The sequence below is a fragment of the Anomaloglossus baeobatrachus genome, chromosome 4 (assembly GCF_048569485.1).
Source record: "Anomaloglossus baeobatrachus isolate aAnoBae1 chromosome 4, aAnoBae1.hap1, whole genome shotgun sequence".
Taxonomy (NCBI): Eukaryota; Metazoa; Chordata; class Amphibia; order Anura; family Aromobatidae; genus Anomaloglossus; species Anomaloglossus baeobatrachus.
The window spans coordinates 139,985,775-141,139,207 of NC_134356.1; the positions used below are offsets into that span (position 1 = coordinate 139,985,775).

The 1,153,433-nt window shown below is 46.8% G+C and overlaps 1 protein-coding gene across 1 annotated transcript; it reads left to right on the plus strand.

Annotated features, from left to right (window-relative positions):
- The first annotated feature begins 611,939 nt into the window (after nucleotides 1–611,939).
- Nucleotides 611,940–614,819, plus strand: LOC142302340 (uncharacterized). The gene is made up of 3 exons (XM_075343401.1): nucleotides 611,940–612,769; nucleotides 613,563–614,000; nucleotides 614,232–614,819. The coding sequence occupies exons 2-3, from the start codon at nucleotides 613,563–613,565 to the stop codon at nucleotides 614,817–614,819; spliced, it is 1,026 nt and encodes a 341-aa protein (XP_075199516.1). The 5' UTR covers nucleotides 611,940–612,769.
- The last annotated feature ends 538,614 nt before the right edge of the window (nucleotides 614,820–1,153,433 follow it).

Here is a 1,153,433-nt window from a genome sequence, read left to right on the forward strand (position 1 = left end):
AAACACTTTGCCTTGGTGCATCAGGGTGATATTAGCGGTTTCCAATTTAAGGGTGTAGAACAGATATCCAGACCGATTAGAGGTGGAGACCATAGAAGGAAACTATTAAACAGGGAACCCTTCTGGATTTTTACTCTCAACACTAGATATCCGGAAGGCTTAAATAATCGCCAGGATTTGATATTACACTATTAAATATAACTGGTATTACACCCTATTGATATTACAACTAATAGCATCAATGTGACTTATATCCCAATTCATACCATGCTTTTTTTTTTTTTTTTTTTCTCTCTACCATATGCTTGCAACCAAAAAATTACTATTGGAATATTGCTTACCTCAATATGAATGGAATGCTAGATTAGTACATAATATTCATCTTTTATTGCATTTGGTGTATTGTTGAAGGGAAAGCACAATGTGACTTATATCCCAATTCATACCATGCGGTTTTTTTTTTGTTTTTTTTTGTTTTTTTTGTTTTTTTTTCTCTTCCATATGCTTGCAACCAAAAAATTACTAAAAAAAAAAAATTACTATTGGAATATTGCTTACCTCAATATGAATGGAATGCTAGATTAGTACATAATATTCATCTTTTACTGCATTTGGTATATTATTGAAGGGAAAGCACATGTTATATATCTGTGGAAAGTTTTTTGTCAGATTATCACTATATCAGAGATCATATATCTTTTGAGGTATTTAATTATATCTATACTGCTATATGCAGAGTGTCTTGTTAGATCACTATATACTATATAGTCAGGGAAGGAGTCTTGCGAGGATAATTTGCATATTCCCAGTGCCTTCTGGGATAAGTGAAGAGTCACCGCGAGCTCAAGGAGAACCGGGTTTTGGCCGTTACAGCCGGAAGGAAGACTTCTGAAAGCCAGGGAAGGAGTCTTGCGAGGATAATTTGCATATTCCCAGTGCCTTCTGGGATAAGTGAAGAGTCACCGCGAGCTCAAGGAGAACCGGGTTTTGGCCGTTACAGCCGGAAGGAAGACTTCTGAAAGCCAGGGAAGGAGTCTTGCGAGGATAATTTGCATATTCCCAGTGCCTTCTGGGATAAGTGAAGAGTCACCGCGAGCTCAAGGAGAACCGGGTTTTGGCCGTTACAGCCGGAAGGAAAACTTCTGAAAGCCAGGGAAGGAGTCTTGCGAGGATAATTTGCATATTCCCAGTGCCTTCTGGGATAAGTGAAGAGTCACCGCGAGCTCAAGGAGAACCGGGTTTTGGCCGTTACAGCCGGAAGGAAGACTTCTGAAAGCCGCGCGCCTAGCGGCGCGCAAATTTTAGCCTGTCTTCTTCATTGTGAGCGTGAGTGAGCAAAGTGTGAGCAAAAGTAAGTGTGAATAGAATTGTTTGTATTTAGTTGTTTAATTACTTAACATTTGTTTAGTGCTATCCCCATTAGAAAATGTGCTCCACTATTGCTAATGCGATCCAGTGTACATCTTGTCTCATGTATGCAGTCCTTGAAAAGCCGTTCGAGGGTGCATACTGTTGTTCGAGATGTGTGCAAGTTGCACGTTTGGAAGCCCAGATACTGGATCTAAATGAGCAGCTGGCAACTCTGAGATGCATTAGCAATATGGAAAGGAGTGTGCTGCTCACTGAGCAGCAGCTTGCTGGGTCAGATGTGGGGGAGGATCGTAGTAGGGAGCGGCAGGACGGTGAGGTAGGTAGCTGGGTGACAGTTAGAAAGGGGGGTAAAGGGAAAAGTGCTAGGAAGACTAGTCCTGAACTGACACACCCCAATAGGTTTGCAAACTTGGCAGATGAGGGGGATGTCATTACAGGGGTAGCATTGCTGCAGCAAGGCATGACCTCTGAACGCCAGAGGAGTGTCTGCTCCAGTAAGGGGGGGAATAGGAGTGCAGGGCAGGCAAGACAGGTACTGGTAGTGGGGGACTCAATTATTAGGGGGACAGATAGGGCAATCTGTCACAAAGACAGGGATCGCCGAACAGTGTGTTGTCTTCCTGGCGCTCGAGTTCGGCACATCGCTGATCGGGTTGACAGATTACTGGGAGGGGCTGGGGAGGACCCAGCGGTCATTGTACATATTGGCACAAATGACAAAGTTAGAGGTAGGTGGAAGGTCCTTAAAGATGATTTCAGGGAATTAGGTTGTAAGCTTAAAGCATGGACCTCAAAGGTGGTATTTTCGGAAATACTACCTGTGCCACGAGCCACACCAGAGAGGCAAAGAGAGATCAGGGAGGTTAACAGGTGGCTCAAGAATTGGTGTAGGAAAGAGGGTTTTGGGTTCCTGGAGAATTGGGCCGACTTTTCAGTTGGCTACAGATTCTATGCTAGGGATGGGCTGCATCTTAATGGGGAGGGTGCAGCTCTGCTGGGGCAGAAAATGGCTAGAAGGTTGGAGGAGTGTTTAAACTAGGAATGGGGGGCGAGGGTATTCACTTTATAGAAGGGGAATGTAGTGCAGATAGTGACCAGGGCACAAGTAATGAAATTGGGGGTGGTACGGGGGGAAGGGTTAGGACAGTCAATACAGTAAGCAGGAATATAGGTACAGAGTCATACGTAACGTGCATGTACACTAATGCCCGAAGCCTCACAAATAAGGTGGAGGAATTAGAATTAATATTGTTGGAAGAAAATTATGATATAGTGGGGATATCAGAGACATGGCTGGATGAGAGCTATGACTGGGCTGTTAATTTACAGGGTTATAGCCTATTCAGGAATGACCGTACAAATAAGCGAGGGGGAGGTGTGTGTCTATATGTAAAATCATCCTTAAAACCCATCCTGCGTGACAACATATGTGAGGGTACTGAGAATGTAGAGTCCCTATGGGTGGAGATAAGGGGGGGGGAGAATGAATAATAAAATACTGATAGGGGTGTGTTATAAGACGCCGAATATTATGGAAGAGGTAGAGAATCTCCTCATAAAGCAAATTGATAAAGCAGCGAGTCTCGGAGAGGTAATTATTATGGGGGACTTTAACTATCCTGATATAAATTGGGGAACAGAAACTTGCAGTTCCAGCAAAGGAAATAGATTTTTGATAACAATGAAAGATAATTACCTTTCACAAATGGTACAGGACCCCACAAGAGGGGGAGCACTACTAGACCTTGTACTAACCAATAGGCCAGACCGCATATCAAATATACAAGTTGGGGGTTACTTGGGGAATAGTGATCACAAAATAATAAGTTTTCATGTATTCTTTAGTAAGATGTATAGTAGAGGGGCTACAAGGACACTAAACTTCAGGAAAGCAAATTTTAAACGGTTGAGAGATGATCTTAGTGCAATAAACTGGGATGATGTACTAAGTAATAAAAGTACACAAAGCAAATGGGAGACTTTTATGAGCATCCTGAATAGGGCTTGTGCAGAAAATATACCCTATGGGAACAAACATGCTAGAAATAGGAGTAAACCCCTATGGCTAAATAGAGCTGTAAGGGAAGCAATAAAAGAAAAACAGAAAGCCTTAAAAGAATTAAAGAGGGTAGGTAGTGAGGCATTATATAATTATAGAAAATTAAATAAAATATGTAAAAAGCAAATTAAGTTAGCTAAGTTTGAGACAGAGAGACTCATTGCGAGAGAAAGTAAAAATAATCCTAAAATATTCTTTAACTACATAAACAGTAAAAAACTGAAAAGCGATAGTGTTGGCCCCCTTAAAAATAGTCTTGGTGAAATGGTGGAAGGGGATGAGGGTAAAGCCAACCTGCTGAATGACTTTTTTTCTACGGTTTTTATACAAGAAAATGCCATGGCAGATGACATGACCAGTGATGCCATAAATTCACCCTTGAATATTACCTGCTTAACCCAGCAGGAAGTACGCCGCCGCCTCGAAATCACTAAGGTTGACAAATCTCCGGGCCCGGATGGCATACACCCCAGAGTACTACAGGAATTGAGTTCTGTGATAGATAGACCATTATTTTTAATCTTCTTAGATTCCTTAATAACAGGGTCGGTACCGCAGGACTGGCGCATAGCAAATGTGGTGCCAATATTCAAAAAGGGGACAAAAACTGAGCCGGGAAATTATAGGCCGGTAAGTTTAACCTCTACGGTTGGTAAAATCCTTGAGGGTTTCTTGAGAGATGCTATACTGGAGTATCTCAAGAAAAATAACCTTATGACAGAGTATCAACATGGGTTTATGAGGGATCGATCCTGTCAAACTAATTTGATCAGCTTCTATGAAGAGGTAAGTTCAAGCCTTGACCAGGGAAATGCAGTGGATGTTGTGTATATGGACTTTTCAAAAGCTTTTGATACGGTGCCACACAAAAGGTTGGTACATAAAATGAGAATAATGGGGATAGGGGAAAATATGTGTAACTGGGTTAAAAACTGGCTCAGTGATAGGAAACAAAGGGTGGTTATTAATGGTACGTACTCGGACTGGGTCTCAGTTCATAGTGGGGTACCACAGGGGTCAGTATTGGGCCCGCTTCTTTTCAACATATTTATAAATGACCTTGTTGGGGGCATGCGGAGTAGAATTTCAATATTTGCAGATGATACTAAACTCTGCAGGGTAATCAATACAGAGGAGGATAATTTTATATTACAGGGAGATTTATGTAAATTGGAGGATTGGGCTGAGAAGTGGCAATTGAAGTTTAATGTAGATAAATGTAAGGTCATGCACTTGGGTAGAGGAAATAACATTTATGATTATGTACTTAATTGTAGAACACTGGGTAAAACAGACACAGAAAAAGACTTGGGTGTATGGGTGGATGGTAAACTTCACTTTAGTGGACAGTGTCAGGCAGCTGCTGCCAGGGCTAATAAAATAATGGGATGTATTAAAAGAGGTATAAGTGTTCATGAAAAAAATATAGTTCTACCTCTGTACAAGTCACTAGTGCGACCGCACGTAGAATACTGTGTACAATTCTGGTCACCGATATATAAGGACATAGCTGAACTGGAGAGGGTGCAAAGAAGAGCGACCAAGATTATTAGAGGAATGGGGGGGCTGCAATACGAAGACAGGTTATTAAACTTGGGGTTATTTAGTCTGGAAAAACGAAGGCTTAGGGGAGATCTAATCACAATGTATAAATATATGAGGGGACAGTACAGAGACCTTTCCAAAGATCTATTTACACCTAGGCCTGCGACTGGAACACGGGGGCATCCGCTACGTCTTGAGGAAAGAAGGTTTAATCATAATCACAGACGAGGATTCTTTACTGTACAAGCAGTGAGACTATGGAATTCTCTGCCGCATGATGTTGTAATGAGTGATTCACTACTAACATTTAAGCAGAGCCTGGATGCCTTTCTTGAAAAATTTAATATAACCAGTTATGTATATTAGATTTTATGACAGGGTATTGATCCAGGGTATTGATCCAGTGAACTAGTCTGATTGCCGGATGTGGAGTCAGGAAGGAAATTTTTTCCCCATTGGAACTTGTTTGCCACATTGGGGTTTTTTGCCTTCCTCTGGATCAACATGTTAGGCTACGGGTTGAACTAGATGGACTTAGAGTCTCCCTTCAACCTTAAAACTATGATACTATGATACTATGATGATACTATATCTATAGTTATATTAAACAACAAGGGAAATCGGTCTACACAAATGTTTTTAATATGTTTGTTATTCTATGTGTATATATGTTTTTTTTTTTGTGTATATATTTTTTGTATCTGTGCACACTTGCATTATACCATATTATATCATGTATACTCATATATGTGAATTTGCTACTGTGTATCTCCATTTGTTTCGGATCCCTCGTAACTACTAGTTGAGGAGTTGCCTCTAGTGAAACCACACATGTGAAACTAATTAGTGGACCAGGGATCTGATTTAAGGGAGATGGTTACACTCTAAAGTCAGAACATGACTAAGACCTGAAGCGTCGAAACGCGTTGTTCTGTCATCTTTCTGACATCTATTATGGTATCTGCTGGATTTTTATTACCTTATTTTCAATAAAAAAGGATTTTTAATCTATTCCTGGCGCTGGAAACCCTTCTTTCTATTTTGAAAGGTGAGGGAGCGCAGATCACGGGGGAGAGAGGTGAGCAGAGCGCAGATCACGGGGGTGACAGGTGAGGGAGCACAGATCACGGCGGTGACAGGGGAGGGAGCACAGATCACGGCGGTGACAGGGGAATGAGCACAGATCACGGCGGTGACAGAGGAGGGAGCACAGATCACGGCGGTGACAGGTGAGGGAGCACACATCACGGCGGTGACAGGGGAGGGAGCACACATCACGGCGGTGACAGGTGAGGGAGCACACATCACGGCGGTGACAGGGGAGGGAGCACACATCATGGCGGTGACAGGGGAGGGAGCACACATTACGGCGGTGACAGGGGAGGGAGCACACATCACGGCGGTGACAGGGGAGGGAGCACACATCACGGTGGTGACAGGGGAGGGAGCACACATCACGGCGGTGACAAGGGAGGGAGCACACATCACGGCGGTGACAGGTGAGGGAGCACACATCACGGCGGTGACAGGGGAGGGAGTACACATCACGGCGGTGACAGGTGAGGGAGCACACATCACGGCGGTGACAGGGGAGGGAGCACACATCACGGCGGTGACAGGGGAGGGATCACACATCACGGGGGTGACAGGGGAGGAAGCACACATCACGGTGGTGACAGGGGAGGGAGCACACATCACGGCGGTGACAGGGGAGGGAGCACACATCACGGGGGTGACAGGGGAGGGGGTGGGTAGCTGACCACGGGGGTGAGAGGTGGGGGGAGCGTGCAGCACATCACGTAGGGGAGGGGGCGAGCAGCACATCATGGAGGGGAGGGGGCGAGCAGCACATCATGGAGGGGAGGGGGCGGGCACCGATCACGAGGGGGAGGGGCCGGGCAGCAGATCGGAGGGAGCGGTGGCACTATGACAGATGGAGGAGGACAGGGATCGCGCAGCACATCACGGAGGTGAGGGAGCAGGCATCGATCATGAGGGGGAGGGGCCGGGCAGCAGATCGGAGGGAGCGGTCGCACTATGAAAGATGGAGGAGGACAGGGATCGCGCAGCACATCACGGAGGTGAGGGGGCGGGCACCGATCACGAGGGGGGAGGGGCCAGGCAGCAGATCGGGGGGAGCGGTGGCACTGTGGCAGATGGAGGGTGGCGGCAGCGGATCGGGAGGTGTGGGGGTGAGGGTGCGGGCAGCAGATACAAGGGGTGGGGGTGCGGGCAGGAGATCGGGGAGACAGGTGGCAGATCGCGGAGGGCAGCTGCGGCGGCGGATCGGGAGGCTTTTCGCCGGTTTCATACAGTGCAATGGCAGCGCGGCAACTTCCAGGTCCCATGCTCCGGTCACATAACAGCATGGGACCGGAGCTTGTCGCCCTGCCATTGCACTGTGTACACTCACTGTGCTGGCGTGCTGCAGGGACGACAAGTGAAGCTGATGGGGACGGTCACTGGCAACAGGTCCACTGTGATTGGAGAAATCGGTCACAAGGCCGATCTCTCCAATCAGAGCTACTGGAGGAGGGTGATCCAGTGAGGTCACCCAGCTCCAGCAAATGGCCAGTGCTACAGCTGCACTGGGCAGGGCTGGATTTCAATGTTTCAGTCACTTTAAATGGCTGGAACATTACAGTGGCTGTGATTGGTTGAGCGGCGTTCGTCAGCCAATCACAGCCTCCGTAGGTCCGGGGAGGAGTAACCACCCCTCCTGAGGTCAGGAACAGGTCCCCTCCTCCCCGAATCTGCAGTTTATGTTAACATATTGCAGTCACCGGAGGCTCGGGTGCCGCGATTCCGCCATGAAGGAAAGATCCGTCCTTGGTCGTTAAGGCCCAGGGCACAAGGACAGATCTTTCCGTCCATGGTCATGAAGGGGTTAAATATATCCGCAAACATCCTCACTCCAGCTCAAGTCAATGTCCTGCAAAAGGGGTTAAATTTTGCCCCCAAGAATAGAGCAGACTTATTTCAGACGATTCGTGTTGTTAACAAATTCATCCGTAACCTCACGGTTAAAAAACATTTTTTCAATGCAAACATTACTATGGAGGAACAAGAACTCTCTGATACGTTATCAGATCCTACTGGTAATATTCCCATGTTTCTAAGCCTGAGGGAACAACTAGCTATTACACAGTTACAGGACTTGGGAGAGGTAGATATGAAAACTCCAAATCCTACACTTTTTACAACAAAAAACCCGGATTTTTATCCAGTCTCTTCCAGAGTTCCGATGATGGATACCTTCCAGGATCTAATTGAAACCAAAATAAGAAAAATACTCTCACAGAACCTGACTTTTCAGGATAATTTGTCGGCATCAGATCGGAAAGCCCTGAAAGATCTTCAAATGAATAGCCACATTGTAGTTCGCAGAGCTGATAAGGGGGGATCAGTAGTGGTGATGGACAGCGGTTTATATGAAAAATGTATAACCTCTATTCTGAATGACAATTTAACCTATAGACATCTCACTTCAGACCCCACATCTGATTTCTCATTAAAGTTACTCCAATTATTACTGAAGGGAAAGGAATGGGGGGTGCTGAGCGATAGGGTGTATGAATATCTCTCTGTGGATTCTCCGGTATGCCCGATTTTACAGGGCCTCCCAAAAGTCCACAAGAACACCTCCCCCCCCCCTCAGGCCCATAGTATCCAGTATCGGATCTTTGACAAGCAACCTGAGTGACTGGCTAGATCAACAGATTCAACCCCTCATGAAGCGAACAACAGGCTATATCAGGGATTCAAAAAGCCTACTGCAAAACCTTGAGAAAGTGCCTTGGTCAGAAAATTGTTTTTGGATCACGAGTGATGTAGTCTCCTTATACCCAAGCATCCCCCATGGGGAAGCTCTTCAAGCTCTATGGTTTCATCTCAATAAATATAGCTCCCTGGTTTCCTGCTAACCCACAATTTCTTTCAATTTAATGGTTTTTTTATTTACAGACAGCCGGATGCCCTATGGGGGCGAGCTTTTCATGCACTTCAGCTAACCTCTTCATGGCCTACTGGGAAGAACTCTACATTTATAATGAAGCTAACCCACTCCTGGACTCCATTTTATGGTATGCCAGGTATGTGGATGATCAAATACTTATATGTAACAAAGGCATTTTTAAAAACCCCCAGGAGGCCATGAAAGCTATTAATGAGTATTTTGATAACAACTCTCTCAATCTGAAGTACACCATGAATCTCTATGAAAGATCCGCCCCTTTTTTGGACGTCCTGCTGTCTGGTGATGTAGCAACAGGTTCCATTCATTACAGCTTATACAGGAAACCAGTTTGCGGCAATTCCTCGCTCCATGCGGATAGCTGCCACATGACGCATACCCTGCAAAACCTTCCAGTAGGAGAACTCCTTAGAGCTAAGCGCTTATGCTCATGCAAAGCATCCTTTAAATATGAAGCCAGTTGTATCAAGGAGAGACTGAGTAAAAGAGGCTATACAAATCAGACCCTAAATAGAGCCTCCTCTATAGTAGGAAAAAAATCCAGAGCAGACTTATTAAAAGATAATCCTATAAACTGAAAAATAAGGAGCGCTGATAGTGTAATACCAACAGATCAGTGAGGTAGATCAAGAAAAATACACTCACCTGAAAAGGTTGTGATAGTCACAACCACTGATAACGCATAGGATGATGGCGTCTGCTGCAGCCCCACGTGGATGTGCATACAAATCAGAGTGAAGAGGGGGTTAATGCCGCGCATCAGCCAAAATGAAGATGTAGCACGTTGATGCACTGGTCCTGAAGAAGAGGTATATCCTCTAAACGCGTAGACCGATGGAATAAAAGAATACGTTTATAACATCAACGTGCTACATCTTCATTTTGGCTGATGCGCGGCATTAACCCCCTCTTCACTCTGATTTGTATATAAAAGATAATCCTAAAATCTTAAATCGTAATAACCGGGTTACCTTCTCAACCCCTTTTAGTGTAGACTTTCCCGACATTAAAAAGATCCTTTTATGTTTTATTCCTCTATTATGTCAGGATGAAATATTAAACTCTATTTTACAACCAGGGGTAAATATTATAGCAAGAAAGGCCCGCACGATAGGGAATTTAGTATCCCCGAGTAGGTTTTCTTCCAAAAAACCAGTGAAAAAAACTTGGCTCAGCACTGTTGGATCTTTTAAGTGCGGATCAAATAGATGCGGCCTCTGTACATTTATGCCAAATACTAAATCTTGCAAGGATAATTTGCATATTCCCAGTGCCTTCTGGGATAAGTGAAGAGTCACCGCGAGCTCAAGGAGAACCGGGTTTTGGCCGTTACAGCCGGAAGGAAGACTTTTAGCCTGTCTTCTTCATTGTGAGCGTGAGTGAGCAAAGTGTGAGCAAAAGTAAGTGTGAGTAGAATTGTTTGTATTTAGTTGTTTAATTACTTAACATTTGTTTAGTGCTATCCCCATTAGAAAATGTGCTCCACTATTGCTAATGCGATCCAGTGTACATCTTGTCTCATGTATGCAGTCCTTGAAAAGCCGTTCGAGGGTGCATACTGTTGTTCGAGATGTGAGCAAGTTGCACATTTGGAAGCCCAGATACTGGATCTAAATGAGCAGCTGGCAACTCTGAGATGCGTTAGCAATATGGAAAGGAGTTTGCTGCTAACTGAGCAGCAGCTTGCTGGGTCAGATGTGGGGGAGGATCGTAGTAGGGAGCGGCAGGACAGTGAGGTAAGTAGCTGGGTGACAGTTAGAAAGGGGGGTAAAGGGAAAAGTGCTAGGAAGACTAGTCCTGAACTGACACACCCCAATAGGTTTGCAAACTTGGCAGATGAGGGGGATGTCATTACAGGGGTAGCATTGCTGCAGCAAGGCATGACCTCTGAACGCCAGAGGAGTGTCTGCTCCAGTAAGGGGGGGAATAGGAGTGCAGGGCAGGCAAGACAGGTACTGGTAGTGGGGGACTCAATTATTAGGGGGACAGATAGGGCAATCTGTCACAAAGACAGGGATCGCCGAACAGTGTGTTGTCTTCCTGGCGCTCGAGTTCGGCACATCGCTGATCGGGTTGACAGATTACTGGGAGGGGCTGGGGAGGACCCAGCGGTCATTGTACACATTGGCACAAATGACAAAGTTAGAGGTAGGTGGAAGGTCCTTAAAGATGATTTCAGGGAATTAGGTTGTAAGCTTAAAGCATGAAGCTCAAAGGGGGTATTTTCGGAAATACTACCTGTGCCACGAGCCACACCAGAGAGGCAAAGAGAGATCAGGGAGGTTAACAGGTGGCTCAGGAATTGGTGTAGGAAAGAGGGTTTTGGGTTCCTGGAGAATTGGGCCGACTTTTCAGTTGGCTACAGATTCTATGCTAGGGATGGGCTGCATCTTAATGGGGAAGGTGCAGCTCTGCTGGGGCAAAAAATGGCTGGAAGGTTGGAGGAGTGTTTAAACTAGGAATGGGGGGCGAGGGTATTCACTTTACAGAAGGGGAATGTAGTGCAGATAGTGACCAGGGCACAAGTAATGAAATTGGTGGGTGGTCCTGAGGGAAGGGTTAGGACAGTTAATACAGTAAGCAGGAATACAGGTACAGAGTCATACGTAACGTGCATGTACACTAATGCCCGAAGCCTCACAAATAAGGTGGAGGAATTAGAATTAATATTGTTGGAAGAAAATTATGATATAGTGGGGATATCAGAGACATGGCTGGATGAGAGCTATGACTGGGCTGTTAATTTACAGGGTTATAGCCTATTCAGGTATGACCGTACAAATAAGCGAGGGGGAGGTGTGTGTCTATATGTAAAATCATCCTTAAAACCCATCCTGCGTGACAACATATGTGAGGGTACTGAGAATGTAGAGTCCCTATGGGTGGAGATAAGGGGGGGGAGAATGAATAATAAAATACTGATAGGGGTGTGTTATAAGACGCCGAATATTATGGAAGAGGTAGAGAATCTCCTCATAAAGCAAATTGATAAAGCAGCGAGTCTCGGAGAGGTAATTATTATGGGGGACTTTAACTATCATGATATAAATTGGGGAACAGAAACTTGCAGTTCCAGCAAAGGAAATAGATTTTTGATAACAATGAAAGATAATTACCTTTCACAAATGGTACAGGACCCCACAAGAGGGGGAGCACTACTTGACCTTGTACTAACCAATAGGCCAGACCGCATATCAAATACACAAGTTGGGGGTTACTTGGGGAATAGTGATCACAAAATAATAAGTTTTCATGTATTCTTTAGTAAGATGACTAGTAGAGGGGCTACAAGGACACTAAACTTCAGGAAAGCAAATTTTAAACGGTTGAGAGATGATCTTAGTGCAATAAACTGGGATGATGTACTAAGTAATAAAAGTACACAAAGCAAATGGGAGACTTTTATGAGCATCCTGAATAGGGCTTGTGCAGAAAATATACCCTATGGGAACAAACATGCTAGAAATAGGAGTAAACCCCTATGGCTAAATAGAGCTGTAAGGGAAGCAATAAAAGAAAAACAGAAAGCCTTAAAAGAATTAAAGAGGGTAGGTAGTGATGAGGCATTATATAATTATAGAAAATTAAATAAAATATGTAAAAAGCAAATTAAGTTAGCTAAGTTTGAGACAGAGAGACTCATTGCGAGAGAAAGTAAAAATAATCCTAAAATATTCTTTAACTACATAAACAGTAAAAAACTGAAAAGCGATAGTGTTGGCCCCCTTAAAAATAGTCTTGGTGAAATGGTGGAAGGGGATGAGGGTAAAGCCAACCTGCTGAATGACTTTTTTTCGACGGTTTTTATACAAGAAAGTGCCATGGCAGATGACATGACCAGTGGTACCATAAATTCACCCTTGAATATTACCTGCTTAACCCAGCAGGAAGTACGCCGCCGCCTCGAAATCACTAAGGTTGACAAATCTCCGGGCCCGGATGGCATACACCCCAGAGTACTACAGGAATTGAGTTCTGTGATAGATAGACCATTATTTTTAATCTTCTCAGATTCCTTAATAACAGGGTCGGTACCGCAGGACTGGCGCATAGCAAATGTGGTGCCAATATTCAAAAAGGGGACAAAAACTGAGCCGGGAAATTATAGGCCGGTAAGTTTAACCTCTACGGTTGGTAAAATCCTTGAGGGTTTCTTGAGAGATGCTATACTGGAGTATCTCAAGAAAAATAACCTTATGACAGAGTATCAACATGGGTTTATAAGGGATCGATCCTGTCAAACTAATTTGATCGGCTTCTATGAAGAGGTAAGTTCAAGTCTGGACCAGGGAAATGCAGTGGATGTTGTGTATATGGACTTTTCAAAAGCTTTTGATACGGTGCCACACAAAAGGTTGGTACATAAAATGAGAATAATGGGGATAGGGGAAAATATGTGTAACTGGGTTAAAAACTGGCTCAGTGATAGGAAACAAAGGGTGGTTATTAATGGTACGTACTCGGACTGGGTCTCAGTTCATAGTGGGGTACCACAGGGGTCAGTATTGGGCCCGCTTCTTTTCAACATATTTATAAATGACCTTGTTGGGGGCATGCGGAGTAGAATTTCAATATTTGCAGATGATACTAAACTCTGCAGGGTAATCAATACAGAGGAGGATAATTTTATATTACAGGGAGATTTATGTAAATTGGAGGATTGGGCTGAGAAGTGGCAATTGAAGTTTAATGTAGATAAATGTAAGGTCATGCACTTGGGTAGAGGAAATAACATTTATGATTATGTACTTAATTGTAGAACACTGGGTAAAACAGACACAGAAAAAGACTTGGGTGTGTGGGTGGATGGTAAACTTCACTTTAGTGGACAGTGTCAGGCAGCTGCTGCCAGGGCTAATAAAATAATGGGATGTATTAAAAGAGGTATAAGTGTTCATGAAAAATATATAGTTCTACCTCTGTACAAGTCACTAGTGCGACCGCACTTAGAATACTGTGTACAATTCTGGTCACCGATATATAAGAAGGACATAGCTGAACTGGAGAGGGTGCAGAGAAGAGCGACCAAGATTATTAGAGGAATGGGTGGGCTGCAATACCAAGACAGGTTATTCAACTTGGGGTTATTTAGTTTGGAAAAACGAAGGCTTAGGGGGGATCTAATCACAATGTATAAATATATGAGGGGACAGTACAGAGACCTTTCCAAAGATCTTTTTACACCTAGGCCTGCGACTGGAACACGGGGGCATCCGCTACGTCTTGAGGAAAGAAGGTTTAATCATAATCACAGACGAGGATTCTTTACTGTACGAGCAGTGAGACTATGGAACTCTCTGCCGCATGATGTTGTAATGAGTGATTCACTACTAACATTTAAGCAGAGCCTGGATGCCTTTCTTGAAAAATTTAATATAACCAGTTATGTATATTAGATTTTATGACAGGGTATTGATCCAGGGAACTAGTCTGATTGCCGGATGTGGAGTCAGGAAGGAAATTTTTTCCCCATTTGAACTTGTTTGCCACATTGGGTTTTTTCTTGCCTTCCTCTGGATCAACATGTTAGGCTACGGGTTGAACTAGATGGACTTAGAGTCTCCCTTCAACCTTAAAAACTATGATACTATGATACTATGATACTATGATACTATGAAATCCATACGAATGGATGATGGTCATAATCATTCCATCCAATCATTCATAAATTGTTCCACCACCCATGTAGTTTACATGGCCACATGTACTCTTTGCCATAAATCTTACATAGGCTTCACTACAAGACAACTCAGAACCAGAATGGCTGAACATATGCGCATACCCCAGACAGCAGTAGATAAAACTTCCTTAAACTACGTTTCGCTGGTTAAAAAACGCTCCCTTTCAGATTTAACCAGACATTACATCGAATGCCATTCTGCAGATTTTGCATCTATGACTGTCACGGGCATAGAATTCGTCCCCAAACCCCCCCGAGGAGGGGATTGGTCGCAAGCTCTTTTTATGGTAGAAGCTAAATGGATCTTGAAATTGGGTTCTAGATACCCATGCGGTTTTAATTACCGCTCGGATCTTCGTTTCATTTTTTGATTTAAGAATTTTTTTTTCTGTATTGGCCTCAGTCTTTTCTTGATATACTATATTGAATTCAAACAGGAACACTTTTATAAATGCATATCTTCTTCGATAAGGAAACAATGTGTATTTTTCCTCCATATATATATATATTATATATATATATGTGTACTTTTTTTTTTTTTTTTTTCTGTATTGGCCTCAGTCTTTTCTTGATATACTATATTGAATTCAAACAGGAAAACTTTTTTAAATGCATATCTTCTTCGATAAGGAAACAATGTGTATTTTTCCTCCATATATATATATATATATATATATATATATATATATATATATGTATACATTTTTTTTTTTTCTTTCTCTCGATCCTCGATGAAATAAGAATTTTCGCTTAATCTGAGAAGTATATCATTATATTATTTCTTCAGTAATTACGCATATATATGCCTGATTTTTGGATGATGAATGTTTGCAAATTCATTTGTTGTTTTGTTGTTTTGCCCTTTATTCACCTGTATGTCAGCTCAATTAGAACTTCTGCTGCCTCCTCCTTTCTCCCTTTCCCCCCCCTCCCTCTCCCCTTCCTCTCCCACCTCTGGTGTTCATTCAGTCTATTTGAAGAGCTATGTAGCATAACTTGGGTTCACTTATGATTAAGGACTCCGCATGTTTTTAAAAATGAAGTCCGAAACGCGTTAGGCCCCCCCTTTTTTGTTATCATTATCTAGGTCTTCACATTGTTACTATTTTTAACCTTTTTAAATAAAGCCTTGATGTTTTTACCTAAATAAGAAAAATCGTGCTGGATCCTCTATTTCCTTTTCCCTTGGCGTACCTTACCGGTCAGGACTTACCGGTGGATCCCAAGCACCCGTTAGGAGCAGCAGTCGGAACAGCAGGTGAGTGGAGAAATCCTTCCTTTTTCCACTTAATCTGAGACCACTCCAGCAGCGTGATCTTCCCCACCTCTGGATCTCGTTAGCCCAGGCTAACGTATTGCATAGTCATAACGTATTGCAGCAGGGCTCACTGGTGCTGCCACAGGCGCTGCAACATGTGCAGATTCAAATTCCTGCATGTTTGCAAATCGCATTGCAGGCGGTGAATAGGCAGACCGAAAGACTTCTGGAGCGATGCAATTTGTTCAGCTGCTGGTTGTGAACGATGGAAGTGAGCACATAGCAAGCGTATCCTCTGCAGAAGGCCATGTAGGCCAGGATAGTGGTTTAAAAATTGCTGGACAACCAGGTTGAACACGTGAGCCATACAAGGCTCACATTGTCCTGGCGAAGGCCCGCACCCAGGTTTGCATCATTGTCGCACACAGCTGTTACGTCACCACCGGAGTCCACTCCAGAAACTTGTACTCCGATCGCCAGGTGAGGCTTGGATACCTTTAGATCTGCAGTACCGCTGGTGACCGTAGGTGGTGGTTGTCTCACAGCTGAAGTACAATCATTCAGCTACAAACAATGAGTAAAAAGCTGTGGAGAAAAAGCGCAATAGGGTTTTACCCCAATAACACACGGGGTAGAGACAGGGAGCAGTAATACTCACCAAGTGAAGTTGTGAAAGTCACAACTACTATGCAGTCATAGAAAGTTTTGATCAAGGCAGCAGCAACCCAGACTGCAGATAACAGAGAACAATAGAGGAAAATAGGGTTTTTTTAAGCCGCGCCAATGATCACTTCTCAGGTATTCAGATTAATGGATCTTTATTTTGCACAGGTCTACGCGTTTCTGGAGTCTCAGCTCCCTTCCTCAGGACCATCAGGCATAAGAACACATCAAATCTCTTTAAACCCTATTAGGAAAACCCTATTTTCCTCTATTGTTCTCTGTTAGCTACAAACAATGGGAAGACACCACACCCTTTCTTAGGCCCCTCCTGTCTGCTGACCACTGCCAGACATAGTTCTGAACTTCTTGTTCCTGTTCCGCCCAGTTCTGTTTTGTGATTTTGTGTGCTGACTACCGCTTGTTTCCTGACTACGTCTCCTGCCTGTTGTTTATGTACCTCGTTGCCCGATCCGCATTTGACCTCTGCTTGTTTTCTGATTAAGTCCTGGCCGTTCGATTCTGTTCATATTCCTCAATTCATGGTTTGACCCTGCCTGACTACTACTCTCTCGGATTGCAGCCACAGGTATTGATCACCTTTGGCCCTGTGTAATTCCAAATCCCTGTATAGGGGTTAAAGGGTTTCAGGGTTCTAGGAGTGCAGCTTGTTGAGTGGCTTCCCTCTAGCCTATCCTTTACAGCCTGTCTGAGTGTGTGGATCCAGGCAGTCGTTACACCGTGCCCTCTGCAGAAAGCCATCTAAGCCGGGATAGTGTTTTAAAAATTGCTGGACAAACAGGTTGAACAAGTGAGCCATACAAGGCACGTGTGTCACATTGTCACGGCGAAGGGCCGCACCCAGATTTGCATCATTGTCGCACACTGCCTTCCCTGGCTGCTGGTTGAGTGGAGACAACCATTGATGAAACTCGGTCTCCAGAGCTAACCATCCAAAACTCCTCATCGGTGTGACTCACATTTCCCATAGATTTCAAAGTAAAGATTTGACAGCCTGATGGCATTGAGCTCTGCTGCCAGCATAGTAAGGAGGTGTGCGGGATTCCTTGTGCACAGTTACAACGTGGATGGCCTTATCAGAAAGGTTTTGAGGGGAGGCTGAGGACCTAGATGAGGTTGAGGAGGCAGAAGCAGTGGAGGAACTTCTACATACAGAGGAAGGATTGACACACAACTCGTGGGGACGGCAAGACTTGTACAGCGGACCCTTCTCCATCTCTCACCATAGTTACCCAGTGCCCAGTCAGCGACATGTAACGCCCTTGTCCATGCTTACTGGTCCAAGTATCGGTGGTGCAATGCACCCTGTCACACACACAGTTTCTCAAGGAAGCGGTGATGTTGTGTGCGACATGCTGGTGTAGCGCGGGCATGCCTTTCTTGGAGAAGGAGTGGTGACTGGGCATCGGCTCTTGGGGCACTGTGATGGGCATAAGGTCTCGAAAATCCTCTGTGTCAAAAGGGTGGAAAGGCAGTATTTCTGTAGCCAACAGCTTGCAGATGCTGAAAGTCAACCCCTTATGCAGCCGTCACACGGTTCGATCTATCGTGCGATTGCACGAGTGATCGTACCCGCCCCCGTCATTTGTGCTTTACGGGCAATTAGTTGCCCGTGGTGCACAAAGTCGTTATACCTCCGTCACACGCACTTACCTGCTGAGTGACCTCGCTGTGGGCCGCGAACATCCACTTCCTGAAGGGGGATGGACGTTCGGTGTCACAGCGACGTCACACAGTGACCAGCCAATAGAAGCGGAGGGGCGGAGATGAGCGGGACGTAAACATCCCGCCCACCTCCTTCCTTTCGCATTGCCGGCGGGAGCCGCGGGATGCAGGTAAGCTGTGTTCATCGTTCCCAGGGTGTCACACGGAGCGATGTGTGCTGCCCCGGGTACAATGAACAACCGGCGCCATTAAAAATAAACAATTTTTTAAAAATAAGCGATGAGTACACGACTCACGATCTGTGAGCGATTCTGCGTCGGTCGGAGGTGTCACACGAAACGATGCCGGATGTGTGTCACGAAAACCGTGACCCCGACGATGCATCGTGCGATAGCTCGTCTCGTGTGACGCCCGCATTAGGCATGTCATGCCCTTCTAAAATCATGTAAAACACAGCAAGGGGACTCCAACCACAGTCTCCCTCGTTTCCAAAAATTGGGCGCCACACACATCACTTCACTGGCATCAGTTGTCCCCCAGTTGCAAACTTAAAAAGATGATTTGCATGAAGCACTATTAAAAATACACCAGCCTTTCACCTCCCCTGGATGATACAGGGGTAGAAAAGTCCTTGCGGATCCATGACTTGTTCATCTTGATGAATGTTAGTCTGTCCACATTGTCACTGCGCTTATCTGTCAGCACACACCCAGCAGCACTGAAGACACATTCCGAGAGAACGCTAGCTGCAGGACACGACAAGATCCCCAAGGCGTAAGTGGCGAGCTCAGGCAATTTATCCAGATTGGAAGCCCAAAATGAGCAAGGATCAAGTTGCACAGTAATGGTATCGATGTTAACTTGCAGATACTCCGATATCTGTGTCTCCTCCTCTGTTTACTCGTCCAGCTCTTTTGTTTTCGCATGAGTATATGTCTTTGTCACTTTCCCATGTGTTTGTGGTGTTTTCTGAGTTGTTTGTCACCTTTTGGACACCTTAGAACGTGTTATCTATTTGTTTGTATGTGTTTGTGTTTGCCTGCCATTGTTTTCAATGGAGTTTAAGTTGGTTCGTCGAACTTGTCCTCTGTTCGGCGAACTGTACCGAACTCGAACTCTAGGGGGATGGCTCATCTCTAGTCCCGGAACTGTCGCATCTAATGGATGCAGCAATTCCAGGTGGCTGCTGGATGATATTGTTAGGGTTGTGGGCTCCCCATAACGTGGCGCTCCCCATCCTGACAATACCAGTCTCTAGCCATGTGGCTTTATCTTGGCTGGTATCAAAATTGGGGGGGGGACCGCAGTTTTTTTTTTTTAATTATTTATTTTACTGCACGATATAGACCCGCCCACCGGCGGCTGTGATTGGATTGTGATTGCAGTGAGACAGCTGTCACTCAGCGTTGGGGCATGTCTGACTGCAACCAATCATGGGCGCCGGTGGGCGGGGAAAGCAGGGAATACCAGATTGAATAATGAGCGGCAGAGAAAAAGACGCCGGAGCTTTGTGACAGCCATGCAGCTGATTGGTGAGTAGGAAAGAGAGAGGGATTGTGCTGGGGACGCAGGACGCATGCAAATACACAACGTGCGCACATAGCCTTACTGTGAAAAGCCACGCTTTTGGTGATCGAACCGTTATCGAACGGTAGCTCGAACGACCGAACTTGAAGCAAATCGTTCGAGTTCGTCGAACGACTCGAACACCGCCCAAAACCACTCAAATTTGAAATTGGCGAACGGTTCGAATCGAACATCGCTCATCTCTAGTTAGGTATCGGTGTTTCGTTTGTAATTTTCCACAGTTTGTTATTTTTCATATAGAAAATGATAGTGAATCAACCAGTTTTAATGAAAAGAGTGAAAGTTACCTGATTTTCTAAGAAAATTTGCCAAAGTGCGTACACCGGTACATGGACTCCGTTCAGTTTTATATATTTTAGGTAAAATGGACCACGGTCACAGGACTGGCGTGACCAACACAAACTTGTGACCTGTATAATAGTTGTACCTCCTGTGCCAGCCAGAGTCGTCAAAATACGACACTCGGGACCTTAACCCGGTCACAGACTCACTTTAGGTTTCCAGGGGGAACAGGTTGTTTGGGTGGCGGGTTATTGGGATCCTGGACGTTGGGATTGGACTGTCGCAGGAAGGTTGAGCTTCCATTCCCAGTAAAACCGGTAGCGTCCCACCGTTGGGCAACAAACTCTAGTGTGGTATTTTAGTAACGGTAAATGCATTACCTCCCCTATGGTGATGGAGCCGTTAAAATTAAAACATGTTAACTTATTTCTTTCAAGTTCCAGCAAAATAAACCTCTGTGATCCTGTAGCTCGCAGACAAGCTACGTTTAACCAAGGGTGAATGTGACGCCCTGGCCTATCAGGTCGTCACAGGGTATTGTGCAACCTGCCCTTCTGCACAGTATCCACCCTCCTTGGTTAATGGATCCCAGTCCTCTGGTGTTGTTAACAGCTAGTCAAATTAAAATCCTAGGAACACTTCCCAATGTGAACCTGCCAGACACACCATTGGGGGGCCTGAAGGGAATAGAGCCACCAACATGGGGGGTTGGTGAGGAGAAAGTGAGGACAGTGACAGTTGAGTTGAGTTGAGAGTTGAGAGTTGAGAGGCGAGAGTGAAGGAGAGAGGAGGTGAAGTAGCTCTCGTGAGGAGAGGCCACGGAGGAAAGCTCCTGTATACTAGGTGACAGACATTGGTCTGGACCTGATGGGAGCTGGAACCCCAGTCGCAGGGGGCAGTGTCAAGGGACACGGACTGCCGAGGAAGGCAGCCGGCGGTCTTGAGCTATCACCGGGCAGGGGCCAGGGCACGACGGGGTACGTGGACCCCAGGCCGGAAAGTAGCTTTACGCGTTCCGGTAATTTACCCGACGAGGTGAAGACTTCAAGTGTCATCCCCAACCCGCTCCAAAATCCGGGTACTAGCGCACAGATGGGATAGGAATTTCCCACTACAGTCCAAAGGAATCCTACACTTGAACCCTGAGAGCAAGCTCACTCCATTAGCCATACGGGTGAGTGGGACCCGGAGAGTTCCAAACAAATGGGTCCAAGTGAGACAAAGGTGCCAGGAATAGGGCCACAGACCAATAACAACACCGAGGGCACAGATCCAGGCGTGCTTTCCGCAGACTACGGTGGTGCTCAGAACTTTGGTTTACAAGCTGTCGGTGTGGTTATTCTGTGACTGAGTGAGTACATTGAAGCCCCCTGCACCTATCCCCCAATGGTACCCAAACACCATAAAACACCAACGGGCCCCGGGACACAAACCCCCTATCCACGGAGGGGTTAAACATCAGGCTGCCACACCATCGTCACCGGGCTCCCCAGCGGCAGCGGTGGTCCCTTATATTATCACTCACCGTGGGTGACGTCACAAACTTTCCAAAATCCCCCCTGTACATAACTTCCCCCCTTCTTCTAATCAAGTGGCCGCGCGACCCCCAGGTCCGGAGACCCCTTGAGCCACCGCAAATCCAGATTCGAGTGGCGGCAGCAGCCCGGCTGCTCGCACAAGGGTGGTACATTCCCAAAAAACTCTGATGAACCCGTGAAGTCACCATCTTGAAACCCACCCGCGGTTCGGCTCGAGGTCGGTTCGCCGAACGGGGGTCCCGTTCGAGTTCGGTTCGTCGAACGTTCGACGAACAAAACTCGAACCTATAGGCTAGAATGGGAGGCAATCACAAACACATAAAAATGCATGATAAATGTACACAAACAGTTAATAAACATTGCCATAACACTTACCGGTCCCCGCGATCCCTCCTGCACTCTGTCTCCTGCCGCTATTCCACCCGATGATCGCTGAATCCTCTCGGTGACCGGCACTGCCAGCAGAGAAGCAGGACCTATCGTGACGTCAAAATAGCCATGTGACCAGTCACGTGGCTATTATCTCATTGGCTACAGACTGGTCACATGACTATGACACGTCATGTAGGACCTGCGAGTGCATCTCTCCGGTACACGGTGCACATTTGTGTATCGCCGTGTACCGGCGATATGCTCTAGCACACGGTCGACTCCCCGTTCCGTTAGGGACCGGCTGACACAGCCGGTCATTAACGGAGATCACCGTTGCCATAGCAACGCAGTTAGCGGTGACGCCACCGCTAACCGCGGCTCCGGGAGCACCGTTGCTATGGTAACGCGTCTGTCAGCGTTACCGCTAGCAGCACTGATCACTCACGGGGTGAAGGATGCACGCTGCTTCCCGATTGTAGTGAAGATTGTAGTGAGGATGAGGTTCCCCAGCCCATGATGGGCTGGTGCACCTCATCCTCACTACAATCGTCACTACTACTACACTAGTGAGGATTGTAGTGAGGATGAGGTGCCCCAGCCCATGATGGGCTGGGGCACCTCATCCTCACTACAATCCTCACTACAATCCTGAAGTGCAGTTTCTTCAAATTCATTTAAAGGCACTTGGAACGCTGAAATTGCTGCTTATAATTTAAGCCTCTATTAAAAACCCCTTATCAGCGCTGGTTTATTGGGGATTTATTGGGCTGACAGGGGGTAATAAAGATGGAGTCTCTAATGTGTCTGTGTATTTATTTCTATTAAAGTATTTTTTCTCTGTGTGGTGTCTTTTTTTTAACCCTTTATTGGAGATTCTTAATGGCCGGGTCAAACGTGCCTGACATTAAGAATCTCTGGCTTAATACTGGCTAGTAAAACAAAGCCAGTATTAACTCATGATTACCCAACAAGCCACCCGGCTCCAGGGCTGTTGGAAGAGTTGGATACAGCGCCAGATGATGGCGCTTCTATGAGAGCGCCATTTTCTGGGACGGCTGCGGACTGAAATTCGCAGCAGAGGTGCCCAGAAACCTCGGGCTAACCTGTGCTGCGGATTCCAATCCCCAGCTGCCTAGTTGTACCCGGCTGGACACAAAAATGGGGCGAAGCCCACGTCATTTGTTTTTTAATTATTTCATGAAATAAGTGAAATAATTAAAAAAAAAAGGGCTTCCCTATATTTTTGGTTCCCACCCGGGTACAAATAGGCAACTGGGGGTTGGAGGCAGCCCGTAGCTGCATGCTGTACCAGGCTAGTATACAAAAATATGGCGAAGCCCACGTCATTTTTTTGGTGGGCAAAAAACTTCTGCATACAGTCCTGGATGGAGTATGCTGAGCCTTGTAGTTCTGCAGCTGCTGTCTGCTCTTCTCCATACAGACACACAGCAGCTGCAGAACTACAAGGCTCAGCATACTCAGCATACTCCATCCAGGACTGTATGCAGAAGTTTTTTGCTGAAAAAATGATGTGGGCTTCGCCATATTTTTGTATGCTAGCCAGGTACAGCAGGCAGGTACGGCTGCCCCCAACCCCCAGTTGCCTATTTGTACCCGGCTGGGAACCAAAAATAAAGGGAAGCCCTTTTTTTATTATTTCATGAATTTCATGAAATAATTAGAAAACAAATGACGTAGGCTTCGCTCCATTTTTGTGTCCAGCCAGGTACATCTAGGCAGCTGGGGATTGGAATACGCAGCACAGGTTGGCCTGAGCTTTCTGGGCCCCACTGCTGCAAATTGCAGTCTGCAGCCGCCTCAGAAAATGGCACTTTCATAGAAGCGCCATCTTCTGGCGCTGTATCCAACTCTTCCAGCACCTGCCTGCTATACCTGGCTAGCATACAAAAATATGGTGAAGCTCACGTCCTTTTTTTGTAGTTTTTTGGCCAAAAAATTAAAAAATGCTTCCCTGGATTTTCCATTGCCAGTGAAGTTAACACCAAGCAGTGGGGGTTAGCAGCCAGTAGCTGCTTGGATTACCCTTAGCTAGCAATACAAAAAATGCAGCAGGAGTTCATATATATTTTTTTTAATTATTTATTTAAATAACTAAAAACAAAATGGGCTTCCCTGTATTTTGATTGCTGGACATCACAGTGCTGTAAAAATAAATCTTTAAAAAAAATGGCATAGCGCTCCGCGGTATTTTTGATTCTCAGCGCAGATAAAGCAGACAGCTATGGGTTGCCACCCCCATCTGCCTGTCGTTACCTTGGTTGGCAATCAAAATACAGGGAAGCCCATTAATTTTTTCTATTTAAAAAATAGTTAAAAAAAAAATGATGTTGGGTCCCCCCATTTTTGATAGCCAGCTAGGGTAAAGCAGACGTCTGTAGCCTGAAAACCACAGCTGGCAGCTTTACCGTGGTTGGGGATCCAATGTGGAGGTCCCCCCAGGCTCTTTTTTTATAATTATTTTATAAATATTAATAATTACACAAAAAAAGTAGGGTCCCCTCCAAATTGGATCACCAGCCAAGGTAAAGCGGACAGCTGTGGTCTGGTATTCTCAGGGTGGGAAGGTCCATAGTTATTGGGCCTTCCCAGCCTAAAAATAGCAGGCCGCAGGCACCCCAGACGTGGCGCATCCACTAGATGCGCCAATCCTGGCGCTTCACCCCAGCTCATCCCGTGCCCTGGTGCAGTGGCAAACGGGGTAATAAATTGGGTTGATACTAGCTGTAAAGTCACCTGAGATCAAGCCCAGCAGTTTGTGATGTCATGGCGTCTATTAGATACCCAACATCATAAACTGTCAGTACTAACAAAAACAAAAAATCGACAAAAGAAATTTATTTGAAAAAACAGTCCCCAAAACATTTCCTCTTTCACCAATTTATTGTAAGAAAAAAAATAAAGGGGTCCCACGACGACTCTGGACCGTCTAGAATATGGGGGGGAGACACTCAGGGAACGTATCCCCCATTTTCTAGGAGTGCGGACCCTTCATGTGAGGAGTGTGGGTGCAATGAATCTGCACTCACTTTCCCCGGGTCCACAGCAGCAGAGTCCATGTCGTAATGGTTGCTACCAAAGCTGCCATGCCCTGCTCATGAGGTAAGGGCATGCCTAATCAGGAGAACTACTGTAGAGGAAGCTCTGCTCACTGGTATATAGGTGCTCAGAGGTAATAATAGATAAAATTAGTGAGTAACCTCGGCACTCTAAATCTCCCAGACTAAGTCAGTAAGTCACAACGGATAGTAATGCAAAATCACTCTTTATTGGTCCGTATTAGGAAAAAAATTTTTTTCATAAGCATATATGTTTTTGTCCAAAACAAGTTACAAATGACGTTTCGGCCTGAGCCTTCGTCAGATTGGACTTATCTGCATGTAATCATGAAAAATGACAATAATCAGTATCACATAAGAGTGAGAGAACAATAACATAAACTCGAACAATGTAGAGGTACAATTGGGATGCAGCAAAAAAATTGCAACACAGCAAGAAATGAAACACATGATACAAATGTCATAATACAGTACAAGGACAATATAGTAATGACAAATATGGGGTCAGAGTAGGCTTAGACAGCTCTGGTACGAAAGAGATGTCAATCATAAAGTAACATGTGCAGTAGGTGTAGAGCTACACTATGCATGGCAGAGCTAATGGGTAGACCGACCATAGAAAAAGAACGGAGAAAAAGTGGAGAAAAAGTGGAGAAAAAATGGAGAAAAAGTGGAGAAAAAGTGGAGAAAAAGTGGAGAAAAAGTGGAGAAAAAGTGGAGAAAAAATGGAGAAAAAGTGGAGAAAAAATGGAGAAAATGTGGAGAAAAAGTGGAGAAAAATGGAGAAAAAGTGGAGAAAAAGTGGAGAAAAAATGGAGAAAAAGTGGAGAAAAAGTGGAGAAAAAGTGGAGAAAAAGTGGAGAAAAAGTGGAGAAAAAATGGAGAAAAAGTGGAGAAAAAGTGGAGAAAAAGTGGAGAAAAAGTGGAGAAAAAATGGAGAAAAAGTGGAGAAAAAGTGGAGAAAAAGTGGAGAAAAAATAGAGAAAAAGTGGAGAAAAAGTAGAGAAAAAGTGGAGAAAAAGTGGAGAAAAAATGGAGAAAAAATGGAGAAAAAGTGGAGAAAAAGTGGAGAAAAAGTGGAGAATAAGTGGAGAAAAAGTGGAGAAAAAATGGAGAAAAAATGGAGAAAAGATGGAGAAAAAGTGGAGAAAAAGTGGAGAAAAAATGGAGGAAAAGTGGAGAAAAAGTGGAGAAAAAGTGGAGAAAAAATGGAGAAAAAGTGGAGAAAAAGTGGAGAAAAATGGAGAAAAAGTGGAGAAAAAGTGGAGAAAAAGTGGAGAAAAAATGGAGAAAAAGTGGAGAAAAAGTGGAGAAAAAGTGGAGAAAAAGTGGAGAAAAAGTGGAGAAAAAATGGAGAAAAAGTGGAGAAAAAATGGAGAAAAAGTGGAGAAAAAGTGGAGAAAAATGGAGAAAAAGTGGAGAAAAAGTGGAGAAAAAATGGAGAAAAAGTGGAGAAAAAGTGGAGAAAAAGTGGAGAAAAAGTGGAGAAAAAATGGAGAAAAAGTGGAGAAAAAGTGGAGAAAAAATGGAGAAAAAGTGGAGAAAAAGTGGAGAAAAAGTGGAGAAAAAATGGAGAAAAAGTGGAGAAAAAGTGGAGAAAAAGTGGAGAAGAAGTGGAGAAGAAGTGGAGAAGTGTTTGTTCATGCCAGATGGGAGATAAATAATTTTTTACCGGCGCTGTCAGTTACTGTAACGTGATCATCGGTGTACGGTGTATACCTGTGATCACGTGAGCAGGGACCGGAAAAACCGTCCTGAATCATGATCTCCAGGGTCTCAGCTAGCCCTGAAACCCCGGAGATTTTCTGACGCTGGGGGGTGTTATTCACTTATTTCTGCCTGCTGTTTATAAACGGCAGATCAGAATAAGGCTACATTAACACGACCGATCCATTTTTGTGGTCTGCAAAAAACAGTCTGTTTTTTTTCACGGGTGCATTCGTGTGGCATCCGTTTTCGTTCCGTAGACGGTCCGTATGTCATCTGTTTGTCATCCGTGTGCCTTCCTTTTTTTGTGTACTGCAAAAAAACTGAATGAGGGTAAATGCATAAATTTACCCAGGATCCATAGCTTCATCCTACATGAGGCGGTCGCATGTTCACTCCAGTGCCATTTTCTACTGCTTTTCACAGCGTAGAGCGCTCTGGTGATTTTCTTGTGCTTGTACACTTCATATCAGTCTTTTCTGTCATTATAATGGCATAAAGACACATAATGTCCCACTCTCCTGCATTTTGTAATTTTGCACCCTTTGGTGCCTTTCATGTGGCACTAAGGGGTGCTTAGCTTTGTATTTAGCCAAAAAAATGAAAAAAAAAAATGACGTAGGGTTCCCCCTATTTTTGTAGCCAGCTAGGGTAAAGCAGACGGCTGCAGCCTGCAGACCACAGCTGGCAACCTCACCTTGGCTGGTAATCCAAAACTGAGGGCACCCCACGCTGTTATTTTAAATTAAATAAATAATTAAAAAAAAAAACACGCAGGGGTCCCCCCAAAATTGGATCACCAGCCAAGGTAAAGCAGACAGCTGGGGTCTGATATTCTCAGACTAAGGAGGTCCATGGTTATTGGACTCTCCCCAGCCTAAAAATAGCAGGCCGCAGCCGCCCCAGAAGTGGCGCATCCATTAGATGCGCCAATCCTGGTGCTTCGCCCCAGCTCATCCCGCGTACTGGTGCGGTGGCAAACGGGGTAATATATGGGGTTAATACCAGATGTGTAATGTCACCTGGCATCAAGCCCTGGGGTTGGTGAGGTCAGGCGTCTATCAGATACCCGACATCACCAACCCAGTCAGTAATAAAAAAAAATAGACGACAAACACATTTTTATTTGAAAAAACACTCCCCAAAACATTCCCTCTTTAACCAATTTATTAGAAAGAAAAACAAATCCAGGTCTGGTGTAATCCAAGGGGTTGCCATGACGATCCACACTGTCCCAGTCAATGAAGAGCAGGATGTTCCCCATTGGCTGGGAGAGCAGTGCAGTGACCTGAGCTAACATCAATGGGTCAGCCCAGGTCACTGCAGGGGATGACAAGTGCTGCTGTCAGGAGCGAGGTACATTACCTGCGCTGATCTCCAGCACACTGACAGCCCCTGTCACTGAGTTCAATGACCGCCGCCTTCACACCAAGTATCACGAGAGGCCCGTGACGTCACCGCTAGTCAGTTTCGGGTCGGAAGCGAGAGAAGGTGATGTGACAAGCGGCGGCCATGGAGGACAGTGATAGCGCTGAGGTCGGGATGGTGGGACTTCATCACAGCAGGTAAGCTGAGCGGGACCATGTGTGTGTGTGTGTGTGTGTGTGTGTACATGCCGTGGGCAGGAGGGGGTGGAGCGAGCTGAGCGGGGAAGTGTGGGCTTCCTGCACGTAACTAAGATAAACATCGGGTTACTAACCAAAGCGCTTTGCTTGGATACCCGATGTTTATCTTGGTTACCAGCTTCTGGCAGGCTGCCAGCGATGGCTCCTGCACACTGTAGCTGTAAAAAGCCCTGCTTTTTGCTGCTAGAACCGGATCTAGAACTATCGAACTTTTGCAAAAAGCTCGAGTTCTAGTTCGATCTCGAACAGCCCCCAAAATCACTCTAGCCTAGAACTGGAGAACCTCGAACCTAGAACCGCGCTCAACTCTAGTCATCAGAGTACATTGGGAACTCCAATGACTACCTGGACATCCTTGCACACACACTGCTTGGTTTGTGAATACTCACCTGTCCCCGCGATGCTGTCCTCGGTGGTGCTGTACCTAGCCCTTTCCCTGCGATGCTCCGGCTTCCAGCTTCTCACTGCGGTGAATAATCAATGAATATAATAAGCGGCGGTCAGGAGCAGGAGGCAGCAGAGCTGAAGAAAACAGCGAAGGATACAGGTGAATATAGAAAATATTTTTATGTAAAAGGCCCGTGTTTTCTTCGTGTGACACATATTCACACATATTGATGTTTTCCATTGCACAGCAATGTGAATCTGTGAAGCAAATGAGCCTCAATGAGCAATGTCTTGAACAGGAGGCTGTTGTTTCATTAGAACCGTGACTTGGGCGGATTTTAGCCCACAGCATCTTGGACTCTGGAATTCCATAATTATCAGACTGAAGTTTATATTTAGAACTAAGTACACATTGAAGATCAGCAAGGGTTTGGTATCTATAAAGAAGTGAACTGAGGTTGAAGCCTTCCAGAAACGACTCTGAAAATTGACTTGAGGCCACCAGTTATTCACCTTGAATAAACGTAACATCAATTCATCTCCCAAGGAGAAAACGGTATCAATACACCATATACTGTTTGTTACGGTTGCTGTGGCTCTGGAGACTATCTTCGGATTTCTTGCTACTGCACATGTGCAAGCGCTGGAGACTAAGTCCTATCTTGGAGCCATTGCACATGTGCGGGTGACATCATCGCTGACACGAGGTCACATGTCTCTGACACCTTCTAAGCTGATTGGCCGCTGGTCATGTGCTTGTGACACGTGGTCACATGTCTCTGACACCTTTTATGCCGATTGGTCGCTGGTCATGTGCTTGTGACGCTTTGCTCGGTGATAGGCCAGCGTGACGTCATTCCTGTCGTTCTGGCAGCGGATTGGCTCTGGTGCCCTTCATCTTGGATGAGGCACAAAGTCTATATAAGACCCTGACGCATGCCGCCTGGCGCTCAGTCCTCTTGGTTCATGCATGAGGGTAGACGTCCTGTGCACGTCCCTCTAGGCATCTCTCTGTTTATGTTAGGTGAGCGCTACTGGCAGGGTAGCGTTCTTATACCTTACAGCTTCGGCTGGAGTCCGTATCCTTACCTCTTAGTGGAGCGGACATAGGCAGGTGCCTGAGGCACATGGTCCGGCTGGGCCTTGTGATTCTACTCGTAGGTGGACGTTGCCGCTAGGGTAACGTTCCTTATACTGCATCTGGCAGTTGTTCGTATCCTCGCACACTAGGGGAGCGAACAGAGGTAGGAGCTTTGTGCGGCTTATGCTGCTGTCCGTCTCTTTTGCACCACTAGAAGAGCGGACCTAGGCAGGTGCCATATCTAGTGGTTCGTGTCCTCGCACACTAGTGGAGCGAACGCAGGTAGGAGCTTTGTGCGGCTTACGCTGCTGTCCGTCTCTTTTGCACCACTAGAAGAGCAGACCTAGGCAGGTGCCATATCTAGTGGTTCGTGTCCTCGCACACTAGTGGAGCGAACGCAGGTAGGAGCTTTGTGCAGCTTACGCTGCTGTCCGTCTCCTGGCACCACTAGAGGAACGGACCTAGGTAGGTGCCATTTCACACTCACTGCTTTTGTCTCTGTGATCATTAACAGAGATCATTCCACACAACCAAGTAAGGGAGGAATTGCCTTATTTACTAATTATATTCCTCTGTGAGTTTAACAGAGGTATTGCACTCTGCCATAGTCTGCAGCAGAGTCTTTGCACGGTGGACCCTGACTGTCTGATATTCCTTTAGGTTTTATTATCAGACAGCCCACCGTAACAATATACTTGTCTGCTGTCAAGTGTTGAAGACATGGAACTGAGCAGGAGACACTGATGAATGTATTAGCATTGATTATAACACTCCTGTGTGTATATCTTTTCCCAAATTTTGAATTTTGCTACTTCATTGTATGGACTCATCTTCTTTGAGAAACAAATAGCTATTAATCCCATTAAGCCCCTGAAGAACCTTCCTTTTCAAAGGAGGGGAAATGCGTCGGGTTTAGTTTATATTTAAACATCGATGGGTTGTCTATTTTCCAAGAACATTGGCTATAGCATTCTGCACAGGCCTACATGCAATAGGGCCTTGTAACATCTATGTATGGCAACAATGCATGTTAAAGACCCTTTTGAGACTTATAAGTTCAATATTTGAACTAATAAGAGTTAGATTATCCGTATCTACAACTATCGCGTATCTGAATCATGAGAATCACATAGCTATTTACTGCCTAATAGAAGTAGGACAAAATTAGTGGGGAGTTATTTACATCAATTGGTCTGAATATATTTGATCTTATAATGATAGGTTTTTCATCTTGTTGATCATCAGATGTTATACCTCGATTGAGAGGACCTCTCAGGGACATATTGGTTCATCGACAGGGGTATTAGCCCCTTACCTCTGGATGTTGAAATTAATTTCTCCTCAAGGTGTGCAGGTTTTTTCTATTTGATTTTTGTATAATAATAGATGTCTTTCAGTATTTCAATAGTAGAGTGCACTCTGCCATAGTCTGCAGCTGAGTCTTTGCACGGTGGACCCTGACTGTCTGATATTTTTTTAGGTTTTATTATCAGACAGCCCCCCGTAACATTAGGACTGAGCCAAGGGTCTGGCAGTTATGGCAGAATATCAGCAGTTACACCGTTACATACAAGTACTTGAGTCACGGCTCAAGAGTATAGAGGATAAGCCTCAGACCATGGTAAGATCTGCACATGATCCTCGACTTGCTCTGCCAAACAGATATTCTGGCAATGCCAGATCATGTCGTGGTTTCATTAGTCAGTGTCAGATACACCTAGAGGTCAACTCTTCTCGCTTCTCTACGGAGAGGTCCAGAGTAGGCTTTATCATCTCCTTACTTCAGGACAAAGCCTTAGAATGGGCGACTCCCCTATGGGAGCGCTCTGATGTGGTTACTCTGAGACATTAAGACTTTCTTGATGCTCTTAAGGCGGTATTCATGGGTCCGCAGGTTACCCATGATGCGGCCCTGAGACTGTTAAATCTATCTCAGGGTTCGTTATCCACTAGTTCTTATGCCATTGCTTTTAGAACTCTGGTGGCAGAACTAGATTCGCCAGAGAAGGTGTTGATTCCTATCTTCTGGAGAGGGTTGGCAGGCTATGTCAAGGATGCACTTGGTACTCGTGAGGTCCCTGCTTCTCTGGAGGACTTGATCACAGTAGCAACGAGGATCGACGTACGCCATAGGGAACGTAGACTCGAGATCTCTCCCTCACGCCCTAAGCATCGGGCTATTCCAGTTGTTGAGGCTCCACTACCATCTTCCTCAGCATCTGAAACATCTCCCACTCCTATGGAGTTAGGTCATACGTCCTCCAGACTACGCAAGTCTGGTCCTCCTATATGTTACGTATGTCGTCAGGCTGGGCACTATGCCAACAAGTGTCCTAGCCGTCAGGGAAACTCCCAGGCCTAGTAACCATTAGAGGGGGGTTACTAGATACGTCTTCTGCACCCTCTAAGTGTAGTATCCCAGGTCAGCTCTCATTCTCTGAGAATACATGGCCTATTATGGCTTTTGTGGATTCCGGAGCTGACGGGACTTTTGTGTCCTCAGGATTTGTAAAGGGACACAATATTCCCTCTATCATGTTAGAGGCGCCTATTCCTGTCCGTGTTGTTAATGGAACTATGTTGTCTGACTCCATTACATTGAGGACAGTTCCCTTGCGCCTTTCCCTGTCTCAGGGTCATATAGAGGAGATTTCTTTTCTTGTTTTGCCTGAGGGTATAGACGACGTCCTTCTGGGTCTCCTATGGCTTCGGACTCATGCTCCTCTAATTGACTGGGAGTCCGACAGCATTATTAGTTGGGGTTCGAAATGTCAGTTCCGATGTCTTCCCTTACCACCTAAGGTCGTTGCGGTTGCATCAACTGATCTCTCTCCCATACCTACACCCTATTTGGATTTCGCTGACGTGTTCTCCAAACAGGGTGCTGAGGTTCTTCCACCTCATAGGCTGTATGACTGTGCCATAGACCTTATCCCAGGTTCGGTTCCACCTAAGGGCAGGATTTACCCCCTGTCAATACCCGAGTCAGAGGCCATGTCGACCTATATAAGAGAGAGTTTAGAGAAGGGGTTCATTCGGAAGTCTGTCTCTCCCGCGGGAGCTGGGTTTTTCTTTGTTCGGAAGAAAGAGGGTGATTTGCGTCCCTGCATAGATTACAGGGGTCTCAATGCAATCACAATAAAGAACAAATACCCGTTACCTTTAATTTCGGAGCTCTTTGACAGACTGAGGGGAGCTCAGGTTTTTACGAAGTTGGATCTGCGGGGTGCGTATAACTTGGTACGAATTCGAGAGGGTGACGAATGGAAGACCGCTTTTAACACCCGAGACGGTCACTATGAATACCTCGTTATGCCTTTTGGTTTATGTAATGCACCCGCAGTATTTCAGGACTTCGTAAATGATGTGTTGAGGGATTTACTGTTATCCTCCGTCGTGGTGTATCTGGATGACATCCTGATTTTTTCTCCTGATCTGGAGACTCATCGTCAGGATGTCGTTCGTGTCCTTTCCCGTTTAAGGGAGCACTCATTGTTTGCTAAACTTGAAAAATGTGTATTTGAGCAGTCATACTTGCCTTTTTTGGGCTACATTATCTCACAAGAGGGTCTGGCTATGGATCCTGTGAAGCTCTCTGCTGTCCTGGAATGGTCCAAACCTCATTCCTTGAAGGCAGTGCAACGCTTCTTAGGATTCATAAATTATTACAGGCAGTTCATACCCCATTTCTCTACTTTGGTGGCCCCTTTGGTGGCGTTGACTAAGAAAGGTGCTAATCCAAAAGTCTGGTCTACTGAAACATCCCAGGATTTTGAGGCAGAAAAAAGACACTTTTCAACTGCTCCCATTCTTCAAAGACCCGATGAGAATAAGCCCTTCCTCTTGGAGGTTGATGCCTCTTCAGTGGGTGCTGGTGCGGTCTTGTATCAAAAGAACAGTGCAGGTAGAAAAAGGCCGTGTTTCTTCTTTGCTAAAACCTTTTCACCGGCAGAGAGAAACTATACCATTGGGGATAGGGAACTGCTCACCCTGAGACTAGCCTTGGAGGAGTGGCGTCACTTGCTGGAAGGAGCGAAACATCCTTTCCAGGTCAATACAGACCATAAGAATCTGACGTACTTACAAACCGCTCAGCGTCTGAATCCTCGCCAAGCCCGCTGGTCCTTGTTTTTTTCCTGCTTTCACTTCTCCATCAACTATCTGTCTGGGAGTAAGAATAACAAGGCAGACGCCCTGTCTCGCTCTATGGTTTCTTGGTTTCTACCCAGGAAGAGATTGACGAACCTCGTCTTATTCTTCCCTCCAGGGTTTTTCATACGCTCTCCCCTGTGACGTTAGACCAAATCCCACCGGGCAAGACCTTTGTTCCGCCGGATCGACAGAATGATATACTGTCGTGGGCCCACACCTCAAAGGTGGGTCGGCATTTTGGTATTAGACGGACACGAGAGTTACTCGAAAGGTGGTATTAGTGGCCACACTTAGCCAGCCACGTCAAGAGATATGTCGGTTCCTGCTACTCGTGTGCTCGCAACCGCCCGTTACGGCAGAGACCGGCTGGGCTCTTGCATCCTTTACCAGTGCCAGATAGACCATGGGAGGTGGTAGGCATAGACTTTGTGGGTGATCTTCCGTGTTCACAGGGACATAGATTTGTGTGGGTCATTACGGACCATTTCTCCCGGATCGTTCATCTCGTACCATTATCGAGAATCCCATCTTCCAGGGTACTAGCCAAACTATTCCTCAAGCATGTCTTTAGGCTTCACGGGATGCCAGATCGTATCATTTGTGATAGAGGCCCGCAATTTGCTTCCCGTTTCTGGCGAGATCTTTGTAGCCTTCTGCAAATTGAGTTGAATCTCTCTTCGGCATACCATCCGGAGACCAATGGTTTGGTTGAGCGTACCAATCAATCCATGATTATATACCTTCGACACTTTGTTGCTGAGAACCACGATAACTTGTCCTCCCTCCTACCCTGGGCAGAATTTGCCCTTAACAATTCGCTGGCTGAGGCCACTGGGCAGACACCATTCTTACTCAATAATGGGCAACACCCTAGGGTACCGATACCGTTTCCCACTGCTGCACCTCCTCCTCTTGTGGCCGACTGGGCAACTAATGCCAGAGAGGTTTGGGATCGGACTCAAGAGTCGATCCAAGCAGCTAAGGACCGTATGAAGACGGTGTCCGATCGGTTTCGTCGCCCGGCTCCTGTCTTTTCTCCAGGGGACTTTGTGTGGCTCTCTGCAAAACACGTGAAACTTAGAGTGAGCTCTGTCAAATTTGCTCTTCGCTTCCTGGATCCTTATGAGGTTCTTCGACAGGTAAATTCTGTAGTCTACCAATTGAAGTTACCCGTCCATCTTAGGATCCATGACAAATTCCATGTTTCACTGCTAAAGCCGGCTATTTTACCTCACGCTCGTGAAGTGCACTCTCCTGCCTCTGATTCCTCTCGCTCTAGCTATGAGGTACGAGCCATAGTTGGTTCTAAGACGGTTAGAGGGCGCAGGTTCTTCTTGATAGATTGGGAGGGCTACGGCCCAGAACATCGCTTTGGGGAGCCTGAGGAGGCTGTCCATGCTCCCGACTTAGTTGCCGATTACCTGCGTCGCCGGAAGGGGGGCCCTTAAAGGGGAGGTACTGTTACGGTTGCTGTGGCTCTGGAGACTATCTTCGGATTTCTTGCTACTGCACATGTGCAAGCGCTGGAGACTAAGTCCTATCTTGGAGCCATTGCACATGTGCGGGTGACATCATCGCTGACACGAGGTCACATGTCTCTGACACCTTCTAAGCTGATTGGCCGCTGGTCATGTGCTTGTGACACGTGGTCACATGTCTCTGACACCTTTTATGCCGATTGGTCGCTGGTCATGTGCTTGTGACGCTTTGCTCGATGATAGGCCAGCGTGACGTCATTCCTGTCGTTCTGGCAGCGGATTGGCTCTGGTGTCCTCCATCTTGGATGAGGCACAAAGTCTATATAAGACCCTGACGCACGCCGCCCGGCGCTCAGTCCTCTTGGTTCATGCATGAGGGTAGACGCCCTGTGCACGTCCCTCTAGGCATCTCTCTGTCTATGTTAGGTGAGCGCTACTGGCAGGGTAGCGTTCTTATACCTTACAGCTTCGGCTGGAGTCCGTATCCTTACCTCTTAGTGGAGCGGACATAGGCAGGTGCCTGAGGCACATGGTCCGGCTGGGCCTTGTGATTCTACTCGTAGGTGGACGTTGCCGCTAGGGTAACGTTCCTTATACTGCATCTGGCAGTTGTTCGTATCCTCGCACACTAGGGGAGCGAACAGAGGTAGGAGCTTTGTGCGGCTTATGCTGCTGTCCGTCTCTTTTGCACCACTAGAAGAGCGGACCTAGGCAGGTGCCATATCTAGTGGTTCGTGTCCTCGCACACTAGTGGAGCGAACGCAGGTAGGAGCTTTGTGCGGCTTACGCTGCTGTCCGTCTCTTTTGCACCACTAGAAGAGAGGACCTAGGCAGGTGCCATATCTAGTGGTTCGTGTCCTTGCACACTAGTGGAGCAAACGCAGGTAGGAGCTTTGTGCGGCTTACGCTGCTGTCCGTCTCCTGGCACCACTAGAGGAACGGACCTAGGTAGGTGCCATTTCACACTCACTGCTTTTCTCTCTGTGAACATTAACAGAGATCATTCCGCACACCCTCCAAGTAAGGGAGGAATTGCCTTATTTACTAATTATATTCCTCTGTGAGTTTAACAGAGGTATTGCACTCTGCCATAGTCTGCAGCAGAGTCTTTGCACGGTGGACCCTGACTGTCTGATATTCCTTTAGGTTTTATTATCAGACAGCCCACCGTAACAATATACTTGTCTGCTGTCAAGTGTTGAAGACATGGAACTGAGCAGGAGACACTGATGAATGTATTAGCATTGATTATAACACTCCTGTGTGTATATCTTTTCCCAAATTTTGAATTTTGCTACTTCATTGTATGGACTCATCTTCTTTGAGAAACAAATAGCTATTAATCCCATTAAGCCCCTGAAGAACCTTCCTTTTCAAAGGAGGGGAAATGCGTCGGGTTTAGTTTATATTTAAACATCGATGGGTTGTCTATTTTCCAAGAACATTGGCTATAGCATTCTGCACAGGCCTACATGCAATAGGGCCTTGTAACATCTATGTATGGCAACAATGCATGTTAAAGACCCTTTTGAGACTTATAAGTTCAATATTTGAACTAATAAGAGTTAGATTATCCGTATCTACAACTATCGCGTATCTGAATCATGAGAATCACATAGCTATTTACTGCCTAATAGAAGTAGGACAAAATTAGTGGGGAGTTATTTACATCAATTGGTCTGAATATATTTGATCTTATAATGATAGGTTTTTCATCTTGTTGATCATCAGATGTTATACCTCGATTGAGAGGACCTCTCAGGGACATATTGGTTCATCGACAGGGGTATTAGCCCCTTACCTCTGGATGTTGAAATTAATTTCTCCTCAAGGTGTGCAGGTTTTTTCTATTTGATTTTTGTATAATAATAGATGTCTTTCAGTATTTCAATAGTAGAGTACTCCTTTTTTAAATATTTACATCAATAAAGTGTTTTTTAAGAGTTTTTCTTCTGTGATATCAATCTGGAGTATAGTAGTGAGATAATCCCTCTACTAAAAGGCTCATTTAGGCACATTTGTTCAAATGCAGTGGGTGGTGAGTAGAGATGAGCGAACCGGTCCCGGTTCGGCTCGAGGCCGGTTCGCCGAACGGAGGTCCCGTTCGAGTTCGGCTCGTCGAACGTTCGACGAACCGAACTCGAACTGCATAGGAAACAATGGCAGGCAATCACAAACACAGAAAAACACCTAGAAAACACCCTCAAAGGTGTCCAAAAGGTGACAAACAACTCAAACACATGGGAAAGTGACAAGGACATATACTCATGCGAAAACAAAACAGCTGGACAAGGAAAAAGAGGAGGACACACAGATATAGGCATGGCACGCCCTTCTAAAGTCATGTAAAACACCGCAAGGTGACTCCAAGCGGAGTCTCCCATTTTTCCAAAAATTGGGCCACACTGACACCCACCCCTTCAGTGGCAGCAGTTGTGCCCCAGTTGTACACTTCACAGCTAGATTTGCATAAAGCACATTCAAAAATACGCCATTCTTATCCGTCCCCAGGATGACACCGGGGTAGGTAGCAAAGTCTTTCCTGATCCCAGCTCTGTTCATCTTGGCTTCTTTTAAAAACAATGTAAGCAAGGGTTACTCCAAGCGGAGTCTCCCTTTTTTCCAAAAATTGGGCCCCACACACACCCACCCCTTCAGTGGCAGCAGTTGTGCCCCAGTTGTACACTTCACAGCTAGATTTGCATCAAGCACATTCAAAAATACGCCATTCTTATCCGTCCCCAGGATGACACCGGGGTAGGTAGCAAAGTCTTTCCTGATCCCAGCTCTGTTCATCTTGGCTTCTTTTAAAAACACAGCAAGCAAGGGTTACTCCAAGCGGAGTCTCCCTTTTTTCCAAAAATTGGGCCCCACACACACCCACCCCTTCAGTGGCAGCAGTTGTGCCCCAGTTGTACACTTCACAGCTAGATTTGCATCAAGCACATTAAAAAATACGCCATTCTTATCCGTCCCCAGGATGACACCGGGGTAGGTAGCAAAGTCTTTCCTGATCCCAGCTCTGTTCATCTTGGCTTCTTTTAAAAACACAGCAAGCAAGGGTTACTCCAAGCGGAGTCTCCCTTTTTTCCAAAAATTGGGCCACACAGACACCCACCCCATCAGTGGCAGCAGTTGTGCCCCAGTTGTACACTTCACAGCTAGATTTGCATCAAGCACATTCAAAAATACGCCATTCTTATCCGTCCCCAGGATGACACCGGGGTAGGTAGCAAAGTCTTTCCTGATCCCAGCTCTGTTCATCTTGGCTTCTTTTAAAAACAATGTAAGCAAGGGTTACTCCAAGCGGAGTCTTCCTTTTTTCCAAAAATTGGGCCCCACACACACCCACCCCTTCAGTGGCAGCAGTTGTGCCCCAGTTGTACACTTCACAGCTAGATTTGCATCAAGCACATTCAAAAATACGCCATTCTTATCCGTCCCCAGGATGACACCGGGGTAGGTAGCAAAGTCTTTCCTGATCCCAGCTCTGTTCATCTTGGCTTCTTTTAAAAACACAGCAAGCAAAGGTTACTCCAAGCGGAGTCTCCCTTTTTTCCAAAAATTGGGCCCCACACACACCCACCCCTTCAGTGGCAGCAGTTGTGCCCCAGTTGTACACTTCACAGCTAGATTTGCATCAAGCACATTCAAAAATACGCCATTCTTATCCGTCCCCAGGATGACACCGGGGTAGGTAGCAAAGTCTTTCCTGATCCCAGCTCTGTTCATCTTGGCTTCTTTTAAAAACACAGCAAGCAAGGGTTACTCCAAGCTGAGTCTCCCTTTTTTCCAAAAATTGGGCCACACAGACACCCACCCCATCAGTGGCAGCAGTTGTGCCCCAGTTGTACACTTCACAGCTAGATTTGCATCAAGCACATTTAAAAATACGCCATTCTTATCCGTCCCCAGGATGACACCGGGGTAGGTAGCAAAGTCTTTCCTGATCCCAGCTCTGTTCATCTTGGCTTCTTTTAAAAACAATGTAAGCAAGGGTTACTCCAAGCGGAGTCTCCCTTTTTTCCAAAAATTGGGCCCCACACACACCCACCCCTTCAGTGGCAGCAGTTGTGCCCCAGTTGTACACTTCACAGCTAGATTTGCATCAAGCACATTCAAAAATACGCCATTCTTATCCGTCCCCAGGATGACACCGGGGTAGGTAGCAAAGTCTTTCCTGATCCCAGCTCTGTTCATCTTGGCTTCTTTTAAAAACACAGCAAGCAAGGGTTACTCCAAGCGGAGTCTCCCTTTTTTCCAAAAATTGGGCCACACAGACACCCACTCCATCAGTGGCAGCAGTTGTGCCCCAGTTGTACACTTCACAGCTACATTTGCATCAAGCACATTCAAAAATACGCCATTCTTATCCGTCCCCAGGATGACACCGGGGTAGGTAGCAAAGTCTTTCCTGATCCCAGCTCTGTTCATCTTGGCTTCTTTTAAAAACACAGCAAGCAAGGGTTACTCCAAGCGGAGTCTCCCTTTTTTCCAAAAATTGGGCCCCACACACACCCACCCCTTCAGTGTCAGCAGTTGTGCCCCAGTTGTACACTTCACAGCTAGATTTGCATCAAGCACATTCAAAAATACGCCATTCTTATCCGTCCCCAGGATGACACCGGGGTAGGTAGCAAAGTCTTTCCTGATCCCAGCTCTGTTCATCTTGGCTTCTTTTAAAAACACAGCAAGCAAGGGTTACTCCAAGCAAAGTCTCCCTTTTTTTCCAAAAATTGGGCCACACAGACACCCACCCCATCAGTGGCAGCACTTGGGCCCTAGTTGCAAACAGGATGTTTTGATTTGCATCAAGCACATTCAAAAATACGCCATAATTAACCGTCCCCAGCATGACACCGGGGTAGGTAGATAAAGTCTTTGCTGACCCATGACTTGTTCATCTTGGCTTCTTTTAAAAACAATGTAAGCAAGGGTTACTCCAAGCGGAGTCTCCCTTTTTTCCAAAAATTGGGCCCCACACACACCCACCCCTTCAGTGGCAGCAGTTGTGCCCCAGTTGTACACTTCACAGCTAGATTTGCATCAAGCACATTCAAAAATACGCCATTCTTATCCGTCCCCAGGATGACACCGGGGTAGGTAGCAAAGTCTTTCCTGATCCCAGCTCTGTTCATCTTGGCTTCTTTTAAAAACACAGCAAGCAAGGGTTACTCCAAGCGGAGTCTCCCTTTTTTCCAAAAATTGGGCCACACAGACACCCACCCCATCAGTGGCAGCACTTGGGCACTAGTTGCAAACAGGATGTTTTGATTTGCATCAAGCACATTCAAAAATACGCCATAATTAACCGTCCCCAGCATGACACCGGGGTAGGTAGATAAAGTCTTTGCTGACCCATGACTTGTTCATCTTGGCTTCTTTTAAAAACAATGTAAGCAAGGGTTACTCCAGGCGGAGTCTCCCTTTTTTCCAACAATTGGGCCCCACACACACCCACCCCTTCAGTGGCAGCAGTTGTGCCCCAGTTGTACACTTCACAGCTAGATTTGCATCAAGCACATTCAAAAATACGCCATTCTTATCCGTCCCCAGGATGACACCGGGGTAGGTAGCAAAGTCTTTCCTGATCCCAGCTCTGTTCATCTTGGCTTCTTTTAAAAACACAGCAAGCAAGGGTTACTCCAAGCGGAGTCTCCCTTTTTCCCCAAAATTGGGCCCCACAGACACCCACCCCTTCAGTGGCAGCAGTTGTGCCCCAGTTGTACACTTCACAGCTACATTTGCATCAAGCACATTCAAAAATACGCCATTCTTATCTGTCCCCAGGATGACACCGGGGTAGGTAGCAAAGTCTTTCCTGATCCCAGCTCTGTTCATCTTGGCTTCTTTTAAAAACACAGCAAGCAAGGGTTACTCCAAGCGGAGTCTCCCTTTTTTCCAAAAATTGGGCCACACAGACACCCCATCAGTGGCAGCACTTGTGCCCTAGTTGCAAACAGGATGTTTTGATTTGCATCAAGCACATTCCAAATCCACAAGCATTTACTCTCCCCAGGATGACACAGGGGTAGTAAATTCCTTGTGGATCCATGACTTGTTCATTTTGATGAACGTCAGTCTGTCCACATTGTCACTGGACAGACGCGTGCGCTTATCTGTGAGCACACACCCAGCAGCACTGAAGACACGTTCAGAGACAACGCTGGCAGCTGGACACGACAAAATCTCCAAGGCGTAACTGGAGAGCTCTGGCCATTTTTCTAGATTTGAAGTCCAAAAGGAGCAAGGCTCCATTTGCAAAGTCATGGCATCGATGTTCATTTGGAGATACTCCTGTATCATCCTCTCCAGCCGTTGACTATGTGTCAGACTTGTTGTCTCTGGTGGCCTTGCAAAAGAGGGTCTAAAAAAATTATGAAAAGATTCCATAAAATTGCTGTTACCAGCACCAGATACGGTCCTACTGGTACGGGTAGACTGTTGAAGATGACGAGACCGTCCCATGTTTGTCAAGTTACAACTGGGAGATTCCCTCCCTGCACCTGCACGGTTGTTTGGTGGAAAAGCCGAGCTAAGATCGAGTAACAGCTTCTGCTGATACTCCTGCATACGTGCGTCCCTTTCTATGGCTGGAATTATGTCACAAAATTTGGACTTGTACCGGGGATCTAATAGTGTGGCAATCCAGTAGTCATCATCACTTCTAATTTTGACAATACGACTGTCATGTTGGAGGTAGTGCAACAAAAAGGCACTCATGTGTCTTGCACAGCCATGCGGACCAAGTCCACGCTGTGTTTGTGGCATAGAGGTGCTACCCATTCTTTCTTCCTCTGACATCTCCCCCCAACCTCTTTCAACTGAAATTTGACCAAGGTCTCCCTCATCCGCTGAGTCTTCCATGTCCATGGACAGTTCGTCCTCCATTTCTTCATGTTCTCCTGCACCTTGCTCAACATTTCGCCTGCTACTATGCGCCCTTGTCGATCCCTGTCCCCCATGGTCCCATGCCTGCTGCGTTGGTGATGATGAACGTCTGGACCTTGGTGATGTTGTTGTCCCTTGCGCATATGAATCCTCCTGTAGTTCCTCCCCTTCATGTTGTCCCACCCCCTGGCTCCGAATAGTGTTTAGCGTGTGCTCCAGCATGTAAATGACTGGAATCGTCATGCTGATAATGGCATTGTCAGAGCTAAACATATTCGTCGCCATGTCGAAACTGTGCAGAAGGGTGCATAGGTCCTTGATCTGAGACCACTCCATCAGGGTGATCTGCCCCACCTCTGCATCTCGTTGGCCCAGGCTATACGTCATGACGTATTGCACCAGGGCACGGCGGTGCTGCCACAGTCGCTGTAACATGTGGAGAGTTGAATTCCAGCGTGTCGCCACATCGCATTTCAGGCGATGAACCGGCAGGCCGAAAGACTTCTGGAGCGATGCAAGTCGCTCAGCTGCGGCGCTTGAACGGCGGAAGTGAGCAGACAGTTTTCGTGCCCTGTTCAGAAGGCCATCTAGGCCGGGATAGTGTGTTAAAAATTGCTGCACGACAAGGTTCAACACGTGAGCCATTCAAGGTACGCGTGTCACCTTGCCCAGGCGAAGGGCCGCACCCAGGTTTGCAGCATTGTCGCACACGGCCTTACCAGGCTGCAGGTTGAGTGGAGACAACCATTTATTAAACTCGGACCGCAGAGCTGACCACAACACCTCAGCTGTGTGACTCTTATTCCCAAGACATGTCAAGCTAAAGACCGCCTGATGCCGTTGCGCTCTGCTGCCAGCATAGTAATGAGGGGTGCGTGATTCCTTCTGCGCAGTGAGAACGCTGGTGGCCTGACCAGGCAGGCTTGGGGCGGAGGTGGAGGACCCAGATGAGGTGGAGGATGCAGAAGCAGTGGCGGAACTTGGACAGACAGAGGATTGACACACAAGTCGTGGGGACGGCAAGACTTGTGCAGCAGACCCTTCACCATCTATCACCATAGTTACCCAGTGCCCAGTCAGCGACATGTAACGTCCCTGTCCATGCTTACTGGTCCAAGTATCGGTGGTGAAATGCACCCGTTCACACACAGAGTTTCTCAAGGAAGCGGTGATGTTGTGTGCGACATGCTGGTGTAGCGCGGGCACACCTTTCTTAGAGAAGTAGTTTCGACTAGGCATCTGGTACTGGGGCACAGCGACAGACATAAGGTCTCTAAAATCCTGTGTGTCCACTAGGCGGAAAGGCAGCATTTCGGTAGCCAACAGCTTACAGAGGGATAGAGTCAACCTCTTAGCTTTGTCATGGGTCGCAGGAAGTGGCCTTTTATTTGACCACATCTGAGGGACAGAGATCTGGCTGCTGTGTGTAGACGGTGTTGAGTAGGGTGTCCCTGGAAAAATGCAGGTTTGTGAGGAAAGTGCAGGCGGAGACATGATGTTGCCTTCATCCAACGTTGGTGCTATCGATGTCTGAGAGAGCTGTACACACTCACTTGTTTCCCCTTCCAAACCAACTGACGACCTACCAAGCAAACTGCCTGTTGCGGTTACAGTGGTGGAAGTTGTGCGTGGAAAAACAGGTGTGACAGCTGTCCCCACAGTCCTAGAAGATGAAGAGCGCGCGGATGCACTGGAAGGGGCAGGCGGTGGATGGTTCGCTCCGCTAGGCCGCATTGCAGCACGGTGAGCTTCCCACCGGGACCTATGATATTTATTCATGTGACGATTCATGGAAGAAGTTGTCAAACTGCTGAGGTTTTGACCTCTACTAAGAGAATCATGACAAAGTTTACAGATCACATAATTTGGGCGATCTTTTTCTATGTCAAAAAAGGACCAGGCTAGGCAAGGCTTAGAGGCCATGGGACCTGTTGATCCACCCCGAATAATGCTCATAGGCAGAGTGGTGGCTGAGGATGCAGTTGTAGACGTGCTACCAGTGCTCCGACTCTGTCCAGGAAGGCGCAAGGTAACTTCGTCGTCGGTTGCATCCTCCTCCACCGCCTCTGTTGACCTCCTCGAGTGCCTGACTGGGGGTTGACAGTAGGTGGGATCTAGAACTTCATCATCAATTGTTGTGTTTGCACTCCCCTCCCCCTCAGACCGAGCCTCTTCTTGCCCTGACCGAATATTTAAGTTGTCATCCCAATCGGGTATCTGCGTCTCATCTTCATCAGTATGTTCCTCATTGTCTATAACCACAGGTGTTACAGTTTGTGACAAAGGGTCAACATTATGCTCAGAAACTTGGTCCTCACGGCCTGAAACAGACTCACAAAGGTTCTGGGCATCACTGCAGACCATTTCCTGTTCTGTACTCACTGTAGCTTGGGAGCAGACCTCTGATTCCCAGGCTATAGTGTGACTGAACAGCTCTGCAGACTCAGCCATCTCAGTTCCACCATACTGTGCAGGGCTGATGGAGACTTCAGAGCTGGGAGAAATCAAGTGTGATTGGGATGACAACTCAGAGGACTGGTGTTTTTTGGATGCGGTACTTGAAGTGGCTGAGAGGGCACTTGTTGGACCACTTGAGATCCATTCAAGCATTTTCCTTTTTTGCCCATCATCTACCTTTCTTCCTGTTGTTCGTGTCCGTAAAAAAGGGAGCACATCGGATTGTCCACGGTAAGTAGTAGACATCTTACTTTTGCTGGTAGATGGTCTATCTTCAGCAGATGATAATGGAGCTTTGCCATCTTCCCCACAGACAAAACCTTTTTTGCCTTTTCCACCATGCCTCTTCCCCTTTCCACCAGCATCTGTCATTTTGCCACTCATGTTGATTGCGACAAGATTGTGGACTGAAAATGTGGTAGTAAAAATTGAGAGGTGGTGAAGATTGCAGTGGTGGTCTAGCTTTATTAACAGCAGAATAATAAAGAATAAATATCCCTGACAATGCAACTACGGCCCTTAAACTGGCAGCAAAAATTGCTAGTATAATGGCTTAGTTATAATGAGTTGGAGTGTGCAATGCAGGCAGACGCGCTCTGCAAATGTCTTTGCACTAGTGGGACTATAGCAAAGTCCAATAGCCACGTATAGGATGCCACTAGGTACACTGAGTGTTTGCTAGTATAATGGCTTAGTTATCATGAGTTGGAGTGTGCAATGCAGGCAGACGCGCTCTGCAAATGTCTTTGCACTAGTGGGACTATAGCAAAGTCCAATAGCCACAGATAGGATGCCACTAGGTACACTGAGTGTTTGCTAGTATAATGGCTTAGTTATCATGAGTTGGAGTGTGCAATGCAGGCAGACGCGCTCTGCAAATGTCTTTGCACTAGTGGGACTATAGCAAAGTCCAATAGCCACGTATAGGATGCCACTAGGTACACTGAGTGTTTTCTAGTATAATGGCTTAGTTATAATGAGTTGGAGTGTGCAATGCAGGCAGACGCGCTCTGCAAATGTCTTTGCACTAGTGTGACTATAGCAAAGTCCAATAGCCACGTATAGGATGCCACAAGGTACACTGAGTGTTTGCTAGTATAATGGCTTAGTTATAATGAGTTGGAGTGTGCAATGCAGGCAGACGCGCTCTGCAAATGTCTTTGCACTAGTGGGACTGTAGCAAAGTCCAATAGCCACGTATAGGATGCCACTAGATACACTGAGTGTTTGCTAGTATAATGGCTTAGTTATAATGAGTTGGAGTGTGCAATGCAGGCAGATGCGCTCTGCAAATGTCTTTGCACTAATGGGACTATAGCAAAGTCCAATAGCCACGTATAGGATGCCACTAGGTACACTGAGTGTTTGCTAGTATAATGGCTTAGTTATCATGAGTTGGAGTGTGCAATGCAGGCAGACGCGCTCTGCAAATGTCTTTGCACTAGTGGGACTATAGCAAAGTCCAATAGCCACAGATAGGATGCCACTAGGTACACTGAGTGTTTGCTAGTATAATGGCTTAGTTATAATGAGTTGGAGTGTGCAATGCAGGCAGACGTGCTCTGCAAATGTCTTTGCACTAGTGGGACTATAGCAAAGTCCAATAGCCACAGATAGGATGCCACTAGGTACACTGAGTGTTTGCTAGTATAATGGCTTAGTTATAATGAGTTGGAGTGTGCAATGCAGGCAGACGCGCTCTGCAAATGTCTTTCCACTAGTGGGACTATAGCAAAGTCCAATAGCCACAGATAGGATACCACTAGGTACACTGAGTGTTTGCTAGTATAATGGCTTAGTTATCATGAGTTGGAGTGTGCAATGCAGGCAGACGCGCTCTGCAAATGTCTTTGCACTACTGGGACTATAGCAAAGTCCAATAGCCACAGATAGGATGCCACTAGGTACACTGAGTGTTTGCTAGTATAATGGCTTAGTTATAATGAGTTGGAGTGTGCAATGCAGGCAGACGCGCTCTGCAAATGTCTTTGCACTAGTGGGACTAAAGCAAAGTCCAATAGCCACGTATAGGATGCCACTAGGTACACTGAGTGTTTGCTAGTATAATGGCTTAGTTATAATGAGTTGGAGTGTGCAATGCAGGCAGACGCGCTCTGCAAATGTCTTTGCACTAGTGGGACTATAGCAAAGTCCAATAGCCACGTATAGGATGCCACTAGGTACACTGAGTGTTTGCTAGTATAATGGCTTAGTTATCATGAGTTGGAGTGTGCAATGCAGGCAGACGCGCTCTGCAAATGTCTTTGCACTAGTGGGACTATAGCAAAGTCCAATAGCCACAGATAGGATGCTACTAGGTACACTGAGTTTTTGCTAGTATAATGGCTTAGTTATCATGAGTTGGAGTGTGCAATGCAGGCAGACGCGCTCTGCAAATGTCTTTGCACTAGTGGGACTATAGCAAAGTCCAATAGCCACAGATAGGATGCCACTAGGTACACTGAGTGTTTGCTAGTATAATGGCTTAGTTATCATGAGTTGGAGTGTGCAATGCAGGCAGACGCGCTCTGCAAATGTCTTTGCACTAGTGGGACTATAGCAAAGTCCAATAGCCACGTATAGGATGCCACTAGGTACACTGAGTGTTTGCTAGTATAATGGCTTAGTTATCATGAGTTGGAGTGTGCAACGCAGGCAGATGCGCTCTGCAAATGTCTTTGCACTAGTGGGACTATAGCAAAGTCCAATAGCCACAGATAGGATGCCACTAGGTACACTGAGTGTTTGCTAGTATAATGGCTTAGTTATAATGAGTTGGAGTATGCAGAGGACACGACGGTACAGTGCCAGTATTTTGGGGCTCTGGGTAGAGGAATGGAAGCCTTCCTTTCTATCCCTCCTAATAGGGAAATGCAGGGAGGAAATCCCTGACCTTGGCTACACAGACGCTGTTGCTGTTTTCAGGACCTGTCACCTTAACTCTGACCCTGCCGGTTTGAGCCCTTAAAAGGACTGCTAGAAAGTGCTATCCCTATGCTGTCCAGCGCTGTGTATGGAGCGCATACAACTGTATCGGCGATAGGACTCAGGAGGACGGAGCTGCGACAGTGATGTCTGACACCAAAGACGCAGAAGAGATAATGGCGTCCTGGAGGAAAATGTCCGTTTTTATAATGCAGGGACATGTGACATGGACATCCTATCACACATGCCGTTGCTTCTCTGGCTAAAAGTCCACTTAGCTGTGTGTGTGTCTGGGATTGGCTGACATGCTGGCCCGCCCCACAAGACGCGCGCGCTTAGGGAAGGAAGACAAGAAAAAAAAAAAAAAAATGGCGATCGCCATTATACAAACAGCAGTGATCTGAAGGCGCTGTTCCCGCACAGTATACACTGAAATGTCATAATAGTGTGATTCACAGAGTGACTTACACTATTACAGCAGAAACCAAGCTAGGATTTAGCTGGTTTTTTGCTGCTAGAACCGTTCTCGAACGTTTCTAGAACTATCGAGCTTTTGCAAAAAAGCTCGAGTTCTAGTTCGATCTAGAACATGCCCCAAAATCACTCGAGCCTAGAACTGGAGAACCTCGAACCACGAACCGCGCTCAACTCTAGTGGTGAGGCATATCTGCTAGTACAGTTGGTCTTGGCAATATGTAGAACCTGATTGATATGCATCATTTCTCCCAATATATAAAATCTTGCCTAGTGAAAATTGAGCCTGCTGGCATGTTTGAGCCATCAACCATGTGTGGTCCATCCAGCTGAAACCCTTATACTTTCTAGAAGCAACATACAATTAGGTTTTTACTACATTTCTTAAGATTTTTTACTGCATTTGGAGAAACCATTATTCTTGTTTTGAAGGATATTTATGTTAACAGTGTTTTTACCATTTGTTAATATTTGTATTTTTCACAAAACATATGAAAATATAAATCTTAAAAATTATTTAAGGTAGACAGCAGTACAGTAGCACTAATTGCCCTCCTCCTCATAGAGTGTTAAAACATCAGAGAGTTACGGTCCATGCAACACACAGGCTGTGGGCTGATATTTTAATTTGAAAAAGAAAGACATGCTACAATGACCGGTGTAGGCGTTTCCCTCCCTGAAGCCAACCACTACCCACAAGACATACGTTTCAGAAACATTTTGGAGACACAATATTCTAAATCCTTTCCGGCAGACAACAGTACAGTATTAAAAATTGCCCCCACACCCCCTGGGAGGATGATTATGTCTCAGCAGCCCCATCTGTAATTTAGCTACTTGGGTCTCTAGTATAGCAGATTTCTATGCCATTTTTTGGATCCCCCATATCTAGGTGGATCCCTGGGCACACGTGGGCATTACTCCTCTATTCACACTGGATTTTCCCTCCTGTACAGGGCACCACCAACAGGTTTGAAGTCATTTAATGGTCTGTTCATTTAGTCAGGCTTCTGGAGGTCCCATTTGTTTATACATAGTGTATTATAGTAGTATTTGTGGAGTATGCATTCTTCCCATGGTGTCCAGCATTTATTCTATTTTTTTACAACAATAGAGGTTGAAATATGGTATCCATTTATAGCATTGTACTTCTGATGGGGTTTCTCGTTATCTGCTGTTGACTCATGAGTAACATCTTTGACATTTAGTGACTTCATGTGTTTTGTATTAATAAAATTCAATAATTTATTGTGATTTTTGGTGGTGTGCTCCTTCTATGCTTTGTCTTCTCTCATTCTAAACAGTTACTTTACAAGCATGGAGCACCCCCGCTACTATAGTATTTCCTATTAGTGGTGCACCTCATTTAATTCAATCACAGAAGCCTTTCTGTCTGAACCTTGTGGATGTTTGCTGCGCTGTGATTGGCTGCAGCATCATCTACAAATAGAGTTATGAAGAAAAAACATGGCACCGCGCATGTCTGGCTTCTCCCGGTCCAGAGTCCCTGCCTCCGCCACTGATTTTACACATGCCCTTCATCAAATAGCACCGCAATCCTATCCAAAAGTAGATAATGCTATTAAAAAGCCTTTTTTGAAATGTGGCCAGTGTTTGGGGGTAGAAAACAAACAAAAATGAACATTACCGACTCTTGGGGGACGATTTGCTGAACAAACAAGCACAGGCTCGTATGAATTTGAAATTGAGGAACTTCTACTAAACAGGTTTGCTCATCTCTACTCTTAATATGGGGGACCCTATGAAAATGTATTTATTTATTTCATTACTTATTTATTTTTACTCCAATCTACAGTGACCTGCAGACAGTTGCAGTCAGGCACTGTCACACAGGCTAGGAGTGTGTCTGACTGCAACCAGTCATAGACGCAAGGACTGTCAGTGGGTGGGGGAAGCACTATATATGGATTAGCGATAATGAGTGATCCTGGAAGTGGCTTGAGCATCCACGGGAGCAGTTACAGCTACTCCAGAGAATAGGTAAGTATAAAGCGCTTGCTCCAATTCCCCTATCCCATCTACCACCATTTTTGCACTCCGGATTCTAGCCTTATATGGGGACTGTTGTGTGGCCAGATATCCGGGATCAATTTCAGGCTGGAACCAGATTTTTTTTTAATCCAGTTAAATCTGCGAATCCACCTGTCACTAATAACTATTATTACACATTATTAGAAAGGAGAGTATCTAACTAGAGATGGGTTAAATGATTCACAAAGGATTGGGTTCGCAGAAAGTTTGAGATTCAATTTGCGCTTGCCTGGTACTATTTTCCACACTACTTAAACGTTGGAAACAGGTAAATGTCATCTTGCATTGTGGCACAGGCTTCTCCATAATGCTCTATAGCTACTTAAGTCTCTCTCTTTTGTAGAGTAATAAGCCCTTATAGTCAGCGAGGTCCACTCTCCCTCTTGCCTGTAAAGTGTATGCTCTTATGATCAGTAAGTCCTCTCTCTCTTATAATGTGTAAGCGCTCATGGTCAACGGGGACTTCTCTCTCTCTCTCTCATAGTGTAAACTCTTATAGTGAGCAGGGACCTTTCTCGCCTCTCCCCCACATGTATTTTATGAGCAATTACGGGCTTTTCCAGTAGTAAAGTGTGTGTTAGCATATTTGTCACAAAACAAATGTTTGGGGAAAGTTCTGCAAAGTCAGCTAATTTTTATTTCAAAATATTTGCTTAACTATAGATCTGACACAATTTGAATTTTTCCAGAACTTATATTCACAAGAAATTAATCTCTACAAATTGAATTTCCATTATTTTTCTGTGGAAGATAAAATAAGAGACGGAGGGGCGCTCCTAGTGTAACACATGGTGGTCCAGTGGAGGGGGGTAAAGTTAGAACCACTAACCTTTTTGGGTTGTACAATCCTCGCACTACCCTAGTGAACGCTGCTGGTGTATATCGCCCACCACACACCCGAGTGATTCCAGGTTCTGCAATCGGCCAGTCATATGATGTGGGATGCCACAGCAGGTCCTTTAGTTGCAGGTCCTTTAGTTAAGGAAGGCTCCTTGCTAAGTCAGCTTCGTCCGCTAATCCTCCGATGGGGGATTGTAGTTTGGAAAGAAAAAGTGCAGCTGTATTTTTTGATCACCAATGCTTGAAAGCAGGGGAATCAGGCATGGTTACATTTACCTCTTTATTCAGAAATCAGGAACATAACTTCACAACATGGTTCGGCAGCATACTCCACCTTTGTTACGGGGGGCTGTCTGATAACCTAAAGGAGTATCAGACAGTCAGGGTCCACCGTGCAAAGACTCTGCTGCAGACTATGGCAGAGTGCAATACCTCTGTTAACTCACAGAAGGATATAATAAGTAAGTAAAGCAATTCCTCCCTTACTTGGAGGGTGTGTGGAATGATCTCTGTTAATAATCACAGAGACAAAGGCAATGTGTGCGAAATGGCACCTACCTAGGTCCGCTCTTCTAGTGGTGCAAAAGAGACGAACAGCAGCGTAAGCCGCACAAAGCTCCTACCTGGGTTCGCTCCACTAGTGTGCGAGGATACGAACCACTAGATATGGCACCTGCCTAGGTCCGCTCTTCTAGTGGTGCAAAAGAGACGAACAGCAGCGTAAGCCGCACAAAGCTCCTACCTCTGTTCGCTCCCCTAGTGTGCGAGGATACGAACAACTGCCAGATGCAGTATAAGGAATGTTACCCTAGCGGCAACGTCCACCTACGAGTCGAACCACAAGGCCCAGCCAGACCATGTGCCTCAAGCACCTGCCTATGTCCGCTCCCCTAAGAGGTAAGGATACGGACAGCAGCCGAAGCTGTAAGGTATAAGAACGCTACCCTGCCGGTAGCGCTCACCTAGCATAGACAGAGGAATGCCTAGAGGAACGCGCACAGAGCGTCTACTCTTATGCATGAACCAAGAGGACTGAGCGCCATGCGGCGTGTGTCAGGGTCTTATATAGACTCTGTGCCTCATCCAAGATGGAGGACACCAGAGCCAATCCGCTGCCAGAACGACAGGAGTGACGTCATGCTGGCCTATCACTGAGCAAGGCATCACAAGCACATGACCAGCGACCAATCGGCATAGAAGGTGTCAGAGACATGTGACCTCGTGTCAGCGATGATGTCACCCGCACATGTGCAATGGCTCCAAGATAGGACTTAGTCTCTGGCGCTCGCACATGTGCAGTAGCAACAAATCTGGACTTAGTCTCCAGCGCTCGCACATGTGCAGTAGCAAGAAATCTGGACATAGTCTCCAGTGTTCGCAGAAACCGTAACAACCTTCATCAAGTGATGACTAATGCAGCCGCCTTCAACCCGGCGCCGCACATGGAGCTGACCGGATCCAAACTCGGCCCTGGCTGTGACAAGTCCCTTTGATGTGCTCCAGTGGATTAACAAGGTGTCTTACAAGCTGAAGCTCCGGGTCTCTCTACGCATCCCCAACTCATTCCATATGTTCCTTCTCAAACATGTTATCCAGAGCCGCTACTACAGGGATCCACGTACATCATCAGTGATGATGACACTGTTAAGGTAAAGGCCATCCTTGCTGTGTGAAAGGTCCAAGGTAAAACCTACTATTTGATGGACTGGAAGGGTTTCAGTCTTGAGGAATCAAAGGAGAATATTAATGCCACTCTTCTCCTTAAGAGATTCCTGGAAAAGGGGAAGTATAAGAGGGGTATTGTAATGGCCATAATGGCATCCATATGCTGTCCTGCCCCTTTCTCCCAGTAGCATTGTTTGTTCCCTCACCTGCCCGGGCATCCTCCAGTGGCTGCTCCATCCCCGTTCCATGCTGCCGTATCCCAGAGCTTGTGTATACCTGAGAGGATTCCTGGATCTGCCAGAAGGGTACGCATGTGGACATGCCCATTTTCTGAAAGGGTCAACGTACCCTGACTCAGAAGTGCATCTCAGGTATTTAAGGCACCTTCACTTAAGGGAGATGCCTGGGCAATAATTTAGTTACGTTGATAGTTCTCAGGTCCTCAGGTTATTGCTCCTGCTGACATAGTTTGGTTCAACAGGTACAGTCGAACCTTAAAAAAGTTTAGACCCCGACTTGATCCGAACCTCAATTGAAGTCTGTAATTAGGTAGTTTGTGGCTCTACCCACATGCTCGCAGCCATAAGCAGAACACTTCCGGGACAGGGTCGTTGGGGTTTTTAAATTTTTGGTGTGTGTGCGCACACTACATCTGATGACACTGATTTTAACCCAAGTATGACCCGTTCAAACACTACAAGAGGTTTGCACAGGGCTGAGCATCACCCAAATGCAAGCACAGCACTGCTCGCTTGAGTGGTTTTCACTCATAACTCACTTGAACTTCAAACCCTAACTTTGTTTTCTTGGAAGTTGGTTTCCAAACCCAAACTATGAACATCGAACCTAAGGTTCGCTCATCTCTATTTTTAACTATAAAAATGTTGCTTTAATCCCAATTTTTTTATTTTTACTAGGGTATCAGGAGATAATGTACCATGGAGTTACTAGTGCAGTTTCTCCTGAGTTTGCAAATATTCAATTTCTGGTTGAAAACTACTTTTGAGGCACAGTACAAAGTGAAAAAGGGAAGGAGCGCTATATTAAAGTTTAAATTTTTCTGCAATATTTGCTAGTGCTATGACACATTGGCAGACCCCCTAAGGTGCCATAACAGCAGAAATACCCCACAAGTAAATACATTTTACAAACTACTCCAGTAAGCATATTGACTATACAGGTGTGTCACAATTTTTTTTTTACTATTGGGCAGTGAAGAATAAATAATTACATTTTTATCACTAAAATGTGGTTTTAACCCCAGATTTCCAATTTTCACAAAGGGGATGGGTAAAATACCCCCATAATATATAACACAATTTCTCCTGAATGTGGCAATACCCCACATGAGTCTGTACAGTACTGTTTGGCCGTACCACAGGGCTTGGGAAGGAAGGAGCACCATTTGATTTTTGGAGCACAGATTTTCCCAGAATAGTTTGCACACTCCAATTGATGAGCCCTTAAGTGCCAGAACAGTAGAAAATTTTCGAAATTATGCCCTGTAGGAGTTCATCTATAGGTAAAAACATATAGGATGGAGGAGTGCTTACCCTATGTCAGCTGCTGGATTAGAATTTTCATCTGGCAGGACCCGCTCGTGATTCAGGGAGGAAAAGCTCCAAAAGACATGAAGAAAGAACAAGAGCAAATCCGGCGGTAATCTCCAAATACCAGATTATATATATAAAAAAAAAGTAAAACATGCAGTCTTTATTGATGTAAATTTAAAAATCCAGCCATAGCAGCAGTGACATCCTGTAGGATCAACCAGAGACTAGTTTGGCAAACAAGCCTTCAGTCAGGACGAAGGCTTGTGTGCCGAAACTAGTCTCTGGTTGATCTTCCAGGATGTCACTGCTGTTATGGCTGGATTTTTAAATTTACATCAATAAAGACTGCATGTTTTACTTTTTCTATATAATCTGGTATTTAGAGATTACCGCCGGATTTGCTCTTGTTCTATTTTCTATTTTCATCTCTGGATGTAGTGACTATTTAGGCTCTGGAAAACACACGTGTCAAACACAAATAAATGATAAAAATAAATAAAAGTAAATGATGCAGAATTAAAAATTACAATTAAGCCCTTGTCATGCCCAGGGCATATTAGTGCCTGTACACTATGCCCAGCTCTTGCTTATGAAAAATGTTCACCTCATAAATTAAGCAGGCTTCCTCACTATGGTAGTGCTAAACGCGTGCACTTTAACTGTGATCATGAGGAAGGCGCATTAGCTGAAACACGTAATCTTTCATCTTTTCTTTTGGGACCGCATTAAACATTGCCAGGATTCTTATACAGATTTTTTTATGAAATTTAAATAAAAGTCATTTTGAATCCTACACTTTGGATGTGGATCCTTCTCTGGAATTTTTCCTGTTTTCCTATATTGTTTGTGCAGCAGCTCCTGCCTCTCCGAGCGTGGACTACCAGGGGAAATGATCTATTGCTACTGCAGAACTGGTAAGCTGACTATCTTTTCTTTGATTTTTTTTTAACTGTGGTTTAGGAACATTATGGAGCTCAGAAGGAAGGGATGCATTTTGGATTTATGAGCACAGATTTTGTCAGACTCCTTTTTTTTGAGAGGGCATAGCTTTTTTCCAGAGCATTTTTGGTATCTGTAAAGTGTAAGCCCTATGTATTTCTGTTAACAGATGATGGACCTGAGTAAGGACTTGTGTTTTTGTGGGTTGAGTTGAATGCCATAAGGTGGCAATTTGAGGTAGGGAACATTTTGGATCAGTTCACACTTATTCTATACTATATGCTTAGCACAGGGTTTCCATGTACATCTCCGACATACATGATTCAGGTGAAACTCCTAACGGATCCATTCACAAATGTGTTAGCAGAGTTACTCTGCTTGATCTCTATTCCGTAGTGTCTTTCTTTTTAAAGGTGAACAACACTATTGATGACCACACTATTGTGCATGTTAAAAATATGGACAATGACATAACACAGGTTCAACAAAAGACTACATCAGCTTTATTGCAGTGAATGATCAAATGGGAATTTTCTCCGAATTTCGCTTTTCAGAGATTTACACGTAATCCCCGGTGTCAGCGCTTAGATTAGAGAGCAGGATATATTTGAGACTCACCGTACTGTGATCTTTGGGAGCCACAGTGAACAAATCAACAGCAGTTGAAGAATTGGCTTTATTTTTTTATTTTTTACACCACACATCGTGCTCGGTACAGTTACAACAGTAAAAAATGTATATAGCTTTTTAGGTTTGGCTACTACTATACTAACAAACACGTTTTTACAAAATAAATGTTTTTTGCATCACCAAATTTGAAAGGCTATAGCTGTTTTATTTTTTTGCCAAAAGAGTCATATGAGAGCTTGTTATTTGCAGGATGAGTTGAAGTTTTAGGGCTAGGACACACGGTGAGTGAAATAGGCCAAGTGGAATGCGATAAAAAATTGCTTTCCACTCGGACCCATGTTACTCTATGGGGCCATTCCCATCTTCAATTTTTTTCTCAGCCTAAATCAGACCGAAAAGTCAATCACAACATGCTGCAGGTCTAATCCAATCCTTATTCACTCACACCCATACCAGTCTATGGATGTGAGTGAAACATCACACTGCACTCAGATGACACCAGAGTGCAATGAGATAATTGCATCAGCTGATAATGGAGGAGATTAGTCCCTGCCTCTCCTCTGCAGTTGTGATCAGATAACAAGATGGGGTCACAGTATAATGACACTAGGCTCACACTCTCAGCAAAGCAGGAGCCGAGGTTCATTAGCACATTGCATCCCATGCTCTCGCATTGTATGCCACACGCTTGTGTCTATAGTCTTAAAAGCGTATTATATTGGGCCACATTATATTTTTTGATTGCTTTCCATTATGCTTTTTGTAAGACAGAATCAAGAAGAAAAGGCAATTGTGTCATAAAAGTGATGATAGAAAAAACTATTTTATAGGCAAACTAATTTATAGTAAAGAAAACATTTTGCATTGCTGTAGTATGAGGGCTAGCTTTTTTGCTTTTTAGGTGAAGGAGCTGTATGGCGGCTTTTTTTGTGGGATGAGATGACATTTTCTGTGGTATAATATTTATATATGACTTTTTGATTGTGTTTTATTCCACTTTTTTGCCAGCTGTGTGATGAAATGACATAGTTTTTGCAAAGTTTTTTATTTTTTTTTTTACCATGTTCACTGAAGGGTTTAACTAGTATAACAGTTTTATAGATCGGGTTCTTACAGACACAGAGATATCAAATATGTGTAGGGTTTTTTTTGCTTATTTTTTACATAAATATACATATTTATTGGAATTTTTTTTGTTCTTTATGTCCTAGGTGGAGTTTAATTTTTTTACGATTTTTTTTACTTTTTTTGGTTACTTACTCCCTATATGGGACATTGCTTTTTTTTACCCTGCTCATTAGTATAATGTATTACAATGCACGATCATTGCAATACATTTTACTATCAGGTTTACACTGACAGAAGCATCAGAGTTCACACTTCTGGCATGATCCCTCATGCTTCCCCTAGCTTGCCATCATGCCTACCTCCGGTCACCATGGCAACGATCGGGTCCTCGCAATTACATCGTGGGGGAACCGATCGCAGAAAAAAGTGAAATCAATCACTTTCTCAATCACCAAAATCCTGGGATCAATAGTGATATCAGTATTTAGAGGATTAAACAGCCAGGGTCAGCATGGAAACCTATCACTGGCTGTATGAGTGAGGGCTGGACTGTCAGATAAGCCGAGCTCCTGGTAGCGATCATGGGGGAACAATAAGTCCAATGTCAGAGAGAGGTACAGGAAACAGTCATTGGGATCTGAGGCTACTAGGCCATATGAGCTATTAGAGATTAAAGCCATTTAAATAAGGTTTTTTTCTCCACAGGTTGTACTAGTTGTACTTTTGACTATTAATACAAATTGGATTTTCTATCGAGTTGAATTCAAAGCTAATTTGAAGTACACCAAATTCTATTTTTTTTTTGTCAAAAACTGAAAGAAAAAATTCTTCCAGACTACTAGTATTTTAGTTACATGGCACTGTAGATTAATAGTAATCACTTTTACAATACAGTACTATTATATAAACTGTTTTGTATAAGCATTTTCAATTTAAAATATATATCACATACTGTTGTATCTATTTGATATTTGCTTCTCTTTCACTGGAATATGCAGATTTCTCTTAACATAACAAAAAGTATTATATGCTAGAACTGACAAAAATGTTTAGCTGAAAATAAGTCATAAGTGAAGAAAAAATCTACATAGAAATACATTTCTACAATATCATGCTCTTCTCTGAGGATTAACTGTGTATAGAATTACATGATATCTTATCTTTTGCCTTTGCACTTATTATTTTCAGCTTAAACTTTAAATACTTTGAAGGATTGAAAAATGTAGAGTATAATGTACTATTACCATAATCATCAAGTCATTCTTCTTGTAAATGTTGCTTGATAAGAAGGAAAAGGATTAAATTGGAATATATTTTCATTAAACATAATACGCTATATAGTATTATAGTAATATTGCTACACAATTCCTACCAGCAATAGAATTATCTTGTTACTTGGGCTCACAAATGCAGAAAAAACGTTATGCTTTTTAATTTTTATAAATGTATTATAGAAAATGTATCTTTAATGCTTCATTATATCAGCTGATCAGCCAAATACAGAATTACAATTGGAAGCACATTACAAAAATCAACATACAATGTTTAATCTTATGTTCTTTCATGTTCTTCAGTGTCTAAGATTTAATAAGTGCATAAAAAAGTATACAGATAAGACTAAAGTTATTCTTGACACAAAAGATACCCAAACATGACTTTTAACGTGTGTGAAGGACACATGACAAACAACAGAAGGGTTAAAAAATGGTTACATTTCCATATCTCTTTTGAATTTCCTTACCAATTGAATGCTTGGCTCTGATGTATATTTTGAGTTTTACATGATAAAAAAGGAATAAGCAGTTAACAATGACTTTTGTCTAGGGCTTATTTCTTTGAAGATGAAACGTTTCGGTATTTGAATTTAACCTTCCCATTCATTTTCCCACAGAGCCTTATCCGTTGTAGGAAAGTAAATGTCCATATGTTCAGACAGTCCTGAAAAAATTGGTGAGTTCATCAAACTTTAATCTAATGTGTTTAAGGCTTGTGTAATTTTAAGCAACTTAAAAAAAGCTACATTATTTTTATAGGGCCAGGGCACAGCATAATACTGGGGACAAATAGTAAAAATTCAGTGATACAACTCCTAAAAGTAAGAATTAGCCTTTAGTCATTTTTTATGAAAAGTCATATAGTATGAAAGCAAATAAGTTGAAATCCAGGACTGCTCTAGCATCGCAATGCATGGACTGGACACAATTCCTGACCCAAGCATAACAGCTTCATAGAATTTTTGAGACTCTTACACTCTTCAGACTGATGACTAATGACATCTGAAAAAGCTTTTACTTATTTCAGATTAATGCACAGAGCATACTCATTGATATTAGATACTAGCTGTAGTACCCAGCGTTGCAGTGGATAGTAATTAAGTGTATCTCTGTCTTTCTCCCACTCCCTCTCCCTCTCTCACTCTCCCCCTTTGTCTGTCTCTCTCTGACTCTGTCTCTCTCTGACTCTGTCTGTCTCTCTCTCTCTGACTCTGTCTCTCTCTGACTCTGTCTCTCTCTGACTCTGTCTCTCTCTGTCTCAGTCTCTCTTCATCTCTCTGTCTTTCTCTCTGTCTATCTCTCTCTCTATCCATCTGTTTCTCTCTGTCTTTATCCCTCTGTCTTTCTCTCTCTGTCTCTCTCTGTCTCTCTGTTTGTCTCTGTCTGTATCTCTCTGTCTTTCTCTCTGTCTCTCTCACCCTCTGTCTGTCTCTCTGTTTCTCTCTCTGTCTCTCTCCGAGTTTCTCTGTTGTTGTGTCTCTGTCACTCTGTCTCTGTGTGTCTCTGTGTGTGTGTCTTTCTTTGTGTGTCTCTGTCTCTGTGTGTCTGTGTGTGTGTGTGTCTGTCTTTAATGATATATTACCTCCCACTTAAGCTGTCTTATATTAAAAATGTCCTTTCTTACCTATAGCAACCAGTCAAAGCTTCTATTAATGACCTTTAGCAAACTATTGTTATTTGTCCCTGATATTGTTTAAATTGTTCCAAAACATTTAGTGATTCCTTTATCTAACTGTAAAATTAAACCCCATGTTGAATATCATTCCTAAAGTACTCTTTTTTTTTTTACTTTTGCTGGTATTTTCTTGTGAAAAGCGCATAATTTTAGTGTAATTCCTCATGTAAGCTTGTTATCTGACTAATCTTGGAGGAGGGGCATGCATTAGGAGTCCTGTTACTTCACTGACCCATTTTTTTCCATTAGTAGGGGGCTTTATTGGCCTCATTTCCATTAGGCAGCAAAATACCTTATCCCAGACCTGGGCTTATACGTCAATAGTTCAGATCACTAATATTTATTTGTGGTAATATATACCTATTAATGCAATAATTCTACTTATGAAAAACAGGTTATGCTATTCTGCTATACTAAAGCTGTGAATTAACTCCTTTTTGTTGCCTAGTTAAATAATAGGAAATTATTACCTATATGGCAATGTCACGCAGAATAAGTGCAAAAAATCTTAAAGGGAAGCTGCCATAAAAAAATAACTGGAAAAAATATAAATTATTAATGTTTCAATGTCTTGTTTAATTATTATCATTTGTTTTTAATGTAGCAAAATGTGAAAAAATAATTTAAAACATTTGATAAGTTCCACATTTAAACACTAGGGGGAGCAGCTACTGAAAGCCATGTGTAAAACTAGCCTGGATAACAACTGTAGAATCTGATCTCGTGTGTCTGATGTCACACCTTCCCCTCCCCTACTGGGTGTTTCCAACAGGAAAAGGGAGGATGAAATTTAGGGACACAGTGCAGAGCCATTTTGTTGGTGACTACAAACTGATCCTAAACTGTGGAGTGTGTCACCGAGGATAGATGGCATAGTGTTGTATAATGTGCCCTACTGTATAAATGTGCCCATTATACTCTGCCACCATAATACTGTGTCCCCCAGTCCTCTTTGTGCCCCCAGAGCTCTCTGTGCCCTTGCAGTATCCTCCAGTGCTCTCTGTGCTCTCCAGCATCACCTGGTGCTCTATGTGACCTCCTTTGTCCCCAGTGCTCTCTGTGCCCTACAGCATCCCCTGGTGCCCTCCGTGCTGTTGCAGCATCCCCCCATGCTCTCTGTGCCCTTGCAGTGTTCGCCAGAGCTCTCTATGCCCTTTAGTGTCTTTCAGTGCTCTCTGTGCCCTCCAATGTCCTTAGTGTCCTTTGTGCCCTCCAGCATCCCCCAGTGCTCTTTTGCTCTTTGTGTCCCTACAGCATCCCCCAGTTCTTTCTGTGCCCTCCAGTATCCCCCAATGCTCTCTTTGCCCCATGCAACATCCCCAGTGCTTTGTGCCCACTCTGTTCCCCAGTGCTCTCTTTGCCCCTGCATCTGTGGCACCCAGGGGGTAAACCTTACTCATCGCTGGGCCGGTGATGTCGGTTCCGGGGATGTCATGGGTGGCCCTGCCCGGCTTTGTATGCCAAAGTGCCCACAATAAAAGGGGAATTAAGAGGTGGATGATTGTCATGATGCCACCTGCATTACGTGGCCAGGGGATTAGCCGCCGCTGCTGTCGCCATACTCCAGGGCTGATGGTAGTAGCAGCTGAGATGGTATCACTCCCCACGGGCGGAATGGGCCCCGGGAAAATGAGGGCAATGGGGACGGCCGGTGGTGCCGAAACGTGGGGTGGTGGCGCTGGAAATGATAAGGACAACACCAGGGCTGGGGTTTAAAGTTCTTTTTACTCATAGTTCATGCCCCGGTGGTGCCACTCCCTCCGCGATGGGCTCCAGTCGGTCCCGGGTAAATGAGAAGCAATCACCGGTGTTTGTGGAGTGTGAGACCTTCCTCCTCTGCGCTTACTTGTGGATCCCTGTGGCTTGGGGACCCCGGTGTTCTTGTAAAGTGTCCCATCCCATATGCAGGGGGCGTGGGTCCTCGCCATGGGGCCCGATTGTGATCTGGACCCCAGACCCTATGTGTCACTCCGGGAAAATGGGCGATGAGCGATGGGACTTGGATTCCCCATCATCTGCAGATTCTGGTAGTCCAACGTGGAGTATGTCCTACCCAAGGGCTCTGCACCCTGACTGCGCTGGCACTGTGGGAACGGTTAGGCTTGACCTCAGCTACCATGTTTTCCTTTGTCATACTAGCTCCACTGGTTGCCTCTCGCCCTTTTCCAGTCTGCCCGGTTCTAACAGGAGAAGCTCTCAAGCACTCACCTCCTGCGAACGTGTTGTTAGGAGTCTTAGACCTTTCTGAAGTGAAACTGTTTGTGTCTTCCTTACTCCCTCAGTGCAGCCCCTACCTTTCTGATGACTCACTAGTGGTTGTCCCAGCAACCGGGAATTTGCCAGGCTGGCTGGCTTCCTGGCTTGTGTAACTAGCTGACTTACTGGCTGGATGTTGTGTAAGTAAAAAACACCAGTGATTAACCTCCACTTACCCGAAAAAAGCATTGCACCTTAAATGAGATGCAAAACCCTGTGGCGACTAAAGCCTCAGGGGCACCACACATCATCCCCCCAGTGTTTTCTGTACCCTCTGCATTTCCCAGTTCTCTCTGTGCCCCTTTTATCCCCTAGTTATCTTTGTGCCCCTTGCGTCCCCCAGTTCTCTTTGTGCCCCTTGTGTCCCCCAGTTCTCTTTGTGCCCCTTGTGTCCCCCTAGTGCTCTCTGTGTCCTGCAGCATGAGTAAATACTGTAGCAAGGAATGGTGATCACAGCTTGCTATCTCCTGTCAGTCCTGATGTCTCTTGACAGCTCCTCCTGACAGTGCACAGAGAGCTGACAGGATTAGCTGCCGAGAACGGACCTCCGAGGTGAATACATGCTGCAGAGAGTGGTGATCACAGCCTGCCATCTTCTTTCAGCCTGCTGTCTGTTGGCAGCTTCTCCTGGCAACACACAGAGTGCTGACAGGAGTAGGTGTCAAGAGCGAAGCTCTGAAGTTAGTACATGCTGCAGCATGTGGGGATCATAACCTGCCATCTATAATACAGTCATGGCAAAAGTTTTGAGAATGCTACAAATATTAATTTTGACAAAGTCTACTGCTTAAGTTTTTCTAATGGCAATTTGCATATACTCCAGAATGTCATAAAGAGTGATCAGCTTAACAGCAATTACTTGCAAAGTCAACATTGGCTAAGAAAATGAACTTCAACCCCCAAAACACATTTCAACATCATTGCATTCCTGCCTTAAAAGGAGCAGCTAACATTGTTTTAGTGATTGTTCCATTAACACAGGTGTGGGTGTTGATGAGGATAGGGCTGGCGATCAATCAGTCATGATTAAGTAAGAATGACACCACTGGACACTTTAAAAGGAGGCTGGTGCTTGGTATCATTGTTTCTCTTCAGTTAACCATGGTTATCTTTAAAGAAACACGTGCAGCCATCATTGCTCTGCACAAAAATGGCCTAACAGGGAAGAGTATCGCAGCTACAAAGATTGCACCTCAGTCAACAATCTATCGCATCATCAATAACTTCAAGGAGAGAGCTTCCATTGTTGCCAAAAAGGCTCCAGGGCGCCCAAGAAGGACCAGCAAACGCCAGGACCGTATCTTAAAACTGTTTCAGCTGCGGGATCGGACTACCAGCAGTGCCGAGCTAGCTCAGCAATGGCAGCAGGCTGGTGTGAGTGCTTCTGCACGCACTGTGAGACGGAGACTCTTTGAGCAAGGCCTGGTTTCAAGGAGGGCAGCAAAGAAGCGACTTCTTTCCAGAAAAAACATCAGGGACCGACTGATATTCTGCAAAAGGTACAGGGAGTGGACTGCTGAGGACTGGGGTAAAGTCATTTTCTCAGATGAATCCCCTTTTCGATTGTTTGGGACATCTGGAAAACAGCTTATTAGGAGAAGAAGAGGTGAGCGCTACCACCAGTCTTGTCTCATGCCAACTGTTAAACGATTCATGTGTGGGGTTGCTTCTCAGCCAAGGGAATTGGCTCACTCACAGTCTTGCCTAAAAACACAGCCATGAATAAAGAATGGTACCAGAATGTCCTCCAAGAGCAACTTCTCACAACTGTTCAAGAGCAGTTTGGCGCCCAACAATGCCTTTTCCAGCATGATGGAGCACCTTGCCATAAAGCAAAGGTGATCACTAAATGGCTCATGGAACAAAACATAGAGATTTTGGGTCCATGGCCTGGAAACTCCCCAGATCTTAATCCCATTGAGAACTTGTGGGCAATCATCAAGAGACGGGTGGACAAACAAAAACCAACAAATTCTGGCAAAATGCAAGCATTGCTTATGCAAGAATGGACAGCTATCAGTCAGGATTTGGTCCAGAAGTTGATTGAGAGCATGCCAGGGAGAATTGCAGAGGTCCTGAAGAAGAAGGGTCAACACTGCAAATATTGACTTCCTGCATTAACTCATTCTAACTGTCAATATAACCTTTTGGTACTCATAATATGATTGCAATTATATTTCTGTATGTGATGTAAACATCAGACAAACACAATTAAAAATCAGAGGGCAACAGATCATGTGAAAATATAATTTTGGTGTCATTCTCAAAACTTTTGGCCATGACTGTACGATACAAGACTCACGCTGCAGATCGCTGCTCGCTGCTGTGCTCAGGGTAAAGTGGAATGCACAATATAAACACTGTGGGCTCTTTAAATATGTCTCTTTCCACTGCTGTAATCTGGGCAGGTCACAGCTGGGAGTAAACACAATGTAAAGCTGGGTTTACACACTGCAACATCGCAAAGGACATCGCTGTAACGTCACCGGTTTTGTGACGTAACAGCGACCTCCCTAAGTCTCTGCTAAGTCGCTGGTGAGCTGTCAAACAGGCAAACCTGGCCAACAACTCAACAGCGATCCGGACCTGCAGATCGAACTAGCTGGTTGTTGGGGACGTTGATAAGCAGCCTTTTGAAAGGGAAGTTGCTAACAAAGTCTCTGCAAAGTCTTTCACACACTGAAACTTTCCAGCGATGCTTGCTGCACAGCGGGAAACAAAGGACCTAGGAATGGTCCTGAACGATTTGTAACGATTACAACTTCACAGCAGGGGCCAGGTCGCTGATAGGTTTCACACACTGCAACATCGCAAACAACATCGCTATTGCGTCACAAAACCGGTAACGTTACAGCGATGTCGTTTGCGATGTTGCAGTGTGTAAACCCAGCTTTAAAGATAGGGTTGGAGACCGACTACTATCTCTTATGCACAGGGACTGTCATATTTGAAGTGATTAACTGTTGTCATACACACACAAATCCAAGATGGCAGCCCCCAAGTGTTTGAATAAAAATAGAATTAAATAAAAGTAAATAAACAATGAATTTAATTTTGCATTAAGAATAATTGATTCCATAATCAGTATTATTAATAGAAAAATAAAAAACGTGGCACCTTCCCTTTTAAAATGTTGGAAAATGTTGCAAGAACAACATCTTGTACTCAGGGGTGGATGCTGACATCTAGCTACTAGGCGAAAAGTGTGCTCGGGCCTATCATAGTCAGACCCTCACTCAACCTCACTCTACAGACCAATCTCACATTCACTCCTCACTCAGGTTACAGATTCAACACAACATGTATTCCAAACCAGTCCACTCACCAAACATGCTCATTGCTGCCACCACTTACCAAAAGGACAGTAAGTCCCAATATTATGCACACAATATACTCACTGCCCTCAGGCTATACAGAGGTCACATGTACAAATGACCACTTAGTCTTTATGCAGACACATAGGCTCTTTAGGGCATTTACATTTTTGGCATTAATACACAAAAGGTATAGTGCTTAAAATATATAAATATATTGGAAGTAAGAGACATATATAAAAGATGCTGTCAAATCAGGGAAATAATGTATTCATTATATACAACCTATCATTTCAGATGGAACATTTGTGTTAATTATTAGGAGGGTGCTTCATTACACCATTACATGTGCACATTGTCCGCTACCCCCATTAAGTATTTTATATGGCATATAAAACAGATGATATGAATCTGGCATATATTATATTATTTACAGCATGTCCAGGATATTGCATATTTGAAATAGCAACCATTTGCTTCCACTAGATTAAACTTTTAATTACCATTACAAAGTGAGGTGTCAGAAGTTGTAATCACATGCTAAAGGGAGCTTTACACGCAGCAATATCGCTAGCGATATCGCTGGTGAAAGCACCCGCCCCCGTCGCTTGTGCGTCACGGGCAAATTGCTGCCCGTGGCACACAAAATTGTTAGGAGCCATCACACGGACTTACCTGCCTAGCGATGTCGCTCTTGCCAGTGAACCGAACCGCCTCCTTTCTAAGGGGGCGGTTCATGTGACGTCACAGCGGCATCACTAAGCAGCCGCCCAATAGAAGCGGTGAGGCGGAGATGAGCGGGACGAACATCCCGCCCACCTATTTTCTTTTTCATTGCCAGCGGCCACAGGTAAGCTGTAGTTTGTCTTTCCCGAGGTGTCACACATAGCAATGTGTGCTGCCTCCGGAACGACGAACAACCTCCATCCTGCAACAATCAACGGTTTTTTAGAAAATGAACGACGTGTCAACGATCAACGATAAGGTGAATATTTTTGATTGGTAACTGCCGTTCGTTGGTGTCACAGGCGACAACGTCGCTAACGATGCCGGATGTGCGTCACGAAATCCGTAACCCCCCCGATATATCGTTATTATATACGTCATTGCATGTAACAGGGCCTTTAGGCTATTTTCCCTCGGGAGCTCGCACCTGCGGATTCTGCCGCGGAAAACCTGCGGATTTATCTGGATTTTCTAGAAAAATCCACAGGTTTTAGCAAGTAAAGACACTCCCCATGTTATCCTATGGGACATGGGGAGTGTCTGTGTCCATGCTGTGGTATGTGCGGCTGTGGGATATACTGCTGATGTCTCGTAGCCGCACATAACTCCATGTCAATAATTCCTGCGGAATTATATGCGGAGTTCCTGGCCCTCAAGTATGGAGATAGAGGCTGGGACTTCCACAGGTAAGTCGCATGAATGTCTGCAGGTTTTCCGCAGCTATTTCGCTGGAATCCCGCAGCTATGTATAGCTGCAGATTCCAGGGAGCTGCTGCGGGAAACCTGTGGACATACCGGCGGATATATCAGCAGGTACAAGGTCCCGTGGGCACATAGCCATATTGTCTTCCCAAAAGCAGGTTGAGGAACAGATTTAGGCTTTGTTCACACTTTAGAGAGACGAGGACAAAGAGTTTTTGCGTGCAAAAAGTAGACAATTTTTATTAAATACAGTGGGAGAACATCCGTATTAAAAACACATAAAATCAGCAGAGTGACAGGACCATGGACTGGGTTCCATATTGCCTCAGTGTAAGTGACAATCAGTGTATATATATAGAGCTACACATCCAAGCAGGTACATGTTTTTCAAGTACATTCTATCTCAATGCCAGCAGTATAAGGAACCCTTCAGGGTCACAACCACATTTCAGCATATATACAGGATCACAAAATATATACCCGGAATGGATGGCAGCAAGGAGCCAGGCCAGATCACAGGAGCAACCTCCAAACGCAGACGTACGTTTCGAAAAAGATTTCTTTATGTCTTCATCAGGGCAGAGGCGTTCTAACCGTCTACCCCAACAAACCAGATTTTAAATGTTCGCGCCGATCAGCTGTCCGGAGGCTCCGGAACGGCGCATGCGCGGACTCCCAGGCAAGTCCCGCGAGACCACTGCCGTCACGTCAAACCGCGCATGCGTGGGAGCAGGGACGCATCACCATGGCTCCCGCGCAGGCGCGGGACGGCAAGACGGCAGTGATTTAGCAAGGACGAGCATGAGAGGCAGCGCGCGCGCACAGGAACCACCGGAACTCGCTGAAATTGTGACAGTACATAACAGTACAACAATACAGGTAACTGATCATTAATTTTCAAAGAGAGCGACGCTCTATATGGGAGTCGGGGTGTTTTCATGTGATGGGGGAGTCCATTGTATCTTTATTCATCCATGTGGACCACATATCACGCTCCCAATAACGGTGGATAATAACAGTTTAACCTATGAACACAAAGAGAGTGGATAAGTATCTCCGTTGTCAGGGATAGATGGGTAGACAAAAAGTGCAATATGTTAAGACCATTTAAAAGAGTCACGGATGCAGGTGGTTAAAGAAGAGAGACAGTGCCACAGTCAAATATAGAGAACGAGAGCAAGACATGTGCAACAATTACATCAATATATGGCTATATTAATACTGCGCGGGTATATATATACACGTGCACGATATATGTATATTATGATGTTATAAAAAAGGTGAATAACTGACGGCCTCGTTGAGACCCCTAGGAACCAGAGTGTCCAAGGTGACAATCCACTTAGTCTCGCATTGTGCTAGACGTTTTTTGAGGTCACCACCTCTGATTCCCCCCACTATGGCCTCAATACCCCTAATTCTAAGTTTGGCCGGGTCACAGGAGTGGTGAGATCGAAAATGTCTAGGTAATGTTTTTAAAACATTTGGATCTACTTCCGATTTTGCTGCGGCAATGTCCCTAACCCTAATGCGGAGCTCACGAGAGGTGAGCCCCACATAGGTCAGGGGGCATGTACACGTAGCAAAATATACCACGTGTGTGGTACCACACGTAATATATTGTTTTATATGGACGTTTTTTAATCCATCTGAAGAGTGGAATGTAGAGCTACGAAGCACATTGCTGCAGGCCAAACAATGCTCACAGGGGACACAACCCTGTAACGGCCCGCGAGATCCAAATGGGTTGGCCCTAAGAGGGACATAATGGCTTTGTACCAAGATGTCTTTCAAACTTCTGGCCCATCTAGAGGTCATCATCGGATTCTGGGTGAGTATCTCTGCCAACACGGGGTCAGTAAATAAAACTGACCAGTGTCTTTTCATGATATGACGCATTGTTTCCCATTCTTGGTTGTATGTCCCAATGAACCTCACTGTATCATCCTGTTGTTTACGTTTTTTAGGGAGGTCGACCAACAATTGTGCTCTTGAAGCTTTTTTAGCACGGTTATAGCCTGATTTTATACTTCTCCCACTGTATCCCCTGTCACGAAAGCGGTCTCTGAGGTCCACAGACTGTGCCTCAAAATTGGTATCAGATGAGCAGATCCGTCTCACCCTCAAGTATTGCCCGGTCGGAATGGCGCGAATTGTGGATGGGTTATGGGCCGAGGACGCATGCAGCAGTGCATTTACGGACGTCTCCTTACGGAAGACGTCCGTTTGGATTGATCCCCTGTCATCCACCGTAATTAGTATATCCAGGAAATCAATCCTGCACCTGCTGCTTTTATACGTCAACTTGATGTTAAATTTATTGGTGTTCAACTGTCCCATAAATTGGTCAAGCTGCTCCGGGCTGCCCTGCCACACAAAAAAGACGTCATCTATGTAGCGCAACCAGCACTGCACATGGGCGCAAAGCTCGGGGCCCCCGTCACCAAACACCAGCCTCTCCCAGAAACCCAGGAAGAGGCCGGCGTACGCAGGCGCACAAGCCGCGCCCATGGCAGTGCCGCGCTGCTGCAAGTAAAACACATCTTTGAATACGAAAAAATTGTGGGACAGAGCAAACCGGAGCAGTTCAATTACAAACTCGCCCATATCGCCATCCCGACCAGACATCTCGAGGAAAAAACGGACAGCTCTGAGGCCGTCATCGTGAGAGATACAGGTATAGAGGCTTTCGATATCGGCGGTAACCAGAATCATGTCGTCTTCCACAGAGACACCGTCAATGCGCCGCAGGACGTCCGTAGTGTCACGAACATAAGAGGGCAGGGTCTCCACCAAAGGTTTCAGGTGGTAATCTATAAATTTACAAATGGGGTCACACAAGCCCTCTATGCCGGACACTATTGGACGTCCAGGCGGGTTGACTGCGTCTTTGTGGATTTTAGGCAGGATATAGAAGGTAGGTATCCTGGGGTATTTTTTACAGAGTCCTTCAGACATCTTCCTGGTAATTAAGCCTTTCTCGAAAGCCTCTCTCAGGATGACAATGAGCTCACTGGAAAATACAACCAATGGACTAGAGGGGAGTCTCTTATATGTCTCCTTGTTCCGCAGTTGTCTCAGTACTTCCCGTTCGTACTTTTCTACTGGTAAGACAACCACATTGCCCCCCTTGTCTGCTGATTTTATGATTATGTCATGATATCCCTGCAATTCAACCAGTGCTGTTCTCTGAGCCCGTGTCAAATTATCACGTTTGCATCTGGTTGATATTTGCCTGAAATCATCACACACCATTTTAGTAAAAATGTCCACAGCTGGACTCAGAGACAAGGGGGGAAATTTTGTAGACTTTGGTAATAATGTCTGTTGGATCGTACCTGTAGGTTGGGCCTCCTGTTCCTGCAGTAGATCCTCTAGATTCTGCATGGCATCCCTTTCCACCTGACTGTCAGACACCGTATTCCGCTTATGAAAAAGTTTTTTTAAAATTAGTTTGCGAGAGAAAAGGTTGAGGTCCTTCAAGGCTGTAAATAGATGGAAGGGATTAGAAGGGGAGAAAGTGAGACCCCGTGATAAGACCTCCACCTGAGCACCAGTGAGCATCCGCGTTGATAAATTGATTACCTGCAACCTATTCCCCTGTCGCTTATTCCTTCCATGGGCTGCAGGTGGACGGGCCCGTTGCTTGACGCGCGCTCCAACCATTTCGGCTGCAGTTGGGGAGCTCACCGAAGCCCCGGAGGAGGACTCCCCACATGAGGTCTCTGAAACCAGAGAGGAGGATCGAATTTTCTGATTTTTGGAGGGGTAACCCCCTGTACGTCCTCTCCCTGTGTCCATTCTCCACTTGTAAGCTCTTCGGGTAGAGTAATCAATAATATCCCTATTTAATTTTTTTAACTTATACGCCTTGATCTCTCGTTCCCACCTTTCTAATTCCTGATTTATTTCAGTGTTAAATCGGGTCATAGTGTCAGGTGTGCAGTTGTCATTCAGGCTTTTTTCCAGGGATTCTAGTTCCGTTTCAATTGAGGTCAAAGCAGAGGAGTTATGGTCCCATAAAAGGGCCAAAAAGCCATGGGAGCACGTTTGAGCGAGTTCCTCTCACTTGGTTTTAAATCTGTCGTCATCTAGGACGAAAGAGGGAAAGACCTGTACGCAGAGACCGCAAGGTACTAGATCTTTCTCAAGATACTTTCCCAGAAAAGCCTTATTCCACCATAATTTCGTTCTTTTTTTCAATAGTTCCTTATATCTTAAACTCATTGTCTCATTCAACTGGGCACCCTCACTTCCACCACCTGATGCACCTCCTGTCTTCAAAACATCATCTATTTGGGACTGCCAGGTATTATCCCTGGCTCTGAAGTTCATGTTGGCTGGGAGACTATCTGTAGTGAACAGAAAAAGCACATATATTAGAAAAAAGCTCCAAAAAGCCCAACGTAAATTTTTGTGGGGACAACAGGACATAAAACCCCACAATTGGCACAAACTCAAAGGCATAATATATAGAGACGAGGACAAAGAGTTTTTGCGTGCAAAAAGTAGACAATTTTTATTAAATACAGTGGGTGAACATCCGTATTAAAAACACATAAAATCAGCAGAGTGACAGGACCATGGACTGGGTTCCATATTGCCTCAGTATAAGTGACAATCAGTGTATATATATAGAGCTACACATCCAAGCAGGTACATGTTTTTCAAGTACATTCTATCTCAATGCCAGCAGTATAAGGAACCCTTCAGGGTCACAACCACATTTCAGCATATATACAGGATCATAAAATATCTACCCGGAATGGATGGCAGCAAGGAGCCAGGCCAGGTCACAGGAACAACCTCCAAATGCAGACGTACGTTTCGAAAAAGATTTCTTTGTCTTCATCAGGGCAGAGGCGTTCTAACCTTCTACCCCAACAAACCGGATTTTAAATGTTCGCTCCGATCAGCTGTCCGGAGGCTCTGGAACGGCGCATGCACGGACTCCCAGGCAAGTCCCGCGAGACCACCGCCGTCACGTCAAACCACGCATGCGCGGGAGCAGGGACGCGTCACCATGGCTCCCGCGCAGGCGCGGGACGGCAAGACGGCAGTGATCCAGCAAGGACGAGCATGAGCATTTGGATCTACTTCCGATTTTGCTGCGGCAATGTCCCTAACATGCTCCCTGACCACCGTTATTGGGAGCGTGATATGTGGTCCACATGGATGAATAAAGATACAATGGACTCCCCCATCACATGAAAACACCCCGACTCCCATATAGAGCGTCGCTCTCTTTGAAAATTAATGATCAGTTACCTGTATTGTTGTACTGTTATGTACTGTCACAATTTCAGCGAGTTCCGGTGGTTCCTGTGCGCGCGCGCTGCCTCTCATGCTCAACCTTGCTGGATCACTGCCGTCTTGCCGTCCCGCACCTGCGCGGGAGCCATGGTGACGTGTCCCTGCTCCCGCGCATGCGCGGTTTGACGTGACGGCGGTGGTATCGCGGGACTTGCCTGGGAGTCCGCGCATGCGCCGTTCTGGAGCCTCCGGACAGCTGATCGGCGCGAACATTTAAAATCCGGTTTGTTGGGGTAGAAGGTTAGAACGCCTCTGCCCTGATGAATGTAAGGGGAATACATGAAATAGCAGAAACTGCTGTGTGAATAATGACTTGAAAAATCCAATAGCTATATGCAAGAGTGAAAATGTGAAAAATGGAATCTGCATTACTGCCATGAACATATGAATCAAGAGAAATTTAGCTACTGAATTGATCAATGCAATAGAGCCCCAACACTACGCCAAAGTATTTCTCTACGTTGGGGTCCCTAGCTTGTGTGTGTCCTCTCATGCAGTTAAAAAACTTACCGTGTATGGGAAGCTGAGACCCAGGCTATTTATGCGTATGATATGGATTGGCAATAGGTGTGGTTGGGGAGGGTTCACAAACGAAAAAAATACTAACAAATAGGAATAACGTTTGGAACACCATTCTAAGTCCGAACTGGGTGCAAAAACCTAAAAAAAATCACTATGGGGAGATAAGGTATGCACCCCAGTGACTATGTAAGGGGAATACATGAAATAGCAGAAACTGCTGTGTGAATACTGACTTGAAAAATCCAATAGCTATATGCAAGAGTGAAAATGTGAAAAATGGAATCTGCATTACTGCCATGAACATATGAATCAAGAGAAATTTAGCTACTGAATTGATCAATGCAATAGAGCCCCAACACTACGCCAAAGTATTTCTCTACGTTGGGGTCCCTAGCTTGTGTGTGTCCTCTCATGCAGTTAAAAAACTTACCGTGTATGGGAAGCTGAGACCCAGGCTACTTATGCATATGATATGGATTGGCAATAGGTGTGGTTGGGGAGGGTTCACAAATGAAAAAAATACTAACAAATAGGATAAACGTTTGGAACACCATTCTAAGTCCGAACTGGGTGCAAAAACCTAAAAAAACATCACTATGGGGAGATAAGGTATGCACCCCAGTGACTATGTAAGGGGAATACATGAAATAGCAGAAACTGCTGTGTGAATACTGACTTGAAAAATCCAATAGCTATATGCAAGAGTGAAAATGTGAACAATGGAATCTGCATTACTGCCATGAACATATGAATCAAGAGAAATTTAGCTACTGAATTGATCAATGCAATAGAGCCCCAACACTACGCCAAAGTATTTCTCTACGTTGGGGTCCCTAGCTTGTGTGTGTCCTCTCATGCAGTTAAAAAACTTACCGTGTATGGGAAGCTGAGACCCAGGCTATTTATGTGTATGATATGGATTGGCAATAGGTGTGGTTGGGGAGGGTTCACAAACGAAAAAAATACTAACAAATAGGAATAACATTTGGAACACCATTCTAAGTCCGAACTGGGTGCAAAAACCTAAAAAAACATCACTATGGGGAGATAAGGTATGCACACCAGTGACTATGTAAGGGGAATACATGAAATAGCAGAAACTGCTGTGTGAATACTGACTTGAAAAATCCAATAGCTATATGCAAGAGTGAAAATGTGAAAAATGGAATCTGCATTACTGCCATGAACATATGAATCAAGAGAAATTTAGCTACTGAATTGATCAATGCAATAGAGCCCCAACACTACGCCAAAGTATTGTAGCCAATTTTGTATCCACATTTCAAGCATAAACAATACACGGCATTAAGCAGGCTTTACACGCTGCGATCTCGCTAGCGAGATCGCAAGCGATCGTACCCGCCCCCGTCGGTTGTGCGACACGGGCATATCGCTGCCCGTCGCGCACAACCTCGCTTACCCCCGTCACATGGACTTAGCTGTCCTGCGACATCGCTCTGGCCAGTGATCCGGCTCCTTCCTAAGGGGGTGGGTCATGCGGCATCACAGCGACGTCACACGGCAGCCGTCCAATAGAAGCAGAGGGGCGGAGATGAGCGGGACGTAAACATCCCACCCACCTCTTTCCTTCCGCATAGCCGGTGAAGGCAGGTAAGGAGATGTTCCTCCCTCCTGCGGTGTCACACACAGCGATGTGTGCTGCCGCAGGAACGAGGAACAACATCGCTAATGAGAGGTAAACGATTTTTTGTTTTAGGACGACCTCTCCACGGCAAATGATATTTGCCGCTTTTGCGATCGTTTTAGGTCGCACATAACTGTTACACGCTGCAATCTCATTAATGAAGCCGAATGTGCGTCACTAACGACGTGACCCTGACGATAATTCATTAACGATATCGTAGCGTGTAAAGCCCGCTTTAGGCTTACCATTGCAGGATATCAACTAAAACAAGATAAAAATGGCATTAAGATAAAAACTATTCTGATGAAAAAGTTTTATTTTATATTTATTAGGTAGAGCACTGTTTACATTTAACACATCCGTAATTTAATTTTTTAATTATCACAAATTCAATTTAAATATCGTTGGAGTGTGAAGAAATTAAAAGACTGTTTTAAAAAAGTTTTTTATGTCTGAAAAAATTGTGACTATTCTGAACAAAAATTCTCAATTCATGTATGCGTAAACTAACGTAATATGAGTGTTACGGGGGGCTGTCTGATAATAACTTAAAGGAGTATCAGACAGTCAGGGTCCACCGTGCAAAGACTCTGCTGCAGACTATGGCAGAGTGCAATACCTCTGTTAACTCACAGAAGGATATAATAAGTAAAGCAATTCCTCCCTTACTTGGAGGGTGTGTGGAATGATCTCTGTTAATAATCACAGAGATAAAGGCGATGTGTGCGAAATGGCACCTACCTAGGTCCGCTCTTCTAGTGGTGCAAAAGAGACGAACAGCAGCGTAAGCCGCACAAAGCTCCTACCTGCGTTCGCTCCACTAGTGTGCGAGGACACGAACCACTAGATATGGCACCTGCCTAGGTCCGCTCTTCTAGTGGTGCAAAAGAGACGAACAGCAGCGTAAGCCGCACAAAGCTCCTACCTCTGTTCGCTCCCCTAGTGTGCGAGGATACGAACAACTGCCAGACGCAGTATAAGGAACGTTACCCTAGCGGCAACGTCCACCTACGAGTCGAATCACAAGGCCCAGCCAGACCATGTGCCTCAGGCACCTGCCTATGTCCGCTCCCCTAAGAGGTAAGGATACGGACAGCAGCCGAAGCTGTAAGGTATAAGAACGCTACCCTGCCGGTAGCGCTCACCTAGCATAGACAGAGGAATGCCTAGAGGAACGTGCACAGGGCGTCTACCCTCATGCATGAACCAAGAGGACTGAGCGCCATGCGGCGTGTGTCAGGGTCTTATATAGACTCTGTGCCTCATCCAAGATGGAGGACACCAGAGCCAATCCGCTGCCAGAACGACAAGAGTGACATCATGCTGGCCTATCACCGAGCAAGGCGTCACAAGCACATGACCAGCGACCAATCGGCATAGAAGGTGTCAGAGACATGTGACCTCGTGTCAGCGATGATGTCACCCGCACATGTGCAATGGCTCCAAGATAGGACTTAGTCTCCAGCGCTCGCACATGTGCAGTAGCAAGAAATCTGGACTTAGTCTCCAGCGCTCGCACATGTGCAGTAGCAAGAAATCTGGACTTAGTCTCCAGCGCTCGCACATGTGCAGTAGCAAGAAATCTGGACATAGTCTCCAGTGCTCGCAGCAACCGTAACAGTACCTCCCCCTCAAGGGCCCCCCTCCCGGCGACGCAGGTAATCGGCAACTAAGTCGGGAGCATGGACAGCCTCCTCAGGCTCCCAAGAGCGATGTTCTGGGCCGTAGCCCTCCCAATCTATCAAGAAGAACCTGCGCCCTCTAACCATCTTAGAACCAACTATGGCTCGTACCTCATAGCTAGAGCGAGAAGAATCAGAAGCAGGAGAGTGCACTTCACGAGCGTGAGGTAAAATTGCCGGCTTTAGCAGTGAAACATGGAATTTGTCATGGATCCTAAGATGGACGGGTAACTTCAATTGGTAGACTACAGGATTTACCTGTCGAAGAACCTCATAAGGACCCAGGAAGCGAGGAGCAAATTTGACAGAGCTCACTCTAAGTTTCACGTTTTTTGCAGAGAGCCACACAAAGTCCCCTGGAGAAAAGACAGGAGCCGGGCGACGAAACCGATCGGACACCGTCTTCATACGGTCCTTAGCTGCTTGGATTGACTCTTGAGTCCGATCCCAAACCTCTCTGGCATTAGTTGCCCAGTCGGCCACAAGAGGAGGAGGTGCAGCAGCGGGAAACGGTACCGGTACCCTAGGGTGTTGCCCATTATTGAGTACGAACGGTGTCTGCCCAGTGGCCTCAGCCAGCGAATTGTTAAGGGCAAATTCTGCCCAGGGTAGGAGGGAGGACCAGTTATCGTGGTTCTCAGCAACAAAGTGTCGAAGGTATAAAATCATGGATTGATTGGTACGCTCAACCAAACCATTGGTCTCCGGATGGTATGCCGAAGATAGATTCAACTCAATTTGCAGAAGGCTACAAAGATCTCGCCAGAAACGGGAAGCAAATTGCGGGCCTCTATCACAAATGATACGATCTGGCATCCCGTGAAGCCTAAAGACATGCTTGAGGAATAGTTTGGCTAGTACCCTGGAAGATGGGATTCTCGATAACGGTACGAGATGAACCATCCGGGAGAAATGGTCCGTAATGACCCACACAAATCTATGTCCCTGTGAACATGGAAGATCACCCACAAAGTCCATGCCTACCACCTCCCATGGTCTATCTGGCACTGGTAAAGGATGCAAGAGCCCAGCCGGTCTCTGCCGTAATGGACGGTTGCGAGCACATGAGTAGCAAGAACCGACATATCTCTTGACGTGGCTGGCTAAGTGTGGCCACCAATACCACCTCTCCAGTAACTCTCGTGTCCGCCTAATACCAAAATGCCCACCCACCTTTGAGGTGTGGGCCCATGACAGTATATCATTCTGTCGATCAGGCGGAACAAAGGTCTTGCCCGGTGGGATTTGGTCTAACGTCACAGGGGAGAGCATATGAAAAACCCTGGAGGGAAGGATAAGACGAGGTTCGTCAATCTCTTCCTGGGTAGAAAGCGTAGAGCGAGACAGGGCGTCTGCCTTGTTATTCTTACTCCCAGACAGATAGTTGATGGAGAAGTGAAAGCGGGAGAAAAACAAGGACCAGCGGGCTTGGCGAGGATTCAGACGCTGAGCGGTTTGTAAGTACGTCAGATTCTTATGGTCTGTATAGACCTGGAAAGGATGTTTCGCTCCTTCCAGCAAGTGACGCCACTCCTCCAAGGCTAATCTCAAGGCGAGCAGTTCCCTATCCCCAATGGTATAGTTTCTCTCTGCCGGTGAAAAGGTTTTAGCAAAGAAGAAACACGGCCTTTTTCTACCTGCACTGTTCTTTTGATACAAGACCGCACCAGACCCCACTGAAGAGGCATCAACCTCTAAGAGGAAGGGCTTACTCTCATCGGGTCTTTGAAGAACGGGGGCAGTTGAAAAGTGTCTTTTTACTGCCTCAAAAGCCTGAGATGTCTCAGTAGACCAGGCTTTGGGATTAGCACCTTTCTTAGTCAAGGCCACCAAAGGGGCCACCAAAGTAGAAAAATGGGGTATGAACTGCCTGTAATAATTTATGAATCCTAAGAAGCGTTGCACCGCCTTCAAGGAATGAGGTTCGGACCATTGCAGGACAGCAGAGAGCTTTGCAGGATCCATAGCCAGGCCCTCTTGTGAGATAATGTAACCCAAAAAAGGCAATGAGGACTGCTCGAATACACATTTCTCGAGTTTAGCAAACAATGAGTGCTCCCTTAAACGGGAAAGGACACGAACGACATCCTGACGATGAGTCTCCAGATCAGGAGAAAAAATCAGGATGTCGTCCAGATACACCACTACTGAGGATAACAGTAAATCCCTGAACACATCGTTTACGAAGTCCTGAAATACTGCGGGTGCATTACATAACCCAAAAGGCATGACGAGGTATTCATAGTGACCGTCTCGGGTGTTAAAAGCGGTCTTCCATTCGTCACCCTTTCGAATTCGTACCAAGTTATACGCACCCCGCAGATCCAACTTCGTAAAAACTTGAGCTCCTCTCAGTCTGTCAAACAGCTCCGAAATTAAATGTAATGGGTATTTGTTCTTTATTGTGATTGCGTTGAGACCCCTGTAATCTATGCAGGGACGCAAATCACCCTCTTTCTTCCGAACAAAGAAAAACCCAGCTCCCTCGGGAGAGACAGACTTACGAATGAACCCCTTCTCTAAACTCTCTCTTATATAGGTCGACATGGCCTCCGACTCAGGTATCGACAGGGGGTAAACCCTGCCTTTAGGTGGAACCGAACCTGGGATAAGGTCTATGGCACAGTCATACGGCCTATGGGGTGGAAGAACCTCAGCACCCTGTTTGGAGAACACGTCAGCGAAATCCAGATAGGGTGTAGGTATGGGAGAGAGATCAGTAGATGCAACCGCAATGACCTTAGGTGGTAAGGGAAGACATCGGGACTGACATTTCGAACCCCAACTAATAATGCTGTCAGACTCCCAGTCAATGTGAGGAGCATGAGTCCGAAGCCATGGAAGACCCAGAAGGACGTCGTCTATACCCTCAGGCAAAACAAGAAAAGAAATCTCCTCTATGTGACCCTGAGACAGGGAAAGGCGCAAGGGAACTGTCCTCAATGTAATGGAGTCAGACAACATAGTTCCATTAACAACACGGACAGGAATAGGCGCCTCTAACATGATAGAGGGAATATTGTGTCCCTTTACAAATCCTGAGGACACAAAAGTCCCGTCAGCTCCGGAATCCACAAAAGCCATAATAGGCCATGTATTCTCAGATAACGAGAGCTGACCTGGGATACAACACTTAGAGGGTGCAGAAGACGTCTCTAGTAACCCCCCTCTAATGGTTACTAGGCCAGGGAGTTTCCCTGACGACTAGGACACTTGTTGGCATAGTGCCCAGCCTGACGACATACGTAACATATAGGAGGACCAGACTTGCGTAGTCTGGAGGACGTATGACCTAACTCCATAGAAGTGGGAGATGTTTCAGATGCTGAGGAAGATGGTAGTGGACCCTCAACAACTGGAATAGCCCAAGGCTTAGGGCGTGAGGAAGAGACCTCGAGTCTACGTTCCTTATGGCGTACATCGATCCTCGTTGCTACTGTGATCAAGTCCTCCAGAGAGGCAGGGACCTCACGAGTAGCAAGAGCATCCTTGACATAGCCTGCCAACCCTCTCCAGAAGATAGGAATCAACACCTTCTCTGGCCAATCTAGTTCTGCCACCAGAGTTCTAAAAGCAATGGCATAAGAACTAGTGGATAACGAACCCTGAGATAGATCTAACAGTCTCAGGGCCGCATCATGGGTAACCTGCGGACCCATGAATACCGCCTTAAGAGCATCAAGAAAGTCTTGATGTCTCAGAGTAGCCACATCAGAGCGCTCCCATAGGGGAGTCGCCCATTCTAAGGCTTTGTCCTGAAGTAAGGAGATGATAAAGCCTACTCTGGACCTCTCCGTAGAGAAGCAAGAAGAGTTGACCTCTAGGTGTATCTGACACTGACTAATGAAACCACGACATGATCTGGCATCGCCAGAATATCTGTTTGGCAGAGCAAGTCGAGGATCATGTGCAGATGTCACCATGGTCTGAGGTTTATCCTCTATACTCTTGAGCCGTGACTCAAGTACTTGTATGTAACGGTGTAACTGCTGATATTCTGCCATAACTGCCAGACCCTTGGCTCAGTCCTAATGTTACGGGGGGCTGTCTGATAATAACTTAAAGGAGTATCAGACAGTCAGGGTCCACCGTGCAAAGACTCTGCTGCAGACTATGGCAGAGTGCAATACCTCTGTTAACTCACAGAAGGATATAATAAGTAAAGCAATTCCTCCCTTACTTGGAGGGTGTGTGGAATGATCTCTGTTAATAATCACAGAGATAAAGGCGATGTGTGCGAAATGGCACCTACCTAGGTCCGCTCTTCTAGTGGTGCAAAAGAGACGAACAGCAGCGTAAGCCGCACAAAGCTCCTACCTGCGTTCGCTCCACTAGTGTGCGAGGACACGAACCACTAGATATGGCACCTGCCTAGGTCCGCTCTTCTAGTGGTGCAAAAGAGACGAACAGCAGCGTAAGCCGCACAAAGCTCCTACCTCTGTTCGCTCCCCTAGTGTGCGAGGATACGAACAACTGCCAGACGCAGTATAAGGAACGTTACCCTAGCGGCAACGTCCACCTACGAGTCGAATCACAAGGCCCAGCCGGACCATGTGCCTCAGGCACCTGCCTATGTCCGCTCCCCTAAGAGGTAAGGATACGGACAGCAGCCGAAGCTGTAAGGTATAAGAACGCTACCCTGCCGGTAGCGCTCACCTAGCATAGACAGAGGAATGCCTAGAGGAACGTGCACAGGGCGTCTACCCTCATGCATGAACCAAGAGGACTGAGCGCCATGCGGCGTGTGTCAGGGTCTTATATAGACTCTGTGCCTCATCCAAGATGGAGGACACCAGAGCCAATCCGCTGCCAGAACGACAAGAGTGACATCATGCTGGCCTATCACCGAGCAAGGCGTCACAAGCACATGACCAGCGACCAATCGGCATAGAAGGTGTCAGAGACATGTGACCTCGTGTCAGCGATGATGTCACCCGCACATGTGCAATGGCTCCAAGATAGGACTTAGTCTCCAGCGCTCGCACATGTGCAGTAGCAAGAAATCTGGACTTAGTCTCCAGCGCTCGCACATGTGCAGTAGCAAGAAATCTGGACTTAGTCTCCAGCGCTCGCACATGTGCAGTAGCAAGAAATCTGGACATAGTCTCCAGTGCTCGCAGCAACCGTAACAATGAGTGCATAAAAAAATGTGAATGCAGAATTTTATTGTAGGCAATCCAAAAAAACAAATATACCTTTTTATTGGTCCCAAAGCCCGAACCTCTTTATTATACTACACAAAGAAAAAATATCTAATCAATATTTAAATGAAAGCATATACAAGAGATGGGGGAAAAAAATGAAAGAAATAAAATAAATGTGAATCAGGTTACACCTCCTGTCAATGGTAAATACTATTGTATAATTGTGTACTAGACAATATTTTTATATAGCATACATCAAAAGGGTTGCAGAAGAAAATACACTAATAAAATATTGAGATTCAGAATAACCAGGTAAAAGTTACAGGCAGTTTTCTTCACTATGCATAATTGAAACAATGCTGGATTTCAGGTAAGTAGATTTAGTACTGTGCATATAAATACCAAGAAAAGTCAACATCCGTGTCCTCATCCTGCAGTACAGTGCCCAACCTGTAGTAATGTGCCTATCTTTGTCTCCATCCTGTAGTAATTTGCCCATCCTTGTTACCATCCTGTAGTAATGTGCAAATCCTGTAGTAATGATCCATTCTGTAGTAATGTGCCCATCCTGGTCCCCATCTTGTAGTAATGTCCCCATTGTGTATTATTTTGCCCATCCTTGTCCTCATCCTGGAGTACTCATGCTGTAGTAATGTTCCATTCTGTAATGATGTGCCCATTTTGTAGTAATACCTCATTCTAGTAGCCTTGTAATGTAATGTGCCCATCATGTAGTGATGTGCCCATCATTGTCCCCATCCTGTAGTAATATGGCCATCATTGTCCTCATCCTGTCCTTATCCTCTAGTAATGTAATCCATCCTGCAGTAATGCTCCAATCTGTAGTAATTTTCCCATTCTGATCCCCATCCTGTAGTAATGTGCCCATTGTTTCCCCATCTTGAATTATTCTGTCCATCCTTGTCCTCATACTGGAGTAATGTACCCATGCTGTAGTAATGCTCCATTCTGTAACAATGTTCCCATCGTTAAGTTATACCTCATTTTGCCAAAGCTAACAAGCACGTCCTCATTCTCCTACTTCTAGACCTGTCCTCAGCCTTCGATACTGTCGAAAACTCCCTCCTATTACAGATCCTCTCTTCCCTTGGTGTTAGAGATCTTGCCCTCTCTTGGATCTCTTCCTACCTTTCCAACCGCACTTTGTGTCTCCCACTCCCACACAACCTCTTCATCCCGCCATCTCTCTGTTGGCGTCCCTCAAGGCTCTGTCCTGGGACCCTTTCTTTTTTCTATCTACACATTTGGCCTGGGACAACTCATAAAGTCCCATGGCTTCCAGTACCACCTATATGCCGATGACACTCAGATCTACCTCTCTGGCCCAGATGTCCCATCTCTGCTGTCCAGAATCCCAAAGTGTCTATCTGCTATATCCTCATTTTTCTCCTTTCGCTTCCTAAAGCTAAATGTGGCCAAAACTGAACTAATCATCTTTCCTCCATCTCACCTACACTCTCCACCTGATCTATCTATTACAATAAATAACAACATGCTCTCGCCAGTACCCAAAGTTCGCTGCCTCGGAGTGACCTATGACTCTGCCTTGTCCTTCATACCACACATCCAATCCCTCACCACCTCCTGCCGTCTTCAACTCAAAAATATTTCCAGAATCCGTCCTTTCCTCAATTCGCAAAAATGCTAGTGCATCTCCCGCCTCGATTACTGTAACATTATTATTATTATTATTTATTGTTTTAGCGCCATCAATACCATGGCGCTTTACATGTGAAAGGGGTATACATAACAGGGACAATTACAATAATCATAAACAGTACAAGACACAGACAGGTACAGGAGGAGAGAGGTCCCTGCTCGCAAGGGCTCACAGTCTACAAGGGATAGATGAGGATACAGTAGGTTAGGGTAGAGCTGATTGTGCGGCGCTGTATCAGACTGAGGGTTACGGCAGGTTGTAGGCTTGTCAGAAGAGGTGGGTCTTCAGGTTCCTTTTGAAGCTTGGCAAGGTAGGCGAGAGTCTGATGTGTTGTGGCAGAACATTCCAAAGTATGGGGGAGGCACGGGCGAAATCTTGGATGCGATGGTGGGAAGAGGAGATGAGAGGGGAGTAGAGAAGGAGATCTTGTGAGGATCGGAGGTTACCTGTAGGTAAGTACCGGGAGACTAGGTCACAGATGTAGGGAGGAGACTGGTTGTGGATGGCTTTGTATGTTATGGTTAGTGTTTTGAACTGAAGTCGTTGGGCAATGGGAAGCCAGTGAAGGGATTGGCAGAGAGGAGAGGTCGGGGAGTAGCGGGGGGACAGGTGGATTAGCCGGGCAGCATAGTTTAGAATAGATTGTAGGGGTGCGTGACTGTTAGAAGGGAGGCCAAAGAGCAGGAGGTTGCAATAATCCAGACGGGAGATAATAAGGGCATGTATTAGGATTTTTGCAGCTTCTTGGTAAAGGAATGTACGGATCCGGGAAATATTTTTGAGTTGGAGGCGGCAGGAGGTGAAAAGGGCTTGGATGTGTGGCTTGAAAGAGAGATCATAGTCTAGGATTACCCCCAGGCAGCGAGCGCGTGGCACTGGGGAAAGTGAGCAGCCATTGGCATTGATGGATATGTCAGGTGGGGGAGTTGAGTGAGGAGGAGGAAAGACAATGAATTCTGTTTTGTCCATGTTCAGTTTTAGGAATCGAGCAGAGAAAAAGGATGAAATAGCAGACAGACATTGTGGGATTCTGATTAGTAGGGAGGTGATGTCAGGTCCAGAGAGGTAGATCTGCGTATCATCAGCATAGAGATGATACTGAAAGCCGTGGGACTCTATGAGCTGTCCCAGGCCGAAGGTGTAAATGGAGAACAGCAGGGGTCCAAGAACTGAACCTTGGGGGACCCCGACAGATAGGGGGCGAGATGAAGAAGTGGTGTGAGAGTAGGAGACATTGAAAGTGTGGTTGGATAAGTATGAGGAGATCAAAGATAGCAACAAGTCTGTGATGCCCAGAGATGAGAGCATTTGTAATAGGAGGGAGTGATCTACTGTGTCAAAGGCAGAGAACAGGACCAGGAGGAGGAGGACAGAGTAGTGTCGCTTGGCTTTTGCGGTTAGTAGGTCGTTAGCGACTTTGGTCAGGGCAGTTTCAGTGGAATGATGGGGTCAGAAGCCAGATTGTAACCGATCAAAGAGAGAGCAGAAGAGAGGTATGAGGACAGTTCAAGATGGACATTCTGTTCCAGTAGTTTTGAGGCATAGGGGAGAAGTGATATGGGGCGATAGTTTGACACAGAGGATGGGTCAAGGGAGGGCTTTTTGAGGATGGGTGTGATTGAGGCATGTTTAAAGCATGAAGGGAATACACCAGTTGTTAGTGATAGGTTGAAGAGATGGGTTAGGGCTGAAATGAGAACTGCGGTGATGTTGGGGATGAGATGCGATGGGAGCGGGTCAAGTGCACAGGTGGTTAGATGTGATCTTGAGAGTAGAGGGGAAAGATATTCTTCTGTCATGGTGGAGAAGCTGGATTTTGAGGAAGAAGGCTGAGTAGTTGAGGAGTGGCTGTGGGGATTGTGGGCCAAAGCTTGCTCTGATGTTGTCAATCTTTTGCTTGAAGAAAGAGACAAAGTCTTCAGCTGAGATGAGAGGAGAGGGAGGTGGTGCTGGAGGACGGAGGAGAGAGTTGAAAGTGTTGAATAGCTTGTTAGGGCTGTGGGATAGAGAGGATATGAGGGATGAGAAGTAGGTTTGTTTTGCAGTGGTGAGTGCAGACTTGAAAGTGGTGAGAGCTTGTTTGTATGTAACGAAATGCTCAGTGGAATGAGACCTCTTCCATCTGCGCTCAGCAGTTCTGGAAGCCCATCTCAATTCTTTAGTCTGACTTGTGTGCCAGGGTTGCCTGTTGATTGTGCGGGTTTTGGTGTGTGTGAGGGGGGCAGCTGATTCGAGAGCTGCAGAGATAGTGGTTTTGTATAAAGTGGCAGCAGCATCTGCACCTGATCCCACACCAGTGCAGCAGGACAGACACCCCCCCCAGTGTAAGAGCTAAACAGAGCAGGAGGGGAGAGGCTGGAGCAGAGTGAGTTTGGAGTGTGAAGAGAGCAGACCAGGGGAGGATAGCTCCTGGCTGCTATAAGGAAGGGAAGTGTGAGGAAGGGGCCCGAGTTGGCCGGGGCAGAGTAGTGGCCCGCCGGCATCAAGGGGTGACCCGGATCACTGCAGGGGAAGTGGGCTCCCCGTTCCCGACTGAGGAAGGAGAAAGAAGCGTCTGGCTGCAAAACAAGAACAGGATCCTGCTGTACTGCATGTGGGACCCAAACACCGTCCGCACCGAAGGCTGTGGACTCCGGCAGTTTCTACTTTACCAGTGACTCTGTGTGGTTTACTTGTGAGTACAATAGTGCCATCAGGCACCGCACCGCAGCACTGCGCCCAGCAGCCTTCCAATCCTCCATTCACCACCGGGCCCCGGGATCACCAACCCCTACCCACGAAGGGGACAACATCCTAGCTGCTCCCTACCATCGCTGCCGGGATCCCCGTCACCAGCAGCGGTGGTGCCCATTATCACCACGACCCGTGGGGGGCGTTACAAACTATCTCCCCAAACAAACCATCCCTTTTCACTCGTGGGCGAGGAGCGCTGCTCGAGTCCCCGGGTCCGGCCCACCGCTCGAGCCACCGAGCAGCAGCAGAAGCCCCGGACCCGAGCGTAGCGAGCGCGGCCCCTCCGCCCGCGACAGAAGCAATGTCTGCAAGAGGGCAAAGAGACTGAGAAAGTGAGTGTAGATGAGTGTAGAGTGAAGATGAGGTCCAGCGTGTGGCCATCTTTGTGAGTAGCTGCAGAGGACCATTGAGTGAGGCTGAAGGAGGAAGCAAGTGTTAGAAGTTTAGCGACAGATGAGTGAGAAGTGTCAATGGGGATGTTAAAGTCACCCATGATGATGGTGGGGATGTCGGTGGAAAGGAAATGTAGTAGCCAGGTGGTGAAATGGTCAAAAAAGGCAGTGGCTGGCCCTGGAGGGCGGTAAATAACAGCCAGTTGGAGGTCGGAAGGGGAGTAGATGCGTACGGAGTGCACCTCAAAAGAGGGGAGAGTAACCGAGGGTGGCAGTGGAATTGGGGTAAAGGAGCATTGGTTGGACAGGAGTAAACCAACTCCTCCACCATGCTTGTTACTGGGGCGGGGTGTGTGACAGAGTTGGAGACCACCATAAGAAAGTGCAGCAGGAGAGGCGGTGTCAGAAGGGGTGAGCCAGGTTTCAGTGATGCCAAGGAAGGAAAGTTTCTTAGTGATGAAAAGATCATGAATGTAGAAAAGTTTATTGCACATAGAGCGAGCGTTCCATAGAGCTCCTGTTAGTGGGACTGGGGGAGCCGGAGCTGGGTGAATGGGTATAAGGTTAGAGAGGTTGCGGAAATTGGTGTTAGAGTGTGGATGGCAGTTAGATGTGACAATGGGGATGTGGTGAGGAGGGCCGGGATTTGGGCAGATATCCCCAGCAGTGAGGAGAAGCAGTGAGAGTGTTAGTAGGTGGGAGCAGGAGAGACCATGAGGTGGCCGTGTGTGTCTGGAGACACTGGGTGTAAAGTGGAGGAACAGATCTGAGGAGAGGGTGAGATGGGTGGGGAGGATGGAGGGAGAGATGAATAGCTCATTACTGGGTGTAGGGATTAGAGAGGAAGATAGAAAGTGAAGTATTATAGGGGTGAAAGTAAAAACACACACAAACATTGTTTACTTTGACTATGTATCCAGTTACCTTCTGGTCCCTTCCGGCCCAATTCGGGCCTAATTCATTTTCTGCACACTTAAAGGTTCACACTTAGGGATCCACACGCCGACAGTGTCTCAGCCAACAGTGTGGTACAGATATATAGTGTTAGTAAGGCACTCAGGTGGATCACAGAAGGGAGGGGCTGGTGCTCTTCTTAATTACTTAAATCAAAGCTGAACCCAGCTGTTGGATAGCATAGGCAGAGATAACAGGGGGTCATAAAGAAAAGTGAGAATGGGGGTTCATGGAGTGGTCACTAACAGACATACCAATTGCACAGAAAGCAGGGTGCACAAGGAAAGGCTATTCATGGAAAAGCTGAGTAGTTGGCAGACATACCAATTGCACAGAAATGAGGGTACACAAGGAAAGGCTATTCATGAAAAAGCTGAGTAGTTGGCAGACATACCTGTGAAGAGAGCAGACACGATAATTAGATGATGGAGAGTAGAGATGATGGTGAATGAATAAGTGCATAATCTAGATATTCGGGCCTAATTCATTTTCTGCACACTTCAAGATCCACACTTAGGGATCCACATCCTCCTCTGTGGCCTCCCTGCTAAAACGCTTGCCCCTCTCCAGCCCATCCTTAATTCTGCTGCCTGACTAATCCACCTCTCTCCTCAATACCACCCCACTTCTCCTCTCTGCAAGTCCCTCCACTGGCTCCCAATCTTCCACCGCATCCAATTCAAACTACTAACACTGACCTACAAAGCTGTGCATAATCTGTCTCCTCAGTATGTCTCTGAACTAATCTCCCACTTCACTCCAACACGTTACCTCCGGTCCTCCCAAGATCTCCTTCTCTCCTCCTCTCTCATTCGCTCCTCACGCAACCGACTTTAAGACTTCTCCTGAGCATCCCCAGTCTCCTGGAACTCGCTGCATCAACACGTCAGACTATCTGCTACCCTTGCAAGCTTCAAACGGAACCTGAAAACTCATCTGTTCAGAAATGCCTATAATCTACAATGACCTCACTGCTTCACCACCGTGCGGAGCTGCCGCCCGACCACCGTGCGGAGCTGCCACCTGACCACCGTGTGGTGCTGCCGCCCGACCTCCGTGTGGAGCTGCTGCCCAACCAATCTACACCCCACCTACTGTCTCCTCCCCAAAATACTATAGAATGTAAGCCCGCAAGGGCAGGGCCCTCTTCCCTCTGTACTAGTCTGTCTACTGTAACTTGTATATGTATTCTTGTATTCTGTATGTAACCCCCTCTCATGTACAGCACCATGGAATTAATGGTGCTCTATAAATAAATAATAATAATAATAATAATGATAATAATTCTGGTAGCCTTGTAGTAATGTGCCCATCCTGTAGTGATGAGCCCATCATTGTCTCCATCCTGTAGTAATTTGGTGATCCTTGTCCTCATCCTATAATAATGTACCCATCCTGTAGTATTGTGCCCATCCTATAGTGTTGTGCCTATCCTGTAGTAGTTTCCTATTCTGGTCCCCTAGTAATAATGTGCTAATCCTGAAGTAGTATGCCCCTCTTGTAGTAATGTGCCCATCCTTGGCTGCATCCTGTATTAATGTACCCATCCTGTAGTAATGCCCCATTCTATAGTAATATGCCCATCCTTGTCCCCATCCTCTAGTAATTTGCAAATAATGTAGTAATACCCATCCTGTAGTAATGCCCCATTCTGGTCCACATCCTGTAATAACATTACCATCCTGTAGTAATGTCCCCATTCTGTAGTAATGTGCCCATCTTTGTCCTCAAACTGTAGTAATATGCCCATCCTTGTCCCTATTCTGTAGTAAATTGTCCATCCTGGTCCTCATCCTGTAGTAATGTGCCCATGTTTGTCCCCATCCTGTAGTAATGTGCCCATCCTGGTGCCCACCCTATAGTAATGTCCCCATTCTGTTGTAAAGTGCCCATTTTGGTCCCCATCCTGTAGTAATGTGCTGATCCTGGTCCCCATCCTGTAATAATGTGCCCACCCTGGCCCCATCCTGTAGTAATGTTCCCATCCTTGTCCCTATCCTCTAGTAATGTGCAACTCCTGTACTAATGCCCTATTCTGCAGTAATGTCCCCATCCTGGTCTTCATCCTATAGTAATGTGCCCATTCTTGTCCTCATCCTGTAGTAATGTGCCCATCCTGGTGACCATCCTATGGTAATGTCCCCATTCTGTAGTAAAGTGCCCATTTTGGTCTCCATCCTGAAGTAATGTGCCCATCCTGGTCCCATCCTATAATAATGTGCCCATCCTGACCCCCATCCTGTAGTAATGCACCCATCCTTGTCCCCATCTTGTAGTAATGTGATTATTTTTTGTCCCCATCATGTAATAATGTGTCCATCCTTGTTCTCATCCTGTACCAATGTGCCCATGCATGTACACAATCTGTAGTAATGTGCCCATCCTGTAGTAATGCCCCATTCTGTAGTAATGTCCCCACCCTGGTCTTCATCTTGTAGTAATATTCCCATCCTTGCCTGCATCATGCAGTAATGTCCCCATCCTTGTCCCCATCCTATAGTAATGTGTCTCATCCTTCTTGCTGCCCACAGGCATGTAGACCCCTTGACTATCACTGCTCGATGCAGGAGGCACTGCCATCTGTGTCTTATTTCAGTTGACTGCATTGGCAGCTCTGCGCAGAGAAAAACTCTCTGCACAGTTGTAACGTGGCACGGGGTGGTAGTCGTAGGCGATGTATTTGTCTGCCGCACCCCGGCACGCTACATGAAAATGGAAGTCCTGGCTGGGTGTGTGGTGTTGCATTCTGGAGGCAATACGCCTTTGCAGGCCGCATGTTGCCGGTGGTTTTGGCTGGCCAGGACCAGATGGTACACAGCTCATTGAGGGAGACCATAAGTTCATAAAAAATGTCATTTTACTGAACATAAACTTGTCAACACCAATGTACATTAGATAGTGGACATAAATCTTCTTACATGTGTCAGTGTCACAGAGGAGCATGCAACTTTCAGTTCAGTTGTTCCAACCTCCATAAGTCCTTTTCTTCCCTTCACTACCCAGCCTAGTATCACATCACAGTCCTTGGAAGACTTTCCCCTCCTCAAGCAGTTCCACGTCTTTTCCCTCTTAGAGAGATTTTGCCAATATGGCTGAACTGAGCTATAAGCTACTCAAGACGCCTCAGGGACACCTGCTTAAGAGACTCACGTCATTCCTTGTCTCGCTCTGTCTTGCACCAGACTTGTCATTCTCTGTCAGTCATTCCTTCTTTTCCTCGGTCACACTATTCTATGTCATAGTCTCCCTCTTTTCTTGTCACCCATATCATGCGGCTCTGCTTCTCCTCAGACCTGACGTCTGTTCCTGTCACAGGCTAGGCCCTAACTGACGTATCCACAGCAACCGTTTCTCTCTCTCAGCAGCAGCTCTTTCCCTATTGGCTAATCGTAGAATCCCAGCTGTCACCTGTCTGTCACCGGGCAGATTTAACCTCATAACGACGGCCGTACGACTTAAAGCGGCGGCAAAACAGGGTACTTATTCTGTTACGCCGCTTTAAAGCGGCGGCCCGAAAAAAACCTGTAGCGCCCCCCAGTGACCGAAAATCTAGGGGGTTTCAGCTACCAGGGGTAGCTGAGACCCCCCAGATTATGAATCGGGGTGTTTTCTTGGACCCCGATCATGAGATCGCCGGTATACACCGTATACCAACGAACACATGAAAAAAAAGTAAATGGCCGGTAAAACTGATTTCTTTTTCATCTGACATGATCAAACATGTCAGATGAGAAAGAAATATAAATTCCTAATGCCCGCAACGCCCCCGGTACCGGAGAGTCCCCCCCACCACCCCTACCCCCCCTCCGGAGCAGTCAAAATGGCGCCGAAGCGCACAGAAAACTGCAGCCGCCGCCGGCTCTGCATTCATTTCCCTCCGATCTGAAATGATCAAACATTTCAGATCGGAGGGAAATGTCCTCCCCCTGACCCCTCCTCCGGTCTACCGGAGCCCTCTGGTCCACCGGAGCCCCTCCGGTTCTCTAGAGCGCTCCCCCTCCCCCCCTCCGGAGCATGCAAGATTGCGGCGCGCAGCGCACAGCGCGCGGCCGCATTCATCCTGCTCTTTCTGCCACATGTGACACGTCACATGCGGCAGAAAAGTCGTCCCCAGGTCCCCCGGTCAGCCCCCGGTCAGCCCCGGTCAGCCCCGTTACCTGGCTGCTGCTCCGTCCCCGCGATCACTCCGCCTCCTAGAAAGCTGGCGGCGAATGAGCAGACAGCGGCTGTCAGCTGGATCCTTGGGACGCTGACCTCGCTGCTGCGCTGTGGACTGGGGGAGAGTGAGTGCAGTAATCTGCAGCTACACTCCTCACATGGAAAGCCTGCTGTTCTAGAAAATGGGGAGTACGTTCTGTGAGCGTGCCCCTCATATTCTGGAATGAGGTTACTGCAGGTCACTCTGCCCTAGGTTGGACCGGGGCAGTGTGAGTGCAGTATTCTCAGATTACTCCACCCACACTGCTTATGGAGAGCTTGCTCTTCCAGAAAATGGGGGATACGTTCCCTGAACGTGCCCCCCATATTCTAGAAGGTCCAGAGTCGCCGAGGGACCTCCAAAATGGATTACAGCGACCAAAATTTATTTATTTTCAATAAATTGGTGAAAAAGGAATGTTTCGGGGAGTTTTTTTTTCAAATAATTTTTTTCAAATAATTTTTTTTTTTGTGTTTATTTTTTTCTATTACTGACTGGGTTAGTGATGTCGGGTATCTGTTTAGATGCCGTGACATCAATAACCCCAGGGCTTGATGCCAGGTGACATTACAGCTGGTATCAACCCCGTATATTACCCCGTTTGCCACCGCACCAGGGCACGGGATGAGCTGGAGCGAAGCGCCAGGATTGGTGCATCTAATGGATGCGCCACTTCTGGGGCGGCTGCGGCCAGCTATTTTTAGGCTGGGAAGAGTCCAATAACCATGGCTCTTCCCACCCTGAGAATACCAGACCCCAGCTGTCCGCTTCACCTTGGCTGTAGATCTAATTTGGGGGGGACCCCCCTTTTTTTTTTTTTGTTTTTTTTAAAAAAAAAACGCCTGGGGAGCCCTCCAAATTGATCACCAGCCAAGGTGAAGCTGTCAGCTGTGGTTTGCAGGCTACAGCTGTCTGCTTTACCCTAGCTGGCTATCAAAATTAGGGGGGACCCCATGTCGTTTATTTTAATTATTATTTTTTTGGGGGGCTAAATACAAGGCTAGGCACCCTTTAGTGCCACATGAAAGGCACTAAAGGGCGCCAGCTTAGAATATGCAGGGGGGTGGGATGTTATATTTGTTTGACATCTATCCATTCATCCATTGTAGCATTTTAGGCTGTGTGCCCACAATCAGGGTTTGCAGCGTTTTGGGAGCAGAGTGTTTTCCCTGCATCCATAGCGCTGCATTGTGCAGTAGAAGCACAGTGGAAGGATTTTTAGAAATCCTATGCCCAATGTACTTCTTTTCTCCGCAGCATAAACCGACCTGTGGTGCAGCTTCCCGAGCCTCAGCATGTCAATTTATGCTGCGGAGACAAGAGTGTTCTCTGCAGGTAGCATAGAGCTCCACAGCAGCCTGAACCCAAATCGTGGGCATGGGCAGCTGCGTTCTCCCGTGGACAACACTCACATCTCTACAGGAAGGCTGACACTGTGTACTAGACGCCGTGTCGCTTGATCATGGCCAAATAGCCTAAAAGTGAGAAATTTGTTGCTACAGCAACATTTTTGTGAAGTACCTGTGGATTCAAAATGCTTACTATACTCCTGAATAAAATCCAGTTTCCAAAATGGGGTCCCTTGTGGGGGGTTTCTGCTTTATAGGTACCCAAGGGGCCCTGCTAATGTGACATGGTGCCCACAATTTATTTCAACTTTTCCAGAATTCAAATGGTGCTCCTTCCATTCCAAACCCTCCCATTTATCCAAACAGAGGTTTTTGGCCACATGTGGGGTATCCCTGTGCTCATAAGACATTGGATAACAACCTGTGGGGTCCACGGTTTGTTGTTGCCTCTTGAAAAAGTAAGAAATATGATGCTAAAGCAACATTTTTGTGAAAAAAATGAAAATTTTCAATATGGCAACCTAAGCTTATCAAATTCTGCGAAGTACTCTTGGATTTAAACTGCTCAATATACACCTAGATAAAAGCCTTGAGGTGTCTTGTTTCCAGAATGGGGTCACTTGTGGGGGACCTCTACTGTTTAGGCACCTTAGGGGCTTTCCAAATGCAACATAGCGTCCGCTAATGATTCCAGCCAATTGTGCAGTCAAATGGCGCTCCTTCCCTTCCGAGCCCTGCTGTGCACCCAAACAGTTGATTTTCATCACAAATAAGGTATCAGCATACTCAGGAGAAATTGCACAATAAATTTTATGCTGAATTTTTTCCTTTTACACTTGTAAAAAAAAAAATCTACCTGGTTGAAGTAACAATTTTGTGGTAAAAATGTATTTTTTTATTTTTACAGCTCAACATTATAAACTTCTGTGAAGCATCTGAGGGTTCAGGGTACTAACCAAACATCTAAATAAATTCCTTCAGGGGTCTGTTTTCCAAAATGGGGCCACATGTTGGGGAGCTTCACTGTATAGACACCTCAGGGGCTCTCCTAATGCAACATAGCGTCCGCTATAGATTCCAGCCAATTTTGCAGTCAAATGGCGCTCCTTCCCTTCCGAGCCCTGTCATGCGCCCAAACAGTTGATTTCCACCACATATAAGGTATCGCCAAACTCAGGAGAAATTGCACAATAAATTTCATGGTGATTTTTTTCCTGTTACCCTTGTGAAAAAAAAGCTACCTGGTTGAAATAACAATTTTGTGGTAAAATTTTATTTTTTTATTTTCATGGCTCAACGTTATAAAATTCTATGAAGCACCTGGGGGTTCAGGGTACTCACCAAACATCTAGATAAATTCCTTGAGGGGCCTAGTTTCCAAAATGGGGTCACTTGTGCGGGGTTTCTGCTGTTTAGGTACCTTAGGGGACCTCCAAATGCGACATGGTGCCCGCAATCTTTTTCAGCCAAATTTCCTTTCCAAAATTCAAATATTGCTCCTTTCGTTCCAAGCCCTCCCATTTGTCCAAACAAAGGTTTCAGACCACATGTGAGGTATCAACGCGCTCATAAAAAAGTGGTTAACAAACCTTGAGGTCAAATTTTTGGAATTACCTCTTGAAAAAGTGAGAAATTGATGCTAAAGCAACATTTTTGAGAAAATTATTAAAATTTTCAATATGACAACGTAACATTAACAAAATCTGTGAAGTACCTGTGGATCCAAAATGCTCACTATACCCCTAGATAGCAGCCTTGAGGGGTCTAGTTTCCAAAATGGCGTCACTTGTGAGAGGTTTCTTCTGTTTAGGTACTGTGAGGTAGCACGGTCGGCTGCGCAGCAGAAGACACGGGATCCAGGCATTAAGGTTCACAGCACACGGTTTTAATGTCCAAACAAAAGTCCATAACACAATACATGTGCCTCCCCAGCAGAAAACTCAGGGAGTTCTGTTCACTCCCTCACACCCGGCACACCTGCCCTTGTTCCTGATTCTATTTAACCCTTCCTTCAGCCTGTAGGGAAACAGCATTAACCCTATAGTGGATTTACTTTCTATCATGGAGTGAGCAGAACCGGGGCGAGACATACTGGCCGTCATAGATAACCCCGGTCACAGTCTCACATACCCCCTCCCTCAGTTCAAGCGTGTGGGGTTGAACTCCCGCCATCAAACACGGGCCGCGGGACAAGGCATCGGCGTTGCCCTGCAACCTGCCGGCCCGGTGTTCAACCGTAAACCGGAAGTTCTGCAGAGAAAGGAACCACCGGGTAACCCGGGCATTCCGTTCCTTGGCGGACCTCATCCAGACCAGTGGAGAGTGATCCGTCACCAAGCGAAACTGCCGTCCCAGCAGGTAATAGCGTAGGGACTCCAAGGCCCACTTGATCGCCAGGCACTCCTCCTCCACTACGCTATAATTCCGCTCGGGAGGGGTGAGCTTCCTACTCAAGAAGGTGACGGGGTGTTCCTCCCCCTGAACCACCTGAGACAGCACTGCCCCCAGGCCGACCTCCGAGGCGTCAGTCTGTACAATGAACTCCTTCCGGAAATCAGGGTTGACCAGAACGGGCTGTCCGCACAGGACCTCCTTCAGGGCCCGGAAGGAGTCCTCGGCCTGCGGAGTCCAGCGCACCATGACGGACTTCTTGCCTTTGAGAAGGTCCGTCAAGGGGGCTGATAGTCCCGCAAAATTCTTTACAAACCTCCTGTAGTACCCCACGATACCCAGGAAGGCCCTAACCTGCTTCGTGGTCAGGGGTCTAGGCCACTTCTGGATCGCCTCAACCTTGTTAATTTGGGGCTTAATCACTCCTTGGCCTATCATGTAGCCCAAGTAGCGGGCTTCCGTGAGTCCCAATGCACATTTCTTGGGATTGGCTGTCAATCCGGCTGTTCGAAGCGCGTCCACCACCGCTTGTACCTGTTCCAAGTGGGTCTGCCAATCGGAGCTGTAAATAATGATGTCATCCAGGTACGCTGATGCATACGCCTGGTGGGGTTCCAGCACTAAGTCCATCAACCTCTGGAACGTGGCCGGAGCGCCATGTAACCCAAAAGGCAAGACAACATAGTGGAAGAGACCCTCCGGCGTAACAAAAGCGGTTTTCTCCTTGGCGGACTCCGTTAGTGGCACCTGCCAGGTCAGGTCGAGCGTGGTAAAATATCGCGCCTGTCCCAGCCTATCAATCAGCTCATCCACCAGGGGCATGGGGTAGAGATCGAACTTGGATATTTCGTTCAATCTCCTAAAGTCATTGCAGAACCTTAAGGAGCCATCGGGTTTTGGTATTAGGACAATTGGACTAGCCCATTCACTCCGGGATTTTTCGATGACCCCCAGGCGTAACATTGTCTTTACTTCCTCCGATATGGCTTGTCGTCGAGCCTCCGGTACCCGGTATGACTTCAGGCGTACCTTCAGGTGGGGCTCGGTGACAATATCGTGTCGTATCAGACCGGTCCTACCGGGCAGCTCGGAGAAGACATCAGGGTTCTGCTGAACCAACCGTCTGGCCTCTCGCCTCTGTTGCTTGGTGAGGGCTTCTCCAATCCTTACTTCCGGTTCGTCCTCTCCGGAGGTCGCTGGAGCCGGATGTGAACGACCCGAAGAGGAGGGAGGTGGGGAAAAAACAGCCATCAGGCTTTCCCGTTCCTGCCAAGGTTTTAATAGGTTGACATGGTATATTTGTTCAGGTTTCCGCCTACCGGGCTGCAATACTTTATAGTTAACCACCCCGACTCTTTCCTTTATCTCGTAGGGGCCTTGCCACTGAGCCAGGAATTTACTCTCCGCCGTGGGGATTAATACCAACACCCGATCCCCGGGTTTAAAGGTCCGCACGGTGGCTTGTCTATTGTAGCGGTCGCTTTGCGCGGCCTGAGCCTCCTGTAAATGCTCCTTCACAATTGGCATGACCGCGCTTATGCGGTTCTGCATACCTAAAATGTGTTCGATCACACTTTTATGGGGGGTGGGCTCTTGTTCCCATGTTTCTTTTGCCAGGTCCAACAATCCCCGGGGATGTCGCCCGTATAACAATTCAAAAGGCGAAAACCCCGTGGATGCCTGTGGCACCTCTCGTATGGCAAACATCAAATAGGGAAGCATCATATCCCAGTCTTTCCCGTCTTTGGAGATCACCCTTCTTAGCATGGTTTTCAGGGTTTTATTGAAACGCTCGACTAAACCGTCCGTTTGAGGATGATACACAGACGTACGCAACTGCTTGATCTGGAGTAGCCGGCATAGCTCTTTGGTCACTTTAGACATGAATGGGGTCCCCTGATCCGTAAGGATCTCCTTGGGCAACCCCACCCGGCAGAACACAGCAAACAACTCCCGAGCTATAAGCTTTGCTGCAGTATGTCTGAGAGGTATCGCCTCGGGATACCGGGTGGCATAGTCAACGATCACTAGGATGTGTTGGTGCCCTCGAGCGGACTTTACGAGGGGCCCCACCAGATCCATCCCTATCCGTTCAAAAGGGACTTCTATAATGGGTAACGGTACCAACGGACTGCGAAAATGGGTCAGGGGTGCGGTAAGCTGACACTCCGGGCAGGTTTCGCAGAACCGTTTTACCTCCCCAAAGACCCCAAAGACCCCGGGCCAATAGAACCTTTGCAATATTCGCTCCTGCGTTTTCTTGACCCCTAGGTGGCCACTCATCAGGTGTTTATGAGCCAAGTCGAGGACCCGCCGGCGATGCGGCTGGGGCACCACCAACTGTTCTACCCCCACGCCCCGTATTTCATCTACCCGGTAGAGTAAATCCTGCTTAAGAGCGAAATGGGGGTACCTTACCTGGGCACCGGGCAGCTGTGCCACCCCGTCAACTACTGTCACCCGACTTCGGGCATGTATCAACGTAGGGTCCTGGAGTTGGGCTGTCCCAAACGTATCCGGGGACGCCTCCAACTCCGGGATGGGCTCGACCGTCTCAGCCTCTCCTGCCAATACCTCTAGGAGCGACCTACCGGGTTCACACTCTGTCCCTATCATGGTGACCCCTACGGCAGGTGTCCCGGATTCAGGATTATAGGGCTCAGGTCCCGGACCAACCAATATCTGAGGGGACTTAGGGGTCCCCTCCATAAAGTCCAAAAATAGGGCAGATCCCTTCCTAGGATCACGTCATAAGGAAGAGTGTTAAGAAGTCCCACCTCATGTTGCACCTGACCGCAAGGTGCTGTGATGGTGACAATCCCCGTGGGATAGTCGCAGCGGTCCCCATGTATGCAAACCACCCCCACGGTGCGTCCTGTGGCCTTTACTTTAGCCCTCAAGGTGGATCGCACAAGGGTCACTAAGCTTCCGGAATCCAACAATCCTGTAACCGGACATCCATTTACCTGTATTTGGCACAAGTGGGGCTCCGTCTCTGGGGAGACCAGGTCAGCGGACACACCACCTGAGCATACATTGAACCCCGCCGGGTAACCCCACAATCCATGGGCTCCGTGGTGAGCGGACACTGGGCTTCCATATGTCCCACCCGCTGGCACCGCCAACATCTAATGGGGACGGAAACCCCCTTGACGGGTTGTCGTTTAGGGTACAGAACCTTCCGGACCTCAGGAATGGCGGCCGCGGCCTCAGACGGGATGGTAGGGGACTCCTGCACCGTTGTCAGCGGTGGGTCCTTGGCCCTAGGCTTGGAGGGGCCGGACCGACGGGCGGTACGCAAAGTCTCAGTGTCCCGTATCAAGTCCTGCGTAGCCACATGCCGCTCTACCAGGGACACTAATTGGTCCAGGGTACTCGGGTCACCCTGTCCGACCCACCGTTGAACGGTGACGGGTAAAGTGCGCACAAAACGATCCACTACTACCCTTTCCACCATTTGCGCCGGGCTCAGAGTGTCAGGCTGCAACCACTTTTTTACAAGATGCAACAAGTCATAGGCCTGGGAGCGTACGGGTTTGGCTTCCTCATAGAACCACTGATTTACCCGCTGAGCCCGTACATAGGTATTCACCCCCAACCGAGCCAGTATTTCGGCTTTCAGGGTCACATAGTCAATGGCGTCCTCGGTACAGAGGTCCAGGTACGCTTTTTGGGGTTCCCCCGTCAGATAGGGCGACAATACCTCAGCCCACTGCGGGGTCGGCAGCTTTTCCCGCTCGGCCACCCACTCAAACACCGCCAGGAACGCTTCCACATCATCACCCGGGGTCATCTTTTGCAACGCTTGTCTCACCGCTTTCCGGACGCTGCCGTCGTCACCCGGTCCCGGGGTTGTTGCTGCCGGTCCGGCACGGATCGACTTGGCCAGGAGAACCATCTGTTCTTGGTGCCTTTTTTCCTGCAATTGCAAGGCTTGCTGCTGACGTGCATTGGCCTGATCCATCTGTTCTTGGAATTTTTTTTCCTGCACTTGCAAGGATTGGAGCAGGTATGCATTGGTCTGTTGCTGCTGTGCATTAGCCTGTTGCTGCTGTGCATTAGCCTGTTGCTGCTGTGCATTAGCCTGAGCCAAATGCTTTAGTATGTCCTCCATGGCGTCGCCGGGTTTGGGCTGTAGTATAGCCGCTCGAATCCAGGACATGCGCAGCTGGGTCACCAGGGATGGATGCTACACCTCACCGGCTGTCATGCCCGCCGATTCTCCACCATATGTGAGGTAGCACGGTCGGCTGCGCAGCAGAAGACACGGGATCCAGTCATTAAGGTTCACAGCACACGGTTTTAATGTCCAAACAAAAGTCCATAACACAATACATGTGCCTCCCCAGCAGAAAACTCAGGGAGTTCTGTTCACTCCCTCACACCCGGCACACCTGCCCTTGTTCCTGATTCTATTTAACCCTTCCTTCAGCCTGTAGGGAAACAGCATTAACCCTATAGTGGATTTACTTTCTATCATGGAGTGAGCACAACCGGGGCGAGACATACCGGCCGTCATAGATAACCCCGGTCACAGTCTCACAGTACCTTAGCGGACCTGTAAATGCAACATGGTGCCCGCAATCTATTTCAGCCAAATTTGCTTTCCAAAATTCAAATATTGCTCCTTCTGTTCCGAGCCCTCCCATTTGTCCAAACAGAGGTTTTTGACCACATGTGGGGTATCGGCGCGCTCATAAGAAAGTGGGGAACAAGTTTTGGGGTCCATTTTGTTGTGTTATTTCTTCTAAAAGTGAATAAATTTGGGTTAGAGCAACATTTTTAGGTAAAATTTAATTTTTGCTTTTTTTCATTCCACATTGCTTTTGTTTATGTGAAGCACCTGAAGGGTTAATAAACTTCTTGAATGTGGTTTTGAGTACTTTGGGGGGTGCAGTTTTTAGAATGGTGTCACTTTTGGGTATTTTCTGTCATCTAGGCCTATTGAAGTCACTTCAAATGTGATGTGGTCCCTAAAAAAATGGTTTTGTAAATTTTGATGTAAAAATGAGAAATCGCTGATAAACTTTGAACCCCTCTAACTTCCTAAATTTTGTTTCCAAAATTGTGCTGATGTAAAGTAGACATGTGGGAAATGTTATTTATTAACTATTTTGTGTCACAGAAATCTCTGGTTTAACGGTATAAAAATTCAAAAGTTGAAAATTGCTAGATTTTCAAAATTTTTGCCAAAATTCAATTTTTTCATAAATAAACGCAAAAAATATTGTCCTAAATTTGGTACTATCATGAAGTCCAATATGTGACGAAAAAACAATCTCAAAATCACCAGGATATGTTGAAGCGTTCCAGAGTTATAACCTCATGAAGTGACACTGGTCAGAAGTGCAAAATTTGGTCTGGTCATTAAGGTGAAAATTAGCTCCGTCACTAAGGGGTTAACTTTTCACCTGCACCTATAACACTAATAATACCTTATTAAGCATTATTCATTATATACTACATAACATTACACCTTATACCAATACACATACTGTACATTACATCTTCAATACTGCTACACCTCTACATAGTAACATTCTGTACTACATCTTATACATTACAATATGCATAAAACTCTAATACATCCTTATAAAATACTATAAAGATTAATAAACACGTTCTAGAACCATGTTATGTCTTCTGGGGGGGTTTCTTCTCACGGGGGCTCGACCACTCCCTTACACAGTTATGTCAATGGCAGTTGCCAGCCAGTCAGATGCCAACAGCTGACGTCGGTGTGTTGGTATTGCTGTGCAAAAAGCTTCTCTGTGCGGTGCACGCAGCACAGTCAACTTAAATAAAACACTGACGGTGACTCCAGCACCGGCCTTGATTGTCAAGGGGTCTACGTGCCTGCGGGCCACAAGAAGCAGCCTCATGGGCCGCAGGCGGTCCATTGGCTGTGTGTTTTATGCCCCTGTGCTATACAATTATACAATAGCATTTACTATTGCCAGTGTTAAATTTTAATTATTTATTTGATAGTTTGTTATTTTCTATTGAGTATGCTTTAATTTTAATAGTAATATAGTGATTAAAAATCATTTTTCTTTGTGTCGCATCTGATGTAGGTCCAGGCTTTGGGATAGAAACATAATTCTTTGGAGGACTGCCTACAATACAATTCTGCAAGTAATTATTTTTAATTTAGCTAAACTATGCTTGGAGTAGGGAAAATCAAAAGAATTGTTATAAAAAATATTAAGTGCAAATGACATTACAATACAAATACTTAAACGTGGAACAGCGATGGTCATGTGAGGATACCAAGACATTATTCATTATACTTGGGAAAAAAAAAAAGAGATTCACATCCAGCTGTACCTGCATTTTTTCACCAATAATCCTGGAAAAACTGATAGCAAGGTTTGAGCGCTGCTTTTGCCCTTACTCATTGCTTTGTATGGATTAATTGTTTGAAGTACCAATTGTAAATCTCTTAGGATATATACGGTATAAAGTAAGAAGATATCCGAATCAAAGCATAACTTTTATTAAAACGTACTTAAAAACCTGGAAATCAAGGTATAAAACCAGTACACCAATTCAAATCATGTGTTCATTAAGATATGACAGGGAAACATGAGTAAATAAAGTGCAAGTGCTCAACTGTGCAAATAATTAAAACTGGTTTACCATCCTGGAATATGGTTTCTCCAGGGCAAAGGATAGATTACTAGGAAAATCATCTTTGTACCCTGTTGTGCCTGATGAGATGGCTCCTACCCTTACAAGAGCAGTGCACATGTATGGAACTAAGCTAGATATCCCCCAAATGAAAAAGGGAGATCCTTTCCAATTTGTTTCTCAATAATGAAAGGTCATCTGGGAAGTGTGCATGCAAAGGTAATTCATGGCCAAAGTCACAAAAGGTTGCCAACAAACATACAGTAATGTATGGCACACCTATGAAATACAGTGGGTTGCACCACCCAGCAGTTATGGGGAGTCCTTTACATTTCACAGATCATGAGACATTCTGGAGTCAGTGGAAGATATGAGAATTTAAACATGGCATGTTGTACAAGGCAATACATACAATGCTGGCCAAAAGTATTGGCACCCCTGCAATTCTGTCAGATAATACTCAGTTTCTTCTTGAAAATGATTGCAATCACAAATTCTTTGGTATTATTATCTTTATTTATTTTGCTTACAATGAAAAAACACAAAAGAGAATGAAACAAAAATCAAATCATTGATCATTTCACACAAAACTCCAAAAATGGGCCAGACAAAAGTATTGGCACCCTTAGGCGGGCTTTGCACACTACACCATCGCAGGTGCGATGTCGGTGGGGTCAAATTGAAAATGACGCACTTCCGGCATCGCATGCGACATCGTAGTGTGTAAAGGCTCGATGATACAATTAACGAGCGCAAAAGCGTCGTAATCGTATCATCGGTGCAGCGTCGGCGTAATCCATGATTACGCTGACGTGACAGTCCGATGTTGTTCCTCGCTCCTGCGGCAGCATACATCGCTGTGTGTGAAGCCGCAGGAGCGAGGAACATCTCCTATCGGCGTCACTGCGGCTTCCGTAGGATATGCGGAAGGAAGGAGATGGGCGGGATGTTTACATCCAACTCATCTCCGCCCCTCCGCTCCGATTGGCCGCCTGGCGTGTGACGTCGCTATGACGCCGCACGACCCGCCCCCTTAACAAGGAGGCGGGTCGCCGGCCAGAGCGACGGTCGCAGGACAGGTGAGTCCATGTGAAGCTGCCGTAGCGATAATGTTCGCTACGGCAGCTATCACAAGGAAAGCGCTGCTGCGACGGGGGCAGGGACTATCGCGCTCGGCATCGCAGCATCGGCCTGCGATGTCGCAGCGTGCAAAGTACCCCTTAGCCTAATACTTGGTTGCACAACCTTTAGCCAAAATAACTGCGAACAACCGCTTCCGGTAACCATCAACGAGTTTCTTACAATGCTCTGCTGGAATTTTAGACCATTCTTCTTTGGCAAACTGCTCCAGGTCCCTGAGATTTGAAGGGTGCCTTCTCCAAACTGTCATTTTGAGATCTCTCCACAGGTGTTATATGGGATTCAGGTCTGGACTCATTGCTGGCCACTTTAGTAGTCTCCAGTGCCTTCTATCAAACCATTTTCTAGTGCTTTTTGAAGTGTGTTTTGGGTCATTGTCCTACTGGAAGACCCATGACCTCTGAGGAAGACCCAGCTTTCTCACACTGGGCCCTACATTATGCTGAAAAATTTGTTGGTAGTCTTCAGACTTCATAATGCCATGCACACAGTCAAGCAGTCCAGTGCCAGAGGCAGCAAAGCAACCCCAAAACATCAGGGAACCGCCGCCATGTTTGACTGTAGGGACTGTGTTCTTTTCTTTGAATGCCTCTTTTTTTTCCCAGTAAACTCTGTTTATGGCTTTTCCCAAAAAGCTTTACTTTTTTCTCATCTGACGAGAGAACATTCTTCCAAAATGTTTTAGGCTTTCTCAGGTACGTTTTGGCAAACTACAGACTGGCTTTTTTATGTCTTGGGGTAAGAAGTGGGGTCTTCCTGGGTATCCTACCATACAGTCCTTTTTCATTCAGACGCCGACGGATAGTACAGGTTGACACTGTTGTACCCTCGGACTGGGCAGCTTGAACTTGTTTAGATGTTAGCCGAGGTTCTTTATCCACCATCCGCACAATCTTGCGTTGAAATCTTTCGTCAATTTTATTTTTCCTTTCACATTTAGGGAGGTTAGCCACAGTGCCATGGGCTTAAAACGTCTTGATGACACTGTGCACCATAGACACAGGAACTTTCAGGTCTTTGGAGATGAACTTGTAGCTTTGAGATTGCTCATGCTTCCTCACAATTTGGATTCTCAAGTCCTCAGACAGTTCTTTGGTCTTCTTTCTTTTCTCCATGCTCAATGTGGTACACATAAGGACACAGGACAGAGGTTGAGTCAACTTTAATCCATGTCAACTGGCTGAAAGTGTGATTTAGTTATTGCCAACACCTGTTAGGTGCCACAGGTAAGTCACAGGTGCTGTTAATTACACAAATTAGAGAAGCAGCACATGATTTTTTAAACAGTGCCAATACTTTTGTCCACCCCCTTTTTTATGTTTGGTGTGGAATTATATCCAATTTGGCTTTGACAATTTTTTTTTTCATTGAAGACAAATTAAATGAAGATAATAATACCAAAGAATTTGTGATTGCAATCATTTTCAAGAAGAAACTGAGTGTTATCTGACAGAATTGTAGTGGTGCCAATACTTTTGGCCAGAACTGTATAAATTAGATTTGCTTGTCTCCACTACAGGGTCCCTCTGCTTCTATTCTCTATATTTTCTAGCATAATATATATATATATATATATATATATATATATACCCCTTTTAGCCATTCTATCATTTTTTCATTTTCAGCCATTCTTCTATTACTACATTGCACTTGATTGGGAGTATTCCATAGCACATTATGTTGAAAAATGTGTACAGGTTTATCTTTTAATAAATGCAAGGATTTTTATGCATCTTGCACTGTATACTTTCAACATTTTTAAAAGACCAGGTAGAGGTTGTTAATGTATAAAATAATGTCAATAATACTTTCAGAATGATCAATCTTATGCCCTCTGTCCAGAAAAGGCACGACCAATCTGTAGATTATTGAGATGGCAGTGGTGCAAATGTTGACTCTGCTTGTTATTTTCCCATAGGGGCACTGAGCACAACAACAATTTCATGAATTATTTCCTCTCCATGATACTAAAGAGAAGCAAGTAAATAGCTACATTAGCATTTAGTGGTAAAGCAAATAACTAGCATGGCTATTTCCACTTAGTATGATTTAAATATGACGGCCTTTTGAAATTGCAAATAGCAGATGTTAAACTATACATGAAACATTATTTTGACTTTAATGACTAGCATAAACCAGTCAGCCAGAACTTTAAGAGGGTTGAATGTGTCATATTTTTAATCAAATGGATGTTTATATTAGGCTTACTACAAAATTGCAATGCTGAGATGGAAAACCAAATATTCTTACGCTTTTAAATTCCACTACATAATGTAAAAATGATATGCAAAAATGGAAAATGGTTAAAACTTTACAGACTTAATTTGCATTTGTCTTGTTTCACTGTGAAACATATTAGTAAATGAATAGATAAATACAGGACTGGGCAACGTGTGGCCCACAGGCCACATCCGGCCCTCTGGCTGTTCCAGTCCAGCCCGCAGACCGATCCAGGTGAAAGGCTGAAAACAGTGGACCCCAGGCCACACCTACCCCACTGCCCGCCTTCTGCTGCTGCTGCCCGCTACTCGATGTCACCGGTATTTGCATCCACAGGATGCAGATAGCAGTGAAAATGTTGGTGACGGGCGGTGATACTTACTCCTTCCAACATTTAGGAGGCACAGCAGATGCAATGATGTCACTAGAAATGTAAAGCTTTGTGGGGCTCATAATGTATATAGTGCAGATTTGTTTAGTTTTAGTGGAAATACCAGACATTTGTGGGAGAAAATAGAGTGTACCAGAGATATACAGGAAGAAAAAACATCAACAGAGAAAACACAAATTATCCTAAGATGGCAGTTATACCAGAGAGAGCAGTTCAAAACAACAAACAGACAAAACACACTACATATTATCGAGCATCAACACATGAAACCGCGCCATCTACTAACACTGCAATGTAACTCCTCCAACATATAATAAGTCTGTAGTTGGTTGCATTTATTTTAACAATGTGGGGCTCATAATGTGTATAGCAGGCTTAGTGGGGGCTCATGCTATATACAGGAGGTGATGTGAGACTCAGAAATGTATATAGGAGGCTATTTAGGGTCTCATACTGTAGTTATGAGGTTAATTGGGGCCAAAAATGTATATAGAAGTTTATGTAGGGGTTCACACTGTATATAGGAAACCAGGAAGAGCTCAAAATGTATATAGGAGGCTCTTTGTAGCTCATAATATATATAGGACGCAATGAGAGGCTCAAAAAGCATATAGAAGGCTAGGTATGGGTGTATACTGCATACATTAGGCTAATTTAGGCCCAAAATGTATATAGTAGGCTATGTGGAGGATCATAATGTATACAGGAGGTTATGTGAGTCTCATTATCTATATAAGAGACTATGTGGGGGCTCCTACTATTTATAGGAGGCTATATGGGGCTCATAATGTATTTAGAAAGTTATGTGAGGTCTCATGCTGTAGAGTGGCAAGCAAAATGGTAATATTGTTTTGAACGTTTGAATTTCTGGCTCTAAATCTCACCATTCACTACAGCTTTGAGTGTGAGACTACCTTTATTTTATAAAAAATAGAAGAGTAATTCTGGCACGCTGATTTATGCAAAAGAAAAAGTCCACTTTAGTGTGTTTGTAATTCATACATCTGAGAAAAATTAGCAATACTTACGGTACATTTTTGTTTACTCAGCCTCTATAAAGATATATTTATCTAGGTGTATAAAAGAAAGAAAAATAAATGTACAAAAATAGGAAATTATTATTATTATTATTATTATTATTATTAATAATAATAATAATAATATTAAAAAAAACTTGACTGACATACATGTTGGTTATACATGAAATGAATTCATGATACAACAGGAGAAGTCAGTGGTTGTACATAGGTTTAAGGGGTACTTTACACGTTGCGACATCGCTACTGCGATATTGTAAGGTTCAAATCGAAAGTGACGCACATCCGGTGCCGGTAATGACGTTGCAACGTGTAAAGCCATGATGCACCGATAAACGATTGCAAAAGCATCGAAAATTGGTGATCTGTGTAGTGTCGGTCATTTCCATAATGTCGCACCAATAGGAGATACAATGTTGTTCCTCGTTCCTGCGGCAGCACACATCGCTGTGTGTGAAGCCGTAGGAGCGAGGAACATCTCCTTACCTATCTCCACCGGCTATGCAGAAGGGAGAAGGTGGGCGGGATGTTTACATCCCGCTCATCTCCGCCCTTTCGCTTCTATTGGCTGCCTGCCGTGTGACGTCGCTGTGACGCCGCATGACCCGCCCTCTTAGGAAGAGGCGGGTCGCCGGCCACAGCGATGTCGCAGGGCAGGTAAGTACGTGTGAAGCTGCCATAGCGATAATGTTCGCTAAAGCAGCTATCACAAGATATCACATGTGCGACGGGGGCTATCACGCTCGGCATCGCTAGCCGATGCTAGCGATGTCGCAACGTGCAAAGTACCCCTAAGTGTTAATATGACACATGAAAAAGCAAAAAAAGAGATTAAGAGCTTCAAGATGAAGGAAGAAATTTAAAACGGTATGCCCGCTGGGGAAGCGTGCAGCGGCAGGATAGAGTAAATTAGACGGAAAAAAAAAAATATTTTTCAACCATCACATAAATGTTACATATTTGTCAAGAAAATTTTATTTTTTAAACAAAATCAATTACCTTGTTTACAGTATGAATATATACAAATGTATCTCATGAAAATGAGAGGGATTCCAATGTAATAGCTATAAAAATAGACTTAGAGAACAAAGTCAAAAATAGATAGGGGACGTCTGTTTTACACTGTCATGAACATCTATAGCATATGAAAACCATACATGAGCAGGCTGCACACTGTAATGTGTCCGTATATGTGTTATATAAGGTAATGCTATCTGGTGTGACCCTGCCTATGTGTGAGGAATCACTGGAAAGATGGACAGAATCCAACTTGGATGGTAAAGTTAAGTGGTCTATAGAAAAACATTTGAAAAAGACTATGTCAGTGATGATATGTAATGGAAAAACCATATGTATAGTGTATAAAGTATATGAGCTGCAACTGAGTACCTTATACATATGATAATCAGGTTTGCTTGATGGAGGAGAGATTATAAGTGTGGGTCCTGTAACAAGGTGATAAAATGTTATGCCTGTAACGCTCACTGCTAGTGAAGGCGTTGTGTTGGAATGGACTCACTGAACCACAGGTGGAACCCAGGCTTGCCATTTTGAGGGACGGGCTTAATTAAGTGCCTGCCATGAGCCAGAAGGCCAGGTGCCACTCCAAGGTCCGTAACTGGGACTGTGGCAGCTGAACGGAGCAGTGAGACAGCAGGACAAGTGGACAGTCACAGACAGAATGGACACTGGCAGCACTATCAGGGCACAACACAAGGCACAGTCTGAGTGAGGAATGGCTGGACAGGCAGAGGCAGATAAGGAACTTCTTGCACTCCAGACTCAGGTCACCAGGCAGAAGACATCGGACACAGATGCAGTTGGGAAATTACCACAGAAAGAACTCCGGTCATCAGGGTCCAGGTCATCAGGCAGAACAGGACACTTGGAGGAACTCCGGTAATTCAGGTCCAGGTCATCTGACACAGAACTCTGGTTGTCAGGGTCCAAGTCATCAGGGACGGATCACCAGGCATAGAATATCAGGCACAAGAATTCGGACACAGGTGCAGTTGGGATGGCTGAGGCAGACAGGACGACAGATGCAGGAGGACAGAGACATATCTGCAGGACACAGGGTGGTAACAGGGAACAGACAAGACAGATCCAAGAAAACAGACAGGACAAACACAGCAGAGCAGAACTGGTTGTATGCAGGACTGATGCTGGAGGGTGGGAGACCAGAGCTGACAGGCAGGACTAAGCACACAGGAAGGATATGAATCCTAATTAGGGATGAGCGAGCATGCTTACCGGTGCAGCAGCTATGCACTGGCTCCTGCAAGACCCGCAGGAGTTAACTCCCTGTTTACAGGCGCCGCTATTAAAAAACTTGGCCTGACATTAAGAATCTCAGGCTTTATACCAGCTGGTAAAACAAAGCTGGTATTAACCCCTTATTACCCAGGGCCGCTGGAGGAGTTGGATACAGCGCCAGAAGATGGCACTTCTATGAAAGCGCCATTTTATTGGGCGGCTGCGGACTGCAATTCGAAGTGGGGGGTCCCAGAAAGCTTGGACCACCCTGCGCCATATTTTTGTATGCCAGCCAGGTACAGCAGGCAGGTACGGGCTACCCCCAACCCCCAGCTGCCTATTTGTACCCGGCTGGGAACCAAAAATATAGGGAAGTCTTTTTTTTTTAAATTTTTTCATGAATTTCATGAAATAATTAAAAAAAAAATGACGTGGGCTTCGCCCAATTTTTGTGTCCAGCCAGGTGCAACTAGGCAGCTGGAAATTGGAATCCGCAGCAAAAGTTGGTCCAAGCTTTCTGGATCCCCCCTGCTGCGAATTGCAGTCCACAGCCACCCCAGAAAATTGCACGTTCATAGAAGCGCCATTTTCTGGCGCTGTACCCAACTCCTTCAGTGGCCCTGGTGCCGGGTGGCTTGCTGGGTAATAATGGGGTTAGGGCTAGCTGTATATTATCAGCTGGCCCTAACCCCGAAATTCATGGTGTCATGCCAATATTAGACATGGCCACCATGAATTTCTAGTAAAGATAAAAAAAACCACAACACGAAGAAAAATATTTTTATTAGAAATAAAATACAACACAATTAGTGAATCCATCTTTATTGAACTAAAGAACTCCCCTCCGCCTCAGTCCTGGGTCAAGGATCCAGCGATGTCTACTATCCAATATCATCTGATCAGTTTACTGGAAGGCAAAGCGATCAGATGTATCAGGTTCAAGGACCTGGATCATATGACACATAAGTTGATTGTATAAACGGCTTTTAAACAATTAGCTGATGCATCAGTACAAAAAAAAACTATATACCTCAGTGCAGACTCCCGTCCGATCGCTCCAGGACCCGCCGGTAATCAGCCGATGCGGTCACCTGACAGCATCGGCTGATCATTTAAACCGGCCGAGCGGTAAAAAGTCGGCCTCACCGCTGGACTTAAACTGTCAGCTGATTCGGTCAGGTGACCGCATCAGCTAATTACCGGCAGGTCCTGGAGCGATCGGACGTGTCCCGGCAGTCTGCAGATAGGTGAATATGCTATTATTTTTTTTTATTCTACTGTTCACTTTTGATTTCGCTTAGCACCAAATGTACAGGCAGAGAGAAGCTGCCGCACATACGTTACTAAGCGAAAGTGCATGTCACACAGGAGGAGGAACACAGGATTTTTCCTCCCCCTAATACAAAGACAACATTGCTCACAGCAGTTACCTGGGAGTTAGAAATGCTTACAGGAGTCTTCCCCATGCTGCTCCCATGTCATTTGAGCACTGTTCTTATATATTTGTGACATTTTTGAGCTTTCTCCAGACGGCTGGGGGTGACACCGGAAAAATGCTCCAGTTTCCCATAGGCTAACATTAGGCTCGGTGCTCAGGTCGAGCGCCGAGCATTTCAAAATGCTCGACCCCAGCATCGAGCAGCCAAGCATTTTTCTGCTCGCTCATCTCTAATCCTAATGCATTGCTATGGCCCCTCCCATCAGAGGAGCCTTAAGAACCTCGTGCATACCAGCGATAAGTTGAGGACACCTTTCCAAGGTGCACAAGCTTCCTCTTAAAGGGACAAAAAGCGTGTGTGCTACTCCGAGGCTGTAGACCAGGGAACCCATGCAATGTGCACAGGACCTGGGGCCTAGGCAAGCGCTGGACACCAACACAGGCATGGGCATCCACACAGGGGTGTTGAGCTGGGTACTGCACCACATGTGGGTGGCAACAAAAGGATGCAGAGGAGAAAACGACAAGTGAGAACAGGGAAGGTGCTTCGAGGACAACACAACATGAGAATAGTCATGCAGGAGTGTAGAAAACAACTCTACTTGTGGACAGCCAGGCAGTTAAGCAGATGACCACGCAGCACAAGGATGGCCATGCAGGAACGAGGAGGGAGCAGGGACATGGTGCTAGTACGTCATGCAGCGCCGGCGCACCATAGAAGCCGGTGCTACAATGCCACATGAAGAACTACATTCAATACCCTAGAGGTTGTAGAATTTTGAGGCAATGGTGATGGTGGAGTAAGGTGCCAGGAAAGTGGAGGCCTGTTGCACTGTGGTTCCAGAGATGCTATGTGAAGTGTGCCATTAAGTAGGGCCAGCCGGTGACATCATATCCTGGTGTAATGGCTGGGGAAAAATGAGGCACATGTGCTGGTATCTGAAATAACAAATAGCAGGTACTCTTCCTCACCCTGGTTTCGCTTTGGTTTCCGTGTTTTAGCTACATTTTAATGTCAGATTGACAGTGCACATTACTGCTGTAGTCAATTACTGAGTTCAATGGCTGTGCAAAGGAGCCCTGCATTATTGTCTTGAAAAATGACTCATTGGATATTTTGGAAAAACAAACATACCATTGATTCCATGACTAAATTAATAAAATCCTGTGCTAATGCTATACCTGGTATGAAAACTAGAGGAGTCCAGCTACCATTCATTTTCCTGCTCCGCACTATAAATTCAGTTGTTGAACCAGTGTAATGTTCCCTTGTTTATGCCTCTTCATCATGGAAATTCTCAACCGATTCCATCAATTTAGAAGAATGTCAAATAGTGTTCTATTCTGTCCCACAAATTAAATTACGCTTCACAAAGCAACCTTAAGCTGTCAGACAGTGTCTACACAAACCATCAAAAGGCAAATGAATGAAATAGGCTGCGCGCCAGCTGTCATGCTTCAGGTGTTCCACTCACATCACACCACTATACTAAAAAGTTACTACAGTGCAGAGAAAGACTCAATGGAGATTGAGTGAACCACAGAGTTAACCAAACATAAAATGCTTAAATGTATGAAATGTCATTCTTATGGTATTACATTTTTATAGTTAGACCAAATGATAATAGGCAAGTTTCCAATTGATCTACTATTTTCTAATAACTTTAATTATTCTGCTATGAAAGCTTTTGTCTTACTTAGTGCACAGCTTGCTGCCAAGAAGGTCGAATACCAGGCAGAGTATGTGGAATAGTCACATTCCAGGCTGAGGAGATACCTTGTAAAATACCTAAGATACCAATCATCAAACTCATTTATTTATATTCAGCATTTAGCTAATTTCCAGAGCAATCTACTTTTAAGAGTCCTGAATAAACTCTATCCCCCTGGCCCACATTTCAGCACTTTCCAGAGAGGTTCTTTTAACTTTCTTGAATTGTGTGGTTGCTCAAAAACCATCTAATCTCTGTATGTAACAGTGTATACTTTAGAACAATGGCAGACTGAGTTTCAGTATAAGCTACAGAGCAGAACTGTTAAGGCCCAGTCACACTAAACAACTTACCAGCGATCCCAACAACGATACAGCCTGATAGGGATCGCTGGTAAGTTGCTAGGAGGTTGCTGGTGAGCTGTCACACTAAGGCTGGGTTCACACATAGCGACAGCGACAACGACGTCGCTGTTACGTCACCATTTTCTGTGACGCAACAGCGACCTTGTATGTCGTTGTTATGATCGCTGCTTAGCTGTCAAACACAGCGACGCAGCAGCAATCATAACGTCGCTACATGTGCAGAGAGCAGGGAGCCGTGCACACTGCTTAGCGCTGGCTCCCTGCTCTCCTGGCTACAGTACACATTGGGTTAATTACCCGATGTGTACTGCAGCTACATGTGCAGAGAGCAGGGAGCCGCGCACACTGCTTAGCGCTGGCTCCCTGCACTCCTAGCTACAGTACACATCGGGTTAATTAACCCGATGTGTACTGCAGCTACATGTGCAGAGAGCAGGGAGCCGGCACTGGCAGCTAGAGTGGCGGACGCTGGTAATGAAGGTAAATATCGGGTAACCACCTTGGTAACCCGATGTTTACCCTGGTTACAGCTTACCGCAGCTTCCAGATGCCGGCTCCTGCTCCCTGCTCGCTTCATTTCGTCGCTCTCTCGCTGTCACACACAGCGATCTGTGCGTCACAGCGGGAGAGCAACAATAAAAAAACGAACCAGGGCTGTGTGTAACGAGCAGCGATCTCACAGCAGGGGCCAGATCGCTGCTCAGTGTCACACACAGCGAGATCGCTAATGAGGTCACTGCTGTGTCACAAAAACCGTGACTCAGCATCGATCTCAGCAGCGATCTTGCTGTGTGTAAAGCACCCCTAAGCAATGCTCCAGCGATCCCACCAGCAACCTGACCTGGCAGGGATCGCTGGAGCGTCGCTACACGTGGAAGCATGCTGCGCTTGGTAACTAAGGTAAATATCGGGCAACCAACCCGATATTTACCTTGGGTACCAGCGCACACCGCTTAGCGCTGGCTTTCTGCACACCTAGCCACAGTACACATCGGGTTAATTACCCGATGTGTACTCTACCACGTGTGCAGGCAGCAGGAGCCGGCTTCTGCGGACGCTGGTAACCATGGTAAACAGCGGGTAACCAAGAAGCCCTTACCTTGGTTACCCGATATGTACCTTCGTTACCAGCGTCCACCGCTCTCACACTGCCAGTGCCGGCTCCCTGTTCCCTGCACTCCTAGCCACAGTACACATCGGGTTAATTACCCGATGTGTACTCCGGCTACGTGTGCAGAGAGCAGGGAGCCGGCACTGGCAGCTGAGAGCGGCGGACGCTGGTAACGAAGGTAAATATCGGGTAACCAAGGTAAGGGCTTCTTGGTTACCCACTGTTTACCGTGGTTACCAGCGTCCGCAGAAGCCGGCTCCTGTTGCCTTCACATTTAGTTGTTGCTCTGTCGCTGTCACACACAGCGATGTGTGCTTCACAGCAGGAGAGCAACAACTAAAAAATGGCTCAGGACATTCAGCAACAACCGGCGACATCACAGCAGGGGCCAGGTTGTTGCTGGATGTCACACTAAGCAACATCGCTAGCAAGTTGTGCCTCAGCAGCGATGTTGCTAGCGTTGTTGCTTAGTGTGACGGTACCTTTACTCAAGGATGACATTCCACAGATCAGCAATCAGAAAGTAAGGAGACTGCAGAACTGTTTGCTTCTCTAGACAAAGCTTGAAAATGAGAATACCACTTTAAAGAAGACCAGTCATTTGCTAGAAAAATGGGTTGAATAGTTTTCACACAATTTTAGAGATGGATCAAGTGTGAGAATTTGAAATAGCTTAAACTTGTTTAACCCGTTCACAAAGGGTGATTTTCCATTTTTGAGCTTTCATTTTTTTTCCTTTCCTTTTTCCAAAGAGCTATAATTTTTTTATTTTCCTGTCTACATAGCCATATAAAGGCTTTTTTTTTTAGGTACGGTGTACAAAAAGAAAAGAAAATGTCCAGTATTATTGGTAGTAGAATCCAAAGTTGAGGTTAAAACAGCACATTTATTTTGTAGTTTAAAATAGAAAAAAATCAAAACCAACCAGTAGACACAGGCTACGCGTTTCGAGCATTCAGGCTGTTAATTAAGAGCATGCTGGAAACGTGTAGCCTGTGACTACTGCTTGGTTTTGATTTTTTCTATTTTAAACTACACAATAAATGTGATATTTAACCTCAACTTTGGATTTCTACTACCAAGAGTGCTGGAAATTTTCTTCTCTTTTTATACACCGAAAGTCAAGTCAGTAAACCGGACTGGACTCTCTGTGCACTACCTGCAGCAAGACTTTTGTAGGAGTGGTGAGCTGATTTAAATTCTGAACTTTTTTGTTTCTTTGTATTGTTTGAGGACATTGTCCTGATGTGCGTGGTGTCTGCTGCACATGCTGGGACCTGGGCTGCCTTTTATCCGCAGTTACCTCTTTTTGCGACATGGAAGCGATTATATAAAGGTCACAGGTATGTGTTGCTCTAATATGGTACTGCTTTTAATTTATCTAGGAGGCCACATGGCATAATGAAATGTAAAATATAGAGTAGGACCACCCTATTGAGATTTGCCATGACGTGGCAGGGGTGGCTTAAAAAATTGATCAATTGTTTGCTAAAAATCTCATTTTCTATTATAGTACAGATGGAGTAAATCTGTGAATTTACACTTTTATTTGATGCATGCCACTCTCAGATGTGCTGTCTCTCCTCTTTTTTTGCTTGTAATTATGTTACATTGGTCCGGTGGCTGACCATCACCATGCCATGCATGCCTGATGTTGTTTTGCAAATATTCCTGCTGTTGGTGGCTGTTCACATTCAGCCACCTCACCCTTTTTCACAGGCATTGCTAATTAAGCACCAAACTTCGGTCTGGTCTGCCTTTATTTATGGTTGCTGTCTGGCACTGTGAAGGTCAGATCTGACAATGTCCTGGTGTGTGTGGCGTCTGCGGCACATGCTGGGACCTGGGCTGCCTTTTATCCACAGTTGCCTCTTTTTGCAACATGGAAGTGGTTACAGTATATAAAGGTCACAGGTATGTGTTGCTCTTATATGGTTCTGCTTTTAACTTATCTAGGAGGCCACATGGCGCAATGAAATATATAATACAGAGTAGGACCCCCCTATTGAGATTTGCCATCACGTGGCAGGGGTGGCTCAAAAAATTGATCAATTGTTTGATAAAAATCTCATTTTGTATTATAGTACAGTTGGAATACATCTGTGAATTTACACTTTTATTTGATGCATGCCACTGTCAGATGTGCTGGCTCCCCTCTCTTTTTGCTTGTAATTATGACTGCAATTTTGTATTATGGTTTTTGTTATTGCTATTTTTTAAAGGTTAAAGAGGATTTGTTTTAATATAGCAGTGTTTAAGACTACTAGACTGCTAGATTAGATGCTTTGATTGATAGTGTATGGGAGGAAGGGATCAATGTGCAAATCTCCAGAGAAAACTCTGAAGAACACCCATTTGCACTACCAGTAGAGATTTTACATGGTATGTTCTAAAAGCTATAAATGTGAATATCTTTACAATGGAGTGATGCAGAGCAAAATGGAAAACAGGCAGAACGAGGGGCACTACAGGGATTTTTTGCAAGGTTTTCAACTCTTTATTTTGGTCAAGCGATAGGTCCTATCATAATCTTTAAGTAATAGCAATAAAAGAAAACATACTAATAACTATGACATTCATATTTAAACATATTGAAGCCTCTCACAAATATAACTCTATTACTAGATCCTTAGATATAGAGAGATATATAAAATTTTGTAATTACACTTTTGACTATTATTTGTCCATTTGTCCAATGTGTCCAATTAAAAACAAATACAAAAATAAGACAATTCTATATGGTGTACAAGCGTCATGCTTTCATGCTGCTGATACCTCTGTATTCTGAAGCAATTTGACTAAAAAAAGGAATGCATGATATATACCATGTGATTCAAGATATCCCCTGTTTAAATTTGTTGCCCAATTGAGTGCCCTTGAGCTAATTCAGTGCTGAGATTGCATAAAAGTAAAACACCTTGCTATTGACATTTTAAAAGTGCTGAAAGAGCAGCAAAGTTATCAAACACGTCAATTTATCAATATTTAATGATATCAAGAGGTGTGTGATCAAATACAAAAAAAATTGCTAATTATGAATTATGAATTTTTAGCTTTCAGGCTAAACTCTACAGTGCCTTGAAAATTTCCTCACATTGCACCCACAATTCTATATGTATTTTAGTGGGATTATATGTGATCCCAATTCAAAGTATCAAGTATTTGTGAAGAGTAAAGGAAATGATACATGGTTTTCTAAATAATTTAAAAGTAGAATTCTAAAAATTGTCATGTACATTTGTATTCAGCACCGCTGGGTCAGTACTCTTGTTGCAATTAGTACTACAAATCTTTTGAGGTCTCTAAGAATTTTGCACATCTATAGGCTAACATTTTTGTCTATTTTTCTTTGCAAAATAGCTCTAGCTCAAAGGAGATTGGAAGGAAAGCATTAATTTTCCAGTCTTGACACAGATTCTCATTGGGATTTGGGTCTGGACTTTGACTTGGCCATTCACAGACATAATATTCTTTGATCTAAACCACTCCTTTGTTTCTCTGTCAGTATGTTTAGGATCATTGTTCTGGTGGAAGGTGAACCTATGACCCAGTCCAGTGTCTTTTGTAGCCTCTAACAAGTTTTCCTCCAGGATTGCCCTGTATTTAGCTCCATTCATCTTCCTATGAACTTTGACCAGCTTCCTTGTCTCTGCTGAATAAAATCATCCCCACATCACTATGCTGCCATCTCCTTGTTTAAAGGTAGGGAACTTTTTTTTAAGTAATGGGGAGTTTTCCACCACACACAGCATTTACATTTACTCCAAAAAGTACTACTCAGGTCTCAGCTGACCAGAGCACCTGCTTTCACATTGCAGTTATATCCCCTACATTGATTTTGAAACTACAAACAGTACTTCTAATGGCCTGCATTAAAAAATGAGTTTCTTCTTGCCACCCTTCTTTTAAGGCCAGATTTGTGTAGTATAACACTAAGGGGTTCTTTGCACGCTGCGACATCGCTAGCCGATTGTAGCGATGCCGAGCGCGATAGTCCCTGCCCCCGTCGCAGATGCGATATCTTGTGATAGCTGCCGTAGCGAACATTATCGTTACGGCAGCTTCACACGCACTTACCTGTCCTGCGACTTCGCTCTGGCCGGCGACCCGCCTCCTTCCTAAGGGGGCGTCTCGTGCAGCGTCACAGCGATGTCACACGGCAGGCGGCCAATAGAAGCAGAAGGGCGGAGATGATAAGGACATAAACATCCCGCCCACCTCCTTCATTCCTCATTGCAGGCGGGATGCAGGTAAGGAGATGTTCCTCGCTCCTGCAGCTTCATACACAGCGATGTGTGCTGCCGCAGGAACGAGGAACAACATCATACCTGTCACTGCAGCGAAATTATGGAAATGACCGACACTACACAGATCACCGATTTTCGATGCTTTTGCGATCGTTTATCGGTGCTTCTAGGCTTTACACGTTGTGACGTCGTTACCGGCGCCGGCGTGCGTCACTTTCGATTTGACCCCGATGAGATCGCAGTAGCGATGTCGCAACATGCAAAGTACCCCTAATAGTTGTCCTTTGGACATATTTTGGAACTCTGCAACTCCTGCAATGCAACATTGCGCCTCTTGCCTGCTTTTCAAATTAGTGCCCTCCTTGCTTGGGATGTCAGTTTAGGTGACCGACCAAGTCTTCGTAGGTTTTCAGTTCTGCCATACTCCTTGCATTTTTCAATGATGCAATGAACAGTGGTCCGGAAGATGTTCAGAGCTTGGCTATATATTTATCACTTAACCCTTTTTAAATGTTCTGCACAATGTTATCCCTTAATGTCAGATGTGTTCTATAGTTTTTGTGATGCTGTTTGATCTCTAATGTTCTCAAACAAACCTCATAGACATTCACAGAAGACCTGTAGTTATACTGAGAATGCTTTACACATAGGTGGTCTTTTTTCTTATTAGGTGACTTCTGGAGCCAATTGGTCACTGAGGATTTTTAGGGGTATCAGGCTAGTTGAAATTGAGTACAAATACATGTAACAATTATCAGATTTATATTTTTAAAATATTTAGAAAGCCTTGTATTTTTTCCATTACAGTACACAAATACTTGTTACTTTTTGTTGGTATACGTTAAAAAATCCCAACTTAAACATTTAAGTTTGTGGGTGTAACATGAAAAAATGTTGAAAAGCTTATGGGGTATGTATACTTTTTAAGGCACTGTATTTAACAGAATTCATGGTATATAGCATTCAATAACATCAACCAATAAAGTGGTTGTCCATTATTAGGACAATGCTTTCTTGTTCTCAATGTTTTGTTATAGTTATAGCTACTTAGGTTAAATAAGACCTAGGTCCATCTAGTTCAACCTTCCTCCACCAATTCTACATTTTGTCCATAAGTCACTTATAACCAACAATGTTGTGTGTACTGAGGAAATCATCCAGCCCTTTTTTAAAAGATGTTATACTGTCTGCCATTACTACCTCCTGTGGTAGGGCATTCCACAGTCTGACTGCTCTAACTGTAAAGAACCCTTTCCTATTTAGCTGCCGGAGTCGCTTTTCTTCCATTCGCAGTATATGCCCCCTGGTCCTTAGTACTGTCTTTGGAAGAAATAAGTCATGTGCCAGTCCTTTATATTGACCACACATGTATTTATACATATAAATGAGATCTCCTCTGAGACGTCTTTTTTCTAAGCTAAACATATCTAACTTTTTCAACCTCCCATCATATGTGAGGCCTTCCATTCCTTGTAGCAGTCTAGTTAGCTGCCTTTGAACTGATTCTAACTTCAGTATGTCTTTCTTAAAATACAGAGTCTAAAACTGGAATCCATATTCCAGATGTGGCCTTACAATTGATTTATAGAGGGTAAAAATACATTGGGATCACGGGATCTAATCTCTCTTTATATACACCCTAAAATCTTGTTTGCTTTAGCAGCTGCTGCCTAACATTGAGTGCTGCTGCTCAGCTTATTTGTAATGAGAATACCCAAGTCCTTCTCCTGTTCTGTAGTCCCGAGTTTACTTCCATTTAATGTATATGCAGCTATACGATTACTCCGTCCTAGGTGCATTACTTTACATTTATCAACATTAAATCTCATTTGCCAAGTATCTGCACTTTCTGACATCTTATCCAGATCATTTTGTAATATTGTACTATCAAGGTCAGTTTTTAATATCCTACATAGTTTTGTGTCATCGGCAAAGACTGTTTAAAAAGAATCAGTCCTAGCACAGATCCCTGCGGTACACCACTGCTGACTATAGCCCATTTGGAGAATCTACCATTTATGACTACTCTTTGTTTCCTATCTTTTAGCCAATTCCTTAATCAGTTGCATATAGTTTCCCCTAGTCCTTGCTTCTGGAGTTTTACTATAATGCTATTATGTGGTACAGTATCAAATGCCTTTGCAAAGTCCAAATCAATCACATCAGCTGCATTACCAATATCATGATTTACACTTACCCCCTCATAGAACCCCAACAGGTTGGTTGGATTCATCTAGAAGGAATTTTTTGGACTATGAAAATTGCTCTGCCAGGCTTGATAAAGCAGCCATGATTTTTTCTACACCCAAAGAAAGGACAGAGGTTCCTCCTGATGATTTATTTAATATTATGAAAGATCTGGAACATAAAATGTCCAAAGAAATGAGGATCTGGTGGGACCATAACTCATTGCAGACTTATCTCAATAATGATATGATTCCCAGAGGTCTCCGTATCCATAAAAGAGTGACTTCACAATATGATCAAACCTTTCAAGATAAATGGAATAATATTTTGTCTCAATGTTCCTTGAATCTTATTAAACTAATTTTGCAAGAGGAAGAGAAAGACTTGGTCGATATAAAAAAGGAAATTAAAGACCTACAAACTGCAGCTAATGTTTTTTCTGGTAACAAGCATTTTGGCAAATTACAGGAGAATATCTCAAATAACCTTGCAAAATTAGAGGAACACATTACAGAGATGAAGAAAAAGAAATTTATCAGAGACAAAGATGACTATGCTAATAATCAAGTATATAGCTGGAATAAGAGATCTTTTTCCTACAAAAGAAAATCATCTATGAGAAACAAAGTATCATTTGCCGGTTCCAGCTTTCTCTCAGAGCACACAGTTTCCAATGCTTCAGATGATTTCTCTGATACATCCAATGCCTCTACCTCCACTTCTGTGGGAAATAACCAGTGGTTTCCCAACCACAGCAATAAAAACCGCAAGCGTGCAAAAAACGACGAAGGGGAGGCAAGAAACACAGGAAGAAAATACCATACTCGGAGTCTGAAGAATTGGTGAGTGTTCCAATCTGGAATATATCCAGTTATATATTGTCACAAACACAAATTAATGTTTTATCGAAGGGATTGGGGTTTTCCCCATCCAGAGACTTTGATATATTTAATACTCTATGTGACATTAATAAATTTGTGAGGAACCTTACAGTCAAATGTCACTTTGACAAAAGCAATGAGATATGTGCCCCTACAGTCTCAACTTCCCAAGTGATCTCACAAGATTTTCTGACTTTGCAAGAACAGACTGTGTTATGGGATTTGAGACATTTAGAGAAAAATGAAAATGAGGATGTTATATGTCTTAATAATTCATTTGCAACACCTAACCCTGCCTTTTACCCATTGCAATCAAGACCGCACATTCTGGATTCATTCCAGGAATTGATTGAATCTGAACTTTTGGAGCTGGAGAGACATACTACAAATATTACAAATGTGTCTCATAATTTGTCTAGTAGTGAGCGGAAAGCACTAAAAGATTTACGGAACAACAAAGATCTAATGATAAGACAATCAGATAAAGGAGGGGCTTTGGTCATTATGAACTCTGGACTTTATAAGAAATTGAATTTCATAGATCTTTCTAACGATCACATGTATTTGGAACTTATGTCTGATCCTACAGAAAAATATAAGTCTGAGTTATTGTCTATTTTGAATGAGGGTTTAACTATTAATGCAATTGATGGTAAACTTAAAGACTATTTATTTGTGAATCATCCTGTGGTCCCGGTGTATCATTCCTTACCTAAAACACATAAGGGGTTATTTCCACCTCCCCTTAGACCCATAATAGCGGGTATTGGGGGTCTCAATGAAAAGCTGGGTGAGTGGGTCGACCATTATTTGCAGCCGCTGGTCAGACTCATCCCTAGCTACATTAGAGATTCCAAATCGATTATTTCCCTTTTTGATAATATGGAATGGAAAAAAGAATACACCTGGATCACAGTAGATGTTATTGGTTTGTACCCGGCAATACCTCATGATGTAGCCATTAATTGTTTGGAATATTTTTTGAACAGTTTCAGCAATTATAACCCTTCTATTGTCGAATTTTTGCTAATTGCGGTCAAGTATCTCCTCAGTCACAATTATTTTTCATTTGATAAACGTTTTTTTTTGCAGCGGAGTGGTGTTAGCATGGGAGCGGTTTTCTCACCCTCCCTTGCTAACATTGTTATGGCGGTTTGGGAAGAGAGGTTTTTATACAGTACTAATTCACCTTTTTTTAGTGATATTTTGTGGCTGGGGAGATACATAGATGACATGTTACTCGTATGGAGGAGCACAGAATCCAGAGCTGAGGAATTGTTTTCATATTTGGATAATAATGAGTTCAATCTGAAATTCACACACAATCTACATAAAACAAAAATTAATTTTTTGGACATTGAATTCTCCATCAAAGATAACAGAGTATGTATTTCTCCATTTAGGAAACCTCTGGCCACTAATAACACACTGAATGGATCTTCCTGCCATCCTAAACATGTTCTGAGAAATATTCCAGTGGGAGAATTGATCCGTACTAAGAGAAATAGTTCCAGCCCAGCTACATACAAAAAAGAGGCACAAAGGGTTAAAGACAGACTCAGAGCACGAGATTATCCTGGGTGGGTATTAGACAGAGCAGAGCATATAGTTGATAGAGTAAATAGAGTAGACCTCCTTGCCGACAAATCTAAACAGAGGGACAACGATAATTGTTTTATTACCTTCTCTACGCAATTCAGTGATCAATTTGACAGTATAAAAAATATCATAAAAAAATACTTACCTCTGCTGAACCAAGATCTGAGATTGAAGGAAATCATGAGCAAGAATGCAGTTAGATTTGTTGCCAGAAAGGCTCCCACTTTGCAGAGTATTTTGTCTCCTAGCACATTTGTCTCCGCACGGCCGGTCAGATCTACCACGTGGTTAGAAGTCAAAGGTTTTTTTAAGTGCGGTGCCGCTAAATGTAAATGCTGCAGTTTTGTTAGCAAGAGTGATACCTTTGTATCTTTCCACAATGGTAATAGCTTTAACATTAATACTTTCATTAACTGTAATAGTGATCATGTGGTATATCTGATAGAGTGTGAACAATGCCAGATTCAGTACGTAGGCTGTACAGTGGGGCCACTTAAAAAACGTATACGCAAGCACATGTCCGATTCAGTGAACGCTAATACCATTGGTATCTCTGCGGTATCTAGACATTTTGCCACAGTCCACAAGGGCAATTTGACAGCTTTTAAATTCAAGGGTATAGAGAAGGTTTTTAAACCATTGAGAGGAGGCGACTATAGGAGAAAGCTACTTAATCATGAAAGTCGGTGGATTTTTATGTTGGATACCCGCCTCCCAAAGGGATTAAATAGCAGACATGATTTGATCTTATGCTATTGAGGTTTTTGAAAAAAAGAGAGAAATTTAACCTTTTTTTTTTTTTTTTTTTTTTTTTTTTTTGGCTGACAACTGCGAGACTAATACAACAGCACTTTACACTTCCATTGTATGAGCGTGGTTGATTTGTTGTTGTAGATCTCAACACTGATATTTCTGTCGCTCATTAATATTGATATGTGTTCTGTTTGAGCCTTACATATACGGGTAGGCCTCGGCTGACAACTGCGAGACATTATAAATTTTTTTTTTTTTTCTCTCTCTCTTCTTATACCTGTGGGCAGTGTCCTTTTTATATGTCTTGCTTCCTATAATGTGTTTTGACAAACGAATGTGATTATCTACATCTATAAAGTGGGGTTTTATTGTGTCTATTGATTTTCATGTCCATTTATGGGAAAAAAAAGAAAGAAAAAAAGATATGTATATTTATCTATATATAAGATTTTCATACCTAGATGTTAATTGATATATATATATTTTTTTCTGTATTTTATCTGGATGGATACCTATGTAATTTAAGGTTAGATAAATACTTCATGGTCTTTTTGTACTTTCCTCTTGTGAATTTGTGATTTTACCTGAGCAGTGTATACTCCCCTATATAATTAATTTATTGAGAACATGTGAGTTACTTCGCTGCTCAGGAAAAACATTTATAAATATCCTCTTAATCTTGTACTGACTATGACCTGAGGAAGGCGTTCCGCCGAAACGCGTAGTAGTATACATCTGCCATGCATCAGTGTGAACAAGCCGGTGTCTTTACTTGAGAAATGGATATATATTTTTAATCGAGTTGATATAAATAAACAAGCATTTTTATTTATCCCTTTGGAGTCCAGCTGGATTTTTCCACTGCTTTCTTCTATTATCTTCTCGGCTTGCTGCCGTAATCCGTGCCGGACCAAAGGGGACTAACAGGAGGATATATTCAGGCTTGTCTCTGCAGTGGTGAGCGGTTTTGTTTGTTTTTTGAACAGGTTGGTTAGACACGATTTATCTTTCATGAATCCATGCTGTCTGTCAGTTATTATATTATTTTCTGCAATATATTTTTGCATGTCTTCCCTTAAAATGCCCTCAAAAACTTTGCATACTACTGATGTCAGGCTTACTGGATGGTAGTTACCTGGATCCACCTTCTTACCTTTCTTAAATATTGGTACGACATCAGCAATCCTCCAATCCTGAGGCACCAACCCTGTTACATGCGAGTCTAAAAAGATGAGATACAGCGGTCTGTCGATTACAGAGCTCAATTCCCTCAATATTCGTGGACGAATGCCATCTGGCCCGGGGGATTTATCAATGTTTAATTTACTCATACGCAGGCGTACTTCTTTTTGTGTTTAATTAATTATATCGGATGGTGAACTTAGATTTTTCACTTGTTGAATGATCCCTGGAACAGTCTGCTCCTTGGTGAACACTGATGAGAAGTGCCTGTTTAATATCTCAGTCTTTTGTTTGTCCTCTATAACTAACTTGTTATTATATTTTAATGGTCCCATACTATCCTTTGTTTTCCTTTAAGCATTAATGTATTTATAAAAGATGTTGGGATTTATTTTAATGTCTTTGGCAATTTTTGTAGTAATCAGTAGCTAATTTTGCTTGCTTGATTTCTTTTTTGTATTTCCTATTGATATCTTTATAATTCTTAAAAGCTATTTCTGTATTCTCAGCCTTTAAGATTTTAAGTGCCCTTTTTGTTTTATTATACTTTGTACAGTCTTATTTATCCATAGTGGTTTCTTTTTATTCCTGGACATTTTATTACCAGAGGCTATAAGTTTTTTACAGGACACTAGGAGTATATCCTTAAACTTACCCCATTTATATTCGGTATCCCCAGTTACCATAACATTGTCCCAATCTACACATTTAAGCTCTTCCCTTAATTTGTTGAAAACAGCTTACCATATTATGATCGCTATTGCCCAAGTGCTCCCGGACCTTTAGATCTGAAATTGTATCCGGTCTATGTGACAGGACCATATCTAGCAAATTATCTCCCCTAGTCAGTATATCTACCATCTGAGAGAGGTAATTGTCTTGAATAGTAAATAAGAACTTACAGCTTTTAGCACAACCAAAAGACTCTATGTCCCACTGAATGTCTGGATAGTTGAAATCCCCTAAAATAAAGAACCCGATTATTATTATTATTATTATTATTAGCTGCCTTTTCAATTTGCTTCAGTATTTCACCCTCTATTTGTTCAGGTTTGTTAGGAGGCTTATAGCAAACTCCAGTTAGCATCTTTCCATTATTCCCCTCCCCATATACATTTACCCATACTGACTCTACATTGTTGCAGTTCCCCCCAATGTCATCATTCAACACAGGTTTTAGGTTAGATTTGATAAATATACACACCCCAGCACCTCTTTTGTCTTTCCTATCCTTCCTGAATGTAGTATAACCTTCTAAGCTTGTCACCCAGTCATGGCTTTTATCCAGCCAGGTTTCCGTAATGCCCACCACATCATAGTCCATGGTTGACATAAGAGTTTCCAATTCATTAATTTTGTTTACAAGACTTCTTGCATTTGCCAGAAGACATTTAATACTATTAAAACATTTATTACTCCTAGCCTCCCTACGTTCCTTGCATATCCCAGCCCCCCTAATCCTTCATTGACCCCTACTGTTTCGCTGTCTCTGTCTGCTCTATCTATCCCCTTATTTGCTCCACTACCCTCCCTCCCCCCCAGATCCAAGTTTAAAAGCTCCTCCATTCGTCTGACCATTTTCTCCCCCAGCACAGCTGCACCCTCCCTATTGAGGTGCAGCCCGTCCCTACCGTAGAGATTGTAGCCCACTGAGAAGTCGGCCCAGTTCTCCATGAACCTGAACCCTTCCTTCCTGCACCAATTTCTATGCCACATATTTATCTCCTTAAGCTCCCGCTGTCTTTCTAGTGATGCTCGTGGCACCGGTAGTATTTCTGAAAAAAACACCTTGGAGGTCCTGGACTTCACCTTCTCTCCTAGTTCCCTCTAATAATTTTTAAGGACCTTCCACCTGCCTCTAACTTTGTCATTAGTACCAATGTGCACCATGACCGCTGGGTTTTCCCCAGCCCCACCCAGCAATATGTCTATCCAATCCACAATATGCCGAACCCGAGCACCCGGCAGACAACACACTGTTCGGCATTCACGGTCTCGGCGACAGAAGACCCTATCTGTCCACCTAATTAAAGAGTCTCCTACCACCAAGATCTGTCTGGCCTTTGCTGCACTCCTATTTCCCTTCTTCCTACAGCAGTCGTTTAACTGGTTGCTAGGAGCAATGTGCTGCTGTAGTGATCCTGGTCTTGGGCCTACATCCCTAATAGAGATGAGCGAACCGGTCGCGGTTCGGCTCGAGCTTGGTTCGTCGAATGTAGGTCTAGTTCGAGTTCAGTTCGGCAAACTGGTTCGGCGAACCACTCGAACTCATAGGAAACAAGGGGATGCAATCACAAACACATAAAAACACCTAGAAAACACCCTCAAAGGTGTCCAAAAGGTGACAAACAACTCACAACACAACACAAACACATGGGAAAGTGACAAGGACAAATACTCATGCGAAAACAGAAGAGCTGGACAAGGAAAAAGAGGAGGAGATACAGATATAGGCATGGCATGCCCTTCTAAAATGATGTAAAACACCGCAAGGTGACTCAAAGCGGAGTCTACCTTTTTTCCAAAAATTGGGCCACACAGACACCTCTTCGGTGGCTGCACTTGTGCCCCAGTTGTACATGATATAGAAGGGTTAATAGTTTCTCTATTTCTTCATTAAAGATTTATTGTTATTAGTAAGTATATCTGATGGTAGTTCATAGTCATGGAGCCTACGGAATAAGATTCCTCATTCGGGCCCCATTCCTCATGATGGATTATGGTTCAGTCTTCAATACAATGGTGTTGGAAATTGTGGAAAAGACAATAACTGTTTCTATATACATACACATGACTCAACCAAGGACAATGAGACAGTATATCAGAAGGGTATTGAGGGCTGTACATCATCATTTATTAGACAGACTTTTAGGAGGGAGCGGGGTAGCTGTATCTCGGGTATGACCGGAAAACAAATGAACAATACATGGTGTGCTCATAAAGTCATGAAGGGGCTTCTGAATCTGCTTTATTGTGTACAAAGTCAAACTCACTTTTGTATTTTCCCAGAGGGAGTGTTTTTGGTTTGTGGGAATCGTGCTCACAAGTGGGTGAGCCCTGACATGAGAGGGGTCTGCACACTTGCCAGACTTACACCAGCCACTTTCATAGTCCCTCATAGTGAAGTAGATGTAGCAGCTGTCCCAATTCATACCTTGTATAAACGAGCAGCAGATAATAAACCCCGGCCAAATGGTAGGCCTCATGTAGTAGAAATGGGAAAAGCAAATAAGGTATTTAGTGCTATTTTCATACACCCTTTCTTAATGCAAATGTGGGACAAGCTAGTAGAGTCCACTGACTACCTGTCCCAAATTCCGTACTATGCAATCTATGCAATCAGTTTTGGTGCCCAACGTGGAGCCGTGGCCAACCAGCCTATTCGGAAGAAGTTTTGGGGACTCTTGAGACAGTGAAATTTCAGCTGCAGCAAGGTGAGAAGCTTTATTCTTACACTTCATTTCACTCTCTCTGATTTCCCGAATATTCTGGGTAAGGCTGTACACACGGTTCAAGAACTCTGGCATCACCAGTGAGTATTGTTTTTTTCATGCATGTCTGAATGAGAGTTGAAATATAGAGTAATAAGATAATCTGTTGTCCGTCCATTAACTGATTGCATAGATTGCATAGTACGGAATTTGGGACAGTCTCTGTATAATTGCATTTGCTGTGTTGCTGTGTTTTGTGTTTTGCTTTGGCCGTCTTTGCATCTTTGATGGGCAATACACTGGTCTAGGGATATGTGTTCATAAGTGGTTTCATATTAATGCCTAGATAAAGTAGCCAGGCAATAGGTTGTTGTATATTGATGAGAAGCCTCTGAATAACAAAGTGACAAGTAATTGAGATAAGAGACTTGGTGAAATAATATGTATGTATAAGTCTAATGGTTATAGGCTATACTGTGGACTGTGAAAAGATGTTCCGGTTGTGACATGTCACAGGGCATAGCCATATAGAGTATTTGAGTGGATACCTGACATATGTATTTTTTTCCATCAGTGTCAAGAGCGTTTTAGATAATTTTATTTGCATGTGAGGTTAACTGATCCTTGGAAGGTGTATTGTTACATATGTTTCTAGAATCAAGTGCTGTGAAGGTATATAAGTAGTCTCAATTTTCTGCAGGGATTGTGTATTATACCAGTGGGTATTAGGATTGTGTTTTGGAAAGCTGAATCTGAACGAGATAACACTCTTGCTAAACAAACTGTGCGCTACTGACATTCTTTTGGGAGGGGTCAAGTGAACAGCTGCGCGATTTTCTGCCCTCTGTGAGAAGTCAGCTCTGTTAATTGTATTGGTTTAACTGTAGTTTACGTTCGTTGCTGGAATACTCTGTAAAGGACCAGCATGAAGTACCCAACTGCACATCAGATTTGAAGAAGTGGGTTAGAGAGCCGTGTGGCCTTCCCACTTACATGGAGGTGGTCTAGCAGGTGAGAGGACTATCACACCTGGTCCTTCCTGCTTTAGTCATCTGGTCTATTGGGTGAGAGGTGTTTTTAACCCTTCCCAATACGCCCTACAAGTGTAGCAGGTGAGAGTGAATGCTGATTGAGCCTTCTTGCTACCACTTGAGAGCCCATTCTGACTTGCCAGGAGACGTGTGGCCTGTTAACAAGGTTCAGGGACACTGAGAGGGCATTTGCAGAAAGGTGGGCTGTGTGGGAATAAGTTGAAGCCATGGGCAACTTGTTCAGTGTGCAGCGTGGGGCTCCAGCAGGATCCAAAACAGCCAAACAGATAGTGCAAGAAAGAGAAGGCAAAGAAGCAGTGAAAAATGTCAGACCGATACTCAAAAAGGCAGACATGCCAGAGTACGGATGTTTGGATGTTGAGAAATGGCACAGATTCAGGGAAGAAAAGAGAGGTTGGATAAAAGATAAGAGAGTAGAGCAACAAGTAAATAAATGGTGTCGTGTGGCTGAAGAGGTGCAGCATTGTGGATATAAAGAGACCACAGCGGGAGATAAGGTGTATTATGAATGTTTTAATGCACCAAAAGCAGGAATTGTGACTGCTACCGCCCCCCCTTCACATAAGCAGAAACCCAGACCAGATGAATGGACTTGTAAACATTGTAGTCAGAAAAACCCAGACTGGAGAGGTACTTGTGCTACGTGTAATGTTACTCGCCCTAGGCAGATTGCACTAAATCCTGTTCGAACCAGGTCACATGTGATGACAGAGGATGCTGACTCTGAGACAGAGGTAGTGAAGGAATTGAGTTTTGCGGAGGAAGCTGACGGTGAGGAAAGAAAAGAACTCCCTGGGACCAGTACAAAAAAATCAGATGCATCCCGACCGAGGAAGGTCACAAGAATCAGACAGACACAGGAATATCATCCCTGGAGCCCCTCTGACCAGCTAGCTATGTTGAAACAGTTACCTGACCCTGAAAACCAACCTTTCCCATTTTACAGGCAAATACAGACAATACAGGTGACTTATAAATGCACTTGGTCAGACCTCGAGAGTTTGGTGACTGCAAAGGCAGGTGACGTGCTGGGACACATAATTAAGACGCATACTGATATGATAAAGGAGCAATCATGGATCATGGATATTCAGTCTGAGAGGTCTGGAATGACGTACTGTGAGGCATTGAAAGGATGGGCTACCAAGAAACAAACAGAGCAGTCTGTACTGATGACTGACGTGACACAGCAAAAAGGGGAGAGTATAGAGACGTACTTTGGGAGGTTACAGCTGAAGTGGACAGACATGGGGTACAGTGCAAGAAACGACCTTGATATCAAAATATTGGTGAATGCATTCATTGACGGTATGAATAAGTTTTTACGAGAAGCAGTACAGACGGCCAGACCTGAGTGGAGAAACATGGACCCAACAGACCTTCTGCAAGTAGCTAAGGGGGTTGAACTGACAAAATGCAAGCGACCAGTTATGTATGCTAGAGCACAAGGAAGACAGTGGAAGCAGAGGGGGGGGGCACCAGGTGACCGAGCGACCGTACAGTGCTGGAATTGTGGACAGAATGGACATTATGCCAGACAGTGCAAAAACTCCAAAAAGGAGAGTGAGCAGACTGATTTCCCTCCTCCCTTGCCTCTGACCTAGGAAACTGGCAACCCAGTGACAAATATGTACCCTGTTTTCGTTCCCTCAGGACCTGGTCCCACCTTACTTACGACCATAACCATGCCAGGGGGGAAAGAGGCAGAATTTTTAATTGACACTGGGGCAGCCGGCACTGTGGTACATAAAGACCTGATAAAGCCAGATATGATTACTGACGAGACTGTGGAGTGTGTCGGGGTGGAGGGATTGGTGTCTGAAACTCCCTTGACAAAACAGATGAAGCTGAGATTACAAGATAGCCAGGAAATTCTCACAAAGCTTATTGTTAGTGAAAACACTCCTATGAATTTGCTGGGGGCTGATGTGTTAAGTGCTATCCAGGCTACCATACAATACACCCCAGAAGGTATTACAGTCACAAGTCCCCTCTCTGACAAACACTTGTGCAAGATTGCAGCAATGGTGTACATGTCCAAATCTGCGAGAGTGTCCGATACCAGAACTAGTGAAGACATAGCAATGCAACAAGTTCCAGACATTGTATGGGCAAAGGGAAAAACTGATGTTGGTCGGCTTCCTATTCCCCCAGTCATGATAAAATTAAAAGAAGGCTCCACTCCTCCTTGTTTAAAACAGTATCCCTTAAGCCCAGCCAAATCAATGGCACTGACCAGAGATATAAGAGAATATGTGGAAGCAGGGGCTCTAGTACAAAGGTCCTCCCCCTGTAACACTCCCTTGTATCCAATCAAGAAAAAAGGGCCCAAAGGTTCCCCTGACACGTACAGAATGGTGCATGATTTGAGAGCTGTCAATGCTGTCACTGAGAGTGTAACACCAATTGTTCCAAACCCACATACATTACTGTCACAAATCCCAGGGACCTCCAAATGTTTTACAGTAATTGATTTGGCAAATGCATTTTTCTCTGTGCCTCTACACCCTGACTGTCAGCATCTTTTTGCCTTCACACATGAGGGGAAACAGTACATGTGGACAGTCCTCCCGCAAGGAGGAATGAATTCACCTACCATTTATTCCACAGCTATGGCAGGAATTCTGGAACAGTGGCAACCGCCTCATCCACAGGTTACGCTATTGCAGTACGTGGATGACCTTTTGCTCTGCTGTCCAGACCAGACGTCCTGCAAGGAAGCCACAATTTCTTTGCTGTGTTTTCTGGCAGAGAATGGTTGCAAAGTTTCACGTGAAAAATTACAATACTGTAAGCAAAAGGTAACATTTTTGGGTCACTGTATCTCTGAAGGTACGAGACACCTGACTGAGGAGAGAAAACAAGCAGTCCAAAATCTCTCCTTACCCAGGTCCCACCGGCAACTGCGCACCTTTTTGGGCTTAGTGTCATACTGCAGGCCTTGGATAAGGTCTGCCTCGCAAATGATGCAACCCCTCTATGATTGTCTGTCATCTGACCCCTTTGACCTCACTCAGGAAGCTATTGATTCCTTTCATTCCCTTAAACTACTCATTGTATCTGCCCCGGCCCTGGGTATTCCAAATTACGATCAACCATTTTTCTTGTTTTGCACAGAACAGGGAGGGCATGCGACAGCCGTCCTCACACAGCAACATGGTGACAAACAAAGACCAATAGCTTACTACTCAGCGCGATTGGACCCAGTTGTCAGAGGGTCACCCACATGTGTCCGTGCTGTAGCGGCTGCTGCAGTACTGCTAGGGAAAGCTTGCGAGATCACATTGACATTTCCCTTAACAATTTACTCCCCGCATGACATCCATGCTATACTTGTGCAAGTCCAACCGAAACACCTGTCTATGGCCAGACAGCTCAGACTTGAATGTGCCCTTCTGATTCCTGAGTATGTCACCCTCAAGAGGTGTAATGTTCTGAATCCAGCCACCCTTTTGCCAGTAGATTCAGAAAAGGGGGAATTGGTGACAATGGTAGCAAGTGAGGATGAATACTTTGACATGACGCACGAGCATGACTGCATAGAGCTGATGAGTCAGGAGACAGCAGGTTTTCCACATGTCTATGATACACCTATTACTAATGCAGATTTTGAGTTTTTTGTAGATGGCTCCAGATATCACCTGGATGGGAGATTCTACACTGGATATGCAGTAGTATCCTCACATGAGGTAATCCGAGCTGAACCACTCCCGCCGCACATGTCCGCGCAGGAGGCGGAGCTAACAGCGCTCATTGAGGCGTGTAGAGCGGGGTCAGGTAGGAAAATTAATGTTTATTCAGACTCAAAGTATGGATTTGGGATCTGTCATGATTTTGGCCCTATCTGGAGAAGTAGAGCTTTTCTTACGTCAGCTGGTAAGCCTATTAAAAATGCAGAATTGGTAAAACGGTTAATGGAGGCACTAATGTTACCAGTCCAGGTTGGCATCATTAAGGTGAAAGCACACACAAAAGGTGACTCACTGGAGGTAGCGGGCAATAGAAGGGCGGATGCAGCTGCGAAAGCAGCGGCAAAGAGGCCTAGGGATCAGAGGATAGTGGCAGGGAGCCAGCAAGTCCCAGCCACAGTGAGTCTGGATGTCCTGAAATCCCTCCAGCATCAGGCTGCCCAAACAGAGAAGGAACACTGGGAGAAAATGGGAGCTGGGCTGAACTCGAATGGAGTATGGGAAAGTAAAGATAGGTTGTGTTTACCAAGGTCCCTGTTCCCTATGATGGCACAAGCAACACATGGCCCCACTCACGCCTCAATGAGCGCTGTTAGCTCCGCCTCCTGCGCGGACATGTGCGGCGGGAGTGGTTCAGCTCGGATTACCTCATGTGAGGATACTACTGCATATCCAGTGTAGAATCTCCCATCCAGGTGATATCTGGAGCCATCTATTCCGCTCGATCTTGATTAGGTCTGAAGAGGCCTAATTCAGAGGACCTCACTGGTGATCCCATAAGCTGACTTGTGACAAAACAGAACAGCTACAACATACACTTCACAGGTAGATTTGCATCAAGCACATTCAAAAATATGCCATCCTTAACTGTCCCCAGGATGAGACCGGGGTAGGTAGCAAAGTCTTTGCTGAACCATGACTTGTTCATCTTGGATCATTTTTAGAAACACTGCAAGCAAGGGTAACTCCAAGCAGAGTCTCCCTTTTTTTCCAAAAATTGGGCCACACAGACACCCCTTCAGTGGCAGCACTTGTGCCCCAGTTGTACACTTCACAGGTAGATTTGCATCAAGCACATTCAAAATACACAAGCATTTACTCTCCCCAGGATGACACAGGGGTAGTAAATTCCTTGTGGATCCATGACTTGTTCATTTTGATGAAAGTCAGTCTGTCCACAGTGTCACTGGACAGTCGCGTGCGCTTATCTGTCAGCACACGCCCAACAGCACTGAAGACACATTCAGAGACAACGCTGGCAGCTGGACACGACAAGATCTCCAAGGCGTAAGTGAAGAGCTCTGGCCATTTTTCAAGATTTGAAGCCCAAAATGAGCAAGGCTCCATTTGCAAAGTCATGGCATCGATGTTCATTTGGAGATACTCCTGTATCATCCTCTCCAGCCGTTGACTATGTGTCAGACTTGTTGTCTCTGGTGGCCTTGCAAAGGAGGGTCTAAAAAAATTATGAAAAGATTCAATAAAATTGCTGTTACCAGCACCAGATACGGTGCTGCTGGTACAGGTAGACTGTTGAAGATGACGAGACCATCCCATGTTTGTCAAGTTAATACTGGGAGATTCACTCCGTGCACCACGGTTGTTTGGTGGAAAAGCCGAGCTAAGATCGAGTAACAGCCTTTGCTGATACCCTGCATACGTGCGTCCCTTTCTATGGCTGGAATTATGTCACAAAATTTGGACTTGTACCGGGGATCTAATAGTGTGGCAAGCCAGTAGTCATCATCACTTCTAATTTTGACAATACGAGGGTCATGTTGGAGGTAGTGCAGCAAGAAGGCGCTCATATGTCTTGCGCAGCCATGCAGACCAAGTCCACGCTGTGTTTGTGGCATAGAGGTGCTAACCGTTCTTTCTTCCTCTGACATCTCCCCTCAACCTCTTTCAACTGAAATTTGACCAAGGTCTCCCTCATCCGCTGAGTCTTCCATGTCCATGGACAGTTCGTCCTCCATTTCTTCATGTTCTCCTGCACCTTCCTCAACATTTGGCCTGTTACCATGCACCCTTGTTGATCCCTGTCCCCCATGGTCCCATGCCTGCCGCCTTGGTGATGATGAACATCTGGACCTTGGTGATATTGGTGTCCCTTGCGCATTTGAATCCTCCTGTACCTCCTCCCCTTCCTGTTGTCCCACCCCCTGACTTCGAATAGTGTTTAGTGTGTGCTCCAGCATGTAAATGACTGGAATTGTCATGCTGATAATGGCATTGTCAGCGCTAAACATATTTGTCGCCATGTCGAAACTGTGCAGAAGGGTGCATAGGTCCTTGATCTGAGACCACTCCATCAGGGTGATCTGCCCCACCTCTGCATCTCGTTGGCCCAGGCTATACGTCATGACATACTGCACCAGGGCTCGGCGGTGCTGCCACAGTCGCTGTAACATGTGGAGAGTCGAATTCCAGCGTGTCGGCACATCGCATTTCAGCAGGCCGAAAGACTTCTGGAGCGATGCAAATCGCTCAGCTGCGGCGGTTGAACAGCGGAAGTGAGAAGACAGTTTTCGTGCCCTGTTCAGAAGGCCATCTAGGCCGGGATAGTGTGTTAAAAATTGCTGGACAACAAGGTTCAACACGTGAGCCATACAAGGCAAGTGTGTCACCTTGCCCAGGCGAAGGGCCGCACCCAGGTTTGCAGCATTGTCGCACACGGCCTTACCAGGCTGCAGGTTGAGTGGAGACAACCATTTACCAAACTCAGTCTGGAGAGCTGCCCACAACTCAGCCACTGTGTGACTCTTATTTCCAAGACATTTCAAGATAAAGACCGCCTGATGCCGTTGCGCTCTGCTGTCAGCATAGTAATGAGGGGTGCGTGATTCCTTCTGCGCAGTTACAACACTGGTGGCCTGACCAGGCAGGCTTGGGGCGGAGGTGGATGACCCAGACGAAGTTGAGGAGGCAGAAGCAGTGGTGGAACTTGGACAGACAGAGGATTGACACACAAGTCGTGGGGCCGGCAAGACTTGTGCAGCAGACCCTTCACCATCTATCACCATAGTTACCCAGTGCCCAGTCAGCGACATGTAATGTCCCTGTCCATGCTTACTGGTCCAAGTATCGGTGGTGAAATGCACCCGTTTACACACAGAGTTTCTCAAGGAAGCGGTGATGTTGTGTGCGACATGCTGGTGTAGCACAGGCATACCTTTCTTAGAGAAGTAGTGGCGACTGGGCATCTGGTACTGGGGCACAGCGACAGGCATAAGGTCTCTAAAATCCTGTGTGTCCACCAGGCGGAAAGGCAGCATTTCGGTAGCCAAGAGCTTACAGAGGGATAAAGTCAACCTCTTAGCTTTGTCATGGGTCGCAGGAAATGGCCTTTTATTTGTCCACATCTGAGGGACAGAGATCTGGCTGCTGTGTGTAGACGGTGGTGAGTAGGGTGTCCCTGGAAAAATGCAGGTTTGTGAGGAAAGTGCAGGCGTAGACATGATGTTGCCTTCATCCAACGTTGGTGCTATCGATATCTGAGAGAGCTGTCCACACGCACTTGTTTCCCCTTCCAAATCAACTGGCGACGAACCAAGCAAACTGCCTGTTGCGGTTACAGTGGTGGAAGTTGTGCGTGGAAAACCAGGTGTGACAGCTGTCCCCACAGTCCTAGAAGATGAAGAGCGCGCGGATGCACTGGAAGGGGCAGGCGGTGGATGGTCCTCTCCGCTAGGCCGCATTGCAGCACGGTGAGCTTCCCACTGGGACATATGATATTTATTCATGTGACGATTCATGGAAGAAGTTGTCAAACTGCTGAGGTTTTTTCCTCTACTAACAGGTTCCTGACAAATTTTACGGATCACATGATTTGGGCGATCCTTTGCAAGGTCAAAAAAGGACCAAGCTAGGCAAGGCTTAGAGGACATGCGACCTGCTGAGACACCCCGACTAGTGCTCAGAGGCAGAGTGGTGGCTGAGGATGCACTTGTAGACGTGCTACCAGTACTCCTCCTCTGTCCAGGAAGGCGCAAGGTAACTTCGTCGTCAGTTGCATCCTCCTCCACCGCCTCTGTTGACCTCCTCGAGTGCCTGACTGTGGGTTGACAGTAGGTGGGATCTAGAACTTCCTCATCAAGCGTTGTGTTTGCACTCCCTTAACCCTCAGACCGAGCCTCTTCTGCCCTGACTGGATATTTAAGTTGTCATCCCAATCTGGTATCTGCGTGTCATCGTCATCAGTATGTTCCTCATTGTCTATTACAACAGGTGTTACAGTTTGTGAATAAGAGTCAACATTATGCTCAGAAACTTGGTCATCACGGCCTGAATCTGAGTCACAAAGGTTCTGGGCATCACTGCAGACCATTTCCTGGTCTGTACTCACTGTAGCTTGGGAGCAGACCTCTGATTCCCAGGCTATAGTGTGAACGAACAGCTCTGCAGACTCAGCCATTTCTGTTTCATCATACTGTGCAGGGCGGATGGAGACTTGAGAGCTGGGAGAAAGCAAGTGTGATTGGGATGACAACTCAGAGGACTGCTTTTCTTTGGATGCGGTAGTTGAGGTGGAGGAGAGGGCACTTGTTGGACCACTTAAAATCCATTCAAGCATGTTATTTTTTTGGGCATCATTTACCTTTGTTCCAGTTGTTCGTGTCCGTAAAAAAGGGAGCACATCGGACTGTCCACGGAAAGTAGTAGACATTTGCATTTGCTTACAATTGCTGGAAGATGGCCTATCTTCAGCAGATGTTAATGGAGCTTTGCCACCTTCGCCACGGACACAAATGTTTTTCCTTTTCCAACACGCCTGTTCCCCTTTCCACCAGCATCTGTCATTTTGCCACTCATTTTGATTGCGACAAGATTGTCCACTTAAAATGTGGTAGTAAAAAATGAGAGGTGGTGTAGATTGCAGAGGTGGTCTAGCTTTATTGCCAGCAGAAGAAACAACACAAACTATCCCTGACAATGCAACTATGGCCCTTAAACTGGCAGCACAGTTTGCAATTATAATAGCTTAGTAAAAATGAGCTTGAGGGTGCAATGCAGAGGTGCTGGAAATTGTTTGGCACCAGTGGGACACTAATGAAGTCCAACAGCCACTTTATGGATGCCACTAAGTTTCCTCAGTGTTTGCTCTTATAATGGCTTAGTAAAAATGAGCTTGAGGGTGCAATGCAGAGGTGCTGGAAATTGCTTGGCACCAGTGGGACACTAATGAAGTCCAACAGCCACTTTTTGGATGCCTGCCACTAAGTTTCCTCAGTGTTTGCTATTATAATGGCTTAGTAAAAATGAGCTTGAGGGTGCAGTGCAGAGGTGCTGGAAATTGCTTGGCACCAGTGGGACACTAATGAAGTCCAACATCCACTTTTATCATGCCACTAAGTTTCCTCAGTGTTTGCTATTATAATGGCTTAGTAAAAATGAGTTTGAGGGTGCTATGCAGAGGTGTTGGAAATTGCTTGGCACCAGTGGGACACTAATGAAGTCCAACAGCCACTTTTAGGATGCCACTAAGTTTCCTCAGTGTTTGGTATTATAATGGCTTAGTAAAAATGAGCTTGAGGGTGCAATGCAGAGGTGCTGCAAATTGCTTGGCACCAATGAGACACTAATTAAGTCCAACAGCCACTTTTTGGATGCCACTAAGTTTCCTCAGTGTTTGCTATTATAATGGCTTAGTAAAAATGAGCTTGAGGGTGCAATGCAGAGGTGCTGGAAATTGCTTGGCACCAGTGGGACACTAATGAAGTCCAACAGCCACTTTTAGGATGCCACTAAGTTTCCTAAGTGTTTGGTATTATAATGGCTTAGTAAAAATGAGCTTGAGGGTGCAATGCAGAGGTGCTGCAAATTGCTTGGCACCAGTGAGACACTAATTAAGTCCAACAGCCACTTTTTGGATGCCACTAAGTTTCCTCAGTGTTTGCTATTATAATGGCTTAGTAAAAATGAGCTTGAGGGTGCAATGCAGAGGTGCTGGAAATTGCTTGGCACCAGTGGGACACTAATGGAGTCCAAGAGCCACTTTTTGGATGCCACTAACTGGCAGCACTCTTTTCAATTAAAATGGCTTTGCAAAAATGTGCAGGAGGGGAGAATGCAGAGGTGGTGGGACTTGCTTGACACAAGTGCCACAATAATGGAGGACAGCAGCCACTCTTTGGATGGCACTAACTGGCAGCACTCTGCAATTAAAATGGCATTGCTAAAAAGGGCAGGAGGGTACAGTGGCCGGGTTGTGGGTCAGTGTAGAGGAAAGGAAGCCTCACTTTATATCCCTCCTAATGGTGAAATGCAGCAAGGAAGTCCCTGAGCTTAGCTACACAGACGCTGTTATCTGTAGCTTTTAAAAACTATTTCCACGGACCTGACTGTCACCTATGACTCTGAGCCAGCTGTAATTAGCCCTTAAAATGGCTGAAATAAATAAAATTCTGTCCCTAATCTGTAGAACGCTGTGTGTATATCGTACACAGCCGGATCGGCGACAGTAGCTGCGTGAGAGGTGACTGACACCCAGTCGCAGAAGGCAGATAATGCCATGCTGGAACAAAATGTCTGTTTTTATAATGCAAGGACATGTGATATGGACAGCCTATGACACATGCCCTTGCTTCTCAGGCAAAAAGTCCACTTATCTGTGTGTGTGCCTGGGATTGGCTGACATACTGGCCCGCCCCACTACACGCGCGCTTAGGGAAGGAAGAAAAGAAAACAAAAATGGCGATCGCCATTATCCCAGCAGCAGTAATCTGAACGCGCAGTCCCCGCACACTATACGCTGAAATTTCATAATAATGTGAGTCACAGAGTGGCTTACACTATTACAGTCAAAAGCCAGCTAGTAATTAGCTTGGCTTTTTGCTGATAGAACCGTTCTCGAACGTAACTCGAGCTAACGAACGTTTAGCAAAAAGCTTGCGTTCTAATTCGATCTAGAACCCCTCCAAAATGTAAGGTCATGCACTTGGGTAGAGGAAATAACATTTATGATTATGTACTTAATTGTAGAACACTGGGTAAAACAGACACAGAAAAAGACTTGGGTGTATGGGTGGATGGTAAACTTCACTTTAGTGGACAGTGTCAGGCAGCTGCTGCCAGGGCTAATAAAATAATGGGATGTATTAAAAGAGGTATAAGTGTTCATGAAAAAAATATAGTTCTACCTCTGTACAAGTCACTAGTGCGACCGCACTTAGAATACTGTGTACAATTCTGGTCACCGATATATAAGAAGGACATAGCTGAACTGGAGAGGGTGCAAAGAAGAGCGACCAAGATTATTAGAGGAATGGGGGGGCTGCAATACGAAGACAGGTTATTAAACTTGGGGTTATTTAGTCTGGAAAAACGAAGGCTTAGGGGAGATCTAATCACAATGTATAAATATATGAGGGGACAGTACAGAGACCTTTCCAAAGATCTTTTTACACCTAGGCCTGCGACTGGAACACGGGGGCATCCGCTACGTCTTGAGGAAAGAAGGTTTAATCATAATCACAGACGAGGATTCTTTACTGTACGAGCAGTGAGACTATGGAACTCTCTGCCGCATGATGTTGTAATGAGTGATTCACTACTAACATTTAAGCAGAGCCTGGATGCCTTTCTTGAAAAATTTAATATAACCAGTTATGTATATTAGATTTTATGACAGGGTATTGATCCAGGGAACTAGTCTGATTGCCGGATGTGGAGTCAGGAAGGAATTTTTTTTCCCCATTGGAACTTGTTTGCCACATTGGGGTTTTTTGCCTTCCTCTGGATCAACATGTTAGGCTACGGGTTGAACTAGATGGACTTAGAGTCTCCCTTCAACCTTAAAAACTATGATACTATGATGATACTATGAAAATCACTCGAACCGCGAACTGGAGAACCACGAACCGCGCTCAACTCTAATCCCTAATATCAGCCAAACAGGCATATTTACTAGGTTGTGCCAGATCAGAGCTAGGCTCCCTGACACTTTTTCTCCTACATCTTCTTCTAACGATTTCCCAGCTACCTACCTCTTGGTTCTGATCTTCCCCACCTCCACCCTCTTCCATATCACTGGCCTCAGCCAGAGAAAGTTCAGTGAGCTCTAAACTCCTCTCCAGGTTTGCAATGCTCCTAAGTGCTGCAAGCTGCTTATTTAGATTAGTTACCAGGGCTTCTAAATATGCAACATACTTGCATCGAGTGCATATATATTCACCCTCGAATGGCTTTTTTGTCTTATTAAAATATATAAGCTTATACGCTACTCGCATGTAAACATGGTTGCAGTGGTGCGACGCTCATGTTTCCAGGCGTCATGTGAGTTGGGGACATCATGCAAGCCTTGTACCTAGTCACCAACGGTTTCTCTCTCCCCGCCATTGTACATATGATCAACAGGAACAGGAAGTAAGAGCAGCAGTATTTTTTTTTCTTTTAATGGGACACAACATTGAAAATGACAGGGGTTTTTCTAATAGAAGACAATTTCTTTAAGTACAAATATAATGCTTAAAAAAATATGTAAAGAAGGTGGCTAGTATATGACTTAATATTAAGTTATATGTATTTATTCATTGCTTTCTCACAGAAGGCTAAAAAGGTTTCATATTCTTTGCTCTTTCTTTTCAATATTTTATTTACAGTATCTTTTCATATAAAGATAACATAACAGCTTAGAGGGTAATATGCAAGAGAAGATAACATTATCATAATGTGAGAATCTAATTATGCATGCAGGTAGCACTTACCGCTGAATTAAATGAGAACAAAGGAATTAAATAGCATATAGAGAAATATAGGACCAAACTTCAACCGTAAGGTCAGTAACAATGCTTATATGACAAGTAAAGAAGTAGAAGTAAAATTTGGAAGAGTTGCCATTAAACATTTAGGAAGTGTAGGTCATCTGTAAATTAAGAAGGGAGCAAGAGAAAGAGCAGCAATATTGAAAGTAGACAATTTAAGGGTAATAAATGGAAAACCAGGGAAGGTGGGGGAGACAGGTAGAAAGAGGGTGGGGGATGTGGGAAGGGGATTCGGCTCAGACAGCTCAAGAAGAATAATGTTAGGTGAGTTATGTGAATACATGACAGTCCCTGGAAAACTCACAGAACCTACAGTTCAGGAGGTCTTTCACCAGTTTCAAGCACTGTGGTGATGGTAGATATAAATTCCTGAGATTTTTCTATATGCTATCCAGGGGTTCCAGGTCTTCCGAAAAGAAGCTAGGTTGTGTTGAGTGAGAGAGGCTAAAGGCCCTGTCACACACAGAGATAAATCTGCGGCAGATCTGTGGTTGCAGTGAAATTGTGGACAATCAGTGCCAGGTTTGTGGCTGTGTACAAATGGAACAATATGTCCATGATTTCACTGCAACCACAGATCTGCCAAAGATTTATCTCTGTGTGTGACGGGGCCTTAATTCCTTGGTACGGTACAAGTGGTTTATTTTACTTAAGGTTTGTTTCTTAGATGGTATGATGGGTGTTAGCCAGTAGGAGGGAATCAGCAAGGACTATGTAGTAGTATGTGCATAGATTCGGGGCACGCATTCCTCCTCTATTTTTATGTAAGAAAAGAGTATGAAATGTAATGGATGGTCTGTTCTTATTCCAGAAGTATTTGCAAATGAGTGAAATAGCCTTGAAAAGAAAGGATTCTGGGATCAGGATAGGGAGCATCTGGAATAGGTAGAGGAGTTTTGGGAGAATCATGCTCTTGACTAAGTTCTTTTTACCAATCCATGATAGGTATGGGGCCCTCCAGGTGTTGATGCACTCTGAAATCTTAGTTAGGAGAGGCTTAAAATTAAGATCAAATAGTTCTTTATAATTTCTTCCAATCTTACTGCCCAGATAGATAATGTGTTTAGGCGGCCAACGGAATGGAAAGTTAGTTTTGAGGCAGTTGATTAAGTGGGAGGAAATGTCTAAAAACTGAGGGATTTGGACAGATTAATTTTAAAGTTGGACAGTGATCCATTTTCTTCCAATGTAGACATGAGGGCGGGCAGACCTTTAGTAGGCTGAGATATGATAACCAAGTGGTTGTTTGCAAATGCTGGAGCGTACCATCTATCTTAATCCCTTGGATATCCCTGCAAATTTTATTGGCTTGTAATAGAGGTTCCATGGCTAGGACGAAGAGGAGGGGGTGACAGGGGGAATCCTAGTCCCATTCTGGCTGTTAAAGGAATTGGTAGTGAGTTATAAAGTTTAATTCTCGCTATTGGTTGGGTGTTCATTTGGAGTATGGACTGAGAAAAATTCGGAGGAAAATGAAAGTTCATGAGCATTTCTTGAAGGAAAGTCCAGTCCACCCTGTTAAACGCTTTTTCCGTGTCAGTACCCAGTAGAACCAGAGGTTTTTTGTGCAAGTTGGTGTATTGAATTAGATGTAAGATGCGGATAGCATTGTCTTTTCCTTTTCTTCCTTTAATGAACCCTGTCTGGTTAGAGGAAATAAGAGGAAATAAGATTAGGTAAGAGCTCTGCTACTCAATTGGCTAGCATATTAGCAAAACTTTTAAGGTCTACGTTGAGAGGAGAAATCAGACTATAATTGCTACAGCATTCTGGGTCTTTACCTTCATTATGTATAAGCAAAATGCATGCTTCGAGGGCCTGCTTGAAAATGGGTGACCCGAGAGGATGGCATTACACATGTTAAGTAAGTGTGGGACTAAGGTTTTGGAGAAGGATTTGTAGTATATTATTGACAAACCATCTGGGCCCGGCGCGTTTCCTGATGGGGTTTTGAACAGAGTGGACTGGAGTTCCAGGAGGCTGAATGGTCTGTTTTTTTGGACTGAACTTTTTTTTGGTCAGGTGTTAGTTTACGTAGTTGCAATTTAGAGAGAAACTATTGGATTATTGATATTTTCATTTCTTTTGTTGACATCGACTAGTTTGGTATAGATCTGAGTTAAATGTTAAAAACTCAGCTGAAAGTAGAGAATGGTCAGTGGTGTAGCATCCTTCTGCAGTTTTTATTGCGTGAGCATAAGTGCGGGCTTGGTGTTTTTTGATTAGAGACATCATCAATTTTGACAGCTTATCGCTATGCATAAACAATTTGTTTTTCCAATTTAGGTAGTGCTTAGCTGATGGCTTTTTAAGCATATCTTTTAAAAGCTGTCTTTTAGCAGTTAGTGCCTCCAACACCGATTTGGTCTAGGATTTCTTGTGCGAGAGTTCCAACAAGGCTCCATATAGGCTGTGAAGTGTATATTTCCATACCTCGTTTAGATATGGAGTGATAAAGATCAATTCGCCCTTATTAGAGCTTTTTGAACTTCCCAAATGATGGATGGTGTAGAGTCTGGGGATTCATTAGTCTTGAAGTAATTGTCTATGGCTGCTTGCAATCGTCGCTTGTCATCAGGAGACAACAGGACTGATTCATTATGTCTCCAAGATCTAAATTGGGAGTAAGATTTTTAGATTATTAAGTTGATTTCAACTATCAAGTGATCCGAGTGAACGATTGGGAGAATACCTGCTTTAAGTATTGAGGGGAGTAGAAATCTTCGAACAATGGTAGGAGTTATGTGGGTATGAAAAATAGGTGTAAGCTCGGTTAGAGGGGTGAAGGTATCGCCATGAGTCTATGAGAGATACAGTGCTGGCCAAAACTATTGGCACCCCAGCAATTCTGTCAGAGAATACTCAGTTTGTTCCTGAAAATGATTGCAATCACAAATTCTTTGGTATTATTATCTTCATTTAATTTGTCTTCAATGAAAAAAAAAAAAATTGTCATGAAGCCAAATTGGATATAATTTCACACCAAACATAAAGAAGGGGGTGGACAAAAGTATTGGCACTGTTTGAAAAGTTATCTGATGCTTCTCTAATCTCTGTAATTAACAGCACCTGTAACATACCTGTGGCACTTAACAGGTGTTGGCAATAACTAAGTCACACTTGCAGCCAGTTGACATGGATTAAAGTTGACTCAACCTCTGTTCTGCGTCCTTGTGTGTACCACATTGAGCATAGAGAAAAGAAAGAAAACCAAAGAACTGTCTGAGGACTTGAGAATCCAAATTGTGAGGAAGCATGAGCAATATCAAGGCTACAAGTCCATCTCCAAAGACCTGAAAGTTCCTGTGTCTACTGTGCGCAGTGTCATCAAGAAGTTTAAAGCCCATGGCACTGTGGCTAACCTCCCTAGATGTGGAAGAAAACTAAAATATGACGAGAGATTTCAACGCAAGATTGTGCAGATGATGGATAAGGAACCTCGACTAACATCCAAACAAGTTCAAGCTGCCCTGCAGTCCGAGGGTACAACAGAGTCAACCCGTACTATCCGTTGGCGTCTGAATGAAAAGGGACTGTATGGTAGGATACCCAGGAAGACCCCACTTCTTACCCCGAGACATAAAAAAGCCAGGCTGGAGTTTGCCAAAACCTATCTGAGAAAGCCTAAAATGTTTTGGAAGAATGTTCTCTGGTCAGATGAGACAAAAGTAGAGCTTTTTGGGAAAAGCCATCAACGTAGAGTTTACAGGAAAAAAATAGGCATTCAAAGAAAAGAACACGGTCCCTACAGTCAAACATGGCGGAGGTTCCCTGGTGTTTTGGGGTTGCTTGCTGCCTCTGGCACTGGACTGCTTGACTGTGTGCATGGCATTATGAAGTCTGAAGACTACCAACAAATTTTGCAGCATATTGTAGGGCCCAGTGAGAGAAAGCTGGGTCTCCCTCAGAGGTCATGGGTCTTCCAACATGACAATGACCCAAAACACACCTCAAAAAGCACTAGAAAATGGTTTGATAGAAGGCACTGGAGACTACTAAAGGGGCCAGCAATGAGTCCAGACCTGAATCCCATAGACCACCTGTGGAGAGATCTCAAAATGGCAGTTTGGAGAAGGCACCCTTCAAATCTCAGGGACCTGGAGCAGTTTGCCAAAGAAGAATGGTCTAAAATTTCAGCAGAGCATTGTAAGAAACTCTTTGATGGAAACAGGAAGCAGTTGTTCTCAGTTATTTTGGCTAAAGGTTGTGCAACCAAGTATTAGGCGGGCTTTGCACGTTGCAACATCGGTAACAATGTGTTACCGATGCTGCAGCGATAGTCCCGCCCCCGTAGCACGTTCGATATCTAGTGAAAGCTGCCGTAGCGATTATTATCGCTACGGTAGCTTTACACGCACATACCTGCCGTGCGACGTCCCTCTGGCCGGCGACCCGCCTCCTTCCTTAGGGGGCGGATCGTGCGGCGTCACAGTGACGTCACACGGCAGGCGGCCAATTGAAGCGGAGGGGCGGAGATGAGCAGGATGTAAACATCCCGCCCACCTCCGTCCTTCTCATTGCAGCCGACGGCAGGTAAGTTGAAGTTCCTCGCTCCTGCGGCTTCATACACAGCGATGTGTGCTGCCGCAGGAGCGAGGAACAACATCGCACCTGTCGCTGCACCAGCATTATGGAAATGTCGGAGGCTGCAGCGATGATACGATAACGACGCTTTTGCGCTCGTTCATCGTATCATCTAGGATTTACACACTACGACATCGCAAGTGACGCCGGATGTGCGTCACTTTCGATTTGACCCCACCGACATCGCACCTGCGATGTCGTAGTGTGCAAAGCCGCCCTTAGGCTAAGGGTGCCAATACTTTTGTCTAGCCCATTTTTGGAGTTTTGTGTGAAATAATCAATGATTTGATTTTTGTTTCATTCTCTTTTGTGTTTTTTCATTGCAAGCAAAATAAATGAAGATAATAATACCAAAGAATTTGTGATTGCAATCATTTTCAGGAAGAAACTGTGTATTCTCTGACAGAATTGCAGGGGTGCCAATACTTTTGGCCAGCACTGTATGGATTGCAGAGATTGCAGAGAGTATTTGATGTGAGAGGATCCAGACGCGGGTCCAGAGATAGATTTAAGTCTCCACATAGGAGAGGTATTCCTTCTAAAAAGAGGTTGAACTTTTTAAGTGTGGAGAGAATCCATTGTATTTGTTTCTTGTTTGGAGCGTATATGCTGTCTACTGTAATCAGGGAGCTAGACATTAAGCCCTTAGAAAAGATATATCTACCCTCAGGATCCGCGTCAAAACTGCACATCAAAAAGGGTGTGTTCTTAGAAAAGGCAATGGAAACGCCTTTAGAGCCTTTTTGTGGAAACATTGATTGAAATGTTGCTTGTCAAACATTGTAAGTTTGTCCTATTGGAAGGGTACTTCTTGTAGGGTAAGAATATCAAAACCTTTTTTTGCAAAATCTGTTGAGAGTCTGTGAGCATGTGATGAGTTAATTGAAGCCATGTGTGTTGAAGCTTGCCACCGTAATTACCTTTTGGCCTTGAGCAATGTTGGACGACATGGGAAGGCTGTCAGACAATGAAGAGCTTAGCCATTTGACCGGTACAAGGAGATGGAGGGGAAAGGGAAGTAGATGTAGGAAAGGAGGTTTAACACGAGTTAATGCAACCTGAAACAGAACAAACAGGATTAGTGTGAAACATAATTCCACTAAAAAATCAGGTGACAAAACAGATGTCAAGAGAAAAGGATTCTAATAACATGTGAACATCCAGCCGGACCTCCGCTCGTGAGGGAGGCAAAAGTCAGAAAAGGAACAAGAACAATGGAAGTAGACATAGCTTTTGTAGGTATGGTCTCAGGGGGAGGTGGTTGAAATAACATGTTCGAGACCGACCCGATCTTAGCCCCAGTAAGAAACACCATAGTCATAGTGGGAGTTCTTGCTATTATCAATGAATGAGAAAGGGAGGTGAGTTATTGTAGATCCCACATAGACTTCAGGGGGGTGACCTAGCTGTGGAAGAGGGAACCAGAGGGATGGATCAGTCATTCCCCTCATAAGGCCAGCCACTCATGGGGCGGGTGATCATAGGAGCAGAAGCAGAGATGATGTGGCTTAAATTGGGAGAAGCAAGTCAGTCAAGCTTGCTTGCTGAGTTGAGGAAGAGTATTTTTGCCGCCTTCTGTCTAGATCTCTGGGATTTGGGGGTATAGGCTGTGGTACATGGAGTAGGATGAGGTATAGGATGGGTCAGGGAGGCTAGATGGGTTGCTTACAGGTCTGGTAACTTTTCCAGAGTGATGTCTAGTTCCTCACAGATCTTTTGGATTTTGGTCAATGTTTGGGCCTGGAATTGTTTATTTAGGGCAGTGATTGCGATACCGAACTGGAATAGCCCATGGTACTGGTATTGCTTCTGATGCAGGACATCCATAAAGGGTTTTAGCAGGCGTCCCTTGTTGAGAGTAGAGGTAGCGAGCTCCTAAAAGATTAGGATGGAGGCCCCCTCATAAGTGGTGGTGTCTGACTCTTTTAAGCACTAGCTCTTTTGTACGATAGTCAAGGAACCAGCAGATGACATCGCACGGTGGGTCAGATTGTCTTGGTCTTGGTCTTAAAGACCTGTGAGCTCTTACCAATTCAATCAAGCTTGCGTCTTTGGGGAGGAGACGCTTGGAGGGCGCAACCGACTGCCTCTGTGGCAACAGATTCCCGGGAGGTTTTTAATGCGAAGATTATTTCTGTGTTACCTATTTTCATGGTCCTCCAGGACACTGTAGATTTGGTTGACATGTTCCTCTTGTGCTTTCAGGCATGAGGGAAAGGAATTAGCATGATGAACTAGAGCCAAATTTTCAGATTCCAGGACTTCTACCCTGTGGCCTATCTGAGTAATGTCTTGCTTGATGTCTGTAAGATCTTTCATTACAGAAACCCTTGCTTTAGCCAGGATGCGTTTCCTGAAGGATCAAGAAATTGGTTGCTCTTTCTGCAAGCTTTTTCCTTTGGAGTCACTCTCTCCATTGGACCCAGAGCCATCTCTAGTCTGCTCGTCCGGAAGAGGAGGAGTCATTTTTTTTTGACTATGCAAGTGTTTTTTGAGCAACTTGTTGACGTTTGCTTGTGCGGACTTGAGATGGCTCCTGCAGCTTTGTTGCCAAATTTTACCATCTTTGGCTTTCAGCTGGATGAATTAGTGGAAATTACACTTATTGTATCCCCAATTCTTAATGGGTTAACTCATTTAATCTCTGAAGGAGTGAGGATGGTTTGAAGATTTACAGGAATTAGAGCAGGCTCCTGGATCGTTGGTGTTGTTTGATGGCAGTTGTAGCAATAAACAGTCCTGACACCGGTAGAACCACTGCTTAACGATTTTTCAGGAGAGTCAACAGGGAGGTAGTAGGAGGCAGGATGTGCTGTTGTGGCTCAGGGGAAGCCTTGTTTCAGTTATGTCCCCGGGCTTATCTGGAACGCTTCATAAGATCTTTGTGCCCACTCCTTTGAGGATGAGGGGGGTGAGGGGAATGGCGCACACTGTTCGTTGGTCTCAGATGAGAAGCTCCAATTTTGAGGGAAGAGCTCAGCCGGGAGGGGGGGTACAGCCAGAGGAGGGCATTGCCAAGAAAAGAAGAGAGGGGTTTCAAACTCTCAGGCCTAATTAGTAGAGGCCAGACAGAGAGCGTTTGAGCAGACCTGGCAACCTCTACCTCCAGTATGATTACTCTCCCACTCACACAGTCCAGGTCGACTTGTTGCTGAAGATGGGCTGGTTTGAGGGTGTCTGTGTGCCAGTGGCAGGGCAGTTACGGCTCTCAGAAGAAGGGGAGGAAACCCCCCCCACCCAGAAAAATGGAAAATCGCCGGGGGGAAAGGGTTAATAAGTTGCAACATGTATTTTTGAGACAACAGCTGATTTACCAATGTGTGCTCTTATGAAAGATTCTTTTTAGGTGGTTGAATAATAGATTAGTGAGAATAACTCAGTAGTCATTGAAAGTGTCCTTTTATGTTGCATTTTGAGAAATCACTTGCCATATTGCTTTTGTTGAGCTATTTCAATTGTTTTCTTTTAATTGTTTTTTTGAAAAAGGCAGAATGTTTGTAAACTATTAAAAAAACAACTAATTGGCAATAGGGATGACACATTTTTTATTACAACTATGTTACAAGTCTGGATACTTAGGAATAAACTGCAGTGAATGTGAGATGATGATCTGCCTAAAATTAGTTAATTGTTGTGTTCTTTATAAAATGTAATTGAGAATTGGTCTATTCTTTTGGCTTTGAGGATTCTACCCCAAAAGGCTATTCAGAGTAACAGTGGAGGAAGCTTCGCCAGGTGCTTCAGAATTCTGTTCATCCCTGGATGCAAACATCAAGTGCCTGATATCTGTATTTCCTTTTCACTTCAATCAAACTCTTCTAATTATCAACTGATTTACTTATCTTTCAACTTGTAGCTTTGAATTTTGCACGGCAGTAAATATACAAAAAATGTGTGGTCTCGTCACTCAGCATCTGGAAATCTTCTTTTAAAAGATTCTTACAGCTGTGATTTTTGATGGCTTTTATGCTTTCCCCAAGCTTGGTTTCTGATTTAAATTATTAAACTATCTAAGTACTACAGAGAAAACATAAATTATATTCTAATTATTAATATTAGTTTTCATATTAAACATAAAAAGTCCAACTTCTGACCAAATTAATGAAACTTTGTTATTTTATATTAATGTTTTCTATAGTTTGTTTAAAACTATGAGTCAAACAATATAATGAAGAGTTGAATGTATTATATCTAGTGATGAGCGGACTCGCAGATAACTGAGATCAGTGGGTTCCTGTTATCTGGTTTTTATAATCCTGATATGTGTCAGATTCCGGTCCCCGTATAAGTCTACGGGGACCAGAATCCAGTGATTAAAAATGGTGATAGAAGAGATTGGGGGGATAGGAGCAGGCATACTGTACTTACCGAGGCTGCAGGAAGGCTGTACACTGCTTCATGGCCGAGCATTCACTTCAGGGGCCACTCATTACTTTCATGACATATGCACTGCTTTCCCTGCCCACTGACCATCCTAGCGTCTGTTATTGGTTGCAGTCAGATGCACCCCCACCCCATGTGACAACATCTGCCTGCAACTAATCACAGGCACTGTCTGCAGGTCTATATCATACAGTAAAAACAAATAAATAAAATATTTGCTGTAGGGTCCCCCATATTATGATACCCAGCACAGATAAAGCATATGGCTACAGGGTGACACCCCCAGCCACATGATTATCTTGGTTGTGTATCAAAATAGGAGGAACCGTATGTGACTTTTTAAAAAAAATATTTAAATAAATAATTTAAAAAAAACAGCATGCGATCACCCCCAATTTTGATACCCAGCCATAATAAAGCCCCACAGCTGGGGGCTTGCATTCTTGGACTGGGGCGGGCCGTGGATATTGGGAGTCCTCCAGCCTAAAAATAGCCTGCATCTGCCGCAAAATTGTTACATCCATTAGATGCGACAATCACTGTGCTTTACCCGGCTCTATCCAATTGCCCTGGTGCGGTGGCAATCAGGGTAATATCAGAGGTTAATGACAGCATACAGTTGTCATCAAGTCCAAAATTAGTGATGAGCATCTATGGGAGGGTCTATGAGACCCTCCCATCACTAATCCTATAAGTAAAAAGAAATAAACACAAACACAGAGAAAAATCCTTTATTTGAAATAAAATGCAGCATCCTCTTTACCCTCTTTATTAACCCCCAAAAAAACTTGAAGTTACGTCGTAATCCACACAACGTTCCATGATGGTCCTAGTTCTCTTACATCGGAGCCTGAAGAGACTGAAAACATGTCCAATCTCACCAGGCTCCAGGAAACACTGACAAGGGGGACCCGGCTGGCAGCAGTGACGTCACTCAATTCACGGGAGGTCATATCCGAGTTCCCACATTATGACCTCTGGTAACCTGAAACACTCTGGCTTAAAGGAGTTGTCCGACAAACTCCAAAAAAAATTTAAGCTAATCTGTGCTATATTTTCATATAAAACATCCCTACATTATATTTTTTTTGGTTTCTAACTTTTGATCCTCTTGAATTATTCCTTTATTTTCTGCAGCTCTTTGTTTACATGCAGCTCAACCAAACATGACATCTTCCTGTGCCAAACCTCACAGTCAGGGCAGGCACAGTCGCGGGCAGAGGAGGGGACGCCGCGCTCTCCCACTGCTGCTCGGGTCCGGCTGCCGCGGCTGCTGCGGCCTGCTGCTGCTCGGTGGCTCGAGCGATGAGCCGGATCCCGGGGACTCTAGCGGCGCTCCTCGCCCGTGAGTGAAAGGGGGTTGTTGGGTGTGGGGATGGTCTATTGTCCATGACGCCACCCACGGTTGTGGTGATTCGTAGCAACACCGCTGCTCAATATGGGGATCCCGGGAGTGGTGATGCGGAGCAGCCAGGTGTTGTGTTGCCCCTCCGTGGGTAGGGGTTGGTGATCCCGGGGCCCAGTGATGGTGTGGAAGGTGCAGGGCCTGGTGGGCGCAGGGACGCGGGGGCAGCGCTGTGCCTTGCGGCACTGTGGTACTCACTTAGCCTGAGACGTTGACACAGTTTTACGGTAAACCACACGGCTGGAAAGACGGTTCCCACGGACGGCTGCACTTGCTCTCCCAGTAGGTAACGGTTATGTCCCTTTGACCTGCACCTAGTGTTTCTGTGTTGGTAGCGATGGGTTCCCACCGGTAACCCGCTCCCCGGCTTGGATATGGGCTGGAGGAGCCCTACTTTGCCCGCAGACGCTGGCCCTGAGGAACTGGTGCCCTGGCGGTGGCGGTGTTCCTCCTTAATGGTTGGACTTTTGCCTTCAGTCAGGACTTGGTTGTTGGGGGATCGACGTCCCCTTCACTGACGGATTCGGCAAATTATGGCGACTCCTAGCCTTGCCGGGGTCCGAGAGGCCCCTGCCCTGGTGCTGACTGTCCTTCGTATACTGCTCCAGACCGCCGGGCCACTACCCGTCCGCGGTCCTTCCAGCAACCTCCGAGCAGTCCCCCTCCAGACGATCACCGCTGTTGCTGACCTTGCTGACACTGTCCTGCACTTAGCTGGACTAACTTCAGGTCTTTCTACGTTCACTTTTGTTCCTTTTCTTCTTTGCTCCACTACCACTTCACTTTCACTTATCTGTTTACGCCTTCACTCCCCTAACTAGACTGACTGGTTTTCCCCGCCTCCAGAGCTGTGTACTCCTCGGTGGGCGGAGCCAACCACCTGGCCCACCCCCTGGTGTGAACATCAGCCCCTGGAGGAAGGCAACAAGGATTTTAGTAGCTTTGGTGTTCCTAACTGGGATGTAGCGTGTGGTGGTGTTATGACCTGTGACCCCTGGCTTGCCCAGGGCGTCACAGCACCGCCCCGGTCTCACTGTCCAGACCCGCCTTCTTCCCGCCCTTTGCACACTCATTAACTGTCAGTATTCATGCGCCAGCACTGACCTCTCATTGCTCCAGCAAAGATGGGCACATTACTATATTATATTGGAGGTGGATGTGAGGTGATTGTGCTGCACAAATGAGATATCACTGCTCTGTATTTCCAATCATTGTTAGTACAGAGCAGATATCCTACTTCTTTAATCTGTGACAGCACAATCACCTTCACCCCACATATAATGTGCCCATCCCTGTCCCCATACTATAGTAATGTGCCCATCCATGTCCCCCTACTATAGTAATGTACCCATCGCTGTCCCATAATATAGTAATGTCCCCTTTCCTTGTGCCAATCCTGTAGTAATGTCCCCTTGGGGTCTTCTTCTTGTAGTAATGCTCTGTCACGTAGAATTGCCCCCTAGTCTGCCATTCTTCAAACACACAAAAAAAACAAACACAAATCCTTCTCACCTGTCCTCATTCCCTTGGTGCCCTGTGTCCTACCTCTTGTGGCCGCAGTACCATCTTTGCTGATCGCGACCTCTGCAGGGGGCTGTGCAGTCAGCGCGTTATAGCAGAGGACTGATTTCCAGGCATTGTGCAGGGATGCGCTCTCAGTGCAGCTTCTCCAGTGATCTGCTGCTGGCTTCTGATTGGAAATAAAAAAAAAGCAACAATAAGAGGATAATGTCCTCCAAAAATCAAGTATTACTCACAGCAAGTTGGGCTGCAGTGTGTACATCGCCCTGGCCAAAAACTGATGCTCTAGCAGGATACAGCTAAACCCCCACTAAGTGAAGGCATCACAGGTGCAGGAGAAGCAGATCACACACACACCTTCATGGAATGGAGGGGAGGTGACTGCTAGATGATAAAACTGCACACAAGTGGCTTGCATAGAGCGCTGTTCACATGCAGATGACACAGTCACAAACCCGCAGCCTATTAGGTAACGCCCTTCTATTAGATCAGGCGGGCTGCCAAGCCGTACTCCACTGTATATCATGCACGGACAGACACTCTACAGTGCAAGGCCCAACAGAAAGGGGCCTGGCTGTATCCTGTACAAACAAAAAAATAATATGAGGTTTTTGTTGGTATTTATGGCCATAAAACGTAAGCCTACACCCTCGTCAAGGGACCTCATGTCTGTAGGTCCCTACACTAAATATAAAAAAAGCAACAATAAGAGGATAATGTCCTCCAAAAATCAAGTATTACTCACAGCAAGTTGGGCTGCAGTGTGTACATCGCCCTGGCCAAAAACTGATGCTCTAGCAGGATACAGCTAAACCCCCACTAAGTGAAGGCATCACAGGTGCAGGAGAAGCAGATCACACACACACCTTCATGGAATGGAGGGGAGGTGACTGCTAGATGATAAAACTGCACACAAGTGGCTTGCATAGAGCGCTGTTCACATGCAGATGACACAGTCACAAACCCGCAGCCTATTAGGTAACGCCCTTCTATTAGATCAGGCGGGCTGCCAAGCCGTACTCCACTGTATATCATGCACGGACAGACACTCTACAGTGCAAGGCCCAACAGAAAAGGGCCTGGCTGTATCCTGTACAAACAAAAAAATAATATGAGGTTTTTGTTGGTATTTATGGCCATAAAACGTAAGCCTACACCCTCGTCAAGGGACCTCATGTCTGTAGGTCCCTACACTAAATATAAAAAAAGCAACAATAAGAGGATAATGTCCTCCAAAAATCAAGTATTACTCACAGCAAGTTGGGCTGCAGTGTGTACATCGCCCTGGCCAAAAACTGATGCTCTAGCAGGATACAGCTAAACCCCCACTAAGTGAAGGCATCACAGGTGCAGGAGAAGCAGATCACACACACACCTTCATGGAATGGAGGGGAGGTGACTGCTAGATGATAAAACTGCACACAAGTGGCTTGCATAGAGCGCTGTTCACATGCAGATGACACAGTCACAAACCCGCAGCCTATTAGGTAACGCCCTTCTATTAGATCAGGCGGGCTGCCAAGCCGTACTCCACTGTATATCATGCACGGACAGACACTCTACAGTGCAAGGCCCAACAGAAAGGGGCCTGGCTGTATCCTGTACAAACAAAAAAATAATATGAGGTTTTTGTTGGTATTTATGGCCATAAAACGTAAGCCTACACCCTCGTCAAGGGACCTCATGTCTGTAGGTCCCTACACTAAATATAAAAAAAGCAACAATAAGAGGATAATGTCCTCCAAAAATCAAGTATTACTCACAGCAAGTTGGGCTGCAGTGTGTACATCGCCCTGGCCAAAAACTGATGCTCTAGCAGGATACAGCTAAACCCCCACTAAGTGAAGGCATCACAGGTGCAGGAGAAGCAGATCACACACACACCTTCATGGAATGGAGGGGAGGTGACTGCTAGATGATAAAACTGCACACAAGTGGCTTGCATAGAGCGCTGTTCACATGCAGATGACACAGTCACAAACCCGCAGCCTATTAGGTAACGCCCTTCTATTAGATCAGGCGGGCTGCCAAGCCGTACTCCACTGTATATCATGCACGGACAGACACTCTACAGTGCAAGGCCCAACAGAAAGGGGCCTGGCTGTATCCTGTACAAACAAAAAAATAATATGAGGTTTTTGTTGGTATTTATGGCCATAAAACGTAAGCCTACACCCTCGTCAAGGGACCTCATGTCTGTAGGTCCCTACACTAAATATAAAAAAAGCAACAATAAGAGGATAATGTCCTCCTTCACTTAGTGGGGGTTTAGCTGTATCCTGCTAGAGCATCAGTTTTTGGCCAGGGCGATGTACACACTGCAGCCCAACTTGCTGTGAGTAATACTTGATTTTTGGAGGACATTATCCTCTTATTGTTGCTTTTTTTATATTTAGTGTAGGGACCTACAGACATGAGGTCCCTTGACGAGGGTGTAGGCTTACGTTTTATGGCCATAAATACCAACAAAAACCTCATATTATTTTTTTGTTTGTACAGGATACAGCCAGGCCCCTTTCTGTTGGGCCTTGCACTGTAGAGTGTCTGTCCGTGCATGATATACAGTGGAGTACGGCTTGGCAGCCCGCCTGATCTAATAGAAGGGCGTTACCTAATAGGCTGCGGGTTTGTGACTGTGTCATCTGCATGTGAACAGCGCTCTATGCAAGCCACTTGTGTGCAGTTTTATCATCTAGCAGTCACCTCCCCTCCATTCCATGAAGGTGTGTGTGTGATCTGCTTCTCCTGCACCTGTGATGCCTTCACTTAGTGGGGGTTTAGCTGTATCCTGCTAGAGCATCAGTTTTTGGCCAGGGCGATGTACACACTGCAGCCCAACTTGCTGTGAGTAATACTTGATTTTTGGAGGACATTATCCTCTTATTGTTGCTTTTTTTATATTTAGTGTAGGGACCTACAGACATGAGGTCCCTTGACGAGGGTGTAGGCTTACGTTTTATGGCCATAAATACCAACAAAAACCTCATATTATTTTTTTGTTTGTACAGGATACAGCCAGGCCCCTTTCTGTTGGGCCTTGCACTGTAGAGTGTCTGTCCGTGCATGATATACAGTGGAGTACGGCTTGGCAGCCCGCCTGATCTAATAGAAGGGCGTTACCTAATAGGCTGCGGGTTTGTGACTGTGTCATCTGCATGTGAACAGCGCTCTATGCAAGCCACTTGTGTGCAGTTTTATCATCTAGCAGTCACCTCCCCTCCATTCCATGAAGGTGTGTGTGTGATCTGCTTCTCCTGCACCTGTGATGCCTTCACTTAGTGGGGGTTTAGCTGTATCCTGCTAGAGCATCAGTTTTTGGCCAGGGCGATGTACACACTGCAGCCCAACTTGCTGTGAGTAATACTTGATTTTTGGAGGACATTATCCTCTTATTGTTGCTTTTTTTATATTTAGTGTAGGGACCTACAGACATGAGGTCCCTTGACGAGGGTGTAGGCTTACGTTTTATGGCCATAAATACCAACAAAAACCTCATATTATTTTTTTGTTTGTACAGGATACAGCCAGGCCCCTTTCTGTTGGGCCTTGCACTGTAGAGTGTCTGTCCGTGCATGATATACAGTGGAGTACGGCTTGGCAGCCCGCCTGATCTAATAGAAGGGCGTTACCTAATAGGCTGCGGGTTTGTGACTGTGTCATCTGCATGTGAACAGCGCTCTATGCAAGCCACTTGTGTGCAGTTTTATCATCTAGCAGTCACCTCCCCTCCATTCCATGAAGGTGTGTGTGTGATCTGCTTCTCCTGCACCTGTGATGCCTTCACTTAGTGGGGGTTTAGCTGTATCCTGCTAGAGCATCAGTTTTTGGCCAGGGCGATGTACACACTGCAGCCCAACTTGCTGTGAGTAATATGGCTTCTGATTGGCCGGCTGATCATAGCTGTATACAGAGCTCGGCTCTGCAGAGCGCCCGATAATCTGTCATCTGTTATAAAGCAAAGGGCCTGCACGTCCCAAGGAGCATCAGGGGCCGCAGCTGACAGCGCTTCATATCAGATGAAAGATTCCCAGGTGCTCTGCAGAGCCGAGCTCTGTATACAGCTACTGCAATGATCCGCAGCTGGCCTCTGATTGGCCGGCGGCTGATCATAGCTGTATACAGTGCTCACATCTGTGCAGCACCAGTAAATCAGTCATCTGATATACAGCGCTAACTGCACGGGCCCCAAGCACAGGCAGCATTCAGCAAGGGGGCCATTAGCCTGCACGCCGCCAGCAGCATGGGGGCTGCATGCAGCGTACAGGCAGCGAGACCCCTACACTATGGGATGTGGGAGGGTACAAAAAAGGGGGGCGGGGACGCCATGCCCAGCAGGGCAGCTACATGATGTCTCCTGTGATGCCCGTCTACAAGGCGGGCATAAACTCTTGTACTTGTCATCGTGACATCACAGGAAGCAGTAAAATCACAGCAGGAGCGGTCACATGACGGTTCTGAACCTGGAGAGAGGGTCTGACAGTAGGGCAGGTATGTAGTTACTAACTACTTACCTGCCCTAATGTAGCCCAATAATGTAATGACAAGAGAAAAGGCAAACTAAGCCGGATAACCCCTTTAAAGTGCGGGGTTGTTCCCCATCCACCAACAGCCCTTTAACAGTGACAGTGCTGGCCAGGGGTCGAGGAGTACATTGCAGCCTTTTAACAGTGACAGTGCAGGCCGAGGAGAGGGGGTGCAGAGCTATGGTACATGTAACACATAGGCTGTGGCCTGGCATTCGAATTTAAAAAAAAAAGACATGACTGATTGGCAGGTGCAGGTCTGTTCCTCCCAAAAGCCTTGCACTACCCAAAAGACACAATTTGGAGACCCATTTTGGAGTCTTAACATTCCAAATATTTTCAGGCAGAAAGCAGTACAGTAGCATCAATTGCTCCCCTCCCTTTAGGGCATTAAACGAGCTGGGAGGTATGGTCTATGCAACATACCAGCTGTGGCCCGGTATTTTAATTTTAAAAAGTAAGCACTCAGCAATAGTGATGAGCGAGTACTAAAAAGCTCGGGTGCTCGCGGCTCGGGCCGAGCATCCCAAGATACTCGTGTACTCGGCCCGAGCACCGAGCCCAATGTTATCCTATGGGAGACCCGAGTATTTTTGTGAAATGACCACCGGCAGCATGTAGAAACCCTAAAAATGGCACAAAAGTCTCAGAAGAGTGCTCAAATGACATGGCAACAGCATGGGGAAGATCCCTTGAAGCATTTATCACTCAAAAGTCACAGCTGTGAACAATTTTGTCCGCGTTTTACGCCATTTTTACGGACTCACCAGAAAACCTTCCAAAATGACACCAAAATTAATTTTCATGGCGGAAATGTTAAGGGCACATACCCAATAGTGAGATAGAGCTGGTGTATGTTACTTTTTGAGATTAATACATGAAAGATTTTACGTAACACATTGTGTGGCCCTCCGATGTCCCTGAGAAGAGACGTACATAAAGGCCTCTGAGTCTAATGTGCCCATTTTGAGGAACTGAGTCTTTGTAGTATTTTCTTTTGCCAGGGCAGTCCAAAATTGTGAGGTTCACCAATGACCCTGCATACAGACGTGCATGAGGGCCTGTAAACCTGAAGTGCCCATTGTAAGGAAGTGGGTCTATTGTAGTATAGCCCTTAGGCAGGGCAGCCAAAAATTGGGAGGCTCCACGTTGTCCCTGGATAGAGACGTGCATGAGGGCCTGTAAACCTGAAGTGCCTATTGGAAGGAAGTGGGTCTATTGTAGTATAGCCCTTAGGCAGGGCAGCCAAAAATTGGGAGGCTCCACGTTGTCCCTGGATAGAGACGTGCATGAGGGCCTGTAAACCTGAAGTGCCTATTGGAAGGAAGTGGGTCTATTGTAGTATAGCCCTTAGGCAGGGCAGCCAAAAATTGGGAGGCTCCACGTTGTCCCTGGATAGAGACGTACATGAGGGCCTGTAAACCTGAAGTGCCTATTGGAAGGAAGTGGGTCTATTGTAGTATAGCCCTTAGGCAGGGCAGCCAAAAATTGGGAGGCTCCACGTTGTCCCTGGATAGAGACGTGCATGAGGGCCTGTAACCTGAAATGCCTATTGGAAGGAAGTGGGTCTATTGTAGTATAGCCCTTAGGCAGGGCAGCCAAAAATTGGGAGGCTCCACGTTGTCCCTGGATAGAGACGTGCATGAGGGCCTGTAAACCTGAAGTGCCTATTGGAAGGAAGTGGGTCTATTGTAGTATAGCCCTTAGGCAGGGCAGCCAAAAATTGTGAGGCTCCACGTTGTCCCTGGATAGAGACGTGCTGAGGGCCTGTAAACCTGAAGTGCCTATTGGAAGGAAGTGGGTCTATTGTAGTATAGCCCTTAGGCAGGGCAGCCAAAAATTGGGAGTTTCCACGTTGTCCCTGGATAGAGACCTGTTAGGTTCTTAGTGCCTCCGTACTTGCATTTAAAAACCGCACGTGTGTGCCTGTTGGTGGCAGCTTTCCGCTGCACTTGTGTGCGTTTTGCAAAAACTTGGATATAACGCACAAGTCTAGTGAATACACATCAGCACAGCATTGCAAAATGCGCAAGGGCGTTGTCAACGAACAAGGAAGTGGACGTGATGGTGGTGCAGGCAGAGACCGAGGTCGTGTGCAAGCTCTAATTTCGCCACAACAAAGGGCCACATCTACTCGCTCGCACGTCCTGTCCCAAATTCTTGGTGACCGCAGCAGTACACCGCTCTTGAACCAAGACCAGTGTCAACAGGTTGTTAGTTGGATAGCGGATAATGCTTCCAGTCAGATTGGCACCACCACAAACACTCTGTCTTCCACACGGTCAAGTGTCAGTAGCCGTGATACTGCACCGCACATTTCAGAACCTGATCCTCCTTCCTACCACAAGGCTGAGTACACGTCCACGGACATTACTGATCCCACACTTGGACACTCGGAAGAGCTGTTCGTTCACGTTTCCATTCACACATTCTGGCCTCTCGCCAGCTCCTGTTGAAGTGGGCCATGACGAGATTGTATGTACAGATGCCCAAATATTTGAGCAGCCACGTTCTCACGAAGTTGGCAACGTGTCTCAACAAGGGGTGGACGATGATGAGACACAATTGTCAGGAAGTCAGGAGGAGGAGCAGGGTGCGGAAGAGGAAGACGACGTGGTGGATGATCCAGTAACTGACCCAACCTGGCAGGAGGATATGCAGAGCGAGGACAGCAGTGCACAGGGGGAGGGAGGCGTAGCATCCCAACAGGCAGTAAGAAGCAGGGTGGTGGCCCCAGGCAGACGTCAGGCAACTGTTCCCCGGAACAACACGACACAAGGTGCCTGTACAAATGTTAGGTCTTCCCGAGTCTGGCAGTTTTTTAAGTTGGCTCCAGATGATTCTAAAAAGGCCATTTGCAACACCTGCCATGCCAGCATCAGCAGGGGTACCAAAACTAGCAGCCTGACCACCACCAGCATGATCAGGCACATGTCAGCCAAGCACCCGACTTTGTGGGATGTACAACAGAGTCGAGGAGCAGTGCTTGCTGATGTCACTGCTACGTCTTCGCTTGTTGTGCATGCGAGCCAATCCCCTGTCCATGCTGCCCGCGAACAAGCCTCCTCCGGCCCTGCACCTGCAGTTGCCCACGCAGAAATAACACCATCATCAAGCACGTCCTTGTCCCAGTGCAGCGTTCAGTTATCCATTCAGCAAACCTTTGAACGCAGGTGCAAATACACTGCCAACGGCCCACATGCCACACTTCTAAATGCTAACTTTTCGCGACTGCTTGCGCTGGAAATGTTGCCTTTTAGGCTGGTTGAGACAGAAGCATTCCGCGACCTGATGGTGGCAGCTGTCCCACGTTACTCGGTCCCCAGCCGCCACTATTTCTCCCGGTGTGCCGTCCCCGCATTGCACAACCACGTGTCACAAAACATCACACGTGCCCTGAACAACGCTGTTTCAGCCAAAGTCCACCTAACCACAGACACGTGGACAAGTGCATGTGGGCAAGGCCGCTACATCTCGTTGATGTCACACTGGGTTAATATTGTGGAAGCTGGGACCCAGTCTGAGCGAGGGACGGAACACGTCCTTCACACACCAAGTTTTGCAGGCCCTACCTCAGTCAGGGTTTCACCCACACTCTACAGCTCCGGAATGTCATGCTCCTCAGCCTCCTCCTCCTCCTGCGCATCCTCATCCACTTTACCCTCCACACCAGTCCCAAGCTGGAAGTGTCGCGGGCGGAGGAGGGGACGCTGCGCTCTCCCACTGCTCGGGTCCGGCTTCCGCTGCTCTACGGCTGCTGCTGCTCGTTGGCTCGAGCGATGGCCGGATCCCGGGGACTCGAGCGGCGCTCCTCGCCCGTGAGTGAAAAGGGGTGGTTTGGGTTTTGGGGATATTGTCCGTGACGCCACCCACAGTTGTGGTGATTGTGTGGACACCACCGCTGCTCTTGACGGGGATCCCGGGAGCCTGTGACAGGGAGCAGCTTTGTTGTTATTTCTCCCCTCCGTGGGTAGGGGGGTTGGTTGTCCCAGGGCCCGGTGATGGGGTAGAGATGGATGACAGGCGGGTTGCGGGGCCTGATGAGGTGCAGGGTCGCAGGGGCAGCGCTGTGCCGCACGGCACAGAGGTACTCACTCAGCCCAATGATGATGACACAGTTCACGGTAAAACAAGTGGCTGGATGGACGGGTCCCTCGGACGGCTGCGGTTGTTCCTCCCTGAAGGTTAGTGATGACTGTCTCTCCCTGCACCTAAGTTAAGTGTTGGTAGTGATGGTTTCCCACCGGTAACCCGCTCCCCGACCTGGATTTGGGCCGGAGGAGCCCCTTTTGCCCACAGGCGCTGGCCCTGGGAGACGGTTGCCCTTGGCGGTGGCGGTGTCTCCCCTTCACGGTTGGACGGTTGCCTTCTATCGGGACTTGGCTGTTTGGAAACTATGAGGTCCCCTTCACTAACGGATTTGGCAAATTCACGGCGACACCAAGCCTTGCCGGGATCCGAAAGTCATCTGCCAATGGTGCTGGCTTCTCTTTGTATACCGGTCCGGTACGGCCGGGTCACCACCCGTCCACGGTCCTTACGGCAGACTCCAATCGGCCTCCACTGCAGACGGTCACCACATCCTGCCAACCTTGCTTTCCTGTCCGGGCCACACACCCGGACCAACTTCAGGCTCTTTGCTGTCACTTTTCTCCTCTCTACTAGTTTCCTCCTTCCACTTCCTTAGCTTAACTCTCACTGCCTGTGTTTTCCCTCCTCCTTGGTGGGTGGAGACCAACCGCCTGGCTCCACCCCCTGGTGTGGACAACAGCCCCTGGGGAAGGCAACAAGGATTTTGTGTTTTGACTATGATATGCCTGCAGGGAGTGTGGGGTGTTTAAGTGTTGTGCTCTGTGGCCCCTGGCTTGTCCAGGGCGACACAGAAGCACTGCAGCACTGCCTCGGCGAAGCGGCAACAGGCTGTGCTGAAGCTAATCTGCATAGGTGACAAACCCCACAATGCAGAAGAGGTGAGGACAGCTCTGAAACAGCAGGCAGATCACTGGCTCACAACTCTGAACCTAAAGCCAGGAAAGGTCGTGTGTGACAATGGCCGGAACCTGGTGGCGGCTTTGAGGCGAGGCCAGCTGACACATGTTCCATGCGTGGCCCATGTGCTCAACCTCGTGGTTCAGTGGTTTCTAAAGTCATACCCAGAGCTGTCTGATCTGCTGGTAAAAGTTCGCCGCCTGTCTGCACATTTTCAAAAGTCACCTACTGCTTCAGCCGGCCTTGCCGGCTTTCAGCGCCGTTTGCATCTTCCGGCTCACAGACTGAAGTGTGATGTCCCCACGCGTTGGAAATCAACTCTGCCCATGTTGGTCAGGATATGTGAGCAGAAGAGGGCAGTTGTTGAGTACCTGCATCACCTAAGCCGTCGGGAAATGGGTCAAACTCCACACATAACACCTGAGGAGTGGAGATGGATGTCCGACCTATGTCCCATCCGCCAAAACTTTGAGGACTCCACCAAGATGGTGAGCGGCGATGACGACATTATTAGCGTCACCATACCGCTTCTCTGCCTTCTAAAATGGTCTCTGCTCAAAAAACAACCATGATGCATTGCAGGCGGAGCGCGATGAGTTTGAGCAAGAAACAGTAGTGGGTGTGGGTGATAACACACAGCCCAGCCTCGTCTCATCACAACGTGCAGTGGAGGACTATGACGAGGAGGAGGATGAAGACATGGAGCAACTCTCTGGCCAAATTGAGGATATGACATGCAGTCATATCCTCGGTTCAGCGTGGCTGGCCAGAGGACAGGGTAGATGATGAGGACGAGGAGGAGGAGGAGGACAGCATGTTCAGTCATCGTGTTGGTCAGGATACTGAAGTGATGGAGGTTAAGAGTCTGGCACACATAGCTGACTTTATGGTAAGCTGCCTGTCTCGTGACCCTCGCGTTAAGAACATCTTGGCCGACAATCATTACTGGTTGGTAACACTGTTAGACCCACGCTAAAAGGAGAACTTTATGTCTCTTATTCCCGAGGCGGAGAGGTCAGGCAAAATGCAGCAGTTACAGAAGGCCATAGTCACGGAAGTAGGCAAAGCATTCCCCTCACAAAACGCTAGCGGCATAGGTCAGGAATCAGTGGACAACCAAGGCGTACAGCCGAGAGGGGCACAAGTCCAATCCGCCAGAGGTAGGGGAACAGTCTTTAAGATGTGGGACAGTTTTCTCAGCCCCTCACATACCACAGCCCCTGAGGTGCGGGGTAGTGCCACAAGAAATCCTAAGTTTGCCCAGATGCTCAAGGAGTACCTTGCAGATCAAATAACTGTACTCCCACATTCCTCTGTGCCTTACATTTATTGGGTATTCAAGGTGGACACGTGGCATGAATTGGCTCTCTACGCCTTGGAAGTCCTGGCCTGCCCTGCCGCTAGCGTTTTGTCAGAGCGTGTTTTTAGTGCCGCAGGTGGAATCATTACAGATAAACGCACCCGCCTGTCAACTGTAAATGCTGACAGGCTGACTCTGATCAAGATGAACAAGGGTTGGATTGGGCCAGACTTCACCACACCACCAGCAAATGACAGCGGAATTTAAAGTTTGTAACGGGAATTTGCCATGTACCTCCACTCACCCATGGTAACACACTTCTGGACTTTGGCTAATCGCTGGACTGCTCCTCCTTCTCCTCATGCGCCATCATGATGACCGTTACAATAGTTAGGCCGTTGTTTCAGGTATACCCCCAGTGGTAAACTTTTTCGCCCATTCTTTCAGAATGGGCATTACAACGACAGGAGACCCGCTCCTTTGCAATGGGAACAATGTTTTGAGGCCCTCATGCACATCTCTATCCAGGGACAATATGGAGCTGTACGCTGCCACCGACAGGCACACACGTGCGGTTTTTAAATGCAAGCACGGACGCAATAAGAACCTAACAGGTTTTTAGGAGCGACAAATATTACTGAGAAGTCTGACACTATCAGACACTGCTGACTGACGTGTATTATTCACTAGACTTGTGCGTTATATAATAGTTTGTGCAAAACGTGCACCTGTACGCTGCCACCGACAGGCACACACGTGCGGTTTTTAAATGCAAGCACGGACGCAATAAGAACATAACAGGTTTTTAGGAGCGACAATTACTGAGAAGTCTGACACTATCAGACACTGCTGACTGACGTGTATTATACACTACACTTGTGCGTTATATAATAGTTTGTGAAAAACGCACACAAGTGCACCTGTACGCTGCCACCGACAGGCACACACGTGCGGTTTTTAAATGCAAGCACGGACGCAATAAGAACATAACAGGTTTTTAGGAGCGACAATTACTGAGAAGTCTGACACTATCAGACACTGCTGACTGACGTGTATTATACACTACACTTGTGCGTTATATAATAGTTTGTGAAAAACGCACACAAGTGCACCTGTACGCTGCCACCGACAGGCACACACGTGCGGTTTTTAAATGCAAGCACGGACGCAATAAGAACCTAACAGGTTTTTAGGAGCAACAAATATTACTGAGTAGTCTGACACTATCTGGACTGTTTTAGACTGTGTACACCAGTCCCAGATATGATGAAGGCTGGTATACGGTCACCACTAGGAATGGCTATATACCCTGCCTGCCTGCCTGTATACTGCTACAATAGTCCTGACAAGGACTCTTCTGGTCACTAGCCTGTATTCCGACCTGGCTATACCCTGCCTGTATATAGCAACAATAGTCCTGAGAAGGTCTCTGCTACTGTACTCCGACCTGGCTATTCCCTACCTGCCTGTATACAACTAGAATAGTCCTGAGAAGGACTTCTGGTCACACTGTTTGCAGCCCTGCTCCGGAAATAACTATAAAGGGCCGCAAACCTTTCCCTGAAGCGGCAACCCTCTCCCTGCACTGACTCTCTGGATGGCTGTGAGCAGAGCACAGCGCGCCCGCCGGTATAAAGGCTCGGTCACGCTGTGCGGGCCGGCCAATCACTGCAATTCCACAACTAACAGGGCTGTGGCATTGCAGTGGTCTGCCAGCCAATCCCTGCATGAGGGCTGGCTCTCAAAAGAGCGCCAACATGCAGGGATGAAGACCACGAGTACAGCACGAGTATCGCGAGATTACTCGGTCCCCGCCGAGTAGCCCGAGTACAGTGATACTCGTGCGAGTACCGAGTAGTAAAAAGCATACTCGCTCATCACTACTCAGCAACCGTGCCTTCTGCAGCAGCACATCCAGGACATAATACTGCCTTAGAAATTGCTGTACAACCAGGTTGATCCATGCAGTGCACATGTGGTGTTGCCCAGATATAGTGTTGCACAGCCATAGTTCTGCCATTTGGTTTGCTTTATAATCGCACATGGCCTTCCCTAGCTCCAGGTTCAGTGGAGATAGCCATTTATCAAACTCGGATTGGGGAGTGTTCCACAACTCTGCTGCTGTTTCACTGCATTCTCTGATGCATTTTAACTAGGGATGAACAAATGTATTCGCCACTATTCGGTATCCGATGGATAAAACAACATCCCTCCGATATTTTAATTTCTGACTTCCTGTCGCCTGTTTTCCAGCCAATGAACACATCTGATATTGCTTTCCCTCACAGTAACGCCGCAGCCATCTTTGTTGTTATGTTACTGTGATTGGCTTAGCTGCACAGCGTCATAGGGGCTATATACGCCAGCGGCCATTTTGTGAACACACAGCCATATGGAGCTGGCAGTATAGATAGACTGTATTGTTTGCGGGAGAGCATTCTTAGATCCAACTAATAAATAGTCCTTGTAAGGGCTGAACACAGTGTCCAGTAGCTGCTAGCAGCTCCATAAATCGCTTTTTTGACAAACAGATCGCAGGTCTTTTGGTCTCTCTCTTTGTCTGTTGGTCTGTACCTCTTCCCCCCTCTCTCATACTCACCGATCACTGACCGATCACCGGCGCGACACTGTACAGATGTCCCACTGCTCTGGCGGCTTCTTCAGCTTTTGAAAATGCCGGCCGCTCATTATTCCATCTCGTATTCCCTGCTTCCCCCGCCCACTGGCGCCTATGATTGGTTGCATTCAGATGCAACTCCATGCTGAGTGACAGCTGTCTCATTGCAATCAATCACAGCCAGTGGGCAGGTATATGTAGTGCAGTCAAATAAATAAATAAATAATAAAAAAAAAACGGTGTGCAGTCCCTCCAATTTTGATACCAGCCAAGATAAAGCCACACGGCTGAAGGCTGGTATTTTCAGGATGGGGAGCCCCACGTTATGGGGAGCCCTACAGCCTAAAAATATCAGCCTGCAGTCGCCCGAAATTGCCGCATTCATTAGACTCTAGACGGCTCATCCCGAATTGCCCTGGTGTGGGGGCCATCGGGGTAATAAGGAGTTAATGGCAGCCCATAGCTGCCACTAAGTCGTAGGTTAATCATGGCAGCCATCTATGAGACACCCCTCATGATTAACCTGTAAGTGAAAGTAAATAAACACATACACTTGAAAAAATCTTTTATTTGGAATAAAAGACAAAAAAAAACCCACCCTCTTTCACCACTTTATTAAAATCCCCAAATACCCCTCCAGGTCTGGCGTAAATCCTCACGAGGTCCCACGACACATCCAGCTCTGATAAATGAAGCTGATAGGAGCGGCCGTGGAACACCGCCATTCACTGTGAGCTCCACGCAGCAACTGAAGTGAGCCGCGCTGTCAGCGGTGACGTCATTCAGGATATTTTTAGGCTGGGGGGCTCCCCATAATGTGGGACTCTTTATCCTGAAAATACCAGCCTTCAGCCATGTGGCTTTACTTTGACTGGTATCAAAATTGGGGGGACCGCACACCATTTTTTTTTATTATTTATTTATTTATTTGACTGCACTAAATAGACCCGCCCATCGGTGGCTGTGATTGGTTGCAGTGAGACAGCTGTCACTCAGCGTGGGGGCGCGTCTGAATGCAATTAATCATAGGCGCCAGTGGGTGGGGGAAGCAGGGAATATGAGATGGAATAATAAGCGGCCGGCATTTCCAAAAGCTGGAGAAGCCGCCGGAGCAGTGTGTCCGCCGTGCAGCACTGCGCCCAAAGTATGAGAGAGGGGGTGAGAGGGAGAAACCGACAGACTGAGAGAGAGAGACCGAAAGACCTGCGTTCTGTTTGTCCCAAAAGAGATTACTTTGGTTTGAGAGTTGTTCTGGCGACTACGTAAGCGCCGCGTGCTGCTCTGAGCACATTATTCCAAGGCACCAGAAATGCAGTCATGCACCTTTTACAGGCTGTACCCATACTGTTTCTGCCTTTTCTCAACCATTTCAGCCTTTTCCTTAGTCACCACAGCTCGCCGTTAGGTCAGATGTGAAATTATTTGAGTTTTCCCTAGACTTACATTGCGCAACGAATATTCGCAACTAGTCGAACAGTGCCAACCTATTCGTTGGATATTCGTCGAAGCGGATATTTTGGTATTCGATCATCCCTAATATTAACCCCTTAGTGACAGAGCTAATTTTCACGTTAATGACCAGACCAAATTTTGCAATTCTGACCAGTCTCACTTTATGAGGATATAACTCTGGAACGCTTCAACGGATCCCGGTGATTCTGAGACTGTTCTTTCATTACATATTGGACTTTATGTTAGTACCAAATTTTGGACAGTATTGCAAGAAGTGTATTAACCCTTCAGGTGCATCACAGGAACTAAAGCAATGTGGAATGAAAAAAAGCAAAAAATAAAATTTTGCCTAAAAATGTTGCTCTACCCCAAATTTATTCACTTTTGTAAGAAATAAAACAACAAGATGGACCTCAAAACTTGTTACCTACTTTCTTATGAGTGCGCCGATACCCCACATGTGGTAAGAAACTTCTGTTTGGACAAATGGGAGGGCTCGGAACAGAGGGAGCAATATTTGAATTTTGGAAAGCATATTTGACTCAAATAGATTGCGGGCACCAAGTTGCATTTACAAGTCTGCTAAGGTACCTAAACAGCAGAAACCCCTCATACGTGATGCCATTTTGGAAACTAGACCTCTCAAGGCTTCTATCTAGGGGTATAGTGAGCATTTTGGACCCACAGCTATTTCACAGATTTTGATAACGTTACATTGTCATATTGAAAATTTTCATTTTTTTTCTCAAACATTTTGCTTTAGCATCAATTTTCTCACTTTTTGAAGAAGTAATTCCAAAAATTCGACCTTAATATTTGTTACCCACTTTCTTATGAGCGCGGTGATACCTTACACGTGGTCAGAAATCTTTGTTTGGATAAATGAAAGGGCTTGGAACGGAAGGAGCAATATTAAAATTTTAGAAATCAAATTTGCCTGAAAAAGATTGCGGCCACCATGTCGCATTTGTTGGGCCCCTAAAATACCTGAACAGCAGAAACCCCCACAACGGACCCCATTTTGGAAACTAGACCCCTCAAGGAATTTATCTAGATGTTTGGTGAGTACCCTGATCCCCCAGGTGCTTCACAGAATTTTATAATGTTGAGCCATGAAAATAAAAAAATAAAATGTTACCACAAAATTGTTACTTCAACCAGGTAGCTTTTTTTTCCACAAGGATAACAGGAAAAAGATCACCATAAAATTTATTGTGCAATTTCTCTTGAGTTTAGCGATACCTTATATGTGGTGGAAATAAACTGTTTGGGCACACGGCAGGGCCCAGAAGGGAAAGAGTGCCATTTGACTGCAAAATTGGTTGGAATCAATAGCGAACGCCATGTTGCGTTTGGAGACCCCCTGATGTGTTTAAACAGTAGAGCTCACCCACAAGGGACCCCATTCTGGAAACTAGACCCCTCACGGATTTTATCTATAGAGGTAAAGTATATCTATCTATCTATCTATATATACAGTATATATATATATATATATATATATATATATACAGTGGTACCTCGCTTAACGAGTAACCCACATAACGAGATTTTCGCTATACAAGCAAAGCTTTCTGTAAATTTGTAACCCGCTTTACGAGAAAGCTTTGCTGTACGAGCGAAATTCTCACCCCACACACTTCCGGTTTCGTCCATCCACCACACTCTGACCCGCACTTGCAGTCCACACAAGCACACACATGTACGCACAAACACACACAAACACACACGCATGCATGCACATACAGTATTATGCTCACCTTACCTTCCGTTCCACCGCCGGTCTCATGGTTCTTATAGTTCCCGGGTACATCGCGACGTCCTCGTGGCGAACTACAAGACCCAGGAGGCCGGCGATGGAACGGAGGGTAAGGTGAGCATATAACATAGTGTACCTTACGTTTCATCGCCGGCCTCCTGGGTGCTGTAGTGCGCCGCTCCGCTCTGTTCCACGCTGGGATTCTGCCTCCATAGCAACGAGGGAGGAACTTCCTGTCACCGCTGCTGAATGGCAGAGCGCTGGCCAATCAGAGGCAAGCAGCTCTGCCTTGACGTCAGAGCTCTAGCAGGGAAGTTCATGCCTCGTCGTTATGGAAACGCGATACACGGCCCGGCCCCGTACTGGTGAACAGCAAGTCCCAGGAGACCGGCGATGCAGCGGAAGGTAAGGTAAGCATGTAATATGTGCGTGTGCATGCGTGCTTGTGTGTTTGTGTGAGTTTGTGTGTGTTTGTACGTGTTTGTGTGTGTTTGTGCATGTGTGGAATGACAGAATAGGGGACCAGGATGGGACATTTAACCCGTTCTGGAACGGATCGTCAGCATTGCAATGATTTCCTATGGGAAACTTGCTTTGCTGAACGATTACCTTGTTTAACAAGCACAGTCCCAGAACGGATTGTTCTCGTTAAGCAAGGTACCACTGTATATATATATATATATATATATATATGTATATATAATATATATATATATATATATATATATATATATATATATACACACAGTATATATAGTATGCATTTTGAACCCACAGGTACCTCACAGAATTTTATAACAATAGGTTGTCATGTTGAAAATGTTCTTCACAAAAGTGATGCTTTAGCACCAAATTTTCCACTTTTACAAGAGGTAACACCAAAAAGTGGACCCATCAGTTTGTTACCCATTTTCTTACAAGTGCAGCGATACCCCACATGTAGTTAAAAACTTCTGTTTGGGCAAACTGCAGGACTTGGAAGGGAAGGTGCACTTTTCAAATTTTGTATCGTTAGATTTGCAGATCCTATGTGTTATCAGAACAACTGCAAACATAAATGGATTTTTTGTACCTTTTATCTTAGAGTGAATGGCAAAATGTGGAGGAAAATATACCCAACTATATAGCAGACTTGTGCTTGTTCCAGAGATGAAGGAACACCAGGAGGGCTAGAAGACACGTTATTTTTTCAGAGACTGGTCATACAACATCTGTTTAGCACCATCAATCCCTATATGAGGGACAAATGTGCCAGCCGATGTGGTGCACCATAACATCCTTCTATCCGCCAAGGTCGGAATCGCTATATGCACAAAACAACAAGTCCCCTACAGGATTATACAAGTATTGTTCAGTACAAGAGGTTCGGCAAGAACCATGCAGTAAAGCCCATGGTGTAAGATTACAGAACAGCTTCATATCCTCCAATAAAAAGATCATGCCCGTATCACCAAGACATAGTTGTAATAGCAGTCAGACTAAGATGACTGGTGCTAAAACAAAGTGATCAAATCTTGGAATTATTTGTCAGATAATCAGATGTTTCAAAAACATTTGTGGGGTCCACATTTTGGAGTACGCAGATGTGGGCATGTGATGAGAATTTTTCCCAATAATACTTCGGTATGTGAGTGATCAAGGCCTGGAATTATTTGTGAAATGCGCTAACGTGTTTTAATGATGAAAACAATAAATTTTATTTGACAAGTGTGCCGCCGTGGCAAAACCAGGGTGGCACAGAGGACTGCATCCACCAAAAGGGTGCAGGACTCACACCTCCTTGGTAAATCCACCTGATCCCACACTGGTACAATCAAACAGCCCCCCCAAAACAGTAGGGACGCCCACTCAGGGGTTATGAAGTGTCTGGGGAGAAAACAAGTAGTTAGAGGAGGGAGGCAGAGCAGAGCAGACAGGGGTTGGAGCTACTGGGCTGCTATGGAAGTGTGAAGTGCAAGCCAAGTTCTGGGAGCTGAAGTGAGGAGTAAGCTCAGGGAACTGAGGAGAAAGTGGAACTGAGCTCCGGGATTGCTCGAACAAGTTGAGCTGTAAGAAGGAACCCGAAGTAGACCGAGGCAGAGTAGTGGCCCGCCGGTATTGTAAGCGGGAATCCGGACTAGTGCAAGGAAGTGGACTTCCCCCGTTCCAAGCAGAGGAGTTAAAGTGGCTTTCAACTTTAGTGCAGGAGAGAGGGCCCTGCTCCATTGTACCGGGTGTGGGATCCGAGCACCACCCACCAAAGGCCCACGGACACCGGCAATTTTTGGTTTACCTCATGGACTCGTGTGAAATTACTGAACTGTGAGTACACCATTGACCTCCGGTCCAATCCGGCATGCCACCTCCAGCAGCCATCACTCCCGTGTTCAGACCGTGGGCCCCGGGACTACACCGGGACTACACCTCCTCTACCCGTGGAGGGAATCCCACCTTGCTGCCCCGTTCCATCAGCCCTGGGCGCCCCATTACCAGGCAGCGGCGGTGCCACCATCCCTCACCGCAACCCACAGGTGGTGTCACAGACACAACACCTCCCTTGTAAATATCCCCTTTTTGACGGTTGTGAGGACGGGCGGCCATGAGAGCCCAGGTCCGGTCACCACTCGAGCCATAGCAGCGAACCCAGATCCGAGCAGGCCCCCGAGAGAGAAAAGCGGCAGCGGCCCCCACCCGCAACACAAGTAACACAGGGGCTCACTACACAGGAAATATAAATGTGAAAAAAAAATAACCAAACAATTTAGGAATAGTGTATGACGTCTAATAATTGTGAGATGTGTGGTAGATGTTGAAGCAGTAGGTAACACAAAGTCCTGGCTGGGATGGGCACATAGGACAGTAGTATCTAGATCCGCTCCTCCTACCCTGCTTGCTACAGACCCGGCACCTTTTTTTGGGACGGTTTTGGGTGGGAGTAGGAGGTACGGGATGCATAAAATGTCGTTATGTTAGTCTCCGTGCATTCTCTGACTCGTAGGCTGCCTCTGGTGCTGTCTATTCAAACAAGAGGGACTCAATAATTTTTTCTTGGTATTGCAGAAATGTGAGGGCCCCTAGTGATTTTCTATACAGTGCAAAACTGTTGTAGGTAGAAATCTGTATCAGGAAGATTGCTACCTTTTAGTACCAGGCCCTTGTTTTCCGCTTTAGCAGGTATGGTTTGAGCACCTGGTCATAGAGGTCCACACCACCCATAAACCTTTTGTATTGTGTCACACAGATGGGTTTTTGTTTGTCCCTGGTGGCTCCCCTCTCTCTGACTGACACAGTGGTGGCATCATGCAGAGTGGTGAGCATGTAGATGTCCTTGCGGTCATTCCACTTTACGGCAAGCAGTTTGTCATTTGCCAGTGTGAATCACGCCCCCTTCTTTAGATGTCTGGACACTAACTGTGTAGGCAAACCTACACGTTTTTTCCTTATTGTTTAACAGGCCCCTGTACTTGCAGCGTGGAGGGATTGGCATAGAGGGATACTTGTGTAATAATTGTCAGTGTACACGTTGTAACCCTTACCAAGAAATGGTGTCATTAGCTCCCAGACAATTTTTCCTGGGACACCAATTGTCTGGGGATAGTTGGGTGGGCTTATTTGGTGGTCCCTACCCTCATAAATGAAAAAGTTATAATTTTATGCCATACTTGGCTCTTTTGGAGGGAATAAACTGACAGAATGAGAGACGGTCTTTTTAACTCATTAGGGACTCGTCAACTGAAACATTCACCTCTGGGCTGTAGGAACTTAGGAAGGATTCTTTCAGGAGGGATATTAAGGGTTTCAAGTTATTAAGGTGGTCATAATTGGGGTCAGTTCTTGGGGGGACTTGGGAATTATCACTAAAATGGAGGAATCTCAGTAGGGTCTCGTTTGGGTTCGGGACATTATGACTGCAAATACAGGGGTGGCGAGGACAGATTTAGTTGCCCAGTAGGAGCGGAGACTGGGTTTTTTCACTATTCCCATGTTGAGGGTAATGCCTAAACAATTTTTGATTTCTGAGACACTCGTGGGAATCCAGGACCGGGAATGGACAGATGTCCGCTTTTGGGCAATATATTGATGGGCGTATAAGTTGGAGTAGTGGGTGATGAGCTCAGGCACATGTAACAAAAATTTGGAAAAAATCCAGTGGGGCAAAATTGGTGACATTTATTTTGATGCCAGGGTCTCCTATGAAAGGGAGAATTTGTGGGGTAAAGGATGGGTCGGGGTACCAGGGAGGATGGGGACTGCAGAACTAGGTCCTGCCCCTGACGCTTCAGCAGTGGCAACTGGCGGGGTGTGGGACCCTGTGGATGAAGCCAATTAGTCACTGCTATCTGAAAATGCCTCTCTTTCTGAGGTCGATTTAGTCTCTAACCCAGAACTGCCAGAGGCAAGCAGTGAGAACGCCTGCTCCGCAGTAAACATTCTGCGGGCCATGGTTTTTTTTTATTTATCCCTGCCTAACAAATAATAAACCTAAACCTAATCTAACACTAGTATTTTTTTTTTTTAACCCTAACCCTAAACAAGATTTATAAAGATTACTATAAAAAAAAAATTGATTAGGGGAATGACACAGGCGAGGGATGACGAAATGACAAAGGGAGGTGATCACGGTGGGTTGGGGGGTGATCAGAAAATTGGGAATCGACTTATCAGGAATTCAGTAGATTTAGCCCTTTTTATCTCTAATATGACAACACGTAGTCTCTCTCTCTCTTCTCTCCCAGGTCAACTACAATGGAGAGAGGAGAGAGGCAGACCTAAGTGCTGCCATATTTATCAAATATTGGCAGTTTGACTACTGTGATAGGATCTATCACAGTATTCAAATCTGTACAGCCAATCACAATATTTTTTTTGGTTGCCGGGTGCAGGAGGCTGATTATGCCAGGCATAAGCATGCGCCCACCATTTTCCCGGAGAAGAGAAGAAGGAAGGCCGCGGTGGACCGGGGATCAGTGATTTTTTTTTACTGAGGTACAGGGGAGAGGGTTGGGGAATGGGGGATCTCAGATCGGGTGGGAGAGAGACCAGGAACAGCGGTGAGAACTCCGGGGGACTGGAGAGGGATTTGGAGAACCGGAGGGGGCACCGGGGAACCAGAGAGGGCTCCGGTTTACCAGAGTAGGGCTCAGGGGAGGACATTTTTCTCCGTTCTGAAATGTTTGAACATTTCAGATCGGATGAAAATTTATGCAGAGGCGGCAGTGGCAGTTTTCGGCGCGTTCCGCCATCTTAGATTTTCCAGAGGGTGTGGGGACTGGGGGGATTTCTTCATTACCGGTGGCCTTGGGGGCACTAGGGGCTAATATTTCTTTCTCATCTAACATTTTTGATCACTTCAGATGAGAAAGAAATCAATTTTTCCTGCCATTTCTTTTTTTTTAATGTGATCGGCGGCATACAGTATATACCGGCTATCACATTATCGGGGTCCAAAAAAAACACCCTGATTCATAATCTGGGGGGTTTCAGCTACATCTGGTAGCTGAAACTCCCGAGATTTTCCGTTGCTGGGGGGCGCTACAGTCTTTTTTCGGCATGACGTCTTAAAGCGTCAGAACAGAATAAGTACCCTGCTTTTCCGACATTTTAAGTCGTAAAGGCCGTTGTTATGGGGTTAATGTAAGCACTGCCAAACTGCATTGACTTACACACAGTATGTTGCAGGGCATTTAAATTTAAAACTCAACAGAAATGTTTAAAAACCTTTTCAGGCACACAGCAGTACAGTAGAATCAATTGCCCCCTCCCCATTGCACTTTAAAATAGCAGGGAGGTAGGAACCATGCAACCCATGGCCTTGGTCAGCATTAGAATTTGAAAAAGGAAGACATGCTACAGTGACCATTGTAGGCCTCTTTCTGCCAGAAGACTGGCACTACCCAAAAGACACAACTTTTACACCTATTTTATAGTCTTGACATTGAAAAATCTTTCTGGCAGAAAGCAGCACAGTAGCACCAATTGCCCCCTTCCCCATAGGGAATTAAAAGAGCTGGGTACACGCTAGTGGGTAGACTGTAGTGGGTACACAAAAGTACATTCTGCAGTCAGAAACCTATGTTAAAATAGTTTCACCAGAGATGCCTGAGGAAGAAGTACTTAATTTTAAATTTAGGCCAAAATTTTTGCGTTTGTGAAAAAAATCATAAATTTGGTGAAAGTTTAGCAATTTTTAAACTTTGAAGTTTTATGCCCATGAATCTGAGAATTATGTCGCACAAAATAGTTAATAAATAATATTTCCCACATGTCTACTTTACACCAGCATAATTTTTGAAACATTTTTTATTTTTGTTAGGAAGTTAGAAACATTCAAAGTTTATCAGCAATTTCTCTGTTTTTCCTCAAAATGTATTTTTTTAGGGTCCATATCAAATTTTTGATTTTTTTGTTATTTACATTCATATCCTCAGTGTACATATAATAAGATTCTCTTAATAATTTCTAAAATAACTTTCCATTCCTCCTTTGGTTTGTAGGTTTGCAGGATGTTATTTATCATAACAACATTCCTCTTTTCTGATTGTAGTGGCCACTTCATATAGTTTAGAGGTGATTGCCCTGAGAGGGTCTCGGCCGCTCCCTCGACGGGCCGAGCCGCTCGAGGTCCGGGCTTGGGTTGTCGGTGGCTCGAGCGCCTCTGGACCGGGGGCCACGTCGCTCTGTTAAGGGGAGGCAGTGGGGTGGTGGTGTGGGATGAGGTTCGCAGCCGGGGGCCACGTTGTCGTTGTACGGGTCGTGACGCCACCTATGGGTCGTGGTGACGGGATGCACCACCGCTACAGCTGGAGAGAAGGGGGCTCCCGGGAGCGGTGTTGTGGCCGCAGCCTAGATGTTAGCCCCTCCATGGGTAGGGGCGGTGTGTCCCAGGGCCCAGTGGGACGGGCGACAGTGTCGTTGTCGGGTTGCAAGGTGCCGCTATGCGGTGCAGTGTCGTGCCCAGATGGCACTGGTGTACTCACAATTAATTCACACTCAGAGTCACTGGTAAACCAAAGTTTGGGTATGGGCGGGTCCCGCAGTCGGCTGCTTGTGTCCCTTTTGAGGTTGATGGTGGCCCCTTTCCCTTGCACCTCTTGTTGTGGTTTTCGGCTCCCCTGCCTGGACAGTGGTAGCCCGCTCCCCGGCGTTTAACTGCCGGAGGAGCCCTCGGTTGCTCGCAGACGCTGGCCCGTCGGATGTTTGGCCCATGGCGGTTGCTCTCACCCGGTATCGGTGGGCTTTTGCCTTCTTTCGGGACTTTGGGTGTGGATGAACCCGTGAGGTCCAGTCAGCAATCAGTTAATTTGCCTAAACTCAGTGGCTTCTAAGCTAGGACGGGGTCTGAGTACTCGGTTTCAGGTGCTCCGATAAACGGTTGACTCCCCGGTTCAGGGCCGGCAGGCTCCAACCCTGGCCCGCTCCCTACGGTTCTGCCGGTTGCTGTATCGGTACTCCTGCAGGCGGCCACCAACATCTGCCTGCTTGACGTTACGGGGATCCCAGGCTCCAACCCGGGTCCCTGACAGCTTCTTTCCTCTACACCTCCTGTCAACTCTGTGACTAAAACTTAACCGTTTATGTTTCCTGCCTCAGGACAGTAGTCTCCTCGGTGGGCGTGCCTTTCTGCCTGACTCCGCCCACCTGGTGTGCTCTACTGGCCCTGAGGAAGGCATCAGGTCTCCCTTTCGGGTGACTGGGGTATCCTCACAAGTGATGGGGGGGGGTGTGTGTAATGTGGTAGGTGTTGTTACCTGTGACCCCTGGGGTCCAGGGCATCACATTCCTCCTTGGTTTAATGCAGACCGTCCACGGGCTGCCCGACCAACTCCGGTTTATTTTTATTTTTAACTATAAAAACGGTAAAACGGGAAACATTTACAATTATAATAACATTTGTACAATGTATGGTTACTGAAGGTCTTCCCATACTACTTTAACGTTGCATAACTTTATTTAATGGAACGAGTTCTTGTCCTTCCGCCTTTCCCACCCAAACAACCTAGCCTTGATGCTGCCCCTAAGAAATGGGTAGCACCCCTTTTCCCCAGTCTGGAAACAGGAACTTGGCCAGATCACCCAGGCGGGAACTAGTACAGTGCGGTGCACCCGGCAGTTGCTCAAGGGCTCCCCGGAGGATGGCCACCGGTCCCGGTGGTGACCGGACCCCAGTCTGCTCTGCTGCGGGTCCTACCTCCAATCTGCCTCTCTGGAGGCTAACAGAACGGGAAGGCATGTTAAAGGAGCAGATAGGGCAATATTTACAAGCCCAAAAGTTTTTGAGTGGCCGGCAAGTCCACGGCCTTGTCCATGAGCAGTCTTTCACGCAACAGGGTTGTCAACGGGGGTCAAACACAAGTCCCAACGGGGACGGGTCCTTTTAATAGCCAACAGGCTACCAGGTTTACTCTGCAGCGGGGAACTCTTCTTCAACCTCCATATCGGGACTGTACGGTGGAGGAGGGGGCTGTCTGCCGCTCCGGGCATCCAGGGCAAACAAGCCCCTCTCCCCTCGGTGCCGGGTGTAGTGCACCAAATCTCCGGGAAGGAGGTCGTGGTCTGCGTGCCCGAACGGGAGATGGGCATTCACATCCCGCCGGGAAAAGAAAACTTCTCCATTCAATTCGGGGTCGTACAGAAATCCCCAGCCCTTGTCCTTGTTGAACCTCCTGACCTGGCCTGGTAGGTAGGGCCCCGCACCAATATCCAGCGCTCCTCAGGTGCTCATTCCCCTTGATGGTATGGGCAAGGACCTCCTCTCTCCTCTGCTCTCTGGCCACTATCTCCTGGCTCAGTTGGCTAGGCTGCTGCTCCCAGTACGGGGCATTCGCACGCCCGGGGTCTACTGCGGTGGGGGTCTGGCCCAGCCGGCGCTCCTCGGTGTCAACCACGATCGGCACTCTCAAAGGGGAACACCGCTGTGTCGCAGCCGGCTCTGTGCTGCCTTGCAGCTGCCTCCCTGTGGAACCTCAGCCGAGGCCCGCGACCCAGGAGCGGCTTGCCTTGCCTTCTGGGCCTTCTTGGCTGGGCGGACTGCTGCGGCCTGGGCACTCTTGGGCACTGTCACTTCCGGGACAGCCGGCATTGCCTCATGAGCAGGTGCTGGCCGGTAACGGGTCCCCTCGGGCAACGGGCATAGCGCGGCCGGGTTCCACAGCAGGTCCGGGCCAGCCTCCCCAAGCAGCTTCCCATGAGCGCCCGGGGCGGACTCCGCCACTGATGTAGGGGGCATACGGGTGGAGGAGCAGCGACAACCACTGCGGGCAATGGAGGAGGCGGTATGGCAGGCAGCAGCAGACTGAGCCCCTTAGCCGCGATGGCCGACCCCTCAAGAGCATAGGGACGTGGGTCGCCTTCCCACCCTGCCACACCGTCATCCTTTCACGGGCCCGCAGAGCAGCCAGTATCTCCCCCATCTCCGCCGCCCAGTGCTCCACCAGGGAGCTTACCTGGTGCTGGAGGTGGCGTCACATCTCCTCTGTCCGGATCTTCACCCACGCTGCTGTTCCTTGTGCAGGTTCCAGGGTATCGGGATGCTGGACGGGAGTCGCCATGCTGCACAGTCGGGATCCAGGAACCTTAACGGATGCAGGGTCCTGGAGTCCCTGCCTTTTTATCTTCTCGGTTACATCAGGCAGCCTCCTCGCCCGCCTCCCTCTTGGTTTTCCTTCAGCATTCCTCCTTCGGGGGCGGGGCTTCACTTTCGCTCCTTCACTGCTCGGGGAAGACGACTCGAGTGGGAAACTTTCGCGCCAAGATGGTGGAACTCCCACTTTTAAGTGGACTGTCGGAATCCTGTTCGTGACGCCAGAAGAGTCAATGTGTACCGCCCTGAGAGGGGCTCAGCCACTCCCTCGCCGGGCCGAGCCACTCGAGGTCCGGGCTCGGGTTGTCGGTGGCTCGAGCGCCTCCGGACCGGGGGCCACATCGCTCTTTTAAGGGGAGGCAGTGGGGTGGTGGTGTGGGAAAAGGTTCGCAGCCGGGGGCCGCGTTGTCATTGTACGGGTCGTGAGGCCACCCACGGGTCGTGGTGACGGAATGCACCACCGCTGCGGCTGGAGTGAAGGAGGATTCCGAGCGAGGTATTGTGGCCGCAGCCTAGATGTTAGCTTCTCAGTGGGTAGGGGCGGTGTGTCCCAGGGCCCGGTGGGACGGGCAACGGTGTCGTTGTCGGGGTTCAAGGTGCCGCGCTGCGGTGCAGTGTCGTGCCCGGATGGCACTGGTGTACTCACGATTAATTCACACTCAGAGTCACTGGTAAACCAAAGTTTGGGTATGGTCGGGTCCCGCAGCCAGCTGCTTGTGTCCCTCGTGAGGTTGATGGTGGCCCCTTTCACTTGTACCTCTTGTTGTGGTTTTCGGCTCCCCTGCCTGGACAGTGGTAGCCCGCTCCCCGGCGTTTAGCTTCCGGAGGAGCGCTCAGTTGCCCGCAGGCGCTGGCCCATTGGATATTTGGCCCTTGGTGGTGGCTCTCACCCGGTATCGGTGGGCTTTTGCCTTCTTTCGGGACCTTGGGTGAGGATGAACCCGTGAGGTCCAGACTGAAATCAGTTAATTTGCCTAAACTCAGTGGCTTCTAAGCTAGGACGGGGTCTCAGTACCCGGTTTCTGGTGCTCCGGTAAACGGTTGACTCCCTGGTTCAGGGCCGGCGGGCTCCAACCCTGGCCCGGTTCCTACGATTCCGCCGGTTGCTGTACCGGTACTCCTGCAGGCGGCCACCAACATCTGCCTGCCTGACGTTACGGGGATCCCAGGCTCCAACCCGGGTCCCTGACAGCTTCTTTCCTCTACATCTCCTGTCAACTCTGTGACTAAAACTTAACGGTTTGTGTTTCCTGCCTCAGGACAGTAGTCTCCTCGGTGGGCGTGCCTTTCTGCCTGACTCCGCCCACCTGGTGTGCTCTACTGGCCGTGAGGACGGCATCAGGTCTCCCTTTCGGGTGACTGGTGTGCCCTATCAAGTGATGGGTGTGTGTGTGTAATGTGGTAGGTGTTGTTACCTGTGACCCCTGGGGTCCAGGGCGTCACATATATTTCCTCACATAGCCTTTAATTATAGGGTTTATCTGGAGGCATTGTTCATGTGCCTTTCTGCGTACACAGTATATCATTCATACTGCACACTCTGTAGGAGGTGTGCGGTATGTGTATACCGCTGATGTGTTCCATTATGGAACGCATCCATATACATAGCTCTCCTGACCTGGTGAAGTCCTGCCTTTGATGCATGCGCTCCTGAGTAGACCACAGGTTCTGTTCTACTAGCTGTAATTTTCCTGTGCTTGTGTATGGATTCACTCATGTACCGCAGCTACAGGACCTTCTGGATTGTTTGTGGCAGTGTGCGCCATGCTGGAACGCATGCTGGGTTGGGGCACATTGTTTTTTTGTTTGTTTTTTTTTGAGTTTATTGTTTTTTTTTTGTTTTTGCCAGCACATAGAACTGGAAGATAAGCACTGTATGAGGGAAACCTTGATCTTCATGACAAGGTACTACTAATTGGCTGTTTTATCACCTGTGACCAATGTGCTTAATTGTTTAAGGTTTAAATACTCTGTTAGGCCGGTTTCAGATGTCCGTGTTTAATCAGGTACCAGTCACATGCATGGTTATGGTCACATGTGTGTCATACGTTTGTCACACGTGTGACATCCGTTTTTGCATACGTGTGACAGGTACCGGAGAAAACACGGGTCTGTGAAATAAAAAGATTTTCCATATTTACCTGCTGTCTCCGGCTCTGCTGCCTTCTTCTCCTGACCCCCGCTCATTATATTCATCAATTATTCACCGCACTCAGGACCTGGAAGCCGTATCAGCACTAGGGACAGCAGCGCTAGATACAGCACCGTCGAGGAAAGCACCCGGGGACAGGTGAGTATTCTTCCAGCACAGTGACATCCAGGAGGTCATCGGAGTTCCCAATGAACTCTGATGACATCCTGATTACCCCCGCGACACTCGCGCTACAGCTTCATAAGAGTTCATTGGGAACTGTGATGAGTCCCCGATGCTGTCCCCGCGATGTTCCGGCTTCCAGGTTCTCACTACATACACACACACACACACACACACACACGAGTACACTGAGCACATATACACACATATGTATACACACATAGCAGACACACATGGATATGTGACGCCCTGGCAAAACCAGGTAGTCAAAGATGACTGTACCCCCTCCCCAAGGGTGCAGGAATCGCTTCCTCCCTGGGATTACACACACACACCCACATGGTGCATATGAGCAGCCGCCCCTCCCCCCCAGTTAGGAGCTGAAAAGAGCAGCAGGGGAGGAGTTCAGTCAGTCGGCGGAGAGCAGTAGAGCAGTCAGGAGTTTGTCTCCTGGGCTGCAGAGAAAGGAGCAGAGCGGTCAGGGGTTGGAGCCCCTGGCCTGTGGGTACAAGACAGGCACTAGGAGGGGACCCGGAGTGGACCAGGGTAGGGTAGTGGCCCTCCGGCATTGTGAATGGGAACCCGGAATAGTGCAGGAAGTGGACTTCCATTGTTCCTACCAGAGGAGCTAAGCAAACGACAAGGTGCAGTGCAACAAAAGAGGGCTCCTGCTCATTGCACTGTGTGTGGGACCAGCACACCCCTCCAAAAGGCTCCCGGTCACCGGCAAGTTGGTTTACAAAGGACTCTATTTTTTATGACCACACACATCAGCCTAGCTTCATCCAACACCAAGACAACCGAACTGTGAGTTTCCTGCTCCCTGCAATCCCTGCCACCACCACAACTCCCAATTGGGCCCTGGGACTACACCTCCCCTACCCGTGGAGGGGATTCCACCTTGCTGCCCCACACCACCAGTCCCGGGCTCGGTCGCCAGGGGCAGCGGCGGTGCCACCATCTCATCACCGAAACCCACGGGTGGCGTCATGGACAATCTCCCTTACCTAGTCCTCTTTTTGCTGTGGAGCCTGGGATCACAGACCGGGTCACGCCACTGTGATACCTACAGAAGTGACCCCTTGGCCCGGATCTGAGTACCCCTTATCTCTGGGCGACACAAATTGGCGTCACGAACAGGATACTTACCCATCCACTTACCTTGTGGAAGTGCGCCTTGTGTTGAAGTCAGCGGTGACCCGTTGAAAATTTTCAGAATCCGCCATTTTGCCGCCATCTTTTGGTGCGAAGATTCTCGCCAGAGTCTTCCTCCCGCGAAAAGAGCGTGAAAGTTGAAGCCCAGCCCCCAGGGAACACGGCCGGCAAGCAAAGCCGGAAGTCGCAAAACGAGACTTACCTGCCTGAGAGAGGAGTGCCGAGAAAAGACCAAGTGGGGCGGGTGAAAAGTCTGCGACATGTAACCAGTGCAGGGACGCCAGGACTCTACAAAATTCCGTTCCTGGACACAAGAGCGGCAAGATGGCACAGCAGGCTGCAACCCCAATGACATCCCATCCGGCCCCGAGCCAGACCGCAGCCATGATGACGTCATCGCCGGCCCCTGGCAGTCCGCCCGGCCGCGACAGCAACAGAGATGACGTGGGCTCCGGCAGTCCGCCCAGCCGCAACGGTAATGACTTCGGCTCCGGCAGTCCGCCCGGCCGCAGCAGAGGTGACACCCGACCGGAAGTCTGCCCCAGATGCGGCGCCAGCCGCTCGCAGGTACCCCATCCCAGTTGTGGAGCAGCCAGAGTGCACCTGCAGAGAGGAGGAGCAGGCCACTTAGCGATGGGGCCCTCGGCAGTTAGCAAGGCCGGTTGTACCCGGCGCCGAGGACATCCATGTGCGCCTGGCTCCTGAGCAGGAGGCAGTGCACGGAACCCATGCCCTGTACTGGGAGTGGCGGCAGCAGCGGTAGGAGAACATGGATGGCTACCCGCAAGTTGACAGTTTAAAGGTTTCAAGTTTAAGTGACTGCCTACCACCTTTGTTGAACCTCCCCACGTTCCCCGGGAGAGGCCATCGGGGGTCGGAGCCCCATGTGGAAGGTGGTAGAGGCCCTTCGTTCTTGTTGAATCCCTCTGGTGGGAACCAGATGGGGCCATAGGGGTCGTGAATGATGTGTGACATGACGGTGTCACTGGGGACTAGAGATGAGCAAACCGGTCACGGTTCGGCTCGAGCTTGGTTCGCCGAATGGAGGTCGCGTTTGACTTCGGTTCGGCGAACCGCTCGAACCCCATAGGAAACAATGGGAGGCAATCACAAATCCATAAAAACACCTAGAAAACACCCTCAAAGGTGTCCAAAAGGTGACAATCAACAGACAACACAACACAAACACATGGGAAAGTGACAAGGACATATACTCATGCAAAAACAAAAGAGCTGGACAAGGAAAAAGAGGAGGAGACACAGATATATGAGTATATGCAAGGGAACATCGAAGCCATTACTGTGCAACTTGAGCCTTGCTCATTTTAGGCTTCCAATCTGGATAAATTTCCTGAGCTCGCCACGTACGCCTTGGGGATCTTGTCGTGTCCCGCAGCCAGCGTTCTCTTGGAACCTGTCTTCAGTGCTGCTGGGGGTCTGCTGACAGATAAGCACACGCGTCTGTCCACTGACAATGTGGACATACTAACGTTCACCAAGATGAGGAAGTCATGGATCACAGAGGACTTTTCTACCCCTGTGTCAGCCAGGGTAGGCGAAAGGCACGTGTATTTTTGAGAGTGCTTCATGCAAAGCATCTTTTTCATCTTGAAAATGGGGGTCAACTGATGACAGTCAAGTGGGGTGTGTGTGGCCCAATTAGTGGAAACGAGGGAGACTGTGGTTGGAGTCCCATTGCTGTGTTTAAAAGAACCAAGATGAACAAGTCATTGCTCTCAGAGGAATTTTCTTCCCCTGGGTCATCCAGGGGAGGCGAAAGGCACGTGTATTTTTGAGAGTGCTTTATGCAGAGCATCTTTTTCATCTTGAAAATGGGGGTCAACTGATGACAGTCAAGTGGGATGTGTGTGGCCCAATTAGTGGAAACGAGGGAGACTGTGGTTGGAGTCCCATTGCTGTGTTTAAAAGAACCAAGATGAACAAGTCATGGCTCTCAGAGGACTTTTCTTCCCCTGGGTCATCCAGGGGAGGTGAAAGGCACATGTATTTTTGAGAGTGCTTCATGCAAAGCATATTTTTCATCTTAAAAATGGGGGTCAACTGATGACAGTCAAGTGGGGTGTGTGTGGCCCAATTAGTGGAAACAAGGGAGACTGTGGTTGGAGTCCCCTCGCTGTGTTTAAAAGAACCAAGATGAACAAGTCATGGCTCTCAGAGGACTTTTCTTCCCCTGGGTCATCTAGGGGAGGCGAAAGTGACGTGTATTTTTGAGAGTGCTTTATGCAAAGCATCTTTTTCATCTTGAAAATGGGAGTCAACTGATGCCAGTCAAGTGGGGTATGTGTGGCCCTACTAGTGGCAACAAGGGAGACTGTGGTTGGAGTCACCTTGCTGTGTTTAAAAGAACCAAATTGAACAAGTCATGGTTCTCAGAGGACTTTTCTTCCCCTGGGTCATCCAGGGGAGGCGAAAGGCACGTGTATTTTTTAGAGTGCTTCATGCAAAGCATCTTTATCATCTTGAAAATGGGGGTCAACTGATGACAGACAAGTGGGGTGTGTGTGGCCCAATTAGTGGAAACAAGGGAGACTGTGGTTGGAGTCCCCTCGCTGTATTTAAAATAACCAAGATGAACAAGTCATGGCTCTCAGAGGACTTTTCTTCCCCTGGGTCATCCAGGGGAGACGAAAGACACATGTATTTTTGAGAGTGCTTCATGCAAAGCATCTTTTTCATCTTGAAAATGGGGGTCAACTGATGACAGTCAAGTGGGGTGTGTGACCCAATTAGTGGAAATGAGGGAGAATGTGGTTGGAGCCCCCTTGCTTTGTTTTACATGCTTTTAAAAGGGCATGACATGGCTTAGAGGTTGACTTTCAGCATGTGCAAACTGTTGGCTACCGAAATGCTGCCTTTCCAACCTTTTTAACCGAGGATTTTCGAGACCTTATGCCCATTGCAGTGCCCCAAGAGCCAATGCCCAGACGCCACTCCTTCTCCAACAAAGGCGTGCCAGCGCTACACCAGCATGTCGCACAAAACATCACCGCTTCTTAGAAAAACTATGTGTGACAGGGTGCATTTCACCACAGATACTTTGCCCAGTAAGCATGGACAGGGGCGTTACATGTTGCTGACTGGGCAATGGGTTACTATGGGGAGAGATGGAGAAGGGTCTGCTGTACAAGTCTTGCCGTCCCCACGAGTTGTGTCAATCCTTCCTCTGTATGTAGAAGTTAATACACTGCTTCTGCCTCCTCAACCTTGTCTGGGTCCTCCACCTCGGTCCAAACCCTGTGTGGTCAGGCCACCCTTCCTTGTAACTGCGCACAAGGAATACCACACACCTCCTTACTATGCTGGCAGCAGAGCTCAATGCCATCAGGCGGTCAAATGTTTACTTTGATATGTATGGGAAATGTGAGTCACACCGCTGAGTAGTTGTGGACGGTTAGCTCTGGAGACCGAGTTTCATCAATGGTTGTCTCCACTCAACCAGCAGCCAGGGAAGGTCTGGTGCGACAATGATCAATACCTGTGGAAGGCTGCAGTTCCAGAGAATAGTAGTCAGGCAGGGTCAAAACATTAATTGAGGAACAGGAACAGAATGGGACGGCCAGGACTTAATCAGAAAACAAGCAGAGGTGAAATGCGGATCGGACAACGAGATACTTAAACAGCATGCAGGAAAAGTAGTCAGGTAACAAGCACACAAAATCATAAAACTGAACTGGGGGTAACAGTAACAAGAGGTTCACAGCTATGTCTGGCAGTGGTCTGCAGACAGGATGGGCCTAAAAAAGGGTGTGGTGTATTCCCATTGGTTGTAGCTGAATGATGGTACTTAATCTGTGAGATACCCACCACCTACAGTACAGACCAAAACTTTGGACACACCTTCTTATTCAAAGAGTTTTCTTTATTTTCAGGACTCTGACAATTGTAGATTCACACTGAAGGCATCGAAACTATGAATTAAAACATGTGGAATGAAATACTTAAAAAAGTGTGAAACAACTGAACATATGTCTTATATTCTAGGTTCTTCAAAGTAGCCACCTTTTGCTTTGCACACTCTTGGCATTCTCTTGATGAGCTTCAAGAGGTAGTCACCGGAAATGGTTTTCCAACAGTCTTGAAGGAGTTCCCACAGATGCTTAGCACTTGTTGGCCCTTTTGCCTTCACTCTGCGGTCCAGCTCACCCCAAACCATCTCGATTGGGTTCAGGTCTGGTGACTGTGGAGGCCAGGTCATCTGGGGTAGCACCCCATCACTCTCCTTCTTAGTCAAATATCCCTTACACAGCCTGGAGGTGTGTTTGGGGTCATTGTCCTGTTAAAAAATAAATGATGCTCCAACTAAATGCAAACCGGATGGAATAGCATGCAGCTGCAAGATGCTGTGGTAGCCATGCTGGTTCTGTATGCCTTCAAATTTGAATAAATCCCCAACAGTGTCACCAGCAAAGCACCCCCACACCATCTCACCTCCTCCTCCATGCTTCACGGTGGGAACCAGGCATGTAGAGTCCATCTAATGTCCATTCCTTGTGTTCTTTAGCCCAAACAAGTCTCTTCTGCTTGTTGCCTGTCCTTAGCAGTGGTTTCCTAGCAGCTATTTTACCATGAAGGCCTGCTGCACAAAGTCTCTTCTTAACAGTTGTTCTAGAGATGAGAAGGTGTGTCCAAACTTTTGGTCTGTACTGTACATTCAGCCTGTGGTTCTGCATCTGTCAAGGTAACGCAGCCCAGTGGGTGAGCATAACCTGCGTCCACCTGTGCCACTGGCATCGACTCCTTTCCCATCATCAGCACTATGCACGAAAGGAACACGTTGTCACCTGGCGACCGGAGTACAAATTGATTGAGCGGACTCCGGTGGTGACTTAACAGCCATGTGCGGCAATGATGCAAACCTGGCTGTGGGCCTTTGTCAGGGCAATGTGACACACGTGCCTTGTATGGTTCATGTGTTGAATCTGATTCTCCAGCAATTTTTAAACCACCATCCCGGCCTACATGGCCTTGTGCAGCGGGCACGCTCGCTATCTGCTCACTTCCATCGTTTGCACCCAGCAGCTCAACTTTCATCGCTCCAGAAGTCTTTTGGTCTGGCGGGTCAACGCCTGAAATGCGATGTGCCGACACGCAGGAATTTGAATCTGCACATGTTGCAGCGTCTGTGGCAGAACCGCCGAGCCCTGCTGAAATACGTTATGACGTATACCCTGGGCTATCTTGATCCAGAGGTGGTGCAGATCACGCTGCTTGAGTCGTGTCAGATCAAGGACCTATGCACCCTTCTACACAGTTTACAAATGTCGACAAAGATGTTTAGCACTGGCGATGCCATTCTCAGAGTGACAATCATTTGCATGATGGAGCACACTGTAAGCATTATTCGGAGTCAGGTGTTGGGACAAGAGGAAGGGGAGGAAGTACAGGAGGAGTCATATGCGGAAGGGATAACAAGATCTCCAAGGTCCAGATGGTCAGCGGCACCAAGGCGGCAGTCATGGGACGGTGGGGGAGAGGGATTAACAAGGGCGCATAGAATCAGCAAAACTGTTGAGGAAGGGGCAGGAGCCCATGAAGAAATGGAGAACGAACGGGCGATGGGCATGGAAGACTCAGCAGATGAGTGAGAGCTTGCTCACATTTCGGTTGTGTGAGGATGGGGGGAGAGGGCAGAGAAAAGAGGCATGATTTTCACCTCTCCGCCACCAACACAGCAAGGACTTGGTCCTCCTGGATGCACAAGACACATAAGCACCTTCTTGCTGGTCTACCTACAACATGACCCTTGGATTGTACGAATTCGAAGTAATGCTGACTACTGGGTTGCCACACTGTAAGGGCTACTTTGCACGCTGCGACATCGCAAGACGATGCTGCGATGTCGAGCACGATAGTCCCCTCCCCCGTCGCAGTAGCGATATCTTGTGATTGCTGGCGTAGCGAACATTATCGCTATGCCAGCTTCACATGCACTCACCTGTCCTGCGACGTCGCTCTGGCCGGCGACTTGCCTCCTTCCTAAGAGGGCGGGTCATGCGGCGTCACAGCGACGTCACACGGCAGGCGGCCAATAGCAGCGGAGGGGCGGAGATGAGCAGGATGCCAACATCCAGCCCACCTCTGTCCTTCCACATTGCAACCGGGACGCAGAGGAGATGTTCCTCGCTCCTGCGGCTTCACACATAGCGATGTGTGCTGCCACAGGAACGAGGAACAACATTGTACCTGTCACTGCACCGGCATTATGGAAATGTCAGACCCTACACCGATGATAAGATAACGAAGCTTTTGCGCTCGTTAATCGAATCAAAAAGGATTTGCCCACTACGGTATTGACTGCGACGCCGGGTGTGCGTCACTTTCGATTTGACCCCACCGACATCGCACCTGCAATGTCGTAGTGTGCAAAGCCGGCCTTAGATCCCCGGTACAACACAAAATTTTGCAAAATAATTCCGGCCATAGAAAGGGACGCACATACGCAGGAGTATCAGCAGAAGGTGGTACGCAATCTTAGATTTGCTTTTCCACAAAATACCTGTGCTGCACAGAGTGAATCTCAACGCTTTGTCATGGATAGGAGGAAATGGTCTTTTACTTGTCCACATCTGAGGGACCGAGGGCTGGCTGCTGTGCTGAGACGGCGTTCAGTATGGTGTCCCCGCAGAGTTGCACTTTTGGTCATATACAAAATGAGTTGAAAAAGGACAGATGCTGCTGGAAAGGGGAATAGGTGTGTTGGAAAGGGGAAAAAAGTTTGTGTCCGTGGGTTTGGTGGTTAAGCAACAGTAACATTTGCTGAAGAAACAACATCTGTTATGGTGGTGTGGCGCCCTGGACAAGCCAGGGGCCACAGAGCACAACACCCACACACCCCACACTCCCAGCAGGCACACCAAAGTCAGACACAAAACCCTTGTTGCCTTCCTCCAGGGGCTGATGCTCACACCAGGGGGTGGGCCAGGCGGTTGGTCCCGCCCACCGAGGATTTCACAGTCCTGGAGGCGGGAAAACCAGGTAGATTAGTTGTGGAGGTTGAAGTGGAAGGAGGAAAGTAGTAAGAGAGCAGCCTGAAGTTGGTCCGGGTGTGTGACCCGGACAGATCAGCAAGGTTGGCAGACGGTGGTGACTGTCTGCAGGAGTGGACTATCCGAGTTACCGTAAGGACCGTGGACGGGCGGTGGCCCGGCGGTACCGGACCGGTACACAAAGAGAAGCCAGCACCATCTGGCAGGGGCTTTTCGGACCCCGGCAAGGCTAGGAGTCTCCGTGAATTTGCCGAATCCGTTAGTGAAGGGGACCTCCTGGGTTTCCAAACAGTCAAGTCCCAACAGAAGGCAACAGTCCAACCAACAGAGGGAGACACCGCCACTGCCAAGGCAACCGTTTCTCAGGGCCAGCACCTGCGGGCAAAGAGGGGCTCCTCCAGCCCATATCCAAGCTGGGGAGCGGGTTACCGGTGGGAACCCATCGTAACCATCAACCGTACTTAGGTGCAGGGAAAGGCAGTCACCATCAACCTGCCGGGAGAAACAACACCGCAGCCATCTGTGGGACCCGTCCATCCAGCCGAGTGTTTTACCGAGAACTGTGTCTTCATCCTTGGGCTGAGTGAGTACCACCGTGCCGTGCGGCACAGCACTGCTCCCACGACCCTGCACCTCGCCAGGCCCCGCAACCCGCCTGCCATCCATCCCTACCCCATCATCGGGCCCCGGGACAACCAACCAACTACCCACGGAGGGGAGAACTAACAACAAAGCTACTCCCTGTCACCGCTCCCGGGATCCCCGTGCAGAGCAGCGGTGATGTCACCATTATCACCACAGCCGTGGGTGGCGTCACGGACAATAAATCCCCACAATCAATCCAATCCCCCCCTTTTCACTCACGGGCGAGGAGCGCCGCTCGAGTCCCCGGGATCCGGCCCACCGCTCGAGCCACCACCGAGCAGCAGCACCAGCGGCCGGACCCGAGCAGTGGGAGAGCGCAGCGTTCCCTCCTCCGCCCGCGACAACTTGGCGTCACAAACAGGATCTTACCGCTCTGCCATTGAGTAGAGGTGCGCCTTGTTATTGCCGGAGGTGTCCGGCTGAAAATTTGCCGAAGCCACCATCTTGGGCGCGAAGAGTTCCCGCTCGAGCGTCTCCTCGAGTAGTAGAGGCGTGAAGGCCAAAACCCCGCCCCAATAGAGGAGGAGCTGGAAAGAAACTAAGGGGGACGGAATCAAGATGTCTGCGCCCGACGGAGCCGCTGGAAGAGCGGCGGACGCTGCTGCGGAAGCACCCGCAGATGGGAATGGGCCTGCCCAAGTCCCGGCCGCGCTGGCGGGGGGCGCCGCGGCCCCAGCTCTCGCTCAGGTGATGCCGTTCTCCTTGCCCTATGTGCCCGGAGCTGCCTGGCTACCGCAGTACGATGGGAAACCTGATGCCTTGCAGGTTTTCTGGAAGAAGCTCTGTCCGCTACTAGATTTGTACCCCCTGACTGATAAGCAACGTGCAGCGCTAGTGCTGGGGCAGCTAACCGGCGCGTCTGAGCAGGAGGCGGAGACCTGGGCCGAGGGGGACCGGTCCTCTGTAGCCACCATCTTTGAGAAGCTGCAGACTGCGTTTGAGACCCGTACCGAGGCAGAGTTGCGGATGCAGTTCTATCAATGCCAGCAACGGCCCGCAGATAGCATTCGGGACTATGCCCTGCGCCTGCAAAACGCACTCCGCACACTGAAGCGGGTGGACACCATCAACAGTGTTGACAGTAACAAAATGTTAAGCGAGCAGTTTGTGCAGGGGATGAGGTCCTCCGAGGACCGAAAACAGCTTCGGCTGTGGGCCCTAGAACACCCGGATGTGGACTTTGCCGTATTAAAGGAACGGGCCATCAAAGCGTTGCAACCCCCCGCATTTGAAGCTCCTGAGCCAGCCCCGTGGCCGGTGGAGACTGCTCCCGTTGTGGTGGCCCTTACCCCATCAGCACCTCCAGTGCCGGCCGCCCCAAGCGGAACGATGGAAGAGCTTGCTGCTCAGGTTCGCCGCATGGATGGAGACCTCGCTAAGATCCTCGCCGCACTCCAGCCCCCGACCAGATCCCAGGCCCCGGTGAAGATGCAGCTCGCCGAAAGCCCTGAGGACGTTCCCTGGATGCAGCGGAGAAGGGCTAATGATTCGCGGAATAGACCCCCGATCTGTTACAAGTGCAGCAAACCCGGCCATTACTTCTGACAGTACCCGTTAAACGAGCAACCCCTGGGGCCACGGGCCAATCCTCAGGAGTAGAACCCCATGGCCCCCCAGACTGGCGGGACTGGTATATTGGGGCCCGGCCCATCCTCCCTGTGGCTGTGGCCGGCATACCGGTGATGGCTCTCCTGGACACTGGATCACAGGTAACCACCATACCATACACACGGTATTGGGAAAAAGACGAGCTGGCTCCCCCAGATGCCAGTATGACACTGATTGCTGCTGATGGACTCCCATTGACCCAAGTGGGATACAAACAAGTGGCCATGACTGTGGGGCGAGCTGAACTGCAACACCAGGGTATGATTGTGATAATGAATGAACCCAGTGATCATAACCCGAAGGTAGTGCTAGGGACCAACGTGATGGAGCACTGTATGAGTGACGTGCTGACCCTACTGCAGCAGTTGGCCGCCACGGCGGCGGGGAGCCGACAGAGAGCTGTGCAGCTTGAGATCCGAGCCTTAATGTACCGCCAACATGTGAACTCGACAGGAGGAGAGATTGGTGGGGTGAGAGTGATGGATGTTGCCCCTTTGATTGTGCCTCCCAGAAGCGAGATGATGATTTGGTGTAGGGCAGCGGTAGGGCCCCAGGGGCGTGACTACCCCGCCATGATAGAGCCCATGCCCTCTGAAAACTGGCCCACAGTAATGGCCGCCCGAGGGGTGGTGGATGTAAAGAAGGGGAGAGTGCCCGTGAGGGTGCTGAACTGCGGGGAGGAAGAAGTCAGGCTTCCCCGGTACGCTACCCTTGCCAAGCTGTTCACCCTGGATCCCCACACCATCCACGAGGCCATTCCCCCAACCTCACCACCTGCTGCCAGCACTCACCCATCCCAAGGGGAGTTAGATGAGTGGTGTTGACAACTACACGTAGGCACGGACGATACCCCCACACATCACAAAGAGGGGGTATACAGGGTGGTACGGGAGTATGAGCGGGTTTTTAGCAAACATCCCCTAGATTCGGGCAGATTAAAGGGTCCAACACCATATCCCCACCGGTGAGCATCCCCCTATCAAAGAGAGGTACAGGCCTATTCCTCCTGCACACTACGAATGTGCCAAGGACATGTTGAAAAACATGAAGGAGGCAGGGGTTATTAGGGACAGCTGTAGTCCCTGGGCTGCCCCGTTGGTACTGGTTAAGAAGAAGGATGGCACCATGCGGATGTGTGTGGATTACCGGAAAATTAACCAGATAACACATAAGGACGCTTACCCTCTACCCCGCATTGAAAAATCTCTAGCGGCGCTGAGAACCGCTAATTACTTTTCCACCCTCGACCTCACCAGTGGATACTGGCAGGTAGCTGTGGCACCAGAAGACCGGGAGAAGACTGCATTTGCTACCCCTATGGGACTCTGTGAATTTAATAGCATGCCGTTTGGGCTGTGCAATGCCCCTGGAACCTTCCAACGGCTGATGGAATGCTGTCTGGGGCATCTAAACTTTGAGACCGTCCTGCTGTACTTGGATGATGTGATCGTGTACTCCCAAACATATGAAGTCCACCTGGAGCACCTAGCCGATGTGTTTGCATCCCTTGCCAAATATGGGATGAAGTTGAAGCCTTCCAAGTGTCATCTGCTGAAACCCAAAGTGCAGTACCTAGGGCACGTGGTCGGTGCTGAGGGTGTCGCCCCTGACCCTGAGAAAATCACCGCCATTCAGGACTGGCCGAGGCTGACCACGGTGAAGGAGGTGAGGCAGTTCCTGGGCCTGGTAGGGTATTACCGTCGCTTCATTAAGGGGTACACGAAGATGGCTGCCCCCATGCAAGACCTCCTCGTGGGACAGACCAAAAGTGGTAGACCCCTAGGGGCCCCATTGGTGTGGGCAGAAAGGCATGAGGAATCCTTCCATCAGCTGAGAGCGGCCCTGACCGGAGAAGAAATCCTAGCATACCCTGATTACAACTATCCCTTCGTCCTTTACACCGATGCCAGCAATGTAGGCTTAGGGTCAGTCCTATCCAAGGTCCAAGATGGGAAAGAAAAGGTGATTGCTTATGCTAGCCGAATGCTTCGACCAACTGAATGGAACCCCGAGAACTACAGCTCTTTCAAGCTTGAACTCCTGGCGCTGGTGTGGGCTATCACCGAGCGGTTCCGCCATTACCTGGCAGCGGCTAAGTTCACCGCCTTCACAGATAACAACCCGCTGACCCACCTGGACACCGCCAAGCTGGGCGCGTTGGAACAGCGGTGGGTGGCTAGGCTAGCCAACTACGATTTCACCATCAAGTACCGGGCCGGCCGTGCCAATGTTAATGCCGATGAGCTCTCTCGGATGCCCCACTTGTTGGACGAAGGGCCTGAGGATGATGACCTCGAAGAGATTGAGCTGCCTGCATTTTATCAGCCACCGACTGAGAAGGTCCATGTCTATCAACAACGGGTAAACCTGGACCCGCTGCCCAGCCAGGAGTGGCAAGAAGCTCAGGACCAGGCCCCCGCTGTTCACTTAGTCAAGATCTTGGTGGAACAGGGCACTGCTGGAATAGACCCTGCTGCCCCAGCTGAAGCCCAACGCCTGTGGCGAGAACGGACCCGGCTGTATCTACACCAGGGGAAGTTGTACCGTGAGCTGATTAACCCGAAGACTCATGAGAAAATCCGCCAGTTGGTGATTCCCCAGGCTAATGTGCCCACCGTCCTACAAGCTTACCATGATGGTGCTGGACACTTCGGATGGAAGAAGCTGGAAATGCTGCTGAGAGAGCGGTTCTATTGGAGTGGAATGCGAGAATCTGAAGAGGCCTGGTGCCAAGAGTGTGGCCCTTGCACACTGAGAAGGAAGGACGAGGCCAGCCAGAAGGCGCCCCTACACCCAATTGTTACACATCAACCGCTGGAGCTGGTCGCCCTGGACCATGTAAAGCTCACCCCGAGCCGAAGTGGGTACACCTACGCTCTAACCATCGTAGACCACTACTCCAGGTTCATGGTGGTTGTCCCAGTCAAAGAACTAACTGGCCGTACCGCCGCTAGAGCATTCAAAGCTTATTTCTGCCGACCGCATGGATACCCTGAGAAGGTGCTGCAAGAAGATCCGGACCACGCCTTACCATGCCCAAACTAACGGCATGTGTGAAAAGATGAACCACCTGATCCTGGGTCTCCTCAAGACGTTGCCGCTAGAAGAGCGGAACCTGTGGCCGGAGAAGCTACCTGACTTGGTTGATATGTAGAACAATATCCCTTCCAGCTCCACGAAGTGCACCCCAGCATACCTGATGAGAGCTCGTCCCGGCCGGTTACCGGTGGATCTGGACATGGGATTGGAAGCCCCAGAAACACTCCCTTCGACAGCTGAATGGGACGCTCGGCGGAGGGTGCAGTACCGACAGATTCAGGAATATGTTGAGAAGAACTTGAGTCGGAGTCGGGAGTAACAGGAGCAGCGCTTCAACCAGAAGGCGTCTGCTGGCCCTTTCCAGCCTGGAGATGTGGTGCTGAAGCGAAAAAGAAGGACCCACAAGCTGGATGATCAGTGGGAGCAAACCCCATATGTCATACAGCCCACAGGATGGGAGGATGGGAAGGCTTACCAGATCAGTCGTGACCAAGGGGGCACTCTGGCCACGGTTTCCCGGGACCATCTAAAGAGGTGCCCACCAGTGTTGAGGGCAGTGGCTGAAGTTCCGGTTCCTAAACCGGCAGAAAAGGCAAAAGAGGTAATCCACACCGTGATGGGTGACTTCCCAGCGGACTGGCCCACACAGAATGGCACAGTGATTCTTCCAGTGATACTGTTCCCACAACCCGTGGATGAAGAAGTGATGGAAGTGGTCGACCAGGAGCCAGTGCCCAGGGATGAACCTGTACCCAGCTCCCCTATGCCTCCGCCTGCCCCACACGATAGCAGGGAAGAGGGACTGATTGTTCCTCTTTCCCCACTGCCTGTCCCCACTGACATGGGACCCCGGAGGTCCACTCGTCCCAACCTAGGTAGACCCCCACTTAGGTACAGGGAAACTGTTCTTTAAAAGGGGGGGGGAAAGTGCGTGTGTGGTAAGAAAGTACTGTTTAAAGTTTTGAAAGTTTTGCAAAAATGATAAGGATAATCTACCGATGAAGTCACCTGATTGCCATCTGATTTACTGCTGATTGAAACCGGTTGTTGCCGGCACCATTGTCCCCGTGGGGACCGTTTAAAAAGTTGCATAAAGAACTCTGTATGAACAAGCCCGAGAACTTGCAGGGCAACCACAAACTTAGTGGCATGTAAATAAAAATGTTTGTTGTGACTTCCACCGTTACCGCCTCCGGAGAGGCAGATTGGAGGAAGGGTCCGCAGTGGAGTAGGCTGGGGCCCAGCCACCACCGGAACAATCCTCTGGGGGTTTCAGGGGTTCCCCATGAACGTGGGTCCCCTGAAAAGGACAGAACCCGCTCGGGCAACATGTGCTGGACCGGGGTCAAGGGGTGCTGCCTGTTTGCTTAGGGGCAGCATCAGGGCCAGGTTGCTTGGGTGGGAGAGAGCGGAAGCCGTGACCGTTTGCAACCGTAATGTTTAAGTAAGAGTACCTCCCGATGTGGGAAGAAGTTATTATAATTGTATGTGTGTTACCTTGTTGCCTTCCTCCAGGGGCTGATGATCACACCAGGGGGTGGGCCAGGCGGTTGGTCCCACCCACCGAGGAGTTCACAGTCCTGGAGGCGGGAAAACCAGGCAGATTAGTTGTGGAGGTTGAAGTGGAAGGAGGAAAGTAGGAGAGCAGCCTGAAGTTGGCCCAGGTGTGTGACCCGGACAGATCAGCAAGGTTGGCAGACGGTGGTGACCGTCTGCAGGAGTGGCCTATCCAAGTTACCGTAAGGACCGTGGACGGGCGGTGGCCCGGCGGTACCGGACCGGTACACAAAGAGAAGCCAGCACCATCTGGCAGGGGCTTTTCGGACCCCGGCAAGGCTAGGAGTCGCCGTGAATTTGCCGAATCCGTTAGTGAAGGGGACCTCCTGGGTTTCCAAACAGTCAAGTTCCAACAGAAGGCAACAGTCCAACCAACAGAGGGAGACACCGCCACCGCCAAGGCAACCGTTTCTCAGGGCCAGCGCCTGCGGGCAAAGAGGGGCTCCTCCAGCCCATATCCAAGCTGGGGAGAGGGTTACCGGTGGGAACCCATTGGAACCATCAACCGCACTTAGGTGCAGGGAAAGGCAGTCACCATCAACCTGCCGGGAGAAAAAACACCGCAGCCGTCTGTGGGACCCATCCATCCAGCCGAGTGTTTTACCGAGAACTGTGTCTTCATCCTTGGGCTGAGTGAGTACCACCGTGCCGTGCGGCACAGCGCTGCCCCCGCGACCCTGCACCTCGCCAGGCCCCGTAACCTGCCTGCCAACCATCCCTACCCCATCATTGGACCCCGGGACAACCAACCCCCTGTCCTATTCGGAACCGCCACTTCAATGATGACCTCATGGCAGCCACGACCCAAACACCTCACCAGTCATCGTCTGACCAAGAATAATGAGGTGACAAGTCATAGGGGCGGGCCTCTGCAAGCCAGTTGGGAGTGTCCTGGCCACATCATCAGGACACCAGATGCCCTGTGGTCTATATGGGCCCCCCATATCAGGGCAGGGCCAAAGACTTCATTACCGAACCTAGCCTCTGATGCAGTAACTGCCTGAGCATGCTCAATAGCATGAAATACAGTCTCCGAAAAAAGACTATCAGCTTCAGCATGCTGTCTAGGCACAACACAGGACTTAGACCCGGCCAGAAGTCCAAGTACCTGTGCAAAGAGGCTTTATGCACTAAGTGTGGGAGCATGCGCTGTAGCCCAAAATGAAGACTAAAGCCTGATTTACACGTTACGATTAAGCATACGATATCATATGTGATCGTAACCGCCACCATGTGTGGCACGTTCAATTTGTGGAACGTGTCGCACAATCGAGTAACCCCCCATCACATGATAAGGGGGTTACATACAGAATACATATACAAGTAAAAATAGACAGACTGGTAGAGAGGGAAGAGGGCCCTGCCCTTGTGGGATTACATTCTAAAGGATTTTTGGGAGGAGACAGTAGGTGGGGTGTAGGTTGGGCGTCAGGTACGCACGGTGGTGGTGTCATTGAAGGTTATAGTCATTTCTGAACAGATGAGTTTTCAGATTCCTTTTGAAGCTTGCGGGTGTAGCAGATAATCTGATGTGTTGAGGTAGCGAGTTCCAGGACACAGGGGAAATGATCTGCACAGATGGCCAGAAGCTTTGTGAGTCGGATCCAGGCCCCGATGAAGAAGGTGCTAAGCCTAATCTACACCCTCATTTGCAAACAGTAAATCCTCCTGGTGGAGACAATGGGGAACATGATGAGGAGACACCGATTCCTGATTGGAACAACAACTTTACTATTCGGTCAGGGCAGGAAGAGGTTGTCTTGGAGGACTCAGGACGAGGGGAATGAAAACACACAGGGTGATTGATAAGGTTGGAGACCACACTTACTGTCAAACCAAAGTCACCCAGTCGATGAGGTCAGCAGAGGAGGTGGAGGAGGATGCTACTGACGATGAGGTTACGTTGCGTCTTCCTGGCCAGAGACAAAGTACTGGAAGCAAGTCAACAACTGAATCCTGGGCCACAACTTTGCCTCTGAGCAGAAGTCGTGTTGGCTATGCAGGTCGCATGGGCTGTAAGCCTTGCCAAGCCTGGGACTTTTTGGACATCGCAAAGGATCACCCAAGTCATGGAATCTGTAAGATTTGTCAACAATCTCTAAGTAGAAGGCAAAAACTCACACCTTTGACTACTTCCTCCATGAAGTGTCACATGGATATGAATTGATAGCGTGAAGGTGTATTGCTCAGCTTTAGCCACTGTCAATGCAACATGCTTATTTGCCGTTCATTGCATGCATTGTTGCAGACTACACACAAGGGGCTGCTGTTTTTTTGGATCTGCCTTTGTCTGTTTGGTCACTATATCAAAAGCAAATTGGTCTTCGGGTGTGGACTTGGAGATGCTGTCTATGAACAGAAGGGAAAGCTAAAGGTGTGTGTTACAGCAAGGAGCCACTGCGGAATCACTTAGTTCAATTGTGAGGGGAGTCGTGTTGTACTTTGATGAGGAGCACCGTATCGCCAGTGAGCAGCATCCTGTGCCACAGACAGATATTCTTCCGGTGCTGTCTATACTGTTTATACTGTTTCATTCACACTGTTATCATCTGCCTTATCTGTGAGGCTTCAGTTAACAAGGGTATTCAGGGGGATGTAATGTGTTTTGTCTATGTTTAGGTACATTACTTGGAAGCTATTGTGATGCACCACTGGTAAGTCGTGTTCGCACACACACACACACACACACACACACAAACACACAATTACTGCTGCTACGCAGAGGGATTAGCAGGTAGTAGGCAACAGAATAGATTGTTCTATTATTTCAATTTTATGCATGGTTCTTATTATTTGTTTTGGGAAAGTTAAACAATCATTTATCAACCCAACTGCCTAGAGTCCTTTTCCTGTTGCGTGGTTTTGCTGCATACTGTGGAGCCCACCCTGTACACGACTTAAAATGAAGCATAAGTCGCAATGGGAATTTCACTGTGCTACAATGCGGCCTAGCGTGCCTGTGCAACCACCGCCTGCCCCATCAAGTACATCTGCATGCTCTTCATCCTCTGTGACTGTGGGGACAGCAGTCACACATGCTTTTTCAAGGTGAACTTCCACCCCTTTACCCGTAAGCGGGAGTGTGATTGGCAGGTCGTCACTTGTTTTGGAAGTGGAAACAGATGGTATTGTTGAGCTGCCAGACATCGAGAGAACCACCATTGGATGAAGGCAACATTATATCCACGCCTGCACCTTCGTCACAGATTGGCTGAAATACCTGCAGTTAATAATTGCGTTCCAGAAATGGAAAGGAGTGTAGAATGCACATGTGTTGTACCTTGCTTTGCAGCAAAGGAACACTAAGGTAGTATCCCAGACAATTGTTGTATGCCCCTAAAAGTGTCAGCACTTTTGTAAATTAAAATTGCGTACCACAAATGGAAAGAAGTGTAGAATGCACATGGGTTGTACCTTGCTTGGCAGCAAAGGAACACTAACTTAGTATTCCAGACAATTTTAGGATGGCAGAAAAAGAGTCAGCTCTTTGGGCAAATTAAATAGCATGGCAAAAGTGGGCAGGTGGGTACAGTGGCCGTGTTCTGTGGGTACCAGGACGGTAAAGGAAACCTCACTTTCTATTCTATTTCTTCTCCTAATGATCAAATGCAGCAAGGAATTCCCTGAGTTTGCTATAAAATTAGCGTAGCAAAATGTGCAGGAGGGGAGAATGCAGAGGTGGTGGGACTTGCTTGGCACAAGTGGCACAATAATGGAGTACAGCAGCCACTCTTTGGATGGCACTAACTGGCAGCACTCTTTTCAATTAAAATGGCTTTGCAAAAATGTGCAGGAGGGGAGAATGCAGAGGTGGTGGGACTTGCTTGGCACAAGTGACACAATAATGGAGCACAGCAGCCACTCTTTGGATGGCACTAACTGGCAGCACTCTTTTCAATTAAAATGGCTTTGCAAAAATGTGCAGGGAGGGTACAGTAGCCAGGTTGTGGGTCAGTGTAGAGGAAAGGAAGCCTCACTTTCTATCCCTCCTAATGGTGAAATGCAGCAAGGATTTCCCTGAGCTTAGGTACACACACGCTGTTATCTGAAGCTGTATACAGCGTTTCCACGGACCTGACTGTCACCTAGGGCTCTGAGCCTGATGAATTTAGCTCTGAAAAGGGCTGAAATAAACTTCTGTCCCTAATCAGTAGAGCGCTGTGTGTATAGTGTACACAGCAGGACCGGCAACAGGAGCTGCGTGAGCGGTGACTGTCACCCAGACGCAGAAGACAGATAATGGCGTCCTGAGGGAAAATGTCCGTATATATAATGCAAGGACATGTGACATGGACAGCCTATGTCTGGCAAAAAGTCCACTTAGCCGTGTGTGTGTCTGGGATTGGCTGACATACTGGCCCGCCCCACTACACGCGCGCTTAGAAAAAAAAAAAAAATGGCGATCGGCATTTTTTCAGCACCACAGATCTAAAACCCATCCCCCCCGCACACTATACACTGAAATTTGATAATAGTGTGAATCATAGAGTAACTCACACTATTATAGTGAAAAGCCAGCTAGTTATTAGCTAGGCTTTTTCCTGATAGAAAAGCTCAAGTTCTAGTTCTATCTAGAACACCCCCCAAAATCACTCGAACCGCGAACTGGAGAACCACAAACCACGAACCACGCTCAACTCTACTGGGGACGTGGTGGAGGACGATAGGCAGTTACTGTTTTGGTAGCGAAACCCGGCTACCCCCTTTGCCCTGTTATGCCCCACCAGGACTGTAGCACAACACGGAGAGGCCTATGATGAAGGTGGCCAGGGTCCAGTCACCATGAGGACCGGTGACCTGTTTGTTGCTGTGGACTGGTGGGAGGTGGGATATGGGCGCCGTAACATTTAAGACTTTAAAAGTTTGAGCAAACGTACCTCCTGATGTGGGAAGATGCATGTTTGTAATGTTTAACTTTTCTTTTTCCCGTTAAAATAAACGTCAGGGGCCGGACAGCCCGCGGACGGGCTGTGTTGAACCAAGGGGGAATGTGACGCCCTGGCAAAACCAGGTAGTCACAGATGACTGTACCCCCCCAATAAGGATGCAGGAATCGCTTCCTCCTTGGGATTACACACACACACCCACATGCTGCATATGAGCAGCCGCCCCTTCCCCCAGTTAGGAGCTGAAAAGAGCAGCATGGGAGGAGTTCAGTCAGTCAGAGGAGAGCAGTAGAGCAGTCAGGAGTTTGTCTCCTGGGTTGCAGAGAAAGGAGCAGAGCAGTCAGGGGTTGGAGCCCATGGCCTGCTGGAACAAGTCAGGCACTAGGAGGGGACCCAAAGTGGACCAGGGTAGGGTACTGGCCCTCCGGCATTGTGAATGGGAACCCAGAATAGTGCAGGGAAGTGGACTTCCCTTGTTCCAACCAGAGGAGCTAAGCAGATGACAAGCTGCAGTGCAAAAAAAAGAGGGCTCCTGCTCATTGCACCATGTGTGGGACCAGCACACCCCTCCAAAATGCTCCCGGTCACTGGCAAGTTGGTTTACAAAGGACTTTGTGTTTTATGACCACACACATCAGCCTAGCTTCATCCAACACCAAAACAACCGAATTGTGAGTTTCCTGCTCCCTGCAATCCCTGCCACCACCACAACTCCCAATTGGGCCCTGGGATTACACCTCCCCTACCCGTGGAGGGAATTCCACCTTGCTGCCCCACACCACCAGTCCTGGGCACGGTCCCCAAGGGCAGCGGTGGTGCCACCATCTCATCACCGCAACCCACGGGTGGTGTCACGGACAATCTCCCTTACCTAATCCCCTTTTTGCTGTAGAGCCTGGGATCACAGACCAGGTCACGCCACTGTGATACCTACAGAAGTGACCCCTTGGCCCGGATCTGAGTACCCCTTATCCCTGGGCGACACAGATACACCGAGCACATACACACACATAGTGCACATACGTGTATACACTGAACACACACACACACACTGTTGTATACTCATCCAGCAATGCGGTCCCCGGTACTGAAGTCCCTGCTGCAATGCTCCTGCTTCCAGCTCCACAGGCACTGAATATTCAGTTAGTATAATGAGCGGCAATAAGGAGCGGAAGGCAGCAGTGTCGGAGACAGCATCACTAGAGAGAGGTAAATGTAGAAAATATTTTTATTAAAAAGACCCGTGTCCCGAAGTTCCTCCCTCGTCGATATGGTTACCCGATACACATAGTTAGCCGCTACAGGATGTGTATCGGGTAACCATAGCGACCGATGCTGGAACTTCCTCCCTCTGTCAAACGCTATTCAAAGGCAGCACGCTGGCCAATCAGAGGCAAGCGGCTACTGCCTTTGACGTCAGTGCTCTGGCAGTGGAAGTCCCAGCATCGGTCGCTATGGTTACTCGATACACATCTTGTACCGGCGAACTGCAAGTCCCAGGAGGCCGGCAATGGAACGGAAGGTAAGGTGAGCATAATATGTGTGTGTGCGTGTATGTTTTTGTGTGTTTGTGTGTGTTTGTGCATGTGTGGAATGGCACAATAGGGGACCAGGTTGGGACATTTAACAAGTTGGGGAAGGAATTGTTTGCATTGCAATGATTTCCTATGGGAAATCTTGCTTTGCTAAACGAGTAACTTGGTTAACAAGCAAACTCCCAGAACGGATTGGTCTCTTTAAGCAAGGTTCCACTGTATTAACATTGAACGACAGTATAAAGCGGGCTTTACACGCTACGAGATCGCTACAGCGATCTCGTTGGGGTCACGGATTTTGTGACGCACATCCGGCCGCTGTAGCGATCTCATTGTGTGTGACTCCTAGGAGCGATTTTAGATCATTACAAAAACGTCCAAAATCGCTCCTCGCTGACATGGGGGTCACTTCTCAAATATCGCTGCTGCAGCGTGTACGATGTAGTTTGTCGCTCCTGCGGCAGCACACATCGCTCCGTGTGACGCCGCAGGAGCGAGGAACCTCACCTTACCTGCAATGTGGAAGGACTGAGGTGGGCGGGATGTTACGTCCCGCTCATCTCCGCCCCTCCGCTTTGATTGGGCGGCCGCTTAGTGACGTCGCTGTGACGCCGCACGGACCGCCCCCTTAGAAAGGGAGCGGTTCGCCGGTCACAGCGACGTCAAAGAGCAGGTAAGTAGTGTGACGGGTCCGGGCGATGTTGTGCGCCACGGGCAGCGACTTGCCCGTGTCGCACAACCGATGGGGGCGGGTACCCACGCTAGGGATATCGGTACCGATATTGCAGCGTGTAATGTGGCCTTTACTGTGAAAAGCAAGCTAGTAACTAGCTACACTTTTGGTGATCGAACCGTTATTGAACTGTAACTTGAACGGTCGAACGTTAAGCAAATCGTTCGAGTTCGTCGAACGACTCGAACATCGCCCAAAACAACTTGAATTTGAAATTGGCAAACGGTTTGATTCGAACATCGCTCATCTCTAGCCCCGACTGGAGATTAGGATATATACCACCTTATCCTATTCTGCCAGTCCCCCCATAACAGGGCCTTAGTGAACAGCTCAAATATGGTCCTTTTATTTAAGGGCATTTGGTACTATTTGCTATTTATGGCTAAAATCCTTTTGTTCGTTTTTCCATCAATGTGTATAAAATATGCGTAAATTATCTTTTGAACATTTATGGTATGGAGTTTTTACTCGTACCCTGATTTGATGTAAAAAGGAAGATGGGGTAAAGAAAACCCTTCAATCGCACATGAGTAATATTGAATATATCTCAAGTATAGGGAATACATGAGACACCACGCTGCTCACCATTATATTGTATACACCTTTCTTGTTTACCTAGCTGCACTGCATTTTCCTGTATATGGGTTGATTGACCACTGTCTTTCCAGATGCAGCTATTTTGACAATTTTGGAAAACATTTTGTTGGCTGGATTTAATGTTTATGAACTCAATATATTCTCTGAAGGGGCTGGGCAGTATAATATCAAGCATACCCCATTGTGTTTGTGTGTCTTATTTTCTATACTGTACATCCCCCTTGCTTTTAAGTGCATTTTTTCTGACTTCTACTATGATGGTGGGCGTAGATCATAAATAGCATTTTAATCTCACAGTTTAGATGACTCGGAATTTGTCTTTAGGTTGAGCTCCGGTTACTGGGCTCTCCTTAAAGGATGACGCGGGTTACTATGGGAACGGTGGGCGTGTTCTTGCATTACTTGATGACGGCAATAGCGAACCGTCCACGATGACTACGAGCTCCGGCCGCAGGGCTCTCCATGAATGTTGACACAGGTTGCCATGCGAACGGTGGGTGTGCTTTCTCATCACATGATGATAGTAATAGCTTACGGTGACGATGTGCGCTCCACTGGTTACGTTCCAGGATTCAGCTGGAAAGTAGGACGTGTCTTGAGGGCTGCTCAGTGCTCTGTTTATCAGAAACTGTCAGGTTCCATGACACATGAGTATAGAGCGATTTTGGAATGGAGCTTCAGTGTACGTTCCACCCCTGATGTTTATGGCGAATCAGTGGGCAGGGGAGTTTGAATGATCAAACCCTTGCTAATTTGATTTTGACAATTTGCAATTGGTTATTCCCAGGTGCAGTGATGTACATAGAGTCTCGTATTACTAGGGCCGGGTATTTACAGCAACCTGGTGTTTTGTGTCTGGACACCAGTACAAGCCCTTTCTATGAGGAATATTTGCCTTTTCCCCTGATGCGTCCTTTGGTAGAATGAAGCGCATCGAGAGGCATTTGGGGCATATGAAAAGACTGTGAATAGGAATAGATGTAGACCGTCATTGTAAGGGCGGGAATCTGTGGGTTATAGGGCAAGGTAAAGCTGAGTACGGACCTCTACGCCTACCTACTACCCCACCGGACAAGAAATACTGTGATGGACTGTAGGAACCTTTGGATCAGGGGCAGGCTGGGCTGGGCGGCAGGCAAGCAATTGCCCCCCACGTGGCTCTTCCAGATATTGTAGAGGGCCGTCCTCCTGCTGCATAATGTCATTATTACACACATGGCCGCTCACAGTGAATTGCGCGCGGCCATGTCTCTTGTACTGTGATGTGGCCGGGCACACTGAGACATTAGGGGCAGACAGTGCTAACCGGCCGCATAGTACAGGAGACATGGCCACCCACAGTTCACAGTGCGTGGCCATGTGTGTTATAATGACCTCATGCAGCGCGCGCTGCCTCCATCCAGCCAAGGAGCATCAGACAAGGGTTGTGGCTACATCCCAGTGGCTAGAAGCTGCCTGGGTAGTGGGCATGACCGGCTTTGTTAGTGGGCATGGTCATGTTGCCTCCCATCCACTATAATCATGCAGTTTTCGCCCGCCCCCCCTCTCCCCTGCGCCCCCCCTGCCCTTTCATCTGGAGGTCTTACCTCAGACCCCGCTTCTATTATAAAGAACTGCAGGACACCTGGAGTTTCTTTCTGTTATCAGCTGTGTTGCTGAGGCCCCGCCCCTTCTGATCACATTGGCGTGACGTTACCACAGGTCCTTTAGCCTACAGAGATTTACCATAAAACAAGTCTGTGGCTGCATGGGAGAGAAAAGAAGAAGAAGTGTCCCCCAATCATCAAAAGTAAAAAGCCCCCAAGTATGTCTCTGTGTGTCTGAGTGTATAGAATTGTGTCTGTCTTTTGTGCATGATTATTTGTATGTGAATGTTTTCAAACATGTCTATGTGACTATATCTGTGTATGTTTCTGTATATATGTGTGTGTATACAGCTGTACGCAGGTGTCTGTATGTGTATATGGCTGCATGGAGGTGTCTGTATGTGTATACGGCTGTACGCAGGTGTCTATATGTGTATACGGCTGTATGCAGGTGTCTGTATATGTATATAGCTGTACGCAGGTGTGTGTAGGTGTATACGGCTGTACGCCGGTGTCTGTAGGTGTATACGGCTGTACGAATGTGTGTGTAGGTGTATACGGCTGTACGCAGGTGTGTGTAGGTGTATATGGCTATACACAGGTGTCTGTGTATACGGCTGTACGCAGATGTGTGTAGGTGTATACGGCTGTACGCCGGTGTCTGTAGGTGTATACGGCTGTACGAATGTGTGTGTAGGTGTATACGGCTGTACGCAGATGTGTGTAGGTGTATACGGCTGTACGCAGGTGTGTGTAGGTGTATACGGCTGTATGCAGGTGCGTGTAGGTGTATACGGCTGTACGCAGGTGTGTGTATAGGTGTATACGGCTGTACGCAGGTGTGTAGGTATATACAGCTGTACGCTGTGTGTAGGTGTATATGGCTGTACGCTATGTTTACATATCTCTGTACTGTATGTTTACATGTCCGTGTTTCTGGGGTTGTATGTTGGTAAGATACCTGTATGTAAGGCTGTGTGCCCACCATCAGGGTTCACAGTGTTTTGGATTCAGAGTGTTTTTGCTGCGTTGTACAGTACAAGCACAGTGGATGGGATTTCTAGTAATCCTATGCCCACTGTGCATGTACAGCCCACAGCGAAAACTGACCTGTGGTGTGGTTTCCCGAGTCCTGGCATGTCAATTTATTGCTGTGTAGCCACAAGTGTGTCCAAAGAGAGAACAGAAGAGAGAGACCACAGCGGCTCGAACCCCGACTGTGGGCACAGGCCACTGTGGTTCCTGTGGAGAGTACTCGTGGCTCCGCAGGAGAGGACAGGCTGCATCCAGGACACATCATGTCCAGACCGTGGGCACGTAGCTTTATAGTGTATTGTGTATGTGTAAAACTTATCTTTAGGGCACAACACTAAATCTATACAGGTGATTGCCCACCTTCAGGCATCCTCACAGTCTGGACGTGGCATACTTTCTCTGGTGGAGATGCTAGTCTCCTGGGCAGGAGATCGCACTGTCCTTGCCCACCATCAGGCGTCTTCACGGTCTGGACGCAGCATACTTTGTCTGGTGGAGACGCTAGTCTCTTGGGTGAGAGATCGCGCTGTTGGTGCACGCCATCAAAGTGACTGTCATTGGATATTCGCTGTATTCTCCCACTCAGACACTAGCATCTCTGTTAGAATAAATTGACTTGCTGAGGATAGAAAAGCAGCGCCACAAGTCAGTTTATGGAGCATCTAAAAGAGCCCAGGGTCTAGAGATTTCTATAAATCCCATCCTCTGTGCTTGTACTGTACAACACAGCATTTTGGACTCAGTGAAAACATTTTGCGTCCAAAACACTGCTGACACTGATTGTGGGCACGAGCCCTAAGGGCTCACTCACATATGTGTTAGGGAATTTCATTTGTCTTTCCATGTTTATGAAAAGAAAAGTGAAATTAACCCCTGCACTGTGACATAGCTATGTCACCACCTTATGGCCTCCTTCACGTGTCTGTGTATGTGGTATGTGTTGCATCCATTTTTTTCATGGTTACCACACGCACCCATTATAAGCTATGGTGCTGCTCGCATGTTTGTGTGTTTACACAGACCACGTGTGATCCCTACGGAGACATCTGTTGTTTTTTTTTCCCAGCAGCGCACATGACAAGGGCCACATGACAAGGGCCAATAGAAGTCTATGGGGCCGTGAAAAACACATACAGGACACAGATGGCATAAGTGTATAGTCCGTGTGCCAGCTGTGTTCCATACGAGTTTAACATTGAAAATATAGGATAAGCTTTGTAATTGCTGTATATGTAGTTAGCTGGGTTATGGTACTGTATCTATGTAGCAAGTGTGGCTTTGCTCCTATATCAATACAGTAAGATTAGTTATGGTACAATATTTAAGCAGTAAGTTTACCGTAATTTTCGGACTATAAGACGCACCGAACCATAAGAAGCACCCTGGTTTTAGAAAAGAAAAATAGGAAAATAAAATTTTAAGCAATAAATGTGGTCATGACACACTGTTATGGGTCGAGGATCTGCTGTTGACACTGTTATGAGGGTGATGTTCCCAAATTCTCTACTAAAGTACCCCATCCTGGTAATGATCCTCCTGCCTTGTGTATACAGTATATGTCCCTCATACTAGTATAGCCCCCATCTTGCTATATACTGCCATCCTGGTATGTGCTCCCATCCTGCTATATACCTCATCCTGGAATATGGCCGCATCCTGCTATTTACCCCATCCTGGCATATGGCCGCATCATGCTATATACCCCATTCTGGTATATGGCCGCATCCTGCTATATACCCCATCTATCCCATCCTGGCATATGGCCGCATCATGCTATATACCCCATCCTGGCATATGGCCGCATCATGCTATATACCCCATCCTGGCATATTGCCGCATCCTGCTATATACCCCCATCCTGGTATGTGCTCCCATCCTGCTATATACCCCCATCCTGCTATATACCCCCATCCTGGTATGTGCTACCATCCGGCTATATACCAACATCCTGCTATATACCCCATCCTGGCATATGGCTGCATCATGCTATATACCCCCATCCTGGTATGTGCTCCCATCCTGCTATATACCCCCATCCTGCTATATACCCCATCCTGGCATATGGCCTCATCCTGCTATATACCCCCATCCTGCTATATACCCCATCCTGGTATATGCCATCATCCTGCTTTATACTCCCATCCTGCTAAATGGTTGCATCCTGTAGCACACAAAAAAATTAAACGTTTATACTCACCTTTCCTCGCTCCACACAGCATCACTCCTCCTGTCTGTGTCAGCACCAGCACCGCTGACCTGTGTGGAGCCGGCCGTGTATACGGCTGTACAGCCGCGGCCGGCATACAGGAGGACGAGCGATGTTGCAGGAATCGTGGCCGGTGGGTATACTGATTCACTGCACCCCGCACTGATGATGATGCCCGGGGGGCCGGGAATATAGCTACACATGATCACGCCAGGCGGTAGTTGCCAGGGGTGACCATGTGGGCCGGCTGTTTAGTATGCACGCGTCCCCCGCCCATCATCCCGCCCACCTTTCAACGCCGGCTTAAGCGCTGAGAGATGCGCGGGAGGATGGGCGTGCATATAAAATGAGCAGGCCCACGTGATCATGGCAGGCGCTGCTGCAGCCTGCTCATGCCCTCGATGACCCGCACCACCGCAGCACCCTCATTCTCCGCAGCCATGCCCTACATTCAGACTATAAGACACACCGACCACTTTCCCCCAACATTTAGGGGAAAAAAGTGCGTTTTATAGTCCGAAAAATACGGTAGTACTGGTGCTATGTCTAAGCTTGTTCTGTTTCCGTAGCTATGTAGGAGGCTTGGTGTCCTGTTGCTGTTTCTATGTAGTAGACTGAGTGAGTATGATTTTGTTCTTGTATGGGTACAGCAAGCTCGATTCTGCTCCCATATCTCTGTAGTAAGCTCAGGTTTGCTCCTGTATCTCTGTAGTAAGCTCAGTTGTGCTCCCTTATCTCTGTAGTAAGCTCGGTTCTGCTCCCATATCTCTGTAGTAAGCTCGGTTCTGCTCCTGTATCTCTGTAGTAAGCTCGGTTGTGCTCCCTTATCACTGTAGTAAGCTCGGTTCTGCTCCCATATCTCTGTAGTAAGCTTGGTTCTGCTCCTTTATCTCTGTAGTAAGCTCGGTTGTGCTCCCTTATCTCTGTAGTAAGCTCGGTTCTGTCCCCTTATCTCTGTAGTAAGTTCGGTTCTGCTCCCTTATCTCTGTAGTAAGCTTGATTCTGCTCCCTAATCTCTGTAGTAGGCTCGGTTCTTCACCCTTATCTCTGTAGTAAGCGCGGTTCTGCTCTCATATCTACGTAGTAAGCTCGGTTCTGCTCCTGTATCTCTGTAGTAAGCTCGGTTCTGCTCCATTATCTCTATAGTAAGCTCGGTTCTGCTCCCTTATCTTTGTAGTAAGCTCGGTTGTGCTCCCATATCTCTGTAGTAAGCTAATGTCTGCTCCTGTATCTCTGTAGTAAGCTCAGTTGTGCTCCCTTATCTCTGTAGTAAGCTCGGTTCTGCTCCCATATCTCTGTAGTAAGCTCGGTTCTGCTCCTGCATCTGTGTAGTAAGCTCGGTTCTGCACCCTTAGTTCTGTAGTAAGCTCGGTTCTGCTCCCATATCTCTGTAGTAAGCTCGGTTGTCCTGGGAGGTCTGTGCTTTCTCCATTCCTTTCATGTAAAGGAGCTCAATACCTGACATTTTCCCACTTTCATTTTAGCATTCCAAATACTGCAAATGAAAAGAGTGAAACTATAATCTATCTCTATTCATCTCAGGTGCTAGGTAAGACAGGCACTTTCTTTTTGTCCCATTTTATTACCTCACTATCATCACTATTATTCAAGTATTTTTCACATTATTTTTCACAGTAATTTTTCATGGCTTTTTTCACGATTTTCCTAGTTTTTACTTCTCTATACACCCCTCTGGTTTTCCTTTGGGATCCAGAATTTTTGCTATACAGCACTGTAATCACTTATGATATATTATTCATTGTATTGGTCTATTCTATCTATATCATCTGGTACTATTAACACAGATGTTTAATCTGTTTTGTATAAATCTACTGTACTTGATGTTTCTATTTTATTTTTAGAATTTTTTTATTCTTTTGATGTAATTTTGAATATTTTGTTAATCTATTTCAGTTACTGATGAAGGCCATGTTTGGGCTGCAACGTCTGACTTTACTATACTGAGTATGAAATAAAAAATCATCATATTTTACTGAATTCAGGAGTTTCTTGTATATATTACTGCTGTAGATGGTCTGGAAACCAACCTGAGCACCCTGGTAACTAGAAATTCAGAATCTTGCCTGTTCTTGGATGCGTGAAGGAGTTACCTTTAGTTACATTAGCACATTGTGCGCATCCAAGGCATGGAAAAGTGCCTTTTTTGTTGTGTACCAAGAAATATTTGGCGTGGAACAACTTTGGATGATCCAAGATCAGTACAAACCAGCTGATTCTTCAGGTTAGGGGACCACTTGTAACAAAAAAAAGGTAAATTCTGAAACGCCTCTATCTGCGGATATGCTAAATTGAGTAGAGGCCAGTGTTGACATATAATCTTCCTGAGTAATGGTTGGAAAGGGTGATAAGTAGAGTTCAGTGATGTTCGAGGTTCGCCAATTTCATGTTCGAGTGATTTTGGGGGGTGCTCGAGATCGAACTCAAACTTGAACTTTTTGCTAAAAGCTCGACAGTTCGAGTTAGGTTCGAGAACGGTTCGATCAACATAAACGTGGCTTTTCACAGTAAGGCTATGTGCACATGTTGCTATCTGCATGTGTCCTGCGTCCCCAGCACAATCCCTCTCTCTTTCCTACTCACCGATCACGGGCGCCTCGCTGCACGTCTGTCACAGATCTGCGGTGTCTTTTCCTCTTTAGAAAATGGCTGCCGCTTCATTAGTCAATTAGTTATTCCATGCTTTCCCCGCCCACTGGCGCCCATGATTGGTTGCAGTCAGACACGTCCCCAAGCTGAGTGACAGCTGTCTCACTGCAACCAATCACAGCCGCCGGCGGGCGAGTCTATATTGAGCAGTAAAATAAATAAATAATAAATAAAAAAAAAAAAATGCGGTTCCCCCCATATTTGATACCAGCCAGAATAAAGCCACATGGCTGGAGGCTGGTATTGTCATGATGGAGAGCACCACATTATCGGGAGCCCACCACCCTAACAATCAGCAGACAGCCGCCCAGAATCGCCGCACTTATTAGATGCGACAGTCCCGGGGGACTCCACCCAGCTCATCCTGAATTGCCCTGGTGCGGTGGCAATCGAGGTAATAACGGGGTTAATCATTCCAGGCGTCTCCCCGAGACACCTTCTATGATCAACCTAAAAGTGTAGATAAATAAACACACACACCGAAAAATCCTTTATTTGGAATAAAAGACAAAAAAACCTCCTCATTTACCTCTTTATTAATCACCAAATACCGTTCCAGGTCCGACGTAATCCACACAACACTGTCAGCTCGACTACATGAAGCTGCAGCAGCACCGTAGAACACGATGGCGCTGTATCAGCTCCACATAGTAATGAAGTAAATTGCGCTGTCGGCAGAGACTTCAGCAATGCAGAAGTCAAGATTACCAAATCTGCCTATCTTTAGCACTAGAGGCAGTAGACTAGTGGATAGAGCACTCGCCTAAGAAGCATAACTTCAGGAGTTTTAATCCTGGTCCTGAAAAAGATTTTTTTTATTTTTAATCTTAAATTATAATTATTATTTATTTATAAAGTGAAAGTAAAGAAACACACAGCGAAAAATCCTTTATTTGGAATAAAAGACAAAAAAACACCTCATTTACCTCTTTATTAATCACCAAATACCCCTCCAGGTCCGACGTAATCCACACGACACTGTCAGCTCGACTACATGAAGCTGCAGCAACACCGTAGAACATGATCGCGCTGTATTAACTCCACATAGCAATGAAGTAAATTGCGCTGTCAGCAGAGACTTCAGCAATGCATAAGTCAAGATTACCAAGATTAGATTCGCCTAAGAAGCATAACTTCAGGAGTCCTAATCCCGGACCCAATAAAGATTTTTTTTTAACTTTTAATTTTAAATTATAATTATATATTTATAATTATAATTTAATTTCAATTGCACTGAGGGGAGAAGCCGGACATCAGCTGTGAGCCGCGGGACACACCTCTAAAATCGGAGCAGTTCACGGAATGAGGCTGCATTGCTCTCTCCTCTCTTTCCTCTCTCTCTCTTCTCTCTTTATCTTTCTCTCTTTCTCTCTCTCTCTCTCTCTCTCTCTTTCTCTCTCTCTCTCTTTCTCTCTCTGTCTCCCAAGGAGAGGGAAGAAAGTGTTTCAGGGAGGGCTGAGAAAGCATACTACAGACAAGGAGAGGGAAGAAAGCGTTTCAGGGAGGGCAGAGAAAACATACTATGAACAAGGAGAGGAAAGAAAGTGTTTCAGAGAGAGCAGAGAAAACATACTATATTATAATATAATTATTATTTATTTATTTATAATTATAATTTAATTTAATTATGCACTGAGGGGAGGAGCTGGACATCAGCTGTCAGCCGCTGGACACACCTCTAAAATCGGAGCAGTTCACGGAATGAGGCTGCATTGCTCTCTCCTCTCTCTCCTCTCTCTCTTCTCTTTCTCTCTCTCTCTTCTCTCTCTCTTTCTCTCTCTCTTTTTCTCTCTGTCTCCCTCTCTTTCTGCTCTCTCTTTTTCTCTCTTTCTCTCTCTCTCCTCTCTCCTTTCTCCTCTCTCTCTCTTCTATCTCTCACTCTCCTCTCTTCTCTCTCTCTTCTCTCTCGTTTCTCTTTTTTCTCACTCTCTTTTCTCTCTCTCCTCTCTTTCTTCTCTCTCTCTTCTCTCTCCTCTCTCTCTCTTCTCTCTCTCTCTTTCTTCTTTCTCTCCTTTCTCTTTTTCTCTCTCTATCCTCTCTCTTTTTCTATCTCTCCTCTCTCTCTCCTCTCTCTTCTCTCCTCTCTCCTCTCTCCTCTCTCTCTCCTCTCTCTTCTCTCTCGTCTCTCTTTTCTCTCTCTCTTTTCTCTCCTCTGTCTTTCCTCTATTTCTTCTCTCTCTCTCAAACCTGGCGATGATCAGCTGATGCGGTCACCTGATGGAATCAGCTGACACTATAAGTCGAGTGGTGAGGCCGGCTTTTTACCGCCCAGCCGGCTAAACTATCAGCTGATGCTGTCGGACAGGAGTCTGCACAGAAGTGTGTAGTTTGTTTGTTGTTTTTTTTTGCACTGATGCATCAGCTGATTGCATAAAAGCCGTTTATACAATCAGCTGCTGTGTCATGTGATTCAGGCCCTTGAACCTGACACATCATCTGATCGCTTTGCCTTCCAGCAAACCGATCAGATGATATTGGATCCAGATTGGACGGCGCGGGACCCTTGACCCAGGATTACTGAGGAGGGGGGTTCTTTATTTCAGATGGAGTCACTAATTCTGTTGTGTTTTATTTCTAATAAAAATATTTGTCTGCGTGTTGTGTTTTTTTATCTGTACTAGAAATTCATGGTGGCCATGTCAAATATTGGCGTGACACCATGAATATCGGGCTTAGGGCCAGTTGATAATATTACTCACAGCAAGTTGGGCTGCAGTGTGTACATCGCCCTGGCCAAAAACTGATGCTCTAGCAGGATACAGCTAAACCCCCACTAAGTGGAGGCACCACAGGTGCAGGAGAAGCAGATCACACACACACCTTCATGGAATGGAGGGGAGGTGACTGCTAGATGATAAAACTGCACACAAGTGGCTTGCATAGAGCGCTGTTCACATGCAGATGACACAGTCACAAACCCGCAGCCTATTAGGTAACGCCCTTCTATTAGATCAGGCGGGCTGCCAAGCCGTACTCCACTGTATATCATGCACGGACAGACACTCTACAATGCAAGGCCCAACAGAAAGGGGCCTGGCTGTATCCTGTACAAACAAAAAAATATGAGGTTTTTGTTGGTATTTATGGCCATAAAACGTAAGCCTACACCCTCGTCAAGGGACCTCATGTCTGTAGGTCCCTACACTAAATATAAAAAAAGCAACAATAAGAGGATAATGTCCTCCAAAAATCAAGTATTACTCACAGCAAGTTGGGCTGCAGTGTGTACATCGCCCTGGCCAAAAACTGATGCTCTAGCAGGATACAGCTAAACCCCCACTAAGTGGAGGCACCACAGGTGCAGGAGAAGCAGATCACACACACACCTTCATGGAATGGAGGGGAGGTGACTGCTAGATGATAAAACTGCACACAAGTGGCTTGCATAGAGCGCTGTTCACATGCAGATGACACAGTCACAAACCCGCAGCCTATTAGGTAACGCCCTTCTATTAGATCAGGCGGGCTGCCAAGCCGTACTCCACTGTATATCATGCACGGACAGACACTCTACAATGCAAGGCCCAACAGAAAGGGGCCTGGCTGTATCCTGTACAAACAAAAAAATATGAGGTTTTTGTTGGTATTTATGGCCATAAAACGTAAGCCTACACCCTCGTCAAGGGACCTCATGTCTGTAGGTCCCTACACTAAATATAAAAAAAGCAACAATAAGAGGATAATGTCCTCCAAAAATCAAGTATTACTCACAGCAAGTTGGGCTGCAGTGTGTACATCGCCCTGGCCAAAAACTGATGCTCTAGCAGGATACAGCTAAACCCCCACTAAGTGGAGGCACCACAGGTGCAGGAGAAGCAGATCACACACACACCTTCATGGAATGGAGGGGAGGTGACTGCTAGATGATAAAACTGCACACAAGTGGCTTGCATAGAGCGCTGTTCACATGCAGATGACACAGTCACAAACCCGCAGCCTATTAGGTAACGCCCTTCTATTAGATCAGGCGGGCTGCCAAGCCGTACTCCACTGTATATCATGCACGGACAGACACTCTACAATGCAAGGCCCAACAGAAAGGGGCCTGGCTGTATCCTGTACAAACAAAAAAATATGAGGTTTTTGTTGGTATTTATGGCCATAAAACGTAAGCCTACACCCTCGTCAAGGGACCTCATGTCTGTAGGTCCCTACACTAAATATAAAAAAAGCAACAATAAGAGGATAATGTCCTCCAAAAATCAAGTATTACTCACAGCAAGTTGGGCTGCAGTGTGTACATCGCCCTGGCCAAAAACTGATGCTCTAGCAGGATACAGCTAAACCCCCACTAAGTGGAGGCACCACAGGTGCAGGAGAAGCAGATCACACACACACCTTCATGGAATGGAGGGGAGGTGACTGCTAGATGATAAAACTGCACACAAGTGGCTTGCATAGAGCGCTGTTCACATGCAGATGACACAGTCACAAACCCGCAGCCTATTAGGTAACGCCCTTCTATTAGATCAGGCGGGCTGCCAAGCCGTACTCCACTGTATATCATGCACGGACAGACACTCTACAATGCAAGGCCCAACAGAAAGGGGCCTGGCTGTATCCTGTACAAACAAAAAAATATGAGGTTTTTGTTGGTATTTATGGCCATAAAACGTAAGCCTACACCCTCGTCAAGGGACCTCATGTCTGTAGGTCCCTACACTAAATATAAAAAAAGCAACAATAAGAGGATAATGTCCTCCAAAAATCAAGTATTACTCACAGCAAGTTGGGCTGCAGTGTGTACATCGCCCTGGCCAAAAACTGATGCTCTAGCAGGATACAGCTAAACCCCCACTAAGTGGAGGCACCACAGGTGCAGGAGAAGCAGATCACACACACACCTTCATGGAATGGAGGGGAGGTGACTGCTAGATGATAAAACTGCACACAAGTGGCTTGCATAGAGCGCTGTTCACATGCAGATGACACAGTCACAAACCCGCAGCCTATTAGGTAACGCCCTTCTATTAGATCAGGCGGGCTGCCAAGCCGTACTCCACTGTATATCATGCACGGACAGACACTCTACAATGCAAGGCCCAACAGAAAGGGGCCTGGCTGTATCCTGTACAAACAAAAAAATATGAGGTTTTTGTTGGTATTTATGGCCATAAAACGTAAGCCTACACCCTCGTCAAGGGACCTCATGTCTGTAGGTCCCTACACTAAATATAAAAAAAGCAACAATAAGAGGATAATGTCCTCCAAAAATCAAGTATTACTCACAGCAAGTTGGGCTGCAGTGTGTACATCGCCCTGGCCAAAAACTGATGCTCTAGCAGGATACAGCTAAACCCCCACTAAGTGGAGGCACCACAGGTGCAGGAGAAGCAGATCACACACACACCTTCATGGAATGGAGGGGAGGTGACTGCTAGATGATAAAACTGCACACAAGTGGCTTGCATAGAGCGCTGTTCACATGCAGATGACACAGTCACAAACCCGCAGCCTATTAGGTAACGCCCTTCTATTAGATCAGGCGGGCTGCCAAGCCGTACTCCACTGTATATCATGCACGGACAGACACTCTACAATGCAAGGCCCAACAGAAAGGGGCCTGGCTGTATCCTGTACAAACAAAAAAATATGAGGTTTTTGTTGGTATTTATGGCCATAAAACGTAAGCCTACACCCTCGTCAAGGGACCTCATGTCTGTAGGTCCCTACACTAAATATAAAAAAAGCAACAATAAGAGGATAATGTCCTCCAAAAATCAAGTATTACTCACAGCAAGTTGGGCTGCAGTGTGTACATCGCCCTGGCCAAAAACTGATGCTCTAGCAGGATACAGCTAAACCCCCACTAAGTGGAGGCACCACAGGTGCAGGAGAAGCAGATCACACACACACCTTCATGGAATGGAGGGGAGGTGACTGCTAGATGATAAAACTGCACACAAGTGGCTTGCATAGAGCGCTGTTCACATGCAGATGACACAGTCACAAACCCGCAGCCTATTAGGTAACGCCCTTCTATTAGATCAGGCGGGCTGCCAAGCCGTACTCCACTGTATATCATGCACGGACAGACACTCTACAATGCAAGGCCCAACAGAAAGGGGCCTGGCTGTATCCTGTACAAACAAAAAAATATGAGGTTTTTGTTGGTATTTATGGCCATAAAACGTAAGCCTACACCCTCGTCAAGGGACCTCATGTCTGTAGGTCCCTACACTAAATATAAAAAAAGCAACAATAAGAGGATAATGTCCTCCAAAAATCAAGTATTACTCACAGCAAGTTGGGCTGCAGTGTGTACATCGCCCTGGCCAAAAACTGATGCTCTAGCAGGATACAGCTAAACCCCCACTAAGTGGAGGCACCACAGGTGCAGGAGAAGCAGATCACACACACACCTTCATGGAATGGAGGGGAGGTGACTGCTAGATGATAAAACTGCACACAAGTGGCTTGCATAGAGCGCTGTTCACATGCAGATGACACAGTCACAAACCCGCAGCCTATTAGGTAACGCCCTTCTATTAGATCAGGCGGGCTGCCAAGCCGTACTCCACTGTATATCATGCACGGACAGACACTCTACAATGCAAGGCCCAACAGAAAGGGGCCTGGCTGTATCCTGTACAAACAAAAAAATATGAGGTTTTTGTTGGTATTTATGGCCATAAAACGTAAGCCTACACCCTCGTCAAGGGACCTCATGTCTGTAGGTCCCTACACTAAATATAAAAAAAAGCAACAATAAGAGGATAATGTCCTCCAAAAATCAAGTATTACTCACAGCAAGTTGGGCTGCAGTGTGTACATCGCCCTGGCCAAAAACTGATGCTCTAGCAGGATACAGCTAAACCCCCACTAAGTGGAGGCACCACAGGTGCAGGAGAAGCAGATCACACACACACCTTCATGGAATGGAGGGGAGGTGACTGCTAGATGATAAAACTGCACACAAGTGGCTTGCATAGAGCGCTGTTCACATGCAGATGACACAGTCACAAACCCGCAGCCTATTAGGTAACGCCCTTCTATTAGATCAGGCGGGCTGCCAAGCCGTACTCCACTGTATATCATGCACGGACAGACACTCTACAATGCAAGGCCCAACAGAAAGGGGCCTGGCTGTATCCTGTACAAACAAAAAAATATGAGGTTTTTGTTGGTATTTATGGCCATAAAACGTAAGCCTACACCCTCGTCAAGGGACCTCATGTCTGTAGGTCCCTACACTAAATATAAAAAAAGCAACAATAAGAGGATAATGTCCTCCAAAAATCAAGTATTACTCACAGCAAGTTGGGCTGCAGTGTGTACATCGCCCTGGCCAAAAACTGATGCTCTAGCAGGATACAGCTAAACCCCCACTAAGTGGAGGCACCACAGGTGCAGGAGAAGCAGATCACACACACACCTTCATGGAATGGAGGGGAGGTGACTGCTAGATGATAAAACTGCACACAAGTGGCTTGCATAGAGCGCTGTTCACATGCAGATGACACAGTCACAAACCCGCAGCCTATTAGGTAACGCCCTTCTATTAGATCAGGCGGGCTGCCAAGCCGTACTCCACTGTATATCATGCACGGACAGACACTCTACAATGCAAGGCCCAACAGAAAGGGGCCTGGCTGTATCCTGTACAAACAAAAAAATATGAGGTTTTTGTTGGTATTTATGGCCATAAAACGTAAGCCTACACCCTCGTCAAGGGACCTCATGTCTGTAGGTCCCTACACTAAATATAAAAAAAGCAACAATAAGAGGATAATGTCCTCCAAAAATCAAGTATTACTCACAGCAAGTTGGGCTGCAGTGTGTACATCGCCCTGGCCAAAAACTGATGCTCTAGCAGGATACAGCTAAACCCCCACTAAGTGGAGGCACCACAGGTGCAGGAGAAGCAGATCACACACACACCTTCATGGAATGGAGGGGAGGTGACTGCTAGATGATAAAACTGCACACAAGTGGCTTGCATAGAGCGCTGTTCACATGCAGATGACACAGTCACAAACCCGCAGCCTATTAGGTAACGCCCTTCTATTAGATCAGGCGGGCTGCCAAGCCGTACTCCACTGTATATCATGCACGGACAGACACTCTACAATGCAAGGCCCAACAGAAAGGGGCCTGGCTGTATCCTGTACAAACAAAAAAATATGAGGTTTTTGTTGGTATTTATGGCCATAAAACGTAAGCCTACACCCTCGTCAAGGGACCTCATGTCTGTAGGTCCCTACACTAAATATAAAAAAAGCAACAATAAGAGGATAATGTCCTCCAAAAATCAAGTATTACTCACAGCAAGTTGGGCTGCAGTGTGTACATCGCCCTGGCCAAAAACTGATGCTCTAGCAGGATACAGCTAAACCCCCACTAAGTGGAGGCACCACAGGTGCAGGAGAAGCAGATCACACACACACCTTCATGGAATGGAGGGGAGGTGACTGCTAGATGATAAAACTGCACACAAGTGGCTTGCATAGAGCGCTGTTCACATGCAGATGACACAGTCACAAACCCGCAGCCTATTAGGTAACGCCCTTCTATTAGATCAGGCGGGCTGCCAAGCCGTACTCCACTGTATATCATGCACGGACAGACACTCTACAATGCAAGGCCCAACAGAAAGGGGCCTGGCTGTATCCTGTACAAACAAAAAAATATGAGGTTTTTGTTGGTATTTATGGCCATAAAACGTAAGCCTACACCCTCGTCAAGGGACCTCATGTCTGTAGGTCCCTACACTAAATATAAAAAAAGCAACAATAAGAGGATAATGTCCTCCAAAAATCAAGTATTACTCACAGCAAGTTGGGCTGCAGTGTGTACATCGCCCTGGCCAAAAACTGATGCTCTAGCAGGATACAGCTAAACCCCCACTAAGTGGAGGCACCACAGGTGCAGGAGAAGCAGATCACACACACACCTTCATGGAATGGAGGGGAGGTGACTGCTAGATGATAAAACTGCACACAAGTGGCTTGCATAGAGCGCTGTTCACATGCAGATGACACAGTCACAAACCCGCAGCCTATTAGGTAACGCCCTTCTATTAGATCAGGCGGGCTGCCAAGCCGTACTCCACTGTATATCATGCACGGACAGACACTCTACAATGCAAGGCCCAACAGAAAGGGGCCTGGCTGTATCCTGTACAAACAAAAAAATATGAGGTTTTTGTTGGTATTTATGGCCATAAAACGTAAGCCTACACCCTCGTCAAGGGACCTCATGTCTGTAGGTCCCTACACTAAATATAAAAAAAAGCAACAATAAGAGGATAATGTCCTCCAAAAATCAAGTATTACTCACAGCAAGTTGGGCTGCAGTGTGTACATCGCCCTGGCCAAAAACTGATGCTCTAGCAGGATACAGCTAAACCCCCACTAAGTGGAGGCACCACAGGTGCAGGAGAAGCAGATCACACACACACCTTCATGGAATGGAGGGGAGGTGACTGCTAGATGATAAAACTGCACACAAGTGGCTTGCATAGAGCGCTGTTCACATGCAGATGACACAGTCACAAACCCGCAGCCTATTAGGTAACGCCCTTCTATTAGATCAGGCGGGCTGCCAAGCCGTACTCCACTGTATATCATGCACGGACAGACACTCTACAATGCAAGGCCCAACAGAAAGGGGCCTGGCTGTATCCTGTACAAACAAAAAAATATGAGGTTTTTGTTGGTATTTATGGCCATAAAACGTAAGCCTACACCCTCGTCAAGGGACCTCATGTCTGTAGGTCCCTACACTAAATATAAAAAAAGCAACAATAAGAGGATAATGTCCTCCAAAAATCAAGTATTACTCACAGCAAGTTGGGCTGCAGTGTGTACATCGCCCTGGCCAAAAACTGATGCTCTAGCAGGATACAGCTAAACCCCCACTAAGTGGAGGCACCACAGGTGCAGGAGAAGCAGATCACACACACACCTTCATGGAATGGAGGGGAGGTGACTGCTAGATGATAAAACTGCACACAAGTGGCTTGCATAGAGCGCTGTTCACATGCAGATGACACAGTCACAAACCCGCAGCCTATTAGGTAACGCCCTTCTATTAGATCAGGCGGGCTGCCAAGCCGTACTCCACTGTATATCATGCACGGACAGACACTCTACAATGCAAGGCCCAACAGAAAGGGGCCTGGCTGTATCCTGTACAAACAAAAAAATATGAGGTTTTTGTTGGTATTTATGGCCATAAAACGTAAGCCTACACCCTCGTCAAGGGACCTCATGTCTGTAGGTCCCTACACTAAATATAAAAAAAGCAACAATAAGAGGATAATGTCCTCCAAAAATCAAGTATTACTCACAGCAAGTTGGGCTGCAGTGTGTACATCGCCCTGGCCAAAAACTGATGCTCTAGCAGGATACAGCTAAACCCCCACTAAGTGGAGGCACCACAGGTGCAGGAGAAGCAGATCACACACACACCTTCATGGAATGGAGGGGAGGTGACTGCTAGATGATAAAACTGCACACAAGTGGCTTGCATAGAGCGCTGTTCACATGCAGATGACACAGTCACAAACCCGCAGCCTATTAGGTAACGCCCTTCTATTAGATCAGGCGGGCTGCCAAGCCGTACTCCACTGTATATCATGCACGGACAGACACTCTACAATGCAAGGCCCAACAGAAAGGGGCCTGGCTGTATCCTGTACAAACAAAAAAATATGAGGTTTTTGTTGGTATTTATGGCCATAAAACGTAAGCCTACACCCTCGTCAAGGGACCTCATGTCTGTAGGTCCCTACACTAAATATAAAAAAAGCAACAAGAGGATAATGTCCTCCAAAAATCAAGTATTACTCACAGCAAGTTGGGCTGCAGTGTGTACATCGCCCTGGCCAAAAACTGATGCTCTAGCAGGATACAGCTAAACCCCCACTAAGTGGAGGCACCACAGGTGCAGGAGAAGCAGATCACACACACACCTTCATGGAATGGAGGGGAGGTGACTGCTAGATGATAAAACTGCACACAAGTGGCTTGCATAGAGCGCTGTTCACATGCAGATGACACAGTCACAAACCCGCAGCCTATTAGGTAACGCCCTTCTATTAGATCAGGCGGGCTGCCAAGCCGTACTCCACTGTATATCATGCACGGACAGACACTCTACAATGCAAGGCCCAACAGAAAGGGGCCTGGCTGTATCCTGTACAAACAAAAAAATGAGGTTTTTGTTGGTATTATACCAACAAAAACCTCATATTTTTTTTTTTTTTTTTTTTTTTTTGTTTGTACAGGATACAGCCAGGCCCCTTTCTGTTGGGCCTTGCATTGTAGAGTGTCTGTCCGTGCATGATATACAGTGGAGTACGGCTTGGCAGCCCGCCTGATCTAATAGAAGGGCGTTACCTAATAGGCTGCGGGTTTGTGACTGTGTCATCTGCATGTGAACAGCGCTCTATGCAAGCCACTTGTGTGCAGTTTTATCATCTAGCAGTCACCTCCCCTCCATTCCATGAAGGTGTGTGTGTGATCTGCTTCTCCTGCACCTGTGGTGCCTCCACTTAGTGGGGGTTTAGCTGTATCCTGCTAGAGCATCAGTTTTTGGCCAGGGCGATGTACACACTGCAGCCCAACTTGCTGTGAGTAATACTTGATTTTTGGAGGACATTATCCTCTTATTGTTGCTTTTTTTATATTTAGTGTAGGGACCTACAGACATGAGGTCCCTTGACGAGGGTGTAGGCTTACGTTTTATGGCCATAAATACCAACAAAAACCTCATATTTTTTTGTTTGTACAGGATACAGCCAGGCCCCTTTCTGTTGGGCCTTGCATTGTAGAGTGTCTGTCCGTGCATGATATACAGTGGAGTACGGCTTGGCAGCCCGCCTGATCTAATAGAAGGGCGTTACCTAATAGGCTGCGGGTTTGTGACTGTGTCATCTGCATGTGAACAGCGCTCTATGCAAGCCACTTGTGTGCAGTTTTATCATCTAGCAGTCACCTCCCCTCCATTCCATGAAGGTGTGTGTGTGATCTGCTTCTCCTGCACCTGTGGTGCCTCCACTTAGTGGGGGTTTAGCTGTATCCTGCTAGAGCATCAGTTTTTGGCCAGGGCGATGTACACACTGCAGCCCAACTTGCTGTGAGTAATACTTGATTTTTGGAGGACATTATCCTCTTATTGTTGCTTTTTTTTATATTTAGTGTAGGGACCTACAGACATGAGGTCCCTTGACGAGGGTGTAGGCTTACGTTTTATGGCCATAAATACCAACAAAAACCTCATATTTTTTTGTTTGTACAGGATACAGCCAGGCCCCTTTCTGTTGGGCCTTGCATTGTAGAGTGTCTGTCCGTGCATGATATACAGTGGAGTACGGCTTGGCAGCCCGCCTGATCTAATAGAAGGGCGTTACCTAATAGGCTGCGGGTTTGTGACTGTGTCATCTGCATGTGAACAGCGCTCTATGCAAGCCACTTGTGTGCAGTTTTATCATCTAGCAGTCACCTCCCCTCCATTCCATGAAGGTGTGTGTGTGATCTGCTTCTCCTGCACCTGTGGTGCCTCCACTTAGTGGGGGTTTAGCTGTATCCTGCTAGAGCATCAGTTTTTGGCCAGGGCGATGTACACACTGCAGCCCAACTTGCTGTGAGTAATACTTGATTTTTGGAGGACATTATCCTCTTATTGTTGCTTTTTTTATATTTAGTGTAGGGACCTACAGACATGAGGTCCCTTGACGAGGGTGTAGGCTTACGTTTTATGGCCATAAATACCAACAAAAACCTCATATTTTTTTGTTTGTACAGGATACAGCCAGGCCCCTTTCTGTTGGGCCTTGCATTGTAGAGTGTCTGTCCGTGCATGATATACAGTGGAGTACGGCTTGGCAGCCCGCCTGATCTAATAGAAGGGCGTTACCTAATAGGCTGCGGGTTTGTGACTGTGTCATCTGCATGTGAACAGCGCTCTATGCAAGCCACTTGTGTGCAGTTTTATCATCTAGCAGTCACCTCCCCTCCATTCCATGAAGGTGTGTGTGTGATCTGCTTCTCCTGCACCTGTGGTGCCTCCACTTAGTGGGGGTTTAGCTGTATCCTGCTAGAGCATCAGTTTTTGGCCAGGGCGATGTACACACTGCAGCCCAACTTGCTGTGAGTAATACTTGATTTTTGGAGGACATTATCCTCTTATTGTTGCTTTTTTTATATTTAGTGTAGGGACCTACAGACATGAGGTCCCTTGACGAGGGTGTAGGCTTACGTTTTATGGCCATAAATACCAACAAAAACCTCATATTTTTTTGTTTGTACAGGATACAGCCAGGCCCCTTTCTGTTGGGCCTTGCATTGTAGAGTGTCTGTCCGTGCATGATATACAGTGGAGTACGGCTTGGCAGCCCGCCTGATCTAATAGAAGGGCGTTACCTAATAGGCTGCGGGTTTGTGACTGTGTCATCTGCATGTGAACAGCGCTCTATGCAAGCCACTTGTGTGCAGTTTTATCATCTAGCAGTCACCTCCCCTCCATTCCATGAAGGTGTGTGTGTGATCTGCTTCTCCTGCACCTGTGGTGCCTCCACTTAGTGGGGGTTTAGCTGTATCCTGCTAGAGCATCAGTTTTTGGCCAGGGCGATGTACACACTGCAGCCCAACTTGCTGTGAGTAATACTTGATTTTTGGAGGACATTATCCTCTTATTGTTGCTTTTTTTATATTTAGTGTAGGGACCTACAGACATGAGGTCCCTTGACGAGGGTGTAGGCTTACGTTTTATGGCCATAAATACCAACAAAAACCTCATATTTTTTTGTTTGTACAGGATACAGCCAGGCCCCTTTCTGTTGGGCCTTGCATTGTAGAGTGTCTGTCCGTGCATGATATACAGTGGAGTACGGCTTGGCAGCCCGCCTGATCTAATAGAAGGGCGTTACCTAATAGGCTGCGGGTTTGTGACTGTGTCATCTGCATGTGAACAGCGCTCTATGCAAGCCACTTGTGTGCAGTTTTATCATCTAGCAGTCACCTCCCCTCCATTCCATGAAGGTGTGTGTGTGATCTGCTTCTCCTGCACCTGTGGTGCCTCCACTTAGTGGGGGTTTAGCTGTATCCTGCTAGAGCATCAGTTTTTGGCCAGGGCGATGTACACACTGCAGCCCAACTTGCTGTGAGTAATACTTGATTTTTGGAGGACATTATCCTCTTATTGTTGCTTTTTTTATATCCAGTTGATAATATACAGCTAGCCCTAACCCCATTATTACCCAGTGAGCCACCCGTCTCCAGGGCAGCTGGAAGAGTTGGATACAGCACCAGAAGATGGCGCTTCTATGAATGCACCATTTTCTGGGGCGGCTGTGGACTGCAATTCGCAGCAGAGGTGCCCAGAAAGCTTGGGCACCCTGAGTTGCGGATTCCTATCCCCAGCTGCCTAGTTGTACCTGGCTGGACACAAAAATTGGGCGAAGCCCACGGCATTTTTTTTAAAAATTATTTCATGAAATTCATGAAATTATTAAAAAAAAAAAGGGATTCTCTATATTTTTGGTTCCCAGCCGGGTACAAATAGGCAGCTGGGGGTTGGGGGCTGCCCGTAGCTGCCTGCTGTACCTGGCTAGCATACAAAAACATGGCGAAGCCCACGTAATTTTTTGGGGGACAAAAAACTCCTGCATACAGTCCTGGATGGAGTATGCTGAGCCTTGTAGTTCTGTAGCTGCTGCCTGTCTGTATGGAGGAGAGCAGACAGCAGCTGCAGAGCTACAAGGCTCTGCATGCTCCATTCACTAGTGTATGCAGGAGAGCAGAGAGCAGCTGCAGAACTTTAAGGCTCAGCATACTCCATCCAGAACTGTATGCAGGAGTTTTTTGCCCACCAAAAAAAGACATGGGCTTCGCCATATTTTTGTATGCTAGCCAGGTACAGCAGGCAGGTACGGTTGCCCCCAACCCCCAGCTGTCTATTTGTACCCGGCTGGAAACTAAAAATATAGGGAATCCCTTTTTTAAATATTTCATAAATTTCATGAAATAATTAAAAAAAAAAACGAGGTAGGCCTCGCCCTATTTTTGTGTCCAGCCGGGTACAACTAGGCATCTGGGGATTGGAATCCGCAGCAAAGGTTAGCCTAAGCTTTCTGGGCGCCTCTGCTGCGAATTGCAGTCCGCAGCTGCCCCAGAAAACGGCGCTTTCATAGAAGCACCATCATCTGGTGCTGTATCCAACTCTTCAAGCTGCCCTGGTGGGTAATTATGAGTTAATACTAGCTTTGTTTTACTAGCTAATATTAAGTCAGAGATTCTTAATATCAGGGAAGTTTGACCCGGCCATTAAGAATCTCCAATAAAGGGTTACAAAAAATCACACCACACAGAGAAAAAATACTTTAATAGAAATAAATACACATACACATTAGAGACTCTATGTTTATTACATGTTACACCATGTTTATGCGGGAGGCAGAGTGCAGGATGCATCGCGGGGACAGGTAAAAGTTAGGGCAATGTTTATTAACTGTATGTGTACATCAATAATGTGTTTTTATGTGTTTGTGTTTGCCTCCCATTGGTTTCAGTGGGGTTCGAGAGGTTCGTCGAACGGCTCGCCGAACTGAACTTGAATGCGGCCTCCGTTCGACGAACCGAACTCGAGCCTCTAGAAGGTGGCTCATCTCTTTTGATAAGTGGTAATACATGGTGTTTGACCCTGGGAAACCTCGGTTCTGTTCCCATATCTCTGTAGTAATCTGGGTTCTGCACCCTTATCTCTGCAGTAAGCTCGGTTCTGTTCCCATATCTGTTAAGTAAGCTTGGTTCTGCTGCCTTATCTCTATAGTAAGCTTGGTTCTGCTCCCTTATCTCTGTAGTAAGCTCCTTGCAATTCCCATATCTATGTAGTCATCTTGGTTCTGTTGCAGTATGTATGTAATCAGTAAGCGCGGTTCTGTTCCCATATACTGTATATGTACCAGTCTGTTCATAAAGTCTGTTACCACTGCTGCTTTAATGCAGTGGCCAAAGATAAACAGACCAAAGGTGGGCCGACGCAACTTGAGGGCCACCGCCTTATGATTGCCCCGCAGTCTAAAATGTGCCAGCCAGCCCCTGCTTTGGATGGGTGAGATCTTAACCAAGAATCAGCAAAAACATGCCATCATCATCTCCAGCCTTGACTACTACAACCTCCTGCTCTCTGCCCTCCCTTCCAACACTCTTGCACCCCTTCAATCTATCCTAAACTTTGCGGCCTGCTTAATCCACCTCTCCCCTTGCTATTCCCCAGCCTCGCCACTCTGGCAATCCCTTCACTGGCTTCCCATTGCCCAAAGACTCCAGTTCAAAACATTAACCATGACATACAAAACCATGCACAACCTGTCTCCTCCTTACATCTGTGACTTAGTCTATCAGTACCTACCTGCAAGCAACCTCAGATCCTCACAAGATCTTCTCTACTCCTCGCCTTTCTCCTCTTCCCACAATCGCATACAAGATTTCTCCCATGCCTCCCTCATACTCTGGAATGCTCTTATGACAGCATATCAAACTCTCTCCTACCGTGGAAAGCTTCAAGAGGAACCTGAAGACCCACCTTTTCCAACAAGCCTACCACCTACAATAACCCTCAGTCCAGTACACCACTGCGCAACCAGCTCTATCCTCACCTATTGCACCCTCACCCATTCACTGTAGACTGTGAATCCTCGTGGGTAGGGTCCTCTCTCCTCCTGTACCTATCTGTTTTGTAATATTAATAATTGTTGTGCTAGTTTTTATGTATACCCTTTTCACTTGTAAAGCTCCATGGAATAAATGGTGCTATAATAATAAATAATAATAAAATTAATAATAATCTTTCCTATTTTGTTCATGTTTGGAGTAATTATGCATGAGAGATATACACGGTGTGCCAAAAGTATGTGTCGCGGGCGGAGGGGTGGGAACGCCGCTCGTCTGGGATCGCTGGCGCTCGGGTCCGGTGCTTCTGCTCCTCGGTGGCTCGAGCACGGGGCCGGACCCGGGGCTCGATCAGTGCCTCCTCGCCCACGAGTGAAAAGGGGAGGTTAGTGGTGGGATGTTTGGGGATGTCGGTCTTGATGCCACCCACGGGTAGTGTTGATAGGGGGCACCACCGCTGCTGGTGACGGGGAATCCCGGGAGCGATGGCGGAGAGCAGCTGAGGTGTTGACCTCTCCATGGGTAGGTTCTGTTGGTTCCGGGGCCCCGGTTGGGGTGTAGGGAGGAGGTATAGGTGCAGGTGCCCATGCGGGGAGGCAGCGTGGGCACGGGTGCAACGTTGCAGTGCAGCGTGGTGCCGGATAGCACTATTGTACTCACTCAGACACAGAAGGACAGAGTCTCTGGTAAACCAAACGGCTGGATGGACGGGGCCCACAGCCGGCTGCGATGTTCTCACTCTCCCCTGATGGGTTGATGGTGGCTGTCATTTTCCTGCACCTGTGTAAGTGTATTTGACTCCTATGGCTTCCCACGGGTAGTCTGCTCCCTGGCGTGTACGTGTTGGGAGAGCCCGTTTGCCCGCAGGCGCTGGCTCTTGGATCTCTGGCCCTTGGCGGTGGCACTTATCCGGACGGGTTGGGCTGTTGCCTTCTGACGGGACTGAACGCCTGAGGTCCAGACCGCAATCAGAGAATGTGACCTTTACGGCGGCTCCTAGCCTGGTCGGGGTCTGAGTACCCTGCCTTGGTGCTTGGCTTCAATCTGCTACCCGGTTCGATACCAGCGGGCCACCGCCCAACCCCGATCCTACGGTTCCGCTGACCTACACCAACTCCTGCAGACGGCGACCACCGTTTGCCGACCTTGCTGAACGTGCCTGGGCTCCAACCCAGACACCAACAGTTTTCACTCCTCTCACTTTCACTGCCTAACACAATCTCCTGTCTTTTCCCGCCTCCAGGCCTGTGAACTCCTCGGTGGGTGGGGTTAACCACCTGGCTCCACCCCACCTGGTGGAGACATCAAGCCTGCAGGGTGGCAACAAGGGTTTGATTGACTGGTGTCACCTAACCAGGGAAGGGGGGGTGTGTGTGGTGTTAGTGTACTGTGACCCCTGGGGGTCCAGGGCGTTACATATGGATACACCCTGGGTGGGCCATAAGTATGGATATACCCTGATAAAGTGGATGGGAGGGGCAAAACATTTGAGGCCAAGTGACGCCCATGACAGCCATCTGCAAAGAAACCATTTTGAATTCAACTTTACTCTTTTTTATCAGGGTGTATCCATGCTTATGGCTCACCCAGGGTTTATCTGTGGCATCTTATGGATAAATAGCAACAGTAACACCTAGTAGGTGCAGGAAGAGATTTCCATATTAGGAGAATTCACATGACACACGAACACAGACAGACTCAACACAACACTCCACTAAACCGTGGTTAGGGTCTAGTCCAGCTGAACTTGTATAGTGGTGAGCACTATCCTTGAAGCCAGCCTGGGGGTGGAGCTTAGTGGGTAAGGTGTCTTAAGTGAGTGGGCGGGAAGCCAGTTAGTTCCAGTTAGAGCCAGTTGGTTGACTGGAATATTTGGTATGATTTTTTGTTATGCCAAAGTCTCTCTGGTAACAAATATTATTCTTAAGTGGTTTACTTATATCAGGCCTGTATACTATTGTGTATGGTGGAATGCTACTTTATTGTTAGGAATTGGAATGCACAAGGCTTTTGTCCATTGTTTTGTAGTACAATTCCCTTTCTAAAATGTTTTTAATATTCTGTTGCACTTGATTTTTGACTAATACATTTTTAGGCTCTAACAGGTGATCTAGTGTATACTAAACATTTTTTAGATATTTGCATCTCTATTTTCTATTGTGGATGCCTGTGCAGTCTCTGGCACCACTCCCTTTTTCTATCTACTAATTTATCCTGAGTACGTCGATACCTGACATGTGGTAGAAATCAACTATTTGGATGCATGACAGAACTCGGAAGGGAAGGATCGCCATTTGACTGCAAAATTGTCTGAAATCATTAGAGGACACCATATCATGTTTGGAGACCTCCCGAGGTGCCTAAACAGTTGAGCTCCCACACAAGTGGCCCCATTCTGGAAATTAGACCCCCTCGAGGAATTTATCTAGATATTTAGTGAGCACCTTGAACCTCAAAGTTCTTCACAGAATTTACAAAGTTGAGCTGTGAAAATAAAAAAAACCCACAAACTTGTTACTTCAACCGGAAAGCTTTTTTTCACAAGGGTAAGACGAGAAAATTCACTATAAAATTTGTTGTGCAATTTCTCTTGAATTCACCAATTTCCTATATGTGGTGGAAATCTACTAGTTGGACGCATGGCTGGTCTCGGAAGGGAAGGAATGCCATTTTAATTTTTGAATGCAAAACTAGCTGGAATCATTAGAAAGCTTTTGTGTTAACAGTAAACGTGGAAGACCGCTATCTTTCCGCTAACAGATGGGGATTTGTGTTTATGTGGGTTGAGTTGAATGCTATTTGGCGGTGATTTGGTTAGAGAACATTTTGGATCAGTTCACATTTATCCTGTGCTCTATACTTACTTTTCATCGGGGTTTCCATCTCCATATCTGAAATACGTGATTCAGGTGAAACCCCCGATGTATTCATTGACTAATGAGGCAGCCGTGCTACTTTGTACTCTGTTTAGCCTCTGTTCAGTGGTGTCTGTCATTTCAAAGGTGAACAAAACTGTTGTTGATCGTGCTATTCTTCATGCCTAAAAAGACACAAAAAGATGGAAATCACTGCAACAGAGGCCAGAGGGGAGGTCAAAGTAACTCCCTCATTAAAGTGAATTTTCCGTTGCGAGTTGTCAGAATCACATTTTTCAGAGATTTACACGTAATCACGGTGTAAACGCTCAGCGTAAAGCGCAGGATAATTATGAATCGTGCCGTATTGTGATTTTTGGGAGGCAGGATAAACAAATCAACAATAGGTAAAGAATTGGCTTTATTTATTTTTCACGCAGTTCATCTTGCGGTGAACAGTCATGGACAAAAGTTTTGAGAATGACACCAAAATTATATTTTCACATGATCTGTTGCCCTCTGGTTTTTAATTGTGTTTGTCTGATGTTTACATCACATACAGAAATATAATTAAAATCATATTATGAGTACCAAAAGGTTATATTGACAGTTAGAATGAGTTAATGCAGCAAGTCAATATTTGCAGTGTTGACCCTTCTTCTTCATGACCTCTGCAATTCTCCCTGGCATGCTCTCAATCAACTTCTGGACCAAATCCTGACTAATAGCTGTCCATTCTTGCATAAGCAATGCTTGCATTTTGCCAGAATTTGTTGGTTTTTGTTTGTCCACCCGTCTCTTGATGATTGCCCACAAGTTCTCAATGGGATTAAGATCTGGGGAGTTTCCAGGCCATGGACCCAAAATATCTATGTTTTATTCCATGAGCCATTTAGTGATCACCTTTGCTTTATGGCAAGGTGCTCCATCATGCTGGAAAAGGCATTGTTGGGCGCCAAACTGCTCTTGGACAGTTGGGAGAAGTTGCTCTTGGAGGACATTTTGGTACCATTCTTTATTCATGGCTGTGTTTTTAGGCAAGACTGTGAGTGAGCCGATTCCCTTGGCTGAGAAGCAACCCCACACATGAATCGTTTCAGGATGCTTAACAGTTGGCATGAGACAAGACTGGTGGTAGCACTCACCTCTTCTTCTCCTAATAAGCTGTTTTCCAGATGCCCCAAACAATCAAAAAGGGGATTCATCTGAGAAAATGACTTTACCCCAGTCCTCAGCAGTCCACTCCCTGTACCTTTTGCAGAATATCAGTCGGTCCCTGATGTTTTTTCTGGAGAGAAGTGGCTTCTTTGCTGCCCTCCTTGAAACCAGGCCTTGCTCAAAGAGTCTCCGTCTCACAGTGCGTGCAGAAGCACTCACACCAGCCTGCTGCCATTGCTGAGCTAGCTCAGCACTGCTGGTAGTCCGATCCCGCAGCTGAAACAGTTTTAAGATACGGTTCTGGAGTTTGCTGGTCATTCTTGGGCACCCAGGAGCCTTTTTGGCAACAATGGAAGCTCTCTCCTTGAAGTTCTTGATGATGCGATAGATTGTTGACTGAGGTGCAATCTTTGTAGCTGCGATACTCTTCCCTGTTAGGCCATTTTTGTGCAGAGCAATGATGGCTGCACGTGTTTCTTTAGAGATAACCATGGTTAACTGAAGAGAAATAATGATACCAAGCACCAGCCTCCTTTTAAAGTGTCCAGTGGTGTCATTCTTACTTAATCATGACTGATTGATCGCCAGCCCTGTCCTCATTAACACCCACACCTGTGTTAATGGAACAATCACTAAAACAATGTTAGCTACTCCTTTTAAGGCAGGAATGCAATGATGTTGAAATGTGTTTTGGGGGTTAAAGTTTATTTTCTTAGCCAATATTGACTTTTCAAGTAATTGCTGTTAAGCTGATCACTCTTTATGACATTCTGGAGTATATGCAAATTGACATTAGAAAAACTTAAGCAGTAGACTTTGTAAAAATTAATATTTGTAGCATTCTCAAAACTTTTGGCCATGACTGTAAGTGATTAGGTGATTTTGTTCCTCAGGTTTGTACGATTACAGCGATACAGATTTCTATTGTTTTTTTAGTTTTGGCGACTATCACACTAAAAACACGTTTTTACAAAATAAAGGTTTCTTTTATCACTGAACTTCGATGGCTACAGTTTTTATTTAGTTTTTCCACTGACAGAGTCCTTTGAGGGCTTTATTGTTGAAGGATGAGTTGTAGTTTTTATTGGCACCACTTTTGGCCAGATAATATCTTTTGATCGCTTTGTATTCTGCTTTTTATTAGAGAAAGACATGAAAAAACATCAATTCAGGAATTGTTTTTTTGTTGTATTTTTTACGCCGTTCACTGTGCTGTAAAAGTAATAACACAGTTTTATTGTTTGGGTCAGTACGATTAGTGATACCACATACATATAGTTATTTTATGTTTTGCGGCTTTTACACCATAAAAGCAATTTTATAGATAAAACTGTTTTTATAATGCTGTATTCTGAGAGCTGTAACTTTTATATTTTTTTGCTGATGGAGCTATATAATGGTTTGTTTTTTTTTTGCTGGACAAGATGGTACCAGTTTTATTTATATGTGATTTTTTTTATTTATCATGTTTTATTCCACTTTTTTTGTGCAGCTGTATGATGAAAAGACATAGTTCTTGCTATGTTTTTTCTTTTTTTTTTACCATATTCACTGAAGGGGTTAATTAGTGTGACAGTTTTATAGCTCGGGTTTTTACAGACTCGGCAATACCAAATATTTTTACTTTTTTGCTTATTTTTTTTTTTTACATACATTTACTTATTTATAGGATTATTTTTTGATTTTTCTTCCTTTTTCAGATTTTTCTTTATATATTTTTACTCATATTTTGCTTTTTTTAAATTTTTTTACTTATTACCATTATGAGATACTAACTTTCAGTGATCTGATCACTAATATAATCCACTGCAGTGCTTTATCGCCTCACATACCATGCATACAGCATGGTTTGGGAGGCTCTCCGTAGCTGGGTAACCCGAGGTCGTCATTGTGATGACCCATTGTTGCCATGGCAGTGATCGGATCCCTGTGATCGCATTACAGGGACCCGATCGCCAAGGAGAGGTAAGTGATTCCTCTCCCTGCCTCCTGAATGCCGAGATCGCCTTGATCGCAACATTTAGAGGGATAAACTGTTGGAAGCAGAGTGGGCACCACTCCATAGTGAGAGCTAGGTCCCAGATAAAAGATAAGGAACCCTGTAATTGCCATGACTTACTGGGTATGCCATTGGTCAGAATGGCACTGACTTTCATGACATACCCAGTACGTCCAATGTTAGGCAAATGTTTATTATCCTTGTTTTTTTTAATTGCTCTTTTATTAGCAGATAATACCCACAAAATATTTTAATCTTGAACTTGTTTACTTAGTGGTCTTGTGTCTGCCCATGATGATCATGATGTTTTACAACCCACCCTATTTGTTACTGCTTCATCCTCCAGCCCCTCCACGATCCATGCTCTTCTTTCTTCTTTCTCCTGCAACACATGCAGCTCTGCTCCATCAGCAGCACTGCATGGGAGAAAGAGGCTGCTTCCCGTGCAGGCTTTTCACTACGTAAGTGATCAGTGCTGCTGGCTGTTAACGGTACCGTCACCACTGACAGACGGGTTGCCATAGCAACGGTGCTCCGATCACGTGATTCCCGGTGTCGCCGCTAGCGGTGACGTCACCGCTAACAGGCACGTTGCTATGGCAACTGTGATCTCCGTTATTTACCGGCTGTGTCAGCCAGTCAATAATGGAACGGGGAAGCAGAACGGGGAGTCGACCGTGTGACAGAGCATGTCGCCGGTACACGGCGATACACATACGTGCACCGTGTACCGGAGAGTGCAATGACAGGACCTAGGACAGGACATGACGTCAAAGCCATGTGACTAGTCTGTAGCCAATGAGATAATAGACACGTGACTGGTCACATGGCTATTTTGACGTCATGATAGGTCCTGCATCACTGCTGGTTACAGGGAGGACGCAGCGATTACCGATGGAAAAGCGGCGGGAGACAGAGTGCAGGACGCATTGCGGGGACAGGTAAGTGTTATGGCAATGTTTATTAACTATATGTGTACATTTATAATGTGTTTTTATGTGTTTGTGATTGCCTCCCATTGTTTTCAATGGGGTTCGAGAGGTTTGTCGAACAGCTCATCTAACGGCTCGTCGAACGGGGCACCATTCGACGAACCGAACTGAACTCGAACTCCAGGGGGTGGCTCATCTCTAATTAAAATGTATATTTCACGTCCCAATGTTCTAAAATTCTGTGAGGTACATGTGGGTTCATAACACTTACTACACCTCTAGATGAATACCATAAGCAGCGAACTTTCCAAAACGTGGTCACTTGTGGTGATTCTGCTGATTATGTACCTTAGGGGTTGGCTAGCGGAGGCCACAGTCTTTTCAAACGGAATCTGTGTTCTAAAGGTCAAGTAAAGCTCCGTTCCTTCCCATCTCTGCAATATACTTATACAGTAGTGCGCAACCACATATGAGATCCTGTAATGTTCGATAAAAACTGCATAACAAATTATGAGTTCCATTTTCTCCTATTATTAATTCTGAGAATTACAAATTTAGGACTAATACAACATTTTAGTGAAAAAAATGTCATTTTACACCCACAGTTTTAAAGGTTTTGTGAAGCATCTACAGGTTTGACATGCTCAGCAGCACATCTCTAAATTAATTCCTTGATGGGTTTAATTTCCAAAATGGGGTCATTTGTGTTTGAGTTTCTGCTGTTTTATTCCCTCAGGATCTTTGCAATCTATTCCAGGGAAATTTACATTTGAAATGTCGCTTCTTCCATTCCGAGCTCTGCTGTGTGTCCAAACTGATTTTTTTTTTACTACATATGGGGTATTACCATGCTCATAAGAAAGTGGGTAAAAAGATTTTTGGTGTTACCTCTTGCAGAAGTGAGAATTTTTGTGAAAAAAATGAACATTTTAAATTTGACTATCTAATGTTATCAAATTCTGTGCAGTACTTGTGGTTTCAAAATGTTAACTTTACGCATGCATAAAATGCTTGTGTCCTAAATGAGTCCACTTTTGGGGGACTTTCTGCTGTTTGCATACCTTAAGAGGCCTGTGAATGCGACATGATGAGTGTAATATATTTCATATTTCATGTAATATTTAAAATGCTGTATAAAACCTTTGAGGGGTTTAGATTCCAAACTGGCGTCACTTGTGGGGAGTTTCTGCTATTTGGGTACCTTAGGGGTCCTGCAAATGCAACATGGTGCACGCAATATATTATAGCCAAATTTGCGTTCCAAAATTCAAATAGTGCTCATTTGCTTCCAAGCCCTCCCATTTGTCCAAACAGAGGTTTCTGACCACATGTGAGGTGCCTCCACGTTCAGAAGAAAGTGGGTAACAAATTTTATGGTGTAATTTGTCATGCTAACTTTTGTAAAGGGAAAAAATGGGGCTAAAGCAACATTTTAGAGGTCATTTTTTTTTTCATTTGACTTTGCATTAATTCCTGTGTAGCACCTAAGGGGTTAAGAAAATTTCCTAACAGAGTTTTGAAATATGTAAGAGATGCAGTTTTTATAATAGTATCACCTTTTTGGCAATTTCCAACATACAGGCCACTGAAAGTCCATTTAAATCTGAATAAATCCCTAAAGAAAAAGGTTTTGTAAATTTCTTGAAAAACATGAAATATTGCTGCTGAAGTTTGATAAATGATGCTGGTTTAAAGTAGACATATTGGAAATGTTATTTATTAATTAATTTATACAGCATGACTAACTGATTTAAGAATATTATAAAAATTGAAAGTTTTAAAATTGAATTTTTTTACATATTTACTGAAATTCTGATATCTTCACATATAAGCATAAAGAAACAATATTTAGCATGAACATAAAGTATAATTTATCATGAAAAAAGCCCTCTCAGAATCACTGGGATCCGTTGGAACGTTCCAGAATTATTATCACATAAATTGACTTTGGTCAGATTTTCAAAATTTGGCTTCATCATGAAGGTCAAAATTAACTCGGTCACTAAGGAGGTTAAGTACATAGTGGTTATAGAGGGCTAGGCATGTTGAGATAAAGGACAGTAGCATTGGACTGTAGTACAAGGTGTAAATTCGTCCTTTAAGTTTACAAAGTCTGAAAGTAGAAACAAACTCTAGACAAGCTGCATTGACTTAACAGGCCTAGGTATTTTACATATAAAAGCCTTTACTTATAGTTTCATATTTACAGTTAGGTCCAGAAATATTTGGACAGTGACACAAGTTTTGTTATTTTAGCTGTTTACAAAAATATGTTCAGAAATACAATTATATATATAATATGGGCTGAAAGTGCACACTCCCAGCTGCAATATGAGAGTTTTCACATCCAAATCGGAGAAAGGGTTTAGGAATCATAGCTCTGTAATGCATAGCCTCCTCTTTTTCAAGGGACCAAAAGTAATTGGACAAGGGACTCTAAGGGCTGCAATTAACTCTGAAGGCGTCTCCCTCATTAACCTGTAATCAATGAAGTAGTTAAAAGGTCTGGGGTTGATTACAGGTGTGTGGTTTTGCATTTGGAAGCTGTTGCTGTGACCAGACAACATGCGGTCTAAGGAACTCTCAATTGAGGTGAAGCAGAACATCCTGAGGCTGAAAAAAAAGAAAAAATCCATCAGAGAGATAGCAGACATGCTTGGAGTAGCAAAATCAACAGTCGGGTACATTCTGAGAAAAAAGGAATTGACTGGTGAGCTTGGGAACTCAAAAAGGCCTGGGCGTCCACGGATGACAACAGTGGTGGATGATCGCCGTATACTTTCTTTGGTAAAGAAGAACCCGTTCACAACATCAACTGAAGTCCAGAACACTCTCAGTGAAGTAGGTCTATCTGTCTCTAAGTCAACCGTAAAGAGAAGACTCCATGAAAGTAAATACAAAGGGTTCACATCTAGATGCAAACCATTCATCAATTCCAAAAATAGACAGGCCAGAGTTAAATTTGCTGAAAAACACCTCATGAAGCCAGCTCAGTTCTGGAAAAGTATTCTATGGACAGATGAGACAAAGATCAACCTGCACCAGAATGATGGGAAGAAAAAAGTTTGGAGAAGAAAGGGAACGGCACATGATCCAAGGCACACCACATCCTCTGTAAAACATGGTGGAGGCAACGTGATGGCATGGGCATGCATGGCTTTCAATGGCACTGGGTCACTTGTGTTTATTGATGACATAACAGCAGACAAGAGTAGCCGGATGAATTCTGAAGTGTACCGGGATATACTTTCAGCCCAGATTCAGCCAAATGCCGCAAAGTTGATCGGACGGCGCTTCATAGTACAGATGGACAATGACCCCAAGCATACAGCCAAAGCTACCCAGGAGTTCATGAGTGCAAAAAAGTGGAACATTCTGCAATGGCCAAGTCAATCACCAGATCTTAACCCAATTGAGCATGCATTTCACTTGCTCAAATCCAGACTTAAGACGGAAAGACCCACAAACAAGCAAGACCTGAAGGCTGCGGCTGTAAAGGCCTGGCAAAGCATTAAGAAGGAGGAAACCCAGCGTTTGGTGATGTCCATGGGTTCCAGACTTAAGGCAGTGATTGCCTCCAAAGGATTCGCAACAAAATATTGAAAATAAAAATATTTTGTTTGGGTTTGGTTTATTTGTCCAATTACGTTTTGACCTCCTAAAATGTGGAGTGTTTGTAAAGAAATGTGTACAATTCCTACAATTTCTATCAGATATTTTTGTTCAAACCTTCAAATTAAACGTTACAATCTGCACTTGAATTCTGTTGTAGAGGTTTCATTTCAAATCCAATGTGGTGGCATGCAGAGCCCAACTCGCGAAAATTGTGTCACTGTCCAAATATTTCTGGACCTAACTGTATATTGATAACAACTATTTCATTCAGTTGCGCAGTATCAATTTATATTCTGATGGTGAAACAAGATAATTTAGCCAAATAAGATTCCTGGCATTCAGTTTATGTCACAGCTGTCAAATGAAGATCTGTCACTTCTTAATTAACCTTTCACAGTAGAGAAAGAGTAAAGGTTGCAGAAAATTTTCTTTGGGCCTTATGGACATCATTGTGAAATACGATCATATAATTATAAGAAATATATACAATTTACCCCAGATGATGTGTTTCTATGATGATCCTGCCTATTGTATAACCCACAGGTAATAGTGGATTCATACTAAGTTGTAAATAAGCAAACATGACTTGTTTAAATAGATTTGTACTTTTCTGAAAGTTTTGGTTCATTAAGGACCAATTGAAACTTTTGTCAGTTAAACAGGCAAAATGTATTCATATTTATCTTCAGTGTTTGCATTTCTACTGTATGTGATTTAGAGTACAAGAAAAAATACTTAATTTTTGTGTCTGATGACCTTTCTTTTAAAGATTTATGGTTAAGGCTGCAACAGAAATTTGAGCGCAAATAACAAACTTAATCATTAAGATGACTGAGGTAGGTGTTCAACTTATTAACAACAACTTTTACTGCTGGAAAAAGCTTAATGAAACTAAACAAAACTGAGAATTGCCTATCTTTACAAATAGAAAATAATAAACAGAGAACAGCATCACAAAATGAAAGACTGTGTACAGTTATGTCCACCGTTACGTAGTTACATAGTTAATTAGGGCGGTTGAAAAAAGAACACCTTTAATTCAAGATTAACTGGAGTATGAGAAAGGATAAGGCAAGGGTTATATGTATAAACATATTGCATGACCAATATTACCCTAAAAGAACTAATCTTCCCCACCTGAGCTCAATTTTTCAACTTACTAGAAACTTTCGGAAAACAACTTTATACATTTACATACGCAATTATCTTATTTTCTTAAAAAAAAGCATCTAATCCCTTTTTGAAACAATTTATCTTGTTTAGCAGCTCTTGAAGTAGGATATTCCACAAAAAATTTATTTGTTTCCTCTGGAGATTGACCTTTCGGGCTCCAAATGGAGAGAGTACCACCTTGGTTTTTAAGAGTATTTGATATGAACAGTTTTTGAGTAACCTTTTGGCATAGGCTATTTATGATCTCTTACATGTTAATCATGTCACTCTTTAGACATCTCTTCTTAAGACTGAGTAAGAGTAATTCTTTGAATCTTTCTTCATAACTAAGATTCTGCCCCTTATTAGTTTTATGACTCATCTTGGTACCTTTGCAGCTAAAGTGCAACCTTTTTATGATCTGGAACAGAGAACTGAACTGCGTATTTCAGATGAGGTCACAATAACACTTTGCAAAGTGATACCATTATATCCTTGTATCACGGGCCCAGGACTCTTTTAATATATTACTATGTCCTCTTGGCTTAAGAGGTATGTGGATGCAAGAAAAAACAGTTGTGTGGAGTGCTGGGGTAGAAATATATCTGTAGAAGATTAGATGGATTGACAAACCTTTTATTATCCCTCTAACTGGCCACAACACGTTTCGATAGACAAACCTATGTTTGTCACATGGTAAGTCACTCCTTTCTCTAGTCTGTAGAGTCATGATCAGCAAAGTCCTCTTTCTATTGTAATTTGTAAACTGGTCAATGGGGTACTCTTTCTCTCCAAAAGAGTTTAAACTTGTATGGTCAGTAAGATCCTTTCTCCTGTCACCTGAATTTTGTGAGCAATTAGATAAACTAAAGATATGTGAATATTTTCAAATTTTAGTTTGAAGACTTTGACGATTTTCACAAAAAACATTGGATTTGCAGTGAATAAATTGGAACAAACAGCATAATTGTCTTTTAATGTCCAAATGACTTGTAACAGTCTGGATAGAGTAAAATAGATGGAAACCAGAGGAAACAAGCAGTATATTTAACAACACACTTCAGTATCAAACTTTTAGATTACCTAGTTGTATAAATAGTCTACAAATTATCACCTTTGTGGGGTCAAACACATGCATTGCTGTTATTTATAAACAGGTCGTGCATACGGAAGACAAAATAGAAATTCAAACAGTTGGGTATAGTACTTATCACTGTTTAGGAAGGCTTTGGACTCTGCTAAATGAAGGACCAATGGCTGTTTAGTAAGCCTCCCAAAAATTATCCATTTAATTAGGAAGACAAAACTGGGATTGAATGGGAGGAAGTAATGGCCTCACAAACAGAAGTTAAAAAAAGTAAGTTATCATTTTTTAGAAAGCTTTAAACTGGCTTGCTTATTACAAAAAAAATTAGGCAATTAAGAAGACTTTTCATCAAGCTGTCCAAAAATGATCTCCTTTATCTGGTGCTAAACAGTTGCTTAGTTTTGTACAAGAAGTTACATAGTTACATAGTTACTTAGGTTGAAAAAAAAGACCTAGGTCCATCTAGTTCAACCTTCCTCCACCAGTTCTACATTTGGTCACCAAGTCATTTATAACCAACAATGTTGTGTGTACTGAGGAAATCATCCAGCCCTTTTTTAAAAGCTGTTATAGTATCAGCCATTACTACCTCTTGTGGTAGGGCATTCCACAGTCTGACTGCTCTAACTGTAAAGAACCCTTTCCTATTTAGCTGTCGGAATCGCTTTTCTTCCACTCGCAGTGAGTGTCCCCTGGTCCTTAGTATTGTCTTTGGAAGAAATAAGTCATGTGCCAGTCCTTTATATTGACCACACATGTATTTATACATATAAATGAGATCTCCTCTGAGACGTCTTTTTTCTAAGCTAAATATATCTAACTTTTTCAACCTGTCATCAAATGGGAGGCCTTCCATCCCTTGTAGTAGTCTAGTTGCCTGCCTTTGAACTGACTCTAACTTCTGAATGTCCTTTTTAAAATGTGGAGCCCAAAACTGGATCCCATATTCCAGATGTGGCCTTACAAGTGATTTATAGAGGGGTAACAATACGTTGGGATCACGGGATCTAATCTCTCTTTTTATACACCCTAGAATCTTGTTTGCTTTAGCAGCTGCTGCTTGACATTGAGTGCTGCTGCTCAGCTTATTTGTAATGAGAATACCCAAGTCCTTCTCCTGTTCTTTAGTCCCAAGTTTACTTCCATTTAATGTATACGCAGTTATAGGATTACTATGTCCTAGGTGCATTACTTTACATTTATCAACATTAAATCTCATTTGCCAAGTATCTGCCCATTCTGACATCTTATCCAGACCTTTTTGTAACATTGTACTATCAAGGTCAGTTTTTAATACCCTACATATTTTGGTGTCATCAGCAAAGACTGACACTTTACTATCAATCCCATCCACAAGGTCATTAATAAAGAGATTAAAAAGAATTGGTCCTAGCACAGATCCCTGCGGCACCCCACTGCTGACTATAGCCCATTTAGAGAATATACCATTTATGACTACTCTTTGTTTCCTATCTTTTAGCCAATTCCTTACCCAGTTGCATATAGTTTCCCCTAGTCCTTGCTTCTGGAGCTTTAGTATAAGGCTATTATGTGGTACAGTATCAAATCCCTTTGCAAAGTCCAAATAAATCATATCAGCTGCATTACCAATATCCAGGTTTGCACTTACCCCCTCATAGAACCCCAACAGGTTGGTTAGACACGACTTATCTTTCATGAATCCATGCTGTCTGTCAGTTATTATATTTTCTGCAACATATTTTTGCATGCCATCCCTTAAAATGCCCTCAAAAACTTTGCATACTACTGATGTCAGGCTTACTGGACGGTAGTTGCCTGGATCTACCCTCTTACCTTTCTTAAATATTGGTACCACATCAGCAATCCTCGAATCCTGAGGCAGCAACCCTGTTACAAAAGAGTCAAAAAAGATGAGATACAGCGGTCTGTCAATTACGGAGCTCAATTCCCTCAATATTCGTGGATGAATGCCATCTGGCCCTGGGGATTTGTCAATGTTTAATTTACTCAGACGTAGGCGTTCTTCTTCTTGTCTTAAATTAATTATATCGGGTGGGGAACTTTGATTTTTCACTTGTTGAATGATCCCTGGTACAATAGAAAAAAGGGGCGTGCACACTAATTTGAGAGTGAGGTGCTAGTGAATGGGAGGACCCCTTTAGTATACATATAGAAGTACACTGCACTTTCAATAGAGTAAATAATGTATCAATTTATTGAAAGTTCAAAAAAGCCATGCAAAGGAAAATGAACTAAAAGACAGAAAATTGCTCTGACGTTGTGGCCACAGGCCTTGTTCACAGAGTCTGCTGTCACTAATAGTTCTGTATTCCAGGGAGAATGCTGTATCAATATGATAGTAGAGAGATTGCATAGAAGGTATGAATGGGGTATCAGAAACGCCTAGGGCATATTCTCCGAGCCTGTGTGGACGCCGGCGCTCACGTGCCTTGGATCTTTATGATCCCTGGTACAGTCAGTTCCTTGGTGAACACAGATGAGAAATGCCTATTTAATATCTCAGTCTTTTGTTTGTCCTCTATAGCTAACTTGTTATTATATTTTAAGGGGCCAATACTATCCTTTGTTTTTCTTTTGGCATTAATGTATTTATAAAAGATTTTGGGATTTATTTTAATGTCATTGGCGATTTTTGTTTCAGTAGCTAGTTTTGCTTGTTTGATTTCTTTTTTGCATTTCCTATTGATATCTTTATACTCCTGAAATGCTATTTCTGTATTCTCAGCCTTCAAGATTTTAAATGCCCTTTGTTTTTGTTTTATTATACTTTGTACAGTCTTATTTATCCATAGTGGTTTCTTTTTATTCCGGGACATTTTATTACCAGAGGGTATACGTTTTTTACAGGACTCTAGCAGTATATCCTTAAACTTTCCCCATTTATGTTCAGTATGCCCAGTTACCATGACTTTGTCCCAATCTACACATTTAAGTTCTTCCCTTAATTTGTTAAAATCAGCTTTCCTAAAATTCCAGGTTTTAGCATTTCCCCTTTGAAATGTTCTATTGAATATTACGTTGAAGCTTACCATATTATGATCGCTGGTGCCCAAGTGCTCCCGAACCTGTAGATCTGAAATTGTCTCCGGTCTATTTAACAGGACCAGATCTAGCAAATTATCTCCCCTCATCGGTTCATCTACCATCTGAGAGAGGAAATGGTCTTGAATGGTAAATAAGAATTTACAGCTTTTAGCACAACCAGAAGATTCTATGTCCCACTGTATGTCTGGATAGTTGAAATCCCCCATAATAAGAACCCAATTATTCTTATTAGCTGCCTTTTCAATTTGTTCCAGCATTTCACCCTCTATTTGTTCAGTTATGTTAGGAGGCTTATAGCAAACTCCAAGTAGCATTTTTCCTTTATTACCCTCCCCATGTACATTTACCCATACTGACTCTACATTGTTGCAGTTCCCCACAATGTCATCATTCAACACAGGTTTTAGGTTAGATTTGATAAATATACACACCCCACCACCTTTTTTGTCTTTCCTGTCCCTCCTAAATGTACTATAACCCTGTATATTTGTCACCCAGTCATGGCTTTCATCCAGCCAGGTTTCCGTAATGCACACCACATCATAATCCATGGTTGACATAAGAGTCTCCAATTCATTCATTTTGTTTGCAAGACTTCCTGCATTTGCCAGTAGACATTTAACCCTATTAACACCTTTATTACTCCTAGCCTCCCTACCCTTCCCTCCTAGCCTCCCTTCCCTCCCTCTCCCCAGATCCTAGTTTAAAAGCTCCTCCATCCTTCTGACCATTTTCTCCCCAGCACAGCTGCACCTTCCCCATTGAGGTGCAGCCCGTCCCTACTGTAGAGCCTGTAGCCGACTGAGAAGTCAGCCCAGTTCTCCATGAACCCGAACCCTTCCTTCCTGCACCAATTTCTAAGCCACGTGTTTATCTCCCTAAGCTCCCGCTGTCTTTCTAGTGACGCTCGTGGCACCGGTAGTATTTCTGAAAACACCACCTTGGAGGTCCTGGACTTCAGCTTCTCTCCTAGTTCCCTGTAATCATTTTTAAGGACATTCCACCTGCCTCTAACTTTGTCATTAGTACCAATGTGCACCATGACCGCTGGGGTTTCCCCAGCCCCACTCAGCAATCTGTCTATCCGATTCGCAATATGCCGAACCCGAGCACCCGGCAGACAACATACTGTTCGCCATTCACGGTCTCGGCAACAGATGACCCTGTCTGTCCGCCTAATTATAGAGTCCCCTACCACCAACATCTGTCTGGGCTTTGCTGCACTCCTATTTCCCTCCTTCCTACAGCAGTTGTTTTCCTGGTTGCTAGGAGCAATGTACTGCTTTAGTGACCCTAGTCCTGGCCCTTCATTCCTAATATCAGCCAAACAGGCATATTTACTAGGTTGTGCCAGGTCAGGACTAGGCTCTCTGACACTTTTCCCCCTACCTCTTCTTCTAACTGTTACCCAACTACCTACCTCTGGGTCCTGATCTTCTCCACCTCCACCCTCCTCCATATCACTGGCCCCAGCCAGAGAAAGCTCAGTGAGCTCTAAACTCCTCTCCAGGTTTGCAATGCCCCTGAGTGTTGCAAGCTGCTTATTTAGATCAGTTACCTTGGCTTCCAAATACTCAACATGCTTGCATCGAGTGCAGACATATTCACCCTCAAACGGCTGCTCAAGGCATGCATACATCTGACAAGATACACACCTGGTAGCATTGTCCATGGAGCACCTATTAAATGGGGATAAACGTTAAAGTAGAAAAACAGAAAAAAAACAAACAAACAAACAATGGGAAACGTATAAGGATAAGTTCAAACTATGTTCTTGTGTCAAACTATGTAATTGTGTTTAAACTATGCCACACTTATCTACAAACCCCGCACACTTTACTTCAGTACTTCGCACGCTCAGCACCTCACTTGCTCTGGCTGGTTTATATAGTTCTACAAGAACTTCCAGAAGCTGCCAGAAGGTTCTAGAAACAGATGTGACTAATACTACTGATTAAATCCCAAGACAAACTTTTTTTTTTTTGGCTTTTTTAATAGTATCACAGACAAACAATTCCCTAATGAAATGAAACAATTACAGTTATCACCACTATGTAATTGTGTTTAAACTATGCCACACTTATCTTCAAACCACGCACACTTTACTTCAGTACCTCGCACCAAACCTTTTAAAATATTTCAAACCTATTTCTTGAAGTAATAAAAACATGAAAGTTCATTTCCCAGCATCAGTAATGCTGTTAAGCACTAGAAAACACTGGTCAGCAAAGTGGTGTCTGGCATGGCTTTATATTGGCTATGGTAAGAGCATCACAATAGAGAGTAAAGAAGAGGCAAGCAGGGAGATGTATGGCAGTTTAGGGCCAGCAATAGCAACCAGCAGCAGTACTACAGTAAACTGTAGATAACATAATGAACAGGAAGTAGATACCTTGCAAAGTATGGTCTACCGATACTGGAGGCAGCAGAATAGTGTAGACAACAGTCAAAGGACAGTCAGGCAGGCAGACAGATGTAACAGCTGATTTAATGATTGGGATCAGCCATCGGTGCCTAGAAGTCTGCAATGATCCATACCTGAGTCATTATGTCACATATTAGGTCTTCCATGCTTGTGACAAAAAAGCTGGTATGTTTGGTGTCACAAATACACCAGCCGCACTGAACTGTGTGCAGAATTATTAGGTAAATGAGTATTTTTATCACATGATAATTGTTATACATGTTGTCCTACTCCAAGCTGTATAGGCTTGAGAGCCAACTACCAATTAAGTAAATCAAGTGATGTGCATCTCTGTAATGAGGAGGGGTTTGGAGTAATGACATCAACACCCTATATAAGGTGTGCTTAATTATTAGGCAATTTCCTTTCCTTTGCCAAAATGGATCAGAAGAGAGATTTAATAGGATCTGAAAAGTCCAAAATTGTGAGATGTCTTGCAGAGGGATGCAGCAGTCTTGAAATAGCCAAACTTTTGAAGTGTGATCACCGAACAATCAAGTGTTTCATGGCAAATAGCCAACAGGCTTGCCAGAAGCGTGTTGGGGAAAAAAGGTGCAAACTAACTGCCCATGAATTGAGGAAAATAAAGCATGAAGCTGCCAAGATGCAATTTGCCACTAGTTTGGCCATATTTTAGAGCTGCAGCGTTACTGGAGTATCATACTCAGGGACATGGCCAAGGTAAGGAAGGCTGAAAAACGACCATCTTTCAACAAGAAACATAAGATAAAACGTCAAGACTGGGCCAAGAAATATGTTGACTGATTTTCAAAGGTTTTATGGAATGATGAAATGAGAGTGACTCTTGATGGGCCAGATGGATAGACCAGAGGCTGGATCAGTAAAGGGCAGAGAGCTCCACTCCAACTCAGATGCCAGCAAGGTGGAGGTGGGGTACTGGTATGGGCTAGTATCATCAAAGATGAACTTGTGGGACCTTTTCGGGTTGAGGATGAAGTGAAGCTGAACTCCCAGACCTACTTCCAGTTTCTAGAAGACAACTTCTTCAAGCAATGTTACAAGAAGAAGTCGGTATCGTTCAAGAAAAACATGTTTTTTATGCAGGACAATGCTCTATCACATGTATCCAACTACTCCACAGCGTACCTGACCAGTAAAGGTCTAAAAGATGAAAAAATAATGGCATGGCCCCCTTGTTCACCTGATCTGAACCCCATAGGGAACCTGTGGTTACTCATAAAATGTGAGATCTACAGGGAGGGAAAACAGTACACCTCTTGGAACAGTGTCTGGGAGGCTGTGGTGGCTGCTGCACGCAATGTTGATCATAAACAGATCAAGCAACTAACAGAATCTATGGATGGTAGGCTGTTGAGTGTCATCATAAAGAAAGGAGGCTATATTGGTCACAAATTTTTTGGGGTTTTGTTTTTGCATGTCAGAAATGTTTCTTTCTAAATTATGTGCAGTTATATTGGTTTACCTGGTGAAAATAATGAAATGAGATGGGAATATATTTGGTTTTTATTAAGTTGCCTAATAATTCTGCACAGTAATAGTTACCTGCACAAATAGATATCCTCCTAAGATAGCCAAATCTAAGAAACCCCACTCCAACTTCCAAAAATATTAAGCTTTGATATTTATGAGTCTTTTTGGTTGATTAAGAACATAGTTGTTAAACAATAATAAAAAAATCCTCTAAAATACAACTTGCCTAATAATTCTGCAGATAGTGTATGACATGACACTGGAATCTAAACATGACCGTACTCCCATAGCAAAGTAGACAAGTTCTTGACACTAGTCCAATTTACTGACACTGATGATGTGGCACTCCGCCATTGGCTTCTTTTGGCGCCATCTTGTGTGACATGATGTTTGGGGTGGATCTTAGGTATTAATGGGTCCTGGAGAGCATACTCTGGTGCACAGTCGTCACACATGTGGCTCAGAGAGCATTGGCAACTATTGCAGTCCTAGAACCATTATACTGGAAGCTGTAGGTAGGGTTAGGCGTCTGGTTCCCATCGCGCCAAGATTGGGCTAGTCGTTCTGCTTCCCCTCCTACGATTCCAGCCTTGCGGTAGTAGTTGTTACGGTTGCTGTGGCACTGGAGACTATGTTCGGATTTCTTGCTACTGCACATGTGCAAGCGCTGGAGACTAAGTCCTATCTTGGAGCCATTGCACATGTGCGGGTGACATCATCGCTGACACGAGGTCACATGTCTCTGACACCTTCTAAGCTGATTGGCCGCTGGTCATGTGCTTGTGACACGTGGTCACATGTCTCTGACACCTTCTATGCCGATTGGTCGCTGGTCATGTGCTTGTGACGCTTTGCTCGGTGATAGGCCAACGTTACGTCATTGCTGTCGTTCTGGCAGCGGATTGGCTCTGGTGTCCTCCATCTTGGATGAGGCACAGAATCTATATAAGACCCTGACGCACGCCGCCCGGCGCTCAGTCCTCTTGGTTCATGCATGAGAGTAGACGCTCTGTGCACATACCTCAAGGCATCTCTCTGTCTATGCTAGGTGAGCGCTACCGGCAGAGTAGCGTTCTTGTACTTTACAGCTTCGGCTGCAGTCCGTTTCCTTACATCTTAGTGGAGCGGACATAGGCAGGTGCCTGAGGCACATGGTCCGGCTGGGCCTTGTGATTCTACTCGTAGGTTGATGTTGCCACTAGGGTAACGTTCCTTATACTGCGTCTGGCAGTTGTTCGTATCCTCGCACACTGGGGAAGCAAACATAGGTAGGAGCTTTGTGCGGCTTGTGCTGCTGTCCGTCTCTTTTGCACCACTAGTGGAGCGGACCTAGGCAGGTGCCATATCTAGTGGTTCATGTCCTCGCACACTAGTGGAGCGAACGCAGGTAGGAGCTTTGTGCGGCTTACGCTGCTGTCCGTCTCATGACACCACTAGAGGAACGGACCTAGGTAGGTGCCATTTCACACTCACTGCTTTTGTCTCTGTGATCATTAACAGAGACCATACCACACACCCTTGGAGTAAGGGAGGAATTGCTTTATTTCCTAACTAGATGCCTCTGTGAGTTTAACAGAGGTATTGTACTCTGCACTTGTGCTACTACTATTTACAGCGGCACACTTATATACTCTTCCTCACTCATTAACCTATCCCTTTTATGTTAATGCTAAATACGGTAGTTGCTGTGACTTTAACAGTACACGCTGTGATTGGCTCTAGTGTCACTGAGACGTATCAGTGTCAGTACTGCTTCCATAGTACAAGATACCCATTATCCTCTGCCATAGTCTGCAGCAGAGACTTTGCACGGTGGACCCTGACTGTCTGATATCCCTTTGGTTTTTATAATCAGACAGCCCCCGTAACATTAGGACTGAGCCAAGGGTCTGGCAGTTATGGCAGAATATCAGCAGTTACACCGTTACATACAAGTACTTGAGTCGCGGCTCAAGAGTATAGAGGATAAACCTCAGACCAAGGTGACATCTGCACATGATCCTCGACTTGCTCTGCCAAACAGATATTCTGGCGATGCCAGATCATTTTGTGGTTTCATTAGTCAGTGTCAGATACACCTAGAGGTCAACTCTTCTCGCTTCTCTACGGAGAGGTCCAGAGTAGGCTTTATTATATGCTTACTTCAGGACAAAGCCTTAGAATGGGCGACTCCCCTATGGGAGCGCTCTGATGTGGTTACTCTGAGACATCAAGACTTTCTTGAAGCTCTTAAAGCGGTATTCATGGGTCCACAGGTTACCCATGATGCGGCCCTGAGACTGTTAGATCTATCTCAGGGTTCGTTATCCACTAGTTCTTATGCCATTGCTTTTAGAACTCTGGTGGCAGAACTAGATTGGCCAGAGAAGGTGTTGATTTCTATCTTCTGGAGAGGGTTGGCAGGCTATGTCAAGGATGCCCTTGCTACTCGTGAGGTCCCTGCTTCTCTGGAGGACTTGATCACAGTAGCAACGAGGATCGACGTACGCCATAGGGAACGTAGACTCGAGGTCTCTTCCTCACGCCCTAAGCATCGGGCTATTCCAGTTGTTGAGGGTCCACCACCATCTTCCTCAGCATCTGAAACATCTCCCACTCCCATGGAGTTAGGTCATACGTCCTCCAGACTACGCAAGTCTGGTCCTCCTATATGTTACGTATGTCGTCAGGCTGGGCACTATGCCAACAAGTGTCCTAGCCGTCAGGGAAACTCCCCGGCCTAGTAACCATTAGAGGAGGGTTACTAGAGACGTCTTCTGCACCCTCTAAGTGTAGTATCCCAGGTCAGCTCTCATTCTCTGTGAATACATGGCCTATTATGGTTTTTGTGGATTCCGGAGCTGACGGGACTTTTGTGTCCTCAGGATTTGTAAAGAGACACAATATTCCCTTTATCATGTTAGAGGCGCCTATTCCTGTCCGTGTTGTTAATGGGACTATGTTGTCTGACTCCATTACATTCAGGACAGTTCCCTTGCGCCTTTCCCTGTCTCAGAGTCACATAGAGGAGATTTCTTTTCTTGTTTTGCCTGAGGGTATAGACGACGTCCTTCTGGGTCTCCCATGGCTTCGGACTCATGCTCCTCTAATTGACTGGAAGTCCGACAGCATTATTAGTTGGGGTTCGAATTGTCAGTTCCGATATCTTCCCTTACCACCTAAGGTTGTTGCAGTTGCATCAACTGATCTCTCTCCCATACCTACACCCTATTTGGATTTCGCTGACGTGTTCTCCAAACACGGTGCTGAGGCTCTTCCACCCCATAGGCCATTTGACTGCGCCATAGACCTTATCCCAGGTTCGGTTCCACCTAAGGGCAGTGTTTACCCCCTGTCAATACCTGAGTCAGAGGCCATGTCGACCTATATAAGAGAGAGTTTAGAGAAGGGGTTCATTCGTAAGTCTGTCTCTCCCGCGGGAGCTGGGTTTTAATTTGTTCGGAAGAAAGAGGGTGATTTGCGTCCCTGCATAGATTACAGGGGTCTCAATGCAATCACAATAAAAAACAAATACCCGTTACCTTTAATTTCGGAGCTCTTTGACAGACTGAGGGGAGCTCAGGTTTTTACAAAGTTGGATCTGCGGGGTGCGTATAACTTGGTACGAATTCGAGAGGGTGACGAATGGAAGACCGCTTTTAACACCCAAGACGGTCACTATGAATACCTCGTCATGCCTTTTGGTTTATGTAATGCACCCGCAGTATTTCAGGACTCCGTAAACGATGTGTTTAGGGATTTACTGTTATCCTCCGTCGTAGTGTATCTGGACGACATCCTGATTTTTTCTCTTTATCTGGAGACTCATCGTCAGGATGTCGTTCATGTCCTTTCCCGTTTAAGGGAGCACTCATTGTTTGCTAAACTCGAAAAGTGTGTATTTGAGCAGTCATCCTTGCCTTTTTTGGATCACATTATCTCACAAGAGGGTCTGGCTATGGATCCTGCGAAGCTCTCTGCTGTCCTGGAATGCTCCGAACCTCATTCCTTGAAGGCGGTGCAACGCTTCTTATGATTCATAAATTATTACCGGCAGTTCATACCCCATTTCTCCACTTTGGTGGCCCCTTTGGTGGCCTTGACTAAGAAAGGTGCTAATCCAGAAGTCTGGTCTACTGAGACATCACAGGCTTTTGAGGCAGTAAAAAGACACTTTTCAACTGCTCCCTTTCTTCAAAGACCCGATGAGAATTAGCCCTTCCTCTTGGAGGTTGATGCCTCTTCAGTGGGTGCTGGTGCGGTCTTGTATCAAAAGAACGGTGTAGGTAGAAAAAGGCCGTGTTTCTTCTTCGCTAAAACCTTTTCACCAGCAGAGAGAAACTATACCATTGGGGATAGGGAACTACTCGCCCTGAGCTTAGCCTTGGAGGAGTGGCGTCACTTGCTGGAAGGAGCGAAACATCCTTTCCAGGTCTATACAGACCATAAGAATCTGACGTACTTACAAACCGCTCAGCGTCTGAATCCTCGCCAAGCCCGCTGGTCCTTGTTTTTCTCCCGCTTTCACTTCTCCATCAATTATCTGTCTGGTAGTGAGAATAACAAGGCAGACGCCCTGTCTCGCTCTATGGTTTCTACCCAGGAAGAGATTGACGAACCTCGTCTTATGTTTCCCTCCAGGGTTTTTCATACGCTCTCCCCTGTGATGTTAGACCAAATCCCACCGGGCAAGACCTTTGTTCCGCCTGATCGACAGAATGATATACTGTCGTGGGCCCACACCTCAAAGGTGGGTGGGCATTTTGGTATTAGACGGACACGAGAGTTACTCGAGAGGTGGTATTGGTGGCCGCACTTAACCAGCCACGTCAAGAGATATGTCAGTTCCTGCTACTCATGTGCTCGCAACCGTCCGTTACGGCAGAGACCGGCTGGCCTCTTGCATCCTTTACCAGTGCCAGATAGACCATGGGAGGTGGTAGGCATGGACTTTGTGGGTTTTCTTCCGTGTTCACATAGACATAGATTTGTGTGGGTCATTACGGACCATTTCTCCAGGATGGTTTATCTCGTACCGTTATCGAGAATCCCATCTTCCAGGGTACTAGCCAAACTTTTCCTCAAGCATGTCTTTAGGCTTCACGGGATGCCAGATCGTATCATTTGTGATAGAGGCCCGCAATTTGCTTTCCGTTTCTGGTGAGATCTTTGTAGCCTTCTGCAAATTGAGTTGAATCTCTCTTCGGCATACCATCCGGAGACCAATGGTTTGGTTGAGCGTACCAATCAATCCATGATTATATACCTTCGACACTTTGTTGCTGAGAACCACGATAACTGGTCCTCTCTCCTACCCTGGGCAGAAATTGCCCTTAACAATTCGCTGGCTGAGGCCACTGGGCAGACACCGTTCTACTCAATAATGGGCAACACCCTAGGGTACCGGTACCGTTTCCCGCTGCTGCACCTCCTCCTCTTGTGGCCGACTGGGCAACTAATGCCAGAGAGGTTTGGGATCGGACTCAAGAGTCGATCCAAGCAGCTAAGGACCGTATGAAGACGGTGTCCGATCGGTTTCGTCGCCCGGCTCCTGTCTTTTCTCCGGGGGGACTTTGTGTGGCTCTCTGCAAAACACGTGAGACTTAGAGTGAGCTCTGTCAAATTTGCTCCTCGCTTCCTGGGTCCTTATGAGGTTCTTCGACAGGTAAATCCTGTAGTCTACCAATTGAAGTTACCCGTTCATCTTAGGATCCATAACAAATTCCATGTTTCACTGTTAAAGCCGGCTATTTTACCTCACGCTCGTGAAGTGCACTCTCCTGCCTCTGATTCCTCTCGCTCTAGCTATGAGGTACAAGCCATAGTTGGTTCTAAGACGGTTCGAGGGCGCAGGTTCTTCTTGATAGATTGGTTGGCCTACGGCCCGGAACATCGCTCTTGGGAGGCTGAGGAGGCTGTCCATGCTCCCGACTTAGTTGCCAATTACCTGCTTCGCCGGGAGGGGGACCCTTGAGGGGGAGGTACTGTTACGGTTGCTGTGGCACTGGAGACTATGTTCGGATTTCTTGCTACTGCACATGTGCAAGCGCTGGAGACTAAGTCCTATCTTGGAGCCATAGCTCATGTGGGGGTGACATCATCGCTGACACGAGGTCACATGTCTCTGACACCTTCTAAGCTGATTGGCCGCTGGTCATGTGCTTGTGACACATGGTCACATGTCTCTGACACCTTCTATGCCGATTGGTCGCTGGTCATGTGCTTGTGACGCTTTGTTCGGTGATAGGCCAACGTGACGTCATTGCTGTCGTTCTGCCAGCGGATTGGCTCTGGTGTCCTCCATCTTGGATGAGGCACAGAGTCTATATAAGACCCTGATGCACGCCGCCCGGCGCTCAGTCCTCTTGGTTCATGCATGAGAGTAGACGCTCTGTGCACGTACCTCAAGGCATCTCTCTGTCTATGCTAGGTGAGCGCTACTGGCAGGGAAGCGTACCTTGTATGCTTCGGCTGCAGTCTGTATCCTTACATCTTAGTGAAGCGGACATAGGCAGGTGCCTGAGGCACATGGTCCGGCTGGGCCTTGTGATTCTACTCGTAGGTTGATGTTGCCGCTAGGGTAACGTTCCTTATACTGCGTCTGGCAGTTGTTCGTATCCTCGCACACTGGGGAAGCAAACATAGGTAGGAGCTTTGTGCGGCTTGTGCTGCTGTCCGTCTCTTTTGCACCACTAGTGGAGCGGACCTAGGCAGGTGCCATATCTAGTGGTTCATGTCCTCGCACACTAGTGGAGCGAACGCAGGTGAGAGCTTTGTGCGGCTTACGCTGCTGTCCGTCTCCTGGCACCACTAGAGGAACGGACCTAGGTAGGTGCCATTTCACACTCACTGCTTTTGTCTCTGTGATCATTAACAGAGACCATACCACACACCCTCCGAGTAAGGGAGGAATTGCTTTATTTCCTAACTAGATGCCTCTGTGAGTTTAACAGAGGTATTGCACTCTGCACTTGTGCTACTACTATTTACAGCGGCACACTTATATACTCTTCCTCACTCATTAACCTATCCCTTTTTTACGTTAATGCTAAATACGGTAGTTGCTGTGACTTTAACAGTAGAGATGAGCGAACAGGTCGTGGTTCGGCTCGCGTTCAGTTCGTCGAACAGAGGTCTCGTTCGAGTTCAGTTCGTCGAACGTTCGATGAACCAAACTCGAACCGCATAGGAAACAATGGCAGGCAATCACAAACACAGAAAAAAACCTAGAAAACACCCTCAAAGGTGTCCAAAAGGTGACAAACAACTCACAACACAACACAAACACATGGGAAAGTGACAAGGACATATACTCATGCGAAAACAAAAGAGCTGGACAAGGAAAAAGAGGAGGAGACACAGATATAGGCATGGCACACCCTTCTAAAATCATGTAAAACACCGCAAGGTGACTCCAAGCGGAGTCTCCCTTTTTTCCAAAAATTGGGCCACACACACCCACCACTTCAGTGGCAGCACTTGTGCCCCAGTTGTACACTTCACAGCTAGATTTGCATCAAGCACATTCAAAAATACGCCATCCTTAACCGTCCCCAGGATGACACCGGGGTAGGTAGCTAAGTCTTTCCTGATCCCAGCTCTGTTCATCTTGGCTCCTTTTTAAAAACACTGTAAGCAAGGGTTGCTCCAAGCGGAGTCTCCCTTTTTTCCAAAAATTGGGCCCCACACACACCCACCCATTCAGTGGCAGCAGTTGTGCCCCAGTTGTACACTTCACAGCTAGATTTGCATCAAGCACATTCAAAAATACGCCATTCTTAACCGTCCCCAGGATGATACCGGGGTAGGTAGCAAAGTCTTTGCTGAACCATGACTTGTTCATCTTGGCTCCTTTTAAAAACCACGGCAAGCAAGGGTTACTCCAAGCGGAGTCTCCCTTTTTTCCAAAAATTGGGCCCCACACAGACCCACCCCTTCAGTGGCAGCACTTGTGCCCCAGTTGTACACTTCACAGCTAGATTTGCATCAAGCACATTCAAAAATACGCCATTCTTAACCGTCCCCAGGATGACACCGGGGTAGGTAGCAAAGTCTTTGCTGAACCATGACTTGTTCATCTTGGCTCCTTTTAAAAAACACGGCAAGCAAGGGTTACTCCAAGCGGAGTCTCCCTTTTTTCCAAAAATTGGGCCCCACACACACCCACCCCTTCAGTGGCAGCAGTTGTGCCCCAGCTGTACACTTCACAGCTAGATTTGCATCAAGCACATTAAAAAATACGCCATTCTTAACCGTCCCCAGGATGACACCGGGGTAGGTAGCAAAGTCTTTCCTGATCCTAGCTCTGTTCATCTTGGCTCCTTTTTAAAAACACTGTAAGCAAGGGTTACTCCAAGCGGAGTCTCCCTTTTTTCCAAAAATTGGGCCCCACAGACACTAACCCCTTCAATGGCAGCAGTTGTGCCCCAGTTGTACACTTCACAGCTAGATTTGCATCAAGCACATTCAAAAATACGCCATTCTTAACTGTCCCCAGGATGACACCGGGGTAGGTAGAAAAGTCTTTCCTGATCCTAGCTCTGTTCATCTTGGCTCCTTTTTAAAAACACTGTAAGCAAGGGTTACTCCAAGCGGAGTCTCCCTTTTTTCCAAAAATTGGGCCCCACAGACACTAACCCCTTCAGTGGCAGCAGTTGTGCCCCAGTTGTACACTTCACAGCTAGATTTGCATCAAGCACATTAAAAAATAGGCCATTCTTAACCGTCCCCAGAATGACACCGGGGTAGGTAGCAAAGTCTTTCCTGATCCCAGCTCTGTTCATTTTGGCTCCTTTTTAAAAACACTGTAAATAAGGGTTACTCCAAGCGGAGTCTCCCTTTTTTAAAAAATTGGGCCCCACAGACACCCCATCAGTGGCAGCACTTGTGCCCTAGTTGCAAACAGGATGTTTTGATTTGCATCAAGCACATTCCAAATCCACAAGCATTTACTCTCCCCAGGATGACACAGGGGTAGTAAATTCCTTGTGGTTCCTTGACTTGTTCATTTTGATGAACGTTAGTCTGTCCACATTGTCACTGGACAGACGCGTGCGCTTATCTGTCAGCACACACCCAGCAGCACTGAAGACACGTTCAGAGACAACGCTGGCAGCTGGACACGACAAAATATCCAAGGCGTAAGTTGAGAGCTCTGGCCATTTTTCAAGATTTGAAGCCCAAAATGAGCAAGGCTCCATTTGCAAAGTCATGGCATCAATGTTCATTTGGAGATACTCCTGTATCATCCTCTCCAGCCGTTGACTATGTGTCAGACTTGTTGTCTCTGGTGGCCTTGCAAAGGACGGTCTAAAAAAATTATGAAAAGATTCCATAAAATTGCTGTTACCAGCACCAGATACGGTGCTACTGGTACGGGTAGACTGTTGAAGATGACGAGACCGTCCCATGTTTTTCAAGTTACAACTGGGAGATTCACTCCCTGCACCTGCACGGTTGTTTGGTGGAAAAGCCGAGCTAAGATCGAGTAACAGCTTCTGCTGATACTCCTGCATACGTGCGTCCCTTTCTATGGCTGGAATTATGTCACAAAATTTGGACTTGTACCGGGGATCTAATAGTGTGGCAAGCCAGTAGTCATCATCACTTCTAATTTTGACAATACGAGGGTCATGTTGGAGGTAGTGCAGCAAGAAGGCGCTCATGTGTCTTGCGCAGCCATGCGGACCAAGTCCACGCTGTGTTTGTGGCATAGAGGTGCTAACCGTTCTTTCTTCCTCTGACATCTCCCACCAACCTCTTTCAACAGAAATTTGACCAAGGTCTCCCTCATCCGCTGAGTCTTCCATGGACAGTTCGTCCTCCATTTCTTCATGTTCTCTTGCACCTTCCTCAACATTTCGCCTGCTACCATGCGCCCTTGTTGATCCCTGTCCCCCATGGTTCCATGCCTGCCGCGTTGGTGATGATGAACATCTGGACCTTGGTGATGTTGTTGTGTCTTGCACATATGAATCCTCCTGTAGTTCCTCCCCTTCCTGTTGTCTCACCCCCTGACTCCGAATAGTGTTTAGCGTGTGCTCCAGCATGTAAATGACTGTAATTGTCATGCTGACAATGGCATTGTCAGCGCTAAACATATTCGTCGCCATGTCGAAACTGTGCAGAAGGGTGCATAGGTCCATGATCTGAGACCACTCCATCAGGGTGATCTGCCCCACCTCTGCATCTCGTTGGCCCAGGCTATACGTCATGACGAATTGCACCAGGGCTTGGCGGTGCTGCCACAGTCGCTGTAACATGTGGAGAGTCGAATTCCAGCGTGTCATCACATCGCATTTCAGGCTTCTGGAGCGATGCAAATCGCTCAGCTGCGGCAGTTGAACGGCGGAAGTGAGCAGACAGTTTTCGTGCCCTGATCAGAAGGCAATCTAGGCCGGGATAGTGTGTTAAAAATTGCTGGATAACAAGGTTCAACACGTGAGCCATACAAGGCACGTGTGTCACCTTGCCCAGGCGAAGGGCCGCACCCAGGTTTGCAGCATTGTCGCACACGGCCTTACCAGGCTGCAGGTTGAGTGGAGACAACCATTTATTAAACTCGGACCGCAGAGCTGACCACAACTCCTCAGCTGTGTGACTCCTATTCCCAAGACATGTCAAGCTAAAGACCGCCTGATGCCGTTGCGCTCTGCTGCCAGCATAGTAATGAGGGGTGCGTGATTCCTTCTGCGCAGTGAGAACGCTGGTGGCCTGACCAGGCAGGCTTGGGGCAAAGGTGGAGGACCCAGATGAGGTGGAGGAGGCAGAAGCAGTGGCGGAACTTGGACAGACAGAGGATTGACACACAGAAAGGAAGCCTGCCTTTCTATCCCTCCTAATGGGGAAATGCAGCGAGGAAATCCCTGACCTTAGCTACACAGACGCTGTCATCTTGTGTATGAGGAGATAAGGTATGCACACCAGTGACTATGTAAGGGGAATACATGAAATAGCAGAAACTGCTGTGTGAATACTGACTTGAAAAATCCAATAGCTATATGTAAGAGTGAAAATGTGAAAAATGGAATCTGCATTACTGCCATGAACATATGAATCAAGAGAAATTTAGCTACTGAATTGATCAAAGCAATAGAGCCCCAACACTACGCCAAAGTATTTCTCTACGTTGGGGTCCCTAGCTTGTGTGTGTCCTCTCATGCAGTTAAAAAGGCCACTGGGACCACTGTCACCACGAAAACTATTGGAAACACATTACTCCGTAATGACTTAAAATCCTGCAGTGCCTGGAAAGTCCTATTCTCAAGAAGGCACATATGCAGGCCCGTCTGAAGTTTGCCAATCAACACCTGGATGATTCTGATAGTGATTGGGAGAAGGTGCTGTGGTCAGGTGAGAAAAAAATTGAGCTCTTTGGCCTTAACTCAACTCGCTGTGTTTGGAGCAAGAGAAATGCTGCTTATGACCCAAAGAACACTGTCCCCACTGTCAAACATGGAGGTGGAAACATTATGTTTTGGAGGTGTTTCTCTGCTAAGGTCCCAGGACTCCTTCACTACATCAATGGGACAATGGATGTAGCCATGTACCGTAACATCCCGAGTGACAACCTCCTTCTCACAGCACATTATAATGGGTCGTGGCTGGGTATTCCAGCATGACAATGACCAAAAACATACAGCCAAGGCAACAAAGTAGTGGCTCAAAAAGAAGCACAATAAGGTCATGAAGCCAGTCTCCACACCTTAATCTCATAGAAAACTTATGGAGGGAGCTGAAGCTCTGAGTTGCCAAGCGACAACCTTAAAATCTTAATGATTTAGAGATGATCTGCAAAGAGGAGTGGATCAAAATTCCTCCTGACATGCGCGCAAACCTCATCATCAACTACAAAAAAATGATTGACTGCTGTGCTTGCCAACAATGGTTTTGCCACAAAGTTTTAAGTCTTGTTTCTTAGGGGGATGAAATATTTATTTCTCTTTGCAAAATGAAAATAAATTTATATAAATTATACAATGTGATATTCTGGATTTTATTTTGGATGTGCTATCTCTCACTGTTAAAATTAACCTACCCTTAAAACTATAGACTCTTCATGTCTTTGGCAGTGGGCAAACTTACAAAATCAGCAAGGGATCAAATAATTATTTCCTTCACTGTATTCAACACTTAATTCTTTCCTCCATTTCCAGGCACCTCCTCACTCTCCTCTCATGTCAGCTGAAGACTTTGCCTCATTCTTCACGTAGAAGATCAAAAACGTAAGAGGCAGCTTTGACTCTCACTCACCTAAGCCCATCCCCATATTTATTGAGCCCTCTTCAATAATCATATTCTCCACCATAATAAGAGATCAGCTCTCATCTCTTCTCTCCAAATCACATTTTACCACCTGTACACTTAATCCGTTCCCATCTCACCTCATCCACAACCTTCCTGCAGGCTTCATCCCAACCCTAACTCATTTGCTTAACCTATCACTAACAACTGATGTCTTCCCCTCATGCATTAAACATGCCTCCATCACACCCATTCTAAAAAGTCCCTCCCTGACCCAGCCTCTGTGTCTAGCTATCGCCCCATATCACTGCTCTCCTACTACTGTAACAGCATGTCCATCTTGAACTGTCCTCATACCTGTTCTTCTGCTTTCGATTTGGCTGGTTACAATCTGGCTTCTGACTGCATCATTGCACTGAAACTGCCCTAACTAAAATCACCAATGACCTACTAACCGCTAAACCCAAGAGACACAACTATGTCCTCCTCCTCTTAGACCTGTCTTCTGCCTTTGACACTGTGGACCACTCCCTTCTGCTACAGATTCTCTCATCTTTTAGTATCACAGACTTGGCCCTATCCTGGAACACTTAATATCTAACGGACCAGACATTCAGAGTCTCCCTTTCTCACACCCCTTCCTTATCTCACCCCCTATCTGTCAGTGTTCCTCAAGGTTCAGATCTTGGACCTCTGCTATTCTCAATCTACATCTTTAGCCTAGGACAGCTCATAGCGTACCATGGCTTTCAGTATCATTTTTATGCTGATGATATACAGAACTACCACTCTGGCCTTGATATCAGCTCTTTACCAACCAAAATCCCACAATGTGTGTCTGCTTTTTTATCCTTCTTTTTTGTTTATTTCTAAAACTGAACATGTACAAAACAGAATTAAGATTAATCACCTTTCCCCCACCTCACTCTACCACTCCAACTCACCTATCCATCAAATTCAATGACTGCTCACTCTCCCCAGTCCTGCATGCTCACTGCCTGGGGGTAACCGTTCCATCACCTACCGACTCCAATGCAAAAGCATTTCCAAGCTTCATACTTTCCTGGAACAAAAATCTGCAAAAATACTGCTGCATGCCCTCATTATCTCCTGCCTAAACTACTTAATCCTTCTGCTTTGTGGCCTCTCTTCTAACACACTTACTCCCCTCCAATTTTTCCTAGATTCTATTGCCCTACTAATCCACCGGTCCCCTTGCTATTCCCTGGCCTCTCGTCTCTACCAATCTCTTCACTGGCTTCCCATTGACCAAAGACTACATTTCAAAACACTAACCATGACATACAAAGCCACCCGCAACCTGTTTTCTCCATACATCTGTCACCCGGTACTTACCTGCATGCATGCAACCTCCGATCTTCACTAGAGTTTTGCCTGAGTGTGGTTTTAATGTCACCAAGGGCATAATACCTGGAAGGTGCATCCACCTGTCAACTGAAAATGCTGACAGGCTACCTCTTATCAAAATGAAGAAGTCCTGGATTGGCACAGAGTTCTTAATTTCTCTAGATAACACCAGTGGATCATAAAGGCAATTAAAATGTTCCTTTTATTCTAGGGTATTCCCTTGTATTCCTGCCACTCAAAAATCTCATATGGTTCATGATTTCTTCTTTTTTTGTGTTCACCTCTTCTACCATAACAGCAAGATAATAAAGCGGCCCTCACTTTTAATTTTTCAAGGGTGTATATGATGCACTTCTTCATAATGTTTTAAATGCCTGCCTTGAAAATTCTCTTACATATATATACTGTATATATACCCCGCAAGGGGTATGTTTCTCAGTCGTTGCACCTAGTGCATAGGCTTTCCCAGTCTAGTAGTCCCATACTGGGAAAAAATGGTTTTCTAAGGCCTCCTCTACATGTCTATCAGGGCGTATTTGTATAAAGTCTTCTATTTTTTGGCAGCCCTTGCACTTAGTGCATAGGATTTCCTAGTTTAGGTGTCCAACTCCGTAATAATGAGAAAAAATTGTGTTCTGAGGCACTTCTCTATGTGCATTCAGGGTGTATGGGAGTAAAGCCTTCTAATGTTTGGCAGCCCTTGAACTTATTGCATAGACTTTTCTAGTCTATGAGTCCCACTCCTTAAAAATAGGTAAACATGGTTTTCTGAGTTCGACCTCTATTATTATTCCAGGGTGTATTTCAGTAGCTCCTAATTTTTGGCGGCAGTTGCATATAGTGCATAGACCTTACTAATGTAGGAGTTTTACTCTTAATAATGGGAATAAAAATTTATTCTGAGGCCATCCTCGACATGTCTTTCAGACTCTATTGCAATCCCTCCTTTAATTTTGTGCTGGGCCTTTCACTTAGAACATAGGCTTTACAACTGTAAGAGCTCTGCTCTTTTTAAACTTGACAAAAAAAATATTCTGCAGCCTTTCTGTACCTGTCTTTCAGGATGTATTGCAATCCCTTGTTTAAATTTTTGCTAGGTCTTGCACTTAGTGCATTTTTTTTAAACTGTTGGAGTCCAACTCAATTTAAAATTGACAAAAAAAATTATTCTGAGGTCCTCCTCTCTATGTTTTTCAAGGTGTATTTCAATCCCTCCTTTAAATTTTTGAGAAACCTTGCACTTAATGCATAGGCTTTACCAGTGTAATAGTCCCACTGTTTTTAAAACTAACAAAAATATATTCTGAGGCCCTCCTCCACCTGTCTTTAAGGGTGTATTGGGTGTATTGCAATCATTTGTTTACATTTTTACTAGGCCTAGCACTTGGTGCATAGGCTTTACTAGTCAACGGGTCCCACTGTTTTTAAAATTGTAAAAAAATATTCTCTGACTCCCTCCTCTACATGTCTCTCTGGGTGTATTTAAATCCCCCACCTCCTACAATAGTTTCTGCACCCTTCTTCCTCCTCCTCCTTCACAATATCAACAGGATGAATATGCGACCATTGCTATTAATATTTCTAGGTTTCATATGATGCCCTATTTCATAATTTTTAAAGGCCTACCTCAAAAAAATCTCTTGCACATATATGGATATCCCCCAATGGAAAATTTTTATCAGCCCAGTGCATAACCATAAGCAGTGTAGGAGTCCCACTCTTTTTAAAATTGTCCAAAAATGTATTTGAGGCCCTCCTTTATGAGTCTTTCAGGGTGTATTGGAATCCCACTTTTAAAAGTTTGCTAAGCCTTGCAATTAGTACACAGGCTTTACCAGTGTAGGATTTGTACTCTTTTTAAAATTGTTAAAAAAGGTTGAAGAAGGCCTCAGAGTCGACAAGTTTAAGCAGAAATATTTTCAGGGCAAGCAATCAATTTGGGCCAAATGTAAAGGATGATTTCAATACACCCTGGAAGAAACATAGAGGAGGGTATGATAATATTTTCTTTGTCAATATTTACAACATGGGACCCCTTCAGTGGTAAAACAAAGGCACTAAGTAGAGATGAGCCACCCCCCTAATGTTTGAGTTCGATTCGGTTCGCTGAACAGAGGCTCCATTCGACGAACCGTTCGACGAACCACTCGAACTCCATTGAAAACAATGGGAGGCAAACATAAACACATAGAAACACATTATACATGTACACATACAGTTAATAAACATTGCCATAACACTTACAGGTGCCCGTGACACGTCCTGCACTCTGTCTCCTGCCGCTTTTCCTTCCGATAATCGCTGCGTCCTCCCGGTAACCAGCACTGGTGATAGGACCTATCGTGACGTCAAAATAGCATGTCACCAGTCACGTGTCTATTATCTCATTGGCTACAGACTGGTCACATGGCTAGTTGTCATTGCTAGGTCCTGTCAGTGCATCTCTCCAGTAAGCGGTGCTCGTTTGAGCATGTCCGTGTACCGGCGAAATGCTCTGGCACATGGTCGACTCCCCGTTCCTGCATGTGGGCGCTCTTTACAGAGTCAGAATTGCTCCCACTAGCCAGTTTCCTACTCCACACTGATGAGGGACAAAGATCCCGAAACAGCTGTCTGTGGATGGATACCATGTTTGGCATAGGTGGTCTCCTTGACTGGAGACTGCCTTTCCTTTGGTTGTTCCTTCCCAGTGAAAGACCTGGCTAGTTTCCTGCCAGCGTTGAGAAACATGTGATGGTGTCACTGCAAGCTATTTTGTTTTGCACATGCAGGGACTAGCTGTCACAGCCAGTAAATAGCGGCACCAGGAATCACGTGATCGGAGCACCGTTGCTATGGTGACCCGCCTGTCACCGGTGAAGTCACCGCTTACAGCACACAGCTTCTGCTCACTCACTGAGTGAATAGACTGCACGGAAGCAGCAGCGTTCTTCCTCCCATGCTGTGCTGTCTGATGTAGCAGAGCTGCATGGGTTGAAGGAGAAAGAAGACAGAAGACCATGGATCGTGGAGGGATGAAAGGAAGTAATAAACATGGAGTCTCTAATGTGTCTGTGTATTTATTTCTATTAAAGTATTTTTTCTCTGTGTGGTGTCTTTTTTTTAACCTTTTATTGGAGATTCTTAATGGCCGGGTCAAACTTGCCTGACATTAAGAATCTCTGGCTTAATTCTAGCTAGTAAAACAAAGCTAGTATTAACTCATTATTACCCAGCAAGCCACCCGTCTTCAGGGCTGCTGGAAGAGTTGGATAAAGCACCAGATGATGGCGCTTCTATGAAAGCGCCATTTTTTGGGGCGGCTGCAGACTGCAATTCGCAGCAGAGGGGCCCAGAAACCTCGGGCTAACCTGTGCTGCGGATTCCAATCCCCTGCTGCCTAGTTGTACCTGGCTGGACACAAAAATGAGGCGAAGCCCACATCTTTTTTTTTTAAATTATTTCATGAAATTCATGAAATAATTAAAAAAAGGGCTTCCCTATATTTTTAGTTCCCAGCCGGGTACAAATAGGCAGCTGGGGGTTGGGGGCAGCCGTAACCTGTCTGCTGTACCTGGCTAGCATACAAAAAAATGGTGAAGCTCACATCATTTTTTTTTAGTTTTTTGGCAAAAAAAAATAAAAAATGCTTCCCTGGATTTTCTATTGCCAGTGAAGGTAACACCAAACAGTGGGGGTTAGCAACCAGTAGCTGCTTGGATTACCCTTAGCTAGCAATACAAAAAATGCAGCGGGAGCCCATTTTTTTTTTCAATTATTTATTTAAATAACTAAAAAAAATGGGCTTCCCTGTATTTTGATTGCCTGACATCACAGTAGTGTAAAAATAAATCATTAAAAAAAATGACGTAGCGCTCCGCGGTATTTTTGATTCTCAGTGCAGATAAAGCAGACAGCTACGGGTTGCCACCCCCGTTTGCCTGGCGTTACCTTGGCTGGCAATCGAAATACAGGAAAGCCCATTAATTTTTTTTATTTAAAAAAATATTTAAAAAAAAAATGATGGGGAGTCCCCCCATTTTTGATAGCCAGCTAGGGTTAAGCAGACGGCTGTAGCCTGAAAACCACAGCTGGCAGCTTTACCGTGGTTGATCACCCCAGGCTCTTTTTTTATAATTATTTTATAAATAATTATAAATAATAATAATTACAAAAAAAAGTAGGGTCCTCTTGATCACAAGCCAAGGTAAAACAGACAGCTGTGGTCTGGTATTCTCAGGGGGGGAAGGTCCATAGTTATTGGCCCTTCACAGCCTAAAAATAGCAGGCCGCAGGCGCCCCAGAAGTGGCGCATTCACTAGATGCGCCAATCCTGGCACTTCACCCCAGCTCATCCCGTGCCCTGGTGCAGTGGCAAACGTGGTAATAAATGTGGTTGATACTAGCTGTAAGGTCACCTGACATCAAGCCCAGCAGTTTGTGATGTCATGGCATCTATCACATACCCAACATCACTGTCAGTACTAACAAAAAAAATAGACAAAAAAAAATGTATTTGAAAAAACACTACCCAAAACATTCCCTCTTTCACCAATTTATTAGAAAGAAAAACAAATCCAGGTCTGGTGTAATCCAAGGGGGTCCCATGAAGATCCATACCATAGTCAATGTCCCAGTCAATGAAGAACAGAATGTTCCATATTGGCTGGGAGAGCAATGCAATGAGCTGAGCTAACATCAATAGGTCAGCCCAGGTCACTGCAGGGCATGACAAGTGCTGCTGTCAGGAGGATAGCAGGTACATTACCTGCGGGGATCGCTGCACTCCTGATATCAGTGCTGTCACAGCAAGGCATGACAAGTGCTGCTGTCAGGAGGATAGCAAGGTACATTACCTGTGTTGATCGCTGTACTCCTGATAGCAGAGCTGTCACTGCAGGGCATGACAAGTGCTGCTGTCAGGAGGTTAGCGAGGTACTTTACCTGCGGTGATCGCTGCACTCCTGATAGCAGAGCTGTCACTGAGTTCAATGACCGCCGCCTTCACAACCAAGTATCGCGGGTGCCTGTGATGTCACCGCTAGTGACAGTCTCAGGTCGGCAGCGAGAGGAGATGTGACAAGCAGTGGCTATGGAGGACAGTGACAGCGCTGACGAGGGGAGGGCGGGACTTCATCACCGCAGATAAGGAACTTCACTGACCTCCTGACGGCAGCACTTGTCATCCCCGCGGCTGCTGTCACTGCATTGTGGGCAGCTGTGGACACCGTACAGTGAGGGCATATGCTGACACTGCAGTGTGCGCAGCTGCGGACACATTACAGTGCGGGCATATGCTGACACTGCAGCAGCCTCGGGGCTGGAGCTGGAGCGGGACACAGCCTGCAGCGGCATCCGACGGAAGTCACACGGAAGTGCTTCGGTGTTGCTTTCTGGGATTTTTGCACACGTAGCCAGGGTAAACATCGGGTTACTAAGCAAAGCGCTTTGCTTGGATACCCGATATTTACCCTGGTTACCAGCTTACCGCAGGCTGCCAGCGATGGCTCCCTGCACACGTAGCTGTAAAAAGCCATGCTTTTGGTGATCGAACCGTTCTCGAACGTAACTCGAACTGCCGTAATTTTAGTAAATCGTTCGAGTTCGTCGAACGACTCGAACACCCCCAAAATCACTCGAACATGAAATTGGCGAACCTCGAACCTCGAACATCGCTCATCTCTAGCACTAAGTGAAAGGCCTAGCAAAAAAAAATTATGAATGTATTAATGCCAAAAATAAAAAAGATGGAAGGTAGGATGATAAAAACTAGTAATGAGCAAACATGAGGATATTTTAATAGCCAGCATGGGTAAAGCAACAGCGGCAGGCTGCAGATCCCAACTGTGAGCGTGGGTGGATTTCAAAATAGAGAGGATCCTATTGCATTTTTTTAATTATTTAAAGAGTTTAAAAAAAAGCATAGAGTCCCCATTTTTCATATCCAGCTATGGTAAAGCAGACAGGTGGGAGCTGGTATTTTCATTATAGGAGGTGCCATAGATATTTGCCCCTCCAGCCTAAAAATACCAGTCCGTAGCTTCCCAGAATTGTCGCATCCATTAGATGCTCCAATTTTGGGATTTTCCAGGCTCATCTCGATTGCCCTCGGGTGGTGGAAATCAGGGTAGTATAAAAAATTAATGACAGTTCACAGCTGCCACTAAGCCATAGATTAGTAAATGGAGGCATCTATAAGCTTCCCCCCATTACTAATCTTGTGCAATGCAATGGATTATATCACTGATCACAGTAATCATGCGGTTTTGATACATTTGTTTCTGCCAGGAAATGCAGATTTTGTGCAGGAATTGATTTAAATTTCAGCACCAAGTCTGCTTCTCTTGGAAAACAAATTGCAGTTTAGGTCTCATTTTGTGTCAGGACATGCAGATTTGGAACAAAAATATCTACACCAGATTTCTGCAGCAAATTTTCATCACCTGGCAGAAAACCACATTGAAACTACCTGAAAACCATGGTTTTTGTGATGTTTTCTGCCAGGAGATGCAGATTTGGTGCTGGAATTTCCTTCACCAAATCTTTACTTCCTGGCAAAAAGTGCATCAAAACCGCATTGCGTTTTAATGTGTTTTCTTTCACAAAAGATGCAGATTTGGTGCAGGAATTTAGTATATAAATGTCAGCACCAAATCTGCATCTCCTGGCAAAAAAAATCAGTTTAGGTGTGGTTTTGTGCCAGGAGATGCATATTTGGTGCAGAAATGTCTAAACCAGAATTCTGCACCAAAGATGCATCATCTTGTAGAAAACTGCGCTGAAATGACATCAGAACCATAGTTTTGTGTGTTTTTTTGACAGGAAATGCAAATTTGGTGCTGTAATTTATACACCAAATTCTTGCACGAAATATTCTCCTCCTGGAAAAATGCATCAAAACAATGTTGAGTTTTGATGCAGTTTTCTGCCAGGAGATGCAGATTTGGTGCAGAAATATCTGCACCAGATTTTTGCACAAAATTTGTGTCTCCTGGCAGAAAATCACACCAAAACAACACCAAAACCACATTTTTGTGTGGTTTTCCTCTGGGAGATGCTGAAGTGGTGCTTGAATCTATCCACCAAATTCCTGCACCAACTCTAAATCTCCTGGCAAAAAATCACAGCAAAACCGCAGCAAAACTGCATCGCATTTTGATGCATTTTTTTTTCTATTAGATGTATTATTGGTGCAGGAATTTGGTGGATAAATTCCAGCACCTTAGCTGCATCTCTTGGTAAAACAAATATGGGTTTCTGCCAGATGCAGGTCTCATTAAGTTCATTGAGTTCCCCTGAGGTTAATTTACTTGTGGTCACATGTGGGGTGTGTGGAAACTAGAGTTGAGCGCGGTTCGTGGTTTGTGGTTCTCCAGTTCGCAGTTCGAGTGATTTTGGGGGCTGTTCTAGATCGAACTAGAACTTGAGCTTTTTGCTAAAGCTCGATAGTTCTAGTTACGTTCGAGAACGGTTCTAGCAGCAAAAAGCCAAGCTAATTACTAGCTGGCTTTCCGCTTTAATACTGTAAGTCACTCTGTGACTCACACTATTATGAAATTTCAACGTATAGTCTGCGGGAACAGCGTGTTCAGATCACTGCTGCTGGGATAATGGGATTTCTGTTCTTCCTTCTCTCCCTAAGCGAGCGTGTAGTGGGGCGGGCCAGCATGTCAGCCAATCCCAGACACACACACAGCTAAGTGGACTTTTAACCAGAGAAGCAAAGGCATGTGTGATAGGATGTCCATGTCAAATGTCCCTGCATTATAAATACGGGCATCTACCCGTCTGGACGCCATTATCTGCCTTCTGCGTCTGGTTGTCAGTCACCGCAGGTGCAGCTCCTGTCTCCGATACTGCTGTGTACGCTCTACACACAGCGCTATACAGAATAGGGATAGTAGTTTCTTTCAGCCCTTGTAAGGGCTAATTACAGCAGGCTCAGAGCCATAGGTGACAGTCAGGTCCGTGGAAAGAGGTTTTAACAGCTACAGATAAAAGTGTCTGTGTAGCTAAGGTCAGGGAGTTCCTTGCTGCATTTCACCAGTAGGAGGGATAGAAAGTGAGGCTTCATTTCCTCTACACTGACCCACCTCCTGCCCTTTGCACACTCAAGCTCATTGTTACTAAGCTATTATAGTAGCAAACACTGAGGAAACTTAGTGGCATCCTAAAAGTGGCTGTTGGACTTCCATTAGTGTCCCACTAGTGCAAATCTATTTGCAGCACCTCTGCACTGCACACTCCAGCTCATTGTTACAAAGCCATTATAATACCAAACACTGAGGAAAATTAGTGGCATCCTAAAAGTGGCTGTTGGACTTCCATTAGTGTCCCACTGGTGCAAATCTATTTGCAGCACCCCTGCATTGCACACTCAAGCTCATTGTTACTAAGCCATTATACTAGCAAACACTGAGGAAACTTAGTGGCATCCTAAAAGTGACTGTTGGACTTCCATTAGTGTCCCACTAGTGCAAATCTATTTGCAGCACCTCTGCATTGCACACTAAAGCTCATTGTTACTAAGCCATTATACTAGCAAACACTGAGGAAACTTAATGGCATCCTAAAAGTGTCTGTTGGACTTCATTAGTGTCCCACTGGTGCAAATCTATTTGCAGCACCTCTGCATTGCACACTCAAGCTCATTGTTACTAAGCCATTATACTAGCAAACACTGAGGAAACTTAGTGGCATCCTAAAAGTGTCTGTTGGACTTCCATTAGTGTCCCACTAGTGCAAATCTATTTGCAGCACCTCTGCATTGCACACTCAAGCTCATTGTTACTAAGCCATTATACTAGCAAACACTAAGGAAACTTAGTGGCATCCTAAAAGTGTCTGTTGGACTTCCATGAGTGTCCCACTAGTGCAAATCTATTTGCAGCACCCCTGCATTGCACACTCAAGCTCATTGTTACAAAGCCATTATAATACCAATCACTGAGGAAACTTAGTGGCATCCTAAATGTGGCTGTTGGACTTCATTATTGTCCCACTAGTGCAGGGGTGGGGAACCTTTTTACTGCCGGGGGCCATTTGGAATTTCCTACTAACCTTTGGGGGCCGCACAACATTATCAACCTGAAAAATATCCCTGCTATATTTGGTCAAACGATTAATTAACTCACCCCTATTGTGGAGGCTGGAGCTGCTTCTCTTTGGTGCGATTGTGATGTTCGGTGATATTGATCATCTTGTTTCTCACAGCTGCTTTTCCAGGTTTGTCTCTGTCTGGAGATGCTGGGGGCATACACATCACAGGAGGGGCTGGGGCGCATACATTACAGGAGACACTGGGATTACACATCACAGGAGGGGCTGGGGCATATACATCACAGGAGGGGCTGGGGCATATACATCACAGGAGGGGCTGGGGCATATACATCAGTAGGGGGCATGGACAGCCCTGGCGGTGGCACAGACATGACTGGGGACACGCACAGCACTGGGTGGCAGCATGCACTGCACTGGGTGACAGCACTAGGGAGACAGACAGGTCTGGGGTAACATAGACATCAACAGGAGAGCACGGACTGGGGAGCATAGAAAGCAGTGGGAGGGTACAGACAGCAGTAGCGAGTTAAGAGCACTGAGGGGTGGCACACAGCACTGGGGAGCATGGACAGCATAAGGGGGGCACAGACAGCACTCACCGTGGCATGGACAGCACTGGTGGCAGCATGGACAGCATTAGGTGGTGCGGACAGCACTGGTGGGGGGGTATAGACATCACCCAGGGGGTACAGACAGCACTAGGGGGGGCACGGACAGCAGTGAGGGGTTACACCGCGCTGAGGGGGTACACAACACTGGGGTGTACACAGCATTAGGGGGTACACACTGCATTAGAAAGTACACACAGCATTAGGGGGTAAACACAGCATTAGGGGGTACACACAGAACCTGGGGGTACACAGCACTGGGGGGTACACACTGTACTAGGAGGTACACAGCATGAGGGGGTACACACAGCATGAGGGGGTACACACAGCACGAGGGGGTACACACAGCACGAGGGGGTACACACAGCACTAGGGGGTACTGTCACGCTCCCCGGCTCCCCTGCTAGGCTCCCCGGCTTCCCTGCCATGCTCCCCGGCCCCTCTGCCTTGCTTACCGGCTCTTCTGCCACGCTTCCCCGCTCTCAGGTCACGCTCCGCCGCTCCCGCGCCAGGCTTCCCGGCCCCCCGCTCCACAGCCTTCCTGCCCCATCGCCTGCGGTCCCCAGGCAGCCCGGTCCCCGCTCCCGGCGCCCGTCGGCTACTCGGCCTCAGCCCGGCTCTCCTGCTTCCTACTCACTGCTCCCTCCTCTGACTTCTGGCACCCGGGCCTCGCGCATGCGCATTAGGGCGCGCGCGCGGTCATTGACCCTCTCTTAAAGGGCCAGTGTCCTCCAACAGGATATTGAAGGATCAGGTACTGGGTATATAGGGGGATCCTTTCCAAGTGGGCGGGGCCTGTTCTTCGTGTTTTGCTAAGCTAGGAGTCAGGTCTCCTTGTGTCTTGCGGTATACTTACCTATCTCTCTCCTAGAGCCGCTCCTGCCTCGCCATCCGGTCCTGTCGACTCCCGAACCCCGAACGGTGACTGTCCGCCATCCCGTCAGTCCATACCATCGCTGATCCCTGTGGTGACCCGTCTTCTCGCTCCGTCGGTTCCGGACTCTGCCTGACAACATCTCGGCCTCCGAACCTGAGCTCCGTCACCCGGACTATCTTCGGTGACTCCGTGGTCCCAGGGACTTCTACACTCCACTCCTTCGAACGGACTGTCCTGCTACCTGTAGTGCTCCGGCTATCGTACCCCTTGCCTTCAGTGAGGTGTTCGGCCCAGTGGATCCACCTCCTGGGTCTGCCTGTCCACCTGGCCCTAACAGTAAGAACAGGCCATGGATCCCGCCGAAGCACTAGCGGCCCAGCTGGGCAACTTGCAGCAGGAACTCGGACGACAGCGCGAGACCCAGTCCCGCATGCTGGCCTTCATGTCCTCGGTAGATACCCGCCTGAACACGCTGCAAGCAACTGCCACGTCCCTGGCATCTCAGGCTTCAACGGCACAGGCCACGGCCACGGCCACAGTTCCCGTGGCGGCTACCTCGGAAGCTTCTAAACTCCGCTTGGCCTCTCCACCCCGCTATGCCGGAGATCCCAAGACCTGCAGAGGATTCCTAAATCAGTGCTCCCTCCACTTTAAGCTGCTGCCGCACCTGTTTGCCTCCGACCAAGCCAAGGTGGCGTTTGTGATGTCCCATCTGGAGGGTGAGGCACTGGCCTGGATGAACCCCTTGTGGGAGAAGGAGGATCCTGTAACGACTAACATCCAGGAATTCCTGCAGGCGTTTAGAACCACCTTTGACGAGCCCGGACGTGCCGCCGCATCCGCCTCATCACTCCTCAGGCTACGTCAGGGGACCCTGACGGTGGGGCAGTATGCCGTCCGCTTTCGCACCTTGGCCTTAGAAGTGGGGTGGAACAATGAAGCCCTCACCGCCGCCTTCTGGGAAGGACTCTCCAGTCGTATTAAGGACGAGCTGGCAGGCCGCGATGTTCCTCCTACACTGGATGCCCTAATTGCATTAGCCACCCGCGTGGACCTCAGATTCCAGGAACGATCCAAAGAGGTGTCCCGCGAGAGACGTCCGATACGGCATTCCTCTCCTCCGCAGAAGCCCGTCGTACCTCAGTTGGCTTTGTCTGGCGTCTCGGTCCATGAACCCATGCAGATTGACCGTCTAAGGCAGTCCGAACAACGCCGAGCAGAACGGCTCGCTAAGGGACTCTGCTTCTACTGCGGAGAGGGCACACACCTGATACGTTCCTGTCCAGAGAGGCCTCCAAAGCCTAGGGTTGGTAGGAGAGGCCACCCTAGGTGCTGGGACTCTCTCAGATCCGGTTACGTGGACTGTTCAAGTGACAACGGGAGAGACGCGGTTCACGGCCGAGGCGTACCTCGATTCCGGGGCAGCAGGCAATTTCATCCAGCAGGCCACGGTGGACAAGTACCAGGTGCCTGTTACTCCACTCGACAAACCCCTCATGATTGCCTCTGTAGATGGGAGACCCCTCTCTGACACCATCTCGTGGATCACCAAGCCGGTGGAACTACGTATCGGTGCCCTGCACACCGAGAACATCGCTCGCTACGTCCTCCCACACATGTCTCATCAAATCCTGCTGGAACTCCCCTGGTTACGGACACACGAACCGTCAGTCAGCTGGGGTACTGGTGAAATCACCCGATGGGGCTCCTCTTGCCACAAGAACTGTCTGAAGACTATACAGCCCATCCGACGACCTCCGGTTCCGGAGTCCCTACCGGGACTGCCCTCGGCCTATTGGTCCTTCGCGGACGTCTTTGATAAAAAGGAGTCAGAGGTACTGCCGCCACATCGTCCTTACGACTGTGCCATCGATCTACTCCCAGGAACTACACCACCTCGAGGACGGATATATCCGCTGTCTCCTGCTGAAACACGGGCCATGTCTACCTACATCACAGAGAACCTGGCAAGGGGATTCATCCGGAGATCCTCCTCTCCTGCTGGAGCAGGTTTTTTCTTTGTTAAGAAGAAAGAGGGCGACCTACGCCCATGCATTGACTACCGGGGATTGAACCAGATCACCGTGAAAAATAAATACCCCCTGCTGCTCATCCCCGAATTGTTTGATCGGCTTAGAGGAGCTCGTGTGTTTACCAAGTTGGATCTTCGGGGTGCCTACAACCTGGTCCGCATCCGCTCTGGGGACGAATGGAAGACTGCATTCAATACTCGCGATGGGCACTATGAATACTGTGTGATGCCCTTCGGCCTGTGTAACGCACCAGCAGTCTTTCAGGAATTGGTGAACGACGTGTTCCGGGACCTTCTCTACGTCTGTGTGGTGGTGTATCTTGATGATATCCTGGTCTTTTCTCCGGACCTCCAGACCCACAGAGAGAATGTGCAGCTGGTACTACAAAGACTGAGGGAGAATCGTCTGTACGCCAAGTACGAGAAGTGTGTCTTCGAACAGTCGTCTCTTCCCTTCCTGGGTTACGTCATCTCCGATACCGGTCTGCAGATGGACCCGGAAAAGGTCTCTTCCATTCTCAACTGGCCCCCTCCTTCCGGACTGAAGGCAATCCAACGCTTTCTGGGATTCGCAAACTATTACCGTCAGTTCATCCCTCACTTCTCTGCTCTGACTGCAGCTCTCTCCGCCTTGACCAAGAAGGGGGCTAATCCAAAGGACTGGTCACCTGCGGCCGACGCCGCGTTTGGCTCCCTGAAACAGGCATTTGCTTCTTCCCCTGTGCTCCACCGTCCTGAGTTAAACCGACAATTCACCTTGGAGGTGGATGCCTCCTCCTCGGGAGCCGGAGCGGTGCTCATGCAGACGTCCTCCTCCGGGAAGATGGTTACTTGCGGTTTCTACTCCAAGAGCTTCTCAGCGCCTGAACGCAACTACACCATCGGTGACCGAGAGCTATTAGCAGTCAAACTGGCTCTGGAGGAATGGCGCTACCTTCTGGAGGGAGCAGTGTACCCCGTGATCATTTACACGGACCACAAGAACCTGGAATACCTGCGGTCCGCTCAGCGACTGAACCCACGGCAAGCCAGGTGGTCCTTGTTCTTTGCCAGGTTCGATTTCCAGCTCCATTTTCGACCCGCGGACAAGAACGTATGAGCAGATGCCTTGTCCAGGTCATTCATGCCCATGGAGCAGGAGGAGAAGACATCCCAGTCCATCATCTGCCCAAGTAAAATCATTCCGGTGGCCCCTGTCACCCTGGCCCAGATACCGCCCGGGAAGACCTATGTCTCTGAGACTGACAGGCAAAAAGTGTTGCACTGGGGCCATGCCTCGAAAATAGCCGGCCATGCTGGGCAGAAGAAAACATGGAGTACAATTGTACGTCACTACTGGTGGCCATCCCTTCGCACGGACGTCGCTTCTTTTGTCTCAGCCTGCTCCTCTTGTGCCAGGAACAAGACGCCCAAACACCTGCCATATGGCCGTCTTCTGCCTTTGCCTATACCCTCCGTTCCGTGGCAACACATTGCAATGGACTTTATCACGGACTTGCCCCTGTCCTCCGGAAACACAGTCATATGGGTCGTGGTGGATCGGTTGTCCAAAATGGCTCATTTCGTCCCTATGGCTGGACTGCCCTCTGCCCAGGAACTCGCTGACACCTACATACAGCACATCTTCCGGCTGCACGGCTTTCCCTCACACATTGTGTCCGACAGAGGAACTCAGTTTACCTCCCGCTTCTGGAGGGCTCTCTGCAAACATCTGCGAGTGACTTTGGACTTTTCTTCAGCCTACCATCCTCAGTGGAATGGCCAAGTGGAACGAGTCAACCAGATCCTGACCTCCTTCTTACGTCACTACATCAACGCCCATCACGACGACTGGTCCACGCTCCTTCCTTGGGCTGAATTCTCCCATAACCACCACGTCAGTGAGTCCTCCTCCAGCTCTCCCTTCCATGTCGTTTACGGACTTCAGCCTTCCGTCCCATTACCTGTATCCTCTTCCTCGGATGTCCCTGCTGCTGATGCTGTAGTCCGTGACTTTGCAACGATTTGGGACTCTGTCAAGACGTCCCTTGGACGTGCTTCCCTGCGGATGAAGAGACACGCAGACAAGAGGCGTCTGGATCCTCCGTGTTTCTCTCCAGGAGATCTGGTCTGGCTTGCTTCCAAGTACGTCCGATTGAAGCTATCATCATACAAGCTGGGCCCTCGCTACATCGGGCCGTTTAAGGTCATCAGCAAAATAAATGAGGTCTCCTACAAGCTGCAGCTCCCGGCCACGATGAGAATACCCAACTCCTTCCACGTCTCCCTGCTCAAGCCGGTTGTCCTTGGTCCCTTCTCCGCTGCTGCCAGTTCTGCTCCTCCTCCTATTGCTGATGATGACATCTATGCGGTAAGGGATACCGTGGCCATGAAAACCGTGTGGGGCCGACAGTTCTTCCTGGTGGACTGGGCTGGGTATGGTCCTGAGGATAGGTCCTGGGAGCCCCGGGAGAATGTGGGTACTCCCCTGATACGTGCCTTCCTGTCCCGGCTGCGGGGAGGGAGGCGTGGGGCAGGGGGTACTGTCACGCTCCCCGGCTTCCCTGCTAGGCTCCCCGTCTCCCCTGCCATGCTCCCCGGCCCCTCTGCCTTGCTTACCGGCTCCCCTGCCACGCTTCCCCGCTCTCAGGTCGCACTCCGCCGCTCCTGTGCCAGGCTTCCCGGCCCCCCGCTCCACAGCCTTCCTGCCCCATCGCCTGCGGTCCCCAGGCAGCCCGGTCCCCGCTCCCGGCGCCCGTCGGCTACTCGGCCTCAGCCTGGCTCTCCTGCTTCCTACCCACCGCTCCCTCCTCTGGCATCTGGCACCCGGGCCTCGCGCATGCGCATTAGGGCGCGCGCGCGGTCATTGACCCTCTCTTAAAGGGCCAGTGTCCTCCAACAGGATATTGAAGGATCAGGTACTGGGTATATAGGGGGATCCTTTCCAAGTGGGCGGGGCCTGTTCTTCGTGTTTTGCTAAGCTAGGAGTCAGGTCTCCTTGTGTCTTGCGGTATACTTACCTATCTCTCTCCTAGAGCCGCTCCTGCCTCGCCATCCGGTCCTGTCGACTCCCGAAACCCGAACGGTGACTGTCCGCCATCCCGTCAGTCCATACCATCGCTGATCCCTGTGGTGACCCGTCTTCTCGCTCCGTCGGTTCCGGACTCTGCCTGACAACATCTCGGCCTCCGAACCTGAGCTCCGTCACCCGGACTACCTTCGGTGACTCCGTGGTCCCAGGGACTTCTACACTCCACTCCTTCGAACGGACTGTCCTGCTACCTGTAGTGCTCCGGCTACCGGACCCCTTGCCTTCAGTGAGGTGTTCGGCCCAGTGGATCCACCTCCTGGGTCTGCCCGTCCACCTGGCCCTAACAGGTACACAGCACTGGGGGGGGTTCACACAGCATTAAGGGGTACACACAGCATTAGGGGGTACTCACTGTACTAGGGGGTACACACTGCACTAGGGGGTACACACTGCACTAGGGGGTACATACAGCACGAGGGGGTACACACAGCATTGGGGGGTACATACAGCATTGGGGGGTACACACAGTACGAGGGGGTACACAGCACTGAGCGGAGGGGGGCAGCGATGGGTTGAGCACTCGAAGTGAGGGGGAGGGAGAGTCACACACACACAGCACAGTTTCGGGAGGCTGGTAAAACTGCTGCAGCTCTTCTGTGTGACTTTATCGCAGCGTGCTGCTTACCCGCCCACCAGAGCACACAGGCCGGGGATAACCCTAGAATGTATGGGCTGCAGTCAGGTCCTGGAAGTCAGGATCTGGAGAGAGCCCGTACATTCTAGCATCTACCCACAGGGCATCAGGCAATGGGATTTAAAGGGCTGGCAGCCGGGAAAAGCGCGGCTGCCACCAAATCACAATGGTCCCCGGGAATGTGCCCGGGGGCCGCATAAAAAGTCGTCACGGGCCGTATACGGCCCGCGGGCCGGAGGTTCCCCACCCCTGCACTAGTGCAAATCTATTTGCAGCACCTCTGCATTGCACATTCAAGCTCATTGTTACTAAGCCATTATAATAGCAAACACTGAGGAAACAGTGGCATCCTAAAAGTAGCTGTTGGACTTCCATTAGTGTCCCACTAGTGCAAATCTATTTGCAGCACCTCTGCATTGCACACTCAAGCTCATTGTTACAAAGCCATTATAATACCAGACACTGAAGAAACTTAGTGGCATCCTAAAAGTGGCTGTTGGACTTCCATTAGTGTCCCACTGGTGCAAATCTATTTGCAGCACCTCTGCATTGCACACTCAAGCTCATTGTTACTAAGCCATTATACTAGCAAAAACTGAGGAAACTTAGTGGCATCTTAAAAGTGTCTGTTGGACTTCCATTAGTGTCCCACTGTTGCAAATCTATTTGCAGAACCTCTGCATTGCACACTCAAACTCATTTTTACTAAGCTATTATACTAGCAAACTTTGCTGCCATTTTAAGGGCCATAGTTTTATTGTCCGGGATAGTTATTGTTGTTTATTCTGCTGTAAATAAAGGTAGACCACCTCTGCAATCTACACCACCACTCAATTTTTACTACCACATTTTAAGTGGACATTCTTATCGCTAGCAAAATGAGTGGCAAAATGACAGATGCTGGTGGAAAGGTTAAAAGGCGTGTTGGAAAAGGAAAAAAAGTTTGTGTCCGTGGGGAAGGTGGCAAAGCTCCATTAACATCTGCTGAAGATAGGCCATCTTCCAGCAAAAGTAAGATGTCTACTACTTTCTGTGGACAATCGAATGTGCTCCGTTTTTTACGAACACGAACAACTGGAACAAAGGTAGATGCTGCCCAAAAAAAGAAAATGCTTGAATGGATCTCAAGTGGTCCAACAAGTGCCCTCTCCTCCACCTCAACTACCGCATCCAAAAAACACCAGTCCTCTGAGTTGTCATCCCAATCACACTTGCTTTCTCCCAGCTCTCAAGTTTCCATCCACCCTGCACAGTATGGTGGAACTGAGATGGCTGAGTCTGCAGAGCTGTTCAGTCACACTATAGCCTGGGAATCAGAGGTCTGCTCCCAAGCTACAGTGAGTACAGACCAGGAAATGGTCTGCAGTGATGCCCAGAACCTTTGTGACTCAGATTCAGGCCATGAGGACCAAGTTCATGAGCATAATGTTGACCCTTATTCACAAACTGAAACACCTGTTGTAATAGACAATGAGGAACATACTGATGATGATGAGATGCAGATTCCAGATTGGGATGATAACTTAAATATTCGTTCAGGGCAGGAAGAGGCTCGGTCTGAGGGGGAAGGGAGTGCAAACACAACACTTGATGAGGAACTTCTAGATCCCACCTACTGTCAACCCACAGTCAGGCACTCGAGGAGGTAAACAGAGGCGGTGGAGGAGGATGCTACTGATGACGAAGTTACCTTGCACCTTCCTGGACAGAGGTGGAGTACTGGTAGCACGTCTACAACTGCATCCTCAGCCACCACTCTGCCTCTGAGCACTAGTCGGGGTGGCTCAGCAGGTCGCATGCCCTCTAAGCCTTGCCTAGCCTGGTCCTTTTTTGACATAGCAAAAGATCGCCCAAATCATGTGATATGTAAAATTTGTGGTGATTCTGTTAGTAGAGGGCAAAACCTCAGCAGTTTGACAACTTCTTCCATGAATCGTCACATGAATAAATATCATATGTCCCAGTGGGAAGCTCACCGTGCTGCAATGCGGCCTAGCGGAGCGGACCATCCACCGCCTGCCCCTTTCAGTGCATCTGCGTGCTCTTCATCTTCTAGGACTGTGGGGACAGCTGTCACACCTGGTTTTCCACGCACAACTTTCACCACTGTAACCGCAACAGGCAGTTTGCTTGGTAGGTCATCAGTTGGTTTGGAAGGGGAAACAACTGCGTGTGTACAGCTCTCTCAGACATCGATAGCACCAACGTTGGATGAAGGCAACATCATGTCTACGCCTGCACTTTCCTCACAAACCTGCATTTTTCCAGGGACACCCTACTCACCACCGTCTACACACAGCAGCCAGATCTCTGTCCCTCAGATGTGGACAAATAAAAGGCCATTTCCTGCGACCCATGACAAAGCTAAAAGGTTGACTTTATCCCTCTGTAAGCTCTTGGCTACCGAAATGCTGCCTTTCCACCTGGTGGACACACAGGATTTTAGAGACCTTATGTCTGTCGCTCTGCCCCAGTACCAGATGCCCAGTCACCAGTACTTCTCTGAGAAAGGTGTGCCTGTGCTACACCAGCATATCGCACGCAACATCACCACTTCCTTGAGAAACTTTGTGTGTGAACGGGTGCATTTCACCACAGATACTTGGACCAGTAAGCATGGACAGGGACGTTACATGTCGCTGACTGGGCACTGGGTAACTATGGTGATAGATGGTGAAGGGTCTGCTGCACAAGTCTTGCCATCCCCACGACTTGTGTGTCAGTCCTCTGTCTGTCCAAGTTCCTCCACTGCTTCTGCCTCCTCCACCTCATCTGGGTCCTCCACCTCCGCCCCAAGCCTGCCTGGTCAGGCCACCAGCGTTCTCACTGCGCAGAAGGAATCACGCACCCCTCATTACTATGCTGGCAACAGAGCACAACGGCATCAGGCGGTCTTTATCTTGAAATGTCTTGGAAATAAGCGTCACACAGCGGCTGAGTTGTGGGCAGCTCTGGAGACTGAGTTTGGTAAATGGTTGTCTCCACTCAACCTGCAGCCTGGTAAGGCCGTGTGCGACAATGCTGCAAACCTGGGTGCGGCCCTTCGCCTGGGCAAGGTGACACACGTGCCTTGTATGGCTCACGTGTTGAACCTTGTTGTCCAGCAATTTTTAACACACTATCCCGGCCTAGATGGCCTTCTGAACAGGGCACGAAAACTGCTCACTTCTGCCGTTCAACCGCCGCAGCTGAACGACTTGCATCGCTCCAGAAGTCTTTCGGCCTGCCAGTTCATCGCCTGAAATGCGATGTGCCGACACGCTGGAATTCGACTCTCCACATGTTACAGCGACTGTGGCAACACCGCCGAGCCCTGGTGCAATACGTCATGACGTATAGCCTAGGCCAACGAGATGCAGAGGTGGGGCAGATCACCCTAATGGAGTGGTCTCAGATCAAGGACCTATGCACCCTTCTGCACAGTTTCGACATGGCGACGAATATGTTTAGCGATGACAATGCCATTATCAGCATGACAATTCCAGTCATTTACATGCTGGAGCACACGCTAAACACTATTCGGACTCAGGGGGTGGGACAACAGGAAGGGGAGGAACTACAGGAGGATTCATATGCGCAAGAGACAACAACATCACCAAGGTCCAGACGTTCATCATCACCAAGGCGGCAGGCATGGGACCATGGGGGACAGGGATCAACAAGGGCGCATGGTAGCAGGCGAAATGTTGAGGAAGGTGCAGGAGAACATGAAGAAATGGAGGACAAACTGTCCATGGACATGGAAGACTCAGCGGATGAGGGAGACCTTGGTCAAATTTCAGTTGAAAGAGGTCGGGGGGAGATGTTAGCGGAAGAAAGAACGGTTAGCACCTCTATGCCACAAACACAGCGTGGACTTGGTCCGCATGGCTGTGCCAGACACATGAGCGCCTTCTTGCTGCACCACCTCCAACAAGACCCTCGTATTGTCAAAATTAGAAGTGATGATGAGTACTGGCTTGCCACACTATTTCATCCCCGGTACAAGTCCAAATTTTGTGACATAATTCCAGCCATAGAAAGGGACGCACGTATGCAGGAGTATCAGCAAAAGCTGTTACTCGATCTTAACTCGGCTTTTCCACAAAACACCTGTGGTGCACGAAGTGAATCTCCCAGTTGTAACTCGACAAACATGGGACGGTCTCGTCATCTTCAACAGTCTAACCGTACCAGCAGCACCGTATCTGGTGCTGGTAACAGCAATTTTATTGAATCTTTTCATAATTTTTTAAGACCATCCTTTGCAAGGCCACCAGAGACAACAAGTCAGACACATAGTCAACGGCTGGAGAGGATGATACAGGAGTATCTCCAAATGAACATCAATGCCATGACTTTGCAACAGGAGCCTTGCTCATTTTGGGCTTCAAATCTTGAAAAATGGCCATAGCTCTCCACTTACGCCTTGGAGATCTTGTCGTGTCCAGCTGCTAGCGTTGTCTCTGAACGTGTCTTCAGTGCTGCTGGGTGTGTGCTGACAGATAAGCGCACGCGTCTGTCCAGTGACAATGTGGACAGACTAACGTTCATCAAAATTAACAAGTCATGGATCCACAAGGAGTTTACTACCCCTGTGTCATCCTGGGGAGAGTAAATGCTTGTGTATTTTGAATGTGCTTGATGCAAATCTACCTGTGAAGTGTACAACTGGGCCACAAGTGCTGCCACTGAAGGGGTGGGTGTCTGTGTGGCCCAATTTTTGGAAAAAAGGGAGACTCTGCTTGGAGTAACCCTTGCTTGCAGTGTTTGTAAAAAGGAGCCAAGATGAACAAGTCATGGTTCAGCAAAGACTTTGCTACCTACCCCGGTGCAATCCTGGGGACGGTTAAGGATGGCGTATTTTTAAATGTGCTTGATGCAAATCCAGCTGTGAAGTGTACAACTGGGGCACAAGTGCTGCCACTGAAGGGGTGGGTGTCTGTGTGGCCCAAGTTTTGGAAAAAAGGGAGACTCCGCTTGGAGTAACCCTTGCTTGCAGTGTTTTTAAAAAGGAACCAAGATGAACAAGTCATGGTTCAGCAAGGACTTTGCTACCTACCCCGGTGCAATTCTGGGGACGGTTAAGGATGGTGTATTTTTGAATGTGCTTGATGCACAACTACCTGTCCAGTTTGCAACTAGGGCACAAGTGCTGCTACTGAAGTGGTGTCTGTGGGGCCCAATTTTTGGAAAAAAGGGAGACTCTGCTTGGAGTCTCCTTGCGGTGTTATACATGATTTTAGAAGGGCATGTACTGCCTATATCTTTGTCTCATCCTCTTTTTCCTCATAATGCTGTTTTGTTTTCGCATGAGAATTTGTTCTTGTCACTTTCCCATGTGTTTGTGTTGTGTTGTGAGTTGTTTTGTCACCTTTTGGACACCTTTGAGGGTGTTTTCTAGGTGTTTTTATGTGTTTGTGATTGCCTCCCATTGTTTCCTATGCGGTTTGAGCGGTTCACCGAACCGGTTCGCCGAACCGAACTGGAACGAGACCTCCGTTCGGCGAACCGAACTCGAGCCGAACCACTATCGGTTCGCTCATCTCTAGTGGAAACCTTCAACTTTGACTGCAGGTAAACTCAGGGACATCACTGCTCCCAGCTACAGCTCAGTAAATGTTGGCCCAAAGTTGCAGAGGGTGGTCATGTTCTCTAATGTGCTCATGCGCTGCGACTTCAGTATGTAGCAGAACCAGGATTGTAGTGGGACTTTGTGGTATGGAATATGTCAGACCTAGGTGTTTTAGAGGTTAATAAATTGGAGGAGAGTGTTTGTTTTTGTTAAATAAAGGAGTTTTCTGTATTTTGTGTTTATTACTTTTTACTTACAAGATTAGTAATAGGGCTCTCATAGACCCCCTACCCAATACTAATCCAGGGTTTAGAGGCAAATTAATCTTTTTTGACAAATTACAGCTTTTTTTAACCCCTTATATTACTACTAGAGTTGAGCGATGTTCGAGTCAAACGGTTCGCCAATTTCATGTTCTAGTGATTTTGGGGGGTGTTTGAGTCTTTCGACGAACTCGAATGATTTGCTTAAAGTTCGGCAGTTCGAGTTACGTTAGAGAACGGTTCGATCACCAAAAGCGTAACTGTAGCTTTTTACAGCTGCGTGTGCAGAGAGCCATCGCTGGCAGCCTGCGGTAAGCTAGTAACCAGGGTAAATATCGGGTATCCAAGCAAAGCGCTTTGCTTAGTAGCCTGATGTGTACCCTGGCTACGTGTGCAAAAATCCCCGGAGCCACACATAAGCACTTCTGTGTGACTTCTGTTGGATGCCGCTGCAGTCTGTGTCCCGCTCCAGCCCCAGCCCCAGCCCCGCGGCTGACCACTCAGCAGTGTCCACAGCTGCCCGCACTGTAATGTGTCTGCAGCTGCCCACACTGCAGTGTCAGCAGCCGCGGGGATGACAAGCGTTGCTGTCAGGAGGTTAGTAAATTTCCTTACCTGCGGTGATGAAGTCCTGCCCTCCTGACATCAGTGCTGTCACTGTCTTCTATGGCCGCCGCTTGTCACATTTTCTCTCGCTGCTGACCCGAGACTGTGACTAGCGGTGACTAGAGTTGAGCACGGTTCGCGGTTCGAGGTTCTCCAGTTCGCGGCTCGAGTGATTTTGGGGGCTGTTCTAGATAGAACTAGAACTCGAGCTTTTTGCTAAAGCTCGATAGTTCTAGATACGTTCGAGAACGGTTCTAGCAGCAAAAAGACCAGCTAATTACTAGCTGGTTTTCCGCTGTAATAGTGTAAGTCACTCTGTGACTCACATTATTATGAAATTTCAGTGTATAGTGTGCGGGAACAGCGCATTCAGATCACTGCTGTATGGATAATTTTTTTTTTTTTTTCCTTGTCTTCCTTCCCTAAGCGCGCGCGTGTAGTGGGGCGGGCCAGCATGTCAGCCAATCCCAGACACACACACAGCTAAATGTACTTTTAGCCAGAGAAGCAACGGCATGTGTGATAGGATGTCCATGTCACATGTCCCTGCATTATAAAAACGAGTATCTGCCCGTCCGGACGCCATTATCTCTTCTGCGTCTTGGTGTCAGTCATCACTGGCGCAGCGCCTATCTCCGCCTCTGCTGTGTACGCTCTATACACAGCGCTGTACAGAATAGGGATAGCACTTTCTATCAGTCCTTTTAAGGGCTAATACCGGCAGGGTCAGAGCCGTAGGTGACAGGTCCGTGAAAACAGAGTTTAACAGCTACACAAGATGACAGCGTCTGTGTAGCTATGGTCAGGGATTTCCTCGCTGCATTTCCCCATTAGGAGGGATAGAAAGGCAGGCTTCCTTTCCTCTACCCATAGACCTTCAACCCTGCCACTGTACCCTCCTGCCCTTTGCACACTCAAACTCATTGTTACTAAGCCATTATACTAGCAAACACTGAGTGAACTTAGTGGCATCCTAAACGTGGCTGTTGGACTTCTGTATTGTCCCACTAGTGCAAAGATATTTGCAGCACGTCTGCCTGCATTGCACACTCAAACTCATTGTTACTAAGTCATTATACTAGCAAACACTGAGTGAACTTAGTGGCATCCTAAAAGTGGCTGTTGGACTTCTGTATTGTCCCACTAGTGCAAAGATATTTGCAGCACGTCTGCCTGCATTGCACACTCAAACTCATTGTTACTAAGCCATTATACTAGCAAACACTGAGTGAACTTAGTGGTATCCTAAAAGTGGCTGTTGGACTTCTGTATTGTCCCACTAGTGCAAAGATATTTGCAGCACGTCTGCCTGCATTGCACACTCAAACTCATTGTTACTAAGACATTATAATACCAAAAATTGAGTAAACTTAGTGGCATACAAGAAGTGGCTGTTGTACTCCATTAGTGCCCCACTGGTGCAAATCTATGTCCAGCACCTCTGCATGACACCCTCCTGCTCTGTTTTTAATAAGCTATAATGATAGCAAAAAATGCTGCTAAATAGTGGCATGCAAGAACTGGCTGTTGGACTTCCATTAGTTTCCCACTGGTGCAAATCTATTTGCAGCACCTCTGCATGACACCTTCATGCACATTTTGCTACGCTAATTTTATAGCAAACTCAGGGAATTCCTTGCTGCATTTGATCATTCGGAGGGATAGAAAGTGAGGCTTCCTTTATCTTTTTCTTCTGTTCATAGACAGCATCTTCAAGTCCACACCCGAAGAGCAATTTCACCTCCACGTCTAAGTGTGGAGAGGCAGCTAGTGCACATGCGTGTGCCGATTTACCCCAGCCGCAGCCTAACCACAGTGTTTCGCCTAGTGAGTATGCTCAGCCTGACTGTGCCATTCCTGAGGCTAAGTCTTCATTTCGGGATACAGCGCATGCTCCCACACTTCGTGCGAAAAGCCTCTTTGCACAGGTACTTGCACTCCGTGCCGGGTCTAAGTCCTGTGTTGTGCCTAGACACCATGCTAAAGCTGATAGTCTTTTTTCGGAGACTGTATTTCATGCTACTGAGCATGCTCAGGCACTTACTGCATCAGAGACTAGGTCCAGGAATGAACTCTTTGGCACTGCTTCTGATGTGGGGGGCCCATATAGACCACAGGGCATCAGGTGTCCTGACGATGTGGCCAGGCCATTCCCAAATGGCTTGCAGAGGCCCGCCCCTATGACTTGTCACCTCATTATTGATGGTCAGACGATGACTGGTGGAGTGTTTGTGTCGTGGCAGCCATGAGGTCGTTATTGAAGTTGCGGTTCCAAATAGGACGCTAGTTATGCCACCCATGACGTGTGACTCTGCTTTTGTCTTCAGGAGGTGCATTGTGGTCCACCCTGGTTTGGGGCGGACCCAGGTTATAAAATGGGCTGGAGCCAACAAGGAGGTGCGCAGCCTTCTATTATGGTCCGAAAGAGCACACCTCCATGTGTTGAACCCATTGCGGCTTTAGGCCAGAGGTAGGCAGGGATAGGGCGTCGATGCAGGCCGTTACCACAGTTGGTAACGCAGAACGGTTAAGACCAGCTCCTGTACTTCAAGTCCTGCTTGTGCAGCCCAGTGGCATTAACAGGCCTGCTACTGCTGATGCCCCTGCTGTCCACAGGTATGGCCCCAATGCACACGGTCAGCGTACTCAATTGCCCCTGTGATGTTAACAGGGAGTTCCTGGGCTGGGTGGGCGTGTGTACCCTGTGACGCTAACAGGGCTCCCAGTCTCCAGATCCCAGTGGCGTCTAACTCGGTTCAGGCAACTATTAGTTTCATAGCCACACAGATCTGTATCCTCCACCTAACCTTCCAGTTGCCAACCTCTCCTTTTCCATCTGGGAGCACGGTGGACATTGACTGCTGATGGGGATATATACAGTTAGGTCCAGAAATATTTGGACAGTGACACAAGTTTTGTTATTTTAGCTGTTTACAAAAACATGTTCAGAAATACAATTATATATATAATATGGGCTGAAAGTGCACACTCCCAGCTGCAATATGAGAGTTTTCACATCCAAATCGGCGAAAGGGTTTAGGAATCATAGCTCTGTAATGCATAGCCTCCTCTTTTTCAAGGGACCAAAAGTAATTGGACAAGGGACTCTAAGGGCTGCAATTAACTCTGAAGGCGTCTCCCTCGTTAACCTGTAATCAATGAAGTAGTTAAAAGGTCTGGGGTTGATTACAGGTGTGTGGTTTTGCATTTGGAAGCTGTTGCTGTGACCAGACAACATGCGGTCTAAGGAACTCTCAATTGAGGTGAAGCAGAACATCCTGAGGCTGATAAAAAAGAAAAAATCCATCAGAGAGATAGCAGACATGCTTGGAGTAGCAAAATCAACAGTCGGGTACATTCTGAGAAAAAAGGAATTGACTGGTGAGCTTGGGAACTCAAAAAGGCCTGGGCGTCCATGGATGACAACAGTGGTGGATGATCGCCGCATACTTTCTTTGGTGAAGAAGAACCCGTTCACAACATCAACTGAAGTCCAGAACACTCTCAGTGAAGTAGGTGTATCTGTCTCTAAGTCAACAGTAAAGAGAAGACTCCATGAAAGTAAATACAAAGGGTTCACATCTAGATGCAAACCATTCATCAATTCCAAAAATAGACAGGCCAGAGTTAAATTTGCTGAAAAACACCTCATGAAGCCAGCTCAGTTCTGGAAAAGTATTCTATGGACAGATGAGACAAAGATCAACCTGAACCAGAATGATGGGAAGAAAAAAGTTTGGAGAAGAAAGGGAACGACACATGATCCAAGGCACACCACATCCTCTGTAAAACATGGTGGAGGCAACGTGATGGCATGGGCATGCATGGCTTTCAATGGCACTGGGTCACTTGTGTTTATTGATGACATAACAGCAGACAAGAGTAGCCGGATGAATTCTGAAGTGTACCGGGATATACTTTCAGCCCAGATTCAGCCAAATGCCGCAAAGTTGATCGGACAGATGGACAATGACCCCAAGCATACAGCCAAAGCTACCCAGGAGTTCATGAGTGCAAAAAAGTGGAACATTCTGCAATGGCCAAGTCAATCACCAGATCTTAACCCAATTGAGCATGCATTTCACTTGCTCAAATCCAGACTTAAGACGGAAAGACCCACAAACAAGCAAGACCTGAAGGCTGCGGCTGTAAAGGCCTGGCAAAGCATTAAGAAGGAGGAAACCCAGCTTTTGGTGATGTCCATGGGTTCCAGACTTAAGGCAGTGATTGCCTCCAAAGGATTCGCAACAAAATATTGAAAATAAAAATATTTTGTTTGGGTTTGGTTTATTTGTCCAATTACTTTTGACCTCCTAAAATGTGAAGTGTTTGTAAAGAAATGTGTACAATTCCTACAATTTCTATCAGATATTTTTGTTCAAACCTTCAAATTAAACGTTACAATCTGCACTTGAATTCTGTTGTAGAGGTTTCATTTAAAATCAAATGTGGTGGCATGTAGAGCCCAACTCGCGAAAATTGTGTCACTGTCCAAATATTTCTGGACCTAACTGTACCTTTCTCTTTCTTTTCTTATTAATTTTCGTTATATAGCGGTAACATAGTATATACCACCTTATCCAAGTCTGCCAGTCCCACCGTAACAGATGGTGTTTCTTCATCAAATGTTACTTTTGCTTAACCACCAAACCCACGGACAAAAACTTTTTTCCCCTTTCCAACACAACTGTTCCCCTTTCCACCAGCATCTGTCCTTTTTCAACTCATTTGGTATATGACCAAAAGTGCAACTCTGCAGGGACACCATACTCAATGCCATCTCAGCACAGCAGCCAGCCCTCGGTCCCTCAGATGTGGACAAGTAAAAGACCATTTCCTCCTATCCATGACAAAGCATTGAGATTCACTCTGTGCAGCATTGGTGTTTAGTGGAAAAGCAGATCTAAGAATCCGTACCACCTTCTGCAGATACTCCTGTATACGTGCGTCCCTTTCTATGGCAGGAATTATTTCGCCAAATTTTGTCTTGTACCAGGGATCTAACAGTGTGGCAACCCAGTAGTTAGCATTACTTCGAATTCGTACAATCCGAGGGTCATGTTGTAGGTAGTGCAACAAGAAGGCGCTCATGTGTCTTGTGCATCCAGGAGGACCAAGTCCTTGGTGTGTTGGTGGCAGAGAGGTGAGAATCGTGCCTCCTTCCTCTGCCCTGGTCCCCCAACCTCGCACAACCGAAATGTGAGCAAGCTCTCACTCATCTGCTGAGTCTTCCATGCCCATCGCCAGTTCGTCCTCCATTTCTTCATGGGCTCCTGCACCTTCCTCAACAATTTTTGCTGATACTATGCGCCCTTGTTAATCCCTCTCCCCCACCATGACTGCCGCCTAGGTGGCGCTCACCGTCTGGACCTTGTAGATCTTATTATCCCTTCTGCATATGACTCCTCCTGTACTTCCTCCCCTTCCTCTTGGACCAACACCTGACTCCGAATAATGCTTACAGTGTGCTCCATCTTGTAGATGACCAGAATTGTCATGCTGAGAATGGCATCGCCATTGCTAAACATCTTCGTCGACATTTGTAAACTGTGTAGATGGGTGCATAGGTCCTTGATCTGACACCACTCCAGCAGCGTGATCTGCACCACCTCTGGATCAAGTTATCCCAGGGTATACGTCAGACCGTATTTCAGCAGGGCTCTGCGGTGCTGCCACAGACGCTGCAACACGTGCAGATTCCAATTCCTGCGTGTCGGAACATCGCATTTCCGGCGTTTAACCACCAGACCCTAAGACTTCAGGAGCGATGAAAGTTGTTGAGCTGCTGGGTGCGAAGGATGAAAGTGAGCACATAGCAGCGTGCCCGCTGCACAAGGCCATGTAGGCCGGGATGGTATTTTAAAAATTGCTGGAGAATCAGATTCAACACGTGAGCCATACAAGGCACGTGTGTCATTTTGCCCTGCCGAAGGGCCGCAGACAGGTTTGCATCATTGCCGCACACGGCTGTTAAGCCACCAACGTAGTCCACTCAATCAATTTGTACTCCGGTCGCCAGGTGACAACGTGTTCCATTCGTGCATGGTGCTGATGATGGGAAAGGAGTCGATGCCAGCGCAGGTGGACGCAGGTTATGGTTACCCACTGGGTTGCGTTACCTTGACAGATACAGAACCACAGGCTGAATGTAGGTGGTGGGTATCTCACAGATGAAGTACCATCATTCAGCTACAACCAATGGGAAGACACCACACCCTTTTTTAGGCCCCTCCTGTCTGCAGACCACTGCCAGACAAAGCTATGAACCTCTTGTTACTGTTACCCCCAGTTCAGTGTTATGATTTTGTGTGCTTGTTACCTGACTACTTTTCCTGCTTGCTGTTTATGTACCTCGTTGGCCGATCCGCATTTCACCTCTGCTTGTTTTCTGATTAAGTCCTGGCCATCCCATTCTGTTCCTCTTCCTCAATTAATGTTTTTGACCATGCATGACTACTATTCTCTGGAACTGCAGCCTTCCCCAGGTATTGATCAACTTGGGCCCTGTGTAATTCCAAATCACTGTATAGGGGTTAAAGGGTTTCAGGGTTCTGGGTGTCCAGCTTGGTGAGTGGCTTGCCTCTAGCCTATCCTTTACAGCCCATCTGAGTGTGTCGATCCAGGCAGGCGTTACACCGTGCCCTCTGCAGAAGGCCATGTAGGCCGGGATAGTGTTATAAAAATTGCTGGACAACCAGGTTCAACACGTGAGCCATACAAGGCACGTGTGTCACATTGCCCTGAAGAAGGGTCGCAGACTGGTTTGCATCATTGTCGCACCCGACCTTCCCTAGCTGCTGGTTGAGTGGAGACAATCATTGATGAAACTCAGTCTCACTCTCCAGAGCTTACCGTCCACAACTCTTCAGCGGTGTGACTCCCATTTCCCAGACATTTCTAAGTAAAGAGTCGACCGCATCATGCTGTTGAGCTGTGCTGCCAGCATAGTAAGAAGGTGTGTGGGATTCCTTGGGCGCAGTTACAAGGAAGGGTGGCCTGACCACACAGGGTTTGGGCCGAGGTGGAGGACCCACACGAGGTTGAGGAGGCAGAAGCAGTGGAGGAACTTGTACATACAGAGGAAGGATTGACACACAAGTCGTGGGGACGGCAAGACTTGTACAGCAAACCCTTCTCCATCTCTCACCATAGTTACCCAGTGCCCAGTCAGCAACATGTAACTCCCCTGTCCATGCTTACTGGTCCAAGTATCTGTGGTGAAATGCACCCTGTCACACACAGAGTTTCTCAAGGAATCGGTGAGGTTGTGTGCGACCTGCTGTGGTAGCGCGGGCACGCCTTTCTTGGAGGAGTGACGACTGGCCATCGGCTCTTGGGGCACTGCAATGGGCATAAGGTCTCAAAAATCCTTGGTCTCAAAAGGGTGTAAAGGCAGCCTTTCTGTTGCCAACAAGTTGCAGATGATGAAACTCAACCTCTTAGGCATGTCATGCCCTTCGAAAATCATGTAAAACACAGCGAGGGGACTCCAACCACAGTCTCCCTCGTTTCCACTAATTGGGCCACACACACCCCACTTGACTGTCATCAGTTGACCCCCCTTTTGAAAAAGAAAAAGATGCTTGGCATGAAGCACTCTCAAAAATACGCGTGCTTTTCACCTTCCCTGGATGACCCAGGGGAAGAAAAGTCCTCTGAGAGCCATGACTTGTTCATCTTGGTTCTTTTACAAACAAAGCGAGGGGACTCCAACCACAGTCTCCCTCGTTGCCACTAATTGGGCCACACACACCCCACTTGACTGGCATCAGTTAACCCCCCTTTTGAAAAAGAAAAAGATGCTTGGCATGAAGCACTCTCAAAAATACGCGTGCCTTTCACCTCCCCTGGATGACCCAGGGGAAGAAAAGTCCTCTGAGAGCCATGACTTGTTCATCTTGGTTCTTTTACAAATACAGCGAGGGGACTCCAACCACATGCTCCCTCATTGCCACTAATTGGGCCACACACACTCCACTTGACTGGCATCAGTTGATTCCCCTTTTGAAAAAGAAAAAGATGCTTGGCATGAAGCACTCTCAAAAATACGCATGCCTTTCACCTCCCCTGGATGACCCAGGGGAAGAAAAGTCCTCTGAGAGCCATGTCCACATTGTCAGTGGACAGACATGTGTGCTTATCTGCCAGCAGACCCCCAGCAGCACTGAAGACAGTTTCCGAGAAAACGCTGGCTGCAGGACACAAGATCCCCAAGACATACATGGCAAGCTCAGGCAATTTATCCAGATTGGAAGCCTAAAATGAGCAGGGCTCAAGTTGCACAGTAATGGCATCGACGTTTCCTTGCATATACTCATATATCTGTGTCTCCTCCTCTTTTTCCTTGTCCTGCTCTTTTGTTTTCGCATGAGTATATGTCTTTGTCACTTTCCCATGTGTTTGTGTTGTGTTGTGAGTTGTTTGTCACCTTTTGGACACATTTGAGGGTGTTTTCTAGGTGTTTTTATGTGTTTGTGATTGCCTGCCATTGTTTCCTATGCGGTTCGAGTTCGGTTCGTCGAACATTCGACGAACTGAACTCGAACGACACCTCCGTTCAACGAACCGAACTCGAGCCGAACCACGACCAGTTCGCTCATCTCTAGCGGTGACATCACGGGCCGCTCGCGATATTTGGTTTGTGAAGGCGGCGGTCATTGAACTCAGTGACAGAGCTGATGTCAGGAGTGCAGCGATCACCGCAGGTAATGTACAACGCTAACCTCCTGACAGCAGCGCTCGTCATGCCCTGCAGTGACAGAGCTGAAGTCAGGAGTGCAGGAGATCGTCACAGCAGGAAATTATCCCATCTAACCTCCTGATTGCAGCGCTCGTCATGCCCTGCAGTGACCTGGGCTGACCTATTGATGTTAGCTCAGGTCACTGCACTACTCTCCCAGCCAATATGGAACACTCTGTTCTTCATTGACTGGGACATTGACTATGGTATGGATCGTCGTGGGACCCCCTTGGATTACACCAGACCTGGATTTGTTTTTCTTTCCAATAAATTGGTGAAAGATGGAATGTGTTGAGTGTTTTTTCAAATAAAAATGTGTTTCAACAAAACACCGGATGCACAGCTCAGATGTTATGAAGGAATGAAACAATGATGCTGCATCCTACATGTAACAACATTAGTAGGAGGGAAGGGGGAAAGCTCATGCATAGTGGACGCGCAACCAGTTATAATAGTAACAATGACTAAGGTCCGTATAATTCACATAAATACAATTTTTATTAGGTCCAAAAAGGCACACACACACAAGTGTACATTAAAAACAATTAAAATGTGCAAGGATAGCACAGGTGCAAACACATTCCCCCTGCTAAGTCCCTAGTAGTTCAACTGCGCAATTTTATTTATAATCAACATGTAATGAGCAAAGGACAATATCCACTCCCATATAACAACAGTCTGAGATGTGAAAACCTGGTGGGAACTATCAATGAGTCCCTGTAAGGGTTTGAACAGGAATGCCCTACAGAATCATATATATAAGTCTCACCACCTACTCAGTAAAAGAAGGGAGGGAAAAGGTGAAGGGGTATATATAGGGTCCCTATATATAACCCTTCACGTGGTTCAGGCCACACCCTCCCCTGATGAAGCTGTCCGCAGCGATACGCGTGGGGCCTGCCACTTTCCCCTGATACCACCATAACCTCCGACTTATGTTCCACGATTGGGTATTATACTTACACTTTGGCATAGCCAAAAAAACCACCCTCTCCCTCCTTTTTTTTAGCATTCATGCGCATCTATGCGCTTGCGGTCTAACATTATATCACATGTGATTCTTGGGGTATGTGTTTTTTTTGCCATTATTATATTATAAACCCTGTGGGCTAGATCAATTCTACTGAGAAACCTTGGAGGCATAGATAACCACTATTTTTGGAAATTGCGTATATTACCTTGTATTTCATGTGTGGTAATACATTTTCCATCTGTACACAGGGGGAATGTGTTTGCACCTGTGCTATCCTTGCACATTTTAATTGTTTTTAATGTACACTTGTGTGTGTGTGCCTTTTTGGACCTAATTAAAATTGTATTTATGTGAATTATACGGACCTTAGTCATTGTTACTATTATAACTGGTTGTGCGTCCACTATGCATGAGCTTTCCCCCTTCCCTCCCATAAAAATGTGTTTGCCGTCTATTTTTTTTTTATTACTGGCTGCGTTGGTGATGTCGGGTATCTGATAGACGCCTGACATCATGAACCCCAGGGCTTGATGCCAGGTGACATTACACATCTGGTATTAACCCCATATATTACCCCGTTTGCCACCATGAGCTGCGGCGAAGCACCAGGATTGGCGCATCTAATGGATGCGCCACTTCTGAGGCGGCTGCGGCCTGCTATTTTTAGGCTGGGGAGAGTCCAATAACCATGGACCTCCCTAGTCTGAGAATATCAGACCCCAGCTGTCAGCTTTACCTTGGCTGGTGATCCAATTTTGGGAGGACCCCCACGTGTTGTTTATTTTTAAATTATTTATTTAATTTAAAATAACAGTGTAGGGTGCCCTCTATTTTGGATTACCAGCCAAGGTGAAGCTGCCAGCTGTGGTCTGCAGGCTGCAGCCGTCTGCTTTACCCTAGCTGGCTATCAAAAATAAGGGGAATCCCACGTCATTTTTTTTTAAAATTTATTTATTTTTTTGGCTAAATACAAGGCTAAGCACCCCTTAGTGCTGCATGAAAGGCATCAAAGGGTGCAAAATTACAAAATGCAGGAGTGGGACATTATGTGTCTTTCTGCCATTATAATGTCAGAAAAGACTGATATGAAGTGTACAAGCACAGGAAAATCACCAGAGCGCTCTACACTGTGAAAAGCAGTAGAAAATGGCACTGGAGTGAACATGTGACCACCTCATGTAGGTTGAAGCTATGGATCCTGGGTAAATTTATGTATTTTCCCTCCTTCAGCTTTTTTGCGGTACACAAAAAAAACCGGAAGGCACACGGATGACAAACAGATGACATACGGACCATATACGGAACAGAAGGGAAATGGATGCCACACGGATGCATCCGTGAAAAAAACGGACCGTTTTTTGCGGACCGCAAAAACGGATCGGTCGTGTGAATGTAGCCTTATTCTGATCTGCCGTTTATAAACAGCAATCAGAAATAAGTGAATAGCGCCCCCCAGCGTCAGAAAATCTCCAGGGTTTCAGGGGGGTAGCTGAGACCCTGGAGATCATGATTCAGGCCGGTTTTTCCGGTCCCCGCTCACGTGATCACCAGTATACACTGTATACCGATGATCACGTTACAGTAAATGACAGCGCCGGTAAAAAACTATTTATCTCAGATGGGAGATAAATTTCCTCCCCGGTCCCCTCCAGTCCCCCGGTGTCGCCAAAGTGCCCCCCCTCCCCCCTCTCAGAAATCCAAGATGGCCGCGTGCACAGCAGCGCACCAGCCACATTCATTCTACTCCTCTGATTTCTGTCGCATGTGCCATGACACATGAGACAGGAAACTCCTCCCCAGGCCATGCCAGGTCACCCTTCTATAACCCCATCGGTGTTCCCCAGTGTCCAACGGTACCTGTGCAGCGTTGATCCCCCGCGGCCCCCTCCTTCACAATAGACACTGCCACATGCACAGAGCGGCTGTCAGCTCAGCTTCCTATCTTCAGTCACAGTGAGTGGTGTTAACCATGCATCTGTAAGCTACTGCAATGCCCTGCTCATGAGGTAAGGAACATAGTCAGGAGAGCTATACTACATTTCCAAATGGAGGTATTTGCTTTTATAGTTGCCCTGCTGAACGACTACCAAACATGACAGTTCGTTATACGCCACAAGAAAACATGTCTAAATAGCAAGCTCTGTTCTTTAGTATTCATTCAGCTGGAAAACTGGACTTAAAGGAGTATTCCATCTCTAAGATCCTATCACCAATATATAGTAGGTGTAATAGCAATAATATTAGTAAATACCTTTTTTTGGAAGTGTAGTATAGTTCTCCTGATTAGGCATGCCCTTACCTCATGAGCAGGGCATTGCAACTTTGGTAGCAACAGTTATAACCAAGAGAAACCCACTGTCTCTATGAATGGTGGTAACCATGCATACGTAAGCTACTGCAATGTCCTGCTCATGAGGTAAGAAACATAGATAATTAGGAGAGCTATACTAAATTTCCAAATGGAGGTATTTGCTATTTCTGTTGCCCTGCTGAACGAATACCAAACATGAGAGTCCGTCATACGCCGCAAAATAACATGTCTAAATAGCGAGCTCTGTTGTTTAGTATTCATTCAGCAGGATAACTGGACTTAAAGGGGTATTCCATCTCCAAGATCCTATCCCCAATATATAGTAGGTGGAATAGTAATAATATCAGCAAATACCAATATTTGGAAATGTAGAATAGTTCTCCTGATTAGGCATGCCCTTACCTCATGAGCAGGGCATTGCAGCTTTGGTAGCAACAGTTACAACATGGACTCTGCTGCTGTGGACCCGGGGAGAGTGGGTGCAGATTCATTGCACCCACACTCCTCACATGGAGGGTCTGCACTCCTAGAAAATGGGGGATACGTTCCCTGAGCGTGTCCCCCCATATTCTAGATGGTCCAGAGCCGTCGTGGGACCCCCTTATTTTTTTTTCCTTACAATAAATTGGTGAAAGAGGGAATGTTTTGGGGAGTGTTTTTTCAAATATTTTTTTTTTTTTGTCTATTTTTTTTGTTAGTACTGACAATTTGTGATGTCGGGTATCTGCTAGACGCCATGACATCACAAACTGCTGGGCTTGACATCAGGTGACCTTACAGCTAGTACCAACCCCATTTATTACCCCATTTGCCACTGCACCAAGGCACGGGATGAGCTGGGGTGAAGCGCCAGATTTGGCGCATCTAGGGGATGCGCCACTTCTGCGGCGCCTGCGGCCTGCTATTTTTAGGCTGTGAAGGGCCAATGCTGGAATGAGCACCGCGTACCGGAGAGATTCACTGATAGGACCTAGCATGACGTATAGCCATGTGACCAGTCTGTAGCCTATGAGATAATAGACACGTGACTGGTCACATGGCTATGACGACGTCACGGAAGGTTCTATCATCAGTACTGGTTACCGGGAGGATGCAGCGATTATCGGAAGGAAAAGTGGCGGGAGACAGAGTGCAGGACGCGTCGCAGGGACCTGTAAGTGTAATGGTAATGTTTATTAACTGTATGTGTACATGTATAATGTGTTTTTATGTGTTTGTGTTTGCCTCCCATTGTTTTCAGTGAGGTTCGAATTGGTTCGTCGAACGTTCATCAAACATTCAACGAACTTGTCCTCCGATCGACGAGCTGAACCGAACTCGAACACTAGGGGGGTGGCTCATCTCTAATTACTACGATTGTAACCACAGCAGGGAAATTGGAATGAGCCAGACAAAGCATTGGAATTGTCGCATCTAATGGATGCAACAGTTCTGGGAGGCTGTTGCCTGCTATTTTTAGGCTGTGGAGCCTAACCATTGTCATCATCAGCCTGAGAATACCAGCCCCTAGCTGTCGGCTTTATCTTGGCTGAGTATCAAAAATGGGGGGAACGACATGTTGTTTTTTTAAATTATTTATGTAACCTCCTCACGACACATGACATACTGGGCACGTCATTGATTGTGTCAGGGAAATCACCGCCTGCTGCCACGGTGAGCCTGCGGTGATCCCCGCACATATCAGCTGATTTGAACAGCTGACATGTGTGCCTCCCAGTGTATCCGCGATCCACCTGCAAATGCTACACCTTTAGATCGCACTGTTAAAATGTGACAGCGCAATATAAATGCTGGCCATGGAAAGCACTCACTCACCCACCACCATCGGAAGTCACGTGATGGGATCACGTGGAGCTGATGGTTGCCATGGTAGCAGAGAGTCATGTGATGACTCCTGTAGCTATCATGAGTCACTTCCTCTTACTGCCGGCACAGCACCATGTGCAGAGGACAGCAGCACTTCTGCAGATCAGAGCTGTGCAGCTGTGATCTACAGAAATGCACAAACAGTCAGACTACTTCTAGCCCCCTAAGGGGACTAGTTAAATAAAAGTTTTAAACAATAAAAAGATAAAAATACCTAAAAGTTAAAATCATCTCCCATTCACCCTATTCAAAATTAAAGGGTTAAAAAAATATAAATCATACACATATTTGGTATTGCCGCATTCAGAAATGCCCGATCTATCAAAATCTAAAATCAATTAGCCTGAACAGTAAACAGCATAGTGGCATTACAATTCCAAATTCCAAAATTACGTCTTTTAGTCGCTGCAAATTTTGCACAAAATGCAATAACAAGTGATCAAAACGTAGCATCTGCACAAAAATGGTACCATTTAAAAACGTCAGATCGAGACACAAAAAATAAGCTATCACTGTGCCCCAGATCCTGAAAAATGAGAACACTGCAGATTTCGGAATATGGCACAAAAAGTGAGCCACTTTTTTTGGACAAACGTGGATTTTTTTTAACTCTTAGGGGGGCTTTACATGTTGCGACATCGCTACAGATATATCGTCGGGATCACATCATTAGTGACGCACATCCAGCGCCGGTAGCGACATCGCAACGTGTAAATCCTAGGTGCGATGATGAATGAGCACAGAAGCGTACAATATCGCTGATCTGTGTAAACCCGCAGGTTCGACAAACATCTCCATACCTGCGTCCCGACGGCAATGCGGAAGGGAGAAGGTGGGCGGGATGTTATGTCCCGCTCATCTCCGCCCCTCCGCTTCTATTGGCCGGCCGATTAGTGACGTCGCAGTGACGTCGCTGTGACGCCGAACGCACCTCCCCCTTGAAGGAGGCATTGTTCAGCGGTCACAGCGACTTCGCCAAGCAGGTATGTGCGGGTGAAGCTGCTGTAGCGATAATGTTCGCTACGGCAGCAATCACCACATATCGCATGTGCGACAGGGGCGGGTGCTATCGCGCTGGACATCGCTAGCTTATTGCTAGCGATGTCGCAATGTGTAAAGCCCGCCTTGCTGTTTGGATGCATGGTAGGGCTCTAAAGGGAAGGAGTGCTATTTGAATTTTTTAAAGCAAAATTAGCTGTAATCATTAGCAGACGCTATGTCACATTTGGAGATCCCCTGAGGTACATAAACAGTAAAGCTCCCCCACAAGTGACCCGATTTTGGAAACTATACCCCTCAATGAATTTATCTTGATGTTTGGTGAGCATTTTGATTCCAAGGGGTCATCACAGAAGTTTATAACGTTGATCTGTGAAAATAAAAAAATGTATTTTTACCACAAAATTGTTACTTCAACCATATAGCTTTTGTATTATGGTAATCAGAAAAAATGCAACATAAAAAGTATTCTTCAATTTCTACTGAGTATGGTGATACCTGATATGTGATCGAAATCAACTGTTTAGGTACATGATAGGGTTTGGAAGGGAAAATCTCTTTTGAGTGCAGAATTGTTTGGAAAATATAGCATATTAATATATATATATATATATATATATATAGTATCCCATGTCGCATTTGGAGAGCCACTGAGGTGCCTAAACAGTGGAGCTCCTCCACATATTTATCTCTCTGCACCATATTCAGCTTCTAGTGGTCTTGTGATTTATCCTGAAAAGGGCTGTTGGTTTAATCGTCAATCAGGTCCCACCACGCACTAATACTGTCCCTTATGCAGCAGCAGCTGTCCCTAGTCTCACTCCAGATGAAATTCACCTAATATAGCATCAGTGGGTCTTATATAATCACCATGAAGCGATCCGGCCAGCCTGTCACAGTAATGCCAGTAGTAAAGATGGCTATGGCATTACTGTGTTTGGCAAGCAATCCCGACATGTTTATTGGCTGAAAATTAGACGCTAAACATGCTGGGAGGAGACTCAAATCTCATGAGGTGAGGAGCATCCCAGGAATAAAAAAGTGCCGAGTATAGTTGCTTATCATTATTTATATCTCTATTAAGAGCAGAAACATTAAAAGCTTGAGAAGTGCAAAGGTTTTTGTTTTTTTTAATTACTCTTGAAAAAGTTTTGAAAAATGTTACAGATTCCAAATGTCCCAAATAAGCTGAATCACTGTCAAACTAAGTAATCCTATAATAGACACATCAGGTGTAAAATCAATCCATTACAGTACATTTCTGGTTTCTAACAAATTTTCTGCATAAATGTATTAGACAATATGTTCCAGGCAGCATATTCTGGAAAACAGAGCACTGAAAACATTGAAAGCAGCAGGCCTTAGTAAACTAGATGAAAAATGTGAAATGAAGTCTTCCTGCTAACCAAAGGTAAACATATTACATACAAACCGGTGGCTGAGGTTATACAATTTTAAATGCAGAAAACACTGCCAGGGCATTGATTTGCCAATACGTATTTTCCACTCTCAAATGTAAAAACTCTAGAGAGCAATTCCAGTGATATCACATTATCTTCTTATATTACATCAGATCCTAGTGCCTAACTTGACACTGAATCAATTTAAAAATCCCATCCATAGGGTAAATGAGATATGAATTCAGTTGTCTTCCAGTCCTTTTCCTAAAGCAACTATTACACAAAGTGGCTAAAATTCCTTGCCTCATTGGGATTATTCCAATGCATTACTGCATGTATTGCACAATTGCGTTCATCCTAATACCACATTATATTAAAATACGTCACATCTGTTCTTTATCTTTAAGTTATAACTATAGCCTGAAATACTTTATTGTGGAGTTGAAGCATGCTATAAAGTAAAAATGTCCTTGTAGCTGAGTACATTGATAAGCAAACTACACATTTTGTTAACAAGCAACTAGATGCAATTTACAATCTAATTCATTGATTAAAAGTTTGACATGAGTAAAAAATGTAATTTGAACCCAAAATAGTTTAGTAAAAATCATCACACGTCTATATATCCAAACTTCTGCCCAATCGATCGCGTCTATCCAAGAAATGCAAACGTAAAACAGGCAAAAAAGCTATTTAACTTTTTATGCTTGTCTGAGATATACAAAATCATAATAATCAGATATGCATTAATTTTTTTAGAAGGTTAGAAATTACACACGTTTTTCAGAATTGTGTAAAGTGATAGGCATTGTCATATTGATTTTCTCGTTAGTTAAAGACTGAAGGCAGGACAATGCATTTTGGTGCTTAAACAAAATTATTTCAGAATGCTAGTGAATAGAGATAAATAGTAAATTGCTTAAATGTAGGCATATTTTTTAGGCAAATATTAGGTGTCCATTAGTTTGCTCACCTTCTCAGACACAAACACTGCTTGTCCTTAAAGGGAACCTGTCACCAGATTTGGAGACTATAAGCTGCGGCCACCACCACTGAGCTCTTATATACAGCATACTAAAAGCATATAATAGCCCAGGCCGCATTGTATAATGTAAAAACCACTTTTATAATACACACCTAGGGGACGGTCTGGTCCAATGGGTGTCACTGCCCTAGGTCCGGTGCCTCTTCTCTCTCCCGTCCGGCACCTCTCTCTGCTGCGATCTCCATCCTCCTTCCCAGCCCAGTGTGGATGACGCGTCTACGACATCTACACAAACTGACATTGTAGTCCTGTGCAGGCGCACTTTGATCTGCCCTGCTGAGGGCAGATCAAAGTACTGTAATGCACAGGCACAAGGTAATGTCAAAGACCGTTCGTGCTTGCGCACTACAATACTTTGATTTGTCCTGAGAAGGGCAGATCAAAGTGCACCTGCGCAGGACCTCAATGCCGGCCAGTGTGCATGACATGGGATGACTCATCCACACAGGTCTCAGAAGAAGGAGGACCTCAGAGAGTCACCAGACCAGAGAGAGGAGGCTCCAGAAAGGAGATCAGTGACACCCATTGGACTGGACCACCCCTTAAGTGAGTATTACAAAAGTGTTTTTTATGTTCTACAGAGCAGAGCAGCCTGGGCTCTTATATACAGTATTCTGAAATGCTGTATATAAGAGAGCAGTGGTGATGGCCACAACTTATAGTCACCCAATCTGGTGACAGGTTCCCTTTAAAAGGATTTACCCACAAACAAGGTTAATTTTTAAGTAGATTTTAATCAATACATTTTATAATAACAATAAGTTTCACAATTAGATGTGTTTAAAAAAATGTTCCTGAGTTGAGATAATCTTATATCTGTGTCCATGATATGTACTGTGTAATGGCCGTGTCTGACTGTACAGGGACATGGTCTGTACAGGGACATCTCCTGGGCAGGGAAGGACACAAAAGAGAGTATGAAGACATTACAGCATGGGATCATAACTGATTCTTTTTCTAAGGTAAAACATTTCCCTGTTTGTTTTTAAAAAATGTTTCATCTCATAGAAAGAATAATTTGCTAATAGTCCCTTGTCGCGGGCGGGGAGGACGCCGCTGCGCTGTGCTCGCTAACGCTCAGGTCCGGCACTGCTGCGATGGCTGCTCGGTGGCTCGAGCGATGGGCAGGATCCGGGGACTCGAGCGGCGCTCCTCGCCCGTGAGTGAAAAGGGGGGTAGTTTGGGTTGGGGGTTTGGTCCGTGACGCCACCCACAGGTTGTGGTGAGGTTGGGCACCACCGCTGCTGGTGACAGGGATCCCGGGAGCGATGGTAGGGAGCAGCTGGGATGTTGTTCTCCTCCTCCGTGGGTAGGGGTTGGTGGTCCCGGGGCCCGGCGAGGGGACGGGGAGGCAGGGTTGACAAGATGCGGCATTGCCTGGACTGCGCAGCGTGGTGCCGGATGGCACGGTTGTACTCACTCAGCCACAAATGTAAGCAAAGTCTCTGGTAAACCAAACGGCTGGATGGACGGGTCCCGCAGCCGGCTGCTGTGGCTTCTCCCGGACGGTTGGTGGTGGCTGGCTTTCCCTGCACCTTTGTGTATGTTCGGTCCCGATGGGTTCCCACCGGTAACCCGCTCCCCAGCGTATATATGTGCCGGAGGAGCCCTTTTGCCCGCAGGCTCTGGCCCTTGGAACTTTAGCTGTGGCGGTAGCTGTATTTCCTTCTACTGGTCGGCCGGTTGCCTTCAATCGGGTCTTGGCTGTTAGGAAACCCCTGGGATTCCGGTCACTGACGTATTTGACCTCTAATGGCGACTCCAAGCCTGGTCGGGGTCTGCAGGCCCTGCCTGTGTGTGCTGGCTTCACTTCGCTCCCCAGTTTGGTACCGGCGGGCCATTGCCCGTCCCCGGTCCTACGGTTCCGCGTTGATTCGCCTCTCCTGCAGACGGCCACCACCGTCTGCTAACCTTGCTCTTAGTGCCTGGGCCACACACCCGGACACAGTCAGTTTGCTCCTCCACTATCACTTCACTCCTCTCACTTGCACTTCCCTCACTGAACTGCCTTCCTTTTCCCGCCTCCAGGACTGTGAACTCCTCAGTGGGTGGGGCCAACCGCCTGGCTCCACCCCACCTGGTGTGGACATCAGCCCCTGGAGGGAGGCAACAAGGATTTTGTGTCTGGCTGATGTGCCTGTCTCGGGGTGGGGGTGTGTGTTGCAGTACCTGTGACGACCTGGCTGTTATGATCCGGAACCATGGAAGACCACCACAAATCATTGGCAAAAGGTGACAAGAGCATTGGCAACTAATCTGGCCGCCATCCCCTTACTAACCGGGTGAACTAACATCCTGTGCACCGCGAACCCAGCCGGAGAACTAACTATCCTAAAGGTAGGAAAGATGAATAACTCTCTGCCTCAGAAAATAGACAAGAATAGCTAGCCCCCCACATTCAAAGACTGAGGTGATATAGGAAAAACACAATACACAGATAGATGACAGGATTAGCAAAAGGTGAGGCCCCCGCTGACTAAAATAGGAAAGGACAGGAAAGGGACTGATGGTGGCCAGAGAAAAACCCTGCAAAATACCAACTTCCTGATAGTACAAAAAGGCCCTCAGATCGCACGATCTGAACTCCGTCCTATACCAGGTGCCCTTGTCATACCAATGAACAGAAAACAAGAATCATAACAAATTCAACAAGCCACAAACACATGGACCCAAAGGAGCTATACTCCACACAGAACTGCAGGGAGTTCCTCAACAATCCACTAAGGGGGTAAATCCCTGCAAGCAAATAAACTGAAACCAACCACAGCAAATGACAAACCCAGATAAACAAAAGAACCAGACAATAAATAAAGAGCAAGCACTTATCTGGGGAAGATGTGGTGTAGAGCAGGATTAAGCAGGCTAGAGATACAAAGAACAACTGACATCCGGCAACAGCCTGCAATCAGACCAGGATTTAAATAAGCAGAGAGTTAGCAAAGGAAACACCCACTGCACAACACACCTGGTCCAAGTCCAAACCATTCCTGGCCACCAGAGGGAGCCTCCCAGCAGCCAAAACATAACTAACATTCACAACACCTGGCTAGTCCAGGGCGCCACATTCCCCCTTGGTTAAATGCAGACCGTCCGCGGGCTGCCCGTTCATCACCGGTTTTATTTTTCTTTTTAACTGTAAAGATATAAACAACAATTTATGCATTTCAAATCTTCCCTTACGGGAGGTAAGTCACTTAAACGTTGCAAAACAAATTTATGTATATTTTTATTATTAACGGACGTACGGCTTCCGCTCTCCCACCCAAGCAACCTAGCTCTGATGCTACCCCTAAGAAGTGGGCAGCACCCCTTGACCCCAGTCCAGATCCAGGCTGCCCGAGTGGGAACGGGTACGATGCCTCGCACCCGGCTGTCACTTCAGGGGACCCCACGTCCATGGGGGACCCCTGACCCCCGGAGGATCGCCACCGGTTTCGGTAGTGGCAGGCCTGGGCCAACACTTTCCTCCAGGCCCATCCTCCAAATCAGCCTCTCCGGAGGTGGCAACGGAAAACATGCCCCAAACTTATTTACAAACCCACCAGTTCGTGGGTGCCCTGCAATTTCTCAGGCATGTCCATGAAGAGTTCCTCATGCCAACTGTAGCAAAGGGTCCCTATGGGGACAACTTGCCGGCAACGGCCGGATCAATCACGGTGTCAATCAGGTCATTCTCTCGGTTTGATTAGTCTTATCATTTATTTACTTATAACGGTACTGGTGGTCCCGACGGGGACAACGGTGCAACATAGGGACCGCTGCCTTACTTCAAATCCACACCGCAGGCCGGAGGAGGGGACTGGTCCGGTTCTTGGGCCTCCTGGCCTCCTCTCAGCTTGGCATCAAGGGCAAACCAGCCCCTCTCTCCACAGTGCCGCGTGTACGTCACCAGATTGCCTGGGAGCAAGTTAGGGCCGGGTGGCCCTCTGGTAGGTGGACGTTGACATCCCGACGGGCCTCAAATACCTCGGCTTCCAGGCCCGGCTCGAAAATAAATCCATACCCCCGGCGGGGGTCAAATCTTTGCACCTGACCCTCGTATATCGGGCCCCGTACCCGGAAGTTGGCTCTGCGGAGGTTCTCCTTCTCCTGGATCGTGCGGGCTATCATCTCAGCCTTCCGCTTCTCCCTCTCCGCGATTTCCCGGCCCAGCTGGCTCAGTTCCCTGTCCCAGTAAGGGGCGTCTGTCTGCCCCTGCGCACGGGTCGGGCCCCGCAGGATCTCCTTTACACTGCCCACTACTGGCGTCCGCTGTGGAAGGTCCCGCGGTGTCATGGCCTGGGGTGCTGCTTCACAGCGGCGACCCAGCGCAGCCTCAGCCAAGGCGTGGGGAAGGGGTACAGGGGTCCTCACCTGCTGAGTCTCTGCCTCCTCCTGCACGGAACGGATAACCGGAGCCTTGACGGTACTGGGTGCGGTCACTTCCGATGCCACCGGTGTGTCTTTGCAGACTGGCGCTGCCCTCGGGAGCTTCCAAGGAAGCGGTTCGGGTCGTCTGCGGACTTCTTCTGCAGGCTGGTCTGCTCGGGCGGACAGGCAGGGTTCTGCTACCGATTGTAGGGGTAGCGGGCCTAGTGGCAGGGCGGCAGCAGCCAACATGGGTAGCAGGGGAGGCAGCAGGGTGAGCGGGCGCAGACCGGGCCTTTCAGCCGCAGCGACCGATCCTGTAGGGACACAGGGGCGTGGGTCACTTACCCGCTCCTCCAAGTCTTCCTCCACCTCGCGTCTCCATATGGCCGCCACCACATCCGCCATGTTGGCCTCCCACTCCTCCAGGAGGAGCTGCACTTGCACCTGCTGATGGCTGCTCAGTTGGATGGTCCGGACCTCCACCCACGCTGTGGTGCCGGGCGCAGGCTCGGGGACTGAGGGGTTACCGGACGGACGGTGCATGCTGGCAGTGGTATCTTCCAGGAACCAAATGGCGGCAGAGTCCTGGCGTCCCTGCTTTTATGGCCTCGGTTTACATGCGTCCGGACGTCATCCTTCCCCCCTTGGTCTTTTCTCGGCACCTCCTCTTCAGGTGCGGAGCTTCAGCTTTCGCGCCTTTACTGCTCGAGAAGACACTCGAGCGGGAAAATCTTTGCGCCCAAGATGGCAGACTCTGAAATTTTTCGGCCGGACACCGCTGGCGGGGCACAAGGCACACTTCTACCAGCCAGTAGAACGGTAAGATCCTGTTTGTGATGCCAAGTTGTCGCGGGCGGGGAGGACGCCGCTGCGCTGCGCTCGCTAATGCTCGGGTCTGGCGCTGCTGCGATGGCTGCTCGGTGGCTCGAGCGGTGGGCCGGATCCGGGGACTCGAGCGGCGCTCCTCGCCCGTGAGTGAAAAGGGGGGTAGTTTGAATTGGGGGTTTGGTCCGTGACGCCACCCACGGGTTGTGGTGAGGTTGGGCACCACTGCTGCTGGTGACGGGGATCCCGGGAGCGATGGCAGGGAGCAGCTGGGATGTTGTTCTCCCCCTCCGTGGGTAGGGGTTGGTGGTCCCGGGGCCCGGTGAGGTGACGGGGAGGCAGGGTTGGCAAGGTGCGGCATCGCCTGGACTGCGCAGCGTGGTGCCGGATGGCACGGTTGTACTCACTCAGCCACAAATGTAAGCAAAGTCTCTGGTAAACCAAACGGCTGGATGGACGGGTCCCGCAGCCGGCTGCTGTGGCTTCTCCCGGACGGTTGGTGGTGGCTGCCTTTCCCTGCACCTTTGTGTATGTTTGGTCCCGATGGGTTCCCACCAGTAACCCGCTCCCCAGCGTATATATGTGCCGGAGGAGCCCTTTTGCCCGCAGGCTCTGGCCCTTGGAACTCTAGCTGTGGCGGTAGCTGTATTTCCTTCTACTGGTCGGACGGTTGCCTTCAATCGGGTCGGGTTCCAGTCACTGATGGATTTCACCTCTAATGGCGACTCCAAGCCTGGTCGGGGTCCGCAGGCCCTGCCTGTGTGTGCTGGCTTCACTTCGCTCCCCGGTTTGGTACCGGCGGGTCACCGCCCGTCCCCGGTCCTACGGTTCCGCGTTGATTCGCCTCTCCTGCAGATGGCCACCTCCGTCTACCAACCTTGCTCTTAGTGCCCGGGCCACACACCCTGACACGGTCAGTTTGCTCCTCCACTACCACTTCACTCCTCTCACTTGCACTTCCCTCACTGAACTGCCTTCCTTTTCCCACCTCCAGGACTGTGAACTCCTCAGTGGGTGGGGCCAACCGCCTGGCTTCACCCCACCTGGTGTGGACATCAGCCCCTGGAGGGAGGCAACAAGGATTTTGTGTCTGGCTGATGTGCCTGTCTCGGGGTGGGGGTGTGTGTTGCAGTACCTGTGACGACCTGGCTAGTCCAGGGCGCCACACCCTCATGAAACCTCAGGGACAGTAGAGTAGCTTCAAGCCAGGAGTTGTGTCAGCTTTCAGGGAAATGATGGCCAGATAGAGAGCCTCTATCCTCTATCCCTGAGTACTGGAGGTTTCATGAGGGGCCCTTAGCCCCATGGAGGCTGACACCCCTGCCCAGTTTGAAAGGGGAAAACTACCGTGGGCTGATCTAGATTTCTTGCCCGATTTGGAAGTACCGTGCTACAATGTAAGGGGAACAATCCTGTGCCTTGATAAAAAGAAGTAAAAATAAGTCAGCTCACCAGTCCTTGCAGTATGAACAGTTCAGAAGGTATATATGTGCACACCAGAAATATGAGGGAAATCAACTTGAAAAATTCAGTGTACAAAACTCCGTAAAATAGAAATCTTTATTGTAATACCATTAAAACATCACCAGGAAAAATGAAAACAGGTAAACAACTTTAAAATATATCTCAAATGTATATAGCAGACATGTTTCAGACTACACATGTGCTCGGCATTTTACCTCATATCCTGTCCTGTCCATCGGACAAGGAATTCAATGAGAAACCGGTTACTGAAGACTGACATCATCGCCAAAAATACAATTAAATAAAAAAATGCATCACCTGAATATACATAATCATTAATAAACAAACAAACATAAGATATTACACTTCATAAAGATAAATTAAATCTTGTCTTATATTAAGACCTGGGGTGACTTTGTTTTGAGTACAAAGATCCACCATGATTCTCTACTGAGCAGGATGCGTCTGTGATCATTGCCCCTAAGTGGTAAGGCTAAGTTCACACTTCCGCTAAAATGTATCAGTCACAATCCGCTGCTCTGGTAAACAACGGAATCCGTTTAGCAGATTCTGTTGTTCCCATAGACTTGTATGAGCAGCGGATTGTGACTGATGATGCTTCGTTGCACCCTCCGCCCGACTGATCAGTCGTGGAACGACTGACCGCCGGGCGGGAGGAACGCAGCCTGTAACGTTTTTTGAGCAGCGCGATCCGTCGGATTTTGCTGCGCATGCTCTCTGGCTCCCTGCACACGTAACCAGCTTTGGTTGGTTACCTGATATTTACCATGGTTACGGTGCAAGGAGCCAGCGCTAAGCGGTGTACGCCCGTAACCAAGGTAAATATCGGGTAACCAAGGTAAACATAGGGTGCTTTGCTGTTACCCGATATTTAGTCTGGTTACGTGTGCAGGGAGGCCGACACTTCCTCGCTCGGCCCGCCCCCTCCCGCACTCCGCACATGTGTGTACACACACACACACACACACACACACTCACCTGTCCCCAGCCATGCAGACCAGCACTGTCACTGACACCCTCGTCTGGCCCCGCTCGGCTCCGCCCCCCACTCGGCTCCGCCCCCTCCCGCACTCCGCATGTACACACACACACACTCACAACACTCACTCACACACTCACCTGTCCCCAGCCATACAGACTGCAGCACTGCCACTGACATCCTCAGCGCCTGGCCCCGCCCCCCGCTTGGCTCCGCCCCCTCCTGCATTCAGCATGTATACACACACACACACACTCACCTGTCCTGCAGTCCCTGCGTCACTGACGTCCTCAGTGCCACCCCCCCGAACTCCGCCCCCTCGCGCTCCGCCCCCCCGCACACAACGGAGTCCGACAAAGAATTCTGTTATTTGTCATCCGTTGTACAGCATTGTACAGTGCATCGGTCACATGCGTCAAGCGATGCATGTGACTGATACAAAACAATGGAAATGTGAACTTAGCCTAAACAAACTTTTTCAATTGCCATAACTTTGCAGGAATCTACGTTCCCCCATGTGTGATGAAACAGAAGCTTAAAAGGTGCCAGATATTCCAGATGTGGCAATGCCATATATGTGTACTTTTGTTTTAACACAAAGCTATGTTAGTGGCAAAACAGGTTTTCGTGCATGTTTCTGTGGTTTTTTTTAATTCTTTAAGATATTTTATTTCCTTTTTATAGTTTTTGTCTTAGTCCCACTTTGGAGCATGATTTCTTTTTGCTTTGATCACTGATCTCATGCACTGATTTACTTGCACTTTACTTGATGTACAGCAGCACGAGACCTGTCAGTATTACACTGATATAGCCTGTAAGACTTTGCTTTAGGCCTCTTTCACACGTTTGTGAAAATCCTGCACATTTTAGATGGGCGTGTCAAAGGTGCATATTGCCCTCCGTGTGCCGTGTTTATGTTATCCGTGATAACACACGGACAACAGGAACTTTCTGCACACATGTCCCTGGTGCTGCTGTCCGTGGTTCTGATCTGTCTTCGGTCCTGCCGACTCCCTTCTACTGCTGCTTCCGGCCCGCAGTGGAGTGAATATGCGATGAGCATAATGAGAGGGGGTCGGAAGCAAGTGACAGCAGTAGCAGAGACAGCAGTGCTTGAGAGGGGGAGTATAGCAATTCTTTTTATTTCACAGACACGTGTTTTCTCTGGTGCATGTCACACAGATCACATCCGTGCGTTCCATGTGCGGTCCGTGTGACACCCGTGATGCCAGAGAACAATGGACATGTCTATAAGTGGAGCACACGGGCACATGTATGCTCCACATGGACATATGGTCCATGGCAAAACACACACGTGAGTGCAGACCCATTCATTCTAATGGGTCTACATGTGCCCATGCCTCCGGCATGTGAGGAAATGCACCAAACACGTACCGGTGACATGGACGTTTGAAGGAGGTCTTAAGCAGGATCTTAAAGGCCACCATATCCTGGGGTCATCAGATGACTTCAGAGTACATTAGTAGTAATCAGCAACCATGATTAAAATAATGGGGGGCGATCTTTTCAAAGGGGTTTTTTTAACCCCCTTTTAACCATTAAGATATCAGTGTCTTGATTGACAGCTGTATTTGAGGGGTTAATCAACCCAGATCAGTTATAAAACAGGTTGGAGCCGATGCCCCAGGTGCCCGCTGTCATATACAGCTGTCATCAGTGGAATGTTTGGGCGTAGACCAGGACTATTCCCTTTTACCCAATTACCATTTTAAAACAGCTGTAAGGAATAGAGTTGAGCGCGGTTCACGGTTCGAGGTTCTCCAGTTCGCGGCTCGAGTGATTTTGGGGGCTGTTCTAGATCGAACTAGAACTCGAGCTTTTTGCTAAAGCTCGATAGTTCTAGATACGTTCGAGAACGGTTCTAGCAGCAAAAAGACAAGCTAATTACTAGCTGGCTTTCCGCTGTAATAGTGTAAGTCACTGTGTGACTCACACTATTATGAAATTTCAGCATATAGTGTGCGGGAACAGCGCATTCAGATCACTGCTGTTTGGATAATGGCGATCGCCATTTTTTTTTTTTTCCTTGTCTTCCTTCCCTAAGCGTGCGCGTGTAGTGGGGCGGGCCAGCATGTCAGCCAATCCCAGACACACACACACAGCTAAGTGGACTTTTAGCCAGAGAAGCAACGGCATGTGTGATAGGATGTCCATGTCACATGTCCATGCATTATAAAAACGGACATTTTGCTCCAGCACGCCATTTTCTGCCTTCTGCGTCTTGGTGTCAGTCACCGCTGGCATAGCTCCTGTATCCGATACTGCTGTGTACGCTCTATACACAGCGCTATACAGCATAGGGATAGAAGTTTCTATTAGTCCTTGTAAGGGCTAATACCGGCAGGGTCAGAGCCATAGGAGACAGTCAGGTCCGTGAAAACAGATTTTAACAGCTACACAAGATGACAGCGTCTGTGTAGCTAAGGTCAGGGATTTCCTCGCTGCATTTCCCCATTAGGAGGGATAGAAAGGGAGGCTTCCTTTCCTCTACCCAGACCCACAACCCAGCCACTGTACCCTCCTGCCATTTGCACACTCAAACTCATTATTACTAAGCCATTATACTAGCAAACACTGAGGAAACTTGGTGGCATCCTAAAAGTGGCTGTTGGACTTCCATTAGTGTCCCACTGGTGCAAATCTATGTGCAGCACCTCTGCATTGCACACTCAAACTCATTGTTACTAAGCCATTATACTAGCAAACACTGAGTAAACTTAGTGGCATCCTAAAAGTGGCTGTTGGACTTCCATTAGTGTCCCACTGGTGCAAATCTATGTGCAGCACCTCTGCATTGCACACTCAAACTCATTGTTACTAAGCCATTATACTAGCAAACACTGAGTAAACTTAATGGCATCCTAAAAGTGGCTGTTGGACTTCCATTAGTGTCCCACTGGTGCAAACCTATGTGCAGCACCTCTGCATTGCACACTCAAACTCATTGTTACTAAGCCATTATACTAGCAAACACTGAGTAAACTTAGTGGCATCCTAAAAGTGGCTGTTGGACTTCCATTAGTGTCCCACTGGTGCTAATCTATGTGCAGCACCTCTGCATTGCACACTCAAACTCATTATTACTAAGCCATTATACTAGCAAACACTGAGTAAACTTAGTGGCATCCTAAAAGTGGCTGTTGGACTTCCATTAGTGTCCCACTGGTGCAAACCTATGTGCAGCACCTCTGCATTGCACACTCAAACTCATTGTTACTAAGCCATTATACTAGCAAACACTGAGTAAACTTAGTGGCATCCTAAAAGTGGCTGTTGGACTTCTATTAGTGTCCCACTGGTGCAAACCTATGTGCAGCACCTCTGCATTGCCCACTCAAACTCATTGTTACTAAGCCATTATACTAGCAAACACTAAGTAAACTTAGTGGCATCCTATAAGTGGCTGTTGGACTTCCATTAGTGTCCCACTGGTGCAAACCTATGTGCAGCACCTCTGCATTGCACACTCAAACTCATTGTTACTAAGCCATTATACTAGCAAACACTGAGTAAACTTAGTGGCATCCTAAAAGTGGCTGTTGGACTTCCATTAGTGTCCCACTGGTGCAAATCTATGTGCAGCACCTCTGCATTGCACACTCAAACTCATTGTTACTAAACGATTATACTAGCAAACACTAAGTAAACTTATTGGCATCCTAAAAGTGGCTGTTGGACTTCCATTAGTGTCCCACTGGTGCAAACCGATGTGAAGCACCTCTGCATTGCACACTCAAACTCATTGTTACTAAGCCATTATACTAGCAAACACTGAGTAAACTTAGTGGCATCCCAAAAGTGGCTGTTGGACTTCCATTAGTGTCCCACTGGTGCAAATCTATGTGCAGCACCTCTGCATTGCACACTCAAACTCAATGTTACTAAGCCATTATACTAGCAAACACTGAGTAAACTTAGTGGCATCCTAAAAGTGGCTGTTGGACTTCCATTAGTGTCCCACTGGTGCAAATCTATGTGCAGCACCTCTGCATTGCACACTCAAACTCATTGTTACTAAGCCATTATACTAGAAAACACTGAGTAAACTTAGTGGCATTCTAAAAGTGGCTGTTGGACTTCCATTAGTGTCCCACTGGTGCAAACCTATCTGCAGCACCTCTGCATTGCAAACTTAAACTCATTGTTACTAAGCCATTATACTAGCAAACACTGAGTAAACTTAGTGGCATCCTAAAAGTGGCTGTTGGACTTCCATTAGTGACCCACTGGTGCAAACCTATGTGCAGCACCTCTGCATTGCACACTCAAACTCATTGTTACTAAGCCATTATACTAGCAAACACTGAGTAAACTTAGTGGCATCCTAAAACGGGCTGTTGGACTTCCATTTGTGTCCCACTGGTGCAAACCTATGTGCAGCACCTCTGCATTGCACACTCAAACTCATTGTTACTTTGCCATTATACTAGTAAATACTGAGTAAACTTAGTGGCATCCTAAAAGTGGCTGTTGGACTTCCATTAGTGTCCCACTGGTGCAAGCCTATGTGCAGCATCTCTGCATTGCACACTCAAACTCATTGTTACTAAGCCATTATACTAGCAAACACTGAGTAAACTTAGTGGCATCCTAAAAGTGGCTGTTGGACTTCCATTAGTGTCCCACTGGTGCAAACCTATGTGCAGCACCTCTGCATTGCACACTCAAACTCATTGTTACTAAGCCATTATACTAGCAAACACTGAGTAAACTTAGTGGCATCCTAAAAGTGGCTGTTGGACTTCTATTAGTGTCCCACTGGTGCAAACCTATGTGCAGCACCTCTGCATTGCCCACTCAAACTCATTGTTACTAAGCCATTATACTAGCAAACACTGAGTAAACTTAATGGCATCCTAAAAGCGGCTGTTGGACTTCCATTAGTGTCCCACTGGTGCAAACCTATGTGCAGCACCTCTGCATTGCACACTCAAACTCATTGTTACTAAGCCATTATACTAGCAAACACTGAGTAAACTTAGTGGCATCCTAAAAGTGGCTGTTGGACTTCCATTAGTGTCCCACTGGTGCTAATCTATATGCAGCACCTCTGCATTGCACACTCAAACTCATTATTACTAAGCCATTATACTAGCAAACACTGAGTAAACTTAGTGGCATCCTAAAAGTGGCTGTTGGACTTCCATTAGTGTCCCACTGGTGCAAACCTATGTGCAGCACCTCTGCATTGCACACTCAAACTCATTGTTACTAAGCCATTATACTAGCAAACACTGAGTAAACTTAGTGGCATCCTAAAAGTGGCTGTTGGACTTCTATTAGTGTCCCACTGGTGCAAACCTATGTGCAGGACCTCTGCATTGCCCACTCAAACTCATTGTTACTAAGCCATTATACTAGCAAACACTAAGTAAACTTAGTGGCATCCTATAAGTGGCTGTTGGACTTCCATTAGTGTCCCACTGGTGCAAACCTATGTGCAGCACCTCTGCATTGCACACTCAAACTCATTGTTACTAAGCCATTATACTAGCAAACACTGAGTAAACTTAGTGGCATCCTAAAAGTGGCTGTTGGACTTCCATTTGTGTCCCACTGGTGCAAACCTATGTGCAGCACCTCTGCATTGCACACTCAAACTCATTGTTACTAAGCCATTATACTAGCAAACACTGAGTAAACTTAGTGGCATCCCAAAAGTGGCTGTTGGACTTCCATTAGTGTCCCACTGGTGCAAATCTATGTGCAGCACCTCTGCATTGCACACTCAAACTCAATGTTACTAAGCCATTATACTAGCAAACACTGAGTAAACTTAGTGGCATCCTAAAAGTGGCTGTTGGACTTCCATTAGTGTCCCACTGGTGCAAACCTATGTGCAGCACCTCTGCATTGCACACTCAAACTCATTGTTACTAAGCCATTATACTAGAAAACACTGAGTAAACTTAGTGGCATTCTAAAAGTGGCTGTTGGACTTCCATTAGTGTCCCACTGGTGCAAACCTATCTGCAGCACCTCTGCATTGCAAACTTAAACTCATTGTTACTAAGCCATTATACTAGCAAACACTGAGTAAACTTAGTGGCATCCTAAAAGTGGCTGTTGGACTTCCATTAGTGACCCACTGGTGCAAACCTATGTGCAGCACCTCTGCATTGCACACTCAAACTCATTGTTACTAAGCCATTATACTAGCAAACACTGAGTAAACTTAGTGGCATCCTAAAACGGGCTGTTGGACTTCCATTTGTGTCCCACTGGTGCAAACCTATGTGCAGCACCTCTGCATTGCACACTCAAACTCATTGTTACTTTGCCATTATACTAGTAAACACTGAGTAAACTTAGTGGCATCCTAAAAGTGGCTGTTGGACTTCCATTAGTGTCCCACTGGTGCAAGCCTATGTGCAGCATCTCTGCATTGCACACTCAAACTCATTGTTACTAAGCCATTATACTAGCAAACACTGAGTAAACTTAGTGGCATCCTAAAAGTGGCTGTTGGACTTCCATTAGTGTCCCACTGATGCAAACCTATGTGCAGCACCTCTGCATTGCACACTCAAACTCATTGTTACTAAGCCATTATACTAGCAAACACTGAGTAAACTTAGTGGCATCCTAAAAGTGGCTGTTGGACTTCCATTAGTGTCCCACTGGTGCTAATCTATATGCAGCACCTCTGCATTGCACACTCAAACTCATTATTACTAAGCCATTATACTAGCAAACACTGAGTAAACTTAGTGGCATCCTAAAAGTGGCTGTTGGACTTCCATTAGTGTCCCACTGGTGCAAACCTATGTGCAGCACCTCTGCATTGCACACTCAAACTCATTGTTACTAAGCCATTATACTAGCAAACACTGAGTAAACTTAGTGGCATAGTAAAAGTGGCTGTTGGACTTCCATTAGTGTCCCACTGGTGCTAATCTATGTGCAGCACCTCTGCATTGCACACTCAAACTCATTATTACTAAGCCATTATACTAGCAAACACTGAGTAAACTTAGTGGCATCCTAAAAGTGGCTGTTGGACTTCCATTAGTGTCCCACTGGTGCAAACCTATGTGCAGCACCTCTGCATTGCACACTCAAACTCATTGTTACTAAGCCATTATACTAGCAAACACTGAGTAAACTTAGTGGCATCCTAAAAGTGGCTGTTGGACTTCTATTAGTGTCCCACTGGTGCAAACCTATGTGCAGCACCTCTGCATTGCCCACTCAAACTCATTGTTACTAAGCCATTATACTAGCAAACACTAAGTAAACTTAGTGGCATCCTATAAGTGGCTGTTGGACTTCCATTAGTGTCCCACTGGTGCAAACCTATGTGCAGCACCTCTGCATTGCACACTCAAACTCATTGTTACTAAGCCATTATACTAGCAAACACTGAGTAAACTTAGTGGCATCCTAAAAGTGGCTGTTGGACTTCCATTAGTGTCCCACTGGTGCAAATCTATGTGCAGCACCTCTGCATTGCACACTCAAACTCATTGTTACTAAACCATTATACTAGCAAACACTAAGTAAACTTATTGGCATCCTAAAAGTGGCTGTTGGACTTCCATTAGTGTCCCACTGGTGCAAACCGATGTGAAGCACCTCTGCATTGCACACTCAAACTCATTGTTACTAAGCCATTATACTAGCAAACACTGAGTAAACTTAGTGGCATCCCAAAAGTGGCTGTTGGACTTCCATTAGTGTCCCACTGGTGCAAATCTATGTGCAGCACCTCTGCATTGCACACTCAAACTCAATGTTACTAAGCCATTATACTAGCAAACACTGAGTAAACTTAGTGGCATCCTAAAAGTGGCTGTTGGACTTCCATTAGTGTCCCACTGGTGCAAACCTATGTGCAGCACCTCTGCATTGCACACTCAAACTCATTGTTACTAAGCCATTATACTAGAAAACACTGAGTAAACTTAGTGGCATTCTAAAAGTGGCTGTTGGACTTCCATTAGTGTCCCACTGGTGCTAATCTATGTGCAGCACCTCTGCATTGCACACTCAAACTCATTATTACTAAGCCATTATACTAGCAAACACTGAGTAAACTTAGTGGCATCCTAAAAGTGGCTGTTGGACTTCCATTAGTGTCCCACTGGTGCAAACCTATGTGCAGCACCTCTGCATTGCACACTCAAACTCATTGTTACTAAGCCATTATACTAGCAAACACTGAGTAAACTTAGTGGCATCCTAAAAGTGGCTGTTGGACTTCCATTAGTGTCCCACTGGTGCTAATCTATATGCAGCACCTCTGCATTGCACACTCAAACTCATTATTACTAAGCCATTATACTAGCAAACACTGAGTAAACTTAGTGGCATCCTAAAAGTGGCTGTTGGACTTCCATTAGTGTCCCACTGGTGCAAACCTATGTGCAGCACCTCTGCATTGCACACTCAAACTCATTGTTACTAAGCCATTATACTAGCAAACACTGAGTAAACTTAGTGGCATAGTAAAAGTGGCTGTTGGACTTCCATTAGTGTCCCACTGGTGCTAATCTATGTGCAGCACCTCTGCATTGCACACTCAAACTCATTATTACTAAGCCATTATACTAGCAAACACTGAGTAAACTTAGTGGCATCCTAAAAGTGGCTGTTGGACTTCCATTAGTGTCCCACTGGTGCAAACCTATGTGCAGCACCTCTGCATTGCACACTCAAACTCATTGTTACTAAGCCATTATACTAGCAAACACTGAGTAAACTTAGTGGCATCCTAAAAGTGGCTGTTGGACTTCTATTAGTGTCCCACTGGTGCAAACCTATGTGCAGCACCTCTGCATTGCCCACTCAAACTCATTGTTACTAAGCCATTATACTAGCAAACACTAAGTAAACTTAGTGGCATCCTATAAGTGGCTGTTGGACTTCCATTAGTGTCCCACTGGTGCAAACCTATGTGCAGCACCTCTGCATTGCACACTCAAACTCATTGTTACTAAGCCATTATACTAGCAAACACTGAGTAAACTTAGTGGCATCCTAAAAGTGGCTGTTGGACTTCCATTAGTGTCCCACTGGTGCAAATCTATGTGCAGCACCTCTGCATTGCACACTCAAACTCATTGTTACTAAACCATTATACTAGCAAACACTAAGTAAACTTATTGGCATCCTAAAAGTGGCTGTTGGACTTCCATTAGTGTCCCACTGGTGCAAACCGATGTGAAGCACCTCTGCATTGCACACTCAAACTCATTGTTACTAAGCCATTATACTAGCAAACACTGAGTAAACTTAGTGGCATCCCAAAAGTGGCTGTTGGACTTCCATTAGTGTCCCACTGGTGCAAATCTATGTGCAGCACCTCTGCATTGCACACTCAAACTCAATGTTACTAAGCCATTATACTAGCAAACACTGAGTAAACTTAGTGGCATCCTAAAAGTGGCTGTTGGACTTCCATTAGTGTCCCACTGGTGCAAACCTATGTGCAGCACCTCTGCATTGCACACTCAAACTCATTGTTACTAAGCCATTATACTAGAAAACACTGAGTAAACTTAGTGGCATTCTAAAAGTGGCTGTTGGACTTCCATTAGTGTCCCACTGGTGCAAACCTATCTGCAGCACCTCTGCATTGCAAACTTAAACTCATTGTTACTAAGCCATTATACTAGCAAACACTGAGTAAACTTAGTGGCATCCTAAAAGTGGCTGTTGGACTTCCATTAGTGACCCACTGGTGCAAAGCTATGTGCAGCACCTCTGCATTGCACACTCAAACTCATTGTTACTAAGCCATTATACTAGCAAACACTGAGTAAACTTAGTGGCATCCTAAAACGGGCTGTTGGACTTCCATTTGTGTCCCACTGGTGCAAACCTATGTGCAGCACCTCTGCATTGCACACTCAAACTCATTGTTACTTTGCCATTATACTAGTAAACACTGAGTAAACTTAGTGGCATCCTAAAAGTGGCTGTTGGACTTCCATTAGTGTCCCACTGGTGCAAGCCTATGTGCAGCATCTCTGCATTGCACACTCAAACTCATTGTTACTAAGCCATTATACTAGCAAACACTGAGTAAACTTAGTGGCATCCTAAAAGTGGCTGTTGGACTTCCATTAGTGTCCCACTGGTGCAAACCTATGTGCAGCACCTCTGCATTGCACACTCAAACTCATTGTTACTAAGCCATTATACTAGCAAACACTGAGTAAACTTAGTGGCATCCTAAAAGTGGCTGTTGGACTTCTATTAGTGTCCCACTGGTGCAAACCTATGTGCAGCACCTCTGCATTGCCCACTCAAACTCATTGTTACTAAGCCATTATACTAGCAAACACTGAGTAAACTTAATGGCATCCTAAAAGTGGCTGTTGGACTTCCATTAGTGTCCCACTGGTGCAAACCTATGTGCAGCACCTCTGCATTGCACACTCAAACTCATTGTTACTAAGCCATTATACTAGCAAACACTGAGTAAACTTAGTGGCATCCTAAAAGTGGCTGTTGGACTTCCATTAGTGTCCCACTGGTGCTAATCTATATGCAGCACCTCTGCATTGCACACTCAAACTCATTATTACTAAGCCATTATACTAGCAAACACTGAGTAAACTTAGTGGCATCCTAAAAGTGGCTGTTGGACTTCCATTAGTGTCCCACTGGTGCAAACCTATGTGCAGCACCTCTGCATTGCACACTCAAACTCATTGTTACTAAGCCATTATACTAGCAAACACTAAGTAAACTTAGTGGCATCCTATAAGTGGCTGTTGGACTTCCATTAGTGTCCCACTGGTGCAAACCTATGTGCAGCACCTCTGCATTGCACACTCAAACTCATTGTTACTAAGCCATTATACTAGCAAACACTGAGTAAACTTAGTGGCATCCTAAAAGTGGCTGTTGGACTTCCATTAGTGTCCCACTGGTGCAAATCTATGTGCAGCACCTCTGCATTGCACACTCAAACTCATTGTTACTAAACCATTATACTAGCAAACACTAAGTAAACTTATTGGCATCCTAAAAGTGGCTGTTGGACTTCCATTAGTGTCCCACTGGTGCAAACCGATGTGAAGCACCTCTGCATTGCACACTCAAACTCATTGTTACTAAACCATTATACTAGCAAACACTGAGTAAACTTAGTGGCATCCCAAAAGTGGCTGTTGGACTTCCATTAGTGTCCCACTGGTGCAAATCTATGTGCAGCACCTCTGCATTGCACACTCAAACTCAATGTTACTAAGCCATTATACTAGCAAACACTGAGTAAACTTAGTGGCATCCTAAAAGTGGCTGTTGGACTTCCATTAGTGTCCCACTGGTGCAAACCTATGTGCAGCACCTCTGCATTGCACACTCAAACTCATTGTTACTAAGCCATTATATTAGAAAACACTGAGTAAACTTAGTGGCATTCTAAAAGTGGCTGTTGGACTTCCATTAGTGTCCCACTGGTGCAAACCTATCTGCAGCACCTCTGCATTGCAAACTTAAACTCATTGTTACTAAGCCATTATACTAGCAAACACTGAGTAAACTTAGTGGCATCCTAAAAGTGGCTGTTGGACTTCCATTAGTGACCCACTGGTGCAAACCTATGTGCAGCACCTCTGCATTGCACACTCAAACTCATTGTTACTAAGCCATTATACTAGCAAACACTGAGTAAACTTAGTGGCATCCTAAAACGGGCTGTTGGACTTCCATTTGTGTCCCACTGGTGCAAACCTATGTGCAGCACCTCTGCATTGCACACTCAAACTCATTGTTACTTTGCCATTATACTAGTAAACACTGAGTAAACTTAGTGGCATCCTAAAAGTGGCTGTTGGACTTCCATTAGTGTCCCACTGGTGCAAGCCTATGTGCAGCATCTCTGCATTGCACACTCAAACTCATTGTTACTAAGCCATTATACTAGCAAACACTGAGTAAACTTAGTGGCATCCTAAAAGTGGCTGTTGGACTTCCATTAGTGTCCCACTGATGCAAACCTATGTGCAGCACCTCTGCATTGCACACTCAAACTCATTGTTACTAAGCCATTATACTAGCAAACACTGAGTAAACTTAGTGGCATCCTAAAAGTGGCTGTTGGACTTCCATTAGTGTCCCACTGGTGCAAACCTATGTGCAGCACCTCTACATTGCACACTCAAACTCATTGTTACTAAGCCATTATACTAGCAAACACTGAGTAAACTTAGTGGCATCCTAAAAGTGGCTGTTGGACTTCTATTAGTGTCCCACTGGTGCAAACCTATGTGCAGCACCTCTGCATTGCCCACTCAAACTCATTGTTACTAAGCCATTATACTAGCAAACACTAAGTAAACTTAGTGGAATCCTATAAGTGGCTGTTGGACTTCCATTAGTGTCCCACTGGTGCAAACCTATGTGCAGCACCTCTGCATTGCACACTCAAACTCATTGTTACTAAGCCATTATACTAGCAAACACTGAGTAAACTTAGTGGCATCCTAAAAGTGGCTGTTGGACTTCCATTAGTGTCCCACTGGTGCAAATCTATGTGCAGCACCTCTGCATTGCACACTCAAACTCATTGTTACTAAACCATTATACTAGCAAACACTAAGTAAACTTATTGGCATCCTAAAAGTTGCTGTTGGACTTCCATTAGTGTCCCACTGGTGCAAACCGATGTGAAGCACCTCTGCATTGCTCACTCAAACTCATTGTTACTAAGCCATTATACTAGCAAACACTGAGTAAACTTAGTGGCATCCCAAAAGTGGCTGTTGGACTTCCATTAGTGTCCCTCTGGAGCAAATCTATGTGCAGCACCTCTGCATTGCACACTCAAACTCAATGTTACTAAGCCATTATACTAGAAAACACTGAGTAAACTTAGTGGCATTCTAAAAGTGGCTGTTGGACTTCCATTAGTGTCCCACTGGTGCAAACCTATGTGCAGCACCTCTGCATTGCACACTCAAACTCATTGTTACTAAGCCATTATACTAGCAAACACTGAGTAAACTTAGTGGCATCCTAAAAGTGGCTGTTGGACTTCTATTAGTGTCCCACTGGTGCAAACCTATGTGCAGCACCTCTGCATTGCCCACTCAAACTCATTGTTACTAAGCCATTATACTAGCAAACACTAAGTAAACTTAGTGGCATCCTATAAGTGGCAGTTGGACTTCCATTAGTGTCCCACTGGTGCAAATCTATGTGCAGCACCTCTGCATTGCACACTCAAACTCATTGTTACTAAACCATTATACTAGCAAACACTAAGTAAACTTATTGGCATCCTAAAAGTGGCTGTTGGACTTCCATTAGTGTCCCACTGGTGCAAACCGATGTGAAGCACCTCTGCATTGCACACTCAAACTCATTGTTATTAAGCCATTATACTAGCAAACACTGAGTAAACTTAGTGGCATCCCAAAAGTGGCTGTTGGACTTCCATTAGTGACCCACTGGTGCAAACCTATGTGCAGCACCTCTGCATTGCACACTCAAACTCATTGTTACTAAGCCATTATATTAGCAAACACTGAGTAAACTTAGTGGCATCCTAAAACGGGCTGTTGGACTTCCATTTGTGTCCCACTGGTGCAAACCTATGTGCAGCACCTCTGCATTGCACACTCAAACTCATTGTTACTTTGCCAGTATACTAGTAAACACTGAGTAAACTTAGTGGCATCCTAAAAGTGGCTGTTGGACTTCCATTAGTGTCCCACTGGTGCAAGCCTATGTGCAGCATCTCTGCATTGCACACTCAAACTCATTGTTACTAAGCCATTATACTAGCAAACACTGAGTAAACTTAGTGGCATCCTAAAAGTGGCTGTTGGACTTCCATTAGTGTCCCACTGATGCAAACCTATGTGCAGCACCTCTGCATTGCACACTCAAACTCATTGTTACTAAGCCATTATACTAGCAAACACTGAGTAAACTTAGTGGCATCCTAAAAGTGGCTGTTGGACTTCCATTAGTGTCCCACTGGTGCAAACCTATGTGCAGCACCTCTGCATTGCACACTCAAACTCATTGTTACTAAGCCATTATGCTAGCAAACACTGAGTAAACTTAGTGGCATCCTAACAGTGGCTGTTGGACTTCCATTAGTGTCCCACTGGTGCAAATCTATGTCCAGCACCTCTGCATTGCACACTCAAACTCATTGTTACTAAGCCATTATACTAGCAAACACTGAGTAAACTTAGTGGCATCCTAAAAGTGGCTGTTGGACTTCTATTAGTGTCCCACTGGTGCAAACCTATGTGCAGCACCTCTGCATTGCCCACTCAAACTCATTGTTACTAAGCCATTATACTAGCAAACACTAAGTAAACTTAGTGGCATCCTATAAGTGGCAGTTGGACTTCCATTAGTGTCCCACTGGTGCAAATCTATGTGCAGCACCTCTGCATTGCACACTCAAACTCATTGTTACTAAGCCATTATACTAGCAAACACTGAGTAAACTTAATGGCATCCTAAAAGTGGCTGTTGGACTTCCATTAGTGTCCCACTGGTGCAAACCTATGTGCAGCACCTCTGCATTGCACACTCAAACTCATTGTTACTAAGCCATTATACTAGCAAACACTGAGTAAACTTAGTGGCATCCTAAAAGTGGCTGTTGGACTTCCATTAGTGTCCCACTGGTGCTAATCTATATGCAGCACCTCTGCATTGCACACTCAAACTCATTATTACTAAGCCATTATACTAGCAAACACTGAGTAAACTTAGTGGCATCCTAAAAGTGGCTGTTGGACTTCCATTAGTGTCCCACTGGTGCAAACCTATGTGCAGCACCTCTGCATTGCACACTCAAACTCATTGTTACTAAGCCATTATACTAGCAAACACTAAGTAAACTTAGTGGCATCCTATAAGTGGCTGTTGGACTTCCATTAGTGTCCCACTGGTGCAAACCTATGTGCAGCACCTCTGCATTGCACACTCAAACTCATTGTTACTAAGCCATTATACTAGCAAACACTGAGTAAACTTAGTGGCATCCTAAAAGTGGCTGTTGGACTTCCATTAGTGTCCCACTGGTGCAAATCTATGTGCAGCACCTCTGCATTGCACACTCAAACTCATTGTTACTAAACCATTATACTAGCAAACACTAAGTAAACTTATTGGCATCCTAAAAGTGGCTGTTGGACTTCCATTAGTGTCCCACTGGTGCAAACCGATGTGAAGCACCTCTGCATTGCACACTCAAACTCATTGTTACTAAACCATTATACTAGCAAACACTGAGTAAACTTAGTGGCATCCCAAAAGTGGCTGTTGGACTTCCATTAGTGTCCCACTGGTGCAAATCTATGTGCAGCACCTCTGCATTGCACACTCAAACTCAATGTTACTAAGCCATTATACTAGCAAACACTGAGTAAACTTAGTGGCATCCTAAAAGTGGCTGTTGGACTTCCATTAGTGTCCCACTGGTGCAAACCTATGTGCAGCACCTCTTCATTGCACACTCAAACTCATTGTTACTAAGCCATTATATTAGAAAACACTGAGTAAACTTAGTGGCATTCTAAAAGTGGCTGTTGGACTTCCATTAGTGTCCCACTGGTGCAAACCTATCTGCAGCACCTCTGCATTGCAAACTTAAACTCATTGTTACTAAGCCATTATACTAGCAAACACTGAGTAAACTTAGTGGCATCCTAAAAGTGGCTGTTGGACTTCCATTAGTGACCCACTGGTGCAAACCTATGTGCAGCACCTCTGCATAGCACACTCAAACTCATTGTTACTAAGCCATTATACTAGCAAACACTGAGTAAACTTAGTGGCATCCTAAAACGGGCTGTTGGACTTCCATTTGTGTCCCACTGGTGCAAACCTATGTGCAGCACCTCTGCATTGCACACTCAAACTCATTGTTACTTTGCCATTATACTAGTAAACACTGAGTAAACTTAGTGGCATCCTAAAAGTGGCTGTTGGACTTCCATTAGTGTCCCACTGGTGCAAGCCTATGTGCAGCATCTCTGCATTGCACACTCAAACTCATTGTTACTAAGCCATTATACTAGCAAACACTGAGTAAACTTAGTGGCATCCTAAAAGTGGCTGTTGGACTTCCATTAGTGTCCCACTGATGCAAACCTATGTGCAGCACCTCTGCATTGCACACTCAAACTCATTGTTACTAAGCCATTATACTAGCAAACACTGAGTAAACTTAGTGGCATCCTAAAAGTGGCTGTTGGACTTCCATTAGTGTCCCACTGGTGCAAACCTATGTGCAGCACCTCTACATTGCACACTCAAACTCATTGTTACTAAGCCATTATACTAGCAAACACTGAGTAAACTTAGTGGCATCCTAAAAGTGGCTGTTGGACTTCTATTAGTGTCCCACTGGTGCAAACCTATGTGCAGCACCTCTGCATTGCCCACTCAAACTCATTGTTACTAAGCCATTATACTAGCAAACACTAAGTAAACTTAGTGGAATCCTATAAGTGGCTGTTGGACTTCCATTAGTGTCCCACTGGTGCAAACCTATGTGCAGCACCTCTGCATTGCACACTCAAACTCATTGTTACTAAGCCATTATACTAGCAAACACTGAGTAAACTTAGTGGCATCCTAAAAGTGGCTGTTGGACTTCCATTAGTGTCCCACTGGTGCAAATCTATGTGCAGCACCTCTGCATTGCACACTCAAACTCATTGTTACTAAACCATTATACTAGCAAACACTAAGTAAACTTATTGGCATCCTAAAAGTTGCTGTTGGACTTCCATTAGTGTCCCACTGGTGCAAACCGATGTGAAGCACCTCTGCATTGCACACTCAAACTCATTGTTACTAAGCCATTATACTAGCAAACACTGAGTAAACTTAGTGGCATCCCAAAAGTGGCTGTTGGACTTCCATTAGTGTCCCTCTGGAGCAAATCTATGTGCAGCACCTCTGCATTGCACACTCAAACTCAATGTTACTAAGCCATTATACTAGAAAACACTGAGTAAACTTAGTGGCATTCTAAAAGTGGCTGTTGGACTTCCATTAGTGTCCCACTGGTGCAAACCTATGTGCAGCACCTCTGCATTGCACACTCAAACTCATTGTTACTTTGCCATTATACTAGTAAACACTGAGTAAACTTAGTGGCATCCTAAAAGTGGCTGTTGGATTTCCATTAGTGTCCCACTGGTGCAAGCCTATGTGCAGCATCTCTGCATTGCACACTCAAACTCATTGTTACTAAGCCATTATATTAGCAAACACTGAGTAAACTTAGTGGCATCCTAAAAGTGGCTGTTGGACTTCCATTAGTGTCCAACTGGTGCAAACCTATGTGCAGCACCTCTGCATTGCACACTCAAACTCATTGTTACTAAGCCATTATACTAGCAAACACTGAGTAAACTTAGTGGCATCCTAAAAGTGGCTGTTGGTCTTCTATTAGTGTCCCACTGGTGCAAACCTATGTGCAGCACCTCTGCATTGCCCACTCAAACTCATTGTTACTAAGCCATTATACTAGCAAACACTAAGTAAACTTAGTGGCATCCTATAAGTGGCAGTTGGACTTCCATTAGTGTCCCACTTGTGCAAATCTATGTGCAGCACCTCTGCATTGCACACTCAAACTCATTGTTACTAAACCATTATACTAGCAAACACTAAGTAAACTTATTGGCATCCTAAAAGTGGCTGTTGGACTTCCATTAGTGTCCCACTGGTGCAAACCGATGTGAAGCACCTCTGCATTGCACACTCAAACTCATTGTTATTAAGCCATTATACTAGCAAACACTGAGTAAACTTAGTGGCATCCCAAAAGTGGCTGTTGGACTTCCATTAGTGACCCACTGGTGCAAACCTATGTGCAGCACCTCTGCATTGCACACTCAAACTCATTGTTACTAAGCCATTATATTAGCAAACACTGAGTAAACTTAGTGGCATCCTAAAACGGGCTGTTGGACTTCCATTTGTGTCCCACTGGTGCAAACCTATGTGCAGCACCTCTGCATTGCACACTCAAACTCATTGTTACTTTGCCAGTATACTAGTAAACACTGAGTAAACTTAGTGGCATCCTAAAAGTGGCTGTTGGACTTCCATTAGTGTCCCACTGGTGCAAGCCTATGTGCAGCATCTCTGCATTGCACACTCAAACTCATTGTTACTAAGCCATTATACTAGCAAACACTGAGTAAACTTAGTGGCATCCTAAAAGTGGCTGTTGGACTTCCATTAGTGTCCCACTGATGCAAACCTATGTGCAGCACCTCTGAATTGCACACTCAAACTCATTGTTACTAAGCCATTATACTAGCAAACACTGAGTAAACTTAGTGGCATCCTAAAAGTGGCTGTTGGACTTCCATTAGTGTCCCACTGGTGCAAACCTATGTGCAGCACCTCTGCATTGCACACTCAAACTCATTGTTACTAAGCCATTATGCTAGCAAACACTGAGTAAACTTAGTGGCATCCTAACAGTGGCTGTTGGACTTCCATTAGTGTCCCACTGGTGCAAATCTATGTCCAGCACCTCTGCATTGCACACTCAAACTCATTGTTACTAAGCCATTATACTAGCAAACACTGAGTAAACTTAGTGGCATCCTAAAAGTGGCTGTTGGACTTCTATTAGTGTCCCACTGGTGCAAACCTATGTGCAGCACCTCTGCATTGCCCACTCAAACTCATTGTTACTAAGCCATTATACTAGCAAACACTAAGTAAACTTAGTGGCATCCTATAAGTGGCAGTTGGACTTCCATTAGTGTCCCACTGGTGCAAATCTATGTGCAGCACCTCTGCATTGCACACTCAAACTCATTGTTACTAAACCATTATACGAGCAAACACTAAGTAAACTTATTGGCATCCTAAAAGTGGCTGTTGGACTTCCATTAGTGTCCCACTGGTGCAAACCGATGTGAAGCACCTCTGCATTGCACACTCAAACTCATTGTTATTAAGCCATTATACTAGCAAACACTGAGTAAACTTAGTGGCATCCCAAAAGTGGCTGTTGGACTTCCATTAGTGTCCCACTGGTGCAAATCTATGTGCAGCACCTCTGCATTGCACACTCAAACTCAATGTTACTAAGCCATTATACTAGCAAACACTGAGTAAACTTAGTGGCATCCAAAAAGTGGCTGTTGGACTTCCATTAGTGTAACACTCGTGCAAACCTATGTGCAGCACCTCTGCATTGCACACTCAAACTCATTGTTACTAAGCCATTATACTAGAAAACACTGAGTAAACTTATTGGCATCCCAAAAGTGGCTGTTGGACTTCCATTAGTGTCCCACTGGTGCAAATCTATGTGCAGCACCTCTGCATTGCACACTCAAACTCATTGTTACTAAGCCATTATACTAGAAAACACTGAGTAAACTTAGTGACATTCTAAAAGTGGCTGTTGGACTTCCATTAGTGTCCCACTGGTGCAAACCTATCTGCAGCACCTCTGCATTGCAAACTTAAACTCATTGTTACTAAGCCATTATTCTAGCAAACACTGAGTAAACTTAGTGGCATCCTAAAAGTGGCTGTTGGACTTCCATTAGTGTCCCACTGGTGCAAACCTATCTGCAGCACCTCTGCATTGCACACTTAAACTCATTGTTACTAAGCCATTATACTAGCAAACACTGAGTAAACTTAGTGGCATCCTAAAAGTGGCTGTTGGACTTCCATTAGTGACCCACTGGTGCAGACCTATGTGCAGCACCTCTGCATTGCAAACTTAAACTCATTGTTACTAAGCCATTATACTAGCAAACACTGAGTAAACTTAGTGGCATCCTAAAAGTGGCTGTTGGACTTCCATTAGTGTCCCACTGGTGCAAACCTATCTGCAGCACCTCTGCATTGCACACTTAATCTCATTGTTACTAAGCCATTATACTAGCAAACACTGAGTAAACTTAGTGGCATCCTAAAACGGGCTGTTGGACTTCCATTTGTGTCCCACTGGTGCAAACCTATGTGCAGCACCTCTGCATTGCACACTCAAACTCATTGTTACTTTGCCATTATACTAGCAAACACTGAGTAAACTTAGTGGCATCCTAAAAGTGGCTGTTGGACTTCCATTAGTGTCCCACTGGTGCAAGCCTATGTGCAGCATCTCTGCATTGCACACTCAAACTCATTGTTACTAAGCCATTATACTAGCAAACACTGAGTAAACTTAGTGGCATCCTAAAAGTGGCTGTTGGACTTCCATTAGTGTCCCACTGGTGCAAATCTATTTGCAGCACCTCTGCATTGGACACTCAAACTCATTGTTACTAAGCCATTATACTAGCAAACACTGAGTAAACTTAGTGGCATCCTAAAAGTGGCTGTTGGACTTCCATTAGTGTCCCACTGGTGCAAACCTATGTGCAGCACCTCTGCATTGCACACTCAAACTCATTGTTACTAAGCCATTATACTAGCAAACACTGAGTAAACTTAGTGGCATCCTAAAAGTGGCTGTTGGACTTCCATTAGTGTCCCACTGGTGCAAATCTATGTGCAGCACCTCTGCATTGCACACTCAAACTCATTGTTACTAAGCCATTATACTAGAAAACACTGAGTAAACTTAGTGGCATTCTAAAAGTGGCTGTTGGACTTCCATTAGTGTCCCACTGGTGCAAACCTATCTGCAGCATCTCTGCATTGCACACTTAAACTCATTGTTACTAAGCCATTATACTAGAAAACACTGAGTAAACTTAGTGGCATCCTAAAAGTGGCTGTTGGACTTCCATTAGTGTCCCACTGGTGCAAACCTATGTGCAGCACCTCTGCATTGCACGCTTAAACTCATTGTTACTAAGCCATTATACTAGCAAACACTGAGTAAACTTAGTGGCATCCTGAAAGTGGCTGTTGGACTTCCATTAGTTTCCCACTGGTGCAAACCTATGTGCAGCACCTATGCATTGCACACTCAAACTCATTGTTACTAAGCCATTATACTAGCAAACACTGAGTAAACTTAGTGGCATCCCAAAAGTGGCTGTTGGACTTCCATTAGTGTCCCACTGGTGCAAACCTATGTGAAGCACCTCTGCATTGCACACTCAAACTCATTGTTACTAAGCCATTATACTAGCAAACACTGAGTAAACTTAGTGGCATCCTAAAAGTGGCTGTTGGACTTCCATTAGTGTCCCACTTGTGCAAATCTATGTGCAGCACCTCTGCATTGCACACTCAAACTCATTGTCACTAAGCCATTATACTAGCAAACACTGAGTAAACTTAGTGGCATCCTAAAAGTGGCTGTTGGACTTCCATTAGTGTCCCACTGGTGCAAACCTATGTGCAGCACCTCTGCATTGCACATTCAAACTCATTGTTACTAAGCCATTATACTAGCAAACACTGAGTAAACTTAGTGGCATCCTAAAAGTGGCTGTTGGACTTCCATTAGTGTCCCACTGGTGCAAATCTATGTGCAGCACCTCTGCATTGCACACTCAAACTCATTGTTACTAAGCCATTATACTAGAAAACACTGAGTAAACTTAGTGGCATCTTCAAAGTGGCTGTTGGACTTCCATTAGTGTCCCACTGGTGCAAACCTATGTGCAGCACCTCTGCATTGCACGCTTAAACTCATTGTTACTAAGCCATTATACTAGCAAACACTGAGTAAACTTAGTGGCATCCTGAAAGTGGCTGTTGGACTTCCATTAGTTTCCCACTGGTGCAAACCTATGTGCAGCACCTCTGCATTGCACACTCAAACTCATTGTTACTAAGCCATTATACTAGCAAACACTGAGTAAACTTAGTGGCATCCTAAAAGTGGCTGTTGGACTTCCATTAGTGTCCCACTGGTGCAAATCTATTTGCAGCACCTCTGCATTGGACACTCAAACTCATTGTTACTAAGCCATTATACTAGCAAACACTGAGTAAACTTAGTGGCATCCTAAAAGTGGCTGTTGGACTTCCATTAGTGTCCCACTGGTGCAAATCTATTTGCAGCACCTCTGCATTGGACACTCAAACTCATTGTTACTAAGCCATTATACTAGCAAACACTGAGTAAACTTAGTGGCATCCTAAAAGTGGCTGTTGGACTTCCATTAGTGTCCCACTGGTGCAAACCTATGTGCAGCACCTCTGCATTGCACACTCAAACTAATTGTATCTAAGCCATTATACTAGCAAACACTGAGTAAACTTAGTGGCATCCTAAAAGTGGCTGTTGGACTTCCATTAATGTCCCACTGGTGCAAATCTATGTGCAGCACCTCTGCATTGCACACTCAAACTCATTGTTACTAAGCCATTATACTAGCAAACACTGAGTAAACTTAGTGGCATCCCAAAAGTGGCTGTTGGACTTCTATTAGTGTCCCACTGGTGCAAACCTATGTGCAGCACCTCTGCATTGCCCACTCAAACTCATTGTTACTAAGCCATTATACTAGCAAAGACTAAGTAAACTTAGTGGCATCCTATAAGTGGCAGTTGGACTTCCATTAGTGTCCCACTGGTGCAAATCTATGTGCAGCACCTCTGCATTGCACACTCAAACTCATTGTTACTAAACCATTATACTAGCAAACACTAAGTAAACTTATTGGCATCCTAAAAGTGGCTGTTTGACTTCCATTAGTGTCCCACTGGTGCAAATCTATGTGCAGCACCTCTGCATTGCACACTCAAACTCATTGTTACTAAACCATTATACTAGCAAACACTAAGTAAACTTATTGGCATCCTAAAAGTGGCTGTTGGACTTCCATTAGTGTCCCACTGGTGCAAACCGATGTGAAGCACCTCTGCATTGCACACTCAAACTCATTGTTATTAAGCCATTATACTAGCAAACACTGAATAAACTTAGTGGCATCCCAAAAGTGGCTGTTGGACTTCCATTAGTGTCCCACTGGTGCAAATCTATGTGCAGCACCTCTGCATTGCACACTCAAACTCAATGTTACTAAACCATTATACTAGCAAGCACTGAGTAAACTTAGTGGCATCCAAAAAGTGGCTGTTGGACTTCCATTAGTGTAACACTCGTGCAAACCTATGTGCAGCACCTCTACATTGCACACTCAAACTCATTGTTACTAAGCCATTATACTAGCAAACACTGAGTAAACTTAGTGGCATCCTAAAAGTGGCTGTTGGACTTCTATTAGTGTCCCACTGGTGCAAACCTATGTGCAGCACCTCTGCATTGCCCACTCAAACTCATTGTTACTAAGCCATTATACTAGCAAACACTAAGTAAACTTAGTGGAATCCTATAAGTGGCTGTTGGACTTCCATTAGTGTCCCACTGGTGCAAACCTATGTGCAGCACCTCTGCATTGCACACTCAAACTCATTGTTACTAAGCCATTATACTAGCAAACACTGAGTAAACTTAGTGGCATCCTAAAAGTGGCTGTTGGACTTCCATTAGTGTCCCACTGGTGCAAATCTATGTGCAGCACCTCTGCATTGCACACTCAAACTCATTGTTACTAAACCATTATACTAGCAAACACTAAGTAAACTTATTGGCATCCTAAAAGTTGCTGTTGGACTTCCATTAGTGTCCCACTGGTGCAAACCGATGTGAAGCACCTCTGCATTGCACACTCAAACTCATTGTTACTAAGCCATTATACTAGAAAACACTGAGTAAACTTAGTGGCATTCTAAAAGTGGCTGTTGGACTTCCATTAGTGTCCCACTGGTGCAAACCTATGTGCAGCACCTCTGCATTGCACACTCAAACTCATTGTTACTTTGCCATTATACTAGTAAACACTGAGTAAACTTAGTGGCATCCTAAAAGTGGCTGTTGGACTTCCATTAGTGTCCCACTGGTGCAAGCCTATGTGCAGCATCTCTGCATTGCACACTCAAACTCATTGTTACTAAGCCATTATATTAGCAAACACTGAGTAAACTCAGTGGCATCCTAAAAGTGGCTGTTGGACTTCCATTAGTGTCCAACTGGTGCAAACCTATGTGCAGCACCTCTGCATTGCACACTCAAACTCATTGTTACTAAGCCATTATACTAGCAAACACTGAGTAAACTTAGTGGCATCCTAAAAGTGGCTGTTGGACTTCTATTAGTGTCCCACTGGTGCAAACCTATGTGCAGCACCTCTGCATTGCCCACTCAAACTCATTGTTACTAAGCCATTATACTAGCAAACACTAAGTAAACTTAGTGGCATCCTATAAGTGGCAGTTGGACTTCCATTAGTGTCCCACTGGTGCAAATCTATGTGCAGCACCTCTGCATTGCACACTCAAACTCATTGTTACTAAACCATTATACTAGCAAACACTAAGTAAACTTATTGGCATCCTAAAAGTGGCTGTTGGACTTCCATTAGTGTCCCACTGGTGCAAACCGATGTGAAGCACCTCTGCATTGCACACTCAAACTCATTGTTATTAAGCCATTATACTAGCAAACACTGAGTAAACTTAGTGGCATCCCAAAAGTGGCTGTTGGACTTCCATTAGTGACCCACTGGTGCAAACCTATGTGCAGCACCTCTGCATTGCACACTCAAACTCATTGTTACTAAGCCATTATATTAGCAAACACTGAGTAAACTTAGTGGCATCCTAAAACGGGCTGTTGGACTTCCATTTGTGTCCCACTGGTGCAAACCTATGTGCAGCACCTCTGCATTGCACACTCAAACTCATTGTTACTTTGCCAGTATACTAGTAAACACTGAGTAAACTTAGTGGCATCCTAAAAGTGGCTGTTGGACTTCCATTAGTGTCCCACTGGTGCAAGCCTATGTGCAGCATCTCTGCATTGCACACTCAAACTCATTGTTACTAAGCCATTATACTAGCAAACACTGAGTAAACTTAGTGGCATCCTAAAAGTGGCTGTTGGACTTCCATTAGTGTCCCACTGATGCAAACCTATGTGCAGCACCTCTGAATTGCACACTCAAACTCATTGTTACTAAGCCATTATACTAGCAAACACTGAGTAAACTTAGTGGCATCCTAAAAGTGGCTGTTGGACTTCCATTAGTGTCCCACTGGTGCAAACCTATGTGCAGCACCTCTGCATTGCACACTCAAACTCATTGTTACTAAGCCATTATGCTAGCAAACACTGAGTAAACTTAGTGGCATCCTAACAGTGGCTGTTGGACTTCCATTAGTGTCCCACTGGTGCAAATCTATGTCCAGCACCTCTGCATTGCACACTCAAACTCATTGTTACTAAGCCATTATACTAGCAAACACTGAGTAAACTTAGTGGCATCCTAAAAGTGGCTGTTGGACTTCTATTAGTGTCCCACTGGTGCAAACCTATGTGCAGCACCTCTGCATTGCCCACTCAAACTCATTGTTACTAAGCCATTATACTAGCAAACACTAAGTAAACTTAGTGGCATCCTATAAGTGGCAGTTGGACTTCCATTAGTGTCCCACTGGTGCAAATCTATGTGCAGCACCTCTGCATTGCACACTCAAACTCATTGTTACTAAACCATTATACGAGCAAACACTAAGTAAACTTATTGGCATCCTAAAAGTGGCTGTTGGACTTCCATTAGTGTCCCACTGGTGCAAACCGATGTGAAGCACCTCTGCATTGCACACTCAAACTCAATGTTACTAAGCCATTATATTAGCAAACACTGAGTAAACTTAGTGGCATCCAAAAAGTGGCTGTTGGACTTCCATTAGTGTAACACTCGTGCAAACCTATGTGCAGCACCTCTGCATTGCACACTCAAACTCATTGTTACTAAGCCATTATACTAGAAAACACTGAGTAAACTTATTGGCATCCCAAAAGTGGCTGTTGGACTTCCATTAGTGTCCCACTGGTGCAAATCTATGTGCAGCACCTCTGCATTGCACACTCAAACTCATTGTTACTAAGCCATTATACTAGAAAACACTGAGTAAACTTAGTGGCATTCTAAAAGTGGCTGTTGGACTTCCATTAGTGTCCCACTGGTGCAAACCTATCTGCAGCACCTCTGCATTGCAAACTTAAACTCATTGTTACTAAGCCATTATTCTAGCAAACACTGAGTAAACTTAGTGGCATCCTAAAAGTGGCTGTTGGACTTCCATTAGTGTCCCACTGGTGCAAACCTATCTGCAGCACCTCTGCATTGCACACTTAAACTCATTGTTACTAAGCCATTATACTAGCAAACACTGAGTAAACTTAGTGGCATCCTAAAAGTGGCTGTTGGACTTCCATTAGTGACCCACTGGTGCAGACCTATGTGCAGCACCTCTGCATTGCACACTCAAACTCATTGTTACTAAGCCATTATACTAGAAAACACTGAGTAAACTTAGTGGCATTCTAAAAGTGGCTGTTGGACTTCCATTAGTGTCCCACTGGTGCAAACCTATCTGCAGCACCTCTGCATTGCAAACTTAAACTCATTGTTACTAAGCCATTATACTAGCAAACACTGAGTAAACTTAGTGGCATCCTAAAAGTGGCTGTTGGACTTCCATTAGTGTCCCACTGGTGCAAACCTATCTGCAGCACCTCTGCATTGCACACTTAATCTCATTGTTACTAAGCCATTATACTAGCAAACACTGAGTAAACTTAGTGGCATCCTAAAACGGGCTGTTGGACTTCCATTTGTGTCCCACTGGTGCAAACCTATGTGCAGCACCTCTGCATTGCACACTCAAACTCATTGTTACTTTGCCATTATACTAGCAAACACTGAGTAAACTTAGTGGCATCCTAAAAGTGGCTGTTGGACTTCCATTAGTGTCCCACTGGTGCAAGCCTATGTGCAGCATCTCTGCATTGCACACTCAAACTCATTGTTACTAAGCCATTATACTAGCAAACACTGAGTAAACTTAGTGGCATCCTAAAAGTGGCTGTTGGACTTCCATTAGTGTCCCACTGGTGCAAATCTATTTGCAGCACCTCTGCATTGGACACTCAAACTAATTGTTACTAAGCCATTATACTAGCAAACACTGAGTAAACTTAGTGGCATCCTAAAAGTGGCTGTTGGACTTCCATTAGTGTCCCACTGGTGCAAACCTATGTGCAGCACCTCTGCATTGCACACTCAAACTCATTGTTACTAAGCCATTATACTAGCAAACACTGAGTAAACTTAGTGGCATCCTAAAAGTGGCTGTTGGACTTCCATTAGTGTCCCACTGGTGCAAATCTATGTGCAGCACCTCTGCATTGCACACTCAAACTCATTGTTACTAAGCCATTATACTAGAAAACACTGAGTAAACTTAGTGGCATTCTAAAAGTGGCTGTTGGACTTCCATTAGTGTCCCACTGGTGCAAACCTATCTGCAGCATCTCTGCATTGCACACTTAAACTCATTGTTACTAAGCCATTATACTAGAAAACACTGAGTAAACTTAGTGGCATCCTAAAAGTGGCTGTTGGACTTCCATTAGTGTCCCACTGGTGCAAACCTATGTGCAGCACCTCTGCATTGCACGCTTAAACTCATTGTTACTAAGCCATTATACTAGCAAACACTGAGTAAACTTAGTGGCATCCTGAAAGTGGCTGTTGGACTTCCATTAGTTTCCCACTGGTGCAAACCTATGTGCAGCACCTATGCATTGCACACTCAAACTCATTGTTACTAAGCCATTATACTAGCAAACACTGAGTAAACTTAGTGGCATCCCAAAAGTGGCTGTTGGACTTCCATTAGTGTCCCACTGGTGCAAACCTATGTGAAGCACCTCTGCATTGCACACTCAAACTCATTGTTACTAAGCCATTATACTAGCAAACACTGAGTAAACTTAGTGGCATCCTAAAAGTGGCTGTTGGACTTCCATTAGTGTCCCACTTGTGCAAATCTATGTGCAGCACCTCTGCATTGCACACTCAAACTCATTGTTACTAAGCCATTATACTAGCAAACACTGAGTAAACTTAGTGGCATCCTAAAAGTGGCTGTTGGACTTCCATTAGTGTCCCACTGGTGCAAACCTATGTGCAGCACCTCTGCATTGCACATTCAAACTCATTGTTACTAAGCCATTATACTAGCAAACACTGAGTAAACTTAGTGGCATCCTAAAAGTGGCTGTTGGACTTCCATTAGTGTCCCACTGGTGCAAATCTATGTGCAGCACCTCTGCATTGCACACTCAAACTCATTGTTACTAAGCCATTATACTAGAAAACACTGAGTAAACTTAGTGGCATCTTCAAAGTGGCTGTTGGACTTCCATTAGTGTCCCACTGGTGCAAACCTATGTGCAGCACCTCTGCATTGCACGCTTAAACTCATTGTTACTAAGCCATTATACTAGCAAACACTGAGTAAACTTAGTGGCATCCTGAAAGTGGCTGTTGGACTTCCATTAGTTTCCCACTGGTGCAAACCTATGTGCAGCACCTCTGCATTGCACACTCAAACTCATTGTTACTAAGCCATTATACTAGCAAACACTGAGTAAACTTAGTGGCATCCTAAAAGTGGCTGTTGGACTTCCATTAGTGTCCCACTGGTGCAAATCTATTTGCAGCACCTCTGCATTGGACACTCAAACTCATTGTTACTAAGCCATTATACTAGCAAACACTGAGTAAACTTAGTGGCATCCTAAAAGTGGCTGTTGGACTTCCATTAGTGTCCCACTGGTGCAAATCTATTTGCAGCACCTCTGCATTGGACACTCAAACTCATTGTTACTAAACCATTATACTAGCAAACACTGAGTAAACTTAGTGGCATCCTAAAAGTGGCTGTTGGACTTCCATTAGTGTCCCACTGGTGCAAACCTATGTGCAGCACCTCTGCATTGCACACTCAAACTAATTGTATCTAAGCCATTATACTAGCAAACACTGAGTAAACTTAGTGGCATCCTAAAAGTGGCTGTTGGACTTCCATTAATGTCCCACTGGTGCAAATCTATGTGCAGCACCTCTGCATTGCACACTCAAACTCATTGTTACTAAGCCATTATACTAGCAAACACTGAGTAAACTTAGTGGCATCCCAAAAGTGGCTGTTGGACTTCTATTAGTGTCCCACTGGTGCAAACCTATGTGCAGCACCTCTGCATTGCCCACTCAAACTCATTGTTACTAAGCCATTATACTAGCAAAGACTAAGTAAACTTAGTGGCATCCTATAAGTGGCAGTTGGACTTCCATTAGTGTCCCACTGGTGCAAATCTATGTGCAGCACCTCTGCATTGCACACTCAAACTCATTGTTACTAAACCATTATACTAGCAAACACTAAGTAAACTTATTGGCATCCTAAAAGTGGCTGTTGGACTTCCATTAGTGTCCCACTGGTGCAAATCTATGTGCAGCACCTCTGCATTGCACACTCAAACTCATTGTTACTAAACCATTATACTAGCAAACACTAAGTAAACTTATTGGCATCCTAAAAGTGGCTGTTGGACTTCCATTAGTGTCCCACTGGTGCAAACCGATGTGAAGCACCTCTGCATTGCACACTCAAACTCATTGTTATTAAGCCATTATACTAGCAAACACTGAATAAACTTAGTGGCATCCCAAAAGTGGCTGTTGGACTTCCATTAGTGTCCCACTGGTGCAAATCTATGTGCAGCACCTCTGCATTGCACACTCAAACTCAATGTTACTAAGCCATTATACTAGCAAGCACTGAGTAAACTTAGTGGCATCCAAAAAGTGGCTGTTGGACTTCCATTAGTGTAACACTCGTGCAAACCTATGTGCAGCACCTCTACATTGCACACTCAAACTCATTGTTACTAAGCCATTATACTAGCAAACACTGAGTAAACTTAGTGGCATCCTAAAAGTGGCTGTTGGACTTCTATTAGTGTCCCACTGGTGCAAACCTATGTGCAGCACCTCTGCATTGCCCACTCAAACTCATTGTTACTAAGCCATTATACTAGCAAACACTAAGTAAACTTAGTGGAATCCTATAAGTGGCTGTTGGACTTCCATTAGTGTCCCACTGGTGCAAACCTATGTGCAGCACCTCTGCATTGCACACTCAAACTCATTGTTACTAAGCCATTATACTAGCAAACACTGAGTAAACTTAGTGGCATCCTAAAAGTGGCTGTTGGACTTCCATTAGTGTCCCACTGGTGCAAATCTATGTGCAGCACCTCTGCATTGCACACTCAAACTCATTGTTACTAAACCATTATACTAGCAAACACTAAGTAAACTTATTGGCATCCTAAAAGTTGCTGTTGGACTTCCATTAGTGTCCCACTGGTGCAAACCGATGTGAAGCACCTCTGCATTGCACACTCAAACTCATTGTTACTAAGCCATTATACTAGCAAACACTGAGTAAACTTAGTGGCATCCCAAAAGTGGCTGTTGGACTTCCATTAGTGTCCCTCTGGAGCAAATCTATGTGCAGCACCTCTGCATTGCACACTCAAACTCAATGTTACTAAGCCATTATACTAGAAAACACTGAGTAAACTTAGTGGCATTCTAAAAGTGGCTGTTGGACTTCCATTAGTGTCCCACTGGTGCAAACCTATGTGCAGCACCTCTGCATTGCACACTCAAACTAATTGTATCTAAGCCATTATACTAGCAAACACTGAGTAAACTTAGTGGCATCCTAAAAGTGGCTGTTGGACTTCCATTAATGTCCCACTGGTGCAAATCTATGTGCAGCACCTCTGCATTGCACACTCAAACTCATTGTTACTAAGCCATTATACTAGCAAACACTGAGTAAACTTAGTGGCATCCCAAAAGTGGCTGTTGGACTTCTATTAGTGTCCCACTGGTGCAAACCTATGTGCAGCACCTCTGCATTGCCCACTCAAACTCATTGTTACTAAGCCATTATACTAGCAAAGACTAAGTAAACTTAGTGGCATCCTATAAGTGGCAGTTGGACTTCCATTAGTGTCCCACTGGTGCAAATCTATGTGCAGCACCTCTGCATTGCACACTCAAACTCATTGTTACTAAACCATTATACTAGCAAACACTAAGTAAACTTATTGGCATCCTAAAAGTGGCTGTTGGACTTCCATTAGTGTCCCACTGGTGCAAATCTATGTGCAGCACCTCTGCATTGCACACTCAAACTCATTGTTACTAAACCATTATACTAGCAAACACTAAGTAAACTTATTGGCATCCTAAAAGTGGCTGTTGGACTTCCATTAGTGTCCCACTGGTGCAAACCGATGTGAAGCACCTCTGCATTGCACACTCAAACTCATTGTTATTAAGCCATTATACTAGCAAACACTGAATAAACTTAGTGGCATCCCAAAAGTGGCTGTTGGACTTCCATTAGTGTCCCACTGGTGCAAATCTATGTGCAGCACCTCTGCATTGCACACTCAAACTCAATGTTACTAAGCCATTATACTAGCAAGCACTGAGTAAACTTAGTGGCATCCAAAAAGTGGCTGTTGGACTTCCATTAGTGTAACACTCGTGCAAACCTATGTGCAGCACCTCTACATTGCACACTCAAACTCATTGTTACTAAGCCATTATACTAGCAAACACTGAGTAAACTTAGTGGCATCCTAAAAGTGGCTGTTGGACTTCTATTAGTGTCCCACTGGTGCAAACCTATGTGCAGCACCTCTGCATTGCCCACTCAAACTCATTGTTACTAAGCCATTATACTAGCAAACACTAAGTAAACTTAGTGGAATCCTATAAGTGGCTGTTGGACTTCCATTAGTGTCCCACTGGTGCAAACCTATGTGCAGCACCTCTGCATTGCACACTCAAACTCATTGTTACTAAGCCATTATACTAGCAAACACTGAGTAAACTTAGTGGCATCCTAAAAGTGGCTGTTGGACTTCCATTAGTGTCCCACTGGTGCAAATCTATGTGCAGCACCTCTGCATTGCACACTCAAACTCATTGTTACTAAACCATTATACTAGCAAACACTAAGTAAACTTATTGGCATCCTAAAAGTTGCTGTTGGACTTCCATTAGTGTCCCACTGGTGCAAACCGATGTGAAGCACCTCTGCATTGCACACTCAAACTCATTGTTACTAAGCCATTATACTAGCAAACACTGAGTAAACTTAGTGGCATCCCAAAAGTGGCTGTTGGACTTCCATTAGTGTCCCTCTGGAGCAAATCTATGTGCAGCACCTCTGCATTGCACACTCAAACTCAATGTTACTAAGCCATTATACTAGAAAACACTGAGTAAACTTAGTGGCATTCTAAAAGTGGCTGTTGGACTTCCATTAGTGTCCCACTGGTGCAAACCTATGTGCAGCACCTCTGCATTGCACACTCAAACTCATTGTTACTTTGCCATTATACTAGTAAACACTGAGTAAACTTAGTGGCATCCTAAAAGTGGCTGTTGGACTTCCATTAGTGTCCCACTGGTGCAAGCCTATGTGCAGCATCTCTGCATTGCACACTCAAACTCATTGTTACTAAGCCATTATATTAGCAAACACTGAGTAAACTCAGTGGCATCCTAAAAGTGGCTGTTGGACTTCCATTAGTGTCCAACTGGTGCAAACCTATGTGCAGCACCTCTGCATTGCACACTCAAACTCATTGTTACTAAGCCATTATACTAGCAAACACTGAGTAAACTTAGTGGCATCCTAAAAGTGGCTGTTGGACTTCTATTAGTGTCCCACTGGTGCAAACCTATGTGCAGCACCTCTGCATTGCCCACTCAAACTCATTGTTACTAAGCCATTATACTAGCAAACACTAAGTAAACTTAGTGGCATCCTATAAGTGGCAGTTGGACTTCCATTAGTGTCCCACTGGTGCAAATCTATGTGCAGCACCTCTGCATTGCACACTCAAACTCATTGTTACTAAACCATTATACGAGCAAACACTAAGTAAACTTATTGGCATCCTAAAAGTGGCTGTTGGACTTCCATTAGTGTCCCACTGGTGCAAACCGATGTGAAGCACCTCTGCATTGCACACTCAAACTCATTGTTATTAAGCCATTATACTAGCAAACACTGAGTAAACTTAGTGGCATCCCAAAAGTGGCTGTTGGACTTCCATTAGTGTCCCACTGGTGCAAATCTATGTGCAGCACCTCTGCATTGCACACTCAAACTCAATGTTACTAAGCCATTATACTAGCAAACACTGAGTAAACTTAGTGGCATCCAAAAAGTGGCTGTTGGACTTCCATTAGTGTAACACTCGTGCAAACCTATGTGCAGCACCTCTGCATTGCACACTCAAACTCATTGTTACTAAGCCATTATACTAGAAAACACTGAGTAAACTTATTGGCATCCCAAAAGTGGCTGTTGGACTTCCATTAGTGTCCCACTGGTGCAAATCTATGTGCAGCACCTCTGCATTGCACACTCAAACTCATTGTTACTAAGCCATTATACTAGAAAACACTGAGTAAACTTAGTGGCATTCTAAAAGTGGCTGTTGGACTTCCATTAGTGTCCCACTGGTGCAAACCTATCTGCAGCACCTCTGCATTGCACACTTAAACTCATTGTTACTAAGCCATTATACTAGCAAACACTGAGTAAACTTAGTGGCATCCTAAAAGTGGCTGTTGGACTTCCATTAGTGACCCACTGGTGCAGACCTATGTGCAGCACCTCTGCATTGCACACTCAAACTCATTGTTACTAAGCCATTATACTAGAAAACACTGAGTAAACTTAGTGGCATTCTAAAAGTGGCTGTTGGACTTCCATTAGTGTCCCACTGGTGCAAACCTATCTGCAGCACCTCTGCATTGCAAACTTAAACTCATTGTTACTAAGCCATTATACTAGCAAACACTGAGTAAACTTAGTGGCATCCTAAAAGTGGCTGTTGGACTTCCATTAGTGTCCCACTGGTGCAAACCTATCTGCAGCACCTCTGCATTGCACACTTAATCTCATTGTTACTAAGCCATTATACTAGCAAACACTGAGTAAACTTAGTGGCATCCTAAAACGGGCTGTTGGACTTCCATTTGTGTCCCACTGGTGCAAACCTATGTGCAGCACCTCTGCATTGCACACTCAAACTCATTGTTACTTTGCCATTATACTAGCAAACACTGAGTAAACTTAGTGGCATCCTAAAAGTGGCTGTTGGACTTCCATTAGTGTCCCACTGGTGCAAGCCTATGTGCAGCATCTCTGCATTGCACACTCAAACTCATTGTTACTAAGCCATTATACTAGCAAACACTGAGTAAACTTAGTGGCATCCTAAAAGTGGCTGTTGGACTTCCATTAGTGTCCCACTGGTGCAAATCTATTTGCAGCACCTCTGCATTGGACACTCAAACTAATTGTTACTAAGCCATTATACTAGCAAACACTGAGTAAACTTAGTGGCATCCTAAAAGTGGCTGTTGGACTTCCATTAGTGTCCCACTGGTGCAAACCTATGTGCAGCACCTCTGCATTGCACACTCAAACTCATTGTTACTAAGCCATTATACTAGCAAACACTGAGTAAACTTAGTGGCATCCTAAAAGTGGCTGTTGGACTTCCATTAGTGTCCCACTGGTGCAAATCTATGTGCAGCACCTCTGCATTGCACACTCAAACTCATTGTTACTAAGCCATTATACTAGAAAACACTGAGTAAACTTAGTGGCATTCTAAAAGTGGCTGTTGGACTTCCATTAGTGTCCCACTGGTGCAAACCTATCTGCAGCATCTCTGCATTGCACACTTAAACTCATTGTTACTAAGCCATTATACTAGAAAACACTGAGTAAACTTAGTGGCATCCTAAAAGTGGCTGTTGGACTTCCATTAGTGTCCCACTGGTGCAAACCTATGTGCAGCACCTCTGCATTGCACGCTTAAACTCATTGTTACTAAGCCATTATACTAGCAAACACTGAGTAAACTTAGTGGCATCCTGAAAGTGGCTGTTGGACTTCCATTAGTTTCCCACTGGTGCAAACCTATGTGCAGCACCTATGCATTGCACACTCAAACTCATTGTTACTAAGCCATTATACTAGCAAACACTGAGTAAACTTAGTGGCATCCCAAAAGTGGCTGTTGGACTTCCATTAGTGTCCCACTGGTGCAAACCTATGTGAAGCACCACTGCATTGCACACTCAAACTCATTGTTACTAAGCCATTATACTAGCAAACACTGAGTAAACTTAGTGGCATCCTAAAAGTGGCTGTTGGACTTCCATTAGTGTCCCACTTGTGCAAATCTATGTGCAGCACCTCTGCATTGCACACTCAAACTCATTGTTACTAAGCCATTATACTAGCAAACACTGAGTAAACTTAGTGGCATCCTAAAAGTGGCTGTTGGACTTCCATTAGTGTCCCACTGGTGCAAACCTATGTGCAGCACCTCTGCATTGCACATTCAAACTCATTGTTACTAAGCCATTATACTAGCAAACACTGAGTAAACTTAGTGGCATCCTAAAAGTGGCTGTTGGACTTCCATTAGTGTCCCACTGGTGCAAATCTATGTGCAGCACCTCTGCTTTGCACACTCAAACTCATTGTTACTAAGCCATTATACTAGAAAACACTGAGTAAACTTAGTGGCATCTTCAAAGTGGCTGTTGGACTTCCATTAGTGTCCCACTGGTGCAAACCTATGTGCAGCACCTCTGCATTGCACGCTTAAACTCATTGTTACTAAGCCATTATACTAGCAAACACTGAGTAAACTTAGTGGCATCCTGAAAGTGGCTGTTGGACTTCCATTAGTTTCCCACTGGTGCAAACCTATGTGCAGCACCTCTGCATTGCACACTCAAACTCATTGTTACTAAGCCATTATACTAGCAAACACTGAGTAAACTTAGTGGCATCCTAAAAGTGGCTGTTGGACTTCCATTAGTGTCCCACTGGTGCAAATCTATTTGCAGCACCTCTGCATTGGACACTCAAACTCATTGTTACTAAGCCATTATACTAGCAAACACTGAGTAAACTTAGTGGCATCCTAAAAGTGGCTGTTGGACTTCCATTAGTGTCCCACTGGTGCAAATCTATTTGCAGCACCTCTGCATTGGACACTCAAACTCATTGTTACTAAGCCATTATACTAGCAAACACTGAGTAAACTTAGTGGCATCCTAAAAGTGGCTGTTGGACTTCCATTAGTGTCCCACTGGTGCAAACCTATGTGCAGCACCTCTGCATTGCACACTCAAACTAATTGTATCTAAGCCATTATACTAGCAAACACTGAGTAAACTTAGTGGCATCCTAAAAGTGGCTGTTGGACTTCCATTAATGTCCCACTGGTGCAAATCTATGTGCAGCACCTCTGCATTGCACACTCAAACTCATTGTTACTAAGCCATTATACTAGCAAACACTGAGTAAACTTAGTGGCATCCCAAAAGTGGCTGTTGGACTTCTATTAGTGTCCCACTGGTGCAAACCTATGTGCAGCACCTCTGCATTGCCCACTCAAACTCATTGTTACTAAGCCATTATACTAGCAAAGACTAAGTAAACTTAGTGGCATCCTATAAGTGGCAGTTGGACTTCCATTAGTGTCCCACTGGTGCAAATCTATGTGCAGCACCTCTGCATTGCACACTCAAACTCATTGTTACTAAACCATTATACTAGCAAACACTAAGTAAACTTATTGGCATCCTAAAAGTGGCTGTTGGACTTCCATTAGTGTCCCACTGGTGCAAATCTATGTGCAGCACCTCTGCATTGCACACTCAAACTCATTGTTACTAAACCATTATACTAGCAAACACTAAGTAAACTTATTGGCATCCTAAAAGTGGCTGTTGGACTTCCATTAGTGTCCCACTGGTGCAAACCGATGTGAAGCACCTCTGCATTGCACACTCAAACTCATTGTTATTAAGCCATTATACTAGCAAACACTGAATAAACTTAGTGGCATCCCAAAAGTGGCTGTTGGACTTCCATTAGTGTCCCACTGGTGCAAATCTATGTGCAGCACCTCTGCATTGCACACTCAAACTCAATGTTACTAAGCCATTATACTAGCAAGCACTGAGTAAACTTAGTGGCATCCAAAAAGTGGCTGTTGGACTTCCATTAGTGTAACACTCGTGCAAACCTATGTGCAGCACCTCTGCATTGCACACTCAAACTCATTGTTACTAAGCCATTATACTAGAAAACACTGAGTAAACTTATTGGCATCCTAAAAGTGGCTGTTGGACTTCCATTAGTGTCCCACTGGTGCAAATCTATGTGCAGCACCTCTGCATTGCACACTCAAACTCATTGTTACTAAGCCATTATACTAGCAAACACTGAGTAAACTTAGTGGCATCCTAAAAGTGGCTGTTGGACTTCCATTAGTGTCCCACTGGTGCAAACCTATGTGCAGCACCTCTGCATTGCACATTCAAACTCATTGTTACTAAGCCATTATACTAGCAAACACTGAGTAAACTTAGTGGCATCCTAAAAGTGGCTGTTGGACTTCCATTAGTGTCCCACTGGTGCAAATCTATGTGCAGCACCTCTGCATTGCACACTCAAACTCATTGTTACTAAGCCATTATACTAGAAAACACTGAGTAAACTTAGTGGCATCCTAAAAGTGGCTGTTGGACTTCCATTAGTGTCCCACTGGTGCAAACCTATGTGCAGCACCTCTGCATTGCACGCTTAAACTCATTGTTACTAAGCCATTATACTAGCAAACACTGAGTAAACTTAGTGGCATCCTGAAAGTGGCTGTTGGACATCCATTAGTTTCCCACTGGTGCAAACCTATGTGCAGCACCTCTGCATTGCACACTCAAACTCATTGTTACTAAGCCATTATACTAGCAAACACTGAGTAAACTTAGTGGCATCCTAAAAGTGGCTGTTGGACTTCCATTAGTGTCCCACTGGTGCAAATCTATTTGCAGCACCTCTGCATTGGACACTCAAACTCATTGTTACTAAGCCATTATACTAGCAAACACTGAGTAAACTTAGTGGCATCCTAAAAGTGGCTGTTGGACTTCCATTAGTGTCCCACTGGTGCAAATCTATTTGCAGCACCTCTGCATTGGACACTCAAACTCATTGTTACTAAGCCATTATACTAGCAAACACTGAGTAAACTTAGTGGCATCCTAAAAGTGGCTGTTGGACTTCCATTAATGTCCCACTGGTGCAAATCTATGTGCAGCACCTCTGCATTGCACACTCAAACTCATTGTTACTAAGCCATTATACTAGCAAACACTGAGTAAACTTAGTGGCATCCCAAAAGTGGCTGTTGGACTTCTATTAGTGTCCCACTGGTGCAAACCTATGTGCAGCACCTCTGCATTGCCCACTCAAACTCATTGTTACTAAGCCATTATACTAGCAAACACTAAGTAAACTTAGTGGCATCCTATAAGTGGCAGTTGGACTTCCATTAGTGTCCCACTGGTGCAAATCTATGTGCAGCACCTCTGCATTGCACACTCAAACTCATTGTTACTAATCCATTATACTAGCAAACACTAAGTAAACTAATTGGCATCCTAAAAGTGGCTGTTGGACTTCCATTAGTGTCCCACTGGTGCAAATCTATGTGCAGCACCTCTGCTTTGCACACTCAAACTCATTGTTACTAAGCCATTATACTAGAAAACACTGAGTAAACTTAGTGGCATCTTCAAAGTGGCTGTTGGACTTCCATTAGTGTCCCACTGGTGCAAACCTATGTGCAGCACCTCTGCATTGCACGCTTAAACTCATTGTTACTAAGCCATTATACTAGCAAACACTGAGTAAACTTAGTGGCATCCTGAAAGTGGCTGTTGGACTTCCATTAGTTTCCCACTGGTGCAAACCTATGTGCAGCACCTCTGCATTGCACACTCAAACTCATTGTTACTAAGCCATTATACTAGCAAACACTGAGTAAACTTAGTGGCATCCTAAAAGTGGCTGTTGGACTTCCATTAGTGTCCCACTGGTGCAAATCTATTTGCAGCACCTCTGCATTGGACACTCAAACTCATTGTTACTAAGCCATTATACTAGCAAACACTGAGTAAACTTAGTGGCATCCTAAAAGTGGCTGTTGGACTTCCATTAGTGTCCCACTGGTGCAAATCTATTTGCAGCACCTCTGCATTGGACACTCAAACTCATTGTTACTAAGCCATTATACTAGCAAACACTGAGTAAACTTAGTGGCATCCTAAAAGTGGCTGTTGGACTTCCATTAGTGTCCCACTGGTGCAAACCTATGTGCAGCACCTCTGCATTGCACACTCAAACTAATTGTATCTAAGCCATTATACTAGCAAACACTGAGTAAACTTAGTGGCATCCTAAAAGTGGCTGTTGGACTTCCATTAATGTCCCACTGGTGCAAATCTATGTGCAGCACCTCTGCATTGCACACTCAAACTCATTGTTACTAAGCCATTATACTAGCAAACACTGAGTAAACTTAGTGGCATCCCAAAAGTGGCTGTTGGACTTCTATTAGTGTCCCACTGGTGCAAACCTATGTGCAGCACCTCTGCATTGCCCACTCAAACTCATTGTTACTAAGCCATTATACTAGCAAAGACTAAGTAAACTTAGTGGCATCCTATAAGTGGCAGTTGGACTTCCATTAGTGTCCCACTGGTGCAAATCTATGTGCAGCACCTCTGCATTGCACACTCAAACTCATTGTTACTAAACCATTATACTAGCAAACACTAAGTAAACTTATTGGCATCCTAAAAGTGGCTGTTGGACTTCCATTAGTGTCCCACTGGTGCAAATCTATGTGCAGCACCTCTGCATTGCACACTCAAACTCATTGTTACTAAACCATTATACTAGCAAACACTAAGTAAACTTATTGGCATCCTAAAAGTGGCTGTTGGACTTCCATTAGTGTCCCACTGGTGCAAACCGATGTGAAGCACCTCTGCATTGCACACTCAAACTCATTGTTATTAAGCCATTATACTAGCAAACACTGAATAAACTTAGTGGCATCCCAAAAGTGGCTGTTGGACTTCCATTAGTGTCCCACTGGTGCAAATCTATGTGCAGCACCTCTGCATTGCACACTCAAACTCAATGTTACTAAGCCATTATACTAGCAAGCACTGAGTAAACTTAGTGGCATCCAAAAAGTGGCTGTTGGACTTCCATTAGTGTAACACTCGTGCAAACCTATGTGCAGCACCTCTGCATTGCACACTCAAACTCATTGTTACTAAGCCATTATACTAGAAAACACTGAGTAAACTTATTGGCATCCTAAAAGTGGCTGTTGGACTTCCATTAGTGTCCCACTGGTGCAAATCTATGTGCAGCACCTCTGCATTGCACACTCAAACTCATTGTTACTAAGCCATTATACTAGCAAACACTGAGTAAACTTAGTGGCATCCTAAAAGTGGCTGTTGGACTTCCATTAGTGTCCCACTGGTGCAAACCTATGTGCAGCACCTCTGCATTGCACATTCAAACTCATTGTTACTAAGCCATTATACTAGCAAACACTGAGTAAACTTAGTGGCATCCTAAAAGTGGCTGTTGGACTTCCATTAGTGTCCCACTGGTGCAAATCTATGTGCAGCACCTCTGCATTGCACACTCAAACTCATTGTTACTAAGCCATTATACTAGAAAACACTGAGTAAACTTAGTGGCATCCTAAAAGTGGCTGTTGGACTTCCATTAGTGTCCCACTGGTGCAAACCTATGTGCAGCACCTCTGCATTGCACGCTTAAACTCATTGTTACTAAGCCATTATACTAGCAAACACTGAGTAAACTTAGTGGCATCCTGAAAGTGGCTGTTGGACATCCATTAGTTTCCCACTGGTGCAAACCTATGTGCAGCACCTCTGCATTGCACACTCAAACTCATTGTTACTAAGCCATTATACTAGCAAACACTGAGTAAACTTAGTGGCATCCTAAAAGTGGCTGTTGGACTTCCATTAGTGTCCCACTGGTGCAAATCTATTTGCAGCACCTCTGCATTGGACACTCAAACTCATTGTTACTAAGCCATTATACTAGCAAACACTGAGTAAACTTAGTGGCATCCTAAAAGTGGCTGTTGGACTTCCATTAGTGTCCCACTGGTGCAAATCTATTTGCAGCACCTCTGCATTGGACACTCAAACTCATTGTTACTAAGCCATTATACTAGCAAACACTGAGTAAACTTAGTGGCATCCTAAAAGTGGCTGTTGGACTTCCATTAATGTCCCACTGGTGCAAATCTATGTGCAGCACCTCTGCATTGCACACTCAAACTCATTGTTACTAAGCCATTATACTAGCAAACACTGAGTAAACTTAGTGGCATCCCAAAAGTGGCTGTTGGACTTCTATTAGTGTCCCACTGGTGCAAACCTATGTGCAGCACCTCTGCATTGCCCACTCAAACTCATTGTTACTAAGCCATTATACTAGCAAACACTAAGTAAACTTAGTGGCATCCTATAAGTGGCAGTTGGACTTCCATTAGTGTCCCACTGGTGCAAATCTATGTGCAGCACCTCTGCATTGCACACTCAAACTCATTGTTACTAATCCATTATACTAGCAAACACTAAGTAAACTAATTGGCATCCTAAAAGTGGCTGTTGGACTTCCATTAGTGTCCCACTGGTGCAAACCGATGTGAAGCACCTCTGCATTGCACACTCAAACTCATTGTTATTAAGCCATTATACTAGCAAACACTGAGTAAACTTAGTGGCATCCCAAAAGTGGCTGTTGGACTTCCATTAGTGTAACACTCGTGCAAACCTATGTGCAGCACCTCTGCATTGCACACTCAAACTCATTGTTACTAAGCCATTATACTAGAAAACACTGAGTAAACTTATTGGCATCCTAAAAGTGGCTGTTGGACTTCCATTAGTGTCCCACTGGTGCAAATCTATGTGCAGCACCTCTGCATTGCACACTCAAACTCATTGTTACTAAGCCATTATACTAGCAAACACTGAGTAAACTTAGTGGCATCCTAAAAGTGGCTGTTGGACTTCCATTAGTGTCCCACTGGTGCAAACCTATGTGCAGCACCTCTGCATTGCACATTCAAACTCATTGTTACTAAGCCATTATACTAGCAAACACTGAGTAAACTTAGTGGCATCCTAAAAGTGGCTGTTGGACTTCCATTAGTGTCCCACTGGTGCAAATCTATGTGCAGCACCTCTGCATTGCACACTCAAACTCATTGTTACTAAGCCATTATACTAGAAAACACTGAGTAAACTTAGTGGCATCCTAAAAGTGGCTGTTGGACTTCCATTAGTGTCCCACTGGTGCAAACCTATGTGCAGCACCTCTGCATTGCACGCTTAAACTCATTGTTACTAAGCCATTATACTAGCAAACACTGAGTAAACTTAGTGGCATCCTGAAAGTGGCTGTTGGACTTCCATTAGTTTCCCACTGGTGCAAACCTATGTGCAGCACCTCTGCATTGCACACTCAAACTCATTGTTACTAAGCCATTATACTAGCAAACACTGAGTAAACTTAGTGGCATCCTAAAAGTGGCTGTTGGACTTCCATTAGTGTCCCACTGGTGCAAATCTATTTGCAGCACCTCTGCATTGGACACTCAAACTCATTGTTACTAAGCCATTATACTAGCAAACACTGAGTAAACTTAGTGGCATCCTAAAAGTGGCTGTTGGACTTCCATTAGTGTCCCACTGGTGCAAATCTATTTGCAGCACCTCTGCATTGGACACTCAAACTCATTGTTACTAAGCCATTATACTAGCAAACACTGAGTAAACTTAGTGGCATCCTAAAAGTGGCTGTTGGACTTCCATTAATGTCCCACTGGTGCAAATCTATGTGCAGCACCTCTGCATTGCACACTCAAACTCATTGTTACTAAGCCATTATACTAGCAAACACTGAGTAAACTTAGTGGCATCCCAAAGGTGGCTGTTGGACTTCTATTAGTGTCCCACTGGTGCAAACCTATGTGCAGCACCTCTGCATTGCCCACTCAAACTCATTGTTACTAAGCCATTATACTAGCAAACACTAAGTAAACTTAGTGGCATCCTATAAGTGGCAGTTGGACTTCCATTAGTGTCCCACTGGTGCAAATCTATGTGCAGCACCTCTGCATTGCACACTCAAACTCATTGTTACTAAACCATTATACTAGCAAACACTAAGTAAACTTATTGGCATCCTAAAAGTGGCTGTTGGACTTCCATTAGTGTCCCACTGGTGCAAACCGATGTGAAGCACCTCTGCATTGCACACTCAAACTCATTGTTATTAAGCCATTATACTAGCAAACACTGAGTAAACTTAGTGGCATCCCAAAAGTGGCTGTTGGACTTCCATTAGTGTCCCACTGGTGCAAACCTATGTGCAGCACCTCTGCATTGCACGCTTAAACTCATTGTTACTAAGCCATTATACTAGCAAACACTGAGTAAACTTAGTGGCATCCTGAAAGTGGCTGTTGGACTTCCATTAGTTTCCCACTGGTGCAAACCTATGTGCAGCACCTCTGCATTGCACACTCAAACTCATTGTTACTAAGCCATTATACTAGCAAACACTGAGTAAACTTAGTGGCATCCTAAAAGTGGCTTTTGGACTTCCATTAGTGTCCCACTGGTGCAAATCTATTTGCAGCACCTCTGCATTGGACACTCAAACTCATTGTTACTAAGCCATTATACTAGCAAACACTGAGTAAACTTAGTGGCATCCTAAAAGTGGCTGTTGGACTTCCATTAGTGTCCCACTGGTGCAAATCTATTTGCAGCACCTCTGCATTGGACACTCAAACTCATTGTTACTAAGCCATTATACTAGCAAACACTGAGTAAACTTAGTGGCATCCTAAAAGTGGCTGTTGGACTTCCATTAATGTCCCACTGGTGCAAATCTATGTGCAGCACCTCTGCATTGCACACTCAAACTCATTGTTACTAAGCCATTATACTAGCAAACACTGAGTAAACTTAGTGGCATCCCAAAAGTGGCTGTTGGACTTCTATTAGTGTCCCACTGGTGCAAACCTATGTGCAGCACCTCTGCATTGCCCACTCAAACTCATTGTTACTAAGCCATTATACTAGCAAACACTAAGTAAACTTAGTGGCATCCTATAAGTGGCAGTTGGACTTCCATTAGTGTCCCACTGGTGCAAATCTATGTGCAGCACCTCTGCATTGCACACTCAAACTCATTGTTACTAAACCATTATACTAGCAAACACTAAGTAAACTTATTGGCATCCTAAAAGTGGCTGTTGGACTTCCATTAGTGTCCCACTGGTGCAAACCGATGTGAAGCACCTCTGCATTGCACACTCAAACTCATTGTTATTAAGCCATTATACTAGCAAACACTGAGTAAACTTAGTGGCATCCCAAAAGTGGCTGTTGGACTTCCATTAGTGTCCCACTGGTGCAAACCTATGTGCAGCACCTCTGCATTGCACGCTTAAACTCATTGTTACTAAGCCATTATACTAGCAAACACTGAGTAAACTTAGTGGCATCCTGAAAGTGGCTGTTGGACTTCCATTAGTTTCCCACTGGTGCAAACCTATGTGCAGCACCTCTGCATTGCACACTCAAACTCATTGTTACTAAGCCATTATACTAGCAAACACTGAGTAAACTTAGTGGCATCCTAAAAGTGGCTGTTGGACTTCCATTAGTGTCCCACTGGTGCAAATCTATTTGCAGCACCTCTGCATTGGACACTCAAACTCATTGTTACTAAGCCATTATACTAGCAAACACTGAGTAAACTTAGTGGCATCCTAAAAGTGGCTGTTGGACTTCCATTAGTTTCCCACTGGTGCAAACCTATGTGCAGCACCTCTGCATTGCACACTCAAACTCATTGTTACTAAGCCATTATACTAGCAAACACTGAGTAAACTTAGTGGCATCCTAAAAGTGGCTGTTGGACTTCCATTAGTGTCCCACTGGTGCAAATCTATTTGCAGCACCTCTGCATTGGACACTCAAACTCATTGTTACTAAGCCATTATACTAGCAAACACTGAGTAAACTTAGTGGCATCCTAAAAGTGGCTGTTGGACTTCCATTAGTGTCCCACTGGTGCAAACCTATGTGCAGCACCTCTGCATTGCACACTCAAACTAATTGTATCTAAGCCATTATACTAGCAAACACTGAGTAAACTTAGTGGCATCCTAAAAGTGGCTGTTGGACTTCCATTAATGTCCCACTGGTGCAAATCTATGTGCAGCACCTCTGCATTGCACACTCAAACTCATTGTTACTAAGCCATTATACTAGCAAACACTGAGTAAACTTAGTGGCATCCCAAAAGTGGCTGTTGGACTTCTATTAGTGTCCCACTGGTGCAAACCTATGTGCAGCACCTCTGCATTGCCCACTCAAACTCATTGTTACTAAGCCATTATACTAGCAAACACTAAGTAAACTTAGTGGCATCCTATAAGTGGCAGTTGGACTTCCATTAGTGTCCCACTGGTGCAAATCTATGTGCAGCACCTCTGCATTGCACACTCAAACTCATTGTTACTAAACCATTATACTAGCAAACACTAAGTAAACTTATTGGCATCCTAAAAGTGGCTGTTGGACTTCCATTAGTGTCCCACTGGTGCAAACCGATGTGAAGCACCTCTGCATTGCACACTCAAACTCATTGTTATTAAGCCATTATACTAGCAAACACTGAGTAAACTTAGTGGCATCCCAAAAGTGGCTGTTGGACTTCCATTAGTGTCCCACTGGTGCAAATCTATGTGCAGCACCTCTGCATTGCACACTCAAACTCAATGTTACTAAGCCATTATACTAGCAAACACTGAGTAAACTTAGTGGCATCCAAAAAGTGGCTGTTGGACTTCCATTAGTGTAACACTCGTGCAAACCTATGTGCAGCACCTCTGCATTGCACACTCAAACTCATTGTTACTAAGCCATTATACTAGAAAACACTGAGTAAACTTATTGGCATCCTAAAAGTGGCTGTTGGACTTCCATTAGTGTCCCACTGGTGCAAATCTATGTGCAGCACCTCTGCATTGCAAACTTAAACTCATTGTTACTAAGCCATTATACTAGCAAACACTGAGTAAACTTAGTGGCATCTTAAAAGTGGCTGTTGGACTTCCATTAGTGTCCCACTGGTGCAAACCTATCTGCAGCACCTCTGCATTGCACACTTAAACTCATTGTTACTAAGCCATTATACTAGCAAACACTGAGTAAACTTAGTGGCATTCTAAAAGTGGCTGTTGGACTTCCATTAGTGACCCACTGGTGCAGACCTATGTGCAGCACCTCTGCATTGCACACTCAAACTCATTGTTACTAAGCCATTATACTAGCAAACACTGAGTAAACTTAGTGGCATCCAAAAAGTGGCTGTTGGACTTCCATTAGTGTAACACTCGTGCAAACCTATGTGCAGCACCTCTGCATTGCACACTCAAACTCATTGTTACTAAGCCATTATACTAGAAAACACTGAGTAAACTTAGTGGCATCCTAAAAGTGGCTGTTGGACTTCCATTAGTGTCCCACTGGTGCAAACCTATCTGCAGCACCTCTGCATTGCAAACTTAAACTCATTGTTACTAAGCCATTATACTAGCAAACACTGAGTAAACTTAGTGGCATCCTAAAAGTGGCTGTTGGACTTCCATTAGGTTTGCACCAGTGGGACACTAATGGAAGTCCAACAGCCTCTTTTAGGATGCCACTAAGTTTACTCAGTGTTTGCTAGTATAATGGCAAAGTAACAATGAGTTTGAGTGTGCAATGCAGAGGTGCTGCACATAGGTTTGCACCAGTGGGACACAAATGGAAGTCCAACAGCCCGTTTTAGGATGCCACTAAGTTTACTCAGTGTTTGCTAGTATAATGGCTTAGTAACAATGAGTTTGAATGTGCAATGCAGAGGTGCTGCAGATAGGTTTGCACCAGTGGGACACTATCTGCAGCACCTCTGCATTGCACACTTAAACTCATTGTTACTAAGCCATTATACTAGCAAACACTGAGTAAACTTAGTGGCATCCTAAAACGGGCTGTTGGACTTCCATTTGTGTCCCACTGGTACAAACCTATGTGCAGCACCTCTGCATTGCACACTCAAACTCATTGTTACTTTGCCATTATACTAGCAAACACTGAGTAAACTTAGTGGCATCCTAAAAGTGGCTGTTGGACTTCCATTAGTGTCCCACTGGTGCAAGCCTATGTGCAGCATCTCTGCATTGCACACTCAAACTCATTGTTACTAAGCCATTATACTAGCAAACACTGAGTAAACTTAGTGGCATCCTAAAAGTGGCTGTTGGACTTCCATTAGTGTCCCACTGGTGCAAATCTATTTGCAGCACCTCTGCATTGGACACTCAAACTCATTGTTACTAAGCCATTATACTAGCAAACACTGAGTAAACTTCGTGGCATCCTAAAAGTGGCTGTTGGACTTCCATTAGTGTCCCACTGGTGCAAACCTATGTGCAGCACCTCTGCATTGCACACTCAAACTCATTGTTACTAAGCCATTATACTAGCAAACACTGAGTAAACTTAGTGGCATCCTAAAAGTGGCTGTTGGACTTCCATTAGTGTCCCACTGGTGCAAATCTATGTGCAGCACCTCTGCATTGCACACTCAAACTCATTGTTACTAAGCCATTATACTAGCAAACACTGAGTAAACTTAGTGGCATTCTAAAAGTGGCTGTTGGACTTCCATTAGTGTCCCACTGGTGCAAACCTATCTGCAGCATCTCTGCATTGCACACTTAAACTCATTGTTACTAAGCCATTATACTAGAAAACACTGAGTAAACTTAGTGGCATCCTAAAAGTGGCTGTTGGACTTCCATTAGTGTCCCACTGGTGCAAACCTATGTGCAGCACCTCTGCATTGCACGCTTAAACTCATTGTTACTAAGCCATTATACTAGCAAACACTGAGTAAACTTAGTGGCATCCTGAAAGTGGCTGTTGGACTTCCATTAGTTTCCCACTGGTGCAAACCTATGTGCAGCACCTATGCATTGCACACTCAAACTCATTGTTACTAAGCCATTATACTAGCAAACACTGAGTAAACTTAGTGGCATCCTAAAAGTGGCTGTTGGACTTCCATTAGTGTCCCACTGGTGCAAATCTATTTGCAGCACCTCTGCATTGGACACTCAAACTCATTGTTACTAAGCCATTATACTAGCAAACACTGAGTAAACTTAGTGGCATCCTAAAAGTGGCTGTTGGACTTCCATTAGTGTCCCACTGGTGCAATCCTATGTGCAGCACCTCTGCATTGCACACTCAAACTCATTGTTACTAAGCCATTATACTAGCAAACACTGAGGAAACTTAGTGGCATCCTAAAAGTGGCTGTTGGACTTCCATTAATGTCCCACTGGTGCAAATCTATGTGCAGCACCTCTGCATTGCACACTCAAACTCATTGTTACTAAGCCATTATACTAGCAAACACTGAGTAAACTTAGTGGCATCCCAAAAGTGGCTGTTGGACTTCCATTAGTGTCCCACTGGTGCAAACCTATGTGCAGCACCTCTGCATTGCACACTCAAACTCATTGTTACTAAGCCATTATACTAGCAAACACTGAGTAAACTTAGTGGCATCCTAAAAGTGGCTGTTGGACTTCCATTAGTGTCCCACTGGTGCAAACCTATGTGCAGCACCTCTGCATTGCACACTCAAACTCATTGTTGCTAAGACATTATACTAGCAAACACTGAGTAAACTTAGTGGCATCCTAAAAGTGGCTGTTAGACTTCCATTTGTGTCCCACTGGTGCAAATCTATGTGCAGCACCTCTGCATTGCACACTCAAACTCATTGTTACTAAGCCATTATACTAGCAAACACTGAGTAAACTTAGTGGCATCCTAAAAGTGGCTGCTGGACTTCCATTAGTGTCCCACTGGTGCAAACCTATGTGCAGCACCTCTGCGTTGCACACTCAAACTCATTGTTACTAAGCCATTATACTAGCAAACACTGAGTAAACTTAGTGGCATCCTAAAAGTGGCTGTTGGACTTCCATTAGTGTCCCACTGGTGCAAACCTATGTGCAGCACCTCTGCTTTGCACACTCAAACTCATTGTTATTAAGCCATTATACTAGCAAACACTGAGTAAACTTAGTGGCATCCTAAAAGTGGCTGTTGGACTTCCATTAGTGTCCCGCTGGTGCAAACCTATGTGCAGCACCTCTGCATTGCACACTCAAACTCATTGTTACTAAGCCATTATACTAGCAAACACTGAGTAAAATTTGTGGCATCCTAAAAGTGGCTGTTGGACTTCCATTAATGTCCCACTGGTGCAAACCTATGTGCAGCACCTCTGCTTTGCACACTCAAACTCATTGTTACTAAGCCATTATACTAGCAAACACTGAGTAAACTTAGTGGCATCCTAAAAGTGGCTGTTGGACTTCCATTAGTGTCCCGCTGGTGCAAACCTATGTGCAGCACCTCTGCATTGCACACTCCAACTTATTGTTACTAAGCCATTATACTAGCAAACACTGAGTAAACTTAGTTGCATCCTAAAAATGGCTGTTGGACTTTCATTAGTGTTTCACTGGTGCAAATCTATGTGCAGCACCTCTGCATTGCACACTCAAACTCATTGTTACTAAGCCATTATACTAGCAAACTATGCTGCCAGTTTAAGGGCTGTAGTTGCATTGTCAGGGATAGTTATTGTTGTTTATTCTGCTGTTAATAAAGATAGACCACTGCTGCAATCTACACCACCTCTCAATTTTTACTACCACATTTTAAATGCACAATCTTGTCGCAATCAAAATGAGTGGCAAAATGACAGATGCTGGTGGAAAGGGGAAGAGGCGTGTTGGAAAAGGAAAAAAAGGGTTTGTCCGTGGGGAAGGTGGCAAAGCTCCATTAACATCTGCTGAAGATAGACCATCTTCCAGCAAAAGATGTCTACTACTTACCGTGGACAATCCGATGTGCTCCCTTTTTTACGGACACGAACAACTGGAACAAAGGTAGATGATGGCCAAAAAAAGAAAATGCTTGAATGGATCTCAAGTGGTCCAACAAGTGCCCTCTCCTCCACCTCAACTACCGCATCCAAAAAACACCAGTCCTTTGAGTTGTCATCCCAATCAAACTTGCTTTCTCCCAGCTCTGAAGTCTCCATCCGCCCTGCACAGTATGGTGGAACTGAGATGGCTAAGTCTGCAGAGCTGTTCAGTTACACTATAAGCTTGGGAATCAGAGGTCTGCCCCCAAGCTACAGTGAGTACAGACCAGGAAATGGTCTGCAGTGATGCCCAGAACCTTTGTGACTCAGATTCAGGCCGTGATGACCAAGTTTCTGAGCATAATGTTGACCCTTATTCACAAACTGAAACACCTGTTGTAATAGACAATGAGGAACATAATGATGACGATGAGACGCAGATACCAGATTGGGATGACAACTTAAATATTCGGTCAGAGCGAGAAGAGGCTCGGTCTGAGGGTGAGAGGAGTGCAAACACAACAATTGATGAGGAAGTTCTAGATCCCACCTACTGTCAACCCACAGTCAGGCCCTCGAGGAGGTCAACAGAGACGGTGGAGGAGGATGCAACTGACGACGAAGTTACCTTGCACCTTCCTGGACAGAGTCGGAGTACTGGTAGCACGTCTACAACTGCATCCTCAGCCACCACTCTGCCTCTGAGCACTAGTCGGGGTGGATCAGCAGGTCGCATGCCCTATGAGCCTTGCCTAGCCTGGTCCTTTTTTGACATAGCAAAAGATCGCCCAAATTATGTGATCTGTAAAATTTGTCGTGATTCTGTTAGTAGAGGGCAAAACCTCAGCAGTTTGACAACTTCTTCCATGAATCGTCACATGAATAAATATCATATGTCCCAGTGGGAAGCTCACCGTGCTGCAATGCGGCCTAGCGGAGCGAACCATCCACTGCCTGCCCCTTCCAGTGCATCCGCGCGCTCTTCATCTTCTAGGACTGTGGGAACAGTTGTCCCACCTGGTTTTCCACGCACAACTTCCACCACTGTAACCGCAACAGGCAGTTTGCTTGGTAGGTCGTCAGTTGGTTTGGAAGGGGAAACAAGTGCATGTGTACAGCTCTCTCAGACATCGATAGCACCAACGTTGGATGAAGGCAACATCATGTCTACGCCTGCACTTTCCTCACAAACCTGCATTTTTCCAGGGATACCCTACTCAACACCGTCTACACACAGCAGCCAGATCTCTGTCCCTCAGATGTGGACAAATAAAAGGCCATTTCCTGTGACACATGACAAAGCTAAGAGGTTGACTTTAACCCTCTGTAAGCTCTTGGCTACCGAAATGCTGCCTTTCCGCCTGGTGGACACACAGGATTTTAGAGACCTTATGTCTGTCGCTGTGCCCCAGTACCAGATGCCCAGTCGCCACTACTTCTCTAAGAAAGGTGTGCCCGCGCTACACCAGCATGTCGCACACAACATCACCGCTTCCTTGAGATATTCTGTGTGTGAACGGGTGCATTTCACCACCGACACTTGGACAAGTAAGCATGGACAGGGACGTTACATGTCGCTGACTGGGCACTGGGTAACTATGGTGATAGATGGTGAAGGGTCTGCTGCACAAGTCTTGCCGTCCCAACGACTTGTGTGTCAATCCTCTGTCTGTCCAAGTTCTGCCACTGCTTCTGCCTCCTCCACCTCATCTGGGTCCTCCACCTCCGCCCCAAGCCTGCCTGGTCAGGCCACCAGCGTTCGAACTGCGCAGAAGGAATCACGCACCCCTCATTACTATGCTGGCAGCAGAACGCAACGGCATCAGGCGGTCTTTAGCTTGAAATCTCTTGGAAATAGGAGTCACATAGCGGCTGAGTTGTGGGCAGCTCTGGAGACTGAGTTTAATAAATGGTTGTGTCCACTCAACCTGCAGCCTGGTAAGGCCGTGTGCGACAATGCTGCAAACCTGGGTGCGGCCCTTCACCTGGGCAAGGTGACACACGTGCCTTGTATGGCTCACGTGTTGAACCTTGTTGTCCAGCAATTTTTAACACACTATCCCGGCCTAGATGGCCTTCTGACCAGGGCACGAAAACTGTCTGCTCACTTCCGCCGTTCAACCACTGCTGCTGAGCGATTTGCATTGCTCCAGAAGTCTTTCGGCCTGCCGGTTCATCGCCTGAAATGCGATGTGGCGACACGCTGGAGTTCGACTCTCCACATGTTACAGCGACTGTGGCAGCACCGCCGAGCCCTGGTGCAATACGTCATAACGTATAGCCTGGGCCAACAAGATGCAGAGGTGGGGCAGATCACCCTGATGGATTCGTCTTAGATCAAGGACCTATGCACCCTTTTGCACAGTTTCGACATGGCGACAAATATGTTTAGCGCTGACAATGCCATTATCAGCATGACAATTCCAGTCATTTACATGCTGGAGCACACGCTAAACACTATTCGGACTCAGGGGGTGGGACAACAGGAAGGGGAGGAACTACAGGAGGATTCATATGCGCAAGACACAACAACATCACCAAGGTCCAGACGTTCATCATCACCAACGTGGCAGGCATGGGACCATGGGGACCAGGGATCAACAAGGGCGCATGGTAGCAGGCGAAATGTTGAGGAAGGTGCAGGAGAACATGAAGAAATAGAGGACGAACTGTCCATGGACATGGAAGACTCAGCGGATGAGGGAGACCTTGGTCAAATTTCAGTTGAAAGAGGTTGGGGGGTGATGTCAGAGGAAGAAAGAACGGTTAGCACCTCTATGCCACAAACACAGCGTGGACTTGGTCCGCATGGCTGCGCAAGACACATGAGTGCCTTCTTGCTGCACTACCTCCAACATGACCCTCGTATTGTCAAAATTAGAAGTGATGATGACTACTGGCTTGCCATACTATTAGATCCCCGCAAGTCCAAATTTTGTGACATAATTCCAGCCATAGAAAGGGACGCACGTATGCAGGAGTATCAGCAGAAGCTGTTACTCGATCTTAGCTCGGCTTTTCCACCAAACAACCGAGCAGGTGCAGGGAGTGAATCTCCCAGTTGTAACTTGACAAACATGGGACGGTCTCGTCATCTTCAACAGTCTACCCGTACCAGTAGAACCATATCTGGTGCTGGTAACAGCAATTTTATTGAATCTTTTCATAATTTTTTTAGACCCTCCGTTGCAAGGCCACCAGAGACAACAAGTCTGACACATAGTCAACGGCTGGAGAGGATGATACAGGAGTATCTCCAAATGAACATCGATGCCATTACTTTGCAAATGGAGCCTTGCTCATTTTGGGCTTCAAATCTTGAAAAATGGCCAGAGCTCTCCACTTACGCCTTGGAGATTTTGTCGTGTCCAGCTGCCAGCGTTGTCTCTGAACGTGTCTTCAGTGCTGCTGGGTGTGTGCTGACAGATAAGCGCACGCGTCTGTCCAGTGACAATGTGGACAGACTAACGTTCATCAAAATGAACAAGTCATGGATCCACAAGGAATTTACTACCCCTGTGTCATCCTGGGGAGAGTAAATGCTTGTGTATTTTATTTTGAATGTGCTTGATGCAAATCTAGCTGTGAAGTGTACAACTAGGGCACAAGTGCTGCCACTCATGGGGTGTCTGTGTGGCCCAATTTTTGGAAAAAAGGGAGACTCTTCTTGGAGTAACCCTTGCTGTGTTTTTAAAAATGATCCAAGATGCACAGCGCTGGGATCAGGAAAGACTTTGCTACCTACCCCGTTGTCATCCTGGGAACGGTTAAGTATGGCATATTTTTGAATGTGCTTGATGCAAATCTAGCTGTGAAGTGTACAACTGGGGCACAAGTGCTGCCACTGAAGGGGTGGGTGTGTGTGGGGCCCAATTTTTGGAAAAAAAGGGAGACTCCGCTTGGAGTAACCCTTGCTTACATTGTTTTTAAAAATGATCCAAGATGAACAGAGCTGGGATCAGGAAAGACTTTGCTACCTACCCCGGTGTCATCCTGGGGACGGTTAAGTGTTACGAGGGGGACCCGGGGAAGCGTGCCAAGATGGGAAATGGACAGCTTCCGCCGGTCAAGGTCCACTGTGCGGTGTAAGGGACCGCTGCTATGGTCAGGAAAGAGTGAGCGGGTTGCTACTAGTGATCGTCTGGAATGTCACAGACGATCTATGTACACCGGTCCGCCCTAACCCGTGAGGGTTGTATAGCTCAGGGCTTCTCGATCGGTGTACCTGTTGCACGGGGACGCACAGAGGTGCCTACGCACGTGTGCCAGCGGGAGTCACAGGATATGGCACGAGGGTAGCACAGAGGTGCCCACGCACGTGTGCTTTCAATAACCAGGTGAGTCCGGTGGAGACTCGAGGAGCTCACCTGGGACAGGAACACGGCCTGGTAAAGGAGATACTGCCGGAGCAGCAAGGCAGGAACACGGCCTGCAAACCAGGTGCTGCCTGAGCAGCAAGGGCAAAGCCCACAAAAGACAATAATGCCTGAGCAGTGGCGTGGCAGCACTCTGCCAGACATCCAAACATAGAAGGACGGTCGCGCACCGCCATGATGGCAGGGGGAGCTTTTAAGGAGGTGTAGCTCCTCCCAAGGGCGGGCGCGAGATGGACGTGACCCAATCAGGATTCGTGACGTCTTGGCCCGGCCAGTCAAGATTCAGCACACCACCAGCCTCGTTATCGGGCCGTGTGATATCAGTGAGCGAATCAGAAGACGTCACGTGGGGCACATACTCATCTTACTGCCTCTGGGTCATAAAGGCGGGATCGCGGTTTCACAATGTGCAGAGATAAGGGAAGTCTTGCTGCTTCTCTGAGTATCCATCCTTTGCACACTGCGCAACCTCCCCGACCCTCTGTGATTCTGAGCAGGAGGGCTCGTGGCAGACAAGGGATGGGAGACCACTCCATTCCTTGCAAGGGGAGAACCACTAGGTGTCACCCTTCTGCTGCGTCTCCAAGGAGGCAACTCCTGCAGACTGCGCAGTCTCCCAGACCTTTGGTGCTGCTGAGCAGGAGGGCTCGCGGCAGACAAGGAATGGGGGACCACCTCATTCCTTGCAACAGGAGAGCCATGAGGTGTAACAGTTAAGTATGGTGTATTTTTGAATGTGCTTGATGCAAATCTAGCTGTGAAGTGTACAACTGGGGCACAAGTGCTGCCACTGAAGGGGTGGGTGTGTGTGGGGTCCAATTTTTGGAAAAAAGGGAGACTCCGCTTGGAGTCACCTTGCGGTGTTTTACATGATTTTAGAAGGGTGTGCCATGCCTATATCTGTGTCTCCTCCTCTTTTTCCTGGTCCAGCTCTTTTGTTTTCGCATGAGTATATGTCCTTGTCATTTTCCCATGTGTTTGTGTTGTGTTGTGAGTTGTTTGTCACCTTTTGGACACCTTTGAGGGTGTTTTCTAGGTGTTTTTATGTGTTTGTGATTGCCTCCCATTGTTTCCTATGCGGTTCGAGTGGTTCGCTCATCTCTAGTAAGGAATAAGGCCCCTGAACGACGGTCATTTATATCTGTATCAGCAGTTGTTAAGGAAAGCCACATTTGGGACCCTGAGATAGATGTGGGTTATGTACCAAGAATTTAGTATCGGCATCCCAGAAAAACTTGCTGTGTTTTCTATGAGTGAAATACAACCTGGAAATTTACAAGCTAGAGTGCTATTTTATTTTTTTGCAAAATTTCACACTCCATATATTAACATCGGACTTGTCAAACACAGTTGTTTTAAATCAAAATACAAGTGAGCAAAAAAGCTTTGTGTTAGCCCTTGCATTGACTTTTAAATTGTTTGCTTTGAAATGATGAATGATAAAATAAATTCTGTAAAACAATGTGATACAACTAAATTAATACAGAGCATTGCAATTTTGACATTTCTACAGGTAAGAAGCCGTTTTAGCTGCTGTTATAATCAGTCAGGGACAAATTGTGCTGACTTTCAGCCCTAGCATTTCAAAGCACACAGATCCATGCTGTCCCTACCCCTTCCCCAGACTGGGCTCTCTTTTAGGCCCGCAACACACATCCGTTGAAAACGTGCGTGTTTGGTCCGTTTCCGTAAATACCGGAGATACGACCAATCGTGCACATATGTTGTCCTATGTTAAAAGACACACATGCGTGTTATTTGTTATTCCGTGTGTTCGTGTGCGTTCCACGTTTTTAGCTCCGTTTTGTACGGAAGCATGTCAGTTTTTGGAACGGAGCACGCACACATGGACATAATGTTAGCTTATGGGTGTCCAAAAAAAACGTTCCTTGCATGGATGTGTGTATTGTTTGTGCGTGTGCATGTGCAATAAAATCTAGTCCATGATTTAGTAATAAAAAGTCAGGATAATGGTTTAAGACTAGTGCAGGTGTAATTTCTTTCTGGCAGCCTTCCTTCATTGTTCAAAGTACTTTGCGGGTGTTGGGTTAATTTTCGTGCTATATTTTTCCTCCTGTGCAATCATGGCTCCGAGAGTGGACACCGAGAGGATAATATTGGTGATTGAAAATCATCCTGATTTGTGGGATACTAGGCGCGATGGATATCGTGATCGATTAACAGTTGAGCGAGCATGGCTTTCTGTGGCCGAGGAATTATATCATCATGATGGTTGGTCGCTATGTTCCCCAGCCAAACGTGACAAATTTGGTTAGTAAATTATTGGTTAATAAATTTATCATTTGGTTAATGTTATATTTTTTTTTTTTATAATATAACAAAAAATAACCTTTTTTTCATATATATGTGTAATCTGTTCAACAGTTGATCTTATATGAAAAAGATGGCAGTCTGCAAGAGACCAGTATAGACGGGAGTTTAATCCCATACCATCCTCATCTGCTAATCCGAGAAAACGCAGATATGTGTTTTTTGATAAATTAGAATATCTACGACCAATAATAGAGGTCACACAGTAAGTTTGTATTTTTATTTTATAATTTTTATATTTAAAATATTTTTTTTTTTTTTTATAAAATGTAAAAAATTATAAAATTTAAAATGAATTATGTGTTAATTGCCTTATTAACTTGTTTGTAAATTATTCATTAAAATTAAAATAATCTTTTATTTTGTAAAAAAATTAATTATTTTAAAATCTTATAATTTTAGAACTGAAGACAATTTGGATGAGTCCAACGACCAACAATCGGCAGCTGTATCGGCTACTGCAACTTCAGCATCGGAGGCTGAGCATCTAAATCTCAGTGTATCTGGCAGTGTTTTCAGTGAAGCCCAATCGCAATCCCAGGTTACAACTGAGACTATCGCAGAAACATCTGCTAGTCAGACACAAATAATTACACAAGAACAGTCATCTACTCCACCTTCCCCGGCCACCAGTCAAAATGTTCCAACATATATGCCACCATTACATAAGGCGCGCAGAGCTAGACGGGCAGATGACATCAGGGCACTTCCCGAACTCATAGACACTCATATTATGTCTATGATGCACAATTTGTATCCTGAAAATGATATAGATCGCTTTTGTAGATCCTTAACCACAGGATTGGCAAACGTCGGTCCAGAACATCAAGAAAGAGTGCGAGCAGCAATGCTAACACTAATATCTGCTTGTCAAACAACACCTTTCCCCAATCATGTACTATTAGCAATAGAACAGTGGAGGACTAGCTATAGTAGTACAAGTGAATCTGCCCATCTTCAACTAAATCAAAGTAATTTTCAAAATCTGCCTACAACAAGAATTTCAACAAATATTTTCCCATCTAATATCATGACATTTGCAGGTCAGAATTTATTAAATGTCCCACAACCATCCATTCAAAATTTATATCAAAATCAGCCTGCCCACTTCTTACCACAGATTGCTCAACCTATGTCACAGACTATTATTCCTCAGTTATTATCGCAAACTTCGCATGCACAAACATTATTAACTCAAACAAATTTTGCACCACGACAACAATTTAGTCAAATATCATCAATACAACCATCATTGATTTTAGGTCCAACATCTTCCCAATCAATGTTATCTAATCTACAATTGCAACCTCCTTCTAATATTCCCTTTGCACAACAAGTTTACAATCCACTTTACATCGCACAACAAAGGGCACCAAATTTGTTAGCATCATCAACACCAGCATGTCCCTCAGCTAGTGGTCCTGATGCAAGTATCATTTCATGTGTTAATGATTCATTAACATCTACTTGTACTAGTCATTCGTCAAGTGAACATGATGTACATCTTACGCCTCATGCCTCAAATGTTAGTCATGATGTGTTTAATGTGTACCGTATTTTTCGCTTTATAAGACGCACCTGATTATAAGACGCACCTAGGTTTTAGAGGAGGAAAATTAAAAAAAAAAAATTGAGCCAAATAGTGTGCTAAAACATTTTAATTAAATAAACATTATTTTAACAATTTAGACTCAACAGGAGGGTCTGTTATGGGGGATCTGTGGATGATGCACTGCTGTGGGAGACCTGTGGATAACGCACTGGTATGGGGGACCTGTGGATGACACTGCTATGGGGGACCTGTGGATGACACTGCTATGGGGAACCTGTGGATGGCGCACTGTTATGGGGGACCTGAGGATGATGCACTATTATTGGGGACCTCTGGATGACACTGCTGTGGGGGATCTGTGGATAACGCACTGCTATGGGGGACCTGTGGATGACGCACTGCTATGGGGGAAATGTGGATGATGCATTGCTATGGGGGACCTGTGGATGACGCACTATTATGGGGACCTGTGGATGACGCACTATTATGGGGGACCTGTGGATGACACACTTATGGGGACCTGTGGATGATGCACTGTTATGTGGGATCCGTGGATGACACGGCTATGGGGGACCTGCATGATGCACTTTTATGGGGATCTGGGACTACCGCCCCCCCTCATCCTTAGGAATACACCCATGTACTGTATACCATACATGGCTGTATTCTGAAAGATGAGGGGGGTGGTAGTCACATTTACACTTTGGCCACTACATTAGTCCATCCCTGGAGTGTTTACACTTAAGGACTACAGCCCCCATCATCCTTCTGAATACACCGATTGATACAGTATATTCTGAAGGCTGATGATGGGGGTTGTGTTCCCCTTCAGTGTTTTTTGCTCACCTATTAGGACCCTTCGTTCAACTGATTACATTTGTCAGGCTCAGATCACTGATTGGTGGAGGCAGCTCTGCAGAAGTTGTCTCCACCAATCAGCATCCAGCCCTAGCGAGGAGAGGGAGAATCGTTCTTCTCTCTCTCCTCTTTCTTATGATAGTCTCCGCCTGCTACGGAGATCTAAAATGGAGCCCGCGCATGCGCAGATCGCGATCTTCGAGAGCTGTGATCTCTATCTGTGCCTGCGTAGCCTCCGACGCGATGGACTTCAGGAAAATGGCTACGGAAGGCAGCGCATGCGCAGATGGAGATCTCGCTTCTCCGAGATCTTTATCTGCGCCTGCGTCACCTCCGCAGCCATTTTCTGGAAGTCGCATTGGAGGCAGCGCAGGCGCAGATTTCGGCTATGGTGACCGCCACCGCAGCCGATTGCCGGGGGATCCATGGCGGCCTCCACCGCAGCCGATTGCCGGGGGATCCATGGTGGCCGCCACCGCAGCCGATTGCGGGGGGATCCATGGCTGCCGCCACCGCAGGCGATTGCCGGGGGATCCATGGCGGCCGCCACCGCAACCGATTGCCGCGGGATCCATGGCGGCCGCCTCCGCAGCCGATTGCCAGGGATCCATGGCGGCCGCACCAGCCTCCTATGACTCACTCCACCGCCGCATTACTGCCCGGTAAGTTACATTCACTTTGTAAGACGCACCCCTATTTTCCCCACAATTTTTGGGGGAAAAAATTGTGTTTTATAAAGCGAAAAATACGGTAATTTTTTTTGAATTTTTTTATCAAATTTCAATTTAAATATACGAAATAATTTTGGATGAAACTTATTTTTATGTTTTAAATGAAAAAAATGTAAAACAAATGTAAAATGTTGTTTTTGACTTAAATTAAAATTAAAATGGTGTTTATTTTTAAAAACATTTAATCGTAACATGTATTGTATCATTCTTTGTCATTATAAATTATGATTAATAAACCATATTATATTAATAAGCATGTTTTCTTGTATACAGGGTTTTTTTTTTAAATCTTTTCACATTAAAAATATAATAAAAACATTTTTTATATACCATATCATGCATTTATTTAAGCCTTTTGAAAAATATATATTTTTTAATGATGTTTTGTAATAATATTATTTAAATAATAAAATATATTCTTATTTTCAAAAAATTTTAACTTATTTATTCATTGATTCATTTTTATAGTGTGTAGGAAATCTTATGTAGATATTGAATATGCTCGCATTTCAAAATTCTACATTAAACATCTTGATAAATTGTGTGTTTTGAAAAATAAGGGTATTTATCAAAATCTGAGGTATTTTTATAATAAATTATTTTCATTTAAAAAAGTAAAATATTAACAAATAAAAAAATATTCTAATGTATACTCATTCACATTAGAATAAAGGTAATTATGATTCAACAAAAGAAACAGGTAACATTAACTTATAATTATGGTCTTGAAAAATAATATTTTATCAATATATTTTATTTTAAAAAAACAAACAAACAAACAAACCATATTAAGTACAAGCAATAATTCATAAAATAAAATATTAAACTGCAACAATAACAACATATTTTTACACATATTTAATTTTATACAGACACTGGTTAATGAAGCCAAACATGAGAATTAGAGACCCGTTGAGTCTATGTGAAATAATGTTGACAAAATAAATACTTTAAAATTTAAAAATAAATACTGTATATGTAAACAATTTTGCTACAACATAATCTAAATTAATCTTAAATAACTAGAATGCATTTAAAAAATAACACTTACCAAACTCTTAAAAAAAAAAGAACATCAGCATCCCTTCGTCACTTTTATACAATCCAAGGTCAACAAACGAAAAAAAATCCCCAATGTGCCATGAGGGTGACAGAAGCCGCATAGAAACACGACTGATCCATTCTGCTTAGCGCTGCAAGTGAGGTACGAAGCAAAATCACCTGAGCTGTAACAGAGGTTACCAACGGCAACCGCTGGATCAAGCATCTGTGCAAGCAAGTCCGCCGAGGACAAGCGAGGGGAAAAAAGGTAAGATGTGACAAAGGATGGATGACAACGGCTGGACGAGGGTGACATGTTGGACGACTGCATTTTTCATCCAGCTATTTACTGACACTCAGGGAATCAAAAAGATAAACCATCACGGTTGGCCGAGGATGCACATGCCACTACAATAAACAGGGTGAATAGGACAAGGAAGTCGGTTGTGGATCAACGAAGTTCATTTTCTAGCTGAAATTCAGATTTCTGGAAGATGACATCTCTGAATGACTTTTTTTTTATCAAAACGGACAATTAAACACGTAAAAACACAAACACATGTCAGTTTCAAATCACCCGCACACACGTACAAATCACACGCACACACGTACAAATCACACGCACATGTGGTTACCATATGCCGGACACACAGCCACCACGTGCGTTATTGACGGACCAAAAAACGTACTACGGACATGAAAAACGGCCCGTATTACACGTGCGTGGTTATCAAGGACGTGTGTTTTAGGCCTTACTAATACTCTCCTGCCTAGAGGTAATCAAGACTTACATTTTCAACAATACTACTATATAACATTTAATAATCATATTGCAATATAAGTTTAGATTCCCACATTGAGATTTTGGTGAGTTTTTGATGCTTTGTATTTTTGCTACACAAAAACATAGCATCCTTATATAGCATCTTACTAAAGTCCACTAAAGTCAATTAGATTTATAGATCTAAACACATGATGATTTTTTTTATTATGCAGTGTAACTGACCTACGGTGTGTGATTAAAATCCATGAAATATCAATCTCTCTCGGGAATGCTGAGTTTTATGTGCTGATATTCCTCATATACCTGTCTTCAATGCAGAAAATACTGTTAAAAGCATGAAATCTGCACAATTGTATCAATAAAGTTCTGTCAAGAAGATTCATGAAAAACATGAAATACAAAAAGTAGACAAAAATGCAAGTATAAAAACATAAGTGAGATTTGTTAACATATTTACATTATTGTGAAGTATGTAGTATGTAAGGATGTGCCAGGCAGTGCTGTGTTAGGGGACGATCGGCGGCTGATCCTGCCACCCATGGGGCTATGGAGTGACAAGAGGACTCTCAGTCTCTGTTTGCAAAAAGCAACAAAAAAAACTAAGAAAAAGTTGAATTCTGATCTGTGGATGTGGTCTGTGGCTTTTTTCCTCCTTTTTGGAGGCAGCATGTCAGCAGGGCCCTCGTCTCTTCTGCCTGCAGAGGTTCCCTATGGGCCAGTGGCAGATAGCTGGTGTTACACTCAGGTTAAAGTAGTGAAGTTTTCCTACATGTTGATCATTAGTAACTTCAGATTTTGCAGCAAAGAAATGAGTGAACATTTAAAAAAGTCCTACTTTTTCATTGGGGCCAAATGATAAAATGAAATGATGCTTTGAACATTTCAGGTAAGTCAAGCACAAACAATCCAAAAGTGCCAGAATGCCGCCTGATAGAGGACATACATTTTCTGTGCCAAACCACCAGGCTTACCAAATCCATCCTATAGACTCCATTAATAGATGCAGTGTTCTCAGGCAACTAGTTTGCAAAAATGGTAAAAAACTTGAATGGGAGAAAAGCTATGGATGCAATGGAGAGACCTGAAAATCCATGATGCAATCACATCCACACCTAGTAGCAGAAGTCATCCAAGCACTCAAATGCGCACAATGTCTGCTTTTAGAATTATCAATGAAGCAACTAAAGATGTCCTAAGAGAGGCCCGCGAGGCTTTGTCCCACCCATGCATGACTTTAAAGTCAGCATTTGAACTTTTTTACCCACAAAACAAGTTAAAGCTTTTCATGTTGTTCTATTTCTTCTGCACTTTTAGTCATGCGTGCACAAGACTGAGGATAATCTCACATCTAGTTTGCAAATGAACAATTTCATCTAAGCACAGCACACACATACAGCATAGAGGCTCAGTGGTTAGCACTGCAGTCTTGCAGCACTGGGGTCCTGGGTTCAAATTCAGCTAAGGACACCATCTGCAAGGAATTTGTATGTTCTCTCCTTGTTTGCGTGGGTTTCCTGTGGGTTCTCAGGTTTCCTCCCACACTCCAAAAACATACAGATAGGGACTCTAGATTGTGAGCCCCAAAGGGGACAGTGATGCCAATGTATGTAAAGCCCTGTGGAATTAACAGCGCTAAATAAAGGAATAAATATTATTATTATTAGTATTATTATTATTATTATCTAATCCACAGCTTTAAATCCAAAAGGTTATTCTCATATTAACTAAATTGTCTTAAATTTATAAAAACCGTCATGTCCACTGGTGGTTCCATTTTATTGGCATGGTTTTATGATTTATTTTTGTTAAAAAACTGTGCCGTGTCATGTGACCGGGCTGTGGGGGTTCAGTGAATGCCAATTTACAGAAACAATGACGAGAACTTCAGCATTGTGTTTTTGAAAGTCCTGGCTGATCTTGTTTTTTGTTTCTTGGTTGTTTGATGATATCCATACCCATTTGTTTGACAGATTTTTCCTTTTAAATGGAGTTGGCTTCCATCCTTGTTAGAAGGTAAGCTTTGGCAGGAAATTCGACAAGCTACATGTGACCGCATCAGGTTACAACTATGTAGTCCATAAATAAGTAAAGGATTTCACCACCAGAATGCACCTACTGCTCTTCCTGTGAGGTAGTGGTAACATTATGTGGGAGTTAGTGCATAATAGATTCTATGCAGCTTTCAACTACTATGTGTCAAGTATCAAGAACAAATGTTGATACATTACACAGCTGTATTACCATCCCTATCCCAATATGAAGTATCAGTGTGGCGCCCTGGACTAGCCAAGTCGTCACAGGTAACACACACACACCCCCACCACCCTAGGCAGTTAAATTAGCCAAACACAAATCCCTTGTTGCCTCCCTCCAGGGTCTGATGTCCAAACCAGGTGGGGCGGAGCCAGGTGGTTGGCCCCACCCACCGAGGAGTTCACAGGCCTGGAGGTGGGAAAAGAGTCAGTTGAGTTGAGGAGTTGAGTCTTGGAGGTTGAAGTGAGAGGAGTGAAGTGGAGAGTGTCTGGGTTTGTGGTCCAGGCACTGACAGCAAGGTTGGCAGACGGTGGCGGCCGTCTGCAGGAGTGGTGGATCCACGCGGAACCGTAGGACCGGGTTCCAGCGGTGGCCCGCCGGTACCGACCGGGGAGCGAAGGGAAGCTAGCACACACAGGCAGGGCCATCGGACCCTGACTAGGCTTGGAGTCGCCGTCAACAGTCAAATCCGAGTGTGACAGGAACCCCAGGGGTTTCCTAACAACCAAAGACCCGTTATAAGGCAACCGTCCGCACCGTGAGGGTATACAGCCACCGCCACAGGCTAGAGACCCAAGGGTCAGCGCCTGCGGGCAAAACGGGCTCCTCCGGCATCCATACACCGGGGAGCGGACTACCGTTGGGGACCCATCGTAGTCAAGACAGTACACAAAGGTGCAGGGAAAGACAGCCGCCATCACCTGTCCGGGGAGAGATACTGCAGCCGGCTGCGGGACCCGTCAATCCAGCCGTTTGGTTTATCGGAGACTTTGTGCATCTCTTGCTGAGTAAGTACACCCGTGCTATCCGACACCATGCCGCGCTGTCCCTGGAACCCTGCACCTCACCTACCCTGCCTCCCCGTCTCACCACCGGGCCCCGGGACCACCGACCCCTACCCACGGAGGGGGAGAACAACATCCCAGCTGCTCCCTACCATCACTCCCGGGATCCCCGTTACCAGCAGCGGTGGTGCCCATCTTCTCCACAACCCGTGGGTGGCGTCACGGACTAAATACCCAAAAAAACACCCCCTTTTCACTCACGGGCGAGGAGCGCTGCTCGAGTCCCCGGATCCGGCCCATCGCTTGAGCCACCGAGCAACAGCAGCAGCGCCAGACCCGAGCGTTAGCGAGCGCGGCGCCCCGCTGCTCGCGACAACTTGGCATCACGAACAGGATTGAGCCGATCTACTTACCAGTAGAAGTGCGCCTTGTGGTCCCCGCCGGCGGCGTCCGGCCGAAAGTTTTGAAGCGCCACCATCTTTGGCGAGAATATCTCCCGCTCGAGCGTCTTCCCCGAGCAGGGAAGGCCCAAACGCGAAGCCCCACCCCCAACAAGCGGAAGTGCTAAAGAGAACCAAGGGGGGGCAGGTGAGAACTTACCTAATGTAGCCGAGGCTATAAAAGCGGGGACGTCAGGACTCTGCAAACATTTGGTTCCTGGAACATTGCTGCGCACGATGTCCCGTCCGTCCGGCACCGCTGAAACCCCAAAGCCCACGCCAGGAACAGCGGTGTGGGTGGAGGTCCAGACCGCGCGGATGTGCAGCTGCCTGCAGGCCCAAGTGAAGTCCCTTGTGGAGGAATGGATGGCCGACATGGCGGAAGTGGCGGCGGCCGTGCGGAGACGCAAGGTGGAGACAGAGTTGGAGGAGCCGGTAGGTGACCCACGCCCCTGTGTCCCCGAGGGGCCGGTCGCTGCGGCTGAGGGGCCCGGTCTATGTCCACTCACCCTGCTGCCTTCCCCGCTACCCGCTTCGGTTGCTGCTGCCCCGCCACTAGGCCCGCTACCCTCACCACTGGTAGCGGAGCTCCGGCTGTCCGCCCTGGAGGACCAGCCTGCAAATGATGTCCGCAGACGACCTGCACCACTGCCGTGGAGGTGCCCGTCCGTGAAGAAGAGCCGTCGGCACCGAAAGTGGCCGCACCTAAGTCTGTCCCGGTTCCGGTAGTCCATCCGGTGCCAAAGGAGGCGGAGGTCCAGCCGGTGAGGACCCCTGTTCCCAAACCCCAAACCTCGGCTGAGGCTGTGCCGGGCCGCTGCTGCGAGGCAGCACCCCAGGCCATGTCACCGCAGGACCTTCCAAAAAGGGTGCCAGTTGTGGGCAGCGTGAAGGAAGTACCGCGAGGCCCGACCCATGCGCGGGGGCATGCAGACGCCCCTTACTGGCACAGGGAGCCGACCCCACTGGGCCGGGAAATTGCAGAAAGAGAGTGCCAAAGAGCCAAAGTGGTGGCCCGCACCATCCGCGAAAAGGACAACCTCCGCCATGCTACATTCCGGGTACGGGGCCCGGTGTATGAAGGACAGGTCCGAAGGTTTGACCCCCACTGGGGGTATGGCTTTATTTATGAGCCAGGCCTGGAGGCCGAGGTGTTCGTGGCTCGCCGTGATGTGTATGCCCATTTGCCAACGGGCCACCCAGGCCGAGACCTGCTGCCAGGCGACCTCGTGTCCTATACCCGACACTGCGGGGAGAGGGGCTGGTTTGCCCTCGATGTAAAGGTGAGGGAAGGCAGCAGTTTCCAGGCGGAGTCCCAGTCCCCTCCCCCACCTTGCCAGCAGGATGTCGAGGTGAAAGAAGTCTACAGGGAGGTCGACCTGAAGTAAAGGCAGCGGTCTACCGTTGCAGCCTGTTGTCCCCGTTGGGACCCCCAGCACCGTTGTTTATGTGAGTGAATGAAAAATAATCAAACCAAAAACTCATCTGGTTGCCATCCGAAAGAAGAACCACCCCCGTTGGGACTGGAGTTGTCCTTGTTCAGTTAACACCCCCCCATACCCACATGAGAAACTCCTTATGAACATGGCCGAGAACTAGCAGGCCACCCACGAACTTGTGGGTTTGTAAATAGTGTTGTGGGATGGATACCGTTGCCACCTCCGGAGAGGCTGATTTGGAGGATAGGCCTGGAGGAAAGAGATGGCCCAGGCCTGCCACTACCGTAACCGGTGGCGATCCTCCGAATGTCAGGGGTCCCCCCTGGACGTGGGGTCCCCTGATGTAACAGTCGGGTGTGAGTTACCGTACCCGTTCCCGCTCGGGCAGCCTGAACCTGGACTGGGGTCAAGGGGTGCTGCCCACTTCTTAGGTGCAGCATCAGGGCTAGGTTGCTTGGGTGGGAGAGCGGAAGACATTCGTCCATCATTATTAAAAAAGTTTATATGTGCAACGTTCAAGTGACCAAAACAATGCTTATGTTTTATATGTTTACATGTTATTTATGTTTTTACAGTTTTTGAACAAAATAAAACCGTCGATGGACGGGCAGCCCACGGACGGTCTGCATTTCACCAAGGGGGAATGTGGCGCCCTGGACTAGCCAGGTCATTACAGGTAACACACACACACCCCCACCACCCTAGGCAGTTACATTAGCCAAACACAAAACCATTGTTGCCTCGCTTCAGGGTCTGATGTCCAAACCAGGTGGGGCGGAGCCAGGTGGTTGGCCCCACCCACCGAGGAGATCACAGGCCTGGAGGCGGGAAAAGAGTCAGGTGAGTTGAGGAGTTGAGTCTTGGAGGTTGAAGTGAGAGGAGTGAAGTGGAGAGTGTCTGGGTTTGTGGCCCAGGCACTGACAGCAAGGTTGGCAGACGGTGGCGGTCGTCTGCAGGGTGGTGGATCAACGCGGAACTGTAGGACTGGGGTTCGGCGGTGGCCCGCCGGAACCGACCGGGGAGCGAAGTGAAGCTAGCACACACAAGCAGGGCCATCGGACCCTGACTAGGCTTGGAGTCGCCGTCAACAGTCAAATCCGAGTGTGACAGGAACCCCAGGGGTTTCCTAACAACCAAAGACCCGTTAGAAGGCAACCATCCGCACCGTGAGGGTATACAGCCTCCGCCACAGGCTAGAGACCCAAGGGCCAGCGCCTGCAGGCAAAACGGGCTCCTCCGACATCCATACACCGGGGAGCGGACTACCGTTGGGGACCCATCGTAGTGAAGACAGTACACAAAGGTGCAGGGAAAGACAGCCGCCATCACCTGTCCGGGGAGAGACTCTGCAGCCGGCTGCGGGACCCGTACATCCAGCCGTTTGGTTTACCGGAGACTTTGTGCATCTCTTGCTGAGTGAGTACACCCGTGCCATCCGGCACCGCGCCGCGCTGTCCCTGGAACCCTGCACCTTACCTACCCTGCCTCTCCGTCTCACCACCGGGCCCCGGGACCACCGACCCCTACCCACGGAGGGGGAAAACAACATCCTAGCTGCTCCCTACCATCGCTCCTGGGATCCCTGTCACCAGCAGCGGTGGTGTCCACCTTCACCACAACCCATGGGTGACCTCACGGACTAAATCCCCAAACAAATTACCCCCTTTTCACTCACGGGTGAGGAGCGCCGCTCGAGTCCCCGGATCCGGCCCACCGCTCGAGCCACCGAGCAGCAGCAGCAGCGCCGGACCCGAGCGTTAGCGAGCGCGGCGCTCCGCCGCCCACGACATCAGCATGTCCTCTCATAAACACAATCACAAGTTAGAGGTTAACCGTAGTTTTAATTTTCCTTTTATAAATAGTAGTACACATGAAGTTAAGCAACTTTATTAGATATCTTTTCAGTGATATTCACTTATTTATCCTTCTAGATTGATCTTTCATGCTAAATTCATGTATAACATCTGTAAAATCTGTATTCTATGAAGACAGATTTGACCATTTCCGAGATGACAGTTTTATTCTTTTATAATTCTCTGGAAATGGATGTGGTGCTGAAATGAGTCCTCTAAGAACTTTTCTGAGCTCCAAACTGTCATCTCCAATCATAGTAATAGATAACTCTATATTAAATGAAGAAAGATTTTTCAAATTAATGAGGATGCTAAGAAAGAATGATCGGTCCTTGGGGAGAAGGAAGCTGATTTTTCAAATATATTATAACGTTTCTTATTTTTATATGCACTAATGATTTGTGAAGAAAAAAATATAAAACAAAGGTTGCACATTGCAGTGGATAAATAAACCTTTCCCATTTAAGGTCAATTAGGAACCAAAATTATTTATATTTGCCAAATGCCAGAATAATGAGAGAGAGAAAGAGAGCAAGAGAGAGAGAGCGAGAGGGAATGTTTTAGGCATTTTTATTACTTTCTGCAAAGTCAAAAGTTTACATACCCTAAAGGGTACTTTACACGCTGCGACATCGCTACCGATATATCGTCGGGGTCATGTCATTATTGACGCACATCCGGCACCGGTAGCGACATTGCAGCATGTGACACCAAGGAGCGAAATCAACGATCGCAAAATCGTTCAAAAATGGTGATCGTTGACACGTCGCTCCTTTCCTTAATATCGCTGCTGCCACAGGTACGATGTTGTTTGTCGTCCCTGCGGCAGCACACGTCGCTGTGTGTGACACCGCAGGAACGACGAACATCTCCTTACCTGCGTCCACCGGCAATGCGAAAGGAAGGAGGTGGGCGGGATGTTATGTCCCGCTCATCTCCACCCCTCGGCTTCTATTGGCCGGCCACTTAGTGCCGCTGCAGTGACGTCACTATGACGCCGAACGCACCTCCCCCTTGAAGGAGGAATTGTTCGGCAGCCACAGCAACGTCGCTGACAAGGTATGTGCGTGTTCGAGCACCAAATGTTGCACGAACGACGGGGGCGGGTGCTATCGCGCTCGACATCGCTAGCAATCGCTAGCGATGTCGCAGCGTGTAAAGCACCCTTAAGAGTACTATGCCTTTAAACAATATGGGATATCATATATGATGATGTCATGTCTTTTGAAGCTTCTAATTCTGGTGTATTGACAATATCTGACTTAATTAAGGTTACACCTGTGGATGCATTTTAATGCACACCTGAAACACACTGCTTGTTTGTGTAGCATCATGGGAAAGTCAAAAGATATCAGCGAAGATCTTTGGAAGAGCATTATGGACTTGTCTGGTTCATCCTTGGGTGCAATTTCCAGATACCTGAAGGTGCCTCATTCATCTGTACAAACAATTCTATGCACGTACAAACAAAATGGGAATGTCCAGCCATCATAATGCTCAGGAAGGAGACGCCTTCTGTGTACCAGAAAAGAATGTGCTTTGGTCAGACATGTGCATATCAGCTCAAGAACAAAAGCAAAAGACCTTGTGAAGATGCTGGCGGCAGCTGGTAAGATTGTGTCATTATCCACAGTGAAATGAGAACTGTATTAACATAGGCTGAAAGACCACTCTGCCAGGAAGAATCCATTATTCCAAAAGAAACATAAAAAAAGCCAGATTCATGTTTGCAAATACCTTAATTTTTTGGGACATGTTCTGTAGTCTGATGAAACTAAAATTGAACTGTTTGGCTATAATGACCATTATTACATTTAGAGGAAAAAGAGAGAAGCTTTTGAGCTTAAGAACACCATCTCAAGTGTCAAACACGGGGATGGCAGCATCATGTTGTGCAGTTGTTTTGCTGCAGGAGGGACTGGTACACTTCACAAAATAGATGGCATGATGAGTAAAAAAGATTATTTGGCAATACTGAATCAACATCTCAAGACATCAGCCATGAATGTAAAGCTTAAGCAGAAATGGGTCTTCCAAATGGACAATGACACAAGCATACTGTCAAGCTGGTTACAAAGTTGCTTAAAGGGAACCTGTCACCAGTTTTTTGGCCTATAAGCGGCGGCCACCACCAGTGGGCTCTTATATACAACATTCTAACATGCTGTATAAGGGAGCCTAGGTCGCTGTGTAAAACATAAAAAACACTTTATAATACTCACCTAACGGTTGCGCTGTGGTGGATTCTAGTCAGATTGGGATCTCTGTTCTCCGGTGCTGGCGCCTCCTCTTTCGGCCATCTTCGTTCTTCTTCTAAAGCCTGTGTGCATGATGCATCCTACGTCATACACACTCACCGGTCCCGGGCAGGCGCACTACAATACTTTGATCTCTTCTGCTCAGGGCAGATTAAAGTGCACCTGATCAGGACCTCAATGTTGGCGAGTGTGGATGATGTAGGATGCGTCATGCACTGCGGCTACAGAAGAAGGATATCAAAGATGGCCGAAAGAGGCGGCGCGGGTCCCGGACAACAGACGTCCATCTGACTAGAATCCACTGCAGCGCGACCGTTAGGTGAGTATAAAGTGTTTTTTATGTTTTACACAGCGGCCTGGGCTCTTATATACAACATGTTAGAATGCTGTATATAAGAGCCCACTAGTGGTGGCCGCCGCTTATAGGCTGACCAACTGGTGACAGGTTCCCTTTAAGGATAACAAAGTCAATATTTTGGAGTGGTCATCAGAAAGCCCTGATCTCAAGCCTATTGAAAATGTATGGACAAAGCTGAAAAGGCATGTGTGAGCAAAGCATGGCTCAATTACACCAGTTCTGTCAGGAGGAACAGGCCCAAATTGTTACCAACTATTGTGAGTAGCTTGTGAAGGATATCCAAAACGTTTGACCAAAGTCATTTGCACCAAATACTAATAAAATGTATGTAAATGTTTGACTTTGCAGAAAGCAATAAAAATGCCTTAAAACATTCTCTCTCATTTTTCTGGCATTTGGAAGATATAAATATTTTTGGTAATCCTAATTGACCTAAAAAGGGAAAGGTTTAATCTGATTTCATGTCAGATAGTGAGAAAAACATGCAGATGTGTCCTTTTAGATAATGTATGTAAACTTCTAGTTTCAATTGTATACATATATATTAGATTAGCTGTACTACCCGGCTTCGCCCGGGTTAATAACTGCTGTTAGCAAAATAAAATGTATTAACAAAAATGTATTCTGCACACAAAAACCACAAAACAAATAGATAGAAATGTAATTATTAAGGCAAAAACTAAGCTAATAGAAGCATTTCACAACATATATTTCCTCACCACAGATATTAAATTGGCCAAGTAATGTGCTCCGTCTGTCTCTTTTCAGATTTGTCTCTTTCCCCGTCTGCCTCTTTCCCCGTCTGCCTCTTTCCAGATTTGCCTCTTTCCTTGTCTGCCTCTTTCCTCGTCTGCCTCTTTCCTTGTCTGCCTCTTTCCTCGTCTGCCTCTTTCCTCGTCTGCCCCTTTCCCCGTTTGCCCCTTTCCCCGTCTGCCTCTTTCCCCGTCTGCCTCTTTCCCCATCTGCCTCTTTCCCCGTCTGCCTCTTTCCCTGTCTGCCTCTTTCCTCGTCTGCCTGTCTCTGTCTGTCTCTTTATCTGTCTCTATCTCTCTATTTCTTTTCCCATCTGTCACTTTCCAGGTCTGTCTCTTTCCCAGGTCTGTCTCTTTCCCCTTCTGCTTCCCCATCACTGTCTGTGTCTTTTCCTGTCTGTCTCTTTCCCTGTCTGCCTGACTTTGTCTGTCTCTATTTCTCTGTCTCTTTCCCCGTCTGTCTCTATCAAGGTTTGTGTCTTTCCCCATCTATCTTTGTCTCTCTGACTGTCTCCTCCTTCCCTGTCTGCCTCTCTCTGTCCCTGTCTGCATGTCTGTCTGTCTCTTTCCCTATCTGTCTCTTTCCAGGTCTGTCTCTTTCCCCGTCTGTCTCTGTCTGTCTTTTTCAACATCTGTCTCTGTCTGTCTCTTTCACCGTTTGTCTCTGTCTGTCTCTTTCCCTGTCTGTCTCTATCTCTCTGTTTCTTTCCCTGTCTGTCTCTGTCTGTCTCTCTCTCTGTCTGTCTCTCTCTGTCTCTCTCTATTCGTCTCCCCACCGACATCTTATTACCTCACATATAAGCTTCTTATACTATGAATGTCATTTGTTCCTATAGCAACCACTCACGGCTCCTATTAATAACCTGTAGTTCCAGTCTCCATTTACTTTAATGAAGGCATGTTTTTTGGAGAGTAACTGTAAAGCATGGGGGTAAATTTATCTTTCAAAACATAGTCTACGACGTTAACTGGGTCACATGAGGTGTCTGTGCAAAATTTTGTGATTGTATATGCGACTGTGCGGATACACTTTTCGTTTCACTTTTTCCCCATTATGTAGATAGGGGCAAAATTGATTGGTAAATTGGAACGCGTGGGGTTAAAATTTCGCCTCACAACACAGCCTACGACGCTCTCAGGGTCCAGACGTGTGAGTGTGCAAAATTTTGTGGCTGTAGCTGCGACGGTTCAGATGCCAATCCTGGACATACACACACACACACACACATACATACATACATACACACATTCAGCTTTATATATTAGATATGCAATTTTAACCCCTTAGCGAACAAGCCACATTCTTCAAATTTGACATCTCACTCTATGTCGTAGGGACACTACAATGTTATATCCGAGTGATTTTGAGATTCTAATTATCGTGACACATTGTATTTTATGACAATTGTCAATTTAGGTCAATATATTTTGCATTTATTTACAAAAATATTACAATTTTGCAAAATTCCAAAAATTTGCAATTTTCAACTTTGAATAATTAAATTCTTTAATACAAGCATAGTCACACTGTTATGATTGTGTAATCAACTTAACAGGAGAGATAAAACATTGAAAAACTGCAACTAACAAAGCCGATTCCTGTAAAGACTAGAAATTCGGACCCTGCAAGTTCCTAGTGGTGCCTGCATAGGCTACAATGGCCCCAACCCCAGATTAAACTTTGGCAACTCAGACCTATGCTGCCTGAACGGCTGTCGAGTGCTTCCTGTACATTTAAAAGAACAGAAAGGCAGGGCAGAATATAATTTACCTAAAGAAAGGAAGGGCTGCTGAGATAGGAAGAAATTCCACAGTGAGTAAAAACAAACACCATAACACAAAGTGAAAAGGTAATGTATGTACTGTTAGAGAGCATACTGTTACTCTCTAACTGCAAATAAAAGAAAGGTGCAGTCTGGAGAGCAAAAACCTCAGAGAGATAAACCCAACTCGTCTTTCACGGGCTAGCATACACAACCGCAGTATGGCTGGCCAACGTAAGAAGAATATCACCAGTAGGAAACTCTACAGGGGGTAAGGTATATATAGACACTCCCAAAAAGGTGTTTGGACAGACAAATGCATAAGTAATAAACACCAGCCAACCTAAAAGACCAAAGCAAGGATCACAGCTATAGGTGTATCTGCTGTGACTCAGTGGACAGATAACTGACCACAACACACAGAGTCACGGGTTTGAACCCTGAGGTATTACACACACCTCACAAAATAGTTAATAAGTAACATTTATTGCTAAATGTTCTTTCATTTTCTTAGGATGTTTGAAGCCTTAAAATTGTAGCAATATTTTTTCATGGAAATTTACAATTGATTTTTTTAGGGACCTATTCAGTTTTCAAGTTGTTGGAGGACATACTGTATATATTTGGAAACCCCCCAAAACAAGACCCCTCAACATATTCAAGGCTGCTATCAGGTAGTTTATGAATTGTTCATCTGATTTTTAGGAAATAGTACAAAATGTCATGACAGGAAAAAAAAATTCTAATATTTTAGCATCTAAGTTTTGTTTACTTCTGGAAAGGTCACTATATATGACATACTCTATTCTGTGAATTGCCATGGCAACACAATCATGCTCACAGGATGCCAATGTGGTTAAAGAAAGAGTCCCCCACACTCTGTTAATGATATAGATGCCTTTGTCACTATTGACATGACATTGTATGGGATAAACGGTCATGGCCGGTGCAATCACCAATTGTGACTGATTGGTGTGGCATTTTCACCCATCAGGGATGCTATTTCAGGTCAATTTTAAGTTGTATTGTGGTCACTAAGGAGTTTATACTATAGAGCATTTACATAATAAATATCAAAAAAGAGAATGAGATAATTTGTCTGTGGGCTCCAAAAGACAGAATAATGCTGGAGAAACCCAAAAATGTACATAGTAAAATACTGTGAAGAACGTGCATATAGTTATTATACTGAAGAACGATTACTGAGCTGACATATCCATCTATTTTGGTAAGTTGTTACTTCACATAAAAGATAATCTAAAAAATCTAAATAGCATAGTGACATACAATAAGGATACCTTTGGTCATCGTGATAGATATGTGGCCCATGAAGCACTTCAATGTGCACTTCACGACCTGAGATCTTGTTAGGAGATATTGTAGCTCATACAAAAGGTGTTTTTATATAAGCAAAAATATTTCTAAAGCAGAAATAACTGCAATTTAAAGAGAAAGTTTCCTTAAAGGGAGTCTCAGTAGGTTTTTGCTACCTCATCTGAGAGCAGCATGATGTAAGCAAAGATATCCTGAATTCCACAATGTATCACTTAGATTACTGTGTGCAGCCACTTTGACACAATCAGAATTTTTAGTTTTAGCCATCTAGCATGGTTTAGAGAGCTGCCTCGTCCATACCTTGCTCTCTATAGAGATTTTACATTGTCAGTAAGGTGTGACTCAGAGGAGAGGGTGTGTCGGACTACTATGTGCATGACATTGTAGTCCGGTCAATGAGAAGTGCTGCTGGTTAAACAAACATTGCAAATAACAGTTCGTACTTTGACAAGACAGGTATCCCTAAATTTTCTGTGTTAACCTTTGAAGAATGCTGTATTTAGCTTAAATATCAAAAATCCTGCTGACAGATTCCCTATAAATTCTCCATGTGAAGATTTGGAAGCATTGCAAAGTTTTTATTTTTAATCCAAGTAACACGTTGAAAAAATACTAAAAATAAGGAGGGAAAAATATTAGAAATCTGATTACAGTTTATCAATGTTTGTACTAAAGTATGGAAGTTTTCTAGAACTAAATGTAAGAAAGGATCTGTAACCATATTCACAGGTGGGAGTCTCCCACAGTCCTCTACCTGTGACCTCAGGTAACCTGACCTCACATGGAGGTCACTGAGTTTAATGAAGTACCCTGAGGTCAAAGTTAGAGGCCCGTTAGAACCTCCAACTGTTGCCACAACTTACCTGAATGATGTCACTGCTGATCGCGGTTCAGCCTAAGCCTGCAGTTACAGGGTACGGACATTATCGCACCCTGTAATTTCAGATAAAGCAAGTTGAATCATCGCCCTCGTGTGGATTACATCAGACCTGCAAGGGTGTTTGGGGGGTTAATAAAGTGGTGAAAGAGGGATTTTATTTGTCTTTTATTCCTTATTTCCCTGATTGCCACAGCACCAGGGTAATCAGGAAGAGCGGAGTAAAGTTCTAGGGTTACATAACAAGGTTTCAGGGTATCAGATGGGGTAAGAATAAATCTATAAGGGCCACTCCATATACTCATAATTAAACAGAGAGGAAGGGGGAGTGTTAGAAGGCCCATATAATATGCAAAAACATGTACAGACTCCTTGTAAATATCAGAGTAATAATTTATTGTACAAATAATAGTGAACAAGGAGACAGTATTCATGGTGAATATTAAACATACATAAATGCAGGAAAGATGTCCCAGAGAACAAGATGGTTCCCAGACCAAAGGCCTCTGCCACATAAGTGGGCCCGCAGCAATCCCATATCAAAGAGGTTATAATCTAAATCATCACTAAGATTGCTGCTTACCCATAGATAAAGTGCAATAGTGCTTTGGCAAATGCCAGGACAGAGGTCCGGTACAGAGGAGGAGACCCCAACACGTTTCGCTGCATCTGCTTCTTCAGGGGGCAGTGTGTGATTGGTGTGCCTCTGAATCCAACCATATATGCTCCAAAACTAGTAGAGAGTGCCATCACCTGCACCGCATGCGTCCCGTCGTACGTCCCCCATTCGCCCATCACTTCCGGGTCTCACTGGCGGAAGTGACTCACTCGTGATGTCACCTCCCACCTCTAAAGAGATCCTCAGTGTGGGTGAGACAGGGAACGGCAGGAGGCATGCGCCGCAGACATCTCTGTTGTGGGTAAGGAAGTGGGCGTCCCCAGCTTCACAGGCCCATCCTAGACATGGTGGGAGCGACATCACCACCGGGCCACATTAAACATTAAACAATCATAGATAGCGGGCAGGACAAAAACATCATAAGAACAGGATGTGAAGTCCACTCTAACCCCGCAGGCATATAAGTATATCAATGTGGATTGTGGTGACAAAGCTCCGAAGTCATGAGCCCATGTGGGAAGCGGAGCATATATAGGAGATATAGGGGTGGTCCAATGGTGAATATAAAGTATAAAATATAAACTCCCATACTGAGAAACATGGATGAAAAAACAGTCATTTCCATATACATCAGGTAGCACATATAAAGGGGAGAAACTAATATTCAATAATAAATCCACATATTTCTTCTTATCACCATCTGTGCATCTGAAGGTATATAGTATATAGTATAGCTTGAGTTAACTTTTAAGTGTCATGCCACTTCTATTGATTTTTTGGATATTCACGTTTTGGTGCATCCCGACCGCTCCATCCAGACTACGATCTACCGCAAGGAGACCTCAGTGAACAGTCTCCTCCATGCGTCATCGGCGCACACCCCCTCCACTATCTCCGCAATCCCGATTGGCCAATACCTGAGCTAAACGAGTCTGCTCTAATAACACTCTTTTTGAAGAGCAGGCCCAAGACCTTCGGGATAGATTTTTATCTAGGGGATATAGTGGGAGGAGTGTGCGCAGGGGATACCGACGCGCTCGCGGTACATCACGTAATGAACTGCTGGTACCTAAACAAAGGGAGGAGTGTGTCCCCATCGCCCACTTCATTTCCACCTACAATGAGAAATGGCAGGATATGAGAGCTATTCTTGTACGCCACTGGGGGATACTCAAAACTGAGCCATCTATAGGGTCTAATCTACCAGATATTCCCCCCATGACAGCAAGAAGGGCTTCTAATCTGCGTGATGCCCTGGTCCGTAGTCACTACGTCGCCAGGGTGCCACGCATTTTTGGTGGTGGTGAACCTCGTTTGGGCTTTTTTCCTTGTGGCGCATGCATTGCCTGCCGTAATATGATCAGGGCGACTTCCTTCTCTTCCGCTGATGGCGATCGAGAATATCAGATCCGTCACCACATTACTTGCCGTACTAGTAATGTGGTTTACTATGCCACGTGTGGTTGCAACATTATATACATTGGACTCACTACACGTGAGCTACAGTTGCGCACACGTGAACATGTGAGGAACATCATGGCAGCTTCTGATCTGGACTTTGATGACCCATGCCTGACTATACTACCTCGTCATCACAAGGTGAGCCACGGATGTGACCCAACTCACTTTAAAGTGAGGGGCATTGACGTGGTACACCTTGGGATGAGGGGTGGTGATTATAGTAAAACACTTGCCCAAAGGGAATGTGCCTGGATCGTTTGCCTGGGGACCATGACGCCGAATGGTCTCAATGAGAAACTTAGGTTTTCGTCTTTCTTGTAGTTTTAGCATACTACTTAATTAATTATTTTTAATTGACTTCGTTCTGTCTCTCTGGGGGCAATTTATGTGTGTATTTTTCACATATGTGTTGCCTTTTAATTGATTTTAATTGTTTGTTTCTTTTCCTCTTTTTTGTCCCTTTGTGTGGCTTTTTGCTATAGGCAATTGAATCCTTCTGTGGTCCTATGAACTTTTTCTTACATATGAAATACCCGATTGGGTCATTGAACATTCCATACCTGGATCGGGATGAACATATATACAGTCAAGCTATACTATATACTATATACCTTCAGATGCACAGATGGTGATAAGAAGAAATATGTGGATTTATTATTGAATATTAGTTTCTCCCCTTTATATGTGCTACCTGATGTATATGGAAATGACTGTTTTTTCATCCATGTTTCTCAGTATGGGAGTTTATATTTTATACTTTATATTCACCATTGGACCACCCCTATATCTCCTATATATGCTCCGCTTCCCACATGGGCTCATGACTTCGGAGCTTTGTCACCACGATCCACATTGATATACTTATATGCCTGCGGGGTTAGAGTGGACTTCACATCCTGTTCTTATGATGTTTTTGTCCTGCCCGCTATCTATGATTGTTTAATGTTTAATGTGGCCCGGTGGTGACGTCGCTCCCACCATGTCTAGGATGGGCCTGTGAAGCTGGGGACGCCCACTTCCTTAGCCACAACAGAGATGTCTGCGGCGCATGCCTCCTGCCGTTCCCTGTCTCACCCACACTGAGGATCTCTTTAGCGGTGGGAGGTGACGTCACGAGTGAGTCACTTCCGCCAGTGAGACCCGGAAGTGATGGGCGAATGGGGGACGTACGACGGGATGCATGCGGCGCAGGTGATGTCACTCTCTACTAGTTTTGGAGCATATATGGTTGGATTCAGAGGCACACCAGTCACACACTGCCCCCCGAAGAAGCAGACGCAGCGAAACGCGTTGGAGTCTCCTCCTCTGTACCGGACCTCTGTCCTGGCATTTGCCTAAGCACTATTGCACTTTATCTATGGGTAAGCGGCAATCTTAGTGATGATTTAGATTATAACCTCTTTGATATGGGATTGCTGCGGGCCCACTTGTGTGGCAGAGGCCTTTGGTCTGGGAACCATCTTGTTCTCTGGGACATCTTTCCTGCATTTATGTATGTTTAATATTCACCATGAATACTGTCTCCTTGTTTACTATTATTTGTATAATAAATTATTACTCTGATATTTACAAGGAGTCTGTACATGTTTTTGCATATTATATGGGCCTTCTAACACTGCCCCTTCCTTCCTCTCTGTTTAATTAAAGTTCTAGGGTTGTCATATCTAATGGATGCAACACTCCTGGGCAGCTGGAGGCTGCTATTTTTTAGGCTGAGTGCTAAATTAAGGAAATGTAATCTTTGGAAATTAAGGAAAATTAATCTGGAAATATTGAGTTTATCTACAGAAAGGAAATGAGAATCAATATTTCATGACATGGTGATATGTGTCATCCAAGATTTAAAGAATTTAAATTATATGTATAACTAGCTGTAGTACCCGGCATTGTCCGGGATAGTAACTGTTTCTCTCCCAGTCTCTGTCTGTATGTCTCTGTCTGTCTGCCTCTGTCTGTCTATGTCTGTCTGTCTGTGTCTCTCTGTCTGTCTCTCTGTTTGTCTCTGTCTGTCTCTTTCCCTGTCTGTCTCTGTGTCTGTCTTTCTGTCTATCTCTTTCCCTGTCTGTCTCTGTCTGTATGTCTGTCTCTATTCATGTGTGTCTCTGTCTCTATCCATGTCTGTCTGTGTCTATCTCTCTGTCTGTCTCTATATCAGTCTCTCTCTTTGTCTCTCTCTATCTCTGTGTCTTTCTGTCTCTATCTCTTTGTCTGTCTGTCTCTATCTCTATGTCTGTCTGTGTCTGCCTGTCTCTCTCTATCTCTGTGTCTGTATGTCAGTCTTTTTCCCATCTTTCTCTTTCTCCATCTATCTCTTTCCACTTCTGTCTCATTTCAGGTCTGTCTCGATCCAGGTCTGTCTCTTTCCCCGTCTAACTCTTTCCCTGTCTGTCTCTTTCTCGTCTGTCTCTGTCTCTTTTCCTGTCTTTGTCTCTTTCCCTGTCTGTGTCCCTATCTCTTTCCTTGTCTCTGTCTTTTTTGCATCTGTCTTTTTCCTTGTCTCTTTCCTTGTCTCTATCTCTTTCCGTGTTTTTGTCTCTTTCCCTGTCTGTCTTTTTCCCTGTCTGTCTCTGTCTGTCTGTCTGTCTCTTTCCCTGTCTGCCTGTCTCTTTCCCTGTCTGTCTCTGTCTGTCTGTCTCTTTCCCTGTCTGTCTGTTTCTGTCTGCCTCTGTCTGTCTCTCTCGCTCCCTGTCTATCTCTGTCTGTGTCTGTTTCTCTGTCTCTTTTCCTGTCTGCCTCTTCCTCTGTCTGTGCCTATGTCTGTCTGTCTCTTTCTGTCTCTCTCTATCCATCTCCCTATCAACATCTTATTACCTCACACATAAGCTTCTTAGACTACCAATTTCTTTTGTACCTATAGCAACCAATCACAGCTCTTAATAATAGCCTGCAGCCCGCAGCTCCATTGACTTTAATGGAGGCAGGTTTTTTGGAGAATAACTGTAAAGCGCGGGGTTAAATTTTCCTGTCTAAACAGTCTATGACGTTCCCTGAGTCACATGGGGCGTCTGTGTAAAATTTTGTGATTGTAAATGTGACGGTGTGGATTCCTTTAGCGGACATACACCCACATACATACACACATACATACACTCAGCTTTATATACAGTATTAGATTTTATTAATAACATATACGCTAATGTATAGTTCTGAACTTTACTAAGAAAAGCAATAATAAAATAATGTAAATAAATATTGATATTTTTAGTGATCTAATAAAAATATGCAACATGGCTGAGCCCACATAAAATGTAACATAAAATAGTTTGAACAGAAGTGATTGTCACTGTGAAACAAAACATGACTTTTGTCTTCACATTGTACAGAACAGAAGAATATAAAATAATTGTATACTAGAGTCCACTGAAAAGCAAATTAATTCAAGTACTAAGCTCAATATACTGAAGTAACGTTCAACACAGCCCATTTGAAAAAGTTCTAAACCACTTTACAATGTCAATGATCAGCATTTCTTACAGTTACAGGATCATCTGCCCATAGAGTAACAAGATAATAACGTACAACACAGAACATCCTGCTGTGCCTATTGCATTTATCATCTTCCATAGATTAAAGATCAAAAAAGTAATTTGCTTTGGGATTTTGGAGACACAAAACAGGATGTTAGGGTACATTTGGAATAAGAATAAGTGACCTAAATCAGACTACAATACAAACCACTCCTTTTGAGATTTTCAGAATGTGATTTGAAATTGCAGAATATATTAGGCTTTGAAATTAAATTGTGGTTTATCACATTTCTTACTCAATTTAAAATGATATTTTTATATATTTTATTTTTCAGTAATTATGGTTTTAAAAGTAGGTTTTTATTCTTATTGCTAATTTCAGAATAATTTTTAATAACAAATAGATTTTTCAAATAATATCCTATATCCTTTGCCTTACATTTCAATAATGCCTTATATTGGTAATAACCACTTCATAATCTGATTTCTGTATTCTATAACAAAAGTAAATGACCCCAGGTATTATCTTAGAAACGTTTTGGAAACTCTACATCTTGACCTTGGCCAGCCCAGCCTATGGTCATACTAGGAAATATAAATGCTCCATCAGAGTGACAATTCACATACAAGTAATGTGCAAGCTGTAGATTGCAGTATAATCCCTCCTGTGTAGGTCTTTTCTGTTACTGTGCTACTCTATCCCTTATATTGTTAAAGGAGTTTGGCCATCTTCAAGATCCTATTCCAAAATGTAGTAGGTATAATAATAATAATAATAATAATAGCAATTACTTACAATTAGAAATGTAGTATAGTTCTTCTAAATATAGCTATATCTCTTACCTCATGTGCAGGGCATTGCAGCTTATGTATCCATGGTTTCGACCACTAGCAACTAACTAACTATATAAGTGGTCATAACCATAAATACATAAGCTGCAATGCCCTGCATATGAGTTATGAGACATAGCTGTCTCCTTAAACCTTGCCTTTGTAGGATGAACCTGGCTCGGCCTTCACAACAGCCTCCCGACTGGGAGCTCACCTGACGGTTATTTGCCCCTTTTCCAGAGGTTCTGCTGTGGGCTGTGGCCCGGGGAGCTTGCAGCTTTCCCTGGGCCTTGGTTTTTACTGTTGGAGATGATTTTTCACTCCTTCGGTATCTAGGGACCGTCCCCTGTTGCAGCTTGATCCCTCCACCGATGTTCCTGTGGAACAGGCCACCAGCTCAAAAGCTATCTGTGGCCCTGGAATCCCTTCTCTTCCTCTGCTTGGTGTCACCTGGACCCTCTGAGTCCCAGGTTCTTCACCAGGAAGCGTCACTTTCTTCTCTTAGATCCTGTCTGACTAGAGCTTTCTTTCTGCTTCTCCTTCTCGTCTGCCTCCCGCAGACCTCCTCTTCCTTCCTCCCTCTCTCTCTATCCCTGACTACACTTGACCTTCCTTTCCCTGTCTGCTCTCTGGTGGCTCCTCCCACCTCCCCAGTTGCTAGGGTCTACCCTATAGGAGCAGGGATGGGTCTTACGGCCCCTCCCAGCATGCAGCATGGAAGGGTTACTGGCACTGCCCCTGGTCCCAGTGTGTACCTAACAATGGGTGTTGTGTAGATTTGCCTGGGGACTGGCGTTCACTCCTTTCCTTACCCAGAATGGAACATCACACCGCTGGATGGGGTGCAATGTGCCTGTGGCGACGGAAGCCTCAGGGGCGCCACACGTCCACCATCAGCCGTCCGGGGAGAGCACAACAACACTGCAGCCGGCTGTGGGACCCGTCCATCTGGCCGTTTTGGTTTACCAGAGACTCTGTCATTGATTGTCTGAGTGAGTACACCAGTGCCATCCAGCACCGCACCGCGCTGTCCCTGCAACCCTGCACCCCAGCCATCCAGCCTCCCCGTTACACCACCGGGCCCCGGGATCACCAACCCCTACCCACGGAGGGGACAACCTCCTAGCTGCTCTTTACCATCTCTCCCGAGATCCCCGTCACCAGCAGCGGTGGTGCCATCATCACCACGTCCCGTGGGTGGCGTCACAAACTCTCCCCCCAAAAAACCCATCCCTTTTCACTCGTGGGCGAGGAGCGCTGCTCGAGTCCCCGGGTCCAGCCCACCGCTCGAGCCACCGAGCAACAGCAGTCCCTGACCCCGAGCGTAGCGAGCGCGGCCCCTCCGCCCGCGACATTTACCTCACAGCTCTCATTGTCTGAGATCCACCACACAGCACTTAATTAAAAGAGAGATTGGCCACAGAACTCCATCCAAGTGCACAAAAACCATAACTGACAAGTGCTTGACTTGTTGAGGTTCCCACTGGTTTGCTCATTTTCAAAGGGCTGATATTGACAAAAGAAAGTTATGCTCCTCAGGTGCCAACTTTGCGCTTTCAACAGTTTCTAGTGTTAGACTGCCTGTTTTAACAGTTTGCACACAGGACCCAATTTTCTGGTTCAGTGGTGGACCATCTAGTTGCTGCATTTAAAACATTCGTAGTTGGATTTGGAATTGAGCCAGAGGTATGCCAGCTAGACTTGCTACTGTCAGTCCCAGCCATTTAGACTTGAAGTGGTTCACCCATACTTCTCAGTGTTTATCTCTGGAATCCAAACTATTTATTTCTAAAAAAAATATTGCTCAAGGCAGGCAGCTACGTCTGAATACAAAAGCTTTGAATAATGGAATCAGACTTTGTTTCCATTTTTGAGTTTCATAGTACTGTTGAGGTGATGAAGAGGGAACTCGGCCATGCTTCAGTGATGGAAGTAACCATGATACCTTGACAGTGTAGCGGGCATCTAGAAGGGTGACCACCATGTAATCAGTACTGGTAACAGTCAGGGGAGTTAGTGGTCACTTAGCAGTCAGTGCAGCAAGGATTTACTTAGGGCTGCTTCTCACTTGCGAGTTTCTCGCAGTAGAGCAATGCGAGAAAAACTCGCATTGGAATCGGACACATGTTAGTGAATGATTCAGCTCTCATCTGCGATTTTTTTCTCAGTCCAAATCGGACTGAGAAAAAAATCATAGCATGCTGCTTTTTTGCAAGTTTCTCGCACCATTTGTCCCAATGATTTCCTATGGAAGGGGATTAAAAGTAGGATCACACACGCGCACCAGCGTTCACATTTGCGAGTGTGGCAGTAACTTCGCTCATTAAATATTCAACAGATGAATGTGACATCACATTCCCAAAGGTAAATTAAATGACACATGTGTAATAGCTTTTATATAATTAAGATGTTGCATGAAACTAGCATCGCAAACGAGACACACACGCGAGCAAAAAGCATCGCACTTGCGTTGCACTCGCACCTAACGTGAACTAAAATCAGCCGAGTTTTTTTCAGCCCAGTCGGACCAATTTTACTTGCATAGATGTGTTTCCAGCCTTATGTTATCCACGCTGAGCAGAGAAAACAAGCTGTCATCATTTCGAGGTGTATTGAAGCTCTAAACAGCCTCTTTACCCTGTTGACACTCACATTCAAGAATGCCCAAGACCCAATGCTCTTGCACAGTGCAGTACAGTAATACAGATGGTTTTCAGAGCTCTCTAACATTGTGCCTGCTGCAGCACAGTTACAGGTTTGTGACATATTAAGCAAACAATATCCGTTGCACAGTGACTACTTTTTTTTTTTTTTAAAAAATGTTAAAACGTAAGGTCACAGACTTTGGTAAGAAGTGGCAAGAGGAAGTTTTTTCTAAAAAATGTAGGCAACAGACCCTGGTGAGAGGTGGCAAGAGGTAGGTTTTTAAAAAAAAATAAGGCCATATACCCTAGTGAGAAGTCCTGATAAGTAGTTCTTGCAAAAAAATTATGGCTATAAAACCGGCTGCACACTGGCGACAAGCAGACTTTTGGAGTAGAAGGAGGAGGAGGCAGCAAACCATTTATTTATTTGGTTTTCAATGTAATATCATTTTTAGGCTTTACTTATTTTTGGAGTCTCGGAAACAATGGGCGTGGCAAAGAATATACTAATGTCTGTTTGCAGGTGGTATAGTTATCTACTCTGTCAAAGGTATGGAAAAGTTTGGTGTAATTCATGACTTATTCACTTTAATGAAAGTCAGCTTATCCACGTTAGCTGAGGACAGGCCGATGCACCTGTCTATGATGAACCCCCCCCCCCCCCGCCATGCTGAACACATGTTCAGACAGTATACTTGCTGCAGGGGAGACCAGCACCTCTAAGGATTATTGTGCATGCTCAGCCCATGTTTCAATTTTGCCACCCAAAAGTGATATGGTGCAGAACCATCAGCTAGCACTGCGATATGTGTGGACACGTACACTTCCATCATGTCTGTTAAATGCTGACTCCTGAAAATACGTACCATAGCAAATGTTGTTCAGTGTCAGTGTACTTGGTCTCCTCCACCTCAGGGGCAGGGCCAGATGGTTTGCCACGGGACTCCAGCCAGCAGTCATCAAAAAGCATAAGTGACTGCTGCATGACTTGTGGCGCACACTACTTGGCTGATGTTGAATGGGTTGAGGTGGAAAGAAAAAGACCATTAAACTTAGGAGACAACTCTGAGCTTTCATGTATGGACTGGGTGGAAGACAATGCAAAGGAATTGGAGCACTTGTAGCCAAGTAATCTAAAATCGGCTCAACATGTTTTGGCCTCACCATTCATGCAGCGGTACTCAGGCCTAAGAAATTATGAAGACCAGGCTGCTGCCTGAAGAGGAAGGTGTTTCAGTTCTGAACATAGCAGGCACAGAACTACCACATCCTTGCTCTGAAACAGGCACACCACCAGCAGCACCACCAAGGCCACGTCCCCTATTAGATGTTCTCTTCATTCTTTTTCACACAAACAAGTTCAGATTATTAAACAGCCTGTATGCAGAGAGCGATTATAGCACAGCCTTTATGAAACTGATTTTGACTGCTATGCAAAACTGCATGATGGAATGCAGTATAAGGTTTCAGAGATATTCACACAGCAAGGCACGCTGGAAAACACTCTGGGTTTTTTTGATAAATTGGGCTAATAGATTCCACCATCTGTATGCTGCTGTTTTTGACCACTTCACAAAGCTGTGTTATGCAACGCAGTATAAGGTTTCAGAGGTTTCAGAGATAATCAGTCATAAAATACAGCTGAAGTTTAATCCAGTTCCTGACGCTATATTTTTTATGCATGATCATTCCGGCTGATGGATACACCAAATCCACTATCAAATACATGCCTGATAATGAATCTGGTACATCTTACGCAAATCAATACACTAGAACCTTGGATTATGAACATAATTGGTTTCGGGAGTGTGCTCTTAAACCAAGTTACTCTTATATCAAAATGAATTTACCCATACGAAATAATTAAAATGCAGACAATTTGTTCCACAACCCCAAAATATTCACCGTGTTTACACAAACTTATTACAGTAATACAAAATAATGTACTGTATAAAATTATTACAGTACACTAATACAAAATACTGTACAGTACAGTAAACAACATGTAAAACAAATTAAACTGCACGTTCGCTTCCAATAGAATTGTTGGTAAGTGAGTGGTACAGTACAAGCAATATGCTGTACTGTTTAGCCGAAAGAGAGTACAATACTATATCCACAAATGCCAATTGATATACATGCTATATAGTATATACTGTACTGTGCAATGGTATACTGTATACAGTACATATGTACAGAAAGTTACCTCCAGAGAGGGTCAGAGCATGGTGAAAGGACAGAACCGGATATGCGCACGGTGAGAATTTGCTCTTATTGCAAACCAAGTTACAAATTATTAAAAATCTTTGCTTGTCTTGAAAAACGCTCTCAAGCCAAGTTACTCTTAATCCAAAGTTCCACTGTACTTTATTAAGATTGACATGCAAAAGGACAATCTTGATGAATCACATCTTATATATATAAAGCTGCTGGGAAACGTACAAGTATATAACAAAGTGAATAATTTTCATGAGTAATGCATGCCAACAGCAGTGAGTCAGTCTTCAAGTACAAAAAAACTAGCAAAGAGTAGTATTAGATATGTCCACATCTCTTGTTTTAATGATGGATTTATTCAAATGAAATGCAAGACTCATCAGTGCTGCTCTAAACAGTTGAGTTTAGAATATTAAATGATGTATAATTTCCTTCCTTTTACCATCAACATCACTACAATATAGGATAATAGCCATTGAAAGAACAAAACTCAAATTACATTGCATTTGATAATTTGTGCTTTTCATTGTATTTGCAAGAAAAATGCTTTAGAAATGTGTAAAATGTACAGTTGCAAAATGTGTCTTTAGGTACAGTAGTTCAGAAGAAATGAGTGGGGCACAAGGTGGGATTAGCATGAGAATTTGCAAAAATTTGCATTCATGTGACACAAATGAGTTTGCAAATTAGAAGCAATTACCAGCATGATTCATCACCTCATCTGTATCTTTCAGGATGGTGGAAAATTTAAATACATCAAGAACTCTTTAGAAATGCGATTTTAACCCTCTTGTACTAAAGATAAAAAGTCACACTTGCTCTCTTTATCTTGCATTTGATTAACACTATATAAAGATATAATGTAAAATGCCTTGTATTTGTTTTAGGCCTCCAACACACTCATGTGAAAATCACGCACGTGCCGAGAGACACGTATTTCCCCTGCGTGTTGCGTGCAGGTAAGTATGTGTCTCTGGTACGTGCGGGCCACGTGTGTTCCCCGCATACTATCCGTGATAACATATGGAGAACAGGTTATTTACATACTCACGTGGTCCTTTCTGCTGTCCGTGGTGCTGATCTTCAATCTCCAGCCCTCCCGTCTCCCCGCTGCTGCTGCTTCCGGCCGCAGTGAAGTGAATATTAAATGAGAATAATGAGCGGCGGTCGGCAGAAAGTGACAGCAGCGGCAGAGACAGGAGGGCTGGAGAAGGTGAGTGAAGGTTTTTTTTTTCTATGACACGTGTGTTTTCTCCGGCGCGTGTCACACGGGACCGCATCCACACTACATCCGTGTGGTACGGGTGCGGGGCGTGTGACACCCGTGCTGCCAGAGAAAACACTGACATGTCAGCGTGTAGAAAAACGCACACACGTACAAACGCACACGGACACACGTTCCGTGTGGTTTTACGTGTGTGTGCCTGCTACAACAGGGTAGCATTGCTGAACATGTCTCCGTGCCACCAGTACGTGCAAAAAATGGCAAACACGTACCGGCGGCACGGATGTCTGTCGCAGGCCTTAGACACAGGGCATTTTAAAAAAGAGGAAGAAAACTCTTGTTAGAAAATAGCACTTATTTTCCAGGGTTTGATCATTTCTATTTGTACTCTATTTTCTATGTTTGTTTTCTTAAGTTTAAACTGTGGTCCATTGTACTGTGAACATTGTTTTTTAAGGCTTTGTGCAAGGAGTCATTAGTGTCCAAAAAATATATGTACTCTTTGTATACATCATTTGCTATTATTGAATTCTGTACCATTATGCTAGAAGCTGTTTCCATGTTTCCAGAACAGATACAATGAACATTTAAGTTTTCTTTTCATCGACCATTCACCTTTGATTAACAGAAGGGATGAGGGAACAGTAAAGTTTGGTGTCCATACCAAACACCTTGTGTTCGATGCTGAACACTAAACACATACTTTTGACTGTACATCTGGTTCTGGTTCGAGTTTGTTATTTGAATAAAGCTTGAAAGGTTGCAGAACCAGCAAGCTTTTAGGGGTACTTTGCACGCTGCGACATCGCAGGCCGATGCTGCGATGCCGAGCGCGATAGTCCCCGCCCCCGTCGCAGCAGCGATATCCTTGTGATAGCTGCCGTAGCGAACATTATCGCTACGGCAGCTTCACATGGACTCACCTGTCCTGCGACCGTCGCTCTGGCCGGCCACCCGCCTCCTTGTTAAGGGGGCGGGTCGTGCGGCATCACTGCGACGTCACACGGCAGGCGGCCAATCGGAGCGGAGGGGCGGAGATGAGTGGGATGTAAACATCCCGCCCACCTCTTTCCTTCCGCATATCCTACGGAAGCCGCAGTGACGCCGTTAGGAGATGTTCCTCGCTCCTGCGGCTTCACACACAGCGATGTGTGCTGCCACAGGAGCGAGGAACAACATCGGACTGTCGCGTCAGCGTAATTATGGATTACGCCGACGCTGCACCGATGATACGATTACGACGCTTTTGCGCTCGTTAATCGTATCATCAAGCCTTTACACACTATGATGTCGCATGCGATGCCGGAAGTGCGTCATTTTCAATTTGACCCCACCGACATCGCACCTGCGATATCGTAGTGTGCAAAGTCCGCCTTAGGCTGTGGACACTTTTGGAGCCATCGCAGCCATGGACTGCCAGCATTACTACTTCTAAGATTAATTAGAAAAAAAAACAAGGAGAAAAATTGTAGGAAAAATACCCTGACTATAAATAAATAAATTGCAAGTGCTTAATGACAGGGTACTTAGTATATACATTTTTGCAAAAAGGTAAGAAGCTGTCTCACCTCGTCACGGTGTACCCATCTGAGACAGCCCCTAACCTACTAAAGTTAAAAACATATTCTGTACCTTACTTGTGTCATGTCAAAACTTCAATATGAATGGTAAAGTGGTCAGCTGGGTCCCAGATTAAATACACAGCAAAAGTGAGAAGCAAGTAGTTGTTCAGCCTCAGTATCAGGAGGGTTGCGCCCCCAGATTGCAATTCACATGCTTGTAATGTTGCATGTTTATTGAACATTTGTTACAGCTCAGTTTTTTGGTGTTTTTTTTCTAAGATTAATTGCTCTCACAGAGGCTTGCTGTCTGCCACAGTAAAGTGTAAAAATAAACAAATAAATAAAATGACGTAGGGTGCCCCATGTGTAGATACCCAGCGCAGATAAAGCATTCGGCTATAGGCTGTAGCCCCCAGCCGCGTGCAATATTTTGGCTGTATATTATAATACGAGGGATCCCAGGAGGCTTTTTTAAATCATTTAAATAAAAAATTATAAAAACCGGCATGCAGTCCCCTCAATTTTGATACCCAGCCAAGATAAAGCAGACAGCTGGGAGTTGGTATTATCAGGGTGGGGACACCCATGGTTATTGGGCCTCCGGTCTAAAAATAGCATCCTGCAGTTACCCAGAATTGTTGCATCCATTAGGTGTGACAATACCAGCACTTTACCCTGCTCATCCTGATTGCCCTAGTGCAGTGGCAATTGGGGTAATAAAATGGTCAAAGACTCCTCACAGCTGCCACTAAGCCCTAGATTAGTAATGGAAACCGGTCTAGGACACCACCATTACTAACCCTGTAAGTGAAATGAAATAAACACAAACACCAAAAAATCCTTTATTTGAAATAAAATACAAAAATCCCCACCCTCTTTCACCCCTTTATTAACCCAACAAACACCCAGCTCTGATGCAATACACACAAGCTCCCATAACAATGCCATCTCTGCTGAAGTAGCATCATGTGGGCACAGAACATGACCGTCCACTGCGGCTGCAGTCAGGGACTGACTGAGCCATAGCTGTGAGCAGTGACATCACAGAGGTTATGTGCGATCACAGCTGGAGGTTCCCACGGTGCCCCACCTATGACCACAAGTAAACTCAACTCAGGTGAACTGATTGAACTCAGTGACCTCACCTCAGGTGAACTGAGTTCTATCAGACCTCTATCTCCTGGTAGAAAACAGCTTTTATTTTGGCCAAGAGATGCAGATTTCATGGTGAAATTTATACACAAAATTCCTGCACCAAATCTGCAACCTCTGGCAAAAAATACGCTTCAAAACAAGATGTGGTACTGAAGAGATTTTTTGGTGTATAAATTTCAGCAACAGATCTGTATATCTTAGCAAAAAGACTCACAAAAACGGTTTTGACTCTGTTTTGCTGCAGTTTTCTGCCAGGAGATGCAGATTTGGTGCTGAAATGTCTGCACCAAATTTGCATCACCTGACAGAAAATCACACCGAAACTGCATCAACACCACACAATGTGATTTTGATGTGGGTTTTTTTTGCCAGAAGAGGCAGATTTGGTGCTAAAGTGTCTGCACCAGATTTCTGCACCAAATTTGCACCACCTGGCAGAAAATCGCACCAAAACCACATCAAAACCACGCAATGTTAGACTGCGTGTCTCGCAGTCTAACATTCTGGCAGTCAGGTTACTGGAGTTCATACTGTGGGAACCCGACTGCGACCTCTGGTGAACTGAATGACGTCACTTCTCATAGCTGGTCTCCCCCCACTTCTGTCAGCAATTCTCAGACCCTGAAGAGAGTGGACATATTTCCCCTCCCTCCAGGCTCAGGATGTAGCAGTGCTGAGATCATCGTGGGCCTTTATATGAATTACAGTCTTCAAGGGTATTTTGGGGTTTAATAAAGGGGTGAAAGAGGGTGTGTGTATTTACTTCAAATAAAGGTTTTTTGGTGTTTGTATTTTCTTTCTTTTCACTACAGAATTAGAACTAATCTAACGCTTGATGGCTGCTGACAAATCATATCTATCATTAACCCCTTATACTTCCCCAGTTGTCACTGCACCATAGCAATTGAGATGAACCAGGTGAAGCCCTGAATTGATGAATAAAATGGAAGTGATAATTCTGGGCAGTTGCAGGCTGGTATTTTTAGGCTGGGGGCCAATATGCATGGGGACTTCCATCTTCATAATTCAAGCCCCAAATGTCTGCTTTACCATGACTGAATTTAAAAAATGGAGGGGACTCTCCGTCTTTTCCCCCCTCTATTTTGATATCCAGCCATGGTAAAGCTCTTAGGTGGGGGCTGCAGCCTGTTGCTGTTGCTTTGTAAACTTACAACTTCCCTTAAAGGAAGGGTCTCATAGGAACAGCAAAACATACAAAACTCCCAAATAGCCAGGACACCAATACACAAAATGTAGGGGGAGATCACTGGTAAGAGAGAGACCAAGACACAAGTTCTATTATTATAGTCACGTGGGTGACTATTACCTGTCTATTATTTATCACATGATCTCGCCATCCTCTGGCTTTCTGGGGTTTTTTTTACATTAACTCTCTCATATCTAGCAGCTTCATTACATCTGCAGGTGCTGTCTGTGCATTTTTGTGTCTGGCGATTTTAAGATCCTATTCGTCACTACTGTCTGTCCTTATGTCACATGTAGTTTATTAAAATATTTTTGTATTTCACTAAGAACTTGTGTCTTGGTCACTCTCTTGCCAGTGGTCTCCCCCTACATTTTGTGCATTGGTGTCGTGGCTACTGGGACTCTTGTTGGTTTTGCTGCTGTTGCTTTACCTAAGCTGGCTATCAAAATATAATGGGAGCCTATGTGACGCCCTGGCTTATCAGGTCGTCACAGGGTATTGTGTAACCTAACCCTTCTGCACAGTATCCACCCTCCTTGGTTACGGATCCTGGTCCTTTGGTGTTGTTAACAGCTTAGCCAATCAAAATCCTAGGATCACTTCCCATTTTAACCTACCAGACACACCATTGGGGGGGCCTCATGGGAATAGGGCTGCCCACATGGGGGGTTGCGGAGAAAAAAGTCATATAGGATAAAACGGGTTTAATGCCGCGCTAAAGGATCACTGATATCAGTAAGATGAAAATCTCTTTTTTATTTTAGTCAATCCAATGCGTTTCAGAGACAAGGACCGTCTCCTTCTTCAGGGTAAAAAGAAATCATACATGCAGCTTACAGCCTGATCACTTATAGAAGACTCTATACTGCCACGTTAGCAGCTCTGACGTCAAACAACCACATGGTATCAGAGCGGTGACTCATAGACACGTGCAATGAGCTGCAAAGATCATGAAAAAAAGGAAGAAAAAGAAGAAAAAAAGGAAGAGAGAAAGGGGAGAGCGATTCCCATTTACATGTAAACACAAAAAACAGGTGCACCACAAAAATAAAATTAAAAGATAAAAATAAATGGAAATGAAAGTAAAAAAATAAAAATAAAAAAGAGTGTTTCTTCAGCGCTCTATTGGGAGACCCAGACGATTGGGGTATAGCTACTGCCCTCCGGAGGCCACACAAAGCACTACACCAAAAGTGCAAGGCCCCTCCCCTTCTGGCTATACCCCCCCGTGGTATCACGGGTACTCCAGTTTTAGCTTTGTGTGCGAAGGAGGTCAGACATTCCATGCATAGCTCCACAGATTTTAGTCAGCAGTAGCTGCTGACTAGTTCGGATGGAAGAAAAGAGGGCCCATATAGGGCCCCCAGCATGCTCCCTTCTCACCCCTGGATGGTGTTGTAAGGTTGAGGTACCTATTGCTGGTACAGGGCTGGAGCCTCACATGCTGTTTTCCTTCCACATCCCCTTGGGGGCTCTGTGGAAGTGGGATCCTGCCGGCCTCAAAGCTCTGACGCCGGGCTCCATCCACAGACCCATAGAACCTGATGGATTCGGAGCAGGAGTACCATCAGGGACCGGGCCCTGCATCATACAGGTACTCTGTGTCCCCGGCAGGCACAGACACACCCCGGGCTGGCTGGGTGTTGTAGTGCGCCGGGGACCGTACACTGAGCTGGTGTTCCTACAGTTATCTGGGGGACTTTGTGTTCTGGGAACGCAGCGCCGACCCTCACTGGACCGGGCGGCGCTGCTGTGACTTGTGGTGCGCCGGGGATACGCCGACCGCGCTTTTACGGCGGCGGCGTTTATAACTCTAGTCCCCGGCTTTTGGGCCTAGGACGCCGGCAGCTCCGATCGTTCCCGCCCCCACCCTGTCAATCAGGGTAGGGGAGAGACGCTGTTTCACGGCAGCGAGGAGGGCTGGAGCCTGATTTACATGCTCCAGCCCTCTCACTAGGCACAGAGGGAAGCAGGCTTCCCGCTCTTGGTCAGGAACGCCCAGGGCCCGCCCCCCTTCCTCTCTCAGGACGCCGGCAGCCATTACATGCATGTCTGGCTGGAGGAAGGACGCAAGGCTCTGGGAGACCTAGACTGAGGGGCTTTGGGAGACCACACACCCGCTCTTAAGCGGGCGGTAAGCGGCTTTTCAGCTGGCCCCTCTAGTGCCTTACTGTGTATTAGTGTACTGTGTCACTGGACATAGATATTTATTGATTTCTTGCACTGTGAGGTCGCTTCCTGGCTGAATACCCCAGATCGCTCTGAGGAGGCAGCAACATGTCATCCACAAGACGCAAAGCTGCCAAGGCTAGGGCTGTGTGCACTGCGTGTGCTGCATGTGGGGCTGCTCTACCAGCAGGCTCCAAGGACCCCCATTGTGTGCAATGCTCAGATCCGGTGCTGCTTCGCCAGCCGGAGTCAGGAGAGATAGTGACCCAGGCTGAGACGCCTGTAAGTCCTGCCCCGGTGTCAGGGACAGACTTTGCAGTTTTTGCGGTTAATATGTCTGTGACTATGGCAAAAATCCTGGAAACTTTGCAATCCATGCCTGGGGCTCAGTCTATGGACACGGCGAGGTCTATGTCCTCTAATCCTCCGCAGTTGGATTTAATCCAGACTGCAAGGGGGTCCCCGGCTTCTCAGGATGAGTATAATGACTCAGATGATTGCCCCAGCCACCCCAAGCGGGCTCGCTGGGAAAGACCCTCAACGTCATCACACTGCTCAGGGTCTCAGCGCAATCAGTCTCCCTGTGTGTGTGTGTGATCAGGAGTCTAATCCTGGAACCCCTCTCAATCTGGATACCCCGGATGGGGACGCCATGGTAAACGATCTTATCTCAGCCATCAATAGGCTGTTAGATATTTCTCCCCAGCCCCTTCAGCAGAAGAGGCAGCGGCAGAGCAGGAGAAGTTTCGTTTCCTCTATCCCAAGCGTAAATTAAGTGCTCTGTTGGATCACTCTGACTTCAGAGAATCAATCCAGAAACACGACGCTCATCCAGAAAAGCGTTTCTCTAAACGTTCTAAGGATACACGTTATCCTTTCCCCCCTGATGTGGTCAAGCGCTGGACCCAGTGTCCAAAGGTGGACCCCCCGATTTCCAAGCTTGCAGCTAGATCCATAGTTGCAGTGGAGGATGGCGCTTCACTTAAGGATGCCAATGACAGACAGATGGACCTTTGGTTAAAATCTGTCTATGAAGCTATCGGCGCGTCGTTTGCTCCAGCATTCGCAGCCGTATGGGCACTCCAAGCTATTTCAGCTGGTTTAGCAAAAGTGGATGCTATCATACATCCAGCGGTGCCGCAAGTGGCGTCCCTTACCTCGCAGATGTCTGCGTTTGCCTCTTACGCTATCAATGCGGTCCTAGAATCTACCAGCCGCACCTCAATGGCGTCTGCCAATTCGGTAGTTTTGCGCAGGGCATTGTGGTTAAAGGACTGGAAAGCAGATGCTGGTTCCAAAAAATGTTTAACCAGCTTGCCTTTATCTAGAGATAGACTGTTTGGCGAGCCATTGGCTGACATCATTAAACAGTCCAAGGGTAAAGACTCCTCTTTACCCCAGCCCAGATCAAGCAAACCTCAGCAGAGAAAGTGGCAGCAGAAGTTTCAGTCCTTTCGAGGTTCGGGCAAAACACAATTCTCCTCGTCCAAAGGGACTCAGAGGACGCAAAGAAACTCAGATTCCTGGCGGGCTCACTCACGCCCCAAGAAAGCAAATGGAGGAACCGCTTCCAAAGCGGCTACCTCATGACTTCCAGCTTCCCCCCTCCGCATCTCCGGTCGGGGGCAGGCTCTCCCGCTTTTACGACACTTGGATGTCACAGGTCAAAGACCGGTGGGTGACAGACATTTTGTCGCGCGGGTACAGAATCGAGTTCAGTTCTCGTCCTCCAGCTCGGTTCTTCAGAACCTCCCCACATCCAGACCGTGTAGATGTCCTGCGGCAGGCGGTGGACTCCCTAAGAGCGGAAGGAGTACTGGTTCCTGTACCGTCTCAGGAACAAGGGAGAGGGTTTTACTCCAATCTCTTTGTGGTGCCAAAAAAGGACGGCTCGTTCCGTCCTGTTCTGGACCTAAGACTGCTCAACAAACATGTGCACGCCAGACGGTTCCGGATGGAAACCCTCCGTTCTGTCATTGCCTCAATGTCTCAAGGAGACTTCCTTGCCTCAATAGACATCAAAGATGCTTATCTCCACGTGCCAATTGCTACAGAACATCAACGTTTTCTACGTTTTGTGATAGGAGACGACCATCTTCAGTTCGCAGCTCTGCCATTCGGTCTGGCGACAGCCCCCCGGGTCTTCACCAAGGTCATGGCGGCGGTGGTAGCAGTCTTGCACTCTCAGGGACACTCGGTGATCCCTTACCTAGACGATCTACTTGTCAAGGCACCCTCTCAAGAGGCATGCCAACTCAGTCTACAGGCTACGCTGGAGACTCTCCAGACTTTTGGATGGATCATCAACTTTCCAAAGTCAAATCTGTCACCGACACAGTCACTAACGTATCTTGGCATGGAGTTCCATACTCGAGCAGCGAGAGTGAAGCTTCCGCTAAACAAGCAGCGGTCCCTACAGACAGGGGTGCAATCTCTCCTTCAGGGCCAGTCGCACCCCTTACGGCGCCTCATGCACTTCCTAGGGAAGATGGTGGCAGCCATGGAAGCAGTTCCCTTTGCGCAGTTTCATCTGCGTCCACTTCAATGGGACATTCTCCGCCAATGGGACGGGAAGACGACTTCCCTAGACAGGAAAGTCTCTCTTTCCCAGACGGCCAAGGACTCTCTACAATGGTGGCTCCTTCCCACCTCATTGTCTCAGGGAAGATCCTTCCTGCCCCCATCCTGGGCAGTGGTCACGACAGATGCGAGTCTGTCGGGGTGGGGAGCAGTGTTTCTACACCACAGGGCTCAGGGGACGTGGACTCCGCAAGAGTCCACCCTTCAGATCAATGTTCTGGAAATCAGGGCAGTGTATCTTGCCCTACTAGCCTTTCAACAGTGGCTGGAAGGAAAGCAGATCCGAATCCAGTCGGACAACTCCACAGCGGTGGCATACATCAACCACCAAGGAGGGACGCGCAGCCGGCAAGCCTTTCAGGAAGTCCGGCGCATTCTGAATTGGGTGGAGGACACAGCATCCACCATCTCCGCGGTTCACATCCCAGGCGTAGAAAACTGGGAAGCAGACTTCCTCAGTCGCCAGGGTATGGACGCAGGGGAATGGTCCCTTCACCCGGACGTGTTTCAAGAAATCTGTCGCCGCTGGGGGGTGCCGGACGTCGACCTAATGGCGTCTCGGCACAACAACAAGGTCCCGGCATTCATGGCGCGGTCGCGCGATCAAAGAGCTCTGGCGGCAGACGCCTTGGTGCAAGATTGGTCGCAGTTCCGCCTCCCATATGTATTCCCGCCTCTGGCACTCTTGCCCAGAGTATTACGCAAGATCAGATCCGATTGCAGCCGCATCATACTCGTCGCCCCAGACTGGCCGAGGAGATCGTGGTATCCGGATCTGTGGCATCTCACGGTCGGCCGACCGTGGTCACTTCCAGACCGTCCAGACCTGCTGTCTCAAGGGCCGTTTTTCCATCAGAATTCTGCGGCCCTGAACCTGACTGTGTGGCCATTGAGTCCTGGATCCTATCGTCAACAGGCTTATCCCAGGGAGTGGTAGCCACAATGAGACAAGCTAGGAAGTCAACTTCTGCTAAGATCTACCACAGAACGTGGAAGATTTTCTTAACCTGGTGCTCTGCTCAGGGAGTGTCTCCCTGGCCATTTGCATTGCCCACTTTTCTGTCTTTCCTGCAATCAGGGTTGGAAAAGGGCTTGTCGCTCAGCTCCCTTAAAGGGCAAGTCTCGGCACTATCCGTGTTTTTTCAGAAGCGTCTAGCACGTCTTCCTAAGGTGCGCACGTTCCTGCAGGGGGTCTGTCATATTGTGCCCCCGTACAAGCGGCCGTTGGATCCATGGGATCTGAACAGAGTACTAGTGGCTCTCCAGAAGCCGCCTTTCGAGCCTCTCAAAGAAGTTTCTTTTTCTCGCCTGTCACAGAAAGTGGCGTTTCTTGTTGCGATCACATCGCTTCGGCGAGTGTCTGAGCTGGCAGCTCTGTCATCCAAGGCTCCCTTCTTGGTGTTCCACCAGGACAAGGTAGTGCTGCGCCCCATTCCGGAGTTTCTCCCTAAGGTCGTATCCTCGTTTCATCTTAATCAGGATATATCCTTGCCTTCCTTTTATCCTCATCCGGTTCACCAGTATGAAAAGGACTTGCGTTTGCTAGATCTGGTGAGAGCACTCAGGATCTACATTTCCCGCACGGCGCCCATGCGCCGTTCCGATGCACTTTTTGTCCTTGTCGCCGGTCCGCGCAAGGGGTTGCAGGCTTCTAAAGCCACCTTGGCTCGATGGATCAAAGAACCAATTATAGAGGCCTACCGTTCTGCTGGGCTTCCGGTTCCTTCAGGGCTAAAAGCCCACTCAACCAGAGCCGTGGGTGCGTCCTGGGCATTACGGCACCAGGCTTCGGCTCAACAGGTGTGTCAGGCAGCTACCTGGTCGAGTCTGCACACTTTCACCAAGCATTATCAGGTGCATACCTTTGCTTCGGCGGATGCCAGCTTAGGTAGAAGAGTCCTGCAGGCGGCAGTGACATCCCCGTAGGGGGGGGCTGTTTTGCAGCTCTAACATGAGGTATTTCTTTACCCACCCAGGGACAGCTTTTGGACGTCCCAATCGTCTGGGTCTCCCAATAGAGCGCTGAAGAAGAAGGGAATTTTGTTACTTACCGTAAATTCCTTTTCTTCTAGCTCTTATTGGGAGACCCAGCACCCGCCCTGTTGTCCTTCGGGATTGTTTGTGCTGTTTGCGGGTACACATGTTGTTCATGTTGAACGGTTTTTCAGTTCTCCGATGTTACTCGAAGTTAATTTGTTTAAACCAGTTGTTGGCTTCCTCCTTCTTGCTTTGGCACTAAAACTGGAGTACCCGTGATACCACGGGGGGGTATAGCCAGAAGGGGAGGGGCCTTGCACTTTTGGTGTAGTGCTTTGTGTGGCCTCCGGAGGGCAGTAGCTATACCCCAATCGTCTGGGTCTCCCAATAAGAGCTAGAAGAAAAGGAATTTACGGTAAGTAACAAAATTCCCTTCTTTTTGTGTCATTACTATGGATAGCAAGAGAAAAATATTTTTTGTGCAAAAAGAAGTGTGTAGATCCGAATGCGAACCTGCAGGCAAAGGACTGGACATAATGGGGTTTATATATAACCATTACTCTATATCAGCCAGTGAGAATTGGGTGAGAAAAAAAGAATGGTGAAGATATTCATGAGAGCGTGTAAGAAAAAAAGGGGGGGTTCATGAGAAAATGGCATAACATGTGGGGAAAGAAGATGAAACGAAGACTAGATGGAAATGTTGGGTGAGGCATATGAGATCATATGCAAACACATAGGACACAAAGGAAAAATGTGTGTTATAGTTAAGTGTAACCGTGAGGTGTAGGACAGTAACATGATACGTTGGGGAAATGTGTTTAGAGATTCCTGGAAAGCAGTGAATATATGAATGAATCGCAGGGATAGTGGAGAATGAAAGGCGCATGCGTGAAGAGACTAAGCAAGTTTCAGAGAGAGTAGGGTGAGCCGAGTTCAAACCGTGGGAAAATATAGTGATGCGCATGCGCACAGAGACAAGTGAAATCCAGCGGAGGTAACCAAAGTTCAGGACCGTGGGAAAAAAAGAAGCTGTGTAGAGATTATAGCAAGAAAGCTGGTGTATAGAAAAAAAGCATCGCACATGATAACATATAAATATATAAGAATAAAAAAATCCTTTAGATAGGTATTTGATGGATATTCAATAAGAATTCTAGATGAAATTCTAGATAAAATACGAGATCTTATGCAGACACATAGGACACAGAGGAAAATGTGTGTTGGAACCAAGCATAATCGTGAGGTGTAAAACAGTAACATGATATGCTGGGGAAGTGTGTTTAAAGACTCCTGGAACGCAGTAAATATATGAAAGAATCGCAGAGACAGTGAAGAAAAAGGGCGCATATGTGAAGAGACTAAGCGGGTTTGAGAGGGAGTCGGGGTGAACTGGGTTCAAAACCATGGGAAATTGTAGTACTGCGCACACGCACAGAGGCAAGTGAAAACAGCGGAGGTGACCAAAGGTCAAGACCATGGGAAAAGAAAAACAAAGCCGGGTGGGGATAACAGCAAGAAAGCTGGTGTATAGGAAAACAGCATTTAGAGTAAAATCTAAATTATTAGCAGAAACCTAGTAAAGGTGGAACTGACATAAGTGAAAAGATCATGATAAGAAAAAACACATTTGGTACATTACAATGACACTGGTCATTACGACACTCAAAGTGGTGCATATGAAAAATTTTCTTTTTTTTTTAAAAAAAATTGAAAAAAGAAGGCATAAAAACGCGCTGGAAAAATCAATATGAAGAGACAATATAAATATAATGCACATATAGATATATAAGAATAAAAACCTTAGGTTGTTATTTACTAGATATTCAATAAAAATATTAGATAAAATTCTTGATAAAATTAACAAGGTATGCTAATATCGACATAATTAAAAAATGACAACCAATCAAAACTAGAATATGGCACAAAATTATGTAAAAGAAAATGAGTATAAAAATGGGACAATAAAAAGTATATACAAATATATGTATATACATATATATAACTCTATGGTAAAGGTTTTCTTATAATTTAGTAAAAATGCCATATCACCTAGTGATGAGGGGTTAAAAAATATGACAAAGAATAAATACAATGAATAAAACCAGTAATAAGGGGGCTAATAAAACAGATCAGACACTTAATTGAGGCCAAAGGGTTTAAAGTGCTAAGCTTATGAATCAGTAGCAGTTTGAATGAAGACTAAAGGCTTATTTAAATTGGTCAAAAGATCCTATGAATGTTCATTTCCAATAATTGGCATGTCTAGAAAGGCCAATGATCAACCGACGAACCAGCAAAACGTTTGTTCATTGGGTGCCATAAGTTAAGTAGGCTTAAACATCTCGATTATCAGCAGCACACTGCTGTGTGCAAACAGATGACCATGTGTTAGGGTACCTTCACACTTTAGCGATGCAGCAGAGATCCGACCAGTGATCTGACCTGGTCAGGATCGCTGCTGCATCGCTACATGGTCGCTGGTGAGCTGTCAAACAGGCAGATCTCACCAGCGACCAGTGACCAGCCCCCAGCCAGCAGCGACGTGCAAGCGACGCTGCGCTTGCACGGAGCCGGCGTCTGGAAGCTGCGGACACTGGTAACTAAGGTAAACATCGGGTATGGTTACCCGATGTTTACCTTAGTTACCAGCTCACACCGCTTAACTTAGCGTGTGCAGGGAGCAGGAGCCGGCACTGGCAGCGTGAGAGCTGCGGAGGCTGGTAACGAAGGTAAATATCGGGTAACCACCTTGGTTACCCGATGTTTACCTTGGTTACAGATTACCGCAGGCTGTCAGATGCCGGCTCCTGCTCCCTTCACATTCAGGATTGTTGCTCTCTCGGTGTCACACACAGCGATGTGTGCTTATCAGCGGGAGAGCAACAATAAAAAAACGAACCAGCACTGTGTGTAACGAGCAGCAATTTCACAGCAGGGGCCAGATCGCTGCTCAGTGTCACACACAGCGAGATCGCTAATGAGGTCACAAAAAACGTGACTCAGCAGCGATCTCAGTAGCAATCTCGCTGTGTGTGAAGTACCCCTTATTCTATGTTATTCTATGCAAACAGAATGATCCGATCAATGATTGCTCTATTTACATTGTATTTTGTATTGTGGTGTCCTTAGCACTATATCATCATATTTACTTGAAGTTAAGCTGCTCAAAACAATGTATATAACTCAGAAAAGATAGGCAAGCATTTTAAAAGTATTGTCCAGTATGGATTGTAAGCTTTTAAGCATGGCCCTCACTCCTCCTGTAATATTGAGCTTTGTGTTACTTTATTTTGTTTTTATTGTCAGTATATTCCCCTGCTTAATAGTAAAGGGCTGCAGAATGTGTGGCAGATATAAACAAAAGGTATTAATATTATTATTATTATTATTATTATTATTATTATTATTATTATTATTGGCAGTGTCCACTTGTTAGAAGGTCCATTAAAAATGTAGCTTAACACTATCCGTTCTCTTCTTGTGACTACAATTGTGTGCTGTAATCTTATCTTTGGAGAATCTAGCAGCAAGTACAGTATTTTGTTTCCCTAGAACATTACCACAAGGGAAATGAAGCATACCAAAGTGATCCTTCACATCAATGGGTAATCTGTATTCCTCAGCAATAAAGCCGTAATTCGATGTCATTAGTATGCATGAATTTGGCAAGTAAATTCGATTCAAGTTGAATTTATTCAATACAATTTGAATGTGCCTTCTTATGATATGCAAGAAATAGTAAGAGAAAACAGTGGTCATAGGGTAATAATGTGGATAGGTACCTAAGAGAGGCTTAAAAGTTTTGCACTCACAATATACAGTATATGTGGAGCAATGGTAGTTTCAGCTTCTACTGATGATGTTGCAGGTGTAATAGAAACCCACCTTGGCTGCACGTGGAATGAAGATCAGTTCAAGTGGTAGTAGAATGTTCTGCCTGAGGTGCTGGTGTGAAAGAATCAAAATAACGCTTTACTGCATAGACATTATCCCAAGGATTCTTCAGGCCAGCAGCTAAGCCAGAACCTTCTATAACCACTGGAACTTCTCTTCATTATTGTGTGTCATGGTCTCTTCAGATCCTAAAGCATAAAATAACATATGGGATGAAAAATGATGTATAGCATACACTACTCTTTGCTCACCTTTCTCGTTGCCACATCTCTTCATTTCTTCAAGGCAGGTGTCATCACCTTGCATGTCTTCATTCACACGAGATAAGGCTGAGATGACTATGGGTAAGATATTTACATCACAACATCAGAGTGTCATGGTGTGTGTCACCAGAGGTCTATTCAGTTTGACGCAGAGTGTTGGAAGATGATGAGCATATCACCTACCATAAAAAGACAAAACACATAAGAGATTGGAGCCAGAAGAAACCATCAGAAAACCAGACTGGTGCCTGCAGTGACAGGACAGATGAGCCAGATTGGAAACAATCACCTATAAAATACCTTCATTTAAGCAAATATGGACCCCTGCGGTATCTTGTTTACTTAAGAGCACAATAATACGCTGACCACATAACTAGGGAAGTCAATTGCAGGTGGTATAAACATAACATTAAAATAATAAGAAATTGGTTCAATAAAACATTAAAGGGTGCTTTACACGCTGCAATATCAGTAACGATATATTGTCGGGGTCATGTCGGTAGTGACGCACATCCGGCACCGTTACCGACATTGCAGCATGTGACACAAATGAGCAACGATCAACGAGCACAAAATCGTTCAAAAACGGTGATCGTTGACACGTCGCTCATTTCCTTAATATCGCTGCAGCCACCGGTATGATGTTGTTCGTCGTCCCTGCGGCATCACACATCGCTATGTGTGACACCGCAGGAGCAACGAACATCTCCATACCTCCGTCCACCAGCAATGAGGAAGGAAGGAGGTGGGCGGGATGTTACATCCCGCTCATCTCCGCCCCTCCACTTCTATTGGCCGGCCGCTTAGTGACGCTGCAGTGACGTCGCTATGACGCCGAACGCACCTCCCCCTTGAAGGAGGGATTGTTCGGCGGTCATAGCGATGTCGCGGCCAAGGTATGTGCGTGTGATGCTGCCGTAGCAATAATGTTTGCTACGGCAGCGATCAACAAATGTCGCACGAGCGACGGGGCCGGGTGCTATCGCACTCGACATCGCTAGCAATTGCTAGCGATGTCGCAGCGTGTAAAGCACCCTTTAGTGTGCAAAAAGTTTTAAAATTGCAAAATTAAAGAAAATCAAAAGGTAAAGTGACATTTACATCAATTTTCTACAGCCTTAATTATACAGTTAGGTCCAGAAATATTTGGACAGTGACACCATTTTCGCAAGTTGGGCTCTGCATGCCACCACATTGGATTTGAAATGAAACCTCTACAACAGAATTCAAGTGCAGATTGTAACGTTTAATTTGAAGGTTTGAACAAAAATATCTGATAGAAATTGTAGGAATTGTACACATTTCTTTACAAACACTCCACATTTTAGGAGGTCAAAAGTAATTGGACAAATAAACCAAACCCAAACAAAATATTTTTATTTTCAATATTTTGTTGCGAATCCTTTGGAGGCAATCACTGCCTTAAGTCTGGAACCCATGGACATCACCAAACGCTGAGTTTCCTCCTTCTTAATGCTTTGCCAGGCCTTTACAGCCGCAGCCTTCAGGTCTTGCTTGTTTGTGGGTCTTTCCGTCTTAAGTCTGGATTTGAGCAAGTGAAATGCATGCTCAATTGGGTTAAGATCTGGTGATTGACTTGGCCATTGCAGAATGTTCCACTTTTTTGCACTCATGAACTCCTGGGTAGCTTTGGCTGTATGCTTGGGGTCATTGTCCATCTGTACTATGAAGCTCCGTCCGATCAACTTTGCGGCATTTGGCTGAATCTGGGCTGAAAGTATATCCCGGTACACTTCAGAATTCATCCGGCTACTCTTGTCTGCTGTTATGTCATCAATAAACACAAGTGACCCAGTACCATTGAAAGCCATGCATGCCCATGCCATCACGTTGCCTCCACCATGTTTTACAGAGGATGTGGTGTGCCTTGGATCATGTGCCGTTCCCTTTCTTCTCCAAACTTTTTTCTTCCCATCATTCTGGTACAGGTTGATCTTTGTCTCATCTGTCCATAGAATACTTTTCCAGAACTGAGCTGGCTTCATGAGGTGTTTTTCAGCAAATTTAACTCTGGCCTGTCTAATTTTGGAATTGATGAATGGTTTGCATCTAGATGTCAACCCTTTGTATTTACTTTCATGGAGTCTTCTCTTTACTGTTGACTTAGAGACAGATACACCTACTTCACTGAGAGTGTTCTAGACTTCAGTTGATGTTGTGAACGGGTTCTTCTTCACCAAAGAAAGTATGCGGCGATCATCCACCACTGTTGTCATCCGTGGACGCCCAGGCCTTTTTGAGTTCCCAAGCTCACCAGTCAATTCCTTTTTTCTCAGAATGTACCCGACTGTTGATTTTGCTACTCCAAGCATGTCTGCTATCTCTCTGATGGATTTTTTCTTTTTTTTCAGCCTCAGGATGTTCTGCTTCACCTCAATTGAGAGTTCCGTAGACCGCATGTTGTCCGGTCACAGCAACAGCTTCCAAATGCAAAACCACACACCTGTAATCAACCCCAGACCTTTTAACTACTTCATTGATTACAGGTTAACGAGGGAGACGCCTTCAGAGTTAATTGCAGCCCTTAGAGTCACTTGTCCAATTACTTTTGGTCACTTGAAAAAGAGGAGGCTATGCATTACAGAGCTATGATTCCTAAACCCTTTCTCCGATTTGGATGTGAAAACTCTCATATTGCAGCTGGGAGTGTGCACTTTCAGCCCATATTATATATATAATTGTATTTCTGAACATGTTTTTGTAAACAGCTAAAATAACAAAACTTGTGTCACTGTCCAAATATTTCTGGCCCTGACTGTATATACCTAATGGCAAGAGTCAACTGGTCTATTGTTAAGCAGGTCACTATGGGACACAGGAGCAGACGCAACATGTTCTAATGGTTGGGATAAGCCACATATTTACAGTTAAGGGTCATTTATTTTTACTCCAAACAGACAGATTTTTTATTATTGTATGTATCCTGCTTTATGGCAACAAGACCCTTTCCTGTTGTAGAATTAATGTATCATGTACATACAGTGTAATTCATAAAGGAATAGTTTCTTTAGTTTTGTACAGAGTATCTTAAGTGGCCAACACTTCTTTGAAATATACTGAAATTTCAGACTTTCTAATCAAATATCAGTGCCTTCCTTTACAATCCTCTACTAGCTGAATGTTATTAAATTCCAACAGATCACTAAAGATCTTGTACCAAGCATTCCCAATAAAGAAGGCTGACATGGAAACCATTGCTATATCTTTAGTCATTACTATGGCTATATATCCGGTCAGATTGTAATGACTGAATGCCAGTCGTTATGACTATTAAGATACGATGGCACTATGGAAGACCCAGGGACACAAAGATGGTGAATAACAGTTTTCTTTATAAATTTCAAAAAAATTATTTTAAAAAAAGCGGTTCTCTTACAAATTATAGACCACAACAGCCCGGAATTAACAGTAACAGTTTATGCAACTTTGAGGACTTCAAGTGTCGGTCTGTAGGGATGAACTGGACTATATTTCCCCCCACTATACCGCTCCCTCCCTTATCTATTAATGGGGCTTACCTGGGGGCACTACTACAGATAGTGGCATGTGATCCCTCCAAGGATATAATCTTACAACCACCTCCCCTTATGTTTACAATTCAATTAGGGTACCCGGCCACCTGGCCACCTTCCCATATACAGTCACAAACAAGTAAAGATATGTACATGTACCTTTATACCTGTACCTCTAGCTCTACATGTACCTCTATTCAATATTCGGTACCTCACTGCCCCAGACAGTGTGATGAAGCAAAGGCAGAATAGTCTTATTATCAGCACAACACAGCTTAACCTCCAATAACTTCCGGTTCAGAACAAATGCCTCAGGATAAGCAAACACCACTCCTTCTCAGTAAATAATCTGTAGAATAATCTTCCTTCTTCTTTATCCTATCTATCTATCTGTCCCTGACTGACTATTATACACCGATCGGTCTCAGATCAATTGTTACTCACTGAACTCTTTCACTCAAGATGGCGTCCGTCCCCTCAGACTGCTTCTGATTCACTCTTAGATGATTTTGTCAAAACAGTTGCTGGAGAAAAATTCACTCAGGTGAATTCCCCTCATCAGGGGCAGCAGGAGCTCCAAGAAAAAAAAACGAGTAAGCAGTCCATCAAAAGAAAAAAAACAAGCAATTCTATTAATCCAAACATGGGAAAAGAACAGCCGTCTTTCTCTTGCGCTGTCCCTCAGATCTTCACTGAAATTTTTAACCGTCTCTCTCAGTCTACGTTACCAGGGATACCTAATGTAACCCCTTACTGTCTAGCAGTGTGCATGCCCTCTAGTGACACCTAGTGACTATTTAAATTATAGCATAAATATATAATGTGCAATACAGGGTAATATTATGGTACCATGTTAGCCAGAAAAATCGATTGAAAAGCATAAATATATAAAATACATTGACAAACATGCAAGTTTATCTTATGTACATTTCCACCCTGTTACACTCCACCCCACTTAAGATTTGGCGTCCCGACAAATCAATTTCTACATCTTACATGCAGTACATATTCTTCAGGGTTTTACCGTATCGGAGGAACACCAGCCGTACTCCTTTCAGATCTTCGTAATTCAGTACCTGTCATGTTTGTGGGGGCGATTTCCATGTCTGGCGGAGCAACGACACTTGGAGGTAGCTCTGGAGCAACTGGAATCTGCAATGCCGGATCTTGGTCATCTGGTGCCATGTTGCTGAAATCATCACAGCAGTCACACAGAACATTATTTGTCCAACCCATGATTGGTGGATCAGGCGAGACAGGTGGGCATGTGGGTGTGTTGGAGATACACCTTTTTAACCAGTTCCGGTGCAACGTACGATGGGGCCCGACACATCCTTCAGGGATCACAGTGTACACACTTCCCCCTGTAAATGGTCTGTCCACCACAGTGTAAGGTGTAGCCTCCCACTGATCGTCCAACTTTCCACCTGGGCGAGTAACTCGTACAAGCACCCTATCGCCCATTAGGAACTCATCTCCATGCACCAGTCCACGATCTCGATGGGGATGGTCCCGCACTTGTTCCCCCACCATCCTGTGGATTTTACGCAGCTTCCATTGGTGACTCTGAACCCATTCACTGGCTGTGAGATAATCGAGTTCCCCAGGTACTGACAAGTTCAGCTCCTCGACCTCCCTCCCAGGCCGCCCAAACATCATGATGTAAGGGGTTGTATTGCAAATATAAAAATGGCTATTTTTGAGTTTATACATTATGTTATACTATAACATATTGTTTAATGAGACAACGTGTACATGGTTACAAAATCTTGTGTATCCTTAAGGGTTCCTGTGTGTTTGTCTTGAATATACAGACAGACAATATACCATTGTAAGAGAATCCTTATGATTTACTTTAGTTCAACAATCTGATGTTTTATGGGTTTGCTATATACACAGACAGACAATATATCCATTTACCTAGCTCAAATACTTGATGTGTATTCTTGGGAGATTTGAATGTCTGTGGGTTTATTACCCCATTGTCTGATGTGTGGTGTATCTCTGATTCATCTATGCCCAAAGACTGGCCATCAAAGGGCATGGATCAATAAGACTACAACACATTAACTTTAAGGCTTGTAATATTGTTCAAGCCTCTATAAGATCAGATGAAATATAGCACAGACAGAAGCTCGTGTTACCTGTACCGAGACGTCCGGTCAGTGTTGGGATTTCCAGGAGTCCTCTGTCCTTGGTGTGCTTCTCTGATTCTTAATATTCCAGGCAGAGGATGTTCAAAACTCCTTGGTGATTGTAAGTATTTAACTGTACTTAACCTTTGTATGTTCAATATACAAAAGTGTACGCAATATCATACTTTTCCTTTAAGTTTGTATTTCATATTAACCTTTATAATAAAATTACTTAATTGCCTTCTTTAAAGCCGTATCTGAACCTTAGTGCTAAAAATATTAGCAAAACATTTGGCGCTGTGAACAGGATATACGCAGAAGGCTTTGAGTATTTTTGTTAGTGTGATATTGCGTAAAATATGCCTCTTTTTAAGAAAAAAGTGGTTGTGAGTGAATGCATTGAGATTCTAGGTTGGGAACAGAGTCCCTATGATAATTTGGCAACCAAGTGGTCGCATAGTGTTGGTTTGAGTGAACCATGGGACAAATGTTTGAAAAATGCTGAACCCGTAGATGTGGTTGAATGCTTGCAGAAAGTGAAAGTGGAAAAAGGTAAAGAATTGGGTGCTGTTGGTAAGCCTGGATGGATCCTGTTGTCTGCATATAGAAAACAGCATGAGGAAAAGATACGTATGTTAATAAACGTTCAGGAATTAGAGAGACAGTTGTGTGAGGTCCAGACTGCATTGGTTACTGCACAGTGTCAGAATAAGTTGTCAGTGGACAAATGCTATGAATATCAGCATGATGCAGACAAGTCTGCTGTATGTATAGAGCAGTATAAATACAGAAAGAAGAGAGGGAAGGAGAATAGAAAGGAAGTAGCTTTGGCCATAGCCAAAGCAGGGACAGAGGGGAACTCAGATGAAGGGAATGGTGAGGTACAGAACTCAACTGATTCTGAAAACGTCACCGACCCAGAACAGGAGGATGAACATTTCAGTGGGGAGAAGGAAAGTGATCCTCCTCTTAACCAAATAAGAGTTCATCCTATATATCAGAGACGAGTTGTAGAAACAGCTACAGGTAAGCAGAACAGGAATATGGTAGAGGATTGCAGTCAGCTTCATGATCGTTTTTCACAAAGGTCAAATGAACCTTTGATAGCTTGGGCAGTCATATTGTGGGAGACGGGAGCTCATGTAGTGCATCTGGATGGTGTGGATGGCCCAAAGTTTGTTCAACTCAGCCATGAACCTGTAGTGAAGGAAGCATTTTGTTCCTTGATAGTTCAGCAACCACATGTGGTGTGTAGTATGATGGATGTTGTGGCTATGGCATTGCAGAATAAATACCCATCTGAGGCGGACTGGCCGCCCAATGAAAAACCATGAAATTGAACCATTGAAAGATTGTGCTCGGAGATTGAAGGAGGAGGCTATGAAAAATGCTATTTCAGCAAGTACATATGACAATTACATGCAAGTTGTTGTAAGTGTTTCTATTAGAAATTGTATCATTAGAAATGCCCCTCCAGCTTATAAACATGTCATGATGGCATTAATGGTAAATCAGACTGGGAAACCCATCTCCAATACAATGGAGGCGATCCGACAGTTAGGGGGTCTTGGAGAATGGGGTCCCAAACAGAGAGGTCAGCTTAATTTTGAAGAACAGTGTAACAACATCAAAAGTAGTACAAATCGTAGATCCCGTGTTACCAGGAGAGATATGTTTATGGTCCTGATAAAGGATGGTGTTCCCTGGGATAAAATAGACGGGATTAGTACTGACGAGATGTGGAAATTGTATCAAAAGAGAAAATTGTATCAAAGGAGAGGACTCAATAAAAAGTCAGGGGTTTCACATAATAAAAAGGTTGCAGCAAAAGATTCTGAATCTCCACAGCGCAGGCGAAGCAGGACACGGGGAGAAAGAGGGCTCACTTTCTCATCGTCACCAGCACAGCCGACAGCAGCGGGGGTGGAGGATCTTTATGCTGAAGTCAGATGTTTAGTGCAGGAAATCAAAGCCCAGCAGAAGAGGTTGTCATCATCTTCCACCAAGATGTCGCCATCTGAAATGGAAGATAGATGGGGGGAAATTGAGACCACAGAGGAGATTGAAAAAGATAAGGGTAATATTGAGACCACAGAGGAGACTGCCACCAATACAGAATGTACAGAGATATGTAAAGAGATAAGTATTACAAAAGCCATTCCTGCTCATAAACAATACAGAGCCATCCAAATGTTCACAAAAGAGAGGCTAGAAACCAGAAGGATTCCTGTGTTCAGTCTATTGGAAGGGCAATTATTTTTGCTATTGTTTGGTTGGTCATATATTTGCATACCCATGCTGCTAATTAATACAGCACAATGTACCAATATGGTTGGGTAAATAGTGAGCTTTTTTGGCTCTCAAGTTTGATGTGAATCTTTTAGCATATGGATAATAGACTGGATAAAATTGTGTTTTGTTTAGCTTATATGCTAATCATGTTTGTGCTTTCTTTTTCGACTGGAGACCAGAGTTTTACATGTTATTAGAGCAATCAGGCTAAAACAATGAAGCAAGTAATCACCCCATTGTGATGAATGGGTATTGTATTTACCTAATGGTTGTTGTTTGTTTTATGTGTATGTTCAATCAGGACCACAATAGGCTTGTAAATGCAATCTCAGTATGATGGTCTCATAAGGCCCCTTTACTAGAGTTGAGCGCGGTTCGAGGTTCTCCAGTTCGCGGCTCGAGTGATTTTGGAGGCTGTTCTAGATCGAACTAGAACTCGAGCTTTTTGCTAAAGCTCGATAGTTCTAGATACGTTCGAGAACGGTTCTAGCAGCAAAAAGCAGGGCTTTTTACAGCTACAGTATGCAGGAGCAATCGCTGGCAGCCTGCCAGAAGCTGGTAACCACGATAAACATCGGGTATCCAAGCAAAGCGCTTTGGTTAGTAACCCGATGTTTATCCTGGTTACGTGCAGGAAGCCCACACTTCCCCGCTCAGCTCACTCTGCCCCCTCCTGCAAGCGGCATGTACACATACACACACACACACACACACTCACACTCACCTGTCCCCAGCCAAGCAGTCCACGACACTGACGTCCTCAGCGCCACCCACTTCGCACTCTGCCGCCAGCACACATGGCTCTGCCCACCTGCACTCTGCACACATGGTCCCGCTCGGCTTACCTGCGGTGATGAAGTCCCGACCTCAGCGCTGTCACTGTCCTCCATGGCCGCCGCTTGTCACATCACCTTCTCTTGCTTCCGACCCGAGACTGACTAGCGGTGACGTCACGGGCCACTCGCGATACTTGGCTGTGAAGGCGGCGGTTATTGAACTCAGTGACAGGTGCTGTCAGCAGTGCAGGAGATCAGCTCAGGTAATTTACCTCGCTGACAGCAGCACTTGTCATCCCCTGCAGTGACCTGGGCTGACCCATTGATGTTAGCTCAGGTCACTGCACTGCTCTCCCAGCCAATGGGGAACATCCTGCTCTTCATTGACTGGGACAGTGTGGATCGTCATGGCAACCGCTTGGATTACACCAGACCTGGATTTGTTTTTCTTTCTAATAAATTGATTAAAGAGGGAATGTATTGGGGAGTGTTTTTTCAAATAAAAATGTGTTTGTCGTCTATTTTTTTTTATTACTGACTGGGTTGGTGATGTCGGGTATCTGATAGACGCCTGACCTCACCAACCCCAGGGCTTGATGCCAGGTGACATTACACATCTGGTATTAACCCCATATATTACCCCGTTTGCCACCGCACCAGGGCACAGGATGAGCTGGGGTGAAGCGCCAGGATTGGCGCATCTAGTGGATGCGCCACTTCTGGGGCGGCTGCGGCCTGCTCTTTTTAGGCTGGGGAGAGTCCAATAACCATGGACCTGCCTAGTCTGAGAATATCAGACCCCAGCTGTCTGATTTACCTTGGCTGGTGATCCAATTTTGGGGGGACCCCTACGTGTTTTTTTTTTTTATTATTTATTTAATTTAAAATAACAGCGTGGGGTGCCTCAGTTTTGGATTACCAGCCAAGGTGAGGCTGCTAGCTGTAGTCTGCAGGCTGCAGCCGTCTGCTTTACCCTAGCTGGCTACAAAAATAGGGGGAACCCTACGTCATTTTTTTTTTTCATTTTTTTGGCTAAATACAAAGCTAAACACCCCTTAGTGCCACATGAAAGGCACCAAAGGGTACAAAATTACAAAATGCAGGAGAGTGGGACATTATGTGTCTTTCTGACATTATAATGACAGAAAAGACTGATATGAAGTGCACAAGCACAAGAAAATCACCAGAGCGCTTTACGCTGTGAAAAGCAGTAGAAAATGGCACTGGAGTGAACATGTGACCGCCTCATGTAGGATGAAGCCATGGATCCTGGGTAAATTTCTGTATTTTCCCTCCTTCAGTTTTTTTGCAGTACACAAAAAAAACGGAAGGCACACGGATGACAAACAGATGACATACGGACCGTCTACGGAATGGAAACGGATGCCACACGGATGCACCCGTGAAAAAAAACGGACTGTTTTTTGCAGACCGCAAAAATGATTGGTCGTGTTAATGTAGAATAGATAGCTGGATCAATGTTGGGGCATAGAAAATAATGCAGACATAAAACTTAACTTTTACTGTGTTCCTAATAAAAAATGAACTTGCGTTCATACAGATGAGTTAAAAACGTAGGCATGTCGCAGTAGGCTCCCACTCCCAACGTTTCAAAATGGCAAGTTTGAATGAGACTGGAGATACGCCAGTGAGCGTGAGCCGGGCATCGGTGGATATCCATTTTGAAACGTTGGGAGTGGGAGCCTACTGCGACATGCCTGACATGGTATAACCGGCTGGTTTGGGATCTAAAGTGCTGAGTGACAGCCCCCCCTACGGAACCGGTACTCCATACATTATGCCCGCCGTGCATCTAGGGATGTGGTAAGACCATTCCCGTTAATAGGGACCACTGTTTTATATGGTCTTCCCTTTATGAGTATCCCTTTTGATACACACACATGAACGGTTTTTCCCTTAAGCTGGGAGTTCAGAATATATACTGCTCTGTGTGCATACGATACTACTATCTTGGTCTGATATAGTGGTCTGAGGTGGTATAGCCGTCTACTTCACTCTAAGCTAACCAAGGTAGCGCATATCATTTGGGTCCCCTATTTATCTATTGACCCTGAGGGTGCCTACATGAGTGATTGGATGAATGTCACCCTACGTTTTTAACTCATCTGTATGAACGCAAGTTCATTTTTTATTAGGAACACAGTAAAAGTTAAGTTTTATGTCTGCATTATTTTCTATGCCCCAACATTGATCCAGCTATCTATCCTTCTTCTTTTGGATCCTCATTATTGTATATTGCTATATTACGTCGTGTTAATGTAGCCTTATTCTGATCTGCCGTTTATAAACAGCAGGCAGAAATAAGTGATTAACGCCCCCCAGCGTCAGAAAATCTCAGGGGTTTCAGGCCTAGCTGAGACCCTGGAGATCATGATTCAGGATAGTTTTTCCGGTCCCCGCTCACGTGATCACAGGTATACACCGTACACCGATGATCACGTTACAGTAAATGACAGCGCCGGTAAAAAATTATTAATCTCCCATCTGGCATGAACAAACATGATAAATCTCCTCCCCGGTCCCCTCCAGTCCCCTGGTGTCGCCAAAGTGCCCCCCCTGATGCCCTCCCAGAAATCCAAGATGGCCGCGCGCACAGCAGCGCGCCGGCCGCATTCACCCTACTCCTCTGATTTCTGTCGCATGTGCCATGACACATGCGACAGAAAACTCCTCCACAGGCCCTGCCAGGTCACCCCCTATAACCCCACAGGTGTTCCCCGGTGTCCCACGGTACCTGTGCAGCGTTGATCCCCCCACGGCTCTCTCCTTCGCAATAGACGCTGCCGCATGCACAGAGCGGCTGTCAGCTCAGCTTCCTGTGTTCAGACACAGTGAGTGGTGGTTATGCATCTGTAAGCTAAATGGGCGGCACGGTGGCTCAGTGGTTAGCACTGCCGTCTTGCAGCGCTGAGGTCCTAGGTTCAATTCTCACCAAGGACACCATCTGCAAGGAGTTTGTATGTTCTCCCCGTGTTTCCGTGGGTTTCCTCCCACACTCCAAAGACATACAGCGCTATGGAATTAATAACGCTATATAAATGAATAAATTGTTATTAATACTGCAATGCCCTGCTCATGAGGTGAGGAACATAATCGATCAGGAGAGCTATATACTACGTTTCCAAATGGAGGGATTTGCTTTTATAGTTTCCCTGCTGAACGACTACCAAACATGAGAGTCCGTTATACGCCACAAGAAAACACATCTAAATAGCGAGCAATGTTGTTAAGTATTCATTCAGCTGGATAACTGGACTTAAAGGGGTATTCCATCTCCAAGATCCTATCCCCAATATATCAGCAAATACCAATATTTGGAAATGTAGAATAGTTCTCCTGATTAGGCATGCCCTTACCTCATGAGCAGGGCATTGCAGCTTTGGTAGCAACCATTACGACATGGACTCTGCTGCTGTGGACCCAGGGAAAGTGAGTGCAGATTCATTGCACCCACACTCCTCACATGAAGGGTCTGCACTCCTAGAAAATGGGGGATACATTCCCTGAGTGTCTCCCCCCCCATATTCTAGATGGTCCAGAGTCGTCGTGGGACCCCTTTATTTTTTTTCTTACAATAAATTGGTGAAAGAGGAATTGTTTTGGGGATTGTTTTTTCAAATAAATTTCTTTTGTCGATTTTTTTTTTGTTAGTACTGACAGTTTATGATGTTGGGTATCTAATAGACGCCATGACATCACAAACTGCTGGGCTTGATCTCAGGTGACTTTACAGCTAGTATAAACCCGATTTATTACCCCGTTTGCCACTGCACCAGGGCACGGGATGAGCTGGGGTGAAGCGCCAGGATTGGCGCATCTAGTGGATGTGCCACGTCTGGGGTGCCTGCGGCCTGCTATTTTTAGGCTGTGAAGGCCCAATAACTATGGACCTTCCCACCCTGAGAATACCAGACCACAGCTGTCCGCTTTACCTTGGCTGGTGATCCAATTTGGGGGGGACCCTACTTTTTTTGTGTAATTATTAATATTTATAAAATAATTATAAAAAAAGAGCCTGGGGGGACCTCCACATTGGATTCACAACCACAGTAAAGCTGCCAGCTGTGGTTTTCAGGCTACAGCCGTCTGCTTTACCCTAGCTGGCTATCAAAAATGGGGGGACCCAACTTCATTTTTTTTTTAACTATTTTTTAAATAGAAAAAATTAATGGGCTACCCTGTATTTTGATTGCCAACCAAGGTAACGGCAGGCAGATGGGGGTGGCAACCCATAGCTGTCTGCTTTATCTGCGCTGAGAATCAAAAATACCGCGGAGCGCTACGTCATTTTTTTTAAAGATTTATTTTTACAGCACTGTGATGTCCAGCAATCAAAATACAGGGAAGCCCATTTTGTTTTTAGTTATTTAAATAAATAATTAAAAAAAATATATATGGGCTCCCGCTGCATTTTTTGTATTGCTAGCTAAGGGTAATCCAAGCAGCAGCTACTGGCTGCTTACCCCCACTGCATGGTGTTACCTTCACTGGCAATGGAAAATCCAGGGAAGCATTTTTTATTTTTTTTGCCAAAAAACTACAAAAAAAGGACGTGAGCTTCGCCATATTTTTGTATGCTAGCCAGGTATAGCAGGCAGGTGCTGGAAGAGTTGGATACAGCGCCAGAAGATGGCGCTTCTATGAAAGTGCCATTTTCTGAGGCGGCTGCAGACTGCAATTCGCAGCAGTGGGGCCCAGAAAGCTCAAGCCAACCTGTGCTGCGGAGACCTGTGCTGTCTGTATGGAGAAGAGCAGACAGCAGCTGCATAACTACAAGGCTCAGCATACTCCATCCAGGACTGTATGCAGAAGTTTTTTGCCCACCAAAAAAATGACGTGGGCTTTGCCATATTTTTGTATGCTAGCCAGGTACAGCAGGCAGCCACGGGCTGCCTCCAACCCCCAGTTGCCTATTTGTACCCGGCTGGGAACCAAAAATATAGGGAAGCCCGTTTTTTTAATTATTTCACTAATTTCATGAAATAATTAAAAAACAAATGACGTGGGCTTCGCCCCATTTTTGTGTCCAGCCAGGTACAACTAGGCAGCTGGGGATTGGAATCCACAGCACAGGTTAGCCCGAGGTTTCTGGGCGCCTCTGCTGCGAATTGCAGTCCGCAGCCACCCCAGAAAATGGCACTTTCATAGAAGCGCCATCATCTGGCGCTGTATCCAACTCTTCCAACAGCCCTGAAGCCGGGTGGCTTGTTGGGTAATAATGAGTTAATACTAGCTTTGTTTTACTAGCTAGTATTAAGCCAGAGATTCTTAATGTCAGGCACGTTTGACCCGGCCATTAAGAATCTCCAATAAAGGGTTAAAAAAAAGACACCACACAGAAAAAAAATACTTTAATAGAAATAAATACACAGACACATTAGAGACTCCATCTTTATTACCCCCTGTCAGCCCTACACGATCCATGGTCTTCTGTCTTTCTCGTTCAACAAATGCAGCTCTGCTCCATCACTGCTGCATGGGGGAAGACGCTGCTTCCTGTGCAGAAATCACTCTGTGAAGGCTGCACGGGAAGCAGCGTGCAGCCTTCACTCCGTGAGAGATCAGTGGTGCTGGCTGTTAGCGGTAACAGCGGTAACGCTGACAGACGCGTTACCATAGCAACGGTGCTCCGATCATGTAATTCCCGGAGCCGCGGTTAGCGGTGACGTCACCGCTAACTGCGTTGCTATAGCAAAGGTGATCTCCGTTAATGACCGGCTGTGTCAGCCGGTCCATAATGGAACGGGGAGTCGACCGTGTGCTAAAGCATGTCGCCGGTACACCGCAATACACAAATGTGCACCGGAGAGTGCAATGACAGGACCTAGGACAGGACATGACGTCAAAGCCATGTGACCAGTCTGTAGCCAATGAGATAATAGCCACGTGACTGGTCACATGGCTATTTTGACGTAACGATAGGTCCTGCATCACTGCTGGCAGTGCTGGTCACCGGGAGGATTCAGCGATCATCGGATGGAATAGCGGCATGAGATAGAGTGCAGGAGGGATCGCAGGGACCGGTAAGTGTTATGGCAATGTTTATTAATTGTATGTGTACATTTATAATGCGTTTTTATGTGTCTGTGATTGCCTCCCATTATTTCCTATTGGTTTGAGTTCGGTTCGTCAAACGTTCGCCGAACTGAACTCGAATGAGACCTCCGTTCGACGAACCGAACTCGAGCCGAACAACGGCCGGTTCGCTCATCACTACTCTTTACACACTGAAACTTTCAGCGATCCCACCAGCGATCCCAACCTGGCCGCGATCGCTACAAAGTCTCTGGTGAGTCTCTGGTGAGCTGTCAAACAGGCAAACCTGGCCAACAACGCAACAGCGATCTGGACCAGCAGAACGACCTAGCTAGTCAAACACTGGAAACGAGTGATGTGTCACAATATTTTCCCCTCCTCTCTCATACCCACCGATCCCCAATCCCCGGCGCGGCGCTGCACGGCATTCACACTGCTGCGGCGGCTTTTACTATTTTGAAAAAGCCGGCCGCTCATTAAACAATTTCGTAATCCCTACTTTCCCCGCCCACAGGCGCCTATGATTGGTTGCAATGAGACACGCCCCCACGCTGAGTGACAGGTGTCTCACTGCACCCAATCACAGCAGCCGGTGGGCGTGTCTATACTGTGCAGTGAAATAAATAAATAAATAATTAAAAAAAACGGCGTGCGGTCCCCCCCAATTTTAATACCAGCCAGATAAAGCCATACGGCTGAAGGCTGGTATTCTCAGGATGGGGAGCTCCACGTTATGGGGAGCCCCCCAGCCTAACAATATCAGTCAGCAGCCGCCCAGAATTGCCGCATACATTATATGCAACAGTTCTGGGACTGTACCTGGCTCTTCCCGATTTGCCCTGGTGCGTTGGCAAATCGGGGTAATAAGGAGTTATTGGCAGCCCATAGCTGCCAATAAGTCCTAGATTAATCATGTCAGGCGTCTCCCCGAGAAATCTTCCATGATTAATCTGTAAATTACAGTAAATAAACACACACAACTGAAAAAATCCTTTATTAGAAATAAAAAACCCAAACACATTCCCTCATCACCAATTTAATAAGCCCCAAAAAGCCCTCCTTGTCCGGAGTAATCCACGGACCTCCAGCGTCGCTTCCAGCTCAGCTGCATGCAGGTGACAGGAGCTACAGAAGACACCGCCGCTCCTGTCACCTCCACGCAGCTAATGAAGACAGCCGAGCGATCGGCTGAGCTGTCACTGAGGTTAGCCGCTGTCACTGGATCCAGCGGTGGATCCAGCGGTGGATGCAGCGGTGGCCGCGGGTAACCTCAGTGACAGCTCAGCTGATCGCGCTACTCACCGCCGCTCCGGTCAGCTCCACGCAGCAACTGAGGTGAGTAGCACGATCAGCTGAGCTGTCACTGAGGTTACCCGCGGCCACCGCTGCATCCACCGCTGGATCCAGGTAACCTCAGTGACAGCTCAGCTGATTGTGCTATTGCCTTCATTAGCTGCGTGGAGGTGACAGGAGCGGCGGTGTCTTCTGCTGCTTCTGCCACATCCATGCAGCAGAGCTGGAAGCGACGCTGGAGGTCCGTGGATTACGCCGGACAAGGAGGGATTTTTGGGGCTGATTAAATTGGTGATGAGGGAATGTGTTTGTGTTTTTTATTTCTAATAAATGATTTTTTCAGTTGTGTGTGTTTATTTACTGTAATTTACAGATTAATCATGGAAGATTTCTCGGGGAGACGCCTGACATGATTAATCTAGGACTTATTGGCAGCTATGGGCTGCCAATAACTCCTTATTACCCCGATTTGCCAACGCACTAGGGCAAATCGGGAAGAGCCGGGTACAGTCCCAGAACTGTCGCATATAATGTATGCGGCAATTCTGGGCGGCTGCTGACTGATATTGTTAGGCTAGGGGGCTCCCCATAACGTGGAGCTCCCCATCCTGAGAATACCAGCCTTCAGCCGTATGGCTTTATCTGGCTGGTATTAAAATTGGGGGGGACCGCACGCTGGTTTTTTTAATTATTTAATTATTTATTTCACTGCACAGTATAGACCCGCCCACCGGCTGCTGTGATTGGGTGCAGTGAGTCACCTGTCACTCAGCGTGGGGGCGTGTCTCACTGCAACCAATCATAGGCGCCTATGGGCGGGGAAAGTAGGGAATACGAAATTGTTTAATGAGCGGCCGGCTTTTTCAAAAGAGGAAAATCCGCCGCAGCAGTGTGAATGCAGTGCAGTGCCGCGCCGGGGATCAGGGATTGGTGAGTATGAGAGAGGAGGGGAAAATGACCGACAGACTGTGAGGGAGGGACAGAGATAGTGAGGGACCGACAGGGAGAGAATAGAGACCGAGAGGGAGAGACCGACTGACAGAGAATAGTGATTGACAGATATTGTGACACATCACTCGTTTCCAGTGTTTTAAGTCCCCTTTACACACTGAGACTTTGCTGCACAGCGGGAAACAAAGGACCAAAGAATGGTCCTTAACGATTTGTAGCGATCAGCAACTTCACAGCAGGGGCCAGGTCGCTGATGTGTTTCACACACTGCAATGTCGCTGGGGAGGTCGCTATTACGTCACAAAACCGGTGACATTACAGCAATGTCGTTTGTGATGTTGCAGTGTGTAAAGCCACCTATAGTCCAAAGGTCAGATTTGGCCTTCAACTGAACTCAGTTAATAAGAGAAGGGATAGATTAGGATTATTAATTAAGGTAATTCTAATGAATAGTGGAGACAGTGACATGTTAATACAGAAGTGAGATAGAATAGCTCAGTTGCTAGTACTGTCTATTTCTAAAATGTAGATAGTCAGAGGGAGGGCCCCTTCAGTTCTGCAGAGAAGATAAATGATTTGGATCTTCACATTCTATCAATGATTGTGCAAAAATTTGGGTGAAACAATTGAATGACAAAGGTATTCCAGAACCTGCTGAAGTCATTGCTCAAGGAGCAGACAATGTGCTGACAGTTATGAAACAAGAAAAGTGGGAATACATCCCAACTGACAGATGAGTAATATGTGTATTTTTGTCCCTTTAGATCAAAATCTGGGAATGTTGCATCATTGGCGCCACCATGGGCATGGATCTAATTCCGTCAGAAGCCAAGCAACCTTTAGACCGAAAACAGAGATCAACCATGGAAAATGTGGCCCTATTGAAAACCAAACAGAATAAGACCTAGAAGAAGAAGATGTGACCCAAAACTTCACCTCCAATCTGTATTGTGCCTATATGAACTGCACTGGGGAACATTCTCTAACAGAAGAGATGATTGCCCTAAGAACTCAAAGTGTTACATGAGCTGATCTATCAGAGGACTTGTCAAAGCAAAATAGGCAGACGTCAACAATTAAAAATACAGAATCAGACAGGCTGTAAAGAGATTGCTATTATTTGTGGCTCTCATACAAATAAAAAAATGCAAACGTATGAGGGCAGGAAATAATATGAGATTAACAATATAATGACGATTTCATGATATACACAAGATGTAAAATTGTTAACGAAATCATAGATACAAGGATTATCTATAATAATTGTAGGAACACTCACTGTAGCGGCATATGCTGCTAAAGCAGTAGGCCGATTCTCTTGTTTGGTGGCTAAATTTATAAATACCACAAGTAGAGATACATTTATACTAGATTAATTACATTACACAAGATGATGGTAGATGGTGGGAATGGGTATTTTCTTAGTTACCTGATTTTTGGATATATGCATTATATATTAGGAGTAATTTTTGCTATTGTGCATGCATTGCTTTGTGTTATTGTATCATCCACTAAAACTATGCCGTTAGGGTATGACACCTGGTATAAATAATGTTTGGCTCAAAATAGCCAAGGGTGGAATGTATTGCAAATATAAAAATGGCTATTTTTGAGTTTATACATTATGTTATACTATAACATATTGTTTAATGAGACAAAGTGTACATGGTTACAAAATCTTGTGTATCCTTAAGGGTTCCTGTGTGTTTGTCTTGAATATACAGACAGACAATATACCATTGTAAGAGAATCCTTATGATTTACTTTAGTTCAACAATCTGATGTTTTATGGGTTTGTTATATACACAGACAATATATCCATTTACCTAGCTCAAATACCTGATGTGTATTCTTGGGAGATTTGAATGTCTGTGGGTTTATTACCCCATTGTCTGATGTGTGGTGTATCTCTGATTCATCTATGCCCAAAGACTGGCGATCAAAGGGCATGGATCAATAAGACTACAACACATTAACTTTAAGGCTTGTAATATTGTTCAAGCCTCTATAAGATCAGATGAAATATAGCACAGACAGAAGCTCGTGTTACCTGTACCGAGACGTCTGGTCAGTGTTGGGATTTCCAGGAGTCCTCTGTCCTTGGTGTGCTTCTCTGATTCTTAATATTCCAGGCAGATGATGTTCAAAACTCCTTGGTGATTGTAAGTATTTAACTGTACTTAACCTTTGTATGTTCAATATACAAAAGTGTACACAATATCATACTTTTCCTTTAAGTTTGTATTTCATATTAACCTTTATAATAAAATTACTTAATTGCCTTCTTTAAAGCCGTATCTGAACCTTAGTGCTAAAAATATTAGCAAAACAGGGGTAAACCCGGTAGTGCTATGAACTCTATTGTTATAGGCCCACACAGGTTCAGGGATGAACTCAGTCCACCTCACCTTCTGTTGCTGTTCAAGCGTCCTCAACATCTCTAGCTGCGTACGATTGAACCGCTCACAGGCCCCATTCCCTTGCAGATGGTAGGGTGTCGTTTGCAATTGTTTGATGCCATAGACCTGCAGAAACTCAGTCGTGAGTTTACCCTGAAAGCGGGCCCCTTGATCTGAATGTATCCGTTGTGGACACCCATAGGTCGGAGTAAAATGTTTACAGATTGCTTCCGTTGTGGTTTCAGCAGTCTGGTCCCTGGTGGGGACAACCACGGCAAATTTTGTGAAGTGATCAGTCATCACCAGGCACGAATGATGACCACTCCTAGAATACCCAATTGTCAGGTAATCTACCATTAACACTCCAGCGGGGCGGATGTCACGATGGTTTGAACAGAGGTCCATTGTTCAGGGGACTTATTCAACTTGCAGGGCTGGCATCTAGCACACACCTCCCTTACAACTTCTTCTAAGACGGGAGTGTATACAAATCGGTGCAACCATCGATAAATTTTATCAGACCCAAGGTGAGCACCCTGGGTATGAGCCTCGCGAGCAATGTCTGGGGCTGCCGAGGATGGGATTACAACCTGCCATCGGTATCCTAACTCAGCCGACAAGTAGATCCAGCGATACAGCACTCCCTCTATTGTCAGTCTATCCCACTGCCGTAACAACTTTTGCTCCTCCGAGCTCAGATGAGCTCTAGCTTTCACATCAGGCCAAGTTTTCAGATTCACCCACCTCTTTACTCGTGACAGCCCAGGGTCTGCGTTCTGTAGATCAGCCCATTCTTGACGAGTCTTCCCCAGCAATCTGGCTACTCGCATCACCACCCCACTTGAATGTGCCAGATCTACAAATTCAGGTAATCGAACAAACAAGAATATCCATGAGGAAAGAGTGTAAAACTTCAATAGAAAATGTACCATGACTATACAGTCTAGCTAAATACAGTATAGAATGTCCTGTGTAGACATCTATCACTATCTATACATACAAACCACTAGGGAATTGCAAACAAACAGGAGAGCAGGCGTGGTTGTATTGCCAAAGATAAATATCTAAATTTTATTACATCATAAAAAATCTATTATTAGATGCAGCACAAGATTATACAATTAGGTGCAAAAACAGAGGGCACCTTGGCACAAAAAGGATTAGTCAAAAGCTCACATGGCAGGTAAAGTGGCAAAAAATGTACAAATCATTAAATACAAATTACAGAGTTTCATGCCATGTGAAACCAGAGAACAATAGTTGGTGTCCAGACTGAAGGATAGATTGAACAGCACACCAGATATATCGATACATCCAAACAGTGTTACATACCAGTGGCTGTATAAGATAAAGAAGGATCACCAGCGATTACTTAAAGTGCCAAATAGTGCAGGATTCAAAGACCAAAAAGTCCCCCCTGAAGCAAGGTAACGCGCGTTTCACATTTTTGTAGTGTAACGCTTCGTCAGACCAAGGAGGGACCGGGCACAAACGCCAACCAGAGATGGCAGACAGAGTCCGGGACCAGTGAGGGCACAGCTCGATGAGACCAGGTGGAGTCCAGGGCCGGTGTCAGGTGATTCAGCAGGATCCAAAATAGCAACAAGGAAATGTGAGCTGCAGGGCAGGAGTAGACAGGAAGCAGTATACTCAAGCAACTAGACTAGGCTTAGGGGCGGGCTTTTAAACAGATGAACAGGAAGTAGGGCAACAGAACAGAAAACTCCATGTTAACAAAGGGCAAGATCTTTCAAAAGCAAACTGGAAATCCCGGAATACTGACAGTACTTCCCACCCCCCCCCCCAGAAACGGCCTCAGGACGGACCAGGGCCAGGCTTGTCTGGGTACCTCCGATGAAACTGAGCAATCTTCCGGGGCGCTCGGATGTTACGCACAGGTTCCCAGGAATCGTCCTTGAGGGAGTACCCCTGCCAACGAACCAGATACTGAAGCCGATGCCGATGGAGCCGGGAGTCAATAATGTCCTTAACCACAAACTGTTCCTGGCCATCAACCATCACCGGTGGAGGAGGAGGCACGATACGACCCTGAAAAGTATTAGGGGAAACCGGTTTCAGCAGGGAAACGTGAAAGACCGGGTGTACCTTCAAATTCCGCAGCAACTTCAGCCGACAGGCCACAGAGCTCACTATCCCGGTGATCTTGAACGGACCAATGAATTTCTGCCCTAGCTTCTGCGAAGGAACACCTAGTTTCAGATTCTTGGTGGATAACCACACCGAGTCCCCTACCTTATACATGGGTGCCTGTTTCCAGTGAGTGTCTGCCGACTTCTTGTAACGCTCCTGAGCCGAAGCTAAAGAGTCCTTCAAAACCTCTAGATTTTGCTGCAGCTCCCTCAATCTGTCCTCCACCGCTGGCACCGAAACCGCTACCGGTGACCTAGGCAAAATATTTGGATGATAACCCAAGTTAGCGAAAAATGGCGTTATTTTAGTGGAGCTGCTCTGAGTGTTGTTATACGAGAACTCCGCCAAAGGAAGCAGCTTCAACCAATCGTCCTGCAGATGGCTGACATAAAATCGCAGGTACTGCTCCAGGGTTTGATTAGTCCGTTCTGTTTGCCCATTAGTCTGTGGATGGTATGCAGAAGACAAACAGACATCAATATGGAGTGCAGAACAAAACCCTTTCCAGAATTTAGAAGTGAACTGCACGCCCCGGTCAGAGATGATCTCATCCGGTACCCCATGCAACCGAAATATATTCTGGATAACCAAATCCACTGTCTCTGCGGCTGAGGGAAGACCGGTACATGGAATGAAGTGAGCAGCCTTTGTCAACCGGTCCACTACCACCAAAATGGTATTGTTACCGCCCGAGATGGGCAACTCCACAATAAAATCCATTGAGATGGATCCCCAAGGGCGAGATGGTACAGGTAATGGTTGAAGGAGTCCCATAGGAGCCACATGGGGGACCTTGCACCGGGTACAAACCACACACGAGTGGACATAGTCTTTCACATCCTTCAAACAGGTAGGCCACCAGAAAAAACGACTCAGAAATTCTTGCGTCTTCTGTACCCCCTATGACCTGCCAACACGGAGTCATGGACCAACTTGAGAACGCGAAGTCTTACAGCCTCCGGGACATAAATACGTCGCTCTCTCAACCACACACCATTCCAAAGGACAAGAGTCACATCATTCGGAGGGGCAGCAAGAAATCCGTCACCATCATAGGCCCGCTTGATTGGTCCCGGATTACTCCAACAAAATTGGCATTTGATAAAACGGTCTGAGACGGGGTTCCAGGCACGGAGTCCATGGCGTGGATTCGGGACAAGGCATCGGCTTTCCCATTACGTGACCCTGGACGGTATGTAACGATAAAATTGAACTGGTTAAGAAACAGACTCCACCGGGCTTGCCGTGGAGACAGGCACCTGGCAGATTTAAGGAATTCCAGGTTACAATGGTCTGTGAGAACTACCACTTGTTGAGCTGCTCCCTATAAGTGGTGTCTCCATTCCTTAAAAGCGGAAATAATAGCCAACAATTCCTTGTCCGCAATGTCATAGTTTTCCTCTGCAGGGGACAACCGGCGAGAAAAAAAGGCACACGGGTGCAAGAGACTCTTGTCCCCAGTTCTCTGTGAAAGGATAGCCCCTAATGCATAATTGGAAGCATCGACTTCCACAATAAAAGGGAGTGCGGGATCCGGGTGTATTAGTATTGGCGCCGAGGTAAAACAAACCTTGAAACGATCAAAGGCTTCCTGGGCCTGGGCGGACCACACAAACTTCTTCCCCTTTTTGGTCAACAAGCTGATAGGACAGACGATCTCCGAAAAGTTGCGGATAAAGCGTCTGTAAAAAATAACAAAACCGACAAAACGTTGTACCTCCTTGATGTTTCCCGGTTCCGGCCAGTCTAGAATTGCCCGGATCTTGCCAGACTCCATATTCAGTCCCTGCGGAGAGATAACATATCCTAAGAATTGAATCTTTGAGGAATGAAATTCGCACTTCTCCAGTTTAGTATACAGGTGGTTATCCCTCAGACGGGCAAGGACTGTCTTGACGTGCTCCTGGTGTTCCTGTAGGGAATCAGAAAAGATCAAGATATCATCCAGGTAAATCACCATGAACTGGTCCATTATATCCCTAAAAATGTCGTTGACTAGGTGTTGGAAAGTCGCAGGGGCGTTACAGAGTCCGAAGGGCATCACTAGATACTCATAATGTCCATACCGACATCTGAATGCTGTTTTCCACTCGTCCCCGGGACATATGCGGAGTAGATTATATGCCCCATGGAGATCCAATTTAGTAAATATTTTGGCCTGTTGTACTCTCTCCAATAGTTCGGGAATCAACGGCAACGGATACTGGTTCCGGATGGTTATCTTATTAAGTTCCCGGTAGTCGATACAAGGTCGCAGAGTCCCCTCTTTCTTCTTCACGAAAAAGATGGGTGCCCCCGCTGGTGAGGTAGAGGGTCGAATAAATCCCTTGGCTAGGTTTTCATTGATATAATCTTTCAGTGCTTGTAACTCTGGGGCCACCAACGGGTAGATATGACCAAACGGGATTTCTGCCCCTGGGAGTAATTCTATGAGACAATCATACGGTCTATGCGGGGGAAGCCGATCTGCTTTTTTTTGTGGCATATATCTGCGAATTCATTATAAACCGGGGGTAGAACAGGTACCTGTACAGTGCCCTTTGCATTCTGTGTTACTGGAACCGGTACAGTTGGACTAATGGTCGGACCACTCTGGGGTGGGAAGGATATTTCTTTAGTCTCCCAATCAATGACTGGATTTGTATACCGCAGCCAAGGAATTCCTAAAATTATCGGAAAATGGGGAGAAGAAATCAACATGAAAACAAGGGTCTCCTGCTGACCTGGTTTCATCACACATTCAAGGGGTACTGTCTCCCGATCAACTGGTCCGAAAACTAATGGAGAATTGTCTACCGTCTCCATGGTAACCGGTGAGGATCTTTGTTGAGTCCGGATACCGTGTTTCTTGCCAAAAGAAGAGTCCATGAAATTTACCCCTGTCCCAGAGTCTATCATAGCAGATGTAGGAATTTACTGTCCCTCCCACCGTATCTGAATGGGAAGCGAGCAATGGGTGTATTTCCCTTCCAGGTCCTTAGGTGAAGTTGACATCAATGTCGAGGGAAATACTGCATCCAGGTGTATACTCGCTTCAGAGACATCGGACTCTGCGTCAGTGTTGTCACACTCTGCCACTGCTGCCAGTACCTTATTCGGGCGATTGGGACGTTTTGGGCAGTCAATCAGAAAATGGTCTGACTGACCACAATAGAAACACAAACGCTCACGGAGCCGATGTTCACGACGGTCGTTGGTCTCTCGCCTTTGCAGAGAGTCCACTTGCATAGGAACATCCTCAGCCTCCCGTGGCGTCTTGTGAGCGGGTTCCCTAAAAGGAAAAGCAAAGTTGGTTACCCGGTTTACAGCTGCCCATTTTTCCTGTCTGCGTTCCGTCAAGCGGGTATCGATATGCACACAGTGTTGGAGAAACATTTCGAAATCCCGTGGAGATTGGGCACGAGCTAACTCGTCCTTGATGGTACCGGACAGACCCTTTCTGAAAACTGACAATAGCGCATTATTTCCCCAGTCGGTGTCTACCACTAACCTTTTGAACTCAGTGGCGTATTCGATGACAGACCGCTTTCCCTGACGTAAGGAAAGCAGAGCCGATTCAGCGGTAGCACGGCGATTAGGATCATCAAACATTTGTGCCATTGCTGTTAAAAAGTCATCCAGGTTATCTAAACGGATATCCCGATTCTCAATCATAAAATTAGCCCAAGCCAGTGCTCGTGAGGTTAACAACATGATTATACATAACACCTTTGACCGGTCAGACCGGTAATAATCAGCATGTACATCAAAAAACAGTATACACTGATTAACAAACCCACGGAACTGACTTCGATCGCCACTGAAACGAAATGGAGGTAACCTAGGCATGCCGGGAGCTGATACGGATGTAGTGGGGGCGGCTTCCTGAGCCTTCACTCTGGCTTGCAACTCCTGAATAGCCGGACCAAGTACCTGGTGATTGTGGCCCAGCTGTACCTCCATGTCTCTAAGCTTAGTTTGCACCATCTCCATCTCCTGCTGCAAGGAGTTAATCATGGAGAAAAGTTGATCTACTCGTGTCTCCGTCATTGCCCCAGCGAAATCCTCTTAGTTTTAGGCTTGAGTATAATGTAATACTATTGTATGAACTGATGATTTCGATTGCGTAGGGCAATGACAACCAGAGACGGGTTCTTGGTGCAAAGAAGTTTTATAATATGCAAACAACACTATGTACACAGGAAAGAACATAAACACAGTAAATACCTGCCAGGTTCGGAGCAACGGGGAATTCCCGGGACCGCGCACCGGACTCCCCCAGGGAGACCACCAGGAGCGAACCCCTATACAGGGGCTGTCTGGCGATCACCCCAGAAGGCCTAAATGCGCAGCAGCCGGGACACAAAAGGGCAACCGGTTATAGTCCAAAAATGTCCGTACTGAATGTAGGACATGGGTCCTAGGGTAGATATGTACCAGAAGGGACTGGGCACAAACGCCAACCAGAGACGGCAGACAGAGTCCGGGACCAGTGAGGGCACAGCTCGATGAGACCAGGTGGAGTCCAGGGCCGGTGTCAGGTGATTCAACAGGATCCAAAATAGCAACAAGGAAATGAGAGCTGCAGGGCAGGAGTAGACAGGAAGCAGTATACTCAAGCAACTAGACTAGGCTTTGGGGCGGGCTTTTAAACAGATGAACAGGAAGTAGGGCAACAGAACAGAAAACTTCATGTTAACAAAGGGCAAGATCTTTCAAAAGCAAACTGGAAATCCCGGAATACTGACAGGCTGGTTCAAAGCGAGCATATGCCAACAGAGGTGCCTGTACGAGAGCGTCCCGAATTTGATCGAACGCCTGTTGTTGTCGGTCGGTCCATCGAATAGGCTAATTCCTGGGGCCCTGAGAAGTCCCCTCAATAACTCATTCAATGGTTCAGACATCTTAGCGAAGTCCTTCACAAACTGACGATAGAATCCGGCCAAACCGAGGAAGGCCTGCACGTCTCTCACAGTCCTGGGGGTGGGCCACTCCTGGATAGTCTCTATCTTGCTCTCGGTCGGACGCACCCCATCCACTGACACCACATGTCCCAGATATTCAATCTGGGTCTGGAACAAGCGACACTTCTTGGGTTTGATCTTGAGGCCATTGTCTTTTAGTCAGTTTAGCACTTGCCGGAGCTTCCTCAGGTGATCCTCAAATGAATCTCCAAATATAATTACATCGTCCAGATATATCAACACAGATTCAAAATTGTAATCACCTAGACAGTACTCTATCAGTCGCTGAAATGTGGCTGGGGTATTAGTTAGTCCAAAAGGCATTCGATTAAACTCATAGAGTCCCATTGGTAGGATGAAAACTGTTTTTTGACCATCCTTAGCTGCCATGGGTACCTGCCAATAGCCACTAGCCAGGTCCAATGTGGAGAAGTATTTTGCCTTTCCCAGAGCAGACAGAGACTCCTCAATCCTTGGCAACGGGTATGAGTCACGCACGGTCTGCGCGTTCAACTTGCGGTAATCAACACAAAACCATATGGACCCGTCTTTCTTCCAAACCAGTACAACCGGTGCAGCCCAGGGACTCTGACTCGGGCGGATCACGCCATTATCCAACATTTGCGCTAACCTTGACCTCCTGATAAAGATTCGGGGGAATCTGGCGATATCTCTCTCGGATTGGGGCCTCGTCCCCTGTGGGTATCTCGTGTTCTACCGCCTTTGTGCAGCCAAAGTCTTCATCACTCCTGGAAAAGGCAGACTGGTATTCCCATAGGGTAGTCTGTAGCTGGTGCACCTGTTCCGGTGTTTGCTGAGTTGTATCCATCCCCATCAGCTCTATGATCTTCTTACCATTCCACATGGGCGTGGGTGACTCTTCTTCTGCTGCCTGCATCGACAGAGTCCAAGCGTCTGGCGGTTCGCTGTCAACGTGAACTGATTCTTGTGGAGAATTTCTTCACCGAACACATACACATCGGCCAGTTTTGAGCCCGCCACCAAAGTCGCCTCAAGGCTCTGCAAATTCAGGCACCTAACCGACACCCTCCCCGCGACCTGGCGATCATGAAGCCTTCCATGCTTTCGGACTGTCTCACTTGCTCCAGAATTACTTCCACACCGTTCAGCTTCCTATTGGTCCCCACTGGCATCAACACCAGCTTCTCTTGACCCGGAGCGATAGTTACAGTGGGGCCACGTGGGACGTACACGGCTCCCACTGCTCTTCCTCCCGCTGAACTCTTCTGTATACCACACGATTGGACCACCTGCTGTAGGGCTCTCTGTGTGACCCTATAAGTTGTTGCTCTTTTCCAGTATCCTGGGCCATCGCACTCAAACAGAAGAGAATCCAGTTCCCTCAGGATGTTCATCCCAAGGACCACCGGAAGATTTGGCCTTGCCTGCGTCCTCACGAGTATCACTCTCTTGGTTCCCATCTCCTGTCCGCACAGCTGCACCTTCATCTATGCGATACCCGCTACTTGAATCTCTTCATTGTTAGCCGTTTTCAGTTTTAATAAATGCCCCGATTCTGGTTTAGCAGCCTCCTTGAAGTACGTCTGGAAATACTGGCATAGTTCTTACCTCTGATCCAGTGTCTACCAGACACACAACTTTCTTCCCAGCAAACTGTACCTCCAGTACAGGACTCTCCGCAATCAGATCTTCTGAGCAGAGTTCGGACATTGGTTCTGGGTTCTTCCTCACCGTATGCCCGGCTACAGCGAGGGCTTCCCTTTTACCGCTGTCAGTTTCTTCTGTTCTGCCCCTCCGGCAATCTCGTTGCAGATGTCCAAGCCCTCCACATCTCCAACACTGGATAGGCCCTCTCATCCCACTTCTTGCTGCCTCTGCTCTGGGACGAGCTGCTGTGCCTTGTTGTGTATAACGTTGTGACTGCATCTCCAGCATAGGAGGTGGCATTTGTCCAGGCATGGGAGTACAGGGGCCCATTGGTGCTGGGTAGGTCAGAGGCATCCCCTGAGCCCGCATTTGTTGCATCTGTTCCGCCAGACCCTCCACAATCTTCTGCAAGGCTACTAGGTCTCGACTCAATTCCCTTGTGTCAACCACCTGTATGTTACTCCATTTAGTGGCAGGCGTCACCTCCAGGGTCTGCGCCACTGCCTCTTCTTGTATTTCAGCGTAGGTAACACCAGGAGTACTCCTTGCCTTCAGTAGTAGTTCACTCCGTAACATCTCATTTTGGAGCCCCTCAATGAACTGATCCCGTAAAATGCGATCAACCTTGGCCTCAGCACCCACCGTTACATTCGACTTCTTGTTAATTTCCTGATGCAATTCTTCCAATGCAATGCCATACTGGATCAGACTTTCTCCGCTCCTCTGGGTACGAGTGAAAAACTGTACACGCAGTTGTCCGGCTGCTGCCACATGGTCAAAAGCCTTTTCCAAGACCTGAATTATTTCATCCACTGTCTTCCGCTGGCCTTCTGGTTTCAGCAGAACAACCTTGCGGGCATCCCCTTCCAGAGCATTTAGAGCAACCTCGGGTTGCAGTTTGGGGTGTACGCTGTGCAAGGCAATGGCGTTCCTCAGCCGGCCCACCCAGTCACTGAACAGTAAATTATACCCATTGAATTTAGCCAGGTGATTTATCAGTGCGCCCGTTGCAGAGCACCCTATTAGCCGCTCACTGCTGGTCACCAAGGGGGAAGGGGGTGAAGTACTACAGGGGGTGTTACAGCTTCTCTACCTTGATTGGGGTTATCCATAGCGAGCACCGTATCCTGCCGACTACGCCAAATATGTAACGACTGAATGCCAGTCGTTATGACTATTAAGATATGATGGCACTATGGAAAACCCAGGTACACAAAGATGGTAAATAACAGTTTTCTTTATAAGTCTCAAAAAAAATTATTTAAAAAGAAAACAAACGGTTCTCTTATAAATTATGGACCACAACAGCCCGGAATTAACAATAACAGTTTATGTAACTTGGAGGACTTCAAGTGTCGGTCTGTAGGGATGAACTGGACTATATTTCCCCCCACTATACCACTCCCTCCCTTATCTATTAATGGGACTTACTCGGGGGCAATACTACAGATAGTGGCACGTGATCCCTCCAAGGATATAATCTTACAACCACCTCCCCTTATGTTTACAATTCAATTAGGGTACCCGGCCACCTTCCCATATACAGTCACAAATAAGTAAAGATATGTACATGTACCTTTATACCTCTAGCTCTACATGTACCTCTATTCAATATCGGTACCTAACTGCCCCAGACAGTGTGATGAAGCAAAGGCAGAATAGTCTTATTATCAGCACAACACAGCTTAACCTCCAATAACTTCCGGTTCAGAACAAACGCCTCAGGATAAGCAAACACCGCTCCTTCTCAGTAAATAATCTGTAGAATAATCTTCCTTCTTCTTTATCCTATCTATCTGTCCCTGACTAACTATTATACACCGATCGGTCTCAGATCAATTGTTACTAACTTAAGTCTTTCACTCAAGATGGTGTCCGTCCCCTCAGACTGCTTCTGATTCACTCTTAAATGATTTTATCCAAACTGTTTCTGGAGAAAAATTCACTCAGGTGAATTCCCCTCGTCAGGGGCAGTAGGAGCTCCAAAAAAAACAAAAAAAACAAGTAAGCAGTCCATAAAAAGAAAAAACAGGTAATTCTATTAATCCAAACACGGGAAAAGAACAGCCGTCTTTCTCTTGCGCCGTCCCTGAGATCTTGGCTGAAATTTTTAACTGTCTCTCTCAGTCTACGTTACCAGGGAAACCTAATGTAACCCCTTACTGTCTAGCAGTGTGCATGCCCTCTAATGACACATAGTGGCCATTTAAATTATAGCATAAATATATAATGTGCAATACAGGGTAATATTGTGGTATTATGTTAGCTAGAAAAATCGATTGAAAACCATAAATATATAAAATACATTGACAAACATGCAAGTTTATCTTATGTACATTTTCACCCTGTTACACTCCACCCCACTTAAGATTTGGCATCCCAACAAATCAATTTCTACATCTTACATGCAGTACATATTCTTCAGGGTTTTACCGTATCAGAGGAACACCAGCCGTTCTCCTTTCAGATCTTCGTAATTCAGTACCTGTCGTACTAATGTATAAAATACATTAACAAACATGCAAGTTTATCTTATGTACATTTTCACCCTGTTGCAAGATGATACTTAAACTTATTTGTTTCAGATTGTGTCAAGCATGTGTGCTGGCATCCAAATGAGGATTACAAAAACAAATGTGTCTTACCTACAGCCAAGCATGATGGTGGGAGTGTCATGGTTTGGGGCTGCATGAGTACTGCCAGATTTGGGCAGCTACAGGTCATTGAAGAAACCATTAATGTCAGTGTGTATTGTAAAGTACTGAAGAAGAGTACGGTCCCCTATCCTTCAGAAACTGGGCAGCAGGCCAGTATTCCAACATGATAATGACCCCAAACACACCTCCAAGACCACTGCCTTCCTAAAGAAACTTTGAGTGTTGGACTGGCCAATTATATCCCCAGACCTAAACCCTATTGAGCATCTGCGATGTACCCTCAAATGGAAGTTGGAAAAGCGCAAAGTGTCTAACATGCACCAGCTTTGTGATCTTGTCATGGAGGAGGAATACAATGGCAACCTGTGAAGCTCTAGTGAACTTCATTCCCAAGAGAATTAAAGGTAGTGCTGGAAAATGATGGTGAGCACACATAATATTGACACTTTGTGTGCAATTTGGCTTTTTTCACTTAGGGCTGTACTCATTTTTGTTGCCAGAGGGTTTAGGCATTAATGGCTGTGTCTTGAGTTATTTAAAGAGCACAGCAAATTTACACTCTTATACAAGATGTATACTTACTACTTTACATTGTATCAAAGTGTCATATCTCCAATGCTGTCTGATGAAAGATATAATGAAATACTGAGAAAAATGTGATGAGTGTGCTCACTTTTGTGACATACTTTATTTTAGCTATACCTAGCTAGCATCTCCTCTTAAACTATTTTGTCTTTTTATCTATACTTGTTGTTTACAACATTGTCTATTTTCAGAAAAGAATACAGAAAAAAAATGTAACAGAAATATTAATAAAAACAAACATCAGTGTTACTACGTATTGTTCTCATTTAAATGACAGAAGTGTCTTGTATTTGCTTTCCAGTCTTGTTTTGAAGAAATTGAGTTTTTGCTAAGATTTCTCTGTAGGGTTCTTGGTAATATAGCATTGGGCTTTGACTTCATGTAAACATTGACTCCTGTCAAATTTAACAAGTGATTTAGTTAAACAATGTAGAACACGGTTAGATGAACAGCATATGGCCGCATAGGAGCAAGTCAGTTTAAAGTATTTCCCCGGACTCCTGACTAATTTTTATATTGCTTAACCAGAATCTGTATTACTGTAACTCTTTGACTACCTTTACTAAAATATCATCTTCCAGAAATAAATAGTATTTGGAGACATATTTGTGTGTTTATTTATTTATGGAGATTTTTTACAGTTAAGAACACCAAGTCAGAATCTAAATATAAAACATCTACAGATTTGCTTAACCTACAAAATCTCTGCCTATCATTAACTGGTACATTCTGAAACTGGTTAGGGACTGTATACAGAGTTGATCTGAAATACAGAAACAGAACCATTATGTTGGGGTTTTTTTTAAATAAAGAAAGGCACCTAGCAATCCTGATAACTAGATCACAAGCAGATCTCACAGAAAAGCAAAAGCTGATGATGAACAAAAAGGTCTATGGTTGTGTGCGCAGAGCTCGTATTTTATGTATTTTTTATGCAGATTTAGTGCAGATTTGAAACAAATCTGCATGCCTACCTTTATACCAGCTATGCCAGCAAAGTCAAACAGAATTCTGAAGTGCTGTGTGCACGTTGCTTATGTTTTCCTTGCAGATTTAGTGCAAAAAATAATCTGCAGCATGTAAATTATTGGGGCATTTTTTTCCTGCATTTTTTAGCCCTTCTACCCATTGACTTAAATAAGAAAAATGCATGCCACAAAAACCTCCCCACAAAAGGTACAGTATGTGATTTTGGTGCATTTTTCTGCCAGAGGGTGCAGATTTGGTGCAGAAAATTTCCGCACTAAATACTCAACATTCACACACTGCTTAAGGGGGAACAAATTCACTGTTGCAGAGCTTCTGTACTAGGAGTTGACTCTAATGCCATACAGTGCCTTTGGGGTTCATTTACACTGATCTCACCATAACATCACTGAAGACCCACAAACATGTTTAGTGGTCTCTGAATGAATCATCTGCTAACAGTCCCAACATCTTGTTGGGACCTTCAGGACACCAGTCTTTCCTGAGTGAGAAATCAATGGAAGTGGAAGAGTTCTTTGGAAAACTCAGGAACTATCCAATATTTCTTTTATAAGGTATAAGCACCCCATGAGATATTTTAGGAGAACTGAAAGTTGTGTTGTTCATCTTGCATTTCTGAAATAAAGATCTTAGGCACATAAAAGCATTGTAAATACTTCCATTAGTGTTTTACACCCCAGGACTATACTGTACAGTCTCTCCACTGGACCTTTCATTAAAGGGGTTGTCCCAAAAATAGTGATAGAAGGACTCACAAATAACTGGAATCAGTGGGACTAACCATATTTAAAAAAACAAAACAAAAACAAAAAAGACGGGTCTGACCCAGAATTGATCCTGGATAATTGGTTGGACACCAGTCCCTATATAAGTCTATGGGGATCAGAATATGGAGCTTAAAAATAGTGGTTCTATGTTATATGGCTGCTTGCTGTGACTTCAGATGTAGCAAAGCTGGAATCGCTGTGGGGCCTTGTGTGGATTTCATTGGACTTGGGTGTTTGGGGGGTTACTAAAAGGGTGAAAGAGGATGTTTTTTGTATTCTATTTCAAATAAAGATTTTTTCTGAGTTTTGTATATTATTTCTTTTGACTTACACATTAGTAATGGGGGCTCTCATAGACCCTCCCCATTACTAATCTAGGGCTTAGTGGAGCTGTGAGCTGTCATTAACCCCTTTCTATCCCAATTGCCAGGGTTGTCACATCTAATGAATACACCAATCCTGGCCAACTGCAGGCTGCTATTTTTAGGCTGAATGGGCCCAATAAGCATGGGTCTACCCAGTCTGAGAATACCAGCCCCTAGTTGTTGGGCTTTATCTTGGCTGGGTATCAAAATTAGTGGGGACTGCATGCCAATTTATTTAATTATTTAAATAAATATTTTTTTAAAAAGCCACATGTGGTTCCTCTTATTTTAATACACAGCCACAATAAGCGCACATCTGGGGCTGCAGCCTCTAGCCGTATGCTTTATCTGTGCTGGGTATCATGATATGGGGGACCCTACGCCAATTTTTTAAATTTGTTTACTTTTATACCATGATAGTGACACACAGACAGGGTCTGTGATTGTATTAGATACAAAAGAATACGTGGATCCATAATATACATATTAATTGTTATAGTTGACCAAAGTCACCATACCATGAATATTTAAAAAAAAACTGACACTGTTCAAAGCATTTATAAGACATTGATAAAGGCTAACTAGACCATAGATTTATGAATATATAAAGTTATTTATTTTTATGCGCAACACAAAAAGGATTTACACAGACATTAGTTATTTAAAATCAACACAACAAACACCGGGCAGTATGGATGGATACAGGGCTTTTTATATTGCCAAATGCAAATAGAATTACATGGGAGCTCTAGAAGAAGAGTATAGTAAGAAAAACTAATGTTGTTGGCAATTAGATGGTTACACAATCTATACAGCAGGAGTTAACAGAGGAGATAACCTGAAGCTATTTTAAAGACAGCAAAGTGAATCTATATAGCACTAGCTGTACTACCCGGCTTCGCCCGGGTTAATAACTGTTGTTAACAAAATAGATTGTATTAACAAAAATTTATTCTGCACACAAAAAACACAAAACAAATAGATAGAAATGTAATTATTAAAAGGCAAAAACTAAGCTAATAGAAGCATTTCACAATATATATTTCCACACCACAGATATTCCACACAGATTTACCTAAATTGGCCAAGTAATGTGCTCCATCTATCTCTTTCCAGGTCTGTCTATTTTCCCGTCTGTATCTTTCCCCATCTGTCTCTTTCCCCGTCTGTCTCTTTCCCCATCTGTCCCTTTCCCCGTCTGTCTCTGTCCCTGTCTGCCTGTCTCTGTCTGTCTCTTTTTTTGTCTGTCTCTATCTCTCTTTCTTTCCCCATCTGTCTCCTTCTAGGTCTATCTCTTTCCCAGGTCTGTCTCTTTCTCCGTCTGTCTCCCCGTCTCTTTGTCTGTGTCTTTTCCTGTCTGTCTCTTTCTCTTTCTGCCTGTCTCTGTCTGTCTCTTTCCTTGTCTGTCTCTATTTCTCTGTCTCTTTCCCTGTCTGTCTCTATCAAGGTCTGTGTCTTTCCATATCTATCTTTGTCTGTCTCTTTGGTTGTCTCCTCCTTCCCTATCTGCCTGTCTCTGTCCATGTCTGCATGTCTGTCTGTCTCTTTCCTCATCTGTCTCTTTCCCCATCTGTCTCTTTCCCCATCTGTCGATTTCCAAGTCTGTCTCTTTCCAGGTCTGTCTCTTTCCAAGTCAGTCTCTTTCCAGGTCTGTCTCTGTCTGTCTCTTTCACCGTCTGTCTCTGTCTGTCTCTTTCACCGTCTGTCTGTCTGTCTCTTTCACTGTTTGTCTCTGTCTGTCTCTTTCCCTGTCTGTCTCTTTCTCTCTGTCTCTTTCCCTGTCTGTCTCTCTGTCTGTCTCTGTCTGTCTCTCTGTCTGTCTTTCTTGCTGTCTGTCTCTGTCTGTCTCTCTCTATCCGTCTCCCCACCGACATCTTATTACCTCACATATAAGATTCTTATACAATGAATGTCTTTTGTTCCTATAGCAACCAATCACAGCTCTGTTATGATCCGGAACCATGGAAGACCACCACAAATCATTGGTAAAAGGTGACAAGAGCATTGGCAACTAATCTGGCCGCCATCCCCTTACTAACCATCACAACTAGAAGTAGCCGAAGGGTGAACTAACATCCTGTGCACCGCGAACCCAGCCGGAGAACTAACTATCCTAAAGGAAGGAAAGATGAATAACTCTCTGCCTCAGAAAATAGACAAGAATAGCAAGCGGTAATATAGGAAAAACACAATACACAGGTAGATGACAGGATTAGCAAAACGTGAGGCCCCTACTGACTAAAATAGGAAAGGACAGGAAAGGGACTGATGGTGGCCAGAGAAAAACCATGCAAAATTCCAAATTCCTGATAGTACAAAAAGGCCCTCAGATCGCACGATCTGAACTCCGTCCTATACCAGGTGCTTTTGTCATACCAATGAACAGAAAACAAGACTCATAACAAATTCAACAAGCCACAAACACATGGACCCAAAGGAGCTATACTCCAAACAGAACTGCAGGGAGTTCCCCAGCCAAGCAACTGAGGGGGAAAATTCCTGCATGCAAATAAACTGAAAACAATCACAGCAAATGACAAACCCAGATAAGAGCAAAAGAACCAAACAATAAATAAAGAGCAAGCACTTATCTGGGGTAGATGTGGTGTGGAGCAGAATGAAGCAGGCTGGTGATACAAAGAACAACTGACATCCGGCATAGCCTGCTATCAGACCAGGATTTAAATAAGCAGAGAGTTAGCAAAGGAAACGCCCATTGCACAACACACCTGGTCCAAGTCCAAACCATTCCTGGCCACCAGAGGCAGCCTCCCAGCAGCCAAAACATAACTAACATTCACAACACAGCTCCTAATAATAACCTGTAGTTCCAGGCTCCATTTACTTTAATGGAGCCATGTTTTTTGGAGAGTAACTGTAAAGCGCAGGGTTATATTTCCTGTCAAAACATAGTCTACGACGTTCCCTGGGTCACATGAGGTGTCTGTGCAAAATTTTGTGATTGTAAATGCAACGGTGTGGATACGCTTTTCGTTTTACTTTTTCCCCATTATGTAGATAGGGGCGAAATTGATTGGTAAATTGGAACGCGCGGGGTTAAAATTTCGCCTCACAACATAGCCTATGACGCTCTCGGAGTCCAGACGTGTGAGTGTGCAAAAGTTTGTGGCTGTAGCTGCGACGATGCAGATGCCAAGCCCGGACATACACACATACATACATACATACATACATACATACATACATACACACCTTCAGCTTTATATACAGTATATAGCATGACATGGTATCAAGCAAAACTAAACATTAGTGAATCAAAAGACATCACACAGTGATAATAGCATAAAATTGATAAACATTAGATGTAATGCCTCTAATACTAAGCTAATATGTCAGTTTATCGCTATCCAACCTAATCTGCTATGAAAGGACTTACAGATTGTAGTGAATACTGCCTAATGATCGCTATCCATCAGAGACTGCTAGAAAACCATCAATTGCAAAAAAGATGCTCTCATGGTTAAGATACCCACCGATAAATGCCCAGATCAAAGCACACCGCCCACACCTCGACCCACGTTTCGCAACTGCTTCGTCAGGAGGTGTAGGAGCTGTGTGTCTGGCTGTTTAAATCCCCCCGTGTACTGCTCACCGGCCTATAGTGGTGAGCGCCGGCTCACCGATTCCGATCCTCCATTGCACGTTGGCGTCCCGGAAGTCAAAGTGCGCAACTACAGCACACGGACACCTAATTGGACGCCAGGCGGAGAAGCATCTGGGAGCTGGTGCGCACACAGGCAGGAAGCCGGGGACACAACCTTAAGGTTAGGCACAGTAAGGGCAACAAACAAGCATTTTAGAACACATAAATACCTGCAGGCATAAATAAATTATCATTAACTCTGCACAGACCCTATAGATGACGGCTTATAAGCCCATGAACCTCAATATATATAGAGGACAAAACATAGACAGAAATGGGAGGAGTGTCCGTGGTGACAATTAGCATGCTTGGATGTTGCTCAATGTTGAACATTCTTTAAATATTGCCACATACAGGCTCCTCAGGGACCAGTCAGATTTATAAAGAGGACATACAGTTAAAATCATGATTTCGGCAGGGACACATGACAAAAACGACATTTCCCCTTACATATAAAGAGATATATATATATATATATATATATATATATATATATATATATATGTGTATATATATATATATATATATATATATATAAAAGAAATAACAAAACTCATAAAAAAAATATGTATATATAGTATCATAGTGTCATAGTCTTTAAGGTTGAAGGGAGACTCTAAGTCCATCTAGTTCAACCCGTAGCCTAACATGTTCATCCAGAGGAAGGCAAAAAAAACCCCAATGTGGCAAACAAGTTCCAATGGGGAAAAAATTTCCTTCCTGACTCCACATCCGGCAATCAGACTAGTTCCCTGGATCAATACCCTGTCATAAAATCTAATATACATAACTGGTAATATTAAATTTTTCAAGAAAGGCGTCCAGGCTCTGCTTAAATGTTAGTAGTGAATCACTCATTACAATATCATGCGGCAGAGAGTTCCATAGTCTCACTGCTCGTACAGTAAAGAATCCTCGTCTGTGATTATGATTAAACCTTCTTTCCTCAAGACGTAGCGGATGCCCCCGTGTTCCAGTCGCAGGCCTAGGTGTAAAAAGATCTTTGGAAAGGTCTCTGTACTGTCCCCTCATATATTTATACATTGTGATTAGATCCCCCCTAAGCCTTCGTTTTTCCAAACTAAATAACCCCAAGTTTAATAACCTGTCTTGGTATTGCAGCCCACCCATTCCTCTAATAATCTTGGTCGCTCTTCTCTGCACGCTCTCCAGTTCAGCTATGTCCTTCTTATATATCGGTGACCAGAATTGTACACAGTATTCTAAGTGCGGTCGAAATAGTGACTTGTACAGAGGTAGAACTATATTTTTTTCATGAACACTTATACCTCTTTTAATACATCCCATTATTTTATTAGCCCTGGCAGCAGCTGCCTGACACTGTCCACTAAAGTGAAGTTTACCATCCACCCATACACCCAAGTCTTTTTCTGTGTCTGTTTTACCCAGTGTTCTACAATTAAGTACATAATCATAAATGTTATTTCCTCTACTTGGTGCATGACCTTACATTTACCTACATTAAACTTCAATTGCCACTTCTCAGCCCAATCCTCCAATTTACGTAAATCTCCCTGTAATATAAAATTATCCTCCTCTGTATTGATTACCCTGCAGAGTTTAGTATCATCTGCAAATATTGAAATTCTACTCCGCATGCCCCCAACAAGGTCATTTATAAATATGTTGAAAAGAAGCGGGCCCAATACTGACCCCTGTGGTACCCCACTATGAACTGAGACCCAGTCCGAGTACGTACCATTAATAACCACCCTTTGTTTCCTATCACTGAGCCAGTTTTTAACCCAGTTACACATATTTTCCCCTATCCCCATTATTCTCATTTTATGTACCAGCCTTTTGTGTGGCACCGTATCAAAAGCTTTTGAAAAGTCCATATACACAACATCCACTGCATTTCCCTGGTCCAGACTTGAACTTACCTCTTCATAGAAGCTGATCAAATTAGTTTGACAGGATCGATCCCTCATAAACCCATGTTGATACTCTGTCATAAGGTTATTTTTCTTGAGATACTCCAGTATAGCATCTCTCAAGAAACCCTCAAGGATTTTACCAACCGTAGAGGTTAAACTTACCGGCCTATAATTTCCCGGCTCAGTTTTTGTCCCCTTTTTGAATATTGGCACCACATTTGCTATGCGCCAGACCTGCGGTACCGACCCTGTTATTAAGGAATCTGAGAAGATTAAAAATAATGGTCTATCTATCACAGAACTCAATTCCTGTAGTACTCTGGGGTGTATGCCATCCGGGCCCGGAGATTTGTCAACCTTAGTGATTTCGAGGCGGCGGCGTACTTCCTGCTGGGTTAAGCAGGTAATATTCAAGGGTGAATTTACGGTATCACTGGTAATGTCATCTGCCATGGCATTTTCTTGTATAAAAACCGTAGAAAAAAAGTCATTCAGCAGGTTGGCTTTACCCTCATCCCCTTCCACCATTTCACCAAGACTATTTTTAAGGGGGCCAACACTATCGCTTTTCAGTTTTTTACTGTTTATGTAGTTAAAGAATATTTTAGGATTATTTTTACTTTCTCTCGCAATGAGTCTCTCTGTCTCAAACTTAGCTAACTTAATTTTCTTTTTACATATTTTATTTAATTTTCTATAATTATATAATGCCTCATCACTACCTACCCTCTTTAATTCTTTTAAGGCTTTCTGTTTTTCTTTTATTGCTTCCCTTACAGCTCTATTTAGCCATAGGGGTTTCCTCCTATTTCTAGCATGTTTGTTCCCATAGGGTATATTTTCTACACAAGCCCTATTCAGGATGCTCCTAAAAGTCTCCCATTTGCTTTGTGTACTTTTATTACTTAGTACATCATTCCAGTTTATTGCACTAAGATCATCTCTCAACCGTTTAAAATTTGCTTTCCTGAAGTTTAGTGTCCTTGTAGCCCCTCTACTAGACATCTTACTAAAGAATACATGAAAACTTATTATTTTGTGATCACTATTCCCCAAGTAACCCCCAACTTGTATATTTGATATGCGGTCTGGCCTATTGGTTAGTACAAGGTCTAGTAGTGCTCCCCCTCTTGTGGGGTCCTGTACCTTTTGTGAAAGGTAATTATCTTTCATTGTTATCAAAAATCTATTTCCTTTGCTGGAACTGCAAGTTTCTGTTCCCCAATTTATATCAGGATAGTTAAAGTCCCCCATAATAATTACCTCTCCGAGACTCGCTGCTTTATCAATTTGCTTTATGAGGAGATTCTCTACCTCTTCCATAATATTCGGCGTCTTATAACACACCCCTATCAGTATTTTATTATTCATTCTCCCCCCCCTTATCTCCACCCATAGGGACTCTACATTCTCAGTACCCTCACATATGTTGTCACGCAGGATGGGTTTTAAGGATGATTTTACATATAGACACACACCTCCCCCTCGCTTATTTGTACGGTCATTCCTGAATAGGCTATAACCCTGTAAATTAACAGCCCAGTCATAGCTCTCATCCAGCCATGTCTCTGATATCCCCACTATATCATAATTTTCTATATCATATATATATATATATATATATATATCTATATATATGTCGCGGGCGGAGGGGTTGGGAACGTCGCTCGCCTGGGAATCGCTGGCGCTCGGGTCCAGTGCTTCTGCTCCTCGGGGGCTCGAGCAGCGCCTCCTCGCCCACGAGTGAAAGGGGGAGGGAAGGTTGGTTGGTGATGGGATGTCGGTTGTGACGCCACCCACGGGTTGTGGTGATGGTGGGCACCACCACTGCTGGTGACGGGGGATCCCGGGAGCGAAGGCGTAGAGCAGCGAAGGTGTTGACCCCTCCGTGGGGATGTTGGTCCCGGGGCCCCGGTTGGGGAGTAGTGAGGAGGGGTAGGTGCAGGTGCCGATGCGGGGAGGCAGCGTGGACGCGGGGGCAGCGTTACGGTGCAGCGCGGGGCCGGATGGCACTGGTGTACTAACTCAGGTAGACAAGAACAGAGTCTCTGGTAAACCAAATGGCTGGATGGGCGGGGCCCGCAGCCGGCTGCAGTGTCTTCACTCTCCCCGGACGGGTTGATGGTGGCTGTCATTCCCTGCACCTATGTGTAAGTGTTTGACCCCTATGGATTCCCAAGGGTAGTCCGCTCCCCGGCTTGTACGTGTCGGGAGAGCCCGTTTCGCCCGCAGGCGCTGGCCCTTGGATCTCTGGCCATTGACAGTGGCTCTTATCCGGACAGGTTGGGCTGTTGCCTTCTGATGGGATTTGGTTGGGAATGAACCCCTGAGGTCCATACTGCAATCAGAGAATTTGACCTTTACGGCGGCTTTCGAGCCTAGTCGGGGTCTGAGTACCCTGCCTTGGTGCTTGGCTTCAACCCACTCCCCGGTTCGGTACCAGCGGGCCACCACCCGACCCTGGTCCTACGCTTCCGCAGACCTCCACCAACTCCTGCAGACGGCCACCACCGTCTGCCGACCTTGCTGATTGTCCCTGGGCTCCGACCCAGACACACACAGTATTTTCTCCTCTCACTAACACCTCTCCACTTCAACTCCTGAACTCGACTTCACTCCAACTCCAAAACACCACTTCACTGACTACTTTTCCCGCCACCAGGCCTGTGAACTCCTCGGTGGGTGGGGCCAACCGCCTGGCTCCGCCCCACCTGGTGTGGACATCAGACCCTGGAGGGAGGCAACAAGGGTTTTGTTTGACTGGTGTTCCTGACTAGGGGAGGGTGTGTGTGTGTGTGATGTTATTCTGTGACCCCTGGGGTCCAGGGCGTCATATATATATATATATATATATATATGAATGTATATATATATATATATATATATATATATATATATATATAAAAAACATACACATATATATAAGAATCCCTCTCCCCCCACAGCGGCAGCAACCACAGTATAGTATTCAAGGAGATATTGGGATATTTGATGAAGCCAGGCATTATGAGAAAAGTGGCTTAAAACTGACAGCATCATTTAAACCTTTTGGCTTTATGTTGTACCATTTATGTATATCTTCTGGAGCTGCCCGAAATTAAGGGGCTTTTGGTCAGGAAGATCCTCTCTGATAAACCGGATAACCCACATTTCTATTAACCTTATGCCACAAATGGCTGTTTTATTGTTAGAGCAACTAACTATTAGTCTACTATTGTTAGACCAATTGTTAGACCAATTATAATTCACATATGCGTGGTAGCTGAAAATCTAATTGCATCATACTGTAGACAAGTTTTGATTTCAACAATCATCGAGGTGATTGACAAAGTTAGCTTACATAACAATCTCGAACAAAGTTATGCAATTTATAATAATTCATTTGCTGCATATCATAAAAAATGGAGCCCTTGGCTTTCTCACCAACAAAATTCTTAATAGCGTCTGCTCCATGTGCTTATTGTTTGATTTTTAAACTTCACAATCCTTGAAAATTGAGACTTCTATACATGGAATTTGACTTTTTTATTCTGCATTTTATCTTTTTATGTATATATACTTGAATTATTATAAAAGTTCTCCATTGTCTCTTACCCTTTCACACTCCCTTCCCTCTTTTCCTCTACTGCCCAATAAAATGTTCTTTTCTTCATCCCATCCCTTCCTTTTCTCCCTACCCTTTCCCTTAGGCATGATGGTTTACTCACTTGATACGTTAATGTCTACATATATTGCTATGTATTGAGTATCCTGTATAAAGTTACTGTTTGATTTGCATTGATTTTTTGTATGAAAATTCTTTAATAAAAATGATTTCAACCCTAAATGGCTTCCCTTGCTTCTGGCCAGTTTATTGATGACTCCAAAGTAAACAGAATTATGAAGCATATGAAACATCACTCATCTCAGTATAATGCTACCTCTGACAGCAACACTGTCAGTTTGTTTCAATGATGTGCACATCATGGTGTGCCTGATCACATGAGATTTTTTGTCCATTTTTTCATTGTCAATAACTTAAAAATTGTAGCCGTATAATGTGTTATGAAATAGATTGTTTCTTACTACTGGGTTATCACCTTATTTTATGGAAAGGTCATGTTGACATTAATGTGGCTGAATTTGAGTAAAAAAGCTCAAAAGAATTTGAATACAGTCCAAGTGTTATACGTGTTTTACATCTTTCCAGCTCATTTGCAGGCATTGCAGTTTTGCAATTTGCAGATAATTGATTCGCTGCTAGACAAATGTTTTCAAAACAATTATTGATCCTCTCAAATATAAATTTGAAAAAAGTTGATCATCCCTAATATGTACCAAAAACAATATTACAAATAAAAATCAGTACTTAAGATATTAAAATTAGTGATGAGCGATCATGCTTGTAACTACTCGGTACTCGCACGAGTATCGCTGTACTCGGGCTGCTCGGCGGGGACCGAGTAATCTCGCGATACTTGTGCTGTACTCGTGGTCTTCATCCCTGCATGTTGGCGCTCTTTTGAGAGCCAGCCCTCATGCAGGGATTGGCTGGCAGACCACTGCAATGCCACAGCCCTGTTAGTTGTGGAATTGCAGTGATTGGCCGGCCTGCACAGCGTGACCGAGCCTTTATACCGGCCGGCGCGCTGTGCTCTGCTCACAGCTATCCAGACAGTGAGTGCAGGGAGAGTGTCGCTGATTCAGGGAAAGCTTTGCGGCCCTTTATAGCTTTTTCAGTTGCAGGGCTGCAAACAGTGTGACCAAAAGTCCTTCTCAGGACTATGCTAGTTGTATACAGGCAGGCAGGGTATAGCCAGGTCGGAGTACAGTAGCAGAGTCCTTCTCAGGACTATTGTTGCTATATACAGGCAGGGTATAGCCAGGTCTGAATACAGGCTAGTGACCAGAAGAGTCCTTGTCAGGACTATTGTACCAGTATACAGGCAGGCAGGCAGGCAGGGTATATATAGCCATTCCTAGTGGTGACCGTATACCAGCCTTCATCATATCTGGGGCTGGTGTACACAGTCTAAAACAGTCCAGATAGTGTCTGACTTGTCTGTAATTGTCGCTCCCCAAAAAAACCTGTTAGGTTCTTATTGCGTCCGTGCTTGGTTTTTAAAACCGCACGTGTGTGCCTGTCGGTGGCAGCGTACAGGTGCACTTGTGTGCAATTTCCACAAACTTTGATATAACACACAAGTAGTGAATATACACGTCAGCACAGCATTGCAAAATGCGCAAGGGCATTGGCAAGGAACAAGGAAGTGGACGTGATGGTGGTGCAGGCAGAGGCCGAGGTCGTGGGCAAGCTCTAATTTCGCCACAACAAAGGGCCACATCTAGTCGCTCGCACGTCCTCTCCAAATTCTTGGGGACCGCAGCAGTACACCGCTCTTGAACCAAGACCAGTGTCAACAGGTTGTTAGTTGGATAGCAGATAATGCTTCCAGTCAGATTGGCACCACCACAAACACTCTGTCTTCCACACGGTCAAGTGTCAGTAGCCGTGATACTGCACCGCACATTTCTGAACCTGATCCTCCTTCCTACCACCAGGCTGAGTACACGTCCTCCTCGGACATTAATGATCCCACACTTGGACACTCGGAAGAGCTGTTCACGTTTCCATTCACACATTCTGGCCTCTCGCCAGCTCATATTGAAGTGGGTCATGAGGAGATCGTCTGTACAGATGGCCAAATATTTGAGCAGCCACGTTCTCACGAAGTTGGCAACGTGTCTCAACAAGTGGTGGACGATGATGAGACACAATTGTCAGGAAGTCAGGAGGAGGAGCAGGGTGCGGAAGAGGAAGACGACGTGGTGGTTGATCCAGTAACTGACCCAACCTGGCAGGAGGATATGCAGAGCGAGGACAGCAGTGCACAGGGGGAGGGAGGCGTAGCATCACAACAGGCAGTAAGAAGCAGGGTGGTGGCCCCAGGCAGAAGTCAGGCAACCGTTCCCCGGTACAACACGACGACACAAGGTGCCTGTACAAATGTTAGGTCTTCCCGAGTCTGGCAGTTTTTTAAGTTGGATCCAGATGATTCTAAAAAGGCCATTTGCAACACCTGCCGTGCCAGCATCAGCAGGGGTACCAAAACTAGCAGCCTGACCACCACCAGCATGATCAGCCACATGTCAGCCAAGCACCCGACTTTGTGGGAAGTACAACAGAGTCGAGGAGCAGTGCTTGCTGATGTCACTGCTACGTCTTCGCTGGTTGTGCATGCGAGCCAATCCCCTGTCCATGCTGCCTGCGAACAAGCCTCCTCCACTCCTGCACCTGCAGTTGCCTACGCAGAAAGAACACCATCATCAAGCACGTCCTTGTCCCAGCGCAGCGTTCAGTTATCCATTCAGCAAACCTTTGAACGCAGGCGCAAATACACTGCCAACACCCCACATGCCACAGTTCTAAATGCTAACATTTCGCGACTGCTTGCGCTGGAAATGTTGCCTTTTAGGCTGGTGGAGACAGAAGCATTCCGTGACCTGATGGCGGCAGCTGTCCCACGTTACTCGGTCCCCAGCCGCCACTATTTCTCCCGGTGTGCCGTCCCCGCGTTGCATAACCACGTGTCACAAAACATCACACGTGCCCTGAACAACGCTGTTTCACCCAAGGTCCACCTAACCACAGACACGTGGACAAGTGCTTGTGGGCAAGGCCGCTACATCTCGTTGACGGCACACTGGGTTAATATTGTGGAAGCTGGGACCCAGTCTGAGCGAGGGACGGAACACGTCCTTCCCACACCAAGGTTTGCAGGCCCTACCTCAGTCAGTGTTTCACCCACACTCTACAGCTCCGGAATGTCATGCTCTTCAGCCTCCTCCTCCTCCTGCGCATCCTCATCCACTGTACCCTCCACACCAGTCACAAGCTGGAAGCACTGCAGCACTGCCTCGGCGAAGCGGCAACAGGCTGTGCTGAAGCTAATCTGCATAGGTGACAAACCCCACAATGCAGAAGAGCTGTGGACAGCTCTGAAACAGCAGGCAGATCACTGGCTCACACCTCTGAACCTAAAGCCAGGAAAGGTCGTGTGTGACAATGGCCGGAACCTGGTGGCGGCTTTGAGGCGAGGCCAGCTGACACATGTTCCATGTGTGGCCCATGTGCTCAACCTCGTGGTTCAGCGGTTTCTAAAGTCATACCCAGAGCTGTCTGATCTGCTGGTAAAAGTTCGCCGCCTGTCTGCACATTTTCGAAAGTCACCTACTGCTTCAGCCGGCCTTGCCGGCTTTCAGCGCAGTTTGCATCTTCCGGCTCACAGACTGGTGTGTGATGTCCCCACGCGTTGGAATTCAACTCTGCACATGTTGGTCAGGATATGTGAGCAGAAGAGGGCAGTTGTTGAGTACCTGCATCACCTAAGCCGTCGGGAAATGGGTCAAATTCCACACATAACACCTGAGGAGTGGAGATGGATGTCAGACCTATGTACCATCCTCCAAAACTTTGAGGACTCCACCAAGATGGTGAGTGGTGATGACGCCATTATTAGCGTCACCATACCGCTACTCTGCCTTCTAAAACGGTCTCTGCTGAAAAACAAACATGATGCATTGCAGGCGGAGCGCGATGAGTTGCAGCAAGAAACAGTAGTGGGTGTGGGTGATAACACACAGCCCAGCCTCGTCTCATCACAACGTGCAGTGGAGGACTATGACGAGGAGGAGGATGAAGACATGGAGCAACTCTCCGGCCAAATTGAGGATATGACATGCACACCAGTCATATCCTCGGTTCAGCGTGGCTGGCCAGAGGACAGGGTAGATGAGGAGGAGGAGGAGGAGGAGGAGGAGGACAGCATGTTCAGTCATCTTGTTGGTCAGGCTACTGAAGTCCTGGCTGTTAAGAGTCTGGTGCACATGGCTGACTTTATGGTAAGCTGCCTGTCTCGTGACCCTCGCGTTAAGAACATCTTGGCCGACAATCATTACTGGTTGGTAACACTGTTAGACCCACGCTACAAGGAGAACTTTTTGTCTCTTATTCCCGTGGAGGAGAGGTCAACCAAAATGCAGCAGTTCCGGAAGGCCATAGTCACGGAAGTAGGCAAAGCATTCCCCTCACAAAACGCTAGCGGCATAGGTCAGGAATCAGTGGACAACCGAGGCGTACAGCCGAGAGAGGCACAAGTCCAATCCGCCAGAGGTAGGGGAACAGTCTTTAAGATGTGGGACAGTTTTCTCAGCCCCTCACGTACCACAGCCCCTGAGGTGCGGGGTAGTGCCACAAGAAATCCTAAGTTTGCCCAGATGCTGAAGGAGTACCTTGCAGATCGAACAACTGTACTCCGACATTCCTCTGTGCCTTACAATTATTGGGTATCCAAGCTGGACACGTGGCATGAATTGGCTCTCTACGCCTTGGAAGTCCTGGCCTGCCCTGCTGCTAGCGTTTTGTCAGAGCGTGTTTTTAGTGCCGCAGGTGGAATCATTACAGATAAACGCACCCGCCTGTCAACTGAAAATGCTGACAGGCTGACTCTGATCAAGATGAACAAGGGTTGGATTGGGCCAGACTTCACCACACCACCAGCAAATGAGAGCGGAATTTAAAGTTTGCCATGTACCTCCACTCACCCATGGGTACACACTTCTGGACTTTGGATAATCGCTGGACTGCTCCTCCTTCTCCTCATGCGCCACCATGATGACCGTTACAAATTGCAATACTTAGGCCTTTGTTTCAGGTATACCCCCAGTGGTAAATTTTTTCGCCCATTCTTTGCAGAATGGACATTACAACGACAGGAGACCCGCTCCTTTGCAATGGGAACAATGTTTTGAGGCCCTCATGCACGTCTCTACCCAGGGACAACGTGGAGCCTCCCAATTTTTGGCTGCCCTGCCTAAGGGCTATACTATAATACACCCACCTCCTGACAATGGACACTTAATGTTTTGAGGCCCTCATGCACGTCTCTACCCAGGGACAACGTGGAGCCTCCCAATTTTTGGCTGCCCTGCCTAAGGGCTATACTATAATACACCCACTTCCTGACAATGGACACTTAATGTTTTGAGGCCCTCATGCACGTCTCTACCCAGGGACAACGTGGAGCCTCCCAATTTTTGGCTGCCCTGCATAAGGGCTATACTATAATACACCCACTTCCTGACAATGGACACTTAATGTTTTGAGGCCCTCATGCACGTCTCTACCCAGGGACAACGTGGAGCCTCCCAATTTTTGGCTGCCCTGCCTAAGGGCTATACTACAATAGACCCACTTCCTTCCAATGGGCACTTCAGGTTTACAGGCCCTCATGCACGTCTCTACCCAGGGACAACGTGGAGCCTCCCAATTTTTGGCTGCCCTGCCTAAGGGCTATACTATAATACACCCACTTCCTGACAATGGACACTTAATGTTTTGAGGCCCTCATGCACGTCTCTACCCAGGGACAACGTGGAGCCTCCCAATTTTTGGCTGCCCTGCCTAAGGGCTATACTATAATACACCCACTTCCTGACAATGGACACTTAATGTTTTGAGGCCCTCATGCACGTCTCTATCCAGGGACAACGTGGAGCCTCCCAATTTTTGGCTGCCCTGCCTAAGGGCTATACTATAATACACCCACTTCCTGACAATGGACACTTAATGTTTTGAGGCCCTCATGCACGTCTCTACCCAGGGACAACGTGGAGCCTCCCAATTTTTGGCTGCCCTGCCTAAGGGCTATACTACAATAGACCCACTTCCTTCCAATGGGCACTTCAGGTTTACAGGCCCTCATGCACGTCTCTACCCAGGGACAACGTGGAGCCTCCCAATTTTTGGCTGCCCTGCCAAAGGGCTATACTATAATACACCCACTTCCTTCCAATGGGCACTTCAGGTTTACAGGCCCTCATGCACGTCTCTATGCAGGGGCATTGGTGAACCTCACAATTTTGGACTGCCCTGGCAAAGGAAAATACTACAAAGACTCACTTCCTCAAAATGGGCACATTAGACTCAAGAGGCCTTCATGTACGTCTCTTCTCAGGGACATCGGAGTGCCACACAATGTTTTCATGTAAAATCTTTCATGTATTAATCTCAAAAAGTAACATACACCAGCTCTATCTCACTATTGGGTATGTGCCCTTAACATTTCTGCCATGAAAAATCATTTTGGGGTCATTTTGGAAGGTTTTCTGGTGAGTCCGTAAAAATGGCGTGAAACGCGGACAAAATTGTTCACAGCTGTGACTTTTGAGTGATAAATGCTTCAAGGGGTCTTCCCCATGCTGTTGCCATGTCATTTGAGCACTCTTCTGAGACTTTTGTGACATTTTTAGGGTTTCTACATGCTGCCGGTGGTCATTTCACAAAAATACTCGGGTCTCCCATAGGATAACATTGGGCTCGTTGCTCGGGCCGAGTACACGAGTATCTTGGGAGGCTCGGCCCGAGCTTCGAGCACCCGAGCTTTTTAGTACTCGCTCATCACTAATTAAAATACAAGCTTATACATCCCTAAAAATATTTTCAACACTATCAGAGAACTGTGAGTGCAAACAAATATTAAAAAAAATAGTAACAAATGTATTTATTCACTATTTTTTTTAATAAAAGTATTCATCTGATCCTCACTTTACTGTTTTCATTGTTGCAATCCCTGTAACACTTTTCATAGTTTATTTATACCTTTTCAAAGAGGTATATATGCTGAATATGAACTTTTCTGTGTAGCATACTTTGTGACATTGCCACCTTGCTATTTTGCATTTGATGGGTACGCACTATTCCCAAAGCTATTACTTTCTCGGATTACTGATTTATTCCTGTAGACAATGGATAAAGAATTCCCTTAGCCAAAGTTTGTGTAGCATCAGCACCTTTAGTAATTTTGACTGAACGCTTGCCAAACATTGGTAAATATTACAAGATAGTAGTTTATTCATCTAGAAGGATCGAATATGAAATTACATATTAGCTGTAACTAGCTAATAGCAAACAACTACAGTTGGACATCATTCCTGGTGATTCTTCAACACTGCTCTGGTCCATAATCTTGCCCTTAGCATTATATACCAGTAATCTACTGCTAAAGGTGTAAATCATATTTTTATGCTAGCAATTGACTTGTAATCTTAGGGGAACTACTTTGAAAAATGTTAACAAAAGCTATCATTTTTTCAAGTCCTTTAATTCTATATCATGTACATATCTGTCATTAGCATGTTACAGTGAGGTCCACGATGGATGTGCATGTCATGCTGATTGCACTGGACCTATGGACTGGTGAGTTTAGCTGCAGATGCCCAACTGATATTCACATCCACGGTCCTGCTGTAATTGCAAGGATGATAGAGAATAGAGAAAAAGCACACAGTGTAATCCAACTGGTACCCCTGCAATGTGAATGTGATGTCGATGATTTATTAAGGAAAATAGAAGCCTGACAGAGGCAACTCATCACAGTCAATAAAATCTTGCAAGTGGTGAAACCAGACAAGATAGTCTTAGGTATGTGCCCACGATCAGGACTCACTGTGTCTTGGATGCAGCGGGTCCTGAACTGTGGGTCCATGAGTCTCCTCCGCAGGAGAACGCAGGAGACTGCAGCTGCTTGTACCCATTATCAGGGTTCAGTGCGCTGCGGTCTCTCGCTTGTTGAAACAGCAGAAAAAAAAGTCTTTAAATTTGCCTTATATTACATCATATCCCATGGCCCAAGAACCACCAACACCAAAGTAAGTTGCACATAGAAAAACTTTAATTGGTTGGGTCAAGCATATAAATATTACATGGGATATAAAAATTGTGACAAGTAAGAAGGTTAAATGACATATAAGAGCGAATAAAGAACCCCATGTGGGGCTGCATGGATCAAATTAGGTGCACACAAAAAGGTGTACTCCCAGCAGGGCCAGTGTAAGTGCCTTTTACAAAACGCAGGTTCACCTAATCAAGAACTCTAGGCACATTACAGATAAATGAACAGGAATATATTCCCAGCAGAGCCAGTGTAAGTGCCTATACAAAAGATAAATTCACAGTCAGTGACAGAATAACACTTTAGTAAATGACAGTAAGCATGTTACCCACACACATCATCCGGTGAGCAGGGGTATGTTCCCAGCAAGGTCAGTGTAAATGCCATTGCAATAAACAGGTTCACAGTGAGTGATAGAGTAACATTTAAGTATATGAACATAGGCACATTGCCCAGGCATCTAGTCCAATGGACAGGGATATATTCCCAGCAGGGCCAGTGTACGTGCCTATATCATAAACAGGTTCACAGCAAATGACAGGGTAACACTTTAGTGAATGACAATAGGCACATTACACAAACACATGGTCCAACGGACTGGGAAGTCTTCCCAGCAAAACCAATGTAAGTGCCTTTCCAAGTTCACAGTAATGACAGGATAACATTGATGGTTCCCTGAGGAAGTCACCACGAAATACGTATTGGGACTTTTTTCCCCTTGTGTGACTGCATGTGAGTGCTATAATTGGTGGAATATCCACCGGGCTATGTGTTTGGGTAATGTGCCGATGATTATGTACTAAGTGTTATCCTGTCATTACTGTGAACTTGGAAAGGCACTTACATTGGTTTTGCTGGGAATACTTCCCAGTCCGTTGGACCATGTGTTTGTGTAATGTGCCTATTGTCATTCACTAAAGTGTTACCCTGTCATTTGCTGTGAACCTGTTTATGATATAGGCACGTACACTGGCCCTGCTGGGAATATATCCCTGTTCATTGGACTAGATGCCTGGGCAATGTGCCTATGTTCATATACTTAAATGTTACTCTATCACTCACTGTGAACCTGTTTATTGCAATGGCATTTACACTGACCTTGCTGGGAACATACCCCTGCTCACCGGATGATGTGTGTGGGTAACATGCTTACTGTCATTTACTAAAGTGTTATTCTGTCACTGACTGTGAATTTATCTTTTGTATAGGCACTTACACTGGCTCTGCTGGGAATATATTCCTGTTCATTTATCTGTAATGTGCCTAGAGTTCTTGATTAGGTGAACCTGCGTTTTGTAAAAGGCACTTACACTGGCCCTGCTGGGAGTACACCTTTTTGTGTGCACCTAATTTGATCCATGCAGCCCCACATGGGGTTCTTTATTCGCTCTTATATGTCATTTAACCTTCTTACTTGTCACAATTTTTATATCCCATGTAATATTTATATGCTTGACCCAACCAATTAAAGTTTTTCTATGTGCAACTTACTTTGGTGTTGGTGGTTCTTGGGCCATGGGATATGATGTAATATAAGGCAAATTTAAAGACTTTTTTTTCTGCTGTTTCAATATGTTCCTGAAGTTGTTGCCTTTTACCTTATATAAGTCTGCTTTAACTGTCCTGGTTGTTGCTAATGGTCTCTCGCTTGTGTTCTTCCTACGGAGGACGCATGCGAATCCACAGCAAACAATTTTCATGCTGCAGTCTGGAAAGACGCTCCGCAGGTCAGTGTTTGCTGTGGAAACAACAAGCACAGTGGGCACGGGATTTCTAGAAATCCCATCCATTATGCTTGTACTGTACAACACAGCGTTTTGGATGCAGCTGAAGCAAGCTGCATCCATAGCGCTGCAAACACTGATCGTGGGCACGCACCCTAACACATAACACTGCTGAAGTACTAATGTGAATTACTACTGCGACCACAAGATTACATGTCTAACTCTTTTATATAGCAAAATTAAAATATGGAAAACAATTTGTGTTTTAAAAAAAGCAAACACCATCTGTACATTACTAATAAAAAAAAATGGTTTTATATGTAAAAAAAACCCCTTTCAATTTAATCCCCTCTCAATTTCCCATTTTTGTGGTGTGTCGCATAACGTTTTTATTTACCATGCACATATATAGAAGGGCTTGATTTTTCTGGGATGAGTTGTTTTTGGATTGCATCATTCATTCTACCATTTAATATACTGAAAAATGGAAAAAGTTAGAAAAAGTCCCAATGCCGATTAAAATTGCTAAAAAAAAAACAACCCACGATTCCACATTTGTTCTTTGCTTTTAAAGCATTCATTGTGTGGCAAAAAGGACCTGTTAGCTAGAGATGAGCAAATCTTTTGAAATTCAAGTTCTTTGACTTCGTAAAATGTTCCCTCAAAATTTGATGGCAGCAAATAAATATGCATGAATTTCAGTACTGCGGAGCTGTTAATTGCAGGTACAATAAAAGTGAGAAAAGGATAGAGAGAAGGAGAAATTTGTACTTTACAAATGGGAGTGTGAGAGGAACCCACCGGCCATAACAGCTTACACTCTCCAACAGACAATGAATCCCGCTGATTGTAAGAGCTTACATTCCAGAGGGGAGAGAAATTTACTCTTTTGAGCTGAAAAGTGACTTCACAGTACAAACGTGTGCTCCACTGAGAGCCACTGACATCTAATGGCCCAGGTACAAGCTCAGTAAAAGGTATGATAATCTGTCAGATGTTAAATCTGCAGGGCATTATAGGATAGTGAGCGTGGCAATTCCATATTTTGTTTGGTTTCTCTCTAATCATTCAGTAGTAATGAAAATGGTACCAGTCTAGCTATTTTTTTCCTGAATCAAATGTAAAAATGTTTGAATTTGCGTGAAACGAATTTCAGAAAATTTGACTCAAACGCAATCCTTTAGGAATCAATCTGTTCATCTCTACTGGCAACAGAATACGGAGTCTAATTATGTTGATACCGATCTTAAAAAAATATTCTTGTGTTGTCATGTTTTCTGCATAGTCACACTCAGGTGACCGCAATATTAGATTCATAGACTGTCATTGCTAGAGACATTTAAGGATAGCAAGAGTGGTAGATGAGTGAAAGGTAGCTGCATGCCTGCCAGTCTGGGAGCCCAACTGATACAGGCAATAGACAACAAGGAGACCCATCTATTAGTCTCCATCCCCATTTCCCAAAAATTAGTGCTAGACACCGAGACAGTATCATCAATTTGCCCAAGAGTACCCATTGTGTTGTGGTGCAGCAGTTAGGAATGGGCCATGCAGCAGGCAGGGTCTGAGCCAGCATTTATAGCTTTCAAATTAAGTTAAAATTAAAAGTTGAATGAGTGACAGGTGTAGGCCTGATACTCTAAGACCCCTCCCACTACAGACAGCACACAAATTCGAGACCCAATTTGGAGTCTCTGCTTTTCCAAATAATAGGGACATAAATTGTTCCATAGTACAAATAGTATAATGGTGCAGCATGGATGCATGGGTTAGGACCTGGAACAAAGCATAGCCCAGCATTTTTAGCCTAAACATTGATCAGTAACAGATGGATAAGTAACAGGTGTAGGCCTGGTGCTCTGACTTCTCATCACCCCCTCCCCTCATCAAACACCTTGCCCCGCGCATCATACAGCACCACTATCCTAGCCAAAGTCACAAGAATGTAGAAGAAAAGCATAAGTGCAACCACAAACCATTACAGAACAAAGCCAAACATTGCCAATTTTTGAGAAAAGTGCTTGGGCTTTTGAACATTCAAATAGGCAAATCTTGTGCTGCAATTGAGATTTGCACACCTTTTTCGAAAAAGTTTGCTCTTCTCTACTTATTGCGCTGTTTACCAATTGGTTAACTTAATTTTATATTTTACTAGCTGTAGTTGATGGCATTGCCCAGATTAGTAACTAAGTCTCTCTCTCACTTTCTCTTTCACTCTCCCGCTCTCTCCCACTCTGCCAATCTCCCTCTCTCCCATTGTACATCTCTCCCTCTTTCCCACTCTCCCTTTCTCCAACTCTCTCTCTTTCTCTACAACTCTCTCTCTCCTTCTCTCCAACTCTACTTCTCTCCTTTTCTCCCACTATGCCAGTCTCTCACTTTCCTTCTCTCTAACTTTCCCACTCTACTTTTCTCTGTTACTTCCTCTCACCATCTCTCCTCTCAACCACTCTCCCTCTCTCCCATCCTACATCTCTCTCTCTCTTTCACACTCTCCCTCTCTCCCACTCTCCCTCTCTCCCACTCTCTCTCTCCTCTTCAACTCTACTTCTCTACATTTCTCCTAATATGCTAGTCTCTCACTTCCCCTCTCTCCCACTTTCCCACTCTCCCTTTCTCTCAGTTTCTTCCTCTCACCATCTCTCCTCTCTCCTACTCTCCCCCTCTCTGTCTCTCTCCCACTTTTCCACTTTCCTTCTTTACTGCTCCCCCACCCTCCCTCTTACCAACAAAATAATATTAACTGACACATAGGCTGCCTTATACTAAGAATGTGCTTCATTGCCTTTAGCAACCAATCAGAGCTCCTATTAATGACCTGTAGCAAAATAAGCGCAGAGCTGTGATTGGTTGCTATGGACCACCTGATATATATCCAAGGTGTCAAAACAGCCAATATATTACCTAACACATTGAAACAGTAAGCATTTTTTTGGGGGTGAATAACTGTAAAGTGCGGGGTTAAAATTTCCCCTCAAAAAATAGTCTGTGACATTTCCTGAGTCAAACAAGATGGCTGTGCAAAATTTCGTGATTACAAATGCGACAGTGCAGATTCCTTTTAGCGGAAATGCAAACATACACACACTCAGCTTTATATATTAAATACACTGTGTGCAGAATTATTAGGCAAGTTGTATTTTTTGAGGTTTTTTTTATTATTGATCAACAACTTTGTTCTCAATCAACCCAAAAGACTCTGAAATATCAAAGCTTAATATTTTTGGAAGTTGGAGTGGTTTTTTTTTAGATTTGGCTATCTTAGGAGGATATCTGTTTGTGCAGGTAACTATTACTGTGCAGAATTATTAGGCAACTTCATACAAAACAAATATATTCCCATCTCACTTGTTTATTTTCACCAGGTAAACCAATATAACTGCACAAAATTTACAAATAAACATTTCTGACATGCAAAAACAAAACCCCCAAAAATGAGTGACCAATATAGCCACCTTTCTTTATGATGACACTCAACAGCCTACCATCCATAGATTCTGTCAGGTGCTTGATCTGTTTACAATCAACATTGCGTGCAGCAGCCACCACAGCCTCCCAGACACTGTTCCGAGAGGTGTACTGTTTTCCCTCCCTGTAAATCTTACATTTATGAGGGACCACAGGTTCTCTATGGGGTTCAGATCAGGTGAACAAGGGAATCATGTCATTATTTTTTCATCTTTTAGACCTTTACTGGCCAGCCACGCTGTGGAGTAGTTGGATGCATGTGATGGAGCGTTGTCCTGCATGAAAATCATGTTTTTCTTGAACGATCCTGACTTCTTCCTGTACCACTGCTTGAAGAAGTTGTCTTCCAGAAACTGGCAGTAGGTCTGGGAGTTGAGCTTCACTCCATCCTCAACCCGAAAAGGTCCCACAAGTTCATCTTTGATGATACCAGCCCATACCAGTTCCCCACTTCCACCTTGCTGGCATCTGAGTCGGAGTGGAGCTCTCTGTCCTTTACTGATCCAGCCTTTGGCCCATCCATCTGGCCCATCAAGGGTCACTCTCATTTCATCAGTCCATAAAACCTTTGAAAAATCAGTCTTAAGATATTTCTTGGCCCAGCCTTGACGTTTTATCTTATGTTTCTTGTTCAAAGGTAGTCGTTTTTCACCTTTCCTTACCTTGGCCATGTCCCTGAGTATGGCACACTTTGTGCTTTTTGATACTCCAGTAAGGTTGCAGCTCTGAAATATGGCCAAACTAGTGGCAAATGGCATCTTGGCAGCTTCACGCTTGATTTTCCTCAATTCATGGGCAGTTATTTTGCGCCTTTTTTGCCCAACACGCTTCTTCCAACCCTGTTAGCTATCTGCTATGAAACGCTTAATTGTTTGGTGATTACTCTTTAAAAGTTTGGCAATTTCAAGTCTGCTGCATCCTTCTTCAAGACATCTCACAAGTTTGGACTTTTCAGAGCCCGTCAAATCTCTCTTCTGACCCATTTTGCCAAAGGAAAAGGAAGTTGCCTAATAATTAAGCACACCTTATATAGCGTGTTGATGTCATTACACCACACCCCTCCTCATTACAGAGATGCACATCACCTGATTTACTTAATTGGTAGTTGGCTCTCAAGCCTATACAGCTTGGAGTAGGACAACATGTATAAAAATTATCATGTGATCAAAATATTCATTTGCCTAATAATTCTGCACACAGTGTATCTGTGCTACATCTGGAATATGGGATCCAGTTTTTGGGCTCCACAATTTAACAAGAATATTCAGAAGTTAGTCAGTTCAAATAGATTATTACAAGGAACGGATGGCCTCTCATATGATGAGAGGGGTGAAAAAAATGGATTTATTTAGCTTACAAAAGAAGGGAATTTTGTTTACTTACCGTAAATTCCTTTTCTTCTAGCTCCAATTGGGAGACCCAGACAATTGGGTGTATAGCTATTGCCTCTGGAGGCCACACAAAGTATTACACTTAAAAGTGTAAGGCCCCTCCCCTTCTGGCTATACACCCCCAGTGGGATCACTGGCTCACCAGTTTTAGTGCCAAAGCAAGAAGGAGGAAAGCCAATAACTGGTTTAAAGACCAATTCAATCCGAGGAAACATCGGAGAACTGAACCATACCACATGAACAACATGTGTACCCGAAAAAACAGAAAAACCCCGAGAAAACAGGGCGGGTGCTGGGTCTCCCAATTGGAGCTAGAAGAAAAGGAATTTACGGTAAGTAAACAAAATTCCCTTCTTCTTTGTCGCTCCATTGGGAGACCCAGACAATTGGGATGTCCAAAAGCAATCCCTGGGTGGGTAAAAGAATACCTCATGATAGGGCCGTCAAACGGCCCTCTCCTACAGGTGGCCAACCGCCGCCTGAATGACTTATCTACCTAGGCTGGCGTCTGCCGAAGCGTAGGTATGCATCTGATAATGCTTGGTAAAAGTAAGTAGACTCGACCAGGTGGGTGCCTGACACACCTGCTGAGCCGTAGCCTGGTGCCGTAATGCCCAGGATGCACCCACGGCTCTGGTAGAATGGGCCTTCGGCCTTGAGAGAACCAGAAGCCCAGTAGAACTGTAGGTTTCAAGAATTGGTTCCTCGAGCCCCCGAGCAAGGGTGGATCTGGAAGCTTGCGACTGTTTACGCCGACCAGCGACAAGGACAAAGAGTGCATCCGGGTGGCGCAGGAGCGCCAAGCGGGAAGTAGAACCTGAGTGCTCTCACCAGAACCAACAGATGCAAATCTTTCTGAAATTGATGGACTGGACGAGGACACAAAGAAGGTGAGGTGATATCCTGATTGATATGAAAATGGGATACCACCTTAGGGAGAAATTCCGGAACCGGACGCAGAACTACCCTGTCCTGGTGAAGGACCAGGAAGGGAGTTTGTATGAGAGCGTTGCTAGCTCGGAAACTCTCCTAAGAGACGAGACCGTTACTAGAAGGCCACTTCCCGTGAAAAACGGGAAGGGAGACATCCTTCAAAGGCTCGAAAGGCGGCATCTGGAGAGCAATTAGAACCTTGTTCAGATCTCAGGGCTCTAACGGCCGCTTGTACGGAGTGCTGAGAAGACAAACTCCCCGTAGGAACGTGCGTACCTGAGGAAGTCGTCGTTTCTGAAAAAATACAGATAGCGCTGAGACTTGTCCCTAAAGGGAACTGAGCGACAACCCATTTTCCTACCTAGATTGCAGGAAGGAAGGAAACATAGACGATGCAACCGGCCAGGGAGAAACACCCTGCGCCGAGCACCGAGATAAGAACATCTTCCACGTCCTGTGGTCAATCTTGGCGGACGTTGTATGCTAGCCTGTCTCATGGTGGCAACCACGTCCTGAGGTAATCCTGACGACACTAGGTTCCAGGACTCAATGCCACACCATCCGGTTGAGGGCCGTAGAATTCAAATGGAAGAATGGCCCTTGAGACAGCCAGTCTGATTGGTCTGGTAGTGCCCCCGGTTAGCCTACCGTGAGGCACCACAGAACCGAGTACCACAACATCCTCGGCCAATTTGTAGCGACGAGGATGGCGCGGCCGCAGTCGGTCTTGATCTAGCGCAGTACTCTGGGCAACAATGCCAGAGGTGGCACCTAAGGTAGCTGGAACTGCGACCAATGCTGAACTAAGGCGTTTGCCGCCAGAGCTCGATGATTGTGAAACCGTGCCATGAAGCTGGCACATTGTTGTTGTGCCGTGACGCCCTTAGATCGACGTCCGGCCTCTGTCAGCGGCGCCAGATCTCCTGAAACCCGTCCGGGTGAGGAGACCATACTCTTTCGGCCACACCTCAGCGACTTAGGAAGTCAGCTTCCTAGTTTCCACACTTGGGATGTGAATTGTGGATATGGTGGATGCCGTGTCTTCCACCCACATCAGAACCCGCCGGACTTCCTGGAAGGCTTGCCGGTTGCGCGTTCTTCCTTGGTGGTTGATGTATGCCACCGCTGTGGAGCTGTCCGACTGAAGTCGGATATGCTTGCTTTCCAGCCGCTGTTGGAAAGATTGTAGGGCAAGATACACTGCTCTGTGTTCAAGAACATTGATCTGAAGAGTGGACTCTTGCTGAGTCCACGTACCCTGAGCGCTGTAGTGGAGAAAAACTGCTCCCCACCCTAATAGACTCGCGTCTGTCGTAACTATCGCCCAGGACGGGGATAGGAAGGACCTTCTTTTTGACCAAGAGGTGAGAAGAAGCCACCACCGTAGAGATTCCTTGGCCGCCTGAGAAAGAACGACGACTCTGTTGAGGGACGTCGACTCCTCGTCCCATTGGCGGAGAATGTCCCATTGTAGTGGACGCAGTAAAACTGCGCGAAAGGAACTGCCTCCATTGCTACCATCTTACGTAGGAAGTGCATGAGGCGTCTCAATGTGTGCGACTGGTTCTTAAAGAAGAGCTTGCAGCCCGTAGTGAATGCTGTTTGTCTAGCGGCAGCTTCACTATCGCTGAGAGAGTAAGAAACTCTATGCCTAGATATGTTATCGATAGGGTCGGGGTCGGATCTGACTTTAAAAAGTTGATGATCCACCCAAAACTCTAGAGAGTCTCCAGCGCAACGTTCGGGCAGTGTTGGCATGTTTCCTAAGAGAGTGCCTTGACAAGTAGATCGTCTAAATACGGGACCACAGAGTGACCCTGAGAGTGCAGGACTGTGACTACTGCTGCCCTGACCTTGGCGAAGACCAGTTGGACTGTCGCTAGCCGGAAGGTAGAGCTACGAACAGAGGGTGTTCGTCTCCTATAACGAAGCGTAGAAACGCTAGTGCTCTGGATCAATCGGCACGTGTGGATAAGCATCCTTGATGCCTAATGATGCTAGGAAATATCCTTGGGACCTTGAGGCGATGACATGGCGGAGGGATTCCATCCGGAACCGCCTGGTGTCCACGAGCTTGCTGAGCATTTTTAGATGCAGAACGGGACGGAACGGCCCGTTGTTATAGGTACCGCAAAGAATTTGGGGTAAAAACCGTGACCTTGTTCCTGAAGAGGAACGGGGGTCATCACTCTTTCTGCCTATAGAGTGCACCCTGTTTGCAGAAGAGCAGCGGCCCGGCCGGGAGGTGGAGAAATTCTGAAGAATCGAGTTGGAGGACGAGAAGTGAGCTCTATCCTGTACCCGTGAGACAGAATGTCTCACACTCAATGGTCATTGACCTATGGCAGCTAAATATCGCCAAGGCGGGAGAGCCTGCTACCGACCGAGGCCGCAAGTCATGAGGAAGCCGCCTTGGAAGCGGGTTTTCAGACTGTCGCTTTTTTGGGCGAGACTGAGCCCGCTAAGAATCTTAGCTCCTCTGATCCTTTTGAGTCCACATTGGACGAGGAAAAATGGGACCTGCCCGAGCCTCGAAAAGGCCGAAAACCCCGACTGCCTCTTGCTCTGTTGGGGTTTGTTGTGTCCGGGCTGAGGAAAGGATGAATCCTTACCCCTGGACTGTTTAATGGTTACATCCAACGCTCACCAAACAGTCGGTCAGCAGAAAAAAGGCAACTGGTTAGGCAACCTGTTTTGGAAGCAGAATCTGCCTTCCATTCACTTAACGAGCAGACCAGGCTCTGCTTAAAAACCCGGAGTAGCGGAGGCTACCGCCGCACGGTTCGCAGAGTCCAGGACAACCTGAATCGCGTAAGAAACAAATGCAGACATTTGAGAGGTTAAGGATGCCACCTGCGGCACAGATGTACGTGTAACCGTGTCAATCTGTGTAAGACAAGCTGAAATAGCTTGGAGTGCCCCAAGGGAGAGAATGCCGGAGCCAACGGTGCGCCGACAGCCTCATAGATGGCTTTCGACCAGAGATCCATCTGTCTGTCAGTGGCATCTTTGAGTTTGCAGTTCCATCTCCCACTGCAACTATGGATCTAGCTACAAGCCTGGAGATTGGAGGATGCCGCTCGGGACATTGGGTCCAGTCCTTGACCAAGTCAGGGGACAGGGATAACGTGTATCCTAAGCCGTTTGGAGAAGCGCATATCTGGATAAGCGTGGTGTTCCTGGACTGCCTCTCTGAAGGCAGAGTGGTCCAGAAAAATACGTGAAGCTGACTCCTCCACTGGAGGAGCTGTGAGAAATAACCCACATTCTATAGATGGACGCTATAAGATTATTTACTATGGCGTCACAATCAGGTGTATCCAGATTGAGAGCGGTCTCAGGATCAGAATCCTGAGCCGCCACTTCCGCCTCATTACACAGCGAGTCCTTCTGTTAGGACCCTGATGAAACCGAGGCCGCTCATAGCGAGCCCACTTAGGCTGTCTGGGACTGACGTCCGTGCAGAGCCGTGACTCTGGGATGCGTGTGACATTCCCGGAGCTGTTAGTTATTCACACTGAGGGGGGCCATGGATCAATGATTCAACAGTGCCCATATTGTGAGAGACATGTCCGGACTGCTAGGCTTCTAGTATCATAGCCATAGTCTCAGAAAAACTGTCAGTAAATACTGCAGACACCGTCCTCATCCCCTGGCCATTAGTGCATACAATGGGAGTCTATGTACGTGCCGGCCGTATAGCCATACATGCTGTACCAGCTGTATAGAAAAACATGTGGTTCTGCACCTATGTTTTACACAGAGAATATGCTGATAACTCCTCCGCATAATCCAGGAGGGTATATACAACGTGCGACCAAACAGTGCAATGTATATAGTACAAGCATATCTATAAGTGCACTTCTGCACTAGTGGGGTTAGCACCACAGGTGCTGCTTAACGCCTGTTACAGCGATTGTGTGACTATCAGAATGCCAGGGTCTTCCACACTTGTCTCTGTATCGTACAGAAACTGACACTAATGGCTGCCGGTGTCCTTGTAGAGAAGGAAGCCGTGGGCGTGCCTGAGAAAGTGCGGGAATCCGGATTCACAGTGCACACAGTGAGAGGGGTGGAGTATGCAAAACCTACTCCAGCTCTCAGCTCTGCTCTATGCAGCGTCACGCCCCTACCCTGACTGTCAGGGCTGTGGGCGGTAACGAAGGGAGACTAGGCCCAGAAGCCGGGGACTCGAGTTAACAGCGCGGCCGCCGTAAAAGCGCGGGCCGCGCTGAAGTCCCCGGCGCACCACAAGTGCCAGCCGCGCCGCAGTTCCAGCGGCCGGCGCGACCGATTCATAGAAGTGGCCAGCGTCCCGCCCCTCTCCTGACTGGCAGGTCTGGGGGCGGGAACGAACGGAAGCAGGCCGCAAAAGCCGGGGACTCTAGTTATCAGCGCGGCCGCCGTAAAAGCGCGGGCCGCGCTGAAGTCCCCGGCGCACCACAAGTGCCAGCCGCGCCGCTGCCAGCGGCCGGCGCGACCGATTCCTGGAAGTGGCCAGCGTCCCGCCCCTCTCCTGACTGGCAGGTCTGGGGGCGGGAACGAACGGAAGCAGGCCGCAAAAGCCGGGGACTCTAGTTATCAGCGCGGCCGCCGTAAAAGCGCAGGCCGCGCTGAAGTCCCCGGCGCACTACAAGTGCCAGCCGCGCCGCAGTCCCAGCGGCCGGCGCGACCAATTCCCATAAGTGAGCCTGCTTCAGCAAAGCTGAATGAGGCCATGGCACAGGCGCCGCAGCGCTGATGTCCCCCGGCGCACTACAACACCCAGCATGCTGCGGTGTGAGCGCCAAATGCACGGGGACACAGAGTACCTTGAGGAAGCAGGGCCATGTCCCTGATGTACTCCGCTCCATCCAGCATCTTCTCCAGGGGCTGTAGATGGAGCACGGTCTCAGTGCCTGGAGACCGGTAAATCCCACTTCACCCAGAGCCCTGTAAAAAGGGATGGGGAAGGAATCAGCATGTGGGCTCCTGCCGCCGTACCCGCAATGGGTACCTCAACCTTACAAACACCTCCGACATACAGTGGGGTGAGAAGGGAGCATGCTGGGGACACTATATGTGTCCTCTTTTCTTCCATCCGACATAGTCAGCAGCTGCTGCTGACTAAAAAGTGGAGCTATGCGTGGATGTGTTGCCTCCTTCGCACAAAGCACAAAACTGGTGAGCCAGTGATCCCACTGGGGGTGTATAGCCAGAAGGGGAGGGGCCTTACACTTTTAAGTGTAATACTTTGTGTGGCCTCCAGAGGCAATAGCTATACACCCAATTGTCTGGGTCTCCCAATGGAGCGACAAAGAAAAGACATCTCAGAGGAGATCTCATTTATATGTATAAATACATGTGTGGTCAATATAAAGGACTGGCACATGAATTATTCCTTCCAAGGACAATATTAAGGGCCAGGAGGCCTTTCATTTTTATGTCATTGGAGCTGTGTGTGGCTTGTTTTTTGTGAGGTGAGAAAATATTTCAATTGATACCATTTTGGAAAAGATTTGAGGTTTTGATCACTTTTTATAGCATTGTTTTGTGATTTTGCAGAGACCAAAAAAAAATACCGTATTTTGCTGACTAAAAGACGCACTTTTTTCCCCCAAATATTGGGGGAAAGTGGGGGTTGCGTCTTACAGTCTGAATGTAGGGCTGCGGGGAATTAGGGTGCTGCAGTGGAGCGGGTCATTGGCGGCACGAGCATACCCATCCTCCCGCCCATCATCTCTCAGCGCTGAAGTCGACGCTGACAGGTGGGCGGGGTGATGGGCAGGGGGTGCATGCATAGTTAACAGCCGGCCCACGTGTTCACCCCTGGCAACTACAGCCTGGAGTGATCATGTGCGGCTGTATTCACTGTCCCCCACGCATCATCATCAGCGCGGGGGGCAGTGAATAAGTATACTCACCCGTCACTGTTCCCCTGCAGCATTGCGATGTCCTCCTGTCAGCTGGCCAGCTGATCTGTGTAGAGAGTGGTGAGTACAGGGATGACATCATCGCTGTGCGCGCTCTCCACACACAGCAGCGGCCCGCAGACAGGAGTACATCGCGATGCTGCAGGGGAATGGCTCCACACAGGTCAGCAGCGCTGATGCTGACACAAAGAGGAAGATGATCAATGCTGCAGGGAGTGAGGAAAGGTGAGTATAAACGTTTATTTTTTTCTATGCCATAGGATACAGGCCATATACCAGGATGGGGGTATATTATCAGCAGGATGGGGGTATATAGCAGGATTAGGGTATATATCAGGATGGGGGTATATGAGCAGGATGGGGATATTTGGGCGGCACGGTGACTCAGTGGTTAGCACTGCAGTCTTGCAACGCTGGGGTCCTGGGTTCAATTCCCACCAAGGACACCATCTGCAAGGAGTTTGTATGTTCTCCCCGTGTTTGCGTGGGTTTCCTCTGGGTACTCCAGTTTCATCCCACACTCCAAAAACATACTGATAGGGACTTTAGATTGTGAGCCCCAATAGGGACAGTGTTGCCTTTGTATTTAATAGCGCTATATAAATGAATAAATATTATTATTATTATTTATCAGGATAGGGATATTTATCAGGATGGGGGTATATAGCAGGAAGGGGGCTAAACAAGGATGAGGGACCTACATACAAGGATGGGGATAATATACAAGGCAGGAGGATCATTACCAGGATAGGGTAACTTAGTAGAGAATTTGGGGACCTTACCCCCATAACAGTGTCAGCAGCAGATCCTCGCCCCATAACAGTGTGTCATGACCACATTTTTAGCTTAAAATGTTATTTTCCACCTCTAAAACCATGGTGAGTCTTTTGGTCCGGTGCGTCTTATAGTCCGAAAAATATGGTAGTTTATTTATTTATTTATTTTTTTGGGGTTTGAATGCTATGATACCACATGCGTGTATTTTTTAAAAAATGGTATCTTTAGTTTTAATGGGACAAAAAGAGGTGCCCTGCTGTGCTCTCCAGAAGGCTGTAATCTGCATTTGCTTTAACCATGTGACACGTTCAATTCCAGGGCCGGGTGGACTAGTCTTAGGATGTTAGCAGTGGCGGGGTCCACCTCCATGACCCTGGCGGTGTCTTTTAAATAATAAAGGAGATGATGATGGGAGTTGTGTTTTCAGAGATTATAAAGTTCGTGACGCCACCTGTGGCACCGGCTATGTGGGCCGCCGCTGCGCTGTGTGTTCCCCAGGGAAGGTGATGATGGCACAGGTGAGGTAATCTTACTCCCCACAGGTGGAGCGAGACCCCGGGGTGACCGTTGGAAATATGAAAAGTCCATGAGGGCAAGTTGTGATGCAGAAGGAATGGAGATGACACCGTGGCTTTGCAATAACAGTCTTTTACTCTCTGAGTCAGCTTAGTCCACCACGTTATGTTAGGATCCCCAGTGATGGGTATCCGCCGATCCCGAGGAAGTTTGAGGCCAGTACCTGTTTGCCTTTGTTTGCCTTTCCTGGTCGTCTCGTCTGCGCTGACTGTCTCCCGCCGGTCCTGTGCCTCCATACACAGTGCCCTGAGCCTGCTTGGCTTCCTGATCTGTGACCCCCTTTCAGTGGATTTGTGTGCTGCTTGTGGCCCAAAGGTGCATACAGTCACCCTGCCTCCGGTGTTACTAGAAAGTCCAAAAGTCTTTTGCTAGCCTAGGGACAGGGACCCCGTTTGCGACCAAATCCCTCCACTTTGGGATGTTGCTTGTGGAACAAGTCTATAGGGGAGTCTGGCACCCCTCCCCTAAGTCGTACGTTTTTGGGATTCTCTCTTCAGCGTCACCAGGGTCGAGGAAGACCCCCAGGGTCTTGACCCCTAGTCAGTCTCCATCCCACTCCTGACTGGCTCAGTCCACGGTCAACTGTTAACTTTCAAATTTAGCTCCGCCCATTTTACCTCAGACACTTAACCCACCAAGCTCCACCCCCAGGCTGGTTCTAGAGACAGTGCATGGGGCTTAAGTGCCATAACATGATTTCTGGTCGCTAAGCATTAATGGGACCCACCCCGACCCTGATCTAATGTGTGAGCTAACAATTGGATGTCTGCAGGTTTTTGGTATGTGAACCAGTAAATGGCCTCTTTCTCTCCCAGGATGGGGCACTACACCTCTGGCTGAGTTGCAGTACCTCTGTGGTGACGGTAGCCTCAGGGGCACCACACATGCATCTCCTGTGGCAGGATATAGGAAGAATGGGATTGTTTTAATGATTGCCTTCAGTTCACTATGGGGGATGTCATTGTAATTACTTTAGATATTTATTACCCCACTATGGACCTTGTTGGGCTCCCTAGCAGTATGGCTGTGAGTTAGCTTTGACAGTGGACCTTTTTCCCTGGATGACAGTATGTCCCCTGAAGAGCCCCTCCATACAAGATGCATCGGGACATATGAATGGTCATTGTAGGGGTTTAGTTATGAAGAACCAGCTGTGGATCATCCTTGTAAGGACAAGAATCTTTGGTTTCTAGTAAGGAGTGTAGCCTCCTCAGGGCTTTTTAGGGTTAGCTGTGGTAACTGGAGGATCCTGTCCTGGTGGAAATATCCATACACCCTGGCTCATATGGACTCCATACATGAGACCGCACCATTATTTTACTTAATTTCTTGCATACTGTAGTTGACCACTGTCACTGTTAAAGAATGTGTTGCATTTCAGTATATTGTGTTTTTCTCTTTTCCTTTTTTTTTGGTGTGGAAGACCACTGTCTATCCTCTAAGGATTGAGGTAACACATTTTTTGTTTACTGTTTTGCTTTGTTTTGTTTGTTGTGTTTTTATGAATTAGTGGCGTTCTAGACAGGTTTTGGCCATGATTTCTGAATGGCCTAAAATAATGATTTATGGCCCTTTTGCCATTCAATATTGTCTCAACAATTACCTCCCTAAGAGCTTTGTGGTATAAGTGTGTACATTGAGACACTAAAATTTTATGAGTAATTATTAAAAGTTACATTTTAGTCATTTGCTGATTCCTCCTATATAGATTAATCCCCCAAGTGACATTGAGGGTGTTATTTAATAAAAAGTGCCTAGTGAAATATAACAATATTTATCATTTGTAATAAGTGACCCACGTTGAGCTTAAGTGCCTAGTGCAACAATGAATCCAATGTGCAATAAAGCATATAGCAGTATTAACCAGAAAAAGTATATGGTCTAAAATAAGTTAACGTACCTTTACAATAAAGAGCATGGGGCAGCAAAAGGTAGATAAGTAGCAAAGGAGTTGTAAGTACAGTATACTAGCTAATGCATTGTTATTTACACTGATGGGAGATCAATCAGATCTGGAACTGTCCTCAACCCTATGCTGTTTCGCATGTAGCTTCTTCAGGGGGCATGTAAAAAACTTGTCGTGGCAGAGGATTATATCATGCCCCCAAATACCATACCACCTTACTGGCCCTGAAGAACCTATTTTGTGACAAAGATTTACTTTCCACCAAGCCACACAAATAACATTGACATTGATATGTGAAAAAAACAAACAAACATGAAATCAATCTGAACGATGTGCTTTTCTGTGTAAAAGGCATTCATATATTTAACACTTTTATGACCTTACCATACTCAAAATCAGTGGTTGATGCTAAAATTGTATAATTTAACTCCATGACTGCATAATGGTATTAAACATTTTTTTTAAATGTGCGGTGGTTTTATTTTTCATGATACCTATTGTAGTTAACATTAGCTCAAAAATACTAAATTCTAGACTATTAACACAGATTGACATTTGCTGTTCCGTAAAGGTCAGATTTCAGTAGTCAGCTCAATATCAGAACATGCTTTTATTAACTGTTTATGGAGTTTTGGCAATTCTTTATAGCGCTCCTATGGACAGTCTTGGCAATAGCTAATCTTTGTAAGAGGTCCATAAAAACGCTTTGATATTGACTGTTTCATTACTATACAGGGATCTGGTCTCCAATCCAAAGGCATCTGAGTTCAGTCCACATATTAGTTTCTGACTAATGCAGTGAATCTGCAAATGTTTTCATATTACTGAGTCAAAACCAGACAGAATGCCACCGTAGACAAATTCAGAAGTCAGGGCAAAAATTAATAGCTGCATCCAAAACCAGGTTGATGATATCAAATAGACAGGAAAAATAAGGGTTAATTCAGTCAAAAAATTGGGCAGGAGAACAGGAATAAACAACAAAAGAATTGTTCAAGGGTTCAAGGGACGGCATCTTTTAAAGTGCAAAATTATCTTTATTAGACATAAATACAATACACATAAAAAAACACCTAAGAGCCACGTATTAAGGTAGGAAGCAGAGCCAGGGCGCCCGGAAATCAATTAGTGAACACGATGAACTGACAGGGTAGAGTAGTGGGTGCAGACAACAAAGTGCAAAGTGCAATAAATATAGAAAACTGACTATGTTACATTTAACATGTTATATTAAACATAGACAGTGTCTATATTTATTGCACTTTGCTCGTTGTTGTCTGCATCCACTACTCTACCCTGTTAGTTCACAGTGTTTACTAATTTATTTCTTATGTATTTTTTATGTGTTGTATTTATGTCTAATAAAGATATTTTTTTCACTTTAAAAAATGTTGTAATGTGTATGGTTTACGCACAAGATAGTTGTAAATTAAATCGTCTGGGTAACAAGTCTAACCTAAAAATCCACTTGCTTTCCGTATTGAAAATCTTTCTGTTAAAATCTCCACCTCTTAAATTAGGTTTTATCACTTCCCCATCACAGAAGGATAATTCTTTTATTTCATCCCTGTGAACCATTTTAATGCATCTGGTCAGGTAGGTGTCCCGACTGTGCCGTATATCTCCAAGATGTTCACCCACCCTTCATCTCAATATCCTCTTAATTTTGCCTACATAATTTAGGGGGCATGTACAGGTGGCGACATGCACAACTCCATTTGTCTTGCAGTTTTCAAAATCTCAAATAAAGAATTCCTTATGTATAGAACACTCTTAAGAGATTTACAGGGGTTCATTCTATCACAAGTGCAGCAACTGCCATAACAAAGAAGCCACAGATCTTAACGTCTAGCCAAGTTCCTGGTGATGATGGCTTTTTATAAATGCTTTGAGCAAAGCGGTCTTTTATTGACTGACCCTTCCTAAAAGATATTGAGGGTTTTATAGAAATTGCATCTCTCAATGATATTCTGGGTCAGCCAATAGGATTCCTCAGTGTTTTCTTAGGATTCTATAACTCTCCTCATTGCGGCCATCAAAGGTTCCAATAACACTTGTTACATCCTCAGATTGGTTCATTCTTAATCTTATATCTAGTAATACATGTCTTTCTTGTATAACTGCATGTGCACCTGCTGATTTCAAAATGTGCTGTGGATATCCCCTTTCTTTAAATCTCTCCGTCATGCCTGAGTATTGAAGTTCAAAATGCTGGAACAGATCCTCCGCAATCGCAGGAACAGTCCCTTCGATATACCCCTTTTCAGGGGTAAAGTATGGTATCTGTTCCATTTAAAGGGAGAGTGACATAATGTAGAGACAGAGACCCTGATTCCAGCAATGTGTCACTTACTGTGTTGTTTACTGTCATTTTGATAAAATCAATGTTGTCTCTCCTGCAGATCTAGCAGTTATACAGATCTCATAAATATACTGGACTACCTGACAGCAGGCCAAGTAGTCCTCCAATGATAATCTACTGCTGATTAAATAGTGATTTTATCAAAACTACATTAAGCAGCAAAGTAAGTGAAACAGAGTAACAAAAACGAGACAGTTGCACTCTCTAGTGCTAAGACATTTGGAACAATGAATATGGGAACATATAAATTCATTACTGCTATGAAAAACATGTAAAAATTGAGATACTTAGCACACAAAAATGGCCAGTTTTATGTGAGTCCAACAGCCAACGACAAGGTGACCTCATTTTTATTTGGTACCTATCAAACTAATGCCTCTCTTTGGGTTAAAAACCTACAAGTTTTACATGGTCTTCATAACAGTAATGCATGTCTATATTCCCATATTCATTGTTTCAAATATCTTAGCATTGCAATGTGCAACTGTCTCATTTTTGTTTCTATGTTTCATGTTCAATTTGTACCTGTTCACATTAGAAAAGTAAGATGTGCCATCAGTCTTTTACTTAGCTTACACTAACACTGCTGGAATCAGGATCTTTGCCCTTGCGTTATGCTGCTCTCAGATTAGGTGTTAAAAAATCTGGTGACTGATTCCCTTTAAGCAAGTTATTAGTTGCTGTAGGTTTCCTTTATATTTTGGTGCTCAGGGAGCTATCCACACTCTTGATAATACAAACATCCAAAAAAGGTAACTCTGACTCAATTTCAAAGGTGAATTTCCAACAGATCCTTTTAATACTAACTCCTTCACCCCCGAGCGATTTTCAATTTTTCATTTTTGCTTTTTCCCTCCCTTCTTCCGAGAGCCATAACTCTTTTATTTTTCCATCACTATTGCCATGTGGGGGCTTATTTTTTGCAGGACAAGTTGTACTTTTTAATTACACTATTCAGTTTATCACACAGTGTACTAAAAAATAAAAAAAAAATCCAAATGTGGAAAAATAGTGAAAAAAATGAAATTAAACAATGTTTTTTTTTCAGTCATCATGCTCACTATATGGTAAAACTAACATGTAATTATAATGCCTCAGGTTGGTATACATTTTTAGATATCAAAGGGGTTTACTTTTACTTTTATGTAGCTAGTGAAGAAAAATGTAGAATCACGATCAGCACTGCAGCCTTTGAAATCTAATCTAAGGAGTTAACAGGTGTGGGTGGATCTCTGATCGCCTTGCGCCTGTTAACCATACACGTTTGCTGATCAGATCATCAGATATGTGTGACTAAAGGTCGCTTTACACGCGACGATTTATCGCCCCATCGGTTGTGCGTTACGGGCAGTTTGTTACCCGTGGCGCACAAAGTCGGTAACCCCCGTCACACAGTGGCCAGCCAATAGAAGCGGAGGGGCGGAGACGAGCGGGACGTAACATCCCGCCCACCTCCTTCCTTCCGCATTGCCGGCGGGACGCAGGTAAGCTGCAGTTCATCGTTCCCGGGGTGTCACACGGAACGATGTGTGCTGCCTCGGGAACAATGAACAACTGGCGCGCAGAAGGACGATACATTTTTTCAAAAAGGAGCGACGGGTCAATGAGCAACGATAAGGTGAGTATTTGTGCTCGTTCACAGTCGCTCGTAGCTGTCACACGCTACGATATGTCAAACAATGCCGGATGTGCGTCACTAACGATGTGACCCCGACGTCATATCGTTAGATATATCGTAGCGTGTAGCGGGCCCTTAACACGTGCAGGCTTGCTTTCAGAGCCTGTGGTAACTGGAGGAAGGCGATCAAGGATGTACCAGTAGATCCTTGGTTGTTAATTCCAGCAATAAATGAGTAGAAATGGTCCTTAAATCCATCCCAGCAAGCAAAAGTGTCATCTATTTGTTGTAGAGATGTAAGCAATCAAAATATTTTGCACCTAATGAGTTACATTTAATGAAGCCCAAGTGGGTGTTGTTACTAGGGCCATGTACATATTCTCCTTGTATGCATTGCTTTCTAACACCCTCTTTGACGTAACAAAAATTAACTCATTAGGTGCCAGATTCTTTGTTACTATCTTTGCAACATAGACACAAAATTAAAAATAATAAAACACTTTATTCCGCTCTGCAGCAACTGTTACATTGTTCAACAAGAAAAATTTGGTTAAAGTTATATCCATCAAGTTCAACTGAGGGATGGGAAAGGACAAAGGAAAAGAGTAAGAACAAATGTAATTCATGATCTGATCTGCCCAAAAATAGTTAATAATTTCCTCTTAAATCCCACTCACTGAATTATGAAGCAATTGTGGGATACCAATGGATTGCTATGTTAACAGGGGGTCGTATTTCTACAATATACAGTAACATAAAATGGATTAAGTCATTCAAGAGCTTAACTCGTCACACAAAAAACAATCCTTCATACGTCTATTGTCTATGTAGAAAAAATAGTAAAATTTATGGTTTTTGGAAGAAGGGAAGTAAAAAATCAGAACTCAGAAAAGAAAACTGTCTGAGTCAGAAATAAGGTAAATAATAGGTAATGTCTTGGTTTGGACACCCAATATCCTCCCTGCACTAAATGCTCATTTTATCTAGATGTAGATGTCTATTGATAAAGGTGTTATTCAGACTTTAAATATTGATGTCTCAGGATAGACCATTATTATTACATTGGCATACTTATATACTCAACTGTTGGAAGAGGCTAGCTAGTGCCACAGCCTCATTGTTATTTACATTAGCTCCAGGCTGATTTGTGTCTTTCATGACTGATGTGAATGCTATTTTATATTAATAGAACAATGCTGCCATATCTTGAATTGCAGCTGTAATAAATATGGTGTAGGTGAGTACAGATCAGTATGTGGTTGATAACCAGCATGCAGCATGATGCCTATAAATATCTAGACAGGTAAAGGGCCTAAATGAAATCTCTTCATTAGTTGACACCACTTCTGAATATCTATTTAAAACTTATGTTTGTTTCCTAGCAATTGAATATAATATTCACCTTTGAAAACCACGGCTGTTCAAGCCGGCAATCTGGACTGAAACATTTCTGATTGATAAAGAAGTGCCTACCTCTTAATGAATCTGGGCTGTCAGACGAGTGGCATTCACCTCCTTGTGCTTTGTGGGTCAGATATTGGAGGGAGATTTTTGGTGTACAGAAAACTACATCTGGTCATGAATTAGACTAGCTGTGGTATCCCGCCTCCATCACACCATCACCTCATGACAGCTCCACTCATTGTTGAAGCTAGGGGAAACTAGTGTGAAAATGCCAAAACTCTGACTTGCGCTTAAATTTTGAGATTTTTCGATGCTCTTATAACAGAATTTTTATAAGGAAGATTTGCTGAACTTGGCCCGATGTGTTTTCTTGTCATTACACACAGGTGTAGCAAGTATCAAACAAATGAACATTGCATCAAAAGAAGATTAGTCTTGTACCGTGTTGCACAGCACGTTTTGCATGGCCTGGCCACAACAATAAAAAGTTATTCAATAGTCTAGGCTACAGACATAGCATAAACACAATGCAATTATCTGTTAGCAAAAAAAAAAACAGATTAATTTGGTACTTGCTACATCTTCACTGTAATGAGTTTGTGGATGCTCACAATATTAGAAAATGAAGCAACATTGTTAATTATCTAAAGGAAATGTCTATTTAAGAAAAGTCATTATCATATACATGTACAGTTCCATTTTAAGGAGTATATAGTTAAAATATATTGTTCTCAGCCAACAATCCCCATCTCTTGGCCAAAATGGAGAACAGTAACAAAGTTCATGTCTAATTTGGGATGAACTGTCCCATCATACATGACGCAAGCAGACAATGTCTATTTAAATGGGAACTATGTAATGCTTAAGGATTTGTTTGAGATAATTAAACAGCTGCACATATAGCAACAACAAATCTATAAGGAAAAAATAATTTATTTCTCCCCTATGCCATACCCAACCCCTTCTGTTTACACAATGGCTGCAGATGTCACAGCATGTATTTACAATGTGACCACAGCAGCCAATCACTGGCATCAGCAGTCTGTGGCACCATTCAACTGAGGCTAGTGATTGTCTGCAGAGGTCACAATAATATGAAGTTCACTGGATGTGGCATCTGCAAACAATGTCAAAGCAAAACCAGAAGAAAACAACTGATGACATGATGATGGAATTCAGGTTAGAAAAGGGGTGAGTGTATAGTATTTTTATTATGTATTGCTGCCTGTGTAAAGTTTTAAATTATCTTAAAATATAAATAAAATGTACAGTTTCCTTCTTTGTCAATTCACATGTGATACAAATTTTTGTTTGTTCTTAGCATTTTTGATTGTAGATTAATAATGTCAATTTTATGTATTTAATTACATTTGATGCAGTTAAGCAAATTGAGAAGTAATATACTGTATGTCACAAACCTATCATCAATGTTCTCTGTGACAATGGCTAAAAGATAAAATATTTTCATTTCAAAATGATTTCTATTTAGAAGCTATGAATACAGGGATAGCTAGCAATTTAATTTAATATAACTAGGAAAATCTAAAACATTTTGTTTATTAAGTAAAAATTCTTAATAAAGCTGCCATCTTTAAAAGTAGGTGAATCAAGGCTGTCATTTTCAACAATCTAATTAATATCGTCTTTGGTTTAATGTAGATTAAAATCAAGATCTTGGTTAATTCCCAGTGAGCAGAACATTTTCCAAAATACATTTCAAAAAGTGACCTTCAAAACAGGCTCTTACTATTTCTGACACTAATTGAATCTGACACCACAATGCAGTAAAAGGACAAGTCCAATACTGCAAACAATTTTAAACTTTATTATCTGTAATATTTGCATATTGAGGTGCTGTATTACACCTCATTCATGTGAAGCCCAGACTTGGCAAGGTAATGACTTCCTGATTATCTGTCTTTGAATGATGAATGAAATGAATATGTAGCCATCAAATAGAATATAAAATGAGAAGCTTACAGTGCAAAGCCTTATCTATGTGCATGTTTATAGGAAAATATTCACATAATATCAGCCGACAGTAGACATTCTATAATAAATTCACTTTACATTTGATACTGGTAGTATAGCTTGTGGCATAACTAAATATCTTGTATTTACATCTTGAGTACATTTTATATAGATTTCAGTCAGCATATTCTCTATATGGCTTTCCTCTTTAAATTTCTCTTCCAAAAGCATGCATTTAAATTTTGCAAAAGTCCTAGAAATATTTGTGTCTCAATGAAATATAAATGCAGTTCCTTTTCGCAAATGTAATCCCTTACAAAAATCCATTCCATCCTGCCACTTGTGAGGTATAGAAAACTGTCACTACTCAGATAAATCCACTAATCTACCTCTCTTTCTGATGCATTCTCTATTTATAAAGTAAAGGTTTAGTGTGGATATTTTCGTATATTTTTGCTGGTTCCTAGGAAGTGTCATAAATCTGATGGCTTCAACCAGTGATTTCTCTTTTCAAATTCAACAAAGACCTACAGACCAAAAACATCTATGTAAGAGGTTTACAGAGTGCATCCCCTGCTGACACTCTTCTTCAAGGTAATCCTGAGGAATGACAGCATGGGCATCATAAATAACATTGTTGAAACAGCTTCTTGCTTGGCAAAATGATTTTAGATTCTGTGTAACAATGTACAGCTACAACAGATGTCTGCTTTTGTAGTCCACTGCCAGAGAAGTAAGTTATGTCATCATATTCCGTGCTGAGGTTTTTAGAGAATGCCATTTTTTAAATTCAATAGTGCTGAGTACACCTATATTTTAATAATATTGTAGAACTGAATTCTTAAACTGAGATCCATAACAGCAAAATGTAACTTTTTTTGTATTCAAGTACACAATAAATACATTTAAATAAGTATCTGTTTGCCTAAAAGAACTTTAATATACCTAACTTATCGTCCGTACTTCTTTTTATTCCCATGCCTCTCTCTTCATCCTGTCCCATTATTGGTTGCCATTGCCCAAATATTTCAGTTCAAGAAGTTCACATAGACAAACAATGGTAAATATGGTTGTGCATGACAAATCTCCAGATGAATCACCACAAGTAATCTTCATTGCTAACATGACATCCTTCTTTGGTCTCCTCCTGACTAGAGATGAGCGGTGTTCTAATCAAACTGTTCGCCAATCTCAAGTTCAACCTGTTTTTGGCGATGTTCGAGTCGTTTGACGAACTTGAACGATTAGCTTCATGTTTGACAGTTCGAGTTACCGTTCAATTACGGTTCGATCACCAAAAACGTAGCTAGTTACTAGCTGGCTTTTCACAGTAATACAGTCAGTCACTGTTAATAATAATATTATCCAAATTCAGCTTATAGTGTGCAGGAAGACGGGGTTTAGATCAGTACTGCTGAGTGCTGAAAGAACGGCGATCGCCATTTTTTTTTCCTAACCACGTGTCCAGTGGGGCATGCCAGGCTGTCAGCCAATCACAGACACACACACAGCAAAGTGCATTTTTGGTAGACAAGCAAGGGCATGTGTCATTGGCTGTGTATTTCACATGTCCTTGCCCTATAAGATGTTTTTCCCTTTGCTGCCATTATCTCAGTGCTGCGATTGTGTTTCAGTCACCACTCCCACTGCTGCTGCTGTGGGCGCTATAAAGTGCAATCAAGACATCGGTTTAGGGAGTAGGGCCTAGTTGTAATTTCCGCCGTTTTCAGGGCTAGATTAGAGCAGTTCATAGCAATTTTTGCTAGGCAGGTCTGTGCCAGCACTGTGCAAGTATTTTTCACAGCATCTGTCCAAATCAGCTCAGGCAATTCCTTTGGGCATAGTATCAGTTTGTGATAGTGGTGTAGCACTGCTGTCAAGCCAATTTTTAACTGCAGCTAGTCCAGGCAATCCCTTGGGCATAGTAACAGTGTGTGATAGTCAGTGGCATACCACTGCTGTCAAAAAAGCTACCCCACCTCTCCATTTTTAGTAGACACTTTTTAACTGCAGCTAGTCCAGGCAATCCCTTGGGCATAGTATCAGTGTGTGATAGTTAGTGGCGTACCACTGCTGTCAAGAAAGCTACCCCACCTCTCCATCTGTAGTAGCCATTTTTTAACTGCAGCTAGTCCAGGCAATCCCTTGGGCATAGTATCAGTGTGTGATAGTCAGTGACGTACCACTGCTGTCAAGAAAGCTACCCCACCTCTCCATCTGTAGTAGCCAATTTTTAACTGAAGCTAGTCCAGGCAATCCCTTGGGCATAGTATCAGTGTGTGATAGTCAGTGGTGTACCACTGCTTTCAAGAAAGCTACCCCACCTCTCCATCTGTAGTAGCCAATTTTAAACTGCAACAAACAGTTGCCAATTTGTTCACATACAAAATGAGTGGCAAAAGGCCAGATGCTGGTGGAAAGGGGAACAGGCGTGTTAGAAAGGGAAAAAAAGTTTGTGTCCTTGGGGTAGGTGGTAAATAAACAGTAACATCTGCTGAAGAAAAACCATCTTCCAGCCAAAATAAGATGTCTACTACTTTCCGTGGACAAGCTGATATGATCCCTTTCTTACGGACACGACCATCGCTACTAAATGTACAGGAGGCACAAATAGATCAGGAGCTTGAATGGATCTCAAGTGCTCCATCAAGTGGCCTCTCCTCCACTTCAACTTCATCAACATCCCAAATATTTCAGTGCTCTGAGGTGTCACCCCAATCACACTTGCTTCCTACAAGCTCTCAAGTCTCCACCCGCCCTGCTGAGTACGGGGTAACAGAGATGGTGGAGACTGCAGAGCTGTTCAGTCACACTACAGCCTGGGAATCAGAGGTCTGCTCCAAAGCTGCAGTAAGTCCAGACAAGGAAATGATCTGCACTGATGCTCAGAAGCTTTGTGAGTCGGATCTAGGCCCAGATGAAGAAGGTTCTGAGCATAATGTAGACCCTCATTCCCAAACTGTAACTCCTCTTGGTGGAGACAATGAAGAACAAGCTGATGAGACTCAGATACCTGATTGGAATGACAACTTAACTATTCGGTCAGGGCAGGAAGAGGTTGGCTCTGAGGACAAAGGAAGTGAGAACACACAGGGTGATGATGAGATTGTAGATCCCACTTACTGTCAACCCACAGTCAGGCAGTCGATGAGGTCAGGAGAGGAGTTGGAGGAGGATGCTAGTGACAATGAGGTTAGGTTGTGCCTTCCTGGACAGAGACGGAGTACTGGAAACACGTCAACAACTGCATCCTCATCCACAACTCTGCCTCTAAGCAGAAATGATGGTGGCTCTGCAGGTTGCATGGGCTCTAAGCCTTGCCTAGCTTGGGCCTTTTTTAACATCGCAAAGGATCACCCAACTCATGTCATCTGTAAGATTTGTCACTAATGTCTAAGTAGAGTCCAAAAACTCACTAGTTTGAGTACTTCGTCCATGAACCGCCACATGGATATGAAGCATAAGTCACAGTGGGAAGCTCACTGTGCTACAATGCGGCCTAGCGGGGCGGGCCAACCACCGTCTGCCCCATCAAGTGCATCCGCACGCTCTTCATCCTCTGTGACTGTGGGGACAGCAGTCACACATGCTTTTCGATGCAGACCTTCCACCTCTTTACCCGCAACAGGCAATGTGATTGGCAGGTCGTCGGTTGTTGTGGAAGTGGAAACAGCTGCTGGTGTTGAGCTATCTCAGACATCGAGAGTACCAACTTTGGATAAAGGCAACATTCTATCTCTGCCTTCACCTTCCTCACCAACCAGCAGTTTGCCAGGGACACCCTACTCAACGCCGTCTCAGCACAGCAGCTAGCCCTCGGTCCCTCCGATGTGGACAAGTAAAAGACCATTTCATCCTAGCCATGACAAAGCTAAACGGCGCTTTACATGCTACAATATATCTTACGAGGGAGGGGACCCGGTGACTGAGCTTCACAACACTTAATATGGGTAAGTCTGGAGCATTGTGCGGTTATACTTTTTGCTGAGCGTACGGCCAGACTGGTGTGGTTTTTGAGCTTGAGCACCACATAGTGCCTGTTTTGCTGAACAGCTTGGAGATTGCTCCATTTTTTATATATTCTTACTTGAGCCTGTGCTCCAGATACGGTTGTAACACGTACATATCTTTTTGCCCATTTATTGATTGGGTCAGTGTTTGCTCTGCTGTCCGGTCTCCCCTCCCATTTTGGGCTTTTTACAGTGTCCACACTCCTTTCTTGTCAATGGTTGGATTATGTATTTAATATGTGGTGGTTGAATATCTACTCAGTATTTATAATATAATGAACTGTTTTTTAGAATTTTGTGATAAATAAAATTAATTAAATTATTAAACAGTCTGAGCATTTTTGATAATAATACTCTTGTATCTATCTATCTATGGGTTACAAAAACTCCCAGGAGTTTTTTTCATGGTTTTCAATATATCTTACGATGTGTCGGTGGGGTCACGTCGTAAGTGACGCACATCCGGCATCGTAAGTTACATTGTAGCATGTAACAGCTACGTGCGATTGCAATTGAACGGTAAAACGTTCATTGCATGCACGTTCGTTCAATTCCTAAAAATTGAACATCAGGTTGTTCATCATACCAGGGGGTAGCCCACATCGCAGTGTGTGACACCCCGGGAACGATGAACAGATCTTACCTACGTCCTGCGGCTCCCGCCAGCAATGCGGAAGGAAGGAGGTGGGCGAGATGTTTATGTCACGCTCATCTCCACCCCTCCACTTCTATTGACCGGCTGCCGCGTGACGTCGATGTGACGCCGAACTTCCCTCCCAGTCCAGGAAGTGGATGTTTGCCGCCCACATCGAGGTCGTATGGACGGGTAAGTACGTGTGACAGGGGGTTATTCGTTTGTGCGACATGTTCAACAAATTGAACGTGCTGCACGTACGTTGGTGGCGGGTACGATCGCATACGATATCGTATGCTGGATCGTATGGTGTAAAGCAGGCTTAAGAGGTTGACTTTCAGCATCTGCAAGCTGTTGGCTACAGAAATGCTGCCTTTCCGCCTTGTGGACACACAGGATTTTTGAGAACTTATGTTCGTCGCAGTGCCCCAGTACCATATGCCCAGTCGCCACTATTTCTCCAAGAAAGGTGTGCCTGCGCTACAACAGCATGTCGCACACAACATCACCGCTTCCTTGAGAAACTCTGTGAGTGACAGGGTGCATTTCACCACAGATACTTGGACCAGTAAGCATGAACAGAGGTGTTACATGTCGCTGACTGGGCACTGGGTAACTATGGTGAGAGATGGAGAAGGGTCTGCTGTACAAGCCTTGCCGTCCCCACGAGTTGTGCGTCAATCCTCTGTATGTAGAAGTTCCTCAACTGCTTCTGCAACTTACACCTCTTCTGGGTCCTCCACCTCCGCCCAAAGCCTGTCTGGTCAGGCCACCCGCATTGTAACTGCGCACAAGGAATCCCGCACACCTCTTTACTATGCTGACAGCAGAGCTCAACGGCATTAGGCGGTCTTTACGTTGAAATGTCTGGGAAATGTGAGTCACACAGCTGAGGAGTTGTGGTCAGCTCTGGAGACAGAGTTTCATCAATATTTATCTCCACTCAACCTACAGCCAGGGAAGGCCGTGTGCGACAATTCTGCAAACCTGGGTGCGGCCCTTCGCCGGGGCAATGTGACACACGTGCCTTGTATGGCTCACGTGTTGAACCTTGTTGTCCAGCAATTTTTAACCCACTATCCAGGCCAAGATGGGCTTCTGCAGAGGGCACGGTCACTATGTGCTCAGTTCTGCCGTTCACACCCCGCAGTTGAACAACTTGCATTGCTCCAGAAGTCTTTCGGCCTGCCGGCTCACCGGCTGAAATGCGATGTGCCGACACGCTGGAATTCGGCTCTCCACATGTTGCAGCAACTGTGGCAGCACCGCCGAGCCCTGGCGCAATACATTATGACGTATAGCCTGGGCCAACGAGATCCAGAGGTGGGGCAGATAATGCTGCTGGAGTGGTCTCAGATCAAGGACCTATGAACCCTTCTGCACAGTTTCCACATGGCAACGAAGATGTTTAGCGCTGATGATGCCATTATCAGCATGACAATTCCAGTCATTTACTTGCTGGAGCACACTCTAAACACTATTCGGAGTCAGGTGGTGGGACAAGAGGAAGGGGAGGAAGTACTGAAGGATTCATAATCGGAAGGCATATGGCAGCAGCACCAAGGCGGCAGGCATGGGACGGTGGGGGAGAGGGATAAACAAGGGCGCATGGTAGCAGCCAAACTGTTGAGGAAGGTGTAGGAGCCCAGGAAAAATGGAGGACGAACTGGCGATGGGCATGGAAGACTCAGCAGATGAGGGAGATCTTGATCACATTTATGTTGTGCGAGGTTGAGGAGAGAAGGCAGAGGAAGGAAGCATGATTCTCACCTTGCCGCCACCAACACAGCAACGACTTGGTCCTCCTGGATGCACAAGACACATGAGCGCCTTCTTGCTGCACTACCTACAACATGACCCTCGGATTGTCAGATTTCGAAGTAATGCTGACTACTGGGTTGCCACACTCTTACAACCCCGGTACATGTCAAAATTTGGCGAAATAATTCCTGCCATAGAAAGGGATGCACGTATGCAGGAGTATCAGCAGAAGCTGTTACCCAATATGATATTGGCTTTTCCACTAAACACCAGTGGTACACAGAGTGAAGGGTGCTTTACACGAGATGATCTATCGTGCGATAGGTCGTCGGGGTCACGGTTTTTGTGACGCACATCCGGCATCGCTTGCAACGTCGGGCTGTGTGACACCTCCGAGCGACGCAGAATCGCTCATAAATCGTGAGTCGTGTACTCGTCGCTCGGTTTCATAATCTCATTTAATTAAAATGGCACCGGTTGCTTATCATTCCCGGGGTAGCACACGCCGCTCCGTGTGACACCCCGGGAACGATGAACAGCAGCTTACCTCCATCCTGTGGCACCCGCCAGCTATGCGGAAGGAAGGAGGTGGGCGGTATGTTTACGTCCCGCTCATCTCTGCCCCTCCACTTCTATTGGCCGGTCGCTGTGTGACGTCGCTGTGACGCTGAACGTCCCTCGCCCTTCAGGAAGAGGATGTTCGCCGCCCACAGCGACGTCGCACAGCAGGTAAGTGCGTGTGACGGGGGTTAATGACTTTGTGCACCACGGGTAACTAATTGCCCGTAACAAATGATGGGGATGGGTACGATCGATCGTGAAATTGCACGATAGATGGTACTGTCGCGGGCAGAGGAGGGGACGCTGCGCTCTCCCACTGCTCGGGTCCGGCTGCTGCTGCTGCTCGGTGGTGGCTCGAGCGGTAGGCCGGATCCCGGGGACTCGAGCGGCGCTCCTCACCCGTGAGTGAAAAAGGGGGTTTTGATTGTGAGGGTTTTGATTATTGTCCGTGACGCCACCCACGGTTGTGGTGATAATGGTGACACCACCGCTGCTCTGGACGGGGATCCCGGGAGCGGTGACAGGGAGCAGCCTTGTTGTTAGTTCTCCCCTCCGTGGGTAGGGGGTTGGTTGTCCTGGGGCCCGGTGATGGGGTAGGGATGGATGGCAGGCGGGTTACGGGGCCTGGTGAGGTGCAGGGTCACAGGGGCAGCGCTGTGCCGCACGGCACGGTGGTACTCACTCAGCCCAATGATGAAGACACAGTTCTCGGTAAAACACTCGGCTGGATGGACGGGTCCCACAGACGGCTGCGGTGTTGTTTCTCCTGGCAGGTTGATGGTGACTGCCTTTCCCTGCACCTATGTACGGTTGATGGTTCCGATCGGTTCCCACCGGTAACCCGCTCCCCAGCTTGGATATGGGCTGGAGGAGCCCCTCTTTGCCCGCAGGCTCTGGCCCTGAGAAACGGTTGCCTTGGCGGTGGCGGTGTCTCCCTCTGTTGGTTGGACTGTTGCCTTCTGTCGGGCCTTGGCTGCTTGGAAACCCAGGAGGTCCCCTTCACTAACGGATTCGGCAAATTCACGGCGACTCCTAGCCTTGCCGGGGTCCGAAACCCCCTGCCAGATGGTGCTGGCTTCTCTTTGTGTACCGTTCCGGTACCGCTGGGCCACCGCCCGTCCACGGTCCTTACGGTAACTCGGATAGGCCACTCCTGCAGACGGTCACCACCGTCTGCCAATCTTGCTGATCTGTCCGGGCCACACACCTGGACCAACTTCAGGCTCTCTTACTACTTCTCTCTCCTTCCACTTTCACTACCAAACTCAATCTGCCTGGTTTTCCCATCTCCAGGACTGTGAACTCCTCGGTGGGCGGGACCAACCGCCTGGCCCATCCCCTGGTGTGGACATCAGCCCCTGGAGGAAGGCAACAAGGGTTTTGTGTTTGACCTCGGTGTGCCTGCTGGGAGTGTGAGGTGTGTTGGTGTTGTGCTCTGTGGCCCCTGGTATGTCCAGGGCGCCACAGTACCATGTAAAACAGGCTTGAATCTCACAGCTCTAACTTGCCAATTATGAGACTGTCGAGTCATCATCACTCAAACCGTACCAGCAACACCGTATCTGGTGGTAACAGCAATTTTATGGAATCGTTTCATGAATTTTTTAAACCATCCTTTGCAAAGCCACAAGACACAAGAAGTCTGATACTTAGGGGTACTTTGCACGATGCGACATCGCTAGCCGATGATAGTGTCGCGGGGCGCTGCGCTCGCTAACGCTCGGGTCCGGCGCTGCTGCTGCTGCTCGGTGGCTCGAGCGGTGGGCCGGATCCGGGGACGCGAGCGGTGCTCCTCGCCCGTGAGTGAAAAGGGGATGGTTTGGTTTGGGGATTTTGTCCGTGACGCCACCCACGGTTGTGGTGAGGTTGGGACACCACCGCTGCTCTGGACGGGGATCCGGGGAGCGATGACAGGGAGCAGCTGAGATGTTTTTCTCTCCCCTCTGTGGGTAGGGGGATTTGGTGGTCCCGGGGCCCGGTGATGGTGCCTGTAAGGTGGATGGCGGGGTTTGGCGAGGTGCAGGGTCGCGGGGGCGGCAGCGCAGTGCCCGGCGGCACGGTAGTACTCACTCAGCCAATGACACAGACGGAGTCTCTGATAAAACAAACGGCTGGATGGACGGGTCCCACAGCCGGCTGCGATGGTCACTCCCAGTAGGTTGGCGGTGACTGTCTCTCCCTGCACCTGAACTGTGTCTTCGGCTCCAATGGCTTCCCACCGGTAACCCACTCCCCAGTGGTGTATTTGCCAGAGGAGCTCCTTTTTGCCCGCAGGCTCTGGCCCTGGGAACTCTAGCTGTGGTGGTAGCTGTATTTCCCTTCATGGTTGAACGGTTGCCTTCAGTCGGGTCTTTGCTGCTGGGAAACCCCGGAGATTCCCGTCGCTGACGGATTTGACCGGTTTAACAGCGGCTCCAAGCCTGGTCGGGGTCCGTAGGCCCTGTCGAATGGTGCTGGCTTCTCTTCGCTCCCCGTTCCAGTACTGGCGGGCCACCGCCCGTCCCCGGTTCTTACGGTTGTGCGTCAATCGGCCTCGCCTGCAGACGGTCACCACCGTCTGCCAACCTTCCTTTTAGGTGCCCGGGCCACGTACCCGGACACGGTCAGTCTGCTCCACTACCACTTCCCTCAACTCTCTGCTTCAACTCCCTAACTCCCCTCCGACTTCCTTTCCCGCCTCCAGGACTGTGAACTCCTCAGTGGGTGGGGCCAACCGCCTGGCTCCACCCTACCTGGTGTGGACATCAGCCCCTGGAGGGAGGCAACAAGGATTTGTGTGTGACTGATGTGCCTAACCGGGGTGTGGGGTGTGTTGTTGCAGTACCTGTGACGTCCTGGCTTGTTCAGGGCACCACATTCCCCCTTGGTTAAATGCAGACCGTCCGCAGGCTGCCCGTCCATCACCGGTTTTATTTTGTAACTGTTGAAAGAGGGGAAAACATATAAAACATTCAACATAAGCATGTTATAACTCTTCCCTTAACGGGAGGCCCTTCCTTTAACGTTACTAAAATACATTTTTATTAACGGCAACGGCTTCCGCTCTCTCCTGCCCAAACAACCTGGCCCTGATGCTGCCCCTAAGAAGTGGGCAGCACTCCTTGCTCCAGTCCATCACCAAGCTGCCCGAGTGGGTACGGTCCCTTTCAGGGGACCCACATCCATGGCCGCTCACATGCGGCCGGACGCCATCCGTCCCCCCTTGGTTTCTTTCCGGCACCTCCTCTTCAGGGGCGGAGCTTTGGTTTTTGCGCCTCCACTGCTCGGGAAGACGCTCGAGCGGGGAACTTTTCGCGCCCAAGATGGTGGCTTCTGAAAATTTTCGGCCGGACACCTCCGGTTGGACACAAGGCGCACTTCTACCAGGCGGTAGAACGGTAAGATCCTGTTCGTGACGCCAAGTTGTCGAGGGCGGCGGGGTGCTGCGCTCGCTAACGCTCGGGTCCGGCGCTGCTACTGCTGCTGCTCAGTGGCTCGAGCGGTGGGCCGGATCCGGGGACTCGAGCGGTGCTCCTCGCCCGTGAGTGAAAAGAAGATGGTTTGGTTTGGGGATTTTGTCCGTGACGCCACCGCTGCTCTGGACGGGGATTCCGGGAGCGATGACAGTGAGCAGCTGAGATGTTTTTCTCTCCCCTCCGTGGGTAGGGGGATTTGGTGGTCCCAGGGCCCGGTGATGGTGACTGTAAGGTGGATGGCGGGGTTTGGCGAGGTGCAGGGTCGCGGGGGCGGCAGCGCAGTGCCCGGCGGCACGGTAGTACTCACTCAGACAATGATGCAGACGGAGTCTCTGATAAAACAAACGGCTGGATGGACGGGTCCCGCAGCCGACTGCGATGGTCACTTCCGGTAGGTTGACGGTGACTGTCTCTCCCTGCACCTGTACTGTGTCTTCGGCTCCGATTGCTTCCCACCGGTAACCGGCTCCCCAGCGGTGTATTTGCCAGAGGAGCCCCTTTTTGCCCGCAGGCTCTGGCCCTGGGAACTCTAGCTGTGGCGGTAGCTGTATTTCCCTTCATGGTTGAACGGTTGCCTTCAGTCGGGACTTTGCTGCTGGGAAACCCCGGAGGTTCCCGTCGCTGACGGATTTGACCGGTTTACACCGCCCGTCCCCGGTCCTTACGGTTGTGCGTCAATCGGCATCGCCTGCAGACGGTCACCACCGTCTGCCAACCTTCCTCTTAGGTGCCCGGGCCACGTACCCGGACATGGTCAGTCTGCTCCACTACCACTTCCCTCAACTCTCTACTTCAACTCCCTAACTCCACTCCGAATTCCTTTCCCGCCTCCAGGACTGTGAACTCCTCAGTGGGTGGGGTCAACCGCCTGGCTCCACCCCACCTGGTGTGGACATCAGCCCCTGGAGGGAGGCAACAAGGATTTGTGTGTGACTGATGTGCCTAACCGGGGTGTGGGGTGTGTTGTTGCAGTACCTGTGACGTCCTGGCTTGTCCAGGGCACCACAATAGCAATGCCGAGCGCGATAATACCCACCACCATCGCACATGCGATATCTTGGGATAGCTGCCGTAACGAACAACATTATCTCTACGGCAGCTTCACATGCACTTACCTGCCCTGCAACGATGCTCTGGCTGGCAACCCGCCTCCTTCCTTAGGGGGCGGATTGTGTGACGTCACAGCAATGTCACACGGCAGGTGGTCAATAGAAGCGGAGGGGCGGAGATGAGTGGGATGTAAACATCCCGCCCACCTCCTTCCTTCTGCATAGCTGCTGGAGGCAGGTAAGGAGATGTTCCTCGCTCCTGTGGCTTCATACACAGCGACGTGTGCTGCCACAGGAATGAGGAACAACATCACACCTGTCGCTGCAGTGAAATTATGGAAATGACCGACACTGCACAGATTACCGATTTACGACGCTTTCGCGATCATTTATCGGTGCATCTAGGCTTTACACGTTGCGACATCGTTACTGGCGCCGGATGTGCGTCACTTTCGATTTGACCCCGACGATATCGCAGTAGCGATGTCGCAACGTTCAAAGTACCCCATAGTCAACGCCTGGAGAGGATGATACAAAAGTATCTCCAAATGAATATCTATGCTATGACTGTGCAACTGGAGCCTTGATCATTTTGGGCTTCCAATCTGGAAAAATGGCCTGAGCTCGCCACTTACGCCTTGGAGATCTTGTCGAGTCCCGCAGCCAGTGTTCTCTCGGAATGTGCATTCAGTGCTGCTGGGGGTGTGCTGACAGATAAGCGCATGCGTCTGTCCAGTGACAAGGTGGACAGAGAAAAACCACAGAAAGATGTCCCATTAAAATGTATCTTTTAATAAATACCTTAAATTCAAGGATCATAGTGTTCACAAAAAAAACAAAAAAATTTGGATGGGTTTTGTTAACTTTCCATCTATTTGGGTGGCGGTCTTTTGTTATGTTTTTGGGACATTGTCTTTGAAAATGTACCAGACGTTTTTTTTTTTACCTTCCATCTATTTAGATGGTGGTCTTTGTTTATTCCTTTTGGTGTGATTTTTTGATCTGTGCGGGGATGAACGGGGCTTTGTGGGGTCTCCCGTTGGTGAGTGGGGGCGCCGGGACCTTTGGGGCATCATGCCCTCCGTTGCTGGGTGGTTAGAGTTCCTATTCGGGCTTTTTTTGGGCTATTTTATATTCTAACTCTCCCTCCTGGTTCTTTTCTATTATTATACACTCTGCTGGATCCAAATTTTTTTGTTTTTTGTGAATGCTATGGTCCTTGACATTTTAAGGTATTTTTTAAAAGTTACATTTTAATGTGATATCTTTCTATGGTTTTTCTCTAATTCTGTTCACGTTCTATCGGCTGGTTATATTTACAATGTGGACAGACTAACGTTCATCAAGATGAACAAGTCATGGATCCACAAGGACTTTTCTACCCCTGTGTCATCCTGGGGAGAGTAAAGGGTTGTGTATTTTTGATTGTGCTTCATGCAAATCAATATTTTAAGTTTGCAACTGTGGGACAATTGATGCCACTTAAGTAGTGTCTGTAGCCAAATTTTTTGAAAAGATGGAGACTCTTGTTGGAGTCCACTTGCTGTGTTTTACATGATTTTAGAAAGGCATGACATGCCTATATCTGTGTCTTCTCCTTTTACTCATCCAGCTCTTTTCTTTCAGCATGGGTATATGTACTTGTCACTTTTCCATGTGTTTGTGGTGTCTTCAGAGTTGCTTGTCACCTTTTGGACACCTTTGAAGGTGTTTTCTATGTTTCTGTATGTGTTTGTGTTTGTCTGCCATTGTTTTCAATGCGGTTCGATGATGTTCGATGAACTTTCGTCGAACGGTGGGTGCGCTCGTCGAACGTTAGACGAAAGTTCATCGAACATCATCGAACCGCATCGAACTCGAACGCTAGGGTGGTGGCTCATCTCTACTCCTGATGGCTCCTCACACAAATTACAACTGCTCCAAGTCTACATATATGAAAACTTCCAGCCCTTGGTGACATCATACCTGCAGTCATGGTGAATGTACACACTGTATGGAATGGGTTCAAAGGATGCTCCATACCATGGAGATGCAGATCTGTTACACAGCTAGCACCAGTGCAAAACTGCTGTGATCAGAGCAAGCGACAATTGTAACAATTTAGGTTTTTACATCACAGTCAAGTTCAACATCTGCATTAAAAAAAAATGTTTCTAACAAGGCTTAAGTTGCCATTTCATACAAGGGACTTACTGAAGACCCCAATGTCTGATGGTGTCTGAGCTTTATAGGAGACTAGCTGTAGTACCCGGGCGTTGCCCGGGATAGTAACTGTCTCTCTGTCTCTCTCCCAGTCTCTGCCTATGTGTCGCAGTCTGTCTGTCTCTCTGTCTGTGTCTTTCTTTGTCTGTCTGTTTCTATCTCTCTGTCTGTATTTGTATCTGTCTCCATCTCTGTGTCTGTTTGTATCTCTCTATCTCTGTGTCTGTCTCTATATGTGTGTCCATCTGTCTGTCTATCAGTCTCTTTCCCCGTCTGTCTCTTTCCCGGGCTGTCTCTTTCCAGGGCTGTCTCTTTACCCGTCTGTCTCTTTGCCTGTCTGTCTCTTTGCCCGGTTGTTTTTTTCCAGGGCTGTCTCTTTCCAGGGCTGTCTCTTTCCAGGGCTGTCTCTTTCTAGGTCTGTCTCTTTCCAGGGCTGTCTCTTTGCCCGCCTGTCTCTTTCCAGGGCTGTCTCTTTGCCCGCCTGTCTCTTTCCCCGTCTGTCTCTTTCCAGGGCTGTCTGTCTCTTTCCAGGGCTGTCTCTTTGCCCAGCTGTCTCTTTTCCCAGCTGTCTTTTTCCAAAGCTGTGTCTTTGCCCGGCTGTCTCTTTGCCCGGCTGTCTCTTTCCAGGGCTGTCTCTTTCCTGGGCTGTCTGTCTCTTTCCAGGGCTGTCTCTTTGCCCGGCTGTCTCTTTTCCCAGCTGTGTCTTTGCCCGGCTGTCTTTTTCCAAAACTGTGTCTTTGCCCGGCTGTCTCTTTGCCCGGCTGTCACTTTTCATGGCTGTCTCTTTCCCCGGCTGTCTCTTTCTCCGGCTGTCTCTTTGCACGGTCTGTCTCTTTGCCCGGCCTGTCTCTTTGCCTGGTTTGTCTCTTTGCCCGGTCTGTCTCTTTGCCCGGTCTGTCTCTTTCTAGGTCTGTCTCTTTGCCTGGCTGTATCTTTGCCTGGCTGTCTCTTTGCCCGTCTGTCTCTTTCCCGGTCTGTCTCTTTCCCGGTCTGTCTCTTTCCTGGTCTGTCTCTTTCCCAGGCTGTCTCTTTCCAGGGCTGTCTCTTTACCCGTCTGTCTCTTTGCCTGTCTGTCTCTTTGCCCGGTTGTTTTTTTCCAGGGCTGTCTCTTTCCAGGGCTGTCTCTTTCCAGGGCTGTCTCTTTCCAGGTCTGTCTCTTTCCAGGGCTGTCTCTTTGCCCGCCTGTCTCTTTCCAGGGCTGTCTCTTTGCCCGCCTGTCTCTTTCCCCGTCTGTCTCTTTCCAGGGCTGTCTGTCTCTTTCCAGGGCTGTCTCTTTGCCCAGCTGTTTCTTTTCCCGGCTGTCTTTTTCCAAAGCTGTGTCTTTGCCCGGCTGTCTCTTTGCCCAGCTGTCTCTTTCCAGGGCTGTCTCTTTCCCCGGCTGTCTCTTTCCTGGGCTGTCTGTTTCTTTCCAGGGCTGTCTCTTTGCCCGGCTGTCTCTTTTCCCAGCTGTGTCTTTGCCCGGCTGTCTTTTTCCAAAACTGTGTCTTTGCCCGGCTGTCTCTTTTCAGGGCTGTCTCTTTCCCCGGCTGTCTCTTTGCACGGTCTGTCTCTTTGCCCGGCCTGTCTCTTTGCCTGGTTTGTCTCTTTGCCCGGTCTGTCTCTTTGCCCGGTCTGTCTCTTTCTAGGTCTGTCTCTTTGCCTGGCTGTATCTTTGCCTGGCTGTCTCTTTGCCCGTCTGTCTCTTTCCCGGTCTGTCTCTTTCCCGGTCTATCTCTTTCCTGGTCTGTCTCCTTCCTGGTCTGTCTCTTTCCCGGTCTGTTTCTTTCCCGGTCTTTCTCTTTCCCGGTGTGCCTCTTTGCTCAGTCTGTCTCTTTGCCCGGTCTGTTTCTTTACCTGGTCTGTCTCTTTCTAGGTCTGTCTCTTTGTAGGTCTGTCTCTTTACCCAGCTGTCTCTTTCTAGGTGTGTCTCTTTGCCTGGCTGTCTCTTTCCCAGTCTGTCTCTTTCCCCGGTTTGTCTCTTTGCCCGCCTGTCTCTTTCCAGGGCTGTCTCTTTGCCCGCCTGTCTCTTTCCCCATCTGTCTCTTTCCAGGGCTGTCTGTCTCTTTCCAGGGCTGTCTCTTTGCCCAGCTGTCTCATTGCCCAGCTGTCTCTTTGCCCGGCCTGTCTCTTTGCCTGGTTTGTCTCTTTGCCCGGTCTGTCTCTTTGCCCGGTCTGTCTCTTTCTAGGTCTGTCTCTTTGCCTGGCTGTATCTTTGCCTGGCTGTCTCTTTGCCCGTCTGTCTCTTTCCCGGTCTGTCTCTTTCCCGGTCTATCTCTTTCCTGGTCTGTCTCTTTCCTGGTCTGTCTCTTTCCCGGTCTGTTTCTTTCCCGGTCTTTCTCTTTCCCGGTGTGCCTCTTTGCTCAGTCTGTCTCTTTGCCCGGTCTGTTTCTTTACCTGGTCTGTCTCTTTCTAGGTCTGTCTCTTTGTAGGTCTGTCTCTTTACCCAGCTGTCTCTTTCTAGGTGTGTCTCTTTGCCTGGCTGTCTCTTTCCCAGTCTGTCTCTTTCCCCGGTTTGTCTCTTTGCCCGCCTGTCTCTTTCCAGGGCTGTCTCTTTGCCCGCCTGTCTCTTTCCCCATCTGTCTCTTTCCAGGGCTGTCTGTCTCTTTCCAGGGCTGTCTCTTTGCCCAGCTGTCTCATTGCCCAGCTGTCTCTTTGCCTGGCTGTATTTTTCCAGGGCTGTCTCTTTTCCCGGCTGTCTCTTTCCAGGGCTGTCTCTTTCCCTGGCTGTCTCTTTCTCCAACTGTCTTTTTGCCCGGTCTGTCTCTTTGCCTGGTTTGTCTCTTTGCTCGGCTGTCTCTTTGCCTGGCTGTCTCTTTCCTGTTCTGTCTCTTTCCTGGTCTGTTTCTTTCCCGGTCTGTTTCTTTCCCGGTCTGTCTCTTTCCCGGTCTGCCACTTTGCCTGGTCTGTCTCTTTGCCTGGTCTGTTTCTTTACCTGGTCTGTCTCTTTCTAGGTCTGTCTCTTTCCCGGCTGTCTCTTTTTAGGTGTGTCTCTTTGCCCGGCTGTCTCTTTGCTCAGCTGTCTCTTTGCCCGGCTGTCTCTTTGACTGGCTGTCTCTTTCCCAGTCCTTCTCTTTCCCCGGTCTGTCTCTTTGCCCGCCTGTCTCTTTTCAGGGCTGTCTTTTTGCCCACCTGTCTCTTTCCTCATCTGTCTCTTTCCAGGGCTGTCTGTCTCTTTTCAGGGCTGTCTCTTTGCCCGGCTGTCTCTTTGCCCAGCTGTCTCTTTGCCTGGCTGTCTTTTTCCAGGGCTGTCTCTTTGCCCGGCTATCTCTTTGCCTGGCTGTCTCTTTACCCGGCTGTCTCTTTCCAGGGCTATCTCTTTCAGGGCTGTCTCTTTCCCCAGCTGTCTCTTTCTCCGACTGTCTCTTTGTTTGGTTTGTCTCTTTGCCCGATCTGTCTGTTTCTAGGTCTGTCTCTTTCTTGTTCTGTCTCTTTGCCTGGCTGTCTCTTTGCCTGGCTGTCTCTTTCCTGGTCTGTCTCTTTCCTGGTCTGTCTCTTTCCTGGTCTGTTTCTTTCCCGGTCTGTTTCTTTCCCGGTCTGTCTCTTTCCCGGTTTGCCTCTTTGCCCGGTCTGTCTCTTTGCCCGGCCTGTTTCTTTACCTGGTCTGTCTCTTTCTAGGTCTGTCTCTTTGTAGGTCTGTCTCTTTGCCTGGCTGTCTCTTTCTAGGTGTGTCTCTTTGCCCGGCTGTGTCTTTCCCAGTCCGTCTCTTTCCCCGGTCTGTCTCTTTGCCTGCCTGTCTCTTTCCAGGGCTGTCTCTTTGCCCACCTGTCTCTTTCCCCATCTGTCTCTTTCCAGGGCTGTCTGTTTCTTTCCAGGGCTGAATCTTTGCCCGGCTGTCTCTTTGCCCAGCTGTCTCTTTGCCCGGCTCTCTTTTTCCAGGGCTGTCTCTTTGCCCAGCTGTCTCTTTGCCCGGCTGTCTCTTTCCAGGGCTGTCTCTTTCCAGGGCTGTCTCTTTCCCCGGCTGTCTCTTTCTCCGGCTGTCTCTTTGTCCGGTCTGTCTCTTTGCCCGGTCTGTCTCTTTGCCTAGTCTGTCTCTTTGCCCGGTCTGTCTCTTTCTAGGTCTCGGAGTCGGTAGAAGAGTCGGGCTTAATGCTGCGCTAAAACCCACAATTCCAGGAGATAAGATGAATTCCTTTCTTTATTTTTCACAGGTCAACGCATTTCAAAGGCATCTCTGCCTTCTTCATCAGGACAAAGAAAGAACAGCATAAACAGCGTGTTTATGCTGTTCTTTCTTTGTCCTGATGAAGAAGGCGGAATTGTGGTTTTTAGCGCAGCATTAAGCCCGACTCTTCTACCCACTCTGTGTCTTCTATTGCAACATCGGGGTTGCGGCTGACCACTTTATGCATTAGATTGCTTCATGCTGACAAGGAGTTGTGCCTTTCACAACCGTAACAGGTGAGTGCCTGTACCACCCTCTATTACCCACCTGTCCATCAGATAAGACCCTATTTGCGCTTCTCTTCCACAGCTTTGTCTTTCTAGGTCTGTCTCTTTCTAGGTCTGTCTCTTTGCCCGGCTGTCTCTTTGCCCGTTTGTCTCTTTCTTGGTCTGTCTCTTTCCCAGTTTGTTTATTTCCCGGTCTGTCTCTTTCCCGGTCTGCCTCTTTGCCCAGTCTGTCTCTTTGCCCAGTCAGTTTCTTTATTTGGTCTGTCTCTTTCTAGGTCTGTCTCTTTGTAGATGTGTCTCTTTGCCCGGCTGTCTCTTTCTAGGTGTGTCTCTTTGCCAGGCTGTCTCTTTGCTCGGCTGTCTCTTTGCCTGGCTGTCTCTTTGGCCTGCTGTCTCTTTCCCAGTCCGTCTCTTTCCCCGGTCTTTCTCTTTGCCCTGTCTGTCTCTTTGCCCGGTCTGTCTCTTTGCCCGGTCTGTTTCTTTGTCTGGTCTGTCTCTTTGCCCGGTCTGTCTCTTTGCCCGGCTGTCTCTTTCCAGGGCTGTCTTTTTCCAGGGCTGTCTCTTTCCAGGGCTGTCTCTTTCCAGGTCTCTCTTTGGCCGTCTATCTCTCTGTCTCTTTCCCCGTCTGTCTCTGTCAGTATCTGTCTGTCTGTCTGTCTCTTTTTCTCTCTCTCTCTATATGTCTCCCCACCGACATCTTATTACTTCACACATAAGCTTCTTATACTAACAGTTTATTTTTTTCCTATAGCAACCCCTGACAGTTGCTATTTATAGCCTGTAGCTCCCACCTCCATTCAGTTTAATAGAGGCAGGATTTTTGGAGAGTAAGTGTAAAGCGCGGGGTTAAATTTTCCCGCCCAAACATAGTCTATGACGTTCTGTGAGTCACATGGGGTGTCTGCAAAATTTCGTGATTGTAAATGCGACGGTGCGGATTCCTTTAGCGGACATACATACACACGCACACACACACATACACTCAGCTTTATATATTAGATTGAAAATGTACAATACATTATAGAAGAAAAAGTGTCTAAGAAGGACACCAAAGATGTATAACGCAATCAAACCAGAGCATACCATATAATATAATATAATACACAAAAAAACAAAGAAGTATGCACAGGAAAATTGGTCATTACCAAATGAAATTAGCTTTCTTCCATATTAGTAACCAAGTAAACAGAGAGCATTAAAAACAATTAGAAAGCCCAGATGGCTAGATGATACAGACTAGATAGCAACAGAGTTTCAATCAATCCTTCGAGGTTCGTGAATTTCATGTTCGAGTGATTTTGGGGGGTGCTCGAGATCGAATTCGAACGCGAGCTTTTTGCTGAAAGCTCGATAGCTCGAGTTAAGTTCGAGAACGGTTCAATCAGCAAAAAGCCTAGCTATTTACTAGCTGGCTTTTCACTGTAATAGTGTGAGTCACTGTGATTCACATTATTATCAAATTTCAGTGTATAGTGTGCGGGGGGGACGCGGTTTAGATCTGTGCTGCTGAGAGAATGCTGATTGCCATTTTTTTTTTCCCTAAGCGCGCGTGCAGTGGAGCGGGCTAAGATGTCAGCCAATCACAGACTCACACACACAGCTAAGTGGACTTTTTGCCAGACAAGCAAGGGCATGTGTCATAGGCTGTGAATGTCACATGTCCTTGCCTTATAAATACGGTCATTTTCCCTCACACCGCCAATATCTGCCTTCTGTGTGTGAGTGATAGTCATCGCTCATGCTGCTGCTGCCGCCGCTCCTGCTGTGTGCGCTATAGACACAGCGCTGTAGAGATTAGGGACTGCTGTTTATATCAGCCCTTTTCAGGGCTGATTTCCAAGCGCTCAGAGCCATAGCTTCTAGGCAGGTCCGTGCAAACGCTGTATAAAGCTTTAGATAACAGAGTCTATGTACCTCAGCTCAGGGAATTCCTTGCTGCATTTCATCATTAGGAGGGATAGAAAGTGAGGCTTCCTTTCCTGTTCTGGTACCAACAGAACCCGGCCACTGTATCCACCTGCTCACTTTTGCTATGCTATTTTTTATAGCAAACAGTGCAGAATCCTAGTGGCATCCAAAAAGTGTCTGCTATACTAAATTAGTGTCCCACTGGTGCCAAGCAAGTTCCACCACCTCTGCGTTCTACCCTCCTGCACATTTTTGCTACACTTTTTTTATAGCAAACAGTGCTGAAACTTAAGCCTGCTTTACACGAGACGATAGATTGTGCGATAGCACAATCGATCATACCCGCCCCCGTCGTTTTTGCGTCACGGGCAATTAGTTGCCCATGGCGCACAAACTCGTTTAACCCCCGTCACACGTACTTACCTTCCGGACGAACTCGCTGTGGGCGACGAACGTCCACTTCCTGGAGTGGGCGGGACGTTCGGCGTCACAGCGACGTCACACGGCAGGCAGCCAATAGAAGCGGAGGGGCGTTGATGAGCGGGATGTAAACATCCCGCCCACCTCCTTCCTTCCATTAAGCCGGCGGGTGCCGCGGGAGGCAGGTAAGGCTGCTGTTGATCGTTCCCGTGGTGTCACACGGAGCAACGTGTGATGCCACGGAAACGATAAACAACCGCCGCCATTTTAATTAAACAATTTTATGAAACCTAGCGACGAGTACATGACTCACGATTTGTGAGCGATACTGCGTCGCTAGGAGGTGTCACACGAGACGACGTCGTGCGGTATGCCGTATGTGTGTCACGAAAACCGTGACCCCAACAACATATCGCACAATCTATCGTCTCGTGTAAAGCCCGCTTTAGTGGCATCCAAAAAGTGTCTGCTATACTAAATTAGTGTCCCACTGGTGCCAAGCAAGTTCCACCACCTCTGCCGTCTACCCTCCTGCACATTTTTGGTACGCTTTTTTTATAGCAAACAGTGCTGAAACTTAGTGACATCCAAAAAGTGTCTGCTAACTAAATTAGTGTCCCACTGGTGCTAAGCAAGTTCCACCACCTCTGCCTTCTACCCTTCTGCACATTTTTGCTATGCTATTTCTATAGCAAACAGTGTTGAAACTTAGTGGCATCCAAAAAGTGTCTGCTATAACAAATTAATGTCCCACTGGTGTCAAGCAAGTTCCACCACCTCTGCCTTCTACCCTCCTGCCCATTTTTGCTACGCTATTTTTATAGCAAACAGTGCTGAAACTTAGGCGGGCTTTGCACACTACAGCATCGCAGGTGCGATGTCGGTGGGGTCATGTCAGAAGTGACGCACTTCCTGCTCTCAACATTGTAGTGTGTAAATCCTAGATGATACGATTAACGATCGCAAAAGCGTCGTATTCGTATCATCGGTGTAGCGTTGGCGAATTCCATAATTACGCTGACACGATGGTCCAATGTTGTTCCTCGCTCCTGCGGCAGCACACATCTCTGTGTGTGAAGTCGCAGGAGCGAGGAACATCTCCTACCTGCGTCACCGCGGCTCCCGTCGGCTATGCGGAAGGACGGAGGTGGGCCGGATATTTACATCCCGCTCATCTCCGCCCTTCCGCTCCTATTGGCCGCCTGCCGTGTGACATCGCTGTGATGTCGCATGACCCGCCCCCTTAACAAGGAGGCGGTTCGCCGGCCACAGCGACGTCACATGGCAGGTGAGTGCATGTGAAGCTGCCGTAGCGATAATATTCGCTACGGCAACTATCACAAAGATATCGCAGCTGCGACGGGGGCGGGGACCATCGTGCTCGGCATCGCAGCATCGGCTTGCGATGTCGTAGTGTGCAAAGCCCGCCTTAGTGGCATCCAAAAAGTGTCTGCTATACTAAATTAGTGTCCCACTGGTGCCAAGCAAGTTCCACAACCTCTGCCTTCTACCCTCCTGCACATTTTTGCCACGTTTTTATTTGCACAAAGAGCTGACACTTTTTCTGCCATCCTAAAAGTGTCTGGAATACTAAGTTAGTATTCCTTTGCTGCCAAGCAAGGTACACCATATGTGCATTCTACACTCCTCCATTTCTGGTACGCAATTATTAACTGCAGGTAGTCCAGCCAATCTGTGATGAAGGTGCAGGCGTGGATTCTCTCTCTCCAATGGTGGTTCTCTCGATGTCTGACAGAGCTCAATAATACCATCTGTTTCCACTTCCAAAACAAGTGATGACCTGCCAATCACACTCCCTGTTGCGGGTAAAGGGGTGGAAGTTCACCGTGAAAAAGCATGTGTGACTGCTGTCCCCACAGTCACAGTAGATGAAGAGCACGCAGATGCACTTGATGGGGCAGGCGGTGGTTGCACAGCCTCGCTAGGCCGCATTGTAGCACACTGAAATTCCCTTTGCGACTTATGCTTCATAGTGATGAGCGAGCATGCTTGTAACTACTCGGTACTCGCACGAGTATCGCTGTACTCGGGCTGCTCGGCGGGGACCGAGTAATCTCGCGATACTCGTGCTGTACTCGTGGTCTTCATTTCTGCATGTTGGCGCTCTTTTGAGAGCCAGCCCTCATGCAGGGATTGGCTGGCAGACCACTGCAATGCCACAGCCCTGTTAGTTGTGGAATTGCAGTGATTGGCCGGCCTGCACAGCGTGACCGAGCCTTTATACCGGCCGGCGCGCTGTGCTCTGCTCACAGCTATCCAGACAGTCAGTGCAGGGAGAGTGTCGCTGATTCAGGGAAAGCTTTGCGGCCCTTTATAGCTTTTTCAGTTGCAGGGCTGCAAACAGTGTGACCAAAAGTCCTTCTCAGGACTATTCTAGTTGTATACAGGCAGGCAGGGTATAGCCAGGTCGGAGTACAGTAGCAGAGTCCTTCTCAGGACTATTGTTGCTATATACAGGCAGGGTATAGCCAGGTCTGAATACAGGCTAGTGACCAGAAGAGTCCTTGTCAGGACTATTGTACCAGTATACAGGCAGGCAGGCAGGCAGGGTAGTGGTGACCGTATACCAGCCTTCATCATATCTGGGGCTGGTGTACACAGTGTAAAACAGTCCAGATAGTGTCTGACTTGTCTGTAATTGTCGCTCCCCAAAAAAACCTGTTAGGTTCTTATTGCGTCCGTGCTTGGTTTTTAAAACCGCACGTGTGTGCCTGTCGGTGGCAGCGTACAGGTGCACTTGTGTGCAATTTCCACAAACTTTGATATAACGCACAAGTAGTGAATATACACGTCAGCAGTGCACAGCATTGCAAAATGCGCAAGGGCATTGGCAAGGAACAAGGAAGTGGACGTGATGGTGGTGCAGGCAGAGGCCGAGGTCGTGGGCAAGCTCTAATTTCGCCACAACAAAGGGCCACATCTAGTCGCTCGCACGTCCTGTCCCAAATTCTTGGGGACCGCAGCAGTACACCGCTCTTGAACCAAGACCAGTGTCAACAGGTTGTTAGTTGGATAGCAGATAATGCTTCCAGTCAGATTGGCACCACCACAAACACTCTGTCTTCCACACGGTCAAGTGTCAGTAGCCGTGATACTGCACCGCACATTTCTGAACCTGATCCTCCTTCCTACCACCAGGCTGAGTACACGTCCTCCTCGGACATTAATGATCCCACACTTGGACACTCGGAAGAGCTGTTCACGTTTCCATTCACACATTCTGGCCTCTCGCCAGCTCATATTGAAGTGGGTCATGAGGAGATCGTCTGTACAGATGGCCAAATATTTGAGCAGCCACGTTCTCACGAAGTTGGCAACGTGTCTCAACAAGTGGTGGACGATGATGAGACACAATTGTCAGGAAGTCAGGAGGAGGAGCAGGGTGCGGAAGAGGAAGACGACGTGGTGGATGATCCAGTAACTGACCCAACCTGGAAGGAGGATATGCAGAGCGAGGACAGCAGTGCACAGGGGGAGGGAGGCGTAGCATCACAACAGGCAGTAAGAAGCAGGGTGGTGGCCCCAGGCAGAAGTCAGGCAACCGTTCCCCGGAACAACACGACGACACAAGGTGCCTGTACAAATGTTAGGTCTTCCCGAGTCTGGCAGTTTTTTAAGTTGGATCCAGATGATTCAAAAAAGGCCATTTGCAACACCTGCCGTGCCAGCATCAGCAGGGGTACCAAAACTAGCAGCCTGACCACCACCAGCATGATCAGGCACATGTCAGCCAAGCACCCGACTTTGTGGGAAGTACAACAGAGTCGAGGAGCAGTGCTTGCAGATGTCACTGCTACGTCTTCGCTGGTTGTGCATGCGAGCCAATCCCCTGTCCATGCTGCCTGCGAACAAGCCTCCTCCACTCCTGCACTCCTGCACCTGCAGTTGCCTACGCAGAAAGAACACCATCATCAAGCACGTCCTTGTCCCAGCGCAGCGTTCAGTTATCCATTCAGCAAACCTTTGAACGCAGGCGCAAATACACTGCCAACACCCCACATGCCACAGTTCTAAATGCTAACATTTCGCGACTGCTTGCGCTGGAAATGTTGCCTTTTAGGCTGGTGGAGACAGAAGCATTCCGCGACCTGATGGCGGCAGCTGTCCCACGTTACTCGGTCCCCAGCCGCCACTATTTCTCCCGGTGTGCCGTCCCCGCGTTGCATAACCACGTGTCACAAAACATCACACGTGCCCTGAACAACGCTGTTTCACCCAAGGTCCACCTAACCACAGACACGTGGACAAGTGCTTGTGGGCAAGGCCGCTACATCTCGTTGACAGCACACTGGGTTAATATTGTGGAAGCTGGGACCCAGTCTGAGCGAGGGACGGAACACGTCCTTCCCACACCAAGGTTTGCAGGCCCTACCTCAGTCAGTGTTTCACCCACACTCTACAGCTCCGGAATGTCATGCTCTTCAGCCTCCTCCTCCTCCTGCGCATCCTCATCCACTGTACCCTCCACACCAGTCACAAGCTGGAAGCACTGCAGCACTGCCTCGGCGAAGCGGCAACAGGCTGTGCTGAAGCTAATCTGCATAGGTGACAAACCCCACAATGCAGCAGAGCTGTGGTCAGCTCTGAAACAGCAGGCAGATCACTGGCTCACACCTCTGAACCTAAACCCAGGAAAGGTCGTGTGTGACAATGGCCGGAACCTGGTGGCGGCTTTGAGGCGAGGCCAGCTGACACATGTTCCATGCGTGGCCTATGTGCTCAACCTCGTGGTTCAGCGGTTTCTAAAGTCATACCCAGAGCTGTCTGATCTGCTGGTAAAAGTTCGCCGCCTGTCTGCACATTTTCGAAAGTCACCTACTGCTTCAGCCGGCCTTGCCGGCTTTCAGCGCAGTTTGCATCTTCCGGCTCACAGACTGGTGTGTGATGTCCCCACGCGTTGGAATTCAACTCTGCACATGTTGGTCAGGATATGTGAGCAGAAGAGGGCAGTTGTTGAGTACCTGCATCACCTAAGCCATCGGGAAATGGGTCAAACTCCACACATAACACCTGAGGAGTGGAGATGGATGTCAGACCTATGTACCATCCTCCAAAACTTTGAGGACTCCACCAAGATGGTGAGTGGTGATGACGCCATTATTAGCGTCACCATACTGCTACTCTGCCTTCTAAAGCGGTCTCTGCTGAAAAACAAACATGATGCATTGCAGGCGGAGCGCGATGAGTTGCAGCAAGAAACAGTAGTGGATGTGGGTGATGATAACACACAGCCCAGCCTCGTCTCATCACAACGTGCAGTGGAGGACTATGACGAGGAGGAGGATGAAGACATGGAGCAACTCTCCGGCCAAATTGAGGATATGACATGCACACCAGTCATATCCTCGGTTCAGCGTGGCTGGCCAGAGGACAGGGTAGATGAGGAGGAGGAGGAGGAGGAGGAGGAGGACAGCATGTTCAGTCATCTTGTTGGTCAGGCTACTGAAGTCCTGGCTGTTAAGAGTCTGGCGCACATGGCTGACTTTATGGTAAGCTGCCTGTCTCGTGACCCTCGCGTTAAGAACATCTTGGCCGACAATCATTACTGGTTGGTAACACTGTTAGACCCACGCTACAAGGAGAACTTTTTGTCTCTTATTCCCGTGGAGGAGAGGTCAACCAAAATGCAGCAGTTCCGGAAGGCCATAGTCACGGAAGTATGCAAAGCATTCCCCTCACAAAACGCTAGCGGCATAGGTCAGGAATCAGTGGACAACCGAGGCGTACAGCCGAGAGAGGCACAAGTCCAATCCGCCAGAGGTAGGGGAACAGTCTTTAAGATGTGGGACAGTTTTCTCAGCCCCTCACGTACCACAGCCCCTGAGGTGCGGGGTAGTGCCACAAGAAATCCTAAGTTTGCCCAGATGCTGAAGGAGTACCTTGCAGATCGAACAACTGTACTCCGACATTCCTCTGTGCCTTACAATTATTGGGTATCCAAGCTGGACACGTGGCATGAATTGGCTCTCTACGCCTTGGAAGTCCTGGCCTGCCCTGCTGCTAGCGTTTTGTCAGAGCGTGTTTTTAGTGCCGCAGGTGGAATCATTACAGATAAACGCACCCGCCTGTCAACTGAAAATGCTGACAGGCTGACTCTGATCAAGATGAACAAGGGTTGGATTGGGCCAGACTTCACCACACCACCAGCAAATGAGAGCGGAATTTAAAGTTTGCCATGTACCTCCACTCACCCATGGGTACACACTTCTGGACTTTGGATAATCGCTGGACTGCTCCTCCTTCTCCTCATGCGCCACCATGATGATGACCGTTACAAATTGCAATACTTAGGCCTTTGTTTCAGGTATACCCCCAGTGGTAAATTTTTTCGCCCATTCTTTGCAGAATGGACATTACAAAGACAGGAGACCCGCTCCTTTGCAATGGGAACAATGTTTTGTGGCCCTCATGCACGTCTCTACCCAGGGACAACGTGGAGCCTGCCAATTTTTGGCTGCCCTGCCAAAGGGCTATACTATAATACACCCACTTCCTGACAATGGACACTTAATGTTTTGAGGCCCTCATGCACGTCTCTACCCAGGGACAACGTGGAGCCTCCCAATTTTTGGGTGCCCTGCCAAAGGGCTATACTATAATACACCCACTTCCTGACAATGGACACTTAATGTTTTGAGGCCCTCATGCACGTCTCTACCCAGGGACAACGTGGAGCCTCCCAATTTTTGGCTGCCCTGCCAAAGGGCTATACTATAATACACCCACTTCCTGACAATGGACACTTAATGTTTTGAGGCCCTCATGCACGTCTCTACCCAGGGACAACGTGGAGCCTCCCAATTTTTGGCTGCCCTGCCAAAGGGCTATACTATAATACACTCACTTCCTTCCAATGGGCACTTCAGGTTTACAGGCCCTCATGCACGTCTCTACCCAGGGACAACGTGGAGCCTCCCAATTTTTGGCTGCCCTGCCAAAGGGCTATACTATAATACACCCACTTCCTTCCAATGGGCACTTCAGGTTTACAGGCCCTCATGCACGTCTCTACCCAGGGACAACGTGGAGCCTCCCAATTTTTGGCTGCCCTGCCAAAGGGCTATACTATAATACACCCACTTCCTGACAATGGACACTTAATGTTTTGAGGCCCTCATGCACGTCTCTACCCAGGGACAACGTGGAGCCTCCCAATTTTTGGCTGCCCTGCCAAAGGGCTATACTATAATACACTCACTTCCTTCCAATGGGCACTTCAGGTTTACAGGCCCTCATGCACGTCTCTACCCAGGGACAACGTGGAGCCTCCCAATTTTTGGCTGCCCTGCCAAAGGGCTATACTATAATACACCCACTTCCTTCCAATGGGCACTTCAGGTTTACAGGCCCTCATGCACGTCTCTACCCAGAGACAACGTGGAGCCTCCCAATTTTTGGCTGCCCTGCCAAAGGGCTATACTATAATACACCCACTTCCTTCCAATGGGCACTTCAGGTTTACAGGCCCTCATGCACGTCTCTACCCAGGGACAACGTGGAGCCTCCCAATTTTTGGCTGCCCTGCCAAAGGGCTATACTATAATACACCCACTTCCTGACAATGGACACTTAATGTTTTGAGGCCCTCATGCACGTCTCTACCCAGGGACAACGTGGAGCCTCCCAATTTTTGGCTGCCCTGCCAAAGGGCTATACTATAATACACCCACTTCCTGACAATGGACACTTAATGTTTTGAGGCCCTCATGCACGTCTCTACCCAGGGACAACGTGGAGCCTCCCAATTTTTGGCTGCCCTGCCAAAGGGCTATACTATAATACACCCACTTCCTGACAATGGACACTTAATGTTTTGAGGCCCTCATGCACGTCTCTACCCAGGGACAACGTGGAGCCTCCCAATTTTTGGCTGCCCTGCCAAAGGGCTATACTATAATACACCCACTTCCTTCCAATGGGCACTTCAGGTTTACAGGCCCTCATGCACGTCTCTATGCAGGGGCATTGGTGAACCTCACAATTTTGGACTGCCCTGGCAAAGGAAAATACTACAAAGACTCACTTCCTCAAAATGGGCACATTAGACTCAAGAGGCCTTCATGTACGTCTCTTCTCAGGGACATCGGAGTGCCACACAATGTTTTCACGTAAAATCTTTCATGTATTAATCTCAAAAAGTAACATACACCAGCTCTATCTCACTATTGGGTATGTGCCCTTAACATTTCTGCCACGAAAAATCATTTTGGGGTCATTTTGGAAGGTTTTCTGGTGAGTCCGTAAAAATGGCGTGAAACGCGGACAAAATTGTTCACAGCTGTGACTTTTGAGTGATAAATGCTTCAAGGGGTCTTCCCCATGCTGTTGCCATGTCATTTGAGCACTCTTCTGAGACTTTTGTGACATTTTTAGGGTTTCTCCATGCTGCCGGGGGGTCATTTCACAAAAATACTCGGGTCTCCCATAGGATAACATTGGGCTCGTTGCTCGGGCCGAGTACACGAGTATCTTGGGAGGCTCGGCCCGAGCTTCGAGCACCCGAGCTTTTTAGTACTCGCTCATCACTAATGCTTCATTTAAAGTCGTGGACTGGGTGGGCTCCCCAGTATGCAGCAAAACCATGCAACAGGAAAAGGACTCTAGGCAATTTGGTTGATAAATGATTGTTTAAAGGTGGTGTCACACACAGCGACGACGACAACGACGTCGCTGCTACGTCACCATTTTCTGTGATGTTGCAGCGACGTCCCGTCGCTGTCGCTATGTGTGACATCCAGCAACGAGCTGACCCCTGCTGTGAGGTCGTTGCTCGTTGCTGAATGTCCTGCTTCATTTTTTCGTCGTCACTCTCCCGCTGTGAAGCACACATCGCTGTGTGTGACAGCGAGAGAGCGACGAAATGAAGTGAGCAGGGAGCAGGAGCCGGCGTCTGGCAGCAGCGGAAAGCTGTAACCACTGTAAACATCGGGTAACCAAGGGAAGACCTTTCCCTGGTTACCCGATATTTACCTTCGTTACCAGCCTCCGCCGCTCTTGCTGCTAGTGCCGACTCCTGCTCTGTGGACATGTAGCTGCAGTACACATCGGGTAATTAACCCTATGTGTACTGTAGCTAGGAGAGCAAGGAGCCAGCGCTAAGCAGTGTGCGCGGCTCCCTGCTCTCTGCACATGTAGCGACGTTATGATCGCTGCTGCGTCGCTGTGTTTGACAGCTAAACAGCGATCATAACAGCGACTTACAAGGTCGCTGTTACGTCACAGAAAATGGTGACATAACAGCGATGTCGTTGTCGCTGTTGCTATGTGTGAACCCAGTATAACTTTCCCAAAACAAACAATATGAACCATGCATAAAACTGAAAGAATAGAACAATCTATTCAGTTGCCTACTACCTGTTGCTTAGTGAGACGTGGCCTTTAAACTGTAAGTGACAATTTGACAGTGCAGAGGCAGCAAGTGTTATTGTCTATATAGTCGGCCTACCCAGAAAAGATATGTGTTTTGCTAATAAAACAAAGTGTTGCGTGCACACATTACTGTCTGGGCCCAGACTACAGTACCCGGGTACTGTGGTGTCCAGTTGCCATAAATACAGACTTTACGTTCCTCTCACGGTACACAGTATAGACAGCACCGGAAGAATGTCTGTCTGTGGCACAGGATGCTGCTCACAGGCGTTACGGTCCTCCTTACCAAACTAAAACACAGCTCCCTCCAAATTGACCAAAGTGTTTCCGCGGTGGCTCCTTGCTGTAACACACACTTTTAGCTTTTCCTTCTGTTCATAGACAGCATCTCCAAGTCCACAGCTGAAGACCGTTTTGCTATTGCTATAGTGACCAAACAGACAAAGGCAGATGCAAAAAAACAGCAGCCCCTTGTGTGTAGTCTGCAACAATGCATGCAATGAACGGCAAATAAGCATGTTGCATTGACAGTGGATAAAGCTGGGCAATAATTCGTCACGCTATCAATTCATATCCATGCAACACTTAAGGGACGAAGTACTCAAAGTTGTGACATTTTTCCATCTACTTAGAGATTGTTGACAAATCTTACAGATGACATGGATTGGGTGATCCTTTGCGATGTCAAAAAAGCCCCAGGCTAGGCAAGGCTTAGAGCCCATGCAACCTGCATAGCCAACACGACTTCTGCTCAGAGGCAGAGTTGGGGACGAGGATTCAGTTGTTGACGTGCTTCCAGTACTTTGTCTCTGGCCAGGAAGATGCAACGTAACTTCGTCGTCAGTAGCATTCTCCTCCACCTCCTCTGCTGACATTATCGACTGGGTGACTTTGGTTTGACAGTAAGTTGGGTCTCCAACCTCATCATCACCCTGTGTGTTTTCATTCCCCTCGTCCTGAGTCCTCCAAGACAACCTCTTCCTGCCCTGACCAAATAGTGAAGTTGTCGTTCCGATCAGGTATCTGAGTCTTCTCAGCATGTTCCCCATTGTCTCCACCAGGAGTATTTTCAGTTTGTGAATGAGGGTGTACATTATGCTCAGAACCTTCTTCATCGGGGCCTGGATCCAACTCACAAAGCTTCAGGGCATCTGTGCAGATCATTTCCCCTGTCTCATGGAACTCGCTGCCTCAACACGTCAGATTATCTGCTACACCTGCAAGCTTCAAACAGAACCTGAAAACTCATCTGTTCAGAAATGACTATAACCTTCAATGCCACCACCACCGTGCGTAGCTGCCGCCCAACCTACACCCCACCTACTGTCTCCTCCCCAAAATCCTTTAGAATGTAATCCCGCAAGGTCAGGGCCCTCTTCCCTCTGTACCAGTCTGACTATTGTTACTTGGATATGTATTCTATATGTAACCCGCTTCTCATGTACAGCACCATGGAATCAATGGTGCTCTATAAAAAAAAATAATAATAATAACTTCCTTGTCTGTACTCACTGCAGCTTTGTAGCAGATCTCTGATTCCCAGGCTATAGTGTGACTGAACAGCTCTGCAGACTCAACCATCTCTGTTACTCCATACTCAGCAGGGCTGGTGGAAACTTGAGCTGTTAGGAAGCAAGTGCAATTGGGTTGACACCACCGAGGCATGTAGTATTTGGGATATTGAACTTGAGGTGGAGGAGAGGCCACTTTATGGAGCACTTGAGATCCATTGAAGCAGCTGCTGTTTTGGTGCCTCATCTACATTTGTTAGCGATGGTCGTGTCCGTGAAAAAAATGATCATATCAGATTATCCACGGGAAGAAGTACATCTGTTATTTTGGCTGCTATTTGTTGTTACGAATCGGTGCCGCCGTAAATGCAAGCAGCCTGCTGCGTTTCCAGTTGCGCCTAGGCTTCAGCTGCCATTCCATTTTATGCTGTGCCTCGGGTTGTACAGCTGGCTGGTTTATCCTCCACGTCTAAGTGTGGAGAGGCGGCTAGTGCGCATGCGTGTGCCAATTTACCCCAGCCGCATCCTAAGTCCAGTGTTTTGCCTAGTGAGTATGCTCAGCCTGACTTTGCCATTACTCAGGCAAAGTCCTCAGTTCGGGCTACAGCGCATGCTCCCACACTTATTGCGAAAAGCCTCTTTGCACAGGTACTTGGACTCCGTGCCGTGTCTACCTCCTGTGTTGTGCCTAGACAGCGTGCTGAAGCTGATAGTCTTTTTTCTGAGACTGTTGTTCATGCTACTGAGCATGCGCAGGCACTTACTGCATCAGAGGCTAGGTCTGGTAATAAACTCTTTGGCTCTGTCCCTGACGTGGCAGGTCCATATAAACCACAGGGCATCAGGTGTCCTGACGATGTGGCCAGGCCACTCCGGACTGGCTTGCATAGGCCCGCTCCTATGACTTGTCACCTCATTATTGTTGGTCAGACGATGACTGGTGAGGTGTTTGGGTCGTGGCTGCCATGAGCTCATCATTGAAGTGGCGGTTCCGAATAGGCCGCTGGTTATGCCACTCATGACGTGTCACTCTGCTTTTGTCTCCAGGAGGTGCATTGTGGTCCACCCTGGGTTGTGGCAGACCCAGGTTATAAAAAGGGCTGGAGACAACAAGGAGGTGCGCAGTCTTCTATTATGCTCTGAAAGAGCACACCTCCATGTGTTGAACCTATGCCAGCTTTATGACAGAGGTAAGCAGGAATAGGGCGTCGGTGCAGGCCGCCACCACAGTTGGTTACACAGAATGGTTAAGACCAGCTCCTGTCCTACCACTCCTGCTAGTGCAGCCCAGTGGCATTAACTGGGCTGCTGCTGATGCTCCTGCTGTCCACAGGTGTGGCACCTACGCACACGGACAGCATACCCAATGGCCCCTGTGTTGTTAACAGAGAGTTCCTGGGCTGGGTGTGTGTGTGGACCCTGTGACGCTAACAGGGATCCCAGTCTCCAGATCTGAGTGTCGTCTAACTCGGTTCAGGCTACTATTAGCTTCAGAGCCACCCAGCTCTGTATCCTCCGCCTAACCTTTGAGTTGCCAACATCTCCTTTTCCATCTGGCAGCACGGTGAACACCGACTGGCGATTGGGATATATACCTTTCTCTTTCTTTTCTTATTTATTTTTTTTATATAGCGCTAACATAGTATATACCACCTTATCCAAATCTGCCAGTCCTCCCGTAACAAATGGTGTTTCTTCATCAAATGTTACTGTTGCTCAACCACCAAACCCACGGACACAAACGTTTTTACCCTTTTCACACACCTGTTCTCCTTTCCACCAGCATCTGTCCTTTTTCAACTCATTTTGTATATGACCAAATTTGCCACTCTGCAGGGACACCCTACACAAATCCGTCTCAGCACAGCAGCCAGCCCTCGGTCCCTCAGATGTGGACAAGTAAAAGACCATTTCCTCCTAGCTATGACAAAGCGTTGAGATTCACTCTGTGCAGCACTGGTGTTTAGTGGAAAAGCAGATCTAAGATTGCGTACCACCTTCTGCTGATACTCCTGCATACGTGCGTCCCTTTCTATGGCAGGACATATTTCGCCAAATTTTGTCCTGTACCAGGTATATACCAGTGTGGCAACCCACTAGTCAGCAATACTTTGAATTCGGTCAATCCGAGGGTCATGTTGTAGGTAGTGCAGCAAGAAGGCGCTCATATGTCTTGCGCATACAGGAGGACCAAGTCCTTGCTGTGCACAACCGAAATGTGAGCAAGCTCTCCCTCATCTGCTGAGTCTTCCATGCCCATCGGCAGTTCGTCCTCCATTTCTTACTGGGCTCCTGCACCTTCCTCAACAGTTTTGCTGATATTATGCACCCTTGTTAATCCCTCTCCCCCACTGTCCCATGCCTGCCGCCTTGGTGCTGCTGACCGTCTGGACCTTGTAGATCTTGTTATCCCTTCCGCATATGACTCCTCCTGTACTTCCTCCCCTTCCCCTTGTCCCACCACCTGACTCCGAATAATGTTTACAGTGTGCTCCAGCATGTAGATCACCGGAATTGTCATGCTGAAAATGGCATCGCCAGTGCTAAACATCTTCGTCGACATTTGTAAACTGTGAAGAAGGGTGCATAGGTCCTTGATCTGACACCACTCCAGCAGCGTGATCTGCTGCACCACCTCTGTATCTAGCTAGCCCAGGCTATACATCATAACGTATTGCAGCAGGGGTCGGCGGTGCTGCCACAGACGCTGCAACATGTGCAGATTCAAATTCCTGTGTGTCGGCACATCGCATTTCAGGCGGTGAACAGGCAGACCGAAAGACTTCTGGAGCGATGCAAGTTGTTGAGCTCCTGGGTGTGAACGGTGGAAGTGAACACATAGCGAGCGTGCCCGCTGCAGAAGGCCATGTAGGCCGGGATGGTGGTTTAAAAATTGCTGGAGAACCATGTTCAACATGTGACCCATACAAGGCACGTGTGTCACATTCCCAGGACGAAGGGCCGCAGCCAGGTTTGCATCATTGCCACACACGGCTGTTAAGTCACCACCGGAGTCCGCTCCATCAATTAGTACTCCGGTCGTCAGGTGACACCGTGTTCCTTTCATGCATAGTGCTGATGATGGGAGAGGAGTCGATGCCAGCGGCGCCGGTGGATGCAGGCTATGCTCACCCACTGGGCTGCGTTACCTGGAGATATGCAGAACCACTGGCTGAACATAGGTGGTGGGTGTCTCACAGATGAAGTACCATCATTCAGCTACAACCAATGGGAAGACACCACACCCTTTTTTTAGGCACATCCGGTCTGCTGACCACTGCCAGACATAGCTCTGAACCTCTGATTCCTGTTCCACCCAGTTCTGTTTTGTGATTTTGTGTGATTTTGTGTGCTTTTTCCTAAGTCTCCTGCCTGCTCTTTATGTACCTCGTTGCCCGATCCGCATTTGACCTCTGCTTGTTTTCTGATTAAGTCCTGGCCGTCCCATTCTGTTCCTGTTCCTCAATTCATGGTTTGACCCTGCCTGACTACTACTCTCTCGGACTGCAGCCTTCCACAGGTATTGATTACCTTGGGCCCTGTGCAATTCCAAATCCCTGTATAGGGGTTAAAGGGTTTCAGGGTTCTGTGGGTACTGGTTGGTGAGTGGCTTCCCTGTAGCCTATCCTTTACAGCCCGTCTGAGTGGGTGAATCCAGGCAGGCGTTACACTGTGCCCTCTGCAGATGGCCATGTAGGCCGGGATAGTGGTTTACAAATTGCTGGACAACAAATTTCAACACGTGAGCCACACAAGGCACGTGCGTCACATTGTCACGGCGAAGGGCCGCACCCAGGTTTGCATCATTGTCGCACCCGGTCTTCCCTGGCTGCTGGTTGAGTGGAGACAACCTTTGATGAAACTCGGTCTCACTCTCCAGAGCTTACCATCCACAACTCCTCAGCGGTGTGATTCACATTTCCCAGACATTTCAATGTAAAGAGTTGACCGTTGAGCTCTGCTGCCAGCATAGTAAGGAGGTATGTGGGATTCCTTGTGCGCAGTTACAACGCGGGTGGCCTGACCACACAGGGTTTGGGCGGAGGTGTAGGACCCAGACGAGGTTGAGGAGGCAGAAGCAGTGTAGGAACTTCTACATACAGAGGAAGGATTGACACACAACTCATGGGGACAGCAAGACTTGTACAGCAGACCCTTCTCCATCTCTCCCCATAGTAACCCAGTGCCCAGTCAGCGACATGTAATGTCCCTGTCCATGGTGACTGGGCCAAGTATCTGTGGTGAAATGCACCCTGTCACACACAGAGTTTCTCAAAGAAGTAGTGATGTTTTGTGCGACATGCTGGTGTAGTGCGGGCACGTCTTTGTTGGAGAAGGAGTGGCGACTGGGCATCGGATTTTGGGGCACTGCAATGGGCATACGGTCTCGAAAATCCTTTGTAATAAAGGTTGGAAAGGCAGCATTTCTGTACACAACCGTTTGCAGATGCTGAAAGTCAACCTCTTAGGCATGTCATGCCCTTCGAAAATCATGTAAAACACAGCGAGGGGACTCCAACCACAGTCTTCCTCGTTTCCAAAAATTGGGCCCCACACACACCACTTGACTGGCATCAGTTGTTTCCCAGTTGCAATCTTACAAAGATGCTTTGCATGAAGCACTCTCAAAAATACACCTGCCTTTCGCCTCCCCAGGATGACACAGGGGAAGAAAAGTCCTCTGTGATCCATGACTTGTTCATCTTGGTTCCTTTTTTCAAAAGCGAGGGGACTCCAACCACAGTCTCTCTCGTTTCCAAAAATTGGGCCCCACACACACCACTTGACTGGCATCATTTGTCCCCCAGTTGCAATCTTACAAAGATGCTTTGCATGAAGCACTCTAAAAAATACACCTGCCTTTCACCTCCCCAGGATGACACAAGGGTAGAAAAGTCCATGTGGATCAATGACTTGTTCATCTTAATGAACGTTAGTCTGTCCACATTGTCACTGGACAGACACATGCGCTTATTTGTCAGCACACACCCAGCAGCATTGAATACACGTTCAGAGAGAACGCTGGCTGCGGGACACGACAAGATCCCCAAGGCGTAAGTGGTGAGCTCAGGCAATTTATCCAGATTGGAAGCCTAGAATGAGCAAGACTCAAGTTGCACAGTAATGGCATCGATGTTCACTTGCATATACTCATATATCTGTGTCTCCTCCTCTTTTTCCTCATCCAGTTGTTTAGTTATCACATGGGTATTTGTCCTTGTCACTTTTCCATGTGTTTGTGTTGTCTTGGGAGTTGTTTGTCACCTTCTGGACACCTTTGAGGGTGTTTTCTAGGTGTTTTTATGTGTTTGTGATTGCCTCCCATTGTTTTCTATGGGGTTCGAGAGGTTCGTCGAATGGCCCACTGAACCGAACTCGAACGCGGGGCTCCGTTCGACGAACCGAGTCAAATTCGAGCCTCTAGAGGTTCGCTCATCTCTAATCTTAACTCAAGAGATTGTATAATCAAAAACAAACAGGAAACAGAGTATATTGTACCAATTATTTCTTTTTTATTTTAAACATTTTTAAACATTTCAACACCCATTAAAAACACCAAAGAAATCACTCAAAAAAGCACACATTGTGGTGAAATTTTGACCATTAACTTATTGATAAGATAGTTGAGGGAATACCCTGCTCAAAAATATTGAATTTATAAGATATAAATATTCAATATTAAAATATATAAATCGAGCATTATCCCGATACCCTCCCCAATAATTAAATATATTGCACTGATGGAACAAGTATATATGAAAACCTCTAAAAACCTCTTTATTATACACCAAACTAGTCGATCAAAAAAATTATAAATTCTACTCCCACCCTCCAATAAATATTCTGTAAAAATATAGGATGGAATAAATATACATAAAAAATTATTAATATATAAAATAAAAATATAAATAGGAATAAATCAAAAATATTTTTACAAAAATATATATAAGGGGAATAAATATTCAGAGGTGTCATTCGACAAAAATTAGGTATTATAAATATACAGGGAGATTGTTTTTGATTATATAAATGCAGGTGCAATAATAAAGCAAATGGTGGACCATAAAGTGCAAGAGAATTTGGTTAGACTAATATCAAGGCCAATAGAAGTAATAATATGACACTAGAAGAAATGCTTAGAGACTAGTGATGAACGGACTCACAGATATCCGGGACCAGGTGATCCCAGTGATCCGGTTTCTAAAATACTGTTCGGGGCCAGATTCCGGTCCACATATAAGTCTATAGGGACCAAAATCTGGAGATTAAAAATTGTGGTAGAAAGGATAGGGGAATAGAAGCAAGTATGTTGTACCTTCCAAAAAACACTGTCATGGTTGTACACTGCTTCCAGGCCGAGCATTCACTTCTGGGGTCGTGCATTAGGCTTATTTCATATGCACTGCATTCCCCACCTACTGGTGCCTGTGATTGGCTACAGTCAGACATGCCAACACACTGTGTCAGCGCGTCAGCTGACTGCTTCCAATCACAGGTGATGTGTGCATTTAGCTTGGTATGAAAATAAGTAAATAAAACAATTGACGTAGGGTACCCCCATGTTATGATACCCAACACAGATAAAGCTTATGGCTACAGGCTGCAGCCCCCAGCTGTATGCTTATTGTTGGCTGTGTATCAAAATCGGAGGTAACGTATGCAGCTTTTTTCAATTATTTAAATAAATAATTTTAAGAAACCAGCATGCGGTCTACCCAATTTTGATACCCAGCCAACATAAAGCCCAACAGCTGGGGACTGGTATTCTCAGGCTGCAGAGACCCAGCCTAAAAATACCAGCCTGCGGCTGCCTGGGATTGTTGAGTCCATTAGATGCGACAAGCCTGGTGCTTTACCCGGCTCTTCCCGATTGCTCCGGTGTGGTAGCAATCGGGGTAATATAAGAGTTTTAATAATAGCATACAGCTGCCACTAAGCTCTAGATTAGTAATGGGAGGCGTCTATGAGACCCCTTCATCTTGAGTCTGTAAGTGAAACAAAGGCAGACAGAGGCAAAAACAAAGGCATAGACAACATTATGTGGGCCCAAAAGCTGCCAAAACAGCTCAAACTATTTAACAGGAGCCACACTGCTGTGGCACTGCCTTTAACTTCCTAGACTATTAACATAATAAACATTGTATGAGTGAGAGGAGTAGGCCTGTTGCTCTGAGAACCCTGCCACTATAGACAAGACACAATTTGGAGACCCATCTTGGAGTCTTCACATTTCCAAAAATTAGAGGCAGACAGCAGAACAGTGGCATTAATTGCCCCACAGTACCCACAGTGTCTTAGTGCTTTAATTAAGCATGGGCCATACAAGACACAGGGTCTGGCCCAGCATTTACAACGTTCCAATCAAGAGGCGGGTGAATGGATGAGTGACAGGTGTAGGCATGTTGGTCTGAGAACCCTGCCAATACAGACGAGACAAAACTTGGAGCCCCATCTTCTAGACTCCACATTTATATATATTAGAGGCAGACAGCAGTACAGTGACATTAATTGCCCCACAGTACCAATAGTGTTTAGCGCTGCAGGTAAGCATGGGCATATGCAACCTGGATCTGGCATAGCATTACAGCTTTTAAATCAAGAGGTAGGTGGCTGAATTAGTGACAGGTGTAGGCCTTTTGCTTTGTTAACCCTGTCACTACAAACAAGACATAACTTGGAGACCCATCTTGGAATCTCCACATTTGCAAAAATTAGAGGCAGACAGCAGGACAGTGACATCAATTGCTTTACAGTACCTATAGTGTATTATTGCTACTGTCAAGCATGGGCCATACACAACATAGGGTCTGGCCCAGCAAACACAGATTTCAAATCAAGAGGTGGGTGGATGGATGAGTGACAGGTGTAGGCATGAACCTCTGAGAAATCTTCCACTATAGAAGAGATACAACTTATATCACCTAAAGGTTACTGGAGCTCACAGCCACTGGGTCTCCCGAAAACTATGGAAACCTTAATAGAGCTTTTCAGAGGGCCTTTAAGAGAACCTTTAAGTTTATTGGAGTACCCAGTTGTTGGAACACCTGGAGGCTTTCAACTCTGGTACCGGTTCACAGCTTCAAGGTGTCCAGCTGACAACTGAAGGAACGTTATAGGCTCTCTTAAAGGCTCCCTTAAAGGTGCTATGAGTCCTAATGCCTGTGAGCTCTGGTAACCTTAAAGATTACCGGAGCTCACAGCCACTGGGTCTCCCAGCCGCTGTGAGGCCCAGAAACCTTATAGAAGCTTTTAAGAAAGCCTTAAATGTTCCTTGAATTCCCAGCTGCTGGGATATCTGGAGGAAGACATTTTGCACCAAATCTGCATCTCTTGGCAGAAAACCACAGCAAAAATGAGTTTTTTTGCGAGGAGATGCAGATTTGTTGCTGAAATTTATACGGCAAATTGCTGCACCAAATCTGCACAATCTGCCAAAAAACGTGATGTGGTATTGATGTGTTTTTATTAGGGATGAGCGAATGTATTCACTACTATTCGGTATCCGAATGATAACAGGCTATTCGCACCATTCGGCGTCTGATGGATAAAGCAACATCCGCTCCGGTACTTTCATTTTCATTTCTGACTTCCTGGCACCTGTTTTCCAGCCAATGAACACATGATGTTGCTTGCCCTCACAGTAACGCCACAGCCATCTTTGTTGTGGTGTTACTGTGATTGGTTTGGCTGCACAGCGTCATAGGGGCTATTTAAGCCAGCGACTATTTTGTGAACACGCAGTCATAGGGAGTTGGCGGTGTAGATAGACTGTACTGTGTGCTGGGGAGCAATCTTAGATCCAACTAATAAATAGTCCTTGTAAGGGCTGAACACAGTATCCAGTAGCTGCTACCAGCTCCATAAATCACTTTTTTGACAAACAGAAGGCAGGTCTTTCGGTCTCTCTCTCTCTGTCTGTCGGTCTCTCCCTCTCATCCCCTTTCTCATACTCACCGATCACCGGCGTGGCGCTGCACAGCTGTGACACTGCTCCAGTGGATTCTCCTGCCCCATTTTAAATATTTTCAGGCAGACAACAGTACAGTACCATCAATTGCCCCCCTCCCCATGGGTCGTTAAAACAGGAGGGAGGTAAAATACATGCAACACTCGTGCTGTAGCCGGCATTTTAATTTGAAAAATAAAGACATGCTACAGTGACTGGTGTAGGATTGTCCCTCCCAGAAGCCTGGAACTACCCACAAGACCTATTTCAGACTCATTTTGGAGTTTCAACATTCTAAATTCTTTTAAGCGGACAGCAGTACAGTAGCATCAAGTGTCCCTCCCCATGGTTCATTAAAGCAGGGAGGTAAAGTGCATGCAACACTCAGGCTGTGTGCTGGCATTTTAATTTGAAAGATGAAGACATGTCTGAGTGGCACGTGTAGGCACGTGTAGGCCTCTAGCTCACAGAAGTCTGGCTGGACACCATCTCTGGGACTGGGGTGGCAAAGACACTGGACATCTATTGCTTGTTCATCGTAATGTACATTAGGCAGTCTGCACTTTCAAGGATCATCACGATCTAAAACTTGAAAATGTGCTGCTCTTGTCCACTAATGAAGAATGCTTTGTAAAAATCTCAAATTTTAGGCAGTCCAAAATTCTTGGCAAAACCTCATTAATGACAACTTTGTATAGGACACCCAACGACTTAGCTTCTGATGTGTTGATCACAAGAGGAGGAAGAATCAAAAGACGGGGTTGATTTGGTGGCTGGTGGTTGGGTAGGCCCAGTAATCTGCATTTTAGATCAGTGAGATTCCCACAGTAATGCATGAACTAAACCGGACAAGGCTCGTATTAAATGGGAGATTGGCCAACCTTTATCAAACAACTTTTCTCATCTCTATTAATGTCATCACCAATGCAAATTATGTTATCTTTTATTTTATTTTAACCTTATCACATAATGAAAATCAGACATAAAGAAGTTTACAGCTGTATAAAAATACATTGTTAAAATCATTGAATCCTGTTTCACAAATAATATGCTCAACACATTAATAATTTAAAGAACCTTTGGATACAATCCTTGTTGTAATAAAAACTCCACCTAAATCTATTCAATTCTGTAACAATAATGAGATACAATAGCGCCATTTAATTAGTCTTGATATACAGCCTAATTAGAACATAATAAGGAGTAGTGTATTATAAAATCAATTATCTTGTTCTTTTTAATAAGACCAAGCAATTAGTTAGAAAATCACTACAATTTGCCTTTATCCTTCAGTGCTTATCAACTTTTTGAAGAGAAGCATGTGCAAGTCTTAAATGTGCAGTGTGTCAATATGATCTAATACAGCATGTTGTTTTGGAAAATATGTTCTCCTTCAAAGATTCAAAAACAATCAATAAATAATTATCTATAGTAAGCAATGACTGTATATCTACCTCATATATATCTATATATATATATATATATATAAATATATATATATATATATATATATATACATACAGTAGAGATGAGCAATGTTCGAGGTTCGCCAATTTCATGTTCGAGTACTTTTTGGGGGTGCTCAAGATTGAACTCGAACTCGAGCTTTTTGCTAAAAGCTCGACAGTTCGAGTTACGTTTGAGAACGGTTCGATCACCATAAACGTGGCTTTAAACAGTAAGTATGTGCACATGTTGCTATCTGCATGCGTCTTGTGTCCCCAGTACAATCCCTCTCCCTTTCCTACTCACCGATCACGGGCGCCTCGCTCCACATCTGTCACAAATCTGCGGTGTCTTTTCCTCTTTAGAAAATGGCTGCCGCTTCATTAGTCAATTAGTTATTCCGTGCTTTCCTCACCCACCGGCGCCTATGATTGGTTGTAGTCAGATACGTCCCCAAGCTGAGTGACAGCTGTCTCACTGCAACCAATCACAGCTGCCGGCGGGTGGGACTATATCGTGCAGTAAAATAAATAATAAATAAAAAAATAAATAAATAAATAATGTGGTTTCCCCCATATTTGATACCAGCCAGGATAAAGCCACACGGCTGGAGGCTGGTATTGTCAGGATGGAGAGCGCCACGGTATGGCTAGCCCTCCAGCCGAACAATATCACCCAGCAGCCGGATGGAATAGCCGCATCCATTAGATGCGACTGTCCTGGGGAACTTGACCCAGCTTATCCCGAATTTCCCTGGTGCGGTGGCAATCGGGGTAATACTGAGTTTAATCATGGCAGGCGTCTCCCCGTCCATGATTAAACTTAAAGTGAAAGTAAAGAAATACACACACCGAAAAATCCTTTATTTGGAATAAAAGACAAAAAAAATAACCCTCTTTCACCCCTTTATTAACCCCCAAATACCCCTCCAGGTCCGACGTAATCCACACGACACTGTCAGCTCTGCTACAGAACACGAGTGCTCTTAGTTATCAGCTCCACGTAGCAATAAAGTGAATCGTGCGGTCAGCAGAGACTTCAGCAATGCAGAAGTCAAGATTACCAAATCGTGAGTTCTAGTCCCGGTGAAGAATTTTTTATTTTTTTAAATTATAATTATTATCTGTTTATAAAGTGAAAGTAAATAAACACACACCACAAAAAATCCTTTATTTGGAATAAAAGACAAAAAAACACCGTTTCAGCATTTTATTAAAATCCTCCAATCCCCCTCCAGGTCCAACATAATCCACACGACACTGTCAGCTCTGCTACAGAACACGAGCGCTCTGTCTCCTCTCCACATAGCACATGAAGAGAATCGCCTGTCACCTCAGACTTCACTCTGCTTTGCAGATCTCAAGAAAAAAAAAATCTGGCTATTCTACTCATTGGAGTGAGTAGCTGAATGGATAGAGCGCTTGCTTAAGAAGTTTAACTTCATGAGTTCAAATCCCAGCTGTGTTGGAATTTTCTTATTTTAAATTAATTCATGATTATTCTTTATTTATAATTAATTATGCAATATTATTATTTTAATTATGCACAGAGGGGAGTAGCCAGACATCATCTATAAAGATCTGTGTCTTTCCCCATCTATATTTGTCTGTCGCTCTGGTTGTTTTTCTTTCTTTCTTTCTTGCTCTTTCTTTCTTTCTTGCTCTTTCTTTCTTTCTTGCTTTCTTTCTTTCTTGCTCTTTTTTTCTTGCCCCTTCTTTCTTGCTTGCTCTCTTTCTTTCTTTCTTGCTCTTTCTTTCTTACTTACTTTTTCTTTCTTGCTTGCTCTTTCTTTCTTTCTTGCTCTTTCTTTCTTGCTCTTTCTTTCCTTCTTTCTTGCTCTTTCTTTCTTTCTTGCTAATTCTTTCTTTCTTACTATTTCTTTCTTGCTCTTTCTTTCTTTCTTGCTCTTTCTTTCTTGCAATTTCTTTCTTGCTCTTTCTTTCTTTCTTGCTCTTTCTTTCTTGCTCTTTTTTTCTTTCTTGCTCTTTCTTTCCTTCTTGCTCTTTCGTTCCTTCTTGCTCTTTCTTTCCTTCTTGCTCTTTCTTTTTTCCTTTCTTTCTTTCTTGCTCTTTCTTTCCTTCTTGCTCTTTCTTTCCTTTTTGCTCTTTCTTTCCTTCTTGCTCTCTCTTTCCTTCTTGCTCTCTCTTTCCTACTTGCTCTCTCTTTCCTTCTTGCTCTCTCTTTCCTTCTTGCTCTCTCTTTCTTGCTCTCTTTTTCTTTCTCTCTTTCTTTCTCAATCTCTCTCTATCTCTCTCTCTTTCTCTCTCTCTTTTTTTTTTGTCCGTCGGAAAGGAGTTTGCACAGAAGTGTGTAGATTTTGGGGGATTTTTTTGCACTGATGCATCAGCTGATTGTATGAAAGCCGTTTATACAATCAGCTGCTGTGTCATGTGAATCAGGCCCTTGAACCTGACACATCATCTGATCGCTTTGCCTTCCAGCAAACCGATCAGATGATATTGGATCCAGATTGGATGGCGCGGGACCCTTGACCCAGGATTACTGCAGAGGGGGGTTCTTTATTTCAATAAAGATGGAGTCACTAATTGTGTTGTGTTCTATTTATAATAAAAATATTTTTCTGTGTGTTGTGTTTTTTTTTTATCTGTACTAAAAATTCATGGTGGCCATGTCTAATATTGGCGTGACACCATGAATTTCGAGCTTAAGGCCAGTTGATAATATATAGCTAGTCCCAACCCCATTATTACCCAGCGATCCACACGTCACAAGGGCAGCTGGAAGAGTTAGATACAGCGCCAGAATATGGCGCTTCTATGAAAGCGCCATTTTCTGGGGCAGCTGCAGATTGAAGTTCACAGCAGAGGGGCCCAGAAAGCTCAGGCTAACCTGTGCTGCAGATTCCAATCCCCAGCTGCCTAGTTGTACCTGGCTAGACACAAAAATATGGCGAAGCCCATGTCATTTGTTTTCTAATTATTTCATGAAATTCATGAAATAATAAAAAAAGGGCTTCCCTATATTTTTGGTTTCTAGCCGGGTACAACTAGGCAGCTGGGGGTTGGGGGCAGCCCGAAGCTGCCTGCTGTACCTGGCTAGCATACAAAAATATGGCGAAGCCTACATAATTTTTTTAAGGGGCAAAAAACTCCTGCATACAGTCCTGGATGGAATATGCTGAGTCTTGTAGTTCTGCAGCTGCTGTCTGTCTGTATGGAGGAGAGCAGACAGCAGCTGCAGAATGACAAGGCTCAGCATGCTCCATTCACTAGTGTATGCAGGAGAGCAGACAGCAGCTGCAGAACTACAAGGCTCAGCATACTCCATCCAGGACTGTATGCAGGAGTTTTTTGCCCACCAAAAAAATTATGTGGGCTTCGCCATGTTTTTGTATGCTAGCCAGGTACAGCAGGCACCTACGGCTGCCCCCAACCCCCAGCTGCCTATTTTTACCCGTCTGGGAACCAAAAATATAGGGCAGCCCGTTTTTTTTAATTATTTCACTTATTTCATGAAATAATTACAAAACAAACGACGTGGGCTTTGCCCCATTTTTGTGTCCAGCCGGGTACAACTGGGCAGCTGGGGATTGGTTACCTCCAGCTTTCTGGGCCCCTCTGCTGCGAATTTCAATCCGCAGCCGCCCCAGAAAATGGCGCTTTCATAGAAGCGCCATCATCTGGCGCTGTATCCAACTCTTCCAACAGCCCTAGAGCCGGGTGGCTTGCTGGGTGTTAGGGCCAGGTGGACGGGCAGACCCAGGAGGTGGATCCACTGGGCCGAACACCTCACTGAAGGCAAGGGGTCTGGTAGCCGGAGCACTACAGGTAGCAGGACAGTCCGTTCAAAGGAGTGGAGTGTAGAAGTCCCTGGGACCACGGAGTCACCGAAGGTAGTCCGGATGACGGAGCTCAGGTTCGGAGGCCGAGATGTTGTCAGGCAGAGTCCGGAACCGACGGAGCGAGAAGATGGGTCACCACAGGGATCAGAGATGGTATGGACTGACGGGATGGCGGACAGTCACCGTTCGGGGTTCGGGAATCGTCAGGACCGGATGGCGAGGCAGGAGCGGCTCTAGGAGAGAGATAGGTAAGTATACCGCAAGACACAAGGAGACCTGACTCCTAGCTTAGCAAAAAACGAAGAACAGGCCCCGCCCACTTGGAAAGGATTCCCCTATATACCCTGTACCTGATTCTTCAATATCCTGTTGGAGGACACTGGCCCTTTAAGAGAGGGTCAATGACCGCGCGCGCGCCCTAATGCGCATGCGCGAGGCCCGGGTGCCAGAAGCCAGAGCAGGGAGCGGTGAACAGGAGGCAGGAGAGCCGGGCTGGGGCCGAGTTGCCGACGGGCGCCGGGAGCGGGGACCGGGCTGCCTGGGGACCTCAGGCGATGGAGCAGGAAGGCTGTGGAGCGGGGGACCGGGAAGCCTGGCACGGGAGCGGCGGAGCGCGACCTGAGAGCGGGGAAGCATGGCAGGGGAGCCGGTAAGCAAGGCAGGGGAGCCGGGGAGCATGGCAGGGGAGCCGGGGAGCCTAGCAGGGGAGCCGGGGAGCGTGACAGTACCCCCTCCCCCACGCCCCCCTCCCCGCAACCGGGACAGGAAGGCATGTATCAGAGGAGTACCCACATTCTCCCGGGGTTCCCAGGACCTTTCTTCAGGACCATACCCTGCCCAGTCCACCAGGAAGAGCTGTCGGCCCCGTACGGTTTTCATGGCCACGATATCCCTTACCGCATAGATGTCATCATCAGCAATAGGAGGAGGAGCAGAACTGGCAGCAGCGGAGAAGGGACCAAGGACAACCGGCTTGAGCAGGGAGACGTGGAAGGAGTTGGGTATTCTCATCGTGGCCGGGAGCTGCAGCTTGTAGGAGACCTCATTTATTTTGCTGAGGACTTTAAACGGCCCGATGTAGCGAGGGCCCAGCTTGTATGATGGTAGCTTCAATCGGACGTACTTGGAAGCAAGCCAGACCAGATCTCCTGGAGAGAAACACGGAGGATCCAGACGCCTCTTGTCTGCGTGTCTCTTCATCCGCAGGGAAGCACGTCCAAGGGACGCCTTGACAGAGTCCCAAATTGTTGCAAAGTCACGGACTACAGCATCAGCAGCAGGGACATCCGAGGAAGAGGATACAGGTAATGGGACGGAAGGCTGAAGTCCGTAAACGACATGGAAGGGAGAGCTAGAGGAGGACTCACTGACGTGGTGGTTATGGGAGAATTCAGCCCAAGGAAGAAGCGTGGACCAGTTGTCGTGATGGGCGTTGACGTAGTGACGTAAAAAGGAGGTCAAGATCTGATTGACTCGTTCCACTTGGCCATTCGACTGAGGATGGTAGGCTGAAGAAAAGTCCAGAGTCACTCCCAGATGTTTGCAGAGAGCCCTCCAGAAGCGGGAGGTAAACTGAGTCCCTCTGTCGGACACAATGTGTGATGGAAAGCCATGCAACGGGAAGATGTGTTGTACATAGGTGTCAGCGAGTTCCTGGGCAGAGGGCAGTCCAGCCATAGGGACGAAATGAGCCATTTTGGAGAACCGATCCACCACGACCCATATGACTGTGTGTCCGGAGGACAAGGGCAAGTCCGTAATAAAGTACATTGCAATGTGTTGCCACGGAACGGAGGGTATAGGCAGAGGCAGAAGACGGCCATATGGCAGGTGTTTGGGCGTCTTGTTCCGGGCACAAGAGGAGCAGGCTGAGACAAAAGACGCGACGTCCGTGCGAAGGGATGGCCACCAGTAGTGACGTACAATTGTACTCCATGTTTTCTTCTGACCAGCATGGCCGGCTATTTTCGAGGCATGGCCCCAGTGCAACACTTTTTGCCTGTCAGTCTCAGAGACATAGGTCTTCCCGGGCGGTATCTGGGCCAGAGTGACAGGAGCCACCGGAATGATTTTACTCGGGCAGATGATGGGCTGGGATGTCTCCTCCTCCTGCTCCATGGGCATGAACGACCTGGACAAGGCATCTGCTCGTACATTCTTGTCCGCGGGTCGAAAATGGAGCTGAAAATCAAACCTGGCAAAGAACAAGGACCACCTGGCTTGCCGTGGGTTCAGTCGCTGAGCGGACCGCAGGTATTCCAGGTTCTTGTGGTCCGTGTAAATGATCACGGGGTACACTGCTCCCTCCAGAAGGTAGCGCCATTCCTCCAGAGCCAGTTTGACTGCTAATAGCTCTCGGTCACCGATGGTGTAGTTGCGTTCATGCGCTGAGAAGCTCTTGGAGTAGAAACCGCAAGTAACCATCTTCCCGGAGGAGGACTTCTGCATGAGCACTGCTCCGGCTCCCGAGGAGGAGGCATCCACCTCCAAGGTGAACTGTCGGTTTAACTCAGGACGGTGGAGCACAGGGGAGGAAGCAAATGTCTGTTTCAGGGAGCCAAACGCGGCGTCGGCCGCAGGTGACCAGTCCTTTGGATTAACCCCCTTCTTGGTCAAGGCGGAGAGAGGTGCAGTCAGAGCAGAGAAGTGAGGGATGAACTGACGGTAATAGTTTGCGAATCCCAGAAAGCGTTGGATTGCCTTCAGTCCGGAAGGAGGGGGCCAGTTGAGAATGGAAGAGACCTTCTCCGGGTCCATCTGCAGACCGGTATCGGAGATTACGTAACCCAGGAATGGAAGAGAAGACTGCTCGAAGACACACTTCTCGTACTTGGCGTACAGACGATTCTCCCTCAGTCTTTGTAGTACCAGCTGCACGTTCTCTCTGTGGGTCTGGAGGTCCAGAGAAAAGACCAGGATATCATCGAGATATACCACCACACAGACGTAGAGAAGGTCCCGGAACACGTCGTTCACCAATTCCTGAAAGACTGCTGGAGCGTTACACAGGCCGAAGGGCATCACACAGTATTCATAGTGCCCATCGCGAGTATTGAATGCGGTCTTCCATTCGTCCCCAGAGCGGATGCTGACCAGGTTGTAGGCACCCCGAAGATCCAACTTGGTAAACACACGAGCTCCTCTAAGCCGATCAAACAATTCGGGGATGAGCGGCAGGGGGTATTTATTTTTCACGGTGATTTGGTTCAATCCCCGGTAGTCAATGCATGGGCGTAGGTCGCCCTCTTTCTTCTTAACGAAGAAGAAGCCTGCTCCAGCAGGAGAGGAGGATCTCCGAATGAATCCCCTTGCCAGGTTCTCTGTGATGTAGGTAGACATGGCCCTTGTTTCGGCAGGAGACAGCGGATATATCCGTCCTCGAGGTGGTGTAGTTCCCGGGAGTAGGTCGATGGCACAGTCGTAAGGACGATGTGGCGGCAGTACCTCTGACTCCTTTTTATCAAAGACGTCTGCGAAGGACCAATAGGCCGAGGGCAGTCCCGGTAGGAACTCCGGAACCGGAGGTCGTCGGATGGGCTGTATAGTCTTCAGACAGTTCTCGTGGCAAGAGGAGCCCCATCGGGTGATTTCACCAGTACCCCAGCTGACTGACGGTTCGTGTGTCCGTAACCAGGGGAGTCCCAGCAGGATTTGATGGGACATGTGTGGGAGGACGTAGAGAGCGATGTTCTCGGTGTGCAGGGCACCGATACGTAGTTCCACCGGCTTGGTGATCCACGAGATGGTGTCAGAGAGGGGTCTCCCATCTACAGAGGCAATCACGAGGGGTTTGTCGAGTGGAGTAACAGGCACCCGGTACTTGTCCACCGTGGCCTGCTGGATGAAATTGCCTGCTGCCCCGGAATCGAGGTACGCCTCGGCCGTGAACCGCGTCTCTCCCGTTGTCACTTGAACAGTCCACGTAACCGGGTCTGAGAGAGTCCCAGCACCTAGGGTGGCCTCTCCTACCAACCCTAGGCTTTGGAGTTTCCCGGCCTCTCTGGACAGGAGCGTAGAAGGTGTGTGCCCTCTCCGCAGTAGAAACAGAGGCCCTTGGCGAGCCGTTCTGCTCGGCGTTGTTCGGACTGCCGCAAACAGTCAATCTGCATGGGCTCGTGGACAGAGACACCAGACGACGTTGACTGAAGTACGGCGGGCTTCTGCGGAGGAGAGGAATGCCGTATCGGACGTCTCTCACGGGACACCTCTTTGGATCGTTCCTGGAATCTGAGGTCCACGCGGGTGGCTAGTGCGATCAGGGCATCCAGAGTAGAAGGAACATCGCGGCCTGCCAGCTCGTCCTTAATACGACTGGAGAGTCCTTCCCAGAAGGCGGTGGTGAGGGCTTCATTGTTCCAGCCCAATTCTGAGGCCAAAGTGCGGAAGCGGATGGCATACTGCCCCACCGTCATGGTCAACTGACGTAGCCTGAGGAGAGATGAGGCGGATGCGGCGGCACGGCCGGGTTCGTCGAAGGTGGTTCTAAATGCCTGCAGGAAGTCCTGGATGTTAGTGGTTACAGGGTCCTCCTTTTCCCACAAGGGGTTCATCCAGGCCAGTGCCTCACCCTCTAGATGGGACATCACAAACGCCACCTTGGCTTGGTCGGAGGCAAACAGGTGCGGAAGCAGCTTGAAATGGAGGGAGCACTGGTTTAAGAATCCTCTGCATGTCTTAGGATCTCCGGCATATCGGGGTGGAGAGGCCAAGCGAAGTTTAGATGCTTCCGAGGGAGCCACCACGGGAACCGTGACCGTGGACTGTGCAGTGGTAACCTGAGATGCCAGGGACGTGGCAGATGCTTGCAGCGTGTGCAGGCAAGTATCCACTGAGGTTATGAAGGCCAGCATGTGGGACTGAGTCTCGCGCTGACGTCCGAGTTCCTGCTGCAAGTTGCCCAGCTGGGCCGCTAGTGCTTCGGCGGGATCCATGGCCTGTTCTTACTGTTAGGGCCAGGTGGACGGGCAGACCCAGGAGGTGGATCCACTGGGCCGAACACCTCACTGAAGGCAAGGGGTCCGGTAGCCGGAGCACTACAGGTAGCAGGACAGTCCGTTCAAAGGAGTGGAGTGTAGAAGTCCCTGGGACCACGGAGTCACCGAAGGTAGTCCGGATGACGGAGCTCAGGTTCGGAGGCCGAGATGTTGTCAGGCAGAGTCCGGAACCGACAAAGCGAGAAGACGGGTCACCACAGGGATCAGAGATGGTATGGACTGACGGGATGGCGGACAGTCACCGTTCGGGGTTCGGGAATCGTCAGGACCGGATGGCGAGGCAGGAGCGGCTCTAGGAGAGAGATAGGTAAGTATACCGCAAGACACAAGGAGACCTGACTCCTAGCTTAGCAAAACACGAAGAACAGGCGCCGCCCACTTGGAAAGGATTCCCCTATATACCCTGTACCTGATTCTTCAATATCCTGTTGGAGGACACTGGCCCTTTAAGAGAGGGTCAATGACCGTGCGCGCGCCCTAATGCGCATGCGCGAGGCCCGGGTGCCAGAAGCCAGAGCAGGGAGCGGTGAACAGGAGGCAGGAGAGCCGGGCTAGGGCCGAGTTGCCGACGGGCGCCGGGAGCGGGGACCGGGCTGCCTGGGGACCGCAGGCGATGGAGCAGGAAGGTTGTGGAGCAGGGGACCGGGAAGCCGGCACGGGAGCGGCGGAGCGCGACCTGAGAGCGGGGAAGCGTGGCAGGGGAGCCGTTAAGCAAGGCAGGGGAGCCGGGGAGCATGGCAGGGGAGCCGGGGAGCCTAGCAGGGGAGCCGGGGAGCGTGACACTGGGTAATTATGAGTTAATACTAGCTTTGTTTTACTAGCTAGTATTAAGTCAGAGATTCTTAATGTCAGGCAAGTTTGACCCAGCCATTAAGAATCTCCAATAAAGGGTTAAAAAAATGACACCAAACAGAGAAAAAATACTTTAATAGAAATAAATACCCAGACACTCCATGTTTATTACTCCCTCTTATTCCTCCACGATCCTGCTCTTCTGTCTTCTTTCTCTTTCAACCCATGTAGCTCTGCTACATCAGCAGCGCTGCATGGGAGGAAGACGCTGCTGTTCCCGTGCAGTCTTTTCACTCCGTGAGTGACCAGAAGCTGCTGCTTGTAAGCGGTGACGTCACCGCTGACAGGCGCGTTGCTATAGCAACGGTGATCTCCGTTATTGACCGGCTGTGGAAGACGGTGAATAACAGAACGGGGAAGCAGAACGGGGAGTCGATCGTGTGCCAGAGCATGTCGCTGGTAGACGGAGATACACAAACAATCACCGCGTACTGGAGAGATGCACTGACAGGTCCTAGCATGACGTCAAAGCCATGTGACCAGTCTGTAGCCAATGAGATAATAGACACGTGACTGGTCACATGCTATTTTGACGTCACGATAGGTCCTATGCTGGTGCTGGTTACCGGGAGGACACAGCGATTATCGGAAGGAAAAGCAGCGGGAGACAGAGTGCAGAACGCATAGCGGGGACAGGTAAGTATAATGGCAATGTTTATTAACTGTATGTGTACATTTATAATGTGTTTTTATATGTTTGTGTTTGCCTCCTATTGGTTTCAATGGGGTTCGAGAGGTTCGTCGAACGGCTCGCTGAACCGAACTCGAACGCGGCCTCTACAAACCGAACCGAACTCGAGCCTCTAGAGGGTGGCTCATCTCTAATATACAGTACAGAAAACCAATTTCCGGTGACTACCTCTTGAAGCTCATCAAGAGAATGCCAAGAGTGTGCAAAGCAGTAATCAAACCAAAAAGTGGCTACTTTGAAGAAACTAGATTATAAGATATATTATCAGTTTGTTCACACTTTTTTGTTAAGTATTTAATTCCACATGTGTTAATTCATAGTTGTGATGCCTTCAATGTGAATTTACAATCTTCAGAGTCATGAAAATAAAGAAAACTCTTTGACTGAGAGGGTGTGTCCAAACTTTCGGTCTGTACTAGATATATTTATATATATATATATATATATATATATATATATATATATATATATATATATATATATATATATATATATATATATATATATATATAATTGCCTTATTCTGTCTGTCTGTCTGTCTTGCTCCAAAATTCCGTCGTTAGAGTGACAAGTAGAGTTGAGTGCGGTTCGCAGTTCGAGGCTCTCCAGTTCGCGGCTCGAGTGATTTTGGGGTCTGTTCTAGATAGAACTAGAACTCGAGCTTTTTGCTAAAGCTCGATAGTTCTAGATACGTTCGAGAACGGTTCTAGCAGCAAAAAGACCAGCTAATTACTAGCTGGCTTTCCGCTGTAATAGTGTAAGTCACTCTGTGACTCACACTATTATGAAATTTCAGTGTATAGTGTGCGGGAACAGCGCATTCAGATCACTGCTGTATGGATAATGGCGATCGCCATTTTTTTTTTTTCCCTTGTCTTCCTTCCCTAAGCGCGCGCGTGTAGTGGGGCGGGCCAGCATGTCAGCCAATCCCAGAGACACACAGCTAAGTGTACTTTTAGCCAGAGAAGCAACGGCATGTGTGACAGGATGTCCATGTCCCATGTCCCTGCATTATAAAAACGAATATCTGCCTGTCCGGACGCCATTATCTCTTCTGCGTCCTTGGTGTCAGTCACCGCTGGCGCAGCGCCTATCTCTGATACTGCTGTGTACGCTCTATACACAGCGCTGTACAGAATAGGGACAGCACTTTCTATCAGTCATTTTAAGGGCTAATACCGGCAGGGTCAGAGCCATAGGTGACAGGTCCGTGAAAACAGAGTTTAACAGCTACACAAGATGACAGCGTCTGTGTAGCTAAGGTCAGGGATTTCCTCGCTGCATTTCCCCATTAGGATGGATAGAAAGGCAGGCTTCCTTTCCTCTACCCAGAGACCCACAACCCTGCCACTGTACCCTCCTGCCCTTTGCACACTCAAACTCATTGTTACTAAGCCATTATACTAGCAAACACTGAGTGAACTTAGTGGCATCCTAAACGTGGCTGTTGAACTTCTGTATTGTCCCACTAGTGCAAAGATATTTGCAGCACGTCTGCCTGCATTGCACACTCAAACTCATTGTTACTAAGCCATTATACTAGCAAACACTGAGTGAACTTAGTGGCATCCTAAACGTGGCTGTTGGACTACTGTATTGTCCCACTAGTGCAAAGATATTTGCAGCACAGCTGCCTGCATTGCACACTCAAACTCATTGTTACTAAGCCATTATACTAGGAAACACTGAGTGAACTTAGTGGCATCCTAAACGTGGCTGTTGGACTTCTGTATTGTCACACTGGTGCAAAGATATTTGCAGCACGTCTGCCTGCATTGCACACTTAAACTCATTGTTACTAAGCCATTATACTAGCAGACACTAAGTGAACTTAGTGGCATCCTAAACGTGGCTGTTGGACTTCTGTATTTTCCCACTAGTGCAAAGATATTTGCAGCACGTCTGCCTGTATTGCACACTCAAACTCATTGTTACTAAGCCATTATACTAGCAAACACTGAGTGAACTTAGTGGCATCCTAAACGTGGCTGTTGGACTTCTGTATTGTCCCACTAGTGCAAAGATATTTGCAGCACGTCTGCCTGCATTGCACACTCAAACTCATTGTTACTAAGCCATTATACTAGCAAACACTGAGTGAACTTAGTAGCATCCTAAAAGTGGCTGTTGGACTTCTGTATTGTCCCAGTAGTGCAAAGATATTTGCAGCACGTCTGCCTGCATTGCACACTCAAACTCATTGTTACTAAGCCATTATACTAGCAAACACTGAGTGAACTTAGTGGCATCCTAAACGTGGCTGTTGTACTTCTGTATTGTCCCACAAGTGCAAAGATATTTGCAGCACGTCTGCCTGCATTGCACACTCAAACTCATTGTTACTAAGCCATTATACTAGCAAACACTGAGTGAACTTAGTGGCATCCTAAACGTGGCTGTTGGACTTCTGTATTGTCCCACTAGTGCAAAGATATTTGCAGCACGTCTGCCTGCATTGCACACTCAAACTCATTGTTACTAAGCCATTATACTAGCAAACACTGAGTGAACTTAGTGGCATCCTAAACGTGGCTGTTGGACTTCTGTATTGTCCCACAAGTGCAAAGATATTTGCAGCACGTCTGCCTGCATTGCACACTCAAACTCATTGTTACTAAGCCATTATACTAGCAAACACTGAATGAACTTAGTGGCATCCTAAACGTGGCTGTTGGACTTCTGTATTGTCCCACTAGTGCAAAGATATTTGCAGCACGTCTGCCTGCATTGCACACTCAAACTCATTGTTACTAAGCCATTATACTAGCAAACACTGAGTGAACTTAGTGGCATCCTAAAAGTGGCTGTTGGACTTCTGTATTGTCCCACTAGTGCAAAGATATTTGCAGCACGTCTGCCTGCATTGCACATTCAAACTCATTGTTACTAAGACATTATACTAGCAAACACTGCTGCCAGTTTAAGGGCCGTAGTTGCATTGTCAGTGATAATTATTGTTGTTTCTTCAGCTGTCAATAAAGATAGACCACCGCTGCAATCTACACCACCTCTCAATTTTTACTACCACATTTTAAGTGCACAATCTTTACGCAATCAAAATGAGTGGCAAAATGACAGATGCTGGTGGAAAGGGGAAGAGGCGTGTTGTAAAAGGAAAAAAAGGGTTTGTCCGTGGGGAAGGTGGCAAAGCTCCATTAACATCTGCTGAAGATAGACCATCTTCCAGCAAAAGTAAGATGTCTACTACTTACCGTGGACAATCCGATGTGCTCCCTTTTTTACGGACACGAACAACTGGAACAAAGGTAGATGATGGCCAAAAAAGGAAAATGCTTGAATGGATCTCAAGTGGTCCAACAAGTGCCCTCTCCGCCACCTCAACTACCGCATCCAAAAAACACCAATCCTCTGAGTTGTCATCCCAATCAAACTTGCTTTCTCCCAGCTCTGAAGTCTCCATCTGCCCTGCACAGTATGGTGGAACTGAGATGGCTGAGTCTGCAGAGCTGTTCAGTCACACTATAGCCTGGGAATCAGAGGTCTGCTCCCAAGCTACAGTGAGTACAGACCAGGAAATGGTCTGCAGTGATGCCCAGAACCTTTGTGACTCTGATTCAGGCCGTGAGGACCAAGTTTCTGAGCATAATGTTGACCCTTTTTCACAAACTGTAACACCTGTTGTTATAGACAATGAGGAACATACTGATGACGATGAGACGCAGATACCAGATTGGGATGACAACTTAAATATTCGGTCAGAGCAAGAAGAGGCTCGGTCTGAGGGTGAGTGGAGTGCAAACACAACAATTGATGAGGAAGTTCTAGATCCCACCTACTGTCAACCCACAGTCAGGCACTCGAGGAGGTCAACAGAGACGGTGGAGGAGGATGCAAATGATGACGAAGTTACCTTGCGCCTTCCTGGACAGAGTCGGAGTACTGGTAGCACGTCTACAACTGCATCCTCAGCCACCACTCTGCCTCTGAGCACTAGTCGGGGTGGATCAAGAGGTCGCATTCCCTCTAAGCCTTACCTAGCCTGGTCCTTTTGTGACATAGCAAAAGATCGCCCAAATTATGTGATCTGTACAATTTGTCATGATTCTGTTAGTAGAGGGCAAAACCTCAGCAGTTTGACAACTTCTTCCATGAATCGTCACATGAATAAATATCATATTTCCTGGTGGGAAGCTCACCGTGCTGCAATGCGGCCTAGCGGAGTGAACCATCCACCACCTGCCCCTTGTAGTGCATCCGCGCGCTCTTCATCTTCTAGGACTGTGGGGACAGCTGTCACACCTGGTTTTCCACGCACAACTTCCACCACTGTAACCGCAACAGGCAGTTTGCTTGGTAGGTCATCAAGTAGTTTGGAAGGGGAAACAAGTACGTGTATACAGCTCTCTCAGACATCGATAGCACCAACGTTGGATGAAGGCGACATCATGTCTATGCCTGCACTTTCCTCACAAAGCTGCATTTTTCCAGGGACACCCTACTCAACACCGTCTACACACAGCAGCCAGATCTCTGTCCCTCAGATGTGGACAAATAAAAGGCCATTTCCTGCGACCCATGACAAAGCTAAGAGGTTGACTTTATCCCTCTGTAAGCTCTTGGCTACCGAAATGCTGCCTTTCCGCCTGGTGGACACTCAGGATTTTAGAGACCTTATGTCTGTCGCTGTGCCCCAGTACCAGATGCCCAGTCGCCACTACTTCTCTAAGAAAGGTGTGCCCGCGCTACACCAGCATGTCGCACACAACATCACTGCTTCCTTGAGAAACTCTGTGTGTGAACGGGTGCATTTCACCACCGATACTTGGACCAGTAAGCATGGACAGGGACGTTACATATCGCTGACTGGGCACTGGGTAACTATGGTGATAGATGGTGAAGGGTCTGCTGCACAAGTCTTGCCGTCCCCACGACTTGTGTGTCAATCCTCTGTCTGTCCAAGTTCCGCCACTGCTTCTGCCTCCTCCACCTCATCTGGGTCCTCCACCTCCGCCCCAAGCCTGCCTGGTCAGGCCACCAGCGTTCGCACTGCGCAGAAGGAAATACGCACCCCTCATTACTATGCTGGCAGCAGAGCGCAACGGCATCAGGCGGTCTTTAGCTTGACATGTCTTGGGAATAGGAGTCACACAGCTTACGAGCTGTGGTCAGCTCTGCGGTCCGAGTTTAATAAATGGTTGTCTCCACTCAACCTGCAGCCTGGTAAGGCCGTGTGCGACAATGCTGCAAACCTGGGTGCGGCCCTTCGCCTGGGCAAGGTGACACACGTGCCTTGTATGGCTCACGTGTTGAACCTTGTTTTCCAGCAATTTTTAACACACTATCCCGGCCTAGATTGCCTTCTGACCAGGGCACGAAAACAGTTTGCTCACTTCCGCCGTTCAACCGCCGCAGCTGAGCGACTTCATCGCTCCAGAAGTCTTTCGGCCCGCCGGTTCATCGCCTAAAATGCGATGTGCCGAAACGCTGGAATTCGACTCTCCACATGTTACAGCAACTGTGGCAGCACCGCCGAGCCCTGGTGCAATACGTCATGACGTATAGCCTGGGCCAACGAGATGCAGAGGTGGGGCAGATCACCCTGATGGAGTGGTCTCAGATCAAGGACCTATGCTCCCTTCTGCACAGTTTTGACATGGCGACGAATATGTTTAGCGCTGACAATGCCATTATCAGCATGACAATTCCAGTCATTTACATGCTGGAGCACACGCTAAACACTATTCGGAGTCAGGGGGTGGGAAACAGGAAGGGGAGGAACTACAGGAGGATTCATATGTGCAAGACACAACAACATCACCAAGGTCCAGACGTTCATCATCACCAACGCGGCAGGCATGGGACCATGGGGGACAGGGATCAACAAGGGCGCATGGTAGCAGGCGAAATGTTGAGGAAGGTGCAGGAGAACATGAAGAAATGGAGGACGAACTGTCCATGGACATGGAAGACTCAGCGGATGAGGGAGACCTTGGTAAAATTTCAGTTGAAAGAGGTTGGGGGAAGATGTCAGAGGAAGAAAGAACGGTTAGCACCTCTATGCCACAAACACAGCGTGGACTTGGTCCGCATGGCTGCGCAAGACACATGAGCGCCTTCTTGCTGCACTACCTCCAACATGACCCTCGTATTGTCAAAATTAGAAGTGATGATGACTACTGGCTTGCCACACTATTAGATCCCCGGTACAAGTCCAAATTTTGTGACATAATTCCAGCCATAGAAAGGGACGCACGTATGCAGGAGTATCAGCAGAAGCTGTTACTCGATCTTAGCTCGGCTTTTCCACCAAACAACCGTGCAGGTGCAGGGAGTGAATTTCCCAGTTGTAACTTGACAAACATGGGACGGTCTCGTCATCTTCAACAGTCTACCCATACCAGTAGCACCGTATCTGGTGCTGGTAACAGCAATTTTATGGAATCTTTTCATAATTTTTTTAGACCGTCCTTTGCAAGGCCACCAGAGACAACAAGTCTGACACATAGTCAACGGCTGGAGAGGATGATACAGGAGTATCTCCAAATGAACATTGATGCCATGACTTTGCAAATGGAGCCTTGCTCATTTTGGGCTTCAAATCTTGAAAAATGGCCAGAGCTCTCAACTTACGCCTTGGAGATTTTGTCGTGTCCAGCTGCCAGCGTTGTCTCTGAACGTGTCTTCAGTGCTGCTGGGTGTGTGCTGACAGATAAGCGCACGCGTCTGTCCAGTGACAATGTGGACAGACTAACATTCATCAAAATGAACAAGTCATGGATCCACAAGGAATTTACTACCCCTGTGTCATCCTGGGGAGAGTAAATGCTTGTGGATTTGGAATGTGCTTGATGCAAATCAAAACATCCTGTTTGCAACTAGGGCACAAGTGCTGCCACTGATGGGGTGTCTGTGGGGCCCAATTTTTGGAAAAAAGGGAGACTCCGCTTGGAGTAACCCTTGCTTACAGTGTTTTTAAAAAGGAGCCAAGATGAACAGAGCTGGGATCAGGAAAGACTTTGCTACCTACCCCGGTGTCATCCTGGGGACGGTTAAAAATGGCGTATTGTTGAATGTGCTTGATGCAAATCTAGCTGTGAAGTGTACAACTGGGGCACAACTGCTGCCACTGAAGGGGTGAGTGTCTGTGTGGCCCAATTTTTGGAAAAAAGGGAGACTCTGCTTGAAGTAATCCTTGCTTACATTGTTTTTAAAAATGATCCAAGATGCACAGCGCTGGGATCAGGAAAGATTTAGCAACCTACCCCGGTGTCATGCTGGGGACGGTTAATTATGGCGTATTTTTGAATGTGCTTAATGCAAATCAAAACATCCTGTTTGCAACTAGGGCACAAGTGCTGCCACTGATGGGGTGTCTGTGTGGCCCTATTTTTGGAAAAAAAGAGAGACTCCGCTTGGAGTAACCCTTGCTTACATTGTTTTTAAAAATGATCCAAGATGAACATAGCTGGGATCAGGAAAGACTTTGCTAACTACCCCGGGGTCATCCTGGGAACGGTTAAGTATGGCGTATTTTTGAATGTGCTTGATTCAAATCTAGCTGTGAAGTGTACAACTGGGGCACAACTGCTGCCACTGAAGATGTTAGTGTCTGTGGGGCCCAATTTTTGGAAAAAAGGTAGACTCCGCTTGGAGTAACCCTTGCTTACAGTGTTTTTAAAAAGGAGCCAAGATGAACAGAGCTGGGATCAGGAAAGGCTTTGCTACCTACCCCAGTGTCATCCTGGGGAGGGTTAAGAATGGCGTATTTTTGAATGTGCTTGATGCAAATCTAGCTGTGAAGTGTACAACTGGGGCACAACTGCTGCCACTGAAGGTGTTAGTGTCTGTGGGGCCCAATTTTTGGAAAAAAGAGAGACTCCGCTTGGAGTAACCCTTGCTTACAGTGTTTTTAAAAAGGAGCCAAGATGAACAGAGCTGGGATCAGGAAAGACTTTGCTACCTACCCCGGTGTCATCCTGGGGAGGGTTAAGGATGGCGTATTTTTGAATGTGCTTGATGCAAATCTAGCTGTGAAGTGTACAACTGGGGCACAACTGCTGCCACTGAAGGGGTTAGTGTCTGTGGGGCCCAATTTTTGGAAAAAAGGGAGACTCCGCTTGGAGTAACCCTTGCTTGCTGTGTTTTTTAAAAGGAGCCAAGATGAACAAGTCATGGTTCAGCAAAGACTTTACTACCTACCCCGGTGTCATCCTGGGGACGGTTAAGAATGGCGTATTTTTGAATGTGCTTGATGCAAATCTAGCTGTGAAGTGTACAACTGGGGCACAACTGCTGCCACTGAAGGAGTGGGTATGTGTGTGGCCCAATTTTTGGAAAAAAAGGGAGACTCCGCTTGGAGTAACCCTTGCTTGCTGTGTTTTTTAAAAGGAGCCAAGATGATGGTTCAGCATAGACTTTGCTACCTACCCCGGTGTCATCCTGGGGAGGGTGAAGGATGGCGTATTTTTGAATGTGCTTGATGCAAATCTAGCTGTGAAGTGTACAACTGGGGCACAACTGCTGCCACTGAAGGGGTTAGTGTCTGTGGGGCCCAATTTTTGGAAAAAAGGGAGACTCCGCTTGGAGTAACCCTTGCTTGCCGTGTTTTTTAAAAGGAGCCAAGATGAACAAGTCATGGTTCAGCAAAGACTTTGCTACGTACCCCGGTGTAATCCTGATGACGTTTAAGAATGGCGTATTTTTGAATGTGCTTGATGCAAATCTAGCTGTGAAGTGTACAACTGGGGCACAACTGCTGCCACTGAAGGAGTGGGTATGTGTGTGGCCCAATTTTTGAAAAAAAAGGGAGACTCCGCTTGGAGTAACCCTTGCTTGCTGTGTTTTTTAAAAGGAGCCAAGATGATGGTTCAGCATAGACTTTGCTACCTACCCCGGTGTCATCCTGGGGACGGTTAAGAATGGCGTATTTTTGAATGTGCTTGATGCAAATCTAGCTGAGAAGTGTTCAACTGGGGCACAACTGCTGCCACTGAAGGGGTGGGTGTGTGTGGGGCCCAATTTTTGGAAAAAAGGGAGACTCCGCTTGGAGTAACCCTTGCTTGCTGTGTTTTTTAAAAGGAGCCCAGATGAACAAGTCATGGTTCAGCAAAGACTTTGCTGTTACCCCGGTGTCATCCTGGGGACGGTTAAGAATGGCGTATTTTTGAATGTGCTTGATGCAAATCTAGCTGTGAAGTGTACAACTGGGGCACAACTGCTGCCACTGAAGGGGTGAGTATGTGTGGGGCCCAATTTTTGGAAAAAAGGGAGACTCCGCTTAGAGTAACCCTTGCTTGCCGTGTTTTTTAAAAGGAGCCCAGATGAACAAGTCATGGTTCAGCAAAGACTTTGCTACCTACCCCGGTGTCATCCTGGGGACGGTTAAGAATGGCGTATTTTTGAATGTGCTTGATGCAAATCTAGCTGTGAAGTGTACAACTGGGACACAAGTGCTGCCACTGAAGGGGTGGGTGTGTGTGTGTGGCCCAATTTTTGGAAAAAAGGGAGACTCCGCTTGGAGTAACCCTTGCTTGCTGTGTTTTTTAAAAGGAGCCAAGATGAACAAGTCATGGTTCAGCAAAGACTTTACTACCTACCCCGGTGTCATCCTGGGGACGGTTAAGAATGGCATATTTTTGAATGTGCTTGATGCAAATCTAGTTGTGAAGTGTACAACTGGGGCGCAACTGCTGCCACTGAAGGGGTGGGTATGTGTGGGGCCTAATTTTTGGAAAAAAGGGAGACTCCGCTTGGAGTAACCCTTGCTTGCTGTGTTTTTTAAAAGGAGCCAAGATGATGGTTCAGCAAAGACTTTGCTACCTACCCCCGGTGTCATCCTGGGGACGGTTAAGAATGGCGTATTTTTGAATGTGCTTGATGCAAATCTAGCTGAGAAGTGTTCAACTGGGGCACAACTGCTGCCACTGAATGGGTGGGTGTGTGTGGGGCCCAATTTTTGGAAAAAAGGGAGACTCCGCTTGGAGTAACCCTTGCTTGCTTTGTTTTTTAACAGGAGCCAAGATGAACAAGTCATGGTTCAGCAAAGACTTTGCTACCTACCCCGGTGTCATCCTGGGGACGGTTAAGAATGGCGTATTTTTGAATGTGCTTGATGCAAATCTAGCTGTGAAGTGTACAACTGGGGCACAACTGCTGCCACTGAAGGGGTGGGTATGTGTGGGGCCCAATTTTTGGAAAAAAGGGAGACTCCGCTTGGAGTAACCCTTGCTTGCTGTGTTTTTTAAAAGGAGCCAAGATGATGGTACAGCAAAGACTTTGCTACCTACCCCGGTGTCATCCTGGGGACGGTTAAGAATGGCGTATTTTTGAATGTGCTTGATGCAAATCTAGCTGAGAAGTGTTCAACTGGGGCACAACTGCTGCCACTGAAGGGGTGGGTGTGTGTGGGGCCCAATTTTTGGAAAAAAGGGAGACTCCGGTTGGAGTAACCCTTGCTTGCTGTGTTTTTTAACAGGAGCCAAGATGAACAAGTCATGGTTCAGCAGAGGCTTTGCTACCTACCCCGGTGTCATCCTGGGGACGGTTAAGAATGGCGTATTTTTGAATGTGCTTGATGCAAATCTAGCTGTGTTTTTTAAAAGGAGCCAAAATGAACAAGTCATGGTTCAGCAAATACTTTGCTACCTACCCCGGTGTCATCCTGGGGACGGTTAAGAATGGCGTATTTTTGAATGTGCTTGATGCAAATCTAGCTGTGAAGTGTACAACTGGGGCACAACTGCTGCCACTGAAGGGGTGAGTATGTGTGGGGCCCAATTTTTGGAAAAAAGGGAGACTCCGCTTGGAGTAACCCTTGCTTGCCGTGTTTTTTAAAAGGAGCCCAGATGAACAAGTCATGGTTCAGCAAAGACTTTGCTACCTACCCCGGTGTCATCCTGGGGACGGTTAAGAATGGCGTATTTTTGAATGTGCTTGATGCAAATCTAGCTGTGAAGTGTACAACTGGGGCACAAGTGCTGCCACTGAAGGGGTGGGTGTGTGTGTGGCCCAATTTTTGGAAAAAAGGGAGACTCCGCTCGGAGTCACCTTGCGGTGTTTTACATGATTTTAGAAGGGCGTGCCATGCCTATATCTGTGTCTCCTCCTCTTTTTCCTTGTCCAGCTCTTTTGTTTTCGCATGAGTATATGTCCTTGTCACTTTCCCATGTGTTTGTGTTGTGTTGTGAGTTGTTTGTCACCTTTTGAACACCTTTGAGGATGTTTTCTTGGTGTTTTTATGTGTTTGTGAATGCCTGCCATTGTTTTCTATGCGGTTCGAGTTCGGGTCGTCGAACATTCGACGAACTGAACTCGAACGGGACCTCCGTTCGACGACCCGAACTCGAGCCGAACCACGACCGGTTCACTCATCTCTAGTGACAAGCGTCTCATTGGCCGCTCGCCTCGGCTCCGCCCCCCCGGAACGGATTGGCCTCTCGTTCAGGCTCCGCCCCCAACACGGATTGGCCTCTCGCCCCGACCCCCTGCACGCATTGCACGCTCGCTCTGGCCCCGCCCCCTGCACGCATTATTTTACCTGAACCGACACGGAGCCCCGACTCCCAGGTGAGTGCTGTACCCCAGGGAGCCCACACCAGCGTACGCCGGCAACCCAGCCGACACATACCCTCGCATTGCTGGGGTTGCCGGCATACGCTGGTGTGGGCTCCTGTGCGTGCGGGGGGCGGGGTACGCTGGTAATCATGGTACACATCGAGTAATATTGTGTAGCATGGTACCAGCGTATGCCGGCTCCCTGCCCATTCAGATCGTTGGTCTCCCGCTGTCACACGCTGATGCTTGCTGCACAGCAGGAGAACAACAAGTGACCCAGCACTGTCTCTTTGAATACTTACCTGATGTGTACCATGCTTACTAGCATACCACGACTCCCGGCACTCGTACACTGATAACAATGATACACATCAGGTAACTATGGAAACCGCTTTGCATAGTTACCCCTCGGCCACGCCCCTGCTCGACCATGCCCCACGCTCGGCCTCTGCCCCGCTCGGCCACGCCCCCCACACTCTGCCCCCTCGGCCACGCCCCCCACACGCTGCCCCCTCGGCCACGCCCCCCCACACTCTGCCCCGCTTATTAGTGCAAGTGCTTCAAATAAGTTGGTACAGTGCTGGCCAAAAGTATTGGCACCCCTGCAATTCTGTCAGATAATACTCAGTTTCTTCTTGAAAATCATTGCAATCACAAATTCTTTGGTATTATTATCTTCATTTAATTTGTCTTCAATGAAAAAAAATTGTCATAAAGCCAAATTGGATATAATTGGATATAATTCCACACCAAACATAATAAAGGGGGTGGTCAAACATACTGGCACTATTTGAAAAATCATGTGATACTTCTCTAATTTGTGTAATTAACAGCACCTGTAACTTACCTGTGGTTACCTGTGTGTTGGCAATAACTAAATCACACTTGCAGCCAGTTGACATGGATCAAAGTTGACTCAACCTCTGTCCTGTGTCCTTGTGTGTACCACATTGAGCATGGAGAAAAGAAAGAAGACCAAAGAACTGTCTGAAGACTTGAGAATCCAATTTGTGAGGAAGAATGAGCAATCTCAAGGCTACAAGTCCATCTCCAAAGACCTGAAAGTTCCTGTGTCTATGGTGTGCAGTGCCATCAAGAAGTTTAAAGCCCATGGCACTGTGGCTAACCTCCCTAGTTGTGGAAGGAAAAGAAAAATTGACGAGAGATTTCAACGCAAGATTGTGCAGATGGTGGATAAAGAACCTTGACTAACATCCAAACAAGTTCAAGCTGCCCTGCAGTCCGAGGGTACAACAGTGTCAACCCGTACTATCCGTCAGCATCTGAATGAAAAGGGACTGTATGGTAGAATACCCAGGAAGACCCCACTTCTTTCCCCCGAGACATAAAAAAGCAAGGCTGGAGTTTGCCAAAACTTACCTAAGAAAGCCTAAAACATTTTGGAAGAATGTTCTCACCTGTGGAGAGATTTCAAAATGGCAGTTCGGATAAGGCACCCTTCAAATCTCAGGGACCTGGAGCAGTTTGCCAAAGAAGAATGGTCTAAAATTCCAGGAGAGCATTGTAAGAAACTCATTGATGGTTATTGGAAGCGGTTGTTTGCAGTTATTTTGGCTAAAGGTTGTGCAACCAAGTATTAGGCTAAGGGTGACAATACTTTTGTCTGGCCTATTTTTGGAGTTTTGTGTGAAATGATCAATGATTTGATTTTTGTTTCATTCTCTTTTGTGTTTTTTCATTACAAGCAAAATAAATGAAGTTAATAATACCAAAGAATTTGTGATTGCAATCATTTTCAAGAAGAAACTGAGTATTATCTGACAGAATTGCAGGGGTGCCAATACTTTTGGCCAGCACTGTACCAACTTATTTGAAGCACTTGCACTTTCGTGAACTACCGTATTATTCGGCATATATGACAACCCCCAACTTTTCCAGTTAATATATAGAGTTAGGGATATACTGTATATACTCGAGAATAAGCCAAAGCCTTTTTTTTGCCACAAAAAAACTGGGAAATCTTATTGACTCAAGTATAAGCCAAGGGTGGAAAATTTAGCAGCTACTCGAAAATTTCAAAAATAAAAGTAGCTCCCAATAAAATATAATGTGCCCATCCTTGCCCCCCCCCCCCTTGTAGTAATGTGCCTATCCTTGTGCCCCTTCTTTGGGCCCTCTAGTAATATGCCCTTTGTTTAGTAATATCCCCTACAGTAATGTGCCCATTGTTTAGTAATGTCCTTTGCAGTAATGTGCCCTGCAGTAATGTGCTCATCCTTTAGTAATGTCCTCCTACTGGTCCCCTTCTTGTCGCCTATTATGCCGTTGTTACACACAATAAAAATTATCACCTGTCCTCAATTCCCGCGGTGCCTTCAGCTGCTTCTTGCTGGCTGATTGAGTCATGAACGCAAATAAGGAACCACGTGTTGTTGAAGGAGGTTCCGATACACACTTGCATTCAGTCTGGCATGTAGCAGTATGAGAGGTTCAACTCCTGCTGCAGAAAAATTTCCCAAACCATAAAACTTCCCCCACCATCCTTCACTGACTTCTTAACACACTTTGGGTTCAGTCTTTCCAAAGTTTATCGACAAACATAATGTTTCCCATTAGACCTAAATAAATTAAACTTGCTTTCATCACTAAAATGAACCTGTTCTCCTCTGTCCACAGAACATGCCAAAGGTGAGTGGAGCCTTTGATTCTTTCTGCTATTGAAAGGTTTGGTCACTGCGGAGTGGGAGTGGGTTTTTAGTCCAAATACTCTTAAACATCGTGACACTGTATGACTAGACAGTTCCTTTCCCTGTTCAGTGCTGAACTGGTGAGCAATTTGAGCTGCTGATTACTATGGTAATTCTTTGCATTAACCTGTCCTCTATTGCATTTGTCTTTTGAGGTGACCAGCTTTCTTGGGGGACTTGAAAGAGTTTGTGATGTTGTAAGAAAATAACATTCTCGAAATCGCAGACTTCAAACTACCAAAATATCTTACAATGGCTGATAGGTTCACCTCTTTGGCCATTATCTGGACAATCTGCTGCCGGAAGGTTTAAGTCACTTTGGAATGGCACACTAGTTTTGCAAAGTCAGTGCAAACTGGAAAGTAAAGCTGGTGTCACACATAACGACGACGACAACGACGTCGCTGCTACGTCACCATTTTCTGTGACGTTGCAGCGACGTCCCGTCGCTGTCGCTGTGTGTGACATCCAGCAACGACCTGGCCCCTGCTGTGAGGTCGCCGGTCGTTGCTGAATGTCCAGCTTCATTTTTTGGTCGTCACTCTCCCGCTGTGACACACACATCGCTGTGTGTGACAGCGAGAGAGCGACGAAATGAAGCGAGCAGGAGCCGGCACTGGCAGCTGCGGTAAGCTGTAACCAGCGTAAACATCGGGTAACCAAGGGAAGACCTTTCCCTGGTTACCCGATGTTTACGCTGGTTACCAGCCTCCGCTCTTGCTGCCAGTGCCGGCTCCTGCACTGTGACATGTGGCTGCAGTACGCATCGGGTAATTAACCCGATGAATACTGTAGCAAGGAGAGCAAGGAGCCAGCGCTAAGCAGTGCGCGCGGCTCCCTGCTCTCTGAACTGTGACATGTAGCTGCAGCACACATCGGGTTAATTAACCCGATGTGTGCTGCAGGAGAGCAAGGAGCCAGCGCTAAGCGCGGCTCCCTGCTCTCTGAACTGTGACATGTAGCTGCAGCACACATCGAGTTAATTAACCCGATGTGTGCTGCAGGAGAGCAAGGAGCCAGCGCTAAGCGCGGCTCCCTGCTCTCTGCACATGTAGCACAGCGACGTTATGATCGCTGCTTCTGCTGTGTTTGACAGCTAAGCAGCGATCATAACAGCGACTTACAAGGTCGCTGTTACGTCACCGAAAATGGTGACGTAACAGCGACGTCGTTGTCGCTGTCGTTTAGTGTGACACCAGCTTAAGGCTACCAGTTACATAGGGTTTGTAAGATAATTAAGGAAATTAGCACCAGGTGCCAGATTAACACCAATAACTTGCAGGTATCTGAAAGTGTTCTCTAATTTTTATCAGTGTTCTTTTACAATTATGTAATTTTACATTTTTATTATGTTTGTTTGAAAAAATGAAATTTATGAAATAAGCTTAAAGTACTGCTAGTTTACTCATATTAGGATATAATCATATAGGACTACACAATGACCTTAACATTTAGAAAATTGTGTGTTTTTCTTTAATTTTGATCTCCAGTGCATATTTGGATAGAGACATTTTTCATATTGTTGTTCTGTACATAACCACAATGGATTTTGAATAATACAATTCAGATGCAGTTGAAGTTCAGACTTTCAGCTTTAATTCAGAAGATTGAATAAAATGATTGCATAAAATATGAGGAACTAAAGCATTTTTTAAACTCAATCCATTCATTTCAGGGGCTCAAAAGTAATTGGACAAATTACATATTTGGAAATAAAATGTTTATTTCTAATACTTGGTTGAAAACCATTTGTTGGCAATGACTGCCTGAAGTCTTGAACTCAAGGACATCACCAGACTTTGTGTTTCCTCCTTTCTAATGCTCTGCCAGGCCTTTACAGCAGCGGTTTTCAGTTGCTGTTTGTTTGTGGGTTTTTCTGTCTGAAGTTTAGTCTTTAACAAGTGAAATGCAGCTCTATTGGGTTGAAATTAGCTGACTGACTCGGCCATTCAAGAATATTCCACTTCTATACTTTAATAAACTCAGGGGTTGCTTTGGCGTCATGTTTTGGGTCACTGTCCATGTGTATTATGAAACACCAACCAATCGAATTGGCTGCCTTTGCTGGATTTGAGCACACATTTTGTCTCTGAATACCACAGAATTCATATGGCTGCTTCTGTTCTGTGTCACATCATCAATAAACACTAGGGATCCAGTTCCGCTGGTTGCCATGCTGCCCAAGCCATCATACTGTCTCCGCCGTGTTTTACAGATAATGCGGTGTGCTTTGGATCATGAGTTGTGCCATTGCCATACTTTTTTCTTTCCATCATTCTGGTAGCGGTTGATCTTGGTTTCATCTGTCCAAAGAATGTTCTTCCAGAACTATACTGGTTTTTTAAGATTATTTTTTTTTTAGCAAAGTCCAATATAGCCTTCTTATACTTGAGGCTTATGAGTGGCTTGCACCGTGCAGTGAACTCTCTGTATTTTCTTTCATGTAGTCTTCTCTTTATGGCAGATTTGGATATTGATATGCCTACATCTTGGAGAGTGTGGGTCACTTTGTTTCTCTTCACCATAGTAATTTTTCTGTGATCATCCACCACCGTTGTCTTCCGTGGGGGTTCAGGTCATTTTCCATTTTTGATGACACCAGTGCTTTCTTTTTTTCTCAGAATGTACCAAACTTTGGATTTAGCCATATTATATGAACTTCTCGGGTGTTTTTTTTGTTTCTCTTCAAATGAAGGATGGCATGTTTCACATGCATGAAGAGCTCCTTTGATGGCATGTTTCCTTCTCAACAAAAACTTCAAAATCCAAGCACCACACCTCTAATGAACTCCAAGCCTTTTATGTGCTTAATTGAGAAATAAATAATGAAGGAATTGCTCGCACCTGCCCAGGAAACAGCCTGAGAGTCAATTGTCCAATTATTTTTGATTTGGGCTCTTTAAAACCAGGGTGGCACAGATAGAATAGCTCAACAGATAAAGAGATAGCTAGCTTGGCCAGCTGTTTTGCAGCATTTGTGTTTTTTAAGTTTTTTTAAAAAAATTATGTTGAGTCCCCCCAACTTTCATATTCAGGACAGGAACAGCAGCAGCTGTGGGCTACAACACTCAGTTATGCATGATGATCGTGCATATGCCTGTTCATGCATGTAGTTGCCAAATTATTTGAAATTTTCCCTCTACTGAGTCGTTGTTTACAACTTTTTCAGATAACAAAAGTTTAATCATTCCTTCAAGTTCTCAAAAATGGCCCAGGCTAGGCAACCCTTCCTGGGAACTGCAGACCCGCAACTGCAGCGGGCAACAGCCAGAGTTGTGGCTGATGATGCACTGCTTCTTATAGTTGCATTGGTACGTGTTCGTGTGGGAATTGCCACCAGTATTTCACTGTATAATTTAGTAACATGCTAGCATGCTTACATACTAGCATAGTCCTCGCAATTTAATTTGTGAAGACATACTTTTTAGTTACTTCCTTACCACCTTTTTTTAAGCTTGGCACTAACAAGCAACAATATACCTATAACTGTGTTAGCAGAATTTTGACCAGGCAATTATAATTGGCAAGAACAACTTTTTAGATAGTTCCCTTGCAACTTTTTTGGCCACACAAAGATAACTACCAATACCCTATAAATGTGTTTGCATAATTTTCTACAGGCAATTACAATTGCCCAGAACCACTTTTAAGATACTTACCTAGGAATTTTTTTAGGCCACACACTTTCAAGTAACAATACCTATAACTGTGTTTGCAGAACTTTGACCAGGCAATTAAAATTGGCAAGAAACACTTTTTGGATAGTTCTATAGCAACTTTTTCAGCCATATATGGCTTAATACCAATACCCATAAATGTGTTTGCATGACTTTCAGCAGGCAATTAAAATTGCTCAGAACCTCTTTAGATACTTCCCTAGGAATTTTTTTAGGCCATGCGTTTTCAAGTAACAATACCTATAACTGTGTTTGCAGAATTTTGACCAGGCAATTAAAATTGGCAAGAACCACTTTTTAGATATTTCCCTAGCAACGTTTTTGGCCACTCACAGCTAACTAACAATACTTATAAATGTGTTTTCAGAATTTTGAGCAGGCAATTAAATTGCCCAGAACCACTTTTTAGATACTAACCTAGGAAATTTTTTAGGCCAGGCACTAACAAGTAACAATACCTATAACTGTGTTTGCAGATTTTTATTTCCCGGCAATTAAAATTGCCAAGGATCACTTTTTAGATACTTCACTTGCTATTTTTATGCCACACATAAAGTAACAAGACCTATGACTGTTTTTGCATACTTTTCAGCAGCAAGTAATAAGTAGCATTGCTTATTTACATGCTTCACTAGCAACTGTACAGCAGACACTACAAGTACCAATTACTATTTCGATCATGAAATGTTCCCTACACTGCATGTCCGTATTGTACACTATCACTCTTATATCTGTGTGAGCTATGCTGGATTAAACTCGTATCTAAACTCATCTACAATGCACATCACAACAAGAAGAAAAAATATCCAGCAGCAACGTCTTCATTGGGAAAATATTTTATCATTATGATTAAGTCTAACTTCTGAAATGCGTCAACTGCGTTTTTATAACTTTCTGCACTATGATTTTTACATGGTTTTCAATAAAATGGAATTTTAAGAAAAATATTTTCCCTATGAAGACGTTGCTGCTGGATATTTTTTCTTCTCGTTGCAATCACGTTCGAGCCTAACTTGTTCCATGCACCGTCTGACCTTCTCTACAAAATGAATTAACCAGCATAATATCATACGGTGAGCTGTATTTTTTTCCTTTTTTACTTGTGTGTTTCACTACAATGCACATCACTATTTTAAACTATTGCTCTCCTATCGGAACTAGCTTGCATATTTCACCTAGCTAAGCTGACTGTGTAGCAGCCCAGACAGCAGTAGCTATACTAACGTTTCACATAAACAAAATGGTGCCCAGCCAACATATCCGCAATTTATATGCACACGGCAGCCAATCACAGAAGCCCTTCTGTCTGAACCTTGTGGATGTTTGCTGCATTGTGATTGGCTGCAGCAACATCCACAAATAAAGTTATGAAAAAAAACCATGGCGCCGCTCGCATCTGGCTTCTCAAGCTCCAGAGTCCCTAGCTTCTCCACTTATTTTAGACATCCCCACATCAAACAGCACCAAAATAACATCCAAAAGTAGAAAAATGCTAGTAAAAAAAGCATTTTTGGAAATGCGGCCAGGGTTCAGGGAAGAAAACAAACAAAAACAAACATTACCATCTTTTGGCGAGGGTCTCAGGTTTGCAAAGCCTGAACAAACAAGCTCAGGCTCATACCAAATTTGAAATTTGCGAACCTTTCAAGAACAGGTTCACTTATCTCTACTCTGTAGCACTGCAAGTTGATGAGTCGCTTGAATGGCGGAAGTGAGCACAAAGCCACCGTGATTTCTGCAGCAGCAAATCCAAGCCAAGATAGTGGACTAGAAATTACTGTATAACAAGGTTGCGAACATGAGCCATGCAAGTCACATGTGTGAGGTTGCCCCGTCCTAGGGCAGCCATCATATTCACATCGTTATTGCACATGGCCTTCTCTGGCTCCAGATTCAGTGGAGACAGCCATTGCTGAAACTCAGCCTGGAAAGCTGTCTATAACTCGACTTTCTGGGTCTCATTGTCATGTCCTACCACAATGCGGCTGTCAAAGAAAGGAGGTGGAGTAGCCCATCCACTAACAGAAGTTTTCAGTTGTCTTTGGATAGGCTGACCTGGTGTTTGCTCGGTAGAACTTTCTTGCTCTTTCTTTCCTTCTTGCTCTTTCTTTCCTTCTTGCTCTCTCTTTCCTCCTGCTCTCTCTTTCCTTCTTGCTCTCTCTTTCTTTCTTTCTCTCTTTTTCTTTTTCTCTTTCTTTCTTTCTCTCTCTCTCTCTTTCTCTCTCTCTTTTTTTTTGTCCGTAGGAAAGGAGTTTGCACACAGGTGTGTAGATTTTGGGGGATGTTTTTGCACTGATGCATCAGCTGATTGTATGAAAGCCGTTTATACAATCAGCTGCTGTGTCATGTGATTCAGGCCCTTGAACCTGACACATCATCTGATCGCTTTGCCTTCCAGCAAATCGATCAGATGATATTGCATCCGGATTGGTCGGCACGGGACCCTTGACCCAGGATTACTGCAGAGGGGGGTTCTTTGTTTCAATAAAGATGGAGTCACTAATTGTGTTGTGTTTTATTTAGATTAAAAATATTTTTCTGTGTGTTGTGTTTTTTTTTTACCTGTACTAGAAATTCATGGTGGCCATGTCTAATATTGGCGTGACACCATGAATTTCGGGCTTAAGGCCAATTGATAATATATAGCTATCTCCAACCCCATTATTACCCAGCGAGCCACCCGTCACCAGGGCAGCTGGAGGAGTTGAATACAGCACCAGAAGATAGCGCTTCTATGAAAGCGCCATTTTCTGGGGCGGCTGCGGATTGCAATTCGCAGCAGAGGGGCCCAGAAAGGTTGGGCTAACTTGTGCTGCGGATTCCAATCCCCAGCTGCCTAGTTGTACCTGGCTGGACACAAAACTATGGCGAAGCCCATGTCATTTGTTTTTTAATTATTTCATGAAATTCATGAAATAATAAAAAAAGGGCTTCCCTATATTTTTGGTTCCTAGCCGGGTACAACTAGGCAGCTGGGGGTTGGGGGCAGCCCGAAGCTGCCTGCTGTACCTGGCTAGCATACAAAAATATGGCGAAGCCCATATAATTTTTTTCGGGGGCAAAAAACTCCTGCATAAAGTCCTGGATGGAGCATGCTGAGTCTTGTAGTTCTGCAGCTGCTATCTGTCTGTATGGAAGAGAGCAGACAGCAGCTGCAGAATGACAAGGCTCAGCATGCTCCATTCACTAGTGTATGCAGGAGAGCAGACAGCAGCTGCAGAACTACAAGGCTCAGCATACTCCATCCAGGACTGTATGCAGGAGTTTTTTGCCCACCAAAAAAATCATGTGGGCTTTGCCATGTTTTTGTATGCAAGCCAGGTACAGCAGGCACCTGCGGGCTGCCCCCAACCCCCAGCTGCCTATTTTTACCCGGCTGGGAACCAAAAATATAGGGAAGCCCGTTTTTTTTAATTATTTCACTTATTTCATGAAATAATTACAAAACAAACGACGTGGGCTTTGCCCCATTTTTGTGTCCAGCCAGGTAGAACTGGGACGCTGGGGATTGGTTACCTCGAGCTTTCTGGGCCCCTCTGCTGCGAATTTTAATCCGCAGCCGCCCCAGAAAATGGCGCTTTCATAGAAGCGCCATCATCTGGCGCTGTATTTAACTCTTCTAACAGCCCTCGAGCCGGGTGGCTTGCTGGGTAATTATGAGTTAATACTAGCTTTGTTTTACTAGCTAGTATTAAGTCAGAGATTCTTAATGTCAGGCAAGTTTGACCCAGCCATTAAGAATCTCCAATAAAGGGTTAAAAAAACAGACACCAAACAGAGAAAAAATACTTTAATAGAAATAAATACCAAGACACTCCATGTTTATTACTCCCTCTTATCCCTCCACGATCCTGCTCTTCTGTCTTCTTTCTCTTTCAACCCATGCAGCTCTGCTACATCAGCAGCGCTGCATGGGAGGAAGACGCTGCTGTTCCCGTGCAGTCTTTTCACTCCGTGAGTGACCAGAAGCTGCTGCCTGTAAGCGGTGACGTCACCGCTGACAGGTGCGTTGCTATAGCAACAGTGATCTCCGTTATTGACCAGCTGTGGCAGCCGGTGAATAACGGAATGGGGAAGCAGAACGGGGAGTCGATCGTGTGCCAGAGCATGTCGCTGGTAGACGGAGATACACAAACAATCACCGCGTACTGGAGAGATGCATTGACAGGTCCTAGCATGACGTCAAAGCCATGTGACCAGTCTGTAGCCAATGAGATAATAGACACGTGACTGGTCATATGCTATTTTGACGTCACGATAGGTCCTATGTCGGTGCTGGTTACCGGGAGGACGCAGCGATTATCGGAAGGAAAAGCAGCGGGAGACAGAGTGCAGAACGCATGGCGGGGACAGGTAAGTGTAATGGCAATGTTTATTAACTATATGTGTACATTTATAATGTGTTTTTATATGTTTGTGTTTGCCTCCCATTGGTTTCAATGTGGTTCGAGAGGTTCGTCGAACGGCTCGCTGAACCGAACTTGAACGCGGCCTCCGTTCGACAAACCGAACCGAACTCGAGCCTCTAGAGGGTGGCTCATCTCTAATATACAGTACAGAAAACCAATTTCCGGTGACTACCTCTTGAAGCTTATCAAGAGAATGCCAAGAGTGTGCAAAGCAGTAATCAAACCAAAAAGTGGCTACTTTGAAGAAACTAGAATATAAGATATATTATCAGTTTGTTCACACTTTTTTGTTAAGTATTTCATTCCACATGTGTTAATTCATAGTTGTGATGCCTTCAATGTGAATCTACAGTTTTCAGAGTCATGAAAATAAAGAAAACTCTTCGAATGAGAGGGTGTGTCCAAACTTTCAGTCTGTACTATATATATTTTCATATATATATATATATATATATATATATATATATATATATATATATGTATATATGTATATATATATATATATATATATATATATGTATATATATATACATATATATATATATATATATATATATATATATATATATATATACATGTATATATATATATATATATATATATATCAGTACAGACCAAAAGTTTGGACATACCTTCTATTCAAAGAGTTTTCTTTGTTGTCTGCAGCATCGTGATGTCCTCCTGTGTGCTGGCCAGCTGATCTGTGTAGAGAGTGTTTAGCACAGCGATGACGTCATCCCTGTGCGCACCGCTCACCTGGGTAAGTTGTGCAAGTCACAACTACTGTAGTTAATTTGGTAGCATGGAAAACCAGCTGCTGCAGCCCTATGGGGTGAAGTAATTCAGTGAAGCAGGAGAGAGTTGTTGTAATGCCGGGCTGCCGGATAGGCTTAGAGGAATTTTCATTAAAATCAGCAGATTTATTGTACATAGTACTATGCGCTTCGGAGCTAGCCTGCTTCTTCATTGGGTATAACAATGTACCTGTTATTGTTGATTCCTGAAGAATGAATCCAAACATTAGAGAACCACAAAATGAAAAATAACATCCTTTATTAAATAACAATACACACGTGACACATTTTAAAAAACATTAAAAACCGGATAAAAATACTAGACCCAGGCAAGACAATAATATAATCAAATGGCTGCATAACAATATAATAATAGCAATTCAATACAAATTCAGTATTCCATGTGGAATATCTTCCATATTAAATGTATTCAATTTTACAATAATTAGTTGTTATATATACTATAAAATATAATTAGATGCTGGTCTCTTGATGCTGAATTCCTTCAAGTAACAATTCAGTGTTAACAATAAAATAAATAATAATTCAGTAAAGTGCAAGTGCTTTAAATAAGTTTGTATATATGATCTGAGAAACAAATAATTAATTAAAGTGCAAATGTTTAAATTCAATCCACATATACAGTGAATAGGTTATTCAAGGAGTGTTAGTAAGGACCACAACTACTGAAACACATGACATTTGTAATTAATAATCATAGAATTTGCAAACCACACAAAAAAACTGTGAATCCATTTATATTAAATTTAATTCAAAAAGATTTAGTACAACATTTCTTACCACACTTCACAAAATATCTTGGTGTGGTCTACAAAGTATGAGAAAATATATATAAAAAGGTATCAATTGATTCATATAATTCTATTTAGTGCAGAGAAATGTATGAAGTCAAATTCAACACGGTTCTCTTGTATTCAAATGGCCCCAGCCCATTGCTTAGTAACATACATGTGTGAATTAACATAAATGCAGCAGCATTGGTTATTTCCGTATTTCAGATAAATACTAACATTTACAGTTATCCATATCCCATCAAACTGCTGCTCAAATAGCCAAATAAACAAGGGTTAATCATATAATAAAAGTTTACTGTATATGTGGATTGAATTTAAACATTTGCACTTTAAATAATTATTTGTTTCTTAGATCCTATATACAGTGCTGACCAAAAGTATTGGCACCCCTGCAATTCTGTCAGATAATACTCAGTTTCTTCTTGAAAATGATTGCAATCACAAATTCTTTGGTATTATTATCTTCATTTAATTTGTCTTCAATGAAAAAAAATAAAAAAAAATTGTCATAAAGCCAAATTGGATATAATTCCACACCAAACATAAAAAAGGGGGATGGACAAACGTATTGGCACTGTTTGAAAAATCATGTGATGCTTCTCTAATTTGTGTAATTAACAGCACCTGTAATTTACCTGTGGCACCTAACAGGTGTTGGCAATAACTAAATCACACTTGCAGCCAGTTGACATGGATCAAAGTTGACTCAACCTCTGTCCTGTGTCCTTGTGTGTACCACATTGAGCATGGAGAAAAGAAAGAAAACCAAAGAACTGTCTGAAGACTTGAGAATCCAATTTGTGAGGAAGAATGAGCAATCTCAAGGCAACAAGTCCATCTCCAAAGACCTGGAAGTTCCTGTGTCTATGGTGCGCAGTGTTATCAAGAAGTTTAAAGCCCAGGGCACTGTGGCTAGCCTCCCTAGATGTGGAAGGAAAAGAAAAATTGACGAGAGATTTCAACGCAAGATTGTGCAGATGGTGGATAAAGAACCTCGACTAACATCCAAACAAGTTCAAGCTGCCCTGCAGTCAGAGGGTACAACAGTGTCAACCCATACTATCCGTCGGCATCTGAATGAAAAGGGACTGTATGGTAGGATACCCAGGAAGACCCCACTTCTTTCCCCCGAGGCATAAAAAAGCCAGGCTGGAGTTTGCCAAAACTTACCTAAGAAAGCCTAAAACATTTTGGAAGAATGTTCTCTGGTCAGATGAGACAAAAGTAGAGCTTTTTGGGAAAAGCCATCAACATAGAGTTTACAGGAAAAAAAAGAGGCATTCAAAGAAAAGAACACGGTTCCTACAGTCAAACATGGCGAAGGTTCCCTGATGTTTGGGGGTTGCTTTGCTGCCTCTGGCACTGGACTGCTTGACTGTGTGCATGGCATTATGAAGTCTGAAGACTACCAACAAATTTTGCAGCATAATGTAGGGCCCAGTGTGAGAAAGCTGGGTCTCCCTCAGAGGTCATGGGTCTTCCAGCAGGAAAAAAAACCCAAAACACACTTCAAAAAGCACTAGAAAATGGTTTGAGAGAAAGCACTGGAGACTACTAAAGTGGCCAGCAATGAGTCCAGACCTGAATCCCATAGAACACCTGTGGAGAGATTTCAAAATGGCAGTTTGGAGAAGGCACCCTTCAAATCTTAGGGACCTGGAGCAGTTTGCCAAAGAAGAATGGTCTAAAATTCCAGGAGAGCATTGTAAGAAACTCATTGATGGTTACCGTATCGTTTTTTTACAGTTATTTTGGCTAAAGGTTGTGCAACCAAGTATTAGGCTAAGGGTGCCAATACTTTTGTCAGGCCCATTTTTGGAGTTTTGTGTGAAATGATCAATGATTTGATTTTTGTTTCATTCTCTTTTGTGTTTTATCATTGCAAGCAAAATAAATGAAGTTAATAATACCAAAGAATTTGTGATTGCAATCATTTTCAGGAAGAAACTGAGTATTATCTGACAGAATTGCAGGGGTGCCAATACTTTTGGCCAGCACTGTACCAACTTATTTGAAGCGCTTGCACATTAGTGAATTGCCGTATTATCCGGCATATAAGACAACCCCCAACTTTTCCAGTTAATATATAGAGTTAGGGATATTCTGTATATACTCGAGTATAAGCCAAGGCTATTTTTTTGCCACAAAAAAACTGGAAAATCTTATTGACTCGAGTATAAGCAAAGGGTGGAAAATGTAGCAGCTACTCGAAAATTTCAAAAATAAAAATAGATCCCAATAAAATGTAATGTGCCCATCCTTGCCCCCCCCCCCCGTTGTAGTAATGTGCCTATCCTTGTGCCCCTTCTTTGGGCCATCTAGTAATATGCCCCTTGTTTAGTAATATCCCCTATAGTAATGTGCCCATTGTTTAGTAATGTCCTTTGCAGTAATGTGCCCTGCAGTAATGTGCTCATCCTTTAGTAATGTCCTCCTACTGGTCCCCTTCCTGTCCCCTATTATGCCGTTGTTACACACAATAAAAATTATCACCTGTCCTCAATTCCCGCGGTGCCTTCAGCTGCTTCTTGCTGGCTGATTGAGTCATGAACGCAAATAAGGAACCACGTGTTGTTGAAGGAGGTTCCGATACACACTTGCATTCAGTCTGCCATGTAGCTGTATGAGAGGTTCAACTACTGCTGCAGAAAACATTCCCCAAACCATAAAACGTCCCCCACCATCCTTCACTGGCTTCTTAACACACTTTGGGTTCAGTCTTTCCAAAGTTTATCGACAAACATAATGTTTCCCATTAGACCTAAATAAATTAAACTTGCTTTCATCACTAAAATGAACTGTTGACCACTTCTCCTCTGTCCACAGAACATGCCAAAGGTGAGTGGAGCCTTTGATTCTTTCTGCAAATGAAAGGTTTGGTCACTGCGGAGTGGGAGTGGGTTTTTAGTCCAAATACTCTTAAACATCGTGACACTGTATGACTAGACAGTTCCTTTCCCTGTTCAGTGCTGAACTGGTGAGCAATTTGAGCTGCTGATTACTATGGTAATTCTTTGCATTAGCCTGTCCTCTCTTGCATTTGTCTTTTGAGGTGACCAGCCTTCTTGGGGGACTTGAAAGAGTTTGTGATGTTGTAAGAAAATAACATTCTCGAAATCGCAGACTTCAAACTACCAAAATATCTTACAATGGCTGATAGGTTCACCTCTTTGGCCATTATCTGGACAATCTGCTGCCGGAAGGTTTAAGTCACTTTGGAATGGCACACTAGTTTTGCAAAGTCAGTGCAAAGTGTAAAGTAAGGCTACCAGTTACATAGGGTTTGTAAGATAATTAAGGAAATTAGCACCAGGTGCCAGATTAACACCAATAACTTGCAGGTATCTGAAAGTGTTCTCTAATTTTTATCAGTGTTCTTTTACAATTATCTAATTTTACATTTTTATTATGTTTGTTTGAAAAAATTAAATTTATGAAATAAGCTTAAAGTACTGCTAGTTTACTTATATTAGGATATAATCATATAGGACTACACAATGACCTTAACATTTAGAAAATTGTGTGTTTTTCTTTAATTTTGATCTCCAGTGCATATTTGGATAGAGACATTTTTCATATTGTTGTTCTGTACAATGGATTTTGAATAATACAATTCAGATGCAGTTGAAGTTCAGAATTTCAGCTTTAATTCAGAAGATTGAACAAAATGATTGCATAAAATATGAGGAACTAAAGCATTTTTTAAACTCGATCCATTCATTTCCCGGGCTCAAAAGTAATTGGACAAATTACATATTTGGAAATAAAATGTTTATTTCTAATACTTGGTTGAAAACCATTTGTTGGCAATGACTGCCTGAAGTCTTGAACTCAAGGACATCACCAGACTTTGTGTTTCCTCCTTTCTAATGCTCTGTCAGGCCTTTACAGCAGCGGTTTTCAGTTGCTGTTTGTTTGTGGGTTTTATGTCTGAAGTTTAGTCTTTAACAAATGAAATACAGCTCTATTGGGTAGAAATTAGCTGACTGACTCGGCCATTCAAGAAAATTCCACTTCTATACTTTAATAAATTCAGGGGTTGTTTGGGCTTCATGTTTTGGGTCACTGTGCATGTGTATTATGAAACACCAACCAATCGAATTGGCTGCCTTTGCTGGATTTGAGCACACATTTTGTCTCTGAATACCCCAGAATTCATATGGCTGCTTCTGTTCTGTGTCACATCATCAATAAACACTAGGGACCCAGTTCCGCTGGTTGCCATGCTGCCAAAGCCATCATACTGTCTCCGCCGTGTTTTACAGATAATGCGGTGTGCTTTGGATCATAAGTTGTGCCATGCCTTTGCCATACTTTTTTCTTTCCATCATTCTGGTAACGGTTGATCTTGGTTTCATCTGTCCAAAGAATGTTCTTCCAGAACTATACTGGTTTTTTAAGATTTTTTTTTTTTAGCAAAGTCCAATCTAGCCTTCTTATACTTGAGGCTTATGAGTGGCTTGCACCGTGCAGTGAACTCTCTGTATTTTCTTTTATGTAGTCTTCTCTTTATGACAGATTTGGATATTGATATGCCTACATCTTGGAGAGTGTAGGTCACTTTGTTTCTCTTCACCATGGTAATTTTTCTGTGATCATCCACCAACATTGTCTTCCGTGGGCGTTCAGGTCATTTTGCATTTTTGATGACACCAGTGCTTTCTTTTTTTCTCAGAATGTACCAAACTGTGGATTTAGCCATATTATATGAACTTCTCGGGTGTTTTTTTTGTTTCTTTTCAGATGAAGGATGGAATATTTCACATGCATGAAGAGCTCCTTTGATGGCATGTTTCCTTCTCAACAAAAATTTCAAAATCCAAGCACCACACCTCTAATGAACTCCAAGCCTTTTATGTGCTTAATTGAGAATTAAATAATGAAGGAATTGCTCGCACCTGCCCAGGAAACAGCCTGAGAGTCAATTGTCCAATTATTTTTGATTTGGGCTCTTTAAAACCAGGGTGGCACAGATAGAATAGCTCAACAGATAAAGAGATAGCTAGCTTGGGCAGCTGTTTTGCAGCATTTGTGTTTTTTAAGTTTTTTAAAAAAAATTATGTTGAGTCCCCCCAACTTTCATATTCAGGACAGGAACAGCAGTAGCTGTGGGCTACAACACTCAGTTATGCATGATGGTCGTGCATATGCCTGTTCATGCATGTAGTTGCCAAATTGTTTGAAATTTTCCCTCTACTGAGTCGTTGTTTACAACTTTGGCAGATAACAAAAGTTTAATCATTCCTTCAAGTTCTCAAAAAAGGCCCAGGCTAGGCAACCCTTCCTGGGAACTGCAGACCTGCAACTGCAGCGGGCAACAGCCAGAGTTGTGGCTGATGATGCACTGCTTCTTATGGTTGCATTGGTACGTGTTCGTGTGGGAATTGCCACCAGAATTTCACTGTATAATTTAGTGCTCGCAATTTAATTTGTGAAGACATACTTTTTAGTTACTTCCTTACCACCTTTTTTTAAGCTTGGCACTAACAAGCAACAATACCTATATCTGTGTTAGCAGAATTTTGACCAGGCAATTAAAATTGGCAAGAACAACTTTTCATATAGTTTCCTTGTAACTTTTTGGGCCAAACAAAGCTAACTACCAATACCCTATACATGTGTTTGCGTAGTTTTCAACAATTTTCAATTACAATTGCCCAGAACCACTTTTAAGATACTTCCCTAGGAATATTTTTAGGCCACACACTTTCAAGTAACAATACCTATAACTGTGTTTGCAGAATTTTGACCAGACAATTAAAAATGGCAAGAAACACTTTTTGGATAGTTCAATAGCAACTTTTTCAGCCATACATGGCTTAATACCAATACCCATAAATGTGTTTGCATAACGTTCAGCAGGCAATAAAAATTGCTCAGAACCTCTTCAGATACTTCCCTAGGATTTTTTTTAGGCCACGCTTTTTCAAGTAACAATACCTATAACTGTGTTTGCAGAATTTTGACCAGGCAATTAAAATTGGCAAGAACCACTTTTTAGATATTTCCCTAGCAACGTTTTTGGCCACTCACAGCTAACTAACAATACTTATAAATGTGTTTTCAGAATTTTCAGCAGGCAATTAAATTGCCTAGAACCACTTTTTAGATACTATCCTAGGAAAACTTTTTAGGCCAGGCACTAACAAGTAACAATACCTATAACTGTGTTTGCAGATTTTTTTTTACCCGGCAATTACAATTGCCAAGGACTACTTTTTAGATACTTCACTTGCTATTTTGTTATGCCACACATAAAGTAACAAGACCTATGACTGTTTTTGCATACTTTTCAGCAGCCAGTAATAAGTAGCATTGCTTATTTACATGCTTCACTGACAGCTCTTTAGCAGACACTACAACTACCAATTCCTATTTCGATCATGAAATGTTCCCTACACTGCATGTACCTATTGTACACTATTACTCTTATATCTGTGTGAGCTATGCTGGATTAAACTTGTATCTAAACTCATCTACAATGCACATCGCAACAAGAAGAAAAAAAAATATCCAGCAGCAACGTCTTAATAGGGAAAATATTTTATCATTATGATTAAGTAAGTCTAACTTCTGAAATGCGTCAACTGCGTTTTTATAACTTTCTGCACTATGATTTTTAATTAGTTTTCAATAAAATGGAATTTTAAGAAAAATATTTTCCCTATGAAGACGTTGCTGCTGGATATTTTTTCTTCTTGTTGCAATCACGTTTGAGCCTACCTTGTTCCATGCACCGTCTGACCTTCTCTACAACATGAATTAACCAGCATAATATCATATGGTGAGCCATATTTATTTCCTTTTTTACTTGTGTGTTTCACTACAATGCACATCACTATTGTAAACTTTTTCTTAGTTTACTTTGTTCGGGTCTAATATCCCTGCCGGATTTTTTCATACTGTCCATTTTCGAAGCCATTATCTCAGTACTCACGACACTGAAGACACAGATACGAATAAGGAAAATGGATTTCAGCACAAAAACTACTATGGATAATCAATACAGTGAACCTTGTGTATTATAATAGGGCTAACGCCGATGTTTGTATGTTTTTCTGTTGTGACAGATTTGACCCAATGTATGTATCCCTGTTTATTATTGTGCTGCAAAACACAGCAGACTACTGACATCTTTCGATATAAATATTCCTGGGTTGTTCTTATCAGAATTAATATGTACTATACTGCAGGTTCACTTGTTATATCCAAGTTACCATCCTTATGTAGGATATCTGATGTGATTTGCTGGATATTTATGTATTTTTACTTGCCCTCACTGTTGCCAGTACTTAATATGGGATTTGCGATCGCACTTCCTGGTTGCGGGATCGCGCATGCGCAGTAGGGACGGCTCTCCTCCCAGCGTCCTCCGGGCTCACTGACGTCAACAAGGGAACTTTCCCTACCCGGATGACGCTGGAGCAGCCGCCCACGCTGACGCCGCGCCTCCGTGCCCCATGGAACCGCGACACCTGCTGCCAATCCCACATAAGTACGGCAGGTATATTAGACCCCCCCTTCCCCTATGTTATCCACGGTCTCCTGAAGAAGTCGCCACACGAAACACGTGTTGGGACTGCCCCCTTGTGTGCCTGCTCCCCCTGCTACCGTGGTAAGCTCTGGACTGGTCTCTGGTTCTGTGCAATATGGTTTTCTTCCAAGTGTAGCCGATACATTTATTCTTGCAGCTGTTTGACCTTTCTGGTTACACTAATGTATGTAATAACCTCTTTCTAGCACTAACCATGCCAGTGAGCTACATATGATTAATCTGGTACGATTTTTTATGCAGTCACATTTGGGGAATCAATCACCCTCCATGTCTCTGTAACCTTTTGTATACTCTTTATATACCCATACCCTGTGTTTTATCATTGCCTGTTCATTAAAGAATTTCTTATTTGCACACTCGTGCTTATGACTATTTCTTAAAACTTGTTGGCTATGAGGTATGGAGCAATTTTGGCAAAAATGAATGACTTTGTTTCTCTTTGTATACATATATGTCCCCAGAAGTCTTTGCCTCTTACTAATGTAAAAATCCAATTTTACTGTTCTACGTTTTTCAATTGTTCGTTTCTGTGTCTATTCACAGTGTTGTTACTGAACAGTATGGATTATAGGGCCCGCGAAACCACGTGGCAGACCCAATTGAATAAGGTCTTTGACGCTGAGGGTGAAGTGGATAACATGGCGGACTCTAGATCGCACAGGGAACTCTGCAACCAGCTTAAGCTTTTGTATAACCGCAGGATGAGACTGTGGTGGAATAAGGTGTTTATGCAGCGTTATGTTGACCGTGACCTAATACCGAGGGGCCTTAGGGTACAAGTCTTTCCCTCTTTTAACATCACGGATGAGGCCTTTAAACGTGACTGGGAGGACGCAGCTTCTGCGTGCTCCAGGTCCTTTATGTTGTTGTTGATCAAAAATAATGAGGCCTCTATCCGTGATCTTGACGGAGAGATTGCAATCTTATTGGATCGGCTACCCAAAGAATTAACGGCCGTGGAATTATCAAGTTTTAATGAAACAATGGATAAAGAATTTGCTAAATGGGAAAAGGAGCTGGTCTCAAACAAAACTAAAAAATATCAACGGGATGTCACCGATTACAAGACCCAACAAGTATATCGCTGGAAGGGAAATGTGCGTCGTAGAAGGCATTTTGTTGGTTTGGCAGCCTCGGTATCTGCCTCCTCGATTTCCTCAGTGGAGGACGAGAATTTGACAGTGCAAGCCTCATCGAGACCTGTGACCAGAGGATTTGTGGGGAAAAATCGATCCAGTAAGGCATCTTCTGGTCCCCCTAAACCCTCTTCGGGTGCAATTGCCAAAAAAGGCAATAATAGCGAACTGGAGGTGATTAATTTGTCTCAAATTAAACTTTCTGACGATCAGGTTGAAGTGCTGAAATTGGGGTTAACGTTTGTACCTAACTGTAATTTTGACCTTTTTACAGTTGCAAAGGACTTGAACCTCTTCCTTAGAAAGTTGACCCTCCACAAGCTACATTTCAAAAAGCCTGGTCCAGGCTTATCCATCACTGAGGCTGAAGAGGAGGCAGTACGTACACTCGAGGAATTGGAGGGCCAGGCATCTGGTGAGTCATCTGGCATCTTCCCTACACACTTGCACCCGCGTTCCACCACGTTCCCCCCGCTTTCGCTATGCCCCCAGGTTCAGATCTTTCATGACCTAGTCATGGGAGACCTTAAATCCCTCTCCAAGAGCAATATATCTAATAATCTCTCAGTAAAACATCAGCGGGCTCTTGGAGAATTGAAGAAATTAGAAGGGGTTGTGATTAAACCAGCGGATAAGGGGGGTAACGTGGTGATTTGGCCTACCACCATGTATGAACGCGAGGTATACAGGCAATTGAAGAATACCGAGTTTTACCAGATGCTCCCTTCAAATCCGACCAACACCTATGTAACCCAGTTGACTCTCATACTCGAGAACGCTCTTACCGCAGGCACCATTACAAAAAAGATCTATGATGGTCTTCTTCCAAGGCTGCCGGTGACGCCCACGTTCTACCTCTTACCAAAAATACATAAGAACCCTCGTGTTCCCCCTGGACGTCCGATTGTCTCTGGCATTGGAGGGCTATGCGATGCAGTTTGCAAGTTTATAGATTTTTATCTCCAACCTTTGGTTGAGACGCTGCCCTCCCATGTCAGAGACACTTCAGACGTCCTGAGGAGGCTTAATGGCCTGAAGGCGGACGTGGGCGTGTCACTGGTGACCTTGGACGTTGAGACGCTATACACCAATATCCGTCATGAACATGGTCTGCAGGCGGTTGAGTACTTCTTGAGTATGAGCAACTGGGCACCTACCCTACAACAGCTGATTCTGGAGTTATTGGAGTTCATACTGACGCACAATGCCTTCACCTTTGGGGAACGGTTCTACCTCCAGCGGCGCGGCACTGCGATGGGGGCGGCTTGCGCGCCATCGTACGCAAACCTCTTCCTGGGTTACTGGGAGAGGGAGGTTTTCGGCGGTGGCGTGCCGGCCAGCTCCCATGTGCAGTGCTGGCTCCGCTACATTGATGACATCTTTGTCATCTGGGGGGGAACCACCTCGGAGCTTGAGGGCTTTGTGCGTCACTTGAACTCCAACTCTTTTAACATCTATCTTACGTTTCATGCTGATTCTAATAAGGTGGAGTTCCTGGATATTAATGTATCCATCACTGACCAGCGCTTGTTGTCCACTGACATCTATCGCAAGCCTTCCTCCGTTAATGCCCTTCTCCACGCATCCTCTGGCCATCCGAAATGTACTATTAATGCTATCCCCACGGGACAATTTATCCGTCTTAAGCGGATTTGTTCCGATACGGGGGTATTTGAGGAGCGAGCAAACGAGATGCGTGAGAGGTTTAAGGAGAGAGGCTATAGTGCGAGATCTTTAAAAAAGGCATATAAACGTGCGAGGTCAGCCCCACGAGATCAGCTCCTGTTGAGATTTAATCCCAATAAGACACACTGCACGATACCCAAGATCCGTTTTGTGTCATCGTTCAACCGTCAATGGGAACACATCAGAGGTATCCTTACCAAACACTGGCCTGTTTTACAGACAGAGCCTGTGTTTAAAAACACTCTGCCCGAACGTCCTCTTATGACGGCCCGGCGTGGCCGTAGCCTACGCGATATGCTGGTCCACAGTCATTATTCAAGACATAACAAATTATCTTTTCCTACCGGGCGACCTTTACTCGGTTCTTTCCCCTGTGGATCGTGTATCGCGTGTCGCTATGGCAATATTATTCGGGCAACATCTTTTATGTCCTCTAACGGCTCTAAGACATTTGATATACGACATTATATCTCTTGCAATAGCACGGGCGTGATCTATTACGCCACGTGTGAATGCAATCTAATATATGTCGGGTTGACTAGTCGGGAACTTAGAGTCCGGACAAGGGAACATGTAAGAGATATTATGGCCGCAAAACAGGTCAAATTGGAGGACGTTGACACTCTCAAGACTATTCCCCGCCACTTTAGGCTGCATCATCGATCGGACCCCTCAGGTTTTAAGGTGAGGGGGATCGATCAGATGCACCTTGGACTGAGAGGTGGGGATATACACAAGATGCTAGCAAGGGCAGAGTGCCGGTGGATCTTCCTCCTTGAGACTGTGATACCCAACGGACTGAACGAAAGACAAACCTTTGCGTCTTTTCTATAAACCAATAGGTCTCCTCCTTGTCCCCGGTGGGGGGTTTTTGAGAGTATTTGGTGTCTGACTGGTTGCAGGTTCCATGTGCTGTTCATGTTTTTTCTGAGTCTTTTTAATAATTTTTTTTATGCCTGATTTTTAACTTCACCTTTATGTGGTTTTTCTTTCCCCTTTTTCTTAGTTTACTTTGTTCGGGTCTAATATCCCTGCCGGATTTTTTCATACTGTCCATTTTCGAAGCCATTATCTCAGTACTCACGACACTGAAGACACAGATACGAATAAGGAAAATGGATTTCAGCACAAAAACTACTATGGATAATCAATACAGTGAACCTTGTGTATTATAATAGGGCTAACGCCGATGTTTGTATGTTTTTCTGTTGTGACAGATTTGACCCAATGTATGTATCCCTGTTTATTATTGTGCTGCAAAACACAGCAGACTACTGACATCTTTCGATATAAATATTCCTGGGTTGTTCTTATCAGAATTAATATGTACTATACTGCAGGTTCACTTGTTATATCCAAGTTACCATCCTTATGTAGGATATCTGATGTGATTTGCTGGATATTTATGTATTTTTACTTGCCCTCACTGTTGCCAGTACTTAATATGGGATTTGCGATCGCACTTCCTGGTTGCGGGATCGCGCATGCGCAGTAGGGACGGCTCTCCTCCCAGCGTCCTCCGGGCTCACTGACGTCAACAAGGGAACTTTCCCTACCCGGATGACGCTGGAGCAGCCGCCCACGCTGACGCCGCGCCTCCGTGCCCCATGGAACCGCGACACCTGCTGCCAATCCCACATAAGTACGGCAGGTATATTAGACCCCCCCTTCCCCTATGTTATCCACGGTCCCCTGAAGAAGTCGCCACACGAAACACGTGTTGGGACTGCCCCCTTGTGTGCCTGCTCCCCCTGCTACCGTGGTAAGCTCTGGACTGGTCTCTGGTTCTGTGCAATATGGTTTTCTTCCAAGTGTAGCCGATACATTTATTCTTGCAGCTGTTTGACCTTTCTGGTTACACTAATGTATGTAATAACCTCTTTCTAGCACTAACCATGCCAGTGAGCTACATATGATTAATCTGGTACGATTTTTTATGCAGTCACATTTGGGGAATCAATCACCCTCCATGTCTCTGTAACCTTTTGTATACTCTTTATATACCCATACCCTGTGTTTTATCATTGCCTGTTCATTAAAGAATTTCTTATTTGCACACTCGTGCTTATGACTATTTCTTAAAACTTGTTGGCTATGAGGTATGGAGCAATTTTGGCAAAAATGAATGACTTTGTTTCTCTTTGTATACATATATGTCCCCAGAAGTCTTTGCCTCTTACTAATGTAAAAATCCAATTTTACTGTTCTACGTTTTACTATTGTAAACTATTGCTCTCCTATTGGAACTAGCTAGCATATTTCACCTAGCTAAGCTGACTGTGTAGCAGCCCAGGCAGCAGTAGCTATATTAACGTTTCACATAAATAAAATGGTGCCCAGCCAACATGTCCGCAATTTATATGCACACGGCAGCCAATCACCGAAGCCCTTCTGTCTGAACCTTGTGGATGTTTGCTGCATTGTGATTGGCTGCAGCAACATCCACAAATAAAGTTATGAAAAAAAACCATGGCGCCGCTCGCATCTGGCTTCTCAAGCTCCAGAGTCCCTAGCTTCTCCACTTATTTTAGACATCCCCACATCAAACAGCATCAAAATAACATCCAAAAGTAGAAAAATGCCAGTAAAAAAAGCATTTTTGGAAATGCGGCCAGGGTTCAGGGCAGAAAACAAACAAAAACAAACATTACCATCTTTTGGTGAGGGTCTCAGGTTTGCCAAGCCTGAACAAACAAGCTCAGGCTTGTACCAAATTTGAAATTGGTGAACCTTTCAAGAACAGGTTCAATTATCTCTACTTTGTAGCACTGCAAGTTGATGAGTCGCTTGAATGGCGGAAGTGAGCACACAGCCACCGTGATTTCTGCAGCAGCACATCCAAGCCAAGATAGTGGACTAGAAATTACTGTATAACAAGGTTGTGAACATGAGCCATGCAAGTCACATGTGTGAGGTTGCCCCGTCCTAGGGCAGCCATCATATTCACATCGTTATTGCACATGGCCTTCTCTGGCTCCAGATTCAGTGGAGACAGCCATTTGCTGAAACTTGGCCTGGAAAGCTGTCTATAACTCGACTTTCTGGGTCTCATCTTCATGTCCTACCACAATGCGGCTGCCAAAGAAAGGAGGTGGAGTAGCCCATCCACTAACATAAGTTGTCAGTTGTCTTTAGATAGGCTGAGCTGGTGTTTGCTCGGTCGAATTTTCAGTAAGTTTCCTAACTACCCACGTACACCTCAAACTCAACACCTATTCCTAATATGCCTTTTTATATAAACACTGACATTTTGCAGGGAGCCATGGCTGTGCAGTATGGAGGTGGAGGTAATCCTCTCAGCACTATTGGAATGTGGTCACATTAAGGGAGAGGGTAAGGGCACAGGTGGAGGCCCAAAAAGAGATGGAAGCGACAGAAGCATTGGAAGGATTTAGAGACTTGAGGGTGTCTTTTTCTTTATTTCTTTAATTATTTTATCTTTTTATGTCTTTCAGTTCACCTTTGGGGAATGTTGTAGGTCATCGCTCTGTATGGCGGCAGACCTTTTTCATAAAATAAAATAAAGAAAGCGTCAATGAGGGCTGTAGTGTGGGAAGGGGTTGTTCTACAACCTCATCGTCATCTTCTCTGTTATCTCACTTTTCCTTTAAAAGCTGTAAACTATTTGAAAATTATTTTTCTTTCTTGCTTTCAGTGTACACTGCCGATTTGTCTGGTTTTTAAGCAGAAGATATGACTGTATACAGTTTTCTGTTACAGTATTTTTTATTAATTTTTAGCGCAGAGCAGACCTCGAACTGTTATAGTCTGGATCCACGCGGTTTCAAAGATGCCCGGGATTCCGGGTGTACGATCCGGATTCGGCACTGGGTAAATGAAAGGAAAAATAAAGAAAAATGAATTAAGCGAGCGTTTCATACTTACAGAGAGTTGATGTCATGGCGGAAAACTGCTTCTGGGTCGCACGTTCACTTTCTGTACTGTGCATTAGGCTCATCGCATACACACAGCCCTCTGTGCTTTCCCTGCCCACTACCTGTCCTGTCGTCTGTGATTGGTTGCAGTTAGAAGCGTCCCCAGCCTGTGAAAGTGATTGCCTGCAGTCATTGCTCATAGTGGCTCAGTCATTGTCTGTGCTCACAACCGGCGGTTGTGTTCTATGGCCGCTCACTGTGAGATGTAGCAGAGCTGGAAGCGGTGTGGGATCTCGTGTGGATTACACTGAACCTGGAGGGGTTTGTTGGGAGTTATAAAAGTGGTGAAAGAGAGTGTGTTTTTGTATTTTATTCCAAATAAATGATTTTTTCTCTGTGTTTGTTCTTATTTACATTCATGTACAGGTTTGGGATGCAGGTATCTCATAGACGCCTGTGCCATCACAAACCTAGGGTTTAGTAGCAGCCCTGCGCTGTTATTAACCCCTGATGTTACCCCAATTGCCACCACACCAGGGCAACAGGAAGAGGCGGTAAAGCACCACGATTGTCACATCTAATAGATGCAGCAATACCGGGCAGCTTTGGGCTGAGAATACCAGCCCCCAGCTAGCTTTATCTTTGCTGGGTATCAAAATTGGGGACACCGCACGTCGGTTTTCATTTTAATTATTTATTTAAATATTATTATTAATAATAATAATAATAATAACAATAATAATAATAAAAAGCCGCATGCAGTTTCTCTTAGGCTGGAATCACACTTGCGAGGGACTCGCGCGAGTCTTGCGTCACATCACCCGGCACATTCGCACACTCTGCTAACAGGAGCGGGTCAGCTGTTATCTGCACGCTCATGTTTGGAGAACGGCAGGTCATGCCAAGTGATGTCACGCCAGACTTGCATGAGTCTCGCATCGCATCACCCGGCACTGCTGCACACTCTTCTGACAAGAGTAGGTCGGCAGCATGTGTTTCTATGTACCTGCATGCTTGTGTAAGGAGAGTGTGCGGCTGCCGGGTGATGTCATGCCAGACTCGCACGAGTCTCGCATCACATCACCCGGCACAGCCACACATTCTCCTGATAGGAGCGGGTCGAGAGCATGTGTTTCTATGTACCTGCATGCTCCTGTCAGGAGAGTGTGCAGCTGCCGGTTGATGTGATTTGAGTCCATCACATGTGTGACTCTGGGCTTATTTTGATACACAGCACCGATAAAGCCTGACAGCTGGGGGCTACTTTATCTGTGCTGGCATCAGAATATGGGTGACCCTGCACCAATTGCTTTATTTATTAATTTATTTTTATGCCACCACTCTGACCCACAGACATTTGCACTGCTTTCCCTGCCCATCGGCCGTTCTGGTGCCTGTGATTGGTTGCAGTCAGTTGACATGCTGCCACTCAGGGTGGGGGCGCATCTAACTGCAACCAATTACATGCGCCGGTGGGTGGGCAAAGCAGTGAAGATTCAATTGTTGTCCCTGGAAGGAAAAGTGTGATCAAAAAGGAGTGTGCGGCCATGACACAGCCTTGGTGAATGCACCACATTCTCTCCTAACCCCCTATACCTTCCACCAACATTTTCAATCTCCGGATTCTGGGCCCCATAGACTTATATGGGTACCAGATTGCGGAGCGGATCGGGTTCTTTTTTTTTGTTCGACCAGCTCTACTCATATTACATGCAAAGCACATATCTCCATCGCAGTACATAATATTATTGTTATACAATTTCCCGCAATAAAATAGATTTAAACTTCTCAATTTTACTAATCATATCTATATATATATATATATATATATATATATATATATATATATATATATATATATATACATATATATATATATATAAAAATAAAAATAGATAGATATATAGATAGATATATATCAACTATATATGTTACTTCTGATGTATAGGTCTATGACCTTGAGATTGTATTGCTCTCAAGAAATTGAGATATCAATTCTGTCCTCATATCTGCTTTAAACTTACTAAACTAATAAAAACAGCTTTAATGTTTTGATCTCCAACAGATCATTACTGTGAATGTCCATAGACAATGTTTTTTTTTTGTAAGTTATGTTATCTGTTTCACCTATCAGGTCATCACCACTCGTTTACTCTACACACCTTTTCCCAAAATGGAAAACTATGCTTAAGAGGAGTTTGCTACAGTTAAGGCTGCTTTACACGGTACGACCGATTGTGCGATTTCACAATCGATCGTACCCGCCCCCGTCCTTTTTGTGTCACGGGCAAATCGCTGCCCGTGTCGTACAAAGATGTTAAAGCGTCGTCACACGTACTTACCTGCCGTGCGACCTCGCTGTGGGCGGTGAACATCCACTTCCTGGAGTGGGAGGGACGTTCGGCGTCACAGCGACGTCACACGGCAGCCGGCCAATAAAAGCGGAGGGGCGGAGATGAGCAGGACGTAAACATCCCGCCCACCTCCTTCCTTCCGCATAGCCAGCGCCGGCCGCATGACGTAGGTAAGCTGCTGTCCATCGTTCCCGGGGTGTCACACAGAGCGGCGTGTGCTACCCCGGGAACGATGAACAATTAAATTAAACGAGATTATGAAACCGAGCGACGAGTAGACGACTCACGATTTGTGTGCAATACTGCGTCGCTCGGAGGTGTCACACTGCTCGACGTCGCATGCGATGCCGGAAGTGCGTCACAAAATCCATGACCCCGACGATCTATCGCACGATAGATCGTCTCATGTAAAGCAGCCTTTATTCCACCTAATGCTTTTATATGGTCTCCAGCTGTCACACCACACCCAATATTTTGATTTTTTTTTAGGTCACCTTAATTACACTGCCTTCTACGGCACAGGTCATATTTATCCTGCGTTCTACACTGACCACTTACCCCCAGGATTATAGATCAGCGAGGGTAGAAAAATTATAAAACTTAACCTTTAATACTAAGGTTAAACTTGAGTAACCCAATTGCCAAACATAAGAGTAGACCTGTGTGAACGGGCATCACGGTAGTATGGGATGCAGTTAAAATTAGTACTAAAACCAGTTCCTATCACACAGGTCTACTCTTTTATGCTTGTTTGTCAATTTTAGCTGCAATATTAGAGGTTAAGTTTTATAATTTTTCTACCCTTGCTGATCTATATGTATTTCTCTTTGGTTGACATTTTCAAATTGCTGAATAGGTTACCCCTTGCATTACCTGTAAATGTTTGAAAAACGTGATAGTGAAGCAGTGAGGTCATTGTAAATTATAGGCATTTCTGAACAGATGGGTTTTCAGGTTCCGTTTGAAGCTTGCAAGGGTAGCAGATAGTCTGACGTGTTGAGGCAGCGAGTTCCAGAAGACTGGGGATGTTCGGGAGAAGTCTTGGAGTCGGTTGCGTGAGGAGCGAATGAGAGAGGAGGAGAGAAGGAGATCTTGGGAGGACCGGAGGTGACGTGTTGGAGTGTAGTGGGAGATTAGTTCGGAGATATACGGAGGAGACAGATTATGCACAGCTTTGTGGGTCAGTGTTAGTAGTTTGAATTGGATGTGGTGGAAGATTGGGAGCCAGTGGAGGGACTTGCAGAGATGAGAAGCAGGGTGGTATTGAGGAGAGAGGTGGATCAGACGGGCAGCAGAATTAAGGATGGACTGGAGAAGAGCGAGTGTGTTAGCAGGGAGGCCACAGAGGAGGATGTTACAGTAATCAAGGCGGGAGATTATGAGGGCATGCACTAGCATTTTTGTAGATTGCGAGTTGAGGAAAGGACGGATTCTGGAAATATTTTTGAGTTGAAGACGGCAGGAGGGGGTGTGAGATTGGATGTGCGGTATGAAGGACAAGGCAGAGTCAAAGGTCACTCCGAGGCAGCGAACTTTGGGTACTGGCGAGAGCCTGCTGTTATTTATTGTAATATATAGATCAGGTGGAGACTGTAGGTGAGATGGAGGAAAGATGATCAGTTCAGTTTTGGCCACATTGAGCTTTAGGAAGCGAGAAGAGAAAAAGGAGGCTATAGCAGATAGACACTTTGGGATTCTGGACAGCAGAGATGTGACATCTGGGCCAGAGAGGTAGATCTGAGTATCATCGGCATATAGGTGGTACTGGAAGCCATGGGACTTTATGAGTTGTCCCAGGCCAAATGTGTAGGTAGAAAAAAGTAGGGGTCCCAGAACAGAGCCTTGAGGGACGCCAACAGATAGAGATGGCAGGATGAAGAGGTTGTGTGAGAGTGGGAGAAACTAAAAGTGCGGTTGGAGAGGTATGAAGACATCCAAGAGAGGGTGAGATCTCTGACACCAAGGGAAGAGAGGATCTGCAATGGGAGGGAGTGGTCAACAGTATCAAAGGCTGAGGACAGGTCTAGAAGTAGGAGTATGGAGAAGTGCTTGTTAGCTTTGGCAGTAAGTCATTCTTAAGGGTACTTTACACACTGCGACATCGCTAACGATCTCGTTAGCGATGTGAAATTCTAGATCGCAAGTGCGATCTTTCGAGATCGCACATAGGTCACTTTACGCATGTGCGTTCTCGAAAGATCGCACTTGTGATCTAGAATTTCACATCGCTAGCGATGTTGCAGTGTGTAAAGTACCCTTTAAAGGATGTTGATATCCCTAGACCACACCCTCCATCATTATGCAAACAAATCATCTGATAAACTTTATCCAATAAATTTTCAAGATATGTGAAAAAACAGCATACAAAAAATAAAATTCTGCTCACCTTCGTCCAATGTCCCACCTGTCTGGCCGTCCGGTATATGTGAAAAAAACAAGAAAGGAAAAAAGGGGCATATCCAGGACTAAAATCCAAACTCTTTTATTTAAATATGCCGCAGGCATCCAGAGATCTTTTGAGTCAGAACAACCCTGGTCCCACTAGGTTGCAACAGCGGAAAAATAGAGTCCAACTTAAACAATTAGGGTCCCTTAGTCCAACAACACATACTGTAGCACACTTAAGGGGGCTTTACACACTACGATATCGTTAATGTTTTATCGTCGGGGTCACGCTGTTAGTGACGAACATCCGGCGTCATTAACAATATTGCAGCGTGTGACACTTTTGTGCGATCTAAAACAATCGCAAAAGTGGCACAAATCGTTTGCCGTGGAGGTCATCCTAAAACCAAAAATCGGTCACCTCTCATTAGCGATGTTGTTCCTCGATCCTGCGGCAGCACACAACGCTGTGTGTGACACTGCAGGAGTGAGGAACCTCTCCTTACCTGCCTCTACCGCCAATGTGGAAGGAAGGAGGTGGGCGGGATGTTTACGTCCCGCTCATCTCCGCCCCTCCGCTTCTATTGGATGCATGCCGTGTGACGTCGCTGTGACGCCGCACGACCCGCCCCCTTAGAAAGGAGGCGGATCACCGGCCATAGCAACGTCGCAGGGCAGGTAAGCCGTGTGACGAGGGAGCGCGATTTTGTGCGCGACGGGCAGCAATATGCCAATGTCGCACAAATGAGGGGGCGTTACCGATATCGCTCCCGTGTAAAGCCCGCTTTAGTCCTAGGACTTTCACCCAGTTGGGAGATTGGGTCTTCTATCACCATTCCCAAAACAATAGTCCTCTGTGGAAGAATATAGTCCCTGAAAGGCAAAGTCAATGGAAAAATTGAGAAAAAGTCCAAGTAGAGGCTTACTTCTACTCCACTAGAAGCCAATCTTTGATAACGCTCGGTCGGCGTGGTGTCAGACCTCTCCTCCAGTCGGGTTTTAGCCCACTTTGCTTCTGCATTCGATAAGCTGGGGCCCTCCCGGTAATTGCCAAATTGCCAAACTGAGGCTCTGTGACCATTTAGAGCAGGTCCTGACTTTCTTTCTATCCTTTTGACCCTTTCTGAGGATAAAAGACAGTGCTGCTCATACACGCTGGCAATTGCTACTCAATCTTCCGTTCGCTCTGGTTTCTCTCTTTCCTCAATGGATTTTTTCAAAATAGCACAGTCCCTCTCACGCCTTGCTGGACAGTGTTACAGTTCTGACTCACATACTTTGGAGTTTCTTCCAGCTGACCCTCAAGTTTTCTCCAGGTCTCCCTCTGTTCTACGCTGTCAATTTGCAATGGGCGGACCTTCGTTTTTCACTTTGTCTAAAGGGGGTGGATACTCGGCATCTGAGCTGGAATCTCAAGGCATTGTACTTCTTTTGATTAGTGTAGCTTCTTGAGGAGTTACAAGTTGAAGAATCCAGCACCAGCATTGATAAAATAAAAGTTTATTGTCAAAATAAAAAGCCCACTACATAGACATGTTTAGGGCATAAAAATAACATGAGAATGTCAACGCATTTTATGCAGAAAAAAGCTCTTGTTCATGACCATGTCGTTGATGTTTCCATGTTCTTATTATGAAGTAAGCATGTCTATGTAATGGGCTTTTTTTCACAATAAAGTTTTTTAATTTATTAAAGCTGGTGCTGGATTCTTCAACTTCAAATTGTTCTTCACCTGGGAGCTGGAACAGGATATTCAAGCACCACACCCTTCCATTATTCTCCGGGGAGCTGCATTTTTCTCCTCTGACTCCATAGCTTCTTGAGGGCTTACCAGATTCTCCAGCTCTGACGATGGGCAGAGTTCTCTATCAGACCTACGCCACTTTCTGCCATCTTAGAGTCTTTTGCTCAGCGTCATCTTCAAATACAATATGGTCACCATCTTCAATGTTCTGCGTACCTCATATCTTCAGATGGCAAGGCTTGATCCTGCCGACTTTACCAAATGGGGGTGGTAGTTATCGGTAAACTATTGACTTCGGATGCCCTGACATGCAACATAGAAAATTTGGTCCTGCCTATGTGTATGGACTTGTATCGTGTCTTGTAAACACGTGCAGGTCGCATATTGCAATTGGCGTCAGCTCACCAGGACCCAATAATGACTCGTACTCAACAACACTATACTCAGTGGTTCATTCTCTACATTAACTTTACAATACAGGTAGCAGGCACATTTCTTTCAGTATGTTACAGTTTTACAAAGCATATTCAGACATAGTTCTAGCTCTCACTGGGTTCATTCAGATCTTACTGACCCTGTGAGTTCCTGTCCAACCTAGCCCAGCATTATAGTGCAACTCATAAAGGTCATTTCCCCTAGGAATGGTTCTATGTCTTGTCTCCTTGCAGAGGTGAGGATCTAAGGTCCAATAACTATGGTCAATGTAGAGCCTTGTATTCTCAGTATTTTGAGGGGAATCTGCTTGGATAAGCTGACTTCAGTCACAAGCTAGTTAGGATAAATCTGTTACCTTGACAGCTAAGGGGCTTGGCCAATTAGAGTCTTGTACTCTGGCTCCTATTGTCAACTCTACAGGTTTTTATCTCGTCATTCTTTCATCCCATTACTGCCACCCTTTGTATGCACACTTCATGACCTACAAACTATCCATCCATAATTGTAGCTCTCTAGATATGCACTTTCCACACTCAACTAGCTCTTCTCAAATTAACTGTCTCTTACTCTGTGAACTAAGGCTAGGTTCACACACTGCGTTTTTTTTACGCTGCGTTTTTGTGCGTTTTTTGCGGCAAAAAACGCACAAAAACGCACCCGCGTGAACACAAATGCGGCAAAAAACGCACGCGTTTTGCCGCGATTTGGTGCGTTTTTTGCTGCATTTTGCTGCGTTTTTGCTCACTGCATCTTTATGCGTTTTTTATCAGTGAACAAAAAAAAAAGGTCTGATGTCATTTCCTTTTTCAATATGTTCTTCATTCTCCACTAGTGTATGCAGGAGAGCAGACAGCAGCTGCAGAACTATAAGGCTCAGCATGCTCCATCCAGGACTGTATGCTGGAGGGAGAGTCAGGGGGAGTAGTCCTACAAGGCTCAGCATCCTCCATCCAATAGTGTATGCAGGAGAGCAGACAGCAGCTATCAAACTACAAGGCTCAGCATCCTCCATCCAATAGTGTATGCAGGAGAGCAGACAGCAGCTGTTGAACTAAAAGGCTCAGCATCCTCCTTCCAGGACTGTATGCAGGATTTCTTTGCCCCCCCAAACAAAAAAAATGATGTGGGCTTCGCCATATTTTTGTATGCTAGCCGGGTACAGCAGGCAGGTACGGGCTGCCCCCAACCCCCAGCTGCCTATTTGTACCCATCTGGGAACCAAAAATGTAGAGAAGCCCTTTTTTATTAATTATTTCATGAATTTCATGAAATAATTAAAAAAAAAAAATGACGTGATCTTAGGTTAATTTTTGTGTCCAGCCGGGTACAACTAGGCAGCTGGGTATTGGAATCCACAGTGCAGGGTGCCCATGCTTTCTGGGCACCCCCAATGCGAATTGCAGTCCGCAGCCACCCCTGAAAATGGCGCTTTCATAGAAGCGCCATCTTCTGGCGCTGTATCCAACTCTTCCAGCTGCCCTGATGCCGGGTGGCTCACTGGGTAATAATGGGGTTGGGGATAGCTGTATATTATCAGCTGGCCCTAAGCCCGAAATTCATGGTGTCACGCCAATATTAGACATGGCCACCATGAATTTCTAGTAAAGATAAAAAAAACCACAACACACAGAAAAATATTTTTATTAGAAATAAAACACAACACAATTAGTGACTCCATCTTTATTGAAATAAAGAACCCCCCCTCCGCAGTAATCCTGGGTCAAGGGTCCCGCGCCGTCCAATCCAGATCCAATATCATCTGATCGGTTTGCTGGAAGGCAAAGCGATCAGATGATGTGTCAGGATCAAGTGCCTGAATCACATCACACATCAGCTGATTGTATAAAAGCCATTTATACAATCAGCAGATGCATCGGTGCAAAAGAAAAAAAAAAAATATACTCATTTATGAGCTGATTACCGGCAGCTCCTAGAGCGAGTCTGATCCCGTCCGATCGCTGCAGGAGCTGCCGGTAATCAGGGATGAAGTCTCCTGACGCATCCCGCAGCCCGAGACTTACGATCAGCTAACGCATCAGGTGACTGCATCAGGTGATCCATCGCCAGGTCCTGCATCCTGCAGGCATACGTACCCGGGGAGACTGCACACACCCGGAGCTGCGGTACCGGGAGGAGGATCTGGGAGCGGGCATGGCACCGGGAGTCTGCTGACAGGTGAGTATGACTTGTTTTTTTCTACTATTCACTTTTGTTTTCGCAGCCGCTTCCACCTCCTGCCCAGACATGACGCCGCACGGCAGCATACATGCACAGGACGGGAGGTGGAAGCGGCGGGTGACGGTACCGGGAGGATTCACGCTTCTGTGTTTACTGACAGAAGGAATCCTCTTCCTGTACATGTCACTTTACTACCCACTTCCTGCGTTTATAGCTGCGTTTTTGGTCTTAGAAACGCACCAAAACGCACCAAAACGCAGCTGTTTGCGTTTCTCATTGCGTTTTTCAACATCCCATTGCACTCAATGGATGAAAAGCGCAGTGAAAAACGCGGGAATAATTGACATGCTGCATTTTTGTGGCACCACAAAAGCGCAGCTGAAAAAAAACGCTGTGTGCAGACAGCAAAAATGAAAACTCATAGACTTTGCTGGGGAAGCAAAGTCATGCAGTTTTCTCAGCAAAAACGCACCCGAAAACTGCGCAAAAACGCCGCGAAAAACGCACTGTGTGAACTTACCCTAACTCCTCCATTTTCAGCAATTCCCTACACTTAACTGTTGTTTACCCTATGGTCCAGTAACTTTCTACAAAAGTGCTATTCAATAGTCATTAAGCATCATCAATGTTACATATCACAGGTTACATTGTACAATGCATTATACTACATTAAAATTCAATGACGTGAATGGTGTCTTTCGGTGCCAGCACATGAAAGCAATTGACCACCACTCTTATATTAGTATATTGTTACTTCTGACAGGGTCACCATCGGTTTGAAACCTTGTTCCTCAGTTTCTAGCTCCTCCGTAACAGTTCATGTTTTCTGTTATGGACTTTTGCCTCCATCATTGGTAACTGTTATATCTGACCTCTATTGTCTACTGTGCCAATGCACTCTAATTGCTAAGCTTTTTTCGACAACCTCTTCCAGTTGATATATTGTATGACAAGAATAAACATGTTGACTTCATTAGGCCTAAGCCACACGGCGAGAAAAACAGTGCGAGTAGAGTGCGATAAAACATCGCATTCCCCTTGGACCAATTCTAGCCTGTGTGTCAGCACACATGAGCGATTATTTTCTCAGCCCTAATCGGACCGAGAAAAAAATCGCAGCATGCTGCGATTGTAAGTTGAGACTCTTTCTCTCGCACCCATTCAAGTGAATGGGGCGAGAGAAAAATCGCACTGCACTCGCGGTACACCGGTGTACTGCCAGTGCAGTGCGAGAATGGCAATAGCTGACTACGCAGGGGAGAGGGAGAGAAATTCCTCCCTTCCCTCCTGAGTGCCGGCACGCCCCCCGCAGCTGAGGTCTGCTCGCACGAACGGACCTCAGTTGCAAGGACACACGCATGACACTCGGCTCTGCTGTACTGCCAGCACGAGCCGAGTGTCATGCAAGTGGATCGCAGTAGTCCCCGTGTGGCCCCAGCCTTAGAGAAGGCTGGAGGAAGTAACTCAAACTACTTGCTCTGTTGATGGTGATGGTAGCAGTATTACTAGTAACCATGGGGTAGGGGCAATTGCAATGGCAGTTGGGAATGCACAGAGTAAGGAGGAGCAGAAAGCAAGGAGCTGAAGGCAAGGAGCTTAGAACATTTTCCATATTGAGACAATTTTATACTGAGTCTGGGATAATAATTATGATAGTAATGTGAATAGTACATGTGAGCTTGATAAGAGCTACAAGTAGGTGATATCATCAGCAGAGGAGGGTGATAGCATTAGCAGTACAGAGCAGACATTCAGCCAAAAATTCTTCCATGTTTAAATTTGCTTCTTCAACTTTTCAGGAACAGGTAATATAGCTACTGCTGCCAGTGGAGGATGCACAATAATGACTGAAAGCTCACTGTCAGTGATATGGTGGTATGGCTATCGGCAGTAATATCAGCTATTTTCCTGATTGTCAGCCATTGAGTCTGACTCGCCCACCCCAGGGCTATGGGACACCCGGTGCCGGGCCGGACTAGTCCGGTGGTAGTCAGTGGTGGCTGGGCCCGGCTCCGTGGCCCTGGTGGGTGTCAGTTGAATATGTGGCTTGCTTGTTAATGGTTGTGTTCGTGACGCCACCTGTGGCATGCGGCTATTAAGCCGCCGCTGCTGTGTGAGGCCTCCGGGATGATGATATAGCAGCTATGGTAGTACTGCTCCCCACAGGTGGAGCAATGCCCGGGGCACAGTTGGTGCTTGTGAAAGTCTATGGTGCTGTGTGACTAACACGGTGCAGGGCCGACAGGCGAGGAAAGAATCAGGCACAAACAACAGTCTCTTTACCTTTTCCTCTTTTACTCTGGGAACAGTCCAGTCCTGGGAGACCGTTACAGGTGGTGATGGGGATCCGGTCGGCCTGGAAGTACTTGGGGTGATCTTTCTGGCCAGCTGAGTATGAGGCCTACTCCTGTACCTTTCTTGGTGATGATAGGACCCTGCTTCTCTGAATCCAGCAATGGCCCTCTTCGCTGCTGGGACCAATAGCACGTCCCTTCCCTCTGTAGGTGGCTGCGCAGGCCCACTCCCTGGTGCTTCTCCGCTGGGGTCCACACCGGGCCCTGATGCTGCAGCTGTACCTTGGATGTGTCTGGGCCAGGGGCTTGCAGCTCCCCTGCCCTTCGGATTCGGCTACCAGGGACGGATTTTATACCCTGGCAACCACAGACTCCGATGTCCGAGTCTCTCTGCTGCCTCTCAGCTACTACTGCTTCTCTGGGCCAAACTGCTCCAGCTCTAGGCCCCAGATTCACAGGACAGCTCACTCTGTGTCTGTTCACTTCTGCTGCTCCCTACAGACTAACTAACTCCTCCCCCAGGTCAGGCTTAAGGAAGCTCCCTGAAACTTCAGGTTCAGAGCTCCCCCTACTGGCCTGAGGGAGAAACTGCGGTGGATGTTAACTTACTGGCCAGTAGATTTCCCCATTACCTCCAGGCTCAGCATTAACCCTCAGGAGGGCAATGCCGTTGTGGCGACCAGGTCCTAGGGCGCCACACTCCCCCTTAGTTAAATTCAGTACTCCCGGACTGTAGTTTTCTGGATTCCTTTCCGTGGGCCGAAGCTTCCTACTGGCGTACGCTATTACCCTCTCTCTGCCTCCCTGTACCTGGGACAGAACTGCTCCCAGTCCCACGTTGCTGGCGTCTGTGTACAGTATAAACGGTTGGCTGTAGTCAGGGTAGGCCAGAATTTCTTCTCCCGTGAGAGCCCCTTTCAGCCAGACAAAGGATGTTTCCAGTTGGCTGCTCCATTCAAATGGAGGGCTCTGCTTCTTAGCCTGCTTCGGCTGGCCCACCAGGAGATCTTGAAGGGGCGCTGCTATCTTGGTGAACCCATCAATGAACCTTCGGTAGTAGCCCACCAGTCCAAGGAACTGCCGCACCTCCTTCACCGTGGTGGGTCTTGGCCAGTCCTTAATTACCGTGACTTTCTCCGGATCAGGTGCCACGCCTTCTGCGCTGACCACATGACCCAGGTACTGTACCTTTGGCTTCAAGAGGTGACATTTGGACGGCTTGATCTTCAGGCCATATTTCGACAAGGACTCAAACACTTCTGCTAAGTGCTTCAGGTGGTCCTCATAAGTCTTGGAGTAGACTATTACGTCATCCAGGTACAGCAGCACGGTTTCGAAGTTGTGGTGGCCCAAGCAGCACTCCATCAACCTTTGGAATGTCCCTGGGGCGTTGCAGAGCCCGAATGGCATACAATTGAACTCACAGAGACCCATTGGTGTCGTGAATGCAGTCTTCTCCTTGTCCGCCTCTGCCACGGGAACCTGCCAATACCCACTGGTGAGATCCAAGGTGGAGAAATAGTTAGCTGACTTTAAGGCTGTTAGTGACTCCTCTATTCTGGGTAGTGGATAGGCATCTTTATGTGTAATGCGGTTAATTTGCCTGTAATCTACACACATTCTCATTGTACCATCTTTTTTCTTTACGAGCACTAGTGGAGCTGCCCAGGGGCTACAACTATCTCTGATAACCCCAGCCTCCTTCATTTCCCGTAACATTTCCTTGGCACACTGATACTGTGCGGGGGGTACAGGGCGGTATCTTTCTTTAATGGGATGATGATCACCCGTGGGGATTTGATGTTGAACCCCTTTCACCTGCCCAAAATCTAGGGGGTGTTTGCTGAAGACCCGCTCGTACTCCTGTACCACCCGGTAAACCCCATGCTTTTGGTGTGAGGGGGTGGAGTCGGTGCCCACATGTAATTTTTGGCACCAGTCTTCCGGCTGCCCCTTGGAGCCATTGTCTTCCGCCTGGTCGGACGGGATCAAGGGTTCCACTGCTTTAATGGTATTGTTGCTGACAGTGTACAATTTTGCCACAGTGGCATACCGGGGCAATTTGGCCTCCTCCTCCCCACAATTCAGGACACGGACGGGCACTCTCCCCTTGCGGACGTCCGCTACCCCTCTGGCTATCAGGACTCCAGGCCTACTGTCTGAATACATTGGTTCTACCAAGGCATGGTAATCCTGACCCTTGAGGCCTATTGCTGCCCGACACCATATCAACATTTCACTTCTTGGGGGTATTACAATGGGGAGGGGGTCACTTACCCTCACACTGCCAATTTCTCCTCCGGCCAGCTCTACCTGCTGCCTCCTCATCAGGGCTCTGATCTCCCTCTGTAGGACACGCTGCTGCCCGGAGCTGGCAGTTTCAGACGCCTGTTGTAACAAAATTATCACTTCGGCAATACAATTTTCTATCACATTTGTACCAAGAGTTAGCAGTGGGTCAGATTCTTTGCGATCAATATCTACAATTATCATCCCCTGACAGGGCAATTCCACCCGCCCCACTTTAATGGTTACTTCTTTGTACCCAATCTGAGGTAAGGGCTGACCATTACTGGCCACAATTGTTAAATCATTATCTGGGCCATGGTCAATGTCTGAATCGGCCCAATATCTTTTGTACAGTTTGTGGGGGATGGTTGTTACCTGGGACCCCGTATCCAGGAGGGCATTCAAAGGGATCCCATCCAGCACAATAGGAAGGACCGGGCGTCCTCCTACATACTTGCTGCGGCTGGGGGTTGAGCCGGGCTTCCTTACACCTGGGGGTCGGCTCCTGGCCCCAGGCTCGGCCCATTTAAAGGACAGCGTCGTGCAATGTGGCCCGCCTGGTTGCAGTTGCGGCAGATCGGTTGTCCTGTTGAATCGTACCGGTCTGTGTCTCTGCCTCGGGTCGGCGGAATCCTTCTCTGTCGCATCCATGGGACGTCCTCTGGGCTGGAGGCCAACTCGATTTTCGCAGGCGAGGGGGTCATTTGTAGAGACTGCACGGTCTTGGCAAGGGCAGCCACAGTCTTGGTCAGCTCCTGGACCTGTTGTCTGAGCTCCGCAGTGGGATCCTTATCCAGGGACTGCGCCTCAGCCCCTGCAGTGGCTCGTGTTGCAGGCACCACCCCGGGGTACGTGATAGCAGGAGGCCGGAGGGGTACTGGGTCATTCGGCGTAGATTCTCTCAGTACCCTGATGGCCTGGTCCTTAAACTTGGCAAAGTCCAGAGCAGGGTTCTGCAGGACCAGGATACGCAGCTGGGTCCTGTGGGCATCTGACAGGAGCCCCTCTATGAACTGCTCAGTTAGGAGTTTGTCTTCTTCACGTACACTCTCTGGGTCCACCTGTTTAACTGCTTTCAGGGCCTCTTGCAGGTTTAGGGCATAGTCCCTTATGCTGTCTGTGGCCCGCTGCTTGCACCCAAAGAATCTCATCTTTATCTCTGCTGCGGTGCGAGTGTCAAACGTACTCTTTAGCTTGGCCAGTATCTGGGCTGCTGTCCCTTTATCTGTATCAGGCCATGACTTCGCTTCACGCTGGGCTGCGCCGGCTAGCTGTCCCATTAATATGCCCACCTTCTGGCTCTCAGTCAGCGGATACACCCGGAATAAGCTGTGCAGGCTTTCTCTGAAGTCACTCAAGGTATGGGACTCCCCGGAGTATTGCGGCAGCCATTCTGCTCCCGGTATGTATGGCATGGTGATCGGCATTACCGGCGCTACAGTGGGGGCCGGGGCGACGGCGACTGGGATTGCTTCTGCTGGTGCTGCGGCGTCTTGGGCTATGGCAGCCACCTGCCCTCCCTCTGAGTCGGACATCTTCCTCCCCCTTAGTGAACCTTACCAGGCTCCGTTCACTTTTCAAATTTTCTTCCGGGTCGCGCGGGGTTAACAGCGCTCTGCTCTGATGGCGCGCTCCCTTCGCGCTCTTTGTCAGGCACGCCCCCCTTCTTCCTGCGCTCGGCGAGGCTAATGGCGGCGGTGGTCTGCAGCCAGTACACAGTCTTTTAAGCACAATTCCGGCAGGCGCACAGTACCCGGTGGGACCGGGCACGAAATCCTGTTCGTGACGCCAAAATTGACTCGCCCACCCCAGGGCTATGGGACACCCGGTGCCGGGCCGGACTAGTCCGGTGGTAGTCAGTGGTGGCTGGGCCCGGCTCCGTGGCCCTGGTGGGTGTCAGTTGAATATGTGGCTTGCTTGTTAATGGTTGTGTTCGTGACGCCACCTGTGGCATGCGGCTATTAAGCCGCCGCTGCTGTGTGAGGCCTCCGGGATGATGATATAGCAGCTATGGTAGTACTGCTCCCCACAGGTGGAGCAATGCCCGGGGCACAGTTGGTGCTTGTGAAAGTCTATGGTGCTGTGTGACTAACACGGTGCAGGGCCGACAGGCGAGGAAAGAATCAGGCACAAACAACAGTCTCTTTACCTTTTCCTCTTTTACTCTGGGAACAGTCCAGTCCTGGGAGACCGTTACAGGTGGTGATGGGGATCCGGTCGGCCTGGAAGTACTTGGGGTGATCTTTCTGGCCAGCTGAGTATGAGGCCTACTCCTGTACCTTTCTTGGTGATGATAGGACCCTGCTTCTCTGAATCCAGCAATGGCCCTCTTCGCTGCTGGGACCAATAGCACGTCCCTTCCCTCTGTAGGTGGCTGCGCAGGCCCACTCCCTGGTGCTTCTCCGCTGGGGTCCACACCGGGCCCTGATGCTGCAGCTGTACCTTGGATGTGTCTGGGCCAGGGGCTTGCAGCTCCCCTGCCCTTCGGATTCGGCTACCAGGGACGGATTTTATACCCTGGCAACCACAGACTCCGATGTCCGAGTCTCTCTGCTGCCTCTCAGCTACTACTGCTTCTCTGGGCCAAACTGCTCCAGCTCTAGGCCCCAGATTCACAGGACAGCTCACTCTGTGTCTGTTCACTTCTGCTGCTCCCTACAGACTAACTAACTCCTCCCCCAGGTCAGGCTTAAGGAAGCTCCCTGAAACTTCAGGTTCAGAGCTCCCCCTACTGGCCTGAGGGAGAAACTGCGGTGGATGTTAACTTACTGGCCAGTAGATTTCCCCATTACCTCCAGGCTCAGCATTAACCCTCAGGAGGGCAATGCCGTTGTGGCGACCAGGTCCTAGGGCGCCACAAGTCTATTGCAATGTGCAGGTTCTACAGGACGAAAATAATCAATGGATGTCTTGGCACATATCAACAGGGAACTATGACTCTCCATCAGCACTTGATGTGCCACTATCTGGTCATACAAGAAAAGCAAACAGGTGAACAATATGAGCAAGGTTCCTACTGTTCCTCTTATAAGAGCTTCTCTGGTTGCCACACCACATCTTCATGTAGCACTTGGTCAATGTTGTCATTATTTACTACATGTTGCATGCAAACTATTCATCCTCCTCTGGTGCACCAGTATTGTTATCTGATTGTGTGGCCAGGAAACAACAATATAATCCGTTTTGTCTACCAATTCAATTTTCACCTTTGCAAGCTGCTGATGGTGCATTAACTGTCATCACTTAATGAATTCCATTGACTTTTGGAAAATCATTGACAGGAATTTTCATACCTACATATTCAAGTAGCTCAGTAGGTTTCTTTCCTTCTATATATGACAATGAAATATTTGCTATGGATCTCCATTAGTAAAACCTTGGATGAGACCCTGGTTTATCTGTGGCACCATGTTTACATTTATGATAATCATATTGCCAAGAACGAAAAGACCCTAAATTGCTTGACACCAGCATATTCTCCTCATGGGTCTATAGCATAACAGAATAGATAATAAAGACATTTGTCTAAGGTACACCCAAAACAAATATATCGCAGGTTCTGTGGTTTTGAGGTTTTTTTGTTTTGTTTTGTTTTTTTTTAATTTTCCCTATTTAAATAACTTAGAAAAAAATAATTAGGCCAAAAAAAAAATAGCAAAAAGGAGTACAGAGAAATGAGTGGGGGTTTATTAAAGGGAAGGTATCGTGGTTTTTTATTTTTGTATTAAAAATAGTGATTATGAAATCAAGTATTTCTAATACAAAATGAAAATCGCAGCTTATTTAGTTTTTATGTAATTCTTATTTTACTGGAGGCACTGGGGGCTGCCATGCTGGATTTACCGTGTGTGTAACGACAGTAACTCCTTCCTTTATGGCAGCCCCTGTGCATAGACTCTGATAGTCGTGCTCCGACCCCATGCCGTACGTTACAGTGGGCGTCTGCTGTGACCTGGACGCGCCCCCTGGGCTGTCCAGAACACAACAGAGGGAGGAGTTCAGCGCCATTATTGTGAAGCTCACAGCGTGTGCTGTTTGCTCCACTTTACCCCTGTCACCCGCCGGGATGTGTGAGTACGGGCCGCCTCCCCTCCCCTCATTACTGTCTCCGATGACATCCCATCCCTCCGTTCTCCCCAGCCCCTGCTCTGCCCCAGCTACTGACGCCGCCCCTCCCCCCCGCCATTACTGTCTCCAATGACACCCCCCTCCCTCCGTTCTCCCAAGTCCCCGCTCTGCCCGCTGCCCCATCAGGGGTGATTGTGAGTGTGTGTCAGCGCTTGTGATGCTGTGCAGTGAGCTTCCAGGACCTGCAAGAGGATCACATGGGAAGCATGTGATATCTCCGGATGTTGTGAGTGTATGCGTGCGATTGTACAGGTATGTGCGATATCGTGAGTGTGTGTGAGTGTAAGCGATCGGATGTGTGAGTGTAAGCGATCGGATGTGTGAAATGTCGGCCGGACGCAGGGGAGGATGGCATGCAGCACAGCTGCCTGAAGCGCCCACCGGAGGTCACAGGGAGGAATGATGTGAAAGGTGTGTGTGTGTGTGGCACAAGGTCCCCATCAGGGGTGATTGTGTGTGTGTGTGTGCGTGTGTGTGTGTGGCACAAGGTCTCCATCAGGGGTGATTGTGTGTGTGTGTGTGCGTGTGTGCATGCGCGCGCCACTGCATGTGAGCACCTGTGTGTGTACCGGTGATACTGTCTGCAGGGTTGTGTATCTAATCCTATCCTGTGTGATACTGTCTGTACGGCTGTGTATCTAATCATGTCGTGTGATACTGTCTGCTGAGCTGTGTATCTAATCCTGTCGTGTGATACTGTCTGCTGAGCCGTGTATCTAATCCTATGTTGTCTGCTCCTGTCTGCACGGCTGTTTATCTAATCCTCTCCTGTGTGATACTGTCTGCAGGGCTGTGTATCTAATCCTCTTCTGTGTGATACTGTCTGCTGAGCTGTGTATCTAATCCTATCGTGTAATACTGTCTGCAGGGCTGTGTATCTAATCCTATCGTGTAATACTGTCTGCATGGCTGTGTATCTAATCCTATGTTGTGTGATACTGTCTGCAGGGCTGTGTATCTAATCCTATCGTGTGATACTGTCTGCTCAGCTGTGTATCTAATGCTATCCTGTGTGATGTCTGCAAAGCTGTGTATGTAATCCTCTGCTGTGTGATATGGCCTGCACGGCTGTGTATCTAATCCTATCCTGTGTGATACTGTCTGCAGAGCCGTGTATCTAATCCTATCCTGTGTGATACCGTCTACAGAGCCGTGTATCTAATCCTATCCTGTGTGATACTGTCTGCAGAGCCGTGTATCTAATCCTATCCTGTGTGAGACTTCCATTCTTGGGGATTTAAGAACTGAAATACTTTGATCTACATGTTTGAGTGAAAACAGCAAGCATTCTGACTACCCTGTTCATCCACCATTGTAATTCATCCAGTTTTTGAATTTCAAACCTACCATTTTTCTTTAAAGATAGATATTTGAGGTTGATTATAGCTATTTTCTTTGATAATCTCTTCATGAAAAGACTTTCTAAAATAAAGTGTTTTGATAAAACATTTTGACAAAATAGTACTTTTCAAGGTGTACAAATTGTCTAAAAATATAGCTGATAAGTTAAAATGTCAATACCAGCTTTAAACCAAGAAGTAAATTTGTGCTACATGCAAAACATGCTATTATACTTTTTCTGTTAGATCAGTTTCACTTTAAAAAAAACCAAAAACTTAGCTCATTAGAAAAAACAACCAGGTCAAAGTGAGGTGTAAATACAAATTTAAACTTGTGGTTTATCTGATTTTATACTGTAAAAAAATGATATTGCAAAATGCCAGCAAAATAGCTGGGCTCAGATTTTTATTGTGAGTTATTTTTCCCTATACATATCTTGTCCTATTTAGAGATGAGAAGAGTATACAATTGTATTTTGATTAGGTAAACTTGTGTGAGCTACGCTGTCATAACATGTTTGAACAACAGTACAACCCCTTTTGAACACCCCCATTGTAACCAGTAACATAAGAAAAAAGCATGCTTCCCTATTGGACTGGCACTGCACATTCCTCTGAGCGCTTTGTCCCTGTTACGTCACCACCGGAGTCCGCTCCATCAACTTCTACTCCGATCGCCAGGTGTCGCCGTGTTCCTGCCGTGGATAGTGCTGGTGATGGGAGAGGAGTCGATGCCAGCGGCGCCGGTGGGCGCAGGCTCCGCTCATCTACTGGTCTGGGTTTCCTGGGGATCTGCAGTGCCACTGGCTGACTGTAGGTGGCGGGTGTCTCCCAGGTGAAGTACCATCATTCAGCTACAGCCTATAGGAAGACACCGCACCCTTTTTAATGCCCTTTCTGTCTGCTGACTTCTGCCAGAGATAGTTCTGAAAATTCTGGCTCCTGTTTCGTCCTGGTCTGTGATTTCATGTGCTGATTACCACTTGTTTCCTGACTACCTTCCTGCCTGCTGTTTTTGTACCTCGCTGCCCAATCCGGTTTTGACCTCTGCTTGTTTCTGATTACATCCTTGCCTGCTGAGTCTGTCCCTGTTCTGCAATTCCTGGTTTGACCCTTCCTGATAACTACTCTCTCAGACTGCAGCTTGCACAGGTAGTGATGTCCAGGGCCCTGTGTAATTCCAAATCCCTGTATAGGTGTTAAAGGGTTTCAGGGTTCTGGGGTCCTGCTTGGTGAGTGGCTTCCCTCTAGCCTGTCCATTACAGCCCTTCTGAGTCTGTGGATCCAGGCAGGCGTTACAGTTCCCCAATGATTCTGAAACCTTGTTTATGCTCCATGAGTGCTGAAGCCTATCAGCAGCTCCTCTCATGAGGTGGCAGGGGATAACAGGGGAACGGGGCTCCTGTACTGACCCTAAGGCAAGGAGACCTTAGCTGTCTCTGATCCCAGAGATACGTTTGAAGGTGACGATATCTGGGCCGGCTTACTAAACCTGCTCCTGATTAGCCCTGATCCTTCCTACCCCAGGGGATAACTGAGCCAGGACAAAAGCATGTAAAATCCAACAGTGATAGGGAAACAGGGAAAACCAAAACCTATTCACACAGCATGCTCGCACATAGTAATCGGACAAGTGACTAGGAAGAAAACTAAAGCAGGGAGGAGATAACTGACTCTAAAGAATCTGAAGACTCAGTAGCAAAGAGAGACCCGGAGACAGGACCAGAGAGTCCAACCCCACAGAGTTCACGCTGCTGTCACCCAAGGTGATCTCTTTAGCTCTTCTAAATATGGGATAATCTCCCCATCTGCTCCTGGATACCAGGGGCAGACCGGAGAATCCTAAATACGATCCATAGCATATTTATATCACGCAGGTAACGGTTTGATACAAATAATTATACATAAAACTCAATATACTCAGTAGTAAGCCAATACTCAGCAGCATTTCAATAGACAATCAAGGTCCTTAATCAGACAACCATTCCACTTCTGTGGATAGATGAAATTGCTGTTGGCAATGATATAGCAGTCCTCAGTATGTTGTATACACCGTTGTATATGGATGGTGAGCCTGGTGATTTTGCCTCGACGCGTTTCCCCACAAACAATGGTTCTTCAGGAGGCTATGAATATAAATATAGTCCATCAGAGATCCCTCCATTATAAAACAAAATACATGAAACACAGAAGATACATAATTTGCATATACTTGCCCATAGAAAAAGATGAAAGATAAATAATCAACATCAGAGATGCAGTTCTGTCACGCTTCCCAGCTCCCGTGCCACACTTCCCGGCTCCCGTGCCGCGCTCCCCGGCTCCCCTGCTGGGCTCCCCGGCTCCCGTGCTGCGCTCCCCGGCTCCCGTGTCACGCTCCCCGGTCCTCCGCTCCACAGCCTCCTTGCCCCCTCTTCCTCACCTGCGCCCCCCAGGCGTCCTGGTCCCCGCTCCCGGCACCCTTCCGCGACTCTGAGCCCTCTGCCTGGTCCTCCTGCTTCTTCTGCACCACTCCCTGCCCTGGCTTCTGGCACCCGGGCCTCGCGCTTGCGTGTTAGGGCGCGCACGCGGTCATTGACCCTTTCTTAAAGGGCCAGCGTCCACTGACAGGAAATTACACACACAGGTACAGGGTATAAAGGGGTTTCCTTTCCAAGTGGGCGGGGCCTGTTCTTCGTGTTTAGTAAGCTAGAAGTCAGGTCCCCCTGTGCTTTGTCTTGTACTGACTTGTCTGTCTTGTAGAGCCGCTCCTGCCTCGCCAACCGGTCCTGACAGTTCCAGAACTCCGGACGGTGACTGCCCGCCATCTCATCAGTCCCTACCGTCTCCGATCCCTGGATCCGTGTGGTGACCAACCTCCTCGCTCAGCTGGTTCCGGATTCTGCCTGACATCATCCCGGCCTCCGAACCTGAGCTTCGTCACCCGGACTACCTTCAGAGACTCTGTGGTCCCAGGGACTTCTTCACTCCGGTCCTCTGAATGGACTGTCCTGCTACCCGTAGTGCTCCGGCTACCGGGCACCTTGCCCTTGGTGGGGTGCTCAGTCCAGTGGATCCACCTCCTGGGCCTACCCGTCCTCCTGGTCCTAACAAGTTCCATGGTGAGCCAATCAATGATAATCCTGCCTTGGGCACAGTCAATGCTGTAGAGATTCCACCTTCAGCAGTCAGGGAGGCACCATGGAAGTGCATGTCCGAGTGGGGTTTAAATACCTACTCCCAATTAACCTGAATCGCGTTAAGCGTCAGTAAACAATCAAGCAGTGATGTGTGACGTCACAACAATACCATCGCGCATGTGCGGGTCGCCTAGCAGCAAGGAGCATCATAAACAATCGCGTGACAATGTTTACATCTGTCGCGCGCATGCGCGGACCTGCTACGGAGCGCCACAATGATCAAATAGTGGGCCATTCAAAATCCAATCCCGCGTATGAGCCCAGCGGGCGCCATTACGTTGAAAGTCACATAGACAGATCAAGTCAGCGCTGGAACAATAGCCGCGCCCAGCACACAATCGGAAGAAGCGTCCAATAGGTAACGGACACGTCACTGCTTAAGATAACATAGCTATTATTTCCGTATTCCACTGTTATGGAGCACAGACCAGTGGAAGCAGGATAACCAGATATACGGGCAGGTATATACATTTAGATACCAACAACTTAGCAATTACACAAGTGTACACATCATTACAAATACATTTATAGTTTGCATACTTAAGTTTCAGTAACCATGACAGATATACAATATACATATCATTCGGATTAGCAACCCAAATACAGCTGTAATGTAAATATATATAGAATTCATTAGGACAGTATATAAAAATATTAAGATAAATATAATCTGTCAATACAGACAATCCCGAAATAGGGAATTTATTGTTCCCTTGAGTATGGATTGCAGGGTCACATAAATCAATAAAGGGCAATCAAGTAGCTATGAGGGGAGAAAGCACGTGAATGACAGTTGTTCATTTAGTCCCTTCAGTGTCATTGAACCCATCCTAAAAATCCAAGCTGCCTGCTTTTGTAAAAGTACCCTATCAAAATTACCCCCTCTCACATTTGGTTTGACCAGTTCCATCATTGCAAAACTAACATGTCTCAAATCACCCCCATTCACCGTGTTCATATGTCTCGCAATGGGAGTATCTCTCCCATTGCGGATATCAGATAAGTGCTCCCCTATTCACTTTTTAATTTCCCAGAATGCCTTCCCCACATAACACTGGGGAACGCAATTTTTTAGGAGTTAGGTCAGACAACTGTTCTTAATTAATTTTTGGATGCTGAATCCAGAAATGTTCTCAGTTTTTTTCTATCACGTCAAGTTTTTGAACTATAGGATTTTTGTCTTCTCAAAAATATGTAAACTACTGTACCTAAAAAGTGTTTGTTTTTTTTAAATAGTACAAATATGAACAAAAAATGAAAAATATAAGAAATAGACATGACAAATATGTTTTTTAACACTATCATGTTTTTTACAAAGTATATATATATATGCAAGTATTTAAGGTAAAAATGTACATTTATAGCTTTTTCTGGAGTGTTTAACTTGAGGACAATCACGTTTGATGCTCCAGCAATAGTCAGCCATCATATGTATATCCCATCTACCCTGATAACGGTCTTCCATAACCTTCAAATCTTGGTGAAATCGTTCACCTTGCTCATCGCTAACAGCACCAAGATTTTCCGGAAAGTTGGCAAGATGGCAATGCAGAAAATGTAGTTTAATACTCATGTTGCAACCAAGTGCTTTGTAGCTCTCCAATAGTTTCTGAACAATTTCTTTGTAATTACTTGCAAGTGTATTTCCAAGAAAGTTCTTGAAGACGTCTTTGAATGATAACCAAGCATTCTTCTCAAGATCTGACATAGTCCCGGTGAAATGTTCATCTTTGATGAGCTGTCGAATTTGTGGACCATCAAACACACCAGCCTTGATTTTTTCAATGGACAGTCCAGGAAGTGCCAACATGATGTACTTAAAACAGTTGCCGTCAGTTGGCAATGCTTTTACAAATTGCTTCATGAGACCTAGTTTTATGTGCAGAGGTGGGAATAGTATATTCTTCCTGTCTACAAGTGGCTGATGTAAAATGTTAGGATCTCCAGGTTTAAGACCAGATCTCGGAGGCCAATTCGACTCAACCCAATGCTTTTCTCAAGCTCTGCTATCCCACATACAGAGAAAACAGGGATACTTTGTGTACCCACGTTGCTGACCAAGAAGGAAGCAAACCATTTTAAGGTCAAAACAGATGATCCAATTGTGTGTGTCATATTTCAATAACTCAATAACTTTCTTTACATCTCCATGTTCTTCACGAAGAGAGACAGAATGCCCAATAGGGACTGCACCAAATAAATTGCCATTGTGTAGAAGGACACACTTAAGACTCCGCTTTGAGCTATCAATAAACAGTCGCCATTCATTTGGATTGTACATTGAAAGCCCTAATTCTTGTAGTAAACCAGGAATATTATGGCAAAACACAAAACCGCTGTCACACCGAAAGTACTGCAAAAATGTACTTTCTCTAGTACGAAAGTATGATACCTTCGCTCCTTGTTCAAGTAACTGTTTCTTATTCAGCCTTGATGCTAGTAATTCTGAAGCTTTTTTTGATAAGCCCAATTCACGTGCTAAATCATTTAACTCGTGCTGATCAAATCCCTTACGAACTGAATCCTTGTGAATTTCAAATTCTGCATCATTGCTGTCACTGTGTTCGTCAACATCACTCAGAACTTCTAGAGATGGTAGCTGTTCGAAAACTGGCACTGGAATTTCAGCTGAAAGAGGCATTGTTCTGATAGCTGACGGTAGATTTGGATATTCTATTTTACTTTTATTTTTCCTGTTAAATCCTGATGTTTTCACTAAACAGAAGTAACAGTCTGTGGAATGACTTTTTTGCTCTCTCCACACCATGGGGATACCAAATGCCAACTTTTCACGTGTTCCTTTGGTCCACATCCGTAAACTCTCGACACACTGCTTGCACACTATGTGAGGGGCCCATGGCTTATCTTGATCACTGAGTTTTACTTTAAAATATGCAAAATATGCTTGTTTGACAAATGCACTGATGTTTGCCCTTTGAACTGGAATGGTGAAAACACCACAAATATAGCAGAAGGAGTCAGGGTTGTTTAGGCATTTACGACGAGAGGAAGAAGGAGCAGACATGATCTGAAACAAAGGAAATATGTACATAAGTAAATAAAACACTGAGATGGAAAGTTACAAGCTTTGAAAACTAACAAAGAAAAAAATCATAAAAGATATATAAATTACAACTAAGCGCCCAATGTAAAGAGAAAAGCTATCACAAATCCTATTTATTCCTACTATGATACATTTTATGTGTAAAGATATTGATAATTATGACGTATTGTGAGCTGCACACACCTCTCACCACACTGTCTCAGTTGTGACCACTCTTAGGCTATGTGCACACGGTGCGTTTTTCTCGGCGTTTTTGCGCGTTTTTCGGGTGCGTTTTTGGCCTCAAAACTGCATGACTTTGCTTCCCCAGCAAAGTCTATGAGTTTTCATTTTTGCTGTCCCCACACAGCGTTTTTTTTCAGCTGCGTTTTTGTGGTGACCACAAAAACGCAGCATGTCAATTATTCCCGCGTTTTTCACTGCGCTTTTCATCCATTGAGTTCAATGGGATGTTGAAAGACGCAATGAGAAACGCAAATAGCTGCGTTTTGGTGCGTTTCTAAGACTAAAAACGCAGCTATAAACGCAGGAGGTGGGTAGTAAAGTGACGTGTACAGGAAGAGGATTCCTTCTGTCAGTATATACAGAAGCGTGAATCCTCCCGGTACCGTCACCGCCGCTTCCACCTCCCGTCCTGTGCATGTATGCTGCCGTGCGGCGCCATGTACGGGCAGGAGATGGAAGCGGCTGCGAAAACAAAAGTTAACAGTAGAAAAAAAAAAAAAAAGTTATACTCACCTGTCTGCAGCCTCGCGGTGCCATGCCCGCTCCCAGATCCTCTCACGGTATCGCCACCCCCGCTCCGGCTGTGTGCAGACGGCCGGGAAACCTCCGATGGATGCAGGACCTGGCGATGGATCACCTGATGGAGTCACCTGACGCATCAGGTGATCGTAAGTATCGCGGTGACGCGGGCGCCCGGCCGGTATCAGCGGATGCGTCAGGAGACTTCATCCCTGATTTACCGGCAGCTGCTGCAGCGATCGGACAGGATCAGACTCCCGCCTCATCGCTGCAGGAGCTGCCGGTAATCAGCACATAAGTGAGTATTATTTATTTTTTTTTTTTTTGCACCGATGCATCAGCTGATTGTATAATCGGCTTTTATACAATCAGCTGATGTATGATGTGATTCAGGCACTTGATCCTGACACATCATCTGATCGCTTTGCCTTCCAGCAAACCGATCAGATGATATTGGATCCGGATTGGACGGCGCGGGACCCTAACCCAGGATTACTGCGGAGGGGGGTTTATTTCAATAAAGATGGAGTCACTAATTGTGTTGTGTTTTATTTCTAATAAAAATATTTTTCTGTGTTGTGTTTTTTTTTTATCTTTACTAGAAATTCATGGTGGCCATGTCTAATATTGGCGTGACACCATGAATTTCGGGCTTAGGGCCAGCTGATAATATACAGCTAGCCCTAACCCCATTATTACCCGGCGAGCCACCCGTCACCAGGGCAGCCGGAAGAGTTGGATACAGCGCCAGAAGATGGCGCTTCTATGAAAGCGCCATTTTCAGGGGTGGCTGCGGGACTGCAATTCACAGCGGGGGTGCCCAGAAAGCATGGGCACCCTGCACTGTGGATTCCAATCCCCAGCTGCCTAGTTGTACCCGGCTGGACTCAAAAATTGGGCGAAGCCCACGTCATTTTTTTTTTAAATTATTTCATGAAATTCATGAAATAATTTAAAAAAAAAGGGCTTCCCTATATTTTTGGTTCCCAGCCGGGTACAAATAGGCAGCTGGGGGTTGGGGGCAGCCCGTACCTGCCTGCTGTACCCGGCTAGCATACAAAAATATGGCGAAGCCCACGTCATTTTTTTTTTTTTGGGGGGGCAAAGAAATCCTGCATACAGTCCTGGAAGGAGGATGCTGAGCCTTGTAGTTCGACAGCTGCTGTCTGCTCTCCTGCATACACTATTGGATGGAGGATGCTGAGCCTTGTAGTTCGGCAGCTGCTGTCTGCTCTCCTGCATACACTATTGGATCGAGGATGCTGAGCCTTGTAGTTCTGCAGCTGTCTGCTCTTCTGCATACACTAGTGGAGAATGAAGAACACATTGAAGAAGGAAATGACATCAGACCTTTTTTTTTTTTGTTCACTGATAAAAAACGCATAAGGACGCAGTGAGCAAAAACGCAGCAAAACACAGCAAAAAAACGCACCAAATCGCGGCAAAACGCGTGCGTTTTTTGCCGCGTTTTTTCGACGCAGGTGCGTTTTTGTGCGTTTTTAGCGGCCAAAAACGCACAAAAACGCAGCGTCAAAAAGACGCAGCGTGTGCACATAGCCTTACAAGTTGCCACGTAGCTCTATATGAGTCGAATTGTACTCAGATAACAAGTCTTATTACAGAAATCAGTGCAATTGTGCTTCTATGGCAGGTAAGTTGAGGAGGAAAAACTTGATGTGATAGAAAAAAACTGACTACATTTTTGGAATTAGCATGCCAATTTTAGTATAAATCAGCTCAAAAACCTAACTCAACAGAAATTTTTTTTCAAATTGTTCCCCAGTGTAATGCAAGGGACAAGAACATGTGGCTCTATAAATAACCCCAGACATACTGCAGTTCCCAAAATCTCTTAGAAAAAATCTCCTGCCATTAGCTGAGCTGAAAAAGGATTTGCATTAACCCCTTAAGGACGAAGCCAGTTTTGTCCTTAATGCCCAGGCCATTTTTTGCAATTCTGACCAGTGTCACTTTATGAGGTCATAACTCTGGAACGCTTCAACGGATCCCGGTGATTCTGACATTGTTTTTTCGTGACATATTGTACTTCATGATAGTTATAAATTTAGAACGATATTTTTTGCTTTTATTTGTGAAAAAATCGGAAATTTGATGAAAATTTTGAAAATTTTGCAATTTTCAAACTTTTAATTTTTATGCCCTTAACCCAGAGAGTTATGTCACACAAAACAGTTAATAAATAACATTTCCCACATGTCTACTTTACATTAGCGCAATTTCTGAAACAAAATGTTTTGGGGTTAGGAAGTTAGAAGGGGTCAAAGTTCATCAGCAATTTCCCATTTTTTCAACAAAATTCACAAAACCATTTTTTTAGGGACCACATCACATTTGAAGTGACTTTGAGAGGCCTAAGTGACAGAAAATACCTAAAAGTGACACCATTCTCAAAACAGCACCCCTCAAAGTACTCAAAACCACATCCAAGAAGTTTATTAACCCTTCAGGTGCTTCACAGGAACTAAAGCAAAGTGGAATGAAAAAAAGCAAAAAATAAAATTTTACCTAAAATGTTGCTCTACCCCAAATTTATTCACTTTTAGAAGAAATAACACAACAAAATGAACCCCAAAACTTGTTACCCACTTTCTTATGAACGCGCCAATACCCCACATGTGGTCAGAAACCTTTGTTTGGACAAATGGGAGGGCTCGGAACAGAAGGAGCAATATTTGAATTTTGGAAAGCAAATTTGGCTGAAATAGATTGCAGGCACCATGTCGCATTTGGAGGACCCCTAAGGTACGTAAACAGCAAAAAAACACCACAAGTGACCCCATATTGGAAACTAGGCCCCTCAAGGAATTTATCTTGATGTTTGGTGAGTACCCTGAACCTCCAGGTGCTTTACAGAAGTTTATAACGTTGAGCCATGAAAATAAAAAAATAAAATTTTACCACAAAATTGTTACTTCAACCAGGTAGCTTTTTTTTTCACAAGGGTAACAGGAAATAAATCACCATGAAATTTATTGCGCAATTTCTCCTGAGTTTGTTGATATCTTGTATGTGGTGGAAATCAACTGTTTGGGCACACTACAGGGCTCAGAAGAGAAGGAGTGCAGTTTGACTGCAAAATTGGCTGGAATCAATAGCGGACGCCATGTTGCATTAGGAGAGCCCCTGAGGTGCCTAAGCAGTGGAGGTCCCCCACAAGTGACCCCATTCTGGAAATAAGACCCCTCAAGGCTTTAATCTAGGTGTATATTGAGCATTTTGAATCCACGAATACTTCACAGAATTTGATAAGCTTAGGTTGCCATATTGAAATTTTCATTTTTTTCACAAAAATGTTGATTTAGCGACACATTTTTCACTTTTTCAAGAGGCAACAACAAAACGTGTACCCCACAGGTTGTTATCTAATTTCTTGTGAGCGCAGGGATACCCCACATGTGGCCAAAAACCTTTGTTTGGATAAATGGGAGGGCTTGGAATGGAAGGAGCACCATTTGAATTTTGGAAAAGTTGAAGTAAATTGCGCGCACCATGTCACATTAGCAGGGCCCCTTGGGTACCTATACATCAGAAACCCCCCACAAGTGACCTCATTTTGGAAACTGGACCCCTCAAGGATTTTATTCAGGAGTATAGTAAGCATTTTGAATCCACAGGTACTTCACAAAAATGTTGCTGTAGCAACAAATTTCTCACTGTTAAGGGGGCTTTACACGCTGCGACATCGCTAATGCGGAGTCGTTAGGGTCACGGAATTGGTGACGCACATCCGGCCGCATTAGCGATGTTGCTGCGTGTGACACCGATGAGCGATTTTGCATCGTTGCAAAAACGTGCAAAATCGCTCATCGGTGACATGGGGGTCCATTCTCGATTATCGTTACTGCAGCAGTAACGATGTAGTTCGTCGCTCCTGCGGCAGCACACATCGCTATGTGTGACGCCGCAGGAACGAGGAACCTCTCCTTACCTGCCTCCCGGCCGCTATGAGGAAGGAAGAAGGTGGGCGGGATGTTCCGGCCACTCATCTCCGCCCCTCCGCTTCTATTGGGCGGCCGCTCAGTGACGTCACTGTGACGCCACACGGACCGCCCCCTTAGAAAGGAGGCGGTTCGCCGGTCACAGCGACGTCGCCGGGCAGGTAAGTATGTGTGATGCGTCTGCGCGATGTTGTGCGGCACGGGCAGCGATTTGCCCGTGTCGCACAACAGATGGGGCGGGTACCCACACTAGCGATATCGGGACCGATATCGCAGCGTGTAAAGTAGCCTTTAGGCTATGTGGCCATGATCCAGCGACACGGCGTCTAGTACACAGTGTCAGCCTCCTGCAGAAATGTGAGTGTTGTCCACGGGAGAACGCAGCTGCCCATGCCCACGATTTGGGTTCAGGCTGCTGTGGACTTTAGTTTTATTCTACCTGCAAAGAACACTCATCTCCGCAGCATAAATTGACATGCTGAGGCTCGGGAAGCTGCGCCACAGGTCGGTTTATGCTGCGGAGAAAAGAAACACAGTGGGCACGGGATTTCTAAAAATCCTGCCACTGTGCTTCTACTGCACAACGCAGCGTTATGGACGCAGGGAAAACACTCTGCGCCCAAAACGCTGCAAACCCTGATTGTGGGCACACAGCGTAAAATGCTACAATGGATGAATGGATAGATGTCAAACATATATAACGTCCCACCCCCCTGCATATTCTAAGCTGGCGCCCTTTAGTGCCTTTCATGTGACACTAAAGGATGCCTAGCCTTGTATTTAGCCCAAAAAAAAAAAAAAAAAATTAAAATAAATGACGTGGGGTCCCCCCTATTTTTGATAGCCAGCTAGGGTAAAGCAGACAGCTGTAGCCTGCAAACCACAGCTGACAGCTTCATCTTGTCTGGTGATCAATTTGGAGGGCTCCCCAAGCTGTTTTTTTTTTTTTAATTATTTATAAATAAATAATTAAAAAAAAAAACAAACGTGGGGTCCCCCCAAATTAGATCACCAGCCAAGGTGAAGCTGACAGCTGGGGTCTGGTATTTTCAGGATGGGAAGAGCCATGGTTATTGGACTCTTCCCAGCCTAAAAATAGCAGGCCGCAGCCGCCCCAGAAGTGGCGCATCCATTAGATGCGCCAATTCTGGCGCTTCGCCCCAGCTCATCCCGCGCCCTGGTGCGTTGGCTAACGGGGTAATGAATGGGGTTGATACCAGGTGTGTAATGTCACCTGGCATCAAGCCCAGCAATTAGTTATGTCACGGCGTCTATCAGATACCCGACATAACTAATTGACAGTAATAAGAAAAAAAATTGACAACAAAAAAAAATTTATTTGAAAAAACACTCCCCCAAACATTCCCTGATTGACCAATTTATTGAAAAGAAAAAAAAAAAATCCACTATAATCCATTTGGACGTCCCACGTCGCCTCTGGACCTTCTAGAATATGGGGGACACGTTCAGGGAACGTATCCCCCATTTTCTAGGAGGGCAGACCCTCCATTTGAGGAGAGTGGGTGCAAAAAGCTGCACCCACCCTCCCCGGGTCACAGCTGCACAGTGCTGAGCAGCAGCCAGCGTCCTGAACACAGGAAGCTGTCATCTGCTCGGCACATGTGACCGGAGTCTGCAGAGAAGGAGGAGGGGGCCGCGGGGGATCAGCGCTCCGGTATGTATGACACCGGGGGACACCAGGGGGGGGGTAGGGGGGGACCCGGCAGGGCCTGGGGAGCAGGTTTCTGTCGTATGTGTTATGGCACATACGACAGAAACCATAGGAACACTGTAAATGCGGCCGGCGCGCTGCTGTGCTCTCCGATGCGCGCGGCCATCTTGGATTTTCGGGAGGGGGTTGGGGGTCGGGGGGGGCACTTTGGGGATACCGAGGGGACCGGAGGGAACCGGGAAAAAGATTTATCTCCCATCTGGCATGTTTGATCATGCCAGATGGGAGATAAATGATTTTTTACCGGCGCGGTCATTTACTATAACTTGATGATCGGTATACGGTGTATACCGGTCATCAGGTGAGCGGGGACCGGAAAAACCGGCCCGAATCATGATCTCCAGGGTCTCAGCTACCCCCGGCAGCTGAGACCCCGGAAATTTTCTGACTCTGGGGGGCGCTAGACCCTTTTTTCCGACCGCCGTTTTAAAACGGCAGAAAGGAATAAGTACCCTTTTTTAGTGCCGTTTTAAAACGTAACGCGGTCGTAATGGGGTTAATCAATGGACTTGCAGATACTACAATTGCCACATCTGAAGAAGCCGCAAATATGCCTATCAAGCCACGTACTTCCGGACGCGGGCCCTGATACATGCTATGGACCAGATTGTCACCTATAGTGCGTCCATGCCTATAGGTGATTCCGGGATTATCCGGAATAAATTTGGTCAGATCAGGGTCTGCTTTTAGGATACTCCAGTATTTTTTAACTATCCCATAGACTCTCTCTGATTGTGCATCATAGTTACCTATCATACGCACTAACTCAGAGTTTGTCTGTGAAGATCTTGGGGTCATAAGGGAATGCCTATTGACATTTTTAACAAATCCTAATGATTGATTTAGAATCTGCTTGGGGTAACCCCAGTCCAAGAATTTACCAAAGAGATCAATTGATTGGGCCCTTAAGTCCCTATCCCTGGAACAGTTACTGCGTATCCGCAGGAACTGTCCCTTGGGGATTCCTCTCCTAAGTGGATAAGGATGATGGCTATCCCACCTTAGGAGGGAATTTGTGGCCGTAGGTTTGTGGTACGTAATGGTGTTTAATTTACCATTATCGTCCTTACAAATGGTCAAATCCAGAAAATTAATAGCATGGGGACCCACTTACCAGAGACAGGTGCAGGGGAAAAATGTACCAGAGAAACAGACTGGCACTGGGATGAAGGGGACCAGGAGGCAAAACCAGCCGGCCTCGGGCAACCAGTTAACATCCCAACGTGAGTAAACCAGTTGCACTGAATACCTGTCTGTACGGAGCCACTATGTTCCTAATCGACCTACCACCTTTAAAACCCTCCCTCGCCACTTTCATGCTTTTCATGACTGTGATCCAACATCCCTGAGAGTCAGGGGCATTGATGTCATACATGGGGGGGCGAGGGGTGGGAATGTATGCAAAATATTTGCCCAGCGTGAAACACGCTGGATTTATACCTTAGGTACACTGTCCCCGAGGGGGCTTAATGAGCATCTGAGTTTTGCGCCTTTCTTACGATGACTGCTCTCTTCTCTGACCTTCCTGGTCTTTGTGCCTTGTTTTTAATTTTATATATTTTTTGTATATTTTTATTTTAGATTCACTGATTTTTTCTGCTGGCACTCTTCTGGAACCACATTTCTGACATCGAACATCGACATGGAATTTTTTTCATATATTGATTACCTTTCTTCTTGTGCCACGACTGGGACATCTGAAGCAATATTGTATACTCTGTGTTATACTTATGTTTGTCCATCTTCTATTTTTATCATGGAGTTATTATATAATGATTATTTCCCTCTTGTGCCACGACTGGGAGATCTTAATTAACACTGAATATCTTGTGACATGAAGTTAATGTATATCATATATTGGTCATTTCCTTCCTGTGCCACGACTTGGGATGTTTTTTGTAATATTGAATACTCTGTGCTATAATATATGATCTCCTTATGTGATATACTGTTTATATCTATTTATTTGTAATTTTGATCTTGATTATGGATATGGAGTTCATATATTGTGCATTGATTACCTTCCTCTTTGTACCACGACTAGGACACCTGAATTAATATTGAGGGTTTGGGGTTATAATTAGTGATGAGCGAGTATGCTTGTTACTACTCGGTACTCGCACGAGTATCACTGTACTCGGGCTACTCGGCGGGGACCGAGAAATCTCGCGATACTCGTGCTGTACTCGTGGTATTCATCCCTGCATGTTGGCGCTCTTTTGAGAGCCAGCCCTCATGCAGGGGTTGGCTGGCAGACCACTGCAATGCCACAGCCCTGTTAGTTGTGGAATTGCAGTGATTGGCCGGCCTGCACAGCGTGACCGAGCCTTTATACTGGCGGGCGCGCTGTGCTCTGCTCACAGCCATCCAGACAGTCAGTGCAGGGAGAGGGTTGCTGCTTCAGGGAAAGGTTTGCGGCCCTTTATAGTTAGTTCCGGAGCAGGGCTGCAAACAGTGTGACCAGAAGTCCTTCTCAGGACTATTATAGTTGTATACAGGCAGGCAGGGTATAGCCAGGTCGGAGTACAGTAGCAGAGTCCTTCTCAGGACTATTGTTGCTGTATACAGGCAGGGCATAGCCAGGTCGGAATACAGGTTAGTGACCAGAAGAGTCCTTGTCAGGACTATTGTAGCAGTATACAGGCAAGCAGGCAGGCAGGCAGGGTATATAGCCATTCCTAGTGGTGACCGTATACCAGCCTTTATCATATCTTGGGCTGGTGTACACAGTCTAAAACAGTCCAGATAGTGTCAGACTTCTCAGTAAAGGTCCAGTCACACATAACGAGATCGTGAACGAGATCGCTACTACGTCACACTTTCTGGATCGTTTATGAGTCGTTGTTGAAATCGCATGTTGGGTGTCACACATAACGAGTTTATGAACGAGCATGCGTCCCGTATAACGATCTTTGAAATCGCTGGGACCCTGTCACACAGCTACTATGTTAACGATTCCAATCCCATTAGGGGCGTAGTAAAATGCAGTGAGTCACGTAGGCGTGCATTTGTGTCGCCTTTTCCGCTTTCATTGGCGGCCAATACTGCGTTCTGATTGGGCGGCCGGGCGGGCGTCGCCTTTTCCACCCCCTCCGCTCTGATTGATAAGGACCCTGTCACACAGCTACTATGTTAACGATTCCAATCCCATTATGCAGTGAGTCACGTAGGCGTGCATTTGCGTCGCCTTTTCCATACCCTCCTCCGCTTTCTTTGGCGGCCAATACTGCGTTCTGATTGGGCGGCCGGGCGGGCGTCGCCTTTTCCACCCCCTCCGCTCTGATTGATAAGGACCCTGTCACACAGCTACTATGTTAACGATTCCAATCCCATTATGCAGTGAGTCACATTTGCGTCGCCTTTTCCATACCCCCCTCCGCTTTCATTGGCGGCCAATACTGCGTTCTGATTGGGCATGCAGGGGGCGTATCTAGCGGTTAAATTTTGGATCGCGTCCACCCTTTGTCACTTCTTTTGCGCTTTGCTTTGAGATAGAACCTGCGTCTCCACCCTGATTCCTTCGTCCATTGTACCCGGTCGCTTTGTTGGTGTGTTTTTCGGATCGAAGCCGCAGTTGCACCTGGAGTATCCTTGCAGTGCTGTCGAGTGTCGGTGAGATCGTATTTGCGATTCCGCTTGGATTCTACATTGATATACACTTCTTTGAAAAGGTAGGTCTTTTTTCTTGTTGGGGGGGTGGGCTTTTTTTTGAATAATGTTCTTGCTGTTAAGATATATGTTAATATTTATTATGTGAGTTGATTGCTGTTAGATATATGTTAATAGTTATTATGTGAGTTAAAGTTGCTGGCTTTTATCTGTGCGTGTATAATGCCTTTTAAAGAGGGGTCTCTCCATAGTGCTGTTTGTAATGTGTCCTATCCTAGCATTGCTGGCTCTTTTGTCTCTCATTAAATAAAATATAGAAATGTGGCACTCCTTCTATAGTCGCTGGTGCTTGGATAGGGTCCCACCCCAGATCAAAAAATGAAAAAAATCCAGCACTCAAAGCATTTAACTGAAATTGTTTTATATTTTATTCATGGATCTCTGTAATTATTAAAGACGTTTCCGTCATCCGACCTTCATCAGTTTACGCATAAAAGGTTCTGTAGAAATATATGAAAAAGCTGGACCAGAGGAAAAAGCTGCCCGTCCCGGTCTGCAGTCAATGTCACATACTGTCTACAGAACCTTTTCTGTGTAAACTGATGAAGGTCGGATGACCGAAACGTCTTTAATAATTACACAGATCCATGAATAAAATATAAAACAATTTCAGTTGAATGCTTTGAGTGCTGGATTTTTTTCATCTTTTGTCTCTCAGCTACAGCCGCCATTTTGTGTTTCTGCCACACATAGGGGCGGCCATTTTAGTCTCTGCCACACCATAACCAAAAATTGTGATCGGTTTATTGCAACTTCTTTTATGTTTACATATAAATTTTTCATTCTTTATTTCAGATGGCTTATTATAACAAAGAAGACTTTGTGCGTGAGCTGTTGGATTTGTATCAATCACTGCCCTGCTTGTGGAGAATCAAATCCACAGAATATTCAGACAGAATAAAAAAACAAGCCGCCTATGCCCAACTGGTGGATCTTTTTAAAAAACACAGTGGAGGCGAGGCGGTGGATGTCAAAGTAGTAAAAAAGAAGATCCAAGGCTTGAGGACTGTATATAAGAAAGAAGCAAATAAGGTGGACAAATCAAAAAAGTCAGGGGCCGGCACTGACCAGGTATATGTTTCTCCCTTGTGGTATTTCAATCTCCTGGAATTCACAAGGGACCAGGAGCTACCACGAATGATGGAAAGCTCCTACCAAAGAAACGTAGACCTGGAAGCAGACATTGAAAACGATGACATCCCGATCGATGACAACACCTCCGCTGTTGTAGATGTAAGTACCTTATTTGCTTCACGTTACATAGTATTCAAACTTTTTATGTACATGCCATTGAGGAACACAAAATAGTAACTTATTGTTGCCATGATTTATTGTGCAGTTTGGAAATGTTATCCCTTCCAGTTCAGATAAGTACACTCCAATACAATTTTGTCACACTTTAATTAAATTTACTAACTATTAATGTATGACTTTTAATTAACATTTATTTTTCTGTTCCCGCAGAACCCTCAGACAGATATGGTGAGGCCCCAATTGAATGAGAACCCCACCACATCGAGCGAGCCTATTGTGGAGGATAATGAGGCACCTGCACCCTCTGGTGAAATGCGGCGAAGACAGTTACGCAAAAAGAAGGCCAACACCCCTGTGACATCGGCTGAATTTTATTCTTTGGCAACCCAACTGCTATCACAGCCAAAAAGCACCCCAGTCGATAGCTTTGCCGCATTTGCATCGGACAGACTCTGCAAATTGGATTCCACACAGAGGGAGCAAGCCGAAAGACTGATGTTGGAAGTCCTAAGAAAGGCAGGCCGAGGAGAACTGGATGACAATGACACGATATGCAAGAAGAACCAGTCCCATGATTCTAATACATGGATTCCTCGCCAGCCCCTGCAAAGTACACCGAACAGGATGCATCCACCACGCTTGCAGCTTGACCACCCCCCACAGTATCCCCCCCCACAGTATCCCCCCCCACAGTTTCCCCCCCCACATTATCCCAGGTATTCAAATGATTCATTTTTAAGCCAACTGTCATCTCCCACCCGGCCTGAATATGTCCACCAATATGAAGACGGACACTAAATTTTGTTATTGTTGTTGTTTTGTTATTTGAAATTAATTTCAATTGATTGTTATATTTTCATTGTAATAATAAATTTATGTTGTTTCAATCTTGCTGCCTGCGTTACTTAATTCAGCATATGGTTGTGATGCCCTGGCAAAACACGGTAGTTACAGAGATTGTACCATACTCCACCCTCATTGGCATACCACCACACAACCCACACACTCATGTACAGCAAACAACCAGTAAAGCCTAGTCACCCCCCTCGTGGATAATGGGATTGGTGCATCTATACAGATGCCTACATGTAATATGATGTTTGTGAGTGGTGAGTTTGTGAGTGGTGATAGCTGTTAACTTGCTTTATGCAATGAGACATACCAAACAGCAGATATCAATTTCAAATTTTTTATAACACATGAATATGGATACAATAACAAAAAAAAAAAAACGTTAGTTGCTGCTGCCCTCCCCTTGTCCAGCCACATAACGGGCCAGCAGCGCCGCATGCCGCTCCACTCTGGCCATCAGCCTCCTGTGGGCCGACAAAATCCTTCTTTGGGAGGACATGATTTCGGCCAAAGTGGGTATGCCTATGGAGGGAATGGTAAAATTAATAAATCATAATTTTTATTTCTGCTTATTATTACAAAGTAGGAGATTCATGACTTACGGTTATCCCCCTCGTCCGATACAGACTCACTTATGGAGCCTGGACTAGCATCTATGATAACAAAAAACACTTTATAGTACTCAACAGCTTTTTGTTTTGTACTTTATATGGCGTTAATGTTATATTAAAAAATTACCGGGGGGCGATCCGGCCGGTGGCCCCTGTGGGTGGTACTCCTCCTCCTCCTCCTCCTCCTCCTCTGGTGGCTGTAGATCCACCGGGGGCTCGGGCACATGCTCTCCCTCCTCTGCGGCCCCTTGCTCCTCTGGGGGTTCTTAAGAAAATATAAAGTTTAATGTGGTTGCGTTATGATACATATAGGACTGTGGGGGGTACATTGAAATATATGGCGGACTACGTAGCCTACCTTATACAAGGACTATGGGGGTGAATTTGAACACATTGTGGAATATGTGGTGCAGTATAATATATGGAGAACTCTGGGGTGAATGAAACTTCATGGAGAACTCTAGGAAATTCATTACAGTTCATGGAGGACTATGGGATGCATTCTAATATCTGAAGGGTTATGTGGAACCCTTTATACTATATGGAAGGCTATGTGGGGGCCAATATTGTATTTGGAGAACTAGATATGAGGGGGTACAAAAATACAAGCAGGAGATGGAATTTTTTTGTGCTGAGGGAAAAAGACCCACTACCCACAGCACCCGGCTTTGCCATGCTCTCTCTGATATGGGAAAAGCTGGGTGGTGAGGGAATGATGTTTTGCCAAGCATGGCGAAGCTGGGTGCCAAGGACAAGAGGTATATCAGAACATATGAAAACTGTGTGCTGATAGAGGGTTGTCAGTTCATGGGAAATATATATATATATATATATATATATATATATAATAAATATATATACATTAAAATATATATATTTATTATTTAAATATTATCTGTATATATTTATTTTTATAATTATATATATATATAATTAATATATTATATATTTTTATAATTATATATATATATAATTAATATATGATATATTTTTATAATTATATATAGATATATATTATGTATATTTTTTTTTTATTATTATATATATCTAAATATATTTTTCGAATTGTATCTATATATCTATATATATATATATATATATATATATATTTTATATGTTTTATATATATATATATAATCTATCGATCTATAAAATAGATTATATATATATAATTTTAATTAAGTGAAAGGATATATATATCATAAATATATACATTTAAATCAATATATTTATTACTTATTATATATGTATATTTTCTTATATTTATATTTATATATAATTAATATGAATTATATATATATTTAATTTAAAAATATATGTATAGACTTATATATATATGATATATATATATATATTATTTATATATGTATTATATATTTATATATTTATTTTTAGAATAAATATATATATATACATATATTTATATAGATAGATAGATAGATAGATAGAGATATATATATATATATATATATATATAAAAATAAATAGATATATATTTAAGAACACCATTATACGTTGCCAAGGCACACTCATCTGCGCCTACCTTGGTTTTGTAACTCTGCTTGTATGGCAGAGATCCGGGCACTGGAGCGGTACCGCAGATCCGCTAATTTTTTTCGGATCTGGGCGCAGGTGCGCTCCAAATGAAATCTCCTCCTCAACCCACGTTGGATCCTGCGCAATACCGCTTTCTTATGGAGAAGTGGATGCTCTTGCGCCTCACGGCAATCATAATCGCGAGCATCCACTTCTCTAATTAGGTAACGGACCTCCGCCTCTCCCCAAGCTGTTGCCCTCCTGCGTGCCGCCATTGTTCGCTGGTGTGTCTACGTAGCAAACGCAGTTGCGTCACCCGCGGTAACGCCTCTTCACATCTGATTCGACCGATAGCGTCACGTGAACGCTAGCTCCAATCAGATTGGGGTGGACGTTGTTGATCCTGCTCCAGCCAATGGCCGCCGTCGGCCATGGCGGGATTGTTGATTTGTGAAATATTACAATGCTATGTTTGAAGGTGAAAGTGCGACGCACTTTTAACAAATCAGAATGATCTTTGCTGCAGAAATGAGATCGCGCCATGACGCAAATGCTGTGTCAAGGGGTCGTGGTATCACACACTGCGAGCGCACATACAATTATAAGAAATCGAAAAAGAGATGTCGTTTGAAGGTTTCGGGGACGCACAAACGTCCCCGTTTAAAAACCCCAAATGAAAATATATAAGGCTTCATATTCATAATTTGGGGCCTCCGGGGGTGATGTAACGGCAGCAATGGTGGTACTGCTCCCCACAGTAGCCCTTAATAGTGAATGAATGACAAACAAATCTTGTGGAAAGTTAAAACAACTGTTTATTAAAGTAATCATTTTGCAAAAATGACATTTTATTATAAATGTGATGAACATAACAATACAAGTAACCATATATTTTAAAATTAGTATAAATGTGATGAACATAATACAAGTAACCATATATTTTTTAAAATTAAGAAGGGAAGTTTCTAAAACCAATCAATACAAGAAAATAAAACTCAGCATAATAAATGTGCTCAATACAAGTTTATCTAATGCTGCCACGTAATTGCACCAGGACCATTAAAATATTGGCAGTACTTTTCTCGACAGGCCTTCGCATCATCGGTATTTCTGCCGGGCGCCAATGGTTGAAGTCCTGCGATTGCGGGATCTTCAGAATGCCATTCGCCAAGCACCACTTCGCCATTTAAGTCATCAGAGTCTACAAAGCCTGTTGGACAGTACGTAATAGCATCTCGCCGTCGAAGAAAGTTGTGAAGGGCGCAACAGGCCAAAACAACTGCGTCTATTGATGGTAGACTCAGGTTAATTGGTGTGTGGAAAACGCGGAAGCGATTTGCCATTATCCCAAAGGCATTTTCCACAACCCTGCGTGCCCTTGATAATCTATAATTGAACCTTTGTCTTTCCGCCGTTAGACTTTTCTGTGGGAATGGTTTCATGAGATTGGGATGAAGTGGGAAGGCTTCATCGCCCACAAATACAAAGTTAAGGTTTGCGGTAGTGTCAGAGTTGGGGGGCAAATGCAGTTCACCATTTTGCAAACGTTCACCAAAGCCTGTGTGTTCTAAAACCCCACCGTCAGAAACCCGGCCATTCATGCCAACATCAACAGCAATAAATTCGTAATTGGCATTCACAAGGGCCATTAGGATGATGCTGAAATAGCCCTTATAGTTATAAAAATAGGAGCCGCTGTTCAGTGGTTGAGTGATCCGCACATGTTTCCCGTCCAAAGCACCACCACAGTTTGGGAACTGCCAAAGGTGTTCAAAATCGGTGGCAATCTTCTGCCATTCCTCCACAGTTTTGGGGAACTCAATGTAGTTACGCAGACTGTGGAAAATTGCTCTACATGTCTCCGGAATAAGAATGCTGAGCAGGGACCTTGAAATTGCAGAAGAAAAATGTAAGTCTTGCAGGGAGCGTCCGGTGGCCAGGAAACGCAGCGTGACTGCCAATCTTTCATCTGCCGGGATGGCAGCACGCATCGCTGTATTCTTGCGCTGAATAATTGGCGTAACTCTTTCGAGTAAAAGGCTAAATGATTCTTCTGACATCCGCAGAAAATTGCGGAAATCCTGAGGATTATTTTCCTGGAGCTCTCTTAGCAGTTGCATGTGGGAGTATTTGTACCTCTTCTGCAGCCACTCTCTGGTCCACATGCGGCGCTTTCGTTTGGAACGCCTCTGTTCCACTTCACGTAGCCGACCGGCCTCAAACATCAATGCAGCACCCAGCACAACACGCTGCATGTCGTTCATGTTGTCCACACTGCAAAAAAACATGTAAAGATGAGAAAAGTTGCTATAAACCAATCACATTTTTTGGGGGGTGTAAAAGAGACACTAAAATGGCCGCCCCCATAGAAGTGCACCACTTCTAACTGTGTCAGAGAAACAAATGGCGGCTGTAACTGTGTCAGAGAAACAAAATGGCGGCTGTAACTGTGTCAGAGAAACAAAATGGCGGCTGTAACTGTGTCAGAGAAACAAAATGGCGGCTGTAACTGTGTCAGAGAAACAAAATGGCGGCTGTAACTGTGTCAGAGAAACAAAATGGCGGCTGTAACTGTGTCAGAGAAACAAAATGGCGGCTGTAACTGTGTCAGAGAAACAAAATGGCGGCTGTATCAGAGAGACAAAATAACCAGCAATACTACATAAGGACACATAAAAGGACGATGGACGCACAAAAGGACATATGTGTACAGATAACAACCAACCACTTTGATGATCCGCAAAAATAATTACTATCTATAAACACAAATACTTTCCATACTATAACAAAAACATGGAACAAGTAACATAGACTTTACGAAAATGACTTACCACGTCCAGAAAATGCAGCCGTCTATGCTATCTATTAATAATCGCAGTTTCGATCCTCCCAGCGACACGCTCGGGAACGAATGAGGGATATACAAGTGCAGATGCGGCTTTGATCCGAAAACCAAGCAAGCGGGAACAAAGCACGAATGAATCTGTAATACAGCGACACGCTCGGGAATGAATGAGGGAAGATGCAGCTTTGATCCGAAAACCAAGCAAGCGGGAACAAAGCACGAATGAATCTGGGTGTAGTCACCGGTTTGCTCCTAGAAGACTCAAAAGGGAACAAAGCATGAAGTGATACCCAATCAGAGCGCAATAGTGTTCTCATTGCTAACCAATCGTTGCAGAGAGGGGGCGCGGAAATGGCGACGTAACTAAACACTATTGTTCTCAGCGCCAACCAATGGGCGCAGAAGGGGCGTGGAAACGGGGACGCAACAACACGCCTTCGTGCATCTCATCTAGGTCGTCAACGAAATCGTAAATAGGGTGTCAAACATACAGATTCATGCAGCCCAGCAGGACTCCAACGAGCCAAAAATGGCCCAAGCTGTTCGGCATCGATCAGCGATTTCGCAGCAGGGGGTGAATCGTTGGTACGTGTCAAACATGACGAGATCGCAATTGAAGTCGTTCTTGCGTCACAGAAACTGTGACGTAGTAACGATCTCGTTGTACGATCTCGTTATGTGTGAAGTGGCCTTAATTGTCGTTCCTAAAAACCTGTTAGGTTCTTAGTGCGTCCGTGCTTGCATTTAAAAACCGCACATGTGTGCCTGTCGGTGGCAGCGTACAGGTGCACGTTTTGCACAAACTATTATATAACGCACAAGTCTAGTGAATAATACACGTCAGTCAGCAGTGTCTGATAGTGTCAAACTTCTCAGTAATTGTCGCTCCTAAAAACCTGTTAGGTTCTTAGTGCGTCCGTGCTTGCATTTAAAAACCGAACGTGTGTGCCTGTCGGTGGCAGCGTACAGGTGCACGTTTTGCACAAACTATTATATAACGCACAAGTCTAGTGTATAATACACGTCAGTCAGCAGAGTCTGATAGTGTCAGACTTCTCAGTAATTGGCGCTCCTAAAAACCTGTTAGGTTCTTAGTGCGTCCGTGCTTGCATTTAAAAACCGCACGTGTGTGCCTGTCGGTGGCAGCGTACAGGTGCACGTTTTGCACAAACTATTATATAACGCACAAGTCTAGTGTATAATACACGTCAGTCAGCAGTGTCTGATAGTGTCAGACTTCTCAGTAATTGTCGCTCCTAAAAACCTGTTAGGTTCTTAGTGCATCCGTGCTTGCATTTAAAAACCGCACGTGTGTGCCTGTCGGTGGCATCGTCAGGCTCCATATTGTCCCTGGATAGAGACGTGCATGATGGCCTGTAAACCTGAAGTGCCCATTGTAAGGAAGTGGGTCTATTGTAGTATAGCCCTTAGGCAGGGCAGCCAAAAATTGGTAGGCTCCACATTGTCCCTGGATAGAGACGTGCATGAGGGCCTCAAAACATTGTTCCCATTGCAAAGGAGCGGGTCTCCTGTCGTTGTAATGCCCATTCTGAAAGAATGGGCGAAAAAATTTACCACTGGGGATATACCTGAAACAACGGCCTAACTATTGTAATGGTCATCATGATGGCGCATGAGGAGAAGGAGGAGCAGTCCAGCGATTAGCCAAAGTCCAGAAGTGTGTTACCATGGGTGAGTGGAGGTACATGGCAAATTCCCGTTACAAACTTTAAATTCCGCTGTCATTTGCTGGTGGTGTGGTGAAGTCTGGCCCAATCCAACCCTTGTTCATCTTGATCAGAGTCAGCCTGTCAGCATTTTCAGTTGACAGGCGGGTGCGTTTATCTGTAATGATTCCACCTGCGGCACTAAAAACACGCTCTGACAAAACGCTAGCGGCAGGGCAGGCCAGGACTTCCAAGGCGTAGAGAGCCAATTCATGCCACGTGTCCGGCTTGGATACCCATTAATTGTAAGGCACAGAGGAATGTCGGAGTACAGTTGTTTGATCTGCAAGGTACTCCTTGAGCATCTGGGCAAACTTAGGATTTCTTGTGGCACTACCCCGCAAATCAGGGGCTTTGGTATGTGAGGGGCTGAGAAAACTGTCCCACATCTTAAAGACTGTTCCTTTACCTCTGGCGGATTGGACTTGTGCCCCTCTCGGTTGTACGCCTTGGTTGTCCACTGATTCCTGACCTATGCCGCTAGCGTTTTGTGAGGGGAATGCTTTGCCTACTTCCGTGACAATGGCCTTCTGGAACTGCTGCATTTTGCCTGACCTCTCCGCCTCGGGAATAAGAGACATAAAGTTCTCCTTTTAGCGTGGGTCTAACAGTGTTACCAACCAGTAATGATTGTCGGCCAAGATGTTCTTAACGCGAGGGTCACGAGACAGGCAGCTTACCATAAAGTCAGCCATGTGTGCCAGACTCTTAACAGCCATTACTTCAGTATCCTGACCAACATGATGACTGAACATGCTGTCCTCCTCCTCCTCCTCCTCATCATCTACCCTGTCCTCTGGCCAGACACGCTGCACCGAGGATATGACTGCATGTCATATCCTCAATTTGGCCAGAGAGTTGCTCCATGTCTTCATCCTCCTCCTCGTCATAGTCCTCCACTGCACGTTGTGATGAGACGAGGCTGGGCTGTGTGTTATCACCCACACCCACTACTGTTTCTTGCTCCAACTCATCGATCTCCGCCTGCAATGCATCATGTTTGTTTTTGAGCAGAGACCATTTTAGAAGGCAGAGAAGCGGTATGGTGACGCTAATAATGTCGTCATCGCCGCTCACCATCTTGGTGGAGTCCTCAAAGTTTTGGTGGATGGTACATAGGTCGGACATCCATCTCCACTCCTCAGGTGTTATGTGTGGAGTTTGACCAATTTCCCTACGGCTTAGGTGATGCAGGTACTCAACAACTGCCCTCTTCTGCTCACATATCCTGACCAACATGTGCAGAGTTGAATTCCAACGCGTGGGAACATCACACACCAGTCTGTGAGCCGGAAGATGCAAATGGCGCTGAAAGCCGGCAAGGCTGGCTGAAGCAGTAGGTGACTTTCGAAAATGTGCAGACAGGCGGCGAACTTTTACCAGCAGATCAGACAGCTCTGGGTATGACTTTATAAACCGCTGAACCACGAGGTTGATCACATGGGCCACGAATGGACCATGTGTCAGCTGGCCTCGCCTCAAAGCCGCCACCAGGTTCCGGCCATTGTCACACACAACCTTTCCTGGCTTTAGGTTCAGAGGTGTGAGCCAGTGATCTGCATGCTGTTTCAGAGCTGTCCACACCTCTTCTGCATTGTGGGGTTTGTCACCTATGCAGATTAGCTTCAGCACAGCCTGTTGCCGCTTCGCCGAGGCAGTGCTGCAGCGCTTCTGTGTCGCCCTGGACAAGCCAGGGGCCACAGAGCACAACACTTACACACCCCACACTCCCTGCAGGCACATCATAGTCAAAACACAAAATCCTTGTTGCCTTCCCCAGGGGCTGTTGTCCACACCAGGGGGTGGAGCCAGGCGGTTGGTCTCCACCCACCAAGGAGTTCACAGTCCTGGAGGAGGGAAAACACAGGCAGTGAGAGTTAAGCTAAGGAAGTGGAAGGAGGAAAGTAGTAGAGAGGAGAAAAGTGACAGCAAAGAGCCTGAAGTTGATCCGGGTGTGTGGCCCGGACAGGACAGCAAGGTTGGCAGGATGTGGTGACCGTCTGCAGTGGAGGCCGATTGGAGTCTGCCGTAAGGACCATGGACGGGTGGTGACCCGGCGGTACCAGACCGGTATACAAAGATAAGCCAGCACAATTGGCAGGGGCCTTTCGAATTCCGGCAAGGCCGGGGTGCGGGTTACCGGTGGGAACCCATCGCTACCAACACTGAACTTAGGTGCAGGGAGAGACAGTCATCACTAACCTGCAGGGAGGAACAACCGCAGCCGTCCGAGGGACCCGTCCATCCAGCCGCTTGTTTTACCGTGAACTGTGTCATCATCATTGGGCTGAGTGAGTACCTCCGTGCCGTGCGGCACAGCGCTGCCCCTGCGACCCTGCACCTCATCAGGCCCCGCAACCCACCTGTCATCCATCTCTACCCCATCACCGGGCCCCGGACAACCAACCCCCCTACCCACGGAGAGGATAAATAACAACAAAGCTGCTCCCTGTCACAGGCTCCCGGGATCCCCGTCCAGAGCAGCGGTGGTGTCCACACAATCACCACAACCGTGGGTGGCGTCACGGACAATATCCCCAAAACCCAAACCACCCCTTTTCACTCACGGGCTGGGAGCGCCGCTCGAGTCTCCGGGATCCGGCCATCTCTCGAGCCACCGAGCAGCAGTTGCCGTAGAGCAGCGGCAGCCAGACCCGAGCAGTGGGAGAGCGCAGCGTCCCCTCCTCCGCCCGCGACACTTCCAGCTTGGGACTGGTGTGGAGGGTAAAGTGGATGAGGATGCGCAGGAGGAGGAGGAGGCTGAGGAGCATGACATTACGGAGCTTTAGAGTGTGGGTGAAACCCTGACTGAGGTAGGGCCTGCAAAACTTGGTGTGGGAAGGACGTGTTCCGTCCCTCGCTCAGACTGGGTCCCAGCTTCCACAATATTAACCCAGTGTGCCGTCAACGAGATGTAGCGGCCTTGCCCACAAGCACTTGTCCACGTGTCTGTGGTTAGGTGGACTTTGGCTGAAACAGCATTGTTCAGGGCACGTGTGATGTTTTGTGACACGTGGTTATGCAATGCGGGAACGGCACACCGGGAGAAATAGTGGCGGCTGGGGACCGAGTAACGTGGGACAGCTGCCGCCATCAGGTCGCGGAATGCTTCTGTCTCCACCAGCCTAAAAGGCAACATTTACAGCGCAAGCAGTCGCGAAATGTTAGCATTTAGAAGTGTGGCATGTGGGGTGTTGGCAGTGTATTTGCGCCTGCGTTCAAAGGTTTGCTGAATGGATAACTGAACGCTGCGCTGGGACAAGGACGTGCTTGATGATGGTGTTATTTCTGCGTTGGCAACTGCAGGTGCAGGGCCGGAGGAGGCTTGTTCGCGGGCAGCATGGACAGGGGATTGGCTCGCATGCACAACAAGCGAAGACGTAGCAGTGACATCAGCAAGCACTGCTCCTCGACTCTGTTGTACATCCCACAAAGTCGGGTGCTTGGCTGACATGTGCCTGATCATGCTGGTGGTGGTCAGGCTGCTAGTTTTGGTACCCCTGCTGATGCTGGCATGGCAGGTGTTGCAAATGGCCTTTTTAGAATCATCTAGAGCCAACTTAAAAAACTGCCAGACTCGGGAAGACCTAACATTTGTACAGGCACCTTGTGTCGTGTTGTTGTTCCGGGGAACGGTTGCCTGACGTCTGCCTGGGGCCACCACTCTGCTTCTTACTGCCTGTTGGGATGCTACGCCTCCCTCCCCCTGTGCACTGCTGTCCTCGCTCTGCATATCCTCCTGCCAGTTTGGGTCAGTTACTGGATCATCCAGCACGTCGTCTTCCTCTTCCGCACCCTGCTCCTCCTCCTGACTTCCTGACAATTGTGTCGTCGTCCACCCCTTGTTGAGACACGTTGCCAACATCGTGAGAACGTGGCTGCTCAAATATTTGGGCATCTGTACATACAATCTCATCATGGCCCACTTCAACAGGAGCTGGCGAGAGGCCAGAATGTGTGAATGGAAACGTGAACAGCTCTTCCGAGTGTCCAAGTGTGGGATCAGTAATGTCCGTGGACGTGTACTCGGCCTGGTGGTAGGAAGGAGGATCAGGTTCTGAAATGTGCGGTGCAGTATCACGGCTACTGACACTTGACCGTGTGGAAGACAGAGTGTTTGTGGTGGTGCCAATCTGACTGGAAGCATTATCCGCTATCCAACTAACAACCTGTTGACACTGGTCTTGGTTCAAGAGCGGTGTACTGCTGCGGTCCCCAAGAATTTGGGACAGGACGTGCAAGCGAGTAGATGTGGCCCTTTGTTGTGGCGAAATTAGAGCTTGCACACGACCTCGGTCTCTGCCTGCACCACCATCACGTCCACTTCCTTGTTCGTTGCCAATGCCCTTGCGCATTTTGCAATGCTGTGCTGATGTGTATTCACTAGGCTTGTGCGTTATATCCAAGTTTGTGCAAAACGCACACAAGTGCACCTGAACGCTGCCACCAACAGGCACACACGTGCGGTTTTTAAATGCAAGCACGGACGCACTAAGAACCTAACAGGTCTCTATCCAGGGACAATGTGGAGCCTCCCAATTTTTGGCTGCCCTGCCAAAGGGCTATACTACAATAGACCCACTTCCTTACAATGGGCACTTCAGGTTTACAGGCCCTCATGCACGTCTCTATCCAGGGACAACGTGGAGCCTCCCAATTTTTGGCTGCCCTGCCAAAGGGCTATACTACAATAGACCCACTTCCTTACAATGGGCACTTCAGGTTTACAGGCCCTCATGCACGTCTCTATCCAGGGACAATGTGGAGCCTCCCAATTTTTGGCTGCCCAGCCAAAGGGCTATACTACAATAGACCCACTTCCTTACAATGGGCACTTCAGGTTTACAGGCCCTCATGCACGTCTCTATCCAGGGACAACGTGGAGCCTCCCAATTTTTGGCTGCCCTGCCAAAGGGCTATACTACAATAGACCCACTTCCTTACAATGGGCACTTCAGGTTTACAGGCCCTCATGCACGTCTCTATCCAGGGACAATGTGGAGCCTCCCAATTTTTGGCTGCCCTGCCAAAGGGCTATACTACAATAGACCCACTTCCTTACAATGGGCACTTCAGGTTTACAGGCCCTCATGCACGTCTCTATCCAGGGACAACGTGGAGCCTCCCAATTTTTGGCTGCCCTGCCAAAGGGCTATACTACAATAGACCCACTTCCTTACAATGGGCACATTAGACTCAAGAGGCCTTCATGTACGTCTCTTCTCAGGGACATCGAAGTGCCACACAATGTTTTCACGTAAAATCTTTCATGTAATCTCCAAAAGTAACATACACCAGCTCTATCTCACTATTGGGTATGTTCCCTTAACATTTCCGCCATGAAAATTCATTTTGGTGTCATTTTGGAATGTTTTCTGGTGAGTCCGTAAAAATGGCGTAAACGCGGACAAAATTGTTCACAGCTGTGACTTTTGAGTGATAAATGCTTCAAGGGATCTTCCCCATGCTGTTGCCATGTCATTTGAGCACTCTTCTGAGACTTTTGTGACATTTTTAGGGTTTCTACATGCTGCCGGGGGTCATTTCATAAAAATACTCGGGTCTCCCATAGGATAACATTGGGCTCGGTGCTCGGGCCGAGTACACGAGTATCTTGGGATGCTCGGCCTGAGCCTCGAGCACCCGAGCTTTTTAGTACTCGCTCATCACTAGTTATAATATATGTCTTTTTATCAGTGGCACATTGTCTATAATTATCTATGTATATTTCTGATATTTATCATGTATCTTCCTCTTGGGTCACGGCTAGGACATTTGAAGTCACATTTAAGACTTTATGTTACAGTTGATGTTCTACTACTATGGTTACATTGCATACATACTTATCCTTGTCTTTTTATGCTCGCTCCCGCCCCTCCTCCCCCCGTCGGCACGGCTGCATCAGTGGCCTGATGGCCCGGCTCTGTCGGCATCATTATCGCCTGCGCGCATGCGCGGTTCGCGGGTGACACGTCCCCGCTTTCCGCGCATGCGCGCTACCTTCAAGGGGCGTTGACTGCTGACGGCGCTGGGTACCGGACGCGATTGGTCCGGTCGCGCTGACAGAGTAGGGGTGGAGCAGCTGGAGCGTGCGAGCGCCATGTATAAAATCACATGGCTGCTTCCCAGTGTTCCACCTCCCCCTGATGAAATAATCCTATAGCTGAGATTGTGAAACGTATACGTCGAGGCTCTCACCGGGGGGTCTGCTCTGCTGCTTATCAGGCCTGCTTTGTGCACTTAAGGCCCCGTCACACTAAGCAACATCGCTAGCAACATCGCTAGCAACATCGCTGCTAACGAACAACTTTTGTGATGTAGCAGCGATGCTGCTAGTGATGTCGCTGTGTGTGACATCCAGGAACAACCTGGCCCCTGCTGTGAGGTCGTTGGTTGTTGCTGAATGTCCTGGGCCATTTTTTAGTTGTTGCTGTCCCGCTGTGAAGCACAGATCGCTGTGTGTGACAGCGAGACAGCAACAACTAAATGTGCAGGCAGCAGGAGCCGGCTTCTGCGGACGCTTGTAATCACAGTAAACATCGGGTAACCAAGAAGCCCTGTCCTTGGTTACCCGATATTTACCTTTGTTACCAGCCTCCGCCGCTCTCACTGTCAGCGCCGGCTCCTGCTCTGTGCACATGTAGCTGCAGGACACATCGGGTTAATTAACCCGATGTGTGCTGTAGCTAGGAGAGCAGGGAGCCAGCGCTAAGCATTGTGCGCTGCTCCCTGCTCTGTGCACATTTAGCTGCAGTACACATCGGGTAATTAACCCGATGTGTGCTGTAACTAGGAGAGCAAGGAGCCAGTGCTAAGTGGTGTGCGCTGCTCCCTGCTCTGTGCAGCTGCACCCTGTACTCTATACCCTATATATGTACCCTGTGCAGCTGCACCCGGTGTGCGCTGCTCCCTGCTCTGTGCACATTTAGCTGCAGCACACATGTCACGCTCCCCGGGTCCTCGGCTCCCCTTCCCGGGTCCCCTGCCCCGCTCCCCGGCTCACCTGCCACGCTCCCCGCGTCCCAGTCCCTTGTGCCCGTCCTTCCTGGGCTTCCTGGCCGCCGATCCCGGCGCCCGACGGCCTCCCAGGCCCTGCTCGGCTCCCCTGCGTCCTCCTCTCAGCCTCCTTCCCTGGCTTCTGGCACCCGGGCCGCGCGCGCGCGCGCATTAGGGCGCGCGCGCGGTCACTGACCCTTTCTTAAAGGGCCAGCGCCCATTAACAGGAAATGAGGTTAGACAGGTACGGGGTATAAAGGGGGTTCTTGTCCAAGGGGGCGGGGCCTGATCTTCGTGTTTTCTGAGCTAGGAGTCAGGTCTCCTTGTGTTTTCCTGCCATACTTACGTATCTCTCTTCTAGAGCTGATCCCGCCTCGCCATCCAGTCCTGCTGAATCCCGAGCCCCGCACGCTGTCCGTATGCCATCTGACAGTCCGTACCATCTCGGATCCCTGCGGTGACCTGTCATCTCGCTCCCAAGGTTCCGGACCCCGCCTGACATCATCTCGGCCTCCGAACCTGAGCTACGTCACCCGGACTACCATCTGTGACTCCGTGGTCCCAGGGACTCCTTCGCTACCTTCACTTGCACGGACTGTTCTGCTGCCCATCAGTGCTTCAGCTACCGGACTCCCTACCACCATCTTAGAGTTCGGTCCAGTGGATCCACCTCCTGGGTCTGCCCGACCGCCCGGCCCTGACAGTAAGATCAGGCCATGGATCCCGCTGCAGCACTATTGGCCCTGCAAGAGGAACTCCAACGCCAGCGTGAAGTCCAGACCCGCATGCTGCAATTTATGACCTCCGTGGACACTCGCCTGTACACATTACAAGCATCAATGACGCCTGCAGCACCCAGGTCTCCCACTAGGCAATCCACGGCTCCCGCACCAGTGGCAGCCGCGTCGGATGCTTCCCGACTCCGTTTGGCGTCACCTCCTCGTTATGCTGGAGATCCCAAGACCTGCAGGGGCTTCATAAACCAATGCTCCCTTCACTTCACGCAGCTGCCCCATCTGTTCGCCTCCGACCAAGCCAAGGTCGCCTTTATAATGTCTCACCTGGAGGGCGAGGCACTGGCGTGGATGAACCCCTTGTGGGAGAAGGAGGACCCCGTGACCAAGGATCTTCAAGAGTTCCTGCAGGCCTTTCGCAGTACCTTTGACGAGCCGGGACGCGCCTCTGCGTCTGCTTCATCACTTCTCCGCCTACGTCAAGGAACACTGACGGTGGGCCAATACGCCATCCGTTTCCGCACTTTGGCTTCTGAACTCGGGTGGAATAATGAGGCCCTGACAGCCGCCTTCTGGGAAGGACTGTCAAGTCGCATCAAAGATGAGTTGGCGGGTCGTGACATGCCCTCCACCCTAGATGCCCTGATTGCCCTAGCCACGCGAGTGGACATTCGTTTTCAGGAGCGCTCCAAAGAGCTGGTTCGTGAGCGACGTGCGGTACGGCACTCCTCTCCGCCACAGAAGTCCTCTGTGCCACAGTCATCTACAGCTGGGATTCCTGTCCACGAACCCATGCAGGTTGATCGAGTACGACAGTCTGACCAACGTCGAGCAGAGCGGCTCGCCAAGGGCCTCTGCTTTTACTGCGGAGGGGACACACATCTCCTACGCTCCTGTCCGGAAAGGCCGGGAAACTCCAAAGCCTAGGGTTGGTAGGAGAGGCCACCCTAGGTGCTGGGACTCTCTCCGACCCAGTTATGTGGACGGTACAAGTATCAACAGGAGAGACGCGCTTCACGGCTGAGGCATACCTCGACTCCGGAGCAGCAGGCAATTTTATCCAGCAGGCCACGGTGGACAAATACCAGCTGCCTGTTACTCTACTCGAGAAGCCCCTACTGATTGCCTCGGTGGATGGGAGACCCCTCTCTGATACCATCTCCTGGATCACGAAGCCGGTGGAACTGCGTATCGGTGCTCTGCACACCGAGAACATCGCTCTCTACGTCCTTCCACACATGTCCCACCAAGTCCTGCTGGGACTTCCTTGGTTGCGAACACACGAACCCTCAGTCAACTGGGGTACTGGCGAAATCACCCGTTGGGGTTCTGCCTGTCATGAGAGATGTCTAAAGTCTATACAACCAGTCCGACGACCTCCGGTTCCTGAGAACCTACCGGGTCTGCCCTCGGCCTATTGGTCCTTCACGGACGTTTTTGACAAGAAGGAGTCTGAGGTACTTCCGCCACACCGTCCCTACGATTGCGCCATCGACCTGCTCCCAGGAACAACACCACCTCGAGGACGGATATATCCGTTGTCTCCAGCCGAAACCAGGGCCATGTCCACCTACATCATGGAAAGCCTGGCAAAGGGATTCATCCGGAGATCCTCCTCTCCTGCGGGAGCAGGCTTCTTCTTCGTTAAGAAGAAAGAGGGTGACCTTCGCCCATGCATTGACTACCGGGGCTTGAATCAGATTACTATAAAAAACAAGTACCCCCTACCGCTCATCCCCGAACTGTTCGATCGGCTCAGAGGAGCCCGTGTGTTCACCAAACTGGATCTTCGGGGTGCCTACAACCTAGTTCGTATCCGCTCTGGGGACGAATGGAAGACCGCGTTTAATACTCGCGATGGGCACTATGAATACTGTGTGATGCCCTTCGGTCTGTGTAACGCTCCTGCCGTATTCCAAGAACTGGTGAACGACATTTTCCGGGACCTCCTCTACGTATGTGTAGTAGTTTATCTGGATGACATTCTTGTTTTCTCTCCGGACCTCCAGACCCACAGAGAGAACGTAAAGCTGGTTCTACAAAGACTGAGAGAGAATCGTCTCTACGCCAAATATGAGAAGTGCGTCTTTGAGCAGTCTTCTCTTCCTTTCCTGGGATACATCATCTCGGGGACTGGGCTGCAGATGGATCCCAAGAAGGTCTCCGCCATTCTCAACTGGCCTCCTCCTTCTGGACTGAAGGCAATCCAACGGTTCCTGGGATTTGCCAACTACTACCGCCAGTTTATTCCTCACTTCTCCGCCCTGACTGCTCCTCTCTCCGCTCTGACCAAAAAGGAGGCTAATCCAAAGGACTGGTCACCTGCGGCCGACGCCGCATTTTGCTCCCTGAAGCGAGCATTCGCCTCCTCTCCTGTACTCCACCGACCAGAGTTAAACCGCCAGTTCACCTTAGAGGTGGATGCTTCCTCCTCAGGAGCCGGAGCAGTGCTCATGCAAAAATCCTCCTCCGGGAAGATGGTGACTTGCGGTTTCTTCTCTAAAAGCTTCTCAGCACCTGAACGTAATTACACCATCGGTGACCGAGAGCTATTAGCGGTCAAACTGGCTCTGGAGGAGTGGCGCTACCTCCTGGAAGGAGCAGTGTACCCCGTGATTATCTACACGGACCACAAGAACCTGGAATACCTGCGGTCCGCTCAGCGACTGAACCCACGGCAAGCCAGGTGGTCCTTATTCTTTGCCAGGTTTGACTTCCAGCTTCATTTCCGACCCGCGGACAAGAATATACGCGCTGATGCCTTGTCTAGGTCTCTCATGCCCCTGGAGCAGGAGGAAGAGACTATCCAACCTATCATCTCTCCTAACAAGATTGTTCCGGTGGCTCCTGTCACTCTGGCCCAGATACCACCCGGGAAGACCTATGTCTCTGAGACCGACAGGGAAAAAGTGTTACACTGGGGTCATGCCTCGAAAACAGCCGGCCATGCAGGCCAGAAGAGAACATGGGGTGCGATTGTACGCCATTACTGGTGGCCATCCCTTCGCACGGACGTTGCCGCCTTTGTCTCTGCCTGCCCCTCTTGTGCCAGGAACAAGACGCCCAAACACCTGCCCTATGGCCGTCTTCTGCCTCTGCCGATACCCTCAGTTCCATGGCAACACATAGCGATGGACTTTATTACGGACTTGCCAGTATCCTCCGGACACACAGTCATATGGGTCGTGGTGGATCGGTTCTCCAAAATGGCTCACTTCGTCCCTATGCCCGGACTGCCCTCTGCTCAGGAACTCGCGGAAGCCTATATACAACACATCTTTCGCTTACATGGCTTTCCTTCCCACATCGTGTCCGACAGAGGAACTCAGTTCACCTCCCGCTTCTGGAGGGCTCTCTGCAAACATCTGGGAGTGACTCTGGACTTTTCTTCCGCTTACCATCCTCAGTCTAATGGCCAAGTGGAGAGGGTCAATCAAATCTTGACATCCTTCTTACGTCACTATGTCAACGCCCATCACGACGACTGGTCCACGCTTCTGCCTTGGGCTGAGTTCTCCCATAACCACCACGTCAGTGAGTCGTCCTCCAAATCTCCCTTCCATGTCGTTTACGGACTACAGCCTTCCGTCCCGTTGCCTATATCCCCTTCTTCGGATGTCCCTGCTGCTGATACTGTAGCCCGTGACTTCGCTACCATTTGGGACTCTGTCAAGGCGTCCCTTGGGCGCGCTTCCCAGCGGATGAAGAAACACGCTGACAAAAGGCGTCTAGACCCTCCGTGTTTCTCTCCTGGTGACCTGGTCTGGCTTGCTTCCCAGTACATCCGACTGAAGATTCCTTCCTACAAGCTGGGTCCTCGCTACATCGGGCCGTTTAAGGTCCTCAGCAAGATCAATGAGGTCTCCTACAAACTGAAGCTTCCGGCCACGATGAGAATACCCAACTCCTTCCACGTCTCTCTCCTCAAGCCGGTGTTCCTTGGTCCCTTCTCCGCTGCTGCCAGCCCGGCTCCTCCTCCTATTGCTGAGGACGACATCTACGCGGTAAGAGATATCGTGGCCATGAAGACTGTTCGTGGCCGGCAGTTCTTCCTGGTGGACTGGGAGGGGTATGGTCCTGAGGATAGATCCTGGGAACCCAGGGAGAATGTGGGCACTCCTCTGATCCGTGCCTTCATGTCTCGGTTGCGGGGAGGGGGGCGTGGGGGGGGGGGTACTGTCACGCTCCCCGGGTCCTCGGCTCCCCTTCCCGGGTCCCCTGCCCCGCTCCCCGGCTCACCTGCCACGCTCCCCGCGTCCCAGTCCCTTGTGCCCGTCCTTCCTGGGCTTCCTGGCCGCCGATCCCGGCGCCCGACGGCCTCCCAGGCCCTGCTCGGCTCCCCTGCGTCCTCCTCTCAGCCTCCTTCCCTGGCTTCTGGCACCCGGGCCGCGCGCGCGCGCATTAGGGCGCGCGCGCGGTCACTGACCCTTTCTTAAAGGGCCAGCGCCCATTAACAGGAAATGAGGTTAGACAGGTACGGGGTATAAAGGGGGTTCTTGTCCAAGGGGGCGGGGCCTGATCTTCGTGTTTTCTGAGCTAGGAGTCAGGTCTCCTTGTGTTTTCCTGCCATACTTACGTATCTCTCTTCTAGAGCTGATCCCGCCTCGCCATCCAGTCCTGCTGAATCCCGAGCCCCGCACGCTGTCCGTCTGCCATCTGACAGTCCGTACCATCTCGGATCCCTGCGGTGACCTGTCATCTCGCTCCCAAGGTTCCGGACCCCGCCTGACATCATCTCGGCCTCCGAACCTGAGCTACGTCACCCGGACTACCATCTGTGACTCCGTGGTCCCAGGGACTCCTTCGCTACCTTCACTTGCACGGACTGTTCTGCTGCCCATCAGTGCTTCAGCTACCGGACTCCCTACCACCATCTTAGAGTTCGGTCCAGTGGATCCACCTCTTGGGTCTGCCCGACCGCCCGGCCCTGACAACACATCGGGTAATTAACCTGATGTGTGCTGTAACTAGGAGAGCAGGGAGCCAGCGCTCAGTGTGCGCTGCTCCCTGCTCTCTGCACGTGTAGCTGCGTGCGCTGGTAACCAAGGTAAATATCGGGTTGGTTACCCGATATTTACCTTAGTTACCAAGCGCAGCATCTTCCACGCGGCGCTGGGGGCTGGTCACTGGTTGCTGGTGAGCTCGCCAGCAACTCGTGTAGCGACGCTCCAGCGATCCCTGCCAGGTCAGGTTGCTGGTGGGATCGCTGGAGCGTCGCAGTGTGACATCTCACCAACAACCTCCTAGCAACTTACCAGCGATCCCTATCGTTGTTGGGATCGCTGGTAAGTTGTTTAGTGTGACTGGACCTTTATGGGTATGTTTACTTAACCAGCTGGGCTTCTATTCATGTATCCATGTCTTTGTACTTAATCTGACTGTTCATTGGCATCCATTTAGCACCTCATGGTGGCTAAACTTGTTTATTTATTCATAAGCTTTGACCTTGTTTAACTATTTGACTCTGTCACTGCAGAGTTTGCTGTTTCACCAGCACCTGTATTAAGCACTGTTTATTAGTGATACTTGGATCCTATTTTATACATTGAATATATCTCTGTTATCCCAGAGTATATACTTTTATCATTGTGCTTATATAGTGCTGGCTTTTTCCATCTGTCTATGTGTAACAATTGTTAAAACTTCACATCATGCTTTTTATGTGCAGGATGCCTTGTCCATGCTTCTGACCTAGTCTGTTATTTATTTCTCTTACTTGTGCCCTATATGCATTTGTCATCTTGTACATTTATATTCTATCTGCCGGCCTGTTTTGCCGCTGATTCCATTGTGCCAGTTGCCATTTATTAAACATATTTGCACTTTACTCCTTGTCCTCCAGTTCTTGTCTGGTACACTAAACGCACCGGTCCTGTTTGCACAATGCTTAGGGGTCACCCAGCCTGGTGTTTGCAATCCATATCAGCCACATTAATATGTTGCTAGTGAGCTTGCCAAATAGAAAGTAACGCACTGGTCCTGTTTCCATAATATTTTGGGGGTAACATATCTTGTCTTGTGACATCCACATTAGCCACATTAATATGGTGATAGCGGGTACTACGAACATTTTGGGCTGCCTGGTACAAAGTACTAATTAGTACTTTTTCTCCAATATTTTTGGGGTCAAGGTTTGCTTGGCTGAGCCCATCAACATCTGCAAATATGTAAAAAAAAACAAAACAAAATGACAAAAACTCCAGTTGTTAAGGGACAGGGACGTGGACGTAGGCGTTGTGTTTTCACTAGTGGGCGACAAGGAACTGAGTCTGTGTAAGGTCAGAAGAAGCTTGATGCAGCCACTATGTTCCTTGCCAAATTTCCTGGTCTGGAACATAAACATGTGTGGAAGGCAGAAAAGTGAGAGCAGATTCTGTCTTGGATGGCAGACAAGGTCTCTTTGCATTTCTCAAGCAGCAACAAATTTTCCCCGACCACACAGTCTACTGTGGAACACAGAAGGCTAGCCCATCCAATCCTCAACCTGGTCCTCCTTCCTGCCTCCATTATCAGTCACAAGAGACATATGACCCCAAGCCTGACCACACTAAGGGTCTGTTTTGCACGTATTCTTTGGTTGGCTCTGGCCTCTCACCATGCAGCATTGAAGAAAGACATGAGGAGGCGTTGTGCCTTGATGTGCAAGTGTTTGAGGGCCTACAGCTAGCAGAAAGCCACTTTGAGGAACATGATTTACTCTCTCCAGAGGTGGAGGCTGATGATTAGACACAGTTGTCTTCAGGTGAGCCTACAATCAATTGGGAAGGAAGATGAGATGGAAAACAAGGTGGTCGATGTTGAGTCCACTGAACCGACCTGCAGTGTTGATATGCATAACCAACACAGTAACACAGAGGAAGATGGTTATGTAGCACCAACACAGGCACCAAGGGGTAATGGTTTGCCCAGAGTGAGAACTGGGTGAATTGTTTAGAAGAGCACCCCCACTGTGGCCCAAATCAGGGCAAGGGGGCATTCCGCTGCTGTCTGGAAATTATTTTCTGAAAGTCCTTCATAGAAAAACATTGTAATCTGTAGCATGTGCCATACCAAGTTGAGCAGAGGCCAGAGCAAAGGCAACCTGAGCACCACCAGTATGCGGAACCACATGGCAGCCAAGCACCCAAGTAGATGTGCAGAACACCAGGCTACCAAATTTGTGTCTGCGGGTCACACCACTGCCATGTCGCCTGTGCTACGTTCTTCACAATCTGCTGTCCAGGAAGCAGGAGATTATTCATCTTGCCCACAATCTGCAAGCGCACAGACACAGCAAATATCAACCACATCCACTTCATTGTCGCAGCAAAATGTCTAGTTGTCCGTGCTAGAGAGCTTGGAAAGGAAGCGTAAATACCCAGCCACACACCCACAGGTACAAAACCTAAACTCACACATTGCCATATTGCTAGCCATGGAGATGTTGCCGTTTAGGCTTATCAGAACACAGTGTTTCCAGGATCTCTTGGCTGTGGCTGCCCCACAATAAAGTGTTCCCAGCCACCACTCTTTTGCCCAGTGTGCCTTCCCCGCGTTACACAGGCACGTGTTAAACAATCTCAACTGTGCTCTGACCAGCACCGTAACCGGGAAGGTCCACCTAACAACAGACACATGGACAAGTTGTTGTGAACAGGGATGATACATATCTTTCACAGCACACTGGGTGAACCTGGTGGATGCTGGGACAAAGTCACAAACTGGAACATCACAAATTCTACACACGCCAAGAATAACGGGCCCACCTACTATCAGGGTTTCTGCATTATCATATGCCACTTCCTGTCTCCCCTCCTTTTCCTCCTGCTCCTCATCCTTTGCTGAATTACCCTCCCCATCATTGCCAAGCTGGGAGCTGTGCAGCAGCGCATTGGCAAAGCGGCAACACGCACTGCTGAAGCTGATCTGTTTAGGTCACAAACCACACACTCCAGCAGAGCTAGGTCAAGGTATAAAAGAACAGACCTGTCAGTGGGCAGTAGCTGAATACCAGCTTCAAAATGCCTGTCAGACTGATAGTCTGCCACCACACATAACAATTGTCGAGTGGGTGTGGATCATTGCCATTTGTGAGGTTCTTGAGAACTTTGAGTACTGTAACAAGCTCATGAGTGGTGATCAGACTATTACCAGCTTAACCATCCAGCTGCTGTGTCTGATGAAACAATCACTACATAATCTCAAAGAGGAAGTTTTGAGTGCCCAGCATGTGGCCATGGAGGCAGATTTCCCAATGGGTGACACTACCTAGCCCAGCCAATTTTCTGAGGCAACATTGGGTGACTCTGAGGAGGAGGATGAAGAAGGAGAGGACTTGTTTTTCTGTGCTACCGAGGAACATCCCAATGTGACATAGGGGACTCTTAACACCAGCTTCATGTCTGTCCAGCATTGATGGGCTGGAGAGGAGAAAAGGGAGTCAGAGGAGGCGGAGGCGAGTCAGCGTGAGGAGAGCATGGGTATTGTTCCTCCTGGTGCGGACACAGAACCTTTGCCTGTTTTCAGCTTGGCCAACATGGCATCTGGCCCAGTATTTAGAGCTTTTAAATCTAGAGGTGGATGAGTGATAGGAATATTTCTGTTGCTCTGAGAACCCCACCACTACAGACAAGATACAATTTGGAGACCCATCTTGGAGTCTCGACATTTCCAAAAATTACAGGCAAACCGCAGGACAATGGCATCAATTGCCCCACAGAACCCATAGTCTCTTAGCGCTGCAGTCAGTGTGGGCTATACATCACAGAGCATCTGGCCAAGTATTAACAGCTTTCAAATCAAGGGCTGGATGAGTGACAGGAATAGGCCTCTTGTTCTGAGAACTCTACCACTATAGACAAGATACAACTTGGAGACCCATCTTTTAGTTTCCACATTTCCAAAAATAAGGTGCAGACAGCAAGACAGTGGCATCATTTGCCCCACAGCACCCACAGTGTCTTGGCGCTGCAGTGAAGCATAGACTAAACATGGGGATTGGCCCATCATATACAGCTTTCAAATCAAGATGTGGATGAGTGAAAGGAGTAGGCCTCTTGCACTGCGTACCCTGCCACTATAAACAACATACAACTTGGGGATCCATCTTAGAGTCTCCACATTTCAAAAAATTAGGGGCAGACATCAGGACGATATCATCTATTGCCCCACAGTACCCATAGTGTTGTAGTGCTGCAGTCAAGCATGGGCCCGGCATGACAGAGGGCATGGCCTAGTTTCTATAGCTTTAAAATCAAGAGCTGATCGAATAACTGGAGTAGGCCTGTTGCTCTGAGAACTCTGCAATTACAAACAAGATACAACTTGGAGACTCATCTTGGAGTCAAAAATTAGAGACAGACAGCAGGACAGTGGCATCAATTGCCCTACAGTACCAATAGTGTCTTATCGCTGCAGTCAAGCATGGGCCATACACGACACAGGGTCTGGCCCAGCATTCCCAGCTTTCCAATGAAGAGTTGGGTGGACAGATGAATGACAGGTGTAGGCTTGTTGCTCTAAGAACCATGCCACCACAGACAAAATACAACTTGGGGATGCATCTTGGAGTTTCCATATTTCCAAAAATTAGAGGCAGATAGCAGGACAGTGGAATCATATAACCTACTGTACCCATAGTGTCTTAATGCTACTGTCGCGGGCGGGGAGGAGGGTGTCAGCACACTACGCTCACCCCCTTCTGCTCGGGTCCGGCGGCCGCTGCTCATTGGTGGCTCGAGCTGTAGGCCGGATCCCGGGGGTTCTCGAGCGGCACTCCTCGCCCGTGAGTGAAAGGGATTTGTTGGGTGTGGGGATTGTTTATTGTCCGTGACGCCACCCACGGTTGTGGTGACTTCACCACCGCTGCTCGATATGGGGATCCCGGGGATGGTGATGCGGAGCAGCCAGGTGTTGTGTTGCCCCTCCGTGGGTAGGGGTTGGTGATCCCGGGGCCCGGTGATGGCTTGGGAGGTGCAGGGCCTGGTGGGTGCAGGGACGCGGGGGCAGCGCTGTGCCTTGCGGCACTGTGGTACTCACTCAGCCTGAGACGTTGACACAGTTTTTACGGTAAACCAAACGGCTGGTAAGACGGTCCCACGGACGGCTGCACTTGCTCTCCCGGTAGGTGACGGTGATGTCCCTTTTCCTAGCACCTTTGTGTACTTGTTGGTTGCGATGGGTCCCCACCGGTAACCCGCTCCCCGGCTTCAAGCTGGACCGGGGGAGCTCTACTCTTTGCCCGCAGGCGCTGGCCCTGAGAAACTGGTGCCTTGGCGGTGGCGGTGTCTCTCCTACACTGGCTGGGCTGTTGTCTTCAATCGGGACTTGGTTGTTGGGGGATCTACGTCCCCTTCACTGACGGATTCGGCAAATTATGGCGACTCCAAGCCTTGCCGGGGTCCGAGAGGCCCCTGCCCTGGTGCTGACTGTCCTTCGGAACACTGCTCCAGACCGCCGGGCACACAGCCTCAGGGGTCCTTCCAGGAACTTCCAAACGGTCCCCCTCCAGACAGTCACCGCCGTTGCTGACCTTGCTGACCTGTCCTGCACACAGCTGGACTACTTCAGGCTTTTGCACACTCCTTCTGTTCTGTCACCACTCTTGCTTTCCTCCTTTACCACTTCACTTCACTTCTACTTTCACTTCCTTAGCTCATCTTAGCTGTTTACTCCTTCACTCCCCTAGCTTATCTGCCTGGTTTCTCCCGCCTCCAGAGCTGTGAACTCCTCGGTGGGCGGAGCCAACCGCCTGGCCCACCCCCTGGTGTGAATCATCAGTCTCTGGAGGAAGGCAACAAGGATTTTTGGTTAGCTTTGGTGTTCCTACCTGGGTTGTAGGGTGTGGTGGTGTGTGACCTGTGTCCCCTGGCTTGCCCAGGGCGACACATTCCCCCTTAGCAAAATGCAGACCGTCCGCGGGCTGCCGTCCAACACCGGTTTTATTTTTCTGTAAAAGATAACATGGTAAAATAATAACATATGTACATTTTTAATAAATCTTCCCTTAACGGGAGGCACTTTTACTTTAACGTTGCATACGGTTTACGGTTACGGTTTCCGCTCTCTCCCACCCAAGCAACCTGGCCCTGATGCTGCCCCTAAAGCCCAGGCAGCACCCCTTGACCCACAGTCCAGCACACGGTACCCGAGCGGGATCTGCCCTTCCCCTCCAGAGGGTAGCCACCGGTTCCTTTGGTGGCTGGGCCCCAGCCTGCTCTGCTGAGGGCCCTCCCTCCAACCTGCCTCTCCGGAGGCGGCATTGCGGAAACGGTAACGGCAAACAACATATTTACAAGCCACTTAACGTTTGTGGGTGCCCTGCAAGTTCACGGGCTTGTCCATGGATAGTTCCCATGCAAAACTTTTTAAACGGTCCCCACAGGGACAACGGTGTCGGCTCCAGCCGGTTGCAAATCACAAAGCAAATCAGGTGAAACTTCGGTAATCATTTTCTTATCATCTTTCCAAACTTTTCAAACAACAAACAAAGTGGTGGTCCCAACGGGGACAGGGCTACGGGCATCCGCTGCCCTACTCCAGGCCTTCAGGCTCCAGTGCTCCTTCCAAGGGAGGGGGCGCGGCGCTCGCTCGGGCCTCTGGGCTGCCCCTCAGTTTAGCGTCCAGCGCGAACCACCCCCGCTCCCCAAAGAACCGAGTGTATTGCACGATGTCACCCGGCATCAGATTGCGGCCAGGATGCTCCTCAGGCAGGTGGGCATTCACATCCCGCCGGGCTATAAACACCTCGGCCTCAAGGCCCGGTTCGTAGATGAACCCATAGCCCCGGCGGACATCAAACCGCCTCACCTGCCCCACGTACAACGGGCCCCGGACACGGAACGTGGCCTGTCGGAGATTTTCCTTCTCTCAGATGGCTTGGGCCACCAGCTCGGCCTTCTTTCGCTCCCTCTCGGCGATCTCCAGGCCCAGCGGTACCGGCTCCCTATCCCAGTACGGCGCAGCTGCCAGCGCCGGCGCACGGGTCGGGCCCCGCGGGACATCCTGGACGTTGCCCACTGTCAGGAATCTGGGCGGCATGTCCCGCGGTGTCTTGGCCTTGGGCGCTCCCTTGCAGCAACAACCCGGCGCTACCTCAGCCGAGGCGTGGGGGATGGGCATAGGGGCTTTCCGCTGCTGGGCCTTCGGCTCGGAGCGGGTCATCGGCTCCGGCTCGGGGAACTTCTCATGGGATACCTCCGGTTCAACCTTCGGAATCTTCCACGGCAACACCTCCGGTTTACTACGGGCTCCGGCTACAGGTTGGCCCGCCTGGGCGGGGACGCTGGGTACTGCTACCGGTTGCGGTGGTAGCAGGCCTAGTGGCGGGGTCACGGCCTCCGGGACGGGTGGCGAGGGAGGTAAAGGGGGGAGAAGGCTTGGACCGGGCCCCACAGCCGCGATGACCGGCCCTTCAAGGGCATCGGGACGTGGGTCACTCACCCTCCCTTTCTCCGCCTCCTCCTCGCGTCTCCGCACGGTGGCTACAACGTCCGTCATGTCGGCCTCCCACTCCTCCATGAGGAGCTGCATCTTCACCTGCAGCCGTTGGTAGAGCTGCGCAGTCCGGATTTCCACCCACGCCGCGGTTCCAGGCGCGGGGGCTACGGTGTCGCGGGACGGCATCCACATGATGGCTTCTTCTTTACTTCCAGGAACGGTATGTTTGCAGAGTCCTGGCGTCCCTGCTTTTATAGCTGCAGCTACATGCGTCCAGCCGCCATCGCGTCCCCCTTAGCTCTTTCCGGCCCCTCCTCTGTCGGGGCGGGGTTTTGGCCTACGCGCCTCTGCTGCTCGAGAAGACGATCGAGCGGGAACTTTTCGCGCCAAAGATGGCGGCTTCTGAAATTTTTCTGCCGGATACCTCCGGCGGGAACAAGGCGCACCTCTACCAGACGGCAGAGCGGTAAGATCCTGTTCGTGACGCCAAGTTGTCGCGGGCGGGGAGGAGGGTGTCAGCACACTACGCTCACCCCCTTCTGCTCAGGTCCGGCGGCCGCTGCTCAGTGGTGGCTCGAGCTGTAGGCCGGATCCCGGGGGTTCTCGAGCGGCACTCCTCGCCCGTGAGTGAAAGGGATTTGTTGGGTGTGGGGATTGTTTATTGTCCGTGACGCCACCCACGGTTGTGGTGATTTCACCACCGCTGCTCGATATGGGGATCCCGGGGATGGTGATGCGGAGCAGCCAGGTGTTGTGTTGCCCCTCCGTGGGTAGGGGTTGGTGATCCCAGGGCCCGGTGATGGCTTGGGAGGTGCAGGGCCTGGTGGGCGCAGGGACGCGGGGGCAGCGCTGTGCCTTGTGGTACTCACTCAGCCTGAGACGTTGACACAGTTTTTACGGTAAACCAAACGGCTGGTAAGACGGTCCCACGGACGGCTGCACTTGCTCTCCCGGTAGGTGACGGTGATGTCCCTTTTCCTAGCACCTTTGTGTACTTGTTGGTTGCGATGGGTTCCCACCGGTAACCCGCTCCCCGGCTTCAAGCTGGACCGGGGGAGCTCTACTCTTTGCCCGCAGGCACTGGCCCTGAGAAACTAGTGCCTTGGCGGTGGCGGTGTCTCTCCTACACTGGCTGGGCTGTTGCCTTCAATCGGGACTTGGTTGTTGGGGGATCAATGTCCCCTTCACTGACGGATTCGGCAAATTATGGCGACTCCAAGCCTTGCCGGGGTCCGAAAGGCCCCTTCCCTGGTGCTGACTGTCCTTCGGAACACTGCTCCAGACCGCCGGGCACACAGCCTCCGGGGTCCTTCCAGGAACTTCCAAACGGTCCCCCTCCAGACAGTCACCGCCGTTGCTGACCTTGCTGACCTGTCCTGCACACAGCTGGACTACTTCAGACTTTTGCACACTCTTTCTGTTCTGTCACCACTCTTGCTTTCCTCCTTTACCACTTCACTTCACTTCTACTTTCACTTCCTTAGCTCATCTTAGCTGTTTACTCCTTCACTCCCCTAGCTTATCTGCCTGGTTTCTCCCGCCTCCAGAGCTGTGAACTCCTCGGTGGGCGGAGCCAACCGCCTGGCCCACCCCCTGGTGTGAATCATCAGTCTCTGGAGGAAGGCAACAAGGATTTTTGGTTAGCTTTGGTGTTCCTACCTGGGATGTAGGGTGTGGTGGTGTGTGACCTGTGTCCCCTGGCTTGCCCAGGGCGACACACTACATTCAAGCATGGGCCATACATGACAGAGGGTCTGGCCCAGCATTAAGAGCTTTTTAGCTTTTAAATCTAGAGGTAGATGACTGACAGGAATAGTCCTGTTGCTCTAGAAAACCTCTATCTTGAAGTCTTCATATTTCCAAAAATTAGAGACAAAGAGGAGGACAATGGCATCAATTGCCCCACAGAACCCATAGTGTTTTAGCGCTGCAGTCAGGCATGGCGCATACATAAGAGAGTGACTGGCCAAGCATTTACAGCTTTCAAATTAGGGGCTGGATGAATGAAAGGAGTAGGCCTCTTGCTCTGAGAACTCTGCCACTATAGACAAGATGCAACTTTGAGGCTCATCTTGGAGACTCCACATTTCGAAAAAGAAGAGGTAGACAACAAGACAGTAGCATCAATTGCCCCACAGTACCTACAGTGTCTTGAAGTTGGAGTCAAGCATGGACACAGGGATTGTCCCATCATTTACAGCTTTCAAATCAAGATGTGGATGAGTGAAAGGAGTGGGCCTGTTGCTCTGAGTACCCTTCCACTATGGACAAGATACAACTTGGAGACCCATCTTGGATTTCCCACATTTCCAAAATAAGAGGCAGATTGCAAGATAGTAGCATGAATTGCCCCATGGTACCCCTAATGCCTTAGCGTTGCAGTCATGCATGGACCATACGCGACACAGGGTCTCAGCCAGCATTTACAGATTTGCAATCAAGAGGTCTGTGGATGGATCAGTGACAGGTGTAGGCCTTTTGCTATGAAAACTCTGCCACCACAGACAAGATACAACTTGGAGATGCATCTTGGAGTCTCCACATTTCCAAAAATTATAGGCAACAGCAGGACAGTGGCATCATAAGCCCTACAGTACCCATAGTGTCTAAGAGCTGCAGTTAAGCATAGGCCATACAACACATAGGGTCTCGCCCAGCATTTAGAGCTTTTAAATTATAGCAAATATCTCCAGTCTGAATGTAGTTTAGTTATCCTGATATAACCATGTCCCTTACCTCAGGAGAAGAGCATTGCTCGGTATAGATGGCTATGTCCACTCATATAGTGACAGTTGCTTGTTGTCGTAACCATGAATGCCTAAGCTACAATGCCCTGCGCATGAGACAAGCAACATGGCTATATCAGGCGGTCTAGATAAAATTTGTAATTGGAGGTATTTGCTAATATTATAATTATTATTACACCTACAACATATTGGGATATGATCTTGGAGATGGGAATACCCCTTTAAGCAACTGTTCTGTTGATGTGACTTCACAGAAAGTGTGAGAATCGCCACAGTCACATGACCGCTCTCTGACAGCCTTGAGCTGGTTGAGATCGGTACATCGCAGAACAGGTATGTACGTAACTGCTATGTACTACAGTTAAGTGAAGAAGTATTTGATTCCTTGCTGATTTTGTAAGTTTGCACACTAACAAAGAGATGAACAGTCTATAATTTTAAGGGTAGGTTCATTTCAACAGCGAGAGATAGAATATCCAAAATAAAATCCAGAAAATCCCATTGTATACATTATATAAATTTATAAATATAAAGAGAAATAATTATTTGATCCCCTACCAACCATTACGACTACTGGCTCCTACAGACCACTAAAGGTACCGTCACACTAAGCAAGATCGCTAGCAACATCGCTGCTGAGGCACAACTTGCTAGCGATGTTGCTGTGTGTGACATCCAGCAACAACCTGGCCCCTGATGTGAGGTTGTTGGTTGTTCCTGAATGTCCTGGACCGTTTTTTAGTTGTTGCTCTCCCGCTGTGAAGCACACATCGCTGTGTGTGACAGCGACAGAGCAACAACTAAATGTGCAGTGAGCAGGGAGTCGGCTTCTGCGGACGCTTGTAACCAATGTAAATATCGGGTAACCAAGAAGCCCTTTCCTTGGTTACCCGAAATTTACCTTCGTTACCAGCGTCCGCCGGTCTCAGCTGTCAGTGCCGGCTCCTTGCTCCCTGCACACGTAGCTGGAGTACTCATCGGGTAATTAACCCGATGTGTACTGTGGCTAGGAGTGCAGGGAGCAGGGAGCCGGCACTGGCAGTGTGAGAGCGGCGGACGCTGGTAACGAAGGTAAATATCGGGTAACCAAGGGAAGGGCTTCTTGGTTACACGATGTTTACCGTGGTTACCAGAGTCCGCAGAAGTCGGCTCCCTGCTGCCTGCACATGTAGCAGAGTACACATCGGGTAATTAACCCGATGTGTACTGTGGCTAGGTGTGCAGGGAGCAAGAGCTAAGTGGTGTGCGCTGGTAACCAAGGTAAATATCGGGTTGGTTACCCGATATTTACCTTAGTTACCAAGCACAGCATGCTTCCATGTGTAGAGACGCTCCAGCGATCCCTGCCAGGTCAGGTTGCTGGTGAGATCGCTGGAGCGTCGCTTAGTGTGACATCTCAGCAGCGACCTCCTAGCAACTTACCAGCGATCCCTATCACGTTGTATCGTTGTTGGGATCGCTGGTAAGTTGTTTAGTGTGACTGGGCCTTAAAGGCCCCGTCACACTAAGCAACATCGCTAGCAACATCGCTGGTAACGAACAACTTTTGTGACGTTGCTAGCGATGTTGCTGTGTGTGACATCCAGCAACAACCTGGCCCCTGCTGTGAGGTCGTTGGTTGTTGCTGAATGTCCTGGGCCATTTTTTAGTTGTTGCTGTCCTGCTGTGAAGCACAGATCGCTGTGTGTGACAGCGAGACAGCAACAACTAATGTGCAGTGAGCAGGGAGCCAGCTTCTGCGGAGGCTGGTAACCAATGTAAACATCGGGTAACCAAGAAGCCCTGTCCTTGGTTACCCGATATTTACCTTTGTTACCATCCTCCGCCGCTCTCACTGCCTGTGCTGCCGGCTCCTGCTCTGTGCACATGTAGCTGCAGGACACATCGGGTAATTAACCCGATGTGTGCTGTAACTAGGAGAGCAAGGAGCCAGCACTAAGCATTGTGCGCTGCTCCCTGCTCTGTGCACATTTAGCTGCAGCACACATCAGGCAATTAACCCGATGTGTGCTGTAACTAGGAGAGCAGGGAGTCAGCGCTCAGTGTGCGCTGCTCCCTGCTCTGTGCACATTTAGCTGCAGCACACATCGGGTTAATTAACCTGATGTGTGCTGTAACTAGGAGACTGGGGGCTGGACACTGGTTGCTGGTGAGCTCACCAGCAACTCGTGTAGCCACGCTCCAGCGATCCCTGCCAGGTCAGGTTGCTGGTGGGATCGCTGGAGCGTCGCAGTGTGACAGCTCACCAGCAACCTCCTAGCAACTTACCAGCGATCCCTATCGTTGTTGGGATCGCTGGTAAGTTGCTTAGTGTGACTGGACCTTAAGACGCTCCCAATCAAATCATTATCTGCATTAAAGACAGCTGTGTCACCTGTATAAAAGACTCCAGTCTTTAGTGATTAGCCACTTAGGGTACTTTCATTTGCATTAATTACCTTCAGTCACAATCTGTCCTTTTGGAAAACAGCGGAATCCCAGATAATGGCTACAAGCTACACTGATCTACACTAACAATCAGCAAAAATAAAAGGACATGTAAAAAAGCACAATGATTATATATGCCTGTAATCTATATGTCAAAATAAAAGACAGCACACTTATAAAAAAAACCCAGATGTCTTTAACAGCTTTTAATTTCAGTCTGACCCAGCTGGTAACGTGCTTCTTCATAATTTCTTGCAAAAAATTAATATATTTCCACCTGCACAATAACATATTCTTGCATTGCTTGATAAAGTGAATTGACTCATTGACAAATATAGGACCTAGTTTGTAGAAAAGTGAATTGTTAGAAAATTCAGAATGAATATTGTTTCTTTAGTTAAGTGCTGATGAAAATTCGGAATTTTTCTTTGGCTGACGTCCAGTCAATACTCAAAGGATATGCACATTGTTTGAGAGTTTGGTGAAAAGCCAGAATAAAATCTTTAACTTTACAGCTGTCAGACTTTGTTATATCCAACTTGGTGCTAAATTTCCAACTCTATTTTTTAAAGGTCATGTAAGAATGAGTAACAAGCTTAGCATTTTAAATTTTTGCTTTTTTTTCCAGAAATTTATTTAGATTTCTTCGTACAAAGATTAACAAATATAGTAGCATTTTTATTGTAATACACCTATAAATGAGTCTACAAATAAACTGTAAACCGGACCAATATGTAGAGAAATATCAACTATTTTAGTAATTACATAAAACACTTAAAGGGAATTTGTCAGCAGTTTTTTTGCTATGTAATCTGACAGCAGCATGAGTTGTTTACAGAGACCCTGATTCCAGTGATGTGTCACTTAGTTCACTAGGTAAAGCAATTGTGATAGTCACTGTTTTCTTTGCTGCAGATCTAGCAGAGCTTAGCTGTTGAGCTGTGTATAACACTGCCCAAGCCACAGTTTTCTGTGTGCATTGTATAGTGACACAGAGCACCTAATTATTTGTGAGGTTGGACTAGGGTGCAAGAGGCCTTTTGTCCTGTAATGATTATAATTATCTCCCGCTTCTAAATCACTGATTGTATTCAAACAGCAAAAAACAACTGAGTAACCAACACATTGCTATAATCATGGTCTGCCCCCATACTATGGTGATCTCAGATTACATAGCAAAAACCTGCTGACAGATTCTTTTCAGAGCTGTATACAAAGCATCACACTCAGAAAAGCAGTTACTTATCAAATGGTTAACAAATATTGCATATAAACTTAGATTATTTTTTTAAGAATATACACAATCCCTATATTAGATAAGGCTTCAATAATTAATATTTGTCATTTATATTTATTGCAGCACACACATATTGTGGTGAGGTGGATTCACTTGACATCACCTGGTACTATAATTCCATTTGCTTTGGTTTGGCTTTCACATGCTATTTCTTCCTTGCAAATTAAACTTTTACATGGTCTCTGCTAATGAATCAGTTAATATGAGCTCAAAAAATGATGTATAAAAGAGTTACAAACTCCTTGTCAGACTGTCATAGTGGTCTGACTGATGGATTCTCAGTTAACTTACACTGTAGCCAGCACAAGACATTGCAACTAGTGATGAGCGTGTCTATTCATTACTATTTGCTGTTCGCAGAATAGTACGGTACTTGGGCTATTTTTTATACTGCAAGAAATAGTGTATTCGCCTCGCTATATGCGGATGTCCCGCCCAGCCATTTTGGTGCCTTATTTGCAGCCAATTAACATGCATCATGGTTGTGGCGTTACTGTTATTGTCTGGCTGCTCCGTGTCCTAGGGTACATAAAAGATCTTCCGCCGCCATTTTGCACACATTGTGCCCGAAGCCTGCATTGTATCAGCATAGGGATAGAGCGATCAGCTGCTAGGGAGAGTGTAGGTCTCTTAATAACACAAAAAGCCCTTTTCAGGGCTGCCTGCAGCATAGGTCAATGTAGCATTCAGACAGACAGATTTCAGAGTACAGAGAGTGTTTAAAGCAGTGTGTGTGTCACTACCTCCATAGTACCTTATAGAAACCAGAATACAAATGCTCTTTTAAGAGCTGATAACACTGAACAAAGTCACAGCAGGGAGATAAGGATTGTGGATTAGATAGGAGATCTGGACCTGTTTCCACAATAGTCAGGGTTTCACAGCCTGACTTGTTCCATCTGTCCACGTCAGCCACATTCATACGTTACTGGTGGCTTTTGTAAATACAAAGCAGGACTCTACCATTTTTTGGTGCCTAATACAGTAAAGCACCATTCCTGTTTCATCATAGTCAGGGTTTCACAGCCTGACTTGTGCCATCCGTCTACGTCAGCCACATTCAAGTTACTAGTGGCTTTTGCAAATACAAAGCAGGACTCTACCATTTTGTGGTGCCTGAGTACAAAGTGCTCACTTGTACTTTCTCCACAATATTTTTGGGGTCAAAGTATTCTTGGCTTGGGCTATCAACATCTGCAAATATGTCAGCAAAACCCAAAATGACAAAAAAAGGCAGTTGTTAAGGGACGTGGACGTGGGCGTGGTGTTGTCAGTGGTGGACGACAAGGCACTGAGTCTGTGTCAGGTCAGAAAAGACTTAATGCATCCACTATGTTCCTTGCCAAATTTCCCGGACTGGAACGTAAATGTGGCGCCCTGGACAAGCCAGGTCGTCACAGGTACTACACCAACACACCCCACACCCCGGCTAGGCACATCCAGGTCAAACACAAAATCCTTGTTGCCTTCCTCCAGGGGCTGATGTCCACACCAGGGGGTGGGCCAGGCGGTTGGTCCCGCCCACCGAGGAGTTCACAGTCCTGGAGGCGGGAAAAGAGATCAGATCAGTTTTGAGTTGGAGAGAGTGAAGTGGTAGAGGAGCTGTCTGACGGCATCCGGGTGTGTGGCCCGGACGGTACAGCAAGGTTGGCAGACGGTGGTGACCGTCTGCAGGAGAGGCCGATTGGAGCGAACCGTATGGACCGTGGATGGGCGGTGGCCCGGCGGTACCGGATCAGAGAGTAAAGAGAAGCCAGCACCATCCGGCAGGGCTTACGGACCCCGACAAGGCTAGGAGTCGCCGTTAAATTTGTCAAATCCGTTAGCGAAGGGAACCTTCGGGGTTTCCCAGCAGTCAAGACCCGATTGAAGGCAACCGCTCAAACCGTAGAGGGAAACACAGTCACCGCCAAGGCTACAGTTCCCAGGGCCAGAGCCTGCAGGCAAAAGGGGCTTCTTCAGCACCCACCCAAGCTGGGGAGCGGGTTACCGGTGGGAAGCCATTGGAACCGTAACACAACACAGGTGCAGGGAAAGGCAGTCACCATCAACCTGCCGGGAGGAGAAACACCGCAGCCGTCTGTGGGACCCGTCCATCCAGCCGTTTGTTTTACCGGAGACTTTGCATTCGTCATTGGCTGAGTGAGTACCACTGTGCCGTGCGGCACAGAGCTGCCCCCGTGACCCTGCACCTCACCAGGCCCCGTAACCCGCCTGCCATACATCACTACCTCCCTCACCGGGCCCCGGGACAACCAACCCCCAACCCACGGAGGGGAGAACCAACATCCAAGCTGCTCCCCGTCATCGCTCCCGAGATCCCCGTCCAGAGCAGCGGTGGTGTCACCAATCTCACCACAACCGTGGGTGGCGTCACGGACAATGTCCCTAAAAAACCCAAACCACCACCCCCTTTCACTCACGGGCGAGGAATGCCGCTCGAGTCCCTGGGATCCGGCCCACCGCTCGAGCCACCACCGAGCAGTAGCAGCAGCAGCAGTAGCCGGACCCGAGCAGTGGGTGAGCGCAGCGTCCCCTCCTCCACCCGCGACATAAACGTGTGTAGAACCCAGAAGAGCAAGAGCAGATTCTGTCTTGGATGGCAGACAAGCCCTCTTCGCATTTGTCAAGCAGCAACCAATCTTCCACGACCACACAGTCTACTGTGGATACACAGAAGACTGACCCATCCAATCCTCAACTTGGTCCTCCTTCCTCCACCCTTCATCAGTCACAGGAGACATATGACCCCAATCTTGGCCACTCTGAGGATCTGTTTTGTACATACTCATTGGTTGGCTATGGCCTCTCGCTGTGCAGCATGGAAGAAGGACATGATGAGGTGGCATGCGTTGATGCGCACGTATTTGAGGACCTACAGCCAGGAGAAACCCATTTTGAGGAACCTGATTTACTTTTTAGTACTGGTACTGGCAATATGTTCTTCTGAATTAAGTTATGATTAATGTAAATGCAATCATGTAAATCATATTTTATGAAGATAGGGCAATGTTGGAAGTCACTTGTATAATATCCTTGCAAGGTATATTGTAGTGTTTCACGTTTTCTTTTTTATTTAATCTTTTTGCTTTTATGGGTGGAGTTTTTATCATACCTGTGTTTCTATTTGTCTTGAATTGAATTGTAAATCTGTGCACATAAATATTCTGAATGTGTTCAACATGTCATCCTATGATTAATGACGCTCTTTTGTGTCGGAAACGCCTCAGGGTCTTATTGTTCTGGATGGACTTTTAATTTTATGTGGAGATAAAGTAAGAAGAGTTTTTATACTTTGGATGTGCCCATTTTTCTTCCTATGCCCACTGTGCAGTAGACAAACCAGGACAGTACTCCTACTCCAGCATTACAACAATTTGTCATTGGAGGCCCTTGTCATGGGGACTTCCTGAGTAAAGCATGACTCAGCCCATAGGGCAAATTTTTGTAAACACTAAGCACATTGTACATACACTATGCTTTCTGCTTCCACATCCGATCATTGCTGTGCCCCCAGGTAACCACTACTGACTACAGGAACTTCCATGACGTCATAGCCATGTGACCAGTCTTGTGTGAATGTTGTACAGACATTGGCTTACAGACTGGTCACATGGCTATGATGTCATCGAATACCCTGTTAAATTCTGAGGGTATTCATTGCACTGCTCGTCACTCGGCAGTCTTGGGCTGTTTTCAGCTGGGTTTGTGGTGACGTCAGGGTTCACCTGAGTCCATGGCTCATGGACTCGATTGAACTTTGACTGTCATTGTGTGAGTGTTGCATCACATCACCCGGCATGGCGCACACTCTCCCGACAGGAGCCGGTCGACTGCATTTATTTCCATGCAGCTGAGCCGCCCCTGTCCGGAGAGTGTCAGGCCGTGCGGGCCGGGTGATGCAATGCGAGAGTGCATGAGTCATACACAAGTGGACTCTGTGTCAGCCTGCTTCTCACTCTGTACAGAGCGATGAAGCAGAGCTGACATGGCTCTCCCTGCTTCTTGCTTTGTATATGTCTGTACAGGGCGATGAAGCAGAGTTGACCTGGCTCTCCCTGCTTCTCTCTCTGTAGAAACGCTTGTCTTTACAGAGTGATGAAGCAGAGCTGACATGGCTCTCCCTGCTTCTCGCTCTATAGAGACACTTGTCTGTACAGAGTAATGAAGCAGAGCTGACATTGCTCTGTAAAGATGTTTGTGTACAAATTGATGAAGCAGAACTGACATTGCTCTACCTGTGGACTACGTCGGACTAAGGATTTTTTAATAACAAGGATGGAGTCTCTAAATTTTTTCTTTGTTTTATTTTTAATAAAAAAAAATTATATGTGTTTTTTTTACTGCTTACTAGAAATTCATGGTGGCCATGTCTAGTTTGGCAGGACACCATGATTTTCAGGCTTAGTACCATCTGAAAATACAAAGCTGGTATTAACCTTTTTAGTGCCGAGCATGGCACTGTCATCAGGGTTACTGGACGAGCAGGGTAAAGCGCCTGGAAATGGCGCTAAGAAAAAATGCACCTTTTCCAGGAGTGGCTGTGAGCTGCGGTTTTTAGCATGGGGAGCCCAGAACGCTTGGGCCCTACCATGCTGAGAATCCCAGCCTCCAACTGACTGGCTTTACCTGATTGGCAATCAAAATACGGCCGGAGCTCACGCATTTTTTTAAACATTTTTTAAAAATATTTAAAAAAAAAAATAATCCTGTATTTTGATTGCCAACCAAGGTAAAGCCAGGCAGATGGGGGTTGCAGCCTGTAGCTGTCCGCTTTATCTGCGCTGAGAATCAAAAATACCACAGTGCGCTATGTCATTTTTTTAAATTATTTATTTATTTTTACACTACTATATGTGTTAGGGACCCAACAGCCAATCTCAGACGCTGTCATGCAGAATGGGTGTCTGTGATTGGCTGTAGAAGTAATCTGGACTTTGCCCAAACATATTAGATGCTAGAAGGTATGGACTGGTTTCAGATTACTCCAGCATCCAATCACAGACACCCACTCTGTGACAGCGTCTGTGATTGTCTGGTATTTTAACAGTAAAATAAAACAACAATACAGAGTAAAAATATTTGATTAGAAATAAAACAGAAGACATTTAGGACTCTATTTTTATTACTCAAAAAAAGCAACCTCCGACGTAGTCCAAAGGCAGACGAGCATCTTCAGCTCTGCTATATTTGACTTACAGGACCTTCCATGACATCATAGCCATGTGACCAGTGTGTAACCCAATGTCTGTATAACATTCACACCAGACTGGTCACATGACTATGACGTCATGGAAGGTCCTGTAATCCAAGGGCACAGCAATGGTTGGACACAGAAGCAGAAGCGGCCAGGAGACAGAGTCTTCAGGATGCGTTACGGGAGCAGTAAGTATAATGACAATATTTTTTATTAACTATATTCTTTATTTTACAGCCCCCCCGACCCATCCCATAACTGTAAAGTCTAAGTTCGGTGTTCGGATGCAAGTTCATGTTATCTCAAAATCCAAACTCGATTTTTACAAAACATTTGGGCGAGGCTCCCGAAAGCAAACATCGGCGGGTTCGCCCATCACTAGTCATGGGCCTATGTAGTATCCTTAAGGTTCCTCGGGAACAATCATTTTACATATAGGGAACAGAAGAATATCTGGATTCTTTTAATATCCCAACAGTCAGTGATTACTCGCTTGTTCCTGGCTTAGAGGATATTGTTTAAATTTTACTGGCACTATCCCTGGTTTTACTTTGTCACTGCAGTCACTGTCCAATGACACACATCAGCTCTTCCTTTTGCACACAAGACCTCTTGCATTTGTTTTAATACACATTAAAGTTATGTGGTTAAATAAATGCATCTTCAAATTCCCTCTGAGCACATGAGTGTTCGTCCATTAACTGTTGTACGTATACAGTTCCTTGCAAAAGTATTCACACCTATTGGCATTTTTCATGTTTTGCTACCTCACAATCTGAAATTCCACAGGTTTTTTAGGGTTTGTGTCAGTTCATGTAAAGAACATGTCTACAACTGTGAACATTTGTTCATCTTTTTATTGTGAAGCAAATAGGTAGGACAAAATAACTAAAAACTTCTGTCTGCATAACTATTCACCCCCTAAAGTTACTACTTTGTAAAGCCTCCTTTTGTGGCAATTGCAACTGCAAGTCACTTTGGAAACATCTCTATGAGCTTGCCACATCTTTACAATGGGATTTTTGCTGATCCCTTAAAGGGGTTGTCCAACATAAACTCAAAAATTTTTGTTAAGCTAATCTGTGCTGTATTGTCATATAAAACACCCCTACATTGTTATTTTTTGTTTTCTAACTTTTGTTCCTCTTGAATTATCCCTTTATTCTCTGCAGCTCTTTGTTTACATTCAGCTCCAGCAAACATGATAACTTCCTGTGCTAAACCTCCCAGTCACAGCTGGCACTGCCCGGCCTCAGTGTCCATCCTCACCCTATGCCAGCCCCGCCCCCTGCCCGCCCTCTCCACACACACATTCCCTATCAGTATTCTGCCCCAGCACCTGACCTGTTATCACTACAGCATTGGAAATAACAGCTCCACATCGGGCTCTGCACCCCCCACCACATCGGACTCTGCACTCCCCACCACATCGGGCTCTGCACACCACACACATATATGGCTCTGCACCCCACACCACATCGGACTCTGCACTCGCCACCACATCGGGCTCTGCACCGCACACACACATATGGCTCTGCACCGCACACACACATCGGGCTCTGCACCCCCCACCACATCGGGCTCTGCACCCCCCACCACATCGGGCTCTGCACCCCCCACCACATCGGGCTCTGCACTCCCCACCACATCGGGCTCTGCACTCCCCACCACATCAGACTCTGCACTCCCCACCATATCGGACTCTGCACTCCCCACCACATCGGGCTCTGCACCCCACACCACATCGGGCTCTGCACTCCCCACCACATCGGGCTCTGCACCCCCACCACATTGGGCTCTGCACCGCACACACACATATGGCTCTGCACCGCACACACACATCGGGCTCTGCACCCCCCACCACATCGGGCTCTGCACTCCCCACTACATCGGGCTCTGCACCCCCCCACCACATCAGGCTCTGCACCCCCCACCACATCGGGCTCTGCACTCCCCACCACATCAGACTCTGCACTCCCCACCATATCGGACTCTGCACTCCCCACCACATCGGGCTCTGCACCCCACACCACATCAGGCTCTGCACTCCCCACCAGATTGGGCTCTGCACACCACACACACATATGGCTCTGCACCCCACACCACATCGGACTCTACACTCCCCACCACATCAGGCTCTGCACCCCCCACCACATCGGGCTCTGCACCCCCCACCACATCGGACTCTGCACTCCCCACCACATCGGGCTCTGCACACCACACACATATATGGCTCTGCACCCCACACCACATCGGACTCTGCACTCGCCACCACATCGGGCTCTGCACCGCACACACACATATGGCTCTGCACCGCACACACACATCGGGTTCTGCACCCCCCACCACATCGGGCTCTGCACTCCCCACCACATCGGGCTCTGCACCCCCCACCACATTGGGCTCTGCACCCCCCACCACATCGGACTCTGCACTCCCCACCACATCGGGCTCTGCACTCCCCACCACATCAGACTCTGCACTCCCCACCATATCGGACTCTGCACTCCCCACCATATCGGACTCTGCACTCCCCACCACATCGGGCTCTGCACCCCACACCATATCGGGCTCTGCACTCCCCACCACATCGGGCTCTGCACTCCCCACCACATTGGGCTCTGCACACCACACACACATATGGCTCTGCACCCCACACCACATCGGACTCTACACTCCCCACCACATCAGGCTCTGCACCCCCCACCACATCGGGCTCTGCACGCCCCACCACATCAGACTCGGCATTCCCCACCATATCGGACTCTGCACTCCCCACCACATCGGGCTCTGCACCCCACACCACATCGGGCTCTGCACTCCCCACCACATCGGGCTCTGCACTCCCCCCCACATTGGGCTCTGCACACCACACACACATATGTCTTTGCACCACACACATATCGGACTCTGCACCGCACACATACATAGGGCTCTGCACATCACACACACATCGGACTCTGCACCACACACACACACATAGGGCTCTGCACCACACACATCGGACTCTGCACCGCAGACACACATCGGACTCTGCACCGCACACACACATATGGCTCTGCACACCACACACACATATGGCTCTGCACCGCACACACACATAGGGCTCTGCACCCCACACCACATCGGGCTCTGCACTCCCCACCACATCGGGCTCTGCAAACCCCACCACATCGGGCTCTGCACACCACCCACACATATGGCTCTGCACACCACACACACATATGGCTCTGAACCACACACACATCGGTGCAGAGTCCGCACACACACATAGGGCTCTGCACACCACACACACATATGGCTCTGCACCACACACACATTGGACTCTACACCGCACACACACATAGGGCTCTGCACCCCACACCACATCGGGCTCTGCACTCCCCACCACATCGGGCTCTGCACACCACCCACACATATGGCTCTGCACACCACACACACATATGGCTCTTAACCACACACACATCGGTGCAGAGTCCGCACACACACATAGGGCTCTGCACACCACACACACATATGGCTCTGCACGACACACATATTGGACTCTGCACCGCACACACACATAGGGCTCTGCACCGCACACACAGATATGGCTCTGCACCACACACACATCTGACTCTGCACACCACACACACATAGGGCTCTGCACCACACACACATCGGACTCTGCACCGCACACACACATAGGACTCCGCACTGCACACACACATCGGACTCTGCACCACATACACATAGGGCTCTGCACACCACACACACATATGGCTCTGCACCACACACACAACAGACTCTGCACACCACACACACATAGGGCTCTGCACCGCACACATGCATAGGGCTCTGCACACCACACACACATATGGCTCTGCACACCACACACACATAGGGCTCTGCACCGCACACACATAGGGTTCTTCACCGTACACACACATAGGGTTCTGCACCGCACACACACATAGGGCTCTGTACCGCACACACACATAGGGCTCTGCACTGCACACACACATTGGGCTCTGCACTGCACACACACATAGGGCTCTGCACCGCACACACACATAGGGCTCTGCACCCCACACACATATAGGGCTCTGCACCCCACACACACATAGGGCTCTGCTCCCCTCACCACATCGGGCTCTGCACTCCCTACCACATTGGGCTCTGCACTCCCCACCACATCGGGCTCTGCACACCACCCACACATTTGGCTCTGAACCACACACACATCGGTGCAGAGTCCGCACACACACATAGAGCTCTGCACACCACAAACACATATGGCTCTGCACCACACACACATCGGACACTGCACCGCACACACACATAGGGCTCTGCACCGCACACACACATATGGCTCGGCACCATACACAAATCTGACTCTGCACACCACACACACATAGGGCTCTGCACCACACACACATCGGACTCTACACCGCACACACATATAGGACTCTGCACCGCACACACACATCGGACTCTGCACCACACACACATAGGGCTCTGCACACCACACACACATATGGCTCTGCACCACACACACATCAGACTCTGCACACCACACACATAGGGCTCTGCACCGCACACACACATAGGGCTCTGCACACCACACACACATATGGCTCTGCACACCACACACACATAGGGCTCTGCACCGCATACACACATAGGGCTCTGCACCGCACACACACATAGGGCTCTGCACCGCACACACACATAGGGCTCTGCACCGCACACACACATAGGGCTCTGCACCGCACACACACATAGGGACACATAGGGCTCTGAACCGCACACACACATAGGGCTCTGCACCCCACACACACATAGGGCTCTGCACCCCACACACACACAAGGCTCTGCACCGCACACACACATAGGGCTCTGCACCGCACACAGACATCGGACTCTGCACCACAAACACACATCGGACTCTGCACCGCACACACAAATAGGGCTCTGCACACCACACACACATCAAACTCTGCACCGCAGACAGACAACAGACTCTGTACCGCACACACACATAGGGCTCTGCACCACACACATATCGGACTCTGCACCGCACACACATCGGACTCTGCACCGCACGCACACATAGGGCTCTGCACCCCACACACATCGGACTCTGCACCGCAGACACACATCGGACTCTGCACCGCACACACACATATGTCTCTGCACACCACACACATATATGGCTCTGCACTGCACACACACATATGGCTCTGCCCCGCACACACACATAGGGCTCTGCACCGCACACACACATAGGACTCTGCACCGCACACACATCTGACTCTGCACACCACACAGACATAGGGCTCTGCACCACACACACATCGGACTCTGCACCGCACACACACATAGGACTCCGCACTGCACACACACATCGGACTCTGCACCACATACACATAGGGCTCTGCACACCACACACACATATGGCTCTGCACCACACACACAACAGACTCTGCACACCACACACACATAGGGCTCTGCACCGCACACATGCATAGGGCTCTGCACACCACACACACATATGGCTCTGCACACCACACACACATAGGGCTCTGCACCGCACACACATAGAATTCTGCACCGCACACACACATAGGGCTCTGTACCGCACACACATAGGGCTCTGCACTGCACACACACATAGGGCTCTGCACCGCACACACACATAGGGCTCTGCACCGCACACACACATAGGGCTCTGCACCGCACACACACATAGGGCTCTGCACCCCACACACACATAGGGCTCTGCACCCCATACACACATAGGGCTCTGCACACCACACACACATATGGTTCTGCACCGCACACACACATAGGGCTCTGCACCCCTCACCACATCGGGCTCTGCACTCCCTACCACATTGGGCTCTGCACTCCCCACCACATCGGGCTCTGCACACCACCCACACATTTGGCTCTGAACCACACACACATCGGTGCAGAGTCCGCACACACACATAGAGCTCTGCACACCACAAACACATATGGCTCTGCACCACACACACATCGGACACTGCACCGCACACACACATAGGGCTCTGCACCGCACACACACATATGGCTCGGCACCACACACAAATCTGACTCTGCACACCACACACACATAGGGCTCTGCACCACACACACATCGGACTCTACACCGCACACACATATAGGACTCTGCACCGCACACACACATCGGACTCTGCACCACACACACATAGGGCTCTGCACACCACACACACATATGGCTCTGCACCACACACACATCAGACTCTGCACAACACACACACATAGGGCTCTGCACCGCACACACACATAGGGCTCTGCACACCCCACACACATAGGGCTCTGCACCGCACACACACATAGGGACACATAGGGCTCTGAACCGCACACACACATAGGGCTCTGCACCCCACACACACATAGGGCTCTGCACCCCACACACACACAAGGCTCTGCACCGCACACACACATAGGGCTCTGCACCGCACACAGACATCGGACTCTGCACCACACACACACATCGGACTCTGCACCGCACACACAAATAGGGCTCTGCACACCACACACACATCAGACTCTGCACCGCAGACAGACAACAGACTCTGTACCGCACACACACATAGGGCTCTGCACCACACACATATCGGACTCTGCACCGCACACACATCGGACTCTGCACCGCACGCACACATAGGGCTCTGCACCCCACACACATCGGACTCTGCACCGCAGACACACATCGGACTCTGCACCGCACACACACATATGTCTCTGCACACCACACACATATATGGCTCTGCACTGCACACACACATATGGCTCTGCCCCGCACACACACATAGGGCTCTGCACCGCACACACACATAGGACTCTGCACTGCACACACACATAGGGCTCTGCACTGCACACAAACATAGAACTCTGCACTGCACACACACATAGGGCTCTGCACCGCACACACATAGGGCTCTGCATCGCACAGACACATAGGGCTCTGCAACTTACACACACATAGGGCTCTGCACATCACACACACATAGGGCTCTGCATACCACACACACATAGGGCTCTTCACACCACACACACATATGGCTCTGCACCGCACACACACATATGGCTCTGCAAAGCACATACACATAGGGCTCTGCATGGCACACACACATAGGGCTCTGCACCGCACACACACATAGGGCTCTGCACCGCACACACACATAGGGCTCTGCACCGCACACACACACAGTGCTCTGCACCCCACACACACATAGGGCTCTGCACCCCACACACACATAGGGCTCTGCACCCCACACACACATATGGCTCTGCACCTCACCCACACATAGGGCTCTGCACCGCATGCACACATAGGGCTCTGTACTGCACACACATATGGCTCTGCACCACACACACATATGGCTCTGCACCACACAAACACTTAAAGCTCTGTACTCCCCACACACACATCGGGCTCTGCACCCCCACACACATATAGGGCTCTGCACCGCACACACATATAGGGCTCTGCACCCCCACACACACATCGGGCTCTGTACCCCCACACACACATAGGGCTCTGTGTCGCGGGCGGAGGGGTTTGAACGCCGCCCTCCTTGGAATCGCTGCCACTCGGGTCCGGTGCTTCTGCACCTTGGTGGCTCGAGCACGGGGCCAGACCCGGGGCTCGAGCGGCGCCCCCTCGCCCATGAGTGAAAAGGGGAGGTTTGTGGTGGGATGTTGGTCATGACGCCACCTACGGGTTGTGGTGATGGTGGGCACCACCAGTGCTGGTGAAGGGGGATCCCGGGAGCGACGGCGGAGAGCAGCTAGGGTGTTGACCCCTCCGTGAGTAGGAGTGGTTTGTCCCGGGGCCCGGTTGTCGGGGTGGAGGTATAGGTGCAGGTGCAGGGTCCGGATGCGGGGAGGCAGCGTGGGCGCGGGTGCAACAATGCGGTACAGCGCGGTGCCGGATGGCACTGTTGTACTCACTCAGGCACAAAAGGACAGAGTCTTTGGTAAACCAAACGGCTGGATGGACAGGGCCCACAGTCGGCGGAAGTGATTTCACTCTCCCCGGACGGGTTGATGGTGGCTGTCGTTTCCCTGCACCTGTATATGTGTGTTTGACTCCTATGGCTTCCCACGGGTAATCCGCTTCCCGGTGTGTATGTGTCGGGAGAGCCCGGTTGCCCGCAGGTGCTGGCCCTTGGATCTCTTGCCCTTGGCGGTGGCTCTTATCCGGATGGGTTGGGCTGTTGCCTTCTAAAGGGACTTGGTTGGGAATGAACCCCTGAGGTTCAGACCACAATCAGAAAATTTGACCTTTACGGCGGTTTCCGAGCCTAGTCGGGGTCTGAGTACCCTGCCTTGGTGCTTGGCTTCAATCTGCTCCCGGTCCTACGGTTCCACTGACCTCCACCAACTCCTGCAGACGGCCACCACCGTCTGCCGACCTTGCTGATTGTGCCTGGGCTCCAACCCAGACACACACAGTTTTTACTCCTCTCACGTCCCCACTCTACTCCTCAACTCTACTGAACTGAACTCCACTACTTTTCCCGCCTCCAGGCCTGTGAACTCCTCGGTGGGTGGGGCGAACCGCCTGGCTCCGCCCCACCTGGTGTGGACATCAGACCCTGGAGGGAGGCAACAAGGGCTTTGTTTGACTGGTGACACCTAACCAGGGGAGGGTGTGTGTGTGTGGTGTTACTGTACTGTGACCCCTGGGGGTCCAGGGCGTCACACTCCCCCTTGGTAAAACGCAGACCGTCCGTGGGCTGTCCATCCATTACCGGTTTTATTTTCTGAAAAATATAAAAACAAACGGTATGCATAGTTTAAATCTTCCCTTATGGGAGGAATGTCACTTTAAACGTTACAAACGGTAATAAAAACATTTTTAATATCAACGGACGGGTCCCAGTTCTTCTGCTTTCCCACCCAAACAACCTAAACCTTGATGCTGCCCCTAAGAAGCGGGCAGCACCCCTTTTCCCCAGTCCGAAAAACAGAAACCTGGTTCAGGTTGCCCAAGCGGGAACGGGTACGGTGTCTCGCACCCGCTTGTCGTCCAGGGGAACCCCTGACCCCGGAGGATTGTCACCGGTCCTGGTGGTGACCGGACCCCAGCCTGCTCTGCTGCGGGTCCTTCCTCCAACCTGCCTCTCAAGAGGCAGTTAACGGGGCTCCAGCCCGGAATTATTTACAAGCCCACAAGTTTGTGGGTGGCCTGCAAGTTCTCGGCCATGTTCATGAGCAGTTTCTCAGTGGGAAGGCTTTTAGGGGATAAGGTGGCAAAAGGGGACAACACCAGTCCCAAGGCGGACGGGCTCTTCATAGCCAACGGGCTACCACACTGTAGGTCCCAACAGGGGACAACGGTTTTTTTTGCAAATCAGGTGAAAACGTGGCTACCAACGCAGCGACCCGGACTGGCCGATAGTCAGACAATCAATCGGATTCCCCACCAGGTGCAGCGGGTTCCGGGGCTGTAGGCCGTTACCGGGAACGGTGGCGGGGGCAGCGTACTCGGGATCCCTTCCTCCATCAGCTGCACCATCTCGACCTCACCTGCTGCGGCGCGGCCGGGTCCCGGCTCCCACTCAATCAGGGCCGGCTCGGGGGCCTGCGTGGCTTGATCGCGGCGCTGCATGGCCGGGGCGGCCCCTTGCTCGCGGGACCACACCAAGGCAACCATCCTGCGTACCTCCGCTTTCCAATCCAGCAGCTGCTGCAGGCTCTGCGCCCTCACCTTCATACAGAAACGGCCCAGCTACCGCTCCAACCAAGCAGCGGTCCTGACGGGGAGCTCGCCCGGGCCGCAGTCTTCAAAAAGCCACTCCTTCTTTGCATCTTCCAAGCCCCGCCGCTCCAGCGGCGGGCGCCCCTGCGCTCCCGTCCGGGAACGCCGACATTTTTCCATCTGCTTGCCCCCTTGGTTCTCTCTGACACCTTCTTCTCCTGGGGGCGGGGCTTCACTTTTGCGCCTTCCCTGATCGGGGAAGACGACTCGAGCGGGAATCTTCGCGCCCAAGATGGCGGAATTTCAAATTTTCCAGCCACCTCCGGCGGGGGACTGCAAGGCGCACTACTACTGGTAAGTAGACGGGTAGGATCCTGTTCGTGATGCCAAGTTGTCGCGGGTGGAGGGGTGGGAACGCCGCCCGCCTGGGAATCGCTGGCACTCGGGTCCGGTGCTTCTGCTCCTCGGTGGCTCGAGCTCGGGGCCGGACCTGGGGCTCGAGCGGCGCCCCCTCGCCCACGAGTGAAAAGGGGAGGTTTGTGGTGGGATGTCGGTCGTGACGCCACCCACGGGTTGTGGTGACGGTGGACACCACCGCTGCTGGTGACGGGGGATCACGGGAGCGACGGCGGAGAGCAGCTAGGGTGTTGACCCCTCCGTGGGTAGGGGCTGTTGGTCCCGGGTCCCGGTTGTCGGGGTGGAGGTATAGGTGCAGGTGCAGGGGCCGAATGCGAGGAGGCAGTGTGAGCGTGGGTGCAGTGTTGCAGTGCAGCGCGGTGCCGGATGGCACTGTTGTACTCACTCAGGCACAAAAAGACAGAGTCTCTGGTAAACCAAACGGCTGGATGGACGGGGCCCACAGTTGGCTGCGGTGTTTTCACTCTTCCCGGACGGATTGATGGTGGCTGTCATTTCCCTGCACCTATGTATGTGTGTTTGACTCCTATGGCTTCCCACGGGTAGTCCGCTCCCCGGCGTGTACGTGCCGGGAGAGCCCGGTTGCCCGCAGGTGCTGGCCCTTGGATCTCTGGCCCTTGGCGGTGGCTCTTATCCGGACAGGTTGGGCTGTTGCCTTCTAACGGAACTTGGTTGGGAATGAACCCCTGAGGTCCAGACCGCAACCAGAGAATTTGACCTTTACGGCGGCTTCCGAGCCTAGTCGGGGTCTGAGTACCCTGCCTTGGTGCTTGGCTTCAATCTGCTCCCTGGTTCGGTACCGGCGGGCCACCGCCCGGCCCTGGTCCTATGGTTCTGCTGACCTCCACCAACTCCTGCAGACGGCTACCACCGTCTGCCGACCTTGCTGATTGTGCCTGGGCTCTAACCCAGACACACATAGTTTTTACTCCTCTTACTTCCACACTCTATTCCTCAACTTCACTGAACTGAACTCAACTACTTTTCCCGCCTCCAGGCCTGTGAACTCTTCGGTGGGTGGGGCGAACCGCCTGGCTCCGCCCCACCTGGTGTGGACATCAGACCCTGGAGGGAGGCAACAAGGGTTTTGTTTGACTGGTGACACCTAACCAGGGGAGGGAGTGTGTGTGTGGTGTTACTGTACTGTAACCCCTGGGGGTCCAGGGCGTCACACTCTGCACTGCACACACACATAGGGCTCTTCACCCCACACACACATAGGGCTCTGCACCACAGACACACATAGGGCTCTGCACCCCACGAACACATAGGGCTTTGCACACCACACACACATAGGGTTCTACACCCCACACACACATAGGGCTCTGCACCCCACACACACATCGGGCTCTGCAACCCCCCCCACACACACACACACACACACATGGCGCTCTGTACCGACCCTTCCCCCCCATCGTTCTGTACCGACCCCCCCTACCCCCATAGGGAACACATGTAGGGAATACATACTTACCCTTCTTCGGTCCCCGCCGCTCCTGCACATTCGTCCGCTGTCTGGTCTGGACATATCAGCACAGTAGTGACGTCACCGCTGTCCTGAACTGTCAGACACGGACAGCGGGGCAGTGATAAGAAGCAGCACTCCCTCTCATCAGTGCTTTCAAATATATCGGCATCTGTGATTTGTGATGCCGGTACATTTGAATGTGCGATCCTGAGCAGGGGGCCCGATGCTGGTGGTGACACCGTGTGTAGCTACCGCCAGGGCCCTCCCCTCAGCTCTCGGGTCCCACAGCATTGCAGGGGGAGGTTGCGGGGAGAGAACGGGGTACAGGGGAATGTGTGGGAGGGTGCAGGTAAGGGGGCGGGGACTCCACGCACTGTACCCTCCCAGCAGGGCGGCAACATGCTGTTCAAAGATTTGCATGTCAACATGATCCTTCCCATGTTGACATGAAATGACCGGAAGCAGCAAAATCGCAGCAGAATCAAAGTCAAAATAAGCCGGATAACCACTTTAAGTCAAAACTACTCCAGCTACTTTAAGTTACATGGTTTCCTCTGCTGAACAGAGTCTGACGACAAATTCTCAGATTTATTTAGGTCTGAGCTTTGACTAGGTCACGCCAATACATTTACACATTTCCCCTTAAACCACTCATCTGTTGCTTTAGCAATGTGCTTTGGGTCATTGTCTTGTTGGAAGTTGAACCTCCATACCTGTGTTACAATGTGTCGCCCTGGGCAAGCCAGGGGACACAGGTCACAACACCACCACACCCCACACTCCAGGTAGGCACATCACAGCTAACCACAAATCCTTGTTGCCTTCCTCCAGAGGTTGATGATGCACACCAGGGGGTGGGCCAGGTGGTTGGCTCCGCCCACCAAGGAGCTCACAACTCTGGAGGCAGGAAGAAACCAGGCAGATGAGTCCAGGAGGAGGAAGTGGAAGGAGTAACAGCAGAGTAGCCCAGGCAGGGCAAGAGTGAAGTGGAGTTAAGGAGAGGAGTTAAGAAAGTGGAAGTAAAAGTAGTAAAGGAGGAAAAGCAAGTAAAGTGACAGAAGAGAAAGACAGCCTGAAGGGTCCAGCTTTGTGAGGGCCAGAACAGCAAGGTCAGCAACGGCGGTGACTGTCTGGAGGGGGACCGTTTGGAAGTTCCTAGAAGGACCCCGTTGGCTGTGTGCCCGGTGGTATGGAGCAGTGTTCCGAAGGACAGTCAGCACCAGGGCAGGGGCCTCTCGGACCCCGGCAAGGCTAGGAGTTGCCAGATTTGCCAAATCCATCAGTGACGGGGACGCAGATCCCCCAACAACCAAGTCCCGATTGAAGGCAACAGCCCAACCCGTATTGGAGAGACACCGCCACCGCCACGGCACCAGTTTCTCAGGGCCAGCGCCTGCGGGCAAAGTGTAGAGCTCCTCCGGCCCAGATTGCAGTCGGGGAGCGGGTAACCGGAGGGAATCCACCGCTACCATCAGTCAACACAGGTGCAAGGAAGAGAGACATCACCGTCACCTACCGGGAGTGCAGGTGCAGCCGTCTGTGGGACCGTCCTACCAGCCGTTGGTTTACCGTACAAACTGTGTCCGTTTGTCAGGCTGAGTGAGTACCATAGTGCCGCAAGGCACAGCGCTGCCCCCGCGTCCCTGCGCCCTCCAGGCCCTACACTTCACATCTCATCACCGGGCCCCGGGATCACCAACCCCTACCCACGGAGGGGCAACACAACAACTGGCTGCTCCGCATCACCATCCCCGGGACCCCTATACTGAGCAGCGGTGGTGCAATCACCACAACCGTGGGTGGCGTCACGAACTATAACAATACCCACACCCAACAAACACCCCCTTTCACTCACGGGCGAGGAGTGTCGCTCGAGAAACCCCGGGATCCGGCCCACAGCTCGAGCCACCAGGAGCAGCTGCCGGACCCGAGCAGAAGGGGTGAGCGCGGTGTGCTGACACCCTCCTCCTCGCCCGCGACAACTTGGCGTCACGAACAGGATCTTACCGCTCTGCCGTCAGGTAGAGGTGCGCCTTGTTACCGCCGGAGGCATCCGGCAGAAAAATTTCAGAAGCCGCCATCTTTGGCGTGAAAAGTTCCCGCTCGAGCGTCTTCTCGAGCAGTAGAGGCGCGAAGGCCAAAACCCCGCCCCGAGAGGGGAGGGGCCGGAAAGAGCTAAGGGGGACGCGATGGCGGCTGGCTGCATGTAACAACGCAGCTAAAAAGACGGGGACACGAATGGAGAAATGGCAGCGTCCTCGAATTGGAGTGCGGGAATGCCCGCCACCGGAGTACCCAAGCTCTGGGGGAAACGAGGCGGAGTAGCTTTTGAAGACTGCGGCCCGGGTGAGCTCCCCGCCGGGACCGCTGCGTGGCTGGAGCGGGATCTGGGCCGATTCTGCGTGAAGGTGAGGGCGCAGAGCCTGCAGCAGTTGATGGATTGGAAAGCAGAGATGCGAAGGATGGTTGCCGTAGTAGGGGCCCGTGAGCAAGGGGCCGCTGCGGCCGTGCCGCGTCGCGATCAGTCCACCCAAACCCCAGAGCCGGCCCTGATTGAGTGGGAGACAGACATCAGCACCGCGGCTGGAGGTCCGAAGGGGATGTCGTTGATGGAGGAAGAGGTCCCAAGTATGCCGCCTCCGCCGCCATTCCTAACGGCTGTCAGCGGTGCGGGGTTGAACTGCCAGTGGGAGGAAAATCCCATGTACCGCTCGGTCGCGAAGTGGGCCGACACCATGCGGTGGTAGCCGCCTCCAGGGCAGCGGATGCCCGCTGCACCGTCCCCGTTGGGACCATCACTGAAGCTGTTTGTTTGAAAAGTTTGAAAGTTTGAAATGATCAGAAGAAAATGATTATACCGAGTACTTCACCAGATTTGCTTTGTGATTTGCAACCGGCAGGAGCCGGCACCGTTGTCCCCGTGGGGACCGTTTAAAGTTTAATTGGCATGGGAACTATCCATGGACAAGCCCGTGAACTTGCAGGGCACCACAAACGTTAAGTGGCTTGTAAATATGTTGGGTACCGTTACCGTTTCCGCAATACCGCCTCCGGAGAGGCAGGTTGGAGGGAGGGCCCTGAGCAGAGCAGGCCAGGGCCCAGCCACCAAAGGAACCGGTGGCCACCCTCTGGAGGGCAAGGACAGATCCCGCTCGGGTAACTTGTGCTGGACTGTGGGTCAAGGGGTGCTGCCTGGGTTTTAGGGGCAGCATCAGGGCCAGGTTGCTTGGGTGGGAGAGAGCGGAAACCGTGACCGTATACCGTTGCAACGTTTAAGTAAATGTGCCTCCCGTCTTGGGAAGAGTTTTGATTAAAAATGTATTTATGTTTTGTTTAACCCTGTTATCCCCTTTTTACAGAAAAATAAAACCGGTGTAGGACGGCAGCCCGCGGACGGTCTGCATTTTGCTAAGGGGGAATGTGTCGCCCTGGGCAAGCTAGGGGACACAGGTCACAACACCACCACACCCCACACTCCAGGTAGGCACATCACAGCTAACCACAAATCCTTGTTGCCTTCCTCCAGAGATTGATGATGCACACCAGGGGGTGGGCCAGGCGGTTGGCTCCGCCCACCAAGGAGCTCACAACTCTGGAGGCAGGAAGAAACCAGGCAGATGACTCCAGGAGGAGGAAGTGGAAGGAGTAACAGCAGAGTAGCCCAGGCAGGGCAAGAGTGAAGTGGAGTTAAGGAGAGGAGTTAAGAAAGTGGAAGTAAAAGTAGTAAAGGAGGAAAAGCAAGTAAAGTGACAGAAGAGAAAGACAGCCTGAAGGGTCCAGCTTTGTGAGGGCCAGAACAGCAAGGTCAGCAACGGCGGTGACTGTCTGGAGGGGGACCGTTTGGAAGTTCCTGGAAGGACCCCGTTGGCTGTGTGCCCGGTGGTCTGGAGCAGTGTTCCGAAGGACAGTCAGCACCAGGGCAGGGGCCTCTCGGACCCCGGCAAGGCTAGGAGTCGCCAGATTTGCCAAATCCGTCAGTCACGGGGACGCAGATCCCCCAACAACCAAGTCCCGATTGAAGGCAACAGCCCAACCCGTATTGGAGAGACACCGCCACCGCCACGGCACCAGTTTCTCAGGGCCAGCGCTTGCGGGCAAAGTGTAGAGCTCCTCCGGCCCAGATTGCAGTCGGGGAGCGGGTAACCGGAGGGAATCCACCGCTACCATCAGTCAACACAGGTGCAAGGAAGAGAGACATCACCGTCACCTACCGGGAGTGCAGGTGCAGCCGTCTGTGGGACCGTCCTACCAGCCGTTGGTTTACCGTACAAACTGTGTCCGTGTGTCAGGCTGAGTGAGTACCATATTGCCGCAAGGCACAGCGCTGCCCCCGCGTCCCTGCGCCCTCCAGGCCCTACACTTCACATCTCATCACCGGGCCCCGGGATCACCAACCCCTACCCACGGAGGGGCAACACAACAACTGGCTGCTCCGCATCACCATCCCCGGGACCCCTATACTGAGCAGCGGTGGTGCAATCACCACAACCGTGGGTGGCATCACGAACTATAACAATACCCACACTCAACAAACACCCCCTTTCACTCACGGGCGAGGAGTGTCGCTCGAGAAACCCCGGGATCCGGCCCACAGCTCGAGCCACCAGGAGCAGCTGCCGGACCCGAGCAGAAGGGGTGAGCGCGGTGTGCTGACACCCTCCTCCCCGCCCGCGACAACATCACTAACAGACTGAAACAGGTTTTACTCAAGAATGTCCCTGTATTTCAAACAATCAATCATCCCTCTGCTCAGTAGAGATGAGCGAACCGGTCGCGGTTCGGCTCGAGGTTGGTTCGCCGAACGGACCTCCCGTTCGAGTTCGGTTCGTCGAACGTTCGACGAACCGAACTCGAACTGCATAGGAAACAATGGCAGGCAATCACAAACACAGAAAAACACCTAGAAAACACCCTCAAAGGTGTCCTAAAGGTGACAAACAACTCAAACACATTGGAAAGTGACAAGGACATATACTCATGCGAAAACAAAACAGCTGGACAAGGAAAAAGAGGAGGACACACAGATATAGGCATGGCACGCCCTTCTAAAATCATGTAAAACACCGCAAGGTGACTCCAAGCGGAGTCTCCATTTTTTCCAAAAATTGGGCCACACACACACCCACCCCTTCAGTGGCAGCAGTTGTGCCCCAGTTGTACACTTCACAGCTACATTTGCATCAAGCACATTCAAAAATACGCCATTCTTATCCATCCCCAGGATGACACCGGGGTAGGTAGCAAAGTCTTTGCTGACCCATGACTTGTTCATCTTGGCTTCTTTTAAAAACAATGTAAGCAAGGGTTACTCCAAGCGGAGTCTCCCTTTTTTCCAAAAATTGTGCCACACAGACACCCACCCCATCAGTGGCAGCACTTGGGCCCTAGTTGCAAACAGGATGTTTTGATTTGCATCAAGCACATTCAAAAATACGCCATTCTTATCCGTCCCCAGGATGACACCGGGGTAGGTAGCAAAGTCTTTCCTGATCCCAGCTCTGTTCATCTTGGCTTCTTTTAAAAACACATCAAGCAAGGGTTACTCCAAGCGGAGTCTCCCTTTTTTTCCAAAAATTGGGCCACACAGACACCCACCCCATCAGTGGCAGCACTTGGGCCCTAGTTGCAAACAGGATGTTTTGATTTGCATCAAGCACATTCAAAAATACGCCATTCTTATCCGTCCCCAGGATGACACCGGGGTAGGTAGCAAAGTCTTTCCTGATCCCAGCTCTGTTCATCTTGGCTTCTTTTAAAAACACATCAAGCAAGGGTTACACCAAGCGGAGTCTCCCTTTTTTTCCAAAAATTGGGCCACACAGACACCCACCCCATCAGTGGCAGCACTTGGGCCCTAGTTGCAAACAGGATGTTTTGATTTGCATCAAGCACATTCAAAAATACGCCATTCTTATCCGTCCCCAGGATGACACCGGGGTAGGTAGCAAAGTCTTTGCTGATCCCAGCTCTGTTCATCTTGGCTTCTTTTAAAAACACATCAAGCAAGGGTTACTCCAAGCGGAGTCTCCCTTTTTTTCCAAAAATTGGGCCACACAGACACCCACCCCATCAGTGGCAGCACTTGGGCCCTAGTTGCAAACAGGATGTTTTGATTTGCATCAAGCACATTCAAAAATACGCCATTCTTATCCGTCCCCAGGATGACACCGGGGTAGGTAGCAAAGTATTTCCTGATCCCAGCTCTGTTCATCTTGGCTTCTTTTAAAAACACATCAAGCAAGGGTTACTCCAAGCGGAGTCTCCCTTTTTTCCAAAAATTGGGCCACACAGACACCCACCCCATCAGTGGCAGCACTTGGGCCCTAGTTGCAAACAGGATGTTTTGATTTGCATCAAGCACATTCAAAAATACGCCATTCTTATCCGTCCCCAGGATGACACCGGGGTAGGTAGCAAAGTATTTCCTGATCCCAGCTCTGTTCATCTTGGCTTCTTTTAAAAACACATCAAGCAAGGGTTACTCCAAGCGGAGTCTCCCTTTTTTTCCAAAAATTGGGCCACACAGACACCCACCCCATCAGTGGCAGCACTTGGGCCCTAGTTGCAAACAGGATGTTTTGATTTGCATCAAGCACATTCAAAAATACGCCATTCTTATCCGTCCCCAGGATGACACCGGGGTAGGTAGCAAAGTCTTTGCTGATCCCAGCTCTGTTCATCTTGGCTTCTTTTAAAAACACATCAAGCAAGGGTTACTCCAAGCGGAGTCTCCCTTTTTTTCCAAAAATTGGGCCACACAGACACCCACCCCATCAGTGGCAGCACTTGGGCCCTAGTTGTACACTTCACAGCTACATTTGCATCAATCACATTCAAAAATACCCCATAATTAACCGTCCCCAGGATGACACCGGGGTAGGTAGCAAAGTCTTTGCTGACCCATGACTTGTTCATCTTGGCTTCTTTTAAAAACAATGTAAGCAAGGGTTACTCCAAGCGGAGTCTCCCTTTTTTCCAAAAATTGGGCCACACAGACACCCACCCCATCAGTGGCAGCACTTGGGCCCTAGTTGCAAACAGGATGTTTTGATTTGCATCAAGCACATTCCAAATCCACAAGCATTTACTCTCCCCAGGATGACACAGGGGTAGTAAATTCCTTCTGGATCCATGACTTGTTCATTTTGATGAACGTCAGTCTGTCCACATTGTCACTGGACAGACGCGTGCGCTTATCTGTCAGCACACACCCAGCAGCACTGAATACACGTTCAGAGACAACGCTGGCAGCTGGACACGACAAAATCTCCAAGGCGTAACTGGAGAGCTCTGGCCATTTTTCTATGTTTGAAGCCCAAAAGGAGCAAGGCTCCAGTTGCACAGTCATGGCATCGATGTTCATTTGGAGATACTCCTGTATCATCCTCTCCAGCCGTTGAGTATGTGTCAGACTTGTTGTCTCTGGTGGCCTTGCAAAAGAGGGTCTAAAAAAATTATGAAAAGATTCCATAAAATTGCTGTTACCGGCACCAGATACGGTCCTACTGGTACGGGTAGACTGGTGAAGATGACGAGACCGTCCCATGTTTGTCAAGTTACAACTGGGAGATTCCCTCCCTGCACCTGCACGGTTGTTTGGTGGAAAAGCCGAGCTAAGATCGAGTAACAGCTTCTGCTGATACTCCTGCATACGTGCGTCCCTTTCTATGGCTGGAATTATGTCACAAAATTTGGACTTGTACCGGGGATCTAATAGTGTGGCAATCCAGTAGTCATCATCACTTCTAATTTTGACAATACGACTGTCATGTTGGAGGTAGTGCAACAAAAAGGCACTCATGTGTCTTGCGCAGCCATGCGGACCAAGTCCACGCTGTGTTTGTGGCATAGAGGTGCTACCCGTTCTTTCTTCCTCTGACATCTCCCCCCAACCTCTTTCAACTGAAATTTGACCAAGGTCTCCCTCATCCGCTGAGTCTTCCATGTCCATGGACAGTTCGTCCTCCATTTCTTCATGTTCTCCTGCACCTTGCTCAACATTTCGCCTGCTACTATGCGCCCTTGTCGATCCCTGTTCCCCATGGTCCCATGCCTGCTGCGTTGGTGATGATGAACGTCTGGACCTTGGTGATGTTGTTGTCCCTTGCACATATGAATCCTCCTGTAGTTCCTCCCCTTCATGTTGTCCCACCCCCTGACTCCGAATAGTGTTTAGCGTGTGCTCCAGCATGTAAATGACTGGAATCGTCATGCTGATAATGGCATTGTCAGAGCTAAACATATTCATCGCCATGTCGAAACTGTGCAGAAGGGTGCATAGGTCCTTGATCTGAGACCACTCCATCAGGGTGATCTGCCCCACCTCTGCATCTCGTTGGCCCAGGCTATACGTCATGACGTATTGCACCAGGGCTCTGCGGTGCTGCCACAGTCGCTGTAACATGTGGAGAGTTGAATTCCAGCGTGTCGCCACATCGCATTTCAGGCGATGAACCGGCAGGCCGAAAGACTTCTGTAGCGATGCAAGTCGCTCAGCTGCGGCGCTTGAACGCCGGAAGTGAGCAGACAGTTTTCGTGCCCTGTTCAGAAGGCCATCTAGGCCGGGATAGTGTGTTAAAAATTGCTGCACGACAAGGTTCAACACGTGAGCCATACAAGGTACGTGTGTCACCTTGCCCAGGCGAAGGGCCGCACCCAGGTTTGCAGCATTGTCGCACACGGCCTTACCAGGCTGCAGGTTGAGTGGAGACAACCATTTATTAAACTCGGACCGCAGAGCTGACCACAACTCCTCAGCTGTGTGACTCTTATTACCAAGACATGTCAAGCTAAAGACCGCCTGATGCCGTTGCGCTCGGCTGCCAGCATAGTAATGAGGCGTGCGTGATTCCTTCTGCGCAGTGAGAACGCTGGTGGCCTGACCAGGCAGGCTTGGGGCGGAGGTGGAGGACCCAGATGAGGTGGAGGATGCAGAAGCTGTGGCGGAACTTGGACAGACAGAGGATTGACACACAAGTCGTGGGGACGGCAAGACTTGTGCAGCAGACCCTTCACCATCTATCACCATAGTTACCCAGTGCCCAGTCAGCGACATGTAACGTCCCTGTCCATGCTTACTGGTCCAAGTATCGGTGGTGAAATGCACCCGTTCACACACAGAGTTTCTCAAGGAAGCGGTGATGTTGTGTGCGACATGCTGGTGTAGCGCGGGCACACCTTTCTTAGAGAAGTAGTGGCGACTAGGCATCTGGTACTGGGGCACAGCGACAGACATAAGGTCTCTAAAATCCTGTGTGTCCACTAGGCGGAAAGGCAGCATTTCGGTAGCCAACAGCTTACAGAGGGATAGAGTCAACCTCTTAGCTTTGTCATGGGTCGGAGGAAGTGGCCTTTTATTTGACCACATCTGAGGGACAGAGATCTGGCTGCTGTGTGTAGACGGTGTTGAGTAGGGTGTCCCTGGAAAAATGCAGGTTTGTGAGGAAAGTGCAGTCGGAGACATGATGTTGCCTTCATCCAACGTTGGTGCTATCGATGTCTGAGAGAGCTGTACACACTCACTTGTTTCCCCTTCCAAACCAACTGACGACCTTACAAGCAAACTGCCTGTTGCGGTTACAGTGGTGGAAGTTTTGCGTGGAAAAACAGGTGTGACAGCTGTCCCCACAGTCCTAGAAGATGAAGAGCGCGCGGATGCACTGGAAGGGGCGGGCGGTGGATGGTTCGCTCCGCTAGCCGGCATTGCAGCACGGTGAGCTTCCCACCGGGACTTATGATATTTATTCATGTGACGATTCATGGAAGAAGTTGTCAAACTGCTGAGGTTTTGACCTCTACTAACAGAATCATGACAAATGTTACATATCACATGAGTTGGGCGATCTTTTTCGATGTGAAAAAAGGCCCAGGCTAGGCAAGGCTTAGAGGCCATGCGACCTGTTGATCCACCCCGAATAATGCTCATAGGCAGAGTGGTGGCTGAGGATGCAGTTGTAGACGTGCTACCAGTGCTCCGACTCTGTCCAGGAAGGCGCAAGGTAACTTCGTCGTCGGTTGCATCCTCCTCCACCGCCTCTGTTGACCTCCTCGAGTGCCTGACTGGGGGTTGACAGTAGGTGGGATCTAGAACGTCATCATCAATTGTTGTGTTCGCACTCCCCTCCCCCTCAGACCGAGCCTCTTCTTGCCCTGACCGAATATTTAAGTTGTCATCCCAATCGGGTATCTGCGTCTCATCTTCATCAGTATGTTCCTCATTGTCTATAACCACAGGTGTTACAGTTTGTGACAAAGGGTCAACATTATGCTCAGAAACTTGGTCCTCACGGCCTGAATCTGAGTCACAAAGGTTCTGGGCATCACTGCAGACCATTTCCTGTTCTGTACTCACTGTAGCTTGGGAGCAGACCTCTGATTCCCAGGCTATAGTGTGACTGAACAGCTCTGCAGACTCAGCCATCTCAGTTCCACCATACTGTGCAGGGCTGATGGAGACTTCAGAGCTGGGAGAAATCAAGTGTGATTGGGATGACAACTCAGAGGAATGGTGTTTTTTGGATGCGGTACTTGAAGTGGCTGAGAGGGCACTTGTTGGACCACTTGAGATCCATTCAAGCATTTTCCTTTTTTGCCCATCATCTACCTTTGTTCCTCTTGTTCGTGTCCGTAAAAAAGGGAGCACATCGGATTGTCCACAATAAGTAGTAGACATCTTACTTTTGCTAGTAGATGGTCTATCTTCAGCAGATGATAATGGAGCTTTGGCACCTTCCCCACTGACAAAACCTTTTTTGCCTTTTCCACCACGCCTCTTCCCCTTTCCACCAGCATCTGTCATTTTGCCACTCATGTTGATTGCGACAAGATTGTGGACTGAAAATGTGGTAGTAAAAATTGAGAGGTGGTGAAGATTGCAGTGGTGGTCTAGCTTTATTAACAGCAGAATAATAAAGAATAAATATCCCTGACAATGTAACTTAGTTATAATTAGTTGGAGTGTGCAACGCAGGCAGACGTGCTGCAAATGTCTTGGCACTAGTGGGACTATAGCAAAGTCCAATAGCCACGTATAGGATGCCACTAGGTACACTGAGTGTGTGCTAGTATAATGGCTTAGTTATAATTAGTTGGAGTGTGCAACGCAGGCAGACGTGCTGCAAATGTCTTGGCACTAGTGGGACTATAGCAAAGTCCAATAGCCACGTATAGGATGCCACTAGGTACACTGAGTGTGTGCTAGTATAATGGCTTAGTTATAATTAGTTGGAGTGTGCAACGCAGGCAGACGTGCTGCAAATGTCTTGGCACTAGTGGGACTATAGCAAAGTCCAATATCCACGTATAGGATGCCACTAGGTTCACTGAGTGTGTGCTAGTATAATGGCTTAGTTATAATTAGTTGGAGTGTGCAACGCAGGCAGACGTGCTGCAAATGTCTTGGCACTAGTGGGACTATAGCAAAGTCCAATAGCCACGTATAGGATGCCACTAGGTACACTGAGTGTGTGCTAGTATAATGGCTTAGTTATAATTAGTTGGAGTGTGCAACGCAGGCAGACGTGCTGCAAATGTCTTGGCACTAGTGGGACTATAGCAAAGTCCAATAGCCACGTATAGGATGCCACTAGGTACACTGAGTGTGTGCTAGTATAATGGCTTAGTTATAATTAGTTGGAGTGTGCAACGCAGGCAGACGTGCTGCAAATGTCTTGGCACTAGTGGGACTATAGCAAAGTCCAATATCCACGTATAGGATGCCACTAGGTTCACTGAGTGTGTGCTAGTATAATGGCTTAGTTATAATTAGTTGGAGTGTGCAACGCAGGCAGACGTGCTGCAAATGTCTTGGCACTAGTGGGACTATAGCAAAGTCCAATAGCCACGTATAGGATGCCACTAGGTACACTGAGTGTTTGCTAGTATAATGGCTTAGTTAAAAAGAGTTGTAGTGTGCAATGCAGGCAGACGTGCTCTGCAAATGTCTTGGCACTAGTGGGACTATAGCAAAGTCCAATATCCACGTATAGGATGCCACTAGGTTCACTGAGTGTGTGCTAGTATAATGGCTTAGTTATAATTAGTTGGAGTGTGCAACGCAGGCAGATGCGCTCTGCAAATGTCTTGGCACTAGTAGGACTATAGCAAAGTCCAATAGCCACGTATAGGATGCCACTAGGTACACTGAGTGTGTGCTAGTATAATGGCTTAGTTATAATTAGTTGGAGTGTGCAACGCAGGCAGACGTGCTGCAAATGTCTTGGCACTAGTGGGACTATAGCAAAGTCCAATAGCCACGTATAGGATGCCACTAGGTACACTGAGTGTGTGCTAGTATAATGGCTTAGTTATAATTAGTTGGAGTGTGCAACGCAGGCAGACGTGCTGCAAATGTCTTGGCACTAGTGGGACTATAGCAAAGTCCAATAGCCACGTATAGGATGCCACTAGGTACACTGAGTGTGTGCTAGTATAATGGCTTAGTTATAATTAGTTGGAGTGTGCAACGCAGGCAGACGTGCTGCAAATGTCTTGGCACTAGTGGGACTATAGCAAAGTCCAATAGCCACGTATAGGATGCCACTAGGTACACTGAGTGTGTGCTAGTATAATGGCTTAGTTATAATTAGTTGGAGTGTGCAACGCAGGCAGACGTGCTGCAAATGTCTTGGCACTAGTGGGACTATAGCAAAGTCCAATAGCCACGTATAGGATGCCACTAGGTACACTGAGTGTGTGCTAGTATAATGGCTTAGTTATAATTAGTTGGAGTGTGCAACGCAGGCAGACGTGCTGCAAATGTCTTGGCACTAGTGGGACTATAGCAAAGTCCAATAGCCACGTATAGGATGCCACTAGGTACACTGAGTGTGTGCTAGTATAATGGCTTAGTTATAATTAGTTGGAGTGTGCAACGCAGGCAGACGTGCTGCAAATGTCTTGGCACTAGTGGGACTATAGCAAAGTCCAATATCCACGTATAGGATGCCACTAGGTTCACTGAGTGTGTGCTAGTATAATGGCTTAGTTATAATTAGTTGGAGTGTGCAACGCAGGCAGATGCGCTGTGCAAATGTCTTGGCACTAGTAGGACTATAGCAAAGTCCAATAGCCACGTATAGGATGCCACTAGGTACACTGAGTGTGTGCTAGTATAATGGCTTAGTTATAATTAGTTGGAGTGTGCAACGCAGGCAGACGTGCTGCAAATGTCTTGGCACTAGTGGGACTATAGCAAAGTCCAATATCCACGTATAGGATGCCACTAGGTTCACTGAGTGTGTGCTAGTATAATGGCTTAGTTATAATTAGTTGGAGTGTGCAACGCAGGCAGACGTGCTGCAAATGTCTTGGCACTAGTGGGACTATAGCAAAGTCCAATAGCCACGTATAGGATGCCACTAGGTACACTGAGTGTGTGCTAGTATAATGGCTTAGTTATAATTAGTTGGAGTGTGCAACGCAGGCAGACGTGCTGCAAATGTCTTGGCACTAGTGGGACTATAGCAAAGTCCAATAGCCACGTATAGGATGCCACTAGGTACACTGAGTGTGTGCTAGTATAATGGCTTAGTTATAATTAGTTGGAGTGTGCAACGCAGGCAGACGTGCTGCAAATGTCTTGGCACTAGTGGGACTATAGCAAAGTCCAATATCCACGTATAGGATGCCACTAGGTTCACTGAGTGTGTGCTAGTATAATGGCTTAGTTATAATTAGTTGGAGTGTGCAACGCAGGCAGACGTGCTGCAAATGTCTTGGCACTAGTGGGACTATAGCAAAGTCCAATAGCCACGTATAGGATGCCACTAGGTACACTGAGTGTTTGCTAGTATAATGGCTTAGTTAAAAAGAGTTGTAGTGTGCAATGCAGGCAGACGTGCTCTGCAAATGTCTTGGCACTAGTGGGACTATAGCAAAGTCCAATATCCACGTATAGGATGCCACTAGGTTCACTGAGTGTGTGCTAGTATAATGGCTTAGTTATAATTAGTTGGAGTGTGCAACGCAGGCAGACGTGCTGCAAATGTCTTGGCACTAGTGGGACTATAGCAAAGTCCAATATCCACGTATAGGATGCCACTAGGTTCACTGAGTGTGTGCTAGTATAATGGCTTAGTTATAATTAGTTGGAGTGTGCAACGCAGGCAGATGCGCTCTGCAAATGTCTTGGCACTAGTAGGACTATAGCAAAGTCCAATAGCCACGTATAGGATGCCACTAGGTACACTGAGTGTGTGCTAGTATAATGGCTTAGTTATAATTAGTTGGAGTGTGCAACGCAGGCAGACGTGCTGCAAATGTCTTGGCACTAGTGGGACTATAGCAAAGTCCAATAGCCACGTATAGGATGCCACTAGGTACACTGAGTGTGTGCTAGTATAATGGCTTAGTTATAATTAGTTGGAGTGTGCAACGCAGGCAGACGTGCTGCAAATGTCTTGGCACTAGTGGGACTATAGCAAAGTCCAATAGCCACGTATAGGATGCCACTAGGTACACTGAGTGTGTGCTAGTATAATGGCTTAGTTATAATTAGTTGGAGTGTGCAACGCAGGCAGACGTGCTGCAAATGTCTTGGCACTAGTGAGACTATAGCAAAGTCCAATAGCCACGTATAGGATGCCACTAGGTACACTGAGTGTGTGCTAGTATAATGGCTTAGTTATAATTAGTTGGAGTGTGCAACGCAGGCAGACGTGCTGCAAATGTCTTGGCACTAGTGGGACTATAGCAAAGTCCAATAGCCACGTATAGGATGCCACTAGGTACACTGAGTGTCTGCTAGTATAATGGCTTAGTTATAATTAGTTGGAGTGTGCAACGCAGGCAGACGTGCTGCAAATGTCTTGGCACTAGTGGGACTATAGCAAAGTCCAATATCCACGTATAGGATGCCACTAGGTTCACTGAGTGTGTGCTAGTATAATGGCTTAGTTATAATTAGTTGGAGTGTGCAACGCAGGCAGATGCGCTCTGCAAATGTCTTGGCACTAGTAGGACTATAGCAAAGTCCAATAGCCACGTATAGGATGCCACTAAAAAACACTTAGTGTGTGCAAGTATAATGGCTTAGTTATAATTAGTTGGAGTGTGCAACGCAGGCAGATGCGCTCTGCAAATGTCTTGGCACTAGTGGGACTATAGCAAAGTCCAATAGCCACGTATAGGATGCCACTAGGTACACTGAGTGTTTGCTAGTAAAATTGCTTAGTTTAAAAAAGTTGTAGTGTGCAATGCAGGCAGACGTGCTCTGCAAATGTCTTTGCACTAGTGGGACTATAGCAAAGTCCAATAGCCACGTATAGGATGCCACTAGGTACACTGAGTGTTTGCTAGTAAAATTGCTTAGTTTAAAAAACTTGGAGTGTGCAATGCAGGCAGATGTGCTCTGCTAATGTCTTTGCACTAGTGGGACTATAGCAAAGTCCAATAGCCACGTATAGGATGCCACTAGGTACACTGAATGTTTGCTAGTATAATGGCTTACTTAGAATGAGTTGGAGTGTGCAGAGGACAAGAGGGTACAGTGGCAGGATTGTGGTGCTCTGGGTAGAGGAATGGAAGCCTGCCTTTCTATTCCCTCCTAATGGTGAAATGCAGGGAGGAAATCCCTGACCTGGGCTACACAGACGCTGTTGCTGTTTGCAGGACCTGTCACTTATGGCTCTCTGACCCTGCCGCTTTGAGCCCTTAAAAGGACTGCTAGAATGTGCTCTCCCTAAGCTGTCTAACGCTGTGTATGCAGCGCATACAGCTGTATCGGCTATAGGACTCAGGAGGACGGAGCTGCGACACTGATGTCTGACACCAAAGACGCAGAAGGCAGATAATGGCGTTCGTGAAGAAAATGTCCGGTTTTATAATGCAGGGACATGTGACATGCAGATCCTATCACACATGCCGTTGCTTCTCTGGCTCAAAGTCCACTTAGGTGTGTGTGTGTCTGTGATTGGCTGACATGCTGGCCCGCCCCACAAGACGCGCGCGCTTAGGGAAGGAAGACAAGAAAAAAAAAAAAAAAAAATGGCGATCGCCATTATAGAAACAGCAGTGATCTGAAGGCGCTGTTCACGCACACTATACACTGAAATGTGATAATAGTTTGATTCACAGAGTGACTTACACTATTACAGCAGAAACCAAGCTAGGATTTAGCTGTTTATTTGGCTGCTAGAACCGTTCTCGAACGTTTCTAGAACTATCGAGCTTTTGCAAAAAGCTCGAGTTCTAGTTCGATCTAGAACATGCCCCAAAATCACTCGAGCCGCGAACTGGAGAACCACGAACCACGAACCGCGCTCAACTCTACTGCTCAGACCATTTTACATGTCCCTGTTGGTGAAAAATGTCCTCACAGCACAATGTTTCACTGTGGAAATGGTGTTCTTGGGTGAGAAGCTGTGGTGGTTTGGTGCCAGACATGGCAGTTACCTTTTGTTGCCAAAAAGTAAAATTTTGATCTCATCTGAGCACAGCACCTTCCTCCATACATTTGGAGAGTCTACCACATGTCTTTTAGGGAACTCAAAATGAGCCTTCTAATTTTTGGCTGTAAGTAAAGGCTTTTTTTATGCCACTCTTCCTTAAGGGCAAGCTCTATGGAGTGTACAGCTTATTGTGTTCATATGAACAGATTGTCCAGTCTTTGCTTGGGAACTCTGCAGCTTATTCAGGGATACCTTTGGTCTATGTGCTGTCTCTCTAATGAGTGCCCTCCTTGCCCTGGCTGAGAGTTTTGTTGGAAGGCCTCTCTTGGCAGGTGTGTTGTGGTACGATGTTCTTTTTCATTTGATCATAATGGATTTGATGGTGCTCTTGGGGATCATCAGAGAGTGGGATATTTTTTAAGAACTCAATCCTGACTTGTACTTTTCAACAACTTTGTTCTTGTGTTCTTGACTTGTTTGTAAATCTCCTTGGTCTTCATGGTGTTCTTTGGTTTGTGGTGCTTCAATCTTAATGGTATTATAGTCCATGTGGCCTTTCAGAAAAGGTTTGTATATACTGACTGACAGACGATGTGATATTTAGATTGCATAAAGGTGGACTTCTTTTCGCTAAGCATTTGGCTTATGAAGGTAATTGAATGCACCAGAAATTTTTAGGGGCTTCATAGCAAAAGAGCAGAACACTTATGCACATGGCAATTTTTATATACTTTAACCCATAAATTTAATTTTTGCTTATATTTTTCTCACTTCACTTCCCCAACTTAGACTATTTAATAATAAGATCACAAAAATATTTAAATACAGCCTTTAATCTAACAAAATAAGCCAACGTGGAAGGGGGGGGTGAGTGGTTTTGTAAGACACTGTAGAATTATACAGACAAGCAAAAGGGTAACGATGTTTTTTCGACTTTCACTTTCAAGTTCCAAATCTTATATCCACTACAGCTTCAATGTGATACTACCTTAATTATATACACAATCATCTTGGCTATCTCAGACATAATTAATACTTTATTAATAATAATTAAAAGCAGTCAATATAGTCTAAACAGACCGAAAAAACAAAAAAGATGTTGCATGAAGTGTACACAAGCAGGACACCTAATGTGGTTTATTTTCCATGGCCTTCTCTCATGCTGAGTGCAACTACTGAATTGACAATCAATTGATGCCAAGCTGAGTAGTCGTTATTCTTTGATTCTTTACCAGCTTTGATTTCATCCTGCACTTCCATCCAGCCAGAAAGAATGTCAAGGTGGGTGCACGCTCTAGGTCTTTTATGTCAGCTGACCAAAAGGAGGATACCCAGCACAATATCTAACCTTCCAAGATAATCATGGTGATTCAAGTTAACATGTCTTGATATCCTCCTGGTAAGATGTTCATTGCTTTAGTGGACAGGAAACATGTTCTTCAGTGAGATCATTACTCCAAGCTGGCCAGCCATGCTGGATAAAAGAAGTCTTTTCATCTGAACTCTTGGTATTACTAATGGCCAACAAAGCAGCAACATGTTGTGTAGCTTTCTTGACCTGTCTTTCATTTACCAGCAACAAGACCCATAAGAATCTTCCTGCTGGATGACTACTGCCCCTTTGCACCTTATCTCGACCTGCCGAAGTCCTCTGGCTGCACTGTTATCTGGGAAGAAGTGAAGAGCATTTCCAAAATGGCCCATTTCACCTTTCTGGCTGGTTTCCCCTCTGCGCCAATGCTCACTGAGCAATTTATCCAGCACATCTTCCAGATTCATGGACTACCGCTTCACATCATGTCCAATAGAGGTGTCCAGTTTACATTTCGGTTCCAGAGAGCTACTTGGACTATCATCCGCAGTCCAAGGACCAAGTAGAACAGTACACCAGATCCTGTTAAATTTCTTCATCAATGAGCAAAACAACGATTAGGTCAAGTTCCTTCTATAGGAGGAGTTTTTGTACAATAACCACGTGAGTGAATCCTCCTCTATGTCTCCATTTCACATAGTGTATGGACAGAAGCCCAATATCAATATCACAGTAGCGATCACCTCCAGCAACTAATGTTCTCATCAAGACTTTCTCTGAAACCTGGGTGGAAACAAAGTCCTCCCTGGAGCAGTCTCAATCTGAGTGAAGAGGCATGCGAATAAAAGATGCCTAGACCCTGCTTCATTCCAACAAAGAGAGGTTGAGCCGGCACTGCCTGAGAATGGCATGCAAAAAAAAAATGTTTAGTGTAAATTCACAAATATTTCAACTGTATTATAATGCAAATTGAGATTTTTAGCAAATGATTGATCAATAATTTGAGCCGCCCCTGCCGACGTCAAGGCAAATCTCTATAGGGGGGTCCTACTCTATATTTATATTTTCAATGTGCCATATGGCTATCTAATTAAATTAAAAGCAGAACCATATTAAAGCACACATATACCTGATACATGTCAGAACCTCTCCCATGCTGCAAAGACAGGCTAAACTGGGAATAAAGGCAGTCCACGTCCCAGCACATGCAGCTGTGTGCTGCACACACTGGGACAATGTCAGAACTAGCCCTCACAGTGCCCACCCAGCAGCCATGTATGAAGGCGGAACAGGCCCAAGCATATGGTGCTTAAATAACGATGCCTGTGAAAAAGGGTGTGGTAGCTGTGTGTGAACAGACACCAAATTATATATATGTAGATAAAAACAAGGAATATGCAAACCAAAGTCAGGCATGCACGGCATGGCGGGGGTCAGCCACCAAACAAAAGTACAACAAAGAGAAGAGGAGCAAGCACTGCCTGAGAATGGCATGCAGAAAAAAATTTTTTTAGTGTAAATTCACAATTATTCCAACTGTACTATAATGCAAATTGAGATTTTTAGCAAATGATTGATCATTAATTTGAGCCACCCCTGCCGATGTCAAGGCAAATCTCTATAGGGGGTCCTACTCCAAATTTATATTTTCTATGTGCCATACAGCTAACTAATTAAATTTAAAGCAGAACCATATTAAAGCACACATCCTCCTTCATTCCAGTCCAGAGACAAGGATTGGCTATCTTCCAGATGCGTTTCCCTCAAGTTGACATCCTACAAGTTGGGTCCCTGCTTTATCAGCTCCTTTGAGGTGCTCAATCAGATTAATGAACTGTTAAAGCTCATGGCTTTCTTATGTGTTCCCAACCCATTCCCTGTGTCCCTCCTCAAACCAGTCATCCTGAGGCATTACTTTAGGGATCCAGGTACTTCACCTCTCCCAGTCAGTTATGAAGTCACCTTTGATGTAAAATCCATCCTCGCTGTAAATAGGGTTCAAGGTAAAATCTTCTCCTCTGTGGTCCGAGGAGAGGTCATGGGAACCTAGGGAGTTTATTAATGCTCCCTCTTCTCCTTAAGAGATTCCTCAAAAAGGGGTGATGTAAGGGGGGCACTATAACACCCTTACCAGCAACGTGGTCAATACGTACATAGTTCTCAGGTTCTTAGTGCTACAGCTGCTGTTTAGTGCTGTGTTCCACATTGCTAATGCTGTTCTCTGTTCCAGTAAATGTGACAGCACAATTTAATGTTCACTCATCCGGCTCCGTTGGTGGTGCCGTGATGTGATCACTGTAAGTCAATGGTTGCCATGGTAGCACAGGGTCATGTGATGAATCCAGTATCTCACATGACTCACCTTCTGTTTTAGCCAGCCGAGTGCTGCCTGTTACAAGACATGAGCATTTCTGGTGATCTCAGCTGTGTAGCTGTGATCAACAGAAATGAATGTGAAATCAGACTGCTGATCCTTATAGTCTTCTAGGGGGACTAGTAAAATAAAAAAAAATGTAAAAAAAAGTTTTAAAAAAGTTTTTAAAAAATAAAAACTTAAAAGTTCAAATCACCCCCCTTTTCGCCCCATTGAAAATTAAAGGGTTAAAAAAATAAAAATATATACACACATTTGTTATCACCACATTCACAAATGCTCTATCAAAATATTAAATCAATTAATTGATCTGTAAACGGCGTAGCGGCAAAAAACTTCCAAACTCCAAAATTACATATTTTTGTCGCCACAAATTTTGCGCAAAATGCCCCTTAGATAAAAGTAAACCTATACATGTTTTGTGTCTATGAACTCGCACCAACCTCAGGCATCACACCCATACATCAGTTTTATCATATAGGGAACACAGTGAATAATATATCTCAAAAACAATAGTGCTATTGCACTATTTTCGCAATTTTTCCGCATTTGGATTTTTTTTGCCGTTTTCCAGAACACTATATGGTAAAACTTATGGTTTTATTTAAAAGTACAGCTTGTTCCACAAAAAATGAGCCCTCACATGCCCATGGGGTTAGACCAATTAGCATATTTATACCAATTAAAATTATTTTTTTAAGTGATAATGTAAAAACAATATTTCAAACATACAAGCAAACACACAATGTGCATGTAGTGTGTAAGTGCACACTTGGTATAAAGGTATTGAAGAACAATATAGAGCGGCCTGAAGTGTGGGTGAGAAACAAGATATTCAAATCAATAATGGACACTGGAGGATATACCTTTCCCTTCTCTTGGTTCTACCTCACAATGGGGCTTTAAACACCCTAGGTGTGTGGTGCCCCCATTCCGCGTTGGCTCTCCCTCTTTTCTCCTAACTACCTTATAGGATACCCACTAGTCTCTAAAAGTGCAAAGTGCAGTAAAAGCAGCACAGAGATGCCAAACACAACACGAAGAGGTATTATATTACTCTGTTGGGAGACTCACAGTACACATACGATTTGATCCACCATTTAGTGTAACATTGCCCAAATTAGTACTCCATATTTGATAACACAGGGATAGTGCCAACAACACCCCCCTTTTTTTGGGGGAGCTGAGAGGATACAATCCTAATACTATCAATAGGTCATGAAAATGGGCATCTATGATATAGATGGTTTACATCATGAATACTCTGCAGTATATATATAAATGACTCACAATAATAAATAAATATTATGATTGATACATTATAGCATACAGTAAAATATCACCATGAATATCAATAAGGTACTCTACTATTTGTTGGTAGTCTTCCTGGGCTACAGTGGATATCACTAGAAAGATGCCAAAACACTCCAAATCTTCATAACTAGTCAATTAAAGTATTAGGCCTTGGTGTTGTGTGGTAATACAATAAATTGTTGGGGTTCATCAGGGGATCAAAAATGGCAGCTGGCAGCAGAATCGCAGCCCAGCTGTCCAAAGACGCCACCTAAGATATGCTCAATGCCTCTTAGGGCCTGAATGTCTGGGTCCGGGAGGTTAGTACTCCACTCCTAATAATGCTGCCCTCACATGACCATATTGACTGAAAAATAAAAAAAACGGAAAGCGAAAAATCGACCGCTCGTGAAGGGGTTAAGTAATCCTTTATATGTTTGGTGTCTACGAACTCGTACTGACCTGAGGCATCCCACTATCACATCAGTTTTATAGCGAACAAGGTGAATAAAATATCCCAAAAACAATCATGCAATCGCACTTTTTGTTTGCAATTTTTCCGCACTTGGAATCTTTTTTTCATTTTCCAGTACACCAAATGGTAAAAATTATGGTTTCATTGAAAAGTACAACTCGTCCGACAAAAAAACAAGCCCTCATATGGCAATATTGAAAAATAAAAAAGTTACGGCTCTTGGAAGAAGGGGAGCAAAAAAAAAAAAATAGGAAATCTGCCAGGTGTGAAGGGGTTAAGAATAAGCCAAATTGGTTGCAAAAAGTTGACTCTTGGGAAAATTGTGGCAATTGTTTATATTGGAAATTTCACATGATCAATATTCCTTTGAAAATAGCTTCTGATTTCCACAAGGTAAATTAATTATTTCATGTATATGAAAAACATAGTATATGCATTTTTTTTGTCCCTGCAGTTTATTGTACCTTGGAAAAACTATTAGACCCTTAAATGTTAGATTCAGGGTACACTTTAAATTGATTGTTTCTTGTAAGGGGTCCCCCCGTTAAATAAATCACATTAGAGAGGAACATGGTGGAAACCCTGATGTTCTTACCTTGCAGGTTTGAAAAGGGTTTATTTATTTGCCATCTCAGGGAGATAATCTGTATAACATTTTGTAGAGAAAAGAAGCAAAGCTAATTATTAAATTTAAAGTGCAAAATAATTTAGGTCTGAATGATAAGAATGACTTATCTGTCTTTTTATAATTTTTTTTATATGTGATTTTTGTGATCTGATTGTAATGTCTTGGTTATATAATCTGTCACAAGAGGAGATCGAATCTCAACATCCAGGATCAGGATCTATTGAAGTACATTCCAGTGTAAAATGTCCAGACACTGCCCGCATCCCCCTGTACATCTGGTGTTTTAATTGATGAAGCAATAAAGAAACTGTTATACATTTGGTGAGAGCCATTGTGAGTTTTCTTTATTTTTATGCACTATATGGAGGCTTAAGCACTAGAGTTGAGCGCGGTTCGTGGTTCGTGGTTCTCCAGTTCTAGGCTCGAGTGATTTTGGGGCCTGTTCTAGATCGAACTAGAACTCGAGCTTTTTGCAAAAGCTCGATAGTTCTAGAAACGTTCGAGAACGGTTCTAGCAGCAAAAAAACAGCTAAATCATAGCTTGGTTTCTGCTGTAATAGTGTAAGTCACTCTGTGAATCACACTATTATGACATTTCAGTGTATAGTGTGTGTGAACAGCGCCTTCAGATCACTGCTGTTTCTATAATTTTTTTTTTTTCTTGTCTTCCTTCCCTAAGCGCGCGCGTCTTGTGGGGCGGGCCAGCATGTCAGCCAATCCCAGACACACACACAGCTAAGTGGACTTTGAGCCAGAGAAGCAACGGCATGTGTGATAGGATGTCCATGTCACATGTCCCTGCATTATAAAACCGGACATTTTCTTCCAGGACGCCATTATCTGCCTTCTGCGTCTTTGGTGTCAGACATCACTGTCGCAGCTCCGTCCTCCTGAGTCCTATCGCCGAAACAGCTGTATGCGCTGCATACACAGCGTTAGACAGCTTAGGGAGAGCACTTTATAGCAGTCCTTTTAAGGGCTCAAACCGGCAGGGTCAGAGTTAAGGTGACAGGTCCTGAAAACAGCGCCAGCGTCTGTGTAGCCAAGGTCAGGGATTTCCTCCCTGCATTTCCCTATTAGGAGGGATAGAAAGGCAGGCTTCCATTCCTCTACCCAGAGCCCCAAAATCCTGGCACTGTACCCTCGTGTCCTCTGCATACTCCAACTCATTATAACTTAGCCATTATACTAGCAAACACTCAGTGTACCTAGTGGCATCCTATACGTGGCTATTGGACTTTGCTATAGTCCCACTAGTGCAAAGACATTTGCAGAGTGCATCTGCCTGCATTGCACACTCCAACTCATTATAACTAAGCCATTATACTAGCAAACACTCTGTGTACCTAGTGGCATCCTATCTGTGGCTATTGGACTTTGCTATAGTCCCACTAGTGCAAAGACATTTGCAGAGCGCATCTGCCTGCGTTGCACACTCCAACTCATTATAACTAAGCCATTATACTAGCAAACACTCAGTGTACCTAGTGGCATCCTATACGTGGCTATTGGACTTTGCTATAGTCCCACTAGTGCAAAGACATTTGCAGAGCGCATCTGCCTGCATTGCACACTCCAACTCATTATAACTAAGCCATTATACTAGCAAACACTCAGTGTACCTAGTGGCATCCTATACGTGGCTATTGGACTTTGCTATAGTCCCACTAGTGCAAAGACATTTGCAGAGCGCATCTGCCTGCATTGCACACTCCAACTCATTATAACTAAGCCATTATACTAGCAAACACTCTGTGTACCTAGTGGCATCCTATCTGTGGCTATTGGACTTTGCTATAGTCCCACTAGTGCAAAGACATTTGCAGAGCGCATCTGCCTGCGTTGCACACTCCAACTCATTATAACTAAGCCATTATACTAGCAAACACTCAGTGTACCTAGTGGCATCCTATACGTGGCTATTGGACTTTGCTATAGTCCCACTAGTGCAAAGACATTTGCAGAGCGCATCTGCCTGCATTGCACACTCCAACTCATTATAACTAAGCCATTATACTAGCAAACACTCAGTGTACCTAGTGGCATCCTATACGTGGCTATTGGACTTTGCTATAGTCCCACTAGTGCAAAGACATTTGCAGAGCGCATCTGCCTGCGTTGCACACTCCAACTCATTATAACTAAGCCATTATACTAGCAAACACTCAGTGTACCTAGTGGCATCCTATCTGTGGCTATTGGACTTTGCTATAGTCCCACTAGTGCAAAGACATTTGCAGAGCGCATCTGCCTTTCTTGCACACTCCAACTCATTATAACTAAGCCATTATACAAGCAAACACTCAGTGTACCTAGTGGCATCCTATACGTGGCTATTGGACTTTGCTATAGTCCCACTAGTGCAAAGACATTTGCAGAGCGCATCTGCCTGCGTTGCACACTCCAACTCATTATAACTAAGCCATTATACTAGCAAACACTCAGTGTACCTAGTGGCATCCTATACGTGGCTATTGGACTTTGCTATAGTCCCACTAGTGCAAAGACATTTGCAGACCGCATCTGCCTGCATTGCACACTCCAACTAATTATAACTAAGCCATTATACTAGCAAACACTCAGTGTACCTAGTGGCATCCTATACGTGGCTATTGGACTTTGCTATAGTCCCACTAGTGCAAAGACATTTGCAGAGCGCATCTGCCTGCGTTGTACACTCCAACTCATTATAACTAAGCCATTATACTAGCAAACACTCAGTGTACCTAGTGGCATCCTATACGTGGCTATTGGACTTTGATATAGTCCCACTAGTGCAAAGACATTTGCAGAGCGCATCTGCCTGCGTTGCACACTCCAACTCATTATAACTAAGCCATTATACAAGCAAACACTCAGTGTACCTAGTGGCATCCTATACGTGGCTATTGGACTTTGCTATAGTCCCACTAGTGCAAAGACATTTGCAGAGCACATCTGCCTGCGTTGCACACTCCAACTCATTATAACTAAGCCATTATACTAGCAAACACTCAGTGTACCTAGTGGCATCCTATACGTGGCTATTGGACTTTGCTATAGTCCCACTAGTGCAAAGACATTTGCAGAGCGCATCTGCCTGCGTTGCACACTCCAACTCATTATAACTAAGCCATTATACTAGCAAACACTCAGTGTACCTAGTGGCATCCTATACGTGGCTATTGGACTTTGCTATAGTCCCACTAGTGCAAAGACATTTGCAGAGCGCATCTGCCTGCGTTGCACACTCCAACTCATTATAACTAAGCCATTATACTAGCAAACACTCTGTGTACCTAGTGGCATCCTATCTGTGGCTATTGGACTTTGCTATAGTCCCACTAGTGCAAAGACATTTGCAGAGCGCATCTGCCTGCGTTGCACACTCCAACTCATTATAACTAAGCCATTATACTAGCAAACACTCTGTGTACCTAGTGGCATCCTATACGTGGCTATTGGACTTTGCTATAGTCCCACTAGTGCAAAGACATTTGCAGAGCGCATCTGCCTGCGTTGCACACTCCAACTCATTATAACTAAGCCATTATACTAGCAAACACTCTGTGTACCTAGTGGCATCCTATCTGTGGCTATTGGACTTTGCTATAGTCCCACTAGTGCAAAGACATTTGCAGAGCGCATCTGCCTGCATTGCACACTCCAACTCATTTTAACTAAGCCATTATACTAGCAAACACTCTGTGTACCTAGTGGCATCCTATACGTGGCTATTGGACTTTGCTATAGTCCCACTAGTGCAAAGACATTTGCAGAGCGCATCTGCCTGCGTTGCACACTCCAACTCATTATAACTAAGCCATTATACTAGCAAACACTCAGTGTACCTAGTGGCATCCTATACGTGGCTATTGGACTTTGCTATAGTCCCACTAGTGCAAAGACATTTGCAGAGCGCATCTGCCTGCGTTGCACACTCCAACTCATTATAACTAAGCCATTATACTAGCAAACACTCAGTGTACCTAGTGGCATCCTATACGTGGCTATTGGACTTTGCTATAGTCCCACTAGTGCAAAGACATTTGCAGAGCGCATCTGCCTGCGTTGCACACTCCAACTCATTATAACTAAGCCATTATACTAGCAAAGACTCTGTGTACCTAGTGGCATCCTATACGTGGCTATTGGACTTTGCTATAGTCCCACTAGTGCAAAGACATTTGCAGAGCGCATCTGCCTGCGTTGCACACTCCAACTCATTATAACTAAGCCATTATACTAGCAAACACTCTGTGTACCTAGTGGCATCCTATCTGTGGCTATTGGACTTTGCTATAGTCCCACTAGTGCAAAGACATTTGCAGAGCGCATCTGCCTGCGTTGCACACTCCAACTCATTATAACTAAGCCATTATACTAGCAAACACTCTGTGTACCTAGTGGCATCCTATCTGTGGCTATTGGACTTTGCTATAGTCCCACTAGTGCAAAGACATTTGCAGAGCGCATCTGCCTGCGTTGCACACTCCAACTCATTATAACTAAGCCATTATACTAGCAAGCACTCAGTGTACCTAGTGGCATCCTATACGTGGCTATTGGACTTTGCTATAGTCCCACTAGTGCAAAGACATTTGCAGCACCTCTGCCTGCATTGCACACTGCAACTCATTATAACTAAGCCATTATACTAGCAAACACTCTGTGTACCTAGTGGCATCCTATCTGTGGCTATTGGACTTTGCTATAGTCCCACTAGTGCAAAGACATTTGCAGAGCGCATCTGCCTGCGTTGCACACTCCAACTCATTATAACTAAGCCATTATACTAGCAAACACTCTGTGTACCTAGTGGCATCCTATCTGTGGCTATTGGACTTTGCTATAGTCCCACTAGTGCAAAGACATTTGCAGAGCGCATCTGCCTGCGTTGCACACTCCAACTCATTATAACTAAGCCATTATACTAGCAAACACTCAGTGTACCTAGTGGCATCCTATACGTGGCTATTGGACTTTGCTATAGTCCCACTAGTGCAAAGACATTTGCAGAGCGCATCTGCCTGCGTTGCACACTCCAACTCATTATAAATAAGCCATTATACTAGCAAACACTCTGTGTACCTAGTGGCATCCTATACGTGGCTATTGGACTTTGCTATAGTCCCACTAGTGCAAAGACATTTGCAGAGCGCATCTGCCTGCGTTGCACACTCCAACTCATTATAACTAAGCCATTATACTAGCAAACACTCAGTGTACCTAGTGGCATCCTATCTGTGGCTATTGGACTTTGCTATAGTCCCACTAGTGCAAAGATATTTGCAGAGCGCATCTGCCTGCGTTGCACACTCCAACTCATTATAACTAAGCCATTATGCTAGCAAACACTCAGTGTACCTAGTGGCATCCTATCTGTGGCTATTGGACTTTGCTATAGTCCCACTAGTGCAAAGACATTTGCAGAGCGCATCTGCCTGCATTGCACACTCCAACTCATTATAACTAAGCCATTATACTAGCAAACACTCAGTGTACCTAGTGGCATCCTATACGTGGCTATTGGACTTTGCTATAGTCCCACTAGTGCAAAGACATTTGCAGAGCGCATCTGCCTGCGTTGCACACTCCAAATCATTAAAACTAAGCCATTATACAAGCAAACACTCAGTGTACCTAGTGGCATCCTATACGTGGCTATTGGACTTTGCTATAGTCCCACTAGTGCAAAGACATTTGCAGAGCGCATCTGCCTGCGTTGCACACTCCAACTCATTATAACTAAGCCATTATACTTGCAAACACTCAGTGTACCTAGTGACATCCTATACGTGGCTATTGGACTTTGCTATAGTCCCACTAGTGCAAAGACATTTGCAGAGCGCATCTGCCTGCATTGCACACTCCAACTCATTATAACTAAGCCATTATACTAGCAAACACTCAGTGTACCTAGTGGCATCCTATACGTGGCTATTGGACTTTGCTATAGTCCCACTAGTGCAAAGACATTTGCAGAGCGCATCTGCCTGCGTTGCACACCCCAACTCATTATAACTAAGCCATTATACTAGCAAACACTCAGTGTACCTAGTGGCATCCTATACGTGGCTATTGGACTTTGCTATAGTCCCACTAGTGCAAAGACATTTGCAGAGTGCATCTGCCTGCGTTGCACACTCCAACTCATTATAACTAAGCCATTATACAAGCAAACACTCAGTGTACCTAGTGGCATCCTATACGTGGCTATTGGACTTTGCTATAGTCCCACTAGTGCAAAGACATTTGCAGAGCGCATCTGCCTGCGTTGCACACTCCAACTCATTATAACTAAGCCATTATACTAGCAAACACTCAGTGTACCTAGTGGCATCCTATACGTGGCTATTGGACTTTGCTATAGTCCCACTAGTGCAAAGACATTTGCAGAGCGCATCTGCCTGCATTGCACACTCCAACTCATTATAACTAAGCCATTATACTAGCAAACACTCAGTGTACCTAGTGGCATCCTATACGTGGCTATTGGACTTTGCTATACTCCCACTAGTGCAAAGACATTTGCAGAGCGCATCTGCCTGCATTGCACACTCCAACTCATTATAACTAAGCCATTATACTAGCAAACACTCAGTGTACCTAGTGGCATCCTATACGTGGCTATTGGACTTTGCTATAGTCCCACTAGTGCAAAGACATTTGCAGAGCGCATCTGCCTGCGTTGCACACTCCAACTCATTATAACTAAGCCATTATACTAGCAAACACTCAGTGTACCTAGTGGCATCCTATACGTGGCTATTGGACTTTGCTATAGTCCCACTAGTGCAAAGACATTTGCAGAGCGCATCTGCCTGCGTTGCACACTCCAACTCATTATAACTAAGCCATTATACAAGCAAACACTCAGTGTACCTAGTGGCATCCTATACGTAGCTATTGGACTTTGCTATAGTCCCACTAGTGCAAAGACATTTGCAGAGCGCATCTGCCTGCATTGCACACTCCAACTCATTATAACTAAGCCATTATACTAGAAAACACTCAGTGTACCTAGTGGCATCCTATACGTGGCTATTGGACTTTGCTATAGTCCCACTAGTGCAAAGACATTTGCAGAGGGCATCTGCCTGCGTTGCACACTCCAACTCATTATAACTAAGCCATTATACTAGCAAACACTCAGTGTACCTAGTGGCATCCTATACGTGGCTATTGGACTTTGCTATAGTTCCACTAGTGCAAAGACATTTGCAGAGCGCATCTGCCTGCGTTGCACACTCCAACTCATTATAACTAAGCCATTATACTAGCAAACACTCTGTGTACCTAGTGGCATCCTATACGTGGCTATTGGACTTTGCTATAGTCCCACTAGTGCAAAGACATTTGCAGAGCGCATCTGCCTGCGTTGCACACTCCAACTCATTATAACTAAGCCATTATACTAGCAAACACTCAGTGTACCTAGTGGCATCCTATACGTGGCTATTGGACTCTGCTATAGTCCCACTAGTGCAAAGACATTTGCAGAGCGCATCTGCCTGCGTTGCACACTCCAACTCATTATAACTAAGCCATAATACAAGCAAACACTCAGTGTACCTAGTGGACTCCTATACGTGGCTATTGGACTTTGCTATAGTCCCACTAGTGCAAAGACATTTGCAGAGCGCATCTGCCTGCGTTGCACACTCCAACTCATTATAACTAAGCCATTATACTAGCAAACACTCTGTGTACCTAGTGGCATCCTATCTGTGGCTATTGGACTTTGCTATAGTCCCACTAGTGCAAAGACATTTGAAGAGCGCATCTGCCTGCGTTGCACACTCCAACTCATTATAACTGAGCCATTATACTAGCAAACACTCTGTGTACCTAGTGGCATCCTATACGTGGCTATTGGACTTTGCTATAGTCCCACTAGTGCAAAGACATTTGCAGAGCGCATCTGCCTGCGTTGCACACTCCAACTCATTATAACTAAGCCGTTATACTAGCAAACACTCTGTGTACCTAGTGGCATCCTATACGTGGCTATTGGACTTTGCTATAGTCCCACTAGTGCAAAGACATTTGCAGAGCGCATCTGCCTGCGTTGCACACTCCAACTCATTATAACTAAGCCATTATACTAGCAAACACTCAGTGTACCTAGTGGCATCCTATCTGTGGCTATTGGACTTTGCTATAGTCCCACTTGTGCAAAGACATTTGCAGAGCGCATCTGCCTGCATTGCACACTCCAACTCATTATAACTAAGCCATTATACTAGCAAACACTCAGTGTACCTAGTGGCATCCTATACGTGGCTATTGGACTTTGCTATAGTCCCACTAGTGCAAAGACATTTGCAGAGCGCATCTGCCTGCGTTGCACACTCCAACTCATTATAACTAAGCCATTATACTAGCAAACACTCAGTGTACCTAGTGGCATCCTATACGTGGCTATTGGACTTTGCTATAGTCCCACTAGTGCAAAGACATTTGCAGAGCGCATCTGCCTGCATTGCACACTCCAACTCATTATAACTAAGCCATTATACTAGCAAACACTCAGTGTACCTAGTGGCATCCTATACGTGGCTATTGGACTTTGCTATAGTCCCACTAGTGCAAAGACATTTGCAGAGCGCATCTGCCTGCGTTGCACACTCCAACTCATTATAACTAAGCCATTATACTAGCAAACACTCAGTGTACCTAGTGGCATCCTATACGTGGCTATTGGACTTTGCTATAGTCCCACTAGTGCAAAGACATTTGCAGAGCGCATCTGCCTGCGTTGCACACTCCAACTCATTATAACTAAGCCATTATACAAGCAAACACTCAGTGTACCTAGTGGCATCCTATACGTGGCTATTGGACTTTGCTATAGTCCCACTAGTGCAAAGACATTTGCAGAGCGCATCTGCCTGCGTTGCACACTCCAACTCATTATAACTAAGCCATTATACTAGCAAACACTCAGTGTACCTAGTGGCATCCTATACGTGGCTATTGGACTTTGCTATAGTCCCACTAGTGCAAAGACATTTGCAGAGCGCATCTGCCTGCGTTGCACACTCCAACTCATTATAACTAAGCCATTATACTAGCAAACACTCTGTGTACCTAGTGGCATCCTATACGTGGCTATTGGACTTTGCTATAGTCCCACTAGTGCAAAGACATTTGCAGAGCGCATCTGCCTGCGTTGCACACTCCAACTCATTATAACTAAGCCATTATACTAGCAAACACTCAGTGTACCTAGTGGCATCCTATCTGTGGCTATTGGACTTTGCTATAGTCCCACTAGTGCAAAGACATTTGCAGAGCGCATCTGCCTGCATTGCACACTCCAACTCATTATAACTAAGCCATTATACTAGCAAACACTCAGTGTACCTAGTGGCATCCTATACGTGGCTATTGGACTTTGCTATAGTCCCACTAGTGCAAAGACATTTGAGAGCGCATCTGCCTGCATTGCACACTCCAACTCATTATAACTAAGCCATTATACTAGCAAACACTCAGTGTACCTAGTGGCATCCTATACGTGGCTATTGGACTTTGCTATAGTCCCACTAGTGCAAAGACATTTGCAGAGCGCATCTGCCTGCGTTGCACACTCCAACTCATTATAACTAAGCCATTATACTAGCAAACACTCAGTGTACCTAGTGGCATCCTATACGTGGCTATTGGACTTTGCTATAGTCCCACTAGTGCAAAGACATTTGCAGAGCGCATCTGCCTGCGTTGCACACTCCAACTCATTATAACTAAGCCATTATACAAGCAAACACTCAGTGTACCTAGTGGCATCCTATACGTGGCTATTGGACTTTGCTATAGTCCCACTAGTGCAAAGACATTTGCAGAGCGCATCTGCCTGCATTGCACACTCCAACTCATTATAACTAAGCCATTATACTAGCAAACACTCAGTGTACCTAGTGGCATCCTATACGTGGCTATTGGACTTTGCTATAGTCCCACTAGTGCAAAGACATTTGCAGAGCGCATCTGCCTGCGTTGCACACTCCAACTCATTATAACTAAGCAATTATACTAGCAAACACTCTGTGTACCTAGTGGCATCCTATACGTGGCTATTGGACTTTGCTATAGTTCCACTAGTGCAAAGACATTTGCAGAGTGCATCTGCCTGCGTTGCACACTCCAACTCATTATAACTAAGCCATTATACTAGCAAACACTCTGTGTACCTAGTGGCATCCTATCTGTGGCTATTGGACTTTGCTATAGTCCCACTAGTGCAAAGACATTTGCAGAGCGCATCTGCCTGCGTTGCACACTCCAACTCATTATAACTAAGCCATTATACTAGCAAACACTCTGTGTACCTAGTGGCATCCTATCTGTGGCTATTGGACTTTGCTATAGTCCCACTAGTGCAAAGACATTTGCAGAGCGCATCTGCCTGCGTTGCACACTCCAACTCATTATAACTAAGCCATTATACTAGCAAACACTCTGTGTACCTAGTGGCATTCTATCTGTGGCTATTGGACTTTGCTATAGTCCCACTAGTGCAAAGACATTTGCAGAGCGCATCTGCCTGCATTGCACACTCCAACTCATTATAACTAAGCCAGTATACTAGCAAACACTCAGTGTACCTAGTGGCATCCTATACGTGGCTATTGGACTTTGCTATAGTCCCACTAGTGCAAAGACATTTGCAGAGCGCATCTGCCTGCGTTGCACACTCCAACTCATTATAACTAAGCCATTATACTAGCAAACACTCAGTGTACCTAGTGGCATCCTATACGTGGCTATTGGACTTTGCTATAGTCCCACTAGTGCAAATACATTTGCAGAGCGCATCTGCCTGCGTTGCACACTCCAACTCATTATAACTAAGCCATTATACTAGCAAACACTCTGTGTACCTAGTGGCATCCTATCTGTGGCTATTGGACTTTGGTATAGTCCCACTAGTGCAAAGACATTTGCAGAGCGCATCTGCCTGCATTGCACACTCCAACTCATTATAACTAAGCCATTATACTAGCAAACACTCTGTGTACCTAGTGGCATCCTATACGTGGCTATTGGACTTTCCTATAGTCCCACCAGTGCAAAGACATTTGCAGAGCGCATCTGCCTGCGTTGCACACTCCAACTCATTATAACTAAGCCATTATACTAGCAAACACTCAGTGTACCTAGTGGCATCCTATACATGGCTATTGGACTTTGCTATAGTCCCACTAGTGCAAAGACATTTGCAGAGCGCATCTTCCTACGTTGCACACTCCAACTCATTATAACTAAGCCATTATACTAGCAAACACTCTGTGTACCTAGTGGCATCCTATCTGTTTCTATTGGACTTTGCTATAGTCCCACTAGTGCAAAGACATTTGCAGAGCGCATCTGCCTGCGTTGCACACTCCAACTCATTATAACTAAGCCATAATACAAGCAAACACTCAGTGTACCTAGTGGACTCCTATACGTGGCTATTGGACTTTGCTATAGTCCCACTAGTGCAAAGACATTTGCAGAGCGCATCTGCCTGCGTTGCACACTCCAACTCATTATAACTAAGCCATTATACTAGCAAACACTCTGTGTACCTAGTGGCATCCTATCTGTGGCTATTGGACTTTGCTATAGTCCCACTAGTGCAAAGACATTTGAAGAGCGCATCTGCCTGCGTTGCACACTCCAACTCATTATAACTGAGCCATTATACTAGCAAACACTCTGTGTACCTAGTGGCATCCTATACGTGGCTATTGGACTTTGCTATAGTCCCACTAGTGCAAAGACATTTGCAGAGCGCATCTGCCTGCGTTGCACACTCCAACTCATTATAACTAAGCCGTTATACTAGCAAACACTCTGTGTACCTAGTGGCATCCTATACGTGGCTATTGGACTTTGCTATAGTCCCACTAGTGCAAAGACATTTGCAGAGCGCATCTGCCTGCGTTGCACACTCCAACTCATTATAACTAAGCCATTATACTAGCAAACACTCAGTGTACCTAGTGGCATCCTATCTGTGGCTATTGGACTTTGCTATAGTCCCACTTGTGCAAAGACATTTGCAGAGCGCATCTGCCTGCATTGCACACTCCAACTCATTATAACTAAGCCATTATACTAGCAAACACTCAGTGTACCTAGTGGCATCCTATACGTGGCTATTGGACTTTGCTATAGTCCCACTAGTGCAAAGACATTTGCAGAGCGCATCTGCCTGCGTTGCACACTCCAACTCATTATAACTAAGCCATTATACAAGCAAACACTCAGTGTACCTAGTGGCATCCTATACGTGGCTATTGGACTTTGCTATAGTCCCACTAGTGCAAAGACATTTGCAGAGCGCATCTGCCTGCGTTGCACACTCCAACTCATTATAACTAAGCCATTATACTAGCAAACACTCAGTGTACCTAGTGGCATCCTATACGTGGCTATTGGACTTTGCTATAGTCCCACTAGTGCAAAGACATTTGCAGAGCGCATCTGCCTGCATTGCACATTCCAACTCATTATAACTAAGCCATTATACTAGCAAACACTCAGTGTACCTAGTGGCATCCTATACGTGGCTATTGGACTTTGCTATAGTCCCACTAGTGCAAAGACATTTGCAGAGCGCATCTGCCTGCGTTGCACACTCCAACTCATTATAACTAAGCCATTATACTAGCAAACACTCAGTGTACCTAGTGGCATCCTATACGTGGCTATTGGACTTTGCTATAGTCCCACTAGTGCAAAGACATTTGCAGAGCGCATCTGCCTGCGTTGCACACTCCAACTCATTATAACTAAGCCATTATACAAGCAAACACTCAGTGTACCTAGTGGCATCCTATACGTGGCTATTGGACTTTGCTATAGTCCCACTAGTGCAAAGACATTTGCAGAGCGCATCTGCCTGCGTTGCACACTCCAACTCATTATAACTAAGCCATTATACTAGCAAACACTCAGTGTACCTAGTGGCATCCTATACGTGGCTATTGGACTTTGCTATAGTCCCACTAGTGCAAAGACATTTGCAGAGCGCATCTGCCTGCGTTGCACACTCCAACTCATTATAACTAAGCCATTATACTAGCAAACACTCTGTGTACCTAGTGGCATCCTATACGTGGCTATTGGACTTTGCTATAGTCCCACTAGTGCAAAGACATTTGCAGAGCGCATCTGCCTGCGTTGCACACTCCAACTCATTATAACTAAGCCATTATACTAGCAAACACTCAGTGTACCTAGTGGCATCCTATCTGTGGCTATTGGACTTTGCTATAGTCCCACTAGTGCAAAGACATTTGCAGAGCGCATCTGCCTGCATTGCACACTCCAACTCATTATAACTAAGCCATTATACTAGCAAACACTCAGTGTACCTAGTGGCATCCTATACGTGGCTATTGGACTTTGCTATAGTCCCACTAGTGCAAAGACATTTGAGAGCGCATCTGCCTGCATTGCACACTCCAACTCATTATAACTAAGCCATTATACTAGCAAACACTCAGTGTACCTAGTGGCATCCTATACGTGGCTATTGGACTTTGCTATAGTCCCACTAGTGCAAAGACATTTGCAGAGCGCATCTGCCTGCGTTGCACACTCCAACTCATTATAACTAAGCCATTATACTAGCAAACACTCTGTGTACCTAGTGGCATCCTATACGTGGCTATTGGACTTTGCTATAGTCCCACTAGTGCAAAGACATTTGCAGAGCGCATCTGCCTGCGTTGCACACTCCAACTCATTATAACTAAGCCATTATACTAGCAAACACTCAGTGTACCTAGTGGCATCCTATCTGTGGCTATTGGACTTTGCTATAGTCCCACTAGTGCAAAGACATTTGCAGAGCGCATCTGCCTGCATTGCACACTCCAACTCATTATAACTAAGCCATTATACTAGCAAACACTCAGTGTACCTAGTGGCATCCTATACGTGGCTATTGGACTTTGCTATAGTCCCACTAGTGCAAAGACATTTGAGAGCGCATCTGCCTGCATTGCACACTCCAACTCATTATAACTAAGCCATTATACTAGCAAACACTCAGTGTACCTAGTGGCATCCTATACGTGGCTATTGGACTTTGCTATAGTCCCACTAGTGCAAAGACATTTGCAGAGCGCATCTGCCTGCGTTGCACACTCCAACTCATTATAACTAAGCCATTATACTAGCAAACACTCAGTGTACCTAGTGGCATCCTATACGTGGCTATTGGACTTTGCTATAGTCCCACTAGTGCAAAGACATTTGCAGAGCGCATCTGCCTGCGTTGCACACTCCAACTCATTATAACTAAGCCATTATACAAGCAAACACTCAGTGTACCTAGTGGCATCCTATACGTGGCTATTGGACTTTGCTATAGTCCCACTAGTGCAAAGACATTTGCAGAGCGCATCTGCCTGCATTGCACACTCCAACTCATTATAACTAAGCCATTATACTAGCAAACACTCAGTGTACCTAGTGGCATCCTATACGTGGCTATTGGACTTTGCTATAGTCCCACTAGTGCAAAGACATTTGCAGAGCGCATCTGCCTGCGTTGCACACTCCAACTCATTATAACTAAGCAATTATACTAGCAAACAGTCTGTGTACCTAGTGGCATCCTATACGTGGCTATTGGACTTTGCTATAGTTCCACTAGTGCAAAGACATTTGCAGAGCGCATCTGCCTGCGTTGCACACTCCAACTCATTATAACTAAGCCATTATACTAGCAAACACTCTGTGTACCTAGTGGCATCCTATCTGTGGCTATTGGACTTTGCTATAGTCCCACTAGTGCAAAGACATTTGCAGAGCGCATCTGCCTGCGTTGCACACTCCAACTCATTATAACTAAGCCATTATACTAGCAAACACTCTGTGTACCTAGTGGCATCCTATCTGTGGCTATTGGACTTTGCTATAGTCCCACTAGTGCAAAGACATTTGCAGAGCGCATCTGCCTGCGTTGCACACTCCAACTCATTATAACTAAGCCATTATACTAGCAAACACTCTGTGTACCTAGTGGCATTCTATCTGTGGCTATTGGACTTTGCTATAGTCCCACTAGTGCAAAGACATTTGCAGAGCGCATCTGCCTGCATTGCACACTCCAACTCATTATAACTAAGCCAGTATACTAGCAAACACTCAGTGTACCTAGTGGCATCCTATACGTGGCTATTGGACTTTGCTATAGTCCCACTAGTGCAAAGACATTTGCAGAGCGCATCTGCCTGCGTTGCACACTCCAACTCATTATAACTAAGCCATTATACTAGCAAACACTCTGTGTACCTAGTGGCATCCTATCTGTGGCTATTGGACTTTGGTATAGTCCCACTAGTGCAAAGACATTTGCAGAGCGCATCTGCCTGCATTGCACACTCCAACTCATTATAACTAAGCCATTATACTAGCAAACACTCTGTGTACCTAGTGGCATCCTATACGTGGCTATTGGACTTTCCTATAGTCCCACCAGTGCAAAGACATTTGCAGAGCGCATCTGCCTGCGTTGCACACTCCAACTCATTATAACTAAGCCATTATACTAGCAAACACTCAGTGTACCTAGTGGCATCCTATACATGGCTATTGGACTTTGCTATAGTCCCACTAGTGCAAAGACATTTGCAGAGCGCATCTGCCTACGTTGCACACTCCAACTCATTATAACTAAGCCATTATACTAGCAAACACTCTGTGTACCTAGTGGCATCCTATCTGTTTCTATTGGACTTTGCTATAGTCCCACTAGTGCAAAGACATTTGCAGAGCGCATCTGCCTGCATTGCACACTCCAACTCATTATAACTAAGCCATTATACTAGCAAACACTCAGTGTACCTAGTGGCATCCTATACGTGGCTATTGGACTTTGCTATAGTCCCACTAGTGCAAAGACATTTGCAGAGCGCATCTGCCTGCGTTGCACACTCCAACTCATTATAACTAAGCCATTACACTAGCAAACACTCAGTGTACCTAGTGGCATCCTATACGTGGCTATTGGACTTTGCTATAGTCCCACTAGTGCAAAGACATTTGCAGAGCGCATCTGCCTGCGTTGCACACTCCAACTCATTATAACTAAGCCATTATACTAGCAAACACTCTGTGTACCTAGTGGCATCCTATACGTGGCTATTGGACTTTGCTATAGTCCCACTAGTGCAAAGACATTTGCAGAGCGCATCTGCCTGCGTTGCACACTCCAACTCATTATAACTAAGCCATTATACTAGCAAACACTCTGTGTACCTAGTGGCATCCTATCTGTGGCTATTGGACTTTGCTATAGTCCCACTAGTGCAAAGACATTTGCAGAGCGCATCTGCCTGCGTTGCACACTCCAACTCATTATAACTAAGCCATTATACTAGCAAACACTCTGTGTACCTAGTGGCATCCTATCTGTGGCTATTGGACTTTGCTATAGTCCCACTAGTGCAAAGACATTTGCAGAGCGCATCTGCCTGCATTGCACACTCCAACTCATTATAACTAAGCCATTATACTAGCAAACACTCAGTGTACCTAGTGGCATCCTATACGTGGCTATTGGACTTTGCTATAGTCCCACTAGTGCAAAGACATTTGCAGAGCGCATCTGCCTGCGTTGCACACTCCAACTCATTATAACTAAGCCATTATACTAGCAAACACTCAGTGTACCTAGTGGCATCCTATACGTGGCTATTGGACTTTGCTATAGTCCCACTAGTGCAAATACATTTGCAGAGCGCATCTGCCTGCGTTGCACACTCCAACTCATTATAACTAAGCCTTTATACTAGCAAACACTCTGTGTACCTAGTGGCATCCTATCTGTGGCTATTGGACTTTGGTATAGTCCCACTAGTGCAAAGACATTTGCAGAGCGCATCTGCCTGCATTGCACACTCCAACTCATTATAACTAAGCCATTATACTAGCAAACACTCTGTGTACCTAGTGGCATCCTATACGTGGCTATTGGACTTTGCTATAGTCCCACCAGTGCAAAGACATTTGCAGAGCGCATCTGCCTGCGTTGCACACTCCAACTCATTATAACTAAGCCATTATACTAGCAAACACTCAGTGTACCTAGTGGCATCCTATACATGGCTATTGGACTTTGCTATAGTCCCACTAGTGCAAAGACATTTGCAGAGCGCATCTGCCTGCGTTGCACACTCCAACTCATTATAACTAAGCCATTATACTAGCAAACACTCTGTGTACCTAGTGGCATCCTATCTGTTTCTATTGGACTTTGCTATAGTCCCACTAGTGCAAAGACATTTGCAGAGCGCATCTGCATGCATTGCACACTCCAACTCATTATAACTAAGCCATTATACTAGCAAACACTCAGTGTACCTAGTGGCATCCTATACGTGGCTATTGGACGTTGCTATAGTCCCACTAGTGCAAAGACATTTGCAGAGCGCATCTGCCTGCGTTGCACACTCCAACTCATTATAACTAAGCCATTACACTAGCAAACACTCAGTGTACCTAGTGGCATCCTATACGTGGCTATTGGACTTTGCTATAGTCCCACTAGTGCAAAGACATTTGCAGAGCGCATCTGCCTGCGTTGCACACTCCAACTCATTATAACTAAGCCATTATACTAGCAAACACTCTGTGTACCTAGTGGCATCCTATACGTGGCTATTGGACTTTGCTATAGTCCCACTAGTGCAAAGACATTTGCAGAGCGCATCTGCCTGCGTTGCACACTCCAACTCATTATAACTAAGCCATTATACTAGCAAACACTCTGTGTACCTAGTGGCATCCTATCTGTGGCTATTGGACTTTGCTATAGTCCCACTAGTGCAAAGACATTTGCAGAGCGCATCTGCCTGCGTTGCACACTCCAACTCATTATAACTAAGCCATTATACTAGCAAACACTCTGTGTACCTAGTGGCATCCTATCTGTGGCTATTGGACTTTGCTATAGTCCCACTAGTGCAAAGACATTTGCAGAGCGCATCTGCCTGCGTTGCACACTCCAACTCATTATAACTAAGCCATTATACTAGCAAACACTCTGTGTACCTAGTGGCATTCTATCTGTGGCTATTGGACTTTGCTATAGTCCCACTAGTGCAAAGACATTTGCAGAGCGCATCTGCCTGCATTGCACACTCCAACTCATTATAACTAAGCCATTATACTAGCAAACACTCAGTGTACCTAGTGGCATCCTATACGTGGCTATTGGACTTTGCTATAGTCCCACTAGTGCAAAGACATTTGCAGAGCGCATCTGCCTGCGTTGCACACTCCAACTCATTATAACTAAGCCATTATACTAGCAAACACTCAGTGTACCTAGTGGCATCCTATACGTGGCTATTGGACTTTGCTATAGTCCCACTAGTGCAAATACATTTGCAGAGCGCATCTGCCTGCGTTGCACACTCCAACTCATTATAACTAAGCCATTATACTAGCAAACACTCTGTGTACCTAGTGGCATCCTATCTGTGGCTATTGGACTTTGGTATAGTCCCACTAGTGCAAAGACATTTGCAGAGCGCATCTGCCTGCATTGCACACTCCAACTCATTATAACTAAGCCATTATACTAGCAAACACTCTGTGTACCTAGTGGCATCCTATACGTGGCTATTGGACTTTGCTATAGTCCCACCAGTGCAAAGACATTTGCAGAGCGCATCTGCCTGCGTTGCACACTCCAACTCATTATAACTAAGCCATTATACTAGCAAACACTCAGTGTACCTAGTGGCATCCTATACGTGGCTATTGGACTTTGCTATAGTCCCACTAGTGCAAAGACATTTGCAGAGCGCATCTGCCTACGTTGCACACTCCAACTCATTGTAACTAAGCCATTATACTAGCAAACACTCTGTGTACCTAGTGGCATCCTATCTGTTTCTATTGGACTTTGCTATAGTCCCACTAGTGCAAAGACATTTGCAGAGCGCATCTGCCTGCATTGCACACTCCAACTCATTATAACTAAGCCATTATACTAGCAAACACTCAGTGTACCTAGTGGCATCCTATACGTGGCTATTGGACTTTGCTATAGTCCCACTAGTGCAAAGACATTTGCAGAGCGCATCTGCCTGCGTTGCACACTCCAACTCATTATAACTAAGCCATTATACTAGCAAACACTCAGTGTACCTAGTGGCATCCTATACGTGGCTATTGGACTTTGCTATAGTCCCACTAGTGCAAAGACATTTGCAGAGCGCATCTGCCTGCGTTGCACACTCCAACTCATTATAACTAAGCCATTATACTAGCAAACACTCTGTGTACCTAGTGGCATCCTATACGTGGCTATTGGACTTTGCTATAGTCCCACTAGTGCAAAGACATTTGCAGAGCGCATCTGCCTGCGTTGCACACTCCAACTCATTATAACTAAGCCATTATACTAGCAAACACTCTGTGTACCTAGTGGCATCCTATCTGTGGCTATTGGACTTTGCTATAGTCCCACTAGTGCAAAGACATTTGCAGAGCGCATCTGCCTGCGTTGCACACTCCAACTCATTATAACTAAGCCATTATACTAGCAAACACTCTGTGTACCTAGTGGCATCCTATACGTGGCTATTGGACTTTGCTATAGTCCCACTAGTGCAAAGACATTTGCAGAGCGCATCTGCCTGCGTTGCACACTCCAACTCATTATAACTAAGCCATTATACTAGCAAACACTCAGTGTACCTAGTGGCATCCTATACGTGGCTATTGGACTTTGCTATAGTCCCACTAGTGCAAAGACATTTGCAGAGCGCATCTGCCTGCGTTGCACACTCCAACTCATTATAACTAAGCCATTATACTAGCAAACACTCTGTGTACCTAGTGGAATCCTATCTGTGGCTATTGGACTTTGCTATAGTCCCACTAGTGCAAAGACATTTGCAGAGCGCATCTGCCTGCGTTGCACACTCCAACTCATTATAACTAAGCCATTATACAAGCAAACACTCAGTGTACCTAGTGGCATCCTATACGTGGCTATTGGACTTTGCTATAGTCCCACTAGTGCAAAGACATTTGCAGAGCGCATCTGCCTGCATTGCACACTCCAACTCATTATAACTAAGCCATTATACTAGCAAACACTCAGTGTACCTAGTGGCATCCTATACGTGGCTATTGGACTTTGCTATAGTCCCACTAGTGCAAAGACATTTGCAGAGGGCATCTGCCTGCGTTGCACACTCCAACTCATTATAACTAAGCCATTATACTAGCAAACACTCAGTGTACCTAGTGGCATCCTATACGTGGCTATTGGACTTTGCTATAGTTCCACTAGTGCAAAGACATTTGCAGAGCGCATCTGCCTGCGTTGCACACTCCAACTCATTATAACTAAGCCATTATACTAGCAAACACTCTGTGTACCTAGTGGCATTCTATCTGTGGCTATTGGACTTTGCTATAGTCCCACTAGTGCAAAGACATTTGCAGAGCGCATCTGCCTGCATTGCACACTCCAACTCATTATAACTAAGCCATTATACTAGCAAACACTCTGTGTACCTAGTGGCATCCTATACGTGGCTATTGGACTTTGCTATAGTCCCACTAGTGCAAAGACATTTGCAGAGCGCATCTGCCTGCGTTGCACACTCCAACTCATTATAACTAAGCCATTATACTAGCAAACACTCTGTGTACCTAGTGGCATCCTATCTGTGGCTATTGGACTTTGGTATAGTCCCACTAGTGCAAAGACATTTGCAGAGCGCATCTGCCTGCATTGTACACTCCAACTCATTATAACTAAGCCATTATACTAGCAAACACTCTGTGTACCTAGTGGCATCCTATACGTGGCTATTGGACTTTGCTATAGTCCCACTAGTGCAAAGACATTTGCAGAGCGCATCTGCCTGCGTTGCACACTCCAACTCATTATAACTAAGCCATTATACTAGCAAACACTCTGTGTACCTAGTGGCATCCTATCTGTGGCTATTGGACTTTGCTATAGTCCCACTAGTGCAAAGACATTTGCAGAGCGCATCTGCCTGCATTGCACACTCCAACTCATTATAACTAAGCCATTATACTAGCAAACACTCAGTGTACCTAGTGGCATCCTATACGTGGCTATTGGACTTTGCTATAGTCCCACTAGTACAAAGACATTTGCAGAGTGCATCTGCCTGCGTTGCACACTCCAACTCATTATAACTAAGCCATTATACTAGCAAACACTCAGTGTACCTAGTGGCATCCTATCTGTGGCTATTGGACTTTGCTATAGTCCCACTAGTGCAAAGACATTTGCAGAGCGCATCTGCCTGCGTTGCACACTCCAACTCATTATAACTAAGCCATTATACTAGCAAACACTCAGTGTACCTAGTGGCATCCTATACGTGGCTATTGGACTTTGCTATAGTCCCACTAGTGCAAAGACATTTGCAGAGCGCATCTGCCTGCATTGCACACTCCAACTCATTATAACTAAGCCATTATACTAGCAAACACTCTGTGTACCTAGTGGCATCCTATCTGTGGCTATTGGACTTTGCTATAGTCCCACTAGTGCAAAGACATTTGCAGAGCGCATCTGCCTGCGTTGCACACTCCAACTCATTATAACTAAGCCATTATACTAGCAAACACTCTGTGTACCTAGTGGCATCCTATACGTGGCTATTGGACTTTGCTATAGTCCCACTAGTGCAAAGACATTTGCAGAGCGCATCTGCCTGCGTTGCACACTCCAACTCATTATAACTAAGCCATTATACTAGCAAACACTCAGTGTACCTAGTGACATCCTATACGTGGCTATTGGACTTTGCTATAGTCCCACTAGTGCAAAGACATTTGCAGAGCGCATCTGCCTGCATTGCACACTCCAACTCATTAAAACTAAGCCATTATACTAGCAAACACTCTGTGTACCTAGTGGCATCCTATACGTGGCTATTGGACTTTGCTATAGTCCCACTAGTGCAAAGACATTTGCAGAGCGCATCTGCCTGCGTTGCACACTCCAACTCATTATAACTAAGCCATTATACTAGCAAACACTCAGTGTACCTAGTGGCATCCTATACGTGGCTATTGGACTTTGCTATAGTCCCACTAGTGCAAAGACATTTGCAGAGCGCATCTGCCTGCGTTGCACACTCCAACTCATTATAACTAAGCCATTATACTAGCAAACACTCAGTGTACCTAGTGGCATCCTATCTGTGGCTATTGGACTTTGCTATAGTCCCACTAGTGCAAAGACATTTGCAGAGCGCATCTGCCTGCGTTGCACACTCCAACTCATTATAACTAAGCCATTATACTAGCAAACACTCAGTGTACCTAGTGGCATCCTATACGTGGCTATTGGACTTTGCTATAGTCCCACTAGTGCAAAGACATTTGCAGAGCGCATCTGCCTGCATTGCACACTCCAACTCATTATAACTAAGCCATTATACAAGCAAACACTCAGTGTACCTAGTGGCATCCTATACGTGGCTATTGGACTTTGCTATAGTCCCACTAGTGCAAAGACATTTGCAGAGCGCATCTGCCTGCGTTGCACACTCCAACTCATTATAACTAAGCCATTATACTAGCAAACACTCAGTGTACCTAGTGGCATCCTATACGTGGCTATTGGACTTTGCTATAGTCTCACTAGTGCAAAGACATTTGCAGAGCGCATCTGCCTGCGTTGCACACTCCAACTCATTATAACTAAGCCATTATACTAGCAAACACTCAGTGTACCTAGTGGCATCCTATACGTGGCTATTGGACTTTGCTATAGTCCCACTAGTGCAAAGACATTTGCAGAGCGCATCTGCCTGCGTTGCACACTCCAACTCATTATAACTAAGCCATTATACTAGCAAACACTCTGTGTACCTAGTGGCATCCTATCTGTGGCTATTGGACTTTGCTATAGTCCCACTAGTGCAAAGACATTTGCAGAGCGCATCTGCCTGCGTTGCACACTCCAACTCATTATAACTAAGCCATTATACTAGCAAACACTCTGTGTACCTAGTGGCATCCTATCTGTGGCTATTGGACTTTGCTATAGTCCCACTAGTGCAAAGACATTTGCAGAGCGCATCTGCCTGCGTTGCACACTCCAACTCATTATAACTAAGCCATTATACTAGCAAACACTCTGTGTACCTAGTGGCATCCTATCTGTGGCTATTGGACTTTGCTATAGTCCCACTAGTGCAAAGACATTTGCAGAGCGCATCTGCCTGCGTTGCATACTCCAACTCATTCTAACCAAGCCATTATACTAGCAAACACTCTGTGCACCTAGTGGCATCCTATCTGTGGCTATTGGACTTTGCTATAGTCCCACTAGTGCAAAGACATTTGCAGAGCGCATCTGCCTGCATTGCACACTCCAACTCATTATAACTAAGCCATTATACTAGCAAACACTCAGTGTACCTAGTGGCATCCTATCTGTGGCTATTGGACTTTGCTATAGTCCCACTAGTGCAAAGACATTTGCAGAGCGCATCTGCCTGCGTTGCACACTCCAACTCATTATAACTAAGCCATTATACTAGCAAACACTCAGTGAACCTAGTGGCATCCTATACGTGGCTATTGGACTTTGCTATAGTCCCACTAGTGCAAAGACATTTGCAGAGCGCATCTGCCTGCGTTGCACACTCCAACTTATTATAACTAAGCCATTATACTAGCAAACACTCTGTGTACCTAGTGGCATCCTATACGTGGCTATTGGACTTTGCTATAGTCCCACTAGTGCAAAGACATTTGCAGAGCGCATCTGCCTGCCTTGCACACTCCAACTCATTATAACTAAGCCATTATACTAGCAAACACTCAGTGTACCTAGTGGCATCCTATCTGTGGCTATTGGACTTTGCTATAGTCCCACTAGTGCAAAGACATTTGCAGAGCGCATCTGCCTGCGTTGCACACTCCAACTCATTATAACTAAGCCATTATACTAGCAAACACTCTGTGTACCTAGTGGCATCCTATACGTGGCTATTGGACTTTGCTATAGTCCCACTAGTGCAAAGACATTTGCAGAGCGCATCTGCCTGCGTTGCACACTCCAACTCATTATAACTAAGCCATTATACTAGCAAACACTCAGTGTACCTAGTGGCATCCTATACGTGGCTATTGGACTTTGCTATAGTCCCACTAGTGCAAAGACATTTGCAGAGCGCATCTGCCTGCGTTGCACACTCCAACTCATTATAACTAAGCCATTATACTAGCAAACACTCAGTGTACCTAGTGGCATCCTATCTGTGGCTATTGGACTTTGCTATAGTCCCACTAGTGCAAAGACATTTGCAGAGCGCGTCTGCCTGCATTGCACACTCCAACTCATTATAACTAAGCCATTATACTAGCAAACACTCAGTGTACCTAGTGGCATCCTATCTGTGGCTATTGGACTTTGCTATAGTCCCACTAGTGCAAAGACATTTGCAGAGCGCATCTGCCTGCGTTGCACACTCCAACTCATTATAACTAAGCCATTATACTAGCAAACACTCTGTGTACCTAGTGGCATCCTATACGTGGCTATTGGACTTTGCTATAGTCCCACTAGTGCAAAGACATTTGCAGAGCGCATCTGCCTGCGTTGCACACTCCAACTCATTATAACTAAGCCATTATACTAGCAAACACTCAGTGTACCTAGTGGCATCCTATACGTGGCTATTGGACTTTGCTATAGTCCCACTAGTGCAAAGACATTTGCAGAGCGCATCTGCCTGCGTTGCACACTCCAACTCATTATAACTAAGCCATTATACTAGCAAACACTCAGTGTACCTAGTGGCATCCTATCTGTGGCTATTGGACTTTGCTATAGTCCCACTAGTGCAAAGACATTTGCAGAGCGCGTCTGCCTGCATTGCACACTCCAACTCATTATAACTAAGCCATTATACTAGCATTTTTTGCTGCCAGTTTAAGGGCCGTAGTTGCATTGTCAGGGATATTTATTCTTTATTATTCTGCTGTTAATAAAGCTAGACCACCACTGCAATCTTCACCACCTCTCAATTTTTACTACCACATTTTCAGTCCACAATCTTGTCGCAATCAACATGAGTGGCAAAATGACAGATGCTGGTGGAAAGGGGAAGAGGCGTGGTGGAAAAGGCAAAAAAAGGTTTTGTCTGTGGGGAAGGTGGCAAAGCTCCATTATCATCTGCTGAAGATAGAACATCTACCAGCAAAAGTAAGATGTCTACTACTTACCGTGGACAATCCGATGTGCTCCCTTTTTTACGGACACGAACAACAGGAAGAAAGGTAGATGATGGGAAAAAAAAGGAAAATGCTTGAATGGATCTCAAGTGGTCCAACAAGTGCCCTCTCAGCCACTTCAAGTACCGCATCCAAAAAACACCAGTCCTCTGAGTTGTCATCCCAATCACACTTGATTTCTCCCAGCTCTGAAGTCTCCATCAGCCCTGCACAGTATGGTGGAACTGAGATGGCCGAGTCTGCAGAGCTGTTCAGTCACACTATAGCCTGGGAATCAGAGGTCTGCTCCCAAGCTACAGTGAGTACAGAACAGGAAATGGTCTGCAGTGATGCCCAGAACCTTTGTGACTCTGATTCAGGCCGTGAGGACCAAGTTTCTGAGCATAATGTTGACCCTTTGTCACAAACTGTAACACCTGTGGTTATAGACAATGAGGAACATACTGATGAAGATGAGACGCAGATACCCGATTGGGATGACAACTTAAATTTTCGGTCAGGGCAAGAAGAGGCTCGGTCTGAGGGGGAGGGGAGTGCAAACACAACAATTGATGATGAAGTTCTAGATCCCACCTACTGTCAACCCCCAGTCAGGCACTCGAGGAGGTCAACAGAGGCGGTGGAGGAGGATGCAACCGACGACGAAGTTACCTTGCACCTTCCTGGACAGAGTCGGAGCACTGGTAGCACGTCTACAACTGCATCCTCAGCCACCACTCTGCCTATGAGCATTATTCGGGGTGGATCAACAGGTCGCATGGCCTCTAAGCCTTGCCTAGCCTGGTCCTTTTTTGACATAGCAAAAGATCGCCCAAATTATGTGATCTGTAAACTTTGTCATGATTCTCTTAGTAGAGGTCAAAACCTCAGCAGTTTGACAACTTCTTCCATGAATCGTCACATCAATAAATATCATAGGTCCCGGTGGGAAGCTCACTGTGCTGCAATGCGGCCTAGCAGAGCGAACCATCCACCGCCTGCCCCTTCCAGTGCATCCGCGCGCTCTTCATCTTCTAGGACTGTGGGGACAGCTGTCACACCTGTTTTTCCACCCACAACTTCCACCACTGTAACCGCAACAGGCAGTTTGCTTGGTAGGTCGTCAGTTGGTTTGGAAGGGGAAACAAGTGAGTGTGTACAGCTCTCTCAGACATCGATAGCACCAACGTTGGATGAAGGCAACATCATGTCTCCGCCTGCACTTTCCTCACAAACCTGCATTTTTCCAGGGACACCCTACTCAACACCATCTACACACAGCAGCCAGATCTCTGTCCCTCAGATGTGGTCAAATAAAAGGCCACTTCCTCCGACCCATGACAAAGCTAAGAGGTTAACTCTATCCCTCTGTAAGCTGTTGGCTACCGAAATGCTGCCTTTCCGCCTAGTGGACACACAGGATTTTAGAGACCTTATGTCTGTCGCTGTGCCCCAGTACCAGATGCCTAGTCGCCACTACTTCTCTAAGAAAGGTGTGCCCGCGCTACACCAGCATGTCGCACACAACATCACCGCTTCCTTGAGAAACTCTGTGTGTGAACGGGTGCATTTCACCACCGATACTTGGACCAGTAAGCATGGACAGGGATGTTACATGTAGCTGACTGGGCACTGGGTAACTATGGTGATAGATGGTGAAGGGTCTGCTGCACAAGTCTTGCCGTCCCCACGACTTGTGTGTCAATCCTCTGTCTGTCCAAGTTCCGCCACTGCTTCTGCATCCTCCACCTCATCTGGGTCCTCCACCTCCGCCCCAAGCCTGCCTGGTCAGGCCACCAGCGTTCTCACTGCGCAGAAGGAATCACGCACGCCTCATTACTATGCTGGCAGCAGAGCGCAACGGCATCAGGCGGTCTTTAGCTTGACATGTCTTGGGAATAAGAGTCACACAGCTGAGGAGTTGTGGTCAGCTCTGCGGTCCGAGTTTAATAAATGGTTGTCTCCACTCAACCTGCAGCCTGGTAAGGCCGTGTGCGACAATGCTGCAAACCTGGGTGCGGCCCTTCGCCTGGGCAAGGTGACACACGTACCTTGTATGGCTCACGTGTTGAACCTTGTCGTCCAGCAATTTTTAACACACTATCCCGGCCTAGATGGCCTTCTGAACAGGGCACGAAAACTATTTGCTCACTTCCGCCGTTCAAGCGCCGCAGCATCGCTCCAGAAGTCTTTCGGCCTGCCGGTTCATCGCCTGAAATGCGATGTGGCGACACGCTGGAATTCAACTCTCCACATGTTACAGCGACTGTGGCAGCACCGCAGAGCCCTGGTGCAATACGTCATGACGTATATCCTGGGCCAACGAGATGCAGAGGTGGGGCAGATCACCCTGATGGAGTGGTCTCAGATCAAGGACCTATGCACCCTTCTGCACAGTTTCGACATGGCGACGAATATGTTTAGCGCTGACAATGCCATTATCAGCATGACGATTCCAGTCATTTACATGCTGGAGCACACGCTAAACACTATTCGGAGTCAGGGGGTGGGACAACATGAAGGGGAGGAACTACAGGAGGATTCATATGCGCAAGAGACAACAACATCACCAAGGTCCAGACGTTCATCATCACCAACGCAGCAGGCATGGGACCATGTGGGACAGGGATCGACAAGGGCGCATAGTAGCAGGCGAATTGTTGAGCAAGGTGCAGGAGAACATGAAGAAATGGAGGACGAACTGTCCATGGACATGGAAGACTCAGCGGATGAGGGAGACCTTGGTCAAATTTCAGTTGAAAGAGGTTGGGGGGAGATGTCAGAGGAAGAAAGAACGGGTAGCACCTCTATGCCACAAACACAGCGTGGACTTGGTCCGCATGGCTGCGCAAGACACATGAGTGCCTTTTTGTTGCACTACCTCCAACATGACAGTCGTATTGTCAAAATTAGAAGTGATGATGACTACTGGATTGCCACACTATTAGATCCCCGGTACAAGTCCAAATTTTGTGACATAATTCCAGCCATAGAAAGGGACGCACGTATGCAGGAGTATCAGCAGAAGCTGTTACTCGATCTTAGCTCGGCTTTTCCACCAAACAACCGTGCAGGTGCAGGGAGGGAATCTCCCAGTTGTAACTTGACAAACATGGGACGGTCTCGTCATCTTCAACAGTCTACCCGTACCAGTAGGACCGTATCTGGTGCTGGTAACAGCAATTTTATGGAATCTTTTCATAATTTTTTTAGACCCTCTTTTGCAAGGCCACCAGAGACAATAAGTCTGACACATAGTCAACGGCTGCAGAGGATGATACAGGAGTATCTCCAAATGAAAATCGATGCCATGACTGTGCAACTGGAGCCTTGCTCCTTTTGGGCTTCAAACCTAGAAAAATGGCCAGAGCTCGCAACTTACGCCTTGGAGATTTTGTCGTGTCCAGCTGCCAGCGTTGTCTCTGAACGTGTCTTCAGTGCTGCTGGGTGTGTGCTGACAGATAAGCGCACGCGTCTGTCCAGTGACAATGTGGACAGACTGACGTTCATCAAAATGAACAAGTCATGGATCCAGAAGGGATTTACAACCCCTGTGTCATCCTGGGGAGAGTAAATGCTTGTGGATTTGGAATGTGCTTGATGCAAATCTAGCTGTGAAGTGTACAACTAGGGCACAAGTGCTGCCACTGAATGGGTGGGTGTGTGTGGGGCACAATTTTTGGAAAAAAAGGGAGACTCCGCTTGGAGTAACCCTTGCTTACATTGTTTTTAAAAGAAGCCAAGAAGAACAAGTCATGGTTCAGCAAAGACTTTATCTACCTACCCCGGTGTCATGCTGGGGACGGTTAATTATGGCGTATTTTTGAATGTGCTTGATGCAAATCAAAACATCCTGTTTGCAACTAGGGCCCAAGTGCTGCCACTGATGGGGTGGGTGTCTGTGTGGCCCAATTTTTGGAAAAAAGGGAGACTCCGCTTGGAGTAACCCTTGCTTGCTGTGTTTTTAAAAGAAGCCAAGATGAACAGAGCTGGGATCAGGAAAGACTTTGCTACCTACCCCGGTGTCATCCTGGGGACGGATAAGAATGGCGTATTTTTGAATGTGCTTGATGCAAATGTAGCTGTGAAGTGTACAACTGGGGCACAACTGCTGCCACTGAAGGGGTGGGTGTGTGTGGGGCCCAATTTTTGGAGAAAAAGGGAGACTCCGCTTGGAGTAACCCTTGCTTACATTGTTTTTAAAAGAAGCCAAGATGAACAAGTCATGGTTCAGCAAAGACTTTATCTACCTACCCCGGTGTCATGCTGGGGACGGTTAATTATGGCGTATTTTTGAATGTGCTTGATGCAAATCAAAACATCCTGTTTGCAACTAGGGCCCAAGTGCTGCCACTGATGGGGTGGGTGTCTGTTTGGCCCAATTTTTGGAAAAAAGGGAGACTCCGCTTGGAGTAACCCTTGCTTGCTGTGTTTTTAAAAGAAGCCAAGATGAACAGAGCTGGGATCAGGAAACACTTTGCTACCTACCCCGGTGTCATCCTGGGGACGGATAAGAATGGCGTATTTTTGAATGTGCTTGATGCAAATTTAGCTGTGAAGTGTACAACTGGGGCACAACTGCTGCCACTGAAGGGGTGGGTGTGTGTGGGGCCCAATTTTTGGAAAAAAATGGAGACTCCGCTTGGAGTAACCCTTGCTTACATTGTTTTTAAAAGAAGCCAAGATGAACAGAGCTGGGATCAGGAAAGACTTTGCTACCTACTCCGGTGTCATCCTGGGGATGGTTAATTATGGCATATTTTTGAATGTGCTTGATGCAAATCTAGCTGTGAAGTGTACAACTGGGGCACAACTGCTGCCACTGAAGGGGTGGGTGTGTGTGGGGCCCAATTTTTTTAAAAAAGGGAGACTCCGCTTGGAGTAACCCTTGCTTGCTGTGTTTTTAAAAGAAGCCAAGATGAACAGAGCTGGGATCAGGAAAGACTTTGCTACCTACTCCGGTGTCATCCTGGGGACGGTTAATTATGGCGTATTTTTGAATGTGCTTGATGCAAATCTAGCTGTGAAGTGTACAACTGGGGCACAACTGCTGCCACTGAAGGGGTGGGTGTGTGTGGGCCCAATTTTTTGAAAAAAGGGAGACTCCGCTTGGAGTAACCCTTGCTTACATTGTTTTTAAAAGAAGCCAAGATGAACAGAGCTGGGATCAGGAAAGACTTTGCTACCTACTCCGGTGTCATCCTGGGGACGGTTAATTATGGCGTATTTTTGAATGTGCTTGATGCAAATCTAGCTGTGAAGTGTACAACTGGGGCACAACTGCTGCCACTGAAGGGGTGGGTGTGTGTGGGGCCCAATTTTTGGAAAAAAAGGAGACTCCGCTTGGAGTAACCCTTGCTTACATTGTTTTTAAAAGAAGCCAAGATGAACAAGTCATGGGTCAGCAAAGACTTTATCTACCTACCCCGGTGTCATGCTGGGGACGGTTAATTATGGCGTATTTTTGAATGTGCTTGATGCAAATCAAAACATCCTGTTTGCAACTAGGGCCCAAGTGCTGCCACTGATGGGGTGGGTGTCTGTGTGGCTCAATTTTTGGAAAAAAGGGAGACTCCGCTTGGAGTAACCCTTGCTTGCTGTGTTTTTAAAAGAAGCCAAGATGAACAGAGCTGGGATCAGGAAACACTTTGCTACCTACCCCGGTGTCACCCTGGGGACGGATAAGAATGGCGTATTTTTGAATGTGCTTGATGCAAATCTAGCTGTGAAGTGTACAACTGGGGCACAACTGCTGCCACTGAAGGGGTGGGTGTGTGTGGGGCCCAATTTTTGGAAAAAAAGGAGACTCCGCTTGGAGTAACCCTTGCTTACATTGTTTTTAAAAGAAGCCAAGATGAACAGAGCTGGGATCAGGAAAGACTTTGCTACCTACCCCGGTGTCATCCTGGGGACGGTTAATTATGGCGTATTTTTGAATGTGCTTGATGCAAATCAAAACATCCTGTTTGCAACTAGGGCCCAAGTGCTGCCACTGATCGGGTGGGTGTCTGTGTGGCCCAATTTTTGGATAAAAGGGAGACTCCGCTTGGAGTCACCTTGCGGTGTTTTACATGACTTTAGAAGGGCGTGCCATGCCTATATCTGTGTGTCCTCCTCTTTTTCCTTGTCCAGCTGTTTTGTTTTCGCATGAGTATATGTCCTTGTCACTTTCCCATGTGTTTGAGTTGTTTGTCACCTTTTGGACACCTTTGAGGGTGTTTTCTAGGTGTTTTTCTGTGTTTGTGATTGCCTGCCATTGTTTCCTATTGGCTCGAGTTCGGTTCGTCGAACGTTCGACGAGCCGAACTCGAACGGGACCTCCGTTCGGCAAACCGACCTCGAGCCGAACCGGGACCGGTTCGCTCATCTCTATTAAGCACCCCCGTATCACAAAGTACGGTCATCCCACTGTTGAAAGTCTTGAGTTTGGAAGCAGCTGTTTGATCTTTGGTCTGCTCTGGTTTTTATTTTAGCTGCATAGTAGTACAGACACTTCCTGCATCCAACCAGCTAAGTCACTCCCCTCAAAAGTTCTTTGTTTCAAAAGTAGAAATCCACACCCTAGGAGTTTTCGCAGGCCTGAAGTCATTAACTCCCTCTTTACTTTAAGAAAGTGCAAACATTTTTAGAAAATCCAAATGCAAAAAAGATTTATAATCTAAAATACATTATTTAAATAAAAATGTACTAAAAGCTCGACAACTCCTTTTTGTTTTGCCTTGTTTAGTGACTTAAGAACCATGACTAGGGTATTGTAAAGTGTCCCCACACACAAAGTGTCCCCAAACACGAACGCTGAGTGACGATGGAAATATACGGCCACAGCAGCCTTTTATTAATAACAATTAATACCATATTAAAACTGTTATACCTTCCTAAGGCTTTGTGCGCACTAGAAATGTGAAGTTTCTCAAGAAAATTTCTTGATAAACTTCTGGGAGTGGAAGATTTCTGGACCTCCGGAAAAAATCCGCACCAAATCCGCGGTAAATCCGCATGCGGATTTGCTGCGGATTAGCCACGAATTTGCCGCGATTTTCCCGCAGGTTGTTCCCTGCGGATTTTGCAGGCTGTACTGCAGAAATCCGCAGGTACCTGTGGAAAAGAATTGACATGCTCATTTTCTCAAGAAATTTTCTTAAGAAAATCTTCTCAAGGAAATATCTTGAGAAAAATCCGCAGCGTGCACACAGCTATTTTTTTTCTCATAGGATTTGCTGGGAAATGTCTGCACAAAGATTGCAGACATTTCTCAAGAAATTTCCGCAGCAAATCCGCGGGTAAAACGGCCTTGTGCGCACATAGCCTTACTCTAATTTTTTCTTTGAGGATATCCTGAATGGCCTAAACCACTTAGGAAACAGCACCAGACACCATCCCCAGTCACACCACACCGACTCGGGGCTGACCATTGTCATAGTGCTGTCCCTTCCAACTTTTAATCTGTTACCCGGAAATCGTCCGGGCCGGAACTTAACCAAAACCAAAATGAAGGGTCAACATACCTCCGATGTGAGCTCTTACCCCATTAACCAAGGCCATTCCTGACCTCCTCACCTCCACAGCGATTGGACGCGAAACCTTGCGCCCGAGAGTCCCACCACACCTTTACCGCTGCCACAAGTCCATGCCTTAATCATTTAGGTGGACCCCATCCTCCCGTAGGAAATCCGGATCAGGAACCTCCAAATCCCTATGTCGTACGACCACTTCCCCTTGTCTTCTCACAAATTGTGAAACCGCTCTGTTGACTCTCCCCCTGGCCCTGTTGAGCCTATCCATCGAGAAAGCATGCCGCCAATTAAGTAGTGCCACTATTTCCGACCAAACGATGACAACCTTAGGACACAACTCCAGAATCCGCAAAAGATGTAACTTGATGTCCCTCACCAAGTCCCTCAATGAACGGACACCTAAATCATTGCCCCCTCAATGTAAAATCAAAACATCCGGCGAGCGATCCAACCGCACATAATGATGAATCTGTGGTAGGACCCCATTCCATAACATGCCCCTGATTCCGATCCAGCAGACGCTCGGCTCTCCTCTCCCGAGACCCAGAAATCTCCCGTCGGGCCGTTTGTCCGCTCGCCGTGCGCCCCAATAGACAAACGAGTGCTCCAAAATTCACATTAGGCATGCGCTCGTATCTGTGAAAAAAAATGAAATCAGCCATCCCTACGGAACATGCAAGAAATAACATAGAACAAAACAACCAACCTACACTTAGACACCTTACAGACGTATATATGACTTGAACCTCTTGGATTCCCAACGACCAATTTGCTTGACCACACTCTCAGTCAGTCCCCACCGGGCCGCCTCTGTAGCCACCCCAATTCTGAATGAATGGGATGCAAATTCCGTATGGTTCAATCCTAAAACCTTTAACACATTGCGAAAAACAGCCACGAACTGAAATCTGGAAAGAGCCTTCCCATCTTCATGAGTCAACAAAGATCCTTTCCTCTTCTCCGGCCTTCGCGCCAAATACTTACCAATTTGGTGTACCGGACATGCCAGGGATCCCACCACTTCAAACAATATTACTGTCTTCCCTTTTCCCGCTTGATCCATTTTGGACTGTCGCAATGAACAAATCACCCGGTCCCCAAACAAGTCCAAGTCTCCAACTAACAACCCATCCTGTGACTGCACCGTTCTACTGATCAGCTCACTAATTCTAAAAGCCCCAAAAAATGCCAAGGAGAAAGCAACCTGAAACAACTGCACCTCATACTCATCAACACAAATCTTTTTAAGGGCATCCAACATAAAACCTAACAACTTGAACGACACCAGCTTCCTACGATCCCTACTCAGAAAATGCTTTTTGTAGCCTTATAAGGCCCGTTGTACCAAAAAATTCTTTGAGACATCCTCCATCCGTCTCAATCTAAACCAAAACGACAAACCTGCCATCTTTTTTACCATAATGGATCCCGATACCCCTTTACCAAAACAATGGCCAATAAAATACAAACAATACCAGGAAAAGATCACTACTCACCCCGTCTCTATCTACCGACTTACAAAACGCCAGCCACTCATTCCAGACGGCCTCGTAAGCTGCTCTCGTCCCTGCTCCTACCGACTGCAACATCAAATCCACAGCTATCCGGTTCATAGCTTCCATAGATGCTTTGGGCAAGGGGTGGCCCGTTGCTCCACCTCCGGAGCCAATGAACGAAAACATTCCCACTGAAAACGAGAAATGGCATCCACTAAGTAATTCCGAACACCCAGCATATGCTTCGCCGACAACCACGCATTGAGCTCTAAGCCCCTCAACACAAAATGTCTCATAAGGTTCACCACAGGTGGAGACAAAGCTGTCAAACTGTTGAAAACCTGCACGACTGCCATATTGTCACAAACAAACTTAACTCTCCTGTTGTAGAATGCCTCCCCCCACACCTCAATGGCGGCGACTATTGGGAACAACTCCAAAAGAGCCAAGTTCTGCACTAAACCGCTTTCCTTCCATGCCTTTGGCCATGCGCCGGCAAACCACTTACCCTGGAAATACGCCTCAAAACCATACGCCCCTGAAGCATCCGTAAACAACTCCAACTCTAAACTGTCCACCCACTCCTCGATTAAGACTGATCTCCCATTAAACCTTTTCAAAAAGGTAGCCCACATCTTCAGATCGGCCTTCAAACCGGCCGACAAGCGAACAAAATTACTCGGGTGTCGCACTCCCGCGGTGGCCGCTGCCAACCGCCGACAAAATATCCACCCCATAGGCATAATGCGGCAGGCAAAATTCAATTTGCCTAGTAGCCACTGGATCTGACGCAAACGCAATTTCCTTCTTAACAAAGCAGTCTGAACTTCCGAACTCAAATCCTGAATTTTAGCCTCTGGCAACCGACATTCCATGGCAATTGAATCCAATTCAATTCTCAAAAAACAGATAATTGTAGCTGGGCCCTCCATCTTGTTAGGTGCCAACGGAATTCCAAACCTTTACGTCACCTGTTCAATGGTGTGTAGTATCAACGAACAACACTTCGAGCCCGCCGAGCCCAAACAGAAAACAACAGACTTCTGACCCGACTCCTGCTTAATCACCCATTCCACAAAAGTACTGTAGCACTCGAATAACGAACAAGAGATTGAACACCCCATTGACAAACAACGATCGACAAAAAATTTGCCATTCCACTCACAACCTAACAAATGAAAACATTCGGGGTGGACCGGTAAAAGCCGAAACGCTGCCTCAATATCGGTTTTTGCCATTAAGGCACCGGGCCCGCAACTCCGTAGCAACACCAGAGCTTTATCAAAGGACACGTAGGAAACTGCACTCACCTAATCACTAATGCCATCATTTACCGACTGACCCAGTGGGTATGATAAATGATGGATCAGCCTGAACTTATTTGGTTCTTTTTTGGGTACCACCCCTAAAGGAGAGACCTGCAGGTGGGGCATGGGGGCTCCTGAAATGGTCCCGCCATCCTCCCCAGTGTCACCTCCTGAAGAGGTTTATTCGACACCTCCTCCGGGTGGAGCTGGGCAGACTTCAGATTGGCCGGGCGAAAAACTTTAGCATCGGACGCATATGGAATTTTAAAACCAACAGAAAAACCCTTTTCTAACAACTCTGCCGCAGCCCTATCTGGATACTCCTTTAGATAAGGTCGCATCACCTCAATTTTCACTGGCGTCACTCCTTTTTTGGTTAGCATCTCCGGTACGTCCTCTCGCCTTCTTAAAACACTTTGACTGCGCGTGATTTCCACCGCAGAAAGCACATTCATGTTTAAATTGACAGTTTTCACCGTATCTGCATTGATTGTCATTAAACTGCCAGCAACAACCTGGTCGTTGGTAGCCCAAGGACGTGGAACTGGATGCCGACCCCCCGGCCCCAGGCTGAAATGGCTGCAGGTTAGAACGTGGGGCCCCCATAAGGTGCATCCACAATGCAATGTCCTTATGGTCCCATCGAAGACCTGGTCTAAATGCTTTTCTCTGTCTAAACTGCTCGTCATAACGAATCCAAGCGGTGCCACCATATACCCTATAGGCCTCCCCTATAGAATCCATGTAGCAGAATAACGCCGAACAATTCTGCGGCGATTTTTCCCGGATCACACTGGCCAAAATGGCAAATGCCTGCAGCCAGTTGGAAAATGTCCGAGGTGTCAAACGATACCGTCGTTTCTCTTCCTCCTCTTTTTTGCTCTCATCCGGCTTCACCTTATCTAAATTAAATTTAGCCAATGGGAGTAGTGAAAAAAATTCAACGTACTCATCCTTCCATATTTTTTTGCGCGTATCCTGCTTTAGGTGAGCCCCCAAGAGCCCATCAAAGCAAACGTACACTTCCCCTCGCGCTGCATCGTCATCGTGGCCTGTGCCTCTACATTACCCCCAGATCCGCCGACCCCACCGATGACCCCATCCCTAACATTGGAGGCTTTACCGCAGAAGACAATGCAGTATTATCCCTGTTACCTGTCCATGCACTAACTGGCGACACCTGCCCAACCCCCTGTGGGGCCAAATTAGCCATAAAACCACACACACCTGCTAAGAACTGACCGACAAAGTCACCGATACCCTGCATCTGTGCTGCACTCTCAGCACCACCCACAACCAGCCTATTCAAGCCAGACATCAGAGACGACACAGGAGACACAACAGACATGGACAAATATATAGGGGAGTTCTCCCCAGGCTGACTCTGGATCGGTACCAGAACAGCCGTGACGCTGGATCGTAGCTGGGGACTGTTGTCTGGAATTCCGTCCTCCTCCCTCGTAGTGTCGCCCTCTTCTGCCGATCCTCCCTCCTCGCGACGAAAGCGAACTCCGTGTGAAGTCGATGCCTGCGGAGGCTCCAGTCCCCCGGCCGTTGCGGGACCTGTCCTGCTGTTCCCACCGGTGCGAGTTGCCCGTTGTGCCTTGCCCTGGTGACGTGCAGCCGACTCAGGGCAAGCATTGCTGTTGGCTCCAGACACTATATCCATGTTGAAAGGGGGCTGAGCTACCTTCTGGGGCTGCAACGCCGCACGGCCATGCCTGCCGCTCCTAGGCCGCACTTGCGGCCTCACAGCCTCTACCTCCCCTCCACTCTGTAGATTGTCAGCGCCCCCCGCGGGCACCTCTCTGGTCACCTCAGGTGGCCTCAGTGATCTCCTCAGCCACTCGGGCGCTGCTGCAGCCAGCTCAGGGGGCCTGACCGCCGACCAGCACGGAGGCCCCGCAGGCGCCGCTGCAGACACATCCGGGGGCCTCACCGCTGTAGATGATGGCTCCCCGTGCCCTGCAGCAGCACGCAGAGGCTCCGTCCCCCTCCTGCCATCTTTCACCGGCCTGGTCCGGGTCCTGGAAGTCCTTCCGTACGTGCGACGCTGCGGCTCCCTCGCTTCTGGAGGAGTCACAGACGGGCTCCTCATACCCCTCTGCTGCCTTGGGATCTGGGGGCTCAAGCGCTCTGGCGGGCGCCACCAGCGGGAAGATGGCTGCTCCATATCCACACTCCATTCCAGCAGTGAGTTCAGCTGCTCCTGCAGGCACTCGCGGCCTCTCTCCTCCAACGTTGTCCTCAGCGCCGACTCCATTGCAGGGTCCATCTTCCTCCAGTTCTGGCTCCACACGAAAGGATATTCCAATGTTTCTCCTCTTCATATAAGGTACTCTCTTTTCCTTTTCACACCTCTTCCACAAACTTCCCTCCAATCCTATCTCAGACCCCTTCACCACGTGATTCAAATCCCTAATACTCCTCCAACTTGTTGCTCAGCCCCAACCCCCCTGCTTGCTAAAAACCTCCCCCTCCTTCTTCTCCAAAGTCCCAATTAACCCCATACGTGCCTGGTCTTACAAACCCCTGTCATGTCCGCTCTTCTGCTAAGGCTGCGCACTCGCCCCAGCCCTTTTCTTTACTTTTGTATCTCAAAATTATATGGTATGTTAATGCTCGATGTTTGGATCACATGTAATAATTTTTAATGTATTAATTTTTAATGTATCACATATGTAAAATCAATGGCAAGTGTGACGCCCTGGACCCCCAGGGGTCACAGAATAACACCACATACACACAACCCCTCCCCTGGTTAGGTACATCAGTCAAACAAAATCCTTGTTGTCTCCCTCCAGGGTCTGATGTCCACACCAGGTGGGGCGGAGCCAGGCGGTTGGCCCCAGCCACCGAGGAGTTCACAGGCCTGGAGGCGGCAAAAATTAGTTGAAGTTAGAGTGGAGAGTGGGGAGTTGAAGTTGAGAGGTGGAAGTGAGAGGAGCGAAGACTGTGTGTGTCTGGGTTGGAGCCCATGCACAATCAGCAAGGTCGGAAGACGGTGGTGGCCGTCTGCAGGAGTTGGTGGAGGTCAGCGGAACCATAGGACCGGGGTCGGGCGGTGGCCCGCCAGTACCGAACTGGGGAGCAGATTGAAGTCAAGCACCAAGGCAGGGTACTCAGACCCCGACTAGGCTAGGAGCCGCCGTAAAGGTCAAATTCTCTAATTGTGGTCTGAACCTCAGAGGTTCATTCCCAACCAAGTTCCGTCAGAAGGCAACAGCCCAACCCGTCTGGATAAGAGCCAATGCCAAGGGCCAGCGATCCAAGGGCCAGCACCTGCAGGTAAAACGGGCTCTCCCGACACGTACACGCCAGGGAGCGGACTACCTGTGGGAAGCCATAGGAGCAAACATACACACATAGGTGCAGGAAACGACAGCCACCATCAACCCGTCCGGGGAGAGTGAGAACACCGCAGCCAACTGCGGGCCCTGTCTGTCCAGCCGTTTGGTTTACCAGAGACTCTGTCCTTCTGTGTCTGAGTGAGTACAACAGTGCCATCCGGCACCGCGCTGCACCGCAACGTTGCACCTGCGCCCACGCTGCCTCCCCGCATTGACACCTGCACCTATACCTCCTCCCTTCTCCCCAACCGGGGCCCCGGGACCAACAGCCCCTACCCACGGAGGGGTCAACACCTGAGCTGCTCTTCGCCATCGCTCCCGGGATCCCCCGTCACCAGCAGCGGTGGTTCCCACCATCATCACAAGCTGTGGGTGGCGTCATGACCGACATCCCACCACAAACCTCCCCTTTTCACTCGTGGGCGAGGAGGCGCTGCTCGAGCCACTGAGGAGCAGAAGCACCGGACCCGAGCCCCAGCGATTCACAGGCGAGCGGCGTTCCCAACCTCTGCCTGCGACAACTTGTCGTCATGAACTGGATCCTACCCGTCTACTTACTAGTAGATGTGCGCCTTGCAGTCCCCGACGGCGTTGTCCAGCCGAAAAATTTGAAAATCTGCCATCTTGGGCGCGAAAGTTCCCGCTCGAGTCATCTTCCCCGAGCAGGGAAGGCGCGAAGGTGAAGCCCCACCCCCAGGGAAAGTAGGTGTCAGAGAGAACCAAGGGGGGGCGGGTGAAGGCCTGCCTCATGTAACCGAAGGGATAAAGGGCAAGGACGCCAGGACTCTGCCATTCATCCGGTTCCTGGAAGCACACGCGCAAGATGTCCATCCCGTCCGGCAATCCTGAGATCCCGGAGCCCGCGCCAGGAACAGCGGCGTGGGTGGAGGCCTGGACAGCGCAGATGTGCTGCCGCCTGCAGGTCCAAGTCCGGTTCCTGATGGAGCGATGGGTGGCCGAAATGGAGGAGGTGGCGGCGGCCATGCGGAAACGTGAGGTGGAGGGAGTGCTGGAGGAGCGGGTAAGCGACCCACGCCCCTGTGTCCCAAAGGGACCGGTCGCTGTGGCAGAGGGGCCCGGTCTGTGCCCGTTCACCCTGCTGCCTCCCCAGCCACCCGTATCAGTTGTCGCTGCCCCGCCAATCGGTCCGCTGCCCCCAACACCGGCAGCGGAGTCTGATTCGACCGCCCCAGAGGACAAGCCTGTAAGCGCTGCCCGCTGATGACCATAGAACAACCCGTACCGATCCCGTTACCATGGAAGATTCCTTGGGAGGTGTCCGTCCGTGAGGTGAAGCCGCCAGTCCCGGATGTGACCACGCCCAAGAGAGTCCCGGCTACGGCAGTCCGCCCGGCCGCGGAAGTAGTGGAGGCCGCCAGCAGGAGGGCCCAGCAGGTGAGGCCTGCCATCCCTGGACCCCATGCCTCAGCTGAGGCAGCGCCGGGTTGCCGCTGTAAGGCACCATCCCAGGCCACGTCACCGCAGGACTTCCCAGCAGTGGTATCGGTCATAGCCGGTACGGGGGAGATCCAGCAGGGCCCGTCCTGCGCGCAGCAGTGGTACGCAAGTGCCCCCTTTTGGGATCGGCAGCCGAGCCAGCTGGGCCGCAAGATTGCCGCCAGGGAGCAGCAGAGAGCTGAAGTGCTGGCCCGCACAATCCGGAAAAAAGACAATCTCCGGAACGCAACCTACCGGGTGTGGGGCCCGATCTACAAGGGCCAGGTCAGGCGGTTCGATCCCCAACGAGGGTATGGATTCATTTACGAGCCAGGCCTGGAGGCCGAAATCTTTGTAGCCCGCAGAAACATAAATTCCCATCTCCCAACAGGCCACCCTGGCCGTGATCTGCAACCGGGTGACCTGGTGACGTACACCCGACACTGTGGGGAGAGGGGCTGGTTCGCCCTTGATGTGAAGGAGAGAGAAAGACGCAGTGTCCTTAGGCGGCCCCAGTCCCCTCCCCCACTGTGCTGTCCGGATGTAGAGCTGGAGGAGTATGAGGAAGGCGACCTCAAGTGATTGGCAGCGGACCCCCGTTGCAACAGACAGTTGTCCCCCCATTGGGACCTACAGTGTGGTAACCCGTTGGCTATGAAGAGCCCATCCCCGCTGGGACCTTAAGTTACGTGTTTTTCTTAAAAGCCCCTGCCCACATGAGGAACTGCTCATGAAAATGGCCGAGAACTTGCAGGCCACCCACGAACTTGTGGGCTTGTAAATAATTCCGGGCTGGAGTTCCGTTAATCTCCTTCGGTGAGGCAGGTTGGAGGAAGGACCCGCAGCAGAGCAGGCTAGGGTCCAGTCACCACCAGGATCGGTGACCCTCCTCCGGGGTCAGGGGTCCCCCTGAACGTGGGGCCCCCTGAATGACAGCCGGGTGTGAGACACCGTACCCGTTCCCGCTTGGACGACCTGAACCAGGTTCTGTTTTCTGGACTGGGGAAAAGGGGTGCTGCCCGCTTCTTAGGGGCAGCATTAAGGTTTAGGTTGTTTGGGTGGGAAAGCGGAAGAACTGGGACCCGTCCGTTGTTATTAAAAATGTTTTACTACAGTTTGCAATGTTCAAAGTAACATGCCTCCCGTAAAGGAAGATTTAAAATATGCATACTGTTTGTTTGTTTTATTTTTTTCAGAAAATAAAACCGGTGATGGACGGGCAGCCCGCGGACTGCGTTTTACCAAGGGGGAGTGTGTCACCCTGGACCCCCAGGGGTCACAGAATAACACCACATACACACAACCCCTCCCCTGGTTAGGTACATTAGTCAAACAAAATCCTTGTTGCCTCCCTCTAGGGTCTGATGTCCACACCAGGTGGGGCGGAGCCAGGCGGTTGGCCCCACCCACGGAGGAGTTCACAGGCCCGGAGGCGGGAAAAGTTAGTTGAAGTTAGAGTGGAGAGTGGGGAGTTGAAGTTGAGAGGTGGAAGTGAGAGGAGAAAAGACTGTGTGTGTATGGGTTGGAGCCCAGGCACAATCAGCAAGGTCGGCAGATGGTGGTGGCCGTCTGCAGGAGTTGGTGGAGGTCAGTGGAACCATAGGACCGGGGTCGGGCGGTGGCCTGCCGGTATCGAACCGGGGAGCAGATTGAAGTCAGGCACCAAGGCAGGGTACTCAGACCCCGACTAGGCTCAGAGCCGCCGTAAAGGTCAAATTCTCTGATTGCGGTCTGGACCTTAGGGGTTTATTCCCAACCAAGTTCCGTCAGAAGGCAACAGCTCAACCCATCCGGATAAGAGCCACTGCCTAGGACCAGAGATCAAAGGGCCAGCGCCTGCAGGCAAAACGGGCTCTCCCGACACGTACACGCCGGGGAGCGGACTACCCGTGGAAAGCCATAGGAGTCAAACCTACACACATAGGTGCAGGAAACGACAGCCACCATCAACCCGTCCGGGGAGAGTGAGAACACTGCAGCCGGCTGCGGGCCCCGTCCATCCAGCCGTTTGGTTTACCAGAGACTCTGTCCTTCTGTGTCTGAGTGGGTACAATAGTGCCATCTGGCACCGCGCTGCACCGCAACGTTGCACCCGCACCCACGCTGCCTCCCCGCATTGGCACCTGCACCTACACCTCCTCCCTACTCCCCAACCGGGGCCCCGGGACCAACAGCCTCTACCCACGGAGGGGTCAATACCTGAGCTGCTCTCCGCCATCGCTCCCGGGATCCCCCGTCACCAGCAGCGGTGGTGCCCACCATCACCACAACTCGTGGGTGGCGTCACGACCAACATTCCACCACAAACCTCCCCTTTTCACTCGTGGGCGAGGAGGCGCTGCTTGAGCCCCGGTTCCGGCCCCGTGCTCGAGCCACCGAGGAGCAGAAGCACTGGACCCGAGCGCCAGAGATTCCCAGGCGAGCGGCGTTCCCAACCCCTCCGCCCGCGACACAAGTAATACAACACTCTACCACATTCAGCCCTGTATTCCATGTTATGAAAACATGCCTATGGGCAAATTAAGCATAATTTGTCTAATAGTGAGACACTGAGCAGAAGCACATTTGATTTTTCAAAGTATTGTAATTCTGGATACCCTAAATGGATTCTAAATAAAAGCAACAGCATATTATAAAAAAACTGACATGAAATATTACAATATAGTTCACATGACATCTAAATTTATTTAACCAGTCATATGCTGTAACTAAGTCATTTTTTTCTGCTACTGCGTACTCATCCATAGATAATATAGTCCACACAAACATTTCCGTCTGGCATCAGAACTCTTGTGTTGTTAAAATATTGTAACATGGTTTGAAATGTATCTCACATAGGGTTAATACACTTGGTTCAATCTCACAATATGTTTATGTGAAGCCCCACAGGTGTTGTGTCGGTGCATTACCTTCAGGGACTCCACGTAGCTGGTGCTGGTCACAGGTAGGAAATCTTCTGTTTTGATCGTGACGCCACTCTCAGTATTGCGGCCAGTAGGGACCGCCACTGCAGGTTGAGGGTCGCCTGGGGCTGATGGTGTGTGCAGTTAGTTGGAATAGCCTCCTGAGAGTGAGGCAAGCCCCAGGGCCCGGTGTAGGTTTGTAGCACCACAAGTCGCAGAATGACTCACACAGGCAGAACTGTCTTTCAAGGGCTTTACTCACATTTGATGGCAGGGTGAGTAGCCCGGGCGTAGCTGGGATGAACCAGATGGGAACCAGGTATCCTTCAGGCTGACTTTATGAGGGTGACTACTGACTCGCCTTCCTTAGCCCTTGGTGGTTTGGGGTGACCCCGACTTTGAGTCCCTATGGGGGTCACCCAGGGAAGATGCTGCAGCCTCTCTCCCCCTGTTGTTTGCCGTTTGCTTGTTCCCCGGACCAGGCCACTCCAGCTGCTTGCCTCCTGTGACCTATGGGCCCTCACTGTGGTTACGTGGCTGCGGCTTTTGTGGTGTTGTGGTGTGGGCTTTGAGAGCCCCACACCGGCAGGTTTAGCAGAAGAAAGCTGGATCTATCTTCGCTTCGGGATCTGCCGCCCGGTTGGGCCTGGTGCTCTCTAGCAGTCTCCTTACTTCCCACTCCGTGCTTTCTCTCTAGCTGAAGCTGGCTTTCAGGCAGCACTCCTAGTTGACCGTTCTCCCCCGTCAGTAGCCACTGCGCGGGCGCTGTTAGACAGCAACAGCCCCACAGGTCTGCTCCTCACTGAGCCCTTTGGAGTTCTCTGCTCTAACTGACTCACTGCTCCTCCTCTCCTGTTCTTGCCTACGCCACCTAGCAACCAGACTCTCTTACCACACCCCTTGAGAGGAGATGGAGGCTTTTGGCCCCCTCCACTATTCCAGTGAAGGTCAAGGCTTTTCCCCCTCCTGGGATCCCCAGGGGTCCTCTCATGGGTACATGTGTGAGACCTGATCACTATGCGCCTGTGTTCCACACCCCTGTCAGCCTTCTGGATTACCTGTATTGTACTGTCCCCAGCATGGGTGCAGTACTCAGTGGTGCCTGACCAGGTCAGGGGCGCCACATTCCCCCTTAGTTATCACCAGCACGTCCTCGGGCTGCAAGACAACATTTTAAAATGCATAAAACATTAAAACATGTAAAACATTTTTAAAAGCACCAGGTACCATACATCACCACCCTCCACCCACAAGTCCGTTAACCCACCCAAAACCCTTTCACGTTGGCCGCGACTTCAGCCACTTCTGGCAGGATGTAGAGGCGGCTTTCATGGGCTGGTGGTTTCAGGGTATACCTGGCCTGATGGATCCGCGCCTTCAGCCTCTTCTGGCAGGATGCAGAGGCGGCCTCCACAGTTGGTGCTGACCAGGTACCCTCTTTGTGGTGGTGAGCCAAGGCCCCATAAACAGGCGTGCTCTCTGGTTGCAGGTGAGCCAAGGCCCTATATACGGACGGGCTCCTCCTGGTTGCAGACGAGCCAAGCCCCTAAACAGGCTGACTCTGGTGGCGGTGGTGCCCTTTTAGTGTAACTATTTACACTGCGAGAGTTTGTGGCTATAGCCAGTTCATAGCCTTAAGGTTTATGGTTTTCTCACAATAGTTTTTGTGGGCACATGCTTAAACGTTGCAAAACAAAACTTTTCAAAACTGGTCAAAACAGTAACTTCTTTCTTTACTTTACTTTACTCCTCTTTACCAGGGCTTGAGCCTGTTGGGCTGCGGCACCTGTTGCTTTCTTGGCCTCTTTCTTCATCTGTTGTTATCTCATCTGCAGGTTCCTTGTCTCTGCTTTCTTGATCTTCATCTGTGTCTTTATCTCTGTCTTTTCTTTCTTGTAGCATGGGGTGGCTGTAAGGTTTGCTGGTACATAGTGCTACGTCAAGCGCGTACAGTCCTCTTTCGCCTTCATGCATAGTGAATTGTACTGAATCCCCCATCTTTAGGTTTCTGCCAGGGTGTCCTCTAGGCAGATGAGCGCTGACGTCTCTCCGATTGACAAATATCCCTTCTTTGATACCAGGGGCTACAATAAAGCCGTATCCGCTTTTCAAGTTGAAATCCTCCACTACTCCTCTGCAAAGGGGTCCTCTGACCTGGGCTCTGGACCTTCTCAGTAACCTTTTCTCCTGTAGGTCTCTGGCTGTGACTTCTCTCTGCTCTGGAGACTGTGGTGCAGGGGACAGCGTTGTTCTGTTGCGACGCCTTGTCTTGCGGCCTGAACTCTGCGTAGTACAGCTTGCAAACTCCCAGGTGAGACTTTTAGGCAGATCTTCGTCAGCGGACGGTGTCAGGTCTTCCTCATCCCAACGGGAATAGGGTAACATCTCCGGCTCTGGGTATGGCTCTGGAGTCAGCTCCTCAGCTTCCTGGCCTCCTCTCCCCCTTAGTTCTTCTTGGCACTCCTTTGGTGGCAGTGCTGGGGATGGGCTTTCTTCAGCTGGTCTGGGCGGTGGACTCTCTGGCGCGGCTGCAGGGGTTGCCTGAATCTCCTTGGGGGTATGCGGAGGGAGCAGATACCGATCCACCATCTCTTGTGGGAACTGGGCCTCTAGGTCAGCCTTCAGCTTCCAGTATTCGGGGTCCTCTCCTATCAGGGTCTTCCTAGCAGGGACCTCTCTGGACTGGGGAGCGGTGTCTGCTCTGGCCTTGCAGGCCGGGGTAAACGATGAGGTAATCTCTTCTTGGCGGGCCGCGCCTGGCATGGCGGCGGCCTGGTCTTGGTGGGCCGCGCCCGGCATGGCGGCGGCCTGGTCTTGGCGGGCCGCGCCCTGGATGGCGGCGGCCTGGTCTTGACGGGCCGCGCCCGGCATGGCGGCGGCCTGGATCAGCGTCGCAGCTGCGATGGGATCTGTGCAGGCTGGGCTGGACGTCGCTTCAGCAGTCTGGGCTTGGCGGGCCGCGCCTGGCGTGGCTGCGGCCTGGTTCAGCACCTCACTTGCGGCGCGGACGAGCGTTGCTGCGGCGGTGGGGTCTCGGCGGGCCGGGCCTAGCAGGGCGGCGGCCTGGGTCAGCGTTACGCCTGCGACGCGGATGAGGGTCGCGGTGGCAGCCGGTTCTTTGCGGGCCGGACTGGGCGTTGCTGCAGGGACCGGGTCTTGGTGGGCCGAGCAGGGCATCGCGGCGGCCGCTGGGGCTTGGAAGGCCGCACCTGGCGTGGCTGCGGCCTGCTTCAGCGTCGCCGCACCAGACGCCTCTTCGGGGACCGCGGGCGTGGCAGCAGGGGTCGGGGCACTTGCGCTGGCCGGGGCATCACTCGACTCACCCACCGGTGGCAGCATCGGGGTCTGCGTCATCGCCGTCCTGTCTGGCACTCGGCGCGCGGCTCTCCTTTCATAGGCCCGAACCGCCGCGGTCATCTCCAGCATTTCCATTCGTTCTTCCCGGATCTGCTCCACAACCCGGTTCTCCAGTCGGTCGCAGAACTGGGCCAGCTCCCGATACCACCAGGCAGCGGAGCCCGGTTCTGGATTTCTGCGGTCAGACGCCATTTCTTCTGCGCCCTCTTCTGCACGACTCTCCAGCTGTGGACTCGCCGTTGCCTCAGATAGCAAGCTGTTCAGTTTCTGCTCTGCCTCTTTCAGCAGCTCCTCTCCCAGCAGCAGGCTTGTGGCTCTCTTTCCTTCCCGCCGTCTCTGGACGCTTCCACTCTCATAGCTGGCAAGGTCAGAACTCTGCAGGGGATCTCTGGGTAGCCACACCTCTTCGTGGGCGGTAACTTCTCCCAGCGCGGGCTGCTGTTGTTTTTCAGCGCGCTTTTCATGGTGGCAATATGGCGGCGCTTCCAATTTTTCAAGCGGACCGCCTAGGCACATGGTCACCTGTCTGAACAGGTCTAGTCCTTATCCTGTTCGTGACGCCAGATGTGAAGCCCCACAGGTGTTGTGTCGGTGCATTACCTTCAGGGACTCCACGTAGCTGGTGCTGGTCACAGGTAGGAAATCTTCTGTTTTGATCGTGACGCCACTCTCAGTATTGCGGCCAGTAGGGACCGCCACTGCAGGTTGAGGGTCGCCTGGGGCTGATGGTGTGTGCAGTTAGTTGGAATAGCCTCCTGAGAGTGAGGCAAGCCCCAGGGCCCGGTGTAGGTTTGTAGCACCACAAGTCGCAGAATGACTCACACAGGCAGAACTGTCTTTCAAGGGCTTTACTCACATTTGATGGCAGGGTGAGTAGCCCGGGCGTAGCTGGGATGAACCAGATGGGAACCAGGTATCCTTCAGGCTGACTTTATGAGGGTGACTACTGACTCGCCTTCCTTAGCCCTTGGTGGTTTGGGGTGACCCCGACTTTGAGTCCCTATGGGGGTCACCCAGGGAAGATGCTGCAGCCTCTCTCCCCCTGTTGTTTGCCGTTTGCTTGTTCCCCGGACCAGGCCACTCCAGCTGCTTGCCTCCTGTGACCTATGGGCCCTCACTGTGGTTACGTGGCTGCGGCTTTTGTGGTGTTGTGGTGTGGGCTTTGAGAGCCCCACACCGGCAGGTTTAGCAGAAGAAAGCTGGATCTATCTTCGCTTCGGGATCTGCCGCCCGGTTGGGCCTGGTGCTCTCTAGCAGTCTCCTTACTTCCCACTCCGTGCTTTCTCTCTAGCTGAAGCTGGCTTTCAGGCAGCACTCCTAGTTGACCGTTCTCCCCCGTCAGTAGCCACTGCGCGGGCGCTGTTAGACAGCAACAGCCCCACAGGTCTGCTCCTCACTGAGCCCTTTGGAGTTCTCTGCTCTAACTGACTCACTGCTCCTCCTCTCCTGTTCTTGCCTACGCCACCTAGCAACCAGACTCTCTTACCACACCCCTTGAGAGGAGATGGAGGCTTTTGGCCCCCTCCACTATTCCAGTGAAGGTCAAGGCTTTTCCCCCTCCTGGGATCCCCAGGGGTCCTCTCATGGGTACATGTGTGAGACCTGATCACTATGCGCCTGTGTTCCACACCCCTGTCAGCCTTCTGGATTACCTGTATTGTACTGTCCCCAGCATGGGTGCAGTACTCAGTGGTGCCTGACCAGGTCAGGGGCGGCACATTTAACCATTACATATTGATATGTCACAATCACAATACGCGTGTATGGAGTGGGCTAAGGAGCTGACTCCACTCACTACTGGGCTAACGCTAACTATGTTACACAACAGGGATTTACCTATAACAGCAGTGATTGTGGTTTGCTGAACATGCCTTTTAAATAGATCATCCATGACTTGAGAATATTATTTTACATTAATTCATGAGAAGCTGAAAAATCTACCACATTAATTTAGATATAACGACTCAAAAAACAGTTTAAAGCCTAAAAATGATATTTTTTTTATGAATCACTTATTTTAAAATTTTATTCACATTAGTTTGCTCGACAGCTGTAAGGAGTGAATGGAGACTGACCATTACAATTCATAAACATATCTTCAATTCCAGTTAGTTATTTGTTTACTTTAGGCTTCCAGGCTATATAGAACAATTTATAAAATATCAATACAATTCCTGAGCCATATAAGTTAGATTAAACTATTAAATACACACATTTATAAACCGTGCCTGTATGCCTTAAAATTATAAAATGGCATATGTGCCTATAGTATGTATGTAAGTATAAAGCAGGAGTGTCCCTTTAAGCATAATAGTAAGGGTTATTATAGAAAATTGGGTATTGCACTAAATAGTATCCCTTTAAGTAAAGGAGTGCACATATCAATTTAACTGCAGGGGTGTGTATCCAGCCAGGTATATTATATAGCTATAACCAAGTGTGCTCAAAGTTTAGGACAACAGGTCTTTGTCAGATAGCTGTAATTCAATTCAACGTATGTCAAAAGATTCAAGCACTTACATAACGTGTGGTCAGTCACCGCTCCACTCCCGCTGCCCCAACGTGTCGTAAAGTACTTCCTCAGGAGGCGTATGTTGGTGAGGAAGGGGATGGTTTTTATTGTACCTGTAGCTAATGGTGAGGCAGAGAATGCAGTGCATCATTAAATTATGTGAGCTCTGACGTGATGCTCAGATTTTCCACAACGACGAGCACAACAGGACGTCCAGAGTGGCGGGCAGCGGGGAGTTCTCTTATATTGGTGAATTCAAATTAAATCATGGGAATCATCAAATGGCCTCCGCCATTGAACATAATGCAGAAGTTTGCATTAGAGAGAAGGCTCAAAGGACACCAGGTATCTAGCACATCAAAACATATAGCAAAGTCAATCAAGGACTGTCATAGTCTGTCTAAAAGCTGAGGGAAAGATCACCAGCAGCCATTTAAAGGTGAATTTAGATATTAAGTGGAAGTCACTGCTCACAGGTTAGTTATTGAGGTAATGAGACAAATGCATAAAACAGTAATATTCACATGTATGTGTAACAGCAGAGAAGTGAAGAACAGTTGCCATCTGTTTATCCATAACCATATATCAGAGAACTATATACATTTTTTCAGAGCAATTAAAATACTTGCAATTTTGGGAAACATTTGTCAAACCTAAACATTTCAATTTGAAAAGAGTCTCTCAACACTGCTAAGTGTATAATACATAGAATAACTAATTTTCTTTCGCTAGGTACATTTTTAAAAGACAGAAAAAGACTAGTTTTGAAAGATTGAGAAAATGAGGGATATGTATCTTTAGAAACATTAAAAAATAACATTTAGAACTAAAAGCAAATTATTTTCAAAAAGTGAGCATGTAGCTTAGAAATAGTTGTACGGGGAAATAATCACTATTAGATTAAACAGCAAAGGGAAGCTTCTCATTATTGTAAAACTGAACAGCAGATGAAGTGTACTTGCCAAAGGTGGAGCAGCTGTAGCCAGTCCTCAGAGACATACCTAACCAGACTGTAGACCTGCCAGCACATCAAAGAAACTGAAGACTTGTTTGGAATACGCTGTACATGTCTTAAAGCATTGTCTAAAGTATTAGCTCTAATGTCTGTTCTGGAAAAGTTATGAATGTAAGTTCGACATATTACCGCTTATCACAGTCTCACATAAGATGAAAGTGCTTAATTTTCAACTATTTACCAAAGTCTAAGCTTCAATTCTTCACTGAAGAAAGGTTAAATGGCTACTATGATTAATGTGACGCCCCTGCGGTAACCAGGTGTCACAAAAATAAGGTAACAACAAGGTAACGGCCCGGGTCCAACATAGCTATGTCAGCCACTACACACACACTAGCACACCAGGATATTTACACTCGCTGTACCCGGCTGGGAGCCTCACCTAGCCAGATGACAGGGCTGGGCACTGTTAGATAACAGGCAGCCAACTGGGAGGAAGAGACCAGACCTGGGAAAGGAGAAAGTGACCTGGGGAGTGTGGGTAGACAGTATGACAGTCAGTGGAGTTTAGGAAGAGGAAGTAGTAGGTTGTGAGGAGTACATTGTAAGGTGTCAAGACAGACCACAGACTCTTGAGACACAGAGAGAAAGTGGAAAGAACCAGAAAGGAAAGTGAGGAGTAAGAAAGTCACTGGAGTGGTAGTAAAGACACTGCAAAGACCTTGAGGAGAAAGATCAGCCACTCAGAGGAGGAAAGTAGCTGCAGAGCAAGAGAGCAAGCTCCAAGGACAGAGGGATCCAGTGGGGTGGACATCCAGGGCTCATAATACTTTGCACGCACAGGTTACAGATCCCAGCACACACCAGGACTTCAATCCATATGTTAACTCTGCCAGGCGGGTGGGTTTTCAGAACTTATCTGCCACCACTAATGTCCAAGGCGTCAGCAGCAAAGAGGGGACCGGGACATATTCCCTTAAATAATCCAAGCTGCCTGCGGCAGGACCCAGACACCAGGAGGACCTCCAAGTGCTCCACGCCAGGGAGGACCCACATTCACCAGAGTGCAAAGGTGGAGAGTGGCATCAGGTTGGCAGGCACAGCCATCAGGGACACGGGCGCACCTGGGATCCAGTACATCCCCAGGGTGTGAATACAGTAAGCAAAAACTATCAAACTGCCCTCTTTGTCTGGACTGCTTCATTGCACGTTAACCCTTCACCTACCCCTGGGAAAAAGCCCTGCCCGCGGAGGGCTCCACCATCCACGCTGCTCTCATCCATCATCCCCAGTGGGAACCCGCAGCAACAGCTCTACTATCCCTGGCTGCAAACCGCAAGTGGCGTAGTCGGACTTTCTTTTTCTTTTTCATTTAAAAACTGTTCGACAGTGCCCCTGGGTCCGGAACCCCTTGAGCCACGGACCGCTTGGATCCGAGCAGCTCGGCTGCCCCAGGGCACAACATTAACAATACCAACTTCTCTGAGATTGCATTGTATGCCGATATACAGTATTCAGTACCTGGAACTTTCACCTATAAGATTTATTCAAGAGCTATTAAAAAGGTTCTTTTGGAAATAGAAAAAAATAAATAAAATGTCTTTATAAATAGACTTCTAAATGTCTATCAATAAGACCCCATTATAGCTTCTCATACAGCCAGATCAGATTTCATACTTTGCACTGGTGAGGGGCAATCACCCCAAAACACCGTGTTTCCAAATTGAGGTTCTGATCTGGCATAAATCCTAAGTCATATGACAAGGCTCATTGGAGAGTCACTTTTGACTTTTAGGATTGCTACTTTCAATACAGTTTGTTTCCTTCTTCCCTGAAGAGACAATTTGCTTTTAGAAAGACACAAATTCCTTAGGATGTCCAGAAAAAAAGAAAAAATACCAATAAGCAAAAAGGCACGTTGAACCACCTAAGGTAAAAAAAAAGCAAACCAGTACAAATCTGAATATGAATTGCTAAAGTGACTTTTCTCACTAGACTCCGGAAGCAGGTGTGAACCCACATGCATTGACATCTATGTGCTTGTTGCTTAACATATAAAAAATATAGCATCAAACAAGGTTAAAACAAAGAAATAAAAAAATAAAAATTGCAAGGCGCATCTGATAATATCTAACAATATAAACCACCAGGTGTAATAAAAATTTAAAGAAGTATTCATAGATGCAAATGTCTGCAATAGGCCTTGGATCAATTATAGACTAGAAACAAATTCTATAGATGTTTGTGTGATTAAGTCAAGTGTTTCAAATTGAAAAAACACATGTCATCTAAATTAAATAATAGGTGTTGAAATGGTGCAAAAAATCTGCAACATTAAAATCTCACCAAAAGCTTAATGTGGGAACTGGGAACGTAGCCTTGAAGGGCACAGACTCCTACGAGGAAAAATGTGCCTCCACACTAATTCAATGAACACCACCAAAAAATGACTGTCTTCATGAATACATTTTAGAGCCAAGATAGAAAAAAATCCAAAACCTATATTGAAGGATATACCAGCATGTAAAAGTAGATTTTTGTTGTCACCCTTCAATCTCCTTGATGAATAGCCACCACACCCATTTACACTATATGCTTTTTGAAACTTACGTACAAAGGTCTACTATATCTTTCTAGTTCTCCATAATTTTATATACCTCTCCAATGTTTCCTTGACATTATCTTGGACCACTGTACAGTTAGTTGTTGGAATAACTCGGAAAAAACAGCTGAAATCCATAAGATTCCCCCACTTTATGTTTCCAAGAACATTATCTCTTGTGTGTATTACAAGTATAGAAAGGGTCTGGGTTTACTAAGCAATAGCAGTAAATATAGGCATCCTCTTTTTCCAACAAAACCTTCATTTTCTTTTCCAATTAATGTTTGTCTCTGTAAAACTCAGATTTAAGCCATAAAAGTTAACTGCTGCTCTTTTTTTCAACCCAGAAACTGTACTAATGTCCTAAAATCCAAATTGTCAGCCAAACACTATCTGAAGCAATAAATGAAAAGACAAACCAAATAACTGAAAAGTCAACAAATCCATTCTGACATAAGGCATTCAGATCACTGACTGAGTCATTTCAAATTGTTCAAATTCATCCCACAATAATCTGTTACTGTTGTAGCCCCTATCCACAAAGAACACATACTGAAATCAGACGAGTATCTCACAGCTAAGAATAATTATCTGATAAAATATCTGCCAATAGGCATGACTGTACAGGCAAAGATAAGCAAACCAAACAATACTTGTAAATGGTGTAATTTGACTATTTTAGTGGCAAAAAAATGGATCCACTGCCCCCGCAACTTAGCCTCTGGTAAAAAAAAATCCCAAGGAAAGACAGCTCCATCTTGAGATTTTCTGTCTAAAGGCCACTTCACACATAACAAGATTGTGAACGAGATCGTTGCAACGTCACAGTTTCTGTGACGCAACAACTTTACTAGCGATCTCGTCATGTTTGACACGTACCAACGATCTGCCCCCTGCTGTGAAATCGTTGGTCGATGCTGAACAGCCTGGGCCATTTTTGGCTCATTGGAGTCCTGCTGGGCAGTATGGATCAGTATGTTTGACACCTACCTACGATTTCATTAACGACCTAGATTAGAACTTTAGTGTGGCACGTAGGCGTGTAGTTGCGTCCCCGTTTCCGCGCCCCCTCTGCACTGATTGGCTGGTGCTGATAAACACTCGGGAGCGAAGGAGGGATGAATCCGGTTGCAGATGCAGCTTCGATCCAAAAAGCAAGCAAGCAACCGGGTACAAAGTACGAATGAATCAGGGTGGAGTTGCAGGTTCTATTCTCAAAGCAAAGCTCAAAAGAAGTAACAAAGGATGACGCGATACAAAAGTTACCTTTTAGGCCCGCCCACCCGCCCAATCAGAACGCAGTATTGGCCACCAATCGGAGCGGAGGGGTGTGGAAAAGGCGACGCAAATGCACGCCTACGTGGCTCACTGCATTTCACTACGCCCCTAATCGAGATCGGAATCGTTACCACAGCTGTTGTGTGACAGGGTCCCGACGATTTACAAGATCGTTATATGGGTCGCATGCTCGTTCCTAAAGTCGGTGTGTGTGACACCTCACATACGATTTCACCAACGACTCAGCAATGATCCGGGAACTGTGACGTAGTAGCGATCTCGTTCACGGTCTCGTTATGTGTGACTGGACCTTTAGTTTCTTTCAGAACAAAGTCAAGTTTTATAGGAGCACAGAAATTGTGCAACACATTTTCATAAATCTCCTATTTTGCTGAATGAACAAACAAGAAAATTAGTCCGATAATGAATGACTGAGGAAAAAATAGGGAACACATGATTCAGGGAATGAACTAAACACTTCAAAATGTTAACATCATAAACACAGCACCGCATGGTGAGACACATAACATGGAAACCATCCTCAAGAGCTAGTGAGAACAATCTTGATGCAGACAAAGCAATTCTAATGCTGACTCTAGGTCTAGAGTTAGGGCGGCTTTGCACGTTGCAACATCGCACGTGCGATGTCAGAGGGGTCAAATCGAAAGTGACGCACATCCAGCGTCACTTTCGACATCGTTGTGTGTAAATCCTAGATGATACGATTAACAAGCACAAAAGCGTTGTTATCGTATCATCGGTGCAGGCTCCGACGTTTTCATAATTACGCTGCCGTGACAGGTACGATGTAGTTCCTCGTTCCTGTGGCAGCATACATTGCTGTGTATGAAGCCGCAGGAGCGAGGAACATCTCCTTACCTGCCGCCGGCGGCTATATGGAAGGAAGAAGGTGGGCGGGATGTTTACATCCTGCTCATCTCCGCCCCTCCGCCGCTATTGGCTGCCTGCCGTGTGACGTCGCTATGATGCCGCACAACCCGCCCCCTTAGGAAGGAGGCGGGTTGCCGGCCAGAGCGACGTTCGCAGGGCCGGTGAGTGCATGTGAAGCTGGCGTAGCGATAATTTTCGCTATGTCAGCTATCACAAGATATCGTACCTGCAACGGTGGCGGGGACTATCGCGTGCAACATTGCAGCATCTGCTTTTGATGTTGCAACGTGCAAAGCCCTAAGAGTTAGTTTAGACTTAGCTAAGTCTTACTAAGAAAACTGCTGTGTCGAAAGAAGTATAGTAGACGGCTGCCTCCTCTATAGAAATGTAGTCATTAACCGAGGACTCAAGAGGAAAGGAAAGATGTTGTATTAGATAACATATGACCACTTAACAAGACTAAAGGTGATGTCCTGAAGTTTTTAAATGATGCCTCTGAAAAAAAGACAAGCCAAATGTCTTAATACCACATCGTCTTATAACTTCTTCATAATTCCACATTCTCATCAACAGTTTAAGTTAGAATACAGAAACAAGTGTTATGAATAAACTCTGCTCAGAACCCTTCTTGACAAGCCTTGCTTGTCAGGTCTTGTGATATAATGTGAGCCACTGCCCCATGTAATTACTTTTGACTGGTGTTCTTAAAAATTAGTTACCTTCAGATTTTTGAGGTTGCAAAGAATGACAGAAGCACCCTATTGAAAATAAAATAAGGATAAAAGGGCCACTCAATGTAAAGTTTACATGTGGCATTGAAGTGGTAGTGGTACTTATTGTACAGCAAGCTATGTTGGGTTTATGTGCCGCAACATTGGACTATTGTCCCATAGCTGTGGTGTATGGCTGAAAATACCATGTGGAATACTGGACAATATAAAATATGCTGAATTCAGAAGTTGGTAGCTTTTGATGCCCAATCAACTGATGGGCTGAGAGATAGCTGACACTTGAGCACTTCATCATAGCACCACCAAATTTCAGCAAGGTCCAGTCTGAGGGCACTAATTTATACTGAGTGTATGTATGTGTGTATGTATGTTTGTGTGTGTGTATGTCCGCTAAAGGAATCCACACCGTCACATTTACAATCACAAAATTTTGCACAGACGCCCCATGTGACTCAGGGAATGTCATAGACTATGTTTTGACAGGAAAATGTAACCCCACGCTTTACAGTTACTCTCCAAAAAACCTGCCTTCATTGAAGTGAGTGGAGCTACGAGCTACAGGCTATTAATAGCAGCTGAGATTGGTTGCTATAGGAACAAAGGAAATTGTTAGAATAAGAAGCTTATGTGTGAGGTAATACGATGTCAGTGGGGAGATGGATAGAGACAGACTGAGAGACAGACAGGGACAGACAGACAGGGAAAGAGACAGAGGCAAACAGACAGAGATAGATAGGAAAAAAAAGCCAGAGAGTCAGAAACAGACAGACAGAATGACACACTGGGAAAGAGACAGACAAACAGATAGAGGCATACAGGGAAAGAGACAAACAGACAGATATAGACAGGGAAAAAAGGCAGACAGACAGAGAGAGACAGAGAAAGAGACAGATAGAAACAGACAGGAAAAGAGACAGAGGCAAACAGACAGAGACAGATGGGGAAAAAGGCAGACAGACAGGGAAAGAAACAGACAGGAAAGTGACAGACAGGGGAAGAGACAGAAAGGGAAAGAGACAGAATGGTAAAGAGACAGACAAGGAAAGAGACAGACAGGGGAAGAGACAGACAGAGAGAGACAGACAGAGACAGGCAGAGAGAGACAGACAGAGACAGACAAAGATATACAGAGTCAGATGGGGAAAGAGACAGACCTGGAATGAGACAAACCTAGAAAGAGACAGACGGGGAAAGAGACAGGCGGGGAATGAGAGAGACCTGGAGAGAGACAGATGCGGGAAGAGACAGATGGAGAAAGAGACAGATGGGAAAAGAGACAGACCTGGAACGAGACAGGCAGGGAAAGAGAATGACAGACAGACACAGAGATAGAGAGAGACACAGACACAAAGATAGAGAGAGACAGAGAGACATAGAGAGAGAGACAGACAGACAAAGAGAGAGAGAGAGACACAGAGATAGAGAGAGACAGACAGAGACAGAGAGATAGATACAGACAGGTAGACATGAATAGAGACAGAGACACACATGGATAGAGACAGAGACACATGGATAGAGACAGACAGACAGAGACAAACTCACAGAGACAGACACACAGAGACACACACAGCCACACACAGAGACACACACACAGAGAGACACACAGACAGACACAGAGACAGACGGACACTGGGACAAACAGACAGAGACAGACAGAGTTAAACAGAGACAGACAGAGACAAACAGACAGAGACTGGGAGAGATACAGAGAGACAATTACTATCCCGTACTAAACAGTACTAAAACTGTTATCACCACAATACATTTACTAAATAATGGAAGGTATCTGTATATACAGTACAGGTAACTCCAGATAGCTCACCAGTAACGTCTCCAATTGAAGTAATTCATTTTTGCTTTTATTCTTCGTCTAGTGCACATCACTATGGTTTCTTCCAGCCAGGACTTATCTGTGCAAAATGTAAAACAGATGTCTGTGGGTGATCTCTTCTAAGTCACAATTCCACTGTCCCCTACGTTTCAGCAGTAACAGGGCTATCTTTTTGTACCACAGAGGTGTCTCCAAAAATATAACAGTACATTAGTGATTCCCCCCATGTTTCCCCATACAGTATTAATGCTTATGACTCCTTTGTATCAAAATATAATAGAATTTGTCGAACCCTGGTTTTACCATAAAGCAGTATTGTCACCTATTATTTCCAAAATAGGTGTAATGTCACACTTTTTGACCCACAATATATTAGTAATTTTCTACTTTTATGGCCCCATACAATTATAATATCTCCCTAAGTATCCTCATATTATAATATGGTCCCCTAAATAGCCACCATATTATAATAATATCCTTCAATTCTTGCCATATATACAGTATTATAATAGTGTACTCCAATACTGGTTCTATATAGGACCGGAGGCTACCGGTATCTGGCACTTGACTTACTACTTGGACTTTGTGTGATTTATTCGACAACAGTGAGTACCCCGGTGTCATCTGGTCCAGCCTGCAGATGGCGCCCCAGCACTGCACACCACCTACACCTGGGCCCCGGGACAACACCTCAACTACCCGTGGAGGGGATACCATCCTGCTGCCCCGTTCTATCAGCCCCGAGTGCCCCAAACTATCACCGCAACCCACGGGTGGCATCACTGACAAACATTTCCCCTGTAAATAGCCCCTTTATTAAGTTGTGCGCGACGGGCTGCTGCACGAGCCCCGGATCCGGCTGCCACTCGAGCCACAGTCACGATCCCGGATCCGAGCGCCTCGAGTAGCTCTCCACTGGCTGTAAGTAAGATCTCAAAGATAAATTTGATAGTTGAGAGCCAATGAGAACTAATCACATAAATTTCAATTGTATATTCACATGTCCATTTTTTATTGTGCAGACTTCTTTATACATAAATATACAGTATATTTAAAGATATATTTGTGGAAATTTTTATCAATACAGTAACTATTTTCTTAACATACACCCCCAGAGCCAAAAGGAATACATTTAAGGTGAAATACTGTGCAGTAAAGTTGAAGAAAATACCAGATTGCCCGATATGTGCATGTTGATTTCCCTTGGATATGTGGTTATAGCTCTCATTTCAGTTTTATACCAGGTTAGATTAAGACTATTTTTCTTGCCCTACCTGTCAATGTATTTTGCCTGCCAGTATATATTTTAGTTTGGCTTTACACTTACAGGTGAACAGTCCGTAGCATAAATAAAATACATTCACATGAAATTTCCTAAGTGATTGAGCAGGATTTCAAATTCACCATATTTGTAACTTTTTACTTGTATATAATAAATTAATGTAATGTTTGTTTTCTTAAAAAAACAAACAGTGTTCATTAGAGTTGAGCGATGTTCGAGGTTCGAGGTTCGCCAATTTCATGTTCGAGTGATTTTGGGGGTGCTCAAGATCGAACTCGAACGCAAGCTTTTTGCTAAAAGCTCGACAGCTCAAGTTACGTTCGAGAACGGTTCAATCAGCAAAAAGCCTAGCTAGTTACTAGCTGGCTTTTCACTGTAATAGTGTGAGTCACTCTGTGATTCACACTATTATCAAAATTCAGCGTATAGTGTGCGGGGGGGCGCGTTTAGATCAGTGCTGCTGGGATAATGGCGATCACCATTTTTTTATTTTTTTGTTCCCTAAGCGCGCGTGCAGTGGGGCGGGCCAGCATGTCAGCCAATCACAGACACACACACAGCTAAGTGGTCTTTTTTGCCAGACAAGCAAGGGCTTGTGTCATAGGCTGTGAATGTCACATGTCCTTACATTTTAAAAACGGCCATTTTCCCTCATGGCGCCATTATCTGCTTTCTGCGTGTAGGTGACAGTCACCGCTCACGCAGCTCCTGTCGCCGCACCGGCTGTGTATGCTATACACACAGCGCTCTACAGATTAGGGACAGAAGTTTATTTCAGCTCTTTTCAGGGCTGATTTCCTGGGGCTCAGAGCCGCCATAGGTGACAGGCAGGTCTGTGGAAACACTGTATACTGCTTCAGATAACAGCGTCTGTGTACCTAAGCTCAGGGAATTCCTTGCTGCATTTCACCATTAGGAGGGATAGAAAGTGAGGCTTCCTTTCCTGTCCACTGACCCAGAGAAGCCGGCCACTGTACCCACCTACCCACTTTTGCTACGCTTTTTTTATAGCAAACAGTGCTAAAACTTAGTGGCATCCAAAAAGTGGCTTCTATACTCCATTGTTGTCCCACTGGTGTCAAGCAATTTCCAGCACCTCTGCATTCTACCCTCATTCACATTATGCTACGCTATTTTTATAGCAAACAGTGCTGAAACTTAGTGGCATCCAAAAAGTTGCTGCTATACTAATTTAGTGTCCCACTTGTGCCAAGCAAGTCCCACCACCTCTGCATTCTACCCTCATGAACATTTTGCTACACTATTTTTATAGCAAACAGTGCTGAAACTTAGTGGCATCCAAAAAGTTGCTGCTATACTAATTTTGTGTCCCACTTGTGCCAAGCAAGTCCCACCACCTCTGCATTCAACCCTCGTGCACATTTTGCTACGCTATTTTTATAGCAAACAGTGCTGAAAATTAGTGGCATCCACAAAGTGCCTGCAATACTAATTTAGTGTTCCACTTGTGCCAAGCAAGTCCCACCACCTCTGCATTCTACCCTCATGCACATTTTGCTAAGCTATTTTTATAGCAAACAGTGCTAAAACTTAGTGGCATCCAAAAAGTTGCTGCTATACTAATTTTGTGTCCCACTTGTGCCAAGCAAGTCCCACCACCTCTGCATTCAACCCTCGTGCACATTTTGCTACGCTATTTTTATAGCAAACAGTGCTGAAAATTAGTGGCATCCACAAAGTGCCTGCAATACTAATTTATTGTTCCACTTGTGCCAAGCAAGTCCCACCACCTCTGCATTCTACCCTCATGCACATTTTGCTAAGCTATTTTTATAGCAAACAGTGCTGAAACTTAGTGGCATCCAAAAAGTTGCTGCTATACTAATTTTGTGTCCCACTTGTGCCAAGCAAGTCCCACCACCTCTGCATTCTACCCTCATGCACATTTTGCTACGCTATTTTTATAGCAAACAGTGCTGAAAATTAGTGGCATCCACAAAGTGTCTGCAATACTAATTTAGTGTCCCACTTGTGCCAAGCAAGTCCCACCACCTCTGCATTCTACCCTCATGCACATTTTGCTACGCTATTTTTATAGAAAACAGTGCTGAAATTTAGTGGCATCCACAAAGTGTCTGCAATACTAATTTTGTGTCCCACTTGTGCCAAGCAAGTCCCACCACCTCTGCATTCAACCCTCATGCACATTTTGCTACGCTATTTTTATAGCAAACAGTGCTAAAACGTAAGGCCCCTTTACACAGTTCAACATCACTAACGACATCGCTGTAACGTCACTGGTTTTGTGACGCAATAGCAACCTCCCCAGCGACATTGCAGAGTGTGAATTGCATCAGCGACCTGGCCCCCACTGTGAGGTTGCTGATTGCTACAAATCTTTCAGGACCATTTTTTGGTCCTTTTTTTTCCGCTGAGCAGCATGCATCAGTGTGTTTGACACCGTTACAACGACTTCGTTAGCGACTTCCCTTTCAAATAGCTGCTTTGACACGTCCCCAATGACCAGCTAGGTCGTTCTGCAGGTCCGGGATCGCTAGAAAGTCTCTAAACACTGCTGCGTCGTTGGCCAGTTATGCCTATTTGACAGCGACTCACCAGCGACTCACCAGAGAATTTGTAGCAATCCCGGCCAGGTTGGGATCGCTGGTGGGATCGCTAGAAAGTCTCAGTGTGTAAAGGGGCCTTTAGTGGCATCCAAAAAGTGGCTGATATACTCCATTGTTGTCCCACTGGTGCCAAGCAATTTCCAGCATCTCTGCATTCTACCCTCATGCACATTTTGCTACGCTATTTTTATAGCAAATAGTGCTGAAAATTAGTGGCATCCACAAAGTGTCTGCTATACTAATTTAGTGTCCCACTTGTGCCAAGCAAGTCCCACCACCTCTGCTTTCTACCCTCTTGCAGATTTTGCTATGCTATTCTTATAGCAAACAGTGCTGAACATAAGTGGAATCCAAAAAGTTGCTGCTATACTAATTTTGTGTCCCACTTGTGCCAAGCAAAGTCCCACCACCTCTGCATTCAACCCTCATGCATATTTTGCTATGCTATTTTTATAGCAAACAGTGCTGAAAATTAGTGGCATCCACAAAGTGCCTGCTATACTAATTTAGTGTCCCACTGGTGCCAAGCAAGTTCCAGCACCTCTGCATTCTACCAACCTGCCCATGTTTGCTACTCTATTTTTATAGCAAACAGCACTGCCAGTTTTAGGGCCATAGTTGCATTGTCAGGGATAGTCAGTGTTGGTTCTTCAGATGTCAATAAAGCTAGACCACCTCTGCAATTTACACCACCTCTCAATTTTTGCTACCACATTTTAAGTGGCTAATCTTGTCGCTAACAAAATGAGTGGCAAAAGGACAGATGCTGGTGGAAAATGTGAACAGGCGTGTTGGAAAAGGAAAAAAAGTTTGTGTCCGTGGGGAAGGTGGCAAAGCTACATTCACATCTGCTGAAGATAAGCCATCTTCCAGCAAAAGTAAGATGTCTACTACTTTCTGTGGATAATCCAATGTGCTCCCTTTTTTACGGACCCGAACAACTGTAAGAAAGGTAGATGATGCACAAAAAAAGGAACATGCTTGAATGGATCTCAACTGCTCCAACAAGTGACCTCTCCTCCACCTCAACTACCACATTAAAAAAAACAGTCCTCTGAGTTGTCATCCCAATCATACTTGCTTTCTCCCAGCTCTCAGGTCTCCACCTGCCCTGCACAGTATGGTGTAACAGAGATGGCTGGGAATCATAGGTCTGCTCCCAAGCTACAGTGAGTACAGACCAGGGAAAGGGTCTGCAGTGATGCCCAGAAGCTTTGTGACTCAGATTCAGGCCCTAATGACCAAGTTTATGAGCATAATGTAGACCCTAATTCACAAACTGTATCACCTGTTGGTGTAGACAATGAGGAACATACTGATGACGATGAGACACAGATACCAGATTGGGATGACAACTTAACTATTCAGTCAGGGCAGGAAGAGGCTAGGTCTGAGGGAGAGGGGAGTGCAAACACAACGCTTCAAGATAAAGTTTTAGATCGCACTTACTGTCAACCCACAGTCAGGCACTTGAGGAGGTCAACAAAGGCGGTGGAGGAGGATGCAACTGACGACGAAGTTACCTTGCGCCTTCCTGGACAGAGTCGAAGTACTGGTAGCACATCTGCATCCTCAGCCACCACTCTGCCTCTGAGCACAAGTCGGGGTGGCTCTGCAGGTCGCATGTCCTCTAAGCCTTGCCTAGTCTGGTCCTTTTTTGACCTTGCAAAGGATCTCCCAAATCATATGATCTGTAAAATTTGTCGGGAATCTATAAGTAGAGGCAAAAAGCTCACCAGTTTGACAACTTCTTCCATGAATCGTCACATGAATACCAAGCATAAATCCCAGTGGGAAGCTCACTGTGCTGCAATGCGGCCTAGCGTAGCGGGCCAACCACCATCTGCCTCTTCCAGTGCATCCGCGCGCTCTTCATCTTCTATGACTGTGAGGACAGCTGTCACACCTGGTTTTCCACGCACACCTTTCACCACTGTAACCGCAACAGGCATTTTGCTTGGTAAGTCGTCAGTTGGATTGGAAGGGGAAACAAGTGCGGGTGTACAGCTCCCTCAGACATCGATAGCACTAATGATGGATGAAGGCAACATCATGTCTACGCCTGCACTTTCCTCACAAACCTGCATTTTTCCAGGGACACACTACTCACCACCGTCTACACACAGCAGCCAGATCTCTGTCCCTCAGATGTGGACAAATAAAAGGCCGTTTCCTCCGAAACATGACAAAGCTAAGAGGTTGACTTTATCCCTCTGTAAGCTATTGGTTACCGAAATGCTGCCTTTCCGCCTGGTGGACACACAGGATTTTAGAGACCTTATGTCTGTCGCTGTGCCCCAGTACCAGATGCCCAGTCACCACTACTTCTCTGAGAAAGGTGTGCCTGCGCTACACCTGCATGTCGCTCTCAACATCACCGCTTCCTTGAGAAACTCTGTGTGTGAACAAGTGCATTTCACCACCGATACTTGGACCAGTAAGCATGGACAGGGACGTTACATGTTGCAGACTGGGCACTGGGTAACTATGGTGATAGATGGAGAAGGGTTTGCTGAACAAGTCTTGCTGTCCCCACGACTTGTGCGTCAATCCTCTGTATGTATAAGTTCCTCCAACGCTTCTGCCTCCTCAACCTCGTCTGGGTCCTCCACCTCCACCCCAAGAATGCCTGATCAGGTCACCAGCGTTGTAACTGCGCAAAAGGAATCATGCACACCTCCTTACTATGCTTGCAGCAGAGCGCAACGGCATCAGGCGGTCTTTAGCTTGAAATGTCTTGGAAATAAGAATCACACAGCGGCTGAGTTGTGGGCAGCTCTGCGGACCGAGTTTCATAAATGGTTGTCTCCACTCAACCTGCAGCCAGGTAAGGCCGTGTGGGACAATGCTTCAAACCTGGGTGCGGCCCTTCGCCTGGGCAAGGTGACACACGTGCCTTGTATGGCTCACGTGTTGAACCTTGTTGTCCAGCAATTTTTAACACACTATCCCGGCCTAGATGGCCTTCTGCACAGGGCACGAAAACTATCTGCTCACTTCCGCCGTTCAACCTCCGCAGCTGAGCGACTTGCATCGCTCCAGAAGTCTTTCGGCCTGCTGGTTCATCGCCTGAAATGTGATGTGCCGACACGCTGGAATTCGACTCTCCACATGTTACAGCGACTGTGGCAGCACCGCCGAGCACTGGTGCAATACGTCATGACGTATAGCCTGGGCCAATGAGATGCAGAGGTGGGGCAGATCACCCTGATGGAGTGGTCTCAGATAAATGACCTATGCACCCTTCTGCACAGCTTTGACATGGTGACAAATATGTTTAGCGCTGACAATGCCATTATCAGCATGACAATTCCAGTCTTTTTCATGCTGGAGCACACGCTAAACACTATTTGGAGTCAGGGGGTGGTTCAACAGGAAGGGGAGGAAGTACATGAGGATTCATATGCACAAAAGTTAACAACATCACTAAGGTCCAGACGTTCATCATCACCAAGCAGGCATGGGACAATGGGGGAGAGGGATTAACAAGGGCGCATGATAGCAGGCAGAATGTTGAGGAAGGTGCAGGAGAACTTGAAGAAATGGAGGACAAACTGTCCATGGACATGGAAGACTCAGAGGATGAGGGAGACCTTGGTCACATTTCAGTTGAAAGAGGTTGGGGGGAGATATCAGAGGAAGAAAGAAAGGTTAGCACCTCTATGCCACAAACACAGCAAGGACTTGGTACGCATGGATGCGCAAGACACATGAGCGCCTTCTTGCTGCACTACCTACAACATGACCCTCGGATTGTCAAAATTAGAAGTGATGATGACTACTGGGTTGCCACACTATTAGATCCCTGGTACAAGTCCAAATTTTGTGAAATAATTCCAGCCATAGAAAAGGACGCACGTATGCAGGAGTATCAGCAGAAGCTGTTACTCAATCTTAGCTCGGCTTTTCCACCAAACACCAGTGGTGCTGTCACGCTCCCCGGGTCCTTGGCTTCCCTCCCCGGGTCCTCTGCTCCGCTCCCCGGGTCCTCAGCCCCGCTCCCCGGCTCACCTGCCACGCTCCCCGCTCTCCAGCCTCCGGTCCCCGTCCTTCCCAGGCCCCCTGGTCCCCGATCGCGGCGCCCGACGGCTTCCCAGGCCCTGGCCGGCTCCCCTGCGTCCTCTTCTCAGCCTCCTTCCCTGGCTTCTGGCACCCGGGCTGCGCGCATGCGCATTAGGGCGCGCGCGCGGTCACTGACCCTTTCTTAAAGGGCCAGCGTCCATTAACAGGTAATGAGGCTAATCAGGTACAGGGTATAAAGGGGTGTATTGTCCAAGGGGGCGGGGCCTGATCTTCGTGTTCCCTAAGCTAGGAGTCAGGTCTCCTGGTGTTTCAGTGCATGTACTCACCTATCTCTCTTTGTAGAGCCGTGCTTGCCTCGCCATCCAGTCTGCCGCATCCTGAACCCCGAACGCTGTCCTTCTGCCATCCTGACAGTCCGCACCATCTCGGATCCCTGCGGTGACCCGTCATCTTGCTCCCAAGGTTCCGGACCCCGCCTAACATCATCTCGGCTTCCGAACCTGAGCTGCGTCACCCGGACCACCACCCATAACTCCGTGGTCCCAGGGACTTCTCCGCTATTCCCGTGTGCAAGGACTGTTCTGCTGTTTCTAGTGTTCCAGCTGCCGGACTCTTTCCTACCATCTAGGAGTTCGGTCCAGTGGATCCACCTCCTGGGCCTGCCCGTACACCTGGCCGTGACAGTAAGATCAGGCCATGGATCCCGCTGCAGCACTATTGGCCCTGCAAGAGGAACTCCAACGCCAGCGTGAAGTTCAGACCCGCATGCTGCAATTTATGACCTCCGTGGACACCCGCCTGTACACGTTACAAGCATCAATGACGCCTGCGGCAACCAGGTCCCCCACTAGGCAATCCACGGCTCCCGCACCAGTGGCAGCCGCGTCGGATGCCTCCCGACTCCGTTTGGCGTCACCACCTCGTTACGCTGGAGATCCCAAGACCTGCAGGGGCTTCATAAACCAATGTTCCCTTCATTTCACGCAGCTGCCACATCTGTTCGCCTCCAACCAAGCCAAGGTCGCCTTTATCATGTCTCACCTGGAGGGCGAGGCACTGGCGTGGATGAACCCCTTGTGGGAGAAGGAGGACCCCATGACCAAGGATCTTCAAGAGTTCCTGCAGGCCTTTCGCAGTACCTTTGACGAGCCGGGACGCGCCTCTGCGTCTGCTTCATCACTTCTCTGCCTACGTCAAGGAACACTGACGGTGGGCCAATACGCCATCCGTTTCCGCACTTTGGCTTCTGAACTCGGGTGGAATAATGAGGCCCTGACAGCCGCCTTCTGGGAAGGACTTTCGAGTCGCATCAAAGATGAGTTGGCGGGTCGTGACGTGCCCTCCACCCTAGATGCCCTGATTGCCCTAGCAACTCGTGTGGACATTCGTTTTCAGGAGCGCTCCAAAGAGCTGTCTCGGGAGAGACGTCCGGTACGACATTCCCCTCCTCCACAGAAGCCCTCCGTATCGCAGTCATCAACAGCTGGGATTCCCGTCCACGAGCCCATGCAGATCGACCGAGTACGGCAATCTGAACAACGTCGAGCAGAGCGGCTCGCCAAGGGCCTCTGCTTTTACTGCGGAGAGGACACTCACCTCCTACGCTCCTGTCCGGAAAGGCCGGGAAACTCCAAAGCCTAGGGTTGGTAGGAGAGGCCACCCTAGGTGCTGGGACTCTCTCAGACCCGGTTATGTGGACTGTGCAAGTGTCAACGGGAGAGACGCGCTTCACGGCTGAGGCATACCTCGACTCTGGAGCAGCAGGCAATTTCATCCAGCAGGCCACGGTGGACAAGTACCAGCTGCCTGTTACTCTACTCGAGAAGCCCCTAGTGATTGCCTCTGTGGATGGGAGACCCCTCTCTGATACCATCTCCTGGGTCACCAGACCGGTCGAACTGCGTATCGGTGCCCTGCACACCGAGAACATCACTCTCTACGTCCTTCCACACATGTCCCACCAGATCCTGCTGGGACTTCCCTGGTTGCGGACACACGAACCATCAGTCAGCTGGGGTACTGGCGAAATCACCCGATGGGGTTCTGCTTGTCATGAGAAGTGTCTGAAGTCCATACAACCTATCCGACGACCTCCGGTTCCAGAGAACCTACCGGAACTGCCCTCGGCCTATTGGTCCTTCGCAGACGTTTTTGACAAGAAGGAGTCTGAGGTACTTCCGCCACACCGTCCCTACGATTGTGCCATCGACCTGCTCCCAGGAACAACACCACCTCGAGGACGGATATATCCGTTGTCTCCGGCCGAAACCAGGGCCATGTCCACCTACATCACGGAAAGCTTGGCAAAGGGATTCATCCGGAGATCCTCCTCTCCTGCGGGAGCAGGCTTCTTCTTCGTGAAGAAGAAAGAGGGTGACCTACGCCCATGCATCGACTACCGGGGTCTAAATCAGATCACCGTCAAAAACAAGTACCCTCTGCCGCTCATCCCCGAATTGTTCGACCGGCTCAGAGGAGCCCGTGTGTTCACCAAGCTGGATCTTCGTGGTGCCTACAACCTAGTTCGTATCCGCTCTGGGGACGAATGGAAGACCGCGTTTAATACTCGCGATGGGCACTATGAATACTGCGTGATGCCCTTCGGCCTGTGTAACGCACCAGCAGTCTTCCAAGAACTGGTGAACGACATATTCCGGGACCTCCTCTACGTCTGTGTCGTAGTTTATCTGGATGACATCCTTATCTTCTCTCCGGACCTCCAGACCCATAGAGAGAACGTACAGCTGGTTCTGCAAAGACTGAGGGAGAATCGTCTTTACGCCAAATATGAGAAGTGCGTCTTTGAGCAGTCTTCTCTCCCTTTCCTGGGATACATCATCTCGGGCACTGGACTGCAGATGGATCCAAAGAAGGTCTCCTCCATACTCAACTGGCCTCCTCCTTCTGGACTGAAGGCAATCCAACGGTTCCTGGGATTCGCCAACTACTACCGCCAGTTTATCCCTCACTTCTCTGCCCTGACTGCTCCTCTCTCCGCTTTGACCAAAAAGGAGGCTAATCCAAAGGACTGGTCACCTGCGGCCGACGCCGCGTTTTGCTCCCTGAAGCGAGCATTTGCCTCCGCTCCTGTACTCCACCGTCCGGAGTTAAACCGCCAGTTCACCTTGGAAGTGGATGCCTCCTCCTCGGGGGCTGGAGCAGTGCTCATGCAGAAATCCTCCTCCGGCAAGATGGTGACTTGCGGTTTCTTCTCCAAGAGCTTCTCCGCGCCGGAACGTAATTACACCATCGGTGACCGAGAACTATTGGCGGTCAAACTGGCTCTGGAGGAGTGGCGTTACCTCCTGGAAGGAGCAGTGTACCCCGTGATTATCTACACGGACCACAAGAACCTAGAATACCTGCGGTCCGCTCAGCGACTGAACCCACGGCAAGCCAGGTGGTCCTTATTCTTTGCCAGGTTTGACTTCCAGCTCCATTTCAGACCCGCGGACAAGAATGTACGCGCTGATGCCTTATCTAGGTCTTTCGTGCCCATGGAGCAGGAGGGAGAGACTACCCAACCTATCATCCCTCCTAGCAAGATTCTTCCGGTGGCCCCTGTCACTCTGGCCCAGATACCGCCCGGGAAGACCTATGTCTCTGAGACTGACAGGCAAAAAGTGTTACACTGGGGTCATGCCTCCAAAACAGCCGGTCATGCAGGCCAGAAGAGAACATGGGGTGCGATTGTACGCCATTACTGGTGGCCATCCCTTCGCACGGACGTCGCTGCTTATGTCTCTGCCTGCTCCTCTTGTGCCAGGAACAAGACGCCCAAACACCTGCCCTATGGCCGTCTTCTGCCTCTGCCTATACCCTCAGTTCCGTGGCAACACATAGCGATGGATTTTATTACGGACTTGCCATTATCCTCCGGACACACAGTCATATGGGTCGTGGTGGACCGGTTCTCCAAAATGGCTCACTTCGTCCCTATGGCCGGACTGCCCTCTGCTCAGGAACTCGCGGAAGCCTATATACATCACATCTTCCGCTTGCATGGCTTTCCATCCCACATCGTGTCCGACAGAGGAACTCAGTTCACCTCCCGCTTCTGGAGGGCGCTCTGCAAGCATCTGGGAGTGACTCTGGACTTTTCTTCTGCTTACCATCCTCAGTCTAATGGCCAAGTGGAGAGGGTCAATCAAATCTTGACATCCTTCTTACGTCACTATGTCAACGCCCATCACGACGACTGGTCCACGCTTCTGCCTTGGGCTGAATTCTCACATAACCACCATATCAGTGAGTCGTCCTCCAAATCTCCCTTCCATGTCGTTTACGGACTTCAGCCCTCCGTTCCATTGCCTATATGCCCTTCTTCGGATGTCCCTGCGGCTGATACTGTAGCCCGTGACTTCGCTACCATTTGGGACTCTGTCAAGGCGTCCCTTGGACGCGCTTCCCAGCGGATGAAGAAACACGCTGACAAGAGGCGTCTGGACCCTCCGTGTTTCTCTCCTGGTGACCTGGTCTGGCTTGCTTCCCAGTACATCCGATTGAAGATACCTTCCTACAAGCTGGGTCCTCGCTACATCGGGCCGTTTAAGGTCCTCAGCAAGATCAATGAGGTCTCCTACAAGCTACAGCTCCCGGCCACGATGAGGATTCCCAACTCTTTCCACGTCTCCCTGCTCAAGCCGGTCGTCCTTGGTCCCCTCTCCGCTGCTGCCAGTCCGGCTCCTCCACCTATTGCCGATGACGACATCTATGCGGTAAGGGATATCGTGGCCATGAAGACCGTTCGAGGTCGTCAGTTCTTCCTGGTGGACTGGGAGGGGTATGGTCCTGAGGATAGGTCCTGGGAGCCCAGGGAGAACGTGGGCACTCCTCTGATCCGTGCCTTCATGTCCCGGTTGCGGGGAGGGGGGCGTAGGGGGGGGGTACTGTCACGCTCCCCGGGTCCTTGGCTTCCCTCCCCGGGTCCTCTGCTCCGCTCCCCGGGTCCTCAGCCCCGCTCCCCGGCTCACCTGCCACGCTCCCCGCTCTCCAGCCTCCGGTCCCCGTCCTTCCCAGGCCCCCTGGTCCCCGATCGCGGCGCCCGACGGCTTCCCAGGCCCTGGCCGGCTCCCCTGCGTCCTCTTCTCAGCCTCCTTCCCTGGCTTCTGGCACCCGGGCTGCGCGCATGCGCATTAGGGCGCGCGCGCGGTCACTGACCCTTTCTTAAAGGGCCAGCGTCCATTAACAGGTAATGAGGCTAATCAGGTACAGGGTATAAAGGGGTGTATTGTCCAAGGGGGCGGGGCCTGATCTTCGTGTTCCCTAAGCTAGGAGTCAGGTCTCCTGGTGTTTCAGTGCATGTACTCACCTATCTCTCTTTGTAGAGCCGTGCTTGCCTCGCCATCCAGTCTGCCGCATCCTGAACCCCGAACGCTGTCCTTCTGCCATCCTGACAGTCCGCACCATCTCGGATCCCTGCGGTGACCCGTCATCTTGCTCCCAAGGTTCCGGACCCCGCCTAACATCATCTCGGCTTCCGAACCTGAGCTGCGTCACCCGGACCACCACCCATAACTCCGTGGTCCCAGGGACTTCTCCGCTATTCCCGTGTGCAAGGACTGTTCTGCTGTTTCTAGTGTTCCAGCTGCCGGACTCTTTCCTACCATCTAGGAGTTCGGTCCAGTGGATCCACCTCCTGGGCCTGCCCGTACACCTGGCCGTGACAGGTGCACAGAGTGAATCTCCCAGTTGTAACTTGACAAACCTGGGACGGTCTCGTCATCAACAGTCTAACCCTACCAGCAGCACCGTATCTGTTGCTGGTAACAGCAATTTTATTGAATCGTTTCATAATTTTTTTAGACCATCCTTTGCAAGGCCAACAGAGACAAGAAGTCTGACACATAGTCAATGGCTGCAGAGAATGATACAGGAGTATCTCCATATGAACACCAATGCCATTACTTTGCAACTGGAGCCTTGCTCATTTTGGGCTTCAAATCTTGAAAAATGGCCTGAGCTCTACACTTACACCTTGGAGATCTTGTCGTGTCCAGCTGCCAGCGTTGTCTCAGAACATGTCTTCAGTGCTGCTGGGTGTGTGCTGACAGATAAGCACACGCGTCTGTCCAGTGACAATGTGGACAGACTAACTTTCATCAAGGAACAAGTCATGGAGCCGCAAGGACTTTACTACCCCTGTGTTATCCTGGGGAGAGTAAAGGCTTGTGGATTTGGAATGTGCTTGATGCAAAATGTACCTGTCAAGTTTGCAACTGGGGCACAAGTGATGCCACTGAAGTGGTGTCTGTGGGGCCCAATTTTTGGAAAAAAGGGAGACCCCGCTTGGAGTCCCCTTGCTGTGTTTGTAAAAACGAGCCAAGATGAACAAGTCATGGTTCAGCAAAGACTTTGCTACCTACCCCGGTGTCATCCTGGGGACAGTTAAGGCTGGCGTATTTTTGAATGTGCTTGATGCAAATCAAAACATCCTGTTTGCAACTGGGGCACAAGTGATGCCACTGAAGTGGTGTCTGTGGGGCCTAATTTTTGGAAAAAAGGGAGACTCTGCTTGGAGTCCCCTTGTGGTGTTTTAAAAACGAGCCAAGATGAACAAGTCATGGTTCAGCAAAGACTTTGCTACCTACCCCGGTGTCATCCCGGGGACAGTTAAGGCTGGCGTATTTTGGAATGTGCTTGATGCAAATCTACCTGTCAAGTTTGCAACTGGGGCACAAGTGATGCCACTGAAGGGGTGTCTGTGTGGCCCAATTTTGGGAAAAAGGGAGACTCAGCTTGGAGTTTCCTTGCTGTGTTTTTTATGACTTTAGAAGGGCATGCCATGCCTATATCTGTGTCTCCTCCTCTTTTTCCTCGTCCAGCTGTTTAGTTTTCACATGGGTATTTGTCCTTGTCACTTTCCCATATGTTTGTGTTGTCTTGGGAGTTGTTTGTCACCTTTTGGACACCTTTGAGGGTGTTTTCCAGGTGTTTTTAGGTGTTTGTGATTGCCTCCCATTGTTTTCAATGATGTTCGAGAGGTTCGTCGAACGGTTCGTCGAACGGTTTGTCAAAGAGGGCACCGTTCGATGAACCGAACCGAACTCGAACTCTAGGGGGGTGGCTCATCTCTAGTGTTCATACTTGATCTTAGAACCACATTTCGTGAAGTGCATAGTGATAATACTTGAACATCAAAGTTTTGCAGTTATTTCCCTGCTACATTTTTCCAAATCTGAATGAAACAAAGAGAATTGAATTCTTTATTGATTTTAATGCAGTTGTACCCAAATTAGAGATGAGCAGTTCGGTCTGCTATAGATAGAATTTGTGACAAATTTACTAAAATTCTTCAGAACTTGTGAGTTCAAACAATTCGAACTTTGATTTGCAAATACAATTTCCGATACCATTTCACATACTGCTGAAGACAGAGAGTGGGTTAATGGTGTCAACTGTGGCCACATGGTCTTCCCCATCATGTCTTGCAGCTATCACATGATCTAGCACAGCTAATTAGAGGGGACCTGGGGACCATCTCAGCCACTATTTAAAGGGTATTACGATTCCTAAGATTCTATCCCAATATGTAGTAGGTGTAATAATAATAATAATAATAATAATAATAATAATAATAATATAGCAAATACCTCCTATTAGAAATGTAGTATAGTTTTTCTGATTAGCTAGGTCACTTGTATCATGTGCAGGGCATTATAGTAGCTTAGGTGTCCATAGATATGACCACTAGCAACTAACTTACTGTCACTATATGAGTGGTCGTAATCATAGATACCTAGTCTGCAATGCCCTGCACATGAGGTAAGTGACATAGCTAATCAGGAGAAAAATACTACATTACTAATTGGAAGTATTTGCTTTATTATTATACCTACTACATATTGGATCTAGGAGATGAACATACCCCTTTAAGTTGAGCTTTGGCCAAGAAGTGGCAATTTTAAGTTTTACAAGCTGGGGATATAAGGTGAGAGTGCACATCTTATTAAACATACTGTAGAGAATGAAATAAGCCTAAATCTGATTGCCATGTACTACTTCAGTGCTGAAGCACATTGAAAATGTAAGTGGTAGTCTCAGTTTGTAAATGATAATCAAACTACTCAAGTTATCAAGAGGTGCTGTAGCTGCAGAGTCATTCTGATTGTGTCACGGATATGACAAGAAAAACAAGGAGTAGGGGTGCCTAGACTGGCCCTCAAACTAGGGATACTACGCTGTACCTCATCCCAGAGGTATGTCTGATGGTGGAGAGGTCTGGACCACCCACAAAGCTCTGACTCCTGTGTAGCCCTGGTCTAATACCTCCTCTCTCCCACCCCAGGGGAGGGCCAAGATAGGAGAGATGAACCCCACAAAAACAGACAGGGCATAACCAAAACTCAAACTCACTGTATTCACATACAGGAAAGAAAGCAATAAATGTTCATGGAGAAACAAAGTACAAGAAGGAAATAAACAAACAACAAGGATATTTTCACCGCACACCCAATAGCATACAACTGTTCACCAAAAACTGGATCACCACACAGATCCGCAAAGCTAGAGTTAAAATCGGCATGTGAGGCTAAGTTTCACCATTTTTAAATGGCAGAGGCAGCTGTTACCTAGCAAGTGAGGAGCAGAACATCACATGACAGTACCCCTCTATTTACAAGGGGCCTCTGGACTCTCAGGATCCACTGGTCCTGGTTTCTCAGGATGGTGGTTATGAAAAGACTTAACCAGATGTTCTACATGGATTTGTGATGCACGTACCTAAGTCCTCTGCTCAGGACTATAAACCTGTCAGTGCACCAGATAGTGCAGATGAACAAAGTCGGAGTCAGCAATTCTAAACACCACAAACTCCAGAGAACTGTCCACTAAAACCGGGGGTGAAGGGGTGGGAATAGGATTTCTTCAGAAGAGACATTTGAAATACATTGTGAATCTTGTAAACAGTAGGTAATGCTAACCGGAAGGCCAGGGGGTTGATGACGACAGAAATTCTAAATGGACTGATGAATCGAGGTCCCAACCTAAGTAAAGGTAATTTAAGTTTGATGTTCTTGTTATACAACCACACCAAATCATCCAGACACAGATTCGGACCAGGCGCACGTCCACCCTCAGCCACATGCTTATAACTAGTACCCATCCTAAGGAAGTGCTTCTGAACTTTACTCCCTGTAGATGCTAAAGCTGACCCTACCTGGTCTTTTTCAGGTACTCCAGGAGAGTGACCTTTACGCAACATATAGAATTAAGGATGAAGACCACAGTCACAGCAAAAAAAAAATACACCAGAGGACTCTTGATGGAGGTTAGTAATAGCAAACTATGCACACCACTCCTCCTGGTTGTCAGAGGCAAAAATATTGCCTCAGATCCTGATTCATGGGCTCAATTTGCCCATTTGACTGTGTATGGAAAGCTGAAGAGTGAGTCAATTTAATCCCTAAAGGGGAACGGAATGCTCTCCAAAAATTAGCCATAAATTGAGTACCTCTATTGGATACAATGTCATAGGGGACTCTATGGAGTCTGAAAATCTCCCGTATGACCACCTGAACTAAGGTTGTGGCATTAGGCAAAAATAGTAAACCAACAAAATGTGTCAGGTTGGAGAATCTGTCCACCAAAACCAAAATCACCATATTACCAGCAGAAGGAGGCAGATCAGTAATTTACAGTTTACTTAATGGTAGCAGACACCCAAACAGACGAGAGTGTGAAGGCGTAGAACGTGCACAGGTGATACAAGCAGACATATAGGAGACCACATCCCTCCAAATTTTGGGCCACCAGAAACAACGCATCAGGAGATCCACTGTGCCCTTCCCCCCATACTTACACAGGGCTCGTCGCAGCTGCCACAGTTGCTGCAACATGTGAAGAGTAGAATTCCCTCATGTCGGCACATAGTATATCAACTAGTTACCCGGTAGGCCGAAAGACCTCTTTAATGATGCAAGTTTATGAGTTACTGGGTGCTAACGGCGGAAGTGAGCACACAGCAACCGTTGCCTTCTGGAGCAGTGAATTGAGGCTTGAGGCAGGGATAGTGGCCTAGAAATTGCTGTAAAACCTAGGTTGAGGACGTGAGCCATGCAAGGAAGATGTGTGAGGTTGCGCCTGTGTAGAGCTGCCACCTGGTTTGCTCCATTATTGGACATGCTCTTTCCTGGCTCTAGGTACAGTTGAGCAATCCATTGCTCAAACTCGACCTGGATAGCTTTCCACAACTCTGCAGCTGTGTGACTGCATTCTCCAATGCATTTAAATTGCAGAATCTCAGTGTGAAATCTGGATCAGTTGTTGCTCCTGATATGATTGGGAGTGAGAAGCGAGTGACATGTGAGTGTCATTCCGTATGTCAAGTGAGTGATATGTGAGTTTCGTTTTTCTTCCTTGCCTAGTCTCCATTTGATATCTGTGTGTCATCTCTGTGACGTCTGTGTGTCATCCATGTAATGTCTGTGTGACATGCATCTTTAACATGAAGTTTTACACACTGTCAAAAGCTAGAGATACATACTGTAGATAGATAGATAGATAGATAGATAGATAGATTCATAGAAAAGCACAGGCAGCACTCCAGATTTTGTCCTATTTTTATTTCAAAATCTGGAGTGCTGCCTGTGCTTTTCTATGAATCTATAACATACAGCTTTGGAAGGTTGTGGTGAGGCCTGGCACCCAGTTTCTACTAAGGTGGTGATGTTTATTTTTTTTTGCTATAGATAGATAGATAGATACAAGTGCATCTCAATAAATTCGAATATCCTCAAAGAGTTAATTTCTTTCAGTAATTCAATACAAAAAGGGAAACACATATTATATAAAGTCATTACAAACAGAGTGATCTATTTCAAGTGTTTATTTCTGTTAATGTTGATGGTTATGGCTTACAGCCAATGAAAACCCAAAAGTCATTGTCTCAGAAAATTAGAATAATTACCACAAAACACCTGCAAAGGCTTCCTAAGCATTTAAAATGGTGCCTTAGTCTGGTGCAGTAGACTACACAATCATGGGGAAGACATCTGACTTGACAGCAGATGTCCAGAAGGCAGTCATTGACACAATCTGCATCTGTGTGTGAAACCACAACGTAACCTTTTCGTCTTCTTATTCCTCAACCTTCTCTACTGAGCTATTCCACAGTGTGCCTCTTGGTTCACGCTAAGTGGGGTCTAGAATATCCTTGTCCTCCTGTCTGTTGTCCCTCGCTCTGAAAGCCATCCACCTCCTCTTCCTGCCCTGACAGCATAGTACAGTAAATGTGTGCCTCAGGTATCTGAGTCTCATCATGATCAACTCCACCCCTGGGGGTTAATGCTTGATGATGAGGGTCTGTATTCTGTTCGGACCCTACTTCATCTGACCCCAGCTCCAAATGACAAAGATTTTGGGCTTCAGTGCAGATGCTTTCCTCGTCTTGAGTCTGCGAATCTTTGGAACAAACTTCTGATGTCCATGGACTATAATGTGCGTACAGTCCTGCAGACTCATCCATCTGTGCTTTCCCACTGTCATTTGAGCAGTTGAAGAGTTGTGACAATGGGGAAAACAATTGTAATTGGGGTGCCACCTCTGAGGACTGTACTGTGTGTGATGTTACAGTGGACAAAGAGAAGGAGAGGCCACTTGAAGCAGTGCTTGCCATCCACTGTAGCACATGCATTTTCTGGGCCTCATCTACAAGTCGCACTGCTGTGTGGCTGCCAAAGAAAGGGAGTCAAGTAGCCCATCCAGTAAAAGAAGGTGTCACATGCATTTGTAATGGATGAGCTGGTGTTTGTTCAGTAGAGCTTTCATTAACATTAGCACCTACTTCGTGAACACCTCGAACACCACGCCTATGCTCCCTTCCACCTGGACCTCTGTATTTCCTACTCATGTTTGATGTACTCTTCCCTTTTTTTCCAGCTGTCTCACAACCCTAGGCCCACACCTGTCAGTCAGGTGTCACTAAAGGCCCCGTCACACTAAGCAACATCGCTAGCAACATCGCTGCTAACGAACAACTTTTGTGACGTTGCTAGCGATGTTGCTGTGTGTGACATCCAGCAACAACCTGGCCCCTGCTGTGAGGTCGTTGGTTGTTGCTGAATGTCCTGGGCCATTTTTTAGTTGTTGCTGTCCCGCTGTGAAGCACAGATCGCTGTGTGTGACAGCGAGACAGCAACAACTAAATGTGCAGGCTGCAGGAGCCGGCTTCTGCGGAGGCTGGTAACCAATGTAAACATCGGGTAACCAAGAAGCCCTGTCCTTGGTTACCCGATATTTACCTTTGTTACCAGCCTCCGCCGCTCTCACTGTCAGTGCCGGCTCCTGCTCTGTGCACATGTAGCTGCAGGACACATCGGGTTAATTAACCCGATGTGTGCTGTAGCTAGGAGAGCAGGGAGCCAGCGCTAAGCATTGTGCGCTGCTCCCTGCTCTGTGCACATTTAGCTGCAGCACACATCGGGTAATTAACCCGATGTGTGCTGTAACTAGGAGAGCAGGGAGCCAGCGCTCAGTGTGCGCTGCTCCCTGCTCTCTGCACGTGTAGCTCCGTGCGCTGGTAACCAAGGTAAATATCGGGTTGGTTACCCGATATTTACCTTAGTTACCAAGCGCAGCATCTTCCACGCGGCGCTGGGGGCTGGTCATTGGTTGCTGGTGAGCTCACCAGCAACTCGTGTAGCGACGCTCCAGCGATCCCTGCCAGGTCAGGTTGCTGGTGGGATCGCTGGAGCGTCGCAGTGTGACATCTCACCAGCAACCTCCTAGCAACTTACCAGCGATCCCTATCGTTGTTGGGATCGCTGGTAAGTTGCTTAGTGTGACTGGACCTTTAATTACCAATCAGTATTTATTTACTGAGAATTAGCAAACAGCATTTATAGTTGGTAAGAAAAGTATTCAGACCTCTTTACATTTTTCACTCTTTGTTTCACTGCAGCCATTTGGTAAATTCCAAAAAGTTCATTTTTTCTCATTAATGTATACTTTGCACCCCATCTTGACAGAAAAAAAACAAAAATATAGAAATGTTTGTGTACCGCCCCGCACTCAGCCGCAGCCGTGCCGCTCGGGTCCGGGCTCGTTCATTGGGTGGTTCGAGCGCCTCCGGACCTGGGGGTCACGTCGCTCTACAAGGGGTTACTGGCGATCTCGATGGGGGGTAGTTAGGTAGGTGTACGGCCGGAGCCGTGTTTTGGGTTCGTGACGCCACCCACGGGACGTGGTGAAGGTGTAGACACCACCGCTGCAATTATGGGGCGCCCGGGGAAGATGGTCGGGCAGCAAGATGTTAACCCCTCCGTGGGCAGGGATGGTGGCCCCGGGACCCGTTTGGGGAAGTGTGTGGCAGCTGTGCGGTGCAGGGTGGCGCGCAGTCGGATGGCACTCTTGTACTCACTATGACAGATACACCGGAGTCTCTGGTAAACCAAAAGGATGGTGGTTGGTGCCCGCAGCCGGCTGCATCTGGTCCCCCACCCGGTTCAGTGGTCCCCGCCTTTCTCCTGCACCTCTTTTGTAGATTTTGACTGCCTGCACTTCAGCGACGGGAGTCCACTCCCTGGCTTTGTGTGTGTCGGGAGAGCCCGTTTACCCGCAGGCGCTGGCCCATGGGATCTCTCTGCCTGTGTGGTGGCTTTCTATCCCCCTCGGTGGGCTGTTGCCGTCTTTCGGGCTTGTGACGGGAAAGGACCTAAGGTCCAGACCTCAATCAGTAAATTCGACATGGTCCAGTGGCTTCTGGGCCTCGTTCTGGGTCTGAGTACCCCTCCTGGTGCTCCGGTTTCCAGTTGGTTCCCTGGTTCGGTACCGGCGGGCCACTACCCTGTCCCGGTCCCTTACGGTTCCACCAGCCATCTTCCAGGCTCCTGCAGGCGGCAACCACCGTCTGCCTCCTTGCCACGGTACCAAGGCTACAACCCTGGCACCGGTCAGTGTCATTCCACTCCTCTTACTGTACTGACTCAACACTGTGCTCCCTACCGGGAACTCGACTAAACTCCCTCTCTTTCTGTGTTTTTCCTGCCTCAGGCCCTCTGGGCTCCTTGGTGGGCGTGGCCAACCACCTGGCTTCGCCCCTGGTGTGACCATTGAACACTGAGGGAGGTGACAAGGTTTTTAAGGTTGGCTGCTGTTACCTTTTTAGGGGGACGGGTGTAATGCAAGGGCCTACCTGGGATTACCTTGCTAGTCCAGGGCGTCACATTCCCCCTTGGTTTAATGCAGACCGTCCACGGGCTGCCCGACCACCACCGGTTTATTTATTTTTTGTTTTTTAACTATAAAGATAAATGGGAAAACATGTACAAGTATAATAAACTTTCTACATTTAAGTAAGTTGGTTAAATCATCCCTTACGGGAGGCACATTCCTAAACGTTGCACATAGATATGAAAAGACAATTTTTATTAACGGGAAATGGGACCGAGTCCTTCCAGTTGCCCACCTAAACAAACCTAGACCTTGGTGCCACCGCTAAGCAATGGTGCGCACCCCTTTTCCCCAGTCCAGGAACAGGAACGGGTCCAAGTGTTGCCCAAACGGGCCGGGTACAAAGTTCCATATCTGGCAGTTCCTCAGAGGCCCCACGTCCAGGGGACTCCTGACCCGGAGGGTTATCACCGGTGGCATTGGTGACATGGCCTCAGCCATCACATTCCCGCAGGCTCTTCCTCCAGTCTGCCTCTCTGGAGGCTGTGGGACCGAAAGAATGGTCCGGGAATTATTTACAAACGTTAACTCTGCTGCCGGCACAGCCTTCTCCAGCCACTTTCCCACAGTCAACCACAGGGCAGCATGGGTCCCCAATGCCACATTCACTCACGGTGACACTGTCCAAAAAGACCCCATCTTCCACTGCCTTCAGTGTGGGTACAGTGAACCGGGCTCTGGAATGGGAACTGTCCTCACTCCTTTAACTCCTTGCCATCCTCCACCAGGGGCTCCGACCCCTGATGGTGCCCTCTGGGACTCCAACCACAGTGGCGATCAACAAGTCGGGCAAGGTCCTCTTCCTTCCACCCGTGTGCTGGATGGCGTCTCCCGGGAACATGGGGATGTTCAACAAAGGCAGGAGGGCTACTGCAGGAGCGGGTCCCTTAAAACTTTAAAACATGTAACTGTAAAATGTTGGAACTGCAGGGGTTAACTTGAGGTGCAGCTCCTACCATCGCAGGGGACCATACTGCGCCATCTGCGGGTGCATGATCGGGCTTCCTTTCCCTGGACTATGGACCTCCAGTGGGAACGGAGGTGGGGGCAGCGTAAACGGTACCTCTTCTTCCATGAGTTGCGCCACTTCGGGCTCACTTGTCACGGTACTGGCGGGCTCCAGCTCCAAGCTGATGAGGGACGACATGGGGGTCTGCATGGCTTTGTCATGGCGTGGCACTGCAGCTGAGACCCTCTGTTCAGAGGCCCACACCATGGCCACCATCCTCCGGACCTCCACCTTTCAGTCGAGCACCTGCTGCAGGGTCTGAGCTCTTACCCGGACACAGAACCGGCCCAGCTCCTGCTCTAACCATGCAGTGGTTCCCGCAGGGAACTGATTCAGGCTTCGGTCCTCTGGGTCAAAAGCCACGCTGCCTCAGCCGCTTCTGGGTCCTGCCACCCTGGTGACGGGCACCGCTCCGCTCGCCTCCCTGAACGCCGACATCCTCCATCCGCTCCCCCTTGGTCTTTTCACGGCACTCGGCGCTCTTTCTGCACAGTTTCACTTTTCAGCCGTGCGCTTTCCTGCACCGCTCTGTTCCCAGGGGGCGGGGCTTCAGGCTTTTGCGCCCTTTCTGCAGGGAAGAAGACTCTGGCGGGAATCTTCGCGCCAAAAGATGGCGGCAAGATGGCGGATTTTCCAAATTTCGCAACGGATCACCGCTGACTTCTACTTCAAGGTGCACTTCCACCAGTAAGTGGATGGGTTCAATCCTGTTCGTGACACCAGAAGAGTCGATGTGTACCACCCCGCGCTCAGCCGCAGCCGAGCCGCTCGGGTCCGGGCTCGTTCGGTGGGTGGCTCAAGCGCCTCTGGACCCGGGGGTCACGTCACTCTGCAAGGGGTTGCTGGCGATCTCGATGGGGGGTGGTTAGGTAAGTATACGGCCGGATCCATGTTTAGGTTCGTGACGCCACCCACGGGACGTGGTAAAGGTGTAGACACCACCGCTGCAATTACGGGGTGCCCGGGGGAGATGGTCGTGTAGCAAGATGTTAACCCCTCTGTGGCCCCGGGACCCATTTGGGGAAGTGTGTGGCAGCTGTGCGCTGCAGGGCGGCACGCGGCCGGATGGCACTGTTGTACTCACTATGACAGATACACCAGAGTCTCTGGTAAACCAAAAGGATGGTGGTTGGTGCCCGCATCTGGCTGCGTCTGGTCACCCACCCGGTTCGGTAGTCCCCACCTTTCTCCTGCACCTCTTTTGTAGATTTTGACTGCCTGCGCTTCAGCGACGGGAGTCCGCTCCCCAGGTTTGTGTGTATCGGGAGAGCCCATTTGCCCACAGCCGCTGGCCCGTGGCATCTCTCTGCCTGTGCGGTGGCTTTCTATCCCCCTCGGTGGACTGTTGCCGTCTTTCAGGTCTTGGGACGGGAAAGGACCTAAGGTCCAGACCTCAATCAGTAAATTCAACATGGTCCAGTGGCTTCTGGGCCTCTTTCTGGGTCTGAGTACCCCTCCTGGTGCTCCGGTTTCCAGTTGGTTCCTGGTTCGGTACCGGTGGGCCACTACTGGTGGGTCCTGGTCCCTTACGGTTCCACCAAGCGTCTTCCCGGTGCCTGCAGGTGGCAACCACCGTCTGCCTCCTTCCCACGGTACCAAGGCTACAACCCTGGCACTGGTCAGTGTCACTCCACTCCTCTTACTGTACTCCTACTGGGAACTCGATTAAACTCCCTCTCTCCCTGTGTTTTTCCTGCCTCAGGCCCTCTGGACTCCTTGGTGGGCGTGGCCAACCACCTGGCTCCACCCCCTGGTATGACCATTCAACACTGAGGGAGGTGACAAGGTTTTTAAGGTTGGCTGCTGTTACCTTTTTAGGGGGATGGGTGTAATGCAAGGGCTTAGCTGTAACTACCTGGCTAGTCCAGGGCGTCACATTTGCAAATTTTATAAACAAGAAAAACTGAAATATCACATGGTCATAAGTATTCAGACTCTTTGCTCAGTGTTGAGTAGAAGCACCCTTTTGAGCTAGTACAGCCATGAGTCTTTTTGGGCATGATGCAACAAGTTTTTCACACCTAGATTTGGGGATCCTCTGCCATTCTTCCTTGCAGATCCTTTCCAGTTCCATCAGGTTGGATGGTGAACGTTGGTGGACAGCCATTTTCAGGTTTCTTCAGAGATGTTTAATTGGGTTTAGGTCAGGGCGTTGGTTGGGCCAGTCAAAAATGGTCACAAAGTTGTTCTGAAGCCACTCCTTTGTTATTTTAGCTGTGTGCTTAGGGTCATTGTCTTGTTGAAAGGTGAACTTTCGGCCAAATCTGAGGTCCAGAGCACGGAAAAGGTTTTCTTCAAGGATATCTCTGTACTTGGCCGCATTCATCTTTCCTTCAATTGCAACCAGTCGTCCTGTCCCGGCAGCTGAAAAACACCCCCATAGCATGATGCTGGCACCACCATGTTTCACTGTTGGGATTCTTTTGGTCAAGTGATGAGCAGTGCCTGGTTTTCTCCACACATACCGCTTAGAATTATCACCAAAAAGTTCTATCTTTGTCTCATCAGACAAATGAATCTTATTTCTAGTCTGGGAAGCCTTCATATTTTTTTTGTAAACTCTATGTGGGCCTTCATATGTCTTGCACTGAGGAGAGGCTTCCGTTGGGCCACTCTGCCATAATGGCCCGACTGGTGGAGGTCTGCAGTGATAGTTGACTTTGTGAAACTTTCTCCAATCTCCCTACTGCATCTCTGGAGCTCAGCCACAATGATCTTGGGGTTCATCTTTACCTCTCTAACCAAGGCTCGTCTCGCATGATTGCTCAGTTTGGCTGGATGGCAAGGTCTAGGAAGGGTTCTGGAGGTCCCAAACTTTTTCCATTTAAGGATTATGGAGGCTACTGTGCTCTTAGGAACCTTGAGTACTGCAGAAATTCTTTTGGAACGTTGGCTATATCTGTCCCTTGTGCAATTCTGTCTCTGAGCTCCTTGGTCTGACATGCACAGTGAGCTGTGAGGTCTAATATAGACAGGTGTGTGCCTTTCCAAATAAAGTCATATCAGTTTAATTAAATACAGCTGGACTCCAATGAAGGAGTAGAACCATCTCAAGGAGGATCACAAGGAAATGGACAGCATGTGACTTAAACATGAGTGTCTTAGGCCCCTTTCACACGTCAGTGATTCTGGTACGTTTGTGCTTTTTTTTATACGTACCAGAATCACTGACATACGCAGACCCATTATAATCAATGGGTCTGCTCACACATCAGTGATTTTTAACTGAAGTTATCTCCGTGTAGCGTGCACCCTTGGACGTGATTCTGCACGGAGACATGTCAGTTTTTGTCTGGCATCACTGATGACCTACGGACCACACTATGGTGTGATCCGTGTGTGATCAGTGAAACACGTACCAGAAAATCACGGACATATTAAATATTAAAAATTTTCAACTTACCTTGCCTGCGATTCGCTGTGCCTGCTTTGCTCTCGGCAGCTCCTGCCTGGCTCATGAATATTCATGAAAACAGGAACTGCCAACCAGGAAGTAGGTGCTGAGAGCGGAGGGCGGACGCTGCAGAGCTGGAGACTTCAGCACCATGGACAGCAGCAGTGAAGGCAGGTGAGTAATGTCCATATGCAATCACAAGATCACAGATCACGGATTGCACATGGACAACCCACGTGTGCCGTGAATCACGGCACACGGAGGGACATGTGCATGTTTTACACGTCAGTGAAGAACATCTGTGTTTTTCACTGACGTGTGAAACGGGCCTTAGCAAAGGGTCTGAATACTTATGACCATGTGATATTTCAGTTTTTCTTGTTTAATAAATTTGCAAAAATTTCTACATTCCTGTTTTTTTCTGTCAAGATGTGGTGCAGACAGAGTGTACATTAATGAGAAAAAATGAACTTTTTTTGAATTTACCAAATGGCTGCAATGAAACAGAGTGAAAAATTGAAAGGGGTCTGAATAGTTTCGGTACCCACTGTATATGCTGAAATGTCTATTTGTGGCAGGACCACAAAATTATCAATCATTATTTATATACTGAAATGTCTATTTGTGCCTGGAGCACAGAGTTATCAATTAGTATTTATCTCCAGTGATATATATGTGTTGGAGGCCACACAAGTATCAAAATCCTTTTATCTCTGCTGAGAGTGTGGTAAAAGCACAGAATTATCACTCAGTATTTATATACTGAAATATAAGTTTGAGCCAGGAACATAATTATCAATTAGTGTTTATCTGCTATTTGTGCTAGGAGCACATGTCGCGGACGGGAAATAGACCACAACCGGGGGGCCACTCGAGGCGCTCGGATCCGGGCGGTGGCTGTGACTCAAGTGGCAGCTGGATCCGGGGCTCGCACAGCTGTCCATCGCCCACGAGTGAAAAAGAGTTATTTACAGGGGATAGAGTCTTTGTCAGTGACGCCCCCGTGGGTTGCGGTGAGGGATGGTGACACCGCCGCTGCCTTGTATGTGGGTGCCCGGGGCTGATGGAGTGGGGCAACAAGATGGGATCCCCTCCACGGGTAGGGGAGGTGTAGTCCCGGAACCCAGGGTATTGTGAGGGGGTTGCAGGAAGCAGGGAACTCACAGTTGGTAGTCGTGGTGCTGGATGAGTTGGTGCTGATTTGGAGAGTCAGTAAACACGCAAAGTCCTTTTGTAAACCAAGGCTGAATGCTGATAGCCTCTGGAGGGGTTTGCTGTATCCCGCACATGGGCTGACAGGGCAGGGGCCCTTCCTCCTGCACTTGTAGTTTCTTGTGTGGTGACTTATTCCGCCTAAAACGGGAGATGTCCGCTCCCTGTGGTATGTACTGTGGGAGCTGTGGCCCGCGAAAGCTGACCCGTGGGATCTCTGTGGGCTCTGGCAGACGCCCTATCCCCTTCGTTGGGCTTCCGTTTCACTCTATCTGGGCAGTCAACGAGACAAAGTCTGGATCCTTGTCCCCGGCTGGTTAATTGGAGAGGGGCTTGCAACCTTCCTCGCCCTAGGGTCCAGGTACCCCATCTGTGCACGGCTTCCAGACCAGATTCCCGCTGTCAGCACCGGCGGGCTACAACCCTGCCCCAGTCCACTTTAGGTCTTCCGCAACCGGATCTCCGTCGCCTATGGCCCTGCTCTGCCGTCTGCCACCTAGTCAGTAGTTCGGTAGTCTGGGAGCTACATCCCCCGACTACCATTTCACAATCCTCTCACTTCCTCTCTCCAGACCTGACTAACTGGTTCCCTCCCCTGACACCTCAGAAACCCTAGGTGGGCGTCACCATCTGCCTGGCCCCGCCCACTGGTGTGTCCCTATTGTCCCGGGGGGGGGGTGACTAGGCTTTTTTGACTGGTGTTTGTACCTGTGTGTGGGATGTTGGTAGAATTCCAAGGAGACGGTGATTCCTGCACTCTGGAGGGGTACGGTCATCTGAGACACCCTGATTTTGTCAGGGCATCACACACAGAGTTATCAATTATTATATATCTCCGGTGATATGTGTGGCAGAGCCACACACATATCACTCAGGATTTATCCCCTGACATCCATGTAATGCAATAGCACAGAATTCTTAACAAGAATTGACCAGCTAATATATTAATATACACTTTCATATAGGACTTGCAGACTGATAGTACCACAATCCATCACACACTGCACACCCCTCCACATCCCTATTGCACACTTTCACCCTCCTGTCTATCTTAACTAGCTTAAAATTAACCCACTAGTTAACTATCTGTCTAGGAGTAGCAACCTCCCTAAGCTGTGGCAAATTCAAAATGGCACAGACGCTCATATCCACTTGTTATATATAGAGGGACATATGACTATCACCGCTGGTACAAAGGAGAATATTTGAAAAAAAAGAAAGAAAGAGTGGGCATGTCCAGCTCACAGCAGAGAGGTCTCAGTGTTAAGTATAGGGTCGGACGGTGACTATCAGACCCAATGCACAGAGAGCTGCCATATTTGAGGTGAGTAACTGTCATTACTAGGGATGATCACGGGGGAACACTATTCTCCTTAAGGAGACTTTGCAAGCCAGTCTGGCTGCCAGGTAAGGGGACTTATAGCTGCAATGCCCCTAAAATTCCACGGGGGAACACTATTCTCCTTAAGGAGACTTTGCAAGCCAGTCTGGCTGGCAGGTAAGGGGACTTATAGCTGCAATGCCCCTCTGGGAAATATTCAAATTGTCTCTCCAGTAAAGGAGACAAACTCTAGCACAGCGCCACCTATTGGAAGTAGCGATCCTAAAAGTCACAAGTGGATTTTTGACAATCCTTTGCAATATGACTCAGGATATATAAGCCAGATCAGAATCCCAATTTGCAGACACGGTGTTTCGGGGTGCTTGCCCCTCGTCAGTGCAAAGTATGGGGGTGTCTGATCTGGCTCATGAGAAAGCTATGTGGGGACCACGGGGGAACACTATTCTCCTTAAGGAGACTTTGCAAGCCAGTCTGGCTGCCAGGTAAGGGGACTTATAGCTGCAATGCCCCTAAAATTCCACGGGGGAACACTATTCTCCTTAAGGAGACTTTGCAAGCCAGTCTGGCTGCCAGGTAAGGGGACTTATAGCTGCAATGCCCCTCTGGGAAATATTCAAATTGTCTCTCCAGTAAAGGAGACAAACTCTAGCACAGCGCCACCTATTGGAAGTAGCGATCCTAAAAGTCACAAGTGGATTTTTGACAATCCTTTGCAATATGACTCAGGATATATAAGCCAGATCAGAATCCCAATTTGCAGACACGGTGTTTCGGGGTGCTTGCCCCTCGTCAGTGCAAAGTATGGGGGTGTCTGATCTGGCTAGGGATGATCAAATACCAAAATATTTGACTTCGCGAAAATCCGACGAATAGGTCGCCACTATTCGACTATTCGCGAATATTCGATGCACAATTTAAGACTATGGGAAACTCAAATAATTTCACATTGGACCTAACAGCGAGCTGTGGTGACTGAGAAAAAGGCTGAAATGGATAGGAAAAGGCAGAAATAGTATGGGTACAGCATATAGAAGGTGCGTGACTTAATTTCTGGTGTCTTAGAATAATGTGCTCAGAGCAGCACGCAGATTTTACGTAGTCGCCAGAACAGCTCTCAAACCAAAGTAAAAGAGGGGAAATTGATAATAAACAATGTGTAGTGCCTAATCACTTTAATAAAACGTAAACCAAGCCCCGACCTAAAAAAAAAACACTTTAGCATTTGTTCACGTTTCGTTTTTTACATTTTTCTCCCTTTTTCGATTAGAAAGGGCTCTAACTTATACATTATATTGGTGTCTTGTAAACAATAAATACATGGCTAAATTAATTATACACTTCACCAGGTAATCCCGGCCTTTTGATAGCCCGTATTAGAGGTGCACTTTGCATCAATCCTTACTGATCTCCGCTAACACGATCTCCTCCCCTTCCATACCCTCTACTTTTTACCTTTCTGACATCTGCCTGCAGTGTTTATTTTCTCACATTTACAGCCTCCTTATTTTCTAATCCACCGCTCTTTTATGGGGCATAGGTATTTTATGGGGCATAGGTAGGGCCATAGATGCACCAATGTTCATTATCATTTTTTACTTTTTGTCTACCCTTTGGTATTCCCTGTTTCATACAGTTTTATGCATATGGGCCTTACTCTTTTTTCTTTGATAGTTTTCATTGGTGCATCTATTTATAGAACCACCTACAGCTTCTTTTTCTAGAAGCTTTCTACCCTCTTTTTGACTTTATATCCAACTTTGTGATTTTAACCCTCACATGACCAAAGGGGAGTTCTGGTAATTCTCTTGAAGTTGCCCTCCTGGTGTCCTTTCTAAATTTTCTCAAGTATACACATACTGTCTCAGAGGTGTTTTAATATCTTACCCATTGTGGCTTTACCTCTGTGACCTACGACTATTTTTTAGTTACAGTTATATTGTTTCAGAGGTATTTCTAATATCCTACCCACTGTGGCCTTACCTCTGTGACCTACGACTATTCTTCAGTTACACTTATATTGTTTCAGAGGTATTTTCAATATTCTACCCTTTGTGGCCTTACCTCTGTGACCTACGACTATTCCTCACTCTTTGGCTACAGGTAGAATATAGATGCACCAGTGTTAATCTTCATCAATTTTTGTCTCCCCTTTGGCATTCCCTATCTTATACAGGTTTATGTATCTGGGCTTTATTTTCATTTTTACTCTTGGATTGTCATTAGTGCATCTATTTTCAAATTTTTCATCCAGAAGTCCTTCCCCCGAATCAGTATTACCTCCACATGACTAAAGGGGACGTTTGGGAATTTCTTTGCATTTTCCTCCCTGTTGCCCTCTTTTTCCTTGGTATACACATATTTATCTAGTTGTTTTTTACTGCCATCGCCATACCCACTGCAGTTCTATAGGTCATTTTTGTGTTGTTTTAGGTACATTTTATGATATGGGACCTTTTATATTGACTACTACATGCCCTTGGCTCCATTATAACTAAGATTTATTGGTCTCCCATTTTCATACATTCTGGTTGGGTTTTACACATTAGAGCCACTTACCTGGTCTATATAAATCTCTCTATTACTCTGGCAGGGTTATATGAGTGGTAGAATGGTTGTTGTTATTACTATTGTGTTCTTTATCATACCTACAATTTATCCACTTATACCTCTGTGACTTCATTTTTTCTTTCATCTTTTTTTGCAAATATCTTGATTGTTTTGATGCTAAATATTTTTAATATTATTCAATAAAATTTACTTTTTTGCAACTATTTCTGTGCCATTCTCTTCTTTGTTCTCTTTATTTATAATTATATTGGTGTCTGTCTCGCACCTCCTTTTTTGGGACATATTGGACAGCTCTTTAAAAGGTCAGTTACAATGTGCCCATTGGGATGTTGGTCTTGCCCTCCTCCATCCACCAACACCACTGTCTCCAGTGGCCTTCTATTCAAATGTAGAAAGGGACCACTGGCTGTCCTCAACATCTTGTCAACCTTTTTTGGAAATAAATTATATGCAAATTATACTTTGAAGAGTGCCTTGTATTTACTTGAAGACGGATGGTTTGGAAGCCAACAAGTGCACCTCCACTTTTCCCACTACTGTGGTTGTGCCTTATCCTGTTATAATAGTCTTCAAATCTCAGACTTCTTAGGGCCCTCAGGGGGCCCTGTTACATACATTGGGGAGGGACGGCAGTCATTTATAGTTTTCTGTGTCCCCTATGTCATTAGTGTGAAAGTTGGAATACGTACTCCATAACAATTTACAGTGCTATTGCCAATGTGACCATTTGGGTGTTGGCTTTGCCTCCTCCTCCACCAACACCACCGGCTCCTGTGGACCTCTATTCAAATTCTATTCAAATTATTCAGTAATGTCTGTTTTATGGACAAATGAACGCCATGCTGGGACATCGAAGCTGATGTTGCTGATGATGATTGCATCTGGCCAAAAGCAGGTTGGGAGCAGGATGTATCATCGCCTGCTTCCTAGACCGCAGTTTGTGAAGCATACAGCACCGTGGAAGTGGCAGTTTTTTCACTCTGGAACTCAGGCTTTATTCCACTAGCTAACACCTAGGATTTCAAAAAAGTCAGTTTCTCCAGGGAAGAATGGTTCAGACACCACAGTGCATAACATGCCAAGGAGTTAAAAAAAATTCTGATTCTGCAGGGGGCTATGTGTAACACACCGTGGAGCACAGCATCAATAAAGAACACAAATAGAGACTTCCTGACCAATTGTTATAGACAGTGTAGCCTCGACAGTGGTTGTGCAAGTAAATAATGTACAAAGGCTTGAAAACTATTGCCCTGGGTGATTGGGCTAAACAATTAAATCACAATAGACAGGAGGACAAGAGTAAAGTGCAAACAATTCATATACTTTATTGAAACATACACAACACAGAACGATTAAAAATGGTGGTACACTACCATAAAAAAGGGGGGGGGACAGGATGCCAGAGTCCAAATATGGTGGGGTGAGGACAGCCAACTACAGTATGTCAATATGTAGAATAAATGATTTTAAAAATGGAGGCTGTCACGGGGTTAGCTCTGGACAGAGGCAAATTAAAGTAGTACAGGGCTAGGACAGTGGAAGGGATGGAAGCACAAAAATTCCACCATAGGGTCTCCAAAGGATGGGGAGAAACTATGGTGAAACTATAACTGAGGTCGCAAGGTAACAGTGCAATTATTGTAAAAGGACCAAACAGTACAGGGGCACATATAATACTATCTTTGATTTCTTACCTAAAGTGCTAGTGCAGTGGGATATTCAAAATAGTGCTCCAGGTTCTGCCAGCCCAAACGCTGTCCAAAAGCTCAATATGGTCCCAGGATAGCGCCCAGGATCTCCATCCGATGCGCGTTTCGCAGGGTCAAGCTTTCTCAAGTTGGGGAGCCAGAGTGATAAGCACAGCACTGGCAGTCTCTTTAAATAGCCCTCCTAAATTAAGGTGATGTAATACCGGTGCGTGGCCAAGTCGCCGAAACCGGAAGTAACACAGGTTAGGTGAGCAGGGAATAGGCATAACTGGCAGCGTAGTATGGTAGTCAGGGACGCATCTCCCTGACAACCATCCCATCAAGAACCATCACATGATCCTCAGTATAGTGTAGACGTAACCGGAAGTGACCCGTCATGGATATACAATGTATCCATGCCAACGTGAACATACAAAGCAGGGGCACACCTCCCGGAACGAAACCGGAAGTTGTCACAACTCAAGGGGAGTAACCTCCTGTTGTCAGTGGTGGGACGCGATGAGTGATGCGCGCCACCACCAATAAGGGCCTGCATAGAGCGGACGTGATGCAGAGCATGTTACCGTGACACAAGAGGGCCCCACGTGGTTCCGAGGACACGTCAACCTCGCAGCCACGCCCCGCCACTCTCAATCCAGCCGGGTAAACACATAGGTGCACCGCATCCCACGTGACTTGTGACGCGGGCGCGCCCACATCGCCCCGGGAGGACGCGTTCCCCCGGCAACGATGCGGGCGCACCACGCGACACAGCCACGGGTACGGGAGTTAGTATGCTGCAATAACGTCAGATCAAACACCAAAGGAGGTGACGGGAACTACCTCAAAAAGTCACAACCAGTAACATGAGGAGGGAGTGGGAGGTAGAGAAAGGAGGGGATTCCCCACAGGCAACGTAAAAAATTGAATATATGGGGACCATCAGTCGGGTAACACCATCTCGCTCTTAAATCTCAACACAAGAATTTATTACAAAATTTAATAAAGGCCACATATACTATAAGTAAAGTTGGATAAATATTCCTAAATGAGAAGATAAAAACGAGACTTCGTCCGGGTCTTCAAAGCAGGTAGAAGTATATCAGGAATCTCCATCTGTATGATTACACACTTCTAGAGGATCACAGAAAGAACAGCGCCGATAACAACACTAGTATGAAGAAAAAAGGGGGGGAATTAGTACACAAAAGAGACAACCAGTCTGTGGTCACCACCACTGAACGATTGATAACCAATGGTGGTACCAGAGAAGAGGGATGCAGTACAACACAAAATAATTAAAAACAAGATTATAAAAATAAGAGAGGAATATGCCAAGAGGAGGTATAAGAAAAACCGATGGACACACTGCGCAAATTACAAGAAGGAAACAAAACTAATATTTTCATTAAGCCCCTTGGGGGTTAGAGTGTCCAAAGTAGAAATCCATCTGGCCTCAACCTGGGCCAGTCGCTTCTTTAAGTCGCCACCACGGGACCCACCACGGACCATGTCAATCCCTCGTATCTTTAGGCCAGATGGAATGCTACCATGGAACCTCCGAAAATGCCGAGGGAGTGTCTTAAGTAGTGTTGCATTAGCAACAACCCTAGCGGCACTTATATCGCGCACATGCTCCCTCGTGCGTACCCGCAATTCCCGGGAAGTGAGACCAACATACACGAGAGAGCATGGGCAAGTGGCATAATAAATAACGTGTGTCATAGCACACGTAACATGGCATCTGATGTCAAATGTCCTGGTACTGTCAGAAGAGGTAAAGGACGTGGCGCGAAGGATATTTGGGCAGGCCAAGCATCAACCACACAAAAAGCAGCCTACCAAAGGGCCACGGGTACTAAAAGGATTCGAAATTGGAGGGACGTAATGACTTCTTACCAAAATGTCCCGGAGGTTTTTATGAATCAAGACATGCTGATTGTTACGGCTGATGTGGAGAGCCTATACACTTGCATTTCCCACTCTGATGGGTTGGAGGCTACCCGCCTCTTCCTCGAGATGGGCGGTCGGGATGGCAAACTTAATGGATTTATCCTTGAGCTGCTCCATTTTGCCCTTATTCACAATTTTTTTATTTTTAAAGATCAATTTTATCTGCAGCAACGTGGCACTGCCATGGGGGCGGCCTGTGCCCCCTCGTATGCCAACCTCTTCCTCGGTATGTGGGAGAGGTTGGTGTTTGGCGAGGGTGGTAGTAGACTTAGCTCCCATGTGCAGTGCTGGCTCAGATATATTGATGATGTTCTTTTCTTTTGGCAGGGCACGGTGGAGCAGCTTGACGAATTTATGGGACACTTGAATAGTAATAACTTGAATATCAAATTGACCTATAAGCATAGCAGCAGGTGCATTGACTTTTTAGATATTAACATCGAGGTGGATTCAATGTCAACCATACAGACTAGTGTCCATCGTAAGTCCACCTCTGTCAATGCCCTGCTGCATGCTTCATCATCTCATACACCATCTACAATCCGCACCATCCCGACCGGTCAATTCTTGAGGACGAGGCGGATTTGTTCCTCCAATGATTCGTTTGAGCAACAATCTGCCAACCTTGGGTGCCGCTTTAGAGATCGCGGCTATAGTAATCGTTCTATTAGGAGGGGATATTTACGTGCTAAGCGGACCCCACGTGTACAGCTTTTGCAGTATACTCCTAAATATCAACATTCTGATTCCCCTGTTTGCTTTATAGGCATGTATAATGGCCATTGGCAGACCATGCGAGAGATTCTGAAACGACATTGGCCTGTTCTGCGATCGAATCTCATCTTAGCTGACATACTTCCCTCTGGTCCTCTTATGACGGCTCGTCGGTCAAAAAACCTCCGGGACATTTTGGTAAGAAGTCATTACGTCCCTCCAATTTTGAATCCTTTTAGTACCCGTGGCCCTTTGGTAGGCTGCTTTTCGTGTGGTCAATGCTTGGCCTGCCCCAATTTTCTTTTGCGCCACGTCCTTTACCTCTTCTGACGGTACCAGGACATTTGACATCAGATGCCATATTACGTGTGCTACGACACACGTTATTTATTATGCCACTTGCCCATGCTCTCTCGTGTATGTTGGTCTCACTTCCCGGGAATTGCGGGTACTCACGAGGGAGCATGTGCGCGATATAAGTGCCGCTAGGGATGTTGCTGATGTAACACTACTCAAGACACTCCCTCGGCATTTTCAGAGGTTCCATAGTAGCAATCCATCTGACCTAAAGATACGAGGGATTGACATGGTCCGTGGTGGGTCCCGTGGTGGCGACTTAAAGAAGCGACTGGCCCAGGTTGAGGCCAGATGGATTTCTACTTTGGACACTCTAACCCTCAAGGGGCTTAATGGAAATATTAGTTTTGTTTCCTTCTTGTAATTTACGCAGTGTGTTCATCGGTTTTTCTTATACCTCCTCTTGGCATATTCCTCTCTTGTTTTTATAATCTTGTTTTTAATTATTTTGTGTTGTACTGCATCCCTCTTCTCTGGTACCACCATTGGTTATCAATCGTTCAGTGGTGGTGACCACAGACTGGTTGTCTCTTTTGTGTACTAATTCCCCCCCTTTTTTCTTCATACTAGTGTTGTTATCGGCGCTGTTCTTTCTGTGATCCTCTAGAAGTGTGTCATCATACAGATGGAGATTCCTGATATACCTCTACCTGGTTTGAAGACCCGGACGAAGTCTCGTTTTTATCTTTACATTTAGGAATATTTATCCAACTTTACTTATAGCATATGTGGCCTTTATTAAATTTTGTAAATTGTCTCTCCAGTAAAGGAGACAAACTCTAGCACAGCGCCACCTATTGGAAGTAGCGATCCTAAAAGTCACAAGTGGATTTTCAACAATCCTTTGCAATATGACTCAGGATATATAAGCCAGATCAGAATCCCAATTTGCAGACACGGTGTTTCGGGGTGCTTGCCCCTCGTCAGTGCAAAGTATGGGGGTGTCTGATCTGGCTCATGAGAAAGCTATGTGGGGACCACGGGGGAACACTATTCTCCTTAAGGAGACTTTGCAAGCCAGTCTGGCTGCCAGGTAAGGGGACTTATAGCTGCAATGCCCCTCTGGGAAATATTCAAATTGTCTCTCCAGTAAAGGAGACAAACTCTAGCACAGCGCCACCTATTGGAAGTAGCGATCCTAAAAGTCACAAGTGGATTTTCAACAATCCTTTGCAATATGACTCAGGATATATAAGCCAGATCAGAATCCCAATTTGCAGACACGGTGTTTCGGGGTGCTTGCCCCTCGTCAGTGCAAAGTATGGGGGTGTCTGATCTGGCTCATGAGAAAGCTATGTGGGGACCACGGGGGAACACTATTCTCCTTAAGGAGACTTTGCAAGCCAGTCTGGCTGCCAGGTAAGGGGACTTATAGCTGCAATGCCCCTCTGGGAAATATTCAAATTGTCTCTCCAGTAAAGGAGACAAACTCTAGCACAGCGCCACCTATTGGAAGTAGCGATCCTAAAAGTCACAAGTGGATTTTCAACAATCCTTTGCAATATGACTCAGGATATATAAGCCAGATCAGAATCCCAATTTGCAGACACGGTGTTTCGGGGTGCTTGCCCCTCGTCAGTGCAAAGTATGGGGGTGTCTGATCTGGCTCATGAGAAAGCTTTGTGGGGACCACGGGGGAACACGGGGGAACACTATTCTCCTTAAGGAGACTTTGCAAGCCAGTCTGGCTGCCAGGTAAGGGGACTTATAGCTGCAATGCCCCTCTGGGAAATATTCAAATTGTCTCTCCAGTAAAGGAGACAAACTCTAGCACAGCGCCACCTATTGGAAGTAGCGATCCTAAAAGTCACAAGTGGATTTTCAACAATCCTTTGCAATATGACTCAGGATATATAAGCCAGATCAGAATCCCAATTTGCAGACACGGTGTTTCGGGGTGCTTGCCCCTCGTCAGTGCAAAGTATGGGGGTGTCTGATCTGGCTCATGAGAAAGCTATGTGGGGACCACGGGGGAACACTATTCTCCTTAAGGAGACTTTGCAAGCCAGTCTGGCTGCCAGGTAAGGGGACTTATAGCTGCAATGCCCCTCTGGGAAATATTCAAATTGTCTCTCCAGTAAAGGAGACAAACTCTAGCACAGCGCCACCTATTGGAAGTAGCGATCCTAAAAGTCACAAGTGGATTTTCAACAATCCTTTGCAATATGACTCAGGATATATAAGCCAGATCAGAATCCCAATTTGCAGACACGGTGTTTTGGGGTGCTTGCCCCTCGTCAGTGCAAAGTATGGGGGTGTCTGATCTGGCTCATTAGAAAGCTATGTGGGGACCACGGGGGAACACTATTCTCCTTAAGGAGACTTTGCAAGCCAGTCTGGCTGCCAGGTAAGGGGACTTATAGCTGCAATGCCCCTCTGGGAAATATTCAAATTGTCTCTCCAGTAAAGGAGACAAACTCTAGCACAGCGCCACCTATTGGAAGTAGCGATCCTAAAAGTCACAAGTGGATTTTCAACAATCCTTTGCAATATGACTCAGGATATATAAGCCAGATCAGAATCCCAATTTGCAGACACGGTGTTTCGGGGTGCTTGCCCCTCGTCAGTGCAAAGTATGGGGGTGTCTGATCTGGCTCATGAGAAAGCTACGTGGGGACCACGGGGGAACACTAATTTTGTAATAAATTCTTGTGTTGAGATTTAAGAGCGAGATGGTGTTACCCGACTGATAGTCCCCATATATTCAATTTTTTACGTTGCCTGTGGGGACTCCCCTCCTTTCTCTACCTCCCACTCCCTCCTCATGTTACTGGTTGTGACTTTTTGAGGTAGTTCCCGTCACCTCCTTTGGTGTTTGATCTGACGTTATTGCAGCATACTAACTCCCGTACCCGTGGCTGTGTCGTGTGGTGCGCCTGCATCGTTGCCGGGGGAACGCATCCTCCCGGGGCGATGTGGGCGCGCCCGCGTCACAAGTCACATGGGATGCGGTGCACCTATGTGTTTACCCGGCTGGATTGAGAGTGGTGGGGCGTGGCTGCGAGGTTGACGCGTCCTCGGAACCACGTGGGGCCCTCTTGTGTCGCGGTAACATGTTCTGCATCACGTCCGCTCTATGCAGGCCCTTATTGGTGGTGGCGCGCATCACTCATCGCGTCCCACCACTGACAACAGGAGGTTACTCCCCTTGAGTTGTTACAACTTCCAGTTTCGTTCTGGAAGGTGCGCCCCTGCTTTGTATGTTCACGTTGCCATGGATACATTGTATATCCATGACGGGTCACTTCCGGTTACGTCTACCCTATACTGAGAATCATGTGACGGTTCTTGATGTGATGGTTGTCAGGGAGATGCGTCCCTGACTACCTTACTACGCTGCCAGTTATGCCTATTCCCTGCTCACCTGACCTGTGTTACTTCCGGTTTCGGCGGCTTGGCCACGCAGCGGTATTACATTACCTTAATTTAGGAGGGCTATTTAAAGAGACTGCCAGTGCTGTGCTTATCACTCTGGCTCCCCACCTTGAGAAAGCTTGACCCCGCGAAACGCGTGTCGGATGGAGATCCTGGGCGCTATCCTGGGACCGTATTGAGCTTTTGGACAGCGTTTGGGCTGGCAGAACCTGGAGCACTATTTTGAATATCCCACTGCACTAGCACTTTAGGTAAGAAATCGAAGATAGTATTCTATGTGCCCCTGTACTGTTTGGTCCTTTGACCATAATTGCACTGTTACCTTGCGACCTCAGTTATAGTTTCACCATAGTTTCTCCCCATCCTTTGGAGACCCTATGGTGGAATTTTTGTGCTTCCATCCCTTCCACTGTCCTAGCCCTGTACTACTTTAATTTGCCTCTGTCCAGAGCTAACCCCGTGACAGCCTCCATTTTTATAATCATTTATTCTACATATTGACATACTGTAGTTGGCTGTCCTCACCCCACCATATTTGGACTCGGGCATCCTGTCCCCCCCCTTTTTTTTATGGTAGTGTACCACCATTTTTAATCGTTCTGTGTTGTGTATGTTTCAATAAAGTATATGAATTTTTTGCACTTTACTCTTGTCCTCCTGTGTATTACTGTTACTATGAGTAGTGCTGGCACCTTCTTTGCCTTATTATGGCTGACCTGGTGCTCATAACAAGGGCTTTTATTATGAGAATTGTATTGTTGACAATTAAATCGCAGCAGCATAACAAGTTAGATTAGTCATACGGTCTCATTAGATGATAGAAGACAAAATAGTCTTGAATGAGAAACAATGGAACTTATTTGAACTTAAGAAATACAAATTTTGGGGCTACAGTTATTATTCGGTATTGTTAACAGGCAGCCTGAGATACTCTGGGGCAATCCAACTATGGTTCATTTTGATCATCATCAAACTGTCTGCATTTTTCGTGCATAGTTGTGTGTGAGTATCTGTTATTATTGACCCTGCTGAGCTGAAAACACGCTCAGACAACGCACTCGCCGCATGGCAAGCTAGCACTTCCAAAGCGTATAAGGCGAGGTCTGGCCAAGTGTTGAACTTGGAAACCCAATAGTTAAAGGGAACTGTAGACTCCGAAAGCATGCTGATATGGTCACCTATATAGTCCCTTACCATCCTACTTAAGTGTTCCCTTCTTGTCTTATTTCCCCCAACCGGTATCTGATTCGATTTGTGGAAAATGGACCAGTTTTGGCACATTAGTCCCACACCTGTCTTGTTCCTACTATGCATAGCCCTCTCTTGTAATCCTGTTGCGTGAGATGACATGCTAACTCTGATGCCAGCATTATCTGAGGGTAATCGTTTCATCAACTGGTCCACTACAGCCCTCTTGAATGTTTCCGTAGTGCAATCCTTATTTGCCTCGACAAGTAGCGAAGCAAATTTGTCTTTGTAGCGAGGGTCAAGGAAGGTATATAACCAGTATTTGTTGTCTGCCAAAAGGTGGACTAGCCGACAGTCATGAGAAAGTCAGTATGACATGAACTGTGCCATGTGTGCCACAATCTGAACTGGAAACCTTTGTGTGTCACTGCTAAGAATACATTCTGTCTTCCTAAACCTCTTCTCCTCCTCAGTCTGTCTCTCCTCCTCCTGCTCCTCCTCAGGCCAGATCTGTGCATCACTGCACACCACGGCCTCACGTGCTTTGGTGGTGTAGTGCGGTGAGAGGCAAGAAAGGTCAAAGGGTCCCGTAAACAGTTCCTCATAGTAACCTGCTTTGGGGTCATATGTTTCCTTAGAATACTGATGTTGTAAGGAAGAAAGAACAGGCTGAGGATTCGATGGCTCAGCCTCTGGGCTACTCAAATCTGTCTGTGTCTGTCTTGGGAGGCATTTTCTGCTAGCCAACTCGTTGTCTGTTCGCCCTTTTCAGGGCGAAAGAGTGGTTTCGCACGTGGAATAGAAAATTGGGATAGGAAGGCAGAGGTAGATAATGCAGGAACCTTTTCCTTTGGCTTGGTCATACTGCTTGGGCGACCACCAATGTCACTACCACCTCATCCACGGCCCTTACCGCCTCTTTTTTTCCATTTTTTGGGTTTGATTATTTGAAGGTGAACACTGTAATGTGACCTTTTGTACAGGCAGTGGAACAACACTGATGTCGGGTTGGTAAACTTGTGTTAATAGTTTCCCACGATAGCTGTTTCCGTAAAGGGGACTTTACACGCTAGCGATATCGGTACCGATATCTCTAGCGTGTGTACCTGCCCTCATCATTTGTGCGACACGGGCATATCGCTGCCCGCCATGCACAAAATCGCGCTCCCCGTCACATGGCTTACCTGCCCTGCGACGTCGCTCTGGCCGGCAATCCACCTCCTTTCTAAGGGGGCTGGTCGTTCGGCGTCACAGCGACGTCACACGGCAGGCATCCAATAGAAGCGGAGGGGCAGAGATGAGCGGGACTTAACATTCCGCCCACCTCCTTCCTTCGGCATTAATGGTGGAGGCAGGTAAGGAGATGGTCCTCGTTCCTGCGGTGTCACACACAGCGATGTGTGCTGCCGCAAGAACGAGGAACAACATCACTAATGAGAGGTAAACGATTTTTTGTTTTAGGACGACCTCTCCACGGCAAACGATTTTGGCAGCATTTGCGATCGTTTTAGGTCGCACATAAGCGTCACATGCTGCGATATCGTTAATGACGCCTGATGTGCGTCACAAACACCATGACTCCGACGATAAAACATTAACGATATTGTAGCGTGAAAAGCCCCCTTTAGTCTAAAAAACGCAAGGTACCTTTATTGGAAAAAGTACCACTTGGAGGAGTTGACAAAAATATTGTGAATGTCATTCAGCCCTAAAAGAAAACAGGGTTTGCACTAACATACCGTATGCAGCACTAAGAAGAGGATTTTTTTGTTTTTAAAGATGGATCTCTCTCACCTAACAAAGCACTGCACTAAAACTGGCCCTATAGCTGGGCCGCATTCACTGTTTTGCAGCCTGGCAATTTATGGAGCTGTTAGCAGCTACTGACTACTGGCTTCAGACCTTAAGACCTTAGAAGGACTATTTAGGAGTTTGCAGCACTAACACTATCACTTACAAGGCACTGCACTGTCACTGGCACTATAGCTGGGTCCGCATTCACAGATTTGCGGACTGGCGATTTATGTAGCTGCTAGCAGCTACTGGACACTGTGTTCAACCCTTACAAGGACTATTTATTAGTTGGATCTATGAGCGCTCTCCCGCACACAATACAGTCTATCTACACCGCCAGCTCCCCAATGACTGCGTGTTCACAAAATTGCTGCTGGCTTATATAGCCCCTATGACGCTGTGCGGCCCAGCCAATCATATTAATACCACAACAAAGATGGCTACGGCGTTACTGTGAGGGCAAGCAACATCAGATGTGTTCATTGGCAGGAAAACAGGTGCCAGGAAGTCAGAAATGAAACTGAAAATATTGGAGCGGATGCTGCTTTATTCGTCGGCTAGCGAATGGTGCGAATACCCCATTATCCGTCGGATACCGAATAGTGGCGAATACATTCGCTGATCCTTAGTCATTACTCCGAGATGGCAACCCCATAAATAAAAACTAAATAAACAATCAATTTAATTTTGCATTAAAATTATATGATTCCATAATCACTATTAATACAAAAATAAAAAAATGCGACACCTTACCTTTAATAAGATTCAGATACTTTTTTCACATGTCATTAGTTGTTTGGAACATATGACTTAAGCAGCCAATGACACAAACCCTTTTGTCTGAAAGTTGTGGATGTTTTCTGCGCCCTAATTGGCTGCCGGAATAGCCACACATTCAGATAGGAAAAGAAAAAAAAAAAATAAAGCCTCTCCTCTAACTTCTACCCCCCTCCCCGCTCATCATCCAGCACCATTATCCTAGCCAAAATCATAATAAGTTAGAAAAAAAGCAAAAATGCAAATGCGAAGAGTTACCAAACAAAGACCGAATTTTGCTAATTTTGAGAAGTGTGTTCAGGAATCCAAAGCAGCATCCAAATTGGCAAGGCTGGTGCCAAATTTGAGATTTGCAAACTTTTTTGAACAAGCTTGTCCATCTCTAACAACAACAACCAGACAGTAGTAATCACACTTTTAAAAAAAAAATGCAAAACATTTGGTCACAACTGTATGTTTGCATATACTGTATATATATATATATATATATATATATATATATATATATATATATATATATAAAATTATACTTCCATGTTGTAATGAATAGTTAGAAGGGATGACAGATGGAATTCCAGTCAAATATGAGCGGCCACTCAATGTAGCATAACAGGCAAAAAAGAGAAAACTGAGTTTTATAGGGCCTAGCATAATCAAAGACAGACACACACCCAATAATTATACAATAGTTTATTAGAAGAAATAAATAAACAAACAGGGGCACTGTCATGTAAGGTAACGACATAAAATACTGACAATGGTTAGGGATACAGAAGAGTCAGAGATGTCCCATACTAGGACCTCAACAGCATCATATTGTATAAGGAAAATAGTTCCAACATTAAAAGGTGCAATGGATGGCCCCAGAAGTCAATGAAAAAGAGGGGGGGCCCAGCATGGCACATATAGTAAAAGGGGCATATACCATTATTCAACGTTGGAGCAAGTGCTTACCCATATATGGTGCCAATATGAACGCAGTATCAAAGGTCCAGGTAGTGGAGGGAAACGCCCCAACGCGTTTTGCAAATAGAGCTTCCTCGGGGGCAGTGTGACCCTGTATGATGAACCCCCTGTATATATAGCGGTGAGGATAATTCATAATTGCCGCCGTTTTGAGCGCCGCATGCGCTGTGACAAAGCCCGAGTCCCGCGCGTCACTTCCGGGTCTCCCAACGGACGTGAGGCTCACAAGGGGAACGTCACCACACGCTTAACGGAGCTTCCTCAGTGCGCGCGAGAATTCCGGCAGCACAGGGCATGCGAACCACGCGCGGCCATATTGGATGCTGGCAGAACCATAGATAGGTAAGGAACGCAACCCAAAATACAAATAACAGTGCACCATGATAATGAACATATTCCCCCGGTATGCGGTAAGGTCTAGAAAGGGACACAGAGATAAGAAAATGCCCCAAAATGATATGTGTCCACCCCGATCCAGAAAGGCACAAATAAAATGCACGCATATGGGTTCAGACACCCATCGGGGCATAATGTATAAAAGCCCCACAGACATTGTGAACCGCAAGGGATAGCTAATTATAATAAGGCTGGCACATATCAATCACCTACTGAATCAGGGCGGAGGCAAATCAGAGAGGGGCATAACAGTCTCCAGCAAACAAGTGGATAAATTTCATACATTATACAGAAAGTTCTATATAAAAGGAAAGACAATTCATAGATGTATATAGTCATGCAAGCATATAATCAGAGTGTTCCCAAAGAAAAGAAAGTACATGTAACATATATCAATTAATACAAACATGCAAAGGTTGTTATTATAAAGGTGTATATTAAAATATTACAATAATCGAACAATGCATAGGAGCATTAGAGACATACTTAAGTACTCCTGTGACGCCCTGGGCAAGCCAGGGGTCACAGGTAATGACATCACCACACCCTACACCCCGGTTAGGTACACCTAAGCTAGACCAGAAATCCTTGTTGCCTTCCTCCAGGGGCTGATGTCCACACCAGGGGGTGGGCCAGGCGGTTGGCTCCGCCCACCGAGGAGTACACAGTCCTGGAGGCGGGAAAACCAGGCAGTTGAAGTTAGAGTGAAGTGAGGGAAGTGAGAGGAGAGTTGAGTGGTAGAGGAGCAAGTGAGAGGAGAAAAGTGACAGCTAAAGAGCCTGAGAGCGTCCGGGTGTGTGCCCCGGACAGAGACAGCAAGGTTGGCAGACGGCGGTGACCGTCTGCAGGAGAGGCCTATCGGAGGTGCCGTCAGGACCGTGGACGGGTGGTGGCCCGGCGGTACCGGACCGGTACACAAAGAGAAGCCAGCACCATTGGCAGGGGCCTTTCGGATCCCGGCAAGGCTTGGAGTCGCCGTGAATTTGCCAAATCCGTCAGTGAAGGGGACCCCCGGGTCTCCAAACAACTAAGTCCCGATTGAAGGCAACAGTCCAACCGTATAAGAGAGACACCGCCACCGCCAAGGCACCAGTTTCTGAGGGCCAGCGCCTGCGGGCAAAGAGGGGCTCCTCCGGCCCATATCCAAGTCGGGGAGCGGGTTACCGGTGGGAACCCATCGCAACCAACTGAAGTACTAGGTGCAGGGAAAGAGACAGTCACCGTTAACTACCGGGGAAAAGCAACAGCAACCGTCCGTGGGAACCATCTTTCCAGCCGTGTGTTTACTGAGAACTGTGTCAACGTCTCAGGCTGAGTGAGTACCACCGTGCTGTACGGTACAGCGCTGCCCCTGCGACCCTGCACCTCACCAGGCCCCGCACCCGGCCTGCCATCCACCCCTACCCCATCACCGGGCCCCGGGACAACCAACCCCCTACCCACGGAGGGGAGAAATAACAACAAATCTGCTCCCTGTCACCGCTCCCGGGATCCCCATACAGAGCAGCGGTGGTGTCCACACAATCACCACAACCGTGGGTGGCATCACGGACAATAAATCCCCAAAACCAAACCCCTTTTCACTCACGGGCGAGGAGCGTCGCTCGAGTCCCCGGGATCCGGCCCATCGCTCGAGCCACCGAGCAGCAGAGGCCGCCGCAGCAGCGGCGGCCGGACCCGAGCAGTGGGAGAGCGCAGAGTCCCCTCCTCCGCCCGCAACAACTTGGCGTCACGAACAGGATCTTACCGCTCTGTCGTTGGGTAGAGGTGTGCATTGTTACCGCCGGAGGTGTCCGGTCGGAAAATTTCAGAAGCCGCCATCTTTGGCGCGAAAAGTTCCTGCTCGAGCGTCCCCTCGAGTAGTGGAGGCGCGAAGGCCAAAATCCCGCCCCGATAGAGGAGGAGCCGGAAAGAGGCTAAGGGGGACGAAATGGCGACTGGTCGCATGTAGCCGCGGCTATAAAGCCAGGGACGCCAGGACTCTGCAGCCATCTTGTTCCTGGGAGAGGCCGCCAGCAACATGTGGATGCCGTCCCGAAGCGCCGTAACCCCCGCGCCTGGAACCGCGGCGTGGGTGGAGATCCGGACCGCGCAGCTCTACCAGAGGCTGCGGGTCAAAATGCAGCTCCTCCTGGAGGAGTGGGAGACCGACATGGCGGAGGTCATAGCGGCCGTGCGGAGACGCGAGGAGGAAGCTGCGGAAGGGAGGGTGAGTGACCCACGCCCCGATGCCCTTGAAGGGCCGGTCATCGCGGCTGCGGGACCATGTCTAAACCCTCTCACCCTGCTGCCTCCCTTGCCACCCATCCCGGAAGCCGTGACCCCGCCACTAGGCCCGTAGCCACCGCAACCAGTAGCGATACCCAGCATGCCCGCCCCGGCAGGCCGACCTGTAGCCGGAGCCCGTAGCCAACCGGAGGTGCTGCCGTGGAAAGCCCCGAAGCCTGAACCGGAGGCGTCCCCCGAGAAGTTCCCCGAGCCGGAGCCGATAGCCCGCTCCGTGCCGAAGGCCCAGCAGAGGAATGCCCCTGTGCCCATTCCCCACACCTCGGCTGAGGTTGCGCCGGGTTGCCGCTGTAAGGGCCGCGGGACAACCAACCCCCTACCCACGGAGGGGAGAAATAACAACAAAGCTGCTCCCTGTCACCGCTCCCGGGATCCCCATACAGAGCAGCGGTGGTGTCCACACAATCACCACAACAGTGGGTGGCGTCACGGACAATAAATCCCCAAAACCAAACCCCTTTTCACTCACGGGCGAGGAGCGCCGCTCGAGTCCCCGGGATCCGGCCCATCGCTCGAGCTACCGAGCAGCAGAGGCCGCAGCAGCAGTGGCGGCTGGACCCGAGCAGTGGGAGAGCGCAGCGTCCCCTCCTCCGCCCGCGACACTCCAACCTGATACAAAGACAGGACCAACAGGGGTGCGCCATTATGAGTAGAGGGGGACCACAAAGAGCTACCCCGGAATATCGTTTGATACCCACTGTACTTCCTTAATTAGATAATAGGCAAACATGGTCCTGTATTGGTTCAGGGTGGAAATAAGAAAAACAGAAGTGAAAACAACAGGGGAAACATAGATACATACCTGCATCTACGTATTCTCCCCATAAAGACATATATTCAGAAAGCTGCACATAACCAATATAGTTCTACGCCTTCATGAGGAAGGAGACGCACATACACAGTCTTAGTATCAAAATACACCCCCACATATAGAGCAAAATCAGATACATCACATCATTCAGTAATGAATCTATAAACAAAGGGGAAACGTATGCTCAAAGAAGATTTCAGGAACTGATTGTTATTGACACTCGGTACACGAAACAGAGAAAGGAAGGTCCACAAAGAGAGGTTCGCCAATTGATATGAAGACATCCAGGAATGTTCACTCACAAGGGTCCAAGATACAGGTCACATCTCATAAAGAAAACAGAAAAGGGAAAAAAATTAAAAACATATAGAATAAAAGAGCGGAGCACACACAGTGAACCGCTCCCAGAGAGACAGATGGCAGATTACAAAAATGAAGAGAAACTCATCTTCTCATTCAAGCCAATAGGTGTCATAGTCCCAAGTCGGACAATCCAACTACATTCACGCTGAGAGAGCATTTTGGTGTAGTCGCCACCTCTTGTCCCCAGATGAACCACATCAATACCTCTTACTCTGTGGAACAAACCCTCCTAGCCCTCAGGAATTGTCCAGTGGGAACAGCTTTGATCGTGGACCGAGTATGAGCCGATGCTGCATACAGAAGAGAATTCACGGAGGTGTCCTTCCTGTGAATATCTGTCTGCAATACACCATCCTCACCCACTTCAAACAGTATGTCCAAAAATTCTATCCGCCTTTGATGTGCACAATGTGTAAGTCTAATGTTCAGACTGTTCTTGTTTAAACCATTCATAAATTCATCTAGCTCCGACCTGGCACCCTTCCACAGGAACAGCACGTCGTCTATATATCTCAGCCATAGGACAATGTGGTTGGAAAATAAGATGTTATCATGGAAAAGTCTCTGTTGCCACATGCCTAGAAATAAATTAGCGTAAGATGGTGCGCATGCTGCCCCCATGGCGGTGCCACGTCTTTGCAAGTAAAATCTGTCTTTAAAGACAAACACATTGTGGGTCAGGGCGAATTCAAGAAGATCAATAATCAGTCCACGAACAGCACCGCCCCACCCACTACCCTCGAGGAATAGTCGGGCAGCCTCTAGCCCATCATTGTGCGGGTGTCGGCGCCCGGCGGCCTCAGTGATCCCAGTGCGCATGTCTAGTGACGTCATAGAGGGAATTCCCTCTGACGTGCGCGCTGGGAGTGAGGGCCGCCGCGCGCTGATGCAATGTCCGGGGTTCCCGTCCTGCGCGCATGTGCTGCTTGAGCGGCTCCGTAACACGTGGAGCACGTCACCACTAATACTTTTGGATATAAAATGGGGAGTGTTGTGAGTGGCACATCCACTTGCCTGTACCCCGCTGATGAAGCATTTGCGATAACGCGCGTCCGGGAGAAAGGTTGCTCACTCACCCACTTTGGGACTGCCAGCTTAGACCCTCTATTCTCACACTATGGGTAAGTTTGAACTGTTTGTTTCTATACCATGATTATTTGATCCTGTAGTGTCCCTCCATTATATGGTTCACTAGACCTAGTATTCACTACTTAGCTTATGGAGCAAAGATGGGTTTAATGTGGCTAGTTTCCCTGGTGGGCGGGTGTGATTGAATCCACCTACCTCATTCATTGATCATATGGAAAATGCATATTTTTATCACTGTATGTTTATTCTTCAATAAAAATCAGTTTTTATATCGGAATAAGTCTCCTTAAGTGTGTTTTCACTAAGTATTCAATTGTCCGGGAGTATATTCTATAATATTATCCGTACAGGGGATTTTGATTGTTTTCACTATGATAAAATTGCAAAACTGTATTTTCCCCATTCTGTCTATGACCTATTTGATAAAATACTAGTGATGTATTGGAGTGTTATTTTGTTTGTTTATTTTTCATAATTCCATAACTTTTTCCTCATAATTGAGTGATTCCATAATGTGTTTCCCGTTTGGTCTTGAAATGTAACCATTACTGGCTAGCACATTATGTTTTCATGATTTTTTTAGTGTTTCTTAAAGCCAGAAAGTTGACATTTGAAATAACATTAGTTTAGTGCCATGTCTGTGATGTGCTTTTTTTAAAGAAAAGTAAACAACTGAATGAACATCCTCAGAGCCAGGGGTTGTAGTTTTCCCTAGTTCCTGCTTCTGGAGCTGCAGATAAGGCTATTATGTGGTACAGTATCAAATGCCTTTGCAAAGTCCAAATAAATCACATCAGCTGCATTACCAATATCCAGACTTACCTCCTCATAGAACCCCAACATGTTGGTTAAATATGACTTATCTTTCATGAATCCATGCTGTCTGTCAGTTATTATTTTCTGCAATATATTTTTGCATGTTATCCCTTAAAATGCCCTAAAAAAATTGCCTACTACTGATGTCAGGCTTACTGGACGGTAGTTGCCTGGATCTACCCTCTTACCTTTCTTAAATATCAGTACCACATCAGCAATCCTCCAATCCTGAGGCACCAACCCTGTTACAAGCGAGTCTAAGAAGAAGAGATACAGCGGTCTATCGATTACTAAGCTCAATTCTGTCAATATTCGTCGATGAATGCCATCTGGCCCGGGGAATTTGTCAATGTTTAATTTACTCAGACGCAGGCGTACTACTTCTTTTTATAAATTAATTATATCGGGTGGTAAACTTTGATTTTTGACTTGTTGAATGATACCTGGAACATTCAGTTCCTTGGTGAACACAGATGAGAAGTGCCTGTTTAATATCTGTTTTTTCTTTGTCCTCTATAAATAATGTGTTATTATATTTTAAAGGGCCAATACTATCCTTTGTTTTCCTTTTGGCATTAATGTATTTATACAAGATTTTGGGATTTATTTTAATGTCCTTGGCGATTTTTGTTTCAGTAGCTACTTCTGCTTGTTGGTTTCTTTTTTACATTTCCTATTGATATATTTAAACTTCTGAAATGCTATTTCTGTATTCTCAGGATTCAAGATTTTAAACACCTTTTGTGATTAGGATTAGGGACTAGTGAACTCATGGACATTAGGGTCTGGTGAACCAGCAAGGGAAAAGAAAGAAATTGGGATTGGCAAGCAAACCTGATGCCGAACTTAACCCCGAACATTAAACCTCATACTAGTCAATGGGGAGGAGATATTTGGGGCTGTAAAATGGCTGTAGTAAGCACTATGGAGCTGCAAATGGAAGTTAAATGGTAGTAAGAATGGGATAGTTATACATACCGTGTTTCCCGGTGTTTCCCAGAGGATCAAACTGCAGTCACACTCTCTTCTGGGCTTCATTAAATAAGGTCCATCAATACTTACTGCTTCACCCTCTCACCCTCTGTGGCAGTGTCTGTGATTAGTTGTAAAAAAGAAACTTCACTGTCGAGGACCTATAGGACTCAAAATTTGTCCACAAATGTAATGTACTTCACTGGCTTAGGTGGACAAAAAACAAGAAAAAACATAAATTTCATATCATTAATAAAGGTTATTTTTACACTTCCACCAAAATAATTTTTGTAAGCCTATCCAAGTTAATATATCACTTGGATGCTGATGTAGGGATACCTATTATCAGATGTTCATAGGGCAGGGTATCTGAACCTCCTCAATTTTACATTTTAAAAGGTTGAAAAACCAACAGGATAGTTTTAGGGTACCGTCACACTGTTACGGGGGGCTGTCTGATAATAAAACCTAAAGGAATGTCAGACAGTCAGGGTCCACCGTGCAAAGACTCTACTGCAGACTATGGCAGAGGATAAGGGGTATATAAGTGTGCCACTGTAAAAAATAATAGCACAAGTGCAGAGTGCAATACCTCTGTTAAACTCACAGAGGAATATAATTAGAAAATAAAGCAATTCCTCCCTTACTTGGAGGGTGTGTGGAATGGTCTCTGTGAAAGATCACAGAGACAAAAGCAGTGCATGTGAAATGGCACCTACCTAGGTCCGTTCCTCTAGTGGTGCCAGGAGACGGACAGCAGCGTAAGCTGCACAAAGCTCCTACCTGCGTTCGCTCCACTAGTGTGCGAGGACACGAACCACTAGATATGGCACCTGCCTAGGTCCGCTCTTCTAGTGGTGCAAAAGAGACGGACAGCAGCGTAAGCCACACAAAGCTCCTACCTGCGTTCGCTCCACTAGTGTGCGAGGACACGAACCACTAGATATGGCACCTGCCTAGGTCTGCTCTTCTAGTGGTGCAAAAGAGACGGACAGCAGCATAAGCCGCACAAAGCTCCTACCTCTGTTCGCTTCCCTAGTGTGCGAGGATACGAACAACTGCCAGACGCAGTATAAGGAACGTTACCCTAGCGGCAACGTCCACCTACGAGTAGAATCACATGGCCCAGCCGAACCATGTGCCTCAGGCACCTGCCTATGTCCGCTCCACTAAGAGGTAAGGATACGGACTGCAGCCGAAGCTGTAAGGTATAAGAACGCTACCCTGCCAGTAGCGCTCACCAACATAGACAGAGAGATGCCTAGAGGGACGTGCACAGGGTGTCTACCCTCATGCATGAACCAAGAGGACTGAGTGCCGGGCGGCGTGTGTCAGGGTCTTATATAGACTCTGTGCCTCATCCAAGATGGAGGACACCAGAGCCAATCCGCTGCCAGAATGACAGCAATGACGTCATGCTGGCCTATCACCGAGCAAAGCATCACAAGCACATGACCAGCGACCAATCGGCATAGAAGGTGTCAGAGACATGTGACCACGTATCACAAGCACATGACCAGTGGCCAATCAGCTTAGAAGGTGTCAGAGACATGTGACCTTGTGTCAGCGATGATGTCACCCGCACATGTGCAATGGCTCCAAGATAGGACTTAGACTCCAGCGCTTGCACATGTGCAGTAGCAAGAAATCTGGACATAGTCTCCAGAGCCACAGCAACCGTAACACACACTTAGCGACGCTCCAGGGATCCCACCAGCGATCTGGCCTGGCAGAGATCGCTGGAGCGTCGCTACATGGTCGCTGGTGAGCTGTCAATCAGACAGATCTCCACAGCGATCAGAGATCAGCCATCAGCAACCAGCGACCCATGTAACGACGCTGTGCTTGGTAACGATAGAACACATCGGGCTACTAAGCAAAGCGCTTTGCTTATACTTACCCAATGTGTACCTTTACTACGTGTGCAAGGAGCAGGGAGCCACCTTCTAGAAGCTGCGGATGCTGATAACCAAGGTAAATATCGGGTAACCAAGCAAATTGGGCCACACAGACACCCCATCAGTGGCAGCACTTGTGCCCCAGTTGTACACATAACAGGTAGATTTGCATCAAGCACATTCAAAAATATTCCATCCTTAACCGTCCCCAGGATGACCCCGGGGTAGGTAGCAAAGTCTTTCCTGATCCCAGATTTGTTTATCTTGGATCATTTTTAGAAATACTGTAAGCAAGGGTTACTCCAAGCGGAGTCTCCCTTTTTTCCAAAAATTGGGCCACACAGACACCCACCCCTTCAGTGGCAGCACTTGTGCCCCAGTTGTACACTTCACAGGTAGATTTGCATCAAGCACATTCAAAAATACGCCATCCTTAACCGTCCCCAGGATGACACCAGGGTAGGTAGCAAAGTCTTTCCTGATCCCAGATCTGTTCATCTTGGATCATTTTTAGAAACACTGTAAGCAAGGGTTACTCCAAGCGGAGTCTCCCTTTTTTCCAAAAATTGGGCCACAAAGACACCCATCCCTTCAGTGGAAGCACTTGTGCCCCAGTTGTACACTTCACAGGTAGATTTGCATCAAGCACATTAAAAATCCACAAGCATTTACTCTCCCCAGGATGACACAGGGGTAGTAAATTCCTTGTGGATCCATGACTTGTTCATTTTGATGAACGTTAGTCTGTCCACATTGTCACTGGACAGACGCGTGCGCTTATCTGTCAGCATACACCCAGCAGCACTGAAGACACGTTCAGAGACAACGCTGGCAGCTGGACACGACAAGATCTCCAAGGCATAAGTGGAGAGCTCTGGCCATTTTTCAATATTTGAAGCCCAAAATGAGCAAGGCACCATTTGCAAAGTCATGGCATCGATGTTCATTTGGAGATACTCCTGTATCATCCTCTCCAGTCATTGACTATGTGTCAGACTTGTTGTCTCTGGTGGCCTTGCAAAGGATTGTCTAAAAAAATTAATGAAAAGATTCAATAAAATTGCTGTTACCAGCACCAGATACGGTGCTGCTGGTACGGGTAGACTGTTGAAGATGACGAGACAGTCCCATGTTTGTCAAGTTACAACTGGGAGATGCACCACGGTTGTTTGGTGGAAAAGCCGAGTTAAGATCGAGTAACAGCTATTGCTGATACTACTGCATACGTGCGTCCCTTTCTATGGCTGGAATTATGTCACAAAATTTGGACTTGTACCGGGGATCTAATAGTGTGGCAAGCCAGTTGTCATCATCACTTCTATTTTTGACAATACGAGGGTCATGTTGGAGGTAGTGCAGCAAGAAGGCGCTCATGTGTCTTGCGCAGCCATGCAGACCAAGTCCACGCTGTGTTTGTGGCATAGAGGTGCTAACCGTGCTTTCTTCCTCTGACATCTCCCCCCAACCTCTTTCAACTGAAATTTGACCAAGATCTCCCTCATCCGCTGAGTCTTCCATGTCCATGGACAGTTCGTCCTCTATTTCTTCATGTTCTCCTGCACCTTCCTCAACATTTCACCTGCTACCATGCGCCCTTGTTGATCCCTGTCCCCCATGGTCCCATGCCAGCCGCCTTCGTGATGATGAACGTCTGGACCTTAGTGATGTTGTTGTCTCTTGCGCATATGAATCCTCCTGTAGTTCCTCCCCTTCCTGTTGTCCCACCCCCTGACTCCGAATAGTGTTTAGCGTGTGCTCCAGCATGTAAATGACTGGAATTGTCATGCTGATATTGGCATTGTCAGCGCTAAACATATTCGTCACCATGTCGAAACTGTGCAGAAGGGTGCATAGGTCCTTGATCTGAGACCACTCCATCAGGGTGATCTGCCCCACCTCTGCATCTCGTTGGTCCAGGCTATACGTCATGACGAATTGCACCAGTGCTCGGTGGTGCTGCCACAGTCGCTGTAACATGTGGAGAGTCGAATTCCAGTGTGTCGGCACATCGCAATTCAGGCGATGAACCGGCAGGCCGAAAGACTTCTGGAGCGATGCAAGGCGCTCAGCTGCCGCGGTTGAACGATGGAAGTGAGCAGACAGTTTTCGTGCCCTGTTCAGAAGGCCATCTAGGCCGGGATAGTGTGTTAAAATTTGCTGGACAACAAGGTTCAACACGTGAGCCATACAAGGCACGTGTGTCACCTTGCCCAGGCGAAGGGCCGCACCCAGGTTTGCAGCACTGTCGCACACGGCCTTACCAGGCTGCAGGTTGAGTGGAGACGGGTTCATGGAGAACTGGGCCGACTTCTCAGTCGGCTACAGGCTCTACGGTAGGGACGGGCTGCACCTCAATGGGGAAGGTGCAGCTGTGCTGGGGGAGAATATGGTCAGACGGATGGAGGAGCTTTTAAACTAGGATCGGGGGGGAGGGAGGGTAGTGGAGCAAATAAGGGGATAGATAGAGCAGATAGAGACAGGGAGACGGTAGGGGTCAATGAAGGATTAGGGGGGGATGGGACATACAAGGAACGTAGGGAGGCTAGGAGTAATAAAGGTGTTAATAGGATTAAATGTCTACTGGCAAATGCAAGAAGTCTTGCAAACAAAATGAATGAATTGGAGACTCTTATGTCAACCATGGATTATGATGTGGTGGGCATTACGGAAACCTGGCTGGATGAAAGCCATGACTGGGTGACAAACATACAGGGTTATAGTACATTTAGGAAGGACAGGAAAGGCCAAAAAGGTGGTGGGGTGTGTATATTTATTAAATCTAACCTAAAACCTTTGTTGTATGATGACATTGAGGGGAACAGCAACAATGTAGAGTCAGTATGGGTAAATGTACATGGGGAGGGGAATAATGGAAAAATGCTAATTGGAGTTTGCTATAAGCCTCCTAACATACCTGAAAAAATAGAGGGTGAAATGCTGGAACAAATTGAAAAGGCAGCTAATAATAATAATCGGGTTCTTATTATGGGGGATTTCAACTATCCAGACATACAGTGGGACATAGAATCTTCTGGTTCTGCTAAAAGCTGTAAGTTCTTATCTACTATTCAAGACCATTTCCTCTCTCAGATGGTAGGTGAACCGACCAGGGGAGATAATTTGCTAGATCTGGTCCTGTCAAATAGACCGGATACAATTTCAGATCTACAGGTCCGGGAGCACTTGGGCACCAGCGATCATAATATGGTAAGCTTCAACATAATATTCAATAGAACATTTCAAAAGGGGAATGCTAAAACCTGGAATTTTAGGAAAGCTGATTTCAACAAATTAAGGGAAGAGCTTAAATGTGTAGATTGGGACAAAGTCATGGTAACTGGGGATACCGAACATAAATGGGGTAAGTTTAAGGATATACTACTAGAGTCCTGTAAAAAACGTATACCCTCTGGTAATAAAATGTCCAGGAATAAAAAGAAACCACTATGGATAAATAAGACTGTACAAAGTATAATAAAACAAAAACAAAGGGCATTTAAAATCTTAAAGGCTGAGAATACAGAAATAGCATTTCAGAAGTATAAAGATATCAATAGGAAATGTAAAAAAAGAAATCAAACAAGCAAAATTAGCTACTGAAACAAAAATCGCCAATGACATTAAAATAAATCCCAAAATCTTTTATAAATACATTAATGCCAAAAGGAAAACGAAGGATAGTATCGGCCCCTTAAAATATAATAAGTTAGTTATAGAGGACAAACAAAAGACTGAGATATTAAATAGGTATTTCTCATCTGTATTCACCAAGGAACTGACTGTACCAGGGATCATTCAACAAGTGAAAAATCAAAGTCCACCACCCGATATAATTAATTTAACACAAGATGAAGTACGCCTACGTCTGAGTAAATTAAACATTGACAAATCCACAGGGCCAGATGGCATTCATCCACGAATATTGAGGGACTTGAGCTCCGTAATCGACAGACCGCTGTATCTCATCTTTTTAGACTCACTTGTAACAGGGTTGGTGCCTCAGGATTGGAGGATTGCTGATGTGGTACCGATATTTAAGAAAGGTAAGAGGGTAGATCCAGGCAACTACCGTCCAGTAAGCCTGACATCAGTAGTATGCAAAGTTTTTGAGGGCATTTTAAGGGATGACATGCAAAAATATATTGCAGAAAATAATATGATAACTGACAAACAGCATGGATTCATGAAAGATAAGTCGTGTCTAACCAACCTGTTGGGGTTCTATGAGGGGGTAAGTTCAAACCTGGATATTGGTAATGCAGCTGATGTGATTTATTTGGACTTTGCAAAGGCATTTGATACTGTACCACATAATAGCCTTATACTAAAGCTCCAGAAGCAAGGACTAGGGGACACAATATGAAACTGGGTAAGGAATTGGCTAAAAGATAGGAAACAAAGAGTAGTCATAAATGGTACATTCTCTAAATGGGCTATAGTCAGCAGTGGGGTGCCGCAGGGATCTGTGCTTGGACCGATTCTTTTTAATCTCTTTATTAATGACCTTGTGGATGGGATTGATAGCACAGTGTCAGTCTTTGCCGATGACACCAAACTATGTAGGATATTAAAAACTGACCTGGATAGTACAATATTACAAAAAGATCTGGATAAGATGTCAGAATGGGCAGATACTTGGCAAATGAGATTTAATGTTGATAAATGTAAAGTAATGCACCTAGGATGGAGTAATCCTATAGTTGCGTATACATTAAATGGAACTAAACTCGGGATTACAGAACAGGAGAAGGACTTGGGTATTCTCATTACAAATAAGCTGAGCAGCAGCACTCAATGTCAAGCAGCAGCTGCTAAAGCAAACAAGATTTTAGGGTGTATAAAAAGAGAGATTAGATCCCGTGATCCCAACGTATTGTTACCCCTCTATAAATCACTTGTAAGGCCACATCTGGAATACGGGATCCAGTTTTGGGCTCCACATTTTAAAAAAGACATTCAGAAGTTAGAGTCAGTTCAAAGGCGGGCAACTAGACTATTACAAGGAATGGAAGGCCTCCCATATGATGACAGGTTGAAAAAGTTAGATATGTTTAGCTTAGAAAAAAGACGTCTCAGAGGAGATCTCATTTATATGTATAAATACATGTGTGGTCAACATAAAGGTCTGGCACATGACTTATTTCTTCCAAAGACAGTACTAAGGACCAGGGGGCACTCACTGCGAGTGGAAGAAAAGCGATTCCGACAGCTAAATAGGAAAGGGTTCTTTACAGTTAGAGCAGTCAGACTGTGGAATGCCCTACCACAAGAGGTAGTAATGGCAGATACTATAACAGCTTTTAAAAAAGGGCTGGATGATTTCCTCAGTACACAAAACATTGTTGGTTATAAATGACTTAGTGACTAAATGTAGAACTGGTGGAGGAAGGTTGAACTAGATGGACCTAGGTCTTTTTTCAACCTAAGTAACTATGTAACCATTTACCAAACTCAGTCTCCAGAGCTGCCCACAACTCAGCTGCTGTGTGACTCTTATTTCCAAGACATTTCAAGATAAAGACCGCCTGATGCCATTGCGCTCTGCTGTCAGCATAGTAATGAGGGGTGCGTGATTCCTTCTGTGCAGTTACAATGCTGGTGGCCTGACCAGGCAGGCTTGGGGCGGAGGTGGAGGACCCAGACGAGGTTGAGGAGGCAGAAGCAGTGCAGGAACTTGGACAGACAGAGGATTGACACACAAGTCGTGGGGACGGCAAGACTTGTGCAGCAGACCCTTCACCATCTATCACCATAGTTACCCAGTGGCCAGTCAGCGACATGTAACGTCTCTGTCCATGCTTACTGGTCCAAGTATCGGTGGTGAAATGCACCAGTTTCTCAAGGAAGCGGTGATGTTGTGTGCGATATGCTGATGTAGCGCAGGCACACCTTTCTTAGAGAAGTAGTGGCGACTGGACATCTGGTACTGGGGCTCAGCGACAGACATAAGGTCTCTAAAATCCTGTGTGTCCACCAGGCGGAAAGGCAGCATTTCGGTAGCCAAGAGCTTACAGAGGGATAAAGTCAACCTCTTAGCTTTGTCATGGGTCGCAGGAAATGGCCTGTTATTTGTCCACATCTGAGGGACAGAGATCTGGCTGCTGTGTGTAGACGGTGGTGAGTAGGGTGTCCCTGGAAAAATGCAGGTTTGTGAGGAAAGTGCAGGCGTAGATATGATGTTGCCTTCATCCAACGTTGGTGCTATCAATGTGTGAGAGAGCTGTACACACGCACTTGTTTCCCCTTCCAAACCAACTGACGACCTACCAAGGAAACTGCCTGTTGCGGTTACAGTGGAGGAAGTTGTGCGTGGAAAACCAGGTGTGACAGCTGTCCCCACAGTCCTAGAAGAGGAAGAGCGCGCGGATGCACTGGAAAAGGCAGGCGCATTGCAGCACGGTGAGCTTCCCACTGGGAAATATGATATTTAGTCATGTGACGATTCATGGAAGAAGTTGTCAAACTGCTGAGGTTTTTGCCTCTACTAACAGATTCCCGACAAATTTTACAGATCACATGATTTGGGCGATCCTTTGCAAGGTAAAAAAGGACCAGGCTATGCAAAGCTTAGAGGGCATGCGACCTGCTGAGCCACACCGACTACTGCTCAGAGGCAGAGTGGTGGCTGAGGATGCAGTTGTAGACGGGCTACCAGTACTCCTCCTCTGTCCAGGAAGGCACAAGGTAACTTCGTCGTCAGTTGCATCCTCCTCCACCGCCTCTGTTGACCTCCTCGAGTGCCTGACAGTGGGTTGACAGTAGGTAGGATCTAGAACTTCCTCATCAATTGTTGTGTTTGCACTCCCTTCACCCTCAGACTGAGCCTCTTCCTGCCCTGACCGAATATTTAAGTTGTCATCCCAATCTGGTATCTGCATCTCATCGTCATCAGTATGTTCCTCATTGTCTATAACAACAGGTGTTACAGTTTGTGAATAAGGGTCAACATTATGCTCAGAAACTTGGTCCTCACAGCCTGAATCTGAGTCACAAAGGTTTTGGGCATCACTGCAGACCATTTCCTGGTCTGCACTCACTGTAGCTTGGGAGCCGACCTCTGATTCCCAGGCTATAGTGTGACTGAACAGCTCTGCAGACTCAGCCATCTCAGTTCCACCATTCTGTACAGGGCGGATGGAGACTTGAGAGCTGGGAGAAAGCAAGTGTGATTGGGATGACAACTCAGAGGACTGGTATTTTTTGAATGCGGTAGTTGAGGTGGCGTAGAGGGCACTTGTTGAACCACTTGAGATCCATTCAAGCATTTTCTTTTTTTGGCCATCATCTACCTTTGTTCCAGTTGTTTGTGTCCGTAAAAAAGGGAGCACATCGGATTGTCCACGGTAAGTAGTAGACATCTTACTTTTGCTGGAAGATGGCCTATCTTCAGCAGATATTAATCGAGCTTTGCCACCTTCCCCACGGACAAACACTTTTTTTCCTTTTCCAACACGCCTGTTCCCCTTTCCAGCAGCATCTGTCATTTTGCCACTCATTTTGATTGCGACAAGATTGTGCACTTAAAATGTGGTAGTAAAAATTGAGAGGTGGTGTAGATTGCAGCGGTGGTCTAGCTTTATTGACAAAAGAATAAACAACAATAACTATCCGTGACAATGCAACTATGGCCCTTAAACTGGCAGCACAGTTTGCTATTCTAATAGCTTAGTAAAAATGAGTTTGACGGTGCAATGCAGAGGTGCTGTAAGTTGCTTGACACCAGTGGGACACTAATGAAGTCCAACAGCCACTTTTTGGATACCACTAATTTTCCTAAGTGTTTGCTATTATAATGGCTTAGTAACAATGAGCTTGAGGGTGCCCTGCAGAGGTGCTGTAAATTGCTTGGCACCAGTGGGACACTAATGAAGTCCAACAGCCACTTTTTGGATGCCACTAATTTTCCTCTGTGTTTGCTATTATAATAGCTTAGTAAAAATGAGCTTGAGGGTGCAATGCAGAGGTGCTGTAAATTGCTTGGCACCAGTGGGACACTAATGAAGTCCAACAGCCACTTTTTGGATGCCACTACGTTTCCTCAGTGCTTGCTATTATAATGGCTTAGTAACAATGAGCTTGAGGGTGCAATGCAGAGGTGCTGTAAATTGCTTGGCACCAGTGGGACACTAATGAAGTCCAACAGCGACTTTTTGGATGCCACTAATTTTCCTCAATGTTTGCTATTATAATGGCTTAGTAACAATGAGCTTGAGGGTGCAATGCAGAGGTGCTGTAAATTGCTTGGCACCAGTGGGACACTAATGAAGTCCAACAGCCACTTTTTGGATGCCACTAAGTTTCCTCAGTGTTTGCTATTATAATGGCTTAGTAACAATGAGCTTGAGGGTGCAATGCAGAGGTGCTGTAAATTGCTTGGCATGCTTGGCACCAGTGAGACACTAATGAAGTCCAACAGCCACTTTTTGGATGCCACTAATTTTCCTCAGTGTTTGCTATTATAATGGCATTGTAACAATGAGCTTGAGGGTGCAATGCAGAGGTGCTGTAAATTGCTTGGCACCAGTGGGACACTAATGAAGTCCAACAGCCACTTTTTGGATGCCACTAAGTTTCCTCAGTGTTTGCTATTATAATGGCTTAGTAACAATGCGCTTGAGGGTGCAATCCAGAGGTGCTGTAAATTGCTTGGCACCAGTGGGACACTAATGAAGTCCAACAGCCACTTTTTGGATGCCACTAATTTTCCTCAGTGTTTGCTATTATAATAGCTTAGTAAAAATGAGCTTGAGGGTGCAATGCAGAGGTTCTGTAAATTGGTTGGCACCAGTGGGACACTAATGAAGTCCAACAGCCACTTTTTGGATGCCACTAATTTTCCTCAGTGTTTGCTATTATAATAGCTTAGTAAAAATGAGCTTGAGGGTGCAATGCAGAGGTGCTGTAAATTGCTTGGCACCAGTGGGACACTAATGAAGTCCAACAGCAACTTTTTGGATGCCACTAACTGGCAGCAATCTTTTCACTTAAATGGCTTTGCAAAAATGTGCAGGAGGGGAGAATGCAGAGGTGGTGGGACTTGCTTGGCACAAGTGCCACAATAATGGAGGACAGCAGCCACTCTTTCGATGGCACTAACTGGCAGCACTCTGCAATTAAAATGGCTTTGCTAAAAAGGGCAGGAGGGTACAGTGGCCAGGTTGTGTGTCAGTGTAGAGGAAAGGAAGCCTTACTTTCTATCCCTCCTAATGGTGAAATGCAGCGAGGAAGTCCCTGAGCTTAGCTACACAGACGCTGTTATTTGTAGCTGTTGAAAACTGTTTTCACGGACCTGACTGTCACCTATGGCTCTGAGCCTGCTGTAATTAGCCCTTAAAAGGGCTGAAAGAAACTTCTATCCCTATTCTGTATAGCGCTGTGTGTAGAGCGTACATAGCAGGATCGCCGGCAGGTGTTGCATCTGCGGTGACTGTCACCCAGAAGCAGAAGGCAGATAATGGCGTCCAGATGGGCAGATGCCCATTTTTATAATGCAGGGACAAATGACATGGACATCCTATGACACATGCCCTTGCTTGTCTGGCAAAAAGTCCACTTAGCTGTGTGTGTGTCTGGGATTGGCTGATATGCTGGCCCGCCCCACTACACACGCTCTTAGGGAAGGAAGAAAAGAAAAGAAAAAAAAATGGCGATCGCCATTATCCCAGCAGCAGTGATCTGAACGCACAGTCCCCGCACACTATACGCTGAAATTTCATAATAGTGTGAGTCACAGAGTGACTTACACTATTACAGCGAAAAGCCAGCTAGTAATTAGCTTGGCTTTTGGCTGATAGAACCGTTCTCGAACGTAACTCGAGCTAACGAACTTTTAGCAAAAAGCTCGAGTTCTAGTTCGATCTAGAACACCCCCCAAGATCACTCGAACCGCGAACTGGAGAACCACGAACCACGAACCGCGCTCAACTCTACCCAACAGACAACTAAGCAACCCTCTATTAACTATCCAAGTAATGTAAGTAATGTTCATAGACTACCACAAATGGTACATCAACCAGCATCCTACCGTGTGCAACCTAATCCACAGCAACAATACTTTCAAAGTCAGCCTTACCCTACCAACTTCACATACCCACATACTCAGCCTCTACCGTCACATCAATATGTTCCACCTACACTTGGTCTTCCATCTGGTCAAACAACTACAGCAATGTTTGTTCCAAGCACAACACATGTCACTAGTGTAAACACTGTTCAGGCACTTACTATAACATCTAGTGTTGTGCAGCCAACATATTTAGTAGGTGACAATGCCATGGAGACTACTCAGGAAAGCATCACTAGCCTAGATGATTTAATTGACACATAATTTGATATAGTTATTGTAAGAATTACATTTTGGAATGTTTTTTTGGTTAGGGCTGTTCTCAAAACATTGCAAAATGTTACATATTACATAGCCCATATGTGTAGGTTTTTTTTGTTCATAATAGGTCAAAATGCTAAAGAACGTTACTCTATCACTTTCAAAACGGTACCTGCATGTTGTAATGTTGCCTTGCTGTAGACATGAGGTTATGACCATCATGTCCATTATAACAACTGTGTTCTGGGAAAATATGCACGCACATAACCAACTACATTTACATTCAAACACCTTTATCTATATTGAAAAATCCTGCCAATATGCAGTATCTGCATATGGTCTGGTCCCATACTTGTATTCCAATAGTGTCAAACAAATTATGTTTGCGTGACATTATTGCATAATACAGTATGGTGGTTTGTCTGGCATAATGTCTCAGAACAAATTTTGTATAAAAATAAAGAATACAGGGTGTCTTGCAAAAGATAACAGGCATACATAGGTTAATAAAAAAAACAGTAATCTTTGTTTTGTGACAATATTTGAACAAAAATGTTTATTCTTTATCATTACTAATTTGGCAAACACAAGACCCCATAATTTGGTAATAATTGGGAATACAATAACTCAAAATTATTTTTTTAACAACAAAAATACAAGTAATCCAAAAAAACCCAGAAACAAATATACCTATGTATGGTCATTTTCTCTTTTGTGAAACATATTTGTTTGTCATTATGTAAAAGAGGGATATAACTGAAGGACAATGTCCTAATTTGACAGTATTAGGCAGATTTAAACTAAAATAATCTTTAAACTGATTCCTCACTTGTAGACCAGAAGTGACTGCTATTTAATAGAATATTAAAAGGGCCATGCGTCTTCCTTAGCTTGACAAGGGGGTGGATCCACATCCTTTTTTCAACAGGTGGTTCATATTCAAGCATATGTCTCCTAACCCCAAATCTCCTAGATATCAACCATAGCAAATACATGGTTGCTTCATTGGAGAGAGACATTTTGGAGTCAGTCTAATGAGTGGAAGAGCCTAAAAACAATGCTTTGAAATCTTTTTAAACCTTATCCACCGATGAGGACGGAAATTGACCAATTAACAATACCAGGATCTCATGATGAAGGATTAACAACGTTATTTGGGTAAGAATATGGACCTCTAAAATTGGACATCACACGGATAGCATACGTACGTATTTTATGCCAATACGGACATTCCACATGTACACATTGAGAGCATACGCCATCACACGGATGTCATACGTACGGGATAAACGCCCCTAAAAAAACGGAACACGGACCCGAAAAACGGAATGTGAGACACGTACGTTTTTTATGCGGAAGTGTGTTTTTGGCCTTAGAGAAATGAACAAGCAACCAGACTCCAAAAAAGTCCACTAGGGGGACTAGAAAAATAAATAAAAAATGTAAAAAGAGTTTTAAAAAATATGAAAAAATAAAAAAAGCTGTCACTCCCCCATTCACCCCATTGAAAAATAAAACAGTTTAAAAAGAAAAAAATATACACATATTTGGTATCGTCGCTTTCAGAAATGTCCAATGTATCAAAAAATTAAATCAATTAATCTGATTGGTAAAAAGAGTGGCGAGAAAAAAATTTCAAACGCCAAAATTATGTTTTATGGTCCCCGCAAATTTTTTTATAAAATACAATAACAGATTAACCCCTTCATGACCATGGACGGATATATCCGTCATGGAGCATGTCCCGTTAAGCCCCGCCCCCTAGCGCGGGCAGGCGGCGGGGATCGGCGCACATATCAGCTGTTATCAACAGCTGACATGTGTGCCTACATGTTCCGAGTGGAATCGCATTCCACCCGGAACATTAACCCCTTACATCTCGCTGCCAAAGTCTGGCAGTGAGATGTATATGCGCGCGGCCATGTTTTTTACTTACCGCCGCCCCCACCGGAAGTCACGTGAGTGATCACGTGACTTTTGGGGGTTGCCATTGTAGCACAGGGTCATGTGATGACGCCTGCAGCTATGATGTTTTACTTTCGTTTTCACCCAGCCGGGAGCAGGGTGAAAACAAAAGTGACTGAATCTGCTGTTTACAGCTGTATAGCTGTGATCAGCAGATAGATAATAGCGATCGGATTGCTGATCGCTATAGCCCACTAGGGGGACTAGTAAAATAAAAAAAAAAAGTAAAAAAAGTTTTAAAAAATAAAAAAAAACAAAAAACCGAAAAGTTCAAATCACCCCCCTTTCCCCCCATTGAAAATTAAAGGCGTAAAAAAATAAATATTCACATATTTGGTATCGCCGCGTTCAGAAATGCCCAATCTATCAAAATATAAAATCAATTAATCTGATTGGTAAACGGTGTAGTAGCAAAAAAATTCCAAACGCCAAAGTTAAGTTTTTTGGTCGTCGCAAGTTTTACGCAAAATGCAATAACAGGCGATCAACACGTAGCATCGGTGCAAAAAAGGTACCATTAGAAACGTCAGCTCGAGTTGCAAAAAATAAGTCATCACTGAGCCATAGATATCAAAAAATGAGAACGCTATGGGTTTCGGAAAATGGCGCAAAACGTACGCCACTTTTATTGGACAAACTTCTGAATTTTTTTTAACCCCTTAGATACAAGTAAACCTATACATGTTTGGTGTATACAAACTCGCACCGACCTCAGGCATCATATCCACACATCAGTTTTACCATATAGTGAACACGGTGAATAAAACATCCCAAAAACTATTGTGCCATCACACTTTTTTTTGAACTTTTTCCCCACTTGGAATTTTTTGCTGTTTTCCAGAACACCATATGGTAAAACTTATGGTTTTATTTAAAAGTACAACTTGTCCCACAAAAAACAAGCCCTCATATCGCAAGATTGACGGAAAAGTAAAAAAGTTACGGCTCTCGGAAAAAGGGGAGCAAAAAGCAAAAATGCAAAAATGGAAAGTGCCCCGGGGCTGAAAGGGTTAAAGCAGCATATCTGCATAATAATAAAATAATTAAATTAATAATGAATTAATGAATAATTAATGAATAATTAAAAATGTCAGCTCAAGACACAAAAAATAAGCTTTCACTGAACCCCAGGTCCTGAAAAATGACAACACTACGGGTGTCAGAAAATGGCGCCAAAAGGACTGTTCTTTTTTTGGACAAAGTTCAGAATTATTTTAACCCCTTAGATAAAAATAAAAGTATACATGCATAGCATCTACGAACCTGTACTGACCTGAGGCATCATACTGATATGTTAGTTTTACCATATAGTGAATACGGTGAATAAAATATCTCAAAAGCTATCATGCAATTGCGCTTTTTTTTTAAAATTTCACCGTACATGGAATTTTTGTTTTCCATTTTCCAGTACACTATAGGGTAAAACTAATGGCTTCATTCAAAAGTACAAGTCATCTTGTAAAAAATAAGCTTTTATATTGCAATATTGACCGAAAAATATAAAAGTTCTGGCTCTTGGAAGAAGGGGAACAAATAACGAAAACCTAAAATGGAAAACTCTCTGTGGGTGAAGGGGTTAAATAATTTAAAAAAACGGCTTGGGATCCCCTCTATTTTTGATAACCAGCCACAGTATAACATGCAGCTGGGAGTTGCAGGCACTATTTGTATGTTTTACCTGTGTTTGTTTTCAAAAATAGGGTGGGAGCACATTTTTTTTTCCTTTTTATTCTTTTCTAGTGGTAAGCGGGTTTTATACGCTGCAATCTTGCTAGTGAGATCGCAAGTGATCGTACCTGCCCCCGTCGGTTGTGCGACACGGGCATATCGCTGCCCGTGTCGCACAACCTCGCTTAACCCCGTCACATAGACTTACCTGCCCTGCGACGTCGCTCTGGCTGTCGAACCGCCTTCCTAAGGGGGCGGGTTGTGCGGTGTCACAGTGACGTCACACAGCAGGCGGCCAATAGAAGCAGAGGGAGGAGATGAGCGGGACGTAAACATCCTGCACACCTCCTTCCTTCCGCATAGCTGGTGGAGGCAGGTAAGGAGATGTTCGTCGCTCCTGCGGTGTCACACATAGCGATGTGTGCTGCCGCAGGAACGACGAACAACATCGCTAACATCCTGAAAACGATTTTTTGTTTCAGGATGACCTCTCCACAGCAAACGATTTTACCTTCTTTTGCGATCGTTTAAGATTAGAGTTGAGCGATGTTCGAGGTTCGTCAATTTCATGTTCGAGTGATTTTGGGGGGTGTTCGAGAGGCTCGATGATCTCGAGCTTTTGACTAAAAGTTGGACAGTTCGAGTTATGTTCGAGAACGGTTCGAGCACCAAAAAGCCTAGCTAGTTACTAGCTGGCTTTTCATTGTAATAGTGTGAGTCACTGTGTGAATAACGCTATTATCAAAATTCAGCGTATAGTGTGCGGGAGGGACAGGGTTTAGATCAGTGCTGCTGCTGAGCTGAGTGCTGAGAGAATGCCAATCACAATTTTTTTTTTTTCCCCTAACCGCGCGCGTACAGTGGGGCGGGCCAGGCTGTCAGCAAATCACAGAGACACACAATGCACAGTGGATTTTTGCCAGACAAGCAAGGGCTTGTGTCATAGGCTGTGCATGTCACATGTCTTTGCTCTTTAAGACACGGCCATTTTCCCCGTCGACGCCATTATCTTTCTGCTGCGTGTGGGTGACAGTCACTGCTCCCACTCCCGCTGCTACTGCTGCTGTGTGCGCTATAGAGATACAGTGCAATCTACACAGCGGTTTAGGGATTAGGGACTACTGGTTATTTAAGCCCTTTTCAGGGCTGATTTAAAGGCATTCATAGCCATAGCTGCTAGGCAGGTCCGTGCAAATGTTGTGCTGGGCTTTGCTATCCTGCTACCTACAGCACCTGTGCATTCTACCCACCTGGCCATTTTTTTCATCGCTATTTTATTTCCCCAAAGAGCTGACACTTTTTGTGGCATCCTAAAAGTGTCTGGAATACTAAGTTAGTGTTCCTTTGCTGTCCACTGACCCACAGCACTCGTGCATTCTACATACCTGGACAGTTTTTGCCACGCTATTTTATTTCCCCAAAGTGCTGATGTACCGCCCCGTGCTCGGCTGCACCTTAGCCGCTCGGATCCGGGCTCGTTGGTGGGTGGCTCGAGCGCCTCCAGACCCGGGGTCACTTCTCTCTGAAAGGATGATGGTGCTACGTAGGGGGCTGGTAGGTAGGTGTACGGCCGGAGCCGTGTTTGAGTTTGTGACGCCACCCACGGGATGTGGTGAAGGTGTAGAAACCACCGCTGCAGTTACGGGGCACCCGTGGGAGATGGTTAGGCAGCAAGATGTTAACCCCTCCGTGGGCAGGGATGATGGGCCCGGGACCCGTTGGGGAGAGCTGGGCGGTGCAGGGTGGTGCGCGGCCGGATGGCACTGTTGTACTCACTGTTATTGACACACACAAGTCAGTATAGTTTAGTCCAGACCACAATCAGTAAATTAACTCAGTCCAGTGGATTCTGGACCTCGTTTCAGGGTCTGAGTACCCCCCTGTGTGCTCCGGTTTCTAGTCGGTTCCCCGGGTCGGTATCGGCGGGCCACTACCCTGTCCCGGTCCATCACGGTTCCACCGAGCCGTCTTCCCGGCTTCTACAGGCTAGGCCACCGTCTGCCTCCTAGCCAAGGTGTGCGGACTACGACCCTCACACCTGTCAGTCTCCTGCACTCCTCACTCCACTGACACTCCTCTGACTGAACTTGACTTGCACTTCCTGCCTCAGGCCCTCTGAACTCCTCGGTGGACTCCCTGGTGTGTCCATTAAGCTCTGAGGGAGGTGACTAGGATTTATATGGTTTGGCTGGTGTTACCTTGTGTGGGACTGGTGTTGTGCGGTGTGCTATCTGTGACTACCTGTCTAGTCCAGGGCGTAACACTCCCCCTTGGTTAACTACAGACCATCCGCGGGCTGTCCGACCACCACCGTTTATTTTTTTGGAACTGGAAAAGATAAAAATAACACATTACAAGTATAATAACATATTTACAATCATGAAGGTTTCTGTTTCTTCCCTTGATGGGAGGCATTTGGCTTAAACGTTGCAAACATGTAAAAACAACATTTTTATTAACCGGGAACGGGACGGGACCGGGTCCTTTCAGTTGCCCACCCAAACAAACCTGAACCTTGATGCTGCCTCTAAAAACAAGTCAGCACCCCTTTTCCCCAGTCCAGGAATCGGGTTCGGGTCCGGTTGTTGCCCAAACGGGCTGGGTAAAAAGTTCCTTACCCGGAAGTGTCTCAGAGGCCCCACGTCCAGGGGACCCCTGACCCGGAGGGTTGTCACCGGTTGCAATGGTGACAGGACCTCGGCCTTCTCTGCCGCAGGCTCTTCCTCCAACCAGCCTCTCCGGAGACTATAGGACCTGAAAGGGTGGTCCGGGATTATTTACAAGCCCAAATGTTATTGGGTGGCCTGCAAGTTCTCAGCCTTGTTCATATAACGGGGCAAACAACGGGATCAAACAAAGTCCCAACGGGGACGAGCAGTATGGTAGCCGAGAACCGCTACCTTTCAACATTTTTCTTCATCCTTAAACAGCAATCCCATTTCGCAGCTGCTGTTGCTGCCGCTCCCAGTTCGGGGCACGGGCTCCGTGCTCCCCTTCCTGCCATGGAGCCAGGCTCACTTGGATGTCCCCGGCACCAGCTATGACCGGACTCACATTCTGTCGTGGGCCTCACTGCTCAGTGGCCTGCTTCTCCTCTCTTCAGGGGCACTCCGGCTGCTCCACAGCCGGGACTGGGTACCTGGGATTGACCAGCGTCGCTGCTGCAGTCAACTTCTGGGTGAGGATCGCCTCCGTTGTGGCCGGGCGGACTGCCGGAGCCGTCGTCATCTCTGTTGTGGCCATGCTCGGGCCGGATGGGATGTCGTTGGCAGTGCTGGAACGATGTTGATGGTAAGGCCTGAGGGCTCAGCAGCTGGGTCCTCCCCTGTAGATGGTACGAGCTTCGCTGCCTATTACTGGGGCAGCGGGTCGGTTGAGGCGTTGGCTGCGGGCACGGGCGACGAGGGAAACGGCGTGGCGGATGGCAGCAGGCCGGGCCCCTCAGCCAGGACGACTGGATTCTGGGGAACATAGGGGCGTGGGTCACTGCTTACTCGCTCCTCCGAGATCTTTTCCACTTCGTGCGCCCGGACGGCTGCAGCCATGCCCTTCATCTCCAACGCCCACTTTGCCAGCATGAAGTGGGTTTGGGCCTGGATACTCCGACACATCCTGCCGCGTTGGTGTCCAGGAATGGGCTTCTGCAGAGTCCTGGCATCCCTGCACCTATCAGCCGCGGTTACATCAGCTCTTTCCGCTTCTCCCCCTTGGTATTTTCGCGGCACTCTCTTTTTCTGCTGAGCAGTTTCGCTTTTCGACTGCGCGCTTTGCTGCACGGCCGTGCTCCCAGGGGGGGGGGCTTTGGCTTTTTGCACTCTTTCTGCAGGGAAGAAGACTCAGATGGGAATCTTCACGCAAAAAGATGGCGGATTCTGAAAATTTTCAACAGGTCACCGTTGACTTCAACTTCAAGGCGCACTTCACTAGGTAAAAGATTAGGTACGTATCCTGTTCGTGACGCCAGAAGAGTCTATGTGTACCGCCCCGCGCTCGGCTGCAGCCGAGCCGCTCAGATCCAGGCTCGTTGGTGGGTGGCTCGAGCGCCTCAGGACCCGGGGTCACTTTGCTCTGAAAGTATGCTGGCGCTACGTAAGGGGGTGGTAGGTAGGTGTGCGGTCGGAGCTGTGTTTGAGTTCATGATGCCACCCATGGGATCTGGTGAAGGTGTAGACATCACCGCTGCAGTTACGGGGCACCCGGGGGAGATGGTTATGCAGCAAGATGTTACCCCTCCGTGGGCAGGGATGATGGCCCTGGGACCCGTTGGGGAGAGCTGGGTGGTACAGGGCGGTGCGCGGCCGGATGGCACTGTTGTACTCACTGTTATTGACACACACAAGTCTCTGGTAAACAAAGTTGATGGTGGTCGATGCCCGCAGCCGGTTGCGTCTTGTCGCCCACCCGGTTCGGTGGTCTTTGCCTTTCTCCTGCACCGTGTAGTGTATGTGTAGACTGCCTGTGCTTCAGCGATGAGAGTCCGCTCCCCGGCTGTATGTGTGTCGGGAAAGCCTGTTTGCCAGCAGACGCTGGCCCGTGGGATCTCTCTGCCTGTGCGGTGGCTTTCTATCCCCCTCGGTTGACTGTTGTCTTCAGTTGGGACTTGAGTGGGAAAGGACCTATAGTCCAGACCGCAATCAGTAAACTAACTCAGTCCAGTGGATTCTGGACCTCGTTTCAGGGTCTGAGTAACCCCCTGCGTGTTCCGGTTTCCAGTCGGTTCCCCGAGTCGGTATTGGCGGGCCACTACCCTGTCCTGGTCCACCACGGTTCCACCGAGCCGTCTTCCCGGCTCCTGCAGGCTAGGCCACCGTCTGCCTCCTAGCCAAGGTGTGCGGGCTACGACCCAGTTATCTCATAGCAGTTTTTAATTGCAATGAGATGACACACAGTTAGGGTCACAGAGCTAGGGACCCCAATATAGAGATATACCTTGACGAGGTCTTGGGGCTCAGTTACATTGATCAATGCGATTGCTAAATATCTCCTTCTTCCTAATATTCATGGCAGGTATGCAATTCAATATTCACATGTTCAAATTAGCAAGTAGCATTTTTCATTGTATATTCAAATATTTTTCCATATGCTTGAGGCATTATACTATTATCTAAGTTTGATGTGCAGCCTTATTCTTATATAGTATGTATTTTTTGGCTTGCACTCATATATATATATTAGTGCTCACTTCAGTTATCCTATTCAGTTATATGTAGTTTTTTTTCTGAATGTGAACACAGCTCAGCCCCTTTCGGCCATGTTTTTTCCATCTCCTATATAAGAAAGTCCTTAGTTACCCCTCTCCACCCATAGCAGTTTTTAATTGCAATGAGATGACACACAGTTAGGGTCACAGAGCTAGGGACCCCAATATAGAGATATACCTTGACGAGGTCTTGGGACTCAGTTACATTGATCAATGCGATTGCTAAATATCTCCTTTTTCCTAATATTTATGGCAGGTATGCAATTCATTATTCACATGTTCAAATTAGCAAGTAGCATTTTTCATTGTATATTCCAATATTTTTCCATATGCTTGAGGCATTATACTATTATCTAAGTTTGATGTGCAGCAGTGTTCCTTTGCTGTCCACTGACCCACAGCACCTGTGCATGCTACACACCTGTCCATTTTTGCTACACAATTCTAATTGCAAACTGTGCTACCACTGTTAGGGGCATACTAAAATTGATCGGGATACTCAGTGTTGGTTCCTCAGCTGTCAATAAAGCTAGACCACCTCTGCATTGTACACACCTGTCAATTTTTAGCTACGTAATTCTAATTTCAAACTGTGCTGCCACTGTTAGGGGCATACTAAAATTATCTGGGATAGTCAGTGTTGGTTCTTCAGCTGTCAATAAAGCTAGACCACCTCTGCAATCTACACCACCTCTCCATTTTTGCTACCACATTTTAAGTGCCCAATCTTGTTGCTAACAAAATGAGTGGCAAAAGGACAGATGCTGGTGGAAAGGGGAACAGGCGTGTTGGAAAAGGAAAAAAGTTTGTGTCCGTGGGGTAGGTGTGAAACCTACATTAACATCTGCTGAAGAAAGGCCATCTTCCAGCAAAAGTAAGATGTCTACTACTTTCCGTGGCCAATCTGATGTGCTCCCTTTTTTACGGAACCAAACAACTCTAATAAAGGTAGATGATGCACCAAAAAAGAACATGCTTGAATGGATCGCAAGTGCTCCAACAAGTGGCCTCTCCTCCCCCTCAACTTCAACTCCAAAAAACAACAGTCCTCTGAGTTGTCACCCCAATTGCACTTGCTTTCTCCCAGCTCTCAACTCTCCACCCGCCATGCAGAGTATGGTGTAACAGAGATGGCTGAGTCTGCAGAGCTGTTCAGTCACACTATACCCTGGGAATCAGAGGTCTGCTCCCAAGCTACAGTGAGTACAGACCAGGAAATGGTCTGCAGTTATGCCCAGAAGCTTTGTGAGTCTGATTCAGGCCCTGATGACCAAGTTTCTGAGCATAATGTAGACCCTCATTCCCAAACTGTAACACCTGTTGGTGGAGACAATGAGGAACATACTGATGATGATGAGACGCAGATACTAGATTGGGATGACGACTTAACTATTCAGTCAGGGCAGGAAGAGGTTAGGTCTGAGGGTGAAGGGAGTGCAAACACAACGCTTGATGATGAAGTTCTAGATCCCACTTACTGTCAACCCACATTCACGCACTCGAGGAAGTCAGCAGAAGTGGTGGAGGAGGATGCGACTGACGACGAAGTTACCTTGCGCCTTCCTGGACAGAGTCGGAGTACTGGTAGCATGTCAACAACTGAATCCTCAGCCACAACTCTGCCTCTGAGCACAAGTCGGGGTGGCTCTGCAGGTCGCATGGGCTCTAAGCCTTGCCTAGCCTGGTCCTTTTTTGACCTCGCAAAGGATCTCCCAAATCATGTTATTTGTAAGATTTGTCGCCAATCTATAAGTAGAGGCCAAAAGCTCACTAGTTTGACAACTTCTTCTATGAATCGTCACATGAATAACAAGCATAAGTCCCAGTGGGAAGCTCACTGTGCTACAATGCGGCCTAGTGGAGCGGGCCAACCACCGTCTGCCCCTTCAAGTGCATCCAAGCGCTCTTTTTCCTCTATGACTGTGGGGACAGCTGTCACACATGTTTTAAAGGCCCACCTTCCATTGCTTTAGCAGCAACAGGTAGTTTGCTTGGCAGGTCATCAGTTTTTTGGAAGGGGAATCAAGTGCTGGTGTAGAGCTCTTTCAGACATCAAGAGCACCAACTTTGGATGAAGGCAACATCATGTCTCTTCCTGCACTTTGCTCACAGACCTGCAGTTTTCCAGGGACACCCTACTCAACACCGTCTACACACAGCAGCCAGATCTCGTCCCTCAGATGTGGACAAATAAAAGACCATTTCCTCAGAGCCATGGCTAAGCTAAGAGGTTGACTTTCACCCTCTGTAAGCTCTTGGCTACCAAAATGCTGCCTTTCCGCCTGGTGGACACAAAGGATTTTCGAGACGTTACGTCAGTTGCAGTGCCCCAGTACCAGATGCCCACTCGCGACTACTTCTCCAAGAAAGGTGTGCCTGCGCTACACCAGCATGTCACACATAACATCACCTCTTCCTTGAGAAACTCTGTGAGTGACAGGGTGCATTTCACCACAGATACTTGGACCAGTAAGCATGGACAGGGGCGTTACATGTCGCTGACTGGGCACTGGGTAACTATGGTGAGAGATGAAGAAGGGTCTGCTGAACAAATCTTGCCATCCCTACGACTTGTGCGTCAATCCTCTTTATGTAGAAGTTCTTCCACTGCTTCTGCCTCCTCAACCTCGTCTGGGTCCTCCACCTCCGCCCAAAGCCTGCCTGGTCAGGCCACCCATGTTGTAACTGCGCACAAGGAATCCCGCACACCTCCTTACTATTCTGGCAGCAGAGCTCAACGGCATCAGGCCGTCTTTACGTTGAAATGTCTGGGAAATAAAAGTCACACAGCTGAGGAGTTGTGGTCAGCTCTGCGGTCCGAGTTTCGTATATGGTTGTCTCCACTCAACCTGCAGCCTGGGAAGGCTGTGTGCAACAATGCTGTAAACCTAGGTGCGGCCCTTCGCCTGGGCAAGGTGACACACGTGCCTTGTATGGCTCACATGTTGAACCTTGTTGTCCAGCAATTTTTAACCCACTATCCCGGCCTAGATGGGCTTCTGCACAGGGCACGGTCACTCTCTGCTCACTTACGCTGTTCAACCGGCGCAGCTGACCGACTTGCATCGCTCCAGAAGTCTTTCGGCCTTCTGGTTCACCGCCTTGAATGGGATGTGGCGACATGCTGGAATTCGACTCTCCACATTTTGCAGCGACTGTGGCAGCACCACCGAGCCCTGGTGCAATACGTTATGACGTATAACCTGGGCCAACGAGATGCAGAGGTGGGGCAGATCACATTGCTGGAGTAGTCTCAGATCAAGGACCTATGCACCCTTCTGCACAGTTTCGACATGGCAATGAATATGTTTAGCGCTGACAATGCCATTATCAGCATGACAATTCCAGTCACTTACATGCTGGAGCACACGCTAAACACTATTCGGATTAAGGGGGTGGGACAAGAGGAAGAGGAGGAAGTACAGGAGGATTCATATGCGCAAGGGATACCAACATCTACAAGGTCCAGAAGTTCAACATCACCAAGGTGGCAGACATGGGACGGTGGGAGAGAGGGATTAACAAGGGCACATGGTAGCAGTCAAAATGTTGAGGAAGGAGCAGTAGACCAGGAAGAAATGGAGGACAAACTGTTGATGGCCATGGAAGACTCAGCAGATGAGGGAGACCTTGGTCAAATTTCAGTTGAACGAGGTTGGGGGGAGATGTCAGAGGAATAAAGCATGGTTCTCACCTCGCCGCCACAAACACAGCGAGGACTTAGTCCGCATGGATGCGCAAGACACATGAGTGCCTTCTTGCTGCACTACCTACAACATGACCCTTGGATTGTCCGAATTAGAAGTGATGATGACTACTGGGTTGCCACACTATTAGATCCCCGGTACAAGTCCAAATTTGGCAAAATAATTCCAGCCATAGAAAGGGACGCACGTATGCAGAAGTATCAGCAGAAGCTGTTACTCAATCTTAGCTCGGCTTTTCCACCAAACACCAGTGGTGCACGGAGTGAGTCTCCCAGTTGTAACTTGGCAAGCATGGGACTGTCTCGTCATTATCAGTCAAACCGTACCAGCAACACCGTATCTAGTGCTGGTAACAGCAATTTTATGGAATCGTTTCATAATTTTTTTACACCATCCAATGCAAGGCCACAAGAGACAAGAAGTCTGACGCATAGTCAACGGCTGGAGAGCATGATAGAAGAGTATCTCCAAATGAACATCGATGCCATGACTTTGCAACTGGAGCCTTGCTCATTTTGGGCTTCAAATCTTGAAAAATGGCCTGAGCTCACCACTTACGCCTTGGAGATCTTGTCGTGTCCCGCAGCCAGCATTGTCTCTGAACGTGTCTTCAGTGCTGCTGGGTGTGTGCTGATAGATAAGCGTTTGTCCAGTAACAATGTGGACAGATCAACGTTCATCAAGATGAACAAGTAATGGATCAGCAAGGACTTTACTACCCCGGTGTCATCCTGGGGAAAGTAAAGGCTGGCGTATTTTGGACTGTGCTTGATGCAAATCTACCTGTTAAGTTTGCAACTAGGGCACAAGTGATGCCACTGAAGTGGTGTCTGTGTGGCCCAATTTTTGAAAAAAAGGGAGACGCTGCTTGGAGTCCCCTTGCTGTGGTTTTAAAAATGAACCAAGATGAACATGTCATGGATCAGCAAGGACTTTGCTACCTACCCCGGTGTCATCCTGGGGACAGTTAAGGCTGGCGTATTTTTGACTGTGCTTGATGCAATTTTACCTGTCAAGTTTGCAACTGGGGCACAAGTGATGCCACTGAAGTGGTGTCTATGGGGCCCAATTTTTGGAAAAAAGGGAGACTCTGCTTGGAGTCCCTTTGCTGAGTTTTAAAAAATGAACCAAGATGAACAAGTCATGGATCAGCAAGGACTTTGCTACCTACCCCGGTGTCATCCTGGGGACAGTTAAAGCTGGCATATTTTTGACTGTGCTTTATGCAAATCTACCTGTGAAGTTTGCAACTGGGGCACAAGTGATGCCACTGAAGTGGTGTCTGTGGGGCCCAATTTTTGGAAAAAAGGTAGACTCTGCTTGGAGTCCCTTGCTGTGTTTTTAAAAATGAGCCAAGATGAACAAGTCATGGATCAGCAAGGACTTTGCTACCTACCCCGGTGTCATCCTGGGGACAGTTAAGGCTGTCGTATTTTTGACTGTGCTTGATGCAAATCTACCTGTGAAGTTTGCAACTGGGGCACAAGTGATGCCACTGAAGTGACGTCTGTGGGGCCCAATTTTTGAAAAAAAGGGAGACTCTGCTTGGATTCCCCTTGCTGTGTTTTACATGATTTTTGAAGGGCATGAAATGCCTATATCTGTGTCTACTCCTCTTTTTCCTCGTCCAGCTGTTTTGTTTTCGAATTAGTATATGTCTTTGTCACTTTCCCATGTGTTTGTGGTGTCTTGGGAGTTGTTTGTCACTTTTTTTGACACCTTTGAAGGTGTTTTCTATGTGTTTTTATGTGTTTGTGTTTGCCTCCCATTGTTTTCAATGGGGTTTGAGAGGTTCGTCGAACGGTTCGCCGAACCGAACTCGCACGGGGCCTCCGTTCGACAAACCGAACCAAACTCGAGCCTTTAGAGGCTCGCTCATCTCTATTTAAGATCGCTCTTAAGTGTTACACGCTGCTATCTCGTTAATGATGCCTGATGTGCGTCACAAACAACGTGACCCCGACGATAATTCATTAATGATATTGTAGCGTGTAAAGCCCATCTGTACACTGGTCAATCACAGCCATGCCAATACTTGAACAGGCTAGGATGGGGTCATATGTGGCCACCCTGATAAAGCTTGCTGATTGGCGCCTGTGGAGCATTTCAACAAACTTTATTTAGATTAAAAAAAAAACCCTACTATTTTGGTCACTACTCAAAATATGAGCCACCTGAAGGATCAGGAAAAATAGTCCACAGTGATATAAATATAAACCTACAAGAACTACTCCAAAATTCATAAAAATATAATCTTTATCGAAACATATCAGAATATATAAAAACAAAATTCATACAAATAATCTACACAACAATGCACAGTGATGGGGGATGAAATGGAAAGAACAGCAAGACCGGTAAAATATTAAAGGTTAAAAAATGACCAATGTGGCAAGAATATAACACCAATGATATTAAATATTGAATATCTAGGTATACTAAAAGCCCTTTCAGAAAATATATAAAAAAAGGTATATAATATTGTGTACAATATATAATATAACAATCAACCAAGATGCTAAACAGTGCCCAAAAAAGGGTAAACAAATAATATGGTGGTGATTGATAAACATAGAAAAGACAATGAGTATACCAAGATAAGCTATCTTTACAACAAAATGTCAGCCACATACATCATAAACAGTAAAAACCGGTACAAATGCTGGAACTCCTTACCAAAGGAACACCCTGATGCATTTCGCCATGTCTTTCTCCAAGGGCGTGTATGATAATGAAAACAGGGTAGGTTTTTATAGCCAAGACTAAGTTAATTAATGCGCATAATGCGTAATGTAGAATTAAGCCAATCAGCAGTCTGGGGATATAGCTGTGACGCCCTGGACCCCAGGGGTCACAGGTAATAACACCTACCACATTACACACACACCCCCACCCCCCTGGGAGGACACACCCGTCACCCGAAAGGGAGACCTGATGCCTCCCTCAGGGCCAGTAGGGAACACCAGGTGGGCGGAGTCAGATGGAAAGGCACGCCCACCGAGGAGACTACTGCCCTGAGGCAGGAAATACAAAAGGAACAGTTTGCGAGTTGACAGTGAGTCGTAGTGGAGCAGCTGTCAGGGAACCGGGTAGGAGCCTGGGACCCTTGAAACGTCAGGCAAGCAGATGGTGGTGGCCGTCTGCAGGAGTACCGGTACAGCAACCGGCGGAACCGTGGGGACCGGGCCTGGGTTGGAGCCCGCCAGTCCTGAACCAGAGCACCAGAAATCGGGTACTGGGCACTATTTAGCATTCTGGTTTATTGTTATATTATATATTGTACACAATATTATATACCTTTTTTTATACATTTTCTGAAAGGGCTTTTAGTATACCTGGATATTCAATATTTAATATCATTGGTGTTATAGTCTTGCCACATTGGCCATTTTTTAACATTTATTATTTTACCGGTCTTGCTGTTCCTTCCATTTCATCCCCTATCACTGTGCATTGTTGTTTAGATTATTTCTATGAATTTTGATTTTATATTTTCTGATATGTTTCAATAAAGATTATATTTTTATGAATTTTGAAGTAGTTCTTGTAGGTTTACAAACTTTATTTAGATAACAAACTCAAACAGTAATCAGATGTACTGGTAAAAGTCTGTGTTCTGGTCCGAGACCTGGTGTTCAGTATGAACCCCAAACTTTACAGTTCGGGTTCGCCCATCGCTACTACAAATATATTATGGTGGAAACACATCAGTGCATTTTAAAATATTCAGATGCTATATATGGAAATGCATATTGAATTTCCACAAACAAACTGAGGTAAACAAACCTTTATATGAAAACTTATCTACGTCTGTCTTAATATATGAAACAAAATCCCTTTTGTAATTTAGCCAATTGCGGTATGTTGTCCCCAGATATTAAGAAAAAATAACTCTATTGTACAGTTTTTTCCCATGTGATTCCTTCATTTGGGTCTGCACTTTTTTATGTCCAAAAAGAACTGAAAAAATATTATCCTTACCCATTATACTAATGCCATCTCATATAGAAGGAGCCTGCCATTTCCTCAAAAAACCTGCCAATGTTTGAAATTGAGAAATAAGTTACAATATAAATACTAAACCATTTTGCTTATCTCTGTAAAAACACGTTTGTCCAAATAAAAATAATTTGGCAGGCTTTCTGTTTATTCATTCCTTTTGAACAGTCATATCCTTTGTGCAGAACAAAACAAGCTTATTATTTTAAATATCATTGTTAAATACAGCTGTCATCAAGTTTAAGGATCTCACTTAGGAAAAGGAAAAAAAATGGATTTAGACTAATATATTACAAATGCCATGGATATGTATAGCAGGAATACAGGCCTTCTTATCTGTCTTTATACAGTATATATATACTCATAAGGGGCCTCATTTATGAAAATTGTCTCCCATTAAGATCATTCTGGTTGCCTTTCGGCATTGAAGCTTCTAAGGTAAAGTGAAAATTGAGTTGATATGATACTGAACGCATCCTTCTGTCTAAGCAGGTTTAGTTGGCGCTTCTGCAGTTCACATTGTAGTGCAGAACATGGTACCGTAGATCGCTGTATGTGCAAGCGCTGACTCCGGGACCTTTTTTTTTTAATGATTCAATTACAACGTAAACATAGCACTGCGAGCAGGCCAACCATAGAGATAGTGGCTGTGACCACAGCGCAAAGTTTAAATAAAGGGGAAGAAAGCAGTCAGGGGAGGAATGGAAAAAGAAGAATGCTCTATGTTCATGTTGAATTGAAATTTTCAATAAAATGACGCCAGAGTTAGTGCATGGAAATAGTGCCAACTCCAGCCAAAAACCGAAAAAATCAACCAACTGAAATAATTAAAATTAAGAAATAGCTTTAATAATGTCCATTAAAAACAAGATTTAAAGCATATGTAGACAAAGGATCTGTCTACGAGTTTTGAGATAAAACAAACTTGCTCTTGATCATGAATCTTGATTATAATTAAGAGCAAGTTTGCGTTTGCTTGAAACACGTAGATGGATCCTTTGTCTACATATTCTTTAAATCTTGTTTTTAGTGGACATTATTAAAGCTATATTTTAATTTTAGTTAAGCATTTGCTGGATTTTTTTGGCTTTTTTTTTCTACATTACCTGGTGACCGATCCAGGATATCCGTGCATTGCACCCTCAATTACGATGGACTGGTGAGCTTTGAAAGTCTTTTTTCTGTCAACTCCAGTACCATCTGTCTCTGCAAATATCACTGTCATGGTCGCCATCATGTGATGGCACTGCAGTGAGCAGAAGTGGACCCACCGGACCACAGGGGGACCCCGGGCCTGTCCTTTTGGTGGGAGAGGCTTGACTAAGCACCCATTGCGAAGTGGACACCAGGTGCTACTCCTATGGCAGGGACCAATACTGTGGTATCTGAGCCCCAGGGCAAGGCAGGACACTAGAGTAGACAGGGCTGGGTCTCAAATGTAGATGGGGGACCAGAGGAGTGGATGGGGCAGATGGCATGGTCAGGGCAGGCAGACACAATCTTTGGTGTGGCAAGATCCATCGGGAGAGCTGAGGCCGGAGACACGGCCCGGATGGATAGGCACTGTCTCTGGCTTGGTGAGAGCCACCAGGATAGCTGAGTCTGGAGGCATGACCTGGACAAACAGGCACAGTCTCTGGCATGGCGAGGGCCACCGAGATAACTGTGGAACAGCCGTGATGGATGGGCATGGATACTGGCACTGACTGGACAGGACAGGACAGGAGACAACAGGAAGGGCCACCGGGATAGCTGAAGCTGTAGGCACAGCCGAATCACACAGGCACAGTCTCTAGTGTGTCGAGGACCATTGGGATAGCTGAGGCTGGAGGCACAGCCGGGATGGTCAGGCACAGTCTCTGGTGTGGTGAAGGCCACTGGGATAGCTGAGGCTGGAGGCACAGCTGGGACGTACAGGCACAGTCTCTGCGTGGCAAGGGCCACCGAAATAACTGTGGAACAGCCGGGATGGATGGGCATGGATACTTGCACTGACTGGACAGGACAGGACAGGAGACAACAGGAAGGGACAGATATGGGGACCAGACAACTAACTAACTGGAGTACTGCAACCTAACTAAGCCAACTTAGCTAAACTAAGGAGATAATCAGCCAAATCCCCTAGTGAGAGCTTGCCCTAAATACCCAGGTCCTCTAAGCAATAAGCTGGAAGGCACTTCCTGAGAGTGGTGTGCTGGCCCTTTAAGAGAGGGGTAGAGGCACGCGCTCAATCCTTAGGAGTGCTCTTAAAGATGCTGTGACATGCGCACAGTCTCTGGGAGGCGGGGTAGGAGAGCCCACATGGAGGAGATGTACGGACGGGCAGTGTTCAGGGATCCGGCAGCGACGAAGAGTGAGCGCATGTCCCTGCAGGAAGGCAAGGAGTGCAGGGACACAGCTATACAATCACCTGTCACCAGTTTGGTTCAGATCATATTCGCAGACAGTGTCTTCAATACAATGGTGCTGGAGATCACGGTATGTGCAAGCACTGATTCTGCCACCGTTTTATTTAATTATTTAATTACAACGTGAACATAGCACTGTGTATGCACCGGACATAGGGATAATTGTGGTGGCTGTGGCCCAAAATGTAAATAAAGGGGAGGAAAGCAGCCAGTGCCCGACCCACAAAGTCCTGCACCAACAAGGCAACTTAAATAAAGACCACAAAGTTTACACCAATGGGGTTTAAAGAGACAGATGGGGAAAGCGACAGACAGAGAATGAGATAGACAAAGACAGATGGGGAAAGAGACAGACCTGGAAAGAGACAGTTGGGGAAAGAGACAAAGATAGATGGGGAAAGAGACAGACCTGGAAAGAGACAGACCTGGAAAGAGACAGATCTGGATAGAGACAGATGAGGAAAGAGACAGACGGAGAAAGAGACAGATGGGCAAAGAGACAGACCTTGAAAGAGACAGACCTGGAAAGAGACAGACCTGGAAAGAGACAGACGAGGAAAGAGACAGACAGGGAAATAGACAGATGGAGAAAGAGAAAGACGGGGAAAGAGACAGGCAGACAGGGAAAGAGACAGATGGGGAAAGAGACAGACCTGGAAAGAGACAGATGGGGAAAGAGACAGACAAAGACAGACCTGGAAAAAGACAGACCTGGAAAGAGACAAACCTGGAAAGAGACAGATGGGGAAAGACACAGACAAAGACAGATGGGAAAAGAGACAGACCTGGAAACAGACAGACCTGGAAAGAGACAGACCTGGAAAGAGACAGATGGAACAGAGACAGACGGGGAAAGAGACAGACCTGGAAAGAGACAAACAGGGAACGAGACAGACAGGGAAAGAGACAGATGGGGAAAGAGACAGACGGGGAAAGAAAGAGACAGACAGACATACACATAGAGACAGACAGAAAGATAGAGAAAGACAGACACAGAGAAACAGAGATAGAGACAGATAGACTGATACAAATACAGACAGAAAGAAAGAAACAGACAGACAGAGACATAGACACAGACAGACAAGGAAAGAGACAGACAGAGAGACAGACAGACAGCAACACACAGACAGAGACACAGACAGCGACACACAGATAGATTCATAGACACTACTGAATAGACTGTTAGAATTTGTATTATGGCAAGAAAAAAGCAGCTAAGTAAATAAAAACGAGTGGCCATCACTACTTTAAGAAATGAAGGTCAGTCAGTCCGAAAAATTGGGAAAACTTTGAAAGTGTCCCCAAGTGCAGTGCAAAAACCATCAAATGCTACAAAGAAATTGGCTCACATGAGGACCGCCCCAGGAAAGGAAGACCAAGAGTCACCTCTGCTGTGGAGGTTAATTTATCCGAGTCATCAGCCTCAAAAATCACAGGTTAACAGCAGCTCAGATTAGAGACAAGGTCAATGCCTCACAGAGTTCTAGCTGCAGACACATCTCTAGAACAACTGTTAAGAGGAGACTTTGTGCAACAAGCCTTCATGGTAAAATAGCTGCTAGGAAACCACTGCTAAGGACAGGCAACAAGCAGAAGAAACTTGTTTGGGATAAAGAACACAAGGAATAGACATTAGACCAGTGGAAATCTATGATTTGGTCTGATGAGTCTAAATTTGAGATCTTTGGATCCAACCACTGTGTCTTTGTGTGACGCAGAAAAGGTGAACGGATGGATTACTCATGCCTGGTTCCCACCGTGAAGCATGGAGGAGGAAGTGTAATGGTGTGGGGGTGCTTTGCTGGTGACAGTGTTGGGAATTTATTCAAAATTGAAGGCATACTGAACCAACATGGCTATTGCAGCATCTTGCAGCGGCATGCTATTCCATCTGGTTTGCGTTTAGTTGGACCATCATTTATTTTTCAACAGGACAATGACCCCAAACATACTTCCAGGCTGTGTAAGGGCTATTTGACTAAGAAGGAAAGTGATGGGGTGCAACGCCAGATGACCTGGCCTCCACAGTCACCAGACCAGAAGCCAATCAAGATGGTTTGGGGTGAGCTGGACCGCTGAGTGAAGACAAAAGGGCCAACAAGTGCTAAACATCTCTGGGAACTCCTTCAAGACTGTTGGAAAACCATTTCCGGTGACTACCTCTTGAAGCTCATCAAGAGAATGCCAAGAGTGTGCAAAGCAGTAATCAAAGCAAAAGGTGGCTACTTTGAAGAACCTAGAATATAAGACATATTTTCAGTTGTTCACACTTTTTTGTTAAGTATTTCATTCCACATGTGTTAATTCATAGTTTTGATGCCTTCAATGTGAATCTACAATTTTCAGAGTCATGAAAATAAAGAAAATTCTTTGAATGAGAAGGTGTGTCCAAACGTTTGGTCTGTACTGTATGTCTGCTACAGGAATCCGCACCATCATATTTACAATCATGAAATTTTGCACAGACACCCCATGTGACTCAGGGAAGGTCATAGACTATGTTTGGATGGGAAAATTTAACCCCGCGCTTTACAGTTACTCTCCTAAAAACCTGCTTACATTAAAGTCAATGGAGCTGCGAGCTATTAGGTTATTAATAGGAGCTGTGATTGGTTGCTATAGGAAGAAAATAAATAGTTAGTATAAGAAGCTTATGTGTGAGGTAATAAGATGTCGGTGGGGAGATGGATAGAAAGAGACAAAAAGAGACAGTCAAAGAGACAGACAGCAGCAGACAGACAAGGAAAGAGACAGACAGAGACAGACAAAGACAGACAAGGAAAGAGACAGACAGGGAAAGAGACAGACAAGTAAAGAGTCAGAGACAAGTAAAGAGAAAGAGACAGAGACAGACGGGTAAAGAGACAGACGGGGAAAGACACAGACGTGGAAAGAAACAGACGTGGAAAAAAAAAGACGTGGAAAGAGACAGACATGGAAAGAGACAGACCTGGAACGAGAAAGACCTGGAACAAGACAGACCTGGAAAGAGACAGACCTGGAAAGAGACAGACACCGTAAGAGACAGACAGGGAATGAGACAGACCTGGAACGAGACAGACCTGGACAGAGACAGACCTGGACAGAGAACGACCTGGAAAGAGAACGACCTGGAAAAAGACAAGCGGGGAAAGAGACAGATGGGGAAAGAGACAGACAGGGAATGAAAGATGGGGAAAGAGACAGACCTGAAATGAGACAGACCTGGAACGAGACAGACCTGGACAGAGACAGACCTGGAAAGAGAACGACCTGGAAAAAGACAAGCGGGGAAAGAGACAGATGGGGAAAGAGACAGACAGGGAATGAGAGATGGGGAAAGAGACAGACCTGAAATGAGACAGACCTGGAACGAGACAGACCTGGAATGAGACTGACAGACAGATAGATAGAAAGAGACAGACAGACACAGAGATAAAGACACACAGGCACAGAGATAGAGAGAGACAGACACAGAGACTGATATAAAGACAGACAGAGAGACCGATTTAGAAACAGAAAAGAGACTGATACAGAGACAGACAGAGAGACTGATACAGACAGACAGAGACAGACACACAGACACACAGAGACAGACAGACAGAGACTGGGAGAGAGACAGAGAGACAATTACCATCCTGGGCAATGCCCGGGTACTACAGCTCGTGCTTCAATAAAATTAAAAATGTGCCAATAAAAATGCTCGACACTCTGGCGTAGAATGGGTTCAATAGATAGTATATATATATATATATATATATATATATATATATAAATAATATATAAAGCTGAATGTGTGTGTATGTCCGGGATTGGCATCCTCACCGTCGCAGCTACAGCCACAAAATTTTGCACACTCACACTTCTGGACCCCGAGAGCGTCATAGGCTATGTTTTGAGGGGAAATTTTAACCCCGCTCTTTACAGTTATTCACCAAAAAAACTGCCTCCATTAAAGCGAATGGAGCTGGGAGCCACAGTGCAGCCAGAATTTCAGAACAATGCGCAGCCACGCCCTTATATGGAATGTTGGCGTGTCACAATGCAGCCAGGGAAAGAGACATAGACAGGGAAAGAGGCAGACATAGACAGGGTAAGAGACAGACACAAAGTGACAGACACAGACAGGGAGAGAGGCAGACACAGACAGGGTAAGAAACAGACATAGACAAAGTAAGAGACAGACACAGACAAAGAGACAGACTGACAGGGAAAGAGACAGACAGGGAAAGAGAGGGAAAGAGAGAGACAGGTTAAGAGACAGACACAGACAAAGAGACAGAGACAGACACAGGGAAACAGACAGACAGGGAAAGAAAGGGAAAGAGAAAGACAGGGTAAGAGACAGACAAAGAGACAGACACGGAGAAAGAGACAGAGGGAAAGAGACAGACAGGGAAAGAGAGGGAAAGAGACAGACAGGGAAAGTGACAGATAGACAGGTAAAGAGATTGAGACAGATGGAGAAAGAGACAGACAGTCAGAGACAGACAGGGAAAGAGACAGACAGACAGACAAAGAGAGAGACAGAGATATATACAGACGGGGAGACAGACATAATTACATTTATATCTATTTGTTTTGTGGTTTTTGTGTGCAGAATACATTTTTGTTAATACATTCTATTTTGTTAACAGCAGTTATTAACCCGGGCAAAGCCGGATAGTACAGCTAGTATATATATATATATATACATATCGTGTTGCGGTAAAGTGTATGATGATGATTGGGAGCTACAGTATATCCCTCCTAGCATGTGCTCTGTACACTGGTGAGCAGCAGTGAGGAGGTTAATCCTGGCATTGATCTTTTCTGCTGGGTCAGGTTCTAAGCTGACACAGGTGCGTAATTGGCACAACATATAAATGCAGCCAGAACTTCTCAGTGTGTGGGTGGTTGGGCTGGAGAGGTGAAGGAGACTTTTGTTGGGAAACCTATTCCTATGTAGACTGGTGTGTCCTGGACACTTTGCTGAACTGAATCCCAGGCTGGACTTTTTTTTTTCCTTTTTGTATTTCTTACTCTGAAGTAACGCTGTTTATTTATTTTTACATGGCATGTATAAATAAAACACTGAACCTTTAATGGACTGTACAAAAGGATAAGGCACTTCTAACGAATTTCTAGTTGCCAGGTGCTCAGGTAGGTTTCCAGACCATATACAGTAGTAATATATACAAGGCACTCCTGAATTCAGTGAATTGATGATTTTTTATTTTTTCATACTCAGTATAGTCAAGTCAAGACGTTGCGGCCCAAACAGGGCCTTCATCAGTATTACTGATGAAGGCCATGTTTGGGCCGCAACGTCTTGACTTGACTATACTGAGTATGAAAAAATAAAAAATCATCAATTCACTGAATTCAGGAGTGCCTTGTATATATTACTACTTTAATGGACTGTAAACCGTCTAATACTCTTTACTGAATCCCTGCCACCGCCTATCAGAGCGGAATCCCTATAATATATGTGTGTATATATATATATATATATATATATATATATATATATATAGTACAGACCAAAAGTTTGAACACACCTTCTCACTCAAAGAGTTTTCTTTATTTTCAGGACTCTGAAAATTGTAGGTTCTCATTGAAGGCATCAAAACTATGAATTAAAACATGTGGAATGAAATACTTAAAAAAGTGTGAAACAACTGAAAATATGTCTTATATTCTAGGTTCTTCAAAGAAGCCACCTTTTACTTTCATTACTACTTTGCACACTCATGGCATTCTCTTGATGAGCTTCAAGAGGTAGTCACCGGAAATGGTTTTCCAACAGTCTTGAAAGTGCTTAGCACTAGTTGGCCCTTTTGCCTTCACTCTGCGGTCCAGCTCACCCAAGGTCATCTGGCGTAGCACCCCATTACCCTCCTTCTTAGTCAAATAGCCCTTACACAGCCTGTAGGTGTGTTTGGGGTCATTGTCCTATTCATTGTCCTATTGAAAACTAAATGATGGTCCAACTAAACGCAAACCAGATGGAATAGCACGTCACTGCAAGATGCTGTGGTAAGCATGCTGGTTCTGTATACTTTCAATTTTGAATAAATCCCCAACAGTGTCACCAGCAAAGCACCCCCACACCATCATACCTCCTCCACCATGCTTTACGGTGGGAACCAGGCATGTAGAGTCCATCCGTTCACCCTTTCTACAAAGACATGGTGGTTGGATCCAAAGATCTCAAATTTGGACTCATCAGACCAAAGCACAGATTTCCACTGGTCTAATGTCCATTCCTTGTGTTCTTTAGCCCAAACAAGTCTCTTCTGCTTGTTGCCTGTCCTTAACAGTGGTATCCTAGCAGCTATTTTACCATGAAGGCCTGCTGCACAAAGTCTCCTCTTAACAGTTGTTCTAGAGAGGAGAAGGTGTGTCCAAACTTTTGGTCTGTACTGTATATATTTTTATTTATTTTTTTTAAGTCAGATTATCTAGTGTATTTGAGGTCCTCCTGAATAAAAATTGATATTTCAGACAGCTGAGAGGACGAGCCTGGTATTGTCCCATTCACGTGCGTGTCTATCCTTAGTGTCTCTGGCTGTACTCAGAATTCCGGTGGTCTTCCAATGCTTTTTGGTTGCATTAGCTGGGGTCCTGCCTCCAGGGGTTCCTGGTATGGAATCCTGCCATGCCTCTATCCTTTGTTTCTGGGATCATGCTTCGGGACTTGGTGTGGTTGGGGGCCTGGAGGCCGATGAACCTAGTGCTTATGCTGTTTGGGGGACTCAGAACGTCTGGTTAACCAATGTCAGTTGTTGTCAGAGAACTTTGGATGCTGTGTTTCCAGGCTCAAATGTGTGGTGGAAGGTTCCCTTTTCTACACCCTACTTGCCCTGTTCTCTGTCTCACTGGGTGGAGGGTGGAGTGTAGTCATGTAATCTGTGAGAGGCATATTTAGACCAGGCCTTTCCTCTTGTTCACAGTTGATTATTTTAGTTGTGCATTAATGTTTTGGTTGATAGCTTTTAGGGTAGAGTTTCTTGGGTTAATCTCTTGCTCAGGTTTTGGCACTCTCTTATAATTTTGCCTCTTAACCCCTTATTAACCTATGACGTACTGGGTACGTCATGGCACTCTGGTACTTAAGGACCCATGACATACTCAGTACATCATGGCGAAATCGCGGCCCCGGAGCCCTGGTGACTGCAATCGGCTTACCAAAAGCACAGATTCAGGAAGGAGAGGACCTCTGACTGACCTCAGGAGAGGTGGTTTCTCTCTCCCGGACTTACGGAGGCTGTGATTGGCTGACGAACGCCGCTCAGCCAATCACAGCCATTGTAATGTGTTTCAGCCATTGAAAATGGCTGAAACATTGAAATCCAGTCATGATCAGTGCAGCTATAGCTGGAGCTGGATAACCTCTATTTCACCCTCCCCCCGCTCTGATTGCAGAGACCGGCCTCGTGACCGATCTCTTCAATCACCGTGGATCTAGGGCTGGTGACCTGTAGGTGACCACTCCCCTCTGCTTCACTCCATCCGTGGAAGCTGATGAGAGCGATCGCTGCACATGCCCCAACGGTAAGCCATTGCTCCTGCCCCCGATCTGCCGCCACTACCCCGATCCACCGCCGCCCTTCTCCATCTGCTGCCCCCCCTCTATCCGCCACCGCTCTCACCCATCAGTCGCTGCCTCTCTCCCCGATCTGCTACCCACGCTCTCCCATACTCTTCATCTGCTGCCACCTCTCCCACCTCTCACCCTCCCCGATCTGTTCCCTCCTCCATCTGTTGTGATCCTGATGCCTCCTCCATCTGCTGTGATCCTGCTGCCTCCTCCATCTGCTGTGATCCTGCTGCCTCCTCCATCTGCTGTGATCCTGCTGCCTCCTCCATCTACTGTGATCCTGCTGCCTCTTCCATCTGCTGTGAACCTGCTGCCTAGATCCATCCTGTAAGGTAGCTATCCCCAATCCCACCACACACTCCCCTTCCATCCTCCCCCCTTCCCCCTCATCCTCCCCGGCGCCTGCATCCATTGCACCCTCTCCCATCCTCTGCCACTCCTGCATCCGTTGTGCCCATCCTCTGCTGAATCCTCCATCCATTGTGCCCTCTCCCATCCTCCGCCGCTCCTCCATCCACTGTGCACTCTCCCATCCTCCGCTGCTCCTCCATCCGCTGCACCCTCTCCCATCCACCCCTGTTCCACCCATCTGCTGCTCCCCTTCATCTGTCGCTGCCCCCCAATCTACTGCTGCCCCTCATCTGCTGCATCATCGATCTGCCTCCATCTCTCCTGTGATCCTGCTGCTGTTCTGATCTATCCCGTAAGTTTTGTTTGTGGCTCCTTATTAACTATCTCCAATCCCACTTCCTACTCCTTCTCCACCCCCCAGCCTGTTTGCCGCCAAGCGCTGATCAGCTACATGATTAGCTGATCAGGTACTTAATTGCTCCAGTTTTTTCTTTGTTTTTGTGCACCACAAATAAAAAAAAAAGACACAACTTGAACAATTAGGTACCTGATCATCAGGCGTCCTGCAGCCGTACTTGACTTTGGACAGGACTTCTTTTTTCCATCCCACCTAGTCTCCCCCCTTTTTTGCGTTCTGATTTTTTTTATGCCATGGGGGCTCTATTTTCCAAAATGAGGTCACATGTGGAGGAGCTCCACTGTTTCGACACATCAGGGGCTCTCCAAACGCAACATGGTATGGCTAACGATTCCAGCTAATTTTCTGTTCAAAAGGTCAAATGACGCTCATTCCCTTCCGAGTCCCGCCATGCACCCAAACAGTGGTTTTTCACTACATATGAGATATCTGCGTGCTCAGAAGAAATTGCCCAACAGATTTTGGGGTCCATTTAATCCTGCTATTGTGATGCTGTAACAGGGGCAGGGGGCGCCTCAGGGGGTGTAGTCGCAGTCTCCCGCCCAGGGGGCTGCAGGCTGACCCCCGGCCCAGCCGTCACTTGTAAGACAGGTGTGTTCCTTGTGGGGCAGAGTGTGGATGGCAAGGACACTTCCATATGGGCAATTTGCCTCTCGGTGACACTTTTTTCTCTCAGCTCACAGGCCTCTTCACCACTCCGAGTAAAGAGCCACAGACAGGCAGTTGATGAACTAAGAAACATTTTATTGAACACAACTTCCACTCTTAGGTGAACATCTGCCCGGAGGCCCTCCTCAGGCGCTCCCGGTCTTAGCTGGTCTTCTGCCCGGAGGCTATTCCCAAGCGCTCCTGGTCTTTAGGTGAGCAGAAAACAACAGAAACAAAAGAGTTCTTACTTTAACAGTCGCGGGAGATGTCCATGCAAAGTTCTGCATTATGCTACTCCCGGGCTCAGTACTTTTAACGTTACTGTAACTGGAAACATTCGCCGGCTTTCAACAGCACCGGTTTTCAATGGTAAACAGATCTCTCTCTTCCAGATGGTTAATCCCTCATGCTGAGTGATATGCACGCAGCCATTCAGCCCACTGGGCCTTCACGTATTCAGAGAGGGATTGCTCGGGTAAGCGAAGTAGCCTGTGGAACGGCTCATAGCATGGAACAAATGCTTACCCATATTAAAGTGCCAGTGCAGACGCCATATCAAGGGTCCAGTAGGAGAAGAGGGGAAGCCCCGATGTGTTTCGCAGAAGTGCTTCCTCGAGGAAGTACTTCTGCGAACCGCATCGGGGATCCCCCTCTTCTCCTATTGGACCCTTGATACGGCGTCTGCACTGGCACTTTAATATGGGTAAGCGTTTGTTCCAATCTTTGCATAGGATGTGGACGTTTTTGTCCCTATGTATGCCTTATAAGGCTTTAATGGATTTTGCACTGTGTGCTGTCCTTGTAATTTTGGGACTACCCTGATATTTTATGATGCCGTTGAGGTCCTTATGGGATATCTCTGATCTCTTCATGTTCCAGCTACTGTTATAATTTTACAATTCATCCTTTATGACAGTGCCCCTATTTTGTATGATTATGTGAAAATAAAATATTCATATATATTTATTTGGGTGCATTGTTTACTCCTTTCTTTATGTACGGCCATATGAAACTCATTTCCCTCCTCTTTTGTATTATTATATTGAGTGGCCTTTTACATATTAATGAACTTCCATCTGTTGCCTTTGTTCATTCACAGCCTCCACTCTTCTTTACACCTTTCAGCATCAAGTCACTTCGGTTTACCGGTTACACTTCTTGCTGATGGTTTCCTCTTTGCCCTGTAACTTTCCCTCGCCTGCAGGGGACATGCGTTAACCCCCTAGCAGCTGCACTCTGAACCCGGATTTACTGTAGGGCAGATCTAGCACCTACTACCGGCTCCGGATAAGTTCTCACCTCTCCACTTCTTTGCCAGGGAACTACTTCTTTTCCTTTCTACGGGCGTTCACGTTTATCTCCACTTCTTTGTCTGGGCACGCACTCTGGCTGCCTGCCACGTTTCTCTCCCACACTCTGCCCCGTCACCTCAGACTTCTCTCTCCAGTCACATCTGACTGCACACTGAACGGCATTCAGAGCCCATCCCCATCTAGGCTGCCCTACCCCTCCTTCCCTGTCACTGTTACCAGGGGGACCACTGCTCTACACTGGCACCTAGTGGGGAAACCGTTTATTAACTAAAACGACAGGTAACATTTTACCAGTACCATTTGCCACAACACCGTGTGGTGTCTTCAGGGGGGGAAAACGTTCCTTCACTACCAGGGGTTTGGCTACCCCTTACATTCCTCCCCTCTTTAACCTTAGCCTCCTGGCGAGGTTCGTACCTCTAAAACAACACATGCCGGACACATACACGTTTCTCAAACAGTTTATATATTTTTTCCAAGAAAACTTTTAAAAACAGCACTAAAAATACAGAGAATGGCACACAAGTTTGGTGCCCGGAGTACCTCCAGGGAAGCTCCCGGTCTTAGTTGAACATCTGCCCGGAGGCCCTCCTCAGGTGCTCCCGGTCTTAGCTGGTCTTCTGCCCGGAGGCTATTTTCAAGCGCTCCCGGTCTTTAGGTGAGCAGAAAACAACAGAAATAAAAGAGTTCTTACTTTAACAGTCGCGGGAGACGTCCATGCAAAGTTCTGCATTATGCTACTCCCGGGCTCAGTACTTTTAACGTTACTGTAACTGGAAACATTCGCCGGCTTTCAACAGCACCGGTTTTCAACGGTAAACAGATCTCTCTCTTCCAGATGGTTAATCCCTCACGCTGAGTGATATGCACGCAGCTATTCAGCTCGCTGGGCCTTCACGTATTCAGAGAGGGATTGCTCGGGTAAGCGAAGTAGCCTGTGGAACGGCTCATAGCATGGCTGTTCTGGCCTCCATTCTGTTTGACACAGGTAACTGGGTCTGTTTTTTCTTCCGCTGCTGGAGTTGTAATGGCGCCGGGGAAGGTGGAGGTGGTTCTTCTTTTCCCGCTTCCGCCCATACTCCGCCCCCGGCCTCACCCACCAGGTCTGCATAGCGTTGGCGACGCCTTCTCTGGACACTCACTCTGGCTGCCTGCCACGTTTCACTCCTACACTCTGCCCCGTCACCTCAGACTTCTCTCTCCAGTCACATCTGACTGCACACTGCCCTGCATTCAGAGCCCATCCCCATCTAGGCTGCCCTACCCCTCCTTCCCTGTCACTGTTACCAGGGGGACCACTGCTCTACACTGGCACCTAGTGGGGAAACCGTTTATTAACTAAAATGACAGGTAACATTTTACCAGTACCATTTGCCACCACACCGTGTGGTGTTTTCAGGGGGGGAAAATGTTCCTTCACTACCAGGGATCCGGCTACCCCTTATATTTGCCATGTCAAAACCAGGTTGTCACAGTTAGGCCCCCGCATAAGACCGTCCCCTCACTAGGAAACATACAGCCAACCAGAAAACCTATTCACCCCCTCCTTAGGGAAAGATAGACACACCAGTTTGCGTGACCAGGCGGTTGGGACACGCCCACCCAGGGGTCCAGACATCCCAGGGCGGGAAAAACAGCAGATGAGTTGAGATTAGTCTGAAGTTCAGTTTGGAGAGGAGTGTGGGCTGGAGCTAAGTGTAGCTCCAGCAGGATAGTTCTAGTTGAACGGTACCAGGGTAGGAGCCCTGGTGCCACTGGCTAGGAGGCAGACGGTGGTATCCGTCAGCAGGAGACGGGAAGATGGCTCGGCAGAAACAAGGTGGACCAGGACAGGGTTGTAACCCGCCTTTACCGACATGGGGAACGGATTCGGAAACCGTAGCACAAAGGGGGGTACTCGGACCCTGAAACCAGCAACGGAATTGAGCGGAACTGGTTAATTAACCGATTGAGGCCAGGACTAGAGGTCCTGTCCCACCCAAAGTCCCTCATAGAAGACAACAGCCCACCGATTAGGGATAAGACATGGCTCCTTAGTCCACATCCAGCCAGGAGCGGACTCCTGAGTTTCACACTAGAAAAGTCCACCTTACACAAAGCAGTGCAGTAAAAGGATAGAGACCACCAGCCGGTTGGGGGACCTGAACGCAACCGGTCGTGGCACTGGCCACCATCACCTTGGTTTACCAGAGACTTGTGTGTTTTACTAATAGTGAGTACACCAGCACCCCCTGCTGTCGCCATCCCCTGCACTGAGCTACCGGGGCCACCATCTTAGCCCATGGAGGGGTTAACAAATTGCTGCACAACATCTCCCCCAGATGCCCCATAACAGCAGCGGTGATGTCCCACCTCACCACACACCGTGGGTGGCGTCACGAACTTACTACGGCCTAGCCCGTACATCTACGTCCCCCCATTTATTCAGAATGTCCGCGAGACCCCCGGGTCTGGAGACCCTCGAGTCACCACCCCTGAAGGCCTGGATCCGAGCAGCGCCAGCTGCTGGCACGGGGGCGGCACACTATCTATGTGAAAATGCAATATTTGTGGCTAAATTAACATTTTTGTTGCAAAAAGTAAAATGTTCATTTTTTCCTTGCACATTGCTTTAGTTCCGGTGAAGCACCTGAAGGGTTAACAACCTTCTTGAATGTGGTTTGGGTAGCCTGAGGGGTGCCGTTTTTGGAATGGTGTCACTTTTGGGTGTTTTGTGTCATGTAGACCTCTCAAAATCACTTCAAATGTGATGTGGTCCCTAAAAAAAGTGGCTTTGTAAATTTTGTTGTAAAAATGAGGAATTGCTCATAAAATTTGAACCTCTATAACTTCCCTATAATTTTTTTTCCCCAAAATTGTGCTGATATAAAGTAGACATGTGGGAAACGTTATTTATTAATTATTTTGTGTTATACAGTTAGGTCCAGAAATATTTGGACAGTGACACAATTTTCGCGAGTTGGGCTCTGCATGCCACCACATTGGATTTGAAATGAAACCTCTACAACAGAATTCAAGTGCAGATTGTAACGTTTAATTTGAAGGTTTGAACAAAAATATCTGATAGAAATTGTAGGAATTGTACACATTTCTTTACAAACACTCCACATTTTAGGAGGTCAAAAGTAATTGGACAAATAAACCAAACCCAAACAAAATATTTTTATTTTCAATATTTTGTTGCGAATCCTTTGGAGGCAATCACTGCCTTAAGTCTGGAACCCATGGACAACACCAAACGCTGGGTTTCCTCCTTCTTAATGCTTTGCCAGGCCTTTACAGCCGCAGCCTTCAGGTCTTGCTTGTTTGTGGGTCTTTCCATCTTAAGTCTGGATTTGAGCAAGTGAAATGCATGCTCAATTGGGTTAAGATCTGGTGATTGACTTGGCCATTGCAGAATGTTCCACTTTTTTGCACTCATGAACTCCTGGGAAGCTTTGGCTGTATGCTTGGGGTCATTGTCCATCTGTACTATGAAGCGCCGTCCGATCAACTTTGCGGCATTTGACTGAATCTGGGCTGAAAGTATATCCCGGTACACTTCAGAATTCATCCGGCTACTCTTGTCTGCTGTTATGTCATCAATGAACACAAGTGACCCAGTGCCATTGAAAGCCATGCATGCCCATGCCATCACGTTGCCTCCACCATGTTTTACAGAGGATGTGGTGTGCCTTGGATCATGTGCCGTTCCCTTTCTTCTCCAAACTTTTTTCTTCCCATCATTCTGGTACAGGTTGATCTTGGTCTCATCTGTCCATAGAATACTTTTCCAGAACTGAGCTGGCTTCATGAGGTGTTTTTAAGCAAATTTAACTCTGGCCTGTCTATTTTTGGAATTGATGAATGGTTTGCATCTAGATGTGAACCCTTTGTATTTACTTTCATGGAGTCTTCTCTTTACTGTTGACTTAGAGACAGATACACCTACTTCACTGAGAGTGTTCTGGACTTCAGTTGATGTTGTGAATGGGTTTTTCTTCACCAAAGAAAGTATGCAGCGATCATCCACCACTGTTGTCATCCGTGGACGCCCAGGCCTTTTTGAGTTCCCAAGCTCACCAGTCAATTCCTTTTTTCTCAGAATGTACCCGACTGTTGATTTTGCTACTCCAAGCATGTCTGCTATCTCTCTGATGGATTTTTTCTTTTTTTTCAGCCTCAGGATGTTCTGCTTCACCTCAATTGAGAGTTCCTTAGACCGCATGTTGTCTGGTCACAGCAACAGCTTCCAAATGCAAAACCACACACCTGTAATCAACCCCAGACCTTTTAACTACTTCATTGATTACAGGTTAACGAGGGAGACGCCTTCAGAGTTAATTGCAGCCCTTAGAGTCTCTTGTCCAATTACTTTTGGTCCCTTGAAAAAGAGGAGGCTATGCATTACAGAGCTATGATTCCTAAACCCTTTCTCCGATTTGGATGTGAAAACTCTCATATTGCAGCTGGGAGTGTGCACTTTCATCCCATATTATACATATAATTGTATTTCTGAACATGTTTTTGTAAACAGCTAAAATAACAAAACTTGTGTCACTGTCCAAATATTTCTGGACCTAACTGTATGTCTCGCTGGTTTAAGAGTTTAAAAATTCAACTTTGAAAATTGCATAATTTTCACATTTTTCGCCAAATTTCCAATTTTTTTCACAAATAAACTAAAAAAATATTGTCCTAAATTTACCACTAACATAAAGTCCAATATGTCACGAAAAGTCAATCTCAGAATCACTGGGATCCGTTGCAGCGTTCCAGAGTTATAACCTCATAAAATGACACTGGTCAGAAATGCAAAAAATGGCCGGGTCATCAAGGTAAAAACTAATTCAGACAAAACTGCCAACCGACAATTCACTGTAATGAGGCCGAGGTAGTCACTTTGAACTCCCATCTGGCCTGTACTCCAGCAATGTCCACAAAAGTACAGTCAACAACGGTTTTGAAAAGATGGACACAGGCCTAATTGAGTCCAGAGTAGCTCTGTTGCCTCATTAGTGAATGGATCCACTGGGAGTTTCATCTAAATCACATATTTCAGAGATGTAGATGGAAACCCTGATGTTAGTGCTCAACATAGAGCACAGGATAAATTTGAACTGACCCAAAATGTTCCGTATTCCACCCCCTCAGGTCCGTCATCTGTTAATGGAAAAATTAAGTCTTTCCACACTACTGGTAGCTCACAGGCTTTGGATAGTGCTATGACTCTCCTCCCAAAAAAAACAAAAAAAAAACCCCATCAAAATCTGTGCTTCCAACTAGTTATGAGCAAATATATTTGGCACTATTCATTACTCGCATGTATAGTACAGTGTTTGCAATATCCGTTACTGGACGAGCATTTTGTCCTCGTCTTGTAAGTTTCAAGTCCCCTCCCCGCATGTTTTGCGCCTGATTTTTAGCCACTAAACATGCTGGGATTGCTTTCCGATCACATAAATACTGCAGCCATCTTTGCTACTGGCATTACTATGATTGGCTGGCCAAATTGTGTTATTGTACCTAAGAAACCATCTGTATCCACCAGGTGAAAAGACAGCATTTCCGTTTCCAACAGTTTAGAGATGGTGGTGTTCAAGCTCTTAGCTGTGGCATGTGTAGAAGGAAATTATGTTTTACGTGACCACAGCTGTAGGACCAAGGCTGGCTGCTGTGGTGACAGAGGGTGGAGTAGGGTGTACATGACAAACTGGTGGACTATGAGGGAAGTGGAGACGGAAACTATGTCATGGGTAGAGAAACATGTAATGTATTCGGTGTCTCAGATGGATAAGAAACACCAGGCATGTCTACTTCTGTAATAGCTGATGGGCTCTCACTCACCCAAACTATAGAGTATAAACAAGTGAAGTTTCTGCAGCCAGATACCTGTGTGACAACACTTTTGATGGTGACAAAGAAGGAAGAAGCAGCATTTGCAGTTGATTGGGTGGCCAGTGGTTGGGGTTGCCCACTAGGCCACATTTTAGCCACAGTAAGATTGCCAGAAAAACATATGTTGGTAGACCATGTGCCGGTTGCTGGGCTGGTTCTGCTTGAAGGTGAGGGCGCAGAGCTTGCCGCAGCTACTGGATTGGAAGGAGGTGATGCGTAGAATGGTTGCCGTGGTGTGGGCCCGCGAGCAAGGGGCCGCTGCGGCCGTGCCGTGTCACGATCAGGCCACCCAAGCTCCTGAACCAGCCTTGATTGCGTGGGAGCCAGGGGCCAGTACTGCAGTGGGAGGTCCAGAGAGAGTGCCGCTGATGGAAGAGAGGGTCCCAAGCACGCTGCCCCCGCCACCGTTCCCAACGGCGATCAGTGGTTCTGGACTGCACTGCCTATGGAAGGAGAACCCGATGTACCGTCCGGTCCCCGAGTGGGCCGACCCCCTGCGGTGGTAGCCGCCTCAAAGTCAGCGGTCCCTCCGTTGCACCGTTGTCCCCATTGGAACCAACAGTACCGTTACCTGTTGAATGATGAAAGTAATCAACCGAAGATGTTACCTGATTGTCGACAGTGATTGAACCGGCCGTTGCCGGTAAGTAGTCCCCGTAGGGACCCTTTGCACCGTGCATAAGAAACTGCTTATGGATACGCCTGAGAACTAGCAGGGCAACCACAAACTAGTGGAAATGTAAATATGTTGACATGTTTCCGTTGCCGCCTCCGGAGAGGCTGATTTGGAGGATGGGCCTGGAGGAAAGAGATGGCCCAGGTTTGCCACTACCGTAACTGGTGGTAATCCTCCGGGGGTCAGGGGTCCCCCATGGACGTGGGGTCCCCTGAAGTGACCATAGGGTGCGAAACACCGTACCCGTTCCCGCTCGGGCAGCCTGGATCTGGACTGTGGTCAAGGGGTGCTGCCCACTTCTTAGGGGCAGTATCAGGGCCAGGTTGTTTGGGTGGGAGAGCGGAAGCCGACCGTTTTAATAAAAATGTCTACCGTTTGTAACATTAAAGTACCGTGCCTCCCGTTAAGGGAAGATCCATAAAAATGCTTTGTTAAATGTTTTTATATGTTTTTCTACCTTTTTCAGTTGAAAATAAAACCGGTGATGAACGGGCTGCCCGTGGACGGTCTGCATTTAACCAAGGGGGAATGTGGCACCCTGAACTAGCCAGGTCGTCACAGGGACTACAACACGACACCCCCACCCCGAGATAGGCACATCAGTCAGACACAAATCCTTGTTGCCTCCCTCCAGGGGCTGATGTCCACACAAGGTGGGGTGGAGCCAGGTGGTTGGCCCCACCCACTGAGGAGTTCACGGTCCTGGAGGCGGGAAAAGGAAGTCAGAGTAGTGCAGTTAGGGAAGTGAAAGTGAGAAGGAGTAAAGTGGTAGTAGAGGAGCAATCTGACCGTGTTCGGGTACGTGGCCCGGGCACCAAGAGCAAGGTTGGCGGACGGTGGTGGCCGTCTGCAGGAGAGGTGGATCGATGCGGAACCGTAGGACCAGGGACGGGCGGTGGCCCGCCGGTACCGAACCAGGGAGCGAAGTGAAGCCAGCACAAACCGACAGGGCCTGAGGACCCCGACCAGGCTTGGAGTCGCCATTAAACAGGTCAAATCTGTTAGTGACCGGAACCCCAGGGGTTTCCAAACAGCCAAGACCCGATTGAAGGCAACCGTCCAAACAGCAAAAGGGAAATACAGCTACCGCCACAGCTAGAGTTCCCAGGGCCAGAGCCTGCGGGCAAAAGGGCTCCTCCGGCACATATCCACGCTGGGGAGTTGGTTACCGGTGGGAAGCCATCGGGACCGAAGATACACAAAAGGTGCAGGGAAAGGCAGCCACCACCAACCATCCGGGAGAAACCACAGCAGCCGGCTGCGGGACCTGTCCATCCAGCCGTTTGTTTTACCAGAGACTTGCATCTATTTGTGGCTGAGTGAGTACTACCGTGCCGTCCGGCACCGCGCTGCGCAGTCCAAGCGCCCCCTGCACCTTGCCAACCCTGCCTCCCCGTCACCTCACCGGGCCCCGGGACCACCAACCCCTACCCACCGAGGGGGAAACAACATCCCAGCTGCTCCCTGCCATCGCTCCCGGGATCCCCGTCAACAGCAGCGGTGGTGTCCAACCTCACCACAACCCGTCACGGACCAAATCCCCAAACCAAACTACTCCCCTTTCACTCACGGGCGAGGAGCGCTGCTCAAGTCCTCGGATCCGGCCCACCGCTCGAGCCACCGAGCAGCAGCAGGAGCGCCGGACCCGAGCGTGGTGAGCGCAGCGCTCTCCCCGCCCGCGACAACTGCCCCTTGGAGGGGATTTTATGTGCACTGAACATGGTCAGTGTGTGAAGCTGCCTATGCCTCCAGAAGAAACCTTCAGAGAATTAAAGACTGCCTTAGGGCAATAGAGTGCCCTGAGTTGGGTGTGCACAGTAATGCAAATAGAGGAATGTTGTATTAGTTAGCGCCCAGTTGGGCCCTCCCAAACATATGAGCAAGGACCCTTCCTAATGTATGACAGAGGGAGAGCCCTCCCAAATTTCTGCTAGAGAGCTACCTGTGGGCCCTCCCAAATGTATGATAGACTGAGGGCTATCACAAATACAGTATAGACCAAAAGCTTGGACTCACCTTCTCATTCAAAGAGTTTTCTTTTTTTTCATGACTCTGAAAATTGTAGATTCACATTGAAGGCATCAAAACTATAAATTAACACATGTGGAATGAAATACTTAACAAAAGAGTGTGAAACAACTGAAAATATGTCTCATATTCTAGATTCTTCAAAGTAGCCACCTTTTGATTTGATTACTGCTTTGCACACTCTTGGCATTCTCTTAATGACCTTCAAGAGGTGGACCTCTCAAATTTATGACAGGCGAGCCCTTGATAAAATCTGGTAGAGGTCCACCTGTGAGCCCTTTCAAATATGTTATAGAGGGAGGGCCCTCCGGAGGGCCCTCCCAAACGTATGAGAGAGGAAGGGCCCTCCAAAATATCTGGTACAGAGCCACTTGTGGGCCCTCCCAAATGTATGAGAGAGGTCACTTACAAATGTATGAGTGAGGGCCACCTGATGGCCATCCAAAAAGTATGGTTAATGGCTGCATGATGAGACTGTGGATATGGTAGAGGAGAAGAAGGCCCCCCAAAAAATTAAGATCCACAGACGCCATCTTGTGCAGAGTGTATACAGAGATTGCAATGCTAACCACTGAACCAACATTCTGCCCTACCAAATGAGACAGCGCTCAAAAGTGTATGAGTGAGGGCTGCATGATGATGCTGTGGATATGATGGAGAAAGAGGAGTCCCCCCCCAAAAAAAAAGTTTGATGACGCAGAAAATAAAATAAAATTACAACCAAAAAAAAATAAAAACAAAAAACAAAACCTGTAAAGCAAAAACATAAAGCTTTTTACATATGGAAAATCTTAATAGAGAATAAACAAATATGTTTTTAAATTTAAACCACGTGGATGTCTATTTTCCAAGTTCAGGATCCCTGATCCCTACCTGTTAAGTAAAAGGGGTCCTATATATTGTTAGTTAGTAGTGCCTGCCTTAAATTTGCTCATAAACCAGGTAAAAAGGTCTTGGCACTTTTCATTGCCTGCTCAAAATTACGCAGTCAATCACATTTGTAGGTATTATTAGTTAATACTGCCTGCTGTTAATTTGCTAATCAAGTAGCTAAAAAGGTCTTGGCACTTTTCAGCTTGTGCTCAAAATTATGCAGTGAACCACATTTGGAGTTATTGGTACTTTTCAATGCTTTTACAATATTGCTAACTCAGTCAGGAAATAAATAAGTTATCTTTTGTGTCAGGGGTCTGACAGGTGTAGCTGTAGGGTTGCGAAACATCTGATTGAAAGGGGAAGGGTACATTAACTATGAGTGGTAAGTCACTACGAGGTTGTGGTGGAAGAGTGAAAAGGCAGGATTTGTAGGTGTACATGTGGGAAGTTCTAATGTTAGTCAAAGCTTTAGTGAACAAACACTGGGTCAGCCTATCCCAAGAGAAATAAGAACAATTTCTGTTAGTAGACAACCTACTCCACTAGATCTCTTTGGCAGCCACACATCGTTTCAACTTCCAAATGAGGCTGATAAGCAGCATGTGCTACAGTGGATGACAAACACTGCATCAAGTGGACTCTCCTCCTCTTCCTGCACCTCAATATCACAGTCAGTTCAATCCTCAGAGGTGCCACCCCAATTGCACTTGTTTCCCCCGTGTCACAATTCTCTAACTGGAAAACTGACTATGGAGAACCACACATGGGCGAGTCTGCAGAGCTGTTCACACCATGGGCACCAGAGGTCTGCTCCAAAGATTACCAGACTCAAGAGGAAGAAAGCAACTGCCCCGATGACCAAAATCTTTGTGAGCTGGATCCTGGCATGGATGAAGTAGGGTTCAGGCAGGATCCTGAACCTCGTCAACTGACGTTAACTCCTGTGGATGGAGGTGATGATGATGATGAGACTCAGATACCTGAGGTGCATGTGTACTTTTATGTGATTTCAGGTCAGGAACAGAGGAGTGGGACAACATAGATCATGATGATGAAGTTGTAAATCCCACTTGATATGAACCCATAGGCATGCAGCTAAGTAGCTAAAACCACACAAAATATACACTGAGGTATATCAATTAAAACCACAAAGAACAACCTCAATTTCAATTTTATTTAAATATCTTAGTTAAAAAGATACACCGGTATCCTCTCATTCAACATACAACAATAATGTGACGGTGTCAGTGAGTGCTGTACCCGTATCAAACAGGAGCAGTGGGGGATATATATTGGATATATTTAATGAAACATCCGAGATCTTAATCTTATAGGTGGATAAGGGGGCCTGCTAAATTAACCCTAATTTACCCTTCCTACCAGTGGAGGGTGCCTTACGTTTTTAGCCACCCCCCCCCCGTTCCAGATGACTTAAGCTGGTGTCACACATAGCGACAACGACAACGATGTCGCTGCTACGTCACCATATTCTGTGACGTAGCAGCGACCATAGATGATCGTTAGTAAGCTGTCAAACATGTTATATAAAGCAGTGACGGAGCAGCGATCATAGCGACGTTGACGGTCGTTGTGTGGTTTCAGACGTAGCGTAGCGATCGTCGCTGCTGCGGTGTCAAACACAAGGATTATCAGCTTATCAGCATGGCACAGTGGGATAGCAGTGATCAAAAAATGACCTGGAACATTCAGGAGCGAGCAACGATTTCGCAGCAGGGGTCTGATAGTTGTTATGTGTCACACACAGCGACGTCGCTGTTGAGGTCACTGCCACGTCACAGAATATGGTGACGTAGCAGCGACGTCGTTGTCGTTGTCGTTATGTGTGACAAAAGCTTAACCCTCACTGTCCCTATTATAAACTGGCAGGGCACCCACCACCAAAGCCAAGTGTGAACACAAGTGATAACAGAACCACATACACACAACTCAAATATTGCATTAATTTTTAAATATGGTTTCCTGACCAGTGCTAATTCTCTAGTCAGGGAATTAATTGAGTTTTGTTAGGAAAAGAGCCGAGGGTTCCACTAGCAGTGGGCCCACTCTACTCTACTGACACGTCCCCCCCCCTCCTAACGCAGTGAAAGTGAGATCATCAGGGGATTTGTAAAAAATGATTTTTCAGTAGGACACATAGAATAATGTTGCCAGTCAAGGGTACTAATGTGCTGCCTCTGCAGCAGTCGAACTGCTCGGATTCGGGGTTGCTGTGGCTCAAGGCTCTCCGGACCCGGGGGCTTGCGGCCACTCAAATTTAAGAGGGTATTTAAAGGGGATAAATGTTCGTGACGCCACCTGTGGGATGAGGTAAGGGGAGTACCGCCATTGCTGAAGGGAGTACCGGGGCAGATGGTGTGGGGCAGCAAGATGTCAGACCCTCCGCAGGTAGGGAAGGCCCCAGACAGTGGAGGGGATAGTGAGCGGGCGGCTTGGACTTGGGAAAGCAGGGTGCAGGGGTCAAGTTACTCACTGCGGTAGTCTCGGTGCTGGATTAGGTGGAATAAACAGACACTCACACAGATGGTAAACCAAAGTCTCTAGGTACCGCAGTTTCTGTGAGGGGAGCCCGTCCAGGTCCGGCTCCCATCGGTGTAACTTGGTAAGTCCGGAGCCCTGCCTCCGTGCACAAATTGATTGACCATTGTGGCCCCTCGACTCGAAGCTTTCGGAGCCCCGCTCACTATGTGTAGTGTAGCTGTGCTCTTGATGGCTGGCACTTGGAATTTTAGTGGGTTGTGTACTTTGGAGAATCCTATCCCCCACGTTGTGCTGATGCCTTCGATCTCTGAGCTCTTGGGGAAAGTTCATAAAGAGACTATCCTCCACAGGTTAATTATCAGGACGGATGAACCTGCTCCTGACCTAGGGTCCTGTACCCCGCCATGCTCGGTGCCGGTCAGTTCTTTTGGGGTTCTGTTGCCAACAGTCCTCCTAGACTATGTCCGTCGCACCCTTTCCAATGTCACTGCCACCGGTCCTGTGGCCCCAGACCACCATCTGCGACCCAACCTGTCGCCTCCCTGGAAGCTACAACTCGCCAGCTCCTCACTCTTTGAGAGCTAACACTCAACTCTCTGTCTCCACTTCCACCAGTCTGCCTGACTCCTCAGTGGGTGATTCTGCTCCAATTTGACCAACCCACTGGTGAGTCTGTACAGGTCATGGTGTGAGGTGTGGTTGGAATTTGTAGTGCAGATGTTAGTGACACCGTTGTTGGGAACCTGGAACCATGGGGGGAGGCCCTGCACCGTGGAGGATAGGATGCAGTTCCCTGTAGCACCCTGATGTATTCAGGGGCGCTACATTCCTCCTTGGTTAAACGTAGCTCATCCCCGAGCTACAGAGCACGTAGAGTTTTATTAAGCTGGAACTGGAAAAGATAACAGGTTAAATATTTTTCCCACACAGGGGAGGCAATACACTTTAAACATTACAAACTCTCAGAGTTTAACTTGAGAACAACTGGGAACGCTACAACCGTAGTAGGAAACTCAGCCTGCTCCGCTGCAGCTCCTTCCTGCGACAGTCCATTCCCATTGTCCCTTTCCCTTCAACGTGCCACCCAAAACACCTGAACCCTGGTGCCACCTCTAGTTATGGTGTCGCACCACCCCGAGTTCCTTGCAGTGTCCGTGGTGATGGGGATTGAACCCCGGCGGTTCAAGGGATGACTCTGGTAGGCACACTAGGTGCAACTATATACAAAGAGCACAAGTTCGGGCTGGCTGCTGCCAGTCCTGAAGCCATGGTCCATTTTTAATACTAAAGAATGAAACAGGGTCCATGCACCGGGTGCAAAAATTATAAACTTCTAGAATCAGGTGAGGTATTCAGGTAATCTGCATTTTTCAAGCATTGGCAATTAATCAGCACTTTCCAACATTTCACATTAACAAGTAAGACAACTTTAGACAAGATAGCCGGGTTCCGCTACCATTCCTCTCTGAATCTAAGTGGGGGCTGCCCAAAATTAATACGGTTTGACCTCCTCAACTCAGGACTTTCCTCTAGCCCCTGTGGTGTGGCAATGTATGCTACATGTTCCTCACTACTGGTAGAAGGTGTTACTGGTAAGAGCCTACGTTTTCGTGATAGAGGTATGAGTACTACTCTAGGTGTGGGGATGGGTGCAGTGTTAACAAGCCTCTCCTGCTCTGGTTCTTCCACAGGTTGTGGAAATGTTATTACAGAAATAACCACTGCTCCATTATGCATAGACCAGTCTTCCAGGAAATCACCTAGGATGGTACGGATAATTTTCTTTTTTTCTCTCCACCACTTGGGGTTGAGGTGGACTCTCTTTTTGGACTCTTAAGGCCCAGTCACACACAACGACTTACCAGCGATCCCGACAACGATTCCACCTGATAAGGATCGCTGGTAAGTCGCTGGGAGGTCGTTGGTGAGATGTCAAACAGTCAGACCTTACCAACGACGCAGTAACGATACAGGTCGCAGTAGCGACCTGTATAACGATCTCTGCAGTCATTGAGACCCTGTCACACAGTGTCAAACACAGCGATGTGTCCTACCCAGCAGGACATCACCTTTGAAGAATATGGTCTGGACCATTTGGGAATGACTAGCGATCTCACAGCAGGGGCCTGATCGCTGGTAGGTGTCACACATAACGAGATCGCTAACGGGATCGTTACTGCGTAACCAAAACTGTGACTCAGCAACGATCTCGTTAGAGATCGCGTTGGGTGTGACGGGGCCTTTAGAGGTTCTGGGCACTTCTTTAAGTGGTCTCTGGAAATTGCAGAGGTTGTCTTTCCTTGATCTTTACTGATAAGACAAGTCTTCTGATTGTCAAAGCTAGAGGGTTGCACTACGTAGGGCTCCTTTTCCCACTGGTCATCCAACTTGTGTAGTTTCCTCTTTCTCTTCAATACTACTTCACCTGGTGAAAAGGGGGTAGCCTTCGCTTGTCTATTGAAGTTCTTTTCTTGCTTTTCTCTACTTTGATTCAGATTCTGTGCAACATACTCGTGGATCTCCTTGTATTGAATTTGGCGTTTGGAGTCCCAATCAGTAGTTGGTGAGCTAGTTTCAGGGATTTCGACTTCCATATCCAAGTCTACTGGCAACATTCCAGGTCTGGCTTGCATGAAGTAAGCAGGTGTGCATTTGGTGGAGCTCACGGGAATATTATTGTAAATGTCAACAAGATCCGGCAACTTTTCGGGCCACAGGTTCTGCTCCTCGAGTGGTAGAGTTTTCAATAGATTGATGACTAGATGGTTCATCTTCTCACACATCCCATTTGTTTAAGCATCGTAGGGTGTAGTGCGTATCTTCCTACATCCCTACAGACTACAAAATTCCTTGAAGATTTCGGCTTTGAAAGCAAAACCTTGGTCAGTGAGAACTTGGTCTGGATAACCATGAGGCCTATAGAAGTGTGCTTGGAAGGCCCGCGCTGCTGTGCTGGCAGTTAGATCTTTGACAAGTACCACCACCAGGAATCTTGAATAATGATCCACTATTGTGCTTGGTGTGAGCTTGACGTGGTCCAGAGCGACGATTTCCAATGGCTGATTGGTGACTATTGGTTGTAGTCGTGCTCTCTTACTGGTGCCATCTTTCCTCCTTAATGCACAAGGGCCACAGTTTCTACACCAATCCTTAATGGCGATTCTCATTCCGTCCCAGTAAAACCAACTCCTCAGCAACACCTCCAACTTCTTCTAACCAAAATGTCCAGCTTTATCGTGGTACGCTTCTAAGACCACTGGCACATACGATTGGGGTATCACTATCTGGCATACCCTCTTGTGTGTCTTGGGATTAATGAGACTTCTACACAGCTTGCCTCGATGCAGGTACAATCGGCTTCTTTCCTTCCACAATGTCTGTACTTCCTCTGGGGCAGTTGGTTCCAGACTTGAATCAGCTTGGGATATCAGTGCCTTGATCAGTCTAACAGCAGGATCATTATCTTGCGCTTCTTGCCAACCATGATGGGGTAGCGAATTGAAGATTGCTTTTTGTTGACTGCTGGGAGATTGAGGCTTCTCAAAGCTTTCAGGTCGATGGAAAGCGGATAATTCAATCTCCTCCAGGTCGCCTTCATCTCTCCCATCATCAGGCAAATGAGGCATTCTGGACAGCACATCAGCATTGGCGTTTTTGCAGCCGGCTCTATACCTTATAGTGAAGTCGTAGTTCACCAGCCGTGCTACCCAACGGTGCTCCATTGCTCCAAGCTTTGCCATGTCCAGGTGGGTCAAAGGGTTATTGTCTGTGTACACAGTGAATTTTGATTTTGCAGAAGCCAGGTAGTGTTTGAATCTCTCCGTCACGGCCCAGACAAGTGCCAAGAACTCCAGCTTGAAAGAACTGTAATTCTCAGGAGTCCTCTCTGTTGGACGGAGTTTTCTGCTTGCGTATGTAATCAACTTCCCCTTGCCATTCTGCACCTGGGACAAGACAGCTCCCAATCCCACGTTGCTGGCATCCGTGTACAGCACAAACGGGAGACCGTAGTCATCATATGCTAGAATCTCATCTCCTGTCAGAGTTGACTTCATCCGTCTGAAGGAATCTTCCTGTTCCTCACCCCCAGTGAATGGAGGACCAGAAGTCTTGCCATGCTTTGGTTGTCCAACTAGGATATCTTGCAGGGGGGCCGCCATCTTGGTGCAGCCTTTCACAAACCTCCGGTAATGCCCCATCAGACCAAGGAACTGCCGCACATCCTTGACGGTATGGGGCCGTGGTCAGTTCTTGATAGCCGTGATCTTCTCGGGATCCGGTGCCATGCCCCTGGCGCTAACCACATGCCCCAGGCAATGGACCTTAGGTTTCAGTAGGTGGCACCTAGAGGCTTTTAGCTTCATCCCATACCTGGATAGGGCCTTGAATACTTCCACCAGATGTTCCAGATGCTCTGCATATGTTTTGGAATACACGATTACATTATCCAGGTAAAGCAGGACAGTTTCGAAATTGCAGTAGCTCAAGCAGCATACCATGAGTCTCTGAAACGCTCCCGATGCATTGCACAGCCCCAATGGCATGCTATTGAACTTGCATAATCCCATCGGGGTGGCAAAGGCAGTCTTCTCATGCTCCTCTTTGGCAACAGACACCTGCCAATAGCCGCTGGTGAGATCAAGGGTCAAGAAGTAATTTGCGGATTTCAATGCAGCTAGTGATTCTTCGATACGGGGTAGTGGGTAGGCATCCTTGTGGGTAATTTAATTGATTTGCCTGTAGTCCACGCACATCCTCATAGTGCCATCCTTCTTCTTTACCAGCACCTTAATGGGTGGGTGTGCACCTGTGGGTATGTGGTGTTGTACCCCCTTCACCCTCCCGAAGTCTAATGGATGTTTGCTAAAGACTTGCCCATACTCCTGTACTACCCTGTAAACCCCTTGTTTCTGATGCGGAGGTGTAGAGTCAGTACCTACATGTAACTCCTGACACCATTTCTCTGGCTGACTCTGGGAGTTGTCACTGGCTGACTGATCTGGTGTGCTTGGGGATTCCACTGCCTGGATGGAATCTGTATCTACTGTGAATAGTTTGGCAATAGTGGCATATCTGGGCAACTTAACCTCCTCTTCCCCACAATACAACACTCGAATGGGCACTCTTCCCTTACAGACATCAACCACTCCTCTGGCTGTCAAGACTGTGGGCCAGTGTTCTGAGGGTAGGCACTCCACCACTGCCTGATAATCTTGTCCACGGTAACCTACAAAAGCCCTGCCCCATATCATCAATTAACTCCATGGAGGCACTACAAGAGGGGCTGCATCCATCACCCGTACACAACCAATCTCTCCACCAGATAAATTTACCTGTTGCCGCTGCAGGAGGGCTCCGATTTCCCATTGCAGGACCCAATGTTGCCCTGCGCCTGCAGTTTCAGAGAGCTATAGAAGTAAAAACAGTACTTCCCCCATACAACTCTCAATGACATTTGTGCCCAAAATTATTTTACGGTTCCGGTCAAATGCTAGGGCCCTGAGCTGCCGGCAAGGCCCACTCGCGGTGGCAAGAGTGGTGCACTGCTACTCAGGGGGGCACGGTGCCCGCGCTCTCACCGCTCCCCCCCCGCCGAAGATCGCGCTTTCAATTGTATCGGCATTGCAGTTGCCGATACAATTGAGAGCAATGATGAGAGAGTGAGCGGCGTGCTCCCTCTCTTATCATTCTCCCCACTGTGACTGTCCGTGCTCTGACAGCTCTGCAGCAGAGTGCAGTGACCTCACCACTGTATGTCTGCTGAGAGGTCAGAGCGTGGGACAGTAGTGGACGCGCCGAGGAGAATGGAGCAATGGGGGAACGAGGAATAGTGAGTATGTACAATCACTGTAAACGACATGAGGGTGCCTACTGCTCTCTGGCTCTGCACTGTGCTGTATACAGCTGTGCTATATAGAAGCTGTATACTACATGAGGGTGCCTACTGCTCTCTGGCTCTGCACTGTCCTGTATACAGCTGTGCTATATACAAGGTGTATACTACATGAGGGTGCCTACTGCTCTCTGGCTCTGCACTGTCCTGTATACAGCTGTGCTATATACAAGGTGTATACTACATTATGGTGCCTACTGCCTTGACCCGACCATTAAGAATCTCCAATAAAGGGTTAAGAAAAAGACACCACACAGAGAAAAAATACTTTAATAGAAATAAATACACAGACACATTAGAGACTCCATGTTTATTACTCCCTCTTATCCCTCCATGATCCATGGTCTTCAGTCTTCTTTCTTCTTCAACACATGCAGCTCTGCTCCATAAGCAGTGGTGCATGGGAGAAAGATGCTGCTCCCCATGCAGGCTTTTTACTCCGTGAGTGGTCAGTGCTGCTGGCTGTTAGCGGTACCGTCACCGCTGACAGACGGGTTGCCATAGCAACGGTGCTCCGATCACGTGATTCCCGCTGCTGCGGCTCTTAGTGGCGACATCACCGCTAACAGGCGCGTTGTTATGGCAACGGTGATCTCCGTTATTTACCGGCTGTGTCAGCCGGTCAATAATGGAACGGGGAAGCAGAACGGAGAGTTGACCGTGTGCCAGAGCATTTCGCCGGTACACAGCGATACACAAACGTGCACCGTGTACCGGAGAGTGCAATGACAGGACCCAGCATGACGTCAAAGCCATGTGACCAGTCTGTAGCCAATGAGATAATAGACACGTGACTGGTCACATGGCTATTTTGACATCACGATAGGTCCTGCATCACTGCTGGTTACCGTGAGGATGCAGCGATTACCGATGGAAAAGCGGCGGGAAACAGAGTGCAGGACGGATCGCGGGCACCGGTAAGTGTTATGGCAATGTTTATTAACTGTATGTGTACATTTATAATGTGTTTTTATGTGTTTGTGATTGCCTCCCATTGTTTTCAATGAGGTTCAAGAGGTTCGTCGAACGGCTCATCGAACGGGGCACCGTTCGACGAACCGAACTCGAACTCCAGGGGGGTGGCTCATCTCTAATCATGACATAACTTGCTTCTATATTTTTTCCTGTTGTATGTATCACATTCCCTTGTTTATCTTTATCTTTTTTCGCTGGTTTCACATAATAAATTTGTTTTTGGCACTTTTTTGACTCTTGTTCTTCCGCTTTTCAAACTCCTGAAATAGTCCTTCTAAGAACTGAAGCCAGTAGTCAGCTCCATAAATTGCCAGGCTGCAAAACAGTGAATGCAGAATCAGCTATAGGCCCTGTGAGCACTAGAAAATGAAATTTTCTTTACAAAATTTCGCAGGCTCTGAAAGATTAGCGCACCCGCGGTAAAAAAACGCAGCAAACTGCATCCGAAAATCGCATGCGGTTTTACCGCGGTTTGCCGCGGTTTTGCTGTGGTATTGCCGCGGTTTTGCCACGGGTTGGTACATGTGTTTTAATGCATTCAATGCACTAAAACACATTGAAAAAAAAAATTCCTTCTGATAGATAGAATGATAGATAGATCTTAGATAGATGAAACAATAGATAGATAGATAATAGAGGGATATATAGATAGATAAATAGATAGATAATAGAGGGATAGATGGAAAGATAGATAGATAAGAGGGATAGATAAATAGCTAGATTGAATGATAGATAGATAGATAATAGTAGGATAGATATATAGATAATAGAGGGATAGATGAAGAGATGTTAGCTTTATTTCTGTTTATGTCCCCCCCCCAGTATTTCTCATACAGCAGTGACCTTGCAGCAGGGTCACTGCCGATCGGTGACATCACTATTACTGCTGGTGAGGCCCTGAAGTTCTCACGAGCTGTAATGTGTTGACATCACCGACCATGGGAAATGACCTAGAGTTACCCCTGTAGTCTTGTTACGAGGCTGCATTGAGTACTATGTGTCATACGCGGCTAGATCAGTGTGCAAGCATCGTGGGACCTCTGTGGATTACGCCGGAGCTGTGTGTTTAGGGGGGTTAATAAAGTGGTGACAGAGGGGGCTTTTTGTGTTTTATTTGAAATAAAGGATTTTTTCGGTGTGTGTGTTCATTTACTTTATTTACAGGTTAATCCTGGAAGCTGTCTCATAGACGCTACCATGATTAACCTAAGACTTAGTGGCAGCTATGGGCTGCCCTTAACTCCTTATTACCCCGATTGCCACCTCATCACGGCAACCAGGAAGAGCCGGTAACACGCCAGGACTGTCGCATAATGGATTTGACATTCTCGGGGCAGCGGCGGGCTGACATTCTTGGATGCGGGGGAAGGGGCATTAACCATGGCCCTCGCCCTCCCCAGCCTGAGAATACCAGGTCCGTGCTGTGTGCGTACCTTGGTTGGATGGTAAAAATACAGCGGAGCCAATGCTTTTTTTTCATTTTTTATTTTTAATATGTACATTTGATTTCTATGTGCATTGTATCTTTGTATGTGTCTGTGTTTGTGTGTGATATGTGTGTGTTTACTCTGCTCAACTTCCTCTTCCTGTCCTAATGACAACACTTCCTTGCAAAATGCAGGGTAGTGATGAACATTATGTCTCGAAAAATGCGAAATAATGCGGGAATAACGCAGGAAAGCGCAATGAAACGCATATAATTTGCTACCTGCGTTATTCCCTGCGGTATTTCATAATTACATTACAGTCAATGGAGTGAAATACCACAGGTACGTGTGGAAAAGAAGTGACAAGCAATTCTTTTTGCTGCAGAAAACATGCAGCAAAACCTGTAGGTGACAAAAACCGCAGGTTTTTTTTTACCATAGGTTTTGCTAAGGAAGGACTGCAGAAAGGATATGAACATTTTCTGCAGCAAAACATGTAGCAAAACCATGGCAAAATCGCGATAAAAACCGCAGTGTGCACACAGGGCCATAGGGCCAGTGACATTGCAGTGCTTTGTTAGATGAGAGAAATCCATCTGTAAACCAAAAAAAAAAAAATCCTCTTATTAGTGCTGCATACAGTATGTTAGTGTGGTGTCTGATATAGGGAGAGCTTTTTCACAGGCAGGGAAAGATTTAAAGCTGTCCTGACATCTGCTACTAATAATCAACAATCCCAGCACTGCTACATCCCTTGTGTCTGTTCTAATAGGGATAGGTGTTGCAACTCCCTAAAAAAGGTCCCAAAAATTTCAAGAACAACGGATTCAAGTGTACTGTAGTGCCTGTCAGCCACCATCTCAATTCACACCAGCTCAGTTGCGTCCTTGTGTTGGCTTCATAGCGTACTTAAACTCCATAGTACCCTACTGCTAAAAAAAATAGTGTAAGTTTAAAAAAAAGAAATAAATAAATAGGGTCAATGCTAGTGCATTGCTTTGTTAGGGGAGAGCCGTTCCTGCTTTAAACAAAAAAAAAAATCCTCATAGTACCCTACTGCTAAATAAATAGTGCTAGTTTAAAAAAAAAAAAAAAAGAAAATTGCTGTCACGGCCTGTAGTTTTGCCTAAAGCCAAATACTGTTATAGCACCAACCTAGCATCCTGGTGTTTCATTCATATCTTCCAGAACATAGATAGTATCCTGCTCTTACTAAAACACAGTGTAAGTGTTAATACAAACATTTCCATAGTTCCTACAAAAGGATGTCAAAAGACATTATAGACTACTCCAAAAGGACTGCATGAACAGCAAAGAAAAAATGGCGTTTCCAAGTCCATTAAAAAATTGTAAATTTTATTTTATTTTATCACATAATAAATTAATTACAAAAGATCATATACAAAAATACATTACAGAAAAAAAGTGAGGCAAAAGAAGGGGGGGAAAATACCCCCGGGCAAGGTGATATGGCTACAATAACATGTGGGGGTTAAGTATTAACTAGTGATGAGCGAGCATGCTTGTAACTACTCGGTACTCGCACGAGTATCGCTGTACTCGGGCTGCTCTGCGGGGACCGAGTAATCTCGCGATACTCGTGCTGTACTCGTGGTCTTCATTTCTGCATGTTGGCGCTCTTTTGAGAGCCAGCCCTCATGCAGGGATTGGCTGGCAGACCACTGCAATGCCACAGCCCTGTTAGTTGTGGAATTGCAGTGATTGGCCGGCCTGCACAGCGTGACCGAGCCTTTATACCGGCCGGCGCGCTGTGCTCTGCTCACAGCTATCCAGACAGTCAGTGCAGGGAGAGTGTCGCTAATTCAGGGAAAGCTTTGCGGCCCTTTATAGCTTTTTCAGTTGCAGGGCTGCAAACAGTGTGACCAAAAGTCCTTCTCAGGACTATTCTAGTTGTATACAGGCAGGCAGGGTATAGCCAGGTCGGAGTACAGTAGCAGAGTCCTTCTCAGGACTATTGTTGCTATATACAGGCAGGGTATAGCCAGGTCTGAATACAGGCTAGTGACCAGAAGAGTCCTTGTCAGGACTATTGTACCAGTATACAGGCAGGCAGGCAGGCAGGGTAGTGGTGACCGTATACCAGCCTTCATCATATCTGGGGCTGGTGTACACAGTGTAAAACAGTCCAGATAGTGTCTGACTTGTCTGTAATTGTCGCTCCCCAAAAAAACCTGTTAGGTTCTTATTGCGTCCGTGCTTGGTTTTTAAAACCGCACGTGTGTGCCTGTTGGTGGCAGCGTACAGGTGCACTTGTGTGCAATTTCCACAAACTTTGATATAACGCACAAGTAGTGAATATACACGTCAGCAGTGCACAGCATTGCAAAATGCGCAAGGGCATTGGCAAGGAACAAGGAAGTGGACGTGATGGTGGTGCAGGCAGAGGCCGAGGTCGTGGGCAAGCTCTAATTTCGCCACAACAAAGGGCCACATCTAGTCGCTCGCACGTCCTGTCCCAAATTCTTGGGGACCGCAGCAGTACACCGCTCTTGAACCAAGACCAGTGTCAACAGGTTGTTAGTTGGATAGCAGATAATGCTTCCAGTCAGATTGGCACCACCACAAACACTCTGTCTTCCACACGGTCAAGTGTCAGTAGCCGTGATACTGCACCGCACATTTCTGAACCTGATCCTCCTTCCTACCACCAGGCTGAGTACACGTCCTCCTCGGACATTAATGATCCCACACTTGGACACTCGGAAGAGCTGTTCACGTTTCCATTCACACATTCTGGCCTCTCGCCAGCTCATATTGAAGTGGGTCATGAGGAGATCGTCTGTACAGATGGCCAAATATTTGAGCAGCCACGTTCTCACGAAGTTGGCAACGTGTCTCAACAAGTGGTGGACGATGATGAGACACAATTGTCAGGAAGTCAGGAGGAGGAGCAGGGTGCGGAAGAGGAAGACGACGTGGTGGATGATCCAGTAACTGACCCAACCTGGCAGGAGGATATGCAGAGCGAGGACAGCAGTGCACAGGGGGAGGGAGGCGTAGCATCACAACAGGCAGTAAGAAGCAGGGTGGTGGCCCCAGGCAGAAGTCAGGCAACCGTTCCCCGGAACAACACGACGACACAAGGTGCCTGTACAAATGTTAGGTCTTCCCGAGTCTGGCAGTTTTTTAAGTTGGATCCAGATGATTCAAAAAAGGCCATTTGCAACACCTGCCGTGCCAGCATCAGCAGGGGTACCAAAACTAGCAGCCTGACCACCACCAGCATGATCAGGCACATGTCAGCCAAGCACCCGACTTTGTGGGAAGTACAACAGAGTCGAGGAGCAGTGCTTGCTGATGTCACTGCTACGTCTTCGCTGGTTGTGCATGCGAGCCAATCCCCTGTCCATGCTGCCTGCGAACAAGCCTCCTCCACTCCTGCACATACAGTTGCCTACGCAGAAAGAACACCATCATCAAGCACGTCCTTGTCCCAGCGCAGCGTTCAGTTATCCATTCAGCAAACCTTTGAACGCAGGCGCAAATACACTGCCAACACCCCACATGCCACAGTTCTAAATGCTAACATTTCGCGACTGCTTGCGCTGGAAATGTTGCCTTTTAGGCTGGTGGAGACAGAAGCATTCCGTGACCTGATGGCGGCAGCTGTCCCACGTTACTCGGTCCCCAGCCGCCACTATTTCTCCCGGTGTGCCGTCCCCGCGTTGCATAACCACGTGTCACAAAACATCACACGTGCCCTGAACAACGCTGTTTCACCCAAGGTCCACCTAACCACAGACACGTGGACAAGTGCTTGTGGGCAAGGCCGCTACATCTCGTTGACGGCACACTGGGTTAATATTGTGGAAGCTGGGACCCAGTCTGAGCGAGGGACGGAACACGTCCTTCCCACACCAAGGTTTGCAGGCCCTACCTCAGTCAGTGTTTCACCCACACTCTACAGCTCCGGAATGTCATGCTCTTCAGCCTCCTCCTCCTCCTGCGCATCCTCATCCACTGTACCCTCCACACCAGTCCCAAGCTGGAAGCACTGCAGCACTGCCTCGGCGAAGCGGCAACAGGCTGTGCTGAAGCTAATCTGCATAGGTGACAAACCCCACAATGCAGAAGAGCTGTGGACAGCTCTGAAACAGCAGGCAGATCACTGGCTCACACCTCTGAACCTAAAGCCAGGAAAGGTCGTGTGTGACAATGGTCGGAACCTGGTGGCGGCTTTGAGGCGAGGCCAGCTGACACATGTTCCATGCGTGGCCCATGTGCTCAACCTCGTGGTTCAGCGGTTTCTAAAGTCATACCCAGAGCTGTCTGATCTGCTGGTAAAAGTTCGCCGCCTGTCTGCACATTTTCGAAAGTCACCTACTGCTTCAGCCGGCCTTGCCGGCTTTCAGCGCAGTTTGCATCTTCCGGCTCACAGACTGGTGTGTGATGTCCCCACGCGTTGGAATTCAACTCTGCACATGTTGGTCAGGATATGTGAGCAGAAGAGGGCAGTTGTTGAGTACCTGCATCACCTAAGCCGTCGGGAAATGGGTCAAACTCCACACATAACACCTGAGGAGTGGAGATGGATGTCAGACCTATGTACCATCCTCCAAAACTTTGAGGACTCCACCAAGATGGTGAGTGGTGATGACGCCATTATTAGCGTCACCATACCGCTACTCTGCCTTCTAAAACGGTCTCTGCTGAAAAACAAACATGATGCATTGCAGGCGGAGCGCGATGAGTTGCAGCAAGAAACAGTAGTGGGTGTGGGTGATAACACACAGCCCAGCCTCGTCTCATCACAACGTGCAGTGGAGGACTATGACGAGGAGGAGGATGAAGACATGGAGCAACTCTCCGGCCAAATTGAGGATATGACATGCACACCAGTCATATCCTCGGTTCAGCGTGGCTGGCCAGAGGACAGGGTAGATGAGGAGGAGGAGGAGGAGGAGGAGGAGGACAGCATGTTCAGTCATCTTGTTGGTCAGGCTACTGAAGTCCTGGCTGTTAAGAGTCTGGCGCACATGGCTGACTTTATGGTAAGCTGCCTGTCTCGTGACCCTCGCGTTAAGAACATCTTGGCCGACAATCATTACTGGTTGGTAACACTGTTAGACCCACGCTACAAGGAGAACTTTTTGTCTCTTATTCCCGTGGAGGAGAGGTCAACCAAAATGCAGCAGTTCCGGAAGGCCATAGTCACGGAAGTAGGCAAAGCATTCCCCTCACAAAACGCTAGCGGCATAGGTCAGGAATCAGTGGACAACCGAGGCGTACAGCCGAGAGAGGCACAAGTCCAATCCGCCAGAGGTAGGGGAACAGTCTTTAAGATGTGGGACAGTTTTCTCAGCCCCTCACGTACCACAGCCCCTGAGGTGCGGGGTAGTGCCACAAGAAATCCTAAGTTTGCCCAGATGCTGAAGGAGTACCTTGCAGATCGAACAACTGTACTCCGACATTCCTCTGTGCCTTACAATTATTGGGTATCCAAGCTGGACACGTGGCATGAATTGGCTCTCTACGCCTTGGAAGTCCTGGCCTGCCCTGCTGCTAGCGTTTTGTCAGAGCGTGTTTTTAGTGCCGCAGGTGGAATCATTACAGATAAACGCACCCGCCTGTCAACTGAAAATGCTGACAGGCTGACTCTGATCAAGATGAACAAGGGTTGGATTGGGCCAGACTTCACCACACCACCAGCAAATGAGAGCGGAATTTAAAGTTTGCCATGTACCTCCACTCACCCATGGGTACACACTTCTGGACTTTGGATAATCGCTGGACTGCTCCTCCTTCTCCTCATGCGCCACCATGATGATGACCGTTACAAATTGCAATACTTAGGCCTTTGTTTCAGGTATACCCCCAGTGGTAAATTTTTTCGCCCATTCTTTGCAGAATGGACATTACAACGACAGGAGACCCGCTCCTTTGCAATGGGAACAATGTTTTGAGGCCCTCATGCACGTCTCTACCCAGGGACAACGTGGAGCCTCCCAATTTTTGGCAGCCCTGCCTAAGGGCTATACTATAATACACCCACTTCCTGACAATGGACACTTAATGTTTTGAGGCCCTCATGCACGTCTCTACCCAGGGACAACGTGGAGCCTCCCAATTTTTGGCTGCCCTGCCTAAGGGCTATACTACAATAGACCCACTTCCTTACAATGGGCACTTCAGGTTTACAGGCCATCATGCACGTCTCTATCCAGGGACAATGTGGAGCCTCCCAATTTTTGGCTGCCCTGCCTAAGGGCTATACTATAATACACCCACTTCCTGACAATGGACACTTAATGTTTTGAGGCCCTCATGCACGTCTCTACCCAGGGACAACGTGGAGCCTCCCAATTTTTGGCTGCCCTGCCTAAGGGCTATACTACAATAGACCCACTTCCTTACAATGGGCACTTCAGGTTTACAGGCCATCATGCACGTCTCTATCCAGGGACAACGTGGAGCCTCCCAATTTTTTGCTGCCCTGGCAAAGGGCTATACTAAAATAGACCCACTTCCTTACAATGGGCACTTCAGGTTTACAGGCCATCATGCACGTCTCTATCCAGGGACAATGTGGAGCCTCCCAATTTTTGGCTGCCCTGCCTAAGGGCTATACTACAATAGACCCACTTCCTTACAATGGGCACTTCAGGTTTACAGGCCATCATGCACGTCTCTATCCAGGGACAATGTGGAGCCTCCCAATTTTTGGCTGCCCTGCCTAAGGGCTATACTACAATAGACCCACTTCCTTACAATGGGCACTTCAGGTTTACAGGCCATCATGCACGTCTCTATCCAGGGACAATGTGGAGCCTCCCAATTTTTGGCTGCCCTGCCTAAGGGCTATACTACAATAGACCCACTTCCTTACAATGGGCACTTCAGGTTTACAGGCCATCATGCACGTCTCTATCCAGGGACAATGTGGAGCCTCCCAATTTTTGGCTGCCCTGCCTAAGGGCTATACTATAATACACCCACTTCCTGACAATGGGCACTTCAGGTTTACAGGCCATCATGCACGTCTCTATCCAGGGACAATGTGGAGCCTCCCAATTTTTGGCTGCCCTGCCTAAGGGCTATACTACAATAGACCCACTTCCTTACAATGGGCACTTCAGGTTTACAGGCCATCATGCACGTCTCTATCCAGGGACAACGTGGAGCCTCCCAATTTTTGGCTGCCCTGGCAAAGGGCTATACTAAAATAGACCCACTTCCTTACAATGGGCACTTCAGGTTTACAGGCCATCATGCACGTCTCTATCCAGGGACAATGTGGAGCCTCCCAATTTTTGGCTGCCCTGCCTAAGGGCTATACTACAATAGACCCACTTCCTTACAATGGGCACTTCAGGTTTACAGGCCATCATGCACGTCTCTATCCAGGGACAATGTGGAGCCTCCCAATTTTTGGCTGCCCTGCCTAAGGGCTATACTATAATACACCCACTTCCTGACAATGGACACTTAATGTTTTGAGGCCCTCATGCACGTCTCTACCCAGGGACAACGTGGAGCCTCCCAATTTTTGGCTGCCCTGCCTAAGGGCTATACTACAATAGACCCACTTCCTTACAATGGGCACTTCAGGTTTACAGGCCCTCATGCACGTCTGTATGCAGGGGCATTGGTGAACCTCACAATTTTGGACTGCCCTGGCAAAGGAAAATACTACAAAGACTCACTTCCTCAAAATGGGCACATTAGACTCAAGAGGCCTTCATGTACGTCTCTTCTCAGGGACATCGGAGTGCCACACAATGTTTTCACGTAAAATCTTTCATGTATTAATCTCAAAAAGTAACATACACCAGCTCTATCTCACTATTGGGTATGTGCCCTTAACATTTCCGCCATGAAAAATCATTTTGGGGTCATTTTGGAAGGTTTTCTGGTGAGTCCGTAAAAATGGCGTAAAACGCGGACAAAATTGTTCACAGCTGTGACTTTTCAGTGATAAATGCTTCAAGGGGTCTTCCCCATGCTGTTGCCATGTCATTTGAGCACTCTTCTGAGACTTTTGTGACATTTTTAGGGTTTCTCCATGCTGCCGGGGGGTCATTTCACAAAAATACTCGGGTCTCCCATAGGATAACATTGGGCTCGTTGCTCGGCCCGAGTACACGAGTATCTTGGGAGGCTCGGCCCGAGCTTCGAGCACCCGAGCTTTTTAGTACTCGCTCATCACTAGTATTAACCTTTTCCAAGAAGGGTACAATCCAATTACAACTGCATTCCTATCAGCAGTGGATTAGTCACAATGGACATTAGTAAACTGCAGTTATTTGCTTACCCATTTAAATTCACAGTTATCCCCACAGGAGGTTGATGTGCCCACCAGAGTATAATAGAGGGTTCTATTGTACCCTTCTTTTGTATTGGATTGTACCCTTCTTGGAAAAGGTTAATACTTAACCCCCACATGTTATTGTAGCCATATCACCTTGGTATTTTCCTCCCCTTCTTTTGCCTCACTTTTTTTCTGTAATGTATTTTTGTATATGATCTTTTGTAATTAATTTTTTATGTGATAAAATAAAATAAAATGTACAATTTTTTAATGGACTTGGAAACTCCATTTTTACAGTGTAAGTGTTACCAAATTTGTAATTAATACTTGGTATCAGTGCCTCTACTTCTGCCTGAAGCCAATACCGTCATAGCACCAACCTAGCATCCTGGTGTTTCATTCATATCTTACAGAACATACAGTAGATAGTATCCTGCTCTTACTAAAAAACAGTGTGTTACCAAATTTTTAATTAATACTGTGTCAGTGCCTCTACTTCTGCCTGAAGCCAATACCATCATAGGACCAACCTAGCATCCTGGTGTTTCATTCATATCTTACAGAACATAGATAGTGGCCTGCTGCTACTAAAACACAGTGTAAGTGTTGCCAAATTTTTAATTAATACTCGGTCAGTACCTCTACTTCTGCATGAAGCCAAATAGCAGCAACCTAACATCCTGGTGGTAACTTCATATCTTACAGAACCTATATAGTGGCCTGCTGGTACTAAAACACAGTCTGAGTGGCAAAAAACAATACTAAAGTAAAAGTGGTGTCAAACTGTGTTTTCTTTTAGGGCTGAAAGACATTCACAACATCTTTGTCGACTCCTCCAAGTGCTACTTTGTCCAATAAAGGTACCTTGCGTTTTTTAGACTTACAGAAACTGCTATCGTTGCAAACTATTAACACAAGTTTAACAACTCGGCATCAGTCTTTTTCTACTACCTGTAAAAAAGGTCACGTTACAGTATTCACCTTCAAACAATCAAACCTGAGAAATGGGAAAAAGAGGAGGTAAGGGCCGTGGACGAGGTGGTAGGGACAATGGTGGTCGCCCAAGCAGTGTGACCATGCCAAGGAAAAAGGTTCCTGCTTTATCTACCTCTGCCTTCCTATCCCAATTTTCTGTTCCACGTGGGAAACCACTCTTGCGCCCTGAACAGTGCAAACAGGTAACGAGTTGGCTAGCAGAAAATGCCTCCAGTTACTTGTCAAGTAGCAAATCCCAAGGGTCCACACAGACAGGCTTGAGTAGCCCAGGGGCTGGGCCATCGAATCCTAAGCCTGGTCCTCTGTCCTCAAAACATCAGTATTCTAAGGAAACATATGACCCCAAAGCAGGGAAACTGTTTAAGGAACTGTTTACGGGACCCTTTGACCTTTCTAGCCTCTCACCGCTCAACACCACCAACGCAGGTGAGGCCGTGGTGTGCAGTGATGCACAGATCTTTAAGCACCCAAGGCCAGAAGAAAGCCATGTTGTTGGCTGTGACATGCTGGGCAATCAGGTGGAAGAGTTGGAGGATGATGAGACACAGTTGCCGTCAGGTCAGCCTGAAACCTCCATTACCGAAGATGTTATCCTTCAGGAAGTTGAAGACTACCTGGTGGATGATGAGGTGACTGGTCCAACATGGACGGGTGGCAAAGATTGCGAGAGCAGCAGTGCAGAGGAGCATATGCTCATAGTCCGCAAAAAGGCTGTAATAGATAGGATTTCGACCACTGCCAGAGGTCAACCAACTGTGCACATGACAGTCCAATGGTCCATGCACCACCTGTGCCATCTCAGAGTCCAAGGGTTTGCGCTGCGATTGTGTGGGATTTCTACCAATTTTTTCTTAAAAAAAGCTGTTGGGAGCTGTTGGAAATACCTTCTGATGCTGTGCGCCGTGGAGTCTGAACCATTATCTCCGGGGGAAACTGAATTTATTAAACTCCTTGGCATGTTATGCCCTGTTGCAAATCCTACCAATTTTTTTAAAAAAAGCTGTTGGGAGTACCTTCTGATGCTGTGCTCCATGGTGTCTGAACCATTATCCCCTGAGGAAACCGAATTTATTAAACTCCTTGGCATGTTATGCCCTGTTGCAAATCCTACCAATTTTTAAAAAAAAAAAAAACTGTTGGGAGCTGTTGGGAGTACCTTCTGATGTTGTTCTACATGGTGTTTGAACCATTTCCCCCTGGGGAATCCGAATTTTTTTAAATCCTCGGAGTTAGCTAGTGGAATAAAGCCTAAGTTTCAGAGCGAAACAACTGCCACTTCCATGGTGCTGCGTGCTTCACAAACTGTGGTCTAGGAAGCAGGCGATGATGCCTCCTCCTCCCAACCTGCTTTTGGTCAGATGCAATCACCATCAACGACATGAGCTTCGATGTCCCAACGTGGCGTTCATTTGTCCATAAAACATACATTACTGAATAATTTGAATGGAATTTGAATAGAGGGCCACTGAAGCCTGTGGTGTTGGTGGAGGAGGAGGAGGAGAGCAAGGCCAACATCCAAATGGCCACATTGGCAATAGCACTGTAAAGTGTTATGAAATACGTATTCCAACTTTCACACTAATGATATAGGGGACTCAGAAAACTACAAATGACTGCCATCCCTCCCCAATTTATGTTACAGGGCCCATCTGAGGGCCCTAAGAAGTCTGAGATTTGAGGACAGCCAGTGGCCCTTTCTACATTGGAATAGAGGGCCACTGGAGCTGGTGGTGCTGGTGGAGGAGTAGGAGGAGGGCAAGGTCAACATCCCAATGGTCACATTGTAGCTGACCTTTTAAAGTGCTGTCAAATACGTCCCAAAAAAGGAGGTGTGAGATAGACACCAATATAATGTATAAGTTACAGCCCTTTCTAATCGAAAAAGAAGGAAAAATGTAAAAAACGAAACGTGTGAACATATGCTAAACTGTTTTTTTGGAGGTTAGGGCTTGATTTGACGTTTTATTACAGTGATTAGGCACTACAAACTTTTTCTTAGCAATTTAGTCTCTTTTACTTTGGTTTGAGAGCTGTTCTGGTGACTACGTAAACGCTGCGCGCTGCTCTGAACACGTTATTCCAAGACACCAGAAATGCAGTCAGACATCTTCTACAGGCTGTACCCATACTGTTTCAGCCTTTTCCCATCCATTTCAGCCTTTTCCTCAGTCACCACAGGTCACCGTTTTGTCCAACATAAAATTACTCTGGTTTCCATTAGACTTACATTGGGCGTCAAATATTCGCAAATAGTCGAGAAGCGGCAACCTATTCGTTGGATATCCGTGAAAGCGAATATTAGGGTATTCAATCATCCCTAATTGTGAACTGTGGAGAAATCTAATCCTTGTTGAATTTAATCAGAATAAATCTGTCTGCATTTTCTGTGGAGAGGTGTGAGCACCTATCAGTGATGATTGCCCCAGCAGAACTAAAAACATGCTCTGACATCATGTGACGCCCTGGCAAAACCAGGTAGTCACAGTTAGGCCCCTGCACAACACCTTCCCTCATTAGGAAACACACAGCCAACCAGAAAACCCTAGTCACCCCCCCTTAGGGAAAGATAGGCACACCAGTGGGCGTGACCAGGTGGTTGGGACACGCCCACCCAGGGGTACAGACAACCCGAGGCGGGAAAACAGTCAGAAAGTGTCTAGAGCAGTTTGGAGAGGAGTGTGGGCTGGAGGTAGGGGTAGCTCGAGTGTTGAAGTCCAAGTTGAACGGTACCAGGGTAGGAGCCCTGGGGCCACTGGCTAGGAGGTAGATGGTAGTCTCCGTCAACAGGAGGTGGGAAAACGGCTCGGCAGAACTGAGGTGGACCTGGACAGGGTTGTAGCCCACCAGTACCGACACGGGGAACCGACCCGGAAACCGTAGCACAAAGGGGAGTACTCGGACCCTGAAGCCAGGACCAGAACCAATTGGAGCTGGTTAATTAACCGATTGAGGCAAGGACTAGAGGTCCTGTTCCACCTAAAGTCCCTCATAGAAGACAACAGCCCACCGATTAGGGATAAGAGATCACCGTCAGGGTACAAAGATCCCACAGGCCAGTGCCTGCGGGCACGGCTCCTTAGGCCACATCCAGCCGGGAGCGGACTCCTGAGTTTCACACTAGGAAAGTCAATCTTACATACAGCTGTGCAGGAAAAGGATAGAGACCACCAGCCGGGTGGGGGACCAGAACGCAACCGGCCGTGGCACAAGCCACCATCACCTTGGCTTACCAGAGACTTGTGTGTTTTACTAACTGTGAGTACACCAGCACCCCCCGTGGTCGCCATCCCCTGCACGCACCAACCGGGTCCGGGGGCAACCATCCCTGCCCACGGAGAGGTTAACATCTTCCCCGGGTGCCCCGTAACAGCAGCGGTTGTGTCCCACCTCGCCGCACACCGTGGGTGGCGTCACAAACTTAATACGGCCCAGCCCGTACATATAGGTCCTCCCATTTATTCGGCGTGTCCGCGAGACACCCCGGGTCCGGAGACCCTCGTGCCAACACCTCTGAAGGCCCGGATCCAAGCAGCGCCGGCTGCTGGCACGGGTGCGGCACACCCCGAAGCTTGGCATCACAAACAGGATACGTACCCATCCACTTACCTTGTGAAAGTGCGCCTTGTATTGGACAGTCAGCGGTGATCCATTGCAAAATTTTCAGAAGTCGCCATCTTGCCGCCATTTTGGGCGCGAAAACTACAGCCCAGCGTCTTCTTCCCTGAGAAAAGGGCGCGAAAGCCGAAGCCCCACCCCCTTTGAACTCGGCCAGAAAGAGAGCCCGGAAGTCGCAAAACGAAACTAGCAGACTTGAAAAAGAAGTATCGGCAAAAGACCAAGGGTGTGCAGGTGAAGATTCTGCAACATGTGACCGAGCAGATAAAGGGCAGGGACTCAAGGACCCTGCCACCCTTCTTGTTCCTGGACGCCATCAGAGCAACATGGCCGACCCGTCTGGCAAGCCCGGAGTGCAGGAGCCCGTGCCCGGAACAGTGACCTGGGTAGAAGCCCAGACGGAACGCATGTGCCACCGGATCCGGGCACAGGCGCGCTATATCTCGGAGCGATGGACGGCCGAGATGGCGGAGCTGGCTGCAGCCGTGCGGGCTCGTGAAGTGGAGACAACCTTGGAGAAGCGGGTAAGTTACCCACGCCCCTATGTCGCTCAGGGACCGGCCCGACCAGGCTGAGGGGCCCAGCCTACCCCTGCCCGCCATGCTGCCTCCCTCACCGCCTGCACCTGCTGCTGACACCCTGCTCGGTCCGCTGCCACCAGTAGCAGCAGCGGTGTCCGTTCCACCAGCCCACGAGGACCAGCCCAAAGAAGCCGCCCGCAGCAAGCCAGTCACCGCCCTGGCACCTGAACCGGCTCCATGCCAGACCAGCGCCCAGAAGGTGCCCCATCCAGCCTTGGACCCAAAAGCAATCTTGGAAGAGGCCGCTCCTAAGATGACAACGGCCCCGGCAATCCGCCCGGCCAAAGCGGGGGCGGTTCTCAACCGGAAGCCAACACAGCAAGCAACGCTGGCCGCTCCCAGATTCCTGGCCTCGGCTGAGGCGTCGCGGGGTTGCCGCTGCAAGGCAGCAGAGCAGGCCACATCACAGCGGGGTCCCCCGTTGCCAAAGTTGCCGGTCGTAGCTGGCATGGAGGGACTCTGGCTGGGTTCAGATCCCGCGCAGGATGAGCTGGAGCAGGCCGCAGACTCTCCATACTGGGAGTGGCAGCGGCGCCAGCTGGGAAAGGAGATCGCCGCCCAGGAGAAGAAGAAGGCGGAGGTCCTGTCCCGGACCTACAATGAGAAGGACAATTTGCGGAATGCTACTTTCAGAATGCGGGGCCCGGTCTACCAGGGCCAGGTCCGGCATTTTAACCCCCAAGGGGGATGGGGGTTTATATATGAGCCTGGCATGAAGGCCAAAATATTCGAATCCCGGAGCGATGTATACCCGCATTTGCCCGTTGGACACCCCGACCGAGACCTGGAGCCCGGGGAGTTGGTGGTCTACACCCGGCACTGTGGGGAGAGGGTGTGGTTTGCTCTCGATGTGAAGAGGTGGGCAGGAACCGGGGCCCAGCACCACGTCCCCCCCTCCCCGCCAACTTCAACTGATGAAGATTAAGAAAGTTATTTAGTGGTTCCCGGCTACCAAAAAGTTAAAGTCCCCTGTTAGGACCGTAATGTCCCGTTTCTGCCGTTATAAGTTAAAAAGTTCAAAAAGACAATGGCCGTGAACTTGCAGGCCAACACACACTCTCTCTAGCAGCTGCTCGCTCTATACCTACGCTAATACAATGCTTGCCCTGGACGCAATGTGTGCAAAAAGGCTGTGGAAGGTCTTTTATAGACCCTATGATGCTGAGCGGCCAGCAAAGCACAGTAATGCCACAACCAAGATGGCTGTACCATTACTGTGATTGGCTAAGAAGCTCAGCATGTTTAGTGGCTGCAAATCAGCTGCCGAACATGCTGGGCGGGACATCCGAACATAGCGAATGCAACATTATTAGCTATACACCGTAGTGTTCTGCGAATAGTAACAAATACATTTGCTCATCACTAGTGAAATTATATTATTTTTGCCTTTTTTCTCTGTTTTTTTGGTGTTGTTCCAATTCACACAGACGAAATAAACATAGGTGTAACAAAACATTTGCAATTAGCAGTAATTTTCTGGGTGAAATACCTCAATTTATTTAACAATTTCAAGGATTCAAACACCTTTGTCCCCTAATAAAATACATTTACGTTTTTAAGTGTAAGGTAAAAAAAATTGTGGAAAAGTTCAGAGTATGAATACTTTTTCAAGGCATGGTGTAAAACTAATATTAAAGATATGGATTTCAGAATTCAATAATAATAATAAAAAAGAAAAAAAACAAAAACATTGCCGAGCCTTTTAAGAGCATAATGGGTTACTCTTTAAGACGTTAGTAATTTAATTAAAGATATATTTATTTTCTTGGCTTCAACCAAATAATTTTAGCACTCTGAATTAGATTTTTTCTACTTTTAATTTTCACACAAAATCCTTGGTTTGCTAGGAATGATTTGTAACCTAGCAAAACTTGCAGAATCAATTAGTTCATCTCTGGATAATTGTAATTGTTATCCTTCATAATTTGATTTTAAAGCGAATGGAATTATATGTATAATTGTTAACACCATATTCTAATAGCTCATTTCCCAAGATTCTTATTTTGTTCAAATGCCTTGAAAGATGTAGGTCACCCAAGAAAATTCAAAGTTGTATTCTACATCCAAACTAAAGATTTCTTTTCTTAGGCCTATGCACACAGCAGACACATGTTTAGGAGGCATTACGACACACATTACAACAAAGGTTTTGGATCTGGAAATATTCCTCCATGAATAATTTTCACCTAAATTCAATGGTCTTAGAAACATTCTACCTTGAAGTTTATGAAGTAACATGTATGTGTGACGCCCTGGCAAAACCAGGTAGTCACAAATAGGCCCCCGAATAACACCTTCCCTCACAAGGAAACATACAGCCAACCTAGAAACCCTAGTCACCTCCCCCTTAGGGAAAGATAGACACACCAGTGGGCGTGACCAGGCGATTGGCCACACCCACCCAGGGGTCCAGACAGCCCAGGGTGGGAAAACAAGCAGTTCTGAGTTAGATGAGTTTGAAGTTCAGTTTGGAGAGGAGTGTGGGCTGGAGCTAAGTGTAGCTCCAGCAGGTGAAGTTCAAGTTGAATGGTACCAGGGTAGGAGCCCTGGTTAGGAGGCAGATGGTGGTCTCCGTCATCAGGAGACAGGAAGACGGCTCGGCAGAACCGAGGTGGACCGGGACAGGGTTGTAGCCCGCCGGTATCGACACGGGGAACCGACCCGGAAACCGTAGCACAAAGGGGGGTACTTGGACCCTGAAGCCAGAACCGGAAACAAGCGGACTGGTTAATTCACCGATTGAGGCCAGGACTAGAGGTTCTGTCCCACCCAAAGTCCCTCATAGAAGACAACAGCCCACCGATAGGGATAAGAGGTCACCCCCAGGGCCCAATGATCCCACGGGCCAGCGTCTGCGGGAACAGCTCCTAAGGCCACATCCAGCCGGGAGCGGACTCCTGAGTTTCAGACTAGTAAAGTCCACCTTACACAAAACAGTGCAGAGGACAAGGATAGTGTTACGGGGGGCTGTCTGATAATAAAACCTAAAAGAGTAACAGACAGTCAGGGTCCACCGTGCAAAGACTCTGCTGAAGACTATGGCAGAGTGCAATACCTCTGTTAAACTCACAGAGGAATATAATTAGTAAATAAGGCAATTCTTCCCTTACTTGGAGGGTGTGTGGAACGAAGTCCTGAAATACTGCGGGTGCAATACTTAAACCAAAAGGCATGACGAGGTATTCATAGTGACCGTCTCGGGTGTTAAAAGCGGTCTTCCATTCGTCACCCTCTCGAATTCGTACCAAGTTATACGCACCCCGCAGATCCAACTTCGTAAAAACTTGAGCTCCCCTCAGTCTGTCAAAGAGCTCCGAAATTAAAGGTAACGGTTATTTGTTCTTTATTGTGATTGCATTGAGACCCCTGTAATCTATGCAGGGACGCAAATCACCCTCTTTCTTCCGAACAAAGAAAAACCCAGCTCCCGCGGGAGAGATAGACTTACGAATGAACCCCTTCTCTAAACTCTCTCTTATATAGGTCGACATGGCCTCCGACTCAGGTATCGACAGGGGGTAAACCCTGCCCTTAGGTGGAACCGAACCTGGGATAAGGTCTATGGCACAGTCATACGGCCTATGGGGTGGAAGAACCTCAGCACCGTGTTTGGAGAACACGTCAGCGAAATCCAAATAGGGTGTAGGTATGGGAGAGAGATCAGTTGATGCCACCGCAACGACCTTAGGTGGTAAGGGAAGACATCGGGACTGACATTTCGAACCCCAACTAATAATGCTGTCGGACTCCCAGTCAATGTGAGGAGCATGAGTCCGAAACCATGGGAGACCCAGAAGGACGTCGTCTATACCCTCAGGCAAAACAAGAAAAGAAATCTCCTCTATGTGACCCTGAGACAGGGAAAGGCGCAAGGGAACTGTCCTCAATGTAATGGAGTCAGACAACATAGTTCCATTAACAACACGGACAGGAATAGGCGCCTGTAACATGATAGAGGGAATATTGTGTCTCTTTACAAATCCTGAGGACACAAAAGTCCCGTCAGCTCCGGAATCCACAAAAACCATAATAGGCCATGTATTCTCAGAGAATGAGAGCTGACCTGGGATACTACACTTAGAGGGTGCAGAAGACGTCTCTAGTAACCCCCCTCTAATGGTTACTAGGCCTGGGAGTTTCCCTGACGGCTAGGACACTTGTTGGCATAGTGCCCAGCCTGACGACATACGTAACATATAGGAGGACCAGACTTGCGTAGTCTGGAGGACGTATGACCTAACTCCATAGGAGCGGGAGATGATTCAGATGCTGAGGAAGATGGTAGTGGACCCTCAACAACTCGAATAGCCCGATGCTTGGGGCGTGAGGAAGAGACCTCGAGTCTACGTTCCCTATGGCGTACATCGATCCTCGTTGCTACTGTGATCAAGTCTTCCAGAGAAGCAGGGACCTCACGAGTAGCAAGAGCATCCTTAACATAGCCTGCCAACCCTCTCCAGAAGATAGGAATCAACACCTTCTCTGGCCAATCTAGTTCTGCCACCAGAGTTCTAAAAGCAATGGCATAAGAACTAGTGGATAACGAACCCTGAGATAGATCTTACAGTCTCAGGGCCGCATCATGGGTAACCTGCGGAGCCATGAATACCGCCTTAAGAGCATCAAGAAAGTCTTGATGTCTCAGAGTAACCACATCAGAGCGCTCCCATAGGGGAGTCGCCCATTCTAAGGCTTTGTCCTGAAGTAAGGAGATGATAAAGCCTACTCTGGACCTCTCCGTAGAGAAGTGAGAAGAGTTGACCTCTAGGTGTATCTGACACTGACTAATGAAACCACGACATGATCTTGCATCGCCAGAATAACTGTTTGGAAGAGCAAGTCGAGGATCATGTGCAGATGTCACCTTGGTCTGAGGTTTATCCTCTATACTCTTGAGCTGTGACTCAAGTACTTGTATGTAACGGTGTAACTGCTGATATTCTGCCATAACTGCCAGACCCTTGGCTCAGTCCTAATGTTACGGGGGGCTGTCTGATAATAAAACCTAAAAGAGTAACAGACAGTCAGGGTCCACCGTGCAAAGACTCTGCTGCAGACTATGGCAGAGTGCAATTCCTCTGTTAAACTCACAGAGGAAGATAATTAGTAAATAAGGCAATTCCTCCCTTACTTGGAGGGTGTGTGGAATGGTCTCTGTTAATAATCACAGAGACAAAGGCAGTGAGTGTGAAATGGCACCTACCTAGGTCCGTTCCTCTAGTGGTGCCAGGAAACGGACAGCAGCGTAAGCCGCACAAAGCTCCTACCTGCGTTCGCTCCACTAGTGTGCGAGGACATGAACCACTAGATATGGCACCTGCCTAGGTCCGCTCTTCTAGTGGTGCAAAAGAGACGAACAGCAGCGTAAGCCGCACAAAGCTCCTACCTGTGTTCGCTCTACTAGTGTGCGAAGACATGAACCACTAGATATGGCACCTGCCTAGGTCCGCTCTTCTAGTGGTGCAAAAGAGACGGACAGCAGCATAAGCCGCACAAAACTCCTACCTCTGTTCGCTCCCCTAGTGTGCGAGGATACGAACAACTGCCAGACGCAGTATAAGGAACGTTACCCTAGCGGCAACGTCCACCTACGAGTAGAATCATAAGGCCCAGCCAGACCATGTGCCTCAGGCACCTGCCTATTTTTGCTCCCCTAAGAGGTAAGGATACGGACTGCAGCCAAAGCTGTAAGGTATAAGAACGCTACCCTGCCGGTAGCGCTCACTTAGCATAGACAGAGAGATGCCTAGAGGAACGTGCACAGAGCGTCTACTCTCATGCATGAACCAAGAGGACTGAGCACCGTGCGGCGTGCGTCAGGGTCTTATATAGACTCTGTGCCTCATCCAAGATGGAGGACACCAGAGCCAATCCGCTGCCAGAACGACAGGAATGACGTCACGCTGGCCTATCACCGAGCAAAGCATCACAAGCACATGACCAGCGACCAATCGGCATAGAAGGTGTCAGAGACATGTGACCACGTGTCACAAGCACATGACCAGCAGCCAATCGGCATAGAAGGTGTCAGAGACATGTGACCTCGTGTCAGCGATGATGTCACCTGCACATGTGCAATGGCTCCAAGATAGGACTTAGTCTCCAGCGCTTGCACATGTGCAGTAGCAAGAAATCTGTACATAGTCTCCAGTGCTCGCACATGTGCAGTAGCAAGAAATCTGGACATAGACTCCAGTGCCACAGCAACCGTAACAGAGACCACCAGCCGAGTGGGGGACCCAAATGCAACCGGCCGTGGCACCAGCCACCAGCACCTTGGTTTACCAGAGGCTTGTGTGGTTTATTAACCGTGAGTAAACAAACACTCCCTGTGGTCGCTATACCCTGCACCAGAGACACCGGTCGCGGCACTGGCCACCATCACCTTGGTTTACCAGAGACTAGTGTGTTTTACTAATAGTGAGTACACCTGCACCCCCTGCGGTCGCCATCCCCTGCACTGAGCCACCGGGTCCCGGGGCAACCATTCCTACCCACGGAGGGGTTAACATCAAGCTGCCATTACATCTCCCCCGGGTGCACCATCACAGCAGCGGTGGTGTCCCAACTCACCACACACCGTGGGTGGCGTCACGAACTTAACACGGCCTAGCCAGTACATCTACATCCCCGCCATTTATTCGGCGTGTCCGCGAGACCCCCGGGTCCGGAGGCCCTCGAGCCACAACCCCAGCAGCTCCGGATCCAAGCAGCGCTGGCTGCTGGCATGGGGGCGGCACACCCCGAAACTTGGTGTCACAAACAGGATACTTACCCATCCACTTACCTTGTGGAAGTGCGCCTTGTATTGGACAGTCAGTGGTGATCCGTTGCTAAATTTTCAGAAGTCGCCATTTTTGCCACCATTTTGAGCGCAAAAACTACAGCCCAGCGTCTTCTTCCCCGAGAAAAGGACGTGAAAGCCGAAGCCCCGCCCCTGGGAACGCAGCCCGAAAGCGAGCCCGGAAGTCGAAAAACGAAACTAACAGGCCGCAGAGAAGAGTGCCGGCAAAAGTCCAAGGGGGAGCAGTGGGAAGATGTCTGCTCCTAAACCTGATGCTGGCCCCACGCCGACCACTGGAGCGGCGGCGCCCCAGAGCGGAATGGAGATCCCGGCGGAGGAACGCGAGTCAGGTCGCTTACCGATAGGGACTGCTGCCTGGCTGGAGCGGGAGCTGGCGAGATTCTGTGTCCGGGTGCGGTCACAGTCTCTGCAACAGTTGCTGGAGTGGAAAGCGGAGGTCTGGAGAATGGTGACCGTGGTGTGGGCCTGTGAGAGCCGGGCTACCCGCACAGTGTTGAAACGGGAGAAAGGTATCCAGACCTTCTCATCCTCGTTGACCTACCCGGTGCTGGAGCCTGTTTCCTATGTGATGGGAGAGTGCCGGCCGGCACTGCTCCCAGGAGTAGCAGCATCACCTGCTATACCACCTCCGTTCCCGATGGAAGTTCAAAGCTCTGGGATGTATTGCAGCTGGTTCCGGAATGCTGACCCCCGGGGGCCAAGTGAGCCCCACGGCCTCATGCAGCAGTGGTAGCGGTTCCCGGATACCTCCCCTGCAAAGTCCCCGTTGGGACCGTTTGTTGATCCCGTTACAGTTATAGTTCCCATTTGCAACTAAAAAGACAATGGCTGTGAACTTGCAGGCCAACCCATAAACTATTGGGTCTTGTAAATATCCCCCGAACAACCTTCTCACCATGCCGCAGTCTCTAGAGAGACTGATTGGAGGACGGGCCTGCGTTAGAGTCGGCTGAGGCCCTGTCCCCAGCAAAACCGGTGACTACCCTCCGGGTCAGGGGTCCCCTGGACGTGGGGCTCTTGAAAAAGGACTGCCAGGTAAGGAACTTTTTACTCGACCTGTTTGGGCAACACCCGGACCTACCCTGGACTTGGGCAAGGGGTGCCAACCTGTGTTTTAGTGGCGACATCAGGGTTAGGGTGAGGTGAGAAGGATCTGGTCCGCCCCGTCCCGGTTTTATATGTGCAACTTTAAAGTAACATGCCTCCCGTAAGGGAAGAAACCAAATTATGCTTAATTGTAAATATGTTAGCATGCTTGTAAACTGTTTACCCTTTTATCTTTTCCAGTTCAATAAATGTTGGTAGTCGGACAACCCGTGGACGGTCTGTATGAAACCAAGGGGGAATGTGACACCCTGGCAAAACCAGGTAGTCAAAAATAGGCCCCCGTATAACACCTTCCCTCACTAGGAAACATACAGCCGACCTAGAAACCCTAGTCCCCCCCCCTTAGGGAAAGACAGACACACCATTGGGCGTGACCAGGCGGTTGGCCACACCCACCCAGGGGTCCAGACAGCCCAGGGTGGGAAAACAAGCAGTTCTGAGTTAGATGAGTTTGAAGTTCAGTTTGGAGAGGAGTGTGGGCTGGAGCTAAGTGTAGCTCCAGCAGGTGAAGTTTAAGTTAAACGGTACCAGGGTAGGAGCCCTGGTGCCTTGGCTAGGAGGCAGACGGTGGTCTCCGTCAACAGGAGACGGAAAGACGGCTCGGCGAACCGAGGTGGACCGGGATAGGGTTGTAGCCCACCGGTACCGACACGGGGAACCGACCCGGAAACCGTAGCACAAAGGGGGGTACCCGGACCCTGAAACCAGAACCGGAAACAAGCAGACTGGTTAATTCACCGATTGAGGCCATGACTAGAGGTTCTCTCCCACCCAAAGTCCCTCATAGAAGACAACAGCCCACCGATAGGGAGAAGAGGTCACCGCCAGGGCCCATAGATCCAACGGGCCAGTGTCTGCGGGCATAGCTCCTAAGGCCCCAGCCAGCCGGGAGCAGACTCCTGAGTTTCAGACTAGTAAAGTCCACCTTACACAAAACAGAGCAGAGGACAAGGATAGAGACCACCAGCCGAGTGGGGGACCCAAATGCAACTGGCCGCGGCACTGGCCACCAGCACCTTGGTTTACCAGAGACTTGTGTGGTTTATTAACCGGAAGTATGTGACGCCCTGGACAAGCCAGGTAGTCACATAAATACCAACACACACACCCCCACCCTAGGCAGTTACACCAGCCAAACCAAAAACCCTTGTTGCCTCCCTCCAGAGTCTGATGTCCACACCAGGTGGGGCGGAGCCAGCCGGTTGGCCCCACCCACCGAGGAGTTCACAGGCCTGGAGGCGGGAAAGGTGTTAGTTCAGTCTTGGAGGTGAAAGTGAGAGGAGTGAACACTTGAGGTGTCTGGGTTGGAGCCCAGACACTGACAGCAAGGTTGGCAGACGGTGGTGGCCGTCTGCAGGAGTTGGTGGAACTCCGCAGAGCCATAAGGATCGGGGTTGGGCATTGGCCCGCCGGTACTGGACCGGGTAATGGAGTGAAGCTAAGCACACAGGCAGGGCCATCGGTCCCCGACCAGGCTTGGAGCCGCCGTCAATAGTCAAATCCGAATGTGACAGGAACCCCAGGGGTTTTCCAACTACTAAGTCCCGATTGAAGGCAACCGTCCACCCAGAGAGGATATACAGCCACCGCCACAGGCTAGAGATCCAAGGGCCAGCGCCTGCGGGCAAAACGGGCTCCTACGGCATCTATTCGCCGGGGAGCGGACATCCGGTGGGCAACCACAGGAGTCAAGAACATTCTCAAAGGTGCAGGGAAAGACAGCTACCATCAGCCGTTCGGGGAGAGCACAACAACAACACTGCAGCCGGCTGCAGGACCCGTCCATCCGGCCGTTTTGGTTTACCTATGACTCTGTCAGTGATAGTCTGAGTGAGTACAACAGTGCCGTCCGGCACCGCGCCGCGCAGTCCCTGCACCCCAGCCAACCGGCCTCCCCGTCACACCACCGGGCCCCGGGATCACCAACCCCCCTACCCACGGAGGGGACAACATCTCAGCTGCACCCTACCATCTCTCCCGGGATCCCCGTTACCAGCAGCGGTGGTGCCATTATCACCACGACCCGTGGGTGGCGTCACGAACAATCTCCATAAACATACCATCCCCATTTCACTCACGGGTGAGGAGCGCTGCTCGAGTCCCCGGGTCCGGTCCACTGCTCGAGCCACCGAGCAGCAGCAGCAGAAGCCCCGGACCTGAGCGTGACGAGCGCATCCCCTCCGCCTGAGACAACTTGGCATCACGAACAGGATAGAGCCGATCTACTTAACAGTAGAAGTGCGCCTTGTAGTCTCCGCCGGCGGCGTCTGGACGAAAAATTTAAAGCGCCGCCATCTTTGGCACGAAGACTTCCCGCTCAAGCGTCTTCCCCGAGCAGGGAAGGCACGAAAGTGAAGCCCCGCCCCCAACAAGCGGATGTGCTGGAAACAACCAAGGGGGGACGGGAAAAAAATGTCTGCGCCCGACGGAGCCGTGGGAGGAGCGGCGGTCGCAGCCACGGTGGCATGTAACTAGCGCTGCAGCGTGCAGGGACGCCAGGACTCTGCTGAAACACGTTCCTGGATTTAGTCGCAAGATGTGTCAGGAGCTCCAGGCCCAAGGCCACTTCAAGCTGGCGAAGTTGACGTCAGAGAGGAAGGGCCTGGCCGCAACCATTTGGGCATCCGAAGTGGAGGTGGTCTCAGAGGAGCGGGTAAGCGACCCACGCCTCTATGTCCCCGAGGGATCGGTCGATACGGCTGAGGGGCCCGGCCTGCTGCCGTCCACCACGCTACCTCCCTCACTGCCCATGCCCGCGGCCAACGCCCCGACCGACCCGTTACCCCTGTCACTGGTAGTGGAGCCCGCAGCGTCTGAGGGAGAGGGCCCAGACCTGCGACCCCTGGGCCTTACCTTTGTCACAGCCCTGGCACCTGTCCCAGCTTCCATCCCGACTGCGACGGAGATGACGATGGCCCTGGCAGTCCACCCGGCCGCAGCGGAGGCGATCCTCGACCAGAGGACAGCACCGCAAGTCCCGTCAACCGCTCCCAGACACCGGACCTTGGCTGAGGCACGGCGAAGATGCAGCTGCCAGGAGGCAGAGCAGGCCATGTCACAGCAGGGTCCCTCATTATCGAAGGTAACGGTCGTAGCCGGCACAGAGGGACTCTGTCTGGGCCCATCCCCCACACCGCCTGAACCGGAGCAAGCAGAAGGTGCTCCACACCGGGAGCGGCAGCAACAGCAGCTGTGCCGCGGGATTGCTGTTTAAAGAGGAGGAAAAGAAAAGTTGTTGTCCCCGTTGGGACCCTCAGCACTTTGAATGAACACTAAATCAAACCGAAGTTTTCACCTGATTGTCGACAGTGATTATCCCGGCCGTTGCTGGCAAGTTGTCCCCGGAGGGACTCTATGTGTTTACCACCCACTAGAATTGCTCATGAACATGGCCGAGAACTGGCAGGCCACCCACGAACTTGTGGGCCTGTAAATAATTTGTGGGCTGGTTTTCCGTCCGTGCCGCCTCCAAAGAGGCAGATTGGAGGAAGGGCCCACAGCAGAGCAGGCTGGGGCCCGGCCACCACCAGGACCGGTGGCTATCCTCCGGGGGTCAGGGGCCCCCTGGACGTGGGGTCCTCTGAAGTGACAGCCGGGTGCGAGACACCGTACCCGTTCCCGCTCGGGTAACCTGGACCAGGACTGGGGAAGAGGGGTGCTGCCCGTTTCTTAGGGGCAGCATCAAGGATCAGGTTATTTGGGTGGGAGAGCGGATGACCATGAACCCGTCCGTTTAATAAAAAAATGTTTCAAACGTTAAAAGTAATGCACCTCCCGTAAGGGAAAACTTGAAAATATGCAAATGTTGAAGTTTTAATATGTTATTTATCTTTTATCTTTTTAAAGTTTTGAAAAATAAAACCGGTGATGGACGGGCAGCCCGCGGACGGTCTGCGTTTTACCAAGGGGGAGTGTGACGCCCTGGACAAGCCAGGTAGTCACATACATACCAACACACACACACCCACTCTAGGCAGTTACACCAGCCAAACCAAAAACCATTGTTGCCTCCCTCCAGAGTCTGATGTCCACACCAGGTGGGGCGGACCCAAGCGGTTGGCCACACCCACCGAGGAGTTCACAGACCTGGAGGCGGGAAAGGTGTCAGTTCAGTCTTTGAGGTGAAAGTGAGAGGAGTGAACACTTGAGGTGTCTGGGTTGGAGCCTAGACACTGACAGCAAGGTTGGCAGACGGTGATGGCCGTCTGCAGGAGTTGGTGGAACTCCACAGAGCCGTAAGAACCAAGGTCAGGCATCGGCCCGCCGGTACCGGACCGGGGAACGGAGTGAAACTAAGCACACAGGCAGGGCCATCGGACCCTGACCAGGCTTGGAGCCGCCGTCAATAGTCAAATCTGAATGTGACAGGAACCCCAGGGGTTTTCCAACTACTAAGTCCCGATTGAAGGCAACTGTCCACCCAGAGAGGATATACAGCCACCACCACAGGCTAGAGATCCAAGGGCCAGCGCCTGCGGGCAAAACGGGCTCCTACGGCATCTATACGTCGGGGAGCGGACTACCGGTGGGCAACCACAGGAGTCAAGAACATTCTCAAAGGTGCAGGGAAAGACAGCCACCATCAGCCGTCCGGGGAGAGCACAACAACAACATTGCAGCCGGCTGCGGGACCCGTCCATCCAGTCGTTTTGGTTTACCTACGACTCTGTCATTGATTGTCTGAATGAGTACACCAGTGCCGTCCGGCACCGCGCCGCGCAGTCCCTGCACCCCAGCCATCCGGCCTCCCTGTCCCGGACCCGAGCGTGGCGAGCGCGTCCCCTCTGCCCACGACAACTACACTAACACTCCCTGCGGTCGCTATACCCTGCACCAGAGCCACTGGGTCCCAGGGCAACCATCCCTACCCACGGAGGGGTTAACATCCAGCTGCCATTACATCTCCCCCGGGTGCACCATCACAGCAGCGGTGGTGTCCCAACTCACCACACACCATTGGTGGCGTCACGAACTTAACACGGCCTAGCCCGTACATCTACGTCCCCCCCATTTATTCGGCGTGTCCGCGAGACCACCGGGTCCGGAGACCCTTGAGCCACTATCCCAGCAGGTCCGGATCCGAGGATCAGGGGCGGCACATATGCCAAAATATGAAATCCAAGGCACACTGAGGCAAAGTAAGGCGCTATACAATATGTGAGCCTTAACTTACAGAAATGTTGTGGTTGTAGCTTATTGTTAAATAATACATGTGCCCCACAGCTTGAGGAATGCTATGCTTTAAATGGCTGTGGTTAATTTAAAGTTCATAACCATACTGCTGGTGGTCGGCAAAGAAGGAATTGCTTGGTGACAAAGAAAGCACACAGCAGTCTTGACAGTGTTAAGCCAAATGCAGTGCTGCAGTGGTGAGTAGATGATTGCAGAAGAGAATTACCTCAGAGATGTGCCTGGCTATGTTATAAAAAACAGGAGAGCTTGGTTCCAATATTTGAGGATCTTGCTCAAGTGCACTTTAATGGTCATAAGACAAAATATAGCACTATATAAGCACAGAATGTTGCCCATATAAATACTTGGACATAGGGTTCCTTGCTGAAGATGCACTTGTGACCACCTGGATACCAGAGGGTAGGGGGTACCAGACCCAGAAGAGACATCCTGCCAGTAAAAAGGACAACCTGTTGACTGTGTTATGAAGAAATTGAATGAGGAGCGTGTCTCCTCTGATGCAGACAGAGACAGAGAGAGACAGAGAGAGAGAGAGAGAGAGCTTTAAGAAATCTGAAGAGAGATAAAGCTTGCAAAAGAAAGGACTACAAGGAGAGAGAACCTGCAGAGGATACAGCTTGCAAAAGAAAGATGGCCTGCAGCACTGTGATCCTACTGAGGGCAAAGATCTGAAACACTGAGAATACATCAGAGACATTTGTCCTTGTAAATTACCCCTTTTAAGCAGACTGTATACACTGGATAGTGCAAAATTTGGACCTGGCCCCCTCGTTCCCCCAAACATATTGCTCAGATATATAGGGCCTTGTAACATTCTACATCCTAGAAAGACATACAGATTTCCAATTCTCCCCCTTCAATAAATAGTAATGTCCCCTATCTTGGCCCCCTTCCTGGTAAATATGTCCATCATCCTGATAACTATGTCCCTCTTCAGGTCCAGTCACACTAAGCAACTTACCAGCGATCCCAACAACGATAGGGATTGCTGGTAAGTTGCTAGGAGGTTGCTGGTGAGATGTCACACTGCGACGCTCCAGCGATCCCACCAGCAACCTGACCTGGCAGGGATCGCTGGAGCGTGGCTACACGAGTTGCTGGTGAGCTCACCAGCAACCAGTGACCAGCCCCCAGCGCCGCGTGGAAGATACTGCGCTTGGTAACTAAGGTAAATATCGGTAACCAACCCGATATTTACCTTGGTTACCACCGCAGAGAGCAGGGAGCAACGCACACTGAGCGCTGGCTCCTTGCTCTCCTAGTTACAGCACACATCGGGTTAATTAACCCGATGTGTGCTGCAGCTACATGTGCACAGAGCAGGGAGCAGCGCACACCGCTTAGCGCTGGCTCCTTGCTCTCCTAGTTACAGCACACATCGGGTTAATTACCCGATGTGTCCTGCAGCTAAATGTGCACAGAGCAGGGAGCAGCGCACAATGCTTAGTGCTGGCTCCTTGCTCTCCTAGTTACAGCACACATCGGGTTAATTAACCCGATGTGTCCTGCAGCTAGCTACATGTGCACAGAGCAGGAGCCGGCACTGACAGTGAGAGCGGAGGAGGCTGGTATCGAAGGTAAATATCGGGTAACCAAGGACAGGGCTTCTTGGTTACCCGATGTTTACTGTGGTTACCAGTGTCCGCAGAAGCCGGCTCCTGCTGCCTGCACATTTAGTTGTTGCTCTGTCGCTGTCACACACAGCGATCTGTGCTTCACAGCGGGACAGCAACAACTAAAAAATGGCCCAGGACATTCAGCAACAACCAACGACCTCACAGCAGGGGCCAGGTTGTTGCTGGATGTCACACACAGCAACATCGCTAGCAACGTCACAAAAGTTGTTCGTTAGCAGCGATGTTGCTAGCGATGTTGCTTAGTGTGACGGGGCCTTTCCTAGTAAATATATCCCCCATTTTGGTATATATGACCTCCATCCTGGTCTATATGTCCCCCATTGTGAAATATATATCCCCATCCTGTGCCACATCCTAGTAAATATGTCCCGCCATCCTGGCATATATACTACAGTTAAAAAGTTTGGGATCACCCAGACAATTTTGTCTTTTCCATGAAAAAAAATCACACTTTTATTTATCAAATGAGTTGCATAATGAATAGAGGTGAGGGAGCAGTAAAATGCTTGGGTTGTTCGATGCTTGAGCACCAAGCCAATATTAGCCTATGGGATACCCGAGCATTTTTCCGGCGGCACCCCCGGTGGTCTGGAAAAAGCTAAAAAATGTCACAAATATAGAACAATAGTGCTCAAATGACATGGGAACAGCATAGGGAAGACCCCTGTAAGCATTTCTGCCTCCCATGTCACTGCTGTGAGCAATGTTGTCTTTGTATTAGGGGGAGGAAGAATCCTGTGTTCCTCCTCCCGTGTGACATGCACTTTCTCCTAGTAGTGTATGTGTGGCAGCTTCTCTCTGCCTTTACATTCGCTGCTAAGTAAAACCAAAAGTGAACAGTAGAAAAGAAACAAAATAATATCATATTCACCTGTCTACAGACTCCCGGGACACGTCTGATCGCTCCAGGACTTGCGATTAATCAGCTGATGTGGTCACCTGACGGCATCAGCAGACAGTTTAAGTCCAGTGGTGAGGCCGGCTTTTTACCACCCAGCCGGTTTAAATGATCAGCTGATGCGGTCAGGTGACTGCAGCAGCTGATTACCGGCAGGTCCTGGGGCGATCGGTCAGGAGTCTGCACAGAGGAGTATAGTTTTTATTTCTACTGATGCATCAGCTGATTGTATAAAAGCCGTTTATACAATCAGCTGCTGTGTCATATGATTCAGGTCCTTGAACCTGATACATCTGATCGCTTTGCCCTCCGGTAAACCAATCAGATGATATTGGGTTCGGATTGGACATCACGGGACCCTCGAACCAGGACTACAGCGGAGGGGTTTTCTTTAGTTCAATAAAGATGGAGTCACTAATTGTGTTGTATTTTATTTCTAATAAAAATATTTTTCTCTGTGTTGTGTTTTTTATTATCTTTACCAGAAATTCATGGTGGCCATGAATTGGCCATATTGGCGTGACACCATGAATTTTGAGCTTAGGGCCAAGTGATAATACACAGCTGGCCCTAACCCCATTATTACCCAGCGAGCCACCCGGCACCAGGGCCACTGAAAGAGTTGGATACAGCGTCAGAAGATGGCGCTTCTATGAATGCGCTATTTTCGGGGTGGCTGCAGACTGCAATTCACAGCAGAAGGGGGCAGAAAGGTTGGGGCAACCTGCGCTGCGGATTCCAATCCCCAGCTGCCTAGTTGTACCTGGCTGGACACAAAAATTAGGCGAAGCTCACTTCGGTTTTTTTTTAATTATTTCATGAAATTCATGAAATAATTAAAAGAAAAGGGCTTCCCTATTTTTTTTTGTTCACAGCTGGGTACAAATATGCAGCTGGGGGTTGGGGGCAGCCCGTACCTGCCTGCTGTACTTGGCTACATACAAAATTATGGCAAAGCCCATGTCTAACTTTTTTTTTTTTTTTTTTAAATCATGAGAAAATAAAAGAAAAAAACTCACACACATAACTCTAACCCAAGGGTTAGGCGTAAAAAAAAAGATGCGTGGGCTACCGCTGCATTTTCTATTGCTAGCTAAGGGTAACCCAAGCAGCTACTGGCTGTTAACCCCCACTGCTTGGTGTTATCTTCACTGGCAATGGAAAATCCAGGGAAGCCCTTTTTTTTAAGTTTTTAAGTTTTACTAATCTCTTTTGTTATGATATTTTAAGAAATTATATAAATTTTAATAATTAATTTATTAAGTGCATTAATGGTCACTACTAAATTTATGACCCTTTTTTAACCCCTTCAGCCCCCGGGCATTTTGTGTTTTTCCGTTTTGTTTTTTTCCTCTCTTTCTTCCAAGAGCCGTAACTTTTTAATTTTTCTGTAAATCTTGCCATATGAGGGTTTGTACTTTTCAATGAAACCATAAGTTTTACCATATATTATACTGGAAAACGGCAAATAATTTCCAAGTGCGGAAAAATTGCAAAAAAAGTGTGATTGCACAATAGTTTTTGGGATATTGTATTCACCATGTTCCCTATATGGTAAAACTGATGTGTCATTGTGATGCCTGAGGTCAGTGCGAGTTTGTAGACACCAAACATGAATAGGTTTACTTGTATTTAAGGGGTTAAAAAAATTCACAAGCTTGTACAAAAAAAAGTGGCGCACATTTTGCGCCATTTTACAAAACCCATAGCGTTCTCATTTTTCGGGATCTGAGGCTTAGTGACGGCTTATTTTTTGCATCTCGAGCTGACGTTTTTAACGGTACCATTTTTGCGCAGATGCTATGTTTTGATCGCCTGTTATTGCATTTTGCGCAAAATTTGCGGTGACCAAAAAACGTAATTTTGGCATTTGGAATTTTTTTGCTACGCCGTTTACTGATCAAATTAATTGATTTTATATTTTGATAGATCGGGCATTTCTGAATGCGGCAATACCAAATATGTGTATATTTTTTATTTTTTTAACCCTTTAATTTTCAATGGGGTGAAAGGGGGGGTGATTTGAACTTTTAGGTTTTTTTATTTTTTTTAATTTTTTAAAACTTCTTTTTAACTTTTTTTTTTTATTTTACTAGTCCCCCTAGGGGGCTATAGCGATCAGCAATCCGATCACTCTGCCCTATCTGCAGATCACAGATACAGAGCTGAGAACTGCAGATTTGGTGCTTTACTTTCAATGCCGTCTGTATTCCGGCATTGAGAGGAAGTGACTCATGTTAGCTACAGGCATCATCACATGACCCTGTGCTACCATGGCAACCACCGAAAGTCACGTGATCATGTCACTTGACTTCCGATGGGGGCGAGGTAAGTCACTGTCATGGCGGCGCGCATATACATCTCTCTGCCAGATTTTGGCAGTGAGATGTAAAGGGTTAATGCTCGCGGGTGGAAGCGATTCCACCCGCAACTAGCAGGCACACATGTCAGCTGTTGAAAATGGAAGGGGGCGGGGATTAATCTCACACGATCCATGACATACCCAGGACGTCATGGGTCGTTAAGGGATTAATATAGTAACAATGTATAATGTTTATAAGAGTGACAATTTTTAATATGGAGAATGTAGAAGAATCCACTCTTAAATGTGAGATACCAATCAAATCCTGGGTGTGTTTACTCAATTATTTAATCAATTAAGAAAGAAACCTGAGTAAACTAACTTTTTAGCTATAAAAACTTCCCAGTTAGGCTTGTAATTGAACCTGAAGAAGGCTACTTGTTTGATATTGTAGCCGAAACGCGTTGTGATTTGATGTGGACCAACAGACGGATATTGTTTTATACCTTTGAACTCAATAAAAATTCTGAAAGAAAGAATAAGGATCTAGGATTTCTCTATGGAACTGATTGCTCTTGACAGACCCGCCCTGTGTGATGTCTGATACTCCGTGACCAAGCTGCAGACCAGATTTACACAAGAACTACTTAAGTCTTTCTATAAGCCTTATAAAGACCTGAGAAAGGTGAGCAATATATTTTATATGTGAGAAATTGAACTCTAACATCTACACTGAGATCTGAAACCGCACTCTCCCTTTTATCTCCCCATATCCAGAGCCCAGCAAAAGGGCTTAGTATTTTATACACAATGGACTAGGGCAGGAAGTTTAAGAGAGCTCTCTTGATCAGGGTTGGGTGGACCTGGACGTCTGGATACGCGCGTTTTCAAAATTGCCCAGGTGTTGGATCCAAGTCCGGGTTCCGGGTTTCCAGGTGTTTGATCGAAATCCGGTACTCAAGAAAATAAGAACAATAAAGGAAAAATAAAGAAAACAAGAATGAAGTGAGCGCTTCATACTTACCAAGGCTCCGGTCCGGCTGTACGCTGCTCCCGCGCTGCTGTATGCTGCTCCTGCGGCCTCCCTGTGCCGTTCATTTCATATGCATAGCTTTCCCCGCCCAACGGCCAGCTTGGCCTCTGTGAATGGTTGCAGTCAGACGCACCCCCAGACTGTGTGACGCATCCAGTCACCACTCAGCGCAGCTTAGTCTGCACTCACAGTGGCAGCCATGCTGCTCTACGGTCGCTTGCTCTGCTATTCAGATGTCATACAGTTTAAAAGCAATTGTACCAAATACTAATGAAATGTACATAAACGTTTGACTTTGCAAAAAGTAATAAAAGTGCCTTAAATAATTCTCTCTCATTATTTTGGCAATTGACAAATATAAATAATTTTGGTTTCTAATTGACATAAAATGGGAAAGCTTTATTCTGATTTCATATCAGATAATGAGGAACATATGCATATGTGTCTTTTTAAATAGTCTTGTAAACTTCTGGTTTCAACTGTAATATTCAGTATATGAGTTATATTAGAGAGATCAAGATTTACTTCTTTTGTGATTGGAGATTTCAATAATATTATAGATGACTATGGGATAAAAGCAGACAGGTACAGGCCCAGAAAGAGAGGCGTCAAGTGCCCTTTGGACACTATATAAATGAGTTAGCACTTTTGATGTCTAAAAGTAAGAGTAAAGGCATGGATAGATTGCAAGTTCAAGAATGTAGAAGATAATTTGGTTTTTCATTCATCAGTGAGTTCCCAAAAAAGATTGAAGGCAAATGAAGGTTACTAGAATGCACTTACAGAGGGCGTAGAGGAAAAGAGCTTTTCAAAATATAAAGTTCTTTGAAGAAGGTGAGAAAGTGGGGCACCTGTTGTCTTTGATAACATCAGCTCAAAAGGACTTTTGTTATATATACAATTTGAAGACGAATATTGGAAAATTCTAGGAAGAGGATTCTTGTTGTCCTGCTATCCTTTCATGGTAAATTATATTTGTTGCAAGTAGAACCCACAGAAAGTGATATTACGGAATTCCTACGGTAGATAGGGCTAATTTACCTTCCCTCACAGACACATATAGAGATTTGCTGAATAGGCCATTAACTCTACAGGAAATTGGGGCAATGGATTCTGATATGCTAAATGCTAAAGCCCCATGAATAGACGGTATCTCACTTGAAATATGCAACCATGAGAGAGTTCATTGTTGTATTGCCCAAGCCTGATAAGGATCTCCAGTTGCATAAATCGTATCTAGCGAAAGTATTGTTGACAGTTATATCGGCCTTTATACATTCTGAAAAGACCAGGTTTATTCCCAATAAATCAATTCCAATAAATATTAGAAGGTTGTTTTTTAATATGCAAGACCCTGTGGATAAAAGGGTGGTAGCCTTTGTGATAGCCTGTGGGTTAAAGGGTGGTAGCCTCTTTAAGGTGAATAAATCATTTGACAGTGTGGAATTGAATTACTTGTGGGCCGGATTGACTAAAATGGGTTCCGGACCACAATTTATTTCATGGATACAGTTATTATATGCATGATCGATGAAAAAGAGCAATGCGAACAGAGGAGTTTCCAAGGTATTTAATTTGCATATAGACTCTTGGCAAGGCTGTTCGCTTTCACTGTTCTTGTGTTACGAACCGGCGCCGCCATAGCCGCAAGCAGCCTGCTGCGGTTCCTGTTGCGCCCAGGCGCCTGCTGCCGTTCTTGGCCGTGCCTCGGGTCGTCCAGTTGGCTGTTCCTTCCACCACGTCTAAGTGTGGAGAGGCGGCTAGTGCGCATGCGTGCGCCGATTTACCCCAGCCAGAGTATAAACCCGGTGTTTTGTCTAGTGAGCATGCTCAGCCTGATTGTGTTATGTCTGAGACTAAGTCCTCAGTTCAGGCTACTGAGCATGCTCCCACAATTAACCCTAACAGCCTCTTTGCGCAGGTACTTGGACTTCGTGCTGTGTCTAAGTTCTGGGATGTGCCTACTGAGCATGCTCAAACTGATAGTCTGCTTTCTGAGCCTGTTGCTCAGGCTACTGGGCATGCTCAGGCACTTAGTGCACCAGAGGCTAGGTCCGGTAAGGACCTCACTGAGCATGTCCGTGAGGTGGCAGGCCCTGATAGGGCAGAGGGTGTCAGGTGTCCTGATGACGTGGCAACTCCGGACTGGCTCGCAGAGGCCCGCCCCTATGATCTGGCACCTCAGTATTGGTCGTCAGACGATGACTGGTGAAGTGTTTGGGGAGTGGCTGCCATGAGCTCATCAATGACGTGGCGGTTCCGGATAGGTTGCATGTGATGTCACTGATGACATGGCACTCTGCTATTGGACCTTGGTGGTTCCACCCTGGGTTTGGGGCGGACCCAGGTTATAAAAGGGGCTGGAGACAACATGGAGGTGCGCAGTCTTCACTTTTGCTCAGTCAGAGCACACCTCCATGTTAGAGCCTCATTGCGGCATAAGCCTATGTTGGGAAGCGATAGGTAGGGTTAGGCGAACGGTGCCTGTCACGCCAAGATTCGTGGCTCGGCACATAAGGGTCAGGCGCTGTGCTTCCCTCCTGCCGTTCCAGTCTTGCTATAGCAGCCCAGTGGCGTTAACTGGGCTGCGGCTGCTGTGCTTCCTGTCCGATTGTGCCCCCTACGCACACGGACAACGCACCTGCTGCGCCACCTGTTCGATTGTGCCCCCTACGCACACGGACAACGCACCTGCTGCGCCACCTGTCCGGTTGTGCCCCCTACGCGCACGGACAGCGTACCACAGGACCCCTGTGGAGTTAACAGGGTGTTCCTTATCCTCCTCGGCTTCCCGGTCAATGCTACTGGTGTACCCATCTGGCCTGACGTGTCCTACACACACGTGGCCAGTCGAGAGGTGGCCAGAAACGCTAATCGGAGGACCGCTCGGCCTGACGTGTCCTACACACGTGGCCGACAGGGCGCTTTCGTGGCGGTGTTCCGGTCAACGCTACCTGATTACCACCCGGCCTGACGTGTTTCCTGCACACGTGGTCGGTGTAGCGCTAGGTGCACCAAAACGCTAATCGGGTTGTCGTCCGGTCTGACGTGTCCCAACACACATGACTGGTTCCCAGAGTTCCTGGGTTATCTCAGAGGCATCCAGCTCTATAGTCTCCGCCTAACCCTCAGGTGCCAGCAGCTCCTTTGTCATCTGGAGCACGGTGGGCCCTGACTGGCGATTAAGATATATACCCAGTGGTCCTAATCTGCCGGTCCCCCCGTAACATCTTGTTTGCCAAAGCGGTGGAACCGCTGAGGGCTGTTATTAGGGTAACTGGGAATGTAGCGGGTGTTATTTGTGGAAATATAGAGGAAAACATTACGTTATATGTGGAGGATATACTACTGTTTTGGGAGACTCAAACACAACCTTTGGACATCAGTAAATGACCAAAACAAGGGGAGTGACAATATCACTATTAAAAAAACTATTTTTATTGGTGTTCATTAAAAACAAATAAAATCAGCAGATAAGGCACCGAATAATAGAGAGACACGGATAAACAATTCTAATGGATCCCAGTATTTGTCAAATTATAAATGGGATATTAACACCAGCCTCCCAGGGAATTGGAATTAATTAATAATAGAAGCCCTGTGCCCATATAGACGTCTAGATTATAAAAAACATATATCTGAGCAGTGTTTTAATCCTATAAATGTTAGTAAACAAGCACTTTGATGGAACAAATTATCCTTGATTTAAATAAACATCACTATAAAGACCACTCATGGGTATCTCATCAATAATAAATTCCCACAAAATAAATATGCATTAATAAATAGAAGGGTATATATTGAGATAATCCACTAGGTGAAAAAGTGCAGAGGTGCATGTATAAAGTGCACCGTGCATAAAGTGCATACAATCATGAACAGGACAAGAACCGCACATCCCAGTTATGTCAGAGTGAAGCATACAGGGAATTAAGCATAACAACCAAAGTTGGTTACATCACCTGAGAAGCGGTGCCCGATACCGTGTCCCTCACACTCTGACACGTGTTTCGCTATCGCTTTTTCGAGGACGTTTTTTATCATCTACACGGTCTATATGGGCACAGGGCTTCTATTATTAATTAATTCCAATTCCCTGGGAGGCTGGTGTTAATGTCCCATTTATAATTTGACAAATACTGGGATCCATTAGAATTGTTTGTCCATGTCTCTCTATTATTCGGTACCTTATCTGCTGATTTTATTTGCTTTTAATGAATACCAATAAAAATTGATTTTTAATAGTGATATTGTACCTCCCCCTGTTTTGGTCATTTACTGATGTCCAAAGCTTGTGTTTGATTATGTTCTTGGAGTGCTATTCCAATATTTAATAGGACATGGGGTTGTTAACTCTGTTTTAGGAGACTGCAGTTAGTCTCTTGATAAGGTAATGGAAGTAATTGGACAATTTGGTAATATTTTTGGCCTAACAATTAACCCATTCACAACCTATGAAGTACTGGCATGTCATATTTTTAGGTCACTTAACGACCAATGATGTACCAGTATATCATGGTGATCGCGGGGTTTCTGATGCTGTACCCTCACAATCGCCGCTGGGTCACTGGCTGATTTTACAGATCTGACCCCAGGAGCGGTGCATTGATGACCCTGTGTCACCCAGCTATGGATTGCATACATCATGGTCTGTGAGGCGAAGTGGCACTGCTCCGAGAGCACTCTTCTGTAGTGATCAAGCACTACAGTGGATTACATCAGTGATCTGATGACTGAAACTTAGGGGTACTTTGCACGGTGCGACATCGCTAGCCGATTGTAGCGATGCCGAGCGCGATAGTCCCCGCCCCCGTCGCAGATGCAATATCTTGTGATAGCTGCCATAGCGAACATTATCGCAACGGCAGCTTCACACGCACTTACCTGCCCTGTGACGTCGCTCTGGCCGGCGACCCGCCTCCTTCCTAAGGGGGCGGGTCGTGCGGCATCACATCGATGTCACACGGCAGGCGGCCAATAGAAGCGGAAGGGCGGAGATGAGTGGGACGTAAACATCCCGCCCACCTCCTTCCTTTCTCACTGCAGGCGGGACGCAGGTAAGGAGTAGAGTTGAGCGCGGTTCGCGGTTCGAGGTTCTCCAGTTCGGGGCTCGAGTGATTTTGGGGGCTGTTCGAGATCGAACTAGAACTCGAGCTTTTTGCAAAAGCTCGATAGTTCTAGATATGTTCGAGAACGGTTCTAGCAGCAAAAATCAGGGCTTTTTACAGCTACAGTGTGCAGGAGCCATCGCTGGCAGCCTGCCAGAAGCTGGTAACCAAGATAAATATCGGGTATCCAAGCAAAGCGCTTTGGTTAGTAACCCGATGTTTATCTTAGTTACGTGCAGGAAGCCCACACTTCCCCGCTCAGCTCGCTCCGCCCCCTCCTGCCCGCGGCATGTACACATACACACACACACACACACACACAAACACCCACACCCCCCCCCCCGCTCGGCTTACCTGCGGTGATGAAGTCCCGCCATCCCGACCTCAGCGCTGTCACTGTCCTCCATGGCCGCCGCTTGTCACATCACCTCTCGCTTCCGACCCGAGACTGACTAGCGGTGACGTCACAGACCTCTCGCGATACTTGGTGTGAAGCCGGTCATTGAGCTCAGTGACAAGGGCTGTCGGCAGTCCTGGAGATCAGCGCAGGTAATGTACCTCGCTGACAGCAGCACTTGTCATCCCCTGCAGTGACCTGGGCTGACCCATTGATGTTAGCTCAGGTCACTGCACTGCTCTCCCAGCCAATGGGGAACATCCTGCTCTTCATTGACTGGGACAGTGTGGATCGTCATGGCAACCCCTTGGATTACAGCAGACCTGGATTTGTTTTTCATTCTAATAAATTGGTTAAAGAGGGAATGTTTTGGGGAGTGTTTTTTCAAATAAAAATGTGTTTGTCGTCTATTTTTTTTTATTACTGACTGGGTTGGTGATGTCGGGTATCTGATAGACGCCTGACCTCACCAACCCCAGGGCTTGATGCCAGGTGACTTACACATCTGGTATTAACCCCATATATTACCCCGTTTGCCACCGCACCAGGGCGCGGGATGAGCTGGGGCGAAGCACCAGGATTGGCGCATCTAATGTATGCGCCACTTCTGGGAAGGCTGCGGCCTGCTATTTTTAGGCTGGGGAGAGTCCAATAACCATGGACCTCCCTAGTCTGAGAATATCAGGCCCCAGCTGTCTGCTTTACCTTGGCTGGTGATCCAATTTTGGGGGACCCCTACGTGTTTTTTTTTAAAATTATTTATTTAATTTAAAATAACAGCGTGGGGTGCCCTCAGTTTTGGATTACCAGCCAAGGTGAGGTTGCCAGCTGTGGTCTGCAGGCTGCAGCCGTCTGCTTTACCCTAGCTGGCTACAAAACTAGGGGGAACCCTACGTCATTTTTTTTTTCATTTTTTTGGCTAAATACAAAGCTAAGCACCCCTTAGTGCCACATGAAAGGCACCAAAGGGTGCTCCACTTTTTCTCCATTTTTTCTCCACTTTTTCTACATTTTTTCTCCACTTTTTGTCCACTTTTTCTCCACTTTTGCTCCACTTTTTCTCCACTTTTTCTCCACTTTTTCTCCACTTTTTCTCCACTTTTTCTCCATTTTTTTTCCACTTTTTCTCCACTTTTTCTCCACTTTTTCTCCACTTTTTCTCCACTTTTTTCTCCACTTTTTCTCCATTTTTTTTCTACTTTTTCTCCACTTTTTCTCCACTTTTTCTCCACTTATTCTCCACTTTTTCTCCACTTTTTCTCCACTTATTCTCCACTTATTCTCCAATTATTCTCCAATTATTCTCCACTTTTTTCTCCACTTTTTCTCCACTTTTTCTCCATTTTTTTTCCACTTTTTCTCCACTTTTTCTCTACTTTTTCTCCACTTATTCTCCACTTTTTCATCACTTATTCTCCACTTATTCTCCACTTTTTCTCCACTTTTTCTCCACTTTTTCTCCACTTTTTCTCCACTTTTTCTCCACTTTTTCTCCACTTATTCTCCACTTTTTTCTCCACTTTTTCTCCACTTTTTCTCCATTTTTTTTCCACTTTTTCTCCACTTTTTCTCCACTTTTTCTCCACTTATTCTCCACTTCTTCTCCACTTTTTCTCCACTTTTTCTCCACTTATTCTCCACTTTTTCTCCAATTATTCTCCAATTATTCTCCACTTTTTTCTCCACTTTTTCTCCACTTTTTCTCCATTTTTTTCCACTTTTTCTCCACTTTTTCTCCACTTTTTCTCCACTTTTTCATCACTTATTCTCCACTTATTCTCCACTTTTTCTCCACTTTTTCTCCACTTTTTCTCCACTTTTTCTCCACTTTTTCTCCACTTTTTCTCCACTTTTTCTCCACTTATTCTCCACTTTTTTCTCCACTTTTTCTCCACTTTTTCTCCATTTTTTTTCCACTTTTTCTCCACTTTTTCTCCACTTTTTCTCCACTTATTCTCCACTTCTTCTCCACTTTTTCTCCACTTATTCTCCACTTTTTTCTCCACTTTTTCTCCACTTTTTCTCCATTTTTTTTCCACTTTTTCTCCACTTTTTCTCCACTTTTTCTCCACTTATTCTCCACTTCTTCTCCACTTTTTCTCCACTTTGTCTCCACTTTTTCTCCGTTCTTTTTCTATGGTCGGTCTACCCATTAGCTCTGCCATGCATACTGTAGCTCTACACCTACTGCACATGTTACTTTATGATTGACATCTCTTTCGTACCAGAGCTGTCTAAGTCTACTCTGACCCCATATTTGTCATTACTATATTGTCCTTGTACTGTATTATGACATTTGTATCATGTGTTTCATTTCTTGCTGTGTTGCAATTTTTTTGCTGCATCCCAATTGTACCTCTACATTGTTCGAGTTTATGTTATTGTTCTCTCACTCTTATGTGATACTGATTATTGTCATTTTTCATAATTACATGCAGATAAGTCCAATCAGACGAAGGCTCAGGCCGAAACGTCATTTGTAACTTGTTTTGGACAAAAACATATATGCTTATGAAAAAAAATTTTTTCTTAATACGGACCAATAAAGAGTGATTTTGCATTACTATCCGTTGTGACTTACTGACTTAGTCTGGGAGATTTAGAGTGCCGAGGTTACTCACTAATTTTATCTATTATTACCTCTGAGCACCTATATACCAGTGAGCAGAGCTTCCTCTACAGTAGTTCTCCTGATTAGGCATGCCCTTACCTCATGAGCAGGGCATTGCAGCTTTGGTAGCAACCATTACGACATGGACTCTGCTGCTGTGGACCCGAGAAGAGTGAGTGCAGATTCATTGCACCCACACTCCTCACATGAAGGGTCCGCACTCCTAGAAAATGGGGGATACGTTCCCTGAGTGTCTCCCCCCCATATTCTAGACGGTCCAGAGTCGTCGTGGGACCCCTTCATTTTTTTTCTTACAATAAATTGGTGAAAGAGGAAATGTTTTGGGGACTGTTTTTTCAAATAAATTTCTTTTGTCGATTTTTTTTTTTGTTAGTACTGACAGTTTATGATGTTGAGTATCTAATAGACGCCATGACATCACAAACTGCTGGGCTTGATCTCAGGTTACTTTACAGCTAGTATCAACCCGATTTATTACCCCGTTTGCCACTGCACCAGGGCACGGGATGAGCTGGGGTGAAGCGCCAGGATTGGCGCATCTAGTGGATGCGCCACGTCTGGGGTGCCTGCGGCCTGCTATTTTTAGGCTGTGAAGGCCCAATAACTATGGACCTTCCCACCCTGAGAATACCAGACCACAGCTGTCCGCTTTAGCTTGGCTGGTGATCCAATTTGGGGGGGACCCTACTTTTATTGTGTAATTATTAATATTTATACAATAATTATAAAAAAGAGCCTGAGGGGACCTCCACATTGGATCCCCAACCACGGTAAAGCTGCCAGCTGTGGTTTTCAGGCTCCAGCCGTCTGCTTTACCCTAGCTGGCTATCAAAAATGGGGGGACCCAACGTCATTTTTTTTTTAACTATTTTTTAAATAGAAAAAATTAATGGGCTTCCCTGTATTTTGATTGCCAACCAAGGTAACGGCAGGCAGATGGGGGTGGCAACCCATAGCTGTCTGCTTTATCTGCGCTGAGAATCAAAAATACCGCGGAGCGCTACGTCATTTTTTTAAAGATTTATTTTTACAGCACTGTGATGTCCAGCAATCAAAATACAGGGAAGCCCATTTTATTTTTAGTTATTTAAATAAATAATTAAAAAAAATATATATGGGCTCCCGCTGCATTTATTGTATTGCTAGCTAAGGGTAATCCAAGCAGCTACTGGCTGCTAACCCCCACTGCTTGGTGTTACCTTCACTGGCAATGGAAAATCCAGGGAAGCATTTTTTATTTTTTTTTGCCAAAAAACTACAAAAAAAGGACGTGAGCTTCGCCATATTTTTGTATGCTAGCCAGGTATAGCAGGCAGGTGCTGGAAGAGTTGGATACAGCGCCAGAATATGGCGCTTCTATGAAAATGCCATTTTCTGAGGCGGCTGCAGACTGCAATTCGCAGCAGTGGGGCCCAGAAAGCTCAGGCCAACCTGTGCTGCGGATTCCAATCCCCAGCTGCCTAGTTGTACCTGGTTGGACACAAAAATGGGGCGAAGCCTACGTCATTTGTTTTCTAATTATTTCATGAAATTCATGAAATAATAAAAAAAGGTCTTCCCTTTATTTTTGGTTCCCAGCCGGGTACAAATAGGCAACTGGGGGTTGGGGGCAGCCGTACCTGCCTGCTGTACCTGGCTAGCATACAAAAATATGGCGAAGCCCACATAATTTTTTCAGGGGGCAAAAAACTTCTGCATACAGTCCTGGATGGAGTATGCTGAGCCTTGTAGTTCTGCAGCTGCTGTCTATCTGTATGGAGAAGAGCAGACAGCAGCTGCAGAACTACAAGGCTCAGCATACTCCATCCAGGACTGTATGCAGAATTTTTTTGCCCACCAAAAAAATGACGTGGGCTTCGCCATATTTTTGTATGCTAGCCAGGTACAGCAGGCAGCCACGGGCTGCCTCCAACCCCCAGTTGCCTATTTGTACCCGGCTGGGAACCAAAAATATAGGGAACCCCGTTTTTTTTAATTATTTCACTTATTTCATGAAATAATTAAAAAACAAATGACGTGGGCTTCGCCCCATTTTTGTATCCAGCCGGGTACAACTAGGCAGCTGGGGATTGGAATCCGCAGCACAGGTTAGCCCGAGGTTTCTGGGCGCCTCTGCTGTGAATTGCAGTCCGCAGCCGTCCCAGAAAATGGCGCTCTCATAGAAGCGCCATCATCTGGCGCTGTATCCAACTCTTCCAACAGCCCTGGAGCCGGGTGGCTTGTTGGGTAATCATGAGTTAATACTGGCTTTGTTTTACTAGCCAGTATTAAGCCAGAGATTCTTAATGTCAGGCACGTTTGACCCGGCCATTAAGAATCTCCAATAAAGGGTTAAAAAAAAGACACCACACAGAGAAAAAATACTTTAATAGAAATAAATACACAGACACATTAGAGACTCCATCTTTATTACCCCCTGTCAGCCCTCCACGATCCTGCTCTTCTGTCTTCTTTCTTTCTAGTGTAGTAGTAGTGACGATTGTAGTGAGGATGAGGTTCACCAGCTCATCACTTGGGGCTGGGGCATCTCATCCTCACTACAATCCTCACTAGTGTAGTAGTAGTGACGATTGTAGTGAGGAAGGATGAGATTCACCAGCTCATCACTTGGGGCTGGGGAACCTCATCCTCACTACAATCCTCACTACAATCGGGAAGCAGCGTGCAGCCTTCACTCCGTGAGTGATCAGTGCTGGCTGTCAGCGGTTACAGCGGTAACGCTGACAGACGCGTTACCATAGCAACGGTGCTCTCGGAGCCGCGGTTAGCGGTGACGTCACCGCTAACTGCGTTGCTATGGCAAGGGTGATCTCCGTTAATGACCGGCTGTGTAAGCCGGTCCCTAACGGAACGGGGAGTCGACCGTGTGCTAGAGCATGTCGCCGGTACACGGTGATACACATATGTGCACCGTGTACCGGAGAGATGCACTCGCAGGTCCTACATGACGTGTCATAGTCATGTGACCAGTCTGTAGCCAATGAGATAATAGCCACGTGACTGGTCACATGGCTATTTTGACGTCACGATAGGTCCTGCATCTCTGCTGGCAGTGCAGGTCACCGGGAGGATTAAGCGATCATCGGATGGAATAGCGGCAGGAGACAGAGTGCAGAAGGGATCGCGGGGACCGGTAAGTGTTATGGCAATGTTTATTAACTGTTTGTGTACATTTATAATGCATTTTTATGTGTTTGTGATTGCCTCCCATTATAGCCTATACGTTCGAGTTCGGTTCGTCGAACGTTCGACGAGCCGAACTCGAACGGGACCCCCGTTCGGCGAACCGGCCTCGAGCCGAACCGGGACCGGTTCGCTCATCTCTAGTAAGGAGATGTTCCTTGCTCCTGCGGCTTCATACACAGCGATGTATGCTGCGGCAGGAACGAGGAACAACATCGTACCTGTCGCTGCAGCGAAATTATGGAAATGACCGACACTACATAGATCACCGATTTTCGATGCTTTTGCGATCATTTATCGATGCTTCTAGGCTTTACATGTTGCAATGACGTTACCGGCGCCGGATGTGCGTCACTTTCGATATGACCCCGACGAGATCACAGTAGCGATGTCGCAACGTGCAAAGTACCCCTTAGTGTCCCATAAAAGGACTAAGTAAAAAAACAAACATAAAGTTAAAAAAAATGTTAAAAGTATTAAAACATTTTTAGGGAAACTAAACAAACAAACAAAAAAAAATATTTCAATAAATATGTATATTGAGGTAAAAAAATAAATAAATAAAAACTAGACATATTTGGGATTGAGTCCATAACAACCCGAGCTATAAAACTCACAAAAAGAAAGAGAAAATTCAGCTCACCAATCAGCTGTTCATGTGTGGCGCCCCTGAGTATATCATGGTGCCACAGGGAACTGCATCCTTTCACCCATGGTGTAGGACCTACCCCCATGGTTCCAGCTTCCCAGGAACCGGTGTCACTACCATCAGCACCACAAATCCCAATCAACACCTCACATCTTGACCTGTCAGAAACACCAGTGGCTTGGTCTAGCTGGAAAAAGGCCACGCACCTAGGGGTCAGGCAGACTGGTGGGAGGGAAATAGGGGAGTCGAGTGGCAGCCCTTAAAGAGTGAGGAGCTGGAGAGTGAGCTCCTGGGGAGCTAGACCGAGTTTGGGTCACAGACGGGGGTCCGGGACCAGAGGAGTCGGGGACCGGTGGCAATGACATTGGAAAAAGGTGCAACAGACATAGTCTAGGAGGAAAGTCGGCATCAGAAAGCCCAAAAGAACTGACCGGTACCGAGCACAACGGGGTACAGGACCCTAAATCAGGAACCAATTCAATGTCCTGATAATTAACCTGGGAGGGAGAGTATCTTCACAAACCTACCTAAGAGCTCAGAGATTGAAGGCATCAGCACACCGAGTAAAGCAGCCCACTGAAATCCCAAGTGCCAGCCATCAAGAGCAAACCTACACTACACATAGTGAGCAAGGCCCCAACAGCTTCAAGTCAAGGGACCACAAACAGACAACTAAATTGTGCACGGAGGTGGTCTCCAGATTACCAAGTGACACCGGTGGGAGCGGATACCTGGACGGGCTCCCCACAGTGACTGTGGTACACAGAAGATTTGGTTTACCTTCAGTGTGAGTGTCTACTTTAAAATCCTCATCCAGCACCACGACTACCCACAGTGAGTACCCTGGTCCCCTGCACCCTGCGCTTCCATATAACCACCAAACACCCTGAGTCCGGGGCTTTCCCTACATGTGGAAGGACTAAAATCAGGCTGCTTAACTCCATCTGCCCCTGTACTCCTAACAGTAGCGGTGGTACTCCCATTACCGCAACCCACAGGTGGCGTCACAAACTTCTCCCTGTGAATACCCTCCTTTCACGGATACAAAGTGTCCGCCAAGCCGGGTCGGGCCCTCGAGTCACCATGATCCCGGAACCGAGCAGCCCGACCAACACCGGGGCGGTACACATGAATAAGACAACACGTCGAAATGCATAGTCACATGTTTTAACTGTGTGGTCATTTTCCCATCTGCTGTTTACTCGGATAAATATTTTTTTTAAAGTTTGTTACAATAAATTGGATTTTAACTCATCCTGAGGAACTGCGCTGCATTTTTCTTTCTCTTTGTGGAGCTATAAAACTGTCATGCTAGTTAACCCATTCAATGAACACAGTAAAAAAAATAAAAAAATAAATAACGTTGCAAAACTGTCTTTTCATCATAAAGATGACAAAACAGTCCAGTAAAAAGTGGGGAGGGCACCACCTACAGGATCTTTATAATCCAATAATGGAAACAATCAGGGATCACCTTGACACACCAGTAAAGACATATATCAGGAGAGAAAAAGATGGTGTGCAAATAACAAGGGATACACCTGTATAAGTGTACAAAAGGTCTTTATTATGCAAACAATTGTGTGGGCACAAACATATTAAAACCACTTAAAAAGGCATATAAAAAAGCCTTGTGTGGAAAGGAGAAAAAGATTCAGCTCACCTGCTAGCCAAACTGCTCAAATCCTTAGGGTGCAAGGGTCCGCTGGTAGCAGGGCCGGCTCCAGGTTTTTGTGGGCCCCGGGCGAAGAGTCCAGTGGGCCCCATCCACACACAGACACCGGATACAAACATATACATATTTAAAGACAAACTCACAAAAATACATATAAACAGACAAATATATACAGTCATATACACTTACAGACACACACACACACACAAGTCTGCTGCATACAGACAGACACACACACACACAACTCTGCTACATACAGACAACCACATACAACTCTGCTACATACAGACAAACACACACACAAACTCTGCTACATACAGACAAACACATACAAACTCTGCTACATACAAACACATACAACTCTGCTACATACAGACAAAACACATACAACTCTGCTACATACAGACAAACACATACAACTCTGCTACATAGAGACAACACATACAACTCTGCTACATACAGACAAACACATACAACTCTGCTACATACAGACAAACACATACAACTCTGCTACATACAGACAAACACATACAACTCTGCTACATACAGACAACACACACAACTCTGCTACATACAGACAAACACACACAACTCTGCTACATACAGACAAACACATACAACTCTGCTACATACAGACAAACACATACAACTCTGCTACATACAGACAAACACATACAACTCTGCTACATACAGACAAACACATACAACTCTGCTACATACAAACACATACAACTCTGCTACATTCAGACAAATGCACACAACTCTGCTACATTCAGACAAACACAACTCTGCTACATACAGACAAACACATACAACTCTGCTACATACAGACAAACACATACAACTCTGCTACATACAGACAAACACATACAACTCTGCTACATACAAACAAACAACTCTGCTACATACAAACACATACAACTCTGCTACATACAAACACATACAACTCTGCTACATACAGACAAACACATACAACTCTGCTACATACAGACAAACACATACAACTCTGCTACATACAGACAAACACACACAACTCTGCTACATACAGACAAACACATACAACTCTGCTACATTCAGACAAACACATACAACTCTGCTACATTCAGACAAATGCACACAACTCTGCTGCTCTGTGGGGGCCCACAACCCGCGGCTTGGCGGGGACAGCACCAGCGGCACTGGCAGCACCCGCGGCTCGGCAGGGCCCACACCCGCGGCTCGGCGGGGCCAGCACCCGCGGCTCGGCGGGGGCCCACACCCACGGCTCGGCCGGGTACAGCACCCGCGGCACTGGCAGCACCCGCGGCTCGGCAGGGCCCACACCCGCGGCTCGGCGGGGCCAGCACCCGCGGAATCGGCGGGTGGGGGCATTGGCAGGGGCCAGGGCATACATCCAGGGGGTAGAAGCAGCTCACCGGGGCCTATAATGGGGAGGCGGGGAGGGCACTTACCCGATTAGGTCACGGTGGAGAGGGGGCCCACACAGCGCCCGGACAGAAGCTCGCCTCCTTCATCTGTGGGACCTGAGAAGGCGGTAGCTCCGCCCACAGATGAAATTCAAACGAGGATGTCTGCGCGCCATAAAGTGACGGCGCCGCAGATTGCTGCCGAGGACTGCGGTCCCCGGAACTCGGCCGGGGACCGCAGAACTGTAAAGGCGAGTGGGCCCCGGCCAAGGGACAGGAGAACTGACGAGGCGAGTGGGCCCCCCCGGCTCTCCAGGGCCCCGGCATTTGCCGGGTTTGCCGGGTGCTGACGCCGGCCCTGGCTGGTAGGTCCACGCCAGCATGGAATAAGCAACAGCAAAAAGGAGAGGAAGGATCCAGCACAAATTCCTTGTTGATAAAAAGGTTTTTCTTATTCTTTATTGAAGTTTAAAAGCAAAAACAAAAGGAGACCGAAGATGGGAAACATACATTAAAGCATGGGTGCTCTTAACGCGTTTCGGACTTTAAATAAAAACAAACTAAGTCCTTAATCATAAGTGACCATACTGTGCAGAGTACTGCTCTTATAGACTGACTAACAAGCTCTAAGTTAGGGGTAGAACGAAAATGCAGTAATTAATTAACAAAAGGGTGTACTTGAGTTAAGCTAATTGAGAGGCAGTGAGTGAACCATGGGGATTGCAAGGTATATACCGTGGCGATGTTGAAATATTTCAGACATCTACAAAAAGTCCACATAACGAGCGAGATCCATAAATGCCTATATACAAACCTATACACGTATAAAAACATATTGTTATAAAGGACTATATGAAAAAAATGTATATATAAAGAAGGGAGGATATATGTATCAGTAAATATATATACATGTATATGCATTTAAACGAACCCAATCGTGTGTCAAATAACCCAAATGTATGACAATATAACATAAATAAATAAATAAATAAATCACACAGCAAAACTACAAATGTGTGAACAAATAAATAGATAAATATGATAGAGATGATGCATGTTGTAACACCCAGTTCATTGTAAATTAGGTCCATGTGTATTTCATTGTAACATTTATACATTTACAAAATTGACTAAGATCCTTGGTTATAATGAATATAACAAATATCATAAAATGGATAAATAAATATATGATAGGTGTATGCCTGCATGATCCCTATCATAAATGGAAAATTTGAAATATGTGAAAAATATATATGAAAATTATACAAAAAAATATATATATACAAAAAAAAAAATAAATAAATAAATAAATAAATATATATGCATATCCTATGATATAAAATATACAATTCAATCAACCACTGAAATGTAAGCACGGGTATTCCTATAAATAAATAAATTGAACCTACTGCAAAGACATATAAGTCTACACATACATAGTATAAATATGTGTATATACATATGTGTGTAAGCTATGTGAACACTAGCCGCCAAAATGGAGGTGTGGGTCTAATAAGGATTTATAATGAATATGGAAAAATGTGTACATATAAGAGACTGCTACCAGAGGGAAGGAGTGGGGGGGGGGAAGGAGTGGGATGGGGGAGGGGGGGGGAGGGGAAAGGGGGGGGTATGGGGGAGGGGGGAACGGGACGGATTCCGTTCTCTCACGTGGCTGTAATTAAAAAATATAACGGAGGTCTGAACGATAATTGAGACCCTCAGGGTACCTAGTATTAAGTCTGAGGATTCAACCTGCTTCTGCATATAATAGTGCCTGGAACCAATCTCCTCCCCGGAGAGGCCTGGGGATGTACTCGATAGCTGTAACTACGAGAGAAGAAAAATCAGCAGCATGATGGTCTACAAAATGTTTGGTGAGACCAGACAAAGAGCGTTTCTGTGATGGAAGCGTACAGGAGAAGGCTGTATCCTGAGACTGAGGAACCCGTGTATGTTCTGACATTCTAACTCTCAGGGATCTGGAGGTACACCCAATATAACTCTTTTTACAGGTAGTACACGTGGCTTTGTATATAATGTGTGTCGAGGAACAATTTATAAAAGTGTTGATCTTATATTCCCTATTGTTGGTACCAGTAACAATTTTGGTCGTATGCATAAATTTACATAGGCCACAACGACTCGAACCACATTTGAACGAGCCTGAAATACTAAGCCAGTTCTTATGTGAATTTGACTTCTGGGTTGTGTACATACTTGGTGCAACCATGTTACCTACAGTACAGGCTCTTTTAGCTACTACATTAACACCTTGCGAGAGAATGGAATTCAATATCCTGTCCTGTTGGAGAAGGGGGAGGAAGCGAAGAATAACCTCTTTAATCCGAAAAAAATCTACACTATATGAGAGGGAAATTAATCTGATATTAAGTGACACCACCATGTATAGATGTTTGTCCAATGACCCTACTTCCATTTTTCTAATTAAACTTCAGAAAATATTGTCACAAGGACTTGAGTGGGGTTTTATCAGTAAAAAAACGTTTGAATACCTTTTGGTGAATAAACCAGTATGTCCGATATTTCAGGGACTTCCCAAAATCCATAAAGATGTATTCCCTCCCCCCCTGAGGCCTATAGTGGCGAGTACAGGGTCCCTGACAGGCAACCTTAGCGATTGGTTAGATAACATTCTTCAACCATTGATGAAGCGTACAACAGGCTACATAAGAGACACTAAGAGTCTGTTACAAAACCTGGAAAAAATGAGCTGGACCAATAATTCCTTTTGGATCACTAGTGATGTGATATCATTATACCCAAGCATTCCCCATGATGAAGCCTTGCAGGCTCTATTTTTTCATCTAGAAAAATACAGTTCACTGGAGGATGGTTTTAAGGAATTTATTCTTATGGTAACCGGTTTCCTCTTAAGGCACAACTATTTTCAATTCAATGGCACCTATTACCTTCAAATTTCGGGATGCCCCATGGGGGCTAGTTTTTCATGTGCCTTAGCTAAAATCTATATGGCATATTGGGAGGAGCAATACATTCACATTGACAGTAACCCTTTTTTGGGTCAAATTTCCTGGTACGCCAGATATATAGACGACCAGTTATTAATATGTAATATTCATGATCAGGGTACTGTACAAGAATTTTCTAACTCATTAAGTGCTTACCTCAATAATAATAACCTAAATTTGAGGTTCACAGTGAACGTTTATATGCAACAAGCTCCTTTTTTGGATATCTCATTATCCGGTAATTCCATCACTGGTGCCATCGAATCTGTCCTGTATAGGAAACCTATCAGTGGCAACGCATCCCTCCACGCGAATAGTTGTCATATGCCCCACACATTACAGAACTTACCTGTGGGAGAACTTTTGCGTGCGAAGAGACTTTGTTCCTCTGTATCATCCTATTCCAGTGAAGCTGTCCGTATTAAAAATAGATTAGGGAGGAGGGGCTATTCAAAACACACCATAAATAGAGCATCCTCTATTGTGGATAATAAAACCCGTGCCAGTTTACTTCTTGACACTGATAAATCAGCTGGACGTATGGAGAGAATCACTTTCTCCACTCCTTATAGTGTAGATTTTTTTCGGATTAAAGAGGTTATTCTTCGCTTCCTCCCCCTTCTCCAACAGGACAGGATATTGAATTCCATTCTCTCGCAAGGTGTTAATGTAGTAGCTAAAAGAGCCTGTACTGTAGGTAACATGGTTGCACCAAGTATGTACACAACCCAGAAGTCAAATTCACATAAGAACTGGCTTAGTATTTCAGGCTCGTTCAAATGTGGTTCGAGTCGTTGTGACCTATGTAAATTTATGCATACGACCAAAATTGTTACTGGTACCAACAATAGGGAATATAAGATCAACACTTTTATAAATTGTTCCTCGACACACATTATATACAAAGCCACGTGTACTACCTGTAAAAAGAGTTATATTGGGTGTACCTCCAGATCCCTGAGAGTTAGAATGTCAGAACATACACGGGTTCCTCAGTCTCAGGATACAGCCTTCTCCTGTACGCTTCCATCACAGAAACGCTCTTTGTCTGGTCTCACCAAACATTTTGTAGACCATCATGCTGCTGATTTTTCTTCTCTCGTAGTTACAGGTATCGAGTACATCCCCAGGCCTCTCCGGGGAGGAAATTGGTTCCAGGCACTATCATATGCAGAAGCAGGTTGGATCCTCAGACTTAATACTAGGTACCCTGAGGGTCTCAATTATCGTTCAGACCTCCGTTATATTTTTTAATTACAGCCACGTGAGAGAACGGAATCCGTCCCGTTCCCCCCTCCCCCATACCCCCCCCTTTCCCCTCCCCCCCCTCCCCCATCCCACTCCTTCCCCCCCCCCCCACTCCTTCCCTCTGGTAGCAGTCTCTTATATGTACACATTTTTCCATATTCATTATAAATCCTTATTAGACCCACACCTCCATTTTGGCGGCTAGTGTTCACATAGCTATACACACATATGTATATACACATATTTATACTATGTATGTGTAGACTTATATGTCTTTGCAGTAGGTTCAATTTATTTATTTATAGGAATACCCGTGCTTACATTTCAGTGGTTGATTGAATTGTATATTTTATATCATAGGATATGCATATATATTTATATTTTTTTTTTTTTTTTTTTGTATATATATATTTTTTTGTATATTTTTCATATATATTTTTCACATATTTCAAATTTTCCATTTATGATAGGGATCATGCAGGCATACACCTATCATATATTTATTTATCCATTTTATGATATTTGTTATATTCATTGTAACCAAGGATCTTAGTCAATTTTGTAAATGTATAAATGTTACAATGAAATACACATGGACCTAATTTACAATGAACTGGGTGTTACAACATGCATCATCTCTATCATATTTATCTATTTATTTGTTCACACATTTGTAGTTTTGCTGTGTGATTTATTTATTTATTTATTTATGTTATATTGTCATACATTTGGGTTATTTGACACACGATTGGGTTCGTTTAAATGCATATACATGTATATATATTTACTGATACATATATCCTCCCTTCTTTATATATACATTTTTTTCATATAGTCTTTATAACAATATGTTTTTATACGTGTATAGGTTTGTATATAGGCATTTATGGATCTCGCTCGTTATGTGGACTTTTTGTAGATGTCTGAAATATTTCAACATCGCCACGGTATATACCTTGCAATCCCCATGGTTCACTCACTGCCTCTCAATTAGCTTAACTCAATTACACCCTTTTGTTAATTAATTACTGCATTTTCGTTCTACCCCTAACTTAGAGCTTGTTAGTCAGTCTATAAGAGCAGTACTCTGCACAGTATGGGTCACTTATGATTAAGGACTTAGTTTGTTTTTATTTAAAGTCCGAAACGCGTTAAGAGCACCCATGCTTTAATGTATGTTTCCCATCTTCGGTCTCCTTTTGTTTTTGCTTTTAAAACTTCAATAAAGAATAAGAAAAACTTTTTATCAACAAGGAATTTGTGCTGGATCCTTCCTCTCCTTTTTGCTGTTGCTTATCCCATGCTGGCGTGGACCTACCAGCGGACCCTTGCACCCTAAGGATTTGAGCAGTTTGGCTAGCAGGTGAGCTGAATCTTTTTCTCCTTTCCACACATTGCTTGTTGGTCCTTGTTCGTGCTCCCTGCCACCCTTGGTAAACTGCATACATATAAATATGAACATTTATATGCCTATATGTATATACAAGCATTGAAAGAGAAAATATATTTCTTTTTGTTCATATATTCCTGGCGATATTGCCACCTTCATGCATAAAACAACCTTGATATTTAAGGAGACCGAAGTCTAGAATATTTTTGGGCACATACATTATTTGTTGAGAGACTGCAGCATACTGTACATCAGTCAGTATGGACACTTCTGATTTCTTGGAGAATGAAGAACGGAGGAAGAGGGTGAATACTATTTTTTCTGAGCCCACTGATGCATATTCAGCTCAAGATACTCATTTACATAATGATGGTATACACACTTTCTGGGACCTGGAGAAATTGTCTGTACAAAGACTAAAAACTTGGTGGGACTCAATGACCCTCAAAAAATACATTGAGAAAAATATGGTCCCCAGGGGCCTTAGAATTAAAAAGAATCCCACATATGTTTTTTCGGACAAATTCTTGGAAGAATGGAATTCCATCCTATCATCCTGCTCGCTTAAGTTAATGGACCTTATTGTCAGAGAAGAGCTATTACGGATCTCAGATCTAGACAGTAAAATCAAGGGCGTTCATGATTACCTTGTTAAAACCTACGATAAATCTGACTTCGATAAGCTGAATTCTAGATTCAGAAATACCATTGACAACATTGAAGCTGATATAATGGAACTTAAACAAGGTAAATATCACAGAGATGTTAAAGATTACGAATCCAAGCAAGTGTATACTTGGCAGAGCATTAGGAGACACAAATCCATTCTAAAGAAACGCCAGCATTACCCTCAGGGGGATAGATCTGTAAATTTTTCCTCAACTGAGATGGATTCAACAGATGGTAGCCTGAGTTCTTACGAATCTACCAGGGAGATCCATACCCCCCACCATACAAAGGACTTACCGCTTGCAAAAAACGGAAATCGCGGAGAGGGGGAAGGAAACATAAGCACTGCAGAAAAGAGATATTCCCTGCGCCCCAAGAAACGCCATTACTGGAGGAATTAAAAACAACAGAACCTGATGAGATTGCTATCGTAAACCTTTCCGCATGCTCTCTAAGCTCCGCCCAAATTGATGTTTTGCAAAAGGGTCTTAATTTTGCTCCGAACAAAAGAGCTAATTTGTTCCAGACAATAAAGGACGTAAACAGATTTATTCGGAATCTCACGATTAAAAAACATTTCTTTAACATCGACCAGGACGATACGGATGGCAGTTATCCACTAACATCAGAGACGGATGATACTATTTCAATCCCTTTGCATCTTAATCTCAAGGAACAGATTTCCATCTCTAATCTCCAGGAACTCAGTGAATCCCATACCATTTTATCCAAGCAACCTCCTTTCAATATAAAGAACCCAGTCTTTTATCCTGTGGCCTCTAGGGTGCCTGTCATGGACACCTATCAAGATCTCATAGAGACAGAAGTCAAACAAATCCTAGAGTCCACATCAGGCATTCAGGACAATTTATCCCCTCATGAGAGGAATGCGCTTAAGACACTTAAGAGTAATAAGCACATTGTCATCCGAAAAGCAGACAAAGGGGGATCGGTGGTCATATTGGACAATACACTATATGAGAGGGAAATTAATCTGATATTAAGTGACACCACCACGTATAGATGTTTGTCCAATGACCCTACTTCCATTTTTCTAATTAAACTTCAGAAAATATTGTCACAAGGACTTGAGTGGGGTTTTATCAGTAAAAAAACGTTTGAATACCTTTTGGTGAATAAACCAGTATGTCCGATATTTCAGGGACTTCCCAAAATCCATAAAGATGTATTCCCTCCCCCCCTGAGGCCTATGGTGGCGAGTACAGGGTCCCTGACAGGCAACCATAGCGATTGGTTAGATAACATTCTTCAACCATTGATGAAGCGTACAACAGGCTACATAAGAGACACTAAGAGTCTGTTACAAAACCTGGAAAAAATGAGCTGGACCAATAATTCCTTTTGGATCACTAGTGATGTGATATCATTATACCCAAGCATTCCCCATGATGAAGCCTTGCAGGCTCTATTTTTTCATCTAGAAAAATACAGTTCACTGGAGGATGGTTTTAAGGAATTTATTCTTATGGTAACCGGTTTCCTCTTAAGGCACAACTATTTTCAATTCAATGGCACCTATTACCTTCAAATTTCGGGATGCCCCATGGGGGCTAGTTTTTCATGTGCCTTAGCTAACATCTATATGGCATATTGGGAGGAGCAATACATTCACATTGACAGTAACCCTTTTTTGGATCAAATTTCCTGGTACGCCAGATATATAGACGACCAGTTATTAATATGTAATATTCATGATCAGGGTACTGTACAAGAATTTTCTAACTCATTAAGTGCTTACCTCAATAATAACAACCTAAATTTGAGGTTCACAGTGAACGTTTATATGCAACAAGCTCCTTTTTTGGATATCTCATTATCCGGTAATTCCATCACTGGTGCCATCGAATCTGTCCTGTATAGGAAACCTATCAGTGGCAACGCATCCCTCCACGCGAATAGTTGTCATATGCCCCACACATTACAGAACTTACCTGTGGGAGAACTTTTGCGTGCGAAGAGACTTTGTTCCTCTGTATCATCCTATTCCAGTGAAGCTGTCCGTATTAAAAATAGATTAGGGAGGAGGGGCTATTCAAAACACACCATAAATAGAGCATCCTCTATTGTGGATAATAAAACCCGTGCCAGTTTACTTCTTGACACTGATAAATCAGCTGGACGTATGGAGAGAATCACTTTCTCCACTCCTTATAGTGTAGATTTTTTTCGGATTAAAGAGGTTATTCTTCGCTTCCTCCCCCTTCTCCAACAGGACAGGATATTGAATTCCATTCTCTCGCAAGGTGTTAATGTAGTAGCTAAAAGAGCCTGTACTGTAGGTAACATGGTTGCACCAAGTATGTACACAATCCAGAAGTCAAATTCACATAAGAACTGGCTTAGTATTTCAGGCTCGTTCAAATGTGGTTCGAGTCGTTGTGGCCTATGTAAATTTATGCATACGACCAAAATTGTTACTGGTACCAACAATAGGGAATATAAGATCAACACTTTTATAAATTGTTCCTCGACACACATTATATACAAAGCCACGTGTACTACCTGTAAAAAGAGTTATATTGGGTGTACCTCCAGATCCCTGAGAGTTAGAATGTCAGAACATACACGGGTTCCTCAGTCTCAGGATACAGCCTTCTCCTGTACGCTTCCATCACAGAAACGCTCTTTGTCTGGTCTCACCAAACATTTTGTAGACCATCATGCTGCTGATTTTTCTTCTCTCGTAGTTACAGGTATCGAGTACATCCCCAGGCCTCTCTGGGGAGGAGATTGGTTCCAGGCACTATTATATGCAGAAGCAGGTTGGATCCTCAGACTTAATACTAGGTACCCTGAGGGTCTCAATTATCGTTCAGACCTCCGTTATATTTTTTAATTACAGCCACGTGAGAGAACGGAATCCGTCCCGTTCCCCCCTCCCCCATACCCCCCCTTTCCCCTCCCCCCCCTCCCCCATCCCACTCCTTCCCCCCCCCCACTCCTTCCCTCTGGTAGCAGTCTCTTATATGTACACATTTTTCCATATTCATTATAAATCCTTATTAGACCCACACCTCCATTTTGGCGGCTAGTGTTCACATAGCTATACACACATATGTATATACACATATTTATACCATGTATGTGTAGACTTATATGTCTTTGCAGTAGGTTCAATTTATTTATTTATAGGAATACCCGTGCTTACATTTCAGTGGTTGATTGAATTGTATATTTTATATCATAGGATATGCATATATATTTATTTTTTTTTTTTTTTTTTTTTTTTTGTATATATATATTTTTTTGTATATTTTTCATATATATTTTTCACATATTTCAAATTTTCCATTTATGATAGGGATCATGCAGGCATACACCTATCATATATTTATTTATCCATTTTATGATATTTGTTATATTCATTATAACCAAGGATCTTAGTCAATTTTGTAAATGTATAAATGTTACAATGAAATACACATGGACCTAATTTACAATGAACTGGGTGTTACAACATGCATCATCTCTATCATATTTATCTATTTATTTGTTCACACATTTGTAGTTTTGCTGTGTGATTTATTTATTTATTTATTTATGTTATATTGTCATACATTTGGGTTATTTGACACACGATTGGGTTCGTTTAAATGCATATACATGTATATATATTTACTGATACATATATCCTCCCTTCTTTATATATACATTTTTTTCATATAGTCTTTATAACAATATGTTTTTATACGTGTATAGGTTTGTATATAGGCATTTATGGATCTCGCTCGTTATGTGGACTTTTTGTAGATGTCTGAAATATTTCAACATCGCCACGGTATATACCTTGCAATCCCCATGGTTCACTCACTGCCTCTCAATTAGCTAAACTCAATTACACCCTTTTGTTAATTAATTACTGCATTTTCGTTCTACCCCTAACTTAGAGCTTGTTAGTCAGTCTATAAGAGCAGTACTCTGCACAGTATGGGTCACTTATGATTAAGGACTTAGTTTGTTTTTATTTAAAGTCCGAAACGCGTTAAGAGCACCCATGCTTTAATGTATGTTTCCCATCTTCGGTCTCCTTTTGTTTTTGCTTTTAAAACTTCAATAAAGAATAAGAAAAACTTTTTATCAACAAGGAATTTGTGCTGGATCCTTCCTCTCCTTTTTGCTGTTGCATATAAAAAAGCCTGTATAAACTTTGTTTATCCCCTATAAGAGATAAGACATCCCCCTGGCAATATAAGAGGTCACAAAGGTTGTCCTTATAGGGCTGCATGCAATATATAAGGGATCCTAGTGGTAAAATATTGTAGTTGGCATAGTTATAAGCATATTAGAATAAACAGCAAATACATTTGCACAAAACATAACAATTGCCCCATCCACATGAACCACAGTACCAGTATAAGGTGTCAGCATTAATTGCAGCAATAATGGTACAGGGAACCCTAAGATAACAGAATTACCAGCCCATGCTGGATTTACCAAAGGTCAGGATCCATATAATAGCCAGGGTAGGATAAGAGAATCCCCATGCGTATCGCTGTCGCCTCGGACAGCTTCGTCAGGGGTAGAGTGTGCCCACAAAGAGGGCTGAGGTTTAAATAACCCGATAATTACCTTGACAGCTGTTTGTGAATCCACCTGATAGTCAAAAACGCCGCGTTTGGCATGTCCCCGGCGTCCCGGAAGTCACATGCACGCCAGCGTTCAATCAGGAGGAGGGAAGGGATTGCTGAGTATTTTCGGGTACTGCATGCGCGGGACTCCAAAAACATGGCGGCCGCCATACATGGAGACAAAGGAGCTTATAAGTTCCGTTTTTTAAGGAAAGGATGTTTTGTATACATAAAACCAGGTCATTAGCAGGGATACCAGATACATGTAGAATAGAATCACCATAAAGTACATATAGCAAGAAATATATATAATTTTGAATGATGTCTATATTTTTTATTACTTATTATATTCTTTAATCTGGGCCCATATGATCCAAAACATGTGGATGATACAAAAAATATCTACATATATAGTGGGATAGAGGCCATCTTCCAAAATTAGATGAATATCCCTAATAATGGGAATAAAAAATTCCCACATACAGATCTAAGTCTTACATGCAAATATAATTTCTTTTAAAGGCCCAGACTAAAGAAAAATATTTTTGTAAAGATAGAGACACTTATGGAATTTGTCAATACCCCCAACACCACATAAAAATACCCAGAGTCCGAAAAGAGGGAACCACATCAACTCTGTTTATAGAACCCCGTAAATAAAAAGTCCTCATTTATACCAAGTAGGGCAAGACAGTTTAGTTGGAAAATCCAGGCCGATTCACGTCTAAGTAGATCCAGGGTGGTATTACCACCTCTGATGTTGGTTTTTATTCTTTCTAGTCCAAGAATCCTTATATTGGATGTCTGCCCGCCATGCTCTTTCAAAAAGTGCATCGCCACTGATGAAATAGTTTTGCCTTTTTCCAGGTCCGTTTTTGCTGTTCCAATAGTAGATAAATGCTGCTGGGTCCGTTTTCGGAACTCTTGTCCCGTCTGACCGACATATATTTTAGGGCATCCACAAATAAGTCCATAGACCAAATTTTTGGTCCTACAATTGAAAAAGCCCCGAGGTCTCTGTAAAGGCCCCGTCACACTAAGCAACATCGCTAGCAACATCGCTGCTAACGAACAACTTTTGTGACGTTGCTAGCGATGTTGCTGTGTGTGACATCCAGCAACAACCTGGCCCCTGCTGTGAGGTCGTTGGTTGTTGCTGAATGTCCTGGGCCATTTTTTAGTTGTTGCTGTCCCACTGTGAAGCACAGATCGCTGTGTGTGACAGCGAGACAGCAACAACTAAATGTGCAGGCAGCAGGAGCCGGCTTCTGCAGACGCTGGTAACCACAGTAAACATCGGGTAACCAAGAAGCCCTGTCCTTGGTTACCCGATATTTACCTTTGTTACCAGCCTCCGCCGCTCTCACTGTCAGTGCCGGCTCCTGCTCTGTGCACATGTAGCTGCAGGACACATCGGGTTAATTAACCCGATGTGTGCTGTAGCTAGGAGAGCAGGGAGCCAGCGCTAAGCATTGTGCGCTGCTCCCTGCTCTGTGCACATTTAGCTGCAGTACACATCGGGTAATTAACCCGATGTGTGCTGTAACTAGGAGAGCAGGGAGCGAGCGCTCAGTGTGCGCTGCTCCCTGCTCTCTGCACGTGTAGCTCTGTGCGCTGGTAACCAAGGTAAATATCGGGTTGGTTACCCGATATTTACCTTAGTTACCAAGCGCAGCATCTTCCACGCAGCGCTGGGGTCTGGTCACTGGTTGCTGGTGAGCTCACCAGCAACTCGTGTAGCCACGCTCCAGCGATCCCTGCCAGGTCAGGTTGCTGGTGGGATCGCTGGAGCGTCGCAGTGTGACATCTCACCAGCAACCTCCTAGCAACTTACCAGCGATCCCTATCGTTGTTGGGATCGCTGGTAAGTTGCTTAGCGTGACTGGACCTTTAGGATAAAAACATAGTACAAAAGATTAGATCCCTAGCTAGCATAAGAGGGCAAATGCTGCAGTTTCCACATGGATAGGAGCCTTCAACCAAAGAACCCCCATCCGTTATTTTTGTGGGTCTGCAAAAATGACTAGCTGTAAGGGAGTCCTTAAGATTTCTAGCCCTCCTAGCCACCATGCCCGTCAGAAATATGCTTAGTTAGGGCTTGTTCGCTTTGCAAAATCCCCCAGTTTTTCTGCAATATTCGGTGCAGATCTGACCATTGATTATTATAGACAGTGATGATACTAGTCTTATTTCTGCTCTATTTTGGTGATCTTGTTTGGCCAGTACATCTCTCCTTTCCTTAGAAACAGAATGTTGAAAGGCCTGAGAAATTACCTTTTTAGGATATCCTCTTGCCAAAAATATTTTAGTCAGATCCTGGGATTGTGTGTAAAGGTCTTCCTCCCTGCTGCAATTTCTTCAGAGACGAAGGAACTGGCCCTTCGGGATTCCTTTACGTTGGTGCGCTGGGTGGAAACTTGAATAGTGCAAAAGGCTGTTTGTTGAAGTGGGTTTCCGGAAGAGATCTGTCACAATTCTTGAATTCAGTACGGAAATTTTCAAATCCAGAAAATCGACTGCAACAAGCGATAGATGGGATGTGAGAAAAATATTAAATGAGTTATTGTTCAATTCTGTAATAAACTCCTCACAATCCCCTCACGACCCAGTCCACAGCATCAAGACATCATCCAGATATCTGAACCACCTGTAAACGTGTCTTCCATAGTTGGTCATGTTCCGGACTCTCGTTTCCTCCCACCATCCGAGAAAAATGCCAGAGTACGAGGGGGCACACCACGCCCCCATCGCGGTCCCTGACACCTGCTTATAAAAGACCCTGTCGAAAACAAAGTAGTTCAAGTTGAGGATCATAGAAAGCAGGTTCAGCAAGAACTCGTCATGTTCTCTAGATCCCGTACTATTTTTGGACAAAAAATATGAAACTGCCCCCACACCTAAATCATGTCTGATGTTGGTGTAAAGGGACTCTACGTCCATAGTTACCAAAATAGTACCTTCTGGGATGTTGAGATCTTCCAATCGTGTGATGAGGTCCGCCGAGTCCCTGATGTAGGAGTCCAGCTGGAGGGCAATAGGCTGTAAGTAGAAATCTAGATATAGACAGGGTTGTTCAAGAATCCCACCTATTCCAGCAATAATGGGTCTACCTGGTGGATTGGTCAGTGATTTATGCACCTTCGGAAGCATATAGAAGGTTGGCGTCGTTGGATTCTTGACCGTAAGGAATTCAAGTTCCCTTTTGTCTAGGTTGTTCATGTGGGTGAGAATGATAATCCCCTAGAGAGGATATTCTCCTCAACAGCACTAATTTCGTACTCAGACAAATTGATAATTTTCAAATTACCTCCACTTCTGTCGTTGTCCACTACTTTCTTTTCCGATTCCCCCCTCGTTTGTGGGGTGACCAAGCAATTCTCCTTACTCCACTTCTGAGGTTTATTCCCCCTCCTACTGCCCCTCCTGTGTCATTTTCTAGATCGCTTGGATGCGAAGATAAAACATCTTCACCAGATGAAGCCTGATTAGTGGTGTTGGGAATATGAGATTCCTGTCTCTTGTTTTTCAATTTGGGCCTACTATTGCCCCTATGATTCCACTTATATACCTCTCCTGTCTGGAAATCCTTTTGATCCCTATGGAGTTTGCTCTTTTTCCTCTTAATAATCTCTTTTTCAAACTGATCAATAATTCCCTTCAGTTTATTCTGAAAAGGGCCCACCAGAGTGGTTTGGTCAAAGCTACTCAGTTTGATTTCCCTGGTACTAATTTCCTGTTTAACCCCTTCACGACCTTTGACGGATCTAGCCGTCATGGTGCCCTGGTACTTAAAGACCCATGACGGATACATCCGCCATGGCGGAATCGCGGCACCAGAGCACCGGGCACCGCCATCGGTTTTAAAAAACTGTAGATTCGGGAAGGAGAGGACTTGTACCTGACCTCAGAAGGGGTGGTGTCTCCTTCCCGGACCTACGGAGGCTGTGATTGGCTGACGAACGCCGCTCAGCCAATCACAGCCAGTGTTATGTTTCAGCCATTGAAAATGGCTGAAGCATTGAAATCCAGCTATGTCAGTGCAGCTGCAGCACTGGCCATTGGCTGGAGCTCAGTGTGCTTTACTGCACCCGCCCCCAGCTCTGATTGGAGAGATCGGCCTTGTGACCCATCTCTCCAAGCAGCACCGTGCATCTGGGACCGGGTGAGCTCGCTGTAGGAGATCGCTCTCCTTAGCTTCTCCCTCCGTGGAATCTGAGGAGAGCGATTCCTGCGGGCGCCCATCTGTGAGTCACAGCCCCCGATCCACCGCTGCCCTGCTCCATGTGCTTCGCCCCTGCTCTCCCGCTGCGCCCCTGCATCTGACGCCGCTACTGTCCCCCTGCATGTGACGCCGCTACTTTCCGGCTGCGCCCCTGCATGTTACGCCGCTACTCAGCAGTAAGAAAGCAGTGGCGTCAGATGCAGGGGGGGCGCAGCGGCATCAGATGCATGGAGGCATCTGACGCCACTGCTCTCACGCTGCGCCCCCCCTGCATCTGATGCCACTGCTTTCTTTCTGCTGCCTACTTGTATCTGCCGCTCCACTGCCCCTGCATCGGCCGCTGCACTGTCCCCATCAGCTACTGCACTCTCCCCATCAGTCGCTCCACCGCCCCTGCATCTGCCGCTGCACTCTCCCCATTAGCCACTGCACTCTCCCCATCAGCCACTGCACTCTCCCCATCAGCCACTGCACTCTCCCCATCAGCCGCTCCACCGCCCCTGCATCTGCCGCTGCACTCTCCCCATCAGCCACTGCACTCTCCCCATCAGCCGCTCCACCGCCCCTGCATCAGCCGCCGCACTCTCCCCATCAGCCGCCGCACTCTCCGCATCAGCCGCCGCACTCTCCCCATCAGCCGCCGCACTCTCCCCATCAGCCGCTGCACTCTCCCCATCAGCCGCCGCACTCTCCCCATCAGCCGCCGCACTCTCCCCATCAGCCACCGCACTCTCCCCATCAGCCACTGCACTCTCCCCATCAGCCACTGCACTCTCCCCATCAGCCGCGCCGCCGCACTCTCCCCATCAGCCGTCGCACTCTCCCCATCAGCCGCTCCACTGCCCCTGATCTGCCGCTGCACTCTCCCCATCAGCCACTGCACTCTCCCCATCAGCCGCTCCACCGCCCCTGCATCAGCCGCCGCACTCTCCCCATCAGCCGCCGCACTCTCCCCATCAGCCGCTGCACTCTCCCCATCAGCCACTGCACTCTCCCCATCAGCCGCTCCACCGCCCCTGCATCTGCCAATGTACTCTCCCCATCAGCCACTGCACTCTCCCCATCAGCCGCTCCACCGCCCCTGCATCAGCCGCCGCACTCTCCCCATCAGCCGCCGCACTCTCCCCCATCAGCCGCCGCACTCTCCCCATCTGCCGCTGCGCCCCTGCATCTGCCGCTTCGCCCCTGCATCTGCCACCTCACTCCCCCATCAGCCTCTGCGCCCCTGCATCTGCCACCTCACTCCCCCATCAGCCTCGTCGCCCCTGCATCTGCCACCTCACTCCCCCATCAGCCTCTGCCCCCTCCCTGATCTGCTGCCTGCTCTCTCCCATCCCCTTAATCCTCTGCCCCCTCTCCCCCCTCCCGGATCTGCTGCAATCCTGCTGCCTAGATCCATTCTGTAAGGTAGCTATCCCCGATCTCACCTCCCACTCCCATTCCACCCTTCCCCTCGCCCCCCCTTCCTCCGCCGCTCCTCCATCCGCCGCCCCCTCTCCCATCCTCCACCGCGCCCCCTCTCCCATCTTCCGCCGCCCCCTCTCCCATCCTCCTCCGCGCCCTCTCCCATCCTCCGCCGCGCCCCCTATCACATCCTCCGCTGCTCCTGCATCCGTTGCGCCCTCTTCTATCCTCCATCCATCTTTTTTCCATCCCACCTAGTCCCCCCCCTTTTTGCAGCACATCCGTGCATTCATCCTAATTTTTTTTATGTAAACTAAGAAAGAAATACAAATAAACTTAGTGTAGGGCCAGTAAAATTATACTGTAGTAATCGTCAACTACAGTATTTTTTACTGAATATTGTAAGGGTCAGCCCAGTGCCACATGTGAGAGCGATGCACAAGCCTCCCTCCGCATCATCCGGCATGGTCGCTCTCTTCCAGACAGGAGTGTGCGGCTGTGTCGGGTGATGCGATGCGAGATTTGTGCATTGCTCTCACGTGTGGCACTTGCTTTAGTGTCAGTTGCAGGCGCTCATTATATATATATATATATATTTTTTTTTTTTTTTTTTACTGACGTCTGTATTTTTTATTTTGCCAAACTAATATTTCTTTGTATGGGGGGGGTCTAGTTTCCAACATGGGGTCACATGTGGGGGAGCTCCCCTGTCTGGGCACATCAGGGGGATCTCCAAACGCAACATGGTGCGGCTAACAATTCCAGCTAATTTTCCATTTAAAAAATCAAATGACGCTCCTTCCCTCTGGAACTCTGCCGTGCGCCCAAACAGTGGTTTTCTGCCACATATGAGGTATCAGCGTACTCAGAACAAATTGCCCAACAAATTTTGCGGTCCATTTTATCCTGATACCCCTGTAAAAATAAAAAAATTGAGCCTAAAATAACATTTTTGTGGAAAAAAAAAGTACTTTTTTGTTTTTATGCCTCAATGTATGAAGCACGTGAGGGTTCAAAGTGCTCATTACCCATGTAGATTTATGCCATGGGTAGATTTATGCCATGGGGGTCTAGTTTCCAAAATGAGGTCACTTGTAGGGGAGCTCCATTGTTTAGGCACCTCAGCGGGTCTCCATACGCAACATGGCGTACGCTAATAATTCCAACCAATTTTGATGTGAAATGGCGCTCCTTCTCTTCTGAGCCCCGCCGTGTGCCCAGACAATTACTTTCCACCACATATGAGGTATCTGTGTACTCAGGAGAAATTGCACAATACATTTTATGGTGCATTTTTTTCTGATACCCTTGTGGAAAAAAAAGCTACCTGGTTGAAATAACAATTTCATGGTGAAAAAAAAATATATATATTTTCACGGCTGAACATTCTAAACTTTTGTGAAGCCTCCAGGGGTTCAAAGTGTTCAGTAAACATCTAGATAAATTCAATGAGGGGTCTAGTTTCCAAAATGGGGTCACTTGTGGGGGAGCTTTAATGTTTAGGCACCTCAGGGGGTCTCCAAACACAACATGGCATCCACTAACGATTCCAGACAATTTTGCGTTTGAAAAGTCAAATGTCGCTCTTTGCCTTCCGAGCCCTGCTGTGTGCCCAAACATTTGATTTCCACCACATATGAGGTATCTGTGTACTCAGGAGAAAATGCACAATACATTTTATGTTGCAATTTTTCCTGATACGCTTGTGGAAAAAAAAGCTACCTGGTTGAAGTAACAATTTCGTGGTAATTTTTTTTTTTTTTTATTTTCACGGCTCAAAGTTATTAACTTTTGTGAAGCCCCCAGAGGTTCAAAGTGCTCAATAAACATCTAGATAAATTCCATGAGGGGTCTAGTTTCCAAAATGGGGTCACTTGTGGGGGAGCTCCATTGTTTATGCACCTCAGGGGGTCTCCAAACGCAACATCGCATCTGCTAATTATTCCAGACAATTTTGCTTTCAAAAATTCAAATGATGCTCCTTCTCTTCCGAGCCTTGCCGTGCGCCCAAACAATTGATTTCCCCCACATATGAGATATCGGTGTACTCAGGAGAAATTGCACAATTAATTTTATGGTGCATTTTTCCTGATACCCTTGTGAAAATGCAAAATTTTATGGCTAAAGTAACATTTTTGTGTAAAAAAGTTAAATTTTCATTTTTTTTCCTTCCACATTGCTTTGGTTGCTGTAAAGCTCCTAAAGGGTTAATAAACTTTTTGGATGTAGTTTTGAGCAGTGTGAGGGGTGCAGATTTTATAATGGGGTCACTTTGGGGTATTTTCTGTCACCTAGGTCTCTCAAAGTCACTCCAAATATGATGTGGTACCTAAAAAATTTTTTTTGTAAATTTTGTTGGAAAAATTAAAAATTGCTGATGAACTTTGAACCCCTCTAACTTCCTAACGGAAAAAAAATTTGTTTCGAAAATTGCGCTGGTGTAAAGTAGACAAGTGGGAAATGTTATATAGTAACTATTTTGTGTGACATATCTCACAGATTTATGGGCATAAAATTTCAAATTTTGAAAATTGCAAAATTTTCCAAATTTTCGCCAAATTTCCAAGATTTTCACAAATAAACGCAAAAAATATTGGCCTAAATTTACCATTGACATGAAGTACAATATGTCACGAAAAAACAGTCTCAGAATTGCCAGGATCCGTTGAAGCGTTCCAGAGTTATAACCTGTCAAAGTGACACTGGTCAGAAATGTAAAAAATGGCCAGGTCTTTAAGGTGAAAACAGGCTGGGGGCTGAAGGGGTTAATAGAGGTAAGGATCATGATCATGCACAATGAGCATATCCAGAATAATGGCAGAGCACTTGGTCAGACCTGCCTCCCAAGTTTTCCTAAAGTCAGGGTCCGCCTCCCAGGCGGGGAAGATCTGGACTCTCAGTCCCCTTGGAATGATACCTAGTCTTTTGTAGTGCTCCAAGCTTTTGATATTATACCAAACTTTAGTTAGGTTTTTATGTTGCTTAATCAATTCAGTACTAAGCTTATCAAACCCATTTTCACTATTTACATCACTATCAATCTGGTCAGGGGTACATAGATCAAAAACATCCACAGTTTGATGGGACCAAGAATTAACCCTTTTCTCTAAGTTCATAACAGCTGTCAAAAAGACCTTGACCAAAGAAAATATAAGATAAATATCAGAAGAATAAATGTGAATACCCTCCTTTCACGGATCAAAGTGTCCGCCAAGCCGGGTCCGGGCCCCTCGAGCCACCATGATCCCGGAACCGAGCAGCCCGACCAACACCGGGGCGGTACACATGAATAAGACAACACGCCGAAATGCATAGTCCCATGTTTTAACTGTGTGGTCATTTTCCCATCTGCTGTTTACCGGATAAATATTTTTTAAAGTTTGTTACCAATAAATTGGATTTTAACTCATCCTGAGGAACTGCGCTGGATTTTTCTTTCTCTTTGTGGAGCTATAAAACTGTCATGCTAGTTAACCCATTCAATGAACACAGTAAAAAAAATAAAAAAATAAATAACGTTGCAAAAACTGTCTTTTCATCATAAAGATGACAAAACAGTGTAATAATAAAACTGAGAGAAAGGTGGTGTGCAAAAAATCCGGGATCACCAATACAACATCAAAACAATGCATGAATCTTTATTAAAAAAAATGCAAAAACAGCAGAGAGACTCCCACAATTAAAAACATTTCAAACAATACACACTCCAACCAGTGTACAGAAATACCTGGGGTTACAGATAAAAAAGTGATAACCCCTACTCCAGCCACCCAAAATACAAAGTGTACACAATAACCAATTGGTAACCACAAGTTAGTGCAGGCTATAGCATAACACAATTCATAATAACCCATATATAACCTTGTCACACATAATAAGCATAAAAAAATGCCAGTTAAGCCATATAAACAAACCAGTGGTATAAATGCCTGCGAACTACCACTAGTACAAAAGCTGGATTGCCCTACAGGAGGAGGGAGGAAAAAGGTCCCCATGCGTATCGCCGCGCACAATGGCGGCTTCCTCAGGGAGAATGGGGTGGGATAAAATGCAATCAAAAAGTCATATATAAATAAAAATGGTACCGCTGAAAACATCATCTTGTCCCGCAAAAAATAAGCTGTAATAGAGGTACAGTAGCAGAAAAAGTTATGGCTCTCAAAACACAGCAATGCAAAAACAGTTTTTTCTCCTCTAAAATAGTTTTTATGGAATAAAAGTGGCAAAACATAAAAAAACTACATAAATCTGGTATCTCTGTAATCGTACTAACCTGAAGAATAAAGCTGTTTTTTTTAGTTACTATTTTGTGTGATATAACTTTCAGATTTATGGGCAAAAAAGTCAAAGGTTGAAAATGGAAATTTTGAAAATTTTCACCAAACTTCCATTTTTTCACAAATAAACGCAAAAAATATTGGCCTAAGATTGCTATTATGAAATACAACGTCACGAAAAAAGAATTGCAGAACCACCAGGATCCATTGAAGCTTTCCAGAGTTATAACCTCATAAAGTATCCTCAGCTATCCCTTGTAGACTGTGAGCCCTCGCGGGCAGGGACCTCTATCCTCCTGTACCTGTCTGTATCTTGTATTGTTTATGATTATTGTACTTGTCCCTATTATGTACACCCCTTTCACATGTAAAGTGCCATGGAATTGATGGCGCTATAATAATAAATAATAATAATAAAGTGATAGTGGTCAGAATTGAAAAAATGGCCCGGTCAGAAGGATGTTTTCAGGTCCTGGGGTAATATAAATAACAAAATTGATAAATAATGATAATATGGTTAAGAAATATTGAAAATAACATTTTATCAATCATACCCCAACGATATTTTTTGCATTTTATTTGAGAATCCAATAGGTTTCCTGTGCAAAGAGTCTTTTGTTGCCAATCTCAACCTCTTCTAGGATACCTAACAATCTCAATACCAAAAGAAAACTAAAATCAGCAGTATTAGGCTATGTGCCCATGCTGCGGATTTACCGCGGATTTTGCCGCGGATTTGCCGCGGATTTGCCGAAAATCTGCAGCAGCGGCACTTCCAAGCCATTTCAATGGCATTTTGGAAATGCTGTGCCCATGCTGCGGATTTTTCCGCGGCGGATTTGCCGCGGATTTTGATCCGGAAAAATCTGCAGCATGTCAATTATTGTTGCGGATTTTGTTGCGGATTTTTCCCATGCAAGTCAATGCAAGGTGTAAAATCCGCAAGAACTCCGCAGGTCTGTTCCCACAGGCTCTATTTCCTGTGGATTTGGTGCGGATTTCGCAAACAAATCCGCAGGAAGTGATGTAGGATAGTTCAGGAAGAGGAAGTTTCACCATTTTGTAGTGTAGAGTAGTGGCAGTGTAGTCGTGTTATGTCCGGACTCTGGATTGCCAGCTAAAAGCAGCTAGTTACAGGCTGCTTGCTTTTAGCTGGCAAAACAGGATCCCAGGTCTTTTTTCACAATTCTTTTTAAAAAAAAAAAAAAAATGTGCTCCGCTGTATTTTCACTGTCCAGCCCGATGCAAGCAAGCAACTGAGGGCTGTGCTTCTCAGCGGGATAAGGCTGAAGCATTCTCTGCCCCTCCAGCTGAGAAAAACAGTCCTCAGCTGCCCCTGAAAATGGTGGCTCCGTTGTGAAGCGCCATTCACAGGTGCTGTACCGAGGCTCATCCAGCTGCCCTGATGCATTTGGCTGGCTGGGTAATACGGGGTTAATGCCAGTTTTCTGCAAACTGGCACTAAGTCCGAGGTTCATAATGTCATGCCTGTGTAGACACGGCCATTATGAACCTCCGTTTGGTACTAAAGAAAAGAAAACACTTTTTTTAAAAATTTTATTTGAAAGAAAAACACACACACATCCCTGATTGCCATCTTTATTACTCCCTGAATCCCCCGACGATAATCCATGACAGCTCCGATGTGCACCCGGCTGACCCGGGCACTGACGTCAGCCGGTGACAGCAGCCGTCAGTGTATTATTAAATGCTGCACAGCTATTTTCCGGCAGCTGGGAACGTCTGATATCAGAGCCCTGGTCAGCTGACTTAATTCGCGAGCGCAGGCGGGTCAGCTGACTGCACACCGACAGCTGACGATGTGCAGTCATGTGACCCGGGCACGGACGTCAGCCGGTCCCAGCAGCCGTCAGTGTACGAGATGCTGCAAAGCTCTCTTCCGTCTGCTGGGACTGGCTGACGTCCGTGCCCGGGTCAGATGAGTGCACATCGGCCGACTATTCAGCTGACCCGCCCGCGCTCGCGAATTAAGTCAGCTGACCAGGGCTCTGAAGTCAGACGTTCCCAGCTGCCGGAAGAGAGCTGTGCAGCATTTAATACACTGACGGCTGCTGTGTCCGGCTGACTTCTGTGCCCGGGTCAGCTGATGCTGTGAAGTCAGCTGACCCGGGCTCAGCTATGAACTGAGCTGACCCGGCCAGTGAGTTCTGCTGCTCACAGCAGCCGGCAGAGAGCTTTCCTGTGATATTGTCCTGGATTAACCTCTGAGGCTTGGGAGTAATAAAGATGGCAATCAGGGATGTGTGTGTGTTTTTCTTTCAATTAAAATTTTTAATAAAGGTGTTGTGTTTTCTTTTTTCCCAAATGGAGGTTCATAATGGCTGTGTCTACACAGGCATGACATTATGAACCTCGGGCTTAGTGCCAGTTTGCAGAAAACTGGCATTAACCCCGTATTACCCAGCCAGCCAAATGCATCAGGGCAGCTGGATGAGCCTCGGTACAGCACCTGAGAATGGCGCTTCACAACGGAGCCGCCATTTTCAGGGGCAGCTGGGGACTCTTTTTCTCAGCGGGAGGGGCAGAGAATGCTTCAGCCTTATCCCGCTGAGAAGCACAGTCCTCAGTTGCTTGCTTGCATCGGGCTGGACAGTGAAAATACAGCGGAGCACATTTTTTTTTTTTTTAAATAACAGTGAAAGGGAACATGGCACCACATTTTTTGGCTGTAAGCTGCGGCCACCACCACTGGGTTATTATGTACAGCCTGTTAGAATGTAAGAGCCCAGTGGTGTTGGCAGAGCCCAGTGGTGTTGGCAGAGCCCAGTGGTGTTGGCCGCAGCTTTTCTGTATAAGCACACTGTGAGGCTGCTAACAAAATGGATAATGGAGAAGAAAGGAGGGTTGGGACAGGAAATGACATAAAGAGACTTTTTTCTGCCTTCAAAACAGTCAAAGCTTTATTCAGAAACACATTAGAGTACAATGGACAAAATCCGCAACGAAATCCGCGTCAAATCCGCGTCAAATCCGCATCAAATCCGCGTCAAATCCGCGTCAAATCCACAGCTATGCTAAGGTGCGGATTCTGGGGGAAAGCTGCGGATTTTGAGGCAGAAAAATCCGCAGCAACATTCTCTCGTGGACACATAGCCTCAGAAACATGTTAGTTGAAAAAATGTTTAGATGGTTCTGAATATGCACCATTTTTTATTTTTAAACTTTGTCAAATGTTCCTCTATATGTCTTTTTTTAGTTTCCTAGTAGTACAGCCAACATATCTTACTTCATTCTATACAGTAAACTACTGTACATGATGGGAGTTGCAGTTGATGAAATCACTTATCATGCAGTACACAAAACAGAGATTTTGTTTTCTTTGTTGTCTGCACAGTCACAGGCATTACATAAACTCCCAGCACACTTGAAAAAATCTCTCTGGTAATGTCAGGTAGGTGCATTGTCTGTCTCTCCAAAGGGGTTCAGCTATAACATGGTCCCTAGGGACAGACCTCGTCTTGGGATGCATCTGGAGCCCTTCCCTAAGCTTTCTTTTAGTATACTGTCCTGATTAATAACATGCAAGTATTTTGCAATAAATTCCCTTGAAGCTATAAGGGGGTAAAAAGTAACATCTAATGTAACCATATTTTTTTACAGATAAATATGTCATGATTTCAAATTGACTTTCTTGAGAGCTGCATCAATTAGGGGTTTGGAATATCCCCTATTCAAAAGCCTGCTGCCTATTAACTTTCTTTGGCAAAACTGGCAAAGTCCGAGCACGTATGCCTAGCTCGCACTAAATTCCTCATAGGGAATAGATCTGGTGTGTGCCAAGGATGACAACTAGAAAATACCAGAATTGTGTTCCCTGCAATTTCTTTTCTGAATAGGGATACATGAACTTCACAGTTAAAAGGATCACTGCTAAAAAAAGATTAGAAAAGGCACGTCAATGTCTGGAGAACTAGAAGTAAAGGTGTTTTTACACGCTACGAGATCGCTAAAGCGATCTCATTGGGGTCACAGAATTTGTGACGCACATCCGGCCGCTTTAGTGATGTCGTTGTGTGTGACACCTATGAGCGATTTTGAATCGTTGCAAAAACGTTCAAAATCGCTCATCAGTGACATGCCCCCCCTATTCCCAATTATCGTTGCTGCTGCAGTAACAATGTTGTTTGTCATTCCTGCGGCAGCACACCTCGCTATGTGTGACACTGCTGTAACCACAAACATCTCCTTACCTGCGTCCACCGGAAAAGGAGGAAGACAGGAGGTGGGCGGGATGTTCCGGCTGCTCATCTCCCCCCCTCCTTTTCTATTGGGCGGCGGTTCAGTGACGCTGCTGTGACGTCGCTGGGACGCTGAACGAACCGCCCCCTTAGAAAGGAGGTGGTTCGCCGGTCACAGCGACGTCACTGCACAGGTACAGTGCCTACAAGTAGTATTCAACCCCCTGCAGATTTAGCAGATTTGATAAGATGCAAATAAGTTAGAGCCTGCAAACTTCAAACAAGAGCAGGATTTATTAACAGATGCATAAATCTTACCAACCAACAAGTTATGTTGCTCAGTTAAATTTTAATACATTTTCAACATAAAAGTGTGGGTCAATTATTATTCAACCCCTAGGTTTAATATTTTGTGGAATAACCCTTGTTTGCAATTACAGCTAATAATCGTCTTTTATAAGACCTGATCAGGCCGGCACAGGTCTCTGGAGTTGTCTTGGCCCACTCCTCCATGCAGATCTTCTCCAAGTTATCTAGGTTCTTTGGGTGTCTCATGTGGACTTTAATCTTGAGCTCCTTCCACAAGTTTTCAATTGGGTTAAGGTCAGGAGACTGACTAAGCCACTGCAACACCTTGATTTTTTTCTCTTGAACCAGGCCTTGGTTATCTTGGCTGTGTGCTTTGGGTCGTTGTCTTGTTGGAAGATGAAATGACGACCCATCTTAAGATCCTTGATGGAGGAGCGGAGGTTCTTGGCCAAAATCTCCAGGTAGGCCGTGCTATCCATCTTCCCATGGATGCGGACCAAATGGCCAGGCCCCTTGGCTGAGAAACAGCCCCACAGCATGATGATGCCACCACCATGCTTGACTGTAGGGATGGTATTCTTGGGGTTGTATACAGTGCCATCCAATCTCCAAACGTCACGTGTGTGGTTGGCACCAAAGATCTCAATCTTGGTCTCATCAGACCAGAGAACCTTGAACCAGTCTGTCTCAGAGTCCTCCAAGTGATCATGAGCAAACTGTAGACGAGCCTTGACATGACGCTTTGACAGTAAAGGTACCTTACGTGCTCGTCTGGAACGGAGACCATTGCGGTGGAGTACGTTACTTATGGTATTGACTGAAACCAATGTCCCCACTGCCATGAGATCTTCCTGGAGCTCCTTCCTTGTTGTCCTTGGGTTAGCCTTGACTCTTTGGACAAGCCTGGCCTCGGCACGGGTGGAAACTTTCAAAGGCTGTCCAGGCTGTGGAAGGCTAACAGTAGTTCCATAAGCCTTCCACTTCCGGATGATGCTCCCAACAGTGGAGAAAGGTAGGCCCAACTCCTTGGAAAGGGTTTTGTACCCCTTGCCAGCCTTGTGACCCTCCACGATCTTGTCTCTGATGGCCTTGGAATGCTCATTTGTCTTTCCCATGTTGACCAACTTTGAGTGCTGTTCACAAGTTTGGGGAGGATCCTAATTAGTCAGAAAAGGCTGGAAAAATAGATAATTAATCCAAACATGTGAAGCTCATTGTTCTTTGTGCCTGAAATACTTCTTAATACTTTAGGGGAACCAAAAAGAATTCTGGTGGTTTGAGGGGTTGAATAATAAATGACCCTCTGAATAAACTTTTCACAATTTAAAAAAAAAAATAAAAAAAGAAATAACATTCTTTTTTGCTGCAGTGCATTTCACACTTTCAGGCTGATCTACAGTCCAAATGTCACAATGCCAAGTTAATTCCGAATGTGTAAATCTGCTAAATCTGCAGGGGGTTGAATACTACTTGTAGGCACTGTATGTGCGTGTGACGCTGCCGTAGCGATAATGTTCGCTATGGCAGCGATCACCACATAACGTGCCACCAACGGGGGCAGGTGCTATTGCACGCGACATCGCTAGCCGATGCTAGCGATGTCGCAGCATGTAAAGCGGCCTTTAATCTTATGTTAAGATCATTATTATTAACTAGAAGGTGGCCCGATTCTACGCATCGGGTATTCTAGAATTTACGTATTGTGTAGTTAATGTATGATTTTTGTTATATATATATATATATATATATATATATATATATATGTATATATATATATATAGATGTTGTTCTGTGTAGTTACCAAGTGTTTGTGTAGGGCACTGTACATGTTCTGGGGGTTGTCTGGGTGTGGCGGGGGGTGAGAGCGGTGTTGTATGTGTGTTGCGTGTTTGTGGAGCGCTGTGTGTCTGTAGCGTTGTGTGTATGTGTTGCGCGGTTTGTGTGGGTGTGGTGTTTTGGGGGGAGGTATGTTTTGTGCAATGTGTGTGTTGTGTGGTATGTGCGTATATTCATGTATGCCGCAGTGTTTGTGTGTTGGGTGTTGTGTGTGTGCAGCGTTGTCTGTGTGTGTGGGTGTCTGTGTAGGGCGGTGTTTGTGGTTCCCAGTGTGTGTGTGTGGTGTGTTGTGCAGTGCGCATGTATGTGTGTGTGTTGGGGGGAGGTGTGCACCTCCCATCGTGCTCCATCCCCCATGCTGCGCACCCCCCATCGTGCTCCATCCCCCATGCTGCGCACTCCCCATCGTGCTCCATCCCCAATGCTGCGCATTCCCCATCGTGCTCCATCTCCCATGCTGCGCACTCCCAAACGTGCTCCATCCGCCATGCTGCGCACTCCCAAACGTGCTCCATCCGCCATGCTGCGCACTCACAGACGTGGTCCATCCGCCATGCTGCGCACTCCCAAACGTGCTCCATCCGCCATACTGCGCACTCCCACTCGTGCTGCATCCCCCATGCTGCTCACTCCCAAACGTGCTCCATCCGCCATACTGCGCACTCCCAAACGTGCTCCATCCGCCATGCTGCGCACTCCCAAACGTGCTCCATCTGCCATGCTGCGCACTCCCAAACGTGCTCCATCCGCCATGCTGCGCACTCCCAAACGTGCTCCATCCGCCATGCTGCGCACTCCCAAACGTGCTCCATCCACCATGCTGCGCACTCCCAAACGTGCTCCATCCGACATACTGTGCACTCCCCATCGTGCTGCATCCCCCATGCTGCGCACTCCCAAACGTGCTCCATCCGCCATACTGCGCACTCCCCATCGTGCTGCATCCCCCATGCTGCGCACTCCCAAACGTGCTCCATCCGCCATGCTGCGCACTCCCAAACGTGCTCCATCCGCCATGCTGCGCACTCCCAGACGTGGTCCATCCGCCATGCTGCGCACTCCCAAACGTGCTCCATCCGCCATACTGCGCACTCCCCATCGTGCTGCATCCCCTATGCTGCGCACTCCCAAACGTGCTCCATCCGCCATACTGCGCACTCCCAAACGTGCTCCATCCGCCATGCTGCGCACTCCCAAACTTGCTCCATCTGCCATGCTGCGCACTCCCCAACGTGCTCCATCCGCCATGCTGCGCACTCCCAAACGTGCTCCATCCGCCATGCTGCGCACTCCCAAACGTGCTCCATCCGCCATGCTGCGCACTCCCAAACGTGCTCCATCCGCCATACTGCGCACTCCCAAACGTGCTCCATCCGCCATACTGCGCACTCCCCATCGTGCTGCATCCCCCATGCTGTGCACTCCCAAACGTGCTCCATCCGCCATGCTGCGCACTCCCAAACGTGCTCCATCCGCCATGCTGCGCACTCCCAAACGTGGTCCATCCGCCATGCTGCGCACTCCCAAACGTGCTCCATCCGCCATGCTGCACACTCCCAAATGTGGTCCATCCGCCATGCTGCGCACCCCCCATCGTTCTCCATCCCCCATGCTGCACCAGCATCAGCCTCTCTGCCCGCAGCATCAGCCTCTCTCCCCGCAGCATCAGCCTCTCTGCCCGCAGCATCAGCCTCTCTCCTCCCAGCATCAGCCTCTCTCCTCCCAGCATCAGCCTTTTCTGTCCCCAGCATCAGCCTCTCTCCTCCCAGCCTACCCCAGCCTCAGCCTCCCGCAGCATCAGCCTCTCTCCCCGCAGCATCAGCCTCTCTGCCCGCAGCATCAGCCTCTCTCCTCCCAGCATCAGCCTCTCTCCTCCCAGCATCAGCCTCTCTCCTCCCAGCATCAGCCTTTTCTGTCCCCAGCATCAGCCTCTCTCCTCCCAGAATCAGCCTCTCTCCTCCCAGCATCAGCCTTTTCTGTCCCCAGCATCAGCCTCTCTCCTCCCAGCCTACCCCAGCCTCAGCCTCCCCCAGCATCAGCCTCCCCCTCCCAGACTTCCCCAGGATCAGCCTCTCTCCTCCCAGTCTCCTCCAGCACGCCGTGCTCCTCTGCCGACACACACACACCCGATCACATATACGCACACACACACGATCGCATATACTCACACACACCCGATCGCATACACTCAAATACACCCGATCGCATACACTCACACACACATTGATGATATTACACATACGCGCTCACACTCACAACATCCGGAGATACCACATGCTTCTGGCCATGTGATCCTCCTTCAGGTCCTGGAAGGTCACTCCACAGGATCGCCGCCGAGAAGCAAGCGATATCCCAGGATGTTGTGAGTGTGTGGATGCGATGTGTGTGTGTGTGTGTGTGAGGTGTGTGTAAGAGTGAGTGTGATCTGATGTGTGTGTGTGTGTGTGTTGTTATGTGTGTGCGTGTGTATGTTCCGCCGCTGCAGGACCTTGATGCGCTGGTAACTATGCTACCATAGTTACCAGCGTATCCCGTCCCCCGCTCGCACGGGAGCCCACACCAGCATACGGCGGCAACCCCAGCAATGCGAGGGTATGTGTTGGCTGGGTTGGCGGCGTACGCTGATGTGGGCTCCCGGGGGTACAGTACTCACCTGGGAGTCGTGGCTCCGTGTCAGTTCGGGGAATGCGTGCGGGGGCAAGGCCAGAGTGAGCGTGCATTGCGTGAGGGGGCGGGGCGTGGCCGAGTTGCCAATGCCTGCAGGGTGCCGGGGCGAGAGGCCAATCCGTGTGGGGGGCGGAGCCTGGGCGAGCGGCCGGCCAATCCGTGTGGGGGCGGAGCCTGGGCGAGCGGCCAATCCATGTGGGGGGCGGGGCCATGGCGAGCCCAGCGGCCAATCAGCCTTGTGTCACCGTAAGGACACAATTTTGGAGCAAGACAGACAGACAGACAGACAGAATAAGGCAATTATATATATAGATGTATGAAACATAATCTAGTATGGCAGATATCTGAACAAATCATTCACAAATCTGCCATACCATATTGATGAATTATATTAATTGAAAACAAACCTGTCCTCCAGCCATACCATAAATAAAATGGTGACCGATGCTGAAAATTTGAAGTTCATTTGGGCTCCTTTCCTCTGAAAAAAACTAGAGTCATAAGAGAAAAAATGATGTCCAAATAGATTTTCAAGAGCATTGTTGATGAATTATTTCATTTCTAGACTGTATGCACTGTGTATATCTACATGATATTGAATTGCTTGGATGTTATAATAATAGGGAATAGAAAAATATAAACTATCCATATTGCAAGTAATGAAAGATTAATCTTCATTCCAGACAAATTTATCAAAAGTTTGCAACATTGTTTAACTGACCTTAAGGTATCGCAGACTCCTGGGCATTTATGGTTGCAAGTGGTCATCTATCCATTTACTGATTTTTTTTCATTAAGCAAACCTATACCTGTAATAATTAGACTTAATGATGGGGTGGGGAGTTTTTTTTTTAGTTTTGAGTAATCCGTTAAATAGCAGGATTATGGGGTCATCCGGGAGTAGATATTTTGTCTCTTTGACACCTACAGTATAACAACTAAGGATGGTCAGATGGTAGTGGGATCAGAAAACAAAACTCTGTGTGTCAAGCAATATACCTAATGCCTGAGTTAAATATAATTTATCATACATGATAACAGCGCATCCACCCGTGTCTGTTTAACCACTAAATTTTGATTATACTGCAAATCTTTAGTAGTGCACAGGATTCTAGGATACCTTAAGGACAGATCTACAGAGTTGGCCTGGAATACTATTCTGCTATATTTTAGTTGTGGTCTTTGGCACACCACCAAATCTATTCCCTATGGGAAGTTAGTGCGAACTAAGCATACATGCTCTGACATTGCCAGTTTTGACAAATAAAGTAATTTAATAGGCAGCAGGCTTTTAAATAGAGGATATTCCAAAAGATCCAGGACCCTTATCTATTACTTTTTCCACCCCCTATATCTTACAGTATAATGAAATCAATAAAATGATTGCAAACTATTTGCATGTTATTAATCAGAACAGTATACCACCCAACTCAAAAAAAGTTTAGGGAAGGGCTCCAGATATGTTACAAGAAGTCTGTCGCTTAGGAACATGTTATCCTCGACCTTCTTTAGGGAGACAGACAATGCACCTACCTGGCTTTCCTAGTAAGGTTTTATCAAATGTGCTGGGAGTTTTTACACAGCTAAAATAACAAAGGAGAGGCTTCAGAACAAATCTGTGACCATTCTTGACTGGCCCAGCCAGAGCCCTGAACTAAACCCAATTGAGCATCTCTGGAGAGACCTGAAAATGGCTGTCCACCAATGTTCACCATCCAACCTGATGGAACTGAAAAGGATCTGCAAGGAAGAATGGCAGGGGATCCAGAAATCTAGGTGTGAACAACTTGTTGCATCATTCCCAAGAAAACTCATGGCTGTACTAGTTCAAATGGGTGCTTCTAATCAATACTGAGCAAGCAAAGGGTCTGAATACTTATGACCATGTGATATTTCAGTTTTTCTTGTTTAATAAATTTGCAAAATTTTGTACATTTCTGGGGGGTTTTTCTGTCAAGATGGGGTGTAGAGTGTACATTAATGAGAAAAAAATGAACTTATTTGAATTTACCAAATGGCTGCAATGAAACAAAGAATGAAAAATTTAATGGGTTCTGAATAATATCCGTACCCACTGTACTTTTCAGTAGGCCAACATTTCTCAGTTTAAAATATTTTTTCAGTTGGTCTTACATAATATTCTAATTTTCTCAGATAATGACTTTTTGGTTTTCGTTGGCTATAAGCCATAATCATCAACATTAACAGAAATAAACACTTGAAATAGATCCCTCTGTGTATAATGACTCTTTATAATATATGTGTTTCCTTTTGGTATTGAATTACCTAAAGAAATTAACTTTTTGATGATATTCTAATTTATTGAAATGCACTTGTATGTGGGACCCATTTTTGTGTTTGGAGGTTCTATGTGGAGTCCATTATTCTTTTTGGAGGGCTATCTGGGAACCTTAATCGGTTTGGAAGACTATTTGGGACAAAATATTCTATTTGGAGGTCTATGTGGGGATGATTATTCTGATTGGAGTTCTATGTGGAGCCCATTATTCTGTATGCAGGAATTTGTGGGGTCCATTATTCTCTTTGGAGGGCTATGTGGAGCCTATTATTCTGTATAGAGGACTATGTGGGGCCCATTGCTCTGTATGGACTGCTATGTGGGACCTATTATTCTGCTTGGAGGTTCTAGCTATGGCCCATTATTCTTTTTGGAGGGCTATATGGGGGCATTAATCTGTTTGGAAGAATTTTTTGGCACATCATTCTTTTTGGAGAGCTATATGGGCACATTAATCTTTTTGGAAGAATATTTGGGGCATATTATTCTGTTTGGAGAGTTATGTGGGGCACAATATTCTATATGGAGGACTATGTGGGGCCCATTATTCTCTTAGGATGTTATATTTGGGGCCCATTATTCTTTTTGGAAGGCTATGTAGGCACATTAATCTGTTTGAAAGACTATTTGGGGCATATTATTCTTTTTGGGGGGCTATTTTGGGTTGGGTCCATTATTCGATATGGAGGGCTATGTGGGGCCCATTATTCTGTATGGAAGGCTATGTGGGGCCCATTTTTTTGTTTGGAGGGCTATGCTGGACCCAATATTCTGTTTGGAATGCTATGAGGAGCACAATATTCTGTATGAAGGATAATGTAGGGCACCTTTTTTTTGTATGGAGTACTATATGGAACACGTTATTATGTTTGGAGGGCTAAGTGTGAAGGTAAGATTAGGTCGGGCCCTTTATTCTATTTGTTGCGCTATGTGAATCCCATTATTCTGTATGAAGGGAAATGTGGGGCCATTATTCAGTATGGTAGGCTATGTGGGACCCAGTGTTATGTTTGGAAGGGGCCTATTTTTCTGTATGGAGGATTTCATGGGGCCCATTATTCTGTTTGGAGGGCTATATGGGGCCATTATTCTTAATGGAGGACTATGTGGGGCCCATTATTCTGTTGAAGGACTATGTGCGGCCTGTGAGTAAGTTGGCCTGCGACTTTGTCCAATTTTTATATTTTGGCCCTCTTTGTATTTGAATTTCAGGTCCCTGCCCTATACATTATCATCTACTGTAGTCATAGGAGATGATAAATATGGTGAGTGGTGGGCCTGCTATTAAGGCTATGTTCAGATGTTGCATTTTTGCTGCATTTTTAATGAATTTGATGCAAATTAAAAGTTGATTTTATAGTCCCAGCAAAAGTGATGAAATTTCATAAATCTAATACACGGTTGTTTATTTTGATTGACTGAAATGGGAATCTATGGCGATTTTGCAAGAACGCTAAGGCTGTGTGCCACAGTGCGTTTTTATTGCATTTTTTAGGTTTTTTTATTGCACTTTGGTCACTACAAGCAAATCCTTATGCCAGCAAAGTCAATGAGAAATCTGAAGTGTAGTGCACATGTTGGAATTTTTTGACTTGCAGATTTCGAGCAGAAAATAATCTGTAGCATGATAATTCTTTTAACATTTTTGCCTGAAATTTCCACCATTGAAAGCAATAAAAAAGCATGCAAAACAATCATCAAAAATGAGGCAAAACTAAAAAAAAAATTTCTGCAGTTTTTCTGCCAAGAGATGCAGATGTTTCTGCAACCAAATGCTCAACATGCGCACAAACCCTTAGTGTGAATATAGCCAAAGGGTTGGCGAAAGCAGGTTTTCTCTCTAGTTAAATGTGCATTAGAAATATGACATTATACAAAAAAGAATGTTTCCTAATATTTTGTCCATTAGAAATTATTTTGTCGTCATTTTTGTACGTTTTCTTGTCAGTCCATTAAAGAGGCATAATACTCAGACATTATTTTCAGCAGTGACTTGAGACTGAGAGATGTGTCCAGGAATCTGTCCCATGCTTTTCCCATTCCCTTTCAGTGATGTTTGTATTCATTTCAGTGATTTTCAGGGCTCCCACAGACCTCCCAATTTTCCCATCTTACATTATGCTCATTACGCGAGGCAAGCACATGAGCAATAGAAATTGCTTGGCTTGACTAATGAGCTGCTGTTTATTTTAGTCACCACCAATTACTATGGAAAAGGAATTTTGAGTTAATGTAGCAGCAGCATATAATGTAAAGCAATAATCAATGCCTAGATGCTTCTAATACACCATTACTTCTCCATCAGCTTTACCTGCACTAATTGCAAATAAGAGTGGTGTCAATAGGTTAGAGAATATGTTTGAATTAGCCCTGAAAAGGACTTTTGGGTGAACAAAGCAGCAGCAAAGAATGTAAGGCAATAATCCCCTTCCTAGCTGCCTCTAATAAACTATCCCTTCTTCAGCAGCTCTCTATACACTAATTGCAACTAAGAGCAGTGTTTTTAGAGAATATATTTGAATTAGCCCTGAATAATAATATTTGGATTAACGTAGCAGCTGCAAGGACAATAAGGCAATAATCCCTGCCTCTATGCCTCTAATACACTATCCCTCTTCCAGCAGCTAACCCTACACTAATTTCAGCTAAGAGTGGTATTATTCAAGAATAGAATACTTTTGAATTAACCCTGAAAAGGACTTTTGAGCTAACGTTGCAGCCGCAATGAGTGTAAGGCAATAATCTCTTCCTAGTTTCCTCTATTAAACTATCTACTCTCTAGCAACAAGCCCTACACTAATTGCAGCAATCATTTGTATTATTAGAGAATAGAATACATTTGAATTAGCCTTGAAAATGACTTTTGGGTTAACATAGCAACAGGAAAGAGTGTAAGGCAACAATCCCTGCCTATATGTCTCTAATACACTATCCCTCCTCAGCAGCTAGCCCTACACTAATTGCAGCTATGATTGTTATTATTAGAGAATAGAATAGAGTTCAATTAGCCCTGAAAAGGACTTTTCAGATTGCCTACGGAACAGCAAGAAATGTAAGGCAACAAACTCATCTAAGATGCCTCTAATACACTAATGCGTCTCCATCAGCTAGCTCAACACTAATTGCAGCTAAGAGTGATATTATTAGAGAATATAGTATATTTGAATTACTCCTGAAAAGCCCTTTTTGGTTAACATGGCAGCAGCAAGATCTTTAGAGCTAGAATCCCTAGCTACATGCCTTTAATTCACTATCACTTCTCCAGCAATTTGCCCTATACTAAATGCAGATGAGAGTAATATTATTGTAGAAAAGAATAGATTTTTTAATGTTGCAGCAGCAAGGCCTTTAAGGTTAAAATCACTGCCTGCATGTCTTTAATGTACTATCCCTTCTACAAAAGCTAGCCCTTCATTAAATGGAGCTAAGAGCCATCATATTAGAGAATATGATACATTTTTACATGTTAGCAGCAAGGGATGTAAGGCTAGAATCACTCATACACTATTCGCTCTCTAACAGCTTTCCCTACACTTTTTCTGGGGTACAGTGTGCCAAGCATGGCATCATCAGGTCTTAAATAATAATAATGCCAGTACACAACATCTATTACCATGATGGCAGGCAATCCCAGCTGAAAAACAGCTGTGAAATATGCGGGGCGGAAACTCGAGCACAAGGATAATCGATAGAGTACCGAGTGTGCCGAACACCTCAATGCTCGATCAAGTACTGAGCAATGCCTAGCACGCTTGCTCATCACTACACATAGCTATTATACATTTCTACAATGTATACTGGTTATTTGATCTAACTTTATATTGGTTTGTCCTGATGATGTAATGTAACAAACCTGTAAACCGTGTTCTCCTTTGATTTCAAAATGACAAACTGCTCTTGTAAAAAAATTTACCAATTTACCATGATAAGGATACATAAGGACAAATCATTTAAATTCATTACACTCATTAATCTACCTAATTATATCCATTCAAACTTTCATTTATATGCAGTAAATTGAGTTTAAAAACATTTCCAGTGTACAAGAAACAAAAGAAAGGTTAAGAACATTCAAAGTAACCTTTGCAAAAAAGAGCACTTCACAATTAGACGACAATAATATTATCATGGGTAGAGACACGGAGGTAATTAAATATCATTATTCTTGTCACTGGTTTATTTAGACTTACAGAAGAGGCTATTAAAGAAGAACAAAAAGTAGAAGAGTGCAAACAATGAGGATCACAAAGTGATATGCATGAAGTCTACACAGGAGCTGAATTGCACAGTCACACATCTTGTAGGTTAAAGCTTTATTCCTACATATTTGCATAAATTTATCAGTTTTATGTACTGTAGATTGGAACGGGCTAGGAAGTAAAATGATTTAACCTTAAAACAAAGGACAAACAGACTGATTGCTTTCAGTGGCAATAGATCACTATCAAGCTTTATTCATTTCACAAAGGAGAAAATCTGGTTTATTCCTTCGAATTTCCTTTTTACGAGTGGTCACATTTATAGTAGGCATCAAATTTGCTTGGAAGTTTTAAGAGCCAGCATATTATAGTCACATTGTGTATGATAGACATGAAGAATATGGCTATGTTAAAACTCTAGATAATTGGTAATTAAACCATGATTAACGTTTAAGATTCAAAATCCCTTTGCTAAGATTAGTTCCAGATGTCCTTATTGAGGTTTTTCCCATTACAACATGCTCTTTATTTTTTAATCACTCATTTTCAATGCATTTTATTTTGTATTATTCTTTGTGTCTTTATATCATTTCCTTTTAGTTTGCATTTCTTTCTCTTTCATCAATAAAAAATAGAGTTAAGGTCACCTTCAGTTCATATGCCCAACATTATTGAGGCATAATGAAAGAAATTCTATTGAGGCTTTTTAGAACTAATGAAAATGATCAATTTGTTAAACAGCTGCATTTCATTTTTTGTAAGTAACAGAATAGATTTTATAAATAGGGACTAAATGCATAGACATGTATGAATGCTAATTAGCTCATTTTTAGGTATTATTTGGAAATGTGTTGAACTAAGCAAGTTGTTATTTTATTTTTTCTAAAGTTATACAGTCTTTACATAAATACTGTCTATGATAGTTATAGGCAATGTCAGTATAATCATCTTAAAAATATAAATTATGTATGTATGGATTGTTCTACTATAAATCAGCTTGGTAGGTCAGAACATGGCTGTGTATTTTTGTGGACTGAGTGGTCTTCACAGAATCACAGAGACATGTTTGATTTTAATCCTAGTCACAGGTTAAACTCACTAATGCAAGTCTGTGGGTCTGTGCAAAAAATGGATGGCATTTGGATGCAAGTTGTGTGTTCTCTGTTTTTCATGGACTGTTTGATAAGAGAAGCTTCATTTTTTATTTGAGAAAAATGGATGAAACTGTGATAATAAAAATTGACACTTTGACCAAACTGATGAAGATCAGATCAAAAACACTAACCAAACTGTACCGAACTAAGATCATGGATGTCTGAATGAGCACTTCCATGTGCCTATATGCAATTTGGATGATATAAAGGAGGGGACCAGCATGATTGACTACAAGCTCAGTCGAGTCGCTCAAATTCAATAAGATGTCACTTGGGTGTTTAGAGCTTCAGAATTAAGAAAACGCAGCACAGCAAATATGATTAATTTTTCTTACAGGCAGCGGATGCTGCAAGTTTGCCACTGATGCAAACAAACAATTGCTTCCTATTTCAGCTTAGTAAAGGCATAATTAAGTAATACCAACTTCTGGGATGTAAGGTAAGTAGACAGAATTGATGTAGGCTGGAAAATTGGGGCAGTCATACTACATGTAATCAGTCAACTGTGCATAACACACATTCCCAGCTTTCTTGTGTTATGTTTATGTCGCGGGCGGAGGAGGGGACGCTGCGCTCACCCACTGCTCGGGTCCGGCTGCTACTGCTGCTCGGTGGTGGCTCGAGCGGTGGGCCGGATCCCGGGGACTCGAGCGGCGTTCCTCGCCCGTGAGTGAAAGGGGGTGGTGTGGATCCCGGGAGCGATGACAGAGAGCAGCTTGGATGTTGGTTCTCCCCTCCGTGGGTAGGGGGGGTTGGTTGTCCCGGGGCCCCGGCGAGGGGTAGGGATGGCAGGCGGGTTATGGGGCCTGGTGAGGTGCAGGGTCGCGGGGGCAGCGCTGTGTCGCACGGCACGGTGGTACTCACTCGGCCAATGGATAATGCAAAGTCTCCGGTAAAACAAACGGCTGGATGGACGGGTCCCACAGATGGCTGTGGTGTTTCTCCTCCCGGTAGGTTGATGGTGACTGCCGTTCCCTGCACCTGTGTGGTGTTTACGGTTCCAATGGCTTCCCACCGGTAACCCCCTCCCCAGCTTGGGTGGATGCTGAGGGAGCCCCTTTTGCCCGCAGGCTCTGGCCCTGGGAACTGTAACCTTGGCGGTGACTGTGTTTCCCTTCACGGTGTGAGCTGTTGCCTTCAATCAGGTCTTGACTGCTGGGAAACCCCGGAGGTTCCCTTTGCTAACGGATTTGACCGGTTTTACGGCGACTCCTAGCCTGGTCGGGGTCCGTAAGCCCTGCCGAATGGTGCTGGCTTCTCTTCGCTCCCTGATCCGGTACTGTCGGGCCACCGCCCGTCCCCGGTGCTGACGGTTCGCTCCAATCAGCCTCTCCTGCAGACGGTCACCACCGTCTGCCAACCTTGCTGTTCCGTCCAGGCCACACACCCGGACGCTTTCAGTCTCCTCTACTGCCACTTCACTTCTCACTTCCTCAAACTCCAAACTAATCTCCAAACTGATCTGTTCTGCCTTTCCCGCCTCCAGGACTGTGAACTCCTCGGTGGGCAGGGCCAACCGCCTGGCCCACCCCCTGGTGTGGACATCCGCCCCTGGAGGGAGGCAACAAAGATTTTTGTTTGACTTCGGTGTGCCTAGCCGGGGTGTGGGGTGTGTTGTTGCAGTACCTGTGATGTCCTGGCTTTTCCAGGGCGCCACATTTACACCAAGCTGATGTCAATATTACTTTACCAACTGAATCTCCACCATTTTGTAGTATGAACTCTACTGCCATCATATTAATCAGTTGTCATCAACCGGCAACAGCTAAGAAGCTCTTATTACAGAAGTTTACAATCCTAGCTGTATTAGCATATCATGTTGCTCCCTCCTGATACATGGTGGCATGGTACATTCTTTCACTAGCTCTTATGCGGCATTCATCTCCTCCTTTAAACTAATTAAACTGTTTGTGTCTCTGTCGAAATAAGTAGGAAATTATATAAATGCCTATTCTTATGATGATAAATTGCTTTAGTTAGACAGCATGAAAATAAGCAAGTTTGCAACTAACTTGCTTTTTCAATCTGCTGTCAATTGTTTTGCAATGAGAATTTTCGTCTCATATAGATACAGATAAGTTCAATCTAATATATAAAGCTGAATGTGTCTATGTGTGTGTATGTATGTCCGGGATTGGCATCTGCACCGTCGCAGCTACAGCCACAAAAGTTTGCACACTCACACTTCTGGACCCCGAGAGCGTCATAGGCTATGTTTTGAGGGGAAATTTTAACCCTGCGCTTTACAGTTATTCACCAAAAAACCTGCCTCCATTAAAGCGAATGGAGCTGGGAGCCACAGTGCAGCCAGAACTTCAGAAGAATGTGCAGCCACGCCCTTAAATGGAATGTTGGCGTGTCACAATGCAGCTAGGGAAAGAGACAGACACAGACAGGGAAAGAGGCAGACACAGACAGAGTAAGAAAAAGACATAGACAGGGTAAGAGGCAGACACAAAGAGACAGACACAGACAAAGAGACAGACTGACAGGGAAAGAGACACAGGGAAAGATAGGGAAAGAGAGAGACAGGTTAAGAGACAGACACAGACAGGTAAAGAGACAGACAAAGAGACAGAGACAGACATAGGGAAACAGACAGGGAAAGAGAGGGAAAGAGACAGGCAGGATAAGAGACAGACAAAGACAGGTAAAGAGACAGACAAAGAGACAGACACAGGGAAAGAGACAGACGGAAAGAGAGGGAAGGAGACAGACAGGGAAAGAGAGGGAAAGAGACAGACAGGGAAATAGACAGACAGGGAAAGTGACAGAGATAGATAGACAGACAGGGAAAGAGATAGATAGACAGACAGGGAGGGAAAGAGATTGAGACAGATGGAGAAAGAGACAGAGACAGTCAGTGACAGACAGGGAAAGAGACAGACAGACAAAGAGAGAGAGAGAGAGAGACAGAGAGATATATACAGAGGGGGAGACAGACATTATAATTACATTTATATCTATTTATTATGTGGTTTTTGTGTACAGAATACATTTTTGTTAATACATTCTATTTTGTTAACAGCAGTTATTAACCCGGGCGAAGCCGGGTAGTACAGCTAGTTTAGAATATTCCTGCAGTACCAAGGCCCCCTCGGTCCCTTCTTCTCCTCATCTTCTGAGCGAGCAGTGAGACTGCAGTAATGTCAGTGCGGGGACGTCATTGAGGTTACTACACTTCACACTGCGCTCATTGTGACCTGCGGAGTGTTCCTGCAGTAATTTAACGGAGATCACAGCAGGCACACTCCTCACATGAAGTGCCTACACTTCCAGAATATTAGGGATGTATTCAGTGAGCGTGCCCCCCATATCCTTGAAGACCAAGTCATCGTGGGACCTCTGAACTGGATTACGCCAGGCTTGATTTTCTTTATTTTTTTTCAATAAATAGGTTAAAATATGTAGGGGGGTAGAACATTCTATACTGTATGTGTTTGACATCTAACTGTGTAGCCTAGCTTTTTAGACTGTGTGCCTACGATCAGGGTTTGCAGCATTTTGGATGAAGAGTGTGTTTTCTGTATCCAAAATGCTGCGTTGTACAGTACAAGCACAGTGGATGGCATTTATAGACATCACATGCCACAATGCTTTTTTTCTCTGTAGCGTAAAATGACATGTGGCTCTGTGGCGCCCCGGAATATATAAGGGTGCCACAGAGTACTGCAACCCTTACCAAGGGTGCAGGATCTACCCTCCCTGGTTCCAGGTTCTTAAGAAGCCGGTGTCACTAACATCAGCACAAATCGCAATCACACCTCCCATCATGACCTGTCGGATACACCAGTGGGTTGGATAAGCGGAATAAGGCCACCCACCTAGGGGTCAGGCAGACTGGTGGGAGGGAAGTTACAGTGACTTCAGGGGAGTCGAGCAGAGTAGTGAGAGCCCTCAAAGAGTGAGGAGCTGGAGAGATAGCTCCCTTTGAGCTAGACCAAGGTTGGGTTCGCAGACGGTGTTCCAGGACTAGAGGAGTCGGGGACCGGTGGCAGAGACATTGGAAAGGGTGCGACGGACATAGTCTAGGAGGACTGTAGGCACCCAAAAGAACTGACCGGTACTGAGAACGACAGGGTACAGGACCCTAGGTCAGGAGCAGGTTCATCCGTCCTGATAATTAACCTGAGAGGGAGAGTCTCTTTATGAACTTCCCTAGGAGCTCAGAGATTGAAGGCGACAGCACACTGCGTGGGGGATAGGGCTTTCCAGTAACGCGGCCCACTAAAATCCCAAGTTCTAGCCATCAAGAGCACAGCTACACTACAAATATAGTGAGCGGGGCCTCAACAGCTTCACACCAAGGGGCCACACAGAAAACTAACTTGTGCATGGAGGCGGCTCCGGATTACCCAGTGACACCGGTGGGAGTAGACACCTGGACAGGCTCCCCTGTAGACAATAAAGAGGATAAAACCTTGCTCAACTACCTATATAATACAGGTGCTCTGGAGAACAGGAAGTCCATATACAAAAATAACTTCGGCACACTGGGTGAATAGATGAAAGAAGGCGAGTTGGTGCTCAAAAAAATTAATATTTTTTTTCGATATTTTCATAGAAGATATTGACATTGTCCAACGTTTCAACCCTGTGGGTTTTTCTCAAGGACTTTTTGTCTATTAGTGCAAAATACAGAAAAAGAAAGTGAGGTTACATACAAAATGTTTAGGCATAGTAACATATAAGTACCATGTGTGTATAATCATACATGGAGAGTACATACGGTGACATAAACATAATATTGTTGTAAAATAAAGAGCCTACTCCTGGCAGAATTTATCATGATAAAAAAGACATATCCCATGTTTGATTTATTAAAGAACTGCATATAACATAATAAAGTATACATACGAGGTAACCGCATACACGTACCTATTACTATAGGAAAAAATTCACGAGGAGCACAGAAAGGTAATGGTTCTCAGATAAATCAAAGGGTTTTCTGGAGAAAAAAAGTGCGCAATTATTATACGCATAAAGACTCATGTTTCAATTAAATTGGATAGAGGTGTTTTAGGAAAGAACTATCTATCATGATCAGGTAGAGCGTGCCTATGGGGATATACCTGTAAATGCCTTTAGTTGAGTGTATAGTCGTAATTCGAACAGTAGTACGTATTGTATACAGGGGCCAAGTGTGTGGACACGTGTAAGAAGGAGAATATTGACACAATAAGGAAATTACTTAAGGGATGAACTAGATGTGGGAAATCCCATAGATAGGTGGTTAATGGAGGGAAGTTGAGGCAACAGAGAAGAAAATATATATTAGTATGACCACATGATTATGGATCGATCAGACAATATGGAGATAAACATCATGAATAATATAGTGTATGTTAACATATGATGTGATATACATGGCTTGAATTATTGAGGTAGAACATACATAGAAAGAGGTGAATGCATTAAACATATATGTATATTGCCCACTAGGGCACGAGCACGAAGCAGTATAAGGCAAAGTATGGGAGTGTGGTAATAGGCCAAAAGGCTCTAAGGAAAAAGGGTTCATATAAATGTCAATTAATAGACATGGCAGGCGGGCAGTGGAGAAATAGGACTTGTCTACATACCATTGGTGATACAGGAGGTGACCTGGAGCCAGGGAGCCTGCCGTGAGGGGCAGCTTGTGGCTTTATATAATGGTCGGCGCCATATCGGCGTGTGATATGTGTGGATGCAAGTGCGTTGGGCGGAATCACCCCGCGCATGCGTGGTGGGACGGGACACCCAGCAACATCCCTCCATTAGCCACTTATCTATGGGATTTCCCACATCTAGATCATCCCTTAAGTAATTTGATCCTCATCTCTGATTGTTTAAATACAGGTATGCAATCTCTATTATATGACTCTGCCTTATCAGGATATATACTTCCCTAGTTCATTAACGTCTATTGTAATTATTACCCCGCCTATATAGGTATCACATACCTCCAAAGTGATATATCATATACGGTATTGCAAGCTATTATCTGACACAAGGTATTATAATCCTATCATAAATTCCTCATTCTTTACGGTTGGTACAAGGAGACCTTATTGTGTCAATATTCTCCTCCTTGCAGGTGTCCACACACTTGGCCCCTGTATACAATACGTACTACTGTTCGATTAACGACTATACACTCAACTAAAGGCATTTACAGGTATATCCCCATAGACATGCTCTACCTGATCATGATAGATAGTTCTTTCCTAAAACACCTCTATCCATTTTAATTGAAACATGAGTGTTACGGGGGGCTGTCTGATAATAACTTAAAGGAGTATCAGACAGTCAGGGTCCACCGTGCAAAGACTCTGCTGCAGACTATGGCAGAGTGCAATACCTCTGTTAACTCACAGAAGGAAATAATAAGTAAAGCAATTCCTCCCTTACTTGGAGGGTGTGTGGAATGATCTCTGTTAATAATCACAGAGACAAAGGCAATGTGTGCGAAATGGCACCTACCTAGGTCCGCTCTTCTAGTGGTGCAAAAGAGACGAACAGCAGCTTAAGCCGCACAAAGCTCCTACCTGCGTTCGCTCCACTAGTGTGCGAGGACATGAACCACTAGATATGGCACCTGCCTAGGTCCGCTCTTCTAGTGGTGCAAAAGAGACGAACAGCAGCGTAAGCCGCACAAAGCTCCTACCTCTGTTCGCTCCCATAGTGTGCGAGGATACGAACAACTGCCAGACGCAGTATAAGGAACGTTACCCTAGCGGCAACGTCCACCTACGAGTCGAATCACAAGGCCCAGCCAGACCATGTGCCTCAGGCACCTGCCTATGTCCGCTCCCCTAAGAGGTAAGGATACGGACAGCAGCCGAAGCTGTAAGGTATAAGAACGCTCACCTAGCATAGACAGAGGAATGCCTAGAGGAATGTGCACAGGGCATCTACCCTCATGCATGAACCAAGAGGACTGAGCGCCATGCGGCGTGTGTCAGGGTCTTATATAGACTCTGTGCCTCATCCAAGATGGAGGACACCAGAGCCAATCCGCTGCCAGAACGACAAGAGTGACATCATGCTGGCCTATCACCGAGCAAGGCGTCACAAGCACATGACCAGCGACCAATCGGCATAGAAGGTGTCAGAGACATGTGACCTCGTGTCAGCGATGATGTCACCCGCACATGTACAATGGCTCCAAGATAGGACTTAGTCTCCAGCGCTCGCACATGTGCAGTGGCAAGAAATCTGGACTTAGTCTCCAGCGCTCGCACATGTGCAGTAGCAAGAAATCTGGACTTAGTCTCCAGCGCTCGCACATGTGCAGTAGCAAGAAATCTGGACATAGTCTCCAGTGCTCGCAGCAACCGTAACAGTACCTCCCCCTCAAGGGCCCCCCTCCCGGCGACGCAGGTAATCGGCAACTAAGTCGGGAGCATGGACAGCCTCCTCAGGCTCCCAAGAGCGATGTTCCGGGCCATAGCCCTCCCAATCTATCAAGAAGAACCTGCGCCCTCTAACCATCTTAGAACCAACTATGGCTCGTACCTCATAGCTAGAGCGAGAAGAATCAGAAGCAGGAGAGTGCACTTCACGAGCGTGAGGTAAAATTGCCGGCTTTAGCAGTGAAACATGGAATTTGTCATGGATCCTAAGATGGACGGGTAACTTCAATTGGTAGACTACAGGATTTAACTGTCGAAGAACCTCATAAGGACCCAGGAAGCGAGGAGCAAATTTGACAGAGCTCACTCTAAGTTTCACGTTTTTTGCAGAGAGCCACACAAAGTCCCCTGGAGAAAAGACAGGAGCCGGGCGACGAAACCGATCGGACACCGTCTTCATATGGTCCTTAGCTGCTTGGATTGACTCTTGAGTCCGATCCCAAACCTCTCTGGCATTAGTTGCCCAGTCGGCCACAAGAGGAGGAGGTGCAGCAGCGGGAAACGGTACCGGTACCCTAGGGTGTTGCCCATTATTGAGTACGAACGGTGTCTGCCCAGTGGCCTCAGCCAGCGAATTGTTAAGGGCAAATTCTGCCCAGGGTAGGAGGGAGGACCAGTTATCGTGGTTCTCAGCAACAAAGTGTCGAAGGTATATAATCATGGATTGATTGGTACGCTCAACCAAACCATTGGTCTCCGGATGGTATGCCGAAGATAGATTCAACTCAATTTGCAGAAGGCTACAAAGATCTGGCCAGAAACGGGAAGCAAATTGCGGGCCTCTATCACAAATGATACGATCTGGCATCCCGTGAAGCCTAAAGACATGCTTGAGGAATAGTTTGGCTAGTACCCTGGAAGATGGGATTCTCGATAACGGTACGAGATGAACCATCCGGGAGAAATGGTCCGTAATGACCCACACAAATCGATGTCCCTGTGAACATGGAAGATCACCCACAAAGTCCATGCCTACCACTTCCCATGGTCTATCTGGCACTGGTAAAGGATGCAAGAGCCCAGCCGGTCTCTGCCGTAATGGACGGTTGCGAGCACACGAGTAGCAAGAACCGACATATCTCTTGACGTGGCTGGCTAAGTGTGGCCACCAATACCACCTCTCCAGTAACTCTCGTGTCCGCCTAATACCAAAATGCCCACCCACCTTTGAGGTGTGGGCCCATGACAGTATATCATTCTGTCGATCAGGCGGAACAAAGGTCTTGCCCGGTGGGATTTGGTCTAACGTCACAGGGGAGAGCGTATGAAAAACCCTGGAGGGAAGGATAAGACGAGGTTCGTCAATCTCTTCCTGGGTAGAAAACATAGAGCGAGACAGGGCGTCTGCCTTGCTATTCTTACTCCCAGACAGATAGTTGATGGAGAAGTGAAAGCGGGAGAAAAACAAGGACCAGCGGGCTTGGCGAGGATTCAGACGCTGAGCGGTTTGTAAGTACGTCAGATTCTTATGGTCTGTATAGACCTGGAAAGGATGTTTCGCTCCTTCCAGCAAGTGACGCCACTCCTCCAAGGCTAATCTCAAGGCGAGCAGTTCCCTATCTTCAATGGTATAGTTTCTCTCTGCCGGTGAAAAGGTTTTAGCAAAGAAGAAACACGGCCTTTTTCTACCTGCACCGTTCTTTTGATACAAGACCGCACCAGCACCCACTGAAGAGGCATCAACCTCTAAGAGGAAGGGCTTACTCTCATCGGGTCTTTGAAGAACGGGAGCAGTTGAAAAGTGTCTTTTTACTGCCTCAAAAGCCTGAGATGTCTCAGTAGACCAGGCTTTGGGATTAGTACCTTTCTTAGTCAAGGCCACCAAAGGGGCCACCAAAGTAGAAAAATGGGGTATGAACTGCCTGTAATAATTTATGAATCCTAAGAAGCGTTGCACCACCTTCAAGGAATGAGGTTCGGACCATTGCAGGACAGCAGAGAGCTTCGCAGGATCCATAGCCAGGCCCTCTTTTGAGATAATGTAACCCAAAAAAGGCAATGAGGACTGCTCGAATACACATTTCTCGAGTTTAGCAAACAATGAGTGCTCCCTTAAACGGGAAAGGACACGAACGACATCCTGACGATGAGTCTCCAGATCAGGAGAAAAAATCAGGATGTCGTCCAGATACACCACTACTGAGGATAACAGTAAATCCCTGAACACATCGTTTACGAAGTCCTGAAATACTGCGGGTGCATTACATAACCCAAAAGGCATGACGAGGTATTCATAGTGACCGTCTCGGGTGTTAAAAGCGGTCTTCCATTCGTCACCCTTTCGAATTCGTACCAAGTTATACGCACCCCGCAGATCCAACTTCGTAAAAACTTGAGCTCCTCTCAGTCTGTCAAAGAGCTCCGAAATTAAAGTTAATGGGTATTTGTTCTTTATTGTGATTGCGTTGAGACCCCTGTAATCTATGCAGGGACGCAAATCACCCTCTTTCTTCCGAACAAAGAAAAACCCAGCTCCCGCGGGAGAGACAGACTTACGAATGAACCCCTTCTCTAAACTCTCTCTTATATAGGTCGACATGGCCTCCGACTCAGGTATCGACAGGGGGTAAACCCTGCCTTTAGGTGGAACCGAACCTGGGATAAGGTCTATGGCACAGTCATACGGCCTATGGGGTGGAAGAACCTCAGCACCCTGTTTGGAGAACACGTCAGCGAAATCCAGATAGGGTGTAGGTATGGGAGAGAGATCAGTAGATGCAACCGCAATGACCTTAGCTGGTAAGGGAAGACATCGGGACTGACATTTCGAACCCCAACTAATAATGCTGTCAGACTCCCAGTCAATGTGAGGAGCATGAGTCCGAAGCCATGGAAGACCCAGAAGGACGTCGTCTATACCCTCAGGCAAAACAAGAAAAGAAATCTCCTCTATGTGACCCTGAGACAGGGAAAGGCGCAAGGGAACTGTCCTCAATGTAATGGAGTCAGACAACATAGTTCCATTAACAACACGGACAGGAATAGGCGCCTCTAACATGATAGAGGGAATATTGTGTCCCTTTACAAATCCTGAGGACACAAAAGTCCCGTCAGCTCCGGAATCCACAAAAGCCATAATAGGCCATGTATTCTCAGATAACGAGAGCTGACCTGGGATACAACACTTAGAGGGTGCAAAAGATGTCTCTAGTAACCCCCCTCTAATGGTTACTAGGCCAGGGAGTTTCCCTGATGACTAGGACACTTGTTGGCATAGTGCCCAGCCTGACGACATACGTAACATATAGGAGGACCAGGCTTGCGTAGTCTGGAGGACGTATGACCTAACTCCATAGGAGTGGGAGATGTTTCAGATGCTGAGGAAGATGGTAGTGGACCCTCAACAACTGGAATAGCCCGAGGCTTAGGGCGTGAGGAAGAGACCTCGAGTCTACGTTCCTTATGGCATACATCGATCCTCGTTGCTACTGTGATCAAGTCCTCCAGAGAAGCAGGGACCTCACGAGTAGCAAGAGCATCCTTGACATAGCCTGCCAACCCTCTCCAGAAGATAGGAATCAACACCTTCTCTGGCCAATCTAGTTCTGCCACCAGAGTTCTAAAAGCAATGGCATAAGAACTAGTGGATAACGAACCCTGAGATAGATCTAACAGTCTCAGAGCCGCATCATGGGTAACCTGCGGACCCATGAATACCGCCTTAAGAGCATCAAGAAAGTCTTGATGTCTCAGAGTAACCACATCAGAGCGCTCCCATAGGGGAGTCGCCCATTCTAAGGCTTTGTCCTGAAGTAAGGAGATGATAAAGCCTACTCTGGACCTCTCAGTAGAGAAGCGAGAAGAGTTGACCTCTAGGTGTATCTGACACTGACTAATGAAACCACGACATGATCTGGCATCGCCAGAATATCTGTTTGGCAGAGCAAGTTGAGGATCATGTGCAGATGTCACCATGGTCTGAGGTTTATCCTCTATACTCTTGAGCCGTGACTCAAGTACTTGTATGTAACGGTGTAACTGCTGATATTCTGCCATAACTGCCAGACCCTTGGCTCAGTCCTAATGTTACGGGGGGCTGTCTGATAATAACTTAAAGGAGTATCAGACAGTCAGGGTCCACCGTGCAAAGACTCTGCTGCAGACTATGGCAGAGTGCAATACCTCTGTTAACTCACAGAAGGAAATAATAAGTAAAGCAATTCCTCCCTTACTTGGAGGGTGTGTGGAATTATCTCTGTTAATAATCACAGAGACAAAGGCAATGTGTGCGAAATGGCACCTACCTAGGTCCGCTCTTCTAGTGGTGCAAAAGAGACGAACAGCAGCGTAAGCCGCACAAAGCTCCTACCTGCGTTCGCTCCACTAGTGTGCGAGGACACGAACCACTAGATATGGCACCTGCCTAGGTCCGCTCTTCTAGTGGTGCAAAAGAGACGAACAGCAGCTTAAGCCACACAAAGCTCCTACCTCTGTTCGCTCCCCTAGTGTGCGAGGATACGAACAACTGCCAGACGCAGTATAAGGAACGTTACCCTAGCGGCAACGTCCACCTACGAGTCGAATCACAAGGCCCAGCCAGACCATGTGCCTCAGGCACCTGCCTATGTCCGCTCCCCTAAGAGGTAAGGATACGGACAGCAGCCGAAGCTGTAAGGTATAAGAACGCTACCCTGCCGGTAGCGCTCACCTAGCATAGACAGAGGAATGCCTAGAGGAACGTGCACAGGGCGTCTACCCTCATGCATGAACCAAGAGGACTGAGCGCCATGCGGCGTGTGTCAGGGTCTTATATAGACTCTGTGCCTCATCCAAGATGGAGGACACCAGAGCCAATCCGCTGCCAGAACGACAAGAGTGACATCATGCTGGCCTATCACCGAGCAAGGCGTCACAAGCACATGACCAGCGACCAATCGGCATAGAAGGTGTCAGAGACATGTGACCTCGTGTCAGCGATGATGTCACCCGCACATGTGCAATGGCTCCAAGATAGGACTTAGTCTCCAGCGCTCGCACATGTGCAGTGGCAAGAAATCTGGACTTAGTCTCCAGCGCTCGCACATGTGCAGTAGCAAGAAATCTGGACTTAGTCTCCAGCGCTCGCACATGTGCAGTAGCAAGAAATCTGGACATAGTCTCCAGTGCTCGCAGCAACCGTAACAATGAGTCTTTATGCGTATAATAATTGCGCACTTTTTTCTCCAGAAAACCCCTTGATTTATCTGAGAACCATTACCTTTCTGTGCTCCTCGTGAATTTTTTCCTATAGTAATAGGTACGTGTATGCGGTTACCTCATATGTATACTTTATTATGTTATATGCAGTTTGTTAATAAATCAAACATGGGATATGTCTTTTTTATCATGATAAATTCTGCCAGGAGTAGGCTCTTTATTTTACAACAATATTATGTTTATGTCACTCTATGTACTCTCCATGTATAATTATACACACATGGTGCTTATATGTTATTATGCCTAAACATTTTGTATATAACCTCACTTTATTTTTTCTGTATTTTGGACTAATAGCCAAAAAGTCCTTGAGAAAAACCCACAGGGTTGAAGCGTTGGACAATGTCAATATCTTCTATGAAAATATCGAAATAAAATATTAATTTTTTTGAGCACCAACTCGCCTTCTTTCATCTATTCACTCAGTTTGCCAGAGTTATTTTTGTATATGGACTTCTTGTTCTCCAGAGCACCTGTATTTTATAGGTAGTTGAGGCAGGTTTTATCCTCTTTATTGTCTATATTTTTTTACCTGTGCCCCTACTTTCCTTTGAAAGAAAAAAACATTTTGGTAAATGTCTTTCACAACTTTTTCTTATGGAGCCTCAGAGGTAAACAGCATCCTCTCTAAAGTCACTATACCCAATTCCTTTTTGTCCACTCCGTCCGAGGAACTTCGCACGAGAGATTATGAAAAAGTATTGAAGAACAGACTGCGTTTGAATTACACTGTGCAACTCTAGCCGAGTACCATAAGGTACAACGCATCCCTAGAGGCCTACGGGTATCCCTGCGGCCGACCCTTTTCTCTGATGACATCGAATATTGTTCCAAATTTGAAAGTATATTGAACAAATGTTCAATGGACATTATTGTCCTTAAAACTGAATTCCTTCAGAAGGAGATTGGAGAGCTTTGACCTAAGATACAGTCAATTGAACAGCATTTCGCAAACAGTCTTACCAGTGCAAAGTGGGACAGGATCCATCAGAAGACTAAAGAAACCATTACTGATTTTCAAAGAACTCTATAAGACAGGAAACGCTTAAAGTTCGTACGCGATCAAGACGATTATACGAAAAATCGTGTCTACAGATGGCGTTTCTCAGACAACACTTCAAGACCACGGACCAATTATTACCGTTACTATGCCTCTTCAGGATCGGACAGCGAATCCTATACCCCTCGCCCATCCAATTTTAGATCAACGACAAACGCCAAGAGGGCGACCCGGCGGGGCAAAAGGAAGGTGACCTCAACCACAACGGATGCAGACTCGATCACAGGTACCACTAACCTAGTATACAATATTTCCTCCTATAATCTGTCATATAGTGAGACACAAGTACTCCAGAAAGGCCTATCCTTCTGCCCCACTCCCACCTTTAACACCTTTCTCCTAGATCAAGAAATGAGACAATTCTACAGAATACTCAGACTTTTCCCAACATGAATCCCGCCCAGGGCCTCAACATGAGACCCAAGATAGCGGGACATTTTCCCTTTGTAACTTAAATCTGAGACTCCCGGGTAATTTCAACCCTCCGAAATATTAGCATCCAGTTGAGACTTACATCTCATTTGTCTCAGATGGCATTACTCGCACACTCAATTCTATAGCTAATGGGGAATATAGAATTAAAAGCAACATAACGGCAGAAGAAAGTAAGGCCATAAAAAATCTTAAAAAACAACACCAACATCATCATAAAGCCAGCAGAGAAAGGGGGGCTCAATAGTAGTTCTTGACAAGGTATACTACACAAAAGAGATTCATAAATAACTTGAAGACAGATCCACCTACCTTCCTATCTCGTCAGACCCTTTTAGTAGAATTCAGTCCAAGATAAAGGGAGTTATAGATTACCATTTACATCAGCAAACCATTGACCAGAAATTGGCAGAGTTCCTTATTAAAACAGACCCAGTCACACCGGTCTTTTACACATTGCCGAAAATACATAAAAACCTACGTACACCTCCCGGGCGACCTATTGTCGCTTCAACTGACTCAATTCTATCACCCCTGGCCATTACAGTAGACAAGATTTTGACGCCATTGACACCCAGAATACCTTCTTATCTCAGAGACACTTCTGATTTCTTATCACAATTACAACAGCTAACCTCCATCCCTTCAGACTGTCTTTTAGTCACTTTTGACGTCAATAGCTTGTATACAAGCATTGAGCACTCTGATGGCATCCAGGCACTTGATTGGTTTCTTGAGTCCCAACGGACACTCACTATGTCTCAACATTCCTTTTGTATGGATCTAGTTCACCTTATCTTAGGCAACAACTTTTTTCTGTTTGAAGACCAGTTCTTCTTACAGCAGAAGGGCACCACAATGGGGTCAAACATGGCGCCCCCTTACGCGAATATATACATGGCGCACTTTGAAGCACTTCATATCTACACTCACCCATTATGGCAGCAACATTCCATTTTTTTGAAGAGATATATTGACGATAATTTCACCATTTGGCGAGGGGATGTCTCTTCCCTCAACACATTCCATCAAGCCCTCAATTCATGTAGAACTGGTCTCACATTTACGGTACATCATGATCCCAACTCCATCAACTTTTTGGACACTTTGATTACACTATCCCCCACAGGCCATATCACTACTGATCTATACACCAAACCTACAGACAGGAACAGTCTCTTACACTTTACAAGTTGTCACTCCGCACACACTAAGAAGTCCTTACCCATCTCTCAGCATAAGCGTATTGAGAGGATTGTCTCTGATCCAGTACTGCGCCAGATTAGATCTGAGGAAATGTGCTCTAAATTTGTATCCAGGGGCTACACCAAGACAATAGCCAATACCTGTAATTCATCCGGCAGTAGAACACAAACAGAAACACCTCGCATATCCTGTGTCAATACATATCATCCGTTTTCTCCTCTCATTAAGAGCATAGTCTCCAGGCATTGGCCCCTACTACACGCCTCTTATCCATCTGTGAATGAATTCTCAATACCCCCATTATTTTGTCACAAGAGATCTAAGAACCTGAGGGATAATTTAGTCAGGGCAGACATCGGACCCGTTTCCACCAACTTGCGCCAGACCTTTCTAGGCATCCCTAAGAGGGGTAATTTTCCGTGCTTACACTGTTTACAGTGTAACAATTTAGTCCGTGGAGATTCTTTCACTCACCCACACACTGGCAAAATCTATTGGATACACAATTACCTTACTTGTGAATCATCATTTGTGGTTTATCTGATAAAATGCCCGTGCGGTCTCGGATATGTTGGGGAGATTACCCAACATATCCGAGACCGGATAACTAAGCATAAGTCCACCATCAGATGTAAGCAGGTACTACTTCCCATTCCACATCATTTTGACACCCATGAACATACAGTGGCCCAACTACGTTACCACATTATTGAACATGTACCACCACTGAGACGAGGGGGCAACAGAATTAAAAGGCTAAAACAAAGAGAAGCCTTCTGGATACACACACTAAGGACATTAGAACCACATGGTCTCAATCGCGAATACGATGTATTCTTATAGACATGTCACGATTGGTTCCACTTATCTGTGTGCTATGATTTAACTTGCAGCTAACATTGTTCTTACAATAGGTCTTCTTTTCATGATTACTATATTAGTTATGTTTTGTGAATGGATGCATTAACCCTTCCCCTTTTTTCATATAAACTCTTTTTTCCTTCCAGATAATCAATATCCCCTTTTTTTCCCCCTTTGCAGGCAATACCTGTCACTTGGTCTACTTTGAATTCACCTGACTCACTTGAGAACGTCACCCCATCTTGTACCCTTATTCCACCTATGGTTTGTCTATAGATAATGATTAGTGTACTTATGTTATAGTATAAAGCAGGTCTCCACTGTGATGTACTAGCAGTCACTCTCATATCGATCACATCTTCACATTCACAAATGTACACGGGGCTCTCCGCCTTCTGCGCATGTGTGGTGATGTGGTGCCACAAGTGTGGTGTCCGCCTCAGCGCGCAGGCGTGGGGTGTTCAGCCCTACGTGTGCGCACGCCGTTACATCCTCGGTCACACGCGTGAGCGGGGCTGTGCCTTCCGCGCATGCGCGGTGGCACCTCGCCGCCTTGGGGCGGCGTCTGTGCCATCGCGCGCACGCATGACGTTCGGCCCTACGCGCACGCGTTGATAGCATATCATCATGCTGTTCACGCGCATGCGCGGGGCGGTCTGCCGTCCGCGCGTGTGCGGTGGTGGCAGTCCTCCCTGCTGGGTGTTCCGTCCCACCGCGCATGCGTGGGGTGATTCCGCCCGACGCGCATGCGTCCACACACGTCACACGCCGATATGGCGCCGACCATTATATAAAGCCACAAGCTGCCCCTCACGGCAGGCTCCCTGGCTCCAGGTCACCTTCTGCACCACCAATGGTATGTAGACCCGTCCTATTTCTCCACTGCCCGCCTGCCATGTCTATTAATTGACATTTATATGAACCCTTTTTCCTTAGAGCCTTTTGGCCTATTACCACACTCCCATACTTTGCCTTATACTGCTTCAAAACTGGGAGGTACGTGCTCGTGCCCTAGTGGGCAATATACATATATGTTTAATGCATTCATCGCTTTCTATGTATGTTCTACCTCAATAATTCAAGCCATGTATATGTGACGCCCTGGGCAAGCCAGGGGTCACAGGTAATGACATCACCACAACCTACACCCCGGTTAGGTACACCTAAGCTAGACCAGAAATCCTTGTTGCCTTCCTCCAGGGGCTGATGTCCACACCAGGGGGTGGGCCAGGCGGTTGGCTCCGTCCACCGAGGAGTACACAGTCCTGGAGGCGGGAAAACCAGGCAGTTGAAGTTAGAGTTGGGTGGTAGAGGAGCAAGTGAGAGGAGAAAAGTGACAGCTAAAGAGCCTGAGAGCGTCCGGGTGTGTGCCCCGGACAGAGACAGCAAGGTTAGCAGACGGCGGTGACCGTCTGCAGGAAAGGCCTATCGGAGGTGCCGTAAGGACCGTGGATGGGTGGTGGCCCGGCGGTACCGGACCGGTACACAAGGAGAAGCCATCACCATTGGCAGGGGCCTTTCGGATCCCGGCAAGGCTTGGAGTCGCCGTGAATTTGACAAATCCGTCAGTGAAGGGGACCCCCGGGTCTCCAAACAACTAAGTCCCGATTGAAGGCAACAGTCCAACCGTATGAGAGAGACACCGCCACCGCCAAGGCACCAGTTTCTCAGGGCCAGCGCCTGCGGGCAAAGAGGGGCTCCTCCGGCCCATATCCAAGTCGGGGAGCGGGTTACTGGTGGGAACCCATCGCAACCAACTGAAGTACTAGGTGCAGGGAAAGAGACAGTCACCGTTAACTACCGGGGAAAAGCAACAGCAACCGTCCGTGGGAACCGTCTTTCCAGCCGTGTGTTTACCGAGAACTGTGTCAACGTCTCAGGCTGAGTGAGTACCACCGTGCCGTACGGCACAGCGCTGCCCCCGCGACCCTGCACCTCACCAGGCCCCGCACCCGGCCTGCCATCCACCCCTACCCCATCACCGGGACAACCAACCCCCTACCCACGGAGGGGAGAAATAACAACAAAGCTGCTCCCTGTCACCGCTCCCGGGATCCCCATACAGAGCAGCGGTGGTGTCCACACAATCACCACAGCCGTGGGTAGCTCACGGACAATAAATCCCCAAAACCAAACCCCTTTTCACTCATGGGCGAGGAGCGCCGCTCTAGTCCCCGGGATCCGGCCCATCGCTCGAGCCACCGAGCAGCAGAGGCCGCAGCAGCAGCGGCAGCCGGACCCAAGCAGTGGGAGAGCGCAGCGTCCCCTCCTCCGCCCGCGACAAATATCACATCATATGTTAACATACACTATATTATGCATGATGTTTATCTCCATATTGTCTGATCGATCCATAATCATGTGGTCATACTAATATATATTTTCTTCTCTGTTGCCTCAACTTCCCTCCATTAGCCACCTATCTATGGGATTTCCCACATCTAGTTTGTCCCTTAAGTAATTTGAACCTCATCTCTGATTGTTTAAACACAGGTATGCAATCTCTATTATATGACTCTGCCTTATCAGGATATATACTTCCCTAGTTCATTAACGTCTATTGTAATTATTACCCCACCTATATAGGTATCACGTACCTCCAAAGTGATATATCATATACGGTATTGCAAGCTATTATCTGACACAAGGTATTATAATCCTATCATAAATTCCTCATTCTTTACGGTTGGTACAACGAGACCTTATTGTGTCAATATTCTCCTCCTTGCAGGTGTCCACACACTTGGCCCCTGTATACAATACGTACTACTGTTCGATTAACGACTATACACTCAACTAAAGGCATTTACAGGTATATCCCCATAGGCACGCTCTACCTGATCATGATAGATAGTTCTTTCCTAAAACACCTCTATCCAATTTAATTGAAACATGAGTCTTTATGCGTATAATAATTGCACACTTTTTTTCTCCAGAAAACCCCTTGATTTATCTGAGAACCATTATCTTTCTGTGCTCCTCGTGAATTTTTTCCTATAGTAATAGGTACGTGTATGCGGTTACCTCATATGTATACTTTATTATGTTATATGCAGTTCTTTAATAAATCAAACTTGGGATATGTCTTTTTTATCATGATAAATTCTGCCAGGAGTAGGCTCTTTATTTTACAACAATATTATGTTTATGTCACCGTATGTACTCTCCATGTATAATTATACACACATGGTACTTATATGTTATTATGCCTAAACATTTTGTATATAACCTCACTTTCTTTTTTCTGTATTTTGCAGTAATAGATAAAAAGTCCTTGAGAAAAACCCACAGGGTTGAAATGTTGGACAATGTCAATATCTTCTATGAAAATATCGAAATAAAATATTAATTTTTTTGAGCACCAACTCGCCTTCTTTCATCTATTCACCCAGTGTGCCGGAGTTATTTTTGTATATAGGCTCCCCTGTAGAGACTGTGATGCACAGAGCCTTTGTTTTATCCTCAGTGTGAGTGTCTGCTTTATAGTCCTCATATTGTGTATAATGATAAAGAACCCCGGCACACAGTATGGAAAAGAGTATAGGCAGTCAATGGTTTTTGTAGTATGCTCGTGTTTTATTCAAAAAAAGAAGAAGTTTTCACAACAACTAAGAGTTGCAATACAGTCCTTTCACAACAACAAGGAGTTGCAATACAGTCCGACGTTTCGGCTCATAAGCGAGCCTTCACCAGGGACATAAAGGTACTAAAATAAATTTTGACAGGAAAAATCACAGGAAACATAATTACAATAACATCATGTTCTGAGTAAAGACATACCAACAATATTCCTGCTAGGTGGCGTGGGTGTAAAAAGTGAGACATTATGTGCGTATATTAAAGTGCTATCTTAATGTACATCCGATTGGGGATTACTAGACAATCGTGAAAAGGGATTGGAAGGGTTTAGGAATGAAATGGGGCTAAGGGATTCAGGGGGCAAGGAGAGAGAAAGGGAAGAAAGGAAGAATGGGGTAGAAACAGGTGGAGAAGAGGAAAAGAGAAAGAGAGGGAAAAAATGAGAAAAAAGAGAGAAAAGGGGAAAAAGGAGAAAGAAAGAGGAAAAGAAGAAACAGAAGAAAAAAAAGAGAAAAAAAAAGGAAGAAAAAAAAAGAAGAAAAAGAAGGGAGAGAAGAGGAGAGACATACCCGTACTGATGATGTACAAAATGCGTCCTGTGCACAACACTAGGAGATGAGAGACTGGGGACTAAAGAGGAGAGGCAAATTGTGATCAATTATGAAATAATAGTCTATGGTAATAATTGATTAGGAAGAATATAGCTTACATTCAATAGATGGAGAGTCCTCGTGGCTCCAAGTGAGAGGAGTTTAATGGCTGGATGAAGGTAAGGGCTAGAAGAAGGTAATAGAAGTGTTAGGGAGGCACTATAGAATATGAAAGGAACTATAAGGTATAAGCCTGATCACGTACCAATGAGAATCGACGTACTATATAAGTGGGCCAAGGCTCATATAGTAGAGATGCAAGGTATGCTAGGAGCACTAGGTGGTGCTACTATGAAAGATATAAACATGTGGTGAGATCAGTAGTAGATAGATACGGGTAATAGGATGAGTAAAAATGATTACAACATACCACACTATGTAGAAGGGTTACTTCAGGAGTAAAGCATTGGTCTATATTCCGTGACCAGGCAGTGGGGGTGGCTGCCCCATAGGTTATCAGAAGAAGGGGGCTGCAATGTAACATGACAATATCATGGCAGTATAACAGTGTGAAACGGAATGATCATGGTAAAATATAGCATAAAGACATGTGGTCACATACCTATAAATGGCAATGAAACGGTGTAATAACCAAGAAAAAGCCTCAATGCCTTGAAGAAAGTATAAAAATATATATGAAACTAAGAGAGCGTTGTAAAATCTATGGCAACGTGAGAAAGCAGATAGGGAACCTTACCTAACGTAGCCTGTGATTCAATTTGTGGGAGCCCAGGGACAGGATGAAAGGACCCGGTTTATATGGGCAGTGTATTGAATAGCGTCTGTTGTCATATCCGGGTCTGGGGATGCTGGGAGGTGGTGACATGTATGCGCATTGCGTCGCACTCGCTCTGCCCTCCAGGCTTAAGAACGCAGGTGAGCGATGCGCAATGTACGCATGTGCAGTGCGTCTTGATGATGATAGGATCGTGCAGTCACGTGGTGCCTTCCTCTTCATTAATGTGAGTCCAGGGTGATGTTAATAGGCAGTAGTGGAGTGTGCTGCAGGTGAGAGGAGGTGTGTGCACGCTATAGGACCAGTGAAGAGGTGTTCTAGGTTATCTAGGGAAGAAAAAAAGACGTTATTAAAGTCATTATAGTGACATACAATTATTATTTCATGGGTTATCTTTATGTAAACGAGGATAAGTAATCCGATATTCAGAGGTAAGAAGTACAAACATGTTAATATAACATATATATATATATATATATATAATATATGCTTTATAGTCCTCATCCTGCACCACGACTACCCACAGTGAGTAACCTGATTCCAATGCACCCTGCGCTCCCAAACCTCCCACCAAGCTCCCCAGAGGCCGGGGCTTTCCCTACCTGCGGAGGGACTGACACCTTGCTGCTCCCCACCATCAGCCCCGATACTTATTCCAGCAGAGGTGGTACTCCCATTACCCAACCCGCAGGTGGCGTCACGTACCTCTCCCCTGTAAATAATCCCCTTTGAAGGATCGGAGTGAGTGCCGAGCCCGGGTCTGGACCCCTCGAGCCACGACCACCCTGGATCCGAGCACTCCGGTCTGCACCGGGGCGGAACAGCTCTAATTCTTTCTGGCATCATGAACAGGATAAGGACTGGACCCATTAAACCGGGTGACATGTGCCTTGCAAAACTGTCCCAAACTGTGCTTTAACTGTCCGTTTGAAATGCCGCCATTTTGCCGCCATTTTGCCCACCATTGTGGGGCCTAACAACAACAACTGTGCCATCATCCCTTGCAAAAGGGCGCGAAGCCGGAGCTCCACCCCCTGGGAGTAACAGGATGTAAAGGCGGAGATTGGCGCAGGGACACCAGGACTCTGCAGAAAAAGTTCCTGGAACAGAGAGAGCAGCAGGATGTCGGTACCAAGAGACTAATTGCCTGAGCATTAAGTTCCCGGGACGGCTGCATGGATTGAAGAGGAGACAGAGCGGCTCTACAGGAGGATGTGGACGCAATTCTTGTTCCTGCTGGAAAACTGGAGGATTGAGATGAGGAGTGTGGCCGGGGTGGTGCGGGCCCATGAAGCGGAAGCCCTGCGTGTGGAGCAGGTAAGCAGAAGCCCAGTTCCAGTTTATCTGACCTACCCGGCCACGGAACCCGGTCTGCCCTCAGCCACCGCGACAGCCATGCCACCTCCTCCACCCTCGGCTGAATCTGTAGTCAAGCTGCAGCCCCTGACACTGGCAGCAGAGCCTCCAGCCCCCGCGGATGACGAGCAGGCCGCAATGCCTCTGGCCCTACCACCGGCCAGACTAGACCAGGCCGCATCTCTTCCGGTACCATCCACGGCGTGGTCCCTCAGTAACAACCGAACAAAGAAAGCTTCTGTCCAGTGCAATAACAAGGATTCAGGTAGCAAAATTTCCAGGATTTATTAAACGATTGCATTATCATAAAAACAGACAATATCTGTGCAACATGATCAAGTCAAGACTCCAGCAGGGAAAAAATGGTTTGACACGGAGACGCATTTCAACTGCAAAAATGCAGTCTTTGTCAAGCGATATTCTACTCCATGTGAAAGCCTTTTAAAGTAGAGAAAGAAATCCTTCAGAATCCACAGGTGTCTCGTTACTCTCAGTCCATTTCTTGAGCCCTTGGACTTCCGTACAGGGATGGTAGTGTGCGATAATGGTCGTAATTTGGTGGCTTTTAAAGCTTGGAAAGCTTGTACACGTTGCTTATATGGCCCACATTGTAAATTTAGTAGTACAGCACTTTCTGAAGAAATACCCTGGGATACCAGACCTACTTACCAAGGTACGACGCACATTTTCGCAAGTCATCTCCCTCTTTTGCTGCAGCAGCACTTACACTTGTCTCGTCACAGACTAATATGTGACCTTCCTATGAGATGAAATTCAACCCATCATATGTTGGCCAGGATCCATGAGCAGCAGAGGGCAGTATCCCAATTCCAGCTGAAACATGCCCGTCAGACACAGCTGCCAGACATAAGTACTGCCGAGTGGGTGTGGATTGCAGACATTTGTCAGGTCTTGGAGAATTTTGATTACTGTACCAACATTGTGAGCAGTGAGGATGCTGTTATCAGCTTTACCATTCCACTGATTTGTTTATTGAAACGCTCTCTGCATGGTCTGACTGACCCAAGTGTTCATGCACCCCAGGTGTCTGTGGATCCAGACTTCACAATGGTTGCTAGTAATCCCCACAACCTCACCCAATAAGCTCAGGCCACCTTTGCTTAGTATCATGAGGATGAGGAGGATGATGAAGAACAGGAATCCTTTGAAGTTGGTAACCAAGGGATTGACAACCCAAGCTTCAGGGCTGTCCAGCATGGATGGCCGGAGGAGGAGAGAGAGACTGAGGAGAAGCAGAGGTTTAGGAAGACAGAATGTATTCTTAGCAGTGACACACAAAAGTTTCCAGTTCAGAGTCTGGGACACATGGCACAGTTCATGTCACACTGCCTTTCTCATGACTGTCGGCTAGTCCACATTTTGGCAGACAACAAATACTGATTATGTAACTTCCTTGCCCCACGCTACAAAGACAAATTTGCTTCTCTACTTGTTGAGGCAAATAAGGATTGTACTACGGAAACATTCAAGAGAGCTGTAGTGGAGCAGTTGATGAAACGATTACCCTCAGAACATGCTGGTGTCAAAGTTGCGTGTCATCTCACACAACAGGAATACAAGAGAGGGCTACGCATAGCAGGAGCAGCACAGGGGACTAATGTGCCAAAACTGGTCCATTTTCCACACACCGTCAACTGCGAATCAGATACCGGTTAGGGGGACTATGACAAAGAGGGAATAGTTAAGTAAGATGGTGAGGGACTATGTATGTGATCATATCAGCGTGCTTTCAGAGTCTACTGTTCCCTTTAACTATTGGGTTTCCAAGCTCAACACTTGGCCAGACCTCGCCTTATACGCTTTGGAAGTGCTAGCTTGCCCTGCTGCGAATCTGTTGTCTGAGCTTGTTTTCAGCTCAGAGGGGTCAATAATAACAGATAGTCGCACACGATGATCAAAATGAACCATAGATGGATTGCCCCAGAGTATCTCAGGCTGCCTGTTAACAATACCCAATAATAAGTGTAGCTCCAAAAGTTGGGTTTCTTAAGTTCAAATAAGTTACATTGTTTCTTATTCAAGAGTATTTTGTCTTCTATCATCTAATGACACCGCATGACTAATCTAACTTGTTATGCTGCTGCGATGTAATTGTTTGGCCCAATCACCCAGGGCAATATTTTTCAAGCCTTTGTACATTATGCACTGGCACAAGGACTGTCGAGGCTACATTGTCTGGAACAATTGGTCAGGCAGTCTCTATTTGTGTTCTTTATTGATGATGTGCTCCCCGCTGTGTTACACATGGCCCCCTGCAAAATCAGAATTTTTTTTTAGCTTCTTGGCATGTTATGCCCTATTGCTTATCCTACCAATTTTTTTAAAATAAGCTCTTGGAAGCTGTTGGGAGTACCTTATGATGCTTTGATACATGGTGTCTGAACCACTACACCCTAGGGGAACTGAATTTATTAAACCTCTTGGCATGTTGTGCCCTGTTGCTTATCCTAACAATTTTTTTTAAAAAAAGCTGTTGGGAGTACCTACTGATGCAGTGCTCCATGGTTCTGAACCATTATCCCCTGGGGAAACTGATTTTTTTTTTTTTAAACCCTCGGTGTTAGCTAGTGGAATAAAGCCTGAGTTCCAAAGTGAAACAACGGCCACTTCCCCTGGCCTGCCTGCTTCCCAAACTGGTGTGCAAGGAGGTGGCGCTGATGCCTCCTTCTCCCAAGCTGATGTTGGCCAAACTCAATCATCAACGATTCGCTTTAGTGTCCCAGCGTTCCGTTCAGTTGTCCATACCACAGACCTTTGAAAAGAAGCAAAAATACCCCGTTACGCACCCAACGGCAGAAAGTATAACTGCACACATTGCACGATTGATAGCCCTTGAGATGTTGCCGTATCGGCTTGTGGGAACAGAGGCTTTCTGCGACCTTTTGGCGGTGTTAGAAACTGAATTTATTAAACTTCTTCGCATGTTATGCCCTGTTGTAAATCCTAACAATTTTTTAAAAAAACCTGTTGGGAGTACCTTCTGATGCTGTGCTACATGGTGTTTGAACCATTCCCCCCTGGGGAAACAATTTTTTTTTTAAATCCTCAGTGTTAGCTAGTGGAATAAAGCCTGTGTTCCAGAGTGAAACAACTGCCACTTCCACGGTGCTGCATGCTTCACAAATTGCTGTCTAGGAAACAGGCGATGATGCCTCCTGCTCCCAACCTGCTTTTGGTCAGATGCAATTATCATCAACGACATCAGCTTCGATGTCTCAGCGTGGTGTTTGTTTGTCCATAAAACATACATTTCTGAATTATTTGAATAGAATTTTATTAGAGGGCCACTGGAGCCGGTGGTGTTGGTGGAGGAGGAGTAGGAGGAGGGCAAGGCCAACACCCAAATGGCCACATTGGTAATAGTGTGACGCCCTGGACTAACCAGGTAGTCACAGGCATAACATCACACACACTCCCTCCCCTGGATAGTCTACATCAGTCAAACAAAATCCTTGTTGCCTCCCTCCAGGGCCTGGTATCCACACCAGGTGGGGCGGAGCCAGGTGGTTGGCCCCACCCACCGAGGAGTTCACAAGCCTGGAGGCAGGAAAAGGCGGTGAGTAGAGTTTTGGAGTTCAGTGGAAGTGAAGTGAAGAAACTGCTAGTGTCTGTGTAGGAGCCCAGGCACTGTCAGCAAGGTTGGCAGACAGTGGTGGCCATTTGCAGGAGGTGGTGCAAGTCAGCGGAACCGTAGGACCAGGGACGGGCGGTGGCCCGCCGGTACCGAGCCGGGGAGCAGATTTGCACCACGCACAAAGGCAGGGCCATCGGACCCCGACTAGGCTGGGAGCCGCCGACAACGGTCAAATCCGAGAGTGACGGGAACCCCGGGGGTTTACTAACACCCAAGACCCGACAGAAGGCAACAGTCCACACAGTGAGGATAAAAAGCCACCGCCATTGGCTAGAGATCCAAGGGCCAGCGCCTGCGAGCAAAACGGGCTCCTTCGGTACATATACGCCGGGGAGCCGACTACCGTTGGGAAACCATCGGAGTCGATACATACAACGGTGCAGGGAAAGACAGCCACCATCAACCTGTGTAGTGAGAGCAAAGACACTGCAGCCGGCTGCGGGACCCGTCCATCCGGCCGTTTGGTTTACCAGAGACTCTGTGAATCTGTGTCTGAGTGAGTACAACAGTGCCATCCGGCACCGCGCCGCGCTGCCCCTGCAACCCTGCACCCCGGCCTTCCTGCCTCCCTGTATCACCCTCCGGGCCCCGGGATCACCAACCCCTACCCACGGAGGGGGAACCAACATCCTAGCTGCTCCCTGCCATCGCTCCCAGGATCCCCGTCATCAGCAGCGGTGGTGCCCATTATCACCACGACCCGTGGGTGGCATCACAAACTATCTCCCAAAACAAACCACCCCCTTTTCACTCGTGGGCGAGGAGCGCTACCCGAGTCCCCGGGTCCGGCCCATTGCTCGAGCCACCAAGCAGCAGCAGCCCCAGACCCGAGCGTAGCGAGTGCGGCCCCTCCGCCTGCGACAACTTGGCGTCTGCGAACAGGATAGAACCAATCTACCTACCGGTAGAAGTGCGCCTTGCGGTCCCCGCCGGTGGCGTCCGGCCGAAAAATTTGAAGTTCCGCCATCTTTGGCGCGAAGATTTCCCGCTCGAGCGTCTTCCCCGAGCATGGAAGGTGCGAAAGTGAGGCCCCGCCCTCAGAAGAGGGAAGTTCTAGAAATAACCAAGGGGAGACTGGTGAAGAATGGCGGCATGTAACTAGCGCTGCAGAGTGCAGGGACGCCAGGACTCTGCCGAAACCCGTTCCTGGACCCAGCAGCAAGATGTGCCAGGAGCTCCAGGCCTCAGTCCACTCCATGATGGCGGAGTGGATGTCGGAGATGAAGGGCCTAGTTGCAACCGTGCGGGCATATGAAGTGGAGGTGGTCTCCGAGGAGCGGGTAAGCGACCCACGCCCCTATGTCCCCGAGGGAACGGCCACTGCGGCTGAGGGGCCCGGCCTGCTGCCATCCACCATGGCACCTTCCTCACTGCCCATGCCCGCGACCACCGCCCCGACCGACCCATTACCCCTGTCACCGGTAGCGGAACCCGCAGCGTCTGTGGGAGAGGGCCCAGACCTGGGGCCCCCGGGCCTTACCTTTGTCACCGCCCTGGCACCCATCCCGGCTTCCATCCCGGCTGCGACGGAGATTACGATGGCCCCGGCAGTGTGCCCGGCCGCAACGGAGGCAATCATCGCCCAGAAGCCAGCACCGCAAGTCCCGCTGACTGCTCCCAGACACCCGGCCTCGGCTGAGGTACGGAGGGGATGTAGCTGCCAAGCGGCAGAACAGGCCACGTCACAGCGGGGTCCCTGGTTACCGAAGGTGCCGGTCATAGCCGGCACGGAGGGATTCCAGCTGGGCCAGTCCCCCACACAAGCTGACCTGGAGCAGGTTGAAGATACTCCATACTGGAAGCTGCAGCTGCGGCAGCTGCGCCACGAGATTGCTGCTTAGGAAAGAAAAGTTAAAAGCGTAGCGGTTCCCGGCAACCTTGCTGTCGGTCCCAGTGGGGACCCTGTTGATGTTCTAGTTGGCCCTCAAGATTAAAGAGTCCGATCGGAGGAGCAGTCGTACCCGCACTGCCGGCGGCTGAAAATGGAGTCCTGTGGGACAGTGTCACCCCTGAGTGAGGGTGGCATTGGGGGCTCGTGCTGTCCGGTGGTGGACTGCGGGAAAGCTGCAGGAGGAAGCTGTACCGGAGTCAAGTGTTGTGAATAGCCCCTGGGACCCAAGAGGACAGTCCCCGTCGGGACCCTACAGCAAGTCCCCGTTAGGACGCTACAGTTGCTGTCTTTTGTGGTAGCCCGTTGGTTACTGAAGTGCCCGTCCCAGTTGGGACTGATGTTGTCCCCTTTTACCACCCATTAATCCCCGAAGGCCCCCTCCCACATGAGAAACTACTCATGAACAAGGCCGAGAACTTGCAGGCCAACCATGAACTTGTGGTCTTGTAAATAATTTGTGGGCTGTGTTCTGTTGCCGCCTCCGGAGAGGCAGATTGGAGGAAGGACCTGCAGCAGAGCAGGCTGGAGTCCGGTCACCACCAGGATTGGTGACCATCCTCCGGGGGTCAGGGGTCCCCCTGGACGTGGGGAACCCTGAAATGACAGCCGGGTGCGAGACACCATACCCGTTCCCGCTCGGGTGACCTGGACCATGACTGGGGTAAAGGGGTGCTGCCCATTTCTTAGGGGCAGCATCAAGGTGTAGGTTGCTTGGGTGGGGGAGCGGAAGAACATGAACCTGTCCGTTATTAATAAAAGTGTTTTTATGCCGTTAAGTAACATTTAAGAGAAAAGCCTCCCGTAAGGGAAGAATGAAAAATATGCTTATGTTAAATGTTTTCCATGTTAACTTATATTTTGCAGAAATAAAACCAGTGATGGACGGGCAGCCCGCGGACAATCTGCATTTCACCAAGGGGGATTGTGACGCCCTGGACTAGCCAGGTAGTAACAGACATAACATCACACACACCCCCTCCCCTGGATAGTCTACATCAGTCAAACAAAATCCTTGTTGCCTCCCTCCAGGGTCTGGTGTCCACACCAGGTGGGGCGGAGCCAGGTGGTTGGCCCCACCCACTGAGGAATTCACAGGCCTGGAAGCGGGAAAAGGCGGTGAGTAGAGTTTTGGAGTTCAGTGGAAGTGGAGTGGAGAAACTGCTAGTGTCTGGGTAGGAGCCCAGGCACTGTCAGCAAGGTCGGCAGACAGTGGTGGCTGTCTGCAGGAGGTGGTGCAAGTCAGCGGAACCGTAGGACCAGGGACGGGCGGTGGCTCGCTGGTACCGAGCCGGGGAGCAGATTTGCACCACGCACAAAGGCAGGGCCATCGGACCCCAACTAGGCTGGGAGCCGCCGAAAACGGTCAAATCCGAGAGTGACTGGAACCCCAGGGGTTTCCTAACAACCAAGACCCGACAGAAGGCAACAGTCCACGCAGTGAGGAGAAAAAGCTACCGCCATAGGCTAGAGATCCAAGGGCCAGCGCCTGCGGGCAAAACGGGCTCCTTCGGTACATATACGCCGGAGAGCGGACTAGCGTTGGGAAACCATCGGAGTCGATACATACACAACGGTGCAGGAAAAGACAGCAACCATCAACCTGTCCGGGGAGAGCAAAGACACTGCAGCCGGCTGCGGGACCCATCCATCCGGCTGTTTGGTTTACCAGAGACTCTGTGAATCTGTGCCTGAGTGAGTACAACAGTGCCATCCGGCACCGCGCTGTCCCTGCAACCTTGCACCCCGGCCTTCCTGCCTCCCCGTATCACCATCCGGGCCCCGGGATCACCAACCCCTACCCACGGAGGGGGAACCAACATCCTAGCTGCTCCCTGCCATCGCTCCCGGGATCCCCGTCATCAGCAGCCCATTATCACCACGACCCGTGGGTGGCGTCACGAACTATCTCCCAAAACAAACCACCCCCTTTTCTCTCGTGGGCGAGGAGCGCTGCTCGAGTCCCCGGGTCCGGTCCACCGCTCGAGTCACCGAGCAGCAGCAACCCCGGACCCAAGTGTAGCGAGCGCGGCCCCTCCGCCCGCGACAATAGCACTGTAAAGGGTTATGGAGTACATATTCCAACTTTCACACTAATGATATAGGGGACGAAGAAAACTACAAATGACTGCCATCCCGCCCCAATGTATGTTACAGGGCCCACCTGAGAGACCTAAGAAGTCTGAGATTTGAGGACAGCCAGTGGCCCTTCCAACATTTGAGTAGAGGGCTACTGGAGTCAGTGGTGCTGGTGGAGGAGGAGGAGGGCAAGGTCAACATTCCAATGGGCACATTGTAGATGACCTTTTAAAGTGCTGTCAAATATGTCCCAAAAAAGGAGGTGTGAGACAGACACCAATATAATGAATGTTACAGCCCTTTCTAATCGAAAAAGAAGGAAAAATGTAAAAAACGAAACATGTGAACATATGCTAAAGTGGTTTTTTTTTGTGGTCAGGGCTTGATTTGATGTTTTATTACAGTTTTAGGCACTAGAAACTGTTTTATAGCAATTTCTCCTCTTTTACTTTGGTTTGAGAGCTGTTCTGGTGACTACATAAACGCCGCGTGCTGCTCTGACCACGTTATTCAATGATACCAGAAATTCTGTCCTTACGAATATTCAGGCCATCTGGTTGCCTCGTACCCAATCTAAAAACCCAAAAGTATTCCCTATTTAGAATTTTCCATTTAAAGTCACCTCCCCTAACTGGTCTCAATACTTTTCTAAGCCACAGAAAGCAAATCCTGAATTGTCACCTCCATGGGTCTCAGAAAACTGTTTCAATACCATGGAGATGCCAATTTACTTTAGGCCAGTCGCATCAGACAAATGGCGTCTGATGTGTTTCTTTAAAGGGCCCACTGTACATCCTACATATTGAACTTGGCAGTTGTTACAAGTGACCAGATAAATAATTCCAGATCTGTTGCAATTGATAAAACTGTCTATGTCAAAGGTATTTCCATTTGTTAAGGATTTAAATGATTTACGTATAGAGGCATAAGAACAGCAAACACATACAGTTAGGTCCAGAAATATTTGGACAGTGACACAATTTTCGCGAGTTGGGCTCTGCATGCCACCACATTGGATTTGAAATGAAACCTCTACAACAGAATTCAAGTGCAGATTGTAACGTTTAATTTGAAGGTTTGAACAAAAATATCTGATAGAAATTGTAGGAATTGTACACATTTCTTTACAAACACTCCACATTTTAGGAGGTCAAAAGTAATTGGACAAATAAACCAAACCCAAACAAAATATTTTTATTTTCAATATTTTGTTGCAAATCCTTTGGAGGCAATCACTGCCTTAAGTCTGGAACCCATGGACATCACCAAACGCTGGGTTTCCTCCTTCTTAATGCTTTGCCAGGCCTTTACAGTCGCAGCCTTCAGGTCTTGCTTGTTTGTGGGTCTTTCCGTCTTAAGTCTGGATTTGAGCAAGTGAAATGCATGCTCAATTGGATTAAGATCTGGTGATTGACTTGGCCATTGCAGAATGTTCCACTTTTTTGCACTCATGAACTCCTGGGTAGCTTTGGCTGTATGCTTGGGGTCATTGTCCATCTGTACTATGAAGCACCGTCTGATCAACTTTGCGGCATTTGGCTGAATCTGGGCTGAAAGTATATCCCGGTACACTTCAGAATTCATCCGGCTACTCTTGTCTGCTGTTATGTCATCAATAAACACAAGTGACCCAGTGCCATTGAAAGCCATGCATGCCCATGCCATCACGTTGCCTCCACCATGTTTTACAGAGGATGTGGTGTGCCTTGGATCATGTGCCGTTCCCTTTCTTCTCCAAACTTTTTTCTTCCCATCATTCTGGTACAGGTTGATCTTTGTCTCATCTGTCCATTGAATACTTTTCCAGAACTGAGCTGGCTTCATGAGGTGTTTTTCAGCAAATTTAACTCTGGCCTGTCTATTTTTGGAATTGATGAATGGTTTGCATCTAGATGTGAACCCTTTGTATTTACTTTCATGGAGTCTTCTCTTTACTGTTGACTTAGAGACAGATACACCTACTTCACTGAGAGTGTTCTGGACTTCAGTTGATGTTGTGAACGGGTTCTTCTTCACCAAAGAAAGTATGCGGCGATCATCCACCACTGTTGTCATCCATGGACGCCCAGGCCTTTTTGAGTTCCCAAGCTCACCAGTCAATTCCTTTTTTCTCAGAATGTACCCGACTGTTGATTTTGCTACTCCAAGCATGTCTGCTATCTCTCTGATGGATTTTTTCTTTTTTTTCAGCCTCAGGATGTTCTGCTTCACCTCAATTGAGAGTTCCTTAGACCGCATGTTGTCTGGTCACAGAAACAGCTTCCAAATGCAAAACCACACACCTGTAATCAACCCCAGACCTTTTAACTACTTCATTGATTACAGGTTAACGAGGGAGATGCCTTCAGAGTTAATTGCAGCCCTTAGAGTCCCTTGTCCAATTACTTTTGGTCCCTTGAAAAAGAGGAGGCTATGCATTACAGAGCTATGATTCCTAAACCCTTTCTCCGATTTGGATGTGAAAACTCTCATATTGCAGCTGGGAGTGTGCACTTTCAGCCCATATTATATATATAATTGTATTTCTGAACATGTTTTTGTAAACAGCTAAAATAACAAAACTTGTGTCACTGTCCAAATATTTCTGGCCCTGACTGTATATTGTGACCAAATCCAAAAAAACCTTTTGTATTTGACCATGTTGAGGTACCTATACATTGAGGTTGCAAAAAACTCGAGGACACCATATTACCTAATGTTCGTGCTATTTTAGGGATACATCTTAACTTATTTTCCGACATTATTTTTCTGGTAAGAGGATCACTATCCAAGATGGGCATATATTTTTTAAAAATTTTCATGATATCAGCAAAATCGTTACTGTATTGTGTGACAAAATTGATAAAATTTGAGTTAGTTTTCCTTTTTTCTTTATCTTGCAAAAGGATTTTTCCATCTATTTTATTAACTTGGCCAAGTGCATGATTAATCAAAGCCTTAAGATATCCCCCGTCCATAAGTTTAACAGATTTAATTTGTAACTCTCCATGTAACAGCTGAGGATCTGAGCAATTACGTTTTAGGCCTGTTTCACACGTCAGTGATTCTGGTACGTTTGTGCTTTTTTTAAAACGTACCAGAATCACTGACATACACAGACCCATTATAATCAATGGGTCTGCTCACACATCAGTGATTTTTCACTGAACGTGTCTCCGTGCAGTGTGCACGCGTGGCCGTGATTCTGCACGGAGACAAGTCAGTTTTTTTCTGGCATCACTGATGACCCACATACCACACTATGGTGTGATCCGTGTGTGATCAGTGAAACACGTACCAGAAAATCACGGACATATTAAATATTAAATATTTTCAACTTACCTTGCCAGCAATTCGCTGTGCAGCCTCTGATCTCGGCAGCTCCTGCCTGGCTCATGAATATTCATGAAAGCAGGAAAACCCGATCAGGAAGTACGTGCTGAGAGCGGTGGGTGGACGCTGGAGACCCGAGGAGATCAGCACCATGGACAGCAGCAGTGAAGGCAGGTGAGTAATGTCCATAAGCAATCACGGATCACGGATTTCACATGGACAACCGACATTTGCCGTGAATCATAGAACACGGAGGGACATGTGCGTGTTTTACACGTCAGTGAAGAACGTCTGTGTTTTTCACTGATGTGTGAAACGGGCCTTAAGCGAATAAATTCACCCTTTGATGTTGGAGATAACATGGCGGGGATGATTTGACTCAAAATTCAGGATCATATTTTCATTCACATCCTTATAATATGGTATGGCAGATACCTTCAAAGACCTCCTGTCTGCTCTTAGGGTGATATCCAAAAAATTAATTTCATCGATGTTATGTTTGTAAGTAAATTTTAGTCCAAATTCATTATTATTAAGATATTCCAAAAATTCCTTCACCTCTTTGTCGTCACCTTTCCACACAAACAGGAGGTCGTCGATATATCTGCCATACCAACAAATGTGCTGTTGCCAAGGGTTACAATCTCCTATAAGAAAAACCTCTTCCCAAAAGGCCATTGCTATATTAGCAAGGGAGGGTGAATGTTTACCTCCCATGCTCACTCCTCTCCTCTGAATATAGAAGGTCCCATTGAAAAGAAAATAATTCCTAGTCATGAGATATTTTGTCACATCAAGCATATGCAGCTGTCCATGTTGTGCATAATAATTATATTTAGACAAGAAGTATCTTAATGAAGACATCGCTAATTCATAGCCAATTGATGGATATAATGCCACTACATCTGCAGCAATCCACGAGAAAGCAGACTCCCAATCGAAACACTCAAATGCACAATGCACACTCTTTGTATCCCTAATATATCCTGGCAACGATTTGACCAGTGGTTGTAGCATGTGATCCAACCACGCTCCAATCCCTCAAATAGGGATCCTATTGCAGAAACTATTGGCCTGAATTTAGGGGGAAAGCCACCTTTATGAACTTTAGGGAGAGAGTGGAAGATGGGTACAACAGGATTTTGAAAATAAATGTGATCCATAATTCTGGAAGTTATTGCATCCACTGTGCAGGACCTTTCACATGGAACACACGTCCAGTGGTGGTGAGGTCACGATTACAATTCCCCTCTGGTTATACCGGCTCCATTCCTCTTTTGGACCTGAACAATAGCTGACACAGAACACAGTCACTTACCTACAGCACCCCAGTGGGGTTACACGATCCCCATATGACCACATATACGCTGTCTAACTGATGGCAACATATTTATAGGTTTTTGGACCCCTATGTTTCCCCATTGCATATAGTACTAGTATCTACATCGGTGTTCCTGCTGCAGTGTGCATCTATTACCTGGTAGTTCCAAGGAAGTCACAGTTGTAAGTCATATGAAGGACTCCCCTCAACATATAGCTGCCGGCTTAGCAGCCGAGTACTCCTAATTTTCCAAATATTACGTGATAATAAGTCCATGCTGACGAAGGCTTATGGCCGAAACGTCTATTGTTTTTGGACCAAGCATATACACGTAATGAATGCTGAACAACCTGATCAATAAAAAGAAAATTGCATACTGATCATCGTATAATTGTTTTCTTGGGAGTTGTAGTGTGCCGGGGTTATCTTTTTTCTATAAGCTTTTTTTGCCCCTGAGCACCTATCTTTCAGTGACGCAGAGCTTCTCCTCTATAATTGCACCCATCTTCACTCCATCCCTAAGCACAGAAAAGAGTTCTTTTTGAAAAAGAGGGGTAGGATCACCAATAAATTGTACGTACTTGTATCTTGCAGAATTTTTTCATTACATTTTATGTATAAGTCAGTGTACAAGATGATAATGGCTCCCCTTTATCCGCTTTCCTTACTGTGATACTCCAATCTTGTTGAATATTCTCCAGTGCCCTGAGTTCCGCTTGTGAGAGATTTCTCGTGGTCTTTTTCTTTTTAGAGTTAAATTTGACTAATTCCTCCTCAATAAGATCCTGTAATTTTTTTAATATCATGGGTCGAGAATTGATGGGATAAAAATCATTATTTTTCGCATGAAAGTCTGCTGGATTCGCTCCGATACCACAACCACTCTCCGATTGTAATTGTCTGAGTGACATAATGCCACATAATTCCGTAAACCTTGGAATAGGCATCATGGCATCAGTGCCATTCAGCAGACGATCATGCGCCACATTCAACGATTGACTATCCATTTCCTCATTTTCTCCTGATAAATGACATTTCAAGGTGATGTTTCTTGGGAACCTATGTACATCTAATAACGTAGAAAAGAGATTAAACCTTGACGTTGGCGCAAAACCCAAACCTTTAGTGAGTGCAGCTATATGATCCTGCTGAAAAGTTCTAGTTGTAAGGTTCCTAAATAGAGATGAGTGAACAGGTCGCGGTATGGCTCGAGTTCGATTCGCCGAACGAAGGACGCGTTTGAGTTCGGTTCGGCGAACCGTTCGGTGAACCACTTGAACCCCATAGGAAACAATGGGAGGCATTCACAAACACATAAAAACACCTAGAAAACACCCTCAAAGGTGTCCAAAAGGTGACAAACAACTCACAAGACAACACAAACATATGGGAAAGTAACAAGAACAAATTATCATGTGAAAATAAAACAGCTTGATGAGGAAAAAGAGGATGAGACACAGATATAGGCATGGCATGCCCTTCTAAAATCATGCAAAACATCGCAAGGGGACTCCAAGCGGAGTCTCCTTTTTTTCCAAAAATTGGACAACACAGACACTCTGTTACTAGAGTTGAGCGCGGTTCGCGGTTCGAGGTTCTCCAGTTCTAGGCTCGAGTGATTTTGGGGCCTGTTCTAGATCGAACTAGAACTCGAGCTTTTTGCAAAAGCTCGATAGTTCTAGAAACGTTCGAGAACGGTTCTAGCAGCAAAAAAACAGCTAATTCCTAGCTGGCTTTTCACTGTAATAGTGTAAGTCACTCTGTGACTCACACTATTATGAACTTTCAGTGTATAGTGTGCGGGAACAGCGCCTTCAGATCACTGCTGTTTGTATAATGGCGATCGCCTTTTTTTTTTTCTTTCCTTGTCTTCCTTCCCTAAGCGCGCGCGTGTAGTGGGGAGGGCCATTATGTCAGCCAATCCCAGACACACACACAGCTAAGTGGACTTTTAGCCAGAGAAGCAACGGCATGTGTGATAGGATGTCCATGTCACATGTCCCTGCATTATAAAAACGGACATTTTCCTCCAGCATGCCATTATCTGCCTTCTGCGTCCTTGGTGTCAGACATCACTGGCGCAGCTCAGTCCTGAGTCCAATCGCCGATACAGCTGTATGCGCTCCATACACAGCGCTGGACAGCTTAGGGAGAGCACTTTCTATCAGTCCTTTTAAGGGCTCGGACCGGCAGGGTCAGAGCCATAGGTGAAAGGTCCTGAAATAAGAGACAGCGTCTGTGTAGCTAAGGTCAGGGATTTCCTCGCTGCATTTCCCCATTAGGAGGGAATAGAAAGGCAGGCTTCCTTTCCTCTACCAAGAGCCCCACAATCCTGGCACTGTACCCTCCTGTCCTCTGCACACTCCAACTCATTATAACTCAACCATTATACTAGCAAACACTGAGTGTACCTAGTGGCATCCTAAACGTGGCTATTGGACTTCTGTCTAGTCCCAGTAGTGCACAGATATTTGCAGCACGTCTGCCTGCATCGCACACTCAAACTCATTATAAATAAGCCATTATACTAGCAAACACTGAGTGTACCTAGTGTCATCCTAAACGTGGCTGTTGGACTTCTGTATAGTCCCAGTAGTGCACAGATATTTGCAGCACGTCTGCCTGCATTGCACACTCAAACTCATTGTTACTAAGCCATTATACTAGCAAACACTGAGGAAACTTAGTGGCATCCTAAACGTGGCTATTGGACTTCTGTATAGTCCCACTAGTGCAAAGATATTTGCAGCACGTCTGCCTGCATTGCACACTCAAACTCATTGTTACTAAGCCATTATACTAGCAAACACTGAGGAAACTTAGTGGCATCCTAAACGTGGCTATTGGACTTCTGTATAGTCCCAGTAGTGCACAGGTATTTGCAGCACGTCTGCCTGCATTGCACACTCAAACTCATTGTTACTTAGCCATTATACTAGCAAACACTCAGTGAACCTAGTGGCATCCTAAACGTGGCTGTTGGACTTCTGTATCGTCCCAGTAGTGCACAGATATTTGCAGCACGTCTGCCTGCATTGCACACTCAAACTCATTGTTTCTAAGCCATTATATTAGCAAACACTGAGAAAACTTAGTGGCATCCTAAACGTGGCTATTGGACTTCTGTATAGTCCCAGTAGTGCACAGATATTTGCAGCACGTCTGCCTACATTGCACACTCAAACTCATTGTTACTAAGCCATTATACTAGCAAACACTCAGTGAACCTAGTGGCATCCTAAACGAGGCTATTGGACTTCTGTATAGTCCCACTAGTGCAAAGATATTTGCAGCACGTCTGCCTGCATTGCACACTCAAACTCATTGTTACTAAGCCATTGTACTAGCAAACACTCAGTGAACCTAGTGGCATCCTAAACGTGGCTGTTGGACTTCTGTATCGTCCCAGTAGTGCACAGATATTTGCAGCACGTCTGCCTGCATTGCACACTCAAACTCATTGTTACTAAGCCATTATACTAGCAAACACTGAGGAAACTTAGTGGCATCCTAAACGTGGCTATTAGACTTCTGTATAGTCCCAGTAGTGCAAAGATATTTGCAGCACGTCTGCCTGTATTGCACACTCAAAATCATTGTTACTAAGCCATTACACTAGCAAACACTGAGGAAACTTAGTGGCATCCTAAACGTGGCTATTGGACTTCTGTATCGTCCCAGTAGTGCACAGATATTTGCAGCACGTCTGCCTGCATTGCACACTCAAACTCATTGTTACTAAGCCATTATACCAGCAAACACTGAGGAAACTTAGTGGCATCCTAAATGTGGCGATTGGACTTCTGTATAGTCCCAGTAGTGCAAAGATATTTGTAGCACGTCTGCCTGCATTGCACACTCAAAGTCATTGTTACTAAGCCATTATACTAGCAAACACTGAGGAAACTTAGTGGCATCCTAAACGTGGCTATTGGACTTCTGTATAGTCCCACTAGTGCAAAGATATTTGCAGCACGTCTGCCTGCATTGCACACTCAAACTCATTGTTACTAAGCCATTATACAAGCAAACACTCAGTGAACCTAGTGGCATCCTAAACGTGGCAATTGGACTTCTGTATAGTCCCAGTAGTGCACAGATATTTGCAGCACGTCTGCCTGCATTGCACACTCAAACTCATTGTTACTAAGCCATTATACTAGCAAACACTCAGTGAACCTAGTGGCATCCTAAACGTGGCTGTTGGACTTCTGTATCGTCCCAGTAGTGCACAGATATTTGCAGCACGTCTGCCTGCATTGCACACTCAAACTCATTGTTACTAAGCCATTATACTAGCAAACACTCAGTAAACCTAGTGGCATCCTTAACGTGGCTGTTGGACTTCTGTATCGTCCCAGTAGTGCACAGATATTTGCAGCACGTCTGCCTGCATTGCACACTCAAACTCATTGTTACTAAGCCATTATACTAGCAAACACTCAGTGAACCTAGTGGCATCCTAAACGTGGCTATTGGATTTCTGTATAGTCCCACTAGTGCAAAGATATTTGCAGCACGTCTGCCTGCATTGCACACTCAAACTCATTGTTACTAAGCCATTATACTAGCAAACACTCAGTGAACCTAGTGGCATCCTAAAAGTGGCTGTTGGACTTCTGTATCGTCCCAGTAGTGCACAGATATTTGCAGCACGTCTGCCTGTATTGCACACTCAAACTCATTGTTACTAAGCCATTATACTAGCAAACACTCAGTGAACCTAGTGGCATCCTAAACGTGGCTGTTGGACTTCTGTATCGTCCCAGTAGTGCACAGATATTTGCAGCACGTCTGCCTGCATTGCACACTCAAACTCATTGTTACTAAGCCATTATACTAGCAAAAACTGAGGAAACTTAGTGGCATCCTAAACGTGGCTATTGGACTTCTGTATAGTCCCAGTAGTGCACAGATATTTGCAGCACGTCTGCCTGCATTGCACACTCAAACTCATTGTTACTAAGCCATTATACTAGCAAACACTCAGTGAACCTAGTGGCATCCTAAACGTAGCTATTGGACTTCTGTATAGTTCCACTAGTGCAAAGATATTTGCAGCACGTCTGCCTGCATTGCACACTCAAACTCATTGTTACTAAGCCATTATACTAGCAAACACTCAGTGAACCTAGTGGCATCCTAAACGTGGCTGTTGGACTTCTGTATCGTCCCAGTAGTGCACAGATATTTGCAGCACGTCTGCCTGCATTGCACATTCAAACTCATTGTTACTAAGCCATTATACTAGCAAACACTGAGGAAACTTGGTGGCCTCCTAAACGTGGCTATTGGACTTCTGTATAGTCCCAGTAGTGCACAGATATTTGCAGCACGTCTGCCTGCATTGCACACTCAAACTCATTGTTACTAAGCCATTATACTAGCAAACACTCAGTGAACCTAGTGGCATCCTAAACGTGGCTGTTGGACTTCTGTATCGTCCCAGTAGTGCACAGATATTTGCAGCACGTCTGCCTGCATTGCACACTCAAACTCATTGTTACTAAGCTATTATACTAGCAATCACTGAGGAAACTTAGTGGCATCCTAAACGTGGCTATTGGACTTCTGTATAGTCCCACTAGTGCAAAGATATTTGCAGCACGTCTGCCTGCATTGCACACTCAAACTCATTGTTACCAAGCCATTATACTAGCAAACACTCAGTGAACCTAGTGGCATCCTAAACGTGGCTGTTGGACTTCTGTATCGTCCCAGTAGTGCACAGATATTTGCAGCACGTCTGCCTGCATTGCACACTCAAACTCGATGTTACTAAACCATTATACTAGCAAACACTGATGAAACTTAGTGGCATCCTAAACGTGGCTATTGGACTTCTGTATAGTCCCACTAGTGCAAAGATATTTGCAGCACGTCTGCCTGCATTGCACACTCAAACTCATTGTTACTAAGCCATTATACTAGCAAACACTGAGGAAACTTAGTGGCATCCTAAACGTGGCTATTGGACTTCTGTATAGTCCCACTAGTGCAAAGATATTTGCAGCACGTCTGCCTGCATTGCACACTCAAACTCATTGTTACCAAGCCATTATACTAGCAAACACTCAGTGAACCTAGTGGCATCCTAAACGTGGCTGTTGGACTTCTGTATCGTCCCAGTAGTGCACAGATATTTGCAGCACGTCTGCCTGCATTGCACACTCAAACTCGATGTTACTAAACCATTATACTAGCAAACACTGATGAAACTTAGTGGCATCCTAAACGTGGCTATTGGACTTCTGTATAGTCCCACTAGTGCAAAGATATTTGCAGCACGTCTGCCTGCATTGCACACTCAAACTCATTGTTACTAAGCCATTATACTAGCAAACACTGAGGAAACTTAGTGGCATCCTAAACGTGGCTATTGGACTTCTGTATAGTCCCAGTAGTGCACAGATATTTGCAGCACGTCTGCCTGCATTGCACACTCAAACTCATTGTTACTAAGCCATTATACTAGCAAACACTCAGTGAACCTAGTGGCATCCTAAACGTGGCTGTTGGACTTCTGTATCGTCCCAGTAGTGCACAGATATTTGCAGCACGTCTGCCTGCATTGCACACTCAAACTCATTGTTACTAAGCCATTATACTAGCAAACACTCAGTGAACCTAGTGGCATCCTAAACGTGGCTATTGGATTTCTGTATAGTCCCACTAGTGCAAAGATATTTGCAGCACGTCTGCCTGCATTGCACACTCAAACTCATTGTTACTAAGCCATTATACTAGCAAACACTCAGTGAACCTAGTGGCATCCTAAAAGTGGCTGTTGGACTTCTGTATCGTCCCAGTAGTGCACAGATATTTGCAGCACGTCTGCCTGCATTGCACACTCAAACTCATTGTTACTAAGCCATTATACTAGCAAACACTCAGTGAACCTAGTGGCATCCTAAACGTGGCTGTTGGACTTCTGTATCGTCCCAGTAGTGCACAGATATTTGCAGCACGTCTGCCTGCATTGCACACTCAAACTCATTGTTACTAAGCCATTATACTAGCAAAAACTGAGGAAACTTAGTGGCATCCTAAACGTGGCTATTGGACTTCTGTATAGTCCCAGTAGTGCACAGATATTTGCAGCACGTCTGCCTGCATTGCACACTCAAACTCATTGTTACTAAGCCATTATACTAGCAAACACTCAGTGAACCTAGTGGCATCCTAAACGTGGCTATTGGACTTCTGTATAGTTCCACTAGTGCAAAGATATTTGCAGCACGTCTGCCTGCATTGCACACTCAAACTCATTGTTACTAAGCCATTATACTAGCAAACACTCAGTGAACCTAGTGGCATCCTAAACGTGGCTGTTGGACTTCTGTATCGTCCCAGTAGTGCACAGATATTTGCAGCACGTCTGCCTGCATTGCACACTCAAACTCATTGTTACTAAGCCATTATACTAGCAAACACTGAGGAAACTTAGTGGCATCCTAAACGTGGCTATTGGACTTCTGTATAGTCCCAGTAGTGCACAGATATTTGCAGCACGTCTGCCTGCATTGCACACTCAAACTCATTGTTACTAAGCCATTATACTAGCAAACACTCAGTGAACCTAGTGGCATCCTAAACGTGGCTGTTGGACTTCTGTATCGTCCCAGTAGTGCACAGATATTTGCAGCACGTCTGCCTGCATTGCACACTCAAACTCATTGTTACTAAGCTATTATACTAGCAAACACTGAGGAAACTTAGTGGCATCCTAAACGTGGCTATTGGACTTCTGTATAGTCCCACTAGTGCAAAGATATTTGCAGCACGTCTGCCTGCATTGCACACTCAAACTCATTGTTACCAAGCCATTATACTAGCAAACACTCAGTGAACCTTGTGGCATCCTAAACGTGGCTGTTGGACTTCTGTATCGTCCCAGTAGTGCACAGATATTTGCAGCACGTCTGCCTGCATTGCACACTCAAACTCATTGTTACTAAACCATTATACTAGCAAACACTGATGAAACTTAGTGGCATCCTAAACGTGGCTATTGGACTTCTGTATAGTCCCACTAGTGCAAAGATATTTGCAGCACGTCTGCCTGCATTGCACACTCAAACTCATTGTTACTAAGCCATTATACTAGCAAACACTGAGGAAACTTAGTGGCATCCTAAACGTGGCTATTGGACTTCTGTATAGTCCCTGTAGTGCACAGATATTTGCAGCACGTCTGCCTGCATTGCACACTCAAACTCATTGTTACTAAGCCATTATACTAGCAAACACTGAGGAAACTTAGTGGCATCCTAAACGTGGCTATTGGACTTCTGTATAGTCCCAGTAGTGCACAGATATTTGCAGCACGTCTGCCTGCATTGCACACTCAAACTCATTGTTACTAAGCCATTATACTAGCAAACACTCAGTGAACCTAGTGGCATCCTAAACGTGGCTATTGGACTTCTGTATAGTTCCACTAGTGCAAAGATATTTGCAGCACGTCTGCCTGCATTGCACACTCAAACTCATTGTTACTAAGCCATTATACTAGCAAACACTCAGTGAACCTAGTGGCATCCTAAACGTGGCTGTTGGACTTCTGTATCGTCCCAGTAGTGCACAGATATTTGCAGCACGTCTGCCTGCATTGCACACTCAAACTCATTGTTACTAAGCCATTATACTAGCAAACACTGAGGAAACTTAGTGGCATCCTAAACGTGGCTATTGTACTTTTGTATAGTCCCAGTAGTGCACAGATATTTGCAGCACGTCTGCCTGCATTGCACACTCAAACTCATTGTTACTAAGCCATTATACTAGCAAACACTCAGTGAACCTAGTGGCATCCTAAACGTGGCTGTTGGACTTCTGTATCGTCCCAGTAGTGCACAGATATTTGCAGCACGTCTGCCTGCATTGCACACTCAAACTCATTGTTACTAAGCTATTATACTAGCAAACACTGAGGAAACTTAGTGGCATCCTAAACGTGGCTATTGGACTTCTGTATAGTCCCACTAGTGCAAAGATATTTGCAGCACGTCTGCCTGCATTGCACACTCAAACTCATTGTTACCAAGCCATTATACTAGCAAACACTTAGTGAACCTAGTGGCATCCTAAACGTGGCTGTTGGACTTCTGTATAGTCCCAGTAGTGCACAGATATTTGCAGCACGTCTGCCTGCATTGCACACTCAAACTCATTGTTACTAAGCCATTATACTAGCAAACACTCAGTGAACCTAGTGGCATCCTAAACGTGGCTGTTGGACTTCTGTATCGTCCCAGTAGTGCACAGATATTTGCAGCACGTCTGCCTGCATTGCACACTCAAACTCATTGTTACTAAGCCATTATACTAGCAAACACTGAGGAAACTTAGTGGCATCCTAAACGTGGCTATTGGACTTCTGTATAGTCCCAGTAGTGCAATGCTATTTTCAGCACGTCTGCCGGCATTGCACACTCAAACTCATTGTTACTAAGCCATTATACTAGTAAACACTCAGTGAACCTAGTGGCATCCTAAACGTGGCTATTGGACTTCTGTATAGTCCCACTAGTGCAAAGATATTTGCAGCACGTCTGCCTGCATTGCACCCTCAAACTCATTGTTACTAAGCCATTATACTAGCAAACACTGAGGAAACTTAGTGGCATACAAGAAGTGGCTGTTGTACTCCATTAGTGCCCCACTGGTGCCAAGCTATGTGCAGCACCTCTGCATGACACCCTCCTTCTCTGTTTTTAATAAGCTATAATGATGGCAAAAAATACTGCAACTTAGTGGCATACAAAAAATGCCTGTAGGTCTCCTTTATTGTGCCACTTGTGCCAAGCAATCTCAAGCACCTCTGCATTCTACCCTCATGTACATTTTGCTATGCTAATTTTATAGCAAACTCAGGGAATTCCTTGCTGCATTTGATCATTAGGAAGGATAGAAAGTGAGGCTTCTTTTACTGTCCTGGTACCCACAGAACACGGCCACTGTACCCATCTGTCCACTTTTGCCACGCTATTTAATTTGCCCAAAGAGCTGACTCTTTTTCTGCCATCCTAAAATTGTCTGGAATACTAAGTTAGTGTTCCTTTGCTGCCAAGCAAGGTACAACACATGTGCATTCTACACTCCTTTCCATTTCTGGAATGCAATTATTAACTGCAGGTAGTCCAGGCAATCTGTGACGAAGGTGCAGGCGTGGATATAATGTAGCCTGCATCCAATGATGGTTCTCTCGATGTCTGACAGCTCAACAATACCTTCTGTTTCCACTTCCAAAACAAGTGATGACCTGCCAATCACACTCCCTGTTGCGGGTAAAGGAGTGGAAGTTCAGTGTGAAAAACCATGTGTGACTGCTGTCCCCACAGTCACAGAGGATAAAGAGCTTGCAGATGCACTTGATGGGGCAGGCGGTGGTTGCACAGGCACGCTAGGCCGCATTGTAGCACAGTGAAATTCACATTGCGACTTATGCTTCATTTTAAGTCTTGTACAGGGTGGGCTCCCCAGTATGCAGCAAAACCAGGCAACAGGAAAAGGACTCTAGGCAGTTGGGTTGATAAATGATTGTTTAACTTTACCAAAACAAACAATAAGAACCATGCATACAATTTAAATAATTGAACAATCTATTCTGTTGCCTACTACCGGCTAATCCCTCTGTGTAGCAGTAATTGTGTGTTTGTGTGTGTGTGTGTGCGAACACAACTTACCAGTGGCGCATCACAAGAGCTTCCAAGTTATCTACCTAAACATAGACAAAACACATTACCCCCCCCCTGAATACCCTTGTTAGCTGAAGCCTCACAGATAATGCAGATGATAACAGTGTGAATGCAAACCACACAGCTCTGCAACACAGTCATGGAAATCCTGAAAAGCAACAGTCAATGCAAACATGTGTTGCTGTCCCTCTATGATTTAAACTGTACGTGACAATTTGACAGTGCAGAGGCAGCAAGTCTTATTGTCTATATAGTCGGCCCACCCAGAACAGATATGTGTTTTGCTAATAAAAGAAAGTGTTGCGTGCCCGCATTATTGTCTGGGCACAGCCTACCGTACCCGGGTACTGTGATGTCCAGTTGCCAGAAATACAGACTTTACGCTCCTCTCACGGTAAACAGTATAGACAGCACCGTAAAAATGTTGGTCTGTGGCACAGGATGCTGCTCACTGACGTTACAGTGCTCATCATCAAAGTACAACACAACTCCCCTCACAATTGAACGAAGTGTTTCCGCGGTGGCTCCTTGCTGTAACACACACCTTTAGCTTTTCCTTCTGTTCATAGACAGCATCTCCAAGTCCACACCCGAAGAGCAATTTTATATTGCTATAGTGACCAAAGGCAGATCCAAAAAAACAGCAGCCCCTTGTGTGTAGTCTGCAACAATGCATGCAATGAACGGCAAATAAGCATATTGCGTTGACAGTTGCTAAAGCTGAGCAATACACCTTCACGCTGTCAATTCATATCCATGTGATACTTCATGGAGGAAGTACTCAAAAGTGTGAGTTTTTGCCTTCTACTTACAGATTGTTGACAAATCTTACAGATTCCATGACTTGGGTGATCCTTTGCGATGTCCAAAAATTCACATGCTAGGAAAGCCTTACAGCCCATGCGACCTGCATAGCCAACACGACTTCTGCTCAGAGTCAAAGTTGTGGTCCAGGATTCAGTTGTTGACGTGCTTCCAGTACTTTGTCTCTGGCCAGGAAGACGCAACGTAACCTCGTCGTCAGTAGCATCCTCCTCCACCTCCTCTGCTGACCTCATCGACTGGCTGACTTTGGTTTGACAGTAAGTGTGATCTCCAACCTCATCAATAACCCTGTGTGTTTTCATTCCCCTCGTCCTGAGTCCTCCGAGACAACCTCTTCCTGCCCTGACCGAATAGTAAAGTTGTCCTTCCAATCAGGTATCTGTGCTCCTCATCATGTTCCCCATTGTCTCCACCAGGAGGATTTACTTTTTGGAAATGAGGGTGTAGATTAGGCTCAGCACATTCTTCATCGGGGCCTGGATCCCACTCACAAAGCTTCTGGCCATCTGCGCAGATCATTTCCCCTGTCTCATGGAACTCGCTACCTCAACACGTCAGATTATCTGCTACACACGCAAGCTTCAAACTGAATCTGAAAACTCATCTGTTCAGAAATGACTATAACCTTCAATGACACCACCACCATACGTACTTGATGCTCAACCTAAACCACTCCTACTGTCTCCTCCCAAAAATCCTTTAGAATGTAATCCCGCAAGGGCAGGGCCCTCTTCCCTCTGTACCAGTCTGTCTATAGTTACTTGTATATGTATTCTGTATGTAACCCCCTTCTCATGTACAGCACCATGGAATCAATGGTGCTCTATAAATCAATAATAATAAAAATAATAATAACTTCCTTGTCTGTACTCATTGCAGCTTTGGAGCAGACCTCTGATTCCCAGGCTATAGTGCGACTGAACAGCTATGCAAACTCAACCATCTCTGTCACCCCATACTCAGCAGGGCTGGTGGAAACTTGAGAGCTGTTAGGAAGCAAGTGCGATTGGATTGACACCACAGAGGAATGGAGTATTTGGGATCTTGAAATTGGGGTGGAGGAGAGGCCACTTTATGGAGCACTTCAGATCCATTGAAGCAGCTGCTGTTTTGGCCTCATCTACATTTGTTAGCGATGGTCGTGTCCATGAAAAAAGGGATCATATCAGATTATCCATGGGAAGAAGTACACCTGTTCATTTGGATGGTATTTGTTGTTACAAAACGGTGACGCCTTAAACGCAAGCAGCCTGCTGCGGTTTCAGTTGCGCCCAGGCATCAGCTGCCATTTAGGCCTGTGCCTCGGGTTGTCCAGCTGGCTGCTTTCTCCTCCACGTCTAAGTGTGGAGAGGCAGCTAGTGCGCATGCGTGTGCCGATTTACCCCAGCCGCAGCCTAACTCCAGTGTTTCGCCTAGTGAGTATGCTCAGCCTGACTGTGCCATTCCTGAGGCTAAGTCTTCATTTCGGGCAACAGCGCATGCTCCCACACTTAGTGCGAAAAGCCTCTTTGCACAGGTACTTGCACTCCATGCCGGGTCTAAGTGCTGTGTTGTGCCTAGACACCATGCTAAAGCTGATAGTCTTTTTTCAGAGACTGTATTTCATGCAACTGACCATGGTCAGGCACTTACTGCATCAGAAACTAGGTCCGGTAATGAACTCTTTGGCCCTGCCCCTGATGTGGGGGGCCCATTTAGACCACAGGGCATCAGGTGTCCTGACGATGTGGCCAGGCCACTCCCAAATGGCTTGCAGAGGCCCGCCCCTATGACTTGTCACCTCATTATTGATGGTCAGACGATGACTGGTGAGGTGTTTGGGTCATGACAGCCATGAGGTCATCATTGAAGTTGCGGTTCCAAATAGGACGCTAGTTATGCCACTCATGACGTATCACTCTGCTTTTGTCTCCAGGAGGTGCATTGTGGTCCACCCTGGTTTGGGGCGGACCCAGGTTATAAAACGGGCTGGAGACAACAAGGAGGTACGCAGTCTTCTATTATGCTCCGAAAGAGCACACCTCCATGTGTTGAACCCATTGCGGCTTTAGGCAAGAGGTAGGCAGGGATAGGGCATCGATGCAGGCCGCCACCACAGTTGGTAACGCAGAACGGTTAAGACCAGCTCCTGTCCTACAAGTCCTGCTTGTGCAGCCCAGTGGCATTAACAGGCCTGCTGCTGCTGATGCGCCTGCTGTCCACAGGTGTGGCTCCAATGCACACGGTCAGCGTACTGAATGGCCCCTGTGATGTTAACAGGGAGTTCCTGGGCTGGGTGGGCGTGTGGACCCTGTGACGCTAACAGGGCTCCCAGTCTCAAGATCCGAGTGGCGTCTAACTTGTTTCAGGCTACTATTAGTTTCATAGCCACACAGCTCTGTATCCTCCACCGAACCTTCCAGTTGCCAACCTCTCCTTTTCCATCTGGGAGCACGGTGGACACTGACTGCTGATGGGGATATATACCTTTCTCTTTCTTTTCTTATTAATTTTCGTTATATAGCGGTAACATAGTATATACCACCTTATCCAAATCTGCCAGTCCCACCGTAACAGATGGTGTTTCTTCATCAAATGTTACTTTTGCTTAACCACCAAACCCACGGACCAAAACTTTTTTCCCCTTTCCAACACACCTGTTCCCCTTTCCACCAGCATCTGTCCTTTTTCAACTCATTTTGTATATGACCAAAAGTGCAACTCTGCAGGGACACCGTACTCAATGCCATCTCAGCACAGCAGTCAGCCCTCGGTCCCTCAAATGTGGACAAGTAAAAGACCATTTCCTCCTATCCATGACAAAGCGTTGAGATTCACTCTGTGCAGCACTGGTGTTTAGTGGAAAAGCAGATCGAAGATTGCGTACCACCTTCTGAAGATACTCCTGTACACTTGCGTCCCTTTCTATGGCAGGAATTATTTCGCCAAATTTTGTCTTGTACCGGGGATCTAACAGTGTGGCAACCCAGTAGTTAGCATTACTTCGAATTCGTACACTCCGAGGGTCATGTTGTAGGTAGTGCAGCAAGAAGACGCTCATGTGTCTTGTGCATCCAGGAGGACCAAGTCCTTGGTGTGTTGGTGGCAGAGAGGTGAGAATCGTGCCTCCTTCCTCTGCCCTCTCCCCCCAACCTCGCACAACCGAAATGTGAGCAAGCTCTCACTCATCTGCTGAGTCTTCCATGCCCATCGCAAGTTCGTCCTCCATTTCTTCATGGCTCCTGCACCTTCCTCAACAATTTTTGCTGATACTATGCGCCCTTGTTAATCCCTATCCCCCACCATAACTGCTGCCTAGGTGCCGCTTACCGTATGGACCTTGTAGATCTTATTATCCCTTCTGCATATGACTCCTCCTGTACTTCCTCACTTTCCTCTTGGACCAATACCTGACTCCGAATAATGCTTACAGTGTGCTCCATCATGTAGATGACCAGAATTGTCACGCTGAGAATGGCATTGCCAGTGCTAAACATCTTCGTCGACATTTGTAAACTGTGTAGAAGGGTGCATAGGTTCTTGATCTGACACCACTCCAGCAGCGTGATCTGCACCACCTCTGGATCAAGTTAGCCCAGGGTATACGTCATACCGTATTTCAGCAGGGCTCTGCGGTGCTGCCACACACGCTGCAACATGTGCAGATTCCAATTCCTGCGTGTCGGAACATCGCATTTCCGGCGTTTAACTGCCAGACCCTAAGACTTCCGGAGCGATAAAAGTTGTTGAGCTGCTGGGTGCGAAGGATGAAAGTGAGCACATAGCAGCGTGCCCGCTGCACAAGGCCATGTAGGCCGGGATGGTATTTTAAAAATTGCTGGAGAATCAGATTCAACACGTGAGCCATACAAGGCCCGTGTGTCACATTGCCCTGACGAAGGGCCGCAGACAGGTTTGCATCATTGCCGCACACAGCTGTTAAGTCACCAACGTAGTCCACTCAATCAATTTGTACTCTGGTCCCAAAGGGAAGACACCACACCCTTTTTTAGGCCCCTCCTGTCTGCAGACCACTGCCAGACAAAGCTATGAACCTCTTGTTACTGTTACCCCCAGTTCAGTTTTATGAGTTTGTGTGCTTGTTACCTGACTACGTTTCCTGCTTGCTGTTTATGTACCTCGTTGGCCGATCCGCATTTCACCTCTGCTTGTTTTCTGATTAAGTCCTGGCCATCCCATTCTGTTCCTCTTCCTCAATTAATGTTTTTGACCCTGCATGACTACTATTCTCTGGAACTGCAGCCTTCCACAGGTATTGATCAACTTAGGCCCTGTGTAATTCCAAATCACTGTATAGGGGTTAAAGGGTTTCAGGGTTCTGGGTGTCCAGCTTGGTGAGTGGCTTGCCTCTAGCCTATCCTTTACAGCCCATCTGAGTGTGTCGATCCAGGCAGGCGTTACACCGTGCCCTCTGCAGAAGGCTATGTAGGCCGGGATAGTGTTTTAAAAATTGCTGGACAACCAGGTTCAACACGTGAGCCATACAAGGCACGTGTGTCACATTGCCCTGAAGAAGGGTCGCAGACTGGTTTGCATCATTGTCGCACCCGACCTCCCCTGACTGCTGGTTGAGTGTAGACAACCATTGATGAAACTCGGTCTCACTCTCCAGAGCTAACCGTCCACAATTCCTCAGCGGTGTCTCACATTTCCCCTACATTTCAAAGTAAACATTTGACCGCCTGATGGCCTTGAGCTCTGCTGCCAGCATAGTAAGGAGGTGTGTGGGATTCCTTGGGCGCAGTTACAAGGAAGGGTGACCTGACCACACAGGGTTTGGGCCGAGGTGGAGGACCCACACGAGGTTGAGGAGGCAGAAGCAGTGGAGGAACTTGTACATACAGAGGAAGGATTGACACACAAGTCATGAGGACGGCAAGACTTGTACAGCAAACCCTTCTCCATCTCTCACCATAGTTACCCAGTGCCCAGTCAGCAACATGTAACTCCCCTGTCCATGCTTACTGGTCCAAGTATCTGTGTTGAAATGCACCCTGTCACACACAGAGTTTCTCAAGGAATCGGTGAGGTTGTGTGCGACCTATTCTGGTAGCACGGGCACGCCTTTCTTGGAGAAGGAGTGACGACTGGCCATCGGCTCTTGGGGCACTGCAATGGGCATAAGGTCTCAAAAATCCTCGGTCTCAAAAGGGTGTAAAGGAAGCCTTTCTGTTGCCAACAAGTTGCAGATGATGAAACTCAACCTCTTAGGCATGTCATGCCCTTCGAAAATCATGTAAAACACAGCGAGGGGACTCCAACCACAGTCTCCCTCGTTGCCACTAATTGGGCCACACACACCCCACTTGACTAGCATCAGTTGACCCCCCTTTTGAAAAAGAAAAAGATGCTTTGCATGAAGCAGTCTCAAAAATACGCGTGCCTTTCCCGTCCCCTGGCTGACCCAGGGGAAGAAAAGTCCTCTGAGAGCCATCATCTTGGTTCTTTTAGAAACACAGCGAGGGGACTCCAACCACAGTCTCCCTCGTTGCCACTAATTGGGCCACACACACCCCACTTGACTGGCATCAGTTGACCCCCTTTTGAATGAAGCACTCTCAAAAATACGCGTGCCTTTTCCGTCCCCTGGATGACCCAGGGGAAGAAAAGTCCTCTGAGAGCCATGACTTGTTCATCTTGGTTCTTTTAGAAACACAGCGAGGGGACTCCAACCACAGTCTCCCTCGTTGCCACTAATTGGGCCACACACCCCACTTGACTGGCATCACTTGATCCCCGTTTTCAAAATGAAACAGATGCTTTGCATGAAGCACTCTCAAAAATACGCGTGCCTTTCCCGTCCCCTGGCTGACCCAGGGGAAGAAAAGTCCACATTGTCAGTGGACAGACGCGTGTGCTTATCTGCCAGCAGACCCCCAGCAGCACTGAAGACAGGTTCCGAGAGAATGCTGGCTGCAGGACATGACAAGATCCCCAAGGCGTACGTGGCAAGGTCAGGCAATTTATCCAGATTGGAAGCCTAAAATGAGCAGGGCTCAAGTTGCACAGTAATGGCACCGATGTTTCCTTGCATATACTCATATATCTGTGTGTCCTCCTCTTTTTCCTTGTCCAGCTCTTTTGTTTTCGCATGAGTATATGTCCTTGTCACTTTCCCATGTGTTTGTGTTGTGTTGTGAGTTGTTTGTCACCTTTTGGACACCTTTGAGGGTGTTTTCTAGGTGTTTTTATGTGTTTGTGATTGCCTGCCATTGTTTCCTATGCAGTTCGAGATCGGTTCGTCGAACGTTCGACGAGCCGAACTCGAACGGGACGTCCGTTCGGCGAACCGACCTCGAGCCGAACCGCGACCGGTTCGCTCATTTCTGCCTGTTACGGTTGCTGTGGCACTGGAGTCTATGTCCAGATTTCTTGCTACTGCACATGTGCGAGCACTGGAGACTATGTCCAGATTTCTTGCTACTGCACATGTGCAAGCACTGGAGACTAAGTCCTATCTTGGAGCCAATGCACTTGTGCGGGTGACATCATCGCTGACACGATGTCACATGTCTCTGACACCTTCTATGCCGATTGGCCGCTGATCATGTGCTTGTGACACGTGGTCACATGTCTCTGACACCTTCTATGCCGATTGGTCGCTGGTCATGTGCTTGTGACGCTTTGCTCGGTGATAGGCCAGCGTGACGTCATTCCTGTCATTCTGGCAGCGGATTGGCTCTGGTGTCCTCCATCTTGGATGAGGCACAGAGTCTATATAAGTCCCTGACGCACGCCGCACGGCGCTCAATCCTAATGGTTCATGCATGAGAGTAGACGCTCTGTGCACGTTCCTCTAGGCATCTCTCTGTCTATGTTAGGTGAGTGCTACCGGCAGGGTAGCATTCTTATACCTTACAGCTTCGGCTGCAGTCCGTATCCTTACCTCTTAGGGGAGCGGACATAGGCAGGTGCCTGAGGCACATGGTCCGGCTGGGCCTTGTGATTCTACTCGTAGGTGGACGTTGCCGCTAGGGTAACATTCCTTATACTGCATCTGGCAGTTGTTCGTATCCTCGCACACTAGGGGAGCGAACAGAGGTAGGAGCTTTGTGCGGCTTATGCTGCTGTCCGTCTCTTTTGCACCACTACAAGAGCGGACCTAGGCAGGTGCCATATCTAGTGGTTCGTGTCCTCGCACACTAGTGGAGCGAACGCAGGTAGGAGCTTTGTGCTGCTTACGCTGCTGTTCGTCTCTTTTGCACCACTAGAAGAGCGGACCTAGGCAGGTGCCATATCTAGTGGTTCGTGTCCTCGCACACTAGTGGAGCGAACGCAGGTAGGAGCTTTGTGCGGCTTACGCTGCTGTCCGTCTCCTGGCACCACTAGAGGAACGGACCTAGGTAGGTGCCATTTCACACTCACTGCCTTTGTCTCTGTGATTATTAACAGAGACCATTCCACACACCCTCCAAGTAAGGGAGGAATTGCCTTATTTACTAATTATATTCCTCTGTGAGTTTAACAGAGGTATTGCACTCTGCCATAGTCTGCAGCAGAGTCTTTGCACGGTGGACCCTGACTGTCTGATACTCCTTTAGGTTTTATTATCAGACAGCCCCCTGTAACACACCCCTTCAGTGGCAGCACTTGTGCCCCAGTTGTACACTTCACAGGTAGATTTGCATCAAGCACATTCAAAAATACGCCATCCTTAACTGTCCCCAGGATGGCACCGGGGTAGGTAGCAAAGTCTTTGCTGATCCCAGATCTGTTCATCTTGGATCATTTTTAGAAACACTGCAAGCAAGGGTTACTCCAAGTGGAGTCTCCCTTTTTTCCAAAAATTGGCCCACACAGACACCCCTTCAGTGGCAGCACTTGTGCCCCAGTTGTACACTTCACAGGTAGATTTGCATCAAGCACATTCAAAAATACACCATCCTTAACTGTCCCCAGGATGGCACCGGGGTAGGTAGCAAAGTCTTTGCTGATCCCTGTTCTGTTCATCTTGGATCATTTTTAGAAACACTGCAAGCAAGGGTTACTCCAAGCGGAGTCTCCCTTTTTCCCAAGAATTTAGCCACACAGACACCCCTTCAGTGGCAGCACTTGTGTCCCAGTTGTACACTCCACAGGTAGATCTGCATCAAGCACATTCAAAAATACGCCATCTTTAACTGTCCCCAGGATGGCACCGGGGAAGGTAGCAAAGTCTTTGCTGATCCCAGATCTGTTCATCTTGGATCATTTTTAGAAACACTGCAAGCAAGGGTTACTCCAAGTGGAGTCTCCCTTTTTTCCAAAAATCGGCCCATACAGACACCCCTTCAGTGGCAGCACTTGTGCCCCAGTTGTACACTTCACAGGTAGATTTGCATCAAGCACATTCAAAAATACACCATCCTTAACTGTCCCCAGGATGGCACCGGGGTAGGTAGCAAAGTCTTTGCTGATCCCTGTTCTGTTCATCTTGGATCATTTTTAGAAACACTGCAAGCAAGGGTTACTCCAAGCGGAGTCTCCCTTTTTCCCAAGAATTTAGCCACACAGACACCCCTTCAGTGGCAGCACTTGTGCCCCAGTTGTACACTTCACAGGTAGATTTGCATCAAGCACATTCAAAAATACACCATCCTTAACTGTCCCCAGGATGGCACCGGGGAAGGTAGCAAAGTCTTTGCTGATCCCAGATCTGTTCATCTTGGATCATTTTTAGAAACACTGCAAGCAAGGGTTACTCCAAGCGGAGTCTCCCTTTTATTCCAAAAATTGGGCCACACAGACACCCCTTCAGTGGCAGCACTTGTGCCCCAGTTGTAAACTTGACAGGTACATTTGCATCATGCACATTCCAAATCCACAAGCCTTTACTCTCCACAGGATGACACAGGGGTAGTAAAGTCCTTTTGGGTCCATGACTTGTTCATCTTGATGAACATTCGTCTGTCCACATTGTCACTGGACAGACGCATGCGCTTATCTGTCAGCACACACCCAGCAGCACTGAAGACACGTTCACAGACAACGCTGGCAGCTGGACACAACAAGATCTCCAAGGCATAAGTGGAGAGCTCAGGCCATTTTTCAAGATTTGAAGCCCAAAATGAGCAATGCTCAATTGCAAAGTCATGGCATCGATGATCATTTGGAGATACTCCTGTATCATCCTTTCCAGCCGTTGACTATGTGCCAGACTTCATGTCTCTTGTGGCCTTGCAAAGCATGGTCTAAAAAAATTATGAAACGATTCAATAAAATTGTGGCGCCCTGGACTATCCAGGTCGTCACAGGGACTACAACACGACACCCCCACCCCGAGATAGGCACATCAGTCAGACACAAATCCTTGTTGCCCCCCTCCATAGGCTGATATCCACACCAGGTGGGGTGGAGCCAGGCGGTTGGCCCCACCCTCTGAGGAGTTCACAATCCTGGAGGCGGGAAAGGAAGTTAGTTAAGCTCGGGCAGAGCTCGAGGCAGTTAGGGAAGTGGTAGTAGAGGAGCAAACTGACTGTGTCCGGGTACGTGGCCCGGGTACCGAGAGCAAGGTTGGAAGACGGTGGTGGCCGTCTGCAGGAGAGGCAGATCAACGCGGAACCGTAGGACCGAGGACGGGCGGTGGCCCGCCGGTACCGAACCGGGGAGCGAAGTGAAGCCAGCACAAACCGGCAGGGCCTGCGGACCCCGACCAGGCTTGGAGTCGCCGTTAAACAGGTCAAATCCGTTAGTGACCGGAACCCCAGGGGTTTCCAAACAGCCAAGACCCGATTGAAGGCAACCGTCCAACCAGCACAAGGGAAATACAGCTACCGCCACAGCTAGATTTCCCTGGGCCAGAGCCTGCGGGCAAAAGGGCTCCTCCGGCCCATATACACGCTGGGGAGCGGGTTACCGGTAGGAAGCCATCGGAACCGAAGATACACAAAAGGTGCAGGGAAAGGCAGCCACCACCAACCGTCCGGGAGAAACCACAGCAGCCGGCTGCGGGACCCGTCCATCCAGCCGTTTGTTTTACCAGAGACTTTGCATCCATTTGTGGCTGAGTGAGTACTACCGTGCCGTCCGGCACCGCGCTGCGCACTCCAAGCGACCCTGCACCTTGCCCGATCCGGCCTCCCCGTCACCTCACCGGGCCCCGGGACCACCAACCGCCCTACCCACGGAGGGGAGAGAAACATCCCAGCTGCTCCCTGCCATCGCTCCTGGGATCCCCGTCAACAGCAGCGGTGGTGCCCCAACCTCACCACAAACTGTGGGTGGCGTCACGGACCAAATCCCCAAACCAAACTACCCCCCTTTCACTCACGGGCGAGGAGCGCCACTCGAGTCCCCGGATCCGGCCCACCGCTCGAGCCACCGGACCTGAGCGGTGGTGAGCCCAATGCCCTCCCCGCCCGCGACAAACTTGGCGTCACGAACATGATCTTACTGTTCTACCGGCTGGTAGAAGTGCGCCTTGTGTCCCGCCGGCGGTGTCCGGCAGAAAAATTTCAGAATACGCTATCTTGGGCGTGAAGATTTTCCCGCTCGAGCGTCTTCTCGAGCAGTGGAGGCGCGAAAGCCGAAGCCCCGCCCCTGAAGAGGAGGTGCTGAGAAAAGACCAAGGGGCGGAAACAAGATGTCTGCGCCCGACGAGGCCGCTGGAGGAGCGGCGGTCGCAGCCGCAGCGGCGCCCATGAATGAGAATGGGCCAGGCCGTGCTCCGGCTGCACGAGCAGGGGAGGCCGCGGCCCCCGCCATTGTTCAGGTGATGCCGTTCTCCTTGCCCTATGTGCCCTGAGCTACCTGGCTGCCGCAGTACGACGGGAAACCTGACGCTTTACAGGTCTTCCGGAAGAAGCTTAACCCGGTACCAGAACTGTACCCCCTGACCGATAAGCAACGTGCCGCGGTAGTGCTAGGGCAGCTAACCGGCGCGGCTGAGCAGGAGACGGAGACCTGGACCGAGGGGGACCGGTCCTCCATGGCCACCATCTTTGAAAAGCTACAGATTGCCTTCGAGACCCACACCGAAGCCGAGCTGCGGATGTAGTTTTACCAATGCCGACAGCGGCCTGCAGATAGTATTAGAGACTATGCCTTGCGCCTGCAAACTTCCCTCCGCACACTGAAGCGGGTGAATGCCATTAATGATGCGGACAGCATCAAAATGTTAGTCGAGCAGTTCGTGCAGGGGATGGGATCCCCGGAGGACCGCAAGCAGCTCCGGCTGTGGGCCCTAGAACACCCTAACGTGGACTTTGCCGTGCTGAAAGAACGGGCCATCAAAGCTCTGCAACCCTCGGCGTCCGACATCCAGGAAGCAGCCCCATGGCCAGCTGAGACGACTCCCATCGTGGTAGCCCCTTCTCTCCCAGCTCCCTTGGCGCCTGCAGCCCCTGGCGGAATGATGGAGGAGCTGGCTGCCCAGGTCCGTCGCATGGATGGAGACCTCGCCAAGATTCTCGCCGCACTCTAGTCTCCAACGAGACCCAAGCCCCCGGGGAGGATGCAGCTCGCCGACAGCCCGGAGGACGTCCCCTGGATGCAGCGGAGAAGGGCCAATGACTCACGGTATGGGCCTCCAATTTGTTACAGGTGCAGCAAGCCCAGCCACTACTCCCGACGGTGTCCGTTAAACGAACAACCCCTGGGGCCAAGGGCCAATCCTTGGGAGTAGAACCCAGTGGCCCCCCCGACTGGCAGGACGGGTACATTGGAGCCCGGCCCATCATTCCTCTGGCAGTGGACGGCATCCCGCTGATGGCACTCCTGGACACTGGATCCCAGATAACCACGATACCCTACACACTGTATCAGCGGTATTGGGGAAATGAACTTGCTCTTCCAGACGGTAGCATGACACTGGTCGCAGCCGATGGACTCCCCTTGACCCAAGTGGGGTACAAACAAGTGGCCATGACCATAGGACGGGCTGAACTGCAGCACTAGGGAATGATTGTGATAATGAATGAACCCAGTGATCATAACCCGAAGATAGTGCTAGGGACTAATGTAATGGAGCACTGCATGAGTGAGGTGTTGACCCTACTGCAGCAGCTGGCCGCCACAGCAGCGGAGGCCGACAGAGGGCTGTGCAGTGTGAGATCCGGGCCTTGATGTATCGGCAGCAAGTGAACTCCACAGGAGGGGAGATTGGGGGAGTGAGAGTGATGTATGCGGCCCCTTTGATTGTGCCTCCCAGGAGTGAGATGATGATTTGGTGCAGGGCAGCGATAGGTCCCCAGGGACGGGATTACCCAGCCATGGTAGAGCCCATGCCCTCTGAAGACTGGCCCACAGTAATGGCTGCCCGAGGGGTAGTAGATGTCAAAAAAGGTAGAGTGGCGGTAAGGGTGTTAAACTGCGGGGAGGAGGAGGTTAGGCTTCCCCGGTACGCTACCCTTGCCAAACTGCTTACTCTAGCCCCCCACACCATCCAGGAGGCCGTTCCCCCGACCTCACCGCCTCCTGCCAGTCACCACCCATCCCCGGGGCGGTTAGATGAGTGGTGTCAAGAGTTACACGTAGGCACTGATGATACCCCCACACATCACAAAGAAGGGGTATACAGGGTGGTACAGGAGTACGAGCAGGTTTTCAGCAAACATCCGCTAGATTTCAGGCAGGTTAAAGGGGTCCAACACCATATCCCCACCGTTGAGCATCTCCCCATTAAAGTTTGATACAGACCTATCCCCCCTGCACACTACCAATGCACCAAAGACATGTTGAGGAACTTGAAGGAGGCGGGGGTTATTCGGGATAGCTGCAGTCCCTGGGCCACCCCGCTGGTGCTGGTAAATAAGAAGGATGGCACCATGAGGATGTGTGTGGATTACCGGAAGATTAACCAGATAACGCATAAAGATGCCTATCCTCTGCTCCGTATTGAAGAGTCCCTGGCCGTGTTGAGAGCCGCTAACTACTTCTCTACCCTTGATCTCACCAGTGGGTACTGGCAGGTGGCTGTGGCGCCTGAAGACCGTGAGAAGACCGCCTTCGCTACACCCATGGGACTCTGTGAGTTCAACAGCATGCCGTTCGGGCTGTGCAACGCCCCTGGAAACTTCCAATGGCTGATGGAATGCTGTCTGGGACATCTGAATTTTGAGACCGTCTTGCTGTACCTGGATGACGTAATTGTATACTCACAGACGTATGAAGCCCATCTGGAGCACCTAGCTGAGGTGTTCGCGTCCCTTGCCAAGTACAGGATGAAATTGAAGCCCTCCAAGTGCCATCTACTGAAGCCCAGGGTGCAGTACTTCGGACATGTGGTGGGCGCGGAAGGCGTCGCCCCAGATCCCGACAAGATCACTGCTGTCAGAACTGGCTAAGGCTGACCACGGTGAGAGAGGTGAGACAGTTCCTGGGTCTGGTGGGCTATTACCGCCGCTTCATTAAGGGATACACGAAGATGGCCGCCCCCATGCAAGACCTCCTCGTGGGACAGACTAAGGGTGGCAAGTCCTCTAGAACCCCGTTGGCGTGGGAAGAAAAACATGAAGAGTCCTTCCGCCAGCTGAAGACGGCCTTGACCGGGGAAGAAATCCTGGCGTACCCCGACTACAGTCTCCCATTCATCCTCTATACCGATGCCAGTAATGTAGGCTTGGAAGCAGTCTTGTCCCAGATCCAGAACGGAAGAGAGATGGTGATCGCTTATGCTAGTCGGAAACGCCGACCTACGGAAAGGAATCCTGAGAACTACAGCTCTTTCAAGCTTGAGCTCTTAGCACTAGTGTGGGCCATCACCGCCCATTCCGCCATTACCTAGCGGCAGCCAAGTTCACCGCTTATACAGACAATAACCCGCTAACCCATCTGGATACAGCTAAGCTGGGTGCATTAGAGCAGCGGTGGGTGGCCAGGTTGGCTAATTATGACTTCACCATCAAGTACCGAGCCGGCCTTAAAAATGCTAATGCAGACGCACTCTCCCGGATGCCCCACTTGTTGGGAGAAGGGCCGGATTATGATGACCTCGAAGAAGTCGAGTTGCCTGCGTTCCACCGGCCGCCAGCCGAGAAGTTGCATGTCCATCAACAACAAATGAACTTAGATCCGCTGCCCAGCCAGGGGTGGCAAGAAGCCCAGGACCAGGCACCTGCTGTCCGCTTGGTCAAGACCCTGGTGGGACAAGGCTCTGCCGGAATAGACCCTGCCGCCCCTGCCGAGGCCCAACGACTGTGGAAGGAACGAGCCCGGCTGTACCTGCACCAGGGGAAGCTGTATCGGGAATTGACCAACCCAAAGACCCACGAGAAGGTTCGCCAGCTGGTGATTCCCCAGACTAACGTGCCCACTGTCCTGCAGGCATACCATGATGGTGCCGGGCACTTTGGGTGGAAGAAGCTGGAGATGCTGTTGAGGGAGCGATTCTATTGGAGTGGGATGCGGGAGTCTGTGGAGGCCTGGTGCCAAGAATGTGGTCCCTGTGCATTGAGAAGAAGGGACGAGGCCAGCCAGAAGGCCCCTTTGCGACCAATCATTACGCATCAGCCGTTGGAGCTGGTCGCCCTTGACCACGTGAAGCTGACCCCTAGCCAAAGTGGGTACACCTACGCTCTGACCATTGTGGACCACTACTCAAGAGTCATGGTGGTTGTCCCAGTCAAGGACCTGACCGGCCGTACCACCGCTAGAGCATTCCAGGCCTATTTCTGTCGACCGCATGGGTACCCGGAGAGGGTGCTTACTGACCGGGGCCCAGCTTTCGAAGCGGAGGTGTTTCAAGAATTCTGCCAGTTGTACGGCTGCAAGAAAATTCGGACCACGCCTTACCATGCCCAGACCAATGGCATGTGTGAGAAGATGAACCATCTGGTCCTGGGTCTCCTCAAAACACTACCGCTAGAAGAGCGGAACCTGTGGCCAGGAAAGCTACCTGACCTGGTCGATATGTACAATAACATCCCTTCCAGCTCTACCAAATGTACGCCGGAGTACCTGATGAGAGCTTGGCCCGGTCGGCTGCCAGTAGACCTAGAAATGGGTTTGGAAACCCCAGAAGCCCTCCCTTCGACTGCTGGATGGGACACTCGGCGAAGGGCGCAGTACCGACAGGTCCAAGAATACGTAGAAAAGAACTTGTGTCGGAGTCGGGGACAGCAGGAGCAGTGCTTCAACAGGAAGGCTCCTGCAGGTCCCTTTCAGCCTGGGGAGGTAGTACTGAAGCGAAAGAGAAGAACCCATAAGCTGGATGATCAATGGGAGAAGACCCCGTATGTCATACAACCCATTGAATGGGAGAATGGGAAGGCCTACCAGATCAGTCGTGACCAGGGGAAGACTTTGGCCATGGTTTCCAGGGACCACCTGAAGAGGTGCCCACCGCCATTGAGGGTGGCAACTGAAGCTCCGGTCCCCAGACCGACTGGGGAGAAAGAGAAAGAGAAAGGGGTAATCCACACCATGATGGGCGATTTCCTGGCAGACTAGCCTACGCAGAATGGCGCAGTGATTCTTCCAGTGATACTGTTCCCACAACCCGTGGAGGAAAAAGAGATGGAAGTAGCGGACAATGAGCCAGTGCCCAGGGATGTGCCTGTACCCAGTTCCCCTATGTCTCCGCCTGCCCCACACGATAGACGGGAAGAGGAACCAGTTGCTTCCTCTGCCCCACTGCCTGTCACCACTGACATTGGGCCCCGAAGGTCCACACGTCCCAACCTAGGTCGGCCCCCGCTTAGGTACAGGGAAACTACCATTTAGGGGTGTTATGCGTTGAGTCTGTAAATAAGAGAACAAATGAAAGTAATCAAACCAAGTTTTTACCTGATTGTCGACTGTGATTGATCCGGCCGTTGCCAGCAAGTAGTCCCCGTAGAGACCCTTAGTACCGTTGCCTAAGAAACTGCTTATGGACATGCCTGAGAACTAGCAGGGCACCCACAAACTAGTGGAAATGTAAATATTTTGGGCATATTTCCGTTGCCGCCTCCGGAGAGGCTGATTTGGAGGATGGGTCTGGAGGAAAGTGTTGGCCCAGGCCCGCCACTACCGCAGCCGGTGGCAATCCTCCAGGGGTCAGGGGTCAGGGGTCCCCCATGGACGTGGGGTCCCCTGAAGTGACAGTCGGGTGCGAGACACCGTACCTGTTCCCGCTCGGGCAACCTGGATCTGGACTGGGGTCAAGGGGTGCTGCCCACTTCTAAGGGGCAGCATCAGGGCCAGGTTGTTTGAGTGGAAGAGCGGAAGCCGACCGTTATTAATAAAAATGTGTTTGTAACGTTAAAGTACCGTGCCTCCCGTTAAGGGAAGATTCATAACTATGCTTTTGTTGAATGTTTTCATATGTTTTTACTTTTTTACAGATGAAAAATAAAACCGGTGATAGACAGGCAGCCCGCGCATGGTCTGCATTTAACCAAGGGGGAATGTGGCGCCCTGGAATAGCCAGGTCGTCACAGGGACTACAACACGACACCTCCACCCCGAGATAGGCACATAAGTCAGACACAAATCCTTGTTGCCCCCTCCAGGGGCTGATGTCCACACCAGGTGGGGTCCACCTGCGGTTGGCCCCACCCACTGAGGAGTTCACAGTCCTAGAGGCTGGAAAGGAAGTTAGTTAAGCTCGGGCAGAGCTCGAGGCAGTTAGGGAAGTGGTAGTAGAGGAGCAAACTGACTGTGTCCGGGTACGTGGCCCGGGCACCGAGAGCAAGGTTGGCAGACGGTGGTGGCCGTCTGCAGGAGAGGCAGATCAACGCGGAATCGTAGTACCGGGGACCGAACCGGAGAGCGAAGTGAAGCCAGCACAAACCGGCAGGGCCTGCGGACCCCGACCAGGCTTGGAGTCGCCGTTAAACAAGTTTTGCAAGGTCAAAAAAGGACCAGGCTAGGCAAGGCTTAGAGGACATGCGACCTGCTGAGCCACCCCGACTGGTGCTCAGAGGCAGAGTAGTGGCTGAGGATGCAGTTGTAGATGTGCTACCAGTACTCCTCCTCTGTCCGGGAAGGCGCAAGGTAACTTCGTCGTCAGTTGCATCCTCCTCCACCGCCTCTGTTGACCTCGAGTGCCTGACTGTGGGTTCACAGTAGGTGGGATCTAGAACTTCATCATCAAGCATTGTGTTTGCACTCCCCTCACCCTCAGACCTAGCCTTTTCCTGCCCTGACCGAATATTTAAGTTGTCATCACAATCTGGTATCTGTGTCTCATCGTCATCAGTATGCTCCTCATTGTCTCCACCAACAAGTGTTACAGTTTGTGAATGAGGGTCTACATTATGCTCAGAAACTTGGTCATCAGGGCCTGAATCTGAGTCACAAAGCTTCTGGGCATCACTGTAGACCATTTCCTGGTCTGTACTCACTGTAGCTTGGGAGCAGACCTCTGATTCCCAGCCTATAGTGTGACTGAACAGCTCTGCAGACTCAGCCATCTCTTTTACACTATACTCTGCAGGGCGGGTGGAGACTTGAGAGCTGGGAGATAGCAAGTGCGATTATGATGACAATTCAGAGGACTGTTGTTTTTTGGATTTATAAGTTGAGGTGGAGGAGAGGCCACTTGTTGGAGCACTTGAGATCCATTCAAGCATGTGCTTTTTTGTGCATCATCTACCTTTGTTCCAGTTGTATTGTTCTGTAAAAAAGGGAGCACATCGGATTGTCCACGGAAAGTAGTAGACATCTTACTTTTGCTGGAAGATTGCCTATTTTCAGCAGATGTTAATGTAGCTTTCCCACCTTCCCACGGACACAAACCTTTTTTCCTTTTACAACACGCCTGTTCCCCTTTTCACCAGCATCTGTCCTTTTGCCACTCATTTTGTTAGCGACAAGATTGGCCACTTAAAATGTGGTAGCAAAAATTGAGAGGTGGTGTAGATTGCAGACGTGGTCTAGCTTTATTGACAGCTGAAGAAACAACACTGACTATCCCTGACAATGCAACTATGACCCTACAACTGGAAGCACTCTTTGCTATTAAAATAGCTTTGCAAAAAAGGGCAGCAGGGTACAATGCAGAGGTGGTGGGACTTGCTTGGCACAAGTGGGACACTAATGGAGTACAGCAGCCATTTTTTGGATGGCACTAACTGGCAGCACTCTTTGCTATTAAAATAGCTTTGCAAAGATGGGCAGGAGGGTACAGTGGCCGGGTTGTGGGTCAGTGTAGAGGAAAGGAAGCCTCACTTTCTATCCCTCCTAATGGTGAAATGCAGCAAGGAATTCCCTGAGCTTAGGTACACAGATGCTGTTATCTGAAGCTGTATACAGCGTTTCCATGGACCTGACTGTCACCTATGGCTCTGAGCCCAAGAAAATGAGCCCCGAAAAGGGCTGAAATAAACTTATGTCCCTATTCTGTAAAGCGCCGTGTGTGTATAGCGTACACAGCAGGACTGCCGACAGGAGCCGCGTGAGCGGTGACTGTCAACCAGACGCAGAAGGCAGATAATGGCGCCATGAGGGAAAATGGCCGTATTTATAATGCAAGGACATGTGACATTCACAACCTGTGACACATGCCCTTGCTTGTCTGGCAAAAAGTCCACTTACCTGTGCGTGTGTCTGGGATTGGCTGACATGCTGGCCCGCCCAACTACACGCGCGCTTAGGGAAGAAACAAAAAAAATCGGCATTCTCTCAGCAACACAGATCTAAACCCCGTCCCCCCCCCACACACTAAATGCTGAAATTAGATAATAGTGTGAATCACAGAGTGACTCACACTGTTACAGTGAAAAGCCAACTAGTAATTAGCTAGGCTTTTTGCTGATAGAATCATTCTCGAACATAACTCGAGCTGCCGAACTTTTAGCAAAAAGCTCGAGTTCTAGTTCAATCTAGAACACCCCCCAAAATCAGTCGAACATGAAATCGGCGAACCTCGAACCGCGCTCAACTCTATTCCTAACAGTGTTCAAGTTTTCTTTTTTCGTCTAGAACGTTTTTTTATTGTGATGTTTTGTGGCTGCTCGATGTCCCCATTTTTTTGAGGTTGACACTTTATTGTTTCCATGATCATCACTAATATTTAATCCTTCGGAGGATGTAAATGAATCTCCTGATGTTTCCGAATATGAAAAACTAACACGTCTTTCCCTATTGATTCTTTTAGATGTTCCTTTTAATATAGATTTATTTTTTCTCCAAGTATAAACTTGATTCTGGGAATAGTCATCACTATCTCTTTTCCACTTACGTTTTTTCACCTCCATTATTTTAATCTCTAATGATTCAATGTTTAGACATTTTTTTCATCAGTTCGTCATAATTATCAGGTTTTTCCATTTCTTGTATTTTATTTTCAATGTCAGCAATGTCTTTTTGTAGAGATTCCAACTCCAGTTTTTCATATTTAATGAAACAGTTCATTAATCCAAAAGAGCAAACTGAGAGAATGTCATTCCATTCCGAGAAAAATGTATTAGGGTATGGATATGTGCATTCCTTAATAATTCTCAAACCTCTGGGTATAGTCTTCTTAGCAACATAATTGTTAAAAGACTCTATCAAGGCGTGAAGGTTCATCTCTGAGCCGGGCCTTGCTGCTGGGGTGTTTGTCTCCAGGAGGGATGTTGAAGAACACCTCCCAAAGGGGCACCCCGACTGAAACCTGAAGCCAGGAGACATGGGTTCATACTACCGGCATTGTGGAGAGTGGGGCTGGTATGCCCTGGAGGTTATCAGGCATGTCATGCAAGATGGAAAGATAGTAAAGTGATAGCGGAACTTGGCTATCTAGTTACCATGTTGTTATGTTTTGTACTGAGTTTGTTATTTTTCTTGAAAATAATAAGTGATGTTGGAAAATGTTAAAAATGCTAATTACCCGAAAAATAACCTGATTTGCAAGTGCATGGACCCTGCTTTACCCTTACCTAGTATTAAAAAATGGACCATGGCTGCAGGACTGGCAGCAGCCACCACAAATTTGTGCTTGTAAATAGTTGCACCTCGTGTGCCTATCAGAGTCGTTTCCTGAACCATCAGGACTTCAATCCTGTCACCACGGACACTGCAAGGAACACCATGGCTAGTGATGGCACCAGGGATTCAGGTGTTTTGGGTGCAGGGTTGAAGTGAAAAGGGACAATGGGAATGGACTGTCGCAGGAAGGTGCTTCAGCAGAGTAGGCTGAGTCTCCGACTACCGCTACAACCGGTAGCGTTCCCAAGTGTTCTTGCGTTGGACTCTGTGAGTTAGAAACGTTTAAGAGTATTGCCTCCCTATGTGGGAAGAAAGTTTAAAATATAACATGCTATCCTTTTTCAGTTCAAGCTTCATAAAATCTCTGTGTGTCCTGTAGCTCAAGGACAAGCTACATTTAACCAAGGGCGAATGTGGCGCCCCTGAATATATAACATCAGCACAAATCCCAATCACACCTCGCATCATGACCTGTCAGACACACCAGTGGGTTGGAAAAGCTGAATAAGGCCACCCACCTAGGGGTCAGGCAGACTGGTGGGAGGAAAGTTCCAGTGAGTTCAGGGGAGTCGAGCAGAGTAGTGAGAGCCCTCAAAGAGTGAGGAGCTGGAGAGGTAGCTTCTGGGGAGCTACCAAGGCTAGGTCGCAGACGGTGGTCCGGGACCAGAGGAGTTGGGGACTGGTGGCAGAGACATTGGAAAGGGTGCGATGGACATAGTCTAAGAGGACTGTTGGCATCAGAAACCCAAAAGAACTGGCTGGTACCGAGCACGACAGGGTACAGGACCCTAGGTCAGGAGCAGGTTCATCCGTCCTGATAATTAACCTGAGAGAGAGAGTCTCTTTATGAACTTCCCTAGGAGCTCAGAGATTGAAGACGACAGCACACTGCGGGTGACAGGGCTTTCCAGTAACGCGGCCCACTAAAATCCCAAGTGACAGCCATCAAGAGCACAGCTACACTACAAATATAGTGAGCGGGGCCCCAACAGCTTCACACCAAGGGGCCACACAGAAAACTAACTTGTGCACGGAGGTGGCTCCGGATTACCCAGTGACACTGGTGGGAGTGGACACCTGCACAGGCTGCCCTGTAGAGACTGTGATGCACAGAGCCTTTGTTTTATCCTCAGTTTGAGTGTCTGCTTTATAATCCTTATCCTGCATCATGACTACCCACAGTGAGTAACCTGGTTCCCCTGCACCCTGCACTCCCAAACCTTCCACCAAGCACCCCAGAGGCTGGGGCCTTCCCTACCTGCGGAAGGACTGACACCTTGCTGCTCCCCACCATCTGCCCCGGTACTCCTTCCAACAGCGGCGGTACTCCCATTACCGCAACCCACAGGTGGCGTCATAATCTTCTCCCCTGTAAATAATCCCCTTTCAAGGACCGGGTGGGTGCCGGGTCCGGACCCCTCGAGCCACAACCACCCCGAATCCGAGCAGCCCGGTCTGCGCCGGGGTGGCACAGCGCAACTTCCTGAGCATCAGCATGTCAATTTATGCTGTGGAGACGAGAGTGTTATCCACTGGGAGAATTGAGTTAAAGTCCGCAGCCACCAGAACCCGGATCATGGGCATGGGCACCTGAGTTCTTCCATGGACAACACATGCATCTCACAGGAGGGCTGCCTGTTCATGTGCACATAGCTTAAAAGTGAGAAATTTGATGCTACACCAACATTTTTGTGAAGTACCTGTGGGTTCAAAATGCTCACTATGCCATTAAATAAAATCCTTGAAGGATCTAGTTTCAAGCATGGGGTCACTTGTGGGCGGTTTCTTCTGTATGGGTACCTTATGGGGCCCTGCTAATACGACATGGTGCCCACTATTTATTTCTGATTTTCTAAAATTCAAATGGTGCACCTTCCATCCGAGCTCTACCGTTTGTACAAAAAGAGGTTTCTGACCACAAGTGGGGTATCGTTGCGCTCATAAGAAATTGGGTAGCAAACTATGGGGTCCATTTTTTGATGTTGTCTCTTGAAAAATTGAGAAATTTGGTGATAAAGAAACATTTTTGTGCAAAGAATGAAAATTTTCAATATGATGACCTAAGGTTATCAAATTCTGTTGAGTACCTGTGGGTTGAAAATGCTCACTTCACCCCTAAATAAAATCCTTTTATGGGTGTAGTTTCCAAAATGGGGTTTTATATGACTGAGCTCACTGTTTATGCACATCAGGGGCTCTTCAAACGCAACATGATTTCTGCTAATGACTCCAGCCAATTTTGTTGTCAAATGGCTCTCCTTCTCATTCAAGCCCTGCCCTACACCCAAAACGTTTATTTCCTCTACATATGTGGTATCAGCGTACTCATGAGAAATTGAACAATAAATTTTATAGTGAATTTTCTCCTGTTACCGTTGTAAAAAAAAAAGCTATCTGGTTGAAGTTACAATTTTGTGGTAAAAAATGTATTTTTTTATTTTCATGGCTCAACGTTATACAATTCTGTGAAGCACCAGGAGGTTTCAGGTGCTCACAAAACATCTAGATAAATTCCTTTAAGGATCTAGTTTCAAAATTGGGTTACTTGTGGAAGGTTTGTGCATTTTAGGTACCTTAGGAGCCCTACAAATACAACATGGTGCCCGCAATCTATTTCAGCCAAATTTGCTTTCCGTATATTGTTCCTTCCATCCTGAGCCATCCCATTTGTTGAAACAGAATTTTCTGACTACATGGGGGGCATCACCATACTCATAAGATAGTGGGTAACAAACTTTGGGGTCCACCATCGTCTCTTACTTCACACAGGGCTCAGCTAAGCATAAGAGATCATTCTGACCCTTTACTTGATCAGAAATCTCTCCCTACCTGCTTTACCCCAGGAGTTATCCCCTCCAAAATCCCCCTGCATCAAACAGTGGACTTAATGTATGAAGATCAGAAGCGGTATACCATTTTTTGCTTTGTATTTATTTTACCATTTATTTATCAATCCTTTTTATTTACTGCAATTTTTTGCAGCACCATAATTTAGGGTTATTTATTCTGCCTTATAGGAAGTACACCTAAGACACTGCCCTTTAAGGCTTCCCTGTTTTACTATACTTCAAATACCATTTTAAAGACAAGTGTTGTTCTTTAACCTTATTTGACACTAATGTTCACCACGCTCGGGTCCGGAGCTTCTGCTGCTGCTCGGTGGCTCGAGCAGTGGACCGGACCCGGGGACTCGAGCAGCGCTCCTCGCCCGAGTGAAAAGGGATGGTTTGGTTAGGGAGATTGTTCGTGACGCCACCCATAAGACGTGATGATGATGGCACCACCGCTGCTGGTAACGGGGATCCGGGGAGAGATGGTAGGGTGCAGCTAGGATGTTGTCCCCTCCGTGGGTAGGGGGTAGGTGATCCCGGGGCCCGATGGTGTAACGGGGAGGCCAGATGGCTGGGGTGCAGGGACTGCGCGGCGCGGTGCCGGACGGCACTGGTGTACTCACTTAGACAATCACTGACAGAGTCGTTGGTAAACCAAAACGGCTGGATGGACGGGTCCCGCAGCCGGCTGCAGTGTTGTTGTTGTGCTCTCCCCGGACGGCTGATGGTGGCTGTCTTTCCCTGCCCCTTTTAGAAATGTTCTGATTCCTGTGGTTGCCCACCGGTAGTCCGCTCCTCGGCGTATAGGTGCCATAGGAGCTTGTTTTGCCCGCAGGCGCTAGCCCTTGGATCTCTAGCCTGTGGTGGTGGCTGTATATCCTCTCTGGGTGGACAGTTGCCTTCAATCGGGACTTGGTTGTTAGGAAACCCCTGGGGTTCCTGTCACATTCGGATTTGACTGTTGACGGCGGCTCCAAGCCTGGTCGGGGTCCGATGGCCCTGCCTGTGTGCTTAGCTTCACTCCGTTCCCCGGTCCGGTACTGTCAGGCCGACACCCGACCCCGGTTCTTACGGTTCTGCGGAGTTCCACCAACTCCTGCAGACGGCCACCACCATCTGCCAACCTTGCTGTCAGTGCCTGGGCTCCTACCCAGACACCTCAAGTGTTTACTCCTCTCACTTTCACTTCCAAGACTGAACTGACACGTTTCCCGCCTCCAGGCCTGTGAACTCCTCGGTGGGTGGGGCCAACCACCTGGCTCCGCCCCACCTGGTGTGGACATCAGGCCCTGGAGGGAGGCAACAAGGGTTTTTGATTGACTGTTGTAACTGCCTAGGGTGGGGGTGTGTATGTTGGTATGTATGTGACTACCTGGCTAGTCTAGGGCGTCACACTAAAGGTCAGTTTATTTTAAACTACCACGATTGTCTGTATTCAAAACCATTTATCCTTATTGATCTTATTTTATTTTATTTTTATGTTCTCATTAGGCACCTGTGTATACATATATTAGCAGAACGAAAAACACCCAGGGTGCATCATTAAGAGATCCAAGGCAAGTCCACACCCCTACCCTTCCTCTTCCTTTTTTAACCCCTTAGTTTTGGAAACGCAATAAACCCCATATTCATTCTGTTTTTACATTGACAAGTTTCATAACGCGGACCCTGTACTCTATTCTCAATTCCTACTTTTAATTACTCAATAAACTTCTGTGTGTTTACACAAAGTTTGTTTACCCATGTATTGAGAGTGCCAGTTTATTCTTTCTATACTGATATATGCATATAGGTCATTCAAAAACTAATAAATCACTCAATTCATCCACAATCACATATCACATCATTTGTAGACATCTCTTTCATATCTATCTATCTATTTTTATACATATATAGCACCCCTGCGGTACCAGGTGCCACAAACTGTAAAATGGAAACCAAGACCCTGTAATATCAGTTCCAGTCAAGACACCAGCACCTCCAGGCCACACACACAACCCCAACACCAGACTGGGAGACTGCCTAGTAACAGGTAAAAGTGAGGGGCACTGACTGGATAGTCACCACCCAATCTGTAGGGAGAGACCTAGCAAGGGGAGGGGTCAGTAGTTAGTTGGTAAATTGGCATGAGGAAGTGGTAGTTCAGTAAGGAAAAGGACGAGAAGGAGGGAGGGGAGCTGAGAGTAGTAGTCGGAGGAGTGAAAGAGTGAAAGTGCAGAAAGAAAGGAAAAGACCTGAATTAACAATGGAGTGCTGTGACAGGAGTGAGGGACTGTGGAGTAAGGAACCAGGACTCCAGGGACCGTGGGTTACCTGTGGAAGGGGAAAACTCTAGGTACTGCGGGGCGCCTGTGGACGTCTGGAACCTTGGCTCACAGGACTCAGCACAAGGCGGGGTGCAGACCCTAGGACAGCGGGACACTTTATGGTCAACTGTTAACTCTGGCAGGTGAGAAGATCTCCAGGGTTCATCGCAAACCAAAGAGTCTGAAGCATCAGCAGCAAAGAGGGCACCGAGGATTGAACCCCTTAAATAGTCCAGGCTGCCTGCAATAGGACCAAGACAGAAACGGAGGTGTTCCCAAGCAGCTCTATGCCACGGGAGCCCATCAACAACAAGTATGAACGAAGGACAGCCAACCCAGGTCACAGCTGGCACGGAGAAAAAGGGGAGCGGGAACACCTGGAACCATTTGAGCCTGCCCCCCACATGTTGGTCAGATGTATGGGCAGTTGTACCATTCTAAATCCTATAAAGACATATGAGTTTCCCCCTCCTCTTCATTCTTTAATACTAACCCCCATCCTGTACTCATGTCCCCCAACCTGATCCACTTCCTGGAAAATATGTCCCTCATCCTAGTATATATGTATGATCACATCATGCCTACATCCTGGAATATATTGCCCCATCCTAGTATATATGTCCCCTTCATGGTCCATCTTGGCATATATGGCCATATCCTTGTATATATATTTCTATCATGACCCTATCCTGGTATATGTCCCCATCATGGCCCCATCCTGCTGTATGACCCCATCATGGCTATATCTTGGTATATACAGTATATCCTCATCATGGCCTATCCTGGTATATGTACACATCCTGGCTCCATCTTGGTATATGTCCACATCCTGGGCTCATCCTGGTATATATGTCCCCATCCTTGTATATATGTCTCCATCATGGCCCCATCCTGGTATGTCCCCATTACTGCCCCATTCTGGAATATATGGCCCCATCCTGGTATAGATGTAGCCATAATGGCCCCATCCTAGTATATATGTCCCCATGATGGCCACATCCTTGTATATATGTCCCCATAAGGACCTCATCCTACTATATATGTCCCCATAATGGCCCCATCCTGGTATACGTGTCCTCATAATGGCCCCATCCTGGTATACATGTCCCCATAATGGCCCAAGCCTGATTTAGGTCCCTATCCTGGCCGCATTCTGGTACATATGATACCCCTGGGTGCTGCACAAAAAGAAACCAATTGTACTCACCTTCCCCTGCTCACCCAATGTCCTCCTCTGATGATGGAATGCCGCAACTCACCAGCGTGTAAGTGGCGCAGCGCATGATTACACTGTCATTTTCGGTGGACCCACTTTCAGCACAATCAGCTGTCTGGTGCCGGCATATTCTCTGCTCCCTGTGCCCTGGATTATGGGCGTGAGGAGCAGTGGATAATCATAACCTTAATCGGCAGCCGGCATATTGAAGGGTCCCAACGGGTCTCTGTGCTGTGATGTATTTCAGCTGGATGCACACCTTTGGATGAACATCCAAAGTAAACTGGCACTAGGGCCTTTACCCCGGGGCCCAGTCGCAGTCACGATTGCTGTGATTGTGATTGTTACACCCCTGGTTTTAAGGCATTATTATATCTTTCTGCAAACTCAAAAGTTTAGTATTTGGAACCATTGCCCTTTAACTGTATGACTTAGATCAAACATTTTGAATATCCTTCCACAATCTTATCACAAAAGTTGGCAGGAATTTGGGCCCAATCCTCTTGATGGAACTGGTGTAACTGAGCCGTGTTTATAGGTCACCTTGCTTGAACCTGCCTTTTCAGCTTTGCCCATAAATTTAAAATAGAATTGAGATCAAGGATTTTTGATGGCCACTCCACAACATTGACTTTGTAATCTTTAAGCCACTTTGTAACCAGTTTGGTAGTATGCTTTGGGTCATTGTCCATTTGGAAGACCCATTTCCACCCAAGCTTTAAGTTCCCAGCTGATGTCTTGACATGTTGCTTCAGTATTACCACATAATATTCTTTTCTCATGATGCCATCTATTTTGTAAAGTTCACCAGTCCCTCCTACGGCAAAACAACCTCACAACATAATGCTGCCCCCTCCCCCCGTGTTTCCAAATCTTCTCCCTTTTTCCTCCAAACGTAACAATGGTCAATATGGCCAAACGTTCAATTTTAGTTTAGTCAGACCACAGGACGTCTCCAAATATTAAGTTCTTTGTTCCTGTGTGCATTTGCAAATATTAATGTGGCTTTTTTATCTTTCTTTTGGAGTAATGGCTTCTTGTTCTTGTTTCACAGTGGATAATGACACAATCTCACCTGCTTCCGCCAGCATCTTCACAAGGTCTTTTGCTTTTGTTCTTGGGTTGAAATGCTAATGTCTGCCTAAAGCATGCTCATTTATGGTACACAGAATCCATCTCCTTCCTGAGTGGTTGATAACTGGACATTCCCTTCTTGTTTATACTTGGTAAAATTGTTTGTAGAGATGAACAATGCACCTTTAGGTATTGCATATTGCACCCATGGAGGAACCACAATTCTCTTTGTGAGATCTTGGCTGATTTCTTTTGACTTTCCCATGATGTTACACAAAGAAGCAGTGTGTTTCAAGTGTGCATTTAAATATATCTACAGGTGTTTCTCCAATTAACTCAGATGTTGCCAATAAACCTGAAGCTTCCAAAGACATGATTTCATGATATGAGCTGTCTCATATGGATTAAAGGCATAGTACTCTTAAGCAGGCTTTACACGCAACAACATCGCTAACGAGATGTCTTTGGGGTCACGGAATTCGTAACGCACATCCGGCCTCGTTAGCGATGTCGTTGCGAGTGAAATGTACGAATGACCGTTAACGATCAAAATTACTCACCTAATTGCTGATCGTTGTCCGGTCGTTCTAATCCCGATTATCGTTGCTGTTGCAGGGCGCAGATTGTTCATTGTTCCTGCGGCAGCACACATCGCTATGTGTGACTCCGCAGGAACGAGGAACATCACTGTCCCTGCGGCCGCCCGCAATGAGGAAGGAAGAAGGTGGGCTGGATGTTATGGCCGCTCATCTCCGCCCCTCTGCTTCTATTGGGTGGCCGCTTAGTGACGCCGCTGTGACGCCGAACGAACTGCCCCCCTTAGAAAGGAGGTGGTTCACCGGCCACAGCAACGTTGCTAGGCAGGTAAGTATGTGTGACGGGTGCTTAGTGATGTTGTGTGCCACGAGCAGCGATATGCCTGTGACGCACAACCGACGAGGGCGGGTTCTTTCACCAGCGACATCACTAGTGATGTCGCTGTGTGTAAAGCCCGTTTTAGTGTATGTAATTGTTTTACTTTGCAGAAAACAATAAAAAGGACTTAAAACATTCTCTTTCTCTCATTATTCTTCTTAGACTCTCTTTGATACAGATATGCATATATATATATGTTTATTTTTTACTCAGAAATGACACAATTATTCGTTTTTATAGGTTTTATTTTTATTTTTTGATTGCGGTGTTCATTTAATCTTAATGGCATTGATACTGTTTCAGTGGACACAGGTTATTTTTCCTGTTTTTGATTACATTACGTCACACCATGCTGCTACAGAAGTGTTTTTCCCGCCGATTTTTTTTCTTTTGGGGGCGGTTCTCTGATGTCATACTGGGTATATATGTTTTGTACACCTATACTTCTGCAGATTTGATGTATCTTGTGCCTGCTGGTCCTGAGGAAGGGAGCTGAGCCTCCTGAAACGCGTAGACCTGTGCCAAAATAAAAGTTTACATTAATCCAAGATTACATCTGTGATCTCTGGCGCGGTTCATTAAAGCCCCGTTCTACTATTTCTCTCTTCTCTCATTATTCTAGCATTTGGCAAATATACACATACCATATTTTTCACTTTATTAGACGCACTTTTGTTCCCCCAAATTTTGGGGGAAAGTAGGGGGTGCGTCTTATAAACCGAATATACGGGGGGTGGGTGTGTGTGTGTGTGTATATATATATATATATATACTGCAGGGTCCGCTCTGGAGCGGTGCTGGGGGCAGGTGGAAGCTGCTGGCGGCAGCGTTAGATCTCCTGCTCCCGCTCATATAATATGCACAGCCACTATCCATCAGCGTGGTGCTGAAACCGCATCGCGCTGATGGGCTGGGGCAGCGGGGCATATTATATCTGCCTGTGCTACCTTTGATCGCACATGTTTCCCCCTGTGTTAGATATGGCCCCCATACTGCTGCCCATAGTAAAATAATAAAGGTTTACTTACCTCCAGCGCTGATCTCCCGGTCTCCTGTTGCTGCTGTCTGTGATCAGGCACACAGAGATGATATCACTCTGCCGTGCCGATCACATGACCATCAGCAAGAACCAGGAAGTGGAGGAGGAGCTAAACCCCATGGAGGGAGACACAGGGATTACAGCACTGAGAAGGTAAGGAAAGAGTGTTTTATTTTATTATGGGCAGCAGTATGGGGGGCATATCTAACACAGTGGAGATGTGCCATCTATAGTGGCCATGGGCAGCAGTATGGGGGCCATATCAAACACAGGGGAGATGTGCCATCTATAGTGGCCATGGCAGCAGTATGGGGGCCATATCAAACACAGGGGAGGTGTGCCATCTATAGGGGCCATGGGCAGCACAGGGGGACGTGTCCCAGCACAAGGGGGGCTATAGTCAATATAAGAGGGCCATATCCAGATTAAGGGGGGCTAATTTTAGGATGGGGGGCTATGAGGGACATATACCCTATATGATTTGTTAGACGGACACTGGCATTATAAGATGGAACCCATTTAACATTAAAAAAAAAAATTCTCTTTTCCTTCACCAAATTTGGGGGTGCGTCTTATAATCAGGTGCGTCTTATAAAGCGAAAAATACGGTAATTTTGGTAATCCTAATTGACCTAGAACAGGAAAGGTTTACTTTGATAACATGTCAGACAGCGAGAAAAACATATGTGTCTTATTAGATAGTGTATGTAAACTTCTGATTTCAACTGTATATATATTTATATATACACCGTGTGCAGAATTATTAGGGAAGTTGTATTTTAGAGGATTTTTTTTTTATTATTGATCAACAACTATGTTCTCAATCAACCCAAAAGGCTAAAGATAAATATCAAAGCTTAATATTTTTGGAAGTTGGAGTGTTTTTTTTTTAGATTTGGCTATCTTAGGAGGATATCTGTGTTACGGTTGCTGCGAGCACTGGAGACTAAGTCCAGATTTCTTGCTACTGCACATGTGCGAGCGCTGGAGACTAAGTCCAGATTTCTTGCTACTGCACATGTGCGAGCGCCGGAGACTAAGTCCAATCTTGGAGCCATTGCACATGTGCGGGTGACATCATCGTTGACACGAGGTCACATGTCTCTGACACCTTCTATGCCGATTGGTCGCTGGTCATGTGCTTGTGACGTCTTGCTCGGTGATAGGCCAGCATGACGTCACTCCTGTCATTCTGGCAGCGGATTGGCTCTGGTGTCCTCCATCTTGGATGAGGCACAGAGTCTATATAAGACCCTGACACACGCCGCATGGTGCTCAGTCCTCTTGGTTCATGCATATGAGTAGACGCTCTGTGCGCGTTCCTCTAGGCATTCCTCTGTCTATGCTAGGTGAGCGCTACCGGCAGGGTAGCGTTCTTATACCTTACAGCTTCGGCTGCTGTCCGTATCCTTACCTCTTAGGGGAGCGGACATAGGCAGGTGCCTGAGGCACATGGTCTGGCTGGGCCTTGTGATTCTACTCGTAGGTGGACGTTGCCGCTAGGGTAACGTTCCTTATACTGCGTCTGGCAGTTGTTCGTATCCTCGCACACTAGGGGAGCGAACAGAGGTAGGAGCTTTGTGCGGCTTACGCTGCTGTTCGTCTCTTTTGCACCACTAGAAGAGCGGACCTAGGCAGGTGCCATATCTAGTGGTTCGTGTCCTCGCACACTAGTGGAGCGAACGCAGGTAGGAGCTTTGTGCGGCTTACGCTGCTGTTCGTCTCTTTTGCACCACTAGAAGAGCGGACCTAGGTAGGTGCCATTTCGCACACATTGCCTTTGTCTCTGTGATTATTAACAGAGATCATTCCACACACCCTCCAAGTAAGGGAGGAATTGCTTTACTTTCTTATTATATCCTTCTGTGAGTTAACAGAGGTATTGCACTCTGCCATAGTCTGCAGCAAAGTCTTTGCACGGTGGACCCTGACTGTCTGATACTCCTTTCGGTTATTATCAGACAGCCCCCCGTAACATTAGGACTGAGCCAAGGGTCTGGCAGTTATGGCAGAATATCAGCAGTTACACCGTTACATACAAGTACTTGAGTCACGGCTCAATTGTATAGAGGATAAACCTCAGACCATGGTGACATCTGCACATGATCCTCGACTTGCTCTACCAAACAGATATTCTGGCGATGCCAGATCATGTCGTGGTTTCATTAGTCAGTGTCAGATACACCTAGAGGTTAACTCTTCTCGCTTCTCTACGGAGAGGTCCAGAGTAGGCTTTATCATCTCCTTACTTCAGGACAAAGCCTTAGAATGGGCGACTCCCCTATGGGAGCGCTCTGATGTGGTTACTCTGAGACATCAAGACTTTCTTGATGCTCTTAAGGCGGTATTCATGGGTCCGCAGGTTACCCATGATGCGGCCCTGAGACTGTTAGATCTATCTCAGGGTTCGTTATCCACTAGTTCTTATGCCATTGCTTTTAGAACTCTGGTGCCAGAACTAGATTGGCCAGAGAAGGTGTTGATTCCTATCTTCTGGAGAGGGTTGGCAGGCTATGTCAAGGATGCCCTTGCTACTCGTGAGGTCCCTGCTTCTCTGGAGGACTTGATCACAGTAGCAACGAGGATCGATATACGCCATAAGGAACGTAGACTCGAGGTCTCTTCCTCACGCCCTAAGCATCGGGCTATTCCAGTTGTTGAGGGTCCGCTACCATCTTCCTCAGCATCTGAAACATCTCCCACTCCTATGGAGTTAGGTCATACGTTCTCCAGACTACGCAAGTCTGGTCCTCCTATATGTTACGTATGTCGTCAGGCTGGGCACTATGCCAACAAGTGTCCTAGTCGTCAGGGAAACTCCCTGGCCTAGTAACCATTAGAGGGGGGTTACTAGAGACGTCTTCTGCACCCTCTAAGTGTTGTATCCCAGGTCAGCTCTCGTTATCTGAGAATACATGGCCTATTATGGCTTTTGTGGATTCCGGAGCTGACGGGATTTTTGTGTCCTCAGGATTTGTAAAGGGACACAATATTCCCTCTATCATGTTAGAGGCGCCTATTCCTGTACGTGTTGTTAATGGAACTATGTTGTCTGACTCCATTACATTGAGGACAGTTCCCTTGCGCCTTTCCCTGTCTCAGGGTCACATAGAGGAGATTTCTTTTCTTGTTTTGCCTGAGGGTATAGACGACGTCCTTCTGGGTCTTCCATGGCTTCGGACTCATGCTCCTCACATTGACTGGGAGTCTGACAGCATTATTAGTTGGGGTTCGAAATGTCAGTCCCGATGTCTTCCCTTACCACCTAAGGTCGTTGCGGTTGCATCAACTGATCTCTCTCCCATACCTACACCCTATTTGGATTTCGCTGACGTGTTCTCCAAACAGGGTGCTGAGGTTCTTCCACCCCATAGGCCGTATGACTGTGCCATAGACCTTATCCCAGGTTCGGTTCCACCTAAAGGCAGGGTTTACCCCCTGTCGATACCTGAGTCGGAGGCCATGTCGACCTATATAAGAGAGAGCTTAGAGAAGGGGTTCATTCGTAAGTCTGTCTCTCCCGCGGGAGCTGGGTTTTTCTTTGTTCGGAAGAAAGAGGGTGATTTGCGTCCCTGCATAGATTACAGGGGTCTCAACGCAATCACAATAAAGAACAAATACCCATTACCTTTAATTTCGGAGCTCTTTGACAGACTGAGAGGAGCTCAAGTTTTTACGAAGTTGGATCTGCGGGGTGCGTATAACTTGGTACGAATTCGAAAGGGTGACGAATGGAAGACCGCTTTTAACACCCGAGACGGTCACTATGAATACCTCGTCATGCCTTTTGGGTTATGTAATGCACCCGCAGTATTTCAGGACTTCGTAAATGATGTGTTCAGGGATTTACTGTTATCCTCAGTAGTGGTGTATCTGGACGACATCCTGATTTTTTCTCCTGATCTGGAGACTCATCGTCAGGATGTCGTTCGTGTCCTTTCCCGTTTAAGGGAGCACTCATTGTTTGCTAAACTCGAGAAATGTGTATTCGAGCAGTCCTCATTGCCTTTTTTGGGTTACATTATCTCACAAGAGGGTCTGGCTATGGATCCTGCGAAGCTCTCTGCTGTCCTGCAATGATCCGAACCTCATTCCTTGAAGGCGGTGCAACGCTTCTTAGGATTCATAAATTATTACAGGCAGTTCATACCCCATTTTTCTACTTTGGTGGCCCCTTTGGTGGCCTTGACTAAGAAAGGTGCTAATCCCAAAGCCTGGTCTACTGAGAGATCTCAGGCTTTTGAGGCAGTAAAAAGACACTTTTCAACTGCTCCCGTTCTTCAAAGACCCGATGAGAGTAAGCCCTTCCTCTTAGAGGTTGATGCCTCTTCAGTGGGTGCTGGTGCGGTCTTGTATCAAAAGAACGGTGCAGGTAGAAAAAGGCCGTGTTTCTTCTTTGCTAAAACCTTTTCACCGGCAGAGAGAAACTATACCATTGGGGATAGGGAACTGCTCGCCTTGAGATTAGCCTTGGAGGAGTGGCGTCACTTGCTGGAAGGAGCGAAACATCCTTTCCAGGTCTATACAGACCATAAGAATCTGACGTACTTACAAACCGCTCAGCGTCTGAATCCTCGCCAAGCCCGCTGGTCCTTGTTTTTCTCCCGCTTTCACTTCTCCATCAACTATTTGTCTGGGAGTAAGAATAACAAGGCAGACGCCCTGTCTCGCTCTATGCTTTCTACCCAGGAAGAGATTGACGAACCTCGTCTTATCCTTCCCTCCAGGGTTTTTCATACGCTCTCCCCTGTGACGTTAGACCAAATCCCACCGGGCAAGACCTTTGTTCCGCCTGATCGACAGAATGATATACTGTCATGGGTCCACACCTCAAAGGTGGGTGGGCATTTTGGTATTAGGCGGACACGAGAGTTACTGGAGAGGTGGTATTGGTGGCCACACTTAGCCAGCCACGTCAAGAGATATGTCGGTTCCTGCTACTCGTGTGCTCGCAACCGTCCATTACGGCAGAGACCGGCTGGGCTCTTGCATCCTTTACCAGTGCCAGATAGACCATGGGAGGTGGTAGGCATGGACTTTGTGGGTGATCTTCCATGTTCACAGGGACATAGATTTGTGTGGGTCATTACGGACCATTTCTCCCGGATGGTTCATCTCGTACCGTTATCTAGAATCCCATCTTCCAGGGTACTAGCCAAACTATTCCTCAAGCATGTCTTTAGGCTTCACGGGATGCCAGATCGTATCATTTGTGATAGAGGCCCGCAATTTACTTCCCGTTTCTGGCGAGATCTTTGTAGCCTTCTGCAAATTGAGTTGAATCTCTCTTCGGCATACCATCCGGAGACCAATGGTTTGGTTGAACGTACCAATCAATCTATGATTATATACCTTCGACACTTTGTTGCTGAGAATCACGATAACTGGTCCTCCCTCCTACCCTGGGCAGAATTTGCCCTTAACAATTCGCTGGCTGAGGCCACTGGGCAGACACCGTTCGTACTCAATAATGGGCAACACCCTAGGGTACCAGTACCGTTTCCCGCTGCTGCACCTCCTCCTCTTGTGGCCGACTGGGCAACTAATGCCAGAGAGGTTTGGGATCGGACTCAAGAGTCGATCCAAGCAGCTAAGGACCGTATGAAGACGGTGTCCGATCGGTTTCGTCGCCCCGGCTCCTGTCTTTTCTCCAGGGGACTTTGTGTGGCTCTCTGCAAAACACGTGAGACTTAGAGTGAGCTCTGTCAAATTTGCTCCTCGCTTCCTGGGTCCTTATGAGGTTCTTCGACAGGTAAATCCTGTAGTCTATCAATTGAAGTTACCTGTCCATATTAGGATTCATGACAAATTCCATGTCTCACTGCTAAAGCCGGCTATTTTACCTCACGCTCGTGAAGTGCACTCTCCTGCCTCTGATTCCTCTCGCTCTAGCTATGAGGTACGAGCCATAGTTGGTTCTAAGATGGTTAGAGGGCGCAGGTTCTTCTTGATAGATTGGGAGGGCTATGGCCCGGAACATCGCTCTTGGGAGCCTGAGGAGGCTGTCCATGCTCCCGACTTAGTTGCCGATTATCTGCGTCGCTGGGAGGGAGGCCCTTGAGGGGGAGGTACTGTTACGGTTGCTGCGAGCACTGGAGACTAAGTCCAGATTTCTTGCTACTGCACATGTGCGAGCGCTGGAGACTAAGTCCAGATTTCTTGCTACTGCACATGTGCGAGCGCTGGAGACTAAGTCCAGATTTCTTGCTACTGCACATGTGCGAGCGCCGGAGACTAAGTCCAATCTTGGAGCCATTGCACATGTGCGGGTGACATCATCGCTGACACGAGGTCACATGTCTCTGACACCTTCTATGCCGATTGGTCGCTGGTCATGTGCTTGTGACGTCTTGCTCGGTGATAGGCCAGCATGACGTCACTCCTGTCATTCTGGCAGCGGATTGGCTCTGGTGTCCTCCATCTTGGATGAGGCACAGAGTCTATATAAGACCCTGACACACGCCGCATGGTGCTCAGTCCTCTTGGTTCATGCATATGAGTAGACGCTCTGTGCGCGTTCCTCTAGGCATTCCTCTGTCTATGCTAGGTGAGCGCTACCGGCAGGGTAGCGTTCTTATACCTTACAGCTTCGGCTGCTGTCCGTATCCTTACCTCTTAGGGGAGCGGACATAGGCAGGTGCCTGAGGCACATGGTCTGGCTGGGCCTTGTGATTCTACACGTAGGTGGACGTTGCCGCTAGGGTAACGTTCCTTATACTGCGTCTGGCAGTTGTTCGTATCCTCGCACACTAGGGGAGCGAACAGAGGTAGGAGCTTTGTGCGGCTTACGCTGCTGTTCGTCTCTTTTGCACCACTAGAAGAGCGGACCTAGGCAGGTGCCATATCTAGTGGTTCGTGTCCTCGCACACTAGTGGAGCGAACGCAGGTAGGAGCTTTGTGCGGCTTACGCTGCTGTTCGTCTCTTTTGCACCACTAGAAGAGCGGACCTAGGTAGGTGCCATTTCGCACACATTGCCTTTGTCTCTGTGATTATTAACAGAGATCATTCCACACACCCTCCAAGTAAGGGAGGAATTGCTTTACTTTCTTATTATATCCTTCTGTGAGTTAACAGAGGTATTGCACTCTGCCATAGTCTGCAGCAAAGTCTTTGCACGGTGGACCCTGACTGTCTGATACTCCTTTCGGTTATTATCAGACAGCCCCCCGTAACAATCTGTTTGTGCAGGTAACTATTACTGTGCATAATTATTAGGCAACTTAATAAAAACCAAATATATTCCCATCTCACATGTTTATTTTCACCAGGTAAACCAATATAACTGCACAAAATAAACAAAACCCCCAAAAAATTAGTGACCAATATAGCCACCTTTCTTTATGATGACACTCAACAGCCTACCATCCATAGATTCTGTCAGTTGCTTGATTTGTTTACAATCAACATTGCATGCAGCAGCCACCACAGCCTCCCAGACACTGTTCCGAAAGGTGTACTGTTTTCCCTCCCTGTAGATCTCACATTTTATAAGGGACCACAGGTTCTCTATGGGGTTCAAATCAGGTGAACAAGGGGGCCATGTCATTATTTTTTTATCTTTTAGACCTTTACTGGCCAGCCACGCTGTAGAGTAGTTGGATGCATGTGATGGAGCATTGTCCTGCATGAAATTCATGTTTTTCTTGAACAATACCAACTTCTTCCTGTACCACTACTTGAAGAAGTTGTCTTCCAGAAACTGGCAGTAGTTCTGTGAGTTGAGATTCACTCCATCCTCAACCCAAAAAGGTCTCACAAGTTCATCTTTCTTAATACCAGCCCATACCAGTACCCCACCTCCACCTTGCTGGCATGGAGCTCTCTGCCTTCTACTGATCCAGCCTCTGGGCCATTAAGAGTCACTCTCATTTTTTCAGTCCATAAAACCTTTGAAAAATCAGTCTTAAGATATTTCTTGGCCCAGTCTTGACGTTTTATCTTTCCTTACCTTGGCCATGTCCCTGAGTATGGCACACCTTGTGCTTTTTGATAATCCAGTAACGTTGCAGCTCTGAAATATGGACAAACTGGTGACAAATGGCATCTTGGCAGCTTCACGCTTGATTTTCCTCAATTTATGGGCAGTTATTTTGCGCTTTTTTTGCCCAACACACTTCTTGCGACCCTATTGGCTATTTGCCATGAAACTCTTAATTGTTCGGTGATCACGCTTCAAAAGTTTGGCATTTTCAAGACTGCTGCATCCCTCTGCAAGGCATCTCACAATTTTGGACTTTTCAGAGCCTGTCAAATCTCTCTTCTGACCCATTTTGCCAAAGGAAAGGAAATTGCCTGATAATTAAGCACACCTTATACAGGGTGTTGATGTCATTACACCACACCCCTCTTCATTACAGAGATGCACATCACCTGATTTAATTAATTGGTAGCTGGCTCTCAAGCCTATACAGCTTACAGTAGGACAACTTGTATAAAAAGTATCATATGATCATCATATGACCAAAATACTCATTTGCCTAATAATTCTGCACACAGTTATATATATGTCGTGGGTCGCGGTTTGCGGCCAGGGATGGTAGGGCCGCCGCTGCGGGTGCCCTGGGGATGATGGATGGTGGCAGCGTGGATAGTGGAGCCCTCCGCGGACAGGGCTTTTCCCCAGGGGTAGGTGAAGGGTTAACATGTAGGTGCAGCGCAATGAAGCAGTCCAGACAGAGAGTGCAGTTTGATTGTCTTTACTTACTGGATTTGCGCTCTGGGGACGTGCTAGATCCCAGGTGCGCCCATGTACTTTATAGCTGTGCCAACAAACCTGGTGCCACTGTCCCACCTTTGCACTCTGATGTATTTGTCGGTCCTCCCTGGCGTGGAGCACTTGGAGGCCCTTCTGGTGTCTGCGTCCTGCCGCAGGCAGCTTGGACTACTTAAGGGAATATGTCCTGGTCCTCCCTTTGCTGCTGATGCCTCTGACGTTAGTGGTGGCAGATGAGTCCTTGTAACCCACCCACCTGGCAGAGTTAACAAATGGCTTGAAGTCCTGGTCTGTTCTGGGATCTGCACCCCGTGCGTGCAAAGTACTGGGAACCCTGGATGTCCACCCCACAGGATCCCTCTTTCCTTGGAGCTTGCTCTCTCGCTCTCCAGCTACTTTTCTCCTTTGAGTGACTGATCTTTCCACTCAGGTCTTTGTGGGTTCTTTACTACTTTCCCTGTGTCTCAAGATTCCTTTTTCTGTCTTGACACCTTTCCTTTTACTACCGCTCACTTCTCTCCTCAACTCCTTCCTCTTTCAACTCCTTTCTCTGACTGACTAGCCACACTTCCCAGGTCAATCTCTCCTCCCCCAGGTCTGGTCCTTCCCTTCCCAGTTGGCTGCCTGTTAATTCATAGTGCACAGCCCTGTCACCTGGCTCTAAGGGGGGTCTCTCACCCTGGTTGTGAGTGTAAATGTCCTGGTGTATTATTGTGTGTACTGACTGCCACAGTCATGTAGGACCCCAGCTGCTACCTTGTTTTTGTGAAACCTGGTTACCGCAGGGGAGTCACATTCCTCCTTGGTTAAATCCAGCACATCCGCGGGCTGTAATTCAAACAGGTCTTACTGCAGTTTTTACATGCATAACATTTTGAACATTTTCAAACATTTTCAACATTTCTTCTCTTGTGGGAGGCACATTTCCTTAAACGTTGCAACCTGGTTTCATCTTCCTTACCACCCGCCACCCAGAGTCTCTGGCACCACCGCTCAGTGGTTTCCCACCCAAAGTCCCTGGTTTCCTTTTGTTCCTGGATAAACAAACAGATGGTAAAGTCCTGAGAGTGCGTCACCGGTTCCAGTGGTGATGAGGGTCCTGGCCTGCTTCCCCACAGACCCTTCCTGTGCCTTCCACTCTCCTGGGAACAGTCCTGTAAAGCAGACTACAGGTCTAACCAGGTTTAGCACACAATAGTACTTCCTATTTCCATTGAAAGTTTGAGTCACTTCCAGTGTTGTGACTTAGGTCCATGGTTAACTTTTTTTTTTTATAAATTCTTTATTTAAATTTTTTTAAGTCATAACAAGGTATAAGACAAGAGAGAAAAGGAATGGCATCTTAACAAATCTTTTAGAAGATATAACATAATATACATACACGGGGTGTAATACACATTGCGACGTATATGATTCTATATCAATAGAGTACAAAAGAAAGAAGCTTTGATGCCTGAGAAGATATGAGAGTAAGTGGTGCATCTCTATATGCTTTCGAAAGACGAATCTTTTTTTTTAGTGTTCTATATTTGTTTGGTATCAAGTGGAGAATAGGGGTGGCTTTACATATCCTTGGTATGATGCTTATTTTTTTATTCGTTCTGTGCCATAGCTTAAGAGTTGTCAAAGTATAGGGGTTTGAGATGCTATTATATTTGAATTTGTTATGTGGGGTAGGCCAAAGATAGTGTTGGAGCCCTGCATCTAGGTCATTGATTTCAAAAGTCGTCCAAAGTTTTGTTGGGGAGTGAGTTCTAAGTTCAGTTACTCCAGCTATGTGTGCGGCTATTCTGTATCTCTCAAAGTCTGGGAGACCTAGACCTCCTTTGTGTTTTTGGTTTGTTAAGATCTTGTAGCTTATTCTATGACTTTTTCCTGCCCATATAAAGTTTGATACTAAACTTTCCATTTTTTTGAAGAATTGTTGGGGGATCTCTATTGGGAGAGTTTGTAGAAGGTATAACATTTTTGGTAGGATTATCATTTTTATTAAGTTTACTCTACCGAACCAGGAAATTGGAACATCTTTCCATGACGTCAGAGTAGATTCTAGTGACAATATTAATGGTGCAAAATTAAGCCTATAGAGATGGATGGAGGAGTCACTCAACATTGTGCCTAGATAGGTGATAAATGAGCATTCCTTAACACTAGAACTACTGAGGTAGGCATTTTGACTACTTCGCACTATGTAGTTCTAGTTGGTGTCACGAGTCCAGTAGTTCTAGTGTTAAAGGGTGAGATTGTTGTCAATTTTTTTTTGTTTTCAGGTGATATTAGAATATGCATAATGTTTGATTTAGAAAAATTTATTTTAAAGTTCGAAATTGAATTAAAGTAACTTAAGTCAGATAGTAAGGTTTTTATAGATTCATTTGGGTTTACTAGAAAGAAAAGAATATCATCTGCGTAGGCAGCACATTTGTGTTCAATTGTGCCAAGTTTCAATCCTTTAATTTTGGGGGATTGTCTGGTTTTTTGTAATAATGTTTCTAGCGTAAGGATAAAGAGTATAGGAGATAGGGGGCAGCCTTGTCTTGTGCCATTCTGTATATTGAAGCCAGAAGATAATGTGTTGTTGATTTTGACTTTCGCTGAAGGGGCGGTATATAAAGCCATAATTTTGTGTACGAATGTTTGTGGAATTCCGAATTTGGAAAGGGTCTGCTCCATGAAGTACCAATCGACGCGATCAAAGGCTTTTTCTGCATCCGTAGAAAGTACAGTCATTTGTATTTTCCGGTGTTTTGCCAAATGGATCGCGTCAATTGCCCTCATTACATTGTCCTTAGCCTCTCTGACTTTGACAAAGCCAACCTGTTCCGGGTTTATCAGTTCTGGGAGAAATTTTTGTAATCGGTTCGCTAATATTTTGGCATAGATCTTTATGTCATTGTTGATAAGGGAGATTGGCCTGAAACTACTACAGGAGGTAGGGTCCTTTCCCTCCTTCTGTATAAGGCTAATGTGAGCAATAAGGGATTCCTTTTTAAATTTGTTGAATTCGTCAATGTGGTTAAAATAATCTGTGAGATATGGAACTAGTTCAGCTTTGAGATGCTTATAGTACTCGATCGGGAAGCCGTCTGGGCCTGGGCTTTTGCCATTTGGGGTTTGTGATATAGCTACTTCTACCTCATTTCTAGTTATTGGGCAGGTTAAAGAGTTCTTTTGTGTGTCAGAGAGCTGAGGAAGAGTTAATTTTTTTAAAAAATTCCTAGTTTTTGCAATTTTTTTCGATTCAGTTTTGTAATTTGGTTTTAGATTGTATAGGTTTGAAAAGTATTCGGAAAATGTTTTAGCAATATCTTCCATCTTGTATAGGATCTGATCTTTATTATTTTTTATTTTTAGTATGTGGGAAGAGTTAATTTGTTTCTTAATAGAATTTGCGAGGTATTTACCACATTTATTTGCATATGAATATGCTTTGAATCGAGAAAACGACAGAAATGTCTCGTATTTCTGGTCAAGAAGAGCTCTCAGCTCGAATCTAAGATTGTAGAGTTTTTTTTCTAGAATAGGGGAGTGTGACGTCTTATGTTTGTCTTCTAATTTTTTTATTAGGGCTTTTTTTGTTGTGATCTCTTTTTCCCTCTCTTTCTTTGATCTTGATCCTAATTCGATAAAAGAGCCTCTAAGGACGGCCTTGTGGGTTTCCCATATATTGGAATCCCATTTGTTACCCAAACAGTTTTCTCTGAAAAAAGTTTTGATATTTTTAGCTATTTGTTCTCGTGTGTTATTATTTTTGAGGAGATTATTGTTTAGTTTCTAATTAATAGGCCCTTTGTTTTGTTGGTGTATTTTCAAATTAAGAAATAGCAGGGCATGGTCTGAAAATAAGATTGCGTCATATGAGATGTCATCTACATGACTCAGACATTTGTGTGGAAGAAACAAGTAATCAATTCTCGAGTATTTTTTATGTACAGCTGAAAAGAAGGAATGTGTACTATTCTCCAAACATCCATCAGAAGTCGGGTGGATAAGAGCTTTCTAATGTATTTGATTGTTTTTTGTGGTATTGTCGATTGGCCGTTCGATGTGTCTGAAGGGGGATGTAAAGGTACGTTAAAGTCACCACCTAGAATTAATTGACCCTCAGCAAAGTGATCTAGTATGTCAGTTACTTTTTTAAAGAAGGCACCTTGGTTATTGTTTGGTGCATATACATTCACTAACGTGAACAGGACATTGTGTATTGAGCCTTTAAGCATTATATATCTGTCTTCTGTGTCGTGTAGCACATCTTGGAATGTAAAGGGGATCCTTTTATTTATAATTATGGAAACACCCTTATTTTTTTATAGGGGAATTGGAGTTATACCACTTGGTATAAAATCTGTTCTTGGTTATAGGCATATGTGTTTGTTTGAAATGGGTTTCTTGTAGGAATATCACATCTACTTTATTTTTTAGTAAATAGTTTAAGATCTGTGACCTTTTTTTTTAAATGTTTAGGCCTCTTACATTAAAAGTAGCTACTTTTATGCTAGTCATTAGGCATTAAAAGATGCATGTTTATATGTTTTTTGGATTTTCCTAGCAGGGTTTGGGGTAAACCAAAACATAACAGTAAATAAAACAATAAAGTGAGGTAGACCATGCTGAGAAGTTTGATCTCAGGTCTATCACTAATTTGGTAGAATTTTTTTTATTTTTTTTTGCAGCTGGTTGGGGGATGGACAACGGTGCAGACCCCACCAGCAGTAAATGCAAAAAAGAAAGGATCACAGGTCCGTGGGGGTGTGGACCTATGGGTGTTGGGGGCTTTAGATTATAAAGACTCCCGAGGAGTCTTAATTGGTCAAATGAGTTGATTACATCCTGTCAGATTTTCCTATGGGACAGGCCTACGTGCCTGATCCAAGGGGGTTGTATTTTCCGACCTGGATGTATTTTTCAGACCCCTCCCACCCCTCTGTCCCCCCTCGATGGCGGGCCACAAGAGTGCGAGGAAAGAAAAAGAGGGAAACATATCTTGTGAGAGGCGGAGGGGAAAAAAAAACCCCCAAAAAACCCCCACAAAACATTCAAACCTGCGCCTCTCTATTAATGTCAGCAAGTCTATAAGACAGCATTACTCATCAAACTAGACAATAATTATGTCAGGTAAATCAGATAGTTATGCCGTAAGTTTCACATCTGATTTTCATTCGGTTTCATCGTCTTCTTTTGAGTCTTTTTTGGGTGTTCTCTTGTGTTCTAAGTTCAGCCTTCTTTTATTTTTGGCTGTTGACCATATCTCCATTGCTGGTAATGAGGGTAGGTTTAGATAGACTTTGGCAGTTGTCCAATCTGGAACATGAAGATCCATCAGGTCTAGTTTCTTGTGGGCAGGCGGCAGATCATCCGGAGTTCTGGTTATTAGAGTTCGGTTATTGATTGGAATTGCCAGTCCAAATGGGAAGAGCCATCTGTAGTTAATGCTTTTGTTTCTCAGGGCCTTTGTCAGGGGTTGAAGCTGCCGTCTAAGGTCCAGGGTCAGCTTTGTGAGGTCTTGATAGATTTGGATCTCGTTACCTTCATATTCTATTTTCTCTGTATCTCTCGCTTTTTGGTATATGTCTTCTTTGGTCTTGAAGCTTTGGAAGCAATATAAAATATCCCTTGGCCTATCTGACCTTAGTTGTCTGGGACGGAAAACCCTGTGAGCTCTTTCAATTTTCAAGTCGTTGTCATCATTTTTCCCGATGATGTTGTTGAAGATTTTGGTCAGTGTAGTGAAAATGTCCTTATCAGGAATGGATTCTGGCAGTCTTTTAACTCTAAAGTTATTTCTGCGTGATCTATTCTCAAGATCATCTATGTGAGTTCTTTGTAAGAATTGATCTTTTTGATTTTCTATTAAGATTTCTGTTATCTTTGCGGCGTGCACCAAAATTTGTTCGCTGTTGTTCTCCAGAGTCTGTATTCTGTCGTGTGCAGCTTTAACATCATTTCTTAGATCTGCTATCTCCTCTTTCACTGCCTGTGTGAAGTCTTTGAATAGGTTCTTCATATAGTCTGCTGTAGGTAGAGCCTTTAGATATTCTTTTATACTTAGGTCTTGTTGGAGAGAGTTATGATCGTCATCTTCTTCACTCTCTGACCATTGACAAGTTGGAAGTGAGCTCATTTTCTGTTTGTATGGGTCACTGCAATGTTTAGTATGCTGTGGAGTTTCTGCTGCAGGACATTTTTGTGCTTTATTCTCATCTTGAGTCTTCTTAGGTGTCTTATGCACCTTGTTTGTTTCTTCAGTATGAGGTTTGTTATTCTTCCCCATTTTGTCTGGTTTTATACCACTACACCGGGAGTTGGGAGTCAAATAGTTGAATCATTTAATTCTGCCCCTAGATTCCTTTGTAGTACTCAGGAACTTTGGCTGCCTGTCAGCTCCTGCCTAGGATTTTTCCTTATCAAGATGGCCACAGGAGATAATAGCAGGGGCCGCCCTGGGGAACAGAAGGCAGCCGAGGGAGACAGACACTGCCAGGGGAGGGAGACAGAAGCTGCTGGTCACCCGACACCGAGCAATTCAGGTATCCGATGAACTCCTCACCTTTAGCTCTTGTTGCAGTCATCTCTCCTCAGTGTTTAAAGGCCCTGTCACACACAACGACTTACCAGCGATCACGAAAACGATGTGACCTGATAGGGATCGCAGGTAAGTCGCTGGGAGGTCGCAGGTGAGATGTCACACAGTCAGATCTTACCAGCGATGCAGGAACAATACAGGTCGCAGTAGCGACCTGTATAACGATCTCAGCAGTCACTGTGACCCTGTCACACAGTGTCAAACACAGCGATGTGTCCTGCCCAGCAGGACATCGCCTTTGAAGAAAATGGCCTGGACCATTCTGCAACGACTAGAGATCTCACAGCAGGGGCCTGATCGCTGGTAAGTGTCACACATAACAAGATCGCTAACAGGATCGCTACTGCGTCACAGAAACCGTGACTCAGCTGCGATCTCGCTAGCAATCTCGTTACGTGTGACGGTACCTTAAGTCTTAATTAGCTGTATGTACTTTTCAGCAGGGGGCTTTTCTTCTGGGGCTGTAGTCTACGATGGAGGATTTTCCTCCACGTTGCAGCCTCTCTGTCTCTTCTTGATGGGACCTTTTCTGTGGTCTCTGGGGTTTTTTCTTTCACTTAGGGGTCCCCTCAACGTCTCCTCCCTCTCCTGTCTCCTTTTAGAGTGATTTAGTGAACTTTGTTCGGTGTTTTTGTTCACTTCTCTTCTTGATATTCAGGAGAGCTGGGAGAGATGCGTCTTCTCCATTCAGTAGCTAGGCCACACCCCCTATGGTTAACTTATTAAAAGCATTACTTGTGCAAATTTCTCAAAGTTCAAAGGATTTGGCAAAATTTTTAACTTTTCACAGCATTAAAACATTTTACTGAAAACATTTGATAAAAATAATACATTTGATAACTATTTACACTTTGTTCAAGCACATATTTATTCTTTATACCAATTCACCTAGTCTTGTTGGGGGTCTAACAATGTTGCTGCGACTGGATCTACGCAAAATGGGTATCCCACTAGTGTTTGTGTTCTGAATGTGTCTATGTGCATTGGGAAGGCTAGGCAATAGTCTACTAGTTCTGGGTATTACAACAGGATTGGCAGATACTCTGCTCACAGATTCTTTAGAGTCTGCAACATTCTCTTCTGCATCTTCTTGTGCTGCTGCAGGCTGTGGAAATGTAAGCACTGGTACCACTATTGCTCCGTGATACTGAGGCCAATCTGCTGAAAGGTCAAATAGTACAGTGTGAATCACTTTCTTTTGTTCAACTGGTACAAATGGACATGGAGTCTTCTCTGTGAACTTCCACTGTTCTGAACACTTCTTAAGATGATCTCTGGAAACTGTTGTTGTAGTCCTTCCTTCGTCCTTACTAATGACGCAAGTCTTTCTGTTGTCAAAGTTTGAAGGTTGTACTGTATAGGGTTCTGCTTCCCATTGGTCATCTAGCTGATGGGTTCTCCTTTTTCTCCTCAAAACAACTTGTCCAGGGGTTAAAGACAATGCAGGAGCATTTTACTGTATTCCTTTTCTTGATTTTCTCTGCTCAGGTTCAAACTTCTTTCCACAAACTCCTCGATGCGTTTGTATTGTTCTCGATGTGCAGAATCCCAATCAGCATTTGGTACATCAGTACTTGAAGGCTCAATTCCCATTTCCAGGTTAATTGACAATTTTCCTGGTCTTGCCCTCATGAGATAGGCTGGTGTGCAATTGGTAGAGCTCACAGGGATGTTATTGTAGACATCCACGAGATCAGGCAGTTTTTCAGGCCACAAAGCCATCTCTTCTAGTGGTAAGGTCTTCAGCAATTCAATGACAACCTGATTCATTCTCTCGCACATAACATTTGTGTGAAGATGATATGGGGTGGTTCATATCTTCTTACAACCGTATACGTGACAGAACTCTTGGAAGATTTCCGCTTCAAAAGCCGTTCCTTGATCCGTCAATACCAGTTCAGGGTAGTCATGAGGTCAAAAGTCATGCAAAAGTAGGTTTGGAATGTTTTTGCAGCTGTTTATGCAGTCAGGTCCTTCACTGGTACTACAACAAGGAACTTGGGGTAATGGTCTACCATGGTTAGAGCATAGGTGTAACCACTTCGGCTTGGTGTCAATTTGACATGATCTAGAGCCACCAGTTCCAAGGGCTGTTTCGTAATGATGGGCTGTAATTGTGCTTTCTGGCTACCAAGGTCTCTTCTCCTCAAGCTGCAGAGCCCACAATTTCTACACCAATCTTTGATAGTTCTCCTCATTCCAACCCAATAAAACCTGTCACGCAGGAGTACTTCAAGTTTCTTTCATCTGAAGTGTCCAGTTCTGGTATGGTATGCTTCCAACACCATTGGGACATCTCTCTTCGGCACTACTATCTAGCACGCCAATAGTTGGGTTTTTGGGTTGATGAAACACCTACACAGCTTTTCCTGATGAAGAAACAGCTGACCTCTCTCTTTCCACAATTGTTGTGCTTCTTGAGGTGCATCTCTCTCCATATGAGCATTTGGTTGAGTTATCAGTTCCTTGACCATGACAACAGCTGGATCACTGTCCTGAGTCTCCTTCCATTGATGGCGTGGTAAGGGATTCAAGACTCCTTCTGCATCTCTGCAGTGAGTTTGCTGACACTATGATGGTCTCAGGTGATGAAAGGCGGGCAACTCGATTTCTTCCAGCTCCTCTTCATTTCTCCCATCATCTGGCAGGTGTGGCATTCTGGTCAAGGTGTCTGCATTGCTATTCTTGCGCCCAGCTCGGTACTTGATGGTAAAGTCATAGTTCGCTAGTTGAGCTACCTAGAGTTTTTTAAACGCACCCAGCTTTGCAGTGTCCAGATGTGTTAGGGGATTGTTATCCGTGAACACTGTGAATTGGCAGCTGCTAGGTAATGTTTGAATCTTTCTGTCACTGCCCAGACCAAGGCCAGATATTCCTAGTTGAATGAGTTATAATTAGCTGGATTTCTTTCTGTAGGATGGAGCTTCCTGCTGGCATAGGCAATTACACGTTACTTGCCCCTCTGCACTTGCGACAACACAGCTCCCAGTCCCACGTTGCTGGCGTCGGTATACAGCACAAATGGGAGAATGTAATTAGGGTATGCCAGGCTTTCTTCACCCATTAGTGCCTTTTTCATGAGGTTGAAGGATTTTTCTTCCTTGCCTCCCCAGTGGAATGGATGATTGGAGGCCTTGCCTTTTGTCTTCTGGCCTACCACGAGATCCTGCATAGGTGTCGCCATCTTGGTGTAGCCTGGGATAAACCTCCTGTAGTATCCCACCAGGCCCAAGAACTGACATACTTCTTTGACAGTGGTGGACCTAGGCCAATTCTTGATAGCAGTGACCTTATCCATATCTGGTGCTATGTCCTCTGCACTGACTACATGTCCCAGGTACTGAACCTTGGGTTTCAGCAGGTGAAATTTCAAGGGTTTTAGCTTCATCCTGTACTTCGACAATGCTTCAAATACTTCAGCCAGGTGTTTCACGTGCTCCTCATAGGGCATGGAATAAATGATGATGTCATCCAGGTAAAGTGGCACTGTCTCAAAGTAGCGGTGTCCTAGGCAGCATTCTATCAGCCTTCGGATGGTCCCAGGAGCGTTGCAGAGTCCAAATAACTCACATAATCCCAAGGGCGTTGCAAATGCAGTCTTCTCCCGATCTTCTTCTGCTATAGAGACCTGCCAATACCCACTGGTGAGATCCAGAGTAGAAAAGCAGTTAGAAGCTTTTAATGCAACTAAGGATTCCTCTATGCGTGGTAAAGGGTCAGCATCTTTATGGGTTATGCAATTTATTTGCCTGTAATCTACGCACATTCTCATTGTACCATCTTTTTTCTTCACTAGGACCAAGTAAGCTGCCCAGGGGCTACAACTATCTCTGATAACCCCAGCCTTCTTTATGTTCCTTAAAATCTCTTTGGTACACTGGTAGTGTGCTGGTGGGATAAGCTGATACTGCTCTTTAATGGGGGGATGGTCACCTGTGGGGATGTGATGGTATACCCCTTTTACCCTCCCAAAATCCAATGGATGCTTACTAAAAACTTGATCATACTCTTGTACCACCTGATAGACATCTTGCTTTTGGTAAGAAAGAGTGGAGTCAGTTCCCACATGTAACTCCTGGCACCAGTCCTCTAGGTGTTCAGTGTTGCTATCGCCCTCCTCCGGTCCTGATGGGGTTATGTGTTCCACTGACTGAATGACATTCTCATGTACAGTGAATAGCTTGGCAATTGTGGCGTACTTGGGTAATATTGCCTCCTCCTCCCCACAATTCATTACGCATACTGGGTCCCGGCCCCTGCGCACATCAACTACCCCCGGGCTGTCAGAACCGTGGCCCAATTATCTGAATGTATGGGTTCCACCATTGCTTGGTAATCCCGCCCTTTAAGGCCCACTGCCGCTTGACACCACAGCATTACTTCACTCCTTACAGGTAACACAGTAGGGACTGAATCTGCTACATGTACTTTACCAATCTCCTCACCAGACAGGTTTACCTGTTGTCTCAGCAGGAGGGCACGGATCTCTCTTTGTAGAGCCCTCTGCTGTCCAGCACTGACAGTGGTAGCAAGCTGCTGAAGCAAAACAACACTTCACATAGACAGTTTTCAATTACATTGGTAACTATAATCACCTAAGGATTCGTTTCATGGGGATCAGTAGCAACCACTGCTAACCCTTTATCCCGGAGCTCCAACCTCCCCACCATTATGGTCACCTCTTTAAACCCGACTTGAGTCACTGGTAACCCGTTGACTGCATAAATGGTGAGGTTAGGATCTGGGTGGCTGAGTTCATTATCAGACCAAAATCTCCTGTACAGTACATAAGGTATAGTGGTTACCTGCGAGCCGGTGTCCAACAGTGCAGGATTAGGAATTCTATCAATCATGATGGGCAGGAAAGGCCTTCCTCCCACATACCGGTAATGCCAGTCACTTGGGCCTTGAAGATCTATTCCTGGGGACTGGCCCTTGGCCCCAGGAGTAGCCCATTTAAAGGATACCTCCGAGCATAGTGTCCAGACTTACTGCAACAGCGGCAAATAGGACGTCCTGACGAGTCATAAAGATCTTCCTCGCAGCAGGGAAATCTTCCTGGCTCCATGGGATGTCCTCAGGGCAGTCGGCTAGCGGGATCTTCTCTGATGACTTGGGTTCCGGCTGGAGATGCATGGCCTTCAGGATCAAGGGCATGTCTGCTGAGCTGTTGCACTTGGGAACGCAGGTCAGTGGAGGCACCAGGGGTCTCTGTCTGCACGCTGGTCTCTGCTGCAGCTCCTGATGAGGGTTCTTGTTTCACATTTACCAAAGGGCCAGAAACCAGTGGAAGCACTGGGTCTGATAAGGAAGGTGGTTGAAGGGCGTTTATCGCCCACACCTTTAAAGGCCCAGTCACACTAAACAACTTACCAGCGATCCCAACAACGATCCAACCTGATAGGGATCGCTGGTAAGTTGCTAGGAGGTTGCTGGTGAGATGTCACACTGCGACGCTCCAGCGATCCCACCAGCAATCTCACCTGGCAGGGATCACTGGAGCGTGGCTACACGAGTTGCTGGTGAGCTCACCAGCAACCAGTGTCCCAGCCCCCAGCCAGCAGCGCCGCGTGGAAGATGCTGCGCTTGGTAACTAAGGTAAATATCGGGTAACCAACCCAATATTTACCTTGGTTACCAGCGCACGCAGCTACACGTGCAGAGAGCAGGGAGCAGCGCACACCGCTTAGCACTGGCTCCCTGCTCTCCTAGTTACAGCACACATCGGGTTAATTACCCGATATGTACTGCAGCTAAATGTGCACAGAGCAGGGAGCAGCGCACAATGCTTAGCGCTGGCTCCCTGCTCTCCTAGCTACAGCACACATCGGGTTAATTAACCCGATGTGTCCTGCAGCTACATGTGCACAGAGCAGGAGCCGGCACTGACAGTGAGAGCGGTGGAGGCTGGTAACAAAGGTAAATATCGGGTAACCAAAGACAGGGCTTCTTGGATACCCAATGTTTACTGTGGTTACCAGCCTCCGCAGAAGCCGGCTCCTGCTGCCTGCACATTTAGTTGTTGCTGTCTCGCTGTCACACACAGCGATCTGTGCTTCACAGCGGGACAGCAACAACTAAAAAATGGCCCAGGACATTCAGCAACAACCAACGACCTCACAGCAGGGGCCAGGTTGTTGCTGGATGTCACACACAGCGACATCACTAGCAACATCGCTGCTACGTCACAAAAGTTGTTCATTAGCAGCGATGTTGCTAGCGATGTTGCTTAGTGTGACGGGGCCTTTATGCTATCCTGAGGTCTCTGCCGGCAGTTATAGAATCCCATCTGCAGCTCTGCTTCAGTGCGCATTTCAAAAGCAAGTCTCAGTTTGTCAAAAATGGCGGTCGCTGAACTCCGGTTAGCATCAGTCCAGGTTTCCACCTCCAGCTCAGCAGCTCTGGTTAATTGTCCCAAGACAACAGATGCCCATTGTCTGCCGGTCATTGGGTATGTATCCAGTAGTGTACAGATTCTCTTTTTAAAGTCAATGAGGGTGTCTGGTTTGCCATCATACTGGGGAAGCCCGGGACGTAGGGCAGCGTGATCGGCATGATTGGCACCGCCATCCCAAGGGCTACTGCTGCTGGCGCTGCTTGACTGGGATCTACCGCATCGCCACCGTCCATCTTGGTCTCCCCCTTGGTTTCTCGGGACCGCTCTCGCGGGACTAGAGCACTCGGTGGACTTCCAGGTCAGATGGTGATGTTTCTTCCGCTCGGAAGCTGTGTGGGCGGGGACACTGGCTTTGCGCTCTTATACTGTCTATTGGTGTGGTTTTACTGTCCAGAAAATGGCTGCAAGTTTAAATTTGGGCGGTAAAGTCCAAAAAGGAGCGCTGTCACCTGTTTTGGCGGGTCTAGTCTGAATCCTGTGACTACGCCAGTTTTTAAAAGCTGTCATGCCCCGTCGCAGCTGGGCTGCTCAGATCCGGACTGTCCGTGGCTCAAGGCGTTTCGGATCCGGGTGCACTGTCAACCAGTTTTAAATGAAAATATAAAGAAAAAGAAAATAAAAAGTCCTACTACGCCACTCGCAGTTTGCGGCCAGGGATGGTAGGGCCACCACTGCGGGTTCCCACTGTGGATGATGGATGGGGGCAGCGTGGATGGTGGAGCCCTCAGCAAGCAGGGCTTTTCCCCAGGGGTAGGTGAAGGGTTAACGTGGAGGCGCATCGCAATGAAGCAGTCAAGACAGAGAGTGCAGTTTGATTGTCTTTATTTACTGGATTCGCGCTCTGGGGACGTGCTGGATCCCAGGTGTGTCCGCGTACTTTATAGCTGTGGCAGCCAACCTGGTGCCACTCTCCCACCTTTGCACTCTGATATGTTTGTCGCTCCTCCCTGGCGTGGAGCACTTGGAGGTCCTTCTGGTGTCTGGGTCCTGCCGCAGGCAGCTTGGACTATTTAAGTGAATATGTCCCGGTCCTCCCTTTGCTGCTGATGCCTCGGACGTTAGTGGTGGCAGATGAGTCCTGGAAACCCACCCGCCTGGCAGAGTTAACAAATGGCTTGAAGTCCTGGTCTGTTCTGGGATCTGCACCCCGTGCGTGCAAAGTACTGGGAGCCCTGGATGTTCACCCCACAGGATCCCTCTGTCTTTGGAGCTTGCTCTCTCGCTCTCCAGCTACTTTTCTCCTCTGAGTGACTGATCTTTCTACTCAGGTCTTTGTGGGTTCTTTGCTACTTTCTCTGTGTCACAAGATTCCTTTGTCTGTCTTGACACCTTTCCTTTTACTACCGCTCACTTCTCTCCTCAACTCCTTCCTCTTTCAACTCCTTTCTCTGACTGACTAGCCACACTTTTCAGGTCACTCTAACCTCCCACAGGGCTGGTCCCTCCCTTCCCAGTTGGCTGCCTGTTAGCTCACAGTGCCCAGCCCTGTCACTTGGCTTTAAGGGGGGTCTCCCACCCTGGTTGTGAGTGTAAATGTCCTGGTGTGCTAGTGTGTTACTAACTGGCACAGTCATGTAGGACTCGAGCTGCCACCTTGTTTTTGTGACACCTGGTTACCGCAGGGGCGTCACACATATATATATATATATATATATATATAAATATATATATATATATACATAGAATATATATCTATCCATATATATATATATATATATATATATATATATATATATATATATATATATATATATATATATATATATATATATAGTAAGATGGTCAATCGACTTCATTGTAAATGGCCGGTATGTGCCACAGAAGGGGTGTAAGCCGGCAGATCCCTTCTGGTACTTGTAGTGCCACACGTTTTGTTAAAGAATTCAGAAGGGCAGGTTTACTGGTAACTGGAAAGATGGATGGGTCTGGCTACCTACATACCCCCATTGGTGTGTCTGATATGTGTCATGTGTTTATAAAATGGAGATTGTTTGTTTGGCACATAAAAATGAAATGAAATGTGAGCGGACAGCCTCTGAGACAGTGTTTCCACTGAAAGGAGTCAATGTGAAGAGGCTGCTAAGCTCTGAAAGAGGTATTGAAGTCTCTCTGAAGGGACTCCCTGGGAGAAGAAAGTGTCCGCTTCATCTGACATGGGTCACTGTATGGAGGGTTGCAATGCCCTGCAAAGAAACCTTTGGAGAAGGTCTTGAAAGCCATGTGTGAATACTGGTTGGGATCAAAGGGATATCTGAGAAGTTTATCTGATCCCTTTGAGTTTTTGATTCTGTAGATTTTCTGCACCTTAGTTTACTAGCATTTTTTATTGTATTTTTGTGTCCATTTTTGATACTGTATTTCTTGTCTCTGTTTGGTGTCATAGTTTAAATAAAGCTGCTATGTTTTTGAAACTTCCTAGTAGTGACATTCTTAGGTGTGGATTACATGCATTGTTGTTGCCTTTACACTGCGTAAATGCACTAAAAACGCAGCTGCTTTTTATTACCCAGAGATTTTGCCAATCTACCATAATCCAAGTGTATGGAGAGATTTTGCATCTAGAATTTAGCGCACCAGCAAGAGAAATTGACATGCTGAGGATTGGAAAAATGCACTACAGGTGAGTTTATGCAGCATGATAAAGCACAGTAGACATGAGATTTCTAGAAATTCTATCCATTGGTACTGTAAAATGATGAATTTTTGCTACAGCAAAATTATGCAGTCAAAAACACAATAGAAGCTCATCCTGGGCACATGAATAAGACCATACCTATGTTGAAACGCGTTGGATTAACCTCTTGAGGGGTCTGTTTGGTGCCGTGTGACATGCTTTTAATGTTTCCAATAAAAGAATGAAGATTTTATCCCTGCCTTTCCGCTGGAATTCTCTGTTTGTCTAAAGCTGCAGCCCTTGCCGGGGCATCTGTGCAGACTTCTTGATGATTCCTCTCCACAACAACATTAAGGGTGAGCTGTAGAGATGAGCGAACCGGTCGTGGTTCGGCTCGAGTTTGGTTCGTCGAACGGAGGTCCCGTTCAAGTTCAGTTCGTCGAACGTTCGACAAACCGAACTCGAACCGCATAGGAAACAATGGCAGGAATTCACAAACACATAAAAACACCTAGAAAACACCCTCAAAGGTGTCCAAAAGGTGACAAACAACTCACAACACAACACAAACACATGGGAAAGTGACAAGGACATATACTCATGCGAAAACAAAAGAGCTAGACAAGGAAAAAGAGGAGGACACACAGATATAGGCATGGCACGCCCTTCTAAAACCATGTAAAACACCACAAGGTGACTCCAAGCGGAGTCTCCCTTTTTTCCAAAAATTGGGCCACACACACACACACCCACCCTTTCAGTGGCAGCAGTTGTGCCTCAGTTGTACACTTCACAGCTAGATTTGCATCAAGCACATTCAAAAATACGCCATTCTTAACCGTCCCCAGGATGACACCAGGGTAGGTAGCAAAGTCTTTGCTGAACCATGACTTGTTCATCTTGGCTCCTTTTAAAAAACACAGCAAGGAAGGGTTACTCCAAGTGGAGTCTCCCTTTTTTCCAAAAATTGGGCCACACACACACCCACCCCATCAGTGGCAGCAGTTGTGCCCCAGTTGTACACTTCACAGCTAGATTTGCATCAAGCACATTCAAAAATACGCCATTCTTAACCGTCCCCAGGATGACACCGGAGTAGGTAGCAAAGTCTTTCCTGATCCCAACTCTGTTCATCTTGGCTCCTTTTAAAAAACACAGCAAGCAAGGGTTACTCCAAGCGGAGTCTCCCTTTTTTCCAAAAATTGGGCCACACAGACACTAACCCCTTCAGTGGCAGCAGTTGTGCCCCAGTTGTACACTTCACAGCTAGATTTGCATCAAGCACATTCAAAAATACGCCATTCTTAACCGTCCCCAGGATGACACCGGGGTAGGTAGCAAAGTCTTTGCTGAACCATGACTTGTTCATCTTGGCTCCTTTTAAAAAACACAGCAATCAAGGGTTACTCCAAGCGGAGTCTCCCTTTTTTCCAAAAATTGGGCCACCCACACACCCACCCCATCAGTGGCAGCAGTTGTGCCCCAGTTGTACACTTCACAGCTAGATTTGCATCAAGCACATTCAAAAATACGCCATTCTTAACCGTCCCCAGGATGACCCCGGGTTAGGTAGCAAAGTCTTTCCTGATCCCAGCTTTGTTCATCTTGGCTCCTTTTAAAAAACACAGCAAGCAAGGGTTACTCCAAGCGGAGTCTCCCTTTTTTCCAAAAATTGGGCCACACAGACACCCCATCAGTGGCAGCACTTGTGCCCTAGTTGCAAACAGGATGTTTTGATTTGCATCAAGCACATTCCAAATCCACAAGCATTTACTCTCCCCAGGATGACACAGGGGTAGTAAATTCCTTGTGGATCCATGACTTGTTTATTTTGAACGTTAGTCTGTCCACATTGTCACTGGACAGACACGTGCGCTTATCTGTCAGCACACACCCAGCAGCACTGAAGACACGTTCACAGACAACGCTGGCAGCTGGACACGACAAAATCTCCAAGGCGTAACCGGAGAGCTCTGGCCATTTTTGAAGATTTGAAGCCCAAAATGAGCAAGGCTCCATTTGCAAAGTCATGGCATCAATGTTTATTTGGAGATACTCCTGTATCATCCTCTCCAGCCGTTGACTATGTGTCAGACTTGTTGTCTCTGGTGGCCTTGCAAAGGACGGTCTAAAAAAATTATGAAAAGATTCCATAAAATTGCTGTTACCAGCACCAGATACGGTGCTACTGTACGGGTAGACTGTTGAAGATGACGAGACCGTCCCATGTTTGTCAAGTTACAACTGGGAGATTCCCTTCCTGCACCTGCACGGTTGTTTGGTGGAAAAGCCGAGCTAAGATCGAGTAACAGCTTCTGCTGATACTCCTGCATACGTGCGTCCCTTTCTATGGCTGGAATTATGTCACAAAATTTGGACACCTTTCCTTTTACTACCGCTCACTTCTCTCCTCAACTCCTTCCTCTTTCAACTCCTTTCTCTGACTGACTAGCCACACTTTTCAGGTCACTCTAACCTCCCACAGGGCTGGTCCCTCCCTTCCCAGTTGGCTGCCTGTTAGCTCACAGTGCCCAGCCCTGTCACTTGGCTTTAAGGGGGGTCTCCCACCCTGGTTGTGAGTGTAAATGTCCTGGTGTGCTAGTGTGTTACTAACTGGCACAGTCATGTAGGACTCGAGCTGCTACCTTGTTTTTGTGACACCTGGTTACCGCAGGGGCGTCACACATATATATATATATATATATATATATATAAAAATATATATAAAAATATATATATATATATACATAGAATATATATCTATCCATATATATATATATATATATATATATATATATATATATATATATATAGTAAGATGGTCAATCGACTTCATTGTAAATGGCCGGTATGTGCCACAGAAGGGGTGTAAGCCGGCAGATCCCTTCTGGTACTTGTAGTGCCACACGTTTTGTTAAAGAATTCAGAAGGGCAGGTTTACTGGTAACTGGAAAGATGGATGGGTCTGGCTACCTACATACCCCCATTGGTGTGTCTGATATGTGTCATGTGTTTATAAAATGAAGATTGTTTGTTTGGCACATAAAAATGAAATGAAATGAAATGTGAGCGGACAGCCTCTGAGACAGTGTTTCCACTGAAAGGAGTCAATGTGAAGAGGCTGCTAAGCTCTGAAAGAGGTATTGAAGTCTCTCTGAAGGGACTCCCTGGGAGAAGAAAGTGTCCGCTTCATCTGACATGGGTCACTGTATGGAGGGTTGCAATGCCCTGCAAAGAAACCTTTGGAGAAGGTCTTGAAAGCCATGTGTGAATACTGGTTGGGATCAAAGGGATATCTGAGAAGTTTATCTGATCCCTTTGAGTTTTTGATTCTGTAGATTTTCTGCACCTTAGTTTACTAGCATTTTTTATTGTATTTTTGTGTCCATTTTTGATACTGTATTTCTTGTCTCTGTTTGGTGTCATAGTTTAAATAAAGCTGCTATGTTTTTGAAACTTCCTAGTAGTGACATTCTTAGGTGTGGATTACATGCATTGTTGTTGCCTTTACACTGCGTAAATGCACTAAAAACGCAGCTGCTTTTTATTACCCAGAGATTTTGCCAATCTACCGTAATCCAAGTGTATGGAGAGATTTTGCATCTAGAATTTAGCGCACCAGCAAGAGAAATTGACATGCTGAGGATTGGAAAAATGCACTACAGGTGAGTTTATGCAGCATGATAAAGCACAGTAGACATGAGATTTCTAGAAATTCTATCCATTGGTACTGTAAAATGATGAATTTTTGCTACAGCAAAATTATGCAGTCAAAAACACAATAGAAGCTCATCCTGGGCACATGAATAAGACCATACCTATGTTGAAACGCGTTGGATTAACCAAGCGGAGTCTCCCTTTTTTCCAAAAATTGGGCCACACATACACCCCATCAGTGGCAGCACTTGTGCCCTAGTTGCAAACAGGATGTTTTGATTTGCATCAAGCACATTCCAAATCCACAAGCATTTACTCTCCCCAGGATGACACAGGGGTAGTAAATTCCTTGTGGATCCATGACTTGTTTATTTTGAACGTTAGTCTGTCCACATTGTCACTGGACAGACACGTGCGCTTATCTGTCAGCACACACCCAGCAGCACTGAAGACACGTTCACAGACAACGCTGGCAGCTGGACACGACAAAATCTCCAAGGCGTAACCGGAGAGCTCTGGCCATTTTTGAAGATTTGAAGCCCAAAATGAGCAAGGCTCCATTTGCAAAGTCATGGCATCAATGTTCATTTGGAGATACTCCTGTATCATCCTCTCCAGCCACTGACTATGTGTCAGACTTGTTGTCTCTGGTGGCCTTGCAAAGGACGGTCTAAAAAAATTATGAAAAGATTCCATAAAATTGCTGTTACCAGCACCAGATACGGTGCTACTGTACGGGTAGACTGTTGAAGATGACGAGACCGTCCCATGTTTTTCAAGTTACAACTGGGAGATTCACTTCCTGCACCTGCACGGTTGTTTGGTGGAAAAGCCGAGCTAAGATCGAGTAACAGCTTCTGCTGATACTCCTGCATACGTGCGTCCCTTTCTATGGCTGGAATTATGTCACAAAATTTGGACTTGTACCACGGATCTAATAGTGTGGCAAGCCAGTAGTCATCATCACTTCTAATTTTGACAATACGAGGGTCATGTTGGAGGTAGTGCAGCAAGAAGGCGCTCATGTGTCTTGCGCAGCCATGCGGACCAAGTCCACGCTGTGTTTGTGGCATAGAGGTGCTAACCGTTCTTTCTTCCTCTGACATCTTCCCCCAACCTCTTTCAACTGAAATTTGACCAAGATCTCCCTCATCCGCTGAGTCTTCCATGTCCATGGAGAGTTCGTCATCCATTTCTTCATGTTCTCCTGCCCCTTCCTCAACATTTCGCCTGCTACCATGTGCCCTTGTTGATCCCTGTCCCCCATGGTCCCATGCCTGCCGCGTTGGTGATGATGAACGTCTGGACCTTGGTGATGTTGTTGTCCCTTGCACATATGAATCCTCCTGTAGTTCCTCCCCTTCCTGTTGTCCCACCCCCTGACTCTGAATAGTGTTTAGCGTGTGCTCCAGCATAGAAATGACTGGAATTGTCATGCTGATAATGGCATTGTCAGCGCTAAACATATTTGTCGCCATGTCGAAACTGTGCAGAAGGGTGCATGGGTCCTTGATCTGAGACCACTCCATCAGGGTGATCTGCCCCACCTCTGCATCTTGTTGGCCCAGGCTATACGTCATGACGTATTGCACCAGTGCTCGGCGGTGCTGCCACAGTCGCTGTAACATCTGGAGAGTCGAATTCCAGCGTGTCGCCACATCGCATTTCAGGCGATGAACTGGCAGGCCGAAAGACTTCTGGAGTGATGCAAGTCGCTCAGCTGCGGCGGTTGAATGGCGGAAGTGAGCAGACAGTTTTCGTGCCCTGGTCAGAAGGCCATCTAGGCCGGGATAGTGTGTTAAAAATTGCTGGACAACAAGGATCAACACCTGAGCCATACAAGGCACGTGTGTCACCTTGCCCAGGCGAAGGGCCGCACCCAGGTTTGCAGCATTGTCGCACACGGCCTTACCAGGCTGCAGGTTGAGTGGAGACAACCATTTACCAAACTCAGTCTCCAGAGCTGCCCACAACTCAGCCGCTGTGTGACGCTTATTTCCAAGACATTTCAAGATAAAGACTGCCTGATGCCGTTGTGCTCTGCTGCCAGCATAGTAATGAGGGGTGCGTGATTCCTTCTGCGCAGTTACAACGCTGGTGGCCTGACCAGGCAGGCTTGGGGCGGAGGTGGAGGACGCAGATGAGGTGGAGGAGGCAGAAGCAGTGGCTGAACTTGGACAGACAGAGGATTGACACACAAGTCGTGGGGACGGCAAGACTTGTGCAGCAGACCCTTCACCATTTATCACCATAGTTACCCAGTGCCCAGTCAGCGACATGTAACGTCCCTGTCCATGCTTACTGGTCCAAGTATCGGTGGTGAAATGCACCCGTTCACACACAGAGTTTCTCAAGGAAGCGGTGATGTTGTGTGCGACATGCTGGTGTAGCGCGGGCACACTTTTCTTAGAGAAGTAGTGGCGACTGGGCATCTGGTACTGGGGCACAGCGACAGACATAAGGTCTCTAAAATCCTGTGTGTCCACCAGGCGGAAAGGCAGCATTTCGGTAGCCAAGAGCTTACAGAGGGATAGAGTCAACCTCTTAGCTTTGTCATGGGTCGCAGGAAGTGGCCTTTTATTTGACCACATCTGAGGGACAGAGATCTGGCTGCTGTATGTAGACGGTGTTGAGTAGGGTGTCCCTGGAAAAATGCAGCTTTGTGAGGAAAGTGCAGGCGTAGACATGATGTCGCCTTCATCCAACGTTGGTGCTATCGATGTCTGAGAGCTGTACATACGTACTTGTTTCCCCTTCCAAACCAACTGACGACCTATCAAGCAAACTGCCTGTTGCGGTTACAGTGGTGGAAGTTGTACGTGGAAAACCAGGTGTGACAGCTGTCCCCACAGTCCTAGAAGATGAAGAGCGTGCGGATGCACTAGAAGGGGCAGGCGGTGGATGGTTCGCTCCGCTAGGCCGCATTGCAGCACGGTGAGCTTTCCACCGGGACATATGATATTTATTCATGTGACGATTCATGGCAGAAGTTGTCAAACTGCTGAGGTTTTGCCCTCTACTAACAGAATCACAACAAATTTTACAGATCACGTAATTTGGGCGATCTTTTGCTATGTCAAAAAAGGACCAGGCTAGGCAAGGCTTAGAGGGCATGCGACCTGCTGATCCACCCCGACTAGTGCTCAGAGGCACAGTGGTGGCTGAGGATGCAGTTGTAGACGTGCTACCAGTACTCCGACTCTGTCCAGGAAGGCGCAAGGTAACTTCGTCTTCAGTTGCATCCTCCTCCACCGTCTCTGTTGACCTCCTCAAAGGTCTGACTGTGGGTTGACAGTAGGTGGGATCTAGAACTTCCTCATCAATTGTTGTGTTTGCACTCCCCTCACCCTCAGACCGAGCCTCTTCTTGCCCTGACCGAATATTTAAGCTGTCATCCCAATCTGGTATCTGCGTCTCATCGTCATCACTATGTTCCTCATTGTCTATAACAACAGGTGTTACAGTTTGTGAAAAAGGGTCAACATTCTGCTCAGAAACTTGGTCCTCACGGCCTGAATCAGAGTCACAAAGGTTCTGGGCATCACTGCAGACCAATTCCTGGTCTGTACTCACTGTAGCTTGGGAGCAGACCTCTGATTACCAGGCTATAGTGTGACTGAACAGCTCTGCAGACTCAGCCAACTCAGTTCCACCATACTGTGCAGGGCGGATGGAGACTTCAGAGCTGGGAGAAAGCAAGTTTGATTGGAATGACAACTCAGAGGACTGGTGTTTTTTGGATGCGGTAGTTGAGGTGGCGGGGAGGGCACTTGTTGGACCACTTGAGATCCATTCAAGCATTTTCCTTTTTTGGCCATCATCAAAAAGGAGCACATCGGATTTTCCACGGTAAGTAGTAGACATCTTACTTTTGCTGGAAGATGGTCTATCTTCAGCAGATGTTAAAGGAGCTTTGCCACCTTCCCCACGGACAAACCCTTTTTTTTCTTTTCCAACACGCCTTTTCCCCTTTACTCCAGCATCTGTCATTTTGCCACTCATTTTGATTGCGACAAGATTGTGCACTTAAAATGTGGTAGTAAAAATTGAGAGGTGGTGTAGATTTCAGCGGTGGTCTAGCTTTATTAACAGCAGAATAAACAACAATAATTATCCCTGACAATGCAACTACAGCCCTTAAACTGGCAGCACTTTTTGCTAGTATAATGGCTTAGTAACAATGAGTTTGAGTGTGCAATGCAGGCAGAGTTGCTGCAAATATCTTTGCACTAGTGGGACAATACAGAAGTCCAACAGCCACGTTTAGGATGCCACTAAGTTCACTCAGTGTTTGCTAGTATAATGGCTTAGTAACAATGAGTTTGAGTGTGCAATGCAGGCAGACGTGCTGCAAATATCTTTGCACTAGTGGGACAATACAGAAGACCAACAGCCACGTTTAGGATGCCACTAAGTTCACTCAGTGTTTGCTAGTATAATGGCTTAGTAACAATGAGTTTGAGTGTGCAATGCAGGCAGAGGTGCTGCAAATATCTTTGCACTAGTGGGACAATACAGAAGTCCAACAGCCACGTTTAGGATGCCTCTAAGTTCACTCAGTGTTTGCTAGTATAATGGCTTAGTAACAATGAGTTCGAGTGTGCAATGCAGGCAGAGGTGCTGCAAATATCTTTGCACTAATGGGACAATACAGAAGTCCAACAGCCACGTTTAGGATGCCACTAAGTTCACTCAGTGTTTGCTAGTATAATGGCTTAGTAACAATGAGTTTGAGTGTGCAATGCAGGCAGAGGTGCTGCAAATATCTTTGCACTAGTGGGACAATACAGAAGTCCAACAGCCACGTTTAGGATGCCACTAAGTTCACTCAGTGTTTGCTAGTATAATGGCTTAGTAACAATGAGTTCGAGTGTGCAATGCAGGCAGAGGTGCTGCAAATATCTTTGCACTAATGGGACAATACAGAAGTCCAACAGCCACGTTTAGGATGCCACTAAGTTCACTCAGTGTTTTGATTGTATAATGGCTTAGTATAATGAGTTTGAGTGTGCAAAGGGCAGGAGGGTACAGTGGCAGGGTTGTGGGATTCTGGGTAGAGGAAAGGAAGCCTGCCTTTCTATCCCTCCTAATGGGGAAATGCAGTGAGGAAATCCCTGACCTTAGCTATACAGACGCTGTCATCTTGTGTAGCTGTTAAACGCTGTTTTCACGGACCTGTCACCTATGGCTCTGACGCTGCCGGTATGAGCCCTTAAAAGGACTGATAGAAACTTCTATCCCTATTCTGTACAGCGCTGTGTATGGAGCGTACACAGCAGTATCGGAGATAGGAGCTGCGCCAGTGATGACTGGCACCAAGGACGCAGAAGGCAGATAATGGCGTGCTGGAGGAAAATGTCCGTTTTTATAATGCAGGGACATGTGACATGGACATCCTATCACACATGCCGTTGCTTCTCTGGCTAAAAGTCCACTTAGCTGTGTGTGTGTCTGGGATTGGCTGACATTCTGGCCCGCCCCACTACACGCGCGCGCTTAGGCAAGGAAGACAAGAAAAAAAAAAGGCGATCGCCATTATCCATACAGCAGTGATCTGAATGCGCTGTTCCCGCACACTATACTCTAAAATTTCATAATTATGTGACTTACACTATTTCAGCGGAAAGCCAGCTAGTAATTAGCTGGTCTTTTTGCTGCTAGAACCGTTCTCGAACGTATCTAGAACTATCGAGCTTTAGCAAAAAGCTCGAGTTCTAGTTCTATCTAGAACAGCCCCCAAAATCACTCGAGCCGCGAACTGCAGAACCGCGAACCGCGCTCAACTCTAGTGAGCTGGCTTCCTCCTCTTGATTTGCATCCTGGGCACACAGCCATAGCGTGGGGTGTAAAAATAAACCAAACCATGAACAATGAGCTCTGTGGCAAATATAGCAATAGTGTTACAAAGGAAGCAATTTTAAACCATTGCAGCATTAACTAAGTGGTAATACTGTAGAGAGAAGCAAAACTTCTAAGGCCATGTGCGCACTAAAAACTGACTTTTTCTTAAGGAAAAACCGGACCCTCTGAAAGAATCCCGCACCTGTGGTAAAAAAAACGCACCAAAACCGCCACAAAATCTGCATGCAATTTTGCCGCGGTTTGGTGCGGTTTTGGTGCGGATTTGCCGCAGTTTTTCCGCAGGTTAATCCCTGCGGGTTTTTACCATTATCTATGGCAAAAACCGCAGGAACCTGCAGATAAGAAGTGACATGAACATTAACCCCTTCACCCCCGGCCACTAAAACATCCTAATGACCGGGCCATTTTTTGCAATTCTGACCAGTGTCACTTTGACAGGTTATAAATCTGGAACGCTTCAACGGATCCTGGCGATTCTGCGATTATTTTTTCGTCACGTATTGTACTTCATGTCGGTGGTAAATTTAGGCCGATATTTTTTGCGTTTATTTGTGAAAATCTAGGAAATTTTGCGAAAATTTCGCAATTTTCAAACTTTGAAAATTTATGCACATAAATCTGAGAGATATGTCACACAAAATAGTTACAATGTAAAATTTACCACATGTCTACTTTACATCAGCGCAATTTACGAAACAAAATTTTTTTTCGTTAGGAAGTTAGAAGGGGTCAAAGTTCATCAGCAATTTCTCATTTTTCAAACAAAATTTACAAAATAATTTTTTTTAGGTACCACATCACATTTGAAGTGACTTTGAGAGGCCGAGGTGACAGAAAATACCCAAAAGTGACCCCATTCTAAAAACTGCACCCCTCACACTGCTCAAAACCACATCCAAGAAGTTTATTAACCTTTTAGGTGCTTCACAGGAACCAAAGCAATGTGGAAAGAAAAAATTAAAATTTTACTTTTTAACACAAAAATGTTACTTTAGTCATAAAATTTTCATTTTCACAAGGGAGAAAAGAGAAAGTGCACCATACAATTTATTGTGCATTTTCTCCTGAGTACGCTGATACCCCATATGTGGTAAAAATCAATTGTTTGGACGCACGGCAGAGCTCGGAAGGGAAGCAGCGCCATTTGAAATTACCACAAAACTGTTGCTTCAACTAGACTACAAATGATATATGAGTCCCAAAAAGAACCACATACACATAGGAGTATAAATTTCCAAAAAACATCAATTTTTATTAAACATATGAATGTACACAAATATAAAATCACATGATTCATTTATCAAAAGGTATAAGGAGGACCTCTACCAAACATCCACCCCTCACAAAAGTAAATCTGTGTGTCTAGCTAGCGTAGAAATAAAGGACAAATAACATAATGAGTCCCATATCCTAGTTACAGCTACCAAAAATGTTCGCTGTCACCAGACATAATGCAGCTCCCAACTAATCCAGGGAAAATACCATCTAAAAAGATCATACAGTTGGTATAAGGCTAAATTCAAGGCTTACCCATAAATTGGACAATAGTAGGAGCTCCAAACACACAGCAGTGAGGGGAAGGAATGCAGCTCCCAGTCCCGGACGCGTGTCGCTTAATGCTTCTTCAGCAGGATGGAGACAGGGGCGGAAGTTGCTTCAACTAGGTAGTTTTTTTTTCACAAGGGTATCTGGAAAAAATGCACCATAAAATGTATTGTGCATTTTCTCCTGAGTACGCTGATACCTCATATGTGGTGGAAATCAAATGTTTGGGCATATGGCAGGGCTCGGAAGGCAAGGAGCGCCATTTGAATTTTTGAGTGCAAAATTAGCTGGACTCATTAGTGGGCGCCATGTCAGGTTTGAAGACCCCCTGAAGTGCCTAAACAATGGAGCTCTCCCACAAGTGACCCCATTTTGTAAACTAGAGCCCTCAAATAATTTTTCTAGATGTTTGGCGAGCACTTTGAACCCCTGGGGGCTTCACAGAAGTTTATAACGTTGAGCCGTGAAAAGAAAAAAAAAAAAATTACCACAAAACTGTTGCTTCAACTAGGTAGCTTTTTTTCACAAGGGTATCTTGAAAAAATACACCATAAAATGTATTGTGCATTTTCTCCTGAGTACGCAGATACCTCATATGTGGTGGAAATCAAATGTTTGGGCATACGGCAGGGCTCGGAAGGCAAGGAGCGCCATTTGAATTTTTGAGTGCAAAATTAGCTGCACTCATTAGTGGACGCCATGTCGGGTTTGAAGACCCCCTGAGGTACCTAAACAATGGAGCTCCCCCACAAGTGACCTCATTTTGGAAACTAGAGCCCTCAAATAATTTTTCTAGATGTTTGGTGAGCACTTTGAACACCTAGGGGCTTCACAGAAGTTTATAAAGTTGAGCCGTGAAAAGAAAAAAAACAAATTTCACCACTAAACTGTTGCTTAAACTAGGTAGCTTTTTTTTTCACAAGGGTATCAGGAAAAAATACACCATGAAATTTATAGTGCATTATTTCCTGAGTACGACGATACCTTATATGTGGTGGAAAGTAATTGTTTGGGCGCATGGCGGGGCTCAGAAGAGAAGGAGCACTATTTGACAGCTAAATTGGTTGGAATCATTAGTGGACGCCATGTCACGTTTGGAGACCCCCTATGGTGCCTAAACAGTGGAGCTCCCCCACAAGTGACCCCATTTTGGAACTAGACCCCTCAAGGAATTTATCTAGATGTTTGGTGAGCCCCTTGTACTCCCAGGGGCTCCACAGAACTTGATAACGTTGAACCGTGAAAATTATTTTTTTTTTTTTTCGACAAAATTTTTGCATCAACCAGGTAGCTTTCTTTTTTACAACGGTGTCAGGAAAAATTGCACCATAAAACGTATTGTGCAATTTTTCCTGAGTACGCAGATACCTCATATGTGGTTGAAATCAATTGTTTGGGCGCATGGCGGGGCTCAGAAGAGAAGGAACGCCATTTGACTTTTCAAACGCACAGACGCGGTGCACTGATCGGCCGCTGCAGGACGCACGTTCGGATGAAATATAAAAAGCATCGGGGATACGGAAAAAAAAACCAGTGACGCAGTGACGCCAAAAATTGAGCAGGGATGCCAATCCGTTATGTGCATCCCTGATCAGCGCTTGGTGGAACGCACGGACAGATGCGATGCAAAAAACGTCATGGATACGGAAAAAAAGTTACGCCAAAAATTGACCATGGATGCAGATACGTTATGTGCATCCCTGATCAGCGCTTGGTGGGACGCACGGACGGATGCGATACAAAAAGCGTCAGGGATACGGAAAAAAAGTCACGCCAAAAATTGAGCAGGGATGCAGATACGTTATGTGCATCCCTGATCAGCGCTCGGCGAGACGCACAGACTGATGCGATACAAAAAACGTCGAGGATACGAGAAAAAAAAAGTCCCGCCGAAAACAGACCACGGATGCAGATACGTTATCTGCATCCCTGATTAGCGCTCCGCGGGACGCATCGACGGATGAGGTGTAAAAATGGACAGGGGATACAGAAAGAAAAAAAAAAAAAGTTATACTCACAGTACCCAGAGGATTAGCAGGAGGATCACTGACCAGAAGAACTGCAGGAGGAACAGAAGGCAAGCGAGATGGACAGCTTTACAGGAGCAGCAGGCAGGACGTTGGACAGCTCAGCAGAAGAACCAGGAAGGACCCAGCGATGGAGGCAGATGTGATCGGGCCAGTGAAGACCTTGGACGACCCGATGAAGGCAGGTAAGAGGACGTCGGGGGGACAGCAGAGGGGGAGGGGGAGAGGGAGAGCAGAGGGGGATATCGGAGAAGCAAAGAAGGAAGGAAGCAGAATAGAGACGACAGAGGAGGCAGGCAGATCGCGGGGGGAGCAGATCGGGATGTCGGAGTGCAGATCGGAGCGTGGGGGGGCAGATCGCAGGGGGGCACGGCCAGGGGCCATAACGGGAGCGCGTAGGGGCCATAACAGGAGCGCGCAGGGGCCATAACGGGAGCGCGCACGGGCTGCAAGGTGAGCACAGTACTCACATGGAGCAGGAGCAGTCACATAGCGGCGGCAGCGGCAGCAGCAGCGGTGGCATGGTATAACAAGTATCAGCCAGTCCACGCTGCAGAAATGTTGGGGGAGGCTCCCCAGACCAGCACAGGCCTGGGGAGGGCGGCTACCTGCAGATCAGACCGCCCCACTGCACGCTGATTGAAGCGATTGCGCGTCATAGCACGATCGCTCCAATCAGTGCTGCAGGGGCTGGTGGCGACATGTTTGAGGTCCACCTATGATATGCTGCAGCTGCTACGGCATCTCATAGCAGGATCTCACAGTATCGCACTAATTCCAGCATTATTTTTGCCGAAATTAGTGCGAACGATGTGGTTGGCGGTTCAGATTTGAACTGCCAATCACATCGATCGTCGATGGGGGGTGGCGATACCACCCCCCTGGGGTCAAGCAAAGGTCCCCTGCTGTAAGAAACAGCAGGGGACATCATTTGAAAGCCGTTGCTATGGCCACGGCAATCAAATGAACTTGATTGACTCCGCAGAAGATAGTTGATGCCCACACCCCACCCTACAACTGAGACAAAAAGGCCGGGGCTGTCAATAAACCCTGTGGATATTGGCACAGCAATTTACATGAATAAAGCACCCTAATAAAATAGCTGCATATTTATAACACTAGCTATACATGAATTAATGCACTAATAGTTGCCATATAAATAGTCACTCCTAAAGTATGTAAAGTAAGGTATCATACAATAAGTATAAATGTTATTAAAGTGCTAATGATTATAAAAGATACTAATATAATTGTTGATAAGCATATAATTATAAAAATATTACACAATTTAAATAGGGAAATAGTACAAGGCGTATTATGAAGCGAGCAATGTATAATTCTGCATGATACAAGTGAATACCAATAAAGTGCAGTGCTGAAATATGAAGACTATGAATATAGCATTGTGTAAAAATGTAATAAAGGAGCAAAATACCGAAGAGGCATAAACTTGACAAAACTTGAATCTTGAATATTGTCCATTATAATATTGTTAACAAAAAGGAAACATCCATGCCAAATGCTGAAAAACACATCTCAATACCAATCTCCATAATGCCTATAATGTCTACATGAAAAATAAAATAATTAAAAATCTGAAATTTAAAACTAACAATTAGTAAAAAAAACACTTCACCTATAAAATAATAATATAAAGCAAAGGTAGTGATGGGATGATTGGACTGCTGGCCACACTGTGCTAGGCACCACACAACTGTACACCCTTAAAGGGAAGGTGTCGCCAAAAAACCCTGAAAACTTTCAGTAACTGAAAAAAAAAGTTAAGTATTAATGTTTTAATGCTTTGTTTAAATATTATTTGTTTTTAATTGGGCAAAATATAAAAAAATAATTTTAAAAGTTTGATATTTTCCACTCTTAAACACTAGGGGGAGCAGCTGCTGAAATCCTAGTGCCCAGTAATCCTAGTTTGGATTACAACTGCACTAAAAAGTCAGTGGAATCTGCTCATGTGTGTGATGTCATTCCCCACTCCCCTTATGGGTGTTTCCAAAAGGATAAGGTGAGATGAAGTTTAGGATCACAATGCAGAGTCATTTTGCTAATGACCACAAAGTGATCCTAATACGTCTAAAGTGTCACCAAGGACTGGCTGGAATAGTGCTCCACTGTATACTGTGCCCCACTGTATACTATGCCTCATATACTTTGACACTATATTCCTGTGTCCCCATATACTGTGCCCCGATATTCCTGTGTTCCCATAATCCTATGCCCTCTTATTTTTGTGCACTCATATTCCTGTGCCCCATATTCTTGTGCCCCAATAATTCTGTGCCCCCATTTTACTGTGCCCCATATACTGTGTTCTGAGCACTGAGAGGAAAAACTGCCAAGACACCAGGCTGACAAGAGAAGCTGCAAGGTGACATGGAGTGGGAGGGGTGATCTGATACCTGAGACTCGCACTGCACTACAGATGTCACGTCCCATTCACGGCTCCCAACCGCATGCACTCCCCTCAGACCTCTGCCTCCAGCAGCCTCTCCTTTCAGCCTGGTGTCTCAGCTGTTCCTCCTGTCAGTGATTAGAGCACAGAGCAGTGAGGAAGAAATTCTGTGAAGGCCTGAGGCGAGCGCACCTGGGGGGAGCGGAGGCCCGAGGCGAATCACATGTGGGAGGGTGCGGTGATCGAAGCACGACTTCCACAGCACAACACCAGGATCACCATCACCACCACCACTACTGTGCTCAGGGGGACAGTGGAGAACACAGCCACACAGTATGATGTGGGCTCCAGAAAGATGGCAGCGGTATCCTCCCAATAATAATACAGTAAATAATAAAGTTTATTTATATAGCACCAACATATTCCGTAGCACTTTACAATCAGGTGGGGGCTTGTATAGACAAAAACAAAACAAACTAGTACATAATTGAACAGCTACAGTAGGAATGAGGGCCCTGCTCGAAAGCTTACAATCTATGGGGAAGAAGGGGGACACAAAACGTGAAGCACACTTGTAGATCTGGCCAGCCATCGTTATGCCAGTTTATTGGTTACATATAAAGATGAATGATCTGGTCTTTAGACAGTAACCTTTTGGGTGCCCTTACATGCTATTGGTTGTGAGGATAGAAATAGGAGAGAGAAGGTTACGAGTAGCATTTAGAAGGTGGGACAGGGGAGAGTTAAGCCAGCTTTACACCTTACAATTAGGTATGCGATCTCGTATGCGATGTGACACGCCCAGGTCGCATATGCGATTGAATGAGATTGCACGTAAGTCGTTCATTTGCTGTCACATGAGCGTTAGTAGTCTATGTTAAATTGATCAATTTTGTGTGCGATCCTTTAGATCATGTGTTCTGTGACGTATGCATTGGGCACCTTTTTTTTTTTTTTTTTTATTTATTGACTTGACAAGCGTGTGTAATGTGTAGGGATGTGTTTTTACTATGTCATCTGCCATTCAGCTCTGCTACATGGCCGCTGATAGCAGACACAGACAGCCATGTAGCAGAGCTGAATGGCCGATGACAGCAGACACAGACAGAGCCGCACTGTCAGAATGAACTCGGGTGAACCTCACCCGACTTCATTGTCATGCTGCGGCTCTGTCTGTGTCGCGTCCTGATTAGCGGTCACCAGTGAAGGACTCACCGGTGACCGCTAATCTCCTGAGTAACTGAATTGAGCAGCCCTCTCTCATATACTCACCGATCCCCGATCACCAGCGCGGCTCTGCACGGCGTTCACACTGCTGCGGCGGCTTTTACTGTTTTGAAAAAGCCGGCCGCCCATTAAACAATCTCGTATTCCCTGCTTTCCCCGCCCACCAGCGCCTATGATTGGTTACAGTGAGACACGCCCCCACGCTGAGTGACAGGTGTCACACTGCACCCAATCACAGCAGCCGGTGGGCGTGTCTATACTGTGTAGTGAAATAAATAATTAAATAATTAAAAAAAACGGCGTGCGGTCCCCCCTAATTTTAAAACCAGCCAGATAAAGCCATACGGCTGAAGGCTGGTATTCTCAGGATGGGGAGCTCCACGTTATGGGGAGCCCCCCAGCCTAACAATATCAGCCAACAGCCGCCCAGAATTGCCGCATACATTATATGCGATAGTTCTGGGACTGTACCCGGCTCTTCCCGATTTACCCTGATGCGTTGGCAAATCGGGGTAATAAGGAGTTATTGGCAGCCCATAGCTGCCAATAAGTCCTAGATTAATCATGTCAGGTGTCTATGAGACACCCTCCATGATTAATCTGTAAGTGACAGTAAATAAACACACACACACATGAAAAAATCATTTATTAGAAATAAAAAACACACACACATTCCCTGGTTCACCACTTTAATCAGCCCCAAAAAGAACTCCTTGTCCGGCGTAATCCAGGATGGTCCAGCGTCGCATTCAGCGCTGCTGCATGGAGGTGACCGGAGCTGCAGCAGACACAGCCGCTCCGGTCACCTCCACGCAGGTAATGAAGACAGCCGTGCGATCAGCTGATCTGTCACTGAGGTTACCCGCTGTCACTGGATCCAGCGGTGGCCGCGGGTAACCTCAGTGACAGATCAGCTGATCGCGCTACTCACCTCAGTTGCTGACTGGAGCTGACCGGAGCGGCGGTGAGTAGCGCGAGCAGCTGATCTGTCACTGAGGTTACCCGCGGCCACCGCTGGATCCAGTGACAGCGGGTAACCTCAGTGACAGCAGCTGATCGCGCGGCTGTCTTCATTACCTGCGTGGAGGTGACCGGAGCGGCTGTGTGTGCTGCAGCTCCGGTCACCTCCATGCAGCAGCGCTGGAAGCGACGCTGGAGGACTGTGGAGTACGCCGGACAAGGAGTTCTTTTTGGGGCTGATTAAAGTGGTGAACCAGGGAATGTGTGTGTGTTTTTTATTTCCAATAAAGGATTTTTTCGGGTGTGTGTGTTTATTTACTGTAATTTACAGATTAATCATGGAGGGTGTCTCATATACGCTTAACATGATTAATCTAGGATTTATTGGCAGCTATGGGCTGCCAATAACTCCTTATTACCCCGATTTGCCAACCCACCAGGGTAAATCAGGAAGAGCCGGGTACAGCCCCAGAACTGTCGCATCTAATGTATGCGGCAATTCTGGGCGGCTGTTGGCTGATATTGTTAGGCTGGGGGGCTCCCCATAACGTGGAGCTCCCCATCCTGAGAATACCAGCCTTCAGCCGTATGGCTTTATCTGGCTGGTTTTAAAATTGGGGGGAACCGCACGCCGTTTTTTTTTAATTATTTAATTATTTATTTCACTACACAGTATAGACACGCCCACCGGCTGCTGTGATTGGGTGCAGTGTGACACCTGTCACTCAGCGTGGGGGCGTGTCTCACTGTAACCAATCATAGGCGCCGGTGGGCGGGGAAAGCAGGGAATACGAGATTGTTTAATGGGCGGCCGGCTTTTTCAAAACAGTAAAAGCCGCCGGAGCAGTGTGAACGCCGTGCAGCGCCGGGGATCGGGGATCGGTGAGTATATGAGAGAGGGGGATAGACTGACATGGACAGAGAGAGAGGGACAGAGATAGTGACGGACTGACAGAGATTAGTGCATGACAGACATTGTGAGGCGCTTCAGAACGCAGCTTTTCAGCTGCGCTCTGAAGCAGACCTTTTTTAAGCTGCGGTGCAGAGCGCACACCTGCGCACATAGCCTCAGACATCACAATCGTATGATGGATGTCACACGTTACAATTCACTAGTTTCGTACAACAAAACGTCCAATGTATGAGGAATAAACGACGTGTATGCGATCACCGTATTTTCGTTCAATATCGATCGCATGTAGGTTTCACACGCAAATACATCACGAACGATGCCGGATGTGCGTCACTTACAACTTGACCCCGACGACGGATTGAAAGATCTATTGAAGTGTGTAAAGCAGGCTTTAGGTTAGTAAGTTATTATGATAAGCTTGTCTGAAGAGATGTGTTTTTAATTTACGCTTAAAAACTTGGGGGCTGGATATTAGTTCCATTCTTTGGGGTAGTGCATACCAGAAAACTGGCGCGGCATGAGAAACGTCTTGCATACGGAGGTGTGAGGTTCATATTATGGAGGATGTTAGGGAGCAGGTAGGATAATAGACAGAGATGAGGGATGAGATATATGGTGGTGCAGAGCTGTGGAGAGCTTTGTGGGTGAGGGATATGAGTTTGTATTGTATTCTGTAGCTGTTAGGTAGCCAGTGTAGTGACTGGCACAAGGTGGAGGCATCGGTGAAGATGCTGGACAGGAATATGACCCTGGCTGCTGCAATTAAGATGGATTGGAGAGGGGAGAGTTTGGTCCGAGGGAGACCTATCAATAAAGAGTTTCAGTAATCCAAGCTGGAATGAGTAAGAGCGACAGTAAGGGGCACTTTGCACACTGCGACATCGCAGGCCGATGCTGTGATGCCGAGTGTGATAGTCCCCGCCCCCGTCGCAGCAGTGATATGTGGTGATAGCTGGCGTAGCGAAAATTATCGCTACGCCAGCTTCACACACACACTCACCTGCCGTGCGACGTCCTTGTGGCCGGCGACCCGCCTCCTTGTTAAGGGGGCGGGTCGTGCGCCGTCACTGCGATGTCACACGGCAGGCGGCCAATCGGAGCGGAGGGGTGGAGATGAGCAGGATGTAAACATCCTGCCCACCTCCTTCCTTCCGCATAACCTATGGAAGCCGCGGTGACGCCGGTAGGAGATGTTCCTCGCTCCTGCGGCTTCACACACAGCGATGTGTGCTGCCGCAGGAACGAGAAACAACATCGGACCGTCGCGTCAGCGTAATTATGAATTACGCCGACGCTGCACCGATGATACGATTACGACGCTTTTGCGCTCGTTAATCGTATCATCTAGGCTTTACACACTGCGATGTCGAATGCGATGTTGGATGTGCGTCACTTTCAATTTGACCCCACCGACATCGCACCTGCGATGTTGCAGAGTGCAAAGTGCCCCTAAGGGTTTTTGCAGTTTCGAAAGTAAGAAATGGTCAGATTCTGGAGATGTTTTTGAGATGCAGGTGACATGTGCGAGTGAGTGATTGTATTTAGGGAATGAAGGAGAGTTCTGAGTCAAATATGACCCCAAGACAGCGAGCATGTTGCTTGGGAATAATGATTAAATCATCGAAGGTAATTGAGATGTCGGATGTAGGTTGGTTGGTAAAGGGAGGAAACACAAGAAACTCAGTTTTGGAGAGATTCAGTTTCAGATAGAGGGAGGACATGCTTTGAGAGACAGCAGACAGACAATCCCTAGTATTTTGTAACAAAGAAGGGGTGATGATTGGAGATGATGAATATAATTGGGTGTCATCAGCATAGAAATGGTATTGGAAATCGAATCTGCTGATGGTTTGTCCAATAGGGACGGTGTATAGAGAGAAAAGGAGAGGGCCCAAGACTGAGCCTTGAGGAACCCCAAAGGTGAGGGGGAGAGGAGTGGAGTAAGAGCCGGCAAAGGAAACAGTGAAGGAGCGGCCGGAGAGATAGGGGGAGAACCAGGCGAAAGCGGTGTCCTTGAGGCCAATAGAGCGGAGCATGATGAGGAGAAGTTTGTGATCCACAGTGTCAAAAGCAGCTAAGAGATCCAAGAGAAACAATAGGGAATAGTGGCCTTTATATTTTGCTGTTAATAGATCATTTGAGACTTTGGTGAGTACCGTTTCGGTAGAGTGTAAGGAGCGGAAACCAGATTGAGAGGGATCAAGAAATGAGTTTTCATATAAATAGCGGATTAGCCGAGAGTGGACCAAGCGTTCCAGAAGCTTAGAGATAAAGGGAAGGTTAGAGACTGGTCTGTAGTTAGTGGCACAGTTCTGATTGAGGGAAGGTTTTTTAAGTAGAGGGGTTATGATGGCATGTTTAAATGATGAAGGAAAGATACCAATGAAAGAGAGAGGTTAAACATTTTGGTTAGATATGTAGTGACATCTGGGGGAGAGAGCCTGAAGGAGATGTGAGGGAAGAGGGTCACTGGTGCAGGTTGTTGGGCAGGAAGAGACCAGAAGACGCGTCACTTCTTCTTTTGTGACAGGCTCGAATATTGAGGTGCGGGAGAGGAGGGGATCCAGGCTCTGAGAGGATTTTTCAAAGATTTCTTTGCGGATGTCGTTGATCTTTTGTAAGAAGAAAGTGACCAGATCATCAGAGCTTAGGTTGGTGACCGGGGTCTGTGCTTTAGGGCTCAGGAGGGAGTGGAAGGTTTCAAAGAGTCATTTAGGATTGTTGGCTAGTGAAGTGATGAGAGTGGTAAAGTATACTTGTTTAGCCAGATGGAGAGCAGAGTTATAGGTTTTGAGCATGAACTTATAGTGGATGAAGTCTTCAGCTGAGAAGGATTTTCTCCACAGATGCTCAGCACACCTAGAACAGCGCTGTAGGAAACATGTTTTAAGCGTGTGCCAGGGCTGCCACTGCCTGTGTGTTTTTTTTCTGCATGTAGCTGGTGCAGCTTCATCCGGGGCACTCTGCAATGTCTTATTATAATGTGACACTGCAGAGTCTGCACAAGAGAGAGAGGAGATGGGAGCCAAGGATGACTGCAAATTGTGCTTTAGCAGCTGGGTATTGATGTATGGGTGATAAGTGGGGGCATCCCGGGTTTAAAGACAGTTTGTGATGGAAAAGGAGAGAAGGTTGTGGTCGGAGAGTGGGAGAGGGAAATTGGTGAAGTCATGAAGAGTGGAGAGGCGGGAGAAGACCAGGTCCAGCGTATTCCCATCCTCATGTGTAAGAGACTTAGAGAGCTGAGAGAGGCCGAAGGACGAGGTTAGAGAAAGAAACTGGGTGGCAGATGGGGAGAGTGGGTTGTCAATAGGGATGTTGAAATCCCCCATGATGAGAGTGGGAAGGTCACAGGATAAAAAGTGTGGAAGCCAAGTTGCAATATGATCAATGAACTGACGGGAGGAGTCTGGAGGGCGATATACAACTGCCACTCGCAGGGAGAATGGTTTGAAGAGTCTAATGGTGTGGACTTCAAAAGAAGGAAACATGAGTGAGGGTACTGAGGGGATGACCTGGAAGGCACACTGGGATGAGAGGAGCAATCCAATACCTCCTCCTGATCTGTTCTCAGGTCTTGGAGTATGTGAAAATTGAAGCCCACCATGTGAGAGAGCAGCAGCAGCGGTGGTGTCAGAGTGCTGGATCCAGGTTTCCGTAAGAGCAAGAAGGTTCAGGGCGTTGAAGAGGAAAAAGTCATGGATGTAGAGGAGTTTGTTGCACACTGACCTTGAATTCCAGAGTGCACAATTAAAAGGGGCAGGAAAAGGTGAGCACTGGATATTGATAAGATGAGCAGGGTTTCTATGTGTTGCACAATGAGAGTTATATGTACTAAAGGATGGGGCCCCGGGGTTGGGGGAAAGGTCACCAGCAGCTAGGAGGAGGATGAAAAAAAGAAAGAGCAGGTGGTTCAGTGTTTTATGTGAGCGTTTTATGTGCTGTGTGGGGGTAGTAGATGGTTTTGAATAGTTGAAAAATGTCAGTAAGGCCTCAATGTTGTACATGGGAGAGGGAAGGAGAGAGGAGGTGATATAGAGAGAAGGCACAGAAGGTGTAGGAGGGGGATATAAGTGAGAGAGTGCAGAAACCAAAACATAAGAAACTAAGCGATAGGACAAACGAATAGTGTAATAGAGCAGAACCAGAATCATGCTTGTGAGATTGTCTGACCCTGCATCCCTGTATCCTGCCCTGTCCATGTGCCATGATTGGCTGGAAAGAGACTTCAAATGTATTGCTCTTAAGCCCGCTACACACGCTTCAATATATCTCACAATCTGTCGTTGGGGTCAAGTTGTAAGTGACGCACATCCGGCATCGTTTGTGAGGTATCTGCGTGTGACAGCTACGTGCGATCAGGATTGAATGCAAAACCGTTGATCGCAAACACATCGTATCATTCTCTAGAATTGAGCGTTTTGTTGCACGAACCTAGTGAATTGTAACGTGTGACATCCCTCATACGATTTTTGTGTCTGATGCTATGTGCGCAGGTGTGCGCTCTGCACCGCAGCTTAAAAAAGGTCCGCTTCAGAGCGGAGCTGAAAAGCTGCGTTCTGAAGCGCCTCACAATGTCTGTCAGTCACTAATCTCTGTCAGTCCGTCACTATCTCTGTCCCTCACTCTCTGTCCATGTCAGTCTATCCCCCTCTCTCATATACTCACCGATCCCCGATCCCCGGCGCTGCACGGCATTCACACTGCTGAGGCGGCTTTTACTGTTTTGAAAAAGCCGGCCGCCCATTAAACAATCTCGTATTCCCTGCTTACCCCGCCCACCGGCGCCTATGATTGGTTACAGTGAGACACGCCCCCACGCTGAGTGACAGGTGTCACACTGCACCCAATCACAGCAGCCGGTGGGCGTGTCTATACTGTGTAGTGAAATAAATAATTAAATAATTGAAAAAAAACGGCGTGCGGTTCCCCCCAATTTTAAAACCAGCCAGATAAAGCCATACGGCTGAAGGCTGGTATTCTCAGGATGGGGAGCTCCACGTTATGGGGAGCCCCCCAGCCTAACAATATCAGCCAACAGCCGCCCAGAATTGCCGCATACATTATATGCGACAGTTCTGGGACTGTACCTGGCTCTTCCCGATTTACCCTGATGCGTTGGCAAATCGGGGTAATAAGGAGTTATTGGCAGCCCATAGCTGCCAATAAGTCCTAGATTAATCATGTCAGGCGTCTATGAGACACCCTCCATGATTAATCTGTAAATTACAGTAAATAAACACACACACCCGAAAAAATCCTTTATTAGAAATAAAAAACACACACACATTCCCTGGTTCACCACTTTAATCAGCCCCAAAAAGCCCTCCTTGTCCGGCGTACTCCAGGATGGTCCAGCGTCGCATCCAGCGCTGCTGCATGGAGGTGACCGGAGCTGCAGCACACACAGCCGCTCCGGTCACCTCCATGCAGGTAATGAAGACAGCCGCGCGATCAGCTGCTGTCACTGAGGTTACCCGCTGTCACTGGATGCAGCGGTGGCCGCGGGTAACCTCAGTGACAGATCAGCTGATCGCGCTACTCACCTCAGTTGCTGACTGGAGCTGACCGGAGCGGCGGTGAGTAGCGCGATCAGCTGATCTGTCACTGAGGTTACCCGCGGCCACCGCTGGATCCAGTGACAGCGGGTAACCTCAGTGACAGATCAGCTGATCGCACGGCTGTCTTCATTACCTGCGTGGAGGTGACCGGAGCGGCTGTGTGTGCTGCAGCTGCGGTCACCTCCATGCAGCAGCGCTGGATGCGACGCTGGACCATCCTGGAGTACGCCGGACAAGGAGGGCTTTTTGGGGCTGATTAAAGTGGTGAACCAGGGTATATGTGTGTGTTTTTTATTTCTAATAAAGGATTTTTCGGGTGTGTGTGTTTATTTACTGTAATTTACAGATTAATCATGGAGGGTGTCTCATAGACGCCTGACATGATTAATCTAGGACTATTGTCAGCTATGGGCTGCCAATAACTCCTTATTACCCCGATTTGCCAATGCATCAGGGTAAATCGGGAAGAGCCGGGTACAGTCCCAGAACTGTCGCATCTAATGTATGCGGCAATTCTGGGCGGCTGTTGGCTGATATTGTTAGGCTGGGGGGCTCCCCATAACGTGGAGCTCCCCATCCTGAGAATACCAGCCTTCAGCCGTATGGCTTTATCTGGCTGGTTTTAAAATTGGGGGGAACCGCACGCCGTTTTTTTAAATTATTTAATTATTTATTTCACTACACAGTATAGACACGCCCACCGGCTGCTGTGATTGGGTGCAGTGTGACACCTGTCACTCAGCGTGGGGGCGTGTCTCACTGTCACCAATCATAGGCGCCGGTGGGCGGGGTAAGCAGGGAATACGAAATTGTTTAATGGGCGGCCGGCTTTTTCAAAACAGTAAAAGCCGCCGGAGCAGTGTGAACGCCGTGCAGTGCCGGGGATCGGGGATTGGTGAGTATGAGAGAGGGCTGCTAACTTCAGTAACTTAGGAGATTAGCGGTCACCGGTGAGTCCTTCACTGGTGACCGCTAATCAGGACGCGACACAGACAGAGCCGCAGCATGACAATGAAGTCGGGTGAAGTTCACCCGAGTTCATTCTGACAGTGCGGCTCTGTCTGTGTCTGCTGTCATCTGCCGTTCAGCTCTGCTACATGGCTGTCTGTGTCTGCTGTTAGCGGCCATGTAGCAGAGCTGAATGGCAGATGACATAGTAAAAACACATCCCTACACATTACACACGCTTGTCAAGTCAATAAATAAAAAAAAAAAAAGGTGCCCAATGCATACGTCACAGAACACATGATCTAAAGGATCGCACATAACATTGATCAATTTAACATAGACTACTAACGCTCGTGTGACAGCAAATGAACGACCAACGTGAAATCTCATAAGATCCCATATGCAACCTGGGCGTGTCACATCGCAAATGCGATTGTACAACTAATTGTAACGTGTAAAGTGGGCTCTAGGAATATACTGCACCCGTTATCCCTAGGCCAGACTGAGATACATTTGAAGGATCTGCTGCAATGTGTGACACAATTTTATATGTTACTGTCTGTCATCTGTCATCTAGGCAGCCCAGGACGTGTGTCCAGGTCACAGCAGGAAGTAGCTACAGTGTAAGAGATAGGGTTGCCCTGGTGTGGTGGCAGTTAGTGTAATAAGGGGTTAATAACAGCTTAGCTGCCACTAAGACCTAGATTAGTAATGGGAGTCATCTATGAAACCCCCCATTACTAATCTGTGAGTGAAAAGAAAAAAATTAATCAATAAGGATTTTACAAGTATGAAGAATTTGAAGTAAGAATCATTGTTGATACCCTGCAATAGGAACAATAAAGGTATAACAGCTAGTTCCTCAGTCAGTCAGAATTTTACATCCAATTTTAGTACAGCTTTTAGTACCGACAATGGTTTTATCAGAAGCACTTTAGATATGCACTGGGAGAGTATATTGCATGATCCTGTTTTAAGTAAGCTCCTATTATCTCGCCCTGGCATCACCTTTAGCCCCAATGAGACTTAAGAAACACAAAGCTAAAAGAACCTGAGGGAGTGTTTGCAGTTATAGCAAATGTATTATGCTGCAAATCTATATGTCATGAAAGAAAATTCTTTCAGTCCAGGAGTTTCCTCACTTGTCAATCCAACTTTGTTATTTATTTAATTGCATGTGAATGCATAGTTCGGTTTTCATCGGTAACTGTTTACCGATTTTCTAATACTTTACTATTACTTTGGCTACTGTAGTGGTGCTGTATGATAAGCTGGGGGACATTTTTGATGAGGGGAGGGGATGGGGAGAGGACACAGGAGAGGCAGATTTTTTTTCTCTTAATTTTATGTGTGGATGTTGCTGCAGCTAATCAGAGCTCAGGAAACATCCACAATGTTCAGACACACAGGCTTGTATCATTGGCTGCCTAAGTCAAATGTCACTCTGCATATAAAATGTGGACATGCGCCATTTTCTAATTGTGAAAGCTTAGGGATGGTGCTGCCGCTGCTGCTGCTGCTGCTAGACAGTTGGCTTAGCTAGATGTTTAATCATAGGTAGATGAGATCATGGGCGTACCCAGGATCAAAATTAAGGGAGGCAAGCCATGCTCGTTCAGGTTCATGGGCATACCCAGGATCAAAACTGGGGGGGGGGCAAGAAATGGTTGTTCAGGTTGTAAAATATTAAAACGGAAAAGGTGAAGGTGCCCCCCAGAGAGAGCCCAACGTTCAATCTGCTCTCACTGAGGTGCCAGCTCACTTTTTGTAGTAAAGGGAGCTGTCAAATTGTGTCAGATCCATATTGATCGACACATCACTCACGAGCACCAGCGATACTGGCCGAATAACGAATAATGCGAATAGCGAATAGTAATGATTACACTCGCTCATCAGTGATCACTATTATAGACCTATTGGAAAACATGGAATTTATGGCTAAGTGTCTCTAGGCTGGGTTGCTTCCTCTCAATTCATTTCCTACAGAAATTACTTAACTTACCTTTTTGGAACCAGTTTCTTATATCCATTTAGGCAGTCTCGATGTCTTCTAAATGTAAATAAGAAGGCAAACTAATAAATTATAACTGGAATAAATTCGAACGATTAGTTGTTTTAAAGAAAAAGGTGCGTTCACATGCTGCGTATTTCTGCATTTATGCAGCGCAGGACCTGGAGCAGGACCTTAAACAGCACCTTGTGACCGGTTAACGTCACCGGTCACATGGTGCTTCCGAGTCCTAGAGCCCCCCCCACAAACACATACTGTATACAGCCCCCAATAGGGCTCCCATCTCAAATACAGTCCCCCCTTAGGGCTCCCATCTCATATACAGTCCCCCCTTAGGGCTCCCATCTCACATACAGCCCCCCCATAGGGCTCCCATCTCATATACAGCCCCCATAGGACTCCCATCTCATATACAGCCCCCCATAGGACTCCCATCTCATATACAGCCCCCCATAGGACTCTCATCTCATATACAGCCCCCCATAGGACTCTCATCTCATATACAGCCCCCCCATAGGGCTCCCATGTCATATACAGCCCCGCATAGGGCTCCCATATCATATACAGCCCCTCCATAGGGCTCACATGATAGGAGCCCTATGGGTGGCTGTATCTCATAAAAAGCCCCCCATAGGGCTCCCATATTCAGCCCCCCATCATATACAACAGCCCCCCAGAACCCCAGACTATCTGATTTAATATTTACATTTTTTTTTACTTATGGCAGCAGCTCAGCCTTCCAGCAGTCTCCCCAGCTTGTGACTGTGCCGGCCGCTCTGCACTGCAGGACTTGACACAACGAGGTGCAGAGTTATGATGTCAATGTCATCACTCCAGTCCAGTCCCCGCTGTGCTGATTTGCAGGGCAGAGCGGCCGGCAGGCACTTAGGATGGGATTTTACAGCTCCTACTAGGAGCGGCTGCGGGAGCAGCGTTCAGCCTGCCCTGTGGTACTAGTGGGTGGCGGGTGATGATGCACCATACCGCCCTGTCCTCTCCTCACCACTCGCGCTGCCTGACGCACCCGCTACCTGACAGAGAGAGATCATAATAGGTGCGTGCCCCTGCTTCTAGGGGGGGGCAGCTTCCCCCCCGCCCCTCTCTGGGTACGCCCATGGATGAGATAGATAGGAGAGCGATAGTGTAGAATAGGGTAGTGAAGTGTTAGAAATAGAATAAGCCAACCTGCTCGATAAAGGCTCGCTAATCTCAGGCTCAGTACAAGCCTGGGCATGTTCGTTCGGACTCAGCAAACACAAATCCATCCCCAAAACTCGGTAATGCTCTTTTTCATTTGTTTGCTGGCCCCGAACGCTGTCCACATTTCCATAAATATTTTTTTAGTTGAATTTTATTGTTTTGTCTCGGATTGCGTCACTGTTTCATGTGGGAATGTGTAAAATCAGTGCAGAAGGCTTTTGGGTGTGTTTTTTTTCTCAACTTTTTTTGTGGATGTTTCTGCAGCCAATCACAGTGCAGGGAACATTATCAAGGTGGAGACAGATAGGCTAGTGTGTTTAGCTTGCTAAGTAACATGTCAGTGTTGATATAAGTAATATTCAAAGCAATATAAGTAGCTGCCATTTTGCCTCTGCATCATTTCGTGAATGTTGTTCAATAGGGAAACTGCTGCTGCTGCTGCTGCTGCTCCTAGATAGTGAGATTAGGAGTTTAATGCTAGGCACTTTAGCTAAATATGCCTGTAATAGTTTAGAATAGGGATGTGCAGTGTAGGGAGAGGTGATGTTGTTCCACTAATCATCACATGAAATCATAACAATGGGGATTGCAGGTATCTGTAGTGCGTCAGAAACAGTTCAGGAAAGCGATAGTTTAGAATAGAGACGTGCACTGTAGGGATAGGTGTTGTGCCACAAATAGACATATGAAGGCATACAAATAAGGATTGCAGGTACTTGTAGTGTGTGAAAAACAGTTGCCAGGCAGTGAGGCATCCAAATAGGTGTTGGTGCCTGCTCCAAAGTACATAGGCTGAAGCCAGCACATTAATAGGTATTGTAAGTGCAGTCTGTACACACTGCATGTTGGTAATTGTAATTGCCTTTAGAAATATTTAAAAATTGTTAGTGCAGTTGTGGCACCCCTGAGGCTCAGTCGCCACAGGGTATTGCATCTCACTTAAGGTGCAGTACTCATTCCAGGTAAGGAAGAGGTTTACCACTGGTTTTCACTTACACAACACACACACAGCCAGGTGCTTTCCCTCTGGAACTGGGCTAAAGGTGGTCACTATAACAACAGGTTTTTCTCAGGCACCAGTGAGTCATCAGGAAGGTGGAGCAGCACGAGGAAAGTGAGAGAACACACAGTTTTCACCTCAGAATAGTCTGGGAACTGGAACAAGATGGTCACTGAGGAGAGTGCTTTGGAGCTTCCTCAGAGAGACCAACCAAGGAGAATGCTTTAGAGCTTCCTTGGAGGGAGAAGGACAAGAGTACTATAACATCCAGGGACTCACAGAAACATGGCCGCTAAGGAGAGTGCTTAACAAACATAGTTAAAAACATTTAAAAACATCAAAGGCAAAAAAATACAAAGCATCTACCTGGACTGAAACAACCTTATAATTATGTAAAACTGGGTTATATAGCGAGCACAACTAAATTTGCATGATGAATAGCAGAGAGCAAAATCGCACTAACTCCAAAATTGCATTATACAAAAGGCATGAAAAGGCATAAATATGAAACAGATCTGACCCAAAGTCACACTATAATACATATTTAAGAATACATGGTAAATTGCAGAGAATAGATATGTGCTGCATAAAAAATTGTGTATACAGGTAGCATAATACTAGGGGCATTGAGGTGTACCAGATACAACCTGAAGCCAACCTTAATAATGCAAAGTTAGTACCAAAAAACCCTACAAAAGATCAAAAAGGGCAGATTGAACTCCAAATAGCATGTGGTTTCATGATGTGAGACCAAGATTATGCATAGCAATGACAATCGCTCTGCAAGTGTAAAATGGTGTCTCAGTCTGCTGACAAAACAAACCCAGTATAGTCCCAGGTGATCCCTGGGCAGCATGCCTGTATACACCATTTGTTATGTAGCAAATGGGCTGAAGAATTAAAATCTATAACTTATTTAATTGTAAAATACTGGGTAAAACTGTCTCTGAGACAGACTTGAGTGTATGGGTGGATGGCAAACTCAACTTTACTGATCAGTGTCGGACAGCGGCTACCAAGGCTAATAAAATAATGTCATAGATGCTCATGAGAAGAACAAAGTTTTACCCTTATGCAAGACACTATTGCAACCACTCTTTAAATACTCTGTACAGTTTTGGTCTGAGGTGTATAAGAAAGACATTGCTAACCTAGAGCAGGTGCAGAGCAGAGCAACCAAGATTATTAAAGAATGAGTGGAATGCAATACCAAGACTAATTATTAAACTTGGGGTTATTACGTTTGGAAAAACAAAGACTTAAGGGTGATATTATTACAATGTACAAATATATGAGGGGACAGTACAATCAAATTTTTACACCTAGGCCTGCAACGGAGACAAGGGACATCCACTGCGATTAGAGAAAAGGAAGTTTAATCATAATCACAGATGCATATTCTTTACTGTAAGATCAGTGAGACTATGGAACTCTCTACCACATAGTGTTGTAATGGTTGATTCATTACTTTACCCCAATTCTACTGCCACTCCCTGTTACTTCCTCCTCTTTTGAGGTAAACTGTGTCCACATTTATTCCCCCTCCAACCTCCAACTGGCTGTCATTTACCACCCCCCAGGTCCAGCTACCACCTTTATTGACCACTTTACCATCTGGCTACCACTTCATTTCCTTTCCACTGACATCCCCACTTTCATCATGGGTAAAGTTAACATTCCCATTGACACCTCCCACTCAGCTGTCTCTAAACTTTTAACATTCAATTCCTCCTTTGGCCTCAATCAATGGTCCTCCACGCTACTCACAAAGATGGCCACATGCTTAACCTTATCTTCACCCACTACTGTTCCCTATCTAACCTTTCAAACTCACCTCTCCCCATGTCTGACAACAACCTAATTACATTCTTTTCCCTCTCCTTACCTGGCACTCAACTCCCACTACACAACCATACACACCCTAGCATTAATCTCAAACACCTTGATCTACATTCACTCTTATTCCCTCCTCCCTCTTACAGACATAGCTTCCTTACATGGTGCAGATGCTACAGCCACTCTATATAACACTACAATAACTACAGCTCTCGATTGGGCCTCTCCACACAACCTGCACAATCAACAGGCAACCTTGGGACACAAGCCTGACTAAAGGACTGAGACAAGCCTCCTAGGTTGCTGAATGGAGATGGAAGAGATCCCATTAACTGAGCATTTCATTGCATACAAACAGTCCCTCACCAATTTCAAGTTGGCACTCACTGCTGCAAAACAAACCTACTTCTCATTTCTCATGTCCTCCCTGTCTCAAAACCATAAACAGCTGTTCAACACTTTGAATTCTCTTCTCCATCCTCCCCGCATCTCCTCCCTCTCCTGTCATTTCAGCTGAGGACTTTGCATCTTTCTTTAAGCAGAAGATCAAAAACATCAGAGTAAGCTTTGGTCCTCACTTCCCCCAGTATCTCCACATAACTAGCGAGTCGTCCTTCTCCTTAACCAGCTTCTCCACCATGACATAAGACCAGCTCTCCTCTCTTCTCTCCAGATCACATCTCACCACCTGCTCACTTGACCCGCTCCCATCTCACCTCATCCCCAACCTCACTGCAGTCTTCATCCCAACCCTAACTCATCTATTCAACCTATTACTAACAACAACTTGTATCTTCCCCTCACGCTTCAAACATACCTCCATCATATCCATCCTCAAAAAGCCCTCCTTGATGCAGCGTCTGTCTAGCTATTGCCCCATATCTCTTCTCCTCTATGCCTCAAAACTACTAAAACAGCATGTCCATCGTGTACTGTCCTCCCACCTCTCTTCCTGCTTCCTCTTTGACAGGTTAGGTTCGTTGAAGTGTTTATCGAAGTGTTCGATGACTACTGGGAAATTCAGAGAACTGAACTGAGCCAACCTTGAAAGGTTCGCTCATCTCTAATCATGAGAAATCACAAAGGAAACCTCTGAAATGTCTAGCAAGGGAGACTGTGAGATCTTGTTCAATATGTTGAAGAGCCAAAGTTCCAAGCAAGTGAGAACATCAGATAATATCATTGGTTTCAGGAAAAGTGTTTGTGAGAGACAGTGAAGGAAAATTAGACATCACATATATCTCAGATGAGATAGGAATCAATTTGTCGGGTTATGTTAAGTCACAAACACCCACATATGGACCACTGAAAATCTCTTTGTCATTCACAAAAACTATTGCATAATCAAAAAGTTGATGTATGCTGTGAAATTTCTCGATTGCGCATCTTAGACTTCATTTTCTTTGACACCACTGTGAGCAATGATGTGAATTTAGATATATTTAAAAAGTTTGTGAATTAACGGGATAATTGTGAGTAAACATAAAAATACTTCCAGCAAAATGAAATAACCTGTAAGGGTACTTTCACACTTCCATTTTTTTCTTGGCGCAATCCGCTGTCTTGGGAATCAGCAGAATCTGTTAACGGATTTCGCTGTTTCCCATAGACTTGCATTGATGATGGACTGTGCCAAAAGTACCTGCGTTGCTTCCATTGGCTGACGCTCCGTTGCTTCCGCTCGGCTGAATGTAATGTTATTTGCTTGCGTCAAAATGACGCCGCCCAGCGAATTCCGTTGCTTCCGTTAAAATTTATAATGACTCCCTATGGTAGCGGATTCTGTTGCAAAGTGCTTTACAACGGAATCAGCTGCTGGATTCCGCTAACTTCTACTGAGCATGCCCAGAATGAAAAAAATGAAAAAAAAACCAGAGCCGATGAATTCCGTTAGACGGACGCCTAATGGACGCCAAACGGATGCAACGGGCCCGTTATTTCACATGAATCAGCAAACGGATTCCTGTGAAATAACGGATCCGTTGCATCCGTTGACACCACAAAAATAACGGATGTGTCAAAACGACGCAGCAATGGACACAGCGGATTTCGCCCAACGCAAGTGTGAAACTAGCCTTAGGCGGGCTTTGCACACTACGACATCGCTCGGTGGGGTCAAATCGAAAGTGACGCACATCCGGCGTCGCAGTCGATATCGTAGTGTGCAAATCCTTTTTGATACGATTAACGAGCGCAAAATTGTCATTATCGTATCATCGGTGTAGGGTCCGACATTTCCATAATGCCGGTGCAGCGACAGGTACGATGTAGTTCCTCGTTCCTGCGGCAGCACACATCTCTGTGTATGAAGTCGCAGGAGCGAGGAACATCAGCTTACCTGCGTCCCGGCTGCAATGCGGAAGAAGGAGGTGGGCGGGATGTTTACATCCTGCTCATCTCTGCCCCTCCGCTGCTATTGGCCGCCTGCTCAGTGACGTTGCTGTGACGCCGCACGACCCGCCCCCTTAGGAAAGGAGGCGGGTCGCCGGCCAGAGCGACGTCACACGGCAGGTGAGTGCATGTGAAGCCGGCGTAGCGATAATGTTCACTACGCCAGCAATCACAAGATATCGCTGCTGCGACGGGGGCGGGGACTATCGCGCTCAACATCACAGTATCGGCTTGCGATGTCGAAGCGTGCAAAGTACCCCTTACACATTGGCAAAGAGTATGGCAGAAATTTAATGTTTTTTTCTGCAGCATGGTAATTTTAAAGGGACTAGGACTTGGGCCACCCACAGTAGTAAACTTCTTCCATTGAGGTATGCTGAAAGCAAGAGTCTATCAGAACAATCCTTACTGTCTTGCGCCGTCTGTATCCACACACGCAGATTACCTCTACTGTGTCGGGCTCTGTTCACATTGCAGAGTCCGACAGGAAACCTGGTCTCTCTTAGTGCTCAGCTCGGCTGGGCATCGGCTCAGTTGTTTCACTGCTCCCAGCCATGCAGGGGTTAATCCTTCTTGGCGCAACATGCTGAGAGTCATGTTGCTGATTTCCTTCCACAGCTGTTCTCTTATTTAAGGCTCGGGTGTGTAGTAGGAGACCGCCAAAGATAGTCTTTGCTTGCAGCTACAATATCTCGGTGTCCGTGGTGATCCTCTGTGCCACCCCCGTGTCAGCAGCCGAGCTGCTCGGATCCGGACCCGTGGTGGCTCGAGGGATGTCCGGACCCGGGGTCTCGTGGCCACTTGAAAGAAGGGGGGTATTTACAGGGGATGGTGTATTGAGAGTTCGTGACGCCACCTATGGGGTGTGGTAAGGTAGAGTACCACCGCTGCAGCTGTGAGTACCCGGTGGTGATGGAGTGGGCAGCCAGGTGTTTAACCCATCCACGGGTAAGGAGGATGCCCCGGGACTCAGTGGTGGTGACAGGGAGGTGCCGTTGGGGAGGTAAGGGTCACTTACGTACTCACTCAGTCCAATAACGCTGACACCGACAACTTAGTAAACCAAAGTTCTAAACACCGCTGCCACTGAGGGGGAGCACATTTGGGTCCCATTTCTGTTGGTGTTGCCTGTTGATCTGTGACCTTCCCCTTGTCACCTTGTTTCCTTCTAGTTGGTCCCTATAGCTTGAAACTAGTCGGGTCCCACTCCCCAGTGTGGCTAACTAAGGGAGCTTGCTCTCAGGGTCACGCTTGGGATTTTTTGGACCGTATTTGTGGAAAGTCCTATCCCTCTCGTTGCTCTAGTACCCCGATTTTGGAGCAAGTGGCGAGCGGATCTTGAAGGCTCCGTTCTCGTCAGGCGAATTGTCAGGTTGCCTGAAGCTACTCCCTGACCTAGGGTCCACGTACCCCGTCATGCCCTGGTCCCAGCCCGGTGATGGTATAAGGCCGCCGGCTGTCCTCCACGACAATGCCGTGCCCCTTGTCACGATCCCCTGCTACCGGGAGTCCAGCTCCTACCAGGCCCAGACCAATGTCTGCTACCTAGTACTTCCAGGGAGCCCAGCTCCTGACCTCCTCTCTCTTTCACCTCCAATGCTATACTCTCCTCTCCTGACACTCCTAACCTCCCCTTTTCTAACCCCCCAAGTGGGCGACCCTATTCCACTCAGGCCGTACTCTGGTGTGTCTGATGGGTGTGGTGCAGAGTGTTCCTAGGATTTTGATTAGCTGGTTTTGGCAACACCATTAGTTAGGGACCCATAAACAAGGAGGAGGTGGATATTGCACAGAAGGACAGATTGCACAATACCCTGTGACAAACTGATAGGCCAGGGCGTCACATTCCCCTTTGGTTAAACGTAGGTCATCCCCGAGCTACAGGACATCAGAGGTTTATTGTTTTTTTCAAACTGTGGAAAATAGAAAAAGAACATTTTTATTTACGCAGGTTCATCCCACAATAGGAAGGCTTGTCACTTAAACGTTACTTAATACTTTATCAGTTCATCTTTCCAACGGTGGAACGCTACCGGTTTCAGTAGTAGCGGAGGCTCAACTTGCTCCGTTGCTGCCTCTTCCTGCAACAGTCCAGTCCCAATGTCCCGGATCCCATTAACCCGCCACCAAAACAACCTGACCCCTGCAAACCTATGGTGGGTCCGTGACCAGGTTAAGGTCTCGGGCGTTGTGATAGACGACTCTGGTGGGCACAGGAGGTGCAACCAGTAGCGTAGCTAGCGGGAAGGCAGAGGATGCGGCTGCCCCGGGCCCCATGCTCAGAGGGGGCCCACCCGGAGCTGCGATACCATTAACGATATCAATATATAGAGAAAGAAATGTGTCATACAAGGAGGATCACCATAAAAAATATTATTTTATTTTACAAAAATGACACAAGAAAGGTGAGCAACACAATTAAAAACATTTAAAAAGCTATAGTTAACACACATGGTCCAACTGCCCTCGTACAAAGAAAGTTGTGCAATATAAACCCCCACTCTAAGGCGGGCTTTGCACACTACGACATCGCAGGTGCGATGTCGGTGGGGTCAAATTGAAAATGACGTACTTCCGGCATCGCATGCGACATCGTAGTGTGTAAAGGCTCGATGTTACGATTAACAAACGTAAAAGCGTCGTAATCGTATCATCGGTGCAGCGTCGGCGTAATCCATGATCATACTGACGCTACGGCCCGATGTTGTTCTTCGTTCCTGCGGCAGCACACATCGCTGTGTGTGAAGCCGCAGGAGCGAGGAACATCTCCTACCGGCGTCACTGCGGCTTCCGTAGGATATGCGGAAGGAAGGAGGTGGGCGGGATGTTTACATCCCGCTCATCTCCGCCCCTCCGATCCTATTGGCCGCCTGCCGTGTGACGTCGCAGTGACGCCATACGACTTGCCCCCTTAATAAGGAGGCAGGTCGCCGGCCAGAGCGACGGTCGCAGGACAGGTGAGTCCATGTGAAGCTGCCATAGTGATAATGTTCGCTACGGCAGTTATCACAAGGATATCGCAGCTGCGACGGGGGCGGGGACTATCACGCTCGGCATCGCAGCATTGGCCTGCGATGTCGCAGCGTGCAAAGTACCCCTAAGGCTGTGTGCTGAAAAGCTCCGTTCTGAAGCGCTCTGCATGCAGCTCCTGCCATAGACAGAGCAGGAGCTGCCGGCAAAGCGCACGGAAGAAGTGACATGCCACTTCTTAGAACGCGCACTCCGGGCAGCAGCCGAAGCGCTGCGCTCTAAGACGCCACGTGCGCATGGCCCCTGCACAATCTCCATAGATTGTGCAGGGGACGCAGGACGCATGCAGTTACGCTGCGCTGCAGAGCGCAGCGTAACTACATGAATTACGCACACGTGCGCACATAGCCTAAAGGCCCAGTCACACTAAACAACATCGCTAGCAACATCGCTGCTAACGAACAACTTTTGTGGCGTAACAGCGATGTTGCTAGTGATGTTGCTGTGTGTGACATCCAGCAACAACCTGGCCGCTGCTGTGAGGTCGTTGGTTGTTGCTGAATGTCCTGGGCCATTTTTTAGTTGTTGCTCTCCCGCTGTGAAGCACACATTGCTGTGTGTGACAGCGACAGAGCAACAACTAAATGTGCAGGCAGCAGGAGCCGGCTTCTGCGGACTCTGGTAACCACAGTAAACATCAGGTAACCAAGAAGCCCTTACCTTGGTTACCCGATATTTACCTTCGTTACCAGCGTCCGCCGCTCTCAGCTGTCAGTGCCGGCTCCTGTTCTGTGCACATGTAGCTGCAGTACACATCGGGTAATTAACCCCATGTGTACTGTAGCTAGGAGAGCAGGGAGCCAGCGCTAAGCAGTGTGCGCAGCTCTCTGCTCTCTGCACATGTAGCTGCAGTACACATTGGGTAATTAACCCCATGTGTACTGTAGCTAGGAGAGCAGGGAGCCAGCGCTAAGCGGGGTGCGCTGGTAACCAAGGTAAATATCGGGTTGGTTACCCAATATTTACCTTAGTTACCAAGCGCAGCATCGCTTCCACGCGGCGCTGCTGGCTGGGGGCTGGTCACTGGTTGCTGGTGAGCTCACCAGCAACTCGTGTAGCCACGCTCCAGCGATCCCTGCCAGGTCAGGTTGCTGGTGGGATCGCTGGAGCGTCGCAGTGTGACATCTCACCAGCAACCTCCTAGCAACTTACCAGCGATCCCTATAAGGTTGGATCGTTGTTGGGATCGCTGGTTTGTTTAGTGTGACTAGGCCTTATTGCAGCAATATACAAATCAATAGAAGCAGACCTGTTGTCTTAAGGTCCAGTCACACTAAACAACATCGCTGCTAACAAACAACTTTTGTGACATAACAGCGATGTTGCTAGCGATGTCGCTGTGTGTGACATCCAGCAACAACCCGGCCCCTGATGTGAGGTCGTTGGTTGTTGCTGAATGTCCTGGGCCATTTTTTAGTTGTTGCTCTCCTGCTGTGAAGCACACATCGCTGTGTGTGACAGCGACAGAGCAACAACTAAATGTGCAGGCAGCAGGAGCCGGCTTCTGCGGACTCTGGTAACCACAGTAAACATCGGGTAACCAAGAAGCCCTTACCTTGATTACCCAATATTTACATTCGTTACCAGCGTCCGCCGCTTTCAGCTGTCAGTGCCGGCTCCTGCTCTGTGCACATGTAGCTGCAGTACACATCAGGTAATTAACCCCATGTGTACTGTAGCTAAGAGAGCAGGGAGCCAGCGCTAAGCAGTGTGCGCGGCTCCCTGCTCTCTGCACGTGTAGCTGCAGTACACATCAGGTAATTAACCCCATGTGTACTGTAGCTAGGAGAGCAGGGAGCCAGCGCTAAGCAGTGTGCGCGGCTCCCTGCTCTCTGCACGTGTAGCTGCAGTACACATCAGGTAATTAACCCCATGTGTACTGTAGCTAGGAGAGCAGGGAGCCAGCGCTAAGCAGTGTGCGCAGCTCTCTGCACATGTAGCTGCAGTACACATTGGGTAATTAACCGCATGTGTACTGTAGCTAGGAGAGCAGAGAGCCAGCGCTAAGCGGTGTGCGCTTGTAACCAAGGTAAATATCGGGTTGGTTACCCGATATTTATGTGACGCCCTGGGCAAGCCAGGGGTCACAGGTCACAACACCACCACACCCCACACCCCAGGTAGGCACATCACAGCTAAACTACAAATCCTTGTTGCCTTCCTCCAGAGGCTGATGATTCACACCAGGGGGTGGGCCAGGTGGTTGGCTCCGCCCACCGAGGAGATCACAGCTCTGGAGGCGGGAGAAACCAGGCAGAGAGCCCAGGCAGGGCAAGTGTGAGGAGCTAAAGTGAGAGTCAACAAGCAGTGAAAGTAGAAAAAGTGGGAAAGGAGGAAAGCAAGTGAAGTGACAGTAAAGAAGGAAAGCCTGAAGGGTCCAGCTTTGTGGAGGGCCAGATCAGCAAGGTCAGCGACGGCGGTGACTGTCTGGAGGGGGACCGTTTGGAAGTTCCTGGAAGGACCCCGTTGGCTGTGTGCCCGGTGGTCTGGAGCAGTGTTCCGAAGGACAGTCAGCACCAGGGTAGGGGCCTCTCGGACCCCGGCAAGGCTAGGAGTCGCCAAATTTGCCAAATCCGTCAGTGAAGGGGACGTAGATCCCCCAACAACCAAGTCCCGATTGAAAGCAACAGCTCAACCATTACAGGGGAGACACCGCCACCGCCAGGGCACCAGTTTCCCCAGGGCCAGCGCCTGCGGGCAAAGTGTGGAGCTCCTCCGGCCCAGATTGTAGTTGGGGAGCGGGTAACCGGTGGGAATCCATCGCTACCACAAGTCAACCAACAGGTGCAAGGAAGAGGGACATCACCGTCACCTACCGGGAGTGCAGGTGCAGCCGTCTGTGGGACCGTCCTACCAGCCGTTTGGTTTACCGTAAAACTGTGTCCACGTCTCAGGCTGAGTGAGTACCACAGTGCCGCAAGGCACAAAGCTGCCCCCGCGTCCCTGCGCCAACCAGGCCCCGCACCTCCCAAACCATCACCGGGCCCCGGGATCACCGACCCCTGCCCACGGAGGGGCAACACAACACCTGGCTGCTCCGCATCACCATCCCCGGGATCCCCGTATTGAGCAGCGGTGGTGAAATCACCACAACAGTGGGTGGCGTCACGGACAATAATCATCCCCACACCCAACAAATCCCTTTCACTCACGGGCGAGGAGTGCCGCTCGAGAAATCCCCGGGATCCGGCCTACAGCTCGAGCCACCACTGAGCAGCGGCCGCCGGACCCGAGCAGAAGGGGGGTGAGCGTAGTGTGCTGACACCCTCCTCCCTGCCCGCGACAACTTGGCGTCACGAACAGGATCTTACCGCTCTGCCGTCTGGTAGAGGTGCGCCTTGTTACCGCCGGAGTTGTCCGGAGGAAAATTTCAGAAGCCGCCATCTTTGGCGCGAAAAGTTCCCGCTCGAGCGTCTTCTCGAGCAGTAGAGGCGCGAAGGCCAAAACCCCGCCCCGAGAGAGGAGGGGCCGGAAAGAGCTAAGGGGGACGTGATGGCGGCTGGACGCATGTAGTCGCGGCTATAAAAGCAGGGACGCCAGGACCCTGCAAGCATACCGTTCCTGGAAGAAAGAGAGAAAGACACCATGTGGATGCCGTCCCGAAACACCGTGGCCCCCGCGCCGGGAACCACAGCGTGGGTGGAAATCCGGACTGCGCAGCTCCATCTAAGGCTGCAGGTCAAGATGCAGCTCCTCTTGGAGGAGTGGGAGACCGACATGGCGGACGTTATAGCCACCGTGCGGAGACGCGAGGCGGAAGCGGAGGAAGGGAGTGTGAGTGACCCACGCCCCTATGTCCCGGAGGGACCGGTCGCTGCGGCTGAGGGACCCGGTCCAAGCCCTCTCCCACCGTTGCCTCCCTCGCCACCCGTCTCGGGGGCCGTGACCCCGCCACTAGGCCCACTACCACCGCAACCGGTAGCGATACCCAGCCCGTCCGCCCCAGCGGACCGACCTGTAGCCAGAGCCCGTAGCAAACCGGAGGTGTTGCCATGGAAGGCCCCGAAGATTGTGCCAGAGACAGTCCCCGAGCAGTTTCCCGAGCCGGAGCCGATGACCCGCTCCGAGCCGAAGGCCCAGCTGCGGAAAGCCCCTGTGCCCATTCCCCACACCTCGGCTGAGGTGGCGCCGGGTTGTTGCTGCAAGGCAGCGCCCAAGGCCACGACACCGCGGGATACGCCGCCCACCTTCCTGACAGTGGGTAACGTTCTGGATGTCCCGCGGGGCCCGACCCGTGCGCCGGCGCTGGCAGCAGCGCCGTATTGGGATAGGGAGCCCACATCGCTGGGCCTGGAGATCGCGGAGAGGGAGAGAAGGAAAGCCGAGCTGGTGGCCCGAGCCATTCGGGAGAAAGAAAATCTTCGGCAAGCGACCTTCCGTGTCCGGGGCCCGTTGTACGAAGGGCAGGTGAGGCGGTTTGATGTCCGCCGGGGCTACGGATTTATATATGAACCGGGCCTGGAGGCCGAAGTGTTTGTAGCCCGGCGGAATGTGAATGCCCATCTGCCCGAGGAGCATCCTGGCCGTAACCTCATGCGGGGGGACATGGTGCGGTACACCCGACACTGCGGAGAGAGGGGGTGGTTTGCCCTGGATGTGAAGCTCAGGGGCAGCAACGAGAGCAGGGTGAGCTCTGCACCCCCTCCCTCGGATGAAGCAGCAGAAGGACCGGAGTAGGGCAGCGGATGCCCGTTGCACCGTCCCCGTTGGGACCATCTTGTTGTTTGTTTAAAAGTTGAAAATGAAAAATGATTGATCCAAGAAGAAGTTACCTGATTGTCTGAAGTGATTGAACCGGCCGGAGCCGGCACCGTTGTCCCTGTGGGGACCGTTTAAAGTTTTGCATGGGGACTATCCATGGACAAGCCCGTGAACTTGCAGGGCACCACAAACGTTAAGTGGCTTGTAAATATGTTGGTTACCGTTACCGTTTTCCGCAATGCCGCCTCCGGAGAGGCAGGTTGGAGGGAGGGCCCCCAGCGGAGCAGGCTGGGGCCCAGCCACCAAAGGAACCGGTGGCTACCCTCTGGAGGGAAGGACAGATCCCGCTCGGGTGACTTGTGCTGGACTGTGGGTCAAGGGGTGCTGCCTGGGCTTTAGGGGCAGCATCAGGGACAGGTTGCTTGGGTGGGAGAGAGCGGAAACCGTAACCGTAAACCGTTGCAACGTTTAAGAAATGTGCCTCCCGTCTTGGGAAGAGTTATTATTAAAAATGTATATATGTTAATTCCCAAATGTTATCTTTTTCAGAAAAATAAAACCGGTGTAGGACGGCAGCCTGCGGACGGTCTGCATTTTGCTAAGGGGGAATGTGACGCCCTGGGCAAGCCAGGGGTCACAGGTCACAACACCACCACACCCCAGGTAGGCACATCACAGCTAAACTACAAATCCTTGTTGCCTTCCTCCAGAGGCTGATGATTCACACCAGGGGGTGGGCCAGGCGGTTGGCTCCGCCCACCGAGGAGATCACAGCTCTGGAGGCGGGAGAAATCAGGCAGAGAGCCCAGGCAGGGCAAGTGTGAGGAGCTAAAGTGAGAGTCAACAAGCAGTGAAAGTAGAAAAAGTGGGAAAGGAGGAAAGCAAGTGAAGTGACAGTAAAGAAGGAAAGCCTGAAGGGTCCAACTTTGTGGAGGGCCAGATCAGCAAGGTCAGCGACGGCGGTGACTGTCTGGAGGGGGACCGTTTGGAAGTTCCTGGAAGGACCCCGTTGGCTGTGTGCCCGGTGGTCTGGAGCAGTGTTCCGAAGGACAGTCAGCACCAGGCCAGGGGCCTCTCGGACCCCGGCAAGGCTAGGAGTCGCCAAATTTGCCAGATCCCCCAACAACCAAGTCCCGATTGAAGGCAACAGCTCAACCATTACAGGGGAGACACCGCCACCGCCAGGGCACCAGTTTCCCCAGGGCCAGCACCTGCGGGCAAAGTGTGGAGCTCCTCCGGCCCAGATTGTAGTCCGGGAGCGGGTAACCGGTGGGAATCCATCGCTACCACAAGTCAACCAACAGGTGCAAGGAAGAGGGACATCACCGTCACCTACCGGGAGTGCAGGTGCAGCCGTCTGTGGGACCGTCCTACCAGCCGTTTGGTTTACCGTAAAACTGTGTCCACGTCTCAGGCTGAGTGAGTACCACAGTGCCGCAAGGCACAAAGCTGCCCCCGCGTCCCTGCGCCCACCAGGCCCCGCACCTCCCAAACCATCACCGGGCCCCGGGATCACCGACCCCTGCCCACGGAGGGGCAACACAACACCTGGCTGCTCCGCATCACCATCCCCGGGATCCCCGTATTGAGCAGCGGTGGTGAAATCACCACAACCGTGGGTGGCGTCACGGACAATAATCATCCCCACACCCAACAAATCCCTTTCACTCACGGGCGAGGAGTGCCGCTCGAGAAACCCCCGGGATCCGGCCTACAGCTCGAGCCACCACTGAGCAGCGGCCGCCGGACCCGAGCAGAAGGGGGGTGAGCGTAGTGTGCTGACACCCTCCTCCCCGCCCGCGACATTTACCTTAGTTACCAAGCGCAGCATCGCTTCCACGCGGCGCTGCTGGCTGGGGGCTGGTCACTGGTTGCTGGTGAGCTCACCAGCAACTCGTGTAGCTACGCTCCAGCGATCCCTGCCAGGTCAGGTTGCTGGTGGGATCGCGGGAGCGTCGCAGTGTGACATCTCACCAGCAACCTCCTAGCAACTTACCAGCGATCCCTATCAGGTTGGATCGTTGTTGGGATCGCTGGTAAGTTGTTTAGTGTGACTGGGCCTTAAAACAACCAAGGTGGGACAGTAGTAAGCAGGAGGTCACAGATTGAAAACAAAATGATTGTCTTAAGGCCCCGTCACACTAAGCAACATCGCTAGCAACATCGCTGCTAACAAACAACTTTTGTGACGTTGCTAGCGATGTTGCTGTGTGTGACATCCAGCAACAACCTGGCCCCTGCTGTGAGGTCGTTGGTTGTTGCTGAATGTCCTGGGCCATTTTTTAGTTGTTGCTGTCCTGCTGTGAAGCACAGATCGCTGTGTGTGACAGCGAGACAGCAACAACTAAAGGCCCCGTCACACTAAGCAACATCGCTAGCAACATCGCTGCTAACAAACAACTTTTGTGACGTTGCTAGCGATGTTGCTGTGTGTGACATCCAGCAACAACCTGGCCCCTGCTGTGAGGTCGTTGGTTGTTGCTGAATGTCCTGGGCCATTTTTTAGTTGTTGCTGTCCTGCTGTGAAGCACAGATCGCTGTGTGTGACAGCGAGACAGCAACAACTAAATGTGCAGGCAGCAGGAGCCGGCTTCTGCGGAGGCTGGTAACCAATGTAAACATCGGGTAACCAAGAAGCCCTGTCCTTGGTTACCCGATATTTACCTTCGATACCAGTCTCCTCCACTCTCACTGCCAGTGCCGGCTCCTGCTCTGTGCACATGTAGCTGCAGCACACATCGGGTTAATTAACCCGATGTGTGCTGTAACTAGGAGAGCAAGGAGCCAGCGCTAAGCATTGTGCGCTGCTCTCTGCTCTGTGCACATTTAGCTGCATCACACATCGGGTTAATTAACCCGATGTGTGCTGTAACTAGGAGAGCAAGGAGCCAGCGCTAAGCATTGTGCGCTGCTCCCTGCTCTGTGCACATTTAGCTGCAGCACACATCGGGTAATTAACCCGATGTGTGCTGTAACTAGGAGAGCAGGGAGCCAGCGCTCAGTGTGCGCTGCTCCCTGCTCTCTGCACGTGTAGCTCCGTGCGGTGGTAACCAAGGTAAATATCGGGTTGGTTACCCGATATTTACCTTAGTTACCAAGCGCAGCATCTTCCACGCTGCGCTGGGGGCTGGTCACTGGTTGCTGGTGAGCTCACCAGCAACTCGTGTAGCGACGCTCCAGCGATCCCTGCCAGGTCAGGTTGCTGGTGGGATCGCTGGAGCGTCGCAGTGTGACATCTCACCAGCAACCTCCTAGCAACTTACCAGCGATCCCTATCGTTGTTGGGATCGCTGGTAAGTTGCTTAGTGTGACTGGACCTTAAATGTGCAGGCAGCAGGAGCCGGCTTCTGCGGAGGCTGGTAACCAATGTAAACATCGGGTAACCAAGAAGCCCTGTCCTTGGTTACCCGATATTTACCTTCGATACCAGTCTCCTCCACTCTCACTGCCAGTGCCGGCTCCTGCTCTGTGCACATGTAGCTGCAGCACACATCGGGTTAATTAACCCGATGTGTGCTGTAACTAGGAGAGCAAGGAGCCAGCGCTAAGCATTGTGCGCTGCTCTCTGCTCTGTGCACATTTAGCTGCAGCACACATCGGGTTAATTAACCCGATGTGTGCTGTAACTAGGAGAGCAAGGAGCCAGCGCTAAGCATTGTGCGCTGCTCCCTGCTCTGTGCACATTTAGCTGCAGCACACATCGGGTAATTAACCCGATGTGTGCTGTAACTAGGAGAGCAGGGAGCCAGCGCTCAGTGTGCGCTGCTCCCTGCTCTCTGCACGTGTAGCTCCGTGCGGTGGTAACCAAGGTAAATATCGGGTTGGTTACCCGATATTTACCTTAGTTACCAAGCGCAGCATCTTCCACGCTGCGCTGGGGGCTGGTCACTGGTTGCTGGTGAGCTCACCAGCAACTCGTGTAGTGACGCTCCAGCGATCCCTGCCAGGTCAGGTTGCTGGTGGGATCGCTGGAGCGTCGCAGTGTGACATCTCACCAGCAACCTCCTAGCAACTTACCAGCGATCCCTATCGTTGTTGGGATCGCTGGTAAGTTGCTTAGTGTGACTGGACCTTTAAAGGAATTACTTTGAGATAACACCCATGGACAAGATAACACCACAATTAACATCTGTTAAATAAATAAAGTCAAATAGTTCTCATTAGCAGAACACAGGTTTGAAGGAAAAAAAAAAAAAAAAGAACCTGCTCAGACAATGAGACTTCCTGAAGCTGAAAGTGAGAATCAGACAACCTATATGGGAGCCTGCATGGATAAAGTAAGAAAACCTGCAAGCAGGGGGGAGGGAAGGAACCAGGCCCACGCGTATCGTCACCTCGTCGATGACTTCATCAAGGGCACAGAAGAAGTGGAGTCCACCATCTCACAGTGAAGTATAAATAGCAAAAATAAAGAGCAAACACTCACCACCTGTGTGTGTGCTGTGTAGGAGGTTCCCTGAGTCATTGTCTGGCTGCAGTTGAGGCGGCGCATATTATGCAATAAGCACAGCTCTAAGGCTACTTTCACACATCCGGTTTGAGCAGTGCGGCTCAATCCAGCTGTGAAAACTATGCAACGGATGCGGGGAAAACACCACATCCTTTGCATAAGTTTTTACATGCGGCCCGTCCATTTTTTTCCGGTTGCTGCACGCTACTGAGCATGCGCAGGAGAAGAAACCGCATGTGGCGGCCGGATGCGTTTTTTTCCGCATTACGCCGCATTCGGCGTCCATAGGCATGCATTGAAAAATGCGCCGCAGCGGCCGGATGCGGCGCGATGCGTTTTTTTTGCCGGAGAAAAAAACGTTACTAGATACTTTGCCTCCGGCCGCCGCTTTACTTAATTTTGACGCATCCGGAAAAAAACGGATGCAATGCAAAGCCATCAGGCACAATCCGGTAACAATGCAAATCTATGGGGATAAAACGGATGCGGTACCGGATCCGTTTTACCCGTTTTTTTCTGGATTGTGCCTGATGGAAAAAACCTGATGTGTGAAAGTAGCCTAGCCAGCATGTGTCAATTAACCAAGTACATACAGAACTTGCTAATCCATGCAAACTTACTCCATATAAAGAAATTTTAACTTGCGCAATGTGAGTCAATGGCCCTGGAACACTTAAACATTGTTATGTGTGTCAAAAAGTATGCAAACGCAGAGTAACTACAGCACTACTTTAATGTGAATGAAAGTTTTCCTTTTTTTTTTCTCCTTCCCTTCTCCCCTTTTTCTTCTCCTTTCCTCTTTCCCTTTTATATAATATGCAAATGCGCACGGTAGCGATAAGCAACAGGTGATAAAAACCGCCATATAGCTGCCAGAACACACATTGCTAAATGTAGAAGGAACAGGGCACATAATTAAATGCTTAAAAATCAGTGGATCGCATAGTTAGAAAAATTATTATATTTGACATATGTATAAATATGAAACAATGCGCAAGCGCAAATAAACACTATTAGAAGAATCAATGCAAGGTTACTACGGACCCTAGATTAAGTGTTATTGAAATCATGGGGAAAAAAAAAACACACGCGCTAAGGCACACAAAATGACGCAGCTAGAGAAAAACCTAGAACAAAGGTCACTGTGGAAGTAAAATAAAGTACAAGCGTTGCTCAACTGCAGCCAGGACAAAGAAAACAGGAGTAAGGAGGCCACATATGAATATGAATGACACAGCATATAAACACTAGCATGGAAAATATGAGTATAAATGACAGATTGTAGAAACCGGTATAAGAGCAAAGAACAGATGAGCATTTAGTTATCAAAGGCAATTCACAAGTGAATACAAAGGAATACCAACCACAACTAGGATTGCTATATGGTTACATGTACATAATGGTTGTTACAACCCCTTACAATTTTGAAAAAGTCTAGCCCATCATGTAAATGTAGGTGACCACTATAAAAGATCTTATTAAAAAAAAAAAGGCTGTGAGTTACAGATTCCTGTAAAAACCTGTGAAGAGTAATTCTTCGTTGATGCCCCTTGGCACAATGTGTCCAGTTGGTAAATCCATCTGGACTCTTTACAAAGAAGGAGCTTAGCGATATCCCCCCCCCCAACATTAGAGGCAACCGAATCAATGACAATGGCCCTAAGGCTCGAAGGTCGGCCCCGATGTGCATCCAAAAAATGGGAAGCAACAGAACTTAGACATTTCCCCTTTTCCTTATCAGCGCGAGCTGTGGAAATGTTGGAAATGTGCTGCTGGAGATGTCTGCGTAGCTCTTGTGTGGTCTGCCTGATGTAAATCTTTGGACATCCACACACAAGAGCATAAATAAGGTTCTTGGACCGACAATTAAGGTACCGTGGACTTTTTAAGCTCTCTGAACAACCAGGTACAGAATGGTTTTCAGATGCAATCATAAATGGGCACACGGAACACGAGCCACAAGGAAAAGTGCCTTTTAGCACAGAACCTGTACCAATTTTCCTGGTTGGATGCTTAAAATGGCTAGTCGTCAAGATGTTCCTAAAGTTCTTGGCTCTCCTCGGAATAACTTTAGGTTGTAAGGAAATGAAGGGTCTCAATTTTTGATCACTCAGTAGGATGCCCCAATTATGTTTGAGAACCGCGTGAATATCGTCCCATTGGGTGTTAAATGTGGTTACCAAATTGACCATATTTCTTTTTTCCCGTTTCTTTGTTTTCAATAGGTCTTCCCTCTTGGCTATCTTAGCCTGATTGAAAGCATCCGAGATGGTTCTCCGTGGGTAGCCTCTGATTCTAAGTCGTTGAGTAAGGTCCCAAGCGTGTTTCTTGAAATCCTGCACTTCCCTGCAGTTCCGTCTAATCCTGTAGAACTGTCCTTTTGGAATTCCTCTCCGCACATGTGAAGGATGAAAACTGTGGAAGTGCAGGACACTGTTGGTCGCAGTGGACTTGCGATGCAGCGAAGTGCTGACCGACGTTTCTGCCAAATCAATCTTCAGATCCAGAAACTCCACAGAACAATCTGAAATAAAGGAAGTGAGCTTAATATTCCAACTGTTGACATTAAGCGATGCGATGAAGCTTTCGCAATTAACGACAGAGCCCGTCCAAAGGAACAGGATGTCGTCGATGTAACGGAACCATTTTAAAACATGCTGCTTAAATGGCTCAAGGGTATAAACCCAAGTCACCTCCCACCAACCTAAAAAAATGTTAGCGTAAGCCGGCGCACATCTGGCACCCATAGCGGTGCCAGATGCCTGCCGGTAGTAGGTGTGGTCAAACATGAAATAGCTCTTCTCCAGAACCACTTGGAGAAGGTCCAACAGGAAAGAGTCATGCAAGCGGTCTCCCGAGGAGTTCTGATTAAGGAAGAAAGACACTGCCCCAAGCCCCAGATCATGTTTGATACTCGTATATAGAGACTCCACATCCATTGTTACCAAAAGAACGTTTTTGGGAAATGAAATACGTTCCAATGATTGGATAAGATGTGTGGAGTCCCTAACATAGGAGTCAAGTGAAAGCGCCAATGACTGGAGAAACTGGTCCAGATAGATACATGGACGTTCAAAGAGGCCCCCAATCCCCGACACAATAGGCCTACCTGGTGGCTCAACGATGTTCTTGTGAACTTTCGGGAGAAAGTAGAGTGTCGGGGTAATGGGGGACTTGGTCAACATAAAGTTTCTTTCTTGCTTGGAAATAATGTTGTATCCAAAGGCAGTCTCGAGCAATCTATCCAACTGTTTTTTGAAAGGCACTCCTGGATTAGAGGGTAACACCTGATAACAAGAATGGTAACTCAAATGATGTTTGGCCTCTTTCAAATACATATTAATGGGCCACAAAACAAGGTTGCCCCCTTTATCAGCCTCTTTGATTATAAATTCATTATTATTCTTCAGATTGTTAAGAATTTTATTTTCGCGCATTGTTAAATTGCCCCCAGAATTTGGTCTTAATGCCATCTGTTGAATATCATCATAGGTTTTTTCCCAAAAAATCTGTAAGGCTGGGAAAAGCATAAAGGAGGGCGTGGCCTGGGATGGAAGTCTCCCAGAAAAGGGCCACCGCTTACCTGTGACCTGTTCATTCTCTTCTAATAGGTCCATGAGGTCCTGGAAGGCTGCTCTCTCATCCATAGGCAGGGAGTCCATCAATGAAGGTTGACTGTGTAGGAGCTTGAAAGCAAGCTGCCTACAAAATAAGTACATATCCTTTGTGAGAGTGAACTTATCCAAATTATTTGTAGGAGAAAAAGAGAGGCCCATGGAGAGTAATCTGGTTTCAACGGGGGACAAGACATATGAGGAGAGGTTGATAATTTGCAAGTTACCTGCCATCGGGTCACTGTTTACCGCCTCCTCGTTTGTCGTGTTGACCGTCTGTACGCCGGGGACCAATTGTTCCGTCTTCTTCTCCCCCTTGGATTTTCTGCACTTGCGTTTACCTCTTCTGGTGTGCCTTCTGGGTTGCTGGACTCAGTGGATAAAAAAATCACTCGAAGAGGATGGTAATGGGGCATTAGAGGTTGGGAAGGCTTCCTGTCTATGTGATCTCCGGTTCCCAAAATGGGACCACTTATAGATCCTGTTGGCATTGAAGTCTCCTTTATCCCGTTTCAACTTATTTTATTTGCCCTTGATAAACTCTTTTTCAAAAATATCTATAATGCTTTTACCATTAACTATATCAGCGTGCACAGAGCGCTGATATAGTTAACCTCTGCGGCAGTGCGGAGGAGACATGATCTCCCTGCACTGCTGTTGATGACAGCGCACACGCAGGACACAGAGTCCCAGCGTGGTGACGTCATTGCTCAGCGCCGGGCGGGGTGGGCGGACAATTGCCCCCCAGGCTGCTCTCCCAGCTATTGTAGAGGGCCAGCCGCCTGCTGCATAATGTCATTATAACACACATGGCCGTGCACAGTGAATTGTGCGTGGCTGTGTCTCTTGTACTGTGATGTGGCCGGGCACACTGACAGGTGCAGACAGTGCTGACCGGCCGCATAGTACAGGAGCACGGCCGCTCGCAGTGCACCATGCGCAGCCACGTGTATTATAATGACGTCATGCAGCGCGCGCTGCCTCCATCCAGCTGAGGAGCATCAGACAAGGGTTGCGGCTAGATCCCAGTGGTTAGAAGCTGCCCGGGTAATGGGCGTGACCGGCTTTGTTAGTGGGCGTGGCCATGTTTCCTCCCGTCCACTATAATCTTGCAGGCTTTGCCCCCCTCTCCCCCTGCGCCCCCCTGCACCCTCCATCTCGTGGTCTTACCTCGATCCCTGCTTCTATTATAAAGAACTCCAGGACACCTGGAGTTTATTTCTGTTATCAGCTGCGTTACTGAGGACCTGCCCCTTCTGATCACATGGGCGTGACGTCACCACAGGTCCTTTAGCCTACAGGGATTTACCATCAAACAAGTATGTGGCTGCACGGAGAGAAGAGAGAAGTGTCCTCCAATCATCAAAAGTAAAAAGCACCCCCAGTATGTGTCTGAGTGTAAAGGATTGTGTCTATGTGTATGATTATTTGTATGTGAATGTTTTCAAATATGTATACCCTTTTATGTGACTATATCTGTGTATGTGTCTGTATATATGTGTGTGTATACACTGTACGCAGGTGTGTGTATGTGTATACGGCTGTACGCAGGTGTGTGTATGTGTATACGGCTGTACGCAGGTGTCTGTATGTGTATACGGCTGTACGCAGGTGTCTGTATGTGTATACGGCTGTACGCAGATGTCTGTATGTGTATACGGCTGTACGCAGGTGTCTGTATGTGTATACGGCTGTACACAGGTGTCTGTATGTGTATACGGCTGTACGCAGGTGTCTGCAGGTGTTTGTATGTGTATACGGCTGTATGCAGGTGTCTATATGTGTATACGGCTGTACGCAGGTGTCTGTATGGAGCTGCAGGCCCATCATACTGTGTATAGGGGAGGTGTAGAGGTATCATATTGTGTATAGGGGAGAAGTAGAGGCATCTTACTGTGTATAGGGGAGCTATGGGAACATCATACTGTGTATAGGGGAGGTATAAGGGCTTCATACTGTGTATAAATGAACTGTACATGGGAGGGACATTATTAAATGCTAAGTGGACACTTAGGAACCATTATTGTTATAGGGGCACTCAGGGTATTATGACCGTCAAAGGCACACTGGGGGCATTATTACTTTCTTGGAACAATATGTGGGCACTTACACAGGTCATTGATAATTTCTATGGGGAAATGTTATCATTTAGAGGGCACAAATGAGGCATTTTACCATGTAAAGGGCACAGTGGTGGCATTAATATGTGGGGTGCACAGTGGTGGCATTAATATGTGGAGGGCACAGTGGTGGCATTATTATGTGAGGGCACAGTGGTGGCATTATTATGTGGAGCCACAGTGGTGGCATTATTATGTGGGAGGCACAGTGGTGGCATTATTATGTGGAAGGCACAGTGGTGACATTATTACCATGTGGGGGCACAGTGGTGGCATTACTATGTGGGGGGCACAGTGGTGGCATTATTACCATGTGGGGGCACAGTGGTGGCATTACTATGTAAGGGGCACAGTGGTGGCATTATGTGGGGGTACAGTGGTGGTATTATTATGTGGGGGTACAGTGGTGGCATTACTATGTGGGGGCACAGTGTTGGCATTATGTGGGGGTACAGTGGTGGCATTATTATCATGTGGAGGCACAGTGGTGGCATTATTACCATGTGGGGACACAGTGGTGGCAATATTACCATGTGGGGACACAGTAGGGGCATTATTATGTGGGGGGCACAGTGGTGGCATTACTATGTGGGGGGCACAGTGGTGGCATTATTATGTGGAGCCACAGTGGTGGCATTATTATGTGGGAGGCACAGTGGTGGCATTATTATGTGGAAGGCACAGTGGTGACATTATTACCATGTGGGGGCACAGTGGTGGCATTACTATGTGGGGTCACAGTGTTGGCATTATGTGGGGGTACAGTGGTGGCATTATTATCATGTGGAGGCACAGTGGTGGCATTATTACCATGTGGGGACACAGTGGTGGCAATATTACCATGTGGGGACACAGTAGGGGCATTATTATGTGGGGGGCACAGTGGTGGCATTACTATGTGGGGGGCACAGTGGTGGCATTATTATGTGGAGCCACAGTGGTGGCATTATTATGTGGGAGGCACAGTGGTGGCATTATTATGTGGAAGGCACAGTGGTGACATTATTACCATGTGGGGGCACAGTGGTGGCATTACTATGTAAGGGGCACAGTGGTGGCATTATGTGGGGGTACAGTGGTGGCATTATTATGTGGGGGTACAGTGGTGGCATTACTATGTGGGGGCACAGTGTTGGCATTATGTGGAGGCACAGTGGTGGCATTATTACCATGTGGAGGCACAGTGGTGGCATTATTACAATGTGGGGACACAGTGGTGGCAATATTACCATGTGGGGACACAGTAGGGGCATTATTATGTGGGGGGCACAGTGGTGGCATTACTATGTGGGGGGCACAGTGGTGGCATTATTATGTGGAGCCACAGTGGTGGCATTATTATGTGGGAGGCACAGTGGTGGCACTATTATGTGGAAGGCACAGTGGTGACATTATTACCATGTGGGGGCACAGTGGTGGCATTATTACCATGTGGGGGCACAGTGGTGGCATTACTATGTAAGGGGCACAGTGGTGGCATTATGTGGGGGTACAGTGGTGGCATTATTATGTGGGGGTACAGTGGTGGCATTACTATGTGGGGGCACAGTGCTGGCATTATGTGGAGGCACAGTGGTGGCATTATTACCATGTGGAGGCACAATGGTGGCATTATTACCATGTGGGGACACAGTGGTGGCAATATTACCATGTGGGGACACAGTAGGGGCATTATTATGTGGGGGGCACAGTGGTGGCATTACTATGTGGGGGGCACAGTGGTGGCATTATGTCGAGGCACAGTAGTGACATTATTATGTGGAGGCACAGTGGTGGCATTACTATGTGTGGCAGTAAGAGGAGTCAATTTTTTTTTGCCACACAGCAGGTGCAGTAATAGGGACACATACAACGGCAGTTGGGTGACGGCAGGATGAGGAGTATTGGGTGACGGCAGGATGAGGAGTTTGTGCAGGTTGGAATTAGATGGGAATGGTGCCGGAAGTGTGAGGAGTGAAATGTGTCTTTGTTGTAATTTTTGTAGATGAGTTGTGTCTGGAAGAAGTTGTAATGTCAGTCTGAACCAGATGGAAAACACAGCAAAGGTGAACAACTCCAATTTGTCAAATCCGTTAGTGAAGGGAACCTCCTGGGTTTCCCAGTAGCCAAGTCCCGATAGAAGGCAACAGTCCAACCGTTCGAGGGAAACACAGTCACCGCCAAGGCTAAAGTTTCCAGGGACAGAGCCTGCGGGCAAAAGGGGCTCCTTCAGCACATATCCAAGCTGGGGAGCGGGTTACCGGTGGGAACCCATTGGAACCGTACACACTACACAGGTGCAGGGAAAGGCAGTCACCATCAACCTGCCGGGAGGAGAAACACCGCAGCCGCCTGTGGGACCCGTCCATCCAGCCGTTTGTTTTACCGGAGACTCTGTGTTCATCATTGGCTGAGTGAGTACCACCGTGCCGTGCGGCACAGCGCTGCCCCCGCGACCCTGCACCTCACCAGGCCCTGTAACCCGCCTGCCGTAACCCGCCTGCCATCCATCCCTACCTCCCTCACCGGGCCTCGGGACAACTAACCCTCTACCCACGGAGGGGAGAATCAACATCCAAGCTGCTCCCAGTCATCGCTCCCGGGATCCCCGTCCAGAGCAGCGGTGGTGTCACAACCTCATCACAACCGTGGGTGGCGTCACGGACAATATCAAATCCCCACAATCAATTCCCCCTTTTCACTCACGGGCAAGGAATGCCGCTCGAGTCCCCGTGATCCGGCCCACCGCTCGAGCCACCACCGAGCAACAGTAGCAGCAGCAGCCGGACCCGAGCAGTGGGAGAGCGCAGCGTCCCCTCCTCCGCCCGCGACAACTTGGCGTCACGAACAGGATCTTACCGCTCTGCCGTCTGGTAGAGGTGCGCTTTGTGACCGCCGGAGGTATCCGGCCGAAAAATTTGCGAAGCCGCCATCTTGGGCGCGAAAATTTCCCGCTCGAGCGTCTCCTCGAGCAGTGGAGGCGCGAAGGACTAAACCCTGCCCCTGTAGAGGAGAAGCCGGAAAGAGACTAAGGGGGACTGATGGCGTCTGGCCGCATGTAGCCCGAGGCTATAAAAGCAGGGACGCCAGGACCCTGCGGCCATCTTGATGCTGGTTCCTGGAAGAGGCCGCCGGAGCCATGTATATGCCGTCCCGCAGCACCGTAGCCCCCGCGCCTGGAACCGCGGCGTGGGTGGAGGTCCGGACCGCTCAGCTTCAACAACGGCTGCAGGTCAAAATGCAACTCCTCTTGGAGGAGTGGGAGGCCAAAATGGCGGAGGTTGTGGCAACCGTACGGAGACGCGAGGAGGAGGGAGTTTCGGAAGGGAGGGTGAGTGACTCATGCCCCTGTACCCCTAGTGGGTTGGTCATCGCGGCCGAGGGACCCGGTCCATACCCGCTCGCCCTGCTACCTCCCCCGCTAACCGTGTTTGCTGCCGCGACCCCACCACTAGGCCGCTACCACAGCCACCGGTAGCGGTACCCCGCACGTCCGCCCAGGCGGATCGGCCTGCAGCCGGAGCCCGTGACCGATCGGAACTGCATCCGTGGAAGGTGCCGAAGCCTGAACCGGAGGCATCTGCGGAGACTTCTCCCGAGCCGGAGCCGACAGGCCGCTCCGTGCAGGAAGCCCAGCGGAAGAGGACCCCTGCGCACATCCCCCACACCTCGGCTGAGGTTGCGCCGGGTTGCCTCTGCAGGGCAGCATCCCAGGCCAAGTCACCGCGGAACCTTCCACCCAGATTGCCAGTGGTGGGCAGTGTCCAGAAGGTCTCGCGGGGCCCAACCCGTGCGCCAGAGCTCGCAGCAGCCCCGTATTGGGACAGGGAGCCGACGCCGCTGGGCCCGGAGATCGCCGAGAGGGAGAGAAAGAAGGCGGAGTTGGTGGCCCACACGATCTGGGAAAAAGAAAACCTCCGTCAAGCGACCTTCCGTGTCCGGGGCCCACTCCACGAAGGGCAGGTGAGGCGGTTTGATGTCCGCTGGGGCTATGGCTTTATCTACGAGCCGGGCCTGGAGGCCGAAGTCTTTGTAGCCCGGCGGGATGTCAACGCCCACCTGCCGGAGGAACACCCGGGCCGCAACCTAATGCCGGTCGACCTAGTGCAGTACACCCGGCACTGCGGGGAGAGGGTTTGGTTCGCGTTGGATGCAAAGCTGAGGGGAAGCCAAGAGGCCCGAGTGTCTACCGCGCCCCCTCCCCCGGCCGACACCGAAGAGTCCGAGTAATGGCAGCAGAGCCCCGTTGCAAGTTGTCCCCGTTGGGACCACCAAAGTACCGTTTTGAAAGTTTTAAAGAATGATAAGAAAAGAATTAACCGAGATGTTACCTGATTTTCAACCCTGATTAGAACCGGTCGTTGCTGGCAACTGTTGTCCCCGTGGGGACTGTTTACAAGTTATGCGTAGAAACTGCTACGGGCAAGCCCGAGAACTGGCAGGGCAACCACGAACTTGTGGTATGTAAATAAAAATGTTTTCATGGCTTTACCGTTACCGCCTCCGGAGAGGCTGATTTGCAGGATGGGCCTGGAGGAAACAGATGGCCCAAGCCCACCACTACCGCAACCGGTGGCGATCCTCCGGTGGCTTCAGGGGTTCCCCATGGACGTGGGTCCCCTGAAAAGGACAGAACCCGCTCGGGTAACTTGTGCTGGACTCGGGTCAAGGGGTGTTGCCCATTTACTTAGGGGCAGCATCAGGGCCAGGTTGCTTGGGTGGGAGAGAGCGGAAGCCGTTACCGTTAGCAACGTTTAAGAAATGTGCCTCCCGATGTGGGAAGAGTTAATATACTTGTATTATGTGTTTTACCATTTATCTCTTTTCAGTTGTGAAAATAAAACCTGTGATGGACGGGCAGCCCGCGGACGATCTGCATTTTACTAAGGGGGAATGTGGCGCCCTGGACAAGCCAGGACGTCACAGGAACTACACCAACACACCCCACACCCCGGTCAGGCACACCTAAGTCAAACAAAATCCTTGTTGCCTCCCTCCAGGGGCTGATGTTCACACCAGGGGGTGGGCCAGGCGGTTGGTCCCGCCCACCGAGGAATTCACAGTCCTGGAGGCGGGAAAAGGAAAGAGTTGAGTGTTAGAGTTTGAAGTTGAAGGAGTGAAGTGGTAGAGGATCAGACAGAAAGTGGTCCGGGTGTGTGGCCTGGACGGAACAGCAAGGTTGGCAGATGGTGGTGACCGTCTGCAGGGGCTTACGGACCCCAACAAGTCTAGGAGTCGCCTTGCAATTTGTCAAATCCATTAGCGAAGGGAACCTCCTGGGTTTCCCAGCAGCCAAGTCCCGATAGAAGGCAACAGTCCAACCGTTAGAGGGAAACACAGTCACCGCCAAGGCTAAAGTTCCCAGGGACAGAGCCTGCGGGCAAAAGGGACTCCTTCAGCACATATCCAAGCTGGGGAGCGGGTTACCGGTGGGAACCCATTGGAACCGTACACACTACACAGGTGCAGGGAAAGGCAGTCACCATCAACCTGCCGGGAGGAGAAACACCGCAGCCGCCTGTGGGACCCGTCCATCCAGCCGTTTGTTTTACCGAAGACTCTGTGTTCATCATTGGCTGAGTGAGTACCACCGTGCCGTGCGGCACAGCACTGCCCCCGCGACCCTGCACCTCACCAGGCCCTGTAACCCGCTTGCCGTATCCCGCCTGCCATCCATCCCTACCTCCCTCACCGGGCCCCGGGACAACCAACCCCCTACCCACGGAGGGGTGAATCAACATCCAAGCTGCTCCCAGTCATCGCCCCCGGGATCCCCGTCCAGAGCAGCAGTGGTGTCACAACCTCACCACAACCATGGGTGGCGTCACGGACAATATCAAATCCCCACCATCAATTCCCCCTTTTCACTCACGGGCGAGGAACGCCGCTCGAGTCCCCGGGATCCGGCCCACCGCTCGAGCCACCACCGAGCAACAGTGATTGCCCGTTTAAAGGACAGCTCCATGCGTAGTGGCCGGTCTTGTTACACTTATAGCAAACAGGTGGTCCATACCGGTCACTGTTCCGTCCCTTATACGCCTGGGTCCTCTTCCTCATCCAGGGGACATCTTCCGGGCAGTCGGCCAGCTAGATTTCTCTCGACGAGGTGATCTTTGACTTGAGCTGCATTGCCTCCATAATCCTTGTGACGTCATTACTCAGTTGCTGTACTTGGGCGAACAAATCACTCGTTCCGCCCCCGGGTGTCATTAGAGGAGCCGGCCCAGGCAGTGCTAAAGCAGAGGGCTTCACCTGTGACAGGGACGTACCAGCTTGCCAAGACGGGACAGGAGAGTCAGGAGCCTCCAGGGGCTGCAGGGCTTTGATTGCCCGCTCTTTCAGGGTAGCAAAGTCCAAAACAGGATGTTCTAGGGCCCACAGTCGGAGCTGCTTGTGGTCCTCCACTGACCCTAAGCCTTGGAGGAACTGCTCCACCAACATCTTGTTCCCTTCTGTCTCTCCAATATCGTTCGTCAGTCTCAGGGTTCGCAGCGCTGCTTGTAACTTTAAGGCGTAATCCCTAATGCTGTCTTGGGGCCGTTGTTTGCAGCTGTAGAACCTCATCCTCAGCTCAGCCTAAGTGCGGGTCTCAAATGCAGCTCCCAATCTCTTAAAGATGGCGGGTACCGAGACCCGATCCTTCTCAGTCCATATCTCCACTTCCAATTCGGCAGTGCCAGTCAGCTTCCCCAGTACCACGGAGGCCCGCTGCCCTCCGGTCAATGCATACATATCGAGAACGTTACATATCTTTCTCCTAAATCCCTGCAGCGCATCTGGTCGGCCATCATACTGTGGGAGCCAGGCAGCGCCCGTCACGTAGGGCAAGGTTATCGGCATTATTGGCACAACCGTCGCGGGTCCTGGCGCTACCGCTCCTGCGGCCGGAGCGGCGTCCGCCACACCATCGTTACCCTGGTCGGATGGAGGCAGCACCGCCACACTTCCATCGTCTGGCGCCGACATTCTCGTGCGCCCCCTCGGTTTTCACTCAGCACTCCTCTCGATGCTGTGGCCCTCTGGGAACTTTCGGCTCCAGCCTCACACAAAGGACGAAGGGCGGGGCTTCTGCTTCTCGCGCCTTCGTGGGGAAGATCGCGTTTTTGGCGTGAAAAGATGGCGGCAGATAGCGGAATTGGTGGGAACAGGACCCTGACTCGCAGTTTTCGGTCCTCAAGGTGCATATCACCCAGGTAAGTGGGTCCTGCTCGTATACTGTTCCTGACGCCAAGTTTTTCGAGGTGTGCCGCCCCCGTGTCAGCAGCTAAGCTGCTCGGATTCGGATCTGCGGTGACTCGAGGGGCGTCCGGACAAGAAGGGGGGTATTTACAGGGGATGGTGTATTGAGAGTTTGTGACGCCACCCGTGGTTTGTGGTAAGGTAGAGTACCACCGCTGCAGCTGGGAGTACCCGGTGGTGATGGAGTGGGCAGCCAGGTGTTTAACCCCTTTACGGGTAGGGGGGATGTCCCGGGACTCAGTGGTGGTGACAGGGAGGTGCCGTTGGGGAGGTAAGGGTCACTTACGTACTCACTCAGTCCAATAACGCTGACACCGACAACTTAGTAAACCAAAGTTCTGGACACCGCTGCCACTGAGGGGGAGCACATTTGGGTCCCATTTCTGTTGGTGTTGCCTGTTGATCTGTGACCTTCCCCTTGTCACCTTGTTTCCTTCTAGTTGGTCCCTATAGCTTGAAACTAGTCGGGTCCCGCTCCCCAGTGTGGCTAACTAAGGGAGCTTGCTCTCAGGGTCACGCTTGGGATTTTTTGGACCGTATTTGTGGAAAGTCCTATCCCTCTCGTTGCTCTAGTACCCCGATTTTGGAGCGGGTGGAGAGCGGATCTTGAAGGCTCCGTTCTCGTCGGGTGAATTGTCAGGTTGCTTGAAGCTACTCCCTGACCTAGGGTCCACCTACCCCGTCCTACCCTGGTCCCAGCCCGATGATGGTACAAGGCCGCTGGCTGTCCTCCACAACAATGCCATGCCCCTTGTCACGATCCCTTGCGATCGGGGGTCCAGCTCCTACCAGGCCCAGACCAACGTCTGCTACCTAGTACTTCCAAGGAGCCCAGATCCTGACCTCCTCTCTCTTTCACCTCCAACGCTACACTCTCCTCTCCTGACATTTCTGACCTCCTCTTTTCCAACCCCCCAAGTGGGCGACCCTATTCCACTCAGGCCGTCCACTGGTGTGTCTGGTGGGTGTGGTGCAGAGTGTTCCTAGCATTTTGATTAGCTGGTTTTGGCAACACCATTAGTTAGGGACCCATAACCAAGGAGGAGGTGGATATTGTACAGAAGGACAGATTGCACAATACTCTGTGATGACCTGATAGGCCAGGGCATCAAACCTCCATTTAGTGATTAACAATTTGTTGTCTGCACTGCATGATAGCTCCCTGGCGTGACTTACTTCTTCCCCTTTGGTTTATTTTTTCCAGTGTCTTTTTGTCTCTCGTCTGTGGATATTTACGTTAGAGTGAGTCTCAGTTTATCCCCTTGTCTTTGTCTTGTGGGTGGTGTTGTACTTTGTGTCCTGCCCAGCTCTGGTATTGCGGGGGTATTAGGGCAGGGCGCCACAGGAGATAGAGACACGCTTATGGCTTGACCCTGATCACCTTCAGGTCAACCATCGGGATAAGGGACAACCCATGGTCCCCAACCTTAGGGTCAGCTGAGGAGCCCCTGTGCCATCTGTACTCCCTGTGACACACTGTGAAAGATTTGAAGGAAAACATGAAATTGTTGTTATTGCCTCTGAGGTACTATCTGATAAGTTCATCATGGAACATGGAGCGCTGCATGTAAATGTGACTGACAGAAAATGGAGATCATTTCCTGCATTTCATGTAAAGAAAGCCATAAACCCCATAGGGGGAGGGGCGACATGACCAGAGGGAAGGGAGGGAGTGAGGGGGTTAATAAAGTAAAATAAGTGGATTATGGGACACTGTAGGGGATTGGTGGAAAAGGGTCCCAATAGGGGAGGGGGGGAGAGTATATAAGCTATAGGGGAGGGGTCTTACCTTCCCTTGTGATTCCGGATGGCGAAGGATTCAGACCCAGGACCAGGGAACCAGCGACGGCATGGCGGACCTCCAGGAGCTCCATAGGCTCATCAGAGCGGCGATGGCGGTGCACGGGGCCCAGGCAGTGCAGTCCCACGTCAGGGCTGCCTGGGCTTCCCCGTCGGCACCTGCCCCTTGCTCCCCCCCTAGACACGGGCGGCATTCCAGGCCCCCAATCCCGGAATTCCCCAGGCGCAGGGGGGGCAAGGAGGCCCAGTGAGAGCTCCCCTCGGGACCCTCCGTGGCGGGGCGGGCAGAGGCAGCTCCCTGCGTCTACCCTGGCTGTCGGGAGGAATCTCCGGCGAGGCCGTAGCGGCCGAGAAGGGGCTGTGGCCAGCCCGGGGCCTTCTTCCGGTCTCGGGCCTCGGGCTGGAGTACGAAGCCCAGCGGCGTCTTCCGGCCGGAAGCGAGCCCAGCGACGAGGTGAGGTCAGCGGCGGCCTGGATGGATGCGGGCCCGGCCTGGGGCCTACTTCCGGTCCCAGGCCTCAGGCTCAATTTTCCAGGCCGGAGGCAGCCCGGGATCGGGGGCGTGCCCAGCGCGGGACAGAGGCTCGGAAAGGGGGCGTGTCCGGCCTGGGGCCCGCTCTGGACGCCGGGCCCTCGGCGGTGGGGTACGTCCCGGCGGCAGCGACCGGCGTATGGATAAGGCCAGCAGTACCCCCCAAGGATGGTGGGGGGGCCGGGCGCAGGCAGCCAGCAGGGGTACCGGTGTGGGCAGGCGCCACCCGGATACCTGCGAGGCTGCGGAGAGCAGGGGGGACGGCGGTGACTGCCAGGTCCCTCAGGTCAGCAGCACTGCGCCCGGCAGCCACGGTCTCCCCTGGGCGGGGGAGGACCCAGTGGGGGGTTCCGGTCGGAGGCCCTGGAGGGCGAGAAATCACTGTGGGGAGCCCCCTGAGCTCGGGGAGCGGCTGCTACAGGAAGAGAACTCGGTTGGCGGCAGCCCAGGGGACAGGACGGTCTCGTGGGCTTTCGCCGCACAGAAAGCAGAGGATGCCGATCGCCGGTGACCCAGGGGGGTGGCCGTGGTGGAGGGGACGCATCGGCTGCGTCCTCTGGAGCGGGACCGGTGGAGGAGAAGAAAAGGAGGAGGAAGAGAAGCGCCGTTATAGGCTCATTCCTCGTTCCTTTTCCAATTGGTTGCAGGCATTTGCAATTTTGGCTAGCATGATAGGGGAAAAGGAGCCGGAGCACTGCTCGGCTCTGTTCGGCTATATGGATGCTATTGGGGAGGCGTATCACACGTACGGGGGTTTGGCGTGGCTGCGGTTTGATGAGCAGTTTAGGCAGAGAAAGGCGTTGCGGCCCAATATGCGGTGGGACCATAAGGATATTTCTTTATGGATGCGTCTAATGGCGGCCCCGAGTCAGCCCTTCCGTGGCGGTGCCGGGGGAATGGGAACTGGGCCCTCAGGTACACCACAGAAAAAGGGACTATGCTGGCAATTTAATGAAGGCCAGTGCAAATTTGGTGCAGCGTGTAGGTTCAAGCATGAGTGCTCCGGCTGCGGGGGGGTACATAGTTTGTCAAAGTGTTTTAAAAAAGGGAGAGGCAAGGCCGGAGACAGGTCTGGTAAAAGGGAGGACGCCAGTGAAAATAGAGGCGATGGCGCCGTTTTTAAATAGGTATCCGGACGGGGCAGCGGCCTCGCTTTTGCGCTGTGTTTTTTTGTATGGTTTTCAGATTCCGTCAGCGGTTGAGGCATTGCCTCCGGTTTGTCATAATTTACGGTCGGCAAGGGACCACCCTGAGGTGGTGGGTAAGAAGTTGGGGAAAGAGGTTGAGCTAGGTAGGATGGGGGCCCATTTGATAGCCCGCCGTGCAGTAATCTGGTGGTGTCTCCGTTGGGGGTGGTGCCAAAGAAGGAGCCGAACAAATTTCGGCTCATACACCATCTTTCATTTCCGGAAGGGTCGTCTGTGAATGACGACATTGAGCCGGAATTGTCGGCAGTGTATTACGTCTCGTTTGACAAGGCGCTGGACTTGGTGTGGGCGGTGGGGCGTGGTGCGTTGATGGCAAAGGCGGATGTGGAATCAGCGTTTCGTTTGTTGCCGGTGCATCCGGAGAGCCAGCACCTTCTGGGTTGCTGGTGGGGTGGGAAGTTTTATGTTGATCGTTGTTTGCCTATGGGTTGTTCAATTGCTTGTTCGTGTTTTGAGGCGTTTAGTTCCTTTGTCGAGTGGGTGGTGCGGGACGTGTCCGGCTTGTCCTCCATTATCCATTACTTGGATGATTTTCTATGTGTTGGGCCGGCGGGTTCCATGGTTTGCGCTGGTTTGTTGTTTACCTTGAAAACCAGCAGGGACTGAAACTTAACTTTTACTCTATAGCTAGATAAAATCAATAATAATAATAAAGTGCATGTGCATAAATTGTGCAAACAACAACAACAGGATGCCACATGGCAACGCATAGACTTGATCCCACCCAAGCTTCATCCATGGGCTGGACTGCACATCAATCCCAAGGTGAGAGGTCACAGGCCGGAGGAATAAGGTAGACGGGTATAATGCCAAAAAAACCCTGTCGTGCCCCGTGGATAAACTTCCGTCCTGACAAGGGCAGCACCCAAATAAGATGTCTGCCCCACAACCACAAAAAGAAAAACAAATAATTCCCTCCCGACGCGTTTCCCTCTCAGTAATGAGAGTTCCTCAGGGGAGACGGAGGAAAAAATTGGGAGAGATCAGCCTGCAGTGGCAGGGATCAGCACAAGCCTAAGGAGTGATAAACCTATGTGTGCTGGGCAAATGGTGGGGCTCAGTCTCTGAGAGAACTCATACCTTTATACCCCCTTAAACAATGTAATGCCCCACATCTGTGCAAAAATAATATTTACTACGAGCATGATGGAATCCCCAAATCAACACCATGCTGGCGTGTGAGGTCGCTTCCAGTGCGACAGGTACCGCCCCCTTGCGTTCCAAGTTGGAGCGCATCGCACCCAAATTGTGCGCAGTCAAGGGAAACCATAGGCAGCACACAACAGTGCATGTCGCGTACTTCCGCGTTCCACACTGGGACGCAGAGGAACCAATGAGAATAATGCAAAGGAACCCTCCCACAATCAGGTGTCATTCTGGGAGATCCAAACCGGAAGTCAGCGCAGATCCATCGACTGACGGTTAAATTCGCCAATCAGGGATGAGGCGCTGCATAAGGTCATTTACGGTTGCACTGAAAGCAACCACACAGCGCAAATACGTATCATAGTAACCAATAGAAGCGTCCTTAGTGATATGTAAATAGATCACAATGGACACATCACCAGTCCAGGACAAAGCAGCCAAAAAGAAACCACTAGCTGTGCATATATCCTAGCAACAGACATGGTTAACCCCAACACTACTCAAAATGGGCGATCATATACAAAGATGTAAAGCACGGATGCAGTGGTCGCCAATGGTAACCAGCGACCAAACAATACAATGGTGCCTATGAAGATCATACAAAATACAAAAAACATGCCTGCCACACAAGAGACAGATAGGCAGGGGGAGGGGGGGAGGGAGAGACTGCCACAACATTTGTAAATAAAAGCATGCAAGTGAAACACAAATATATACAAAATGGTAAAGCACCATAAAAAAAGGGAGAAAAAGTAAGGAGAATTGTCTATCCTTAATTTATCCATAGCTGGACCTAATCATAATATAGAAAAACCCAGCAGAAATGCAGGCTCCCTGAAGACCCCTGTCATCTTGTAATAAAGAAGGGCCAAAAAGTGGGTAGAAAGAATTTGGTTATAAGGCGAGGCTAGACCTTCCACAAGAACAGATCAGCCAGCGGCTAGAAGGAGAAGGGGGGCCTATCAGATAAATCAGCCAATCAAATAAAGCAGCCATAGTTTATTTGATCATTGAGGCCATCAGGATGGCAAGTTTTAAGACGAAAAATCATCCTGGCCTCTTTTTGTAGTAGAACACGATCCAAATTACCACCTCTGGAGGACATTTTGACTTTGAGGATACCCATAAATTCGATGGCTTCCTTGTTGGAACTGTGACGTGTATTCATGTGACTGGCGATAGGGGTATCACGATCATTTCTGATGTCCCCCATGTGTTCGCCAATACGTCTACGGAATTCACGCACAGTTTTACCGACGTATTGCAACCCACAATGACAAGTGGCAAGGTACACCACCCCCTTCGTTTTGCAATTAATGAATTCCCTAATGGTCAGGGATTCACCCGTAGACGTACTGGCGTATTCCTTACCTATCTTGATGTTTTTGCAGGCAACACATGACCCGCACTTAAAACAACCAGATGGTTTACCTGGAATCCAGGTGGTTTCCACACTAGGGGGTACAAAGTGGCTGTGAGTTAGTCGATCACCCAACGAGCGGTTCTTACGGAAAGTGATCGCCGGTTGAGGTTTAATACAGTCAGCAATGTCTGTATCCATTCCAAGGATACCCCAGTGTCGCTCAAGTATTTTCCTGATGGTTGGGACACCTTTAGTGTACGTGGTGATGAGCCTCACAACTCCCCCCTCATCATTTTGTCTAGATTGGAGGGAAAGAAGTCTTGTCCGGTCCTGATCAAGGGAAAACTTATAAGCTTGTTTGAGAACCAGATCCGGATACCCCTTCTCCAGGAAGCGGGATCTCAAGTCAGCAGCCTTAGCCACAAATTCACTCCGATCAGAACAGTTCCTTCTCAGACGAAGGTATTGTCCCTTGGGGATACCCCGCCTGAGGGGCAATGGGTGGTGACTGTCCCATCTAAGGAGTGAATTTGTGGCAGTAGGCTTCCTATAAATCGTAGTCCCGAGCCTACCATCAGGATCCACTGACACCAACAGGTCCAGATAAGGTAAGCTCACAGGATGGATGACATAAGTGAAGGTTAGTCCCAAGGGGTTCATATTCAAGTTGTTAACGAATTCAGTAAATGACTCAAGGGGACCCCTCCATAAAACAAAAACGTCATCAATAAAACGGACCCACAGGTCAATCATGTTGGTAAATGATGACATTGACTCTTCAAACACAATGGTGTCCTCCCACCAGCCCAGGAACAAGTTGGTGTAACAGGGAGCACAAGGGCTCCCCATGGCCGTGCCCCTGAGCTGGTGGTAGGTGGAGCCATCGAACAGAAAAAAGTTGTTGTGTAAAACAAATTCCAACAAGGAAATGACCAACTTATTATGGGCTTCAAATTGTTTGCCCCTGGTGGCAAGAAAAAATTGGACAGCCTCAACACCCCGATCATGTGGGATAGACGAATAGAGTGTTTCCACATCAATACTCGCCAAAAACGCGTTGGGACCAACCGTAATGTCCTCAATCCTGCTAATAAAGTCTAGGCTGTCACGAATGTAAGAGGGTAAAGATGTCACAAACGGGTTAAGGATCTTATCTAGATATACCCCCACATTTTGTGCGATGTTACCAACACCGGAGACAATAGGTCTCCCCCTAAGGGGATTAACCCCCTTGTGAATCTTAGGGAGGATGTAAAAGGTAGACATCAGGGGGTGATCCGACAACATAAAAGTTAGTTCCTCCTTACTGATTAATCCCTCTATCTCAGCCCTATTCAGTAGGTCCTTAAGACAGTTTTTTGGAGTTACAACAGGGTTACCAGAGATTTTACGGTAGGTGTTACCATTCTTCAAAATGTTCAAACAGACATCACGATAATCAATCGCATTCATTACCACTATGTTTCCCCCCTTATCGGAGGGTTTTATAGTGATGGTGGCATCCTTTTCTAGGTCACATAATGCTCGCATTTCGGTCCTAGATAAATTATTCCTTTCCTCCAGTGAAGAGGTTGTATCCATCATGCTCAATTGGGTTTTGGTCAGGGCAAAAACCTCTTTCGTCACCTGACTGAGGAAAATATCTATAGCAGAGACATCAGTAAGATTAGGTGGCATTTTAGTGCTGGGATTTTTTAGAGTGGTGAAGAGACCTTTACCAGTGGTGGATGTAGTGGGTTCATCCAATCCTGCCAACAGCCTGACATCATCCAGCATATCCATCGGTATATCCAGACCCATGCAAATTTTGTTATCTTTTTGCCTAAAAAACTTCTTCCAACGCAATTTGCGGATGAACAAGTTGAGGTCTTTAATAAAGTCGAATGTCGAAAAGTTACTTGTAGGAACAAACGACAACCCCTTACTAAGAACCGCCATTTCAGTATGATTTAGGGATCTGTCAGATAGGTTGATAACCTGTATACCTAATCTTTGTTCCCCTTGCAACTTCTGAGAAAGTAATTGCGGTCTAAAAAAGAGGAAGAAGAATTGTTAGAATTGTTCGTCTGTGCCGATGGATAGGCTGGATGTTCAGTCCTCTGGGGTCCTCTTCGATAGCGTCTACCCTTATATTGTGGACAAAAAGGGGGGCCCCTCCCCTCTGTGTCCGAACACTCAGCCTCAGTGGAGGACAAGTCTGATTCCCGCTCCCTAGGTGCCGGCCCCTCACTTGGAAATATCTGATAAACCTTATTATCCTTGAAGTCTTGGAGATCACATTTAAACTGCTTGTGTTTTCTCTCTTTCAAATGAAACTGAAATTTTTCAATGGAGTTTTTTAAGGTATTTTATTTCACCGAAAAATCTGTTTCATTTTGATAAGTTTTTGTGACCTCAATTTGTTCCTTAAGCTTGTTGTTAATCGCTTCAAGGTTATTTTTCTTCTGTGAGTAAGATTTTCATAAGTCTGAGAGAGCTGGCTGTAGCCTCCTTCTCCCAGGCATTCATCAACTAAGGAGACCGGCACCTCGCAGCTGGTATGAGGTTAATGCGTAGGCCCCTAGGGACAATGCCACTCTTTATATAATTATCAAGACTCTGCACCTCCCACCAACTAGTTATCTGTTCCTTATATGTCTTAGTAACCTCCTTAAAGGCTGCCGTGTAGGAGGGAATATACTTTTTTTGGATAAAGTCCCTTTCAGAGAAAATATCCTTGGCCTCCGTAAGCCAACTCGCCGTATCCGGTCCAGTGGAAAGAAAGCCGGCCATACCAATAGGTTATACAAGATGTATAATAGCAGGTCTGCCAAGCAGAAGTGTAATGCCCAATAGTCCAAATAATATAAGTAAAAAACCAGCAGGGACTAAAACTTAACTTTTACTCTATGGCTAGATAAAATCAATAATAATAATAAAGTGCATGTGCATAAATTGTGCAAACAACAGGATGCCACATGGCAACGCATAGGCTTGATCTCACCCAAGCTTCATCCATGGGCTGGACTGCACATCAATCCCAAGGTGAGAGGTCACAGGTCGGAGGAATAAGGTAGACGGGTATAATGCCAAAAAAACCCTGTCGTGCCCCGTGGATAAACTTCCGCCCTGACAAGGGCAGCACCCAAATAAGATGTCTGCCCCACAACCACAAAAAGAAAAACAAATAATTCCCTCCCGACGCGTTTCCCTCTCAGTAATGAGAGTTCCTCAGGGGAGACGGAGGAAAAATTGGGAGAGATCAGCCTGCAGTGGCAGGGATCAGCACAAGCCTAAGGAGTGATAAACCTATGTGTGCTGGGCAAATGGTGGCTCTCAGTCTCTGAGAGAACTCATACCTTTATACCCCCTTAAACAATGTAATGCCCCACATCTGTGCAAAAATAATATTTACTACGAGCATGATGGAATCCCCAAATCAACACCATGCTGGCGTGTGAGGTCGCTTCCAGTGCGACAGGTACTGCCCCCTTGCGTTCCAAGTTGGAATGCATCGCGCCCAAATTGTGCGCAGTCAAGGGAAACCATAGGCAGCACACAACAGTGCATTTCGCGTACTTCGGCGTTCCACACTGGGACGCAGAGGAACCAATGAGAATAATGCAAAGGAACCCTCCCACAATCAGGTGTCATTCTGGGAGATCCAAACCGGAAGTCAGAGCAGATCCATCGACTGACGGTTAAATTCGCCAATCAGGGATGAGGCGCTGCATAAGGTCATTTACGGTTGCACTGAAAGCAACCACACAGCGCAAATACGTATCATAGTAACCAATAGAAGCGTCCTTAGTGATATGTAAATAGATCACAATGGACCCATCACCAGTCCAGGACAAAGCGGCCAAAAAGAAACCGCTAGCTGTGCATATATCCTAGCAACAGACATGGTTAACCCCAACACTACTCAAAATGGGCGATCATATACAAATATGTAAAGCACGGATGCAGTGGTCGCCAATGGTAACCAGCGACCAAACAACACAATGCTGCCTATGAATATCATACAAAATACAAAAAACATGCCTGCCTCACAAGAGACAGATAGGCAGGGGGAGGGGGGGGGGGAGATAAATAAAAACATGCAGGTGAAGCACAAATTGTATTTTGTATGATATGCATAGGCACCATTGTGTTGTTTGGTCGCTGGTTACCATTGGCGACCACTACATCCCATGCTTTACATCTTTGTATATGATCGCCCATTTTGAGTAGTGTTGGGGTTAACCATGTCTGTTGCTAGGATATATGCACAGCCAACGGTTTCTTTTTGGCCACTTTGTCCTGGACTGGTGATGGGTCCATTGTGATCTATTTACATATTACTAAGGGCGCTTCTATTGGTTACTACAATACGTATTTGCGCTGTGTGGTTGCTTTCAGTGCAACCGGCAATTACCTTATGCAGCGCCTCATCCCTGATTGGCGAATTTAACCGTCAGTCGATGGATCTGCGCTGACTTCCAGTTTGGATCTCCCAGAATGACACCTGATTGTGGGAGGGTTCCTTTGCATTATTCTCATTGGTTCCTCTGCATCCCAGTGTAGAACGCGGAAGTACGCGACATGCACTGTTGTGTGCTGCCTATGGTTTCCCTTGACTGCGCACAATTTGGGCGCGATGCGCTCCAACTTGGAACGCAAGGGGGCGGTACCTGTCGCACTGGAAGAGACCTCACACGCCAGCATGGTGTTGATTTGGGGATTCCATCATGCTCGTAGTAAGTATTATTTTTGCACAGATGTGGGGCATTACATTGTTTAAGGGGGTATAAAGGTATGAGTTCTCTCAGAGACTGAGCGCCACCATTTGCCCAGCACACATAGGTTTATCACTCCTTAGGCTTGTGCTGATCCCTGCCACTGCAGGCTGATCTCTCCCAATTTTTTCCTCCGTCTCCCCTGAGGAACGCTCATTACTGAGAGGGAAACGCGTCGGGAGGAATTATTTGTTTTTCTTTTTGTGGTTGTGGGGCAGACATCTTATTTGGGTGCTGCCCTTGTCAGGGTGGAAGTTTATCCACGGGGCACGACAGGGTTTTTTTGGCATTATACCCGTCTACCTTATTCCTCCGGCCTGTGACCTCTCACCTTGGGATTGATTTGTAGTCCAGCCCATGGATGAAGCTTGGGTGAGATCAAGCCTATGCGTTGCCATGTGGCATCCTGTTGTTGTTGTTTGCACAATTTATGCACATGCACTTTATTATTATTATTGATTTTATCTAGCTATAGAGTAAAAGTTAAATTTTAGTCCCTGCTGGTTTTCTACTTATATTATTTGGACTATTGGGCATTACACTTCTGCTAGGCAGACCTGCTATTATATTTGTTGTTTACCTTACAGAGGGTGGCAGATCGTTTTGGGATCCCTTTGGCGCGGGAAAAAACTGAGGGGCCGGCGCCGGTTATGTGGTTCCTGGGGATTGAAATTGACTCTTTGGCGATGGAGTGTAGGTTGCCGGAAGAAAAAATTGCGGATTTGCGGAGCGCGGTAGCAGCACTGTTGCCAGCAAAGAAAGTGCGGCTTAAGGTGGTGCAGTCGTTGCTTGGGAAGCAGAATTTTGCGTGCAGTATTATGCCGATGGGGTGTGTGTTCGCCAGGAGGTTGGCTACAGCTACGGCAGGCGTACGTTCCCCGGGGCACTTTGTGCGGGTCATGCGGGAGATCAAGGAAGATTTGTTGGTTTGGGACGTCTTCTTGCGGCGTTTTAACGGCCGAGCTTTGTGGTTTGAGAAGGTGGTGCCCAATGGTGCGCTGGAACTGTATACGGATGCGGCCTGGTCGGCGGGTTTCGGCGCCATTTTTCAAGGGCATTGGTGCGTTGAGAGGTGGCCTGAGGAATGGCGGCAGGGTGGCCTGGTTAAAAATCTGGCTCTGCAGGAGTTGTTCCCAATTGTGGTGGCAATGGAGTTGTGGGGTTCGCAATTTTCTGGACGGAAAGTGTGTTTTCATTGCGACAATCAGGCGGTCGTGCATGCAATGAATAGCTTGTCAGCAAAGTCTGGGCCTGTAGTGGCATATCTGCGGCATTTGGTGCTCAAATGCTTACTGTGGAACATTCATGTGGTGGCGAAACATCTACCGGGGGTTGACAACGGGGTGGCTGACGCTTTATCTCGTTTTCAGTTTCGCAGATTTCGCGAGTTGATGCCGGGGGCGGACGAAATCAGAGCGGTGTGTCCAGAGGACTTGTGGAGCCCGGTGAGGCAGTGATTGTGGGTTTGATTCGGAATTCGGTGACTGAGGTGACTTGGTGATGTTATGTTAAAGTGTGGATTGAGTGGCAGGCAGTGTTGGGCGCGATGTTTGGTAATGGGCGAGCGGATTATTTATTGGCGCTACTGGCATTGGTGAGTAAGGATTTTAGGGCCGCCAGATCGGCATCGGCGGTAGCACTTAGGGTGGCGGCTGTTGCCTTTTGGCTGAAGGTCAGGGGCGAATGAGACGTGTCGCGGGATTTTCGAGTGCGGCAGGCCTTGAAAGGTTTTCGTAAAGGGGTGAAGGAGCGGGACACTAGGCGTCCCATTTCATTTGAGTTGTTATGGCGGTTGGTGGATGGTTTGCGGGTAATCTGTGTCTCAGTGTATGAAAGGGTGCTTTTTGAAACTGCCTTTGTGTTAGCCTTTTTTGGGGCTTTTAGAATCGTAGAATTGGTAAGCCCTTCCAGGGTTAAAGGGGGTGGTTTGCTGTCTGAGAACGTGGCAGCAGTGGGACGGAGAGTGGAGTGTCGGCTTCGGCGGTCAAAAACGGACCAGATGGGTCGAGGCAGGTTGGTTGTGCTGTATGCGGTGCTAGGGGAGGAGTTGTGCCCAGTGCAGGTGGTGAGCAAGTTTTGCAGTTTGCGGGGCGGTCTTCCGGGCCCGCTGTTACGGCACAAGGACGGTACGTGATTGTCTCGTTACCAGTTTGTGACAGTGTTGAGAAGTTGTTTGCGCAGGGCGGGGGAGTGCCCGGAGGATTATGGGTCCCATTCCTTCAGGATCGGGGCAGCTACGGAGGCTTCGCGTTGGGGCCTGGGAGATGACATGGTGAGACGGATTGGTTGTTGGGAGTCCCCTCGTTTTAAAGGTTATGTGCGCCCACAGTTGTTGTCTCGTTGAGGGATGTGATGGAGTCGGTTGGTTTGCCGTTGGTTGTTGTTCTTTTGCGGGAATTTGGGATTGGTGATGTTTTGTTTATTGAAGTTGTCTCCTTTATTTTAGATATATGTCTGATATGGATTCTGGGGCACTCTTTCGTGTTCTGGGGGGCTCGTCGGGCCGACACTTGCCCGAATGGTCGGCAGTTGGGTCTGGACAGATCGGTGGCGTCGGTCAAGTGGATCGGTGTGCGGGGCATGGAGCCGGGTCGTGCCGGAGTTTGAATATTATTGTAGGGTGGATAGACCCCCGAACGTGTTGGTTTTACACGTGGGGGGGAATGATTTGGGTGCGCGGGCGTCCCGTGACTTGATCAGGGACATTAAGATTGATTTATTACGTTTATGGACCAAGTATCCGGGTTTGATAGTGGTGTGGTCGGATATTGTGGCCAGATTGGTGTGGAGGGGGGCGCGGTCGGTCGAGAAGCTGAATCGCGCCCGGGCTCAAGTGAACAGGGTGGTTGCGCGTTTCATGCAAACAAACGGCGGTATTGTGGTGCGGCATGTGGACCTGGAGTCGCCGAAGTGGCAGTTTAGGAGGAGTGATGGGGTTCATCTTAATGAGATTGGTTCTGATCTATGGGCCTTGGGTCTGCGTGATGGTGTGGAGTGGGCCTTGGGTGTGTGGTGGGTCCAGGCCATGTAAGGTGTCGTGTGTCCTGTCCTGTGGAGGGGGTAGGTCTGGTCCAAAGGCGGTTGTAAGGGATTGGTGGCTGGACCGAGAGGCACGGTCTTGGTATGGTGTCTCCGGGTTCCGGTAAATTGCAGGCACGGGGTTCTGCAAAGTTTGGGGGGTATTAATCCGTGGGGTGATTAATACCTCATCTCTGGGTCGGAGTGTTGCGGCCAGGGATATTGGAGTAGGAAAGGGTTTCTGGACCGGGCCTACATAGGGTTACTTGTACAGTGTTTATTTATGTGTTACCTATTATTATTTGTTTGGGGTCGCTCGTTGGACGGCGCCCCCTTGTGTTAGAATGTTAATAATAGGTAATAAAGGCTGCTGTGGCCAATTTGTTTAACCAAGTCGCATGCAGTCGGTGTGTTATTTATTAGGTTTAAGTTTGGGGGATATAGTAAACCATCACGACCGGAGAATCCTTCCTCAGTGGTCATGCAATTGATTACACATATGTAAATGTATGTAACATAATTTATTTTCAGTTCAAATTGATTAATCCTAACAGGGGTTACAGCAGAATATTTTCTAGGTCCCTTGCGAGTGAATTTCCTTGTATTATGTGTATAAAAGGCTATTTTTATATAACAAAGTTTAGAAGATAGGTTTTCCAACTACCTGATATGAACTCTACATTTTCAACATCTATCAATTAAATAGTATCCATATATATAACATAAAGAAAGTGAGCTAAACAAGCTTGTTAAAAATATATCACTGTACCTGTAATATAGAAGTCATGCATTTCTCCTACTGTAAGTCATTAAATGTTGCCTTTTCCAAGTTCACTAACTCACTATATTCATGTTACTAAGCAACTAAAACACAGATACCTTTATGTTTTTCAGGCATGAAAACTTTAAACACCATAACCCTAAAAAGTTTGCATTGATGTGAAAAATGAACATGGTTTCTAGATTATAAAGAACTCTTGGCTTTTTACTTTTATTAAAATTGAGCATAGAATATTTAGAAAAATAATTTATGTACAAATTATTATTACAAACCTAGTAGCAGCTTTCAGTATTACTGTAGCAGAATTGGTCTTTCTAATACTTCTTTTATTTTGGCTTGAATTCTTTAAATGACTGCTGGCGGAATTGCCAGAAGGACGCCTGCACAGATTACAGCTCGTTCAAAGCTTAGCTGCCAGAACAATAATTGAACACAATGTTCACAATGCATTTCTCTAACTTTTAGATCCTTGGCTAAGACCTTCATTTTGTTGTTTTATTTATTTTTTTTCTTCCTGCCATCTCTTCAAAACATAACTTAAATTACACATCCTATGAAAGAAAAGAGAAAAATATTCAGATCAAACAAAAATATTATATTTCAAACTATAAACCTACAAAATTTATATCAATCAGATTTCTCTATGTACATCTAAGCAAGAGAGATGACCTGTAGTCTCAACCTCACACATGTGTCTTGCATGGCTCTTGTACTCTATCTGGTTGTACAGCAATTTCTAGGCCACTACCATGGCCTGGATGCACTGATACAAAAGCCATAGTCGGTCGCTGAGTGATCCCTTCCGCCAATGGCACCCCGCAGCTCATCGGCTTGCATTGCTAAAGAGGTCTTTCAGTCTACCGGTTAACCAGTTGATACCCAATGTGCGACATGGTACAATTAAATTCTGCACATGTTGCAGTGACTGTAGCAGGAGTGATGAGCACTGGTGCAAAATGTCATGATCCATAGTTTGGGACAAAGCAGTTCTGGGGCAAATCACTCTTGTGGAGTTGGCACAGATGAAGGACCCCTGCACCCTTCTGCAGTTTCAAAATGGCTACTAAGATAGTTAGCACTGACATTGCCATCATCAGCATCACTATTCTAGTCAGCTACATGCTGGTGCCCACACTAAATATAATTACAGCAAAAAGAGGGCAACTAGTCCAGTCAGCCCAGGTCAAAGAATCTAATGCACTGACAGAATGCAGTCAAACCCCTCAATATGATGGAGGTATCACAGGTGCAAGGTAAAGCAATCACTCACAAGCTACCACTGGTGGAGGGGGTGATGCTAGGTGATAAAAATACACACTAGGGGCGTGCATAGGGCCCTGTGTGCTGCATTTGAATAGTGTCCAGGCAACCTGCCTAATCTAATAGTATGGGCATGACGAATAGGTTGCTAGCCGAACACCATGCGCATACAAGTGTGAACAGCACCCTATGCATGCCACTAGTGTGCAATTTTATCACCTAGCATTACCCCGGGTTAGGAGGGTGGTTAACCTGCTGGTGTCTTCACAAAACACACACAAACAACAGTACAGTAGGTGCCTACTCACAGAGGGTTGGACTTGGGCAGACAGGGGAGCCAGCCATCACGAAGCATGGGAGTTCCCCAGTCGCTAGGACAACCACTGGGGGTGGCCACCACATGGGATAGAAGCAGGCGCAACCAACACACTTTAGACAGAACCTTCCTTGTCACAGCTTGGGATAACACCTAGGACTCACAACTGGAGTTAGTGTTTCTCTCTCTTTGTGGGCCCGTGACTTGGAGCAGGAGGCTCGGCCCGGGTTCCGTATAGCAACCGAGGGACACTTCACTAAAAGACTTTTCCGGACACCCATGGTGACCTCTGACTATCCGGGATCAGCTGGAGCCCATCGTGGCAGAGAACAGTACTCTGGGGCAGCGCCTGAAAGACTTGTGAGTAAAAAGACCTGGAACCGCAGCCGCTGTCTCTGCCTCTCCTTTACTGGCGCCGTCACCCAGCGCTGTGGCTCCAACAGGGACTACCACCACCCCCGACATCCTCTCCGGGGTAATCCCACTCCGCCTGTGGGGAGCGACACCATCCTGGCTGCACCCAACATCTGCCCCAGTGAAAGACCCTGCAGCGGCAGGTCATTATATCTGATGGTGGACTGATTATATCTGCCCAAGAAAGTGACTCATTACTAAAAACGGACACGTTCTTTACCAAGTTCTAGCAGGAGACCACATGTTTGAATCAATTCATACTGTGACCAAACAGCTCCATGCCCTCCAGCCGCAGAAAATTAATATCAAAGAAGGTGGTCCCGAAAGGCTGGATCAAAGGATATATATATTGTATGCTTTGTAGCCCATACCACCAGAAGCTTTGCTATTTGCCCCCTTCCTGGAATCCGAGGGGCATGCCTAATTGCCAGCTAAGTGGATATAAACCATGTTCTTTTGGGTCCCACCTTGCCCTGGTGTTGGCAGAGACCATACCTTCTCATCCCTTTTTTTTGGAAGGCAGCCAAACCATGCTTGTTTTACCAGAATGATAAATAAACCACTTTATCCCCTACAATGACGGACTCCTGACCCTTCTTCAGTGTTCCAGAAGGCGCAGCTCCAAGTCACCTTCACTATATCCTCCGGATGAAATCCCAGCTGAACCTCTCGTTCCACCTCTTGCCCTAGTGACTGCAGCCTCTGCATAACTAAGCATGCGCACTCTGACCACCACTGCCTGGGGGAGCAGCAGAACCCTCAAGTCTCCAACTCAGTCCACCAACATCCTCACCCTCTCCATCATCCCTTGCAAGCACCTCAGCCTCATGGCCAGCCTCATGGCCAGCCTAACCAGCAACCTCTGCAGCACCTTCATCCATATCACTCATAGTCACTTTACCAGCACCATCTGTCCCGTCTTTCACTTCCTAAACCACCACCACTTCCATTTCCCCTCCATTCAAAGTTTAATTCACTCCCCTCACATGCACTCACAGACACGGAGTCAGGCTGAGTCTCAGCTCCATTACCCCTACTAGTCCCACCATGACATGTGTTATCAACAGTGCTATTTACAATATTTACAATCTCTTCGTCTGCAACATTAGTTGTTCTGGCTACAGACCCCTCACCACTAATCCTTTTCTTAACTCCCGGGATCACCACAGAGTCAATCATTTTGTTAAGAGGTTGGCCATGCCCTCTCCATGAGCAACAACGCGACCCTCCCCCTTTATCCCCACAAGCCACATTATCACCTCTACTGTCCATTTTTTGGGAGCTAGTATTCTGCCCTCCTGTTGCAGCAGAGCTACCACCAGCCCACAGTACCAGACCCCCTTATCATATTACCTGCACCCCCGTTGGCGACCGGTCTGGATGCAGAGAGGAGCGATGGGAACTCCACCTGGTTCCCTATGTTTGGCACAATCAAAATCATTACATTTTTGCCTTCCCTGCTGTGAGACTGCAGCTCATTACCAATACCTCCTTTCCTCAATTCATTCTCCCCACTTGACCTACGGGGCTCACATGAAAAGTGTCAGTCACAGACTTATTCATGTATTTGAAACTCACCATCTCCTGTGTTGATCTGGATTTGAGCTTCTTGGTCTTCTTTGCCTTCTCCCCCTCTGGCATCTCATCTCTGAAGGAGAAGCACACGAGTTCTGCAGGGGACTCAAGGTTCTTGATTGCCCGCAGCAGCCCACCAAAGCCACTACTCTTGTGCCACCCCTCCTTGCTGACCCTGATCTGGCCATTGCTTCATTCTAGTTCAGACTCAGGCAGGGTTACTCTCTAGGGTCCTGTAGGGTCATCACTAGGGACTATTGTATTCATCCCAGGTATGCTGCTGCCTCGGGCGTCACTCCATCCAATCTCCTCTTCTTCACTCTGGACACTGCAGGAGGATGCCACATCTCCACAACTCTTGTGGGTGGAGCTCCTCTAATGTCAGCGCTGACCTCAGTGCTGACATCAGTGCTGCTGGGAGAGCTGCACCCCCACAGCACTTATCTTCCTTGCTGTCATCACAGGAGGTGTTACTGGAGACGCTGCAAGAGGCAATGCTGGTCAGCTCCTGACTTCTTTGCCCATCAGTCGAGGCTTCACTGTAGGGGGGGGATGCTGCCAGGGACGAAAACTGGAGGGAGCAGCACTATTAGGCTGGGCACAGCATAGGCTGCTGCAAAGCTCCCCCCGTCCGTCACAATGCTCTTCAGCTGAGCACTATTGGTGGGGCATTTCCCACAGGTGGGCTAGTGTGGTATGGCTTTCTCGATCACCACGAGACCCAGCAACCCACAAAGTGACATACCACCCTAGCCTGGGCAACACAATTGGGCGGTGCTGCAGGTCGCCCTCCAATGTCTCAAATGAACCATCTCATGACCGCAAAATGGCTGTCATTCCAAACCTTTTCCACAAAAGGACCTGCATTCCGAAGAATCCCTTCGAGGAGCTTCACAGCCACCCCTAATTCCTCTTGTAGACCCCGCACACTGGCTGCCAGGTCCACACAACCTTTGCTATTGATATGGTCATGTTAGAACTTAGCCTTCCCCAACTCCCCCTGCAGTCAGTAGATTTATCACTGGTCCGCTCATATTCCTTGAAAATATGCGCAAGTCATGTGGTATAGGTATGCATAGTCTCATGGGGGTCCATGATTCCCAAACAATTCTCCAAACACACACTGCTTGTTCTCCATGATAATCTATGGGCAGCCATGAACCTCTGTGTGTTGCATGGACCATACCTGACTGCTGTGGAAAGACACTATGGAGTAATGGAGGGGATGACGGGGCAATTGATGCCTCTGTCCTGCTTGAATTGTTTTTAAATGTTAAAACTCCAAGATGGGTCTGCAAGTTGTTTCCTGCCTGTACTAGCAGGGGTGTGAGAGCAAGAGGCCTCATCCTGTCTCATCAACATCTTGATTTAAAAAATGGAAATGCCAGCCTACATTCTGTGTGTTTCATGGAACATACCTGACTGCTGTGCAAAGACACTATGGGGAAATGGGGGGGGGGGCATGTTTTTGAATATCAAGACTCCAAGATGGGTCTCCAAGTTGTGTCTAGTCTGTACTGGCAGGGGTGTGGGAGCACCTTCCTTACACCTATCCCTCATCCACGTAAATCAATAGTCAAGGAAGCTAATAGCTGTACTAAAACAGTGGCTGCACTGTAAAATGTATTTTTGCTGTTTTGAAAGCATTTCAACCCCTTTTCTCTGCCTTAGGTTTGGCCTCCCATTGAATCCAATAGGTTCGAAAACATTCTGCGAACCATTTGGCCAACATTGGGAAGTTTGCCAAAGATTGGTGAACCGAACTTTGAAAGAATTGCTCATCTCTACTGCTTTGCATTAGTCCTTCAATATGCTGACCCATGCCATTAATTCACATGACTGTATTTTAATTCTACATACTCTACATAGGTGTATACCCAATAGGGCTCTTTCTAGATTATACTTTTATCCAAAATGTAGGCCTAAGTTAAACATTAGATAATTCTAATTATTTAAAAAAAATTTCTAAACTTTGTAGTCAAACTTACCCAATTTTTGGTTTCAAATTCTCTCACTCAAGACAAAAAAAGTTTAACCTTAAATAAAGAGGTTGCTACATGACTGCACAAATGAAAGTTATTTCCGCCAACAGCCAGCATTATTGGTGAGGCACTAACAATTGTTAAATGTGATAAGTCAAATAGTTGCAAAATCTGACCACTCACTGAGAGTACAGAATTTTTTAAATGGTCTTGGGCATGTTTTTTACTGGTGAACATTGAATCTTACCGCTGATTGTGCTAGCTCACGTAAAACTATGCATGTCAGCAAATTTGACTCAAACTCAATCTTTCTCAGACTGAGCTGCTCATATCCAATTTCAACTCTTATAGCCTAGCAACTATGGCTTTCCATCAGAGCATGAAGCAATATCACTTTCTCATTTGACAACGTCAAGCCAACAAGTAATCAGAGCAAGCCTTCTCATAATGCTTGTCTTAATGTCAGCCAGGCTACACTATTAGGCCTCCTCTTTCTTATTCTCTTATGGTATGCACTTAGCAAAGGGTGTAGGCCGCTCTTTGGACTTGTCTTTGAGTTCCAAAATGCTTTCTACTATAGATACCTGAAGCAGCAACTAAAGCTAGGAATAATACATTAGTTTTACTGCTTTCTGGATTAATATTTTCAGTAGCAATGATGTGTGGCGCCCCTGACCTGGTCAGGCACCACTGGGTACTGCACCCACATGCGGGGGCAGTACAACACAGGTAATCCCAGAGACTGACTAGGGTGTGAACTTACAAAAACACTTGGTAACTAGAACACACACACAGCCAGAGGGGACCCCTGAGCAGACTTAGGGAGGGGGTGTGTCCCTCGCCTCCCAGCTAGTGGTGGGTGATGTTACTGGGAATAGGAGTGTGCAGAGGCAGTCAGTCAGAGGAAGTGGAGGTGAGGAGTCGCGTCTGGAGGGCAGAGCAGTGAGAAGGGCCTTCCAGACACTGCACCGTTTGTGGCTGCTGGTGGGGGAGAAAGGGCTACCTGGTGGTTGTGCCAAAAAACCACCTGAGGCCGGAGTGTAAGGAGGTGGCTGAGTACGGGGACTGCCCAGTAGACCCTGACCGCATGGGGTACAGGTACCCAGAGCAGGGGCCCATTCAGTTGGCCTGCTATACCTGCCGGTGAGGGCACTGCATGCTCTCCACCAACCACACACAGAGTCCGCAGCTACAGCAGCAATGAGGGGCCCATAGGTGACTGACGGCAAGCAGCCAGAATCACCTGGTCCACGCTGCCCGCAAACGGGCCAGAAAGGGGAGAACGGCGTATGTGACTTCCCTGGGTGATCCCAGCAAGACTTCAAGTTGGGGTCACCTCAAAAAAAGAAGGGCTAGGAAGGGGAGTCAGCAGTCACCACTACAACAGCCGAAGGGATATCTGGTTCCCCACTTGGAGCATCACAGCATCGCCCGGGTTAACTCACCCATGCCACCTGAAGTGAGTAAAAACCCTGAAAGACATTCCTGTTGTGCGTGTGAGTTCTTCTGCGACCTGTGGTACCACCCACCTACACCGGGCCCTGGGGCCAGCCTCACTCTCGGGAGGCTATCACATCTAATTGCGCCTACCATCAGCCCCAGGCGTCCCCTAATCTGCATTCGCGGTCGCTCTGACCGCAAGACCGAGAGTGTCGTCACGAATCCCATAGAAGTCAACCTACCTGCGACCAGAAGGATCCAGGACGTGCAGTCGCTGAAGACCCTGAGACGACCTAAAGGTAACGGGGCTATAGGGCGGCACAGATACACCACAGCATCTACGACAGACACCACCCAAGGTACCTGCTCAACTGAAGTGATATAATTACCAACAAGCGCTACTCATTCTTTTCGCTCAAGAAAAAACAAGGCAAGTGTAGCACCCCTGCATTACCAGGTGTCACAAATGGTAACGTGGAAACCCAAACCCCGGAATATGCGTGCCAGTCAGCACCTTCAGGCCACACACATACCCCAAGACCAAACTGGGAGACTGCCTAGCAACAGGTAAAAGGGATGTGCACTGATTGAATAGTCACCATCCAATATGTAGGGAGAAACCCAGCAAGGGGAGGGGCCAGTGGTCAGTTGGAAAGTTGGCAGGAGGAAGAGTTGAGTCGAGTTTGAGTCAGTGGAGTGTAGACTTAAGAGTCAGGAGTTGAGATTTGTAGTCGGAGGAGTGAGAGAGTGAAAAAAAGAAAGGAAAGGTGTAACAAGACCTGCAGTAACAACAGAAAGCTGTAACAGGAGTGAGGGACTGTGGAGTAAGGAACCAGGACTCCTAGGACCGTGGATTACCTGTAGAAGGGAAATACTCCAGGAACCACGGGGCGCCTATGGAAGTCTAAAACCTAGGCTCATAGGACTCAGCACGAGGCGGGGTGCAGATCCTAGGACAGCGGGACACTTTATGGTCAACTGTTAAATCTGCCAGGCAAGAAGATCTCCAGGGTCCATCGCCAACCAAAGAGTCTGAAGCATCAGCAGCAAAGAGGGGACTGGGGATTGACCCCCTGAAATAGTCCAGGCTGCCTGCAATAAGACCAAGAGAGAAACGGAGGGGTTCCCAAGAAGCTCTAGGTAATGGGAGTCCAATACAAACGAGAGTGCACGGAGGACAGCTACCCCAGGTCACAGCTGTCAGGGAGAACAAGGGGAGCGGGAACACCTGGAACCGGCACCAGCGGGTCCAAGCACTGAAACCAAGTAAAGACAAGGCAAGTTAAAACTGCAATACTGGTGTGGACTGTTTCCTTATTGCCTCCGTACACTTACACAGATAGTTCGCCACTACAATGCCCATTATCCACTGCTGGGATCAATCACTGCTTGCGGAGGACCCAAAACACCTAAGCTGCATTGCTCCAACAGCCTAGCAGGACCCTGCAGCGGTGGCCTCAATAACCTGGCCACACACCGCAAGTGACATAGTCGAAAAACTATTTTTAGTTCTCCCTTTTTTTTTATTTTTACCCCCATTTTATTCGGATCGACCCCCGGGGTCACGGAACCGGTCATCAGCCGCGACCACGACTGCCCTTCCCCCCCACTGCGCAACACACGCCCGGGACTGAGTACCCCACAGCCCTGGGGAGTCACACAAGCAAACAAACCAAGCAGGTTTCAACTTAATAGCTTATAGGCGAAAAGCTACAAAGCGAAAAAGTTTTTTGTGTTCATTAAGACGCTGGCTCTCTGTAACCTTCAACTTCAACTTCTCATGAGTGATGATGCCTGGAACACTCTGGCTGCCACATGGTTACCAAAATAACCCAGAATCTATGATTATCCCAGATCTTGAATTGAGTAGTTCGTGATTTTTTTTTTTTTTGCAAACACACACTCGAGAATGGTGGTTGCTATTACCAGAAAATTGTAAGCCATTTCAATAGGTCTTATGTGGCAAAGCATGCCCTCTTCACTTTGCAAAAAAAGTGGCCTTCCAGAACACCACATGGTTTGTAATTTTGCAACACGCTGGAATTCAACACTGTATTTTTTGCAGCATTTGTATAGCGGTGATGGACTACATCACACATCAGTTGTTTGGAGAATGTGTTACTATGAGGTCTGACACTGGTAGCTAATGATGGATGTGTTTCACTAACTGAAGCCCTTGGAATATAAAATCAAATTTGTCAGTAGGGACATATGTGGAAAGAGTTATGTAATCTCGCTAATATTTTTCCTGGAATAAAATACTGACCAGCATGTAAGAAGGGATGGAGGAAGAAAAATAATTTTTACATGTTCATTGTTGTCCTGTGTCTTTTGGGAACCCTGAAGGTCCATGATACAAGCTGCAGGATCTGGAGGCGGAAGAGGATGAGATGCAAGTGGAAGTGAAGAAGGATCTAGAAAATGGACAAACAGAAAGAAACTGACAACAGCTAAGATGCTGGTTATGACAACCAACCATTGCAGTGAGGTTATGATTATGAATAAATGGAGCCCTTGATTGTGCTGTCAGGCATGGCAATCTGTATACACCAATAACAGGTGTATTGTTAACATGAAGAAACATAATGACTATTGGATAGCCCCACTATAAAAGTAAAATGTAGATTACTTTCCAGCTTCCGCAAGGGAGTCCAAATTTGCTTGCTACCAAGATAAATTCTGCTCGGCAAAAGCTTCACAAAGTAGATAAACACCTATTGCCTTGAGAACTGACCTGCAGACCTCTGCGATTCCCACTGATGCAACGTTCCTCTGCCTGTGCCAGCATTAGTGCTACTAGCGGTAGCTGAGAAAGCAGCAACAACACATATAGTGTGTTTGACATGATGGATCAGATAATTTTTCTGCCTTTGCGAAACCTAGTGCAGACCAGCATACACAGACGCAGTCTGAAAAGCCAGATTTAGTCATGCCTGTGTCCTTTCTCAGGCAGATACCCTAAGGTGCACTTTGCACACTACGACATCGCAAGCCGATGCTTGCGATGCCGAGCGCGATATTCCCCACCCCCGTCGCAGCTGCGATATCTTGTGATTGCTGGCGTAGCAAACATTATCGCTACGGCAGCTTCACATGCACTCACCTGCCCTGCGACGTCGCTCTGGCCAGCAAACTGCCTCCTTATTAAGGGAGCGGGTCGTGCGGCGTCACTGCGATGTCACACGGCAGGCGGCAAATAGCAGCGGAGGGGCGGAGCAGAGCGGGACCTAAACATCCCGCCCACCTCCTTCCTTCAGCATAGTCGGCATGAGCTGCAGGTAGCAGGTAAGGTGATGTTCCTCACTCCAACGGCTTCACACACAGCGATGTGTGCTGCCGTAGGAGCGAGGAACAACCTCGTACCGTCGCAGCAGCGTAATTATGGAATTCCCCAACACTACATTGATGATACGATTACGACACTTTTGCGCTCGTTAATCGTATCATCTAGGATTTACACACTACGATGTCGAGTCACGCCAGAAGTGCGTCACTTTCGACATGACCCCACCGACATCGCACCTGCGATGTCGTAGTGTGCAAAGTGCCCCTAAGTCTCAATTCCATAGATTTCTTGGTCAACAAATTGGCCCAATTTCCTATGGGAATATTGTCGTGTTTAACTGGGGACATTTCAGAGAGGTGTATTCTGTATGGTTGGTGGACTTATCACACAAAATCGGACCAGATTATCTGCTACAAGATTGGAAAACCTCTCATTTGTCAAAATGAATTAGGTATCAATCAGTCCAAACTGCTGATGTGATTGATTAAATCGGATATACCTACTGCCTGCCTGTCAATTGACTGTATTTCAGACTGTTGCTGGTAGTGCTGATGGACCTCGCTCTGTCAGGCATACACTCACTGTTCATTATGTCATCTTTACTGTATTACTGCAGCTGGCATTACTGGCCTTAAGGTGCCAACCATTTCATTGCCCATTTGATCTTAGCCCTTTTTTCGTACTGCTCCTGACAAAGCCACTGAACAGCAATGCCAGTGACACAGCTCCTACCTGCTCACTGTGTTTCATGGTGCTAGACTGTATTGGTGATGATGATCCTAAACTGCCAAGCTTCACCAAGCTTGCATTATATTAACATTACAGAGACACATCAGAAACACTCCTCTTGGTTGCCTATTGTGTTTCTTAGTAATTTCACTGTTGCTTGCAGGTCTGCCATTGTTAGCCTTAAAATGCCAAGCATCTCCATGCCTTCCCTCAACTTACTTATCCAACATGCAGCTTTAAATTGAGCAATAGTTTTCATTTCTACAGAACTTTGGAGGGCTAAGTTTACAAACTAGGCATTACCTTAGTCTGTCTGATGAGGCCTAGCACTATTTTGGTCTATCTGGTGAGGCTTCCTAAGGAAAAAAAAATATAGCCACACACTAGACTGCATGTTTTAGAAGACCCTAATTTATTGTCTAGATGATGGATACCCAACCTATGGCTTGGGAGCTACATGTGTCTCATGGGTTCATGATGTGTGGCTCACGGCTGCCAGCTTGGTACCCAAGGTATAGCAAACAGTTATGAAAAGCAATGGACCAGGTGGTGAGATTTGTGAGTAAACCCACATAGAAGAGCAGATCTGACCGAACATATACCAATCTTGGGGTTCTAGAGGTATGTCGCAGGCGGGGAGGGCGCTGCGCTCACCCACTGCTCGGGTCCGGCTGCTGCTGCTGCTCGCCCGGTCGGTGGCTCGAGCGGTGGGCCGGATCTCGGGGACTCGAGCGGCGCTCCTCGCCTGTGAGTGAAAGGGGTGGTTTGGTGTAGGGATATTGTCCGTGACTCCACCCACCGCTTGTGGTGAGGTTGGGACACCACCGCTGCTCTGTACGGGGATCCCGGGAGCGTTGACAGGGAGTAGCTGAGATGTTTTCTCCCCTCCATGGGTAAGGGGTTTTGGTGGTCCCGGGGCCCGGTGGTGGAGGTCGGAAGGTGGGATGTGGGGCCTGGGCGGGTGCAGGGTCGCGGGGCAGCGCAGTGCCAGACGGTGCCCTTCTCAGTGCCTTACTCAGCCAGTAACGCACACGAAGTCTCTGGTAAAACAAACGGCTGGATGGACGAGTCCCACAGACGGCTTCCGCGGTCGCTCCCGGTAGGTTGGCGGTAACTATCTCTCCCTGCACCGGTGTTCTGTTCTCGGCCCCAACGGCTTCCCACTGATAGCCCGCTCCCTAGCGGTATGTTGGCTAAGGGAGCCCTTCCTTTGCCCGCAGGCTCTGGCCCTGGGAGCTCTAGCTCTGGTGGTAGCTTTATCTTCTCCCTCACGGTTTGGACGGTTGCCTTCAGTCGAGTCTTTCCTGCTGGGAAACCCCGGAGGTTCCCGTCGCTGACAGATTTGACCGGTTTTACGGCGACTCCTAGCCTGGTCGGGGTCCGTAGGCCCTGCCGGATGGTGCTGGCTTCTCTTCGCTCCCCGGTTCGGTACCGGCGGGCCACCGCCCGTCCCCGGTCCTTACGGTTGTGCGTCAATCGGCCTCTCCTGCAGACGGTCACCACCGTCTGCCAACCTTGCTGTCAGGTGCCCGGACCACGTACCCGGACACGGTCAGTCTGCTCCTCTACTACTACTTCCCTTGACTTTCTCTCTCTACTCCTTTCACTATCTGTCTGACCTTCTTTCCCGCCTCCAGGACTGTGAACTCCTCGGTGGGAGGAGCCAACCGCCTGGCTCTGCCCCACCTGGTGTGGACATCAGCCCCTGGAGGGAGGCAACAAGGGTTTATGTTTGACTTCGTTGTTCCTAACCGGGATGTAGGGTGTGTTGTTGCAGTACCTGTGACGTCCTGGCTTGTCCAGGGTGCCACAGGTACAATAAGTAAATGCTAACTGGTGATACAACAATTCTGCCAGATAGAGGGGTGCTGAAGTTGGATGCGACTGCATGGTGGACATGCTTGATGCACGAATACCTAATGAGGGTAAGGTGGACACCTGGATGTGTGACGCCCTGGACTAGCCAGGTAGTCACATACATAACAACATACACACCCCCCACCCTAGACAGTTACAACAGTCAGACAAAAACCCTTGTTGCCTCCCTCCAGGGTCTGATGTCCAAACCAGGTGGGGCGGAGCCAGGCAGTTGGCCCCACCCACCAAGGAGTTCACAGGCCTGGAGGCGAGAAAAGAGACAGATTAGTTTTGGAGGTGAAAGTGAGAGGAGTAAAACGTCTGCATGTGCCTGGGTAGGAGCCCAGGCACTGACAGCAAGGTTGGCAGACGGTGGTGGCCGTCTGCAGGAGTTAGCAGATCTCTGTGGAACCGTAGGACAGGGGTTAGGCGGTGGCCCACCGGTACCGAACCGGGGAGCAGAGTGAAGCTAAGCACACAGGCAGGGCCATCGGACCCCGACCAGGCTTGGAGCCGCCGACAATAGTCAAATCCAAGTGTGACAGGAACCCCAGGGGTTTCCCAACAACCAAGATCCGACAGAAGGCAACAGTCCACACCGTGAGGATATACAGCCACCGCCACAGGCTAGAGATCCAAGGGTCAGCGCCTGCGGGCAAAACTGGCTCCTACGGCACCTATACGCCGGGGAGCGGACTACCGGTGGGCAACCACAGGAGTCAGAACATTCTAACAGGTGCAGGGAAAGACAGCTACCATCAGCCATCCGGTGAGAGCACAACAACACTGCAGCCGGCTGCGGGACCAGTCCATCCGGCCGTGTTGGTTTACCAGAGACTTTGTCGTTGATTGTCTGAGTGATTACATCAGTGCCGTCCGGCACCGCGCCGCGCTGTCCCTGCAACCCTGCACCCCAGCCATCCAGCCTCCCCGTATCACCATCCAGGCCCCGGGATCACCAACCCCTACCCACGGAGGGGACAACATCCTAGCTGCTCTCTACCATCTCTCCCGGGATCCCCGTCACCAGCAGCGGTGGTGCCATCATCACCACGTCCCGTGGGTGGCGTCACGAACTGTCTCCCCAAACAAACCATCCCTTTTTACTCACGGGTGAGGAGCGCTGCTCGAGTCCCCGGGTCCGGCCCACCGCTTGAGCCACCGAGCAGCAGCAGCAGAATCTGCGGACCCGAGCATGGCGAGCGCGTCCCCTCCGCCCGCGACAGATGTAAGTATACTGACTTGTGATTTCTGTGAATAAGTTTTGGCTGTCATTATGCTGGAGATGGCTTGTAACCCTCTCTCACAGCTGGATATGGCTCTCCAGATAAGAAAAGTTGTGTCCACTTCCTTAGATTAGCCCAAGAAAGCATATATAGGCTCACACCTGCATACATAAGTACATATATAAAGTATGATAGCATACAAGTAGAAAAATCGATTCAGACAGAAGAAAAACATCAATAATTTATAAAAGTAAACATAATACCAAATGATGAAAGTTATAATAAATAAGAGACCTGTCATTCTACTGCATTATTTTCTTGACATTAACTTCAGCATCAGTTCTCTAAATTACTTGTTTCGGAGAAAGACTGACATGTTTACACAGTTAATATGACAGTTATATAAAATATGTTTTAGTGATTGCATGACAAACAACTAGCGAAAATCTTAAATTGACAGATTACTTATACATTATTTTTTAAAGAAACAACACATGCCTATTTCTGCACGTGTGATTTTATCCCATTGTTTAGCATTAAAGTTGAAGTTTAGTATATATGTACATAAGGTTTATATCTCTCTATACTTTAACAATCAGATAAGAGAACAACAAACAATAAGGGCCGCTTTCAATTGCTAGTGATGCCGAGCGCGATAGCACCCACCCCCGTCGTTGTAATGATATGTGGTGATCACTGCCGTAGCGAACATTATCGCTACGGCAGCGTCACATGCACATATCTGCTCTGCGACGTCGCTGTGACTACCGAACAATCCCTCCCTCAAGGAGGAGGTGCGTTCGGCGTCCCTGCAACGTCACTAAGCTGCCGCCCAATAAAAGCGGAGGGGCGGAGATGAGCGGGACGTACATGCCGCCCACCTCCTTCCTTCCTCATTGCTGGTGGGACGTAGGTAAGGAGAGGTTCCTCGTTCCTGCGGTGTCACACGGAGCGATGTGTGCTGCCGCAGAAACGAGGAACAACATCGTTACTGCAGCAGCAACGATAATTGAGATTAGGGGGGGATGTCACCGATTAGTGATTTTGAATGTTTTTGCAATGATTCAAAATCGCTAATAGGTGTCACATGCAAATACATCGCTAACGTAGCCGGATGTGCATCACAAAATCCGTGACCCCAACGACATCGCTTTAGCTTTAGCGATGTCGTAGCGTGTAAAGCCACCTTTAGCCAGCTCACTGTTTCCATGTTGTGGTGTGTGTCACTATGTCTGCACCGAAAATCCCTGGTCCGGGATAGGCAGAAACCATTAGAAACAAAAGCAAATCCAGCGGATTGCAGGCAGGGATAAATAAAATAAGCCGTTAATTTCATACTTTAAAAATGCAGACATGCGGTATAGGCATCCTCAGTGTGTAACAAGACAAGCGATCCAACATGTTTCGACAGACAAATTCGTTAAGTCTTATTCATAGATACAAAAATCACACAACTGATATCCCTAAATAGTCTAAAAAATCCCATCATGCAACATGTTTGCTACACGTTAGAATCGGGATTAACCTCCCAAACACCTGTCCAGTGCACCTGTGCAAGAAGGAGAAAATTACCCATATACATACAAATATAAATCAAGTGTTTGAAAAAACACACATAGAAATATAAAAACATGTACACTTGAAAAAATATGTATTTTCAATTATACTGAACAATTAAGTCTTGGCGTATGTTTAGTCCCTGTGGTATTCTGGTACATAATTTAAATATCGAAAAGGACTCATGGTTCAAGATCTTTTTTTGAAAATCACCTCCTCTGTCTAATTTCCTAACTTTTTCAATTGCCCTAAAGCCTGCTTTACACGAGACGATAGATTGTGCGATAGCACAATCGATCGTACCCGCCCCCGTCGTTTTTGCGTCACGGGCAATTAGTTGCCCATGGCACACAAACTCGTTTAACCCCCATCACACATACTTACCTTCCGGACGACCTCGCTGTGGGCGACGAACGTCTACTTCCTGGAGTGGGCGGGATGTTCGGCATCACAGTGACGTCACACGGCAGGCGGCCAATAGAAGCGGAGGGGCGGAGATGAGCGGGATGTAAACATCCTGCCCACCTCCTTCCTTCCATTAAGCCGGCGGGTGCCGCGGGAGGCATGTAAAGCTGTTGTTCATCGTTCCCGTGGTGTCACACGGAGCAACGTGTGATGCCACGGAAACGATGAACTACCGCCGCCATTTTAATTAAACAATTTTATGAAACCTAGCGACGAGTACACGACTCACGATTTGTGAGCGATACTGCGTCGCTAGGAGGTGTCACACGAAACCTCGTTGTGCGGTATGCCGGATGTGCGTCACGAAAACCGTGACCCTAACGACATATCGCACAATCTATCGTCTCGTGTAAAGCCCGCTTAACTCTAATACTTGAAACATCTTCTCCAAGCTGCAAGGAGAAATGCTTTGAGACCGCTGAAAAACCGCATAAGTGTGTTTTACTCGCATCCAAGATGTGACGTCTGATGCGGTTCTTCAGTGGTCCGATTGTACAGCCGATATATTGTGTGCAACAAATAGTACAATCAGTAAGATAAATTACACCTTCGGTACTGCAATTCATATGCCTATTTAATTCATATAGTAATCCCGTAGCATTGGACACAAAGGTATCACCCCTAGCAACAAAATGACAAACTTTGCACCTAAAGAAACCTTTATATGTAAGCCATGTACTGTCTGTTTTCACTACCTTTTGTGTATGGTGACCGGGACACAAATATGAAATAAACGACTTTTTCTATTTACCCCTGCCTGCTGTCCGCTGGATTTGATTTTCTTTCTAGTCGTATAAGAGGGTTTAAACGTCATATCTAGGTTCTAAAAAAATAAAAAACCATTAGCAAATATGGTAAAGATCTCAAGACTAGAGATGAGCAGACCAGTTAAAGTGTCACTAGTTTTTTCAGTATTGAACCAAAAGTATCATCTTCTGCAGCTCCCTTGCTTCATTCTATGAAGGTGCACCTTGTTTCCTGACTCCTCTTTCAGACCACAGAGATAACTTTATAAAATCTGACTACCACGTATGCAAATGACCTCTTCTGGTCGGATGGATGTGCTCTTTTTTGGCTTCTAGTCCCCCTTCCTGCCACTGTTTGCCGTGCTCCTTTGATGATTGATGTGTCTGATGCCTCCATCATCATCCAAGTAGCAGGGCTGAATCTCGTGCCTGCACCATCCTTCCCGGCTCACACAGGTACACTTCGCTCTGCCCCATTGTGGGAAGAGCCGAAAACATAGGTGTGCTTGCGTGAGCTCTCTGCGCAAGTGTGAAGCCCCACAGGTGTTGTGCTGGTGCATTACCTTCAAGGACTCCACGTGGAGGAACAGTCTGGTCACAGGTAGGGAACCTTCTCTTCAGGATTTTCGTGACGCCACTCTCAGTATTGCAGTCAGGGTGACCGCCACTGCAGATTAAGGGGTGCCTGGGGCTGATGGTGGGTGCAGTCAGTTGTAGTGGCCTCCCGAGAGTGAGGCAAGCCCCAGGGCCCTGTGTAAGTGTGTGGAACCACAAGGCGCAGAATTACTCAAACACAGCCCAGAAATGGGCCTCCAGATCCACCTTGAACCTCATGTATTCGGGGTCTTCACCCGGTGGGGACGGGAGGTCCAATTCCTTGGGCTGGGGAGCGGCGTCTGCTCTAGGCTTACAGGCTGGGGTAGATGGCCTTGCGGCATTGTCTGGGCGGGCCGAGCCTGGCGTCGCTGCGGCCTGGTCTTTGCGGGCCGAGCAGGACGCTTTTGCGGCCTGGACTTTGTGGGCCGAGCAGGACGCTTTTGCGGCCTGGATTTGGCTGGATGCACCCAGTATGGTGGCAGCCTGGGTCATCGTCGGTCCTGCGGCGTGGATGAGCGTCGCTGCTGCAGCGGGATCTTGGCGGGCCGGGCAGGGCATCGCTGCGGTGGCCTGGGCTGGACGGGCCGGACTGGGCATCGCTGCTGCGGCGTGGTCTTGGCGGGCCGGGCCTGACATAGCGGTGGCCTGGGCTTGATTGGCTGGGCGTCACTGCTTCTGGGGCCTCTGTGGGGACCGCGGGCTTCGCAGCGGGGATCGGTGCACTCGTGCGGGCAGGGGCAACACAGGACTCACCCAGGCTTGGCATCATTGGAGTCCGAGTAGTCGCCGCTCGGCGCGTCACTTGCCTCTCCGTCCACTTCCTGTGGGCCCAGGCGACTCCAGCCATCTCTCTGAGCTCTGCGCATCCTTCCCGGATCTGCTGCATCACCTTCACCTCCAGCCTTTCACACCACTGGTCCAGCTCCCAGTCCCACCAGGAAGCGGAGCCCAGTTCTGGGTCGCTGCATGTGAACGCCATTTTCTCTGTGTCGTCGCTGCTCTCCAGATGTTCTCTGCAGCCTCCCAGCTTCACTTCCTGCAGCTCTGAGTGTTCCCGCCGTCTCTGCACACCTCCGCTCTCATCACTTGCGAGGTCAGGACTCTGCAGGGGTTCTCTGGGTAGCCACACCTCTTCGTGCGCAGTAACTTCTTCTAGCGCGGGCTCCTGTTTTTCTTTGGCGCGCTTTTCATGGTGGCAATATGGCGGCGCTTCCAATTTTTCAAGCGGACCACCCAGGCACATGGTCACCTGTCTGTACAGGTCTAGTCCTTATCCTGTTCGTGACGCCAGATGTGAAGCCCCACAGGTGTTGTGTCGGTGCATTACCTTCAGGGACTCCACGTGGAGGAACAGTCTGGTCACATGGAGGGAACCTTCTCTTCAGGATTTTCGTGACGCCACTCTCGGTATTGCGGTCAGGGTGACCGCCACTGCAGATTAAGGGGTGCCTGGGGCTGATGGTGGGTGCAGTCAGTTGTAGTGGCCTCCCCAGAGTGAGGCAAGCCCCAGGGCCCTGTGTAAGTGTGTGGAACCACAAGGCGCAGAATTACTCAAACACAGTCCAGGCAGTCTTTCAGGGTTTTTACTCACAGTTGATGGCAGAGTGAGTAACCCGGGCGTAGCTGGGATAAACCAGCCTGGAACCAGGTATGCTTCCGGCTGGCTGATGAGGGTGACTACCAACTTGCCTTCCTAGCCCTGTGTGTTTTGGGGTGACTCCTACTTGAAGCCCTGCTGGGGTCGCCCAGGGAAGTTGCTGATGCCTCTCTCCCCTTCTTTTAGCCCGTTTGCTTGTAGCCTGGACCAGATCACTCTGGCTGCTTGCCTCCTGTGAACTATGGGACCTCTCTTTGCTACGTGGCTGCGGACTCTGTGGTGGTATGGTGTGGGTCTGAAGTGCCCCCACCGGCAGGTTTGGCAGGAGAAAATTGAATAAATCTCTGCACTGGGACCTGTTACCCTTGCGGGCCTGGTACCTCCCTGGCAGTCCCCTTACTCTGCCACTCCTTTACTCTCTCTAGCCTTGGGTTTATTTCGGATGGCACTACCAGATGACCGATCTCCCCCGTTTGTAGTCACTGCGCGTATGTTGTCTGACTAGTGGCAGCCTCAGGTCTCCTCTTTGCGTCTGCTCTCCCTGAGCTCCACTTCAGACTCAGCTCACTCATTCCTACTCTGTCTGCCTACGCAACCTAGCAACCAGGCTCTCTACCACACCCCTTGAGTGGACATGGAGGCCACGCCCCCTCCTGGATTCCCTAGGGGTCCCTATCAAAGGTAGATGTGTGAGACCTGATTACTATGCGCCTGTGTAGTCACACCTCGGTCGGACTTCTGGATTACCTGTATTGTACTGCTCTCAGCATGGGTGCAGTACTCAGTGGTGCCTGACCAGGTCAGGGGCGCCACAAAAGCGCGCCTGTGTTTTCAGCTCTGTCCGCAATGGGGCAGAGCGAAGTGCGCCTGCGTGAGTCAGGAAGGACTGTGCAGGCGCGAGATTAAGCCCAGCTACCTGGATGATGTCGGAGGCATCAGACACGTCAATCATCAAAGAAGGACAGCAAACAGTGGCAGGAAGGAAGGGGGGGCAGGAACCAAAAAAGAGCACTCCAAATTGACCAGAACAGGTCATTTGCATACGTGGCGGTCAGATTTTATAAATGTATTTCTGGGGTTTGCAAGGGGAGTCAGGGAGTAAGGCTATGTGCGCACTAGGCGTTTTTTTCACGCTGCGTTTTTATGTGCGTTTTTGTCTAAAAAACGCACCCGCGGCTAAAAAACCGCGGCAAAAACGCATGCGTTTTTGCCGCGATTTGGTGCGTTTTTTGCTGCGTTTTTGCTCACTGCGTTTTTAATCAGTGTACAATGCCATTAAAGATTGTTGATGAAAAAAAAAAAAAAAAAAAGGTCTGATGTCATTTCCTTCTTCAAAATGTTCATTGTATGCAGGAGAGCAGACAGCAGCTGCAGAACTACAAGTCTCAGCATTCTCCATTCACTTGTGTATGCAGGAGAGCAGACAGCAGCTGTAGAACTACAAGTCTCAGCATCCTCCATTCACTAGTGTATGCAGGAGAGCAGGCAGCAGCTGCAGAACTACAAGTCTCAGCATCCTCCATTCACTAGTGTATGCAGGAGAGCAGACAGAAGCTGCAGAACTACAAGGCTCAGCAGCCTCCATCCAGGACTGTATGCAGTTTTTTGCCCAAAAAGAAAAAAAAATGACATGGGCTTCGCCATATTTTTGTATGCTAGCCGGGTACAGCAGGCAGATACGGGCTGCCCCCAACCCCCAGCTGCCTATTTGTACCCGGCTGGGAACCAAAAATATAGAGAAGACCTTTTTTTTTAATTATTTCATGAAATAATTAAAAAAAAAAATGACGTAGGCTTCGCCTAATTTTTGAGTCCAGCCGGGTACAACTAGGCAGCTGGGGATTGGAATCCACAGTGCAGGGTGCCCATGCTTTCTGGGCACCCCCACTGCGAATTGCAGTCCGCAGCCACCCCAGAAAATGGCGCTTTCATAGAAGCGCCATCTTCTGGCGCTGTATCCAACTCTTCTAGCTGCCCTGATGCCGGGTGGCTAGCTAGGTAATAATGGAGTTAGGGCTAGCTGTATATTATCAGCTAGCCCTAAGCCCGAAATTCATGGTGTCACGCCAATATTAGACATGGCCACCATGAATTTCTAGTAATGATAAAAAAAAAACACAACACACAGAAAAATATTTTTATTAGAAATAAAACACAACACAATTAGTGACTCCATCTTTATTGAAATAAACCCCCCTCCGCAGTAATCCTGGGTCAGGGTCCCGCGCCGTCCAATCAGGATCCAATATCATCTGATCGGTTTGCTGGAAGGCATACCGATCAGATGATGTGTCAGGATCAAGTGCCTGAATCACATCACACATCAGCTGATTGTATAAAAGCCGATTATACAATCAGCTGATGCATCAGTAGAAAAAAAAAAAAATAATAATACTCACTTATGTGCTGTGCTGATTACCGGCAGCTCCTGCAGCGATCGATTGGACAGGAGTCTGATCCTATACGATCGCTGCCGGTAATCAGCTGATGAAGTCCCCTGACGGCAGGATCAGCTGATAGCCGGCCGGGCGCGAAAAAGCCGGCGACACCGCGATCAGCTGATGCGTCAGGTGACTGCATCAGGTGATCAGCGCCAGGTCCTGCAAGCAAGGTCCTGCCCCGGGGAGACTGCACACAGCCAGAGCGGCGGGACCGGGAGGAGCTGGGAGCGGGCATGGCACCGAGACCCTGCGGACAGGTGAGTATATATGACATTTTTTTATTTTTCTACTGTTCACTTTGGTTTTCGCCGCTGCCTCCACCTCCCGCCCAGACATGGCGCCGCACGGAGCTGACATGCACAGGACGGGAGGTGGACGCGGCGGTGACGGTACCGGGAGGATTCATGCTTCTGTGTTTACCAACAGAAGGAATCCTCTTCCTGTACACGTCACTGTAGTGCCCACCCCTTGCGTTTATAGCTGCGTTTTTAGTCATAGAAACGCGGCTATATGCGTTATTCATTGCGTTTTTAACATCTCATTGAATTCAATGAGTGAAAAACGCAGTGGAAAACGCAGAAATAATTGACATGCTGCGTTTTTGTGGTCACCACAAAAACGCAGCTAAAAAAAAACGCTGTGTGAGGACAGCACTTCTGAAAACCCATTGACATTGCTGGGGAAGCAATGTCACTGCGTTTTCAGCACAAAAACGCGGTAAAAAACGCCGCTAAAAACGCGGCAAAAACGCCTAGTGCGCACATAGCCTAAGGTGCTCCTTCAGAGAATGCAGCCTGGCAGCTGCAGAAGGTGATACTTTTGGTTCAATACTGAAAAAACTGGTGACAGGTTCCCTTTAAAGTTCAGGTTCAGCTGGACTTTCAATATAATCCTGTTCTGGACCCGACTTGACCCGAACCTCATTGGCAGTTCTGCTCTCCGCCCACATACGGCCAACTGAGCTCTTCCAAGGAGAGATGGCGGGGTTTCTTAATTTTCTTTTGTGCACACTACATCCGATAATGCTGATTTTCCTCCCAGTGAGAGCCATTTAAACACTGCAAGTGGCTCGCACTGGGACGAGTGTTTTGCATACGTAGAGCACCTGAACTCCAACTTGAACACTGATTTTTTTTTGTAATCTCTGTATTTGGTACGATCATCAAACTTTAAAGTTTGGATTTGCTCATCTCTACTCTAGGCACATTGAATTAAAGTCAAACAAATCCCCCAATTTCAGAGGGATTAGCTTAACATCTGCTGTGTATGGCTGCCTCCTGACTTTCCAAAGGGACAGGGAGGGAGAAAAGGTAGGGTAAGATAGGAAGGTAACTATAGGAGGTAAAAGATAAAAGTAAGAAGTATTGGGAAACAAAAAACATAATATATGTCAAAATATGTAACTGACTGATGCTTATCTTTTATAAAATGGAAAACAATTGAGATGGGCGAATAGTGAACTATTCGGGTTAAGATTATTCAAGCTGAATAATTTCTAATATTCGTGTATTTGTACCGAATAACAAACCCAATGAAAGTCAATTGGAAACTTGAATAATTTTCAGGAAGACCATGGAAATAGGTCTGGGAGTGCTGTAAAAAATGCTCCAATGGATGCAAAAGTGTTGAAACTAAATGGAAACAGCATGAGGAAGATGCCTGGATGCATTTCTGACTCGCATTTGCTCTCTGGGAATAATGTTGTCAGAGTATTACACCACTTTTATGGAGTTATACTAAAAGCTCTTGTGGTGCCCTGGACAAGCCAGGGGCCACAGAGAACAACACCATTACACCCCACACTCCCGGTCAGGCACACCGAAGTCAGCACCAGGGGGGTGGGCCAGGCGGTTGGCCCCACCCACCGAGGAGTTCACAGTCCTGGAGGCGGGAAAAGTAGACAGATTAGTTCTGGAGGTGAAAGTGGAAGGAAGGAAAGTGGTAGTGGAGCAACTAACTGACAGTGTCTGGGTGTGTGGCCCGGGCGGTACAGCAAGGTTGGCAGACGGTGGTGACCGTCTGCAGGAGTGGCCTATTGGAGCTTACCGTAAAGACCGTGGACGGGCGGTGGCCCGGAGGTACCGGACCGGTATGCAAAGAGAAGCCAGCACCATCTGGCAGGGGCTTACGGACCCCGGCAAGGCTAGGAGTCACCGTGAATTTGCCAAATTCGTTAGCGAAGGGAACCTCCTGGGTTTCCCAGCAGCCAAGTCCCGACAGAAGGCAACAGTCCAACCGAGAGAGGGAAACACAGTCACCGCCAAGGCTAAAGTTCCCAGGGCCAGAGCCTGTGGGAAAAAGGGGCTCCTCCAGCCCATATCCAAGCTGGGGAGCGGGTTACCGGTGGGAACCCATTGGAACCGTTTACAGTACATAGGTGCAGGGAAAGGCAGTCACCATCAACCTGCCGGGAGAAACAACACCGCAGCCGTCTGTGGGACCCGTCCATCCAGCCGTGTGTTTTACTGAGAACTGTGTCCTCATCATTGGCTGAGTAAGTACCACCGTGCCGTGCGGCACAGCGCTGCCCCCGCGACCCTGCACCTCACCAGGCCCCGTAACCCGCCTGCCATCCATCCCTACTCCACCACCGTGCCCCGGGACAACCAACCCCCTACCCACGGAGGGGAGAACTAACAACAAAGCTGCTCCCCGTCACCGCTCCCGGGATCCCCGTCTAGAGCAGCGGTGGTGTCACCAATATCACCATAACCGTGGGTGGCGTCACGGACAATAACCAAATCCCCACAATCAAATCCCCTTTTCACTCACGGGCGAGGAACGCCGCTCGAGTCCCCGGGATCCGGCCCACTGCTCGACCCACCATCGAGCAGCAGCGGCAGCAGCAGCCGGACCCGAGCAGTGGGAGAGCGCAGCGTCCCCTCCTCCGCCCGCGACAGTCCAAAACCCAATCTAAATTGCATTTTATTTTAAAAAATGTCCAGAAACATTCTTTCCTGTATGATGACTTGTAGATGAGGTAAAATGAAAAAAGAGAAAAAAAATCCTCCCCTTCAGCATATGTTCACACTTTGCGTTTTTGCTTATTTTTTTATTGCAGATTTGATGCAGAAAATGATCTGCAGCATGTCAATTCTTGGTGCATTTTGTGAATGCCATGTTCAGACCTTCCCCCCATGGACTTCATTATGAAAACAGTAGCAAAAATTCATGCCTTTTTGCTGCATTTATCTGGTGAAGGTGCAGATTTGATGTAGAAAATGCATGAACCAAATACTCAGCATGCACACATAGCCTAATAGTAACATTTTACCACTTTATCTGGCCATGTGGTGCTTGTGACATGGTGAGACACCTCCTTTTTAATTTACATATAGTTGTATTAAACCACAATAGACTGTATTTTAATTAGGACTGCTTTGTGGATTATTTTACTAGAAAGTGTAAAAATGCTGGTGTAGCGCCCCACGGGGCCTTAGGGTACTCGTCACTGGGCCAATGGTTCCTTGTGGTTGCATTGACTGGCCTGACCAGCTCTGTGGCCCCATCAGCTACATGAGAAATCAACACAAACAAACAGGTGTCCAGAGTAAATGGGGATGGAAGGAGGCAACGGGTCCCTGGGAAGCATGTCACCGGTGACAATGGCGACTGGGTCTCGGCCTCCTCCGCCGCAGACCCTTTCTGCGACTGTTCCTTTCCCAGGGTGATGTTGGACGGGAATGGGGGATGCTTTGCAGCTCCACCCGTGGTGCGAAGCCAGGGATTAGTCGCCGCTGCAGAGTCTCTCTCCGGGGCAGGTGTTTGGTGCAGCCAGAATGGTATCACTCCCCACAGGTGGAGTGGGATTACCCCGGGAGGTTGGAGAGAATGGGGAGACAGTCCACAGAAGTGCTGGAGCGGCATTTACTCACAGTCACTGGGTGCGGGTTCCAGGTGTTTTTATTCACTGGTAAGCTGTTATCGCGCCCCAGGTGCTGGTTCTCGCTGGCAGAGACTACGGTCGATCCCGGGGAGGTCAGAGGTCCGGACTGGTCTGGTAATCGGTGGGCTTTCTACTCCGTGCACTACTTTCTACTTGGTTGGTCCCCGTGGCCTGAAGCATCTTGGGTCTCCTCCTGCTTTCTCTCTCTTGGCTCGTATGCAGGCAGCTTGAACCTTGTCTGGTTTGGACCTCTGTCTCAGCTCCCTGGGTTTTCCCTTTGCTGCTGTGCTCCGGACTCTCAGGTTGGTGAGGAACTGTGAAGATCCCCTCACTGGGCAGAGTTATCAGATAAGCTTAGAGCGTCTGTCTGACCTAGGGTTCTGCACCTCGCCGTGCCCAGTACTGTGAGTATTCCCTGCACTCTCACAGCGACTGTACTCCTTGAGCCCACGATTACTGGTACCGGGTCCCATTCCTCCAGGTGTTACTAGCCCCAGTCTGGCTGGCTCCCCTCTGCAGGAGACTCCTGCAGAGTTCAGTGAGATGTTACATCCCAGACAGTTCTGTTCTACCTCCCCAAGCTGTGCCTGGCAGGCAACCCCTCAGGGAGCTGTTCCACAGCGTGTCTGCTCTGTTTCTGACTAGAACTGCACTTGACTTCCTATCTGCTCTGTAACTTACTCCTACTCCTGCCCTCCCACCTTTGCTAGGATCCATATCGTTGTTATGGTGACCTGGGTCTGCTTGGAACTGGCTGAGTCACTTCCTGGCTGTGTTTGGATGAGATATGTGAGAGAAATTATTAACTGTTTCCTAGTGACTGCTTCTCCCTGAATCTGGTTCTCCAGGTCCAGTGAATCTGGGGAGCCCCTAGGCTGCCTGCCATCCTGCTACCCAAAATGGACCCAGAATGTTAAGGGGGTGCCCATAATGACCCAAGCCTGAACCCAGTCACCATTGGGGAGGGCATCCCTGCTGTATGATGATGTGAGGTGTGTGTAAACTTACCGGGTTAACCTCTTCCTGCCTGGGAAGGATATAATGATATACCCTATAGTGACCAGTCTCAGGGGCGGTACACTGGCAAAAATATCTTACTTCAATGACAGAAGCGTGCACAACATTAACTCCGGAAACATTACTCACAAGATGGCCTCTTTGGATATTATTTATATATTTCTTTGGCCTCCTCCACTATATCCATAACATGTCAGCATGAGTAGAGATGAGCGAACTTGTTCGATAAAGGATTGCCAAGCTCAAATTTGATACAAGCTTTGGTTGATTTGTCTTTGGCTCAGAAATCCGAAAACTTTTCCCAAAAGTCGGTAATGTGCGGTTTTGTTCGATAACTGTGCAGCTTTTCTAATACTTTACGATTACTTTGGCTATGATAGTGGTGCTGTATGAAGCACGGAGGGACAAGCTTGATGAAGGGAGAAGGTTGGGGGATGTTAGAGAAGCGGCAGACTATATTTTTTTTTCCTCCTAAATTTATGTGTGGATTTTAAGACAACCAATCAGGTTGCAGAAAACATCCACAACTTCAGACACAAGGGCTTGTGTCATTGGCTGCCTAAGTTACATGTCTTTCTACTTATAAAATGCGGACACGAGGCGCGATTATGTGATTGCTAAATCTTAGGGAAGGTGCTCTAACCATTGCTAGATAGTTATTTCTCCATCTAGATAGGGCCACATCTGTGTTCCAGCTCTAAATTCTTATTTCTGCATCTAAATAGGGTCACATCTGTGTTTCAACTCCAATTTGCTTTTTCTGCAACTAAATAGGTCCACATCTGTGTCCCAGCTCCAAATTGCTATTTCTGTATCTAAATAGGGCCACATCTGTATTCCATCTCCAAATTTCTATATCTGCATCTAAATAGGGTCACATCTGTGTTCCAGCTCCAAATTGCCATTTCTGCATCTACATAGGACCATATCTGTGCCGGAGGTCCAAATTACTATTTTTGCATCTAAATACGGCCACATCTCTGCACCAGATCAAAATTGTCATTTAGCCACCTAAGTAATGATTGTTAATTTAGTGACAGGTGAATGACAGGTGTGGGATTAAGGTTTTCAAACAGCTGCTTAAAAAGGGAAAAGGTATATCAAATATGAGTGGAAAATCCAAAGGTCATGGTGGAAGGGGAAATAGGTGTGGTGTTCAAGGTGTACATGGGGTAGGTGCTAAAGTTTCTGAAAGATCTACTGAAGAAACACTGGCTTGTCCTAGCGACAGACAAATGACAATTTCTGTTACTGGATGGGGTACTACACTCCTTTTCCTTGTCAGTCGCACACCTATACGACATGTAGATGAGGACCAGAAAGAGCATGTAGTACAGTGGATGGCAAACAACTTCACATATAGTACAGTCCTCAAAGGTAGCAGCCCAATTACCACAGATAAATGAGTCTGCAGAGCTTTTCACACAATCCATCATATAGGCATCACAGGTCTGCTCCAAAGATTCTCAGACTCAAGAGGAGGAAAGCATCTGCACCGATGCCCAAAATCATTGTCAATTGGATGCGGACGCAGTTGAAGTAGGGTCCGGGCAGAATAACTTAAGGTCAGGGAGTGAAGGTGATGATGATGATGATGATGATGATGATGAATGATGTCAGAGCAGAAATAGGAGGGTGATTGTTAGAGTTGAGCGCGGTTCGTGGTTCGTGGTTCTCCAGTTCTAGGCTCGAGTGATTTTGGGGCCTGTTCTAGATCGAACTAGAACTCGAGCTTTTTGCAAAAGCTCGATAGTTCTAGAAACGTTCGAGAACGGTTCTAGCAGCAAAAAAACAGCAAAATCCTAGCTTGGTTTCTGCTGTAATAGTGTAAGTCACTCTGTGAATCACACTATTATGACATTTCAGTGTATAGTGTGCGTGAACAGCGCCTTCAGATCACTGCTGTTTGTATAATGGCGATCGCCATTTTTTTTTTTTTTTTCTTGTCTTCCTTCCCTAAGCGCGCGCGTCTTGTGGGGCGGGCCAGTGACTCGCCCACCCCAGGGCTATGGGACACCCGGTGCCGGGCCGGACTAGTCCGGTGGTAGTCAGTGGTGGCTGGGCCCGGCTCCGTGGCCCTGGTGGGTGTCAGTTGAATATGTGGCGGATGACTTTAAGTTTGTATTCGTGACGCCACCTGTGGTCTGCGGCTATTAAGCCGCCGCTGCTGTGTGAGGCCACCGGGATGATGTTATAGCAGCAATGGTGGTACTGCTCCCCACAGGTGGAGCAATGCCCGGGGCACAGTTGGTGCTTGTGGAAGTCTATGGTGCTGTGTGACTAACACGGTGCAGGGCCGACAAGCAATGAAAGAAACAGGCACAAACAGTAGTCTCTTTACCTTCTCCTCTTTTACTCGGCAGAAACTTAGTCCAGGGAGACCGTCACAGATGGTAAAGATGATCCGGCCGGCCTGGAAGTGCCTGGGGTGATCTTTGGCCAGTTGAGTATGAGGCCTACTCCTTAATCTTTCTCTGCTGTTTTAGGACACTGCACTTTAGGTTTGCAATTGCCCTCTTGCTGCTGGGACTTGTTGTTCGTCCCCTTTTCTGTGTGGTAGACTGCGCAGGCCCTCTCTGGTGCTTCTCTGCTGGAGCCCACACCAGGCCCTTGGGATGCAGTTGTACCTTCAGATTGCTTCTGGGACAGGAGCTTGCAGCTCTCCTGCCCTCCGGATTCAGCTACCAGGGATGGATTTTATGCCCTGGCAACTACAGACTCCGATGTCCGAGTCTCTGCTGTGCCTCTCTGCTCTCCTTGCTTCACTGGGCCAAGCTATCCAAGCTCTAGGCCCCAGTTCTACAAGGCAGCACTACCCTGCGTCTGCACTCTTTCACTCCTGTCTCCAGACTAACCACTACTTCCTCCCTTCAGCCAGACTTAAGGAATCCTCTCTGAAGTTCCAGGTTCAGAGCTCCCTCTGCTGGCCGGAGGGAGAATTGTGTTGAGTGTTAACTTACTGGCCAATAGATCTCCCAATTACCTCCAGGCTCAGCATTAACCCTTTGGGAGGGCAATGCTGTTGTGGCGACCAGGTCCTGGGGCGCCACACCAGCATGTCAGCCAATCCCAGACACACACACAGCTAAGTGGACTTTGAGCCAGAGAAGCAACGGCATGTGTGATAGGATGTCCATGTCACATGTCCCTGCATTATAAAACCGGACATTTTCTTCCAGGACGCCATTATCTGCCTTCTGCGTCTTTGATGTCAGACATCACTGTCGCAGCTCCGTCCTCCTGAGTCCTATAGCCGATACAGCTGTATGCGCTGCATACACAGCGTTAGACAGCATAGGGAGAGCACTTTATAGCAGTCCTTTTAAGGGCTCAAACCGGCAGGGTCAGAGTTAAGGTGACAGGTCCTGAAAACAGCGCCAGCGTCTGTGCAGCCAAGGTCAGGGTCAGGGATTTCCTCCCTGCATTTCACCATTAGGAGGGAATAGAAAGGCAGGCTTCCATTCCTCTACCCAGAGCACCACAATCCTGCCACTGTACCCTCTTGTCCTCTGCACACTCCAACTAATTATAACTAAGCCATTATACTAGCAAACACTCAGTGTACCTAGTGGCATCCTATACGTGGCTATTGGACTTTGCTATAGTCCCACTAGTGCCAAGACATTTGCAGAGCACATCTGCCTGCGTTGCACACTCCAACTAATTATAACTAAGCCATTATACTAGCAAACACTCAGTGTACCTAGTGGCATCCTATACGTGGCTATTGGACTTTGCTATAGTCCCACTAGTGCCAAGACATTTGCAGAGCGCATCTGCCTGCGTTGCACACTCCAACTAATTATAACTAAGCTATTATACTAGCAAACACTCAGTGTACCTAGTGGCATCCTATACGTGGCTATTGGACTTTGCTATAGTCCCACTAGTGCCAAGACATTTGCAGAGCGCATCTGCCTGCGTTGCACACTCCAACTCATTATAACTAAGCCATTATACTAGCAAACACTCAGTGTACCTAGTGGCATCCTATACGTGGCTATTGGACTTTGCTATAGTCCCACTAGTGCCAAGACATTTGCAGAGCGCATCTGCCTGCGTTGCACACTCCAACTCATTATAACTAAGCCATTATACTAGCAAACACTCAGTGTACCTAGTGGCATCCTATACGTGGCTATTGGACTTTGCTATAGTCCCACTAGTGCCAAGACATTTGCAGAGCGCATCTGCCTGCGTTGCACACTCCAACTAATTATAACTAAGCCATTATACTAGCAAACACTCAGTGTACCTAGTGGCATCCTATACGTGGCTATTGGACTTTGCTATAGTCCCACTAGTGCCAAGACATTTGCAGAGCGCATCTGCCTGCGTTGCACACTCCAACTCATTATAACTAAGCCATTATACTAGCAAACACTCAGTGTACCTAGTGGCATCCTATACGTGGCTATTGGACTTTGCTATAGTCCCACTAGTGCCAAGACATTTGCAGAGCGCATCTGCCTGCGTTGCACACTCCAACTCATTATAACTAAGCCATTATACTGGCAAACACTCAGTGTACCTAGTGGCATCCTATACGTGGCTATTGGACTTTGCTATAGTCCCACTAGTGCCAAGACATTTGCAGAGCGCATCTGCCTGTGTTGCACACTCCAACTCATTATAACTAAGCCATTATACTAGCAAACACTCAGTGTACCTAGTGGCATCCTATACGTGGCTATTGGACTTTGCTATAGTCCCACTAGTGCCAAGACATTTGCAGAGCGCATCTGTCTGCGTTGCACACTCCAACTAATTATAACTAAGCCATTATACTAGCAAACACTCAGTGTACCTAGTGGCATCCTATACGTGGCTATTGGACTTTGCTATAGTCCCACTAGTGCCAAGACATTTGCAGAGCGCATCTGCCTGCGTTGCACACTCCAACTCATTATAACTAAGCCATTATACTAGCAAACACTCAGTGTACCTAGTGGCATCCTATACGTGGCTATTGGACTTTGCTATAGTCCCACTAGTGCCAAGACATTTGCAGAGCGCATCTGCCTGCGTTGCACACTCCAACTCATTATAACTAAGCCATTATACTAGCAAACACTCAGTGTACCTAGTGGCATCCTATACGTGGCTATTGGACTTTGCTATAGTCCCACTAGTGCCAAGACATTTGCAGAGCGCATCTGCCTGCGTTGCACACTCCAACTCATTATAACTAAGCCATTATACTAGCAAACACTCAGTGTACCTAGTGGCATCCTATACGTGGCTATTGGACTTTGCTATAGTCCCACTAGTGCCAAGACATTTGCAGAGCGCATCTGCCTGCGTTGCACACTCCAACTCATTATAACTAAGCCATTATACTAGCAAACACTCAGTGTACCTAGTGGCATCCTATACGTGGCTATTGGACTTTGCTATAGTCCCACTAGTGCCAAGACATTTGCAGAGCGCATCTGCCTGCGTTGCACACTCCAACTCATTATAACTAAGCCATTATACTAGCAAACACTCAGTGTACCTAGTGGCATCCTATACGTGGCTATTGGACTTTGCTATAGTCCCACTAGTGCCAAGACATTTGCAGAGCGCATCTGCCTGCGTTGCACACTCCAACTCATTATAACTAAGCCATTATACTAGCAAACACTCAGTGTACCTAGTGGCATCCTATACGTGGCTATTGGCCTTTGCTATAGTCCCACTAGTGCCAAGACATTTGCAGAGCGTATCTGCCTGCGTTGCACACTTCAACTCATTATAACTAAGCCATTATACTAGCAAACACTCAGTGTACCTAGTGGCATCCTATACGTGGCTATTGGACTTTGCTATAGTCCCACTAGTGCCAAGACATTTGCAGAGCGCATCTGCCTGCGTTGCACACTCCAACTAATTATAACTAAGCCATTATACTAGCAAACACTCAGTGTACCTAGTGGCATCCTATACGTGGCTATTGGACTTTGCTATAGTCCCACTAGTGCCAAGACATTTGCAGAGCACATCAGCCTGCGTTGCACACTCCAACTAATTATAACTAAGCCATTATACTAGCAAACACTCAGTGTACCTAGTGGCATCCTATACGTGGCTATTGGACTTTGCTATAGTCCCACTAGTGCCAAGACATTTGCAGAGCGCATCTGCCTGCGTTGCACACTCCAACTCATTATAACTAAGCCATTATACTAGCAAACACTCAGTGTACCTAGTGGCATTCTATACGTGGCTATTGGCCTTTGCTATAGTCCCACTAGTGCCAAGACATTTGCAGAGCGCATCTGCCTGCGTTGCACACTCCAACTCATTATAACTAAGGCATTATACTAGCAAACACTCAGTGTACCTAGTGGCATCCTATACGTGGCTATTGGACTTTGCTATAGTCCCACTAGTGCCAAGACATTTGCAGAGCGCATCTGCCTGCGTTGCACACTCCAACTAATTATAACTAAGCCATTATACTAGCAAACACTCAGTGTACCTAGTGGCATCCTATACGTGGCTATTGGACTTTGCTATAGTCCCACGAGTGCAAAGACATTTGCAGAGCGCATCTGCCTGCGTTGCACACTCCAACTCATTATAACTAAGCCATTATACTAGCAAACACTCAGTGTACCTAGTGGCATCCTATACGTGGCTATTGGCCTTTGCTATAGTCCCACTAGTGCCAAGACATTTGCAGAGCGCATCTGCCTGCGTTGCACACTCCAACTCATTATAACTAAGCCATTATACTAGCAAACACTCAGTGTACCTAGTGGCATCCTATACGTGGCTATTGGACTTTGCTATAGTCCCACTAGTGCCAAGACATTTGCAGAGCGCATCTGCCTGCGTTGCACACTCCAACTAATTATAACTAAGCCATTATACTAGCAAACACTCAGTGTACCTAGTGGCATCCTATACGTGGCTATTGGACTTTGCTATAGTCCCACTAGTGCCAAGACATTTGCAGAGCGCATCTGCCTGCGTTGCACACTCCAACTAATTATAACTAAGCCATTATACTAGCAAACACTCAGTGTACCTAGTGGCATCCTATACGTGGCTATTGGACTTTGCTATAGTCCCACTAGTGCCAAGACATTTGCAGAGCGCATCTGCCTGCGTTGCACACTCCAACTAATTATAACTAAGCCATTATACTAGCAAACACTCAGTGTACCTAGTGGCATCCTATACGTGGCTATTGGACTTTGCTATAGTCCCACTAGTGCCAAGACATTTGCAGAGCGCATCTGCCTGCGTTGCACACTCCAACTAATTATAACTAAGCCATTATACTAGCAAACACTCAGTGTACCTAGTGGCATCCTATACGTGGCTATTGGACTTTGCTATAGTCCCACTAGTGCCAAGACATTTGCAGAGCGCATCTGCCTGCGTTGCACACTCCAACTAATTATAACTAAGCCATTATACTAGCAAACACTCAGTGTACCTAGTGGCATCCTATACGTGGCTATTGGACTTTGCTATAGTCCCACTAGTGCCAAGACATTTGCAGAGCGCATCTGCCTGCGTTGCACACTCCAACTAATTATAACTAAGCCATTATACTAGCAAACACTCAGTGTACCTAGTGGCATCCTATACGTGGCTATTGGACTTTGCTATAGTCCCACTAGTGCCAAGACATTTGCAGAGCGCATCTGCCTGCGTTGCACACTCCAACTAATTATAACTAAGCCATTATACTAGCAAACACTCAGTGTACCTAGTGGCATCCTATACGTGGCTATTGGCCTTTGCTATAGTCCCACTAGTGCCAAGACATTTGCAGAGCGCATCTGCCTGCGTTGCACACTCCAACTCATTATAACTAAGCCATTATACTAGCAAACACTCAGTGTACCTAGTGGCATCCTATACGTGGCTATTGGCCTTTGCTATAGTCCCACTAGTGCCAAGACATTTGCAGAGCGCATCTGCCTGCGTTGCACACTCCAACTCATTATAACTAAGCCATTATACTAGCAAACACTCAGTGTACCTAGTGGCATCCTATACGTGGCTATTGGACTTTGCTATAGTCCCACTAGTGCCAAGACATTTGCAGAGCGCATCTGCCTGCGTTGCACACTCCAACTAATTATAACTAAGACATTATACTAGCAAACACTCAGTGTACCTAGTGGCATCCTATACGTGGCTATTGGACTTTGCTATAGTCCCACTAGTGCCAAGACATTTGCAGAGCGCATCTGCCTGCGTTGCACACTCCAACTAATTATAACTAAGCCATTATACTAGCAAACACTCAGTGTACCTAGTGGCATCCTATACGTGGCTATTGGACTTTGCTATAGTCCCACTAGTGCCAAGACATTTGCAGAGCGCATCTGCCTGCGTTGCACACTCCAACTAATTATAACTAAGCCATTATACTAGCAAACACTCAGTGTACCTAGTGGCATCCTATACGTGGCTATTGGACTTTGCTATAGTCCCACTAGTGCCAAGACATTTGCAGAGCGCATCTGCCTGCGTTGCACACTCCAACTAATTATAACTAAGCCATTATACTAGCAAACACTCAGTGTACCTAGTGGCATCCTATACGTGGCTATTGGACTTTGCTATAGTCCCACTAGTGCCAAGACATTTGCAGAGCGCATCTGCCTGCGTTGCACACTCCAACTAATTATAACTAAGCCATTATACTAGCAAACACTCAGTGTACCTAGTGGCATCCTATACGTGGCTATTGGACTTTGCTATAGTCCCACTAGTGCCAAGACATTTGCAGAGCGCATCTGCCTGCGTTGCACACTCCAACTAATTATAACTAAGCCATTATACTAGCAAACACTCAGTGTACCTAGTGGCATCCTATACGTGGCTATTGGACTTTGCTATAGTCCCACTAGTGCCAAGACATTTGCAGAGCGCATCTTCCTGCGTTGCACACTCCAACTCATTATAACTAAGCCATTATACTAGCAAACACTCAGTGTACCTAGTGGCATCCTATACGTGGCTATTGGACTTTGCTATAGTCCCACTAGTGCCAAGACATTTGCAGAGCGCATCTGCCTGCGTTGCACACTCCAACTAATTATAACTAAGCCATTATACTAGCAAACACTCAGTGTACCTAGTGGCATCCTATACGTGGCTATTGGACTTTGCTATAGTCCCACTAGTGCCAAGACATTTGCAGAGCGCATCTGCCTGCGTTGCACACTCCAACTAATTATAACTAAGCCATTATACTAGCAAACACTCAGTGTACCTAGTGGCATCCTATACGTGGCTATTGGACTTTGCTATAGTCCCACTAGTGCCAAGACATTTGCAGAGCGCATCTGCCTGCGTTGCACACTCCAACTAATTATAACTAAGCCATTATACTAGCAAACACTCAGTGTACCTAGTGGCATCCTATACGTGGCTATTGGACTTTGCTATAGTCCCACTAGTGCCAAGACATTTGCAGAGCGCATCTGCCTGCGTTGCACACTCCAACTAATTATAACTAAGCCATTATACTAGCAAACACTCAGTGTACCTAGTGGCATCCTATACGTGGCTATTGGACTTTGCTATAGTCCCACTAGTGCCAAGACATTTGCAGAGCGCATCTGCCTGCGTTGCACACTCCAACTAATTATAACTAAGCCATTATACTAGCAAACACTCAGTGTACCTAGTGGCATCCTATACGTGGCTATTGGACTTTGCTATAGTCCCACTAGTGCCAAGACATTTGCAGAGCGCATCTGCCTGCGTTGCACACTCCAACTAATTATAACTAAGCCATTATACTAGCAAACACTCAGTGTACCTAGTGGCATCCTATACGTGGCTATTGGACTTTGCTATAGTCCCACTAGTGCCAAGACATTTGCAGAGCGCATCTTCCTGCGTTGCACACTCCAACTCATTATAACTAAGCCATTATACTAGCAAACACTCAGTGTACCTAGTGGCATCCTATACGTGGCTATTGGACTTTGCTATAGTCCCACTAGTGCCAAGACATTTGCAGAGCGCATCTGCCTGCGTTGCACACTCCAACTAATTATAACTAAGCCATTATACTAGCAAACACTCAGTGTACCTAGTGGCATCCTATACGTGGCTATTGGACTTTGCTATAGTCCCACTAGTGCCAAGACATTTGCAGAGCGCATCTGCCTGCGTTGCACACTCCAACTCATTATAACTAAGCCATTATACTAGCAAACACTCAGTGTACCTAGTGGCATCCTATACGTGGCTATTGGACTTTGCTATAGTCCCACTAGTGCCAAGACATTTGCAGAGCGCATCTGCCTGCGTTGCACACTCCAACTCATTATAACTAAGCCATTATACTAGCAAACACTCAGTGTACCTAGTGGCATCCTATACGTGGCTATTGGCCTTTGCTATAGTCCCACTAGTGCCAAGACATTTGCAGAGCGCATCTGCCTGCGTTGCACACTTCAACTCATTATAACTAAGCCATTATACTAGCAAACACTCAGTGTACCTAGTGGCATCCTATACGTGGCTATTGGACTTTGCTATAGTCCCACTAGTGCCAAGACATTTGCAGAGCGCATCTGCCTGCGTTGCACACTCCAACTAATTATAACTAAGCCATTATACTAGCAAACACTCAGTGTACCTAGTGGCATCCTATACGTGGCTATTGGACTTTGCTATAGTCCCACTAGTGCCAAGATATTTGCAGAGCACATCAGCCTGCGTTGCACACTCCAACTAATTATAACTAAGCCATTATACTAGCAAACACTCAGTGTACCTAGTGGCATCCTATACGTGGCTATTGGACTTTGCTATAGTCCCACTAGTGCCAAGACATTTGCAGAGCGCATCTGCCTGCGTTGCACACTCCAACTCATTATAACTAAGCCATTATACTAGCAAACACTCAGTGTACCTAGTGGCATTCTATACGTGGCTATTGGCCTTTGCTATAGTCCCACTAGTGCCAAGACATTTGCAGAGCGCATCTGCCTGCGTTGCACACTCCAACTCATTATAACTAAGGCATTATACTAGCAAACACTCAGTGTACCTAGTGGCATCCTATACGTGGCTATTGGACTTTGCTATAGTCCCACTAGTGCCAAGACATTTGCAGAGCGCATCTGCCTGCGTTGCACACTCCAACTAATTATAACTAAGCCATTATACTAGCAAACACTCAGTGTACCTAGTGGCATCCTATACGTGGCTATTGGACTTTGCTATAGTCCCACGAGTGCAAAGACATTTGCAGAGCGCATCTGCCTGCGTTGCACACTCCAACTCATTATAACTAAGCCATTATACTAGCAAACACTCAGTGTACCTAGTGGCATCCTATACGTGGCTATTGGCCTTTGCTATAGTCCCA

Bases quoted from the DNA above. Each gene is read 5' to 3' on its own strand.
- LOC142302340 (XM_075343401.1), top strand. From the start codon at position 613,563: ATGGCTTATTATAACAAAGAAGACTTTGTGCGTGAGCTGTTGGATTTG. The intron at 614,001-614,231 runs GTAAGTACCTTA...CTGTTCCCGCAG, and splicing joins ACACCTCCGCTGTTGTAGAT to AACCCTCAGACAGATATGGT.